The following is a 1,149,561-nucleotide window of genomic DNA, read 5'->3' on the forward strand; positions in this document are numbered from 1 at the left end:
GCAGGTGGGCAGGCCGGCCCTTCGCTGTCTCTGAGGAATGGCTCGCAGGTGGGGGGCAGTCTCTCCCCAACCTTCCTTATCTTTTGTGGATTTCAGGGTCTGCAGCGTCTTTGCAAAAATGATTGACACTGTCACTCAGCCGACTTAGGCTGCCCTGTGCCTCGTGACCGGGACGGAGGCGGCACGTGCTGCTGGGTCCAAGCCCCAGGGTGGGTCTCCCACAGGCGGTCCCGGCAGCCTTCGTCTCCCTCCCGAGCATGCTGCCTGTCACACGGAAGGAAAGGGCAGCCCCACGCTGGCGCGCCCGGAGGGTACGATGCTCACGGGCGTGTTACAGGCTCTGAAAGTCCGGAAGTGAGTAAGCCTGTGTGTTTATGTAACCACATTTCCCCGGAATCTCTTTCCGGGGAGCCCGACACCCCCGCAGCTGGTCCTGGGCTCCGGGAGGACCTGACGTGCCACAGGGAGAGGAGGAGGTCTGGGAGCCAACCAACAGGGTGCGGGGCCCCTCGTTCCTGGGGAGATGACAGAGGGACAGTTTGTCTCCAACGCCCGTGGCCTTTCCCGGTGCCACTTCTCTCCTGTCAGGGCTCCTCCCCTCCTCCTGCACAGGTGCCTGCTGTTCCCATCCTGCCCGTTCCTCTCCTTGAAATGCTCTTTTTCTGTGGCTCATCCTCACCCGAGGATTTGTTTTAGAGAGAGTGGGAGGGAGGGAGGGAGAGGTGGAGGGAGAGACACAGAGAGAGGCACATCAATTGGTTGCCTCCCACAGGAACCCTGACCGGGGCCAGGGATTGAACCTGCAACCCAGGTACGTGCCCTTGACCTGGAATTGAACCCCCAACCCCTTGGTGCGAGGGCCGAGGCTCTAACCACTGAGCAAATGGCTAGGGCTGAAATGATCTTTCATGACTAGAATAAAAATCTTGTTTATACTAATGTGTAAATGGCTAGCTAGCCAAATACCCCTTAAGTTTGGTGTGCCCACCTGCCTTTCTGTTCTGCCCTCAGTGTCCTGGGAGGTGGCAGGAGTGCAAGCAGAAACTCTGAGAGGGTGCAGGGAGAGCGTGTGTGTGCATGCATGTGCACGTGTGTGTGTGTGTGTGTGTGTGAGCATGTGAGCATGCTCTTCCCGTGCCAAAAGAGAGACTCTGTTTAATTCGGCAAGAGAATCACTCCACTTAGTGGGGACACGAAAGTCAGACCCGCCCGGCTGTCATGGCTCAGCGGCTGAGGGTCACCGTTAGATTCCCTGTCAGGGCACATGCCCAGGTTGTGGGCTCGATCCCCAGTAGGGGGCGGCCAATCAATGATTTTCTCTCATCATTGATGTTTCTCTCCCTCCCCCTCTCCCTTCTCTCTGAAATCAATAAAATATATATTTTTAAAAAGTCAGACCCCTTTATTATATTATTTTTTCATAATCCTCACCCGAGGATATGTTTTATTGATTGTAGAGGGAGAGAGAAACATCGATGTGAGAGAGAAACATTAATCAGTTGCTTCTCTTCCCCCGCTCCCACCTACACTCCCTGACTGGGATTGAACTGACAACCTTTTTGGTGAACGGGATGATGCTCTAAACCAGCGGTTCTCAACCTATGGGTCGCGACCCCTTTGGCGGTCGAACGACCCTTTCACAGGGGTCGCCTAAGACCATCCTGCATATCAGATATTTACATGACGATTCATAACAGTAGCAACATGACAGTTATGACGTAGCAACGAAAATAATTTTATGGTTGGGTCACAACATGAGGAACTGTATTTAAAGGGCCAGAAGGTTGAGAACCACTGCTCTAACCGATGAGCCACCCAGCCAGGGCTAGACCTCTTTCTCAGCTGCATAAGCTCACTATTAGGTCAGGGATATCAGTTTACACAAGCAGAGCTGAGGTTGGTGACTGGGGTGGGGGTGCTGGGCTGAGGGGCAGCAGGGCTGCCACAGGCAGGGTGTTGCGACCCGTCTCCTTTCGCTGAGCGGAGTGGGCGCCGTTGAGGCAACGGCACAGGGAGATGGACTTGAAGGCTTTAGGCTTCCCCGTGATCTTTTCTGCGTCACGTGGTTCTTTAACATCATTTTCCAAAGGCAACCTTAATACCTAACAAAACCACCTTGGTTACAGCCTAATAAAATTCGGGATTGCCTTTCACATAAGGTATATAAGGTATATGCCGTAGGACCCAGGGTGAGGGGATTCCGGCACCGAGAGCACCCCCGTGGGGCCACCTCCGCTCATCCTGTCCCAGTGTCACGCCCACGCCGGCTCCCGCCCACTCATAGGGCTGCCTGCGGTATGTCCCTTCCCTGAGGCCCACTCCCAACTCCCAGGGTGGATCCTGGTCCTGGGCCACAGTGTTCAGCCCGTGTCTCCTATAAGCAGCTGACGACATCACATTTACCAGGGCTTTGGGTAGGGGAGGCTCAGCCCGCGGGCCCAGGTGTGTGCATGGGCAGGGCGGGTGGGGGCACGCTCGGGCTCCGGTCTTTCCAAAGGAGAGCGCTCGGATTGCACCAGCGCCTTCCGAGCATCTTCAGGCAAGACTGCGTCTGCTCTGGAGGAAAATCATTTTTGCAGCAATGTCTTTTAGAACCAGAACCTGCACTCAAGTCTAAAAAAAGCACCATTTACTGCCCCGGCCAGTTTGGCTCAGCGGATAGAGCAACAGCCTGCAGACTGAAGGGTCCCAGGTTCGATTCCGGTCAAGGGCATGTACCTTGGTTGCAGGCTCCTTCCCAGTCAGGGCCCTGGTCAGGGTGGTGCAGGAGACAACCAATCATTGTGTTTCTCAAACATCAATCTTTCTGCCTTTCCCTCTCTCTTCCACTCTCTCTCTCTCTCTAAAAAAAAAAAAAAAATCAATGGAAAAATATCCTCGAGTGAGGATTTAAAAAATAAAGACAGAAAGCACCATCGAGGTCACGTTCCAGGAGGCGCTGTGGGACGCTTTACTTCTTACCAGGGTTGGGACATGCACCTGTCTTGTTACTCCTTGACATTGTGGCTGAATGAGGTAAAGACTAGGAAAGGTACGAACTCACAATAGACCAGAAGAGGGAGTGACACTGAGGGCCCATGTCCTCGGGGTGTGTCCTGGAGCCACGTGAGCAGACACTCACACAGCAGAGGGCGGGGCTGGTCCATGGGAGCAGCCTTCAGGGCGGGGCCTCCTCAGCTGGGACAAGGGGGCAGAGCAGCAGTGTAGCTGGAGGGGAGGCTAGAGGGGCAACGAGCCTGTGCCCTCTGTCAGGGACTGTGGGACATGTGAGTCCCAGGACATATACAAGCTGAGCTAGGCCGGGTGGCTCATTGGTTAGAGCATTGCCCCCATACAAGAAGGTTGGGGGTTCGATCCCAGTCAGGCACATGCAAGGATCAACCAATGCAAAGCTACAGAAGACATGAGAGGGGCTTCTATTAGGACGGAAATGCTTCAACTAAAAGCACGGGTCATATTTCAACAGACCCTCACACCCAGCGCCCTTCCTACCCCTCCTGGGCTGCTTCCAGCTTTGGGGAGGAGGTGATTCTGTGCTTGCTCCTCGGCGCTCCTCCCGTGTTTAACACTCAGTCTCCGTTCCTTGTAATACTTTTCTGATCGCTGAACAGGCGGCTGCCGTACCTCTGTCCCGCAGAGCAGAAACACAGCCCCTAGGCAGGGGTGGGCAACCTTTCTGTGAGTGCGTGCCAAAACCAGCAAAATCTCTGACTCAAAACTCTTCTGCGTGCCAACCCTAATTTTTTGAGAACATGTTACGCCTACTTGATATCTCTTAAGGTGTACGTATGTGAAGAACCTTGACGAAATAATAAAATTCATTCCAGCGACAAAAACACAGTATATGATGATCAAAAATACATTTATTTTTTAATGTATACATGTACACTGATAGTCTGACAGAAAACTTTATGACTCCGTTTGATATCAGTGGGGCTTTTGCTGCTGCATCACTGATAGAGATTTTACATCAGGTTTATATTTCGTGACCTTCAGAGATATGCACGAGCTACTACTTTCATCTGTCAGGCTACTCCAATTACGAAACTTAACAAAATTCATCACTGAGAACAAAGATTCACAAGCATATGTGGATGAAACTAAAACACTGGTCGGATCTAGGAATGCAGGGAGAGTTAAGGCAGAGGCATAGAAATTGCTCTTCCCCTCTCTTGTCAATCCATGTCTATGGTCTTTAAGATAACTTGTTATGTAAAATTATTTATTTATCTAAGATGTATCTACACTGAATTTATCTGGAAAAATAAAAAAGTCGATATTAAGGAAAAAAATTGTAAATGGAAGATTATAAGAGAGGGTTTCACGTGCCAGCAAAAGTTACTGGCGTGCCATGTTTGGCACGTGTGCCAGGGGTTGCCCACCCCTGCTCTAGGTTGATGTCTCAAACACCAGGCATGGTACCTATTTCTTAAAAAGAAAAAAGAAAAAGTCAACCAATGAATGGGTCAATAAATGGAACAACAGATCGATGTTTCTGACTCCCTCAATCAATCTCTCTCTCTCGTAGCCCTTCTCTCTCTCTCAAGTCAATAAATTTAAAAACCCGCAAAGCTGAGCTAGTTGGGCGAAAGGCAATTATTAATGTCAAGAAAAACAGAAAGGTGTACAAGGAGGTAAACATAACCGTAACACGCTAATGAGCGTAGCTTGACCCTAAGACTGTAGCCACTCCTGTCACTTTAGGAGGAATTACAGCCACGTGCCGGGAGGAGGGCAGAGAATGTCCGAGAGTGGAACCATTGCTTCCGTAGAGGAATCAGCGGAGAAACAGCGGTTGTTCCCGTTGTGTGTCAACACGAGAAGACTCTCGAAGCAGGTGTCCAACGGCTGCCAACTGCCTGGAGCGGGATGGGCTGCTACTTTGTATCATAATCCAGAGAAACTATGTTACTTTTCAAACCATGACTATTTGATGAAATAAGACAGGTCAAATCCTTGGATTCTTTGATGTCTTTGATGCCTGCTCTGGCCAGGTGCTCGGTTGGTTGAACATCATCCTGTATACCAAAAGGTTGCAGGTTCGATCCCCAGTTGGGGTTTGTACAGGAGGCAACTGATCGGTGCTTCTCTCTCACGTCAATGTTTCTCTCTCTCTCTCTGTCTAAAAATCAATGAAACATATTCTTGGCCCTGGCCGGTTTTGCTCAGTGGATAGAGCATCCGCCTGTGAACTGAAGGGTCCCAGGTTCGATTCCGGTCAAGGGCACATGCCTAGGTTGCAGGCTCAGTCCAACATGCAGGAGGCAGCTGATCAATGATTCCCTCTCATCGTTGATGTTTCTGTCAGCTGTTTGCCCCATGGATGCTCCTGCTGCCAAGTGAGTCCTTTAAAATTCCGTTGGCGGGGGCAGCATCTGTCAGCATTTCCACCTGGGCCAGGGCAGAGGCTCTTACCTCGCTGGTTCCAGGTGCCCAGCAAAAGCACCCTCTCACCCCCCACCAGGTCCCCACAGGAGGCAGGAGCCGCTGGGGTTCACGGAGGCCCATTTCCCCACCAGGTCAGACAGGCAGCTGGAGGCAGGTGGAGGCAGCTGGAGGGAGCTGAGGGCAGGCGCACACCCTGGGCCCCCTGGTGCCCAAGCCCTGACAGTGCTCCCCCTGAAGAGCCCCCCACACACACACACACACAGAAGGAGAGTCTGCTTTCCTCCTGTGACACGGGCCTGAGAGGCAGGTACTCGCAACCCAGATGTGAGTGGCTCCTGAAGAAAAACCCAACCACTAGAAGGTGCCTGGGGAGGGGTCTGGGCCTGGGGGCTATTTCCACTGCATTATTCATTCGACCTTCTGGTGGTTTCTGTTTTGGCCACTTAGGTGACCTTCCTTTCTTAAACACTCATTTCAGCCATCTGGGCAACAAGCCCAAGTCCCACTCGGCGAGTAAATGGCCCAAAGCTTCGTCGCATTTGCATGCAGCTTAGGAGAGACTGGGTTGCAGGAGACTTTTTTAGCATGCCAACACATGCCAACTCCCACCAAGACTGGCCTTTAAAAAAGTATCTACCAGTGTAGACCCGGATTTATCTGTAAGGAGGGAGCGGCCTGGGATAGTGGCCTGGGGGAGGATGCAGGTGCAGCCATGGCCACCAGGGGGCGCGGGCACGTCAGTGAAAACCACTAAGCACATTGTGGAAATGGGAGGTGGCTGTGGCACTAGATTGAGGGGTGCAGGGGCGGGGAGGGGCCGGGTGGATGGAGAGAGATGCCTGGATGGGAGCTCCCTTCTTCTAAAATACAGCCACTTCCTGTCCCAGGAAACCCCAGCCAGGGGCAACTCCCGATGGCCGTGAGGGTGTTCAGAACCCAGTCGGGTCCTTCTCCGACTGAGTGTCAGCGGAGAGCCCTGCAGTGGGTCCTGAAGGCAGGAAGGCTCAGCCACTCGTTTCCCTGGAAGGTCTCTGGGCCTCGGGGAGGGACCGCTGTGGGCCCGGGACAGGGCGTTTGGCTGCCATACCCGGTGAGGGCACCTCTGCCTGCGGCCCCCACTGTTGTGCTTGTTTTCTGAGCGTTGCCCTCAGGGTCAGCTGCGGATGAATAGAGATTGAGAGACCTCAGCAGCGTTGAAATTCTACCTGGTGAGCTCGGGTTTGAACCTGAGCCGATTGTGATCGCGCAAACACTAGCCGACTTCTCCTTGCTGACCAGGTGGCCTCAGTGTGGGTTGAGTTTCCCGTGTGCTCAGGGGCACTGCCCCACCGTCCCCAGAGTCTCGGTCACCTGGCGCCTCTCCCGCCTGGGAAGCAGAGCGGGTCCACATGCGAGGATTTCCCAATCAGTAGAAATCCAGAGCCTTGAACTCCACAGCAAGTCTTGACTGTCTTTGTCAACTATCCGTAATATGGCAAGAATGTCCCACCTGGGGACGCAGTGGGTGGCCTGGGTTAGATTTCAGTCCCGAGCAGGACAAGAAAGGGGTGCGGCCGAGCTGGGAAACCTGGAGGCCGGGGGGGTGGGGTGCGGTTCGGGGGGCAGCAGAGGGGACCTGTCGGAGCCACAGCTCAGCTGCTGGAGAAGCAAAGCTCATAGGAAAGAACACACACGTGGCTGGGAAGCATCGTCTCCGGTGCTGGAAGCGGAAATGAGGCCCAGCTGTGTGTGTCGCAGGCCTCGCCCGTCTGCAGCTGAACGCCCGCCCCAGCCCTGGGCTCACGTCCTCCTCACGTCTGCACTCTAAGTCCCTCCGACAGGACGCCAGTCCCCCAAGCCCTCAGCTCCACTCGGTTCAATCCGCAAAGACCCGGTTTCCAAATGAAGTCGCCCTCAGAGGTGTGGTGAGGCTTCCACATGCCTTCTTTTGTGGGGCACACCATTAGCCATGACACCGAGGGCGTGTGGGCGGTGACCCCTGGAGGAACGGCTCCAGGCAGAGGAGCCTTGAGGTTAAAAACACTATTTGTTACCCGATGCTCCACTGACAGGCTCGTGCCAGGTTCAGGGGCTGGACTTCAAACCAAAGGCCATTTGAAGGTGAAAATTGGTTTTCTGATGCCTGGCACCTGCATGTGTGACTCCTCCCTCCCTCCGAGTCCCTATTATGGACAGGGATTGGGGTCACTTAGATGAAACAGAAACCGGGGCGCCACAGAGCTGTGTCTGGGGCAGCTGCCATCAGGGCCGGCGTGACTTGCTCGTGGGTCTACCAGCCCTTCTCCCTTGTGTTTTGCCATGACCAGTTGTAGATTGCCTGTACACAGATCTCTCCGGAGACGCAGCCATTTTGCTGAGGAGTCAGGGCTTTTCTCTGCGCCCCGATTTCTAAAGGACGGCACCCTTTTCTAACCTGGAAGGTGCCTCCCTTGGACACGTGAAACTTTGAACTGTTCTTTCAATCACTTCGTTGGCATGTTGGCCATTGCTCAGAGGCACCACTGTGGCTGCGGGTTTGGGGAGTGACGGGCAGGGCAGGAGGGGAGCCCCGAGCTGGCCGGCTGTGGTTAGACACCTGTCCTGGGCTGGCAAGACCAGGTGCCAACCTGGGGGATCTTGTCGAGTCTCTCCTCCTCTTGGGCCTGTGGAGTCTGTCCAGGCCTGATCTATTCCCACGCCTCAGGCCTCATTGGTCCTTGCAGCTGTTGTGATGGAGTGAATAGGGAAGGGTGATGGTCAGGCCCCTGGCGTGGAAGACTCAGGTGGTCGGACAGCCGGGGAGGGACGTGCCGGAGAATGCAGCCTTCTGCCCAGAAAGGACTCCTCGGGCTGGAAGCCTGCTCCCGAGGTCGGGCGAGCAGGTCGGGCTGGTGTGAGGTGCTGCTGACCTGCTCCGTGGCTCAGCCCGCAGCGGCCAGAGGAGGCTGGCACCAGGGAACCAGGCCAGGAGGATGTGGATGGTGAGGCACCCCCAAACCCACCTGGGAAAGGCACCCAGTGCTGACCAGTTCACTTGCATGAGACTGTGTGGGGGCAACTAGGCCGCCCAGGGCAAGCCCTCGTCTTGGTGTGGGAAGCACCAAGGGGTTCAGAACCAGACCTACTGTACAGGAGCACAGGGACTTGGCCGGAAAGCTGTCAGGAGGACATTCTGAGAAAAGGGGAGTGTGTGGAAGTCCACCTGCCCTGTTTATTGGAATTCCAATTCAGGGGAGACTTCGGGGAGTGTTGAAGGCGGCGCCCCTAATTATTCCTTGACCTTTCCAAACAAGTCTGTGCCCTGCAGATCCCCAGGTGTTTACTGGAATCCTTATACTTAATCTCTGGATGCCCTGGCCTAGAGGACAATGTAACATGTGTCCTCCCAAGGTTACTCACCCTACTGATTGCATCTAAAGATAAAAATTCCAATAAAAAGCTAACGAGGCAGGCAATCGAGGCTGCTCTGGCCACTAGAGCCAGGGGCCCCTTAGCCCTCTCTTTCACAGTCAAACTGTGTCTGAGTCATCTGTTCATCCGTCGTTCAGGGGCTGCTGGTCAGCCCGCAGCCTCCTGCTTCCCTGGGGGCAGGCCTCCTCGGGGCGCCACTGGGATCTGTTCCGGGGCCGACATTCTTCCTGCTTCGTGCACAGTGGATCGCAGGCCACGTGTGGGAGGATTAACTTGGGGGCCTTTCTCTCTCCTACCCCCGAGATAAAGGGCATGTCTGTAACTCAAGGAGGGGGACACAGGGCACCATGTGGCTTCATTATTACTGATTCCGGACTTCAATCTGCCAGGAACGTTCCCCAGGTTAAGACCGCAGGTAACTTGAGCCGGCCCCTCCCCTGCCTCCCAGCATGTCCCTCTCTGGAAGCCCCCCACCACTCCCATCCCTGGGCAGGTCCCAAGCCCGGGGGAGCCGATTCCCAGTGGAGTCCTGGTTCCCTGAGGCTGGTCCATTCCAAATCCTAACACCCCCCATTTTGAAGAAACACCCATGAGTACATGGTTGGTGTTGAACCTTTAATAGACATAAAAAACGAATGCAAAAAGAACACAATGCCGACACTGAGTGTGAACGGGACCTCCCTGCTGCTCCTCCTCTGCCGCGCTCACTGGTCACACGAGTGACTAAGACGTGGGTCACTTTGGTTCGTGCACTCGCTGTAAAGTATTGGCAAAGGGAGTCTCCAGATTCACATCTTTTGGCCACATTCTTGCTAAGAGATACAGATTTACTTCCAGCTGAAGAGAAAAAAACACTAGTTGTTTGCCCATCATCAAATATATTTAGATTCGATGACTGCTTTCAGATGACTTCCGGTTTTCACAAAATGCTGGCGTCTCTGCTGGAAAACCTTTGCACATTCTAGTCATTCGTCTTCAGAAAATGTTTAGGGGCTCATTGCCAAGTTGAGGACAATCCCGTTTTCCTCAACAAAATTCTCCTAAAACAATCAGCCACAGTAACTTGGAACTTACTGTAAGAGATTTTCTTTGAAACAACAAAGATCCCGGGCAGCCGAGTGCCCAGTCCTGCCCGCTGACCGCCGGCTTCTATCCCAGGAGCCTTTTAACCAAGCTGCTTTCCCAGAATTTAAACCAAAAACATGTACATTTCAAAATAGAAAAGAAGATAAATTTGTAAGTAGGAGTTACATTTACTGAAACCCACAGAACTGGAGAACTGAAAGGAGCCGGGCTCAGGTGGGCATGGCAACAGCGACTTCCCGGGAGGAATTATTGCTGACCTGCCTCCATGCAGGGCTGAAATGGATGGAGAACCTCTAACATCTCACTCGTTAAAAAAAATAAATATGTAGAGAATACAAGGCTCAGATTGGTTTTCGTTCACATTGCACTTGAAGTGAAGGACCCGATGCTTGCAACCCGGGCCCACGGGGCCTGTGCCAGGGGGGGCGCACGGTGCCCGCTGGCACCTCGGCACAGGCGGAGACACCAGTGCTGGCGCAGACGGACGGTCGTTCACAAGGCAATCACAGATTGCAGATCCCACAGGGCCGTGCAAAGTCCTCTCGACGCTAGAGCATCAAGGAAACAGCAGTCCGGCTCATGGAGGCGGAAACCCAGGGCAGACCCGACTTCACCCACTGTCCTCTGCAGAGCTGCCCTCTCAACCCCCGCTCTCAGTGGGCGGGGGCTCCCCTGGGCACCGTGACCCCAGGTGTGCCGCAGAGCGTGGTGGGCCTGGTGTCCTGACCACTGCGCGTCCCTGCAGCTCTTTTTTCACACAGCCCTATTTTTAAATCTTGTGGATAAATATTGTTCCTATCTCATCACACTCGCCTTTGTTAAGCACCGGCAAGCTCTCCACTGTGGGCAGGACCACAACCCAGAGCTGGGACTTGGGCTTTAGTTCAAGGCTTTGTCATATGGCAACTTGCTTTTCATGAGATAAAAAGCATGGAACGCTCGGAAACGGCGCCCGCGGCCCACCTGCCTCCGCCGGGTCCAGGGTCTGCAGGGCAGGGCAGGGCAGGGCAGGCATGAGGGAGCTGAGGTGGCATCTCCAGGCGAGCTGTCCCTCTGGGCGCCTGCTCACCTAAGCGGGCGGTTTCCCCGGGGAGTCCTGGTGAGTCAGGCCAGTCTCCGCGATCCCGAGGGAAGATTGTCGCTGCCCCGCCCAAGCCTGGGTGTCGGGGCCACGCCTGCTGTCCCCCAGAAGCAGTGGCGGGAGACTCAGTCGCTGTGCGGCTTTTCGGGGACGCCCTGTGAGAACAGAGAGACGGAGTGAGTGAAATGAGCACAGCGCACACAGAGCTACTAGCAATTGGGTGGACCTGAGAGGTGAAGGGGGAAGTCCCTTGACCAGGGTGATGAGGAGACGGGAAGCGGGAACGCTGGCAGAGGACATGCCTGGGGCCACTTGGCTACAGGACCAGACCTCCTGTGACAGACGTGTAAGCAGCGTGGGACTGTGTCATCCCCCAAGGAGCGCTGAGGACGCAGACCTTTAGGAAGCGGCCATCTGAGAGCATGAGACGGGCAGGAGGAAGAGGAAGGTCCGCAGCAACTTCAGCCAGAGGACTCAGAGCAGAACTTGCACCGCAACCCGGCCATGAGGCCGGCTCACAAAGGGCTCAGAGCTGTGTGTGCGGGGACACATCAGGTGGGGGACTAGAGTGAGAGCACGGACGACCAGGCAGGAGTCGGCACCAGCTCAGACAGACGCGTGTGCCCACGCACCGTGCCGCCAAGAACAGGGTGTTCTGTGGTGAGAGGGCGGCGATCGTGCGAGCCCAGGACCCTCTCACAGGTTAGTGACCGGTGTGTCCTCCATCAGGAGGCGCAGGGCACACTCGCGACAAGCCTAGCGCCAGCCCTCTCTGCACCCACTCGGGCCAGTGGCTGCCTCTCCATCTTTAAAATGGGGAGGGCAGTTCCTACTGCCGCCCGCCACGCCCGGGACGGTCAGCCAACAACGAAGCGAAGCGAAGTGCCACAGGAGAGCCAGTTCCTTGCTGCGCAGGACGCCCTGCCGCCAGCAATCGCCGAGGGAGGCAGACACCGCGCAGGGACGCGGCAGCTGGAAGCCTGACCTCTTTTGAGATAAAACTTTAAGCTGCTAACAGCCAGTTTCAAACCCTCTAAGAGGCTGCTGCAGACTCAGGACAGGCTTCAAGCACACAGAAGCCACTGGAAGCCTCCAGCTGGCAAAACCCGCGCAGCGTGGCGCGACTCAGCTCCTGCACAGCAGTGACAGCGGGTCCACGAGCAGCCTCCTTGTAGCCCAATGACCTGCAGGGAACCTAACCCGTGTGTCCATCAGAACCTGTCAACAGTGTTAGTGAAGACTGACTATACTTCTCTGCGAGGTGGGGCTAGGTGAGGGGGGGGACACCTGGGTGAGGACAGAAAAGCATTTGAAGAGGACAGGATGGAACCAGGGACAGGGATGCATTTGAAGAGGCTACAGACAAGAACTGCCGTGACAACGGACCAGCAGGAGCCCATGGTGACAGTGGACTTGGCCAGACCTGGTCGCTGAGCACGATGCCCACCTGGGGTCTCCACCCGCAGACCTCGCCTTCGTCACTGTCACAGCCTCACACCTGGCAGGTCAGTTTCACACCCAGAGCGCGCTGTGAACCGGCCGACAGCGCGGAGCCAGGCGTGTTCCTCGCGTCGCCCGTGGGAGTGCACAGGGCTGCGAGGGCGGCTCCCAATGCCGCCTGGCCGGGTGACATGCCCCGTTTCCAAAACACCAACCAATTTTGAACAGAGTGACCCTAGTTTTACAAACACAATGAAACACGAAAGCTGTTAATTTGTTTCCTTTCTCCGAAGAAAGAACACAGACATAGGCTCACTTATCCTGACTCCCTGAGGAGAACAGTGCCTCTTGCTCTTTCTGAAGAGGCCACTTCATGGCACAACCTAGGCCTCCCGCGCCACGAGCGCCTGTCAGAGAACAGGCACGTCCTACGGTTGGCCATTCCGGGCGACGCCCAGACCTGCAGGACCGGGTGCCAGGCCTCAGTGCTCCCTGTGGCCAAGGCCCTGATCTGGCGGGTGCAGGAGGCGACCACCTCCTGCTGTGGTTGGGGGAAACCCCCTAAACAAAAGGGGCCGTAAGAAACTACAGAGAGGCTGGGACAGTCGCTGCGACGGGAGTCTCCACTTCCTAAACAACCCTTACTGTCAGTGTCTTTTTCATTCTCAGCCCTGACATAATCTGGAGCAAAAGTAACTCCCCACATTCCAGCCGGAGTCTTGTGAAAGGCCATCTGGCTTCACGTCCGTCTTCTTGCTGTGGCGGCAGCATGAGTTTCAGAAAGGCTCTCTGTGGCCCCAGGACAGGGCAAGAACCAGGGGGGGCTCCTGGGGAGAGGGCTTCAGGCCCGAAGGCCACTGAGGGGACAGCGAGCTGGGCCGTGACTTTCCCATGAGGAGGGAGCAGCTTTCAGACTTACAGACACTTTGGGGGATGGAAGGGAAACCAAAGGCAGGGCGCCCAGCCAGCACAGAAACGTCCTGTTTCGAGAATACCACACGAGGGACAGAGATACATTTTCCGAGACAGCCCTCTTGTTTATCTGAGAGCAATGGTCCTACTGAGACGCTAGCTGCTTCTTTTTTTGACTCTAACAGCAAGTTTCAAACCCTCGGAGAGGCTGCTGCAGACTCCGGACGGGCTTCAAGCACACAGAGCCACTGGATGCCTCCAGCTGGCAAAACCCGCGCAGCGCGGCGCGGCTCAGCGCCTGCACAGCAGTGACAGCGGGCCCACGAGCAGCCTCCTTGTAGCCCAATGAGCTCCGTTAAGCCCTTGAGTCCGTCAACTCAACATGAGTTAAATGTCCACACTGAATTTTCTTTGCGAAAAGCATTCAGACGCTGATTTTAACTACCGAGAACTGCCATTGACCCCGACTTCGTTTCCTGCTGGCTCTCAGCACAGCTGTGCCAAGGGGACTGGCTTCTTCCTCTCCCAGGAAGGACAGGCTGTGCCAGGCAGGGCCACTTCCCGTGACGCTGAGCCAGGCCCAACCTGGCACCCACAGGTGGGCAGCTCGGCCTCGGGCTCCGCCTGCCTCGGACGCCCTTTCCCCACGTCATCTGCACCTGTCTCGCGTGGTCTCTGCGCGTGGCCGCAGGCGCTGGGCTGCAGGAAGTCAGGGGCCTGTGACCCCAGGGCTGCGCTGTGCTCTCAGGTATCGGCACCCGTGTGACCGAGCAAAGAACTAGCTGGGCATCTTTTTTTAAAAAAATATACTCTTTTCTCAATAACTGTTGCTGCGGAGTCTCAATGAGACATTTGTCAACACACAGAAAACGTTCCATAAAGCAGTCCTACGGAGCTGAGAAACTACAGGGGCCGGCGCCCATGTGACAATTCACGTACCATGGCCAGCTGTCGTCCTATGTTCCCAACCGTCACACCTCCGGAGAAGAAGATGCAGGGCAGCCAGGAGCGGATGTAGAGGAAGTCGGGGGAGGTGTACCTGCGGACAAAGGAGAAAGGGGCTGAGCCAAGCGCCCGTGAGCCCTGCAGTGGGACCCGTGGTGCTAACACCAGGACGCTCTTTCTCGCTCCAGCTGGTTTCCCTTTACAGGACATTGTGGGCGGTGCATTTCCAACACGGACTCCGCAATAAGCAGCATTTCTGAGCATGTCATGCCGTGTCTATGGCTCTTTGCATAAATAAAACGGGAGCGTCTGAGTCAAGTGGCGGGGCTGCCACCGCGGGCCGTGCTTACTGGTAGACACCGTTGTACACCAGCAGCTGGGTGATCAGCGTGGCAAGGAAGGCAATGGTGATCCCAAGCCCAAGGCCGCTTCTCGAACGGTCAAATGTCCACCAAAGGCCCAAGGACAGGGCCGCTAAGGTCAAGGAGAGCTGAACGTTATTGGCAAAATCCAACTTCTGATGATGGAAAGTTAAGGAAAAGTTAGTGTTATTTAATAAGACTAAAAAACACAGAAAACCCCAGAGCCTACATGTATTTTTCTTCTTGTGCACATAATTCTCCATCCATAAAAGCTACCCAGTGAGCTGCAGAGAGATGGTCGGATACAAGGGTCCCGGGAGCAAGGTGGCCTGAAGCTTCTATGAGGTCACTGGGTACAAATTCAACTGACAGGCAAGCTTCTGACAGCCGTATGTAAAATTCTGCTGGCATTTCAGCCACAAAACAACCTATTTTGGTAGTAAGGCATCTTCAGTCCAGTTCTTATTTCTCATCTTATTAGTAACTGGAACTGTGAGTGCTCTCCTTGACATCGGCATGAGACCCTCTCAGACCACGTGCGTCATCACGCACGCCCGCTCGCAGAGACGTGCAGCTGGCTTCCATCGCAGCTCTGCTTTCTAGCCGGTGGCAGAGTGAACTTGTCAGAGCTAAGATATCTTAGAACAAGCACCCTTCAGGCATCTCACCATCAAACAGGGAGCAGATTGAGGAACTGGCAGCTCTGAGAGTATCTTTCTCTAAGATTGAAAACAGACTCTCGAGGAGCCATAAACCTTCTGAGCCCTGGGATATGATGGACCTTCCTCCCAAAATGCACTTATGTTCCATGCCGTGCGCTCCAGCGGGTACCTGGGGACCGCCGGGCACTGCCATGGTCACGGCCAGGCCTGGCCTTGGCCTTTTGGGAGAAGCTCAGCAACACTGACCCCGTCACCAGCGGTCGATGGGCCGCAAGAACCAGGTCACCACAATGCAGGGCGTGAAGAACAGACTCTGAGGAGGTAAGACACTGCCGACAGGAGCGAGAGCAGTCACTCGGCCTTGGGCAGCGTCTGCACCGTCTCTGGAAATAAGCTGGGAAATAAACCGGAGGACGCAGGGCCATGCTAAAACCTTTGAGTGTAAACTAAGCGACAGGCTTTAAAATAAAACACGTGGAAGAACATCATCCACAGGCTATCAGACAGCACACACTCATCCAAAGTAACGCAACGCTTCCACACACGACTGACGAGAACGCTCCGGACACGGCACGCCCACGGAAGGATACAGCGCTGGCATGGTTGATGCCCACGAACACGGCCACGCAGCGCATCACGCTGGCCCACTCCCGCTTAAACTTGTGGGGCTCCCCAAGATGACTGTCGATGCAGGGGTACAGCAAACCGACAACCGCTGCCAGACAAGAAGAGAACAGTCAGAATGAGTTCAAGAACATAACATGACCAATAACAGCTTAAAATGACAGGCTTTCTATGTGGCAATTAAGACTACACAAACCAGTGCTTTTCCAGGAGACTAACCTGTGGTAACGTAATGATGAAATTCAGACTAGTTTTATATTTTTGTTCTCCTCGAGTACATACAAAAAATATCACAGTTTAGAGCAAAGCCAGTCTTTGATTTACTTAAGCACACGTGACCCGAGCAGGGGCCCAGCCACACGGGCCTGCGCTCTGCTTTGTCACGTGGTTCCCATCCACAAGGAAGAGGGCCCTCCGTGAGCTCTCCAGGCCCAGTCGTGCCGTAAGTCTGACGCTCCTCCAGGGCCAGCGCTGATGCTGGTCACACTGACGTCCAGGTCAGAGGCCCCGTGCCCACAGGCTGGCCCTGGACTCAGGGGTGAGGGGTGGCAGCTCTGACCGCAGGAGGCTAGGGCACCATCTGTCCCCAGGAGCCCAGGCCTTGCCCTGTGGGAGACCAGGGACCAGGCATGGAAACTGTTTGTTTCCTCATGTGTAAAATAGGATTATGTAACAACAAGACAGAGGAGGAGCTAGCTCCCGGATCTGAGCAGTTAGAAAGTTTTCAGACCCAGAATTTGAAAGCATGAGCGAGAAGAGAATGGAGCCCGGAGAAGGCGTGGGGTTCTGGGAGAGGAGCCAGCGGAAAGCGTGAGGCACCACAGGGAGTGTGGGATGAAGGTTCCTCACCACTCCTGGCTCAGGCATGAGGGCCAGGCAGAGCCCCCAGCTGCCGGCTGTCCTCCGGGAGAGGTAACTGCTCTAGGTTCTTGAACAGAGAAACAGGAAACACAGCTCTAGCCAAACTCTAAAAATGAAAGACTTTCAGTTTCCATTTCATGTTACATTTCAAGTTCTAATTGTGGAGCTTTGAAAAAGAGAACCCCATACTCTGTAACTTACTGCACTATAATTTAACCTTACCTTTGAAAATGAAAAGCTAAGTAGGTGGAAAGGTACTACGGAATGTTCTCAGAATCGTGGGTGATGGTCCAAAAAAGAAAAGGACGGTCTGAGGAATTGTTTCAAGCATTCCTAGAATTTCCTGAAGATTCCATTTCAAAGAAAGCTAAACCCTTCATTTATAAAATTAAGTTTAATACATATATATATATATATATATATATATATATTTTTTTTTTTTTTTACAGATTTCAGAGCTTGGGAGAGGGAGAGAGGGATAGAAACATCGATGAGAGAGAATCATTGACCGGCTGCCTCCTGCACGCCCCACACTAGGAATCGTGCCTGCAACCCAGGCATGTGCCCTGACCTTACGGGAATCAAACTGTGACCTCTTGGTTCATAGGTGGACGCTCAACCACTGAGTCACACCAGCTGGGCTAAGATCAAGTTTTTGATCCAAAGAAACTATTGCACCAAATGTGTATGGAAAATAGAATTCGCATCTAAAGCTAGTTCTCAAACCGGCACAGTGTGTATTTAAAGGGTTTCAAAAAAAAATGAAGCAGGAACTTCACCTTTGAGGACAAATATGAAAACATTGTCCCCCTAGAAAAAAAAGAAAACATTGTCCTCCTGCTCAGAAACCAGTGTCCCCAGCCCCAGGGGTCCTGGCTGAACACACGCTCCACCCTGAGCCTCCAGCCTCCCTGCTCCTGGGAGTGAGTCTGCTCACCCGTCTCCAGGGACACAGTGCGAAGAGTTAAGAACTCGTGCAGGCCGTGCCCCCTGGACGCGGTGTTGACCCTGTGATTCAGTGTCCACATCTGTAATATGGAGCTACAGCTGAGCAGGGGAAGCAGAGGGGCTAGCCACCAAGCGCACGGCTGGGCGCTCCTCCTCTGGGCTGAGCAGGAGTTTGCTCCGCCCACCAGATCGTGGGGTGCTCCTGGGGTGCCCACTGCGGCAGAGCTGACAGGATTTGATTCGCCAATGCTGTATGACTGAGAAGCACTACGTGACCTGGGCGGGGAACAATTCCGCATCCTCATCGAACCAGCGGAATCACCAAAAACTCTACCGAGACCCTCGGCCTGCCCAGCGGCTAGACGGCGCCCAGCTGGGTGCGCAGACCCCGCACGCACGCCCAGCCAGGGGCCTCTCTTCCCCCAGGCTGGGGCGGGCCTGCTCCGCAGAAGGAAGTAGGGAGGCGGTTCCCTGGCAACGCCTCTGCCCACGTGACAGTTTGTTTTCAGTTACCCGGCGTGTAGCGTGTTTGCGCCGGCAGCCAATGGCGGCCAGGTGCCTCTGCTCACCAGTTCCGCAGGCGGCCAATCGGGGAGCTGGCCCGGGTGACAGCCCTGGCTCCCAAACACTGTCGCGTCCTCCGAGCCCCAAAGTGGGGGAAAGGGCTGGCCCAGCGCCTATCTCCCAGCGCATCTCCATCAGCCTCCTCCCACCTGGAGGCCGGCCGTGGGTTCCTGTCCTCCCCTCCCGCTGAGATCATCAACCCCGGACATGCATGCCTTTCCTCCGGATGGCTCCATTTTCAAATAAATGTTTCTCGGCCTGAAAATCACTGAGCAAACAGACATCTTATAAAAAAACTCTACTCACCAGCCGCTGTCCCACAGCAGGGAGGGACCCACCAGGCGGAGGAGAAGATGGTGGCGATCACCTCCTCGGGGAACAGGGTGACGTTCCTCTGCACCTGCAGCAGGTTGAGCACGAGGGCGAGGACCACCCCGACGGAGAAGAGCACCAGGCTCCTCTGCAGCAGGTGGTAGTGCCAGCTGGTGGCGTGGCCGCTGCCGCTGCCCTGGCCCCGGGCCCTCTCGCCCGGGCTCCGAGGCCCGCGAGCCAGGTCGGTGTGGGGGGCGCTGTGGGCCGCCCGCAGCGAGGGCCCGGCCACCGAGGAGGTGATCATCGCTCCCACCTTGGCCGCCAGCCCTCCGGCGCGGGCTGCCGGGCGGCCGCGGTGCCTGGCGCCCTGAGCACACGAACAGCTCCAGAAGTGATCGTCCAGTCTGGGCATCAGTCACCGGGTGGGACGGGCTTTCCTGGAAGGAAAGGGGGGCGGGAAGGCGGGGTCGCGGCCAAGTTCATTTCCAAGAAACGGGGAGACCCACCCGGGAGGCTGTGCTCTCCTTCATCGCCAGCACGTCAAGGCAAACTGCCTACCCCGGAGCCGCGGGGTCGGGCGCACAGGGGGCAACGGGGGCCCGGGGGCGGGACGGGGAGCCACGGGCTGCAGCGCCGACTCGTTCCCGCCCGCACGCGCCCCCTCTACCCCAAAATGTCCCAGACCGCGTGAGTACGCAGGCCGCCCAAGACGAGGTACCGGGGTCCTCGCGGGCGGAGGGGACCAGGGCCGGGCCCGCGGGCGTCGGGAGTGCAGCGGATCCCACTGGGGTCGGCTTCGGTGCCGCGGACCCGACGGAGGCCGGCTGCCCCGCTCCCACCCGGGACTGCGCCGGGCTCCGCGTACCTGGCCGAGGGGCGCCCGCCCGCGGGCTCGCCGACGGAGGAGGTCCCGGAGGAGGAAGCGCAGGAGGTCCCGGCCCGGAATGCCCGGAGTTGGGCCCGCGGCGCCCCGCGCGCGGCTTATAAGGCGGGTGGCTGGGCCCCGGGTCACGTGATCCGGCGCCCGCTGCCCCGCTCGTGCCTGGGGGCGTGGCCTCCGCGCGCCCCGCCCCGCCCGCGTGCCCGTGCGCTCGCGGTCTGGTGAGGCGGCCGCGGCCAATCGGGGGCGGGCGGCCCATATGACGTCAGCACACGCCACCGCCGGCCGCCGGCTCGGGAGCGCGGAGCACGCGCGCGGGCGCTGGTCTGGGGGGCCGCGCGCGGCTGGGCGGGGGCTCCGACGGACGCTGCGTGGGACGCCGAGGGCTGGCGGGGCGCGGGTGCCGCGTGCCCCCGTCTCCCGACCCCGACCCGCCCGTCCCTCGCCCGCGGACAGAGGCCGCGCCGCGCGGATTCCTGGGCGCGGGAAACGCCCCGCCAGCCGCCTGGGTTCACCGAGGGAATCTGGGCCTGACCCACACGTGCCCGGGTCTAGCGTCCCGTCCGACCTTGTCCCTCCGCTCGGTCGCCGCAGCCGCCCGCGCCGCGACCGGGTCACCTGAGGATGCTCCGCGTCCGGGAGGTGCTAAGGCGGCTGGGTGTTTGCGGGGACCAGATGGTTCCGAAGCCTCTGGAGGAGTGAAGTCCTCTGTGGAAATGTAAACGAGGAACTTCTCATTTATGCAGTAATTCCTCCCGGTTTCCACTTGTCTTTGCTCGCGTGTGGGATGCAGACCGTCAGTGCCGCCCTAGAGGAGACCCTGGGTGACCTGGGGCGCGCCTGGTCCCGAGTCCCGGCGGCCGCGTGGGTCCCACCGAGCAGCAGGAAGGCTGGCCCGGGCCGACTGAGCGCCGGAGTCCGGTTGCGCAGGACCGGGTTATTAAGAGGCGTTATTGCAATGAAGAGTGTGTGGTCTTCCGTCCCCGGGTGAGCAGAGAGGGAGTTTGTGCCCCAAATACCGGGTGTCCGGCCGACGCAGGCCTGCGGCTGCAGGTGAAACACGGCCCAAACCTTGCTCAGATGTATCAGTTTCCCCGAAGTTCATTCATTTTGGGGTGAGGTTCTGACTGGTAATGATGAACCAGGAGACCTCAAGGAAAAGGAAAGCTGACCGTGGCTGTGCCCACGCTCCTCGCGGTAAGAAGTGTAGGACGTGGTGGGGAATTGAGAAGCTCCGTTCATCATAGACCCGTGGTCGGCAAGCCGCGGCTCGCGAGCCACATGCGGCTCTTTGGCCCCGGGAGTGTGGCTCTTCCACAAAATACCACGTGCGATTGAAACTTCGTGGCCCATGCGCAGAAGTCGGTTTTCGGAAAGGAGATCTGTAGACGAAACACGTTTAAGTTTAAAAAATGTGGCTCTCAAAAGAAACTTCAGTCGTTGTGCTGTTGATATTTGGCTGTTGACTAATGAGTTTGCCACCCACTGTCAGACTTTTGCCGTTCATCAGCTTGGTACAGTCTTTCCATTGATTTTTGGAGGGATGGGCCGTGGGGAGAGAAACATCAGTGTGTCTCCATTGGTTGCCTCCCACACAACCCGACCCAGGCTGGGGATCGAACCTGCAACCTCGGTGTGTGCCCTGGGCCGGGAATAGACCCGGACCCTCTGGTTCGAGGTCCGAGACTCTCACCGCTGAGAACCCCAGCCAGGGCCTGGTTTTCCTGCCTGGCTGTGCTGCGGTGTCTTTACCCAGTTCATGATGCCAGCCTGGCATGAACCTAACCTAGCCTCTGCTTCCATGAGAGCACCAGCATTGAAAATGTCATCACTGCAGATGGTAATGACCCCTTGTGTTCCAGCAAGGCGGTGTTTCTAATTCTGTGACTTGTTTTCACTTCCTGAGCTCAACCCAGACAGCGGGAGGGGCTGGAATGGAGGCTCCTGCCTTCACCGGCCGCTGGGCTGGGGCGGAGTCAGGCTTCCGCTCTGTTCCTCTCTAACCACTCTCGCCATATATCCTTTGTTCCCAAAGCCTCAGAGCAGTTTTGACTTTAAGCAGCACTGTAATCCAAGTCTTGGTCACTATCCCCATTCCAGCTTGCATAAGTGCATGAAGATATATAGAGCCGTTATCCATCTACCTACCTACCTACCTACCTATCATCAACCATCACAGTGACATCACACCTTTGTAATAGCAAAAAATAAACAAAAACCTGCCCACCTGTCAACCGATGGGAAACTGGTCAGATCAACGTTGGCACATCAGCCCGGCCAGCTGGCGTGGCTCAGTGGTTGAGTGTCGACCTATGAACCTGGAGGTCATGGTTCGATTCCCTGTCAGGGCACATGCCTGGGTTGCAGGCTCGATTGGGGATTGTGCAGGAGGCAGCCAATTGATGATTCTATCTCATCATCGATGTTTCTCTCTCCCCCCTTCCCTTCCTCTCTTAAATCAATTTAAAAAAATTAAACATAATTAAAAAATCTTTTAAAAAATAAGCAATGGCACATCAGTGCAATGGGATGTCTTATAGTTGAGAGTGCTTTCTTTTCAACCCTCAGAAGTCCATCTCTGACCTCCCTCCCCCGCCATCAGCCTCAAGTCCCACACGCAGGTTGAGAAGCACTGACGCACTGACGTAAGTCAAGCTGTGAACCTCACTGAGTGCCTGACCCTGACATGTAGGCACGTCGTGGATTCAACTAGGAAACACCAGCCAGTGCAGGAAGCTTCTCTTCAACACAACTGGCTGGTGCAGGCGCATGAGGCCCAGTGGGCAGAGGGGTGGCTGGCCATTCGCTCCCTCGCCGCTGTGGTGTGCGGGGGTTCTTGGCAGCACAGAGAGCAGCGACCCTGTCTTCCCGAATCCAAGGTTTTCCTGCCTGTTCTCTGGCTGCTCTGCCTGGCTGTGCAGACTATCCCCAAACCTGCACGTGTAACACTTCTGTACAAGTTCGTGCCTTAGAAAAGCATCTTGCGGGTCCTGAGTTGTCCGTCTCCCATGTGGAGAGGAGCTATCTGCGTCATTGGCCATTGCGTTCGTTTAGATCCGTTCACTTTTTCCTCTCCACCCAAAGTGATAGGAATATAGGCCGGGCCTCTGACGCACGGCTGCTGACCCATCTGCACGGGGCCTAGTGAACCCGGGGAGGCCCTGTGGGCCTGGGGGAAGGTGGAGGACACCTGTGGGCTGTCCACTGGCTTCAATCTTAGAGTCACTTCGTCCCCCCAGGGTCTGTGGTTTGCCTAAAGGCCAGTGGAGCTGGGTCCCTGGATGATGTCAGTCTAGGGTGTTTCTCTGTTTTTCCCTCTCTCTTCCACTCTCCCTAAAAAAAAAAAAAAAAATCAATGGAAAAATATCCAAATATCCTTGGGTGAGGATTAACAAAAAAAGAAATAAAAAATAATAGATAAAAAATAATAAAAACACAGTTTACTAAAAAGGAGGAGGAAGAGAAAGGGGAGGGGGAGGAGGAGGGGGGGAGGGGGAGGGGGAGAAGGAAGAGGAGGAGGAGAAAGAGGAGGGGGAGGAGGAGGAGAAGGGGGAGGGGGAGGAGGAAGAGGAGGAGGAGAAAGAGGAGGGGGAGGAGGAGGAGAAGGGGGAGGGGGAGAAGGAAGAGGAGGAGGAGAAAGAGGAGGGGGAGGAGGAGGAGGAGAAGGAAGAGGAGGAGGAGAAAGAGGGGGAGGAGGAGGAGAAGGGGGAGGGGGAGGAGGAAGAGGAGGAGCAGAAGGGGGAGGAGGAGAAGGAAGAGGGGGAGGAGGAGGAGAAGGGGGAGGGGGAAGAAGAGAAGGAGTAGGAAGAGAAGGAGGAGAAAGAGGAAGGGGAGGAGGAGGAGGAAAGGGAAGGCTGGGCCTTGTTGCAATGGCCACGACTGCATGTGGGAACCCGGGGAGGCCTGGTCCCACGAGGCCCTCCGAGAGCAGTCCTTCCTGAGAGAAACGGGGAGACCGCGTCTGCTGGTTCTGTCTCTCGCCTCTGGTTGGCCCACATTCGCCCAAGGTCCTCACTCTGCTGACCTGAGTCTGATGCTCCACAGTCCACGCGCTGTGGGGCGCCAGGTTCCACAGTGACAGCGGGCACATCCCCAGTCGGGGCTGGAGGAACCCAGGGCTGCTCTGTGGGTCCAGCTGGGTCACCTCGTCCATTTCTGTGACTGTCGCACGAAGGTGTAGGAGAGTGATGAGTGGCCGGGAGACCGTGCATTCTGGGTGACTGGGTCAGTGACAGCCCATTGCCATGGTCAGGGCCACTGGAGGACCGGCCACGGCAGAGGGCGGGTGACAGGCCCCAGAGCCTCCGACGGCCCTGGGGACAGGGGGCACGGAAGGAAGGGCCTCGGGACAGAGCAGGTGCGGTCCGCCTCCGAAACCCAGGGAGGCGCGTCCCTGAGGGAGCGGCAGCAGCTTCAAGGAGACCATGAAGTTGGAGGTGATGTGCGCCCTGCGACATGGAGACCAGGAGGAGAGGAAAGGGAATGTGGGGAGAACGGGATGTGGAGGGATTTTTGTTATTAAAATGGGGGGGACGGGAACAATTTTAACCGCTGATGGGAGATTCCAGTCAAAAGAGAGACTGAACAGGGGCCATTCGGGCCTGGGGTCTGAGACCAGAGGCGGCTCCGCCCAGGAAGGAGGGCGGGTGGGCTCCAGGCGTTGCCCTCGGGGGCGTCCAGTTTTTGCTGGAGAAGGAGGAGCGGCCACAGATAAACAGATTAGAGGTGACAGTGCGTCTCAGTGCTGAGAGCAGGAAGCGGGCCTCCGGGGCCCATCTCCAGCGGGTGGACTTTTGGTGGAGACGGTTGCTGAATTTCCCCAGAAGGTAGGGAGGAGGGAAGAGGCTGTAAGAACAAAGCACTGTGTGGGTGAGCCAGCCAGCGCCAGGTGCAAACCCCTGAGGCACACGCCCCAACTAGACGGGGAGGTGGAGGCAACGAGAAAAGGCCTCAGCCCCTATGAGAAAAACTGTTAACCCCACAGCACTCAGCCCTGAGCAGCCAGGGAGGGACCCTCGCACGGAGGGGTAAGTGGCCTGTGACCACTGCGAGGAGTGTGCCGGGTCAACCTGCTGAAGGCCTCAAGGCTCCAGGCCCAGCTTGGCACTCAGACAGGGCCTCTCACATCCAGGGCCTCCCTGAGGTCCGTGCCGGGAGCCTGCGGTCTGCAGGGCGGGCGAGCCCCGAGGTGCTGTGCTCTGGAAGGGAAGGCCCGCCTCTAGGGACACGGAGGGTTTCCAGGTGGACCGGCTGCACAGGGACAGGAGGGGAGGCCGGTGACCGGTGGCTGGTGGGGGCCGTGGTGTGGGGTGGCAGCAGGGGGAGGAGCCCGGGCTCCCTGCGGGGACAGAGGGGACGGAGCCACTCCCGGTGGCCCCTCGGTCATGGCAGGAATCGTATGTTGTCCACGGATGTAGCCCAGCACTGACACACTTGTCCCAGGAGACGAACTGGGTGGAAGAGATTCAGTCTCAGGAAGTTTATGAGCTCATGGTTTCGGGGCCACCTTCTGCTGATGGCAACGTTCATGGAGCAGCCCTGGGACTGGGTGGCTGAAGTGTCGGGGAGCGAGTCTCCAGGGCCGCGCGGTCAGGGGGCGCAGGGGCCGGGCTGTGGGCGGGTCAGGCTTGTGTTGGCCAGGCTGCTCTGGCTGGTGGCAGTTGGGGATAAGGGGTGGGCTGTGTGTCAGGCGCCCAAGTCCTCAGGGAGTGCAGCTGGGACTTGGGGGGCGGAAGGTGACTGTGGCAAGCAGGTACCCTGGGTTGGATGGTATACCCACATCCATGACGTTCTGGAGCCTCGAAGGCAGGCTTACTAGGAAGTTGGGTCATTGTTGCAGATGGGTGGTCAGGATGCGCTCACACAGGAGCAGGGCTGGCCCTCAGTCCAGTGTGACTTCTGTCCTTCTGGGAGGGGAAGAGGCACGGGAGGGGCTCTGTGACGAGGAGAGAGACCGGAGTGATGCCTCCACAAGCCAAGAGGAGCCAGGACGGCCAGGAGCCACCAGAGCTGGAGGTGGAGGAGGCTCCTCCCCCAGAACCTTTGAGGGAGCAGAGGCACCTGACCGCAGACTCTGGTGAAGACAAGAAATGTCCATTGTTTAACGCAGCCCAGGACACTCCTACCCAGGGCTGGACTGAGGGCTGCGGGAGAAGGAGTGTTCCCACTGCAGACTGGACGATGGGGCAGGTGTCCAGGCAAAAGCCAGGCTTTCCCAGGGCCAGGGGGTGTGGGGAAGAGGCCGAGATTGTGGGCCAGTTCGCCATCAGCAGCGGGATCTCTGGAGGGAGGGTAGAGAGTGGAGAAGGGAAGTGGGGGGCAGACAGGGTCTGAGGGCCCCGGGGCGCCTCACAGCCCTGTTTTCCTGCAAAATCTAAACACCGCGCATGCGTATTGCCTCTGTTATGCCATCCCCAGGGGCACCTGCAAGGTGCCGTCTGCTCTCCAGCGAGCGAAGACTGGAGTCCCGCGCGAGGAATGGCTCAAGCTGCTGCTCCGCGGAGGCGCCAAGCAGGGGCTCCGGCTCCATCAGGCCTCGCTGCGCCCACGCTGCCCACCCCTCGCACTCATTCCACACGCCCCCAGTGAGCGTGGGTGGCAACAATACGATATGCAGATGAGGTATATAGAATTATTAACAATGTCACCCAATAGATTCAATGAAAAACTGAAGAAAAACACCTGAATCCCAGTGAGTGTACACACACACGGAGGTGGCTCCAGCCCGTGGAGTGGACACGGCGTGGGTGTCCACTGGGGCAGTGAAGTTAGTGGCTTAAAATAGCACACAATTATTCCTTTTCGTCTGGAGGTCATAAGTCTGATGTGGGTCTCAGTGAGTTAAAATCAAAGAGTCAGAAGAAATAAAAATAAGAAACTAAAAATCGCCACCCTGGCCGGTTTGGCTCAGTGGATGGAGCGTCGGCCTGCGGACTCAAGGGTCCCGGGTTCGATTCCGGTCAAGGGCATGTACCTTGGTTGCAGACACAACCCCGGTGGGGGGTGTGCAGGAGGCGGCTGATCGATGTTTCTCTCTCATCAATGTTTCTAATTCTCTCTCTCCCTTCCTCTCTGTAAAAAATCAATAAAATATATTTTTAAAAAATCGCTTCCAATCCTCAACTGGAGGCTGATCACTTGGTGTGGGCACCCAGCCCCTTTTGTGCGCATTATTACTCATGCAAATTGCGAGGACGAGAAAAGACATCATATTTTGTATCTTGTTCCTCAGTTTCCCCTCCCCTCAAAGATCCAGCTAAACCTCAGTCTGGGCTGAGAAACACCTTCACAACAAACAAGACAGAAGCAGACTCCTAGACACAGAGCAGACTGATGGCTGCCGACGGGAAGGGCCGGTGAAAAGGTGAGTCGATTGAGAGTGTGGTGCCAGGGGGCACTAGGCTTATCAAGGGGAATCACTTTGTTGTTTTTGTTTGTGTGTTTTTAAAAAGATATTTTTATTGATTTCAGAGAGGAAGAGAAAGAGAAAGAAACATCAATGATGAGAGACAATCACTAATTGGCTGCCTCCTGCACACTCTCCACTGGGCATAAAGCCCGCAACTCGGGCATGTGCCTTGACTGGGAATCGAACGGTGACCTCCGGGTTCCTAGGTAGATGCTCAACACTGAGCCATGCCAGCCGGGCTGTGAGGTATACAAATGTCTAATCACTATGCTGTACACCTGAAACTAATATAATATGCATGTCGACTGCCATTGAAAACTAAAAAGCTTTTAACATAAAAATATTCAACTGGGGACTGCAGAAAAGCAAGGAACATACTTTCACAACAGTATGTCTACTGGCTACAGAGGTGGGGACGGATTTCCTGGCTCATATCATTGGACATCGGTAGATAGCCTTGTCTGTTTCAATAGCACGCCCAAAGCTTCCACACATCTTCATGGCTCATCCTTACCTTCGTTTTCTCACCTAAGGACAAATTGCAACACTGTCTGCGGTTGGAATAATTCCGTCCCAGGGCGGGCAGCTCTCGATCACATGCTCCCGGGCGGGCGGGCGGGTGGATGCTGACTCGGCTCTTATCTTTGCCCCATCGGTTGTCAGGTGCCAGCCGGTGGCATCAGGGATGCTGTCGCCAGAATGTTCACCTGACAAACGCTCTTGTTCTGCCTTTCCTTCACAACGATGTCGATTTTTTAAAAATCTGAGCTGAGCTTAACTCACGTATCCTGTAGTTTAACAAGAAGCAGTGCACTCTTTTGAATATTTAATTGCAGTTTGAAAACGAGATGATGTGTGAGCTCTGGGCTGGCATCGGTGAAAGTTGCTTTTGCCGCACAGTTAATTTTGCTGAATATTGAATAATGAAAGCGAGCTAATGGAATTCTTCCCTTTTTGCAATCAGTAACATTTTAGGAAATTTCCTCCGACAGCTATAATTGAGTATTAGCCTAATTTCCTCCTCAGATATGGGGGTGTTGGGTGTGAAACGTCTGTGTGTCTATAAAAACTGAGGAAAGAGATAGGTGCCCACCTTGCTCACACAGGGCCATTGGCCAGAGGGTCGCACCCAAAGGGGAAGCAACCATGAGGAGTTTGGGCCTGTGGATGCCCCGTGAACTCACCAAAAAGCAGGTGACCTCTACTTCAAGGGACACTGGGGTTGGTGTCAGCTCACCTGCCAGACCCACTCGCAGCTGAAAACAATAAAATCTCTTACAACCAAAATCACGGCTACTGACCTACTGCGAGTCTTGACTTCTGGGAAGAATAACAGGGGAGCGGGCGACGTTGTCTCTGGCTGCTCTCTCTCACCACAGCATAAAGGGTTTTCTCTTGATTTGCGGGCAGCTTGCTGCAGAGCGCACGGCGGCCGCAGACCGGGAGGCCGAAGCTGTGTGCCCGAGTGCGCATGGGCGGCTGGCCCTGTCCCCTTCGGCTCTGCTCCAGGTTGCCGCTTGTATTCAGACGCTCTGTTATTAGGCACGTACACGTTTATTATTGTTAGGACTTGTGATGAATACACCCTCTTTTTGCTACGAAATGTCCCTCTTTATTTCCGGTCATACTCTTGGTCTTCAAGTGTCTTTGATCTGATGCTAATACAGCAACTCCAGCCTCCTCGCCCCTTGCAGGAGTGCCCGCTCTTTGCTTCAGCCTACCGGTCGGTATGTTTCTACTTAACGCGCATCTCCGGGCAACAGCGCGTCCCTGGGCCTTGCTTTCTAAAACCCTGAGCAGCTCTGCCTTTCCTCTGGAGAGCTTAACCTCTACATTTACTGTAATTATGGATGTGATTTTGCTTTTTGTCTTCTGTTTGTCTTTCTTTTTTCTTCCTTTCCTGTCTTGGGAATTGGTTGGTTTTTTAACATCCCGTTTTCATCTATCCATTGTCTTTTGAAACTATCGCTTTTTGCCTTTTTTTAGTGGTTGCCCAACAGATTGCAATATATACTCTTCACTTGGCACTGTCTACTTGGAGTTGTACCATTTCATGTAAATGTGGAAACTTTGCAACTGTGAAAAAAATCCACTTCCCATGCACCCCGTTTATGCTGATCATCACGTGTGTTCCATCTGCACAGATATAAACCCCATAACATGTTGTAGTTTTTATTTTATTTTATTTTGTTAATCTTCACCTAAGGACATTTTTTCCATTGATTTTTAGACAGACTGGAAGGGAGGGAGGGAAAGAGAGAGAGAGAGGAACATCGATGTGAGAGAGACACATCAACTGGTTCCCTCCTGCATGTGCCCCAACCAGGGTGGGCATCCAACCTGCAACCCAGGTAGGACTGGGAATTGAACCCGAGACCCGTAGGTGCAAGGGTCGATGCTCTAACCACTGTGCACAGCAGACAGGGCTGTAGTTTTTTAGTTTGCACAGCCATCTGCGCCGTAGACAAGAGGAAGCGCAAAGCTCTGCTCTGGGTTCTGCCTGTGCCCTGCACTCGGCCCCGCGCCCTATCCTCGCAGGCTGGCTCCAGCGCTTTGTCCTGGAGGCCGCAGTCAGGGCTGGTGGGTCCTACAGAACCCGGAGCGGCTGCTTCCCCGCCCCCACCAGCGAGCCATTGGGAAGCTTGTCTCTGAACGTGATGCGATTGATCCAACGGTTCCGAGACGCGTGCTGTAAGGAGAACACGTGACCGGAACATTATTTATGAGGCTGGAGGCGGACTTCGGGTTCATGGGTCAATACGTTTTATTTGTAAACCAGGGTGCCCGGGCCTTTGATTGACCAGCGAGGGGCTGGGAGGGCGGCTCGCGTCCTCGGAGCGATGTCAGGAGATGAAGCCAGCACCCCGCAGGCCGGGGGGCTGTGAGGCCTCCGAGGGGTGGCAGCCCCCAGAAGCCGGGAGCGATAGGACAGAGGCGCAGGGCCTGCTCCCTGAGGAGGGTGTCGGATGCCCTTCCCGTGAGGTGTGCTACCCGCCCAGCAGAGGAGGCGGCTGCGCAGCAGGGCTGCTCTGAGTCCTTTCAACAGAGACCGGGGTTGTATCCCTGCGAAGCTGTCTGCTTCCCCAGCTCCCTGACAAGGACCGGACCGCCGGGACAGAAGGCCACCTGGGGGGAAGCCCCGGGGCCTAGCGAGGGGCAATGGTGGGGTGGGCCTCGCCCCTGGCTGACCTGCCTCCCCAGCACGTCGCTGGTCATGGGGTTTGGACCCTGACCTTCCTCCCCAGAGGTGACATCGAGGCCTCAGTTGTATGTCAGCTCCAGGCCCAGAAGAGCCACAAAACCAGACCCGGGACCTGCTGGCTGCCTCAGGCCCAGCTGCCCTGGACAATGACCCTGCCCTGGCGCCGGCCAGTCAGTCAGCACAGACCTGACCTGGGAGGACTCACCTGGAAAGCTGCTGAGGTCTTCCCTGGACAACTCTTGGTGTGAAGTGATTGGTTTTTCAATACCTGGCACTGAGGTTACATCACGTGGGGAGAAAACCATTTCGGCTTCATTTTGTTACAATGATTCAATCGCAGGACAGCCGGCCCACAGCGGTGGGTGGTAAAGGCCCTGGACAGGGAGCCAGTGGGCCTCAGGCGTGAGACCACACAAAGTCTCCCCCTAAACCCTCAGGACGGAGGACACAGTGTGCTCCCCCTCCCCCAGCACCACGTCCCTGCCTTCCCCTTCTCCTCCCTCCCCCCGAAGCACATTACCTTTACCTCCCGCCCCCCAGCTCCAAGGGCCCTTCCTTCACCCCCATAGCTCCTGTCTAGCCCGTTTCTTCTCGGAGTTACTCCTCCCTCTGAGACTTACCCAGGGCACGTTCTCTCTCAGTTTGGGTCTTGGCTCTGAATTCTTTCCTCGCCCGAACCCAAGCACCGAGGCTGCTGAGCCCAGTGTGGTCTGACCCCGCCGGTCCGACACCTGGTGCGGGTCCAGCTGCCTACGTGCAGGGAGAATCGCCCGAGGTCCCTGCGCTCCGCGCCTCGGGCCCCGACCCCAGACCCCCCCAGACCGCCGGCTGCCTGCCGAGTTACCCACAGTCTCAAACATGATCTCACCCTTGACTTTCCCACACCCGGGCCATGTCACCCGCAGGCTGGTCTGTTTTCTCACTTCCCTTTTCAGCTCCTCCCACCCCCCACTGTGTGAGAGGCTTGTGGGGGACCCCATCCCCCTCCTGAGATGCCACGTTTCCCAGTCACCTCCCTCACTCGCCTCTTTAAAGTCTCCCTTTCTGCTGGCTCCTACACTCAAATTTCCTTTAGTTTCAAGAAATTGGGTGAATTTAATGAACAAACCAAAGCTCGAGGGGGTGGGGGGGGGGTCGGTATTGAGCAAAAAAGAAAAAAAAAGGAGAGAGAGCTGGACATGGACAGCGCTGTGGAGATTGGGTGGGGGTGGAGGTGGAAGAGGGGATGGAGGGATCCATGGTGATGGAAAAATGAAATGAATAATAACACACTGAAAAAGAGAAAGAAATGGGTGAAGTCTTCTTTCTTCAAAATCTCCCGTGTCTTCTCCAGTGGCGGCTGATACCTTCATCTAAATCAGTCTGCTTGGGAAGGAAGAGGAATTCCTCTTCCGGAAGGAGCCTGTTCCCCCACGCGGCGCCGTTGTGACTGCTGCTGTTGGTGCGGAGGATGCGTGGCCCTGGAGCAGTCGGGTTTCCTCGCATAGAAAAGGCAGAAGGGAAGGACAGCCAGCGTCTGCACCCAGCACTGGGCAAGTCCCAGCCAACAACCGCCTTCAGGTTTAATGTGAACACAATTCCCGGCATCCGGTTAAAATGCAGATTCTGAGGCCCGGTCCCGGGCGGGGCCTGGGGCGCTGCATTCCCGTGAGCCCCCGCTGATGGTCCCACAGGCCCAGGGCAGCTTTCCCGTAGCAGCGAGCAGGCTCCGTTCCATCACACGAAACACTCCCCAACACACACACACACACACACACACACAGCAGAAAGTTCAATCGCATCGGGCCACAGGTCCTCAAATTCCAGCCTGTGGGGGGACCCAGGGTTGGGGCGGGGGTTGTGACGTGCGGATGGCTGCATTTCTGAAAAGCCCAGAGGGTGCTCGCTGGGGGCACACTTTGAGAACCACCGTCTGGGACCATTCATTCCGGCATGTTGTCTTACAGGCACTTTGCATAATTACTCTCTAATCTCCTCCCTGTAAACTCGACATGTGATGCGATCATGTGAATATTGAGTTATGGCCTTTTTGTTCATTTCTTAAATATGTTCCTATTTTCATAGCATTTCCCAAAAAGCTTTAACACAGTGAGTTTCAGACATGAGCCTCTCCCAAAGCACACAGCATCGCGTGCTTCCTGTAGCACCCCTCAGCCCCTTTACCGCAGCAGGGGCGTGGGAGAGCGGGACCAACCTACTCAGCGCTGCCCTTGACCATGTCCCAGCAACAGCCCCTGTGTTATTCTTGCTTTCTAGAACATTCTATATGTCCATAACCAAGGCGTGTGTGAGTCTCATTGCCAAGGCAGTGCAGTGTCTAGCAGCGCAGCCTGTGAGTCATGGCTCGGAGTCCCGGGTGTGGCTCAGCTGCTTGTCATGTGACCGGGAAAAAGTCCGGACTCCTTTGGGTGTCTGTTTCCTGAAGCAGCAGGAGGCGTTTCAGAAACCGCCAGGCCCCGCTGACCACCGCTCTTCACTCCGAGGAAGTCTCTGCCTCCTCCCATTCTTTGGGTGTTTTAAACATGTTTACATAGGTGTACATGCAGGTATATTTATGTATTTAAATTAAAGGTATTGAGGGAAGGTCGAGGGTCGAGATACTTTTTTTTTTTTTAATATATTTTATTGATTTTCCACAGAGAGGAAGGGAGAGAGACAGAGAGTTAGAAACATCGATGAGAGAGAAACATCGATCAGCTGCCTCCTGCACATCTCCTACTGGGGATGTGCCCGCAACCCAGGCACATGCCCCTGACCGGAATCGAACCTGGGACCCTTCAGTCCACAGGCTGATGCTCTACCCACTGAGCCAAACCAGTTTCGGCTCGAGATACTTTTTGATCTTGTGCTGGAGCAGGAAACATCCTGTAAGTCTGCCCGCCTGAGCTCGACGCCTGTAGTAGCCGAGTCCCAGCTGCACTGTCCACTCCCCACTCTGCATGGGCGTGTTGTCACCTGTTAAACAGACACAGGCACCTGTGGGCCAGCGAGTTCACCCAGCCATCCTCAGGGAACTCGGTCCTGGGCCCAGGGAGGGCGCTGCAAAAGGGGGGACGGCGGGGAGAGCCCTGGTGCACGCTCCGTCCCCCCAAACCTTGCTGCCTTCTCCCCGCCTACTCCCAAAGGAAAATGTAACTGCAGAAACCAAAGCTCTCACACAGAGCGGATGGACTCTGTCATGTGAGTGCTTCGCAGGCACCTGCCAGCTCCGAGGGTGGCGGAGGGTGGCCGAGCGCACGTGCCCAGCAGGTGACCTCCCCTGCCCCCTGTCTGGTGGTGATCTGCGGCTCCTGCGTCAGAGGTTTGCTGGGCTCAGTGTTAATGATCGGCCGGTGTGTCGTTCCCGGGCTGGGAGCGCTTCGGAGGAGAGGCGCCTTCCAGGAATTTGGCTGCGGAGGTGCTGGGGGGAGGTGGTCTGTGCCGTCATCCTGAGTGTCCCCAGCGGGGGTGACGGTTGGGGCAGATGCAATTGTCTGTGCTTCCCACAGCCTCTTGTTCCTTGTTGTAGAGACAAGGCAGCAAATCTGGGAGGTAAAGCTCTTCACAGCAGCACTGTTCACCCTTCAGAGTTCCCGCACGTCCACCTGTGGTCTCGTCAAGCGGGTGTAGGTTCCCTCCGTTCCGCTCTCCAGGGCTTTCGGGTCCGTGGCTTCAGACCCAACAGACACCAGTGCCTTCTGGGGGAGAGGCCTTGCCCCGGGCGTCGTGCTGCGGGAGGGAAGGGCTGAGCCTCGGGGCGGGTGCGTGTGGGACCGGCTGGGCGATGTTTGATGTTGGTGAGGAGTTGCAGCCCAAATGTTACTGATGTTTTAAAGGAGTGCACCCTCTTCTTTGTCTTGGTCAGTCTCCCAGGGCGTCACCATGTCTCAGGACATGCTGTTGGCACGGGGTCGGCTTCTGTGGTCTCAGTTCTACAGGGGCAACCACACATTGAAAAGCCTGTTTTCACTGAGAAGCGAGGGAAGAAAACCACAGTGGAAAACCCTCGCAGTTACACTTGGAATTGTCAGTGTGGAGGGTGGAGGGTGGAGGGAGGCCCGGGTCGGTCTCAGAACAAAGCGTGGCCGAGTCCTGGCCGAGGAGAGGGTGCGTGGAGGGGGTCTGTGAGGAGGCGTTGGGGCACGGGGGTTCAGCAAGTGGGCCCGGCGGAGCTGAGGGTGGATCATTGCTAGAACTTTGGGGACACAGCAGGGCCTCCTGGAGCAGCACAGCTGGGTAATGTGGGCCTCTCGGGGCGGGGAGCTCGGCCTGTTCCGCAGCCTCGAGCCCGTGTTTCTCTGTGGGTTCCTCCTGGGCAGCCTCCTGGCTCGCTGTCAAGCCGGTGACGCTGGTCCCGCCCCACCGTTTGCTCCCAGGAGAGTGATTGCGCGATTCTGTTCTCCTCTCTGAACTCACTTCTGAAGGCTCTGCTCCAGGCGCTGCCCTGCTCCCTCCCAGGCTCGGAGCCGTTGAGGTCTCGTTCGGGGTTAAGGCTTAGCCTGACGGATTAGACTAGATTCCACGCAGGTGGCACGGACTAGACTAGATTCTACGCAGGTGGCACGACCTGGGGTGCGGGGTTCAGTTTTCCGTCTCCCGTGCCAGCGAAAACACAGAGCGTAGCGTAGGTATGCCGGGCTGTGCTCAGCTTAATCCCAGGCCTCTCTTTACTCAAGGACTCTCCCTGGTGCCTGACCTCGCTGGCATTTCTCATTATCTTGGTTGATCATTGTCTTGTGTTTTCTTTTCTTTTTTCATCTAGAAGGGTGGCGTCCGGACATGGCTCAGCGGCTGCAGGAGCCGCCGGTGCAATGGCTGCCGGCGATAACTGGAAGCACGTGTTTCCTAAGCTCCCAGGTTCCTTCCACACTCACGGATCCTGGCCTGGAGGACATTTGGGACTTTTCTGTCACTTAGGTCAAAACTGAGCATTAATGTTTTCCTGGTCTCAGCGCCAGGCACCTTTATCCCTCCCTCTAAGTCTCTCATGTTTCTCTTAGCAGTAGGCACAGACGGCAAGTGAGAATGTATAGGGCAGACTGGCACGTGGTCCAGGGACGACGTGAAACAGTGAGTGAAGGTGAAGTCCCACTAGATGTGCAGCCGAGCCTGAGCCTCCCTGGGCCCCGGCGCCTGCTTGGCCCGGTGGCCGCCAGCCACACGTGGCTCCTCAGATTTCCCGTCGTTCCCGTGGAGTGAAGTGCACCAGCCAGCCCTGACTTGCCAGCGCCACCTCTCAGGACGTGGCAGATCTAGAACATTCCGTCACGGCAGAAGGCTCTGCGGGACAGGCCACACCTGCACCGGGACCCAGGCATGAACGTCTCCCCAGGGCCCGGCACCGGTTCGGCCAGAGTCCATGGAGGGCCTGCCCCCACCGGAGGCCCTTCTGAGGCCATTTGGTTCCCTTTCCTCTGCTCTGGGGGTCGCTGTGCCCTTGGCCATAGTCCCAGCCCCAGCTATGGCCAGAGGTCACGAGGCCTGCAGCCAGCAGAAGCCATGGGTCTGGGCTGGCGGTGGCACCGCCGTGGCCAGGAATGTCCCGCCTCCAGCCGGGGTCCCCGGGGAGCAGGGCAGGGAGGAAGGGGCGGGCAGCAGGCAGGAACCGCCCTGTCTGGAATTTTTGGAGGAGCCTGATGGCCACCAAGCAGCGTTGTGAATGCCTGAGCCCATCCTCCCCCGAAGCGTCTGCAGGGCTGGCTCCGCCCTCCTCATCACCCCAACATGGGACGCTGGTGCCCTGAGCGCTGTTTGGGGGGAACTCCAGCATCTCCTGCTCGCTCAGCTGCATCGCGTCATTTCTCTGTCTTATGCTTTTGCTTAGCAGGTGACAGTTTTGCTCAGTGATTCTATTCGTGGCTGCCTATGCTTCGCGACTATGACATGCTAATCATGCAAATGAGGATATCACTAATGAGGGAAAATTAATTCTGCGGCTGCTTCCGGGTTTGCTGTGACAGCTCTGTTAATGCGCATCGCGGACACTGCCAGCGAGTCCTCCTGGCCGCCAGGCGACAGGGGACATGCAGGGTAAAGGTTGGGGACCCAGCACGCAGCCACTTTCCCTGGAGCGGGTGTTGCAAGTGCTCATTGCAACATCCTCTTTCCTGTGACCGTGTCAACAGTTGGTGGTGGGAGGGGACGCTCCCCCCCCAGTCTCCTCCTGAGCCTCGCCACACACACCTTCTAGGATTTGAGTCCCAGCCCTCCTGTTCCCAAGGGCTATTTGCAGAGCAAACACGGTCCCTGTTTGTCCCCTGCGAAGGCCCTTCACCTCCCAGTCCTGCTCTCCAGGCAGCAGCTGGGTGCAAGCAGCCTTCCCCGCTGTGGAGTCCTCCTGACACCTGCGACGGCAGATACTTTTCCACGTGCCCATGGCCCCACCCGCCCTGTGCAGGCCCACCGTCCCGGCCACCCTGCTGAGAGCCGCCGCGGGCCCCTGCGCGCTTCTGCTGTGTGAGCTCCCCCGCCTCCCGGAGCCACGTGTGGAGGTGGGGCCATTCTGCAGGGCGGACCATGTCCCTGCCATGGACTTGGCTGACCTGACAGGGTCTCTTTCTCCCGCCCTGACATCCGAGATTCCTGGGGGCAGCGGGGAGGGCGCGGGCACTGGGGAGCTGGTGGGGCCCCCGAGTGCCTGGCTGGCTGTGGGTCTGAGCATAGACAGTGGCCCTGCTTCTCAGCTCGGGGTCCCAGGAGAGCAAGCCCCTGGCTCCGCCCTATGCCCAGGCCACCAGGCCCTGCAGGGAGGGACAGGCAGGCTGTAGGGACCTGGCCCAGAGGCCTGCGACCTGGATCCTTGTCTCTCTTCTTCTGACATTTTTCAAGGTGTCCAAAGCCTTGGTCCCCACCCTGAGATGTCCCACCTATTTAGGCCCTCACTGTTGTGCCCTGGCACGTCCCACCTGTTTAGACCCTCACAGTTGCGCCTTCCCTGGGAGGCTCCACCCACTCCCCCGTGGTGTCCCTGCCCAAGCTCCGCCCTCGCCTTGCCCCCAGCTCACTGCCTGGACCCATGCGGTCAGTCATGCAGATGGACAGATGCCAGCCTCCTCTGGCTCTGTGGAGTGATCGATATGTAACTACATCACGTGTAACGGGAGCAGCTGTGGTTGTCAGAGGCGGACGGCCCAGCCTCTTGGGAGGCGTCGGGAGCCGAGGCTGTGGGCGGGGAGCTCCCCGGGCCGGCATGCGCCCTGGTGGACTAGGCCAGCGCTGCCCAGGTGCGGCGGTCAGAGGCGGCCGGGACGCTCCTTCCTTCCTGCTCCTCCAAGTGGCCAGGACCCACAGCTTCTGGCGGGCCCCCTCCCTCCACCCGCCTCTTCTCCGCCCGCTCTGCGCGCCCTGGCTGCATTTTTATTTACCATCGCACTGACCTCCCACACTGCGCCGCACGGTTTCACAGCCGCATGACTTGTCTGACTTCCTCCTCAGACGAAAACTCTTCCTGAGCAAGGACGCCGTCTTCGTCACCCACATCTCCCAGGTCCCTAGGGTTCCCGAGCACTGGAGACAGGAGACCTCAGACCTCGGGAAAGAGGGAGGACAGTTCCCCTCGCAGGGCAAGGTCACCCCGCCAGGCAGGACCCTGCCTTCTGGACCCCCCCCCCCCCGCCCCCTCGTGCCAATGTGCCTCCTGAATGCGGGAAGCCATCCTGATGTCGTCTGCTTGTGAGGTTCCACAAGAGCCCCGCCCAGGGCCCGTCAGTGGGGCCCCGGCTGCCCCAGCCACACCTCTGCCCTCTAAGCCGAGGTGTGTGACACTCACGGTCAGTGGCTTCTCAGTGTTGCGAGCACAGAGGTGTCTGAAGCTGTGAAGGTCTCCAAGCCCCACGAGGAAGATCCATAGCACAGAGGCCCTGCCCGCCCGGAGGAAGCAAGACTGCCGGGCAGGAGACGAATCCAGGGTTAAAGGCCTGGCGCAGTGGCTGAGCTTCGACCGATGAACCAGGAGGTCACGGTTTGATTCCCAGTCAGGGCACAGGCCCGGGTTGTGAGTTTGATCCCCAGTGGGGGGCGTGCAGGAGGCAGCCGATCAATAATTCTCTCTTATCACTGATGTTTCTGTCTTTCCCTCTCCCTTCCTCTCTGAAATCAATAAAAATATATATTAAAAAATTAAACTTGTGGTAAAATACACATAATATAAAATGTACCAACATAACCACTTTCAAGGGCACAGTGTAGTGGCATTAAGTACATTCACAGTTATGTGACCTTCACCTCCACCATCTCCAGAACTTTAACTTCCCAAACGGTAGCTCTGTCCCCATTAAACACTCACTCCCCTCCCCCGCCCCTGCCCCAGCCTCTGACTCCCACCATCCACTTTCTGTCTATCCACCCTGCTTGCTTCCATTCCCAAGGTTACTTCATGGTCCAAGATTGCTGCTGGAGCACCAGCCATTAGACCATTCCAGCCAGAAGGAAAAAGGGCAAGAGAAGTTATGCCTTCAAGAACGTCCTGGAAGGTTCCCAGGCCAATTCTACTTTCATCTCATCGACCTGAATTTGGACAGAGCCACAGGTCACTGCACGAGGGGCTGGGGGAGGAGCCTGCATTCCATGTGGCCACAGAGAGAGCTGGACACCAGGTCTCTCCTCATGGAGGAGGGCGGGCAGAGTGGCTATTAGAGGCTGTTGCCAAAGAGAGACGGGAGGAACGGAATGTTAGAATGAGAAGGTGACTAAAATTTGCTGTTGCTTCAAATTCTTTTCGGAAACAGGATGATGACAAAAGGACGGCGATGGCTGCTGACCTGTCTGAGCCAACTCGTGTCCTGGAAACCCCCATGCGTGGGGAAGCAGGAACAGTCTGATGCTGGCCACTGTGATTTCAGCCACAGCCGACCATAGCCCTCTTGTGATATTTACACGGCTGGCGTGAGTCAGAGCCCTGAGGGCCGCCCACGCCATGGCTCAGCGATGTCTGATGCCCTCGAGGGTGACTCCCGGGCGGTCTGCACAGCGGCACAGCCGGCCCTGGGAGCTGTGGTCCAAGCTTAGAGTCATTATGTGCCATTTGCTCTAGAGTCCGATGTGGAGAGAGCCCAGCTGCGCCTGAAGCGCTGGCCCCTTCCTGACAACGAAGGTTTCTGGGCTCCATCTCAGACTCATCGTCAGAGCCTCTGGGTGCGGCGTCCAGAATGTTGCCTTTTAAGCAAACTGGCTCTGAAGTTTGAGAGCCAGTGTCCACTGGGACAGACACGACCTTAGGTCCTAACATACATGTCTATCAGGACAGGGGCCAGAACTCTCATCACCTGCCTCTGGTTCTGAAGTTTCCTCCTCAGCAGCGTTGCTGGGAAGCTTCATAACGCCTGGCCCATGGGTTGTGACCAGTCCCTCAGGTGCAGCTCAAGATGCCCCTTGCACAGCGACCTCGTGGGGTCCCCGTGAAGGTCAGGTGAGGCATCAACTTCGAAAGCACTTCGCCACCATAGAGGCAGCCCAGGGGAGGGCTTGTGTCCATGGTGATCATTTCGGCGTTTTTTTGAGGGTGGCTGTGTTTTTGCATATTTGATTTTTTCTTGAATGATTTAATTTAGACCAGGAAATAGCCTATGGCCGCGGATGGGTGTGCAGTGGTGTTGCATTTTGGTTTCATGTCCATTTCTCAGTTGAGTAAGAGGTGGAGCCTGGAGCAGGTAGAGGCCCACTCCTCCAGGCTAAACGCTGGCTGCGAGGTCCCTGAGGCGGAGGAACCAGTCTGCCCAGCACCTGCCTCTCCTGCCTCAGCACTGGGTGGACGGCCCTTCTAATCGCCCATATAATTAGCTGCGTAGCACCACCCAGACCCTCCCGGAGGCTGGCTCCGTCTGCAGGCTGAAACCGGCCCAGCTTGCCTTGCTAACATCTCACCCTTTCCTGGTCACGGAAAGAGCACAAATATTACTGGGGAGTCAGTCACTGAGCGTAGCCAGCAGCGATGTTCCTGTAGTCAGCAGCGACATCCCGCGACAGTTCCAGCAGCAGACACCGACACGTGGGCCGGCTGGCGGAAAGCCGAGAGCCAGGGGAAGAAAGCCCGCTGTTCCACGCGGCGGTGAGCTGTTGGTGACAGGCTGGGTTGATGGGCCAGGGAGGCAGGAGGAAGTACCCTGCGCTGGGTGGCAGCGAGCGCTGTTCCAGGCCTCTGCCGGCTCCGGGCGCACAGGGGGCACTGCTCGTGCCAGGGCAGTCTCTGTGCTGGGCAAGGCCAGCGTCTGTGACAGTGGACACCGGTCATGCCAGGCCAGCACCTAAATGATCGGCACTCAGTCCCTCACAAGCAGTTTCCAGGGTCAGAACTGGAAGGGGCCCTAGGAAAGCCCTCCCTCACCCCATTCCTCGGGGCTGTTTACTCACCTGTCAGCCAGGCGGGCAGTCACCACTGAACTGAGGGCGCCCTAGTAAATGCTTCCACCTGTTTCTACGCCCCCAGAATTCTGCGTGTCTGCTCTGGGGATGCGGGGAAGGGCATTGCCCATTTCTGCCAACAGTGACGGTCATGGTGCTATTGTGCTGAGTTGATGTCGAACCTGCAAGAACCAAATAGGCGACTGAGATGGCAGTGAGCATGAAACGGCCGAGCAGACAGGCCGGCAGAACGGCCCGTCGGTGCGGCTTCTGTCCTCACAGGTGCTTCCTCCGTCTCAGTGACGCGGGCCTGGTGAGAGCCAGGGCCGTGGGAGTTTTTTCTCCCTGACCACAAATGAATAGCCCGCCGTTCAGGAGGTCGGAGGTCGCCGAGGGCTGCGTGGGCTATAATTGAGGTGCTGGCAGGCTGGCTCCTCTGGGGACTCTAGTGGAGAATTTCCTGCCTTTCCCAGGGTCTGTAGGTGCTCACAGTCCTTGGCTTGTGGCCCCTTCCATCTTTAAAGCCAGCGGCAGCAGCTCCTGGCCCTGCCGTCATCACGTGTTTCTGACTTCTCTGCCTCCCTCCTTCACTCTCAAGGCCCCTTGTGATCTGGCCATGACAGGCCATCCAGCTGGCACCTGAATTCCCCGCACCAATAGTTCCCTTTGCCCGTGAACCCTAAGGTGCTCAGCTTCTGGCATCAGGATGGGGATGTCGCTGGAAGCCGTTCTGCTGGTCAGGACAGACACCGGGGCCTTGGCGAGCCTCTGTAGCCATCTCCAGCCACTCGCCTAGCGCCAATCTGCGGGGCCCCCTGCTCCCGCCTCAGCCCTTCGGAATCAGGGTCCCCACTGGTGAAGCAGGAGAAGCTACCATTTTTACCATCTTCCTCTGTGATTCCCTGAATGATGGAGTTTAAGAACCGCCGGTGAATGGACGGAGCTGGTGCGTGAGGCCGACACTGTGAAACCGCGCAGAGGAACCCTCGGGCGCCGCTCGGTGCATGTCCTTCAAAGAGCCCATCGGGCCCTGGCCGGGCGGCTCAGTTGGTTAGAGCGTCATCCCAGGACCCCAAGGATGTGGATGCGATCCCTGGTCAGGGCACATACAAGAATCAACCAATGAATGTATAAATAAGTGGAGCACATGTTTCTCTCTCTCTCTTCCTCTCTCTCTAAAATCAGTAAAAAATAAAAAAGTAAAAAGCACATCTGGATGCCCTGTCATCGCCACTTCTCCTGGCACCACCTTGGCTTGGGATGAGGGTGACACCTCAGAAGCTCCTGGGCCTGGGCCTGAGGTTGTATGGCACCCACGTGAGAAGCAAGGGCGGGCAGTCCATGTGCTGCAGGCAACGGGCCCTCTGTGGTTTGGGGAGGGAGGGCGGGGGTGGAATGAGCTGGTCTCAGAGCCCTGAGGGGTGGCCCATATTCAAGCAGCCCCTCCTCTACCCAGCTGCCTGGCCGACTCTGCGTGTTTTCTTGCCTTGTAGGTACTTTTTTGTTTTAAACCTGTTTTCCGTAAGATTCTTGGGCATTTCCCATGTCAATAAGAGCCTGTCCTCAGCCCAGTTCATCCCAGCCGCAGGGGATATCATCACATGGCTGTGCCTTAACTGCCCACACATCCCCTTTGGTTGGGTCTTTAGGTAAAACTACACGTTCTTCCTGACCAGGCTCCTCGGTGACAACCGCACGTGGGAATGCCGGTCTGTGGATGGTGCTGAGTCACGCCGTGTCCCGTGTTGTCCGTGAGAGAAAGTTTTGCACGGATGTGTCTAGGATGTGTCAGGATCACCAGGATGTCACTGTTTTCGTGAAGGTCTGTGACGCTGACCCCACAAAGGATTCCGCCACGAGCAAATGGCACGGACAGCGTGTGGGTGGCTGGCATTACCCTGACAGCTTGTTGGTTGAATGACCTGCCCAAGTCCAGTTCCAAGCCCAACTCCTGGGAGAGGACCCGGGCGTGGGGTGGGAGTGGGGTGGGGTGGCAGACTTTTCTCACCTTTTCATCACCACTGACTCAGAAGCAGGCCCCGGCCGGGGCCCAGCAGCTCACCTCCGGGGAGAGCAAGTCGTCCACCTGGGTACTGCTGCTCACCCGCCTTCATTCTTCTTCATTTGATGTTTACATTGAGCTGCAATTGACATATGACATCGTAGTGGTTTTAGGTGCACAACATAGTGATTGGGTATTTGTATATTTTGCACAATGACCACCACAGTATTTACTTAACATCCACATAGTGACACATTTAATTTTTCTTGTGGTGAGATTGTATGATTCACTCTCTTAGCAGCTTCCAAGTATGTAATACAACTAGAGGCCTGATGCACGAAATTTGTGCAAGGGGCTCAGCCCTCGCAGCCTCGGCAGCTTGCCTTGGCCCTCCCAGCCCCAGCTGCGTTCAGAAGGATGTCTGGAAGGTCGTTTGGTTGTCCAGTCTAATTAGCCTATTACGCTTTTATTATTATAGATAGATATTGGTTTTGTGGTTACACTGCACATACATTCCCAGGAATTCTTTTTGTTAGTTGTTTTTCTGTTTGCTTGTTTGTTCATCCTCAGTGAGGATATTTTCTCTATTGACTGGGAATTGAACCCACCACCCTTTGGTGTGCAGGCGGTGCTCTAACCACTGGGCACACAGGCCAGGGCGTTCCCAGGATTTCTTTGTCTTGTAACTGGAAGTTTGTGCCTTTGACCCATTTCCCCACCCCCTCCCCAGATGCTCACTCCCTCCTGGGCGTGGCCGTGGGCAGCATGCTGGGCGGTGGGTTGTGGTCAGGCTCCTGCAGGTGGAGGTGTGCGAAAATCAGTTTTACAGCCGTCCCCCTCGCTCTCCAGGAAACCCCAAATCCTCACCCAGAGAGCCCAGGCTGGGCTGGAGCCCCCCAGGGAGGGCGACCGTACCCGCCTCACTCACCTGTGCTCCGTGGTGCTGGACATTGGCTCCCCGCAGGCAGTTCCTCCGGTCTCCCTCTGGGCTCAGTCCCGCCCCTGCGGTGGGAGGAGTGGCCCTCTTCCCGGACACCGGGGGGCAGGGTCTGGTAGAAGGAAGGGTCTTGAAGGAGCCTGTGGGGAGCGTGCCTGGTGCTGGGGGTTGGGGGCTGGGGGCCAAGGGAGCCCCAGAAGTCACAGCAAAGCCCCTTCCCTGCCCCAAAGCATGGAGTGACAGCAAGCCCCTTCCCCCACGGCCAGCTGTCCCCTCCCCAGAGGCGCTCTGCTCCAATTTCTGGAACATTCTTCCAGAGGTGGAATGAAGTCTTCCTAACATTTTTCAGATGATGTTTATTCAGGGCCACGCTTGCACACCTTCTAGGCTTCTTTCTTTTAAAATATATTTTTATTGATTTCAGAGAGGAAAGGAGAAGGAGAGAGAGAGAAACATTGATGATGAGAGAGAATCATTGATTGGTTGCCTCCTGCATGTCCCACACTGGGGAGGCCGCAACCTGGGCTTGTGCCCCGACTGGGAATGGAACCATGACCTCCTGGTTCATAGGTCGACGCTCAGCCACTGAGCCACGCCGGCCGGGCCTTCTAGGCTTATTTCTGCCACGCTCCCAGCCAACGCTACGGCATCTAGAAGTCAGCGTGGCCCCGAGTGACCAAGGACCAGACCACCGCTGCTTCATTATTCTACTAATCACGCGGTACAAGCAGCCTCCGGTCGGTCGGGTGAGCGGGGCCGCCTGCGGCTCCTCACAGCAGCCTGAAGTCGCCGCTCTAATCCAGCAAGCCAGCCTTAACTGCTGGGCGTGAGCAAGCACGGCAGCAGGTTTCAGCGTATGCACTTAGAGGGGAGCGGACAGAAAAGGGGAAGAAACGTCTGGAAAAGGGTTCGAGCTCTGTTCCCAGAGTGAGAGGGTTCCCCTCCTCTTTCACTCTGTGTTTTCTCTTAAAACCAAACTTGGGAATGAGACTTCTGATCGTGACCACTGCCTGCGGCCTTCTCCTCACTTTGGAACGTTCTCTTGGTCACCCACCCATGTCCTGTGAAACCTGGCCTGGACTCGCCGCCTGCAGGACGGCTCCCAGGATGACTGTGGTATCTCTGAGATGAGCCTGTCACCGCTTCCCTCGGCCCTTGCGCGTCCGCCCGGAACACGCTGTTCTGCACTTGCAGGCGCCTCTCTAACTCAGACGCTTCAAAGGTGTGCAGCTCAGCCTGCCCGGGACTGTGCCCCAGCAGGTCTGAAGCGATGCCCACTGATTCTTTCCTATTTTCCCAAACTGAGCTCAGGTCACCTGCCAAATGGACACCTTCCCCAGGAAGCTGTGTCCAGGTCCACGGTGCCGTCATCTCCCGCCGCCCAGGCATGACACCCACTGTCCGGAGCCCAGCCACCCACTGGGTGACTCCAAGCCCGGAGGTCAGGAGCACCTCTCAGTCCAGTGTCCCTGCTCCCAGGATCCTGACCTCGCCCCGGGTTCCTGGACAAGGACAACCCCCGCCCCGGGCTGGGCTGGCCACGACCGACACCAGAACGCTGCTCAGCCCCCGCCTTCCTCTCCACCCAGCGCGCACCTGCCCTCGAGAGCCTCGGCAACGACTCCCGACCCCCGAGAGCCTGCGGTCTGGGCGGCGTCCCTGTGGCGAGGCGTCCCCGTGCCCGAGTGACGGGGGTCTTCTCAGCCCACGAGGGGTTTGCATGCTTTTGAGCGCTCTACCAAACTTGGCCCTGCCTCACTCCCCTTCCCCAACCCCCAGATCCCCAAACCCCTGCCCGCCTCTCGGCCTGTGTGAGCCGCAGAGCGTGCTCTGAGCGGGAGTGGTCCCGGGGTGTGCGACACGGAGGTCCGGGGACGGAGCAGCGCCCGCCCAGGGACCCGGGGGGAGGCCTCACCACCCGCGTTATCGGGGGAGCAGCCTCCTCAGGCCACAAGGACAAACTCTTCCCACTATTTGTGTCACCAGCATCTGCACAGCGTGTTGGAACCGGGAACGCGCTGTGCGTGAATGAACACACGCCACGCCAGCAGGCCACAGGGATGAAGCCACGCACCTGACCGCGCACTGTCACTGGCAGGCGGAGCTCGGTGGACACGCCTTGCCTCCGCCCCCCCCCCCCCCCCCCCCCCCGCCCCGTGTCTGCACTGAAAGCATTTCTGCGCTGCGGACTGAGTGCTGGGAGCCAGGGAGCCCCTCCCCGCTTCGGGCAGGAGAGACCTGCTCAGTTCCCATCCGTCCCTCACGCAGTGAACGAGAGGGCTGATCTGGGTCTGTCTGCGAGGGCCCGAGGCTGAGGTCAGGCTGGGAGGCTCAGTATCCCAGGAACTTGCTACAAGCGGCGGGAACCCCATTCAAACTCGACCAAGCGCTAACGACAATGAGCTGTCCACAGGCCTCTTGGCTGGGGGCGCGGCCGTGCCCAGGGCCTGGCCACCTGGCAGCCAGGTGGTTGGTGTGGGCGAGGCCTCTTGAGGCCCACACCTGGACAGAACTAGGTCATGGTCATCTCTGTTGGCCAACCACAGCCCAGCCCAGGTCCACCTGTGAGGCAGGACCGGTGGAGTCCTTTGCCAGGAGAGGGCAGAGGCGGGAGGTGGTATTCACGGCTGCGCCCGGGGCGGGGTCTGTGGCCTGGGCACCCTGGGCACAGCAGGACGTGCCCAGCGCAGAGGCAGTGCCTCTCACCTCCTGAGGTTTCTCCCCGCAGCCTCACCTGGGGGCAAGCACCTCTTTTCTTCCCAGTGGGGCCGCTGGCGCCCTGAATGCCACCTCTCAACCAGGAAGGGCTTCCTCGTCCACAGGGGCCTCTCCTTTAACCAGCGTCCCCCCCAAGTGAGCTGGTCATTTGCATGAAGGGCACGTGAGAGGGACAGGGTCCTGGAGAGAGACTCGGATTTGTCTGCAGGGAGACCTGCAGCTCTGACTCGGGCCCCGAGACTCAGCGTCTCATTAGGCCGAGGTTTTATTTAATTATTTAATTTAATTTTTTTCTAATTTCAGAGAGGAAGGGAGAGGAAGAGAGAGAGAGAAACATCATTGATGAGAGAGAGTTATTGATAGGCTGCCTCCTGCACGCCACACACTGGGAATGGAGCCCACAACCTGGGCAGGTGCCCCGGCCGGGAATCGCACTGAGACCTCCTGGTTCCTAGGTGGACGCTCCGCCACTGAGCCAGGCCAGCCGGCGAGGCTGAGATTTTAAGTGAAGGGAGACTTCCACAGGGTTTCTGTGCCAGGCGCCTCAGGGGGTGACTGCACTGGGAATGGGCCCTCAAAGAGGCGATTACGGTAAAGAGAGGGCGGCCCTGGTCCAAAGTGACTGGGCCCTTATAAGAAGGGAGTCGAGGGCACAGACACACAGAGAGACGGCCGTGTGAGGACGCAGGAGAGGACGGCCGTCTACACCCCAAGGAGAGAAGCCTCGGGAGGAACCAGCCCCCCCACACCTCCAGCTCGGACGTCCAGCCTCCAGGACCGGGAGGAAGCAACTGTCTGTTGTGTAAGCCCAGGTCTGTGGTGTTTACTATGGCAGCCTGAGCTCACACACACACACACACACACACACACGCACGCTCTCCACACACACACACACGCTCTCCACACACACACACACACACGCTCTCCACACACACGCTCTCCACACACACACTCTCCACACACACACACACACTCTCTCCACACACACACTCTCCACACACACACACGCTCTCTCCACACACACACTCTCCACACACACACACGCTCTCCACACACACACTCTCCACACACACGCTCTCCACACACACACACACACACACACACACACACACACACACACACGCTCTATAAGGGTCCAACCCCAGCAGGTCCAGGGGTCCCCAAAGGTGCGGACGGAGTCGGCTAAGAAGGAATGACACGGAGACAGCGTTCAGTTGATCATCATAGCCGGGTTCGCTTGTCAGGGTCCCCAGCCAAGTTCTGGTCTGGATCTCCAGAGAGGTTCTGCTTAGTATCTCCAGCCAGGTTCTGTGTCCATGTTCTCTTGCTAGGTTCTCCAGCCATGTTCAGTCATCAGGTTCTAGTCAGGTTCTCTTGCCAATTTCTGTAGTCAGGTTCAGTCCAGGATCTTTTGCCATATTCTCTTGCTAGGTTCTGTCTCTAGGTTCTGAGGCCAGTTTCTGTCCAAGATCTTTTGCCATGTTCTCTCCAGCGAAGTTCTTCTGTCTCTAGAGAACGTTCTATGTAGGTTCTGTGCCTAGGTTCTGAGTGTAGGTTCTGTGTTCTGAGTTCTGTCTCTTTCTGTCTTGTTACATCTGTATTTATACCAGTTGATTCAATCCTATCAATCTCTATTACAAAGGTTAGGGCGTTTCTTATCTCCATTCCAGGGAGTAAAGATTATGTAGCTTAAGCATGATTGTTCGTAGTTAAAGTGATTAATTACCCGCCTGGCACTTAGTTGAGGGGTTTTATTCCCTCCCTAACTTCAGGGAAAAATCCCTACCTGGGGAAACAACCTTTCTCGGAGAGGTGACCTTGGTTAAAACACACAGCGCTAAGGGGAGCAAACATATTAAGAACAGTATGCTATATATGCCAGGTCCCTTGAAACAGCAAGGATGGACCAGCTCCCGGCAACGCTCTCCACACACACGCTCTCCACACACACACACGCTCTCCATACACACACACTCACACACACGCTCTCCACACACACACACGCTCTCCACACACACACACACACACTCTCCACACACACGCTCTCCACACACACACACGCTTTCCACACACACACACACACGCTCTCCACACACACACACGCTCTCCACACACACACACACACACCACACACACGCTCTCCACACACACACACGCTTTCCACACACACACACACACACGCTCTCCACACACACACACGCTCTCCACACACACACACGCTCTCCACACACACGCTCTCCACACACACACACACACACTCTCAACACACACGCTCTCCACACACACACACACACACTCTCCACACACACGCTCTCCACACACACACACGCTCTCCACACACACACTCTCCACACACATGCTCTCCACACACACACGCTCTACACACACACACACACACACGCTCTCCACACACACGCTCTCCACACACACACACACACACACACACGCTCTCCACACACACACACACACGCTCTCCACACACACGCTCTCCACACACACACACACACTCTCCACACACACGCTCTCCACACACACACACGCTCTCCACACACACACTCTACACACACACGCTCTACACACACACACACGCTCTACACACACACACTCTCCACACGCTCTCCACACACACACACGCTCTCCACACACACACTCTCCACACACACGCTCTCTACACACACACACGCTCTACACACACACACTCTACACACACATGCTCTACACACACACACACACTCTACACACACACACTCTCCACACACATGCTCTCCACACACACACACACTCTCCACACACACTCACACACACATGCTCTCCACACACACGCTTCACACACTGTCTACACACATGCTCTCCACACACACGCGCGCTTTACACACAAACACACACAATACATGCTCTACACACACTCACACACATACATGCTCTCCACACACACACAGACATGCTCTCTCCACACACACACACACACACTCTCTCTCCACATATGCACACACACACACGCTCGCCACACACACACACACAATCTACACACACACACACTCTCCACACACACACACACACACTCTCCACACACACACACACACACACACTCTCCACACACACACATACTCTCCATACACACACTCACACACACACTCTCCATACACACACACACACTCTTCACAAACACACACACTCCACACACACACATGCTCTCCACACACACACACACTCTCCACACACACACATGCTCTATACATACACACACTCTCCTCACACACACACTCATACACACACTCTCCACATGCACATGCTCTACACACACACACACACACACACACACACACACGATCCACACACCTTTGGAGGCAGTGCCATCGGTGTCTGAACACCACGGGTGGGACCTCAGAGGCTGCTGTGAAATGAGCCTGTCGCTGGCGAGCCTATGGGCTGTGAGCGTTAGCACCCAGTTTGGAAGGTGAGACAGCACAGCCCGCAGGGCAGGAGCCTGAGCTCTGGGCCAGAGGCCTAGACTGGCTCCCGACTCTGCCCTTCCCCAGCTGTGCGACCCCGGGCAAATGTCTCAGCCTCTCTGTGTACCCCCCAGAAATGGGGGTGGGGTGGGGGTGGTCTAACAGTGCTTACCTCATGCATTTCACGGGGATCAAGTTGAGCTAATATTTGCAAAAGACTTGGAGCAGTACCCGGAAAACAGGAAGCGCATTGTGTTTGAGGATCTCTCCCTCACCTGAGAGGTGGGTGACAGGAGGCAGGAGGGGCTGCAGAGCATGTGTCTGAGTTGTAGTCACAATATAAGAAATGGCCACTGAGAAATTTACCAAAGTAGAAAATAAAACCAAAAACACGTAAAGATATTTATTCCTTCATTTGAAAATAACAATAATCAACCACTTATAAATATACTAGAGGCCCGATGCACGAAATTCATGCAAGAGCAGGCCTTCCTTCCCCCGCCAGCCGGCGCCGGGTTCCCTCTGGCACCCGGGACCCAGGCTTCCCTAGCAGCCCTGGCTTCGTCTGGGAGGTCATCGGTCTAATTAGCATATTACGCCTTTATTATTATAGACTAGAGGCACAACGCACAAAATTCGTACAAGGGTCTCTGCCCTTGCAGCCCCGGCTTCGTCCAGAAGGTCGTCCGGACGGTCATTCTGCTGTTTGGTCTAATTAGCATATTAGCTCTTTATTAGATAGGATATTTTGTCTGTATTGTTGACACTATTATAGATGCCCCCATTCCCCTCTCCCTGTGCCCACCTCTGCCCAGCCCCTGCCCTTCGCCTGCCTCCGCACACTGTGGTCTGTGTCTATAGGCCATGCGTATCCCTTCACCTTCTTCCATCCAGTGCCCCCACCCCTCCCCTCTGACAATCTATATGTGAACATAAGTATTTTATGACAAACAGCTATATTGACATGTTTGCAAATCTCTTAGTGTCTGGCTGGATAGAAGATGAGCAGGAATGCGATGGAGGCTGACCTCACTCCAAGCCTGGCCTCTGCTGCCGTGGGCACCCTCAGGAGGCCCCGAGGCCGGCCAGGGCCAGTGTGCATGCTCACGCCCGACCAGTGGTGCCCGCGGCCGGTCCGGGCTGGGCTCTCTGCAGCCTGAGTCCTGCCCTTGCACGACGGTCGGTGGTCACTCTGAAGACCGAACGCGGTGATAGTTGCCTGATGGCGTCAGACCCTGACAACCATCCTGCCGTCGGAGAAGGGAGGCTCATGGAGCAGCCCGTCGGTGGCCAGGAGATGTCACTGTCACCTCTACTGCAGAGCCAGGGCCAGGCGGAGGGGCTGAGAGGTTAGTGCTGGAGCGCAGACCAGCTCCCCTGGGCCTGTGGTGGAGTTGGCATCAGCCAGGCTCTGCGGAGACCGACCAGTGGCAGCGCAGGTGGGCTCCGTGCGTGGGAGACAGACCAGCCGGCAGTGCAGGTGTGCTCCGTGCGTGGGAGACAGACCAGCGGGCGGCGCAGGTGGGCTCCGTGCGTGGGAGACAGACCCGTGGGCGGTGCAGGTGGGCTCACAGGATTCCAGAGGCACACGGGCCCCACCGGCCGCCTGCCATGTGCAGGCAGGAGACCCAGGAGAGCAGGGGTGTAAGGCCCAGAGGGGGCAGGAGAAGACTGCATCGCAGCTCAGGCTGAGTGACAGCCAGCACCCGCTCTGCTCTATGCTACGCAGACGAGGCCTCCTGCCCCGGGGAGGCACCTGCTTGGCTCAGTCTGCAGATCCAAATGCTGATCTCACCCGGAAACGCCCTCCCAGACACACCCCATAAATGTCAGACCGAACGCCTGGCCCCCGCGGCCTAGCCCGTGGACTTGCACCATTAACCATCACCTGCCGAGCAGGCCGCCGTCTCCGAGCCAGCTCGCCGTGCGCTCAGCATGGCGCCACGGAAACGCTGCGTCTGGGAGGCCGGGCCTGGTCCCGCCCCACCTCTGTCCGCAGGTCAGTGCACAGAGGCCTGGCATGGCCGACCTCCTGGCTCTGCTGCCCCGCACACACCCCGGCCCCCCGTGCTGACTGCAAGGCCCTCAGGCAGAGAGGCCTGGCAGGGGTCCCGCCCCCACCCGGGAACTTCATCCCCTTGGTCCGATGCGGTGGTCATCTAATCGTTTTCACAACTTTCCCCGGACTCTGCTCCCAGCCGCGCTGGCGGGAGTCGGCCGCCGTGTTTCAGTCCATCCAAATGCAAACACCGTCTTAGTTTCCAAGTTTTGCCTCCACCGATCTGAGGCGGCCGGCCACACTGTCCTGCTCACCAGGCAACAGGCTGGGAGTGAAGGGACCTCGGGACCACGAGGGACTCCAGGCCCAAGGACACTGGGAGTGGAGCTGGAGGACGCTGTCCTGTGGTCCCCTCCGGCCCCGTCCTGCCGGGCCCCTGCACAGGCCGGGCTCCGCGTCAGCAGGTGCCCGTGCCCGAGAAAAGCACGAAGCTTCGTTGACGTAAGAGGTAAATACCGACGCAACGTACGCACCAGGTCAATATTGACCTCCAGGACAATGCACCTCACGTTGGCACACGTGTGCCTGACCGCGGCACGGGCTCCCAAAGTCCGCGCTGGGGGGCCTGGCCACGCGGAGCCCCTGGCGCTGGGAGAAGGGTGACCTGACATTTTCAGGCGCGCCCGCAGGGAGTCCTGGCAGGAAGCTCTAGTCACCGAGAGGGTGCGCAGGACGCCGAGGGCCAGAGCGTGGCCGCACAGAGCAAAGCAGGGGCCAGCGCGTTTGCTTTTTGCCGAGTTCACCTGGAGACAAGGGAAGTCCAGGCAGAACGCATGGTGCACAGCGGCCATCCTGGTCGTGGCCTCGACCACTGGCTGTGTGTGTTCACTGCCCGTGTGTGCAGAGCACGGTCCCTGACCTTCAGGGCATGATGTCACCTGGCCTGGGGGTCGGGGCCAGCTCCGTGGTCACCGCCCTCCAGCCTCCTCGCCACAGCCAGGCAGCCCCACGCGATGGAGCAGTGCTGCTCGTTTGCTTAGAAAGAAGCTGCAGAGAACCAAGACGGCGGCGGGGCAGGTAAACAGGGACTCGGCTCCCACAACCACATCAAAAGTACAACTAAAACACAGAACACCACCATTCGGAACCGCCTGGAGCTGGCTGATTGGAAGGCCTGCAGCTAGAGGAGTGGAGAGGAAAGCACATTGAGACGGGCAGGAGGGGCGGAGGCGGTGAGCGGGCTGGTCCCACACCCACGTGCGGCGTTTTTTTGATCGGGAGGGAGATCGCCAAGGCCTCCTGTGAGGAGCAAGGGGCCCAGCCTGCCAGCCCCCCAGCCCAGGGGCCCAGAGCTGGGAAGAGAAGCCCCCGTAACTGTGGGCTGTAAACACCAGCGGGGATTGTGGCTGAGTGACACGGAGGCTGCTGGAGCCCCAGGCAGTTCTTTAAAAAACATATTGTTATTGATTTCAGAGAGGAAAGGAGAGGGAGAGAGAGAGAGAAACATCCATGATGAGAGAGAATCATTGATCGGCTGCCTCCTGGCTCGATCCTCCAGCAACCCGGGCACATGCCCTGAGAGGAAATCAAACTCAGGACCCTTCAGTCCACAGACATCAGGGTGGTGAGGCCAGGGTGGGGCAGGAACCGATTGAGGGGGGCAAAGTGGGGGGGGGGACATCTGTAATACTCTCAACAATAAAGAGTTTGACAAGAGGAGAAGCTGCAGCAGATGTCCTGAGACTTAAAGATGATCAGGCCCTGGCCGGTGCATCCAGTGGTTAGAGCATTGGCTCCAGCACCAAAGGGTCTAGGGTTCAATTCCTGGTCAAGGGCACATACCTGGATTATAGGTTCTATCCTTTGTGGGAGGCAACCAGTCAAGCTGTCTCTTACACTGATGTTTCTCTCTCCCTTTCTCTCTCTCTCTCCCTCCCCCCACCTCTCTTCCACTCTCTCTAAAAAACAATGGAAAATTATCCTCGGTGAGGATTAGCCAGAGGACGATCAGGGGAAAGGAGCTGGACCGTAAGGCTGGGCTGCTCTATCGACGGACTTCCCCCTGTGATGCAGGAAAAGGTGGACATGACTCAGTTTTGAAGGGAGGGTCCTCCTGCCCGTCTCCCCCAGGCCGGCCCCCTCCCTCCCCTCCTCAGGGACAGGTGGACGCTGAGGCCCGGGAGCCACCCTGAAGGTCACACATAGCTTCCTGCTCCGAGTCTAGTGTGTTCCTACCAGAGCCTCCACGGAGTCAGCTGGAGGCGGCCAAATGCCGATGCGACCCCTCAGCCTGGGCCTCAAACGCCGTCTGACTGGCTCTGAGGAACTTCGGAACAGGGTGCCCAGAGCTCGCTCACAGACCGAGGACCTGGGCTCAGACAGATGTGGGGCCAACGGTGAAGGTCCCTCACCTACCTGCCCCATCCAGGGGTCGGCCCTAACTCCCCAGGCATGCATGGGGGGGCGGGGCCTGCTCCACCCGGGGGATGACATCTAATTGCTTCCATCGCAGTGTCCCCATAGCGACCTCATCGCCATGGTGACAGGAGACGGAGCTGATGGGGTCTAGTGGCAGCACAGTGGCCCTCAGAGGTCACCGGGCCACCCTGCAGTTCTCTGGGAAGCAGAGGCCAGGATGGTCGAGGATCGAGGTCAGCGGCGCGCCTCACTGCTGACAGCCGCGGGGGACTGGCGCTGCCCGAGGCCTCAGAAGCCAGCAGGGTCCGAGTCCTCAACGCCCCTCCCGACGCCGGTGGGCACCCCCTCTCACTGCTCCCAGTTGTGGGCAAAAGTGACCGGGTTGTAGCAGAAGCCCAAGGAGGGTTTGGGGCTAGGGAATGATGTCACCTGATTTGTGCTTTTTCTAAAATATCATTCAGGGATTGTGGGGGTGGGGGTGGGGGGGGCGCACGGGAAGCAGGAGACAAGTGGGGGCAGGGAGCTTCCATGACGGCCAGGCCAGAGGTGTGGGGGCCAGGACAGGGGTGCCGGCGGTGGGGGTGGGACAGGAGGGCGGCTTTTAAATTAGTACCCAAAGGCCTTGCTCTGCATTAGATGGCACGTGGAGGGCAGAGGACGTTTATGGATGATCATAAGGATCATAGGACCAGGAAGGGTGAGCCTCTCAACTGGAAAGGCACCGCTGAGCTGATGCCCTGGCTTTAGTAGCATCCCCTCAAGTTCAAGTCTGCCCTGACCCGCGCTCCTTGTTTGGAAGTGGGGCCTTTGCAGATGGAATCAGGTTAAAATGAGGTCACTTTGGGCTAGGGAGGGCCCTACATCCAGTGGCTAGTGTCCTTGTGGGATGAGAGAGAGCCGCCCGGGAGCCACGTGAGGAGGGGCAGGGACTGGGGTGATGATCTAATGCCAAGGAGCTGACGCAAGGACTGGAGCCGCCGGGAGCTGGCAGGGCGGGGGATCCTCCCAGAGCCCACGGCGGGCGCATGACAGCTCGGCTGCACCTTGACCTTGGGCTTCTGGCCGGCAGCCAGGGTGACTGCAGCTCCCGCTTACGCCCAGGTTGTTCCGTCACCCTGCTCAGGAGCCGAGGAGCGGCCGCAGCTGCCTTGGCCGCGGCTGGCACTAATCCGCTAACTAACTGCCCTGCCTGTGCTGCTGGCAGCTCTTGACGAGAAGACAGTTTCCTCTCCAGGATTTGAACCTTCGTAGTGTGCATTTTATGTTTCACTTTAATCAATCTGGAGCAGATTTGGGGGCAGAGTGGGAAGTGGTTCTCCGTTTTATTTTCCAAACTAGAGGCTGGGTGCACGAAATTCATGGGGAGGGGTCGTCCCTCAGCCCGGCCTGGCGCCCTCTCGCAGTCCGGGAGCCCTCGGGGCAGTCGGACATCCTTAGTGCTGCTGTGGAGTCGGGAGAGGCTCCTGCCACCGCCGCTGCGCTCACCGGACGTGAGCCCAGCTCAGGGCTTCTGGCTGAGCAGCGCTCCCCCTGTGGGAGTGCACTGACCACCAGGGGGCAGCTCCTGCATTGAGCATCTGCCCCCTGGCGGTCAGTGCACATCATAGTGACCGGTTGTTCTGCCATTTGGTCCATTTGCATATCAGCCTTTTATTATATAGGATGGAGACCAGTGTTTCCCATACTGTTGATTGAAATGGTCTATGGAATCTCACTGGGTGGCTGGGAACATAAGCCGAGGGCTTGCATGCATTTAATTTTTTCTAGGCCAGAGTTTCCTCTTCTCTGTCTCAATCAGCGAAGTGAAGAGTGATCTCAGAACAGGTCACGCCCTCCTTTGGGGCCTGCTCCTTGCTGACACTTTCTTGCATGAGAAAGAAGCAGGGTCCTGGCTGGTGTTGCTCAGTAGTTAGAGCGCCAGCACAAGCACCAAAGGGTCTTGGGTTCAATTCCCATCAAGGGCACATCCCTGGGTTGTGGGTTTGATCTCCGGCCCCAGTTGGGGCACATGCGGGAGGCAATCAATCAATGTGTCTCTCTCACATCAATGTCTCTCTCTCTTCCCCCCTCCCTCTCTTCCTTCCACTCTCTCTAAAAAAATCAATGGAAAAAGTATCCTTGGGTGAAGATGAACAGAAAAAGAAAGAATGAAAGAAGCAGGGCTGCATTTGGAAGCTGATGCTTGTCACCACGTGGATTTCAGCGGCCCTGGCCCCAGAGCAGGCAATGCTGAGCGGATCTCACCAGGAGGCAGGCCCAGTAACATGGTCGCACCCTCTCCCACCCAGACCCTGCACCACTGGGGGGAGACTGGCATCATGGCATCGGGCGCCTGTCAGGCGGCACTGGTTTGTGTTCCAGCTCCACCTGCTCCTGTCCTGGGCACGCGTCAGAGGCCCTCTCTGCGCCTCGCTGTCTCACGTAGTGCGGTGAGAGGAGAGTGATGATGATGCTGGCGCTGACGGCTACTCGTGTGGGGGTGTTGCAAGGGCCGTAGTGTGTGGGAGGGCTCAGCACAGTGCCTGGGGGGCACCGCCTTGTCATTTCTTGTTTTGTGTTTTTAAATTTTCTCACTTTTTCTTTGATTATAAACTAAACAGCTTTTTAAAAAGTTTTTATTGATTTTAGAGAGAGAAGAAGGGAGAGGGAGAAACATCAATGAGAGAGAAACATTGGCTGCCTCCTGCACCCCCCTACTGGGGATCAAGCCCCCAGCCCCGGGCATGTGCCCTGGTCAGGAATCCAACCGTGACCTCTCAGTGCACGGGACAACGCCCGACCAGCTGAGCCACACCAGCCGGGGCTGCACTGGCTTTCTGGTGAATTGAAAATTCCAGTGTTATTCTATTTTACAACATTTTTTCCTATTATCTTTATTGCTTTTTTTTTTCTGCGTTTATCCTATTCCTCTTCCAATTTTTGAGCAAGATAGTGAATTAATTTGCTCTGTTACTGATGGAAATATTTAAATCTATGAGCATGCTTTGTGTTCCACAAATCCTCTCTTGCAGTTTCATTCTTATTGTTTCCCAGAAATTCTGTAATTTCACATTGCATTTCCCTCTGACCCAGAAGTTGATTAGTAGGGAATTGTGAAATTTTCAGCTGAAGGCCTTTTTGGTTTTTATCAACCTCTACTTTTATTACACTATGATTTGAAACTACTATTTTCTACATTATTTCTCCTGTTTTAAATTAAAGTTACTCTATGGTTTATAACTTGGCCATTCTTTTGTGAATAAAGTTAAAGTAATGGAAATGATGGGTACCTGGGCAAATAGACTCTTTTTTGATTTGTTTGTTTTTTGTTAATTCTCACCTGAGGATATTCTTTCCATTGCTTTTCAGAGAGAGTGGGAGGGAGCGAGGGAGGGGGAGAGAGAAAAAGAGAGAGAGAAACACAGATGCAAGAGAGACACATCAACTGGTTGCCTGCCGCATACACCCTGACTGGGCGCAGGGAGCAAACCCAAAACCCAGGTACCTGGCCTTGACCAGGAATCGAAACCTGGACCCTGCAGTGCACAGGCCAGCACTCCATCCACTCAGCCTCACCGGCCAGGGCAACTCTTTTTCTTAAATGCATTAGAATATGTATGACCATTAAAAGCAAATATTACAACATTTCCCGTGGTTATTAATTATCTATATATATAAAAGGCTAATATCCTAAGTGTCCCTCCAACCATCCAACCAGTAGCTATGATGCTCACTGACCACCAGGGGGCAGACACTCAACACAGGAGCTGCCGTGACGCGCACTGGCCATTTACAAAGAAATGGCACCGTGGACCTGGCGCCTACAAAGCAACACTCGGCTTCCCCCAAGTGGGACACAGGCCCTGCCACCACCCCAGAGCAACAGCCCACCAAATCCCAGCCAACGCTGCCAAGACCTCATGGCACAAAATGCGACCCACAGCCCAGCCCAGCCTGGAAACGGTGGCTGTGGGCACTGGGTAATGACATCACATAGCAATGCCCGGTTTCCTCTCCCTAGCGACAGGCCATCCTATATAATAAACGCCTAATATGCAAATAGGCCTAAAGGTGGAATGACCAGTTGCTATGATGTGCACTGACCATCAGGGGGCAGACGGTCAATGCAGGAGCTGCCCCCAGCCTGCAGGCCCCAGGCCAGCCAAGGCAGATGCCAGCGGGGGCCCCCCGATCACCCTGCTGCTTGCTCTGCAGAGGGAGGCAACCAGCGGCAGCAGCAGGGGGTGGGGCCGGCCAGTGAGTGGGCTGGTGTTACCCCCCAATTGCCCTACTGGTCACCTCCTGCAGAGGCAACCTGTGGCAGCAGCGGGGGCCTGGGCCGGCAAGGGGGTGGCACCGACTGGCCAAGGCGGGTGCCAGTGGTGGCCCCCGATCGCCCCACTGGTCACCCTACAGATCAGCCCTGATCACCAGCCAGGCCTGACATCCTGTGCATGAATTTCATGCACCAGGCCTCTAGTCTATATATATAAAAGCCTAAGTGACCATTCGACAGTTCGACAGGTAGCTATGGTGTGCACTGACCACCAGGGGGCAGATGCTCAACGCACAGGCATGCATGGAAACATGGAACAGATCGACAAATCTCAGAGGGAAGTGGGGAGCGGGGAGAGCGGGAAGAGATTAACCAAATATCTTATATGTGTACTAGAGGCCCAATGCATAACATTCATGCACTCAGGGGCGGGGGGGGGGGCGTTCCCTCACCCTGGCCTGCGCCCTCTCGCAGTCCGGGAGCCCTCAGGGGATGTCTGACTGATGGCTTAGGCCCACTTGGACATCCTTAGCACTGTCGCAGAGGCAGGAGAGGCTCCCGCCACCGCCGTTGTACTCACCAGCCATGAGCCCAGCTTGTGGCTGAGCCGAGCTCCCCCTGTGGGAGTGCACTGACCACCAGGGGCAAGCTCCTGCACTGAGCGTATACCCCCTGGTGGTCAGTGCGTGTCATAGTAAGTGGTCATTCCACTATTGGGTCGATTTGCATATTAGCCTTTTATTATATAAGACTAGAGGCCTGGTGCACGGATTCATGCACTGGTGGGGTCCCTTGGCCTGGCCTGTGGGGATTGGGCTGAAACTGGCAGTCTGACATCTCCTGAGTGGTCCCGGATTGTGAGAGGGTGCAGGCCAGGCCAAGGGACCTTACTGATGCACGAATCTGTGCACCGGGTCTCTAGTTTAACAATAAACAGCACTAAAGACCTGGCGCTACAAAACAACACTCGGCTTCCCCCAAGTGGGACACAGGCCCTGCCACCACCCCAGAGAAACACCCCACCAAATCGCAACCCATGCTGCCAAGACCCCATGGCACAAAATGCGGCCCACAGCCCACTCCAGCCCAGAAATGGTCACTGTGGGCACCAGGCAATGATGTCACGTAGCAAAACTTGGCTTCCTCTCCCTAGCGACTAACCTCCTTGCAGTTTCTTCAGCCCAGGAACACAACTTGCTTTATAGCCAGGTGGAAACATTTTACACTTTAACCAAATGTCTGTGAAGCATTTTCATGTGCCTCATCTCATTTGATCCTCACAGAAGTCCTGGAGCAGCTAGATAGGAGACTCAGTAGAATCCTATTTTCTTTTCATTCGCCAAAAAACTGAAATTTAGAAAGTTTAGAAACTTGACTGAAAAGAAGTAAGAAATGGTGGACCTTGAAAATGACTTCAGGTTTTTTTCACTGCACAGAATGTAGCCAAACACTGCTACAGTTAAATATTTCACCCTTTGTTCTCCCTGCATGATCTATAATAATAATCTGCTTTGTGTTGATATTTACTGCTGTGTTGCTGACAATTACCTGAAAGAGAAGTTGGGGTTCTACACTAGGCTGGAAAAAGTTTAGTTAAATCAGAAAGCAGGTCTAATTAAGCAACTTTATCTATATACTAGAGGCCAGGTGCACGAAATTCGTGCACTCTCGTGGCAGGGGCGTCCCTCGGCCCAGCCTGTGCCCTTCGAGAGTCCTTGGGGGATGTCTGACTGACAGCTTAGGCCCACTCCCTAAGCTGGCAGTTGGACATCCTTAGCGCTGCCACGGAGGTGGGAGAAGCTCCAGCCACTGCCGCTGTGCTCACCAGCTGTGAGCCTGGCTTCTGGCTGAGCATTGCTCCCACAGTGGGAGCACACTGATCACCAGGGGCAGCTCCTGCATTGAGCGTCTGCCCCCTGGTGGTCAGTGCATGTCATAGCGAACGGTCTTTCTGCCATTTGGTTGATTTGCATATTATTATATAGGATATAAAGCTCTCACTGGCACCAATCACACACGTGTGTTTCTATGTCATTGTCGATCATGGATTTGGTTGACACTTCTATTATAGAGAAAGGGTAAATAGCGATATTAAAATATTTCTTATAATTAATTTCCTTTCAATGTGCACGAATTTCTGCCCTGGGTCTCTAGTGTGATATAATAAATGTGACAACTGTAACATGCACAGGGTGGGGTAATGGGGCCAGTATGGTTGTAAACCTTCTACAGTTTACTTGAGATGGTAAAATATTCACTCTAACAGACTGAAATGTAAGTATTCTGTCATGCCTAGAGAAACTGCAAATAAAATAATACAAACAAATGCAGCATTAAGACAATCGATCACTTAATGAAATACTAAAAATTATATTCACATAACTGAAAGAAAGCAGGAAAGGGGGCAGGGGACAAAGAAAATCTCCGATAAATCATGGTCTGTCTATTTTCTGTATGTTTTGCTTTTTGAAAATTTCTCTTACAATATTTAGTGTGTTCACATTCACAAGGGTTATGTTTATTGTTAATTCTAACGATAACGAGTTCAAAAATGCTTTTCTTTGATCTCATTTCATGTTTTTTGGCTGAAAAAGTGCCTCATCTCACATTAAGATGAGACCTCTGTCTTTTTTCAATGCCTTTGCCTCTGCTTTGATTGTTAAGCTGTTAAAGTAACTGTGTTGGGTGACTCTCTTGACCAGAACCACAGGGTGGCCCGTCACTGGCCCCAGGGACCTTCTTCTCTTTGTTCCCCCCACCCCCCGACACCCCGGGCGGTCCCTCCATCTTCAGCCAGAGCTGGTCTGAGCAGCCAGCTAGCGGCCGCAGAGATGGTGGCGTGTGACCAGGAGAGACTGTGACGGTGACTGCCGCTGTGCCTGGGCTCTGCCAGCGTCTGTCCGAAGGAACTGCCACACACAGCTGTCCCCGTCCTCACTGGCCTCTCCCCGAGCGGGATCGTGTATGGGCAACAAGCCAGGAGGCGGCACCCTGAGCTCTGCCCCAAACACAGAGCTCCCCTCCGTCCCCCTGTGGGTCTTATCTCATCCAGGCATCTCACCACGATTTGCTCCCTCTGAACATTTCACTAACTTTGCTCCTAAACTTTGTTCAGCTATTGGTGAGGTTCTGGCCACTCCAGGACCCAGGTAGAATTCGGAGTGACTGAGCCTTCTCTGTGGACAGCCGTCACTCACCACCGGATGGCTCCCCCGTGGGCTGCGATCATCCACCCATTACAGCCAGACGAGTTGATCCCGCACTTCCTGGCTTGCGGCCAGCCTGTCTCGCCAGTCCCCGGCTTTACGGGCGGTGCTCACTAAGTGCGTGGTGTGGAGGCACAGGAGTGTGGCCCTGTCTGCCCACGGGGGTGTGGGGGATGACATGGGGACAGCAGGTGGCGGGCCTTTGCCACTTTCGCAGCCTCAGTAGTGGACACGGCGCGGCTCTTGATGGGGGCCGGCCGGAGCGTGGAGACGTTAGCAGCTCCTGGTCTCTGTCCACCGCACGCCAGCATCACTCCCCCAGCTGTGACGATCCAAAGTGTCCTGGGGGCCAAGAGCGCCCTGTTTGGGAACCACTGGCCGAGACCCTGCGCAGGGCCTGCACAGTCTCTGTGTCAACCCGCAGTCGCGCTGATATGGCCGGGTCCTGCGCCCTCCTCCCTCGGTTATTAATATTTTGATGTGCCCATGTTCACGCTCCCCTGGCCGACGTGACTCGTCAAACATCTGCGACATTCCAGCTGCAGCCTCCACACCGTCCTCTCTTGGCCAAGCATGTCGGGCGGTAGGGACACGAGGGCAGCCACTCGGGCAGGGAGCTCGGTGAGACCTCGGGCGTGAAGTCGCTGTAACACAGGAAGCGCCGTCCACACTGAAGCGCAGTCGCTGGGCCCAGGACTGCGCGGGAGGGAGTCAGGAGCAGAGACAGGTCGCTGGGCTTGTTTCTCCAGGAAAAACGGAGACGGTCCTGCAAAGGGTTTCCAGCTGAGACTCACCGGGCAGTGGCCGGGCAGGGAAGCCGGTCACTTGTCAAGCGGCAAAGCACGGAGCACAGGGGCTGTGGTGGGTGGGAACCCTCGGCCGCTCCCCGAAGCCCCGGCTCCTGAGACGGAGGCGGAGGAGGTGCGTGACATGACCTTGCTGCCTGTGTTTGTGCCTCACGCCACATGTCACGCCCAGACTGGCTTTACTGCGACCAGATTCGTTATAAGCCCGGGGTGATGGGGTTCACAGCTGTGGCATGACCCGGGGTGGCAGGCTGGGACCCGGACAGTGCGGGTGCTTCCCGCTGCCGTCGCGAGCCAGCTCAGAGCGGCGCCTGCCTCGGCCGCCTCCCTCTATTACTCTCTCCTGGTTCAGTTTCTGGAGCTTTTCTGTAGACACGTCACTGTGGCACCTTTCATTCCTTCTCCGGAAGTGAATAAAAGGTGTGCGTTACCAGGGAGAGCCAGGGAGAGTGTCATAGTACGGGTTTGTCCATCTCGGCTGGGGCCTGTTCCACCCATTCGTGTCTTTAAAGGGCTGGGCGCTCAGGACGCGCCCATGGTTTCAGGGTCGAGGACACTCTGCTGGCTGGCAGGTGCCGGGCGCGGTGTGGCCGGGTGTGGGCTGGCCGAGGTCGGAACGACCACACGGCCCCCCGGCAGAGTCTTTGCCTCGGCCTGTGTCTGGGCTGCCCTGCCACCTGCGCGGGGGAGGTGGGCTGCTGTCAGCCTCCTTCCTCAGGGACCAGAGCTGTTTTCCACCCGGACTCCCCGCTGAGGCCAGCAGCTGTGTGGTGTCTGACCATCGAGAACAGCACATGGGGAGGAGCCCAGGCTCGTCTCAGAGAGCGGGTGTCCAGCCTTGTCCTATGGCCGCTGTTCAAATGGCCACAGACCAGCTCCAGAGTGAAGGTGCGCCGCCCCCGTGGGCCTCACCGCCCAGCCCCTCAGCTGGCTAGTTCTCCAGGCGGACACCTCCATCTGGCTTGTGTTTCTCCTGATCAAGGCCCAGACTTTGTAATGTCACGTGTTAATTTGTGGGGTTTCCGTCAGTCGAGATGCAATGTTTTCTGTCTGGTGGAGAAGATGACCCCAAAGGCTGCAGTCCCGCTCCCTGCAGGACGTGGTCACTGCGCCTGCTGGCAGAGGAGCTGTAGCCGCCAGCCTCATGGGGCAGCTCTGCCCCTGCGTTGCTCCTTGAACCACCTTTGCCATTTTGCTGGATCCAATAAATCGTGGAGGCGTGCTCATTCTACACTTGTGTGTCTTATTTTTAAGTTTTTAAGATTATACTTGGCCATAGAGATGGGCTCTGGTAGTTAACTGAATCCAGAGAGAAAGCTGATCCCTGAGATGAACTTGAACTTGGCCTCTGGGAAAATTAAGACCACAAGGTCACGGGGAAAGGTCAGTGATGTGTCTACAGACGGGGAGGGAAGAAACCTGAAAGATGGAGGCAACACCTGTAAGACGACAAAAAGCATCAAATGAACCAACGCTTGTCCCCAAATCAGAGAAGGGCAAACCTCTGGTGAAAGAGACTGCTTAGGAGGAGGAGAAAGAGAAGTCTCTCTCTAAACAGAGAGGAGCATTGGGTAGACTCTGGTGAGTGAAGCTGCCTGCCACCACACACTGCTTATGTGGGAGGCAGCTGTGCCCACGAGTGACCGCCCCTCCCCGCCCCCCAGCTAAACAGAAGAAACACACGTGGAGCCGGTGCGGGGGTGGCGGCCTGTGGGCAGTCATTGAGCTCGGAGCTCAGAGGACAAAGTGGCCTGGGCACAGCTGAGGGGTGGGCAGGGAGGCCCACGGAGGTGGCAGAAGTGGCGCACCCTTCACTCTCCCTCTCTCAGGAGGCCTTTCTGGAGGAGAACACCCCCAGGGACCTGGCCCAGGGCTGATATTCCAGATTCTGGTAAGGACCCCTTAAGGGGTAGCCAACCAGAAGGACTCACCCGCAGCCCCAGGCAATCAGGGCTGACTATTTCCTGGTGACAGGTGGTGATACGATGGATTCTGTGTGTCAACTTGGCTGGGCCATGTCCCCATATATTTGGTCAAACAGCAATCTGGATTTTTCAGAAAAGATTTACCCTAAATCCATAGACTGAGGAGGGCAGACTGCCCTCCATACTGTGGGTGGCAGATATGAACCCCACAATCACAGGAGCCAGTTCCTCAGGATGCACCCCTCGGGCGGTCTCCCTCCCACAGCAGCAGAACCAGGCACACTGCGGGCCTGCACTGGGGTTCATGGGTCACCCCAAGGTCTAACCCCTCCTGGGGATCAGGCCTTCCTGCTGTGGGAAGCCCCTGCCCCTCTCCCCCCACCTTTGGGCTCCCACCCTCAGCACTGGCTGCCCCTCTCCCTCCCCAGTGCAGTCAGCACTCAGCTCTGCTGGCTGACTTGCTGAAGGGCCCAAGAGGAATGCTTGGTCCAGTGGATCTTAAAGGTCTGAGCCGTGTGTACTGTACTTAGGGCTTCTCAATCAGATGCTAAAATCCCAACCCCTAAAGCAGCGGTTCTCAACCTTCCTCATGCCGCGACCCTTTAATACAGTTCCTCATGTTGTGGTGACCCCCAATTTCATTGCTACAAATTGAACATCATTAAAGCATAGTGATTAATCACAAAAACATTATGTAATTATATATATGTTTCTCGATGGTCTTAGGCGACCCCTGTGAAAGGGTCGTTCGACCCCCAAAGGTGTTGTGACCCACAGGTTGAGAACCGCTGCTAAAGGGAAATGCAGGGAGGCCAGGCCATGAAGGTGCATTTACAGGGAAATAGCGGTGCTGCCTCCTTCTGAAGCTGAAGGGATTGTGCAGCCTCCCCAGCAGGTCCAGGGGTTCCCCAAGGTGTGGACGGAGTCGGCGAAAAAGGAATGACACGGAGACAGCATTCAGGTGATCATCATAGCCAGGTTCTCTTTATTTTTTCCCCCCAAAATACAAAAAGTAACTTTACTTTGACTTTACAGATGGAATGTCCTCCCTAAGAAAGGCTAGCATTGGCTATTTAGTCTCTGGGGCAGATGTGGCATCTTGCTGGGTGCCAGCCTCTGTGGGCACAGCCTCGGGGCCAGCCGCAGCAGCAGTGACTTCGGAGACAGCAGAAGTGGCTTCTGGACTGGAACCAGTCCTTGCCCGACCAGGGGTGGCCTCCATCTCACCGGGGGTGGCCTCAGCCTGCGAGGCCCAGTTCGTGACTAATGCTGGCATCTGTTAGACAGGGGATGTCAGCCTGAGTGAGCATGCCCTCTTCTTCTGTTTCCATTTCTGTGTCCTGGCTTTGAACTTCCTCACTTTCTTCTGCCATAGCAGGTGGTAACTGCAATAAAGTCTGATGATAGTGATGGGTGGTCTGTATCAGGTGCATGTCCATGTTGTACACAAAGTTTGCCATTTGGGGCATATTCTTTATTACCTGCACTTCATGAGATGGCCCCTCTCCATTCTTCCTACAGGTTGGGAAAGGTTCTGTTGGAATTATATGCAAATGAAGTGGGCGGGCTGTGAGCTGGCTGAAAGCTGGAGTGAGTTCGAAACAGTTTTGGAAGAGGGATACTCTGGCGAAGATATAAAGTCCAAGTCTGGCTCGAGACATGGCCACCACTAAGCGACGACCATCCCTCAGATGGCCCACTGCCCTGGTTCGTACTAGAGAAAGAAGAATATAATCATTCTGTTGACCTTGAAATCTGTCAACAGTTGTCACCTTACTTGGTCTTCCAATCAATGGATTGCTCCCACATCGTCTATTGATAATGTCACGAATAAGATGCTTTTGCCCATTATAAGTTGTTAGAATGCTGATCTTGTCAGCAGGGTAGCCAAGTAAACACACGTACATAAAGAGTGCCACTGCATACTCTGCCTCTCCAAGATTCTGATAAAAGTAAGGATTAGGCTCAGACTCTCCCACTCCCTGAAAATCTTCAACGTTGATGAGCTGGAAGTCATACAGCAAGCCAGCATTTGCTGCGCTAAACTCCGGCAAGAGCTGCACATGAGGCAAGTTGCCTAGTTTCTTGTATCGCCGGTTGAACAGGTTGCACAAGCTTGCCCGGGCTCTCCCTTGGGCATCGAGGTCCACAGTAGGAACTCCAATCCGGACGAAGCGAGTGAAGAGAGACTGCTCCATGTTGGCATACTTCCGAAAGGCCGTGTTCTTAATGACCGGAGGTAACTGGTGATGATCGCCAATCATAATCCATCGTTTCAGTCGGCTAACACCATCCTGAGGATTCTGTAGAAGAAGCGGTATAAACGTTTCTATCTCCAGGATCTGAGCAGCCTCCTCCATTAAAATGTTGTCATACTTGAAACCTAACTTGACTAAATCATGTCGTTTTAAGGCCGCATGAGTACAGGTCCTGGCGATGATTTTGGCTCCTTTCATCAAAAGGTATTTAGATCTGTCCAGTCCACTTCGAAGCAGTTCAGAGGCCCTGAATTCCTCAAGCTGAGTAAAGATTTTCTTAATATGCCTGAAACATCCTTCAGCAATTTCCATGTCTTCTTCATAAGACCGACCTTTAAAAATGGGTTGAGGAGCATCTGCAAAGTATTCATGAAAAGGGAAGAAAGCGGAGACTTCCGTGACATCTGGCGATGTGTCACCTTTATTTTTCACTTTGCTGATATATTCTTCCCAGCGAGACGTTACCTGATAGAAGAAGTAGCCTGCTGTTTCACAGGTATATGAAGCGTCCCCTGGCACCCCTAGGCTTTTCTGCAATCGTTTGACTTCTTCTAAAAGTTCTATTCTCCGAGCCAGGACATAATTAACTCTTCCATACCTGCTGAAATCTTTCTCTGTCTCCAGCTCTTCTTCTCCGTGACCAAGACGCAGGAGGTGGCGCTCGTCAATGTCTAAAGCCATGATTTTCTCAAACAACTGGTTCAGGGCCTGATTGGAATGAGTAACAATCAAGGTTCTCTGCTCTGGGAAATTGTGGTATATATTGGATATGATCTGAACCGCCACATCTGTTTTTCCTGTGCCCGGTGGGCCCACAACCATAGTTAGCCCAGGCTGCATTCCAGCACGGATGGCCTCTATCTGTGTACGCGTGAACTGAATTGTATTACGCTTGGGTTGGTTGTAAGGGTAAGGACCCCGATTAGGAATAACATGAGGTTCAACAATTAAGGTCTTGGCCTCTTCAGTGTCTTCATCTTCCCCATCCATGGCTTTCCTTTTCCTCCCTTTCCCACTTCTCACTGGAAAAGTTATCCCGAAAGGGGGTATCTGCAGAGCTGGGTCACCCACAGTTACTTTCACATGATGACCAGGGAAGCTGGTTTTCAAATGCTCAATGGAGAGAAATGTGTCGTGGAAATCGAGGGTGGCGATCTGATTGGGCCTTTTTGAATAATGTGCACTGCTTGGATCCCCGTAACCTAAAATGATGTCATGCAGCCAGGCAGGTACCACGCAGTCAGTGTTCATCAGGTTCCGAATAGTCTCCAGCACGGCCTTAAAGTGATTTTCTTTTGGTTTTCTCCTCATTATTATATTGAAAGCTTCATACACGTCTTCTGCTCCATTTTGTATAGTATTGGTCATATCTTGTTGATACTGGTTTGGGTCCAAAAACACTCTAAATGTCCTTGACTCTCCTCTAAGATTGGGTCTGGGTTTGGGTCCATCTTCGATGACACGTCCTTTATCATCCAGCATGCCCTGGATTTCACAGCCTCGGACATAAACCAGGCCAACCTGCTCAATAAACGGTCTCCTCCGGTCAAACTTGGTACCGTACGGTTTTGTGGGACGCACAGTAATTAAAAAGCACACATCATGCTTACGAAGGCCTTCCCACTCGTCTTTGATGTGATCTCTGACACTGAGATTGACGGTGACATCTGCACGAACTCGGGTTGGCCAGTTTTCGCCTATGTTGGGTTTGGCAACCTCAACCACAGCGAAAGCCACAATGGGCTGAGCCATTCGCGCCCAGCCACCAAATACCACACCGCCGTATTCAGACCGCCCAGGCTCCATTCTGCCGACACAGTCTTCGATGTCCTGCCTGATTTCATAAGTTGATTCTAAGCGGAAGAGAGTAAAGTTCCTTAGGAGGTAATCGTGAAGAGCCAAAAACTGCAAATTTAGCTTGGGAAGAGCAAGACAATCTTCCCCTGAAGAGCACTCGGTTGGGAGCATATTTTCATCCCATACGATCTTCTCAGTTGGATACAAAGGCAACTGGTTCAACTGCTGAATCTGAGAAAGTCGACGTTCATGACAAGATACCAGCAATTCTAGAAGAAATTCTTTATCAAAAGTTGTGTCTTCGGTTTTAGGAAGAGTTGGTAACAAGCAGAGGTACGATGCCACCTGGTGGAGTGTATTTGAACTAAGGGGTCCAAAGAACTTGACCAAGGATCCCCGAGTATCTACTTCTGCCACATTTGAGAGGGCAAAACCATGGAGTTCAGGGAAATGTGCAAAAGCAGCCCTCTGTAGAGAAGTGATTCTATCATAGTGAATGGCAGTCATCTCGTTCTCTGTCAGAGCGTTTCCAGTCTGGTCATTAATCTCGAAACCAGTATAGAACTTAAGCATGTCCAAAAGCTGGGAAAAAAGATGGCCGTCCTCTTCCCTATGAACAAGGTTGGAAAGGTAGCAGTGAACCAAAAGGTGGGAGTCGTCCAGGATGGTATTAAGCCAGCGCCTTGTGGGGAGTAGGGCCTCTAGATCAATCATAAGTTCAATGAACCTTTCACAGTAATGAACTTTGTCCATAGCGACAGGTTCGGAAAGTGGGACTGACTTCAGCATGGAGATAAACTTCCGGATGAGCTGTGAGAGAAATCTTCTTTCTTGATAGGCTTGTTCTCTTGCTTCTGGATCCATCTTTTCATCGTTCTTTTTAATCAAGTTCCAGAATTTTCTTAGCTTAGGTGTCTTTTTTAATTCTGATTCCAAGCGTGCAGGCTGTAAGCCCATCCACATTGGGAGGGAGATACGCTGCTGTACTTGAGTTCGTATCAAGTCTACTTCCAAACCATTGAAGCAGTGGTCAAGAAAAAGCAATAAGACTGTCTGTTCATGGAGTGAAGATTCACCATCAGTTTCAGCCAATGCTGCTTTCAAGATGCACTTGAAAAAGAATGGGAAGTGGTCTGGCTTCTCCTTGAAAGTCTCCCATGCAGGGACATTTTCTCTGAACTTCTCATTCACCATAGAACAGATGGACATTAAATAGGCCTTGCTGGACATGTCTGGAGAATAATTCATCCACAGGTAATGTTCAGGGTACTGGCTAAATTCCAAGAGCATTATCGTTATGATGGCGAACCTTGAATTGACAATCTCTTTTTCATATATATCTTCAATGACCTAAGTTGCAAGTTCAATCCCCAGCTGGGCGTGTATGGAAGGAAACAGATCGATGATTCCCTTTCACAATGATGGTTCTCTCTCTCACCCTTCCTTTATATCAAAAGGTGATTTTTTTCTTGATATGGGGAGACCAGTACTTACATGTCAACTGGGTCACGAACTCCAGGTTGATCTGAGATGCTGTAGGGGCCACGACTTCCTTGGGCTGAGGTGGAGCCGCAATGGCAGCACTCGCCCTCCGCGGCAGTGGGGAAGAAAGGCCCGCTCCAAGCAACTGTGAGCCTCTCCACGCAGGGCAAGGACCTCTGGCCCGGAAAGCTCAGCCTTCACAGTCCCGCAGGAAACGTGTCCCTAGCCAGGTTCTCTAGCCAGATTCTCCAGCCAGGTTCTGTGTTTATTGCCTTGTTACATCTGTATTTATACCAGTTGATTTTAATCCTATCAATTCTACTCCAAAGGTTAGGGCGTTTCTTATCTCCATTCCAAGGTCACTACTCTATTGTTCTATTAAGCTACAAGAAAGTAACTGAAGGAGATTATCCTAAGTAAAGATTATGTAGCTTAAGCGTGATTATTCATAGTTAAAGTGATTAATTACCCGCCTGGCACTTAGGTAAGGGGTTTTATTCCCTCCCTAACTCCAGGGGAAAATCCTCACCTGGGGAAACAACCTTTCTCGGGGACGTGGTCCTGTTTAAAACACATAGCGTTAAGAGAGGGAGCAAACATATGCCATATACGCCAGGTCCCTTGAAACATAAGCTGTGCAGATGTTTCTTCCCTGCAGCGACTGTGTCAAGCAGCAAGGGTGGACCAGCTTCCGGCAGTCAGCGCTGGGATGGATGGATGGGTAGAGGTCAGTGCTGGGATGGACAGGCAGAGGTCAGCGCTGGGATGGACGGGCAGAGGTCAGCGCTGGGATGGACAGGCAGAGGTCAGCGCTGGGATGGACAGGCAGAGGTCAGCACTGGGATGGACGGGCAGAGGTCAGCACTGGGATGGATGGACGGGCAGAGGTCATCGCTGGGATGGATGGACAGGCAGAGGTCAGCACTGGGATGGATGAGTGGGCTGGGCTGGGGAAGGAGGCAGAATGGTGAACGGGCCGAGGTTGAGGGCTCACCCAGTCTCCATGCACCTGCTGCCCACACGGCCTCAGGATCCCATCTGTGAGCCGCATGCCCACGGACCACGGGTTCACCAAGTCCTCGCCTCGTGCAGTTCCCATTCATCCTCTCACCCCTGCTGAGTGGAGAACTGCTGCTAACACCTGACAAGTGAAGAGCCGAGTCTCGCAGGGCGTGCACCGCTAGCTCAAGGTCACCCATGGAGAGAGGGCGCACAGGGTTGGAGCCAGGCTGTGCGGGCAAGCACGTGGAAGGCGGGCCCCGGGCGGCTGCTGCTCTCCCTTCCCCGTCTGCTGGCTCCGGCAGCTGTGGCCATCTGGTGACGCCAAGGCCCATGCAGGTTCATTTCCTTCTCAGGGAGGCGCTGATGGCCGGAGTGCCGTCACAGAGGCACAGCGGAGGGGGCACCTGGGCGACGGGACCGGGGGGCGGGACTCGGGGAGAGAGTGCGTCAGGGGATCGGCGTGGACACGTGTGTCCAAAGGAAGGAGAGGGACGTTCAGAGACACTTGGGATTGGGTGGCCAGGACGGTGTGGCCGACTTAGGACTGAGGCCCCATGTTTTTGTCCCTGTTGTTCTCGCTGGACACCAGCACGGTCTGCCATCCCAAGATGCCGCGCATGAGCCCCAAGGACAGGCTGGGACGACTGGCCTGCGAAGGTGGCCACGCAGCCCACCAGCCACTCTCGGCAGGAAACCAGCCCAGCCTCGCTCCTTCCAGCCACTCAGCGCGTGTCGCCGGCTCGGTCTCGAGTCCCGTGGGCCTTGGGCCTGAGGGAGGTTTGCCCAGACCGTACCCCAGACCCTGAGCAAGTGGAGTCCCCGGGCCACATGGGGAGGTAGCATGGCCGGGGAGGGCAGATGTTGGGGTGTCCACTCTGCCCATGTGGGAAGTCTCTACTCCTGCAAGGCAGGGAAGTGTGGCAGGTCCCCTGCAAGGGGTGGGGGGAGAAGGTAGGTGGCGGCTCTTCCCTGGCCTTGCCCTCACGGCCCCTGGGTCAGAGCGGGTCCGTGTCCCGATGGACCACAAACACCCGGCTCACCTCCCTCTTCCCTCTCTGCGGCCCCTGTTACACCTGCCCAGCACTTTGGGGTCGGCACCCAGGAGCAAGACGTCCCTGCTTCCCTGGGACAAGCCTCCAGCGAGCCAAGGGGCATCTGACCGTCTCCCTGTGCCCTGGCTGCCCGTGCCGGCTGCGCGGGTGCTGCCGATGAGAAGGCAGACGCTGATGGGTCAGCGGGCTGTCCTGACAGAGCAGCGGCGTCGCCCCCTCCACCGGAAGGAACAGGCCTCAATCCTTCTACCCTGGGAGCCTAAGAGGGGGCGCCCTCCTCCCTGCTGCCCCCGGGACAGGGCTGGCAACCGCCCACCGTGGTCTGGGTGCCAAAAGCCCCAAGGAAGATCGACATCCAGTTCTGAAACAGTGCTGGATGCCGCGACGTTTTCTAGTGGGAGAGAGTCTGCCAGGCCTGGGCCTGGCCGGGGCTCGAATGCTGTCCTGATGCACCAAGGTCACAGGTTCGGTCCCCAGTCGGGGCACAGGCAAGAAGCACCAGCGAGTGCGCCAGTAAGTGGAACAACATACTGATGTTCCTCTCTCTCCCTCTCCCTCTCTCTCTCAAAATCAATAATAAAAGTAAATAAGTTGTCAGGCCCTGAATCCACTAACAGGAACGGTGTCCTGTGTTCAACATGAGAGCAGTCTGTTATGGAACCCGTCCAGGCCACGGCGGCTCCACGCAGCGCGATCCCCTGACGCCTCTTGCATCCCCATCAGTGGCGACTCCTTGTGCATTTTCCCATCTGAAAGCCGTCCGGGAACCATCTGTAGCGGCAGACGGGCCGTTACGTCCTTGAAGGAGAAAAGTAAACGTACTGACGGAATCATGCAGTCTTAGAGCTGAAGGGACTCAGGAGATTTTGATCAACTATACAATAAGCAGAGCTGTGTTCATTACTTCGAGGAGGAAAAAGGCCTCGGGTTCTGTGCTTCTGAGGAGGCTGAATGCGGAGATGGGCCTGTTGGGCAGCTCAGCACAGACGCGGGACCGCCGTCCGCAGGCGAGCCCACGGGCCCCTCTTGCTACTGATCATCGGCAGGAATTCGGCCGGTATCTCTCACCTTCTGCAGGAGTAATCATCGAAGGCAAACGCATTGCCAAAGGTCCTCGCTTTGGGAAAAACAGGGAACACATTATGCAATCAATTCACGGGAGGAGATGATATTTGGGGATTCAAATCTCTTGTGCAAACCACTGCACATCTACATCAGCGTGAGGGGATGTTGTTCTATTCCTGCCTTTCAACCCATGCGGGCTGGAGGTGGTGGTTATATTTGCAAACTCATCCTCTTAGCCTTGGGAAAATGAGCTTGGAAGTCCTCAAGTCATTTAAGGTCTTAAAGCCGAAGTCATTTTGAATCGCGGGGAAGAGTAGGATCAGGTGGGGCCATGAGGAGGCGCGCCCAGTGCTCGCCGGAGAACTGGGTGCGCGGCTGTTGGGCTCCCTTAGCCGCGGGCTGTGACCCCTCAGCTGCAGAGGCGCCTGCTGCAAGTGCCCCTGCCTGTTTTTGAGTTCTTCGTCTCAGTCATTAGTGCCATAAGCAGCGCAGGTAAATCTCAAAGTGACTGAGTTTGGCCAGGCCTGTGTTGCTAAGTGATTAGAGCAGTGGTTCTGAACCTTCTGGCCCTTTAAATACAGTTCCTCATGTTGTGACCCAACCATAACATTATTTTCGTTGCTACTTCATAACTGTAATGTTGCTACTGTTATGAATCGTCATGTAAATATCTGATATGCAGGATGGTCTTAGGCGACCCCTGTGAAAGGGTCGTTCGACCGCCAAAGGGGTCACGACCCACAGGTTGAGAACCACTGGATTAGAGTGTCAGCCCTTGAACCAGAGTGTCCAGTGTTAGACTCCTGGTCAAGGGCACATAGCTGGGTTGCAGGTTCCATCCCCGGCCCAGATCGGGGTGCAAGCAGGAGGCAACCAATCGATGTGTCTTTCTCACATCCATCTCTCTCTCTCCCTCTCTCTCTTTCGTTCTCTCTCTGTCTCTCTCTCTCCCTCCCTCCCTCCACTCTCTCTAAACAAGTCAATGGGGAAAAAAATCTACTGAGTTTGATTTCCTGAGCAAAGATGTGTGTGTGCATGTGTGTGTGTGTGCGTGTGCGTGTGTGTGTGTGTGTGTGTGTGTGTGTGTGTGTGTGTGTGAGAGAGAGAGAGAGAGAGAGAGAGAGAGAGAGAAGCTGGGTGGGTAAGGATGCTGACAGTGTTATTCTCATAGGAAATCTGTAAATTCTTTCCGATGTTTCTGCTCGGCTCCACTGAGCTGGAGCATGTTAGACAATCAGGAAACATGGCAAGACCTTGTGCTGAGCAGGAAAGCTGACAGGCGGTTTCCACGCCTCCAGCCACCTCCAGGGATTTCCTGCGTCCGTGGCTGCGGAACCCAGTCCTCTCACCGCCGCGCCGCTCAGGGGCTCCGGGCAGGGTTATCGTGGGTGTAAAGATGGGCTAAGGGGTGCCGGCTGGCGTGGCTCAGTGGTTGAGCATCGACCCATGAACCAGGAGGTCACGGTTTGATTCTCAGAGCACATGCCCGGGTTGCAGGCTCCATCCTAGTGATCTGCTACATGCAGGAGGCAGCCGATCAGTGAGTCTCATCATTGTTGTTTCCATCTCTCTCTTCCTCTCTGAAATCAATAAAAATATATTATAAAAAAAAAAAGACAGGACGGGGGTGAGTTGTGTGGGGCGGACGGAACGTGCACAGCACCGGAGCTGTCCGACGGGCCTGCTGCCCCTGAGCCCGGCTCTCGGGACGCTGAGATGTTGCCGAGCCTGAGAGGAGCCTGTGCAGATGCTCACTCAGCAGGCACCGCCGGGCAGCCCGGTGCCCCCGCTGCCGCCCTGGGCGTGCTCTTCCAGAAGCAGGTGTCCACTCCCGTACCTCACTGGCGAGTAGGAGTCTTTCCCGTGGAAAAGAGGCATTTAAAAAACTACGCCACTGGGCACTAGGGTGGTCACTAGGACGCACAGGTCGGTCTGGGGCTCTGCCAGGCACCTTGTCCCAGCGCCAGGCCTCAGGACCACGTGGGTTGCCACATTAACACTTCATTCTGGCAATAGAAATCATTTTCTCTCCACAGCTCATGCATCATATCATCGTCCCTCAGCTTTATGGAGACACACTTGACAAAACTGTAGTTATTACAAGTGTGCCATGTGATGGTTTGATGGACATACATGATTTTGAAGGGCTCCCACCATTGGGTTAGTTAGCACATCCATCACCTCTCATAATTACTTTTTTTCTTTTTAGTCTGAACACAAGTTCTACTCTCTCAGCAAATTTCAATTTTACAAACAGTGTTCTCAGCTGTAGTCACCACGTTCTGCATTACTGACCTTATTCCTCTTGTAACTGAAAGTTTATACCTTTTACCACCCTCTCCCACTTGCCCACCCCCAGCCCCTGGCAACCACCATCCTGCTCTGTTTCTGACTTCCGTTTTGTTTTTATTTCCACATATGAGTGATACCATGTAGTATTTGTGTCCATACCACCCAAAGCAGTTTACTATTTTTTTGTTAATCCTCACCCAAGAACGTTTTTCCATTGATTTTTTTAAAAGAGAATGGAATGGATGGGGAGACACAGAAAGAGACACATTAATCGGTTGCCTCCTGCACGCATCCCGATCAGGGATGGAGGCTACAACGGAAGTACCTGCCCTTGACTGGTATCAAACCCGGGACCCTTCAGTCTGAGGGCCTACACTATCCACTGAGCAACCCCAGCAGGGCAGGAATCTCTTTGTAGTTAGATGGGAGTCCCCAGCCTGGCATGGAGGGTTGACGGCAGTATTTCCAGAGCAGTGAGAAACCCGTGACAGCGGCACAGCAATTAAGTTGGGTTGTACCTCACACCGACACCAGGATAAATTCCAAACAGATTAAAAACCTACATGCAACAGTAAACCCTTAAGCACTAGGAGAATCAGTGGGCGATCCCTTTCCTAACCTGGAGCTGAAAAGCCCCAGTGTGTAAAACCCAGAAGCCATAAAATCGAAGATTAGTAAGTTCTCCTGCGTATGGCGCGGGCCATGCAAAAGCTTGCTTCTTTACAAACTGTCAAAAGATGAAGGTGAGCCCTCGCCAGTTTGGCTCAGTGAATAGAGCATCCACCTGTGGAGTGAAGGGTCCCAGGTTCGATTCCGGTCAAGGGCACATACCCGGGTTGTGGGCTCAATCCCCAGGTGGGGGTGTGCAGGAGGCAGCTGATTAATGGTTCTCTCTCATCATTGATATTTCTATTTCTCCCTCTCTTTCTCTCTGAAATAATATATATATATTTTTTTTTAAAAAAGACAAAGTTGAAGAAACACTCTCTGGGAATATCATAAACAAAGGATTAGTTTTCTTAATATAGGAAAAGTGTCCGCAAGTTCATATAAAGACCCTTAACTCATGAGAAAGATGAAAAAGGCACTTGAGAGAGGAAGAAATACAAGCCAGCAATGCTTATGAAGCATCTGTATTTACTCTTTGACCTAAGGGTACTATTTCTAGAATTCACAGATTATTTATTGTCATATAAATACCCATCAATAGAATACAAAATCTTAAAGTGTAGAATACTCCACACTGCACATGCATACACACACATGTACACACATGTACACATGATGTGTATGCACAGATGTGCACTCACACACACACAAGTTGGAACTCTTTATGTGCTGATGTGGGAAGAGCACCACGATGTATTAAGAAAAAGGAAAAGCCACATAAGGAAACAGTGAAGGTGCCGGTCAGTGTAAATGGGTGCTCCTTGTCCTGGGGCCGGTAAAGGAATAAGAAGTGTCCTTGTGTCTGGAGATCACGACTCATGTCCTGTGTCCCTTTAGTGTATAGACAAGTAGGTTGTCCTAGGAATTATTTCTTTGTAAGAGTCGGACGTGCTCTGGCTGGAGACCTGCCGGAGTCCATTCATTGTCTTCACTAGCTGAGTTTAGACAGAGACCCCCCAAAAGCTAGTAGCCCTTGAAAGTCCTAGTAAAGGTCAGGGCTTGAAAGTCCTAGCAAAGGTCAGGGCTGTGCACCACCCAGTTAATCTAGGAACCACTCAGTTAATTTAGGTAATAATAGTTGAAGCATCCCCACCTTAGTTCCCTTAATTCCTTAGATACTTATATGTAGATCCTTGTTGATTATTGTTAATCAGATACTCCGGGAAATCTATTGATGAGTTAATCAGATACTCTGCCTACACTCCGGAATCTATTGATGAGTTAATCAGATACTTTGTCTATTCCTGGAAATTGTCTGCTGATCTGTGTGTCATTGAAACCTCCTTACCCTAAGGGCTACTCCAGATCAATAAAAGATTGGAGCAGCCTGAGCAGTGGAGGAAGTCCTTCGGGACTTGCCGCCTGGTCCCCCAATATTGCAAAATTATCTCGTGTCTTTTTCTCTCATTTGTTGTGTGGCTCCTCTTTCAGATACCGAACCCTACTCCATGCAGAACGTGGAGGGAGTCTTACTCGCATCTGGCGCCCGACGGGTAATCTGGAAGTGCAGGCCTCGCTGGAGCAAGAAAAGAAAGTTTTCACTGAAAAGGTGTGGAAAATTCACCGAAAAAAGGTGAGGGGATTCTACCGCACGCAATGCCCAGGATCAACTACAGAAGCCCGGGTCTGTAAGTACACTGGGAACGTTTTCTCAACCAGGCTAACAAACGGGGCAGGATTTGGCTTTAAAAAAGTAGATTCGGCTTTAAAAAGGTATATTTGGCTTTTAAAAACTAAGAAACATTATTATAGGCTTTTGATTTGCATGTTTAAAGTGTTAAAATTTTAGAAAGTAATCTTTTACAGTTTTTGCATGTTATTATAGAACATAACCTTTGTTTTTCTTGAAAAAGGTACTCTTTTATATCAGGCTGAAAAAATAGTGCCATGGTCATCTTAATGTGTTTTCTTATCTTAATTTGTATTTGGAATCTATCTGTAATAAAAAATGGAACCCCGCTGCCGAATCTTTCTCTGGTTTGGAGAGATTCAAAGGTGGCAGGAGAGCGCAGAGCAATAGGTTCTCCCGCAATGAGGTTACTTAATGTTCTGTTTAAGAATTACCTGGAACATGTCGGGAAGTGCAAAGTCTAGCCAATGTCACCTTGGGTGCTAGCTATTACTCTGGAAAGCGAAAAAGGAAAAAAAGTTTAAAATCTGTTTTTCTATTAAGCATGACTTTGGGAACAAATACGCCATCTGAGTCATTTGTTGAAACTTCCCCCAAAGCAGGATGTGGTGGAAAGGAAAAGGGAGCACATGGCGATCCAATATGGACGCCTCCTCTAATTTAAAGTCTCCTTCGTGTAATTGAAAAGTTTTACAAAATTTAAAATGCGTCTGGGATTTCTGTTCATGCGTAAAGAGAAAACTTGGCTTGGACCTAATGCAACCTCGTTCCGATTTTGGACATTTAGATAGAGTTTTGAGCTGGAATTTCTTTACAAACGTGCAGAATAAAACCCAAGACTGATTATTTCCTAAAGAAAATGGCGAATTTGACCCAGGGTAGAAATTCTAGCAACGAGATTGGTATTTTTCCATAATAATGTTAATGAAGCCTATTCCAAAGCTAACTTTAAGACCTCTAAAAGGAAAATCAGTAAAATTGTCTCTGTTACAAAAATTTGCTAAATTAATTGCCTTAAAATAATTGAATTTGAATCTCATAGTTAATTGAACAGGCTGGCCAAAACATTTCTAATGAGAAAAGGGGCTAGTTGCTTCCCGCCTGTAGCAAATTCTTTAAGAATGTGGTCAATTTACATCTGATTGGTCCAGGGTAGGCCAAACCTGTTCTTCCAGGGAAAACAACACCCCCCCTTTCCTCCCCCAGGCCAATTTTGAAACTTCCCACAGGTGAGCAAGGGGCAGAAAACAATGTTGCTACAACCTTGTTTCTTGACCCTCCCCAGAGGAAAAAGTTATGGTCGTTTTAAAATCAAAGGCTGGGCCAGGCCTGCCTTGCCAGCGTCAAGTGTGGTTTTCCAAAGCTGCTGGGAAATTTAAGACCTTGGAGTTTATACCTAGGTATCTTGAAGTGACATAATACTGAATTAAATGAGATCTGAGTATGCCTCGTACAAAATCTAGAGGACAGTATTAAATCTGTTGGTTGATTATGTGTTGCATTTTTAAAGTTTAGTCTTAATGTTACTGATTGAGAAATGCTAAATATTTGACTTGCCAGCTAAGAGTTTAAGATTCAGATTGAATTGGGAAAAATTGTATAATTATAATAGCTAAATGCTTAAAAAATATATTTATTTTTGAGAAAATTTTTGTTTCCTCTGAAATAATTAGAATTCAAAATATGTTGCTTATTGATCTGATAAAAAGAGGATTAATTTTGTGATCTCAACTGAAATTTTTAATACAAAAACCAGTTTAAACTTAATTGATATTCTTTAAAATAATTATAAAAGGTATAAACAGCTAATGGGATTTCTGCTTGTCTGAATATAATGTTGTCCATCTATCTTTTAGGGGTTTTGGTTTCCTCTTCCCTTGTTTATTGTGAGAATAAGAAAATCATCTTTTCTGTCAGAACAGTTTAGACAGCCACAATGTTGAGCTGCGTGACTTGGCAGCCGCCATGTTGGCCGCCTGGCTCACCGCACCCCTGGGGCCGCCATCTTGAAACAGCAAAGGCCCTGCCCTCTGATTTAGCCAATCACAGAAGGAGTGTCTTCTCACTGAGGCAGGATGGGATTTCAGGGGTGGAGCTTTAAGGCGGAATTTCACTACAGAAATGCGGATGGGGCAGAAAGTGTTTCTAATCTCTTAAATCTAGAAAACCCTGCTTTCCTTAAACTAAGAACAATTAAAGGCTATATGTTCCCTCCCTAAACAAGTTAAATAGCTTATGTCAAAGCATTAAAAGGGACTGATAACAGTAATCCAATTTCTGTGACCCCAGCCAAAATTTTAAAACCAGTTTAAATTTAACTGATATCTCTTAATAATTATAATAAGTATATAATTTTTAAATCATACATATATATATTTATATATATTTGATGGTCTTTCAAGTTGGATTTCAAAACTATAACCAAGGAATGATTTTGAGAAATTTCACAGGCCCTGAAATGTTTTCAAAAGTTTATTCTCTCTCTCTTTTTTTTAATTTTTTAGTAAATCTTTATTGTTCAGATTATTACATTTGTTCCTCTTTTTTTCCCCCCATAGCTCCCCTCCACCCAGTTCCAACCCCACCCTCTGCCCTTACCCCCCCCCACTGTCCTCATCCCTAGATGCACAATTTTTGTCCAGTCTCTTCCCGCATCTCCCACACCCCTTTCCCCACCAAGAATAGTGAGTACATTCCCTTTCTATGTCCCTGATTCTATTATAATCACCAGTTCATTCTGTTCATCAGATTATTTATTCACTTGATTCTTAGATTCACTTGTTGATAGATGCATATTTGTTGTTCATAATTTGTATCTTTACCTTTTTCTTCTTCTTCCTCTTCTTAAAGGATACCTTTCAACATTTCATATAATCCTGGTTTAGTAGTGATGAACTCCTTTACCTTTTCCTTATCTGTGAAGCTCTTTATCTGACCTTCAATTCTGAATGATAGCTTTGCTGGATAAAGTAATCTTGGTTGTAGGTTCTGGGCATTCATCACTTTGAATATTTCTTGCCATTCCCTTCTGGCCTGCAAAGTTTCTGTTGAGAAATCAGCTGACAGTCGTATGGGTATTCCCTTGTAGGTAACTGAGTTTCTTTCTCTTGCTGCTTTTAAGATTCTCTCTTTGTCTTTTGCTCTTGGCATTTTAATTATGATGTGTCTTGGTGTGGTCCTCTTTGGATTCCTTTTGTTTGGGGTTCTCTGCGCTTCCTGGACCTGTAGGTCTATTTCTTTCACAAGGTGGGGGAAGTTTTCTGTCATTATTTCTTCAAATAGGTTTTCAATATCTTGCTCTCTCTCATCTTCTGGCACCCCTATAATTCTGATGTTGGTACGCTTGAAGCTGTCCCAGAGACTCCTTACACTATCTTCGTATTTTTGGATTCTTTTTTCATTTTGCTTTTCTGGTTGGGTGTTTTTTGCTTCTTCACATTTCAAATCTTTGCCTTGATTCTTGCGCTCCTCTGGTCTGCTGTTGGGAGTCTGTATAGTATTCGTTATTTCAGTCCGTGTATGCTTAATTTCTAGTTGGTTCTTTATCATAACATCGAGGGTCTCATTAGATTTCTTGAGGATCTCAATAACTTTATCGGCGGCTTCTAGACAGTTCTTGAGAGACCTTAAAAGTGTGCTTCTGAACTCAATATCCTCCATTGACAGTTTTGTCCTGTTTCTTTGTCTCTGCATTTTTTATGCTTTCTTGGTGCACCCCCTAGTGGTCTCTGTTTGCAGTCTTGTTGTAGTTAAGCCTTGATTGTTGTAGTTAATACTAGGGGGATTTGACCTCCAGGCCAAGTGGCTGTGAGAATCAGCTGTGTCTGCAGTGGGAAAACTTCTGTCCTCTAGGGAGGTGCTAATCTAGCGTTTGCCTGAGGCTATCTGGCAAATGGCTCTGCGCAGGGCTTGGGCGGGGCGGGTCGCAGGGGATCAACAGAGCGGGTGGAGGGAGCAGTTATGGCTGCTCTCAGTCCCGTCCCCAGAGGCTCTGCCTCTCAGAGTACCAGCAACCGCTGCAAACCTCAGAGAGAAAGCTGCCCTCGCGTTCCGACCGATGCCAGACAGTTCTGCTTCTCCCGTTTGAGTCTGGGTCCCTAGAGACTCCCCCAGAACTGGAGCTCAGAATCTGAGACTCCCTCCCAATTGAAAACAACAACCGCGCCCTCACCTACCAGCCCGCTCTGGGCGTACCTCCGCACCTTTGTATTTTCTGCACTGCGCCTCCTCTGAGTCTCGTATGCTGTTCTCTTTCCTTCTAGTTGAAGAATTTCCCCTCAGCCAGTCTTCCTGTGGTTCTGGGCGATGTCCGTTCCGTCTTTTAGTTGTATTTGTGAAGTGGTTGTTTGAGGCAGCTAACTCTGGTGTTTACCTATGCCGCCATCTTGGTTTTCCTATTCTCTCTTTTTAAAGGAATTTTAATTTAGCTAAATTTAATACACTTGAAATCACATGGAAAGCTTTATCAAATAAAAAATAATGAATATATTTTAAGTTTTTGCCTCTGAGAAAGGGCAAAACAAGTTATTTTGTTTAATATTTCTTAAAATACAGTAGTGATATTTTAAGATGTAATTTGAAATAACAAAAGCTCCTCACTACTGCATTTTAGTGAGGAAGGCAGCTATGCTCACCACTATACCACCAACGCCCTCCACTACTGCATTTTAAATTAGGCTGGAAGTGGTGCAGTATTTACCCCTAGTAAATCAAAAGTTTACTAAATACTAAATTTACTTGCTTTGCTTTTTAAAAAATACTTACTTAAATTACTATCCTTGTAAGCAATTGAATCCTAGTAAAGTAAAATTCTTCTAAAAAGGTTACTGAAGGCTTCCCACAATTCCTCTGTATATGCAAATAAGCCAAAGGGTATACTCTTTAAAAATATAATTGCTAACATTTACAGATTGTTGTTAAAATACAAAATCTAACAATAATTAGTCACCATAAATGAAAAATCACTTGAAATATATAGCTTTGCGACAGTATTTGTTAAAATCTCAAAAGGCAACCATTTTCCTTACATTTGTTGCTTGTGTGAGAAAGAAAGCTGTCTGGAAGGAAATAAAAAGATGTTTCCTTCAGATGTCTAACTAAAATTAAAAATCAATATATTGGGACTCATAAGCTAAATTAAATAATTTGTGTTTTGCCTCCTTAAACAAAGTTTATGTAAATTTACTTAAAGACTGATACCAGAAATTTAATTAATGTCATTTACTGTCCATAACTTAGGACAAGTAAAGTTAAAAGAATAAATGTTATTTCAAACTGAGTTAAAATTGGCAAATTGGGCTAAGTGGATATTCAGGGGAACTTAGCTGTCACCTATTAAAATATAAACTACTACAATTTTTATATAAGACCTCCATAATTATACCAAAAAAACACTAGGCAGGAACCAATTCCTGGAGCTTTAACTGTTTTTACTGATGGGTCATCTAATGGGAAAGCTGCCTATCATACTATAAATTCTGACCGAGTCATACTGACCAGTCATACTTCTGTACAAAGAATTGAATTAGAAGGTATTAAAGCTGCGTTGCAAGATTTCCAACAGCCTGTTAACATAATTTCTGATTCCTCTTATGCTTCGGGCCTAGTAAGTAGAATTGAAACTGCCCACTTGAAATGGTTTAGTGACCAAAGTTTATTCTTACTATTTAAGCAAGTTCAACAGATTGTGCAGCAGAGAAAATACCCTTTTTATATCACCCACATCAGGGCTCACAGCATATTACCTGGCCCATTAACTAAGGGAAATGCACATGCTGATCAATTGGTTGCTTTATTAAAAGAGGCTTCAGAGTCTCATCAGCTTTTAAAAATCCCAACTTGAAAAACAAAACAGGGGGATGATGGAGAAATCACCTACAGGTAGGCTGCACCTAGCTTTAATTACTCTAAATTTTTTCACTTGTGATGCTAATGGAAAGACACCTATGGAGCTACATTGGTGTCAGAATAAAAGGAACAGCCCAGAGACCACCTGGGGCACGGTAAAGTGAAGTATGGTAACAATCATTTCAGGTAAAAACTATAGTTTCATACTGGTCTTAGAAGGCACATTTTTCCTTTACCTGGGAAGGACAGCATAGCTATCCCAAAGTCAGAGGGCTCCAGATAACTTGTCAACTCAGTGCTCTGGAGACCCAGAACTGTAATTTAGATAGCATACTGTCTCTGCTTCTGTAAATTTCTTCTTTTTTTTGAAAACTAGGTTCCTCATTCCAAACCTTGAGTTTAAAATTAAGTTGTCATGACCTAGAGCAAAGAATATTCTTACATGGTATTATTCTACAAAGTTTTATTAATAATTTTTGATGCTTTACAACAGTATATTGTGCATTTATCCCAAACAAATTTACAAATGAATTTGAATGTTTTACATGAAGGGATTTATTCCCTCCTGGGGAAGGCACTTAAGCATTCTGTATTGACCTCTCCTGACCTTTTTTTTTTTTTTGCCAAAAGGATTCCAATTGTCTACAGCTGTTATCTAGGCTCTCCATTCAAGCTGAGATCATGAAAAGCTGGTACCATGGATCTGTCTCTTGCCCAATGGCGTAAGCTGGGCCCTCTCTGGAGAAGAAACCTGGGTTCCCTATGATCAATGCCGGGACCCCGCCAGCAGGCGAGGGGATCCAAAGGCAGTTGCTGGGCATGGAGGCCAGAGGGACATAGGCTACCAAGGAGACAGAACTGAACCTCACATCACCCTACTTGGCCCAGAGATGGCTGGTAGTCAAAGACGGGTAAGACCCCCCACAGGGTGGGGCGACCTAAGACAGGCACAGTGGGGGGCCAGTAGGAGAAAACTTGGAGATCAACAGAGGTGGGGCACAGATCCTCACCCCCCCAATGGTGCAGGGGCTTGAACACTCGCCCCTTCTGAGGAAGGTCTCCTGTCCCCATGGCTGCTTCTTGCTTCTCATGCCCAGCCGAGATCAGGAACCAAATAACAAAAGAGATTTGGTCCAACTGAAATCAGAATCCAGATAAGCGGAGGCTTGGCTAACAGACCTTATGTCTAAATCTAGCCTAACAACAGGAATGCTTGGGCCTTCACAAGGATGTAAAGTGATCCTTTTCATTAATATTTACAGTGTAAATTAAGATTATTTTTAAAATATTAAATTTGACAGCAAAATAGTTTTCAAATTAAAGTCAAGTTTTCAAATTAATTAAATTTGGCTAATTTGAGATAAGTAATTATTCAAAAACTATTAACCAAAATTTTCATTTCGTGGTAAACATGCTATGAACCTAAAGCATGTTCAGGTTCATTTGTTTGTGTGCAAAAAATTAATATTTAAAGCTATCTAGACTGCATTATAAAATTTCCAAGAAGCCTCCTAATTAAATCAAAAAAAGGGGGATAGTGGAAAAATATAGTGGAAAAATGCCATGTAAGGAAATAGATCTTATAACTAAATTAAAATTTTTTCGTTAGCGAGACACCCAGAAAAAACACACATTATGCCAGGGTAAGCCAGGAAAGATCATTTTAAAGAAAAGACCCCAAGTAAGGTTTTTTCCTTTAACCTTTGGTCGAGAATATGTTTGTATATTTTCAGAGAACAGCTACAAGACCATGTGGATTCCTGTAACAACGGATCCCAGAAAGCCAGCCACAAAGACAGAAGAGACAGTTCAGAGATGGAGATGGTGAAGATGCCTTGCCATGTTAGCAGTCAGCAGCTGTGCATCGCTGCAGGTTGCCCAGGACCAGACCAGAAAGGACCAGACCTGCATTTTCCACCATCCAGAACCAACATTTCATTGCTGGCATGTACACATGAACTTTTGGACATTGAAACATGGACTCAGAACTTTTGGACATTGAAATTGGGACTTGATTATTTTTTAAATAAAAAATAAGGGGGAGATGCCGGAGTCCATTCATTGTCTTCACTACCTGAGTTTAGACAGAGACCCCCCAAAAGCTAGTAGCCCTTGAAAGTCCTAGCAAAGGTCAGGGCTGTGCCCCACCCAGTTAATCTAGGAACCACTCAGTTAATTTAGGTAATAATAGTTGAAGCATCCCCACCTCAATTCCCTTAATTCCTTAGATACTTATATGTAGATCCTTGTTGATTATTGTTAATCAGATACTCCCGGAAATCTATTGATGAGCTAATCAGATACTCTGCCTACACTCAGAAATCTATTGATGAGTTAATCAGATACTTTGTCTATTCCTGGAAATTGTTTGCTGATCTGTGTGTCATTGAAACCTCCCTACCCTAAGGGCTACTCTAGATCAATAAAAGATTGGAGCAGCCTGAGCAGTGGAGGAAGTCCTTCGGGACTTGCCGCCTGGTCCCCCAATATTGCAAAATTATCTCATGTCTTTTTCTCTCATTTGTTGTGTGGCTCCTCTTTCAGATACCGAACCCTACTCCACGCAGAACGTGGAGGGAGTCTTACTCGACAGAGACCCACCCCGCTCACCACAGAATGAATGTTTAATTAAGATATGTGTTCATATCTATCCCTCTGTTTTACCTTTTTATAAAGAAAACAGAAAATGCCTATATTCCCAATACCCAGGGATGGTCACTCCTAACATTTTGGTCTCTACTCTTCTAATTCTTTTTTCTATGGTGTGGACATATGTTGCTGTTTTTCAGTTTCAATCACAGTTGACACTGAACATTATATTTGTCTCAGGTGTACAGCAGAGTTGTTAGACATGTATGTAACTGACGAAGGGATCCCCAATATTCCCAGTATGACCGGGCACCATCCTTAGTGATTACAACATCATGGGCTGGTCCCCGTGCTGCACGTCACACCAGTCCGTCTCTGCATCTGAGACGTGGCCGCGATGCCACAAGTCGTGGGCTCCAGAGAAACCAGTTAGGTCATGTTCGCATGGACTGGCAGCTCCTGAACAAAGGAAGCACGCTCCCCGCCCCACCCCCACCCCCACCCCCGGTCCCTGGCAGGGCCGATGGTCATAGCTGTGGGCCCAGGTAACACACGCTCCTCGAAGACTGTGGGCTCCAGCTCAGGGCTGTGGTCACAGGTGGGAGCAGGCGTGTCGTCCTGGGCCCTGCCATTGGAGACTGAGGTTGGCTAAGTCATCAAAAGTTGGCTTAAGGACTTTTCTCCTCTGTCCTGTGATGGACTTGAGTCACTGCAAAGAGAGACCCACTACTCAGCAGAAAATGGGCAAAACCTGAGAAAAACCCACAGATAAGCGCTCCTGGTTGGTTAGGAAGCACTGCCTTCCGGCCCCGCTGCCCCTCGGTGTTCACTCCTGACAAACGGGGTTCCTCCAGGGGTTCCCCTTCCAGCCAGCACAGTAGGCAGCTCTCCCCGCACAGGCTCTGGGGCCCATGACGTGTGGGGCCACACGTCCCCCCGCCCACCCCCCCTTCCCCCCCCTCCCCCCCACCCCTGCCATGGCCTGGCCCAGGGTCCTGCACCTGGCAGCCTCCTCCTGGTGGTGACTCTGCCCAGGTCGCTGCACATGAAGCAGAGCGGCCCCCCTCCCCTACCTCACCCCCACGGCTGCTGCTTGCCCCGCCCGCGCTCTGCAGGGCGCCCACTGCTGGTCCACAGCTCAGCCAGACCAGAGGCAGTGGGTCCTCAGGGCTGGCGGCTGGCACAGAGGCCCAGGGCTCGCCAGAGACCCCTGCCGTCCAAGGCGGAGGCAGACGCGTGGAGGCAGCGAGTCCAGGCCCGAGCCTCTGGGTACAGGGGGTGGGGTGGAGGGCAGGGCGGCCTCCCTGACACTCTGGAATGTCATGCGATGCCTGCACTGTTAGCCAAAAATAAATGTGTAAAAAGCAGGGATCATAAAGGGGTGAAAGAAGATGTCCGGCTGCAAAGGGCCCACACCCCCGACAGCAGAGCGCGGCGTCCGCTCCTCCGAGGACAGGCGGCTGCGCGGCGTCCCTCCAGCACCAGGCGGACCCTCTGGAACTCTAATTGCTCCCTCGGGACTGAGCGGCAGCTCCCAGAAATGTCACTGCGTCCTGAATGGCCAAAGGCCTCACTGACGTTGTCAGTTTACTTCCAGGGGTGAGAGGAGCCTTGTATCCCTCAGGGCGGAGCACAAGTCCCAGTTTCCGGGGAAGTGCGGAGGAGAAGGCGGAGGAGAAGGCGGACAGGAGACGGGACACGATAGACAAGGTCCGCAGTCCCTCAGGGCACACGGCCCTGAGTTTGCACTTGGGAGGTGGGCCTGGAATGAAAGCCAGGGAGACGGGGCTGGGCGACGCCCCTGCTTCGTGGTGTGAGCAGCGATGGACTCTCACAGCTGCAAAATAAGAGAGTTTTCTAGGCTGGAGTGGCTCTCCGCACATGGAAACAAATAACTGCTACATGCACAGAGTCGCAGTAAAGGCAAGGCATGCAGGTGCTGCCGGCCTGGTCGCCGCCCACTACCTCTGCAGGGCGGAACCTCTCTGCCATAGACGGTCCCTGCCCTCCAGCCAGCTGCTCACGCTGGAGCTGCTCACCCTCCGCCGAACCCAGTGACCCCCGATTAACGAACCCTTTGGCTCCAAAGCTCTTTCCCTGGCTTCTCCCCAAAGCAGGAAGCCCTCGTGGCTGCAGCCGGGCCCCCTGGCTGTCTGCACCCCCTTTCCCTCTGCAGGACGGAGCCAGCGCCGGCCACATCCGCCTCACAAGTCCTGCACGATGAGCACCTGGCAGAGAACCGTGATGCAATTTGAAACTATGAAACGTAATGTCAGTGCCCTGCCATCTTCCTAGAAGCTCCTTCCTGCTCGTTCAGACCGGGGGCTTGGCACGGGCAGCAGAGACAGCACACCTGTGGGCCCAGGGTCCAGCCAAGAGTGTCCAGCAAGACAACCTGAGAGCCCACAGGAGCCGAGCCGAGCCCACGCTCCTGGCCTCAAGGGAAAACGTGCTCCGGCTAAAAGCAGGGACAGTTCCCGAGTCTCCCCTCCTGCTCTCAAAGGCTGGCGTGCCCAGGAGTGGGGGTGGACAGGTGGCCTTGGCCAGAAGCCGCGCCCGGATCTCCCCACCCCAGACTGCAGCCATTCTCCCCCAGTGTGGGGAGACACCCCGAGACCTGCAGGGTGGAAGTGGGGAGGGTGAAGACTGTGTCTCTGAGGCTCCTGGTTGAGCCCCAGGATGGAGACAGGCCGCAGGCACTGCCCGGGGACGGAGGGGAGGACAGCGAGCTGGTGATGCTTTTGTCGGCTGCATATGAGAATCGCCTGGGAGGAGCTCCTAGGAGTCGGCGCCTCAGCTGCCAGGACAACGCATTATCACATGATCACAAAAATAAGCCAGACACTGCCCCGGCCAGTGCGGCTCAGCAGGCTGGGTGTCATCCCATGCATCCGGCAAGGCACATGCCGAGTTGTGGGCTCCATCCCCAGTAGGGGGCGTGCAGGAGGCAGCTGACTGATGCCTCTCTCTCTCTCTCTCTCTCTCTCTCCTCTCTTCCTCTCTCACTAAAATCAATAAAAACATATTTTTAAAAAATAAGCCAGACCCCTACCTTATATCATGTACAAAAGTGAATTAAAAATGGATCAATGGCCTAAAGAGAAGACCTCAACCTATAAACTCTTAGAAGAAAACACAGGGTAAGCCTTCCTGACTGAGGGTTCGGTCCTGGGTTCTTAGATATGGCACCAAAAGCACAGATGATGAAAGAGACAAATAGACGAATAGGGTTTCATAGAAACTAAAAACGTGTGTGTATCTAAGAACATGATCAAGAAAGAAAAAGACGCCTTAGCCAGCATTGCTCAGTGGTTAGACCATCAGCCTGAGCACCAGTAGGTCCCAGGTTCGATTCCTGGTCAAGGGCACATACCTTGGTTGCAGGTTTGATCCCCACCCCAAGGCCGGTAAGGGAGCATGCGGGAGGCAACCAACCGATGTGTCTCTTTCACATGGATGTTTCTCTCTCTCTCCCTCCTCTCCCCCCTTCCATGTTGGATAAAAATCAGTGGGAAAAGGGTGAGGATTGAAAACAAAACAGAAAGCAGAAGACGCCCCTGCAGAACGGGAGAGACTGTCTGCACACTGTGCACCGAGAGGCCTGCTGTGCAGCCACTGCGGGCTGCTTCCTCCTTCTCTCCTCTAGGACGCGCGCACGGAGACCCCTCCTTCCTCGGCGGCAAGTGAGTCCTCCAGGCTGAGAGTTTGTGGTTCTGTTTGAGGGCTTGGGGCATCCTATATAATAAAAGCCTAATATGCAAATCGACTGAACAGCAGAACAACCGGTCGCTATGACACACACTGACCCCCAGGGGGCATATTCTCAACGCAGGAGCTGCCCCTGGTGGTCAGTGCGCTCCCACAGGGGGAGCGCTGCTCAGTCACAAGCCAGGCTCACGGCTGGCGAGTGCAGCAGTAGTGGAGGGAGTGAGCCAAGCGGTAAGGAGCAGCAAGCCGGTGGGCAGTCCCGGACTGCAAGGGGTCCTGGACTGTGAGAGGGATGTCCCAGACTGTGAGAGGAATGTCCACTGAGGGGTCCCAAACTGTGAGAGGGCGCAGGCTGGGCCTCGGGGCCCTCCCCACTCCGAGTGCCCGGGTTTTGTACACCAGGCCCCTAGTTGATTTATAAGCTCTTCTGCTTCACAAACAAAAATATCTGCGTAAACATCAGGTTTAGTTGGAATTTGTTGCTAGCCCCTTCCAAGCCCTTCAAGGCTTCTATGCTCCCCCAAATACTTGCAGGTGAACTGAGGCTGCATTTAGAGGGGGGAGCGGAGGCCTCTGCAGGAGGCTCACTGGTCCTGAGACCGCTGCTGGGAGCCAGGCTTGCTGTGCTGGAAGCATGGAGGAGTGTCCCTGTGAGGAGCTGCCTGCTGAGCAGTGACTCCCTGTGGCCCCTCGTGTTCTCCTCACTCCAGGGCAGAGCACAGGGTAGCGTGTCTTCACCCTGAGGCCCGGGGGGAGGAGCAGGCTGGGGGCAGGCTCAGCGTCCCCCAACCTCAGCACTAGACCTTTCCGGCCTTGTAATTCCCTGGAGGGTGTTAGCATCATCTCGGGCCTCTACTCTCCAGATGTCAGTAGAGCGCCTGCCCCCACCAGCCCCGTTTTCACCAGACTCTGCAGACGACCAGGCATCGTCCATTCCCCCAGAGCCCGTTACTGTGGTTCCCTCCCTTCCCCAGAGGCTTCGGTTCAGCATCTTCTAGACCGGCCTGCTGGAGGCCCCGTGTCCACGTAGCACCTACGAACATCCTTGGGATCTGGGCGGTAGGAAACACGCGTGGACAAAGGCTGGTTTAAGACGCATTCCATCTGTAAATGATGCAGGTCGCGTGTTGGGGGACAGTGTTGCTGAGTGTTATGGGACCCTGTCCGTCCCAGGACCTTCCTGAAGCCTCGCCTACTCTGAGCTCGCTTCCCCTCAAACCTTTCTTCTCATCGTCTTCTCCTCCTGCAGGAGCGGGTTCAAGCGGAGACGTGCCCTGGGGATGGGAGCATTGGCCCCTGGGCCATTCCGTCCTCTTCCTGGGAGGAAGTGGTCCTGTCCAAGTCCTGTGGGACCCCAGTGCTCCACCTACACCAGGGGCAATCCTGCAACTGCAGACCCCTGGGGGCACTGCCTGCCCCTTCTCCTCTTCCCAGGGTTCCACCACGGTCTTAATTCACCTGCCGGTTGGCTCAGTGATAGAGCATCAGCCCTCAGACTGAAGGGTCCCAGGTTCGATTCTGGTCAAGGGCATGTACCTGGGTTATAGGCTCGATCCCTGGTCCTGGTCAGGACGCCTGTGGTAGGCAACCAAATGATGTGCCTCTCTCTGTCTCTCTCCCTCTCTTTCACTCTCTCTAAAAATCAGTGGAAAAATATCCTCAGGTGAGAATTAACAAACAAACAAAAAGTCCTCTCACAGACAGCCTCCACTAAGGGCAGGGGGAGGGGAGTGGGCAGCAATGCTGCAATTGTTGAACATGGTTTTATCCAGGCCCCGTCCTGCAACGCACACACCCACAGTCTCAGCTCGACCTTCATGTGACCTTCAGAAAATGCTTTTCTCCTTGTGGAGCTCGGGCCCAGGCAAGAAGAGACCTGGGGTTGACAAGTTGTTCTTTTCAGTAAAACGTACTTTTTCTGCCCTACACACAGCATCCGGGAAACAGATGTATCCCCTTGAATATGAATGGTCTCACAGCTTCTTCCATTAATAATTCATCACACATGCTAGCATCTCCCACCCCAGCCTCCCGGCAGGAGCAGGGACAGAGCCCGTCCTCTGCCCCCGGGAAGCCGGGCCTCCGGCGCGGACAGATGGCAGCCACAGCCTCGCTTGGGTCACCGTGAGAGGTAATCACACACACGTTGCTGGAATTTTCTACAACCGGCCTTTATTGCTCTAAAAACCACAAGGCGGTCGTCAGGAAGACGCTTTCCCAGCTCGGCCTCCAGAGGAGCTCGCGGCGTGCGTCCCCGTGAGGCCAACATGGTGCCGAGTGAGCCTGCCTTCCTTCGGACCGAGCTCTCCGCCCCTGGCAGCTCCGCTCTGGCTCCAGCTCACAGAGCTCTCAGGAGTGCAGACACCTCTGATGAACTATACTCATTGCAAGAGCGTGAGAAGCACTAAAAAGTCAAAAGAAAAAGGCACTGTTATATTGGAAATCGGCGAGCTAAACAGGAGATGCCTTAGTAAGCCAAGTTTGGAGTCTTTATTACGCCAGTGGTCTCAGAGGAGTAGCCCCCAGAGTCTGAGCAAAGTAACATGGAGGAAGCTTTCCCTTTATATGCTCCTGGTTTCTTTGTCTCCCAATTATGGGATGGGGCTTCCGGACCTTTCTCAGGCTTTACAAAGAGCCCTATGTAGGTATTTTGCAGGAAGCTTGTAACCCTGAGCACAGCATAACTTAGTAGTTTTGAGCACAGCCTAATTCAGATAATACTTAGATTACTGAAAGACACCTGGCGTGGGAGTAACCAGGCACGGACCAGACCGACTCTTATGTCAGCAGAGCGGTGTGCAAGGCCAGAGAATTGAGCTTATTTTCCCCATTATCTGAGCAAGCACGCTTACAGAAGCCAGGAACAGCAGAGTTAATTTACAGAACAAAGAACCATCTATGTTTAGTGGGAAATTTTCAAACAGCAGTTTTTACAACATAGAGGTTACGGGAACAAGATGGAGTGCCTATGCTTTAGCTCTTGTTGCCCTGGCTGGGTGGCTCAGTTGGTTGGAGCATCATCCGGTACGCCAAAAGGTGGTGGGTTCGATCCCCAGTCAGGGCACGTACCCAGGTTGCAGATTCAATCCCCTGTCGGGGTGAGTGCGGGAAGCAACTGAGAGATGTTTCTCACATCAATGTTTCTCCCTCTCTCTCTGTCTGACTCTCTCCCCCTTTCTTTCTCTCTCTCCAAAATAAATTGTAAAAAAGTCACCTGGCCCTAGCCAGTTTGGCTCAGTGGATAGAGTGTTGTCCTGCAGACTGAAGGGTCCCAGGTTTGATTCCAGTCAAGGGCACATGCCCAGGTTGTGGGCTTGATCCCTAGTAGGGGGCGTGCAGGAGGCAGCCAATCAATGATTCTCTCTCATCATTGATGTTTCTATCTCTCTCCCTCTCCCTTCCTCTCTGAGATCAATAAAAAATATTTTTAAAAATTTTTTTAAAAGTCACCTGTAATCCCTGACACATAAGGTGAGCAACATTCACATCTTGCTTTATAACCGTCTAGGCTACACACACCTCCCCATGGAGGTAAATACTTAAAGACAAAAGTGTGTAAAGCTATGAGGTCTTGGTTTGTGAACTTCTTTCAGTAGAAATACGTCATAGTCTTCATTTCATGTCACTTGCTCGCGTGCGCGCGCATACACACACACACACACACACACACACACACACACACTGGAATGGCTCCATGCGTCGCCACCGCAGGCATTATTCTGCAACATCTTATCAAATTCCCTCCTGGTTAATATTCATATCACTTCTGTGTCGCCCTGTCATTAGTGAACATGCTGGGGTGGGGGTGGCCCTGGCTGTGACTGTCTGCTTCCTCCCCGCCCCATCTCGGTGGGAGACGTCTGTGTCCACCAGTGTGACCTCCGTGCCTGGAACACGGAGCAGCGAGCCACCGCGTCATCGACAGCCCTACCTAAAGCGTGTGTTTTCCCTCCATTCACGGGAGTACGAGTGGGTGACAGGACAGCCAGGACCAGGCCGACTCCATGTGTGTGTCCTGCTCAAAGAAAGAGTTGGGAAATTGGTAACGGAAACCCCCTGCCCCCCCCCACCTCCCACCCTGGAGACCTCAAGGAGCCCCTGGGGAGTTGTGGGCTGGGAGCCCAGCCCGTAGCCTCTGGGTGTCGATGTTACGCGTTTTCCTGAAGTGACTGTTTTCTCAAGGACTCACATCAAAGCGAGTGTCAGCAGGCGCCACAGGACACGGTCACCCAGCCCAAGCCAGGCCCCAGGGCTGGCCCCCGCCCTGCTGCTGTCCTGCAGCTCCTCCTGCTCCACGTCCACCTGCTGTCCAGGACACTGACCTCCCCGACTCCACGTCACAGCCAGAACCTTTTCTGAAGGGTGTACTTTCCTCCAGCATAATTCTCTTACGAGCCAGATCACATCGCTGCCTCCTCAGTCCACCACCAGGTGCCTTCAGACACCGGCTCCCGACAGGCAAATCCTGGCTGGTTTTCATATTTCAGGAGCGCCCTGGCCAGCGAGCCATCCCCCTCCCCCCAGCCCTCACCTTGGGAAGCCTGGGGGTTAGGGCTACAGTGAATGAGTGTGTGTGCACGTGGGGGGCACATAAACATTTGGCCCACAACCCTGGCGTTTGCACCTTAGAAAACAATCTGAAACAAGCTAGCGGCTATAGATATGGAGGAAAAGGTTTCTCAGGTGAGATTTGATTTGTCTTTTCTTGGAACCAGCCCCAATGACCTATGGCATAGGTCCTATGCAAAGTAGTTTTCAAGTCCGCCGGTGTGGCTCAGTGGTTGAGCGTCGACTTATGAACCAGGAAGTTATGGTTCTATTCTGGCCAAGGGCACATGCCTGTGCTGTGGGCTCAGTTCCCAGTGTGAGGTGTGTAGGAGGCAGGCGACCAATGATTCTCTCTCATCATCTCTCTCTCTCTCCCTCCCTTCCTCTCTGAAATCAATAAAAAAAATATTTTTTTAAAAAAGAACTGAAATTTTAAAAAACAACAAAGTGTTTTCAATTAGTTATTGAAATATCAGAGAATAAGTTTTATTTTACTTTTTTAAAAAGACAGTTTATCTTGTTTGAAAGACCCGTGTACAGATGTTCATCGTTCAAAACAACAAACCCAACATTTTTAAGACAAAGACCCGCGTGCTGTAGCCCTAGCCCAGCCGTGGGCAAACTACGGCCCGCGGGCCGGATCCGGCCCGTTTGAAATGACTAAAACTAAAAAAAAAAAAAAAAAAAAAGACCGTACCCTTTTATGTAATGATGTTTACTTTGAATTTATATTAGTTCACACAAACACTCCATCCATGCTTTTGTTCCGGCCCTCCGGTCCAGTTTAAGAACCCACTGTGGCCCTCGAGTCAGAAAGTTTGCCCAACCCTGCCCTAGCCTGTCTGGCTCAGTAGACAGAGCATCTGTCCTGGGTTTGATTCTGGTCAAGGGCATGTACCTTGGTTGCAGGCATGTGTGGGATGCAACCAATTGATGTCTCTCTCTCACATCGATGTTTCTCTCTCCGTCTCTCCCCTTCCTTCCACTCTCTCTAAAAATCAATGGAAAAATATCCTCAGGTGAGGATTAACAATGTTTCTGCCTCCGCCGTGTTCACACGACTCTCCACCAGGGACTGTTTTAGCAAAACCAAGGACAATAGGGGTGTTTGTCGCATTAGAACCACCTTTACCTGGACACTGAATGGTTGTTTTACTTACATGAAGAGTGAACCCCATCTTTTTCCCACCGATTTTTCACTGTTTTTAAACTGGTCTAAAGTCCCTCCATGTCGTTAAGTGCAATCAGCATATTTAACAACTGTGGGTTCCTGGCATCCTGTCTCCCCCGTGGGGGCAACGACATTCTCTTTAACTGTAACTGGACTTAGTTTCTAGAACCCCACTGAACTGGAACTAAAAAAACAAGGTTTATTTTCATGCTCCTTCTAAGCAAAAATAAGCTGGCTAAAAATTAGAAAGTGGGCACTTTTAGCGTCTGAGCATTCTTTTGTTGTTGTTGTTAATCCTCACCTGAGGATATTTTTCCATTGATTTCTCTTTTAGAGAGAGTGGAAGGAGGAGGGGAGAGAGAGAAACATTGATGTGAAACAGATACATCAATTGGTTGCTTCCTGCACGCACCCTGACCTGGGGTGAGGGATTGAACCTGCAACCCAGGCACAGGCTCTTGACCAGGAAACAACCCCTTGACTCTTCGGTGTGCAGACCTATGCTCTAACCACTGAACTTCCGGCAAGGGCTGGATATTCTTCTTTTTTTCTTTTTGTTAATCCTCACCTAAGGATATTTTTCCATTGATTTTTAGAGAGAGGGAGAGAGAGGGAAAGACAGAGAGAAACACTGATACAAGAGAAACACATCACTTGGTTGCCTCCTGCACGAACCCTGACCAGGGCCTGGGCCGGGGAGGAGCCTGCAACCGAGGTCCATGCCCTTGACTGGAATTGAACCCGAGACCCTTTGGTCCACAGGCCGATGCTCTATCCACTGAGCCACACCGACCAGAGCTGGATATTCTTTCTTAAGGTGGCTGACATATTGGCTCTCGGGATAAAGAAGGAACATGCATGTACTCCTAGACAGAAAGCCATGCTGAGTTCCCCGACAGACCTGGTGTCTATCTGTCAGCACAGGAAGAACAGTCTCGGGGGTGTTGGAGGGAGAAGCCCTGCAGGCAGCAGACATCCGCCTGGGTGGTCCCGGAGCAGAGCTGCTGGCCCGTGGACGGCGCTCCTGAGCACAGAAGGGCCATCGCAACGGCACGGGTCAGCAGGGAAGCGCTGCTTGTGCGCGCTGCAGAGGCCTCCTCAACGCCGCTGCGCTCTGAGTGCGCGCTGCCCGGGCCCAGGCCCCTGGCGGAGGTGGGGGGCGAAGGTGGCCCTCATGGGCGGGCCTTTCAGTCTGAGATCCTGGGTTTATCCTGTCTGTCTAGGAGAGACCTGAGGCGGGGCGGGGGCGGGGTGGGGGAAAGAGCCGTAGGCCAAGGAGGCCCGTCCAGGAGGACAGCGCTCACTAGAGGCTTTGCCCCGCGCCACACGCAGCCCGAGCTCCGCACAGACACCGAGTCACCAGTGAACCACCGACTGGAGTCTCAAAGGCCCCGGCACAGCTGGCAGAGGAGGTGAGGCACCAGCCCTGTCAAGGCGGGGCCTGTATTACACCTCAGAAAAGACACCCTTGTCCTGGGCAGGAGGGCCCAGCATCACAAAGGGGCCAGCCTCCCTCGCCTTAACTTACAAGACACTCACGCAGCCCTAAGGAAGGTGCCCCGGCTCCATCTGGAGCCAGGCACAGAGATGGGCAGTCGTTTGGAAAATGGTATTTAACCATCTGAGGAAACCAGGGCAGTGAAGAGCAGTGAGAGACCCCTGGAGACCGCAACAGACTCAGAGGCCACGTGGGCCAGAGGTGTGGCGCCCGTGCACAAGGAGGAGCGGGCACGCGGAGGAGAGCGCACTCGGGAAGGGAGGGCCGTGCCCTGGTGCCGGGCGAGCGAGCCGCGGCGGTGGCTCTGCTGCGAGCGGTGTAAGCTCACGGAGCCCGGGGCCGCCGGGTGGCTGCCTTACAGCCGACAGTGTGATGGTTACCTGAGGGGAAGGGGGCTGGGGAAGGTAGAAGAGGATAAGGGGGAACAATGGTGACTTGGGGTGCTGAACACAGCACAATTACAGATGGTGTGTTATAGAATTGTACAGCTGAAGCCTCTATCATATTATGAACCAATGCAACCCAAAACATTTAATAAAATTTTTAAAAAGAGCCCTGGCCAGTGTGGCTCAGTGGCAGGAGTACCGGCCTGCACACCAAAGGGTTGCAGGGTCAATTCCCAGCCAAGGGCAGAGTTCACTCCCCACCAGTCGGGGCACATGTGGGAGGCAACTGTTCGCTGTGTCTCTCCCATATCGATGTCTCTCTCTCTCTCTCTCCCCCTCCCTCCCTCCTTCCCTTCCACTCTCTCTGAAAAATCAATGGAAAAAGATATCCTCATGTGAGGATTAACAAAAAAACAAAAAGAAAAGTGAAACCATTAAAAAATGTGCAGTCTTGTACATTCTCATAAATCACACACATGCACACATGCACACGCACATACACACACACACACAAGCACACGAACTCCAGGCTCCTATTTTTACCATATTCCCAGGGACACTCTCTCCCATTCACCTGTCGGCCTCATTCAAAACCTTGACTCAACGGGCAGGAGAGCCAGTGTCGCTTCTGTTCCCTGGGTGTGGCTTTGACGACAGACGCACCTGTCCCCCAGGCAGGTCTTACTCCCTGGCCCCGCCCTCTCTGACCTCACCAGAAATGAGATTGTCCCAACATACAGAAAGGAACGTAAGCGCAAAAGACAAGCTGCCCATTGTCAGAACGATCCTAAAGACATCTGCAGACACAGGAAGGCAGCCCCTTTGCTGTGGGATAGAAGGGGACGCGCTATCACGGCGAGGTTTCTCGCTGATGCCAGAACAGCGGGGCAGTCGTCCATGCTGCCGGGCTAGTGCCGTCCCGTGGTCCAGCCGTGGGGAAAACTGAATGGCCAGGGACAGCACCCGCCTTGAGGGGCAGGAGGGTGAGGAGAGCCAGGGAGAGACTCTGCCCCTTGCTCTCGGCCCCTTCTCCCATGTGGGCCAGGCCCTCCCTCCACACTTAGGTGCCTGGGCAGGACGGAGGCACCCTGGTGAGGGTCAGGCAGCTGACTGGTGCTGGTGGGAGGTGGGTTTGTCTGCCTGTGTGCACCAGACCCTTTCCTTCAGCTGACCTTGCAGCTCCGACTTGTTGCATGTTGGGAAGGTCACCTGCAAGGCTCTGACCTGCCAGTGAGGCTGGGGCCCCCCTGCCACTCGCTCCCCGCCCCCCATTGGAAGCCCCGCAGACCAGGTAGTTTAAATGAAATCAGTATTCTCTCCCCGTCCTGGAGGCTGGACGTCTGAGCTGGAGGTGTGGGCGGGCTGGTTCCGCCCGAGGCTTCTCTCCTTGGCGTGTAGACGCCGTCCTCTCCTGCGTCCTCACACGGCCGTCTCTCTCTGTGTGTCTGTGTCCTCGTCTCCCTTCTTATAAGGACCCAGTCACACTGGGTCACGGCCACCCTGGGACCTCGTTTTATCTGTACCACTTTTTAATGGCCCCCTCTCCAGATACAGACCCACTGGGAGATACTCGGGGTTAGAAGGCCAACAAATGAATTCCGGGGACATGCTCGGCTTGTGAGCCCCCAAGTTCCCTTTCCAGCGGAGCTGACCGAGGAGGAGGAGGTCAGGTCCAAGGTGACCATCACGGTGAGCGCCACTGCTCAGCTCTCCTGCCTGGCGTGTGCCGCTCTGCACAGAGGTGAGACAGACCTCTGGCAGCGGGACATACTCCTCACTGGGACCGTGGCACGCAAGGCCGTGGGCTCTCTGAGAACCGTGCAGGGGCCAGTGAGCCAGGTGGCCCCACCCCATCCCGGGCAGAGGCTGGCCGGGAAGGTGGGCCACCGCCGGGTGACAGGGAACTTAATGGGAGGCTCCTCAGTCAGGGGCTTCAGCTGACGAGGGAGCCACAGAGGCAGGAACTGGGGGAGCAGGTGCCGAGGACTGGGGCAGCGGGACCCCCTGCGGTTCCTAAGATCTTCAAGCTCGGAGGAGGAGCCCCAAGCGCCGTCCTGAGACCCCCTCGGAGGGGCCTGGTATCGGGCAGTGAGACCCATGGGAACAGGGGGCTGCCATCCCCCCAGGAGCTCAGGCCTCTGCAGACCTCCACGCAGCCAGCGGGCGCTGGCATCTCTTAAGGGCAGAGGAAACCAGCCAGCAGAACCCACCGCACTCCTGGAATCACCTGTGTGCCAGGTGAGGTGCAGGTGTGGCGATGCAGGCAGGCTCAGCAAGGCCTGCCCCCTCTGGTCCGCAGCCTCTCGAGTCCCTGCGTGCAGTGCCTGCTGGACGGGCCTGGCGGAGCTGGGGGAGCAGAGCTCGGCCTGCAGTCCCAGGGGCTCCCCAAGCAGAGAGCAGCGTCCTCCACCAGCAGTGCGCCTGCGTCATTTGGAGAAGCCGGTCGACAGCCCATGGTCTCCTAGAAGGCAGGAAGTCAGCCTGGGCACTTGGGCGAAGGTGAGCTGGCTTATGGTTAGCGGGACAGAAGTTCGTCTCAAGTACGTTCCCTCCTGGGCCCTAGAGGGCAGGCAATGAGGGCGGGAAGTCAACAGTGAGAGACCCTCCCCAGGGCAGCGCCACCCCTCCCAGCGCCCCCCTGATAAAGGTGTAGTAGCGATTACCCTCTGTGTGCGGCATGTTACTTGCTCACGTTATGCCACAGCCTAGAGCGAAGGGGCTTCGTGAACATTGGAACTGCACCCGAGATACTGCCAGCGTTTGCCTGTTGTAACACCTCTCACTTAGGCATGAACACCTGCAGTACTGAAAGGGAAGTAAGGGAATTCCACTTCCTCCGCCTCGCAGGCAATGCTTGGCTTATACATGTGTGTTTTCGGTGACATCTGGGAGGTGCTGGGTACATATGGAACAACAACAACAAACATATCTGCTAGGAAAATGTGAATAAAACCTCCGTCGGAGATTGAAGTTAATATTAGAATGACATCCTCCTCCACAGAGGCGGGCGGGATCCCGGGGAGGGCCCGGGGCCTTGGAAACCACAGACGAACGGGGGCCTCTCCCTGAAGCCTCACAGTGCTGGAGTTCGCAGGAAGTAAATCTGTGAACCGTAATACAAGCGCTGACACGACCGAGTGGCATAACCATGTCTGTGCACTTGCCGATAGAATAGACGGGCAAGTCTCCCCTCGACTCTGACATCTCCCCACGGCCCGCCGGCTCCGTTCTCTGCGGCACTGAATGAAGTTTCGGAAGCACCGCCCTTGTTATAAACCCCGGGACATGGTGGTTTTCGGTGGGCTTGCTGGTTCCTACTGATAGTCGGGGAGCTAGCTCAATAGCGAACAGTCTGTATTTAAAAAAACTGGTAGGTGTAGGACTTCAAGTGACAGAAAGAAGCAATATCTAAGGAAGTTTGCAAAGAAATGCTTGATTGAGTCTGCTTCCTGAGAAAAGCTGTCCGCATTTAGCGTCATCAGCCACGAACTCACACAGCTGAACCGTGTCCTTTCCCCTTAGGTTCTGCAAATAAAGCTCATCTTTGCAGTAAATGCAAGACTGAGACCACAAATTAACAGTTTTCCTGTGTGACATCTTAATTTCTATAATTTATTTCTAGGAAAGAATGCATGTGTATAATTATATGTATTATCATGCTTGCAGGTTATTATAATACCTCATTTTTAAATTCATGCATTCAAGGGTTGGGGGCATAGCAGAGCGCAAGCAGTTCTGTTGCCCAAGATCTTTTAAAAGTTTTGTACAGCCCGACTGGCGTGGCTCAGTGCTTGAGCAATCACCTATGAACCAGGAGGTCATGGTTTGATTCCTGGTCAGGACATATGCCCAAGTTATGGGCACGATCCCCAGCGGGGGGACATGCAGGAGGCAGCCGATCAATGATTCTCTCTCATCATTGATGTTTCTATCTCTTCTTCCTTTATCTCTGAAATCAATAAAAAAAAGTTTTGTGTAATGACCTGGGCTTTATATGAGCATATGAACAGCAGTTTCACATACGTGTCAATTTGTGAAGGACTAAGGCCACATTTGACCATATCCCTGCCTCTCTCCTCAGTTACCAGTGTTGGCCTCAGTGTAGGACTCACATACCAATAGCAAAATCGCAATTAGCAAATTTACCTGCTATCCCCTTAAAATGCATGTGTTTGGTGAATGTGCCTCCACAGTCCTTGGTTATAAAACTATATTTAAGAAGCCAACAACTTTATGACGATTGCTTTCCTCTAAATTCATGATTCCAGGATAAAGGTCTTGGTTCGGCAACACTTGAACACAAGCCATACAAACGAAACCATAGCAAATAAGCAAGTTTGACAGATTCTACGAAATGGGTGGATTTTCTATGTTCATGAACTGTTGCTTCGAAATGGAAGGGAGTGCTTGATTTGACTTGTAGTTCCTGTTACAAGTTGGTGGATTGTTGCATTTTAGGATAAACTGGCCAATTAGAACTTTTGCCTCGTCCATAGGTGTGTGTGTGTGTGTGTGTGTGTGTGTGTGTGTGTGTGTGTGTGTTTGCCACAAATAAAACCACAGTCCTGGCCGGTGCGGCTCAGTTGGTTGGAGTGTTGTCAGTGCACAGATTGGCGCGGATCTGATTCCTGGTCACAGCACATACCTGGGTTTCGGGTTCCATGCCCTGTCGATCTCTGGAAGGGAACTGATCAATGATTCTCCCATCAATGTTTCTCTCTCCTCTCTCTCTAGCCTTTTTCCTTCTCTCTCTAAAATCAATGAAGACATCCTTGGGTGAGGATTAAAAACAAACGAAATCACGGAGTCAATACTCACTGGTCTTGCAGACACAGGTATGGGCTTTATTATGGTTAGAGGCAGTATTTCGCAGTCAAATATTGGGACACACAATAAATATTAGGGTGCACCATCAGGACCATGGAAAGAAAAATTTGAAATAGGGACCATTTCATACTTGGAATGATGGTTTCCTACCCTGCCCCCCCACCCAGGTCCCCATTATAACTTCTTACTCATTTTTCAAATTCCTTCTCAACCTGCCCATATTATTTTATTTCCTCCCTTGCATATGCCATGTTTGACTTCTCAGGCATGAGGATGACGGCCATGCTGGATTTGGGAGAGGAAAGGGCACTTAGTGGGCAAAGTAGCTATTAGGTGCAGGATGAGAAAGCGTAGATCTATGAGATAAAGAGGTCACCGCATCGGCCAGGCGGCCGCCTTCCTGGCTGGGATGGAGAAGGGGGCTTTGAAGGCCATGGGAGAACAGAGGGGATGCTCTAGGCTGTGTGCTGCCGGCCGGGGATGGGGACGCAGGCCACACTGAAGATTTCGCTGAGTTCTGGAATTAGCCCTTTTTAATCCCAGGTCCTGGGACTCAGCGCTGCCGACAGAAGCAGCTCCTGACGGCGTTGCTGTAGCTCTTGTTGAAGGCCGTGTAGATCAGGGGGTTGAAGAAGGAGTTGGAGTAGCCGAGCCAAAGGAAGATGCTCTTCCAGAGGGCAGGGGGGTCGCAGGCGCAGAGGGGGCTGACGAGCTCCGTGGTGAAGAAGGGGATCCAGCAGATGGCAAACACCCCGATGAGAGTGCCCACCATCACGGCGGCTCTCTGCTCCTTCTGCGCCCTCCACGTGTCCCCCTCTGCCTGGAAGGTGACGGTGCCGTGGCGGGCGGAGAACAGCGTCTGGGGCTCCTGAGCAGGGACCCTCTGGAAAAGGGAAGCAGAAGCTTCGTGAAGGGCCAGCAAGTCCCTGTCCCTCTAAACTGCCAAGGGGAATTGTCTACATTTAGATGGATTACAACCCAGCGCTCTGTTTGTATGGGTGCTGTTGTACCTACCACCATGCCCACGATTACAGAACAGAAGGCCCGTCAGCCTGCAACTTCAGGTGTCTAACGGGGAAACAAGCAAATTAACTTGTAATAAGTTCAAAACACAAAATCCAAACAGAAGACATTTCTTTTAAAAAGATTGATTACAGCAGAGGTCCTCAAACTTTTTAAACAGGGGGCCAGTTCACTGTCCCTCAGATTCCACACATGTGCACCGCGGGCCCGGGACGAGTCGGCTGCTAAGCAGGACAGGCAGCGGCGGCAAAAACACCCGGTGGGCCGGATAAATGTTTTCGGCGGGCCGCATGTGGCCTGCGGGCCGTAGTTTGAGGACCCCTGGATTACAGCATATGGTGAAAGAAGATAATGAAGGACCAATTTGTGGCTACAGAGTAAACTTTAAAAGGCTTGAGGAAAAGACAATTTTATATAATAGAAAACTTGAAGCAGCAAAAATCTTGAACAATCCTACACCACCTTGCAGCTGATATTTCCAGATCACCATGAGAAGACTCCTCTGCGTGTCTGTAGCACACCTCCTTCTCGCAGCCCGTGGGGGGATATCATGACTGTGGGCTCCGCTTCCATACAGGAAGTGCCACTGTTCTGAGACATGACCACATTAGCCGATAGCTACACAAGATACCTACATTGTGTATAATTCAGACATCACTGGAGAAAAAGCAGTGGTCCTAGAGTCCACAGACAGAAAGACAAATTGGAGTGAAATGCACAAGAGCACAGACTTATCTCCCTGTGTTATCATGAATCTGCCTTTAACAACACACACACACACACACACACACACACACACACACACATATATTTAAATTTATTTCAGAGAGGAAGGGAGAAGAAAAGAGAGATAGAAACATCAGTGATGAGAAAGAACCATCGATCGGCTGCCTCCTGCATGCCCCTACTGGGGATTGAGCCCACAACCTGGGCATGTGCCCTTGACCAGAATAGATCCTGGGACCCTTCAGTCCACAGGCCAATGCTCTATCTACTGAGCCAAATTGGCTGAGGCGTGAATCTGCCTTTTTGTACAAATATGACCATTCCAGGCCATGCTCTAGGTGGGTTAACTTGACCATGTGACATCTGGCAAAGAACTGCCTGCTGAAGCCTGAGCCATAACAGCCAGTTGTTGAGGCTTCGCCTCCTTGCCTCAGCGAATGCCAGGCCTCAGTTCACGAAGTCAACACATCCTCAGAACCTATATTAATACTTTAAATTTTATGTAGGCGCTACCAGAATCCACCAACATTTTCTACTAGCCGGCTCACTGTGAATCGTCGCCACGCCCTCCTCCTATTGCTCATCCACCAGTCGAAGAGCATGTGACTCACTGTATAATCCTTAGCCCGTGGGGGGAATATCATGATTGTGTCTCTGTAATTGAAGAAGTGTCTCTGCCCCAAACAGAACATTGAAACCCTGGTACCAAATCCTACCTTATCATGGTTTGTTGTATTATGTTAAAAGCAAAAGGGATAATACCAAATTGGATATATCATTTGTCCAATCTCTCTGATAAAATCCAATTTAAAATATATACATACTTACTAGAGGCCCAGTGCATGAAATTCGTGCACCCAGGGGATGATCCCTCAGCCCAGCCTGCACCCTCTCACAGTCTGGTAGCCCTCAGGGGATGTCTGACTGCTGGCTTAGGCCCACTCTCTGTGGGGAGTGGGCCTAAGTCATCAGTCAGACATCCTTAGCACTGCTGCGGAGGTGGGAGAGACTCCCACCACCTCCGCTGTGCTTGCCAGCCGTGAGCCCAGCTTCTGGCACTCCCACTGTGAGAACAGGCCGAAACTGGCTCTCTGACATCCCCTGAGGGGTCCCAGATTGCGAGAGGGCACAGGCAAGGCTGAGGGACCCCACCAGTGCATTATTGGGGCCGGTGAGAGACTGCAGGAGAGCTCCAGGGTGTGTCCAGCCCATCTTGCTCAGTCCCAATTGGCCAGATCCCAGCAGCAAGCTAACCTACCAGTCAGAGCATTTGCCCCCTGGTGGTCAGTGCATGTCATAGCGAGCAGTTGAGCAGCCTTAGTATCATTAGCATATTATGCTTTGATTGGTTAAACGACCAACTGGTTGACTGGACACTTAGTATATTAAGCTTTTATTATATAGGATTGATTTCAGAGAGAAAGGGGGAGGGAGAGAGAGATAGAAACATCAATGATGAAAGTGAATCATTGATCAGCTGCCTCCTGCACACCCCCTCCTGGAGATTGAGCCCACAACCCGGGCATGTGCCCTTGACCAGAACCAAACCCAGGACGCTTCAGTCCCCAGACTCTATCCACTGAGCCAAACCAGCTAGGGCTAAAATCCAATTTTTTTTTAAACAGAAAGCCATGTTGCTCAATGACTAAACATATAAAATTGCTAAAATAGAAGATAGGCACAAAAACTAATAATTGGTGTGTTTCAGAAAGATTCACTTCTTTACTTGCTATGAAAACTCACCGCCAGGTATTCTCTAAACAATGAACATGAGTGCATGTCCCTTGGTGCTTTGGTGCCTCCGAAAGAGGCCTGAGCCGAGGTTCTTCGGGGGACGGCAGCGCAGCAGCCTGGACGCTGCCCGTTACGCCAAGCGCCTGGGGAGGAGCAGATGACCCATGAAGAGGAGACTGTCATGACGGTCCGCGCAGACAGCGCCCTGCCATGACCCCGAGTGGATCGCCTCTCTTGTTCCAGTTTCTTTATCCTGTGTTGCAATCAGGCTTTTTTGTGTTGTTCCAGAGCCAAGACTCTGTGTTCAGTAGGACCAGGAGCTGGGCCATTCCAAGAACGAACTCCCAGTGCCCTCAAAGGCCTCTGTCTTCTTACAAGAGTGCACAGAGGTAAAATTCTTCAGGGGGAGGGTTCCCGGGAGAGTGGCCACCCATGAGAGTCAGGTTTCGATGTAAAAGAACAAAGGCTGGGAGTAGATTATGTTTATGTAGCTTGAGCTCTGGGCTTAGGTTTAAATAGCTTAACCCAAGTGGTCTTGGCGAAGAGCTTTTCCTTGGCCCAATCAGGGAGGAGTCTACCCCACAGCTAACACTTCATGCTCCCTCCCTCCATTAACACCACAGATGAGGCAAAACAATCTCCTTTGAAGCAAAAGAAAAGGCAGCCTGGGTGCCCCTGATGGACAGATGGACGCTGGAATCTTTGGGACTTGCCTTCTGGATCAGGACTGGAGACCCTGGCTCCTACCTTGGGAGATCTTCCAGGTGCTTCTTATAACACCTGTGGTTTGTCTCAGAGTGGTTCAATGTCTTGTTCAGAGCTCAATGAACTTAAGTGACCTTCCGGCGGAGAGCATCAGAGCTTCAAGAAAATGCACGTTTGCTGCCCATTGAGGCGGGCCTGGCCCTGCCTGGCCAGCGGTTCACAATCACGCGACTCGAGCTGCTCCCTGAGCACCAGGTCTCCACAGATGAAACTTCATCTGCAAGGAGACCCCAAAGCAGCAATGAAGATCAAACAGAGCTTGGGGGTCTCCCTTGACGCTTTGGCTGAGTGAGTACCAAGAGTAGGGGATTGAGAACTAAGTGTCCCTACAAATTGAGGACCAGACTGGGTGCTCTGTAGCCCAGAGCCCATCTGAAACGTACTCTGTTGATCAAGAACAATTCATCTCAAGGACAGTTTTGCAAGCCCACCCGTCAGTGGCAGCCCCTCACTTCTGAAAGTCTGGCAACCTCAGAGGCACCCTCCAATCCACTCCCACCGGAGCAACAGCCAAACAACAAAGCTGCTCACCAGACAATAGACCCCTCACACCTCAGAGGCCCACCCGGGGGAGCTCCACTCTTCCCCCAAATGCCATTGGAGGTCAGCAGGCCGCTCTGCTCCAGGAGGCTGCGCCGGACCAGCCTGGCTCTCCTGGGCACGAGTAAGCCATCAATTCAGTGCCTCTGTTCCTGAGCTTCGGGGGTGCTCTCATCACCTGTGACGCAAGGCCTGTCTCTCCCCCATTGTCCATCCCCACCTCAGGGTCTGCCAGGTGCTGGGCTTTCGGTGTGTGTGTGTGAATAAAGTTCAGCAGATAAGAAACAGGGACGATGTGTGTGTTCCCCGGCTAACACCGCTAGTTTGCGGTGGAACTGCATGTGGAAACTGGCGCCTGCTATCGTGGATGGTCGTTAACCCTCACAGGAACGTGAGGACAGAGGCAGCCCGTGTCACAGGCAGAGCCGGGTCCCTTAGAGGTGGTGCAGAGCCAAGGGACGCATGTTTCAAAGTGATTGGGGGGAGGGAAAGAGAGAAAAGCGAAACCGCGCCAAAAATAGATGTAAAAGCACAAAGATGTCACGATGCTTTGCTTCTGTTGTCTCCAAGGCAGTGAGCGCCCTCGTCCTGCTCAGTGAGCCCAGAAGGAATTGTAACTGCAGTTCCCTTTTAAAGTGTGTTTGGTACTGAATGTGAACGGTCTTTACCAGCAGGTGGCAGGAGAGGGTCCATGAAGAAGGGCCTGGAAGGCAGCCTTTTTTCCTGACTGGGAGCTGGGGCGGAAGCCTGCACTAGTGAGCCCCAGGTACGTGGGCGGCACTCTTGCCTATCGCCTCTTTATTGGTTTGGAAATCTAATAGATCAGATCTGGCGCTGCGGGCATGTTGGTCTGAGGAAGTCTTTGCTGTGGGCGCTGGGCCTTGGGCGAAGCTCTGGCCGAGCCCTGCCTCTGCACACGAGGTGCCATAGCACCCCCTACCCAAGACAATAGAAATGTGTCCTGACGTCCCAAATGTCCCGGGGGAGGGGGGTGCTGTGTGTGTGTGTGTGTGTGTCTGTGTGTGTGCAAAATCATCCCCGTTTGAGAACATTGCTCTGGATAAAAGCACAGGTAGCTTCTGACCTTTTCCTTCTTTCCCCTCGAGTGTAGCTCTCTCCTTCCTCCCTAACCTACACCGCTGGTCCCTCCAGGCTTGCCTGACTGATGATGGTTGGAATCAGCTCCTGCCAGAACTCACAGTAGGTGCCTCACTGCTGCACTAGACAGACTCTTCATGACAAAGACGCCATCTCCATCATTCTCTCATCCCTCCCACCAGCCCAGACGTGCCCAGGCTGCTTAATTGAATGCACCTGTTCTCCCAGAGCCAACCGTAGAAAAGGGGGCTTTGCACTTGTATACGTTAATTAGGTTCGAAGGATCATCTTTGGCACTGAGTTGGGGTGGGGGAAGAGCAGCCCACAGACCCTGGATTTGGTCCTCAGATAGATCCCAAATTTTGAACCACAGGGTCAGATTATTAAGATTTAACAATGAAAACGAGAAAAGAGCCCTCCTGGTGCTGTCACCACTGTCACACATTAAAGCCGCTTGCAGGGGGCTGGCGGGCTGCCTGTCTTTGCCTTCCTCCTGCGGCTTTGCCAGGAGGCGAAAGAGTGGCCCTGAGCTGCACACACAGGGCCCGAGGGGTCATGAGGCCCCAGGCCGAGTGGGGCAGTGGAGTCCGGATCACAGGCCGGCCCTGGGGCAGGTGTGGAAACAGCTTTAATCTTGCAGCAGGATGCCACACTCTGGAACCAGGGAGAAACCACAGTTTGCAAAATTAGTTGCTTTAATTTGCAAAGGAAGAAATGGACTGAGTTGAAATACTAATGTGGGCAGCCTACTGTATGGCCATCTTCCTGCCCAGTCACCCCCCCCCTCAGCCCTCCTGCTTGGACAGCCCCTCTAAGGGCAGGATGCTGCCAGGTGACCCAGTGGAGCTCAGGCACTGACTTCCCCAGATGCTCTAAATTTTAGAGCCAAATGGGACGCTGTAGAATTAAGTGGTCCAGACCCTCATTTTATATGCAAGGAAGTCATCCCTCCGAGGTGGCAAAGTCATTATCGGCTTTGGGATGCTGAGCGTGTCCCAGCAAAGACAGTCTGATGCTTTCTTTTGGTCTTCCACCCAACACCCTCCCTGCCCTGCCCCCTCCCTTAAAAAAAACACAAAAAATTAAAAAGTCCCACTTTCTACACGCCTGAGGGGAGGGGTGTTGGGAATAAAGCCAGGACAGAGCTGACAGGTTTGCGGGTCTGACACGCACCTGCACAGTCTTCGGCGCAGGATGCACGCTGTTGCCGCCCCGGAAGCCCAGCCGCAGCCGAGCCGCCCTGTAGATCCTGCAGTACACGAACAGCACCACGCCCAGCGGCAGGTAGAAGGCGCTCAGCGTGGAGACCACGGTGTAGGCGGGCGCGCGGCTCACCTGGCAGGCCTCCCGGCGCTCCGAGTAGATCTCCCCCCAGCCGAAGAGCAGCGGCGCCAGCGAGATGGCCGCGGACAGCGCCCACGTCAGCGCGATCATGAGGTTGGAGACGCGCCGACGTGTGCCCCGCGTGTACGCCAGGTGGCGCGTGATGGACCAATAGCGGTCCAGCGCGATGGCCATCACACTCCAGATACTAGCTGTGCAGCAGAGAACATCGCACGTGATCCACAGCTGGCACAGCCGCGCGCCCAGGCGCCAGCGATGCCCGGCCAGCTCGTGTGCCAGGCTCAGCGGCATGACCAGCGTGGCCACCAGCACGTCCGAGACGGCCATGGACACCACCAGGTTGTACGGAGCGCGGTGGAAGGTGCGCACATGCGCAATTGTCGCCAGTACCAGCGCGTTCCAGGCGAAGGTCGCTGCCACCAGACAGCCGAGCAAGGTCAGCACAAACGCGCCGAGCACCGAGAGGCGGGCCGGGCGGGGGCGCGGGTCTTCTGTGCCCAGGCTGAGGTTGGTCGTTAGGTTCCCAGGCAAATCCATCTTGGGTCAGAAGCCCGGCCCAGGGTGCGTGCCGAGGGCTTTCAAGAGGACATAAGTGGTCACTGGGCAGTGGTAGGGCTGCTGGGACCTGCTGCCCGTGAGCATCTGTGGGAGATGGCGTGGCGGAGAGGAGGCGCTGCGCTACACGCAGAAGCAGGTCTGAACCCCTCCGAGGCTAGGGAAGCGGGGCCCGGAAGCCGTGTCTCAGCCAGGCCCGCCTCAGCTGCCGCCGCCCGCCCGGGGCTCCCCGCCTTGGCGGAGACAGCAATCTGGTCACCCGTAGCCAAGCATCTTCCAAGCCGGGAAGAAGCTGGGCGAAAAGGGTGGTGCGTCAGAACAGGACTCCCAGGCGCGCTGCCCGTGTGCCCGCCCCTCGCTCCAGGCGGCAGGCGGCAGCCTCCACTGCATGCGCGAAGCCAAGCCGGGACCTGGTGCTTTCGGGGACCCACCTCCGCTGTCCCTGCCCCACCCGGTCTGGGGCTGCAGCTCCGTGGAGGGAATCCCAGCGTGCCCACCCGAACTAGCTTTATCAGACAGGGGACCCAGGCTACGTCAGAGTCAGCTGATAACGTCGCCCCTCCCCACCTCTCACCCCAGCTGCAGTGCTATCGCTGTCCGTGGTGCTGCCGCCTCTCCGCACCTAGCGCGTTGTCTCATTTGGTGCTGTCCGCGGTTCTGTCGCTTTTCCCTGAAATAAGTTCCTGAGGGGAGCAAGTGTATCAATGAACTTTCCTTTATATATATAATTTGTATTGATTTCAGAGAGGAAAGGAGAGGGAGATAGAAACATCAATGATGGGAGAGAGCCCTAACCGGTTTGGCTCAGTGGATAGAGCGTCGGCCTGCGGACTGAGGGGTCCCAGGTTTGATTCCGGTCAAGGGCATGTACCTTGGTTGCGAGCACATCCCCAGTGGGGGGCGTGCAGGAGGCAGCTGATCAATTTTTCTCTCTCATCGATGTTTCTAACTCTCTATCCCTCTCCTTTCTTCTCTGTAAAAAATCAATAAAATATATTTTTTTAAAAAATGATGGGAGAGAATCATTGATTGGCTGCCTCTTGCATGCCCACACTGGGGAGCCCTCAACCTGAGCATGTGCCCTGATAGGGCATCAAACCGTGACCTCTTGGTTCATAGGTCCACGCTCAACCACTGAGCCACACGGGCCAGGCCCAACGAACTTTCCTTGAAATGTTCCTCAAGCCGCCCCTACCCACATCTCCCAGGGGTGGTCTGGATACCCAAGCGGGCCCCCAGCTCTGCGCAGACGCTTGTCTTTAGTGCAGGTGTCCCAGTTTAGGGTCTAAGATAATATCACTGGCTTTTTTTCTCCAGAGATTTCAGTTGCCTCCCTCTTACACCCCTCCCCCACCCAGGTCTTCTCTTCAAAGGCGGGTTCCCTTTAAGGGGAAAAGGCAAGATATCAGTTACTACTGTTCCTGGAGAGACTGCGGTGGAGCCAGCACCTTTAGTCCACTTTCCAGCATCGCAGAGAACCTGCCAGACTCCAGTGGGCTCTGCCAAGCTCACTTCCAGGGAAGGGAACATCAGTCACAAGTTGTCTGAAAAGCGCCATCTCACCTAAGGGGGGGCATTTAGTTCTTTCCCCACGCATGCTCACATACATACACACATCCACCGCAGCTGAGAAAATATTGAAAGCTCCTGCCCAGAGGCTATGACTTCAGGCACTGCACAAATAGACACGTGATGTGCAAGATCACGTAAGTGGGGATGAGGAAAAAGGTGACACCAAGAAAATAAAGTGGCATTACGCATATTTTAAGTGCATACAGTGGGTGTCATGAACTCTGCACATTGACAGTTGGGTGGCCTTTAAGCTACTTTAAAAAGGAGACACATGTCTTTTAATATATATATATATATATATATATATATATATATATATATATATATATACACTAATATTTTTATTGATTTCAGAGAGGAAGGGAGAGGGAGAGTGAGATAGAAACGTCAATAATGAGAGAGAATCACTGATGGGCTGCCTCCTGCAGGCCCCCTACTGGGGATCCACAACCTGGACATGTGCCCTTGACCAGATTTGAACCCAGGACCCTTCTATCCACTGAGCCAAACGGGCTAGGGCAGGAGACACATGTCTTGTTACAAGATTCGGTTTCTAATAGTGTAAAGAGAGTACACGGAGAGGGACTCGCACACTGGGCCCAGAGCGAGGGTGCTACTAGGAAATGTTGATGAACATGTTGTTCATTAGATACAAGACGCTTTGCCGTGATGCTTCTCCAAATGTCCCTTAAATGCGGCGATGGTGGCTGCCTGTGTGCTGTGCTCTTGTGTGGTTCCAGCCCCAGGGAAGAACTGCGCTCATTTCCAGCACTTTGCCTTCTGGGGATCACAGAAACAACTGTGATGAGCTCTAACTAGAACCCTCTCTTTGAAAAAAATGCTCTGAGCAATTCTGCTGGGGTTCGTGTCTCAGGGCCCCGCCCGGAGGAGTGGAGAGCTGCCTCTCTGGCAGGCAGGCCTCGGCGATGGTGTGTCTCCATATAGACCATCGGCACCACGTGGTGCAGCCGCTTGTGACAGTCAGGTGAGCAGCGGTCTCCCAGGGGCCTGCCTGGCATAACTGAGGATGCTTTGTGAAACCTGGAGTGTCATGAAGTTAAGAACAAAGGAGGATGCGCTCACAAGGAAGGCGCGCACTGGTGTGTGTGCCGGGGAACGGAAGTCTCTGCAGAAGTTCTGGTTTATCTCCTATAGACACAGAGGAAACATCAGAGCTTTTCATCTTAAAGCAGGGCCATCATTTTAGCTTAAAAAATGCAAGCAGCACAAAACTCCTGCCTGCCATAAAGTGCCTCCAAAATGCCAACTTTGAGAGACAATTTCTTGGCTTGCCACCTCTGGGCTGAATTGGGGGTAAATTCTCCCTCAACATTCATGTCCTAACCCCCATACTTCAGAATGTGGCTGGTTTGGAAATTGGGTCTTTAAAGAGATGATTACATTAAAATGAAGTGAGTCAAACTAACAGCTTTTTTATGAAACACCATTTTTACTTGAAAGAACTCCCGGCAGATAAACTATGATGATTCAGGCTTAGCTATCTGGCACGAATTTTCTCAAATAAACGAAGTGAGGCTTCACTTTAAAGAAATCGACAGGACTGGTGACCCCAAATAACATCGGAGGCCTAAGTGAAAATCAGGATTTTGGAAAATGTCTCTCTGCCACTGTGACATTGACAGCTTCCTGGTGCTTAGACCTGCTATTGATGGCAATATTAACAAATGTGACTTTAAAATCCTGTTTAATGACGTGCTCAGATCGGGAAGGTCTGGATGATTCAGTGATCCACTATCATCCCATGACTAGAGCGTGATGCTGCAGAATCACAGAGCATAAGAGACCCACTTCAAAGGGCAAAATAGACCAATGGACTGTAGCAGAGCAGAGCACAGAAAGTGCTGAGTTCAGATCCCACACTGCGGCACACCCTGAAGAAACGACCACTTATTATGCTTTGAAATACCATCCCAGCAACACATCTGTAATGATTCGAAAAGATTATTGAAATGCTCCTCTACCTGAGCCGGCATGGCTTGGGATTGAGCATCGGCCTAGGAACGAGGAGGTCAAGGTTTGATTACCCGTCAGGGCACAGGCCCGGGTTGTGGCTCGATCCCCAGTGGGAGGCGTGCAGGAGGCAGCCGATCAATGATTCTCTCTCATCACTGATGTTTCTATCTCTCTCTCTCTCCCTCTTCCTTCCTCTCTGAAATCCTATCTAATAAAAGAGAAACATGGTAATTAGCTGTACCTCCGCTACTCTTCCCATTGGCTAATCAGGGCGATATGCAAATTAACTGCCAGCCAAGATGGCGGTTGGCAGCCAGTCAGCTTGAAGCAAACATGAGGCTTGCTTGCTTGCTTCAGTGACGGAGGACTCCAACGTTCCCCGCCTGCCGCTGCCGGCCTCTGAGCTTGCAGTTTGAAACCGTGTTACAAATATAGAAGCTAAACAAAACCCCAGAAACCTACTTTCAGCCAGCCTGGATCTCAGAGCTGGGGTTGAAACAGTGTTTCCATTATAGAACCCAAACAAACCGGATACCTGCTTTCAGCATCGGAGGCTTTAGAGCTGGAGCCAAACCTAAGAGCTAAAGCTGGCACAGAATTAAAAAAAAGAAAAGAAAAAAAGGAGTGGTTGGGAGCTTCAGTCACCCGCCAGCCTAAAAACAGCCCTCAGCCCCTCACCCCGACTGGCGAAGCACCCCAGTGGGGACCCCCACCCTGAAGGGTGTGTGACCAGCTGCAAACAGCCATCATACCCTCATCCAAGCTGGCCAGGTACCCCATTGGGGACCCCACCCTGATCCAGGACACCCTTCAGGGCAAACCAGCCGGCTCCCACCCGTGCACCAGGCCTCTATCCTATATAGTAAAAGGATAACATGCCTCCCAGCAACGGGATCAGTGGAGCCGCGAGGCCTCCCGGCACCGGGATCAGCGTGACAGGGGGCAGCGCCCAAACCCCCTGATCGCCCTGCGGCTCTGTGTGTGACAAGGGGTGGGGCCACAACCACCCTATCTGCCCTGCTCTGTTCGTGACAGGGGAAGGCGCCCCGACCCCCTTATCAGCCCTGCTCTGTGCCTGATAGGGGGGAGCTTCCCAACCCCCTGATCGCCCTGCAGCTGTGTGTGTGACAGGATGCGGCGTCCCAACCCCCTGATAGGCCCTGCTCTGTGTGTGACAGGGGGTAGCTCCTCAACCCCCTGATCAGCCCTGCTCTGTGCATGACATGGGGGAGCTCCCCAACCCCGATGGGCCCTGCTCTGTGCGTGACAGGGTACGGAGTCCCAACCACCGATGGGCCCTGCTCAGTGCGTGACAGGGGGCAGTGCCCCAACCCCCTGATTGGCCCTGCTCTGTGCATGATAGGGGGTGGCGCCACAACCTCCCCATCGACCCTGCCTTGAGTGTGACAGAGGGCGGTGCCCCAACCCCCCAATCGGCCCTACCCTGAGCGTGACTGAGGGTGGCATCGCAACCTCCCAATCCGCCCTGCTCTGTGCATGACAGGGGGCGGCGCCCCAGCTCCCCAATCGGCCCTGCTCTGAGCCTGACCAGGGGCTGCACCTAGGGATTGGGCCTGCCCTCTGCCACCCGAGAGCAGGCCTAAGCCAGCAGGTCGTTATCTCCTGAGGGGTCCCAGACTGCGAGAGGGCACAGGCCGGGCTGAGGGACCCTCCCTCCCCCCCTGAGTGCACAAATGTTTGTGCACTGGGCCTCTAGTCTATATATATATAATTTTTAAAAAGCAGCACTCCTCTGCTTGTCAGCTCGCAGTTTCTGTGCAGCTGGGTTTTCCTCATAAACTTAAACCAAAACATCACAGACGGACGCAGAGACAGTCATGAGGTTCCAGTGTCTGGAAGGGATTTGCAACGATATTAAACAATGCCATTCAAACATTTTTTGAAAATGGTTGTTTATCATAAAGACGTCACTTATGTAAACATGTCATGGGTTTGTTTGTTTGTTTGCTTGTTTTTGGCTATTCCTCACCTGAGGCTATTTTCTCCATTGTTTTTCAGAGAGTGGGAGGGAGGGAGGGGAGAGAGAGAGAGAGAGAGAGAGAGAGAGAGAGAGAGAGAGAGAGGGAGGGAAACATTGATGCGAGAGAGACACATTGATTGGTTGCTTCCCACAAGCACCCAGACTGGGGGGCTGGGGGCCAACCCACAACCTATATACATGCCCTGGACGGGGAATAGCAACTCACACCCCTTCATTGTACAGGCTGACGCTCTAACCACTGAACCACACCAGGCAGGGCTGACATTTTTATTTTTAATGCATGAATACACAAATACGTTTTGAAATTTTCCATTAAAATAACATTCCAGTAGATTTGCATAGAGAAAGCCCATGTAAACAAAACCTCTTTGTAATAATAATTTTGATGAATATAAAGGAGTCCGAGACCAACATGTTCAAACCCGCCGCCGCAGGCCTTCATGGGAACAGCGCACTGTGGAGCGCCCATGGAACCGGGTGGGCCAGCCTGTGAGGGTCCTTGGCGAAATGCGTGTGCTCGAAAGGACGGGGAATAAGCCCCCAGAGGTTCAGGCACAGGCCGTAGCAGCGAAGATGTTCGGGTCCCACGTCTGGGGCACTGCAGGACCCTCCGTACAACGTGGGAGAAAACCACGGCACCGGGGACTTCCCTCCACTCCAGGGACCCGGTGGGCATGGCAAGGCTGCCAGCTTTGTTTGGGACGAGAGCAGGAAAGGACTCTATGAGTCCTGGAGCTGGGTGCTCCTGTGCTGGGAAGAGCCTCCGTGTAGGTGTGAGGGTGAACACCGGTAAGAGAGTCACAGCACGGACTCCTAGGTTCTGGCTCCAAGTTAGGCCACCCGCACAGAAAACACCGCGCCATTGGCAAAGCCGCTGGTGGTGTGCCCAGGCCGCAGTGGAGGCCGACCACCTGCGCCTGAGACTCAGGTGACGATGGAATGAGATGAGCCACCTCCACCTGGGTCCTTGAGGCCGTCCGCGCCCCCCCGCCCCCCACGAGATGGGCTCCGGGGGACAGAGGCGAAAGGCAGTGGTCGCAGCAGAGCCGGGTCCAGGAAGCTCCACAAGCAGGTCGCCCAGACCACCTGGCCCCGTCACCGTGAGACCACCCGGCCCTTGGCTCCAAGCTGAAAGGGTGCAAGACAAGCTGGGAGCAGTTCCGGGGGCCAGTGGGGTCGGGGGCGGGCTGGCCCCGGCACAGGACAGCTGCTGCTGCTGCATCAGGGCCCCTCGGGGGTCACCTCATATGTGGCCCAAAGCAGGACCACATCAACCGGCAGGCAGCCCTGGAGGGAGGAGTATCGGGAAGATGGAGGGCTGTGAGGGTGGTGTGTGGATGAACCAAAGGGAATAGGCATAAAATAGCTTTAAAAAATCACTTTCAACATCCGCAGGGAGCATTCCACTGAACAGAACACTCAGGACAGAATGGCTGAGCGGCGGGGACAGCAGCCTCAGGCCCCCCTGGCGCCGGGCCGCGGTGGCCCGGGGAGCAGCCTGCCATGGCCCCCCTGGTGCCGGGCCGCGGTGGCCGGGGGAGCAGCCCAGGTCCCCTCTCTTTGTCTTCATTTTCTAACTCGGTGGGTGAAAAATGCAGAGCCTTCAAAGCTGGTGAGAGCGTGGTGAGCGGAGCTTCTTATTCGTGGCCGAAGTAGTGAAAGACGCTGGTGGAAATAGGAAATAATTTGGGAGGAAATAATCTAGCGGGTCTATTAGAATGAACAGGGTGCATGTTCCGTGATTCTGCAATTCCCCTCTGAGGCTCGGGATTCAATCTGACAGGAATAAAAGCCTCAGTTCTTCATTGTAGGACAAAGCTGTTCATTGCAGTGTTGTCTGTGGTGGCGAAAACTAGACCTGTCCTTACAGGTGGGCACACAGGTTATGGTTCCACAAATTAGAGCCATGATACAGAATACATAAAAGTTATTTTATTTATTTTTTTTAAGATATGTTTTTATTGATTTTTTAGAGACAGGGGAAGGGAGAGGGAGCGAGTGAGAGAGAAACATCTATTGGCTGCCTCCTGCATGCACTCTACTGGGGATCGAGCAAATCAGGCATGGGCCCTGACTGGGAATCTAATCTGTGACCTCTTGGCTCATGAGATGACACTCAACCCACTGAGCCACATTGGCCAGGGCATAAAATGTTTTGGGTTTTTTTTTAATTAAGTCTTTATTGTTCAGATTATTACATTTGTTCCTCTTTTTTCCCCCCCCATAACTCCCCTCCTCCCAGCTCCCACCCCACCCTCCGCCCTCACTCCCCACCCACTGTCCTCATCCATAGGTGCACGATTTTTGTCCAGTCTCTTTTCGCATCTCCCACACCCCTTTCCCCCCCCAAGAATAGTCAGTCCATTCCCTTTCTATGTCCCTGATTCTATTATGATCACCAGATTATTTATTCACTTGATTCTTAGATTCACTTGTTGATAGATGCATATTTATTGTTCATAATTTTTATCTTTACCTTTTTCTTCTTCCTCTTCTTAAAGGATACCTTTCAGCATTTCATATAATGCTGGTTTGGTGGTGATGAACTCCTTTAGCTTTTCCTTATCTGTGAAGCTCTTTATCTGACCTTCCGTTCTGAATGATAGCTTTGCTGGATAAAGTAATCTTGGTTGTAGGTTCTGGGCATTCATCACTTTGAATATTTCTTGCCACTCCCTTCTGGCCTGCAAAGTTTCTGTTGAGAAATCAGCTGACAGTCGTATGGGTACTCCCTTGTAGGTAACTGACTGTCTTTCTCTTGCTGCTTTTAAGATTCTCTCTTTGTCTTTTGCTCTTGGCATTTTAATTATGATGTGTCTTGGTGTGGTCCTCTTTGGATTTCTTTTGTTTGGGGTTCTCTGCGCTTCCTGGACCTGTAGGTCTATTTCTTTCACCAGGTGGGGGAAGTTTTCTGTCATTATTTCTTCAAATAGGTTTTCAATATCTTGCTCTCTCTCATCTTCTGGCACCCCTATAATTCGGATGTTGGTACGCTTGAAGCTGTCCCAGAGGCTCCTTACACTATCTTCGTATTTTTGGATTCTTTTTTCATTTTGCTTTTCCGGTTGGGTGTTTTTTGCTTCTTCGCATTTCGAATCTTTGACTTGATTCTTGCGCTCCTCTGGTCTGCTGTTGGGTGTCTGTATAATATTCTTTATTTCAGTCAGTGTATGCTTAATTTCTAGTTGGTTCTTTATCACAACATCGAGGGTCTCATTAGATTTCTTGAGGATCTCACTACATTTATCAGCGGCTTCTAGACAGTTCTTAAGAGACCTTAAAAGTGTGGTTCTGAACTCAATATCCTCCATTGGTAGTTTTGTCCTGTTTCTTTGTCTCCGCATTTTTTATGCTTTCTTGGTACACCCCCTAGTGGTCTTTGTGCGCAGTCTTGTTGCCTTTAAGCCTTGATTGATGTCGGCAATACCAGGGGTGATTTGACCTCCAGGCTAACTGGCTATGAGAGTCAGCTGTGTCTGCAGTGGGAGAGCTTCTGTGCTGGATCTCTAGGGCGGTGCTAATCTAGCGTTTGCCTGAGGCTATCCGGCAAATGGCTCTGCGCAGGGCTTGGGCGGGGCAGGTCCCCGGGGATCTACAGGGCGGGCAGAAGCGAGCAGTTATGGCTGCTCTCAGTTCCTTCCCCAGGGGCTCTGCCTCTCAGAGTCCCAGCAATGGCTGCAAACCTCGGAGAGAAAGCTGCCTTCGAGTTCCGACCGAAGCCAGACAATCCCGTTTCTCCCATTTGAGTCTGGGTCCCCAGAGACTCGCCCGGATCTGGAGCTCAGAGTCTGAAACTCCCTCCTGATTGAAAACAACAACCGCGCCCTCCGCTGCCAGCCCACTCCGCGCGCGCACTCCGCACCTGAGTATTTCACTTCAGCACTGCGCCTCCTCTGAGTCTGGGTATGATATTCTCTTTCCTCCTAGTTGTAGAATTTCCACTCAGCCAGCCTTCCTGTGGTTCTGGATGCTGTCTGTTCTGTCCTTTAGTTATATCTCTGAAGTGGTTGTTCGAGGGCAGCAATCTCCGGCGTTAACCTATGCCGCCATCTTGGTTTCTCCCCATAAAATGTTTTTTAAGTTAGATACATCCACATCGACATGGAGGCACGCCAGGCTGTAAGTGGGAACTAATTGTGTAACTACATTTTTGAAATTGAGGGGACGGAGACCTTCCTGATTCTGTTCTGCGTGCCTGTATCCGGAGGGAAAGGTTCAGAAGGGACGCTACTTTCCCTTCCTAAGAGAAAGCCTCCTTTACCCGGGTCATTGGCACCTCACGTCGGTACTTGTTAAGGGATAAGAAACTGAGATGCGGCCTACACTGGGGCCACCGGGAGACACAGAGCCTCTCTTACCCCCAGGGACGGTGCGAGAACAGGCACCGGCCCCTCCAGGACTTGAAGCCTTGAGAGCGGGTGCCGAGTGGGAGAAGCGGCCGTCTGTCTATCCCAGAGGCTTGGATGCTGGCAGCACCCGCTGCCCCGGTAATTTTCCTCTCCTGCCGACAGCTGTCCTTCCCGTCCACGCTGCATCTCCAGTCCTGCATTTGGAGGCTGGTTTCTCTGCAGCCACGTTCGAAAGCATGACGTGCAGCCTTTTCTGACTCATACGCCGTCCCCGTCCCCACGGGGAGCTGCTCCTACGGTCACAGGGGAGCCAGGCTGGGGCCCGGTTGGGACTTGATCCGGTGGGAATGCTCAAAGCTTTTGGAGGCTCTAATAAAGAGGTGGCATCTACACGGGAGAGAGAAAGCGCGGAGAGGCTCCTGGGGTGCACGCAGACGGGATGGGATGGAGCCGCGGGAGTCAGAGGCCAGTTTCTCCGCTGGGACCAGTGTGCACACGCAGGTGAATCTGTGCACCGCAGACCCTGATGCTAGGTCTCACCAGGGAAGCAGAGGAACCGAAGACGTGTGAGAGTGCCTTAGAGCGGCTGAGCCCAACTCCGTTCGGGAGCTGAGGTTTCTGGTCGGGCTGGGAGTCAGAGGGGAAAAGGAAAGGGGAGTGGGGAGGCCGGGACAGGCTGGGACACGCACCAGTCCCTCCCTGAGGGGGTGGCCCCCAGAACACACTACAGGACCTTAACGCACCCTGGCCCAGGAGGTGGAGAAGCTGTAGGGGGACCCAGCCACCGCCCCTGTCACAGCCCTGCACCAGCCTTTGGACATAAAAAGAAAATGCTTTCCAAACCTTGAGTAAATGCCCCCTGTGGTTTATGCTAACCCCAAGGATGCAGGGAAGAGAATTCTGGGAAATGTAGTTCCTACTTAGCTAAATCAAGACAATTCCACCAAGGCCCACCCTTTGCCAATTTAGCATCTGTAGACACTGCTCTTAACCTTCTTAAACTTCCAAACAGGAACAGCAGCAAACTGTGCTTCCACCGTCTAAACGGCCACTGAGAACAGGCTCAGCCTCTCCCCCGGTGGGCACAAAGGCCCTTCGTTCAACTGGAGATGATTCCTGTTCTGAGTGAGTCACTTCTCACCTTTGATCTGGAAACTAGATGCTGACCTAGGTCAACTATGCAAAATGTTGGTTGACACATAAATACATTCATGTCAAAGGAAGGAAGAAATACTCGCAACTACCACAGTCTCGGTTCTACAACTGGCCACGTGATCGGAGCTGGGCTTCAGAACCATTTCCTCCTGCGATCCAGTCCCTGGCGCTGTGCCCTTAGCAAGCACCTTGGCCGGGCCCAGGTCGTCGTGGCTTCCACTGGCTTCTGTCACAGGGCTTGGAACTGCTAAGGATCCCTACGTTCCAGATAGAATGCAGGCTTGTGAGAAGGAGAAGGCACAGGTCGGCGACGGAATCGGAGAGCAGCAGGCCAGGAGCGCGATGCAAGGACAGAGGCCCCCGGGGAGCACGGAAGTGGCAGTGCAAATACGTAAGAATGTTTTTGCCAATAAAACGAATATCTTTGCAAAAAATGAATATCTTAATGAAATGTTTAATTATTATGAACCACATTATGATGGCAGGATGCAAGGTGAAACAGTCATGTATCCAACATCAAATTCTCCTGAGTTAAACCTTCCTGGAGCTTGTTGTACTTGACCAACTCCAACTTCTTCACGTCTCCTACCTTAGCACTAAAGAATAATACTGAGTTAAGCAAGGCGGGGGAGAGAGAGCCAAGCGGGGGGGGAATTGGGAAGAAAGTTTGGAGAAAGGGAGAAAAGAAGATTCTTGACATAGATCAGCTCAAGATCCTGACAGCCCTGGCCAGTGTGGCTCAGTTGGTTGAGCATCGTCCCATATACTGAGGGTTCACTAGTTCAATTCCCAGTCAGGGCACAGGCCCAGGTTTCAGGCTTGATACCCAGTATGGGGAGTGTAGGGGGCAGCAGATCCATATTTCTCTATCTCTAAAATCAACAAAAATGTATTAAATGATGAAAAAAAGGATCCTGACAAAGTCTCTCATTTTTATTTGCAGTTTTGGGTCTTCTTTTAGCAGTAAGAAGGCTGGAATTAATACTTTTATATCTGAAAATATTTGGTTCAGGATGTAAGCGACCGTCCCTAAGATGGATTCTGAGAAAGGACTGCCGGGAATAGCATACTGAGGGGAGTGGGCAGAATCGATGGGCTGATTTTTCAAGTGTGCTCATCCCTGATGAATATGCAAATGCCACTGCCGAGGAAGGCACAAAGACGCTTTTCCCTCGGATTCAGTGGACACAGTGTAGAGAAATGGAATGAAACACATAAATTAAGGAGCCTAAGTAGCATATTAAAGTTCTGTTTGGATGATGCTACTATGCACATATTCCCTGAGATGCTGACCATTTTCTGTAGAAATGGAACGTGGAGCTCAACACAACCCATGTATTCCTCTGATGTTTTTATGCTTCTATGAAAGTTCTCATGGCTGCTGCAAATTCTCCCCCTTAGAAATGTATTAAGATTACCTGGAACTCTATTACATCATGTCATCACTAAGCTGGCTGCCCGGGCAAAATGCTATAAAAATACATCGTTGTGTTCACGGAGCTTGTTTTTTGCTTTTCCAGGTCTTCTCTCCTTCCTCTCCGCAGTCTGGAGCGGGCTGTTCATTCCCCGTGTGCATGCGAGTGACCCCGAAGCAAGACAAACACCACTACCTTCCCATCCACCCCGAAGAGTTTTTCTGATATTGCAATTGAAGTAGCAGGAAGTCAAGGCCACCCAAGGAAAGCATGCCGTGGCTTCTTTCCTGCGATGTCTATTGGTTCACCCGGTGGCCTCCATGTTTCCAACACAGATACTATTATCACCCATCTTTGTCTTTCTAAGGGGCAGTGTTTTTAAGTTAAAAAATAAAAAAGAACTGATTTATAACTGAGGAAAGAATGACTTGTGAACCCTACTCAGAAAATAAGAGTATTAGGCCCTGGCCAGGTGGCTCCGTTGGTGGAGTGTCGTCCTCATACACCAAAAGGTTGTGGCTTCGATCCCTGGTCAGGGCACATATGGGAGATGATAGCTCTCTCTCGTCAATAAAAACATATCCTCGGGTAGGGATTTTTAAAAAATTATATTTTAGTAATCTTAAAAAAATGTGTCTTCAGAATTGAGTGATACCCTTTTAGGTTCACAGTCTCTAAATTTGTTCTAAAGTTCAAGTTCAAAATTCTTGGTCTTGTAGAAGACAAAGAGAGAGAGAGAGAGAGAGAGAGAGAGAGAGAGAGAGAGAGAGAGAGGTGTATTTGCACTTACTTAAGGAACCACAGACATAATTTTGCAACCATTTTCTGCTGTGAACAAATGTTCACAGGAAAAGTTACTGCAGGTTGAAATGTCTGTCTTTTATTTGTAATAGGAAAGGTTTTTATTAATATTTTGGGAATATGTTCCTAAAATCCTTTTATTTATCTCAATAGACACTGGCTTGTTTCAGTCGTTTTAGAATGGGGCTAATCTTTTTTTTCCATGAAGATCACTACACAATAGGCATTTATATTTGATAGACCACGGCCGAATTGTGCTAAAACTATTCATTTTCACCTGTGCCGTGCTACCATGCCTCCACTCAGGCAGCTCCACCAAGACGCGGCAGCTGGCGCCAGCCCCCTGCGTATCGCAAACTGCAGAACGATTATTTGGGGACGCTTCCTAATTACACGAGATGAAAATGTTGGCAGCCAGGAGATACCTGCTTTCCAGGATTTGCCGGAAATTTTAATGAAAGTGCCACAAACATGTTACTTAGGATGGTTGTTTGCACTTAATATGAGGCCGTGTTCTCTCTGGATTTCAAAGTCTGGACTAATTAATTAGCCCGAATCCCCGTCTTCCTGCCGGTCAAGCACTCAGACGGCCTGGCGGGATCAGAGTTATCGCAGGGACGGAGGAGGAGTGCCCCTGGGGCCGAGGCCGGCCAGTTAACACCTGTTGGGTCAGTCTCGGTTTCTTCCACGCCTGAACCTGTGACCCCGGAGGCCCTGAGCCAGCAAACCCGGGCCTTCTGTGTAAAATGGAGTCCCGCTGGCGGTGTGCACACCAGCAGGGCTCTGCTGAGGCCGCAGCAGCCCTTCCGAAGTCAGAGCCCGGTACACCAGGCTGCCAGAAACGCTCCCTCTCTGGCCCTTCACAGAGTGAGTGACTTAACGTCGGCCAACCTGCTGTCCCATTTGTGAAATGAAACGCAACAGTCACAAAGCAGCAACTTCGTGAGAAGTTGTTGTTGTTGTCCTTTTTAAAATCCTTACCCTAGGCTATGTTTCGATTTTTAGAGAGGGAGGAAGGGAGAGAGAAACATAGATCGCCTGCATCCTGCACGCCCCCTACTGGGGACTGAGCCCGCAATCTGGACATGTGCTCTGACCAGGAGTCGGATGGGCGACCCCTTGGTGCTGGGAGGCAGTAGCTCCATGGACCGAGCCATGTCCGCCCGCGAGGGCGGCTTTCTGGAATTTAAATATAAACACTGGCATGAAGTCAAGCGGCCACATTTCAGGTTCCCTCCAGCCCTGATTGTTCTCTGTGCCTGGAAAGGGCTCCCAGGTGCCTCACACCAGCGTGATGCTGGTTTGAGACGGACACTCTCACTTGGGGGGCTCGGTCAGCCTTGAGCCAGGCCATATAAATTGTTTATAACCATAAATGGAATAGACCAAAGGAATTCTCGCTCACGGTGCTGGAGGTGTTTCATGAAATGGGCGTCAGAGCTTGGGCAGAGGCCGAGGAGAACAGACCCGGGCAGGCCGCTCCGGGAGAGGGGCGTTCAGGGGGCGAGACCGCCAGCTGCGCAGCGCCGTGGAGGTGAGGACGCCTGGACGCGTGTGAGGAAAGCCAAGTGGCCGGCTTGGTGGGAAGAGCTTGGGGGAAGGGCCGCGGCAGGATGAGCCTGGGGTGGGGGGTGTGGCAGAGCAGCAGGAGGTCCTGGAGCTCCCAGATGGCTGATGGGATTGAACCCGCTTCTGCAGGCAGGAGAAGCTTCCGGAACTTCGGGGCGAGGGCAGTAAGCATTGTCGGGCTCGTGTGAGGCTTCTGGGTCCTGTGGAACCAGGGCTACCTTGCCTGCTGCAGACTGAACAGGGCCAACATTTCCCAAAGGGGCCTGATGGGAGCCGGCTTCTACCGCCTCAGTTTCAGCCAGAACATCGCTTTCTACTGTGTAAGAGGGTAATTCCTTTATTTTCTATTTTTCAGTTACAGTTGGCATTCAATATTATTTTGATCATTTTCAGGGGAATCGCATAGCAGTTAGGCATTTATACAACTTACAAAGCGATCCCCTGGTAACCCTAGTCCCCGCCTGGCACCACCCACAGTTATTTCAACAGCATTGACTCTGTTCCCTGCGCCGGACTTTCCATCCCCGGCACCATCCTGTAACGGCCACTCTGTCCTTCTCAATCCCTTCACCTTGTCACCCAGTCCCCTCTCAGCCTACACGTTTTTGGATAGGAATTTATCATAGACAGACTCTATCTATGAGGATTATGGGTGGTTATTGTTTCTCCATACATAGCTCTTCCCTGAAGGTCTTCAACCTTTCTCTGTCTGCCACGGCTCCCGCACAGCACTTTATAATAAGTAGCCCGACCAGACTATCTTAGTTAGAGACAATGCACTAACCATGAAGCATTGAAAAATACTAAATAGCTATAATGAAAGGAAACTTTCTGAAACTATCACTAGGTGTAAATTGCTCAATAAAACATTCAGCTTTTCTTCAGGTTTGGGTATCTTCCGTTATAGGGTATCTTTTAACCTTGTGCTCAGTGGTAGAGTGTCAGCCAACCTAACGAAGGATCTGGGGTTCAATTCCTAGTCAAGGGCAGGTTTGGTCCCCTGTCCTGGTCAAGGTGCGTGCAGGAGGCAACCAATCAATGTGTCTCTCTCACATTGATGTTTCTCTCTCTCTCTCTCTCCCCCCCTCCCTCCTTCCCTCCCACCCATCCTCCTTTTCACACTCTCTAAAAATCAATGGAAAAAATATCCTCAGGTGAGGATTAACAAAATAAATAAATTAATTAATTAAGGACATATCCATTGAGTTCTAATTTGATAAAAATTATTGAATCCCAACCCAAGTTTTCACATCCCATGCTTTAAACAAGTGGGAATAGCCTCTTGCGTGCGTGTATCTGACTTTTCACCTGAGATTCCCTTCACTCAGTCCTGTTCCGGGCGCTGGTCAGAAGGCGATACGTGAACAAGCTGGCAATGTCCCTCGTCATAAGCTTTTCAATTATTGAAAATTAACTAACTCCCCATGGAAGAGAAATCATTAAATATATAGTAAATAATGAGGTTAATTAACTTAACCCTTCTAATTAGGAAACTAATTAAATCAGAAAATTAAAACTGACACGAGACATTACAATCAGGAAGTTCTGAGCTTAGATCTAAAAATCATCTCTTGGCCTTTGACTGATTCCAAAAGAGAAATACCACAGAAATGCCAGGCCGTGGGCTCTCCAGCCTGTGCAGTCACATTCCCACTCCACAAACGTCGTTCTCAGAGCTTACCTTTCCTACATCCATTACATATGAAAGTAAACTGTTCATTTAATTTGGGGGGAGTAGTTGTCAGTTTATGTTTCCTTAAATTTTATTTTTTCAATTACAGTTTACATTCAACATTATTTTTATTAGTTTCAGGTGTAAAGCATAGTGGTTAGACACCTTTTAATTTAATTTAATTTTTTTTAAAGAATGAATGAAGGTAGTCCAAACAGATGGATTTGGCCAAAGTTCTGCTGGTCATTGAATTCTCTGGGCCTGTGTGCTCATCCTCAGTATATTCTGTGAAAGGATCGAGCCTGACTCAATGTCTTACAGGTGCAAACAGACCAGGAAGCTGGAGGTGGGGGGCTGTTCAAGTCTTTGTCAGTCTCACATCGTCTAGAACAGTGGTCGGCAAATTGCAGCCCCTTGAGTGTGGCTCTTCCACAAAATACCACGTGCGGGCATGCACATACAGTGCGATTGAAACTTCATGGCCACACTCAAGGGGCCAAAGAGCAGCATGTGGCTCGCGAGCCGCAGTTTGCCGACCACTGGTCTAGAGTTAGACCCAGGTCCCAGCTCAGGATCGTCACTCATTCATTGGTGAACTATCTGAGATCAAATTAAGGATATATTTTGCAAAAAAGCCGAACTCTCTTTACAACCCTATACTGTGATGCCTGTCACCATTTGCTTTGGATATGAATGTCTTTCCTCTGGGAAAGGTCTCAGAGTAAACACGGAATAGAGAATAAGGTTGACGTGCTGTGTGCCATTGGCAATGGTGGTTCTAAGTTTAAAAATATCTAAGCAGGTATCCTGCTAGAAGCTTTCAGCCCGTCCAACCTTTTTACGTGTTCCCACTCTCTGTGCAATGGACAAGAGCCTGGGCACCATGGCCAGGCCCTTCTGCGTCCACTTTGGGCAGGTGAGCCAACGTGGACTCCCCAAACCCAGCACCAGAATCATTTTGCTAGAGAGATCCCTGATAGGCACTTGATCTCACCTGCAGAAAGGTGAGCACCCCAAATGTCAGGGCACGTGCTCTAAGACGGACATCTGGGACCTGCGCCGGTGAGCACTGGCAGGTGAGCGTGGCCAGCCTGATCATGGTGGTACACAGCCAGCAGGGGCTGCTGGGGCACCATTTCACCCCCCAAGTTTGAATGCTCGACTCCATAAACAAAGGTACTCTGATCACTTGGCCTGATAAGGCTGCTGGTACTTGACATCCAAGGGTCAGTATGATTCCTAATGATAATCTTATTTTCACCACTTCAAAGGCCACAAAGGCAGCCACAGGGCCGGCCTATGGGATCCGCTAAGCTCTTTCCCTCCAATGACCACGGGTTATTCTACACCTCCAACCCTACAGCCGCTCTGCTGGATGCCTGGACCTGCGTGCCCCTCCTGCGAGGACCTTCTCTAAGCCTCTGCTGCGTTAGGTGCACTCCCCAGGCTTAGGCTTGTGTATCCACGAATAGGTGAGTCTTCTCAGGGCAGACATGATAACTTATTTCAGAGGAAACAGTTCTCAATGTCCCCACCAGTGTCCCGTGTCCCTTGGGTTAGTTAGGGCCACCAGGGGAGCAGCGCACTCAAATCAGGATCATCTGAGAAAGCTGGTGTGTGAAGGGGCGGCTGACAGAGGCATGCAGGATGCCTTGCCTGGGTCCACAGGGCTGAGAGGAAGTTATGAGCAGAACCTGGAAGGCAGATGAGTGCTGCACAAAACAGGTGACTTAGGCAGCTCAAGGCAAGCTGGTAGGAACTGGGAAATAAACGCCCTGACCACCTCTTCTCCTTCCTTACCTCTCCACTCTGCTGGGGTTCCCCATCCACTAAATTCAACCGGAAGCCCGAGTACAAGGAAGTCTGTTTATATAAGCCAGGCTGGGCAGCAGCCGGGGACTGAGGGTGGAGAGACAGAAGGAAGGCCCAGCATGTCCATGACAGGCCTACAATAAATACCTGATTGCTTTTTATGAAGAACCTATTCGTCCTTTCCAATAACCCCAAGTCCAACAATTATCTATGGAGTAGCTATGTGAAAGCATGATTTTTTGAAATAATCTTTAAGACTTTTTAATTTTACATTATATTGCATTCTCTAATTTTAATTTGTAGATGTAGATGTAGTTTGTTTTTTTTTTTTAAACTAAAAATGGCAGAAATTACCAAGATGCCCTCCATCTCACATCCTTTCCCTGGACACATAGGAAGACTACATTTCCCAGCCTCCCTTGCAGTTTATGTTGGCATCATGAGACTAGGTTCTAGCCAATGAAAGTGGCTGGACAGGGACATAATGCCCTTCTTTTTTTAGACTTGGCTGAGAACCTCCAGAATGGTATTTCTCCGTGCTTTCTCCCTGTGTGTACAGCTGGAAGCAAATGGCTCTCTGTCAGAAGACCTCAGTGCCCACTCAGAGGAAAGCTGAGCAAGCCACCAAGTTGTGTGCAGGGAAGTTTCAATGTTTTAATCCAATGAAATATGTAGTTTGGCCCAACATCATCTTAAACCAGGTTTCTCAGCAGTAGCACTGGTGACATTTGCACGGGGTACATGGTGTGGGGCTGCCCTGTGCATCACAGGTCAGCACCTACCTGTCCTCAACTAGATGCCAGCAGCACCCTCTCCCCTCCAGTTATGACAACCAATGTCTGCAGACGTTGCCAATCACCCCTGGGAGGCAAAACTGCCCATAGTTGAGAACTGCTGATGTAAGCCTTCTGGATAGGTGCCAGGTGGGGGTAGGCATGGGACAGTTCACCTGAGAGCATGGAACTGCACGATACGTTACATGGGTGCTTATTTTAAGATGACTGCTTCATTGCAGCACTGTAACTGTTAAATTGGAAACAGCAAAGGTGTGACAATACAGAATTGGTTGAATTAAGGTACATTAAAGATGGAGCATTCTTGTTTATTTAGCAATGACAGAAGAGTGTGTGTGGTATAATTTCTTTTTAAAAAATGTTTTTATTGATTTGATAGAGGGGGAGGAGAGAAACAAAACATCAATCGGCTGCCTCCTGTACATACCCCAACCAGGGGATTGAACCCGAAACCTGGGCATGTGCCCTGACCAGAATCAAACCAGTGACCTTTCAGTGCAAGAGGGATGATGCTCCAACCAACCGAGCCACACACCCCCGGCTAACCTCAGGCCTGTTTGTGCCTCTAAGTTAGGTGTTCTTCCCTTTCATGAAAAGGTTAAACATTGTAGTCTATAAAGTCAAATTAAAGGTTACGAAACATAGAGCATGTCTATCTCCCTGGGTGTGTGACGAGCTGAATGGAACACATGAGAACAAGACTGAGAAGGTTTTTTAGAAAGGCCTTTGGCAATACCTAACTAACTGCCCAAATTCCCACCGGGTGGTACAATTTAGGTTAAATAGTCTCAATCTACTTTTGCTTTTTCTTAATGTCACACTCCACCCCGCAGCCTTGGATGATCAAATTTTGCAAAATACAAACTAAGAAATGTATTACCCTGTTTATCAGATTAGCATTAAGCAGGCCCAGGCTGTTTATCCCTGGAAGGTTGATTGTCCACAAAACGATCATACTTTGAACTTAGTTGGAAGAAGTGGAAAGGTAGTAATGCTCAGTGTGTCGTATTTGGGTAGGATATGCATCCAAGTTAAAGAAATGCAAAGCTTCTATTTAATGAACTGATACTATTATTACCCTCACGTGGGTCAGCTTCTAAAATCATTGACGACAATAGGAGAAACCAAGATGGCGGCATAGGTAAACACCGGAGATTGCTGCCTCGCACAACTACTTCAAAAATACAACCAAAAGACGGAACAGACATCACCCAGAACCACAGGAAGACTGGCCGAGTGGAAATTCTACAACTAGAAGGAAAGAGAAAAAGCTTACTGAGACTCAGAGGAGGCACAGTGTGGAAGTAAAATACTAAGGTGCAGAGTGCATGTGGAGCGGGCTGGCGGCGGAGGGCGCGGTTGTCGTTTTCAATCGGGAGGGAGTCTCAGGCTCTGAGCTCCAGTTCTGGGCAAGTCTCTAGGGACCCAGACTCATACGGGAGAAGCGGGACTGTCTGGCATCAGTCGGAACTCGAGGGCAGCTTTCTCTCTGAGGGGCTTGCAGCAATTACTGGGACATTGAGAAGCAGAGCCTCTGAGGGCAAGACTGAGAGCAGCCATAGCTGCTAGCCCCGTCCTGTTGATCCTGTGGGACCTGCCCCACCCAAGCCCTGCAGGGAGGCTTTTGCTGGATAGCCTCAGGCAAACACTAGATTAGCACCTCCCTAGAGATCCAGGAGCCAGGAAGTCCAGAGGTCAGAATGGGACCATCCAGTTTGCAGCTCCGTGGAAACATAAAGGACACACTCAGGGGGCAGACCCAGTGAGCACCAAAGCCCCACTGAAGCAAGTCTTGCCCCAGAGGGGTGTCTCCAGCACAGAAGTTCTCCCACTGCAGACACAGCTGATTCTCACAGCCAATTGGCCTGGAGGCCAATTCCTCCCAGTGATACCTACAACAATCAAGGCTTAACTATAACAAGACTGTGCACAAAGACCACAAGGGGGTGCACCAAGAGTGTCCTCCTCAGGTAATTGGAGAGGCTGAACCGCTGGGCCCTAGAGGACACTTAGCACAGAAAACCACTTTATCAACACAGCGAAGGATAAAAAATGCCGAGGCAGAGAAACAGGACACAAATGACAGAACTGGAAGAAAGCAAACTACTGGATATAGAGTTCAAAACTACACTTTTAAGGTCTTTCAATAATTTTCTAGAAGCTGCCGATAAACTTAATGAGATCTACAAGAAATTTAATGAGACCCTCGATGTTGTGATAAAGAACCAACTAGAAATTAAGCATACACTGACTGAAATAACGAATACTATACAGACTCCCAACAGCAGACTAGAGGATTGCAAGAATCAAGTCAACAATTTGAAATACAAAGAAGCAAAAAACACCCAACCAGAAAAGCAAAATGAAAAAAGAATCCAAAAATACGAAGATAGTGTAAGGAGCCTCTGGGACAGCTTCAAGCGTACCAACATCAGAATTATAGGGGTGCCAGAAGATGAGAGAGAGCAAGATATTGAAAACCTATTTGAAGAAATAATGACAGAAAACTTCCCCTACCTGGTGAAAGAAATAGACTTACAAGTCCAGGAAGTGCAGAGAACCCCAAACAAAAGGAATCCAAAGAGGACCACACCAAGACACATCATCATTAAAATGCCAAGAGCAAAAGACAAAGAGAGAATCTTAAAAGCAGCAAGAGAAAGAAACTCAGTTACCTACAAGGGAATACCCATACGACTGTCAGCTGATTTCTCAACAGAAACTTTGCAGGCCAGGAGGGAGTGGCAAGAAATATTCAAAGTGATGAATACCAATTACCTACAACCAAGATTACTTTATCCAGCAAAGCTATCATTCAGAATTGAAGGTCAGATAAAGAGCTTCAGAGATAAGAAAAAGCTAAAGGAGTTCATCACCACCAAACCAGTATTACATGAAATGCTGAAGCATATTCTTTAAGAAGAGAAAGAAGAAAAAGGTAAAGATACAAATTATGAACAACAAATACACATCTATCAACAAGAGAATCTAAAAATCAAGTGAATAAATAATCTGATGAACAGCATGAACTGGTGATTATAATAGAATCAGGGGCATAGAAAGGGAGTGGACTGACTATTCTTGGGGGGGGAAAGGGGTGTGGGAGGTGTGGGAAGAGACTGGACAAAAATCGTGCACCTATGGATGAGGACAGTGGGTGGGGAGTGAGGGCGGAGGGTGGGGTGGGAACTGGGTGGAGGGGAGTCATGGGGGGGGGGAAAGAGGAACAAATGTAATAATCTGAACAATAAAGATTTAATTAAAAAAGAAAATAAAATCATTGATGAGAAACACCTTATTCCTGAATAATACACAGCAGTTTCACTGTGGTAGTTTTCCCTGTAATTCTGTGAAAGGACAGTTTAGATTACAGACATGGACCTGTGCTGACAATGATTTTTACGAGTCGTGGTGCTGATTTTAAAATGTTGAATTGCCATCGTTAAGCCTTCTGGTGAGTGGGTGATTCTTCATGTCATGGTGTCAGTTTTGCGGACTTCCTCAGAACACCCATTCTGCCCATGAAATTCAATTTCACCTGAAGATGCTTATTTTTCATCTCTGGCAAAGTTGCTGTGTTCGATACACCCTACGGAATGTTTTCTTGGTGTGAATCTGCCCCAGGCCTTCCTGGCGCCGGTGACAGGAGGCCACCATGTTCCACACCATCCCTGCCCAGTTCAATGTGCGCTATACAATTTCTGAGAGGTTGATGAATTTTTATCTTATTTTTTGTTAATTCTCACCCGAGAGTATTTTTTCCATTGATTTTCAGAGAGAGTGGAAGGGCGGGAGGGAAGGAGGGGGAGAGAGAGGAAAGGAGAGAAACAGCGATGTGAGAGAGACACATCCATTGGTTGCCTCCCACACCTGCAATGCAGGTACATGTCCTTGATGGGAAATCAAACCCGAGACCCTTCGGTGTGCAGGCCGACGCTCTAACCACTGAGCCACTGGCTTGATGAGGTTTTAGACAGCAAATTTCTTAGTCCCAGAATCTGCTTTACAGTTATCAGCAGTCACAGCAGGGTGAACGTGGCCTGCTGAAAGTTCCTTCTTAACTAACAGAATAAAGTACCAGTTGAGGTCTGCTTTACGTTTTTAATATAAACTGACATGCTTAGTTCATGTTTAACCAAAGAAGAAAAGAGCTAAATAAGTGCTCCAACGCAGGCCGACTAATTTCAGTTCTGTATTTAGAACTAATTTGTCCTGGCCGATGTGACTCAGTTGGTTTGGCGGCAACTGGTGCACCAAGAGATGTGGGGTTCGACTCAAGTCAGGGCACATGGGGGGGTGAGTAGGAGGCAGCTGATTGATGCTTCTATCTCATCAACGTTTCTCTCCCTCTCCCTTCCTCTCTCTAAGAAAATCAATAAAAACACGTTTTTTAAAAAAGAACTAACTTACTACACTGTCATTTTTTAAACACTGAATGTTTATGTTATAATGGTCAATATCAAATATATTGTGTATTTAAAGGAAGGACAATTCTTATTCAGGCATGCACTCAATGTTTTAATTATCTGTAAAAGGAATGTGTTAGCTTTTGAATAATGCTATTTTACACTGTACAAAAGACAGAAATGATAAAACCTAACTGTAAAGGGCTCACTTTCTGCCCATACAAAACCTCTCGGGACACAGGCAGCAGGAGGGCGGTCACGCCTCCCGCACCTGTTGGGGCCAGCGCACCCGAAGGCTGAGCCCGCAGGGCACCTTCGAACTTCTCTGTGGTCGGACTGACAACGATAACGCATTAATGTCACGAGAGTGCCACGGTAACGCTCTCGAAATACCTTCCCTATTTCTTGAAAATATATTTTTATTGAGGCAGGGAGAGAAACATCAGCGATGAGAGAGAATCATTAACTGCGGCCTCCTGCACGCCCCGCGCTGGGGAGGGAGCCCGCCACCCGGCAGGTGCCTGGACCCGGAATCCAACCACCACCTCCCGGCTCCGGTCCGCGCTCAGCCCCGGAGCGCGCGGCCGGCGGGAAGGTTTAAAAAGCACCTTCACTGGCAGTTACTGAAAACGCCGCCTCTGGGCAGGCGACAGCGGCGGCAGGGGCGGGCGGGGACCCCGGAGAGCGCTCCCCGTCCCCAGCCCGCGGGCCTCGGCGGGTCGGGGGTGGCCCAGGACGGGGCACTCGCGGCGGGACTGGAGGGAGTGCGGGCGCCTCGCCGGCCTCCCGGCGACAGGATGACGTCAGAGCGCGGACGCGTCACCGCCGCTCCGTGGGGAGCAGAGCAGGGCTCAGCCCACAGCGCAGGTCCCGGCCGGAGCGGAGTGGCGGGGAGACGCCCACCGGCGGGGCCAGGGAGCCGGGCACCTCGGTCAGCGGCGGCGCTCGGACCGCGACTTGTCCCCGCTCTCAGCCGGGACCGGCCCTCCTAGGCCGCAGGTGTGAGGCGTCACCTCGGGTCCGGCCGTGCGGCCACCGACGACGCTCAGCTCCTCGGTGCCTTGACGCGGGGGCTCCGAGATCCGCGGCCGCCGGCCCTCGCCCCGCCCCCGTCGCGGGCACCGCCCCTCGCCCCGCCCCCGTCGCCGCGCGCACGCTCCGCCCAGGGGCCGCGCGTGCTGCCGGGAGGGGCTCGCGTTCCCTCTCTCCCAGGACCGGCCCACTCCGGCCGCACGTGGGGGGCGCTCGTTTCCCCGCGCCCCCTGGGCCCTCTCGTGAGGGAGCGGCCGCCACAGGAGCCCTGGTTCCTGGAGCGGGCTGCGCGCCAGCCGTATCCCGGGGCCCGCCGGCCGCAGCGGAGGCGCCGGGCGGTGCCGGCTGACTGCCCGCTCCTCGGCGCTCCCCCCGGCGGCCCGCGGATGGTGCGTCCCGCAGTGCGAGCGCGGCTCCCGCGCTTGGGTCGTTCGGCGCGGGCGGGGCGCGGAGGGCGGGGGAACGGGCGGACTTGCAGCACCGGGCCGGGCCGACCCGTAGGGCACTTCGCCCCGCGGGCCCCGGGCGGGAGCCGCCGCGACCATGGCGGATCAGGAGCCGCAAGTTCCAGAGGACTTGTTCAGGGAGGTCAAGTACTACGCGGTGGGCGACATCGACCCGCAGGTACCGCGCCGCCCCCGCCGCCGCGTCCCCGGCCCGCCCCGTGCCCGCCGCGGGCGCGCGCTCGGACGTAGAAAGTCGGGGCCCCACCGCCCGGTCCCCGCTGGCCTGGCCGCGCGGAGGCTGCACTGCCTGGCGCCGAGCAGGCCTGGGGTCGGCGCCCGGGGGGCGGGCGGGGGCCGGGGGGCGTCTGCGGGACCCCGGAGGGGACCGGGGGGCGTCTGCGGGACCCTGGGCATGCCCAGACCCGGGAGGAGGGCAGAGCACGTGGGTGGGTCAGCTCCCGAGTTCCTTTGCTCCGTGTCCCCCGAGCCCTAGCTCGGCCTGGCGCAGATTGCCAGCTGCCCTCCGCCTGGCGTTGCCGGGCGTCCCGTCCCGTGGCCATCGGCCCCCGACCCCCGCGGCCGCCCCTGGGAGCGCACGGCCCCCCTTTCCCGGCAGGATCGGGACAGGTGCCGGTCTCTGTGCTGCCGGCCCGCTCTGGTGTCCGGGCTCCCGCGCGAGGGGTCTGCTCGCCGGCCCGGGTGGCAGCCACCCAGCTGTCATCTGCGCACCCGTGGAGCGCTCCGTTCACCAGCGAAGGCGAATTCCTGCATTTTCCTAACTGGGTGGACTGTACCGTAAGTGTAGGAAATACCCGCACGGCACCATCCACACCCGCCCTTTAAAACTTTCTAGTGTGGGCTCGTGCGAAAGGCTCTGTGGCTTTTCCTAAGCTTTTTCTCAGTGAGGCATCTGTTTGAAGGCCAGCCTGACCCTGCGGGGGAATCAGTCTTAGTTGAGTACCCTCTTCGGGTTAATCTGATTCTCTCTTCTTTATCTATGCAGTTGTGTGGCCCGGGGTCTCCTCCCCAGTGAGGGCTACGCCTGGAGGGAGGGCGGGGGAGCTGGGGAAGGTGCGGGCTGAGCTTAGCAAAGGCGCATACTTGGTGGGCGTAGAAGGAGAGTTGGTATAGAAGGCACCGGGTTCTTGGCGTTCTAGAGGCTTGTGCTTGGTGTCTTACTAACCAGACTCCCCAGGCTGACCCCCAGGTGGTACTTCCCTGCACCTTTAGGGTGAAGAGACTTTAGCTTGGAATGTAAACATAAGCAGGCTCTGAACCCAGAGTGATGATGCGAGCCTGTGACAACGTTAGCATTTTCCAGTGCTGATAGCTCGCCTTTCTTTCACTGTTCTTCACCTTCTACTTCTCACCCCCATCTCATTTAGGACTTGAACCCCATGCTACCTAAACCCTGGAGCAACTTATGTTGAACCATATTTGCTCAACGGTGTAAGTCAGATCTAAGGGCTTAAAAATGTTCACAAACCACTTGGATCTGCAGCAGTTTACTTCCTAAAAAGTATGGAGCCAGAGCCTCCGATTGTCTGGGCCCCATAAATACGGACTCAGAGAGTTGACATGTTGAACATCCAGTGCACGCCAGGCATGGCTGGGTCCGGGTGTAACAAAGATGCGGTGGGCGGGGGGCACACCTGAGGGTGTTATCGTAGGATGCTGGGTGCTGGGGTGCCCAGGGGAAGGACCACTGAAAGGTTTCCGAGTGGCGTCCTTTCCCACGGGTTCTTCACTCCGGGTGAAAGATCATGCCCCTGGGGGGACCTGTGCTGAGGAGAGGAGCCATCCGTGTGTTTGGGAGACGCCGGACGATTGGCGGACCCGGAGCAGAGGGAGCAGAGGTGCCTGTCAGGTCGCGGTGGGCATTGTGGAGACTGGACAGGCTGGCGCCTTGGGCAGAGTCCACGTGAGCCGGTAGGCGTCGGCAGTGAAGCTGTTGGCAGACGCTGGGCAGCAGTGAGGGTGTGAAACCCAAAAGGCTGCCTATTGTTTCAAGAAATCAGGCCTCAAAAGGAAGCAGAGACGGGCCAGGGCACGGGTCTGCGTTTGCGCATGTGCATGTATGCAAGACGTGGCCACTTGGTAGGCAGGAGGCAGAGGGTGAAGTTTCCAGACTCTTGGAAAAGGCAGTAGGATCCGGAGCAGAATGGAGGCATTTTCCGGGAGACGGGTTGAGCGCAGTGAAGCTAAAGATGCTTGGAGGGCCAGGGGAGGGAGACAGGTGAGCTGGTTTGTGGCTGACGGCTATGGTGCTTTCATTCATGAAACAAGTACTGGCATCTGTTCAGTCCTGTTGATGGTCGGTAACGTATCCTAAAGAGGTTGTCCCTGTTGTGGGTAAACTCAGCTGTGTGGGCTCCATATCCCTGGTGGTGGGGCACACTTGGAGCTGCACCTGCCTCCCCTGGGTCCTGAGGTCTCTGCTGCAGGTGTTGTCCCCCCCCCCCCCCCCCCCAACTCCCTGAGCTCTGGCTGTTGCCTCACTAATCTAAACTTCCTTCTTTTCCGGTCCCCAACCCGCCCCTGTGCTCCGCCCTCTGTGCTGGTCCTGTGGTTCCCAGCACTTCATTCTTTCCTCCTGTGCCTACACCTCTTGCAGTCACTGTGTCCTGCTAGGTCTCTCACGTGTGTCTTCCTCCCCTGGCGACATTCCTTTAGGTCACGTGCCTGCCTCGTCACCTGGTTATTGCAGCCACTCCTCCCAGGTCACCTGGCTCATCATGGAGCCAACCCAGTCCATTCTTTGACACTGACAGTCAATCTTTCTAGAAAACCTGATCATGCCCTACCTGCTCCCAGCCCTCCTGCCTTCCCTGAGAATAAGACTGCGTAGCACACAAGAACGTGTGCGCAGTGCGTCTGTGCTCACCCAGCCCGTGGGAACACTGCTCTCCCCACAGCGCAGCATTGGCTTTGCCTCCTTAACCCTTTGAGTGCCGACCAGTAACCTAGGAACTATGCTAAAATTGCCAAGGCATTTTTGCTGATTTTACAGCAGTTTAGGAAAAAAATTATGAATCGCAAGTAAATGAAGTTACATATTCAAAAACTTAAGGAAACCTTTACTACATTGACATATTTAGCAATATCATCCTCACTAATAAAAGCAGACTTAGAACTGGACGCCATTTCGAAGCTTTGATAGCGCTCCCGGCACTTTTGGCGAAAGACAGGAGGAGCGCGATTGCACTCCCCAGCACTCAAGGGGTTAATTGCTTTAAATTCACCAGGATTCCACTCATGTCCAGTGAGTCCTCACCTTCGTCAATAGGTTCTTAGAGCTGCAGCAAAAGGACATGTTACAAAATCAGGTTTAGCACGGGCCCATTGACAGAAACCGGAGTTCGGTTCCTGTGTGTCCCTTCCCGGGCTTTTCCCATTGGCGGTGACCACCCATCGCCAAGCCAGACCAGATCTCCAGTGCACGGGGCTGTGCACTAAGTGTCTGTCAGTCCTCTGTCTTCAGCGCTGATACCCTGTGGCACCTGCTCACAGTAGCTTCCCTGCTCACTTGTCAGTAAACCAAGAGTTGCTGCTTTTCATTGTCCCCTAATGTTTCATTGACTATAACAGAGTAAAAGGTGTGTGTGGAGAACAAGGTGTGCTTTTAATTAGAATGTTCATGTTCACACTAATTTGTACAAACCAAGAATGAAATGCAGAATTTTAATGTGTGTGTGTTTTTTTAAAGGTTATTCAGCTTCTAAAGGCTGGGAAGGCTAAGGAAGTGTCCTACAATGCACTGGCCTCGCACATCATCTCAGAGGACGGGGACAACCCGGAGGTCGGGGAGGCCCGGGAAGTCTTTGATTTACCTGTTGTGAAGGTCGGTAGCAAATATTTTGTACTACCCTCTGGAATGAAATTGTATGTAGGTAATACCCCATGACTTGTAGTGTATGTGTACATTGGGCCCAGCGACACCCATGCTGGAGGAAGCAGTCAGATCGCCACCTGTAGATCCCTGTGACTGTGACCATAGACTGTCGTCAGGGGTCCTTTCCAGAGAGTCGGCTTCCTTCCGGGGCCCTTCCTGCAGCCTGAGGATACCCCTTCACAGTTGTCCCCCTCCCCTGTCTGCCATCAACCACCGAGTCCTGTTACCCGGCATTGCCCCCGGCTTTGAGCATCCTCGGGACACGTCAAAGGAATACCTAGCAACTGGGCGTCTGAGCAGACCTGAGGGGCTCTGGGTGCTGCTGCTGAGAATGGCCCGGCTCATGTGAAGGCGTTCTGAATGCAGGAGGGTCAAAGCAGGGTCACCGATGTAGGTTCCTGATCCAGCTTAACTGAATTCCTGGGAGTTTGACTAGAGTCAGACCGCGGGAAGATTCGCTGGCAAGGTGCTTTCTTTCGGCGAGGTGCACTTACCCAGTGAGTTAGCTCAGCATTCGGTAAAGTGATCAGATCTTCGTGCAATAATTATCCCAAGCAGAGCCAGTCTCCATTTCATAAAACGTTTGCTATTCCTGTACTCTGTCTGCAGAAGATAAACTTATGCTAAGTTGTTGGCGTCACCTAAAAAAAGGATGAAGGGTACTTCGCTTTCCAAAGTCCTTTTTTTTTTTTTAATATATATTTTTTATTGATTTCAGAGAGTAAGGGAGAGGGAGAGAGAGATAGAAACATCAATGATGAGCGAATCATTGATCGGCTGCCTGCTACACGCCCCCTACTGGGAATCGAGCCCACAACCTGGATGTGTGCCCTGACCAGGAATCAAACTGTGACCTCCTGCTTCACAGGTTGACACTCACCCACTGAGCCAGGCCAGCTGGGCTCCGAAGTTCTTTTAAGGGAGTGACAGGAACTGCAGAGCATTAGCGAGGTGCTGCTGCATGAGAGATGCGCTTCTGTGTTCGTGTCCTGGCTGGTGCACCTAGTAGAATCTCAGTAAATATCTGGCGTGTGAGCTAACGCAGGAGTGTGTGTGTTTCAGCTGGTGAAGTCTTCCAGTTGTCGGCTGGCTAAACCGGGCATCACTAGATTTTTACATAGTGATTTCGTGAAGCAGAGCTATCAGTATAGTGATTTATGTACTTCTTAAAATTAAATATAAAAAATATAAGGTAAGATAATTTAAAAATATGTAAAGTACCCCCAAAGGTAGTGATGAACTTACGGTTTTATAATTTGAGTTTTAGAATTCATAAAAAGTTACCTTGCCTGGTGCACTGACATCGTGTCTGTTTGGCTTCATTGGGAAGATGCACTCGTTCAGACCTCATTTGATTCGGGATCGAGAAGGACTCAGGAGGGGCCGGCGCAGGCTGCTTGGGGTGGGCAGGGGCCTCAGTTGGCAGGACCGCTTCCAGCCGGCCTCGAGGCTTAGGAAGTAACGCGTGGAATTAAACTTTTATACATAACTTTAGGCTTTCTCCTCGGGCATTCACAGCGAGGCTTTGGCCCTGGCGTGCCTGCTATTTGAATACCATCGCTGCAGTCTAGGTGCTTCGTGGTCAGTTATAACCGAGCCTTTAGAACAGCGGTTCTCAACCTGTGGGTCGCGACCCCTTTGGCGATCAAACGACCCTTTCACAGGGGTCACCTAAGACCACCCTGCATATCAGATATTTACATGACGATTCATAACAGTAGCAACATGACAGTTATGAAGTAGCAACGAAAATGATTTTATGGTTGGGTCACAACATGAGGAAGTGTATTTAAAGGGCCAGAAGGTTGAGAACCACTGCTTTAGTGTCTAGGAGCAACACTGGTAGAGCATGTCACTCTGTAAGTTGGAAACAGCCTTTGACTGAGTCCTGTTTTCTTTTGCAGCCGTCCTGGGTGGTTCTGTCTGTGCAGTGCGGAGCGCTCCTGCCGTATCCTTTTTGGGGGAAGGGAGGGAGGAGAGAGCATTGATGCCTGATGTGGGAATTGCTGGGTGAGAAGTGGGTTCCATGGTGAATTGTGTTGTGTCCATCTTGTGTCCTGGCCGAGTGGACACAGCTGCAGGCTCCGGTTGTGCTGTTAACACTTTAGGTCCGGGAAGTAGATGATGTCATGCAGCCCCCTCCGTTCTGCTCGGGGCTAGGCTGTTCCTGCGGACGCCTTTATTCCTTACTGCATCAATGCCGACAGCAGGCATCTTATTGCATTAAGTATTTATAGGGGCCTCAGATACACAGGAAGTATCCCTTTATGCTCAGTTCTTGGATGATATGCAGAACTTGAGCAAGTCTGGCCCAGAAATCCGATTTCTCATCCATTGTAAAGAGTTAAAGGAAATGGGTTTTGGTTTTATTGGGGGGGGGGGGCGTGTTTTCTTCATGAACACAGAGAAAGCAGACTGGGAGTGGGGGGTACTTCTGCAGATGAGAGGTTAGTCCTGTGTGGGTCGGCGCCCTCCTCACAGGCGCCCTCAGAAGGCCGTCATCCAGCCACCACTTGCCATCCCGGAGAAGCTCCAGGACCACACCCTCCAACTTTCCCTTGTTCCTGCTTTGCTAAGTGTTTGCCAGCCGAGAGCCCAAGTGAAGGCAGGAGCATGGCAGTAGGGCTGGTGGCATGAGGTTGGGGTGTGCAGGGCCCTGCACGCTGCAGGCTCGGGTTTGGCGGGTCTCAGTCTGCCTGGGTAGGAGACCTCAAAGTGCAGTAGCGTTTCCAGTCTGATGATTCTCTTTGTTCGCCCATCTCGGTAGGTGGACTTTCTCCTATAGGGACAGGATTGCAACTACTCCACAGTCTTCAGAAGAGTCCGTGTGAGCTCAGGCCAGGCTGGCCTATGAGCACCTGAGCCCAGAGCCTGCGCAGGGACGGCCGTGCCCGGTTGGCTCACAGACGCTCTTCAGGCGGGATTCTGAATGAATTTTAAAGTCAGAGCTTTAGGAAGAGCGTTGCTGGCTCTAGTGTTAGCAAGGGGGCGCTGACGCTCAGGGAGTCTGGCTTGTTCTCACAGTTAGTGGAGGCATTAGCACCAGAGCTCAGGCCCTTTTACGAGGGATTCCTTGCCGCACAGCGAAAGGGATCCACTCGAGACTGTGGACTTGCTCTGAGATGCCCACTCTGCCCTGTGTATATGGGCATGTGCACGCCTGTGCTGTCTCTCGGGCCAGGTGCTTGGTGAGTGCCACGCTCACTGGCTTTGGGAGCGCTCCCATGGAAACCTCTCCTCTATGCTGTCACCGTCTCCCAGTCCCCTGTGCTCGGGTCACCTTGGTCTGTGTCTTCCTGTAGTGGGTGAGTGTGAGTGTGAGTGAGTGTGCGTGAACTGCAGGTGACACTGATCTCATTGCATTGGAATCTTAATAACCGTCCATCAGAGTCAATGGATTTTCTCCAGAGTCCTGCCAGACCTTTTTTGGAGTCATAGCCTGCCTGTCTCAGGTGAGCATGCCCGCGGTCACTCTCGTGTTATCTGTGTTTGTGCACAAGCATTGCTGAGCTGCGTGCTCCATGGGGCACAGTTGTGTAACACTCATGCTTCATTTCCAGATGTGGGTGATGAGAGAAGGGAATAGTTAATGTTTTTTATTGTAATCTGTCTTCTCAACCCCCAGCTGAAAACACCCTCTAGCTATAAAAAAAAACCCAAGTTGCTATTACTTGAACTTATTTTAAAACTACATAGAGAAATGTATCTAGAATCACTAGTCAGTGGACAGCGCCTCGGAACGCTGCTGTTCTGTGTGCTTGTGGTCCCATTCTGTGATCCGGGCCTTAGTGTTTTCGGGAAAGTGTTTAGCCCCATCTTAGAGCAAGCCTTTGAGAAAGGGCACGTCAAGGATGTTAGTGAGATGAAAAGGAATTTAGATTGTAGTCTTGCTTTTTTAACATGCCTTTTTAATAGAGGATTATGGAACCAGTAATATTTAGTTGGAAGTTGTGAGGTTATTGGCCAGACTCAGTTCTTCATATCAGTGGTATCAGCCATCTAAGCAGTAAGTAAGCTTACTTATGGTTACTGTGTTTTGTTTGTGTCTCTTGTAAATTCTGGAAGTGCTGGAAGATTATAAAATCCCTCCGTTTTGTTTTTGTTACATCCACTCAATACACATCCTTGAAAATTGGGCTTTTTTCCTCAAGAATAGGAGTTTGGTTGGTATTTGCATCTTAGTGTTTTTCACGTTGGTGCCATAAATGCATATTTACATGGTGATCTTTAAAGTTGGCTAAAATGAAAGCCCTTTGTGATGGTTACTGTGGTCACATATTACTTTTTATTATTTTCCTTATACTTCTCTGTATGTTCCAAATTTAGAATAAACATAGTAAAGCTTTTAAAGTGAAAAAAATGTTTACTATCACTTATCATGCATAAACAGTGTTCTCTGGCTAAAATGTGCATTTCACATGTAGTTGTATTTGTCTTGCCTGGATTTCTGGGTTTAGAGCTTCAAAGCCCAGTCCCGAGGCTCGAACTGAATGAGAGAGTGGGAGGAAGAGGCTGGTCAGAGAGACTGGGATGTCAGGGGCCAGGGCTGCAGTGATGTAGGGCTTACCAGGGCTGACTTGGGGAAATAAAGAAGCACAGGTCATTAGAATTATACGATTATTACATAGTCATTATTAGTTGAGTGCTAGAGAACACTTTCAGTCTTGAGAGGAAAAACTGATAGCTGCATTTAACAAAGGTCATGTAATGTAGTGGATTATTACATAACTAGAGGCTTGGTGCACGGATTTGTGTACCACTGGGGTTCCTCAGCTTGGCCTGCGCCCTCTCGCAGTCCGGGACCCCTCGGGGGATGTCGGACTGCCAGTTCAGGCCCGAAGGCCAGGCCCAAAGCCGGCAGTCTGACATCCCCCGAGGGATGTAGTAGTGCGTGAAGCGGCAGGTGGCCGGGGAGGAGCCTGAGCCCAAGCCTGGGTGGGGCGCCACACTGCTCCCCCTCACCCCAGCCCCGCTGAGCCTGCTGCCACGGAGGCAGGAGAGGCTTGCTCTGCCGCAGCTGCACTCACCATCGGTCAGCTGAGTGGCACTCCCACAGGAGCACACTGACCACCAGGGGGCAGCTCCTCTGTTGAGCATCTGCCTCCTGGTGATCAGTGCGCGTATAGCCACCGGTCAAACAGTCAAATGGTTGAATGCTTGCTTAGGGTTTTATATATATAGATACACGTAACATGGAGGGTGACTGTGTATGTGACATCTGCGCGTGAGTACTGGGTCAGGTGGCACACACAGGTGCTGACCTCTGAGCTCAGAAGGAGGCAGCAGTGTGGACTCCAGGTTAGGACCCTTGGTGGAGGATGTCAGATACAGTGGGCCTGAAAGAATGGGCAGAATTGGAGTAAAAATGGGGCAGGGAGAGGGCTTTCCAAATAGAGCAGGTGGGAGGGGCAGCCTGTGCCCGGTGTGGAGGAGGGGAGGGGGGGCAGACAGGGGACTGAGACAGGGATCTGAGTGTGAACCTGATGAAGGAGCCAGCGGAGGGGGGCTGCTTTATGTTTCATTTTGGATTATAAATGTTTCCTAGAACATTTGGAAAACACAGGACAAGCAAACAAAATTAAACCCCTGAAATCTTGTAGGTGACACTAGTCTGGGAGCTGTTAGCTGACTGAGGGCAGGGAAAGGATGGGAGTTTATGGGAGGGACCGGTCCAGTCTTAGACCAGACAGAGGTTTGGATTTGGGTCAGCCCTGCGGGGTGGAGATACCGCGCTGAGGCCACTGACTGGAGCCAGGTGGGGCCTCAGGTACGGGGAGAAGCTGCGCTCACCGCGTGAGAGGTGCTTCCTCCTGAAGCCAGGGTCAGAGGCCCCCATTCCAGTGCTCTGGTTGGTGGGTGCATCGTCGCTGGGCGTGAAACAGGAGCTGGTTTCTGAGGGCAGGTGAGGAAGCGGTGTGAAAGCGTGGCGTTTGGGGTGATCAGCTGTCTACCTGGAGGAAGGGAACTAGAGGGCAGATGACGGCAGTGGAGCTGGGCTAGCACAGAGGATACTGGAGGAGGACCATAGGATTTTGGGAGCCAAAGTGAGTCAGGCTTACCAGTTTTGCTTTTTTTGGGGGGGGAGGGGGCGGAAACAGTAGCGCCCAGGTAAAGGCGAGGAGCATTCATTGGTAGCAGACAGTTGTTCTGTGGCCCTGGACAGTGACGCAGGGCCATAGTACAGGCTGGGGTCTAAGTAGATCTCTGTTCTGGGCTGAGAAGACAAAGGTGTGGTAATGGGTGGGGTTGGGGGGGGTGGTATGGGAAGCTGCCCTCAGTCTCCTAGGTACACGCGGTCACGGGTCCTGTCCGGTGGTCTGGGAAGTGGCCCAGGTGATGGGAGTATCGAGGTCCGAGTTGCATTCTGGGGCGTGGCTGGGTCTGTGGTGGACAAGATGAATTTAGCAAGACCTTGGACAGGATTTTAAGTCCTTCGAGCAAATGCAGTCGGACTAATAGCAATCGGAGTCCAGGCTCAGTGTTATGACCTCTGTGGGTTACTGAGTTCTCAGTTTGTCACTTACGGTGAGTGACTCTAAATTCCCAGTGTGCACTGGGCCAATGATAGAGACCTGCGCCCAAGTGCAGGGAGATGGCGCACACCAGGGGAGGGGCAGAGGCTTGCCTGCTAGTCGTTGGCGTGAAGAAGTCCTGGTGAAAAGCATGCTGGGCACTGGTGTCCGAGGTGGCGGGAAATCCAGTTTTGAGCTGCGTTAACAAGCTCATGCAGCTGGCTGACCACTTCCTTTGTGACAGGAGTAGTGCCCAGGAGCCAAGCAAATGAGAGACTGTCGCTCAGTGAGTCTGAGGGTGCAGACCTGTGAACTCGCACCACGTGTAATGTGTGCAAATGTCAGGTGTGGAATGGTTTACCGGGGGGTGGGGGTGGGGGGGAGCCACTGCCATGCTTGGACTGCATGAGGAGAGACCCTGGTGTCTGCCCCTCTTGGAACCCAGGAGGACTCCACCTCCACGAAGGGACCTTGCTTCGGAGAGACCTCTGTCTTCCCATCGGGCTTGTACAGCTGAGCTCTGTTGGAGTCCTCCCGCGCTCCCCAGGGACAGCAGGGAAGGGTACTAAGCAGTGGAAGTTGGGGAGCAGGCACCCTGCCTCTGACCCCACGCTGGTGCAGGCCGAGGCCTGTTGTTGGGTGCTGGGTAGGTTTCAGGAAAGAGGCCGAGACAGGTGGGGACACGGTTTAAATCTGGAGGACAGAAAATAAAAGCCCTTTTCATTCTGTATGTCAGACTGCCTACCCGTGTGCCTCCCTGTACTCAGTCCTGTGAAAGATACCAAGGACATGTAAGACTCGGGCCTCTAATGAATGGGATTCTAGTTTGAAATCAAGGCTGGGCAAGGAGCTTTCATGTGGGCTAGAGCCAGGGAGCATTTGAGGTGTCAGCTCAGGGAGAAGCTGGGAAGGGCAGCACTCACTTAGGGCACACAGGTGAGTCAGCATCCTCTCTGCTTCAAGCTTAGGGGACGAGGCGGGGGCGGAGCGGGGAGGACAAGCAGGTGGGTACCTGTGAGCAGCTTGCTGTGGGGCCAGGGCAGCGGCAGCCGAGCACCTCCTTGAGGGGTAAAAGCGAGGGGTGTGTGTGTGAGGCATGGGGACAGCAGGTGTGGCAAAGAGTGTTGCTTAGTTCCGTAGGCAGGGTGGGCACACGTGTGGGCGTCCTACCAAGAGGAAGAGGCCCTGGCAGCCAGACAGGTCAGGAAGGGCTGGAGACACATGTTCACTTTTTTTGAATTTTAGCCTGAAGGCACTGAGCAGACATTCGGCTTCATTAGTGGAGATAGTAGATTTGAGTTTAGAAAGTTGCTTAAAAAAAAAAGTACTTTTCCCCAGTTATAAAATTTGGAAAATACAGAAAGTATAAAAAATAAAAACAAAAATGTCCCCATAATCCTGTTCCCACTAGTGTGAACATTTTGGTGGGGAAAGAAAGAGCCTTCGTCGTTAATAGCGTGCGGCACAGCTGCAGTGGATGCGCTGTGGGGTTAGGTCCTTGCACTCTGACTCGGGCTGGCGAGTGTTGCTCATGGCGGCTGTCCCACTTGACAGGGTGGTTTCTGAGGTCCCGTGTCTGACCAGGTCTCTCTCCTCCCGGGCTCTTTCCCCAGCACGCCACCGCATCCCGCGAGGCCACGTGAGGCCAGGCACAGGACCCGGGCCAAGCAGGGCTGGGGTTAGAATTACTGCATTCAGTAAAACAAGTAATACCTCACCAAGGCCACATGTGGCCAAGTCTTTATAGTAAAGGCACATCTAGGTTATGTTTTTAATTTCACTTTAATAGAGATTATGTAATGATTCATCAGAGTAACCTCTATTGTCATATAATTAAATCTTACCCTCCAAGACGCTGCAGGATACAAATGTTTTTTGTGAAAACCTCTAATGAAAATAATCTTTTGATCCAATTTTCTGAAATGTCACGTTGGCTTACTAAATTGAACAGATGCAAAATAATGGTTCTATAAAATTGATGTGTTCTTGTTAGTATTCACAGAGCAGTGTGGAATGTAAAATAATTTCTAGACTTATTTGTAAAATGGATGAGAGTAGATGTAGAATATTAGATTTTTGGCAAGCTGAATAATAGCAATTAAAAGGTAAAAATGCAGTTTACCAATACTTTTTAAAAATTAACATGAGACAGTTCAGAATTCTTAATCATAATCCTCAATTTATAATAAACTAGAGGCCCGGCGCACAATATTCGTGCACAGGGGCAAAGGGTCCCTCAGCCCAGCCTGCACCCTCTCCAATCCAGGACCCCTTGGGGCTGTCCGACTGCCTCTCACAATTTGGGACTGCTTGTTCCTAACCACTCGCCTGCCTGCCTGATTGTCCCTAACTTCTCTGCCTGCCTGATCTCCCCTAACTGCTCCTCTACTGGCCTGATCGCCCCTAACTGCTCCCCTGCTGGCCTGATCACCTGTAACTGCCTCTGCCTCGCCCTGCACCCTGGACCAGGGCTTCCCTCCCTCTGGCCAGCCGCAGGCACCCAGGTCCTGGGCTGGCTTCTCCCAGGCTGGCTGCAGCCGCAGGCACCCAGGTCCTGGGCGGGCAGCTTCGCCCAGGCTGCAGCCACAGACGCTGGCTCCCAGGACCACAGGGCGGGCAGCTTGTCCCTCTCCTGGGCTGCAGGTGCAGGTGCAGCTACTGGCACCTGGGACTGCGGGGCAGGTGGCTTGTCCCTCTTCCGGGCCCCAGCCCCAGTTGCTGGTGCCCAGGACTGCGGGGCGGGCGGCTTGTCACTCTCCCAGGCTGCAGCCTGGCTGGTCCCCGTTCCTTTCTTGCGAGCTCGTTTTTGCCTGGCTGGTCCCCATTCCTCTCTCCCCAGTGTTGAGTGTCTGAGCTGTGAGGGCATGACAACCATTTGCATATTAGCTCTTTATTATATAGGATTAGCTAGAAAAGGTTGAAGTGGTCAATGATATTTTAGAATTAACACCAACACCTTTATTTTTCTTAAATGTTTGTCTTTCAGACTCTGAAGTTTTAATTTTTAGAAATTATTTTTGGCAGTAACTGCCCTTAGAGAAGCCCATAGAGCAGCCGTGGGCAAACTACGGCCCGCGGGCCGGATCCGGCCCATTTGAAATGAATAAAACTAAAAAAAAAAGACCATACCCTTTTATGTAATGATGTTTACTTTGAATTTATATTAGTTCACACAAACACTCCATCCATGCTTTTGTTCCGGCCCTCCGGTCCAGTTTAAGAACCCATTGTGGCCCTCGAGTCAAAAAGTTTGCCCACCCTTGCCATAGAGCAACGGGAAAATGTTGTCTGGGCTCAGACAGATGGGGTGTCAGAAGCCAGCTTTTCCGATTATTGGCTGCCAGTGTTTGTGACTTTGTTTCCTTACCTGCTTCCCTTGGCCAGGAGGGTGAGGGGCAGGGAGAGGCAGTGCACAGGTCCTGGTGCACAGTAGGCAGGCAGGGCCTGTTCACAGCACCAGCGCGAGCTGGAGCCTGCTCCCCCCTCAGAAGTGTGGCGCTGACCCTGAGACTTGTCTTGCTTCTCTTTCTGTGTTAAATAGAATTCACGTTTTCCCGAGTTTGCGAACCACTGTGTTTGTGTCTTTATTTGACCTATTTCATCATTAGCTTTTGTGACCGGTTGTGACTGAGTAGCGTCTTGATTGTGATGTTGACGCTGCTCTTGTTTAAATGCTTCGCAAGTGACTCAGTCAGACGGTGGAGTGTGCACTAGTGTTTTCTTATTCATTTGGTGACAAGGCAGAAAAAGTGATGTCTGTAAAACTGTGATGTAGGACTGCAGCTTCTTAGCACTATAAACAAATACCAAAAAGCTTGTTTGGTTTTCCCACTAATACTCCGGTTAATTTCACTTAATGGAGAAATGTAAATAAAGCGGAACTGTTATTTGTCACCATGTAAACAGACACACAAAGACCAAATGTGTGACATGAGCCCTGTTTCGGATTCACCAGGTGTCACCTGAAGACAGGAGCGCCCTGTGGGCCCTGCTGACCTTCTACGGGGGCGCCTGCCAGCTGAGCCTCAACAAGAGGTGCACACACCTGGTCGTGCCGGAGCCGAAGGGGGTAAGCGCTTCCTGTACGTGCGCCTTTTCTGTGTCCCCTCAGCGTTTCCGGGAGGCATGTGGTCTTGAGCTTCTTTTCCGTTAATCATTAGATTCCATTCATAAATGCTGATTAGGTTAGTTCATGTTGTTTATGCCCGGCTTTATTCCACAGAGGATGTGAGGTGATTATAAATTTCATTTGGAGCCAGATGTGTCTTCTGAATACAAAGAAATTGTGGGTTATTTCATGGAGAAAATAGGAAAGTGTTTTGAATCTCTGGAGTTTCCTTTCAAGTCCAATAAAACAAGTTCATTTTCATTTGTGAAAATATATACAGGGTGTCCCAAAAAACAGCTGAAAGCTCTCATTGATGTTTCTTTCAGATTTAACCCATTGGAATTATAATTGGCAGCCAGAGTGTGTGTACATTTTTGGGGACACCCTGTATTTTTAGTCCTTGTCACAGTTTTTAAAATGGCCTTGTCCCAAGCATAATTACAAACACACATTTAGTGACTTTTCATGTATAATCTGGAAGATGTGAAGTCATGTTTATCTTGGTAAGCACAGGGCTCTCATCCCTAAACACTGGTTGGGCCCCAGGTCACCCGACGTCCGCAGCAGTGCCTCCCGGGGGACTTGTGGGAATGCAGACTGTGCCCGGCCTGGCCCCGTAACTCAGAGCTTGGTGAGGCTGACCGTAACCTGCTGAGCCCCCTCCCAGGGAGCCGGGCACACTGACATCCCAGCGCCGCTTTGCTGTGGAACTCACACCTGTCCCTCTGCACAGCGCGTGTGACCGAGAATCAAGTACAGTGTTCATAGCAGACAAGTCACATACCAGCCCTCCCTCCAGTCCGTATGCCTCAGTGTTTCATCTGAGTGCCTGCCGCAGGAGGAGTGGGGGAGGCGGCAGAGCCCGTGGCATAGGGGGTCCCTGTCACCTCTGCACTGAGCCGCCGTTCCTGGTCCTGCCAGGGTCCTGACGAGAAAAGGAACTGGACACCAGCGAGTTTGGTTGTGACTTAACCAGCCACACAATCCAAGAAGAAACTTTTTCTGTGAAAATTCAGCATATGAATCTTAAAATCTAAGTAAAAACTTGTATTTTGTGTAAAAATTTAAGAGGAAAGTAGCATGCTTTGGTTAAATAGTGGGGGGTTCTTTTTGTATCTGATTTTTGGCTTAGAATGAATCACTTCACTTTAGTAGCTAGTTTGTCTTCAGAAGCAGGCAGGTGAGATGCTGGTTAACTGACATCTTCACAGACTGGTCACATTACTCTTGTTTAAATGTCCACTTCCTTCCTCTGTCCTCTGGTCATTACGCACCCTGGCCAGTCGGAGAGCCCTCTGCTGTCCCTGCCCCCACGGGCTCCTCAGCCGGTGTTGGCCTTGGACTGCGGTCCGATGCCCTGCAAGGAGGCTCGCCCTGGGCCCTCCCCTGGTAGACCCCTGACTAAACCTGCCTGTCCGCTCAGCACCGGGGTATGTTGCCTTCTCATGAGGGAGAGATGTGCTCCTCTGGGTCTCAGGTAGTGAGCTCAGGAAGCACTAGAGAACAGTGAGGAGAGCACTCCGGATCCCCAGTGTCCTGTAGACACCCCCACAGGCATCGCCTTGTGCCAGTGAAGCTAGATTAGATGGCAGACATTCACTTCCTTCATGAGAGAGTGTTCCGTAGGATTCCTAGCTCTGCTCTTGTATCTAAAACATCCTTTATATTAAACACAGCCTCTGGATGAGACTGTCCTGACCACTGAGATAGGGTTCACTTGGGGCTCAGCCCCTGCGGGAGAGAAGCGGGGGCTCTGGGTGTGCGGGCCCGTAGTGCTGAGCGGGAATGCAGCATCGGGCTGTGCTGTGGCTGACCGCTGTCTGTGCTGCTGTCTGTCCTAGGAGAAGTACGAGTGTGCCCTGCGGAGAGCAAGTATCAAAATCGTGACCCCCGACTGGGTCCTGGATTGCATATCCGAGAAAACCAAAAAGGATGAAGCGTTTTATCACCCTCGCCTAATCGTTTATGAAGAGGAGGAGGAGGAGGAGGAAGAGGAGGAGGAGGTAGACAATGAGGAGCACGGCTCCCCGAACGAGGGCAGTACGGATGACAAGTCGAGCCCTGCCAGTTCTCAGGAAGGGTCCCCTTCAGGGGACCAGCAGTTCTCTCCCAAGTCAAACCCTGAGAAAGCTAAGGGGGAGCTGATGTTTGACGATTCCTCAGACTCATCCCCTGAGAAGCAAGAGAGAAACCTGAACTGGACCCCTGCAGAGGTCCCCCAGGTGGCGGCGGCAAAGCGCAGGCTGCCCGTGGGCAAGGAGCCCGGCCTGATCAACCTGTGTGCCAACGTGCCACCCGTCCCCGGGGGCATCCTGCCTTCCGACAGCCGTGGGGGCCTGATGGCCTCGGGACCGAACCTCCAGAGTTCCGAGAGGTCAGACATGCTGGCCGCCTGGAACCCCGCCGTGCGGACGCTGAGAAGCATCCCTGGCAGCGCCGACGGTCAGCAGGTGAGCAGGCCGTCCAGCGTGGCCCACGTGAGTCTTCAAGTCCATTCACTGCTTTTTTTCATCAGTTTGCTCTCACTGTTATTTTGTATGGGCTTCAGGTGCGCAGCACCGCGGTTAGACTGTGAGTGACATACTGACCCCTGTATTCCCAGCCCCCTCCCCCATCACAGTCATCCCACATTGCTGACTGCACTCCCTGGGACTGTCCCCGTGACTGTCCGGCAACCGCCATTCTGTCTTTCTCAGTCCGTCACCTCCCGCCCTCTGCAGCCTTCAGTCTGTTCTCTGTGTCTGTGAGTTTGTTTCTCATTTGTTTTGTTTTTTTAAAAACTTACCTTTATTGTTTAAAGTATTACAGAGTGTCCTCCCCCCCCCCCCCGCATTGACCCCTCCATGTTTGTTTTGTTCTTTAGATTCCACATAAGTGAAGTCATACGGTATTTGTCTTTCTCTGTCTGACTTACATAAGTCACTCCTTTAAAACAAAAATGTAAATCTGGGATTTTCTAATTGGATCTCAGTCTGTTGCAGTGTCATTTAGCATTTTTGCTTTTGCAGAACAATTGGCACACTTGCAATATGTACTTGTGTGAGAGCTTGAGTCTGTTGTGTGTGTGTATGTATTTCAGTGTCAGGCGTGCGTGGAGGCGAAGGCCCCACCCGGCCGACAGGACCAGGCTCGGGGGCCCGCTCTCCTGCAGGAAAGGTCTCCTCCTGTTTGGCTGGAGGCTAGCTGGGCCGCAGAAGGGGTGAACTCTGCCGGCTGCCCTGCACTTGCTGGTGATGAGCTTCACCTGGATGAGTAACAGCACCCTCCCCTCCCCCCTCGAAGGGCTTTCATCTCTGCTTACAGTTCTGTGATTGGAGCTTGTTGGTGCAGACTGGACCTTAAGAGTTTCAGTAGATGTTTTCAGTTTAACACAGAGGTAGTTGGGAGGTATAGCGGGCCTGCTTGCCTTTCTGTGAGCACGGAGACAAATGGTAAACAAGACAGACAAGTCCCCTGCTCTTGTTTTAGGTGAAGACAGACAGACAGCAGACAGCTCTGAGCAGAAGGGCTTCCGGTGGGTCTGGGTGTTGAGACAGTAAGGGGGCCACACTAACAGCTGGGGTGCAGGCTGCTATGGGTGTGGTGGTCAGGGGGGCCTCAGGAGGAGGTGCCGTAAGCAGGGCTTCAGCCCCGGAAGCCGGGGAGAGTATTCCCACCAAGGAGCCACACCCGTGAAGATGGAGGGACCATGAATTCACTGGCTGTAAGGGAAGGAAGTCAGGAAAACCGGAACTCAGGGACGTGAGCGAGCGGGTGGGTCTGGGTGGCCCACGCGAGGAGTGCGCTGTCTCTACGGAGGCCTGGGTTCGGCTGCCAGATACACACTTCCTGTTAGAAATCACAGGGCCGCAGCCGTGATGGCGATGGTGGGTTTGAAGTCTGTATTGGTTAGACGTGCAGTGAGAAATGTCCTTTCCCTCCCTCCCTCCCTCCCTCCCTGGGTAATGGATAGTGTGTGATTCTCGGGGTGCTGGGAGGCGGGCTCCGGAGTTCCTGGGAGCGAGGCAAGGTGGGGCCACAGGGGGTTTGAGGAGGGTAGCGGGTCTGCAGCTGTGGATAGAGACTCCAGGCCCGCACTCCTGCCCTGGTTAGGGCCCTGCTGGCAGGTGGCCATGGTGACCGTGCTCAGGGTAAATAAAGCAGGTGCCCACCTTGAACCGGGCCAGGCAGGGGGGCGAGCAGGTGTGTCCAGAGCTCGCATGTTCCACTAGCAATTTTGTTTTATTTATTTATCTATTTTTTTTTTTCAGGAAAGCATTTATTCTAGAAACTTTGGGGGAGAATCAATGTGCTTGCCTTTTTTAGTTCCTAGAACCCATTTGCACTCTTTGGCTCATCGTACCTTCCTTAAGTCACTCCAATCTTGCTTCCATTATCATCTATTCTCCACTAGCAATTTTGGAGGTATGGTGACTTTGCTGGCAGATCACATTCTGCCTGACATGTTTAGTTTGGTCCAAATAAATTTTAAAAATGTTATTTATTTGCCGAAGTCATGAGCTTCTCCCTGAAGAGGGGCTTTCGGGCCTGTCTGGACAGCGGTGGCATGGAGCTGCGTGGCGCTCGCATCTGGCTGCTGACATCCTCCTGGCTGAACACTGCTGCCCTTTCGGACGCAGGGCTCCTGCGGTGCAGTTCCCAGGCTCCGTCTGTCCCCGCCCGCTGTCCCATCCCACCATCCCACCATCCCACCCCACTGTGTGCACCTGCCTGGGCCCTGGGCGCTGGAGGGTGACTGGAGTGAGCGGCTAAGGGGACGGGAGTAGGGCCCGCTGTCCCGATGGCGCTGAGCTGGTAGTGAAGAGCAGAGTGGTGGCCAGAGGCAGCCTGGGGGGGGCGGGGGGGACGAGGTGAACCTGAGGGATGTGGGGGGAGGCTGGGAGCTGGGCTGGGCTGGGCTGGGCTGGGCTGGAGAGGCAGGATGTGCCTGAGGGGTGTCCTCAGGGCTGGTGTGGGAGGGAGAGCTGCAGTGCCCCTAGCGCTGAGGAAGTGCCACTTTCTCCCTTCGGGGCAGGGATTCGGAGGGGAAGTAGTCTGTGAAGTCGGGCAGAAACGTGTTCTCAGAGGCGGTGGGTCCCACGTTCCCTACATTTATATTTGGACGTAGAGATAAGTGGTGTCATTTTAATGAAGTGACTCAGCAACGACTTTGGGCACATCTCTGCAGGTAGGATGTTAAGGGACGACTCGCTGGCTGGATGCCTTCCCTAAGGGGACACCAGAAAGGCCGTCCAGGCTGTGCGAGGTTTGATCACCAACGCCGGTGGCAGAGAATCTGAGTTTCTCAGCAATGTAGGAATATTAGGTCATTTTGCTGCTGGATGTGAAGAAAATGAATTTCTGACATGTTAGAGATACAAGACATATTTAATATAAAATTGGATCAGGGAGTTGAGGAAACATGGCTAACCATCAAAATCCTGTTTAAATTGCACATTTTTAATGGTTAGGAGTCATGTGGCATGTAGCATAATGCCTTCTATATTAAGTGATTTAAATAAAGACTGGCAGTTACGTCCGGAAAATTCTTGACATTATTAAAATTGATGGCAGTGTGGCAGGTTATGATATCAAGCAGTGAAAAGTCTGTCTTTTTCCCTAGATTCCTGGGACTGACGTGTCCACCCAAGTAGGGGATGGAGCCTGTGGGTACAGGGTGTTCCCAGTGGCGTCCGGCACCGCTGGCCACCTGTGCACGGCGCCAACGCCTTCTGTACCCCCTCCCCTCTCTGCCTTGACCCGCAGCCTCCTCGGCCCCTCAGATGGTGGTCCTCTTCATGGGGCCAGCCCTGCCCGTCCTGGCTGCTCTGGGAAGTCAGAGCTGAGGGGGGACCAGCCTCTGGCTCTGGGGCATCCCAGCTGGCCCTCCTAACAAGCTCCATTCGTGAAGGTCCACTTAGGTCTGGGGTTGGGGTGCAGGTGGCAGGGGGCAACCCGTTGTTTCAGTGCTTTCCCATGTTCCTGACAGCGTTTATTTCCTTGTTAGCCATCAGTTACCCAACATGGGTGTTACTTCTGAGGGCGAAAATACATGCACCAAATAAAACACCTCAAAGGTACGAAAGGCTGTAGAACCACAGACTCCCAGATGTGGCCACTGCCCTGCCCAGTGGTGGGGACGCTCCCTGCTGATCTGCAGACACAAGCAGGGGTCCCTCCACGCTGCACACCTTCCTGTGGTGCTGCTGTGCTGGCCGCGGGCCGAGCTCAGGGTCAGGCCCTGCCCCTGCTGAGTGCCGGTGACACCTGTGCGCACGGAGAAGATGGCGGTCCTGCTTCTACATCCTTTCGCTGTTTTCTGTTGTGAGCCCAGCAGGGGCTTTTTTTTATTATTATTAAATATTTTAAAATTGATTTCAGAGAGAAAGGAAGATGGAGAGATAGACACATCATTGATGAAAGAGAGTCATTGATCCGCTGCCTTCTGCATGCCCCCTACTGGGGATAGAGCCCACCACCCGGGCCTGTGCCCTGACCGGGAATTGAACCATGACCTCCTGGTTCATAGGTCAACATTCAACCACTGAGCCACACCGGCCGGGCAAGCAGGGACGTGTTTGAAGCACCAAGAGAATCTCCTTCTGGGGGTGTCTTACCTGTGAGATGATTTCCAAACACAGGCCCCCAGCTCTGGAGTTGGACTTATTTCTGGTTGAAACGCAATCGTTTCATCACTAAATCCAGAGCTGTCACCCTTGCAAGTTATAGAACTTGACGTTTGGAGTCGGTGAAGTGGGAGATACGTGCTGAAACGTAGTTGTCATTTTCGTGGCGCTCTGGTTACTGGTTCCCGTTGACCACAGAAGCTGAGCACATGGGGACAGTCCATGCGTGATGTGTTTCTTTTGTTCTGTTCAGCACGGGGAGGACACCAGTCACCTGCCCGCCACTGGCTGGGGGCCGCTCCTACCCGCGCCCCCTATCCCCGTCCCGGTGTATCCAGAGCCCTGAGCTGTCACAGTACTAGGCAGCGTGAATCTGAGAGGTGGCCTGGCCTGGGGGGGGGCGGGGGGGGGAGTTCCCTCTGCTCAGGAGCATTCGGCCATCTAAAGCCCCAGGGCGTTGGGGGAAGGCTGACCATTTAAACAAGCTGCCGGTGTTTCTCTGTCCCTCAGAGCAGTGACCGCAGATGAGAGGCTGGCATCCTGATGGGGGCTGTGGTCTGGGGCGGCTCGTCCGGTGCTCTCACGGGGAGGTGGTGGTCACGTCCGACTCTCACGGGACCCCTTCTTTGTCGGCAGCAGTGGGAAGGTGGTGTGGGGGAGGCTGAGTCTGGCTGGGGTGCCTGAGCCTTGCTCAGTTAAGGAAGGTCGGGGCAGCCTGGCCAGCGGCCCGAGAAGAGCACCACTTCCCCTCTGCCTTGTGTTGGCTGCCCTCAGGCTGGGCTCTGTAAACATATCTGCCAGGTGGGGCTTAGGTTTGTCAGCTTCAGTTCTGTAGCTTATTCGTTTACCTGCTGGGTTTTAGCTCTGGGTGACTTCACATACCGTATTTTTCTGTGCATAAGATGCTATTTTTTTTCGTTAGACTGAAAATCAAGGGGCATCTTATACACGGAATTCAGCTGAGGAGGGAGCCGTGAGGGTGCACAGCTGCCCATACCTTGTCAAACAGGCCTCGTTCAATCATGAGCCTTATTGTTACTGACATCAGCTGATGCTGTAATTGGAGGTGGAGAGTGCAACAGGGACCTGAGCGTTCTGAGCCCATAAAGATGTCAGAAATAAAACAGTAAATACCGGTAAGCGACTGTCTTACTCTGCAGAATTCAAACTGAATGTAATCAGCTGTGCAAAGAGCATGGCCATAGAGCTGCGGAGAGACAGTTTGGTCCTCCCATGAGTGTAGGATCAGACCGAGGAGAAAACAGGAAGAACAGCCCCTTAAGAGCCAAAAAGGAAGAAGGCAAAACGTTTAAAATAGTGATATCTTATTTCGGGTTGGAAAAGTGGGGGGCATCTAATGCGTGGGGGCGTCTTATACACGGAAAAATACGGTACTTTATTGACATTGGTGATGTTTTTTAAATAAATACAAAGGGAAAGGCCGTGTTCTTGAAACTTCCACTGGTTTGCAGCTTGTTGCCAGTTAGGTGAATATTAAAGGGCTGTGTAAATAAATACACTGTCATTCTTAGTTGATATTAATACGTTTCAGGAACAGTGGGTGACTTTGCCTTTTTCTTGTTTTCTAGATCTTACAGTCCCTTTCAGCACCTACAAAACATATTGAGCAGCAGGTGAATCACAGCCAACAGAGCCATGCGAACACCAATGCAGTGCTCTTCAGCCAAGTGAAAGTGCCTCCAGAACCACAGCTGTCCCAGCAGCCGCCGCAGCACCCCGTCCTGCACCTGCCACCCCAGCAGATCATGCAGCTTCAGCAGCCACCGCAGATTCCACAGCAGCCGCCACACTCGTTCCCGCAGCCCCAGCCAGTCCCTCCGCACCCGTTCCCACAGCCGCAGCCTCACCGCCCGCAGCAGCTCCAGCCCCTGCAGCAGCAGCATGCCCTGCAGCACCAGCTGCACCAGCTGCAGCAGCAACAGCTGGCACAGTTACAGCAGCAGCAGCTGCAGCGCCTGCACCACCAGCAGCAGATGCAGACGCACGCAGCACAGCACCTGAGTCAGACGCCGCAGGTGCTGCAGCACCAGGCTTCGCAGCACCAGGCTCCGCCCCTGCAGCCTCAGCAGCCACACCTGCCCCAGCAGCCTCACCTGTCCCAGCAGCCTCATCTGCCTCAGCAGCCTCACCTGCCCCAGCAGCCTCATCTGCCCCAGCAGCCTCACCTGCCCCAGCAGCCTCACCTGCCTCAGCAGCCGCTCTTCGGACACGACCCAGCAGTGGAGAGTTAGTAATGTCGATGTGTTTGTTTCTTTCTCCTGAAAGTCTTGCACTTGCATAAATGCTTGGAGAGTGCTTGAGGGTGGGTAAGGGTTCACATCAAAACAATGCTTACGGAAGGGCTGTGCATCGGCCCTGACAAAAGATAGAGCTGGTGGTGGAGCAGGCACACTGTCTCTGTAGTCAGGACGTCAGACACACACGTGAACTTGGGTGTCCTTAGAGCTCCAGGCTGCCACCGGGACTGCCTCAGAGCGTTCAGTGCCCGGGTAAACCGTCCAGGTCATCGTGACGCACTTCGTAATCCCAAGTGGAACCCAGCAAGACGGGCTTCTTACGTTTCTGTGCACACGTATTCATGGGCTTTAATTGTGTTTTTCCCGTACGATTCTATTCTAGTTCCAGAAGAAGGCTTCTTGCTGGGGTGTGTGTTCGCCATTGCGGATTACCCAGAGCAGATGTCCGATAAACAGCTGCTGGCCACCTGGAAAAGGGTGAGGCTGTGCCTGGGAGAAGCGAGCTTTGCACCGGACGGTGCTCCCTCCCCAGTGGCCTTCCTCTGGCCGCCCTGAGCTCCTGCTGTGCTCCGAGTGTGTCTTCGGCTTTGGCGTTCGCATTCTCGGCCTGGGCAGGTCACTTTCCTGGGCTGCATGTGGCTTAGCTATCGGGGGTTGCTGCTTCTCATTCCAGGGTGCTCTCCACTTTGGGCTCCTGAGGGGCCTGGCTTGTCCCTGTAACTGGGGGTGTGGGACGAGGATCAGGTGGTGGTGACATGGGATCGGGCCTGTCAGCCTCTCTACCTCGACCACTTCCATCTGCAGAGGTTCTAGAGCAGTGGTTCTCCACCGTGGCTGCACATCAGAGTCACCTGGGAATCTTTTTAAAATCCTGATTTCTGGGCCTCATCCTCCGGAAATTCTGTTTCTTTGTTACTAATGTTGTGGCCCCACCCCATAACAAAGAAACACTGTCCGGAGGATGAGGCCAGAAATCAGGATTTTAAAAAGATTCCCAGGTGATTCTCACGTGCAGCCAAGGTTGAAAACCACTGCTCTAGAGAATCGCGGCTCCGGAAGAGGTGAGCGCTGCGCTGTGGGCTGCAGCCCGTTTATCGTGTTGCAGGTGTTAGAGCGCATTGGTCATTGTCAGTGTGACTGGGTGCTGTGCGTGGGAAACTGTTCTCTTTGTCATGTGCCTTACTGAGCCGTGGGCTGCAGCCCGTATATGATGTTGCACTGTGGCCTTTGAAGGAGAGAAAGTGACTGTGTTTTGCAATGCCACAGATCAGAACTGAGCTGGAAACTTTGAAAGATGAGTTGAAGTGGCTCCAGAAACATGTTGCATTTGCTCCCCGTGAGCAATGGTGGTGCTTAGGCCCTGAGTGTCCCGGGCATGTGGCAGGACCCAGGGGGTACTGATGAACAACCAGACCGAGGAAACTAAAGCAGTTGGAGAGAGAGCCACATTGACAGACCGCGAGGAGGTGCAGGGAGAGCCATGGGGCGGGGAAGGGGGGAGGGGGCTGCAGCACAGGCAGGCATACAGCTGCAGAACGGGAGGGAAGGGCCGTAGGAAAGTGCACAGTCCTCACGGTGGGGCGTCCAAGAGGAAAGGTGGGGGGTTAGCGGGGAGGCGGCTGCGAAGGCCAGGGCACATCTTCCTTATCCACGTGCCGTGACACAAGTTTTAAGGTTCCAAGATCGTCCAAGAGGCCCACTGTTTAATAAGAGCAGTTTGGGAAAAGGAAGTGAGGGCAAGAACATTGTTAAAAAATACAGCTCCCAGCTGGAGAGCGTGTCCAGACGAAGGAGAGGAGAATGCTGTGGAGCAGTTGGGAGGTGAGAAGCAGAGAGCGCTTTGGACAGACAGAGTCGGGGGAGTCGGAGGCGCTGCCAGGAGACGGGGCGATTTCCAGCCGGAGCAGTGCAAAGCCAGCCGGTCGAAGGCGACGGTGGGATAAGGTGTTCTCAGACTTCACAGTCAAGCAGCATACCTCCCACATGCTTGTTTTGGGAAGACGGGCAGCCGGGATGGGGCCTGACCAGGCGGGAAGGGGATCCCAAGTAGATTAGACGGACAAGGACGCGGGACAGGACGGCGATCCAGGAACACAGCACAAATGAGAACGGTGCCAGGACATGACGCGGCCTCAGGTCGCCGCGCTGCTCCCGGCTGTCACCTGGGGCGGCAGGTGGAGCCCAGTGTCCTAGCTTCATCATGAGTCCCATGGGTCAGTTCCATGCTGACTGCGGGAACCAGGTCCAGGTGGGAAAGAGCGTGTGGGGACACATTTAAAACATCCCTCACCTTTGTTTGAGGAGTTGGGCATGAAAGAGGAAACTAAGATAGGCAAGTGGGTGAGCAGGGAGGCGGCAGCTGCTGCAGGCAGGGAGCCAGCACCACAGAGGGACTCTAGGTTCTAGACTCGGAAGCTGGGGGGGAGCGGGTGGGCGCGGGGGAGATGGGGGCAGGAGACAGCCTTCATAGTCAGTAGGGGGGTGACGTCTTCTGACACGAAGACAGCACAAACCCTATTAGAGCACATTGGTCATTCATTATCAGTGTGACGTGGGTGCTGTGCATGTGCCTTATTAAACTGCGTGAATTAATATAGTAAAATAACTAAATTTCAGAAATAGGAAGTGAAGCAGAGTGTTCTGTGGGGCAGCCTGAGGGCCTTGTAACCACCACAGCCAGGGTACAGAGCAGTTCCCTCGTCCCAAAAGCTGAATCTGTTTTTAAAAATAAATGTTGGTGCCCGGCTGGTGTGGCTCAGTGATTGAGCTTCGGCCCATGGACCAGGAGGTCCTGGGTTTGATTCCCAGTCAGGGCACATGCCCGGGTTGCAGGCTTGATCCCCGGGGGGGGGGGGGGGGGGGGGGCGTGCAGCAGGCAGCTGATTGATGTGCCTCTCTCAGCAATGTTTTTATCCCTCCCTCTCCCTTTCTTTCAAAAAATCAATCTAAAAAATATTAAATAAATAGATTTGGTATTTGCTAACTTCTTTCTGATTCCGTCCCTACTCCCCCTTTAGAATAATGGTTCTTACTGGTGACTCTGCGCCCCAGGGGACACTTGGCAGTGTCTACAAACATTTTTTGTTTTGTTAATCCTCACTTGAAGATTTTTTAAAATTGATTTTAGAGAGAGTGGAAGGGGGGGAGAGAAACATCGATGTGAGAGAGACATGTCGATTGGTGGCCTCCCACACATGCCCCAACCAGGAATCAAACTTGCAACCCAGCCAGGTACATGCCCTTGACTGGGAATTGAACCTGTGACCCTTTGGAGCGTGCTGACCCGGGCTCTGTAGACATTTTTAGCTGTCATAACTGGGGGAATACTGCTGGTTCCCCATGGGTAGAGGTCGGGGTGCCACCAACCCCTACCATGCACAGGGCAGCCCCACGACAGAATGAGCTTGTCCGAGTGTCTGTCGGGAGCATCAGATCAAGAGACATTTCCCTCTTCTCCTTCCCTCTGGGAAGGCCGAGTGACTGAGTGTGGAGTCCGTTTTCCATCATCGGCTCAGTGGAGAGGTCCATGAGTATAACTGACATGGACCTCTGCTTTGGGGCAATAAGCTGTAATATATGGTGGTTCTTTGAAGAGCTGTGTGGTTTGAGTTACAACAGCGGTTCTCAACCTGTGGGTCGCGACCCCTTTGGCCGTCGAATGACCCTTTCACAGGGGTCGCCTAAGACCATCCTGCATATCAGATATTTACATTATGGTTCATCACAGTAGCAACATTACAGTTATGAAGGAGCAACGAAAATTATGTTATGGTTGGGTCACCACATGAGGACGTGTATTTAAAGAGCCAGAAGGTTGAGAACCGCTGAGGTACAACTCCCTGTTCTGCACGTGACGCTGACTGTGCCTGGTCTCCTTGTGCAGATCATCCAGGCGCACGGCGGCGCCGTGGACCCTGCGCTCTCCGGCCGCTGCACACACCTGCTCTGCGAGAGCCAGGTCAGCGGGATGTTCGCACAGGTGAGCCCGCAGCCCCAGCCGGCGACGACTGTGCTTGGGGAGGACTTACCTCCCTCTGAGGATGACTCTCATGCCCTGGCGCTAGGAGAGAGCAAGGAGGCTCAGGGTGGTAAGGGTGGGCGGGCCGCCTTCCACTCAAGCTCTGGTGCTGTGAGTACGTGGTGGGTACATGGTGGGTGGCACCAGGATGCCCTCCTCCTGAGGGACTGTCCCCAGGGCCTGGCTGTACGTGCCTCCCAGAGCTTCCCTCTCTTTCCTGAAAGAGGCCCTTGTTTGTACCAGACCCACATTACTGCGTCAGTGATAATGACCTCCGGCAGGCCGTTCTGAAGAGTGGAGCCATGTCCCGATCGCGCGCCCCCCTCCTCCACACACACACACACACACACACACACACACACACACACGTAGAAATGCGTGGGCACTTTGCCTGGGGTTCTTGTTAGGCTCAGTCCCATTTTTCATAAGTTGTATGTGGGGCCCTCTGTGTGCTTGTGGGGAATTTAATTTTCATGATCATAAATGTTCCTCGTTCTATGAAGTTAGCCCCCAGGTGTGATAAGACTCGTAGCTTTCACCTCCACGGCAGGTGCTCACTCATGCTTGTTGTCATCCTTTCGAGTGGCATTAAAATTAGTTCTTTTCGTGAATTGAGAGTTAAACACCATGGCATGGAACTCTGTGATTTCCAGTGTGGGCTGTAGCTCTGCCACCTCAGTGTAGCCCGGCAGGGACAGCCTGCTGACCCCGTTCCCCTCGCAGGCCCTCAGGGAGCGGAAGCGGTGTGTCACGGCGCACTGGCTCAACACCGTGCTCAAGAGGAAGAAGCTGCTGCCCCCGCGCCGCGCCCTGCACTTCCCCGTGGCCTTCCCCCCCGGGGGCAGGCCCTGCTCCCAGCACGTAAGCCGCGTCTGTCTTGGGCCTTGGGGTTGGGCTCGGGCTCGGGCCCAGTCAGTGTCTTCCACACGTAGGGGATGTTTGCCTGATTCTGCACAATCTTTGACACTGATTACAATTCCGAAATAAACCCCGTGTCTTGCACAAGAAGTGACCGCTATTGGGCAGGACTTGATCAAAAGTTGTACGTTCTCCACCCAAATCATCAGAACGAGTGTCAGTAAGGGGTGCAAAGAACTGACTGATAGTCACATGCCCTGGTATCTCCCATAATTCCAAAGAAAGAGTGAAAACACATATGTCCACATAAAACAACTGACACGTGGAAAAGAGTTCTTGTGTTAAATCGTATTTTACCGTATTTGCTCCTTCCCTTAGATTATTTCCGTGACCGGATTTGTTGACGGTGACAGAGATGACCTGAAGTTAATGGCCTACCTGGCAGGGGCCAAGTACACGGGCTACCTGTGCCGCAGCAACACGGTCCTCATCTGTAAAGAGTAAGCGCGCCTGGGAGCCCCAGTGCACCTGGGATGCACCGGGCGCGGGCTGTCTGGGCGGCTGTGTGCTCCTCCGTGATGCTGGTTTGGGGGAACATGAGTGTGGAGGTCAGAGTGTGGTGGAAGAGGACAGCGACACTCATGATGCGTGTGCAGGCGCAGCCAGAGCACCTGAAGGAGGGTGGGTGGGTCAGTGAGCTGCGAGCTGCTTAGTTGGTCACAGGCACGCGGAGACGTGGACAGTGGGTGATGTCCCGTGGCCCCGGGCAAGCTGAGGGACATGACACCTGTTGGCCAGCAGGGCTCCCTCAGCTTTGCTGAGATGTCCCTGTCCTTCCTGACAAACAAGGTGTTTTTACCAGCTTTCGTTGGAAACAGTCATTTGCACAGTAGACAGCTTTAACATTTAATCAATGTGTTCTCTCCACCAAAAAAGGCCAACTGGTTTAAAGTACGAGAAAGCCAAAGAGTGGAGGATCCCCTGCGTGAACGCGCAGTGGCTCGGGGACATTCTGCTGGGGAACTTCGAGGCTCTGCGGCAGGTCCAGTGCAGCCGCTACACGGCGTTCAATCTGCCCGACCCCTTCGCCCCCAGCCCGCACCTCGTGGTCAACCTGCTGGGTGAGTGGCTCCCGCTGAGGGAGAGCGGCCTGTGTGCTGCCCGTCCTGGCCCCTCCTCCGCCGCCAGTCCTGCTCCCATCTCCTCCGCACTTCCACCTTCTCCCAGGGGCCACTCGAGATGGGGGGACATGCGGGAGCCTGGCTGGTCTGTCTCAGGCGGGTAGCGTGGCCCTGAGAGGCTCCAGCCCTGGCACGTGCCCTGTGTCATGTGTAGAGCCCACGTCTGCTGTGTTGTCGCCTGGAGTTGACTTGGTTGCATCAGGTCGGGATGCACGCTGGCTGCTCCTCAGCCCCTGGTGGGGACCCACTGCAGGAGTCACGCCCCAGTGTTACTGCGTCACTGAACTGAACCCAGAAACGGGCACTCTGCCCGGGCACTGGCTCGCGAAGAGGCGGTGGCGTGCCGTGTTCACACCTTCATGGCACAGTCCTCCAGCCCGCGTCTGCCTCCGTGACTTCCTCTGTGAGGACTGCGGCCCTTCCTGCCGGTGCCCGAGTGCAGCACCGTCCGGGAACCCCTGGTCACAGGCGGTCTAGTGATGCCAGCCTGGTCCCAGAGTGGGACTGGCGCCCGCTCTGACAGCTGTGCCGAGGCCTCATGGCCTCGTGCTGGACACGCACAGCGGGCTGGACGGCGAGTGCTATCCCGGAGCACCCGCCCCTCGTCCCCGCAGGAAAGCCTTTCTGACTCCCAGTCCTTCCACTCGTCCTCCGCGTCCGCCGTGTCCCTGGGGGTCTGGGATCGCCACCCCAGGAACCCTCTTCCAGAGGCTCTGCTGTTTGAACGGCATCTGGTGGTAAAAGAACCTGTTTCTTCTCTAGATGCGTGGAGAGTCCCGCTGAAGGTGTCGGCCGAGCTGTTGACGGTAGGTCACGTGGGGCCTCCCTGGCGGCCGCAGCGCCATGAGGTGCAGGAGGGTTTTGCCTTTGCAGATTGCACTCTCGGCAGCTTGTCTGACAACCAATGAAGGCTGTTGTCGCCTGTCAGGAACGTGTAGCGTCCCGGGTTCTGCTTTCTCGTTGACGGTGGCACCGTCAGTCACCCTGTGCTGCAGTGAGCGCCTCAGTGGCACCAGGGACGGGAGGAGACGGTGTGGGGGCGGGGTGGCAGCCAGAGCCTCAGGGCCCAGCTTCGTGGCCACAGGGCCGCCGGTCTGTGTTCTCGTGTCCAGGCAGGCCGTCCGGGGGTTGAGGTCTCTGATGCGCTGCTTCAGGGTGGGCAGCCCTGCCTGTGGGCCCTGTCCTCACTGGGAAGGCAGGGCCAGGGCGGGCATTGGCTTTCGCAGACTTCCCCACGTGACCATTATAATCACTCCACGCCGCTTCTCTGGGGGGCAGCGGGAGTCACTTTTCATGCCTGAGCTGGGTGGCAGTCTTGCTGTTGTCGGCAGAAGTGTGATTGAAAGGTTGAGGCTTACAGACATGTTAGCATGTGCATTCCCTTATGTCATCCTCACGGATGTCGTGTCCTGTCTGATTCCTACCGTGACCCTGTCAGTGCAGAGGTGAGCGTTTGTGCCACGTCACCCACTAACTGAAGACAGTGCTCTTGCCAGGACTCGCGGTGCCACCCGGGTCTGCTTGCGGGTGTCGATGCTACAACGTGATCTGAGGGAGCCTGTGGGCTGCTGGCTGCTCCCTCCTGCTGTGACCACCTGCTAGTCATGTGACTTTCATAACACTGACCAGCTCTGATGTGCAGCAAAAGCAGACATTCTCCGGGTTCTGGCGGTTGAAAGAAATGTTACAGGGGCGTTTACGATGAACACGGTCCCACAGTTCCCACCCAAACCTCTCGGCATAGGCTCTGGGATGGCGTCGGGCCTATGTTAGTGTTAGGGCTGCGCACCGTGAAGGCCCCTGTGCCGTGGTTGGTCCCTATTCTGTTTCTGTCCTTGCCACCGGCAAGTGGAGTTTGGAGATTAAATTTGACCTTGGGGAGTAGAGAGTTGAGGGTCGTTGTCTTCTAAAGTGTCGAGCCTTCCTGCAGGTTCCGCATCTGGAACAGCTGGAAGGTTCCAGGTCTTGCCAGAAGCTCTGCGTGTATTCGGTGGTTCAGATCCTTTAACTGGGAAGTGCCGCGTGCGGTTAGTGAGGGTGATCCTCAAGGTCGAGGGCAGAGGTCGGCACCCCGTGTGGGAAGTGCAGCTGTGGTTAGTGAGGTGATGTTCAGAGTGTCTTTTTAAAAGAAGCCCTGCATTGAAGACCTGAAGAAGGGGTGATGGGACAGTGGCTGCGGTAGAGGCCATGTACGGGACACGGCTGGGACCAGGGCCTCCTTCCCTTGTCGGCTCTGCTCCTCTGACTGTCCTGCAAGCTCTGTGAGCCCTCAGGGGCGTTTCCGGTTCTGGATACTGCGTTTTTAAAAATGAGGTGTAATTTCATTGAGTGCTTTCCAATCCCCAGTGGGCTGCAAGATGAAATACTTACAATGAAAAGGGCAGCATTCTGAGATGGGATGGAAGGTGGCAGGGTTCAGGTTCTTGGAGTCTCCTGATGCTGCTGGCCCAGGGCAACGCATCTGTGCTGCCCTCCAGGCCCCTGTGGGGAGGCGGGGCGCGCCCTGCAGAGACTGAGGGGGGGTGGGGGGGCTGCACCTGAAGGACCCAGAGCTCTTGGAAGCCACTGCATTACTTGGGAAGTTGATCGAAGTAAATCATATTTTAATTCCAGGTTGTAAGACCACCCCCCAAACTGAAGCAGAACGAAGTAACGAACGTTCAGCCTTCTTCCAAGAGAGCCAGGTATGCTCACACCTCCCTCTGGGCCATGACAAGGACGGTCACACCGTGCTCTGGGGGCTTGACAGGGCTGCTCCGAACTGGTGGCGGTTGGTGAGGGTGATCCTCAAGGTCGAGGGCAGAGGTCGGCACCCCGTGTGGGAAGTGCAGCTGTGGTTAGTGAGGTGATGTTCAGAGTGTCTTTTTAAAAGAAGCCCTGCATTGAAGACCTGAAGAAGGGGTGATGGGACAGTGGCTGCGGTAGAGGCCATGTACGGGACACGGCTGGGACCAGGGCCTCCTTCCCTTGTCGGCTCTGCTCCTCTGACTGTCGTTTTCAGTGTGAATAGGTCATGAAAGGGTCTGCTCACGGATTCACGGCTTGGTTGCGATGTTTCTCACTTTGTTGCTGGAGGAAAAGGTGAATAGGCTGTTGTTTTCTTTCTTATGAAAAACACACACCAAAAAACCAGTTGAATCTTGTTCTTCAAAAGTAGCACCTTACCAGCATCGCCAGGATACGGTGGCACCCCAGCCTCTCGGGGTGGGGGTGGGGGGGCCGTGGCGGTGGGGTGGGCAGCAGGGTGAGCACACTCGGTGACTGGGCGGCCAGTGCCCGGCAGTGGTGCCGTCCGCTGGCCCGTTGAGGCAGTGTGTTGCCATCCGTGACTAGAAAACTCTCCTCCCAGACTGCACCTGGGCATGGTTTACTGCCTGGAGGTGTGTTGCCATCACCAGTTCCTTTTCTTTTCCCTGCTCCTCAGCGCTCCCTCCTTCCTGCAAGTAAACTTAAGCTTTTTGTTACCTAGACTGCCTCTACTAAATATGAGCTAAAAATAGTCCTTGGAAAATTTAAGGACATTAAAAGGCTGCGGTTTAATTCAAAGGGGGTCCTCTGGTTGGGGCAGGCTGGAGCGGCAGGGACACCTCGCTGGCTCTGTGGGGAGGTGGGTGGGACCAGCGATGGGACCAGCTTGAATGTGCACCTGCTCTTTCAGGCCAATTTAAACCCATTTTCAGTTGGGAGGGAGAGCTGTGAGGCAGAGGGGCCTTGAGCCTGAGCGTGGGGGCCTGCGTGCTGGGCGTCTGGGCAGGTGAGCCCCGCGGCAGGAAAGGACCGTCCCTCACGCGTTTTCTTTGAGGAAAAGCACCCTCACGGCTGGTCGTGCTCGTTAAAGCCATGCAAGTCCCTTGTCTTCAAGGAACTTTTTAAAAGTAAGCAATACACCCTTCATTCTGCTCTGTTTGTTTTGTAGAATTGAAGACATACCGCCTCCCACTAAAAAGTTAGCCCCTGAACTGGCGCCTTCCGTGCTGTTCACAGGGTTTGAGCCTGTGCAGGTGCAGCAGTACGTCAAGGTGAGCCACCTGCTCGCGGGGCTGCACGGGGTCCTTCCTGTCTGCCGAGGACACTCGCCTCCTCTCTGCGGGGAGGCGGGTTCAGGTGACCGACCACAGCCACCCATACGGCCACGCTGCCGAGGGTCACCGGCCACCGGGCGAGGGACGTCCGCCCCTCCGGGCCTCTGCGCGGGACCTCCATCTGCTCACAGTAGCTTCTGGCTGGAGGCCACGCGGGGCTGAGTGTGTTTTCACAAAAATTTCAAATAAACTTCTTGAAATAGCCAAGGGCACTGGCTCTCCTGGTTTGTGGGGGGCTGGCGAGAGTCTAAGGGGCCTGTGTCGTGATGTGTTCAGACATTTCACTTGTTATTTTTTTAAGGAAAAGAAGCAATTATAAATGCTACTGTTATAAACTTAGTGTAATTTCATTTTTTTACCTTAGTCCAGTTATTGAGACCATTTTTTATATGTTTGTGTCTTGTCAGTTTTCATGCTATCATTTTTAATATAGAGATGGTAGCTTACCTGTGCCTCCTTGGCCACATAGTTCAGCGTAGGCAGTCTGGACGCTCGCTGTGAGGAGAGCCTCCTTGCCCACAGGGCCATGTGGTTGGGTCCTGGTGTGTGTGCAGCCGACCACAGAAATGCCCTGGGGCTCCACCTTTCACTCCCACAGGCTGGGGGGCTGTCCTCTCCCGCCGCCTGGGGGCTGCTGGCTGCTGTGTGTCTGCGGCTGAGAGCTGTACCCTAGGTCTCGTCCTGGACGTGTTGCTCTGGGCCACACGACGCAGCTCCTGCTCTCACTCCTGTCTCTGTCTCTGCCTTCAGAAGCTCTACATTCTCGGGGGCGACATTGCCGAGTCTGCGCACAAGTGCACGCACCTGATCGCCAGCAAGGTGACGCGCACGGTCAAGTTCCTGACGGCCGTGTCCGTGGTGAGGCACATCGTGACTCCCGAGTGGCTGGACGAGAGTCTGAAGTGCCAGAAGTTTATTGGTGAGCAGCGCCAGCACCTCAGGTTTAAAGTTTCTATCCCAATGAAAGCAAACGTCTCCCCTTCTCCTCCCAGCGTCAGGGTCTCCATCTCACACACTGACTCCGTGGCGAGCGCTCCAGCCTCGGGGGCTCCGCTTCATTTGTGCCTGGAAATGGACGTTTTAGACGCTTCACTCAGTGCGCCTCCGTCACCTGGGCCTCCGACAGGCCACCGGCAGGCCTCTGTCCCTTTTCCTTCGTCGGAATTCATCTTTCTAATTCCTCCCCCGCTTGGACACTCTGTCTCCTTCCAGCTCGCCTGTCTGTGGTTCGCTGCTGGGTTGATTCTGTGTTTCCAGCAGTCGATAAACTGCAGCCTTCCTTTGTGATTCAATGGCTCTTGCCACGGGCAAGCAAACTGGCCAAGAATGGTTATCAACATTTTAAAATCACTGTTTTAAAATAGCGATATTTAACCGTGAGCTGCAAGAGTTTTTAAAACATGCCATACCCGACTAGTCAGGGCCCTGACCTCTTTTCCTTTAGATTGTCAAATAAAATGACAACAGCCAACGCAACAATAGTGTCCGATGTGAATGCCCTGTCTTGCACCATAAAGATATAGGTCATATAACAGAGACACATCTTATTGGTCACCTCACATAAGGTTGTGTGTGATTGGTTAATTCAGAAATTCTTATATACAAGTATAAGCACCTGATTTTGTAAACAGTCACTTTGGCCCTGGCTGGGTGGCTCAGTTGGTTGGAGCGTCGTCCTATCCACCAAAAGATTGTGGGTTGACTCCTGGTCAGGGCACATACCTAGGTTGCCGTGTGTATAGGAGACAGCCAATCAATGTTTCTCTCTCACATCTATGTTTCTGTCTCTCTCCCTTTCCTCTTTCTTAAAAAAATAAAAACACCCTTAGGTGAGAACTAATAAAAAAACAAACTATTCCTTTATAAATTGCTGTGCACTTCCATGTACTTAAAGGAACTATGTTTTTGGTAAATCGGTACCATTTGACTACTTGAGTCTAGTGTCCTCAGGTCACTGTGGCCACTGCACAGCAGGGATGGCTGCCCTTACTGTCTGAGGGTGTGGAGGGTGGGGCCGTAGTGAGGGGCATGGCTTTCCCCCGTGTTTTAGGAGGCTAAATACGCTCTGGCCTGGGAGAGGGAGCCCGTCTGCCTGTGGGGCCTGCGGTGGACGGGAGCTCAGCAGCGGCCTGTGGGGCCTGCGGGTGGATGGGAGCTCAGTGGTGGCCTGTGGGCCTGCGGGTGGACGGGAGCTCAGGGTTGGCCTGTGGGGCCTGCGGTGGACGGGAGCTCAGCAGCGGCCTGTGGGGCCTGCGGGTGGATGGGAGCTCAGTGGTGGCCTGTGGGCCTGCGGGTGGACGGGAGCTCAGCAGCGGCCTGTGGGCCTGCGGGTGGACGGGAGCTCAGTGGCGGCCTGTGGGGCCTGCGGGTGGACGGGAGCTCAGTGGTGGCCTGTGGGCCTGCGGGTGGACGGGAGCTCAGGGGTGGCCTGTGGGGCCTGCGGTGGACGGGAGCTCAGCAGCGGCCTGTGGGGCCTGCGGGTGGATGGGAGCTCAGTGGTGGCCTGTGGGCCTGCGGGTGGACGGGAGCTCAGCAGCGGCCTGTGGGCCTGCGGGTGGACGGGAGCTCAGTGGCGGCCTGTGGGGCCTGCGGGTGGACGGGAGCTCAGTGGCGGCCTGTGGGGCCTGCGGGTGGACGGGAGCTCAGTGGCGGCCTGGGGGGCCTGCGGGTGGACGGGAGCTCAGCAGCGGCCTGTGGGGCGTGGCCGACGCTGAGCGCTGCCTGTTTTCCAGATGAGCAGAGCTACCTGCTGCGGGACGCCGAGGCCGAGGTGCTCTTCTCTTTCAGCCTGGAGGAGTCCTTGAAGAGGGCGCACGTGTCTCCGCTCTTCAAGGTGACCTAGCGCCGAGGGAAAGCCCTACGTCTGTGCAGACGGAGGCCTCGGGAGGAGGCCTACACCCTGTGGCCCGTCCTCCTGCGTGTGCGTCCAGGGTGCTGGCGTGACTCTGGAGCGTGGGTGCCACGCGGAAGGAGCAGACCTGCCCGAGACGGGCCTCATCACGTGCCTGGGTTCTGAGGGCGTGCTTGCATAGCCCAGTTGGCACAAGACGTCTCAGTTGGTTGTTGTGCGTTAACAGTAGCTGACACTATTGCCACTGAACGTGTCTGAGGAGGGAGGAGGCTTGTGAAAATATTAATTGCGCCTAAGTCGTCCAGGCTAAGGATATTTACATATTTGTTCAATAGGATGCTTAGAGGCGTTTGGAATTTTTGGTGTCAGAGTGGCTAAGTAAGTAATGAGGATCATCTGCTTTTTACATTGGTTGAGCCAGCTGAGAAATCCGAAATGATTGGCACTAGTGAGTTAAAATAGCCTGGTTGGTTTTTCTAAATGTTCGGCTTATTTCCCCACGAGCAATTTAGAACAGCGGTGTGTGTGGTACACTTGGGAGCAGGTGCTGGGGGAGTGACCCGTCACCGCCAGCACTTCCTGCCTGTGGGTCCACATGGCCGGTAGGCAGTAGGCAGGAGCTCTGTCCTGTCCTGATGGACAGGCCATCGGGGGTGGCACGATGCTGGTTACAGCATTACAGGAACTGGGAAAAGTGTTTGCTACTCTCGCGTATGTCCCAAAGGACGTTGTGCCTTAGGGCCGTGAGTTCTGGGTACTTCCCATGATCCCGGTCAGCCTGTCCCTCCGGCCCGCGGCCTGGGGACAGCGGGCGTCTGTCAGGATCATCGGGAGGGCGTGTGTGAAAAGTGGTGTGCTCTAGAAGTCAGAGCGCTGGCAAAACATCGTGCCCATGTTTTTATTTTAGGCAAAATATTTTTACATCACTCCTGGGATCTGCCCCAGCCTGTCGACTATGAAGGCGATCGTGGAGTGTGCGGGAGGAAAGGTGTTGTCCAGACCCCCGTCCTTCCGGAAGCTCCTGGAACACAAGCAGAATAAGGTGGGCCCCGCGGGAGCCGCCGTTGGGCCCGGCGCCTCTGTGCAGGCTCTGACTCTCCCTCTCTCTCGCAGAGTCTGTCTGAGATCGTCCTGATCTCCTGCGAGAACGACCTGCACCTGTGCCGCGAGTACTTCGCCCGAGGCCTGGGTACGTGCTGCCTGGGGGTGCGGGGTGGGGCCCGCCCCCGCCCCCGCCCCGCCCCTCCCCGCTCACTACGCTGTTTGCGGCTTTCAGATGTTCACAACGCGGAGTTCGTGCTCACAGGGGTGCTCACGCAGACGCTGGACTACGAGTCATATCCTTTGTGAGGCAGCGGCCGAGTCCCGCGCTGCCCAGTGGGGGTCGGTCTGTGCGGTAGGGCGTGGCCCAGCCAGGGGGACGGGGACGACGGGGACGAGAGGCCAGGGACCTGGCAGTCGGCGTCTTGTTTTCAGTGTGTGCATCAGTGCCAGAGCCCTTCTCCGCCCACGGCCATGTTGATGAGGCCTGTTTCTGTGCTGCCTTCGCCTTCAGAAGGAAGAATGGCCTGAAAAGTGATGTGTGGGGGGAGGGGGGAGGTGACCAGTGGCTCAGTGGCTAGAGTGCCAACCCATGCCCCAAAGGGTCTTGGGTTCAATTCCCAGTCAAGGGCTCGTACCTGGGATACAAGTTCGATCCCTGGTCCTGGTCTGGATGCGTGCAGGAGGCAACCAGCTGATGTGTCTCTCGATCAATCTTTCTCTCTCCCTACTCCCTCCCTCCGTTCCAGTCTCTCTTGAAAAGAAAAAGGTCAATGGAAAAAATGTCCTCAGGTGAAAATTCACAAAACGAAGTGATTTGGGGGTTTGGAGGTGTCATCTCAGGTCTTTTTTTATCCCTGTGGCCTGAATGCAGCCTAGTGCACTGTGCCCAGTGCGGGAGCAGGTGTGGGCTGGCGGGCTCAGTCTGGGCTGTGCTCGGTCACCTGTGTAGCTTCACAGGTGCCCACTGGGCCACCGGCAGGCACTTGGGCAGGTGAGCCTGGTGTGGGGTGGCCCCTGTGAGCCTGGTGTGGGGTGCCCCCTTCCCTGGGAGGGGCTGAGCGGCGGTGAAATGGGAGGTCCACACAGTGAGTCGAGGCAGGCCCTGTCTGGGAAGCAGTTTTCCTCAGCAGCCTACATATAAATTCCACTGACGTCTCTGCCGTGGTGCCTGGTCCAGAGCGCAGGGTCCTGCAGGCCAGTGTCCTGTCGGCCGCGGCCGGCCTCTGCTCCCTCCCGAGCCTTCGTTTTCCAGCTGCTGCCGTAGGGACCAGCGTTTTAAAGCAGGAGAACAGTGTCATTATACTGCATCTTTGAAGATGTGTGATTTTATTGAGGAACATAAATTATGTTTGTATTAAATGATTTAAAGAGCCCCATCAAGGTTTTACGATTAGCCTTTGTCAGGTTTTTAAACGTTTCCCCCTTGATGGAGCCTGAGCACCAGGTGAAGGGCTGTAAATAGGACCTGCTGTCCCTAAATTATGGATTTGAAGATGCAAAGTGTTTTGTACTTTGTTTTTATTCCTTCCATGCTGTCCTTTTATATTGAACTCTGCCCACATTTTAAATAAATGTACTTTTGATCTTAGAACTTAGTGGTCCTTTGTGATTCCATCTTTTTTGCATAACGTGTGATTTCCATCAACCTGGATCAATTTTAAGTAACCTCGAGGCAAAATATTTTCTAGTAAATTTTCTCCTAGGGAATATTTCTGGGAGGGACTTCATAGAAATTAGTAGTCAGTGCCCCTGCCCCATCCATGGGAACCACTCTCCACGACCCAGCGCCCTGCTCTGCCGTGTCTGCTCCCGCCTGAGCTGTCGGGTCTCGGGCACAGGAACAGCGGAGACCGGCGCCCAGGCCAGCACGGGGAGGTCAGCCCTGCTGACGCCCGGTTCTGTTTAAGATCCAGGCCTTCGGGCCCAGTGGCACTCACGCTGCTGTGGTCACAGGCCTGAAGCCAGGAACTTGCTGTGTAAGTTTCTGAAACGTCTGCTTGGTCATGTTGAGGATCTGCGATCTGCTCGGGAGTCAACTTTTAATTGCACCGTCCCCACGATTTAATTCTTGAACACAATTTGGGGGACACGTTTTTAGAGATTGTTAGCAGAACAAGCCCTACGTTGGGGAATTGTCCGTGTCCGTGTGGGGCAGGGTGTCGTGCGCAGCTGGGACCTTGTTACCTCAGGTGTCTCCCAGCGCTGATGGGACCATGTGAAGTCACTTCTGAAAGTGGCAAGGGAACTGCCACACGTTCCGTTTGAAAAGGAGGGACCCCTCGCCCTGGCTGGTTTGGCTCAGTGGATTAAGCATTGGCCCAAGGACTAAAGGGTTCCGGGTTCGATTCCAGTCAAGGGCATGTACCTCAGGCTCAGTCCCTGGCCCTGGTCAGGGTGCATGTGGAAGGCAACCAATTAATGTGTCTCTCACAGATGTTTCTCTCTGTCTCTCCCCCTCCCACTCTCTAAAAATCAATGGAAAAGTACCCTTGGTGAGGATTAACCCCCCACCCCCAAAAGAAGGATGGATCCTCACTGTTACTGTCCTCTGCCTGCGTGACCTTGGTGATTTTACCAGAGGAAGTTACCTGTTGGGCTCCTGAAGATCCGCCCTGGCAGCCGTCTTCGGGAGTAAGTGATGAGGGTCTCCGTTGGTGGGTGCCGCTGCCTCCTCGCCTTGCAGTGCCTCTCTCCTTGTCCGTGTGACGCCTTCCCCTCGCTCACTCATCTTCCACGTGCTCCTGGCACTTAACAGCGGCAGCCACCTCCTGGTGCTCCAAGTGCGACCTCCTCCCGCCTCCCCTCGCTCCCCTGACCGCCCGTTCTCCCTCCATCCCGCCACTGTGCTTGTTTCCTTCCCTCGAAGTCGGCGAGGTGTTCCACGTCTCCTCGCCTCTGACTCCTTTCTAGTTGCGCTCCTGCTGTTGCACGAGCACCTTCTCTGAAATGCGATTCTGATGGCCACACTTCTGCCAAAAAGGACGAAGTACCAAGCTGTGAAGTTTCAAGTGTTAATCTGACGTCCCTGGCCCACAACTCACTTCCCTTAGGCACAGTTACGTCTCATTCTAGACTGACCCCTTCCCTACTGGCTCTAGACTGACCCCCGTTTCCTCCTGGCGCTAGACTGACCCCCTTCCCTCCTGGCTCTAGACTGACGCCCTTCCCTCCTGGCTCTAGACTGACCCCTTCCCTCCTGGCTCTAGACTGACCCCCTTCCCTCCTGGCTCTAGACTGACGCCCTTCCCTCCTGGCTCTAGACTGACCCCCTTCCCTCCTGGCTCTAGACTGACCCCTGTTCCCACCTGGCTCAAGACTGACCCCCTTCCCTCCTGGCTCTAGACTGACCCCCTTCCCTCCTGGCTCTAGAGTCTAGACTGACCCCCTTCCCTCCTGGCTCTAGACTGACCCCCTTCCCTCCTGGCTCTAGAGTCTAGACTGACCCCCTTCCCTCCTGGCTCTAGACTGACCCCCTTCCCTCCTGGCTCTAGAGTCTAGACTGACCCCCTTCCCTCCTGGCTCTAGAGTCTAGACTGACCCCCTTCCCTCCTGGCTCTAGAGTCTAGACTGACCCCCTTCCCTCCTGGCTCTAGACTGACCCCCTTCCCTCCTGGCTCTAGACTGACCCCCGTTCCCACCTGGCTCTAGACTGACCCCCGTTTCCTCCTGGCTCTAGAGTCTAGACTGACCCCCTTCCCTCCTGGCTCTAGACTGACCCCCTTCCCACCTGGCTCTAGACTGATCCCCCTTCCCTCCTGGCTCTAGACTGACCCCCGTTCCCACCTGGCTCTAGAGTCTAGACTGACCCCCTTCCCTCCTGGCTCTAGACTGACCCCCTTCCCTCCTGGCTCTAGACTGATCCCCCTTCCCACCTGGCTCTAGACTGACCCCCGTTCCCACCTGGCTCTAGACTGACCCCCGTTCCCACCTGGCTCTAGAGTCTAGACTGACCCCCTTCCCTCCTGGCTCTAGACTGACCCCCTTCCCACCTGGCTCTAGACTGATCCCCCTTCCCTCCTGGCTCTAGACTGACCCCCGTTTCCTCCTGGCTCTAGAGTCTAGACTGACCCCCTTCCCTCCTGGCTCTAGACTGACCCCTTCCCTCCTGGCTCTAGACTGACCCCCTTCCCTCCTGGCTCTAGACTGACCCCCGTTCCCACCTGGCTCTAGACTGACCCCCTTCCCTCCTGGCTCTAGACTGACCCCCTTCCCTCCTGGCTCTAGACTGACCCCTTCCCTCCTGGCTCTAGAGTCTAGACTGACCCCTTCCCTCCTGGCTCTAGACTGACCCCCGTTTCCTCCTGGCTCTAGAGTCTAGACTGACCCCCTTCCCTCCTGGCTCTGGACTGACCCCCTTCCCTCCTGGCTCTAGACTGACCCCCGTTTCCTCCTGGCTCTAGAGTGTAGACTGACCCCCTTCCCTCCTGGCTCTAGACTGACCCCCTTCCCTCCTGGCTCTAGACTGACGCCCTTCCCTCCTGGCTCTAGACTGACCCCCTTCCCTCCTGGCTCTAGACTGACCCCCGTTCCCTCATGGCTCTAGAGTCTAGACTGACCCCCTTCCCTCCTGGCTCTAGACTGATCCCCCTTCCCTCCTGGCTCTAGACTGACCCCCGTTTCCTCCTGGCTCTAGAGTCTAGACTGACCCCCTTCCCTCCTGGCTCTAGACTGACCCCCTTCCCTCCTGGCTCTAGACTGATCCCTGTTTCCTCCTGGCTCTAGAGTCTAGACTGACCCCCTTCCCTCCTGGCTCTAGACTGACCCCCTTCCCTCCTGGCTCTAGACTGATCCCCCTTCCCTCCTGGCTCTAGACTGACCCCCGTTTCCTCCTGGCTCTAGAGTCTAGACTGACCCCCTTCCCTCCTGGCTCTAGACTGACCCCCTTCCCTCCTGGCTCTAGACTGACCCCCTTCCCTCCTGGCTCTAGACTGACCCCCCTTCCCTCCTGGATCTAGAGTCTAGACTGACCCCCCTTCCCTCCTGGCTCTAGACTGACCCCCTTCCCTCCTGGCTCTAGACTGACCCCCCTTCCCTCCTGGCTCTAGAGTCTAGACTGATCCCCTTCCCTCCTGGCCAGCTTCCCTGCCCACAGAGACTTGCAGAGCCTTACCTGGTTCCTCCAGGGTTTCTTTGCAGCTTCAGCAGTAACAACAAAAACCAGGTAAACTCGACCATATCAAAATTTAAATCTTATGTATCATAAAACAAAAACAAACAACAAAAAGAGACACCAATCAACAGTGTAAAGGCAACCCAAAGAGAAAATATTTGCAGATCATATGATAAGTGGCTAATATCGAGACGATATAAAGAACTACGACTCAACAACCAAAAAACCCAACCTTATTAAAATCTGGGCGAAGGACTCGAATAGACTTTTCTTTGTATATTTATTGATTTCAGAGGGGGAGCGAGAGGATAGAAACATCAATGATGAGAGAGAATCATTGACCAGCTGCCTCTAGCGCGCCCCCTACCAGGGACCAAGCCCGCAACTCGGACATTTGCTCTGGGAATTGAACTGTGACTGCCTGGTTCATAGGTCGATGCTTAACCACTGAACCACACTGGCCAGGCTTGAATAAACATATCTTCAAAGATGTATCAATGACCAATAAGCTAATGAAAAGATGGTCAACATCCCCAATTAAGAGGGAAGTGCGACTCAAACCCACAGTGACACTCTTTAGGATGGCTCCTGTCCAAAACCAACCAACAGTGAGCGTTGGTGAGAGGATGGAGAGGTTGAAACCCTCCCAGTTAGTGGGAATGTAAAGTGGTGCCTCCTCTGTGGAAACCAGGATAGCGGTTCCTCAAATGTTAACTGAGTTGCCCAATGATCCAGCAACTTTACTGCCGGGTACACACCCAGGAGAGCGGACAGCAGTCGCCATGAGACGTGTTTGTGCCCATGTTCACAGCAGCAGCACTGGCAACAAAGGTTGGGAGCAAAGCAAGTGCATCTGCAGATGGACGGATAAGCAAAATGTGGTCTGTGCACTGGGCCAGACTCACCTTAGAAAGGGAGTTTAAGAAGCCAATCACAACGGGACAAGTACTGGAGGCTCCACTTACATGGGGTCCTTAGAAGAGTCAAATTTACAGAGCGAGAGTAGATGGTGGGGGCAGGGGAGAGGGGTGGAGAGCTAGTGTTCTTTGGGGACAGAGGTTCCGTTTTCAACATGGAAGACGTTCTGGAGATGATGGCGGTGATCGTTGCACAACAGTGTGAACGGACCTGATGCGGCTGAGCCGTCCGGGTGGAGATGGCTGACGTGGTGACTTTCCTTAGGAACATTTAAAAAGCAGGTGAGGAAGGCGGGGTGGCCAGGGAGCTGGCGAGATGGGGAGAAAGCTGCTATTGTGAGCTCGCGCTGGCCTCCACAGGACTCCTGACGAGTGTCCACATCCCAGGACCAACGGTGCACTTCTGAGTGGCTGCGTCCCATGAAACAGCAAGAACACAGGCCGATGGTCAAGGTCAACTTGTCCGAGCCTGGAGGCGGGGCCGCTCTGCCCTTGAGCCATGTGGCTGGTCTTAGGTCTCAAAGCGCTGGGCTCCTGAGCCATGTCCCCTACACCGTGGGGCCATGTCCACATACCCAGGTCTTTGTTGCTGGGGAGGGCTGGGCGGGCGGGGCCCCTGACTGAGAGGTGGGTTCCTCTGTGGCTCATCCCGCAGCAGGTGAGGGAGGAAGGGCACCTGCAATGAGCAGCAGGGGGGTGGGGGGACCCAGAGCTGGGAGTGTCCGGCGCCCCAGGGTTTGGGCTGGCAGGGGCTGCCGAGCTGCGTGCATAGCTGGTGTCCTGTATTTTGTTCTCTGAGGTTTGGGACGAGTGGCCGCTGTTTGGAGCCGCCAGGCCGGGGGCCCGGGAAGGGGGGACAGTCAGTGTGTCAGAAGCCGGTCCTGAGATTCAGGACACAGAGGTGAGGCGACAGGGTCTCAGCTAAGTGGAGAGCAAGGAAGCCTGGGTAAGGATTTGATTCTTAGAAGCTGGAGTTGGGAGGAGTGCGAGGTGGTGCTAGAGCACCGTGCACAGGCTCCGCGGCACTGCAGGCAAGGACCAGGGTGCCCGTAGGATCACGTACAACCGGGTGCAGATCCACGTCTCGGTGCTGACCCGAGGGCCGCGGGCCTCACCATGGGGGCCTGTGCTGTCACACCTCCTCTGGCCTGGCCTCGGCAGCCGTTGCCCGGGTCACACAGGGACATCCTCCTGGGACTGGAAATCAGCCAGAGAAGGGATGCCAGTAGGCTAGTTAGCTGGCACCTTTACACACGCATGCACACATACACACACACATTCACACACACACACACACACACATGCACACATGCACACCAACACACTCACACATTCACACACACACACACACACACACACACACACACACACATGCCGGAGACCAATTCCAGCATGACAGCAGGGCTGCATCTGGGAATGGCTAAAGGCATTTCCCCAAACCTGAATACGATACATTAAATTGACTGTGGCTGCCAGAGAGTTAAAGGGCATCTTAATCTACATGTTATTGCCTCCTACTGGCCAAACACCTGAACAGCCATAGGCTAATTCCCCGATTCTGACAATGGACTCTGTACTAAACGCTGACCCTTTGAAATGTATATCTCTGCCTCGCCTCAGGACAAGTTGTGTTAATAAAAAGCATGGGGTCTTGGGGATGAGGAGAGAATCTAAGACCTTAGACTTAAGATCTTGGATCTTAGCTCCTTTGACCCCCAAAGCCTTTCAAAATTATATCTCATCTCTGGACTCTTTATTAGTCCCTGGATTCCTATTTGACATCTACACACAGCCTTCTCCAGATTTCTGGAAATATATATATATATATATATATATAACTAGGGGCCCGGTGCACGAAATTCGTGCACTGGGTGTGTGTGGGGGGGAGTGTCCCTCAGCCCAGCCTGCCCCCTCTCACATACTGGGAGCCCTCAGGCGCTGACCCCATCACCCTCCAATCGCAGGATCGGCCCCTTGCCCAGGCCTGACGCCTCCACCAGAGGTGTCAGGCTTGGACAGGGGACCCCCATCTCCCCCTGATCACTGGCTCTGGCCCCAACCCAGGCCTGAGGCATCTGGCCCAGGAATCATGCCTGGGCAGGGGACCCCCATCTCCCTCTGATCGCTTGCTCCACCCCCCGCCCAAGCCTGACGCCTCTGACCCAGGCTTCAGGCCTGGGCAAGGGGACCATCATATCCCCCCAATCCCCGGCTCCGCCCCCCGCCCAGGCCTGATGCCTCGGCCAGAGGAGTTGACCCTCATCACCCTCCGATCACCAATCACCGGATCGGCCCCTTGACCAGGCCTGACGCCTCTGGCCTAGGCGTCCGGCCCGGGCAGCGGGGACCCACAGCTGCAGCGGCCCCATGATTGTGGGCTACGCTTTAGGCCCAGGCAAGGGACCCCTAGCTCCTGGGACTGCCAGCTTCGAGCGTGTCCAGCTCCCATCGCTGGCTCCACCCCTACTTCCTGCTATCACTGGCTAGGGCGGCAAAGGCGCCTGATTCTCCGATCATGGCTGGGGGGCAGGGCAAAGGCGGCCCCAGGGCCGCCTTTGCCCTGCCCCCCAGCTCTTAGCTCCCCCCTGGGTTTCTGATCACTGTCAGTGGCAGGGGGCTTCTTCCTGCTTTCCCTTTCACCTCCCTGCATTGTGCCTACATATGCAAATTAACCGCCATCTTGTTGGCAGTTAACTGCCAATCTTAGTTGGCAGTTAACTGCCAATCATAGTTGGCAGTTAATTTGCATATAGCCCTGATTAGCCAATGAAAAGGGTATCGTCGTACGCCAATTACCATTTTTCTCTTTTATTAGATAGGATTCATTTTATTTTATTGATTTTTTACAGAGAAGAAGGGAGAGAGATAGAGAGTTAGAAACATCGATGAGAGAGAAATATTGAGAGAGAAACATTGATCAGCCGCCTCCTACACATCTCCTACTGGGGATGTGCCCGCAACCAAGGTACATGCCCTTGACCGGAATCGAACCTGGGACCTTTCGGTCCGCAGGCCGACGCTCTATCCACTGAGCCAAACCGGTTACGGCTCCTGAGCCCTTCTTGATGCTGGGACTAGAACCCCGGCACTCACAGTCACACACGCACATGATCTGTTTTCCCCCAAAATTGTGTGAGCTTTTGAAAGCCTCTGCTTGTATGTGAAAAGAGCAAAGTGGTTCCTCAGGGCCTGCCCGACAGCATCGGGGCTCAGGACATGACCAGGTCGCACAGTCCCTCACTGAATGGGTCGCGCCTCCTACGGTTGCACAATTGGGCACCGGAACAGCTCTTGGAAGTCAGCACACAGCTGGTTGCCTTGCGAGGCTCTGGAAGGGAGGAGCCACCCACCGGGAGCCAGGCGGCTCCTGGTCGATGCTGCCACCTGCTGGCCGTCGGCTTCCCAGGGCCCCCTCTCCCAGGCCCAGTGGGACCCGGTCTCTGATTGGCTTCTTGCTGTGGTTGGGGGGCCTAAGAAACACCCACAATGTGGGGGATTGTTCCTAAGAGTTCACTGACATTCGCGAAGCAAGGTCTCACAGGCTCCAGAGAACGACAGAGACACCGCTTTGTGCTGCATCTGATTCGGAAGGAGAGGGGGGAAGACTCCGGGAGGGCGGGGAGCAGGAGGGCGGGCCTGGGGCGGAAGGTCACAGCTCCAGGCGGTGCTGTCCCTCCCAGGGAGTGACTTCTGGCCTTGCAAAGGCATGGGGACCCAGCTGCACCCCCCACGCAGAGCTGGCTGCGGGCAGACGCCTTCCACTCAGGAAGCTACAGGCCTGGGCGGCACTGCCCACTGCGAACTGCTGGGTGGGGGTATAGGAACAGGTCACCCTGGGAAATTATTCCCCCTTTTTCGTCCACAAGCTGCAGCCCCAGGAGGTGGCTGCCGGCTTGGGACAGAAAGCTCGCCTCCTGTCCTCAGTCCCGCCCCTCTGCCTGCCTGCCACGGGGACTTTGCTGAGAAGCTGTGCCTGCCACCTGCTCCTGTACCTGTCTGCTGTGGGCAGACCAACGTGAGCAGAGCCAGGCGGGGGCCCAGGGACAGAAGGCCACCTGGGGGGGAAGCCCCAGGGCCTAGCGAGGGGCAATGGTGGGGTGGGCCTCGCCCCTGGCTGACCTGCCTCCCCAGCACGTCGCTGGTCATGGGGTTTGGACCCTGACCTTCCTCCCCAGAGGTGACATCGAGGCCTCAGTTGTATGTCAGCTCCAGGCCCAGAAGAGCCACAAAACCAGACCCGGGACCCGCTGGCTGCCTCAGGCCCAGCTGCCCTGGACAATGACCCTGCCCTGGCGCCGGCCCGTCAGTCAGCGCAGACCTGACCTGGGAGGACTCACCTGGAAAGCTGCTGAGATCTTCCCTGGGAGCCACAAAGTCTCCCCCTAAACCCTCAGGACGGAGGACACAGTGTGCCCCCCCTCCCCCAGCATGTCCCTGCCTTCCCCTTCTCCTCCCCCTCCCCCTCAGCACATCCCTGCCTTCCCCTTCTCCTCCCCCTCCCCCCGGGCACATTACCTTTACCCCCCCCCCCAGCATGTCCCTGCCTTCCCCTTCTCCCCCCTCCACCCGGGCACATTACCTTTACCGCCTCCCCCCCCCCCCCCAGATCCAAGGGCCCTTCCTTCTCCCCCATAGCTCCTGTCTAGCCCGTTTCTTCTAGGAGTTACTCCTCCCTCTGAGACTTACCCAGGGCACATTCTCTCAGTTTGGGTCTTGGCTCTGAATTCTTTCCTCGCCCGAACCCAAGCACCGAGGCTGCTGAGCCCAGTGTGGTCTGACCCCGCCTTCCGACACCTGGAGCCCTCTGCCGCCCCTAACCCTGGTCCCTCCTGCGCTGGGCAGGGCTGTCCTCACCTCCCGGTCCAGGCTCCCTCTCGTCCCTCTCCCATGTGGGGCCTCCCACGATGGCCTCCTGGAGGCCCGGGCAGTGGCCTCACCCTCCCTCCCAGGACCCAGCACCCAGCACCCGCCCTGGTTGGAGTTGCAGGCTGGACACTGCCCAGAGCTTGCCCCCTGCTGCCCTCTGCTGGTGGCTTAAGAGCAGCAAGGAGCAGCTTTGGGCGGAGGCTGGGCCTGAGACCTGCCCTCATCTACTCCGCACGGGCCCTGACCCTCCAGGTCTCTCTCCGCGAAGCTGAACCGCCCTTGAGGCGGCTGCTCACCGCCACTCTCCGGACCCGAGGTCGGGCAAAAGCATCTGCGTTCCAGTGTGTGAGCTGATACATGCCAGTCACTTCTGGGACTTCACTTCCTAACGTGAGACCAGGAAGCAGAGCAGACTCCGCAGCAAGAGGGACGCCGCCCCTGGAGCAGCCACAGGAAAAGTCTCCAACCGAAGGCGGGAAGCGGAGGCCTGGGTGCCATGGGCCTGGCAGCGGGACCTGCTCACGCACACCCGGGCAGGCCGGTGGGCACGGCTCCTGCGGCTTCGAAATAAGCTGCCCCCACCTCCCGAGAGCACGCAGGCTGCTGTCCCGTAACCCACCGCCTGTGCCCCGCCTGTCCCCCCGCGGGAGCTTCCCCTGGTCCCGCCTTCACTCCCAACGCGGACAAGAAACTGCAAACTCCTCTCCCAGCATCTGAGACCCTGGCATTGTCATCAGTTTGGCTCAAATAAACTTTTTAATTTGCTTTATTGATTTGAGAGCGAGAGAAACATTGATTTGTTGTTCTACTTATTGATTGATGCTTGCACATGCCCTGACTGGGGACCGAACCCGCAACCTTGGCGCGTCCGGATGACGCTCTAACCCACTGAGAGCCCGGCCAGGCCTTAACGAACCCCTGTCGCCGTTCTCACAGGTGTGGACGTTTCCCAGGTCGATGGAGACTCAGCCATTTGGAAGGGTTCTTCTTAGCAAGGCCAGCTTCTCCCCTCCTGCCCCACTGCGGCTGCGGGCCTCATAGGGCTCAGGCCTGAGCGGGAGTCCCCCACTGGCCCCAGAGGGCGGGGTCTGATGGCAGCAAACAGGCCAGGCCATCCCAGTCGGGGTCAATGAGTTGCTTGCAGGGGGCGGGGGGGGGGGGCCGGGGGGGCGGTTCGCCCATTGCCCCCTTCCTGCGAGATGGTGTGGGAGGTGGCTCCATTAGTGGGAGGTTGATATTGGGGAGGTGGGTGGCTGGCTGGCGGCAAGCGCAGGGCCTTGCCATCCCATTTCCAGGTATTTGGGGGGTGAGCACCGTGTGGGCGTGGGGAGGACCTAGTCGGGCAAGCCGCCGGCCCACCCCTGTCCCTGCTACACTAGTTTTGGTGCCTACGTTTCAGTCCGGCTGGAGAAGTAAAACCCACTCAGAAGACGAGTCGTGGGCAAGACGGCATCCCCACGAGCTGTGGGCGCAGGTGGGACCCGAGAAGCGCCTGTGCTCAGGCCGCAGGGTGGGGCGAGCCCCGCGAGCTGTGGGCGCGGGCGGGCACCAGCTGGCGGCTCAGACCCACTGAGCTGGTACCAGCCGCCTCTCCTGCTCCTCTTTAGGCTGCATTTTGTGATTTTGCTAAAATGAACAGCCTCAGCTGCTGGACGAACTGCCTGGGCAGGGACCACGGGCACGGCCCTCCCGGCCGGGCCTTCGCGAGGCCGCAGCATCTCCGCTCTCAGGACGAAGGAGTGCTCACCGCGGCGGGGACGCCCAGGTCTGAGGACCAGGCCCAGGGACTGGTGGGACCCAGAGGCCCTCAGACAGGTGCCTCCTGCGTCAGCTCCCAGCTCCCGAGCTCAGTCCCACCTGCCTCCTCCCCCTCCTGCCTGCGGGGCAGAGGTCCCCATGCGGGGCCAGGTGCTGGGTGTTGGGAGGGGGGCGGTCGGGGCCTGGAAGCCAGTGAGGCCGCACCTGGAGCAGACCCTGCAGGTAAAGGCTGACGAGGGTTTCCCTTGGTCTCAGCACCAGGTGCGCACGGAAGCCCAGCTCCGCAGGCTGACTCTCCTTTGAGCCAGCGGGCGCCCTGCTCAGAGAGGGGAGGCCTGGCTTGCGGAGAACGCGGAGATGTCTGTGTGAACGGTCATGTGGCGCCCGATTTCCTGACGTCGTCCGACCACAGACCTCCAACCATCAGTCAGAAGCAGAGTGTGGAGGCAGGGCCGGCCCACTTCCTGCCGCGATGAACTTGTCACATCTCTAAGATGCCAGACATTTATGTGAAAAATGACCCATAAAGAAACCCGCCTGGAAGTCACACCCAGCAGCTGCGTCTGGCTGCGGTGAGGCCCAACACGGACGCTGGGCAGTGCTCGCCGGGGCCTGGCCTCCCCTTGGCTTCTGTCCCCAGACACCCGGTGCCCCCGGCCCCCCGCCCCCCCGCCAGCGCTTTCCCACCCGGTCTGGCCACACTGACCAGCGGGCACCTTCGCAGACCCTGGGCGGCCGAGGGGGCCCGACCCCTCGAGGATCACTGGACTGAGGATGCCGGGCGGCGTCTGCTGAGCTGGGGCGGCCCCTGCGCCCACGGGAGCCACAGCACCTCTGCTCCCCGTTAGAGACCCGCCTTCTCTCCAGGCGCCTGGGCAGGGACCCGCCCACTCCTTCGACCAGAACAAACCAACCACAAAACCCAAACCAACACCAAACCTGTTATTCCAAGCCGCGTCACCGGTCCCCGACACAGGTGAACTCCCTGTGGGCTAGTCAGAGCCCGCCTTGGTGCGCTCCGCGTGGCTGCTCCGCACCCGCTGCTCCTGCTGGCCCCCGCTCTGCCCTGAGGGTGGCAGCAAGTCCGCGTCCTGGGCTGCTGGGGTGGGGTGCGCTGCTGGGGTGGGTGTGCTGACTGCGGGACGACGATGTTGCTCCACCTGGGACGCTTGGAGCAGTAGGACAAGCAAGCTCTCAATCAACAGTCATTATTAATACTTATTATTCATATAGGAATATTGCATGAATTCTGGAGTGACTGACTTTTGCCCAGCACTGACACAGCAGTGGCAGTGCCCGTGGGGGACAGGGCCTGGAGCAGGCTGCGGGCACCTCTGCATCTGGTGCCTGGAAGGTGGTGAACGCTGGGCACCCACAGCGCACAGGGCCCTCAGAGAGAGCAACCCAGCCCAGGTGTCAGAGACGCTGTGTGGACTGAGGGGAAAGTAACTGTGTCTGCGAGTAGGATGCTGTGCATGTGTGTGCATGTACATGTGAATGTGTGTCAGTGAGTATATGTGAGTGTGCACAAGTGTGCATGCGTGAAGGTGTGTGCGTGTGCGTGTGAGTGCGCATGTACATGTGAATGTGTGTGTCTGAGTATATGTGAGTGTGCACAAGTGTGCATGCGTGAAGGTATGTGTGTGTGCATGTGTGTGCACATGAGCACAGAGCAGGCAGGCGTGGGCATGTGCAGGATGCTCTGAGCAGGGGCACTAATGGGAGGTGCGTTTGCCAGAATAACTTGGGGCCTGGGGTTGCAGGTGTTACGTCGTGTTTAAGGGGCTGGACCCAGGCCCATGGGAAGTGGAAGCTCTGAGAAGTAGTGGTCTGGCAGCTCCTTCCGTCCAGTAGAGAGTGAACCCGGCATTTAGATGGAAAGGGGTTTCCGGGAGGGGCTGTGGCAGGGACCGCGGGAGCCCCCTGGGGACCGAGCGGCTCAGGAGCCGAGGCGGGCAGACCCTCTCGTCCGGCCTGAAGTGCTGCTACCCCGGGGCCTGCCCTTACGATCAGAAACGGTGGCCCAGGATTCTGATTTCCTGGGGCCAAGCCTTTGCCGTGGCTCATCGGCTCAGCCTGCGGCCGGAGGAGGCGAGCTCGGACGGGCCAGCGAACCCAGAGAGGCACTTTCACATGTGCGGGCGCAGACACGCGGGCATCGCCAGCCTGGGCGTCGGGGTCTCTTTTACAAAAGCCAGGCGGGATGGTGACGCAGACCAGAGTTTGAGGGTTGTGAGCCAGAGGCGAGTCGGGTCGGGCCCATGACCCATGCTCCTCGCTGTGCTTGCGCCACCGCGTGGCAGCCAGCAGAGAGGGGCACAGCACAGCTTCGTCATTTGTTCAGAATCCAGACCCCGGCCCCATTTCCAGGCAGCCTGGCGCGTGTTGGCCAGGCCCTGCTGGGGGCCAGTGCTGGGGACGTGGAGAACCCCGGGGGGACATTCTGCACCCCGGAGGCCTGGGCTTCAGATGCTTCCTGTGCGATGTGGGGCGACGCCTGGTCTGTTCTGGACTTTGGACGCCCTGTCTGTGCCGGGGGGTGGGGGCAGAACCCAGAGTGACGGCTGCTCTGGAGCTTGTGGTTTGCAGACGGGAGCCAGGCCCTGGGCACCAGCGCCAGGGGATTCTGGGTGGAGAAGAGGGTGCGGCTCAGCTGTCCCCCGGGGGTGCGTGCTGATCTCGTCTCTGAGGCGCCTCTGCTCGGGGGTTCGGGTTTATTTCGCGGACGCCCTGCTTTCCGACCGAGTTCTGTTCACGCCAGACTCGCCAAATGAATAACCAGACGGGAGCAGGCTTCTCGCAGGTCGGTGGCTGGAAAGTCTTGTGCAGTAAAACCTCGGGGAACGGACTAGTTCGGGCGAGGGCGTGGCCATTGAAGCAGAAAGTCCGTTGCATAATAAAGCAGGTTTTCTGAATGTATACGTTAAAAAAAATTGACAAATTAATTGGTTTAATGTTTTTACTTATGTAGGCACATTTGTGTAATTAAAATTATGTAGGGAAAGTTTAATTTCACAGAAGAGTTTTCTACATGTGCTGAGATTTTAAATTTATAGTGAATAGGCCTAGGAAATGTGAGCGTCCGGTCCCATAAACCCGTGGTCAGCAAACGGCGGCTCGCGAGCCACATGCGGCTCTTTGGCCCCTTGAGTGTGGCTCTTCCTAGCCTTAGGAGTACCCTAATTAAGCTAATAACAATGTACCTACCTATATAGTTTAAGTTTAAAAAATTTGGCTCTCAAAAGAAATTTCAGTCGTTGTACTATTGATATTTGGCTCTGTTGACTAACGAGTTTCCCGACCACGGCCATAAACAAATGCACAGGTTGGGGGGCGGGGCAGGGGGCGGCACCTGCTAACCCGCTGAGAGTCAGGAGACAGCTCGGCTGCAGGTGACGCAGGGCGGCCGCGTGCTAGTCGGTCCTGAACACTGTTTGCCCGTGGTGGCTCTTGGATTTAAATATGTAGACTATAGTTGTAGATAAGTAATATTTGCTTTTGTTGGCAAAATTGCCACAGAGCTTTTCCCAACATATGGCCTCGTTGCTAAAACTTGTTAAAAATAACAGTGTGCTGCCCTAGCCAGCCGGCTTAGAGGTTAGCGTCAGCTGGCCCTCGGACTGAAGGGCCTGGGGTTGGATTCCGTCAAGGGCACATATCTTGGTTGCAGGCTTGATCCCTGGCGCCCGCCTGGGCGTGTGAGGGAAGCAACTGATTGATGGGTCTCTTTCATGTCGATGCTTCTCTGTCTCTCCCCCTCCCTGCCACGCTCCCTAAAAATCAAAGGAAAAATATCCCGGAGCGAGTACTGACAAACAAACAAAAGCATGACCTTGGCTCTGAGACACCCTAGTCCAGGGATGGCGAACCTTTTGAGCTCGGCGTGTCAGCATTTTGAAAAACCCTAACTTAACTCTGGTGCCGTGTCACATATAGAAATGTTTTGATATTTGCAACCATAGTAAAACAAAGACTTATATTTTTGACATGTATTTTATATATTTAAATGCCATTTAACAAAGAAAAATCAACCAAAGAAATGAGTTCGCGTGTCACCTCTGACACGCGTGTCACCTCTGATACGCGTGTCACAGGTTCGCCATCACTGCCCTGATCTATTCACAAGTTTTAACAAAGGGCTTGATGAGGAAAAAAAGTGTAGCTTTCAACTCTGAAAACACCTCACTTAAAAAATAACAAATAACAGTGAATTAATAACAAAAACCTAACCTGTTAATTATAAGCAAATCGTGATTAGAAGCATTTTAAAATTAACAGGATGTTAATGTTCACATATGATGTACATACTGGAAATTCTGACCATTAAATCTGGTTTGTTAAATTGAGGTCCGCAAAACCGAGGGTTTACTGTGGCAACGTTGCGGCCTCACCAGAGCTCTTCTCTGTGGGGCACCCGCGGCGGGACTGGCCCGCCCGTCTATGGTCAGCACGGGGCTGCCTGGGGCGCAGGGGCTGGGGGAGCGCGGGGCTGGGGGGGGCCCCGCAGAGACCGCCCATGCTGGCACCCTCTCCACGGTCGCGCCTGAGGATAAGCGAGGAAGAGCGTTCCGAGTGGTAAAATAGGATTTTATTCCGGGATGAGCACACGCCCGCCAGTTCTCCCTCCTCCCACAGACCCACGGAGACGGGGGAGTGTGACCACGCCGTGCCCCGGTGGTTTGAAGCCAGCACTTCCATCCTTCCACAAACCAGGGCGTGGCACCTACACTGGCACCTACACCCCCTGTGCTGAGACCTTCCGGTGGAGCACCGCTCCCGCCGCTCCGATGACTCCAAGCCCAGCCCCGCAGCGGCTCCGCTGCACCTCTGCTGGCTGGCGCCGGGGCTGACCTTCAGGCGTGAAGAGCTGCGGCGGGCGGGGCAGCGGGGAGGGTGCACACCAGCACGTGTGGAGGCAGACGAGTGGAGGTGGCATGCAGGTGACAGGGTGAGCCCGTGGGAGGGGCCGCACACAGCGCACCCCTGACGCACAGGCCTGTCTTTATGTGCGACAGGATGACACGTGCACGGGCACTCCGGGGCGTCTGGGGGCGCCTATGGCATCCGCGTGGCTGCCCCCGGGCGGCGGTGGGCACCCAGCCTCTCAGGTCAGGAGGCGCGGCCGAACAGGCCACCTTTCCTCCAGCGTTCCCGTCCCCAAGCACACAGGACAGACTTGGAGGGGAGGCAACACTTTGTCTTTTATGGTTTTTTTTTTTTTTTTTTAAACCAAATGGCATCTGAACAGACTTGACAACATATGGGGAGGGACGGCGAGGGTTAAGGGCACGTGTGGATGGACGGGAGAATCTAAGCCGGACCCAGGCAGCTGGTGGGAGAGCTTTTATTTATGTATTTTCCTGTTTTAGTACGTGGTGGTGGCTGTTTCCCCCTCGGCGTTTTGAAATATCTCCCTAAAGTCTGAGCCCACTCAGGAGAGAGCGGTTAGTTGCTTCCGATCCGTTTCTCCCTCCAGACAAACAGGGAGCTGACAACCCACGGGAGGAAACAAAGCAAAACCAAGGGTAACAAACAAACAAGCACAGAGAAGCAACCCCGTGGCCGCAGACCATGTCAGGTAAAAACCATAGAAAAATACGATTAATTCCGGGAGGCTAACCGCTGGCGCAGCTGCAGCGGACTGTGCCGCGCAGGGCTGGCAGAGGAGCAGGCGGCGGAGGGAGACTGTCGGGCATTGTGCTCTGGGGTGCCCATGGCGCGGCTACTCAGACAGCATGTGTGCCTGGGCGGTGGGCATGCCAGGCGGGTGGGGCTCTATGCCGCCTCCAGACGGCGCCAACACGGCCAACTTCTTCTCTGCCCTCATCCTGACCGGGTTGCTGGGGCGCCTGGGACGCGCCTGCCGCGGTGTGGCCAGCAGGAGGCATGCGTGAGGGTCCCGGGCTCCTGGGGGCGCGCGGGAGGGAGGAGGCATCTCCCCTCGGGAAGGAGCTGGTTTCTGAAGCAGCACTGCCTTCAGGGCCCCAGACGCACGGGCTACGGGAGGGAGACGCACCGCCCCACCCAGCGCCTCGGGAGCGGGGGCGGGGTCCCCGGTCCAACCCTGGTCCAGGGAGAGCCACACTGCGGGGGGCTGCCAGGCGCTCAGTCCTCCTCCTCCTCCTCCTCCCTCGCTGGGGCCGTGGGCGGTGTGTCCTGGACCCTGAAGCATTCCGCGAAGAAGTTGACGATGGCGCCGTAGAGGTGCCGCTGGAGGCGCTCGCCGTGGAAGTAATGGCTTTCGTCCGGGTAGATCTGCAAAGAAGGCGAGAAGTGAGCGGCTGCGCACCCTCCCCGGGGAGGGCGGCCACAGGCGAGGTGCCCCCTCACACAGCGGGCGCTGCAGGACCGCGTGAGCCTGCAAGATTCAGTGCCTCCTCCCCCGGAGGCCAGCCAGCCGCAGGGGCCCGGCGTCCACCGCTAGGAGGGCCTTTGTGCCGCGGACTCCGCCCGGCCTGGAACCTGCAGCATGAATCCATGCGCAGGACCGGCGCAGGGCCGCAGCTGGGACGCCGACCGAGCTCTCTGCAACCCGAGTTACAGCTTTCTCTCTCTAGCTTTCCTGGGCCGCCACCTGCCTAGGCCTCCTGGCTCACACCCCCGCGCGGCCGTGGGCAGGGAAGTTCCCGGTTGTGTCCAGTGGAGATGCACCAGATAGAATCTAGCTGTAAAGTGGCCGGGACTTAAACGGGGAGCACCCAGCACAAGGCCTGGACCCTGGGAACGCAAGAATGCTGGCAGCTCGTCTATTGCCAAGTGTAATGATACCCCCGTGCCCTAGGGGCGCTGCGCCACTTCCACAGAAAGGTACCTGTCCCAATGGGGTTCAAAGCCGAGCTAACAGACCCGGAAACCGCGCTCTTTCCACACACCTGTGTTTGGGATATGTCTTTGAAGGATGACATTCACTTCATTTTAGAGTATTTTTTAATGCTGTCGCTGAGCTGTTATGTGGGGTGCCCCAAAATGTATACACACACTTTGAATAATTATAAAGGCAGTGTTCATGAAAATAGATTTCATTTTCAAAATTGAGCCACCAGCTGTTAAAGTGTGCATGCATATTTTGGGGACACCTGTATGTGTGTTAAACTTCAAGCAGCACAAGAGGGAAAAGAAACTTGTAGGAAGTGTGGCCCCTCCTGCCTGGGGCCCAGCACCCCCCCCCCCCCCCAGTCCTCACTGTTACAGATTCACTGAGCACCTGCTACAGCGCTTGTTGTGCCTGCAGGTTGCCATTGCCCGTGGGTTCGCTCTCCGCGACCTGAGTGGGGTCTGGAGGAGCCGTGCTCAGCACCTGCTGATGTGGCAGCCTCTGCCTGGGGCGTGCCCACCTTAGCCCGAGACCAGCCTTCCATCGGCCATGCGCGTCCCGTGGGTAAAGCCTGCTGCGATCGGGTCACTGCAGAAGGAAGCACACAGGTGCACTGACCACGGCCTCCCCCCGTCATCACACCTGAGCCAGACACCTGAGCAGGAAGCGCCCCCTGAACCCAGCCAGGTGCCCCTCACAGGCCAGCGATGTGGGAGGCCAGGGGCTGGAAACCGGGCAGGTGAAGGTCAGTGCCCGGTGCTCTCTGAGGGACAGGGAGTGGAGGACGTCTCCCACCAATTGGTGGACCCCAAGAGACGTCGGGGTCATGCCTGTTTTTCCAAAGGCCCCGTGGCCAGGCAGGAGGTGGAGGAAGTGTCCCGAGCAGCAGTGGCATTGCTCTCGAAAAAGCTGGGCTGCGCGTTGGGCTGACGCCAGGAGGAGGCTGGGTGGGTTCTCGGGAGGGTGGGGTCTTTAACGACGGCCTGGACACAGGCCATCCCGGAGCCCAGCTGGTGTTTGGTGAGTACGTGTTGCCTAGAGGGTGGAGGGAGGGAGAAGCTCAGGACCATCCACGCTGCTCTCATCTACGCGGTGATGGCAGCCCCTGTCCCACACGCCAGGGACACGGCACCCTCACTGTTGGGTGTGGCTGCTGCTTGGCCCTGCTCATCGCACAGGGTGGCGGTGGGGGTGGGAGGGGAGGTCTGAAAGGGTTTAAGGACAGCCTGAATGCAGGACAGAGCTATCATAATTACTAGGAAAATAAACCCATGCAGCTTTGTCTGTGGGACACTCCTGCCCACGCCGGCAGCCTTGCACAGGTCTCGGCAGTGCAAGGCCACACTCCATCCACACTGGGGGTCGCTGGCGCTTCCTTCTCGGCGGAAGGGTGGTCCCCGAGGCGCAGCCTACCTGCAGGCTGTAGTTGGCCTTCGCCTTGATCAGCTGTGTGATGAGCTCTGCTGTGTGCTGGAAGTGGATTTTTTCTGTGGGAAAAGAAAAGAGGAAAGGGTTTGTCTAAACCCGTCACACCAGCAGGGCTGTTGCTCTCACATCCACAGGGAGGGGCTCCTCGGTGCTCACCATCGGCCGTCGCGTGGATGATCAGAAACTGCTGCCCTTCCAGTGCCGACACCCGGTGGGCCACCTTGGTCATCTGCACGCAGGGCGAGGGGACAGTTAGTGGCCTGCGTGGGGTGTGTGTGTGTGGGGGAGACCCCGAGAATTAAGGGCCAGGCTCGGAAGCAGGGTCCAGGACGGGGCTTTCTGTCTGCGGTGAAAACACAGCACCTCAGGGAGCCCCCCTTCCCTCCCGTGCACCCCTCAGATGGAGACAGACAGGAATGGAGACAGAGATGGAGGAGTGCTGGCCACTTCCCTCAGGTGGAGACAGGGATGGAGACAGGAATGGAGGAGCGCTGGCTCAGGGGAGGTGACATTGGGGCCACCAGGAGCTCAGCTCTCTTATCCTTGCTAAACGTTCAACCTCAGGGCCCCGTCCTGCCCTGCAGCCCGAGCCTGGCCTCTCGCTGCGCCTGGTGAAGGAGGGCCATGTGCCGTCCCCACCGTCCCTGAGCGGCTGTGGCGGCAGGAGTTCCCTGTCCCTGGCACCAGCTTTGGGGGCAGGGAGCCAGGCATGTGCACCCAACACCTAAGGACCATGGACAGATCCTCCATCAAAGACTCTCCCACTTTCTTCCTGGCCCCTAAGTTCCAGAGTCAGAAATGCACCCACCCGAGGGGGTCACCTCCTTTCACAGAGTGTATGGGGGGGAGGGGCGGTCTTCCCGATGGGAGGAGAGGACAGGAGGCTGGAGGGAGCGTGGGTTCGGGTAGGGAGGGGTGGGAGAGGAGGGAGACAGGACAGAGAAGAGGTGAGGAATTCATCACCTTCCCCATATGGCCAAGCGGCAGCTGTGCGGAGCCTACCTCATACGCTCTGTTGTCGAGTCCGTAGAGGCCCAAGTACCGCTCGGAAAATGCCGACGCTGGTGGGTACGAGCAAAGGGAGAGAGGGTCACCCCCTGCCCGGAGCCCGGACTTGGGGCCCTGGTGGGGCGCGCTCACCTCCTCTTCCTGGCAAATGTTTGTCTTACAAAAACCAAACTCGACCTCTTGGCTCTTTTTAATTTATTTTTTATATTTCTGGAGCTCTTATTTTACTTTTTAAATCTTATTGTTGAAAGTATTATATGTGGACCCCTTGGACCTTTATACGGAATCAGATGGTATCGTGGCGACGTTTAAGCGTGCTGGTGCTGGATGGTGTCAGGCAGGAAGGCAGAAGCTTAATGATTTGGTGCCTGGTGAGCCTGACTCCCAGGCCCAGTCCAGCCCCGGACAGGACAAGACAGCGCCATTCCCACCGGGTGCACTCGCGCCTGGCCTCGGCCTGTCTGCTCCGTCCCGAGCCCTGGCCCCGCCCAGGCTCCACCAGCCAAGTGCTCCGAAGAGCACCCACAGGTTTCAGGGACACCCTCGGTCAGCAGCAGAGACCACACCCCGCTGTGGGCACAGGGACGAGCCAGGTGCAGAGGCCACACTTGTGGGTTGGATCGGGACATCTGAAACAGCGCGATCACAAATCTGAAGAAGCCTCCCTGAGTTTGAGACGTGAAAATATGCTCCGTGTATTCCCGGGGGAAACCACCATAAAGATTCACATTCGAATTGTGAGGTCTCGGGTGATTGCAAGCGGGCATTTGCACGAGAACTCGGTAAAGGTCAGCGCTGAACCTTTGGCTGCTGGATGCACTGAGGTGCTGGGCCTCTGTGGGCCTCGGGTGTCGGCAAGGGCACGGGCAGGGTGCAGCATGGGTGCTTTAGAAAGGGGGTTAATGCCACAAAGCCATTCACACTCAGAGGAAAGGGCTGGCTGGCCCGAGGGGAAAGAAGGGGGACCTCAACCCCCCAAAACTGGCATGGGCAGCCGTCTGGCTCCCACACCTGGGAGGTCTGCTCTCTGTCTGGTCCCCGCAGCAAGTCATCCTGACACCATCCCTGTCTCTGGCTCCTGCCAGCGACATAGCCACTCTCTCCAGGGACAGGCGCTGGCTCGGCGCCCACACTGCCAGGAGGAAGGCGGGCAGAGGGCAGAGCGGAGCTGAGCCCTCAGGGCTGCACCGCTTATACCTGCAGCCTCCTCACCGCCCGTCTGCCCACCAGATCCCCCGGGACACAGAGCCCACGTGGGGCCCCACCCGAGGCTGGGAGCAGAGGCAGAGCAGTGTGAGGGTCTCGGCACCCCCTCTCGCTGGCTCGCCCGGGTTTCCTGCTCCCACTGCTGCCAGGGTGAGAACCAGGGCTGGTCGCGTGGTTTACGTACGGCACCAGGACAAGGGGTGTCAGCCTCCCTGTCTCTGAGCTTCGCCATGAGCCCTACAACCCGTGTAGCTTATGACCCACGGCGGGTGCCCGAGGCGGGGGCTGGCAGGGTGGGGAGCTGAAGGGAAGGTGGTGGGGTCACAGGAGGGGTTGGTGGTGTGGGCAGCAAGAGCCTTACCGTAGAGCTTGAAGTCCGTTATTGGAGAAAGAGCAGAGCCGCAGGTGAACATCTGACCCTGGTTTTCACCCTTCGCTGGGAGGATGTAAGTGCTCAGGTACCCACCATAGTCCTGGGGGAGAGAAGGACAGTTAAGTGGGGGTAAATGTCCGTAACTCAGCCATGAAAACACCGAGACATTAGCCACTCAAGCAACCATTTTCATGTAGCTGCTTAGAAAAAACACTCAACTTCAAATATTTTTCAGGGTCCGGCTGGCGTGGCTCAGTGGTTGAGCATTGACCTATAAACCAGAAGGTCACGGTTTGATTCCCGATCAGGGCACATGCCCGCGTTGTGGGCTAGATCCCCAGTAGGGGGCATGCAGGAGGCAGCCGATCAATGATTCTCTCTCATCATAGATGTTTCTATCTCTCCTTCTCCCTTCCTCTCTAATATCAATACAAATATATTAAAACCTTTTCCAGGGAGGCAAAAATGAAAAGCAAATACGTGCCCATCTACATATGACAGGATGCAAGGCTTGGCCCCTTTGGGGCCTGAGTGTTGAGTGCTGTGAAGGTGGTGTGGGTGGGTGTGGTGTAGGTCACAGAGGGCTGTGTGGGCTCAGGGCTGTGATCGGGTCCTTCCCATCAGAGCGTCTTTTACCGTGTTTCTCACCAACTCCTTGTCTACAGGCAAAGCCAGTCCACTCTGATTTTCTGTGGTTCTGAGGGAGGGCGGACCAGGACCGGGGTCTAAGGGCGGCCGTGAGACAGACACCCACATGTGTCCTGCACAGAGTCACTCCTTAAATTCTGATATTGTCCTTGCCTTGGGGTTGACATGAAATACCCTGGCTTCCATGTGTGCCTCCCAGAGAGAGCAAACGGGACACTCTCCCCCGCCCGGGCGCCTACAGACTCCTTGCTCAGAGGTGCTCTGGTCCCAGACCCAGAGGGAGGGACACAGATGTGATGTTCTGATGAGCAAAGGTGGGAGGGAGTCCAAGGCCAAGAGACCAGGGTATGGGGAGAACTGTTAAAGGTGCGTGTGCATGAATGTGCGAGTGTGCATGAGTGTGTGTATGAGTGTGTGTTTGCATGTAAGTGGGTGTGTGAGTGTATGTGAACATGTGTTTGTAGATGAATGTGTGCATGAGTGTGCATGTGTGTATGAGTGTACATGAGCATGTATTTGTATATGAGTGTGAGTGTGTGTACAAGTGTGTGTTTCTGTGTGTTTGTGTGAGTGTGCATGGCCGTGTGTTTGTGTATGAGTGTGAACGTATGTGTGTATGGCTGTGTGTGTGTGTGTGAATATGTGAATGTGTGTGTGTACGTGGGTGTGTGTTTGTGTATGAGTGTGTGGTTATGCGTGAGTGTATGAGTATGTGTGATTGTGAATGTGAGTGTGTATGGTTGTGTTTGTGTGAGTGTGAGTGTGTGTGAGTGTGTGTGAGCATATGGGTACTGGTACGGGAGGGTGGGTGTTGAGAACCCACATTTCTGCTGGAGAATCTGTATGAAGCCCGTGTCCTGCCCACCTCCCTACAGAATGCACTATTGATGGTCTGAATATGTAAGCTTGTCATCTATCTACATTAATAAAAGAGAAACATGCAAATTGGTATCACACTGCTACGCCCACTAGCCAATCAGAGAAACTATGCAAATTAACCCAACAAAGATGGCAGTTAATTTGCATACACAGGCGCGGAGCAAAGACTGAAGGCTCCGGCTGGAGTGAAGACAGAAGACTGAAGACCGAAGACTGAAGAGGCTTGGCTTCTCTGCTGTGGCCACAGTAGAGTAGCCAAGCCTTGTTGCGGCCACAGCAGAGAAGCCAAGCCTCGATGCGGCCGGACCAAAGGTGTGGATCCTGGGTGCCAGAGGAAAACTGGTGCCGGCAGCCAGGGGAAGGAAGGCCTATTGCGCGAATCTTTGTGCAACAGGCCTCTAGTATATATATAAAAGGCTAATATGCTAAGTGTTTATCTGGGTAATGATGTCACATAGCAATGCCCGGCTTCTTCTCCCTAGCGACTAGCCTCCTTGCAGTTTCTTTAGCCCAGGAACATGACTTCCTTTACAGCCAGGTGGAAACATTTTATACTGTAGCCAAATGTCTGTGGAGCATTTTCCCATGCCTCATCTCATTTGATCCTCACAGAAGTCCTGGAGTAGGTAGATAGGAGACTCAGTGGAATCCTATTTTCTTTTCATTAGCCGGAAAATGGAGCTTTAGAAAGCTTAGAAACTTGACCTGACTGAAAAGAAGTAAGAAATGGGGGACCTTGAAAATGACTTCAGAGTTTCTCACTGCACAGAATATAGTCAAACACGGCTGCAGTTAAATATTTTATCCTTTGTTCTCCCTGCGTGATCTACAATAATAACCTGCTTCGTGTCGATATTTACTGCTGTGTTGCTGACAATTACATGAAAGAGAAGTTGGGGTGCTTCACTGGGCTGGAAAAAGTTTAGCTACTTTAGAAAGCAGGTCTAATTAAGCAAGTTTATTCTATATTTATAAAAGGCTAAGTTGATGCGCACATGCATGATATATATAAAGCTCTCGCTGGCACCAATTGCACATGTGTGTTTCGATCTGTCATTATTGATTGTGAATTTGGTTGACACTTCTATTATAGAGAGAGGGCAAATAGCAATATTAAAGTATTTCTTCTGATTAATTTCCTTTCAATGTGCAGGAATTCATGCACTGGGCCACTAGTCTATACTAATAAAAGTGTAATATGCTAATTAGACTGGGAGACCTTCTGGGAGACCTTCCGGACATCCTTCTGGACAAAGCCATGGTGGTGGGGCCAAGGCAGAGGCGGTTAGGGGCAATCAGGCCAGCAGGGGAGGGCAGTTGGGGGTGATCAGGCCAGCATGAAGAGTGGTTAGGGGTGATCAGGCAGGCAGGCAGGCGAGCAGTTAGGAGCCAGCAGTCCCAGCTTGCGAGAGGGATGTCTGACTGCCGGTTTAGGCCCCATCTCTAAACTAGCAATTGGACATCCCCTGAGGGGTTCCAGATTGGAGAGGGTGCAGGCCGGGCTGAGGGCCCCCCCCCCACCGCTGTGCACAAATTTCGTGCACCAGGCCACTAGTATTATATATAAAAGTTTTCCTTCAATGGGAGAGGAATATCTTGTCTGGATGGCAGTAGATCTTTTTGGTTTCTGCCCAATACTATGTATTGTCAGTGGAACCTATGTCCTCAAGCCATTCTGCAGTTCGGTTCTTAACAAGCACAGCCACCCTCAGTGCTGGGAGGCCCTGGCAGCGGGGACGGCCCTCCCTGCCAGGCAGACCCTCTGGAGACAGCTCTGCCGTGTCTTCCAGAACCAAACACTCACACCACGTGACCCAGCACTTGCCTGCCTGGGTATTTACCCAAAGGAGTTGCAAACATAAGCCCACACAACCTGCACAGAGCTGTTCACAGCAGCCTTTTCCTGATGCTAAACCAGGATGCCCTCAGCAGGTGATGGGCAAATGAGCGGGTCTGTCCTGAGCGTGGCATGTTACTCAGCATTGAAAAGAGATGAGCGATGGCGCCCTGAAAAGACAGGGAGAAGCCCGAACGTGCTTTCCTCAGCCCGGCTTGGAGCCGAACTGCCCTGACTTCTCAGGGCTGTGAGAACTCACGTGGCTTTCGCATCTTCATTGGATTATAATTAGCAGAATAATCCGGTCAGAGAAAGACAAGTATCACATGACCTCACTCACATGTGGAATCTAATGAACAACATAAACTGATGAACAAAAATAGATCCAGAAACATGGAAGCAGGGAACTGAGTGCGGAATCTCGGAGGGAAGGCGGGGGAGGGTGGGTGGGTGGGAGGTGAGCAAACAAAGACCTTGTATGCACATATGCATGGCCCATGGACACAGACAATAGGGTGGTGAGGGCCTGGGGTGGGGGGCAGGGGGTGGGCTGGGAGAGATTAATGGGGGATAAAAGACATATATGTACTACTTTCAACAATAAAGATTAAAAAAATAAAAGATTGTAATTTGAATATAGTGAGTCCCCCACATTATTGGTGGAAAGATGATGATGTTTGCATGTTTATTCTCTGGCTTGGCTGAAGTTTGATACCCTTTTTAAGTCTAGTTGAGAGCAAGAACATGGAGGCTGGTGCTAAGGCAATGGCCGGCCGCAGCAGCCAGCAGATGACATTCCGAAAGGGGCACAGCCTCGCACAGGAGGAAGGCTGCCCGGTGGGGCGAGCAGGAGGGTGGGTGGAGCACAGAGGACTTCAGGGCCATGAAACCCTCTGGGTCATCACGGCCCGTCTCAACCCGTAGCATGAGCAGCACCGGGCGTGAGCCCTCACACGGACCGCGGCTTCGGCGGCACGACATGTCGGTGGAGGTTCACCACTGGAATAAGGCACCCCCTGGGGGGTGTTGACAGTGGGGGGACCTCTGCACCTGACTCCCAGTTTAGCTGTGAGCCGAGAACTGCTTCAGAAGATAAAGCCCGCGGAGTGGACTTTTCCCCAGAGCCCCATGGCCCACCAGGGTCTGCCGAGAGCAGCGTCCCACGGGGTGGCCTGTCCACACGCCAGAGTCCACACATCCCAGCGGCAGTGGCCCCTCCCCACTCCCAGGACCCCAGCGAGCCCCCAGCTCCACCCTCTCACGTGTACAGAAGTGCTCACAGCTCCAGACCCGAGACGTTCCCGGTGAACCTGACTCCGGCCTTGGGGTGGGGCGTGGAGGTCCCCGCCCTGAATGTCAGGGTTGATCAGGAAAAGGACAGCGCGGCTCACCTGCCCGAACACGGCCACGCGTGTCCTGTCAATGTACTGCTCCTTCAGCATCGTCCTGCGGAGCGGAGAGGAGGTGGGTTAGTCACAGCGTGGTGGCGCCGGCATCGCCGGGCCCAGGGCGTGCCTCTGGCCACCGCCCGTGTGGCAGTCTGTGCATGTGCCACCTCGAGGGGCCTTGCGAGGCCTCTGGAGGGTGTCCGGGTCCCTGAGCTTGCCGGAGCCCTGAGGGCGGAGCCGCCAGGTCCGGGGCTCCAGGCCCCAGGGGTCCCTGCCCTCTTGTGTCACCTTCACTCAGGCCACGTGACTCCCAACCACCCCAACGCTGGGAGGGGCTCCGGGTCACCAGAGTCAAAGGGGGCTCCAGCTCTGTGTACAGGGCTGGGGGTCAGGGAGCTGGGTTCCGCGCACCTGAGGCGTCCTCTGTCCCCAGCTCCTGGGAGGGGGTCCCCGCCTTGTGCTTCCTTTAGTCACGGCTCCTCTATTACCAGTTTGAGTGTTTCTAGCATCCTCCTCGTCCGCGTCCCCTCCTGCCCCTCCACGGCCCCCGCCTGTGCCCAGCATGACCCCAGCCTTTGCTCCCAACACGTTCTGTTTGGAATGGGCATCCCCGTTACCTGCTGGCAAGGCCCTCCCTGTCCTTGGGGTGAGGTCTGGCCCCCAGGAGCCCGTCCACTGCCTCCTCTGTCTGACCCGGCTTGTGCGTCTGAGGCTGTGCCCATGCCAGCTGTTCCCATGGCCGCCCCCCCTTCCCTAGCTCAGTGGCGGGGCCTGTGAAGGGACTTCGCGATTGTCACCTGAGGAGGACAGTGCCACATGGGCCTCAGGACGAAAGCAGGATGGGGAGGATGATGGGGGAACCGTGGGACGATCGGGAGCTGTGTGCTGGCCTGGCCTTGTGGTTGCTTAAATGAATGAAAGGGCTCTCTCTCTGATGCATGAAAGCACAGACCTGAACCCTACACAGAGCTTAGCAGAGTTTTCTTGGACTGGAACTATTGGGGCCTCAGCTTCCGAAAAGCCTGCATACTTATGGTGGCCGTGACTGTGTGGTGGCCATGGGTGTGTGGTGGCCATGGGTGTGTGGTGTCCGTAGCTGTGCGGTGGGGTGGCCATGGGTGTGTGGTGGCTATGTGTGTGCGGTGGGGTGGCCGTGGGTGTGTGGTGGCCATGGGTGTGCGGTGGCCATGGGTGTGCAGTGTCCATGGGTGTGCAGTGTCCGTGGTTTGCGGTGGGGTGGCCATGGGTGTGTGGTGGCATTGGGTGTGCAGTGTCCGTGGTTTGTGGCGGGGTGACCGTGGGTGTGTGGTGGCCATGTGTGTGCAGTGGGGTGGCCGTGGGTACATGGTGGCCATGGTGTGCGGTGTCCATGGCTGTGCGGTGGGGTGGCCATGGGTGTGTGGTGGCCATGGGTGTGCAGTGTCCGTGGCTGTGCGGTGGGGTGTCCATGGTTGTGTGGTGGCCATGGGTGTGCAGTGGCTGTGGCTGTGCAGTGGGGTGGCCATGGGCATGCGGTGTCCGTGGCTGTGCGGTGGGGTGGCCATGGGTGTGCGGTGTCCATGGCTGTGCGGTGGGGTGGCCATGGGTGTGCAGTGTCTGTGGCTGTGCAGTGGGGTGGCCATGGGTGTGCGGTGTCTGTGGCTGTGTGGTGGGGTGGCCATGGGTGTGCGGTGTCTGTGGCTGTGCAGTGGGGCGGCCGTGGCTGTGCAGTGGGGTGGCCATGGGTGTGCGGTGTCTGTGGCTGTGCAGTGGGGTGTCTGTGGCTGTGCAGTGGGGTGGCCATGGGTGTGCGGTGTCCGTGGCTGTGCGGTGGGGTGGCCATGGGTGTGCAGTGTCTGTGTCTGTGCAGTGGGGTGGCCATGGGCGTGTGGTGTCCGTGGCTGTGCGGTGGGGTGGCCATGGGTGTGCAGTGTCTGTGGCTGTGCAGTGGGGTGGCCATGGGCGTGCGGTGTCCGTGGCTGTGCGGTGGGGTGGCCGTGGGTGTGCAGTGTCTGTGGCTGTGCAGTGGGGTGGCCATGGGCGTGCGGTGTCCGTGGCTGTGCGGTGGGGTGGCCGTGGGTGCGTGGTGGCCATGTGCTGCTGTCCCTGTGAGCTGTGGGAGTGGGACACTCGACTCTATTGACTGCTTTTCTGCAGCAGGTTCTGCTTTGTTTTTGGACAGATGGCAGATCAATTCCTTATTTTTAGAAAACGCTGCGTGTGAAATGCCTGTTGCCCCTATCCCCGAGGCAGCCGGGAGCAGGTAGACGTGGCCACACAGCCACGCGGCCAGAGGACATCGTGTCCCTCAGTGACCGCGAGGCCCCTGTGCTCCACGGGGCGAGGGGCGGGGTTCAGACATGAGGAGGCAGTGGGCGGGTGGAAAGGCACAGAGGAGGAGGGACAGCAAGTCAAGGAAACTGCTGTCAGCCCCGCAGGGCAAGCCCCACGCCACTGACGGAAGTCCCTGTCACTGTCGCCCAGCCTGTGGCGGCGTCTGTGGTGGGCACTGCTGGCCATGGGCCCGGCACCCACCCGCTCGCCCCTCTCGCAGCCCTGAGGCCGGCCACCCTCTGGGCTCGCAGAGCCCACGCCCTCCCTTGTTGTGTGTGTGAATGTCCTTGCACCTTCGTGGACCGTGGGGTCTGCAGAAATTTCTCCCTCCTCTGGGCCTGTCTGACACATAGGGCTCTGGACACGCCGCCCAGCGCCCACCACCCACCACTCCCTGGGGAGAGCGGCATCCGTCCCCCACTGGCCGTTTGAAAGCCACTGACTCGGCGCACACCACGGCCATCCACCCTTTAAAATGAGGGAGAAAATGTTTTGAAAAGTCAGTGAAGTGACATCGTTTAACCCCGAAAGCACCCAGGCATGCTGGCGGGGAGGCGAGCCGCACGCTCGGGCCTTCGGTCGCTCAGGCCGCGGCTCTGGGCCTCCGCGCAGTCCAGCAGCCACGCCCGCTCTCCGTCAGGCCGTGTTTGGGTCTGTGTTGTTGTGTTTCCCCGCCCTTGTCGTTCTGAGTGCGTGAGTCTCTGGCTTCGGTGGCGTGGGCTCCCGGCGGCCTGTCTGCTGGCGCTGCCGCCCCGCACCAGACGTCCGTGAAAGTGCTTCCTGCCCTGGAGCCGGGCGGGGTGGGCACAGGGCTCCGTGTGCCTTCCTCTTGGGCAACAACAAGCTCAGTAGTGACTGCGACGCGCATGCCTGGTGCTGAGTGGCTCCCGGGCTGTGACACGCGCTGGGCCCGCCGCCTCCGGGCCCGCGGCCTGGGGGAGCCACTAGGAACCCTGCCCGTCTCAGGCCGCCGGCTGTCTGACCGGCCACCTGGCGTGCAGGGGTCCTGTCCTCATCACCAGGCGCCCGCTGCGTGGACCCATCCCCACTCAAGGTCTCTGTCTCCTCCTGTGAGGGGAGCAGAGATGGGTGTGGACGCTGGCGAGGTGTCTGGCCTCTGCAGCGGGTTTTATCAATTAAACATACAGCGAGCGGCTGCGTGAGAGCCAGGAGTGCGGGAGGGCTCCGCGTGCCCACGTGCTCACTTGGACAATGCTGCCTGCAACACGTGTGCGCGGACCCGAACGATAGCAGAGGCCGCGGTGAGGCCGCGGGGAAATGCCGCCCCGTGTGCGGAGGGCTTACCGCACGGCCAGCAGCTGGTCCCTGTCCTCCAGCAGGCCCAGCCGCCGCCGCACCTCGTGCAGGAGCTTGGTGCCCTGGAAGCCGCTGCCCCGGCCATCGAACTTCAGCACCACGGCGCCGTGACTGCTCACCAGCACCGTCTCCCAGGTCACCGCGAACTTCTCGGCCACGCTCTGGCTGCCCGGGGCGCCGTCCCTGCAGAAGACGGGCAGGCACTGGGGTTTGCACCCGGAGGGGCCGCGACCCCTGCTGCCACCCACCCACTCCACGCCCCATTTTGGTCACCCCGGTGGGTGAGTGGCATCGTCCCCCCTGGGTGATGATGAGCGTGTGGAGGCATCGGAGCACGTGGCACCGGCTGGGAGTCACAGAGGGGCCTTTCCTGTGGCCTCAGCGCCCCGCCAGGCCTGGAGCAACACGGACAGCTTTGCTGCCTTAGCGGAACCCCTGGTCTGAAGGAAGCCTCTCTCTCAGTTAACTCAGAGGACACAGTGCCCACGTCCGCCCCCCCCCCGCCCCCCCCCCCCCCGGCCCGGGCCTGTGGCGTTTGTGCCTCCTACGGAGCCAGGTAGCCCGCTCCCTGAGAGGCAGGGTCCCCAGCCCTCACCGTGCCCATCTTCCTGCCCTGACATGGGGACACCACCTGCTGGCGGAGGCTCCGAGGCCGGAGGCCTGACATTCACACCATGGAGACGCCGGGCTGCAAACAGGTCCTTCTAAATGGGGACCTGCAAGTTTAGCAGCTCCCCGCGTGGGCGTGGGCGTGGGCGTGGGCGTGGGCGGCTCCTAAATCGCTCTCCTTGGGGGCAGGTGAGCGGGCGGGGAGGCCAGGGGCAGCGGCAGGTGGTGGTGCCACCCTGAGAGCAGCCAGTGCCGTCACTGCCATTGCGGCTTTCTGCCAGGGACGGAGGGAGGGCAGGCGGGGTGTGCAGTGTGTGCTGTGTATGGTATGTGTGCTGTGTTTCTGTGTAGTGTGTGTCTGGGTATATGTGTGTGGTGTGTGGTGGTGTGTGCGGTGTATCTGTATATATGTGTGGTGCGTGTGTTGTATATTTCTGTGTGGCATGTGGTGTGTGTCTGTGTATATGTGTGCAGTGTGTACAGTGTATATGTGTGGTGTGCAGTGTGTGCCATGTATATATGTGATGTGTGGTGTGTGTCTATGTACATGTGTGTGGTGTGTGCTGTGAATATGTGTGCTGTGTGCTGTGTATATGTGTGGTGTGTGTCTATGTACATGTGTGATGTGCAGTGTGTACTGTGTATATGTGTGGTGTGTGGTGTGTGGTGTGTGGAGGATGGCCAAGCGCTGACCTGTGCAGACAGTGAGGAAGGGGTCAGGTGCGCAGGGAACCAGGTTGGGACCCGCCGGCAGCCGTCTGGCCCCGCCTTCCATTCCCGTTGGATGAGCGCCCTGACCTGGGAAGGAGCCGGGCCAGGTGACTGGCTCCTCGGGCTCCCTGACATTTGGGAGGTGTGGTCCCTGTGGTCCCTGGACTCCCCGGGGCTTCCCCATGCTGACCCCTCCCAAGCAAGCCCGCTGCTCCCCACAGGCAGGCTCAGGGCTCTCTCTTCTCTACGCCTGGCAGCCGGGGGCGGGGGGGCGGGGGGCGGTGGTACAGAGATGTGCTGAGTGTGAGGAGTGCTTCCCTGAGGTGAGTGGGCACTGCTGCCCTCAGCACTGGGGGCAGTGTGGCCTGTGGCACTCAGGCAGGACCCAACCAGACTCCCCCCAGGAGAGGGCAGAGCTCACACGGCTGCTCTCACTTCGGACAGGGGCTGCTCGGGGCCAGGCCTGTCTGCAATGCGTCTGTTGGCAAATGCACGGGGTTCATGGCAGTGGGAACGGCCTCTGGCCAGTGGGTGGCAGTGGGAAGTGTGAGCGACTTCACCATCAGGTTTGCACTGTCTGAGCCCAACGACACCTGGCAGCTGCTGTACGGGCTGCAGACCTGCTTGCCTGCGACACTGCCCGGGGGCCCGGAGCCCATGGTCCTTTGACGTGTGTGGTCCCCGAAGAGAACCTGGCAGTGGCCGCTGGCTAGCCTGAGTGTTCCCTTTGCGGCAGCATTCCTCCCTCCCGTCCTCTGTTAAGAGCTCGATCTTTCCCATGGTTCTCTGAGCCCCAGAGCGCGCCCGGGAGGGGGAGGGGTACTCACACCACCAGGAGCAGCGGGTAGTGCGTGGTGTCGGTGAAGGTTGCGGGCTTGAGGATCTGCGCGGGCAGGCCTGGGCAGGCACAGAACACAGGCGGAGGGTTAGGGCCGCGGGACCGGGAGGCAGGGCCCGGATGGCTCTGGCTCCCTGTGTGGTCTTGGGCAGGTCACCCACCATCTCTGAGGCTCAGTGTCTCCATGAGAAGCTTCAATTCAATCTCGCAAACAGAATGAGTAGGAAAACAGCAAGCCTGGCTCTCTCTGCTCACAGAAGGGCCCAGGCCGGGAGGGGTGGACCCTCGGGGCAGCTGCAGGTGCCATTTAGTGGGGGAGGAAGGGAAGGGGGGGCAGGCATGAGGCCGGAGGGCAGCCCAGAGGGGCAGCGGAGACCCCTGGGACTCTCTATGCAGAACCAGGGCTCTGCCCGCCTTGTTGTGCACAGGCTGGCGCTGGGCAGGTGCCTGCCTGTGGGCTCGGACCCCTCCACGCACCACGGGAGGGGCTGGTGCAGCCCAGGCCGACAAGATCTGGTCCTTGGTAGTGTGGCATCCCGTGACTGGGTGGATTTTCCTCTTTCTTCTGTCCTCCCCCAAACCTTCCCTCTCAAGATAGAAATTGTTTACTGATGTTAACTACAACCCAGATTACCAATTAAATCAGAATTAGCAGCTTTCCCAGGTGAATTACGATAGGACAGTCCCCCTCCCCACTGGGGAGCCCTCTGACCAGGTCTCATTCCTGATTCTGACTGAATGTTAATGGCTTGCAAATTGGGTCAATGGCCCGGGGACGCAGAAAGGCAGGCTCTGACTTTATCACTGAAATATCCATAAAACATGGTCTGGGCTGCTCCCTGCCACAGATGATAAGCTCCAAGGCCGAGCGGCCAGGACTGGCAGCACGCTTCCCTGGGAGTCTTTCCAGAAGGCGTGTTGCTTGGAGGAAAGCTGCAGCCTCCAACGAACAAACACAACTCAACACAACACAACACAACACGACTCAACACAGCACAACACAACACAACTTAACATGACTCAACACAACACAGCACACACAGCACAGCACGACACGACACAACAGAACTCAACACAACACAACACAGTACAACCAACACAACACAACACAACACAACACACAATAGCAGGTCCCCAGAGCAGAGTCTTTCAGACCGTGGCATCCTCACTTTCACCTGCCTGTCGAGTCAAACCCCAGGCTGGGAGGAAGCTCACGTGGCGGGAGGGGCAGGTGGGTAATCGGCTTCTGAAGGCCTTTTCTGCACTTTCTGAGGAGGGGATGGCATCAGCCTTTAGTGGCCTGGGTTTGGGGCTGTCCCTGTGACAGCAGTGTGAGAAGGGGGCACTGGGTTTAGGATAGTGATTGCGAACCTTTTGAGCTCGGCATGTTAGCATTTTGAAAACCCTAACTTAACTCTGGTGCCGTGTCACATATAAAAATTTTTTGATATTTGCAACCATAGTAAAACAAAGACTTATATTTCTGATATTTTATATATTTAAATGCCATTTAACAAAGAAAAATCAACCAAAAAATTGAGTTCGCGTGTCACCTCTGACACGCGTGTCATAGGTTTGCCATCACTGGTTTAGGAGATGAGGCTGAACCTCACCCAGGGAGGCGATCTGTCCTCAAAGGCTGCGGCAGGAAGGGACAGATGTGAGAAAATGTGAGGGAGGGTTCTGGAAAACTTGCTGAGCAGTGAGCAGGGGTGAGTCAGGAATTTGGTGTCTGGCCATGGAGGTCCATTTGGCTGGCTCCCAGCGTGTTACCTGTGCAGACACACATGGCCCCATAAGGGCCTGCTGTGGGCTTAATGCTCTGCCATCATAATAAACTGTGAATGAAGCACCCACATGTATATTTTGTACTGGATTCTGCAGGTAGGGGGCCTGTCCTGAGGTCTGCAGCTATACATGGAAGGGGTGTGTGTGTGTGTGTGTGGGGGGGGGCCTCAGAACAAACATGTGGAAATTGCTTGCTGTGTCTTCATCCATCCTCCCATCCATCCATCCATTATCTATCCATCCATTCATCCATCCATCATCCATCCTCATTATCTATCAATCCATCCATCATCCATCCTTTATCATCCTTCCATCCATCATCTATCCATCCATCCTCCATCATCCATTCATCCATCCATCTTTATCAATCCATCATCCATCCATCCATCCTCCATCCATCCATCTCTATCAATCCATCATCCACTCATCCATCCATCCATCATCCACTCATCCATCCATCCATCCATCCATCCATCTATCCACCTATCCATCATCACTGGCAATCTAAAATGGTCTTAGATTTCTTGCCTTTTGTTTCTTCCTTATAAAAGAACAGCACAAAGTGTATATGTAGTTAATTTGAGGGTTCTCATGAGTTTGGATCTGAATACCTGGCCTCTAGGTTGTGTACGGAAGTTTGAAGCAGTCAGGGAAGTCATCCATGTGGGTGGGTAGACTTTCCTTTGACATATTGCCTTGGGACATAAAGCCTTACCAATGGCTTGGCTTCTCTTCACCAGAAAACCCTGCACTGTCTTGAGTGTCTCTATGTAGAAACGACCTCAGCAGGGAACAGGGCAAGGGAGTGTGGGAGCCGTTTCAGGTCAGATATTTGCTTCTCCTTTTAAAGGGAAAGATGCAGCACTTACTGTAATCCTCTATCTTGATTTGCCTGTATTCCACTTGGGGCATCTGCCGGTCATTTATAGCCTTCCGTATGTGTTCATTTGTCTCCAGGTCAAATAGTTCTGAAAGAAAGGGAAGAAAGAGTAGTCTGATTCAGCCAACATATACTGAAGCCACAGGTTTTCCCGTGCACCACACGCGGGGCCTACACCGGTCCTGGAGGCCTTCTGCACAATTTCCCGTGCACCACACACTGGGCCTACACCAGTCCTGGAGGCGGTCGGCACAATTTCCCGAGCACCACACGCGAGGCCTACACCAGTCCTGGAGGCGGTCTGCACAATTTCCCGAGCACCACACACTGGGCCTACACCAGTCCTGGAGGCGGTCGGCACAATTTCCCGAGCACCACACGCGAGGCCTACACCAGTCCTGGAGGTGGTCTGCATAATTTCCCGTGCACCACACGCGGGGCCTACACGAGTCCTGGAGGCCGTCTGCACAATTTCCCGTACACCACACGCGGGGACTACACCAGTCCTGGAGGCGGTCTGCACAATTTCCCATGTACCACACGCGGGGCCTACACGAGTCCTGGAGGCCGTCTGCACAATTTCCCGTACACCACACGCGGGGCCTACACCAGTCCTGGAGGCGGTCTGCACAATTTCCCATGTACCACACGCGGGGCCTACACCAGTCCTGGAGGCGGTCTGCACAATTTCCCGCGCAGCACACACTGAGTCCTACACCAGTCCTGGAGGCAGTCTGCACAATTTCCCATGTACCACACACTGGGCCTACACCAGTCCTGGAGGCGGTCTGCACAATTTCCCGTGCACCACAGGCGGGGCCTACACCAGTCCTGGAGGCCGTCTGCACAATTTCCCGTGTACCACACACTGGGCCTACACCAGTCCTGGAGGCGGTCGGCACAATTTCCCATGTACCACACGCGGGGCCTACACCAGTCCTGGAGGCGGTCGGCACAATTTCCTGAGCACCACCCACTGGGCCTACACCAGTCCTGGAGGCGGTCGGCACAATTTCCCGAGCACCACACGCGAGGCCTACACCAGTCCTGGAGGCGGTCTGCACAATTTCCCATGTACCACACGCGGGGCCTACACCAGTCCTGGAGGCGGTCTGCACAATTTCCTGAGCACCACCCACTGGGCCTACACCAGTCCTGGAGGCGGTCGGCACAATTTCCCGAGCACCACACGCGGGGCCTACACCAGTCCTGGAGGCCGTCTGCACAATTTCCCGTGCACCACACGCGGGGCCTACACCAGTCCTGGAGGCCGTCTGCACAATTTCCCATGTACCACACGCGGGGCCTACACCAGTCCTGGAGGCGGTCTGCACAATTTCCCGCGCAGCACACACTGAGTCCTACACCAGTCCTGGAGGCGGTCTGCACAATTTCCCATGTACCACACGCGAGACCTACACCAGTCCTGGAGGCCGTCTGCACAATTTCCCATGTACCACACACGGGGTCTACACCAGTCCTGGAGGCGGTCTGCACAATTTCCCATGTACCACATGCGGGGCCTACACCAGTCCTGGAGGTGGTCTGCACAATTTCCCGTGCACCACACGCGGGGCCTACACCAGTCCTGGAGGCCTTCTGCACAATTTCCCGTGTACCACACACTGGGCCTACACCAGTCCTGGAGGCGGTCTGCACAATTTCCCGTGTACCACACGCGGGGCCTACACCAGTCCTGGAGGCGGTCTGCACAATTTCCCATGTACCACACGCGAGGCCTACACCAGTCCTGGAGGCGGTCTGCACAATTTCCCGCGCAGCACACACTGAGTCCTACACCAGTCCTGGAGGCGGTCTGCACAATTTCCCATGTACCACACGCGGGGCCTACACCAGTCCTGGAGGCGGTCTGCACAATTTCCCATGTACCACACGCGGGGCCTACACCAGTCCTGGAGGCGGTCTGCACAATTTCCCATGTACCACACGCGGGGCCTACACCAGTCCTGGAGGCGGTCTGCACAATTTCCCGCGCAGCACACACTGAGTCCTACACCAGTCCTGGAGGCCGTCTGCACAATTTCCCATGTACCACACACGGGGTCTACACCAGTCCTGGAGGCGGTCTGCACAATTTCCCATGTACCACACGCGGGGCCTACACCAGTCCTGGAGGCCGTCTGCACAATTTCCCGTGCACCACACGTGGGGCCTACACCAGTCCTGGAGGTGGTCTGCACAATTCGATCACAAGCGCAAGGCACGGAGACACTTGATATCTTGCTGACGTGACAGCCAGGAGCTTGGGCAGATGGGAGGCCTCCCTGCTGTGTAGCGCCTCTTACACTGTCGGTTTGGGGATGTCTGATGTCAAGCCTGCCGTTTTGGGGATACTGATGCCATGTGTGTGTTAGGACAAATGGTTCTCCCAATATAGAGGCCACAGTATCCCAGGGAGGAAAGGAGAACAGGAATGCGATCTTTGTTACATTTTCTAGGATAATTTAAGAGTCATATTTCTTACCTTCATCGTAAGGTTATCAGAATTTGGGGCTCTCAGCATGGATGAGCATGTCAGCTGTCAGCCTAACCCTTGCCCTCGCCCTCGCCCTCCCCCTCCCCCTAACACTAGCCATCCCCTCCCCCTCCCCCTCCTTTCCTCTCCCCTGGCTGCACGGAGGCTGTACCCTAGCTTGCAAAGCACACAGAGTCCCTCAGTACCTGTTTCTCCAGGTGCAAAATGCCCCTCATCCACCCACTCCATTCCTCTCCTACTGAAAGGGCCCTATCACCTTATTTTACCATCTGACCTGTAACAAAAACTGTCCAACTTCCTCTTTTCTTTCTCACATCAAGCCTCCATGGGGGCAGTCTGTGTGGTCCTTTATGAAAGGGAATTTTATCTTCAAGGGACTCTACATTGGGCTCATCAAATCATCAAGGGTCACAGGTTCGGTTCCCGGTCAAGGGCACATACCTGGGTTGTAGGTTCAATCACTACTCTGGTTGGGGCATTGCAGGAGGCAACCAATCAATGTGTCTCTCTCACATTGATGTTTCTCTCCCTATCCATCTCTCTCTCTCTCTAAAAAAAAAAAAAAAATCAATGAAAAAAACTATCCTCAGGTGAGGATTAACAACAACCAGGAACAAGAGGCACACTGCAGGACTTCAAAGGCACCCAGAGCCTCAACCTCCCCAGCCCGTGGCCCTGTCCTCTCCGCCTGCCACGTAAGCCCAGGGGTGACAGCAGAGGGCCCTGGGTGTGTGAGTGTGCATCACACTAGAGCAACGGGAACTCGCCAAGATGAGTGGGATTAGCAGGGACACAGATACAACGTCTTTACCAACAAGAACAGAGATGGCCGTCCCTTTCGGGGAAGTGGCCCCACGCTGCGGGGGAAGTGGCTGGTGGCCGGCTGATGTGGGCAGCCACATTTCCAAATGAAAGAGGCCCTAGCCGTTTTGGCTCAGTGGATAGAGCATCGGCCCGTGGACTGAGGGTCCCAGGTTCAGTTCTGGTCAACAGCATGTTCCTCAACTGCAGGCTTGATCCCCAGCCCTGGTCAGAGCCCATGTGGGAGGCAACCAATCGATGTGCCTCTCTCACCTCCAAGTTTCTCTCTCTCCATGTCTCTCCCCTCCCTTCCACTCTCTCTACAAATCAATGGGAAAATACCCTCCCGTGAGGATTAACAGCAACAGAAAGAGGATTGGGTAGAGCCTTTCCCAGTTTTAGACTGTGTGCCTCTCTCCACGTGTGCATTTGAATTGCTGCCCTCCCCGCCATCTCCGATGCTGACGCTGGAGGAGAAATGCCACTCACGCTGGCCTGGAGTTCATGCGAACACTTGCCCCCAGACCACCTGTTTGCAGCGCCTGGAGCTGTGGTGCGTGGGGGAGCACCGCGGGCGAATCGTGTGGATACATCGCCTGCATTTGAGTAGCTTTTCTCGGCCCTGAAACCCCACCCTCCCAGAAAGACCCCGAGGCAGCAGCCTATTACATGTAGTTAAATATTAGATTTCTCGTTTAACGGTTGCCCACACAGCTGGTTTTATCAGCAGAGAGCTGGCTGTCCCACAGGGTAGCGGAGTTAAGCCATGTTATTTGTCCCCGTAATTGCATTCACAGAGGCCCGGGCTCAGCGGAGGAAATAAGAAAAGATTGGCATGTCCCCCGAAGGACTCCGCTTTTGACTCGGGGGCCGGGGGCTCCTCCAGTCTGCAGCATACGGATGGCCACTCCTTAATTAGATGTGAGCTGCCTCTGACATTCGGGGGAATTAGCTATTATCAGATGCAGAGGAACAAAGACTGCTCCCCAGGTGGCTTCCCCGGTTGTGCCCAGCGGTGCCCAGCGGCAAATGCGGTGGGGCCCCAGGCTTTTCCAGACCCTGTGGGTTCGGGCACTGAGAAATGATCACGAGGCTGAATTATGGGAAATTAGTGGCTAGAATCTTTCGAAAGCCAATAGCAACTGACTGACAGGGAGAAGGGCAGCCTGTTCTGCTCCCACATTTCAGCAGGAAGACCGAGCAGGACTGTGTGTACATGTGCCCAATGTGCGTGCCCATGTGTGTGTACATGTGCCCAATGTGCGTGCCCATGTGTGTGTACATGTGCCCAATGTGAGTGCCCAGTGTGTGTACATGTGCCCAATGTGCGTGCCCAGTGTGTGTACATGTGCCCAATGTGTGTGCCCATGTGTGTGCCTGGTGTGGGTGCCAGTGGTGCAGGATCACCCCGCGTCTGCAGGCCGCCTCTGCGTGGGGCTCTCCCCAGTCCAGGCCGGCGCAGCTATTTGATGGCTTCCTCATGCACAGCGCCCCCTGTGTTGTCAGGACTGTCCTCCCCGGCCGTCCACGCCCAGGGCCACGCGGCTCAGACCATCTGCTGAGCCGGCGCCGAACTGCTGGTCCCCGCTCCACACCTGCTGCACGTCCGTCACTGCACCGGCCTGGGTGCGCGATGGTTCGCAGTTTGGGTCATTACTGCTCTTTTCTGTCTACTTTCCCTCCAGCGGATTTTAAGCAACTTGAAGGTCAAGTCCTGTAAATGAATTCACCTTTGGATCTTCTCAACCGCTAGACGGGAGACCTGGTTAGTGAAGGGGGCTGTGTCCCCAGGACTGCACCCTCTGGGTGGCATGGCGGGGGCACTGCGCGGCTCCCCCAGCATGCCCGGGCACAGGGGGGAGGCCACGGGGCGGACATGCCACATGCCCTGCTCAGTCTCCGCTCCGTCAGAGATGCCAGCTCACCCGCAAGCCGTGCCGCCTCTGGTCTCGAAGGAGCCATCTGCAGACCTGACACCCCCACCCCACCCCATCTCCGCCCCCAGAAAGGCTGCCGTGACCGGGGACCTGGACTACCAGATGCACAAACCATCAAGGCCTGAGGCCCGCCCTTCCACGCTTCCGACGCCCCAGGCCTCTCCCAAGTCTTTCCCGCGGTCACTCAGGAAGAGGCAGGGCAGGTGGCGCCCAGCAGGGAGGACTGACTGAGCGAGAGGACAGACCCGAGCAGACGTGTCCTGGACGATCTCGTCAAAGCTCCGCCTCAGTGCCCGCGGGCAGGGAGCTGGTTTTGCTTCTTCATAAGAACTCAGTGGAGGTATTGGGGGTCGGGGTGGGGCAGGAAGGGCGCGGCTCTGCAGCCTCAGTTTACGCAGAGCCGGCGAGGCGAGATGCTCGGGCTTCGGGCTGTCAGGGACACGCAGCACAGCTAGGCTCCCCGCCCCCCCCCCCGCCCCCCCCCCCCCCCCCCCCGCGCTTCCTCCGGGACACGGAGGCTGCGAGGACAGTCCCCTCACACCCGGACACTCCCCTCAGCCCCGGCTGTGTGGCTGCCCCGCCCAGCACCTGGGTGGGCGGATGCCCAGGCCCCAAGGAGCGCACTTGTCCGACCACAGCGCCATCCTCGGAAACAGCCTTCAGCGACTCCTTCACAGCTGTGAGCACTGGGCTGGGCTCGCAGATAAGATTTCCTAACGGGGAAGGCACCCAGGATTCCGGGGGACGGGGGGCTCTAGGGTCCCGGGGACAGGGCAGGGCTGGGGAGATGGACCATCGGCTGCCTTCCGAGCCAGACCCTCACCCAGCGGCCAGGGCTCTCTGTCTGCCCGCCGCACGTGTCCCATGGCCTCCAGCCTGTCACTGTCCCAGCACCAGGCGCGCAGCTGGCGGGCAGGCTGGCATCTGCCCAGAGGCCCTTCCTTCAGGCTCCTGCCCTCCTGCTGCCTCGCTGCCCGCACGGCCCCCAGCTCCTCGGTCCACGGCCCCCAGCCCCTCGGTCCACAGCCCCCAGCCCCTCCGTCCACGGCCCCAGCCCCTCCGTCCACGGCCCCAGCCCCTCCGTCCACGGCCCCCAGCCCCTCCGTCCACGACACCAGCCCCTCCGTCCACAGCCCCAGCCCCTCCGTCCACAGCCCCAGCCCCTCCGTCCACATGGCCATACAGCCGCCCTCCTGACCCCACGGGGGGCGTTATCACTGTGCTCAACCTGTTCAGACACAGCGGGAGGGACTCAGTGCTGCGTCTGCGGAAACCCAGGTGGCGTTGGCAGCCCTGACCAGAGAGGCTGTGGTTGTGAGCTCCCCACTTAGGTGACCACAAAGGGGCGAGGAGTTCTCAGTCCCGGGTGTGGGAGGGAGGCCCCGGGTGTAGGAGGGAGGCACTGGGTGTGGGAGGGAGGCCCCGGGTGTGGGAGGGAGGCACTGGGTGTGGGAGGGAGGCCCCGGGTGTGGGAGGGAGGCACTGGGGTGTGGGAGGGAGGCCCTGTCTGTGGGACGGAGGCCCCGGGTGTGGGAGGGAGGCCCTGGGGTGTGGGAGGGAGGCCCCGGGTGTGGGAGGGAGGCCCTGGGGTGTGGGAGGGAGGCCCCGGGTGTGGGAGGGAGGCCCTGTCTGTGGGAGGGAGGCCCTGGGGTGTGGGAGGGAGGCCCTGTCTGTGGGACGGAGGCCCCGGGTGTGGGAGGGAGGCCCTGGGGTGTGGGAGGAAGGCCCCGGGTGTGGGACGGAGGCCCCGGGTGTGGGAGGGAGGCCCTGGGGTGTGGGAGGGAGGCCCTGTCTGTGGGAGGGAGGCCCTGGGGTGTGGGAGGGAGGCCCTGTCTGTGGGACGGAGGCCCTGTCTGTGGGAGGGAGGCCCTGGGGTGTGGGACGGAGGCCCCGGGTGTGGGACGGAGGCCCCGGGTGTGGGAGGGAGGCCCCGGGTGTGGGACGGAGGCCCTTGGTGTGGGAGGGAGGCCCCGGGTGTGGGAGGGAGGCCCGGGGTGTGGGAGGGAGGCCCCGGGTGTGGGAGGGAGGCCCCGGGTGTGGGAGTGAGGCCCTTGGTGTGGGAGGGAGGCCCCGGGTGTGGGAGGGAGGCCCCGGGTGTGGGAGTGAGGCCCTTGGTGTGGGAGGGAGGCCCCGGGTGTGGGAGGGAGGCCCCGGGTGTGGGAGGGAGGCCCTGGGGTGTGGGACGGAGGCCCCGGGTGTGGGAGGGAGGGCCCGGGTGTGGGAGGGAGGGCCCGGGTGTGGGAGGGAGGCCCCGGGTGTGGGCCCTGAGCTGCTAGTCCTGGGCGCGGCGATGTAGCCCTGAGGCCACATGTGTGATCCCATATGTGAGCCTGGCCGGTGGGACGCGGCGGCGCTCGGTTGTGTAAGTATAGGTCTGAGTGGCCGGCAGAGAGGGGGCTGTTGGGAGGAACAGTCCTCCCAGCCCTCAGCTTCCCACCTGCCTGGACGCGGAGGCCAAGCAGAGCTCACCCGGAATGGGAGCCTCTGTCCTGGGCAGGTGGCTCCTCAGAGCAGGGCGGGCTTGATGGGCTGGTGTTGTGGGGGCGGCAGCTGAGGGGGGGCATGGCCGTCTCAGGGAGGCCCAGCTCTGACCCCCAGCTGAACCCGAGGGAGGAGGGGCAGGCTCTGCTGAGAGCCAGCGCTGGCTCCAAACCCACCCCCTGCCTGTGGCCGTGCGGCCTGAGCCATCCAGTCACACTCCCTTGCCTCAGTTTTCTTGTCTGAAAAACGGGGTGACGACAGGCCAGGTGGGGATGAACTGAGTTAAAATACGTGGCTCAGTGGCTGAGCATCGACCTAGGAACCAGGAGGTGACCGTTCGATTCCCGGTCGGGGCACAGGCCGGGTGCGGCTCAGTCCCCAGTGTGGGCGTGCAGGAGGCAGCCATCGATGATTCCCTCTCATCACGGACATTCTCTCTCCCTCTCCCCTCCTCTCTGAAATGGATAAAAACATATTAAAAAAAAGTAAAGTACATACACAGCCCCTGAAAAGCCGCAGGGACGGCTCATGGATGCGGTCACGCCCCTCGTGGTGCGCCAGTGGGAGGGAGGCACTGCCGGTGCCGCCAGCCCTCACGCGGGGGCAGTGGTTGTGGCACTGCCCGTCGCCCCCCCCCCCCTCCTGGTCACAGGCCTCCCCGGCACGTCGGCGCTCTGGCCATGGAGAGGACACGCCGTTCCCAGCCTCACATGGGGCCCCGGAGCCTGCCCAGGCGTTTCTTCCGTCCACAGGGCCCGAGCGAGGCCGAAGCAAGGCCGATGGCAGTCCAGACCCCGGCGGTGGCACTAACCGCGGATTCCTGTGCGATCAATCCGGACCTGCCCGCGCCCCGGCAGGGACAGCTCTGTCAGAGCGGGAGCCCAACCCGGGGCCCAGCCACCCGGCACCGCGCCAGCGGGCAGGAGTCTGCGCTCCTGGTGTCAGCGCACAGGCAGGCGACACGGGAAGACACATGTTCTTAGAAAACAAAACCTGTCCCGGGTCAACCTGCCGGGCCCCTTCAGGCAAAAGCGAGCTGTGCGCCCTCAGGTGCCCTCAACTCTCCCTGTGGCAGTGCCCTCGCGACGCCCTCTGCCAGGAAGACGCCCAGGCTCCAGGACAGGTGAGCCCGGGGCCACCGAGCCCTGCCCAGGGGAGGTCCCTGGAGGGGTCGACGGAGCAGGGCGGGAGCTCAGAGGGTGGCATACGAGGCACTGCATGGCCTGCCGTGGCCTCCAGGCCCTGGCACATGTGGGGTGCATGGTGTGGGGTGTGTGGGGTGGGGTGTGGGTGGGTGGTGTAGGGTGTGGGGTGGGTGGTGTGAGGTGTGGGGTGTGGGTGGGTGGTGTGGGGTGTGGGGTGCATGGGGTGGGGTGTGGGGTGTGGGGTGTGGAGTGCATGGTGTGGGGTGTGGTGTGTGTGGTGTGGGGTGTGGTGTGTGTGGTGTGGGGTGTGGGGTGTGGTGGGTGGTGTGGGGTGTGGGGTGTGGGTGGGTGGTGTGGGGTGTGGGGTGTGGTGGGTGGTGTGGGGTGTGGTGGGTGGTGTGGGGTGTGGGGTGTGGTGTGTGTGGTGTGGGGTGTGGGGTGTGGTGGGTGGTGTGGGGTGTGGGGTGTGGGTGGGTGGTGTGGGGTGTGGGGTGTGGTGGGTGGTGTGGGGTGTGGGGTGTGGGGTGTGGGGTGTGGGTGGGTGGTGTGGGGTGTGGGGTGTGGGGTGCATGGGGTGGGGTGTGGGGTGTGGAGTGCATGGTGTGGGGTGTGGTGTGTGTGGTGTGGGGTGTGGTGTGTGTGGTGTGGGGTGTGGGGTGTGGGTGGGTGGTGTGGGGTGTAGGGTGTGGTGGGTGGTGTGGGGTGTGGGGTGTGGTGTGTGTGGTGTGGGGTGGGTGGTGTGGGGTGTGGGGTGTGGTGGGTGGTGTGGGGTGTGGGGTGTGGGTGGGTGGTGTGGGGTGTGGGGTGTGGGGTGCATGGGGAGGGGTGTGAGGCCTCCCCGCCTTCCCACCACATTTCGGTGACGCTGGCGATGGTGGGGGGTTGGGAAGGGCCCACCATCTCTGGCTCCGAATAGGAAAACACCGGTTTCTGGGGAGACTGCTCTGCTCCCTCCCCCACGTGGCGGGAAGATGTGAGTAAAACTGAAGGCACTTACTTTTCTGGTCTGTAGTGTTGTGCACGGTCACCATGGGGACCCCAGGACCTGCCTCGCGGAGAAGCGAAGCCAGAAAAGAAAGAGAAACGCTGTTAGTTGATGTGAGAACAAAGTGGCATTGGGCCTGGGGTAGGACACGGCTGTGACCTCGCCAGGGAGCCAGGGAGGGCTGGCAGGGGAAAGGCCCGTGCCTGTGTCAACCATGTGACCCCAGTGAAAGAACAGAGACTTCGGGTTCCCGAACCCCTCCCCTGCCCTCCCCTGTCCCCCCTCCCCTCCCCTCCCCTCCCCTGCCCTCCCCTCCCCTCTCCTGCCTCCCCTGTCCTCCCCTGCCCTGCCCTCCCCTGTCCTCCCCTGCCCTCCCCTGCCCTCCCTCGCCCCCTGCCCTCTCCTGCCCTCCCTTGCCCCCTGCCCTCCCCTCCCCTGCCCTCCCCCACCCTCCCTCGCCCCTTGCCCTCCTCTGCCCTCCCCTACCTGCCCCTGTCCTCCCCTGCCCTCCCCTATCCAGCCCTGCCCTCCCCTGCCCTCCTCTGCCCTCCCTTGCCCCCTGTCCTCCCCTGCCCTCCCCTATCCAGCCCTGCCCTCCCCTGCCCCTCTCTGCCCTCCCTTGCCCCCTGTCCTCCCCTGCTCTCCCCTGCCCTCCCCTACCACCCCTGACCTCCCCTGTCCTGGTAAATTCAGCTGCTGAGTCTCTATCAAACATCTGGAATGAGGGCTCACCGCGTCCGTTTTGTTGTCTTTGTAAAGTGGGCGGTTTTTTCCCTCCTCATCCGAGAGGCGCAAATTTATGTCTTTTAAACTTTTTTATTGACTGATTTTTGGGAGAGAGAGCGAAAGCGATTTGCTGTTCTGTTATGTATGCCGCGCTGGCCCATTCCTGTGTGTGCCCTGCTCGGTGATCCAGCCACACCCTTGGCATATGGGGCGACGCTCTAACCAACTGAGCTACACGGCCAGGGCCAAATTCATGTCTTTTTAGAAAATTGCTTTTCTTTCTGAAGTTTGGGGTAAATTATGGATGAATTGGGTCACAGGAGAATATTCGTTTTCCCATCTGAGACTTCTTGTGTATAACCTCATTCCTTAAATACACTTCAGAGGCTGCCAGTGTATACACTTACCCCAACTGGCTCACAGCACATTGAGTTTTTATGGAAAATGTAGGCAAACTCTGGGACTAACTGACAGCCTGGATATGAGCACCTGTGGCCTCATCAGTGTGACCTGTCCCTATTGCGCCAGACCCAGAGGCGGCTCTGGGCTCGCAACGCAGGCCACGCAGGACGGACCTGCTCTGGGATGAGCTCCTTCACCTGCCTCCCCGTCCCGCAGGCGCGGGGTCCCTGGGCTCAGCAGGGGCTCAGACACAAGGGCTCAGACACAGGGACGCGGACACAGGGGCTCAGACACAGGGACGCGGACACAGGGGCCCGGACACAGGGGCTCAGACACAGGGACGCGGACACAGGGGCCCAGACACAGGGGCCCAGATACAGGGGCCCAGACACAGGGGCTCAGACACAGGGGCCCGGACACAGGGGCCCGGACACAGGGGCCCGGACACAGGGGCCCGGACACAGGGGCCCGGACACAGGGGCCCGGACACAGGGGCCCGGACACAGGGACGCGGACACAGGGGCTCGGACACAGGCGCTCGGACACAGGGGCCTGGACACGGGCCCGGACACAGGGGCCCGGACACAGGGGCCCGGACACAGGGGCTCGGACACAGGGGCCCGGACACAGGGGCCCGGACACAGGGGCCCAGACACAGGAGCTCAGACACAGGGGCCCGGACACAGGGGCCCGGACACAGGGGCTCGGACACAGGGGCTCGGACACAGGGACGTGGACACAGGGGCCCGGACACAGGGGCCCGGACACAGGGGCTCGGACACAGGGACGCGGACACAGGGGATCGGACACAGGGGCTCGGACACAGGGGCCCGGACACAGGGGCTCGGACACAGGGACGCGGACACAGGGGATCGGACACAGGGGATCGGACACAGGGGCCCGGACACAGGGGCTCGGACACAGGGGATCGGACACAGGGGCCCGGACACAGGGGCCCAGACATCGGGGCTCAGACACAGGGGCCCGGACACAGGGGCTCGGACACAGGGGCTCGGACACAGGGACGTGGACACAGGGGCCCGGACACAGGGGCCCGGACACAGGGGCTCGGACACAGGGACGCGGACACAGGGGATCGGACACAGGGCCCGGACACAGGGGCCCGGACACAGGGGCCCGGACACAGGGGATCGGACACAGGGGCCCGGACACAGGGGCCCAGACACAGGGGCCCGGACACAGGGGCTCGGACACAGGGGCTCGGACACAGGGACGTGGACACAGGGGCCCGGACACAGGGGCCCGGACACAGGGGCTCGGACACAGGGACGCGGACACAGGGGATCGGACACAGGGGCTCGGACACAGGGGCCCGGACACAGGGGCCCAGACACAGGGGCTCAGACACAGGGGCCCGGACACAGGGGCCCGGACACAGGGGCTCGGACACAGGGGCTCGGACACAGGGACGTGGACACAGGGGCCCGGACACAGGGGCCCGGACACAGGGGCTCGGACACAGGGGCTCGGACACAGGGACGTGGACACAGGGGCCCGGACACAGGGGCCCGGACACAGGGGCCCGGACACAGGGGCTCGGACACAGGGACGCGGACACAGGGGATCGGACACAGGGGCTCGGACACAGGGGCCCGGACACAGGGGCTCGGACACAGGGACGCGGACACAGGGGATCGGACACAGGGGATCGGACACAGGGGCCCGGACACAGGGGCTCGGACACAGGGGATCGGACACAGGGGCCCGGACACAGGGGCCCAGACATCGGGGCTCAGACACAGGGGCCCGGACACAGGGGCTCGGACACAGGGGCTCGGACACAGGGACGTGGACACAGGGGCCCGGACACAGGGGCCCGGACACAGGGGCTCGGACACAGGGACGCGGACACAGGGGATCGGACACAGGGGCCCGGACACAGGGGCCCGGACACAGGGGCCCGGACACAGGGGATCGGACACAGGGGCCCGGACACAGGGGCCCAGACATCGGGGCTTAGACACAGGGGCCCGGACACAGGGGCTCGGACACAGGGGCTCGGACACAGGGACGTGGACACAGGGGCCCGGACACAGGGGCCCGGACACAGGGGCTCGGACACAGGGGATCGGACACAGGGGCCCGGACACAGGGGCTCGGACACAGGGACGTGGACACAGGGGCCCGGACACAGGGGCCCGGACACAGGGGCTCGGACACAGGGACGCGGACACAGGGGATCGGACACAGGGGCTCGGACACAGGGGCCCGGACACAGGGGCCCAGACACAGGGGCTCAGACACAGGGGCCCGGACACAGGGGCCCGGACACAGGGGCTCGGACACAGGGGCTCGGACACAGGGACGTGGACACAGGGGCCCGGACACAGGGGCCCGGACACAGGGGCTCGGACACAGGGGCTCGGACACAGGGACGTGGACACAGGGGCCCGGACACAGGGGCCCGGACACAGGGGCCCGGACACAGGGGCTCGGACACAGGGACGCGGACACAGGGGATCGGACACAGGGGCTCGGACACAGGGGCTCGGACACAGGGACGCGGACACAGGGGATCGGACACAGGGGATCGGACACAGGGGCCCGGACACAGGGGCCCAGACATCGGGGCTCAGACACAGGGGCCCGGACACAGGGGCTCGGACACAGGGGCTCGGACACAGGGACGTGGACACAGGGGCCCGGACACAGGGGCCCGGACACAGGGGCTCGGACACAGGGACGCGGACACAGGGGATCGGACACAGGGGCCCGGACACAGGGGCCCGGACACAGGGGCCCGGACGCAGGGGATCGGACACAGGGGCCCGGACACAGGGGCCCAGACATCGGGGCTCAGACACAGGGGCCCGGACACAGGGGCTCGGACACAGGGGCTCGGACACAGGGACGTGGACACAGGGGCCCGGACACAGGGGCCCGGACACAGGGGCTCGGACACAGGGACGCGGACACAGGGGATCGGACACAGGGGCCCGGACACAGGGGCCCGGACACAGGGGCCCGGACGCAGGGGATCGGACACAGGGGCCCGGACACAGGGGCCCAGACATCGGGGCTCAGACACAGGGGCCCGGACACAGGGGCTCGGACACAGGGGCTCGGACACAGGGACGTGGACACAGGGGCCCGGACACAGGGGCCCGGACACAGGGGCTCGGACACAGGGACGCGGACACAGGGGATCGGACACAGGGGCTCGGACACAGGGGCCCGGACACAGGGGCTCGGACACAGGGACGCGGACACAGGGGCCCGGACACAGGGGCCCGGACACAGGGGCTCGGACACAGGGGCCCGGACACAGGGTCCCGGACACAGGGGCTCGGACACAGGGGCTCGGACACAGGGACGTGGACACAGGGGCCCGGACACAGGGGCCCGGACACAGGGGCTCGGACACAGGGACGCGGACACAGGGGATCGGACACAGGGGCTCGGACACAGGGGCCCGGACACAGGGGCTCGGACACAGGGGATCGGACACAGGGGCCCGGACACAGGGGCCCAGACATCGGGGCTCAGACACAGGGGCCCAGACACAGGGGCTCGGACACAGGGGCTCGGACACAGGGACGTGGACACAGGGGCCCGGACACAGGGGCCCGGACACAGGGGCTCGGACACAGGGACGCGGACACAGGGGATCGGACACAGGGGCTCGGACACAGGGGCCCGGACACAGGGGCTCGGACACAGGGGCCCGGACACAGGGGCTCGGACACAGGGGCCCGGACACAGGGGCCCGGACACAGGGGCTCGGACACAGGGACGCGGACACAGGGGATCGGACACAGGGGCTCGGACACAGGGGCCCGGACACAGGGGCTCGGACACAGGGACGCGGACACAGGGGATCGGACACAGGGGATCGGACACAGGGGCCCGGACACAGGGGCTCGGACACAGGGGATCGGACACAGGGGCCCGGACACAGGGGCCCGGACACAGGGGCCCGGACACAGGGGCCCAGACACAGGGGCTCAGACACAGGGGCTCGGACACGGACCGGCAGAGCCAGTGGGGGCGGGACCCACCTTCGCACTTGAGCAGGAAGAAGTCGGCGCTGTGGCTGAAAGACGCGCTGAAGTAGGTGCAGTTACCCACCAGGTCGCAGGACAGGCACTGCCTGTTGAAGTTGGCCACGGTGCTGGCGCTGGCGGGGCAAAGGCGGGGCAAAGACAGGGCAAAGGCGTGAGGGAGGAAGAGGCAGAGGTCAGGATCCAACCCGAGTTCCCTCCCCAAAGGAGACCTGCAGCCCCTGCCCCTTCTCGCCCGCCGGCCCCAGGGTTTTCGCCAGCCACCGGCCCTGCGCCCGCTCTATGGCGTGGTCTCGGTGGCCTTGCACCGGGAGGCCCACATACCTGTAGAGGTGGCGTCTCCGGGGCAGGTCCTCAGTGCTGAGGAAGTAGCTGCAGAGAGTGCAGGTGACAGGAGTTAGTGGCTCCGGGCAGGTGTGGCCTCACAGCCCAGCCCCCAGCCCCGTGCAGACCCTGCTCAGGGACCCCTATTCTGTAGCTACAGCAAGCACTGGGTCCAGCTACATTTCGGGTGGGCTGAGCTCCTGCTGGCCGGGGTCCTGCACCTGCCCGGGGGTCCCGCACCTGCCCGGGGTCCGGCACCTGCTCAGGGTCCCACACCTGCCCGGGGGTCCCACACCTGCCTGGGGGTCCGGCACTTGCCCGCGGATCCTGTACCTGCCTGCAGGCTCAGGTGTGGGGCCAGGGCGGTGGTCATGTGCCCCTGAGTTCGGATGCGGAATCTCTTTACAGGCTATATCTTCCACAGGGCAAGGGCCCAGACAGAAGCCTGGGGGATGCCTCTTACGAACTGATTTTCACCTCGGACCCCAAACGGGGAAGCCTGGGTGTGTGCCACAAGACAGGGAGCCTGGCTGGCAGGTGGGCCTGGGCCTCATCAATGAGCTGTATCCCCAGCCGCCTGGGCTGACAGCCTGGGCCAAGGCCTCGCGGGCTTTAGGCTCCGCTTACTCGTGTGTGAAGTGGGGAAGGCAGTAGCCGCACAGGCCACGCTGCAGCCAGGGTGGGTGTGGCCCTGAGGCCCTGAGCCAGTGCCAGGCCTCACAGGGACTCGGCAAACGCCAACACTACGATGAGCCCGTCCCCCGGGCTCAGCCCCAGGCCTGGCTGCTCTCTCTCCATGGAAATCAGCTCTGTGATACGCACGGAGAAGCCAGGGCCCCACGGGAGCAGGGAGCTGGGCTGCGGACCAGGTGCCTAGAACGCATCTGAAAGTGGCGCCTGCGTCCCGCCCAGGAGGAAGGGCTGTCCCCACGCGCACTCACATCTTATTCCGCTTCTCGTCGTAGGAGAGGATCCTGGTCACGTCCCAGTCCCCCGACGTGATGGACTGGATGTTGTCGTTGCTGCTGTTGGGCTGCAACAGATGGGCCATGAGGCGGGAGCCCGGCCCCGCCCAGCTTCCTTCTGGGTCCCGGCCCCTCAGGACCAGGTGCAGGGGTGTCGCCCGCTGCCCGTCTCTCCTCAGGGGGCCATCAGCCCACAGCCCTCCCCTCGGGCGTCCCTGTGGTCCCTGCTGTGGGGCTGACCATAGTGCCACCACTGCGCCTCCCACTTGGCGATGTCTCGTCTCAAGAGAAGAATCGATGCTTTATGTGCTGCTGATACTTTTTCTTTAACTTTTGTAAATCCAACTGGTAGTCATTATTGTGGGGGATGGAGAGGGAAGGGAAAAATATGGGCAAGTGGGTGAGAAAGGGTGAGGAGATAGAGAAGGGAGTGAAGGAAGGAGGGAGGAAGGAGGAAAGGAGAAGGAGGAAGGGAGGATGGAGGGAGGAAGGTGGGAGGGAGGAGGGAGAGAGGGAAGGAGGAGGAAGAGAAGGGAGGAAGGAGGGGGGAGGGAGGGAGGAGGGGGGAGGGAGGGAGGAAGGAGGGGGAGGAAGGGAGGAGAAAGAGAAGGAAGGAAGGTGGGCAAGGGTGCCCAGAGTGCAGCCCCCGAGGCTGCCGCCCGCACAGCAGTTAGGGAGCACGGGGACTTGCCTGGGAGGAGGACACGGTGATGTGGTAGAACTTGCCCTGCCCCCCCTGCGGGATGGCTCTGACGAAGAAGAACTTTCGCCCGTCCCTGGAGAACAGCGGCTCTTCATTCTGTGGGTGACAACAACCCAGTGAGTCCTGGCCACGGCTCCTTTGTTTCCAAGAGGCCGAGCCACGGCCCAGGGCCAACACATGGAGGCCTTTGCCGCGTGGTCCCTAGTCAGAGCCGCCGCTGAAAGCATCGGCGCTGTGTCGGGCCTTTCCTTGGACCCGGAGCCCGGCCTTCCGTTTTCTAAGACAGCGGAATAACGGGGAGTTCAGAGGGGACACGCCAAGTGCCACTAAAGGGGCCCATGTGTCACCCACTCAGCAGGCAGGACTGGAGCCCGGCAGGCAGGCAGCCCGGGGCCGTGTGACCCCTTTAACTGAGGCCCGTGGAAGCCAGGGCGCCTGCAGAATTCCTCTGGGGCCGTCAATCGTCTCTCCTAAAGAATTCAGAGCAACCCCACACCTGATTCTGCCTGAAAATAAACCCTATTTTCTCTTTGCTGATTTTTTTAAATTTTTTTTTTATCAAATCCAGTTTACACGGAATAGCTGACCAAGGAAGAAGAAACAGCAAACAAGGACACATTGTGTCCATCCCAGGAACATTGTGTCCATCCCAGGAACATTGTGTCCATCCCCGTACCCGTTCTAGAACGTCGAGGGAGGGGACCACCTCCCACGTGCTCCCTGTGCTACAGCATGGCTTCTAACTGGAGAAAAGTTGATGAGAAACAAGCAAGGGTTGGGGACATTCTCACTGTCCTGGGGAGGGAATTCCAGGCTAGATTCAAAGCCAGGTGCCAGGTCTCCACCCCGTCCCCCAAAGCTAAGCAGCACTGCTCAGCCCCGCCAGCCCCGTGGGTGGCTGTCACCTTGATGGGCAAAAAGGGATTTGGGTGCAAGCTCAGCTCTCAGAAGCTCCCGTCGCAGTTTCCACCCACGAACACCAAGCCGGTGGACCTCATGCACGTTTTCTGACTCCAGGAGCCCCCCTCCCGCGGGGATGAGCGCGAATGGTGAATGGGCCCCAGCTGGCGGGCAGAAACTCATCTCCCGGCACGAGCAAACCCACGCAAATCCGACGTGCCCAGAGAAATAAAATAACATGTGATTAAAATGACATTTAATCTCCAGGAACATTTGCAATGAAATGAAACCTTTAACCTGCAAATATTTGTTTTTCCATTTGGAGTTGGAAGCGTGGCATTTACAAGTGAGAAACGAGAAAACTGGCAGGTAAGTCGGCTTTCCACATGGACTTCTGTTTGCCCCGCGCAGGACGGAAACCCCACGGCGCCTGTGTTCCTGGGTGTGGACGGAAGGGGCCACCTGCGAACCTGACTAGTTCAGGGGAGGCCTGCACGGCGGTTGTGCAAACTCAGAGACCTAAAGTCACCACGAAGGATGGTCTGAAAATTAAATATGAACTACAAACAGATTATCGTGGGTAGTCGCGTCCGAGGCCGGTATTTTCCCTGACAAAGATCAACTTAGATCTTTGCTGAGCCCGTTTGCCTTTTTGCCTCTAAGATAACATATTTGCAAGGTGTCTGGGTAACTTGTAACTTTCTTTTTACCCCGGACCCTACAGGGCACAACAATGGCACCGGGACATTCCCTCATTGTTGTTGTTATCAAGTTCATGGCCATCTAGCTATGTTAACTATCCTGTACCCATCTGTGTAAGAGAAGCACATGTCCATCACTTCACTTTTGATCCTATCCCAGAGGTTTCCCCGCTTTGCTTTCTCCCACCTCCCTAATCGATCACCAGTGGATTCCATGTCACCCACTTCCGTATTGTCCTTTGGATGGTAATTTATAAGAACAAGGTATGAACTCCCCATTCTCCGGAGCACTGTCTCAATTCGTTGAGGTTCTGCTTCCCGGCATATGTCGACAGTTTGGCTCAAATAAACTCACAATATTCTTTACAGGTCCGAGTGGTTTTTACGTTAACATGGGGAAGGGTTGGCATGCTCCGCAGAGAAAAATGCTTGGGATAAAAGGAATGAAGAATTAATTCTGGGCCGAAGCACCGTCTTTTTCCCGAGAAGGCGTCGATCACGGGGATGGCATCTTTACGCGAAGCACGGAACGCCCCACGGCGGGCAGGGGCCAGCCTGGAATCCCCGAGGCTGGTTTCTAGGGCAGTAACGGCCTTCGCCCTGGCTCCAGCTCATGCTCACGGGTTTGGGGGAAGCACGCCTAGTGTCTCTGAGTCCAGGGAGTTACCACGTGGTGCCTGGCCACCTCCGCTCAGAGCAGATCTGTGCAGAGTGCGTCCTTCTTGCTGAGATTCTTCGCGAGGGATGGGCAGCCTTTCTGCCCGTTCTTCCCATGGTTTTGATACATTCATCTTGGCCAAACTTTGAAATCGCAAAACCGAAATCCTGGTTAAAGAAAGAGGGTCAGAAATGGACCTGCAGGACCTACTCTTCAGTCAAAGGCGACGGCCTGGTGCAGGGCTGCTGGTGATTTCGCATCCGGATGCTCTGAAGGTCACGGACAGCAGTGATGGTGTGTGTGTGCGCGTGTGTGTGTGTGGGGGGGGGGGGCGGGGGGCAGGGGCTGCCAGTTTCTCTGGAATATTCCCAGAGGAGAGAGAGAGGGAATGGATCACACATTTGCCTCTGCTGGTTGGCACATGGGAAGCTCTGTGGGGGCCACTCCTCAGGGGAGATGGAGGAAAAGAGAGGAGGGGGAGGTTCCGATGGACCCCAGGGTGCCCTAGCCCACCCTGTTGCCCTGGCAACGAGTATCTAGCAGACCGTTAATCTGAGCAGACGGGGTCTCTGGGAGGTTGCCACGAGGCCCCAGACTCCAGTCCTCTCCTCAAATGACACTGTGCCTGGGCCAACAGGGGCGGGTGGGGGGTGAGCATCTGGGATGCCTTTGCGATGACCGGCACTCGGCAGCCTCACTGGCAGCAGACGGCAGGTCCAGCACAAATACGTTCCTCACTTGCCTTCTAGGACCGTGGGTTTCTTGAAGGATGTGGATCATTCGCGAAAGCTGCCTTCAGAAGGGATGTCGGGAAAGTGGTTGGAACTGATCTCCCACCGACCCGCTTGGAGGGAACACTCCTCGCAGGACCCGGCGTCTCTGCTGCTGCCCTGTGCTGGCCTGATGAGGGTGCTCGCTGTGTGCTCAGCAGGCGCTTCAACGTTTACATCTGAAAGAGTGGGAGTCACACTTCACGCTGCTGCTCTCCGAGCGCGGGTGTGATTTGTGTGGGAAGATCTGGCTTCTCCAGTCACGTCCAGGCTGCCTGTTGGGTGCACGGCTGTCTCCACTCAGCGAGAAGCACAGGCTGAGAGTCTGTATTACAGGCAGAGTCTCAGGCACCTGCAGAGCTGAGGAAGGGGTGAGCGGAGGGGGCAGCTCCACGGCCTCCGGACTGAAGGTGACCTGCCAGGAGCACACATGGGAGTGCCGTGCCCATGGGAGAGCTGTGCCCATGGGAGTGCTCTGCCCTTGGGAGTACTCCCCCTGTGGGAGTGCTGTGCCCATGGGAGAGCTGTGCCCGTGGGAGTGCTGTGCTTGTGGGAGAGCTGTGCCCGTGGGAGTGCCGTGCCCGTGGGAGAGCCGTGCCCGTGGGAGTGCCGTGCCCGTGGGAGAGCTGTGCCCGTGGGAGTGCTGTGCCCGTGGGAGTGCTGTGCCCGTGGGAGAGCTGTGCCCATGGGAGTGCTGTGCCCGTGGGAGTGCTATGTCCGTGGGAGAGCTGTGCCCGTGGGAGTGCTGTGCCCGTGGGAGAGCTGTGCCCGTGGGAGTGCTGTGCCCGTGGGAGTGCTGTGCCCGTGGGAGAGCTGTGCCCATGGGAGTGCTGTGCCTGTGGGAGTGCTATGCCCATGGGAGAGCTGTGCCTGTGGGAGAGCTGTGCCCATGGGAGTGCTGGGACCGGGGTGGGGGTTTGTTGAGAGGGAGCACGGACCACTGACCGGCTCTCCCACAGCCCCACCTTCCGGAGAGAAGCACAGCGCAGGGAGCCTGGGTAAGTTCAGCCTTCGCCTCCTCCTGGTCAGACACAAATGGCAGCCACGGAGGCCGGTCCCGACTCTGCCCCCCAGTCACACTGTGCTCCCCGCCCAGCCCGCCAGCAGTTGGACACCTCAGCTCTCAGGGCATGTTTATGGCCTCCCCATCCGCCACCTCTAAAGCCACCGTGCTCTCTCACCTCCCTTCTGCTGTGACGTCAGGGGAGCTGAGGCTCCAGCTGGCTCATTTTTTAAAAAGTTGAGATGAAATTCTCAGCACAAAATAACATTTTAATAAAAGGGAACCGAACAGCCGGCTGGTGTGGCTCAGTTGGCTGGGCATCATTGTCCCATGTACCGGGAGGCTGCTGGTCCGGTCCCGGTCAGGGCACATGCCAGGGCTGTGGGCTTGGTCCCCAGGAGGGGGCGTGCAGGAGGCGAACCAAGCAGTGCATTTATCCACTCACAGCCTGTGCCGCCGCCACTGTACTAGCTCCAAAGTGTTCCCATCGCCCCAATCAAAGCCTCCACACCACACGCAGCCCCTGGCCGTTCCCGGCATCTCTAGACAATCATGTAGCAGTTTCCTGTTTCCGCAGGTCCATTTGTTCTGGACATTTCACCAGAAGTGGACCACGGGTGGTCTTCTGTGCCTGGAGCTCTCCCGCCAGCAAGGTGTTCACGGAGCCAGAAGGGGAAACAACCCGAAGCCCAGCAGCTGAGCTGGGCGGCGCCCGCACGTGGGAGGCTCTGCGCCACAGCAAGCCCTGCTCAGCGGGAGGAGCCGAGTCGCTGACACCCACAGCGCCCGCACGTGGGAGGCTCTGCGCCACAGCAGGCCCTGCTCAGCGGGAGGAGCTGAGTCGCTGACACCCACAGCGCCCGCACGTGCCTGCCGACGCAGAAACAGTAGCTGGACACATAACTGGGCAGATAGCGGTGTTTCCTGGCCTTTCTTTCGTCTCGCGGTGTTTTATCTGATGGAGGGGAATTACCGTGGGTCTCTGTGCTCAACACGGTGGGTCCAGGTGGCAGTCGAGGGCTTATCCCAGCCCCAGCCCAGCCCTGCCCAGCCCAGCGCCCTAGCGAATATCAGGCTCCCTTGCTCTCTCGTGCTGCATTTGTTCTAGGCTTGGACTTGGCACTCAAACTTGTTGAGAGGAAAACCTGTGGCCACTGTGGCCATTCGCTTTTGGAGAAGATGGGCAGGGAGCAGACACGGACACATTTAAAAGCAACACCCAAGACAACGGACGGGAAGCTGGGGTCGATCACCGGCCCGCAGACGAAGGAGGGTGCGCAGTCGGAGCTGCTGGAATGTTCGTGAAGCCACATGGACAGGTGCACTGCCCAGGCCCCCTGGTCCCACACACGATAAAGGAGCACACCTGGGCTCCCTCACCACATTTCCCACTCGGATCCAGCGTGAGCTTCCCCAGCATTTCCAGATGGTCTCACCCCGTTAGGCAGGGCAAGAGGAAAGTAACCCCCCACAGGGTGCCCCCGTCCTTTCTAATGTCAGGTGTGGATGGAGAAAAATAAAGCAGAATATACCAGTGTTTAGGGTTTTCTTTTTTGTGTAAGTTACACACACACACACACACACACACACACACACACTAGAGGTACGGTGCACAAAATTCGTGCACTCGGCGGGGGGGGATGTCTCTCAGCTCAGCCTGTGCCCTCTTGCAGTCCAGGAGCCCTTGGGGGATGTCTGACTGACAACATCTAAGGGGAGCAGGCCTAAGCCATCAGTCAGACATCCTTAGTGCTGCCCGGCTTCTGGGGGAGCGCTGCTCCCCCTGTGGGAGGGCACTGACCACGAGGGGGCAGCTCCTTCATTGAGCGTCTGCCCCCTGGTGGTCAGTGCGCATCATAGTGACTGGCCGTTATGCCGTTCGGTTGATTTGTATATTAGCCTTTTATTATGTAGGATATTTTGGTCATGGAGTAACTGTAGGCCTCCCTGACCTCCTGTGATCTCCAATTCCAAGAGCCTGTCTGAGGGCACTTCTTATCTGGGTCAGGGATGGGGAAGCCGGGAGTGGGGTTGACATCTCGTCCTTGGGAGGCTCATGCTGAACCCTGGTGGCATCTGCTGCAAATGAGACCCCACGAGACCACGTGGAGAAAACAGAACTATTGCCCATGTTTCCTTTCCTTCTGGGAAACTCACCATTTTTCCTTCACCTGCAGGGCATCATGTACCGGAGACCTGAGGTCTCACCACACATTGTAGGCTGTCAAGAGCAGCGACTCTCAAGCATCCTCCTCAGAGCCCGCCTTCCAGGAGTGCGAGGACCACGGAGGGAGCAGGGCGGCAGGCAGCCGCGCTCACCAGGGCCACGCACGCCTAGTGTCTGTTTGGGGCTCCCCTGGGGTCATTGTGAGATGCAAACGCCCCCAGTGTGGGAAACTCACTCATGGAATAGATACCTGTCTGTGGAGCCAGGCTTCACTTTCATCCTCGTGTTTCTGAAATGAAATAAGAGCATTAGAGAAAGGCCTTGGGGCCACCATGTCCATGACCCACAGAGTGAGGCAGTTTGCTTCCCGTGCGCCATGGCTGCATCAGCACAGACAGCGCTGGGGCCGCTCGGGACCAGGCCACAGGTCGGGACCAGGCCACCATCGGGACCAGGCCAATGCTCAGGACTAGGCCACGGCTCAGGATCAGGCCACGGCTTGGGACCAGGCCAATGCTCAGGACCAGGCCACGGCTCAGGACCAGGCCACGGCTCGGGACCAGGCCACGGCTCAGGACCAGGCCACCATCAGGACCAGGCCACGGCTCGGGGCCAGGCCACGGCTCGGGACCAGGCCACGGCTCGGGACCAGGCCAATTCTCAGGACCAGGCCATGGCTCGGGACCAGGCCAATTCTCAGGACGAGGCCACGGCTCGGGACCAGGCCACCGCTAGGGAACCGGCCACGGCTTGGGACCAGGCCACCGCTAGGGAACCGGCCACGGCTTGGGACCAGGCCACGGCTCGGGACCAGGCCACGGCTTGGGACCAGGCCACGGCTCAGGACCAGGCCATGGTTTGGGACCAGGCCACAGCTCGGGGCCAGGCCACAGCTCAGGACCAGGCCACAGCTTGGGACCAGGCCACCGCTAGGGAACCGGCCACAGCTTGGGACCAGGCCACGGCTTGGGACCAGGCCACAGCTCGGGACCAGGCAACGGCTCGGGACCAGGCCACGGCTCGGGACCAGGCCACAGCTTGGGACCAGGCCACGAATCGGGACCAGGCTACTGCTCAGGATGAGGCGGTCTTATAGTGTGGCTCAGAGCCAAAACCAAGTGTCCCCAAACAAGAAATGTCACTCTCCCAGCTCCAAGGACAACTCCATGCAGGTGGAATCCTTTGGAAGATGGGGCACTTTTACCACTTGATGCTCACCCCTGACCAGGCAGGTCCCTATTAGATGGTCACCCCTCACCTGGCAGGTCCCCATTAGATGGTCACCCCTCACCTGGCAGGTCCCCATTAGATGGTCACCCCTCACCTGGCAGGTCCCCATTAGATGGTCACCCCTGACCTGGCACGTGCCCATGTAAAAGCAAACGCAAGTGCTGTTTGTTTTAGGAACTTGTGTGTGCACCCGTACGTGCATATGTGGACTTACCAACTCTGAGTAACAGTCCTTGTTCGGATACATTCAGGGGGTTTAGAAAGGAAATGAGAAGTAGGCCTACCGAAATGCGTGGAGTAAGCCTAATAGAAGATCCAACACATCCTAACTGTGAGCTGGCCCGGGGGTTGGCCTGCCTCCAGGCGCCCAGGGCTGTTGTTGGCCATGGCGTTTCGGTGGCGGACACTCGCAGGGGCACAGGTAAGAATTAGGAGCAATTCCCAGCTTCCTAGCTGGTGTCCATCCTTCCTCCTTCACCTGGAGCGAGCCCTCAGATAACCTGGATCTGCGCTAAGTGATGTGCGAACCCCTCGGTCTCAGTACAGACCGCCACGCCTCACTGAGGCAGTGCAGCGAGAGCTGCTGCGCGGATCCCAAGTCCCAACAGAGTGGCTTTGCAAGCCTTCTCCTCTGCAGTTGGGAATTGAAAATTCAAGGCCAAAAAAAAGGGAGGCACTGAAAGAGCAAGCCCCAGGCGTTCGGCAGTACTGCAGCCACCCACCAGGTGGCACCAATGCAGAGACTTGGATGCAGGCTGCCACCTTGACCAGCAAGCAGCTGAGCGGTTTGCCTGCAGCTACCAAGCCCAAAGGGCTCAAGGGTGGCCTTGCCGAGGCCTGGGTGCTCCCTGCCCGTACCTTGGTGCAGACGCCCGTCGTGGCGTCACACAGGGTGAGGATGGACACGTTCTGCGCCCGGCTCAGCCAGTTCACGGCGACCTTGGTGTTGGTGGCCCACTTCACCATGGTGATGTAGTATTCCCTGGAAACACACAGGCACACAGGTGAGCGGCTTACCGGAGCCACGGGACCAGAGACGGCTCGTCTGGGCCCTGGACACCGGGGCCACAGCAGCAGCATGTGCGGGTGGGGGGGGGGGCTAACTCTGGTGGGAAGGCCCGCCGCACGGAGGAAGGCTCTGTGGGCCACTGCCCTCTCCCGTAGTGACGGGATACCCGACACGTCCTCAGGCTAACCTGGGAAACTGGCTCCGGTGCCCGTGAACTTGGCTTGACAGCCTAGAGGCCACATGCCCGAAAACACCACGGAGCTCTGTGCTGAGGTCGGCAGGAGGGACTGGGGCTGCTGGTGATTAATCCAGTGGCTCAGGGCCCTCCAGCACTGGGATTTTGTTTTAGGGGGGAAAGTACATTTAAGAGGAAGAAGAAAATAAATGCACAGGAGAATATTGGCAGGTTAATTCGAAGAACATTCTGGAGGCCAGCGAACACTCCTCCCATTGCTTGCCCTGTCCACCCCTAGTGAGGACAGCCGCTCAGGACAGCCTCTGTGGTCCTATTGACCCTTTGCCACTGGAGACTGCAGGACGTCGCTCGACAGCTCCCAGCTGGAAAGACACCTCCGTGTACTTTGTAACCACGTCCACGGAAAGGCTGGCGTAGCCCGGGGCTTGCCCTAAGCTCCGCTCACCAGGAGATTCATTGCTGTGTTGACCTCAATCTCCTCGTTTGTTGTCAGGGTTTTAGCCACTTCACCTGAGCCAGGAGCCCGTGGGAAACTGGTCGGTGGAGGGCAGGCCGGGCAACTGCTTGGGGCCGGGTCTTAGACCTTACAGAGAATATGGCGGTGGGTCAGGCAAGGGGAGCCAGCGTTTACGGGTTTCAACCCTCCAGGTTTCCGGACTCTTTGCAGCACCATTTTCTGCGTGTGTCCGCCCAGCGCGCCCAGGCCCGTGGGGTCTGGCTGTGCTTCCCTGACCTGCTCTCTCCCAGGCCTGTGGCTTCTGTGCCCGCTGCAGGCTCGGAGCCGCGTGTGCAATGGTGGGTTTGAGCGGCTCCTCAATATTTGCGCCATAAACACATGGATGCGCTCAGGCCCTTCAAAGCAACTCAAGGCCCAGCCCCCGCTCCAAAGGGAAGACTTTTATTTGAATTACGTCACACATGGTCTGAGTCCCTGCTGGGCAGACGATGAAGAGGCAGGAAGTGGGAGAGCCGTGGGGACGGACACGTGCTCACTCTGCTCGTCAGGTCACGGCGGAGATGCCGATGTTCACGTGGAGGGTGTGGCGCGTGGGTCAGCGACCCCTGCTCCGGCTCTATCAGAAAATAGTCCACCTGGGTGAAGCCAAGGGAGCAAAAGGCACAGCAGCCGCCAACAAGCGCTGCAAGACTCTGGCTGTAAGGGAGGCGGCGGCGATGACGGCCACTGCGGGCCCATGGGCTGGGCCGGCTGGGGGCGGGGGCATGTTCCCTTGCCCACTCACTGCCCTGCCCTCCTGGGAGCACCAGCCAGCACCAACCTCGGCTTTCCTGCCTCGGCGGCATCACAGACACCAATCAACTTAGAATTCAAACAAAACCATCCTACAGGCGGCGGGAGGGAACCCGCCTCAGCCCAGCGGAGCAGGAGCCACGCTGAGGCTCTGCTCGGAGTCCCTCGGAGAAGCGGCCACGCAGCACCCACGGGCGGGGAGAGGAGCGAGGCCTCGCCACCCCGTCTGCGGCCGGACGTCAGGGGTGGGCTCTGTCCTCGGGGAGAACACGAGGTCGTGCGCACATGCGGGTGGAGGAAACCACGCAGAAAACATGAGAGGAGCGCGTGAGGCTAACCTCCAGGGCGAGCTGAGGGGACGACAAAGACGCGAAGGGAAAGGCCAGAGAGATGGACTCGGAGAGGCCGAGGGGGATTCGGCAGCCCTGCCCGGCTCAGGGGCAGGGCCCCCGGGAACGCTCTTCCAGAGTGGCCAGAGTGGGCGACAGGGAGGGGACGTCGAAAGGCAAGAAAGAGATGTTGCGTAGGACGCACCCCTGAGCATGCAGCCCCCCCACGTCCCAGGCCAATGAGTCACTCAGCAAGCGTGCTCTCCCAGGCCCCGTACTCCATGGGCACCGGTGACACATCTGACAAAGGACAGAGGTCTGGCTGCTCCGCTGTTCCCCGGCTCGGGGCCTGATGGCCTGTGACACCCCGGCCTGCTTTAACAACCAACGCAGAGCGCGTCTTCTTGACTAGACCGTCTCTGAGGGCCAGTCACAGGTCAAGGCTTGGAGTCACAGCACAGCATGTGAGAAGATACTTTCTAAAGTCCATTCAGCCCCATCTGGTCCCAAACTGCTACCAATTTGATCACAAAACTTGAATACAAATGCAAAAAGTCCTTATTAGGTGATAAAATAAAATAAAATAAATATTGGGTGAATATTTCATAGAATTAGAAAAATTGAGTAATCTTTTTTCAAGGAAGATTAAAAACAAAAACACAATCAATGAAACAGAAAGACAGTGTTTAAGAGAAAGGACTGCAAACACACTATGCTCCTAGAATAAAAACACTCAATGTGGTCAAGATTTCAAAATCATGGCCATCTGGGGAAGAACTGACTGGGCACAGTAAGTGCTGAATGGCAGCAACCGTACCCGCCCTCCTCACGTTCGTATTTTCAGCACTTTGCACAGCTTGTCCCTCGGGGAGCACTCACATTTGTGAAAGAAAGCCACTCAATTCTAATAGGAAGAGCAAGGAGCTTCTTTTCCAAGAGGGGATCAGCTAATAACATAATTCTAAACTTTATATATAAGAAGAAATGAACAAAAATGGCCAAGATAGTCTTTAAAATAGTCTAACCCTCATGAGAGGGGTGTAGATGAGAAGCTGTTAATACTATAGTCTGGCCCTAGACTTTTTACTGATGTAAGAATCAGTAGGTCTACAAGTCGGTGAACAGCCTTAATCACAATGGTTTCCATAGGCACAGAACAGTGTATATATATAATTTATTATTTTATAAAAGTATCAGACCAAACCAGTGGGGAAAGGAAGATTCATACTACCAATGGTGCTGGGAATATGGCTTAATGATAAAACACACACACACACACACACACACACACACAAACAAACAAAACCCCAAAAACAACAAAACAAAAAAAAAACAAAACAGACAAGCAAATAAAGAACACGTATGCATTTCTAGAAAAAAAAATCTCAAAAGAAAATTTATCCAAATGCTTAATAGCTCGTGGGGTGGCAAGTGATGATTATTTCTATAAAGTGGAGATTACTTCTTAAATAAGAAGGTCATTAAGGAGAAACTGGAGGTTTCCCACGTAAGTTGGTGGATTTATCATGTTTATCATGTTCCTCTCTGTGGAAACCTAACTGTGATGATAATCCTATATAATAAAGATGTAATATGCAAATGGTTGTTACACCGTGAAGCGTAACGACTGACCGAGTCACGACCAGATCAGCAGGAGGGTGGGGCAGCGAGCTACACAGGGGAGGCAGAGAGCTACAGGAGGGGGCAGGGCAGCAAGCTATGAAGGGGGACAAGCTACAGGAGACAGGGCAGCGGGCAGAGAGCTACAGGAGGGCAGCAGCGAGCTACTGGTGCAGGGATTTGTGCGCAGGGCTACTAGTAAGGAATAACACAGGTCTGTTCCCTAACTACTCCTCTGTAGACAGAAGAGTGGTAAGAGGCAAGGCTGGTTGAAAAAGCAGCACCCTAAAATCCCTGCACAGTGGGACCCCGAGAAAATTCTGAGGACTTGAGGTCTAGGTACAATATCATGCAGCAGAGAAATGTGGCTGAACAGGGATTTCATCTGAGAGTCTCTGAATGAGAAAGATGATAAATGAAACCCATTTGGATGCTATTTCAAAATCAAAAGGGCTTTTGGAACAAGAAATAGGTGACCCCCAGAAGAGCAGGTATCAGCGGAACACCAGGCTGGCCATCAGCAACACTGAGCTCCAGAAGCAATGGAGCTCTACCTCCAAATTTGAGGGACAATGGTTTTCAAACTACAGGTCTTCATACTGCTAAAATTTTCAACAAATGTGAGGAAAAGACATTTTTTTGATATTCAAGAATTCGAAAAGTTTGTTCCAATCGTCCTTTCTTAGGAAAACACCTCGAGGATGTCCTCCGGACAGAAGTGGGGGTGAGTCAGGAAGAAGAGATCACACTGGCTCCCAGGAGGGAGTGCAGCAAGGGAAGGCCAGGATGGCTGCGGTCAGGTGTGACAGTGAGCGGCCGGTCCAGACTAGGGCAGGGTAGTGGAGGACCCTCGGAGAGATGGGTCTGGGGGAAAGGGCACTGCAACCGAGCACCTGATAGAGTTTGGAAAATAAAAATGAAAGTCTGATAAAAGCAAATAGTCCAAGTGAAAAATAAAGGCAATATAAAACTGGGAAAAACGAAAAGCAGAACATAAAAGTGACACAGTCACAGAATACTACTCAGCTCTGCCATGCAAGATAATTACTTATAATGAAGTCAATGGTGTTTATTTATGTTAATGTTTTAGAATCAGCCTACAGATAAGTAATGAAGATTTAGTTACGGTTACAAGAAAGAATGCAAATGTCATAAATCTCAACAATACAAAATTTTTAAAAAAAGGCAACAGAAGTTTCAGGGACAGGGAAGGGACCTGTCGGAAAGGGCAGGACTAACATCTTATAAACTGGGAGGTATGATTTCTTGTTTATCATAATGCAATGTGAAGGGAACTTGTGGCAATATTATCTATAATAATAAAAGCGTAATATGCTAATTAAACCGGACATCATTCCGGACGTGATTCCAGACGTCCTTTCAGACAAAGCCGGAGCCAGAGTGAAGCCCAGGTCCCGGGTGCCAGAGGGAAGCTGGTGCCGGCAGCTGGGGGAAGGAAGGCCTATTCTTGCACGAATTTAGTGCATCAGGCCTCTAGGTTAAGTTTATAAAGGTAACCTGCAGAGAAAATAAAATGCACATATAAGGAGAAGGTAGAGGGGTGTAGAGGAAAGTGTGCCAACTTCTTGTCTATCATTTAAAAAGAAAATAAAGGGCTTGGCTGGGTGGTTCAGGCTTGGTTAGAGCATCATCCTGTTACACTGAGGTTGTGGGTTCGGTCCCTGGTCAGAGCACATACAAGAAGCAACCAATGATGCATTAATAAGTGGAACAACAAATTGATGTGCTTTCTCTCTCTCAAATCAATAAAAAGGACAATAAAAATGAATAAATTAATTAGTAGAAAGCAGCAAAAGGAGCATATTCTTGGCGACATGATGTTACTCCCAGGGACATGGTATAAAAGAGTTAAGTGGTCTCCATTCTGGGGTTGGGATGCTGAGAGGCAGAAGGGACTGTTGTTTCCTATTTTAAGCATCAATATGCATTACTTTAGGAAAAGGAAATATAACGCTAAACACAAATGAAAATTAACCAAAAAGGAAATGTGTGGAGTTCTGGAAAAACATTTTAGTGACTCCAGAAAAGGCACAGGGGCCTTGGGACAGACGTCTGCTCTCTGGGTGCACAGGACCTGGGGTGACCGGGCGCACAGGACCTGGGGTGACCGGGCGCACAGGACCTGGGGTGAACGGGCGCACAGGACCTGGGGTGACCGGGCGCACAGGACCTGGGGTGCCCCAGCGCACAGGACCTGGGGTGACCGGGCGCACAGGACCTGGGGTGACCGGGCGCACAGGACCTGGGGTGCCCCAGCGCACAGGACCTGGGGTGACCGGGCGCACAGGACCTGGAGTGACCGGGCGCACAGGACCTGGGGTGCCCCGGCGCACAGGCCCGCGGGTGCCCTGGGCCCTACTGGGCAGACTGAGTTCACAAGAGCAGGCATTTTTTTTCGAGCTCCTCAGGAAGTGAACCGTTAAAAGCAGAGAAAACAGGAGTGGGCAGGTGAGCAAAAGAACACGCAATAGTGTCCACCATTAACCTGGTAGGTGAATAACGTAAGTGTCCATGAGGGGGTAAGGTCAGATCAGATGGCAGCAAGCTGAGGGTGAGGGTTGCTTTAGGGAGAAGGAGGTAAAGGTTGGAAATCCCAACAGCTGGTCTGCTGTGGACTTGAACTCAGATGGTGCCCGTTGGTGCAGGGAGAAGCATGGAGGGCGTGACACAGCATGGTCACCCACACGGGCCCAGGAAGGGCTGCCTGATGCTTTCGGCCTGATCAAGGTCTGAGATGAATTTCCACCAAACCAAACACACAGCTTTTAGCCAGAATGCCCTACACAGACGGGGTCGCCCCTATACTAAACGGGATGCACCTACAAGGACAGGATACAGCTACCTGGATGGGACACACCTACAGGGATAGGATAAACCTACATGGACGGGGCACACCTACATGGACGGGACACACACGGACGGTACGCACCTACACGGACGGACACACCTATACGGACGGGACGCACCTACATGGACGGGACAAACCTACAAGGACGGGATGCACCTACACGGACGGGACGCACCTACACGGATGGGACGCACCTACACGGACGGGACGCACCTACACGGACGGGACGCACCTACAGGGATAGGATAAACCTACATGGACGGGGCACACCTACATGGACGGGACACACTTACACGGACGGGATGCACCTACACGGATGGACACACCTACACGGACGGGACGCACCTACATGGACGGGACAAACCTACAAGGACGGGATGCACCTACACGGACGGGACGCACCTACACGGATGGGACGCACCTACACGGACGGGACGCACTTACACGGATGGGACGCACCTACACCTACATGGACGGGACGCACCTACACGGACGGACACACCTACACGGACGGGACGCACCTACACGGACGGGACACACTTACACGGACGGGACGCACCTACACCTACATGGACGGGACGCACCTACATGGACGGGACGCACATTTATTTTCTGTCCTTCTGAAACAAGAGAAGGAGGAAGCAGCATGTTGCCTTAGCCTTGCGAAGGCTTCCTTTTGTAGGCACTTATGCCAGTTGAAGGGCCCCGCCTGCTCAGGGCTCCTGGGGCTTGGTCCGCAGCCTCTGTGTCTCCTGCACTTTGTAGAGTGGGGCCTTTGCAAGCCTCTCCCAGGCGGGTGCCCCTCCAGTGGGGTTGGCAAACCTGGAGACCTGCTGCCTGAGTCCCGGCTCTGTGTCCTCACGAGGCCTTGTCCCAGGAGAATGGCACTTTCAGAGGTGTCAGCAGAAGCCACAGAGGCTGGGCGGGCTGTGTCCATGGGCAGGGACTTCCAGGCTGGAGGGCAGTTCACAGGCAATGAGGCCTGGGGACCCCACGCGCCCGCCTCCAGCTGGGGAGTCAGTCCAGACAGATGCCTGCTATTCTGTGTGGAGTTCCCAGGCATCTCTGACCGACTCGAGAACCATGAAAAGGGGGCAGATGCTGTGGTCACAGCCACGGCCACGGCCATCTTCCCTGCCTTCCCCCTTCCCACACCTGCGACCCCTGCCCTCGGGTCTCTCCTCATCCATTCCTCGAGGCAAAGGGCAAAGGGCAAAGGGCACGCCTCTTACACATCAGGCCCAGCGCCGCGGCGGGGACCGCAGGGAAAGCTATGACAACTGAGGACGTGGGAGGCGACGGAAACAGCGCTGCCCGGATGGAGAGCGAGGGATGTGGGAATGGGAGAGAGCAATGCAGGTGCATGGCCAGGTGGGAAGGAGGTCACCTGCTGCTGCTGCCGATGCAGCGGGAAGCAGGCGCCTACGGGACGAGCTGTGGTGCCGGGCCCCGCGGCCCGACTGCCCGAGGAGCCTGCTGGTGTCAGTGCAGGTGATGAACACGAAGGCCACTGTGATCTCCTATCAGCTCCTCCCTTTCCCAGCCGCCCAGAAGGATGCAGGGAAAAGGGGTCCTTTCCGAGGGCTCGCTGTGCCCTAGCCTGGGGCTGCGGCAGGTCGCCAGCATCACTCAGAGAGGTAGGGCCTGCCCACAAAGAACAGCAAACAGCAGTGATGTTGGTGGGTGTCTGCGGACAGTCAGCTGAAGATTATGCCACCACAGGAGAGAGGCAGCATTAGAAACAGCGTTTAATAAACCCCAACCCAACCATAAACTAAACCGAAACCCTAACCCTAATCCTAACCCCTAACTCTAACCGTACCCCCTAACCCTAACCTAACCTAATCCTAACCCTAAACCCTAACCCTAACCCTAACTCCACAGGATGGTCCCAGACCCACGGCACTTGGCAATACAAACTCTCAGGCCTCACTCCAGGCCTGCTGAGTCTGAAACTCTCGGGGTGTGGCTGGGACCCCAGGTGACTCGCGCAGCGACGCTCAGGTGGGAGATGCACTGGTCTGCGTGAGCCATGTGACATGCAGGTGAGCAGAGTCTAAGAAAACAAGTCCATGTGCCATTTACCCATAGTCCTCATGTCTGTCTCTGCCTTTGCCCTTACAGACTATCCTCTGAGTGAACGGAGGCACCGCAGGCAGGGGAGGTGCTTTCAATAAAGAGGGGTTGGGCGCAGTTCACGCCCATGATAAATAGAGTAATTAAGAAGGTGAATTGCCCTAACCGGGTTGGCTCAGTGGATACAGCGTCGGCCTGCGGACTGAGGGGTCCCAGGTTCGATTCTGGTCAAGGGCATGTACCTTGGTTGCGGGCACATCCCCAGTAGGGGGTGTGCAGGAAGCAGCTGATCGATGTTTCTCTCTCATCGATGTTTCTAACTCTCTACCCCTCTTCCTTCCTCTCTGTAAAAAATCAATAAAGTATATATTAAAAAAAAAAGAAGGTGAATGAACTAACCCTAACCTAGTCCTGAGACAGGGTCCAGATGCGGTGAGTTACCAAAGCTCTTTGATCATCACAGACAATAAGTCGTCGCATTTTGAGAATCATAGAACTTGCATTTTATAAAGAACACAACACCAAAATGTAAGCAGGAAGCAAAGATTCCTGAAGGGAATGATACTAATTTTCTCTTTATTCTAAAACACGCTATCTTCCCACAAATATGTTCATTCCAGGAGCATTTAGTCAGGCTCAGAGCCATAGGCACGGCGCTGGATGCTGGCAGCCATGGGGCCAAACCCTTGCCGTATGGGGGGCTCACAGTTGGTGGGGAGACAGACTCGCAGCCCCTAACTTCTGCCCAGGTAAGCACAGCTCTACCAGGAGGAAGCATGTGGAGGGGCGCTTACTGAAAGGCCCGTTGGCTGAGGGACACATTCCCACGGACCTCCAGAGAGGAGCCCTCACACCCAGCCCAGCGGCTCTTCTTGGTGAGCAGTGTGTGCGTTTTCATCGGTTGTTTGTTTGCCATGAAATACTGATGGCACACCATCCCTCGTGCAGGGGTGAATGTGCCTGTCACATCTCGCTATTCCAAATTCTGGCAGAGCTTCCGACAGTCGTGTGCCAAGAAAGGGTGAGGAACAACAGGCTTGTTTGTCTACTGAAATGGAGAGCCTGCGATTAATGCTGTCATTTTAAAAGCATTGTTTATTCCATGGATCAAGCTAGAGCAAAGAAATACCATGCGTAACAAATTTAAAAATGTTCTTTAACAAAAAGACATCGTTGAGCAGAATGAAAGGACACCGGGTCCCCAAAGTCCCCTGTGATGCAGCGTGTGCCTCCGCGTACGCCGAGGGCAGTCACATGACCGTGAAACCATCTGCAGGCAGGCTGCATGTTGCAAAATGCAAAAATACTACGTGATGTAGATTTCCACAATCTCACTTTCAAGGTAGGCACAGATCATGTTACCCTTTCCTTCTGTCTCAGGCACTGGCCCTAATGCAGGCCAACTGTCAGGAGGCGGTAGAAGGAAGTGAGAGGTGTGGCATCTTAGGAACCGTGGAGTCCTTACTCAATAGTTTATATGCTTTGAGCTTGAAGGGATCTGTTGAATAGAAGAGGTGGAGGCCAGTCTCATGCCCCTTTTCTAGCCTTCATTTTCACACACTCAGCTATCCACCATCCATCCACCCACCATCCATCCATCATCTATCATTCATCATACCTCCACCCATCCACCCATCCACTTACCCATCCACCATCCATCCACTCACCCATCCACCATCCATCATTCATCATACCTCCACCCATCTACCCATCATCCACCCATCTACTATTCATCCATCCATCCACCTTCCATCCATCTACCATCCATCCATCCACTCACTCATCCACTCATCCATCCATCATCCATCCATCCATCCTCCACCCTCCATCCACCCACCCATATACCTGACCTGTCCACTCAATAGATATTAAACACCCTTGTGCACTGAGATTCCTGTGTCATTCGAGGATGAGCTGGATGTCTTCCTTGTGACGCTGCAGGCCCCCTCCCCCTTTCCCACCATGCTCTCTCTGTGCCCATGAGAGGGAAAGGCTCACCATACAGGTGGCATCAAGGGGCTCTGGCTGCCCCCTAGGAGCACCCATAGGAGATCCAAGGGTGAGAGAGAGGAAAAGTGGGCATTTGCTTCCATGACTCCATACAGTCCATCAAACCAAGTCCCTCGTCCCTGTTGGTGGCTGCTGCACTAGGCTCTCTGTCCCCAGGATCCTGTACTGCTCCCCCGTCCCCTCAGGCCTAGAATGGTCACAGGGACCCAGCTGCCTCTGACTTCTGGACACTACCCATTCCTGGTGGGACTCCTCCCTGCCCTCTCCTTCACCAGCTCTGCCTGGTTCAGCACTGTTGGAATGAACCCCTTTCTTTCCTGAGGGGACACAGATACAGAGAGAACCACACTAGCCCCCCTGGGCCTCCCCTCCCCTTTCCCTAGAGACCTTCACCTGAGGTCCAGGCCACAACTGAGGCTCAAACGTGCCAGGGAGCATACTGAGCCCTGCTGGACTCAGAGGCAGACGCGTCCTGAGATGCCCACTTTCCCCCATTATAGACGAAGGACCTGAGAGCGACTTCGGGCTCAGGCAGCTCCAATGACCACCCCGCTCCCCAGCCAGGGCCTTGCTGACCCTGCCTGGCACTGCCTCCGTGACCATGTCCCCACTCGCTGTGCCTCAGATGCGGCCAAGTCTTGTGCAGACAGAGAAATGTCCTGACCGTCTGGCCACACTGAGCTCAGAGGCCTGTGCCATCTGCTCAAGGTCAAGAGCCGCTCAGGTGTTTCTAGAACTGGTACCTCTGTGAGGGCGGGATGGGGAGCAGCGTTCCCATGGCAACCTCACCTTGGCAACCTGCATCTCTGGGATTGGTTCTAGCACCTGCTCCTCAGCTCCCGCCACCCTTGTCCTCACCCTGTCCTGGCCATGGGGCAGCTGCCTCCTTCTAAACCTCTGCTGTCCCCATTGCACAGTGAACTCGGTGAGGCCACGTCAGCACAGCTGAGCACGTGTCACAGCTGCCTGCTGCTCTCTCCTGACCGAACTGGAGCCTGGTCCTCTCCTGAGCTCTGCTTGTCCCCAGCGTGGAAGGTGCCCCATACAGCTCCTCCTGGGCAGCAGCTGACCTCACGGGGCACTTTCCTCGCGACGCCCTGGTGCTTGCCCTGCCTGGCAGCTTCCCCTCTCCCTGGGCTCCTTCTCCCCCCAGGGGAGAAAGGCGAGTTTCTGCTGGGTCGGAGAGGGGCACAGTGTCAGGCAGCCCTGCTTTTCTCCCGGTTACAACAGTCTTTCTAGTAAAGTCTCTCGATCGAAGTCCAGAGTTTTTTGGACATAATCACACTTCAGGAAGCGGGTCCGTCCAGGGGAGAGCCATCAGCCCCGGTGAGTGACCTTAGGCGGCACCTGGGCCTCTGCCCCTCAAATGACAGTGGAGTGGCCCCTTCCGTGTGCAGAGTCTCACCAGGACTCTCCCCAGACACAAAGGCCCGCTGACGAGGATGAGACTGTGGAGGCGCACCCGGCCGATTTCAGGCAGAGACAAGAGAACTGCGAGGAGGGAATGGCCACCGGGGCCGTGGAACTCAGCGCAGGAGACAGTGACCTGTTGTCAGGTGTCGGGGAGGGGAAGAGAGTCACCCCAAGCCCAGGAGCAGGGCTGCGGGAACTCAGTCCCTGGGAAACGCGCCTGGCGGGGGTGGAGGAAGGAGTGATCCCCCCTCACCAGTCCCTCTGTGGGGCCCTGTCCGCACCCCTCAGCTCCCTGGCTGTGGCACCGCCATGGGAGGGCGCTCAGAACACTGACGGTGACCAGGGGCTCGCTGGGTGGGTGGGGAAGGGTCTGCTCACAGCGTCCTGGGCGCCAGGGGAGCCTGAGCGGACAGAGCGGCCACAGAGGCGCCAGGGACGCCGGGCCAGGACCCCGCCCGGGCCCCGGCCTGGCCGGGAGTGAATCTGCGGTGGCCGTACAGGTCGCCAGCCCTCCGTGGGCCTCCGTCTCCCTGTGGTTGTGGAGGAGGTGCGAGGGGCATAAGGGACATGCCGAGCCCTTCCGGAAACAGCCCCAGGAAGGAAGCCCTTCCGGGGACCAGAGCCAGGGCAGACCTGCTGGGTGGCAGCTCTGACCCCCGCCGCTCACCCCCAGCGCACGCCAGCACCTTCAACACGAGGGGGTACGTTTTGCCAAACCCCGTGGTCCTGCGCTGCCATCAAAGCCACGCCTGGACTTGCCGGCCGTGGCCCCCACAGCCTGTACCTGCCACGTCGGCCCTGAGTGTGCTGTCACCCAGCCTCAGGGGCCTCGCGACGTGGCCTTGGCAAGCCTTGGGCAGCGTGTCGCCGACGTCCTCGAGTGTCAGCGCTGCTCTTCGGCTGGCAGAGCTTGTCACCAGCAGAGGTGCTTACTGAAGGGGGTGGGCAAGGCAGAAGCCATGTTCTTTTCCACTGTCTCCTGCCAGACGGCTCGCCATCTATTCAGTGTTTCGGAACAACCTGGCCGCCTTTCCAAACGGCACAGCCATGTGGAACACGCTTTCTTCCCTGGGACCTGCTTGTCCGGACACGCACGGCTCAGGGTTCCAGGCCCTAAAGCACCGGGCGTTTCCCCTGAGAGCACCAGAACCCGGGACCAACAGTAACGCTGTGAAGCCCCTTTTCAGTGACCAACGTCACTCCTCTGGCCCGGAGCATCTCCGCTTCTGCAATCACCATGAGTGGCTTCTTGCCCTCATGGATAACAGACCACACCTGACCGGACACTGAACACAGCAGTTGTCCGTGAGCTGATGGAGGACTGCTGCCTAAGACGAACCCCTGGGAATCGGAATGTCCCTGGCCATCCCCCGACACATGCAGTGGAAGCAGAGATAGGCCCAGCTCTGAGGGCAATAGAGAGCATTCATGCATCTGTGGTCCATACCCAGAGCACTCTCACATTTCAAAGTCACGTCAGGTAAAATACATACCTTCCCGCAGTCATTGATGGGAGGGCAGAAGCCTGGATTAGAAACATGTTAGTAGATAGCGGATGCAGGGATGGAGGTGGGGACATTGGACAGTGCGACAGTTTTCCCATTCCACTGAAACCATTGCTACGGAGAGGGCCTTGTCCACCTGGGACACACTTCAGAATCGCCCAAGAAGCTTAAAAACAAAAACAAACTCACACCACACCCCTGATGACAGAAACCAAGAAGGAGATTTAATTGCAATTAAATCTTGCAATATAGCTTGTGCCACCTGAGAGTGTAAGCAGGAAGTGGAACATGCTATGTTTCATAGCTCTGGGGCAATGACACGAGCAGTGGGTTAGGTATCAGGGTCTTGTGTTCATCCTGGTTCTATCTCTGATTAAGAACCCAGCTATTGGCAACTCAGGTGGTGATGGTGCTTGTGGATGTAGTGGTGGCGGTGGTGAAGGTAGTGGTTGAAGTGATGGTGGTGACAAAGGTGGTGGTGATGGTGCTGGTGATGGTAGTGGTGGTGGTGATGAGTGGTCATGATGATGGTGGTAATGGTGGTAATGGAGGTGGTGGTGATGGTGATGGTGGTGGTGGTGGTGGTGATAATGGTGGTAGTGGTGGTGGTGGTGGTGGTAATGGTGGTGATAGTGGTGATGGTGATGGTGGTGGAGGTAATGGTGGTGATGGTGATGGTGGTGGTGGTAGTGGTAATGGTGGTGGTGGTTGTGGTATTGATGGTCATTGTGGTGGTGGTGGTGATAGTGATGGTGGTGATAGCAGTGGTGGTGGTGGTGGTGATGGTGGTGATGGTGATGGTAATGGAGGTGGTGGTGATGGTGATGTTGTTGGTTATGGTAGTGGTGGTGGTGATGAAGGTGGTCATGATGATGGTGGTAATGGAAGTGGTGATGGTGATGGTAATGGTGGTTATGGTGGTAATGATGGTGACAGTGGTGATGGTGGTGGTGGTGGTGGTGGTAATATGGTGGTGTTGTGGTATTGATGGTCACTGTGGTGGTGGTGGTGGTGGTGATAGTGGTGATGGTGATGGTGGTGGTGGTGGTAATATGGTGGTGTTGTGGTATTGATGGTCACTGTGGTGGTGGTGGTGGTGATAGTGATGGTGGTGATGGTGGTGGTGGTGATGGCGGTAATGGAGGTGATAGTGGTGATAGTGGTAGAGGTAATGGTGGTGATGGTGATGGTGATGGTGGTGGTGGTGGTAATGTGGGGGTAATGATAGTAGTGGTTGTGGTGGTGATGGTGTGGTGATGATGGTGGTGGTAGTGATGGTGGTGGTAACAGAGGTGATGGTGGTGGTGGGGGTAATAGTGGTAATGGTTGTGGTGGTGATGGTGTGGTGATGGTGGTGGTGGTGAAGCTAGTGGTGGTGGTATAATGTTGTGGCATGAGGCTCAGGTCATTAAGATTGAGGACCCTGATTTTCTGTGATGTTTCGTTGCCTGATTATCTCTGTCTAATCCCTAGCCCTTAGCAAAGCCTTGCACTGGAGTAGATGGGCGGCCAATCTCTATACAAGCCCAGATTTTGTACAGGAAGAAGGCTGCACTCCTCTCCGGGTCAGCATGGGGTTGCATGGGTGATGCATGTGGAGGAGACAGAGAAAGCCAGGAGAATCTCAGCTGCTGGGAATTTGCAGAAATACAGAGGTTACTGTGTGCAGTCAGAAGCAGCGAGCTGCCCACAGACATCAATGTGCTAGGGGTCCCCACAGTGCTGAGCGAGGAAAGAGGAAACAGATCTACACGCACATATAAATGTCTATCTCTACCTCTACCTCTACCCTCCCTCTCCCACTCCCTCTCCCTCTCCCTCTCCTTCTCCCTCTACCTCTATCTACTTCTACCTCTCCCTCTATCTACCTCTACCTCTATCTATCCCTATCCATATCCATATCCCTATCCCTATCCCTATCCCTATCCCTATCCCTATCCCTATCCCTATCCCTATCCCTATCTATCTCTATCTCTATCTCTATCTCTATCTCTATCTCTATCTCTATCTCTATCTCTATCTCTATCTCCCTATCTCTATCTTCTCTTTCTGTCTCTATCTCTATCTCTGTCTCCATGCATCACAATGCCATCTATGTAAGGTAAGTGCACACACACACACACACACACACTGCATGTTTTACAAACATTAACAGGGACAAAGGGTACTCAGATGCATTTTAAGCAGGTGCCAATGAAGTGGGGGAGGGGGGAGAATGGATAGAGAATAAGTTTGAAAAGGAAAACCCACCACAAATAAAACAAGAGAGGCTGTCATCCAGCAGGGACGGTGTGCTATGAGCTGAGCAGATCCTAAATCCTGGTCCGGAAGATTGAAATGAGTAAGGTGAGTAAGATGACATAAAAACGAGTGGCCTTTGGGCCTTTCATGGGCTGCGGGAGGTGGGGCAGGGGAGTGTGGCCCTGGGCCCAGTGCTGGCGTCCTTCTCGGGCTGTGCTGCAGGCCGTCAGGAAACTGCGTGGGGCGGCGGCCGTGGTCACCCGAGTCGGTGTTTGGAGGAGAGAGAATACCATCAGCACAGGTACTTGGCTCCTGACCGGACGACCTGCCGCGTGTCTCCCAGCTTCACCCCACTCTCAGCTCAGGGGCTCTGAGAGGCTGGAACCCAGCAAAGCAACTGTGCTGGTTTCATTGGTGTGGCCGCTTCCCACGTGACGCTGTAGAAACCGAAGGACAGGGCTGCCGTGCGGAGTGACAGCTCCACCGGGACACACTGTCCTCCGGGTGTCCAGCACTCTCTCAGTGTGGCCAGGCATCGCCGCCTCCCTGTGGTCCTGGGTCACCACTGTCATCTTTATCATAAACATTTCCCAGGTGACCTCAGCGTTGCTCCTGGGATCATGTGTGGACAGGCCTCTTCCACCTGTGGCCCCGGCAGCATCTTTACGGCCGCTGACCCTGTGCTGTCCTGGCTCTGGGCTGCGATGACCGGCGGAGAGGCCAGGGTGGTGCCTGGTGGTGGCGCACACAGCAGAGTTTCCGGTGGGCCACACTGGTGGGCTGGTACTTTTTAATGTGATGTATTTCTTTGTCGCCGTCTGCCCTGCCTAGGTCTTCGAGGACAGTGGTTAGGTCTCCTTCCTACTTAAAACTCTGCACAAAGTAGGCATCTGATTTTTAACTTTGGCAGTGCTGAGGGAAACCAGAATAGGTCACCCAAAATAGGCTTTGGACATGACGGCTATTCTGAGCTGAAGGCCATGAAAGCAGCCCCTCCCCCTTTCTGTCAGAGGCCGGGGGGTGGGGGTGGGGTTGCAGGGAAAGTCTCCTTTTCCTGGGGACAGAGCTGAGCTCAGAGGCAAGCCCCGGGAACCACAGATGAGCCCCGGGAACCACAGACGAGCCCCGGGAACCACAGACGAGCCCCGGGAACCACAGATGAGCCCCGGGAACCACAGACGAGCCCCGGGAACCACAGACGAGCCCCGGGAACCACAGATGAGCCCCGGGAACCACAGACGAGCCCCGGGAACCACAGACGAGCCCCGGGAACCACAGATGATCCTCAGGAACCCACAGACGAGCCCCAGGAACCACAGACAAGCCCCGGGAACCACAGATGAGCCCCGGGAACCACAGATGAGCCCCGGAACCATAGATGAGCCCCGGAACCATAGACGAGCCCCGGGAACCACAGACGAGCCCTGAGAACCACAGATGATCCCCAGGAACCCACAGACTAGCCCCGGGAACCACAGACGGTCCCTGGGAACCACAGACTGTACCCAGGAACCCACAGAAGAGCCCCGGGAACCACAGACGAGCCCCGGGAACCACAGACGAGCCCCTGGAACTGCAGACAAGCCTTCCTCAGAGTCCCTCCCACAGCCTGCATCGGGAAACGGAAGCTGCGTCCTCTGCCTGCCAATGCGCTACAAATGACCTTTCCCACTGCAGGCGCTTTGAGTTACTTTTCATTGAGATTTTTTGTCACGTGGCGTGGGCTACACGTGTTAATAAACCACCTGATTTTGTCTTGTTAGCGCCCAGCTGAGAGCCTGGGGTGGGTAGAGGACAGTTTTGCGTCCCCTCCAGCGTCCTTCTGAGATGAAAGGTGCCGGCAGCAGCGGGAGAATCGCACTCTTCGGGAATCCCCTCGGCACCACGGCTGAGTGAAGCTGCTCCCTGCACAGAGGTGTGCTGAGCGCATGCTCCGCCCGGTCCTGCTGGGGCTGCAGTCACACCAAGGGCCTGCCGCCTGGCCTCTCCCTGCCGGGCGGCGGGCGGTGGGACGCAGAGATGGAGTGTGCAGACACTTTGCCAGGAAACTAAGGCAGGGAGTGGGCCGGGCATTCGGCTGGCCCTGTGGTCATGTGGGCGGAGCTGGTCAGGCAGCGGGAGCCCTGGGCCAAGTCCCTACAGAAGGGGAACCCAGCCTTGTCACTGCAGGGCCGCAGGACAGGCCTGGGCAGCCACAGCGGGCGGCCGGGCCTGAGGGCACCGCGGCAAGTCTGGCCTTCACCCTGAGGGACAGGAGACCCAGCGGGGCTCTAGCAGAGGGAGCGTGCGATCTGCGCCGCTTTAGAGGTGACTCAGGGTGTTCTGTTTGGGTGCCATGTAGCGATGGTTAGGAAATGGACCCTAAACCCGTGGGAGGCACACAGGACCCCGGGTGCTCCTCCGGGGCTGGCGTGGCTTCCCGTGGCGTGGCGTGGGCGGTGTCTGCAGAGCGAGCCTTCCCTGGAGCTCACAGTGAGGGCCCCGTTGAACCCATAACCCAGCAGACGTCCCCTCACACTTGTGTCCCACGGTCCCTGCACACCCAGCTTCTCCAGCCCTGCGGCCTGGTTCTAACACCTCACTGGTTCCCTTTGTAACCGCATGCTCACTGCCTGCCCGAGAGTCACAACCTGACCAGGGGGAGTGGCCACGGTGGGTGGGTGGGCGGGGGGGGGGGGGTATGAACCAGAGGTTCCGAGGATGAGGCCGGGCTGAGTCCCCCAGGGGAGAGCGCCAGGGACAGGTGGACTTTACAGCCAGGACACGGAGGGCGCCCACGAGCCACCCCTGCCTGTGCGGAGCGCATTCTCTCATTCCGTTGCCACAACCACCCTGAGAGTAAACACGTCTCTTACTAATATTCATCTCATTGTGCAGCGGAGGAAACTGAGGCAGGACCCAGGCCAGACCAGGATGGGAACTCAGGCAGTTGTCACTGTCAACCAGCCGACCTCGACGGGGGGGGGGGGGGGGGGGGGCACCGGGCAGTGACCGAGACGTCTGTGATTGTCACACTGAGGGAGGTGCTCTGACCCAGTGAGCAGAGGCCGGGACTGCTGACCACGACAGCGCCAGGGCGTCCCCACAGCAGAGGCTCTGGCCCCAGACGCCGGTGGCAGACACTGCCCTCAACAGGTGCTGCCACCTCCAGACTAATCAGCACCCCCCCCCCCCCCGCTTTCTCCTGCCCCCTCCCCCTGCATTGCTCACTCAGCCCCCAGGCTCAGGTGCCCTCTGTGCCTCCCCACCCACCGCACCCTCAGTCTCATGGGTGGCGGATAATAACTGCTCAGGAAACAGATGCCCGAGGCGCACGGTGTCTGATCTGTCCGTGCACCTGGGACAGTGTGAGGGAGTGTGACAGGGAGGGGCTGCGACAGGGTGGCCCCGCAGACGGTATGACAGCCTCGCACTGCGCACTGCGGAGAAAGGGCATGACCAATAGCGCAGGAAAGGAGAGCGAGCGGCCCTGATGGTGGACCGAGCTCGGGCTGGGAGGAAGCTTGTGCTTCCTGCCCCCGGAGCAGACCAGCCTGCGGCAGCAGCACCATCAAATCAAGTGAGGTTTCCAGTGCGCTCCAGCCCATGGCTCCCTGTTCCAGGGGACGCCATATTAATTCAGTGAGTCTGCTGGGCGGGCCCCGGAGGTGGGCAGGGAGGGGCTGCGGGAAAGCAGGCATGTGTGGGCATCAGGAGAAGGTGGAGCAATGAGCAGCGCTTCTTCTCCCCCAGCCAAGCAGTGCCAGCGCCACAGGTCTCAGTCCGGGACCAGCGATGGGTGCACACGCAGGGCCCACTCCCCGGGGAGAGGCTGCAAGAGTCAGGCCTGGGGACGGGAGGCGAGAGGGGGATCAGTCCCGGGCGGGACACGCGCAGGGAGCCCTTCGCCTGAGGCGCTTACACACTTTACAGTCCCTGAAGGAGGACGGTTAGACTCCCCACCCCGCCCATGGCGTCCTACAGGAGCTCCTCTGCGGACGGGGGCAGGGGGTGACCGTGGGCGTCACAGCCAAAGACGCCCCACTCAGACCAGCAGAACCACCGGCTCACTCCTCCGGCCCTGAGCCGGGAGCGCCAGGAGCTGCCCTCAGCGCGGGGACTCTGCAGGGGCAGAGCTCTGGCGACATCTGGGCTGGCGTTTGCCAAGTCTGAGGAGGAATCACTCTTGGCTCCCGGGGCTGTTTATAGACTTGCAGGGCTCTCTGAGTGAGGGGACCTGTGCCAATCGAACGCCCGCCCCTTCCCCAGTCCCGCCCATATTCTCAGCAGAGTTTAATGACACATAAGTGGGCCCCGGAAGTTTCCACACCTCCAGGATCCTTGAACTTTGGGACAAAATGAAACTGATATTCAGGCCACTTCGCTTTGATAGATGCTACTCAGTTTTTTTGATTAAAAACAAATCCACCTGCACTAGATGTTAATAACAGGATCATCTGTGTCAAAACGTCCCCCCAATGGCACGCTGTTCCCTCACTCTCTGGGGGAGTTGGCTCATAAAACAGTGGGTACAGGGCTGCTCCGGAATGACACTCCAAGAATGGGGCGTCAGGGACAAAAAGTGCCATTCCCTGGGCTGTTTGGAAAGGTGGAGTCAGTGCGCCCCCTGCTGGACACCTGTGGTCGACACCACGGCCCTTTGGGAGGAGCGCAGCCAGGTACCGGGTGAGGGTGAGAGATGTAGGACTGCAGGCTGGTGTCCCCGCCAGGACACCCAGATAAAACATGGGAAACAGGTAATTACCTTTTTCTCGGACATTTACGTTAGCAGTAAAACACGCCGGGGCCCGGAGAGACCATGCACATTCAGCAACCATTCACCTCGTCATTGCTACTTTCTAACGTAACTGAGGGGAGCAAACCTCATCCGCGGGTCGTCCGGTGGCGTCATCTCCAGGTCGTGGGTGGGCCCGTTTAAGCCGATGACGTGCAGGGAGATGCTGGGGTTCTCACACCCGGCCTGGGGGGACAAGAGGACGGGAGGTGAGGCCACCTCAGTCTGGCCGGAGCCGGCCTGGGGAGTCTTCCCAGGGCACAGGCCCCGGGGCCTGCAGCTCAGAGCTCAGGAGCAAAGCTTGCTGGGGGCAGGCTGTTCCTGCGTGAGCCGGCCACTTCTCCTCGCAGCTGGAAGCCTGCCCTCTCCTCACTGAGCCCAGCCCTCCCCACCACCTGTCATCACCAGGCCAGCACCACTCCACTGGCTGAGCCCCTGGGAGTGGGAAACAAATAGATAAGGAGAAGGAGAGAACATTCTGGAAGTGGAGACGATGGTGATGATGGCGTGGCCCAGCGGTGGGAAAACGAAGTCCTTTGAAAGGAACAGAACCTCCTCCCTCTGAACCCTCACTCCCTCTGTCCTGGGACCAGTGGCACCAGCAGGAAGGGGAAGGGGACTATGTGTGTTGCACCATCTGCAGGGCTGTGGGTGGGACTGAGGGAGAAGCTCAGGTGGAGGAGGAGACCCGCCCCCCGAAGGGGCAGAGTCCGGTGGGTGGACCACCTCATGGCTCTGATTTGGCAGAAGCATCATGGGGCAAAGAGCAGCTGAGTTCTGTGGCCAGAATATGGTAACTTTCCATTAAAATATGAAATCTCAAACCCTCAGTGATCTGGGGTTTTATCAATCTGACTTCTGAGTACCTGTCCCAGAGCTCACTGTAAGGTCAAGGCCCTCCCTGTAAGGTCAAGGCCCTCCCTGTAAGGTCAAGGTCCTCCCTGTAAGACCAAGGTCCTCCCTGTAAGACCAAGGTCCTCCCTGTAAGGTCAAGGCCCTCCCTGTAAGGTCAAGGCCCTCCCTGTAAGGTCAAGGTCCTCCCTGTAAGGTCAAGGCCCTCCCTGTAAGGTCAAGGCCCTCCCTGTAAGGTCAAGGTCCTCCCTGTAAGACCAAGGTCCTCCCTGTAAGGTCAAGGCCCTCACTATAAGGTCAAGGTCCTCCCTGTAAGGTCAAGGCCCTCCCTGTGAGGTCAAGGCCCTCCCTGTGAGGTCAAGGCCCTCCCTGTGAGGTCAAGGCCCTCACTGTAAGGTCAAGGCCCTCCCTGTAAGGTCAAGGTCCTCCCTGTAAGGTCAAGGCCCTCCCTGTAAGACCAAGGCCCTCCCTGTAAGGTCAAGGCCCTCACTGTAAGGTCAAGGCCCTCCCTGTAAGGTCAAGGCCCTCCCTGTAAGGTCAAGGTCCTCCCTGTAAGACCAAGGCCCTCCCTGTAAGACCAAGGTCCTCACTGTAAGGTCAAGGTCCTCCCTGTAAGGTCAAGGCCCTCCCTGTAAGGTCAAGGCCCTCCCTGTAAGGTCAAGGCCCTCCCTGTAAGACCAAGGCCCTCACTGTAGGCCCTCACTGTAAGGTCAAGGTCCTCACTGTAAGGTCAAGGCCCTCCCTGTAAGGTCAAAGTCCTCCCTGTAAGACCAAGGCCCTCCCTGTAAGACCAAGGCCCTCCCTGTAAGGTCAAGGCCCGCCCTGTAAGGTCAAGGTCCTCCCTGTAAGGTCAAGGTCCTCCTGTAAGGTCAAGGCCCTCTCTGTAAGGTCAAGGCCCTCCCTGTAATGTCAAGGCCCTCACCGTAAGGTCAAGGCCCTCACCGTAAGGTCAAGGCCCTCACCGCAAGGTCAAGGCCCTCACTGCAAGGTCAAGGCCCTCACTGTAAGGTCAAGGCCCTCCCTGTAAGGTCAAGGCCCTCACTGTAAGGTCAAGGCCCTCACTGTAAGGTCAAGGCCCTATCTGTAAGGTCAAGGTCCTCACTGTAAGGTCAGGGTCCTCTCTGTAAGGTCAAGGCCCTCCCTGTAAGGTCAAGGCCCTCCCTGTAAGGTCAAGGTCCTCACTGTAAGGTCAAGGCCCTCACTGTAAGGTCAAGGTCCTCACTGTAAGGTCAAGGCCCTCACTGTAAGGTCAAGGCCCTCCCTGTAAGGTCAAGGTCCTCACTGTAAGACCAAGGTCCTCACTGTAAGACCTAGGTCCTCACTGTAAGGTCAAGGCCCTCACTGTAAGACCAAGGTCCTCAGTATAAGACCAAGGTCCTCACTGTAAGACCTAGGTCCTCACTGTAAGGTCAAGGCCCTCCCTGTAAGACCAAGGCCCTATCTGTAAGGTCAAGGTCCTCACTGTAAGGTCAGGGTCCTCTCTGTAAGGTCAAGGCCCTCCCTGTAAGGTCAAGGCCCTCCCTGTAAGGTCAAGGTCCTCACTGTAAGACCAAGGTCCTCACTGTAAGACCTAGGTCCTCACTGTAAGGTCAAGGCCCTCACTGTAAGACCAAGGTCCTCAGTATAAGACCAAGGTCCTCACTGTAAGACCTAGGTCCTCACTGTAAGGTCAAGGCCCTCCCTGTAAGACCAAGGCCCTCGCTGTAAGGTCAAGGTCCTCCCTGTAAGGTCAAGGCCCTCCCTGTAAGGTCAAGGCCCTCCCTGTAAGGTCAAGGTCTTCCCTGTAAGGTCAAGGCCCTCCCTGTAAGGTCAAGGCCCTCCCTGTAAGGTCAAGGTCCTCCCTGTAAGACCAAGGCCCTCACTGTAAGGTCAAGGCCCTCCCTGTAAGGTCAAGGCCCTCACCATAAGGTCAAGGCCCTCACCATAAGGTCAAGGCCCTCACCATAAGGTCAAGGCCCTCACTGCAAGGTCAAGGCCCTCACTGTAAGGTCAAGGCCCTCACTGTAAGACCAAGGTCCTCAGTATAAGACCAAGGTCCTCACTGTTAAGACCTAGGTCCTCACTGTAAGGTCAAGGCCCTCACTGTAAGACCAAGGTCCTCACTGTAAGACCTAGGTCCTCACTGTAAGGTCAAGGCCCTCACTGTAAGACCAAGGTCCTCAGTATAAGACCAAGGTCCTCACTGTAAGACCTAGGTCCTCACTGTAAGGTCAAGGCCCTCCCTGTAAGACCAAGGCCCTCGCTGTAAGGTCAAGGTCCTCCCTGTAAGGTCAAGGCCCTCCCTGTAAGGTCAAGGCCCTCCCTGTAAGGTCAAGGTCTTCCCTGTAAGGTCAAGGCCCTCCCTGTAAGGTCAAGGCCCTCCCTGTAAGGTCAAGGTCCTCCCTGTAAGACCAAGGCCCTCACTGTAAGGTCAAGGCCCTCCCTGTAAGGTCAAGGCCCTCACCATAAGGTCAAGGCCCTCACCATAAGGTCAAGGCCCTCACCATAAGGTCAAGGCCCTCACTGCAAGGTCAAGGCCCTCACTGTAAGGTCAAGGCCCTCACTGTAAGACCAAGGTCCTCAGTATAAGACCAAGGTCCTCACTGTAAGACCTAGGTCCTCACTGTAAGGTCAAGGCCCTCACTGTAAGACCAAGGTCCTCACTGTAAGACCTAGGTCCTCACTGTAAGGTCAAGGCCCTCACTGTAAGACCAAGGTCCTCAGTATAAGACCAAGGTCCTCACTGTAAGACCAAGGTCCTCACTGTAAGACCAAGGTCCTCCCTGTAAGGTCAAGGCCCTCACTGTAAGGTCAAAGCCCTCACTGTAAGGTCAAGGCCCTCACTGTAAGGTCAAGGCCCTCACTGTAAGACCATGGTCCTCACCCCTAGATTAGGGCTTCATCTGGTAAACCACTCCAGCTGTGGGTGGATAGTTGAAGGTCAGACAGCCAGGCTGTAGAGTGTGTGTGTGTGTGTGTGTGTGTGTGTGTGTGTGTGTGTATGTGTTGAGAGGCTCGGCATCATACAGCATACTTACTTAGCTGTATCTGGCTGTCACCCTGGCCTTTCCATGGGTTGGGTGGATGACAAGCCAGAGCTGGAGTAAAGGAATTCTGTCAAAAGGCACATCCCTGTCACGCGCTGACACCCAGGTGCCCTTGGGACAGGAACACGGAAGAGACAAAGCTCAGCTCTGGCCCGGGACCCATGCGTCTCTACCTGGGACCTCACTACACAGTGGCCCCATTTTGGAAGTGCCTCAGGAGTGGGTCTGTGTACCAGCTGCTATGGATGGAGTGTCTGTGTTCTTCCCGAATGAAAATGCGAGGCCCCGGCCCCCATGGGAGGGGGTCTGCAGGTGGGGCCTTTGGGAGGTACCTGGAGTTAGATGAAGTCATGAGGTGGGGCCCCATGATGGGGTTTGTGTCCTTAGAAGGAGAGGAAGACACCAGAGTGCTCTTTCTGCCACATGAGGACACAGGAGGGGGTGGCTGGCTGGAAACTGGAAGAGATTCTCAGCAGAACCGACTGCATTGGCAGCTGCCTTAGACCCTCAGCCTGTAGCCCATGAGGAACCGTGTCTGTTGAATGTCGTGTTTGTTACAGCTGCTGAGCTGACTGACGTGCACCACCTATCCTCCCTCCTGCTGCAAACTCCCCACTGCATATCGGGGATGTCTTATTTACAGACATGTGGCTGCAGCTCTCGAGCCCTCTGATGGCGTGGGAAGCTGGGGCTTAGTACTAGCTGGCCCAGGCGGGAAGTGAGCGCTGTCGCCAGGTGGGTGCAGGGGCTTGGGGTAGTCTAGTGCAGCCAGCCCATTGTGGACCCAGGGGCTGGCAGACAGGTCCCTCTCACCTCCCAGAACCAGATCCTAAAAAGGGAACGAGGCAGGAGTGTCGGCAGTGGGCAGTGTGAGGGTTTGTTACCTGGAATGAAGCTTAGATACAAAGTTAACGGCAGTTCAATTATTTAAAACTAGAGGCCCAGTGCACAAAAATTTGTGCACTCGGCGGGGGGGGCGGGGGGGTCCCTCAGCCCTGCCTGTGCCCTCTCGCAGTCTGGGAACCCCCAGGAGATAATGACCTGCTGGCTTAGGCCTGCTCCCAGGTGGCAGAGGGCAGGCCCAATCCCTAATCCCTAGGTGCAGCCCCTGGTTGGGCTCAGAGCAGGGCTGATTGGGGAGTTGGGGCGCCGCCCCCTGTCATGCACAGAGCAGGGCGGATCAGGAGGTTGCGATGCCACCCCCAGTCACGCTCAGGGTAGGGCCGATTGGGAGGTTGGGGCGCCGCCCCCTGTCACACTCAAGGCAGGGTCGATAGGGAGGTTGCGGCGCCACCCCCTGTCACACACAGAGCAGGGCCGATCAGGGGGTTGGGGCGCTGACCCCTGTCATGCACAGAGCAGGGCCCATCACGGGGGTTGGGGCTCCGTACCCTGTCACGCACAGAGCAGGGCCCATCAGGGGGTTGGGGAGCTCCCCCCTGTCACTCACAGAGAAGGACTGATAGGGGAGATGGGGCACTGCCCCCTGTCATACACAGAGCAGGGCCCATCAGGGGGTTGGGGCACCGCCCTCTATCACCCACAGAGCAGAGCCGATCAGGGGGTTGGGGCGCCGCCACTGTCACACTCAGGGCAGGGCCACTGGGGAGGTTATGGCTCTACCCCATCACACACAGAGCAGGGCCCGTGGGGGGCAGTTAGGGTGCCGCACCCTGTCACACACAGAGCAGGGCCGATCAGGGGGTTGAGGCGCCGCACCGTCACACACAGAGCCGCAGGTTGATCAGGGGGTTGGGGAGCTCCCCCCTATCAGGCACAGAGCAGGGCTGATCAGGGAGTCGGGGCGCCTTCCCCTGTCACGAACAGAGCAGGGCATATAGGGAGGTTGTGGCCCCGCCCCCTGTCACACACAGAGCCGCAGGGCGATCAGGGGGTTGGGGAGCTCCCCTCATCAGGCACAGAGCAGGGCTGATAAGGGGGTTGGGGTGCCTTCCCCTGTCACGAACAGAGCAGGGCATATAGGGAGGTTGTGGCCCCGCCCCCTGTCACACACAGAGCCGCAGGGCGATCAGGGGGTTTGGGCGCTGCCCCCTGTCACGCTGATCCCGGTGCCGGGAGGCCTCGCTGCTCCACTGATTCCGGTGCTGGGAGGCATATTACCCTTTTACTATATAGAATAGAGGCCTGGTGCATGGGTGGGGGCCGGCTGGTTTGCCCTGAAGGGTGTCCTGGATCAGGGTGGGGGTCCCCACTGGGGTGCCTCGCCAGCCTGGGTGAGGGGCTGAGGGCCGTTTTCAGGCTGGCGGGTGACTGAAGCTCCCAACCGCTCCTTTTTTTCTTTTTTTTTATTCTGGGCCAGCTGTAGCTCTGAGGCTTGGCTCCAGCTCTGAGGCCTTGGCTGCTGAAAGCAGGTATCTGGTTTGTTTGGGTTCTATAATTGTAACACTGTTGCGGTCCTGCTCACTCCAGCTCTGAGATCCCAGCTGGCTGAAAGCAGGGATCTGCATTTGTTCTATAATTGAAACAATGTTGCGGTCCTGCTGGCTGAAGCCCGGCTCACTGAAAGCAGGTTTCTGGGGTTTTGTTTAGCTTCTATATTTGTAACAATGTTTCTTAAACTGCAAGCTCAGAGGCTGGCAAGACAGGTGGGGAACCTTAGCTTCCTCCGTCACTGAAGCAAGCAAGCCTCCTGTTCACTTCAAGCTGCCTGGCTGCTGGCCGCCATCTTGGTTGGCGGTTAATTTGCATATCCTGCTGATTAGCCAATGGGAAGGGTAGCGGAGGTATGGCTAATTACCGTGTTTCTCTATTATTAGATAGGATAAGGTAAATTTGCCAACAAATTGAACTCAACTGACGGGGAGAGAATGCCACGTAAGGGGAAGTAATTCATCCTGCCTCTGTTGACTGTATTGCTCCTAACGGGTCTGAAGGTCCCAGCCCCACTTTGGGGATGGCTGGCTGGGGGGCTGAGGGGCAGGGCAGTGTGTTCCCGTGGCGTCTCACCTACCTTGGGGTAGTGGTAGAGCTTCCCTGTGGGGTACATGGCGCCCGTATAGGCCGGGAGCTCCATGACAGGCACGCGGGAGTCATTGATGGTGGCGTAGGCGAGCCTCGTACCGTCTGGAGACCACCAGTGGGCGATGTGGGTCTTTAAAATCTCCTCTAAGGGAAAACAGAGAGATGCGAACAGTCAGCACGCGGAGCAGGGTCCATGGTGAGCAGGTACAGCCATGAGCTGCCAGATGTGAGGTCCCAGACACTGGGCTTCTACGGCCTCTGAGAGGCCTCCCTGGGTCCTGCATTTACCTTCCATCCAACAGGGCTCAGAAGTACCCGGTGATGACGCCACGCTCACACCACTAACCTGGCCAATCAGGGCCCAGCTGAGCCGAAGCTGATCCCCTGACACAGGACACAGGTTTGAGCACTGTGAACCTAACAAGTGCTTTTTGAATTGGATGACTATTGTGCTGAGGAGGGTTGATCTGAACAGAACCAGAGGAAATCCATTCATGCTGAAGCAGGGCACAGCCAGGCCGACTCAAGGGAACGAGCCAGCTGTGCTGGAGGCTGAGCCCAGGAAACCCAGCCCAGCTCCCAGGGGATGCTGGGGTTCATGCCCACTGCATGCACACTGTGTGGATATCATGTATGTACTGTGTGGAGATCCTGTGTACACTGTATGTATATCATGTGTATCCTGTGCATGTACTGTGCATATCCTGAGTGTATACCATGTGCATCCTGCATGTATCCTGTATGTATACTCTGTGTATATTGTGTATATCCTGCGTGTATAGTGAATGTATCCTCTATGTACACTGTGTATATCCTGTGCATACCATGTGTATCCTGTGTGTATACTGTATGTATACTCTGTATACTGTGCATATCCTGTGTATATCGTATGTATACCATGTGTATACTGTATGTATACTGCGTGTATACTGCGTGCATACTGTGCATATCCTGTGTGTATAGTGTGTGTGTCCTGTGTGTATGTATACACTGTATATATTGTGTGCATCCTGTGTATCCTGTATGTACAGTCTGTGCATATTGTGTACATTCTGTGTGTACACCGTGTTTATACTGTGTATACCCTTATTCGTCCGTACACACTCACTCTCTCATGGGCAGCCGTGCTAGTGTGCCCCTCGCCTTTGAAGGAAGGACACAACTTCATCTGTGTGGCAGACAATAAGATGGTCCCATTTTCACCAGAACTGAAACGGACACTGTGAGTCTGAGATTTCCACCAGAAACGCCCGTATCCCACCCTCTCCCAGCATCTTGGCTACTAGAGTGTTAAACACGGATGAGTTTTGTAGGACTGATATCTATTCCAGGAAAAAGTTCTACTGTGTGTATTTAAGCTGAGAACAGACATGTCCCAAGCAGCAGGTCAGAGCCTGGGGCCGGGGCTCCTCTGGCACCACCAGCCTTGGTCTCGGGACCCTTTCTTGTCACAGCCTGTGCACCGTGGAGCTAGCTCCCTCCAGGCTCCTGTCTGAGATAATGGTCAGTATCATCCCACAAGCACATCACAGGAGGCCCATTCTGTGGCAGGACAGTCAGAAGGCAGGGAAATTCCTTAACAAGTGAATAAAGAAACGGAGGCAAAATAATTAAACAAGGTCAAACCGTTTGAGCAGTTCACAGCCGGCTAGTGAATCCCAGTTTCTGTCTTCCCCCAGCAAGCACACTTGGGAGCGAATGGTTTACACACTCCAGACTGTTCGGGGCAGACCTGCCCGGTCCAGTCCCCCTTCAATGACGTTCTCTAAAACCAAAACCACCAGAGAAGAGCCCTGGCCTCTCGCTATGCACATCCTGACGCATCAACTCCCTGAAGGACTCGCCTGGGAAGCTAACGGACACCCTGCTGAGACCCCCCCTGAGACGTTCCTCAGGAGTCCACCGGCCAAAGGAAGACAAAAGCCCCAAGACAAAGGGCCTGGTGCCTCTCACTGAGCACACCACACCCTGTCGAGCTGAAGCTTTTCTCCTAAAGAGACGGGCACCCAGGGGAGCAGCGGGCAGTGGCAGTGTGTCCCAGGCTCAGCCCTGACCCTGCCGCCCAGGCCCCCTTGCTCTCTGACTTTCTCCTGTTGCTTCTTCTACCCTAAGCTCTTCCTGGTTTCCTGTCCCCAGCTTTCATAAACACAAACCCCTGGACTCGCCTTGTCAGATCTTTCCTGTATGAAGTCAAGAACCCACACACTGCAGGCAGCTGGGGCCGGGACCCATCAGCAGCAATTGCAGGGGTTGACATTGGGCGTTTATTGTGGTGAACCAGCTCCATGCGCCTGTGGTGACAGAATGGCAACTGAGGGACCTGAGCTCATGCTGAGAGAGCAAGGCGGGTGCAGGGACCATGGCTGAGAACAGCCTGGAACAGAGCCGCAGGGGGAGCAGACTGGGGGCAGGAAGCTGGGCGGAGGCCTGGCAGCTCGGTGGGCCGTGACCTCATAGGGACCAGACAGTCTCAGGGGGCTGAGGCTCCGGGCCATGTTGGGGAGGCCCTGCTGCTGTTCTCTCTCCGGGGCCAGGGGCAGACTCCTGGGCCCGGGGATGCTGACCGATGGTGCGGTGTGTCCTCCGTCACGGCCACTGTGAGAACGTCTCTCGTTGCAGAGACTTCTCAGTGGGGCCCGTGATGTGCTGTGGGACCCGTAGCCGCAAATCCAGGAGTTAGACCCCTCATTCCATCACCGTCAGAAGACTTCCTCCCTGCGCTGTGCGAGGCCTCCGGGCCGGGCCTGCCGGCACCCTGCGGGGGGCCCTGACCCAACGCGGCACGGGCTTGCAGCCGGCCAAGGTGACTGTCCCTGCTCAGTAGAGTCCTGTCCACCGCGGGAACCTCAGGGTGTCGACTTCCCCCCACCCCCCAGGCGTGGGCACAGCTGCTCTGTGAAAATGGATTTCCAGCCGCTTCCGCTGCCTCCCGGAGCGCCTGACGGGTCCCCCTCTGTCCCCCGAGGGGCCACCTCCACCGAGTAACCTCCAGGCTCCTCTGAGTCCGGCTTCCCATAAAGCCGAGGGTCTGCTGAGGTCAAAGAAGAAGAGGACGCAGACGGCTCCTCTGGGCCTGTGATGTCCAGCGCCTCCAGGACCCCCAGGCGTGTCTGGGAGGAGGCAATGGAGTGACGCTGCACAGACCCCCTGGTCCGGGGACCGGGTGGTGGGAAGAGGCTCCAGCAGAATGTGTGGGAAGGACAGGCGCCGTCTGCCATGCCCTCGGAGGTTCTGCTCAATCACTGCTGTGCTGCCAGGATGCGGGGCGGGAGCCGTCAGGAGCCGGAAATCACGGGAGCAGGGTCAAGGGCAGAGGGAGGAGGGAGCGGAGTCCACGAAGCCAGTGTGGGGGTCTGGCTGTGGCTCTCACGCTCACTGCCTCCTGGCCTCCGGCCAGCCCAGGCCCAGGGAGGCCCCAGCTGACAGAACAGAGCCCACCAGCCCTGCAGGGACCACGCACTGTGCGGCACCTTCCTGTCAGACAGGCGCTGAGCCCTCGGTCAGAGGAGAGCAGGCGGGGAGGGCTCGCTCGCTTCTCATTCCCACCGTCCCTGTGTGTCCCATGTCTAGACATGCCCTCAGACCTAAAGGGAGCTAACAGGCCTATGACATCTTGACATTTTTGCACTAATTACAAACGTGCGTGTTCTGCAAGCCTGTGCTCCGGGACCCCCGCTCAGCGAGGCAGAGGGCGCAGTGCGCGAACCGCTCAGTGAGCTTGCGCGATAACCTGCCTCTCCGAGCAAGTCCCAGGCAGGGAAGCTGGGCCATATGTCTCCGTCACCTGCTCATCCTGTCCAGGGACCATGTCAGTCACACAAGAGACACAGCTGGGACATTCACTGGGTGACCGCCTCTCCCTTCAACTGTGATCCATGCACGTAGGCGCACAGGCGGGTCTGGGCACATTTCCTCATTCCTGTCCCGGGTCTGGAAGAAGCCGGGTCCACAGCCGGGTCACTCACTCCTGCCAAGCCATGGCAGGGCTTGTCCGGGCGGCGTAAAATCCCGTGGGATAAGGCAGCCCAGCCGAGAGGAGGGACCGCATTCCCTGCACTGCCTGGAAGGTTCCGGGGAAGCCGTGGGGACAGTGCTTTGGGTAGCAGTGCTCCAGCCCCCTCCACGGAGAGCCGGCAGGATTGGTTGCGGTCAGGGGCGGGCACGCCCCTCTTCTGCCAATGCGCTGCGGGTGGCTTTGGGGTGCATCTGGTTAAGGGCGAGTCAGGAGGCCGCAGGAGGCGGGGGTCGAAGCTGCTTGACGTCTCCCCGAGGGCCATGCCCAGGGGTTCCCGGAACACGGGCCATGCACGGACCGAAGTCTGCTGCAGAGAAACCCCAGCGGGTCAGGGACGCACAGACACCACTGGGAGGGAATCGGGAGGCTGTGGAGGCGTCAGGAGCTGGGCCCCCCGCTGTGGTGAGCCTCATTTCTCTGGAGAGGACAGGTGAGTGGGGAGCCACAGGCCGAATCCTCTCAGGTCGACCCCACCACATGGTCACACTGCTCTGCTGGGTCCGGCTCAGGGCAGGGAGGGGCGGAGACACAGTGGCAGCATCTCTGGTCCCTGAATGGCCAGAGGTCAAGGACGCATGCACGACACTGGGCTGACAAGACACAGAATCCTTCCTGCCTTCTCGTCTGCTGTTCTACACTGAGTCACCTCCCCTGTCGTCGGTGGCTCAGCGCTGGGCCTGCTCCTGGCGGCCTATCAGGAACGCAGTGCCGGGAGCCGCTCGGGGACCGCACAGCTGCCGGCTGCCTCCGGAAGCAGAAGACAAGGTGCTTCTGGGGTCCTTGTTGCTGCCCAGGCGGCCGTCGCCCACAGCGGGCGGCCCCAGGAGGACTTCGGCGTCTACCCCAGGTCTCATGGGTGGGGCAGGTACACTTTGCTCTTTCTCCCCGGGCCCTGGTGAAAGTCGGCCTGTGGCTGCAATGCCTCGCTTGGTGCGTGAGTCAACTCCCCGGGCGGACTAAGTTGGGAAGGTCCGAAGGGACTCAGCTGCCCAGGTAGACAAACAACATCAGATGCGCCTTCCACGGCTGAACCCATAAGAACCTTCGATATCATTTCTGGTTATCATGGTCTCTTCTTCCGGGGAGTCATTTACACTTTAGTATAAGTGACTTGGCAGAGCTCGACACTTGCAGAGTGTGGTAGACTGCACTTTCCTAAGTTGGCCCTGGTAGTGTTTCTGTCTCCCATGCTCTCCCAGGAATTGACACTAAGGGACACAGTCCTCACGACTAGCAGATGAGGCCCCTGTCCTCTGCCTTCCACTGGGGCAGTCTCCAAAGCAGCCTGAGCCACCAGAACGCGGTGGCGTCAGTTCTGACGCCATAAAGGTGGTGTGACTCCCCCCTGGCTCTTTCTTGTTGGGGACACTCCCCTTTAAGAACCCCCATTTGTGGGGAAGCCCAGGCCACATGGAGAGGCACCTGTAGGTGCTCTGCCGGCATGGCTCCGGTCTCAACTGATAGCAGCATCCGCCCTGGGACACCTGAGCAGCCAGCCTTCAGACGGCTCCGCCCCTGCCCGTGTGCCTGGTTTCTAGGCATCACTGCTTTAATGGACTCGTCTCATTAAGCATAGAACGCTGCCGGGGACGGGGGTGGGGTGGGGGTGGGGGGGTGGGGGGGGTGGCTGAGGCAGAACGCAGGCTCCTATTCCTATGTGAGCCTCTCTCTTTGGGCTTCCCCATCCTTCCCCTACATTTTCACGGTGGGGTCTTAAGGAAGCTTCCAGAACTTATGATGATGCAGATGACCCTCCTGCTTACCTGCTCCACGCCCAGGCAGAGATGTTCTCGTGTTTCTCACTCATTTGTTGCTGGTTCACGTACCCGCTCGGTGGATAAGGGGACATCAGTAAAGCAGGTGGGAACTCGCTGGCTGGCTGGGTGCCGAGGATCAGCTCCGAGCTCACAGTGAGTCCGGGAGGAGACAGTGCCCGCTGGCACAGAACTGAAGGTGCGGGCACAGCAGAGCCCTGTGTCCTGATTCTCCATTAGGTTTGAGGTGGGGTCGGACCTCAGCCTCGCTGAGGTTCAGACCCCGGTGAGGAAGGCTGGTGACGCCAAGAGTCCTGCTTCCTAAAGCCCAGGGTCAGCGGGAGGAGGGGTCGGGGAAACAGATGCTGATGCCCAGGAAGCGGTCCTGGCCGCCGGGGGTCGTTCTCGCCTCCTGTCGCCTCCTGTGAGCAGCCGCACTCCTACTGCATCAGGACAGGCTGCTCCTGAGTGTGCAGCTGAGTGCAGAACGCCCCTTCCCGCCTCACCCGCGTGGGGAGAAGCCACTGTTAATGAGCAGGTGGTCCACAGGCGGTGACCAGGGATGGTCACTGCTTGCAAAGGGAAGATGAGCAGGGAGCTGGGTCCCTGCTCCTGCAACAAGGGCCCAGTCTGAGGGAATCGCACGGCGAGGGTGCCGGAACTGTAGGACAGAGGCTGATGGGACAGAGGAGGGAGGGGACAGAGGCTGATGGGACATAGGCTGATGGGACAGAGGTTGAAAGGACAGAGGAGGGAGGGGACAGAGACTGATGAGACAGAGGAGAGAGGGGACAGAAGAGGGGGGGTCAGAGGAGGGAGGGGACACAAAGGGAGGGGCAGAGGCTGTTGGAACAAAGACTGATGGGATATAGGAGGGAGGACAGAGAGAAGGGAGGGGAAGAGGCTGATGGGGATGAGGCTGATGGGAGAGAAACCAGTGGGACAGAGGCTGATGGGAAATGATCAATGGCACAAAGGCTGATGGGACAGATTCTGATGGGACAGAGGAGGGAGGAGTCAGACACTGATGGGACAGAGGAGGGAGGGGAAAGAGGCTGATGGGAAAGAGGAGGGAGGGGAAGGAGGCTGATGGGAAAGAGGAGAGAGGGGACAGACGAGGGGGGGCAGAGGAGGGAGGGGACACAAAGGGAGGGACAGAGGCTGATGGGACAAAGGAAGGAGGGGACAGAGGTAGATGGACAGAGGGGGGAGGAGACAGAGGCTGATGGGACAGAGGAGGAGGGAGTGGACAGAGGCTGATGGAACAGGGGAGGGAGGGGATAGAGACTGATGGGACAGTGGAGTAGGGAGGGGACAGGGGCTGATGGAACAGAGGAGGGAGCAGTCAGAGCAGAATGGACAGATGCTGAAGGAACAGTGGAGGGAGGGGACAGAGGCTGATAGGACAGAGGAGGGAGGGGACAAAGGCTGATGGGACAGAGGAGGGAGGATACACAGGCAGTGAGGACAGAGGTGGAAGGAAGGGACAGAGGCTGTTGGGACATAGGAGGGAGGGGACAGAGGCTGATGGGACAGTGGAGGGAGGGTACACAGGCTGATGGCACAGAGAAGGGAGGGGACAGAGTCTGAAGGGACAGAGGAGGGAGGGGACAGAGGCTGATGGGACAGCAGAGAGAGAAAGAGAGGTTGATGGGACAGAAGTGGAGGGAGGAGAGAGAGGCTGTTGGGACAGAGGAGGTAAGGTACAGAGCCTGATGGGACAGAGGAAGGAGGAGACAAAGGCTGATGGGACAGTGGAGGGAGGATACACTGGCTGATGGGACAGAGGAGGGAGGAGTCAGAGCTGAATGGACAGAGGCTGAAGGAACAGAGGAGGGAGGGGACAGAGGCTGATGGGACAGAGGAGGACGAAGGGGATAGAGCAGCCATGGGCAAACTATGGCATGCGGACCGGATCCGTCCCATGTGAAATGAATAAAACTATTGAAAAATAAAGATCGTACCCTTTTGTGTAATGATGTTTACATTGAATTTATATCAGTTGACACAAACACTCCACCCATGCTTTTGTTCCGGCACTCCGGTCCAGTTTAAGAACCCACTGTGGCCCTGGAGTCAAAACGTTTGCTCACCCCTGGGATAGAGGCTGATGGGCTAGATGAGGGAGGAGACAGAGGCTGAATGGACACAGGCTGATGGGACAGAAGAGGGAGTGCACAGAGGCTGATGAGACAAAGGAGGGAGGGGACAGAGGATGATGCCATAGAGAATGGTGTATATGGAGGGTGATGAAACAGAGGCTGATGGGACAGATGCTGAGAGGACAGAGGTGAGGGAGGTCAGAGGCTGATAGGGCTGCGGCTGATGGGACAGAGGAGGGAGGTAATAGAGGCTTATGGTACAGGGGAGGGAGGTCACAGAGGATGGAGGGGACAGTGGATGCAGGGCATAGAATCTTATGGGACAGAGGAGGGATCGGACAGAAAACGGAGGGGACAGCGGCCGCTCAGACAGAGGAGGTAGGAGGCAGAAGTTGATGGGATAGAGGAGGAGGTCGGGGATAGAGGCTGATGGAACAGAGGAGGGAGCGGATAGAGGCTGATGGGACAGAGGAGGAGAGAGGAGACAGAGGCTGATGGCACAGAGGAGGGAGGGTACTGAGGCTGATGGGACAGAAGTGGAGGGAGTAGGGAGAGGCTGTTGGGACAGAGGAGGGAAGGGACAGAGATTGATGGGACAGAGGATGGAGGATACAGAGGCTTATGGGACAGAGGAGGAAGGGGAGAGAGGCTGATGGGACAGTGGAGGGAGGATACACAGGTTGACGGGACAAAGGAGGGAGCAGTCAGAGCTGAATGGACAGATGCTGAAGGAACAGTGGAGGGAGTGGACAGAGGCTGATGGGACTGAGGAAGGAGGGGACAGAAGCTGATGGCACAGAGGAGGGAGGAGACACAGGCAGTTGGCACAGAGGTGGAAGGAAAGGACAGAGGCTGTTGGGACATAGGAGGGTGGGGACAGAGGCTATGGGACAGAGGATTGAGGTGACAGAGGCTGTTGTAACAGAGAATGAGGAAGGGGTCAGAGGCTGATGGGACAGAGGAGGAGGGAGGGGACAGAGGCTGATGGCACAGAGGAGGGAGGGTACAGAGGCTGATGGGATAAGAATGGAGGGGGTAGAGAGAGACTGTTGGGACAGAGGAGGGAAGGGACAGAGGTTGATGGGACAGAGGATGGAGGATACAGAGGCTCGTCTGACAGAGGAGGAAGGGGAGAGAGGCAGATGGGACAGTGGAGGGAGGGTACACAGGTTGATGGGACAGAGGATGGAGCAGTCAGAGCTGAATGGACAGATGCTGAAGGAACACTGGAGGGAGGGGACAGAGGCTGATGGGACAGAGGAGGGGGGGACAGAGGCTGTTGGACAGAGGAGGAAGAGGACAGAGGTTGATGGGACAGAGGAGGGATGGGAGAGAGACTGATGGGAAGAAAGAGTGAGTGGACAGAGGCTGACAGGACAGAAGAGGGAGGAGAAGGAGGCTGATGGGACAGAGGAGAGAGGGGACAGACGCTGATAGGACAGAGGTGGGTGGGGACATAGGCCAATGGAAGAGAGGTGCGAGGGGACTGAGGCTGATGGGACAGAGGACGGAGGAGACAGAGGCTCATGGGACAGATGAGGAAGGGGACAGTGGCTTATGGGTCAGAGGAGGGAGGGGACAGAGGCTGAAGGTACAGAGGAGGGAGGAGACAAGCTGAATGGACAAAGGCTGATGGGACAGAGGACTGAGGGGATAGAAGCTGATGGGACAGAGGCTGAAGGGACAGAGGAGGAATGGACAGAGTCTGATGGGTCAGAGGAGGAGGAAGGGGATAGAGGCTGATGGGACAGAGGAGGGAGGCTACAGAGGCTATGGGACAGAAGAAGGAGGAGGAGAGAGGGGCTGTTGGGACAGAGGAGGTAAGGTACAGAGCCTGATGAGACAGAGGAAGGAGGAGAAAGAGTCTGATGGGACAGTGGAGGAAGGGGACAGAGGCTGACTGGACAGTGGAGGGAGGATGCACTGGCTGATGGGACAGAGGAGGGAGGAGTCAGAGCTGAATGGACAGAGGCTGAAGGAACAGAGGAGGGAGGGGACAGAGGCTGATGGGACAGAGGAGGGAGGTAAGAGAGGCTGATGGTACAGGGGAGGGAGGTCACAGAGGTTGGAGGGGACAGTGGACGGAGGGTATAGAGTTTTATGGGACAGAGGAGGGATCAGACAGAAAACGGAGGGGACAGCGGCCGATCAGACAGAGGTGGTAGGGGGCAGAAGCTGATGGGATAGAGGAGAAGGGAGGGGATAGAGGCTGATGGAACAGAGGAGGGAGGGGACAGAGGCTGATGGGACAGAGGAGGACGAAGGGGATAGAGCAGCCATGGGCAAACTATGGCATGCGGACCGGATCCGTCCCATGTGAAATGAATAAAACTATTGAAAAATAAAGATCGTACCCTTTTGTGTAATGATGTTTACATTGAATTTATATCAGTTGACACAAACACTCCATCCATGCTTTTGTTCCGGCGCTCCGGTTCAGTTTAAGAACCCACTGTGGCCCTGGAGTCAAAACGTTTGCTCACCCCTGGGATAGAGGCTGATGTGCTAGATGAGGTAGGAGACAGAGTTTGAATGGACAGAGTTTGATGGGACAGAAGAGGGAGTGCCCAGAGGCTGATGGGACAAAGGAGGGAGTGGGCATAGGATGATGTCATAGAGAATGGTGTATACGGAGGGTGATGAAACAGAGGCTGATGGGACAGATGCTGAGGGGACATAGGTGAGGGAGGTCAGAGGCTGATAGGACTGCGGATGATGGGACAGAAGAGGGAGGTAAGAGAGGCTGATGGTACAGGGGAGGGAGGTCACAGAGGATGGAGGGGACAGAGGATGGAGGGTATAGAGTCTTAAGGGAGAGAGGAGGGATCGGACAGAAAACGGAGGGGACAGCGGCCGATCAGACAGAGGAGGTAGGAGGCAGAAGCTGATGGGATAGAGGGGGAGGGAGGGGATAGAGGCTGATGGCACAGAGGAGAGAGGGGATAGAGGCTGATGGAACAGAGGAGGGAGGGGATAGAGGCTGATGGGACATAGGAGGAGGGAGGGGACAGAGGCTGATGGCACAGTGGAGGGAGGGTACAGAGGCTGATGGCACAGAAGTGGAGGGAGGAGAGAGAGGCTGTTGGGACAGAGGAGGTAAGGTACAGAGCCTGATGGGAAAGAGGAAGGAGGAGAGAGAGGCTTTTGGGACAGAGGAGGTAAGGTACAGAGCCTGATGGGACAGAGGAAGGAGGAGACAGAGGCTGATGGGACAGTGGAGGAAGGGGACAGAGGCTGATTGGACAGTGGAGGGAGGATACAGTGGCTGATGGGACAGAGGAGGGAGGAGTCAGAGCTGAAGGAACAGAGGAGGGAGGGGACAGAGGCTGATGGGACAGAGGAAGGAGGTAAGATAGGCTGATGCTACAGGGGAGGGAGGTCACAGAGGATGGAGGGGACAGTGGACGGAGGGTATAGAGTCTTATGGGACAGAGTAGGGATCGGACAGAAAACGGAGGGGACAGCGGCCGATCAGACAGAGGAGGTAGGAGGCAGAAGCTGATGGGATAGAGGAGGAGGGAGGGGATAGAGGCTGATGGCACAGAGGAGGGTGGGTACAGAGGCTGATGAGACAGAAGTGGAGGGAGTAGAGAGAGGCTGTTGGGACAGAGGAGGAGGGAGGGGACAGAGGCTGATGGCACAGAGGAGGGTGGGTACAGAGGCTGATGAGACAGAAGTGGAGGGAGTAGAGAGAGGCTGTTGGGATAGAGGAGGAGGGAGGGGACAGAGGCTGATGGCACAGAGGAGGGTGGGTACAGAGGCTGATGAGACAGAAGTGGAGGGAGTAGAGAGAGGCTGTTGGGACAGAGGAGGTAAGGTACAGAGACTGATGGTAAAGAGGAAGGAGGAGAGAGAGGCTTTTGGGATAGAGGAGGTAAGGTACAGGGCCTGATGGGACAGAGGAAGGAGGAGACATAGGCTGATGGGACAGTGGAGGAAGGGGACTGAGTCTGATTGGACAGTGGAGGGAGGATACACTGGCTCTTGGGACAGAGGAGGGAGGAGTCAGAGCTGAATGGACAGAGGCTGATGGGACAGAGGAGAATGAAGGGGATAGTGCAGCCATGGGCAAACTATGGCATGCGGCCCGGATCCGTCCCACGTGAAATGTATAAAACTATTGAAATATAAAGATCGTACCCTTCTGTGTAATGATTTTTACATTGAATTTATATCAGTTGACACAAACACTCCATCCATGCTTTTGTTCCGGCACTCCGGTCCAGTTTAAGAACCCACTGTGGCCCTGGATTCAAAACGTTTGCTCACCCGTGGGATAGAGGCTGATGGGATAGATGAGGGAGGAGAGAGAGGCTGAATGGACACAGGCTGATGGGACAGAAGAGGGAGTGCACAGAGGCTGATGGGACAAAGGAGGGAGGGGACAGAGGTTATTGGACAGAGGAGGAAGAGGACAGAGGTTGATGGGACAGAGGAGGGAGGAGACGGAGGCTGATGGGACAGAGGAGAGAGGGGACAGACGCTGATAGGACAGAGGTGGGTGGGGACATAGGCCAATGGAACAGAGGTGGGAGGGGACAGAAGCTGATGGGACAGAGGACGGAGGAGACAGAGGCTCATGGGACAGATGAGGGAGGGCACAGTGGTTTATGGGTCAGAGGAGGGAGTGGACAGAGCCTGAAGGGACAGAGGAGGGAGGAGACAGGCTGAATGGACAAAGGCTGATGGGACAGAGGACGGAGGGGACAGAAGCTGATGCGACAGAGGCTGAAGGGACAGAGGACGGATGGGAGAGAGTCTGATGGGTCAGAGGAGGAGGAAGGGGATAGAGGCTGATGGGACAGAGGAGAGAGGCTACAGAGGCTAATGTGACAGAAGTGGAAGGAGGAGAGAGAGGCTTTTGGGACAGAGGAAGTAAGGTACAGAGTCTGATGGGAAAGAGGAAGGAGGAGAGAGAGGCTTTTGGGACAGAGGAGGTAAGGTACAGGGCCTGATGGGACAGAGGAAGGAGGAGACAGAGGCTGATGGGACAGTGGAGGAAGGGGACAGAGGCTGATTGGACAGTGGAGGGAGCATACACTGGCTGATGGGACAGAGGAGGGAGGAGTCAGAGCTGAATGGACAGAGGCTGAAGGAACAGAGGAGGGAGGGGACAGAGGCTGATAGGACAGAGGAGGACGAAGGGGATAGAGCAGCCATGGGCAAACTATGGCATGCGGACCAGATCCGTCCCATGTGAAATGAATAAAACTATTGAAAAATAAAGATCATACCCTTTTGTGTAATGATGTTTACATTGAATTTATATCAGTTGACACAAACACTCCATCCATGCTTTTGTTCCGGCACTCCGGTCCAGTTTAAGAACCCACTGTGGCCCTGGAGTCAAAACATTTGCTGACCCCTGGGATAGAGTCTGGTTGGCCCAATGAGGAAGGAGACAGAGGCTGAATGGACACAGGCTAATGGGACAGAAGAGGGAGTGCACAGAGTCTGATGGGACAAAGGAGGGAGGGGCCAGAGGATGATGCCATAGAGAATGGTGTATATGGAGGCTGATGAAACAGAGGCTAATGGGACAGATGCTGAGGGGTCAGAGGTGAGGGAGGTCAGAGGCTGATAGGACTGCGGCTGATGGGACAGAGGAGAAAGGGGAGAGAGGCTGATGGGACAGTGGAGGGTGGATACACAGGTTGACAAGACAGAGGAGGGAGCAGTCAGAGCTGAATGGACAGATGCTGAAGGAACAGTGGAGGGTAGGGGACAGAGGCTGATGGGACAGAGGAAGGAGGGGACAGAGCCTGATTGCACAGAGGAGGGAGGAGACACAGGCAGTTGGCACAGAGGTGGAAGGAAGGGACAGAGGCTGTTGGGACATAGGAGGTTGGGGACAGAGGCTATGGGACTGAGGATTGAGGTGACAGAGGCTGTTGTAACAGAGAACGAGGAAGGGGACAGAGGCTGATGGGACAGAGGAGGAGGGAGGGGACAGAGGCTGATGGCACAGAGTAGGAGGAGACAGAGGCTGATGAGACAGAGGTGGAGATAGGGGACACAGGCTGATAGAACAGAGGAGGAGGGAGAGGACAGAGGCTGATGGGACAGATGGTGATGGGAAATAGAAGGTATGGGACAGAGGCTGATGGGACAGAGGAGGAGGGAGGGGACAGAGGTTGTTGGACAGAGGAGGAAGAGGACAGAGGTTGATGGGACAGAGGACGGAGGGGACAGAAGCTGATGCGACAGAGGCTGAAGGGACAGAGGACGGATGGGAGAGAGTCTGATGGGTCAGAGGAGGAGGAAGGGGATAGAGGCTGATGGGACAGAGGAGAGAGGCTACAGAGGCTAATGTGACAGAAGTGGAAGGAGGAGAGAGAGGCTTTTGGGACAGAGGAGGTAAGGTACAGAGTCTGATGGGAAAGAGGAAGGAGGAGAGAGAGGCTTTTGGGACAGAGGAGGTAAGGTACAGGGCCTGATGGGACAGAGGAAGGAGGAGACAGAGACTGATGGGACAGTGGAGGAAGGGGACAGAGGCTGATTGGACAGTGGAGGGAGCATACACTGGCTGATGGGACAGAGGAGGGAGGAGTCAGAGCTGAATGGACAGAGGCTAAAGGAACAGAGGAGGGAGGGGACAGAGGCTGATAGGACAGAGGAGGACAAAGCGTATAGAGCAGCCATGGGCAAACTATGGCATGCGGCCCGGATCCGTCCCATGTGAAATGAATAAAACTATTGAAAAATAAAGATCATACCCTTTTGTGTAATGATGTTTACATTGAATTCATATCAGTTGACACAAACACTCCATCCATGCTTTTGTTCCGGCACTCCGGTCCAGTTTAAGAACCCACTGTGGCCCTGGAGTCAAAACGTTTGCTCACCCCTGGGATAGAGGCTGATGGGATAGATGAGGGAGGAGACAGAGGCTGAATGGACACAGGCTGATGGGACAGAAGAGGGAGTGCACAGAGGCTGATGAGACAAAGGAGGGAGGGGACAGAGGATGATGCCATAGAGAATGGTGTATATGGAGGGTGATGAAACAGAGGCTGATGGGACAGATGCTGAGGGGACAGAGGTGAGGGAGGTCAGAGGCTGATAGGACTGCGGCTGATGGGACAGAGGAAGGAGGTAAGATAGGCTGATGGTACAGGGGAGGGAGGTCACAGAGGATGGAGGGGACAGTGGACGGAGGGTATAGAGTCTTATGGGACAGAGTAGGGATCGGACAGAAAACGGAGGGGAAAGCGGCCGATCAGACAGAGGAGGTAGGAGGCAGAAGCTGATGGGATAGAGGAGGAGGGAGGGGATAGAGGCTGATGGCACAGAGGAAGGTGGGTACAGAGGCTGATGAGACAGAAGTGGAGGGAGTAGAGAGAGGCTGTTGGGACAGAGGAGGAGGGAGGGGACAGAGGCTGATGGCACAGAGGAAGGTGGGTACAGAGGCTGATGAGACAGAAGTGGAGGGAGTAGAGAGAGGCTGTTGGGACAGAGGAGGTAAGGTACAGAGACTGATGGTTAAGAGGAAGGAGGAGAGAGAGGCTTTTGGGACAGAGGAGGTAAGGTACAGAGCCTGATGGGACAGAGGAAGGAGGAGACAGAGGCTGATGGGACAGTGGAGGAAGGGGACAGAGGCTGATTGGACAGTGGAGGGAGGATACACTGGCTGATGGGACAGAGGAGGGAGGAGTCAGACCTGAATGGACAGAGGCTGGAGGAACAGAGGAGGAAGGGGACAGAGGCTGATGGGACAGAGGAGGACGAAGGGGATAGAGAAGCCATGGAAAACTATGGCATGCGGGCCGGATCCGTCCCATGTGAAATGAATAAAACTATTGAAAAATAAAGATCGTACCCTTTTGTGTAATGATGTTTACATTGAATTCATATCAGTTGACACAGACACTCCATCCATGCTTTTGTTCCGGCACTCCGGTCCAGTTTAAGAACCCACTTTGGCCCTGGAGTCAAAACGTTTGCTCACCCGTGGGATAGAGGCTGATGGGATAGATGAGGGAGGAGACAGAGGCTGAATGGACACAGGGTGATGGGACAGAAGTGGGAGTGCACAGAGGCTGATGGGACAAAGGAGGGAGGCGCCAGAGGATGATGCCAAAGAGAATGGTGTATATGGAGGGTGATGAAACAGAGGCTGATGGGACAGATGCTGAGGGGACAGAGGTGAGGGATGTCAGAGGCTGATAGGACTGCGCTGATGGGACAGAGGAGGGAGGTAAGAGAGGCTGATGGTACAGGGGAGGGAGGTCACAGAGGATGGAGGGGACAGAGGATGGAGGGTATAGAGTCTTATGGGATAGAGGAGGGATCGGACAGAAAATGGAGGGGACAACGGCCGATCAGGCAGAGGAGGTAGGGGGCTGAAGCTGATGGGATAGAGGAGGAGGGAGGGGATAGAGGCTGATGGAACAGAGGAGGGAGGGGATAGAGGCTGATGGCACAGAGAAGGAGGGAGGGGTCAGAGGCTGATGGCACAGAGGAGGGAGGGTACTGAGGCTGATGGGACAGAAGTAGAGGGAGGAGAGTGAGGCTGTTGGGACAGAGGAGGGAAGGGACCGAGGTTGATGGGACAGGATGGAGGATACAGAGGCTTATGGGACAGAGGAGGAAGGGGAGAGAGGCTGATGGGACAGTGGAGGGTGGATACACAGGTTGACGGGACAGAGGAGGGAGCAGTCAGAGCTGAATGGACAGATGCTGAAGGAACAGTGGAGGGAGGGGACAGAGGCTGATGGGACAGAGGAAGGAGGGGACAGAGCCTGATGGCACAGAGGAAGGAGGAGACACAGGCAGTTGGCACAGAGGTGGAAGGAAGGGACAGAGGCTGTTGGGACATAGGAGGGAGGGGACAGAGGCTATGGGACTGAGGATTGAGGTGACAGAGGCTGTTGTAACAGAGGACGAGGAAGGGGACAGAGGCTGATGGGACAGAGGAGGAGGGAGGGGACAGAGGCTGATGGCACAGAGTAGGAGGAGACAGAGGCTGATGAGACAGAAGTGGAGATAGGGGACACAGGCTGATAGAACAGAGGAGGAGGGAGAGGACAGAGGCTGATGGGACAGATGATGATGGGAAATAGGAGAAGGTATGGGACAGAGGCTGATGGGACAGAGGAGGAGGGAGGGGACAGAGGTTATTGGACAGAGGAGGAAGAGGACAGAGGTTGATGGGACAGAGGAGGGAGGAGACGGAGGCTGATGGGACAGAGGAGAGAGGGGACAGACGCTGATAGGACAGAGGTGGGTGGGGACATAGGCCAATGGAACAGAGGTGGGAGGGGACAGAAGCTGATGGGACAGAGGACGGAGGAGACAGAGGCTCATGGGACAGATGAGGGAGGGCACAGTGGTTTATGGGTCAGAGGAGGGAGTGGACAGAGCCTGAAGGGACAGAGGAGGGAGGAGACAGGCTGAATGGACAAAGGTTGATGGGACAGAGGACGGAGGGGACAGAAGCTGATGCGACAGAGGCTGAAGGGACAGAGGACGGATGGGAGAGAGTCTGATGGGTCAGAGGAGGAGGAAGGGGATAGAGGCTGATGGGACAGAGGAGAGAGGCTACAGAGGCTAATGTGACAGAAGTGGAAGGAGGAGAGAGAGGCTTTTGGGACAGAGGAGGTAAGGTACAGAGTCTGATGGGAAAGAGGAAGGAGGAGAGAGAGGCTTTTGGGACAGAGGAGGTAAGGTACAGGGCCTGATGGGACAGAGGAAGGAGGAGACAGAGACTGATGGGACAGTGGAGGAAGGGGACAGAGGCTGATTGGACAGTGGAGGGAGCATACACTGGCTGATGGGACAGAGGAGGGAGGAGTCAGAGCTGAATGGACAGAGGCTAAAGGAACAGAGGAGGGAGGGGACAGAGGCTGATAGGACAGAGGAGGACAAAGCGTATAGAGCAGCCATGGGCAAACTATGGCATGCGGCCCGGATCCGTCCCATGTGAAATGAATAAAACTATTGAAAAATAAAGATCATACCCTTTTGTGTAATGATGTTTACATTGAATTCATATCAGTTGACACAAACACTCCATCCATGCTTTTGTTCCGGCACTCCGGTCCAGTTTAAGAACCCACTGTGGCCCTGGAGTCAAAACGTTTGCTCACCCCTGGGATAGAGGCTGATGGGATAGATGAGGGAGGAGATAGAGGCTGAATGGACACAGGCTAATGGGACAGAAGGGGGAGTGCACAGAGGTTGATGGGACAAAGGAGGGAGGGGCCAGAGGATGATGCCATAGAGAATGGTGTATATGAAGGGTGATGAAACAGAGGCTGATGGGACAGATGCTGAGGGGACAGAGGTGAGGGAGGTCAGAGGCTGATAGGACTGCGGCTGATGGGACAGAGGAAGGAGGTAAGATAGGCTGATGGTACAGGGGAGGGAGGTCACAGAGGATGGAGGGGACAGTGGACGGAGGGTATAGAGTCTTATGGGACAGAGTAGGGATTGGACAGAAAACGGAGGGGAAAGTGGCCGATCAGACAGAGGAGGTAGGAGGCAGAAGCTGATGGGATAGAGGAGGAGGGAGGGGATAGAGGCTGATGGCACAGAGGAGGGTGGGTACAGAGGCTGATGAGACAGAAGTGGAGGGAGTAGAGAGAGGCTGTTGGGACAGAGGAGGAGGGAGGGGACAGAGGCTGATGGCACAGAGGAGGGTGGGTACAGAGGCTGATGAGACAGAAGTGGAGGGAGTAGAGAGAGGCTGTTGGGACAGAGGAGGAGGGAGGGGACAGAGGCTGATGGCACAGAGGAGGGTGGGTACAGAGGCTGATGAGACAGAAGTGGAGGGAGTAGAGAGAGGCTGTTGGGACAGAGGAGGTAAGGTACAGAGACTGATGGTAAAGAGGAAGGAGGAGAGAGAGGCTTTTGGGATAGAGGAGGTAAGGTACAGGGCCTGATGGGACAGAGGAAGGAGGAGACAGAGGCTGATGGGACAGTGGAGGAAGGGGACTGAGTCTGATTGGACAGTGGAGGGAGGATACACTGGCTCTTGGGACAGAGGAGGGAGGCCTCAGAGCTGAATGGACAGAGGCTGAAGGAACAGAGGAGAACGAAGGGGATAGTGCAGCCATGGGCAAACTATGGCATGCGGCCCGGATCCGTCCCACGTGAAATGTATAAAACTATTGAAATATAAAGATCGTACCCTTCTGTGTAATGATTTTTACATTGAATTTATATCAGTTGACACAAACACTCCATCCATGCTTTTGTTCCGGCACTCCGGTCCAGTTTAAAAACCCACTGTGGCCCTGGATTCAAAACGTGTGCTCACCCGTGGGATAGAGGCTGATGGGATAGATGAGGGAGGAGACAGAGGCTGAATGGACACAGGCTGATGGGACAGAAGAGGGAGTGCACAGAGTCTGATGGGACAAAGGAGGGAGGGGACAGAGGATGATGCCATAGAGAATGGTGTATATGGAGGGTGATGAAACAGAGGCTGATGGGACAGATGCTGAGGGGACAGAGGTGAGGGAGGTCAGAGGCTGATAGGACTGCGGCTGATGGGACAGAGGAGGGAGGTAAGATAGGCTGAAGGTACAGGGGAGGGAGGTCACAGAGGAAGGAGGGGACAGAGGATGGAGGGTATAGAGTCTTACGGGACCGAGGAGGGATGGGACAGAAAACCGAGGGGACAGCGGCCGATCAGACAGAGGGGGTAGGGGGCAGAAGCTGATGGGATAGAGGAGGAGGGAGGGGATAGAGGCTGATGGAACAGAGGAGGGAGGGGATAGAGGCTGATGGCACAGAGAAGGAGGGAGGGGTCAGAGGCTGATGGCACAGAGGAGGGAGGGTACTGAGGCTGATGGGACAGAAGTAGAGGGAGGAGAGTGAGGCTGTTGGGACAGAGGAGGGAAGGGACCAAGGTTGATGGGACAGGATGGAGGATACAGAGGCTTATGGGACAGAGGAGGAAGGGGAGAGAGGCTGATGGGACAGTGGAGGGTGGATACACAGGTTGTCGGGACAGAGGAGGGAGCAGTCAGAGCTGAATGGACAGATGCTGAAGGAACAGTGGAGGGAGGGGACAGAGGCTGATGGGACAGAGGAAGGAGGGGACAGATCCTGATGGCACAGAGGAGGGAGGAGACACAGGCAGTTGGCACAGAGGTGGAAGGAAGGGACAGAGGCTGTTGGGACATAGGAGGGAGGGGACAGAGGCTATGGGACTGAGGATTGAGGTGACAGAGGCTGTTGTAACAGAGGACGAGGAAGGGGACAGAGGCTGATGGGACAGAGGAGGAGGGAGGGGACAGAGGCTGATGGCACAGAGTAGGAGGAGACAGAGGCTGATGAGACAGAGGTGGAGATAGGGGACACAGGCTGATAGAACAGAGGAGGAGGGAGAGGACAGAGGCTGATGGGACAGATGATGATGCGAAATAGGAGAAGGTATGGGACAGAGGCTGATGGGACAGAGGAGGAGGGAGGGGACAGAGGTTATTGGACAGAGGAGGAAGAGGACAGAGGTTGATGGGACAGAGGAGGGAGGAGACGGAGGCTGATGGGACAGAGGAGAGAGGGGACAGACGCTGATAGGACAGAGGTGGTTTGGGACATAGGCCAATGGAACAGAGGTGGGAGGGGACAGAAGCTGATGGGACAGAGGACGGAGGAGACAGAGGCTCATGGGACAGATGAGGGAGGGCACAGTGGTTTATGGGTCAGAGGAGGGAGTGGACAGAGCCTGAAGGGACAGAGGAGGGAGGAGACAGGCTGAATGGACAAAGGCTGATGGGACAGAGGACGGAGGGGACAGAAGCTGATGCGACAGAGGCTGAAGGGACAGAGGACGGATGGGAGAGAGTCTGATGGGTCAGAGGAGGAGGAAGGGGATAGAGGCTGATGGGACAGAGGAGAGAGGCTACAGAGGCTAATGTGACAGAAGTGGAAGGAGGAGAGAGAGGCTTTTGGGACAGAGGAAGTAAGGTACAGAGTCTGATGGGAAAGAGGAAGGAGGAGAGAGAGGCTTTTGGGACAGAGGAGGTAAGGTACAGGGCCTGATGGGACAGAGGAAGGAGGAGACAGAGGCTGATGGGACAGTGGAGGAAGGGGACAGAGGCTGATTGGACAGTGGAGGGAGCATACACTGGCTGATGGGACAGAGGAGGGAGGAGTCAGAGCTGAATGGACAGAGGCTGAAGGAACAGAGGAGGGAGGGGACAGAGGCTGATAGGACAGAGGAGGACGAAGGGGATAGAGCAGCCATGGGCAAACTATGGCATGCGGACCAGATCCGTCCCATGTGAAATGAATAAAACTATTGAAAAATAAAGATCATACCCTTTTGTGTAATGATGTTTACATTGAATTTATATCAGTTGACACAAACACTCCATCCATGCTTTTGTTCCGGCACTCCGGTCCAGTTTAAGAACCCACTGTGGCCCTGGAGTCAAAACATTTGCTGACCCCTGGGATAGAGTCTGGTTGGCCAAATGAGGAAGGAGACAGAGGCTGAATGGACACAGGCTAATGGGACAGAAGAGGGAGTGCACAGAGTCTGATGGGACAAAGGAGGGAGGGGCCAGAGGATGATGCCATAGAGAATGGTGTATATGGAGGCTGATGAAACAGAGGCTAATGGGACAGATGCTGAGGGGTCAGAGGTGAGGGAGGTCAGAGGCTGATAGGACTGCGGCTGATGGGACAGAGGAGGAAGGGGAGAGAGGCTGATTGGACAGTGCAGGGTGGATACACAGGTTGACAAGACAGAGGAGGGAGCAGTCATAGCTGAATGGACAGATGCTGAAGGAACAGTGGAGGGAGGGGACAGAGGCTGATGGGACAGAGGAAGGAGGGGACAGAGCCTATGGGTCTGTGGAACGAGGTGATAGAGGTTGTTGGTACAGAGGACGAGGAAGGGGACAGAGGGTGATGGCACAGAGAAGGGAGGGGACAGAGTCTGATGGGATAGAGGAGGGAGGGGACAGAGCCTGATGGGACAGCAGAGAGAGAAAGAGAGGCTGATGGGACAGAGGAGGGAGATGACAGAGGCTTATGGAAAGGAGGAGGAGGATGGGGATAGAGCAGCTGTTGGGAATCAATGGCCTGCGGGCCGGATCCGTCCCATTTGAAATGAACAAAACTATTGAAAAAAAAGACCGTACCCTTTTATGTAAGACTAGTGGCCCGGTGCACGAAATTCGTGCACGGTGGAGGGTGTGTTCCTCAGCCTGGCCTGCACCCTCTCCAATTTGGGACCCCTCGAAAAATGTCCTGCCAGTTTACAGGGATTGGTCCTAAACCAGTAGTTGGACATCCCTCTCATAATCCGTGACTGCTCTGCCCACACTGCAGCCACCGACCACTACTGCCTCAGCCACTGCCTGCGCAAGATCCATGGCTGTGGGGAGAGGGCCCGCGCCCACGCCCCGCAGAGAATCAGCTGGGTGGGAGTGCTGTACGCTGGCAGTGGGGCCAAGGACCGGTCCCTGGACCCCGCCAAGTGGGCCCAGCTGCAGAGGAGCCTGGATAAGAAGCTGGGCGAGCTAAGCAGCCAGAGGAGGAGCAAAAGGAGGGAGAAGGAGATGTGAGCCAGCCCTCATACCCTCCTGCCTTTTCTTAGCAAATGCAAGTGGGAGCAAGCAGCTGTCCATGGTGCTTTCTGTGCCTTATAGCTACTCAGGTGATGTGACCAGGGCTGCATGAGCAAGCCAGGGGCCTCTGGGAGGGGGTGGGTGGGCCCAGCGTGCCATGCCTTGCGCTGGGGTTGGGGCGGGCTGCAGTGGCTGTTCTCTGGACCTTCTGGGGAGAGCCGCCCCAGGTCTGTTTTGCTGGCACCAGGGCCCCCTGGGGCTCTCTGAGGTCCCTCGCCAACTGCCTTAAGAGAACCTTTAAGAGAGGTTCCGGGAGTCCGGGTTGTGGCCTGGCCTGCGCCCCGCCCTCCTGCCCTCGGATCGCCATGGCGATGGAGGGGCGCAGGCCCTCCTGCCCTTCAATTGCCATGGTGGGGGTCTGCGGCTACTGCCTGGCCTGCGCTCCGGCCTTCCTGCCCTCTGATTGCCATGGCGGGGGTCCAGGGTTGCTGCCTCGCCTGCGCTCAGGCCCTCCCGCCCATCAGTTACCATGGTGGGGGTCGGCGGTTGCTGCCTGGCCTGCAACACGGCCCTCCTGCCATCCGATCGCCATGGCGGTAGAGGGAGACAGGCCCTCCCGCCCTCCGATCGCCATGGCGGTGGTCCGGTGTTGCGGCCTGGCCTGCGCTCAGGCCCTATGCCCTTCAATCGTCATGGTGGGGGTCCGCGGCTGCTGCCTGGCCTGCGCTCTGGCCCTCCTGCCCTCCGATCGCCATGGCGGGGGTCCAGGGTTGCTGCCTGGCCTGCGCTCAGGCCCTCCCGCCATCCGATCGCCATGGAGAGGGTCCGGGGTTGCTGCCTGGCCTGCAACACGGCCCTCCCACCCTCCGATCACCATGGCGGGGGTCCGGGGTTGCTGCCTGGCCTGCAACACGGCCCTCCCGCCCTTCAATTGCCATGGTGGGGGTCCGTGGTTGCTGCCTGGCCTGCGCCCTGCCCTCCCGCCCTTCAATTGCCATGGTGGGGGTCCGTGGTTGCTGCCTGGCCTGCAACACGGCCCTCCCACCCTCCGATCACCATGGCGGGGGTCCGGGGTTGCCACCCTCCGATCACCATAGCGGGGGTCCGGGGTTGCTGCCTGGCCTGCACCCTGCCCTCCCGCCCTTCCACCGCCATGGTGGGGGTCCGCGGTTTCCGCCTGGCCTGGCTCCAGCCCTCCTGCCCTCCAATTGCCCTGGCGATCAGGGCCACAGACCAGCCGGCAACCCCAGCTTTCCCATGGCGATCACCCGCTGGGGGGTGGGGAAAGGCAGCCGTTGCCCACCCCCCAACTCTTGCCTGCCACCTGGGTTGCTGATCACCATTCTTCAGTCCTTCCCCTTTCGCCTCTCATCATTGTGAGTATGCAAATTAACCGCCATTCCTGCACTGGGTGGGCGGGGGGAGTGTCCCTCAGCCCAGCCTGCCCCCTCTCACATACTGGGAGCCCTCAGGCATTGACCCCCATCACCCTCCAATCGCAGGATCGGCCCCTTGCCCGGGCCTGACGCCTCTGGCCTAGGCTTCCGGCCCGGGCAGCAGGGACCTGCAGCTGCAGCGGCCCCACTATCCTGGGCTTTGCTTTAGGCCCAGGCAAGGGACCCCTAGCTCCTGGGACTGCCAGCTTCGACCATGCCCAGCTCCCATCGCTGGCTCCACCCCTACTTCCTGCTATCACTGGCCAGGGCGGCAAAGGCGCCTGATTCTCCGATCATGGCTGGGGGCCGCCTTTGCCCTGCCCCCCAGCTCTTAGCTCCCCCCCTGGGTTCCCGATCACTGTCAGTGGCAGGGGGCTTCTTCCTGCTTTCCCTTTCGCCTCCCTGCATTGTGCCTACATATGCAAATTAACCGCCATCTTGTTGGTAGTTAACTGCCAATCTTAGTTGGCAGTTAATTTGCATATAGCCCTGATTAGCCAATGAAAAGGGTAGCTCGTACGCCAATTACCATTTTTCTCTTTTATTAGTGTTGATGTTTACTTTGAATTTATATCAGTTGACACAAACACTCCATCCATGCTTTTGTTCCGGCACTGCAGTCCAGTTTAAGAACCCACTGTGGCCCTGGAGTCAAAACGTTTGCTCACCCCTGGGATAGAGTCTGATGGGATAGATGAGGGAGGAGAGAGAGGCTGAATGGACACAGGCTGATGGGACAGAAGGGGGAGTGCACAGAGGCTGATGGGACAAAGGAGGGAGGGGCCAGAGGATGATGCCATAGAGAATGGTGTATATGGAGGGTGATGAAACAGAGGCTGATGGGACAGATGCTGAGAGGACAGAGGTGAGGGAGGTCAGAGGCTGATAGGACTGCGGCTGATGGGACAGAGGAGGGAGGTAAGATAGGCTGAAGGTACAGGGGAGGGAGGTCACAGAGGATGGAGGGGACAGAGGATGGAGGGTATAGAGTCTTATGGGAGAGAGGAGGGATCGGACAGAAAACGGAGGGGACAGCGGCCGATCAGACAGAGGAGGTAGGAGGCAGAAGCTGATGGGATAGAGGAGGAGGGAGGGGATAGAGGCTGATGGAACAGAGGAGGGAGGGGATAGAGGCTGATGGCACAGAGGAGGAGGGAGGGGACAGAGGCTGATGGCACAGAGGAGGGAGGGTACTGAGGCTGATGGGACAGAAGTAGAGGGAGGAGAGAGAGGCTGTTGGGACAGAGGAGGGAAGGGACAGAGGTTGATGGGACAGGATGGAGGATACAGAGGCTTATGGGACAGAGGAGGAAGGGGAGAGAGGCTGATGGGACAGTGGAGGGAGGGTACACAGGTTGACGGGACAGAGGAGGGAGCAGTCAGATCTGAATGGACAGATGCTGAAGGAACAGTGGAGGGAGGGGACAGAGGCTGATGGGGCAGAGGAAGGAGGGGACAGAGGCTCATGACACAGAGGAGGGAGGAGACACAGGCAGTTGGCACAGAGGTGGAAGGAAGGGACAGAGGCTGTTAGGACATAGGAGGGAGGGGACAGAGGCTATGGGACAGAGGATTGAGGTGACAGAGGCTGTTGTAACAGAGAACGAGGAAGGGGACAGAGGCTGATGGGACAGAGGAGGAGGGAGGGGACAGAGGCTGATGGCACAGAGGAGGAGGAGACAGAGGCTGATGGGACAGAGGTGGAGATAGGGGACACAGGCTGATAGAACAGAGGAGGAGGGAGAGGACAGAGGCTGATGGGACTGATGGTGATGAGATATCGGAGAAGGTATGGGACAGAGGCTGACGGGACAGAGGAGGAAGAGGACAGAGGTTCATGAGACAGAGGAGGGATGGGAGAGGGACTGATGGGAAGGAAAAGTGAGTGGACAGAGCCAGACGGGACAGAAGAGGGAGGAGACGGAGGCTGATGGGACAGGGGAGGAAGGGGAGAGAGGCTGATGGGACAGTGGAGGGAGGCTACAGAGGCTAATGGGACAGAAATGGAAGAGCAGAGAGAGGCTGTTGGGACAGAGGAGGTAAGGTACAGAGCCTGATGGGACAGATGAAGGAGGAGATAGAGGCTGATGGGATGGTGGAGGGAGGGGACAGAGGCTGATTAGACAGTGGAGGGAGGATACACTGGCTGAAGGGACAGAGGAGGGAGGAGTCAGAGCTGAATGGACAGAGGCTGAAGGAACAGAGGAGGAAGGGGACAGAGGCTGATGGGACAGAGGAGGACGAAGGGGATAGGGAAGCCATGGGCAAACTATGGCATGCGGGCCAGATCCGTCCCATGTGAAATGAATAAAACTATTGAAAAATAAAGATCGTACCCTTCTGTGTAATGATGTTTACATTGAATTTATATCAGTTGACACAAACACTCCATCCATGCTTTTGTTCCGGCACTCCGGTCCAGTTTAAGAACCCACTGTGGCCCTGGAGTCAAAACGTTTGCTCACCCCTGGGATAGAGGCTGATGGGATAGATGAGGGAGGAGACAGAGGCTGAATGGACACAGGCTGATGGGACAGAAGTGGGAGTGCACAGAGGCTGATGGGACAGATGCTGAGGGGACAGAGGTGAGGGAGGTCAGAGGCTGATAGGACTGCGGCTGATGGGACAGAGGAGGGAGGTATGAGAGGCTGATGATACAGGGGAGGGAGGTCACAGAGGATGGAGGGGACAGAGGATGGAGGGTATAGAGTCTTATGGGAGAGAGGAGGGATCGGACAGAAAACGGAGGGGAGAGCAGCTGATCAGACAGAGGAGGTAGGGGGCTGAAGCTGATGGGATAGAGGAGGAGAGAGGGGATAGAGGCTGATGGAACAGAGGAGGGAGGGTACAGAGGATGATGGGACAGAAGTGGAGGGAGGAGAGAGAGGCTGTTGGGACAGAGGAGGGAAGGGACAGAGGTTGATGGGACAGAGGATGGAGGATACAGTGGCTATGGGACAGAGGAGGAAGGGGAGAGAGGCTAATGGGACAGTGGAGGGAGGATACACAGGTTGATGGGACAGAGGAGGGAGCATCAGAGCTGAATGGACAGATGCTGAAGGAACAGTGGAGGGAGGGGACATAGGCTGATGGGACAGAGGAGGGAGGGGACAGAGGCTGATGGCACAGAGGAGGGAGGAGACACAGGTAGTTGGCACAGTTGTGGAATGAAGGGACAGAGGCTGTTGGGACATAGGAGGGAGGGGACAGAGGCTATGGCGCAGAGGATTGAGGTGACAGAGGCTGTTGTAACAGAACGAGGAAGGGGACAGAGGCTGATGGGACAGAGGAGGAGGGAGGGGACAGAGGCTGATGGCATAGAGGAGGGAGTGTACAGAGGCTGATGGGACAGAAGTGGAGGGAGGAGAGAGAGGCTGTTGGGACAGAAGAGGGAAGGGACAGAGGTTGATGGGACAGAGGATGGAGGATATAGTGGCTTATGGGACAGAGGAGCAAGGGGAGAGAGGCTGATGGGACAGTGGAGGGAGGGTACACAGGTTGATGGGCCAGAGGAGTGAGCAGTCAGAGCTGAATGGACAGATGCTGAAGGAACACTGGAGGGAGGGGACAGAGGCTGATGGGACAGAGGAGGGGGGGACAGAAGCTGATGGGACATATGGTAATGGGAAATAGGAGAAGGTATGGGACAGAGGCTGACGGATCAGAGGAGGAGGGAGGGGACAGAGGTTGTTGGACAGAGGAGGAAGAGGACAGAGGTTGATGGGACAGAGGAGGGATGGCAGAAAGACTGATGGAAAGGAAGAGTGAGTGGACAGAGGCTGACGGGACAGAGGAGGCAGGAGACGGAGGCTGATGGGACAGAGGAGAGAGGGGACAGACGCTGATAGGACAGAGGTGGGTGGGGATAGGCCAATGGAAGAGAGGTGGAAGGGGACAGAGACTGATGGGACAGAGGACTGAGGAGACAGAGGCTCATGGGACAGATGAGGGAGGGGACAGTGGCTTATGAGTCAGAGGAGGGAAGGGACAGTGGCTGAAGGGACAAAGGAGGGAGGGTACAGAGGCGGAGGGAGGAGAGAGAGGCTGTTGGGACAGAGGAGGTAAGGTACAGGGCCTGATGGGACAGAGGAAGGAGTAGACAGAGGCTGATGGGACAGTGGAGGAAGGGGACAGAGGCTGATTGGACAGTGGAGGGAGTGCACAGAGGCTGATGGCACAAAGGAGAGAGGGGCAGATGATGATGCCATAGAGAATGGTGTATATGGAGGGTGATGAAACAGAGGCTGATGGGACAGATGCTGAGAGGACAGAGGTGAGGGAGGTCAGAGGCTGATAGGACTGCGGCTGATGGGACAGAGGAGGGAGGTAAGAGAGGCTGATGGTACAGGTGAGGGAGGTCACAGAGGATGGAGGGAACAGAGGATCGAGGGTATAGAGTCTTATGGGAAAGAGGTGGGATCGGATAGGAAATGGAGGGGACAGCGGCCGATCAGACAAAGGAGGTAGGGGGCTGAAGCTGATGGGATAGAGGAGGAGGTCGGGGATAGAGGCTGATGGAACAGAGGAGGGAGGGGATAGAGGCTGATGGGACATTGGAGCAGGGCGGGGACAGAAGCTGATGGCACAGAGGAGGGAGGGTACATAGGCTGATGGGACAGAAGTGGAGGGTGGAGAGAGAGGCTGTTAGGACAGAGGAGGGAAGGGACAGAGGCTTATGGGACAGAGGATGGAGGATACAGAGGCTTATGGGACAGAGGAGGAAGGGGAGAGAGGCTGATGGGACAGTGGAGGGAGGGTACACAGGTTGATGGGACAGAGGAGGGAGCAGTCAGAGCTGAATGGACAGATGCTGAAGGAACAGTGGAGGGAAGGGACAGAGGCTGATGGGACAGAGGAGGGAGGGGACAGAGGCTGATGGCACAGAGGAGGGAGGAAACACAGGCAATTGGCACAGAGGTGGAAGGAAGGGACAGAGGCTGTTGGGACATAGGAGGTAGGGGACAGCGGCTATGAGACAGAGGATTGAGGTGACAAAGGCTGTTGTAACAGAGGATGAGGAAGGGGACAGAGGCTGATGGGACAGAGGAGGAGGGAGGGGACCGAGGCTGATGGCACAGAGAAGGGAAGGGACAGAGTCTGATGGGACAGAGGAGGGAGGGGACAGAGTCTGATGGGACAGACGAAGGAGAGGCAGAGGCTGATGGGACAGAGGAGGGAGGGGACAGAGGTTGATGGGACAGCAGAGAGAGAAAGAGAGGTTGATGGGAGAGAGGAGGGAGGGGACAGAGGGTGATGTTACGGAGGGGTGAGGAGACAGAGGCTGATGGGACAGAGGAGGGAGATGACAGAGGCTGATGGAAAAGAGGAGGAGGATGGGGATAGAGCAGCCGTTGGGAAACAATGGCCTGCGGGCCGGATCCTTACAGTTTGAAATGAACAAAACTATTGAAAAAAAATACCGTACCCTTTTATGTAATGATGTTTACTTTGAATTTATATTAGCTGACACAAACACTCCATCCATGCCTTTGTGGACAGAGGCTGATGAACCTGAGGCTGATGGGACAGATGCTGATGGGACAGAGTAGGGTGGGACAGTGGCTGATGGGACAGAGGAAGGAGGGACAGAGGCTGATGGGACAGAATAGGGAGGAGACAGCGGCTGATGGGATAGAGGGGAAGGGGTCAGAGGCTGAAAGGACTGAGGCTGATTGCACAGAGAGAGGCCATAGAGGCTGATGGGATAGAGAAAAGTGTGTACAGAGGCTGATGAAACAGAGGCTGATGGGACAGAGGCTGATGGGACAGAGGTGAGAGGGGTCAGAGGCTGATAGGACGGAGGCTGATGGGACAGATGAGTGAGGTAACAGAGTCCGATGGGACAGCGAGAGAGGGGACAGAGGAGGTTGAGGACAGAGGCTGATGGGACAGTGGAGGAGGGAGTGGACACAGGCTGATGGAACAGAAGAGGGAGGGGATAGAGACTGATGGGACAGTGGAGGAGGTAGGGGACCGAGGTTGATGGGACAGAGGATGGATGCTACAGAGGCTAATGGCCAGAAGTGGAGGGAGGAGAGAGAGGCTGTTGGGACAGAGGAGGTAAGGTACAGAGCCTGATGGGACAGTGGAGGGAGGATACACTGGCTGATGGGACAGAGGAGGGAGGAGTCAGAGCAGAATGGACAGAGGCTGAAGGAACAGAGGAGGGAGGGGACAGAGGCTGATGGGACAGAGGAGGGAGGGGACAGATGCTGATGGGACAGAGGAGGGAGGGGACAGAGGCTGATGGGACAGCGAGGGAGGGACAGAGCCTGATGGGACAGAGGAGGGAGGAGACAGAGGCTGATGGGACAGAGGAGGTAGGGGCCAGAGGATGATGCGATAGAGAAAGGTGTATACAGAGGGTGATGAAACAGAGGCTGATGGGACAGATGCTGAGGGGACAGAGATGAGGGGTGTCAGAGGCTGATAGGACTGCGGCTGATCGGACAGAGGAGGGAGGTAAGAGAGGCTGATGGTACAGGGGAGGGAGGTCACAGAGGATGGAGGGGACAGAGGATGGAGGGTATAGAGTCTTAAGGGAGAGAGGAGGGATCGGACATCGAACGGAGGGGACAGCGGACGATCAGACAGAGGAGGTAGGGGGCAGAAGCTGATGGGATAGAGGAGGAGACAGAGGTAATGGGACAGAGGAGGGAGATGACAAAGGCTGATGGAAAAGAGGAGGAGGATGGTGATAGAGCAGCCGTGGGGAAACGATAGCCAGCGGGCCGGATCCCTCCTGTTTGAAATGAACAAAACTATTGAAAAAAAAGACCGTACCCTTTTATGTAAATGATGTTTACATTGAATTTATATTAGTTGACACAAACACTCCATCCATTCTTTTGTTCCGGCTCTCCGGTCCAGTTTAAGAACCCATTGTGGCCCTCGAGTCAAAAAGTTTGTCCACCCCTGGGATAGAGGCTGATGGGATAGATGAGGGAGGAGACAGAGGCTGAATGGACACAGGCTGATTGGACAGAAGAGGGAGGGGACAGAGGCTGATGGGACAGAGGTGGAGATATGGGATCGAGGCTGATAGAACAGATGAGGAGGGAGAGGACCGAGGCTGATGGGACAGACGCTGATGGGAAACAGGAGAAGGTATGGGACAGAGGCTGATGGGAAAGAGGAGCAGGGAGGGGACAGAGGTGGTTGGACAGAGGAGGGAGAGGACAGAGGTTGATGGGACAGAGGAGGGACGGGAGAGAGACTGATGGGAAGGAAGAGTGAGTGGACAGAGGCTGACGGGACAGAGGAGGGAGGAGTCGGAGGCTGATGGGACAGAGGAGAGAGGGGACAGACGCTGATAGGACAGAGGTGGGTGGGGACAGAGAGGCTGATTGGACAGAGGAGAGAGGGGACAGACGCTGATAGGACAGAGGTGGGTGGGGACATAGGCCAATGGAACAGAGGTGGGAGGGGACAGAGGCTGATGGGACAGAGGAGTGAGGGGGCAGAGGTGGATGGGACAGCAGAGACAGAAATAGAGGCTGATGGGTCAGAGGAGGGAGGGAACAGAGGGTGATGGGACGGAGGAGAGAGATGACAGAGGCTGATGGAAAAGATGAGGATGATGGGGATAGAGCAGCCGTGGGGAAACGATGGGATAGAGGAGGGAGGATACAGAGGCTGATGGGACAGAGGAGGGAGGGGACAAAGGCTGATGGGACAGAGGAGGGAGGATACAGAGGCTGATGGGACAGAGGAGGGAGGATACAGAGGCTGATTGGACAGAGGAGGGAGGGGACAGAGGCTGATGGCACAGAGGAAAGAGGGGATAGAGGCTGATTGGATAGAGAAAGGTGTATACAGAGGGTGATGAAACAGAGGCTGATGGGACAGATCCTGAGGGGACAGAGGTGAGAGGGGGCAGAGGCTGATGGGACTGAGGCTGATGGGACAGAAGAGGGAGGTAAGAGAGGCTGATGGGACAGGGTAGGGAAGTCACAGTGGAAGGAAGGGACAGAGGCTTATGGGAGAGAGGAGGGTGCGGACAGAGAACGGAATGGACAGCGGCCGATAAGACAGAGGTGGTAGGGGACAGAGGGAGCAGTCATAGCTGAATGGACAGAGGCTGAAGGGACAGTGGAGGGAGTGGACAGAGGCTGATGGGACAGAGGCTGATGGCACAGTGGAGAGAGGGGACAGAGGCTGATGGGATAGAGAAATGTGTGTACAGAGCCTAATGAAACAGAGGATCATGGGACAGAGGGTGATGGGACTGAGTTGGGAGGATACAGAGGCTGATGGGACAGAGGGGGAAAGGGACAGAGGCTAATGGGACAGTGGAGGAGGGTACACAGGCTGATGGGACAGAGGAGGGAGGAGACAAAGGCCGATGGGATAGAGGAGGGAGGGGACTGAGGCTGATGGGTCGGTGTTGGGAGGGTACACTGGCTGATGGGACAGAGGAGGGAGGAGTCAGAGCTGAATGGACAGAGGCTGAAGGAACAGAGCAGGGAGGGGAAGAGGCTGATGGGACAGAGGAGGAAGGGGATAGAGCAGCCATGGGCAAACTATGGCATCCTGGCTGGATCCGTCCCATTTGAAATGAATAAAACTCTTGAAAAAAAAAGATCGTACCCTTTTATGTAATGATGTTTTCTTTGAATTTATATTAGTTGACACCAACACTCCATCCATGCTTTTGTTCCGACACTCCGGTCCAGTTTAAGAACCCATTGTGGCCCTCGAGTCAAAAAGTTTGCCCACCCCTGGGACAGAGGCTGATGGGACAGAGGAAGGAGGGGGCAGAGGCTGATGGGACTGAGGCTTATGGGACAGATGAGGGAGGTAATGGAGGCTGATGTGACAGGGGAGGGAAGGGACAGCGGAGGGAGGGGACAGAGGCTAATGGGACAGAGGAGGGAGGGGAGAGAGGCTGATGGGACAGAGGAGGGAGGATGGGATATAGGCTGATGTGACAGATAAGGGAGGGGACAGTGGCTGAAGGGACAGAGAAGAGAGGAGACAGAGGATGCCGGGACAGAGGAGGGACTGGACTAAGGCTGATGGGACAGAGGAGGGAGGGGACAGAGGATGATGGGACAGAGAAGGGAGGGGACAGAATCTGATGGCACTGATGAGGGAGGGGACAGAGGCTGATTGGACAGAGGAGGGAGGAGACAGGGTGGTGGGACAGAGGTTGAAGGCGGGGACAGAGGCTGATGGGACCGAGTAGGAATGAGGGTACAGAGGCTGATGGAACAGAAGAAGGAGGTGACAGAGGCTTTTTGGCAGATGATGAGAAAAGGGACAGAAACTGATGGGACAGAGGAGCGAGTGTCAGGCTGAATGGACAAAGGCTGATGGCATAGAGGAGGAGGTAGGGGACAGAGGCTGATGGGACACAGGAGGGAGGGGACAGAGGCTGATGGGACAGAGTAGGGAGGGGGCAGAGGCTGATGGGACAGAGAAAGGTGTGTACAGAGCCTGATGAAACAGAGGCCGTTGGGACAGATGCTAATAGGACAGAGTAGAGAGGGGACAGAGGATGATGGGACAGTGGAGGGAAGGGACGGAGGCTGATGGGACAGACGTGAGAGGGGGCAGAGTCTGATGGGAATGAGTCTGATGTGACAGAGGAGGGAGGGGACAAAGGCTGATGGGACAGAGAAGTCTAGGGACAGAGGCTGATGACACAGAGCAGGGAGGGGACAGTGGCTTTTGGGACAGAACAGGGAGGGAACAGAGGCTGATGGGACAGAGGAGGGAGGGGACAGAGGCTGATGGGACAGAGCAGGGAGAGGACAAAGGCTGATGGGACTGAGGACAAGGGAGAGGACAGAAGCTGATGGGACAGAGGAGGAGGGAGGGGACAGAGGCTCTTGGGACAGAGGACAGAAGGGACAGAGGCTAATGGTACAGAGGACGGAGGAGACAGAGGCTGCTTTGACAAAGGGAGATGACAGTGGCTGATGGGAAAGTGGTGGAGAGAGGGTACAGAGGCTGATGGGACAGTGGAGGATGGAGGGCACAGAGGCTGATGGGACAGAGGAAAGAGGGGACTGGGGCTGATGGGATAGAGGTGGAGGAAGGGGATAGAGGCTGATGGGACAGAGGAGGGAGTGGACAGAGGCTGATGGGAAAGAGGAGGAGGGAGGGGACAGAAGCTAATGGGACATAGGATGATGGAGGGACAGAGGATGTAGACAAAGGAGGGAGGAGACAGAGCCTGATGGAACATAGGAGGGAGAGGACAGAGGCTGAAGGGATAGAGGAGGAAGGAAACAGAGGCTGATGGGACAGAGGAGGGAGGGGACTAGGCTGATGGGACAGAGGAGGGAGGGGACAGAGGCTGATGGGACAGAGGAGGGAGGGGACAGAGGCTGATGGGACAGAGGAGGAGAGAGGAAACAGAGGCTCTTGGGACAGAGGACAGAGGCTAATGTAATGAGGACGGAGGTGACAGAGGCTGCTGTGACAAAGGGAGATGACAGTGGCTGATGGGAAAGTGGTGGAGAGAGAGGACAGAGGCTGATGGGACAGAGGAGGGAAGGGACTGAGGTTGATGAAACAGAGGAGAGAGGAGACAAAGGCTGATGGGAGAGATGAGGGAGGGGACAGTGGCTTTGGGACAGAACCGGGAGGGAACAGAGGCTGATGGGACAGAGGAGGGAGGAGAGAGAGGATTATAGGACAGAGGAGGGAGGGGACAGAGGCTGATGGGACAGAGGAGGAGGGAGCTGACAGAGGCTAATGGGACATATGATGAGGGAGGGACAGAGGATGTAGACAAACGAGGTAGGAGACCGAGCCTGATGGAACATAGGAGGGAGGGGACAGAGGCTGAAGGGATAGAGGAGGAAGGAAACAGAGGCTGATGGGACAGAGGAGGGAAGGGACAGAGGCTGATGGAACAGTGGATGGAGGCGAGAGAAGCTGATGAGACAGAAGAGGGAGGGGACAGAGGCTGATGGGACAGAGTAGGGAGGAGAGAGAGGATGATGGGACAGAGGAGGGACGAGACAGAGGCTAATGGGACAGAGCAGGGATGGCGCATAGGCTGATGGGACAGAGGAGGGAGGGGACTGAGGCTGATGGACAGAGGAGGAAGGGGACAGAGGTTGATGAAACAGAGGAGAGAGCAGACATAGGCTAATGGGAGAGAGGAGGGAGGGGACAGTGGCTTTTGGGACAGAACAGGGAGGAGACAGAGGCTAATGGGACAGAGGAGGGAGGACACAGAGGCTGATGGGTTAGAGGAGGGAGAGGACAAAGGCTGATGGGACAGAGGACAAGGGAGAGGACAGAAGCTGATGGGACAGAGGAGGGAGGGGACAGGGGCTGTTGGGATATTGGAGGGAGGTGAAAGAGGCTGAATGGACAGAGGCTGATGGGACAGAGGACGAGGGTGGGGACAGAGGCTGATGAGACATAGGTGGAGGGAGGAGACAGAGGATGAAGGGACAGAAGTGAGGAGGCAGACGCTGATGACAAAGAGCAGGGAGGGGACAGAAGCTAATGGGACAGAGGAAGAGGGAGGGGACAGAGGCTGATGGGACAGAGGAGGGAAGGGACAGAGGCTGTTTGGACAGTGGATGGAGGCGACAGAAGCTGATGAGACATAAGAGGGAGCGGACAGTGGCTGTTGGGACAGAGCAGGGAGGGTACAGAGACTGATGGGACAGAGGCGGGAGGATACAGAGGATGATGGGACAGAGGAGGGAGGGGGCAGAGGCTGATGAAACAGCGGAGTAGGGAGGGGACAGAGGCTGATGGGACATAGGAGGAGGGAGGAGCGAGAGGATGAAGGGACAGGAGGGAGGATACAGAGGCTGATGACACAGAGCAGTGAGGGGACAGAATCTGATGGGACAGAGGAAGAGGGAGGGGACAGAGGCAGAATGGACAGAGGAGGGAGGGGACTGAGGCTGATGGGACAGAGGAGGGAGGGGACAGAGGTTGATGGGACTGAGGCTGATGGGACAGAGGAGGGAGGGGACAGAGGCTGATGGGACAGAGGAGGGCTGGTACAGAGGCTGATAGGACAGAGAAGGGAGGTGACAGAGGTTGATGGGACAGAGGAGGGAGGAGACTGTTTGAATGGAGAAAGGCTGATGGTACAGAGGAGGAAGGGGACAGAGGCTGATTGGACAGATGCTGATGGGACAGAGGAAGGAGGGGACAAAGGCTGATGGGACAGAGGAGGGAGGATACAGAGGCTGATGGGACAGAGGAGGGAGGATACAGAGGCTGATGGGATAGAGGAGGGAGGATACAGAGGCTGATGGGATAGAGGAGGGAGGATACAGAGGCTGATGGGACAGAGGAGGGAGGGGACAAAGGCTGATGGGACAGTGGATGGAGGCGACAGAAGCTGATGAGACAGAAGAGGGAGAGGACAGAGGCTGATGGGACAGAGGAGGAAGGAGGGGACAGAGCCTCATGGGACAGAGGAGGGAGGGGACAGAGGAGAGAGGAGACAGAGACTGCTTGGACAGAGGAGGGAAGGGACAGTCGCTGATGGGGTAGAGGCTGATGGGACAGAGGAGAGATGGGACAGAGGCTGATGGGACTGAGGCTGATGTGACAGAGGAGGGAGGGGACAGAGGCGGATGGGACAGAGGAGGGAGGGGACAGAGGCTGATGGGACAGAGGAGGGTGGGGACAGAGGCTGATGGGACAGAAGAGGGAGGAGACAGGCTGAATGGACAAAGGCTGATGGGACAGAGGAGGAAGGGGACAGAGGCTTATGGGTCAGATGCTGATAGGAGAGAGTAGGGAGGGGATAGAGGCTGATGACACGGAGCAGGATGGGGACAGAGGCTGATGGGACAGAGGAAGAGGTAGGGGACACAGTCTGATGGGACATAGGATGAGAGAGGGGACAGAGGCTGATGGGATAGAGGAGAGAGGGGACAGAAGCTGATGGGACAGAGGCTGATGGGATAGAGGAAGGAGTAACAGAGGCTGATGCGATAGAGTAGGGAGGAGACAGTGGTGGGAGGGGACATAGGATGGAGGGGACAGAGGCTGATTGGAAAGAGGAGGGAGGACAAAGAGGGTGATGGGACAGAGGAGGAGGAAGAGGATAGAGCAGCCGTGGGCAAACTACAGCCTTCGGGCTGGATTCGGCCCGTTTGAAATGAATAAAACTATTGAAAATAAAGACTGTACCCCTTTATGTAATGATGTTTACTTTCAATTTATATTAGTTCACACAAACACTCCCTCCATTCTTTTGTTCCGGCCATCCTGTCCAGTTTAAGAACCCATTGTGCCCTTCGAGTCAAAAAGTTTGCCCACCCCTGGGATAGAGGCTGATGGGACAAAGGATGGAGAGGACAGAGGTTGATGGGACAGAGAAGGGAGGTGACAGAGGGTGATGGGACAGAGGAGGGAGGAGACTGTTTGATTGGAGAAAGGCTGATGGTACAGAGGAGGAAGGGGACAGAGGCTGATTGGACAGATTCGGATGGGACAGAGGAGGGAGAGGACAGAGGCTGATGGGACAGAGGAGGAGGGAGGGCACAGAGGCTGATGGGATATAGGAGAGAGGGGACAGAGGCTGATGGGACAGAGGAGGGAAGGGACAGAGGCTGATGGGACAGTGGATGGAGGCGACAGAAGCTGATGAGACAGAAGAGGGAGAGGACAGAGGCTGATGGGACAGAGGAGGAAGGAGGGGACAGAGCCTCATGGGACAGAGGAGGGAGGGGACAGAGGTTGAGGGGACAGAGGAGAGAGGAGACAGAGACTGCTTGGACAGAGGAGGGAAGGGACAGTCACTGATGGGGTAAAGGCTGATGGGACAGAGGAGAGATGGGACAGAGGCTGATGGGACTGAGGCTGATGTGGCAGAGGAAGGAGGGGACAGAGGCTGATGGGACAGAGGAGGGAGGGGACAGAGGCTGATGGGACAGAAGAGGGAGGAGACAGGCTGAATGGAGAAAGGCTGAAGGGACAGAGGAGGAAGGGGACAGAGGCTTATGGATCAGATGCTGATAGGAGAGAGTAGGGAGGGGATAGAGGCTGATGACACAGAGCAGGATGGGGACAGAGACTGATGGGACAGAGGAAGAGGTAGGGGACACAGTCTGATGGGACATAGGAGGAGAGAGGGGACAGAGGCTGATGGGACAGAGGCTGATGGGACAGACGAAGGAGGTAACAGAGGCTGATGCGATAGAGTAGAAAGGAGGCAGTGGTGGGAGGGGACAGAGGAGGGAGGGGACAGAGGCGGATGGGATAGAGGTGAGAGGGGACAGACGCTGATGGGATAGAGGTGAGAGGGGACAGACGCTGATGGGATAGAGGAAAGAGGGGACAGACGCTGATGGGATAGAGGAGGGAGGGGACAGAGGCCGATGGGGTAGAGGAGAGAGGGGACAGACGCTGATGGGATAGAGGAGAGAGGGGACAGAGGCCGATGGGGTAGAGGAGAGAAGGGACAGAGGCTGATGGGAGAAAGGAGGGAGGGGACAGAAGCTTATGGGTCTTGGAGGGAATGTGGGCCATTTGCCCTGTTTCTCTTCTCCACCTTCCCACATCCAGGAGGGTGAGGACACCGAAGCTCTGCGGAGTGTGAGGTTCTCCTGTTAGCGGCTCCCCGCGCACCAGACAGGAGGCAGCACTGGGCAGTGACTCCCTCTTGGCCATCACAGTGGTCAGTCCAAGCTCCTGTGAGCTTCTCTGTTCCCCCTCCGGCCCGAATGCCCATCTGCAGACCCCCAGCTGCCCTGCAGGCGTGGTGATGAGAGGGTTTCCGGCATGTACGGAGCACAGGTACGCGTGTGTTCATGTGTAATGCCTTCATAGCTCTCACACCACAGCCCAGTGAGGTCGATACTCTCATCATCCCCATCTCACAGACACTTGCATGAAAGTGCAAATCCTTAGCAGGGTCCTTGGAGTGCTCAAAACCTCTAGCAACGTCTTCCTTTTAGCTTCTGGCGAACCAACTTCAGCAAACCTTACCACAGCGGTAGGACCCTATCAAGCAGTCTTTAATCTCATATTAAAATCAAAATTCAATGTATCTGCATAACATTTGACCAGAAGAATAAAAGAAAGATACACATTTTGCTTGTCAAATCAGTGTGTGGCCACCAGGGGTCAGGGAGCCCAGGGGCCCCGTGAGACACGAGGTCTGGGCCACAGCCTGCATCGAGTGAAGTTCAGCGGGCGCTGACGGCACCCGAAAACCAGGGGAGGTTACAGGATCTGTTTATATTGGACTCATAAAGCCGAGTCCTCTGGCACCAGAGATGGATCTAGACACCGCGCTCCCAAAGATAAGCTAGTGCAAAGTGCTCTTAGTTCTCGCCCCCATCTCGTCTCTACACACCCCCAGCTCAACACCGGGACCTAACCCCACCTCCCACCAGTCAAAATTAGCGCATTAGCGCAAAACTTTGTTTTTGATCCATCTTGGTCTAAGGCGGCCGTTTGATTGGCCATTGCTCCTATCAATCAAAGTCGACCAGCACACATTTCCCACTACGATTGGCCTCGGCACCTTTGCCCCGCCTCCAGGCAGACACTCGCTTTCACCTGTTTGGGCAAAATGGCGCCGCTGGGAGTAACGAAGACTGACCTCGATGGTACCAGGCTCTGACCTGAGCCGTCCCGTCCTGCGGAGATAGCTCCATCTTTCGTCAAGCTGAGGCTCTCGGGGCGGACGCGCAGCGCGCCTAGTTCCCCTGCCCTCCTTTTAAAGGAATCCTCGCCCAGCGGTATTTTTCCCATTGAATTTTTTTTAGAGAGAGTGGAAGGGAAGGAGGGCGCGGGATGAGAGAGAACCTCAGTGAGAGAGACACAGGGATCGGTTGCCTCCCACATGGAACCGACCCGGGCAGGGGATTGAACCTGCAGCTCCGGACGCGTCCTGGACTGGGAATTGGACCCGAGACCCTCCAGGCACAGGCCGCCGCTCTAACCACCGAGCCACCGGCCAGGGCACCCTTTTTTTTCTTCCCTAAACGGAGTGTCTGGAAATGAAGCGTTAAGTCACAGGATAGACACAATCTTTGCCTTTGACCTCCCTGTTACTAACAGAAAGCAGGCCTCCCGGGCTCCCAGCCTCCGGAATCTCAGCATGGCGGCCGGAACTGCCCAGGGAACGACACGGAGCCGATGAGGCGGCCACGTCAGCTGGGATTACAGTGAGATATGGGGGTGCCGCGGCCACATCAGCTGGGATTACAGTGAGATATGGGGGTGCCGCGGCCACGTCAGCTGGGGTTACAGTGAGATATGGGGGTGCCGCGGCCACGTCAGCTGGGGTTACAGTGAGATATGGGGGTGCCGCGGCCACGTCAGCTGGGATTACAGTGAGATATGGGGGCGCCGCGGCCACGTCAGCTGGGATTACAGTGAGATATGGGGGTGCCGCGGCCACGTCAGCTGGGATCACAGTGAGATATGGGGGTGCCGCGGCCACGTCAGCTGGGATTACAGTGAGATATGGGGGTGCCGCGGCCACGTCAGCTGGGGTCACAGTGAGATATGGGGGTGCCGCGGCCACGTCAGCTGGGATTACAGTGAGATATGGGGGTGCCGCGGCCACGTCAGCTGGGGTTACAGTGAGATATGGGGGTGCCGCTGTCCCACCAGCGCAATGCTGTGTCCATGCCTTGAGGAAGTCCCCTTCCAATGGCTTTGCTGAGCAAAAGCGTCACTTGAACTGCAAAGCAATGGGCTTTGGATTTTATCAGGAAGACGAGGGAGCTGGTGTAATCTCCTGGGTGTGGACTTTGAAGGCGATCGGCCCGGAGCACGCGGATCGAGCAGCCAGCACGCCCGGCCCTTCCCCTTCGGGCCCTCTGGGGTGTTAGGACACGGACCGCTCTGGCACTCGGGGCGCCGCTCACAGAACGTGTGGCCACAGGGGATGCCGGTCAGTGTCCCTTCCATCCCACTGACACCCTCCCGAGGGGCCAAGGACCATGTGGCAATAGAACCCCAAGACGGGTTCTCCTGAGGCCCAGCAGGCACCCCGGAAACCGGAGCCCGGGGCTGGGGGCAGCAGCGGCCACGTGAGGACAAATGGCTGCCCGGTGACCCCACTGGGACGACAGCCCTGACGGGCACCGCGGGCCAGCTGGTCTGCTGGAAGACGGGCTGCACAGAAATGGGATGGTGGTGGCCTCAGGGAGGGGCGCAGCTGACTGGAGGGCTTGGGGTGCTGCCTGAGGTGCTGGGTGCCTGTCTTGATGGGGCTAAACGGTCCCTGCACTTATCACACACGAAACGGTGCCTCACGCTGTGCCTTCCGTTGCAGCCGCTTACTGTGTGTCACCTGTAGTAAAGCAGGGGCCCAGCCCGGACCCACGCCTCAGTGTCTTCAGCGACTTTACGATGCGAAGTCGCACCCGCTGACAGCCTGTGGGCCGCACCGCGCGGTGCGGGGTGGGGGTGGGTGGGGGCGGGTGACGGGGAGGGAGGGAGAGGCCATTGCTGTGCCTGATGACACCCGGAGCCCCCTGGGCTCAGACCAGCGTGGTGGCCGCGTGGTCCCCGCGGGCAGGTGAGAAGCGTGTGAGCCACACCTCTGCCCAGCGCTGGGTGCGCAGGTTCCAGGTTCTCGTCTGGATTTCTGGAAAGATAACTGTCCAGGACTTGAACAATGTGACTCCCTAAGGCCTCTCCCTTAACCTCGGTGACCCCGGGCGGATGACCTGACCCCACTGGGCTCAGCCGCCACGTGTCAGTCACAGTCACCGCCGGGAACGCTGTTAGGAGAGGCTACACACTGAAGCCTGAACCCCCACTGGGCTGGTGTTCAGTGGGGCCTTTGGAGGTGGGGTGACATCCTACAAGGGGGTGCGGAGACCAGGGCTGCCTTTCCCCACCAAGTGAGGACCAGGAAGAGACCCCTCGCCAGGCGCCGCCTCACCGCACCTCGACCTGGACCATCAGCCTCCAGAGCTGCGAGAATCAGTAGGTCACTCAGGCCGCCCGTCTGCGACGCTGTCACAGCCTCGACCTGTTATACAGCCTGAGGCGGAGGGTAGTGAGGAAATCGCACGGTGCTCGGCACACAGCCTGCGCGGAATGCCGGCAGCACAGGGCGGGAGGGCCCCTGAGCGTGGGTGGACCACGCATGCTGGGAGCAGAGCTGCACTCGCTGCCTCGCTGTGGAACAGTGCACACCGCTGGGCGCGCTCAGCCAGAGGGAACCAGTGGTAGGAGACGTCCCACGAGGCAGGGACCCGGGGCAGCAGCTCACGTGGATCCGCTCCTTTCAGGAGCGTTAACCTGTTTCTTCTTTCCCGACTCTGCCCACCTTGGGGCAGAAAAGGCCCCCGGCCTCTGGGAGCGAGTCAGAAACCTGTGAATAGCCCAGTGTCCCCAGAAGTCACCTCGCGTACAATATGCCTCCCAGGACAGCGCCCTGCCCTCGAGCCAAAGAGCTTGAGTCCTGGGAAGCCGCACGCCTGCCCCGTCTCCCGCTACCGCCTGATGCCCCAACAGTGTATTGTAATTTAGCAGAACCTCAAGAGGCTGGAGTTTGAGTTATAGTTAAAGTGAAAGGGAACCCTATCAACCACCACCAGGGGCAGTGGCGACTACAGTGACCATATGACCACAGTAACCACAACAACCATGGCAACCACAACAGCCATGGCAACCATGGAGCCACATGACCACACAACCATGGCAACCACAACAGCCATGGCACTCATGGAACCACTTGACCACAGCGACCACAGACCACACGACCACAGCAACCACAGGACCCTGCTCCTCGGCTGCTCACCTTCGTACAGCCAGTCGCTGAGGCCGTTGTAGATGACGTCCTCCTTCCCCGTGGAGACCACGCGGATGGCCTGCTTCCCGACGTGAGCGCAGTAGTAGATGTTGTTCTCAAAGATAAATATCTGGTTTGGGAAGACAAAACACAGGGTTAACCCAGAAGGTGGACACAGGGAGGCCGCTCTAAAAAGCCTGAACCAGCCGTGTGGTTACGGTTTCCGGGGCATTTATCTGGCAAGACAGGTCGTCTCAGGACCCGTGGGCTCACCCGCAGCAGAAAGAACCCGGTTTCAGGTGAATCGGGGACTCGAACTTCCCACGAAGGCAACATAGCCCACCCGCCGCCTCATTCACCAAGGCGGGCGGTCTGCCGTCCGAGACTTGGGCGCATTGACCTGACCCCACTGGGCTCAGCCGCCACGTGCCAGTCACAGTCACCACCGGGCACGCCGTGAGGAGGGGCTGCACAGTCAGACGCATCGACCGTCTCAGCAGTCACATTCCCGACATGAAGACGGCTGGGAGCGGAGGTCTGGGGCTCCCCACTGTACGCTCAGTAGCGCTGGCTTAGTGGCCGGCTCTGTGCGCAGTGATGGGTGAGGAGAGACGCGACCTGCTTGCATTCTACCTACGAGCTGGTGAGAAAGACCGAACACGTTCCTGTGTGGCTGGGGGGCGGGGGGGCCCTGGGAACATGACACAGGCTGCCGGGCTTAGGCCACAGGGCAGGGAAGGGTCCCTGAGAGAGATCGAGAGCACTTTACTGTGGAAAATGCACATGACACCAAAGGTATCATCTTCACTGTTTGTGAGTTCACCACTCGGTGCTGCCGGTGCACCCACACTGCTGCCTGGCCACCAGCACCGCCTCAGACCTTGTCATCCTCCCCAGCAGAAACCCTGTCCCCAGGCAACACCAACCCCTTCCCCCCCAGCTCCTGGGCCCCCCACTCCGTTTCCTGTCGCCGTGGCTCTGAGGGCCGGGGACCTGTCCTCTCAGGGTTGCCCTGCACCCCCCGTCCTCAGGGCCTCCATGGGGGAGCAGGTGTCAGAGTTCCCAGCGATTTTAAGCTGGGACCTGCATGAGCAGCAGGCTGGAGAGAGGGGCTGGGAAGGTGATCCCACAGAGGAAAGCGCTGGAGAGAAAAGCAGAGGCAGGCATGGGTGTGAGCGTGGGCATGGGCACTGCAGGGACTGGACGGAGGCTCCCTGGGTGCCCATTAGGGCAAGAAGAGGGCCTGAGGGGAAGTCAGAGTGGCGGCAGCAGCTCTTGGGGTGTCCGTCCCAGGGAGCAGGGCTTAGGAGGGTGCATGTAGGGGAGACTCGAGTCTTCTGAAGGGAAGCCCATGGGGAGGGTCCTGGGGTAGGAGCTGATGGGGAGGAGGAGGCCGTGGGGAGGAGGAGCCGTGGGGAGGAGGAGGCCGTGGGGAGGAGGAGGCCGTGGGGAGGAGGAGCCGTGGGGAGGAGGAGCCGTGGGGAGGAGGAGGCCGTGGGGGGGAGGAGCCTGTGGGGAGGAGGAGCCTGTGGGGAGTAGCCCGTGGGGAGGAGGAGCCTGTGGGGAGGAGCCCATGGGGAGGAGGAGCCTGTGGGGAGGAGATCGTGGGGAGGTGGATCCTGTGGGGAGGAGCCCGTGGGGAGGAGGAGCCTGTGGGGAGGAGCCCGTGGAGAGGAGGAGCCTGTGGGGAGTAGCCCATGGGGAGGAGGAGCCTGTGGCGAGGAGCCTGTGGGGAGGAAGAGGTCTGGGGAGGAGCCCGTGGGGAGGAGCCTGTTGGGAGGAGGATGGTGGAGGGAGGACCCCACATGAGTCAGTCCCTGTTGTCAGACACCCAGCAGCCTGGTGAGACAGACTGCTGCCTGCTGCCCACCGCCCACCGCCCACCGCCCACCACCCACTGCCCACTGTCCACTGCCTGCCACGTGCCGCCCACTGCCCAATGCCTGCTCCCTGCTGCCCGCCGCCTGCTGCCCGCCACCCACCGCCCACTGTCCACTGCCTGCCACCTGCCACCTGCCACCCACTGCCCAATGCCCGCCGCCTGCTGCCCGCTGCCCTTGGGGTGAGCTGGGATCTGAGTGATGAGGCAAAGTCTTTCTCAACAGAGACCTCTGGGGCAGCCAGGAGACGGTGCCCCTGCTGCAGAGTTGGGGTGACAGAAGACAGTTCTGACCCTGGGCCAGCCCAAACTCTCCAGTGGGCGGGGAGCTCCTTCATGGCTCTCGGATTCTGACTCACGTTTGAGGGACCTGGGAGCTCTGAAGCATCCCATGCCGGCCGTCAGCCTGCCCGACGACCAGCACCTAGGGGAGACCCCCTAGTGACTCCAATGTGCAGCCAAATGTAGGAACCAGTGGCCCCAGGAACCGGACCCCCCAGTGCTCTTCATCGGATTGGGCTACGGGACGTGTTCTCTGCAGCACCCACATGGGCTGCCAGGCTTCCTGCCCCTGCCCCCCGCCCACGGCTACCGCGGCACCAGCACCATCACTGCACACGCCGATGTCACCGGAAACCGCGCTCTGTGCACCGAGAGCAGCACTCACACCAACTTTTATAAAAAAAAAAAAATTCTACTGGGTTTTTAGAGAGGGAGGAGGGGAAAGGGAGAAAGAGAGAGAGAAATATTGACGTGAGAGCAGAACATAGATCAGCCACCTCCCGCACTCTGCCCACCATGCATGAAGCCTGAACCCAGGCACGTGCCCTGACCACCCTTCGGTGCCCAAGATGATGCCCAACCAACTGAGCCACACTCGCCAGGGCTCAAAACAGCGTTTTAAAAGAAATTCGACAACAAACATGGTCAGGATCATGAGGAGACCACTGAGCGGGCGCTCTGCCCAGGGAAACTGGGGCACTGGCCCTCTCTGACAACACAGAGCAGGCGGCCCCCTCGCTCTGCTCAGGCTGCACAGAGGGGAGCAGGGCCCCAGCGGAGGACGCCCTCCTGTCTCCACAGTGGCCTTTCTTATGGGTCTGCCTAAGGCAAGGGTGTTGCCAAGCCTGAACTCCCTTCTGTAGGAGTGGCTGGGCTTTCACTGTTCATCCTCTGCGACGCTCAGGGGTACAGCACGCAGGCGCACCACCTGTCCCCATTCCTGCAGGAGCGCCTCGGCTTCCCAGGTGTGCAGGTGGCGTCGCATCAGCCCAGGCACCCCCACCCCTGCCCCACCGACCGAAAGTGTGGGGACAGCAGCTCCTCCCAGCAGTGAGCTTCTTGCATTTTTATTGCATTTATTGGGGTGACATTGTTAATAGAATTATATAGGTTTCAGGTGTATAAATCTATAATACATCACATGCATATTGTTTTGTGTGTTCTCCTCCCCCAGTCAAGTCTCCTTCCATCACCATTTATCCCTCTTCCACCTCCCCACCTCCCTCTCCCTCTGGCAATCACTGTACCGCTGTCTGTGCCTATGAATTATTTATTTATTTATTAGAGGTCTGGTGCATGAAATTCATGCACCAGACAGGGGGGCATCCCTCCGCCTGGCCTGTGCCCTCTCGCAGTCCAGGACCTCTCGCTCCTTACCGCCCACCTGCTCACTGCTCCTTACCACTCGGCTGGCCACTGCTCTTGCCAGCCATGAGCCCGGCTTCTGGCTGAGCGTCTGCCCCCTGGTGGTCAGTGCACATCATAGTGACCTGTTGTTCTGGTCGTTCTGCCATAACGGGCACTTAGGCTTTTATTATATAGATTTTTTTGTTTAATGTCTTCAGTGTATTCACACAGCCCTGCAACTCTTCTCCCCACTGACCACTGTCAGTCTGTTCTCTGCATCTGTGAATCTATTTCTATTTTGTTTGCCTGCTTTTATTATATTCCACATATGAGTGAAATCACATGGGACTTGTCTCTCTGCCAGTGGCTTATTTCACGTTATCTTGATTCACCAAGACCAAAGCCTTCCCTCACTTCCAGGCCTGGTGTTTCTTTTGATGTCTCTGTAATAAGAGGTGGGGAGCGCACACTCTGGGAGCAATTTCAGCCCCTTGCTGCCGGCCACACCCATCCCAAGCAGAGAGCTCATGAAATGCAATCAAATGCCCAGGACAACACAGTGCAGCAGATTTCACTGTTTTTATAAAAACAACCCCCTTTACACCAGCCTGATTTCTATGACCTTCAGGCCACCCATGGCTCATGCTTCATGGGGACAGTAAATTCTACAAATGCTCAACTAGATGGAATTCTTCAGAGAAATGAGAACTTTCAGTTAAATAGATTTTCTGGGTGAATTGTCTAATTAAGGAAAAGATTTTTTCAATGTCAGTCTTTATTCAGGAAATAGTTCCTTATCTTCTACTTTCCTGATGCATTAACTACGTGGAGCCGGCAGCAGGGCGCCAGCTCTGGCGGCGAGGAGCCACCATGGCGACGGAACACGTGGAAAAGTGAAAATGCCACAGCCCACCGACCACACGGCGACAAAGTAGGACCAGCAAATGCATTTACTCCTTTCTGGGCGCATGTGTGTGCGTGTATGTTGGTGAGTAAGGTATAAAACTAGTTTTTTTAAAAAATAAAACTGAGGTCCAGTTTTGCAGTTTGTATCAGAAATGCTTTCCCACATCTGAGCCGTGCCTTTCAGGAAATAGACCAGAGTTGATTTAACTACACCCTGTTGTTCGGAAAAAGAACCTTTTCTGTTTCTATCACCATAAAAATGCTATTCTGTGCATCTTTGAAAATATATTTTTATTGATTTCAGAGAGGAAGGAAGCGGGAGAGAGAGAGAAACATCAATGATGAGAGAGAATCATTGATCAGCTACCTGCGGCAGGCCCCACACTGGATCGAGCCTTCAACCTGGGCACATGCCCTGACCAGGAATCGAACCGTGACCTCCTGGTTCACAGGTCCACTGAGCCACGCCGGCCGGGCCCTCTGCACATCTTTTTATACCATGGTTAACGCCAAGATTCATTGCTTGCCAAAGCAGTCTTCTGACTCCAAGGAAGTGAGTGAATTTCCCAGTGCCTTCCTGAGGATGGACAAACCCACTCTCCGCGGCCCCTACCGGACGCTCATGGGCATTTCTGAATGTGGTCCAGCAGGGCAGAGATGCTGCCAGTGACCAGCGTTCCTTGTTGAATCACCTGTCACACCAGGTGTTCGAGGTGTCCCAGGGTCGGCCTGAGCGTTTATCAAAGCCGAAACGACTTTCCCAGACGGTGCCGCACATCCCAGTCCGATGCCTGGCCTGCGATGGTCGGGATGGAGGTCTCAGAACTGCCCTTCTCCCTGGTGACGAGACAAGCAGCCGCCACCCCCTCTCCAGCCGGGGCTATATTCCCTCCGGAGCAGCCATTTCCTCTGGCTCCTGGTCTCTGGAGCTGGCGGCCGCTCCTCAGCGCCTCCAGAGGGGCCGGGGAGCAGACCAGCGGCTGGGTCAGAAGTCGCACTCTTGGCCCGTGTCCCTGAGATGTGGCTGGCCAGGCCTGGCTGCCGGGCTGGCCCTGGACGGAAGCCCTCAGACGTGACTGCTGCTACGTCCGCTCCCGCTCAGTGGCCTTCCTTTTCTGTGACTTACCCTCCAAACAACGGAAGATCAGCGGGCCAGGAATAAAGCCAGGCAACTCATGGGAGAGATGTCATGGGTATTAGTTCATGGAAAAGAAGAGAGATCCTATTAAATACATGTTAATCTCATCAACCCTGGGATATAATTAAATTTATGCTGATTTAAATAACTATGCAATGAATTCTATTAGCAACAATTTTTAATCATAGAATTACAAATATACTTTTTTAGCTGATAAAGCCTAGTGCTGGTGAGTAAGCAATAGGAATGAGAGAGTAAGGAGGTGGAAAACAATCTGTACATATGTATCAAGAACCTTGAGCCACTGTTCATATATTTGACTCGGTGATTTCACATCCGGAGCATTTTAGTAAGGTCAAAGGGGCTCTGCCTCATCAGTTATAATACAGAGCATTACAAATGGTCTGGGTGTCCAACAGGGAGAAGGTGAGCTACATTTTTGAAAATACAATCCATGAAATATTATGTAACTATTAAACGTTTGTATCAACTGTCAACAATACACACACACACACATACACACACACACATATATAATGAGGTGTCTAATGAGAATTTGATTGCATAAAATGCTAATTATGTCATTGTAGGTAAAAAGGTTGGGCTATGAAACTGATTATTATAACTATAAAAAGGGCCTCCTAGAATATTAATAGTAACAGTTTACACACGCTGGGTATGTCGGTACTATTGTAAGAGATTTCCTTTTCTATTTTCTGTATTTTTTACTTTGTACGTTCGGTGTTATTTTTACAATGGGAAAGTCAATGAGAAAACTGAAACACGTCAAGTGCCCACAGCGAGCCTGGCGCCTGAAGTGGGGATTGGGGAGAAAACACCGACTGGGCCACCGCCCTGCGGGTGAGCGGCCACGCGTCCCGGGAAGGCCCTGGACACAGGGTGCAGCCACAGGACGGGCCCCAGGGCCGCGGGCTCCCGGCTGTGGTTCTGACCAGGGACTCAGGACCGTCCCGGGTGCTTTGCGCCCACACTGCGCCCTCCCTGTGCCTGTCATCTCGGCACTCTCGCCTTCGCCTGAAAGCGGGTCCCTGCTCAGTGGGTGATTGCTACTCAAAGCATAACCAGCCGTCCACAGACAAGGAGACACAGCCACCCCAGTGCTGGGCACCCCATGCTCCTCGGTGGTGAAGGGTCCCCCTGGCCTTCGACTCCCTCGTCCCTCTGCCAAGGCAGCCCACCCCGCCCCCGTCTTCCCACCCCTCCTGAGGGAGGAGGCCTGTGGGGTGATGGGTCCGTCCTCCTCCCAGGGCTGGGCTGAAGGGAGCCTGGGGCGAGTCACGGAGCTGTGCGGGCAGCCTCGCCCTCACCTGTGCTGGGGGCCCGGCCAGCTGTGGACACCGGGTCTGACCCTGGCCCTTGGCACAGCCCCGGCTGGGGCAGGGGGCACACGGCAGCCCTCCTGGCGGCCTGTCCCGAGGCTTTGGGTCACAGGCCTGTGCAGCTTTGGGCTCAGGCAGCCGGGACCTGACACCACCTTGAGGGGCCACGTGGCGTCCCGAGACCAGCGTCCCCGTCCACCAGGCGGCGCGTGTGGACCGGGCAAAGCGCTGGGCCTTGAGGAGCCCGGGCCCAGGGCCGTGGCGGACATGCATTCCACATCCACGTCCCCTTTCTCCCCTAGACACTGTAACCGGAGCCTTCGGCGCCACTAACTCCAACACCCACACCATGGACTCCCCTTTTCTCTGCAGTCCTGGGGGCGGCACCTGCTGGCCTGCAGAGCTCAGGCTGCCCCTGCCCCCCCAGCAGCCAGAGCCCCCCCAGTCCCGCCCCCCCCATCCAGTTCAGCTGTGGGTCCTCTCTGAAGGCACAGCCAAGGTTCTTTGTTAAATAACGTCCATACGGCCCCACAAGCGCCGGCTATACCTGCCTGTGGCCCAGGGGGCTGCTCTGGCCCCGGGTCGGAGGTAAACGAGGCCCAGGGAAGGTAAGTGAACAGTCCGCACCTGAGCTGGGGTTGGGGGTAGTACCCTGACCGGGGATTTCATCCCAACCCCCAACCCAGGCACTACAATGTGCCGGGACTGTCGGCCCCGGGTCTGGCTCTGACGCCCGCCCAGCACCTTGGTGACTGTGTGGCTGCAGCCTCAGGGCTTTAAGTCATAAACAACTCGGGGCCCCTGTCACTGCTCATCCAAACGGGGACCCAGGGACGCAGGCAGCGTGAAGAGCGGCGCTATTTGGATTTCCCAGGACGACAGGGGCAAACCCCGCGACCTGCTTTAGCCTAAGTCTTCCCCGCTGCCGTGTGCACGACTTCCTGTTACTCCATCGCCAGGGGCCTGGGGGCCTGGGCCCCAGGTCGAGTAAAAGGCCAGGAGCCACCTGGGCAGAAGCTGCCTCCCATCCAGCTGATCGCCCGGCTCAGAGCACACACCTGCTCCGCCGGCCACATCTGCCCAACCATGCAGATTAATGGGCACTCCCTGCCTGGAGCACCTGGGTCGTCGCCAGCCACCAGGCCTGCCCCTCCCGGTGCCTCCTCAGGCAGGTCACACAGGAGCGAAGGGCCCTCGCGCAGGGCCAGGCCAGCGACCTCCCGAAGCCTGGCAGGTGCCCCCCCCCCCCCTCAGTGCCCTGCTGCCCATAGCGGCCCGAGGTCCCCTGCCTCCTTCCTCTGCCCCGGTCTGGTCAGCAGAGACCCCGCAGACAGGAACATCAGCTGTTCTTTCTCACAGTCTGGAGGTGGGAAGTCTGGGCCCTGGTGCCAGCAGGTGGTGTGGTGAGGCCACATCTGGGCTCACAGCGAATCGCCCGTCTAGTGTCTGCTCTTGGAAGGACACTAATCCCTTTCACGAGGGCCACACCCTCCTGACCTAATCCCTACAGGCCCGCCTCCAGCGCCAGCACAGTGGGGTTGGAAATCGACACGTGACTTTGGGGGACACACACAGTCCACAGTGAGGCTTCTGTCCTGCTCTGCAGAGCCCCCCACATCTCGCGAGGTGGCCTTCTGCAGCCCCCTTGTCTCGCTCTCTCATTCACGAAGCACCCAGTCCCGCTGTGTGATTCAGTAGGCTATTTAATCTCTGCACTGTAGCCATCACTTGGCTCATTTCCTTTGTCTTAAAAAACAGGAGATAAAACGTTAGTTTCTAAAATTCTGTAATAACCTCTTAGATTATGTCATACACCTATGTCTTGTCCAAGAATGAATCCCCTTGAGGCCATGATAATGTCTTCCCTTCGTGTTTATCTTGTGCAAACACACACAGCGCTGGGCGAGCACGGGGCTTGTGCTGCTAGTGCGATGCGTTTGCATCCTTGGTTCCCGACCGGTGCTCTCACAGCCTTTCAGCTCCCGCCCCCTGTGGACCGCCCGGGCCTGCGCAGCCCTCACCCGAGCCTCCTGGGAGGGATGCCACCCACTCAGACCGCGGCCCCCACACAGGGAGCCCACGGCAGCGAGCTGAGCCCCCCTCAGTCCCCGTGCCTCCTCTCATTTCCAACCATTTCATCCCATCTCTCCTCAAATGTCACTGCTGGCCATGGACCCAGAGGGCCAAAGGGGCAGATCTCAGTGGTGTTTATAAGCATACTAGGGGCCCGGTGCACGAAATTCGTGCACTGTGTGTGTGTGTGTGTGTGGGGGGGGGGAGTGTCCCTCAGCCCAGCCTGCCCCCTCTCACATACTGGGAGCCCTCAGGTGTTGACCCCCATCTCCCTCCAATCGCAGGATCGGCCCCTTGCCCAGGCCTGACGCCTCTGGCTGAGGCGTCCAGCCCGGGCAGTGGGGACCCGCAGCTGCAGCGGCCCCGCGATCGTGGGCTTTGCTTTAGGCCCAGGCAAGGGACCCCTAGCTCCCGGGACTGCCAGCTTCGACCGTGCCCAGCTCCCATCGCTGGCTCCACCCCTACTTCCTGCTATCACTGGCCAGGGCGGAAAAGGCACCTGATTCTCCGATCATGGCTGGGGGGCAGGGCAAAGGTGGCCCCAGGGCTGCCTTTGCCCTGCCCCCCAGCTCTTAGCTCCCCCCTGGGTTTCCGATCACTGTCAGTGGCAGGGGGCTTCTTCCTGCTTTCCCTTTCGCCTCCCTGCATTGTGCCTACATATGCAAATTAACCGCCATCTTGTTGGCAGTTAACTGTCAATCTTAGTTGGCAGTTAACTGCCAATCTTAGTTGGCAGTTAATTTGCATATAGCCCTGATTAGCCAATGAAAAGGGTAGCTCGTACGCCAATTACCATTTTTCTCTTTTATTAGTGTTGATTAGGAGCAGGTAGGAACAGGTGACTTTATGGACTCACAAGGGGAGGTTAGGTGAGTGGATAAGGATCACATGTGTGCATGCATGTGCATGTGTGTGCTTGGGGAAAGGGTGGAGACGTGTTAACTGCAGATGAGGCCCAAGGACTGGGAGGCAAGGGAAATGCCCCAGTGCCCTCCAGCGTCATCCTTGAGAGTGGAGATTATGCCTATAGGGCCCCAACTCCACATCTTTTTACACAGTACAAACATGCAAACATGGGCCTTCATGCCTGTATATGCACACATATACCCACTACTGTGACATCTGGGAGGGTGTTTTAGAAAAGTCCCTCTGTTTTTTTGCTCAGGTTTAGCCAGAACCTTCCAGAACCTTCTACACTCATAAGGAGGCACAGGACTGTGACATGTCCCATGACAAGGCGCTCTCGGGCTGGGGGGGGGGAGGGGTGCCAGGAGGTGCCCACTTATCTGATGTCACAGGTCGGCACCGACGGACAGACTTCTCTGAGGGACGGTGTGGTGCTCGGAGCGCGGCCATTTGCCACCGCGCTCTGCCTGGGTCACAAGAGGCCGGAGGCCGCCCCACGTGGACGCTCGCGGGCGGAGCGAGGACGCCATTTGCCACCAGCTATCTACTGCGCGTTCCACACGTGGCTCCTGAAACCAGTGCTCCCACAGTTCCAGCAACGTGAGCATGTGCATTAATGAGGCAAAATCTCTAACGTCTTATAATGTGAGGAGGCGTCTACTCGGAATGTCACTGCGTGCCCGGAGGTGTGACCTGGAGGAGACCAAGGAGAGCTGACCTGGGGGGGCGGGGGGGGGGGACAGGAGGCTCCTCCCACCGGGCACTGCTCCCTTCCCTGGGACCAGCTGCTGTCCCAGTGGCAACAGCTGCACAACATTCGCATGAAATTCAGAAGCGGAGTCAAGTGACCAGCCTTAACCTTTAAAGGAGACCCCCCGAAAGGTAGAATGCAGCCATTAGTAGAAAAACAGAGAGGAGAGATAACAGCTATTTTTTAAAAATGTATCTTTTCATTTTAATATGTTTTTATTGATTTTGAGAGAGAGAGAGAAAGAAACACTGATCAGTTGCCTTCCATATGAACCCTGACCAGGGATCAAACCCACACCCTGGGCATGTGCCCTGACCAGGAGCCAAACCCGTGACCTTCCTGTGCATGGGATGACGCTCCATCCACGGAGCCAGTCTTGAGTGAACGGCCCACCGGAAGAAGTGAGAGGAGGGTGCTGAGTTACTGAGCTTCAACGCTCTGAACCCTGAATTCACAAGGCAAGTGCACCTCGACTTAGAATCTGCAGCCACTCCCGAAAGCACACGCATTATAACCGGAAAGCCCAACCCCTCAGAGCCCCAAAGAAGGACCCTACGTGTCCCAGCTGACGTGGCTCAGGGTTGAGCGATATCCCATGCACCAGGAGGTCACAGGTTTGATTCCTGGTGAGGGCACATGCCAGGGTTGGGGTCCTGGTACCCAGTAGGGGGTGTGCAGGAGGCATCTCTCTAAAATAAATAAAAACATATTTAAAAAATAAATAAGAATGACTCCATGCATCTTGCTGCTTTTCACCCCGGACTGGAGCTAAGGGACTTCCCTCCACGCACTGAACGTGTTTTCTGCACAGGAGGACAAAGCTTAGGACAAAGGCTGCGGCCGGACGAGGAAGGGACATCGACAACAGCCGTTATTTGTTGACGGCTGACTATGTGCCTTACACAGGCGCCGCCATGTGACTTACTTGTATGTTTCCTCAGATTCTCCCGAGAACCATTCAAACTAGGTCTCCTGGCCACCCTCCTGCCATGGGCGAGGAAGCTGACCTGAAGTTTCAAGGTCAGAAGAGCTAACAGGGTTGTCTGGCTCCAAAGTCTGTTTTTCCATTTTGTCCTTTTCTCACCATTGGAGCCAGAGCTATTACACCTTGGCCCCGACTCAAGCTCTTATTAGATTTCTCCTCCCGCAAAGGGAACCAACGTTTAAGGCATCAAGGAAGGAAGGCTGCCCAGGGGCTGTTCCAGGAGCCTCACAGCACCCCTGAGGGGGAGCCCGAGGTCAGGGGTCACTGACCTGCACAGTCCTGGGAGGGGTGGGCCGTTCTCCTGCTGGGTTGCTTCTTCCCGCAGTCAGTGCTTCCCCAGGTGGTCACCCAGCAGCTGGTGCCGCTGGAATGAACCCGGTCCTCAATAGCAGGGGAGGAGAGTGGGGGTCGGGTGGGAATAGATACATGCCCAGCGAGGGTGCTTGCTGTCAGTCACACCTGGGAAACAGGTCATTGGCCAGAATGGCAGAATGGGTGTGGCCACTGCAAGGGCGAGAAATTTGGGCTATTTGATGCCCTAGAGCAGCGGTTCTCAACCTGTGGGTTGAGACCCCTTTTGCGGTTGAACGAAACTTTCACAGGGGTCGCCTGAGACCATCCCGCATATTAGATATTTACATGACGATTCATAACAGTAGCAACATTACAGTTATGAAGTAGCAACGAAAATAATTTTATGGTTGAGTCACAACATGAAGAACTGTATTTAACGGGCCAGAAGGTTGAGAACCACTGCCCTAGAGAAAGGAGTTCACTCTTGTGCTTTCGGGCCCCTTGATGCTCGGGCGGGCACTCCTGCATTACCCTCAGGGCCCACGCCCTGGGGCCCCCACACGCAATGACTGATGGGCTGCTGCCAGCCTGATGCTGAGCTGGGCCCAGCTCCAACGTGGAAGGCAGCCCTGGACACCGGCTTTGCGTCTAGCTCCACGGAACCCAGCTGCCCTGCTTCTAGGACTGGACCCAGGAAAATGGGACTTGGGAAATGCAGGGTGTATTTCCACAGAAATAACACTTTCTGTCATAGCTCGTCCTCCTGGGGGGTCCTCCGAAATGCTTATTCCAGCGGCACCCCAAGACCTCACTCCCACTAGCAAGAGGGAAAGAGCACCTGCACTTTTCTCTGATAGCACCACTGCCTGCAGGATTTGCTGCAGAATGGAGTATCATTGCTACTTTTATTTACTTTTTTTTTTTTTTTAAAAGATTCCCTTTTAATGTAAACAAGTGCCATTCACAAATGTTCCATTACTCGGATAAAGGGAACTCCATAGTCTCAGCAGGGAAAGGGTGGTATGCACAGAGAGAGCAAAAACTGAACAAGACATCTTAGTACAGTGGGGCCTTAACTTATGAGTGTCCGACTAACGAGTTTTTTGAGATACCAGCTGTCTCTCAGCGGATTTTTTGCATTGAGTTGATAGAGTAATTTGAGTTAACAAGCTCCTTAACGGGCTCGGTCTTGGAACGAATTAAACTCGTAAGTCAAGGCCCCACTGTAATTCCGCCAGGTCTGCAGCCATCCTGGCCTGAGGCTGACCGCACATCCTCTGGCCAGGAAGGTGATGAGCAGGGTTAGGAGCAGGCAGAAGCCGTCTCCCGATCTGTGAGCCAACGTTTGAGAGAGAGGATATGACGGTCTAAGTTACAGTCCGAGGAAACCATAGGTACATTATTGGAACTTAATGAGTTTAAGCAAGACTGTTGAATAGAAAAACCAATAAAAAGTCATCTGCATCCTGGCTGGTTTCCTCAGTGGATAGAGCCTCGGCCTGTGGAATAAAGGGTCCTTAGTTTGATTCGGGCCAAGGTCACATGCCCGGGTTGTGGGCTCGATCCCCAGTAGGGGGCATGCAGGAGGCAGCCAATCAATGGTTCTCGCTCATCATTGATGTGTCTATCTCTCTCTCCCTCTTCCTTCCTCTCTGAAATCAATAAAAGTATATTTTAAAAAGTCATCTGTGGTTCTATGTGCCAGCAAATCTACAGTAAAAAATTATATTAAAAAACACAGAGATAAAATAGCCCCCAAATTATCCAATACCTAGGAATAAATTTAAACCAAATATTTGAAAGAAATTTATAAAGAAAATCATAAAACTTTAGTGAAAGACATGTTTTGACAAAGTAAATAAATTTGCAACTATGATATGTATTAGAAATGTCAGTGACTGAAGTTTATAAATTCTCCCTGAACTGATGTATACATTTAATGCAATTACAACCAAGGTCCCCAAAGTGCCTTTAAAACGAGTGAACCAAGTTGTTTCAAACTCTGTGTGTTTATGTACATGTGTGTATGTGCACATACACACACGTGTGTGCAAAGTGCCGAAGACAGCAAGACAGTCCCTATGAACACGTGGGGGCGAGCGGTCCCAATGCACACGCCTGGTACAGGAGACAGCGTGCCTGTGTGGATGCCTGTTCCGCCCACCACGGCGCTGTTGTCACTGAGAATGTGTTTCTGTTTCAGAGACAGACCCAGGAGCAGTGGAGCGTGACCCAGGTCTGAAACCAAACCGGACGCCGAGGAGCAGCGACTGGCAGCGCTGAGGGTCGACGGGAAAGGGGGCCCCTCCACGAAGGGCTGGCACAACTGCTGTGCCCATGGAAAGTAACTGTAAGGACCCTCACACCTTCCCCATGGCCGGTCAGGGGCTTCAGGATGTGATTGTGAAAGATAAACCACAAAGATGTTAGAAGGGAGAGTAAGCCAGTGTCTTTATGTCATCAGGACAGGAAGGAAGTCTTTAAAAAGACACCCAAAATGCAAATAAATTTGATTTCACGGAAATCACCACCTTTTCCTACGAAAGTATATCAAAATGAGAGTGAAAAGGCAAGCTATAAAAGGAAAGTATTGGCAATAATAAAATGGACAAGTAATTAGAATACCAATATGAGGAAATGATGCATGCCAAAGAGTAAGAGACAAACCACCCTGAAGAGAAACCGGTGAGCGGCCTGAACAGGCCTTTCACAGAAGATGTCACGGGAATGGTGAACGTACTTACGGAAGGTACTGACCCCGATGGTCACCACACACATGCAAACTAAAGCCGGCAAATGTGTGCCAGGAGGTGTGAGCACAAGGGTAATGTAAGTGGACTTAAAAAGCACTAGAGCCCTGGCGGGTGTGGCTCAGTGGTTAGAGCGTCGACCTGAGCACAGAAGGGTCTCAGTTCCATACCCGGTCAAGAGCATGTACCTGGGTTACAGAATTGATCCCCAGCCCTGGTTGGGGCATGTCCGGGAGGCAACCAATTCCTGTGTCTCTCTCACATCGATGTTTCTCTCTCCCTCTTCCCTTACCCTTCCACTCTCTCTAAAATCAATGGAAAAAATATCCTCGGGTGCGGATTAACATAAAAATAAAAAATAGAGATAATAAGGTTAGGATGTTACAAAATTATTATATATAACTAGAGGCCCAATGCACAAAATTCGTGCAAGAGTAGGCCTTCCTTCCCCCGGCTGCGGGCACTGGCTTCCCTCTGGTACCTGGGACCCAGGCTTCCTTCACAGCCCTGGCTTCATCAGGAAGGTGTCCGGAAGGATGTCTGGAAGGACGTCTGGTCTAATGAGCATATTACCCTTTTATTATTACAGATAGTATTCAGATGATATAATATGCATCTGAAACAAAAAAATAGTTCAGGAATCCCCTCCTGCCCCGCCCCCACCCCCACCCCCAGCCCCTTCCCGGCTCCCTCCTCGGCTCTGACCTAAATTAAAAAAAAAAAATAGTTCAGTGTAAAATGAAAAGACATGCTTAGGTCACCCCTGGGTAAGTGGACCTCAGCTAAGAGGCTGCCCCTGAGCGTGAGTCCCCCCCTCCCCCACTCGTGGGCAGCCTCTCAGGAGGAGCACTGTGTTTTCCCCGGGGCTCAGGGTCTTATGGGGGCTCTGACCACTGCTTTCTGGAGCCCGCAGAGAACTCAGAGGGAAGTATCCGGGCCAGCGCTGCCACTCCTTTTGGGGTGCCAGTCCCGAGAAAGACGAGGGAGGCAGATAATTACACCAGGCGCCCAGGAGGCCGCCAGCCTGTAGGTGCCGCAAGGAAAAGCTTCCTACGGGCGGCCTGGAGCACAAACACCGTCATTCACAACAACACTTTCTGTTTGCAGGGCGTTTAAGAGACTTTCCCAGGACTTCTCATAGATGAGAGTGCATTTGGTCCTGAGATAAGCTGTTCGGCCTTTTCAAGGACGGGGCTGAGCTCAGGCACACTCGGCGCAGAGCAGGCGGGCCGCGGGCTTCGGTTCCCATAGCATCGCTAGGGCGTGACCTGGGGAGAATTACTCCCATTTTTCTGAACTTTAATTTTCTCACTGCTGAATGGAGACACGGAGAACAGAAAAGGACAATATATTCGGAATGCCTAGCTTGGTGAGAGCCGCGTGGGGAGCCCTGCCTGCAGGGTGTTTGTTATCAGTTATTCTGTCCCGTGGACGCGGCACGTGGTGACGACGCCCTGACTGGAACCCAGCACCTGCTGGTTCAGGCCTTTTCCTCTGTACAGGTTTGGTTGGAGAAAATAACACCACAGCCCACCGATGCTGCAGAGAACATCTGTGGACGTGGGCAAGGCCCCCCTCCGCCCCTCCGACCCCCCCCCCCCCAGGGCTGGAAGAAGAAGAGGACACGCAGCTTCGTGGCACCCTGACCTCAGCTGAGGGCGTGAGCGCCAGGGCCACCTAAGCCGGCACCTGCCATTGGCGCCTGTTGATCGAACAGGATACAACTGCCTCTGGGAAGCGACAGTTTCCCTGGAAATGTCCTAATCTCTGGCAGTTTTGTGTGTCACACAGTCCTTTGTTCTGGGCCTGGTGATTAAAAATGGACTCTCATGGGTTCCTGGCTGTGTGAAGTTGGAACCGTGACCCCCAGGCTGCGACGTTAACGGCCACTTCCTTTTTCCACGGAAGGGTTATTTTATGCTTTTCTTATTCTGTGCCTTTTAGTGGGAAGATTTTGAAATCAACTAACCTGGTAACACGATGACCCAGGAAATTTGAAAGACAGAATGGGCCACACAAATCCCCCCATGAGCCTGTCCCGGGGCAACTGGGCTTACAGAGGACATTCCAATGACTGGCTTCCCGGTAATAGACGCAGTTCTCAGCTGGTTTAAAGACATATGAGCTGTCAGCTACGCAGGAACTCAGGCTAATTAAATAACGCATGGACATGCAATTACAATTTTTTTAGATTGGGAAGTTTACCGGAATTTCCTGCACGTGAACACGATGTGGTGGGTGGCTATGGCGTGTGTGGTGTCTCAGAGGTTAAGACTTAAGGGAGGGCGGCACCAAGCTGCAGTTATAGTGGCAGGTCAGCTACCTTCTGCAGGAGGTGAACGTGCAGAAAAACACAACATGTGAAGCTGGGTTCCTGCTTACGTCAGCGGTAGCCGGCTTTCACCGAGGCCCATGTGCCTGACTGAGTTCCATCAGCCTTTAGCACTAACTCCTGCTCACTGATGGCAGGTCTGCCGCCGGCTGAGAACGCACCGGTGACCTGAGGCGCTGCTTAGTCTCTCACAGTCCCCAGGGAAGCCGAGGGGGTGTGGGCATAACCCCACTGTGCCCAGGTGGGGAGGGGGCGCAGGGGGGAGGGCGGCGGCAGGCAAGCCGAGGGTCTCCTGCCCAGTCCTGGCCAGCAGAGCTCGCGGAGGAACATGGACAGGCCCTCAGCTGCAGAGGGAGACCATTCGGGCACATGGGTAGGTTCTGGGGGCATCGAGCAGGCAGCTGCCCAGAAACCCAGAGGTGAGGGGCTGGGGGCATGGAGAGGAGAGGAGAGGATGGGTCCTCACAACCTCAAGGCCATCGGTTCCCAGGACTGATGGTGGGTCCAGCTGGGGAGAGGAGCCTAGGATGCCAGCTTTCTGACTCGGGCACCTGCCGAGATGGCGGCATCACTGGGTAGCGGTACTTGTAGGCGGAGCCAGAGCATGTGTGGCGGGAGCAGTGGTGAGTCAGGGAGGGATAAGCCGGGTCTGGGTGCTGCTGAGGAGCGGGCGGAGGACCCAGCCGGCGCGGCACCCGGGGGCGGACACAGGACAGATCCGGCTGGAGGCTCAGACGGGCACCCAGCGGGCAGCACTGAACTGGTGTCTGGCCTGGACGCGTGTGATTTACACTCTCCAATCAGGCCCAATGGAGGAAATTGTCAAACATAATTCCAGCTGTGAATGGCCATCGAAGCCATTATGTAAAAACAAAACCATCCAGGTAAGTGGTTAGGTTTCCAAATTGAAGAACAAACAGAAAAATCAATTCGCTAATTTGCTAACTGCTCATTAGAAGCGGAAAGAGCTGACCTGGATTTCAGCCATGACGTACACGGATTACACACAGTCTAAAATAAGTGACACTGGGTCTGTCTTTTCCAGCTCATCCGCTGATGCCTAAGCTCACCCGTCGCGTTCCATCGCGAGTGGACACCCGTGTTCCCAGGAGCCAGATGCGTACAATGAAGCCTCATGGGCTGTGGGAGCAGCCATGTCCCAGGGCAGAGAGACATCCAGATCGAGGAAGGTTACTTCAGAAAGGGGAGGATTATGACTTCCCAGTGTTGATAACTCAGTTGTGATCATCCACAAGGGCTAACAAAATCTACCAATGCCACGGCCGGTGTGCCCAATGGTTGGAGTGTTGGCCTTTATACTGAAGGGTCTTGGGTTTGAGTTCCCCGTCAAGGATGGGTGCCTGAGTTGCAGGAGGCAACTGATCAATGTGTCTCTCTTGAATCCATGTTTTTCTCTCTCTCTTTCTCTCTCTCTCCCCCACTCTCTCTAAAAGAATATTAATGTAAAATAATCCTGGGAGGATTAACGAAAAATAAACAAACAAACAAACACACAAACAAACTCCCCACAAAATGCGACAAAGGAGGAGTCCCGGGAAGTCTGTGAAAAGAAAAGGCTGGAAGAATCATTTGCAAATAACTGACTTGGATGCAGCCACAGTGTTTCCCCAAGTTCTAGGGAGCATCTTGTTCCCAGGGAGCTGAGTGTGTCTGCAGTTTCCCGTCTGCCTCAGCGACGTGTGCCCGCCTGCCTCGGGGATGCGTGCCAGCCTGTCTCGGGGACGCGTGCCCGCCTGCCTCGGGGACGTGTGCCCGCCTGCCTCGGGGACAGGTGCCCGCCTGCCTCGGGGATGTGTGCCCGCCTGCCTTGGTGATGTGTGCCCGCCTGGACCCAATGGCTGAGGGCAGGGCCGTGAGGGCGGGCACAGGCTGCGACTGCCTTTGAGGTCCCGGTGGGACAAGAAGAGGGGTGCTTTCACCCTCTGAAATTCCGGTGGAAAAGTAAGGAGTCCCGGCTGTTCACCCAGAAAGCTCAGCCCAGCCCGTTCTCCCTGACACGTTTTCCCGGGAAAACTCATATCTTTGTTTTGGGATCTTTCACAGCAGAACAAACACTAGGAAAAAGTGTCTGACTCAAACATCCATTACTCCCTCCAGGGTGTTGCTCAGAATCTGACCTGCCAGGTTAACTAAGTACCTCAGCCACATTGGTAGTAACATTTTCTAGGTGATCACATCAAGTGTTTCCAATTTCCATGAATTTTGGACCTTATGCCCATAAACCTGACATTTAATTCCATTTTCCCTCCCGAATAGCATCCAGCTAACAAATATTTGTTGCGAACTCGTGCTCTGCTGGATACAGAGCCATGGCCGGCCAAGGACATCCAGGCGAGAGGAGATATTCCCTCCCTGACAGCTGACACTGGGTCTGAGAACTAAGTTACTCAGAGGTGAGACAGCCCAGTAGTAAAACAGAGAAGGCGCGATGACTGTCACGGTAACAGGCTGACAGCGTGATTAGCAGTTTGGCAGAAGTAAAAGTCCCGGTTATTCCACGCAGATGAGGAGATGGGACCGTTCCTGGGACATTTCCCGATTGTGAAACATTTTAGGAATCATGACGAATGGGAGACATGCACAACAAAGTCCATAAAAGTCCATGACGGGCAGCGAGGAGAATGCTGAGCAGCCCCCCGAGGCCCCAGAAAAATCTGCAAACACGCAGACGGGCTCTGGCCACGTGGGAGTGACGGGTTTGCCCCGGGCTCCAGTGTAGCTGTGGCCTCGACCTCCATCCTAATGTCCGAACAGGCTATTCTCATTTCTAACTGCTTGATAACCGCTCTATAGCTTACATGACCTAAGGCAGTGGTCGGCAAACTCATTAGTCAACAGAGCCAAATATCAATAGTACAACGACTGAAATTTCTTTTGAGAGCCACATTTTTTAAACTTAAACTATATAGGTAGGTACATTGTTATTCACTTAATTAGGGTCCTCCTAAGGCTTAGGAAGAGCCACACTTAAGGGGCCAAAGAGCCGCATGTGGCTCAAGAGCTGAAGTTTGCCGACCATGGATAACGGATCTGTCATTAAAGGTCCTCTTTCTTTTTTTTTTTTTTTTTTTTTTGTTTTTTTTTTTTTTTGTTTTTTTTTTTGTTTTTTTTTGTTTTTTTTTTTTTTAATTAAATCTTTATTGTTCAGATTATTACATTTGTTCCTTTTTTTTCCCCCCCATAACTCCCCTCCTCCCAGTTCCCGCCCCACCCTCCGCCCTCACTCCCCACCCACTGTCCTCATCCATAGGTGCTCGATTTTTGTCCAGTCTCTTCCCACATCTCCCACACCCCTTTCCCCCCCAAGAATAGTCAGTCCATTCCCTTTCTATGTCCCTGATTCTATTATAATCAACAGTTCATTCTGTTCATCAGATTATTTATTCACTTGATTCTTAGATTCGCTTGTTGATAGATGCATATTTGTTGTTCATAATTTGTATCTTTACCTTTTTCTTCCTCTTCCTCTTCTTAAAGGATACCTTTCAGCATTTCATATAATCCTGGTTTGGTGGTGATGAACTCCTTTAGCTTTTCCTTATCTGTGAAGCTCTTTATCTGACCTTCAATTCTGAATGATAGCTTTGCTGGATAAAGTAATCTTGGTTGTAGGTTCTTGGTATTCATCACTTTGAATATTTCTTGCCACTCCCTTCTGGCCTGCAAAGTTTCTGTTGAGAAATCAGCTGACAGTCGTATGGGTATTCCCTTGTAGGTAACTGAGTTTCTTTCTCTTGCTGTTTTTAAGATTCTCTCTTTATCTTTTGCTCTTGGCATTTTAATTATGATGTGTCTTGGTGTGGTCCTCTTTGGATTCCTTTTGTTTGGGGTTCTCCGAGCTTCTTGGAAAAGGTCCTCTTTCTTAATGCAGAACTCCGGTCCTGCTTTTAAATTGCATTTGATAGATTACCCTGAAATTCTCTAATCTAATCTCGCCAGGCTGATGCGGGCACCCTTCGCAATTAGATTCTTCATTAGAAATAGCAGGCTGCTCCCTCACAATGGAATTAGGGGTGCCCACAGCAGGGCTGGGCCGGGTTCCAAGCCTCCACCCTCCTTTTTCTCCCTCTGGCTTTGGCTTCCAGGTGAGTCCTGGGAAGTGTCTCCGAGGGTTTGCACACGGACGGGGGAGGGGTGCGTTGACCCACCGCAGGGAAGGCGCTGTCTCCCTGAGGGGTGTGCGTGCGTGGACCCGAACCCCGTCCCACTCACGGGGCTTGAGCACATGCCTGTTGAGTGGGATTCCTAAAACTCATGGCTGAGAACAAATTTCTTTTTCTTTTTAAATTTTTTTGTTTTGTTTACAGCAGTTTTATTCATAATTGCCAAAATTTGGAAGCAACCAAGATGACCTGCAATATGTGAATGGATAAGCAAATGATGGTGCACCCAGACAATTGAATATTTAGTGCCAAAAAGGAGGGGGCTTCCAAGCTGTGAACAGGCATGGAGAAACCTTAAATGCAGTTGCTGTGAAAGAAGTGACTATGAAAGGCTACGGTTTGATTCTAACTGTATGACATCTTGGAAACGGTGACGCTGTGGATACAGTAAAAATGTCAGGGGTCAGGGATTGGGAACAGGGGGTGTCAAATAGGAGTGCAGGGTTTTTAGGGCAGTGAAACTACTTCTGTATGATTCTATAATCGTGGACACATCTCTATACATTTGTCAAAACTCGTAGAATGTAAAACACAAAGAGTGAACCCTAATGTTGACTACGGGCTTTCAGTGCTAATGACGGGTCAATGCAAATGCAACAAACGCACCATCTGGTGCGGGGTGCTGATCGGAGGGGAGATGGGGGAGGGGGGAGGACAGAATTTGGGAACTCTTACTTTCTGCTCAATTTCTCCAAAAGCCTTGAAACTGCTTTAAAAATCTATTAATTAAAACAAAACCATATTCTACGAGCTGAACACCTGAAGCTGCAGTGCAGTGGCTTTTTGGCAAACCTCCAGCACAGAATCCAACACTCACACCTGCATGCCAGGCGTCAATGCGGAGGGCGTCCCGGGCAGGCACAGCGACCAGCGGGCCACAGGAAATCCATTGTGAGCTCCGCCATTTCTTCTGCACGGAGAGTGTGCACACCGGGTGACCTCTTCTTCCTCATTTTAACTAATTTCTCCATCATCCTTTTACTCCTCTCAGCACAGTCAGGGCATAACGTGGTACCTTCCAGGTCTGGCGATGGGAAAGCACAGGCGGTAAAAGCCAGAGAGAAGTCATCTTCGTGGGAGTGTCAGGCACCAGGTCTGACCTGCACGGAACGGCAGGCGAACCTGACCCTGTTGTCTGCCGAGAGACGGCTGACACCGACCACCCCTCTGACGCTAGAGATGCTTGCAGCAGAAAAGCCTCAACAGAACAGGAATGCTGTATGGACTGCAGCCTTCGACAGCGAGCTCCTGCCACGCCGCCAACAGGGCCTCACGAGCTGAAGTCATCACTCCAACTGTATTGTCTACTTCAGCTGACCTGGCCCCTTCATCTGTATGAGTCTTCCTCTTTTGCTCATCTGATGACTTTCCTTACCCCTTGCTCTCTTGGTCAGTTTCCCGACCGTGGCTGCAGTGTGGCCTCTCCTGGTGTTTCAGCAACGCTCTGCACACTGTGGCCATGCTTCCCACTCCTCGCTGTTTCCCAATAAGCACGTTCCCTGGCTTCAGACGCCCCCTGTCTTCCCACCATCGGAACTCAAATCCTGCTGTTGGCACCCATTCTGCAGCGTCGTGACCACTTCATTAAATGATGGCCAGGTGGTCGGCAGGGGAAGGGCTGGTTTGGGCAATCTCTGACTTGCCCATTCATCGGAGGAAGATTAACTTCGTGGCTTGTCCTGGGCGCGGTCAGGTTGCTGTCACAGGTTGGAGAAACACGTGGTTCCCTTGGGTGTTCACTATGCTCCTCGCTTATCGGAACCAACATGAATGCCACATTTTCTTCTTCTAATCCATCCTTTCCGCTTCTTGCGTTTGCCGTTTCCAGGGACACTCAGAGGAAGGCCATGCCCGCAGTGTTGAGGGTACATGCAGCCTACTCTATTGAACCACCCTTTCTTTTTAATTTTTAATGGATATATCATATTGCTGTATTCAAGACACTTCAAGGTGGGTAAAATGCCCATAGTCTGACCAGGCCACTTAGTGATCTTTCCCGTATGCCAGCGCACACCAAACCGCTTAGTTTTAGCCCTAATATGCTTGCCTAGGTCAGCGGTCGCCAACCGTGGTCCATGAGGTCCAAATGGCTGACCGCTGCCTGGATCATGTCTTTGCACGTGCTTCTGGAGCCCGGGCTGTTCTGATTGTTGTGGTAGCTCAGCTGTGAATGTGTGATGCTTCACCCATCACTCCTAGATGCCAAGGTGGCCGCTTTCCTCATATGACAGCTGTCTTTGCCAACGTGGCGTGTCCTCTTTGAAAGGGATCTGTGTGCTATCGGCTGGGACTGGTTTAGGACTCTTCCTACATCTCTCTCTAAAAGCCTAAGTGACCGAACGACCAGTCGACTGGTTGCTATGATGCACAATGACCACCAGGGGGCAGACACTCAACAAAGGAGCTGCCCCCTGGTGGTCAGTGCGCTCCCACAGCCGGAGCGCTGCTCAGCTGACCAATGGGCACCAGACTCAGGGCCACCGCAGCCCAGAGACCGCAGCGGAGCATCAGCGAGCTTACCGAGCGGTGGCGGCGGCAGGTGTAGTGGGGCCTGGATGAGCAGGAGCGGCAGGCGGCGTTGGACACCGGTTTCGGCCGATCCCCGCAGGCTATGCCAAGGGACCCACTGGTGCACGAATCCGTGCACCGGGCCTCTAGTATTTTCATCATGTTTTAGGAATGAATTTTCTCTCATGCCTCTGCCCCGTATTCAGACAACATGACAACATTTTGTTATTCTCCACTGACTAAAAAAATAATTTAAGAAACTTTAAAAATCTCCACCGAATCCAATTGACAACTGGCCTGGTTTCCTGCGCTTCCTCTATGGTCCCGCAATTATGAAGCCTCTTTTGCGTTTTGAAATCCCTGATCTTCAGCGAGCCCGAGGGGGGAAGGAGAAGGCCCATAACCTCCCTAATGCTCCTCACTCCCAGCCCAGGGACCTGCCAGACACCCAGCTGGCTCACCTGAGAGCAGGTGGATATTAAAGCTACTGATTCCCGTGGGGCCACGAAATGACACCCCGGGGGAGCGGGCGACTCGCTCACCACACCAGCTCCGTCCACTACTCCATGGAATTAATTTCTTGCTACTGTCATGGGCTTCAGTGCCCCATGAGGAATGTTTTTACAATGAATGCCAAATTAACGGGGCTGATTAGAGCTTTCCCAAGTTATTAATGGGGTGTCACCTCCGCCTGGTCCTCTCTGTGGAGGCGACATTTCATGAAATAACCTCTTCTTGCTGGAAAGATCAATCTCCCTCCCTCACTGGCCTCGTGAATGCTGAGGAGGTGCTGCCTGCCCCTGTGGCCCCCAGGACGGGGTGAGCAGCAGTGCCCTTGGGGACGCGTGACGAGGGGTGGCAGCTCCCTCCCTGCTGGCTTTCGGGGAGGGGCGGCACCACTGGCCAGCCACGGGCGGGGGCTGGGAGGAGGAAGCAGGGCCATGAGCTTTTCCCGTTCCCCCAGCTTTAGTGAGATGAAACCCACACGGCAGTGAGAAGCTTAAGGCTTACCCAGCGATGCGCACAGAGCTCAGCTCACTGCTCCCTCCCTACATAGTTACCATCTCCTAAGCTGGACAGGGGAAGGCAAGTTCTGCAGATTCACTTACATGTGGAGTCTAAAGAGCCATCTGGCAGGAGGGGAGTGGGATGTGGTCACCGGGCTGGGGAGGGGTCGGGAGGTAGAGGTTGAAGGGCACACGCTTCCCGTTAGAACTGCGGTTCTCAACCTGTGGGTCGTGACCCCTTTGGTGGTCGAACGACCCTTTCACAGGGGTCGCCTGAGACCATCCTGCGTATCAGATATTTACATGACGATTCATAACAGTAGCAACATTATAGTTATGAAGGAGCAACGAAAATAATTTTATGGTTGGGTCACAACATGAGGAAGTGTATTTAAAGGGCCAGAAGGTTGGGAACCACTGCGTTAGAAGATGAGTAAGTTCTGGGATGGAATGCCCGGTGCTTTATAAGAAGCATATTCTCTATCCAAGGGGTGGTTTTGCGGGGGGCGGGAGGGGGAGGGCGGCAGGGCAGGGAGGCTTGCTACACCCCAGGCACGCCTTTTCCAGACAGAGAGACGCTTGCAAACATACCCAGGGCTGAAGGCGCAGAACAGGACTTGGAGGTTTGCTTTCTGAACAGCACCCCTGCCCCCTGAGAACTGGGGAAGACTCCTCGGGCACCCCCAGGCCCTGCGCCATGTCCTGCAGTCCTGGCTTCCCCAGGGCAGCCAGAGTCGGCTGACCATGGACTCTCATCTGATACAATTCTCTTCTCTTTCTCCACGCTTTGGGTTAGCCAAGGAATAGCCCTAATGCAGCAGCAACGGAGCCACCGTTTATCAAGCACTTTCCTCACTAGGAAACGAGGCTTTGTGTGACGTCTCTACACAGTTCCCGTAACCCACACAAGGCCCCAGACTCAGTGACCGCCTCCTCTCGGTGACGGTGCCTGAGTGAGCGCCAGAGCCAAGATCTCAGGGCTGCCTTTGGGATCTGAGACCGGCGATGTGGCCGGGAGGTACAGTGGCCTCTCTGGACGATGCTTCTAGGTTCCAAGTCGGGCTGGTCCGTGTGTCTGTGTTTCCCTCCCAGCATGGCCCCCTCCCCTCCCCTCCACCCGCCACCACACACACCTAGGGCTGGCTCGGTGCTGCAGGGTGTGTGCACCCCCTGGCCCTGCCGTGTGCACTCTGCCGTACCCCGGAGCTGACGGTCCCCCAGGGCTACGGCCTTTTCCCGACGCCACGCCTAGGGCACACCCCCTCCTCAGACCTGGGGCCGTCTGCCCTTTGTCCCACTGAGCAAAGCGTTTTGGAGCTTGAATAAGGACCCTTTCATCCCGAATCTCACGCTGAATTATTGACATTTGGGCAGCATGAATTTTTCACATTAACGGACTATTTAAAAACATTTTTCTTTAAAGCAGAAACCTGAGTGCTTTAAAGAAAAAGCCTTTCTCTTTTCTTTTAAGTGACCCAGTGTGAGTACAGAACACCTCCAGCTCCGAGTTTTCTTCATCCCTCATGACGCCTAACAACCAGGTCCGCACCTTGTCCTGGGGGCTGTGTTATGCTGGGGGGGGGGGCATGCTAGAGAGAAGCCACCTCCTTCGGTGAACGGGGCTGTGCAGGAGGCAGAAACACGCTGAGGCTAAAAGCTCATAAGAATCTGGTTTGTGAAGTTTAGTTTCCTGAGGTGGACTCAGTCCTTTCAGAGCCTCAGCTGTTATGTCCCAGGCCCAAGACATACCCCACAGAGGAGAGGCCGGTCCAGCACCCTAAGGAGGGTGCCCATGACTGGGAGCCAGAGAGCACAGGTGTGGACGGTTTGGGTATGAACTTGGGGGGCTGGGTGGGAGGGGGCCTGGTGAACTTGGGCTGGACAGGATCACTGATGACAACAGGTAACCTGGTGAATCCCCGAAGGAGCCAGCCTTGAGGGTCCGGGCTGGGATCTCTGCTGAGAGCTGACCTCCTGAGGGAGCATTGGGGAGCGGGGTGAACCTTGAGACTGTGTCCTGGCGGTGGGTTCAGTTCTGGGTGTAATTTTGTCAGGACTGGAGGACGCACGAGTGTTGGTAAAAAAAGGAGCACACTCGGGCCAATGCCCGCCTCCTCACCCCGCTGTGCTGGACACGAGGTGTGGGCGGGGGACGTCCCTGAGGGTGAGCAGAACCTGAGGTGCCTGAGGAAACTCTGTATGCAGGCAGGTCCAGGCAGAGGGAACGGAGCCGTCCTACACAGAGAGGACGTCTGGAACAGCGTCTGTTCCGTGGGAGTCGCTGTTGCACTGACTCCTTCCAGGTGGAGAGGGAGGGGCGGGCGGCATCCCTTCACCAGTTCCCTTGTATTTCCTCATGGAACCCCGTTTCATTGGCCAAACCACCTCCTATTCTAGGCTCAGTAGCTAGCATCTGATTCTGGAACCTGGAGACCCATTCTGAACACCTGAGACCACAGACCAGCACCATCGATGTGGGTCGAGGCTCCGCGTGTCCAAGTTCCTCCTCCCTCCCCTCCAACAGCGCACGGAGGCCGGGCAGCACCGCCGACCCAGGTGACCCAACAGCACACGGAGGCCGGGAGGCACTGCCGACCCAGGTGACCCAACAGCGCACGGAGGCCGGGAGGCACTGCCGACCCAGGTGACCCAACAGCGCACGGAGCGGCACCGCCAACCCAGGGTGTGACCTGAAGGCCCAACAAAGTCTGCTCTGAACGTCAGACACTCACCAGAGGCCACGCTGCGGCCAGGAGCAGCTGCCTTTGACCCCCTGGTGCCGGGCGCCTTCCTCCTGTGGTGATGGGGCGACCCCCCGGCATCGAGGAGTCACTCCGCACAGGAGGGTCAGTGCGTGGAGCCCGTGGTGGACCCTCATGCAGCTGCTCTCTGCTCCGGGGGGACACCCTCAGGCCAGGGGGCCTCGCTATAACTAGGTCCATTTCCCTTGGGAGGTAGTTACCTTTTAGGATAAAAGGACAACGAGGAACCTGTTAGTGTGCGAGGCCTGCTCGCAGGTTGTGGGTTTCCATCCCAAGAGAAGTTGCGCCGGGGGCCTGTCCGCGGGGAGGTGTCTGGGGGACTGTCCACAGGGAGCTGTCCGGGGGCCTGTCCACGGGGAGCTGGTCGGGGGCCTGTCCGCGGGGAGCTGTCCGGGGGCCAGTCCGCAGGGAGGTGTTCGGGGGCCAGTCCGCAGGGAGGTGTCCGGGGGCCTGTCCGCGGGGAGCTGTCCGGGGGCCAGTCCGCAGGGAGGTGTCCGGGGGCCTGTCCACAGGGAGCTGTCCGGGGGCCTGTCCACAGGGAGGTGTCCGGGGGCCTGTCCACAGGGAGGTGTCCGGGGGCCTGTCCGCGGGGAGCTGTCCGGGGGCCAGTCCGCAGGGAGCTGTCCGGGGGCCTGTCCACAGGGAGGTGTCTGGGGGCCTGTCCGTGGGGAGGTGTTCGGGGGCCTGTCCGTAGGGAGCTGGTCCTGGGTCAGCTTTCCCAGCCAAGATGGCCAAGGGCTCAGCAAACCTCAGCCGCTGCCCACTCCTGTCCTGGTAAATCACGTTTTATTGGAACATGCGTTCCACTTGTGTCTGTCCGTCTACCACTGCTTTCTCTCCACGGCAGTGAAGCGGAGTCGTGGACATGGAGGTCAAGTGGCCCACCAGCCTGAACAGCCACCGGCCCCTCCTGGGACACCTGTGCCGGCGCCTCCGCACAGGACGCGCTCTCGGTGGCGAGTTACAGCGTCTGCTCCTCTCAGTACGAGAGCTGCACGATGAAAACCTCAACGTCCCCAAAGTGTAAAAACTCAGAAATCCCCCGAGCGCATCAGCCGCCTCCCGCTGGAGGGAACCCCTGAACATGTGCCCAGTTCCTGGCTGTCGGCCTCCGTCTAATCCAGTGGTTCTCAGCCTGCTGGCCCTTTAAACACAGCTCCTCATGTTGGGACCCAACCATAAAATTATTTTCGTTGCTACTTCATCACTGTCATGTTGCTACTGTTATGAATCATCATGTAAATATCTGATCTGCAGGATGGTCTCAGGCGACCCCTGTGAAAGGGTCATTCGACCGCCAAAGGGGTCGCGACCCACAGGTTGAGAACCGCTGGTCTAATTGCTTCATGTCCACCGACTCCTGTGAAACTGCACTTGGTTCTCCGTAAGTTGGAGCGTCGGGGAAGGTGGATTTGTCTCCTCGCCGTGACCGAGTGATGGATCGGCGTCCGCCCCGATGCCCTCCCAGCCCCGTCACACTTCCATGCGGGTCAGCTGACTGCTTCTCCGAAACTGCTACCAGGTTCTTAGCATCAGGGACGCTTCGGTGGCAGCTCAAATAGTTTGTCACCCACATACTCCTGTTTCTTTAAATCAATTCGAGGCAGTGGAATGAATACGCAACCAGGAAAGAGGTTTCCCTGAGCGGAAACAGGCCTGGCTTCATCTCCGGGACCTCGAGTGCACGCTCACCGCTCACCGAAAGGCCCGCTTCTGTGCCGTTTTAGGAAAAGGGTCTTTAAGTGCAGCTTGAGCCCGTCAGCTTCAAGATGCAGAAGGAGATGGCGACTTGAAGGCAGCAACTGAGACACGTGACCTTCAAAACGGGGGGCAGGGGGCAGACTTCCTGCAAGGGGGGGAGGCGCAGTATGATCTATTGAAATAAAGGGCTTAGACAACGTGGGCTGGAGAGGGGGCAGACGTGGGCGGTCCTCTTACCCTGTCCTCCCCTCAGTGCTCGGCCCGCTGACAGAGCCCAACAGTGGCAGAGCTGACCCGCGGGAACTCAGTGGGCAGCCTGGACCATACCCCAGTACCCCCGCTTCCCTCGTCCTGCCCCCCACCCTCCCCTCCCATCTCACTCAGGGCCTCTCACCAGGCCCTCCCACCCCCTGGCCTCACTCAGGGCCTCTCACCAGGCCCTCCCACCCCCTGGCCTTACTCAGGGCCTCTCTCCAGACCCTCCCACCCCCTGGCCTCACTCAGGGCCTCTCACCAGGCCCCTGCCCCTCGGTGCCCGCAAACAGCTTGTGCTGCCAGTTGGAGTAGGAACCGTGAGGGCGTTGGGTGCAGAGCCCAGAGGTGCACCGCCCTGGGACCCCGCCCCCGAGGCTGCTCCAGGGCTGGGGGCCGAGCCCAACTGTGACCACCGAACCTGCCGGAGAAAGGAGCCGGCGTTCCCACAGCAGTGCCAGTGCCCCGTGAGCAGTGCCAGGCCTCCCTCGCCGGCCTCACCATGAACTTTATCTGCAGTCACGCCCACAGGAACGGGGGACCAGGCCCAGGACAGTGTACATGGAAACCAAAGCAAATGCAGTTCCATTCCTCACCTGAGGGCATTTTTTTCATTGACGTTTAGAGAGAGTGGAAGGGAGGGAAGGAGAGTGGGTAGAGACACAGAGAGAGAAACATTGATGTGAGAGAGACGCATCGATTGGTTGCCTCCCAGGTGCGCTCCGACCCGGCCAGGGAGCGAACCTGAAACCCACGTACGTGCCCTTGAGCAGGAATCGACCCTGAGACCCTTTGGTTGGTGGGCCGACACTCTAACCACTGAGACCACGTCCAGGGCCGATTCCAGTTTTAAGAGGATCCTCTATCGGGAAAGAAACCGACGTTGTACACGTGCAGAAACCCCGCTGTGCTATCCACATGCCACTCAGGCACGCAGACCAGGGTGAGATATGTTCAGGCTACAAGGCGTCACCTCCATCCCAGGAGCACGCGGCCGCGAAAGCGCTTGCTTACCAGCTGCTGGCCTTTGGGGCCCCAGCCTGCGTACTGCAGCTTCGCGTTGCTCACCTCCGGCGGGTCTAGGCTCTGAGGGTCCCTGGAAAACACGACAGAGAGCAAAATGGTGGGAAGGAACGGAGAGTTAAGGGCTGTACTTTGTTCTGCCCTGAGCCTCACTCCCCCTCGCCCCCCCCCACACACACACACCGCGTCACGCTCTCCAGGAGCCGTCTCATCGGGACCAGGGCCCCCAGGCGTGTGAGGTGGACTCAGGTCCTCATGCTGAGCCCAAATAGCAAATATTCCCCGGGAGAGAGCCTGCGGAGGAGTCTATGAACCGATTTTTAAAAATGTTCAGAACCGTCAAAATTAAAAGCTGAAATGCATGGCTGTGCAGCAATAAATGCCCCCTGTTCGCAGCTTCATCTCTGGATTTCCTGACAGAAGTTACTTTGTCCTAAGCCTAATGCCAGGCCGTTCGGCCTTTCTGAACCCAGCGGCTTCAGCGCCAGATTCCAGCTTTTGGTTTGCGTTGGACCAAAAGGGAGGGAGAGAGAGAAGGGGAGGTGAGAGAGATTGAGAAAGACAGTGAGACTGAGATGGAGAGATTGAAAGAGCGAGAGACAAAGATTGAGGGAAAGACAGAGAGACTGAGAAAGATTGAAAGAAGAGAAACATTTTTTCCTTTCAAACCTCACCTACATTTTCTCACTCTTAATTTATTATAGGCAAAACACCACACCAACAAAACACTGCCTATGTACTTAAAGGCCATAACGGATAAAAATCATCCCGAAGACTACAAATACCTGTGCGTTAATAAGCGTAAATATCTCAGGGTAAGTGCAGTGGCGCCATCTGCAATGGGCAGGAGAGACACGCTGCTCCCGGGAGGCTCTCTGCGCTCTGCAGAGCAGGCAGCCCCGCCAGGAGCACCCGGCCTGGTGGCCGTGGTATTTCTTAAGCAGAAGACAGAGCTATGAATGTGCTCATTCATCTCCAGAGAGACGGTGGCTGGATGGTCTTTGGGAATGGAAGACGCTGAATTTTTTTTTTTAATATATTTTATTGATTTTTTTACAGAGAGGAAGGGAGAGAGATAGAGAGCTAGAAACATCGATGAGAAAGAAACATCGATCAGCTGCCTCCTGCACATCCCCCACTGGGGAAGTGCCCGCAACCCAGGTACATGCCCCTGACCGGAATCGAACCCGGGACCCTCCAGTCCGCAGGCCGACGCTCTATCCACTGAACCAAACCGGTTTTGGCAGAAGACGCTGAATTTAAAGGAATTGTCTGAACCAAAGACACAGGCACGATGGGAAGGGAGGGGAAGTGGGTAAGGGCATGTTGACTGAGGGCTTGGGTCAGTAGAAAATTCTAAAAGTAAGTGCTTAACAGTCTACCAGGACATGGAATACATTTCAGAGTCAAAAGCACTGGTAGGAGGGACAGTCTGCCCTGCCCTGCAGTTTCAGGCTGGGCGCCTGGGTCTGCAGGAAGCAGTGAGGGGGACAGTGACAGAGCCGGCTGGGTGCCCAGCTGTTAGCAGAGCGACGGGGGGTCTGAACATGGCAGGTTCCCAGTGAATGTTTGCAAACCTACCATTTGTGTGGTTTTAGGGTTCAATATATATAATGCAAATGAGGCCAGGACTCCGTAATGGTCACTGCCAGCTCAGGAGGAGGGGCCAGGCGCAGCCCAGAGCCTGAGAGAACAACACGCAGGTTCAGCCCAGAGCCTGAGAGATCAACACAGAGGGGCGCCTGCTCTGAGCCTCTGACTCAACTGGGGGCAGGCCCCCAGCAGACACACACACACACACACACACACACACACACACACACACACACGGGTGCCTGCTCCGAGCCTCCGCTGCCAGACTGCGGCTTAGGCCCACTCCTCATGGGGAGCGGGCCTAAGCAGTCAGTAGGGCATCCCCTGAGGGCTCCCGGACTGTGAGAGGGGGCAGGCTGGGCCGAGGGACCCCCATCCCCTAGTGCATGAATTTTGTGCACCGGTCCTCTAGTTTTTTCATAAACAAGGGTGACTTCCTCACTGACTTTGTATGGGGAAAGGTTTTCTAAGGATGACTCACGATTCAGAAGCAATAGCATAAAAGAGTGACACATTTGAGGACATACCATAAACAGTTTTGAAAAATTATTGACAAAATGTCACAAAAGACAACTGAGAAAGTGGGAGAAAATATTCATAACACACTCCAGACACATGGCTGAGCTCTATCAGACAAAGAACTCTAAAATTAAGGTTGCAAAAGACACAAGATGATAGCAATGTGAGAAAAAGACATGAGCAGACAAGTGTCTAAAAAGATATTAACACGGCCCTCGAACATACGAAAAGTACTGAACAAGCAAGATTCTAGACTGAGTTATTCTCACCGATGAAACTTGCCGAGAACAACAAGGAAGCGAGGAAAGTGTGGCACGTTGTGTTGGCGAGGCCGCGGGCCAGGCATGCGCACCTGTGCTGGCGGGTGCACACCTTCCAGGGGACATTGGAAAACCTGGTAAAATCCACCCTGAACTTAGACCCAGTTCGCTTTCTGGCAGATCCACCTCTAACGACACAAAAATACCCATGCGGAAGCTGTGTGCACTGCAGCTTGGCAGTTGCAAAATCCGAGGAGCAAGGCGTGGTTGAGTAAGTGGCACCCCAGTGGCATATGACAGCCATCACAAAGAGGGAAGGTCTCCGTCAACCCACTGGAGAAGCTTCCATGACTGAGCTACACGGAGCCAGCAGGGACCCCATCGGGAGAGACCCAGCATCGAGAAGGGACGTGGGGAAATAGGCATGGGCCTCCTCATGTGTGGGAACCCCTGAGTCCACAGGCCAACGCTCTATCCACTGAGCCAAACTGGCCAGGGTGTGAATGGAAGTTTACTTGTTCCTCTTCCTGAGCTGGGCAAGGGGTTGAAAGCTTCCCGACAAAAGCCGCCTTTGGAAAGAGGAAAGCCAAGAACTGCTTTCCTGGCTCCTAACCTTTCAGGCTAAAAACATTTTAAAAATTAGCATTTTCAGTGTCCAGTAATACATGTTTTCAGAATCTTCCTCATGGTGGATAATATAAACATATAAAAGACCCTCACAGTCATAGCAGAGTGTCTGACACATTGTAGATGCTCATACAGATTAACTGGATAATGAATACAGTGAGTGGAACCTCAGTTCGCGAATGTGCTTCATTCTAGAAGGCTGTTCGAAACCCGAATCCTGCTTTCCTTTAGAAATAATGTAAATTGAATTAATGCCTTGCAGACCCCCAAGTGACCTCCTGTTTGAATGTTTCTCATATACAACACATGTCTAATATACAGTTTAATCTATAAATAAACACCTTAAAAACAAAAAGGACATGAAATGTAAATGAGGATTTGACAAAAAGGAAATGAAATGTACAAAAAAAAATCTACATTAATAAAAGACAAACATGCAAATTGACCATACCTTTGCTATGCCTTAAGCCACGCCCACCAGCCAATCAGAGCAACTATATGCAAATTAACCCAACCAAGATGGCGGCCGGCAGCCATGGAGCTGGAACAAGCAGGAGGCTTGGTTGCCCCAATGATGGAGTAAGGCAAGCTTCCCGCTGCTGGCTCTGAGCTCTACTCAAAGCAACAAAGTTTCTATTATAGAAGGTAAATAAATCCCAGAATAAAAAAAAAAAGAAAAAAAGGAGAGGCTGGGAGCTTCCATCACCAGGGGGCTTGGCCAGTCTGAAAACGGCCAACAGCCACTCACCCAGGATGGCCGGGCACCCCAGTGGGGACCCCCACCCTAAAGGGGATGTGACCAGCCTGCAAACAGCCATCAGCCCCTCACCCAGGCTGGCCAGGCACCCCAGCGGGACCCCCACCCTGATCTGGGACACCCTTCAGGGCAAACCAGCCGGCCCCCACCCATGCACCAGGCCTCTATCCTATATAATAAAAGGGTAATATGCAAACTGACCCTAACAGCAGAACGACTGGGAATGACTGTTCACTATGATACACACTGACCAGCAGGGGGCAGACACTCAATGCAGGAGCTGCCCCCTGGTGGTCAGTGCGCTCCCACAGGGGGAGCTCTGCTCAACCACAAGCCAGGCTGACGGCTGCCAGTACAACGGTGGTGGTGGGAGCCTCTCCCAGCTCCTCAGCAGTGCTAAGGATGTCTGACTGCAGCTTAGGCCTGCTCTCCGCTGGCAAGTGGACATCCACCGAGGGCTGCTGGGCTGCCAGAGGGATGTCTGATTGCCAGCTTGGGCCTGATCCCCCAGGGAGCGGGCCTAAACCATCAGCTGGACATTATCTGAGGGGTCCCAGACTGTGAGAGGGCACAGGCCGGGCTGAGGGACCCCCGCGAGTGCACAAATAGTTTAATAATAATGAGCAGCAACAAAAGCAAAAAACAGGAAAATATTTGCAGCACAATTTCCTGAGATGTTAGCAACGTGAGGTTTAGCAGTAAACTGACACACACTCGCACATTCTCTCCCTTTTTTGTTGCCTGAGAGATGCATGACTGATTGCATAGGGGCCAGGATGAAAGGGTGTGGGGTGAGAAGCATATTGTTTGAGATGGAGACGTTTGAGAGCCAACGTTCCACTATAGAAGGATAGATGGATGGATGGATATACTGGATACAGTTTAGTCACCAATGGAGGGTTGGTTAGGGTCAATACAACCTTAAACTCATACAGCATTGAAAGATTTGTATTATTATTTTAATAAATATCTTAAATTGCACAGTTATAATCTTGTAAAAAATGTTTTTACTGATTTCAGAGAGAGGAAGCAGGAGGGAGAGAAGGATAGAAATGTCAATGATGAGAGAGAATCATTGATCAGCTGTCTCCTGTACACCCCTTACAGGGGATCAAGTCCCAACCTGAGCATATGCCCTGACTGGGAATCAAACCGTGACCTCCTGGTTCATGGGTCGAGGCTCAACCACGGAGCCAGGCTGGCCAGGCCACGGTTAAATTCCTGAGGGCAGGGTCCTCGCTGGCATGAACCCTTCGCCTGGCCAACATTGGGGCTGGTTAGTCGGCGCTGTCTGTGTCTGTGGGTTCAGAAGCTCTGCCTGTGAAGAAGGACTTGGGTACAGAAGTCCTGCCATGGGGACTGCTGGGTTGACTCGTCCTGAAACATGTGTGATGGATCCCACACCCAACTCACAGAGGCACTTCCACATACATGGTCCCACACATACGTCCTCAATAAAGTCAGGGAGATTTTTTTAAATAATAGGGGACACGTCGTGTCTTCCATCAGTGCACCCCGTGTCTACACCAGCCCACTGCCCAGGCAGCTCCTGCTGGAGGGGCCCTGGCAGGGCTGTGGGGGGGGGGGTCGGGGGGAGGAGTGGTGCAAGTTCCCAAGGAACGTTAGCAAACCTACCATTTGTGCGATTTTATGGTTTCAGAGTATTTTCATAAACAAGGGGATTTCCTCATGGATTTTGTATGGGGAAAGGTTTTGTAAGGATGACTCACAATTCTGAAGCAATAACATAAGAGAGTGACACATTTGAGGACATAATCATTTTTTGAAAAGTTACAGGACAAAACATGCAATGTTGAGCTGAAGGACACAGAGTGTTGGGGGAAGATGAAAAGTTCTGACACTGAATGGGGTGGGGCTGCCCACCTCTGGGAACACACTACAGACACTGAGCTGTACAGTCTCAATGGGTGGATCCCAGGGCGTGGGAATTCTATCTCAATGAAGCCGGGACAGAGAGGAGGAGAAGGTCCCTCACGGTGCCCCCACACCTGCTCGCACTCTCCGTAGCTTCTGCCCTGTCCCTCCAGGCCCTGGTGTGTAAGGGCGGATGTCTGGTCGACATGATAAACACCTGCATGTAGCAAGCTCTCAGGGGAAAGCACACAGAGCCGTTCAGAGGATAAGAGGGGTGGCCGTGGACCCAGATGCAGGCTGGGGTCCCAACGACCTCCCTCCCAAGCTGTGTGGTCTTGGGGACTCACTAAACCTTTCTGAGCCTCCGCTTCCTTCTCTGGAATTTGGGGTCAGTCCGCTTGGGTTATTGCGAAGTTTTGTTTTGTTTTTAAATGCGTGTGTGTGTGTGTGTGTGTGTGTGTGTGTGTGTGTGTGTGTGTGTTTATTTCAGAGAGGAAGGGGGAGGGAGAGAGATAGAAACATCAATGATGAGAGACAATCATTGATTGGCTGCTTCCTGCACACCCCCTACTGGGGACGGAGTCCACAATCCAGGCATGTGCCCTGATCAGGAATTGAACCATTACCTCCTGGTTTATAGATCGATGCTCAACCCCTGAGCAACACTGGCCGGGCATGTCACGAGTGTTAAACGAGGAGATGAATGTAGCAGCCCAGCCAGCCCCTGGGCCCTGGCGTGAGTCCAGAAGGGTCACTGCTCTGATGTCACTGCTGCTGATGATGCCAGGGCCAGGGAGGGAGAAGAGCCAGGGATCCAATTCATTTGTTCAAGTTTTCTCCAAAGTTAGATGGTCTGTCGTCTGAAGCACCTGTGAATCAGAAACCAGGCGATCTGCAGTGGGATGTGCAGTGGGATGGCCGAGGGAGTCAGTCCCCGGGGCTGTGCCCGAGGGCCCCCAAGCTGGCGCCTGGAGGCCGGCCGCCTGCACTTTGATGAGTGCATCTGTTTACTTCCTGTAGGTTTCACCTGACACCCCGCACATTCCTCAGCCTGAAGAGAGCGGGTGCCAGCGACCAGCCCTGGTGGAGGAGGAGCGCGAACAGGCGCACAGGCGTGGGGTCCAGCCCTCTGTCACACCCTGCCCCTCGGCCGTGTGTCTCACCCCGTTCCACTCCATGGAGGTGTGTCCACGCCCTGTTCTCTCCAGTACTTGCGAATGAGACGCCTATTGTGTGTGGATTTCTCTCAAGAGCTTAAATAGCTCCGTCAAGTCTTAGAATAAGTTGAGCTTCTTAACTAATGTCTCCTCAAGTTTGCAACGTTTGGCAATGAACTGAACCACAGGCAGACGGCGGCCTGTTAACATTTCAGTGGAAGAAGCACTGAATGAAAGGACGGTGCTCGACCCGCGGGGCCTCCCCGTTCAATGACCGGCTTCACTGCGAACGCTCAGGGTCCCCAGGCCCCACTTGCTGTCACTCGCCAGCGTCGCACAGACGGGCAGCCACGCTTCCTGTCCGTTCCGGCTATGCGTGCTTAAACCACTTGATTTTCTGTCTCTTAGAGGCAGCCATCACCAATTTGCTCTTTTCTATTCAGGCATCTCTTCCAAGGAGGGTTGGGAAAGCAGCCAGCGGGGATATTCGAGGGGAAACGGTAGACAGTTTGGTGATAGGCAGTGGGAAATCAGACCACTTAAACACGGGCCCCACGGACCTGACCCGTGAACTCTGAGTAGCTCTCACATGTGAGCTCGTGGGAAGCGGAGGGAGGAGGACTGCCCTCCGCACGTGAACACGGCCGTCCTCACTGACTGTGGCCTTCCCGCAGGCCCACGCCTGAACTTCAGGACAGAGTGTGGGTTAGGTAACAGTGCATGTTTAATAGGCCCCTGTCCTCAAAGCACACATGGCAGAGAGAAGGCCCAGCCAAGCCTTGGCCCGCACACGTGAACGTGCATTATTTGTGGTCCCAAATGCTTTTTGAAAACCTGGCGTTCCTCATCTCAATGGAACTCATTTCCTCGGAACCGGCAGCTTTCTGGCGGCGCCCCTGAGTAGGAAGTGCGAGGGCCTCTGTGCTGGGCTGAGGCACAGGCGGGAAACTCACCCGTGGGATCCAGCCGCCACCGCGTCACCAGGGAGTCCGGCCCCAGGTGGAGGCTGCATAGTGTGTTTCAGACACAGGCCCAGCCAGGTCTCAGCTGACCGCCAGGCGGGTCAGGCCTGGCCTCCACGCTGCCCAGCGGATGCCCAGGAGGAGAGATGACCCAGCCTGTTGCTCCATGCGAACTGCAGATTTATGCGCACGATTATAAAGCACTGAACCTGGGGCAATCTGGAACATCAGCGTGAGTACAGGGCGAATACGGAGAAAGGGTAAGCTGTTTGGGACCAAGTGACCTTCACCGCGTCACGTGGTGCAGACACACAGCTGTGTCAGGGGATGAGCCCCTCTCTGTTCTCCACGCCATTCTGAGTGCAGAGCAGAGGAGGGACGGCGAGAACTCCCTCCCCGAGTGTTCTCCCCACGCGGTGAGCACAGTGGCTGAGGGAACTGGGGCATCACAGCCTCCTCCTGAGATGCCTCCTCTCCCACGGACACCTCTTCCTCCCCCCTTCATGCCGCCCCCGGCCCCGTGTTATCTCCGTCCTACTCTCTGTACCCCTCTTTCTCTCATCTTTTCTATCTACACGTCAGATGCTGACACGCATGTTGTCAAATGTTTGGGGACATCGTTGGGGTCATGGTGGGTGGACGATGAAACCTGCCTCCGGGTGGCTCTGAGGGAGGTCAGAGTGTGTAGATGAGGCGCTGTCAGCACTTCGTCTGCAGGACAGGGTGTGAGTGAGTCCCTGTGTGGTGAGCGAGGGGTTGGTGTGTCCCCAGCCATTTGGGGCGGGCAGCGGGAGTGTCCATGACAGCCCAGGTGCGGCTCAGGGTGGAGGCACGGGGCTGTGAGCGTGGCCATGCGCCAGGGGCTGGGAACCGGCGTCCACATGTTGTGTTGAAGGAAGTGACTCCACTGCCCCTGGCTCTAGCCCCCTCAGCTGGACCTGGGTTGCCAGGCATGACCTTCCGCAGCAGACAGAACCCTTGCTGGGCGTGGCTTCTGCCTCTGGGCCCTCGCCAGCAGCGGGTCACTCGGGCTCGGGCTGGTCGGTGTTGGCCCGTGACCGGCTCAGAGCCGGGAGCCGGGAGCCCCAGCCCAGCACCGGTGTCCTGTGTCCGTGCACTGAGCCCTGGGCCTGCTCACTGTGCTGTCCACCTTTAGCGGCTGCAGAGCACACCAGTGTTGGCCAAACGTGCAGCCGCAGGGCATACTCAGCAGGCCGCTGCTCCCGGAGGGCCAGCTGGTGCACCTCTCCCTTGGGGAGCTGGTGTCCAGCTCTGACATAAAGGGGGGCGTCGGGAAGCCAACTGCGCCCTCCCCGCAGAAGGGGCCCGAGGCCTGGCCAGGAGTCAGGTCAGAAGGTGGGCTTCCCGCTCAGACCGCCTGTCGGGGGGGACGGCTCCGGGCCTCCCGCCGGCCGTGAAGCAGCGGACAGACCCCATGCAGGACCAAGTCCCTGGACACACACATTTTTGGACGCAGCCCTTTCCTGGAGGTGAGATTCTCATAAAGAACCCCCCCCCCCCCCCCCGAACGCCTGAAATCTGCCCCAGAAGTAGGACCAATCCCAGGGCCAGAACCTCTTAACCACCCAGGCTTCTGCCCAGGCACCGCGCACGCCCACCCCGCCGCCCCCCCCCCCCCCGCCTCCCGCCCCTCCCCACTCAGCTGACTCCCGCTTCCTCAACAGGTCAGCCATTTGAGCAGTGCTGCAAAGGGAAGAGTTTGGGGGATGAGAGACGCAGTCAGGTCAGGTGAGTGTCCACCTGGGGCAGGGAGAGGAGGCCCTGGGATCGGCCCCTGCCTGGGCCACGCCACCAGCCTCGGGGTGGATGGACAGGATGGGCGTTGGGGGTAAAAGCCCGAGCCCCATGAGGCTTTTACCAAAGGAGGACTACACAGCACAGCACGTTGGAGAGCAGTCTTGCAGTTGATCAAGTTAAACACCCATTTTCGGTAAGACCAGTAATTCCACCTCTAGGCGTTTTACCCAGGAAAATGAAGACACGTCTGTGTGAACGTCGTGTGCAAACGCTCCCAGCACTTTCCTCCCAGTAGCCCCAGCTGGAAGCAACTCCAAGCCAGATGCCGATGCTAGCGGAATCAGGGTGCAGCCGTGCTAGTGGAATCAGGGTGCAGCCGTGCTAGTGGAATCAGGGTGCAGCCATGCTAGTGGAATCAGGGTGCAGCCATGCTAGCGGAATCAGGGTGCAGCCATGGTAGTGGAATCAGGGTGCAGCCGTGCTAATGGGATCAGGGTGCAGCCGTGCTAATGGAATCAGGGTGCAGCCGTGCTGGTGGAATCAGGGTGCGGCCGTGCTAATGGGATCAGGGTACAGCCGTGCTGGTGGAATCAGGGTGCGGCCGTGCTGGTGGAATCAGGGTGCGGCCGTGCTAATGGGATCAGGGTGCGGCCGTGCTGGTGGGATCAGGGTGCGGCCGTGCTGGTGGGATCAGGGTGCGGCCGTGCTAATGGGATCAGGGTGCGGCCGTGCTGGTGGAATCAGGGTGCGACCATGGTAGTGGAATCAGGGTGCGGCCGTGCTGTGGAATCAGGGTGCGGCCGTGCTGTGGAATCAGGGTGCAGCCGTGCTGTGGAATCAGGGTGCGGCCATGGTAGTGGAATCAGGGTGCGGCCGTGCTGGTGGAATCAGGGTGCGGCCGTGCTGGTGGAATCAGGGTGCGGCCGTGCTGGTGGAATCAGGGTGCGGCCGTGCTGGTGGAATCAGGGTGCGGCCGTGCTGGTGGAATCAGGGTGCGGCCGTGCTGGTGGAATCAGGGTGCGGCCGTGCTGTGGAATCAGGGTGCGACCATGGTAGTGGAATCAGGGTGCGGCCGTGCTGTGGAATCAGGGTGCGGCCGTGCTGTGAAATCAGGGTGTGGCCGTGCTGGTGGAATCAGGGTGCAGCCGTGCTGGTGGAATCAGGGTGTGGCTGTGCTGGTGGAATCAGGGTGCGGCCGTGCTGTGGAATCAGGGTGCGGCCGTGCTGTGGAATCAGGGTGCGGCCGTGCTGGTGGAATCAGGGTGTGGCCGTGCTGGTGGAATCAGGGTGCAGCCGTGCGGCGGACGCCCTCAGTGGTGAGAGTGAGCACAGGCAGCTGCACACGAGAGTGAACTTGGGAAGCAGTTATGCTAAGAAGCCGGCCTCACAAGACTGCAGAAGTATGGCTCTGTTCAGAAGATTCTAGAAAAGGCAAAACTGTAGGTGGACAGTCACTGGTTACAGGGACAGCGTGGGAGGAGGGGGCACAGTGGGATGCTGGGGGGAGGGCAGTGGTTTCTACTCTGGCTGTGGAGGTGCTTCTGGGCTGCAATGATCTGGCATCACACACATGCCATCTTTGGGGGCTGGTCTCTCCACCAGCCTCCCGCTCTCCTGCCTAAATCCTGAGCTGCTCTCCCTCCCGGTCAAGGCTACGCTTGATGTTCCATCGAAGCCAGCGTCACCAAGGCGGATCAGGCCGAGGCTTCCGTCCAGCCCTCTGCAGGACAGCATGGACAGGGAGAGAAAGATGAGGTAAAAACACCACTGGCAAGACGGGAGGTTCACACGGCCTTGCCACCTGTACCCCTGGCACGCGCTGGATCTCACTTCCGTGTAGCAGGAGCAGAGGCACAGCCCACGCTGCAAATGGGCTGGCACAGCTACCCAGGGCGTTGGCCAACGCACCGGGCATTTCTCCCCAGGAAAAGGCCTGTGAACAGGCGAGAGCAGACCTCAGGGGTGCAGGCAGGTCCTCCTCGGGGACTGACCCTCAGGCCCGAGGAAAGGGCTCAGCGAACATGCCACTAGTTTTGTGTGACTTATCAGTGGCCTGTGACTTGTTAAGACCAGGCAGCACGGAGTTCGCAAATGCACAAATAGAAGCGGCGACTCCACTGCCGACCCCACTAGGTGGCGCCCAAGTCTAACGCCAGTCTGGGTGACCCAGCTCCAGGACAAACCCAGCCGCACTGCCTGCCCTTCAGGGGGATCCGGCGACAAAGGAGCAGGCTCTGCAGGGCCCCTGGCACAGACTCCCACACGATGGAGCTGCTGAATGCCCTTAAATGACCCCCGGGATCACAGCTGCCTGAGCTCTCTGGGCCTGTGTCAGGGAAACGCTCCTCGCTTGTGTGCAGGCAGGACGCTGATTTCCAGCCGCACCTGCAACCCCGGCATCAGTGACCACAAGCGAAGGCGGGTGGGGCCAGTCGACCCCTGAGGCAAATGAAAATATTCAGAGTGGGCTACACCCTCCTGACCCCCACCCACTCTCTGGTGGTTGATCCGGGTTGGGCTCCAGACGAGCATCTCCTTACAGTCAACATCGCTCACTACTTAGTGCACTTCCTCCATCTATCAGCCCACACCTGTGGGCAATCTCCCGGCCGCAGACAATTCAAGGGGATCAGCTAGGAGCCTGACGAAATGATGCATTTCTCATCTTCCACCTCATTTTCAGGCGGGCTTGTGTGTGTGAAGATCTTTTCGGTGCGCAGGAGTCCTCGAGGGAGGAATGGGGGCAGCAGCTCCTGCATGAGGCCAATGGCGCTTCTCCCGCTGATGGGCGAGCCCTACTGTGTGGGACCTTCCCAAGAAGCGCAGCAAGACCGAGGTGCAGCCCCTCCCGCAGGTTTGTGCAGTCAAGCCGCCCTGCGCAAGGCCGCGGGTTCCGGACACAGTTCAGCCAAACCCCTGGCTCTGACCCCTGAATGAGGGGGAGGAACTCATCACACAGCACATGCAAACTGTCTAAGCATTCCGTCCAGAGAGGTGGTGCATGGCCTACGCGGTCAGCAGCAATTTGGTGCAAGAATACATGAGAGTGACATGAGGCGTGTGTGTCCCCAGGAGCCAGGAGGGCGGAGGGCTGTAGAGGGGCGTTGACATCCGGAGGTGCAGGCTCAGAAGGTTGGTACCAGATGCAGGAGCAGGGAGTTGCTGCTGTGCATGTGGGGGGGGGGGGGGAGGAGATGGAGCGAGTGAAGGGTGACAGATGCCCAGGGGCAGGTGCTGTTGGACGGACACTTGGCTGGTGTGGCTCCGGGAAGCAGGGCCTGTGTGGACGGGCGCCACCTGCTCTTCCTCCCCCCTCGCGGCAGACGACACCCACAGCCCAGGCACAGCTCGGGCCTCGGTTTGAACTCAGAGCTCAGGAAGCCATTCGATCCATCAGCGTTGACACTGAGGTTGAAATTCATTTTCTGTTGAAATGCACGGAGAGTGTGGCGGGAGGTGACGAATGCGATTTGGCCGTGAGTGGAGCCTGGGTGCCTCCCGAACACCAGAGCAGGCCCCCGACGCACAGCTCACGCCCCCGTGTCCCTGTAGCCGCCCACAGACCCGGAGGCGGGCTTGTTATTCCACAAGCACGGTAACGTCTCCGAGACGACACAGACATGAGGTCGACTGGGTCTCTATTCCCAGGTCTGTTGGCTGCTGAAGTCCATGTTCTCTAGCTAAGAGGTCAGGGGAGAGACGGAGGGGATGGCAGACAAGGGAGGAGGGGGAGGCGAAAACAGCGAAGACAGGCCCCACTGGCTGACCCAGGAGCTGTCCAGGGTGCTGAGAACCGTGCCCTCCCATCACAGCAAGCTCTCCCACCCCCCACCCTGTGCCCATGCCCTAGAGGAGTCACGTGGAAAGCCATATAAGAACACCTCTTTCTTCTACATGGTGGCTTCACGCTGGCACTTCCCCAGGGTTTACGAAAAATTGTGCCCATGCGTCCTCTGGCAGGCTGCCTGCTCTGTGGGGTCTGTGCGGAAAGTGGGCGCAGCGTCCCTGGGGATTCTGCACAAGAGGAGGCTGGGAAGGAAGCGCGCTGAGCCAGAGGCCTGACAGGGCCTGCGAATTCCCATTGCTTCCCCCGGAACGCGCTCCTTGGACTCGCTCACGCAGCAGGCTCAGCTCACACGGGCACAGGCGCCCAAGATTTAATTAAAGGGACGTGGGTATGAACACTTGAAATCTGTCTTCATTTTCCAAGAGAACACCAGCTACCCAGGATCACAATTAGTGTGGTTTCCCCACTGACCGAGCGCCCCGTGCCCCAACGCCCCCATTACTCCCACTGCCTCCTAATTGAATTCGTGCATGAGCCCCCTTTCCTTCCGCCTTCTCCATCTGAGCATGACCTCACCACAGCTGCCATCCACCTCCCAGTGTGCATCACGCTCTTGCTGCAAAGGCCCATTACACTGGGGGTGCAGGCTCACGCACCTGTCTCAGCCCTCGGAGGCCAGGCCGACACCCCTTAATTCCAGGGAGGCGCTGCCTATTGTGGAGGCCAAGCCTGTCTGCTGCTCTACTCCACCTGGAAGTCTCCTCTCTCACCATCTATTCAAACACAAACAAAATCGCCAAGGCTCTGCGCAAGCCAGACTTCCTTCACCAGCTCCTTCCCAGCCTCCCTGGGCCCACAGCCCCCTTCTGTGCTCAGTGCTTAAAACACACACGTGGGCACAGAATCATACCTAAGTTGGTGTTATTTCTTTTTGTTTGTTTGTTAATCCTCACTCGAGGATATATTTTTCTATTGCTTTTTAGAGCGAGTGGAAGAGAGGCAGGGAGGAAGGAAGAGAGAGAGAGAGAGAGAGAGAGAGAGAGAGAGAGAGAGAGAGAGAGAGAGTAACTGATGTGAGAGAGACACATCAATTGGTTGCCTCCAGCACGTGTCTGGGCTGACACTCTAACCAATGAACTGCACTAGCCAGGGCTGTGTCTTCTTTTCAACAAGATTTTGAACTTCTGAGGAATAGCAGCCATTGCTTTTGCTACAAAGTCCGGTACAGTGGGGCCTTGACTTACAAGTTTAATTCGTTCCGTGACAGAGCTTGTAACTCAAATTACTCGTATGTCAAATCAAAAGTGAACGAGTGAGACATGTGATGCTGGGCTGATGTTGTGGCGTTCACTGTGATGTTCGCTGCGCCAACTAGCGGTGGGGTATCTGAAGCTGGCTCGTAACCCGAATTTTAGCTCGCAACTCAGAGCAAAAAATTGGCCGAGAGATGGCTCCTATCTCGAAAAACTCGTTAGTAGGGACACTCGTAAGTCAAGGCCCCACTGTATTTCAATAATTATTCATTGATTTATATTGTCTTTTCTGCTTCCATTGGAGGCAAAACAAGAAAGCCTGACAATTAATTGCAGCAGGTGAGATTGAGACAAGATGAAAATATTGACCACGAGAACTGGGGATAGACAGTTGAGGCTACAGACATCTCTTTAAGAGAAATGACAGATCACAAGTAATTACCTGAGTGTCAGGAAATGACCGTAGCTTTGAAAAGTGATTAAAGGGGAACTTCATGACATAGTCTATCATTCCTTTCCCAGTAACAGGAGGGTTGGAGCTGCCTGGGAAGTGAGTGCGATGGTCACCCCTGTGCCTCGGACACACACTCCTACACTAAGGACAGCGTTAGCATCTGCTCACTAGGAGCACGACTCTGCTGTGCCTTTTGCATACAGCGTTCCGCTTAATTTTTATAATGTGCCTATAGCAGCGGTTCTCAACCTGTGGTCGCGACCCCTTTGGCAGTCGAACGACCCTTTCACAGGGGTCACCTAAGACCACCCTGCATATCAGATATTTACATTACGATTCATAACAGTAGCAACATTACAGTTATGAAGGAGCAATGAAAATAATTTTATGGTTGGGTCACAACATGAGGAACTGTATTTAAAGGGCCAGAAGGTTGAGCATCACTGGCCTATAGGGTGGGCATTATTATCATCTTTGGAAAATGTGGAAATTAAGATTTGTAGACGTACAGCATCTCTCACTGTCATCCCATAGTCAGCGTCAGACTGGTGCTCGAACTCAGGGCTTAGGTCCTCACTCCTGCCGCGTGCCGTGAGGCCAGGGTCAGGTGCCGAGGGAACACTGCCAGCCCACTGACATCCCAGCCTTTAAGTTAGAGAGGAATTCTGGGCAGAAGGAGCCTACATCTCAGATTATTATTTTCACAGACACAGACTGTAACTTCATAAGCCAACCAGAACTCGAAAGAGATACACTTTTTACAGTTTTGGTTGGTGCCTGCAAGATGTTGGTGAGTAAGTACAGTTAGGGCGACAATGTCCCAGCACGGCCTCCCGCCCATCTCTCCTCTGACATTACTGTTTGCCAAACCCCACGATGCCGCCCAGAGTTTCCTGAAAGTTGATTCTGATGTGGAAGGAGTTGATGTCCTCCCGTCATGTGCTTTTCAGAATGATGCCAACAGACATGAGACCACACGTTCAAACCTTCATTTCCTTTTAGAAAAGGACTCAAACCAAAGAGGAAACTAATTCAGGGCAAAGCCATGCCAGGAAAATGTGAAGAAGCAAACAATGTCTATGAATATATGTGACAGACGCTCCATGGAGAATGCGTAGCTGGCTGTGACCTTCACGGTGGGTGGAGCTGGCTGTGACCTTCAACCTTCACTGTGGGTGGAGCTGGCTGTGACCTTCACTGTGGACAGAGTTGGATATGACCTTTGACCTTCACTGTGGACAGAGCTGGCTGTGACCTTCACTGTGGACAGAGTTGGCTGTGACCTTCACTGTGGACAGAGTTGGCTATGACCTTCACTGTGGACAGAGTTGGCTGTGACCTTCACTGTGGACAGAGTTGGCTGTGACCTTCACTGTGGACAGAGTTGGCTGTGACCTTCACTGTGGACAGAGCTGGCTATGACCTTCACTGTGGACAGAGTTGGCTGTGACCTTCACTGTGGACAGAGCTGGCTATGACCTTCACTGTGGACAGAGCTGGCTATGACCTTCACTGTGGACAGAGTTGGCTATGACCTTCACTGTGGACAGAGTTGGCTGTGACCTTCACTGTGGACAGAGTTGGCTATGACCTTCACTGTGGACAGAGTTGGCTGTGACCTTCACTGTGGACAGAGTTGGCTATGACCTTTGACCTTCACTGTGGGTGGAGCTGGCTATGACCTTCACTGTGGGCGGAGCTGGCTATGACCTTCACTGTGGGTGGAGCTGGTTATGACCTTTGACCTTCACTGTGGGTGGAGCTGGCTGTGACCTTCACTGTGGGTGGTGCTGGCTATGACCTTCACTGTGGGTGGAGCTGGTTATGACCTTTGACCTTCACTGTGGGTGGAGCTGGCTGTGACCTTCACTGTGGGTGGTGCTGGCTATGACCTTCACTGTGGACAGAGCTGGCTGTGACCTTCGACCTTCACTGTGGACAGAGCTGGCTATGACCTTCACTGTGGACAGAGCTGGCTGTGACCTTCACTGTGGGTGGAGCTGGTTATGACCTTTGACCTTCACTGTGGGTGGAGCTGGCTGTGACCTTCACTGTGGGTGGTGCTGGCTATGACCTTCACTGTGGACAGAGCTGGCTGTGACCTTCGACCTTCACTGTGGGTGAAGCTGGCTATGTTCTTCACTGTGGACAGAGCTGGCTATGACCTTCACTGTGGACAGAGCTGGCTGTGACCTTCGACCTTCACTGTGGACAGAGCTGGCTATGACCTTCACTGTGGACAGAGCTGGCTGTGACCTTCAACCTTCACTGTGGACAAAGCTGGCTATGACCTTCACTGTGGATGGAGCTGGCTGTGACCTTCACTGTGGACAGAGCTGGCTGTGACCTTTGACCTTCACTGTGGGTGGAGCTGGCTATGACCTTCACTGTGGATGGAGCTGGCTGTGACCTTCAACCTTCACTGTGGACAAAGCTGGCTATGACCTTCACTGTGGATGGAGCTGACTGTGACCTTCACTGTGGACAGAGCTGGCTGTGACCTTCGACCTTCACTGTGGACAGAGCTGGCTGTGACCTTCAACCTTCACTGTGGACAGAGCTGGCTGTGACCTTCACTGTGGACAGAGCTGGCTGTGACCTTCGACCTTCACTGTGGACAGAGCTGGCTGTGACCTTCAACCTTCACTGTGGACAGAGCTGGCTGTGACCTTCACTGTGGACAGAGCTGGCTGTGACCTTCGACCTTCACTGTGGACAGAGCTGGCTGTGACCTTCGACCTTCACTGTGGACAGAGCTGGCTGTGACCTTCAACCTTCACTGTGGACAGAGCTGGCTGTGACCTTCACTGTGGACAGAGCTGGCTGTGACCTTCGACCTTCACTGTGGACGGAGCTGGCTGTGACCTTCAACCTTCACTGTGGACAGAGCTGGCTGTGACCTTCACTGTGGACAGAGCTGGCTGTGACCTTCTCCGTGGACTGAGCTGGCTGTGACCTTCACTGTGGACAGAGCTAGCTATGGCCTTCCTTCACTGTGGACGGTTGCTTTGTTTTGTTGAAATTCTGATATAGAAACTTTGTGGAACACTTTATGTTAAACATAGCTAGCTTTAATTCTGGTTTGATAAACAAATTTGTGTGAAAGATATGTCTTACAAGAACACAATTTTTGACAACTTCATATGTGAAAGTCGGACAAACCTACCCCGAGGTACTAGGTCGTTGAATAGATGAAAATTCGCTTCCTGGGAATGCGCCGGCTCCGAGACAGAGGTCAGACCTGGAGGAGGAAGGCCACACCCGGCAGAGAGCGCCTCCTCTGGGCATGAAAGGCTCGGCACATCCCGGGTGGGCACAGCTAGGCTTACAGCTGTCCATATGTGAAACACAGAGTTTATCCCATAAACAGTCCCTCATTCATTATTGCGTTATTTACCACATGAACACCTGTAAGCCAGGTTTGCCCCACCCTGTTCCCTCTGCCCCTGCAAAGAGGAAGGAGCCAGAATCCCGGGGGCACTGGGCATTCAGTCTGGCCCTGCTCTGTGGCTGGTTGGGAAGCCTGAAGCTAAGGAAAAAAGATCAAGCTGTAAGTGACAAATAATCTCACCCTGTGGATGGAACAGCTTCTGGCTGGAAGCCGAGAATTTCAGGAAGGAGGACTGAGTACATGAAAAAGGTATATAGACCTGTGTCTGCAGAGGGCCCGGGAGCTCCTGGGGTTTGGCCTGCCAGTCATGTAACTGTAAATATTTTAATAGACTCATTTGTATTTTAAAGGGACAGCGGTGCTTTCCAGAGCCCCAAGCCCACCTCTGCGTCCTGGTCCTGCCACCTGGCTGAGCACTTGCCCTCTGACTAGTTGAGGGGTCAGTAAGCTCCTGACATTGCAAAAACCTGAGGCCTAAAGGCTCCCCCTGTTCAGAAACCCACTGTCTTGTTAATAGAAAGAAGATGTTGCTGATATTTGGTTAATTACATGATTCATTTTCCAAAAGCGATCTTAACACAGCGGGAGTGTTGCCGGGAGCCGGTCCATCCTTGCTGTTTCAAGGGACCTGGCGTATATGGCATACGGTTCTTAATATGTTTGCTCACCTTCTTGGCACTATGTGTTTTAACCAAGGTCACCTCTCCGAGAAAGGTTGAATCCCCAGGTAGGGATTTTCCCCTGAAGTTAGGGAGGGAATAAAACCCCTCAACTAAGTGCCAGGCGGGTAATTAATCACTTTAACTATGAACAATCATGCTTAAACTACATAATCTTTACTCCCTGGAATGGAGATAAGAAACGCCCTAACCTTTGGAATAGAGATTGATAGGATTGAAATCAACTGGTATAAATACAGATGTAACAAGACAGAGAGAAGACAGAACTGAGGACACAGGGCTTGGAAGACAGGACCAAGAGAGACAGAGCCTAGGCACAGAACCTACACAGAACATTCTCTAGAGACAGAAGAACTTCGCTGGAGAGAGCATGCCGGAGGATCCTGGACAGGGACTGGCCTCGGAGCCTGGAGGCGGAGCCTGGCGAGAGAGCATGGCAGGGGATCCTGGACTGAACCTGACTGCGGAGATTGGCAAGAGAGCCTGACTAGAACCTGGTGACTGAACCTGACTGGAGAACCTGGACAGAACCTCTCTGGAGATCCTAAGCAGAACCTCTCTGGAGATCCAGACCAGAACTTGGCTGGAGATCCGGGCTAGAGATCCTGGCTAGGCTGCTGATCAACTGAACGCTGTTTCCCTGTCCTTCCTTCTTCGCCGACTCCGTCTACGCCTTTGGGAACCCCTGGACTCGCTGGGGCTGGACCCCGGCAGAGTGTCAGGTTGGAAGGAGGCGATGTTGGGGCTGTGTCAGTTTTCACAGAAATGAGAGGATTCTCAGACCCCCTCACCCCCAGATGCTGCTCGCGGTCAATGTAACAAGTAACTGCTACTTCATTCCCTGTCTGAGTCCTCAGAGAAAAAAACAAGTTAGCGCCACTAAAAGCTGACCTTTATGGCTATAATGTAACCGAGGCGTGGCTTTGAGAGCTGGGGTTGGGAGTCAGCCAGGCAGGGTGTGACTCTGCTGAACGCTAGGAGACGTGGGGCAGTCACTTGGCTGTCCACGAAGGCGTGTGAACATCAGCCGATACGTGACAGTGATAATTATTACTGTGATTGTTTTAGAAATACCCAAAGCTCATCATCTGTTGGCATCCTCTATGGGGGACTGTCATCCTGAGATGGAAACCAAGTCACCATATTGTCCTCAGGCATGCCCCTGGTTTGGTACATTCTTCTTCTTCCTCCTCCTCCTCCTCCTCCTCCTCCTCCTCCTCCTCCTCCTCCTCCGCCTTATATATTTACTGTATTGATTTTAGAGAGTGAAGAAGAAGGAGAAGGAAGAGGAAGAGGAGGAGGAGGAGGAGGAGGAGGAGGAGGAGGAGGAGGAGGAGGAGGAGGAGGAGAAGAGAGAGACCTCTTGTTCCACCCATCCATGCATTCATTGGTTGATTCTTGTATGTTCCCTGGCTGGGGATTGAACCCCCAACATTGGTGTATTGGGGGCCACACTCTAAACCAGTGGTTCTCAACCTTCCTAATGCTGCGATCCTTTAATACAGTTCCTCATGTTGTGATGACCCCCAATTTCATTGTTACAAATTGAACATCATTAAAGCATAGTGATTAATCACAAAAACAATATGTAATTATATGTGTTTTCCAATGGTCTTAGGCGACCCCTGTGAAAGGGTTGTTCGACCCTCAAAGGGGTCGCGACCCACAGGTTGAGAACTGCTGCTCTAAACACTGCGGGACTGGCCAGGATAAGGTTTGGTAAACACCTGAGCTAGGTTCTCAGAATCTGTTTCTCCTAAATCCTGACGGGGCGGTAAAACATCAGCACCATGGGCTAAGCGTAAAATGCTTGTAGAGTTTTGAGCTTTACAGATTTATCTAAGGGCCCGGAAGAGCCATCAGCTCCCGTAAATTCTCTCGCTCCCAGCAGAGCAGATAAATCTCTGCTTAATTACACTGCCTGCCTCGACCTTTGCGGATGTGTATCTGCTTGAAAAATAACAGCGTGGCTCCTCCTCCAGGGAGACGCGTGGCGTGTGCTTTAGGAGGAAGACGCCCATGGACACTTGATTTGCACCGTCGTGGGTCATCTTCAGTTCCTCGGGCTTGAGTTTTCTCCAGGAAAAATCACAGAAACCAGGATCACATTTCGCTGCGTATCTACCTGTATCTCTCACGTGTCCACATGGAGTGATTTCTCCCTGTGTTTCCCAAGGCCTTGCCCATGCTCCGCCCAAGCCAGGCAGCGTGCGGGCTGCAGACCAGAGGCTGAGCCGTGTACCCTGTGGCGAGTGCTCCTGTGAGCATGGCAGCTGTCTGTTCAAACATCTGCGGGGAAATGGGAGGCTCCCCAGGAACATTCACGGGAGCCTACGCCCCGTGGCCAGCAGCCTGTCGGGTGCTGGACCGTTTCCCAAGCACCTCACCTTCCCAAACGCTCAGAAGCGGGGAGGGGGCGAGGGAGGAAGGTGGGCAGGAACGAGAGGGCAGGGGTGGAGGAGGAGAAAGAAGGAGAGGGAGGAGGGAAGAGCAGAATGGAGATGAACACAATAAAAGCCACCTGCCCGCTTTCCCAGGCCTGCGACCGTCTCCCTGCGTCCCGCTCACACGGGCTCCTGGCGCTTGGATGGGTCTTCCTGCCCCTGGGCTCCGAGGTGAGCTCCTATGAGGATTCCTGTGCTGATGGGCCCCCTGTCTGCCCACCTGAAAACCTTTCAAAACCGCCCTGCTCTCATGCTTTCCTTCCTGCACACACTTTGGGTCCCCAATCATGCATTTTTAAAAACAAATATGTTTTTATTGATTTAGAGAGAGAGGAATGGAGAGGGAGAGAGAAATATGGATGTGAGAGAGAACATTCATCAGCTGCCACCAGGCCGCCCTCCTCCTCCTGCAGCTGGTGACGAAGCAACAAAGCACAGGGAGCCAGAGCAGGGCTGGCAGAGCTGGTCTGGGAGGGAGGCTGCCCAGGGGCAGGTGCTGGACTCGGGTGACCCTGACCCTGTGTGGGTCCCTGGTCCCAGAGGTCCTGCAGCAGCAGCACCCCTGAGGTCAAAAGTCAAGACACCCGTTTTCTGCCCTCAATTCCTAAGAACTAAGCGCCTAGCCAGCGCGCCGCAGCTTCTCAGTACAAGGAAATGAAAACAGTCTTACCCATGAGGAATTTTGCTCAGGACATAGTATCCAGTGTAGGAGTGTCGGTGTATCTGAAACGGACAAGAAACAGAACAAAACAAAACAAGCAGTGAGACAAGGCTGAGACCAGGATGGCTTTCAGATCTCTGTGAACGCAGCGACCCATGGCCCTCCCAAGGGGGCCGTCGGGGGCTGTGGGGAGTAGCACCTCTGCGCTGACATGGGGTTAGTGGGTGCATCCTGTTTAGTCTGTTTCCATCCCTTGCACATGGCTCACGGGTGGTGGAGGCTCGGTCATCTCCACGGCCACCTGGTTTGTGATGGAATCAGAGGCGAGAGTTTCCTGCTGCAGGAAATGCGGCCAGAGACACTCACCCACATACTTGGGGAGATTTCTGCAAATTACGGCAAACTCCACAGCGTCCCTCATTGCAGGGGGAGGGGGCGTAGCTTTCAAAGCAAAGGTAACAAAACCACCAAAACAGTGTTTCCCAGGCCTGCACCCCTGACCTGGGCTGCCCTCTTAACCACCCAGGCCTGCGCCTCACCTCCCTCTCCCTGCGCTACTTCTGAGGTGGCAACCGCAGGTTGGAGAAGGGAGGTCTCCTGGGAAGCATGTGTCACAGGGGGCGCAATTGGGGACCAGGAACATGGAATTGTAAGGAATTTAAGTCCAGCCCAAGTGAGAGCGGATCTGAGGTCTGCCTCTGTCACACACTGGGCGTTGCCTGGACCAAGGGTGATCTCTTGGTGCTCACGTTGTAAGTCCAAGGTGATGGCTGTGGACTGAAAAATTCAGGAAACCAACAGATGTTGTAAGTATGCAAAGTAAGGGACCATGCTATCTTTCTTTTTTAAAAAAATATATGTGTTTAATTGATTTTTAGAGAGAGAGGAAGGGAGAGGGAGAGAGAGAAAAACATTGGGGCCAACACTTCAACTACTGAGCCACACTGTCCAGGGTGATATATGTTCTCGTTCTTGGTTGAAGGCCTATTTCTTTAATTCACCCAGAATCAACATATTCTCCAATTGTGCCATCATTCCCGAGCAAAGAGGAGACTCCACCCTTTGCGTCACTCTTTCAGGACACTAACTGAATATCTTCTGGGTGGAACCAGTGAGAAAAAGGGAGACATCTATAATAATAAAAGCATAATATGCTAATTAGACCGGATGACCTTCTGGATGAAGCCAGGGCTGTGAGGGAAGCCCAGGTCCCCGGTGCCTGCCGGTGTCGGGAGGGAAGCCTGGGTCCTGGCTTCCCTCAGAGGGAAGGCAGTGCCAGCAGCTGGGGGAAGGAAGGCCTACTCTTGCATGAATTTTATGCATCGGGCCTCTAGTCTATATATATAAAAGGCTAAGTTGACTGGTGCATGCGCGATACATATAAAACCCTCACTGGCGCCAAGCGCACGGGTGTGTTTCGATCTGTCATTGTTGATCGTGAATTTGGTTGACACTTCTATTATAGAGAAAGGGAAAATAGCGATATTAAAGTATTTCTTCTGATTAATTTCCTTTCAATGAGCACAAATCCGTACCCTGAGCCACTAGTGTTAGAATAACCTCGCCAGGGCAATGGGAAGAAGGAGATGAGCCAACTACCCATTTTTAATTCCCTGTCTGTGTTGCCAAACAGGGAGAGGGAAAGCCTAAGTGGATGTAATAAAAGATGAAGTGGAATAAAATATCTGGAACACTGGACCACTAGCTGGCAAGGTTTAGAGAAAGACGAGAGAGTGAAGAGGTAGAGACCAGAGCAACCCGGGGTGCTCAGCTGGCCAAGTGGGGACACACAGGAAGGGTCCAGGAAACACAGGGCACATCGGAGCCCTGAGAGGTGAAAGGGCAGTTATGACTGCTGCTTCTCTTAAAAATGTGGGGAAGCAGGAAGTAGACAATTGTCTTCTCATTTCCCACATGAAACAACATAGCACTCAGCCCCTCCCTCGGAGCAGAAGAACCAGAGGCGCAAGGAAGCCGCTGTTACAGAGCCCAGGTTCCCAGGTTCCATTCGCACGGTGCTCACCCTTCTCCCGAGGATGGGAAGGCCCGGCTCCCGGCTCCCGGCTCCCGAAAGGAGCCGTTTCCGAGAGAGGGAGTCTTTCTGTCCTCCATGCTCTCTATGCATCTGTGGCATCTATTTCTTTCCTTAAATGGGCCCTGAGCACTTCTGATCGGGAAACAAGTGCTGAGATTGGAAGTGGGCGAGACTTGTTTTTCTAAGCCTGCATGCTGGCAGCCTTAGAATTCATGGATAGGAGTTGCATTGGTTTCTTCCTACACCATCAGGTTTCCCTTAAAAAATGAATATGGGAGACTTGTCTCCCAGAACACCAGTCCCAGGAGGGAAAAACCATTTCAACAAATTTGTTTTTAAGTGTATCATGCAAAAACAGTTGATATTGGCATTCAGTAACTGGGGGAAAGAGCCCCAGCCTAGGGCTTATCCTGGGGTAAGTTCATGCATTTGCTTAGCTTCTTCTGTTCTGCTTGCCTTCCTTCATCCCCTCAGTTCCACTGAACCACACTTTAATATATATATATTCAGAGAAGAAGGGATGTGGGGAGCAGCTATAGGGTTAAGCCTCAGACTGACCTGTTTGCAAAGTCACAAACAAGTCCCAGCTTAGAGGGCACAGTCCTCTTAGCATAATTAGGCTTGACCTTATGACGCTCCCTAGATCTTATCTGGGAAGCTAATGGGCGGAGGGAAGTGCAGCAAGAACAAGAACAAAAACAAGTGAAACTCACAAGAACAGTGTAAACAAGTGAAATTCATAAGAACAGTGTAACTATGGAAACCACTACTTTGTTTACCTCTGACTATAAAATAAAGGCTCAGCTTGCCTCGGGATCTTTCTCTGTGGCCCCAGCCAGGCACAGGAAGATCCACGGAGACTAAAGAGAGCTAGAGAGTTCTGAATGCTGTCTCCATGTAAAACATTCTTTGCCGACTCTGTCCACACCTTTGGGAACCCCCGAACCCCCGGGGCTGGACCCCGGCAAAGGGAGAAGAAGAGAGAGAGAGAGAGAGAGAGAGAGAGAAATATCAATGATGAGAGAGAATCATTGATTGGTTGCCTCTTGTATGCCCCCTACTGGGGATTGAGCCCACAACCCAGGCATGGTTAATCCTCACCCAAGGATATTTTTTCCCCATTGATGTTTTTAGAGAGAGCGGAAGGGAAGGGGAGAGACAAAGAAAGAAAAACAGCGATTAGTTGCCTCCTGCATGTGTCCCAACCTGGACTTGGGGATCAAGCGGCAACTGAGATCTGTGCCCTTGACCAGAATTGAACCCAGGACCCTTCAGTCTGTGGGCTGATGCTCTATCCACTGAACCAAACCGGCCAGGGCGACCCTGGTTGATTTTTAATCTCCTGTTTCACTCATGTTTTTCATTGGGCACTACCCCAGTGACCCAACTTCCCACCTCGTCAGTCCCCACTCCTATGGCTGGTGGTCCGGGGAGTTAAAGTCCTGACGATGAAGGTGAGTGAGGATGGAAAACCTCCGGAATGAATCGGTCCCTCCTGGCAGGTGTTCCCTCCCTCCAGCGGAAGGGCACAATCCCGTGTTCGAATCATTTAATTTAGAACATATACCCCACACCTGGCCAAATTCTCTGAATCATCATGCAGTCACACCCTTTGTTGTGATGGTTGAAAACGTTTTCATAGAGGACTCCAAGTAACTAGGTACAAACTGAAATATTTAGTAAAAAGTAAAGATCTTCAGCTTCTGTGACATAAAACAATTACCAGAAAAAGACTCGATATAAATAAAATGTCCATTGTTTTCCCCGTTTGCATGAATTTGTTTTTCCAACTATAAGGAACTAACAATTGAGTCTAACAATCCGGGCAAGAGTTGAAATAGAGGAGACTTACGTTGTCAGCTTCAAAGTACAGAAGTCATTTACAATTCTTGGGATTTCTGCCTCAACTCCTGTTTTCGGCCTAGAATACCTAGTTTTCCAAAGAAGTTCCTAAATTCGGGGCGCGTAGCTGGTGGTTTCATCCTGAACCTGGGCCTCTTGGAAGGTGTGACTGCTCCCCACACCTCACCCAACCCTCACAGGCTCCCATCCATCGTTGTTCTGGGGCCCAGGCGCTTCCTGCATCCCTGTCCTTCATGTGAACGCCTGTCAGCGAGGAGTCTCCAGAGCGTAGCAGCGCATGTCGCACCACTCACCCGACTCGCAACGTGCTTCCTACTCTTCACAGACATCTCCCTTCCGTTGTATGATGAGCCCTCGGAGTCGGAGCAGGGCTTTCTCTCTTCCAGGGGCAGGTTGTCTATTTCGCTCACTAGTGCACACTCAGCACCCCAAACACCAGCCGCACATGGTAGCTGCTCGATTAACAGCTGCTAAGCAAAGAATCCTTGAGCGAATAGAGTGAAGGGAGTTCTGCACGACCGTGTCTAGTGTGGAAGACAAAGGCCAAGACACGCTTTTGTTTTCCAAAGAGAATGTGAAAGCAGTAGTGATTCCTGGGGAAATGCCGGTGAAAAGAACCCATCGATCTGTTAAAAGTAAGGGCTCATTCCAGAAAAGCAGCTCAGCGCTTGCCTTCGGTGACATCACCCCCAGTGGCTGGAGCGTCCGGGAGGAGTGACGCGGAGGCCGAGGGCGGGGGCTAGACCAGCAAAGAGTGTGGACTCGGTGCCAGGAAGACAAGGTGTGCTCTATGCTGAAGGTGAGCAGAAGGCCATGCCATGTGCTAGTGTGTGCATGAAAGCTAGCACATGTGTGCATGTGTGTGGGTACGTGTGCTAACAGGCATACATACATGTGCGCATGTGAGTGTGTGCACATGTGTGAATACACTGTGTACAGGTGTGCATGTGTGTGTGTGCCTGTGTGACTACAGTGTACATATATTTATATGCACAGGCATGTGAACATGCATGTGTGTACACATGTGTGAGCGTGCCTGTGTGGGTACAGTGTACATATATTTATATGTACGTGTATGTGAACGTGCATGTGTGTACACATGTGTGTGAGCGTGTACATGTATGTTTGTGGTGATGCAGGAGCATTAGGAAGGCACCGCCAGGACTCGAGAGCAGAGGAGAACATGTTATGCCACAAACACAGAGACTAATGCACATGTGTGTAAAATGCACAACAGGAGCACTGTGTCTGGGTCAGAACCGACCTGGCTACAGAGCAGCCCCAGGGACCCGAGGAAGGGGCCCTGGAGATGCGTGTCTCTCCTGGAGCCCGTGGTGTGGGTGGTCAGGGCCACAGCCCACAGGATGGTCCTGCGAGGCTCGCCGACGGGACCGTTCCTAGCAGGGTCACTGGGCGCCCATGACCCGCTCTGTGATGCAGACAGAGCACCCCTCCCTCACGCACAGAGGCAGCATCCGGGCACTTTGAAACCAGAAAGCTGGACGCCAGGGACGCCTCCAGGTGCCGAAAGGAAGGTCACATCATGACAATAACACCAAGTTCGGGCTGAAGCCAGGGCGGGAAGGGGTGCCGGGCCTGAACGCAGGCTCGGGTGAGGCTGAGGATTTAACGCCCTCATGGGGCAGGGGGTACCTTGGGCCTCAATGGGGGTCATGAGCTGAAACTGATCTCCTTGAAAAATCCACACCCACACATGCATTAAGTTTCCTTGAAAGTGGGACCAAAAGTTCTACCTTCCAGCCCTGAAGGGGGCCACGCTGTTTGCTGTGGAGCCAGGGCTCTGGGGGTGGGGGGCTGAGGGCTCCCCGAGAATTTCAGCCACAAGCCATCGCCCCATGCAGGAGAGTCCTGTTTGCACCACCAGCTGCCAGCGAGTCTCCAGAGAGCTGAGCACGAGCACCGGGCAGGCGAGTGAGACGGCCCGCGGCGGCAGCGAGGGCACCTGCACGCCACCTTCTTGGGTCCCTCGACGGCGAGGACCCACGAAGCACTGTCCCTCGAGAAGAGCTCTCCACAAATATGTCATCAGAAATAAGCCACCCGCAGGTGAGGACCGGGGACCGGAAGCAAACAAACCCGCCACAAAAGCTTGTAAAGAACCAAGCAGTATTTCTCGACATTACAAACTGTACCCCGAAGTAAAAACGCTAATGGGCCCAGGATAGAACAGACGAAACATCATTAAAGGGAAGTTAATGAGCTGGAATGCAGATTAGAGCACAGTGCACACAGTGCAGCATGGAGAGATAAGCTAGAGACACAGAAAAGGTGCATACGACGATGGAAGAAGGCAACACCCACAGAAGACATTCCAGCAAGAAAGGAAACACAAAAGTGTGTTTTTGTTAAATACAAAGAGAACGTGGTGTGAATTCGTCTAGACTTACACATGACTCCGCACAGTGCAGAAGCGTAACCAGTCGGAGCAGGACAAATAAAACAAACCCACAGGCCCACAGGTCGGAGCGAAAGCGCACGCGTGCGGGTGTGAAAGCCACCAGAGGAAGGTTTCCTGCAGAGAGGAAGGCCGAGCGCAGGCGGAATCCCCACCAGGACAACGGGGCTCGGAAGAAAAACGGACTGTAATCTTCAAACACGGAAGGAAAAGGAACCTGATATTGTTGCTAAACAATTTTCTCTATGATGATGGCCAAATGGAAAGTGGAAGGCCTCTGTCACCGGCTCCCGGATCGCACCGGGGTCCAGGGCGGAGGCTGCGCCAGAGGCGTGAGGTGTGCTGTCGGCCGTGAGCCAAGAACTGACTGGCAATGCAGGTCCAGCCAAATTGTGTGCGCGAAGCAGGAACCGTCCTTGTGACTCACTGCAGACGGCTGAACAAGATGGAATTGAAACGAGAAGACAAGGACACAGGAAATGGGTCCAGAGATGATGGAGAGAAAAGTGCAGCCAAGAGTATGTGATCAATCCTTAAAAAAGTGCAATAAAGAGCAACATGGGGAAAGCATGGTGTGAAGAAGAAACAAAAGACAATTTTCAGAACCGTCAACATTTCTTGGAAACCAGGGTCATCAAGATGGTGGGCATTGTTAGAACCATTGCTTCAATGAGAAGTCAGTTACTGTTCTGAGACTTGGCCGAGTGGTAGACCCGCAAACTCTCCAGTGCCACCTGACACGGACCTCCGGGCCGCTCTGCAAAGTGTCCCTGCCACGCAGGTCACTCATTCCAGGTCCACGGTCACGCTGGCCAGTGGCGCACGGAGGTGGTGTCACAGGGAGGCCCGCAAAGCCTGATGCACCGAGCAGCGCTTCATAGACTTGACCCTGACAGCCCACCGCGTTCCTGTCTGGCTCCGTCCCCGCTGCTGGCCCGTCAGTGGTCGTCTGAGATGACAAAGGCAGGCTCCTTTGTTTTGTTGCTTGGCCACCATCACACAGATAATAGATTAGCTACAATGTTAGGTTTCTTTTTCTTCCATTTTTGAAGGTGGTAACCTATTTTTCTTCCAAGCCTCTGTTGTTGCTGATGGTGACCCTGCGTCCGATCTAGCTTGGTTCTGAGGGACAAGGACACGAAGCCCCATAAGAAATAAAGCCCCTGGAGCTCACGACCACCCTTGCTCACATGCAGCCGCACACAGACTGCTGGCCCGCTCCCCTCGCCGCCCGGTGAGTCCAGGCCCGGGACACGGGGAAGGAAGCGGGCACTGTGCTGTTTCCGGGGAAAGCTGCAGCCGCGCTGGCCAGAGCGGCGAGAATCTGTTCAGAATGTTGCTGATTTTGCACACTAGTGTTTTGCTTTGGGTCAGTGACATTGACCATGCACGTGGGTGGCCCTAGGAGGGCAGGCGATGACCATGAGCAATAAACACCAGCTGGGAAGTGCCTGCCCTGCGGAGCTCAGGCTATAGGCTCAGGGTGACCGTTCCAATTGGTGTGTTTCCTTCTCACCCTAAGAGGTGGCTCTGACCGCATGACGAAGTGCCGACTGAGCTCTGTTCCTTGTTAAAATCCAGGACTTGAGATGTGAGTGTACTTGTGAGCTGCAGGCACGTGGTGTTGGGGAGCAGACAGCACTGGCCTATAATTTGTTCTGGTTTTGGTAAAAAACAACAACTCACCGTTTCATTAAAAGAAGTCTAAACAGAAAGCAATGACCAAATTTGCTACCCTTTTTCTTAACGATGGGAATGGAATTTCGATCTTCCCCAAAAGATATATTGGAGCCCGAAGCCCCCGGACCTCAGGTGTGACTTTATTTGCGGACAAGAGCTTTACGAATAACCGAGAGAACATGAGGCCATTCGGGTGGGTCCTACTACAATATGCCTGGTGTCCTCATAAAAGGGGAATCGGGCGACGGCACGTGAGGGTGAAGACAGACACGGGGTGGCACTTGTGCAAGCTAAGGAGCACGAAGACACCAGTGACCCCCGGGCTGGGAGTCCTGGACCAGACGGTCCCTCAGCCTCAGGAAGGCCACTGGCCCCACCTGCCCGTGGACTGCCAGCCTCCAGCTGACACCCCGTCCTATGGCTTAGAAACCTGAAGTGCCCCTGGGGCAGAGTCTCAGAGAACCATGACATCACTGGACGGTGACCCCTGAGGCCCGCACGCCCCGGGACAGAGTTCAGGGAATGACGACTCATCAGCGGTGACCAATGAAGCCTGCACGCCCTCTGTCCCTCACACACGTGTTCCGGCCACAGCAGCTGTCAGTCCTGGAAGGCCCGTGTCCCCACCTTTACAACATCCGTCCTCAGCCGCCAAGTCCTGAGAGCTCCCCCCACCCCTCAACACTCTCAGGACTGAAGGACGGTGACAGAGAGGTAACCACCTTAGAGCCATTGCGCTACTAACTTCACAAACACTGGACTCACAGCCTTATTGTGTTTATTTTTAACCCTCACCGGAGGGTATTTTTTCATTGCTTTTTAGAGAGAGTGGAAGAGAGAGGGAGAGACAGAGAGAAACGTCGATGTGAGAGAGACACATCGATTGGTTGCCTCCTGCACACACCCAACCAGGGCCCAAGCTGGGGAGAAGCCTGCAACCGAGGCACATGGCCTTGACCAGAATCAAACCCGGGGCCCTTTGGTCTGTAGGCTGACGCTCTGTCCACTGAGCCAAACGGGCTAGGGCTACAGCCTTATTTTTGCCTTGTGTTTTAAATTATCCTAAAATAAAACAAAGGGACCACAGCATGATTTCTCGTGCTGTCAGGAACCGGAAGAAGGGCATTTATCTTCAGCGAAGCTGCCCCGTTGTTTCCCCGAAGCTCATGCTCCTCATCTGTCATCCGTGGAAATTCGAGGGCGTCCTCTTAGTCCCGCTTTAGAAAGAGCTGGTTCGGGACGGTTTCTCCAGTCCACGTGGGTGCTGCCCCTCTCGTCTCCTGACCTCTCCCTCCAAGGCCTGCCTCAGCATCGCCTTCCTTCTGGAAGGTTCTCTCACCTCAACCCACATCATGCCAGGCTTTGTCTTGCTCTCCACATCTCTCACACTTCATACACAGTGGACATAAAGACACCGGGGACATCGGGAGGGTTCTCTCCAAGTTGTGCTGGCGATCGTCATAGTCAACACCGCGACGGCAGCCGGGCCGGCTTCACCTGCCCTCAGCCCCAGTGCAGATGCCTCCATGTAGGCCCAGGCACCTCCTTCCGCTGTCGGAGCCCTGCTGACCCCCAGGCTGAGTTTCCAGCTAAGCCCCCAGCTGGGCCTCCCCAGGCTGAGCCCCCCTACCCACTGGGCCCTGCTGAGCCCCCCCAGGCTGGGCCCCTAGCTGCCCCCCCCCAGGCTGAGCCCCCAGCTGGACCCCCCCAGGATGAGCCCCGGCTGGGCCCCGGCTGGGCACATGCGAGGAGGAGAGACCACAGGCGTCGTCACTCTCCGCGGGGAGAAAAATGGACCGGCTTTACTTCACTGATTTTCATAATTTGGGTCAGATGCCCTCTTCCTGCTCAGGACTAACACGAACACCTGATCCTGGGAGAAGTGAGACCTACTCAGCTGTAAATGGGAGATGAGGGTTTTTATATACAAAGAACCACGCTCCGAAGTGCAGACTCCACTTGGCTGCCAGCATCTGGCAGGAAACGGGGAAGACAGCGTAGCAGGCCGCCTCCGAAAGTCAAGGCCGCTCCGGCCCCTGCTGCCTCCCTTTCAGCACCGAAGGGACGGAGAGGAGGGCAGTGCGGTGGCAGAAGGTGCTGCCACCACCTCTGTGCGGTGGGAGGGTGCCAGGGACAGCCTGCTCTGAGTCCATGTATTCTTCTGAATTCCTCCTGACTGCGCCAGGGTAGGTTCCTGCTCGAACCCTGCCCACTGTACTAACTGTTGGGAACTTAGTCCAAGTTCCTCCTTTATCCCCTGATCACTGGTTAAGGTGTTGGGTCCAAGCCCCTCTGTCTGGAACCGGACCTCTTAGGACGCTGGGTCTTAGATGGAGACGCCATGAGAGGTTGTGGGTGTATAGAACGAGTCTTTAGTGCAGAAGCCAGTGGCCATCAGCCATCCGACAAGCAGCTCTTCACAACAAGGTCCCTGAGGGCAGCCGCACGCTGGCTGGTAAATACATATCCTTCCCTCCCAGCAGTAGAGTCTCTGTGCCCACGGTTATTATCTGAGCAGGCCACGCTGCCTCTAGACGCACCGCCTCCCATCGTAGCGGCGCCTGAGCTCTCTGCCTCAGCAGCTTCTCCTGTCTCCCGTGTCTCCGGTAGCTACATCTTCTGTGCCTACCACCTCTCTAGCACACTCCCCTGCCCGGCACACTGGCTGGTTAACATGGTAGCTATGTCTGAGCTCTCTATGAGCTCTTAGCCTTACATCGTAGCAGTACCAGCTCTCAGCTCCTCTGAGCTCTCTGGCCGTCTCCCCTGCCCACTGGCTGGCTACCAACATGCATTATACTCCTTAGACAAACGGGCCTCATGCCAATAATGACATCAATCATTTGGCTATAGAAGGGCACAGCATACCGTGAGGTCGCTGTGGCCTCACAGCTGTGTGATTCGTGATTAAGATTCCCAGGCTCAGAGTGGCCTTGGCCGCTTGGCATACCATCAACAAGGCCTCCTCACTAATTGGCCTTGACTGTGTGGGGACTCAGGCGTGGTTTCCACAAAGGGCCGCCGGCAGAGGCTCTGACATGTCTGCGTCACAGAGGAGAAGCAGGCCATCAGCCAGCATCCGCCCTCTGACCTACAGTGACGCAGCACGGGGTGGAGCATTTTAGAGTGGGTGCCCTGCAGTGATGGGCCTGCTCACTCCCTGTGCAGGTGAGTCAGGTCTGGAGAAGGCCAATCACTTTCTCAAGGTCAGAGTAGAAAGGGCAGTGGGGGGTACCGGGTTCAGTTCAGGACCCTTTCCTAGCAGCACTGGGACGTCCGGAGTGAAAGGAGAGATGTCACAGGGGGAGGAGTGGCAGGAGGAAGAGCGAAGAGAGACAGCAGGAGGTCAGACAACGGAAGAAACTTCCAATCATTCCTGTTTTAGTAACAGTCCATTCACGGGGCTGTTTTAAAACTCATCAGCATCTTATAAAAACATGAATATTACAAGAAACCAATCATACAATCAGAGGCTGAAAAAACACTCAAATCCCTCAAATGCAGATGCAATCCTATATAATAAAAGGCTAATATGCAAATCGACCAAACGGTGGAACCACTGGTTGCTATGACATGCACTGACCACCAGGGGGACAGACGCTCAATGCAGGAGCTGCCCCCTGGTGGTCAGTGAATTTCCACAGGGGGAGCACCACTCAGCCAGAAGCTAGGCTCATGGCTGGCAAGCACAGCGGTGGTGGCGAGAGCCTCTCCCACCTCCGCTGCAGGCGAGCAGTAAAGAGTGAAGGGTCCTGGACTGTGAGAGCCCCGGACTGTGAGAGGGATGTCTGACTGCCAACTTTGGCCCGATCCCTGGGGACATCCCCTGAGGGGTGCCGGCAGGCTGACATCCCCTGAGGGGTTCCGGACTGTGAGAGGGCACAGGCCAGGCTGAGGGATCCTCCCCCCGCCCCCCGCCCTCCGACTGCATGAATTTCATGCACTGGGCCTCTAGTGTCTATATAAGCACACTCTGCCCTGAGCTGGGTCTGGGAACCCAGTGTGAGTGGGCCCCAGGGTTGGGGTCTATTCATGCCTCCACCATGGACACTGGGAAGACCTGACGTGCAGGCAGATCCTGGCTGGTCCAGCCTGGCACAGAGCTCCACCCAAGACCTCAGAGCCACTTCACTGGGTCCTGACCCCAGGCTTCACACCGCGAGGGCTGTGTGTGTCCCATGGCAGACACCACACACTGTGTTCCTAGGGCACTGACAGCTGAGCAAACACAAATGCTAGGGTGGGTGTGAGCACGGGCCACAGAATCAGAGGCAGCAAACACCATAGAAATTAGGGTCACAAACAGCTCTGGCCAGAAGTTACCTGGGACAGAAGGACTACCTAAGGGGAAACTAACTCACTAACTTTTATTCATTTGTTTGTTTCTTTGTTCATTCATTCATTCAGTTCATTGATTCATTATTTACTTAGCTTATAAGACACCAAGGATGTATTCCCCAACCTTCTAGGGGCTTCCATCTAGTCAGGGATGCAGATGCACCTGCACCACCACACAGGCGTGTGTGTGCACGTGCACACACACACATGCACACATGCACACGCACACCATAATCTGTCACAGGGCACCTCGCCTAGGGAACCCTTGGGAATAGCGTGCACTCCCAGGAAATCCTTTGTTTAAAGAAAGAATCAAGACCTGTCAGAATCCACTGCCTCAGAAGGTTGGGGGACATGCTGTGATTTCCAGTTCTGCCTACGTGACCCCTAACTAGCACATCCTCTCCATGAGAGCGCCCTCAGTTCTTCGGCCTGTATGGCTGGTGTTTTGGGGCTGCAGGTCACCTGTGTCATATAATTACGACATGATTAGCTGCTCAGTTGTTCTCAGTGCAGTTCCGTGTGCCACACAGCTGTGCAGGTGCTGCTGGCTCACTGTGGGCAGGACTTGGGACACGACGAAGCAGCAGGGTGTTGCTTTTCCCGCCCCTCCCCCCATGCCTGGGACAGAGCTGTGCCCTCTGAGGGGCTCAGATCTGAGGGCGGGTCCTCTATCCCAGAGTGGGCAAGTGGATGAGCCCAGAGGCCAAAGCTCATTCTTTTGGGCAACGGGTGCTTTTGTTTGGGTTTCCATGTAGACACACATAGGGGTCAGCAAGGCCCCAGAGGCTGGGCGACCTTTCTTTAGGAGCCTGAGTCCTGACCACGGCTTTCGGGAGCTGCCGGTCAGGGCCCAGCACTGAGAGCAAGCACAGCTCCGACAGCACTGCAGGGAGCAGGACCCAACTCAAAAACATGTTTTGTTTTAAATTGATTTCAGAGAGGAAGGGAGAGGGAGAGAGATAGAAACATCAATGATGAGGATCATTGACCCGTACTGGGGATCAAGCCTGCAACCTGGGCATGTGCCCTTGGCTGGAATCAAACTGGGGACTCTTCAGTCCACAGACTGATGCTCTATCTGCAGAGCCAAACCAGCGAGGGCAGGACCCAACTTTTAAAGGAAAACCCACCTGTTTGGTTTTTCAAAGAGTCAGAGAAAAGCACACAGGCCTGAGGTGCCAGGAATGGCGTTCGAGGCACTGAGAATGACTAACAATGTGAATGAAGCTTCTTTGTCCGATCGAGGTGCTGCCCAGAATCTAGCCGGACCGGAGCTGTTCACATGGGATCCTAACAGAGTGCGGTAACCGCATCCCCCCGGTGCGAAGCAGCCGCCAGTGTGAGGACCATGCCTAACTGGCAACACTGCCAGGTGCCCTCCGTCTGCGTCAAACCCTCCTGGCAAGGACCTTGCACGATTAACTAAGAGGCTGCAGAGCTAACCTTGTGGGCTGCTCATCCCCAGTCCAGACTCTCACAGGGTGGTCCAGACTGGGGCCTGCCTACATCCGTCAGCGGGAGACAGGGGCCCCCCTATTTCAGACCTGTGGTCAGCCTCTCTGGGGGGCACTGGTGAGGAAGCCAGCCACACCCCCCCGGAAGTGGGACCACTGGGGTGAAGCTGTGTTTAGGGTGGTTGTGGGGTGAAGGTCGGTTGGGGAGACAGTTGTGTGGTCCCTTGTGTTTGCAAGATGAAGAGCTCACAGGCCATACTGTGTGCTCCATGGAACTGGTGCCCGTGGACACACTGGCCTCCTGCCCTCCAGCAGCAGGGCCTGGGCGCTGGGCGCCCTCCCTCGGGGGGGCCCTTCCTCAGGTCACCGGGGGCCCCCATTCCACGGCTTCCTTGTGACGTCCTCATAGGCCCTCCCTTGGGGAGCCCCACTTTCATGCCCTGTCTTGTATCTTCCTCATCCCACCAGACACAAGCGTTTACTTTCCGGTGGCGCCTTCCCGGGGAAAGCGAGGCTGTGTGAGGCCTGGCCGGGGGTGCTCACTGCCAGGAAAGTGCCCGCACGCTTTCTGCTGATGAGCAGTCGCTGCAGCAGGGAGGCTGCGGGAGAGTCCGGAGTGGAGGTGCACTGACAGCTATCTTTTTCCGTGTTGATCTTGGTAACATGCTCCAATCCCAGCATTTTTCCTGCCGCTTCGTCCATTCTCCGCCGAACAAGCAGTGTTTCCCCCAGAACAGCCGCACACGTTCCTCGGGTCACCCATCTCTGCTGTCGGTGGGAGCGCCCCCCCGCCCCCGTCTGCCATCTCACCAGGGCCTCCCTCCACCTGCAAAGAGCACGGGTGCCTGCTGCTCACCCTCGCCCTCCGGGCGCCCTGTGCTCAGAGCACAGAGCCAGTCCACGTCCTTCGAACCTGCAATTCCAGCCCAGCTCAGGCTTCTGGAAGCTGAGCATCACACCTTCCCCTAAAGCCGAGGGGCCGGGGCCTGCAGCTGGCGAGGGCGCTGGCGCCCTGATCCCCTCGCTGGACGCCGGCCGAGCCGCCTCTATTGACAGTGGAAACAGCAGAGCCCTTCATCCTGTGGTTTCCTCCCAGCATGCAGCTGGGCAGTGCCCACCCCTCTGGCGCCCTCTGCTCCAGGCTCCTTCCGACTTTAATTATCTCAGCCTCTCCTCCCAAGGCAAGGCCCCTGGGAAGTAATGACAGGGCGTCCTCCTCTGATGCTAATATCATCACCATGATGCTCTCATCACCACAATTATCTGACATCGGCACCATCACAATTACAGTCGCACGTTGTCCTTGTCATTGCCTCCTCCTCCTTCTCCCCCTCCTTCTCCCTCCTGCCTCCTCCTCTCTCTCCTTCTCCCTCCTCCTCCTCCTCCTCCTCCTCCTCCTCTCTCTCCTTCTCCCTCCTGCCTCCTCCTCCTCCTGTTTCTCCTTCCTCCTCCTCTTTTTCTTTCTTCCTCCTCCTCCTTCTTCTCCCTCCTGCCTCCTCCTTTCCCTCCTTCTTCCTCCTCCTACTCCTTCTCTTCCTCCTCCTTTTTCCTCTTCCTCCTCCTCCTCTTCTTCATCATCACCATCACACCAGCACACTGCCATCTCTGCCCTCAGGTGTCATTGTTTGTCTGTACCCATGATTCATCTCTTAGTCTGGACCCTGATCTTTAACAATAGCCCCTTCTATTTACCAAAACCCTTTCTGAAAAGTCAGCCTGGCCCTGGGCCTGTGTGGTGGATGAGCACGGGGGGGGGGGGGGGGGGGCGTGAGGGGGGAGGGGCTGCCCTCCTGTCTCCTGTCGTCACCGCTGCTCCCCACCCCACGGTCTCTGCATTGCGGCGTCTGCATCTCTGTCTGTGACCTGAGATGCTGGACGAAGGCACAGCGACCGAAGGCTGGTTTTGCTTTGCAGCCTAAGCTCGCTTCCTGCCAGGCCTGTGCATCGCTCGAGGACGTTTCTTGGGTCAGGACTGTTTCCCTGAGTCTAGTGGGTGACACGGGTGGTCCCCTACCTCCTGTGCAGCCATCATTATGCCCCGATGTAGCAGCGAGCCCACAGAGCTCACGGAAAGGGGATTGGGGTTGAGTAAAGAGCGGTGTCTGCCTCACTAGGAAGTAAAGGCACAGCTGCCGGCTGGGCTCCTTGTTGCCGATGAGAACACACCGTGGGGGCACCATCTGTCCGTCTGTCCGAGGACATTGGGAAGCTGTGCTGCCGGGAAGCTCTCAGAAGCCACTAGAAGAGGATGCTCGCACTTTCGCTCAGAGCGCCCCGACCTGAGGCCCACCTGCAGCGGTCCCCACCATCATCTCGGGGAGCCGATGTGACTGCTCAGGACAGTCACTGACGGGAGCCTGTCCCACACCCCTTCCCGGGGACGGGTGCCCCGGGGCAGCGCCTGCTCCCAGGCCCCACGCTCTTTGCAACCCTCCCCTCGGGCTCGGCTTCAGCCGGGCCAGACCTCGCCCAGCATCTGTGAAGCAGCTCAGCCCGACAGGCGCAGGTGGGTGGCTGCCCTTAGGCGGCTATGGGACTCGCCAGCACAGGCAGAGAGGACAGCAGGGACCGGAGGGAAAGCAGCCTGGGGAAGAAGGTGGGTGTGGCCTTGGCATTGCCTACGATGAGTCCCCGGACTCTGAAGGAGTCAATCTCAATCCCCCAGAATCCGCTCTCTGGTCTGTGAAGGGGTGGGCTGGGCCCTCGGAGGGTCCCTTCCAGCCCTGGGATCCCTCATAGGGTCCCTCCCAGCCCTGGGATCCCTCATAGGCTCCCTTCCAGCCATGGGATCCCTCATAGGCTCCCTTCCAGCCCTGGGATCCCTCATAGGGTCCCTCCCAGCCCTGGGATCCCTCATAGGCTCCCTTCCAGCCCTGGGATCCCTCATAGGCTCCCTTCCAGCCCTGGGATCCCTCATAGGGTCCCTTCCAGCCCTGGGATCCCTCATAGGGTCCCTCCCAGCCCTGGGATCCCTCATAGGCTCCCTTCCAGCCCTGGGATCCCACGCTGCTGTTCTACATAAAGGGATGGGACAGGAAGTGGGTGTGCCCCTGGAGGACGTCACCCACGTGGGGTCTAGGCACAGGCAAGTGTCTTGATGGGGCCATGTTAGGCCACCCACCCGGAGACTGCGGGGCAGCATTTGGGGGAAGGGCAGGTTGGGGGCTTGGCATTGCTCTGGAAAAGAAGAGCCGGGACAAAGGCAGCAGCAGTGGAAACAGGAAGAAATGGCTCCGCATCGCCGCAGCCATCACTCAACTGGGAATTGGTCAGACAGGGTGGGCAAGGGGACAGCCTCGGATCCTCTGGGAGAGGCCAGCTGGGGTGGTGCGCTTGCTGACACTCAGGGTGCCCTGCTGACCGTCAGCACAGGATGTGGCTGACACTTGAGTCACACCCCCCGAAGGTCAGTTGGCCAGCAGCACCCCTTGCCTGGGTTCTGAAGACACACTGTGGTCTCAGAGGCAGTCAGACTAGTGTGTGGCTCGGGGCATGCAATGCCGATGATGGCGACATGATGTAGATTAAACTACTGGGTGATTTCACTAATTCTTTCCTCGGCCAAGAAATCCTGTAATCAGAGCTACATGTCAACCACATCTACCCATGAACTTCAGCCCCTTCCGATGTCTTCATTTCAACGCTAAGAAACTAGAGGTTTCTATTCTTTTGATCAGGCATGATCTCTGGCGGCTGCCATGGCAGCCAGTGACCTCAGGACCTCAGCTCTGAATTGACTCACAGGTGAGGAGCTGGACGAAGGAAGGAGCCTGGCTCTTGCTCCTATGAGAAAGGATGGCTATTTGGTCCAGTTGATGATTTCTTAATTACACAGCAGACTGCACAGCCCTCTTCTCCATCTCCACCTTCAGTGGGAACTACTTACTCCCCTCCACACGCACGTATGCAGGCGCACACACACACGTGTGCGCACACACGTGCACACACACGTGCACACACACACGTACACACACACACACACACGAGGCACACCCTGCCCACGCCAGCACACTGTGTCTGTTTAGCAGGCACCACTGTCCGGAGGAGGCGAGCCGCTGACAGGCAGGGCAGCACCCAATGAAGGCGTCGGCCAATGACCCATCCCTTCTGCTCACGATTTCTACAGATGCGGGAGCCGGGCTGCTGAGGCGCCGAGCTCACCGAGCCCACGCGCGAGCATGTCCTGGGAGCAGCCGGAGACGTCCCCCTCCACGCGGGCTTTTGGCCACGATAACGCTTAGGGATAAACAAGCCAGTGAGACAGCACAGATGATGTGAAAATTAAACTCACTGCTCAATACCATACAAAATCCCAGGCATCTGCCCTATCACACACAGAGCTCGTCAGGGGCTTTCTCAGCTCCTGCAGCGCAGGGGTCCTGGGAAATCCTGAGGACGGGGGAGCAACAGACCTGCAGACTCTCACTCAGGCCTCTGTCACCATAAACAAGCTCTGGTAGCCGAGGGAAAGCAGCGTGCGCCAGGCTGCTGGGGGCGGCCATCTGATTTCCCTGGACGGAAAGGGGTGCATGTGACCCCATCGGCCTCTGCACTAACGCTGAGTGAAGTCACCGTTCACACCGGCTGGAGCAACCGCGCTGGAGCCCCGCGCACAGCCCCGCAATCCCACCCAGTCCTCGCACCATCAGCCGCCGCCTCGACTGACGAAGGCCCAGCTGCTCGGACCATATTACTCAGATTTAAGTCCCTGCAGGTCATCGCTGGTGACAGCTCGGCCACAATAATGAACCAGCCGAAGAACACGTCTTCAAATGAGAAATTGAGCCGTTCCCCCTCCATCCCCTGCCCCTTCCCCGGACATCACAGTGATAAAAGCAAACAAGTTCTCTGTCCAATTCCTCGTGTGTCACTGGGCAAACCCTCTCCTCATTCGCACTCTCCGCCTCCCTTATTACAATGGCACCAACACTTGGTAAATGGAGGCCACGCAGGGACCATCTCCATTGCTGCATCAGTGCTGCGGCCCCGGGAGCTGAAGAAGCACTGTCCACTCAGTGTCCTCTTCACGGACGCTCAGCACCCCCCGTGCAACCCAGCCCCTCCCCTGTCCCCCTCAAACCTTCCACGGCTCTGAAACAGCTGCCCTTTCCTAAGGACAGGGTGAGTCCATACATGACAGACATGCATGTGTACAGTACAGCCTTACATTATATTGTCGCCTGCATTTTCATTGTGTTTACTAGAGTGATATTGGTTAGTAAAATTATGCAAATTCCATAGCATATCATCCGTACACTGTGTCGTGTGCTCATCACCCCACGTCCAGACTCCTTCCATCACCATTTATCCCCCTTCACCCTCCTCCCACCCCTTCCCTCTGGTAGCCCATGTACATGAGTTTTGTTTTTTCTTAATCCCTTACATTTTTCACTCAGCCCCCCAAGCCCTTGCCCTCCAACAGCTGTCAGTCTGTCCTCTGTCTCTGAGTCTGTTTCTATTTCTGAAACATCTGCCCATTGACAGAGCTTCTGTGGACCTGGAGGAGCAGGCCCCGCCCACAGCCACAGGTGAGCATGAGGCTGGCCCATCCCCCTGGGCCCCGCCCACAGCCACAGGTGAGTGGGAGGCTGGTCAGTCCCCAGCAGACCCTGGAGATGAGACTGCAGCCCAGGTGACACCTGGATGGCGGCCTGTGGAAGACCCTGGGGGGAGGAGCAGCTAACCTGAGAAACATTTGACCCCTGAAACTGAGAGAATAAATATTGTTTGCTTTATGCCACTACATTTTGGGGTAATTCATGATGCAGCGATAGATAACTAAAATGGATAGATTATATACATATAACCCATTTTGCTAATCCCATGGCTGCGTGACTGACTTGGGTTTTATTCAGACCAGATTTTATTTGAACCAGAACAAAGTTCCACTGGTTTTAAGAACAATTACCCCAAGTAATTCCCTTAAAGACTGCAATGAACTTCACAAATTCACACCGACTCTTCCAGAAAAGGTTCTGTAAGAGGAACATTGTTCATATAAGAGTTCTCCTGCCTCCTTGATAGTCACAAAGCATATGAATGAATATGTTTCAATGATCTAAGACATCACAGTTACCTTGTTTTTCCTCCTCCCAAAGGGTTTTGAAAACTTTCCACATTTGTCAGATGCACCTCAGTGTGAAGGAACATGGCATCCCTGGGTAGATCAGTTTGTCTCAGAGCCATTTCCCCTATTACTATAGTTTAGTTAGCACAAGGAATACAGTTTTCAAGTAAAAAAATAAAAATTACTGTTTCCCCAATGTCTAGCTTAGTTTCAAGAGAATTCTCCCAAAGCTGTACGTTGAGAAATGTTACGAAGTTCTGTATAGAAAAGAAACAAAATCGGGAACATTGGCTGTGTGGGGCAGGAATGCCTTTTGAGAAGAAGCGAGATGATATGAAAAAGCACACTTGCTGACATAAAATAAAGATTACAGAGGAGAAACTAAGATGGCGGCATAGATAAACACCGGGAAATTGCCGCCTCCCACAACAATTGAAAAATACCGCAAAGGACAGAGCGGACATCATCCAGAACAACAGGAAGGCGGGCTGAGTGTAAATTCTACAACTAGAAGAAAAGAAAAGCACACTGAGAGCCAGAGGAGCTGTGGAGGTGAAGTGCAGAGGTACGGCGGCTCGCGCACGCGAAAAGGGGGTGGCACCTGAGGACGCGGCTGTCTTTTTGAATCACAAGCTCCCGACTGCTCTGAACTCCGGTTCTGGGAAGTCTCTGGGGACCCAGGACTCATACGGGGAGAAGCTGGACGGTCAGGCAGTGGGCGAACTTGAGGGCGGCTTTCCCTCAGAGGTGCTTGCAGCAATTATCGGGTCACTGAGACGCGGGACTCCTTAGGGCGGGGCGGAGAATCAGCCATAGCTGCTTGCTCCGCCCTTTGATTCCCTGAGACCCTGCCCCACCCAGGCTGCGGCAGAGGCTTTTGCATGTGAATGTACCTAACTGCAGCTGAGACAGGCAGACCCGGAACTTCCAAGAGAAGGCCCAAGGCCCCGCAGCGGCTTGCATTGCTTCACAGCTGAGTCTCTTCGTGGCTCCTGCTGTGTGGCCTCAGGCAGAGGCTGAATTAGCACCTCCTTAGATCCAGGAGTCACTGCACCCAGTGGTCAGAGGGGGACCATCCAGATTGCAACTCCTCAGATCCATAAGGGACACACTCAGGGAGCAGACTCAGTGAGCACCAAAGTCCCACTGAAGCAAGTCTTGCCCCAGAAGGGTGTCTTCAGCACCGAAGTTCTCCCACTGCAGACACAGCTGATTCTCACTGCCAATTGGCCTGGAGGTCAATTCCTCCCAGTGATCCTACAACAACCAAGGCCTAACTACAATAAGACTGTGCACAAAGCCCACAAGGGGGTGCACCAAGAGTGTCCACCTCAGGTAACTGGGGAGGCTGAGCCACTGGGCCCTACAGGACACCTGGCGCGCAGGGCCACTCTATCAACACAGGGAAGCAGCCAAAATGCGGAGACAAAGAAACAGGTCACAAATGGCAGAAATGGAGGAAAGCAAACGACTGGATATAGAGTTCAAGGCCACGTTTATAAGGTTTTTCAAGAATTTTATGGAAACCGCCGATAAATTTAATGAATCCCTCAATAAGTATAGTGAGACCATGGAGGACATGAAAAAGGACCAACTAGAAATTAAGCATACACTGACTGAAATAAAGAATAATTTACAGAGATCCAACAGCAGACAAGAGGATCCCAAGAATCAAGTCAAAGATTTTAAATACAAAGAAACAAAAAATACCCAACTGAAAAAGAAAAGAGATTCCCAAAATATGAAGATAGTGTAAGGAACCTCTGGGACAACTTCAAGTGTACCAACATCAGAATTATAGGGGTACCAGAAGGAGAGAGAGGGCAAGATATTGAAAACCTTTTTGAAGAAATAATGACAGAAAACTTCCCCTACCTGGTGAAAGAAATAGACTTACAACTCCAGGAAGCGCAGAGAACCCCAAACAAAAGGAATCCAAAGAGGACCACACCAAGACACATCATAATTAAAATGCCAAGAGCAAAAGATAAAGAGAGAATCTAAAAAGCAGCAAGAGAAAGACAGTCAGTTACCTACAAGGGAGTACCCATACGACTGTCAGCTGATTTCTCAACAGAAACCATGCAGGCCAGAAGAGAGTGGCAAGAAATATTCAAGGTGATGAATAGCAAGAACCTGCAACCAAGATTACTTTATCCAGCAAAGCTATCATTCAGAATAGAAGGTCAGATAAAGAGCTTCACGGATAAGAAAAAGCTAAAGGAGTTCATCACCACCAAACCAGCATTATATGAAATGCTGAAAGGTATTCTTTAAGAAGAAGAAGAAGAAAAAGGAACTCTTACCATTTGCCACAGCATGGATGGAACTGGAGAGCGATGAATACCACAGGATCTCACTCATTTGTGGAATATAATGAACAACATAAACTGATGAACAAGGACTGATCCAGAGACGGAGAGGCATTGATTGGACTGTCGGGCCTTGGAGGGAAGGTAGGGGAGGGTGTGGGTAAGGGGGAAAGATCAACCAAAGGACTTATATGCAAGCATATTGGCCTAACCAATGGACACGGACAACGGGGGGGGGGGGGGTGAGGGCATGAGCGCGGGGGGGGGGGGGTAGAGGGTAACGTGGGGACAAGGACACATATGTAATATCTTAATCAATAAAAAATATATTAAAAAAAAGATTAGAAAAAAAAAGAAAAAAAAGAAAAAGCACACTTTGTGCTGGTCCCATATAAAGAAAAACATAACACCGTTTTTATTTTCTACATTTCAGACACAACATTATGCACCTGTAGGTATTGCGGCCTGGCAAAATGAGCGCGGGTCCTCTTTCTCAGATCAAATGGAGAGTTTTTACACTTTTTAAAAGGGTATTTTTGAGACCATCAATAAAATTAAAGCTGACGTAGTTAAAAGCAGCTAATCTGTGATGTCCAAGGATGAGAGCCAAGCACAGATCTCATAACATTGGGAAGTTTAGTATAAAAAGGCATGCTGAGCAGCACGGTCCTCACTTCCAGAGTAAACATGAAGCATCAGTAAGCTGTTTCACAAATAAGACCGCTTGCTTCTGTTACCTAGTTTTACATGTTTGTGTATGTGATGGAGTTTCAAGAACTCTGAGTGCGTAAAGCCACACTGAACTTGGCCCAGAAGTCAGGGAGAAGAAGGTGCCACAGACACAGCTGCTCCGTAGGGAACACAGGCAGATCCCCATGCAGGCCCCCAGGGCCGGGGACGGGAGGGCGAGGCCGTCCTTCTCCCTGAGCAGCTGCCACGTAAAAATGGGCAAATAGCCAGTTTATGTCAACAGCTGGGAAATGACACAATATTGCAATTAGTCTGAATCAATGAGAAGAAGAGGCACAGTGAATACGATGGAGCTAAAGTGGAAAATCTCTCCTGAACTCTTACTCTTCCCAAGATATTACCTACGACTCGCACCTGGACTCCCAGACTCCGCTCTGTGTCCTCACTCGGTCACCGCCCCCGTCCCTTCTGCACCGCTCTCCTCGGGGCGTGGCCGAGTGCATGGTGACAGGCAGCTTCCAGCCACTCCAGAGTGACCTGGCCGGCCTTCCGTCCGCCGGACACGGCCAGGGAGCCAGTCCTCGCCCAGACAGACAGACAGCGCCGGAAGTGTGGGCTCCTGACCCTCCTTGGGCCCCCCTTCCCCGGGGAGGACCGAAGCCGGGGGTAATGCTTCCTCTTTGGTCCCTGGACAGAGACTCCCGGACGCAGAGGCTGCACAGAGGTCCAGAAGCACCAGGACAAGGTGGTCATGGCGGCGCCATCCAATAGCCCATCCCGCACCCATCCCTGGAGCTCAGAGGAAGCCAGGGTAGACACGCAGACGAGGGCGTGGACATCAGGCGGAGCATTTCCAGCCACAGGAAAGCACAGGTCACCTGGGGAGAAGGTGGGGCTGAGACCACACTCACTGGGCTCCGGCACTCAGAGCCCCGGCGAGGAGGCCTCCCTCCCCGGGAAACACTCTCCTCCCTGTTTATACAAACAAGACGTGCTGCTGGTTTTTCTCCCGTCCGTCAGGCCTCCCTCTTCTTACTCATAGAAGATTATCCTTTACAACCGTGAGGATCACAGTGACTTTCCTCAAGGCTCCGTCTCAGGCCTCTTTCGCTTCTCATACGCTTCACGGAGTTGTCTGCACAGATGACTTTGCCCACATCCACCATTCATTTCCCCTTTAAGACGGTCACTTTTAAGATTTCTCTATTCAGAACATGGGGAGAAGTGGGCCTGGGGTGCAGCCAGGCGCTGGGTTACACCCTTGCAAGCGCGTCACGATCCTCAACAGCACGCTCCATGCGCACCAGCCCCCCTTCTGACCAGCACCGGCTCAGGGACCACCGACAGCTTCGCGGAGACACGGTGGCCCTTGCGCTGGGTTATTTGTCCCACCTCTGGGCAGGCAGCAAAGAGAACCAGAAGTTCAGGATACTCACGTTCAGATGCGATGGGTACTGTTTCGATTTCTCACCTGGAGCTGTAACCTAATACACTGAGATTCTATTGTACCTGAAACATTCGTTCACCTAAATGGGAGATGCCTAGCAATTGGATTGTTAGCACAAAAATATCTTTTATGATTGTCTTTTGAATGAAAAGTCGAGTTAGTTCATATAAACAAGGTATCCTAGTTGCCTTTAAAATACACAGACAAGACTGTGACAAGCAAGGACCCAAGGGAAACATTCCAGTTTCCTTACGAACAGCTAGGAGCCACTTGCGGGAACACCCATGGGAAACGCGAATCCGCACGAGAACACGACAAGCTTCTAAAGGCCTCCAGTGAGAAGCTTATTTAGCTTTGTTTGACTCGAGGTCTCAAACTTGTTCGAATACAAAGCTTTCTGTGTGTTAATCCTCGCCCAGGATGTATACTACTATCTTCCCGTTGATTTTTAGAGAGTGGGCGGGGGGAGGGGGAAAGAGACAAAGAGAGAAACATCTATGTGAGAGGCACTACAGTTGGTTGCCTTCTGCTTGTGAACCTGCACCCAGGTACATGCCCTTGACAGGGAATTGAACTCTCGACCTTTTGGTGCACAGGCCCACGCTCTAACCATTGAGATACACAGGCCAGGACAAAACTTTAAAACAGGGTAGTTATATGGACACTGCAGACAGGCTCGGAAGTCCTGGGGTATCCCCCTTCTTCCAGAACCACAGACCCAGATGCTTCCCCGGAAACCCGGCCCCGTTTGCTGAAAATGTCTGCGTTTTAGTTTAGCAAGTTAGGAAGCTCGTCCGAACATCAACCCCAAGTTTTGCTGCCGAATCCCAAGCCTCTTCTGCTCTATGGTTTCCTCCACAAGAACAGGACGCTTGCTTGGACAATCATTTGCATAACTGCTCAGGACTCGGAAACGATGAGAGGTACTTCTTTTTTAAAAATATAATTTGTTTTTTTAATCCTCATCTGAGGATATGTTTATTATTTTTTTAGAGAAAGAGGAAGGGAGAGGGAGAGGGAGAGAAACATCGACGTGAGAGAGAAACATCAATCAGTTGCCTCCTGTATACGCCCTAACCTGGGAATCGAACCTGAAACCTTTTCCTGTACAGGACGATGCTCCAACCAACGGAGCCACCCGCCAGGGCAGGAGTTACCTGTTGATTCAGGTCCCAGGGGTCTATATCTGTTACATGGCACACGTTATCAATGCTTGAATCGTTTTGCAGTTTGCCAGATCCACTCCAAATTGCCTACATTTCCCTCAGCTGAGAAACACTGAACACAGCCTCACTCCACAGGCCAGCGGTGGGCGCTGCCTGGTGAGGAGGCTGCCCTCCAGCCAGCGGTCTGCATGGTGAAGGCGCATGTTTACCGAATGCTTTCCCCAGCTGCCATGAGATCCCAGGGACTCTTTGCAAGAGCCGGTGGGAGAGCAGGCAGGCGGCGGAGAATCCGCCCAGCACAGACCCGGAGTCACCCGGTCCCGCGCTCCAGGAGCAGGCGCGGCTCTCCCACAGGACTGTGGAGAACAAACATGGCTCTAGGAGCGGGACGCTCATTGCCACAGTCCTCACCCCGCCCTTGGGATGCTCCCAGTATGAGAGGTGCTCAGCGAGACGCCCTGACACCGGCCGTCTGCGCTCTGCCCACTCGGGCGGCCGGGTCCCGGGCGATTGAGAACCAGCCACCGTCCATCCCTGTGAAGGCCCGTCACGGAGCTGCCGAGGTGGTTCTTAAGTGCAGGTGTGGATGTCGCATTTGGCAGTTCCCAAGGGTGACAAGAGGAGCTGAATGCGCCAGCACCCACACACGCCTGGTCTGTGCATCTGCAGCTCAAAGAGGCGAGGCCGGGGCCGTGCAGGGTGTGCAGAACCCAAGGCTGTCAGTTCAGTAACGTCCCCCAGTCAGCAGGACAAGGTGACCAGCTGTCCCAAGCATTTGGAGGGAGGAAATAAGAACTTTTATGGGCCGGACCTTAAAACAACAACAACCCAGAAGACGGAAAACTGAAGACAGAGAAAAGCCCTGCACCGAGAGGAATGAAACGGAAAATCTCCAATAAAGCACCCAGGTATCAAACAGCTTTTAAAAGACATTCTATAACTCCTAGAATTGGACTTGCATCTCCATGCCAACCAACCCCCAGGTTCCCGAAGGGGGTGATGTCAAGAAGCCGGCCCACCCAGTGCCGGGACGATGCTCTCAGCCTCGCCCAGGCTGTCAGCCTGCGTCACAGCGCAGGGACCTGTCTCCCTCCGGCAGGCGCTGCAGAACCGCTAACAAGAATGGCCTCCGAAGAACGATAAAGGCCGTGGAATTCTGCATCTTATTGGCCAGGATACAAAGTTCCACAAACGAACATCTCTAAAGTCGCAAATCTCTTCCACGCTGAGCATCTGCCTCATGGATACAAAGAAACCTCACCTTCTGGCTCATTTAAAAGTAAAAAGCCCACGTTAATTTTAAATCATGTTCAATGAAAAGACAAAGGAAGAAAGAAAGAGCCAGTTTTAGGCTGCCACTAGCGCCTAGGATGAGATTTTGTGGAAATTTCTGGTGATGTTTTATGGAGACTGATATATGAAGTGCTAAAAACGGGGATTTTATATAATAAGGTGATAGTTCAACTTTTCTCTAGAAGATTATGATGCCTGGGAGATAATGATCATTTTATTTTAGTTTAGCAAGAAACTGACAGTTGCTTTTGTTCTTGGGATAGAATTGATGATGTGATTGAGAAAATGCAAAAAAAAAAAAAAGAATTGCACAACAGGGTAACATAAATCTCTATAAAAATGCAACTTTGCACCATCTCCCCAAGAAAATCCCATAAAATAGCCCCTAACAGGAGTGGTTTTATTTTCTGTTGAGGAATTTTTATACCTTCCCTCTCTCCTAGGTGGCAGTGTGCCATAGAGAGATTACCCAGGACCCACTATGCGAAGATCACTAAGAATGAAGAGTCAAGAAAAAGTGCTTAGTGAGGTGCGAGCCCAGGAAACAGTTCTCTCACAGACAGGAAACGGAGTACTCACGGGTTCCACGTTGTAGGAGAAAAGTGCATATTCCTTATCGGGAGATATCTCGTATCTGACGGCTCGTAACGATTCCTAGAAGGGAGAGAACACAGGCCGTGAAGAATCCCTGTCAGGTAGCACATTCTCGAATTTGCTCCCCAAACCAGCATGCAGCCGGCTGGCTCACATCGGCTAAAAATGGCTATCCCTTCCGTTCGCTGCATGATGGTCACTGAATTGATGCTTTCACCCCATTTTATTTGTATTTTTTTTCAAATTTCAACAAAACAATACTTACTGTATCCACTGAAACAAATCAATAGAAATAAACATGAAAACAAATAGCCTTTCCCAGAAGACTCCCAACCTTTCTCTCCTTTAAACGCACCTCCCTTTGTTCATTCTCATACTTTATGGCAGGCAGATCGGTCCCTGAAATAGAGTCGCATTCTGCACACCGTTCTGACCTCGCTCCTCCGCCAGCACAGACGCTGGCCCACAGGCAGAGCACGGGGACTATTAAGTTTGCCTTCGTGCTCTTCATACTGCACAGGTAATTGTACATAAGCAAATTAATCAAAAGTGCCGCTTCCCTTCAACTGGCCTCCCCCTGCCCCCACTTCTCTGCTGTGTTCACACTGCCCCCCAGCGAGAGCCCGGGGCTGCCAGCTGGTGTGTGTCACTGGATACGTGACCACACAGCCACAGGAACACACAGACGCTGTGCACAGACACAGAGACGTGTCACCCCAGCTGAAAGCGACAGCAGTGCCACGCCTCCCTGTGGTGTTCTTTCTCACGAAACAATAACTTTAGGGAATGGCTCTAAAGCAGCTGCTTGAGCTTGGCTCAGTCATCTTTAAAGCCTGCACAATGTTCCCCGGCGCTGGCTACATCTTAATTCTTCACTTAGTCCCTCCAGAAAGTCCTTGCTATTCCTGGCAGTTATGCTCTATAAAGTCCACAGAAATACTGGGTTAGTGAACACTGTTCCTAAGGGTAGGTTCCCATGAGCCTCTGGTCATAATACTTTTGTCAACCAATCAACACATGACCTTGTCTTACGCGTGTTTCTGTTTAAAGACATTGTATTGACTGTATGTTGCTGACTCGCTGACATGAACTCGTGGTGAACAGCACGGTAACGCATGCCTAAACGGGGCTCATCCCACACGCGCGTTTTCCCCGTAAGGCACAGCGCAGCCTTCTCGTGCTTCAGAACCCGGGGGCACTAAGCATTATTCCTGAGGGCCATTTTTAAGCAGCGTAATCACCAACAAAACCCCACGAAAAGGTGAAAAACGTGGCACTGTGTGGACCACAAAAAGAAGGCTTGTTTATAGTACGACAGCTGAAACCAGAGGCAGCGGGCCACTCAAGTTTTTTGTCACGCTGCACGTGCCCGAGAGTGACTGCAAAAATACACGAGTATTCATGTGGGGTCACACATACATTCCAGCACCCAGGGGCTTAGCAAACTTACCAGCTGCCAGTGATGATATGTTCCCGGCCTGCTGCTACTGTACACAGCTGCAATAAAGATCCTCACCCACGTGCATTTACTGTGTGTGTGTATGCGAGTGCTCAGTTTTTAATAGGATAGGCATCTAAGGGTAAGATTGCTGCTATAGTGTGTGGCCCATGAGTCCTCTGTGATTTTAAAGATCTTTATTTTACCTTTATTTTTAAAGTTATTTTTGATGCATATACAATTCTAGATTGAGTTTTAAAGGCCACTCCACTGTTTCCTGGACTGCACTGCCTGGTGCAGAGTCTGCTGTCCTCCTTATGTTTGCTTTTCCTTTGGCTGCCATTGAAGTATAGTTTTCAATGTTTTTCAAAACTCAATAATAGTCATTATTTCTTCAAACGTTTGTTTTGTCTTATTTTTTCTCTTCCCTTTCTGGGCTTTAATAACAAGTATATTAGTATATTTTATATTGTCCACTAAGTGATTAAGGTCAAGTTTTTTTTTTTTAAAGTATTTTTCCTCTCTGTTTTTATTTTGGATAGTTTATACTGCTATCCATTAAAAGTTAATTTCCTTCTGTGATATCGAATCTTGACTTCTGTAAATGTTATATTTTATTTTTCCTCTCTAGATATTTTACTTGGGTGTTTTACAGTCTTCAACTTCTTTTTTCTTTGTGCTCATGATTTCCTGTATGTGCTTAAGTACTTGGAACATATGTATGTTAGCAATTTTAATGTATTTTTTTGCTAATACCATTATTTCAGTTATTTGTGGGTTTATGTCTTTTGACTGATTTTTATCCTCATTATGAGTCACATTTCCTTACTTTTTCATATGGAGTTACATATGTTTTTTATTGATATTTAGAGAGAGAGGAAGGGAGAGGGATAGAGAGATAGAAGCATTGCTGAGAGAGAAACATCATTGATCAGCTGCCTCCTACATGTCTCCTACTGGGGATTGAGCCTGCAACCCAGGCAAGTGCCCTGACTGGAATCAAACCAATGACCTCTTCATTCCTGTGTTGATGCTCAACCACTGAGCCACACCAGCTGGGCTCTTCTTATGGATTTAAAAAACCCAAAACAACTAATGCCAGATATTTTTAATTTTCTCTTTTTGAATCTTGGATATTTTTGTGTGTGTTCCTTCAAAGAATGTTGGCCTTTTTATGATAGTCAGTTAATTACTTGTGGATTAATTAGATTCTTTTGAAGTTTGTTTCTACGATATTTTAAAGGCTGTTCATCAATAGCCATGATTTTAGAGCTAATTGAGCCTCATTCCTAAGGGGTGGCTCTTCTGCAGTTGCCACTTCATGTCTCATTGCTCAGAGGAACGTTAGTGGTTCCGGTGACCACTGAGCCCTGGCCATTCTTGGACTTAGAGGGTCCTGTCATTGTCCTTCACTTGGAACTGTATTTTGTCCTGCCTGTGCGCTCTCTCTCTCTCTCTCTCTCTTTCTCTCTCTCTCTCTCTCTATATATATATATATATATATATATGTATATTAATTAATTAATATATATTAATTAGAGACCTGGTGCACAAATTCATGCAACTGTGGGGTCCCTTGGCCTGGCCTGTGGGGATCGGGCTGAAACCCGCTCTCCAACATCCCCCAAGGGGTCCTGGATTGCAAGAGGGTGGTTTTCGGGTGACACACCACAGAATTGGGCTCCCTCCACTCTGGTTCCCGGTATGTCACTTGACAGCACCTGCTTTGAGCATCTGCCCCCTGGTGGTCAGTGGGTGTCATAGCTACTGACCGGTCAGCCAGTTGCTTAGGCTTTGATATATATAAACTAGAGGCCCAGTGCACAAAATTTGTGCACTCAGGGGGTCCCCTCAGCCCGGCCTGCATCCTCTCACAGTCTGGGAGCTCTCAGAGAATGTTCCCTGTGGGGAGCAGGCCTAAGTTGTCAGTCAGACATCCTTGGCACTGCCATGGAGGTGGGAGAGGCTTCCGTCATTGCCGCTGCACTCGCCAACCATGAGCCCGGCTTCTGGCGCACTGACCACCAGGGGGTAGCTCCTACACTGAGTGTCTGTCCCCAGGTGGCCAGTGCACATCATAGCGACTAGTCATTTTGCCATTTGATCAATTTGCATATTAGCCTTTTATTATATAGGATTTAAAAAAATATGCTGGGTATTCTGAAAAATGTATATCATTTGGACAAACTTTACACTTGCTACAACATCAAGTAAATTTTCCATCAGATGGTTTTTCATCGGAGAAATTTAGTGATAGGCAAAATTGATATGTAACAGTCATTCCACCACAACTATGTTAGATAATTGCGTCCTCATTCACTTCAATTTTGCTGTGAAGGCAGTTCCTACCAGCATTGGTAGTACTTGTCAGTGGCTGTTCTTCAGACATATTGTCGACGACACCAGCTTCTTTCAGCTTCGGAGCTGCATTGTGCCAATAGTTGGTCTTCAGACATATTCTGTCACTGATGCTGGCCTGGAGGAATCAGGATCCCTCCTCCCTCCTGTCAGGGTCCCTGGCGGGGCCCAAATGAGGGCAGGGCCAGCCAGGGAGAAGGGCCACGGGAGGTTGGGGGGCCCAATTGGCTGCCAGTGAGTGAGGGGCGGAGTGGACAGGGGCTTGGGAGGAGTCGCGAGCTGGAGGCCGTGGGGGTGCACTTCCAGGCTTTGTGGCTTGCCGCTTGGGTTGGTAGCCTGCTCTCTGGCCGCTGCTGGATTTGTGGTCAGGGATGCAGGCCTGAGGCAGAAGGAGGTGGGGAGGGCGCGTGGCCCTGGCTGCAGCACGGGGAGGAAGAGCCCGCTCCTCGGCTGGCCCATCTCTGGGCCACGGCCCTTGGTCACGTCGGCATCTGCTGGTGACCTGAGGACGCACATGAGGCCGGCACTCAAGTCCCTGTGTCTAGCAGTAAGGGCACTTGCTCCCTACCGCTCCGATTTTACAAATGCTGTGCTTGAACTGAGTATAAAAGTAGAAAGGCCAGTGTGGCCGAGCTGAATAAACCTTTGCGGGAGGTGACCAGCAGCACAAACAGGGGCCGGCGCCGACCGGCAAGTGGCCAGCCTTTCCCCTCAATCGCCCTGCCACCCTATTGCCCCACTGCTGCCCCAGTCCCCTCCCTCTGCCCACTGGCATCCACCTTGGCTGGCCTGGAGCTGCCCGCTCGCCGGCCCTGCCCCCTACCGACTGGTAGTTCCGCTGTTCGGGTGATTTGCATATTAGGCTTTTATTATATAGGATGTACATACACCCAAAGTCTCACAGTATTCTCCAGTGTTCTCTAGTTAGCTTCCTCCTCATGTGTGCTCTGTCACGAAAATTGTAGTCATATTTTCTCCCTTGGAATAGCATGTGTCCCCTTAACTCAGCAAGACTGACAAGATTGAGTTTTCCTCCTTGTGCTGGAGTTCGGCCATAACCTTCAAGCAGAAAGCTCAGTGAGCACTGCCCTCCTTTAATTTCTCTTCCTTTTTTCAGGGACCACAGGTATGAACTGCTGGCTTTACAATGTTCTCCCCTAGATTTTGTCCCGTTTTATAGTTTCGTATGTTAGGAGGATAATTATGATCACCTTATACTCTCATGACCGAAAATTCTCAATGTGAAAAGAGAATTTTATTTTATTTTTGTCACGTCTGTATACCTCGTGCCCAACAGTGACTGGCACATAATAGAAGCCCCATAGATGTTTGCTGAATGAATGGATGAATATATCCTCAGTTGTTATGAGCGTGTCAATAATGGCATCAATTTAAAGATAACAGCAACCAGCAAAGAGGGCAACTCTCTACACGTAGAAATCACTGTAGGTCGCACTCCCTGATGGGGGCTCAGCTGCGAATGACGCGAGGCCCCAGGAGCTGGTCAGGGCCGCTCTCCTGTAGCGTCATGAATGTGTAGAGAGTGAGATACAAATTCAAGTTCCTCAGCCTAATGATTCAATAAAATCAAAGGGGGGCATACAAGGGAGAAACAAAAAGACTTTATTTAAATGTTAATCTAGTCATTTAAACATGTAACTAAAATGAGTAGTTTAGTAACTAAAACAATCCAGACATAAAATGAGAGAACCCCCATAAGAATAGCCACAGGAGGCTTTAGGGAAAATGGGCGTTCCCTCCCACCGGTAAGTGCGCCTGTGGGCTGTCTACAGCTCCTACATGTTCCTCCCTGGAGGGAGTCTAATCTCCCGGAAACACGAGGCTGAAGTTTTTTAAAAAGTGATTAAAGTGATTGAGTAAATGGCACTGAAACAGTCATTATGGAAGTCACCACACAGAGAAATAGTATTCAAAATTTCACCACCCACCAAGATGAACTCTTTCCATAGCTCCGTATTCACTTTGTAGCTTTTTCAATACACGTGGATGAAATTTACAGTTGCTAATTAAAGTGTGAGTATAAATTGTATTCTTCTGTGTTTACTTAATATAACATCCTAACTAAACTATTTTTTTATTTTACTATACAGCCTTCATAACTATTATTTTAATGATTACATTATATTTCATCTATTTTTATTTATTTTATTTTCTAGATTTTTTTGATTATTTACTTATAAAAAATTCCCTTGGATGAGTCAAAATGCATAAATATTCCTCTTCATCTTGAATGATCTCCCAGTTGCTTTCTGAACATCTGGAACAATTTAAGTGTTATAAGGAGTGACTGTACCAGGCTTACCACTTCTTGTCACCCCTGGGTACAATAAAAGGGTGTGTAGGTATGAATGTCACACACAGGTCAACCAATGGGCTAGTCTGAGCAGGTTTGTTAGGTCGACATCCATTAAGGGGAGGTCATGCCAAAGTTCATTTTCCTCATCTGAGGAAAGGAGAGTTTGAGTGACATCATCTTCAGAGACTATCCAGCTTTAAATACCTAAATCTCAAGCAAACTCAACACTCCATCCTCGGAGAAGTCTCACTCTATTATGTTTTAGAAGAATTGGAGAGATGGTGCCAAATGTTCATAGGAATTACACCCCAGGAGACATGATGCGGCTCAAGAAGATGTATGAGGCCTGTTCTAAGCATGCTTCTTCTGGAAAGAAAGACAGAGAGAGAGAAAGAAAGGAGGACAGAGAGACAGACAGAATAAGAGGAAGAAAGGAGGGAAGGACGGAAGGAAGGAAGGGAGGAAGGAAGGAAGGAAGAGAGGAAGGAAGGGAGGAAGGAAGGAAGGAAGAGAGGAAGTTAAGAAGTAAAGGAGGAAGGGAATAAGGAAGCAGGGAAGGAGGGAAGGATGGAAGGGAGGAAGGAGGGAGGGAGGGAAGGAAGGAGGGAAGAGAAATGAAGGAGGAAGGGAAGGAGGGAGTGAAGGAAGGAGGGAGGAAAGGAAGGAAGGAGGGAAGAGGAAGGAGGGAGGGAGGGAAGGAAGGAGGGAGGGAGGGAAGGAAGGAGGGAAGAGGAAGGAGGGAGGGAGGGAGGGAAGGAAGGAGGGAGGGAGGGAGGGAAGGAGGGAGGGAGGGAGGGAGGAAGGAGGAAGGAGGGAGGGAGGGTGGGAAGAGGAAGGAGGGAGGGAAGGAGGGAGGGAGGGAAGGAAGGAGGGAAGGAAGGAGGTAGGGAGGGAAGAGAAAGGAGGGACGGAAGAGGAAGGAGGGAGGGAGGAAAGGAGGAAGGAAAGGAAGGAAGGAGGGAGGGAAGGAGGGAAGAGGAGGGAGGGAAGGTAGGAAGGAGGGAGGGAGGGAGGGAGGGAGGAGGGAGGGAGGGAAGGAGGAAGGAGGAAGGAGGAAGGGAGGGAAGGAGGGAGGAAGGAGGAAGGAGGGAGGGAGGGTGGGAAGGAGGAAGGGGGGAGGGAGGGAAGGAAGGAGGGAAGGAAGGAGGTAGGGAGGGAAGAGAAAGGAGGGAGGGAAGAGGAAGGAGGGACGGAAGAGGAAGAAGGGAGGGAGGAAAGGAGGAAGGAAAGGAAGGAAGGAGGGAGGGAAGGAGGAAGGAGGGAGGGAGGGAGGAAGGAGGAAGGAGGGAGGGAGGGTGGGAAGGAGGAAGGAGGGAGGGAGGGAGGGAAGAGGGAGGGAGGGAAGGAGGAAGGAGGAAGGAGGAAGGGAGGGAGGGAGGGAGGAAGGAGGAAGGAGGGAGGGAGGGAGGGAAGAGGGAGGGAGGGGGGAAGGAGGAAGGAGGGAGGGAGGGAGGGAGGAAGGAGGAAGGAGGGAGGGAGGGTGGGAAGGAGGAAGGAGGGAGGGAGGAAGGAGGAAGGAGGAAGGAGGGAGGGAGGGTGGGAGGGATGAAGGAGGGAGGGAGGGAGGGAAGGAGAAAGGAGGGAGGGAGGGAGGAGGAAGGAGGAAGGAGGGAGGGAGGGAGAAAGGAGGAAGGAGGAAGGAGGGTGGGAGGGAGGAAGGAGGAAGGAGGAAGGAGGGAGGGGGTGGGAGGGATGAAGGAGGGAGGGAGGGAAGGAGAAAGGAGGGAGGGAGGGAGGGAGGAGGAAGGAGGAAGGAGAGAGGGAGGGTGGGAGGGAGGAAGGAGGAAGGAGGGAGGGAGGGTGGGAGGGAGGAAGGAGGGTGGGAGGGAGGAAGGAGGAAGGAGGAAGGAGGGAGGGAGGGTGGGAGGGTGGGAGGGAGGAAGGAGGAAGGAGGGAGGGAGGGTGGGAAGGAGGAAGGAGGGAGGGAGGAAGGAGGGAGGGAGGAAGAAGGAGGGAGGGAGGGAGGGAGGGAAGAGGGAGGGAGGCAGGGAGGAAGGAGGAAGGAGGGAGGGAGAGTGGGATGGAGGAAGGAGGAAGGAGGGAGGGAGGGAGGGAAGGAGGAAGGAGGGAGGGAGGGAAGGAGGGAGGAAGGAGGAAGGAGGGAGGGAGGGTGGGAAGGAGGAAGGGGGGAGGGAGGGAAGGAAGGAGGGAAGGAAGGAGGTAGGGAGGGAAGAGAAAGGAGGGAGGGAAGAGGAAGGAGGGACGGAAGAGGAAGAAGGGAGGGAGGAAAGGAGGAAGGAAAGGAAGGAAGGAGGGAGGGAAGGGGGAAGGAGGGAGGGAGGGAGGAAGGAGGAAGGAGGGAGGGAGGGTGGGAAGGAGGAAGGAGGGAGGGAGGGAGGGAAGAGGGAGGGAGGGAAGGAGGAAGGAGGAAGGAGGAAGGGAGGGAGGGAGGGAGGAAGGAGGAAGGAGGGAGGGAGGGAGGGAAGAGGGAGGGAGGGGGGAAGGAGGAAGGAGGGAGGGAGGGAGGGAGGAAGGAGGAAGGAGGGAGGGAGGGTGGGAAGGAGGAAGGAGGGAGGGAGGGAGGAAGGAGGAAGGAGGAAGGAGGGAGGGAGGGTGGGAGGGATGAAGGAGGGAGGGAGGGAGGGAAGGAGAAAGGAGGGAGGGAGGGAGGGAAGGAGGAAGGAGGGAGGGAGGGAGGAAGGAGGAAGGAAGAAGGGAGGGAGGAAGGAGGGAGGGAGGAAGGAGGGAGGGAGGGAGGGAAGGAGGAAGGAGGGAGGGAGGGAGGGAGGGAGGAGGAAGGAAGAAGGGAAGGAGGAAGGAGGGAGGGAGGAAGGAGGGAGGGAGGGAGGGAAGGAGGAAGGAGGGAGGGAGGGAGGGAGGGAGGAGGGAGGGAAGGAGGAAGGAGGGAGGGAGGGAGGGAGGGATGAGGGAGGGAGGGAGGGAGGAAGAGGCGCGAGTCTGCCCACGGGGAGTGGAGGCTTCCCTGTCCCTTCACCTTTGCCTGATGTGGCTTCTGACGCTGTTGCCTCCTTTCTTTGCTAAAACAACTTCAGCTAAAACATACAATGTGTCACAAGCTATTGATCTGAGAACAGAAGGCAGTTCATAGGCTCATATTTCATCGCTAAGTGCAGTTGTGCGCACAGAGCCGGCTTTCCCTAAACTGACATCCTCGCAGGAAATATCGACAAGGTGGTGACATTAAAATGCACTTACCCTCAGCCAGGGTCTGATCGTTTCCTCCTCTTGATTCCTATCAGAAATCCATTCCTGCAACTGCAGTCCTTCTAAGTGGGTTGAGTCAGATTTTCGTAGGGGAGTAATTGGACCAAAGGTGATTTTTAAAAGGAAGACACCCAGGCACATTAATTTTCTCTGGGTCTCACTGTGCAGAATATGATCTAATTCCGTGAAGCTATTGCACGGTGGTGTAGCCTGGCCTGGCCTCCCTTACACCAGCAAACTGTCTACTTACAGGGCAGGGTGCATTCCGCACTAAACCTCAATACAATGTTTATTTAGTTATTTTTTACCCTCACCCGAGGAAAAGCTTTTTTTTAATTGGAGAGAAGAGAGAGAGAGAGAGAGATTGACTGGTTGCCTGCTGTACGTGCGCTGACTGAGAATGGAATCCGCCACCTGGTGCACAGGACTATGTGCCAACAAACTGAGCCACCCAGCCAAGGGTGAATACACTTTTATTTTTGTTTTTAAAGAAAAAAACTATCATCACACCAAAGGGAAATGAAAGGCATTTAAACAGCAAGTGTTCTTGAGGAGAAAGGAGGGGTGAGTAGCATTTGGATGGGTCTGGGATGGGGTGGTACCCGTGCTGAGACGTCCTTTCTTGCCCCTGAACAGAGGCTGTGGAGACCTGCCGGACCCTCACCCAGTCACCATGGAGCTGTGGGACTCACGTGTACTGAGTACTTGTGAGCAGTGGCACTCCAATGGACCAGGTACTTGTGAGCTGTGGCACTCACGGGGACTGAGTACTTGTGAGCTGTGGCACTCACGGGGACTGAGTACTTGTGAGCAGTGGCACTCACGGGGACTTAGTACTTGTGAGCAGTGGCACTCACGGGAACTGAGTACTTGTGAGCAGTGGCTCTCAGGGGGACTGAGTACTTGTGAGCAGTGGCACTCATGGGGACTGAGTACTTGTGAGCAGTGGCACTCATGGGGACTGAGTACTTGTGAGCAGTGGCACTCATGGGGACTGAGTACTTGTGAGCAGTGGCACTCACGGGGACTAGGTACTAGTGAGCAGTGGCATTCACGGGGACTGAGTACTTGTGAGCAGTGGCACTCACGGGGACTGAGTACTTGTGAGCTGTGGCGCTCACGGGAACTGAGTACTTGTGAGCTGTGGCGCTCACGGGGACTGAGTATTTGTGATCTGTGGCGCTCACGGGGACTGAGTACTTGTGAGCTGTGGCACTCACGGGGACTGAGTACTTGTGAGCTGTGGCACTCACGGGGACTGAGTACTTGTGAGCAGTGGCACTCACGGGGACTGAGTACTTGTTCAAAAGCACTAATGTGGCTTCCTGCCATTTGAGAAAGTGCATCAGTGCCTACATGAATATTCCCTGTGCAGGCGTTATCAGAGAAAGTGGGGGTCCGTTCTCCACTGAGTGCAGCTGGGGCTGGAGTTCTTAGGCTATTCTGAGAAAAAGAATTTTGAGACTCGCATGGGAGAATGAGTGATTTTTATTTGTGTGGAACTATGTCCTGTATTTCTAAAGTCCCTTTCCCCTGAGTCCGGTCATAGAAGTGCAGCTGGGGATTCAGTAGAGCTAAGAGCAAAGCCAGTTTTCCTTTCCCTGGGGGAGCCGGGCGCAGTCCAGCATCAGGCTAGTCACAGTCCACCAGTCATTGGGTGGGGGGTCCCCAGGGCGTGGGCCAGGAGGGTAATGCAGGAGAGCTCGCCCCGAGCATCTAGAGCCCCAAGGGTCCCAAAAGCACAATGGGGTGAATTCCTTTGTTCAGGGGATTAGATACCCCAAATCTTAGTCCACTTGCAGTGGCCACACCCATTTTGACTGGTGACCTCTGTTCCCAGGTGTGATTGACAGGCAAGTAAGTATTGCACGGAACATGCCTATACTTTCTGGCCTTCCCTTTGCTCACTTCCTGTTATGCATAACTAGGTTAATTACAGCAGTATCATTGGTAGAGGCTATTTTTTTCCCTTTTATCTTATTGTTATTTTTCCATCACCATTTATCCTCAATATACCCTCTTCTACCTCTAACCCACCCCCCAAGATTAGTTTTTTTTTTAAGACGAGATTGAGCAAGTCCTCCTGAACTATTTCCTATGCATGATCACAATCCTATCTAATAAAAGAGTAATATGCAGATTAGCTGTCACTCCTCAACAAAGATGGCGGTGGCTGGGCCAGGACGCTTGCGTCGTCGCCATGGCAACAATGCAGGCGTTCTGCCCCAACCCACTGGTAGAGTGCCTCTGGGCCTGCTTGGTTGGCGCTGCCGCCAGGATGGAGGAGCAGAGACACAAGCCTGCAGCGGGGCCTGGCACCCAGCAGCCCCTAACCCCAAGGCTGCAGAGGCGCTGGGGCCGCTCGGGCAGCAGCAGAGACACCTGGCAGGAAACCTGTGGAAAGGGAGATAAACTGTCATAATTTTATCTCCCTTTCCACAAGATGAGAACACTGACCCTGATTTATTTAGTGATATGGCCCACACCTTTCTACAAGCACAGGGTATGTTATGATCACTCCAAGGAAGGTCTGGTCAGAATACTGTTTCCAGGGAATAACACTACTGTGGCAAGTCATCTAAGAGAGGAAACAAGCTTTTGGGTTTATTCTGAAGGTCAGAGAACAGGCCACCCCAACATATGCCATGTTGTTATATTGACGATCTTGACCTGCAGATGCTTGAAAAACAGCAAATGCAAGGAGAGGTTTTCACTGAAGTCTCCTTCTCTGCCTAAAATCGGACCTCCCAAAAGGTTCCCTTGATGGGAAAAGTGCCATCAGCCAGTGAAGACTGACTCCTGTCACAGGACAGGAGACAAGAAGTTGACATCACACCCAAACTTTGTTACAAACTATCTCCCCCACCCCCCATTCATCTTTCCTAAAATTCATGTACTCTCCTCTAAGAGGCCTACATCTCCCATCCCCTCTCCCTAGGAAGAAGGTATTTAAATCTGGATTCTAAGCCACTTTGGGAAGTTATTCATTTTTCCCTGGGATCTCCCACATATACACTAGGTACACATGTTAATGAACTTTTGTTTTTCTCTTGGTAATCTGTCTTTTATTACAAGGGCCTCTGCTAAGAACTCAGAAGGGTAGAGGAAAACTATTTTTCCTCCTCCATAATTCTATCTCGGGAAATCAAGTCCCGGGCTGAACAGTGAGGGTGGCTCAAGTGCCAAGCAGTCCCGGCTGAGGGGAGGGAAGCTTCTAGGGGGAAATCAATGATACTGGCATCAAAGTAGGACAGAGGGCACACGCATGGGTGCTGGTGGGAGTTTAAAGTGGTTCAACATTTTTGGAGGATGATTTGACAAAATCGATAGAAATGTTCAAGGTACATCCAAGAGTCTTCTAGGAATCTCATCTGCTGCATAAGCCCTGGTCAGAACCCAGGATGCTACTGCGGGCTCCCCTTCCATGATAGGAAAACCTGTTAACAACCTGCATTTTTAGGCAAGGTGGCAACTATACTGATAAAAAGGTAATATGCTAATTAGACTGAACATCTTCCAGACGACCTTCCGGACAAAGCCATCATGGCAGGGCTGAGGCAGAGGTGGTTAGAGGTGATCAGGACAGTAGGGGAGAGCAGTTAAGGGTATCAGACCATCAGGAGAAAGCAGTTAGAGGGATCAGGCCAGCAGGGGAGAGCAGTTAGGGGGATCAGACCATCAGGAGAAAGCAGTTAGGAGGATCAGGCCAGCAGGGGAGAGCAGTTAGGGAGATCAGACCATCAGGAGAAAGCAGTTAGGAGGATCAGGCCAGCAGGGGAGAGCAGTTAGGGGGATCAGACCATCAGGAGAAAGCAGTTAGAGGGATCAGGCCAGCAGGGGAGAGCAGTTAGGGGGATCAGACCATCAGGAGAGAGCAGTTAGGAGGATCAGGCCAGCAGGGGAGAGCAGTTAGGGAGATCAGACCATCAGGAGAAAGCAGTTAGAGGGATCAGGCCAGCAGGGGAGAGCAGTTAGGGGGATCAGGCCAGCAGGGGAGAGAAGTTAGGGGGATCAGGCCAGCAGGTAGGTGAGCCGTTAGGAGCCAGCAGCCCCCAGGGGTCTCGGAATGGAGATGGTGCAGGCCAGGCTGAGGGACCCCCACTCCTGTGCAAGTCACTATGACACGCACTGACCACCAGGAAGCAGACACTCAATGCAGGAGCTGCCCCCTGGTGGTCAGTGCGCTCCCACAGGGGGAGTGCCACTCTGCCAGATGCTGGGCCCATGGCTGGTGAGTGCAGCAGTGGTGGCAGGAGCCTCTCCTGCCTCTGCAGCTGCACTAAGGACCCCTCGGGGGATGCCCAGGGAGCAGGCCTAAGCCCACAGTCAGACATCCCCCGAGGGGGTTCTGGACTGCAAGAGGGTGCAGGCCAGGCTGAGGGGACTGCCCCCCTCCCTGCAGTGTACAGATGTTGTGCACCAGGCCTCTAGTTGTCCTGTAAATGTGGGAAGCCTTGGGGACTTGATCTTTCAATTACATATGATCTGCAGCACTTGTTTTCAACACCCGCAGAGAAATGTCCCAACCCCCGGGAGAATCTGGGCTTTTATCTTATTTAATTAGCGTGGTTTCAATTTCACGTTATCTACCCTTGCTCAGCCTGGAGTATTACGAGTTCATTGCTTCTGCTCGGCCATACTGAAAGTTTAAACTCAAAGTCATTTTCTGCTTTATTGACTTGCAGGAGACCGCGGAAATTATCCTGCTCAACGAGGAGAGTACTTACAATTTTTTTGCCTTCGATTAACACTATAGACAGATTAGTTTCAACGTTCCGCAGTATCACATTTCCTTTCTGCTCTCTGTAGATGAATTCTTTATCTGCAAGAGAGGAAATTAAAAAAGAAGCGTGAGACACGAGGGAGCCCACCCAGCCCTTGATGGACCCTGTGTGCAATGAACGGACTGCATCTGAACAAACGTATCCTGCATTTCACCAGAGGGGCCTTTGGTCCCTTTAACATAACCTCCTGTGAAGTCTGTCTCTGAATTTTATCTCCTACTCTACACACTGACATTCAAAACACAATGTACACTCACACAACATCTTTGGAATATTTTAGAACTGTTTTGGAGAGGACACACAAAGTGAGCACAGACAGCATATTAAGGAACCTGCCACCATAAGGGATGAAAGTTAATTGGCACTAAACGGACCAATTTCTTACATCTGAAATTTTGGGGTGAAATCTGTATGTGTGCACACGCGAATACCTCCATCCATTTCCTGAAAGAGTGTTTTCATTTTGCTATTCCTTCAGGAATTGGCTGTTCCTCAGAGGTCTTTGACCATCGACACTGTATCCTGAGTGACACTGATACTTTGTATAATCAATCACCCACTTAGAAAACTAATAAAACGGGGTACACTGAGCAGTATGCACATAGAGGCATATTTACAGGCATGCTGGTGTGTGTGCCTGTGTGTATGTATACTGTGAATGAAAGGGAACTTTGATAGGTTTTTGGTGAGAGGCAGCACGTAAAATGGGAAAAAGAAAAAAAATTACTATCTTTCTGGGGGAAGGTGGTAACTTTGAGCCAGTGTGATGGTAAAGGCATTTCACACAATAACGAAAACCACTGTGCAGACTGGATGAATTCCAATGGTAATATCTGTTCTATTCTCTCTTGATTCTACTTTACAGAATTACATTCTTTTCCTTTTTATTCCTTTCTTCTACTTGCCCTGGCTTTCATTTTTTCTTTTTCTAGTTTGTTGAGGTGGAAGTTTAGCTCTTTGGTTTCATCTTCCATCTTTTCTAATAAAACTATTAAAGCAAAAATTCTCCTCTGTGGATGGTGTTAGCCAGGTCACAAATTTTAATGTGCTCAATGGCATTACTATGTGGTTTAAATTACTCCTAATTTTCCCTGGAATGTCTGCTTGGCCCAATGGTTATTTAGAAACATGTTGTTTAATTTCCAAGTGTGTAAAGTTACTCTGGCCTGTGGAGAGGCATAGGACAGGAGTTGGCTGAAGGCGCCTGCCCCTGCCTTAACTTTTCCAAACAATTCTGAGCCCCTGGTGTTTACTTAGACACGTCCTTGCTTAAAGGACACTGCAGATGCATGTGTCTTCACAAGGATGCGTACCCTGCTGATAGTATCTAATAGTTAATTTTAGTTCAAGCTGTTGTTACAATAAAAGCCTAAGGAGGCAGGTGAAGGGGGCTGTTTGGTCCCTGTAGCCAAACAGTCCCTTAGCCCTCTCTCTCACAGAAACGTGTGTCAGAGTCATCATTCATCCATCGTTCAGGGTCTGCTGGTCAGTTCCGGCAAGTGGTGCCCCATGTGAGGACCAAGGAACACAATGAAACATGGCAGAACCCTCAAAAACGAAAAGTAAGAAAACTAAAGTAACTGCGCAGTAAGTCATTGCAGCTGCTTGGGATTTCCAAGTTTGAGGGAATTGTTTGTCAGCTAAGGAATTCACTATCTCTGTTATGCTTCTTAAGAATGTATGTTTCCCATTAGAAAAATAAGCCTGTTTCTGAAAGTAAGGAAAAAACGGTTTTTCCTGTATTTACCTAGGAAGCAGAGATTATATATATAATTAAAATATTATGTTATGTTAATCAGGAAGTTGATTACTTTAAATGAATAGATGACTGAATACTGTTTAATAATAATGATATATAATCTTTTAGTTTAATGTATTTGACTACCTTCCCAGGGTTTGAATTTTAAGAAACTTTTCCTTGACCTAGAAATGACTTTAGGTCATTCCAACGGGCCCTGGAATGCCTCAGGGATTTGCTTTCTTTCCTTATGAAGGAAAATTTTATGCTTAAGATATATGGGAAGCTCTGTCCAATAATGAAATGATAATTATATTATATTTATATATGCATATTAAATAGAATCTAATATGCTTTCATTTATAACTGTTCTAAGTTATAATATTGTGGAATATTGTATTTTGCAGAAAGGGCAAGATTCCATGTCATTTGCATTATAATCAAATCATTTTAAATTTCTTGTCATTTGGAGACATTTGGCTCAGTGAATAGAGCGTTGGCCTGCGGACTGGAGGGTCCCGGGTTCGATTCCGGTCAAGGGCATGTACCTTGGTTGCAGGCACATCCCCAGTGGGAGATGTGCAGGAGGCAGCTGGTCGATGTTTCTCTCTCATTGATGTTTCTAGCTCTCTATCTCTCCTTTCCTCTCTGTAAAAAATCAATAAAATATATTTTTTAAAAAATGTTACATCTTCTGAAGGGTTCCATGGAAAGGACTCTGATTTATTTTCAGCTACATATCTCTGAGAATAAACTTTCAGATCATCCTCTCGAAATGGATAACAATTATTAGAACTCAATAGAGTATCTGGATTTATAGAAATACTGGCAAGAAAACTCAGGAGAAAAGGAATTTGATTATAGGGCAAATGAACTAAAAATAATTATAGTTTTAGTAATTATTGTTCTCATGGCAATGTGTTTGTTTGCATGAATCCAATAAGGATCTGATTTCTTCATAACAGGATGTAAGTCAGCCTCCAATTGTAGTTTTATTAACCAAAACTTGGCTGGATTCTCATGTCTGAAAGAGACATGCCAGGACTCTAGATGTCACCAGAAAGCTCTAAGGAATGAAGACTGACTTTGAAGCCGATAAGCCCCTTGGATAAAGAGCCTGGTACCTTACTTGGTCACATGGTTCATGGTGGTTTTTCCAGGTAAGGAACGAAGGTTGCTTTCCTGAGAGATGGCATGAAAGAAATCTCAAGACACCTGTAGGGACCTCAACTTGAGGAATGCACCCCAATTCTGTAGGCATTGTAGGTGAAGCCTGATGGCAACTGTGTGGCTTGGCTTCTTCGCCCTGGGAGTAAACTTCCCAATGAGATCCCAGCAAAGCACATTTTTTAAAAAATAGCCGATGTAATCAACTGTTATCCTTGTTGTGTTCATACAATCAGGCCAAATTATAACTAGACTTAATACAGTAAGTAAATTAGTCTTTAATAAAAATGAGGGTAGTTTAGGGAGAAAAATTGTTTCAACAGAAAGTTGTTAAAAACTGTTCTAACTTTTGCCCAATAATACTAAATTTTATAACACAGTTTGTCTCCACCAGACTACAAGCCCTACTTGCACCTAGGGCATACCACCTTTAGGCACCATTGCCACCTCCTTCTGTGCCCAGGCCTCATCATCCTCTGACAGAGAGCAAGGATCTCTTGGCTCTGAGAGAAACCTCTGATCCGCCTCAGCAGGAAGTAATTACAGAAGAAATCTGGCATCCCTTTTCCTAAAAGAATTCAGAGCCAAGATCCTTGAGGGACGTACAGTAGGCAGTTAGACAGGTATGGGCAGAGCAAGGACGATAGGCCAACTAGAGGATAAAGAAATAGACTCTGAGGCATACTTCTCACCACTCCAACTGCTCTGAAGCTAGGAATAGAGGAACCTGTATAGAACTAACCTTTAATCATAACTAATTAGGAGGAATTTATACTTTTCATGTCATAGAAGATATAGAGATACAGGAAAAAGAAAGTGAAGTAGACAAACTGAAAGGGTATGTGTAAGTTACAGAAGGTATATGTAAATTGAAAAAGGTATGTGTAAGTTGTAAAAGGTATGAATAAGTTACAGAGGGTCTGTATCAATAAAGAACTAGAGTTGAGCAAGTAAAAATTGTGAGAAGGGATATAAAGAAAGGAATATAACAGGAAGAAAGGAATATAACAGGAAGAAGGGAAATTAGAGTAGGAATACTTAAGAATAATTGTGAAAGTTATAAGAATGTTTATAAAGATCATAGAAGGTTTATAAAGAAAAATCTTAAAAGGAATTATAAGTATACTGAATAATAAATCTAATAGAGGACTTGAAAAGAAATCATATTATTTTAAATCTTAGAACACATATACTTATATGTGACTAGGGGTTAAGTTTTTCTTAAAGTTTTCTTTTCAAGGCCTGTGCAAAGTAATTAGGGACGTGACTCAGCTGTTACTCCAGCAAGCAGAACCGAAAAGCATGGTCAGACCGACCCACCAGGAGTCAAGATCATCTCATCAACATCATCTCATAGCCTGACAATAGCTGATGTCTACAGATCCCAGGCCTGCACGTAGCTACATCCCTCATCCTCACCCCTTCCCCTTTATAATCCTGTCCCCTACACCTTGCTAGAAGGCAAGATTTAATGCTTGTAAGCACCCTGTCTTCTTAATTGGACTAACCATTGCTGTCATTATAATTCTCTTTGTTTTCTTATAGTCTACAGAATCAGAACTCGAGCAGTGAACTCGCTTCATTCCAAAGCAGAAAGTTCACCTCCTCCCTCTGTCTTCTGCAGCCAGCAAAACAAAAAGCCGGTAGATGTGGGGAGGCACAGGACAGGAGTTGGCTGAAGGCACCTGCCCCTGCCTTAACTTTTCCAAACAAGTCTGAGCCCCCGGGTGTTTACTTAGACACGTCCTTACTTAAAGGACACTGTGGACCCATGTGTCTTCACCAGAATGCATAACCTACTGATAGTATGTGATAGTTAATTTTAGTTCAAACTGTTGTTACAATAAAAGCCTAAGGAGGCAGGCGAACGGGGCTGTTTGGTCCCTGTAGCCAAGCAGTCCCTTAACCCTCTCTTTCACAGAAACGTGTCAGAGTAATCCATTCATCCGTCACTCAGGGTCTGCCAGTCAGTCCTAGGACTGGCCCTCTTATTTTTATAGATTTTTAATTTAAATTCATTGGACTAAATATTGCCATGTACACAATTTCAGTCTTTTAAAACTCAATAAGACGTTTGTGGGTTTTTTAGTTTGTTGTTGTGGTTGTTGTTGTTTTTTTTTTGCTTTTAGCATTTTGAACTTTAGTTCTACTCTCCTCTGGCCACCATAGTTTCTAATAAGAAGTCAGCTGTTAATTGAGTGGTGTTTCCTTGCATGTTATTGCCATACACTTTTCTTTTGCTACTTTCCAGGTTTATCTGTAGTCTTTGGTTTTCAACAGTTGGACTGGGCTGCTTCATGTTTATCTTGTTTGGGGTTGCTGAGTGTCTCCTATCTGCAATTTACATCCTCATGAAATCTTTAGCCATTAATTTGCCAAATATGTTTTCTACTCCTTTATATATGTCTTCTCCTTCTGGTATTCTAAGTGCATGTTCATTAAATCAGTCTTACTGCTAAGCTGCCTCTTTCACAGCTATTTTCTGTCCTCGACCTTTCCTTTAATAAGAATGTGATGTTGAAATTTTGAAATCAAAGGGATCAAGAATTTTGTGTTGAAATCCACCATGATAAATAACTCTCTCCTGCAGATCCCCTAAATTTTGTTTCACATATTTTATGACTTTACTAGATCAATGCAAGTTCAGAATCTTCATATCTTTCTGGTTATTTGCAACTTTTATTTAACTGCATTATATCCCCCAAATAATGCTTTTAAAAATGATTTCTCATTTGTAGAATAGGTAGAATAATAGTATACACCTTACATTTCTCATGTGAAGGCTCCATGAGATAATATGTGCAATACCTGAGATGTGCTTAGAACACGCCTGGCCCAGGTGAGCTCTCAGGTGTGTCGGCTGCTGCCATTGCCACAGGGAAGTCACCTCTGCCTCCTTTTTGCCTCTCATCTTCCACATTCCTCACCTGCCCTCCTTCCTCGAAGGCTTCAGGGTTCACCTCTTACTCTTCACTCCAGTGTCTGTCCCGCCCTGTGACTGAGCGTGGCCACCTTTCCATTGCACCCTCCTCGGTTCTATTCTCATGCAGACAAGGCCACACCTCCCTTTGCAACTATTTTTTCTTTTTCTGGTTCTTTGGCAGAGAGTTGGCCAAACTCCTTGGCCAGACCCATGAGAACTCTGCCCCTTTCCACAGCCGGCCTTCCCGCCTCTCTGCGTGTCCAGGCCGCTGCCTGCACCTGAGCGTCCTCTCCCCTCGGCAGGTAGAACCCGGGCTGGGCGTGCAGCTCTCTGTGGGTGCCGTTTCCCACGCTCTGCCGGGCACAGTGAATCTCTCCACTCCCGCCCACACCCATCCTTCCGCTCCACGTTCCTCACGCTGCGCTCATTGTTTGTTAACACACTGTCTCCCCGTTGAGTGCGGGAGTCTCCAGGGAAGAGGCCCCACCTTGCAGATGTTCTGCCTCCAACACCTCGCATCAGGGCTGACAGGAAATCAGGTGCTGAACATGCACCATGAATTTGGCGAATGAATAGGATCACAAGTCGCTTCACTCACTGTCCAAGGTACACGTGGAACAAAAGGCAGGGCCGTGTGAGGCTGGCTGCTCGGTGGGCAGCGTGGGGCAGATCTGAGCATCGACAGCATGCGGTGATCACTGATTAAAACCCAGCGAATACACAAGCCAGTTCACGAGTCGACAACGGTATTCACACAAGGAAACACACCTCCATTTTCTTCCAGTGGCGGTGACTGTTACACCAACTCTTTATTGTGAGACTGGTCATTAGCAGTGAGTAATGCAGGGTTTATCCTGCGATTTCAATAGCTCAGGGATACTCTGTGGTCTGTTGGTGAGGGAGAGCGCCTCCTCTCGGAAGACTAACAGCTCACAGATGCAGAAGGAATGGCGATGTTAGGAAAGCGGTTTACAGCCCTGGCCGCGGGGCCCAGTAGTTGAGCACCTCCTGTACCCTGAGAGGTCACACCCTCCAATGCACTGAGAGGTCACCGGTTCTGGTCAGAGCACAGACTAGAGTTTTGGGTTCCATCCCCTGCAGGGGGCGTGCAGGAGGCAGCCGATGGATATTTCTCTCATTGATGTTTCTCTTCATCTCCCTTCCTCTTTCTCTAAAATCAATTTTTTAAAATATTTTTTTAAAGAAAGAAAATGGTTTTACAGCCCCTACTGAAATACTTGAGTCCGGGAAGGCTCAGCAACAGATGCTAACCTCATCTGGCAAAAAGTTGAAGGGATGTTTTCCTGGCACCAAGACAGTACCCAGAAAACACCCGCCAGTGTCCACGGCAAAGCATACTTATGACGGAGGAATCTGGTGGCCGTGACTGAGGCCCACTCAGCGACACTGGAGTCCCTCCCGGTGGGACAACCAGACCCTATAGACCAGCGGTTCTCAACCTGTGGGTCGCGACCCCTTTGGGGGTCAAACGACCCTCTCACAGGGGTCGCCTAAGACCATTGGAAAACACATATATAATTACATATTGTTTTTTGTGATTAATCACTATGTTTTAATTATGTCCAATTTGTAACAATGAAATTGGGGGTCACCACAACATGAGGAACTGTATTAAAGGGTCGCGGCATTAGGAAGGTTGAGAACCACTGCTATAGACGAATGTGTGCAGTCTTTCCACAAGGAACAGTAAGTCAAACCCAGGGTGTGGGGCATTCTACGCCGACTGGCCTAATGCGGGAAATAACTTACATCATGGGGAAAAGGTGAGCTGCTCTATGGCACCAGAAACAGCAGAGGCAGAATCGTCACCACAGCTGTGATCCTTAATTGGACCCGAGCTGGGAGGAAGCCGTTGTGGATGGTCCGAGGAAACCTGAGTGTGCCTGGGAGGTCAACGATGGGAGGGATCGCAGCATTTTTGTAGATACGATAGTGTTCAGGGTATATGGGGATACACGTGTTAGTGTTCAGGGGTAAAAGAAAGTGGTGTAACTTATGTTTACATCCTTTCAGCAAAAAAGTGGACAGGGGACACAGACATGATGAAAGTGCTGAAATCTATGTAGGTGTTTGCTGGGCTGTCCTTTCACATGAAGGCAATCAGACGACGTGCCGGGAGCCGGTCCATCCTTGCTGTTTCAAAGGACCTGGCATATATGGCATACTGTTCTTAATATGTTTGCTCACCTTCTTGGCACTATGTGTTTTAACCAAGGTCTCTGAGAAAGGTTGAATCCCCAGGTAGGGATTTTCCCCTGAAGTTAGGGAGGGAATAAAACCCCTCAACTAAGTGCCAGGTGGGTAATTAATCACTTTAACTATGAACAATCATGCTTAAGCTACATAATCTTTACTCCCTGGAATGGAGATAAGAAACGCCCTAACCTTTGTAATAGAGATTGATAGGATTGAATCAACTGGTATAAATACAGATGTAACAAGACAGCAAGACTCAGAACTTAGAACACAGAATTCGGAAGACAGAACCTACACGGAGCCTGGAGACAGAAGAACTTCGCTGGAGAGAACATGGCAAAAGATCCTGGACTGAACCTGACTACAGAAACTGGCCTCAGAACCTAGAGACAGAACCTAGCGAGGGAACATGGCTACAGAACCTGGCTAGAGATCCTAGACAGAACTTGGCTGGAGAACTGGCTACAGAACCTGGCTGGAGATCCTGACGAGAGAACCCGGCTATGATGATCACCTGAACACTGCCTCCATGTCATTCCTTCTTCGCTGACTCCGTCCACACCTTTGGGGACCCCTGGACCTGCTGGGGTTGGACCCCGGCATATGGCGCCCGGACAGGGACCCCTTAGGTAAGCCCCCCCACACTCGGGACGGATCGGACTCCACCATAGGAAAAGGGTGGATAGTCTTTGCCGAACTCCGTCCACGCCTTTGGGAACCCCTGGACCTGCTGGGGTTGGACCCCGGCATCTGGCGCCCGAACAGGGACCCCTAGGTAAGTCCCACTCTCGGGATGGATAGGACTCCACCATAGGAAGAGGGTGGATAGTCTTCGACGACTCCATCCACACCTTTGGGAACCCCTGGAACAGGATTCCCCTAGGTAAGCCCCCCCCCCATTGAGAACCCTCACATTCAGGACGGATAGGACTCCACCAGGGTGCTGCAAACCCCCCTATAGAGGATAAGTAGGGTAAGAAGGTGGATAGTACAGAACTTAGTTTGAGAAGATGTGCCATACTGAGTCTAAAGAAAAGACTCCGTATTGATCTTTTAACACATATGCTTGCTAGCAGAGGAGTTAAGGTTACTCCCAGTCAGATGGAACATTTTATACAAGAAATACGTCCATGCTTCTCTGAGGAAGGAAAGGTGCCGGAAAGGTAAATGTAGAGGCATGGGAGAAGGTAGGCCCAAGGAGCCTTATCCTTAACCCCACTGCAGCCTTTCTACCCTGGGAAAGTGCAGGATTGGCAAGCTCTCCCTGGGGTGATAGATCAGGACTCAGGTAATAGCGGAAAGCACCAATCCTACTCTTAAAATGGATACAAGAGAGCATTTCGGGTTTTTCTTTTTAATGCCTGCTTTTAAAAAATAAAAAAGGGGGAATTTGCCGGGAGCTGGTCCATCCTTGCTGTTTCAAAGGACCTGGCATATATGGCATACTGTTCTTAATATGTTTGCTCACCTTCTTGGCACTGTGTTTTAACCAAGGTTATCTCTCCGAGAAAGGTTGAATCCCCAGGTAGGGATTTTCCCCTGAAGTTAGGGAGGGAATAAAACCCCTCAACTAAGTGCCAGGCGGGTAATTAATCAGTTTAACTATGAACAAGCATGCTTAAGCTACATAATCTTTACTCCCTGGAATGGAGATAAGAAACGCCCTAACCTTTGTAATAGAGATTGATAGGATTGAATCAACTGGTATAAATACAGATGTAACAAGACAGAACTCAGGAGACAGGACTTAGAAGAGAGAACCTACAGACAGAACCTACACAGAACCTACAGAAAGAAGAACTTCGCTGGAGAGAACATGGCAAAAGATCCTGGACTGAACCTGACTACAGAAATTGGCAAGAGAACCTGACTAGAACCTGGTGACTGAACCTGGCTGAAGAACCTAGTGAGGGAACATGGCTACAGAACCTCGCTGGAGATCCGAAGCAGAACCTCTCTGGAGATCGAGACCAGAACTTGGCTGGAGATCCTGGCTAGGCTGCTGATCAACTGAACGCTGTCTCCGTGTCATTCCTTCTTCGCCGACTCCGTCTACGCCTTTGGGAACCCCTGGACTTGCTGGGGTTGGACCCCAGCAACGACGGACCCCTCAGCTCTAGGAACGCACACGCGAGTGGGGTGGACGAGACGCTGTGGCCGCAGAACAAGGGCGGCGAGCGGGGCTCTGGTGAGTAGCGCCGTGAGCAGTACCCCAGCAGAGGAAGGGTCAGAGGTCACAGGGGAAGACACGGGTGCACCTGTCCCGCCTCCCCCCCTCCCCCATCCCGTTCATAACACGGATTTTGAGCAGATGTCTGCAAACTTGGGAGCTGGGCTGTAAATATGTGTCTGTAGGTTCGGAGAGGCAAAAGGTTCCAACATTTTTAAAGTTTATTTTTCCCTTCTCTGTTGTCAGAGGGAGGCAATGTTGGCTCAATAGACACACGCTGGTCTTTGTCTCTCAGAAAACCAAGCTTTTCAGGCCACATTCCTTAAATGCCAGCAGCAGGCCTTGGCCCCCAGCAGGCACTTAACAAGACAGATGCTGACCTTCCCAACCCAGGCCCAAGACTGGCCACGCCCAGCCTCACACCCAGCGGGATGTTGGCAGGAGAATCACCGCAGGTTAACTTGCTCCCTCTGCTGTGTGTGGGTCTCACAGGGCCTCCTGATTCAAACTGTGCCACTTCACACGCGGCAGCCTGACCAGCCGGTGTTTCGTATTTTCTTGAAGGAGCTTGAGAAGTGGGATAAATTAGAGAGACTGCAAGTGGTGCTTTCCACCCCCTTCAGGAATGCAACCAGGGCCCCGGGCGGTGCTCTCAGTGGTTAGAGCGTCAGCCCGAGCACCACGGGGTCTCGGGTTCCATTCCTGGCCAAGGGCATTACCTGGGCTGCGGGTTGAATCCCGGGTCTCTCCTGCTGTCTTTGAAAATCAATGGGAAAACATCCTCCGGTGAGGAGTGACCAAACACAACGCAGCCGGGATGGTGTGTTCTCTGTGCAGTGGCAGGAGGCGGATTGTCTATGGGAAGCCTGAGTCCTTGGAGCATCTTCTCAATTTCCACTCTGACTATGGCGGACGCTTTGTATGTGCCCCACGGAGTCACGTCTAGACCTTGAAACAGTTTCCTACATGGAAACCCCACTGAAAACGACAAAGCTCTTCCCTCTGTATTTCACACCGTCAACCGCATGCTCACGTGGCTAAGGAACAAAAAGCAATGTACCTGTAGAATTAGAATTTGTTCTTTTTAAATGTTATTAAGTTTATTGGGGTGACATTGGTTAATAAAATCGTATAGGTTTCAAGTACACGATTCTATATACATCATCTGTATATTGCATTGTGTGCTTTTTTTTCCAATTTATTTTTTCCACCGGAATTTATTATAAAAAATACAGAGGTAAGAAGGCTTTCAAATACAAAGGTTTAGGTAGGCGAAGAAAAGAGGAAGATTGGCAACGAAGTCCTTTGCTAATAACACAATTTATGACTAGCTGTAAAAGTCTAAGAGCCCTGGACAGGTCTTTATGTGATTATAATATACAATGTATAATGGGTCTATTCCTCAATAAAGCTCAGAGCAAACCGATGGCAAGTATCATCGAAGGCGCCAAAAGATATTAAAAGACTCTGAAGCAGGCACGTAGGCCCCGTCCTCTCTCAGGAGAGCGCCCAGCTGTGGCACACGGCCTCCGGGTGTGGTTCTTCTGGCGCTGGCGCTGGTCGCTGGTCGCTACCTGTCAGCTGTTTCCTGATGCGGAAGGTTGTAGGCGTGACACAGAGGAGTCCCCGCTGATGGGGGCGGGTTGTCCACGGGGATGCCACCAGCCCTCTGCCCCTCCCTCCATGGAAAGGGTCAGTTGTGCAGCAAACTCATTCCGGCATTTCTGAGTGCCCACACGTGTGTCTGGTTGTTTAATTCCTCTCTCTCTTACAGGGAGAGGAGGGGAGAGCAAGAGAAACATTGATTCGCTGTTCCACTTATTTATGCACTCACTGGTTGATTCTTACAAGTGCGCCGGCCAGGGATCGAGCCCACGCCGTGGGGTATCGGGACGATGCTCGAACCACCCAAGCTACCTGGCAGGGCGAATTCTTCTCTTTAGGTCTTATGGTCGCCTTGACTACACAAGTCATGTGAAAGCTTTGACATATGTTTATCTTGTTAACATAAAACATGAACCTCAAGACTTTTTACCTTTTAAAAAAATTCTTTCGAAAAGTTCAGTATGTGCAAGGCATGGACCGAATTTCACAAAGGGGCCATGAAAAAATAACATCCGAACCACGTGACAGTGATGTTGGCTACCAGTTTGTTTAGAAATGAACCTACGACTGAGCTTATTCTCTTACAGAACACCACATGGGAAGTGCGGGGGAGCAGGGCGTTGGAGAGAACTCGGGGCAGGTGCCTGCCCCTGGCTTCCACCTCCGGCTCTGCTGCTACGTGGCGGAAGCTCACAGGGCGCTGATGAAGCAGTGTCCCTAAAGAGCAGGCCGGCTCTCATCTCCTTCGCTCAGACCTGCTCGCAGGGATGCTGCTGTGGTGGCTGGAGCCAGAGCAGCCATGTTGGACTGTGGAGATGGAATATAAAAGCAAAAGAGAGCATAGACCCCACCCCCAGAGAGAGAAATAAATTCGAGAGACAAATATCTTGTTTAAACCAGGGTATTTTTACCTTTCTATTGCTCGGCAATTCACCTAATCCTAATTTCTGGATTTGGAGTGGGGACAATGTCGCTCTAGCTCCTTGCAGTGCTCTCCTGAGTTGGGTTATGCATCTTGTCTTTCACTTCAATCCTGTGCTTTATTTTATTTTATTTCATTTCATTTCACTTCATTTCATTTTATTTCCTTTTATCTTATTTTTTCTGAAGGAGTAACTGGCTGACTCGTTGAGATCAGCCATCGGGGGCATTTTGAAAGTAAGAAGAAGTAAGTTGTATAAACATAAGACGCCACCTCCACCAGCAGCTCCCAGGTTGTGGAGAGGAGACATGGTCTGTCTTCCCACCATCCACGGTCATGTTTTCTGAGTGAAGATGATGTCATGAATCAGATTCTTGGAGAGTCTGGGGCGGGATCTGAGGAAAGCGCCCCTCTGTAGCGCTCTCATCCTTCTGACTTAAAAGCAAACAAGATAACCCCGAAGGCCAGTGGCAGGAGGCCAGGCCGAGGCTGAAGGAGTGTGTGACGGGCCCGTTCTGTCTGGCCACTGGGTGGGAAACCAGAGAAACGAAGGCCAGGGCCTCTCACCTCCAGGAAAGGAGGCGGTGCCCTCTGAAGGCCCGTTCTCTGCTCAGCCCTGTCATCTGGGCCCGGCCAGGCTCAAAGCCAGCGTGGACGGTGGGTCCCGGTGGGCTGTTTCTGGGCAGGACTTGCACAGGTAAGGCAGAGGGATGCCTGAGGCAGGTGCCCCCCGGGGAGTGGCCGCCTGGGCCCCTGGGCTGGGGCAGGATGTGGCGCACAGCCCACCACAGTGCTCACACCTGCCCGCTCCTCCTCCAGCTGAGCAGCCTGGGAAGTTGACTGAAAGGCACCACTAGACTAAGCCGACCAGGAATCCATCCTTCCTTCGACCCGAGAGCCTGTGCTGGGATCATGCGAGAAAGTCTAGGCAGTTCAAGGGCCAGAACCCGTCCGTCTGAAGCCTCGGTGTGACTGGGTCGGGGCTCCGAGCTCCCAGGGGGTGGAGCACCAGCCGCACCCAGTCACTAACACAGCGGAATAGACGTATCAGCAAGGGAGTCCTTGCAGTGTCCTTGCCAGGTGACCTCACCTCTGTGTGGCTGGGCACCCTCAAGTCCTAGAAGCTGCCACCTTCCCAGCTACTCCCGTGGGACCTCAGCCAGGAGATTCGACTTCCCTGCACCCCAATATCCCCATCTGAGAATGGGGCGAGGAGGACGTCTGCTGATGTGACATGAGACAATGTGAGGTTCAGCTGGAAGTGCTGTTATGCGTGACGTGCCAACACTCTGAGCGGAGAAGGACCAGCATCGGGTAGCGGATCGCCCTCTGAGCATTCACAGGGCTTCCCGGGGACGCTGTGCCGGGGAACCCGAAGGCTCACGTATCCCCACAGGACTGTGCCCTTAGCACCTGGACGCAGACACCTGCAAAAATGGCCGGCGAGGTTAGTACCCCCCGCGCCCCCGGGCAGGGGCCACTGAGCACAGGAACAGTGAGGGGGAGCCCGGCGGCAGCTGGGTCCAGGTGTTTGGCGTTGGCAGGAAGCCACTTTCCTGGGCCCAAAGTTTGTAATATTAAAGCCCTGACTCAGGTCAGTGGGCACACATTCCACTCCAGCCTATTTTAAAAACGGGAATAACAGAACTGGAGCTGTCACGTTGTAAACCTGACTACTACTTCCCATGCATGCTGTCAATGAAGATTCTAATTTAAGGAGCAACCCATCAACTCTCTCAAAAAAGAATCGATCTGCCCTGCACTCTAAGCACCAGTGGGCTCAGCTGGTCTTCAGGTAGTCCTCGTGGTCATCCTCAGAATCAGTGAATGGTGTTTCGGGTCCCCGCAGCCACAGACGCTGTTCTCCCACGCGAGGCAGTGTGGCTAAGGGCCACATCTCCGCCAAAGGCAGCGTGGCGCTCTCTCAGCGCCACTCTGTCCTCTCGGCTGCATTTGGAGCTGCCGGTGGAGTTGATAAAGTCACCAAAGCATCTCACGTGTAAAGCTGCCTCTCTGATTAGTGGAAATGAGGGGGAACTGTAACTGGCAGAAAAATATCTGTTTACTAGTAGTTATTAGAGAATGAATGTTTTTAAAATGTCAAATTACAATTGACATTCAATATTATTTTATAATAGTTTTAGGTGTGTTGCATAATGGTTAGACATTTACATAATTTACGAAGTGATCCCCCTGGCACCATGCACAGTTGTTATAACAGATGAATGGACAGAGAAGAGGTGTGCATATGTACAACAGAATATTACTGGACATGAAAAAGAATGAAGTCTTGCCATCTGTGACAGCTGGATGGACCGAGAGGGTATTGTGCTGCGTGAAATAAGTCAGTCAGACAGAGAAAGACAAATACCATGTGATTTCACTTATATGTGGACTCTAAAGAACAAAACAAACAAACAAACAGAAACAGACTAATAGTTACAGAAAGCAGACGGAGGGAGGTTGGGGCTGGGTGAGAAGGGTGATGGGACTGAGAAGGACAGACTGGGATTGACAGGTCAGTCACAGGAACGGTTTCTAAGCGCCCACATTTGATCACCCTCGTTCCCCACTTCTGTTTGCACCTGCTCAGTATGCCGGCTGCTGGGTCTAGGCGTGTGCCCGCTCGGACATGTAGCAGGAATGACAGCCTCCAAATGCATGCAGCTCAGAAGGCAAACGCCTCCTGCCCTCCCGCCAACACCACGGATGTCGGCGTATGTTTTCCTTCCCCAGACAATCTCATTGCACCTTACCTAGTCCACAGAACAGAGTGACATCAAATAGATCAACATGGGTAACTCCCACCTGAGTGCATGGGCACGCACACACACACACACGCATGCCCACACATGCACGTGCACACACACACACGCACGCACACATACACACATGCACACACACACACGCACACCTGCCTCGTGACAAAGTACCTGATCCTATGAACAATGAACCAACCCTCCCAACCTGCGCTGGGTTTGCTTTTTAAATCCAGTCCACTCACTAGCTGTTTTCCAGGGCTCTTCTGTGCTGGACGCTGTGCAGGAGCAGTGCCCGCCCGTGTGCTGTCCCGCGCCCTGCAGCACGTGCAGACGCGAGGCGGGGACACTCCGCATTGCCTCTTACCCGAGGACAGGACTCAGCCCTGCGCCCTCTATTCTTCCAACTTAGATTATCCATAATCATTGGCGAGGAGCTAAGGCAGACAGGCCAGGGCCTTGGGCCACATCCAACACATTCTCCACCCCCTTGTCCTTGGTTTCTGCTGTTCCCTCCATAACCCCGGCCTTGTGGGTCACTCTGCTCTGAAGGGAGGGACCCTGTCAGGGGATGTCCGGATGGCTTTCCATGCAGCCAACACATAATGAACATTTCAAAAGAGAAAAATAAAAATTGTGATAAAGACCAGAAAGCATGAGAGTGAAACTGGAAAATTACGTATGACATTGTGATGGCAAGGGACAACCAGACATGTTGTCATGACAACAACAAACACCAACGTGCTGAAATCAACGACACCAAAGAGACACCTTGCAGCAATGCCACCAACGACTGCCACACAGGAGAGCCAATTTTGCAAGTTGACAATTTGACTTCTACTTATGTTCTTATTCTGTTTTGCCATCTAGTTACAGCATTAGCAGACAAATATCTCCATTCATGTTTATGTTTCAGTTTCATGCCTCTTACATTCCCCTTAGTGATGGTGTGAGTCATTATCCCTGCGCTGAGTCGAAGTGCAGGGTCTTACCCAGGGAACAAATCATTGTTCTTCCCAAGCAGGTTTGCCCGGCTGCTCCTTCCTCCTGCAGGAACCTGCCACAGTCTTCATTACGCGGTGCGCAGTGCCTGTGAGCCCCACCACCTGAGTCAGTTCACGGGGAGCATCTCTCTGAGGAGACCATTAGTGCCATCCTGCTCTTGGCTCTAATTCATTTTTCTCCTGTTAGTGGCACATAACTGCTTCTGTGCCTTCTCAGGCTGGTAAGCACAGTCTTATTGCATGTTTTTTGGGTTTCATGTGTCTTAGAATGTTTCCATCTGAACCAACATCCAACCAGAACATTGTGTAGGTGTTAAAGAAGGACTTTGACCATCAGGAAAAGCAGAAAACAACCACATAGGGAATTGTGCTGTGAATATCTATCTATCTATCTATCTATCTATCTATCTATCTATCTATGGCTAATATGCTAAGTGTTCAACCTTCCAACCGATCACTATGATACGCACTGACCACCAGGGGGCAGACACTCAATGCACGAGCTGCTGTAATGTGCTCTGGCCATTCACGGAGAAACAGCACCGCAGACCTGGCACCCACAAAGCAACACTCGGCTTCCCCCAAGTGGGACACAGGCCCTTCTACCACCCCAGAGCAACTGCCCACCAAATCACAGCCAACGCTGCCGAGACCCCATTTTGCTGTGTGGTGCAAAATGTGGCCCACAGCCCAACCCAGCCCGGAAACGGTGGCTGTGGGTGCCGGGTAATGACATCACGTAGCAGTGCCTGGCTTCCTCTCCCTAGTGACTAGCCTCCTTGGAGTTTCTTCAGCCAGGGAACATGACTTGCTTTATAACCAGGTGGAACCATTTTACACTTTAACCAAATGTCTGTGAAGCATTTTCCCGTGCCTTTTCTCATTTGATCCTCACAGAAGTCCTGGAGTAGGTAGATAGGAGACTTGGTGGAATCTTATTTTCTTTTCATTAGCTGGAAGATTTAGAATGTTTAGAAACCTGACCTGACTGAAAAGAAGTAAGAAATGGTGGACCTTGAAAATGACTTCAGGTTTTCTCACTGAGCAGAATATAGTCAAACGCGGCTGTAGTTAAATATTTTACCCTTTGTTCTCCCTGCGTGATCTACAATAATAATCTTCATGTTGATATTTACTGCTGTGTTGCTGACAATTACCTGAAAGAGAAGTTGGGGTGCTTCACTGGGCTGGAAAATGTTTAGCTACATCAGAAAGCAGGTCTAATTAAGCAAGTTTGTTCTATATCTATAAAAGGCTAAGTTGATTCATGCATGCGCACAATACATATAAAGCTCTCACTGGTGCCAATCATACGAGTGTGTTTCCATCTGTCATTGTTGATCATGAATTTGGTTGACAATTCGATTATAGAGAAAGGGCAAATGGCGATATTAAAGTATTTCTTCTAATTAATTTCCTTTCAATGTGCACAAATTTGTGCACCAGGTCACTAGTATTCTTATAAAATGAAATTAAACAAAACTGGGGTGACCAAAGAGCTCGGCAGAAACAACAACAATAAAAAACCACACACCACAAAACAATCTCTGAGACACAGTCCAATGTTCATTGAAAAATCACCAGATCCAAGAAAGAGTGATTGTGTAGAAAAGAGAGAAAATAATAAAGTTAGTAGGTTTAATTTGTATTCTGGATCTACTGATTGCCACTGACAGTGTTTTGGGGCTCACTGTTTCAGTAGTTATCCCCAAAATGCAAAAGAAATGTGGTGGTTCCTATTGCTCTGGGTAATGAAGTCACCACCCTCCCAAGTACATTTACATAGTCTATGGCAGTGGTTCTCAACCTTCTGGCTCTTTAAATACAGTTCCTCATGTTGTGACCCAACCATAAAATTATTTTCGTTGCTACTTCATAACTGTAATGTTGCTACTGTTATGAATCGTCATGTAAATATCTGATATGCAGGATGGTCTTAGGCGACCCCTGTGAAAGAGTCGTTTGACTGTCAAAGGGGTCGCGACCCACAGGTTGAGAACCGCTGGTCTATGGTCTCACATGTTCCCAGGAAGGCCCATCTCGCCAGGTGTACCCGAAGGACAGATCTCCCCGCCTCCGACGGTCTGTCCTCAATGAACAGACGGGACTGTGTTCAGACAACCGCCTGAGCCCACAGGGTGCTTGTCCTGGGAAGTCATCCATGCTCAGGAATCTGTCGTTGTGCAGGAAGGGGCTGCAGTCCCGCCCATGCCACGGCGCTTCTAGAGGTCCACTTTGAGATCTTGTGGTCAGACAGAGGGGCCGACACGGAGGCTGACACTGTGCACCCTCCACAGGAGCCACCCCATCTCCTTCCTCATCGCCCCAGGGGATGTCCCTCTTCCGCAAAGGGGAGGAATGCATTGCAATGGGAACGAGGGTTAAACTATTCTTTGCTTACCATTCTCTTTCTTCATGTGTGAGTGAGTAAGAGCTCAACATGGCCGCTTTAGTGGTGGCATTATGCCTGATGTGGCCTTATGCTACCGAGAGTGAAGGAAGATGACTGTTAGAACCATCAGTGATTCTATCACAAAAATCAACAGGACACCCTTTAGAGATCTTTATGTAACACGACATGCAGAAGTCCACAGCGGGCAGGGTGGCTCACCAGAAACAGGGGACAACACTCTGTCATTTCTGGGATGATCTGAAAGCCAAAGCAGCTTTCAGAAGGCTGTCACAGAGACTCGCACAGATGTAAGCATTTCCCATTGCCTGGACAACGTAAAACAATCATGTTTAAAGTATACCCAGTGCAGGAGGAAAATGTGTAATGTTCATGAATCGGGTGTGATGGTTTCGGGAGGGAAAACGTAGCTTTCTGTCGAAGACCGTAATGACTTTTGCGTTTTATTGTCAGTTACTGGGCAGCTTTGTGGCCCTGCAGGACCTGAGACCTGGCTATGGCAGAGTTTGTCACAAGAGTTAGTTCAGCAATAACCCAGTGGAGCGCATTGTGCTAATAAGGAAAATGCTTTAACAAATTCTATGAGGAGCATTTATGGCATCAGGAAAATGATGTTACCACTGAAGGTTTGAATAGATCAGTTTCACCTGAAAATATAAACGCTGTTAAGACAACATTGTAGCAGGGTCGGGATGGGCTTGCTATACAGTTAGGACGGTGGCATGTCTGTACGACCTACCACTCAGTGGCAGCGCCATATGCTGTAGGTTATGAATCTGCTCTAGGCTCTTCCCCTGTTTGTGGTGAAGACAGTAACTTCCCCAGCCTTGCAGCTCCTCTCTCCTTGGCCCACACGTGGTTCTGAAATTTCCTGATGAGCTGGCTGATGTGAGTGAGGAAGCGCGTGTTAGACTTCCGAACGCGACATCAGTGAGGCACCTGGGCTCCGTTACCTGCTCTGAGTCTCAAGCTCACGGCACAGCCTTCCAATGGACCCCAGTCCCCGGAAGAGTGTGTTCAAACTGGCTTCGGACCTGACCATGCCTATGACTCTGAGTAAGTTACTGGATCAGTGATAATAACATTACCTACGTCACTGGTTGATGGAAGCATTAAAAGAGGTAGTAGTGCATGCTGGGTGTTTGGGGCGAGACCTTAGCCTGGCTGTTTTTATTATCCTCGCATACACTGACTTTAGACTGAGACAAGTAAACCCACCTGAGCAGCCAGAACCTCTCTCACTATTTCCTCAACTATCTCCACCCCTTTCATGTCTTTCTTGTACTTATAATGAGAAGTGGAATTGCTGGGCCAAATAGCACCTTCCTTGTTTGAGAAACCACCAAACTGTTTTCCAAGTGGCTGAATGATTTACAACCCCCTGGGCAGGGGTACTGATCTCTCCCCATCCTCACCAGCACTTGTTATCTGACTCCCTGATTCTAGCCGACACAGTGGGAGGGAGCTGGTACCTCATGGTGCTGTTGATTTGCATTTCCCTGATGGCTGTCCGCCACCTTCCGTGGGTTTATTGGAATTTGTGTGTCCTTGGAGAAATGTCCATGGAGACCCTTGGCCCATTTATAAATTGGGTTCATTGTCTTTTGGGTATTGAGGTCTAGATAGTCTTATACTAGTATATCTTGGAAACAAAATTTTTTTTTTACCAGATATATGGTTTGCAAATATTTTCTCTCATCCTGTGGATTGCCTTTTCACTTTCTTGTGTATCCTTTGAAGTACAAACCCTTTGAATTTTGATGAAATAAAATTTATCCATTTTTTCTTTTGCTTCTCAAACTTTTGGTGCCCATATCTCAGTCTTTTACCAGATCCAAAGCCAAGAGCATCCACCCTCTGTTTTCTTCTGAGTTTAATAGTTTCCCTCCTACGTTTAGGTCTCTGATCCATCTTGAGACAGTTATTGAATACTAGAGGCCCAGTGCACAAAATTTGTGCACTGGGTGGGAGGGGGGTCCCCCAGCCTGGCCTGTGCTCTCTCACAGTGCGGAAGCCCCTCGATTGATCACCCCAAAGAGGTAGATCCCACCCACCCATCCAGGGCTCCTCAATGGATTGCCCGAAAGAAGTAGGCCAAAGCCAGGGGTCCCACCTCTGTGCCTTGCAGAGCCACGGGACCCCCAGGCCTTGCCATGCCGGGTCCACCTCTGTGCTGTGCACGCAACGTCAAGTCTCCACCCATCCGCACGCAGACCCGCCCACCCGCATGCATCCACTACGCATGCAGCCTCCTGGTGATGGATTGTGACAGTATAAGGGCATCAAGGTATGAGGATTTGACGACCACTTAGGCTTTCATTAGTATAGACTAGAGGCCTGTTGCATGAAGAGATTCGTGCAATAGGCCTTCCCTTCCCCTGGCTGCCGGCACTGGTTTTCCTCCGGCACCTGGGACCCAGGGCTTCACTCCAGATGGAGCCTTCAGTCTTCGCTCCGCCGCTTCACCCCTACGTATGCAAATTAACCTCCATCTTTGTTGGGTTAATTTGCATACTCTTCTGATTGGCTGGTGAGCATAGCAGAGGGATGGTTAATTTACATGCTTGTCTATTATTAGGTAAGATGGTGAGATAAGGATCCAGTTCATTCTTTCACACATGGTTGTCTAGTTGTCCCAGAACCACTCATTTTTATGCTGATTTGCCATAGTTGAAGCATCTCCACATGTGTGCTTGTATGTAATTTTACTACATGACACAGATAACCAATGCGATCACCTACCCTAAGGTTGATAGGTTTGGACAGTACAATGTCTGCCTTTTCCCTCTGAGCCTTCAACCAGGCTGCACCTTCCAGATTCCTGGAGATTAGGTGGGACCATCTGCCTGAATTCCCGCACAAGTTGGTTAGAAGTGATGTAAACTACTTCCAGGTTTGGCCTTTTTCCTCCTCGCCACCCAACTAGACCGAACATCCCAGCCTCTTGGGCAGTTAGAAGGGGCTATGTGACTGACTCCAAGCCAGTGGGAAACACAGGCAGACGAGATGTGACTTCTTCCAGGCCAGCCCCAACAACCCCCTGTAAGAAACTCTCCGCTGTCTTCCTGAGTCTGCCATCAAGTTACAGAGTATCCTGTAGAGGAACCCGGGCTCTTACAGACCCTCCACCCACCAGAGGAAGGAATCTCATGGTGTAACTGTCATGGCCAGCCCCACCCACATGAATGCAATGCGAGAAGAAATAAAAATGTCCAAGTTGCCAAGTGTCCAGGCAGGGGTGGAGAATTCAGGTATAAGATAGAAATGGGTTTCTGAGATGGAGCCGGGGAGTTCAAAAGGCAGCTGTGGTTGTGGAGAAATGTCCCAAGATTGGAAGCAAGAGTCAGACTTGCTTTTCAAAGAGCCAAGTTCTGGGCAGGGAGGGAGCAGAGACAAATGGGCACTTACTCTCTATGAGTAGCAGCTCAGGTGGTTAATGCCTTTGCTTAGGAAGGTGATAAATAACAGAAATCAGCTACAAACCCTTAGATTTGTGGTGTGAGGCTCTTCCAATTGAACTGTATAGGGGAGGGTGAAAATAACTACCTTCTCCAAGATTTTAAGAACTATCACAAAAGAATTAGGTTGATTCTTAGTTGCTTCAAAAGAAGTAATTGGGTGGAAGGATAGGGAATTCTAGGGGTACCCTGGCCAGTGTGGCAGTTGGTGGGGTGTAGTCCCATGTCCCCAAAGGGCACATGCCCAATAGGGGGGTGGTCAGGAGGCAGTTGATCGATGTTTTGCTCTCACATTGATCTTTCTCTCTCTTTCTTCCTCTCTCTCTAAAAATCAATTAAAAATCATTTTTTTTAAAAAGAGAAAATTCTAGGAGTCAATTTTAGATTTATGTTACAAAGAACTGTTCGACGGTCATTGCTGGCCTCCTTGGTCAGAGCAGGGAACTGCTCCAAAAGGACCTGTTTAGACGCATGGATTGAGCAAAGGCCAGGGGTTATAGCGAGATTGATTGGTTGGATGGGTTGTTGATGACATGACATCACCCCCATTCCTTTCTGCTTCTGCTTCTTGTCCCCACACAGGCTGACTAATGTCACTTCAGAGTCTTGGTTCAGACGCCCCAACATCCCCGCTGATATAGACGCATGCATTCCCTTAAGGCTTGATTGAATCACTGCCTCTACAAAGTCTTTGAAGACTGCCATGTCTCTGTATGGGACACCTTCACTTTGCGCTTAAATGTATTATGCTGTGTGTTTTTAACCTCCTCATTTTATTATACTTTCTAAATATTCTCTAATTGAACCAAGTTCATTTTTTAAAAACTTCCCCGAAGGCCTTTAATCACTCAGTCTAAAGTGCTTTGTATTACGAAGGGCATATCGTTGGTACTTAATACCCTGCTATATTCACTTGGAAGCCAATTCCTGTGTCTGCTGGGGACTTTGGAGGACCCACAGTGCCCAGGCCTAGGAATTTCCTGGGAAAACCACTTCAATCCCTGCTAATCAGTTACCATTGGGAAGGGAAATGTAGGCGTGCTCATTAACTACCCTCCCAACAGAAAGCACAGGGGAAAATGTTGATGGTCTTCTCCACACGGACACCTGGCCTCCTCTAGCAAGATGGGGGGGCACCCCACGTCTTCTACTCTAAGTATAGATCTTAGTTTCCAGAGACAGAATGAAAACACGTTCTCTTTCAGCAGTTGCAGGTGATCACGTGTAGATGTTTTTAGCAGCCCACACAGAAGGGAATGAAAAAGAAATTGCCTTTAAATAGGTGATTTGGAAGAATTTAGCTAAATACTGAACATCACAGTAATCAGATGCAGTGAGTAAGAAAACAAGACAGCACACAGTTTAATGTACAGGCACATTCCCTCTCAAAGGGTTCCAGGATAGCGAGGTGCCAGGAAAATCCCTAAGCAAGTGGAATTGGGAAACGGAGAGGAAAATTAAGCAAGGCCAACAGCTTGGGCACTTGCAGTCAGCTTGTAAAGAACAGCCATTACCTTCCCCAAAGCAAGGACACTTGAGAGCAAATGGCTAAATACCTGTCCTCATCAAAGAGTGCAGGAGGGAGCGGGCAGAGGAGGGAATCTTAATGCCCCTTCTCCCTCCCACCAGAGAACACACAGCATAAGTCGCCTGAACTGCTGAGGCAGGAGGGGCAGGGAAAGCAGAGGGAGTGTTCAGACCCTGTCTCACTAAACAATGAAGTCGCCTGTTTTTGGAAAGATATAAAAGGGGGGAGCAGTTTTATTTCACTCCCTACACAGAGAAGCCAGCAGTCTCGGGGCTTGTCAAGTTAAAGCTGCCAGGTGCTTCTCATGCATTCTGGGAAAGCCATAATGAAGTAAAAGGGAGACCTTGGGAGTTCATCTGTGCCAAGATACTTGGCAGGAATTCCCTCCCCCCCCCCCCCACAAACCTATAGACAGAAGGCCATGAAACCCCGCAAACCCCCACTGCACTCACTTCCCAGATGAGCTGGGCAGGCCGGCTGCGCCTTACGGGGCAGATGCATTTAGATACACTCACTTGCCTTGCTAATTCCATAGATTGGCTCACTTTGCTTCCTTAATGCATTCGCGTTGCTCTGATGCAATCATTTGGTGTCACTTGTTTGCAGTCTTTCCTGTGGGACTGACAAGAACCGAGGAGGGAGCAGGCCCACCCTTCCACACCGGGGCCGCCGCCGACCCTCTCCCGGCGGCTGGGAGGGCCTGGCACAGAAGCAGTGACACTGCAGAGCCAATGTGTCATGGGATGCTTTTTCAGGAAATTGTATTTTTATAAAATCTGTTTAAAGGACACTGAAGATGTCAGCCCTATGCGTTTCAATGTACTCTACCCTCACCCCCACAGAAACACCCTGCTCCTGGGAGCACAGAAAATGGTAAACATTTTAAATGTTTCCTGAAAATTCTTGGGAACAGGCATGGGGGACAAGCCTCATTTTGTGTGTCATGTGTCATAGTTGGGAAACAGGTCATTTTGAACACAAAGAAAAGAACTGCACACGAAATGCGAGGGGGAGGAGAAGGAGCCACGTCCAGAACTGCAGGGCAAGAGCCTCGGGAACTCTGCTCCTTTATAAAAGCAGTGAGGTCTCACAAATTGTCAAAATCAACATGTGTCTAACTTTGGCAATTAGCCAATGGCCTCCAAAATCTGAGGTGCATTTATTTATTTATTTTTTTAAGAAAGGCTGGATCTTGGTCAGGTCAATGATCTGTGTGGCCTTTTGACTTGTCATCTTCCCATCTCCCTCTCGCCAGCTCCGTGGCAGTCTTGAAAGCCAACAGCTTTGCAATCACTGTAGTCACTAAATTCATCAGTGTAGAAGCCACTGGAGGGGAAAGAACAGCTTTATACATCTCCCAAAGCTCTGGTTTCCAGAGGATTGCCATTATTTCATCCGTCTGACAGTTTCCTGGAAACCTGTACTCCTCAAAGCAGAGCTTGCTCACTACAAAAGCCTTCTCTCTCTGGAGCATTTGTCAAAAAACAATCTGTGACAACTGTTTTAAACAGCAGCTGCCCGGGGTGATAACAGTTGCAGTAAATGAAAAGTTGACCAAAAAACTGAAAGAGAAAAGCTAGGGAACAAGAAGTCCACGAGGGCTTTGAGGAACCAGAACACACTGCTGGGCTGTAACAGGCTGTATGTGCGTCTAGGACAGCCGTGGGCAAACTACGGCCTGCAGGCCGGATCCGGCCCGATTGAAATGAATAAAACTAAAAAAAAAAAAAAAGACCGTACCCTTTTATGTAATGATGTTTACTTTGAATTTATATTAGTTCACACAAACACTCCATCCATGCTTTTGTTCCGGCCCTCGGGTCCAGTTTAAGAACCCACTGTGGCCCTCAAGTCAAAAAGCTTGCCCACCCCTGGTCTAGGAGATGTGTGCGCATGCTCTCTGGCTAACCTCGAGGCTCTGAGCGAGCAGGCAGGAAAGGAAGGCCATGGCAGGGTCATAAACTCCCTGTTAAGGGTTGAAGTTGTGCACTAACATGTACACAGAGCTTGCTGGCAAAAGCTGGGAGACTTATTGGTTCAAGAAATTTCATGAAATCTGTCTAATCATTATACAAGCACTAAGCTCACCCAGTAGGGGCTTCAGTGTCCGTCCTCCCATGAAAAGCATGCGGACCTTATTACATTAGTGCAGGAAGCCATTAAACATGTGAACAGCAACAAACAGCAAAAACCAGCAGCCAGACCTAGGGAGAAGGATGATCTGATTTCCAGAGTAGCCACACTCAATTATTGAAAATGTCTGGCATTTAACAAAAATCACGAGACACAAAGAAATAGGACAGTGCGGTCCATACACAGGTAGGAACTATTCCTGAGGAAGTTTGGACATTAGGCATGTTAGGGAGAAAACTCTTTAAGTTATCTGTCATAGAAGTGAAATAAGCCCGCCAGAGAAAGACAAGTGCTGTAAGATGTGACTCATACGTGGGATCTAATGAACAAAATAAACCAATGAACAAAATAAACCAATGAACAAAATAAACCAATGAACAAAATAAAAACAGATTCATAGAGAACAGACTCTAACAGCTGCCAGAGAGAAGAGAGTTTGGGGTGAAAAGGTGAAGGGATTAAGCAAAAAATAAACATACTCATAGACACAGATAATAGCAAGGTGATTACCAGGGGGAAGGGGTGGAGGAGGTAGAAGCGGGTAAAGGAAGGATAAATGATGAGGGAAGGAGATTTGCCTTGGGGTAGTGAACACATAATACAATATTCAGATGATATAGAACTGTACACCTGAAACCTATATACTTTTATTAATCCATGCCACCCCAATAAATTAAATAAATATAATAAATTAGCTATTATAATTATGTTCAAAGAACTAAAAAACACCATGTCTAAAGAACTAAAAGTATGAGAACTATGTGTCACTGAATATAAAATATCAATAAAGAAATAGAAAGGCTTTACAATGAACCAAACAGAAATTCAGGACTGGAAGCACAACAAGGGAAATGAAAAAGTCACTCAAGCGCAAAAATCACATCTGATCCTGCAGGAGCCGTGAGCTTGGTAATAACGGGGATCTTCGGTCAGAGGAGAAGACAGAAAAAGGAAGGAAGAAAAATCAGAATTTCAGAGACCCGTGGGACAAGTGTCTCAACAGGTGCATCACAGGCGCCTCAGATGAAGGGGGAGAGAAAAGAGCCGACATTATCTCTGAAGAAATAATGACACGGGCAGAAGAGAAGGGAGCCCCTTGTGCTCATTCTGTGAGGCCAGCATTACCCTGATACATAGAACCACAGACATCAAAGAAAACTACAGACCAATATCTCTTATGAATATAGATGCAAAAATCCTCAACAAAATATTAGCAAACCAAATGCAACAACTTAGAGAGAATTATGCACCAGGACAAAGGGGAATTTACCCCCAAAATACAAGGGACTCCATCAGTGTGATGCACTTCTGTCCTTTGCGTCTGACTTATTTCACTGAGTGTGGTGTTTGCAGGATCATTCACGGTGTGCACAAGTCGGATTCCTTTCAAAGAGCTGAGTAGCATCCTGTGTGTGTGCACCACGCTTCGTTTGTCCATTTCCTGTTGGTGAACATTTTGGTTGTTTCCACATGTTGACTATTATGAATAATGCTGCATGTATGTATCTATGGCATGTGACAGCTAGGATGTTCCATGTAGAAACATCAATATGAACGCATGTTTAGCTCAATACACAGATGGAGCTCGACATAGAGACATTGCACATACATACATTTCCTCACTCTGTCAGCTATGAACACAGCCCAGGAGCACTGAGGCCTCGTACCAACAAGTGCAGACTTGGTCTCCATGCCCAGTAGAAGAAACCAGGGCTCCTCAGAGAAATGGCTGGTGTAGGGCTGGGGAGACAATGTAAGATGAGCCTGGAGTATCTTGCAGTAGCAGCAGAAAGAAAGAAAGAAAGAAAGAAAGAAAGAAAGAAAGAAAGAAAGAAAGAAAGAAAGAGCCCGGGCCAGTTTGCTCAGTGGTTGGCGGGTCGGCTCTTGGACGGAAGGGTCCAGGTTCGATTCCTGGTCAAGGGATGTGCCTAGGTTGTAGGCCTGATCCCAGGCCTGGGTCAGGGTATGTGTAAGAGCCAACTGATCACTGTGTCTCTCTCACATCAGTGTCTCTCTCTCCCCCTCCCTCCCTTCCACTCTGTCTAGGAATCAGTGGAGGAAAATATATATCCTGGGGGAGGATTAAGGAGAGAGAGAGAGAGAGAGGGAAGGAGGGAGGGAAGGGGGGAGGAAGGGAGGGAGGGAGGGAGGGGGGAGAAAGGGTGAGGTAAAGAAAAAGCCCTGATGATGCAGGTGAGCCTGAGAGCATGGAGTCAGCCAAAAAAGTGCCCAATGGACAAAGCTGGAACATTTGAGAGAAAAAAGCTGTACTGGATTATTACCCAAAGTATAAAACAAATATATATGAGTCTATAGTGATATAAGTAAATGAATCCGTACAGAAATGACAAACAGACACACTGCCCATCAGAAGAATTCTGAATCACCTGTCCCTTACGTCAGGCAGGTACAGCACGATCCTCCCTCCTCCAGGGCAGGCTCTGCACAGTGACTTCCTTCCAAAAGTACAGGATGAAAACGTGGGGAAAGAGACTTGGTAGAGACGCCTGGCCAATGCGACCTCAGCACAGGGTCAAGGGCACCAGACGCCTGGCCAATGCGACCTCAGCACAGGGTCAAGGGCACCAGATGCCACCCTCAGAATGGTGCTTCCCTCTGTGGGCTTCTTCCCCAAACCCTAGAAGCCCAGCCGAATGACAAATCAGAAAAATAGCAGTCTAAGACATGCTTCAGGAGACCTGACCCGTATTCCTCAAAACACTCGAGTTTGATTCCTGGGAAGCTCATCAAGCCCAGGCATGTCTGAGACGTTATCAGAGCAAGAGCAGCTAAGGAGACCTGGCAACCGAGTGCCCCGGGGTCAGCTGGATGGGATCCTGGAGCAAGAGCGGGCGTTAGAACCCAGGAATGCCGAGTTCAGCACTGGCTTCAGTTCATAGTGACGTGTCAATGCTGGCTGGTTAACTGTGAGCAATGTACCGTCTGAAGGCGAGAGGAGGGCAAGTGTGAGCTGGAAGTCTCTTGGGACTTTTCAGATGCCACAACCCAGAACCTAGTGGAAAATATACAACTGAGTTCCTGGTCGGCAAGGGAGAGCCCTCGGGTTCTGACTTCGATGACAAAATGCAACCGCTCTTCTCACTTCACTTCACTAAACAGCCACAGCCCTTAGCTTCCCACAGAACAAAGTCTCCTTCAATTTTAACTTGGACTGATGGCCCCGATACGCCTGCCCATGCCCCACCCAGGTCATGCATGATGGAGGGATTAAACCCAGAAAATGCTAGTTTCAAAAACGTCATCTAATTTTATTTTTTATTGACGAGAGGGGGGGGGGAGAGAGAGAGAGAGAGAGAGAGAGAGAGAGAGAGAGAGAGAGAGAGAACACCAATTGGTTGCCTCCTGTCTGCTCCCCAACTGGGGATCAATCTGGCACCCTAGGTGTGTGCCCTGGCCGGGAATGGAACAGGCCACCTTCTGCTGTACGGACGATGCTCCAACCAACCGAGCCACTCGGCCAGAGCAAAACCCATCTAATTTTAAGAGTCCCACAGCAAACAAAAAATTAATATTGCATATTCCCCATGTATGGTTTTGTCTTTAAACCCAAAGCTACCTAGAAATTTAAAGACGCACTTAGATATTTTTAGTTAAGAATGGCTATTTTTAGAGGCAATATTTAACCTTCATTTTCAGGAATATGAGACTGAGCTTTGAGCTGTAATGATCTCTTGGACAAAAAAGAGAAGGATGAGACTAGAGTCATATTTCATAAAAATTAGGTCCCATAAGTTGATCCTTTGACATATCGATTCCTGGACTCATATCCCTTCCACATCACACCTAACTGCATTAAAACATAATTAGGGAGGCTCTTGCTTTGGCAGAAAGCAGTGTTCTTGCTCAAATGATCATACGTCACGTCGCTAATGTTAATATAAATGTGAGGCAGCTAAATTTACACTCAAGGTACCATTATATATTAATAAGCATATTAATAGGTCAGCGATCAAGAAATCACACACCAGCTCGCAAGCCCAATCGCATCTGTCTCCACGCTTATTTGTTACCCACACAACATACATGAGGCACAGGGCATATATCTTCTCAGGTGCTGGCCTTGCGTCAGTTCTCCAGGAGACTAAACACACCCCCCTAACCGTGAGTGTCATGTGTACCCTTAGCCACTGGGGGGCACTGCTTCATACGATCCTCCAAGCACTGTTGAGGTTTTTACCAGTAAAACTAACGAAAAATAATAGCTTTCGAGGACACAGTTCTGAATTCATCCATGTTGGTAAGCAGGGATGACTCCTAAAAACCGATACTTTATCATTCACATTATTGACCATACGTCCGGAGCACTGGCTTTTAACCCCAGTCCTCCTCCGGACAGATGTGTGAAGGCAGCAAGTGGATGCAAACAGCCGGAAGCCTCCGTTTCCCGACCAGAAAAGCACACGTTTGTAGAACTTTTTCATAATACATTTGGGATATTTTCACAAAACTTATGCTTCTGAGCGTGCGTGGTGTGGCTGTTGGTTTGGCAGGCTTCCTGAAATGGCCTTCATTGGGAGTTTTTGTGGTTGGAATTTTTGTGGTTCAGCGATCAACTCTTGGCTGAAGGACCAGTCACCTCAGATGCTAAGAGCTGCATTCTTCTCTCAAGGTGGGAGGGGCTGGGCGGGGAGGGAAGGTGCAGGGATGAGCAGTGCAGAGTGGTGGTTACGGGGCAGTCACGGGATATAACCAGCACAGGGATAGAGTCAGCAGCTTTGTGATAACTGCCTGGTGCCAGGGGGCACTCGAGTTACAGGGAGGAGCCACTGTGTGAACTATATGATGTCTAGCCGCTATGCTGTGTGCCTGAAACTAATATGATATTGCATTTCTGTAATGGAAAAATAAAAATCTAAAAAAGGAGAAGATGGAGCAGTCACCTGGCCCAGTCAGGGCCGGAGCGAGGAGGACGCAGGGCGCTACCTCCCGGAACATGGAGCCATCCCTCTGGCGCACGGAGTCACCTGCTGTTCTTCAGAAAGCTCTGCAGGTCAAGGCCACGGGTCACGGCCGTCAGAGCCAGGATCTGGAACAGCAGCTCTGGGCTGGGGCGGGAAGTGGGGTGTGGTCTGCACCCGGGGACGATAGGCAGTGTCTGCAGAGGTTTGTGGTTCTCACCTCGTAGGCGGTGGGTGTTTCTGACTCCTCATGGCGGAGGGCGTGTGCAGGGAGGGGCCACCCATGAGGTTCCAGGGCTGAGAAACCCTTTTTATTCATTGATTTGAGAGCGAGAGAGAGAGAAACTTCAATTTGTTACTCCGTGTAGTTGGTTGATTCCTGTATGTGCCCTGATGGGGGATCGAACCCACAACCTCGGTGTATCAGGACGATGCTCTAACTGAGCCGCCGGCCAGGGCTGACACGGATTCTTGACCACAGCTTTGGGCAGCACCACGTGGCAGACATGGCCTATCGTGCTGTCTTGTGGGTGAAGAACATCAATTCTTCGTTGGCTAAGCCACTGGGCTTCTATTTCCTTCAGCCCCACCAGTCCCAGTGCCTCACGCTGCCTCCATTCATGGAGCTCTCCCGACCCCGGGCTGCGAGGGCTCGGACCCCGGACCCCACGTTGTCCACTGCGGGCAGAGCAGCCGGTCGCCCCGACGCCATTCTCTTCCGCGGCTGCTCCACGCCTTTCCCTGCCCACAGGCCCTTCCACGGGGCCTTCCTTTCCTCCCCTCGAGACCCTGGGCCGCCCCGCCGCACTGCTGAGCAGGCGACCACTCTCTGGCAGGAAGACAGGAAGGGGTCCAGTTGTCAGGGAGGCCACAGAGAGACAAGAAATGGAAGACAGCGCGCAGACCTAATCCAAGGGGCCGGACGCTGCTTTTACTCTCTTCCAGGACTTCCCCACGTGTAGAAAATGTAGAGCCTTTTGCCGGCCTGTGTGACTCAGTGGCTGAGCATCGACATGAACCAGGAGGTCACGGTTCGATTCCCGGTCAGGGCACATGCCCGGGTTGTGGGCCCCATCCCCAGTGTGGGGCGTTCAGGAGACAGCCAATCAATGATTCTCTCATCACTGATGTTCCCATCTCTCTCTCTCACATGCTTCTTCTCTGAAATTAAAAAAAGAGAAACAAGAAAGCCAAAGAACATATAGGCCCTTATAAGCAAGTGGGCGGTGTGCTGCTGTTCTCAATGTTTCTCGCTCAGCACCTGGTGGGAATGGCTCCCTCAGTGGCGATCGGCCGGCCGCCTCCTGGCCTGTTCTGGCGATGGACCCCTCACCCCTGCCCTGTCTCAGGCTAAGGAAGAGGCACTCTGATTGGACAGGTCGTCCCAGCACTTTTAGTAGTTTAACTTGTAAAAGGAGACGTTTAACCACAAGGTCCCAAAGGATCCTCTCAGCTCTTTTATTTTTCCATTACAGTTGACATGGATCAGCTGCCTCCTGCACACCCCCCCCCACCCCCACTGGGGGTTGAGTCTGCAAACCGGGCATGTGCCCCGACCAGGAATCAAACGTGACCTCCTGCTTCAAGGGTTGATGCTCAACCATCTAGCCACACCGGCCGGGCTCTATTCTTTAAATGTGATCCCGGCTCAACAACAAAAACATACCCAGGATTCTTTAGCTATGATCACGGGGCCGGGGAGGGGGCGGTCGACATGCGTTGGGCAGTTAAAGAAACCTGGGTGTCAGGTAATAGTTCATGATGATGGATCGGGTCTAAAGGGACCTTTCCTGGTGCTTGTTAAAGAGCCCCCCTCAAAGCTTATGTGGAGTAGACACGGTGCTGCCAGGAATCTACGTCATCCGACTCCCCTGCTGTCGGTCCACGTGGCCATGGTGTGGCCAGTGCTCATGGGCGCACCCTGCTGAAGAGTCACCCTCCGGGAAAAGTGCTGGAAATTAAGGGAGGAGCACATGACCCTGGTAATGGCCTGTCCTCACACAGTGCAAGCCTGACGCCCCAGGCTCCCCACTCCCCTTCGGGATGATGTTACGTGAGCTCTCGCGCTCACAGCATCGTCCTGCTGCTCTTCAAGCTCCTCCTGTCTTCCGATTTTCAGAAAAGGAACGGCACTCACTGCAGGTAGGAGGTCCACCTGCATTTGTGTTTTTCCTGAAATAAGCGAAGTTTTCCAGTGTTTATCCCAGAGAGAGAACTATCTTAAAACACACCATAGGTAGATCATTAAACAAGAAGATATAGCCCTGGCTGGTGCTGCTGAATGGTTAGAGCCTGCAGACCTAAGGGTCTTGGGTTCAATTCCCTGTCAAGGGCACATACCTCGGTTTCAGGTTCGATTCCCATCCCCAGTTGAGGTGCATGCGGGAGACAACCAATCAATGTGCCTCTCAATTCAATGTTTCTCTCTCTCCCTCTCTCCTTCTCCCCCTCCCCCCTTTCCACTCTCTTTAAAAATCAATGGAAAAAATATCCTCAGTGCAGATTAAAGAAAAGAACACATATAATATCTGTGACATCTCCAAACCCCACCAGATGAAAGCGAAGACTGCCCAGGAGGTAAACTGCCGGGAGCCGGTCCATCCTTGCTGTTTCAAGGGACCTGGCATATATGGCATACGGTTCTTAATGTGTTTGCTCACCTTCTTGGCGCTGTGTTTTAACCAAGGTCACCTCTCTGAGAAAGGTTGAATCCCCAGGTAGGGATTTTCCCCTGAAGTTAGGGAGGGAATAAAACCCCTCAACTAAGTGCCAGGCGGGTAATTAATCCCTTTAACTACGAACAATCATGCTTAAACTACATAATCTTTTCTCCCTGGAATGGAGATAAGAAACGCCCTAACCTTTGTAATAGAGATTGATAGGATTGAATCAACTGGTATAAATACAGTTGTAACAAGACAGAAACACTCAGAACTTAGAACAGAATCAAGAAGACAGAACCTACACGGAGCCTAGAGACAAAAGAACTTCGCTGGAGAGAGCATGCTGGAAGATCCTGGAGAGGGACTGGCCTCGGAGCCTAGAGACAGAGCCTAGCGGGAGAACATGGCAAGGGATCCTGGACTGAACCTGACTGCGGAGATTGGCAGGAGAGCCTGACTAGAACCTGGTGACAGAATCTGGCTGGAGAACCTAGCGAGGGAACATGGCTACAGAACCTCGCTGGAGATCCGAAGCAGAACCTCTCTGGAGATCCAGACCAGAACTTGGCTGGAGATCCTGACTGGAGATCCTGGCTAGGCTGCTGATCAACTGAACGCTGCCTCCGTGCCATTCCTTCTTCGCCGACTCCGTCCACACCTTTGGGGACCCCTGGACCCGCTGGGGCTGGACCCCGGCAGTAAACCACCTGCTGGGAGTCATTGCTCAGTGCTGTGGAGGAGAGGGACTCTACTTAGAAGGTGTTTGTCTAATGTCACCCACAGGGGCTGCAGGACGCGGCCCCCACACCCTGGTCACTGTCCTGTGGGGCCTAGGGCTGAGCCATTTTTCCTGGCTCCCCGTTCTGCTTTCAGCTGTGCGTGCACCTGACTCATCCATGTTGGATTCTGGGGGCAGCCTTGCATAGCCGCCCTTCTGTCCCCAACTGTCCCCTGCGAAGGTCTCTGTGCAAGGAAAGTGGCTCCTAAGAACACATGTGCTCATGTCAGGGGAAGGGTTAAGAAGTACGAACTGGCAGCTGCAGCATAGTCACAGGCAAGTCCAGCAGGGAGCACTGTGAGTAATCTATACTACCATTCGACTGGCAGCTATGACGTGCACTGACCACCAGAGGGCAGATGCTCAATGCAGGAGCAGAAACCACAGGCATGGAAACATGGAACAGACTGATGAATCTCAGAGGGAAGAGGGAAGCGAGGAGGGCAGGAAGAGATTAACCAAAGATCTTATATGCGAACTAGAGGTGTGGTGCACGGATGCATGCACCCATGGGGTGCCACGGCCTGGCCTGAAGGGATTGGGCCAAAACCAGTTGATGCATGGATTCGTGCACCAGTGGGGTCCCTCAGCCTGGCCTGCGGGGACCGGGTTAAAACTGGCAGTCAGACATCCTCTGAGGGGTCCTGGATTGCGAGAGGGCACAGGCCAGGCAAGGGGCCTGACCGGTGCACGAATCTGTGCATCGGACCTCTAGTGCTGTAATAAATGCATAGCGCCTGGATGGTGCAGGACTCACGGGGGGTGATCCCTAAGGAATATAGACGTCTTACCACTGTGCTGTACACCTGAACTAATACAATACTGAATGCCAATTGTAATTCAAAAATTAAAAACAGAATTAAAGAATACACACACCCGCTGCTCCTAGCCCAGACCTACTCTCAGCCCGCATCCCCCAAAAGTGAGCAAGGCCCTCTCCTCAAGGGGCGGCCGAGTCGGACCTCAAGGCCCAACCCCAACGGGCTGCAGGCTCACCCCTCACAGCCTCCCCTCCTAACCTGCAGGCAGCTCTCCGAGCCTTCTGCTCCTCACGCCCCTATGCCACAGGCATTTATTTGACAGTCCCAGGTAGGTTCCAAAGTCACCCCCTGGGGCCCCCGGAGCCCCCAAAGCCAGAAGGTGATGTTCCTTTTACTCTCAGTCCACTCGGTGCCCTTCTGCCATTTACCTCTTCATCCCAACGTCCCCCTAAGGGCAAGGAGAGTGTCTTAGTTTTCTTTATACCTTTTCTTGTGATTGACTTGAATGAATGAATGAATGAATGAGTGAGTGAGTGAAATGGACTAATTTGTTGGACCCATGACGTCTCTTGCTCAGAACAAAACAGCCCCTTGCTCGCATTACAGAAGCTTGTCAATCACAACCCCTTTCCAGAAATGGGACCTCTTGCCTCAAAATTCTTTTAAAAATAGAAAATCATCACGTAGTTCACAAAAGCCAAAGAACAAGGCAGCCTCACGGAAATGCACTGTGCCCAGCGCTTCCATTTCTGAGGCGAGTGAGGCTCCGTCCATGAACCTAACACAGGGGCCTACGACCCAGAGGTTCACTTCGGGGAACATGTCTGAAGGAACCGAAGCACCCATCAGCAAGAACACAGGCCTCTTTTTGTCTTTCCTAGGCGTTTGGTGATGCCTCCGAGGCTGGCCCCACGTGGACCCTCAGGAAGAAAGGCTCCTAAGTTCGTGGAGCTGCCGGGAGTGGGATGTGGCCGCTCACAGGGGAGTTAGCAGCCTCAGTGCTGTTTGCTTACCACCTGTGGACCGTAACCCAAAATCAGGCTAAACCACGTGCCCAAGGGCTTACGGATGAACAGGCAGTGTCGGCCTTTGGTGTGCAGTGAACACCTCCTGTGATGCCAGGAGGCACCGAGAAGGTGGAACAGAAGCAGCTGGGAAGGTGGGTAGTAGGTGGGTTCCCATTTCCCCTCTGATTTCAGTCAAAAAGGTGCCCCTGCTGGTTGACCTCAGACATTTCACCTCTGGCTGTCTGTGTGCATGTGCACAGGGAGGCTGCGTGGAGGGGTTCGCATGTGCACAGGGAGGCTGCGTGGAGGGTTCGCATGTGCACAGGGAGGCTGCGTGGAGGGTTCGCATGTGCACAGGGAGGCTGCGTGGAGGGTTTGCATGTGCACAGGGAGGCTGCGTGGATCGTTCGCATGTGCACAGGGAGGCTGTGTGAAAGGTTCGCATGTGCACAGGGAGGCTGTGTGAAAGGTTCACATGTGCACAGGGAGGCTGCGTGGAGGGTTCGCATGTGCACAGGGAGGCTGCGTGGAGGGTTCGCATGTGCATGGGGGGCTGCGTGGAGGGGTTCGCATGTGCACAGGGAGGCTGCGTGGAGGGGTTCGCATGTGCATGGGGGGCTGCGTGGAGGGGTTCGCATGTGCACAGGGAGGCTGCGTGGAGGGGTTCGCATGTGCACAGGGAGGCTGTGTGGAGGGGTTCGCATGTGCACAGGGAGGCTGCATGGAGGGTTCGCATGTGCATGGGGGGCTGCGTGGAGGGGTTCGCATGTGCACAGGGAGGCTGCGTGGAGGGGTTCACATGTGCACAGGGAGGCTGCGTGGAGGGTTCGCATGTGCATGGGGGGCTGCGTGGAGGGGTTCGCATGTGCACAGGGAGGCTGCGTGGAGGGGTTCGCATGTGCACAGGGAGGCTGTGTGGAGAGGTTAGCATGTGCATAGGGAGGCTGCATGGAGGGGTTCGCATGTGCATGGGGGGCTGCATGGAGGGGTTCGCATGTGCACAGGGAGGCTGCGTGGAGGGGTTCGCATGTGCACAGGGAGGCTGTGTGGAGGGGTTCGCATGTGCACAGGGAGGCTGCATGGAGGGTTCGCATGTGCACAGGGAGGCTGCATGGAGGGGTTCGCATGTGCACAGGGAGGCTGCGTGGAGGGTTTGCATGTGCACAGGGAGGTTGTGTGGAGGGTTCGCATGTGCACAGGGAGGCTGTGTGGAAGGTTTGCATGTGCACAGGGAGGCTGCGTTGAGGGTTTGCATGTGCAGAGGGAGGTTGTGTGGAGGGTTCGCATGTGCACAGGGAGGCTGCGTGGAGGGGTTTACTACAGAGTCCAACATGGGTCTAATTTCTGAGGCCATTGAAACTAACAAGCAAAATAGAGACAGACTCATGGAGAGCAGGCAGACAGCCTTGTTGGGGGGCTGCTGGCGGGGAGGGATTGAGGGAAAAAGAAAGAATCACGGACATAGAACAGTGAGGTGAGTGCAGGGGAGAGGGGTGGGTGGAAGTGGTAGAGGGAGTATGGGGAATAAATGGTGATGGGGAAAAATAAAATAAAATAAAGAAAAAATAAACATAATAGCAAACATAATAGCCAATAAAGAAATTGACTTTTAGGACAAATTCCTGGTCATTTTATAAACCCTGCCACCAGAGGCGAGGCCCCACCAGCCAGGCGGTGGGTCTGTGTCAATGTGCCCCTAGAATTCCTGCTCAGAACTTACCAGCCCAGGAGCTGGCATGGACGTAGGGTAAAGCTCCCAGCAAACTGCTAGACGGAAACAGAAAGCAAAACTCATTTAAGTCCCAGAACAGCCACGCGGCCTCGTTACTCTTCCGGCTTCTCTGCCTGTTTCTCAGGGGCTTCCCGGGCAGGTCACACTGGATTAGGGAAAGTACTGGTGGAGGGTCACCTGTCCCTCCTGGGGGGGGGGGTCCCAGATGGGGCGGGGAAACTGACAGCCGGAGGATCCGGTCAGTAAGGTCTGCTGAGAAGCCACAGCTCTCGCTGCTCGGGCTGCCACGTGGAGCCTTGGGCTTTGGCCGGGACCCATGATGCCAGGCTCCCGAGAGACCAGCAGCGAGGGAGGGTGGGGACAGTGCGCACAGCGCAGCCAAGGGCCACGCGATGAGCGGCTGGCGGCGCCGGAGAGGGCGGAAACCCAGGGGGCGCCGCCTTGTCCTCACACACACTGGCCTCTCCCACTCAGAGGACTCGCCCAGTCGGCGCCCTTGCTCTTTGTACGCAGACTTCCCCGGACTCACAGGTGCTCAGAGTCTCCGGAGGCTTCAGAGTCAGCCCCGCAGAGCTCTCAGGAGGCCTAGCGCTGCCCCCGCGTTGAGCCCAGGCGGGGCCTCGGCCTCTGACCCCGGGCACCCTCATCCATAACTCCGTTAGCAGCAAACAGGCTGCTGCTTAATGTGTGAGGCTTGCTCTCGGTGGCCCTGGCTTTTGGGGGGAAGGAGACACGGTCATTGTGGGGGGTCAGGTGGTGCAGGGACGACCATGGGGAGAGGGAGTGAGTCTGAGGTCGGGAACGTGCAGGCGTTGGGCACAGTCTGCATATGACCCATGAGCGGTCAGTAGAAGCCGAGTGCGAGCCGCAGGGTCAGAGCCCCTCCAGCATCTGTGAGATCCTCCCCGCGGAAGCAGCAAATGGACCTGGACGTGGAGTAATCATCGTACGTGTGCGCTTAGCTTTTAAAATGCCAAGAGTTACAACAAATAAAGAGCCCGGGTATCCTTCGACCGGCCAGAAACCTGGTCCCCTAGGTCCCTCCGTACACACTCAATTTGCCCACCTGCTGGGCCGTTCATGCAGACGCTACATCTGTGGAGACCTCATCCCACGGCACGTGCGGCCCGAGGAGCTTGCTGTCGAGGGCAAGAGGCGTACACCAACACCGGGCGGAGAATGAGATGTGCTGGGGCGCAGGGTCGGAGGGGATTGCGCTCAATCAGGGACGAGGCCAAGTGGTCGGTGTTTGTGAATTAAGAAGGTGATCAGTGTTTGAAAAGATGCCGACGGTGATTAGTGGGCCCGCAGGCTGAGGTGGGTGAGGACCTGGTGGAGTCATTTAATTGAAACAATAAAGGACAATGTTTCCCCATCTCAGACTCGGGGGTCCCTGCATTCAGGATGGGAGTGTAAGGACTGGGTTCTCTGCTCTGCCTGCAAGGCTGTCCTGGTAAGAGTCTGCGCGGGCGTGGCAGCCTCGGCCTGCACAGCGCAGTCGTGGGGACATGGAGCTCCCAGGCTCTCTGATCCGGTGGCAGATAGAGCGAGGCTGTGAGTGCCGTGCGTGGCTGCGGGTGGCCCTGCTCCCAGGTCCGGGCAGTGCTGTCGGCACCACCTGCTACAGGCTGATGGAGCCTGGAAGAAAGACTGCTGCAGGGGCCTGTCCCCACGGGGGGGGGGAGGGGGGGACGGGGATCGCTCTCTGTCCCAAAGGGGGCAGACCTCGCTCTCTGTCCCACAGGGGGCGGACCTTGCTCTCTGTCCCACGGGGGGCACTTCACTTTCTGCCCCACATGGAGGGGGGACATTGGAGGGGCTGAGTGTTGTGGGGGACCCTCGGGAAAGCCCTGAAAAGCTGGAGGGTGGGAATAACCCAAGGACACCCTGGAAGATGTCAGCCTTTCTGAGGAGGGAGCATAGCATGCATCTCACCCAGAACGCTTTCTCCAGAGAGCAGATAGATGCACATGTGCGCACGCACACACACACACACACACACACACACACACACACACACACACACACACGTTTATCTCCCCGGACCAGGAGGGGAAACAGGCCTGTCTCCTTCAAAGGCCCACAAACAGGTGGAAATGGGATTTCGCTCCTGGCCTGTTCACTCTGGCACAAACTCGGACATGGGATCTCCCAGGGGAGGGGGCGCTGGCCAACAGTGCAGCGGAGCAGACGCAGAGCGTCCCCCCTTTGCTGGGAGAGCGCTGGCCCAGCGGAGCCCGCAGAGCCGGGAGCCCTGAATCCTGCACCAGACAATGCCAGCGTCCCACCCCCAGGCAGCTAGGATGCGCCCCTCTGGCGGAGGAGGGGCTGTGAGGTGTCAGGGAAAGACGGGCGGCCTCCTCTCTGCCCAGAGGCATCCCCAAGGCTGGGCTCTCAGCTGAGTCTCCAGCTGTTGCTGCTGCGAGTGGTGCAGAGTCCTGGTGCCCTGGGGGGAGCACCTGCTTCTGCTCAGGGCGCCCAGGAAGTGGTGGGTCTGCCACACAGGACACTGAGTTGCTGAAGCGGAGAAATGCAGAACGACAGCGTTCCCAGGAAAGGGGACAGACAGAAGCAGGAGACAGGAGACCAGCACAGGGAGCCCCTCCCCCGGGAATTTCTACAGCCTTCCAGGTCCCTGCGGGGTTTCCTCCTTTCTAAGGGAAAGATTAAAGCTCAACCTCACTGGGGTTCCCTGCAGGTTAAACAGCAGTGACGGGGCAGTTATGCAGCTGCTGTGCCTACTCCTGTCGCTGTGGCTGTTGTTGCTGTCACCGACCGGCACAGAGGTGCTGCCTTCCCCGTCCCTGCAGGGACTCCCACAGGACACTGCAGGATGTGGGCGGGGCAGATACAGGACAGAGATGGGACAAGGTCACCATGGCTGCAGACAGTCTCAGTGCGAGGAACTGGCGCGGCCATGGGGACCTGGGCGTGGCCAAGGGGACCTGGGTGTGGCCATGTGTACCTGGGCATGGATGTGGGGATCTGGGTGTGGCCATGGGGACCTGGGCATGGCCATGGGGATCTGGGTGTGGCCGTGGGGACCTGGGCGTGGCCTGTGGTTTCACAGCATTAACATAACCTGAGGCTCCTAAGGCTGAGCTGGGCTCCCTTCTCCTGCGGAAAGGAGGGTGCTGAAAGGGAGAAGGAGGGAAATGGTGGTTTACCCAGATGGGCCCTCATTCCTCCTAACCCCGCCGCCCCTGTCTGGCTCTCAGGCCCGTGGTGTCCTCCGTGCGCCCGTGATACACGACTTCAAATAACGACCATGATTGCGCCACTGACCCCCTGAGCCTCTGAAGACCAAGCTTCCTCTTTGCAACTGTCCTTCCGGGCCTTTCCCTGCAGTTAACGGTGGCCAATGGCTGCCGCTGCACAATGACCCCCGGGAGCCGCCTCACTCGCTGGACTCTAACACTTGATGGTTTTGATTGAAAAATGTGGCCTTCAAACAGCAGCAGAAATACCCACCGTTTCACACTCGGATCCCCCTCCGTCTCACCCCGGAGCTTACAGGAAACCCGTTTGGCGTGTCAGAATATCAGAAGGGAAGATGACAGAGCAAATCTGAAACCAAGCTGCTGCCGCCTCCAATCTTACCTTCCGCCTCCCCGGGACCAGCCAGCGGCTATTTCCCTACCTTCAAAGGGAGCAATTTCCTCCGGTTCTACAGATCAGCGTTTCATGGGAGACACGTGGAAGGCTCGCCGCTCACACGCGGCCGGATTAATGGGAATGAGCGTAAACAAACACAGACTTGGGAGCGTCCATGGCAGCCCCCTGAGCATGCCTGGGATGAGGGAGGGAGCTGAGCCTAGCCCTGCCCGCGAGTAGCAGACAAGCGAATCAGGCCTGTCTGTATCCCAGTGACATGGAGGGGACAGCCGCCCCCGGGGAGGTGCCGCTGGCCTCGGCTTGCTCAGAGCCCAGTGCATGGTGCCCGTCAGCCACTCCCAGGTCGACCCCAGCTGCCTCGGTAAGAGGTGCCTCCCCGGGCTGCCACCAGGCGCTGTGGCATCGGACCCCGGTGAAGAGTGACCGACTCCATGGACACGGAGCAGACTGGTCCCTGTTTACACGGGGGAAGAGGGAAACGCAGGGAGCCCTTGCAGACAAGTCCGACTCCATCTTCTGGATTAACCTTTCCCATCGTCCTCTGACACAGGTCAGGGAGAGGAACATTCCAAACCCCGATCTGAGTTAGCATGTGCGGTGACCTGCAGAAACACGGGCTGGGCTGTGGGGTGGGGTGGAGGGTGTGCCGCCAAGAGACGAGGTCTCTTCGATGACTTCTTTTTTTAAAACATGTTCTTATTGGATTCACAGAGAGGAAAGAAGAGGAAGAGAGAAACACCAATGATGAGAGGGAAACATTGATCGGCTGCCTCCTGCACGCCCCACACTGAGGATGGAGCCCACAACCCTGGCCTGTGCCCTGACTGGGAATCGAACCATGACCTCCTGGTTCGTGGGACGATGTTCAACCACTGAGCCACGCCCACTGGGCTCTTTGAAGCCATTTCCTCCCCTGCCTTTTTGACAGACCATCACTGGGGTTCTCCCCCCGCCTCCTGGGACCCTCCAGGGTCCTCACTCTCTCTTCCCCCGAGAGACCCCCAGCAGGTCCCCAGGAAGGCTCAGTTTCCACGTTTTTCCAGTGGCTCTGACCTCTCACCTAGTTCACGTCCATTTCACGCAGTCACCTTTCATCAGCTTCTCCTCTGAACTCATCCCCTGTTCGCAGAACCGGCGCCCTGTGGGTGTACTCGCTGGCTGGTGGACCAGCCTTACAATCTCCCAGCCACCCTCGCCGGCCTCTCCCAGGGCTGCAGGCCGCTCGGCCGCCCATCGGATCCGCTCACCAGGCACCGTAGCTTCCAGACCTTGGCTTCTGCTCATCGCCTACACTCTCCGTAGCTGAAGACTGACCAAGTGAGGGCACATTTATGTCACGACGGCCTGAGGGGCTACTGAAATGATAGCGGAACTCTGTACTGGTGCCCAGGGACATGTGTTAGGATCTGCGTTGTAAAGCTTCTCACTTCACACTTAGCATCACCTCGCGGATTACATTATCCGAAGGGCTATGGGCAAATGTTTACCTGTGGTCATTTCTGGCTGCTGGAATTACAGGTGACTTTCATTTCCTTTGAAGGTTGTGTTCCACTCTTGCTATCAAACACAGACAATACAAATGCTGGGCCCCGCACCCGAGCCCCAGCTCCCCCCGCCAACCCGCTCTGAGACCTTCAGTTCCACAGGCGAGCGCGACGCCTCCGTTTCCTCCCTCCGCCCGTTCTCCTTTGCCAACCCATCGTCCCAGGACCTGTGGGAGCTGGTGTTGTTCATGGACACGCCAACCAGGCTTCCGCACCCAGGCCTTTCAGTGGCTGGTCCGCGCTGCCTGGGATGCTTTCCCCTCAGAGAGCTCCTCGGCTCAGTTCTCAGAGTCAGGTCTCTCTTAAAATCACGCCCTCAGAGAAGATTTCCAACCATTTGGAGGTCCTCTCGTCTTTAAAACTAAGTCGTCCGAGGAGCTACCAGAGGCCCTGCCAGGCGCTGCAGGAAGCACGGGAAATGGCTGGAGGGAGTCCTGCCTTCCTGGCTGCCCACGGAGGGAAGGAGGTAGCAGAGGGCTAATCCCACCCCATGCCCATAACCAAAGCTCCCGCCAGGCCCGAGAGCCAGAGCCGGGAGTTTGGGGCAGAGCAGCCTGCTGGGAGCGAGGGCGCGGGGGCGCTGGGGAGGAGGATCTGCAGGGCAGGAAGGAGACGGGCGGGAAGGTTCTGGGCAGAAGGAACATACTGTGTGAGAAACACCCGAGGGAAACAGAGGTGGATGTTTGAAGCGATCGTAGAAGTTCACGCCGGCTCGTCAGAGAGAGCTGGGGAGACCACACAGGACGCGAGGGAAAGGCTGCAGAGTCCGCGGCAGGCGTGGGCACACCGGCCCAGGCTGTGTAAGGCCCGCAGAACCATTGGGTCTGGCCCTGCTGAGGCAGTAGGGGCGAGTTCATCAAATGTTTGACCAAACGAGCAGGCTAATTTTTAAGCTGATAACTTTGTGTGGCCCGTGGTGTTATAAATATGCAAATGGCCCTGGGCAGGAACAAGGCTCCCTCCTGGTAGAGGTGCCTGGTCCTCAGAGCAGGGGAGCCAGTGCCGGTTCTGAGGGAGCGGCTGAGGGAGGGGGTTCAGTAGAGACACAGATGTGAGGTGTCCATAGATAACCCTGGGACAGGTGGGTCAGTCAGTGAGACTCACACACACACACACACATGCATATACAACCCACCCAAACCACACACCAAACACCCTCCACACAACACACCCACCACATACATGCATACAAATACACACAATCCCCACACAAACACACCACGCACACATACACACATACCACACATACACACACATGAACACACCACACACGTGCGCGCACGCACACACATGCACACACCATTCTACAAGTCCATAGCTCAGAAGGTATTTGAGCTGGAGATGCAGAATTGCAACTCTGTACAATGGAGTATTACTAGGTCATAAAAAAACACACAAAATGTTAGCATTTGTGACAACACAGATGGATCTCAAGGGTATTGTGAAATAAGCCAGACAGAGAAAGGCAAATACTGTATGATTTCACAGAGAACAAACTGATGGTTGCCGGAGGGGAGGGAGCTCAGGGGCTGAGTGAAAAGGTGAAGAGATTAAGAAGCACAGATCGCTAGCTACAGCACTAGCCATAGGGAGGTGAAGTGCAGCATAAGGAATAGAGCCATCGTATTGTAATAACTATGGATGGAGCCAGTGGCTGCTAGGCTTGCGGGGTAACCACTTTGTAAGTTATATAAATGTCTAATCATTGTGCTGTACACCTATAACTAATATAAAATATTGAATATCAACTGTAAATAAAAAGATAAGCAAACAAACAAAATTTTAAAAAACCTGTGATAGAACAGTAAAAAACCAGAATCTCGCCCTGACCAGTGGATCAGTGGTTAGAGCATCAGCCCTCCAATGGAAGGGTCTTAGGTTTGATTCCCGGTCAAGGGCACGTACCTGGGCTGCAGGGGTGCATTCGGGAGGCAGATAATCGATATCTCTCTCACATTGATGGTTTTTTTCTCTCTCTCTTTCCTTCCCCCCTCCCTCCCTTCTACTCTCTCTCTCAAAAAAAAAAAAAAATCAATGTAAAAAATATCCTCCGTTGAGGATTAACAAAAAAAATAACAAAAACAATCACAACAAAACCCCCCCGAAACTCACTGGCAGATGGATAGTGACCCAGTTGTGGAGTGAATGACTCCCTGGGGAGTGAACAGTGAGAAGTGAGAGGTGTGGGGACTGCTGACATTCTAAGTTGGAAACATAAACACTGCCCTCCCCGTCCCCCGCCCCCCCCCCCCAGCCCCGTCACTAAGCGATCCCAGGCCCTGGTGCCAGACCCACCATCTGAGGGCCGTGGAGAGTACGGCTCCTGGCCCCCCTGCTGCCAGGCTGGCCCCAGGCCCGTATCCTTGCGACTGCAGCCCCGAGGCCCTGTGGTCAGGAGCCCAGTATGGGCTGAGGCTCCTGCGGGCTGGCGTGGGGCCCTTTGGAGGTGGAGCTGTTGACGGAGCCAGCAGGACATACGGGAGGAAGAGCAAAGTAAGAATCAGGCTTTTCCAAGAGACATATGAAAACATGCTCAAAGTCACTAATCATCCGAGAAATGCAAATCAAAACAACAATGAGGTACCATCTCACACCTGTCAGACTGGCTATCATCAACAAATCAACAAACGACAAGTGCCGGAGGGGATGTGGAGAAAAAGGAACACTTGTGCACTGCTGGTGGGAATGCAGACTGGTGCAGCCACTATGGAAGACAGTATGGAGTTTCCTCAAAAAACTGAAAATGGAACTCCCATTTGACCCTGTGATCCCACTTCTAGGAATATATCCCAAGAAACCAGAAACACCAATCAGAAAAGATATATGCACCCCTATGTTCATAGCAGCACAATTCACCATAGCTAAGATCTGGAAACAGCCTAAGTGCCCATCAGTAGATGAATGGATTAGAAAACTGTGGTACATCTACACGATGGAATACTATGCTGCTGTAAAAAAGAAGGAACTCTTACCATTTGCAACGGCATGGATGGAACTGGAGAGCATTATGCTAAGTGAAATAAGCCAGTCAATGAAGGAAAAACACCACATGATCTCACTCATTCATGGATAATAGAGACCATTATAAACTTTTGAACAATAATAGATACAGAGGCAGAGCTGCCTCAAACAGATTGTCAAACTGCAGTGGGAAGGCCGGGGAGGGTGGGGTTGCAGGAGGTAGGGGGGGTAAGAGATCAACCAAAGGACTTGTATGCATGCATATAAGCATAACCAATGGACATAAGACACCGGGGGATAGGGGAGGCTAGGGAACTGTCTAGGGCGGGGAGGAAAAATGGACACATATGTAATACCCTTTGTAATACTTTAAGCAATAATAAAAAAAAAAAGAATCAGGCTTTTGGCCGGTTCTGCCAGAAGAATGGGTTTCCCGTCACCTGAGCGAGGAGAGGCCGGGGGAGGTGTTTTTGTTTTGGGGGGTTGCAGATCTAGAGCTCAGACTTGGAGATGCTGAGGTTAAGGGTGGGAGGGCAGTGAGGCAGCCGAGAACTTCGGAGCCTGATCCGATCCTCACGGATGGGGACCGATGAAAACACCGAGGGAGGGCGCAGATATAAGAGGCGAGAAGCCCGAGCCCCGGCCCCCACATTAAAAGTCGGGGAGAAGAGAGAGGAGCAGCACAAGGGAGCAGCAGGGCCCGAGAAGGTGCTGCCAGGAGGTGGAGCTGAGACAAGAGACTGTGACGAGCTTCAGTGAGAAAGTTTATCCCGGTGGAGGGACTGGTCCACTATGTCAACCGCTGCTGCTACGTTGAATAAGATGAGTCTGGGAACTGACCTTGAAGCGGAGCAAGCTGGAGGTCCCTGCCGGCCTTGCCAAGGTGAGTGTCAGGGAGCACGGGCAGACACCCGGGGATGGGTTAGAGCAGTGGTCGGCAACTGCGGCTCGCGAGCCACATGCAGCTCTTTGGCCCCTTGAGTGTGGCCACGAAGTTTCAATCGCACTGTACGTGCGCGCCCACACGTGGTATTTTGTGGAAGAGCCACACTCAAGGGGCCGCAGTTTGCCGACCGCTGGGTTAGAGAGAGGGGAGGAGAGCAGTTGGAGGTGTCACCTGCAAGGGACAGAGAAACCAGGCACTGCCGGGGGCTGTGGGATCCAATAAAATGTGTGTGTGTGTGTGTGTGTGTGTGTGTGTGTGTGTAGGCGAGAGACATAAGATGCTGAGAATAATATAACAGACAAAAAAATGAACATTTAGAGAAAGGAGAGATTTGCTACAATTATTCCACAGGAAAGTGAAGCAAGTTCCCTGTGATTCCCTGACTGAGCACAGATGCACCACGGAGGTCATGGGCAGGGAGGGCAGAGTGCAGCAGGTTTGGGCACTGCAGGCAGGAGTGGGCGCTGCAGGCAGGCGTGGGAACTGCAGGCAGGTGTGGGCACTGCAGGCAGGAGTGGGAGCTGCAGGCAGGTGTGGGAACTGCAGGCAGGTGTGGGCACTACAGGCAGGTGTGGGCACTGAAGGCAGGAGTGGGCACTGCAGGCAGGAGTGGGAGCTGCAGGCAGGAGTGGGCACTGCAGGCAGGTGTGGGAGCTGCAGGCAGGAGTGGGCACTGAAGGCAGGAGTGGGCACTGCAGGCAGGTGTGGGAGCTGCAGGCAGGAGTGGGAGCTACAGGCAGGTGTGGGCACTGAAGGCAGGAGTGGGCACTGCAGGCAGGAGTGGGCACTGCAGGCAGGAGTGGGCACTGAATGCAAGAGTGGGCACTACAGGCAGGTGTGGGCACTGCAGGCAGGAGTGGGCACTGCAGGCAGGAGTGGGCGCTGCAGGCAGGAGTGGGTGCTGCAGGCAGGTGTGGGAGCTGCAGGCAGGTGTGGGAGCTGCAGGCAGGTGTGGGAACTGTAGGCAGGAGTGGGAGTTGCAGGCTGGTGTGGGCACTGAAGGCAGGAGTGGGCACTGCAGGCAGGTGTGGGCACTGAAGGCAGGAGTGGGCACTGCAGGCAGGAGTGGGCACTGCAGGCAGGTGTGGGCACTGCAGGCAGGAGTGGGAGCTGCAGGCAGGAGTGGGCACTGCAGGCAGGTGTGGGAGCTGCAGGCAGGAGTGGGCACTGCAGGCAGGTGTGGGCACTGAAGGCAGGAGTGGGCACTGCAGGCAGGAGTGGGCACTGAATGCAAGAGTGGGCACTACAGGCAGGTGTGGGCACTGAAGGCAGGTGTGGGCCTGTAGGCAGGTGTGGGCACTGAAGGCAGGTGTGGCTACTGAAGGCAGGTGTGGGAGCTGCAGGCAGGTGTGGGCACTGAAGGCAGGTGTGGGCCTGCAGGCAGGTGTGGGGACTACAGACAGGTGTGGGTCTGCAGGCAGGCGGATGTGACCGTGGGGTATTGAGATGCTTTCTTCTGGCCGGGCCAGCTGGACGGAGGAAGGGAAGAAGCGTGGAGGCTGGGAGAGAGGAGAGGTCTACATTTTCCAGGTGTAGGCCTCTACCTTCGTGAGAGGGAGCTCAGTGCGGACCTTCTGTGGTCTCAGCTCTATTGTTCTTCACACCTCGGCTGCTTGCCCAGAGGAGCCACATGTGCCAGAGGAATGTCTGCAGGCCTCCAGTGTATGAGAGAATTGAAGGCTGTTGTGTCAATCACTTTCAGAAAAGGTAGGATTAAAAAGTCAAGTCTCTAGTAGAAAGATGGGTGAGAAGAAGTGTACCTCGAACCCAGTGAATGCAGGTCCTCCTGACTGACCACGTGCATTAGTTCTAGACTATTAACTCCACTTCAAACCCAGACACACCGCTGACCTCAGTGGTTAATGTACACTATAGAAAGGAAAAGCTATTTGTGGGAAATTACGCCAGTTTTCTTCCTCACATATTTTTTTAGTTCAACACGGGCATCATGGAAATAAGGGATGCTAAAATAAAGAACTTAGGGGATGGAAATAATTCTAAAATATTCAAAACCTATGGTCTCGTTTAAACACACAATGTAGCTGGTGAGGTTATGAAAGAAATTGTCTGGAGACAGGCGACCTGAATTCTATCCATTGTAGCACAGTTTACAAAACCCAGTGAAACCCAGGTTCAAGTCAAAGCTTTGCTACTGGTTAACTTTGTGATACTGATCCAGTGATTTAAACACTTTAAGCCTCAGTTTCCTCATCTGTAAAATGGGAATAATGGTGATTATGAGAATTAAATGATTTAATATGTGTAAAGCACTTAATTTATAGCATAAGACATGGGAACCCACAGTAGGTGATTATGTAATGACTAGAGGCCCAAAGCATGAAAATTCATGCAAGAGTAGGGCTTCCTTTCCCCATCTGCCGGCACTGGCTGCCCTCCAGCACCCAGGACCCGGGCTGCCCTCCTCCGGCTGCCCACAGGCATCTGGGACTCATGCTGGCTTCCCTCCTCCAGCTGCCTGCAGGTACCTGGGACCTAGGCTGGCTTCCCTCTGGCCCCAGCTTCATCAGGAAGGATGTCTGGAATGATGTCCAGAAGATGTTTGGTCTAATTAGCATATTACCCTTTTATTATTATAGATGATGGTAGTGGTGGTGGTGGTTTTGATGATGTGATCAAGATAAAGATGATGATGGTGATGATGATGGAGGTGAAGGCGGTGATGGTGATGGTGATAAGGGTGATGATGGAGGTGATGATGATGATGGTGATAATGGTGATGATGATGGAGGTGAAGGTGGTGATGGTGATGGTGATAATGGTGATGATGATGGAGGTGAAGGTGGTGATGATGATGGTGATAATGGTGATGATGATGGAGGTGAAGGCGGTGATGGTGATGGTGATAAGGGTGATGATGGAGGTGATGATGATGATGGTGATAATGGTGATGATGATGGAGGTGAAGGTGGTGATGGTGATGGTGATAATGGTGATGATGATGGAGGTGAAGGTGGTGATGATGATGGTGATAATGGTGATGATGATGGAGGTGAAGGCGGTGATGGTGATGGTGATAAGGGTGATGATGGAGGTGATAGTGATAATGGTGATGATGATGGAGGTGAAGGTGGTGATGGTGATGGTGATAATGGTGATGATGATGGAGGTGAAGGTGGTGATGATGATGGTGATAATGGTGATGATGATGGAGGTGAAGGTGGTGATGGTGATGGTGATAAGGGTGATGATGGAGGTGATAGTGATAATGGTGATGATGATGGAGGTGAAGGTGGTGATGGTGATGGTGATAATGGTGATGATGATGGAGGTGAAGGTGGTGATGATGATGGTGATAATGGTGATGATGATGGAGGTGAAGGTGGTGATGGTGATGGTGATAAGGGTGATGATGGAGGTGATAGTGATAATGGTGATGATGATGGAGATGATAGTGGTGATGGTGATGGTGATAAGGGTGATGATGGAGGTGATGATGATGATGGTGATAATGGTGATGATGATGGAGGTGAAGGTGGTGATGGTGATGGTGATAAGGGTGATGATGGAGGTGAAGGTGGGGATGGTGATGATGATGGAGGTGAAGGTGGTGATGGTGATGGTGATAAGGGTGATGATGGAGGTGATAGTGATAATGGTGATGATGATGGAGGTGAAGGCGGTGATGGTGAAGATGGTGATGATATGATGATGATATGATATGAAGTGATGGTAATGAAGAAGAGGAGGAGGAGGAGCAGATTTAAGGAGGATAGGAGTTTACTAATTAGAAGGCAGAGAACAGACCCCTGGGAACATGTAAGACTGAAATGTGAGTTTGTGCTGGGACCCTGTGGGGAAAACCAATAAGAAGAAAAGAGAGAGAAGAAGAGAAAGAGAAAGGAAGGAATAAAGAAAGGAAGGAAGGAAGACAGAGCTGAGGAAGGAAGGGAGGAAGGATAAAGAGGCAGAATCAGGGAATAATGCGAGGGCCAGAGACAAGGCCCCTGAGAGGAGCTGTGGGTCCGAGCAGGTCGGAAGACGCCCTTCGCGCTGACCTAACACAGCTGTGCCTTTCATCAGGGGCCGCAGCGGCAGATGCAGCCTGAATCACATTCTGTGCGGCATACAAAGCCTGGGGGCAGGGGACCGAGGCAGGCACGGGCGGGTCTGCAGAGGCCTGTGCTGGCCACCGGCTCCTCTGTTCCTCCCAGGCTGAGCCGCCTGTCCGGGGCTGAGCCGCCGGTCCAGGGCTGAGCCGCCGGTCCAGGGCTGAGCCGTCTGCCCGGGGCTGAGCCGCCTGTCCGGGGCTGAGCTGCCGGTCCAGGGCTGAGCCGCCTGTCCAGGGCTGAGCCGTCTGTCCAGGGCTGAGCCGCTGGTCCGGGGCTGAGCCGTCTGTCCGGGGCTGAGCCGTCTGTCCGGGGTTGAGCCGTCTGTCCGGGGCTGAGCCGTCTGTCCGGGGTTGAGCCGTCTGTCCGGGGCTGAGCCGCCGGTCCAGGGCTGAGCCGTCTGTCCAGGGCTGAGCCGTCTGTCCAGGGCTGAGCCGCTGGTCCAGGGCTGAGCCGTCTGTCCGGGGCTGAGCCGTCTGTCCGGGGTTGAGCCGTCTGTCCGGGGCTGAGCCGTCTGTCCGGGGCTGAGCCGTCTGTCCCGTCTGTCCGGGACTGAGCCGTCTGTCCCGTCTGTCCAGGGCTGAGCCGCCGGTCCAGGGCTGAGCCGTCTGTCCAGGGCTGAGCCGTCTGTCCGGGGCTGAGCCGCCGGTCCAGGGCTGAGCCGTCTGTCCAGGGCTGAGCTGTCTGTCCAGGGCTGAGCCGTCTGTCCAGGGCTGAGCCGTCTGTCTGGGGCTGAGCCGCCGGTCCAGGGCTGAGCCGTCTGTCCGGGGCTGAGCCGTATGTCCGGGTGTCCAGGGCTGAGCCGCCGGTCCAGGGCTGAGCCGGCTCCGGGCCAGAGGAAGCAGTGCTGAGGCCTTTTTATCCACACAGGCTTATGTAAGTGCCAGCAATGGAGGTGTGCCCCGTGCCCAGCGGGGAAGCCCAGCCTGCCTGCTGGGCGGGTTGACTATATTCACAGGGGCCAATGCAGTTCCAATGCACCTGTCTCAGGGCTCGGACAGAGCAGGACTCCTCCTTCTAAAGGTGCTCACTGAGCATGAAGCTTCGCGGCCCAGTGTGCGAGTTTACGCACGTCTTCCTGGGAAGGAGACCACCCTAATCCTCCCATGTGCGTTCTGGGTGGTGTTGCCCTTGGTGGCTCAGTTTTGTCCCAGAACTGACTCTGCACCCCTACAGAGACAGCAACCACCTTCATTGTCAGGACCAGCCCAGAGCCCTTACAGGCCGCCTCTGCCCGGGCAGGGAACATGGGCTCTCGGCCTCCTGCAGAATCCAAGGTAACCCGTCCTCAGTCGCACATGAGGCCTGGCCCCTCTGCTGCCACCATAACACAGGCTATGTGTTCCCTGGGGCTCGTTGGACAGTGACTTTTCCAGTGCACCCGCTGAGGCTGGGACTCAAAGCCCACAGCGCCCGCGGAGAGAGCAGCGCGGGAGGGATGCGGGCGGCGGGCGCTGGCCCAGCGGGGGGCACCCCTCCCTGAAGGCTCCCCCATCCCAGACCCCGCGAGAGGAGATGCATCAAGTCCTGCACTGTTATGAACAAGCCCCCTCTTGCCTCTGATCTATTTTGTTTTGTTGTAAAAAACCCTGTGAACCAGAAAATGGATTATGTCCAGGTTGAGGGGAATGTCTGTCTGCAACCGTGCACCAGGCACCCTGGTCCGTCTATCCAGCGACGTTCTGGAGACTTTTCAGCTCCTCGGCCCCTGGCCCAGCGGCGGGTACAGTGAGAATAACATGAGGAAGCAAGAAAGCTGGGCTGTGTGCCTCCCGGGCTGGTTGCTTAGCAACATCTCACATCTCCCTGGGAGAAATGATGGCTCCCGGAGGTCACATGGAGGATCCGTGTCTCATGAGGGAGCAGCCCTACTGACCAGATACACACTTTCCTAGAACAGTAACAGGATGGCCACAGCCCGAGCGCAGTGGGGCCACTTCTACAGTCAGACAGAGACCAGGAGGGGCGGCAGGGAGGCCACGCCGCCAGCAAGTGGCCATCGTGGGGAAGGGATGCTCACGTCACCGCACGCAGGACTCACCGCTTATCCACTTCGCCTCGGGGTCGTGAACTTTGAACTCCTTACTGAAGAGATCGTCCACTGTGACCTTCTTCTTCTGGGAGAGACTGTTATCTTCCACTAGAAAACAAAGGAGGCAGATGTCACACCCTCCGCGTTGGTGAGAGAAGGGCCGTAGGACATTCCGGTGGCCACTCGGGTACAGCACATACGGCGGAACATCTGAGGGCCACCAGCACATGCCCGACAAAAGCCAGTCACACTTTGATTTTAATTAAACCATCAGGGATGACTTGGTGGGGAGGGGATCCTGCGTCAGTGACACGGCCCCTTTCGCACCCCCTGCCCGCCACCTGTGAGGCACATCTCCGAGGTCTGCACGGAAATGCTGTCTCCAGACGGAACGCCCCGGCGGTGGCTCAGTTGGCTGGAGCAGCATCCTTGCACCGGACGTCCATGGTTTGATCCCCAGGCCGGGCACATACCTACTTAGACTGCAGGGCTCATGCTGGGAGGCAAGCAGTCAATGTTTCTCTCACAGCAATGATGTTTCTCTCTCTCTTTTTCTCTCTCTCCCCTTCCTCCCTCTCTGAAGCCAATTTTTAAAAAGTTAAAATAAAGGACTGATTTATGAGCAATATGGTGGGAGCCGTCAAAAGAGGGGTGAACAAATGTCTAAGGAAGGCTCTCTGCTGGGTTATGTAATTGGTCATTCTTACGCGTTTATTAAATGCCAAGCACCAGCAGCGTGGTGGGTGCGGGGTGAAAAGACGGCTGACACTTCCTGAGGCATTTCTTCTCCACACACCCACCCCCGGCTGCCTACAGCTGGGGGTGAGCTCCTGTTCTGGTAGATTCACACCCCGATGTCCACGTGCGCACTGCCAGTGCTGCCCGCACCCTCGATCATGAAGCTTGGAAGGAGGCAGCTGGACCAGTGGTTCCCAACCTTGTCTTGGCCATGCCCCACCTGAGCACCTCCAAAATCCTGATGCCCCCCCACCCCCATGACATATAATCCTTATTATTCAAAAAGTGAGCTGCTATTCATGTGGAGGGAGCCTAAAAGGCCATTCACTTGGTCTAAACAAGCTTCCAAAGAACATGGCATCCATGAAAAGAAAAAGACAGTTGAAGTACTGAGGAAGAAATCACTAAGAAATTGTTTAAAAAAATATGAATTGATATGATAAAAAAGCAAGTCAAGTTTCAAAATATATAATAGAGAACTGAAATGGATAAATATGTCACAATATCCTATATAATAAAAAGCTAATATGCAAATTGTCCCCTCGGGAGTTCAACTGGGAGACCGGGAGTTCGATCACTCGCTATGACATGTGCTGACCATCAGGGGGCGGTGCAGGACATGGTGGGCGATCACCTGCAGTGGCAGGTTGCTGAGGGAGTGAGGGAAGGAGGAGGCCAGGAGGCAGGGAACTTGATCGGCCCTGATCGCCAGGCAGGTCTAGGGACCCTACTACTAGAGGCCCGGTGCACAAAATTTGTGCATGGGCATGGTCTCCTCAGCCCAGCCTGCACCCTCTCCAATCCAGGACCCCTCAGGGGATGTCTGACTGCCGGTTTAGGGGAATTGGGCCTAAACCGGCAGTCGGGCATCCTTCTCACAATCTGGGACCGCTGGCTCCTAACTGCTCACCTGTCTGCCTGCCTGATCACCCCTAACTGCCTCTGCCTGCTGACCTGATTGCCCCTAACTGCCTCCCCACTGCTGGCCTGATTGCCCCCAACTGCCCCCCTCTGCCGGCCTGGTCACCCCTAACTGCCCCTTGCCAGCCTGGTCACCCCAACTGCCCCCCAAATGGCCTGGATGCCCCTCACTGCCCCCCTGCTGGCCTGATCGCCCCACACAGCCTGCTGTTCAGTCATTTGGTCATCCCTTACTAACCCCCCTGCTAGCCTGGTCGCCCCACGCAGCCTGCTGTTCAGTTGTTTGGTCATCCTTCACTAACCCCCCTGCCAGCCTGGTCGCCCCACGCAGACTGCTGTTCAGTCATCTGTCTGGTTGTTTCAGTAGTGACGACCCCTGGCTTTTTATATATTAGGATATACGAGGCTCCTAGAACCATGAGAAATAAAAAAAATTCACTGTTAATGACTCATTCTCAAATTGCCCCCCCCTTAAAAATCAAATTGCCCCCCATGTGCCGTGTGCCCACATTGGGAACCACTGAGCTAGATGAATCCCCAGCCCAGCGGAGATGTGTGGCTGATGGAACCAGTAGGAAGAACAAGGCATGGGGCAGCTTTTATCCACAGTCCTGAGCTCGGAGCTTGCGGGTTGTAGCTCTGCCTGAGAAGAGGCTCTGTCCACTAGAGGCACAAAATCTGCTGTCAGAGACCAAGGGCCGTCTGTCTGTCTGACCTGTGAGCGTACACTAATGGCTTACACACACAGGGCAGTGCCTCCCACTGTCCTCACCTGCTACGTGAATGAGAAACGTTATTTTCACCATCTCGGAGGTACTAGTACATCCCTCCCCAGGAGTCCTGCTTGTGTCCCTGCCCTCAGACAGAAGCTTCAGTTTTCTTTTTTTTTTTTTTATTGCTTAAAGTATTACAAAGGGTATTACATATGTGTCCATTTTTTCCCCCGCCCTAGACAGTCCCCTAGCCTCCCCTATCCCCCGGTGTCTTATGTCCATTGGTTATGCTTATATGCATGCATACAAGTCCTTTGGTTGATCTCTTACCCCCTACCTCCTGCACCCCCACCCTCCCCGGCCTTCCCACTGCAGTTTGACACTCTGTTTGAGACAGCTCTGCCTCTGTATCTATTATTGTTCAAAAGTTTATAATGGTCTCTATTATCCATGAATGAGTGAGATCATGTGGTATTTTTCCTTCACTGACTGGCTTATTTCACTTAGCATAATGCTCTCCAGTTCCATCCATGCCGTTGCAAATGGTAAGAGTTCCTTCCTTTTTAGAGCAGCATAGTATTCCATCGTGTAGATGTAACACAGTTTTCTAATCCATTCATCTACTGATGGGCACTTAGGCTGTTTCCAGATCTTAGCTATGGTGAATTGTGCTGCTATGAACATAGGGGTGCATATATCCTTTCTGATTGGTGTTTCTGGTTTCTTGGGATATATTCCTAGAAGTGGGATCACAGGGTCAAATGGGAGTTCCATTTTCAGTTTTTTGAGGAAACTCCATACTGTCTTCCATAGTGGCTGCACCAGTCTGCATTCCCACCAGCAGTGCACAAGTGTTCCTTTTTCTCCACATCCTCTCCAGCACTTGTCGTTTGTTGATTTGTTGATGATAGCCAGTCTGACAGGTGTGAGATGGTACCTCATTGTTGTTTTGATTTGCATCTCTCAGATGAGTAGTGACTTTGAGCATGTTTTCATATGTCTCTTGGCTTTCTGAATGTCCTCTTTTGAAAGGTGTCTATTTAGGTCCTTTGCCCATTTTTTGATTGGATTGTTTATCTTCCTTTTGTTAAGTTGTATGAGTTCCCTATAAATTTTGGAGATTAGGCCCTTATCAGATATGTCATTGGCAAATATGTTTTCCCACACAGTGGGTTTTCTCGTTGTTTTGTTGATGGTTTCTTTTGCTGTGCAGAAGCTTTTTATTTTGATGTAGTCCCATTTGTTCATTTTCTCTTTCGTTTCAAGTGCCCTAGGAGTTGTAAGAAGCTTCAGTTTTCGAACAGCCTTCCAGAATGAATTAAGTTTGAGAAACGAGGTTCAGTTGTAATTTTGTCAGATTCTAAAGCTAATTGTGACGTACGACTCATTACAGACAGTAAGAGCCATAAGCTGCAGTCTCAAATCCAGTGCCTGGTACTGCTGACTCTCCAGCCGGCCACCCTCCCTCCTGCAGCCCTCACACCGGGCACTCGGGTGTCCCTCGCGGCTCCAGGCCAGGTGCCCTCCATCCAGCGAGCCTGTAAGCCTTAGGGATCAGGGTGACCTTCCCTCGTGGATGTCTTTCCATCTCCACTAGATGTGTCTTTCAAAGTCTCTAATTCCCCATCCTCCATGAAGCATCCCACAATGCATCCTGTCCTCACCCACCTCTCCCACATTCTGGGCTGTCAGAGAAAACATTGCCCACATCCATTTGCAGTCTCAGTGAGCACTAACCAACTGACATTAGGCAGAAACTACTATAATGAGACTGGCAGCGGCAACAACTAAAGTCTATTTAATAACCTTTCACCCCAAAAGTCAGCTGGACTGTGAGTGTGAAGAGACACGAAAGACTCTAGAAGTACAACCACAGATGCTGAGGGCAAATGAACAACACCAGAGACCTATCAAGCAAGCTGTGCATCCTGTGACTGAACACTTGGTCACAGTCATTGAAACAGATGGACTATGACAAGATTGGATGTGAGGGCTGAGTTTAATGTAGGAAGGAGAACAGAGAGGAAATGCCTAGAAGAAATGGGCAAACCGCCTATTTCTGCAAGGTACACATTATTTGCTATGCTATACTAGAGGCCTGGTGCACAACATTCGTGCACTGGGGGGGGGGCGGGTCCCTTAGCCCAGCCTGTGCCCTCTAGCAATCCAGGACCCCTCGGGAGATGTCCGCCTGCTGGCTTAGGCTTGAGTGGGCCTAACCCAGCAGGCGGACATCTCTCGAGGGCTCCTTAGCGCTGCTGTGGAGGCGGGAGAGGCTCCTGCCACCACCACTGCACTTGCCAGCTGTGAGCCCAGCTTCTCCTGTGGGAGCACACCGACCACCAGGGGGCAGCTCCTGCATTAAGCATCTGCCCCCTGGTGGTCAGTGCATGTCATAGCGACTGTTTGTTCCGCTGTTCGGTCGATTTGCATATTAGGGTTTTATTATATAGGATTGTTATTGAATCACTATTAAACTACTTGGCAATTTTCATAGGGATTCCATGAGACCTCATGATGACATAATCCATCACAGATCAAAAATTGGGCACCAGTATAATCTAAAACACAGCAACAAATGTCACATACATTATATTCATCAAAAGAACCAGGTGGCCTGGCTGATGTAGCTCAGTGGGTTGAGTGTTGTCCTGTGCACTGAAAGGTTGTAGGTTTGATTCCCATTCAGGGCACATACTCAGGTTTGCGGGATTGATTCTTGAGCATGCGGGAGGCAACCCATCGATGTGTCTCTCTCTCATCAATGTTTCTCCCTCTCTTCCTTCCTCTCTCTCAAAAAAAAAAAAATTAAAAAATAATATATTTTAAAAAAGAACCAGGTAGAAAAGCACACATACTATTACGGTCATTTTTATACTATAAATGCAAAAAAGTATAAAAGCATGTAAAACTCTCCTAATATGTTAGAAATTAGGTCACCCTTGACGACCTTCTGTTTTCTGATAGGAGTCCTGGCAATGCGAGCCTGTACAGTTTAAAAATTCATTGAACAATATAATAATTTTATATATGTATTAATATAATAAAAGAGGAATATGCTAATTAGACTGGACGTCTTCTGGCCATCCTTCCGGATGTCCTTCCGGACAAAGCCACAGTGGCAACGGCCAAGGCAGAGGAGGTTGGGGGCAATCAGGCTGGCAGGGGAGCAGTTAGGGGGCAACCAGGCCAGCAGGGGGGAAGTTAGGGGGTGATCAGGCCAGAAAGCAGAGGCAGTTAGGGGTGATCAGGCAGGCAGGCAGGCGAGTGGTTAGGTGCCAGCAGTCCCCATGGGATCAGGCCTAAACTGGCAGGTGGACATCCCCTGAGGGGTCCTGGATTGGAGAGGGTGCAGGCTGGGCTGAGGCCCCCCCCCCATGCATGAATTTTGTGCACCGGGCCTCTAGTATATTAATAAATGTTTTGAAAATCATTTGTCCCAGAATTTTAAAAAGATAAGCCTAAAACAAGATACCATCACATACCTGTCAGAATGGCCAAAATCTAGAACTCTGACAACACCAAGTGCGGACGAGGATGTGGGGCAACAGGAACGCTCTCTCATTGCTGGTGGGAATGCAACATGGTATAGACAAGGGGTGGGCAAACTTTTTGACTCGAGGGCCACAATGGGTTCTTAAACTGGACCGGAGGGCGGGAACAAAAGCATGGATGGAGTGTTTGTGTGAACGAATATAAATTCAAAGTAAACATCATTACATAAAAGGGTATGGTCTTTTCTTTTTTTTTAGTTTTATTCATTTCAAACGGGCCGGATCCGGCCCGCGGGCCGTAGTTTGCTCATGGCTGGTATAGACACTTTGGAAGGCGGTTTGATGGTTTCTTAGAAAACGGAACATACTTTTGCCCATGACCCAGCAATTGCACTGTTTGGCATTTACCCGAAGGAGCTGAAAACTTATGTCCACACCAAAGCCTTCACACAATGCTTATAGCAGCTTTATCATAACTGCCAGAACTTGGAAGCAACCAAGGACGCCTCCGGTGGCTGATGGAGAAACTGTGGTCCATCCAGACAATGAACCATCCTTCAGCTAAAAGGAAGTAAAAGGAAGTGAGCGATCAAGCCTGACAAAGACATGGGGGTTGGGCGGTGGGACTTCCAGGGGTGTGACTAAGACAAGAAGCTGGTCTGAGCAGGTTACATGGTGTGTGCTCCAGCTGCAATGTGTCTAGAAAAGGCAGAGCTACAGAGGCAGTTAGGAGCCCAGTGGCTGCCAGGGGTGCAGGAAAGAAGCACCGAACAGGCAGAGAACAGAACCCTTTCAGGGCAGTGACTGCTCCGTGACGGTGGTTGCGAGTCATTGCACATTCACCAGAACGCCCAGAGCGCCCGGCACCGAGAGGGACCCCCACGGGAACCCTGGGCTCTGGGCGATGAGGTCATGTCAGCGCAGGTCCATCCGTCGTAACTAAGGCACCACTTTGGTGAGGGATGTGGATATCGGGGGCCATGCATGTCTGGGGCAAAGTTTATGTGGGAAGCCTCTACCTTCCATTCAGTTTTGCTGTGAAGCCAAAATTGCTCCTATAAATAAAGTCCATTTTAAAACTCCAGGGCAATGTCATTACGGAACACGCTGTTACTTAGCGGTAATAACTCTCCAGCCGGGGAGCCTCTCCAGCAATTACAATGCAGTCCCCCCCCCCCCCACAACCCCTGCGTAAACTCATTTCATCTTGTTTTGACTCCAGCGTAAACGCACAACACTTGACGTTTCTGAATTCCCGCACCTGCACTCCTGCCTGCCCTACAGGCTGTGGCTGCCAACTTGCCAGAGTCCTCTTCTTCCCAATAAAGCCTATTGAGTGTAATTGAATTTATTTTTTAAAAGATAAGCTGAGAGCTAACAACACAGCTAGACATGAGACCTAAGTCAGACCATGAAGGTTCAGTTCCATGAAACAATCCCTACGATATGCTCCTGTCCACAAGGTCAGAGCCCTGTGCTCCGGTAACCCCCGGAGGCCCTCCCTCCACAGGTACCTTCACATAGCGAAGCCGCCTGAAAGTGTCCTGGCGTTTTCCACCACAGACCTCTGTCCATCTTCTCTAAACCCCAGAAAAGTCGATGTGGGGGTTGCTTCATGCGCATAGGACCCTGCTGGTGCTCAGCTCCCCCAGTCCCTGCGCGGAGCCTCCCCTCCCCTCCCCAGTGCATGGGCAGCAGCTGCCGGGCGGCCGCGCTGTGACCTGCCGCAGACCCCATCTCACATGTGACCTGCAGAGGTCACAGGAGCCTATCATCCAGCGGGACACGTGGGGGAAAGCACGGCTGGCGGGGAGAACCGAATGGCCCCCTGGACAGGGCCCTCTCGCTGGCCCGATCGCTCGACCGGGAGCGCCATCAGACTCTCCATAGGCCTTTGAGACATAACGTGTGGCTGTGATGACTGGACAGATGGACTGAACAAAGCAGCTGTGACTCGGATCGACCAGCGCGAGGCCCTCAGGACCCCAGGCAGGGCCTCCGTCCCGGAAAGCGGGCCCACGCATACCTGGAAACATTTCGCCAAGAGGCAGAATCCAGGCAGCTCAGAACAGAAAGGTTATTTTTTAAAAGTACAATACGACTTAGAATGATTTCTGTCATTCTGGCAGAATGGAAGCAAGGCTGGGGGAAGGCACCCAAGATGGTGCCGGTGTTCCCTGGGGTTACGGTTACTGGCACTCTCTGTCTTAGAGGCTGAAGGTCAGCGCTCGCCCGGGGAGGCCGCTCCGCCCTGCGCTCCGTCCCGTCCTCGGCAGGTCCGTGACTCAGCTATTGGCACAGCCCCACAGGCTTCTCACCAAGCCCGGCCACGCTTCCCCTTTACTGCTGCTTAATGGTGAGTCTCCCTTGGGGTGGACTCAGCTCTCCTGGCGCCTGTGCTCCCCGTCTCCCCAGCACCAGCTCCAGCTCTCAGCCCCGCCCAGGGGACCAGGAACATCTGGCCCGTGCACAGGCACCCCTGGTCCCTGCGAGGATTCTCCGGGGGTGCCCTGACACTCTCCTCTGACCCCCGGAGCTTTGAGTCCCACACCAGAACCACTGCCGCCCCCAGTTCGTGATGGAGGGAGCAGAAGTGGGCACAGCCCTGAGCAGCGAAACCCAGAGAGGGAAACAGTAGCTGAGAAACCCAGCAGAACCAAAGGGAAAGGGGGGCCAGGCACAGCCACACTGGGGTTTCCCCAGGAGTCTACTTGGACTCCCCAAGCCTTTTCAGGAATCTGGGGAGCCCATCGGAGCCGCCAACCAGGACACTCTGGCTAATTGTTGCCTGACACTGGCCGCCAGCACCCCAGGGAACCGTTACAGCGGCTGTGTTCCCTGCTGCAGGCAGGAAGAAGGCTGCGGAACCCTTCCCATTAGAGACATGGGCGGGGCAGCGCTGGCTGTGCCCCTGGGCAGTTGTGCAGACGGAGGGCTGCTCTCTGTGCCTAGAGCTGGGCTCCGGGTGGGAAGGCTCCCAGACACAGTGCTGAGCCTGCTACTCAGCCAGACATCCCTCCAGGCCTTCTGCTCTGGGCACCAGGTCTGCCTGGACGTGAGGACAGCAGGAGCTGTGTGCAATGCTAGTGGATGGAAATACAAATGATTTCCATAAAGATGTCGTCACTTCCAAAGTTGCTGAATTCATCTGTTAGTTATAATAAGGTTTGTGTGTGTGTGCGCGCGTGCACATGTGTATTCCTGAAGATTGTCCATAGACAGGATACGTCATCTCATGAATAAAGACAGTTCAGCTTCTTTCTTCCCCACCCAGATGCCATTTCCCCTGCCCAACTGCCTGGGTTAAAATCGCCCACACGTCTACTAGAGGTAGTGGGAGTGAAGGTCCTTGTATTATTCCTGCTCTTAGGGCTGCTGTGGATTTGCCTCTGAGGATGATACTAGCTGTGGGCTATTCATAGATGCTTTATATCAGGTTGGAGACGTTTATTAGTATTCCTTGCTTGTTCCATGTTTTACCATGGAAGGATTGTTGATTTTGTCAAATACTTATTCTGCATCCATCGGAATGATCTCCCCCATCTTTATTCCATTAACATCCGTGTATCTCATTGCTCTTTTGTTGTTGCTGTTGTTAATCCTCACCCAAGGATATTTTTCCATTGAATTTTAGAGAGAGTGGAAGGGAAGGGGAAAGACAGAGAGAAAGAGAGAGAAAGATCGATGTGAGAGAGACACATTGATCGGTTGCCTCCCACACGTGCCCCTACCAGGGCCGGGGATCGAGCCTGCAACTGAGGTATATGCCCTTGACCAGAATCAAAACCAGGAACCTTAAGTCCATGGGCCGACGCTCTGAGACAAACCCGTTAGGGCTCACAGTGCTTTTTACATGTTAAACCCAATTTTCTTTCTTGGGATAAACCCCATTTGGTCACGCTGGGCTCGGCTTCCTAGTGTTTTGTTGAGATGTTTGCATCTGTATTGACAACAAACGTCGGTCTGTGGGTCTGTGGTTCTCTTTCCCTCTGATAACTGTTGTGCCCAGATTTCAAGATTCCCAAGGGCCCACCAGGGAGCCAGCCAGTCCGATGCAAAAGCAAAGAGTCCTTCATTTCGAACTAGTTCGGCTCCCCGACCACACTCACCGATGCAACGGTAAGCCCAGTGGCAGAGCGTGAGGCCTGATGGGATTGTGGGTTTTATAGAAAGGGCAGGGGAGGGGACTGTGGGCCCCGCTGATTGGCCAGGCGCAAGTCGGGTCTTGTTACACAGGATGTGGTCATCTCTATGGTGCGCACGTCCCTTGATTGTCATTGGTTAGTTCAAAGAAATCCCGGGCGTCGCCAGCAGGAGCCTGGGCTTCCGGGAAGAAGGTACTCTCCTGAGCACATGGCGGCCGCCCCAAAAATGGAGGACCCAGGGCAAGATGGAGGGCGCAGTCCTAGCCCCCCCCCCGCCCACCCAGGGCGAGCTGAGCCCGGGCTCCGGGGGCCAGTCTGGTTGCTGGGGGTCCAGCAGATCGACCAGTTCCAGCCCAGACAGGAAGTCCACGTCCTCCGTCTCGTCCATGGGGGCACCGGCGATTGCCTCCTCCTCCATCTCCTCGGGAGAGGGCACGTGCCCCGCCCCGCCGCCGCGGCTACCGCTGCCGCGTGGGTCTGGTCCAGGGGCGGCGGCGGCCGGTGGCGGCCTGCGCCGGGCTCCCGCCGTGAGCTGGGGAGTCGGCCAACAGCCCGAGGCCGCCAGCAGCCTGGTCAGGCTGTGCCTCATGGGGCCCGGCGGCCGGCCCACGTAGGCCCCGTGACGACTCGCCCTTTCAATAACTTTATCTGGTTTGAGTGTCAGGGTCCAGATTACTGTTTTTACATTTAAGTTTTGTGATGATAGCTTAAACATAGACCATAATTTGTCTGCCATTTTGTACCCATTAAAAGTTTTTATTTACTTATTTTAAATTTATCTTTATTGTTGAAAGTATCACAGATGTCCCCTTTCTTCCCATATTAAATTATTTTACACTGCATTTCTCCATCTTCAGGTCTAATACCTGTGCAGTCTATTTACTGAGGATTGAAACGTATTTTCGTCCACACGATCAGGCACCTAATGGTGGAGAAGGATGGGTACAGTGGTCGCACACGTGGGTGCAAGGCCATAATGTTTCCGTATCTCAGTCCCCATACGGCTCCCCTCCAGGCCAGGCTGCCTTCTCTCCCTCACCTCCCTACCGTGGGAACGCCCCTTTATGTCTGACCTCACCATGAACTTCCTCCCTAAGCCTCTCTCCTCTGGGCTTCTACACCCCTTCCCTGCGGAACATTCACTGTCCTTGTACCTACACGTTTTTGCTGCTGATATTTTCTCTTCCCTCAACGATTTCTGACTGTTTTATACTTCATTTCATCAGCAGTATCTAATATGTACTCTATTCTTAGTCACAATCCATACATGTTGTTTTTAATTTATCTTTGATGCAGTGCATGCGATATCTAAAATCTTTCCATTTCCATGCCACTGTCTTCAGCTCGTCAAGCACGAATAAGTGCTGCGAATTCTCATAGCTGCTGAGCATTTCCACCTGGTCAGCAATTATATAAGCAAATCGAAGCACGTGAAATGGATCTTGTTGATTTTGCCAAAGGCACATGGAAAATTAGAACCTGGGAAACATAAACTCTGCAAGAGGCTGTTACTTAAAAGAAGCCGGTGAGGGAGTGGCACCGGTGCCTGGCAGTGGCTCCGGCTCTGGGACAGAACGGTACCTGGCGTCAGCAGGATGACCGAGGTGACGATCAGGGAGCAGATGACCAGGATCACGAGCAGCGCGATGGCGATCCCTTTCCAGTTCCTCTGCGGAGGGTTACTCCCCACCAGCTCCTGGAGACAAGAACATGGAAGAGAGACCCGGTGAGAAAATACAGACAGGGCGAGCCAAGCCAGTGCTCTCCACGTAACCCAAGACCCAAGACACAGAAACCTGGACGGGGCCACTCTCATCCTTGCAGCGACACGGAGTTCGTTCCCCGGCCTCTGTCTTCCCTGCCCCGGAGCAAACCTAAGGAAGAATCGGAGCCCTGGCCAGAGGCTCAGTGGTTAGAGCTTCGGCCCATGGACCCAAGGGCTGTGGGTTCCATCCCCGGCCCCGGTCTGGGCTTGTGCAGCAGAGGCAACCAATCACGGCCTCTCTCTCACATGGATGTTTCTCTCTCTCCCTCCTGCCCCCCTTCCACTCTCTCTAAAAAATCAATGGGAACATGTGTCCTTGGGTGAGAACCAACAACAAACAAACAAACAAACAACAACAAGGAAAGAATCCGATATTTATTATGTTTGCAGCTTTTGTGTGAACTTAATGTTTCTCCATCCAACAAACTGGGTTCCACAGCACAGAGTGATCATTGTAGTTTTCCCTTCTTGCAGCCAAGCCATGAACCCCACAGAATCACCCCAAGTATGTTACATTTCTGGCCCTAAGTCCTCTCTCACCTCTCTCTCACGCACATCACACTGTTAACCTCAGCTACCAAGTCCCACGTTCACTTAGTGAGTCCCACGTTCACGCAGTGTGCCCATTTCAATCCCCCGCCGCCCGCTGCTCACCACTGAGCCTTCCCTCCTTCTGGCGCTCCTCATGCAAGGCTGGCAGACACCCCAGGTGAGAGGGGAGCTGCCTGTCTTCAAGGGTACCTCCCCTGTCCCCACGCTGGGTGTCACCCCCCGCCTGGAACCATATTTGCATTGCAGCAGGGGTTGGGGGTGACATCTGGCAACATTGCTAAAGGGATGATAAAGGTGGAATAAATCTAGAAAGTAAATCAGGCACACTACCTGCTGAGGCCAAATTTTTAGCTCCTTTCAAATTATTATGATTGTGTAATTTACAGTTCAAACGGGGATCCTTTGAGAGACGAAGGAAGTAGTGTTGATAATTAATAGTAAGTTAGAAATAGAATAGGGGTATATTAGTAATTAGAGTGATTAATTATACAAGGGCGACGGGGCCCTCCAGGGCAAACAAAGTCAGTCACACGGCAGATGGAGGATTTCCAGCTCTGCCTATACTAGCACACAGGCCACAAAACATTCCATTAGCGCCATCGCTGCAACACATGCTCCAAGTCAGGATGGAACAGAATGAGGTGACCTCAAAGCGCAGGCAGCGCCATGCACAGACACTTCTTCACCCAAGATCACGAGTTCTTGGAGCGCCTCAAATTGCTGCAAATCAAAATAAACATGATACTCAACTGTGGGGTGGCAAAGAAGGAATACCTGGCGCCCAAATATTTAACATGGACGGCCCAGGGTTCGAATTAAGAAAAATTCAACTCTAAGCAACTGGCATTCACTCTCCAGGTTATCAAATAAAGAAAATTCTGAGTGTCCCGGCAGGTGGTTCAATGGTTAGAGCATCGGCCCCCACACAGAAGATTCTCAGGGTTGATTCCGGTCAAGGGCACAGACCTTGGTTGCAGGTCCAATCCCAGGCCCCCATTGAGGCATGTGTGGGAGGCAACCAATCACGGTGTCTCTCTCACATTGATGTCTCCGCCTCACTCCCTCTCTTCCACTCTCTCTAAAAATCAATGGAAAAAATATCCTCCTGGGAGGGTTACCAAAAAATAAATAAAAATTCTGAGAGCCATTACAGTCTTAGCAGGAAATAGTTCTACAGCTGTTTAGAAATTTCTACCAGTGTTCTTATTTGTCATCCAAAATTTATCTATTAAGAAAGTGGGCCTTTCAGCCCTTAAAAATGAGACTAAACATAAGCACGGAATCAGGACAGAATGTTACACTGAGACAACCTCGCTTCCTGTAGGACTGAGTTTTCTATATGAACGTCGATGCCCAGAAGTGATAGGATCTTGCTGATGCGTCAGCTCGTCCCTTCGCCCACGATTACAAAGGAAATACGCCCTTTTCATCAACTTTGCGAGTAGCATGAATCCTGAAACAGCACCATGCCTACAACCAACGTTGCGGGGACAATCTCACAGACATTCCTGAACCCTGATCAGATGAAATCCATGGTCACTGTCCACAACCAAATCCATGATCACTGACCACCGAGTCTCCAAGGTCTGGGAAGATACAATGAATGTGCCAGTTTCATCAGCTGGAACAAGTGATCTATTTTGAATCTTGTTTCCTATGAGAAGAATCTGGAATTCTAAATTCTACTTCAAACACATCTATTAGATGTTTATATGCAAAAAAAGTGGAGGACTTTGGCTTTCTGTCAATTTCTTGACCAGTGAGGAGTATTGTAGCCCAGCCCCCTTGACATTTTAACCTCCTTGGTATTTGTGGAGCTAGAAGTGATTTAGTTCTTAATTAGGACCGAGGTATAGACTTTAACTGTGTTCCCGCTGCTGTGGCTGCCGTGTGGCTCAGAGTGGCAGATCGCGGAAGCGTGGTAGCCAGTTCCAGGGGAAACATTTAAAACTGCACTTTGCTTAAAGAACAGAGAAATATAGGTGGTTAAGCACAAGACAAACCCTCAAGCCACAGTGATAGTCACAGGATGCCTACTTTCTGCTTGAACGATATCGCCGCTGATGTGCAATTGTGAGCCGTTTCGAAGATTCTGGATCCTCAGCCCGGCCCTCGCTCTGTATCAGCGGAGGAGAGAACAGCAAGGCACAGGAGTCCGATGTGAAAAGCTTACCTGTGGCTAAGACACAGGCTTCTCTCTGTTCCCTGACCCGCACCCCCCCCCGCCCCCCGCCCAACTCCTCAGCTGCCAAACGCCCCGCGTTTGCTTTTGGGGAGAAGGATTTGCCAGGTCTTGCTCTCCTGTCCCCCTGCCTCGGCCAAACCGATCAACCTCTCTCTCCAAACACAGTGCCTCAGGTCTCGCTTCGGCTGTGCACCGGGCGCGGCCCTGACTTGTGGGAGGTGGTTCTGCAGCAGGGAAACAGATGTCCTGTGAAAGTGCCTGAACAACGGCAGCAGCCACCCAGCCTGTGGCATCGCCAGCGTGCCCCTCCCTGGCCCAGCGCCCACAATATGATGTCCAGGACTAGGCTGGGCAGCGCCACAGATAATGACAGAGAGAGTGTCTACAGTATGGGGTGGGGCCAGAGTAGGGTTACAGGTGTTCGCACGAACAATAAGACAATAGTAAATACATAGTAATGCAATGGAAACTCTGGCCCTGGATGGTGTGGCTCAGTAGGTTGAGCGTCATTCCAGGCACCAAAGATCTCCAGTGTGATTCCTGGTCAGGGCACATGCCTGGGCTGTGGGCTTGGGCTCAGTCCCTACTAGAGGGTGTGCAAGAGGAGCCGATTGATCTTTCTCTCTCTCTCCCTTTCCTTCTAAAATCAATGTAAACATATTTTAAAAAAGAATAAACTCTGTTTCGCATACTCACAACTGTAAACCCACTTTTGCCCACCCGTGTGACCAGGAGACAGAGGCGCTTACAAAACATGTCCTGGGAAGGAAGGAAGGTGAAAGGGCATTCAGACTCAGAAACCGAAGATTCATGCGTGTCGTGTATTTGAATCGTTAGGTGGAGAAGACGAATGCTGTCACTCCAGAGGCAGAGTGAGAACCAGAGCCAGGACTGAGTGTCAGCAAGACCTCAGGGTTCAACCCTGTGTGCACGTGGCCGGGCACGGCGGCTGCCAGGGAGTGCGCAGGGGGCGCTGGTCTTCCGGGGGCGGGGGCGAGTCATCGCAACACAGTACCCTTCTGTGGACACCGCAGGGTGGGAAGCCAAGTGCAGGACTGCAGTTGCGTGAAAGGCCAGTGCAGTGCACTGCTCAGGGAGGGCGGGCCACGGGAGGGATGGAGGGACGCAGTGCCGGGCCACTCCCACCATTTCTAACAGATGCCACACACTGCCTTTCAGGCCATGCGCTTCCATTCAGACACACGGTGACTTTACCCACAGGAAAGCAGGCACTTTTTATTTCTTGTTAATCCTCACCAGAGGATGTTTTTTTCATTGATTTTTAGACAGGTTGGAAGGAAGGAAGGAGAGGGGAGGAGAAGAGAGGGACGGAGGGAGGGAGGGAGGGAGGGAGGGGGAGAGGGAGAGAGAGAGAGAGAGAGAGAGAGAGAGAGAGAGAGAGAGAGAGAGAGAGGTGAAAGAGAAACATCAATTGGTTGCCTCCTGTACGTGCCCTGCAGGTACATGCCCTTGACCAGGAATCGAACCCACGACCCTTGGTACACGGGGCTAACGCTCTAACCACTGGAACATGGCCAGGGTGCAGACATTCTTTATTAACTTGCCTTTTCATTTGCCAAATTTCATTTTTCAGAGGGTAGGTAATTTGTTCTCCACACAAGCAATACTGTAACAGTAATAATAGGAAGTCAATTAAAGAAAATCACAACTATCTTGTTAATCCAAAAAAACCCAACATTTTTCACTTTTTTCCAACTTTCTTTCTGGTCTACATGCACATTTAATTTTTATGTATATAACTGTGCCACGCCAGCACGACCAAGGGTGATCCCGAGTGGGGGGGTGACAGGATTAAGGAAAGACAGACAAGAGAATAATAGCTGGGTCTCGGTGGGACGCTGCTCCCTGATGAGGAGACAGTGACAGCACCCACAAGCCGCTGTGTCTTTATTTTATAGCAGATGCCACGAGGCAAAGTAGGGGCGTGATCACGTTGTTTACAGCATTCTCCTGGGTTTCAGCCTCACTCAACTACATGCACCTGAACTCTAGCACAAGGCATGTGGGGCCATGTGTTCGGACCACAGGTTCACGCTTACAACCACAGCCGTTGGCTATAATTGTGCTGGGAGGGCCCTGCCCTCCAGCTGGGACTTGCACGTGGCAATGAGAGGACCCTGTCCTTTCATTAGTCCGAGGCTTGAACCTGGCCAAAACACCGCCCCACATATAACCCCATAAAGCGCGCCCCACATATAACCAGAGCAGAGGTGCGGTTTTTTAGTTTGAATTCAGGGTAATATGTTTATTTGAACATGTAATTTGGGTCCCACATTCAGACTTCCTCATCTGAACTTGCAGGAGTTGAATTATTAAAAATTTGAGTAGAAGTGATCTTGCTTCCCATGAAGGGCAAAGGAAGTTAGTAAATTATCCCGAGACACTGAGCTTCAGTAATGTATTTCTTAGTAGAATTACAGGTTTTTGCTTAGAATGGTAAAAATGAGACTATAATGGATTCCCTGTTCCGTTTGGTACCACAAACATGCCTTAGAGATCCGATAAAATGGAAAAGCATGCTGACAACCATTTTCTCTAAGGTGAACAATCTTCTATTTATCCATCCATCATCCATCCATCCTCCATTATTCATCCATCCACCCATCACCTATCCATTCACTGACCCTTCATCCAACCTTCATCTACCCTCCCTTCCTTCCTTCCTCCCTTCCTTCCTTCCTTCTTCCCTTCCTTCCTTCCCTCCTTCTTTCCTTCCTCCTTTCCATCCATCCACCATCACCTGTCCATCTATCCATTCTTCATCATCTTCCTCCCTTCCTCCCTCCCTTCCTTCTTTCCTTCCTTCCTCCCTCCCTCCCTTCCTCCCTCCCTCCCTCCCTCCCTCCCTTCCTCCCTCCCTCCCTCCCTTCCTCCCTTCCTCTCTTCCTTCCTCCCTTCCTCCCTTCTTTCCTCCCCACAGTTATCCAGGGCTTACTTTGCCAGACCCTGTTCTGAGAACCTCAGATGCCACAGAGAAAAAACAAAGGCCATGCCACTGTTATTCACCCAACAAATGGAGTGGCTTTCAGCTTCTATGTTCCTTTCTTGTATCCAGTGCACAAGGTGAGAGGCCAAACAATAAACAGCTACATCCATTAAGAGAAGCAGAAGCCCCAGGGTGAGGTCCTGGGGGCTGTCTGCCTGCAGGGAGGCAGGGGAGCCCCCTCAGAAAGTGACATTTGAAGGGCAGCTGGGCGGCAGGGGGAGGAGGTGCATCGCTGCTGTAGATGTGCTGGGTCCCCCTGAATTCACACACTGAGGCTCCACCCCCATCCTGGCGGTATTCGGAGAGTGCTTTTGGGAGATTAGGGTTAGGGTAGTGCTCTTATAAGAATGGATGCCAGAGAACCTGAGTCCTCCCTCTCCCTCGCTCTCCCTCGCTGCCCCCTCCCCCTCTCTCGCTGCCCCCTCCCCCATCCACAGCATCAGGAAAGGCCTCCTGAGGGCACAGCAGGGAACGGGCAGGTGGTCAAGCCCAGGAGAGAGCGCAGCAGCCCCCAACCCCCCTGATCGTGGACTTCCAGTCCCCAGAGCTGGGGCAGGCGGCCGCTCCTGTTGAAGCTGCTGTGTCTGGCATTTGCTGTAACAGCCTGAGCAGAGTGAGGCCTGGCTGACAGCCGAGGGCACAGACCCGGGTGGGGCACAGCAAGGAGGCCGCGGCCAGGCAGGGACAGTGGGCGAGTGAGGGGCCCAGCGGAGCTAGGAGGCCAGCGCGGGAGTGGGAGCCAGAGAGGGGAGGCCCGGCTGGGCTCCTCCTAAGAGCAGGTGGCCAGCGCAGCAGGCACGGGTGGCGCTCGCCTGGCGGGAGCCTACAGGGAGAACAGAAACCAGGAAGCGAGGGCGGGAGGAGGAGGGACCCACAGGAACGAGCAGGTCCGTCCAGGTGGGGTGCGCAGGTGGTGGGAAGTGGCTGATTCCGGGCACATCCTAGAAACCGTGTCTGTGGTGCATTTGGGACGCATCACACACCCAGGTGTCAGGATGCTCTATCCTCCCGCCTGTGTTGAGAGCCTCGTCACCACACAGACATCCATGCCCTTCCCTCTCCTCAGAGCCCAGCCAAGTTCTCCACCCTCTGCTCACCCTTTCCTGCTCCAGGAGCAAGTCACCCCTCCAGTCCCCTCCCCCGGCACTTTGAATATACTGTCTCCTGCTATCCTCTCTGGCTTCATTCCTCAGGGGATCCATGCACATTTAGTTCCCATCTCTGACACTGGGGGGAGCCTGGTCTGGTTTCCGGGCAGAGTTCATTATTCTCCCCTCAGGACACAGTGGGGACACTTGGTAAATGCTTTTTGGCAGCATGATGGCACCATTAGATTATGTATCGGATGCCTGTGTCATTGCCGACTGCGAGCTGCTCGGGACCCTGCCTGGACGTGCTCCTGCTCCCAAGTCGGCCACCGCCGCGCTCAGGGCTCTGTTCCTTGCTGGCCTGTCTGGCAGGGAGCAGTGTGACTGGTGCAGAGAGCAAGCGCGAAGCAGCCCGGATGCGGTAAGGATGCCACACGCAGCGACGGGCCCTGGAAGGGGTGAAGCTGACATCTCCGGCTGGCAGGCGCGTTGTCCCTGGCAACGCAGTGGTTGCTCACACTTATTTTTAACGCAGGCAAACAGAGAGCCAGCAAGGAGCTGAGAGCAGACGAAACCGACTCCCAGGTTGCTGATGTCTGAAATATCAAATTATCTTAGTAATTGGTGATCAGAGCTCGGTATTTTATGTGGGGCGGTGCAGCTAGAATAGATGAAATAGGAGATAAACTAATAAAGGCACCAGTCTCGGATGCGAGTCTCAGATGCGAGTCTCAGATGCGAGTCTCAGATGCGAGTATGCCCATCTGCGGTCTTTGCCCTTCCGTGTGAAACGTGTGTTCGGGGTGCAGACGTCTTCTAGCGGGTCTTTGTCCGACAAGGAAGAACAAACTCGTGGAGTGACAGATTTCTTGAATAAAAGTGTAGAGTTTATTGGGAGCATATACAAACTCGACCTGGGCAGGTGTGTTCCCCAAGGGGACCGGCCCCCAAATGGGAAAAGCCTGCCCTCTCTCTAATGGGAAAGAACCTAAATCCAAAATATCTGAACTCTGTCTCGTCCCTTTGTCTCCGGTTTATGTGCTGTAGTTCTTTGTTTGACCCTGACCCTTTCTAATTGGATTTTCCTTGATTTCGGACCCCGGTGCTTTCCTCGTCGGTCACCCTGCTACGTAGTATCAGTTTCAAAGCTCAAAGCCCATGTGGTGCCCTCATCTTCCTCCCCCCTCATCCTGGGGCATTTCTCCAGCCTCTGTAAGATAATGCATTCCTCTCCCACGGACCCCCTTCATTCCCTAAAACTCCCTGTCCTGCCTCTAAAATTCCTTTTACATGTGCTTCCCCCAGGCCATGCCACCACGGCCTCTCCTCTCTGGGTTAAAATCTGAACTTCAGACAAAAGAGTAGCGATTCCAATGAAAACTATGAGGTGATGATTTCAAAAATTAGAGAGGCCGGCCCTGGCTGATGTCACTCATGGGTTAGAGCGTTGGCCCGAGCACTGAAGAGTTTGATTCCCAATGAAGGGCACGTACCTGGGTTGAAGGTTCAATCCCCAGCCCCAGTCTGGGCATGTGCAGAGGCAACAAATCAACATGTCTTTCTCACATCTCTCTCTCTCTCTCTCTCTCTCTCTCTCTCTCTCTCTCTCCCCCTCCCTCCCTCATTCCCTCCCCTTCCACTCTTTCTAAAGATCAATGGAAGAAATATCCTCAGATGAGTATTAACCAAACAACAGCAGCAACAACAACAAACCCAAAACAATAGAGAAACTTAAAGCAACAAAAGTGGGAAAAAGGAAGGAAGGGTGGGAGACAGAAGGAATCTCGCTCAGGTGTTAGGACTCAATGAAACATGTTTGAAAGCTCATTCAAATGCATGAACATTATGGAAACATAGATGACTGCACTGCTCATTGCTGTCACTATCAAATGATGTTTCAGTAACGTGACAGGCAGTGTGGGGAGAACCCAGAAGCACATGCCGTTTCCTGCACCATTAAAGGAAGGGAAGGACGGGAGGCAGCACGCCTGTCTGTCCGTGCTCACTGCTGCCCCCAGGGCTCTCCTGAGGGCACTCAGGACGCTGACTTTAGGTGGGTCCCGAAGCAGGGTGTCCGGGGGCAGTTGTGGGACTCCACAAGGGGGCGATGCGTTGACTGCTCGGGCACATGCGGACGGCACGTCTGTCTTATGCCAGGTGAGTACAGCTGGCAGGAGCAGAGAAGGTGGTGGGTTCCCAGAAGCGAGAGGAGGAGGTGGTTTCACAGAAGCGAGAGGAGGAGGTGGTTTCACAGAAGCGAGAGGAGGAGGTGGTTTCACAGAAGTGAAAGGAGGAGGTGGTTTCACAGAAGCGAGAGGATGAGGTGGTTTCACAGTAACAAAGGCAGTGAGGCAGGCCCAGGCCTGGCCAGCCAGGCGGGCACAGCTGGCAACGGTGCATTTCATTTGCTAACGCGGAGGGTCAGCCAGGCGGCCTCTGCCCGGGAAGGAAGAAGGGCGCTCACGTGCTTCCTCACGATGACCAGCCGGCAGCAGTCGGTCCCTGCGGCAGCTTTCTGCGGGCACTGAGCCGGGAAGACTGGCCCTGGCTCCCCACGTGGATGAGGCCTTTGCCAGGATAGAGTCGGACCTGGGTTTGGGTGACCTCGGTCTTAATATTTCCAGAAGACACATGGGAAGGTGCGGCCAGCTGGGCTGCACCATTCAGGCTGTGAGATGCACAGGCGTGTGGTTGGACAGGGGGAAGACGGGGAGTTGCAGCTGGGAGGGGCTCCCACTCCCCAGTGTCCCACTTCCCGCCTCCCGCGCCTCTGTGAACGCTGTTTGGTCTCCTGAGGACTTTGCTTTGCCAGCTGTGAGCACCAGGCCTGGAGGAGGCTGTGGCCGCAGATACTGTTTCCTGGGATCCAGACAGTGCCTGTGACGGACTGCGGGCTGGGCTGGGCCGAGCTGTGCTGCTGGGCTGAGCAGGTGGCACTGGGGAATCAGGGGATGGCATTTGACCTCAACACTGATGTCACCAACTAGAAATTGCTGGCTGCAGGCTCTGCTTTTTGAGGTCTGGTGATGGACGAGGAGCCATCGTCATCTTGGTGACAGAGGACTGACATTCCCGGTTATTACAGACTCTCCGGGTGCCTCTCCCTGACATCCCACCTCCCTGGGGTTTCTGATGCCGCCCCTCCACTCAGCGCCAGGCTCGCTGCCTCCCAGTGTGTTCTTGCCTCAGGGACTGGACTGAGATCCATGCGCCTTTGCTATGAATCTGGAAACTTCTGTAGTTGACTGTTTTACATAACAGGACTTTACATTCCTGCCTGAGGGCATGGGCATTCGAAATCTTATCCACAACCAGTTCCTAGGGCAGCTGTGAGCCTGTGCTTGTGGCTCAGTGAGGAAATAGGCAAATTACTCACTGTAATTAAATATGTATTTTAAAGTGTATCTATATACATACATATATCTACATATAGATATTCTAATCTAATAAAAGAGAAACATGCAAATTGACCGCATCTCTGCTATGCCCCAAGCCATGCCCACCAGCCAATCAGAGTGACTATATGCAAATTAACCCAACCAAGATGGCAGCCTGCAGCCACGGAGCTGGAGCAAGCAGGAGGCTTGGTTGCCCCGGCGATGGAGGAAACCAAGCTTCCCACCTGCCCTGGCTGGCTGTGGCCTCTGCTCAAGGCAACAAAGTTTCAATTATAGACAATAAATAAATCCCAGAAACCTGCTTCCAGCCACTGTGGCCTCTGCTCAAGGAGGGTCTGGGAGCCTGGGTTGCCCAGGGCCGTGGCCAGCCTGCAAACAGCCATCAGCCCCTCACCCAGGCTGGCCAGGCACTCTAGCAGGGACCCTCACCCTGAAGCGGGTGTGGCTAGTCTGAAAATGGCCCTCAGCCCCTCACCCAGGCTGTCCAGGCACCCCAGTGGGACCCCGACCCTGATCCGGGACACCCTTCAGGGCAAACCAGCTGGCCCCCACTCATGCACCAGGCCTCTATCCTATATAATAAAAGGGTAATATGCAAATTGACCCTAACAGCAGAATGACTGGTCACTATGACACACACTGACCAGCAGGGGGCAGACGCTCAATGCAGGAGCTGCCCCCTGGTGGTCAGTGTGCTCCCACAGAGGGAGCTCTGCTCAGCCACAAGCGAGGCTAACGATTTCCAGTACAGCGGTGGTGGTGGGAGCCTCTCCCGCCTCCTCAGCAGTGCTAAAGATATCCAACTGCAGCTTAGACCTGCTCCCTGCTGTCAAGTGGACATCCTCCGAGGGCTCCCAGGCTGCCAGAGGGATGTCTGGCTGCCAGCTTAGGCCCAATCCCCTGGGAAGCGGGCCTTAGCAAGCAGGTGGTCATCCCCCGAGGGGTCCAAGACTGCGTGAGGGCACAGGCTGGGCTGAGGGACCCCCCCGAGTGCACAAATTTTTGTGCACTGAGCCTCTAGTCTATAATAATAAAAGGATAATATGCTAATTAGAATGGAAGTCTTCTTGAAGTCATTCCGGATGTCCTTCCTGAGATCAAGCTGGGGCCTGAGAGAAGCCAGCTTGGGTCCCAGGTGCCCAAGGGAAGCCGGTGCCAGCAGCTTGGGGAAGAAAGGCCTACTCTTGCCAGAATTTTCATGCAATAGGCCTCTAGTACATATATACTAGTATATATATATATATACTAGAGGCCCAGTGCATGAAATTCATGCATAGGGGGATTCCCCTCAGCCCAGTCTGCACCCTCTCCAATCCTCAGGGGATGTCTGACTGCCAGTCTAATCGGGCCTAAACCGGCAGTTGGACATCCCTCTTACAAACCTGGACCGCTAACTCCTAATTGCTCGCCTGCCTGGTTGCCCCTAACTGCCCCCACCCCCCACTGGCCTGTTCACTCCTCACTACCTCTGTGTGCTGGCCTGATCACCCCTAACTGCGCCCCCCCCCCACCCCCGCCGGCCTGGTTGCCTCCAACTGCCCCCTCCCTGCTGGCCTGGTCGCTCCTAACTGCCCTCCCCAAAATCCTGGTCACCCCTTACTGCACCCCCTGACAGCCTGATTGCCCCTCACAGCGCCCCCCCCTACTGGCCTGGTCATCCCACGCAGCCTGCTGTTTAGTCGTTTGGTTGTCCCTCACTAATCCCCCTGCTGGCCTGGTCGTAGGCAGCCATCTTTTGAGGGTGTGAGGGTTAATTTGCATATTATGTCTTTATTACATAGAATACTTTAACATTTATGTGTGGTTTTTAAAAAAAAACTTTAGAGGAAAGGAGAGAGAGAGAGAGAGAGAGAGAGAGAGAGAGAGAGAGAGAGAGAGAGAGAGACACTGATAGGTTGCCTCCCATAAACACCCCACCCCGACTGGGAATCTGACCCACAATTTAGGTGTGTTCCCTGATTGGGAATCGAACCCCCAACCTTTTGGTTCACAGGATGACACTCCAACCAACTGAACCACCCATCCAGGGCTTCATTCTGTTTTACCTACGAGTGCAACACCAGACCTGAAATGATTTTAAGGTCTTCAGTTTAATTGGCTGTGTCTGATAGCTTCTCCATGAAATTAATTAAAAACGGAAGCGATTCTTACCATTGGAACTGCGGCTAACTCGCACTATGTTGACGTGGGGTGTTAAAGCTATCGTGCTGGTCCCTAAATCACAAAAGCCGGGCACTGTGCCCTGGGCAGTCAGGAGCAGCTGTGCTCTACCCCGCGCCGAGAGGTGGAAATGGGCGTGGAAATGGGCTGTGCAGGGAAGTTGCAGAACTTGAAACAGCACTTGCAGCTCTGTCTTGCTGTTGGTGGTACAAGGTTTCAAAACCCTCTTCAGACAATGAGCGTCTGCATAGACCACAATTTGGAGACAAGTTTGAGGCTGGCAGCTTTCTGGCAAGCTCCAGGCTCACTTGTCAACATCAGAATCCCGGCAGGCGCTCAATAAATACCACGTTGCTAACAAGTCTCAAAGGCCAGGACCGCCAGCAATTTCCGGCAGACACCAAAATAACTTGAGATCATTTTTCCCAAAGGGCTCTCGGTCCTGATGTGACCTCCGCCCCCCATGCAGTGTGGAGGCCGGTGCAAGGTGCTGCGGTGCCACCCTCCTCCCCACCCTGTGCCAGGCGCCACCCTTCCATTCTGCCAGCCGCTCCCTGCCCTCAGCCCCAGGCACAGACATCGCGGGAGTGAACGGGGTCGGACACTAAGCCCGCGCTGAGCCAGTCCATCTACAGGAACCTCACCCAGCGGCCCCTGCACGCATGGGGGTCACACTGAAGCCTGTTCCGATGGGCAGACAGACATTTCCGCAGACTGCAGGGTGCCCGGAGCTCGGTGGGACGGGGAGGACACGGGAGCTTGGGGTGTGAGGCGCGGATGGGGGTTTGCCGCTGTTTCCGGCGGGATTCATCTGTTGAGCTGTGTGCTTGCAGGTCCTGTAGGTTTCGTACCGCAAAGTTCACACGGGCCAAGTGAGGCGTGTGCAGCAGCTCCAGCTCCCAGACGTCGCCATGAGCAGGGAAGGAGGGGCCGCCTGCCACCCTCACACCAGGAGGAGCGAGAGGGACACCGGGCAATGAGGACACCAGGAGGTGGGAGAGACAGACAGCAGGTATATGGGGGGGAGGGTTGCCAGTCTTGTGGGGGGGGGGGGCAGAGGCGGGCCAGGGCTCCGAGGAAGTGACATTCTGCCTGATTGCAGCGGGAGGTGCTGGAGCAGCGGGGGCGGGGTGGGGGTGGGGGCGGGATGGAGGGCAGGCTCTCCAGCGAGGCCACGCAGTAGGGAGTGCGTGGAGCACAGACCCGCTGCACCTCCGATGAGGCCGCAGGGAAGGCAGGGAAGCCAGGGCAGCCATGCAGACCACGCCTGGGTTTTGTACTTAATGCCATGCAACGGAGCGTGGAGGTTCTGTGAGCGCCTGGGAAACCCCAGGGGAACTGACCATGACTCCAGCAGTCACTGCCACCAGAACAAGCGCCCTGAGGATGACCAGGGCTGGCTCCTTCTCCCGTTGCCTCCACGGGCGTCCCCTACCAGGCAGCCCTGCCGGAGGGGCTCAGGGGGCAGGCACCACCCCGGGCACCGACAGGTTGAGGCTCCATTCCCGGTCAGGACACACGCCTGGGTCGCTGGTTTCAGCCCGTTGGGGAGCGTGTGGAGGCAGCCGATCCCTGTTTCTCTGCCACATCAATGCTTCCCTCTCTCCCCCTCCTCTCTCGAAGCATGCCCTTGAGTGAGGAGGTCTATGTATGCATCAGGCCAAGGTGGGATCTAATATCCTAAAAAGGGAAATATTCACGCAGCCACTATCACAATGATGGGGAGGAAACATGGCGCACGCCCGACGCAGTTCTGCCCTTACCCTGCTCCAGTCTCTGGTCTGAATGCGTTTTCCTTCTAGTACTTACTCCCTGTCAACAGCTCCTTTATGTATCATGGACCATTTGTGATATGCAGAAGGCAGCAGCCAGTTACAAACTCAATGGCGCCTGTAAGTCAGGGCGCAAACAGCTTCCCACTCGTGGGCACCGGGACTCAGGAGGCAGCGCGTGAGGAGATGCAGGACAACCCTCAGGTGACCCTGGAAGCAGCCCACACTGTCCACCAGCTTCCTCCGCAGCCTGCGGTGCGCGCCCCAGACCGGCTCTGTTCCTCAGCCATTGTTCCGGGCCCTCTGCTTACTTGGCGGTGCTCGAGGCAAACCGGTGCTGTTTGACCCGAGGAGCCCGAGGAGCCCAGCGGAAAGCAGAAGGCTGCGGTCGCCTCAGAGGACGGTGGTGAACATATTGAGGCCAGTGCTCCCCAGGACCCTGGGGGGGGGGCCCTGGTGCAGCCCTGGGAGTGACCCGGGGACACAGCGGCTCCCGGGTCCTCCTTCTGCGCCTCTGTCAGGCCTCCCACCGCTGTCTTGCACGTGCACGTGCGCACACCCAGGGTCCAGGAGGTGGTGAGGCTCTGGCCCGGGGCACAGCCGTGAGCACAAAGCAACAACAACAGGCTCGGCCTCGACACAAGCTCCCATACAGCCCGCAGAGGCGCGCACATCCGCAGGGGATGCAGGCATGTCTGATGAATTACCTTGCAGACCAGAAGGTAAAAGCGCTAACCAGCCCTCCCACTTCTGGTTATATATCCCAAGAAACCCGAAGCACCAGTCAGAAAGGATGTACACACCCCTATACTCATAGCAGCACAATTCACAATTTACAATAGCTAAGATCTGGAAACAGCCCAGTGCCCATCAGTAGACGAGTGGATAAAAAGGCTATGGTACATTTACACCAGGGAACCCTCTGCAGCAGTAAAAAGAAGGATCTCTTACCCTGTGAGACAGCATGGAGGGAGCTGGAGAGCATCATGCTAAGTGAAATAAGCCAGTGAGAGAAAGACAAGTGTCACATGATCTCACTCATATATAGAATCTAATGAACAAAATAAACTGATGAACAAAATAGATCTAGATGAATGGAATTATACAACAGACTAACGATTCTCAAGAGGGGCGTTGGGGAAAGTTGGGAAGAGATTAATCAAATATCTTATATACATACTAGAGGCCTGGTGCACAGATTCGTGCATAGATGGGGTCCCTTGGCCTGGCCTGCAACGATCAGGCCGAAACTGGCTCTCTGACATCCCCCAAGGGGTCCTGGATTGCAAGAGGGCGGTTCTCAGGTGACGGACCCAGAATCGGGTTCCCTCCTGTCTGGTTTCAGATACATCACCTGAGAACCCCAACTGCCAAGTCACCACAGCTTGGCAGCTCCTGCGTTGAGCATCTGCCCCCTGGTGGTCAGTGCTCATCATAGCTACCAGTCGGATGGTCGAATGGACGATGGCCACTTAGGCATATTATATATATATATATATATATATATATATATATATATATATATATATATATATATAATTAACACAGACAATAGTATGGTGAAGGCCTGGGGTGGGGCAGGGAGGAGGGGGATAAAATGGGGGGAGGAATTAGGGACATCTATAATACTGTCAACAATAAAGTAAAATGAAATAAAGCATCTGGATTAGAAAATGCTAATGATCTAAATCGCACCGCAGCACACCCAGGTGAGGAGGAGCTCAGCACAAAAGGCAGGACAAAAGGAAACATGAAGAGAAGAATGTCAAAGGCACCGAGTGGAAAACACAAGGGGGTGTCAGATACAGGGCGGGTGAGAAGCAGCGGGACACCCAGACTCTCGAGGAAGATGCATGTGAAGAGGCCAGTCTAGATCTCTGGGGTGAAGCCAACAGCCAAGACACCCAGGCAGCTGCGGGTACCACATGTGTGTGCAGGTGATGCCCCTGAAAGGGAAAGTGTGGGTCATGGCAGCCGCCTTAGGGCAGCTGTTTACATGGCACGTTCTCAAATAATTTCTTCTTGAAGCTATTCAAACAGATTCTGCAGTTTAAGTGGCTAAATGTTCGTTATCTGGAAGCAGGCCACATCTGGAACAAGTGTATGCTGTAACTGAATCCAGACTAATGCATTACTTCAATGTTATCGGGCCCGTTTCAGTCATCATCTTACAACCCAGTGCCTTTAAATATTGTGAGCAAAAAGCCTCAAGGACACCTTTATTGTTGTTAAGGCAAAATTGATTTTAAAAGATAACCACAGTTCACGATAATATCGAGGAGGCCTGAAGCACGTGTTTGAGCCATGACATGGAAGCATGAGGGGAAAAGACGGGACTATGTATTTGACTTTGAGTGTGACGTAACAGCTGGAGAGACATTGTAGGGCGCCTAAAGGAAAGAGAACACAGTACATGCTTGATTGGAAAATTGGACCTACAAGCAAACAGTCTTCTTTCCTGAAGAAAAATGACTGGGGCCAGCACTTAATGCTGCCTCAGCTATAGGAAGCCGCAGATTTGGGACAAAAGAAAAGCTAGCTATTTGCTCTGCAGGACAGCAGGAAAAACTAATTGACACGACAAGAAAGATGATTTGGAACAGCTTCTAGTGTTTCTCACAACGATGCTACAAAAGCCTCCTCGGAACCCCGTGGCAGACAGGTCAAGTGCAGACTCCTGGGCCCTCGGAAGCCCACTGACCTGCCGTCTCTGGGGGGGGGGGGGAAGGGGGGGCAGAGAACATCGCTTTTAGCATCTTCCAGGTGAGGTTTCTAGATACTGGACTGTGAGAGCACCATCGACAGGAACGGTTCACCATATGCCTGTATCCCTATAAGTCAGGTCCGTTTAGCAAGTTCCTCCCAAACTGGTTTATGAACGGAAGGCTCAGGCTGCCAGAATCTATTGCGGCTTTGGAACAGGGACCGGAGTTTCGACTTTCAGCACAGGGTCTCCAGCCCACCAGATGCGCACCATCGGTCTTCATCAGATCACCTCCTCTCCGACCTTCTCCACTGCAGAGAGGAAAGCTCAGTGGTGCGCATGCTGCTGTTTTCCCTCGGACCCGCCCCCTGCCCGGCTCTGTGTCCTGGGAGACTGGCCATGACCCCTACAGACTGCAATCCGCTGCGTATCTTTGCTGATGGCTTCAGCTTGGCCAGTGGGAGGCCCTGGCAGGAGGTGGGTGGGAAGGAGGAGAGGTCCAGGGAGCTTTGTTGGACTCTCCCGGCTTTGCCCAGCTCGCCTGGCAGGGGCGCCTTCCTTCCACAGCCACCTCCTAGGGGGCACCCTTGCCCCTTTAGGCTTAGTGGGGCAGGTGTGAGTTTCCGGGTGCTGCCGTTCTTGGGGGCCTCACCTCTCTGATTGCTCCCTTAACCCGTCCACACCTTGGCAAACAGTCCTTCCTGACCAGCCCTTGCACCCCTTGAGCTGGACTAGGTTTGTCTTTGACACGAGTTGGCAGAGGGCCCCTTTTTCTATAATCAGACCAATGGCCACTCTTCAGTCTTGGGCGGTGATCGTCCGAGGCTACCTGGACGGCACCGGGCTCCCCTCAGGTGCACTGAGAGAGGATCTGCGTTGGAACACGCTCCCCGGTGAGCTGCATCGGACGGCAGCTGGGAAGCACTACCACCACAAACACAGGGAAAGGCTGACCAGGAATTCCAGGTCCCGGGCCACCGTGGAGGACAATCGGTAAAGCTCCTCACCTCACAGAGCCCGGCTGGCACCTGGGCCTTGCTTCGCTCACATCCTTGACAACTGGCTGTCTGTGCTGCAGACACACAGAAAATGGTCGGCCAGATGGGCTCCAGGCTCTGACCCACCGAGGCTGGACCTGGGTCGTGGCTGACCCTTAACCTGTGGGTGTTAACGCGGAGCAAGCAAGCTGATGGGTGCATGGGGTTTTAAGGAGCTGGCTTAATTAACTACGTGAGAAATGGGTTGTTAGAAGACTCCTGAATTAATGTTCATGACAAAGCAGATTTTTTTTTAAAGATTTTAAAATTGATTTTTAGAGAGAGAGGGAAGAACAGGGGGAGGAAGAGAGAGAGGGAGAGAGAAAAACATCGACTTTGTTGTTCCACTTACTTATGCATTCATTGATTCCTGCCTGTGTGTGACAGGGGATTGAACCCAAAACCTTGGTGAATCAGGATGATTCTAACCAGCCAAGCCCCAGCCAGGGCTAGAATGCAGGTTATTTTACTGGGCTCACGAGAGTACATTATTGGTGAAAAAACTCGCTTTATACTCATTTTGATTTTCAGTTAATTATCAATTATTTAAAATAATTGGTTATTGAATTTCTCAAGCAGTTGCAAAGAAAGCATTTGACTTACATAACCCTATTCATTCTTCTAAAAGCCCAGTGATAGACAATAGAAGAAATTAACCAGAGGAGGGATAATTATTTGAAGTCCTTATTTATAAAATGTTTTGTGTATTTAATACAAATTAAATGTCTAAAACTAGAAATACTTCAAATGTGGCTTCAGGTAAATGGATTCAAATACTATTCCCTGTTCTTTTCTCTAGAAAATCCAATTGGCATCTGAATGAAAGCACTGCCCCTGAGGAGCCAGGGCCGCACACCACGACCGCGGGCAGCGGGCTCCGTGCTGCAGCCTTAAGAGTCGTCACAGACTCCCTCACCATCACACACGTCCCTGCATCCAGGAGGCTCCATGGAGGCCTGTGGTGTCCGACAAACTGAGTAAAGACCAGTGGGTACAGCATCGTCAGGGACACTGTTTAGGAAACTGAGTCTCTGGAGAAACCCTGGTGGCTGAGGTTTCCCTTTCCTTAGGAAACAGAGTAGCAGAGCCAGAAAGGGAGTTACTGACGGTCCGGGTGCCTGGGTGGTAGCTGCGTCTAGTAGACCAAGGAGCATCTGAGCAGGCTTCCCAGACTTCCACAGGCAGGGCCAGCGAGGACCTCATGAATTCGGTTCAAATTCAGGTCTGGGCAGGGCCAGTCTGGATTCCTAATGAGCTCCCAGGGGACACCAGTGCTCTTCAGAGGAAGGGGTTATAATGAGGAGGGTTTGTGAGATGCCAGGCCACGTTCTGTGAGGTTTCAGCGCAGGAGGCACACGGAAGCACTGAGCGGGCGGCCCTGTGAGCAGGTGGGAGGCACTGGCTGTGGTGTGAGCCCCTTGGCAGGGCGGAAACCAGGGAGGACTCAGAGAAGCCATGGTGGGGACATAGCCATTCTGATGAGGTAGCACGGAGTGAGCCGAGTACAGAAGCGCAAAGCTTTAAAAGATGTGACGCTGGAAGAAGATGTTGCATTTGGACTGTGGGAACTGTGGGGCATTGGGAGATAAAGCTTTTACCGAGGTAACGGGGCACCCATTGTTATGAAGTGAACTGTCTTCCTCAGGATCCATAGTTGGAGCTCTAACCCCCAGGGCAATGCAGTTGGAAAAGGTCCTGGGCAAAGGACACAGCGAGATCACAGCCACAGCCACAGCCAAAACCAACCTGTCCGGCACTTGCTCTTGGATTCCAGCCTTCAGCGTGCTACAGAATAAATTCTCCTGTTTCAGCCTCCGGTTGGCGGTATTCTGTTATGGCAGCTGAGTGGGCCCAGTTACCTGCTTTCCTGAGAGTGAAAGGATGAACTGGATTCACTCTTGAGCCCCGCCTATGTCAGGATGCTCACTGTAAGGGTCTAAGCTGTAACCTAGCACCCCAGCACCACAGAGTTCCAGGTACTCAAGTGCAGATGACGGCGACAGAAGCTGTGGAAGTAGGTGTTCAAAAGTAAGAGATGTAAGAAATAAGCCAAGAGGTGCTTGTCTGCCTGGGGGACACAGGGTCATAAATGTCTTCGTTGGCCCAGGTGACTCTGGCTTGAGTGGTCGAACGTCTGGAGAGCTCGTTTCTGTACAGACTCACATTCAACCCCATTCAGGAAGAACCATTGGAGGGGAAACCCACTCTAGCTTTTAGCAGCGGAAGAGGAGGACAAATGCAAGGTGAGCTGTTAAACCCGGGAGAAGGCGTGGAAGGATGCTGCTGAAGACCCATCTCTGTGACATTTCTGCTCAACAGCGAGAGGCGTTCTCTGCTATTAAGGTCATTGTAGAATGGTTTTAACCAAAGGTCGAGAGAAATGCCCTCTGTGCCCTTTTAAGGATGCATCCAGTCCTAGAAATCTCTGACTTGATGGGAATTTTTAACAGGGTCGAGGCAGGAGACATTCTCAGCCCAAAACTCCCTCTGGCAAGGCTTGTGAACACCTATGTCTCTTTTGTTGCTGTTAATCCTCATGGGGGGGGGTGGTATTTTTCTATTGAGTTTTAGAGAGAGTGGAAGGGAGGGAAGAGACAAAGAGAGAGAGAAACATCGCTTACCTCCCACCTGCGCCCTGAACAGGACTGGGGATGGAGCCTGCAACCAAGGTAGGTGCCCTTGACTGGAATCGAACCCGGGACCCTTGGGTCCAAGGGCTGATGCTCTAACCTCTGAGGCAAACTGGCGAGGGCAACACTTATGTCTCAGTTCCTAAGAGTCCATGATACAAGCTCCTATTGTCTAGGGGAGCAAAGGTGCACGTATATATGTCAACAATGATCTGTAATGCATTCAACCTAGCAAATGAATCAGGCTCTATGGGAAGACATTAAACTTAGTTGTTTTAAAGAAAAGAAACAACATCTCCCACTATGTGCATTGGGTGCTCATTACAAGTAAAATTAAAAATCTTAACGTCCGTTGATTAACGATGCTGAAGTAGAAAATTGTGTTGGGTTATTCAGTTATAACTGGCTCTGACCTCTACCTTGGGAGATGAACATATCAGGAAGATATAAGGAAGCAGTATAGTACGTTACCCAAAGGCCTGGGACTCCATCAAACACACACAGAACCAGAAAAATCTCATTATTTTGTACGCTTCAAAGATGGAAAAACAAAACAAAGTTTAAATCCAACAAAATTCTGAATCTGAAATAATTTAGTCCCAGGAGACATTTAAGGCAGTTTGCACCTGCTTATTAGCAGAGTTAGAAGAAAACTCTGCAAACCTCATTTTTGCTTCCTCAAAAGTCCACTAATCTTGCCTGTCAGGAAATGCGCAACCCAACCAACCCTTCAAGCCACGGCTTTAACATTTCCAAACTGTCATCCCGGAGACGTGGCCTTAGGAAAATCCGAGGCTGCGTGATCTTTGCTCACACCGCATTATGGACCTGTCTTGTATTTTCTCTTTAAAGAGCATCTCTTGTCCTTTTCAAGCGATGGATTTGCAAAGATGGGAACCACTCATTAAATTCTAAGACTTCTGCATGTACGTCACCCCGGTGATCTATTTTCCTTCCTTTATTTGCAGCAGGAATGTGAACAGAGAATGACTGTGCCCGTGCTGAAATGGGATACTGTTGCATTTTCTCTCTCCCCGGCACAGAAGCCTTTCCTGCTCAGCACCTTGGATAGCACCGTGGGTTTCAGGCAGGCGCCCAGCCTGGGCTGGGCTGGTATTGTTACAGAACCACCTACTAAGTAAAGCTGGTGCCATGGCCAGGAACCAGATCTGGGGGCCCTAGATCTTGCTTTCCAAATGCCATTTTCAAGTAAGAAAATGCCATTTTCACTCCTTGGAGAAATGGCTGGTTCTAGAGTCTGTAGTGATTCTGACCCGAATACATGGCCCCAGTCAAGAAAACAAGGGGCGACTGAGAAACTCAGAGACCAGAGGACACGGTGCGCCCATAGCTCAATGCAACGTGAGTCCCAGGACCGGATTCCGGAACAGAAAGAGGCCATTAATGCGACTGGAATTAAGGTAATTTACTAATCGCAGTTTCTTAGTATTTTTGCTTTTTGTTTTGTTTTTTTTTAAGGAGACAGAGGTTCCGAGGAAGTTATTTTTATTTTATTACAATTATTTTTAATCCTCATTGAGGATATGTTTGCCTTTATTTTAGAGAGAGAGGGAGGGGGAGAGAGGGAGAGAGAGAAACATTGATCAGTTGCCTTCCATAAGCTCCCTGACTGGGGATCGTACCTGCAACCCAGACATGTGCCCTGACCAGGAATCAAACTCTCAACCTTTTGGTGTATGGGACAATGCTCCAACCAACTGAGCCACCTGGCCAGGGCAACTTTCTTAGTTTTGAGTAACGTGCCATGGGAAGGTAAAGTGTTAACAATGGGAAATTGGGTGAGGAGTATAAAAGGACTCTCTGTACTATCTTCACCACATTTTAATATATAAAATTATCCCCAAATAAAACAAGATTACATTTTAAAAGATCAAACAAGCAAAAACCCTAAACCATTCATACTCAGTATTAGATTCAGCTCAAGGAAATCAAGAACTAACCTGCTTCTCCAACCTCAATTTAACAAACACTCAAGCAGGTAATTGATGGCATTAGACTCCAGGCCCCTTGATACCAAAACTCCGCATTTACACATTAAACACAGGAAGATTCTTTACTTTACAAAAGAAATTTGCTTTGTCCCATTTTTCTTGGAACACATGACTTCTTAATCCATCGCTTGCTTTCTCGCTTTGAAAAGAAAGTACTGCTGCTATCACAGTGCTGCTGAGGGCAGTGATAGCGATAACAGCACACACTCCTTGAGCACTGAATACGTGCCAGGCTTGTTTTAGCTGCTTTATGTATATTAACTCATTTAATCCTCATAGCCCTGGGTCCCATCTCTATCCCCAGCTCACAGAAGGGGCATGGAGGGACAGAGGGTAGCCACCTTCTGCAAGGTTGCTTAGATACAGCTAGGAAGTTGCACAGCCAACAGTAGAAGCCAGGCAGTCCTTACAGAGAATCATCTCTTAACTGACATTAATGATGTGCATGTGATGATTGACAGGGGGTCACCATCCACCTTGGGCCCAGCCTGGAAGCCCTGGGAAGTGGTGCCGCCAGGAATGCATCCTCCCTTCAAAGAGATGTAACAAATCAGCTCCTTTGGAAATGAAGAGCAGGTTCTACAGCTTCTTTTATCTCAAAGGAAGCCACATGTTCTACTTCATGCCTGGAAATTCCCAACTTTAAAATTGAGGTTCAGAAGAGAAAGCGGCCAGGTGGGAGACCAAAACGACAGCATCTCCCATGCTGCCCCCTTGGTGGCATCTCCTCAGAGCAGCGATGCCAGGGAACACAGAGCGGAGAGGAGCCGAAAGCAAGCCTCCCCGCACATCCGGGCAGAGCCATGGTGGGAAGGAGCGGCAGGTACTCAGGGCACCTACACACGCACCGTACATGGTGACTTGTAGGCACTTGGCTGGACACCGGAAAGACACAAAGAAATGTGAGACCTGAGTCTTTCTCTCAAAACCTTTTCCAGTAAGTTTTCGATAATAGAAAGACCAGGGCCATACGATTTCAGTTATATGTGGAATCTAATGAACAAAATAAACTAACAAAATAGAAACAGGCTCATAGATAGAGAGAACAGACTGACAGCCGTCAGAGGGAAGGGGTGTTAGGGACTGGGTAAAAAAGGTGAAGGGATTAAGCAAAAAAAACCCCCAAAACCCAAAACTCATGGACACAGACAACAGTATGGTGATTACCAGAGGGAGGGGGGTGGGGGAGGTAGAAGAGGGCAAAGGGGGGATAGCTGGTGACCGGAGGAGACTTGACTTGTGATGGCAAAGACAACACAATACACAGATGGTGTGCTGTAGAACTGTACATCTGAAACTTGTATAATTTTATTAACTAATGTCACCCCAATACATTCAATTTAAAAAACCCTTTTTCAATTAAGTTGGGGGCAGTCAAGATACAACATGCATAAAATGATTTTTTTAAAAATGAAGTGTGAGGGGCCACGTGACTGCCATAGAAAGAAGAATTAGGTGCCGTTTGGAAAAGGGGCCACTGGGGACATCTTCTCAGAGGATTCTGCCTTAAATTGGAAATTTAACCATGGGTAGGGGCTCTAGTTGGAGCGGAAGGTGGGAGCAACACCCTGAGAGTCAGGTCCGGTCCGCAGTCCGTGATCTGCTGGGAGTGGGGAGGGAAGTAACGGGATGCACAACACCCAGTGAAGACAGCGTCTCCCCGGAGAGGCCAGGATAATGATGTGTGCGCTGATGGAAAGGGGCATCTATCTTCCTGAGCTGGCCCAGGACCAGGTGGTGCTGGTAAGGAGTGATGATGTGTTGCATCTGCACAATTTCTTCTTTTCCCAGGAACACTTGGCGCTCATGCCTAGAAGATGGCATCTGGCATCCGGAAACACTATCCTGACACCCACCTTGCTCTTTCACACACTCTCTCTCACCACCACGAGCTCAAGCAGAACTGTGTTTGAAGATGTACTAAGGGGTAGCAATGGCCTGCTCTGACCAGCAGGTCTGGGTGTGACCTGAGAATTTGCCTTCTAACAGGGTCCCAAGCTGTTCAATGTTGCTGCTCTGAAGGCCACTGGCCTCGAGGCGACTGCTCCTCCACGGGCCTCATGGAGCCAGCTGGTGTGCCTGCTAGTGTGCAACGCCAAGCCCACATGTGTGTGTCTACTGCCCACCCGCACCTTCCCCACGGGTTGCTCCGATGGCCACTCTGAAGAGCTGACTTTGTCTGCTAAGAAGTCTTTTATATAATCACTAGTGGCCCGGTGCATGAAATTCGTGCAAATTAACAGGGAATCAATTAGAGGAAATATTTTAATATTGCTATTTCCCTTTCTCTATAATAGAAGTGTCAGAGATGAAAGAAAATTAGTAAAATGTATATGAAAATCTCCCTCCTGTCAGAATCTGGGGCGTGCCATGGGACCCAGAGTCAAGTCCCCATCCACCTGCACACGCCTCAAAATCCACACAAGACCCAGACCCGGCCGGCCCTACCCCTGTCAAGCCTCGCAGGGCTGGGGGACAGCCTCAGGTCCCCCGGCCCCTGCGCGAGGGTGTGACAACCATTTGCATATTAGTTCTTTATTATATAGGATAGCCATTCGGTTTTCTGTTTTTGTTTTTTTGTACTTAACTGGCAAAATGAAAAGCTAGAAATACTTAAATACCCCAATTAATCTTTTTTTTCTTTTTGCTAATTTACTTGTGCTTAAAACTCAGAGCCTCAGAACCATAATCAAGGGAAAGATGTACCTTTTAGGTTACATATTTCACAATATTGAATTATCGCTTGGCAATTTCCCCAAACAAGTTACGTAGCAGAAAGATGATTTGACTTTGGGTGAAGGGCACACAATGCGATATGCTGGTGATTTTCTATAGAAACGTACACTTGAACCCTGTGTAATCCTATTGACCAATGTCACCCCAATAAATTTAATTACTAAAAACAAGAAAAACAAAAACAACAAAAAACAGTCATGAAATTGCGAAGTAACGGAAGAAAAGAGGGGGCCACACTGTTGAGAGCCCCAAAGGCCAGAGCAGGAAACAGGGAGGAGATCAGGGGTCCGACTCCCGTGCCTCCCCTCCGCTCCGGATTCCAAGAGCCCCATCCACGGGAGGCAGGAGCTGCAAAGGCTTCCTCCTCACACCCCTCACCTGCCTCCACAGTCAGTGCCCTCCCCCCCCGCCCCTCCAGAGGCTCTGCCGTCTCCGTTCCCTCTTTCCAGGCCCAGGTTTGGGAAATGCTTGAGAACTCTTGCAACAGGGGGCCTGGGCATGAAGAAATGCCTACAAGGATTCATCTGGTGCCCTGTGCCTTGTGCTACCTTCACGCCTGTCCCAGTTCCCTCTCAACTCTGCCACTCCGAATCTTTCTGATCTTTCCACCCTCTGCCCATCATGGGCCTCTTCCTCTGAATGCCTGAAGCACCCCACTTTCCCTGGGAATTCAGATGCACAGTGGGGGGCCAGTGTACTGCACCCTCTCTCGGGGGAAGCTCTGCAGCTCTCTCTGATGGTGAGAAGTAGGACACTGGGATGCTGGACAGAGGCCCTCAGCGTCCTGTGGCGTCTTGTTCTGTGGGTAACACCTTGTTATGACAACCAAGAAAAGGGAAAGTCATTTTACAATGCTCCAAATGCAAAGAGAGTTTCAGGCATTTTCAGGGATGGCTCTGACTCAACTCCATATACAACTCTGATAATTTGCTCTTAGTGTCTCTGTTTTGTGCAGAATAAAACTCAGCAAATATGTAACTATGGGCAAATGCCTAAGGCTTCGAGTTGGTATTTGAACAACTCTGAGGTTCTACGCCTTCCACTTACGTCACATGGGAACCTTCCTACTGTTACGTAGGGCTCTGTCATTGTCCTGCGCCTTCCCAATGCTGCCACTGGGAAGCTACCACCACGTCTGTCTTTTTTTTTTTTTTAATCCTCACGCGAGGATATATTTTCCATTGATTTGTTTAGAGAGAGTGGAAGGAGGGGGGGCAGAGGAAGAGAGGGAGAGAGAGAGAGAGAGAGAGAGAGAGAGAGAGAGAGAGAGAGAGAAAAACATTGTTGTGAGAGAGACTCATTGATTGGTTGCCTCCTGCACGTGCCCTGACTGGGGATGAGGATTGAGTCTGCAACCTTGATACATGCCCTTGGCCAGAATTGAACACTTGACCCTTCGGTCTGAGGGTTGGTACTCTAGTCACTGAGCAACACTGGGTAGGACAAGTCTGTCTTCTTAATCCCAGATTTTAAAGACAGCTATTGGCCCAGCAGAGAGGCCTCAGCTGTGGGGATGGGAGGGAGGGGGGGACCCTGCCCAAGTGGCTCCAGCCACAGCCTCATTAGCCTACAACTGGGCAGCAGTGAGTGAAGCAATGTTGAACGGGACATCGGTTTCCAAAGTTGTGATTATTTTTAAATGCTTACATCTCCTCTCTAAGGCATCCTCAGATGCTCTCCCTTAGGAGTGGGCAGTGCGATTGGTGAGTTGTTTCCAAAAAGGGTGAGAGGTATCGCCTTGGAATTAGCTTTAGGAAGCACTTTACATAATATGTGGTCTGTAATAATATTTTAAACTGGTAAGAACCAGTTAAGAAAGGACGGAATTAACATCAGGAGCAAGTCAGGGTTCTTTCCCGATATCATAAAATGTCATACAATTAATATAACGTAAAATTTACAAAATATGTAGAATATTTCAATTTCCAAACTATGATGTGCAACTGTATCTCTTTCTCCAAAGACGTATTTTGTGTGGGGAGTGTGATTCCCTCTGGTCCGTCTTTATTCTGATAGAGCCACATAGTACACTGAGGGGAGATTTAATGGGATTCAGTGATTCTTTGGGTGGCTCCAAAGAGAAAGAGCAATGTAATCGGCCATGGGGTGTGGCGGGCATTCTCTATGACGCCCAGTGCCCCCGTTTGGGGTTCAGACCCGTGTGCAGTCTCCCGAGATTGTACCAGCCTTGGTCTGTGTGACCCACAGAAGACGGAGCAAGGCTGGTGCCCTGACTTCAGGGTTAAGATGGAGCAGACACCGCAGCTCCTGTTTTCCCGGCTGCCCCATCTGGGTGCTGGCTCCGGGCAGCCAGCTGGTGTGTGAGGGGGCATAGAGCTCCTGGAGCTCGGGGTGACTGCCCGTGGCTCCTGAGAAGGCCCCGCCTCTCCCGCCCTGGCCCTCAGGGGTTGGGTGATCCCACCTGCTCGCCTGCCAGGTGCTCAGCTTTGGGGAAACTTGTGAGGCCGAAGTAAACAGCAAACTCATGGCGGGGGATGTGTTCAGAACCGGAGCAGAGGCTTCTGGCTTAGAGTGTCTTTTCTAGAAAAACACAGTTTTAGTCTTCAACTCGTCAACCCAGGTCAGTGGTCGGCAAACACATTAGTCAACAGAACTAAATATCAACAGTACTTCTTCAAAATAGACTCGTCCAGGCCGAAAACCGATTTCTGCACATGGGCCACGAAGTTTCAATCGCATTGTATGTGCGCCCGCACGTGGTATTTTGTGGAAGAGCCACATTCAAGGGGCCAAAAAGCCACATGTGGCTCGCGAGCCGCAGTTTGCTGACCACGGACCCAGGTCAATTAGAAATTAGGTGCCACCGTAGACCTCCCGCTCCACTGGCGAGGTGCACACACAGCCGGGTGCTGGCCAGTGGGCAGGAGCAGGCTCCCCGGGACTCCTCTCTGGCCTCCAATGTTGGGGTTTGTTTGGAAGTGTTGGGAGTTCCTCCCGCATCCGTTTAGCCCTGCCCTGCCTGTGAGCATTAACCTGGAGCGGGATGCGATGCCCGATGCTGATGAAGTCCTGGGGCCTGGCCGGCAATTATCACTAAACACAAATGAAGACTCGAACTGCTCAGAGCTGTGCGGTCCAGGCACAGGAGAGCGCCGTCCCTACTGCCTCCCCGTCCAGGCACCTGCCTGGCTGCGCACACCTATCCAGGTGGCGGGGGCCAGGGACGGGTTGGAGTGACCCCCCTTCGAGATGGCTTCAGGTCTGTAAGCTGGGTAGCAGATGCCTTACATCCTTTCCAGCTCCTACAGCCTGCGAGTTCCTGAAACCTGCGTCCTGCAGATGCATGCAATGTAAGCATCTGCCTCCTGGGGTTGCTATGAGGACAAATTCTCTTAGTGATGTTCTCACCAAGACTCACATGGAAGCTGTTTTCTACTTTGATTCATGTGCAACAGAGTCAACAGACGGCAACTTGAATAGTCATTGAGCCACTCAGATAAATCAATAAAAGCAAAGATAAAACCCCATCTTCAGCCACGGATCCGGCTCTGGATGGGCCCCAGGGAGCGGCTGCTCCCTGACCCTGGTCCCCTCACAGGCCACTCTGAGCCCAGCACCCATCCCACTCCCTCCCATAGCCAGGCGCACAGCCCGGGACACCTGCCTGCCCTGGGCACCTGCTGCTCTGCAAGGCGCCTGCTCCCCTCAGAGCTCTACCCATTCAGTGTCCGCCTACCTGAGGGCTTTGTGTTCCAATTAAGACCCCAGTGGATGCCCGAAATCTGAATGGTACCAACCCACAGACACTTTGCTTTTTCCTACACATACACACCTATGATAAAATCTAACTTATAGAGATCAATAACAATAACAATAAAATGGAACAATTACAACAACGCACTGTAATAACAGTTGGTGCGTATGGCCTCCCTCCCTCTCTCTCTCTCTCTCTCTCTCTCTCTCTCTCTCTCTCTCTCTCTCTCTGCCTCAACACCGATGGCACTGCACTCCCCTCCTCTGTGATGACGTGAGATGGTGAGATGCCTTATTAAGCTAAGAATTTTCACCTGAAGTGTCACTTAAAGGAGACACTTCTCAGCTTCTCTTTGGCGGAACTGAATTGTGGGCATGGCTACCCTGCGCTTTGGGGCGTCGCTGAGTCAATGAGGGTGACGGGACCAGCGCCTGGACAGTGGATCTGAGATCCACCAGGGCGACGGGGTGGCTGGCGGGCGGGGATTCCACAGCTGCAGCCTCATGATTCCCACCCCAGCACTGGAACCCAGAGTTCAGCACGTTCCTCAGCGTGGAGCCCAAATGAAAACGTAGGACTTGTTTGTTTCTGGAATTTTCCACCCAGTGTTTTTGGACAGCTGCTGATCTGGGGAACGGACACTGCAGATGAGGGGGTGGCTGTGTCGGGAGCAATGCCCTCAGGGGCACCCTGCGCTGGAGAGACTCGTGGACGTAAAGACAGACAGACCAAGCCCACAAGTGACAGGAGCAGAACTGAAGCCCAACCCGGAGCAGCGCGGCTCATTGCAACGCCTCTTCCCGGATCTCCACCTCCGACACCCAGGGGCCTCCCCCCTGGGTCTTCCAGGTTCTAACAGTGTCCTGCTCATCTCATCCTGACACGTCTGTGTGCCAACAGGAAAGATCTCATTATCCCCAGTTCGCAGCATGACCATGGAGTCCTGGGTCTGATTCTGGCACCATTCACCATGCAGCTGCCGGCGCTGGGCAGTGGAGCAGGGACAGCCACAGGGGGCTGGCCTCCCAGGAAGTCAGCCCTCTGGGGAGCAGTCTTCTTCCTCCAAAACAGAGCGGCAACCCCTTCTTTCGCCAGTCCCCCCTTACCCGCCCCCCCGGCCCCTGACAGCTGTCAGTCTGTTCCATTGAAGGGGAATATAAGACATTTGGGGGCTAGCAATCCGAATCTGTGCCAGGAACCAGAGTTCTGCTGCACAGGAACCATACACAAACCCCAGAGGGGGTGGCAGTGCTGGCGCCAGGCAGGCCAAGTCTCTGAGTATAATCTCACTTCCCCCATCCCAACCCAGAGTGGGGGCTGCAAGGCCCACAAAAGTCTGGAAGCGCCATAACTGGTTTGGCTCAGTGGATGGAGCGTCGGCCTGTGGACTAAAGGGTCCCAGGTTCGATTCCGGTCAAGGGCATGTACCTTGGTTGCAGGCACATCCCCAGTAGGAGGTGTGCAGGAAGCGGCTGATCGATGTTTCTCTCTCATCGATGTTTCTAACTCTCTATCTCTCTCCCTTCCTCTCTGTAAAAAATCAATAAAATATATATTAAAAAAAAAAAAGGTCTGGAAGCTGATCCATATTTGGGGGACAAAGGAACTAAAGGGTATAAAGGGAAAGCTTCATCCATATGCACTCACTCAGGCTTTGGAGAACTGACTCCCTGAGTCACTGTACTAGTACATCTACAAATAAAGGGCTTTTCCTGGAATCTCTGAGTACTCATTGTGTATTTCCCAGTCGCCTGGTAAATTCTGTAACACCATGCTTCTATGTTTCTGCATCTATTTTGTTCATCAGTTCATTTTGTTAATTAGATTCCACATATGAGTGAGATCATGTGACACTTGTCTTTCTCTGACTGGCTTATTTCACTTAGCATGATGCTCTCCAGCTCCCTCCACGCTGTCTCACAGGGTAAGAGATTCTTCTTTTTACAGCTGCAGAGTGTTCCATGGTGTAAATGTAGCACGGCTTTTTTATCCACTCGTCTACTGATGGGCACTGGGGCTGTCTCCACATCTTAGCTATTGTAAATTGTGCTGCTATCAACATAGGGGTGCATACATTCTTTCTGATTTTTAGGAAATATTCCCAAAAGTGGAATCACTGGGACAAAAGTTCCAGTTTTAGTTTTTGAGGAAACTCCACACTGTTTTCCACAGTGACTGTACCCGTCTGCGTTCCCACCAGCAGTGCACGAGGGTTTCCTTTTCCCACGTCCTCTCCAGAGGTTAGCCGGAGAACATATATGCATGGCCATGGACAAGGACAACGGTGTAGCGATGGCCAGAGGGGCTGGGTGGAGACAGGGAAGTGGGGGCATCTGTAATAGTGTCAACAATAAATGTAAAAAAGAAGGGTGGTGAGTCTTTACAGATAATATGGTTTCTCTTGAATTTCCAGGATCCAAAGGCTCATTATCACTGTTGCTGAGTTCTCACTCCCTTAATGCACTCCGGGGGGCTTGGAGCCGTAGCTATTCCCTCTGTTGATTAGGAGGCAGTGGCTGTGCAGTAACACTCCCTGTTCCCCGGCTCCCAAGGGCGGCGGCTGGGGACCAGACGGCAGGGACTGGCTGAGGCACTCACCTGGGAGCAGCCCCTCCTCCTGCCGGGCACTGCCAGGGCTCTCTGAGCAGCCCGCGTGCTGCAGAGAAATGAGCACAGTGCCTGAGTTTGCTAGTTTTAAGACAACTTGGGACAAAAGTGATAAATGACCAAGAGTGGCGAAACGGAATTTTCTCCCCTAGAGAGTTAGGCCTGTGACAGCAGCGTTTGACCTGGAGTGTCCTGTGGGTGCCTGGAGACCCTAACCTTCTCCTGTTGGGGGACGGGGTCCCTTTGCAACACTGAAAACAGCCCAACCAGGATGGAGAGCGAGTAAGAGAAAGGAAGGTGGCCCATTCACTGGACACGGAGAAAAGTTGTGACCCTAGAGTAGAAAGGAAAGAGCGATACGATGGTGAGATGACATCCTTCTTCCCCAGGTCACCTTGGCACCTGGACACAGGGCCACCAGCTGGGTCAGGACGCCTCTGAAGCACAATGAGAAGAGGAGGCGCCATCCTCCCCACAAAGCCCAAACCGGGAAAAGATGCACTTGGCCTTGTTACGTGAGGCGTGCCAGTTCGGGAGTCAAATTCACCTGGGACTCTGCCGGGAGCCGGTCCATCCTTGCTGTTTCAAGGGACCTGGCATATATAGCATACGGTTCTTAATATGTTTGCTCACCTTCTTGGCGCTGTGTTTTAACCAAGGTCACCTCTCCGAGAAAGGTTGAATCCCCAGGTAGGGATTTTCCCCTGAGGTTAGGGAGGGGATAAAACCCCTTAACTAAGTGCCAGGTGGGTAATTAATCACTTTAACTACGAACAATCATGCTTAAGCTACATAATCTTTACTCCCTGGAATGGAGATAAGAAACGCCCTAACCTTTGGAATAGAGATTGATGGGATTGAATCAACTGGTATAAATACAGATGTAACAAGACAGAAAGAGACAGAGCTTAGAAGAGAATTCAGAAGACAGAACCTACTCGGAGCCTGGAGACAGAAGAACTTCACTGGAGAGAACATGGCAAAGGATCCTGGACTGAACCTGACTGCGGAGATTGGCAGGAGAGCCTGACTAGAACCTAGTGACTGAACCTGGCTGGAGAACCTGGACAGAACCTGGCTGGAGAACCTAGCAAAGGGAACATGGCCACAGAACCTGGCTGGAGATCCGAAGCAGAACCTCTCTGGAGATCCAGACCAGAACTTGGCTGGAGATCCTGGCTAGAGATCCTGGCAAGGCTCCTGATCAACTGAACACTGTCTCTGTGTCCTTCCTTCTTCGCCGACTCCGCCTACACCTTTGGGGACCCCTGGACGCGCTGGGGTTGGACTCCAGCAGGACTCAACCCAGGTTTTGTGACTAATTCCTGGAAATATCTCAGGCAAGCTGTCTACGTGGTCTGCTCCGCAGTCTCTCACAGATTAAGACGGGGCTACCAATGGGAATACTGGGAAGGCGAACACGTTACACGGGTACGAAGTCCGGTGCCCTGCCAGGCAGATGCGGCCGCAGCACATTGTCACTCCCCTCAAAGTCACTCGGACCATCCGAGGAGGGCGTGCTGACGATCACTAATCATTTTGCTGCATCCAGAACCACCACATGTTTGATGGAACACAAGTGTGGGATATAAATCTGGAAATGTCACTCAGAGAAAGAGGAAGCTGAAACGAGTAATCTCCCTGAACACTGCTTTCCTTAGAAGATTGGCTATAAGGCCCAAAGGCACCAGGTGCCCGGAAGACATGAAACCTACAAGGAGAAAGAGGACGTTTATCAGAGAAGTTTTTGTGGTTTTTTTGTTTTGTTTTTTACTGTCTCCTCTCCCCACAGACAGGCAAAGCACATACATGTGATGCCCCTGGCTGGCCAGCCTCTTGGTCTGCATCTCAGGAGAGTTTAAAAATAAACACATCTATTGGCACTCACCCAACATCCAGCCACCGCCCTTCCCACCAGAAACCGAGCAGCTTCCCATCAGAAGAGAATTAATCTGGGTATTAGCAGCAGGCAGTGGTGGGATATGATTTCTTATGGGTCATTTGCTTATAATTTCTTCCACTGAAATCATAGCACACACAACGTGGTTAAATTTTATTCAATGATGCCGGTGATATTTTATAAGAAAGACATTCTTTTTTCGCCCCCCTCAGGGGAACCATCATTTTCCATCAACTTGATGATCCTAGAATTCTCTCTCCTTTTCTAATGCAGCTTGTGGATGAGGAATTAAAGCCGAAATGGGAAGCTTGTATTCCTTTCTCAGCAGATCCTGCTCCACTACCATTTCCTACAGCGCAGGCCAACAGCTAGCATCACCCACACTTTCCTCACCTGGACCAGCCTCTCTGTACCCGTGCTCATGGCTAGATGGTCCTGAGGAAACCATCAGACGCGGCTAAGTTTTGTTCCAAAATAACTGAATGATTCTAAAAGCGGGTCCCATTTCATTCCTGTTTCCTATACATTTCGTCATTTGAAGAGTATCTTCTCAGTGTGCCCTGCTGACCAGTGGAAACCGTGTATCAAATAACACAACAAAGCCAAGGTGATGGCTCTGGCCCGGCCGCATGGTCGGGCATTGTCCCATGCCCCAAAAGGGTGCGGTTCAATCCTGGTTAAGGCACATGCCCAGGTGGTGGTTCAGTCCCCAGATGGGGCTGGTGCGAGAGGCAACTGATTGATGTTTCTCTCATCTCTCTCTCTCTCTCTCTCTCTCTCTCTCTCTCTCTCTCTCTCTCTCTCTCCCTCTCCCTCTCATTATGCTCCAGGCCCTTTGGGATGCATAGAATCATTACGCCATACATCGTTGCTACAGTCCATCAAGGGCTGCGTTTTTGTCCTGGTGAGCACCTGAGTTCCTTTGTGCACAGCGAGGTGCTAACTGGACAGTTTTTCTCCACGAAGTTACAAGAAAAAGAGCAGCCCCTTTCCTTCCCTCCCACCTCCCCACCTTCTCCTCCCTCCTTTGTCCACAGAAGCAGCACCCTGGCCAGCCTGGAAGAGGGGCCGTCGCAGGCAGGCTCGGGGTTAGATGCATAAAGCTTGTGTCCCGGTTCTGATTCTGCTGCCTCTAGCGTGTTACTCCTGCTGTGAGCGCCTGGGCTCCTCAGAGAGTGGGCCCCGGGACGCTCCAACCACAGGTGTTCTGCGTGTCAAGAATGTGAAGAACACGAGCTGTTTAGTGGGCTCTGCACACACAGTCCTAGCCACTCTTCTCCTTTCTTAGTTCCTAACATGTCTTTATTTCATTTATTAACCTGCTCAGCAGCCACCACCACAGCAAGGCCCAGGTGCACCGTCCCCGCCCCATGGTGTGGACGAAAGGGCCACATGGAACCTGACAGGCTCAGGGGAGGCCTGCACGGCGGTCTTGCAAACTCAGAGACCTAAGGTAACCACAAAGGTGGCCTGAAATTAAACTTTAATTGTAAGCAGTTGTGGTGGGTAGTTATGTTCTAGGCCCCTATCTTCCCTAACAAGGCCAACCTTTACCTTAACTGAGCCTATTGTCTTTCTGCATCTACAACAACAAATGGTTGAAATGTCAGGGTAACTGTAACTTCCCCTTTTCTGGAGCCACCAGGAGAGAGACCACAAGTTCCCTCACTGTTATCATGTTAATTGCTGACCTTTAACTACCCTGCACCCACCTCAGTAAAAGCCTGTCTATCTTTTACTTTTTATCCATCCCAGAGGTCTCCCCACTGTGCTTTCTCCGCCTCTCTAATCCATCACCAATGGTTTCAGGTTACCCACCAGGTCTCTTCCTTTGACTGTAATGTATAAAAATAGATGAAAACCCGCCATTCTCCAGGGCACGATCCCAATCCATTGAGATTCTGCTTTCTGGCCATTGTTAACAGTTTGGCTCAAATAAACTCACAAAAATTCCTTACAGGTTTGAATGTCTTTCCGTTAACAGCGACACCCCTGCTGACGCTGCTGTCCCAGAGTAGGACTCTCGCAGGGCGAGGCAGCCTCCGTTATGTGGCATTTAGCCACCAAGCCGACCAATGCGATTGTCCATGCTATTCCTGGGGAGCCTGAGGACCCGAAGTCGTTAGCACACACACGATGGACAAGAAGGTTAAAAGGCACAGCCAGCCCTGCTGGTGCGGCCCAGTCGGTTGGGCATAGTCTGTGCTCAGAGGGTTACGGGTTCGAGTCCAGCTCAGGGCGTTATTCTTCTTATCTGTGCTCTTATTTCCGTGACTGGAGAGTCAAATCAGCTTGATTAAAAACCCACCCTGGCAGAGTCTATATACCCAAAAGGCACAGGTGCTTTTTAAAAGCCATCAATGCAAAACTTGGAGTTCCTGGGCCCTAAAGGAGAACAGAAATGGAAACAGGGTTGTGGCCAAGCCCCAAGCTCTCACTCCCCCGCCTGCACCCCTCCCAGAGCCCTAAGTCCCCTGGAGACAGGAAACAAGGGGCTGCATGACAATTGTAAGTGGCTCTTTATTTATTACCACTACCACCCCCACCCCCACCCCAGGCCTATAAGTGTTTATCTAGATCAGTGATGGCAAACCTTTTGAGCTCGGCGTGTCAGCATTTTGAAAAACCCTAACTTAACTCTGATGCCGTGTCACATATAGAAAGTTTTTGGTATTTGTAACCATAGTAAAACAAAGACTTACATTTTTGATATTTGTTTTATATATTTAAATGCCATTTAACAAAGAAAAATCAACCAAAAAAATGAGTTCGCGTGTCACCTCTGACACGCGTGTCATAGGTTCGCCATCACAGATCTATACTAATAAAAGCCTAGGTGACTGTCACGCCCTCATGTCATCACAAGATGGCTGCCCCCACGTCATCACAAGATGGTCGGCAGGGGAGGGCAGTTGCGGGTGACCGGGCTGGCAGGGGAGGAGAGTTGGGGGCGATTGGGCCAGCAGGGGAGCAGTTAGGGGCAATCAGGCAGGCAGGCAGGTGAGTGGTTAGGAGCCAGCAGTCTTGGATTGTGAGAGGGATGTCTGACTGCCAGTTTAGGCCCGATCACTGAGGGATCCCAGATTGAAGAGGGTGCAGGCTGGGCCGAGGGTCACCTCCCCAATGCACAAATTTCATGCACCGGGCCTCTAGTTGAGCCATAAAGGCTGTGGGTGCACATACCAGCCGCAGGTGCACTGGAACCTCGCAGGCAGGTGCTATTGAGGGAAGCCTAGTGTTTCTACCAGGTGCGTTTTTCTTTAATGATTCCAACTGTTTCTAAATCGGCAGAATGGTTGAAAGTGTATCCTCCAACAGAAGCAGCTTGATAAGATACCTGGTGATATCCCTCCTAGCAATATCCTGCCTTCTGGTGAGGTGAGGGAGAGAAAAGCCTTCATGAACTGGCAACTGTGAGTTACCACCTGCAGAGCCCACCACTACTCCCTCAATGAACCTGGAGCTACAGAGGCATGGGCTTGGGTGGCAAACCAGCGAATGACTCCGGTTGCAGTTCGTTTCCTGGCAGGAGGCTCTCCATTTGGGACAGTTAAGCCTTTCTCTCAGGACTGAAATGCCCGCCTGCATCCCTCGGCCATTTACACTTCTGGCCTCTCCTGAGTTCCGACTGTCCTTCACTTGGTATGTCCCTGAGTCAAGTCTAGTCCACATATGCGCAGCCCATAGCACATGACAGAGAGCTGAAGGGGAAACACGCCTGGTGAAGTTGCAAATGCAAATGAAAAGCATTCTAATGACTCTAATGGCAGGGCTTGCACTTTAGATTTATTTTCTCCTGATGACGAGGGAGACAACGTGCCCATCTCCTCTGCTTTCTTATTTAAAAGCTCTGACCCCGCTGGCGTCCCCTCCCCGCAGACCCTGACCTGCATTTCCACAGTCCCTGGGCCACGGAGTCCTGCTGGGAACTGTGCTAAGTGTCTGTGCTTCTGTTGGGGCAGAAATAGAATATCGGAAATGAACTATAATTATAAGAAATATCAGTCTTGTTCTGTTACTGTGACAGTTCTGTTCTGATGGAGAAGCACGTTGTCACCGGCTGGGAGCTGCCACCCTGGGTCATGGGAGCTCACGTTGGAATGTGGCCCATCCTCCGGTCCTGAGAACTGCCCGTCATCATGGAAAGATGTACAACCTCGCGAAGCCCCTGCTCTTTACAACCCCAGCCCCTGTCACCTGCAACCTGGTCACGGGGCGCCTGCCCGCTATGACCCCCGCGCCCCCTGCCCACATGACTGGTAACCTGTAATGCCTATCCCGTGCCCACTTTCCCACGACTGTAACCCCTACTTCCCCATTACTCTTCGTCCTTCTACCCTATACAAGCAGCCGGCTTATGGGGGCTGCAGAGCAGGTTTCTGTGGCTGACCCGCTGCTCTCCCAGCTGCCGGCAGGACTGGAATAAACGCTCACATGGTTCAACCCTGCCTCTGCTGAAATGGCTGACCAGGCAGCCCCTTGGTTGTCTGGTTACATTTCCTCCTACCCTCGATTCTCCAGTTCTGCACAATTAGACCCTCCTGGCTTCCAGGCCTTGTCTGATGCAAACACAGCTAAACATTACTTAGAGGGGAGGGGTGCACTTGACTTAATTTTCTAATTAACAAGGGGCTGACAAGAAACACTGCTTGGTTTCCACTCTCATAGAAACCTCCTTCAGGTGAACTGTGCGAGCTTTGCCCTTGGAGAAGCCGAAGGAACCGAACCCGCCCTGGCGGACGGGAGGTCTCACCCTCCCTGAGCGTGAGGCCAGCTGAGAGGGATGAGCGAGGTCATTGGCCCTCGCACCTTCCTCCAGACAAGGCTGCTTTTTATTTATTTTCTTTTTATTGTTAATCCTCACCTGAGGGTATTTTTTCCATTGATTTTTAGAGACAGAGGAAGGGAGGCAGGAAGGGAGAGAAGGAGAGAGAGACACATTGATTGTGGCCTCCTACATGTGTCCCAGGCAGGGCCAGGGTTCAAACCTGCAACCCAGGTACATGTCCTTGACTGGAAATCAAACCCACAACTCTTCAGTGTGAGGGCCGACACTCTAACCACTGAGCCCACTGGCCAGGGCAAAGCTACTTTTTAGAAGTTGAGTCAGTACAGGAAAGAAAAGTTAAGGGATGGGGGTTGTGCTCCGTTGAGTTCGGAGGAAATCAGGTACCCATGCCCACCGCTTGTCGGAATACCCATCGGAAACACACATTTACTGGTGTGGGCCCTCAAACGCGGTAACAACCAGCCCACCATCTTCCTCCTGTTGACACGATGCTGGGGGACCCCTGTCCTGAGGGGCGACAGAGCCTTTGTCAGACCAAGTGGCCTCTGTGCTGACGGCACCCAGAATCAAGTCGCCACCTGCCTCGCTACTCCCACACGTGACCTTCACACTTTCGTAAACCAACCATTTTGCTTACACGTATTCTCTGTTCGGATGTGCAGGAGGCCTGGGGAGCCCGAGGGGGTGGTCAGGGCTGGCGGTCCCTCCAAGAGAGAGCATCTACGGGGAGGGAAGGACTGCAGAAGCTTCTCACCTTATTGGCGAGAATAGAGTGATGGCGTCAGGAGACAGGTGTGGACAGAGGACGGGGTGAGGGGCACAGAGTTTGTGCCGGAAGGACATCCGCCCAGAGAAGTGTCTGCGATAACGAGAACTACCCGTCCGTGGGGCTTAGGAGCAGCTGGAGCGGGGGCCATGGACCTGGAGGTGATGCCTGGGGCTGGCGGCCTGGAGAGCAACAGAGTGAGTGCAGGGCCTTGGCGCAGGTGCTGTACTCGGTCAGCTGAGCGGCCACAGGACACGCAGCCACAATGGCCACCGTGCTGCTTGCAGTATGAGATCCAAAGACAAGGCCGTGGCCATGAGGACTGTGTGAGGCAGTGAGAACGGTGCAGTACAGCATGAGGGCTGTGTGAGGCAGTGGGAACGGTGCAGTGCAGCACGAGGACTGTGTGAGGCAGTGGGAACGGTTCGGTGCAGCACGAGGACTGTGTGAGGCAGTGGGAACGGTGCAGTGCAGCACGAGGACTGTGTGAGGCAGTGGGAATGGTGTAGTGCAGCACGAGGACTGTGTGAGACAGTGGGAACGGTGCGGTGCAGCACGAGGATTGTGTGAGGCAGTGGGAACGGTTCGGTGCAGCACGAGGACTGTGTGAGGCAGTGGGAATGGTGCGGTGCAGCACGAGGACTGTGTGAGGCAGTGGGAACGGTGCGGTGCAGTGCAGCACGAGGACTGTGTGAGGCAGTGGGAATGGTGTAGTGCAGCACGAGGGCTGTGTGAGACAGTGGGAACGGTGCGGTGCAGCACGAGGACTGTGTGAGGCAGTGGGAACGGTTCAGTGCAGCACGAGGACTGTGTGAGGCAGTGGGAACGGTTCGGTGCAGCACGAGGACTGTGTGAGGCAGTGGGAACGGTTCGGTGCAGCACGAGGACTGTGTGAGGCAGTGGGAACGGTTCGGTGCAGCACGAGGACTGTGTGAGGCAGTGGGAAAGGTGCGGTGCAGCACGAGGACTGTGTGAGGCAGTGGGAACGGTGCAGTGCAGCACGAGGACTGTGTGAGGCAGTGGGAATGGTGTAGTGCAGCACGAGGACTGTGTGAGGCAGTGGGAATGGTGCAGTGCAGCACGAGGACTGTGTGAGGCAGTGGGAACGGTGCAGCACGAGGACTGTGTGAGGCAGTGGGAATGGTGCGGTGCAGCACGAGGACTGTGTGAGGCAGTGGGAACGGTGCAGCCGCACGAGGACTGTGTGAGGCAGTGGGAACAGTGAGGTGCAGCATGAGGACTGTATGATGCAGTGGGAACGGTCTGGTGCAGCAGCACACGGGACACAGCAGCACATGGACTAGGAGGCCAAGGACAGTGATGGAGGCGGCCGAGCTCATGTGGGCAGTCATAGCACAGGCTGCTGACAGGCATCTGCTCCTTTCCTCAGATGCGGGGCGGGCCCAGCGCCTACAGCACAGGGAGGTCAGGACTAGGAGGCAAGGAGGAAAGCTTTCTGCCTAAATGGGAAGCAAAGGGGCCTGGGCTCCTCAGAAAGCTGGGCGGGGGTGGGAGTGGGAGGGGCCTGAGCACAGGGCGAGCCCCTTAACACCTCTTGCAGCTCCACACCCACAGGGACCTGCCCAGGTGGCTCCCAGGCACCGCCTCACCCTAGATAAACCTGCTCTGACATTGTCAAGTCCTACAGTCTGAGACAGGGATTCAACGCAGACACAGGTCTTGCTCCTTCTCTGCTCGAACCTCTCCAAGGGCTTCCAGCAAAGTACAGCCCAAAGCCTTTTGTGGCCCTGCAGGTGCCCGGTGAGCATGCTGCCCCTTCCCGTGGTCACAGGGCACCTCCTTCATTTAGGTGAGAGGCCTTCCCTGACCTCCCAAGGGGTATTGATCTCTATGCTTTCCCTGCCCCCCACCCCGGCTTTTCTTTCTAGCTCTGCTAGGTACACTCTACATTCACTTGTTTGTTATTTTTACCACTTGGATCTAAGTGCCTATAGGATAACTGGCATAAGATAGATGCTCAGTAAACTACCGGTTGAACTAATAAATAGTTGAATAAATGAATGAAAGACTCCAGCTTCCTTCCATGGTAACATCACTTGACAAGCAATACAAGCCCCAGGGAGGGCTCACATACCTTCTGGTGTGCCGAGAAATGAGACTGTTCTAGAGCCATGCGTTATCAACATTCATCTTTGCAGTATTAGCTGCTCTTACAGGCTCCGTGTGATGCCACTCCTGGAAATTGGGTCACTTGTACTAACCCAGCTTTTGTAATAATCACCCACCTGACTTCAATGCTCTGCTATTGGACCTTTGCTGCAAAGAGCCCGACGCTGCCTAGGAGCGTTACCACGGGGATCTGAGTAAATTAGTTTTGTCTGATAATAAACTTGCCGATTCTATTTTGGGGAATGTCGGAATGCAAGGAAAATCAAAGTGCTGCTGCATACATCTCCAAGGTATTATGTAGCTCAAAAAATTGAAAATAAAACCTTGCTCTTATTCTCTTTGTTTTCTAAGTATCTAGACACTGAAATAACTCATCAGAAAAGAATTATAAAACATGCCCAGTGCATGAATTCGTGCACGGGTGGGGTCAGGGTGGGGTCAGGGTGGCCTGCGGAGATTGGGCCCCAGCTTGTGCCCCCAGCCCCCCAGCCCCCCAGCCCCGCAGCCCTGCCTGGCACCCTGCCTTGGCCTGGTGCCGCCCCCTCACCTGCTCCACTATCATGCCTACTTGGCGATTGATCGGCTAGGCCCCCTGCCCAGCTCCCTCAGTGCCAGGGAGCCAAGTGGTGGCTCCGCCCCCGCTGATCGCCATCTGCTGGGCGATCCATTGGGGCTGGCAGCACCTGCACTGCTGCCCACTGCCAGTGCCACATCACCAACACTCGCCGAGTTCTGCACCACCCCCAGTGGTCAGTACATGTCATAGTGAGCGGTCGAATTCCCAGTCTCCCCATCAGTCTCCCAGTAGAACTCTCGGTTGAACGACCGCCCGAGGGGACGATTTGCATATTAGGCTGTTATTATATAGGATATTATTGTTTGATACTAATTCCAAGACACAAAAGGTTGATTTTCAAGGGCAATGAGACACTGAAATCACAAAAGGCTACTTCATGAAACAATTAGAACCCTAAGGTCCACTCTGAAAGAAAATTTATAGAAAACTTTCTTGAAACCATAAGTACACCCCATCTCAATTTGACTAACCCATTGTTTTCATCCTGAAATGAAACCATCTAAGCTTCCAGGCATGACCAGCCCGCAGGAAGATCCTAGCGTCCATTTAACGCCCGCACCTGTCGTGGTGGGCGAGGGTCCTGGGAGCTGCAGGGAGGCAGCCACCATCCCCTGTGACGGCCCCCACCTTGCTCTGAAGTTGTAGTTGGTGAGATCAGCAAGAACGCCTCCTAATAAGTGGCCCACGGTTCTGTGTCCATTGGGGGGCTTTGGTGAGGAGCTGTGAGCGCGGCGGAGCTGGAGCTCAGGACCAGGCGACAACCTTCAGCCTGGACGAGTTTCCCGAACCGGCCCACCAGGCAGGCAGCAGGGTTTCTGCCTGGATAGTGGATAGGACGCCAGCGCTCCGGGCCCAGTGTCTCCGGAGACAGACCCAGACACTGCTCAGGCTCCAGGTCCTTCTGATGTGCATTTTTTACCTTTATCATCAGTAAACTCAGTAGTGACCTAACTTGGAAACAAAACAGCTGAATTTGAAGATGACCGCTGCCTGCAAAGTCTCAGAACTATTCTGAGAATGAAAGTCATAGTAGGACAGGGTGCGGGAAAGCATTGCGCACTGCAGTCCATCCGCTCATCAAACATTTCTGGGTGCTGCTGCCTGCCAGGTGCTCGTCCAGGTGCCGAGCCTGTAACAGGAGAGAAGAACAGGGAGGGACCGCCCGCCTCACGGAGCTCACTTCCAGGGCAGGTGGCAGTGAGGGGGTGGAAACCAAGGGACAAAGAGAAGCGGACTTGCAGAGGCACAACAGCCCCATGGGGTCGGTCAGGGCTCTGTGCTGACCACTGTGAAAGGGAGGTGGGAACACGAGTCCTGGGCATCCTCGTGCCAGTGGCTGTGTCGGAGCCGCAGGGGCTGTGAGGCTGGGGGGGGGGGGGCAGGGAAAGATTCGTCCTGCTGTCATGAGTCCGTGGAGTCTTCATGGTTTACACATAAGGACAATCAGCAGGCCCCAGAGGCAACGCTTACAAACATTAGAGCAGTGATGGCGAACCTATGACACGCGTGCCAGAGGTGACACGTGAACTCATTTTTTTTGGTTGATTTTTCTTTGTTAAATGGCATTTAAATATATAAAATAAATATCAAAAATACAAGTCTTTGTTTTACTATGGTTGCAAATATCAAAAAATTTCTATATGTGACACGGCACCAGAGTTAAGTTAGAGTTTTTCAAAATGCTGACATGCTGAGCCCAAAAGGTTCGCCATCACTGCATTAGAGTGTGCCTGGCTGGCATGGCCCAGTGATTGAGCGTTGAGGAGGCCAATGTTTGATTTCCGGTTGGGGCACATGCCCGGGGTTGTGGGCTTGATCCCCAGTGTGGGGTGTGCAGGAGGCAGCCAATCAATGATTCTTTCTCATCATTGATATTTATGTTTCTCTCTCTCTCTCCCTCTCCCCTCCTCTCTGAAATCAATAGATAGATAGATAGATAGATAGATAGATAGACAGATAGATAGATAGATAGATATTAGAAGCCTGATGCATGAAATTCGTGCGAGGGGCTTGGCCCTCACTGCCATGGCATCTTGACTTGACCCTTGCAGCATGGCTTCATCTGGAAGGTCCTCCAGAAGGATGTCCGGAAGGTTGTTCAGCTGTCGGTCTAATTAGCATATTATGCTTTTATTATTATAGATTTTAAATTATAGTATCAAATAATGTTTTATTTATTTTTGGTTAATTCTCACCTAAGGATATTTTTTCCAATGATTTTTGAGAAAATGGAAGGGAGGAAGGGAAGAGAGAGAGAGAGCGATTGATTGGTTGCCTTCCACACAGACCCTGATGGGGCTGGGGATGAATCCTGCGACCCAGGTCCATGCCCTTGCCTGGGAGTCAAGACCACAACCCTTCAGTGCACAGGCTGACACTCTAACCACTGACCACACCAGCCAGGGCCAAATAATGTTTTAAAAATAGACGCAAACTACAATGGGTTTCCATTCACTGTAGGATTCCAAGGAAAAATGAACGGCAGGGGGCTGCGAAGGGGGCGGGGTGAGGGTGGGGGGTCTTTTGCAAGACTTCCAGCAGCCCGTTCAGAAAGGCGAGGGAAATAATCCAGGACTGCCAAGTGTTTGTCCCGCACCTTCTCAGTGTCAGCCTGAGATGGGCTGAGAATGTTCTGAGGGTTCGCTCTGGGCCTTGCCAGAAATAGCTGCCTGTTCATAGAAACGTGGTCCATGAGTGATGTCCCACTCTGTCCCCGCTCCTTTCCGCAGACTGAACCGATGAGCTAATAACTCCCCTTCTACATGGTCTGGCAGGTTCCGGGTTTTCAAGAGGAATACTGAAGTGTATGCCAGCAGCCACATGTGGGCAAGGAGGGAGATCTGATGAAAGTAGGTCACTATTGAGTTTACTGACGATAAAGGTAAAAAATGCACATGAAGCTCTTGGCCCTGAGTTGAGCTGGCCTAAGAGTTTCCTTGACGTTTCTGTTGCTGTTTTGTATTATCTTATCGACTGTACGGTGACAGAGGACGGCCCCTGAACTTGGGAGAACAGACATCCTGCCAAGCAGAGCCCCGCTAGGCTGCCTCAACAGCGAGTTCAAGCTCAAGGGCTACTTGACGGAGACTGAACGTTGCATCACCAGCCAGTGATCCTCACTCTGTAAGCGGGGGCCCTGAAGCGCCAGGAGGCATTGTTTGCCAAGAATGCTCCCAGCACCAGGGGACCAGAGCCTGTGGCCTGACCCGGACCTCCAGCTCCGCCTCCCGTGGCTTCAGCAGCAGAGTCATGGGCCAGCCTCCTGCAGGTTCACCCTGTGCCGGTTCAGGCACTTCCTGTGCCGGTTCAAGCTCATCCTGTTCCTGTTCAGGCACTTCCTGTTCCTGTTCAGGCACTTCCTGTTCCTGTTCAGGCACTTCCTGTGCCGGTTCAGGCACTTCCTGTTCCTGTTCAGGCACTTCCTGTGCCGGTTCAAGCTCATCCTGTAGGGAAAGGAGTTCCTCTCCAACCTCGTTTGCTTGGGATCAGAGGGGCACGCTGCCTCCAGACACCACTCCTGCTGGTCACACAGCCGCCCTGTTTGGGGGGAGCAGGGTGTCTGTCAATCACATTCCTGCCTGAAGACAGCAAGCGGTTCAAGGCCAGGGACAAACTCCATCCACTGTGGCGGGGGCCTGAGCCCTGAGGGAGGAGGGAACACACCCCAGAGGCAGCCGTGAACAGTTCCAAGTGTGCACTGCAAACAGAAAGTGAATGCACACACAGGCCTGTGCACATGCACACACATATGTTCACACAACACATGCCAACACCACAAATCATCACAAAATGCTGGTTTGGAATTCCTGTTCTCTGACTTGTCAGATTGCCCTGTTATTCAGGCACTATCAGTGGTGTTTCTTGAGCTGCAGTTTGTAAAAGCAGTTTAGGAGGCTGCAACCAGAGACTTCTCTTTAAAGAATGGAGCATATTAATACATACCACAGAATAAGGGTGAGGATTATTAGGTAAAATGTGTGTGCCAGATAGTACAGCTATACCTGCACACATACCCCCACACAATTCTACAGATCCCCGTGCACACATACATACCCCCCCACACATATATGCCATTTCACACTAGGTGTTATATAAAACCTTTGTCACTGTGGTCACCCTCAAAATTTTGAGACGTTGACAATGTTATCAGGTCCCTCTGTTCCCTTAAAATACACATGCAAAGGGAATGAAGACACAGGTAGGAGACGTGGGCAGGGGACAGGAGGTTGGATGGCCTTGAGTCACAGAAGGTCTCAGGTTTGCTCAGTGGCCTTTAAGACTGAGAAGAGTCTGGAAGCATTGAGTGTGAGAGTGAGAAGCAATTCCCACCAGAACCTCCAAGATCATCTTTAGCACATCTCCTGGGACACCCCCAGGGCCAGAATCCTCCCCCATGTCACTCACAGTTACAGAGGCGCCACCACTGGAGCTGGGCATGCTCAGGGGCTGGACACCGAGGCGAGTGGGTGGAGGTGATCCCGCTGCAGACCCTACATGGTGGGGTGGTTTCTGGGGCCTTCACCCTCTCTGCCCACCTCTCCCCCTGAAAGGCGATGGCCACAATCCCTACCCCACCCGGTCCCCAGGGAAGAAGCAGGGAGAACACACACTTTCCTAGGAAACGCAGGGCCAGGGGGGCCGAGAAGATAGAGATGCGGCCAGCAGGCAGGGACTGGCCCAGGGCAGCGTCCCAGACATTCGTCCCCATCCCGAGAGGAAGCTGTCCAAATAGCCCACTGTCCCCGCCAGGCCCCACCTCTAACAATGGCATAAAGACATGAACATCATGGATGCTGCTCTGCAACCCCCAAAGCAACGAAACGCGTCCATCACCCACAATAGGGTGCTTCAGAAGAACGGGAAGTAGCAGGAACCGGCCTGACATTTTCCCGTAATCAGCCTCCCAGGTGCTACAGACATCGGCTCCTGCCACCTGCACCGACACTTCTTATTTTAAAGCATCACAGCGCTGGGGAAAAGCTGAATAAACATACAATGAACACCTGACACGCTTCATGTAGACACACCAATTGTTAACATTTGCTGCACGTATGCGTGCTCACTCTCTTTTCTTTTAAACATACATAGCAGCTGTCCACATATATGTAGCCATACACACACACACACACACCAACATTTTTGCTAAATCATTTGAAAGTCACTCATAAGCACCACAGCTGCTGTGGGAGAAGGTCCCTTTAGGTACTCTCCTGCCTCACAGCCCGCACGGCCACCCCATCTTATAGCACCAAACCCCTGCACATTAGGGAGGCCCCATTCCAACCCCAGACTGGCCCCAAAAGTCTTTCACATCTATTTTTTTCATCAAAGAACCAGTCAAAATGAGTGGTTTGCATCTGTTGCTATTTCTATTTTATCTCTTTAAATGTTATACATGCCCCGTACCTCCTCACTTTTTAGTTAGTTTTGTTTTCCATGATGACATTGTTTTTGTTCTGTTCAATTTTGTTTGTATGGATCCAGGCCAGTTGTCTTCTAGAAAGTCCCATGATCTGAGTCATCTGACTTCTTCTCATGATGAGATTCATATGGACCCTTCCGGCAATAGCACTGCAGAAGGCTGCTGCGGGCGGCTTGCTGCCTCGCACCAAGAGGCACACGCTTAGCTCCAACAGCAGCAATGCGAACTTGGCCATTTGGTTAAGTGAGTGTTCAGTAGGCTTCTCCACTAGAAAGTTAATTTTATCTTTTCATTTTTATAATAAGAGTGCATGGGATTATACTTCAAGATTTGGTGGCTATTTTATTCCCCAACAATCTGTCACTTAATGATTTTGGTATTCATTGTTGATTTTTGCCAGGGTCAATGATCAATTTGTTGTTCCGCTTATGATGCATTCATTGGCTGCTTCTTGTATGTGTCCTGCCAGAGATTCAACCCACAATCTTGGTGTATCAGGATGACGCTCTAACCAACTGAACTACCCAGCCAGGAACTTGCCTGGATCAATTATGATATTAGGAATTGCAAACCATAATTTTCTAAATCCAGAATGCTTTCTATATTTATTAGAAAACATTCTTCTGAAAAGCAGAGCTTTCCAATCTCTTTACACTTCCCACAATTTTTAAGGTAAATTCTTAAAGCAAAATATTAGATGAAAAAATTCATCGTTGCAACCCAGGCAACTCTTTGTTCTGGAGATGTCTCCCTGACCTTTGACAGGGGCATGGTGTGGATTTGGGCTGTCACATCAACACGTTTTAAAGAGAGCCATCAAGCCATTTCTTACTTCTTGGTGTTAGTTTGATAGCACATCTATTTTTGCACTACCTCCAATTTCTTTACTTCTCCCTCTGCAATGATATAACAGCCTGTGCAATTTTGCTGCTTTCACAGACTGAATAGAATATCTTTAGAGAGAATGTCTGGCAATGGATAGAAAAAGATGTAAAAAATCCTGCAGTTTTGAAAAAATGACTAGCATTTAGTCAAAAATATTTGAGTAGTCTCATAACTCTGCTGGGTCCTCCGATGGAAGGATAAAGAAGACATAACTCCGACCCTCAATAAAATATCACCATGCCCTGTTCCATATGCAAATAGGAGGTCATTTAGATTTATTAAGAGGTGCTTCTATTATGTCAAGAAGGTACATCCCTAAGATTCCAACCTAGAGTTAAGGCAAAATTCTCCTTTGTTTACAACAATCAGTGATGGGGTTGACATCTGCACTGGGTTTTTCACAGCTGCTCTGCTCACCTGTCAGCCCAGTACAGGTGCCCAAAGGGCTTAAGTCGTCTGGTCTACAAGGAAAAACTCATTTGAATGTATATTCTAGAAGTTATTTTAAGTAGCGACTAAGAGTCTGGACTCTAGATTCTACTGCTTGGGGTTTTGTCCCAGCTCAGTCACCAACCGTGGAAACTTAACCACTCTGGACCTCAGTTCTTCATAAGCAAAATGTGGGTAGGATGGCCTACCTCATAGGACTGTCATAAAAACGAGTTACTGCAGTAAAATGGCTTCTAACTATCCCTAGCATATAAGATATATTCAATACCTACTAGTTGTTGATGTTATCATAATTATTATAATAAAACTAGAGGCCCGGTGCACAAAAATTTGTGCACTCGGGGGGGGGGGGGCGGGTCCCTCAGCCTGGCCTGTGCCCTCTCGCAGTCTGGGATCCCTTGGGAGATAACGACATGCTGGCTTAGGCCTGCTCCCGGGTGGCAGAGGGCAGGCCCAATCCCTAGGTGCAGCCCCTGGTTGGGCTCAGAGCAGGGCCAATTGGAGAGTTGGGGTGCCGCCCCCTGTCATGCACAGAGCAGGGCAGATTGGGAGGTTGCGATGCCACCCTCAGGCACGCTCAGGGTCGGGCCGATTGGAGGGTTGGGGCACCGCCCCCTGTCACACTCAAGGCAGAGTCGATGGGGAGGTTGTGGCGCCACCCCCTGTCACGCACAGAGCAGGGCCAATCAGGGGGTTGGGGAGCTCCCCCCCCCGTCACGCACAGAGCAGGGCTGATCAGGGGGTTGGGGCGCCTTCCCCTGTCACAAACAGAGCAGGGTGGATAGGGAAGTTGTGGCCCCACCCCCTGTCACACACAGAGCCACAGGGCGATCAGGGGGTTTGGGCGCTGCCCCCTGTCACGCTGATCCCGGTGCCAGGAGGCCTCGTGGCTCCACTGATCCCAGTGCTGGGAGGCATATTACCCTTTTACTATATAGAATAGAGGCCTGGTGCATGGGTGGGGGCTGGCTGGTTTGCCCTGAAGGGTGTCCTGGATCAGGGTGGGGGTCCCCACTGGGGTGCCTGGCCAGCCTGGATGAGGGGATGATGGCTGTTTGCAGCTGGTCACACACCCTTCAGGGTGGGGGTTCCCACTGGGGTGCCTGGCCAGTCTGGGTGAGGGGCTGAGGGCTGTTTTCAGGCTGGGATTGAAGTTCCCAACTGCTCCTTTTTTTCTTTTTCTTTTTTTATTCTGGGCCAGCTTTAGCTCTGAGGCTCCAGCTCTAAGGCCTCCGCTCCTGAAAGCAGGTATCTGGTTTGTTTCGGTTCTCGAAACTCTGTATCAACTCCAGCTCTGAGATCCCAGCTCGCTGAAAGCGTCTGTATTTGTTACAATGTTTGAAACTGCAGGCTCAGAGGCCTGCAGCAGCAGGCGGGGAACGTTGGAGTCCTCTGTCACTGAAGCAAGCAAGCCTCATGTTAGTTTCAAGCTGCCTGGCTGCTGGCTGCCATCTTGGCTGACAGTTAATTTGCATATTACCCTGATTAGCCAATGGGAAGGGTAGCGGTCGTACGCCAATTACCATGTTTCTCTTTTATTAGTGTAGACTAGAGGCCTGGTGCATGAAATTCATGCAGGGGGGTGTGTCCCTCAGCCCGGCCTGCATCTCTCCAATTCGGGACCCCGCGGGGGATGTCCGACTGCCTCTTGCAATCTGGGACCACTGGCTCCTAACTGCCTGCCTGCCTGCCTGCCTGATCACCCCTAACTCCTCTTCCTGCCTGATTGCCCCTAACCACCTCTGCCTGCCTGCCTGATCGCCCCTAATTGCTCTCCTCCTGGCCAGATTGCCCCTAACTGCCTCTGCCTCGCTCCACACCTGGGACGTAGGATTCCCTCCTCTGGCCAGCCACAGGCACGCAGGACCCAGGCCAGCTTTGTCTAGGCTGGCCGCAGCCACAGGGGACTTGGGCAGGAGGCTTGTCTCTCTCCCAGGACACAGGCGCAGGTGCAGCTGCTGGCACCCAGGACTGCTGGGCGGGTGGCTTGTCCCTCTCCCAGGCCACAGCCTGGCTGGTCCCCATTCTTCTCTCATGAGCTCATTTGTGCCTGGCTGGTCCTCATTCCTCTCTCCCCAGTGTTGAGTGTCTGAGCTGTTAAGGCATGATGGTGTGAGGGTGTGATGACCATTTGCATATTAGCTCTTTATTATATAGGATTATTTTTTAAGAAGAGGAATTTTGTTTTTTATTTTCTTTCTTCCATCACTATTTAGCCCCTCTATGCCCTCTTCCACCTATAATTATTATTAGTATTTTGATTTGTTTGTCACCAAAAGTGTTTGATATAAGACAAAGTAAGACTGCCCCCCCAAATAAGGATTTCTTTCAGGATGCTGGGAACTCTCCTGCTCTAGCTGTGCCTCAGCCACAGCACAGCATGCTGGGAACTCTCCTGCTCTAGCTGTTCCACAGCCACAGAACAGCATGCTGGGAACTCTCCTGCTCTAGCTGTGCCACAGCCACAGAACAGCATGCTGGGAACTCTCCTGCTCTAGCTGTGCCTCAGCCACAGAACAGCATGCTGGGAACTCTCCTGCTCTAGCTGTGCCACAGCCACTGCACAGCATGCTGGGAACTCTCCTGCTCTAGCTGTTCCACAGCCACAGCACAGCATGCTGGGAACTCTCCTGCTCTAGCTGTGCCTCAGCCACAGAACAGCATGCTGGGAACTCTCCTGCTCTAGCTGTTCCACAGCCACAGCACAGCATGCTGGGAACTCTCCTGCTCTAGCTGTTCCTCAGCCACAGCACAGCATGCTGGGAACTCTCCTGCTCTAGCTGTTCCACAGCCACAGCACAGCATGCTGGGAACTCTCCTGCTCTAGCGGTTCCACAGCCACAGAACAGCATGCTGGGAACTCTCCTGCTCTAGCTGTTCCACAGCCACAGCACAGCATGCTGGGAGCTCTCCTGCTCTAGCTGTTCCACAGCCACAGCACAGCATGCTGGGAACTCTCCTGCTCTAGCTGTGCCTCAGCCACAGCACAGCATGCTGGGAACTCTCCTGCTCTAGCTATGCCACAGCCACAGAACAGCATGCTGGGAACTCTCCTGTTCTAGCTGTTCCCCAGCCACAGAACAGCATGCTGGGAACTCTCCTGCTCTAGCTATGCCACAGCCACAGCACAGCATGCTGGGAACTCTCCTGCTCTAGCTCTTCCACAGCCACAGAACAGCATGCTGGGAACTCTCCTGCTCTAGCTCTTCCACAGCCACAGAACAGCATGCTGGGAACTCTCCTGCTCTAGCTGTTCCACAGCCACAGCACAGCATGCTGGGAGCTCTCCTGCTCTAGCTGTTCCACAGCCACAGCACAGCATGCTGGGAACTCTCCTGCTCTAGCTATGCCACAGCCACAGAACAGCATGCTGGGAACTCTCCTGTTCTAGCTCTTCCACAGCCACAGAACAGCATGCTGGGAACTCTCCTGCTCTAGCTGTGCCTCAGCCACAGAACAGCATGCTGGGAGCTCTCCTGCTCTAGCTGTGCCTCAGCCACAGCACAGCATGCTGGGAACTCTCCTGCTCTAGCTGTTCCACAGCCACAGAACAGCATGCTGGGAACTCTCCTGCTCTAGCTGTTCCACAGCCACAGCACAGCATGCTGGGAACTCTCCTGCTCTAGCTGTTCCACAGCCACAGAACAGCATGCTGGGAACTCTCCTGCTCTAGCTGTTCCACAGCCACAGCACAGCATGCTGGGAACTCTCCTGCTCTAGCTCTTCCACAGCCACAGAACAGCATGCTGGGAACTCTCCTGCTCTAGCTCTTCCACAGCCACACAACAGCATGCTGGGAACTCTCCTGCTCTAGCTGTTCCACAGCCACAGCACAGCATGCTGGGAGCTCTCCTGCTCTAGCTGTGCCACAGCCACAGAACAGCATGCTGGGAACTCTCCTGCTCTAGCTGTGCCTCAGCCACAGCACAGCATGCTGGGAACTCTCCTGCTCTAGCTGTGCCTCAGCCACAGAACAGCATGTTGGGAACTCTCCTGCTCTAGCTCTGACACAGCCACAGGAAGAGATCCTGCAGTTAGGAGCCAAACTACAGCCCACTCACACAGAGGTAGAGCCCGCTGCATGGGCATGAACTCTCTGAATTAAGGAGCCCATGCTGCCAGCTCTTCACTGGAGAGAGCAGCTGCATGGGCAGTGGGAACACAGATCAGCTCCTGTGAGAGCAGTGATGCTGAGAGCTGGTGGGCTGCAATATGGACGCTTGAAACCACTAACTTCAGGAACACTCACCAGGGGTCTCCGAGTGCTTAAAGAGCTGCTGGAAGTTTCTTCTGTGCGACACAAGTGCCTTTCTCACATGCTTCATGTGTGCCCGGGCATTGCTCGTGTGTTGCTAGCAGAGCTGCAAGGTTTGAAGTCCCATCACGTTTATCACTGAGAAAAGTAACCACCTCACTTGCCCCCACCCCATTGGTTTTTCGAGAGAGTGGAAGGGAGGGGGAGGGACACACAGAGAGAGAAACATCCTTGTGAGAGAGACACATCGATTGGTTGCCTCCTGCACTCACCCCAACCAAGGTTAGGGATTGAGCCTGCAACTGAGGTACATGGTCTTGGCAGGAATCAAACCCTGGACCCTTCAGTCAGAGGGAGGATGCTCTATCCACTGAGCAAACAGGCCAGGACAACACACCTCACTTTTAACCACACGATGATTAATGAGGGGTACATATTTCTAAGTATTAGAAATAGCTGTTACAACATGAGTGATAAGACAGCGTTTCTTGACAGTCTGACATTTTACCCTTGCAGCCCTGTATATTAATTATTTATCGTGACAAGTATTTTTAAAGTAAGGGCTAGGTACAGAGCAACCGTCAGCAGCCTCGGCCCTTCCAGCACAGCAAGGCTGCTACCTGCTGGCACCAGTAACGCCACCATCTGCTCAAGTCCGCGGCCAGCAGCCTTCGCTGCGCACTGCAGCCTCCATGCATCCAGCAAATTGCCTGGTGCTGGCAAATTCGTCAAAGCGCCATCTGAGCAAACACACTGCCAACTTGTGCTCCATGGCTGAGTGCAAATGCATGTGGCTCTGGGAAGGCCGGCGGGCCAGGGCAGCGCTGGTCAGGGGCACGGGAGTGGGCCACCACCACAGGGGCCCTGCCGCCTGACCTCCTCTAACCCTCATTGCCTCCCAGGAGACCCACGTCCAAGTGCCAGCTCCTTGGCACCTTGGCGGGTAGGGCTTCAACATATGAATGTTGGGGAGACACAAACACTTTATCTGCTCATCCCTGGATACAAAATGGTGAAAGAATGAGAGGGAAGGCAAGACTTTGTTGAAGATGCACATGGACAGTGACCAGACGTGAACTCCACTCCCCACCAGCCCTGGTCGCCCTGCCGATCCTGGCTCCTGGCACGCTTGGTTCTGTGTGGAACAGCTCAGCCCGGGTGGCAGGGAGGTGGCCGGTCACCATCTATGTAATACATCAGTGAGTGATGAGTGCCCACCTGGTGGCCTCTGCCTCCTGTAGGCCTGACCACTGTCACATCACCTAGCATCCTTTCAAGTCACGGAACCAACAGTGAAATCGACAGCTAACAGCACATGCGCAGGCATCAGATCACAGAGTCCAGAGATGCAGGAACGGGTTGTAATACATGTTTCAAGTGTGTGGTTGTCACACAGCCTGTCGTCACAGATGACAGAGCATGTCCGTCATGTCCTGGGGGCTGCCTGAAAAGCGAGTTCCAGGGGAAACATTTTACAGGACGCTTTGCTTAGGTTATAGAGAAATGCAGCTCACGGAGCACAAAGCACAGAGAGCTTGAACCACGGTGGCGGCCACAGATGCTGAGTTTCCGCCTTTTGTTTAAAGATAACATCCCGGTGCACAATCGTTCTGTGGAATCTTGGTTCCTCATCCTCAACCTGTGTAGACACCTGCCCACAGTGATGGAGGAAAGGAGTTATTCAGACTAAGGACCACCACCGGGCCACACAGCACTGACCCACCAGCTTCACCCAGGACCCCTCACTCTTAACCCTCAATCTTTGCCTTTATTTTATTTTAAATTTTTATTCATTGATTTTTAGAGAGAGAGAGACATCCACTTGTTGTCCCCTTATTTATGCATTCATTGGTTGATTTTTGTATGTGCAGACCAAGTATTGAACCCACAACCTGGGCATAATGGAATGAAGCTCTAACCAACTGAGCTACCCAGCTAGGGTTCAATCTTTGCCTTTAGAAAGCCTTGATTAACAGCCATGCGGGAGAGGAGCTGGGAGCGGTTAGGGTTTTAAGAGAGAGCGTCCGTCCTCCTGGCTTTGATGCCTGACAATAAGCTGCTTTAGTTTCCTCATTATAAAAGTCAGTTTCGCTGCCTGGCTGAGCAGCCGGTCGGTGGCAAACCCTCTTCAGATCGGTAACACCAGACCGTCTAACCATCACCTGTCTGTCCACCACCTCCTTGTTCCTATTAAAATGACTTCCCTTCTGGATTAACCACCGCCTTTGGCTTTGTTTACAGATTAAATTTTGACCATTTCAAGGAATGTATTAATGGCAACTCTAGGAAGTAACTTTTAAAAAAGGCAGCTGTGGACATCCCTAGCATCTTGGCTCCACATCCCAAGAGGCACAGCAACAGGGTCAACACTGTGTCTGCCCCCAGTTTTGTAAACGGGCTGGAAGGTCAATGTAACGTCAGGGCCACAGGCAGGTCAGTCCACACCTTGGAGATGCTGACCTGCCACCTGAGATGGGTGCAACCTGAGGTGGGCGTGGCCCCAGGTGGGCGTGGCCCCAGGTGGGTGTGGCCTTTTGGTCAGCGTGGCCCCAGGTGGGTGTGGCCTTTTGGTCAGCGTGGCCCCAGGTGGGTGTGGCCTTTTGGTCAGCGTGGCCCCAGGTGGGCGTGGCCCCAGCTGGGAGTGGCCCGAGCTGGGCACAGCCCCAGGTGGGAGCAGCAAGTGCGCCCCTGTGGCTGAGCGCCTGCCTTTCCTTTCAGAAGCTGCTGCATCACGAGGACATTCTGAGGCTGCTTTTCAAGCCCTCGGAGCTGCCTCAGCCTCTGCACTACGCTCGCACACACGTCATCAGGGCAGTGCTGACCTTCAAAGTCCGGGAGACTTGACGTGGCTTCTGCCCGAGAGCATGAAAGCTAGCAGCAGCCTGCACAGGGCTGGCCTGGAAACCGCGGCGTTGATGCTGCTCGCCCGGAACTCCTCTTGCTCTCCTGGCCCCGCACCTGTGTCCTCAGCTCACCGTAGCTTCCATCTCCCGGGCGTGCTCAACCCTCTTCCCTCTGCACCTGCCGATTAAAGCCTGTTTGCAGGACAGGGCTTGGTGCTCCATCCTGCTGCCACATGCCAGGCGGGCCCAGTGCCCTGGGTCCCACGGGTACAGCATTGTCCCCGAGCCACCCTAAATGTCAGCTTGAAAGCAGGCTCATGCCAGTTCAGTTATGCACATACCACTGTCACTGCAGGTCACCCTCTGCCCTCACTCACCCCCCTCGGCATCTTTGAGCGCACATCTCCCATAACGCGTGTCTCTGCTGTTACACACACACACACACACACACACACACACACACACACACACACCATTCAGTTTACAGACTGAAACTGTTGGAAAATGCGCACATTAAAGTATAAAACTTACTGAAAACTCAGTCAAGCCCTAAGGACCGGGTCAGGTCTCAGAATGAACAAGGCCTCTGCAAGCCCCTGACCCCCTCGGGGTCCAGGTCCTGTCCCCTCGCTGCCCTGGCCCAGGCTGCCTGGCTCGCTGTGCCCGCTGCTGGCCCACCCGCCACTCCAAGTAGAGCTGCATTGACTTGCCAGCCTGACTGCGTGCAGCACAGCACGGGAGGGGAGGGAGGAGGGTGATGGGGTCCAGGCCGATCATCATTAAAACAGAAACAGCCCAGTCCATGCTCTTTGAGGAGTTGCTCGGTAGAGGCCTGTCTCTATGAGAAGGACACCCGCATCCCTGAGGGGTGGCTAAGGAGGTTCTGCTTGGGTGACTGCAACCCCCCCCCCCCCACTGCTCTTTGGAAAGGCAGCACTTGCACATCGGGTACTGGAATCTAACCTCCACCTGCTCCGAGTTGCCCCAGCCTGAGTGCATTACAGAGAAAAGGAGGTTATTTTCTGCCATTTTCAAGAGAGAATGCAAAAAGGCAACACTTATTGACCTCCACAAAGCCTTTGATGCAATTAACAGCAATTTAGCTAGAATTGAATGCCATGCAATTGACCTTACTTCATTAGTGTGAAGATTATTTTACAAATGGTGAGCAAAGTGCTGTAATTTAACAGATGAGCGATGATAGCGTATTAAATGAATCTTATTTTAATTCCAACAAACTGGGACCACTTTCTGAAGACAATGCATTAATGACAGGGGCACTGTATATGTCCCATTTAAGACTGAAGAGAACTAATATGATTTTTAAATTTTAGATGAATTTCTTCTTACTTTAACCTTTTGCTTTACCTATTAAGGTCAGATATTCATTGTTCATGGTTCATTTAAAATAGACCATGAGGATGATAAAATGCAGTAATAGGAGTTTTTCTTTTAACAATGATTTTCTTATTAAATCAGAGGTTTGACTGAAACTTTTGTCCAGTGGGCAAAAATTATTGTTATTTATTTTTTAAACAAAACAAACTAACTCACAGGTACAGAGAACAAATGGATGTTTATCAGAAGGGAGGAGGTGAGCAGTGGATGAAAAGGTGAAGTTGTTAGAGGTACAAACTGCTAATTAGAAAACAGCCACAGGGGAATGTAGTCAATAACACTGTAATCACTATGGACTGGCCAGGTGGGCGCTGCACTTATGGGGGAGCAGGGCCAGGTGGGCACTGCCCTTATGGAGGAGGGGGGCCACTCTAGTCTGAGGTATATACATGTCTATTCACTATGCTGTACACTTGAAACCAATATCATATTGTATATTATATACCATTTAAAAATAAATTTAAATAAGAAAAGAATAAGAGCACTTATATTAACATCAACAACCCCCAGATACATAGGGAATAACCTCATAGAAAACGTTAAAATGTCATTAAGGGAAATAAAAGATCTAAATAATGGAGGGGCACATCACATCTATGGGTGGGAAATGTGTATTGTAAATGTGTAAATTCTCATCAATTTCATCTTCTGTAGAGGGAATGCAATCTCAACCAAACATTGCAACTGCTATATATATATATATATATATATATATATATATATATATATATATATATATATATGTGTGTGTGTGTGTGTGTGTGTACACATGTGCATTTCACAAGCTGATTCTAAAAGTTTTAAGAAAATGTAAAGGGCACAGAACAGCAAATACTCTCTTGAAGCTGATCCCTGAAGACTGAAACTCCCAGGTGACAAGACTTATTTTTAAAGGTGCAGTAATTTAAACAGGGTGATTTCAGATAAGAATAAACAAACCAGTGGGAGAGAGTCTGGAAATAGACCACATGTTTCCTAGCTTTTAATGAAGCACTATTGTGAGGAAATGATACGTTTTCACCACCTGGTGCTGTACTGATTCAATAACCAAAAACAAATAAATCATGACCCCTACTTCACACCATACTCAAAAGTACGTCTGGACCAATCATAGACCTAAATGGTAAAATAATAAAGCTCGCAGACAATAATAACGGAACATGTTGTCATATCCTTGTATAAGGCGAATATTTCATTACATGATAACAAAATAAAACACTAAATAAAAAGACTGACAATGTTACTTCATCAATATTTTAACATTCCTCAAATGACATTAATGTGAAAAAAAAACTGTGGAAGAAGGCAAGCTATGGAGAGAGGATTTTTGCAATTATATATCTGCTGGAGGTCTCATATACAGAATATGTAAATAGCATTCGTACATCAGCAAGTGAAAGGGAAAGCCAGCTGACCCAATGCAATAAAAATGGGCAAACAACTTGAATAGGCACTTGAGGAAAGAAGTCAAGCAGAATGGAAAACCAGTACTTGGAAAAAAATTCCCTAGGTCTTCAGCCAGCAGAGAAATGCAAATTAAAAAGACAATGAGATTCCATCACACCTACCAGAGTGTCAACAACAGCCTCAACCAAACACAGCCTGGCAGTCATCCCAAGTGTTGGGGAGGAGAAGACACCCTTGAAGACAGGACATCCTCCTCCCAGGCTGGTGGGAGCACACATTGGAATCACTACTGGGACGTCTCTGGCAGAACCATCCCCATAGCTTGTATCCTCACAGGAACATGTGTTTATGCCCTGAAATAACGCACAGGGACGTTCACGGCACCGAGCAGACAAGCCGAACCTGGAGGCAACATGAATGCTCACTGCAGGAGGGCCATCCACAGGCCAGGGCTGGTGTGGCTCGGTTGGTTGGGTGTCGCCCCGTGTACCAAAAGGTTACTGGTTCAATTCCTGGGCAGGGCACATGCCCAAGTTACTTACTCAATCCCTGGTTCCTCTCTGACATCAATGTTTCTGTGTCCCTCTCCCTTCCTCTCTCTCTAAAAAATCAATAAAAATATTTTAAGAAAATAATGCCCATCAACAGATTTTTTAGAGAGACTCCAACAAAAGGCCGAGTCACGTACAGAGTGGAGAACTGTTTACTTCTGGAATGTTCCATTTAAAACCTCAGTCCAGACTGCAGTTGACCACAGGGTCTCAGCTATTGGATCCCACTCTTGTAGCCAAATGCTCACCAAGGTGCACCTGCTGCAGCCCTGGCCCCTGACCTGCAGGTGGTGACCCCACCCGCCAGGAATTACCTGGGGATGCCCGCTCCAGACTCCCAGGGCAGCAGGGGGTGCTTGGCTGTATCTCTGGAGCCCTGGTTGGTAGTTTGTTCACGGGGCTCATCTGTCTGCCTCACGGTTTAGCTAAAGCTCCCTTCCAGGTCTGCCTGCGCCCTCCCCCAGGGCAGAGATGGTGCGTCACTCACTTGCCCCTCCTCCCGCAGCAGCGTCTGCTTCTGGTCAGTGCTGCCCAGTGGCACTGAGACTGCTCTCGCCAGGTCCTGACAAGGGCTGTCCCCGTAGAAACCCACACACGTCTCAAGACTCACGGTTACTCTCCTTCCAGAGTAAAGGCTGGGAGTCTGATTCTGACCTGTACAGCCACTTTCCCAGCACTCAGCTCTGAGGGCCAGGCCTTCAAGAGGCCTCGGGGTGAGAGGGCCACAGGAGGCCTCCTTGGCGGAGCGCTGACTCCAGCCCACACAGTCATGTCCTCACGCTGAACAGATTTCCCAAAGTCCTGGACACGAGCCACAACCACAAGTTCATGGCCACGATGTCACTACAATTCCAGTGCAGCACACACGCGGGATGAAGTGTGTGCTGCGAGTGATGTGCGTGGGTGCATCTGAAGTGGAAACATCTCCCTCCTGGGCATCCAAAGGGAGCAGACCCAAGTCCAGGGTCTCCTCCCACGTGGCCTCCGCGCCCAGGATGCTCAGCCTTCCTGCTCTCCACCCTCTGCTAGCCTAGACGGTGCCAGGCAGGTATAGTCTCTTGTATTGAATGGAATACTTGGTAGAAACCACTAACACTCTTTTTTCAAAAAAAAAAATGTTTTATTGATTTTTAGAAAGAGAAAGGAAGAAGGAGAGAGAGAAACATCCATGTAAGAGTGGAACATTGATCGGCTACCACCTGCACACTCCCCACCAGGGATTGAACCCAACCCAGGCATGTGCCCTGACCAGGAATTGAACCAGTGACCTCTGGGTGCACAGGATGACACCCAACCACCTGAGCCCACCGGCCAGAGCACAACCACTGACACACTCTTAACACTGCCACCTCGCTGCGATTCACTATGATCTCCTAAGAAGAGAGCTCAATGCTATTGGCCATGGCATCATGAGAACTGGTGGCATTGGTTAGTGTTACCAAGATCCCTTACTCTTCTTAACCTCAGGGCCATGCAGGGGCAGAATAAACTAGAGAGAGGATTCCAGGCAACGATCTGCAAGGAAAGGAGAGATGACTGGCGGTGGCCGAGGGTCACACTTTCAGAAACTCCACCTCACGCTTTAACAATGCATTAAAAATACCTTCCCTTTTTCTTTAAATCTCCACTCTGCATTTTTAAAAGTATTGTCAGAAGTTGTTACTTTGGAGAACTTCCAATTCTGCCAGACAATTCTGCACCGGAGAGGAACGAGGGTAGAGAACTGAGCAGGTCCTGGCACGGGCGTCTCACGGAATGAAGATGCTGCCCGCGGAGTCTCTTTCATCTGCTACGTTCCGTGAGTCCAAAATGATTTCTGTGTGCTTTGGGCTCATTCCAATGCTATTCTCCTTTAAGTAATTGGCCATTTCACCACTTACATTCCACTTTAATCATAGAGGATGTTCAGCGAGGATGAAAAATAAAATTGGAAACCTCAGGCCTAAGAAGTACCGGTTCAGATTTAATTAAGACTTTCATTTCTTTGGGGATTTTGATGAAAACCTCCAATGCTTTTAAAAATAATATTTTAGTCCAATTATTGATATGCATGCAGCTGAACTACTGGTGGGTGTGCACCCACATAAGGAGGACCTCCATTTCCAGAACAGCGCCCCGCAACCTCGGCCACTTTAGAAAATTACTGTGGGTTCTCTGACATCAGCTGCTCGCAGAGGGAGATGGCTTCATCACGCTGCTGTAGGTGAGCTACACACGCTTCCTGCTTAAATTGCATCTCCTGGGGACGCTGAGGCAGCATACGTGTGGGTGAGAGCTGGGACACGTTTCCTGAAACCTCCTATATACCTTCACCTGTACAGTCGTCCGCCCGCCCCCCCCCCCGCCTTATCCGTGGAGGGTACACTCCAGGACCCCAGTGGATGCCTGAGACCTCAGATGGTACAGAGCCCTTTTTTCCCTAGACATGATAGCCTTGTAATTAACTAGTTATTAGTAACAGGAAAGGAGCAAAGGGAAGGCCACACAGTATAGGCAGGTTCCCTGCAAAACACTGGGTGGGGGGATGGGATCCAACAGAGGGAGGAGAGATGCCTGCCTGGGAGGACATAAGGGAGGCACTTGCCTGTCAATCACACCTGGGGACAGAGACGGTTGGCCAGAATGGGTGTGGCCACTGCAAGTGCATGGAAATTTGAGACACATAATTCCCTGAACAAAGAAGTTCACTCTTTTGGTTCCTCCTGGCACGCTTGGCTCATGGCTCACGCTTGGCTTCCTGGCATTCTCCCGTCTGGCCCACGCCCTGGGGACCTCACACGCAATGACTGATGGGCTGCCGCCAGCCTGATGCTGAGCTGGGCCCGGCTCCAACGTGGAAGGCAGCTCTGGACACTGGCTTTTCGTCGAGCTCCACGGAACCCAGCTGCCCTGCTTCTAGGACTGGACCCAGGGAGATGGGACTTGGGAAACGCAGGGTGTAATTCCACAGAAATAACGCTTTCCGTCATAGCTCGTCCTCCCCTGCGAGTCTCAGAAAACTCCTTTTCTCGGGATATCACAAGGACTCCACCCCCTGCAACAACCAGGGGAGACGAAGCACATCTTCCCCGCTAACAGACGCACACCTATGCTAAAGTTTAATTTAGAAATGAGGCACAGCAAGACACTAACAACAGTAACCACTCATAGAACAGAACAGTGATAGCAGTACGCTGTAATGAACGTTGCGTGACTGTGGTCTCTCTCTCTCAAGATGGCTGCTAGGTGACTGGTGGTGGCGGAGTGTGGAGCATGAGGAGTCATGCCCTGGGTGGGGTGGGGGTGATTGAGATTCCATCAGGTTACTGGGAAGGGAGCCCAGTCAAACGTTAGGAATTGCTCGTTTCCGGAATTTTTCCTCTAATACTTTTGGACCCCTGTTGACCACAGGTCACTGAAACTTTGGAAAGTGAAACCACAGGTGAGGGGGGACACCTGAATTTACTGCCAGGCTCTTCAAGCCCTAAAAGGCAACGCCCAAATGACCATGCCTGCCACAGTGATGCTGAGGCTTTCCGCGGCCTTCAGTCCCTCAGAGCGCATTTGCTGCTGGGAGTGGGGTGCTCCCCCCCACAAATGGCTGTCTTCTCGCTGAGAATGGTGGAAAGGAGAGCACTTTGTCATAAACACCCTATTGTTGTGCTAATAGCTCTTCCCCATGAGGCTGTATCTACCCACACCTGGTCTCATTGTTCCTGAAACCCATTCTCCTAATGTCGCTCTAGGTTTGGCAACATTTGAACGGGACAAAATAAAATGGGTAATTTCTTTCTAGCAATGCTCATGTAGGAGAGACGGGCACATTCACATGTGGACAGACTAAACACCAAAGCCCTAATTAAGTAAATTTAGTTTTCCCTGTAATCAGACTTCCAGGAAATTAGCTGTCAGTGGAGACAAATTACAGTTTATTCCATTTTTATAGCAGGCTTTGGTCAAATAGAGATTATGTGTGAACGGCCAGATTTGGTTGCTAATTTTTCAAGCATATGAAAGGATTTGCAAACATTATCACTTGAATCTTTCAATGTTCTGAAGCCAAATGTTTGCCTAAAACATCCCTCTTTAAACAGCCCCACACAGTGATTATCTGTCGGATCTTTTCCATTTAATACACAACCATTCGGATCCAAGGGCCTGTCATGTCTGTTCAACCCAAGTCAAGGCGGGATTCTGTGAACCAAGCCTCTGCGTCCTCCGTCCTAGGGGACTTGAACCTGAGATGCACCAAGCTCGGTGGGAAACAGCAACATGACGTAGACCAATTTTACAGGCCTCGGGTGAGGGATGCGCGTGGAGACAGCGTGGGCCTTGCTTGAGGGAGGGTGCCTCTTGCACTGCCACCCTACCATCCTGGGAGGAATCTCAGGAGAGAGCTACAGGGAGGAGAACAGGGGAAAAAATTCGCTGTGGCGTCAGACCTCAGTCCCCACGTCTCCATCTCCAACCAGCCGCTTCTCGCCCCACACCCTTCATGCTGACACCTGTGCGATCAGTCGTGCGCCTCTCAGGCCACCAACAAAGGAGAGAATGCGCGAGTGTGAGTCGGTTCACCACTAAACCTCACACTGACCACATCTCAGGAAATTGTGCTGTGTTTTTGTGCATTGTTTGTCACTTTGGTTAGTGCTCATTATTATTAAATTTTTATTTTTTACTGTACATTTCATTTTTGTTTTTAAAGTACTTATTTATAGATTGAGCAGTACATTTGACATGTGCTGTATATAAGAAACATTAAAACGGGATCATTTGGGGTCTGGGACGGACTAATTCAATTTACATTATTTCTAATGGGAAAAAAAAGATTTGGTTTCTGAACAGACTTCCAGAACGAATCAAGTTCAAGAACCAAGGTTCTCTGTAATCAGTAGATTTTCAGTTACTTGCAACCCCAGACAACATTCTAGGGGGCATTGCTTTAATGTGTCACGTGTGGCACAGCACACGGGTAACAAGGACACCAGCACCTGGCCCTGAGCTCTGCGCTGAGTGGTGGGTCCCTCAGGAGGGCTCCAGGCCTCAGCAGGAGGAGGGAAGGCACAGGCCCAGGAGGAGGAGGTGCCTCCAGTCCGTGCTTTGTCCCCCCTCAGGTGTGAAACCTCAGCGCTCTGTCCTTGACCCCAGGATCTGAGCCTGTGTCTGGGACAGACTGAGCCACACTTGACTTGCAGAGAATCCCACGGCTAGGAAATTCAGAGGCTGCTGGGGGGAGTGTATGAGGATTGTCCCCTGCGGCGCTCCCCGGGTGGTGACAGTGGGGAGGGAGGCTGTCATGCCCTGAGAGGCCCATTGGCCAGAGGTCATGACAGAAGCAGCCGTCCCTGCTCCCTGATCAAAGGGTTTCTATGGTGATGAACAGACCTGTGGACTTTACCTCACAGAAGAGTCTGTGACCTTGAGAAGTGGAGGCATCAAAGGAAATGATGCCCAGAGGAGGGGCAGCTGGGCTTGTCCTGACGACCAGAAGGCCCCCTCGCCCTCGGCATGGGAAGCGCAGGATAGGAGGTTTGGGCAGGAACCACAGGGCGGGCTGGCTCGCCGATGAGCGTGGGACAAAGGAGTCTGCTGTGGACCCACACGGAGGGACAGGGAGGGTGATTGGTGGCAAGAAACGCCCTCTGTGGGCAGCAGAAGACACAGCCCAGCTCAGCAGGGAGGGCAGGTGGCGGGGTCCCCGTGACGGGCTGGGGGCTCCCCCCTCAGCACGTGATCAGGAGTGGTCAGGGGCCACTTGCCAGGACTCCCCATTTGCGTGTCTGTAGGTGCCAGGGAAGAGGCACTTGAAACGCAGCGTCCTATTTAGTCCCTGCGTAGCCCCGTGAGGTTTCGTTCTACCAATGACTGAGGAGGTGAGAGGCCCGAGCGAGCGCTGCAGGTACTGCGGCCGCACGGCGTGGAGCTGGGGTCTGACTCAGACGGCGCTCCCGGGACATCGCGCCCTCCGTGTCCGCCTGTCCAGCGGGTAGCAGCCCCCATTGGAAAACCTTCCCTCATAGGGAGTGAACCGGAGCGTTTACCGAGAAGGCACACGCAGGTGGGTGTCAGATTGCCCGTGAGGGGCGGGCGTGGGAACACACAGCTACCCAGTGGGATTGGCCAAGCGAAGTCCCCTCCATAGGAACAAGAGGGTGACCAGGGAGAGAGAAGGGGCCCAGGACAGAGCAATGTCTCTCCAACTGCCCCCTTCAGTCCAATCTCCTCCCACAGCACAGTTCCTCAAAGGCACCAGGAGAGACAGACAGGGCTAATGCCAGACCCTCGGGGACAGGTCCAGGGAGGCCGGAGTAACAACCCTACACCCACCCGGTGTCACTTCACACTGGAGACTGAGTTACCCAGTGGGCTGAGGCTCCCACAGTCTCAACATCAGACACGATGGCTGGATTTTCAGTGTCACCTGTGCACTTACTTATACAGAAGCCGGCAGCTGTGTGTGCTTGGGGACAGACAGCTGTGCACCCAGGGCCATGTGTGTACTATGTGCGCGTCCTGGTTTCTCAACCATAAAATCAAACATGTCAAGTGCAAAGTGGCATGTGAAGCAATGGCACAGGTGCTGTAGTGACTGAGGGAGGTGTGACACAGGGGCGGTAGTGACCGAGGGAGGTGTGACACAGGGGCGGTAGTGACCGAGGGAGGGGATGGCACAGGAGTGGTAGTGACCGAGGGAGGCGATGGCACAGGGGCGGTAGTGACTGAGGGAGGTGTGGCACAGGTGCGGTAGTGACCGAGGGAGGGGATGGCACAGGAGTGGTAGTGACCGAGGGAGGTGTGACACAGGGGCGGTAGTGACTGAGGGAGGCGATGGCACAGGGGCGGTAGTGACTGAGGGAGGCGATGGCACAGGTGCTGTAGTGATGAGGGAGGGGATGGCACAGGTGCGGTAGTGACTGAGGGAGGTGTGACACAGGGGCGGTAGTGACCGAGGGACGGGATGGCACAGGAGTGGTAGTGACTGAGGGAGGTGTGACACAGGGGCGGTAGTGACCGAGGGAGGAGATGGCACAGGAGTGGTAGTGACTGAGGGAGGTGTGACACAGGGGCGGTAGTGACCGAGGGACGGGATGGCACAGGAGTGGTAGTGACTGAGGGAGGTGTGACACAGGGGCGGTAGTGACCGAGGGACGGGATGGCACAGGAGTGGTAGTGACTGAGGGAGGTGTGACACAGGGGCGGTAGTGACCGAGGGAGGAGATGGCACAGGAGTGGTAGTGACTGAGGGAGGTGTGACACAGGGGCGGTAGTGACCGAGGGAGGAGATGGCACAGGAGTGGTAGTGACTGAGGGAGGTGTGACACAGGGGCGGTAGTGACCGAGGGACGGGATGGCACAGGAGTGGTAGTGACTGAGGGAGGTGTGACACAGGGGCGGTAGTGACCGAGGGAGGGGATGGCACAGGAGTGGTAGTGACTGAGGGAGGTGTGACACAGGGGCGGTAGTGAACGAGGGACGGGATGGCACAGGAGTGGTAGTGACTGAGGGAGGTGTGACACAGGGGCGGTAGTGACCGAGGGAGGAGATGGCACAGGAGTGGTAGTGACTGAGGGAGGTGTGACACAGGGGCGGTAGTGACCGAGGGACGGGATGGCACAGGAGTGGTAGTGACTGAGGGAGGTGTGACACAGGGGCGGTAGTGACCGAGGGACGGGATGGCACAGGAGTGGTAGTGACTGAGGGAGGTGTGACACAGGGGCGGTAGTGACCGAGGGAGGGGATGGCACAGGAGTGGTAGTGACTGAGGGAGGCGATGGCACAGGGGCGGTAGTGACCGAGGGAGGAGATGGCACAGGAGTGGTAGTGACTGAGGGAGGCGATGGCACAGGTGCTGTAGTGACTGAGGGAGGCGATGGCACAGGTATGGTAGTGACTGAGGGAGGCAGTGTGTCAGGCCCTGGGAGCAGAAGGTGCTGGAGCAGGAGTGCCCTTCTCTGCAGCATTCACACCTGTCCCCCTGCAGCACTGTTCACCCCCTGCCCCTGTGCCCCATGGGAATACACCTCCCTCATTTTTGCAAAGCTGAATCGATCAGTTGTGTCTCCGAGGAGCCAAGTGACTTAAGAACAGCTGGTTCCAAGGAAAAGCCCTCCAATATGTCCACGTGATGTCTTGGTGTCTTCCCCACCTTGGTGTCTTCTTTAAAAAATATAGTTTCATTGTTTTGAAGAGGAAGAGAGAGGGGGACAGAGAGAGAATCATCAATGAGAGAGAATCATTGATCAGTTGCCTCTTGCACAGCCCACACTGGGAATTGAGCCTGAAACCCAGGCATGCGCCCTGACCTCCATTCGAACTATGACCTCCTGGGTCACAGGTGGACGCTCCTCCACTGAGCCACGCCGGCCGACCCACCGTGGTGTCTTTACCGGAGGAATCAGTAGCACCCTATTACAGGCACATTGATCACCGCACTGCCCAGCTCACCCTAACATCCAGCAGTGATGGGTTTGCTGTCTCGGCACCAGTCACACCAGCGAAGTCTGCTGCCCTCAACTTCTAGCAAGTGGGTGGTATTTCCACCGTCTCAGTCTTTTATGGTAAAACACTCACGGTGCAGTCCTGATTGAAAGCTGCACAAGCCGCTGGTGATCACATCCATTTCTGGATGAGAAACATCAACTGTTCTGTCAACCCCGACCTCCTGGTTTGCCTCCAGGAATGCGCCCCTGGGGTGATGGATCTGTCAGCTGCCCGAAGCCCACTTCACCCGCCCCTGTGCAGACCGTGCCCGCCGAGGGAGGAGGCTGTGCTGGTGTCCTCAGCAACCCAGTGCTTTGCCAAGTGCAAGCGTTGGGGACAGGCAGGCAAGAGACTGCGCTGACCTCGCCCCCGTCCCACCTCCCCCGAGTGCGGGAGGCTTCCCTGTCCAGCCACGTCCAGCCCCTGCTCAAACCGGTGCATGTCCCCTTGGCCCCAGAGCACCTGCGGGGTTGACTCAGACCGCCTTCCTCCGCACACCTTCTCTTATAGGATCCAATCCTCCAGACTGGCTTCGACCTGCCTCTCACACCCTGTCCTTTAACCCGAAAACCCCTTCCAACCATCCCAGCACAATCACCCCTCTTCTTCATCAGCCAGATATTCACTCTCTGTCCCAGGGGGGTGCACACCAACATGTTCCCCCTGTGAAAGTGAGAAGGGCTCCTGCGGACTTAGGCTCAGAGATGATTCCTGGGGGGGGGGGGGGAGTGGGGGAGGGGGCCCGAGGGAGCTTCCAGGATGCATGTCCTACCGGAGGCCAAGGCGCCATCCCGGGCAAGCGGGGAGCAGCCCTCCGGCTCCCATGAACTCTGCGCTGAAACATTCCCTCCCTTTGGCTCCAAAGTTACTGCCTTTTTAATTCAGAGTGTTGTCGTCTATTTACCTAACAGGAGAAGGCGACTGAGAACCCACCAGTCACCTCGATGCCTGGAACATGGAACTGACGTGGCTGAGTGTCAAGGGGGGAGGGGGAGTTACACAGGCACCTCCAGACAACCAACCACAAGGCGCGGAAGTGAGGAGGAAACAGGCCGCTGGGCCCCTCAGAGGCCACGCTCCCCGGGAGAGCCCAGCGCCCCGCCTGTGCTGTGGGCAGGGAAGGAGGAAACAGGGCGAGCTGCCCGGGAGAGGCCTGCTCTCTGGCTCCCACCTCGGCCTGGTCCACTGGTCCCTGAAGACAGAGTGTGGAAGGTGCCTTTCTGAAACCCGAGATAATGAGATACTCACAGCCTTTCATCTCCCGAGTCCTGAGCAAACTGCCTTCTCCATCTGGTATCCCCACCGACGCTCACCTCCTGCAACGGGCAGCCAGGCTCTCTGACCCCCGCCACCCCCAGCCTCCACTGCCTGATCCCATCAGCTACTAGTTCACACTCTACTTGGCACAGTTTTCAAACTTGTTTTTTTTTCTGCCTTTTCTAAATACCAGAGGGAGAACACTTTACTCGAATTTAGATTAAATAGTATTGAAGGGCCACTTCTGACTAGTAATGAAACAGTGTAAAAAGGAGTGTCTACACTGACCGCGGGGAATTCGCCGAGAGACGGCAACCTGCATGCTTCCGGGACGAGCAGTGAAAGAGGTCACGCAGTCCGCGGAAAGGCCGCTCGGGGAGTGCTCCTCGGAAAGCGGCGGAGCCTGAGCCTCAGCCACCGGAGCGGGAGCAGCTGTCTCCGCAGTGGGGTGGCTCTGCAGTCCGATTCCAGGCTCCCGTCTGGCTCCCACCCAGGACGTCTGGCTCCCACCCAGGACGTCTGACTCCCACCCAGGACGTCTGGCTCCCACCCAGGGCGTCTGACTCCCACCCAGGGCATCTGACTCCCACCCAGGACGTCTGGCTCCCACCCAGGACGTCTGGCTCCCACCCAGGGCGTCTGACACCCACCCAGGGCATCTGACACCCACCCAGGGCGTCTGACACCCACCCAGGACATCTGGCTCCCACCCAGGACATCTGGCTCCCACCCAGGGCGTCTGGCTCCCACCCAGGGCGTCTGACTCCCACCCAGGACGTCTGACTCCCACCCAGGACGTCTGGCTCCCACTCAGGGCGTCTGACTCCCATCCAGGGCGTCTGACACCCACCCAGGACGTCTGGCTCCCACCCAGGACGTCTGACTCCCACCCAGGACGTCTGGCTCCCACCCAGGGCGTCTGACTCCCACCCAGGACGTCTGACTCCCACCCAGGGCGTCTGACTCCCACCCAGGGCGTCTGACTCCCACCCAGGACGTCTGACTCCCACCCAGGGCGTCTGACTCCCATCCAGGGCGTCTGACTCCCACCCAGGGCGTCTGGCTCCCACCCAGGGCGTCTGACTCCCACCCAGGACGTCTGGCTCCCACCCAGGGCGTCTGACTCCCATCCAGGGCATCTGACACCCACCCAGGACGTCTGGCTCCCACCCAGGACGTCTGACTCCCACCCAGGACGTCTGGCTCCCACCCAGGGCGTCTGACTCCCACCCAGGACGTCTGACTCCCACCCAGGACGTCTGACTCCCACCCAGGGCGTCTGACTCTCACCCAGGACGTCTGACTCCCACCCAGGGCATCTGACTCCCATCCAGGGCGTCTGACACCCACCCAGGGCGTCTGACTCCCACCCAGGGTGTCTGACTCCCACCCAGGACTGACACCGGCAGGAAACGCATGCGGCCTGGCGCTGCTTTCTCAGAGGTGAAGTGGGAGTGGCAATCGCAGCAGGCGACTGTGGTACCCACAAGGTATGTAGGGAAAGCTGGGCACTCATCTCATCGGCACCTCCGGCGGATAAACTCAAGTCAGCTATCCCTTCTATCACCCACACTTCTCAATGCCTGGAAAATTACAGGAGATATTTTTAAAACTTTAAAACACATTTTTAAACGAAGAGATCTCATGATCAGTAGTGTGGGTCTTCAATCATTTTTATTTATTTATTTATTTGGTTAATCCTCACCTGAGGATACTTTTCTATTGAATTTTTTAGAAAGAGTAGAAGGGAGGGAGGGAGGGAGAGAGAGAGAGAAACTTTGATACGAGAGAGACACATCGATTGGTTGCCTCCCCATGAGCCCTAACTGGGGCCAGGGATTGAACCTGCAACCCACGTATGTGCCCTTGACAGGGAATCGAACCCGAGACCCTTTGATGCACAGGCTGACACTCTAACCACTGAACCCACTGGCCAAGGCTGGGTCTTCAATTTTTAAAAACACAAGGAAATGTGCCGTATGCGCCACGGCCAGTGAGCCAGGACACCTGAATGAGGGACACCTCTGGTAGCTGGCTCTCTGACCTCTGTCACAGCCCGAGGGGGGAGGGAGACTGGACCACAGAGAGTCAGGCCTCTGAGGGCCGGGCCGACAGGATGTGAGTGGGTCCCTGACTGACTTGGGAAACTGCTGCTCACTCGTTGCCACTGTTCACAGAATATAAATAACAGCCGTGACGACTGTGTGAGCATTTCTGCCCCATCATGGCTGTAAGACTTCCTTACAGCTCTGTCTCCCACAGATTAATGAAAGTCCCCAGCAACAGATCCGGGGGCTCAGGGCCATAACCATCCGCAGGAACAGGCTGGGCAGAGAGGCAAGGTCAGCATGGCAGACAAGCTGGAACAGGCTGTGTGCTCCAGGGAAAATGTCAGTCCCCAGCGTCGCCATCTGGCTTCCCCTGTGACACCTGTGACCCCGGCAGAGCTCTCACCTGTGCAGGCAGCAGCTCAGGTGCAGGGGAGAGACGCTCGACGCCACATGGGACGTCCTGGCCGGGTGGCAAGACAACTGCACTTGGTCAGCAGCGCGTGCCGGGAGGTCCGCCCAGGCGCGCCTGCTCGCCACGCTCACCGGGGTCGGGAGCAGGTGGGTCAGGGCCAGTGTGGCGCCATCTCGGGTACCGGACAAGAGGCCCCAGACAGCCAACCCTCTGGGTCCCCACAGAAGCCAATCCTCTGGGTCCCCACAGAAGCCACTTGAGGTCCTACCCTCCCTGCCCCTCCCGCAGGGCCCTGTTCCACTGACCTGCCGAGCGGGGCCCTCTACCTCCCTCGCCCGGACCGGAGGAGACCTGCCTGTGAGGATGCCGGGGCCCTGGGTGAGGGCGGAGGAGACTCGGGAAGCTGGGGGCTGAGAGCTGAGCCCCACCCTTTCCATCAGGAGCCACTGGGCCTGGCAGGGACGTGTCCCCGGGGGGACAGCATCCGCTGCCGAGTCTCCATTTCAGATGATTTCCGGAACCTTCGGATCCTGGGCACATTCGCTGCCGTTAGAATGGCCTATTTTTTCCTCTTGTTACACCATCGCACCGACTCTGGGTTTGAAATGAAAACCGCGAGCCGGGTTTACGTTGACTCTATGTGGGCAAGACCAGGAGCACCTCCGGAGAGGGCGCCGAGGCCTGCAGACAGGTACCCTGGCCGGGCCCCGCTGGGCACAGACGGGGTCCTGCTCCTGGGAGACAGTGCGCGGCCCAGCGTGACGGCCACCCCGCCCCCCTCCGCCCACAGAGTCCGCTCAGGCTCACCTCACAGTGAGAGCGAGCTCCTGGGCCACACGCAGGGTCCTGTCTCTGCACCTGGGAGACGCCGGCAGGAGGCGGGAGGCGGCTGCACTCACAGCCTCTCCTCCTCCTCCACCCTCACTGCTCCAGGCCCTGCTAACACTGCAGACCACCCAGCACCCAGAGGACTGCCCTCCAGCCTCCCCACCCACCCAGCGGTGGCCTTCCTCACGGAGGAAGCGACAAAGGCCCCTTCTTCCGCGCCCACCCTTTCCCGTGGGCAGAGCGCCCCTCGCCCTCCGGGAGCCCCTGCCTCCAGGACCCCCACCTCCCACTGCTGCCTGCCTGGGAGCATGCTCCCTCCTCCCCCACAACCCCACACGGTCCTCTGATCCCACACTCCCTGGCCCCACTGGCACCAGTGTTTTGTGTGTGTGTGTGGGGGGGTGTTTACACGACCCTGGTGATCTTGGCATTGAGTTAAATCACAATATACTCCATCGTGACTCTTACTCCCAAGTGTGTGGGGTGTTATGTCGGCATCCCTGAGCGCCTGTCACCCACACAGGCCCCAGGTACATTTGCAGCTGCAACACTGAGCTCCTGAGCTCCACAGGGTCTAGGTCACCTGGGTGAGGGTGAGGATGAGGGGTGAGGGGTAAGGATGAGGGGTGAGGGTGAGGGTGAGGGGTGAGGGGTGAGGTGTGAGGGGTGAGGTGTGAGGGTGAGGGGTGAGGTGTGAGGGATGAAGGGTGAGGTGTGAGGGTGAGGGGTGAGGTGTGAGGTGTGAAGGGTGAGGATGAGGGGTGAGGTGTGAGGGTGAGGGGTGAGGTGTGAGGGTGAGGGGTGAGGTGTGAGGGTGAGGGTTAGGGTTAAGGGTAAGGGTGAGAGTTAGGGGTGAGGGTGAGGGGTGAGGGGTGAGGGTGAGAGTAAGGGGTGAGGGGTGAGGGGAGAGGGGTGAGGTGTGAGGGGTGAGGGTGAAGGGTAAGGGGGTAAGGGTGAGAGTTAGGGGTGAGGGTGAGGGTGAGAGTGAGGGGTGAGGGTTAGGGTTGGGGTGAGGGTGAGGGTGAGGATTAGTATTGTGTCCCCTTCAGCCAAGAGGAGCAGTGGGAGCGGCTGCTTCCTCCGCGACGCTCTCCTGCGTGCAGGCGGCTGTGGCCTGTGTCACCTTCCCGGGCACTGGTCCCACAGCTGCCACAGAACCAACCCCAGCTGGAGCCTGCGGGCAGCACTGCGAGCGGCCTGCCCAGCCCTGCCACTCCCTCCCTCACACCAGGCGCTTCCCCCTTCCATCAGGGCCGGGCCGGCTGCAGGTCCCTGTGCTCCTCCAGGGCCCCAGGCCCCCGCGGCTCCAGGGATGATCACGGCTTGGATCCTGGCCCATCTCCGCCCGGGGAGACACGGGAACATGCCATGTTTTATTAGATCCCACCGAGCTCCTGCTAGCAGCCACAGCTCCCAAAGCTGTATTTCCCACAATTCCTTTAGGGTTCCAAGTCAGACGCGGAGCACGGGCCACTGCAGGGTGAAGGTGGTCCCGAGAGCCGTGGCCCGGGAAGGTGTGGCCAGGAGCCCTCTGGGGAAGGGGCAGTGCTGTGCGTGGATCCTGGCACCAGCTCTGTTCCCAGGCTCCTGCGTGACTCTGCTCTGAGCCCGCTGCAGTCCTTGTCAGATGGAGCCTTGCCCACGCTGGGCAGCGCCTGGTCTCTGACCCGCTCACCGGTGAGCAGTGTGCGCTGTGCCCAGCACACCACCGTGACGGCCTTAATGCGGCCGCAGGGGCTGCGCCCGGACGCTCGTGAGGGGAAACGAATGCCACACTCGGTGCTGCACTGGGATTTGTTTCAAAGGAATCTCCCTGCATGTGCTGCGCGGACAGTGCAGGGGTGAGGAAGCGCGTCTGTGCTGCCTTCACGGGTTAGACAGTGATGGCGAACCTATGACATGTGTGTCAGAGGTGGCACGCGAACTCATTTCTTTGATTTTATTTTGTTAAATGGCATTTAAATATATAAAGTAAATATCAAAAATATCAATCTTTGTTTTACTGTGGTTGCAAATATCAAAAGATTTCTGTATGTGACACGGCACCAGAGTTAAGTTAGGGTTTTTCAAAATGCTGGCACGCCGAGCTCAAAAGGTTCGCCACACTGGGTTAGACCATCACAGATGTGCCATCTGCTGCGCGGACAGTGCAGGGGTGAGGGCGCATCTGTGCTGCCTTCACAGGTTAGACCATCACAGACGTGCCATCTGCTGTCTGCACTGCCTTCCCCTTCATGGCGCCCTCACCATTCCGGGGGGATTCCAGGAAGCTCAGCTCCCCTCACCACATCACGGAGAGAACCTGGCTGCACCCCCACTCAGCCTGCGCCTCCAGCCTATGGGACCCTCTGACCCACACGGGAACAGCCTGGTTTCTCCCTCCTCCAGGTGGCAGGTAAGGTCACAACTGGGAACTGACAAGAGCCGTCCCACTACAGTTCCTCCTCAGCTTTGCCCCGCACACCTAACCCAGGAGACGTGGAAATAATCACTTTCATCTTTACTATTATTTCCAGCCCATCACGCACATGCGCACATGGGCCGTAATACCGTCCCTATATTTTGTGTGTAATATTTTCTTACTATAGGAGGAGCATTCCCATAGATCCTCAAGCACTTTTTTTGGACATAATTTTGCATGGGTGCAGACGATGTGCTACCCTCTTTTAAACAGGTTTATTCTTAAACATGATGTTCACATCCCTCAAAGATAAGGTAGGGTGCTGCCCCTTCAGGCTTTCTACCTAGACCTGATGCTGTGAGGAACACCCTTCCTTCTGCATAGGCACATGTGTGATTCCTTCCTGGGCTTGAGTAACAGGCAGTGGAAGTGCTGGCCCATGGAGCCGGAGTGTTAACCGGACCAGCGAGGAGTCCATTTGCACACCAGCAGGTTCTGCTTGGATGACTTGGGGCTTCTTTTGAAGGTACAGGATCCCCCAGCAAAGCCCACCATTAACTAACAGCAGAAAATGCTCCAGGAAAGACTCAGCCTCCCCCCTACCCCTGTTTAGTCATATTTCCTCCAGGCTTAAAGAAGACAGGTTGAAAACCACCTGTTAGCTAAATAGCAAGCACAGAAATGAAATTATAGAGTCCCTGAAAATAAAGCCAGAAATTGAAAGCCATTCTTAAAGTCCAAACAATCATGGAACATTTTTGTGACTTCAAAGTTTTCCTCCCCATCTTTTCAAAAACAAGCAACAAAGTACAGACTCCGTGCATCTCAACCTTCGGAGGAGGAGGGGTTGACCAGATGGCCATGACTGGAATGATGCAATGAGCACATCGTAGAGCGACGGAGCTGACGTCACGCCTCCCCGCTGGAGTTATTTTGGATTTGTTCTGTTCTGTTCTGTTCTAAAGGGATCTGGGAACACAGCAGGGAAACAGTCTGCTGAACTCTGGTTCCTAACCCCAACCGATGACAGACACTGAGGAGTGTGGATTCAGTACATCCCTTCCCTGCTGTAACCTCTTGTCTGTGAGATGAGTGTTTCTAATTTTTTAAAATCCTCACCGAGGAAATGCTTATTGATGTTTAGAGACAAGGAAAGGGGAGGGGGGAGAGAGAAAGAGAGAGAGAGAGAAGATAGAACATTGATTGGTTGCCTTCCGTATGTGCCCTGACTGGGAATGGACCCTGCAACCTGGGTACATGTCCTGACTGGGGACTGAACCCCACCTTTGGGTGTAAGGATGATGCTCCAACCAACTGAGCCACCATCTGGGTGAGAGGGAGAATTTTTAAAATAAAAGGCTTGAAAGAAATCAGCAGAAGCCTGGCTGGTGTGGCTCAGTGGTTGAGCATCAACCTATGAACCAGGAGGTCACGGTTCGATTACCAGTCAGGGCACATGCCCAGGTTGCAGGCTCAATCCCCAGTAGGGGGCGTGCAAGAGGCAGCTGATCCATGATTCTCTCTCAGCATTGATGTTTCTATCTCTCCCTCTCCCTTCCTCTCTGAAATCAGTAAAAATATTTAAAAAGAAAGAAAGAAATCAGCACAGAATGTCATTTAACGCTCACTGACCTGAAGAATAAAAGTCCATAAAGTCAGATGTTGGCTACAAGTCAAATATCAAACTGAATGTTGCTCTCGGATCCTAAATCCGAGTTGAATGTGAGAGTTTTGTCTCCCTGATGCCGGGTTTAGCAGTGATGAGAAGCACTCACTCCCTTCATCACGGGGCCCCTTACGATGAAAAGAGCCAGGTGGCCCCACTCTCTACGGCAATACAGGTAGGTAGAGATCACCCCCCGTCACTCCCCACCTCCACACACACACACACACACACACACACACACACACACACACACACACGGGGCACAGGGAGAGCCATCTGCCTCTGGTGCAGCCCGGCAGCTCAGCCTTGGGTGGCATCAGGCTTGCGGCTCCTGGCTTAGCTAGAATTACACCACAGGACTGGCCACCTCGCTGCCACCCTGGCAAGAACAGGCTAGAGGTTTCAAAACGGGGACCATGTTCCAGGAATTCTGCCGGGGCTGACCGGCAGGCCCTGAGCGGCAGGTGAATGATTGCTCTGACACACGTTTCTGTGAGAGAGAGGCTAAGGGGCTGTTTTACTTTAGAAGTAAAAAGCAGTTCGCCTGCCTTCTCAGGCTTTTATTGTCACAACAGCTTGAACTAAAATCGGCCTCTGGACGCAATCAGCAGGGTGAGCATCCTTGAGAAAGCTCCTGCTTCTACAGGGTCGGGTCTTTAAAGACTAAACGGAGATTCCAGTGAAACGCCCGGGGCTCGGACTTGCTTGGAAAAGTCAAGGCAGGGGCTGCCGCCTTCGGCAAGTCCCCCAGAGGCCCCGGCCTTTCGGAGACGCCGCCTCACAGGCCTTCCAGCCAAGGCCCCTGCTTCCCCACAGAATTCATAGAAAATAAATGCCTGTGTCTCTCACATTAAAGGCCACCTAGAAATCAAACATAGTGTAAAACTGGAAAAAAACAAAACACCAAGAAATATGTATATTTCCTCCCAGAAGCAAACATGCCATCACTCTCCAAACAGGGGGTAGAGTTTAAGATAGATTTTCCTCCAAGACACGGGGAAAGAAGGAAAACAAACAGGCTTGAAGCAGAACTATTAAAAGAGCAAAAAGGGGATGCTTGCCATTAACCTATGGAGGCACGAGCTGCTGTCTCCAACCAGAGAGGACTGCGGCTCCCACCATCTGCTCTGGACGTGGCCCTGCCTCTTGGGGTGACACAGCCCTGCCTCCTGGGGGGACATGGCCCTGCCTCTTGGGGTGACACAGCCCTGCCCCCTGGGGACACGGCCCTGCCTCCTAGGGACATGGCCCTGCCTCCTGGGGGGACACGGCCCTGCCTCCTAGGGACATGGCCCTGCCTCCTAGGGACATGGCCCTGCCTCCTGGGGGGACACGGCCCTGCCTCCTGGGGACATGGCCCTGCCTCCTGGGGGGACACGGCCCTGCCTCCTGGGGACATGGCCCTGCCTCCTGGGGGGACACGGCCCTGCCTCCTAGGGACATGGCCCTGCCTCCTGGGGGGACACGGCCCTGCCTCCTGCGGAGACACAGCCCTGCCTCTTGGGGGACACGGCCCTGCTTCCTGGGGGACACAGCCCTGCCTCTTGGAGGGACACGGCCCTGCTTCCTGGGGGACATGGCTCTGCCTCCTGGAGGACACAGCCCTGCCTCTTGGGGTGACACAGCCCTGCTCCCTGGGGACACTGCCCTGCCTCCTGGGGGGACACAGCCCTGCCTCCTGGGGACACAGCCTTGCCTTTTGGGGGGGACACAGCCCTGCCTCTTAAGGGGACACAGCCCTGCCTTCTGCCCCTCTCTTGGTTCGCCAGTGCCCAGGACCATCCCCCTGCCAAGGCCAGTGTTTCCCACGGTTTCCAATGATGATGGCACCAAGGTGCTGCCAGGGACACTGGAGGGCAGTGCAGGCGGAAAGGGCCAAACACTCTGGCCATGTCATGGAGATGAAACCGGTTGTTCACACGACCCACAAAGGAAGACGTCACTTGCTTCTCTGCAGAGAAAACCCAGAATCCCCGATGTCAGCACGTTCTCTAAACCCCGGCCCGGGAGCAGCCGTCCTGCTCTGAACCTCCCGGTCCCCTGTCCTCGCGCTCCTCACGCTCTAGGAGATTCCCGTTTAGACTCAGACAGCTGCTTCCCAGGGACGCACCGACGGCGGCGAGAGGACACACAGACAGTGACGCGAAGCTCCTACCTCACGCCTCCCGGGGGCCTGCAGCAACCTCATCTGGAGGGGACTGTGGGACACAGATCCTGGGACCCGCCCAGCGCAGCCAGAGCCCCATCTGACAGTGTCTCACGCGGAGGTCAAGACATGAGGGAGAACACACCTTGGATCCCTTCACTGTGAATCCTGGGATCCTGGCCACACCTCCTCCCACAAATCACTGAAAGTGTGAAAGGTGAGCGTTTAGCCCATTCCCAAATGAACATACTGCGACCGTGGGATCTCCACACAGCGAAAACACCAACACGAAAACATCCCGGATTTTGCTAGGCACGCACCTAGGAGCCTATTTTGGGGAAAAGAAAGAGCGTTTTCTATGGACCCCGAGAACGTGGCTGTAATCCTCAGTAGGCTCTTAACTGCACGCTGGTCTCTCTATGTAACCACCGCTGTGCGCTGGTGATCCCCGAGTCTGTACGCCATGCCCGCCCTGGGAGGCGCGGGGTTGCCGGGGGCAGGCGGAGCCCATGAGAGTGGCCGCGATGGCTGTCCTTCCGGGAGCACCATCCAAAGCCGACCCTCCTCATCCAGCAGCTCCCTCCTGCTCTGCCGCCCGTGCACGGGCCTCCCCATGGGGCCTGTGCTGTCCTGGACAGAGCGAGGCCCTGGGGCCATGTGATCAAACGCCCGAGCGGCCCCTTTAAAGTGGGCTCTTCCTTCTCCTCTGCAGCCCCTGCTCCTTGGGGACCCCGCTGCCTGCGCTTTGCAGGGAGCCCAGGGCGGGGCGGGCGTCTTTGTCCTGCCAGCAGGTGGGCATGGAAAATACAGTCTGTTCTCGCAGAAAGCCGCCCAGATGTCCCTGTGTCCTGGGGATGCGTTTGAGGCCCTGGCAGACGAGCGAGCCTCCCAGCTCCTCCCTTGCCTGCCAGCTTCACACACTCAGTCTCTTTGTTGTTCATCCTCACCCAAGGATATTTTTTCCACTGATTTTTAGAGAGAGTGGAAGGGAGGAAAGAAAGGAGGGAGGGGTTGAGAGAGAAATGTGAGAGACACATCGACTGGCTGCCTCACGCACGCACCAGAACTGCGTCGGGGAATTAACTGGCCACCCAGGTGTGTGTCCTTGACCGAGAATCGAACCCACAGCCCATTGGTGCACAAGCGGATGCTCTCACACCGAGGCACCGGCCATGGGGCCAGGGCCCTATCAGTCTCTATATGGCCCCTGAGAAAGCCGCTTGCCTTTTTGGGTCTAAGGCACCGGAAAGGGGAGGCACTAAGGCAGCTCTGGCACATGCACTCAGAGCCTGGAACTGGGGCTGGTGGCAGCTGATCAACCACCATCAACAATGGGCTCCACTTCCTGGAGATCTGGGAATACTGCCCGTGCCCACACCGACACCAGGTGTTTGTGGTCTAGCCCAGTGGTCGGCAAACTCATTAGTCAACAGAGCCAAATATCAACAGTACAACGATTGAAATTTCTTTTGAGAGCCAAAGTTTTTAAACTTAAACTATATAGGTAGGTACAATGTTATTAACTTAATTAGGGTACTCCTAAGGCTTAGGAAGAGCCACACTCAAGGGGCCAAAGAGACGCGTGTGGCTCGCAAGCTGCAGTTTGCCAACCATGGGTCTAGAGGGAAGCAGCCACAGAAGCAAGGAGTGAAGATGCTCCCATGGCTCACGGGAGGGGAGCTAGTCATTCAGTCTAGAGGCGGGAGGGAAGCACCACTCTACCGCCTCCCTGCCCAGGCCAGGAGTCATGCCGCTGGAGCCCACAGAGGCCACACACAGTGTGGAAGGCGGGAGCTAGTACTGCACAGCAGCGCAGGGCACTCCTCACCCAGCCCCTGCTCCCTCACCCCCGGAACTCCCTCTGCTCCCCATCCCATGCTGATCTGCATATATTCCCTCTTGTTAGAAATGCCTTCCTCTGGCCCCGCCTGTGTGTGGCTCAGTTGGTTGGGTTGGGCATCATCCTGTAAAAGAAAAGGTTGCCAGTTTGATTCTGGGTCAGGTTACATGCCCCGGTTTGCAGGTTTGATCCTCAGCCAGGGTGTGTGCAGGAGGCAGCCGATCGCCCCTCCCTTCTCTCTCTAAAATCAACAAAAACGTATTTTTAAGTGTCTTCCTCTTTATGTTTATCTCTGATGTATACAGTAGTCTCAGCTCCATGATCAGACTTCAAACACCAGTTCTTTGTCAGAATCCCCCTGATCTCCCTCCCATTCCAGCCCAAAGGACCTTGTTCTCACTCATAACCTAACCCTGGTCCCTCTCCAGCAATGACCTGCTCACCCATCTCCTGCCGCTCCCCCACGCAGGGGTCATGACGTGTCCCGCTCCCCCAATCAGTACCAGAGCCCGGGACTGTGCGGTACACATGGCCCAGGGCTGGCCACTGGTGGCCATTTCAGTTTGAATTCACTCGAACAAAAGAAAATGTAAAATTCCGTTTCTCAAGACGCTACTCATCGATCGCATCACTAGGGCGCTGGACTCGGTCAGGGCAGGGGCAGGCAGCGTCATAGCGTTACCTCCCTGGACCACGCCCATCTAGGAAACACGGCCTTTGGTGCGCAGGAAAGGTGCTGAAATCAGACGATGACAAAACGTGTACACCAAAGCTTCGATGGGGAGCATTTAAGTAAATCCAAAAATAAATGGAACACCAGTGCCCTCCCGTCTGTGCCTCTCGAAGAGACATCCAAGGTCAAAACCAGTGGTTTCAACGTCCTATTCAAAATCATTACGGGGAAATTGGAGTGAGTGTTAGATGCAGGACCCTGTTACCAGGGCTGTCCACACTCAGACGTACTTTTGGGGTTTCTAAACCCCCCTGGCTGTGCTGCCAGAGGAGGGGTAGGAACTTCTGGATAGGAAATAGGAGGAAATGACCTCCTGGGGGAGGCCAGACCTGGCCAGTGCCTGAGTGACAGGTTTGGAGTCTGACCTCGCCCACACTGTGTGCTGTCACGTGTGACCGCGGGCTCCGCTCTGCTGGCTGGGGACAGGGCTGGGTCGGAGAGGCAGAGGATGTGTGACCCCGGCTCCTGCGCCAACTGGCGGGGAAACACGAGAGCTCGGTAAACCCTCTGTTTCTGCGGCTGGTCCTTTTCTCCTTCGGGAGGCGACCGTGATCACTACGGCCCCTTTCTGATTCAGTGTCCTCTGGCTCCTTGACACTCACCGGAAATCACAGGACGCCCAGGCTCCCCTCCTGTTTCAGAGCAGCCCAGGCCGACCAGCGGGGGCATTTGCAAGGACAATTCCCTGCCAGAGTGATCACCACCCCATGCCTTTCCTCCTTCCTTCTCCCTCACTTTGCATAGATAGCATCCTTCACATCCCATTCATCCAGCAGCCACTGACTGTGGTGACCGCTCTGGATGGACAGACACCCCCTTCTCCGGCGGTGGGGGCGGGTCTCACCGCCTTACCCAGGGCTCAGTCCTCAGGAGCCTTTACTGCTGTTCTCGCTCTCACAGCCTCACCGCCTGTGGACTCAGCGCTCATTTTCCGAGCAGCACACCCACACCTACAGCAAAGCCTGTTCCCAGGGATTTCTTTCCCACCTGGTCACCCGCAGGGCTCCCTGGCAGGGCAAGGGGAGGGCGGGGAGAGCAGGGACAGGGCGAGCGGGGTCATGGAGATCTGAGTGACAGAGTTTCCCTGTGCTCTTGCTCTGACAATAGGCCCTCCGTGGCCCTGAGACCCGCCTCCCTGAGCTCAGGGGCCTCACAGAGAGGTTCCCGCAAACGTGAGCAGTAACCGTGGCCGTGGGAAGGAGCCCAGGAAAGCCACGCACAGGGTCCTCCTGTTTAAAAGCCTCGGCGTTGGTGTTACTCCTGTTACTCTTGGTGGTGCGCATTCCCGAGAGGGCAGAAGGGAAACGTGATGGCCTCGGCAAGTGAGGTTCCTGTTGCAGTTTCTCACAAGGTTCCGAATCTCTGTTTTCTTTGCTGTAGAAATGGTGATGCTTAAGGAGAAACTCCTAATAGAGGGAAGGTTCGCACACTGCTCACACCCAGTTATTTCCTGGCGTTTCCCACCTCCCCGCCTCGGTGTGGATGCTGTGCACGCAGGACGTTCTGAGTCTGCGTTCCAGGTCCACCGTGGCAGGAAAACATCACAACGGCCTGAGCAGAGCTCTGTCATGTTCCTTAGCCATGGGCATAGATACCATGAGTGTAGGAAAGGGGTACCTTAAAATTAATGCCACCAAACTCTTCACCCCAATGCTATTTTAGACGTTAATTCTTCATCAATACAGACGTTGATCACGTGACTTGCTGCCCAAACGGAAACACTGATGGGCATGGAGGAGAATGCTACTAAATGCAAGCCAGAGCCTGGGCAGAACCAGGGCCGTCCTAGGAAACTGGGTACAGGGTTATGCTACCGATAATACACTCGTTACAAACCTAGGCACTGCCTTTACCCCTCGTTCTAATAAGCACTGATTGTCCTGTTTTGTCCTGTGCCCATAGTTCCGAGGCTTTGCTCTAAATTCTCAACATTGCCCGGGAGCCCAGAACGTTCCCCCAGATGTTTCCATCTTCACACAGACCCAGCAGTGACCTGTGGCTCCCAGACATCATGCAGAACAGGAAGGTGGACCCACAGGGCCCTGGATGCAGGCATTCTCACCTCTCACACCGGCCTTGCTCTGACCCCTGTGCCTTTTGCAGCGTTAGCTCAGCCCACTTCCTGGGACTCCCTGGGTACCATCCAGACCGAGGGGGACAATCCCCTCCCTCCCTCTCTCCCTCCCTCTCTCCCTCCCTCTCTCCCTGGTGGGGAATCAGGGAATTATTCTATTTGCTTTCAACCTTGGGAAAGGTTATGAATTCAGACCGAACAGCTAACTCTCCAGAGAAAATCATGACGGGACAACAGAGGAGTTATTTCTATGCAACAATAACGCAGATCACAGGACGATGATGATGGCAGCCTGCAAATGCTCCCACGTGTGGCTACGCGGGCGGCTAAAAGGGACAAGGGAGACGATGTGGGAGGGACGCGCTCCTGAGGGACACCGCACTGAGCCACCGCGAGCCTTTCCGGATCTGGACAGGAGATGCCCGGGCATCGGGGAGAGCGCTCAGCAACTCCAAGTAGGTCCCATTTGGTCATAATTCTATCTGCATTCTTATCTCACCACAATATAGACTTTTTGCCCTGCCTTTCATGCCACAGGGATGACCTGAGGATGTGCAAGACTCATCGCACATGCATGAGTGGCTGGGAATGGTGGGGCCTCATCATACTTTCAGGCGGGGCGGGGGGGGGGACTGACGGGCCAGGGGGAGGGGATCCCCACAGACAAATTCCCGGCTCAGACACCATGGGTATGCCTGGCACAGGGACATTGTATTCGATGACGTGGCCCGGACATAGGGCGCCCGTCTCTCACAGGCCCTTGGAGAAGCCCCCACCGGGGGTGCCAGAGCTCAGGGACCTGAGTAGGGCGGCTTTCCCTTCCCTGAGGCGGGGTAAGGCCGCCTGACCCCAGGCAGCCTTCGCCAGGGAGCATGGGCTTAGCAGTTTATGTCTGAAAAATAACTGGAGATCTATTTTTTCTTTCAATAAAAGTGTCAGGCTTAAGGTTCAATTAAAATGATGCATGTCTGTTACTTGGCAGTTCCTAACAATAAAGCTCCAAACAGGTAAGATATCTGTAACAGAGAGGCGGCATTTATGTTTGTTTTTTGAACTCATTACAAATGTGCTCTAGGCCTGAACATTGAACGATGGAACATCTGTGTCTTTCTCTGGGTATTAATAGTGTTTATTGAGCCCTGGCCAGGGGGGGGGGTTCCTCTGGTTGGAGCCTCGCCCTGAGCACTGAGGGTTGTGGGTTCAAATCCTGATCAGGGCACATGCCCAGGTTGCAGGCTCAATGTTTCTCTCTCCCTTTGTCTCTCCTTTTCTCCCTAAAATCAATAAAAACATATCCTCAGGTGAAGATTAAAAATATTTCTAAAAAGTAATATTTATTGAATACTGACTGTCTTGGCACAATTCTCAATAAATCATAAAGCACCATCCAAATCTTTTCGTTTTTCATGAAAATAAAGCAGACAGGACCACGTGGCTCTCTCTCTGAATCATTATATACCTAACCTAAAGCATCACTCCATTTGGGGAGTGGAGTTTCCATCCAGAAGAGAGACTCCAGCGAAAGTCCCATGGATTTGATTTTTATTTATTTATGTATATATTTAAAAATTTAAAAATATATTTTTATTGATTTCAGAGAGGAAGGGAAAGGGAGAAAGAAACATTGATTAGCTGCCTCCTGCACACCCCATACTGGGGATCAAACCCGAAACACAGGCACGTGCCCTGACCGGGAATCGAACCATGACCTCCAGGTCCTTAGGTCAATGCTCAACCACTGAGCAACCCTGGCCGGGCATCCTGTGGATTTTACACGTGCCTCCCGGGCTCGTGTGTACGCAGCGCCACTCTCACGAGGACTCGCAGGGACCCTGGTCTGTGTGTGAATGACGCCGGGCCGTCTGTCCCAGAGGCCGTGGCGGGCCGGGCTCCCGAGGACCCAGGCCAGGCAGGAGCTCCAGGGAGGAAAACGTTCTTGTTGGAAAGAAGTTCCGCCAAAAACACAGTTTGCTAAACAGACCCTCGTCCCTCCTCAGAGGACGGCTGGTGGAGAGCCTGGAGGAGGAAATGCAGGCGGGGCCAGACTCTGTGCCCACCGGCCACGTGGTCCCGGCTCGGCCTCTCCCCGAGGGTCTCATTCCTCATGCAGGGACGGGGACAGTAACCCCACCCAGTCTCCTGGGAGGCCCAGGGACCCCTCGAGCTCCCTGCGGTGGCGGCAGCAGCACGGCTTCTCAGCCGCATTGAAGTTCAGAACATTCGTGCAAGTGTACAACCTCCCGCGTGGGCACAACAGCGCTCGCGGGACCAGAAATACCAAGACAGTGCCTGGAGGGGGGCAGCCTGGGAAAATGACAAGGTGAGGGTGATGAAGGGGTGTGGGGTGCGGGGGGCAAACGCAGAAGGAAGCTCGTACCCGGGACCTCTATGGTCAGAGGAAAGAGGCACAGTGTGAGCGAGGGTGTGAGTGTGAGTGTGGGTGTGAATGCGTGTGTGAGGAGCGCTCATTATAGCCGAGTTTGGTACCGTTTTCACCATAACTGATCTCACCTGCACCTCTCAACCGCCTTGCCCACTCCAAACCCACAGCTCTCTGCGAAGAAGCTGGGCGGCTCTATCTACTGCAAATTGCCACTGGCACCGGACAGAGCCCCACAAGCTTGGGGGCAGCCCCTGAGACTCAGAACTGCTCGGAAAGTCCCCCCAACTAAGGCCAGCGCCTGCCTCCTCCCAGAGCCCTGCGGTCCGAGCAGGGGAGGCGGGACACGGAGCTGTGTGAGGGGGCGCGCCTCACTCCTCGGACACGCGTGACATCACTCTCGGAGTCCTCCCTCCAGAAAGATGTCCGCACCCACTTATACGAGAGATGCCAAAGGGCCCACACAACTCCACGCTCGGGGGACCCAAAGCAGCGCGTGCTGACAGATGTCAGCTGAGGATGAAAACAGACAGGTCCCCTCTGAGGAGAGCTCGACAAAGGCACCTGTCCCCCAGCGCAGAGCTCGCCCCAACACAGCCACGTGCGCAGGGGCCGCAGAATCCGCACACGCGTCCCAGCCTTTGGCCTGACACAGCTCCCGGCCTCGCTTCCTTTTTAAACACCGGCCGCGGAGCGTTAGCTGCAGCGCCCTGTGCAGTTGACAAAGCTGTGCAGGCTCCGGGCCTCTCACATGGAGTCACCGTGGACGTGAGCCTGCACACAGCTGCCAGCGTCCCGGGGCCCAGGCTCACGCTGTCCGATGGACTCGCTCGGGGTGTAGGGGGCATCTCCCTTGGTTTTGCATGTCCTTCATGACTCCATTGGTTTTCCCCGAACGGAGCTAATGGGCCACTCTCCCCTGGCGGCCTCCATGCTGAACAGTGCCCGGAGGTCGGTCAGTAGCCCCCTCGCTCCGCCCGCCACCTCGGCTCACAAACAGCCCGCACCCACGCGGCCTGGCGGCCTTGGCACGGGGTGTGAAAGCTGGTTGGGGCCTTCACCTCGGTGACACAAGTCCAGGTGGGGAGACAGCACAGTGAGGGGAGGTTCAGACACCCAGGGACCCTTCCCGGGAGCTCAGACTTTTCTCCTCATGGCAGGATCCGCACTGCCCCTCCCTCCCGAGTACACACGGGATCAGGAGCTCTGGGAGAGCCAGGACATCTTCTACATGTCCTCTGCTACATGGCTGCGGTTCCACGGGTCCCCCTGAAATTCCCTGCAGAAAACCCCCAGCTTCCGAGGGTCTCAGGCTGTCTGGACTCCTCCATGTTGCCTGAAACGGGTAAAAAATGGATCATTAAGAGTGATTCTCTTCAGGGCAGAGAAATGACCAGGCACCAAGTGTTGGACCAAAGGAAAATTGTCTTCCGTCTGTCATTGACCTCACTGCTCCTCGTTTTCTTGTTCAAGTGTCAGAGCATGAGGAGGGTGTTGGCCAGAGATGCAGATTTAGCGAGAAATAGATGCACCCTGGTGTGCACTGCAGCGTTATTCACAGTCACCCAGACGGGGAAGCAACCGGACAGTGGATAACCAAGCTGTGGGCCATGCAGGCGATTGAACATGACTCGCCACGAGAAGAATGAAGTCTTGCCAGTTGCCACAGCGTGGAGGGACCTAGTGAGATAAAACAGCCAGAGAAAGACAAGCACCACGTGATTTCACTGACGTGTGGAATCTAAAGAACAAAATAAATGAACGGACAGACTCACTCAGATACAGAGAGTGGACTGGCGGTTGCTAGAGGGGAGGAAGGCAGGGGGGACTGGGTGAGAAGGGGGAAGGGACTGAGAGGTACAGATCGGAAGCTGCAGAACAGCCACAGGGATGGAGATGACAGCACAGGGGCTAGAGTCCGTAACATCGCGATAACTGGATGGTGCCGGCGGGGACTGGAAACATCGGGGTGGGGGGAGCACTTTGTAAAGTACTGATGGTCTGACCGCTATGCCGCACCCTGAAACCACTACAAAGTAACACTGAACGTAAACTGCAGTTAAAACCTGAAACAGGAAAATAAAAGAAGTGCAGGTTTTGTCAGGCTGTGCTTACACAGCCCATGAAGAACGGAGGGGAACCAGCTGTTCGGATTCTCTAATTTCAAACGCGTTTCCTTCTAAAAGCACAGAGCGTGTGGCACCGTGGCATGGCCTGGGCATGGGTGTCTGTGCCAACTGGCCACATTTCACATTCAGAGCGTGGGCTCCTGCTGCTCGGCCCGCGACGAGGTGGGGGGGCTGCACATAGACCTGGACTCGTGACTTAGCCCGGCAGGCGGGCTCCTTCCGAGAGCCTGTCCAGGTGTGTGTGTGTGGGGGGGGGGGGGGGGCTCTCTCCCAGCACCGAGCCAGCGGGTGGCTGTGCAACCTGCTGGAGGTTTCTGAGTGAATGGAAACAGCGGCCACCTCCCCAGGCCTGGCTCCTCTGCAGCGCCAGGCCAGCAGCCCCGCATCCTCCCAGCGGGTCTCACTTTCACTAAAGCAAACAGAAGTCTGCCAGCCCATGCCTGCAGGGAGGGGAGGACAATTACCGGGCCTCCTGTATATGCCCACTCTCGTTTCCACTCGTCATCAGTCCCCAGGGAGCGGATAATAAAGAACCTAAAAAAACTCAGGTTCACATTCCTCTCTCAATTCCCTTCTCAAGGAGCTGTGGCTGCTGCCGTAGCTCAGAGCCAGGATCCCTCTGAGAGGGCAGGAGGGGCCACGAGGAAAACGGGACAAAACCACCACGCATTCTCTTTGGTAAAGTGTGAATTCCACCGGGGCAGAGAGCCATGCCTGGCACATAATCGAAACTTGCTACACGCAGTATTCGCACGTTTCCTCAGGACCCACGGTGACCGGAGTGTGCGTAACACCCAGTACACACCCAGAAATGCACACGCTGAATGCATGCTGCCCTCTTCTCAGTTGCAGTGAATGTTTATATAGAAATAATGCTACGTTGTCTGAAACTTTAAAAATCATTACATTTGCCAAGGTGAGTTGTAACAGAAATACAATGGCCAGTTTTGCTTGTCATAACATGGATTGTAGATGCAGTTTCTATCCCCTGGAGATGAGTTTGTCAGGATACAGTTGAACTGAAGACAGTAGAACAGGATGTGAGATAGTGTATGGGAACCCAGCACAGTGTGGATTTGCTACAATGTTGGGCACTGGCCACATATGGAGAGTCAGCCCTTGAAATACGCTGGTCTGAACTCAGATGTGTGTGGGTGCAAAATCCACATCCAATTCAAATAGTCAGGATGAAAAATGTTAAAATTTCATTAATAATTTTTTATATTGGTTTCATGTTAGAATAATAAGGTTTTGGATATATTGATTTTATATTTGAAAATATACTATAAAATCAATTATATTATATTATATTATATTATATTATATTATATTATATTATATTAATTATATTATATTATATTATATTATATTATATTATATTATAAAATCAATTGTCTTACCTAATAATAGACAAACATGTAAATTGACCATCCCTCTGCTACACTCACCAGCCAATCAGGAGAGTATGCAAATTAACCCAACAAAGATAGCGGTTAATTTGCATATGTAGGTGCGAAGCGGTGGAGCAAAGACTGAAGGCTCCAGCCAGAGCAGCGAAGACTGAAGACTCCGGCCGGAGTGAAGGCCTGGGTCCCGGGTGCTGGAGGAAAACCGGTGCTAGCAGCCAGGGGAAGGGAAGGCCTATTGCACAAATCTCTTCGTGCAATGGGCCTCTAGTATTATATTATAAAATCAATGATAAAATCAATCAAATATATTATAAAATCAATTCCATCTATTTCTCTTTAACTTTATTAATATGGCTGTTAAAATTTTTTAAGTTGTATATGTAGTTTGTGTTATATTTTTATTAGCACGAATGGAAAATGTTATATATATATACATATATATATACATATATATATATGTATATACACACACACACATACATACATATAACAGGACTATTACTCTATTCTAGATATTAGTTATACAGAGAATAATTAGAGGTTTTAGCCTCATCCTTGAAATAAATATTTCACCTGCATTAGAGCAAAAACTACTTGAAGGGGGAAATATATTGATCGCTTTATTTCAATCCTCACATCAAAACTGTGTTTGTACTTTTGCATGAATGAGAAATGCATTGAGCATAAGTTTTGCTTTGGAAATCGGGTGTGCCTGGTGCAGTCAGTCATGCAGACAGGAGTCTGGAAAGAGCACTTCTCGGCAACCTCAGCATTTCTAGTTCATTAGGTCCCTTGTCACCAAGCCTGGGCTACCAGGTAAAATCAGCACACAGCTCAGATGGGCGAGGGTTCGGGCTGTGGCCGGCAGGATGGAAGGACAGACGCGCTGGTTTATATGGCATCGCCCAAGAGGTGAGTCCAACAGCACACAAAGGTCACGTCTCTCCAACCTCCAGGAGACTAAAGCCAGCTCTTTGTCTCTTACACATGTGCCCATGCAGGTGGCCAGGACACAGGACACTGGATTGTTACTGCACTCTCCTCACAGGAGGAATAGAACGCGTCCCGATGGACACAGTGACAGAGGCATCCTGCTCCCACTGCCGCGGCTCCCTGTGATGCTGCCAGCAGCCCGACCGAGGGATGCTCAAGCTGCTCAACAAACAGCAGTGGAGAGATGCATCTCTCTAAAAGGTCATCAGGATGCACACAGCTCGCAGGGCACCTCAGTGACGCGCACCTGGCTTTGTGGTCTTTTAGTTGCGAGTTGGGCAGGCAGGAAGAGAGGGAGGGTGCACAGGAGGAAGGGTGGCTGGTACGGTGTAATTGATTTGTTGGTTAATCACTTTCACCCAAGATTGCTTTCCTTACATCTAAATTCATTAAATCTCTACAGATAATAATTGACATTCCTAAGAAAGAGTGAGGAAAAGAAAGATAAGGAATGAGTTCAACATCATTAAAAACTCTCGCACACATTCAAAATACAACTACGCACCCCAATCTCCATGGATCCTGTCCATATCCGTGGATCCTGTCCGTCTCTGTGGATCCTGTCAGTCTCCATGGATCCTGTCTCCATAAATCCTGTCCATCTCCATGGATCCTGTCCATCTCCGTGGATCCTGTCCGTATCCATGGGTCCTGTACGTCTCCATGGGTCCTATCCATGGGTCCTGTACATCTCCATGGGTCCTGTCCGTATCAGTGGATCCTGTCCGTCTCCATGGATCCTGTCCGTCTCCGTGGATCCTGTCCATCTCCGTGGGTCCTGTCTGTCTCCGTGGATCCTGTCCATCTCCGTGGATCCTTTCCGTATCCATGGGTCCTGTCCATATCAGTGGATCCTGTCCACCTCCGTGGGTCCTGTCCGTCTCCGTGGATCCTGTCCGTATCCGTGGGGCCTGTCCGTCTCCATGGGTCCTGTCCGTATCAGTGGATCCTGTCCATCTCCGCGGATCCTGTCCATCTCCGTGGATCCTGTCCGTCTCTGTGGATCCTGTCCGTCTCCATAAATCCTGTCCATCTCCGTGGATCCTGTCCATCTCCGTGGATCCTGTCCATATCCATGGGTCCTGTCCGTCTCCGTGGGTCCTGTCCGTCTCCGTGGATCCTGTCCGTCTCCGTGGATCCTGTCTCCATAAATCCTGTCCATCTCCGTGGATCCTGTCCATATCCATGGGTCCTGTCCATCTCCATGGATCCTGTCCATCTCCATGGGTCCTGTCCATCTCCATGGATCCTGTCCGTCTCATTGGGTCCTGCCCGTCTCCATGGATCCTGTCCATCTCTGTGGATCCTGTCCATCTCCGTGGATCCTGTCCATCTCTGTGGATCCTGCCCATCTCATTGGGTCCTGCCCGTCTCCATGGATCCTGTCCATCTCTGTGGATCCTGTCCATATCCATGGGTCCTGTCCATCTCCATGGATCCTGTCCGTCTCCATGGGTCCTGTCCGTTTCTGTGGATCCTGTCTGTCTCAGTGGGTCCTGTCTGTCTCTGTGGATCCTGTCCATTTCCGTGGATCCTGTCCATCTCCGTGGGTCCTGTCCATCTCCATGGGTCCTTTCCGTCTCCGTGGATCCTGTCTCCATAAATCCTGTCCATCTCCGTGGATCCTGTCCATCTCCATGGATCCTGTCCGTATCCATGGATCCTGTCCGTCTCCGTGGATCCTGTCCATCTCCGTGGGTCCTGTCCGTCTCCATGGATCCTGTCCATCTCCATGGATCCTGTCCATATCCGTGGATCCTGTCCGTCTCCGTGGATCCTGTCCATATCCGTGGGTCCTGTCCGTCTCCGTGGATCCTGTCCGTCTCCGTGGGTCCTGTCCATCTCCGTGGGTCCTGTCCGTCTCTGTGGATCCTGTCCGTCTCCATGGATCCTGTCCGTCTCCATGGATCCTGTCCGTCTCCATGGGTCCTGTCCGTTTCTGTGGATCCTGTCCGTCTCCGTGGGTCCTGTCCGTCTCCGTGGGTCCTGTCCATCTTCGTGGATCCTGTCCGTCTCCGTGGGTCCTGTCCGTCTTCGTGGGTCTTGTCCGTCTCCGTGGATCCTGTCCATCTCCGTGGATCCTGTCTGTCGCAGTGGATCCTATCCGTCTATGTGGATCCTTTCAATGCGCACTCACAGGGGAGCTGAGTTGTACTTTTGAAAATTCAAAATCTGACATTTTTCTACATTTTTCTGTATAGTCCTTAAACTCAAGACATTAAACCAGCTCAGAAACTACTACAGAACTAAGGGTTTTTTGAGGTTCTATCATGAAATTAGGATCTAAGTGAAAAGCTCCATGTTTCCTCCTCTTAGTATTAAAGGGGTAACATTTTGTGAGCCACCCTGAGCTCCACAAAGACACAGGCCAGCCTCTCAGGGCGCAGTGACCTCATTTTCTCTGGAGTTTCTCTTGGACTCAATCACTGTCTATTTCTTTAAGTATAATTTCCTCATTCAAGCAATAACAGTACAATACATAAATCTGAAAACTGCAACACAGTATGATGGCCCAGAGGTAAGCTAATAAAAATCTTCCTATCATATATCCACTTGCCACAAAGACCATAACTCTTCAAAGTCAAAATTCAGCACCGGAAAACTGCAAAGTTTTCATAAATTTAAAATCCAGTGTCACTCTACATGCAGAGCTAGACAGCCCAGGTTCCTGACAGCATCACGGGGAACCACGGTTGAGAAGCAACAGCTGCAATGAATGGGTTTCTGACTATGCACAAGGCACAACCCAGCTTCCAGGACCGTCGTGTAACTATGCAGCCACACGCCTAAGTGAATTTAATAGTCAAGAACTGCAGACTAATTGCCTCAAGTGCAGCTTATTTTCTGTGCCATTCCCAGCACAGCGGCAGTTAAGGGAAATAAACAGCTTCATTCCATGCGGCAAACACACTTTGTTTGAAATAAACTTTGGCATCTATCTGCCGCATTCTCTCCGACAGCCAAGCTGGTGGGGCCCTGGGGCCAGGAGACCCGGCCGAGCTCTCCCGTGTCCCATGCCTCCACGCCTCCACACCTCTGCATGTGATGACCGTGTCCCACGCCTCCACGTCTCTGCATGTGATGACCGTGTCTCTCGTCTTCATGTCTCTGCCTGTGATGAGCATGTCCCTCGTCTCCATGTCTCTGCCTATGATGAGCGTGTCCCTCGTCTCCATGTCTCTGCATGTGATGAGCATGTCCCACGTCTCCACATCTCTGCATGTGATGACCGTGTCCCAAGCCTCCACGTCTTTGCATGTGATGACCGTGTCCCACGCCTCCACGTCTCTGCCTGTGATGACCATGTCTCTCGTCTTCATGTCTCTGCATGTGATGAGCGTGTCCCTCATCTCCATGTCTCTGCATGTGATGAGCGTGTCCCATGTGTCCATGTCTCTGCATGTGACTACCGTGTCCCTCGTCTCCATGTCTCTGCATGTGATGAGCGTGTCCCACGTCTCCACGTCTCTGCATGTGATGACAGTGTCCCACGCCTCCATGTCTCTGCATGTGATGAGCGTGTCCCACGCCTGTGCACTACGTGACTTGGCATTGACCCCATAGATTGTAGTGTCTGTTTTGCTTTTCAAAGTTGGAGCCAGAAATTCTAGTGTCTTGAGTCTTCTTAAAATTTCTCAGGCCATTTTAGGAAACATCACCTTACATGGAATGCCTTAAACACCCTGTTGCTTCTAAGTTGACTTTATTTGGGACGTCACAACCCATTGCGTCTTGGACAACCAGAGCGTCCAGATCTTTGTCATCGATGAAGACCCGCCTGACTGACTAATCATACTCACAGGGTGTGACCTGGGGTCCCAGGCCTTCTCCCCGTCCCATGCAACCCCAGAGCCCTGTTCTCTTTGTCCAGACTTGGACTAACCCTTGCCGCTTGCCTTCCCACAGCCCCATCCATCCTGGCTTTCAGACCCTCTCATGTTAGCATTGTCCTGTTTTCCCAAATCTTCTCCATACCCACAACCACTGCACCCAACGCACCCACACCCACACCCACTGCACCCAACACACCCACAGCCGCACCAGCACCCACACCCACACCCACCACACCCGCACCCACACCCACACCCACTGCACCCAACACACCCACAGCCACACCCACACCCACACCCACTGCATCCAACACACCCACAGCCGCACCGGCACCCACACCCACACCCACCACACCCGCACCCACACCCACACCCACTGCACCCAACACACCCACAGCCAAACCCACACCCGCAGCTGCACCCGCACCCACACCCACACCCACACCCACACCCACACCCACGAGTACATTCTACCCCAACCCTGAAGGCTCAGCTCAGGCCCGAGTCCCAGGCCTCAGACGGGAATTTCTCTGCTCCCTGCCTGGGAACTGTCCCCCATCGAGTTTTCCTTACCCCCCACCCCCGATTTTGCTTTTCCTGTGTCAGCTATTTATCAAAATAAAGATCCTTTCTCTGATCCAACATCTCTGTCACAGAGGATGAATTATTAGGAAGCCTAATTGTTAGACATGAAAAATGTTTACTTGCCTCTCCCGCTCAGACACCCGATTGAAGTCACGCAGCGAGGCCCTGGCCGTGAGGCTCGGTTGCCTGGGCGTCGTCCTGTGACTGAAGGGCTGCCAGCCCTAGTCCCGCAGGGCACAGGCCTGGGCTGTGGGCTCGATCCTCAATCGGGGGCATGTAGGAGGCAGTTGATCGAGGTTTCTTCCACTCCCCTCCTCTCTCTCTCTCAAAAATCAATTTTAAAAATCTAAGGCATACAGTGAGTGTTATAATTTTAGAATTCCCAGAGTGAACCCTACAATTGCCTCAAATATTCTAATGATAAGAATAAACTAGTCTCTTTGAAATAGAGAAGTAAAATTCTTTCATTAGTTTTAAAGTGCCCATCACCACCTTCTCTGGGGCACATTAATTTCCACAAGAGAAAATTGGGGCTAGGCTTCGAGTCCTTTGGTTGGGGTGTTCACCCTGCTAGGCTAACCTGTTGAGAGAGCTGAGCTGAATCTATTCTCGCAAGAGCGCGAATCCCCGTGACCTTCCAGAGGATCACGGGGCTGTTGGGAGACACACTTTGACCTTTGGCACTGTTTTCAGGAGCCCCCACTCCCAGCCCAGGCCCCGCTTTAACGGGCAGACTCAGGTGTCTGTGAGTCTTGTGTGCCTCCCTGCGCACGGGCCTGAGCGCATTCATTTCTCAGAAGCCCACGTTCCAAATTAACACTTTGCAGCCTGCGGTGGTGACTGGAGTCGTGGGCAGTTTTTCTTGAACGCTGGCAGGCGAAGTTAAATCTCATAAAAATTGATCAGACACCACTCAGGGAACAATCTATAAATTGCCACAAAAAAATTCTGTTATGGAGACTTGATTATATCAGTAACGTGTTGGCAAAGCCATCGGTGGAGGACTGCGCTTGCGCCCCATGGTCCCGTGGCCACCGCTGCTGAAGGCAGACGCCATGGCGGAAGCAGGCCCACAGCTCTGACTCATGTCTGTGCTCATGGCCCATTATTCTAAGAAGGGGGTGCTGCAAATTTCAACCCCATTCCCCCAAATCCTCCTGGAACGGGGAGCCCAGAGAGGCCAACGGTGTCTGTTACCTGGGACTTGCCTGGTACGGGACCAGCTCTAACATAGATGCAGAATGAGCAGGGGCGGAAAGGGCACCCGCAGCCCACCTGTGCTCTGGGGGACTCGGGCTGTCCTCACTGTGACCACAACTGACTGCTTTGTTGTGGGTTATCACTAAACGCCCGATTTTTCTTCCGTGAACTCGGCTCGCACTTCGAACCGGAGATTCCAATCACTAGTAATCCCATGGGGTCTCCCACCGGCAGTTCGCTGTGGAGATCACGGACGCTCTCCAGGACCTGCTGCCTGCGCATTAGTGATCGGATCTGTCTCATCGATAGCCAGGCCCAAGTAGAGCAGCACAGGGAAGGGGTGTGAGAGACGATCATGAGCACATAGTGGTGGGTGCAGGTACCAGCGGTGGCTGAAGGCCTATGTGAGGCTGGCAGTGAAGAGTCCTGAAGAGTACAGGCCAGGTAGGGAGGCGAACGACTGACAAGGAACTTCCTGGTTTGATCACATTACCTGAGCTCTTTTGCTTGAGCCCTCTGCCCCCCCCCCCCCCCCCAGCTTCATTTACTTAGTTCCTCCCTGCAAGGAACACAGGCTGCCCGGTGAGGACGGACTTGAGCACGCCGCTGCCAGCCTCATGCAGAATTATGACAAAAAGGAGTTAGGCTTAAATTCCACCCAAATTGACATGGTTATCTGCTCCTGTGTTATGGCCACAAGGTAACCAAACGTAAACCTTGAATTAAAAACACTGTAGCTCATTTGGGCTCTGTGGAAGATACAGGCGAAACAATAATATGCAACCCCCTACTTTCTGATCTTTTTAAAGCTAGGACTTCAAACCTCCACTGGTCCCCCAAAGCTTCTACACACCCCCTCTTCCTTAAATCATATTCTTTTCTTCAAATTTCAGAGGTCTAGACCCACAGCTCCTTCCGCCCTCTCTTTCTCCTGAGAGAAGGTCATCGATGGGACCGCAAAACCAAGCCGGTCACCATCAAACGCAGGCTGGGCTCATCTGCATGGGGGATGACAGAGCTACAATTCCCGAGGCGGAGCCCTGGGGCTGCTCCCGCTCCCCGTGACCAGTACGTCGACCCCCGAGGCACGGGGAGCCGAGATGTGCTGGGGAGGGTCAGTGGAATGCCGCTCCAGCCTCCAGGCCGTCTGGGGAGGCCCTGGCTACCTCTCCCATGACTCTGGCATAAGAAGGGGTGAGTCTGACCGAACGCCAGCGCAGCCCCGGAAACGCATCCACGCAGAGCGCTCCCATCAGTGTCATCGGCTCCACACCGGCCGCCTGGACAGTGCGGGCTCTCATGTAGTCTGTTCAGGGACCCTGCCTAGCGCTGCTTCCACTGCGGCCTGCGGCCTGCGTCTCGGAAGACCGGACGCTGTCCATGCCGGAGCCCAGGGGAGAACGGCTGCGGTAGTGTGTGCTGCTGGCTCTGTGAGGCCCCTCTTCCACGAAGAGCACAGGCCAGCACCTGCTTCCTCTCCTGGCTTCACCTGGCTGTGCCCCGCGCCCCCTGGAGTGCCAGGCCCCATTCCAGTCATGCTCTGTGTCCAGGTGGCCGAGTCCAGCTCCCCCCTCAGCCATCCTGCAGCCACACTGCTTCCTTGCCCCCGTCCCGACGCCCCGAGGACGGATGTGTCCCATACAGTCTCCACAACCACTGTCCGTCCCCTCGCCCTGCTCCCCCGCCGCCTGCTGGCTGAGGGAACGGGCTGGTGCGCAGGCAGCATGAACCTGCACCAGCACCAGCGGGACTCCGCGCCCACTTTCCCGGCCACAAAAGGACCACCTCGCCTTTGGGAGACGCATAAAAAAGTCATCACATTGAACCCCGTTCTCCTGGGTTCCCTCCCACTTTTCGTTTGTACTCAGCACCGCGTTTCTCGCCACTGCAGAGAGCTTCATGCCTTTCCTTTAACACAATTACACTCAACAACTGAACACCCACGGCGGCCCCAGCCCGGCCTCGGCTCCAGCAGCTAACTCACCGCTGGAGGGACTGTCAGGGACCGGCCCCCTTTAAGGTCTGTCCCCACGCGGCTCAAGGTGGCTCCCAGGCGGTGCTGTTGGTGACACAGTCGCCTCACAGCACTCCTGTGATGGCGCTGGTGTCCCCGTGGTCCGAGCAGCAGCAGCCCATCAGGCAGGGCCCGGCCGCACTTCATTGGGCGAATAGAGGCGCCCGGGCTCTCTCTGAGGACATGCGCCCCTCGAAGGAAAATGAAGCACAAAACAAGCCTCACACACGAGCCAGACCGGCTGGTTTCCGGGTCTAAAGAAGTTGTGGGGGTGACTGAACATAACAGAGCGAAGGCCCCCGTTGGCCGACAGAACATGGAGGGTCTCCAACATGTTAAGAGGCAAAGGCGCGCTCTCATTCATTTGTGAGATTCCTGAGCCCGCGACGGTGGCCCGGGTCACAGGGGACCCCGTGAGGTCGCCCCCCGTCTGCCACTTTGTGGTGTGGTCCCTGTGTGTGCCGCCCCCCTTATCCCGACCCCCCCGCCCCACACACACACACGCGGAAGCAGCCCCTGGTCCACGCTGAGGAAGCTGCGTCAGGCCTGCCGGGGCGCGTGGAGACGCCAGCACACACCTGCGCTGCCCGCTGGCTGGCCGCCAACCTCCCAGGCTCTGTGGCTGAAGTGAGGACCGCAGGTTCTAAAGCAGATCTGCACTTTACTGTGCTGTGTTAATCCTCACACGAGGCTATGCTTAATGATTTCAGAGAGAGGACGGGGGAGACAGGGAGAGAGGGCGGAAGAGAAGGGGGAGGGGAGAGAGAGAAACATTGATGTCCTTGAGAAACATCAATCAGTTGCCTCCTGAACCCGCCTGGACGGGGGTGGGGGGCAGGGGGCGGAGGGGTGGGGGTAGGGGTGGAACCCCAACCTTTGGTGTATGGCCAATGTTCCCACCAACTGAGCCACCTGACCAGGGCTCATGGATTTTTAGGGGAGAAATCCCTTAATTTGGTTCTCTAAGGAGGGATTCGGATTGTTTTGAGAATACTCTGAACTTAAATCAAATCAGCCTCAGCCGTTTCTATGTCACCACAGGCCCGCCTGTGGGCGGGAGGAGGGGAGCCGTGGGGCCAAGGCCATGGCTTTCGCGAGGGACCTGCCACCTGACTGGCTTCGGAGCCGAGGAGGAACTCCGTTCCCAGCACTGCCGGCTGCTAGCACTTCATTTGAAAATCAATGTTGGCGTCTCCAAAGCGGAAGAGCAAGGCCCCCTAGAAGCCTGTTCTCCCGGCTGGCCTATCCCATGTGTTCGTGCAGCACCCTCAAAACCCTCTTCCCACGGACGCATCTATTTTTAGTGCGTATTTTAGCAAACAAACCGGAGAAAACAGCGATACCTAAAACCAGGCAGGATCACCAGGTTCTACACCTCTCCTAGGTTTCCTCACTGGCGCACAGCAGTCCTCGGCGTACACGTTCCTTCCGCCGCCCCCCCAACTCCCCCAGCCTGGCTCCACCTGCCAGGGCCACAGAGGGCACGGGCCTCTGTTAGCCGCTGAGAACTCATGGGGTCTAATGAGAGAACCATACATTGTTAAAGACGCTGGGCGCTGGACTCAGACTCCACTAAATCCAATCCTCAGATTAAGGCTCAAACAGAAAATGTGGGTGCTCCTAGCACAGACTTTCTATTAACAAATAAGGCTTGGCCCTGGCCGGCGGCTCAGCGCTTAGGGTGTTGGCCTGAGTACCAAAGGGCCTGGGGGTTCGATTCCCAGTCAAGGGCACAGGGCAGGGTTGTGGGTTCGATCCTCAGGCAGGGTGATGTGGGATCATCCAGTCAACGTGTCTCTCTCACATCAATGTTTCTCTCCCTCTTCCTCTCTCTCTCCCCCCTTCCTTCCCTTCCACTCTCTCTAAAATCAACGGAAAAAGTATCCTCAGGTGAGGATTAAAAATAAAGAAATAAAATAAAAATTGCAAGCCAGCAAATCTGTCTTTCTCTCACTTTAAAGAAAAAGAAAGAAAGAAAAGAAACTGGAACATTTCCCTCTGTTCTGGTCTCCCCTGGAACCCTCCGGCTGGGGGCGGGCCAGCCGAGCAGCAGAAGGCGACATGAAGGCCTGGGCAGCGCATCCCGGGCTCCGCGTCTACGAGGGGGCTGACAGTCTCGGTGCCTTTTAAGAGCTGGTAACGAGAAGAGGAGCCAGTCTTCATGACTTAAGGCTTTAGCCCACTGCTGTGTCCTGAGCTGGTGGGAAAGCCATCGCAGCCCCTGCAGGTTCATGTGTTTGAGGGGGGCCTTCCCATGTGGCTTCTCTTGCCTGTGTCTGCTGTGGACCCTCCACTTGCTCTCACAGGTGGGCTTTGAGACTTATCGGGTCAAGAAGATGCCACTGCGAATGGAGGGACCGGCTTCCCTGAGGCCCCGGGAGCCACTCCCCCTCCCATCTCCCCCCCGACCCCCGGCACTGCTACACCTGCTGAATCCCCATGAGGGAAGCAGGTGCGTGTGGGGGTTTCCAACGACCCAAAGGCATGGAGTCAGGCATGAGCGTATGCATCTTCTCCACCCCCACCCGGGGCCTCCACTCTCCCTTAGGTGCAGCCACAGAGCCTCGCAGCTCAGCCGCCGACCTTCCTTCCGTAGCATAGAGCGTGACATAGGCTGTGACACAGATGGGCCTGGGGGGGGGCCCGGGCGGGGACCTATGGGGCGATGGCTCCTCTCCCTGATGGGTCCTGCGACCTAGGGTCAGAAGTGCCACTGAGTCCTTGCTGGTCCCTCAAGCCCAGGGCAGGTGGTCACAGCCAGGGAGGGAGGCCCTCAGTCCCGGTGCCAGCTGAGGGCAGGCAGATTCCTTTATTGAGTAAACTAGAGGCCCGGTGCATGACATGCGTGCACACAGGGGGTCCCTCAGCCTGGCCTGCACCCTCTCACAGTCCGGGACCCCTCGGGGGATGTCCACCTGCTGCAGAGGCTGGAGAGGTGCCTGCCACCACCACTGCACTCTCCAGCCATGAGCCCAGCTTCTGGCTGAGGGGTGCACCCCCTGTGGGAGCAAACTGACCACCAGGGGGCAGCTCCTATGTTGAGCGTCTGCCCCGTGGTGGTCAGTGCGCATCATAGCGACTGGTCGACTGGTCATTCTAGTCCTTCCACCGTTTGGTTGCTGGACTTTTATTATATAGGATACTCGGTGGAATGTTTTCTAGGAGGAGCTCGGTGACCAGGGCGCCTCTGGGTCGTCAGCTGCACTGAGTGTTGCCCTCACTGGCTCACCACAGGCACCAAACGCCCAGAGCCCTGGCTGCACCGAGCCTCTTCCCGGAGAATCAAACCATCTGACGGCTTTAGCTGATGTGGTGTTGGTGAGAGTAATAGTAATAAGACGCATTTTTTATTTTTTTAATCGAAAATGGGTTTTGAGAAAATGACAAAAAAACACACAACAAAATCAAAACAACCAACAAACCACGAATAAGCCCGGCAGCTGGCAGGAAACATGGGGACCAATTGCCTTCATGCGGCTCTGAGTAGCCGAGATGGGATTGTCACACCATGTCCCCCAAGGCTCTCTGCCCCCCTGAAGCCGGAGGGTCTCCTGTTATGGCTCCAAGCCCAGCAAGCACAGCCCTGAAGGAAACGGGGGACACCCGCCCACACCGCTGACTTACAGAGCCCGAGAAACTGCCCTTTGAATTCGCTGGGCCTCCCGGGGTCTGTGGAGCTCCCAGGGTCTGTGGAACTCCCAGGGTCTGCGGGGCTTCTCGGGGTCTGAGGGGCTTCCCGGGGTCTGTGGGGCTCCCCGGGTGTGCGGGGCTCCCGGGGTCTGAGGGGGCTCCCGGGGTCTGTGGGGGCTCCCGGGGTCTGAGGGGGCTCCCGGGGTCTGGGGGGCTCCTGGGGTCTGGGGGGCTCCCGGGGTCTGTGGGGCTCTCCGGGGTCTGTGGGGGCTCCTGGGGTCTGAGGGGGCTCCCGGGGTCTGGGGGGCTCCCGGGGTCTGGGGGGCTCCCGGGGTCTGGGGGGCTCCCGGGGTCTGAGGGGCTTCCCGGGGTCTGTGGGGCTCCCCGGGTGTGCGGGGCTCCCGGGGTCTGTGGGGCTCCCGGGGTCTGTGGAACTCCCAGGGTCTGTGGGGCTTCTCGGGGTCTGAGGGGCTTCCCGGGGTCTGTGGGGCTCCCCGGGTGTGCGGGGCTCCCGGGGTCTGTGGGGCTCCCCGGGTGTGCGGGGCTCCCGGGGTCTGTGGGGCTCCCCGGGTGTGCGGGGCTCCAGGGGTCTGTGGGGGCTCCCCGGGTGTGCGGGGCTCCAGGGGTCTGTGGGGGCTCCCCGGGTGTGCGGGGCTCCCGGGGTCTGTGGGACTCCCCGGGTGTGCGGGGCTCCCGGGGTCTGTGGGGGCTCCCAGGGTCTGTGGGGGCTCCCGGGGTCTGAGGGGGCTCCCGGGGTCTGGGGGGCTCCCCGGGTGTGCGGGGCTCCCGGGGTCTGTGGGGCTCCCCGGGTGTGCGGGGCTCCCGGGGTCTGTGGGGGCTCCCCGGGTGTGCGGGGCTCCCGGGGTCTGTGGGAGCTCCCGGGGTCTGTGGGGCTCCCGGGGTCTGTGGGGGCTCCCGGGGTCTGAGGGGGCTCCCGGGGTCTGGGGGGCTCCCGGGGTCTGGGGGGCTCCCGGGGTCTGTGGGGCTCCCGGGGTCTGCGGGGCTGCCAGGGCTGCCCGAGGAGAAGCAGTGATTAAGGACAAGCACCCAGATCTTCTGAGAGGGAGTCACAGGAGCTTGAGTGGTAACCGGCCCCTGGTCCCCTGACTCCTGAGCCCACAGTGGGCCTCTGGGGCAGGGCGAGTGCTGGCTGCCCTCCGCCATCGAGGACCCAGTGCCGCCCGGCAGCCCCCATGGCCCCTTAGCCCTGCGACCAGGGCTCCCACTTGGCCGGCTCTGCACCCATCAGCCTTCCCACAGCGGCAGCTGTGCGTGAATTCCGCCAGAAATTCTTCAGGAGAAGGACAGGGACACAGCTATCCGAGGAAAGTCCTTTAAACATGTCTTCCTTCGACTGATGTTAGAAGCAAAGCAAAGCCCCACTGGACGATGGGACTAAGCTGAACGGTGGGGGCTCCCACCTGCTCCGACCACCCCGCACTGGAAACCTTCACAGTGGCCCCGCTTCCCGAGACAGCCCTGCCCGGAGCCCTCACATCAGCGCCCTCAGCAGACACTCCCAGGGCCACGCGGGACGGGCAGCCCAGGGCATCTTTTAAAAGCAGAAGACGGAAGGCAGACCCCTGGGCGCTCACTCCGCGCTCTGCCTCACCTGCCCGCGGTGGCTCAGGTGACTGCAGGCACCACAAACACAGACCTATTTCCCGAGCCAGGGCACAGGCGCGCGCACAGGCGGGTCCCCGCGTTACCTGCTCCTGCTGCTGCACGGATTTCACCGAAGCGTTGGGCTCCTTGGCCGTGGTCATGACCGCGCGTCTGGGCGCTCACCAGCTCGGGCAGGTGTGATCCGACTGGGAGTGTGGAGCCCCCGGAGTGCAGTTGGAGAGGGGACTGAGGTTCAGTCCATACCCCGAAACCTCACCGCTATTCCGGAGCGGGTCGGGGAGAAGGGTGGGCAGGCCAGCCTAGTTTCCCCTTTAAAAGCCGAGAACGGGGAGCGGATCCGAAGAGGGAAGATGCCCAGGCTTAGTGGGGCTTCTCCCGTTAGCAACAGCCTCTGCAATCCCACAGAAACAATGTCACTGCTTAGCAACCAGCAACTGGCGGCGCGGTGCAGGGAGGGGACCCGAGAGCGCGCAGCTCCCGCCCGCCTCCGCGCACCGCGCATGCTCTGCTGCGGCTTCGGGTGGGGAGGGGGCGCCGTGGGAAAGGAGGCTGGAGGTGGGAGGTCGGAGGAGGGGACACGCGGGGGGAGGGGACGCCAGGGATAGGGGAGACTGGCGTGGGCGGAGAGTTGGGAGAGGGAGGAGGAGGGGGCACGCCATGGAGAGGATGCTGGAGAGCGGATACCAGGGGTTTGCGGAGGAGGCCCTTGGAAAGGCGAAGGGACCCAGACCTGGAACCCAGGCAGGGGGATGCTAGTCCCTGCCCTCTCCACCGCCCAGGTGGGGAACCTGCGCCCGCAGCAGTCCTGAGGTGCGGGTCGCACCCGGCGGGGCGCTAACGAGCAGAGAGCTCAGGTGCCTATGAGGAGGCAGGTGGTCTGTGGGCACCAGAAAATGGCATCTTTGCTGTGTGCCAGGTGGGTCGTGCAGAAAGCTAGTGGTGGAAATCTTGGCCTTTATTTTCCTTAAATTCCAGAAAACTCGGTTCATCTTTTAATTCAAAGACTCTCTGGTTTGTCTTTGAAAATCCACCAGGCCCTCCAGGGTGTCTGGTTAAAGGCAAGAGCCTCCAGCGCCGCCTGAGGAGCCTGGTCAAGGGCTAGCCAGCAGCAGGGCAAAGGCGGGAGATGGTGGCCAGGCTGCCTACCCAGGCCCCGGCTCCCTGCCCTCCCCCTGCCCTGGCCCCAGCTGCCTGCCCTGCGCTGCTCTCAGGGCACAGGTGCTGCCCCAGGAGAAAGCCCTGTGGGGGCCCCAGAGAGAGAGCTCAGCTGGCCAGTCCTTTGCAGGTGGGAGCACTTCAGTCCCTGCTTCTCCCGCTCTCCCTGCTTTGCCCCTCCCCTCCACCAGGGGCTCAGGTGAGCACTGCTGGCCAGAAAGCAAGCCCAGGCACCCTGTGCAGACAGATGGTCTCAGGGAGAGTGTGCTCCTTGCTCAGCATGTTCCCTAGCTCTGCAGCTCCTCGCAGAGACAGGCCAAGCCGTACCTTCCCTTTCCAAGGCGCCCACAGGAAGCCTCCTCTCATTCAGCTCCTCCCGACGCCTCATGGAGCCCCCATTTTCCAGGACACCCTGGCAGGATCCAGGGCACACGTCCTCCCCGTCTGCCAAGTGAGGCCCCAGAGTGGCACTGGGGCCTGGCCAACCCTGCCGGCCTGCCCTGCATTCTGGTCCAAGTAGTTCCCTGGCACAGTGGGCAGAGGCTGGTTTGGCTGAGAGTCGAGAGAAGGAGCCCCCTCCCCCCATGTAAAACCCTCCCCAGAGGGCTGTGCTCTGCACAAAGCTCCCCCTGGACCCCGCAGGGCTGGGCAGGAGTGGGCTGGGCCCCCAGCGGCGAGGCCCCCTCTTGTCCATCTCTGGGGCTCTGCTCTCCGAGTGTGGGGGGCAGCGTGGGTGAAGGGAGCGAGCGTCCCAGCAAGCTCTCAGGGGCGTCCTCCTCAGTTACAGGTTCTGAGTGCAAAGCTACGTCGGTGAGGTGCTCAGGCCGTCCTGCCACAAAGCCCCGGCAGCAGTGACACAGACAGGGGGCCTGGCACCGCCCCTCACACCTGGACTGCAGCAGCCCAGGAGGACCTTGGTGACAGGTGAGACCAAGGTCCCTGATGACATCCTTCCCCAGTTCAGTCCCTCTGAGCAACACAGAACCAGGATGTCCTCCAGTTTCCTCTTCAGCGAAAACCCCTGAGGGGTCAGACCTTAAATGACCGGCGGCTAAAACCCCCCAGGGCCCTCTGCTAGCCCACGGTAGCCACGGCCCCCAGTTGGTGCCTGGTGCACAGGTGCGTGCTGGGGGGACCCCATGAACCCTGCCCTTTGGGTAACTGTAGTCTACTTCTCGGTAAAGACGTGAAGCATTATTTTACATCTAAAATGAATATGATAGAATGCAGAGTTGGCACACATTTGCAAGATTCTACCTGATACTTCATAGGAGTCTCCTGTTGGCACCAGATCATCGGGTCACTTGGGCGCCTGCCTGGCCAGCACCCGAAGCCCTCACCTCATTCACCTGCTCTGCCCTTCAGGAGCCACTGGGGGGAGCGTGGGAGAAGGCCTGGCCCAGGGCAGGCAGCTGTGCCCCTCAGACCTTTCCCGGGGATGTCCTGGCACCAGGTGCCCATGGCCGTACTGGACTTGGGCAGCTATTGCCAGAGAAAGGGCAGGACTTCGTGTGAGGCATGATGACATGGATGGACCGGAGGATGGCACTCAGGGTGAAGTAGGCCGGTCACAGGAGGACAGGCTCTGCAGGATGCCACTCTGCGGGAAATCTAAAATAATCAACTAGAAGCAGGAATAGGACGGTGGCCGCCATTTACCCATTTACTCTGCTCTCGTTACCAATGCCGCATCGTGCACTTAAAAGTCTCAGAGAGCAGATCTGGTAAGAGAGAGAAAGGGCTGTCTTTTACCCTCATTGTGAAAGGCACCAGTGTCCCTCCAGGGCAGCAAAGCCAACCTTTGCGACCTCACCCACCACCAGTGGTCTGCAGACGACCACCGGTTGGCGACCACTGCTCCAGAGGACACACACTGTGCCAGGCTACCCTCAAGTTCAAGGCCTGTGATGACTATGGCTATGGGGAGCTTTTTTTAGAGTCCACATGTAGGTGACTTATTTACTTAGCATCATACTCTCTAGGACAGTGATGGCGAACCTATGTCACGCGTGTCAGAGGTGACATGCGAACTCATTTTTTTGGTTGATTTTTCTTTGTTAAATGGCATTTAAATATATAAAATAAATATCAAAAATATAAGTCTTTGTCTTAATATGGTTGCAAATATCAAAAAATTTCTATATGTGACACGGCACCAGAGTTAAGTTAGGGTTTTTCAAAATGCTGACACGCCGAGCTCAAAAGGTTCGCCATCACTGCTCCAGGACAATCCATGTTGTCACAGTGCCATGACTTGATCCTTTCCGTGGCTGAGTAATATTCCATGTACATGTAGACCACATCTTATTTACCCAGTCTGTGAACATTTTGGTTGCTTCCACCTCTTGGCTACTGTATATAACATTGCAGTGAACATAGGGGTGCAAATATATTTTCAAGTTAGTGCTTCTGTTTTCTTCGGATAAATACCCAGACTTGGAATTGCCTTGTCATGTGGTAGCTCTATTTTTAATTTTTTGAGGACCCTCCACACTGTCTTCCACGGTGGCTGCCCCAGTCTGCATTCCCACCAGCAGTGCACGCGCTTCCTTTCCCCCGACACCCTCGCCAGCACTTGTTGTTTATTGATTTATTGATGGCAGCCATTCTAGCAGGTGAGGTGATACCCCATAGAGGTTTTAGTTTGCATTTCCCTGTAATTAGTGAGGCTGAGCATCTTTTCATATGTCTGTTGGCATCTGTATGTCCTCTTGGGAGAAATGTTATTATTAATCATCTCGTGAAAGGCCCGCTCTGCAAACAGGCAGGTTCTGAGGTGCTGGATGGGGATTCACCGTGTGAATCTGGGGAAGGACACAATTCAGCCCTTTCACCCACTATTAGCCCGTTTACTGCCCAGGACATTGAGCTTGAAATGAACAAGAAGCTCTTCCAAAGCACCCATCACAGACGTAGAGCCGGCATTCAGCTCCAGTTCTGCTGGTCACAGCCTTTGTCTCACACACACACGCGCACGCACACGTACACACACACAAACACACATGCTCTTCCCATGTCTCCTCAAACGCCAGCCAGGGCTTGAGCAGAGGCCCTTCTCCTTAACTCTCCATGCCCTAGTTCTGCCCAGCCACAGGAAGCTGGAGCCCCTCTCAGGCCGGGCTCGGCAAGTCCCTTCCACTGGGTCTGGGGGGTGACCCTCTCAGAAGGAGCCCCTCCCAGGTGGGTGCTCCCCTTGCCAGAGGCAGGTACAGAGGTGCTGCCAGCAGAAGGACCTTCATTCCACAGCAGCTGAGCACGTTAGGAGCGGCCACGACCCCGCGCAAGGACAGCGCTGGTGCCTGGGTCTGGCCCAGCCAGCTCCTCATGGTGCCTGTGGGGCACCAGCAGCTGGAGCCTGGGGAGAGGGCAGGTGGCCTGCCAACGCAGACGCTGCCAGCTGCCTGTCTTACTGTGTTATTCACATCCCATCATCACTGGGACCAGTGCCTATGACACTGAGAATCTCTGATGTCTGCAGGCCCCACTGAAGGGACCTGAGGCACACGGCCCTTGCAGGTGCCCCTGGGGGAGGCCGCTCAGGCAGCCTAGATCCTCTCTCCCCTCCAGTCCTGTCCGATGAGGCCACTGGGTCCCCCTGCAGCTCAAGGCTATTCCCTCCTCTGGTCTCCTCTCTCCTCGCCCAGAGTAGCCGCCTGTCCGCTAAGACAGCTTCCCTTCAAGGACCTCTCCATCAGCAAGTCTGTATCAACCACCTACTCTGTGCAGACAGCAAAACCACCCGCAAGAAGCAGGATGCTGGCTGCCCTGTTGCTATAAGGTAGAGGTCGAGATGTCTATACAGTAGGATCCTGAAGATTTGGAATATTTCAGCATTAACCACATGCAAGATAAGCTACTCCTAATGACAGCTCCTGAAAATAAAAGAGGATATGGACACAAGGTGAGAATCCCTGAGGGAAAGAAATGGAGAGGTGAAGGGAAGGGAAAAGAAGGGAGAGGTTCAAGAATTGGCTCACTTGGCTGTAGGGCTTGTGAGGGCTGCAGGTCGGACAGCAGCTGGGCCCAGGGGAGAGCCGATGCCGCAGGGCAGGTCCCAGGCCCCTGCGCAGCCCCCTCTCCTGGGAGAGTCTGTCTGTCTCTCCTATACCCTTCAACCGGCTGGATGTGCCCACCGCCACCCCAGCACAAAACCTCTAGCAGCATCTAGTTTGACCAAAAACTAGGTACCATGGCCCAGCCCTGTTGATACATGAACTTGACTGTGAGGCCTGCACGTAGACGTGATTGGCACAGGATCTGCAGTGACTCTTCTCAATGCCCTCCCCCGCCCCCTCCCTCTGCCCATCTTTCTCCCTGGAATGCTTGCTGCCATCTGGAGACCAAGACCGTTCACGTACGATGGAGAAGGGCCTAGGTACCTGAGGAGCTTATGCCGAGTTGCCATGGCAACCTGGACTGTTCTTCCCCAATTTCATATCCAGGAAAAGTAATGAGTTCCTGCTTTATAGAAGTGCTGTTAGGGTAGGTTCTCTGGCATCACGGCCAGGCGAACTCATGCCTAGGACACAAATTCCTGCTCTGCCTGCTCTTCGTAGCACTCCTACCGGCGTGTTAAAGTGTCCCCCAACATCACCGCCCGTTAAATTAGGAAGGAGCTGCCGTTGACCCATTGTATTCAAGCTACTCAGTTCACGTTGATTTCTCCAGGCGGCACAGAAGTGAGCATCTAAGTCAGGTTCCCGGACTGTTGCCCATGGACCAACACCCAGCCACTTCCTGTCTTTTAACTAAAGATTTATTGGGATGGGGCTGTGCCATTCACTTATGTATTATTTAAAGGCTACATTTGCACTAAAATGGCTGAGATGACATTTGTGACAAAATCCATGTGGCCTGCAGAGTATCAACCATTCACTGTCTGTCTTTTGCAGAGAAAGTTGCAGCGCCCTGGTCTACAGTGCCTGTGACACGTCAAGGTGTGTATGTGGTTCCCTCAGAAGATTCACTAGAAAAAAACCTCCCAGCGTCCAGGTAGACCATCTGCCCTCCTCCCAGAAGGAAAGGCTCAGACACAAACTCTAACACAATGTTACTTCTCATATCTTAACACTAAGACACTCATCGGCCCAGCAGACACGGCTCGGCTCGCAGCAGCGACAGTCTCGGTGCTCGTCACCACAGGCCGCCTGCCCCCTGTCAGGACCATGTCGTCGCCCGGACGGTGGATGGAGGTGGGCGAGGAGCCAGCACCACACTGCAACGTGCACAACTCCGTAGGGAACAGGGGGTCATGGGCGGGGCAGGGCCTTGGAGTGGGATCTCCCGTGGATTTGGGAAGACGAGAGGCACCCTCATGAGTTGCCATATCCATACCTGCATCGCTCAGTGCGCTGGTTTGAATATGTGAATGTATTCGAAGGATTCAGTGACAAGTCACACTTGACTGCTTTTCATGCTCTCCCTTCTTTTGCTGACTACTAACCTTTACAAAGTACTGATAACTGCTCATCAGGGGACCGAGGCCCCAGGGGGCGTGGCCTGAGCCAAAGGGTTCAGCTGCCCCAGAAGCTTGTGGCTCTGTGTTTATTGAGATACTACTGTGTGTATGAGCCAGGAAAGCTGCTCACATGCCTCACCATCTAGCAGGAGGCAAACTTGTAACAACGAAATCCTGTGGTCCTGCCTCAGGAAGGGCAAGGAGGAAGATGGGATGTGGGAGGTTTCCAGGCAACTGGGGTCCACCTGCTGGCAGGCTGTGTAGGGGGCTTTGGCTGCACCCCATGCGGTGATGAGAAGCATGGGGGGTGATGAGAAACAAGAAATTGAGTGCACAGAGCAGCATGCATGGATCATGAACACGGTGCTCAGGAAAAACAATTGGAAAGATAAACATTTACATGTGTGCACGCAAACACATACATGGAATGTATAGTTGCACAAATGTGTATACAAAGCACATCTCTGCATTTATTCACTAACTCGGACCTTTCAACAAAAAAATTGCATGTAGAATCCACGTTTTGCAGAGATTCAGACAAGCAAAGAGACCCATCGAACCTAATACAATGTTTGCTGATGTGGGAGGGAGCAGGGACTAGCTTATGAGGAAGAGGGGAGGCAGGGAGGGAGGGAAGGAGGGAGGGAAGGAAGGAGGGACAGAAGGAGGGAGGGAGGGAGAGAGGGAAGGAAGGAGGGACAGAAGGAGGGAGGGAGGGAAGGAAGGAGGGACAGAAGGAGGGAGGGAGGGAGAGAGGGAAGGAAGGAGGGACAGAAGGAGGGAGGGAGGGAAGGAAGGAGGGATAGAAGGAGGGAGGGAGGGAGGATGGAGAAAAGGAAAAGAAGGAAGAGGAGGGAGTGAGGGTGGTTTGTTCCCTAGAGGACAACGGGCTATGACTCCCCTCAGCAGTTTCCTCCCGAGTGCAGGCCAGAAGGTCAAGGTGGAAGGTACTGGGAGCCCGCTGTGCTCACCAGTGGCACCATCTCATCTCACACGACACGCCTGGGGGGCAGGTGAGCTCTTTACCTGCAGACCAGGAAACCAGCGCGTAGAGAGAACAGAACACCTGCCGCTGACAGTGGTTTGATTGATGGGCCAGGTGTGCACCCATGTCGCAGTCCCCTCCCCTCACCTGGGGAAGAACCCCGCCTCTAAGCCTGGCATCCCTATGTCAGCTTCCAGCCGCAAATTCCATGGCGTCAGTCAGGTGGATACTCCGAGACTGACCATCCCATTTCTGGATGTTGCTGTCATGCAAAAGGACCTTTAGACCAAGCCCTGTCCACGTGCACCCACTGGTGCTCAGGCAGCAGCCTCAATGCACCGCGAGGGCCCGATGCAATGCTAAGGGCATGGCGCTTTGATGACCTCATTTTCAATGTTCAGGTTTCAACCCGAAGTACTGCCACTGTGTTCTCAATGCTTTGCCCTGTGTCCGCCCTGACCCACACCCTCTCACACACAGCCATGGAGCCAGGGCATCCGGCACCCGGGGAGGTGGCCACAGGAGCCGCCGGGCACCACCGGGCACTGCCTGCTTCTCAGGCACCTCATGCGGCAGGATGATCCTGGCAACAGCGCCAGGCAGGGGGGTGCTTGTGGTTTCCAGTGGCTGCAGCCGGCATTGCGGGGCTCCTGGCTCGGTGCTCACCGTGGCGCCAGCCCCCATGTTTGTGTGACACCGGCAGGTGGGAGACCAGACTTCCCTGCTGTCACCACATCTCAGTGTGTCCCTGGCACATCCTCCCACAGGCTCTCCCGCTCCCTGGTTGCCCAGACCTCTGCTCCCTCCTGTCTCTGCCGGGGCAAGGCTGTCAGAACGGGACCCGGGTCAGGAAGAGTTTCCACCCCCATGAAGGAGAGCACGTCCCCAAGCCCCTAAGTCCTCATGGTTCTGTTTCCACTCCAAGTGCGTGACAAGCAGGTCCCCGCATCAGTTCGCAGGGGAGGGGCCGTCAGTGCAGCCCCACTGCCCAGCTCTGCAGAACACATGCGATGGCGCTTCGGGGACAAGTGGAAACCACATCCAAATGGGCCGCTTAAAATCGATGGCACATGCCACCCTGGCGATCTAAGGCACCGCGTGCTTTCGATGGGAAGGCATTGCGGAAGCAAGGGCATTACCAAAGGAGAGTCAGAGAACCACCCTCCCACCGAAGCACTGCCACTCGCTCCATCCCAGACCCTCCGTCTGGTGAGCTCCTATTCATCCTGCAACACCCACTTCAAATGCGCCCCTACCTCACCGTGGACTTGATCCCTTTCCGCTCTGGGACATCACCCCCTTCATGTCTCGGCTTGTGCCCAGTGTGGTTGCATCGCAGCATCACTGTCCACTTCCCACCTGGCTCTCTGGCTGCTGTGGGTTTCTCCAGGGCCGGCAGGCCTGGGTGACATGAAAAGCTGCCTATTGGTTGAAGGAACAGCCCTCAGGTCAGAGTAATGTCTTGTTTGCAAATGCCAGGCTGACGACTCACAAGCTACCGAGCCCGGCTCCAGCTGCTGCTGGACACAGGCAGCCGCCTGGGGAACGCGCCGGAAGCACGAGATGACTCCATAACCCGTGGGCAGAGATCGGGGCTCAATGAGGGAGCCTCTGGGGTCAGACTGAGGTCACTTAAGGACACATCTCATGCTTTGTATCCTCAGCCCTTGGCACAGAGGACACCACAGCGTGGCAGGAGCGGCAGTGTCACCCGGATGGAGGCCCAGATCCTCTGTCCACAGGAGGCACTGGGGCTGTTAGAACCAGTCATTCATTCCCAGTAACTCGTGATCAGCAAAGACGTGCAGAATCACAGACACAGAACCTGTCACAGCCTCCGGCCGGCTCGTAAGATCACAACATCCACATGCCTGAGAGGCAAACACGAGACAGGAGCCAGGCATGCAGGCTGCCCTGGGGCCCGGAACCAGGCGGGAGAGGCCATGAGAGGGGTGCAGGGGAGACAGAGCGGGTGTTCCCACACGGTCTGAAGGGACCCTCCTGCATCACCAAGGTGACAGGGTTGGGGTCTCCTAGATCCTGGGGATCCCCTTTGGAAGCTGACCCCGGAGCCAGCTCCTTAGGCAGCCTCTACTCCAGCAGGTGCCCTGACTGGCAATCCACCTGGCACCCTCTTGGTGCACGGGAGGACGCCCAACCAACCCAGCCATGCCGCCAGGCTGGGCCTCTACTGTAGACAAGGTCTTATCCAGACACGGGGAGGCCGGATCCGGACAGCAGGGCGCTGGCTGGGAAGGTCACCGGGTCTGGTGGGCAGGAGGCCCGGGAGCAGTATCTCCAGGGGACCACCCAGGTCATGCAGGCTTTGTAGGAAGTGCCGTCGGAAGCGGAGGGGCCACGCACTACTGGAGAAAGGACTGGCCTTCGTCCTGCAGGAATGAGGGTGGGGGCGCCAGAAGGTCGTCCGGCTGTTCGGTCTAATTACCATATTGCCCTTTTGTTATTATAGATAGCTCTGCATGGAGATAGCAGTAGTTTTTCTCCTGGAAAATAGAATTGCCTATCGTCCCTCTCATAATTTATAATCGAGGGTGCCCGCAAAAGTGTGTACACACTCAAGCAGCTGATAACTCACTGAATTTTCACTCCACTTCAGGCTTAACTGATTTGAAATAATGGGTGAAGCCGGACTAAGCTTTGAACCAAGAAAATGTATCCACCAGTCTTTTTTATGGGGATACATAAGAGATAAAGTTTACGGCACAAAACCCAGCAACAGTTGATGAATTGAGGGAGCTCAAATACCGAACGCAATGATTCTTTTTTTTAAATATATTTTTATTGATTTCAGAGAGTAAGGGAGATGGAGAGAGAGATAGAAACATCAATGAGAGAGAATCATTGGTCGGCTGCCTCTAGCAGGCCCCCCACTGGGGATGGAGCCTGCAACCTGGGCATGTGCCCTTGGCCAAAATCAAACTGGCGACCCTTCAGTCTGCAGTCCGATGCCCCATCCACTGAGGCACCGGCCAGGGCGCTATGATCATTTTGTCCTCACTCTGCAGGTGGGTAGCCTGAGGTGGAGGACGCTGAGATCACTGGTGGCTGAGCTCACACTTGGGGCCCGTGCTGCTCGGCCTCTCAGAGGAGTGGTCTAAGGCGTGGCAGGTGGGGGGCCAGGATTCCTAGGAGAGCAGGCTGTTAGGAGGGCCGGCCGCGTCTGCAAAGGGAGCCTGAACCAGGCTCAGAGGGCTTGCTGTGAGCATCACCCGTGCTCACCACGGGCAGGAACTGGAGACAGGACTCAGGCTTTCTGAACCTACGGGCACAGACAGGTCTTGCCCTAAGACCAGAGGGAGGTGTCAGGTGTATGATCCAGCCTGAGAAAGGGTCCAGGGGAGTTTGGGGGTGGCTCCCGAGAGCCCACTGCTCATGAACCTCCAGTTCCACACTGGGCATTGCCGACTGCGTCCACCCCCTTACAAACCGCCTCGGACCCACGCTAGGACTTCGGGTTTGTTCTGTTTTCTAGGAAAAGGCAGGGAGAATGGCATTCATTCCAATGCCTGACGTCCAAAACTGGACCACGTGGGTGGATTCTTTCAAATAAGCATTTCCACGCTGTGTGCCTTGAGTCAAGTTCCTTAGCTGCCTCAGTTTCCTCCTCTGTAAAAATGGTACAATGCTGTCCTCGCCTCCTGGGTGGCTGGGAGGACTCTGTAGATCAATACTGTGCTCCGAACGGGCGTGGCACACAGGAGCCATCAGCATGGACTCGAGCCCTGGCTCATTGGACCGAGGTGGTGTAAGGAGAGACAAAAGTATCTCTGCGGTGACTTTCCTCAGAATCATCTTTACCCTGCAAATATGTTGTTATTTGAGTGGTAATGAAGCCACCCATGCACATGGAATTCATGGCTAATTCATGACTAACAGACATAATCCCGGCCATCACCTATTGGACAGCTCCGTGAGCCCAGCACCAGCCTCGGGGTGCTGCGGTCCCCCAAGCCAGGGGTGCGCACACTCACCCAGGAGAGACCTGGGTCCCAGCCTCGCAGGTGAGTGGGCTCCAGTCCTTAGCTCAAGTCTTGGCAAAGCCCGAAGGACTACTGAGCGTTTACGTCTGCCGTAGCTTATAGTTTAAAGCCTCTGTGACCGGAGCCTTTCAGCACAGGGAGCTGAACAGGGAGCGTGACAATAGCTGTTCCCCGTAATGACAAGCCTGTCCCCGCCACGGATTCCAGAGACAGTTGGCCATGGACAGCGGGATGGGGGGTAAACAATGATTTTACTTTTATCTCTGCTAAATGTAACTTTTCTTTCCAAATATCCTGCTGGCTATGCTTAACATTTATCAGGAGTTATAAACTGTTCTGAGCGTTGAATAACATGTAAGCGGTCTTATTCAAAACGCTGGCCCATGCGCTATTATTGCAACAGGAAATCACGTGATCTAAGCGGGGGTTTTGGAACTGTGCTTTCAAAGGCTCATCCCTGGGCAGTTATTGATTGGGGGTCTTCATCAAAAGCAAAATCTCTGAGGACAAATGGTCTAAGATTCAGAGCAAAGGAGGAGCTGGCCACATGCTCGCCCACAGCAAGTCCTTCACAGGCCACGCGGTCCCCCCAGGGCAGTGGAGTGAGGTCCGGCCACACCTGCCCACGCTCAGGGTGCAGCAACATCCTTTCCTAAGCATTTGCCTTGGATTCAAAAGTCAAACTATTGAGACTGCAATCTAAACACAGTCGTCATCGAACCACAGTGAGCACGGCTCCGTGCACAGGACCCTGTGCTCCAACCCACATCCGGCACCTGCTGTGACTAGTGCTGAGTTGATCAAGGCCAGCGGCTGACCCGGTGGCCCTGCCGCTGAGGGCGACCCAGCAACGCCCGACGGACGGGGTCTGTTCTGGGACCACACATTATACTTGCCCCCTGACGTAACCCTGAGCAAAGCCACCTGGCTGCTCAGCCGTGTGCGCACTGCGCTGGCCTCCACGTGGCTAGCTGCACACGGGCAGACTGTCCCCGAGCTCCCCGGAGGGACGGTGCTTACCTCCCTTGCACTGAGGGTGGGGTTTCTCTGAGGGGCTGACCATCTTCACCGCCTGCACAGTGGGAGGAGCCCCCGCCCCCACTGTCACTCAGCAAAGGCTGAAGGAGTCCCCGTCGGAGCATCTCTGACACAGGCTGCACCACAACACTGCCCCACGTTTACATGGGCGAGCCACACACCCGGCAGCTCGGGGCCCAGCAAGGACACGATGACCTCTCTGTCTCCACCTTCTCCATTTGCCTGTATAACCGCAGGGCAGCGAGCTTCCCGGCTCCCACTCCTGCTTGTGTGGGTGCTACATCTGGCCTGGCTGGGTTTGTGCTTTGTTCTGTCAATCCTCACCCAAGGATATTGATGTTTTTAGAGAGAGTGGGAGGGAGGGAGGGAGGGAGGGGGGAGAGAAAAAGAGAAAGATGGACATGAGAGAGACACATCGATTGGTTGCCTCCTGTACACCTCTGACTGGGACAGGGATCGAACCTGCAGCCCAGGCATGTGCCCTTGACTGGGAATCAAACCTGTGACCCTTCTGTGGGCAGGCTGATGCTCTAACCATTGAGCACCCTGGCCATAGCTGGGCTGGTTGGTTTTTTACAGTTCAGGTACATTCTGGGGGCCGGCGGGATGAACACCTCTGGTGCCATGCTGCTCACAGGTTTGCTGTTTGCTGAGTGCATGCTGTTTAAAATGACCCCTGAGGCCTGGCACCGAGGTGCTGTCCAGGGTCCCTAGCACCAACGGCTGTGGCGTGGCTTAGGGAGAAAACCATGTGTTAGATGGGCTTCGTCCAGGAATCAGTTATAGTGCTGCTGGCCCTGACTTCCAAGTCAGTGAGTCAACAGGAGATACTCAACAGACTGTCTTTAAACCGAGACGCACATGGAAGGAGGTCTTATGTGGACTGGTTGATGAAAGTGTGCCCACAGGCACTCAGCCCTGCACCTGCTGGGAGCAAGGCTTGATACTTGTGAGTTCAGGGTTCCTGTGACTTTATGGGACACAATTACTGCAAACAGGGAGACTTGGTGTCTCCGGGGCTCAGTCAACCTCTGTGCTCCTTCTCACCTGAGCCGAGTGGACATTCCGGGACACCAGCATCAGCGTCCCCGGCATCAGAACAACGGCCTCATCTATGCTGTGTCCTAATCAGTCCCTTCTGGCATTGAAGGGGAGTGTCCCCCTTCCCGCAGCACCCACAGCCCCTCACTGCAGCGCCAGTCCCATGGGGCTATTGGGAGCCAGAAGGGACACTCACACCAGGGGGACCTGAATTCGAGTTCAGGATTTGCCATCTTTGTCTGGGTGGCCCTGGGAAAAACCAGTGAGCGATTGAGTCAAAATTGCCTTTTTTCTAAAACTGGACTCATAACTACCCACTGAGTTTTTGCATATATTTCTAAGGTAACACTCATAATTTTGAAACAAAAAAGGTATCCCCTCAATACAAGTATTTACTATTTTAGCAAAACCACTGCCATGGCCACCACCACTGTCATAGGTCAGCCCAGGAGTGCTCTATCCTTCCATTGAACCTGGGACTGACCCCGTTCTCAGTTAAGGAGTCGCCTCCTAGACCCTAGGAAGGTCTCACGAAGCTCCACTACAGGAGTCACCGGAGAAGGGACGAGGTTCACCCTGCACTGTGACCCAGAGCTGGTGGCTGCGGAGCGGGGGCTGGGCCGGGAGGCGGGAGGAAGCTGGTCAGTCCCTGGCCACGCTGCACAAGGAGCGTGGCCGCTGCCTCGCTGGCTCCATCGCTCTTAGAAATGTGAACATTTACTGTGAAGGCGCCACGGAGTTAGTTACAGTCGTGACAATTCCCACAACCAAGGGCGCAGGGCGGAAGGGCCCCGTCTTCCTAGGGTGCCTTCTGGGAAGAAGAGCAGGAGGCCCACGTGTGGAGCCCGCACCGAGGGCACTGCGGCCTGGGGTGAGAGCGTGCCACGGGCAGCTGCGCCGGGATGGGCGAGGGCTCGAAGCCACGCAGGCAAACGTGTCTGGCATCTGCTGACCCCACCTCTAGGATGAGCGCATTTGCTAGAAATGGGGCCCAATGTCCCGTGGTTGTCCTGAGCCTGGCAACACTGATGCAGATGAAGGTTTGTCTATTTTTTAAAACATTATTTCTGGCATTTTTGTAATAAAATACAAGAAAAGCAACGACTTCCGAACTCACTGGAATTATACTCCTGACTTTCCAGAGACAGGTTGGGAAGCGAATGTACATGCTGGCAGTGAAGTGCTTTAAAAGGAAAAGTTAACAATTGAGACGATATGCAGATTTGGGTAGCTCGTGTGGGAGGTCCTGGAAAAATCTTCCTTTGCACATCTGAATTTAACTTCCTGACTAATTAACTCTTCTGTGTGTATGAAAGAGTCCCAATTCAGTAAATGCTAGAGTTTAAAATGTAACCCTTCTGGGTGCCAGGTGGCTAAGGACTTCCCTTGTCAGCAGGCCAGTGTCGTCCATGGCCATGCAGATGGCTGCGCACGGACCAGTTCCAGTCAGAAATGGCTCCTACGTGTCCTGTTGTGGGGTATTTGCAGGTGTGATTATTTTTTGGTGTTGCTTATAAGTTGAGAATAATGTTATGATAAAGAAACCATGGAATTCCATCAAACTGCTGGTCAGAACTTGTTTCCATTTTACAATGAGTAGTTTTGAAAAGACAGAGGGACCAAGACATGACTATAGAATTCTACAGTTGAAAAGGTCCTTGTAGAACTAGTTCTACAGTTGAAAAGGTCCTGGCAGAGTTAACACCACCCTGTTCATTCTCTTCCTGAGAACTTCCCTAAATCAGGGAGATACAAACTCCTTGGCCTCCTGATGCAGTGTTTTGTGTTCCCATGTGGCACAGCCAACTCTTAACAAGACGTCTTATTAGCTGGCTTCCTGGGTTCCTGGAAAGAGCAGTAAAGGCAGGGACAAACATTTATAGCGAGACACCTGGAATTGTTTCACGTGGAGTGCAGGCTTTCTCCTAATTATCAGTGCTGCTATAGCAATGTCTTTCTACTTGTGCCAATCTGACCAGAATGTCCTGGCGACATCTAAAGAATCATTATAGTTTAAAGTCTGCTGCTTATGAATACAAGTGAACACAATCACATCATCTACAGAAGGTGGACTCTATTATTCATCCCCTCTTCTTGCAATCTCAATGAGGTGCATCAGCACACAAGTCATTATCCACCAGGAAGACTGTGTGTTGTTCGGCAAAAACACTGGGCTGCCCAGTGTGGGTCATTCTCATCTGAGGATTGTAAAGCTCAGGGTCATTGTAATGGGGGAGAAACACATGCCTGGCTGCAGAGAATGGGTGGCTTGCTGGCAGAGCTGGCTGGGACGCAAGTCGTGTTTTGTCATTAAGTTATGTTGTCTTTGGGGGACAGGTCCTCTGACCCTGACCTCCATCTGAAGCCTTTCCCAGGGTACCTGGAGTGCCCTGTCTCTGATCTGCCTCCCTCACTCTTCCATTGGACACCACATAAATAGAGGCTGAGCCAAACAGAGAGCAGACCCTCCTGCACTGGGGATCTCAAATCATGTAGACTCGAACCCACACAGATCAAAGGGTCCTGGGGATGCCATAGAGCATTAGCCTGTGGGCTGAAAGGTCCTGGGTTTGATTCTGGTCAAGGGCACGTACTTTGGTTTGGTCCTGGTTGAGGTGTGTGCAGTAGGCAACCAATCAATGTGTCTCTCTCACATCAATGTTTCCCTCTCTCTCTGTCTCTCCCCCTCCTTTCCACTACTTCTAAAAATCAGTGGAAAAATATCCTCGGGTGAGAAATAACAACAACACGAAGATCCTGGGGACAAAGGAGCGTGAGAGGAGCAGCCACACATTTGCATTGTGGCCCCAGGTCAATGCGTTTCCCACATCCTGTCCTTGGGGAGAGGTCTGTCAGCCTCTGAGGGAGCTGCAGTAAACAGCCTCCCAGGGCCAATGAAATGGTGCCTGTGCGCAAGAACCCGTGAACACCCCAGGCTGCTGGCTGGAGCAAACTGTCTTGCAAAGCAGAACTCCTGGGAGCTCCAGGCAGCAGACACCTGCAGGGAGGGGACTGGATGGGACGGGGCTGGGCCGGGCAGAGGCCGCTCCTGAGAGGCTACGTTGGATGCAGCCTGTGGCCACCACAGGCCCCGCCAGCTCCTCATCCCACTCCTGATAGTGTCTGAGTGGCAGCCATTGCTGTCCCCTCTCACCCTCCTGCGGTGCCTTCTCTGACCCCCTTTCCTTAGGGCAGTAAGTACCTACGAACGCTTCCCCCCAGTAACACCCCTAATGGGCTCCCCCCACCGCTGGTGTTTTTTTAATGAATGTCCATAAAATGCTGGTGGTGTCAACATTTTTAAGATTGAATTCCAAGCAAGAAAGGAACACCTGGCTGTGAGCTGAGCAACCAATCCTAGGAGACTGAAGTAGCCCTCGCTCTCCTGAGGGGCTCCTGCCTGTAGCCCGCACCCGGGCAGCCAGCAAAAGACTCCTCCCCTCCGCCCAGTGCCTTCCCTGTTAGGCGGCGCGGGCCTGAGACCAGTCCACAGCTGTCCCAGGACCGGGGAAGGCAGCTGTGTTCTCAGCCTGGGAACCTATACAGTGGAGCAAGGTTTTCACGTCAATGAACACGCCATTTCATGAAAAGCCAAGATCAGGAAGCAGCCCATCCACGTGGAGGATCAGGGAGCCCATGTTAGCGGGAGATGTAGAAAGCCGTGTAGATGGTCAGGGCCCCGGGCGAGCAGCCAGATGCGCAGTCAGGGAACCCTCCCTCAAGACGTTAGTCATCTACCCGGGGAGATAAACAAACATGTATGTCAAGATACTGGGTATACAGGGAATTTCCCTACAAACCGGGAACCTCACCCTGGTGGTCCCTCAGCACCACCCCGGGACTTGGTCACAGGGGACGTTGCTTGGAAGTCGCCTGCTGAGAGGCCTCTGCAGGGGCCAGAACGGAAGCCCTCCAGGCCTCCCTCTTAATGCTGCTCCTCCAGGTAAGTTGACTTTAGAGGACATTTCTGTGTCATTTCATGGGAGTGGCCCCTGGGCCTGGCCCTGCCCTCGGGCTTTCTCTGCCCCTCTCCTCAAGGCAGGGAAGCCATGTGCTCTATCTCTGGATCCCATGGCAGTGGGTGGCCCCGCCTACCAGCAGGCCACTCCCAGTAAGTGGGGAGCTGTCTGACTTGGCCCCAGCGCCAGGAAAAGGGGAGAGTGCTGCTGCTGGGATGTGAAGGGTCTGCCCGCTCAGCACGTGTCCACATGGGTATCCAAGCGCTGAATCCTCAGAGAAGAGCTCCCTAGCCGCCTTCTGTGAAACAGCCCCTCGCCCCACACACCACCAGTCCCTCTCCCCTAACCTGCCTCACGGACCACAAGCCTTTATCTCCATCTGAAACCACACTGTCATCCCTTCCTTTGCTGTGATCTCCTCTATCAGATGTAACTTCTTAGGGGACATCTCCTGCGAGCAGCGCCTGGCATGGAACAGGGACTGGCCATCCTGAAATTAGCCAGTGAGCAGGAGAGGGAGGACATCAGGGTTCCATAAGGTTCTTCCCGTAGTTCAGGCGGCAGGCTCCTTGGAGGCCCTGACTTTCTAAAGGTGACTCCACATGGGGACAATGGCTGTCTGACTTTCGTTCCCACTTGTCCTGAGCAGCCCTCTCCATCCCCTCCTCAGCCCACGCGTTTATGTCCACTCCTGTGACTGTGGCAGCATTTCCAGGAACCGCCTCCGCCTCTGCAGGAGCACCCCTCCTGCCGTCCTGACCTGCCGGGGCACCCAGCATTGAGCATGGCCCTCGTAACTCAGCATTTCTCCGTTACCCACATTTTATTCTGAATGAGACCCTACATTTCTTAGAGGGAGGCCCTACATGATCAGTTCTGTGCAAAAGCTTGTTCTGAACACGTGACTTTGTTTCAATGCAATGGACACACAGATGCTCCTCAGCTTCCGACTGGATTATGGCCCAATCAACCCACTTCACGTTGAAAATACCCCAAGGCAAATAAGCATTTCATGTGCCTAACCAACCTCGGCTTAGCCTCGCCTACTACGCACTTACATTAGTCCGCGGCTGGGCAAGCCATCTAACAGGAAGCCTATTTCATAATAAAGTGTTGAATAGCTCCTGTAATTTATTGTTATCACTTCCACATTATCGGGAAGTCGAAAAATCATTAGGTCGAACCATTGTAAGTGGAGGATCATCTGCATTAAGGAGCAGTCTGAGCATGATGCTAATTCTGTGTTTGCTGATGTGTGGATTCACCTGCAAGAAACACTGGGTAAATGCAGAAACAGGTGCAGGTGAACGGAGCCCGTAGGAAGACAGGGAACACACGTGCGCACCCTCGAACCTGCCGCTGTCTCAGCCCTCGCCTGTCTGTCACGCGTCACCTCTGTCCTCTGACTCCAGAGAATCCCGCCCCCTTCACGGTAACTCACACGCTACACCCTCCAGCGCTCAGGTGAAGCACATATATTCCTGTGGTGTGTATGTGTTGCTAACCTCTCACCAGGGTAGGCCTATGCCACTGCTGCCTTAGGCTCCTGCTGTCCTCTCTGTGTCACTGGCCAAGTGCTCCCGTGTTCCGTCTGAGACCTCATCTCCCCCAGGAGCTCTGTGGCTTTATTGGGTGACTTTGCACAATGTGGTGATTTTTATGGAAAATGAATTTTGTTCCACAGCGTATCTGTGTGTGTGTCTTAACTATGTGTCCTCTTCCGTCTACACGAAGAAATGGGCATCATCAAACACTTTTTATTGACTATTCACTAATTTAGGTTAAAATGCATTTAAACATGATTCTATTCATTCTGCATTGTCCTATGACCTATATTTGCAGCTTTTGCTATGTCTTGTAGAGCCTGATTAAACACACACACACAATCTTGAAATACAGGTAAAACGCATACATTCCTGAAAACAAGTCTATTCCAGACCACTGTCTTTTGACTGGGTCACGGTTCCTATTCAAGTTCGTGGTGAATTAGCTTTGTGATCTTTGGTGGGGAGCATAAACCTGGTGAGCCTCCATTTTCTTGTCTCTGAAATGGGTGCATTGTGATGAGAATAGAACCGATGTGTACAAAAGCAACTTCACATCGAATTCCATGTTTCCGTGCACATGGCATCGAATTCTTTGTTTCCTCACACGTGGCATCTAATTCAGTGTTTTCCTTGCACGTCACTAAAACCTGATCTGCATTTCCTTGGGAGCTGGAGAGGCCCTCTGGGCAGGTGCCAACAGCAGGTGGTTCTTGACTGCCATGTATCCCCCCTCTGCCCTGCCCACCTCTCCGGCCGGCCTAAGTGCCATTTCCGCCAGCGGTAGGGATGCCTTTGGCGTCCAAGCCTTTAGGACCAATTGTGATAGGAAATGACAGCTAGAAAGGACCAGGTGGCTGGCCATGTACTGCTTGTTCTTGAGAAGGAAGGAGAGAAACAGTGAAGATTCGGGAAAGCAGAGGGGCCAATGTGAGCACTTCTCACCGCGGCGGCCTCACGAGGCCCTGCCAGCGACTCCTTTGCATAACCTGATTCTGCAAATGGCTGACACGATCACATCATGCCTTATCTGTGTTAACACTGATTATTGTAAAGGGAGGTGTGCCTTCTGCCGACAGACAGAGAGTCCATGACACCAGGGGCAGGTAGGTGACATGGGCTTCTGGGGACAATGGTGGCCGCTGGGACAGGCCTGCTCAGGTGCCAACAGAGAAGATGCCATGGCCTCAGGAATGCTCTGCTAAAGACATGCGAGGGCTACTTCACACCCTCAGCTTAAGCCTGCCACTTTCCAAATACACTTGACCTCCCTCAAGAGAAGTTGAGGCAGAAATAAGGTCACAATTCCAGGCTGGACTCCTCCTGGCCTCCCCAAGCCAGGCTGGCTCCTGAAACGTGCCCCAGCCGCCAGGAGCTGCTGGTGGGGGCGAGCATCGCTCACAGGAGCAGCCGCTGAGAACCGGCTCTCACTGTCTCCTCTTTCCACAGAGGTGACTCCTGGTGACCAGCCAGGGCACCATCGCCAACGGGTTCCTTTCTGTTATTTGGTTATGGCCCGAGCAGATCAAGAAATAAAGCAGAAGCCAGGGATGGCCCAGCCACAGGGGCCTCACCCCAAATCCATAAAGGCTCTCTTGTAACCCGGAGGATATATGTATATGGTGAGTTCTAGTCAAAAATCTTTCAAGATCTTTGCTGGAAATGAGATTTCAAACGTCACGCTTCACCTCTCCACGCCCGGGATGCGGGAGGATTGTTTTCTGTCTCGCCCCGGCTCTCATCTGTGCAGCCCCGGCTGGAGCACGAGCCCGCAGGGTGCACCGACTGAGCAGACCGATGTGTTTCGTATCCTAGTTTATGAACGCTTTCTGCTAATCAGGACGAATACAGCCACCACTGGACTTCTGGGAAACCAGCCCCGAGATGGATCCCACCGCCCCTCAGGAGGGCGCCGCCTCCAGGAGTCCGGCTTTGATATACCCGATACATCGGTCAGTGTCCACGACAGCACCCATCTCTCCCTGACCAGTTCTTAGGTCTCAGACCAGGACCGGCTTGGGAACATTTCAGACTTTAAAACCCCTGTACGTCTTTCCTCCTGCGTCCGGGGGAAACTGGCAGACAGCAGGTGGCCCCACTCTCAAGTCCAAGTGGTGAAACCAACACGGAGACGTTAAGAGGAGTGACTAGAACAGTGACAGTGGTTCTCAACCTTCTGGCCCTTTAAATACAGTTCCTCATGTTGTGACCCAACCATAAAATTATTTTCGTTGCTACTTCATAACTGTAATGTTGCTACTGTTATGAATGGTAATGTAAATATCTGATCTGCAGGATGGTCTTAGGCGACCCCTGTGAAAGGGTCGTTCGACCGCCAAAGGGGTCGTGACCCACAGGTTGAGAACCGCTGGACTAGAATAATACAGTGAGCCTTCGTGGGGTGCAGAGTCCCAGTGCTCACATTCCTGAGACAGCGTGTTTCATGGGATTGTAAGTCTTTCCTGTGCCATGTTGTCCTTAAAGCATCTTCCACGGGCTGTGCATTGAAATGGTGCAAACATCTAGTCTCTGTGCGGTGATGGGTGGACCAACCGGGCACTGGGCGGGGAAGACAGAGGACGAAAGAGAAGAGGGGGGAGAAGGACACTGTTCTTCCCAGGGAGCGGGGCAAAGTGACAGGCACCTGGCCTGTCCAGACCCCCTGCCCAGGCGCTCTCAGCGGCTGCCCTCAGGCAGTGCTCGCCTCCCTCTCCACTCTGGGCAGCGGCTGCACTCCGGATTTCACATCTCGCTGGCTCTCTCCCGCTTTTGGGATACGATTCACCTACGCCGCTGCCTTGTCACCTGTAAATAGCTGTAGGGGTCCACTGTGTGCTGGGCGTCACACAACCTTTCGGCACTCACACTGCCCCCGGCTCATGCTCCAGCTGAGGCCGCGGCTCCATGGAGGGCAGCTCATCGTGTCCCCGACAGTCCCCGGGGAATGGGTTTGTTTCCAGAACATGACCTTCAGCTCTTCCTGTCTGACCCGGAGCAGGAGGTCACGGGGTTTCTGCTGCACCACCGCGCCCGTCACCTCCTGTCCCTGAGGCCCCAATCATCTTCTCACTCACCCATCAAACAGACTAGTCGCCCTGAACTGCGAACGTGGACCTTTATTCTTGTGTTGATCTGACGAGGAATGTTCACACATCTTGGGTTTCCCGGTCCCTATGGTCCTCTTACTCACCCTCCCTTTCCTCCTATTGGAGATGACCTGTTTCCTTCTCCGTGACAACGCATTCCTCCCACACAGCCCCTCTCATCAGCTCCAGCACCTTCACGCTGCCACCGGAGTCTCCTGCAGCCTCCCCTCAGTCACACCAGCCTCACGCTCAGTGAAATGTGGGGCGTTCCTCCCCGCATTGGAGCGTTTATTTTTGTTTTAATTCCTAACTCACTGAAAATGTGAGCACATTTCTCTGTCCTGCCTGCCCTGAGGCCAGCGAGGCCAGCACTGGCCTCAGCGTCACTCGTGAAACTGAGAACCTGCCCCCACCAGCCCTGCATACACACGGGCCAAAGGAAGCATCTTAAGTAATTGAACTAAGACGGTGCATTCAGGTCTGAAGAAGTCACGCTTCCCTGCTTTGACTTTCCTTAGAAACTCAGTACAGTTACTGCTTGTTCCACCGAAACTCAGGATGGGCTGTGAGTCTGCCCTCACCTCACCAATGGTAGCCTGTAAGCCAACCTGTACATAAATCAACAGAGCAGGCCACCTCTAATCACCCTGCCATACACAGAGCTGCAAGAAGATGCTTCCGATGTGGGCTTGTGGTAGGAAAAAGATGATGTTTAAAATTAACCTTCCACTTCAAAACGTAGCCTCGATGGGCACAATAGCTAGTCTGGGAATCACTACGGGCAAAACTGTCATCTGGGTGATTTCCTCAACCTCTCCAGGTTTTTCCTCTTCAACTACAGAAGGGGGTAATCATAGCTGCTGGGAAGGGCTGTCAGAGTGAGCAAATCAAGTGAAATATCAAAATGCCTAGAACACTGTTCCTCTTCATGGAGAGCAAATCATCATCACCATGATCACCATACTCCTCCTCCCCCTCACCCCCATCATCATTAACATCAACATTACCACCATCATTACCATCTGTACCATCCCCACCTTCACCACTATCCCCAACATCATTATCACCATCACCAACATTATCATCACCATTACCATCATCACCATCATCATTACCATCACCATCACCACCATCATCATCACCATCACTACCATCATTATCATCACCAACACCGCCATCACCATCAACATCATCATTAATATCAACATTTCCACCATCATTACCATCTATACCATCCCCACCATCCCCAACATCATTATTACCATCACCATCACCAACATTATCATCACCATCACCATCTCCAACCAACATTATCATCACCATCACCATCACCACCATCATCATCACCATCATCATTACCATCACCACCATCACCATCATTACCATCACCACCATCATCATCACCATCACCATCATAGCCATCACCATCATTATCATCATTACCAACCATCATTACTTCATCACCATCCTCATTTTTTAAAAAAAAAATATATATATTTTATTGATTTTCCACAGAGAGGAAAGGAAAGGGATAGAGTTAGAAATATCGATGAGAGAGAAACACGATCAGCTGCCTCCTGCACACCCCCTACTGGGAATGTGCCCGCAACCAAGGTACATGCCCTTGGCCGGAATCGAACCTGGGACCTTTCAGTCCGCAGGCCGACGCTCTATCCACTGAGCCAAACCAGTCAGGGCCATCCTCATTTTTATTATCAGCAAGCTAAGAGCAAAATTCTAGTCATACATATAATGGCAAATTACATATAAAATGGCAAATATTTTTCTAAATAATGATAACTCATTTCCAACTTTAAATCAGCAGGCAAAGGCAAGATTTTAGACATATTAATACTTAAGGTTCACAAAGGTTGACCACAGGGAGCATGATTTAAATAATGTGCGTTACCTTCCTGCTTCAAGGACTTTCTGTACTTGCTTCCACCAGCATGTGGGGAGCAGACCTGCTTGTCTGAGTCACCTTGCTCACTTCTGCTTATGGATGAAGGCATGGAGTGACACACCATCACCGCCTGTCTCAGACACTCTCTCCAAGGGGGCCTCATCCCCCTGCTTCCCTTTCTCTCAGTCAATTTGGCTGCAAGAAAGGTGAGATTATTACCATTTTTATGTCTTGGCAGAGAATGGTTGGTGTGAAAAAGATGCCAGTGCCTGTCACTTACGCCTATCTTCCTTGAGTTTGAAAGGCATGGGTTTTCCTTGCACAGAATGTATAAGAGTCTTTTACTCCAAGCAGCCCCTCTACCCTGTGGCCCCCAGTTTTCCCTTCATCCTCTTTATCCTGGCTTCTTCCCAGAGTTATTCTGGACTTTTGTTTTGTTTCCATTTTATTTGGATTGTGGCAGATTAGAATCCTCTTAAATGGGAGGGAGCCAGGTGAAGTGAACGACCAGGTAGCCTTTTCCTAGGAGGGAGGCTGTCACAGGTGTGTCTGCGCCGACGGGTCTCAGGGACAATTTTGACAATAGTTTCAGCCGACTCTGCCCAAGGGTCAGGGAAACGGGCAAGATCGTTCACTCTGGTTTGGGAGGGTGTTGCCTTTCTGAGTAGCAAGACATTCTCAGACCATAAACTAAGTCTCTCCTTCATGTGTTTCTGGCTGTGTAATCTGGGATTACCTTCAACACTGGAAATTCCCCGTCTCTGAGGAAACGGTACCAGGTGACTCGGAACAGTTTCAATGACGTTTGTTCATGAGCCCCTGCCAGGAACAGTGCAGTGTGTGTGTGTGTGTGTGTGTGTGTGTGTGTGTGTGTGTGTGTGTGTTTGGCGGAGGAGGGGGCGCATGGGATGGGCTTTGGGGGGAGAAGTGTGCCCAGGTATGGAGAATAAGAAAACACGCTGTTAGCGAATTTAAAGCACGAGAGATCTAAGGATGGGTAGGCTTTGGGTAGGCCACAGACCACAATTCTTAACAATGTGAGCGATGAATGACCCCCAACCTCTGTCCCAGCCCTGGTTCACCCCTGGATGGAAGGAATGTTATCAAAGATAAGCTTTGTCTCAAACATTCTTCTTCCACTTTCACTACTTGCATGCCCCCACACACACGTGACTGAATGACAGGGCCTTGGTTTTCAATTTCACCGGAGTAGATAAGTCTGCTCACCCCGCTACACGCAATCAAACTCATTAGCGCATTTCCATTTCTGCCCAAGAATACGTCCCTGTGCCTCGCAGCCTCGGCTTGTCGATGTCACTCCACAGCGCCCTCGCTCTTGCTCTCTCCCCACTGTCTCCTCCGCACACCCGCCCCCAGCAAACGCGCACGGGGGTTTTGCCGACTCCCCGTCTGGAAGGCCATCAGCTCACCACGGCCTTGTGCTTCCCTCTGTCCTTGCCACCCTGTCTTCCCTCCTTCCCAGAGCACCCCCTGCTCCAAAGCTCCCCAATCCCAAGCCACCTGCAGATCTTCCTGCGAAACAAAGAGCTCCCGTGAGCTGCTGTCTGCTGTTCCGCGCACACCCTCGCCCGGCTCTGGTCCCCTCCTCGCGTGGGCAGGCCTCCCACAGCCTGACCTCATTCCTCGGGCAGAGGAGCCGCCGCGGAGGCCATTTCTGCAGTAACCACACTCCCATGAATATTGTCTCGTTCACTCCAAACAACACTGGGGGTGACGGCCATTGCACAGGGAGAGACTGCGGCTCGGGCCTGTGACGTGATGTCCACGAAGCCGGCGGTTTGAGCCTCGGGCTCTGAGCCGCCCACCGCCCGTGTGGCCGTGAACTTTCCTCAAGCCCAGGCTCTGCATGTGCTGCTGCCCACTGAGCCATGCCCTCCCCTCCGCAGCCAGCTCTCCTCTCCTGGCCTGTCTCCCCCTTGCCTCTCCCCTCCTCCCCTCCTCCTCCACACACATCCTTTCAGTAGGGAGAGGAATGCTTCTCTTTGCCAGGGAAGGACCCCGGGAGATGGCAGCCAGAGACGACCGCTTCTCCACTAAACAAAGACGCCCGCGTGCACCTTGGGGGAGGGCGTTTCTTCCTAATGAGCCAGAAACCCCCGCTTTCCTCCAGTCCCCACGCAGGACCAGAAAGAGGGGAGGGCCCCGATGTCGCCTTGAATTCACAGGCAGAGAACGACGCCCACAGCGATGCCTCTTTCAAAGCCCAGGAGACAGCCGCCTGGGCCATGCCCGTCCCAAGCACACCCCGAGGGCCCGTCCACAGGCCTGAGGCCAGCAGGGCACAGCGGCTGCTTCTCAGAGGAGATGCATGGAGATGAGAATCCTGTGCTCTCCATCCGGACCCCAGTGACCCCCGGGGACACGACCACGTTCTAGGGGCCTACAAACCCCCTGAAGCCACATGCAAAGCTCTGTGTGCCTGCGTGTCGTCATAGAGATGGCCCACGACAGGCTCCAGGCAGCACACCAATGCCTGTGATCATGTAAAAGCTCCCTGCCCCCCCTCCCCAGACAAAAACAAACAAAGTCCGTGAAACGCAGACCTGACCTACAGGAGTGGGAGGGGTCTGACAGGAAAGGGTCGGTTCTCTGAACTTAAGTCTCCATCTCAAAGAGGAAGGAAGAGGGAAGAGCAGGGCTGCAGAGGTCATGCCCTGAGCGGGTCCCCATTCAGAAAGGCATCTGATGAACAAGATAAACTCACAAACAGCATCGGAACCGACGCGTGGGCTCCGAACAGACCTGCAGCTGTCAGAGGGGAGGGGCCTGGGTAACAAAGTGAAGATTAAGCAAAACAAAACTCAGAGACACAGACCACAGTGTGGGACTGGGGGCGGGCGGGGATTGGGCAGGTGGAAGAGGGTAAAGGGGAATAAACAGCGGTGGAAGGAGGCTTGGCTGGGGTGGTGAGCACACCCGTACAGTATACAGTGAGGTGCTGTGGAACTGTACCCCTGCAGCCTATATACTTTTATTAACCAAAGTCACCCATTAAATTCGATTAAAGTAAAATAAAAATAATAGAGGCATTGACAAGTTTATCAGATATACCGATCACATTCAATCTCTGTTGATTGAAAATGACAGACTCTTAAAGAACTATCAGGCCCTAACCGGTTTGGCTCAGTGGATAGAGCGTCGGCCTGCAGACTGAAGGGTCCCAGGTTCGATGCCAGTCAAGGGCATGTACCTTGGTTGCGGGCACATCCCCAGTAGGGAGTGTGCAGGAGGCAGCTGATCGATGTTTCTCTCTCATCGATGTTCCTAACTCTCTATCCCTCTCCCTTCCTCTCTGTAAAAATCAGTAAAATATATTTTTTTAAAAAGAACTATCAGGATAGGAAAAAACACAAGGGTGCAAACCTTACCTGTGCATTTAATGTTTTCAAACATCTGTCTGATTTGTGGTTTCCTTTGTGAGTCCCAGAAACCTCAGCACATTATCAAAATGTAACAAAAAATAAAAAGCAAATTCATGTTGGAAAAAAAACAACAACAAAAGAAAACTGAATCGTAATTTCATGATAAATTCATATGCCAACTGTAGGCTCCAATAAGCCCATTTTGTAGCCGAAACCTAGTTCAATGGAGGCTAACGATAAAAAAAGAAGGAAAAAAAAATAAAGCAACAGACGCCCTCCCGGGCTAAGCGTCTCCTGGGCTAGTTAATAGGCTGACTGGTACTTTTCATTCTCTATCAAACAGAGCCGCTTCCTATAGCTTGGCTTGGTTTCCAGAACTGACTGGCATGCTTGTTTTGGACGCACAAACCCAGAAAATGGCCTCCTGCTCACATGTTCAGAGAGAGAAAGCCTCATTTCCAAGTGAGATATTCACTCACGCTTTTCAGAATGAACACCAGCATCAGACGCCAGAACTGGAGATGATGACCTCCATCACTTCACCGTGAGTCTTCAACGCCCTCGGGCCCAGCCTCCGTCTACTCCTCCTGGGCAGCCCTATTCTCAGCGATGCTGGTGTGAGTGACCCAGTGTTACTAAGATGCTTAAAGAATGGAGGCTCATATCAAGATGCGGCCTATCTTTTCCCATTGAGGTGAAATTCACAGGAAAAGACACAGATCTTAAGTATACAAGCCACTGAAATTTTGGTGAATGGAAACACTTGTTAAGATACAGGACACTGTCACCGTCTCCCACATTTCCCTGTGCCCCCTCGAGTGAGGTCCGCCCCACAGCCCCACAGGCAGCCACTGCTCCGACTCCTCCCGCTGTTCCCGCCGCTCTTCACTGAATTCAGAGCATGCACTCTTTTGGTCAAACTTCATCCACACCAGACATGAGATTCGTGCCTGAGCGTTACCCTCACCACGGGGTGCCAGGCAGTGGGGGCATCCTCTCTATTTCCCACAAACTGTATTCAAAATTAGGCCTTCCTACCGCATCTCATTCTCCCATGCCAGTCTTAGAAAATTATTTTTCTCAAGATATCGCAAGAACCAAAGTCACCCCATTAAATTCAATTCTATCTAACAAAGGATTTGCATCCTCAGCATATAAAAATACCTACAAATTAATAATTGAAAATTGACATGAGATTTAAATAGGTACTTCACAAAAGAAGAGATATAAACGGCCAATATGCACATGGGACGGTGATTGGCACCATTGTTCATCAGGAAATGCCAGTTAGAACCATCTCACAACCCGCTGGGATGGCCTAATCCAAAAGCCAGACGGCACCTAATGCTGGCAGGATTGTGAAACCACACCTGCTCCAATACATGGCTGATTTGCTAGTGAGAAAATACTGGAATAAGCAGCGTACGGATACCATTGTAATAACCTGGCTATTAACTAATAACCGGAAAGAAGCAAAGGGAAGCTACAGCTTACGCACATGCCCAGGAAGGTCTAGGCAACTTAGAACATAGAACGGGCGCTTGTCTGTCAGTCATGCCTGGGAGCAGGGATTGGCCAGAGGAGGCATGTAGGCGTGGCCACTGCAAGTGGGGAAGATTTGATATTTAAACTCCTGCCTCTCCTGCTTGCCTGCAGCCCTGGGACTCCTGCTGCAGGGGAAGTGCTCCCCTGCATTCGCCCACGGGGCCTGGCCATGTGGGACCCACACAACGGATGATGCCCTGGGACTGGCCTGATGCTGCACCCGGCTTCACTCCACCGTGGATGGAGCTCGGCGCTCTGGCTCTGCTTCTAGCTCTGCTGAAGCTCCAGCTGCAGCTTCTCCAGGGCGGGGCTAAGGATGGGACTTCGGAAACAGGAACATAATTCATGCAATTAGGCCTTCCTACCGCAGCTCATTCTCCCACGCCAGTCTTAGAAAATTATTTTTCTCAAGACATCGCAAGAACCAAAGTCACCCCATTCAATTCAATTACAATAAAATAAAAACAATAAAGAGGCATTGACAAGTTTATCAGATATACCGATCACACACACTCTCTGTTGACTGAAAATGACAGACCCTTAAAGAACTATCAGGCTCTAACCGGTTTGGCTCAATGGTAGAGCGTGGCAGGAGTGACGGAGGAATTCCACCCATGCAATCCTCCGATAACAATTCCAATTAGCAGGGCTTGATGCTGTTGGTCCCTAAAGAAATCAGGCAAAAACTTGAATAAGAACGTGAGGCCGGATCCTGGGCCCACACAGCTACATCCCAAATCTAGGGACACAGAGGGAACGTTTGTAGGAAACATCGACCAATGAGCACTGGCGATGATGGATCTGATATCGCTGACCCCTGCTGCATGTTTCTAATCCCACACAGACAGCGTTTCCATTACGTCACCATTAGTTCACTCTGTCATCTCGCCTGGGAGGATGCAGGATGGAAGCCCGAGAGCTTGGTGGTCACTTTCTCCCCTGTTCTTCACATTGAAGGATAATTGTCAAAAGACAAAAGCCTGCAGACTGCACTCCGATGAGATAGTGTGCACCGCCAGGCAAGGCTGGCCAATGGAAAAGAGCAGATACCCCTCCCCACTGCTGGCTCCTACGCGGCGGCATTCGGGGATAACGGAAGTCTATGTAGGGGGGGCTTAGAATATGACAGAATCACATCATGGACATGAACTTCGCTAAGTAGAGAGATGGAAATATCGGAGTTGATCTTTTCCCTTTAAAATCTATAAGATAAACAAGGACTAGCAGGAGTGCTGGAATATTTTGGCATCACAGAAAAATGCATGGATACAGAAGGAATTAAGAGGTATGGCCTGAGAAGGCAGGAGGTTTTCTTTGGAGGTGGTGGTAGCTTTGTCGTTTCTCTTGAAAATCCAGGGTCTCGATTACGTACAGGAAATCAGGTGCTCTCTAGGGGACACAGTGATCTATGGGAACACACCTCCACTCGATCCCATGAGGGGCGAGCACAGGCACCCTTCGTGGGAAGACGCAGAGAAGCAGTCTCCGATTACGCCTCTACCCCAGAGAAAAGGAACCCACTGAAAACACTCCTTCAAACTTGTGAGCTGAGACCTGGCTGGGCTGTCTGCGCGAACTCCCTCTGGGGAAATGGGCGCCTCCCCTTATCTTGTCAGTGTAACCACCGTGGCTTTCAGTAACGACAATCGTGGAAATCGCGGTGTGGCTCGAATCAGAGGAGCATGAACGCGGGAGGTGATGGGTATCGGAGCCCTCGCCTGTTGTGAGGACACCGTGGCTTTGGGAAGTCCTGCAATAGAGGAGCACAAACGCGGGAGGTGACGGGTATCAGAGTCCTCGCCTGTTGTGAGGACACCTTGGCTTTGGGAAGTCCTGCAATAGCTCTGGGCTCGGGTTTCTCACCTGCAAGGCAGGGATAACAGTACCTGTCCAGGGTGCTTCAAAGGGCTTTTGTAAGGATCAAGGGAGAGCCCTGGCTGGTTTTGCTCAGTGGGTAGAGCATCAGCCCGCAGACTGAAGGGTTCTGGGTTTGATTCTGGTCAAGGGCACTTGCCTTGGTTGCAGGCCCGACCCCGGCCCTGGTTGGGCACATGCGGGAGGCAACAAATCCATGTGTCTCTCTCACATTGATGTTTCTCTCTCTCTGTCTATCCCTTCCACTCTCTCTAAAAATCAATAGAAAAATATCCTTAGGTGAAGATTAATAAAAACAAATAATAAAAAGGGAGAGATAAAAACAACATGTGAAATGAAATACTGAATATATTGAGAGCATAATAATAAGAGAACCAATACACATATAGATTATGTGTAAATATAAAAAAACCTGATTTGAGAACCAAGATGGCGGCATAGGTTAACGCCGGAGTTTGCTGCTTTGAACAACTACTTCAAAAGTGAAACTAAAAGACGGAACGGACATCACCCAGAACCACAGGAACGCTGGCTGAGTGGAAGTCCTACAACAAGGAGGAAAGAGAAACGCATACGGACACTCAGAGGAGGCGCAGTGCTGAAGTCAAATTCTGAGGTGCGGAGTGCGCGGTTGGCGTTTTCAATCGGGAGGGAGTCGCAGACTCTGAGCTCCAGATACAGGCGAGTCTTTAGGGACCCAGACTCAAACGGGAGAAGCGGGACTGTCTGGCTTCGGTCAGAGCGAGTGCAGCTTTCTCTCCCAGCTTTGCAGCGGGTGCTGGGACTCAGTGAGGCAGAGCCCCTGGGGACAGGACTGAGAGCCACCATAACTGCTCTTTCTGGCCCACCCTGTTGATTCTGTGCGACCCACCCTGCCCAAGCCCTGCACAGAGGCATTTGCCGGATAGCCTCAGGCAAAGGCTAGATTAGCACCTCCCTAGAGGACAAAAGTTCTCTCACTGCTGACACAGCTGATTATCATAGCCACTTGGCCTGGAGGTCAAACCCTCCCTGGGATTAGCTACAACAATCAAGGTTTAACTATAAGACTGTGAACAAAGACCACTAGGGGGTGCACCAAGGAAGCATAACAAAATGCGGAGACAAAGAAACAGGACAAAATTGTCAATGGAAGATATAGAGTTCAGAACCACACTTTTAAGGTCTCTCAAGAACTGTTTAGAAGCCGCCGATAAACTTAATGAGATCTACAAGAAAACTAATGAGACCCTCGATGTTATATTGGGGAACCAACTAGAAATTAAGCATACACGGACTGAAATAACGAATATTATACAGACTCCCGACAGCAGACCAGAGGAGCGCAAGAATCAAGTCAATGATTTGAAATGTGAGGAAGCAAAAAACACCCAACCGGAAAAGCAAAATGAAAAAAGAATCCAAAAATGCGAGGATAGTGTAAGGAGCCTCTGGGACAGCTTCAAGCATACCAACATCAGAATTATAGGGGTGCCAGAAGATGAGAGAGAGCAAGATATTGAAAACCTATTTGAAGAAATAATGACAGAAAACTTCCCCCACCTGGTGAAAGAAATGGACTTACAGGTCCAGGAAGCGCGGAGAACCCCAAACAAAAGGAATCCAAAGAGGACCACACCAAGACACATCATAATTAAAATGCCAAGAGCAAAAGACAAAGAGAGAATCTTAAAAACAGCAAGAGAAAGAAACTCAGTTACCTACAAGGGAATACCCATACGACTGTCAGCTGATTTCTCAACAGAAACTTTGCAGGCCAGAAGGGAGTGGCAAGAAATATTCAAAGTGATGAATACCAAGAACCTACAACCAAGATTACTTTATCCAGCAAAGCTATCATTCAGAACGGAAGGTCAGATAAAGAGCTTCACAGATAAGGAAAAGCTAAAGGAGTTCATCACCACCAAACCAGGATTATATGAAATGCTGAAAGGTATGCTTTAAGAAGAGGAAGAGGAAGAAAAAGGTAAAGATACAAATTATAAACAACAAATATGCATCTATCAACAAGTGAATCTAAGAATCAAGTGAATAAATAATCTGATGAACAGAATGAACTGTTGATTATAATAGAATCAGGGACATAGAAAGGGAATGGACTGACTATTCTTGGTGGGGAAAGGGGTGTGGGAGATGCGGGAAGAGACTGGACAAAAATCGTGCACCTATGGATGAGGACAGTGGGTGGGGAGCGAGGGCGGAGGGTGAGGCGGGAACTGGGAGGAGGGGAGTTATGGGGGGGAAAAAGAGGAACAAATGTAATAATCTGAACAATAAAGATTTAATTAAAAAAAGAAAGAAATAGAAAATACTCTTATTGTGTTCATTTGAAAACTCTATGCCAATAAACTTGAACTTAATTTTGAAAAAAAAATAAAAAAACCTATTCTATGTTATTATATATTAATATGTAACATATTAATATGTATCACTAAAATATACAATATAATAATAAGTCATGATAATAATAGTGCTACAATTTCCTTATTCGGCTGCTTTAAGGATTAAATCTGATCATCTGTCCTGACTCAAAGTTAGGGCATTAGTTGGTTATTGCTGTTATCAATTTATACTATCATCTATTTAATTTTTTAAATCTTCACCTGAGGATATGTTTATTGATTTTAGATTTTAGAAAGAGAGGAGGGAGGGAGGGAGGGAGGGAGGGAGGGAGGGAGGGAGGGAGAAAGAGAGAGAGAGAGAGAGAGAGAGAGAGAGAGAGAGAGAGAGAGAGAAAAGAAACATTGATGTGAGAAACATGGACCAGTTGTGACCTTTTGGTTCTAAGGGACGATGCTCCAACCCACGGAGCCACAGGGGCCAGGGCACCTCCTTCATTTTAAAGGAGAGCACATGTCCGTCTGCCTTGAGTTGTTGCAGTTTGAGGGCACATCTTGCTCTTTAATCCCTGCCAACGGTATTTCCGGATTCAGGGCACAGCCCTCATGGAAAGTCCGCATCTTCATACTTGATGAGCAGGGACATTCTCCATTCGCTGCCAAACACGACCTGGGCAGGATCACTAGGCAGATGGAGACGTTATTTATAATCCCAAACATCACACTGCTCCCCGAGTGACACGATCAATATTTCAGCTCCGAGCGTCTCCCTCGCTGACAGATGGTGCTATAAAAATACCAAAGCACACAGCTCTGGGGAGGGAGGTGCCCTCAGGCCTCCCCTGTGGGGAGTCTGAGGCCCACTGCAGGGAGAGGAGGGGGGAGGGCTGGGCCTCACTGCAGGGGAGAGGAGGGGGGAGGGCTGAGCCTACTGCAAGGAGAGGAGGGGGAAGGCTGAGCCCACTGTAGGGAGAGGAGGGGGAAGGGCTGGGCCTCAGTGCAGGGGAGAGGAGGGGGGAGGGCTGAGCCTACTGCAAGGAGAGGAGGGGGAAGGCTGAGCCCACTGTAGGGAGAGGAGGGGGAAGGGCTGGGCCTCACTGCAGGGGAGAGGAGGGGGAAGGCTGAGCCCACTGCAGGGAGAGGAGGGGGAAGGCTGAGCCCACTGTAGGGAGAGGAGGGGGAAGGGCTGGGCCCACTGCAGGGGAGAGGAGGGGGGAGGGCTGAGCCTACTGCAAGGAGAGGAGGGGGAAGGCTGAGCCCACTGTAGGGAGAGGAGGGGGAAGGGCTGGGCCCACTGCAGGGAGAGGAGGGGGGAGGGCTGGGCCCACTGCAGGGAGAGGAGGGGGGAGGGCTGAGCCCACTGCAGGGAGAGGAGGGGGGAGGGCTGAGCCCACTGCAGGGAGAGGAGGGGGGAGGGCTGGGCCCACTGCAGGGGAGAGGAGGGGGGAGGGCTGAGCCCACTGCAGGGGAGAGGAGGGGGAAGGCTGAGCCCACTGCAGGGGAGAGGAGGGGGGAGGGCTGGGCCCACTGCAGGGAGAGGAGGGGGAAGGCTGAGCCCACTGCAGGGAGAGGAGGGGGAAGGCTGAGCCCACTGCAGGGGAGAGGAGGGGGGAGGGCTGAGCCCACTGCAGGGAGAGGAGGGGGGAGGGCTGAGCCCACTGCAGGGAGAGGAGGGGGGAGGGCTGAGCCCACTGCAGGGGAGTGGAGGGGGGAGGGCTGGGCCCACTGCAGGGAGAGGAGGGGGGAGGGCTGAGCCCACTGCAGGGAGAGGAGGGGGAAGGCTGAGCCCACTGCAGGGGAGAGGAGGGGGGAGGGCTGAGCCCACTGCAGGGGAGAGGAGGGGGAAGGCTGAGCCCTCTGCAGGGAGAGGAGGGGGAAGGGCTGGGCCCACTGCAGGGAGAGGAGGGGGGAGGGCTGGGCCCACTGCAGGGGAGAGGAGGGGGGAGGGCTGAGCCCACTGCAGGGAGAGGAGGGGGAAGGCTGAGCCCTCTGCAGGGAGAGGAGGGGGAAGGGCTGGGCCCACTGCAGGGAGAGGAGGGGGGAGGGCTGGGCCCACTGCAGGGGAGAGGAGGGGGAGGGCTGAGCCCACTGCAGGGAGAGGAGGGGGGAGGGCTGAGCCCACTGCAGGGGAGAGGAGGGGGAAGGCTGAGCCCTCTGCAGGGAGAGGAGGGGGAAGGGCTGGGCCCACTGCAGGGAGAGGAGGGGGAAGGGCTGGGCCCACTGCAGGGAGAGGAGGGGGAAGGGCTGGGCCCACTGCAGGGAGAGGAGGGGGGAGGGCTGGGCCCACTGCAGGGGAGAGGAGGGGGGAGGGCTGAGCCCACTGCAGGGAGAGGAGGGGGGAGGGCTGAGCCCACTGCAGGGGAGAGGAGGGGGAAGGCTGAGCCCTCTGCAGGGAGAGGAGGGGGAAGGGCTGGGCCCACTGCAGGGAGAGGAGGGGGAAGGGCTGGGCCCACTGCAGGGAGAGGAGGGGGAGGGCTGAGCCCACTGCAGGGGAGAGGAGGGGGAGGGCTGGGCCCACTGCAGGGAGAGGAGGGGGAAGGGCTGGGCCCACTGCAGGGAGAGGAGGGGGAAGGGCTGGGCCCACTGCAGGGGAGAGGCTGGCAGAACGCCAGATTCTCACCAAGAGGAGCTTCACATGGGTGGAGCGCTCACTGTAATTCCAGCTGGCAAGGCGCTCAGGCAGCCCCAACCCTCACCCACCCTATGTGTTCACGACCTCTCTGAGCAATGCCAGGCCTTCCGAACTGGGGTGTGGTGTTTCTTTCCTACCAGTTGTCCTCTCGATGGCTGTGGAGGGACCATTGCTTAAGGCCCACTCCGAGGACCTGAGGCGCAGGAGTGGGACCCCAGGACCTGAGGCACGGGAGTGGGACCCCCAGGACCTGAGGCGCGGGAGTGGGACCCCAGGACCTGAGGCGCGGGAGTGGGACCCCCAGGACCTGAGGCGCGGGAGTGGGACCCCCAGGACCTGAGGCGCGGGAGTGGGACCCCCAGGACCTGAGGCGCGGGAGTGGGACCCCCAGGACCTGAGGCGCGGGAGTGGGACCCCCAGGACCTGAGGCGCGGGAGTGGGACCCCCAGGACCTGAGGCGCGGGAGTGGGACCCCAGGACCTGAGGCGCGGGAGTGGGACCCCCAGGACCTGAGGCGCGGGAGTGGGACCCCCAGGACCTGAGGCGCGGGAGTGGGACCCCCAGGACCTGAGGCGCGGGAGTGGGACCCCAGGACCTGAGGCGCGGGAGTGGGACCCCAGGACCTGAGGCGCGGGAGTGGGACCCCAGGACCTGAGGCGCGGGAGTGGGACCCCAGGACCTGAGGCGCGGGAGTGGGACCCCAGGACCTGAGGCGCGGGAGTGGGACCCCAGGACCTGAGGCGCGGGAGTGGGACCCCAGGACCTGAGGCGCGGGAGTGGGACCCCCAGGACCTGAGGCGCGGGAGTGGGACCCCGAGCCGCTGGCCAGGACCCTGACCCCTACTGCACATGTGGTCTGTCCTCGGCCACTGAGGAGGGAGAGAAGAGAGAACAGCGGGTGAAAGTGGTCCTCCTGCCTGACTCTGCAGAAACTCGGAGCAGACGAGGGGCAGCTGGGTCCCCGGGGACAGAGGCGACGGCACTGGGGGCAGAGCTGCCATCACTACAGGGCCCTGCTCCGAGCCCGCCGAGCCGTGACCAAGCGCAGCCTGGGCCGAGGGAGGCCACGCACGGGGCACCTGCTCGTCCGGATTCAGTTTTAAGGCTTTTTCTCTCACGAGTTGGACTCACCACCCAACGCCGCTCACAGCAGCCGTCCTAACGCGGTTTGGGGGCTTTCACCTTCATGCGACTTTCCGGTGAACTTGCTTGTTTTAATGCGCGTGAACCACGGCAGTAAGCAGTCTTCAGATGTCCTGTGAACTCCCACCCGACGCGGCCGGTCATGCGGGGCGGGGTACAGGGCGCCGGGGAGGACCCCCTCCAGCTGGACCTCAACCTGGCTGCCGCCCGGGCGCCTCCAGCTCCAGGCCTGGGGTGTGTCAGGGCACCGGGCACCCCGCTGTCTGGCCACCCTCCCAGGCGCACATTTCCAGTCCTTGCCAGTCACCTGAACCGCATGTGGGGTGGGAGGAGCGGGGAGGCACTGGGAGGCCGATGAGACCGGCCTGGGCCAGGGCAGTGTGAGCTGTAGCCCTACTTTCTCGCCGGCTGGTCCACCGTGTTCCCTGCCACAGGCCCCGTGTGAGCAGGAAAATGACAACGGAATAGAGAACAAGGGATGGGTGAGGCCAGCCCTCCAGGATGCCCCGCAGCGCAGACGTGGGGACACACACACCAGGCTGCTCTCCCTCGGGGTGACGCTGAGGGTCCCTGAGTCCACGTGAAGGCTGGGTGAGCCCAACACCCAGGCTGAGCACCCCCAGCCGGAGCAAGGGCTCAGGGAGAAGGAAAAGGCCATGTTTCCCCTGTAAGCCCGTCCATCTTTTTATTTTTAAAGTGAATTTCCTTAAGGACGAAGAAATTATTTTAGGAATTTAAACTGCTTTGTTGGTACAAATCTCAGTTTCTGCTGCATAACATTATAAAAGGGAAGTTGTTTACTTGGGCTGCCTGGCTATTTGGATTCATAAGCTAAAGTTAAATAATATTAATTAATATTATTATAAATATATTATATAAATTAATAACATTAAGTAACCAGTACTAAAGCGCATTGAGGATGATGTGCCTGCATCTGGGTGCCGACATAATCTCACGCAACATATTTAAAAAGAGAGCGAGATATGCCCTTTACATTTGAAGGGTGCTTCTCGTGTGTGATCTCGTGCGATTTCATGGTTTACCAAATCGCTCACTTTTTAAAAGCCACGCGTGTGAGTGTGGTGTGTTTATTAAACCCACTTTCGGGACAAGAGCACTGAGAAGAGGAGACGCGCTGCCTGTCACCGGGGGCCATCAGGGCGGATGCTGGTCGCACTGAGAGGCGGTCTCCAGGGACGAAGAAACCGAAGCAAGAACAGAATCCCCCAGCCTCCAGACAGCAGACTGCCGAGACGGTCGGTGGGACTAACCCACTGGAAAGGGGTCTCAGGACGTTGTGCAGTTACTTGGCGAGAAAAAGAAATGAAGTCTGTCCCACACCTGCTACAGCATGGAGGGCCTGAGAGCAGGATGCTGGGGGACAGAGTCTGGACAAAAGGACACCCAGTGTCTGGTGCCATTGCTATGACGTGTGCGGAGCAGGCAGGTCAGAGGGACCGAAGACGAGCGGCTGCCAGGGGCGGGGGCAGTGGGCGTGATGGTGGTGGGACAGTTTCTGCGAGGGATGGAATGTGCCCAGGCAGACGGGGCGCCGGTTGCCCAGCACCGTGAACACACTGAAGAGTGCGCTGTGCACTGGAATGGCCCATTACGTGTCCACAGAGGTCAGCCAACAGGACAAAGCAAAGCCCTGTGTGGTGGCCCCGCCACACTCGGGGCAGGAGGGGACAGAGGCCCCGTGCCAGATCCGAGCAGAGGCCAGCACCCGGCAGGGGACCAGACCAGGCCTCCGGACCGGGCGGGCCCGCGAACTTGACACATGCTGCCCAAGACACCAGCTGGCCCGCCCACAGCGCATCTCGGCTAAATCTCACACGCCTCTAGGAGCCGCGCTTCGCAGATGAGAAAAAAATTTAGATGGATGACCAGGATTTTCCACTCGGGAGGCTTGGGAAACAGGATTCCAGCCCAGGTTTGTCCGGATTATAAATATAAGTCGTGATCTCTCCACTGTGCTCCATGTCCCTCCCTGACCCAGGACCCGGCAGCTGGCCCGTGGGGACCCCCAGACTCAGGACAGGGCAACCAGCCTGTGGGGGGCCTCGGACTCCCACCCCCAAAGTGCTATGTGGTTCCAAATTACCCTTTTTTCTCAGCTTCCGTGCAGCATTTTGTCGGGCTTTATTGGCTTCTGAAATGATGTTTCCGATAAGTTGTCTATAATTTCGTCACCTAAAGAGCAAAGGTGACACTGGGGAGGGCACTTCTCCAGAGGCCTGGCTCCTGTGTGTGCAGGGATTGAGTTGGATGGGTTATCTGTTTCAGGGACAACATTGCAGCCCCCACAGGACGAGCCCAGAAGTGGGGTCAGGGCCCAGAGACCGAGGCTGCAGTGGAGCCCCTGGGGAAAGCCTGGCCGCTGGGCTCCGGGGGAGAGGCCGGTGCTGCTGGAGTCCACACAGAGCAGCGGTTCTCAACCTGTGGGTCGCGACCCCTTTGGCGGTCGAACGACCCTTTCACAGGGGTCGCCTAAGACCATCCTGCATATCAGAGATTTACATTACGATTCATCACAATAGCAACATTACAGTTATGAAGGAGCAACGAAAATAATTTTATGGTTGGGTCCCAACATGAGAAACTGTATTTAAAGGGCCAGAAGGTTGAGAACCACTGTCCCAGACCAAGTCCAAGGTCAAGTCCTAGACCAAGGAGGCCAAGGTCAAGTCCTAGACCAAGGAGGCCAAGGTCTAGCCCTAGACCAAGGTGAGGCTGTAAGCGAGGGAGAGTCTGTCCCAGGCCCATCTCCCGGCTTCTGGTGGTCGCTGGCATCTTCGCCTTGTGATGGATCAGCTCATCTCCATCTTCACCTTCACGTGGCCTTCCCTGCGTGTCTGTGTCCAGATTTCCCTTTCTACAGGACGGACACATGGACCAAGTGCACGCAGCTGCAGTGGGACCCCATCGTAACTAACTACATCTTCAACCACTGTGTTTCCAAGTAAGGTCACCTTGCCAGGAACTGGGGACTCCGACACATGCGTTTTGGGGAACACAGCTCACCCAGTCACAAGGCCCATGACGCTTCATTCGCATAGATGCTTGCAGCCACGGGTGCCCGGCTGGCTGGATAGTTCACACCAGGGCCCTGATGAAAATCACTACCGAGTCAACAAACAAATGTCTGTGGGCAGGAGCCCCGCCCTCTTCAACTACACGTCACCGGGAACTACGTCTCGCTCTGCTCTCAGCCAATGCGCCCCCCTCCAGCCAGCCTTCCTCAAAAACACAAAACAAAACAAAAACCACAGGCAAACAAACCAGAAAAACACCAACAACACGAATTCTGATTTGGCTCTGCGAGGACTCCAGCTCATTCCGGGGCGCTCCTCGTCCACACACGCCCTCCCTCCACCCTGCCCCCTGCGGCTCCTGAGTAACACCCCTTCGCCAGGCTCATGTCTGCCAGGCTCATGGCTCCCCAACAGAGCGACTGGCAAGGCCTTCTGTTCCACGCTGGCAGGAACCAGGACCAGAAGGGAGTCAGCGGTGAGCTGGAGGCTTCCTGGTCCTGCCCCTCTAACCTCAGCCACCACCGCGCTGCACCGGCAGCTCCTCCCAGCAGCTTTCTGCTGGCTTCTGCTCCACCCGCCTGCCCTGTGCTCAGGGCATCGGGACACAAACGCAGATGCAGCTGTAGAAGCAGGACAGACCCCGGGTCCGAGCAGCGCAGGGGTGAGGGGGGTGGAGGGGGGCAGAGCCACAGGACAAAGGGCATTTATGAAATCCCCAAGGACGGGAGCAGGGGCAGTTATTGTCTCCACTTTCCATGTGCCCCTCTCCTCTCCAGGGGGTGAGGCCCTGGCCCCCAAGCCCGCTCACTGCTGGGGTTCTGTCACAGGACAATCTGTGGCTCAGAAGGCGACCTGCCGGACTCCGCGTGTGCCCGCCCTCAGGGCCTGCTGCTGGGCCCTGCTTGCTGCCGGCCACCCTTACGGCTGGTTCCTGGTCTGCACTGGCCGGCCGGCCTCCCGCCCAGGGCAGAGCTTGCTTGTAGCCGGGTTCCCAGCACCTGCCCTTCCCCGCCCTCCCCACCTCACCCCCCCCCCCCCGCCCCTGCCCTGCCGGGTCCCTCCCAGCTCCCAGTCTCCGGCCTTGTCCTGAGAACAGTGTGGGCCTGCAGGCACCATCCTGAGAAGCCACCGCGTGAGCCTGGGTGGTTTGATCATCGAGCAAACCTGCGCCTTCCCCTGTGTCCGTAAGAAAAACGGGACTGACGCTGCGTTCCTGCCCGGCAGGTGGGTGAGGGCGATGGCTTCCCGCACCAATGCCCTCTGACAGCAAAGGCCACGCACAGACCAAAGGCCCGACACACAGATACGCCGTGGATGCCTCTCAGAGGGAGGGGAGCAGCCTCAGGGAGAGGGGTGCCTTCCTCAGGACGGGTGCCTCGCGGATGCCTGACCTCACGTCAGTGACGGGAAATGGTCTGGAAGAAGGGGCTGATGGTCCTGGCAGAGGTCGGGGAGGGGCAGGGAGGCGCAGAAGAGGCACCGGCGGCAGGGGGATGAGAAAGGCCCGGGCGCAGCACAGGAGGTGGGCGAAGAGCCACCACGTCACAGACCAGGGTCAGGAGCACCCCGGGCCAGACAGCTTTGTCTCTGAACATCAGCTATGACACGTCAGTGTCCACCGGGCACCGTCTCACCTCCACGGCCGTACCCACGCACACCTGTGTCCCCACCCCCCACCCCGATCTCGCCTCATTCCCGGAGGGGCACTTGCTTGTTGATGGAGGTCATGGGTGGCTCCTGAAGACTTTCTTGGTTCATTACTTGGCCTGACCTTCGGTAAATTCAAACGCTATAAAAGCCCAAGCAAAGCAGCTAATCTATGAGACATTCAGGGAAACAGCCACATGTTACTCCTGTGCATGTAGACACATGAACTTTCACCAGGCGACTTACTGAGCCACAGCAACAGTGCTATTCCATGAACTGCCTGTGGGGGTGCCCTGAGGCTCAGCCCTCAGGCTGCAGCGCCTGTCACCCTGGCCCCCAGTCTGGCTCCGCCTCCTTCCTTGTCCTCCTGAACCCCAGTTCCCTGTTGATGCTGCCAGAGAAAGCAACCACCTGAGCTCAGCCCCCTGGGAGTGCGTCCAGCCTTCTTTCCGGGGCTGCGGGGGGCCCAGCCTGTTGGATCAGAGTCGCTGGCTCCTGGCTCCTGGTGAGGGAGCTACAGATGCCCCAGCCAGCGTAATCTGCTCCCCTGACTCCCCGAGTTCTGCTTGCTGACACCCCCTGTTCTGTGCTATCAGACCCGGGGGGCCTTGCTTTCCCACTCCCCAGCCCTGCTCCACCCCGCCCCTTGCCTCTTGGTTCTAAGCATCCGGAGTGATGCACCAAAGTGCAGACCCCATTTCCTAGGGATGCTCCCCCCATTCTCTGCCACAGCCTCCACCGAGTGCCCCCAAGCGGCGGGTCCTTGGCCTCGTCGTCCTGAGAGCACCTCATCTCTCCACGCGGGAGCAGCTCTGCTTTGCCTGGCTCTGCGGCTCGTAAAACAGCCTGTGATCAGCACAGCACCGCACTCAGTACTCATCCCATAAGCACCACACGATCAGAACCCTCAAGGGCCGCTTGCCAAGCCTTCGGAAACCGCGGCTCTCGGTCTTTGTCTTTCAGCGAGGAGTGGAAGACAATGACCAGCAGCATCGAAGACGGAAGCAAAACTGCGCGTGTGCCCTTGGCTTGGGGAAGAAGGCGAGGACATTCTATGGTTTAGGAAAATTCCAGTCCAACAGTTGTGATTTCAACACACACTTTTACGTGGGAGGTGAGGGAAGAATGCCAGAGAAAGGAGTGTTTGTGAGCACGTGTATGTGTGAGCGAGGATGCCTGTGACCTACAACCTCCGCTAACTCAGATCACTCCCTCTCCGGAGTACAGGGCCGCGGCTGAGTTTGCTCACTGGACAAAGAAATAGTTACTGGCAGCAGCAACTCTGAGATGTCTCAATCCCACTCCTATGTCACAAGAGGGTTTTGTAAGTGAATTTTATCTTCCTCTGGGATTTAACAGTTTGCCGAGTCTGCCACCTTCTGAATGAGTGGTTTCACCACTGACCTGAGGATGAAGGTCAAGGAGATGGCAGACAGTGCCCTCACCACACGCTAAACTGTAACTCTGCCTGGGCACAGACCCTTACCGAGTAAAGTGTCAGAATGACCAAGAGCTAGTGTCCCAAGACTTCTGCAAAAATATACAGTCCCCAAACACAGACCCATCTGGCAAATCGATACGTGTATGCCTCTTCAATACGTGCGCAGAGATGCAAATTTTGGATGCCCTAAAGTCAAAGAATTCATTAAATCCTAGCACTTGCTTTTGGGGGACGATCCTTTAATTCGGGCTCATCTGCTGGGAACTGAGACGGCTATGTGTGTTTACAGTACATGTGTCTGCACTGCAGCCCTGCTGTGTGACGGAAAGGTGATTCATGCCGCCCGACTGGCGGGAAGCAGACTCCCTGGTGAAGCTTCCGGAAGAGCGGAGGACGGTTTCCAAGCATGAGTTATGTGTCCGCGTGTAAACAGGGAGGCAAGGAACATGATGAATCATCTCCCACCACCTCTTAGTGCAAAACTGCCGACTATATAATTTAAAATTCGCTGCCAGCAATTCCCATATAATGTGATCGTACACAGAGAGTCTATCAAATACATTAGGAAACTAAAGGTCTATTAAGGTTTCCTGCAACCCTATGAGAGCCCATGAATAATTCACGTCCCCACGCATTAGGCCACCTGAAGGTGAGTGCATGCACGGGCCCTCGGTGCTGACAAGGACTGGAGAGTTTGCAGAACCCTTTGCTTTAGTGTCAGTTTGGTATTTCGGTTCCCTTGGAAGATCAAGAGTCCCCTCAGCCCCTTGGGAATGGAATCTAGAAGTCTGGCAATTAGGGTGACGGAGACTGTGGGAAGGCTGCCTGACCTGGGTGCGGGGGGTGGGGTGGGGAGGGCACCCAGCATGTAAACTAGGAAACTGGGAGCTTGGAGATAACGGTGATAACGCAACAACGGCTCTTTCTGCATCCCTTCTGCTCCTTTTGACAGGTGGGTGGCTGCCTTCCTGGGGCCCCAACCAACTGGCAACTTGCGGGCAGGATAAATGCAAGATCCATCTCCCCAAGAGGAGACCAAGATCATTTGTTTTGTGCTGATAACATGGGAAAACCGATGTTGGATGGATTTTAAGTGTGAAATGCTTCTCCATTCCTTGATTTATTTTGCTTCTTATTTTATACGAATTCACGCAGAGGAGGGGTCTGAGCGAGAGGGGGAGAGAGAGAGGTTTAATATCTTCCTAGATGTTGGATACATTATTTAGGTGAGGAAAGAATCTTTGAAATCTGCACAGTTAAAAGTTCTAAATGCTGAGTTGGGCAGTAGAGCGTAGGAGGAGACAATTCCATTCTGGTGAGAAAGTTAACCAGACTGAGGCTGCCCCATTTTTTCATTTCAGTTCATGGACCTGATTTTTTTTTTTTTTTATTAAATGACCAAAAATGAAAACATATTTCCCTGACTGCGCTATCTGGAGCGTCCCCGCCAACGGCGATCGCTGGACAATGGGTTCCTCACGCATGACCGCCAGTTCAGCCATCCATTTAACCTTTCTGCAAAGCACTCCATTTTCCTCTGCTGGAGACCCAGGCTTTTAAAGTTGGCCGATCAATTCTGCAAATTCTGCAAGCCCAGAGCACTCGCTGAATATTTATTATGTCGGGCAGAGTGGACTTCACTGGAGTCGCGATAAACAGCACACGCACGCTCCCGCTGGGATGAGTCAGCTGGTGTTGGACGGGGCTGAGCCCGGGCTGTCGGGTTTTCTAGGGCTGCCCAGTGCTGGGCGGGCTGATGTGCAGGGCGATGGTGGTGACTGCAAGGAGCAGAGCTCAGCTCTATTTCTGTCCTAGGAAATACAAAAAAACTAAGTTCTTGTTGTTGTTTTTTGCCTCCATTTCTGGACCCACATAAATGCCGTGAGGAGTTCCCTTGGTCTTCTGCGGCCAGGAGAGCGTGGGCCGGTGTTTCCGGAGTGACTGCCAGCCGTGCAGGTTTGCTTTGAGATGCTAGGGACCACATATGGGGCTGGAAATCTCCTTTCCGTTTCTTTTTCAAGAATGAGGAACTAGTGATCAGTGCCTGTGTTCTGCGGCATCCGCTGCACTAAAAAATTAACACGGTTGGTAATGAAGTGAATTCGATCCCAGGTGAAAAACAGAATACAGATGTTCTTAAAAGTGGATGCTGCTTGCGACGTGGGTGGGCCTGGAGAGGACCCCGCTCCCTGAAACGGCCCGTCAGAGAAAGGAAGGCACCGCATGTCCACTTCCATGTGGATCCCAGTGAACAAAAACCTGACAGACAAACAGACACAGAGGCTCGGCCGCATGGGATGTGTTGCTGAGCTGTACACTCAAAACATGTACGGTCCGAACCAATGGCTCCCCCAACAAATTCAATTAAAAATAATAACTGAAAAAATAATTAGGGAATAGCTTTTGGAAAATACTTTTTCTTCAATGTTCCTATTTTTAAAAGGATGCTCTGGGTGTGTCTCTTCATTAAGATGCTGAGAGGATGCTGGGAAGGTCTGTGCTGGGCCTTCCTCCCGAGAGGACTCCAGGTTTGTTTAAAAACCGGCTTGTTTTGAGGTTGGAGTGACCGCACCTTCACACCTGATCACCTGCAAATTACAAGGGACTCCAATCCAGGGTGGGGTCTGCTCTTTGGAGAATAGCACAGCCAAGCAGCCTTATGATAACGACTTTTATCTTCCTGTGTCCAACTGAACTGTGGGAAGCGGGGAGCACTGGCCAGGGGAACTGGCTGCCGATGCCACTAACAGCGTATAGAGCACCTGCACATATTCAGTGTCACGCTACACAGCCAAACCGCGGCTCTCCAATGTCCCCCGTCCCGAACAATTCGGTCTCGACCAAGTTGTTCACGGAAAAAATGTCTTGGCTGTCGAACCAAAGTTTGGTTTTCGAGCCGACAGCCCTCTTGTGCCGATACATCAGCCTGGCAGAAAGCACGCTCAGGCCACACAGGAAGGTGAGAAAGCCAGTCTGTGTACCACTAAACCTCGCCTTGTTAACATCTCGGGAAATTGTGCTGTGAATATTTTTGTGCATTTTTTTCTTTTGTTCCTGGCAAAATAGATGATTAGCACAATTTTAAAAGATGAAGATGCCCTCAGGAGTGCTAATGTTGCTGAGGGTGTGAAAGAAACAAGGATCACAGGCAGCTGCAGAGGCGGACTGACTGTGTTGGTTGGAAGAGAAAGAGCAGTCAGCCGGGACAGCATTACAGAGGCAGTGCCGTGGGCACAAGCGAAGAGGCTGCATCTGCCCTCCTGAAGGACACCTGGGCCCAGTGCTACAGGGATTCACTCAAGGCCGGTAGGGGTGGTTTGATACATTTAAGAAAAGAAGTGTTTGTTCATGGATTAGACAGGGCATTAGGCATGTGCTGTATAGAGGAAGGTTAAAGCAGGGAATCATTTGGGGTCTGAAATGGATTAATTTAATTTACATTCTTTCTAATGTAGCGGAATTTATTTCTAATTCATTTCTAATGGGAAAAAATTATTGCTTCTTGAACAGCCTTCCAGAACAAATTAAGTTTGAGAACTAAGGTTCCACTGTGTATTGTTTTCAAAATCATGCAAATTGTGAACATGCTGCATGAAATCTGAGAGTGAAAGGGACGCCCTTGACGCCCTGGCCAGAGGTGACCCCGCAGGTGCAGCCCCACCTGTCAGGGCGCGTGGGGCGGGGACAGGTGCAGTGAGGACACAGAGATGCCTGGACGCAGCCTGGCTGTAAAGCAGCAGAGTCCTGGGAGCCGCCCTGTGTGCTCTGCGGGCAGGTTAGTGCTGCTACACCAACGACATGGCCCACATATTCAACTTGGTATTTCCCAGTAAACTTCTCCCAGCTGAGCACAACAGGCTCCCACGTGGGGCCCTGGTCACCCGCCATTCAAGAAGCAGAGCAAGAAGAGCATTGGTCCCCGCCTTCCTCTCGGGGCCGCTCGCTGTGCCGGACGGACTCCAGGAGGCTCCGTCCACCTGAGTCTGACAGCACACGGCACGCTGCACCACGGAGGTGGGTCATGTCTGCGCACAAAGTCACGTGTTCATGTGAAACCACAGAGCATCAAATCGACCATTTTAACGTGAACGGTTCAGGGCCACCGAGCACATTCACAATGTGCAAACACCAGCTGGGCCCATTTCCCAACATTTCCACTGAAAGACGTTCTTGAAATAAAATATTCTAGATACGGAGAACAGGCTGTGGCTGCCGGGCTCAGGAGGGTGGAGATGGGAGGGCGTCGGTGCGGCTAAGAAAGGGCAAGAGCATCCTCGTGGGCGGACATGTCCGTGTCCTCACAGCATGGATGTCCGGACCAGGGCATGACACTGTCCCATGGACTCACTGCATGGATGCCCGGACCCGGGTGTGACACTGTCCCGTGTCCTCTGTGTCAGGATCGGGTGTGACACTGTCCCATGTCCTCCCTTTGGGATCGGGTGTGACACTGTCCCATGTCCTCTGTGTCGGAATCTGGGTGTGGCACTGTCCCATGTCCTTTGTTTCAGAATCAGGGTGTGACACTGTCCCGTGTCCTCCTTGTTGGAATCGGGGTGTGGCACTGTCCCGTGTCCTCAGTGTTGGGATTGGGGTGTGGCACTGTCCCGTGTCCTCCGTGTCGGAATCAGGGTGTGACACTGTACCGTGTCCTCCCTGTTGGGATCGGGGTGTGACACTATCCCGTGTCCTCTGTGTTGGGATCGGGGTGTGGCACTGTCCCGTGTCCTCCGTGTCAGGATCGGGGTGTGACACTGTCCCATGTCCTCCATGTCGGGATCAGGGTGTGACACTGTCCCATGTCCTCCATGTCGGGATCGGGGTGTGACACTGTCCTGTGTCCTCCTTATCAGAATCGGGGTGTGACACTGTCCCGTGTCCTCCGTGTTGGGATCGGGGTGTGACACACTCCTGTGTCTTTGTGTCAGGATTGGAGTGTGACCCTGTCCCGTGTCCTCCGTGTCGGGATCGGGGTGTGACACTGTCCCATGTCCTTTGTGTCGGGATTAGAGTGTGGCACTGTCCCGTGTCCTCCGTGTCGGGATCGTGGTGTGACACACTCCTGTGTCTTTGGGTCAGGATTGGGGGTGTGACACTGTCCCGTGTCCTTCATGTCGGGATCGGGTGTGGCACTGGGCTGTGGATTTGTGAGATGGCGCCATTGGGAGAAGCAGGCTAAAGAGTCCCGGGCATCTCCATATTATTTTCGACACATGCATGTGAGTCTACAAGAGTCTCATGCGGAAGCTCAATGAGAGGGAAGGACAAAGCCACACTCAGGGCCTCCTTTTCAGGGGGAGAGTAAACGCATGGGGAAATTCCACCAGTAATGACTAATGAAGGCCACGTGCTGCCCAAGCCGCCACCGGGGAATTTTGCTGATTAAAATATAAATATTAGAACAAGGATGTGATCTAAGCCATATCCAATGCCTGCCAGACACAATGGAGTTTAGTGCAGAAGAGCATTCCTCAGGCGTATTTAGTCTGTGGTTAAGTAATCATTATATGTCTATCTCTATCTTCCTATGTATCTATGTATCTATCTAGCTAGAATTACAGGGAGTGAAGAGATACAACTAGTATGAACACACACACACACACACACACCCCACACGGTCACTGAGCCAGGAGTGAAACTAGAATCCATGGCCCATTAACATCCCAGGGCACCTTCAGCTGCTTCCAGTCAAAGGCTGAGCTCCCTCCAAAGTAAATCACGCCACAGAAAAGGAACACACCTTTCCCCACTTGACCTTGACCAGGACCAGCCACACGGGTGTCAACAACCGCGTCATGTCAGCCAGCGTTTCAAATTGTCCACAGGCCCGGCCTCGGGCCTCCGCGTCGAAGGCCCTCATTCCACCTGCGTCCTCATACCCCGCCACCTCCTTTCTCAGTCCATCCAAATGTTCTCCACCCCCAAGGCTTCAATGCAAACCTTGCCCTGCAAGTGTGGCTCCAACAAATACCCAACTCCTGTTCTCCACGAGAAGTACAAAGTGACAACATCCACGGGAAATACATAGAAGCAGGCTGTACAGTAGGAGCCTATTTATTTCACAGGCAAATGTTGATTTTTCCTGTTCCTTCATTACCCCCTGGGTTCCCGGCGCAGAGCACACACAGGTAGCACAGCCTGCAGAGAATCTGAAAGCATAATATGCTTTTTATTTATATCAAAATCACTCCAACATATTCCATCTGGCTTTGAAATCTGCATGCAAATAGCTCCTAAGAAGGACTCCTACAGCACATGTGCTCTTCCTTAGCCCTCCATGGCAACAAGAGGCAAAAAAAGCTCAAGAACCTCTAGTTTTGCTCATCTAATCTTATAAAAGAGAAACATGAAAATTGACCATACCTCCGCTATGCCCCAAGCCATGCCCACCAGCCAATCAGAGTGACTATATGCAAATTAACCCAACCAAGATGGCAGTGGGCAGCCACGGAGCTGGAGCAAGCAGGAGGCTTGGTTGCCCCAGTGATGGAGGAAGCCAAGCTTCACACCTGCCCTTGCCGGCTGTGGCCTCCGCTCAAAGCAACAAAGTTTCAATTATAGAAGATAAATAAATCCCATATACCTGCTTCCAGCCACTGTGGCCTCGACTCAAGGAGGGTCTTGGAGCCTGGGTTGCCCAGGGCCATGGCCAGCCTGCAAATAGCCATCAGCCCCTCACCCAGGCTGGCCAGGCACCCCAGCGGGGACCCCCACCCTGAAGGGGGTGTGGCCAGTCTGAAAACAGCCCTTAGCCCCTCACCCAGGCTGGCCAGGCACCCCAGTGGGACCCCTACTCTGATCTGGGACACCCTTCAGGGCAAACCAGCCAGCCCCCACCCATGCACCAAGCCTCTATCATATATAATAAAAGGGTAATATGCAAATTGACCCTAACAGCAGAAAGACTGGGAATGATTGGTCACTATGACACACACTGACCACCAGGGGGAAGATGCTCAATGCAGGAGCTGCCCCCTGGTGGTCAGTGCACTCCCACAGGGGGAGCTCTGCTCATCCACAAGCCAGGCTGATGGCTGCCAGTACAGCGGTGGTGGGAGCCTCTCCTGCCTCCTCAGCAGCACTAAGGATGTCTGACTGCAGCTTAGACCTGCTCCCCGCTGGCAAGTGGACATCCCCTGAGGGCTCCTGGGTTGCTAGAGGGATGTCTGACTGCCAGCTTAGGCCCAATCCCTCGGGGAGCGGGCCTAAGCCAGCAGGTGGTCATCCCCCGAGGGGTCCCAGACTGCAAGACCAGGCTGAGGGACCCCCCTGAGTGCACAAATTTTTGTGCACCAGGCCTCTAGTCCCATATAATAAAACCCTAATATGCAAATCAACCGAATGGCAGGAGGACCAGTTGCTATAATGCGCACTGACCACCAGGGGGCAGATGCTCAATGCAGGAGATACCCCCTAGTGGTCAGTGCACTCCCACAGGGGGAGCGCCATTCAGCCAGAAGCCGGGCTCACGGCTGGTGAGGGCAGCAGTGTTGGCGGGAGCTTCTCCAGCCTCCACGGCAGTGCTAAGGACTCCTTGGAGGTTGTCCGTCTGCCGGCTTAGGCCATCTCCCGTGGACATCCCCTGAAGGGTCCGGACTGCAAGAGGGCACAGGCCGGGCTGAGGGACCCCCCGCCCCAGTGCACGAATGTTGTGCACCGGGCCTCTAATCTTAATATACACAGATACAGGAAGAATGATCTCCAAGTGTTAGTTACTGAACACTCCGGACAGAAAGTGCTTTCATTTCTAGGTTTCCTATTTGAAACAATTAATGGGTCTCAACCCTGCTCACCGATGGGAATGAGTGGTCATCTGACCTTGGGGCAGCTCAGCCACCCTCACTCCAAATCCCACCTCCAACACCGCCCTGCTGGCTGGAGTGAATATTCTTGTGTAAGATACCACACATTTTCATGTTTTAATGCCTTGTACACTGTTTTCTCTGCTTCAAATCCATTTGGTCCACATGGGGATATCTGAAGTTATTTTTAAGCCTCTAATGGAAATACCCCTCCTTGTGGCTTTTCTGCGAGCCAGGTGAAACTAACTACCCCCTGGGGTTTTTCAAGAGCACTTTATCCTTGTCTCCACTTGGCACGCTGTGTGGTGCTTCCTTACACTGCATCCCACCCATCCATCCACCCATCCATCCATCCATCCATCCATCCAATAGACATTAGCTTAGCACACAACCCTTAGTCTACGTGCTTTGATTAAACATTAAAATGCAGGCTAGTGCCCACAGAAGGAGAAAAAAGAAAAAAAGTGTCTGTTAGGAGTGACAGGCTCTCTGCTTGCACAGGACATTTGGAGTCTCACTGCTCTCAAAATCTTACAGGAGAAGTAGTCTTACCTTCTTTTATAGATCAGGCGACTGAGAGCAGGTGGTTAAAGAACCACTCACGTTGCCTTAATAAGCCCATCTTTGCACCCAAGAGGGTCCTTTGCATATTCCTGGTGAAGGCTAATCATTAGTCTTTTCCTCACGAAGAGACCAGCAGCCGTGTTCACACTGCAATGTTTTAAGATCTTGACAAGTATGCTTGTAGCTCACAGACACGTTTTCCCATCAGTGATTGGTCCAGACAACACTGGTAGAATCAAAGCATAGCATCCCAATGCAGCAAACCCTCCCCGGATCAGGAAATGTCAACAGAATCCCCCCGCCCCCGCCCCAGGTTCACAGGCCTGCTCACTGCGCTCCTCTGCACGCCACACCTGCGGCTCTTTGGTGATTAGCTATCAGACAAGTCTGAGAATGTACATTTCACATAGAAATGCTTCCCCTTATAAAACATCCGGCGTGTTTTCTCTTAAAATGCCTGACAACAGAAACTTTCTAGGTCCTTCCATGAGCACAAGGCAATGCAACCATGAAGACTTGTTGGCTAGGAATAATTCTTCGAAAGCCCACCCCGTGAGAAACTGCTCCACGCTCTTTCCTTCCGTAAGAAATGACTCTTTTGCGGGAGCGCCAGGTGAGTCCATGTGCTTTTTGGAGCCTTGGAAAGAGGGGCTCTATTTATCCTCGTCTTATTCTTTTAGCAGAAAGATTCATCCATTTTTAATCAACAGCAAACCCAGAGAAACTCTTCTGGTTCAGGAGGGGCAGGAAAAATTCTTTAAAGAAGCACAACCCCAAGCTGAGTTCCTGGACACGTAGCAGAAAAGCAAGACGCCCTGAGAATCAGCGTGCACGGCAGCCGCTGTGCTGGCAGGGGCTCCCGAGAGGCAGGCCTGTCCCGGTTACTCCAGGAGGGACACCTGGTTTTGAAAGATACGTTAGCCTGTAACCCCTCACCTTTGAGAAGGAAGAGCTGCCACATATTTCTCTGAAGCCGCGATAAGTCTGGCAAACTGGTGGTGAGACTATCAGTGCTGCTTTCCTCCCCTCGGCATCCAGCCCACTTCCCCCCGCGAGGGGAGGCGGAGGCCTGGGGCTCTGCTAAGCTGGGGCCTCCCGGGCGGCGCCCAGGTTCCCGGGCAGCACCGTTCCCTCGGAGACCTGCCGCTCGGGCAAAGGCCAGTCACACGCTCGATGGGTGAGTGCAAGCCCACTTTACATCGATTCTGGAAGGGGAGGCCTTGTCCCTGCCCTCAATTCCTCAGCCCTCAATATCAATCAGATATGCATTTGAGCTTTAGGATCATAAAATATTTATTAACTTCCAGCTTTTAATGTTCATGAATAAAGAGCCAAATTAATAATTTTTGAGTGTTGGTTAAAAAGACACTAAGAATGTTTTCCAAGGGACGGTGTTCAAGGCCAAATGAAGAGCTGACCCCGGCCCCCACCCCCTGGCGCGATGCCCACCCCTGCGGAATGCCCACGGCAGCCTGTCCCTGCTGTGTGTCTCACACGGACTTGGAGAAGTGAAATGATTTCAATGCATTATATTCTGTTTTGTTGTTTTTCCTCTTTGATATGGTTTGTGTGGAAACATACGCACTAAAAAAATAGAAGCCAGACCACAGAGTCCAACAAAGACAGACTCACTGGTCCCAGCCCAGAGGCCCAGGCGGGTCAGGGAACTGCTGAGAGAAACCTGTGCGATGACCATCCAGTCCACGTCCCGGAGGCTGAGGTGGTGTTTTCTTCCGCAGGATGCACTCCTGTCGCGCCAGGACCTCCCCGCATCGCAGAGCAGGGCGTGAGCCCTGAGTTGCAGGAATAAACGTCCCATGGCGGGCAGCCGGCCCCGGGCAGGAGCCATGGCTGTCCTGCCTGCTATCCTCCCTCTTCCTGGCAGACGGAGCCAGTGGCGGACCCAGGATGTCCGGGGGACCACGGAGCTCCTGCCCACCTCCCGTATCGCAGACAAGGGACAGAGGTCCACAGAGGGGACGCCCTGGGCCCTGTTTCACCGGCCTCCGGGGAAGCTGGAACTGGAACTGGAACCCACGTGCTCAGACTACGGCTTCTCTCTCAGATCCGCAGAAACCCGACTGCGGGCTGGATACTGAGGCCAGCCCCTGGGCAGCGGGACGCCACCTGTGACCTGGGCCGCCTGGGACTGCCCAGGGAACCAGGCGGAAGTGAGCAATGCATTACATTGATTCCCCGCTGGTGTCATTACTTGTGACATAGCCCACTGCTCGTTCCTGTATAGACATGCACAGACAGAGGTCTGATGTTTAAATGCATAAATGTGTCTGCTGAGCATCAGTACGAACACTTTGGTTATCAGAACATAGGGTCAGGGTCTGGGGGTCTGTGTGCTTATTAGACATCATGTGACTCAAAGAAATGTGGACAGTACAGCAAAACCTCCACCCACACAACCCGGCTGCCTGCAATGGGCAAAGGTGGGGTGCGGGTCCGCCCTCGAGCGAGGATGCACAAGGGAAGTGTCTGAGATGGAAGCTGCTCAGGCAGCAACGCCAGGTTCAGCACACAGCCCGCGCCCGCGCCGGTGCCCGCGCCCACTCCCGCCCCACGGACTGCAGGGGACTCTCAGCGGCCCGTGCCTCAGTCATCGCGAACACCTCCCATCCGACTGGACCTCAGTGGCTCCAAAGAGAAGCTGATATTTCAGGGGAAGTACTGGTTTTACCCTTGAAACTAGAGTTCATTGCTCGGAGGACCGGAAATGCCCCAGGAGGGAGTTAAAAAGTCAGATGGTCACCAGACACTCAACGCTGTCAGCGAGAGAAGCACTTTGGGGGGTTAGAGTCCTGTGTATCCTTTGTCCTGCAGCGTTCAACTCATCATCTCCTGCAGAGACCAGAACGCCAGGAAGAGCCAGCACAGCCACAGCATAGGCCTTTACCTTAGACGTAACCACCGGTCTTAGTGCAGAGTGGCGCTTTTACCTTGAGATGGAACCATTAGGACGCTGGAGCCAGAGGGACGGGCAGATGGGATAATTGTTCTCCATCTGGCTGCCCTTAGGCTGGCCTGTGGAGCCTACGCTGTATATATTGGTCGCGTGGTCCCTCCCGCTGTGACTCCGCCTTCATTGGAGCAGCTTGGAGTCAGGCAGGACCAGTTCTAAAAAGCGAGGCCACCTGGACAGCAATCGCATTGCTTGCACTACCCTCCTCCCCGTCACAGGTGAGAAAGCGTCTCAGAGAGGGCCCGCGGCCACTCTGGGCAAAACCGCGGGAAGGAGGGATCCTGCGCCCTGCTCCTGCTCCACTAGCCCCGCATGGCTGTTCTCCATGGCAAGTCTGGTTGGTTCATGCTATTGTGTCAACGACAGGGAGTTCATAGGAAAGAAGAATCTATGTTGCTTCTTCTGGTAAAGCCGGAGCGGCTTTGCTGGAACACAGATGCCTGTGGTCAGCCACCCGAGGAAGCACCGTCCCGCAGAGCGTCCGAGGCCTGGCTGGCACCTCCGGGGACACCACCCAGCGGTGGCTACACCAGGCCGCCTACATCGCCAGGCCACGGAAAGCAGGGATCCCAGAGCTCTCCTGTTCTGCCTGCAGGCGAGCCAGTCACGGGCTGTCTAAGCAACACCTCTCCTTGCCACTTGCTACCAGTGACACAAGCTCACACACAGAGACCCCACCAAGTGACAGGAAGACTGCCCTGTTTGAAACTCCCTCCCGTCTCTCGGAGGAACCCTGGCTGTAGACGGCGGGACAGCTTCCCTCGGAGCTGTCGGAACAGAAGCGGTTTCTGCTGATGTAGCCACCACTCTGGGGTCAGGAAGTAAGGCAGACAGGCCGGAGGAAGGCGGGCCATTCGCTTCACCTTTGGCTATGGGTGCTGCCTAGCCAGGCCTCCACTGGGAGGCTTTCAAATCCTTTCTTTGACATTGTTTTCTCATCTATCTCTGATTTTTAAAATTTTATTAACAGTCTGGCGTGACTAGCATGAAGCCACTAGGAAGAAGGGCATGAATAATTCAGAGTTAAGGCTACAGGGTAATTACAGCCCCATTTGCACCCCAGCCCTGAATAATGGGGGCTCTCACAGGACTGAGAGTGCACTGCCTTCTCTGGGCGGTGCTGTTGGCTAGAAACCCTGGTTTCTGTTTACTTCGAGCTGAGCCTTCCTTCCTGTGAGCGGGCTGCCACGAGTGCTGCTAGTTTGGGAGCCTGTGCACCCCAAATCTCTTTCGGAGGACGCCCCAGGGCCCAGGGGCCTCCCTTTTAGACACAGCCAATGGGGGGGCTTCATCTGAAACTTTGGGGTGTTGTATCCAATGATTTCCAGATCACCAGAGATGCTGAGGGCTAAACTGACCCTTACATACAAATCATCCCACTGTCATCAACACGTCTCCACGTGACTTCGATCCCTTTCCCCTGACGTCACCGGGAAGGAACTTCTCGGTCTGCATATGATTTCAACAGACTATTCTCAGAGCCTCTGACAGCCGGAAGCCCTACGCTCACTAATGTACCCAGGCTTTCTCAGACACAATCTGGCCAGATACTTGGAGAATTTGGGGCAAGGGGCAATCTGTTTTGCACGCGCTCAGATTCAATCACGGAGCTGTGAGCAGAGTCCGTTACAGACGGAAATGAAGGGCGTTCAGCACTAGGCAGGGCTCTGGAGGCTGATCCTGGGACCACAGGGTGGCGGCCGGGGGCTCAGCCCCAGGCAGTGCAGCCCGGGTCTTCTCCACCTGTTAAGGCTTATCCGATGTACTCTGCTCCTGTCTAGTCAGATAAAACACCCGTTTCTATGTGGCATACGAGCTTCACTTGGAAAAGAAATTAGTTTTGTTCTGCTCAGTTGAATGTAGATCTTTGCTTAAGAAGGAATTTCACAATTACTGGCAAACTCATCAGTGAGCATCATCAGTCCACACAAGGGCTCAGGTGGCTCACTCAGTAACTGACGGAGAACGTCCGTCGCCGAGGCCTTGTCCATGACCCAGAGCGGTTCACCTGCTCGCAGAAACGACCGGCCCCATCTGCCTGCCTCGTTCATCCAGGGAAGTCCAGTGGGTGCTAATATCCGCAGATGAAAAAGTCACAGTGAGATGAGAAGTGACCCACGGTTTTCCCTGTCAGAGAGGAGGGGGTTGGGTTGGTGAGAAGGGTGAAGGGGCGTAGACAACAGTGTGGTGAGTGCCAGGGGGACAGGGGGAGGAGTAAGAGAGTGTAAAGGGGGGTAATGGAGATGGAGGAGACTTGAGCTGAGGTGGTGAACACACAGTACAAAATACAGAGGACGTTACAGAACTACACCTGAACCCTATATAATTCCATTAACTCACGCAGCCCGATAAATTCAATAAAGGCACAAAAAGGAGCTTCGCCTGGCTGTGGTCCAGCTCTGCATCCTATGCTGGGGGAGGGGCCCCTGGAAACCAGCTTCGGGGTCATTCCTTCCTTCCCAGGTCCCAGGTACCCTGGCGCAGGCACAGGGCACGACACCCGCCTCCTGGATTATCCCACGTGACTACACAGGAAATAATTCTTTACTTGTTGCTCTGAACCGAGATCTGACAACTGAACATACGCGGACTCTCACGGCTGTTCTGTCATTCCGGGGGAAGAGGCAGCTTGGCGCTAATCCCCTCATTACTGCGGATTAGGGTCGTGGGCCGCCATGTGCGTCCTGCCTTTGAAAGGTCTGTGTGACCACACCTCCTCGTTTCTGAGGCTTTACTGGGGCCGCTCAAAGCTGCGGCGCTCTGAGCCTCCCTCCTCCTAGGCACACGGGGCTGCTGATGGACGACGGAGCTGAGAGAAAACACAGGCTTATCCTCAGGAGCCTGTCAGCCATCACATCCAACTCCCGGTCCCAGAGGCTACGATCAGAGCCGCCGGCCACCCGGGCGGCAGGAAGCACAGTCCGCGTCCCAGGGGGCGCGTATGCTGAGCTGCCCCTTCCGGGAAGAAAACTTTCTCTCAGTAAACACCCAAAGCCGAACAGGCTGCTGCTTGCATCTGCCATAGAGGAGCTCCAATGAGTCCTAAGCCTTGGGCCAGGCACCCAGAGGCAGGGCTGGCTCCCGAGGAGCGAGGAGCGCAGGACGAGCATCAGTCCCCAGCAGCAGGTCACATCTGTCGGTTACCACACCCCCACTCCAAAGTTAAGGTTTTTCCCCAGAGAGTTGATTTACTCACCCTCCAGAATTGCTTTAACCGGTTCACCCTGGGCTGCCCGGGCGAGCTCATCCTGCCGGTCGCAGGTCAGACTGCGCCTCCGCTGCGGCTGCTAGGAGGCCCGGCTCCCGGCGAGTCTGAGGCGGCCGCCGCCCGATGCCCGCTCTTGCAACCTGAGACACTCGGCTTTTAACACAGCTTCCCAGTGACCACAGGGCTCGCCTCGCACAGGCAGCCAATAGCTACACGCGACTGTCCCAGCCTCCGGGGAGCAGAGGGCAGGGGTGACCGCTGGGGGCCAGCTCCGGCACAGGGAGGCCAAGGTGCCCGAGATGCCCCCACACCAGCCCCCGGGGCAAATGGGCATTGCTTTCTGAAGAGTTCTGTCTTCTTCTTCCCACCTCTCAGGGGCTGGATCCGAGGTCACGTTCCCTCTGAGAAAGAGACAGGAGCGATCAGCCTGCCTAACGCGGAGGGTCCCCCACTCGCGGGGCCTCGCTTCTTTTGGGGGCTCTCGCCACAGGAGGTGAGTCTGGAAACTGGAGGGCAGGCTCTCTGCCATGATCCCTGCTGGAGGGTGAAGGAGCAGAGAAACAGAGCTTTGCCTACTGTCCACCTGAGCTCATGCCAGGGGGCCGACGGCCTTTCTGGGTGGGATTGAGCAAATGCTGAGGCTGTTGGGAGTGTCTACGGGCGCCTCCTCCCACACCCAGTGTCCTCAGGGGAAGCACTGGGCAGTGCCTAAGCCACAGCTCACCACACCCTCCTCTACCCCAGCATGATGCTCACTGGCATTCAGCACCTGCTGTGCCAGCACCGCCCAGGCCAGGCCTGGGGAAGTCCTGGGGGGCAGACAGGCACCAGCCCCGGGTGCCCCCAGCCCAGTGTCCTTGCAATGCCACTACACACCGCTGGCCCCAGACACAGACCACGCACCACTGGACCCCGCGCTTCTCCAGGGCAGAGACGGCCCCTGGCCCTAGAGCCTGGCCGGGCGCCGGGCACCGGGCATGGTGGGAGCTGGCAGGTCAGTGACTGAGACGTGAGGAAGAAGTGTGTCGACAAAGACAGGGCCGGCCCGAGCTGTGTGTGCGGCACTCGGGTGCCCATCACCAACTTAGCAGGAGGATGGGACCCGAGAGGTAACCCCCACTCAGACCCTTTCATGAGAGCAGGGACCTAGCCATCCCTTTACGTCAACTCACCCCACACGGCTGGTTTCCATCGCCACGGATGGGGGCCTGTGAGCCGGGGAAGGAACACTGGTCATCACACGGGGCGGCCCAGGCCGTCTTCCTGGGGCTCCCTCATTACGGGATATGTGAGCTTCATGGAGGCACCGCACCCAGAGGGCGGTTAGAGGCCAGGAAAGCGCGTGAACCGAAGAGGAGCTTGGCAGATCAGCTTACATAAACCCAACGGGATGAGGACAGAAGGAAGGAGGGAGGAAAAGTGATGCTAGAAAGCTGGGGGTTCAAGTGGACACTTGGTAAGACCTAGGCACAGCCATGGCGATCGGTGCCGGGAGTGGGTCCACAGGCTGCAGGGCAGCTCCCCGCTTCTCACCTCTGGCCCCATAGAGCAGTCACCAGGGGAACGCCATCTGTGAGTCCAGGAAGGTGCTAGAAGGCGCACAGGAGAGGGGAGGAGGTCAGAGGCAAGGAGAGGACTGCCAGAGGATTGAGAGGCAGGCACAGGGCTGGAGACAGCTCCGCACCCTCCGGGGGCGGCATTTTACCCGGAGCAGATGCTGGAGATCTCCCCCGGAAGCAGAGCTGTGGGCAGGCGGGGATCCGCGTGTGTGGGAGACGCGGTCAGAAACCTTGGTCATCAGAGAACGAAGGAATCTGGACTGGGCTTGCCCTAAAATCTCGTAAGACCTGTGGGCTGAGGACCAAGAAGAGCTGGTGACTATCTAACTGACCTGATAAAAACACTGTGGACGTGAATGTATGTGCTTTGGGGAAGGTGGGCAGGATGGGTGTGCAGCCCTGGCAGAGACCCTGGAGGACCTCAGCATCAGAAAATCAACCGCGGAAAAGATGGGCGAGAACACGGGGGCTCCCACACCGCCCGACGGTGCAGGGCTTTCAGAAAATCAGGCTCCGTCCTGCTTACGTGTTTCCCAATCCCAGGGAGTTGTGTCACCCATGTCACTTCCACAGAAACAGGGTTTCACGGCCTCAGCATCTGGGGCCAAGGGCTATTGTTGAAGCTTCATAAATATCGACATTAACTCGAGAATTTGGCCAATAAGCTGCATTTTTAATGAACTTTGCACCTTCTTATATTTCCACCCAACAGGCTTCTTTTCAGTGTTGAGCTGAGAATCCAATGGTGGGATTCTGTGTCTTCGTGATGCCATTGGCACACCTAGAACTGCATGTCATTTGGGTTTAAAATGTATCAAAAGTGACATTAGCAACGCATTGGTTTTTAAATAAATGAAAGAGTCTGCCTTCCACGCCACCTGGGCTCTCCTGAAATGGCGTCAGTGAACAGACTCGAGGGATGGCAAAGCGCGTGAAGCTCCCGGGGATGGGAGAGTCCAGAACACGAGCAGCGAGGAATGTCTGCTTCAAAGATACAGACAACAGGCCAGCTTCCCGGCAGCGTCTCCCTGTCTGGCACAGTTACTTCTCTGGCGGCCTCCAGAGGTCCTCCCGCCCTCCCCGCCTGGGACCCTGGCATCACAGAATGAGAGGACCACCCGAGAAGGGGTTTCCAGGCTGTGAAGTTCTCCCTGCTCTCACGGGCAGGAGCCAGACCCACCGGAGCCAGCGCTTCTGCTGCTCCCTGTGCAGCCGCCACGACACGGAGACGGCTGTGTCTGCCCGGGGTGGTGGAGAAAGCCCTTCATGGTGCTCTGTGCCTTCCTGTGTCTTCGACTTTGCGGTCGGGGCTGAGCCTAGGAGCCGAAGGAGGACAAACAGCGCCGGCACGTGAAAGCACTTTAGAGGCCGCGGCGGTCAGTCCGCTCAGCCTCCCGGTCGGTGTGACTGCTCACCTCTGCGGTAATCGCAGGCTGCTGTCTATATAAAGGCTCTGCCCTGCAATTAACAATGACCTTCTGTGCTCCCGAGCTCACGGGATGGCTGTGTGCGACTTCCGCCTGTGGCCGGGAGTGGGAGTCAGCAGTATGAAGACCTGGCATTTCCTCCCGGGACCTGCGCCCAGGCTGTGTCCCCTCGCTGACCCTGAAGTGCCACGGTGGCCCAAGCTCTGGGGCTGCTGACGACAGGGTGACAGGCAGCTTGGGGTCCCGGAGAGCCCTGGGCCAGGACTCGGGGCCACCTCCCTCCTGAGGCTGACGACTCACCCTGGGGCGCGATGCCCTCACCCTGAGCCCACGTCTCCACTGCCAGTGGCAAGGAGGTCCCATTTCTGTTTGTCTGCAGCTACCCTGCACTACAAGCACCACACACCTGTCCCAGAGCGCTCGCTGCTGTTCACTTGAGTGGCACTGGGGTGGCCATCATTGCTGGCATCTCGGGCAAAGCAGGTAAGGGAGGCCAATCTGGTTTATTCCTACCAGAGATGATGCTTTTAAAATGTGTGTAAATACACAACTGTCCCGTTTCTGGGAAAATCATTAGCATCATGTATTCCAACGAGTCTGCACGTGCTCAGTGGGTGCCAGGACCCTAGGGCCGGCCCGCTCTCCTTCCTGTCATCTCGCCCACCACCTGTCACTGCTCCGTGTCTGTAAACTCACCCATTCCTGCTGCGACCAGTCTTCCCGGGGAACCTGGGTGTAAGGTGGCATGCGCTTCCACGCTCACTGCCTTCCTTTCCCACCGCGTCCTGCAGGAGCTAACGTGGGAGAGCCACCCTCACTCCCGTGGGCGAGCCAGCAGCCTGTCCTGTATGAAGACGTCCCTTCTTCCGCACATGGACAGCCGCCGGCGTCCCCAATGTCCCGTGTGAACATCCGGGAAGCGCTCCAAGAGCCTTGCCTCCCCACCGACTGCCCTCGCAGGTCCCAGGTGGAAGGTGTGTCACTGGGAGCTGCTGGGTGACAGAACCATCCTCACCTTGTCTGCAGACTCCGAGTGTTTGCAGAGGCACCCCGTTAGTTGTAGAGGCACCCAGTTAGTCATAGAGGCACCCCATTAGTCATAGAGGCACCCAGTTAGTCGTAGAGGCACCCGGTTAGTCCTAGAGGCACCCGGTTAGTCCTAGAGGCACCTGGTTAGTCCTAGAGGCACCCGGTTAGTCGTAGAGGCACCCGGTTAGTCCTAGAGGCACCCGATTAGTCCTAGAGGCACCTGGTTAGTCATAGAGGGTCGTAGAGGCACCCAGTTAGTCATAGAGGCACCCGGTTAGTCCTAGAGGCACCTGGTTAGTCCTAGAGGCACCCGATTAGTCCTAGAGGCACCCGGTTAGTCGTAGAGGCACCTGGTTAGTCCTAGAGGCACCTGGTTAGTCATAGAGGGTCGTAGAGGCACCCAGTTAGTCATAGAGGCACCTGGTTAGTCATAGAGGGTCGTAGAGGCACCCAGTTAGTCATAGAGGCACCCGGTTAGTCCTAGAGACACCCGGTTAGTCCTAGAGGCACCTGGTTAGTCGCAGAGCTCCCGGAGGAAATCTGGGACTCACAGGATCGGGTGAGAGCTGAGCTTCTTAGATGTGTTATTGTGTTACATGGTGAACCCGCCGCCACACACACACTGAAGGAGAACTGCCCCCAAACACACCTATCTTCCAGCTTTACCAGGCCGGCTACAAACTCACTTCTCCTTCGTTAAAAGAGGGTCTCACTCCATGGATTTCATGACTCACCGGGTCTCAACCAGCTGTTTTGAAATCCCTGGAGTCCAGAGCTGGATTCCAGATGTTGAGAGCAGACGTGCCTGAGTGCCCCTCAAAACTGCACATGCGCCCACAACCAGAGACGCTGAGTGAGGAGTCAGGGGACGGGGGTGGGGTGGGGGTGCGGCCGTCACAGTTCTGAACTCCAGGATTATTCCTGGGACGCGGCGGCGCCCAGCCAGCCCTTTGGTAGCAGCAGCCCCGGAACATACTCCCCCGCTCGATCTTCTACTCAGGCGCATTTCTACGACGGAGCATGTCCTGTGTCCTGAACTGTCACTTCACTGGGTCCTAGTCCAGGGCCACGGGAGGCGTATCCAGCCCAGCGAGGATGCTGTCGGGGCAGCGTTGGCCCCAAAGTGGAGGCACAAAGGCGGGGTGAGGCCAACACAAATCTCCCTACGAGAGAAACAGCCCCAGCCAGAGCGATGCCCAGGGAAGGGGGGTCCTGGGGCCCTCTGCTGCCGGAACACATGCCACAGACTTGGTGGTTCAGTGTCCTCGCTGATCACCGCGGAGTTCAGGAGGGCGGGAGGCCACTGCTCCGGTGTGACCGGCGGGCATCACCATGCCACGCGGCTGCCTTCTCTCTGCAGGCTCCGGGAAGGACAAGCTTCTAGAATTTAGATCCTTCTCTGGAGGAACTTCTTTTGTGTTTAGGCTTCCTGTGGTACATGGGACCCACCCATTGAGTAAACTTAATTCCATCGACAAAGTCCCTTTTGCCACGTAACATATCCATGGGACAGAGATCCCAGGAGCCAAAATTCTGCCCACGACACTGGTGAGTAACGTCACGTGAGAGTGCGGAAGGCAGTACTAAACATTAACTCAAGCATAAGATTTTAACTGGGGGAGAACTCCACAGTATGTGATATTAAAAATAAATAAAAATTAAAGTAATGAGGGCTGGCCCTCCCGAACATCGGCTCATCTAGAGGTCTCTCCGCAGACGAATAAGTGACTCAAACACGGCGTCTGGGTCCAGTTTCAGAGGCTGGGAGCCAGCAGGAGTCTTCTGACACTTTCTTGCATAACTTATTTCCACTGTTGCTTTGCCAAAAGGAAGCTGAGGGATGGAGTTATGTGGACAGAGGCACCCCTTCGCCACAAAGGCCGCCTCCCTTCCCTTGCCACTGCCGCTGCGCAGCTGGGCACCCGGCCCTGCCATGGCTCTTAACTGTTTTTATTGGAAAATCAAACTCTAAGCATGTCCAATGGGCCAAAGCAGGATCGATTTCAGCCTCACAGAGATAGACATGAGGCAGAGGCGGGAGGAAGGCGTCTAGAAGGAAGGAGAGGAGTGGGGGGGACAAGGAACACCAGGGAGCCTGGGAGAGCTATGCTGAGATGGTGAAGATGGTGGAGAGGGGAGGGGGCAGGGCAGCAGGGAGGGGCAGCAGGTAGGGAAGGCAGAAGTTGAGAAGTAGGAAATGAACAACTTCTCCAGGGAAATACACACAAATAAGTTATTGACCTGAGAATACTGATTGATCTACAAAGAACCAGGTGTGGAGTGGAGAAATGGTGGTAGAAGCCTATTCCAACCCAACACATTCGTTCCAGGCAGGTCGGCGAACAGGGCAGGCTCACGCAACATGCTGCTGGTCTGCCTTAGTTTCGTCCTCAGCAACGAGAGACCGCGTCTGGGCCTGCACGCAAGCCGGCCTCGCCTTCGGAAGGCTGCCCTGCGGAGGCCTGCTTCCCGGCAACCTGCGCACACTCACCAGGGCAGCAGCACCTGGGAGGTCACCATGGTGAATTCCAGGTTGTGTGTTTACTGAAACAAAGGGGCTGCCCTGTGCGTGGGGGACAAGGTGGGCTTTCTGACTCCTCCCCTCTCCAGCAGGGACTGGAGCTTCAGGGCCGGGAGCTGCTTGTCTTGACCCAGGCAGCTTGTGGCTGGAGCTGACGCTCAAAAGAAAGCAGTGAGGCCCAGGCCACTGGGCTGTAACCACGATATTCTCCTCTCACCCTAAGGAGACCAACTAGAAAAGGGAAATGAATTTATATTTTTAAAACCATCAACCTACAACCAGAGGACGATAGGGCGGCCTGTGTGGGAAACAGCATATGCAACACACCCAAGTTTCTCAGAGAACAAAGGAGGTGATGGTGTAAACGGACTTGCACCCGGAGTTTTTGAGGCCAGACTTTCACAGGCACCATGAAACAGCTGTTTGTGCAAATGTGGGGAGCAGCGCCCGACACCCCGAAGCAGCCCCGGCACCTGGTGGGAGCCTCCTCAGTGAGCCCGGGGGCCGAGCCTGCCTTCACCAACATGGGAACTCTGTCTCCCCGCTTCAATGTACAGATGCCAAATGCAGTGCGGAGACCTGTGTCAGGGTCCCAGGGCGGATCGGATCGGTGGGAGGAGACAGAAGGGCTGGGAGGGAGGGAGGGAGGAGGCGCAGGCTACTGGTGAGGGAGGAAGGTGCACCCACGGAGAGAAAGGCCCCAGGAGAGCCGGAGCAGCAGGAAGTTGAGGATGGAGGAAACGGAGTGAGATGGGAGCAGGAAAGGAAGGTCTTTATATGAAAAAAGTGTCAGCTCCATGTCTGGTCGCCCAAGTCTCTCAAACACCCCGACCAGGAGCTGTGACTTACCCTCAACTGTTTCCTCATTTGACTTTCACAAGACCACTCAGAAGACCTTGTATGCATATATGCATAATCCACGGGCACAGACAATAGGGTGCTGAAGGCCTGGAGTGAGGGGCTGGGGTGGCTGGAGGGGGTCAATTGGGGGAAAAGGGGACATATGTAATAGTTTCAATAATAAAGAATAATGAAAAAAAACCACACCAATAAAATCCTGTGAAATGGATTTCACGTGGACTTTTCGTACTCCGTCACCTCAGTCTCTGTTCCTTCAGACCAGGGTGATGACCTCACTCATCCATGCCGGGGGGGGGGGGGGGGGGGGGGGCGGGCCTAGAAACAGGTGGGTCCTACCAGTACTGGGGATGTTACTGTCAGCGGATAAATTAGCCAGGCTTTGTGCAGGCCAAGAAGCAGTGTTTGCCAAAACTCCTCTGAAAGGAGTGAAAATCATTAGGGTTTGAGGGTCATGCTAATGTAACCCACCCGGAAATCTATTTACCCTGAAAACTGCTTCTAAAACTGTGCTTTGCTGCTGTTTCTTTCTCACAACGGATTTTAACAAACAAAATAGATTTCCCGATGAAGACACACTTGGAAGTAAAGTCTCCCGTTAATGCCTCCAACCCCCATGGCCTCCAAAGTCCAGGAGAGCCAATCAATCAGCCTGAGCCGGCCTGCCAAGCTGTGGGCCAAGACAGAAACGCACCTTCTCCACGGAGAGGCCAAATACCCGTGGGCTCACTGGGGAGCCGCACCACCAAGCAGGGACCCTGGCGGGCACTGCTCTCCCCTGGCCTGCTCCGCAGGCAGCCCCACGTGTGGCTGCTCGAAGACAGCGCACCCAGTCCTGCTCCCCTAAAGACATGTGTAATGTCAGCATTTTGAAAAGTTCCTCTTATCAGGGGTCTGATCACTCCTACATACTTTCTTGTTTCTATATCTGCTAGCTTGCTTTTTGCTTGCATTGTTTCCAATAGACTCCACAGCCCCTGGGCCCTAGTTGGCGCTCATTAAATATCTGTGGCATGAATGAATGAATGAATGAATGAATGAACGAACGAACGGAGGAAGGAACTGGCATGGTGCCCCAGTAATTTTGGAAAGTGGCTCAGTTAGAGGGAGGCACAGCCTTTCTAAGGGGAGACAGAGGCGAAGGAGATGTGACCTTGGGCCCTTCGGGGTCCCATGACCTCTCTGGGTCCCGCTGCGTGCCTTTGTAAGATGAGAATGTTTGTGTTTGCCCTGTTTCATTCATTGTATCAGTGAGAATAAAAATAGAAAATAAGTACATGGTAAGATATGCTCAAGAGAGAAATTCCCATCCCAGAGGCTCTGCAGTTTACATAACCAGGGACAACCTTTGCTGTCACTTCTAGGTGTAATTATATCTCCACGGGGTGGGAAGACTAGGAAATGGTGGGGCTGCTGCCGAGGTCATGGGTTTGGGTGGGGACTCTTGGACTCTTTCCAGGGATTATCAAGGAAGACAGTGAGGCTGGAGAATGTTCCGGATCCCTGGCCGCTGGGACCTGGACTGAGCCAGCTCTCCGCTGAGGCCAGGCTCGGTTCTGTTTGCATGCACGTCCCTCTTGGGCCGGGGTTACAGTGAGGGATGGTACCGAGCTTCAAGCAGAGGCCTGCTTTATACTGAGCTCTTGACATTCAAACTCAATTAGGCCTACTCATCAAGCAGGAAGCGGCTGGAGATGTGCTGAGAACAAAAGCAAACTCCCTCAGGGTTTTTCCTACGATGACTATAAACCCCTCTATGACCTCAGCTCAGGGAGTGACGGTGGCTTTAAGGCCTGCATCAAGCCTGTGACCGGCACCTCTCCGACGGTCCGAGCTTCACCTCAGCCCCTAACCCATCGGCGTTGGTGACGATCGCGGCCTCTGCCTGCTTTGGAGGACGATGGCAGTGTGGACGCTCTTCCTCTGAGCAAAAGAGGCGGCTGTGGTCAGACCCGTGACCCAGACCACATGGAGGTGCTTCTTTTACCTTCTTCCCACCAGCCTTTTCCTCCAAGGGTAGCCCAGCAGGCTCCAGCGCGCGCTGGCTGTGTGGAAGCGTCTGTCCGCCTCAGCGTCCCTGAGCCGGGACTGGATGAACAGCTCATGTATCTCATTGAGCCCATGTGTCTTCCTGGGGCTGGGATAACAGGCCTCCCGGACCCCCCTCCCTCCCCTCGCCTGCACAGCCTCATTCTCGGGACCCTGTCAGGACCTCTGGGTAGAGCGGCAGTTTTAATTGCGGTGGCCTTGCTCCTCCATGGGGCGACCTTCCTGCTGTCACCTGCAGTACCCCCCACCTTCACCCCCTCCCGTGTCTGCGTCTGTCCTCCGCCTCTGCTGAATCTGATAGAAAGAAACAGATTCTCTTGCTGACAATGGCTCCAAATGAGCTGGATATGCGCCCAGAAGGTGCTGTCAGGAGGCAGGTGGCCTGACAGGTGTGAGCCAGGCCGTCTGTCCTGGGTGGGGTGGCACTGGCTTGCTCCAGGAAGCCAGGCCGTCTGTCCTGGGTGGGGTGGAACCGGCTTGCTCCAGGCAGACTCTGTGCCCACAGCCCTGGGAGACCAACAGGCATCAAGGAAAGTCAAGGCCAACACGAGCAGGGGCAGGAGTCTACACCGTTCCAGCTGCAGAATCCCCGACTTTGGCCACACGGCTAATCCCATGTGGCCTCAGCTTACTCTTCTAAAAATTAAGGATGATAATAACTACCTTACAGGCATTCATAGATGAAAAGAAAGCATTTCTGCTGACAGTTCCTGAAACAGGGGGCACCCTAACAACATGAACATTCTGGACTCCTCATGCTAAGTCAACACAGAGCTCACGAGGCCCCTACTGGGGATCTGGCTACCTGGGCCTGTGTCCTGACTGGGAATCGAACCAGCAACCTCTCGGTGCCCAGGACGACGCCCAACCAACCGAGCCACACCGGTCAGGGTACATGCAGTTTAATTTTAAAGTCTTGATGGACAACAGCTCCCTCTGTGCTTCATTGCCCCAAGTGTCCAGAATGGATCCTTAAAGATCCTTGCCGACTAGTGTAGAAATGGGCTAGGCTGCCTTCAAAGACAAACAGGTGAGTAACTTGCTTTCAGCCCCTAAATAATGAAATACTTATTTCGTCTTATGCACATTTGGGGACCTGAGGGGAGAGAACAGTTCTCACATTATTTTGTAGAGAACAGATGACCCGTGGGAGTGGATGCAGAGAAAATCAGAATCTCCCATGAGCTATCGTTTTTCCAGAACCCCAACGTTCTTCCCCATTAGGCCAATGTGTCTGAATCTAGGGCAGGAGAACCTGGGGGTACTCCTGGGCAGAGGGATAGGAGGGAGACAGGAGTCAGATTTCACTTGCTGCTGGCAGGAGAGGTGGTGGTGCTGAGTGGAAAAGACAGGCCATTTCCCCCCCCAGGACAGGAAACCAGCCCACCGTTCACAGGGACCAGAGGTGAATGCGTGCCTGTGAACACCTCCCAGCTTTCTTTTTCTCCAACTGCAACAACGCGTGGATTACTTCACGCTCGCATTTTTCTATTGAAGTCACTCTTCATTAGTCCCACCCGAATGATAAGGAGAAACATTGAGGAAAAGAGCAAGGGTGTACGGGATAGGTAAGAGCTGATACACATTTGAAACTTATCTAATGTATGAACCAATGTCATCCTAGTCATTTTAAAAAATGAGCTGGTGAACAAAAAGAACAAAACAGGTGGACGGACCAGGACGGGGCACTAAAGGAGAGCGTGCAGAGGGAAAAGGAACAGAGGAAACTCAGAGAGGCCAGGCTCCTGGGGACCTGGAACACACCTGCCCACAGGTCCAATCCACACCCACGCCAGGAACCTTCGGTGGGGAGGCTGGGGGCGACCTTCCTCCACCCACACTTCACTCCCGGCTTCGGGGCGAGTCCCCGACGCAAGTAAACAAGGAGAAGGGCAGTGCTCTAGTCCCTGCCCCAATGGACAGTGGCACACTGAAGAGGTCAGTTCTTGCTGGGACCGACACGGTGCCTTACAGATAGGCAGTGCTCTCTGTATGTTCCGTCCATTGAATGAATGAATGAACTGGACCCGCAGGAGAAAGGATCTTCATTAGAGAGAACACTCCTTTAAGTGCAAATGCATCGCCCACCTCTCTCACCAAGACTACTTTTTAAACAAATTTTTTAAAATTTTATAGACTTTTAGAAAGAGAGGAGGAGGAGGAGGGGGAGGAGGAGGAGAAGAAAAAGGAGGAGGAGGAGGGAGAGAGAGACACATAGATTTGTTTGCATTCATTGGTTGCTTCTCCTATGTGCCCTGACTGGGGATTGAACCCACAACCTTGGAGTATCAGGACGATGCTCTAACCAGCTGAGCTCTTGACCACTGGGTCTGCAGACAGCTCTCTCCTTCCTCTAGTCACCTGTACACTGAGTCTCTTTGCTGTCCTTGGACATTTTCCAAGTATAAACTTGAGTCTCTAAATGGGTATATTCCCTCTTGCCCCCAACAAGATTGTACACCATGTGAGGGCAGGTACTTGCTGCTAAAATACATCCTCCTCTTCACATACAGCCTCACCTTTGACCAGCTTTGGGGAGGGGCACATGCCAGGCTTGTGTAAAGTGCTAGATGCCCACTTCCAACTGCAATCCTAAGCAGTTCCCTTTCTGAGGAAAGGAGGGTCCAAGCCAACCTGTGAAGTTTTGTATCAACACTCCACCTGTTCCCCCGTTGGCACGTTGGACTCTGGAGATCAAGGCAGTGGTCCAAGGTCTATATTCTCAAAAGTCCTTCAGGTAATGACTGGGGCTGACATGCCAGGACCCCCTGCCTCTGCCGACCCTCAGCACGGAGCAGGGGGCTTCCACGGACGTGCTTCTGAGTAGAGCCGCTCTGATGGACAAGTTGGAAACAAACAAGCCTCAAAACCAAGGAGACTGATAAGGCTGTAGACTCGAACTGTAATTACAAGTGGGAAGAACGGGCCAAATCCCAGTTGGGAAACAAAGCTTCTTTAAAACACCGCAGAGTGGATGGCTCTGGAGACGCCAGGGGCAGGACAGATCGTAAGACACACACACAAATAAACTGACTGGAAAAATACCAGGAGAGGCATCTGCTGGAGCCAAACCCAGTATCTTGAAACTGCTTATTCCAAATGAGTGCCTGATGCCAGGAGGAGCTGGTGCCAATATTCTCAAATGCAATTTACCTTTAAAATTTAAAAAGTTCTCTCTCAGGAATAAAGTACCCAATTTTACTTAAAAGCATAAAAAATGGCTAATTAAAGTATCTCCAGAAACTAGTAAAGTGCCTGGCAAATGGTGTTCATTGTTCAGCTTATGGATAAATGAATGAATGAATGAATGAATGAATGAATGAATGAATGAATGAATGAAACAGGAAAGAAGAGAGAGAGAGAAGAAACAGGACGGCACAGAATCGTTACTAGAGAAAAGGGTCTCAACGGGCAGCTCATGCCTACCTCCCACCCCAAGACTTCTGACGCCTGTCACTCCAGACAGCCTCTATAAAACCTGACGGCCATGTTCTCATAAGGCCTGAGTTAGGCCCATTCACAGCAGCCCTACTCACAATAAACCAAACATGGAATCCACCGACCAGCCATCCAATGATGAGTGAATAAGCAGAATGTTATGCTATGTCCGTGCAATCAGGCTTTATCCTGCCAGAAGTAGGAACGGGTTTCTGATGCACGTTACAACATAAAAGTCTTTAAAACATTCTCCTAAGTGAAAGAGACCGGTTACAAGAAACCACAAGTCATCTGATTCCATTGACGTGACATGACCAGAATAGGCAAACAGAGACAAAAAATAGAAGTTGCCAGAAGCTGGAGGAAGGATGAATGAGAAGTGGCTGCTATTGGATGTCATGTTTGTTTCTTGGGTTGGAATGTGCGGTACAATGAGATTGAGGTGACTGCTGCCTAATTCTGGGACTACAATAAAGAACAGAGAATTATCCCCTGCAGAAGGGTGGGTTTGTGGAAGTAAATTATACCTCAGTGAGGCTGTCAACAAAGGCAATGATCGATGTGAAGAGCCATACTAAGTCAAACAGATGAGGGCACGTTCAACAGGACTGAAGATAATCACACAGTCATTTGCTGACTTTCTTTTAAAAAACCCTGGATGCAAGATAGAATGTGCCATACCTTCATTCCCGATTCTCTCCGGGAAGATGGGTCTGCAGTTGCTGCGCACTGGCTTTCTCCAGGGGAGCTATCAAATGTGCTGTGTTTTGGTTTATAAAACATGTTCAGTTGTTAGAAAACCTTAAGGACTCCACCAAAATCTACTAGATTTAATAAAGGAATTAGACAATGTAGCAGGATACAAAATTAACATCCAGAAATTGATGGCATTTTTATGCCAAAAATGAATTCTCAGAAAGAGAAACTAAACAAATAATCCCATTTACCATTGCAACAAAAAAATTAAGATACTCAGGGATAAACTTAACCAAGAAGGTAAAAGACTTGTACTTGGAAAGCTACAGGACATTGAAAAAAAGAGAGAGAGGAAGATATAAACAAATGGAAGAATATACCAGCTTTATGGATTGTAGAATTAACTTTATGAAAATGTCCATACTACTCAAAGCCATCTAAAGATTCAATGCAATCCCTATTAAATTACCAACAGCATATTTCACAGATCTAGAACAAATACTCCAAAAATTTATATGAAACCATAAAAGACCCCGAATAGCTGCAGCAATCCTAAGAAAGGACAAAGCTGGAGGAGTCATAATACCAGATATCATGTTATATTACAGAGTCACTATAATCAAAACAGCCCGGTACTGGCACAAGAACAGACATATAAATCAATAGAACAGAACAGAGACCCAGAAATCGACCCAAGCCATTACACTCAATATTTGACGAAAGAGGCAAAAACATACAATGGAGTCAAGATCGTCTCTACAATAAATGGTGTTAGGAAAATTGGACAGATACATGCAAAAAAAAAATGAAACTAGACCATCAACTTACACCATACACAAGAATAAACTCAAAATGGATAAGGGACTTAAATGTAAGTGAAACCATAAAAATCCTAGAAGAAACCATAGGCAGCAAAATCTCAGACATCTCTTGTAGCAATATGTTTGCAGATACAGCTCCTAGGGCAAAGGAAACTAAGGAGAAAGTAAAAAAATGGGATTACATCAAAATTAAAAACTTCTGTACAGCAAAAGAAACCATCAGCAAAATGAAAAGCCCACTGTGTGAAAAGCCTGATAAAGGTTTAATATCCAAAATATATAAGGAATTCATACAACTTAACAGAAGGAAGATAAATAATCCAATTAAAAAATGGGCAAATGATCTAAATAGACATTTCTCCAAAGTACACATATACACGGCCAAGTGACCTATGAAAAAATGCTCAAAGTCACTGATCATCAGAGAGATGCAAATTAAAACAACAATGAGGTATCACCTCACACCTGTCAGAATGGCTACCATCAACAAATGACAAGTGCTGGCGAGGATGTGGAGAGAAGTGAACCCTAGTACACTGCTGGTGGGAATGCAGAATGGTGAAGCCATTATGAAAAACAGTATGGAGTTTCTTCAAAAAATTAAATAGGGGACTGCCATTTGACCCAGTGATCCCATTTGTAGGAATCCTAGCTAATAAAAGAGAAACATGGTAATTAGCATACGTCCGCTATCCTTCTCATTGGCTAATCAGTGAGATATGCAAATTAACTGCCAGCCAAGATGGCGGCCAGCAGCCAGGCAGCTTGAAACTAACATGAGGCTTGCTTGCTTCAGTGACGGAGGACTACAACATTCCCCGCTTGCCTTGCCGGCCTCTGAACTTGCAGTTTGAAACATTGTTGCAAATATAGAAGCTAAACAAAACCCCAGAAACCTGCTTTCAGTCCGCCGGGATCTCAGAGCTGGAGTTGATACAGTGTTTCGATAATAGAACCCAAACAAACCAGATACCTGCTTTCAGCAGCAGAGGCCTCAGAGCTGTAGCCAGAGCTAAAGCTGGCCCAGAATTAAAAAAGAAAAAGAAAAAAAGGAGCAGTTGGGAGCTTCAGTCACCCACCAGCCTAAAAACAGCCCTCAGCCCCTCACCCAGACTGGCCAGGCACCCCAGTGGGGACCCTCACCCTGAAGGGTGTGTGACCAGTTGCAAATAGCCATCATCCCCTCACCCAGGCTGGCCAGGCATCCCAGTGGGAACCCCCACCCTGATCCAGGACACCCTTCAGGGCAAACCAGCCAGCCCCCACCCGTGCACCAGGCCTCTATCCTATATAGTAAAAGGGTAATAGGCCTCCCAGCACCGGGATCAGCGGAGCTGAGAGGCCTCCCGGCACTGGGATCAGTGTGACAGGGGGCAGCGCCCAAACCCCCTGATCGCCCTGCAGCTCTGTGTGTGACAGGGTGCAGCGCCCCAACCCCCTGATCAGCCCTGCTCTGTGCCTGATAGTGGGGAGCTCCCCAACCCCCTGATCGCCCTGCGGCTCTGTGTGTGACAGGGTGTGGCGCCCCAACCCCCCCTCCATGGGCCCTGCTCTGTGTGTGATGGGGTAGAGCCATAACCTCCCCATCGGCCCTGCCCTGAGTGTGACTGGGTACGGCGCCCCAACCTCCTGATCGGCCCTGCTCTGTGGGTGATAGAGGGCGGTGCCCCAACCCCCTGATCCACCCTGCTCTGTACGTGACAGGGGGGAGCTCCCCAACCCCCTGATGGGCCCTGCTCTGTGTGTGGCAGGGTACAGAGCCCCAACCCCCCTGATGGGCCTTGCTTTGTGTGTGACAGGGGGCAGGGCCCAACCCCCTGATTGGCCCTGCTCTGTGCGTGACAGGGGATGGTGCCGCAACCTCCCCATCAACCCTGCCTTGAGTGTGACATGGGGTCGTGCCCCAACCCCCAAATCGGCCCTACCCTGAGCATGACTGAGGGTGGCATCGCAACCTCCCGATCCGCCCTGCTCTGTGCATGACAGGGGGCAGCGCCCCAACTCCCCAATCAGCCCTGCTCTGAGCCTGACCAGGGGCTGCACCTAGGGATTGGGCCTGCTCTCTGCCACCCAGGAGCAGGTCTAAGCCAGCAGGTCGTTATCTCCCGAGGGGTCCCAGACTGCGAGAGGGCACAGGCCGGGCTGAGGGACCCCCTTTCCCCTGCCCCCGAGTGCACAAATTTTTGTGCACCGGGCCTTTAGTCTATGTATATAAAAGACTAAGCGACTGTCAGACCGTTGAACCGGTAGCTATGATGCTCAATGGCCACCAGAGGGCAGATGTTCAATGCATAGGCATAGAAACATGAAACAGACTGCTGAATCTCAGGTGGAAAGGGGATGGGGGAAGGAAGGGGAAGAGATTAACCAAAGATCTTATATGCATACTAGAGGCCTGGTGCACAGATTCGTGCACTGGTGGGGTCCCTCGGTCTGGCCTGTGGGGATTGGGCCAAAACCACAGTCTGACATCCCCCGAGGGGTCCCTGATTGCAGGAGGGTGCAGGCCAGACTGAGGGACCCCACTGGTGCACGAATCCATGCACCGGGCCTCTAGTATGCATATAAGATCTTTGGTTAATCTCTTCCCATCCTCCACCGACCAGAAAGAATGTATGCACCCCTATATTCATAGCAATACAATTTACAATAGTTAAGAACTGGAAACAGCCCAAGTGCCCATCAGTAGATGAGTGGATAAAAAAGGTGTGGTACATTTACACGGCTGCATAGTAAAAAAGAAGAATCTCTTACCCTTTGAGACAACATGGGGGACCTGGAGAGTATTATGCTAAGTGAAATAAGCCTTTCAGAGAAAGATAAGTGTCACATGATCTCACTCACATGTGGAATCTAATGAACAACATAAACTGTTGAACAAAATAGATCCAGAGACATGGAAGCATGGAACAGACTGTGGAATCTCAGAGGGAAGGCGGGGGTGGGTGGGTGGGAAGAGATCAACCAAAGAACTTGTATGCATCTATGCATCACCCATGAACACAGACAATAGGGCGGTGGAGGCCTGGGGTGGGGGGCGGGGCAGGCTATAAGGGGTCAATGGGGAAAAACGGGGACACATGTAATACTTTCAACAACAAAGATGAAAAATAAAAACATGTTCATAGGAAACCCACCTGGTGGACAGTTACATCCGTTTATCTGTTTATGGAAGGAGAGATAAAGGAAATGGGCCCACGGAGCCCTGCTTGCTGATTCCCTGGCTCTGAGGGAGTCCCAGGGAACCCCTGCTGAGAACTACGCCCGTGATGGAACCTCCCTGTGTGCCAGGGACATGAGCGCCTCCGTGTCTTCCGTGGGGCTCCCAGCTCCACCTCTGTGGTGTATCCCTGAATTCCAACCAAAAGAACTGAAGGAAAGGTGGGGAGCAGAGAGGCAGCAAATTCTCACTGGTCCCTCCTCCAGGAGGTGCTTAGGGATGACAACGTCCCCAGGACAGCTGGGGAGGGTCCCAGAGTCGAGTGTGCGAGCAAGGTCACCGACGAGACAAAGGGCAGAGGACACCAGGCCTGGAGACTAAGGCCATCCACGGCAGTGCAGCCACAGAAGGGCGAAGAGAAAGGAGCAAAGGGGGCCGCGGGCCGCTGGGTGACTGCACTTTCCTCGGTAGATTGGCCTTCACTGGTTTAAAGCAGTGAGGATCTTAACTCTGGGAAGGCTAGGCACTCGCTTTTCACGGTCACCTTCAAACAATGGGAACTTCTTGAGGTCAGATGACTTACACAAGCTTTTGGCACCGCCCCCCCTCCCCCAGGGCTGAGAGAATGTGAGCAAGTCCTCTTCATTAGGACAGTAATTTCATTGCCAAAATGATAAAGAGAAGTATGCTTAGGATTAATTAACTCCCTGCCTTTAAGCTATTTTCCAAGTCACCTTTCTGCCTTCTGAAATGAGTGCACCATTTGTGTTAGAAAGGCCAGTGGCGCCAAAGTGGGGCTTACCCTGGATTTGGGTACGACCTCTATAACTGTCCCCGCGTTCTTCATCGCCACTCAGCGGTGACAGCCAAACAAGTGATGGATGGGGTGAGTGCGGGGCAAACTGTCCTGCTGTTTGTGCTTCAGAGAACCAGGCGCCCTAGAGGGGCTGCTCCACGGCGGCGTGCACAGCATCCGCTAGATGGGCCCGCTGGCTCCTGGAGAGACTGTCAGAGACCAATGACTTCCCGAGTCTGGGAAGCCAGAGACAGACGCGCTTGTGCAAATGGGTGACCTTTGCAAGCTCAGTCGGATCGTGCAGGAGAGAGTTCTGCACGCCCCGGAGGAATGTGCTTCCTGACCGCTGCTTCGGAACTGCAGCCCGGCCGCAATGAGCGAGCACTGCACCACCAGCGCGAGGGGTCTGCCCGGAACACCGGCCCTCCTGTCGCAGCTCAGAGTCCTCCCGGGAACGTCTATGGCAGGAGTGTGCTCACCTCATTCCAGAGGAGGGAGGCGTCACGTATACAAGGCCCCGTGCCAGGGAGGGTCCTGGCCCCTCACTGCTTGCTCACACCTCACCTATCTTCCTCCTTCTCACCCACCCCTGAGGACAGTCTGCTGCCCACCTGCCCTATACTGCATCCTAACCCTAATCCCATACTGCACCCTAACCGTATACTACATCTTAACCCTAACACTATACCACATACTAACCCTAACCCTATACTGCATTCTAATCCTATAGTGCATCCTAACCCTAACCCTATACTGCATCCTAACCCTATACTGCATCCTAACCCTAACCCTGCTAGGGTCCAACCCCAGCAGGTCCAGGGGTCCCCAAAGGTGTGGACGGAGTCGGCGAAGAAGGAATGACACGGAGACAGCGTTCAGTTGATCAGCAGCCTAGCCAGATCTCCAGCCAAGTTCTGGTCAGGATCTCCAGCGAAGTTCTGGTTAGGATCTCCAGCCAGGTTCTGTGTCCATGTTCTCTTGCTAGGTTCTCCAGCCAGGTTCTCCAGGTTCTCCAGCCAGGTTCAGTCACCAGGTTCTAGTCAGGTTCTCTTGCCATGTTCTATCCAGGTTCTGTAGCCAGGTTCTGTCTCTAGGATCTTCAGCCAGGTTCTGTCGCTAGGTTCTGTCTCTAGGTTCTGTTGCCAGTTTCTGTCCAGGATCTTTTGCCATGTTCTGTCTCTAAGTTCTGTCTCTAAGTTCTGTGTCTAGGTTCTGTGTCTAGATTCTGTCTAGGTTCTGTAGAGCTGTTGTTACATTTGTATTTATACCAGTTGATTCCAATCCTATCAATCTCTATTCCAAAGGTTAGGGCGTTTCTTATCTCCATTCCATGGAGTAAAGATTATGTAGCTTAAGCATGATTGTTCGTAGTTAAAGTGATTAATTACCCGCCTGGCACTTAGTTAAGGGGTTTTATTCCCTCCCTAACTTCAGGGGAAAATGGCTACCTGGGGAAACCACCTTTCTCAGAGAGGTGACCTTGGTTAAAACACATAGTGCCAAGAAGGTGAGCAAACATATTAAGAACAGTATGCCATATATGCCAGGTCCCTTGAAACAGCAAGGATGGACCGGCTCCCAGCATAATCCCATACTGCATCCTAACCCTATACTGCATCCTAACCCTAATCCCATACTGCATCCTAACCCTAATCCCATACTGCATCCTAACCCTAACCCTATACTACATCCTAACCCTAACCCTATGCCACATACTAATCCTAACCCTATACTGCATCCTAACCCTAATCGCATACTGCATCCTAACCCTAGCCCTATACTACATCCTAACCCTAACCCTATACTACATCCTAACCCTAACACTATGAAACATCCTAACCCTAACCCTATACCATATACTAACCTTAGCCCTATACTACATCCTAACCCTAACCCTATACCATATACTAACCCTAGCCCTATACTACATCCTAACCCTAACCCTATACCATATACTAACCCTAACCCTATACTGCATCCTAACCCTAACCCTAAGCCTAACCCTAACCCTATGAAACATCCTAACCCTAACTTTATACTATATACTAACTAGCCCTAACCCTACTCTATATACTAATCCTATCCTTAACCCTGTACTACATACTAAGCCTAACCCCAAGCCAGTCCAGGTCACTGGCTGGGGACATTGGTCAGCACAGGTGGAGAGTGAGTTGGAAGTGTTCCCGTCTCTATCACTGGTGAATGTTAGGGACTGAGTGTCTGTGTCCCCCCAAACTTGCATGTCACAGCCCTGATCCCCGGTGTGATGGTGTTAGGAGATGGGCCTTTGGGAGGGCATTAAGCTTAGATGAGGTCATGAGGCAGGGCCTCCATGACAGGAGTAGTGTCCTTGTCAGCAAAGGAAGAGGCTCCGGTCCCCTCCTCTGCCTGTGAGGGCACAGCCGCGAGGAGGTGGCCTCTGCCAGCTGGGACAGGAGCTCCCCGCAGACACGAATCTCCCGTGCCAGCCTGCCGAGCTGTGAGGCACCCCATCTATGGCACTCGTCACCACAGCCCCCCGAGGAGAAGACGTGAAGGAAGCGGCAGGGGGACCTCCCACCGTCAGCCAGTCTGTGTGTGCTCACGGGCAGGTGACGTGTCAGCATCCTGGGCCACAGCTGGGTTACTGTCCGACTGAAAACAGAACGGAAAGCCTGCAGGACACAGGCCACCCCATCGGAACGCCTGCGGACCTGGTCTGGCTCCTGGACAATGGGGGTGCTACTCTCCAATGCGATCCACGGGGAGGGGTGCCACAGGGTGGATGTGGCACCTCAGGGGCAAACTATGAGGCCTGGCTCCATTGAGGAAAGCTAAACTCAGCTCCAGACAAACTAAGAATACTTCATGGAGGCCATAGAAATACTCAAACGCCGACATTAACAAACAGGAAAAACTCCCGCAACCCAACCTGCAGGTAGATTAGAATGGCCAGAGTTTTAGACATTTCCCTCCAAAGTTTCCTTTACCCCTAGGCTAATGCCGGCATTCATTCTCAGAAAGAGAAAGAAAAGCGTGGGAGGGACAGACAGGGGCTGCACAGAGGGAAACAGCGATGGAGAGAAAGTGCCAGGGAGTGAGACGCTCCCGACTCCCCCGCCCCACTCCACCCCCAGCTAAGACCCCGTGACCTCAGGCACAACCTTCCATCACCAAGGTCACCAAAGAACAATCCGGATTTAATGAGACAGACAGAGACGCGTGAGCGCCCAGGAGCCTCACGGGGTCCCCGGCGCCAGGCCAGAGTGGAGAGCTGAGGAGGAAAAGGCAGGGGAGAAAGCCGGGCTGAGGTGTGCGAGGCTCCGTTCCTTTTCTTATTTGAATCACTCAGACACATGGAGACGAGAGAAGGCTGCCGAGGTGAAAGGAGGCCGGGTGCTGTGTGACCAGCCTGGCTGGTCGGGGAGGAAGCTCTGCGCTGGGAAGCAGGGCCTGAGTCGGAGCAGAGACGCCCCTCGCCGTGCCTCTGGGTTACCCCGCTGCCCCTCTCTTGTGTTTTTTATGGCTATGTTAGGAGGTTGCCACTCTAACCAGTCTTCCTCCAGTCCCAGCTGCCTTGGCGGGTCCACTCATATATTTCTACGGATGGTGGAGGCCAAACCCAGAGGTGCCGTGAAGTGATCAGATGTGGGGAGCGAGCTACGATCCTGCACTTTCATGCACCCACACTGGGCCTGCTGCAGCACAGGCAGCAGGCAGGGTGCCCAGAGGCAGGGCTGGGCTGGTGAGGAACACCTGTGCTTCTTGGGGCTGAGCCCTTCCAGGCTACCTGGCTTCTGGAAGAATCCATCTCCCAGGCCCCATTTCCCTTTTCCCTGCTGACCAGCAGTGCTCTCAGGCCTCAGGGGCACCCGCAGGTCCTTGCCACGTGGTGCCCTCGGGCAGGTCCCCAACGGGGATGCTTGCTTTCTTCCAGGCATCTCTCCCCCCTGCTCTCCAGGGACCGGCCAGGGAAAACTCTGCTATAAAGGGCTCGTGGCATGACGTCTGCCCACCCAGGTGATCTCCCTTCGGAAGGGCAAATGATTCGGGGCCAAGTCTATGAGCCAAGTCCATAGACAGGAGCACCTAGCTGCACGCCTGAGGAGGAGACCTTAACGAATGTGCAACGATGTTCACACAGGCGGCTACTCTCAGCATGGCTGCTGTTGGCCACTGCCCAGGTGGTGAACCTACCCAGCCGCAGCCCCCAGTGAGTGCCAAGCAGCCGCAGGATGGTGACAGGTGTGTGGTTAGTGACATGAAACCATGTTCCTAATTTATTTCTGTGCAAAAAGACAGGTGGCAGAACAAAGTGGCACCACTTTTGTAAAGAAAGCGTGTTCTCAGCATAATAGATGGAGCATAGGAAGGTACACACCTACCAAGAGCCGTAGGTGCCAACACTCACCGGAGGAATATCTGCTGCATTGTCAGCAGCGAGCATCTTGGAGTGATTCCATTAGAGGTCACTTGTGTGCTTTCCCGCTTGTCTGAATTGACTTGATTGTCTGCCTTTTCCGTGTTTTCCTCCTTGAACACCTCCGGCTTATTTGGAAATAACACTTTGAGCTGCTCCGAAGCTGACTTGAGAGCTGAACTTCCACTCCCCAGGCACCTCCGCTCAAGACGCTCTAGTCTCCGGCAGCGTGACCATCTGTGACCACTCAACGCGCTCTGTCCCCTCAAGGGTGTAATCCCAAGGAGGCCTGACACAGAACTTTCAAGAATGGTGAGCAGTCAGCCAGGGTAGACGCGTCTGGCACCCCAGGGAACACCCTGCCTCAGTTGCCAGGTGACCCCTGGGGGGAGCGGCCCTGCCTCCGTCTCCTTTCACGGGGCCAGCACAGCTCCCCACACCCAGGGAGTGGCCGTGAAGCCGCCCTGGAGTTACTAACCAGCCACAGACACCACCCACTGACAGCCCGGAGTCCCCACAACTTCCCCCCGCTTCCTCACACCCCAGGCACCTACTGCCATTTCATAGCCTCCCAGAGAACATGCTGTGGAGGATTCCTTTGACCTTGGAGCCACCCATTCCTGAGCATATTTAGGTGTGAAATCGCGTTCACAGCGGCGAAGGAGCGTGTGCTGTGCTGCTGTCCCCTGGCAGCAGGTCCTTCTGAGCAGCATTACCTCTTGCATCCCACTTAAGTTCTCGTTTTTATTAATGTTTTTATATTTTTAATTGATTTTTAAAGAGAGAGGAAGGGAGACAGAAACATCAATGAGAGAGAAATATTGATCAGCTGCCCTCTACTGGGGATCAAGCCCAAAATCTGGGTATGAATCGACTGGCAACCCTGTGGTGCATGGGAAGACCCCCAACTAACTGAGCCACGCCTCTCCCCCCCACCCCACCCCTCCCCCCCGCACAGGCCTAGTTCTCTGTGATTTTTATTTTCACATTTGGCTCACTTCATAAAAGTGATTAGAAAAATGCGAAAGTCTAAGTAGTGATTCCAGTGATAAGGGGACAGATCAGTCATTTATTTTCTGTAGGTTTATCAGTTATATGAATAGACATTACCAATGTGATAAATAATAATGAAGGTCCAGTCCATCCAAGTTAGTGAATGGTATGTTCATTTTAGTAGGAAAAGAACAAAGCTAACTCATATGTGCATCACTACAAATATATTGAATATTGGGTCTTAAAGGTAAGGTGTAATTGATAGGGGGACCTATCATCTGATAGGGGGACCTATCATCTGATAGACAGAGCATCTGAATTAACCTGAAAAATAACCATATTATTTTAAATCTTAGAACACATTTACGTATGTGAATAGGGGGTTAAGTTTTTCTTAAGTTTCCTTTTCAAGGCCTGTGCGAAGCGATTGAGGCGACTCAGCTGTGAATCCAGCAGGCAGAACCGATAAGCAGGGTCAGATGGACCCACCAGGAGTCAAAACATCATCTTGTCAATATCATCTCATCAATATCATCTTGTCAATATCATCTCATCGCCTGATGACAATAGCTGATGTCTGTTCCCCAGCCCCTTCCCCTTTACAACCCTGTCCCCTGGACCCTACAGTGGAGACAGGATTTGAATGCTTGTAAGCGCTCTGTTTTCTTGGTGGGCTGGCCTTCTCAATAAACGCCTGATATGATCCAATCCTGCCTTTGTTATCGGACACAGCGACAGGCAGCCCAGCCCACCTGGCGATTTCCTGGTAACATAATGAGGGACTTTTTAATCACTGTAGCTTTTAGAACCATCGGCCCAATCTCAGAACCTGGAAAGTTGTGGTTTATGCTTTTCACATTCTACTTTTATACGTATCTCAAACAACATGCTGTGAACAATAAACAAAGGACTGTCTTTAGTTCCATCTGTATTCCCTGCTAGCCTGACCATGGATTTATATGTTCGGTTTGGAAACACAAATCTCAAACCAAGTCAGTTAGCAAATGCCAACCAGACACTAGTCCCTTACCCATCATTCAGCACTTTCTGCTAATCTCACTCAAATTCAAACCTTCTTCTAATAATTTGCTTGGAAATAAAGACCAGTACCACTTATGTAAACCACTTAATTGAGTGTGTGTGGAATGAATTAAGGGTGAAGTCATTATCAATTTGTCTTGTGGTAATCTTTGTACATTTCCTTGGAGTGAGGCATCTTTCAATTCTAAGCCACAGGTAAGAATGCATTCTGAGTAGGTGGTGCTTAATTAATTGCATAACTCAACTAGAGTCCTTCACACCTCGTTCAGAGCTTAGGTTTAGCTATTTTTATTTTCTGTGCTGCAAGCAAACAGCCAGTAAGCAAAATCCAACTCCATTTGTAATATGAGCCCATCATTGTGCTAAGTCCTAGGTACCCATTTCTCTGGTCCCTTGCTCATCCTGAGCTATTCTTCCTTTGGGGGTGCCATGAACCTGGGTCCTCTTGCTGAGACCACTGAGGCATGTTCTGTTGAGGGTGTCTTTTTGTGACATAAAGGATAAGCCACTTCACTGACCTTAAATGGACAGAAACGCGAATTACTGCCAGTGTGACTCTTTCTCCAGTAGGAGCCCTAGTAATGTGGGCTGTGCAGGGAACACCGGCCGTCAAGGTTGTCAAGGTTCCCTCCAATTGAAGCGGAAGCAATGGAAGAGTTGCAAATACATGTGGGGCCCAAAGGAATTTAGAAACCTACCACATTCATTCATTCATTCATTCATTCATTCATTTAAATAATATCCATTGAGCACCGACTGTGTGCCAACACGGTGCTGGGTCATGGGGCTAGAGCAGGAAACTACACTGAGTTACAGCCACCGTGTTTCTGAAGCTCAGGGTAAGCAATGCGGAAGGTCACTGTGCCGCTCTCACAGGGGTGCAACAAGAGAAGGGAGAGTCAGGAACGTATTTGGCGTTTTCACAACAAACTGCACTTTCTCAAAGGCAATGTGTGGTGAAACCCTAATTTGTCAGAAAGCAACAAGCTGAGCTCTTCAAAGAGGAAGAGAATACATGATTCACTGTGGCTACCGAAAACTGAACGCCATTGTCCACACACACTGTCAGGACATGGGCTTGCAGCCAAAACAGCCGGCAAAGGTGAGGGCTTGTCAGGGAACGACCCTGGAGTCCTTCAGAGCCTGGCCATGGCACGGTCCTCCCAGCTCACTGAGCTCGGCATGAAAGTGGAATCTACTTTCATAAACGACTGTCAACAAGCAAAACCACCTGGCCTCCTACGTAACCTGGATTCACAGAAAATCCATAGCCGTCTCCACCGAAGAGGCTCCAGAGAGGACTTGTAGGGATTGGTCTCGAATTCCATACATAGAAACCTGAGAACCGGAAGGTCACAAAGCCACAGGCATTTCATTCAATGCTCCTGATTTATTTATGTCCTCCCTGCTTTCGAAAACGTTCCGAGGCAATTCTCCAATCATGTGGTTAATCGTGTTGTTATTATTAGAAATGAGCTTTTAAAAATTGTTTCTAAAACTCCGGATTCAGGTCACTCTAGGGAAATAGTTCACGTTACTGTGTACGTGCTGGCATTTTAAAGAAATCCTAGCAGGCTGACTCCTCCTGGTATTTCAAAGGTTTCTAGAGTCAGCTCCTTGGTGTGCCCTGTGCACGTGGTGTGCACGACACTATGGTCAGGGTTACCTGTGTTTACATGATTATCTTAAATAATCCTCCAGAGCAAACTCGATGTGGATAAAGGAATTACTTTGGGATATTTGGGCTCTCTTTTCTAATATGTGGGTTCATGTGTGCTAACAGAATCGTGGTTGTTTAGTCATGGGAGCTCTTTTCTTAAAAGGAAATATAAAGGAAGAGCTCTCTGGCTGGGGTAAATAAAGCCTTTATGGGGGCTTTGAACTCTCAGTGGGCTCCTCAGGGCATGGTCAGTGGCCCTGGGTGGTGGCTCAGTTGGTTGGGCATTGCCAGTTCGATTCCTGGTCAGGGCACATGCCTGGGTTGTGGGCTGATCCCTGGTAGGGGGCGTGCAGGAGACAGCTGATCAATGTTTCTCTCCCTCTCCCTTTCTCTCTCTATAAAAATCAATAAAATTTTTAAAAAATTAAGGAAGAGTGGTGTAGAGGGCTGAGTAAGGAGCACATGTTGCAAGACCCTAGCTCAGCCGTGGGCAAACTACGGCTCACGGGCTGGATCTGGCCTGTTTGAAATGAACTAAAAAAAAAAAAAAAAAGACCGTACCCTTTTATGTAATGATGTTTACTTTGAATTTATATTAGTTCACACAAACACTCCATCCATGCTTTTGTTCCAGCCCTCTGGTCCAGTTTAAGAACCCATTGTGGCCCTTGAGTCAAAAAGTTTGCCCCCCCCCGCCCTAGCTGGTCATTGGGCTGCTCCCACCAGATCTCATTCACACGCTGGATGAGTCTCATGGCCACTGTCCCTCTGGCTGTTCTTTGACACTTTCAGCTTCTAGGGCTCTTGTCCCTGCTCACTCCTAGATCTCAGACGCGTCGAGCAATCTGAACGGGAAACAGTGTAGGTATTTCCTGTGAACTTGGTCTGCTGGGTGGTGAGACGGGAGGGGGCTCAGGACCATGAGACAGGAAGAGAGACTGTGGACTATCTCTGTCATCAGAGCTAAGAGCAGAAGAGCATCTTTATGTCTCTCCTTTGCCAGGGCCAATGCCATTCTCTCTCTCTCCCAGGCCAGCTGGCTGTGGTGTCCACGTGGAGGTGCGTGCAGTGTTGGGAAGAAGGGATGCGAAGGAGACGTCCTCGGGGTTGTGAAAAGAAGTGGTAGGTGGCATGCTGGGAATCGGGTTGGTGCAGTAGGCAGGGGTGAAAACTGGGTCAGAGCAGTTCACTGGCCGCCTTGGGATGAAATCACTGGTGGGGGGTAGGGTTCCCTCCACCCTGCCCACTGCCAAGAACCCCAGGAGTTGGGCCACACCCACTTCTTGTTCCCTTGGGAGAGAGGGGGGCTCCTTTTGATAGAGAAGGACAAGGAATTCCCAGTAACTGGGGCTGCCACTGCCCTGACAGGAGGTGTTTCCCAGGAAACTGACACTTTCCTTGTCGGGCCTGAGTGGACAAGGCGTTTGCTGGGTGATGTCCATGCCCTCAGTCACCTGACCGGCCTGAATGTGATCTGTCTGAACTGGGTTCGCAGCGATGGCCGCCTTGTTCAATTAATACTAATAAACAGCCAGCTTAGGAAAGAACTGCTCCGACCGGTGGTTCACAGCAGAAGCCCCCCAGAAACTCCTGGTGACATGCTCCCCTTCCCACCTTTGCTATTTCACCTGGTCGGTCACAGGGCTGGGCTGGGACAGGGCTGGGCCTCCGGCTGATCAATATGCTGGTGTCCAGAGGGATCCGTATCTGTCCTCACAGCCAAACAGCTCACATGACAACCATGGTCCACTGTTGACAAGTCATGGGGTGGGCGTGTCCTGTGGCCCTGAGCTTCCAGGGGAGCTTGGCTGGCACATACTCCTCTCTCTCTGGGTCCATGACAGAGTTACCTGCCAACCCAGGCTTCTCTCAAGCTTCAGCAGCTGGAGGTTTTCCGAAGAACATCTTCATCGCAGAAAGCACGCCAACGCCGGCCTCAGCACCCTCGCCTGCTCGGTGCCTTCACTGGATTTCGTGTCGTCTTCACATCAACAGCGCCGGTTCCTCCCAGGGAGCTGTGTTCATGGGCACCACACGCAGGAACTCCTGGGCTGTGAGTCCCACAGGCCCTGACTGGCGGGCAGCGAGCCTCTGACTGCCTTCGAGATGTGAGTGACGCGGGACGTCCACACACTTTCTGTTCACAAAGACCCCTGGCGACTGGTCTATTTCCTTCCTCTGACAGACCCTGGGCTAGAGAGCGGATCCCAGGTGCCGCGTCGGGCAAGGCCCCTGGGACAACGCCAGGCCGCGGCCCCTCAGGCCTGGGACAGGAGGTGAAGGTGGCCCAGGGCTTTTGGAGGAAGAAGCCACATGGCTCGCCCCCTGCAGACCACAGTCACAGTCATTTAAATCCCCAGGCATCCCCGTCATGTCACATACACCTACTCTGTGCCCGTGAGAGGAGAAATGAAGGTCACAGCAGCCCCAGCCAGGATGGTCCCTGAGCGCTTTCTTCAGGAGGGAAGGTGTGTGTTCATTCAGGGGCCTGGCCCTCCCAACAGCGATCCTCCCTTCCACCTGCCCGGCCCTGCTGCCGCCCTCCAGCCTCGGCCTCCCTGTGACAGAAGCCGCAGCCCCTTAGCAAGGCGTGACCACCACCAAGGGTTCCTTCCTGCTCGGGGGTGCATGCATTTCTCACTGTAACCCATTCCTCAGAGGGCTCCGCTCTGCAGCAAAAGTCCCCTTTTTCTCGCTGGGGTGCGGCCTGGGGAGGGGCTCCGACCGGCTAAGATGCCTCCATATCCCAAGATGATGACTCTGCTTCAGTGTGCCAGTCCCAGAGCCTGAGACTCGCCTGGCCAGAAGGTCTTAAAGTGGAGAAGGCGTGCAGAGGCTCTGGGCGCAGAGAGGGACTGCGACTGGGGAGAGGGCTGGCTTCCGGCAGGGACTGAACTCAGAAGGCCTCCTGGGGTGGGCAAGGGCATCCCCACAGAGGACGCCAGAGGCAGGTGTAGCGGAGTTCCGGGGTCCACATGAACGACGGCCTAGGAAGCACCTCAGGGGGTGGAAGCTAGGACGATTCCTGGACACTTCTCCACCCTGATCAACAAAGGGCTTTAGGACATGAGCGGAGACCTTGGCTTCCCAGGCACACCCCCGCAGGTGTGCCCGTGGGTGCTGCGGGAACTCACACTGTGATAGTTGGCAGTCCCGCACCTCCGTCTTCAGGTAAGTCACTGAGCACATGGTTCTAGCAGATCCCGTGTGACAATATCCAGGGAGTAGATCTTAAAGGACTACACTCACCAAATATGCTGTTTGCAGCCATCTTTGCAAATCTTCCAGATTAGACATATATGAGCCGATTCACGTTTCCCAGAACTTCTGCCTAAATTATGGGTCTCTCTCGGATCATCTTTTCATAAGGTTCCAAGTTCCAGTCATAACATTTTACTGGACCTTACCGTCCTCAGGAAAAGTGTCTTTGAGGGATTATGAATGGAAATTTTCAACAGGCCCAAGTGTCTGACTATCAAGAGTGAAGCCGTGTTTAAGGGCTTGCGAGAACGTTCCGAAAGGGTTTTAGGAGTTTCGCACATGAAGTCTGTCCTGCCCAAAGGATACAACGTCCTGCAACCAGTCTCAATGGAACTAAAGGCCACCTATTCTCCACCCATCCCAGCGCCGGACGGAAGAGGCTGTGACGTGCTGAGAGGCACTGTGGGGAAAGCAATACGTTGTATGCATTCATACGAATCTCACTCGTGAAAGATGCTTATGAAAAACAACGCAGGCCCCCGTTTAAATGTCATTATTTCTCCTCTGGAGAGAAACCCAGCTGTAATATACTCATTCAGTTAGGAAACATTCGGTGTGCAGCCGGGATGGCTGGCCCTGGAGGTTCTGCCATCAGCCGGGGTAGACATCACCTGCCATTAACTAATGGTCCGCTAAGTAAGTTCCGCAGAGAGAAAACGCAGACCCATGAAAGCACACCCAGACCAACAGGAGCTACGGAGAGGTCTCAGGTGGGAAAGACAAAAAGTGAAAAAGCACATGTTCAAAGGCTCAGGTGGAAAGAAGTCCTGAGTCCCAGGAACCCAGATTCCAGTGTGACTGTGGGAGTGTGCAGGTGAGGGTAGTGTGCACTCACTCACAGGAAGTGGGCACTCACAGGAAGTGGGCACTCACAGGAAGTATATGCACACAGGAAGTGGCCAGGCAAGAAATATGCATTCACTCACAGGAAGTGGGCACTCACAGGAAGTATATGCACACAGGAAGTGGCCAGGCAAGAAACATGCATTCACTCACAGGAAGTGGGCACTCACAGGAAGTGTATGCACACAGGAAGTGGGCACTCACAGGAAGTAAGCACTCAGAGGAAGTTATGCACACAGGAAGTGGCCAATGAGAGAGTGTGCACTCACAGGAAGTGTATGCACACAGGAAGTGGTCACTCACAGGAAGTGTATGCACACAGGAAGTGGGAACTCACAGGAAGTAAGCACTCAGAGGAAGTTATGCACACAGGAAGTGGCCCATGAGAGAGTGTGCACTCACAGGAAGTGTATGCACACAGGAAGTGGTCACTCACAGGAAGTGTATGCACACAGGAAGTGGGCACTCACAGGAAATGTATGCACACAGGAAGTGGCCACAGAGATAGTGTGCACTCACAGGAAGTGTATGTACACAGGAAGTGGCCACAGAGAGGGTGTGCACTCACAGAAAGTGTATGCACACAGGAAGTGGGCACTCACAGGAAGTGTATGCACACAGGAAGTGGGCACTCACAGGAAGTAAGCACTCACATGAAGTTATGCACACAGGAAGTGGCCAATGAGAGATTGTGCACTCACAGGAAGTGTATGCACACAGGAAGTGGCCAGGCAGGACGTGTGTACTCACAGGAAGTGAGTGCTCACAGGAAGTGGGGTCACACAGGAAGCATGTGCTCCCAGGAAGTGAAAGTTGGAGAAACCAGGGGCCAGACCATAGAAGAGAACTTGTGGAAGAGAAATAGCATCAGATGCACACACCACATCAGATCCACATCTGACCACAGGAAATATTCAGCATGGAGGCACTGGGACACATCCTGGAAGTGCACAGGATCAGACCATGAGGAAAGGTGCTCACAGGAATCAGCACGCTGGGAATCAGGCCGTATTCTCCCAGCATCTCCCTCCTTCTGGGCCAACCCCACACCACATGCCGCTGCTCTTCCCACTCAACCCCCTCCTTGGTCAATCACCCGTGAACCAATCTCCTGGCATCACTGCCAAGGGGAGGAGCACTGCTCAGAGTTCCTGGGACTTCGGCACTAAAATTCTGACCCTTCCTGGTTTCTACGCAGAAAGACTGGACCAATCTCAGCCCCAAGGGGGAAAAAGTGTCCAGGGACATGGCAAGGGAAGAATTAGCCTTGTTTTATTGCACCCTTGGAGCTGCCCTGGGAGACAATGGAAATCACAGGTCTCGCTGGTCCACAGCTAAACTGCCCCGACTGAGGAAATATTGCTAAATACAAAGGTTGTGTGAGTTGCAACACTGCCCAGTGTGACACTGAATTTGTGGTTTTGAACTTTCAGGCTTGAGATTCCATAAACTCTGGGGCTGGAAATTCCCCAGGTGGGGTGTGTCTGGTCACATGAGCAGGCTGCTGAGCAGAGGAATGGACCAAATTAGCAGAGGCAATGGGAGGCCCATGCGGCCTGTGGGAGACAGGTCCTGTGGGTGCCTCCTGGGATAATGCCAAGTCTGGGCTGGGAGAATGAGTCACTGCACGAATGAAAGTGAAATATCAAGTGGCCCCACAGATTCAAGAGCTCTACGGAATAACCAACTCTGTCCCAGATTCAGTGGGAACCTGCCACCTGAGTCTGCACAGTCCCACCCCGTCATTTTCCTGCTAAGACCCAGATTTTTCCTGCTGTATCTACTCTGATGGACTCTTAATTGAACAAAGATAATGAAGTTAGGAATTTGAAGGAGAGTAATTTCTTCAGCTGCTCCCAGCGGTATTACGCTTGGTGCTCGACTGGTGTCATCCTGTGTCCACTGTAGAAAACATCTCACTTCTCTCCTCTCTCTGGTATCCTGTCTTCCATTCCCGTGAGGAGTCTAACATCTCCTAAGAGAGAACACTCCTGACAAGAAGCCCTTCGTTTCTACTCCAGAACCTTCTGTGGTCACAAGCACATGGACGGACCTTGGCGGCCAAGCGATGGGCAGCTCAGTGCTGGAAGGATAAAATTGGGGATTGCATTTCACCTCCTTGAACCTATCCCTTATCTGTGAGGTATGATAAAATGACATATTTTCACAATGAAGTAAGATACCATTTCAAGGAACCTAGATACTTCTGCCCGGGGCTCCATTTTTGGAGTGTATTTATATCAGTGATAATGAGGGTAATTACTATTATTACTATGTTCTGTATATGTCTGTCTCTCTGTCTCTCTGTCCAGGGCTCCCAGGGAAGAAGATGAGCACAGTGAGCACAGTGCTGTGCACAGCGCCATGTGGGACACAGAGGAGGGAGGACCACTTCCCAGAGGAGAGCAGCACAGGGAGCTAACGGAGCTGGGACCTGAATGGTGAGCAATGTTTCCGCCTGCAGAGAAGCGAGGGAAAATCATCCTGGGAAAAGAGAAGAACATGGAACAGAAGGCACACATGCTAATGTACGGCGCAGGCCGGAGTGGAGAGCTGTGTCATGTGGTTTGTGTGCGCAGTATGCTGGTGGTGCGGTGAGGAATGATGCCGATGGCTGGGGCCATATCACGGAAGGCTCACTGTTGCTGATTGAGGGGTGTAGACTTTATCATTAAGGCCATGAAAACCCACTGAAGATACTGAATATCTCTCTTTGATGCAGAGTGAAATGGGAGAGTGCCTGGAAATGGGTTATCCCTTCATCTGCTTCCTCTCTTTGGTTCTGGAATTATAATGCTCATCAGGAAAGTTATCAAAATGCTCTTTGAAAAGGGACAGGAGACCTCTTACAGGAGGACTGAAATGGAGGAGGGCCTGAGGCAGGAGAGTGGCCATGGGAACCATGGAGGGAGGGGGGGAGGAGGCACTCCAGCGGGGGCGAGGGGACTGCAGAGCAGAGGCCTGGGGAAGGCACAGGGAGTGGTAGATGTGCACCCGCAGTTCGTAGTTTGCTGATGTGGGGACACTGGGGATGCCGTTCACGGACGCACTATAATTCCAGGGGGGCTGAATCAAGGTGCGCACTGGTCTCAGACAGTCACTCCAGCTCCTTTCCTCAGGAGACATCAAACCTCGCCTGATGTCCAGAGAACACATTTATGGAGCCAAGAGGACCCCGGTCAGCTCAGGTAGAGCCAGCCAACCAACAGCTTCCACCCCACTCTCTGACGTGAGGGCCGATGGACATGTGAGGTGGCTGATTTCTGTCCCAATGCACATGGTGACCAGGTAGAACGTCTAGAATTCCAGGTTAAATTTAGGAAAAAGTGAATAAAGCCTGACCCCAATTTGCAAAACACTTTAGCTTGCCACATATTTTTCCTTCAAGGATACTGTGTTTTATTTACTGGGAGAAAAAGAAGTGTGTGTATATAAAAATATTTATATATTCTCAGGCTCATGTCTCACTCTTCAGAGGAGTCTGCAATCCATGAACTCATTTCTATTATAATTAAATTTATGTAAAGTTGCAGGCGAGTCTGATCCCTTTCTCCTTGACGGCTCCACACCAGACACATCTAAGCCAGAGTCCTAAGGGCACCTCTTCAAAATATTTTATTTCCTTGCGTTACCTTCATTTACATAATGAGCAAAGCTTCCATTTTATCCCCACAGACAGGGTTAGTTCCTCTAGACGTAATTAGGACGAGAGAAGTCCCTCACCATGCCAATTATTGATTTACTGCTAATCCAGTATTCCCAGATAGACTTGGATACTTACTGCTGCACATTACAGCTACAGAACGGGAGCCAGGATGCAGCTGGGGGAGGGGACCTGTTTCCAGAGGGCCCTGACCGTAACCTTGAGCTTCACCTTGATGAGGGGGAGGACCTCCACCCTCAGACTCCTACTCAGGCTTCTCCGGTCATAGCCAGAGTGGTTGGACGGGAAGGGCTAGGGGTCCGCCCTTCGGCTTTCCTAGCCTGGTCTCTGGTCTTGTGCCACAACAGACACTCTGAAGGCAAGGCGTCAGGGCCACCGCAGAGGGGCTGTGCTGCAGGCCAGGCTCCATTCCGAGAGCTCCTAGCTCACATCAGCTGCAGATAGGGTCTAAGTCTCAGGATAAGTAAGTACATTAAATTGTGCAAAATCCAGGACCCCTCATCTTTATGACCATCTTTTCTCCACAAAACACCACACTGTGGACCTGGTGGAAAGTAGAGTCTGACCCTCCCCCACCTTTTAAAAAATATATTTTTATTGATTTTAGAGACGGAGGAAGGGGAAAGGGAGAGAGAGAAATCGACATGACAGAGAAACATCGATCAGTTTGATCCCTCAACCCGATCATGTGCCCTGACAGGAAAGCGAACCATCAACCCTTCCGTGCATGTGACAGCGCCCAACCAACTGAGCCCCGGGCCAGGGCTAACACCCCCAAATCTTAAAGATAAGACCCAGGAAGGTCAGTCTTTTGCCCGATTGAGATCAGGACATGCAGTCTCATGCATGTTCATGTTGCCTCTAGATGCAAAGGATTATTTCTTCTACAGGAAACCAGTCCCAGAAAGACCTGAGAACACTGGGCCGTCTGAGACGCTGTCCTTGGGGATGGGCTCCGCAGGTGCCTCTGCCGCATCCGAGTAGCCTGCTCTGCTCCAGGCACTTGCCCGGTGAAGGCGCATTTACACTTGTATTTACGGCTACACTTACATTTACACTGGAAGTCTGGACGACGTGTTCTTGAACTTGCCGGTTTGGCCATCTGTCACTTCCACTCGGCAGCTTAATCTTCGCCAAGGAACTCTATTCCTCAGATTTCAACATCAAAACAAGCGCACACATAGAACCACCAGAACCCTAGCCCACAAGTTTGACACCAACCATCCAGGTCCCAGGGAGCCACGTCTAGCCCCGTGGGAGCAGCTCCCAGGCCGAGGTCTCTGGCTCTGGCCCACGGGAGGGCTTGGCAAGGTCTCCTGCCTGCTGAGCCCCTTAGCTGCTCGGACTCCCAGGAACAGATTGGAGGACACACCGTTACGATCCCTTCCAGCTTCCATGACCTCGCTCACTCTCAGACATGACCATGGTTCGGTGACCACCAATCGCTGAGTTGGGAAAATGCAAAAGACAGCACGTGGAGAGAAAGAGCTTTGAGGCTTTCCGGGGGAAGGGGAGAGTGGGTTTTTACAGATACCTGAGGAAGATCGATGTCCGCTTCCAGGTAAAGAAGCAACATTCCACTGCCACCTCCCACTCCCGCCTTCCCTGCTGGGGGAGCCACTGTGTCGGTCCCTCTGCTGGGGCCAGACCAGGAGATGGGCCTCCATCACGGCGGATCCAGCAGTCACGTTGCCAGGCTCAGGCTGCTTTTGGCTACATGACCAGAGGGAGGCAGGGCTGCTAGTCGATGTCCCAGGTCACTTTCAGGAGCCATATTCCACGGGACACACGAGTGACGGTCACTCAGGGCCTCCCCCCCTTTTCCCTCCTGTCCTCCCCCTGGTCTCTGGGAACAGGATCGAGGCTTTCGGAGTTTCCCGTAGGACAGGTGCCTGTGCTGATGGAGGGAACGGCTTCTGCCCATCTTGGGAAGAGCTGTTTCTGGGACTCTGCCTTGTCCCTGCCCCCCTCTCCACCCCACAGCACAGCCTGGGCAGGGGGCAGGAGGCAACCCCAGACCCAGTCCTGGAAACAGGGAAACAGCGGGACAGCACAGGACCTTGCGCCCAGGCCTCAGGCGCACAGCTGCTCCCCAAGTGATATGCCAGCACCCCTCCAAGTGAGCCAAGCCCTTTTATGATTCGATTTCCTCATCAAAGACCATAATTATTTTGTTATCTGTAGCTTAAATAAGTGCCATGTATTCCTGATGGCAAATGTGTTGTATTCGATATCTCTCTTCCCTTGGCAAGCATTTTCTTAATGCCCACGGCCACGAGGGGAACCAGCTTTGGTGCCCATTTTTGGCTTGGAGATATGCATTTAATCGCTTTCAAACAACATAAACCAGCACCTCCCAAATGCCCACCCACAGCAACGGCAGGTGATGTGATTGTAAAATTAGCGCGACGTGTAATTTTCCACCATCAGAGGCATCAGACACAAGGTAGTCGAATTCCAAAGGAACACGCAGAGGGGTATTATGTTCAATCTGACTGCACACTCCCAGTCTGAGGGGTTGCAGAGCGGGGTCTCTTGGCATACAGATGCTTTTTAAAAAGTACCTTCACATCTTAGCCAAGCGTGGAACATCACAGTTCCACATGGAACACATTGTGACCAGGTCTCCACGTGTCACTGCAAGCAAAGCCTGGAGCCCGCAGCAAAGGAGGGGAAGGAAAAGCGAACCTCTCACACTTGTGCATGAAACTGTGAGGGGAGCTCTAGCCGGTGTTGCTCAGTGGGTAGAGTGTCAGCCTGAGGTCCCAGGTTTGATTCCGGTCAAGGGCACCTACCTCGGTTGTGGCTCCTCCCTGGCCCGGGCCCTGGTCAGGCATCCATGCAGGAGACAACCAATCCATGTGTTTTTCTCATATCAATATTTCTCTCTGTTTTTCCCTCTCTCTTCCACTCTCTCTAAACTACAATAGAAAATTATCCTCAGGTGAGGATTAAAAAAAAATTTGCAAGGGGGTCTGCTGAGAACAACACTCACATTGTTCTTGGCAAGGAAATCCCAGGACATGTTTGGGTGATCCACTGAGGGGACAGCCTCCTGGTCCCTCCTGGTTCAGGGCAGGGAAGACATGCCCCCAAATCCCTGGGAAGTGAGAAACCTCCACCAGGTGACAATACACCCCCACTCCTCCCAGCTCTGACTCCTTCTAACTCCCCCCAGCCTTGACCCTTCCTGGCTCCTCCCAGCCACAGCTCCTCCTGGATCCTCTCTCAGCCCTGAATCCTCCTGGCTCCTCCCAGGCCTGCCCAAGTTGATGTCACTTGCCTTTACCTGAATGTTCATAGCTCCCCTCCCCTTCCCCTTCCCGTGCCCCATTTGGATGACAAATTCTATGGTCACCCTACTTACAGGTCCCTTATATCAGTTCAGTGTAGCTTGATTTCACTATTTTATGTTTAATCTACCAAAACATATACAAGTTGACATCTTCTAGAGAGTTTTGCTAACTCTAGAGCCAAGAAGAATTTCATAAGTCACCGGTTTTAGCTGCTGAGACTGAATGGCACACCTTTCAGTTCACGGCCCCCGCCTGGTGCTCATCTGAAAGACAATGGCCCTTCACTCATGCCTTCCTGGCCATGTTTTCTAAGGAGGCACTGCTGCCTACAATGAGCGCGAATGGATTGAAGAATTGGAGAGCCAAGTTTTATCCACGTGAAAATCGCCAAAAAAAAAAGTTCCACTGACGTTCTGGAGCGGCACATAACTTATCCAATAACCAAGCCCATGAAGGTGAACTTGGAATCTGCAACGTGGCTTTGCAAATAGAAGAGAGAATTGAATTATTGCTGGTGGATGGTTGAGTTGACACAGTGCTCATGTGCCAGCGGGAACCCTGTTGGAGACCCAGATCCTGATCAAGTTCGAGGCGTCCTCAGCGCTCCCACCAGCAGCAGATCACACTCCTCCCAGGGCACATGGAGCATGATCCAGGGCACACCGTGTCCACCCACATGCACAGCTCAGTGCACTTTAAAAGATTAAATCATTGCCCTCTTTTCTGATCAGAACGCCTGAATCTAGACAGCCATACAGATGGGAAACTGGAAAACTCACACTCTGTGTAGATTAGACACTCATAAACAGCCCGTGGACTGAAGAAGAAACCACGAGGGGAATTAAAGAGGACTCCGAGCTGAATGGAAACGCAAACACCGCCTGGCAAAAGCCCGGGTGCAGAGAAAGCAGTGCTGGGGGGTTGGGGGGGGGGAATTATATTTAACCGTAGCTGTAAACACCTCAATTAAAGAGATTTCAAATCAATAACCTAACTCCGCTGTAAGAACCCGCAGAAAAGCACACTAGACCCAGAGCCGGCAGAGGAAATAGAGAAATAAAGAACAGAGAGGAAGTGAGTGAAATAGAGAATAGGAAAACAGCAGAGTACATGGACAGAGTTAAAAGTTGGTTCTTGGCAAGTCGATAAAAGTGAGAAAGCTTTCGCTAGCCTGACCATGATGACTCATGTCTGGCGTGGTGTGCACGGACGCATGGTAGGGTCCAGGTCTTGGCGGGCTGCTTTTGATGAGCACAAGGAGTAGGTATCTCCCCACCACCAGGACAGCACCATGGCGCCCTTGCTGCAGACAGCATTGCGTGTCCCGTGCCTGCCACCTTGTCAAAGGGCACAAGACCCTGTCCAAAGGACGTTCATAACCCCCACAAGCCAGCGCCCTCCTTATGACGGGGACCCAACCCTCAGGAAAGTGTTCATGGGTAGCCACGTGCCACTAGTCGACTGGAAACAGTGACACCACATTTCACCGCATATCCTGGGACATTCCATTCTCTGCCCCAATCCGTGGGGTGCCACCCCCCATGGCATCTCAGACACAAAGCAGAAGACATTTCAGGTGACACGCCATTTCAGACTCCGAGAAGGACGAGATTTACCGATGCCTGAAGAAATGAATTGTAAATTCCTATTACCGATTCTGAACTGAGCGAATCTCTTACAAGATCCAGCTCTCTGGGCCAGTAACTCTAGACCAGCCGTGGGCAAACTACGGCCTGCGGGCCGGATCCGGCCAGTTTGAAATGAATAAAACTATTGAAATAAAAGACCGTACCCTTTTATGTAATGATGTTTACTTTGAATTTATATTAGTTCACACAAACACTCCATCCATGCTTTTGTTCCGGCCCTCCGGTCCAGTTTAAGAACCCACTGTGGCCCTCGAGTCAAAAACTTTGCCCACCCCTGCTCTAGACTGACCGCCTTCTCACCACTCCCAGGTTGTGTGTATTCCTCCTCTCTCTCAGCGTCCACACCTGACACCGAGGTACCAGGGTCTCTTTAGTCCCACTATCCCTGGCAGCTCAGCTCACCCAGATGGCTCTCACTCAGTAGGAGTCAAGATGACAGCAAGCTGCGCCCCCAAAGCAGAGGATCAGAGATATTAGTGCTGCTCTGTCTCCACCTCCATCCCCCCCACCCCCCAGGAGGGTGGAGACTGAGCAGCAAGGGACTTTCTGAACCATCGTGTTCATCACTCAGGAACACCCTCATGGCTCCAGCACTGTCTGCTCACCTGGACCACCTCCATCTTATCCAGGGATCTCCCATCCACCCAACGGGCAGGCCAGGGTTAGCAAATGAGTTCCCTTGAGCTCATTAAGCAGCCATCTCTAAGCGCAAGGCATTTTACACTCATTTTGCAAATATTGTTTCATAGCAGTGAGCTGGCAGGTTCCCCGTCATGTTGACCAATGAAAAAAATAAAGGTTTGCAAGTGAAGCTAGAGGAGGGAGAGAAAGGAACCCACTTCGCTTTTAGGACTGAACATGCTTTTAAAAAACAGCATTGAGGCAAGATTTACTGTCCTACTCTCGTCTAAAACCAGACTCCCTTAAAGCCCAGTATGCCAACATAAAATATGAGAAGGAAAAGGCAAGGGCTCTAGTACTTAATCCTTTAAAAAAATATCCCTGATGAAGAAGAGGGCAAGATATATCCTAAATATCCTATATAATAAAAGCCTAATATGCAAATCAACCGAACTGCAGAACAACTGGCGGAACGACAGGCCACTATGATGTGCACTGACCACCAGGGGGAGGATGTTCAACACACGAGCTTCCCCCAGCCCTCAGGCCCCCAAGCCAGCCAAGGCAGGTACCAGCGGGTCCTCTCCCCCCTGGATGGCCCCACTGGTCTCCCTGCAGAGGGAGGTGATTGGCAGCAGTGGTGGCAGCAGGGGGAGGGGCTGGTGAGTGGGCAGCACCAGGCTGGCCAAGGTGGGTGCCAGTGGGAGCCCCCTGATCGCCCCACCAGTCACCCCACAGATTGGCCCTGATCACCAACCTGGCCTAGGGACCCTACCCATGCACAAATTTTATGCATTGGGCCTCTAGTAGTATATTTGCCTCAAAGGTAAAAGCATGTGAACCATCGATCCGCCAATATTATGTTGAGTGAACAATTTGTGACCATCATGTGAAAGTGTAATTATACACTTGTGATTTTTATACAATAACAAGACGTCTTAATCGGTCAGAGTTAAAAGTTGGTTCCCTAAGTTGTTCCCCAAATTGTTCTCTAAGTTCACCTTAGTTAATTCACCTTGTACCATGTCAGGTGTCCTGCTATGGTCCTCCCATGCCACAGAGGGAGCCACGGTGCCCTTGGGAAATGCTTGGGAAATGAGTGACTAGATTAAGTTTCTGATAGTCTAAGCAAGCAATCCTTTTTAAAAAAAAAAATATTTTTATTGATTTTCAGAGATAGAGGAAGGGAGAGGGAGAGAAAGAGAGAAACATGGATGCAAGAGCAAAACATCGACCAGCTGCCTCCTGCAAGCCCCAAGCAATCTCTTTAATGCATGTTTTTGGTGGAGCATGTATTCATTCCCGTGGGGTCACTTTGCTGCCACAGAAAGCAGTTAGTGAAGAGAGACCTATCCGATGCTTGGGGGTCTTGGGGAGTCTTATGGGGTCACTCTGAGGTGCCACATACCAACTCGGACTGGACATGAAGAACGATTAAGAATGAGAATTGACTCAGCCCTGGGCCCCATAAGAGCCTGGAATTTGGTGATTTTTTTCAGTTCACATTGTTTTATTTTATTCAAATTGTTCTCTAAGTTCACCTTAGTTAATTCAACAAAAGTTTGGCTGGATTAAGAAGTAAAGAAAAAGTCAATAGAGACAGGTCAGAAATGAAACAAGGAGAAATCCCTACTTTATAAAGGTGGATTGTTCACATACTTAAAGAAAGGGCAAGAGGAAGGAATGTTTGAATCTTAAGTTGGCACAGATGACGGAATTTTCAACATCTGTGGAGGAACAAATGTCTCAGGCTTGGTTTTGCTGGGAAAAGTACAAGTTAAATGGGTTGCCTGCTCACTCAATGATCTTCTGGGAGAATTAGCAAATCTAAACCTAAGTGAATTCCTTCAAGTCACATGTGCTGGCAGGCCTTGGTGGTGCAGTAGAGGCCAGAGCACAAATGCTTCCTGTTCCTTCAACAAGAGGAATTTCAGGGGGACACTGGCTTCTAAAGGCCACTCAGAAAGAAAGTATTTTATTATTTTGCAAATCAAAGTCAGATATAAAATTTTTAAAAAAATATATTTTATTGATTTTTTACAGAGAGGAAGGGAGAGGGATAGGGAGTTAGAAACATCGATGAGAGAGAAACATTGATCAGCTGCCTCCTGCACACTCCCTACTGGGAATGTGCCTGCAACCAAGGTACATGCCCTTGACCGGAATCGAACCTGGGACCCTTGAGTCTGCAGGCCGACGCTCCATCCACTGAGCCAACCGGTGAGGGCAGATATAAAAATTTTATTCAAGAAAGTAAATGTCACCCTGACCAGTCTGGCTCAGTGGATAGAGCGTCGGCCTGCGGACTGAAGGGTCCCGGGTTTGCTTCCGGTCAAGGGCATGTACCTTGGTTGCAGGCACATCCCCAGTAGGGAGTGTGCAGGGGGCAGGTGATCGATGTTTCTCTCTCATCGATGTTTCTAACTCTCTATTCCTCTCCCTTCCTCTCTGTAAAAAAATCAATAAAATTCATTAAAAAAAAATAACGTAAATGTCCATCTGCTCATCACACCACCCATCCATCCATCCTTCTTTATTAAATTCTTCTGTGGGAACATGTAGGAATGTGGAACTCTGTGAGACAGGCTCCCTGATTAATTACATAATCAACACTGAGAGCTCTGCCCCCACTCTTCGTGTTTGCTGGGGGCAACTGGCACCAGGAGGGGGATGGGACAGTAAGTGAGCCTTCTCAGGGAGATGAAACTCAGGGGTGAGTTTCGAGGTTCACTGGGAAATGACCTCTGTGCTTCGATCCCACTCCTTCTCCCCCTTCCTTCACCTCAACAATTATATAAAGATTAGCTTTATTATCCTGTGTCAGGCTTGGCAAACTCACTCTACGTGATCCTATTTTGATCTTTATAATATCCCTGTGGTGTAGGCGCTACTGTCGCCATTTCGTCGATAACAAAACGGAGACCTTTCTGAGTTGAAGTGCCTTGCTCAAGGCAACTCAGCTAGTAGATGGCAGGGCCAAGAACACCCAAAAGGGATGGTTCTGCCATGGATGACTCTATTTTCTGAGACCTGCTGGTGCTGGGCCGGGCTAAATGAGGGTCTGGGTGGTTCTACCCTGTGACCAGCCAGAGTTCAACACTTGCAAGAGATTCTTGCAAAGCACTCTGTGAAGACGAGAGTTTGTAGCAACGTTTCCCAATACTAACTGGAGGATTCCTTTTGCTTGTGCTTAATGCGTTCCTTGCCAAAACCTTCATAGATTTTTTTCATTCTTCTTCTGCTGATAATGGTAGACTCGATATAAAGTCCCCAGGGGACTGGGCTCTCTGACAGCAAGTTACCTGAGATCTGATGACAACTCTGACATGAGTGTTGGTGATGTTTCATCATCACACTCAATCGAACATCTACTGTCCACACCACCTGCATCTGAGCTCATTGGCCTTCAAGGGTGCTGGACATTTCAAATTCTCCGTCTCTGGGCAGTGTCCCTAGTCTTTGACATGCATTACATCCTGTAGGCATGAATAAATGTTTGGAGTAGAAGAGGGTGAGTTGGAAACCTGGGGTCCTTGCCCAATCCCTGCCCATTCTGGTCTAAATGAAATTTAAGCAAAACTTAAGAAAAAATTAGAAATATGTGTGCTTCACCATTTTTCTGTCAAGAAAAAGGATCCTGTCTTATTCCTAAAAATATTTTAATGATGTGGGAAAATTGCCCTTAATTACACCATCTGCCTACACATGATGGCTCTGAAGGTTTGTCATACCCGCCCATCAAGGCACCACGTGCAGATCTTTAGCTAAATTTAGATGGGATTGTGTGGTCCCGTCTGAGGACAAAAGAAAAGGATGAGACGACACATCTAATGTCATCACCGACTGACCCACGCTGCAAACACAGAAAAACACCTGCTTGTTGTTGTGTTTGTTCCCCTCTAGCCCCGCCCAGACAAGAAAATAACTGAAATACGCATTTTCCATTCGCCTCGGGCATAAATCATGATTCACTCCGACAGGTCCTCCAGAGTGCACACGCCTATGAACAGTGATGGCCGATGTTTACTGAGGGCGCACGGTGTGCCGGCACTTCTGGGGAGCCTGACCAGGTCTTCCTATCTGATTCCCAACAAGTTCTCAGGAGGGAGACGCAGGGTTCCCCCGGTGCTGGCAAGGACACTGGGTACCCGCCGGGGCTGTGGCTCCACTCAGCTTCAGCTGCTGAAGCTGGAGGGAGAAGCTGTGCTCCACAGGTGGTGGTGCTGGCAGTAACTTCCCATCATCACAGGCCTGTGTCTGTCCCGCCAATCAAGCCTAGATCATGACACCTGTCAATCCTTCTTTCTGTCACCACCTACTTTACAGCTGAACCTGGAGCCCTCGTTCCGCATGGGCTGGGTCTCTTCAGGCCCAGGAACACAGCGGCTCCCTCAGGTCTTCTCCTCAGGTTGCCCACCATGCCCGCTCCACTCTAACCAACCTGTATGGCTGCACCAGAGCTCTCACTTTCCGGTCGCTTCTCGTCATTGCAGATGATCAGATGCCCAGACCATGGAAGATTCTCTGCCTTTGACTAGACAAGCACCTTCCAGATCCTGTCCTGTGACCATGGTCTGTCTGCTCCATGACCTCCCGACTATGGAGACCTCCCTGCCTTTGCCTGTTGGAGGGCGGGGACCTAAAAGCAGAACCTCCTAAGAACCCCCATCTCAAGTCAAGGCTGGCGACTCCTGTGGGAACCATTCCACACTGCCCATGCCCCGCCCCCTTTGGTTCCATCCCATATATTTGATGTTCGGGGTCCGGCTTCGGTCCGATTGCTATGCACCTTTATCATAAGGGCCCGAGGCACCTTCATGGGTTTCTCTCTGCCTTTATCTGTTTGCTGATCTCTGGCTATTACTGTTCAGCCCCTGTGGGTAAACACCAGGTTCAACAGGGATTCTGGCACAAGCAGAGTCAGCCAAGGGCCTCTCCACTTCCTGTAGCGCAAGCCCTCAATGACATACGGGGCAGACGCCAGGCCTCCAGGCCCCCTGCAGCTGGCACAGGTGAGCAGAGTGGGCACTCAGTCCCTCAAACCCTTGAGTGGGATCGAATGGAACAAACGTTTTGAGTTGAATATTTCTGCATCTGACCCCACGGGGAGAGCAACAGTGGTCCCTGCTCTAAGGCCAACTCCCCACCCACCTGTTCCGAGTCCACAGTTGTTAAATGCATCACCTAATAGAAGCCCCGCAGCACACGGCTTCCGCTCTTTCTGCTTTCTTGTTTGGTTACCTAGGCTTCTCTCTAGAGCCGCCCAGAACCCTGTAGTCAACTTTAAAAAGTAGGCACCCGTATTTAGTCAGTTTTAATAACTGGATTTTGCATTTTCTAGGTCTCCTCCTTCTCCCCACCTCCCCATGGTGTGGACCCTCCAGGCCCCCGAGGCTGCCGGCCTTGCAGACCCTCCCCATGAAGACCCTGAGCCCAGAGGGTCCCTCTCCTTGCTCAGCCATCACAGCATGCCCAGCCATAGATCTGTGGGCCATGTTTGTCTTGAGAAAAGAATCTGTTCAGGTTCTCTGCCCACTTTTAAAAACATTTTAAATATGTTTTTATTGATTTCAGAAAGAGGAAGGGAGAGGGGAGAGAAAGATAGAAATGATGACAGAGCATCATCAATCGGCTGCCTCCTGCACGCCCCCTACTGGGATGGAGCCCGCAACCTGGGCCTGTGCCCCGACCTGGAACAGAACAGTGACCACCTGGTGCATGGGTGGATGCTCAGCCACTGAACAACACATGGCCCCGCTTATAATTGGGTTGTTTGCTTCTTTGTGGTTGACGTGTATGTTTTTATTAATTTGGATATTAGCTCCTTATCGAGGAATTGTTTGCAGATATCGTCTGCCTTTCTGCTGGTTGCTGCTGTTGTCGATGGTTCCCTTTGCTGGGCAGCAGCTTTGTAGTTTGATGTCGTCCCATTCATTTATTTTTGCGTTTATTTCTCTTGCCTTTGGGGTCAAGTTCACAACTACCCCTCGGACCAAGATCCATAAGTTTAGTGCCTATGTTTTCGTCTAAGTATTTTATTATTTCAGGTCTTATATTCAAGTCTTGAAAAATATCTTTAATGCCATCCAGGGCCTTACTTTTCCAGGGTTATAGTTCCTCTGATGGGTTCTAATGGGTGGTCAATAGATTGCGAATCAGATCAACGAATTCTCTTGTGCCTCCTCTAGGGAAGAACAATGTCCATATTGCCAATAAAAACTTTGTGGGTAATCTTTTAGAAAATTGTCAATTAAAAACACTTAGAAAAATAGAGAGCACAGTAGAGCATAATTTTCATATTCCCATCATCCAGATGTTGACAATTATTACTCATTTTCTATATTTTGCTTTATCTGTTTTTAAATTTTTTAAATTATTCCAAGTAAATACACATTTCCCACCCTTGCAAGAAGCAAGTGATCCCTGGCGACATGATACTTGACCACCACACAAACACCCAGATCTTATTGTTTGTCTTCTATCCAATCAGGATATTTGCCTGAGTCAGTAATTTTACAAAAGGCTCCTGCATTTCACAAGTGAGGACCCTGGAGCTGAGAGAGGCTGGCTGGGCACTGAGCAGATCGGTGGTTGAGAGCAGGTGAGCAGGTGCAGTGGGCCTGTGGGTGGGACACGTGCCCCATCCCTTCCCGTCCCTGGTCCCTGGCCACAGAGCCCCGGGCGTGAGCACCTGGGTGTCCTGACAGCGACTGCCCTCCCTCCGAAGTGATGACTGCTCAGGAGCAAGCGGAGCTGCTGGACACAGAGGCGGCACGGGGCTGAGTGACAAGGTGCCTCTTTCTACATCTGGGTGAACACATCTCTTTATTCTCCTTTTCCTTTCGCTTCCTGGCTGCCATGAATTATTTATTTGTTATTAAACTCAACTGAATGAGATTTCAAAGGCAATGAAAACAGCTGAAGTTCAAATGAAATCAAATTGCCATGATGAGCTCGGGGGACATGGACGCTCACAGCCCACTGCAGGGAGGGCCCTGCGGCAGGTGTCCTGGGCCGGAGTCGGGATGTCACTGGGCACGGGAGGCCCCCAATCAGAGTGAGTGACAAAGCCCAGAGCCAGGGGGCCTCCTACCAGTGCTTGTACCATGTCAGGTGCCCTGCTCTGGTCCTCCCATGCCACAGAGGGAGCCACGGCGCCCTCCTGTGCTCGCACCTGCTATCACAGCGACTCCAGCCTCGCATCCATTTCAAGGCAAATCCAAGCCCGGCCCCTGCCCCAGGGGCCTCCTGTCTGTGCACTTCTCCCAGACCCTAGGCCGGGACCCGCGCCTTCAGCACCGCCTCCTGCAACCACTCTGCCCAGCCACCCGCCTGGGTCCCGTCACCAGCGACCCAGTCCTCTCCCCTGCAGGCCCTGCAGGAGCCTAACCCCTCCCTGGGTGACAGCTACCTCGTCTCACCTTCGGTCTCAGAGCAGGTGTCCTTTCGGAGAGGAGAGCTTCCCCAGCCGCTGACCAGGCCCCCCCCAACAGTCTTCATGAATCTCCTGAAAGTCACGATCGCTTCACGAATAATGGATTCCTAGTTACCTGTGGCCTCTGACCTCCGCCCGAACACAGACTGAATGAGTGACCATGGAATTGCCAGCACCGGACACACAGGGACACCGCCAGCCAGACCCACCCGGAAGTATCTGTTGAACAAAAAACTACAAAGAGCCCGGCCGGCGGGGCTCACTGCTTGAGGGCTGACCTATGAACCCGGAGGTCACAGTTCGATTCCTGGTCAGGGCACATGCCCGGGTTGCAGGCTCGATCCCCAGGGTGGGCCGTGCAGGAGGCAGCCGATCAATGATTCTCTCTCATCACTGATGTTTCTACTCCTCTCTCTCTCCCCCTTCCTCTCTGAAATCAATAAAAAGATGTTTTTTAAAAGGATGAAAAATTGACTCCATGAATTATAAAATGTTCTGTATAATTCAGGGTTGGATTCTCACGACCAATAGTAAGAGGTGCCCAGTGCATACATTCATGATTCTGGGTTTTTTATTTTCCCTTTTGTGACAATTATTACAATTTTTAATATACATGCGATTGTGTGTGCTTGACCCTTTCATGAGAATATAAGTCACATCTGCGCTGCTCACCCCTGGGCACTGGGCAGTCCGTGTCCCCCACCGCGCTCAGTGCCTCCGCCCCACGGACATGGCGCCCTCGGCCTGGGAGGGGCTGGCGATGCGGAGAGCAGAGGTCTCAGCTCCTGTGGCCCAGGGACTGTGCCCTGAACGGCAGACAGACGGGCAGAAACACGGGGGCTTTAGAACAGGAACAGCCTTCCTGGGCGATGACCCGGGACCCAGGTGTTTCTGAAATCATGGAACTCAGCGCGTCTCGGGTGGCGCAGAGTCAGAGAGCCTGTTCCCTTCTTGGTGGGGCGTGGTGACAGGATGTGCAGAGCACGGAGAGGGGGAGCTCAGAAGGCTCAGGGGTCACCCAGTGGGTAGGTCAGAGCTGGACCTTAAAGTGTACAAGGGGAAGGGCCCCCCAGCCAGGGGTGGGGGGAGGGAGGAGGCTCAGAGGGCAAGGCCCCCAGCGGGGGGATGGGAGGGGAAGGCCCCTCAGGGGAAGCGAAGACCTTCAGCAAAGACCCACCCGCACAGCATGGGCACTGGAGTTCCGAGTGGTCCGTCACCAGCTGGGTATGGTGAGTGACAGGCGCAAGGGACACTGGGATCAGGAAAGCCACCAGGAGACCATGCAGGATGAATGGGCTGTGAGTCTGTCCCCACACAGGCACTGGGCATGGAGGACGGGCCCTGCTCTGCCAACGCCTGGCTCTGTTCCAGGGGCGTGTTCACACCTTTCCTACCGCCAGGCCCCTCGCTCACTTGAACATCCGCCGAACCTCACGCTTTGCCATCCCCGCGGGGCCCTGAAGCGGACCCTCCCAGGTGCTCCCGCCTCAGAAAGGCCCGCCATACTTCCAGGGACTCTGCCCCCAACTTGACTCCTCTATCCCTCAGATCCCACCTCCAGTCTATCCGCGCATCCTGGCAAGTCTTGTGCAGAAGGGATCAGTCACTGCCAGCCTGGTAAGGTCCCACGCTGCTTCACCATCGTCTCCTAACGGGTCACCCTCTCACAGGCACCAGAGGGGTCCCACCAAACACCGTCAGATCACACACCTGCCCCGGACACCCTCTAGCGCAGCGGTTCTCAACCTGTGGGTCGCGACCACTTTGGGGGTCAAACGACCTTTTCACAGGGGTCGCCTAAATACATCCTGCATATCAGATATTTACATTACGATTCATAACAGTAGCAACATGACAGTTATGAAGTAGCAACGAAAATGTTATGGCTGGGGGTCACCACAACGTGAGGAACCGTATGAAAGGGTCACGGCATTAGGAAGGTTGAGAACCACTGTTCTAGCGGCTCAGGGGCTAAAACCCAAATCCTTACCAACGGCTCATGACACATGACCTCGTGCCCTGACTCTCTCACGCCCAGTGACGACCTCGTACAGACCAGGCCCAGCCGCCTCGGGACCTCTGCACCCGTCCCTCCTCTTCTGGGAACGCTCTGGCCCGGGGAGCCCTGATCCGCTCCCTCGAGCTGTCTGGACAGGCGTCAACTTCTCAGTGTGACTTGCTTGGCCATACTTCTCAGAATTTTAAATTATTCCCCCAAACACTCTATATGCATTCCCTGTTTTTTTGTTTGCTTGTGTGTTTTTTTTCACCTTAGAATCCATCACCATAAAATACACAATGTTTTTTGCCTATTTGTTTAGATTTGCTTTTTTCCCATTAGAATGTGGGCCCAGTGAAGGAGGCCGGCTGTTCCCTGCGTGTCTGCAGTGGCTGAAACCGTGGGTGGGGCCTGTCGCACACCTGGTGCTCAGTCACTATTACTGACGAACGCCTGTCTCGTGGAGAATATCTGCATTTCATTTCTAGACGAAGCTCTCTGAGGCTGCTCTCATCATACAGCAGGGGACGGAGTCAGTCACCCCTCTTTTCCCGCGGTCCAACCCACCCCCCTGGAGGGACAAGTCCAACTTTAGCTCACTGGGCTCCCGCTGTTACTGTGGGCAATGTGCGCCTCCACCTCGCCACCCCCCTAAGCCTCTCAGCCCTACCTGTGCAGACAGGAGCCGCCCACTGTGTCTGACTGTGAGACCGGCAGCCATGGCTCCGTCCGGAGCCCAGGGACTTCATGGGGAGGGAATGAGTTTAGGCGTGGATTTATTCACATGATGTTTACAAGGGGACATCTACAAGTGCCGTGTCATTACCAACCCTCTCACCACAGGGCGACCTTCTCCACCTCGCTAATTGTAAAATACAAGAATTCAGAAAGAATAAAATAGAAAGCATTATTTAATCATAATTTCACTCTCAGGGACAGCTAATATAGTATATAGTCCCCATGTTAAGTTTTCCTAGTATTCTTTACTCATTACTTACAAATATTTGGACTCCGTAGCTCATTTTAGATTTTATTTTCCCATAATGTCATAATATATAAATTTGTATTAAATTTTTTTATTGATGAGAGAGAGAGAACTAGGTTTGCTGTTTCCACTTATTGATGCATTCATTGGTTGGTTCTTGTACGTGCTCTGACCGGGGATCTAACCCACAACCTTGGCATATCTGGATGGTGCTCCAACTGAGTTCCCTGGGCAGGGCCTAGAGATTGTATTGTATAATGAATAATTTTTCCAAAATATGACTTTAGTGGCAACATGATATTTTGTTATATGGACAGGGCACACATCCCAAGAGGGATAATATTTTACTTTATCACCCAACAAGCACAAATAAGATCGCCTCGTAGCATCAACCCCACATTAACGATTTCATCTTTCCATCTTACTTAATTGATGGGCGATGGTTCTTATGTAAATACCCCTGCTGGTATTTAATTCTTCTCATTTTCTAGAACTCAAATTACTGGGTCGGTAATTAGAGAATTTTATTGGCTCAAGTCTCTGAGGACCTCTTCTTATCTGTATGAGGGGTAGGAAATTATTTACAACTCTCACTGAACCACAGACGCAGAACTGATTTAATTGGGTGTAAATCTCTGTGCCATCAAATGACCCCATGAGAACTTGATCCAAATATCACCCTCCCACGGCTCGCCTGCCTCTTGTCTCACTTACACATTACAGAAGGTCTTTTAAGAGCTTTGTCACTCTGATTCACCAAGACCCAACCAGTGAGGACAACTGCAACGTCCCCCGGCAGCTCAGCCTCCCTCCTGCGGCCCGGGATTCCGCCACCGGCGCTCAGGGGCTCACCGGCCTGGCACGCTCACGGGGCTCCTGATTTCCAGAAAACACAAGCAGAACACGGGGTCTTCCAGGCACCAGAGGGTGCCCGCTGGCTGCCCATACCAAGTCAGCAGCAGGCACCCCTGAGCAGACCTGCAGGCCCTCGCTCCCAGGATGAGCACAGATTGACCAGAACTTACGTCCCCGCCTTCAGCCAGTGATCGTGGATTTGCATCCCGCCCCCACTGGCAAATTCTGCCCACCAACAGCCCCCGGGGATGACCTTACATCTATGGCCAAGCCTATGGCCCATTCCACACACACACACACACACACACACACTTATTACATATGACACAATACACAGACTCACATGGAATACATATACTACCTTTAATCATCTTCCCAGAGTTAGGCATTGTTTGGGAAAAACTCATTCTTTTATGCCAAGAGGGATTCAAGGACATGACCTTCCCAGATCGTGGGTGGTAATTTAATAGGAAACACAATGAATGGGGAACGTGAGCTAGGGGTTAGGAGGACCTCATACCACCTGGCGGTGTGAACCTCGGCAAATGACAACAACAATAAATTACAAATTATAATAAAGAGATTACACCTGGGCCTGGGCCTCAGTTTCCCCATCTGTAAAACGGGGATCATGGCCTTGTCGAGAAAGACCAATAAAAGTGGTCCACGCAGAGCACCCCAACAAGCCCTGAGACACAGACGCTGCAAACAATCGCGACAAGGGTGATGACGAGCCTACAACTGTCAGGTGCTGGGTGGAGGGGAGATGGCACGGCTGTGTTAAGAGGACGGCCGGTCTGTGGCCAGACGGTGTGGCCAGCACTCGCCTTCCCTTCACACACTTCCCCTCTCCTCTGCCACGACAGCCCTGTGCCTGGAGTCACCCAAACAGCACCAGCAGGGGCACGCGTGTGTTCTGGACTCATTCGCGCATCCCCATTCCCCCCGCCCACAGGGAGCGAACACGGGCTTGAACCGAGAGCCAAGACCAGTTACAGGCTGCCTCCAGCCTCGATCCCCACAGCAGAGCGATCACCCCTTCCGGGCCTGCCCGCAGGGTCTGAAAACACAGCCTTTGTCTGGAAGACACAGAAAGAGGACAAGGTCCCACTGATCAAGCGGGAAGCCCCCGTGGGCTTCGGAACAGCCCATCGGAGTGGTGGTGGGAGCCACGCGCCCAGGGAAGCTGGCAAATGGGTCCCGGTTAGCATCGAGGCCAATGTGCCACCACCAGCAGTGGTTTGGGGAGGAACTCAGAAGTTCCGAAATGGAAGAGGTGGGCCCGGAGAGCGCCTTGGTGCCCAACTGCCCACGACCCGCCACAAGCATCTCAGGGTGCCAGCATGGGATTGGACGGGTTCCCAGGGGGCAGCATTGGGAAGGTGTACAGTGGGCGGTCATGTCCTCATGGTCACAGGGACCGCAGTGTGTCGCTCAGGCATTGCATCCGGTCGGTACAGCCACACGCTTTGTCCCTGAGTTCCCACAAATGTCAGACCGTCTCAGCTGCCTCACTTACACTTACTAACCACTTACTAACCACCTACTAATGCTGAAAGAGAGCATCACCAGGCAGAGTGGAGGGTTAGTGGGGAGAGGCATGGGGTGTGGTTGGCAGTGGATGCCACCGTCTCCACAGAATGACTTGACAGTGTGTGTGTGAGTGTGTATGTGTGCATGAGTGCATTGCATGTGTGCGCGAGAGAGTGAATGAGTGCGAGAGTGCGTGTGTGAGTGGGTATGTGTGAGTCCAGGAGTGAGTGTGTGAGTGAGTGTGTGAGTGTGAGTGCATGAATGAGTGTGTAAGTGTGTATGTGTGCACCTCAGTGTGTGTAACATCTAAGGTGAGGGTGGTACTGGCCACAACACCATGTACTAAAAAGGAAGGACCTGGAGATGGGCACAGCTGATCATCCCCCCGCCACACACACACACACACACACACACACACACACACACAGGGGTGACATGTAGATTCATGACTCGATCCAAACTTTCCCAGAATGCCACGTCGCAGACGTAAAAGAAATGAAGTTGGGAAACCTGCAGCTCCACAACCATTAACTAATATTTGAGCCCTGGCTGGTTTGGCTCGGTGGATGGAGCGTTGGCCTGTGGAGTGAAGGGTCCTAGGCTCGATTCTGGTTAGGGGCACGTGCCTGGGTTGTGGGCTCGATCCCTGGTGGGGAGCGTGTGGGAGGTGGCCGATCAGTGAGTCTCTCTTATCATTGATGTTTCTATCTCTCTCTCCCTTCCTCTTTGAAATCAATTGGAAAAATACACACACACCCACACTCTGAGTGGCCATATTATTATGACCACCCCATCAGTACTTCATTGACACTTCCAAAACTACTGGATATTGAAAACTTCCTAAACAAATACTCTCAATGTTTTATTATTATTATTATTTGCATAACTCATTCACTTCATTGTACTGATGGGGTGGTCATAATAATCTGTACACTCAGTGTGTGTGTGTGTCTGTGTGTGTGTGTATGTGTCTGTGTGTGTGTATATGTGTGTATTTAAAATAAATAAATAAATAAAACAATATTTGACTTAGGCAAGCATCATGAGAAAACTGGTGGGTGGAAGCGTGATGAGGACACTAGACCTGGGCCTCAGAGCTGCCCACACAAGCTGCTGTTCATGTCCAAGAGCAGACAGGAGAAGTGCAGCCTTGCAGGCAGACCTCACACAGCCCCTCGAGTCAGCGCTCCAGGGCACAGACGGTCCTGTGCCCGGGTGAGGCCTGGAGGGACAGCTACCATTTCTCTGGGATTCTGGACCAAATTCTAACGGTGAGGAGTCACCGTGCCCATCATAGTGCCAAACCGTGTACAGGAAAACGGGCCAGCACTCCTCAAAAATGTAAGTCACAAACGAGGGAAAATCCCGAGGGGTGACCCAGCTGAAGGACTGAAGAGAGGTAACAAGTAAGTAGACAGTGCCCCGATGGGGACCTACTTCGGGGTAACGTGTCACCGCGGCGCCGCCGGGACCACGGGACCGAGTGCGGGTCTGGACTGGTCCTGGCATCCTGCCCACTGTACCCTCACTCAGGCTGCGGCCACTGCACCGCCTCTGAACCAAGGCCTTTTCATTGGAAAACAGCGCTCGCTGCAGATCCTCCATCACTCAGAGCTGATGCGGGACCAGCTCGCAGAGAGGCGCTGAGGGCGGAGCCTGCCCCCCCTCCCTCTCCCCCTCAAAGGCTCTGCAATCGCTCATTGCTCTGTCCTTCCACATTCCCTCCAAACAGAAAGTCCCAGCTCGGAGGGGAGAGGGTGGACTCCCCACGTCCCCACATCAGTCTGCGTCCAGCTCCCGGGTCCTTCTTGAGAAATCCAAGCCCAGTTTCCATAACTCAGACCCCGGCTTGTTTGGGAACAACGTTTCGGGGTAAACAACTAACTCTTTGAATCGCTCCTCACGCCATAGTATTTCCAGACTCTTCCCCATCCTGCTGGCCTTTCTCCGGAGCAGCGCTGTCCGGTGGAACATTCTAGAAGGAAATGCTGAGCATCTGTGCTGCCAAATTCTCCAACCACCAGGCACAACCACTCTTGGGCCTTTAAACTGGGACCAGTGCTGGAGGAACGGATCTTTTAACCTCATTTAACTTGTTACTTAAAAGTGAAATGTCCGCGTGTGGGGAGTGGCTCCCAGAGGAAAGATCAGCCCGAAGCTCCAGAAAACCCACGTTTCTCTGCACAGAGGTGCCTCCTCGGACTGCAACGTCCCGGAGATGCCAAGCTGCTGACCGGGCCGGCTATGGCAGCCTCGGCCGACAGTGCTGGTGAAGCTGTGTGTCAGGCAGGCCGCCCACCCCATCCCGAGGGGGGCAAGACTAGGCGGGGGTGGGGGGGGTGGGGGGCAGGTTCCAGCAAAAAACGCAGGATTCCACCCCCACCCCAGCACGCCTACAGACACCGAGCAGGGTGCAGGGACCGACCCCAGGCTCCCGGCAGGTCTGGGCACTCAGTGCGCACCCGGGAGCCCCAGCCGGGCTGAGTGCCTGAGGCGGTGAGCGCGCCAGGGCAGCGACGCTGGGTGTGTGCGCGTGGGCATGTGTATTTAGAAGTTTCCCAGTGTGGCATCTTTGGGTCATAGACACTGTTGAGCTTTGGGGACCACTCGCCCCATTTATACTTGACCACTGAGCCCCCCAATTCCCCGACTGCCTACAGTTTATGTTCAGAGAACAAGGCCTGATGAGTAGAGCACCCACAGGGAGCCTTTGGAATAAAGAGCTCGGGCAGGCCCTCTCCTGGCCTGGCTGCGGGGTGGACAGGGGGCAGGAGAGAAGCAAGAGGACCAAGACCCCCACGTTGAAGAAAGCTGTCCCCACCCCTGTGGGCCAGGTTCCGAGCCTCCAGCACGCTGTCTCCCCGCTCAGGTCCCTCGGTTTTTACTCCCAATTATCCTGCTCAGCGTGGTGTCCATCTCCAAGCTGTAGGCGGTCTGCAATGCCTCTACTAGTATTTACAGGCACAGTTCAGATCTTGTCACGCTCCTGTTGAAACTCCTTAGCTCCACGATGGCTAACTGTGTGTGTCACCGTGACTGGCCCGGGTGTCCAGGTCCAGAAGGATTCCTGGTGTGTCTGTGAGAGAGGGCGTCTTTTCAAGCAGGGACTCGACTCGGGACGGCAGATGCCCGCCCCCCACGAGTTGCCTCACCCAATCAGCTGGGGCCTGGATAGAATAGAAAGTGGGAGAAGGGATCTGCCTGTGCCTGTGGCCTCCCGGGTTGAGAGGACGCCTCTCCGTCGGACTGAATCACCACGGGCTCCCCGGGTCTCCGGCCAGCAGGCAGATGGTGCGGACCCTCCACAGCTCACAAGCCCCTCCCCTGCCTGCTGGCACTTCCCTTACATGCCACACTGGTCACGTGGGAGGTCAGCACCGAATTAAAGCCGAAGAAAAATTCTTCTGTCCCTTCCCACAGACGCTGTCCACCAGGCCACGTGTCTGCCTCCCTCAGCTACCGTTCCACGTCTCCTGAGTCCCTGGTGTGCCAACTTGTCCACACCTGCTCGCTCTCCCTGAACTTCTGACTCGTTCATATTTGTCTTCACGGCATCTTGCTCTGTCTCCTATCAACTGGATTCCAGGAAATCATAGAGAATGTATTATCTATTTCCAAATAAACACAACATTGTCTTAAAGCTTTAACCAAAGATGTGCTTTCTGTTTGGGGTTAGAAACGAAAAGCTAAAACAGAAAGCCATGGTTTCATTTTTTTTAAACTGCCTGATTTTCAACTGTGGCATATGTTAGGAGCCAGGTTCTTGACTCCTCTGTCTTAACTTATGTCCCTAAAATATAGTCAAACAACACAATCCCAGGAAACAGGAATTAAATCATAGAACTTACTTTATTCATTCAGCTAACTCTCAAAGCTTATTTAGGAAGAAAAACATACTGTATTGGTAAAAACAATAGAAATTAAAAGGAGACATAAAATGTCTAGTTGGAAAAACACATGAAATATTAATCACTATATGAGAGATGTTGCAAGACAGTGTGACAATGGCCAACTGAGTAGCATGGACAAGTGCTTGGGAACAGATGAGGTGGGGATCGCTGTAGGCTGTTGGAGAGGCCTCAGGTGCAGGTGGGGTAGTCCTGGGGATGACGAATAGATGGGTGATGGATAGATGGGTGGATAGGTGGATGGTGATTGGATGGATAGATGATGGATGGATAGATGGTGGATGGATAGATGAATGGATGATGGATGAATAGATGGATGGGTGGATGATGAGTAGATGGATGGATAGATGATGGATGGATAGATGATGGATGGATGGATGGATGGATGGATGGATGGATGGATGATGGATGGATGATGGATGGATAGATAAATGGATAGATGAATGGATGGATGGATGGATAGATGGATGATGACTAGGTGGATGGATAGATGATGGATGGATGCATGTCGCTCTTTGGGAGGGATGGGGTTACAGCACTGACTGACCCTCTTCCTGAGACAATTAAATCAATTGTTTTCTGTGAGGCTCAGTTTTCTCCCACAGTAGGGTCTGTCCAAGCCAACAAGGAAAGGTCTCGCCTCAGGGGTTTCCAATACGAAGCAACGGAAAGACCTGTCAGGGATAGGCAGGCCCAGGAAGCCTTCAGAGCGACCTCAGAGTAAGCATCCGTTTTCCATGATATTCACCAAGTTGCTACCTGCAGCCAGGTCTGCTGACAGCCAGGGCTATCACTTTCTGCAGCAACAGAAAGACATGCTCCTCTTATACGAGCACTCGGCATCGGAGGCACTGTCTGCAGGTTCTGGTCTCTACACAGCACACCCAGCAGGTCTGCTGCTGCTCTGCAGATAGTGAGAAGTGAAGTCAGCATCTGCTGCTCACATACCTCGAGTTTCTCTCCCGCCTTCACTCCACCCCTGGCCATGCCCAAGGTTTATCTTTTCCAGAAGCCTTCGCTGGGCAGCCCAGGCCACAGTGACCACCCCTCTACAGCCTCTCCAGGGCAGGGACACTGTGGCTGGGGGGAACAGAATGGGTGAGCACATGTCTGTTAGGCTGGGAACAGTCTAGCGCATGCCTGTGGCTCTGCTCCACCTGCTCACAGCTCACCCACCACACACGTGGCCCAATCGGGACACTGCGTTCATGGTTTTCCTGGGCAAATGGACCGAATCCTGTGGGCTCAGGCTCAAGGCTGCTTCAAAGGCTCAGACTCCAGACTCCTGTGCAGTATGTAGGGAAACTGAGTCACAGTGCTTTCACCTGCTACCTGGCACTGCTTGGCCTCAGTTGGAGGGGGGCTCACAGGTCTGTGGGCTCCCTGCCCTGCAGCCTGGTCTGCCTGCACACTGTCCACGCCGCCCTCACTCTTGGCTCTGGGTGACGGGCCCCGGGTGCAGCGGGAGGGCGTTCACACCCAGCCCCTCCCTGTTCCTGGGGGTGTCCTTGCACCCTACCCCCCATTTTGTATTTGGTGCCTCCGGGACTCTGTCCCCCAGGCCCTGACAGACACCGCGTCACAGACGATTTCTCCCTGGCACCTCCTCCATGCTGGCCTCCACATCGTGGGCTCCCGGGCCCTGGCCCCACGGAGCGACGCTGGACGTGCCTTCACAGGAGCATGAGGACTAGACCCCGCTCTCTGAGAAGCCAGCTGTGGTCACTCACCCCCCAGGTCAGTCTCTGGGTCCTGAGGTGACTCCTCCAGGCCCCACCGTCCCTTCCGGCTCTGCCTGTGGTCCCCAGCTCTCTGCCCCCTGCCCACCATGTGGGTCTTCCTCCGCTCACACAGGCCACGCTCACATCTGTCACCGGGCATCGCCCCTTCCCCGCCCAGAGTCACCCACCCCCACCCCGAGTCCTCGGTGACAAGCTCCGGCTCCGCCGTGCCCCTCATTCCAGCCTCCCTCTCGGAGCCGCACCCCTGCTCCCATTAGCTCCTCCTCCTCATCTGCTGACCACTTCACGTTCTCACAGGCCCGGGGTCGTTTTCATTCGGTCAGCCCCTCAGTGACCGCTGGGGCCAAGGCCGTGCATGCACCGCCTTCGCAAGCACCTGCTGACGCCCCGGTGCTCGGCGAAGAGCGTCTGGTGACCTTGACGGACAGCTGCCCTCCAACAGCGTCGGAGCAAGGTCGCCGGGGCTGTGGGCGGAGGGCAGGGCACTTCCATGTAGAAACAACCAGGGCTCCTTTTCTGTGGGAGCCCCATCAGTGCTTTGAGTTTTATGATAGAAATTTTTTTCTCTAATAATTTTAGAAGGAAAATAAAGAGCTTTTGTTTAATAAATCACTTTGGCTGAATTTCTTTCTGCAAAATTAATGTCTCAAACCAGGTGTCCTTCCCACCCTTTCCATGTCCTTCCACGTGGCCCCTGAAGGCACAGTTGCTATGGCAACCACTCATTTCTCAGGAGTTGGCTAGATCATCTAGCAACAACAACAAAAAATCCCTGACTCCTCCCAGCCTACACTGGTCCCTAATTTTTCCAATTCCTTCACTAATCATTCCACTTTGTCACTCAGTGGGCTTTGGGGGGTAATTCAACAGCTTTACTTGTCCCCTAGATTATGACTGCTCATAACCTAAGAGAACTTTGAAATTTTCTGACATTTTGTAATCTTTCTCTGTCTTCAAGGGTGGAAGACGGACACTGGTTTAGTGAAGACGGGCACTGGCTGATGTCCAGGACAGGTGCATGGAAATTCAGGGAGGAAGAATGTGTTCTTTTTTTAATCATCTGAGGTTATTTTTTCCAGTGATTTCTAGAGAGTGGAAGGGAGCGGGGTAGGGAGGGAGGGGTAGAGATAGAGGAAAAAACATGGATGTGAGAGAGACACATGGATGAGACAGACACATGGATGAGACAGACTCGTGGATGAGACAGACACATGGATGAAACAGACACGTGACCCAACTCTGCTCTGTGCTCCTGGGACCGCTAGACCCGTGCACCAGCAGGCACAGTCAGGAGCTACCTGAAACTTCAAGGCCTCACATCCTGCCTGCTGTTATAATTATTCCTTTAGGTGTCAGTGCCTTCCAGAAGGTTCTAGACCATCTGCCTTGGCTCAGTTGAGCTGTGAACGTGTCGACCTTTCTCATCTCATGGCACATAAATGAATCACTACAATTCTGCGGCACAACAGAAGGAGGCGCGGGCTCTGCCTCCTTCTGACCTGACCCCCAAAATAGGGATAATTTTGGTTGATTTACAGCAACAACAATAATAATAATAACTCACCCTTCTTGCTCCAAATTGACTTTTTTAAAAATCAGGTGCCTATGCTTGTTTATAAGGATTTCTAGTACCAAGAATTAACCAATCAGACACAACCTTATTATGTGCCGTAACCAATAAGACGCATCTGCCGTATGACCTACACATTTATGGTTGGAGACAGGGCATTCTCACCGACAGCCACGGTGGTGTTGGCTGTTGTCCTTTTCTAATTTGACAGCCTCAGGGGCAGGGGCAGTGCCCCTGGCTCCACAGCCAGGCCCTGCACGTGAAAAGCTCGTGCTGCACAATGAACAGCGCTGCCTGGCATGTTGGGCCGCTGGCCGTGGGTTTTGTTTATCATGAACCAAGTAAACACCATTGAGAAGCGTGAATTCTCCAAAGAAGGCTGACTCCCCCCTCCCCCATGACGATCCTGGAATGGTGTAGGGAATTTAAGGGGAACTAACTGAAGTGCAAGCTGACAGAAGCACATCCGCCTCCCCTGCGTCCGCTTACGTAAATGCTTCTGTCTCCTGGCAGAAAGAACAGCGTCTCAGAGGCCTCCGCCTCCTCATGCCCTGCTGCCAGCCGGAAACCACTGTCACCGGCAGGCTGCGCCCTCTGCTGCCCACACTGAGGAAGTGCACCACCCTCTTGTGGAATCTGGGGCTGAGGCTTTCTGGCTAATTTCACCGCCTGGGTTTTTCTTGTGGTTCCTGGGGAAGTTGAAGGAGGAGACCCGGCCCGTTTCCCGCTTGGCCTCCCACTCACACATCCTGCCACGCAGTCTGGAGCGTTGGAACAGGACCTGAAAGGATGAGTCTGTCAGAGGACGACACAGACACGCCCTCGAGCAGGTGCCACGCTCTGCAGAGCCCCCTGTGCCCTGCGGCTCCAGCCCTGGCCTGACTCTCCTGGCCACAGGGTGGGCTCACGACGCAGCGCGTGGCCAAGGCCAGACCCTCAGAACCCACGGAGAGTTCACGTGCAGGCGGGAAAGCGTGCCTCTGCTCTGCCTTCCTCTCTCACTGTAGCCTGAGGACCACACCCAAACACTGCAGTGCCAGCCTGGGCCCTGGCAGAGAGCAGCAGCGGAGGCAGCAGGAGGCGGGGGGGGGGGCAGCGGGAGGTCAGCGGGAGGCAGCGGGGGGGCAGTGGGGGGCAGCAGGGGGCAGCGGAGGGGGGGTAAGCGGGAGGCAGCTGGGGGGCAGCAGGGGGCAGCGGGAGGCAGCGGGGGCAGTGGGGGAGCAGCGGGAGGCAGTGGGGGGCAGCGGAGGGAAGCAGGAGGGGGCAGCAGGAGGCAGCGGGAGGGGGCAGCGGGTGGGGCAGCGGGAGGCAGCGGGAGGGGGGCAGCAGGAGGCAGCGCGAGGGGGCAGCAGGAGGCAGCGGGGGGCAGCGGGAGGGGGCAGCGGGAGGCAGCGGGAGGCAGCGGGGGGCAGTGGGGGGGGCAGCGGGGGGCAGTGGGGGGGGCAGCAGGAGTGGGCAGTGGGAGGCAGTGGGGGGCAGCGGGGGGGAAGCGGGAGGGGGCAGCAGGAGGGGGCAGCGGGAGGCAGCGGGGGGCAGTGGGGGGGCAGCGGGGGGGAAGCGGGAGGGGGGCAGCAGGAGGGGGCAGCGGGGAGGCAGCGGGGGGGCAGTGGGGGGCAGCGGGGGGGGAAGCGGGAGGGGGGCAGCAGGAGGGGGGCAGCGGGAGGCAGCGGGGGGCAGTGGGGGGGCAGCGGGGGGCAGTGGGGGGGGCAGCAGGAGGGAAGCGGGAGGCAGCGGGGGGGGCAGCGGGAGGCAGCGGGGGGCAGAGGGGGTCAGCGGGGCCCAGCTCATGAGGCCTGCAACCCAGAGCAGGCTGCCTCTGTGCGCCTGCGGGCGGCTCCCACAGTCTGTCCTGTTTTGTGAAAGTCAGTTGGAAGGTGTCTGCCCTTCACAACAGATGATAATGAACCCGCACAAGCGCGACGGTGGGGCGAGCGTCCAGGCAGGAAGTCCAGTGCGTTCGGCCCTCCACTGGGCCCAGCGCGCTAAGGGGCGAGGTCAGCGCGGGGAGCTGCAGGAGACATAAGCAGGGCCGCAGAGACGCGGACAGGGCATCCGTGGGAGGCGATGGACGTGGAGAGACCCCAGTGGCAACCACAGGACGGGCCCCCTGAGACTGACGGGGGTGACAGCAGCGGTCACAGTGGAATGAGGGATGGACTGTGTCCCCCAGGGGCGTTCCTTCGGCTCCAACATCACACACCTCGGGGAGAGCAGCTGAGCATGGGCAAGGCTGCCCCGCCAGGCAGGACGAGTCCAGGGGAGTGGGCGCAGGGGCGGCAGGCGGGGCTCAGGCAGGAGAACTGAGACCCCAGGTCAGTCCAGGCTTCACACATGCCCGTCCCAGGGGTCACATGAGGCTCTCAGAGGCCCCAGACGGCAAGAAGTTTCGTGAAGAAGACACACGCCTCTGTTTGGCGCCACGGCAGGCCCTGGAGAGTGGCGCACCTGCCAGGTTTCCTCGGAACCAGTCCGTCCGGTCCTTCTCCCTCCAGCTCGTTAATGAAGCCACGCAGGGCATTTGGGCCCGTTGTGTGAACAGGCCTTGAAATGGCCTTATTCTCGTGGTATTAAAAGGGGGAATTTGCCGGGAGCCGGTCCATCCTTGCTGCTTGACACAGTCGCTGCAGGGAAGAAACATCTGCACAGCGTATGTTTCAAGGGACCTGGCATATATGGCATACTGTTCTCAATATGTTTGCTCACCTTCTTGGCGCTATGTGTTTCAACCAAGGTCACCTCTCCGAGAAAGGTTGTTTCCCCAGGTAGGGATTTTTCCCCGAAGTTAGGGAGGGAATACAACCCCTTAACTAAGTGCCAGGCGGGTAGTTAATCACTTTAACTACGAACAATCATGCTTAAGCTACATAATCTTTACTCCCTGGAATGGAGATAAGAAACGCCCTAACCTTTGGAATAGAGATTGATAAGATTGGAATCAACTGGTATAAATACAGATGTAACAAGACAACAGGACACAGAACCTAGAGAGACAGAACCTAGCGAGAGAACATGGCAAAAGATCCTGGACAGAACCTGGATAGAACATGGCAAGATAATCTGACTAGAACCTGGCAAGAGAACATGGCAAAAGATCCTGGACACAGAACCTGGCTGGAGATCCTGTCCAGAACTTGGCTAGAGATCCTGGCTAGGCTGCTGATCAACTGAACGCTGTCTCTGTGTCATTCCTTCTTCACCGACTCCGTCCACACCTTTGGGCACCCCTGGACCTGCTGGGGTTGGACCCCAGCAGCCTTGAAAAATAGTGCCCGCCTGGTGAGTCTCCCCATCCCTTAAAGGTTAGTGATAGGAACAGAAGAAACCCCTGCCCCACGCTGCCATCCAGAGCGCAGCCTGTCCTCTGCATGCGCCGCCCACTCTCCAGGCCGCTGTCCCTCCCTCGCCCGCCTGTGGCCGCCTCCTAACTCCCGAACCTGCCCTGAGGCAGAGCCTGCACCCACCCTCCTGGCCTGGGTCCTCTCCTCTCCTCGTTCCTCTGGGCACTAGGTGCTGTGGCCCCGGAACCTCCCCATCAGGCTGCCTCACTTGCTGACGTGACTCCTGTTACACTGACTTCCTTCTCACTGGACCAGGAGTCCGAGTTCCTGGCAGCCAGCATCCCCGGAGTCCTCCTCCGCTGCCCCCGCCCGCTGGAAGCGCCTGTGCTCTCAGGGTCTCCACTTTGGTCCTGGGGACCCTTGGAAACGCACCTCGGTCTGCAGACAGGGGTCCCCCACATTTACGTCCACACTCCATCCTCCAACTCAGGAGGACACCCTGTGCCCCGGCTACCGCCCGTGCCTGTCCGTGTAAAGGGAGTTCGGTTGGAACGCGGCTGCCTGTCCACCTGGGTCTGCGGCTGCGATCCTGCCTGGAGGTGTGAACCGCAGCGACGAGCCCACAGAGCCACGAGGAGTTATGATCTGGCTCTTCCTGAAACCCTGCTGTCCCTGCACCAGATGGACGGCCCGGAGACAGTTTCACCTGCCTCTCTCCTGGTGTGATGGATGCGTCCAATTTCCAATTTCAGGGCACAACGGGTGTGGACATTCAGAAACAATGCAGACATCTCTACCTGTCATCGAGGTCGCTGTGCTGCCCACACCCCAGGCGGGTACCTGGCTGGCGCTCAGCTCCCAGGGGGTGGGACACACCCTTGCTGAGCTCAAGCTGGTGCCCAGGCTGGACAATGAGGGAATCATCTCCGGGGGCAAGTGCTCGGGCATAGGGGAGGGAGTCACGGTCAGCATCTCCTCACCTCCAGCACAGCACACAGAGGGTGTGACACTGGGTTGGGCTTGGGGACAGCTGGGTTTTCAGAAATGGAGGCCCCAGAGGGGCAGTGGGTAACCCACGCACCAAGGCACGGAGGCGAGAGGGAGCACGGAGGTTGGAGGAAAGACAAAGCGTCAGACCTCTGAGACGCCGGAGCAAGAAGGGCATCAGCCAGGCTGCATGGGAGCCTGTGCTCCATGCCAGAGGCGAGGCCAGCCCAGGGCAGCAACGGCACCTGAGGACACGGCTGCGGCCACGGAGCGCCCCTGAGGTTCGCGCTGGGTTGGACCGCGAGGACCACAGGGGCAAGCTGGAGCGGCTGCAGGGGTTAGTGGCATTTAACACGTTTCCTTCCCGGCAAAATACGTCCCTTTTATTGCTCATCCCCAAACGCGGGTCTCACCGCAGCCTGGAAGGCACTGGAAACCCCCGAGAAGTGTTGCTGTGGGTTCTGGAAAGGCCACATCTTAAAAAGAACCCGTTTCTTTTAAAAACGGACCCAGCGTGACGCAAGGGGCCCGGGAAGGAAATCATGAATAATGCAGAAATGTCAGCGGCTGGGCCGGGGAGCCACCCGGGGTCCTGCTGCCTCTTCGCGGTTGGCCTTGTGCGAGGGTTTATTATTTATGTGCTTGCCTCCCCGGACTGTGTGCAAGGGACCAACTAAGGAACAGCAGAGGCCCATGGCACACACCTGGAGCCACACCCACAAGAGGATGCGGCTGGGCCTGGAGGCGCCCGCAGGCTGAGGCGTGCCACCCCCACCCCCACCCCCACACACCCCCCCGTGCCCAGGAAGCTCAGAGTCCAGTGGAAAGAAGGAAAAGCAGAGAATTCCTCTGAAGTATGACAAGCAGCCATTGCAGTGCACCCTGGGAGTTCCAGGCACCTTTGGCAGGGATTGGGGTCAGGGTGGCTTTCAGGGCCGGAGGGGGGGGGGGCATACACTGAGGATCCGTGCCCTGAAATTTCCCACCCAAGCAGCAGGAGGCAGAGGGCAGAGGGCAGGTCAGCCAGACAGCGGGAGCCACACACTGCAGCACCAGCCACTGGCAGGGAGTGGGGTGCTGGTGAGTGCCTGCTCAGGGACAGAACACTGGTCAGGACCAAGGACAGAGGCCTGGAGGCTGGTGGGAGCAGAGGGACCTTCTCCCTGCAGCCCCAGGGCATGGCTCCTGGCTCACTGGTCCTCAGGAGCCCTGTGTTCAGCCCAGCAGGCGGCACCAGCCGCTGCTCCCCTGGAACACGTGGGACCAGGCGGGTGGGAACTGGCCTCCAGAGCCCCCACTCCTCCCGTGAGTGGTGCGTGCCCGTGTCTCCTGCCCTCCTTGGGCTCCAGGAATGCGGCCCCACGCCTGAGGGGCAGGAGGAGAGCCAGCAAGGCCGATGGCTTGGCCACTCGGGACCCCGCCTGGGTAGCTGTCACATCGTGACAGCCCCAATTACACAGAGGGGTTCTGCTTGCAGTCTGGCAGCTGTCTACCTTTATTTCATGTTCTACTTGCCCCCACTCCTGTTTACAACCTATCTTAGGTATAAAGGAAGGACAAAGAAATGTAAGGAGACCTGTCTCCCCAACCAGCAGCCCTGCCAGTTCTTGGAACCACAGGGTGACAGGCAGGTGTGTGTCCTGGGGTTTCGCAGTCCCTCCACCAGCTGTGCCCTTATCTCCAGACCTGCACAGCGGCAGCGCCTCACAGGGGCCACCAGAGGTCTGCACGGGAAGTGACCGCCACAGACCGGACTGCGTCACACACCTCCGGGTCCCCAGTGCCCTGCTGTCATTCTCCGGGGTCCTGCCCACACCGGGATCTTGGACTTCTGACCGTCAGAACGATTGGTCTAATCCACCCACTTTGTGGTCTTTTGTCGCAGTCGCCCTGAGAAAGCAATCCAGCCTCATGCACTGACCTCCCCCTGGAGAGGGTGTGAGGTCACTGGATGAAGGCTCCTTCCGGGTGCTGATGGAGACTGCCTGCCCCAGCACTGGCGCTGCCCCAGGCGACACCGTGAGGGCTCCTGCCTCAGTATCACACACGGCAAGTGCTCAGCACATGGTTTTCCCCATCCGTGGCCAGAGCTGGTATGACTAGGAGATGCTGACAGCATTACTGAGGAGCTAGCAGCAGGAGGGAAGACACGCAGGTAACTCAGGTCGGGACTCTCTCCCTCTCTCTCTCTCTCTCTCTCTCTCTCTCTCTCTCTCTTTCTATATATATATATATATGTGTGTGTGTGTGTGTGTGTGTGTGTGTATAGATAGATATAGATATAGATATAGATATAGATATAGATATAGATATAGATATAGATATAGATAGATATAGATATAGATATATGCCAAGCGACCATTACAACCAGTCAACCGAACAACCAGTTGACTGGCTGCTATGATGTGCACTGACCACCAGGGGGCAGACGCTCAACACAGGAGCTGCACCCTGGTGGTCAGTGTACTCCCACAGCCAACCTCCCGCAGTCCCTCCTCCCAGACTGGGCAAGACAGCCCCAATTGGCCCTGGTCACCGGCCAGGCCAAGGGACCCCACCTGTGCATGAATTTGTGCATTGGGCCTCTAGTTTAGTATAAGAGGACAGGCCAGCAAGCAGAGCTGGATAAGTAACAGGGTGGATGTGCCTATTTCACGGTGAAACTCACTAAAGCAAATAAGACAACCTGTAAGAGTTCAGTGTTTCCCAAGCTATTTGGCCGTGAATTCCCATCTGCATGGTCAAGTGCCAAGCAGCTCTACCTCCACCAATCTCGGCTCAGCCTTGCCCGGGCCCCGCTCAGGCCCTGCCCCTTGTGTGTGGTAACAAAGCTACAGAAACCACTCCAGCTGCGCAGGAGTACCTGGATATTTTAAAGCAAAAGCGAAGTCACACATGTCATTGCCAATAGAGAGAAACAGGTCATTCAAGGTCAGGAATGATGCAAAGTGACATTTTTTGAGAAACATAATGAGAAGCAGGCTCAATACTTTTGTTTTTAAATGACTGCAGTCAAATCCATATTAGGACAATTTTTTTTTATAATCCTCAGCTGATGATGATATTTTTTACATTGGTTTTTAGAGAGAAAGTGGAAGGGAGTGAGGAGGGAGAGGGGAAGAAAAAGAAAAACATCGATGTGAGAGAGACACATTGATTGGTTGCCTCCAACACTCACCCTGACTGGGCCCGGGGAGTGAATCTGCAACCCAGGTACGTGCCCTTGACCAGGAGTTGAACCCGGGACCCTTTGGTGCGCGGGCCGACACTCTAACCACTGAGAAACACTGGCCAGGGCTATACCTGGACCATTTTTCACTGCTTTCCTAAGTAGCTCCATCGATTCCACGCTTTCTCTCCACCCTGTAACGTACCCAGCTCTGCTTGCTGGCCTGTCCTTTTATGCTAGAATCCCGACCTGAGTTATCTGTGTGTCTTCCCTCCACCTGCTCCTAGCTCCTCAGTAATACTGCCAGCGTCTTCTAGTCATACCTGTTCTGACCACTGTCGGGGAAAATTATTTACTGAGCACGTATCATGTGTGATACGTCAAGTTCTCATCACACAATGGACGCCAGCCCTGAACTTCAACACCCGTTTCCTAGTTTACTGCGGGCGTTGGGCGTCTTTGTGAACACCTGGTGTGTCTGGCTCTTTGTTAATAGGATAAGATCCTGGGGCGTACTGTGGGGACCCCATGTCCTCGGCATAGGCAAGGTCGCGTCAGTGCTCAAGCTCAGGTCTGGGTCCCGGCCGCACCCCTACCCTTGACGCGGCCTGCCTGCGGGGCAACGCCCTGGTGGCCGAGGCCTGGGTGACTCCGCCAGCGTTGCCAAGCGCATCTCGGTCCGGTGGAACGTTAAGAGCACGCACAGCACGTATTTGCATGCCCACCCTGCCTGGCAACAGAAGATGAGAATTGCAAATCTTCACGTGGCATAATTTAAAGTGTCTGGAAGGAGAGACACCTCAGGAGGGGCCACGGCCGGTCGCTGGTAGAGGCGGGTAAGTCAGGATGGAATCTGGAGTTCAGCGCCAGGTCCTCGCCCGCCCTGGCTGGCCCTGGGGCAGCTCTGGGGGTGTTCTCACCAGGTGCTGGGGGCACCCAGGAGCCCAGGCGGCCTCCTAAGCTTGCAGAAGCGGGAAGGGCTTTCCTCCCAGGGATCTGCATTTTGTTCCTGGGACTCGTTTTCCTCTAACGATATCCAGTTCCAAACTCCTCGAATTTGACCTCCTGCCTGTCAGCGAAGGAGAGGGCCAGAGTATCCGGGAAGAGAGAAGCGAAGCTGCGTGCTTTTTCTTTCCCTCAAGTAGGAAATCAGGAAACGCAAATTTCTAATCAAAAGCAACTGATCACTTCCTGTATTTACAGAAATCTTTTCTCAAAGATTTGCATTTTCTCAAATGAGACCTTCTTTTCTACTATTTTCTGTGATAACCACAAAAAGTCAACAAAAAAGTACTCATACATAAAAATATATTTAACTCACACTTATTTTTAAATTCACACAGAATATTACCCGAGCTAAGTATTACACATTTTAAGCAGGTTCTGCAAAAGTAAATGCTATGGTTTCCCCAACAGCTAACTTATCATCTCAACTGCAGTCTTAAGTGGGGCCATCAGGAGGGCCCGGCTCATAGTCAAACAAGAAAGGAAACTTGAAGAGTCCGTTTGCAGACACGTGTCAGCCGCATCGAAGGCTCTGGGTTCTACTTCCAGAACGTGTTCAATTTCAAAAACAGCTTGGAGGACAGGGTTATAGGACCTGGATGACTCAGAGAGAAGCGGACAGCGGTCCTTCAGGGAGGTTCATTCATTCATTCACACATTCGCTCAACGATGTTTACTGGGCCCCTTGGAGGTGCCAGGCACTGTCCAGGCACCGGTACATCAGAGGACGAGTCAGCCAAAGGCCCTTATCCGAGGTCAGTTAATATGCTGACGGAGGGGGACGCAAATACGACAGCACAGGAAGAAAAGTGTCTGCTGAGAGGAGCGATGCCAGGTGGTGAGTATCATGCGGGAGGGGGGTGGGCAGCGTAGACTTTACTGGGAAGTGACGCAGGAGCAGAGACCTGAAGGCAGGAAGGAGACAGACAAGGGGCTCCGCAGGGAACAGTGTTCCTGCAGACGGGACAGCCAATGCAAAAGCCCGACAGCGAGTCAGGGCCCTCCTGTCGCCATAGGAACCTTGAGAGCCGTTGTCTGGAGTGAGGCCAGAGCATGAGGGACAGGAGGGGACCAGAAGGGTGATGACTTGATCGGGCAACGCGAGGGCATCTGTCTGAGTAGAAAATGACTCCCAGGTGTCTCGCGGGAGTGGGAGATACCACGGACTGTGATGACTCCTCAAGATCGCCTCCAGCCGCAGACGCTGACTTACCCGGGAGCCACAGGGGGCCGCAGGGCAGAGGTAGCAGGGCAGAGGGTCCTGGCAGGGACCTAGGGTCCCCTCAGTGCTCCCCCTGCACCTGCAGAGACAAAGCCAAGCCGACGGACAGGGAAGCTTAGCAATGACTGCATATCCGTAGGCCAGCGGCCAACACAGAAGCAGATGGTCAGCTCCCGTTACCATAGCAACGAGGTCCCTGTCTTTCCTCTCCCTGTAAAGGATAACCAATCATTAGGGGCTGAGTCTCCCACCCTCTCGGAGGAAGGAAAGATCGGGAAGAGGCCGCCATGACACCTTCCCACAGACCCAGGGGGCGGGGAGCCGGTCCCAGGCAGGATGCTGGCTGCGGAGAAGGACGTGCTGAAGGCGAGCTCGTGCTGACGTTTCCTGTGGTCTCCGCGAAGGCCCGTCCCGTCCGCGTCTGCACTGACAACCCTGTCCCAACGCACAGGAAACGGAAGAGCATGGGCTGTGGGCTGCCAGCCGGCGGCGTGCCCCTGACGGGGTGTGGCCCAGGGAGGAGACACACACGGAGCCGTGGGCAGATGGCTTCCTTGGACTTGGCCATCCCTGCAGCCCATTTCTCTCAGACGAGAGAAGGAATGTTTGCCAATTGAGAAGGAAGGAGCAGGTGAAGGAGGCCTGGGCGTGTAGCGAGGTGTTGAGTGACGGAGCCCCAGCGTGCTACAGGACCTCGCATCCCCTCCGCGCATGTTCCTGGGGACACGCGTGCAGTGGGCAGTGAGGACACGGACCCGAGGCAGCATGGGGACGAGAGGGAGGAGTGCACTCACTCAGATACGCTCTGCTCCCAGGCTGTGGAGTCAGGGACTCCAGCAGGAGCTGTGGGAGTGGAGAGCGGGACCGGCCCCCTGGCGACCAGAGCTGCTGGGCAGGTGGCTACCTCCTGAGGGTGAGCACGCCCCCACCTCGCTCGGCTCCGAGTTTTCAGAGAGAGGAAAGCCACCTCTCAGGACTTCTCTAAAGGTTTCTCATTCTTATCTGGTCTTCATTTTTTTCTTCTCTTGATTTTTACATTTCTATTTCTTTACTAGAGGCACGATGCATGAAATTTGTGCAAGAGTAGGCCCTCACAGCCCCGGCTGCCTCGGCCCTCTTCGTTTGGAAGGTCATCCAGACGGTTGTTCTGATGTTCGGCTGTTCGGTCAATTTGCATATTACGCTTTTATTATTATAGATTTTTTACTTTTCAATTCCAATTGGCACACAATAATATATTCGCTTCAGGTGTGCAGCATAGTGGTTTGACATTTATATAACTTACAAAGTGATATCTCCCAATATTTCAAGTACCCATCTGACACCACCATTCAAACTTATTACAACATCATTGACTCTGTTCCCTATGCTTTACACCCCATGACTATCTTGTGACTCCCAACTGGTACTTCTTTTTTATTTTTTTAATATGTTTTATTGATTTTTACAGAGAGGAAGGGAAAGGGATAGAGAGTTAGAAACAAGGATGAGAGAGAAACATCGATCAGCTGCATCCTGCACACCACCTACTGGGAATGTGCCTGCAACCAAGGTACATGCCCTTGACCAGAATCGAACCCGGGACCCTTCAGTCCGCAGGCCAAGCTCTATCCACTGAGCCAAACCGGTTAGGGCACCAACTGGTACTTCTGAATCTCTCACCTTTCTCACCAGTCCCCCAACCCCCTTCCCATCTGGCAACCCTCAGTGTGTTCTCTGTATCTATGAGTCTAGTTCTGCTTTGTTTGTTCATTTATTTTGTTCTTTAGATTCCACAAATAAATAAAATCATGGCTATTTGTCTTCCTCTGACTGACTTAATTCACTTAGCATAATTCCCTCTAGGTCAGTGGTTCTCAACCTTGGCTGCACATTAGAATCACCTGTGAATCTTTTTAAAATACTGATTTCTGGGCCTCATCTTCTGGAAATTCTGTTTCTTTGTTATGGGGTGGGGCCACAACATTAGTAACAAAGAAACAGAGTTTCCGGAGGATGAGGCCCAGAAATCAGGATTTTAAAAAGATTCCCAGGTGATTCTAATGTGCAGCCACGGTTGAGAACCACTGCTCTAGGTCCATCCATGTTGTTGCGAATAGTAAGATTTCATTTGTTATGACCTAGTGACCTGCCACTGTATATATGTACCACATCTTCTTCATCCAACCATCTCGTCTACTAATGGGCACTTGGGCTGCTTCCGTATCTTGGCTATTGTAAATAGTGCTGCAGTGAACACGGGTGCATACAGTTGCATGAGGCATATGATGGGTCTGAATACAGCTTAAAAAACTGAGTGTTTTGAAGAAAACAGTTGGAGACTAAGGCTGGTGATTCTCTCTGAGTTCTTCCACCTTTCATTTCTGCTTCATCCTCCCCGTCTCCCCTTGCACAACTTCCTTTACTCCTGGTTCTTCCAACGTTCTCTTATCCCACGTCTGCCCCCTTCTGGCTGCTGCACCTTAAATATACGATGTGTGTAATACACACAGTAGAATGGACATGTACAGTTGTATAGGAACACCATGGACAGTGTAACACAGAGCCTGTTGCTACATACTGTTCACAGTTCCCATACATGCTGTTCAGAGTGTTTAAACTCTATGATGAATACAGCTAATCGCCCACTGCAGTGTCCCCCGAGAACACAGGAGACCAGGCCAGGCAGGGCTCCTCAAGGCCCCGAGAACACGAGGGATCTGCCAAACGGACGCACACACTTACTCACCGTCCTCTCATTTGTAAAATTAGATGTTATCAGATTTTGAAACGTTCCTTTTCACCATGCTCGGTCGTTATAACGATAAATGTTCCAAAAACCATTACAGGACGTGAGGGTGTTTGTTCTGTGCTTTTGTTTCTTTACACGTACAATGAAATCAAACCAGTGTGCAGAGAATGGAAGCAGCCCACAAAATAACACATGGGCACCAGATGCCTTCAACACTAAATTAGGCAGAATTAACTTTAAAAGGATTGCCACGGATTGTTTTTAAGGCCGTGCTCCATGTGAGGGATCGATACCTCTTGCAAGAAGCATTCCGCACGCATTGGTAAGTGCATTGTTAGCATTGGGGTAACTAAAAGGGGCAGGGTTACACACAATCAGCATGTGCATCTTATTCAGCGAACTCTGCCAGTTGCTTGCAAAAATTAAACTCATTAATCATTCTGACTCTAAAGGAGGAAAAGCTTGGGGTACAGTTTAAAAAAAAAAAGCTCTATTTTATGAAGAAAAAATATGTCCAAAGCCAACATCTAGAGAAATTTCTGTCTACATAGTAATACTAGCATGTTCATCTCATGTGGGAAAAGGAGCTGATTTCATTGTCAAAAATATAAATTATACATGTATACAAGTCCTTCGGTTGATCTGTATACATGTATATAAGCCAAACCAATGGACATGGACAATAGGGGGATGGGATCGTGAGTGTGCGGGGCGGGGGGGGGGAGGTTGGGGGTTAATGGGGGGGATGAGGACACATTTGTAATACCTTAACTAATAATAAAAAAATTAAAAAATATATAAATTAATATAATAGCCAAGATCTGGAAGCAGCCCAAGTGCCCATCAGTAGACGAGTGGATGAAAAAGCGGTGGTACATTTACACTGTGGAATATTACACAGCCATAAAAAGGAGGAAATCTTACCTTTTGTGACTGCGGGATGGACCTCGGGGCATTATGCTAAGTGAAATAAGCCAGTCAGAGGAAGACAAGCACCATATGATCTCACTCATTTGTGGAATCGAATCAACAAAATAAACTGACAAAGAAACATACTCATAGATACAGAGAACAGACTGACGGCTGAGAGAGGGGAGAGGGATTGTGGAGCTGAGTGAAAAAGATGAGGGGTTATTAAAAAAAACACACAACCCTAACAACAACCTAAAAACCTCATAGACATGGACAACAGTATGTTGATTACCAGAGGGAAAGGGGGGAGGGGGAGTACAAGAGGGTAAACGGTGGGGGAAATGGTGACGGGAGGAGACATGACTTGGGGTGGTGAACACATAATACAACATGCAGATGATGTATCATAGAACTGTGCACCTAAAACCTATGTAATTTCATTAAGTAAAGTCACCCCAACCAATTCAGCAAAAAGGAAAAAAATAAATAGTACGTTATTCTAATGCTGCGGACCTCCTTTGAGTTATTTTAAAAGTCTGTGCTGGCAGCAATAAAAAGGCATGATGGCAGGTAAAGCGGCTTCCCTGCCTACCTCCAACGTCCTCCTGGGACAGAGCTCAAACCCCCGGGGGAAGCAGGCGTTTCACGTTTCCCAAACCACTTGGCTTTAAGCAGCACATGCTTTGCTGGGCTGACCCTAGAGCAAAGGTTTGTTAACACATGGAAATGTGTTCGATAAAATTCACGGTAACAACTGACTCATCCAAACACAAAGAAATGAGGCTTGCCCTTATTAATTTTTCAAGCTAACAGATTAGCTCTTTCTGATGGTTTTCCTGCCTCGCCAAGGTATTATGAAGGTGAAGGGAGATACGGGAGCCCTGCTGTGAAAGACTGCACGGTGCATGCAGAGGCCAGTGTGCGATGCTACAGCTGGCTTCACCCTCATCACTGGTCCTACTTCCTTGTAACACAGACAACTTCCTAATGATGACTACATTGTCTGTGCTGAGATAAGCAAATTGCATGTGGTTTTGTTATAGGTATAATTTCAGCAAATTCTTTACAGGTTTTAAATATATTTTTTAAAGTGACTTATATTTCCTCTGCTGTACCTTGCAGCCCTGTAACTATTCTGTAACTGCCATATAGTCAGTGATATTTCATAGCTATGTATGGTGCCAGGGGGGCTCCAGAAATACTGGGGGAACCCTTTGTGAAGTATATGGCTGTCTAACCACCATGCTGTACGCCTGAAACTAATACAAAGTATTGGGTGTCGACTGTAATTGAAAAATAAAGGGAAAAAGAAGGAAAGAAAATGTGTCACTTTACCAAAACTTTCACAGAGAGACTATTTTATAGTAAATACTTCCCATGTGAGTCAAACATGTTCTAAAGAGCAAAACTAATCTTTCTAAGCCGACACCCAGAAGGGCGCGATGGCATAGTACCACTGGGCATTCAACCCCTTCAGCGACCTCAAAGCTCATCTAGTGAGAGACTCCATGTTACAAGGAAACCGCAATCCTGAGAGAACGTCACCTGAACATGCTCCAGACACCGTGCCGGTCGGAGCGTGCGTGGGGGAACACGAGAGGAGAAGTAAGGAGATTAGGCAGGAAGTTATTTAGACCGAGCAGATGTGAAGGGGTGGGGAATGACAAAGCTGGGCGTGCATTCCGGCTGAGGTCTTGTCCCCAGCACAACAATGACCTGGTGTCTGGCTGCTTGACACGTGGAGAGAAAGCCTGGAAGAGAGCTCAAAACAGGGATCACCCAGGTCCCTCCAATTCTCCAATCATCTTCGGGAGAAATGCACGTCTGTGTCATAAAGTGCTTAGCGCCCTGCTGAGACGGACACGGCAGAATACCCTCAGCCCCCTTTATCTTCACTCCCATTGACCCCATACCTCATTTATCTTAAGAGGAAAGCTTGAGAGGGAAGAACGGAAGAGCAGAGACCCATACCCTGTGCTGTGGGTTCTCCAACCCTCCTGCGTTAAGGGAGAGGGAAGGTGAGCGGTAACAGTGTTAGAGCAGCAGCATCACATATGCACGGAGGACCTCCCGGGGCCCCGCAGGGAACAGCACCTGCGTGGAGGTGCTGTAAGGAGGAGCTGAGGCTGCTGTGGGCCATGCCTCCTCGGGAAAAGCGCCAAACCGCCCATGCTATCCCACCGCGCCCTGCTGGTGAGCACACTGCGCACTGCCAAGCCGGTCGTGGGGAAACGGCACCACGCACGCGGTTGACCGTCTACCTTTTCCTCGTATATCAGGAAGACAATGTGAAATGAAATACGTAAAACAACACTGAAGCCTGGAACATAAAAAATAATAGGACATATAAACATCCCTGCGGAGCCAAACTTCTTAAAAAGCTTAAAGTTGGTAAATCCCAGGGAGAATGGTCAGGATGCTGACACCAGCCAACGGAGAGCGAGGAGGCGGGAGAGGCGATGGACTGGCTGGTGGCGGAAGGACGTGGAACAGGCCCTATCAGGCCGACAGACGTCACATGAGGGATTCCTTGCTCAACCCTTGTTTTGCCAGTTTTCTGTTTGAAAATCTTGTTGTCATCACATCTGTACTGTTAGGAAATCATGTTTCACCAAAAACGAAGACTGTGGGCATGCTGATGTGACCTCAACAATACGATGGCCCTGCCAGGAGCCACGGCCTCCCAGATCCATAAAAATAAAAACCATGCGCACCTAAAACTAAGAGACTATCGTACGCCAACTGCACTTTAATAAAAAGTGAAAAAGAAATGCTCAAGAAAGGGGCAAAGTTCGGTATTTTAAAATTAGTCACCGTTCGTTCCTTTTGAAGTGACTAAATTGCATTAAAAGTCACTTCCAGCAACATTTCCTTTAAGAGTCAACTTATTTTAAACATACAGAATGAATTTTAAATCAAAATAGCTATTGGTTCCTTAGAGGGGTTGCTCAAGTAATTGACTTTGCATTTAAATGAATCTAAGATTGATGAGGAAACTGATACAGAAGGCACCCTAGCTCTACGTCCATGCCAAAGTTAAGCTTCATCTTAGAGCTGACCCAGCCCAACAGGCTTCTCTGTGGTGTACGTGAAAGGGCAGGTCGCTCACACGTGTAGTCTGTGCAGGCGTGTATGCATTGCGATTTACTTACCATGCAGCACCAGCACTGGACTTGCCTCTGCCAGACCTTGAGACTACCTTAAATTCCATTTTATGGGGGCTCCCCCATTCTCAACCACATTCAGGCATGTATATGTACACACACAGAGGACTCAAGAACTCCAACTTACTGCCACTTTCTGATAGGATACGAAGCCCTCTGGATTTTAAAGGCATGCTGGCTATCGTCCTCTCGGTGGCTAAGGCAGGAAAGCTGTTTCTGTACCTGAACAGCTGACGGACAAGTCACAGAAGAGCAAATAAAGCCACTAGCCTTCGTGCCCGGGCCATGCTGGTGGGCCAACCTGCTGGCGATGTCTGTGTTCCAAGGCAGAGAACACTTCAGCACCTCGGACAGATACCTCCTAAGCCAGGGGCATTGCAAACCAGTCAATGCTTCAAATGGAGGCGCCTAGATCCATAGAATAAAGGCAATTGTTCCTAACTAGCCGTTTATCTGAAAGTTTAAATGTGGATAGTAAAATGATATTCAAGATTCTTTAACCTCGACAGGGCTGATATCAGAAAAGCAGTTCTTATAGCCACTGTGTTTCTTTAGCTAGCACCTCTTATCTTAAGCTAATTACGCCCTATTCTTTACTATGTACAACTATCTTCGAGTAAATTTTAGACGTTAACTTTTCCAATTTTGAATAACTTTTCTGAGAAAAGTACATCAAAGTTTTAAGAAATTGATGCTACATTTAGCCCTGTGACATTGATTTAATCATACATTTTTTACTAAGTTTATATATATTTCACAGGATATGTTAGACTACATTTAAAGCTACAGCACACACACACAGCACACCACACACTTCTGTGATTGCCAAGAGAAAACACGGATGTCTGGACTTAATGACATTAGGGAGCTCTGCCTTCAGAGCCCTGCCGGTGGCAATCATTCACAAATGTTAAACTGCCCATTTGTTCCTTTTGTTTATCTGAGAAGCAGCTCTGTACAGATGTCACGTGGAAAAGAAGGAAATATATGCTCGGGGCTAAGACGAGAAAGAAAAATAAAGGGATGGGTGGAGACCATGTGAAAGGAAATGCAGACCCGCTCCCCTTGCCTGGCTCCTGGCGACACCTACAGTCCATTGGGGAGAAACTGCACATTGTTCTCACTCCAAGCAACACAATTCCACGGGTTTAAGTCAGATGTGAGGCAAAAAGTGCATCATTTTTGTCTGCATTGCAGCTCAATTGTCTTTCCCAAGATTCTCAGTAGTTTAATCCTCTGGCACCTTCCCGGACCCCAATGGAACCTGCCCTCAAAGGCTCCCAGCCCCTGAATCAGATGCCTGACGCGTCCCTGCATGTCCCTCCGGGCTGACCCGCTGAGGTGCCGTCTCTCTGACAGCTCTCCCTGTGCCAGGGTGTCCGCAAGGGACCCGGGAGAAAATAAAAGCACCTCCCACAAGCTCTGGTGCAGGGTATGTGTGTACGTCTGCATCTGCACACACACACACACACACACAGAGACACGCCACGGCTCCATCTCCCACAAACTTTCATCATCTCTATTACAGTCTCCATGTCCTCCATTCATAAAACAAAACAAAAGCGACCAATAACAACACAACCTCAGTGGGTTTTCCCTCCAGAATTGTCCCAGTAAAAGCACCCCCCCCCCCATACACAACCTTGTACCATAAAATAAATGCCAAGCAGTGCGGCAGGTGACCCACCCAGTACTGGTCAAGGACCACAGCCTTCGGCTCATGCAGGCCTGTGCGGCCCTGGATGTGCCGGGAGTCCGAGGCTTGAGGGAGGACCTGCACCCCGTACACCTAGGTGGGACTCCTCGGGGGTGAAGGTGGGTTCTAGAGCCGGACACACCTCACACACCTCCAGGGGCTGCTGCAGTTGCCCAGCCCTGGGGCCTGTCTGAGAGCTCTTCTGGGAATTTTTTCTCTTTTCCTAGGAAGAGAAGGTGCCAAGAAAGGGCAGTTTTCTCTCTTCTGGTCCTCCCTGTCCCGGGCCCTATGAGTGGCCGGGTGGTCAACAGAAGGGGTGCACACATCCCTCTCTGCGGCCCCCTGGGGCCCAGCCTGAGTCACTGGTTACCAAGGCCTATGCGATTTACTTACCATGCAGATCTAACCTTTGCAGCCGGCTTCCTGCCCTGCGGAGCCTGGGAAACCTGCTCCCCAGAAGTTTTCAGGCGGCACAGTCTCGGGCAGGCTAGTCCAGGCCAGGGAGGGCAGAGGGCAGGCCCATGCCCACCAGCAAGACTGGCGGGCCTAAGGCAGGTGTGGGGCTCGGACACTAGAGCTTCTATTTATTCCTTCATTAAAGACAATCCCCACTGGAGCAGTGGGGGCAAGTGTCTTGGCGAGGGGAGCCCTGGGGCTTGTGAGTGAGGGACACAGTGTGGGGAGGTGAGGAGGCACAGTGAGCGGTGACAGGTGGGACTGTATCCTCCCTGGTCTTAAAGCAGCATCAGGGAAGACCAACTTGTAAGCACAGCCAGACCTAATTCTCTGCTTGGGATCCACAGCCCCAGGCGGTCAACAACAGCCTCCAGGCATCCGGCCTCTCTGGCCAATTCCACGCTCTGGGCACTGCACCACGAACCCTGCTCTCTCCCAAGCCACCAACTCCTGGCGCCCACAGACTCGCCCCAGGACAGCACGACAGACATCACCGCTCAGGAGTGCATTTGGGGGTGCTCCCCTGAGCAGTGGGGGAGGGGAGGGGGAGGTGGGGAGAGGAGGGCGTCAGAGACCATCAGAGACGCAGGGAACTCGCTCGCCTTCTCCCTGCGTGCTGGCCCGAGCCCGCGCCCCCCGCCCACCAAGATGCTCTTACGTCCTCGTCTTCACAGTCGCTCCGCGCCTGGTACTGGAACCGGGGTCGGCCACCCGGGCCGCCGCCGCCGCTGCCGCGCTCCCGGGGCACCGCCGCGGGCGCCTGGGCTGCCAGGGACTTGGGCCCCGCGCCCTCATCCTCGGGGCCCTGGCCGCCCAGAAGGCGGCTGGCCTCCGGGGGCGCCGGGAAGGACCGCGAGGTGTTGATCTTGCCCGTGAACCGCTGGTACAGCGAAGCCATGGGTCCCCGCGCTCGCTGGCTGCCTGCCGGGCGCTTCGCTATTTATTCCGCTTTCTTCCTCTGGGTTCCCGCTCCCACCCTTCGCTGGGGAAGCGGGAAGGAAGGCGAGCAGCTGCGGGCTCCTCCGCGCGCCCCTGTCGGTCCCCGCCGGCCGCCGGCTCAGCCTCCTCGCCCCCTCCCTGGCGCGGCTGGGGAGGCCGGGTCTGGGGGCGTGTTCTCTTTCTGTTTCCTTTTCTGTTTTTTCAACTCCTCCCCAAGGCCACGGAGAGCCTCCTCGAAGCCACCACGGGCAGGAAAATACAAAACAAGAGAAAGGGAGGGAACTGCCTGGGCCCCGGTCGGCACCACCTAGACAGCAGGGACCTCCAGAGCGCATCTCCCTCCGCCCGGCCGCGGCCCCTCCTTCCCACGCGGCCCGCCACCCGCTGGGTAATGGCGCCTGGGTGGCGGGGGGCTGGCGGCGCGAGGGGCAGGCTCCTGGTGTATGTGGGGCGCGATGGGGGGCGGGCTTGCCCGTCGTGGGTGCGGGCTAGGAGCGTGGTTAAGGGGAGGGGGTGCCTGCGGGGAGCCCTGGGCGCTGAGGACCCCCGAGATGGCACTCCGAGGCACAGGGACGGAGGGAGCGTGTGAGGGAGGCCCGGGCGAGGAGGGTGTCGGGGACCTGGGGGCAGCCCCGTAGGGTGCCCGCCCTCTCCTCCGAGCGGCGCTGCGCTCCGTTCGCATCCCTGGCAGCTGCGACCCCTCCAGCGCCCCCTCCCGCTTCCCTCCAGCTGCTCTTCCTAACTTGGAACTGCAACAGCCAGGACCCTGGGGTGCGCCTGGGGGCAGGGAGGACGAACTACCGGGCTGGGAGGGTGGAGGCTGGGACACCCCTTCCTTCCTTCCCAAACCAGGTTCCGCTCCGAAACACCCATTCCCGTCACCGGCCTCAGAGGAGGGGAAGGGAAGGTCAGGGAAGGCCAGCGAGGGCCTGCGGGAGCCGGCCCAGCACCGCCTCAAGCTCCTCCCCGCCCCATCCCTGCCCGTGGCCAGCCCACCTTGGCTTTCTAAACGCGAGCAGAGGCTGAAGCCCCGGGTTGCGGGCAGTTTCCCAAAGCTTGCTCCGCCCTGCTCCCGGGGCGGGCTGGGGAGGGCAGAGGGGACAGTGGGCGCCCGGGTTGGCGCACATTCACTCTGGCTGCGTTACCGCGGCGCCAGCGCCCCCGTGTGGGAGGATGCGACTGGCCTGGGCGCTGGGGTTTCTTCCTCCTCCGGGCCTCCAGGCCTCTCTCTCTCCGGGATCTGAGCCATTGTCTCTACAGAGGCCCTGGGCTCTTGGGGGGACCCTGCACTGGCCCAGACCCGCCACTGCTCTCTCCACACCTGGACAGGTGGGCCCTTCGCCTTCACCTCTTCCTGGACTCAGGAGGCTCCCTGCTCCACCGCGTGGGTAACACCGTTTCTATGTCGGTTTTCGGAACACGGGCTGCCCCTCAGCAGGCCCTACTGCAGGCTCCGGGTTTGGCCTTCCTGGGTCCCAGTCCAAGGCCACCGCCTGGCACCACCAGAAACCCAGAGGGCCTGCCTGGCCCTGGCCTCCTCTGCCTCTGCCTCTGCCCCTGCACCTGGAGGGAAAACTGGATCCTGGGGACACCGCCTCGCCTCCTGGGACAGGACCCGCCCGCCCTCCACAGGCTCCCGCAGCTCCGAGCCCAGTGGGCACTTTCCAGTGGTAACCAGCACTGATGCTGCCCCTGTGGTCTCCCTTCACTGCGCACAAAGTGCAATCGTTAAATTGGTTGAAAACGATAAAAACAAGGGGCACAGTGTCCTGGAGCTAAGCGGCCCCAGCCGAGCCGACCCTACAAGCAGATGCCCCACCTCAGGTGTGTGTGGGTTGGGGGGGGGGGAGGGGGGCGTGAAAGCTGACCACCTGCTTCCCTCTGAAAGCAGAGGAATAAAACTAAACGTTAAAGTCATCACCGTTAGACAAACAGAAAAGCGTGCACCCTGCCCCCTGCCACCAGCTGTGCCCACACAGGCTCCCCTTCCTAACGGGACAGGAAAGGGGTGCTCACGTTGCTGCCTGCGGCCAGATCTGGACACTTCAGTCAACATGGACGCCGTGAGGGTCTCACCTAGGTGATATATGTGTACATATATGAAATATGCATGTATGTACAACACAAACTGAGCACATACATAAATGTGTGTACTAACATTTATATATGTGTGTGTGTGTATATATATATATACATATATATATACATATATATGTATATATATATATATATACCTTGTACACTAATGTATTTTATACAAAGTATAGCATCTCTATGGAAGTAGTTTATATATCACCATACTTTATAGATCTATGGGCATCAGCATAAAGGCACACGTGTCCCTAACTTTTAAAAATGATATTCTCAAGTGAGCTTGAAAATATTCAAATTACAATTTGGTCAAAATTAAAATCCTCTCCCCATCCCCGCCTGACCTTGGGGAGTTTCAAGTGCATCGCTGTGAGTGATATGGATGCTCTGCTGGTGATGCGCCCGACATTGGCTAAGTTCACGCCTGGAATTATGGGGCAGCCTCACGGCCTTGCCCCACCCTCAGGGAGGCTGGGAGAAAAGCTAGATGTTGTATTCAGTTGTGTGTGTGTGTGCGTGTGTGTGTGTGTGTGTGTGTGTGTGTGTGTGTGTTCTGGGAGGTTTTAAAAATGGTTTGCTGGAGGGGTGTATGCTCAACCCATGTTCTATGCCAGTGACAATAAAATTTAGAAGGGCTTCAGTGCAAAACAATTATTCAGACAATTGGATGAGCACCGTATTAAAATTATTCAGAAAATGAAAAAAATAAAAGTCATAACAATTGGAGGGAGAGCAGAATTACAACTTTGTGTTGTGAGAAGCAAGTATGAAAACTGAACAGGAGAAACGGGGGGGGGGGTGGGACAAGCAAGAGCCCCCGGAGGCAGGCGTGAAGCGGGCGAGTTACCAGCAGAGGAACCGGTGACGCCCACCGGGAGGCCCTCAGCTGAAGGACAAGGCGGCTCCTTTCTCCGCCTGCGCACTGGGCGCACCGCATTTGGGGGGACGGCTGAGACCTGGTGTGCACTTCTGCGTGCATGTTTGCAAGCACGCGGGCATCACTCCAAGTTTCCCCTACACCTGGGTGAACGAATTTCAGTCTTTAGTCATACAGCCAGGGATCTGAGGTCCCAAATGCACAAAAGCAAACCGATGAGTGAAGTAAACCAATTGCAGAGAATTGCAAGTGAGGGCATTTAAGGTTTATGATGCATCTTTTTTTTTTTTTTTTTTTTTTTGCTTATTGTCTTCAATAAGCTTTTCAGAACCCCCTCCCCCAAGTCAGGGAAAAGATACTGGGAAGAGCAGCAAAACTTGGCAGTGGGCATTCACACCGCGGGAGCACTGCGGAGGGGGTCGCGCCTCCACCGCCTGCTGAGCACCTCCAATATGCTCAGCTGAAATGGCTTCCACTCCTGTTGTTGGGTAGGTTTGTGGACGTATTTTTGAAAATATTCTATGGATCATCTCATATGAAGATGTTATTCCTTAATACTAAAAATCACGTCCACTGACCCTTTTCCTACCGAGGTGTGAATGTGTGCTTATTTTCCCTGGAACCAACTTACAAAACAAATAAGACAAGCCGCTGGGAATTAGGCAGATGCTGCAAAATATGATGGGGGCTCCTTTTTTCAAACGACAGCAAAGGCAACTTCTGGGTCTCCATGCAGGCTAAGCAGGTGGAAATACCAAAGCACATTGCCTCCCGCGGCCTGAGCCTGATTTTCATTGGCTGCGAGGTTTTCTTATTTCCAGGAGAGAATTACACCCTGCATTTACTTCCCTTCTCTCCAAGGGGCGGAGGGCAGACCCTGTTTCAGATTCCTATTCACTTCCAAGCCGTGGCATCTGCGGAAATGAAATGGCCAACTTAGCGAACTCTGAGGAAGAGATTCCTAAAACACTGGCATCCGTGTGTCTTGTAGATTGTATCACCTTGAATGGGGAGAAATTAAACAAAGAATCGGTAGCTTGAGAAAATACAGTACTAAGTACATAAATACAAAGCATATTCCCAACTCTCTCTCTCCCCCCCCCCCCTCTCTCTCTCTCTCTCAAAAAGTGTTTTTTACAAGCTGTAACTACCAATGAGGACTGGTCAGTGTGACTTCCTGACAACCCCACCGACAGGAGAGTCCAGCACAAGAAAAAGATGGCTGTTCTCTGCTCTTAAGACCCGCAGCGTTAACGTATGAATGGAGTTTGCTCACTTTGAGCTTTCCAAACAGATACTGCAATATCGATGCCTTTTAAAGAAAAAAACAAAACAAAACACTTCTTTTAGCCCAACCAAAGGGCACCCTGGGAAATTACTGAAGTCCCATTTTAATCCCCAGCAGCACTGTTCTCTGCATCTTGGTACTGCCACCGCCACACTGGCTTTCACACAGTTCAGTTCGAGACAGTTGCCCCAGCGTGGGGCACAGGATGCAGGGCGAAAGCTGGTCACCAATAAACTCAACAGCCATCCATGCAGCTAAATGGCTGCTGTCCACACAGCGAAAACATTTGATTCCCAGCCTGGGGGGGGGGGGGGGGGCAGGGGGGTGTCAGAACCTCCTGTCCTTCCTGCAGGGATTTGGCCTCTCCGTCTTCACCTCCCCGCTTGGCCAATGGACCACACCCCCTCTTCCTTCTCCCATTTGTACCTTCCTTTCTTCCCTTTCTCTTCCTCGCCTTTCATTCCTGCCCGGGCTCTGGAGAAACAGCAGGGCGCTATCTTTTTGTTTTGTTTTTCTCTAAACATTCCTTGCTGCTCTCAGAACACTTGCTTTTTACTACAATATTGCATCCGAAACTGCCCGAACAGCCCTTTACCTCCCAGAGGAGACGCCCACGTCCGTCTTCTAGGGTTTCTGATGGTACAAGGATGGCGTCCGCGCTGCTCCCCCAGGGCTCTTAAGGTTTTAGGGTGTGAGACGCCAAAGAGAGTGTTGCCTGCCCGCGGCGAACATGTGAACATAACAAGCCGTTATCCGGAACGTCCCAGTTCCTGTATCCCGCACATTCGCTTAGAAGGAAAGCGGCTGGGCTTGGAGATGCTCCCGAACTCCTCCCCCTTTACGGGCTCCGCGCTTCTCTGAGCCAGTGAACTGGGCTAACCGCACCCCTCAAGGCACAGTGGCCTATGGGGCCCCTGCAAAGTGCCCCCCTCTGTACCCCGAGGCACCCACTGTGCTCGGAGGGAGAGAAAGGAAGCTCTGGTCCCTCTCTTGTGACCAGTGGTAAGAAGTTTTAAAGACCAGGCCCAGTCGGCCATAACCAAATGTGAAACGGGCGAGGTCGGACCTCACTTGGAGTTTTTATTTTGCATCATGCCACCTAAAGCCATCCTTAGGGCTTTTCTTAAAAGCAGCAAGGGAACAGAAACGGACAGACAGAGACAGGGTCACTCGCACGCTGACTCACTCCATCCTGTCGCGTCGATGACCTCATAGCCGCCAGTAGAAACAGTTACAGAAAATGAAAATCGGGTTCCACGAAGGGCCCCATTACACAGCCCGGAAAGGGGTTCAGTGCACCCCCAGTTCAGGCAGAACTGAAATTTGGGGAGGCTCAGTGTGAGGCTGATGACCCCTGGAAGGCAGGGCTGCCGCCAGAAAGAGCACAAGGAAGTCAGACGAGCCCAGGGAACCACCCCCAGGCCCACACGCTGGTCCCTGCTTCTGGCTGGGAGACACAGAGAGAGACACGGCTTCTTCTCTACAGCATGGCATCCACCAGGCAGCTGGGTCAGCGCCCGACGCCACCCCAAGGCCAGCCAGGCAGGAGCGGGCCACCTGCCTCCTGGGCGTTTCTGTTCAACAACAACCCCTGGAGTAACATTTGCTGTGCAAGCCGCCGGGGTTGGGCCGCATTGTTACAGGATATGCTCGCGTCATGAGCTCCCTAAGACCCACGTCTGTATGTGAGGAGTGGAGTGGCTCACGCCAGTGCTGCCTGCAGGCATCTCACCTGCATCCGCAGGAGCTACCTGGGTGCCCACTGTGTGCCAGTCCCCTGCTGCCTTCTAAGATAAAAGGAACTCAGTCCTCACTTGCCTAGATTACAGTCAACGCTTCCACCGTGAATCAGGACAGGTGCACCCATGACCCTGCCAGATTGGTAGCGCCTTCCTTTTGCAAATAAATGTCGTTTCCTCAATTTCTTGCTCATTTTGCTACACTTACCGCCGTGCCAGTTTTATTAGGAAAAGACTGTTAGAAACCACTAGGGGACAAATGTGTTCATCATAACGCCCTACTTACTGCAGGGGCCAAGGCACGTTCCTTCCACTGATGCTGACGCCCTCGGAGTGGGCTCGGGACCTGCAGGGCCGGCCAGGCAGGAGCTGGCGGGAAGGCAGGCGCAGGCCCTCCCAGGCCCGCTGCACCGGGACACGGCAGCGGCTGCCCGTGAGCCTGATGCGCACGCAGAGTGAGTCCCTGCCCCTGAGCCACGGCGAGAGCGCCTTTCCACGTGGCGCTCGGTGGCCCCGAGGCCCGGGAACGTTTGCTACTGTTGGGAGATGGCTTCCCGGCTGCATGTGCTTAGCAAGGGCTCCCGAGGGGCGGGTTCGAGCATGCACAGGCCCGTCTCCCGCATTAGACGGCGGGCATCCTCACAGGCCTGCGACGCCGGGACAGGATGGACCGGCGTTGGTCTCCGCACGGCCTTTCAGAACGCTGCCTCGCCCTGGAATGGAGGGGTTGGAGGCTCATCTCAGGACGAAGATAGCCGCCAAAGGGAAAAGACAAAGCGGACACCAAAGGCATGGTCACAGCTCAGCGCCGCCCCTGTGGGCTGAGCCCGGGACACTGACCTCCACCGCAGCCAAGGCCTCGCCCTTCCGCCAGGGCCTGTGCACCTTGGCAGAGAGCCCTGCGGGGCTTCGAGAAGGACAAAGCCTCCCTTTCAGTAATTGATTTCATTAAAAACCCTCATTGCTTTTTTAATGCAATAAAAAGCCTTCTCACGAATTAAAAATCAATGAAGTTAATAAACACATTTAAGCTGAGAACTGACTTTTATGAACTTAATTTTCCTGAGTCTACTCCTTTAAGGGATGTTAAAATGTTCCTTATAGAATCCATTTCATTTTTTTTTTCACCGTCAGCTAAGATTTTTCTCCAAATTTCCGTGGCCCATACCTACACATTTAAAAATAGGCTCACATTACTTAGGTGGCTCAACAGCTCTTCTTGAAGTTTAAACGCACTCCGCACCCCCAGCACCTTTCATACCTGCAAGTTGCTGTCAATACACACACAATAAGGCCTACATATGAAATGTGAGGCCTCCCCCTGGGCCAGGTCACAGGCATCCCACGCAAGGCTCGTCTGCACACTGTCTTAGGTGCCAGTGCCGAACCCGGGTGGGGCACGGGTGGGTGGCCAGACCGGGCTCCGAGAAAACACGGCAGCAGGAGCCATACACTGAGAAGAAGGCGCTCATGGATCCTTTGGGTAATTCAATTCCTGGTGCATGGTGACTCTCTCCCGCCACCAGGCCCAGCGTGGAACAATTTCCTTCGCATAAAGAGAAAGATGGGTTTGTCTATATTACTAATTGCATTTGAAATGGTTGTAATTTGGAACCCAAAGCAGTAACGAGCCTAACAATCACTTATGCTTCTATCATGCTTGACAGGTAAACAGAAATCGCCGGTTGGCTAAATGAATCCATGAGTCATATGCGCCTGCAGTGTGAGCAGTATTCTTCCCTCACGGCAGACACAGATTGGCTGTCTGCTCCAACAGGCTGAGGTGGGTCCCAGCTGTGTCTCAGGTCCCTGGGGGACCCCATTACCTCGAGCCTCCGTATGGCACCCACAATCACTGCCATTTCATTTACTCACAACCCACCAACACCCAAACTGCACCCTTTATACAGAACCTTGCACTCTTCACGAAGAGAGGGACAGAGCCATGCCTTCAAAGGGCTCTGGGGGGCCCCAGCCACCCTGCCCGCAGCAGCACCACAGGCTGCGTTCCCCCTGTGCTTCAGGGCCCCTGGGTGTCTCTCTCAGAGCTCTGCTATCAGGCACAGCCTCGAGCTCAACTCCGAATGAGACGTAAGCAGCTGTGGGTAATCTACATAAATTCTGAGCTTCCACGTTGAGACAGACAAATCCATAAGATAAATGTCTTTCTTGAATGCGTGATTTACCCTGAGAAAAATAACACACGACTATCCAGTCTGCATGTATGATGAGGTAGACTGCAGCCCTGAGGAGTGCTGAGGTGAAGCGTAAGACTTCACGTCAGTTACCCCTTACACCACAGACACTCAGGGTCCCTTTGTGCATGATGGCCGCTTGCACGGAAAGTGTGAAATAGGTCCCAGCCTAATATTTCACCCACTGATGACAAATGGACTTTATTGCTTCCCAATCGAAGCCCGTGGATGCCAGGCCTCGCACTCAGCACCGTCCCAGGAAGGCAGCTGCTTGGGTGCAGCCACAAGATGCCAGCCAGCCTCTCGGAACCGTGTGTCCATCTGACCTGCCCAGCATCTCAGCGAAGCCACGCCCAGCCCTTGGGATTTCTGACTCAAGCTCATGGATGGTCATCTTTGGGCCCAGAGCTAAAGGACAAGAAACGAAATTAGTGATCCCTAGGCTTTCACCAGGCCCATCTGACACTGACCTCTGAGGGGAGAAACCAGGCCCATCTGTCACTGACCTCTGAGGGGAGAAACCACCATGACTGGGGCTGTAACTGTGGTTCTTAGAGGGGAAGAGGTTGAAGAAGCTCATGGTGGGGAGCCCCCCCATTCCCGGTTCTGTGACCTGGATCTTGCCGTTTCCCCAGATGGGACAGGTGGACCTACTGCTCAGTGCGGGAGCGTGATTTCTGCAGAGCTAGTGCCTTATGGATCACTGACTTACACATAACCCTCGGTTTGGACTGCTCGGCACCTGAGAAATAGCACAATTACTCACTGAATGAGAGCTTTGCAGAAGCCAAAACAGGGTTTGTTTGTTTGTTTGCTTTCCAGAGGAAATGAGGTGAAATTTTTCTGTATGCGTATCCTTACATGTGTCCTTCGCTCTCCTGATAAGTGACCATCCTCCCTGGGTTACCCCAAAGCTACCCCCATCCTTCCACCACCCCACCCCTTCTCACTTTTTGCCACCAATATAGAATTTCTGCCTTCAGGTTAAGGGTGTCTTCTTGGCTGAAGATGTAAACTGTTTTCTGGGCATTTGAAAAGTTTTTCCCTCCCTGATAGCAGAGTGAGAGCGGGACCCTCTCTCCCCCAGTACTGCCCCCCTCCGTTCTCTCTGAGCTCAGCTGGGAGAGGGTTTGAGGCTCAGGGATACTGCGACCACTTGTGGCCACGAGAGGAAAAGCAATGCGGGTGAACATGCCGACCCAGAGTCCCAACAGCCAACAGCACCCCCACCCCAGACACAAACCCCATCTTAGCCCCTCCCCATCAGGAGCCATGACTGTCCCCAGCGGACACCATGGGCTCCGCCACTGAAGGGCTTGGACCTGGGACACACAGACTTTCCCACCAACAACATGAGGCTCATGCCATCGGCCTCACCCACCTCACGCGCTCTGAGCAGGTCCCAGCGATTTATTTGGGGGAACCAAACCTCTTCAATGTACCCCACGTTCAGAAAAGCGTGGCTGCCATCCACACACCCAGCAGTCAGCTCTCTGTCTGCCGCTGTTTGCTGTCTGAGTCCGAATCGGGAGCTCCTGTTGCCTTTGCCGCCCCTCCCGCTGCAGTACCCGCAGGGAAAGGAGCACAAGATCCCATGGGACAGGCTCCAGGCAGGGACCCCACAGCCACCAAGGCGTGTGCGTCCAAAACGGGAGAAGCTCCACCCAATTAAACCAGCGTGGCGCTCAGATCCCTCGCACTTCCCATCCCAGGGCTTTCACATTCGCCCCCACCGCCCTCAGCAGGCCCTGCGAGGCTCGCCCCACCTGGCACCAGAAGAGCTTCGATCCCTCTACCAGTGCTGCTGGGTGCCCGAGGGGAGCGGACCCAGCCTCGAGGCCAGGAGGCGAGCACCTGTCCGGGCACCAGGGATCAGAGTTAGGGTCACACAGGAAGGCAGAGCAGCTCTCCTGGGCACATGGAGCCTGGGGCTGGCACAGGTACATGCTTCCACTAGTTTACAAACTAAGAGGTCATTTCGGACTTGCACTGGGGAGGGGCGAGGCCTTGGGGTCTTAACCCAACCTGCAGAGGGGCGCCCCCTAACTGTCCTTTGAATGTGAACTTCCCGCGGTGCTGACCTGCCCTGCTGGTCGAAGGCAGGCCCAGCAGTGTGCGGGCGATTTGTGCAGAGCTGGGAGCAAAGCGGGAAGAGCAGGCTCAGGCAGCGTTCCCTTCAGCTCAGTCTCTTTGGACGGATGGACCTGTGTGTTCTGGGGCTTTGCCTTGACCCAGGAGAAGAAAAGGACACGAGGGACATGGCCAGAGACATCACTCCTAGTCTGCCCCCCTCCAGGCACCACAGCACCCCTGCGATGGCATCCTCTTCATTTCAAACAGCCTGGCAGCCCCCGCCCTGCACAGCGTTGTTTCTGACAGTTCCTGATGAACTCACCCAACTGCAAACACAAAGGCAACAAAACAGAGTCTGTGGAGGGGCTGGCCTGGCGCCCAGGGAGGGAGCCCGGTCCGGCCGCTTGGGGTGCTGAGGGCGTTCAGGGACTGAGGGCGGCCCTTCCCTGCGACCCCACCCTGTCTGCCTCCAGGAATCAAGGAAATGAGGCACCTTTTAGAAGATGTTTGTTGTTTATGAGAAGGAAACTTTCTGTGTCATAAATGCTTGAAGTGCTCCCAGAAATATTAGTCAAGTCAGTAAATGAACCATAACTCTTCTCATTTGTTAAAGACTGAGATATTCCTGGCAGGATGGGGGTGGGGTGGGGGAATAATGGGCTAAATTCCTCCTCATGGTGGAGGAAGGCACCTCATGCAGGTGGGCTCCTGTGCCCAGAAGTCTGTGTGTCAGAAGGGATCCTGGATCACCCTAGGTCCTCAGTGGGAGGGATACTGACTGGCATTGATGACATGGAGAGCAGCAAGGGAGCTATTGAGACAGTGATGGCTGGATAATAGAAAGGCTGGGTTTGGCCTGCTCCTCCTCCTCCCCGTCCTGTTCCTCCTTCTCCTGCTCTTCCTCCTCCTCTACCTCCTGCTCCTGCTGCTATTCTTCCTCCTCCTCCTCTTCCACCTCCTCCTTCTCTTCCCTCTCCTCCTCCTCCTCCTCCTTCTTCTTTTCTCCTCCTCTTCCCCCTCCTCCTCCTCTTCCTCCTGCTCCAGCTCCTCCTCCTGCCCCTCCTCCTCTTCATCCTACTCCAGTTGCTGCTGCTGCTGCTGTTGCTGCTCCTCCTCCTCCTCCTCCTCCTTCTCCTCCTCCTCCTCCTCTTCCTTCTTTCCTTCTCTCCTCCTCCTTCTGGCCTTCCTCTTCCTCCTCCTTCTAGGATAAGAAGGTATTCAGAGACTAGAGGCTATGCTTTGATAGCTGACACCCTTCCAAGGAAATAGGAAATAAATTAGGACCATGGAGAGCAGCCTTTCAAAGGCCATGCCTGTACAAGTCTCCTTGGAGAACATGAATTTGTTTTAGTCGTTTTATTTTTTAAAACCTTGATTGTGGAAAGTATTACATATGTCCCCTTTTTTCTCCCCTTGATCCCTTACACCCCCTGTGCCCCCCTTAGGCCTCCACTACCCTATTGTCTGTGCCCATGCGTATATGCACACAAGTTCTTTGGTTGATCTCTTCCCACCCACCCACCCTCCCTTGCCTTCCCTCTGAGATTCAGCAATCTGTTCTTTGCTTCTATGTCTGTGGGTCTATTTTGTTCATTAGGTTATTTTGTTCATTAGATTCCACATGTGAGTGTGATCATGTGACACTTGTCTTTCTCTCACTGGCTTATTTCACTTAGCATGATACTCTCCAGGCCCCTCCACGCTGTCTCACAGGGTGAGAGATTCTTTTTTACAGCTGCAGAGTGTTCCACACTGTAAATGCACCACAGCTTTTTCATCCACTCATCTACCGATGGGCACTTGGGCTACAATAAACATAGGGGAGCATATATTTTTCTGATTGGTATTTTGGGTTTCTTAGGATATATTTCTAGAAATGGGATCACTGGGTCAAATGGCAGTTCCCTATTTAATCTTTTGAGGAAACTCCATACTGTTTTCCATAATGGCTACACCTGTACGCATGCCCACCAGCCGTGTTCTAGGGTTTCCTTTTCTCCTTGCTAGCCCTTGTCATTTGTGGATTTGCTGATGATAGCCATTCTGACAGGTGATACCTCATTGTCATTTTCATTTCCATCTCTCAGATGATCAGTGACTTTGAGCATTTTTTCGTGTCCCTTGGCCATCTGTATGTCCACTATGGAGAAGAGTCTATTTAGATCATTTGGCCATTTTTTAATTGGATTGTTTATCTTCCTTTTGTTAAGGTGTATGAGTTCCTTATTTACAAGTGTTTTGGAGATTAACCTTTTATCAGATGTATCATTGCCAAATATGCTCTCCCACTGAGTGGGATCCTTTCATTTTGCTGTGCAAAAGCATTGTATTTTGATGTAGTCCTATTTGTTTATTTTTTCCTTAGTTTCCTTTGCCCTAGGTCCTAGGAGATGTATCTGAAAACATATTGCTATGAGAGATGTTTGAGATTTTGCTGCCTGTAGATTCTTCTAGGGTTTTATGGTTTCATGTCTTGCATTTAAGTCTTTCATTCAGTTTTGGTTTATTCTGGTATATGGTGTAAGTTGGTGGTCTAGCTTCATTTTTTTGCATGCATCTGTCCAGTTTCCCCAAAACCATTTATTGAAGAAACTGTCTTGACTCCATTGTATGGTCATGCCTCCTTTGTCAAATATTAATTGAGCGTAACGGCTTGGTTGATTTGTAGGGTCTCTTTTCTGTTCTTGTGCCAGTACCAGGCTGTTTTGATTACAGTGGCTTTGTAGTATAACTTGATATCTGGTATAGTGATTCCTCCAACTTTGTTCTTCTTTCTCAAGATTTCTGTGGCTGTCGGGGTTTTTGGTTCCATATAAATTTTTGAGTATTTGTTCTAGATCTGTAAAATATGCCATTGGCAATTTAATAGGGATTGCATTGAATCTGTAGATTGCTTTGGGTAGTATGAACATTTTTATGATGTTAAGTCTATCAATTCATGAAGACGGTATATTCTTCTACTTGTTTATATCTTCTTATATCTCTTTTTTCAATGTCCTGTAGTTTTCTGAGTGCAAGTCTTTTAGCTTCTTGGTTAAGTTTATTGCTAAGTATCTTAACTTTTTTGTTGCAGTGGTAAAAGGGATTACTTGTTTAGTTTCTCTTTCTGAGAATTCATTATTGATGTATAAAAATACCATCAATTTTTGGGTGTTGATTTTGTATCCTGCTACACTGACAAATTCATTTATTGAATCTAGTAGTTTGTGGTGGAGTCTTTAGGGTTTTCTATGAACAATATCATGTCATCTGGGAATAATGAGTTTTACTTCCTCCTTTCCAATTTGGATGCCTTTTATGTTTTCTTCTTGTCTGATCACTGTGGGTAGAACTTCCAGTTCTATGGTGAATAAGAGTGGTGAAAATGGATATCCCTGTCTTGTTCCTATTCTTAGGAAAAATGGTTTTAGTTTTTGCCCATTGAGTATGATGTTCGCTGTAGGTTTGTCATACATGGCCTATATTATGTTGAGGTATGATCCTTCTATTCCCACTTTGCTGAGTGTTTTTTGTCAAAAATGGGTGTTGCATTTTGTCAAGTGCTTTTTCTACATCTATTGATATGATCATGGGATTTTTGTCTCTCAATTAGTTTATGTGCTGTATCACGCTTTTTGATTTGTGAATATTGTACCAGCCTTACATCCCTGGAATAAATCCCATTTTGTCATGATGTATGACATTTTTAATACATTGCTGGATCTTACTTGCTAATATTTTGTTGAGGACTTTAGCATCTATGTTCCTCAGGGATATTGGCCTGTAATTCTCTTTCTTTGTAGTGTCTTTAGCTGGTTTTGGAATTAGGATAATGCTGGCCCCATGAAAAGAGGTTGGAAGTGTTCCTTCCTCTTGGATTTTTTGGAATAATTTGAGGATAGGTGTTACTTCTTCCTTAAATGTTATGTAAAACTCCCCTAGGAAGCCTTTGAGACCAGGGCTTTTGTTTGCCGAGAGTTTTTTTATTACTGCTTCAATTTCCTCAGTTGTTATTGGCCTCTTCAGGTTTCCTCATTCTTCTGGATTCAGTGTGGAAGACTGTACTTTTTTGGAATTTGTGCATTTCATCTACATTGTCCAGCTTGTTGGCATATAATTGTTAATAGTATTTGATTACAATCCTTTGTATTTCTGTGATGTCAGTTGTTAGTTCACTGCTTTCCTTTCTGATTTTGTTTATTTGGGTCCTCTCTGTTTCTTGAGAGTCTGGCTAACAGTTCATCAATGTTGTTTATCTTTCAAAGAACCAGTTCTTGGTTTCATTGATCTTTTGTATTGTTTTTTTAGTCTCTATGTCATTTATTTCTGTTCTAATGTTTATTTTTCCTTCTACTTACTCTGGCCTTTATTGTTTTTTTTTTCTTTCTAATTTTTAAGTTGTAGGGTTAAGTCATTTATTATTAATTTTTCTTGTGTTTTCAGGTAGAACTGTAATGCTATGATCTTCCCTCTCAGAACTGCTTTTTCTGTGTCCCAGAGATTTGGGGTGGTTGTGCATTCATTTTTATTTGTTTCCAGGAAAGTCTTTATTTTTTTCTTTATCTCATTGGGTAACCCATTTGTTGACAGGGCATGCACTCACAGTACATCCCAGAAAGCTGTGAAATTGAACTTCCGGCTGATACAATCATAGCCTTTCTTCAAAGCCCAGCTCAAAAGCCACTCCCTCCAAGAGGCCTTCCATGATTTTGTAAAAGTTACTACTAGCCTTGCTGAACCCTCCTAGTGTCTGTAAGTACCTGCTTTATCAAACACAAAACTCTTTACTCTGTATTCCTGCATTGACTCACAACACACACATTGTTGAGCCTTTTCAATGATTGGGCATGTCTTATCTCCCCATTACAAGTTCCTTCATAAGAAGATACGGGTCTAATTCCAGTTCATACAAGGAAGTGTCTGGTGTACAGAGGAGGTGTTTGAATTAGAAGAAAATTCACTTCAGCTATTCTTATCTACAGTCTGTCCACACGGAGGCCGTCTCCTGGAAGACACCCTATGAGGGTCTGCTCGGAGAGGTTCTGGTCAGTGACCACCGAGACACCAGTATACAAAGATGCCATATTGTCCACAACAATACCTTTCAGAAACTATGAACTAGGATCCCTTGGTGGGTCATGTTACTTATGCCATGAGTGTATGATTTTAAAGAAAATTTTGGCCTGGCTGGATTGGCTCAGTGGTTGAGCATCAATGTAGAAAGCAGTAGGTCACAGTTCGATTCCCCATCAGGGCACATGCCTGGGTTGTGGGCTCGATCCCTATTCAGAGGCATGCAGGAGGCAGCCAATCAATGCTTCTCTCTCATCACTGATGGCTTTCTCTCTCTCTCTCTCTCTCCCTTCCCATCTCCCTCTCCCTTCCTCTCTGAAATCAATAAAAATAGCCTATATAATAAAAGGCTAATATGCAAATCAACCAAACAGCAGAATGACTGGTTGCTATGATGTGCACTGACCACCAGGGGGCAGATGCTCAATGTAGGAGCTGCCCCCTGGTGGTCAGTGCACTCCCACAGGGGGAGCACCACTCAACCAGAAGCCGGGCTCATGGCTGGTGAGCATAGCGGCGGTGGCGGTGGCCTCTCCCACCTCTGCAGCAGCGCTAAGAATGTCCGATTGCCGGCTTAGGCTCGCTCCCCTAAGCCATCAGTTGGGCATCCCCCCCAAGGGCTCCCAGACTGCAGGAGGGTGCAGGCCTGGCTGAGGGATCCCCCCGAGTGTGCAAATTTTGTGCACTGGGCCTCTAGTCTATATATATAAAACCCTAAGTGACTGAGCGACCAAATAAGCGACTGACTGGTGGACTGGGTGCTATGACACACACTGACCACCAGAGGGCAGATGCTCAATGTTGGAGCTGCCTCCTGGTGGTCAGTGTGCTCCCGTGGCCCGCCAAACTTCCGCGGTCCCTTCCCCCGGCCAGTCAGCCCCAATCGACCCCGATCAGGACTGGACAAGATGGCCCTGATTGCCCCAATCACCGGGCAGGCGAAGGGACCCCCCTTTTTTGTGCACCAGTCCTCTAGTATTTTTAATAAAGAAAATTTTGAAAAATCCAACCCCTGTGGGCAATCTCCTCCTGCAAGCACCTTGGACGCCTCCCAGACAGACAGGTGGTCCTGATGGATGTCCCCTTGGGTCTCCTCCCCCAGAGGACAAACTCCCTGATAGGAAGGACTGCTTCCATCTCCTTCACTGCACACAGCCAGTCCAGCACAGTTCCTGGTCCATTGGAGGAGAGAGCTAATCCTGTTGGTGTCGAATGCTAAAATTGTTTAATCACTAATTTTCTCATCCAGTAAATTGTTTTTAAAGTGTTGTTTTTTTATTACAGCATCAGTGATTCTTTGAAAACAACTCTGAAAATTTGCTTGAAGGGCTACCTGTGATCCTCAGAAAAACACATGTGGCTGCAGGCAGAGCCTTGAATGAGCCTGGCATGTGGTCCTGGGAGGCTGCTGCTATTGCCTTCAAACACTGGCTCTGTTCAATGACACCTGAGAACACTAGCATGGAAAATGGATTCAAGAATGTAAACAGACGGAAAGCTTTCCTCCCAGGGACCTGCCAGGGTCAAAGGTGGCCATAGTCAATTACCTCTCTTGTCTTTCTTCCAAGCTCAACACAGCTCCTGCACAGCTCACTCACTGACTCTGCAATTACCATGAGTTTTGATTGAGCTTAGGGATTTCCAAATGTCTGCATCAAGACTGACAGAAAATCAACCTTGAGCTGGAAAGACTAAGAAAGACACAAAAAAACAGTATCATAGTTTTGAGTATTATTCTAAAACAAATTGCTTCTTGATTTCCTTAGCTTTTGGATATAATTTCTACTGAGTTTTCCGATGTGCCTGCTGGGTCTCTAGATTCCAGTATCACCGCATTGGAATCTAATGCTAGATTATTAGTACAGTACACCCTTGGACAACACCGAGGTTAGGGGCACTGACCACCCCCACCCCATGCAATGAAAAATCCACATATAACTTTCAACTCTCCCAAAACTTTATTACTAATACCAGTAGCCTACTATTGACCAAAAGCTTAACTGATAACATAAACAGTCGATTAACACATATTTTATATATGTATTATATATTCTATACTTACAATAAAGATGGATAAACTAATATGTTATGAAAATCATAAGAGAAAACTCTTTTCAGTATTTATTAAAAAAAAATCCATGTATCAGTGAACTTAAGAAGTTCTAACTGTACATAGAGATGAAACAGATGTAAATAGAAGCCGGATGTCTCAATCCCTAGTTTTACTACCATCATCACAAGTGATTCCTACAAGGGAAAAGAAAAGACTTTTTGTCCTCTGAGAGAGAGAGAGGAAAGGGGGGAAAGAAGGGGAATGAGATGGGGGAAGGAACATCACACATTTGCTTCAGGGACCATGGCTATAGGTTAGAGGACAATGACAGCAGTAGGGTGCACATAAAGTTATGGTCAGGGTCTGGACTAGGTACATTTAAAAACCAATCAGGTAAAAATAAGATTGCACAGTTCCTGGGAAGGAACAAATACAGCTTGACAAGAGTTCTATAAAGTGGGGCTATTCAGTTGGCCCCACAGTTAAGAAGCCATAATGCGATTCAGCTGTAAACATCATTACTGGAATTATAGGGTGCACAGCCTTCATAGTGATCATCTCAGCGGACTTTCTGCCAACGCCACCTCGGCAGACATACTCTGATAGGTGTCTCTAGACACTATTCTGTTCGGTGCCTGTAAATGAACTCTGATTAATCAACTACATTCAAAGTGCAAGTAGGTCTAGAAACCATATCATACAAGAATGAATTGAAGAAGCAACCATTTGTAATAACTATTGCTTGCTCTTATTTGTACCAAATAAAAAGAGGCATTTTGTATGAGGATGTAGGATGTACATTGAGATATCATTGGGTTTTTTTTTGTTTTTTTTTAAACTGTGATCATAAATGGGCTCTCACTTTTCTAGAAAATGAATCAAGCGAGGAACATGGGCCACTGCTGTTTAGCTTATGGAATCGTTCAAGGAGACAAATACAACTGCACCGAAGACACGCGGAGATGAAGTGTCTGCAGAGGCAAGGTCACCGCCTCGTGGGGAAGACGGGAAGCCTTGTAGGGAATGCTGGGGCGCTGTGGTCAACATGAAGAATGATCACTTCTCAGCCAGGTTGTGGGGCCACTGCAGGCAGGAGTCTCAGCTCACAGCAAATTTAAATAGGAACGTTGACAATGAAAGAGGAGACAGGAGGTGCCCAAGAATCTCCACAGGGCCAATCCCATGGCAGGAGGGCAGAAAGGAACCGACGTGGTGGGTAGGGGAGTGAAGGGGGGTAGGGAGTGAGAGAGAACATTTTTTTTTCTTAACTGCAGGTGTCTGCACATTCTAGGGACAAAGCAGAAGACAAGTATATACATATTTATTTCAAAAGATATTTAAATGAGTGCATAGAAAACTCTCCATTTATGAGTCTGTCTCTATTTTGCTTGTTAGTTCTGTTGGGGTAGGGCTCGGGGAGGGGGTGCGTGGAATTGAACAAGAAAGAAAAAGAAGAAAAAAAACTCACGGACAACAGTGTGGTGGTGTGGTGATTGCTTGGGATGCGGGGGAGGTGAAGGAGGGTATGGGGGGATAAGTGGTGATAGACAGAAACTTGACTTGGGGTGATGAGCACACAAAACAGTGTCCAGATGATGTGCTGTGGAATTGCGCATCTGAAACTTGTATAATTTAGTTAACCAGTGTCACCCCAATAAATTCAATTTAAAAATAAATGAGCACATAGCATATGAAAGAGGAGTATAGTCCTAGGGCCAGAATTTCTGGATTCAGACTCCATCTTCCCCACTGGTAGGGCTCTGAGCAAATGGTTCAATGATTTTGTGAGATAATCCAGGTAAATCACTTCCTATACAGGAATTCTATCAGGTCGGCTGTGATTGGCAATAGCACAGGTTTGCTTGGACGGTCTCGTGTGCAGGGCAATAAAGGTCAATTGTTTCACACAAGAAAGTGGCCACGGATTGGAGAGAGCAGAGGTAAATTCTGAAGGGAACAGGGGTTGAGGCCCTAAAATTTAGAGAAGAGCAAAGATGCGGAAAATGTCTCTTTTGGGTAAAGATCCTAGGCTTTTCTTTGTCTCTTCAGGTATAAATGAGACAAGAAATGAACCCCTATGACACTCTGGTAAAGCCTGTGTTTCTTTTCTCAAAACATATTTAAATATATAAAATAACATACATCTGATTTAAAAGAAAAGCATTATTTTGAAAAAATAGTTATAAAAATACACAAGATATCTATTTATACTGGTTCATTAGTGATTCACAATATAAACATTTAAAACATAGTCAGGTTAAAGTAAATTTTGTTTTAAATTGTTATTGATTGATTTTAAAGAGATAGGAAGATAGAGAGAGAAAAAAAAGCATTCATTTGTTGCTCCACTTACTTATGCATTCATTGGCTGTTTCTTGTATGTGCCTTGACTGGGGATCAAACCCCACAACCTGGGTGCAACCAATTGAGCTACCCAGCCAGGGCATAAATTTTTGTTTTATAAAGATATATGAGCCCTAACTGGTTTGGCTCAGTGGATAGAGTGTCGGCCTGTGGACTGAAAGGTCCCAGGTTCGAATCCGGTCAAGGGCATGTACCTTGGTTGTGGGCACATCCCCAATGGGGGGGTGTGCAGGAGGCAGCTGATTGATGTTTCTCTCTCATCAATGTTTCTAACTCTCTATCCCTCTCCCTTCCTCTCTGTAAAATTTCAATAAAATATATTTTTTTAAAAAGATATATGAGCATGATGGCTGTTTTGGCTTAGATCCTATATAATAAAAGCCTATTATGCTAAGTGTCCGACTGTTTGTTTGACCATTCAACCAGTCGCTATGACGCACATTGACCACCAGGGGGCAGATGCTCCAACTGGTAGCTTGCTGCTGGGATCAGGACTGGGTGAGTCGGGCCAGACACACCCTGGATCCCTCCCATGTTCCCTCCCTGGCTTTGATCGTGCACCAATGGGGTCCCTTGGCCTGGCCTGCGCCCTCTCGCAATCTGGGACCCCTCAGGGGATATCTGAGAGCCAGTTCCGGCCCAATCCCCACAGGCCAGGCCAAGGGACCCCACCAGTGCATGAATCCGTGCACCGGGCCTCTAGTAAATTAATAATATTCAACCATGGGGTTGTCTTTGATAAGGAAACATGCTTGTCAAGTTGGATAGCTAATTCTTTTTAAAAAATGTTTTTATTGATTTAAGAGAGGAAAGGAGAAGGAGAGAGAGAGATAAGAAATGTCAGTGATGAGAGAGAATCATTGATTGGCTGCCTCCTGCACACCCCACACTGGGGATCGAACCCACAACCCAGTGTGTTCTCTGACCTGGGACTGAACTGTGTCCTCCTGGTTCACAGGTCGTGGCTCAACCACTGAGCCATGTGGGCCAGGCCTTAGATAGCCAATTCTGACTTTTTGGTTTTGATGATTCCAAGAATTGAATTCCTGTTTTGCCAAGATACATGGTTATAAACAGAATGAAAGTTTTCACACCTTCATAAGCAAACGATATCCTGGTCTCCGGGATCACTAGGTCCTCTGAAGGCTTTGAGTTAAACTACAATAATGAGAGTGTGAGACCCGTGCTTTGTGTCTGATGACAATAGTGATCAGCTTTGCTGCCTGAGCTGTTGAGACAGTCCACAAGACTATGACACGGGAGTGGCCAAAAACAAATAGAATTTTGAATTCATGGTGACAGTGACCTATAGCCTGAGATATCTTCAATTGTCACTTCGATATTAAATCATCTGTAATTCCTATTGGTAACAGGTAGTACCAAAACTACTGTGGTTTTTCTACAGACATGCTGAAGAAAGCTATGTTTCAGTTAGACAATGGTAACAATAATTACAACCTTGCCCCCTTTCACCCCTGAGAGCCATGTGAAGAAATCTTGCTTGGAAAGTCCAGGATGAGGACAGATCGGAGCCTAAGGTACAAGAGAAAAATTCCCAGAAGCTGTAGGAACAATGAAGCCTGGTACTCAGGGTTAAGATTTTTTTGTTAAAAATTGTTTCTTTAAAACGTTGGGGGAATTGGAAGGTGGTGGTCGAAAGGTGCGGACTTCCAGTTGTAAGATACACGAGCACTCGGGGTGTCATGTGGAGCGTGGTGGCTGTGGGTAAACTGCTGTGTGCTGTACAGGAAAGCCGAATACTTTCTTTTCCATTTTGTGTCTCTATGAGATGATGAATGTTAACTAACTTTATGTGATAATCATTTCACAGTATATATAAGTCTGAATATTATGCTGTGCACCTTAAATTTACACAGTGCTGTGTGTCAATGATATCTCAATAAAGTTGAGAAAACAACGTCAGTTGGGGAAGCCCACTGCACCTGTGGCTGTGCTCCTGTGGGGCAGGAAGGACGGGAGAGGCACGCGCAGCAGGAACGCTGTCCGGGGCGTGAGGTGCTGCTGGGCTGAGCAGGTGGAAGCTGCTAGGCAACAGCCTCAGCCCGGGTCGGGTGCCTGAGTTCAGTTGTTTGTCTGCAGATGCCTCTGAGATGCGCTGGTCCCTGAAATCGTTCAGCGCTGGCGAGGGGAACCAGAAGGGAAACCGCTGGTAACCGATCGGGCTGTGAGTGGCTGTCACCTGACACGGCTAGGGGCAGCTTCCAGGACAGTGGCTGTGGCTGGGGAGCAGACTCCGGGCATTCAGGGAGAGCCGTGTCCTAAGAGGAGCCTGAGGAAGGAGCCTGGCACCTCGTAAGACTGAGCCTCGGTGTGCAAGGCGGCAGGGGGTCCAACATGGCCACCTGAGGGGAGCTGTCAGAGACACGCCCCCGGGCAGGGCAAGGGCGTGTGCAGCCCTGTCCCCATTCCGCAAAACCCAGAGCCGCGTGCCGCCGGGAATGGAACAAAATGGGGCAGCAGGACGCTGTGTCCAGGCTGCAGCATGGCCTCTGGGGAGAAACGTCTGGCTGCACTGAGTCTAAGGCACAGGCACGTTTCCTAGAGCTGCTGAGAGGAGGCTGAGACCAGAGCTCTGGGTGGCGGGGTGGGGAGATTCTCCTGTGATAAGATAACAAAGGGAAAAGCCACACGCCCAGGGAGCACAAGAGGCAGCGGGGCGAGGACGTGGGAGAAGTGTCCGTTTGCTGGGCCCACAGAGGCGTGATGGACGGCGGGGACAAGGGCAGTGTGCACAGCACGAGGCAGACAGAGGGAAGGCGGCCAGGAGGCGAGGGCGGCAGAGGGTGAGGGGCCAGAGCAGAGGGAAGTGGGGCCCCTGGGAGGGGAGAGAGGCGAGGAGCACAGCAAGGGAAGGGAGGCTCCACAGGTGGCCTCAAAGGGTTCAAATGCCACAGAACAGGGGGCACCACGGCCTCCTCCTCGGAAATTCAGGGGGAAATGGCACAAACACCACCAGAGGTGTTGCCCATAGAGTCCAGTGAAACCGCTTCCATCTCTGAACGGAGGCGAGCGGAGTGGGAGGCCGTCGCCTGGGATCCAGGTCCCGAGGGAGGCGCCCGAGACTGCGGGGACAGGTGGCATCAGTCCCCAGACGGAAAGGTGTGGTCGGGAGGGTGAGAGATGGCAGGAAAAGCCTCCGCACTCTGAAGAAAGAGTGAAAAACAACACTGTTCAAAGCAGCCCTCCCAGCGAGAAGAGGGTGCGGGAGAAGACATTTCCCCGGGTCTCAGGAAAGACAAGGGCTGAGGGTACATCGTGGGATCTGTGAGGCCGAACACTGAGGTCGGGCCTGAAAGAGTGGAGGTTGAGCCGCTTGTTTAGGTGAAAGCAGCACGTGTGGGTGTGGGTGTGGGTGTGGGTGTGGGTGTGGGTGTGGGTGTGGGTGCAGGTGGGAGGAGGCGGGGCCGGCGGGCGGGATTGATGGGCAAAGGACCAAGTGCGTGAGCAGCGAGGAGGCACTGTCTTTTCTGATTATCCAAAAGCCAAAGTGAATGGGTCCAAACCCGAGGACCTGAGCGTGGCAGGCAGATGGGGACAGTCCTGTTGGCACAGAAAATGGGGAAAGGCTGGTGAGAGCCAGAGCCAGGGGTGGGCAAACTTTTTGACTCGAGGGCCACAATGGGTTCTTAAACTGGACCGGAGGGCCGGAACAAAAGCATGGATGGAGTGTTTGTGTGAACTAATATAAATTCAAAGCAAACATCATTACATAAAAGGGTCTTTTTTTTTAGTTTTATTCATTTCAAACGGGCTGGATCCGGCCCGCGGGCCATAGTTTGCCCACGGCTGCTTTAGGCGCACGTGGGCCCTCCGGGCAGAGGGGTCCCATGGAGACCGAGGTCCACAGACGTCCTCTCAGCACTCCCTCCCCACGGGAAGGCTTCCACATAGTTTATTTTTGTTAATCCTCACTTTTTCCACTGATTTTTTTTTAATTTAGAGAGAGTAGAAGGGAGGAGGGGGAGAGAGAGAGACATGGATACGAGAGAGGCACATTGATTAGTTGCCACCTGCTTGTTCCCCAACTGGGGCTGGAGATCGAACCTGCAGCCCAGGTATGGGCCCGTGACCGGAAACTGAACCTGAGACCTTTCTGTGCGAGGGCGGATGCTCTGACCACTGAGCAACCACCCAGGGCTGACATTTCTTATGGAAACTCTGGCTACTCTGGCAATGCAGCAGTAAGGGCAGCTGCGCTGGCTGCTCACTGTCTCTTCCTCCCCCTCCCTCAGTCCCCTCTCAGACCGCCCACTGGAGGCCAGGGCTGGTGAGACGAGGGAGACGGTCCCACAGTCCCTCACACACTGTTATATGCTTGACAGTGGTGTGCTCACACAAAACCTGGGCGGACCCAGGAAGCCCAGGACAGGTGAAATGTCTAGAAAAAGTAAAAGCGTCCTAAAAAGCCACACCTCTTATCAGTTATCAGCGTTCTACCAGCCCCTCCCCCCTCCCGATGGGAGATGCCTGAGCAGCCTGGGAAAGACTAGTCTTATTATTAAGATGCTGCCTCACATTTTCAGAAGTAATTGCAGTTTAATTCCCTTTAGAACCCCTCATCATGATCCAATTTCAAAGCTCTCACTGCTAACCTCTTGCATTATTTTTCCAAACGAAACAGGAGCAGACAATAGCAAGTCCCGCCGTGACGTGGAGGGGCCTGGCAAGCTTTCCTCTCCTGCCTTGAATTCAAACTGTATATTGATTTTAACTCACGTGGACGCCGAAGAGATGCCTCTCATTGGTTCACAACACGCCATCATTAAAATTAATTGTTTGAAATGAAATATTCCCTGGGCCGTCACTTTCGGAGCCGGGCCAGCCCTGGGAGAGAGTTTTCGGCAACATGAGATCCCTGAGGGCCTGCAAGTCTCCGTGGGGTGTCATCTAGGGAGGGCACTTGGTGAGGACTTGGCCCTGGAGGACTCCTGTTCCTGTGCACAGAACTAAAAGTTTGAAACCTCAATATTGCAAAACACCAGCCTGTAGCTTCTCCTACAGACCTTATCGGGAAAGTAAGAGAGCAAAGACTGTGTCAGCAGATCTGCTCACAGGACAGTGGCTGCTGGGCTCTGGGTACAAGCAGGGCCCTTATCTAGGCAAGTCAGCCAGCAAACTCCGGGCCAGAGCTGCACTGTGAAGTCACAGCAGGTGCGTAAGAGCCGTGTCCCCGACTATGGAAGTGAGGAAGTGCCATCAACCGCATCGTCAAGCCAGTCTGACTCCCAGTGCAACGTTTTCCCCGACAATACATCACCCCACAGCCAACCCTGCACCCACAGACTGCTGGCCTGGGCGGATGTGGCTCAGTTGGTTGGGCATTACCCGTGCGCCAAAGGGTTGCCTGCCGGTTCACTGTCAGGGTTAGGCCCACGCTCAGGTTGTGGGCTTGATTCCCAGGAGGGGAGGTGCAGGTGGCCGCCAATGGGCGTTTCTCTCTCTTGCTCTCCCTTCCTCTCTCTCTAAAAACCAACAAAATATTTTTTGATGCAATCCTGCAGCCTGTTTCTCCAACGTCGTGTTTGGAGAGTGGCGTTCTGACGAACACTGGCGTGAAGTGAGAAATGAAACTGACCAGCCCATCAATCTGCCCCGTCTCCGACAAGCCCGGTCTTTAAGAACACAGCGCGCTTCATTCCATTACCATCAGTCTTTCTGCAACATGATCGTGAGTGACAAGAAAAATAATACACATGAAAGTGGTCTGGATGCTTATAAGGCTCCGCATGAAGACGTCAGCTCATCACCTCCCTGAGCTGAGCGCCAACAGACACGGCTCCTCGATTGATGGCTGGACTATTTGCCAGGTTTCGTCTTTTAATTCAAATGATAAATACCGCATGTGCTCCCATAATTCCTTCCCCTCCGCACTTTTTTTTAAAGAAGCATTTTGCAGCTGAGAAGGAAGTTCCCGAGCCAGGCAGTGTCGCTCCCCTCAGCAGGTTGAGTGAACGTAAGCACCAGCGCTCCCAGCAGCGCGTCCAAGGCCCCAGGTGAGCACTGGACATAGCGGGACTCACCTGCCTCACCACAGGGGGCTGGACAGCCTTACTGTTTGGATGTATTTTTAACAGAGACAGACACATCTTCCCTAGTAATTTTCTCCATTTTTGACTAATTAAAAAAAAATCTAAGATATTGTTGGAGGAACCCTGGCCGGCGTGGCTCAGTTGGTTGGAGCGTTGTCCTGTACACAAAAAGGTGGTCGGGCACATACCAGGTTGAGGGTTTGATCCCCGTAGGAGAGCTTTCAGGAGACAAGGGATCTGTTTCTCTCTCACATCAATGTCTCTCTCTCTCTCTCTCTCTCTCTCTCTCTCTCTCTCTCCTCTCCCTCCCTCCCTCTCTCCATCCCTCCCGCCCTCTCCCCTTTCCTTTTTCTAAGATCAACAAACAGATCCTTGGGTGAGGAATAAAATTATAAATAAATAAACATTTTAAATATTGTTGGAGGAGTGTCCATCTTTGCACTCTCACAATCTGATATGTAAAACGTGCAAAGGCAATGCTTGCAATGGATCCATAGGTTCAACCATAGGGCAGAGCCCTACCAGCTCAGTGGTGCCAACAGCTGTGAAGACACCTGCCCCTTACCATGAGCTGGGGAATACAGACCGCAGAAATGTGTGGGTACATGTGTGTTTGTGTGTGCTGTGCACACACGTGACTGCCTGTGCGCATACATGTGTGTCTGAGTGTGTGCATGTGTGTGCAGATCCAGCTCTGGAACCCGCTCTAGGAGGTGTGACCTCCCGTGTAGGTCATGCTGCCGGCAAGTGCCAGCGCGGGCCCAGCCCCACCTGACTCTGAGGACAGAGGCGAGGGGGCGAGTGTGGCTGTGCTACGTCAGAGGCAGGACTGGTGCCATCCACGCCAGGCATCCTGGGATTGCGAATGGTCAACTCATGGAGTCCTGAGCAGTAAAGAAACAGAGAATAGTCCAGCGGTTCTCAACCTTGGCTGCACATGAGAATCACCTGGGAACCTTTTTAAAATCCTGGTTTCTGGGCCTCATCTTCCGGGAATTCTGTTTCTTTGTTATGGGGTGGGGCCCCAACATTAGTAACAGAGACACAGAATTTCCGGAGGATGAGGCCCAGAAACCAGGATTTTAAAAAGGTTCCCAGGTGATTCTAATGTGCAGCCAAGGTTGAGCACCACTGGAAGAGTCCATGGCCAAGTGGGGCCACAGGTAATTCTAGTTTATAATCAGACGACTGCCCTTGCTCGTCCCAGAGGCCCGGCCTGGAGGAGGTAGGCTAGGAGTTGAGAAGGAGAAGGCTGTCGATACCACAAACCACGGGTAAACCCAGCCAGGTGGCAGGAGGGCTCCCCCCAGCCTGCGCCTGAGTAAGACGCTCCAGTCCCGTCTCCCCCACTCCCTCCCCACCAGGAAGCCCGCAGCCCTCACTGGGACTTCCCTATGCTCCCAGGGTGTTTCCGGCTGCGCTCCTCCTCCTGCTCCTGCTGCTCCTCCCCCGCTCACACCCAGCCAGGCCCGCTCGGGCTGACCTGCTCGGGAAATGCAGCTTCCTGGACCTCACGCCCCACACGCGTGTGGCAGCGCTAGACAAGGCGTGCATGTGTGCACACGACTCGGCTTAACAGCGGAGGGCGGGTGGTGGCAGGGGACGGGGCGGACCTGTGTCCAGCTTGTGTTGGGCAATGCCGGAGCATCCCCCCTCGCCCTGGCATTTCACTCCCAGCCTTGGCCCTCGCATATGCTCCTCTCCCACCCCATCCCCTCTGCCCACCCACCCTCCTGAGGCGATGCCTGCAGCCCCTCCACTCGGCTGGACTTTGCCGCGGTGTCAGGGGGTCCGGGAACCCTACTTTCGTCTCCAATTGTCTTTCTAAACAAGGAGCACGCTCTCATTGAGAAAGCTCTGGTGGCAGCTGCTGTGATTGACGGTGTTACTGCTGTTTCCACACCAAAAATCAGGTTCTTAGGATGACTGCTCCCTGGGGTCCCCTCTCCACATCTTCTGTAATGTTTCACAACGGTTTCTGCTTCGTTCTCATCTCCTTCACTGGGGGGACATCGGTGGGAAACGTTCCTGGCTCCAGACCCCCTGCTGGCGGTGGAGTCTCCCTCCCTGAAGGCCGAGCTGCTGCAATGGCCTCCAGGGCCTGCGGTCAGGGCCGATGCCTGGCTCCCTGGGCCGCACCAGGAGGCTTGCAGGTGCCGCCTGGGTCACCAGGCAGCCTCCTCGGGAGCCCGAGCCCTGTCCCTGAGAACCGAGCCACCTCCAGCCTTGTGCCAAGGCGTCGGGACGCGGGCGAGAATATTCCGGGACCCGCAGACCCGCGTGCCCACGGGCCCTGGGGACCACATGGAGCATTGGATCTGCCGGCCAAGCGTCCGAAACGTTCCCTGCACAATTAGAGGAATAACTACACAGCTGTTTAAAACCACGGGCGGGGTGGTGTCTCTGCAGCCCTAGACCAGTGGTCGGCAAACTGCGGCTCACGAGCCACATGCGGCTCTTTGGCCCCTTGAGTGTGGATCTTCCACAAAATACCGACTTCTGCGCATGGGCCACGAAGTTTCAATCGCACTGTACGTGCACGCCCGCACATGGTATTTTGTGGAGGAGCCACACTGAAGGGGCCAAAGAGCCGCAGTTTGCCGACCACGGCCCTAGACGAATGGGGCCGTTATCTCGGGCCTGGGTCAGGAGAGGAGCGGGAGGCTGGGCCCGCACAGCGTGTGGCATACACTGTGCAGAGTGGAGCCCCCTCCGCTGAAGAGCGAGGGGACCCGTGGAACCACTTACCCCACCTCCTCCAACCCACTGGGGGGGAGCAGCAGCCCTCAGCTGCCACCGCCCCCCAGGTCACTGGCAGGACAGGCGAGGGCTGGCCCAGAGATCCCGATTCTGCATAAGCTGGGAGGGGAATTGGGGGAATCGGAGCACCTCCCTAGCGCCCTGCCTGCTGCATCTGAGTCCCCAGGCGCGGGGGGTGGGGGGGGCAAGGGGAGAGGACACAGAGCAGAGGGCCCTGCTGTACACAGCGGGGCCTCAGGAATGAACCCCGAGTGACCAGCACTCAGCACGCGTGGGGACGCAGGGCGACCATGGAGAAGGAAGCCATGGGACACGTATTCATGGCTAGACGACTCCTCACGTTGTAGGACCCCAGGCTCACGGTGCGACCCTGTCCTCACCCAGAGAACGGACATGGCGGCAGCCCCACTCCCTCGCTGGGTTGTCGAGGGCTCCTGGTGATCTACAAGCAGTAGCAGCAGTACATGCCCCAGCTGAGATTCCGGGTGAGGAGAGCGTGTGGACGCGCTGCCATGGGGTGAGGGGCTTGGGGACCATCTGTGTGCTGGTGCTTACGTCGGTATGGCTTCTTCCAATTCTGGAGATGCTTTACTGACCTCACAGCTGCGTCTCCGGCTCCCTCCCTGTGTGTCCCAGTCCTCTGTGCGGGCAGACACAGCCCCTCCCCTGTGAGAGGACCCACATTTCTTTCCATTCCTCATGCTGGTCTCCCCTGGATGCCCACCTCCAGGCTCCTCCCGCCCCTCTGCTCCTGCCATGTGAGGGTGCAAGTCCTCGGACCCACGGGGACTGGAAGCCGCCTCCACAGGGAGAATGTGGGCTCATGCGGTCAGACCATTAAACTCTGTGCCACCTTCAGAGGCCTGACCCCGGCTGGAGAGAAGGTGCCAAGAGAACACTCGCTGAAACGCTTCAAACAAGACGATGCCGCAGGCACGAGGGCCGCACCGCAGGGCAGCTCTGGGAAGACCTGGGCCGACTCCGCCTCTTGGAGCGTTCGACTTTGTGAGTCTACACAGGTTCAAAGCACTTCTCCACCCACTTAGTGACTCTTCCTCCCACCTCTCCATCCCCTTACGTCTCTCCTGCCCTCCCCGGCCTGCACCTCCGCCTGGACCACATGCGGCCCTGGGCGTTCTCATTAATTCTCTCAGGGGAAGCTCTGTGCACTTTCATCTGAAGAAAATTAAAAACCTGTGCTTACAGAATTCAGAATGTGAATGAAACAAACCCCGGGTCACGGCCTCTTAGACCATAGAGCGTGTATGGGTGTGCAGGTGCGTGTGTGCATGCGTGTGCGCGTCTGTGTGTATGTGTGCGTGTGTGGAAAAGGTCATGAGGTGTCACTGAAGCCTGGGGAGTCAGGTCAGCCACGTGCCCAGGCTGATGCCAGCGAGAGCAGTGTAGACGGACGCTGCACACGCTCTGTGGACGGGTGTAGGGTGCTGTGGGGTCCGCCTGACACCCAGCCGCCACGCTGAACATGGTCCCGCAGGAGCAGGGCAGGTGAAGGCCACCTGGACGCGTAGAGGAGCTCCTGAAAGAGGCTTCCTGTGGCCCTAAAAAGCTGGAATTGAATCGAGCATCATCTGTGATTGTTGGCAACGGGCGCTCGATCCAGGCTTCATGCAGAGGGAGAAGCCGCAGCTCAAGAGCTAACTTGGGGTCGTTGCTTGTAAGCCACGACTAGGTCAACAAGAACGCCGTCCCCAGAACCTGGAGAAAACACCTTATAACCCTGTTCCTCTTACGCAGGCTTCAATCTGTGTTCCCAGAAGAGGGAGTGTAAGAAGCGACGCAGCTTCTTGTATGTGCTCCTGCCTGTCGGGGACACCTGGGAAGGAACGTGATTGGCTGCTAAAGCTGGTCCCACTGCGTGCATTGGCTACTGAAGCTGGTCCTACTGCGTGTCTTCCATATAAATCCGGCATTGAAAAGTAAGTGAAAAACTAAAACAAACAAAAATGGAGAGACAAATAAAGGTTTGGTGGAATTGGGGGAATGAGGGAAATCTGGCTTTTGATAGGGTATTTATTTTCCTCTTTGCATCATTACATTTTTCACAAAATTGAATTTAAAAAGGATAAACTCTTAACAATATGGGCATTTTAGGAATGCCGGCACGGGCTCAGCTGTGCAGCCAGAAGACACCGGCCTGCGTGTGGGCCATCGGCGAGAGCCACGCTCCCCTGTGAGTTATTATCACTAAACGTGTGCCTCCTCCATCACAAACACAGCGGCGTCTGCCTTGTCAGTCCACGTCAGGGTCCTCTGACACTGCTTGCTCCAGTGACTGCATCTGCCCGCATGCCGCCTTCTGCCGTGCTGTAAGGGCTGTGCGCGAAGCTCTCAGCGACCGGAAGGTGACTGGGAGGCTGAAGTGGTGGACATGCCCCCAGCAGCCCTTTCTTATCCCCAAAGGGTCCTCCTAGTTGAGGCGACCAGGGGGCTCTGGGCCTCTCCTGCCCGGTCCCACCTTCTGCGCAGGCCGCGTCCTCGGCCCTGCTCTCAGTGTGCGAGCTCACCTTAACCTCCTCTGAGCATAAAGAGCAACACATGCTGCCTTCATATTGCCGCCGCGCCGCGGCCTCAGCTCAGGAACCGCCTGGAAGGTTCCCAGCGTGAGTGAGGGGATGTCATGGCAACCAGTCGATTGAAAAGCCAGACACGCGGGCTGTGAGTTCACGAAGCTGGTGAGCCGCTCTCCCTTTTTTGAGCACAGGGCTGGCTGCCTGTCTGCGGGCTCCGCACAGAGAGGGATCCCGCACGCTCAGCGGGAAAGTGAGGCTGGGGCCAGGAGGCCAGCTGGAGGGTGGACGAGATCTCACCGCACGGGCAACTGTGGCTCCCTGTCCACGCCCAACCCCTCCGGCCCTTCTCCCAGGCCCACCCAGCAGCCTTCCCCCTCCCTCACTAACACTCCTGAGTGTGTAGTGTGTGCCAGGCACGGTGCTGGCTCTGTGGGCACTGCAGTGGACAGCATAGATGGCCAAGGTGGGCACCAGAAGGAGGCGACCTCTAATGGGACAGGGACCAACGATGGGGGCACCTGGTAGGCAGGGTGCGGCGGTTGCAGATCACCCCGCTCTGGCTGCCATCTGCAGTGCTGGGCGCCCGCCTGGCCCGGGGGGTACACAGAGTGATGCCAGAGCCATAAAAAGGAGGGTTTCTCATTTAGATGAATTTCACCCTGATCTACACTCTGCCAAAGACAGGTTCTCAGGCGGCTATTGCAATGTACCATCAACAAACACCCAACACTGACGGGGGGCTTTCTCACTCTCTTTGTAGTCATGGTGCCGGTTTCATCGGATCCTCTCATGAACTCTGCGAAAGTGATGAGGCCACACAAGGAGTCTCCGATAGATGGGCCAGCGGGGGCTCAGAGTCACCCTAGGTAACGCCCACCACGTTCTGGCTAAGTTTCAAGCCTTCATATTCTTAATTCAGATGTTTTATTACTATGCACACCAGCTACTTGGCAACACGGAGACAAATAAACCCACTTTTAAAACTGAATGTTTCAATTTTTAAAATTAAAATATACTTCATTAATATTCATCGAGCCCGGGTTTCAGAAGATTAAACACAATAGGCAAGTCCTTCTGCACTCCACTGGGGAAACGGAAATGATAATGCACAATGCCTTCCCTGCACAATGTCTTAATGGTGATCCATGGCTTGGAGGACAATAAAGCAGACGGAGGACACCGCTCTGCAGAGGTGACATTTGAGTTGACTGAGTGACGGGAAGGACAGCCACATGCAGATCTGTGACAGCGCGTTCCAGGCAGAGGGAACAGCAGCGAGAGAGGCTGCAATGCAGACATGAACTCGGCCCGTTTGAGAATTTCAAACGGGAATGGAAGAGGACCAATATGGCTGGAGCTGGAGAGACAGGGCAGAGGGTCCTGGAAGGCCAAGCAGGTGTGTGTCCTGCAGACCCTGGCACGGTGTCCAAACAGAAGCCAAGCAGAGCCCAGGAGTGACCTGGCTGGTTTAGGGTTTACAGGGCCCTCCGCCCCCTGTGGAGATGGAGCACAGGAGGGAAGACGGGGGGAAGCACGAAGACCTTCGGGGAGTGACGCCAGGGCCAGGTGAGCGATGATGGTGGCGAGCACCAGCAGGTGGCACTGAGGGTGGGAATGGTGAACTGACTGGGGATATAGACTGAAGATGTCATGGGACTTGTCAGATTAGACGGGGTGCGATGGAAAAGAAGAATGGGTCACATCTCCCAGGTTTCTGATTTGGGCAACTGGACAGTTGGCGGTGCCAGTTACAGGATGGGGAACTTTGGTTAATGAATGGTTTTGGTAGGCTTCGAGGAGGTGGAGCTATATTCTGACTGAGTGAGGAGTGTAAAACGCGTCAGATGGACATTTTGAAAACCCAGACTGGAGACACAAGATTGCGAGCCATCCCCGTACAGATGGTCTACAAGACCATGGACCTGGACGAGCTCCTCCAGAAATAAGATACATCAGGAGAGAGACGTACGTCGGACTTGAGCTCCAGATGATTCCTATGAAGCACTCAAGCAGAGGAGAGGGAACCAATCAAGGAACTCAAAGAGAAGGGTCCAGTGAAGGGGAGGCCACAAGGCACTGTTTGTAGATGGTCAGTAATGTCCACATTGTGGGAAAGGAAAATAGAAGGACGACAGAGAGGATGCTGAGGGCAGAGGAAATTGCGGGTCCCCACAAAACCCACGACTGCACTGGATTAGAGAATACCCCCCCACACACGTGCTTCCTACTTTCTCACTGAACCTCTCGTTTGGTAAAGTCGGAGGGTACGCCCGAAAAGCCGGGTCTTTGCCAAAGCACATTCTGAGCCCCCTGGGAAGGAGTTTCCTGAACACCATCATCATCACAGGTGTCCTGAGATGACGGACTGGGCGGGCGGGCCTGCAATAGGACCGTTAGTGAGCCCTTCCTCCCAGTTCCCAGGAGCAGAACTGTTGCTTCAGTCACACGGGAGACACCTGGGCGGAGCTTTCATGTTCAGTGCATCGAGGGAGGTAAAGTAAGAGCATGTGAGGATCTGGGAAATGGCCAGAATAGCTCGCGTAACATTTTCACCAAAACGATGAGGCAGTGAACTAGTGTGTAGACGTCACCATAGACGTCTTTATTGGCCTTAAGCTAGAATAAATGAGAAACGTTGCGTAAATGGCAGGCGTGGACCCTCACTGGAGAAAGATGTGTTCTTACCTCTAATGCCTTTGTGCTAGCTCAGAAGGCCTCGCAGTTCTCACCACGCTGCGGCGGAGAGCCCCAGGCTGCTGTCACACGTGCTCCTCACTTTAGGGAGGCCTTCCAACACGTCGGAGGCAGCCTCGGGCATCAGTGCCTCACTGAACTAGTTATTCCTTCTAGAACCGGAGGGTGGGAAGCACAGCAGAGCGAGCCTGGGGAGTGAAATGGTGGAGAGAGACTGGACAGGTGAAGGTATCTTGATCGCAGAAGGGAGCTCAAAAAAGGATGGTGAGTGGATGGCCCCAAATCTCTTTTCCTCCAGTTTGACAAGGGTCAGATAAGACTCCGATTTCCCTTGCTTAAAGCCAAGAGACAGTAAAGTTCTTGGCAAGGGACTTGGCAAAGAGCTTATATTCTTCCCCCTTGGCAGTGCTAGTGGATTGTCTAAAGGAGGAAAGCGTGAGGAAGCAGGGCAAATATGCCAATCAAGACAGGAAATTGAGCCTTCACCAGAGTGCTCAGTGGTTAGAGCATCAGCCCATGCACTAAAGGGTCCAATTCCCAGTCAAGGGCACATACCTGGTTTGCAGGAAGACCCCCAGCCCCGGTCTGGTACCTGTGGGAGGCAACCAATTGCTGTGTGTCTCTCACATGGCTCTCTCTCTCTCTCTCTCTCTCTCTCTCTCTCTCTCACTCGCTCCATTTTTTTCCTCTCTCTCTCCCTTCCACTCTCTCTAAAAATCAATGGGAAAATATCCTTGGGTGAGGATTAACAACAACAAAAGGACAGGAAGTTGAACTTAGAATATCGGAAGCTGACCTCTAAACTTTTGCAGCTACACAATAAGAATTTTACAATATTTTTCAAAACATTACCATCTGATCCAGTAGAACAGTGTGCAGTTAACTCAAGTAGATATCCCTTGTTTTTAACACTATTTGGTTTTACCGAATTTTTAACTTCTAAAAAAATATGAAGGCCTAACTTTGTTTAAATAACCCTGAGGCTTCTCTACGAAACACACTACCCTAAGAGTCTTGTTCATGTTACTGTATCCTCAACGTCGCCCCCGAAAGGAACACAGGCATAGAGTAGCACTAACCCAGCTGTGGCTCTGGCCGTGGTGAGGAGTCCTCAGACCCCACTGTAAGGAGCTACAGACCCGGGCAAACAGATGGAACAACCATCTTCACGGAGCGCAGGGCCGTGGCCCCGGGCGGGGCCAGCTGTGCACAGAGGGTCCCTCACAGGCACCGCCAGACATCAGTTGCCCAGGCGGTGGGAGGAGCAGCCCTGGAATGTGTGGGGGTGGAGATGGTCCCTGGCCCACGCCTGGTCTGACGGCGCCCCACACGGCCTGCCCTTCATGGAATGGACCAGCCAGTACATTCTCTGCCTCTCGGAACAAAACCCAACTGTTTAAGAAAATTTGAAAACTTCAGATTCGCAACAGCAGCAAGTCCACAGCGTGCTCCACTCCGCGAAAAGCCATGAGGCACGCGGACTCCAGGCAACACCCCAACCAGGAGACAGTAACTCCGCGGAAACAGGCTGAGCAACAGGAGCTTTATTTACAACAGCTGTTGTCCACAGGCCAACGACTCGGAGAGGTGACGTAATCCGTGCTCTGCTAACGGGGCCAGGCCTCTTTGTTAGTGAATTACAGTCTCCTTCCCAGGCTCTAGTCTACAGTCTCTGGTAGAGGGATGTGCAGAGGCCTCCTCCCCTCCCGCCTTCCCACTTCCCTGATGCGCTGAGGTTTCGATGTTGCCAGACTCCGATTGATCTAGTTTTCCCTTCGTTGTTTGTGCTTAGGTTTCGCATCTTGGAAACCATTGCCCAATCCGAGGTCATAATGAATTGTTTTCTTTTCAGATATTGCATTTTTCAGTCCTAGAAGTCCCATCTGGTTCTGTATTTTAAGTAGATGCATGCCTTAGTTTCATTCTAAATCATTGATTCCTTTGGAAGAAAGTTTTCTGCTGAAGAAAAAAGGTCATAAAAAGGCAAGTCTCGCCCGTGTGCTCAGTGGTTAGAGCACCGGCCTGCACACTGAAGGGTCTCAGGCTCGATTCATGATCAAGGGTATGAACCTGGGTTGCAGATTCAATCCTCAGCCCCAGTCAGGACGTGAGCAGGATATGAGCGGGAGGCAACCAATCAATGTGTCTTTCTCACATCGATGTTTCTCTCTCTCTCTCTCTCCCCCTCCCTCCTTCCCTTCCACTCTCTCTAAAAAAAAATCAACGGAAAAATATCCTTGAGTAATAACAACAACAAGAATGTGACCGTAAAAGGACCGGATCGATGAGCTAACTGACTGCATGTCACAGATGAGGAAACAGATCAGGGACCGAATGCTCCCGCCGCGGGGGAGCCAGGGAGCTGGTCTTATCACCTGGGCACAGCGGTGCTCAAGATGATGGTGTTGGGATGAAACTGTACAAAATCATGAAAAAAAACCGTAATAACGCAAAAATAGCTTGTGAGGGTAGATTCTGTCATCTCCCCTTTCCGGACGGTGACACTGAGGCTCGGAAACAGTGAGCGGCCGTCCTGGGGTCCCAGAGGAGAGTTTCACGGTTTCCTGCCTGGGCCGCCTCACCGTGAACACATCTCAGCTTCCTTTTTTCTCTTGTTACAGGAGACTGCCTTTTACTGTAAGTCCAAACCGGAGGGTATTTTCCCATTGGTTTTTAGAGAGAAAGGGAGGGAAGGAGGGGGGGGGGGGAGACATTGATTGGTTGCGCCTCTCACGTGCCACCAGGCCAGGGATTGAACCTGCAACCAGACACACACCCTTGACTGAGAATCAAGCCCACGACCCTCAGTGCTCGTCCATAGCTCCACCCACTGAGCACACAGCCAGGCCCAGCACTAATTTCTGATAGCATCAGAAGGATGCATTTGGCAAACTGCCTAGATTCACCCTTGGGGAATCACCTTTTGTTTAAAAACCTGCTTTTCTGTTTGATGGACTTGGCTTACGGGCACCAACCACAGCTTCCAAAAAAAATATTTGCTTTAAGTGAGAGAGACTACTGTGGGTCGAAGTAATAATATACGACATCGGCATCTCTCACCTCGGACGGTATTTTCTTGGTGAAAAGACAAGTGGATTTGTATCACTTCTGGGTTTTAAAGTCCATGGGCTGAGGTTTGTCTCTTAGGTCGCACAGCGCATTTTAAAATGATTCTGTCCTGACTCGCCGGTGAGATCAGCGTGGCTTGTGCTGGGGAAGGACCCAGAGCCACAGCCCGGGTGACCGTCCCGCATCAGTCCGCCTGGGTTCTGGAGACACGCACTGAAGGGACCAGTTCTCGGGCCCATGGGGGGGCCCCATCTTCATTTCTCATGGCGAGAGTAGGACATCGAGGACATCGTCGGTGTCACTGCCCCCCGCCTCCCGAGTGGCATTCTGTGATGGTCGCGGGCCTGGGGACCTGACTTGGACCAGGGGAGCCTTGCCAACCCTTCATCTCTGGGGACTGGACGGGTTCTGGGTGACCCCAGGGAAGGTGACCAGGTCCACGGGCAGATGATGGGAGGGGACACCGAGGCATTGTGGGACAGGCCGTCCTGCCCTCACCGGGGTTTGGGTGGCACCTTGGGGACCCAGCCTAGGCCTGTCACGCTCGAGTGATGCCCCCGCTGCCCCTGGAATTGCCACTTCCAGCTCCGGTATTTCTGACAGGGCCAGAGCCAGAGGTCCCGGCGTGGGAGAGGCCAAGAAACAAACCTGAGTATCATTCTCCCAGGGTTTGTGCCAGAAACCAAATGCAGTGGGCACGGAGCTAGCTCCCAGCCAGCTCAATCCACACAGTGGGGTTGTATCCAATCCCAAACTGTGGGCGGCTGCACTGCCCTCCATCGGCCCCCCCAGCCAGTCCCCCCCCCCCACATTCCCCATACACAGGGCCCACGAACACGCAGGGGATTAAAGCGAGGACCCGCTGTGGTTCAACCTGCAGCCGCCGCCCCATCGACACAGCAGAAAAGCAGGCACCGTGAGCAAGACCCAGCCCTGCATTTTATCTTCTGGTTCAAAACACGAGGTGTGGGTGCCCCAGGGCACAGGCTCCTGACTTCCCGAGGCGGCAGCAGGCGGTGTGTGATGAAGAGATGACTCTGGTGTAAGTGCTGAGCTCGGGCCTGACTTCCTTCATTTCGTGACCCCTGAGCAGCGCGTCTGAGCCTCGAGGGCTCTGGTCTCTGCTTGAGGGTGGAACACGCCGGCCCGGCTGCACTCAGCTCTGCCTGTAACCCGCCTGCCCAGGGCTCCGTCCTCCGAGGCACAGTGGCTGGTTCTGTCCCTGAACGTGTTTGCGGTGAAGCCAGACTTTGAGAGTGAAGCTAATTTGTAGTCTTTGTTTTGACTTAAGGAAAATCGATGGCTGCTGAGGCTGTTGCATTGGCCTGTCTGAGGCAAGCCGTCTCAGGGCAGGAAGGTCAAATCGGAAGGACAAGGAGGTGGCCGGGTGCCTCTCCCGCCGACCCCGCGGGTGTGACAGCGGGAGACCCTGCCCCCCAGGGCACCTCAGGTGGGTGAGAAGGCAGTTCCTCACGTGAGAGGGAACCTGATGAAACGCGCTAATGATAAGGCTCTGGTTCCACGAGTGTCTGAGAACATGGTGTCATGCGCTTTAAACGTCTGCATGCTCGTTCATAGAATCTAGCAGCATCCTGGCCGTTTTCATGGGTGGGGGCTGATTCTGGGTGAGAAAGTGGCAGCCACCCCCGCTGGGAGGCTCGAGCCCAGCAGGGCGGGCAGGAGGGGTTCTTGAGGCACGTGATCCTCAGCGCGACCGGGGCTGGGGTGGAAGAGACCCTCAGGGTGAGGTTCTCGCGGGCAGTCAGGATGCCGCTTTCCGCCTCAGAGCAGGAGCTGGCCAGCACAGGGCCAGGGCCAGGGCCAGGGGTCAGGGATGCCCCCCGGGGCCTGGAGCCCCTGCGATTCTCAGTCCCAGAGCCTCACCGCGCCCGGGCACCAGGCCACGGCGAGCGGGGTTCAGGCTCATCTGTCTCCTCAGGAGGATGAGCTCAGTCGCAGTCCGGGCAGGCGGTGTCCTCGACCATCTGCTGTGACAGCTGGTGGCCCCTGCCAGTGCGGGCACTGGCCCTCAGAGGCCCTGGCTCCTGCTGGGCTTGAGTTGGCCAAGCTCCACCACCAGGGCAGCAGCTCAGGTGAGGGGCTGCACCCCGGGAGACGACTCCTCCCAGGCCACTGGCTCCCCAATCTCCAAGCGAGTGTGCGTTGGGGGCGGGGGGACCGGAGTGGAGGCCTCTGGTGCGTTATAAACGATGTTCTAATCAGGCGCTTCCCGCAGCTGCTCCTCTGGGGAAAATGGAACCTTCCGTGAGGCTTTTAGCCAGAAGGCCCCGGAGCGGCACGAACAGCTGTAAGGAGTAGGAAAATTCCATATTTCTACTTGGTAAAGCCTTCCAGCAACTTCCACTAAAGCTTTGTGGGGTTTTTCCCTCCAATGAAGACTTGCTTAACCCTAAGACCACAGTGCATCTGTCCGTACAGCAGGCTCAAAACTCGGAGTGGAAGGGCAGCAGGACAAGCGCAGGGAAGCCGAGCTCAGACCCGCGTTTTCCTGCCCCGCGTGCTCCGGGCAGCAGGTGTGGTCTGGCGAGTGGCCGGACTCAGCTGGGAGATGACTCCAGTCCTCCGCTCCCTCCGTTCTCGGGGGCGTGGCCTCGTGCCAGTCACTTAGGTTTTCTGCCTCTGTTCATCCCTAAAAATGGTGGAGATAAATAACTACCTCCGCAGACTGTTGTGACCCCAAAATAAAAGGTCAGGGGTAGCGTAGCTCTAGCACAGAAGGTCCTCACCACTTAGGTGTCACTGCCTGGAGGCTGTTAACAATGGTAGAAACCACCCCATCTGTTCTGCAAGCTGGTGTTTCTGCTGAACACACAGGGAGACTACATTTCCCAGAAGCCTTTGCATCTAGGTGGGCGCAGCTGGAGCTCTGACTGATGGGATGTGGACTGAGACAGGGCCATCACAGCCAGGCTGGCAGAGCAAGACCTGCTCTATCTTCTGCCCACCCACCTGAAGGGAAGGACCCCGAGATGCGGGCCACAGAGGATGGGAGAGGGCTTGGACAGATGGATGGAAAGGCCCTGAGACCCTCCTCAGGGAGCATCTGGGGGCGCCACCTGTTCCTGGATGAGCCATGAGATTTAGGGAGTGTTGGCTGCGGAATGGCGCTGTGACGACCCTGAAGAACGTACTAACTAACTCTGTGATCTCGGCCAAATCGTAACCTCTAGGTATTGGTTCCCTAATCCACAGAGAAGGACAGCGATCTGTGCAATTCTCTGTCTCGATATTGTTGTGAGAGCAAAAACAAGACTGGACCCGAGGTTCCCGGCTGCCCCTCGGGGGAGGTTTTTAACACGGAGGTAAATGGGTTTCCCTGGGAGACCCACTAGAGCACCCATCACCCATCACGCTGGCCCTCGGTGGGCCCTCAGACGGGACGGTTAAAATGCTCCCGGTGACTTGGACACACAGCGGCAGGGACCACTCAGCACTATGAAGACTCTCTGAGCAGTGGGCAGAACCGCGGGCCAGGAGGGGGCCCACAGGGAGAGGGGGATGTGGGATTCTTTCCCAGGAAGCGCCACCCGGCAGCAGTCTGAGTGGAAGAGGAACTGCAGGTGAGAACCGCCCGGAAGCGATCTTCCCTCTGCACCGTTACAGACCGCACTCCTGGGGGCGCCACGCACACTCCTGCTCAGGGAGCACACGCTGAGTGGGAATGTCCGGGTGGTGGGATGCATGGGCCTGTGCCTCTGAGACCCACGGGACCACGGACGCTGAGCAGAGTCACCTCCGGAACCTCCGTCATCAGGAGGAGCTGAGCGTCTTCCCCGGGACCAGCCGCAGTGCGGCTGAGAGTGGTGGGACTCAGCCCCTTTGGGGGAGGCAGGCACCCATCTAACACCAGGTGGCTGTCCACAACCGTTCCCTGCACCAAGCATCCAGGACAGCCACCCAGGGCCACGAGGCCAGCCACTCCGTAGGCATGAACTCATTTAGTCTTCCCGTGGCCCCCGAGGTACAATGTGCAACATGGCCTCCATTTTCCGGTGAGGAACTGAGGCACAGAGACGTCAGTTAACTGGGGCAACGTCGCACCAGCTGCGGGTGGTGAGGCTGAGGGTGGAGCTCGGGCACGTGGCTGCTGAGCCCCCCAGAGGCGGCTGAGTCAGGTTAGCTTCGGCTTTGCTGTTGGGAGGGCCCATCTCCGGCTGAGCCCTTTTGTGATTTCAAAGGAGCCGGATTTAGCCCTGAGCACACGTGGGCAATGGGGACCTAAGAACCACCGACAAAGGAACCTGGAAAAAACCAGCTCTGCCTCCCGCCACGTAATGGCACCTCTTGCTACAAGCAAGGACATCCTCTGGTCTAGAGAGAGAACCGATTCCATAAAAACATGGGCCCCACATCATGGGGTTCGCCCGACATGGAGGGGAGCCACCGGAGGTGCCTGCCGCTGTCAGCTGTTTGTGGCTGACAGTGTGTGCTATCACCGGAGGCCCCTGCCTCCTCGCGCTGTGTCCCTGTCCCCGTGCCTCGCCCACGGCGGGGACCCTTGGCACTAACCCTCAGACAGGCCTCGATTGGCCAGGTTGTCCTCAAGGTCTGGCTTCCCCCAGCCCTGTGTCTGCTCAGGTCCCACCCAGGGCCAGCCATCCTGAGCCCAGGGGGCCTCCAGCCTGCTCACTGCTGGCACAAGGTGGCAGGAGCCGGCCTCTCGTCCAGTGCTGGCTGAGTGCCCGTGGTGAAGGCGGTACCCGCCATGCGGAGTGGTCACCAGTCCTCTGGAATGCAGCCAGAACCTGGCTTCTCCCCAAAATGGCACATACACTGCCTGCAACTAGCAGGGGATGTGGGAGTCCGAGGAAAACGTCACCCCATCTCCCTGTCTCCCTTCATCCTTCCCTCTGGGTACCTGCAGGCCACACCCTGCACCCAAAACCACCTTCCCTAGCAGGACAGCCACCCACCAGGTCCAGCCTCTTGGGCAACAGCTGCTCCGAGGGGCTCCCCCTGCCGTGGCCCCAGGAGCCCTCTCTCCCCAGTTCCCAGGCTCCTCCTAGGCCAGTGATGGCGAACCTATGACACGCGTGTCAGAGGTGGCACGCGAACTCATTTTTTTGGGTGATTTTTCTTGGTTAAATGGCATTTAAATATATAAAATAAATATCAAAAATATAAGTCTTTGTTTTACTATGGTTGCAAATATAAAAAATGTCTATATGTGACACGGCACCAGAGTTAAGTTAGGGTTTTTCAAAATGCTGACATGCCAAGCTCACTGTCCTAGGCTCTTCAGCCCCCAGACCCATCACTGCTGCGCCTTTCATGTTCACGTGCTTCCTTCCAGGCAATCAGCATTCATCCAGAGAGGCTCCCAAGCCATCCCAGGTCTGACCACAAGAACCATCCACCAAATATTTGCCGCTCGCCTGCTACCTGGCCAGGGCCAAACTATAACATTTTGAACAAATAAAAAGCTGTTGACAATCCCTCATGTAAACCACACTCATTGAGCCGAGGGCACAGCCAGGCGACCTCCCTGCTCCCAGGAGGGGCCCGTGCTTTCTGGAAGTGCTCTCTGTGGCTCTGACACCGCACACAGGCCTGTAAAACGCGACTCAGACTTGGGAAGATGACTGTTTACCATCGTTTTCTACGGGTCAACAATGCAGCCATCACCAACAACACAGGAAACTTGCACTTACACACGTTTATTTACTGCGTTCAAGGCCCAACGCTAAGATTTCCGTCCCCTTTCTCCAGCGTCGACGGCTTCGAGAAATCTGTACACCCTGGAAACATGTCCGAATGGACAATACAAATGCAAGTAGTATCTCTCCACTAATGTGCCTGGTGCATTTAATTTGCACATTGCCAAGTTCGTGCCACGGATCCTGACACGAGGAGGTCACCCAGTAAATGTCGGTCATTCTCGTGCTGGTCGCCAAGAACGAGACGCAGTCCTCCTGACCCAGTAGCGACCCAGTAACATTGTCTCATTATTAAGTGAGTAGAGGCCGGGGTCCCTCAGCCTGGCCTGTGGGGATCGGGCCAAAACCTGCTCTCCGACATCCCCCAAGGGGCCCCGAATTTAGAGAGGGTGCAGGCCAGGCCAAGGGACCCCACCAGTGCACAAATCCATGCACGGGCCTCTAGTATGCATATAAGATCTTTGGTTAATCTCTTCCCAACTTCCCCCCTCCCCGCTTTCCTCTGAGATTCATCAGTCTGTTCCATATTTCCATGCCTGTGGTTTCTGCTCCTGCATTGAGCGTCTGCCCCCTGGTGGTAAGTGCACATCATGGCTACCAGTCGAATGGTTGGCCGGTCTCTTAGGCTTTTATATATATAAATATGAGAAAAAGTTTCCCGGCACTAGACTTCAATACCAGTTCAGGGGTCTGAACCTGAACAAGTCTACAGAAAACAGCACCGTAGGTGAGGTACATGGCGGCCATGACAACACGGCACCAGGCTAATCCTTCCTGGCCAGGTCTGCCGTCGGTGGGACAGGCTCTTCGGAGAACCCGGGGACCCCAAGACCGATCCGAGTGTGGTCAGTGGCACGCACAATCTCAATTCTCCACAGTCAATGTGCCATAGCGGCTTTTCCCGCCACAGGGATGGAAGTTTCTGAATCCTTGCCCGTGTGACCTGCGTGTGACCTGCGTGGGCACTAGAATGATGGGAATGACCTCTGGAGACCCCGATGTGTCCGCATGCTCCCTGGCATGTCTGCCATGACCATGCAGAGGCCACGCCTCCTGGTCCCAGGAGGAAGACAGGACAGACACTCGGAGCGGTCGCTTCAGGTAGGACACCCAGCCAGCTGGTCTAGAGGGGAGGACGCAGCATGTGGAACAGCGCAGCCAAGCTCAGCCCCCGGGGCAGGGCTGCAGCGCCTGAATGGCGGTGTGTCCAGCACACTGAGTTTTGGGGAGTCTCTAACCGATATACCTGCAAGGCATCCCCCAAATCCAAGGGCTTCAGGTCAGCACAGTGTTGAACAAGCTCAGCTTTTATCAAATGACAGGGAGCTTGAGCACGGCTCAACGAGCGCATCACCTGTTTCTCTCTGAAAGCATCCTTTGCTACTCAGACCCGCATCCCCCAAGCACCCGGAGGTCTCTTTTCCTTTGATCCTGTTGCCTGCGGCACCTGCATGAGGAAGACTTATAAGATGCGAGAAGCGCATGGTGGACACTGTCCCGCAGCCACTGACTGACGGGCACGGGGCTGCGTGGTTCGCCCACAGCGAGGACGGGCTTGCTCTCAGCGGAGCCGAGCACAGCTGTCCACACAGAGGGGCACCACCCCCTCCCCCTGTGACAACCTCGCGTGTCTCGAAAATGAACCAGAGCCCTCCTCCTTGCTTGCAATCTGTCTGAAATATCAACTGCATCCGTTCTCCCTTCCCCTTCTTTCTTCCTTCTCAACATCCTGTTTGAAGCTTAACCCGAGGCCTGGAAATGCTGAGACTGAAGCCACCCGGACACCTGCAGCACAGAAAGGCCAGGGACACGCAGACAGAGCTGGGTATGAGCAGGCGTGGGCTTTCCCGTCCCCTCGCTCCTCCCCTCGGAAGTGTGTCAGCAGATCTGAGTGGACCCCTCCTTGTCCTCCCTCCTTTGGGCTCCATCTGCCTTCGGCTGTCTGCTGCCAGCAGGAGCCCTCAAACGCTAAGCAGAGAGGACAATTTGGGGCATAAGTGGGCTCACTCCTCCCTGGTGTTCCCGTGACGGACATGGGTGGCCCTCAGCGCCGCCCCCCGGCCCACGGGAGAGGCCTCAGGGGCCCTCCCATCGTGCTCCCACATGTGAGTCTCATTACAGGAGCGAGTCTTCACTGGTGCACCCGCAGCGCCTCCTGCCGGCGCTCACCTGCTCTAACTCTGAGAGGCTGCCCACCAGGACCTGCTGGGTGTGCACCAGGGACTGGAGTGCAAGGGCCAGTGAGAACCAGCGCCGCCGACAGGAACTCATGGCTCAGAAGCTCCCGGCCCTGAGGCCTGGGCCGAGCTGCAGACCTTCCTGGCTCCGCTTCTGGTCTAGGAAAGAGACACTGGGACCTGCCTTGCCTTTGTGACCCTCCAATTCCATCACACAGACAGCTACTGAGTGCACTGGGGACTAAGCCAGTCAGAGACAGCGAAGAGGCCAAGACTCCTTCTTCCCAGAAGACTCACCCTGGCGTGGAAGGCTGGATGCCCGCACCACGCTGACTGGCGACGCGCCCAACCCCAGGAGCCCCACTCCGGCCTTCTGTGCCACACGACTGAAACATCAACTTTCTGCCTGAACTGCATCTTTTTTACTTAAAGTGTTTTTTTTTAATCCTCACCCAAGGATATGATTTTATTGATTTTTAGAGAGAGGGGGAGGGTGAGAGAAACATCGATCAGTTGCCGCCCATACACACCCGACCTGGGATCAAACCCGAAACCCAGGTGTGTGTCCTGACTGGGAACCGAACCCACAACCTTTCTGGTCACAGGATGACACTCCAACCAACTGAGCCACTGGCCAGGACTGAAGTGTTTTTTAAACCTAGAGTTATATTCATAGTTGGTATAGCAGCAACTTTGAGTACATATCTCTGAGAGGCAACACAATACAACACACATACACAGCATACACCAATACACAACACAAACACACGGAGCTCAGTGCCAGGTGGACGTGCAGGCTGCAGGGAACCCAGGTGCCGTGGTGACCCGCCGTCCACGGCGTCGTGGGAAGTACCTGCTTTCATCAACTTAGGGAGAAAAAGGAATCACCTGGGCTCCCTGTTTCATTTCAGTGTCAAATACAGGCTCCTGCCCGCTGCTGGGCTCTGAGAAATGGCGAGGGAAGACTAGTCTGCGGGAACGGCTCTTCATCTTCACCACGGGGAAGGAGGGTGTCGGGCCGTGTCCCGGGCAGTCAGGGACTGAGGAGTATCGACTGGTAGTTACAGAACAGTCACGGGATGTAAAGTCCAGCACAGGGAATATAGTCATCAATATTGCGATAACTGTGTGGTGCCAGGTGGGGACTGGAAATATTCATCACTATACACTGTCTAATCACTATGCCGTACACCAGAAACTAATGTAAGATTGTATGTCAAAGGTGATTGAAAAGTTAAAAATTATTTTTTTAAAAAGGAAACCAACCGAAATAGTAGAAGTTGCCCTGACCAGATGGCTCCGTTGGTTGGAGTACCGTCTTGTGCACCGAAAGGCTGCAGGTTCAATCCCAGCCCAGGCACACACGGGAGGCAACCGATCAATGTTTCTCTCACATCAATATCCATGTCTCTCTCTCTCTCTCTCTCTCTCTCTCTCTCTCTCTCTCTCTCTCCCTCTCTCTACAATCAATAAAAACAGCCTCAGTGAAGATTTTGTTTTAAAAAAGAAGTCAATGGTATTGCTTGCTGAAATTTTAATCGTTTGTGAAAAATTTTGCATAAATTCATCTATGCCTAAAGCAGCCAAAAACTTGCAGGTTTTTTTAAAAATATTTTTATTGATTTCAGAGAGGAAGGGAGAGGGAGAGGGAGAGATAGAAACATCAATGATGAGAGAGAATCATTGATTGGCTGCCTCCTGCACGCCCCCTACTGAGGATCGAGGCAGCAACCCAGGCATGTGCCCCTGACTGGAATCGAACCTGGGACCCTTCAGTCCACAGGCTGATGCTCTGTCCACTGAGCCAAACCGGCCAGGGCCACTTGCAGGTTTTTGAAGGACATGCTCACCAGTGATTCCTGCTGAAAGCTGAACTCAGTGCTGCGGCATCTCGTCGCCCTGGGGAGCAGGTGCCCCGCTTCTGGCGTGGCCCCTGCGGTTTTCTGCTCTCCGCCCCGGCATCAGCGAATGAATCCTTTCAAGTCCGGACGGAGAGGGGGCGGTTAGATTCTGTCTGCCCATCTTCCCCTGGGGGCGCTTTCTCAGATCTGCAGCATCTAAGCACGCGCCTGGCTGGACCACATCTTAATGAAAAACACCAATTCCAGCCTGGGGCCCGCAGGAGGGGGGCTGGGGGGTGGTGGGGGTGGCTCGCAGGTCCAGAGGAGCTCGGAGGAGCCGGAAGCTTCAGGAGAGAATGCACAGACGCCTCGCCTGGACAAACAGACCAAAGGCCACAGAGCTCCTGAGGACGCAGGCACCATGTGGGGTGAGCGTAAAAGCCATGTCTACACGAAGAGGTCTCTAAGGAGTGCCTAACGGATTCCAGTTTCTGTTTCCAGTGGGGGCTGGGAAGGAAAAGGGCTGGATTTTATTTTCAGCAGAAAGGGTGTAGGTCTGACACCAGAATGTGCAACCACTGGAACCAAGGGGGTGTCTCTCCCTCCCTCCCCCGCTCTCCCTTTCTCTAGCTTTAGAGAGTTTCTAAAGAATGTGTTGACTACTTCTTTGCTTTGAAAGAAAAGTGATACAGCTGCCCCTTGAACAGCACAGGGATTGGGGCGTCCACCTCCCGTGCAGTCAAAAATCGTGTATAACGTTTGATGCTGCAAAATCTTAATAACCTACTGTTGACCAGAAGCCTCACCAATAACACAGTCGATCGATACATATTTTGTATGTTATCTGTATTATATACTATATCCTTAATAAAAGTAAGTCAGAGAAAAGAAAATGTTATGAAGAAAATCCTAAGGAAGAGAAATGCATTTATAGGGTTTACTGGGGAAAATCCGGGCCCCATGTTGTTCAGGGTCAACTGTATTTGCCTGTACGATTAATCCAATGCCTGGAAATAAGAGATGTCTGCAAAGTAGACTGCTTGTGAAGGCCTTTTATTTTTTCTTCCCCAAAGATTTTCCCCCCAGGACAATTCTGGGCTTGAAATAAAGGATTTCAGGCTCAGGGAGCTACAGAATCACAATTTCACCAATTGCAAAGCAATATGAAAAGTGTCTTTTCCATCCACCCCAAACCGTCCAATGCCACGTGTCAGAAACGTAGTGTATTGATGTCCTCACAGGGGACCTGGTCTCCTCAGGTCTGTTACCTTGCGATCATCCCCCGCTGCTGGAGCGGCACATCCGCTCACCCCTACAGTGACTGAGAGCCGGTGAGCGGCCTCTGAGGTGCGACCTGGGTGAGTGTGCCAGCCCTGCCCCTCCTTCCAGCCCGCCTCAGCGCGGGTAATGCAGCCACCCTTCCTCTCTGGCCCGGGAGAGCCAGTCTGTGAAGCTGGGAGTGGCAGGACACTGATGCCCCACAGCCATCAGTCACATGTTCGCCCTGGGGCTTTGGTTTACGCAGCATTGCCGTCTAGTGGAACAGAGGAGGCCCACACGTGTGTAGCTGGGGAGGGGGGTGCTGAGACAGGCAGCTAACATGTCCCCATGAAGCTGGTGGCGAGTGGAGAAATGGAGACCGAGGCAGGAAGGCAATCACATTTCTCCACACACAGGGCTTGGGCCAGGTCCTCACAACCACCCTCCCTCCCAGGCTGGTTTTGCTCCGTCGGGGGAGGGCAGAGTGCACTTGGCCCGTGGGGTTCTCATGCAGCAGGAGCCATAGCAACAGCGGGCACGGGTGAGCGACAGGTGTAAGGCCCAGGTGAGGACGGGGTCCGGGCTGGCCTTCATCTGCCTCTACACTCACACAGGGAGTGGCAGGAAGTGGAGGTTCAATAGGGAGGGCAGAATGGACGAGGGGTCATTTCATATCGTGACACAAAGGGCACCGGCCCCTGTCATCCCATCGCGCTGACCATGTGTACATGTGCACAGGACACACGTCTGCTCCGCACAGCCCCCCGACCCAAGGAGACTCACAGACGTCCCTCTCCATCGAACTCGCCACAGATCCCAGCAGAAGCCAAACAGGCCATCAGAGCTCTCTAGGTCTACAAAGTTCACAGCAAGAGCTAGAATTTTTAAAAAGGTCCTCGTGGGGGATTCGTGGAGAAAACAGCACAGAGGACATGCTGCCGGCACGCTGGCTGGGGCCTGGCAGGCCCTTCCCTAGGTCAGGGGTGCGAATACAAACACTGGGCAGCGAGTCTGTATCTCCATCCTGTTCATGGCGGCGCAAGAGAAGGAAGACGAGGTCGCCCCCACAGCTGCACCTGCGCGGACACGCTCGCACTGGACAACGCATCCCCTGCTTCTCAGGAAGCCGGTTGCAAAGCAGCAGCAACACAGCTGCTTGCCCTGCCCACACGCCCGCCGCCAGCCGGCGCTTGCCTTTGCTTATACTGACAGATATGTGATCCTATGGGGAGTTCTGTCCTCAGCTTGCCTTCGAAACCAAGTAGCAGGGAGCACTTGGCAAGAAAGAGTTCCTGAATTCTTAAGCTACTACATAATTTATTGAATTCTTAAATTACTGTGTAGATCAGATAGTAACCACAGACATATGGAGACATCGCTCTGAACTAAGGACTAGGATACCCAGATTTTAAACCTAGAACAGCCCCAAACATATTGTGCAAATGATAGTCACAGAGATCTAATGAGTTGCCCACAATGTCATCCGTAAGCTGTGTGTGCGTGTCTGCGCATGCATGTAAAGCAGACGTGTAAGAAATTACACCGTCACAGCACGTATCTCAAGGAGCCGAAACATGGAGCTGTCACCACACATGTGACATAGCAGGACAGTCCCATCGGGGGGGAGAGGTGGCTGTCACCCACAGTGCCTGCCTGCTCTTCCCCAGGGTGAGCTCCCCACAACCCAGGACTACATTTCCCAACACCCCTTGCACAAAGGTTCATGACCTCGTCCAGCTCTGTTGGTGACAGCATCCTGGCACCACCTGCTACCACATTAGGCCTTGGGCCCGGAGGGACAGAGAGGGAAAAAGAAAGGGAAGCCCATGATTTCTCTGTTTAAGGCACATTGGCGACAGGAAAAGAACCAGAAACCACAGGCTGGGTGGGAGCGCTTCGGGAGAAAGGCTTGGAGGGAAGGTCACGGGTCCCCTGGGGGACGCTTGCTGGGGCAGCGGAGCTGCTGTGCCGACCAGGGGGCAGCCAAGGCCCCACGTGCCTCCTTCCCTTGGTGGGGTGTGGGCACACCTGGCCCGGCCCTTCCCTGGCAGCGAGGCCGGGCCCGCTCTGCCGCGTCCCTCCCTGTGCACAACGCTCCCTTCCGGGCAGCTGAGCTTTTAAAACGTGAACCGTGGCTTTTGTTTCCCATGAAAATCGTTCCTTGCCTTCCCCACCCAGTTCGACATCAGACCTCTTGCAATAAAACTATTTCCCACACATGGATGGAAGTTCTTGCTGTTTTCAACAAAATTCATTTTCCACGATCAGTGTTTAAACGCCTGAGGGCACTTTTCCCAAAGCGCCGTGAGACTGGGCAGCTGCTTTGACGCCACAGAATGACCCGGTGTTGACGGAGCTGTTGGTTAGATCGGTTCCTCGTTACTGACTTCTAGAGAAACGTCCCCAAGAGGATCAGCACAGCAGCGCCTTCATATCTAGGACTAGGGGGCCTGCGGGCTAAAGGCCCTTCATTTCCTCATCTCCTCCCCCGTGTCACAGGTTTGGCTTTTCTTCTCTCATAAACAGTGGCTTTGGGTCTTGATTGTGGCAACCAAAGCCCCATGCCCCCATGCCCAGCACCCACACCTGGCACACAGTCATCACAGGGTTAGAAATAAACACGAGAATAACAGTCACTGTGATTTACTGAACATCTCCTATGAGCTGGGCACTTGTTCAACAGCTTTTCAAATTTTAATGTGTTAATTCCCAGAACAGCCTTGTCAAGGAGATGCTATTATTGTCCCCATTTCACAGACGAGAAAACGGAGGCCAAGGGAAGTTGAGTAAATTGCCCAGACCACACACCCACTGAATGGAGAGTCATCATTGGATCTCAGGCACCTTTACTTCAAAGCTTCCAGTTTTCTCTTCTATGCTATGTTGCTTTTATCATTTCTTAAAAGATATGCAAAGGAGTCTTAAAGATAATTATTATCTTCCCTTCAATTTCATGTTTTCACTGTTTGCATGCCAACATTCAGCCAACAGAGCCAATGTGATAAGAAAACTTATTTCAACAAAGGCCTCACAGGGAAATTTTAGGCATGACTTACTTGGTGAGCCAAGTAAGGAAATAGAACTGTCATCCCAGTATTTTTCCTCTTTGAGCTCAAGCTGCCTGAATTCCCTGCAGCCGCGGAAACTCGCCAGGCCTGTGGGCAAGGTGATCCCCATTCTCTTGAGACAACCTTTTAGTAAAACTCCTCTGCAGTCTAAAAAGTCTCTACAGGCTAAGGTTCCCAGGCACTTTATGGGCTTTTTCTGTTTGTTTGGTCCCACTTCCAATGATTTAGTCTCAAAATTTGCGCCTAAGGGTGGTTTCCCAGATGACTTCTTTCACAAGTAAGATCATTCTCCCCTAAAGCTAAGCATCCTTCCTTTTTTACATCCGGTATTTCTTCTACTGGGTTTTCTTTATCTGAAAGACGCACCAGAATTCTCCAGTCCAGCAAGTTTACCCTCCTCACCGTGACCTGGATTGGGTGTCTCACGGTTCCCCTGCCTATCCTGTGACTGGCACACAGTAGGTCTTAAAGAGTCTGCTACGCAAAGAGGAGCACTGACTGACCTGCACTCCCTGAAATGAGATTCAGAAGCATCCGTTCCCACAGGAGCCCCACGCGGACATGCCTGTAGCGGGCCTGGCTTCCGCTCAGCAAGCAGAGCCCTGCGTGACGGCTGCCGAGTCCTGCTGCCCGCTGCCCCCGCGCCCCCCCTCCCTGGCTGAACGGGGAGCAGGCGCTCCTCTAAGCAACGGTCAGCAGAGGAGGCCAGCCTCCTGCCCACAGGGCCCTCGATTTCCCGTGTCAGCAAACTGCCCCGGCAATGACACTAGATGTCCTGGGAAGGCCATGACGTTCGTCCGGGCTCTTTGCAGCTGACCCAGGGCAGAGCATTGGCATCAGTGAGCCTTGGAGACCAGAGGAGAGTGTTAAGGGAAAGGGGGATGGAGGACTATGTTCTTGCTTACCTTTATGTGAGTGCTCTGTGCATGTGTGTGCGTGTGTGCATGTGTGTGCATGTGTGTGCACGTACTTTCTGGTCCCCTCTTCCTTTGACACACATTTATGAACCCGAACCAGGTCATGTGCTATAGACTCTGAAAGGTGAAGGGATCTTAGAAGCCATTTAGCTCAAACCCCTTTTTTGGGGGATCACCAAAAAGGAAACAAGCAAGTTAAACTATTCCTTCTCTAGGAACCGAATCTTCAGAAACACTAAGCCCTGTGGCCCACATGAGCAAACGAGACAGACACTTGCCTACCATCAGCCACACGCTGACTTAGCCCTTAGTCACCAGAAAACCTACGTGGGCTTACCTGGGAGAGACACCGCCAACGTGCTAGCCTGCCCTGTGGTCCCCCGGGCTCTGTGCAGAGCCTGTGGCGTTGCCGGAAGCGAGCAGACATCACCAGGGTTCCGAGGACTCCCCAGCAGGTCGAGCCCCAGTGTGCCGGATCCTCCAGATCACAGGACTGCGAGGTGCGGTGTTAGTGTGCACGGGACTAACGGGGCTGGATGAGGCCCGACTGGGCAAAACTGCCGAAATTACCTAAAGGAAGATACAGCGGCCTCTTGCCAGGCCTTGTCCTCACCAAGGCCAGAGCTAAAGTTCATAGCAGAGAGCGAGCAGTGCCAACACTCAAGCCACTCTTTCCGTGAAGAGAGTAAAAGTTCCACTGCCACATCCAGTTATTGGCCACCGGGAAGAATTTTCATTCCTTCACTGCTGCCTACAGGTCTATATGCTCAGTCTGGGGAGTCTACACACAGCGACCTCAATGACCTCATTCAAGAGGAGTCAGAAGCATCTTGATGGAGCCAGCACATGGTTCTCAAACTGGTAGCAACCAGATTCCCTGGGGTACCCTTTAAAAAGCACTGGGGTCTGTGCACAATACCAGGCATTGAGTTTGATTTAGTTTGTCTGAGGGGGGACAGACCACAGCACATTCTGTTACCCCCGCGCCAATCAAATGTGTTACTGAGAAGCAGGAGCACCAGGAAATGGTCTCAGCCCTCAGCTTCCACGGGTGGCTTGCCATCTCTTAACTTTACTTCTTCTAGAGAAACTTCCGGAAGTTTCAATGTCATTCATGTTTCCTACTAGGAATCATAGACTTAGAATAAAATCAGGCTTTAAGTGTGCCCAGAGTAAATTTATACACTTCTGTGTTCAGCCATCCTATCTTATGTAATAAAAGGGTAATATGCAAATCGACCGAGCGGTGGAACGACCAGTCACTATGACACACAGTGACCACGCGCTTAACGCAGGAACTGCCCCCTGGTGGTCAGTGCGCCCCCACAGGGGGAGCGCTGCTCAGCCAGAAACCCTGAGCCGGGCTCACGGCTGGCAAGCGCAGGGGCGGTGGTAGGAGCCTCTTCCACCTCCGCGGCAGCGCTAAGTATGTCTGACATCTGGACATCCCCCAAGGGCTCCCAGACTGCGAGAGGGCACAGGCTGGGCTGAGGGACACCCCCCCCTCCAGTGCACGAATTTCGTGCACTGGGCCTCTGGTAATAGAATAACAGGGACTGGGTTTACACTCTCCTTGCCGCAACTATAAAACTGGGAAAACACATGGAATAACATGATTTCAGAGTTTAGACAATAGGCAGCATGAGAGAGCGATTCTTGAGGAGCAAGAAACAGATGTGCTTATATCTGCCCCGCTCTCTGCCTGGAGCACCTCTCAGGCCTCCACATGAGAGGGTAGACCCACACAAAACCTGGCAGCCTCAAGAGTGTACGACTCAGAGTCTAGAGTCTGTGGAGGTCAAGGCAGCTAGAATTTTTGGAGCAGAGGAGGGAGCTTCCCAGAAAGATGGAGTCTGGAGACCTGCAATGATGTCCCCCAAAGCCTTTAGCTAAATATTTACCTGCATACAGGTGTGAGCATGAACCATACCAAAGAAAAATCACACATCAGAATTGGGGGACACAAGTAAAGGAGTGCTAACAGGAAATTCATGGCAACTCCTATAGAATGGTGAAAAGCACCTATGAAACACCCAGGAGTACCATGCTTAATAAAGACTGGACATTTTCCCCTTAAGATCAAGAACAAGGCAATGGTTTCATCTCTCACACTTTTATTAATCTTTGTACTGGAAGTGCTAGCCATTGTAATATGGCAAGAAAAAAAAGAAAGCCATACAATTTGGAAAGTGGTAAATAAAACTGGCTTTATTTTTAGAAGATATGGTCGTCTATATAGAAAATACTTTAAAATTTATGGAAAACCACAAAAATTAATGAGTCAGTTTTGCAGCATTGTATGATAAAATGTCAATGTACAAAAGCAACTTATATTTCTATATATTAATAGTAAACAATAGGAATTAGAATTGAACTTAAAAATTAAAGAAACAGCCCTGGCTGGGTAGGTAAATGGGTTGGAGCATTGTCCCATACACCAAAAAGTTGTGGGTTCAGGGCACATACGTAGGTTTCTGGTTCCATCCTTAGTTGGGGTGCATACAGGAGGCAACCAATTAATGTTTCTCTCTCAAATCAATGTTGTTTCTCTCTCTCTCTCTCTCTCTCTCTCTCTCTCTCTCTCTCTCTTCTCTCTCTCTCTCTCTCTCTCTCTCTCTCTCTCTCTCTCTCTCTCTCTCATCAATAAAAACATATCCCCAGGTAAGGATTAAATAAATTTCAAAAAACATTTGCAATAGTATTAAAATATTATAATATAAATAAAAATTTATAAAAATGTGAAATATTTATAAACTGAAAGCTATAAAACATTGTAGGGGGAAATTTAAAAGACCTAAATTAATGGAGAGATACACATTAATAGATTTGACATTACTAACATGTCCACTGAGCTATAGAATCAATGTAGTCCCAATAGGTATCTCAGATGTAACTTCTGTAGAAACTGGCAAGCTCATTCTAAAATTTATATTGAGAACCAAGACCAGCCCAAACTTGAGGACTTAAACTACCTGATTTTGAGACTTTTTATAAAGCTACAGTAATCAAGACAGTGCAATAATGTTGAAAAGGAAGTCAAATACATCAATGGAAAAAAACAGCCCAAATATAGACCCACCTGATTTTCAACAAAGGTGCAAGTAAAGGCAACACAATGTGGGAACAGTCCTCATTTCAACACATTGTGCTGAAACACCAACACGATGATCCGAGGACAAATTCTTCACACCATTTATAGAAACTAACAGGAAACGAATAACATAAACGTAAGAAAACTATTCACATTTCTAGAAATAGATATAGGGAAACACTTACTGACCTTGGGTGAGACAAAAAACCAAACAGAAAATAAGCTGAAGAATTAGATTTCATCAAAATTAAGAGGCTTTGCTCTTCAGACGACACTGCTAAAGCTGTTAAGAAAATTACACCACACCACATGCTGGGTGTCCCAAAATGTATACACACGCTTTGCATAATTATAAAGACAGGGTTTATTAAAATACATTTCATTTTCAAAATTAAGCTGTCAAAGTGTGTATACATTTTTGGGGACAGCCTGTATTTGCAACACATTTCTTAAAGAATGCCTATTTAGAAACCTTGCAATTCAGTGATATGAAGACAAAGGCCTAATAATAAATTAGCTATGGAAAAGCTGTCCCTTTGCTAAAGAAGTCAGAGATGGCAAATAAGGCCACCAAATACAGCCAAAGTCATGGCCCGCAGTCTGCCAGCTCCCGGTAAGTTAAAGATGCGCCCACTTATCACGTGACTGAAGGTCCCATCCTCGGCATTTTCCCCAAATAAAGGAAGGCGTACGTCCACAAAACCACCTGCATGGGCCTGTCCAGCTTTGTTCCTGACAGCCACAGGCACCTGACCAAATCCTGGAACCTGGGGGCGCTGACAAACTGACCGCTGTTGTCTTCCTGGGGTCAGGGTGCCGTTCCCGCCACCACGGAGGCCCAACCGAAGGAAGCTGGTTTGTCACAGCCTCATCTGTCCGATGCCTTCTCTGAGATTAACAGCCCTCCGCTGTGCCCTTCATACTTTGTTCAAGAGAATTAAAACTCCCTCACGCATACACACTAACAATCCCATCACAGCGCTCCGAGGGCTGGCAATGGGGAATCGAGAGACAGTGTCGCGTGCACCGGAGCCTGTCTAGGGGAAGATGTGGCGATGACGCCGGCCCCCGCCCATCACTGCGAGGCGCACCTAAGCCCGTTTCAGCTCCTGAGCCCCAAGGTGCAAGACCCCGGCTCCGCTCCCGTGAGACGGACAGGGACCTGGAAACTCAGCCGTCTCACGTCCTGAGTGACCCACCACCCTGCCCTCCCTGACAGCCAGCTCCCAGCACCATCCCCACACTCGACCCCAGGGGCCCTGTGACGTCGCCGTGTCACCTAAACCTTCACGCCACCACGGTGCCGTCTCTATAGGGCAGCGTCGGCCCCAGGACCGGTGTTCTCTCCTCGCAGCTCTGTGTCATGGTGCTGGGACGGGCAGGAACCCGCCACCAGCCACAGCAGGTGGGCTGTGCCGTGGGGGCTGGGCTGCCTCCGACCACAGTGAGTGCCCCGGGAGAGGGGCATCCTCCACGGCGGGGCCTCGGCCTCCAGGTGAAACCAGCCCTGGTGCGCGCGTGGCCAGGAAAAGGGAGTCCCGCAGCTCCCAGCCACTCGGGAGCCCAGCCGGTGACCCGAGGTGGACGCTCAGCTGGCAGACTCCCGCCGCGGCGTCCGTGGGAGGACACAGGCTGGGGAGACGCAAGACCACTGCTCCCGGCCGCGCCCGGGCACCTCCCCTCCCCCTCTCCGGGGTCTTTTTATTCAGAGACGCCCTAAAAATAGCTCTGAGCAATTTTCAAAAACGGATTGTCCTACAAGGGCTGCACGGAAGAACCACACCCACGGACACAAAGTACAGGGGGTTTGGGGCTCCTGGTCAGGTGGGCTGTGCCCCCAGGAGCGGGGGGAGCAGGGAGGCTCCCCAGGGACGCCCCCACCCTCCTGAAGGCTTTACAGGGGCCTGGGTGCCCCCTGGGGACCCGACCTCTTTCCTGAAAGGCACGTCTGTCCGCGGGCGGTGGACCGCCCGGTGACACAGGGAGGCAGGAAATAAACTCAGTGACCCGCCGGGCACATGGGCACTGGACAGGTGACCCCAGCCTCCAAGCCGAAACCGGGCTGCTGAGTGAGCTGGGCGGGGATTTTCATTAAGGGTCAGCCAACCATGACTGACGAGCTCAGTGAAGAAAACACGCATTTTCTCCCGGTGACAAAATGAAGCTCGAACCCTCAGACTGCGGTCCACCCGCTGGGGATCTTCCGTCAGTGTGAGCAGCCAGGGCCTCCGGGTGCTGCCGGCCTCAGCTGGCGGGAGACCACACTGGCATCAGCCGAGGAGCCTGGCACCGACCAGGCCTGCCCGGCACCAGGGGTGGGAGACCTCAGAGTTGGGTCACCCACCGCCTTTGGCAGATTTGGTCTGAATGGCTTTTGGCTGCTTTCAAAAAACACAAAAATCTCTCTGCGAGGGCCCAATGACTGTCCCCAGTTTCTAACGAAAGTCAAAAGAACTTAGAGAATTCCAGAGAAGATCACCAACATGGCTCACAGGTGGCCGCAGCGTCTGCGGAGCCCAGGGGGCAGCAGCCCGGGGAAACCAGTCAGAGCAGGTATGCTGGGGAAACGCCCGTGTCCTTAGCACACAGGCCTCCGTGCTGGGCAGAGCAGTCACATGCTCTGAAAATGCTGCAGAGATCACAAACGCAACGGCCTCCCAGGCTGCACCTGACACACGAGGGCCTCACAAAAACACTCCATCAGGAAAGGTGAGGGCACGTGCATTCTTACACGCTGTCGGCGGCAGGAGACCTCAGCGGGAGTCGGACGCTGCGAAGCTCAGGCCGGAACCAGCGCAGACCCTGCTGTTTATGCTTCAGCAAAAAAAACATCCTAACTCACCATAGCCACTTTGGGCTATGATCTGTCATTTACAACTTAAACTTAAATCGTATGTCACATACCTGTCCACACATCTGTCCACACATCCACCCTACACACACACACACACACACACACACACACAGAGCCAGGTGCCCCTGAGGCAGGGACAGGGGCCTCACTGTCCCATGCCATTGGGGACCCTCTCCAAGCACATGTGTAACTCATTCACAGTGCCAGCCAGTTTACTAAGCACACACAGCAATTTTAGGCCTGAAAACATGTGCCGAGAGTGGGGTGAGGGGGAGAAAAGGGGATGGTGAAAAGAAAGTGAAGGCATACACACCCTCTCCTGTAACTGCCAGCAGCAGGGTCTGCCCGGCAGCGGCCACCCCGAGGAGGGCCTGTCTCATGACTATGGGGATGGATTAGGAGGGGGCACAGCTTGGCCTTCTGCCTGCAGCCTGTCCCTCTTCTGTTTCTTTTACTGAATAAAGAAATGAGCTCCTTCTCCCTAGGAAGCTACTGTGGAAAAAACAGGCAACAACTCGAGTCCCTCCAAAATGTGAGGACAGCAGGCAGGAGGTCCCCGCGCTAGCTGCCTGCACCTGCTCACCCCGTCCCTCCGGACTCGCGATAACCAGCGCGCTGCGGCCGGGCCGGGGTCAAAGGCGCTGGGGTCACGTTAAAGGCTCTGTGGTTGGGTCAAAGGCGCTGTGATCGGGTCAAAGGCGCTGTGCTTGGGGGTCAGATGCTGTGAAGCTCAGGCCGGAACCAGTGTGGACCCTGCTGTTTATGCTTCAGCAAAAAAAAAAAAAAAAAAACCCTCCTAACTCACCAACCCCTGACCCTCAGCAAGCACCAGCCCCAGAGCAGCTCAGCGGCGAGGCCAGGTTCTCGGTGGCCTGGGAACAGGCGTCCACAGTGCTGAGCTGGGCCTGAGCACCAGAGGCCTCTCTCCGCCACGGCAGGAGCGAGCCAGACGTGTGGGCCTCGGGGTGCCAGGGCGGTAGGATCTGCCCCTGCTCCTGGGGCCAGGCATCTGTCTGCTCAACCGCATCCTCACCCCGGGAGCAGAGGGGTCTGCCCCGTGCAGGGGAAAGTCCCAACCTCCCACCCCCACGTTCTCCGTGGCCAACAGAGCTGGAGTGACATGATTTTTCTGACAAGTGGGCAAAGACAGGGACCCTCTCTGAGGGGCCAGGGCCAGCCTTTCCCACCCGTCCAGGCCTGCGCTCGCTCCCCTGGGCCACGGGCACTGCCAGGACCTGCTTAAATCTTAGCTCCTCATCTGGCTATTCTGCTGATTTCATCGTCATCTGCGAGGACTCAGAAGTGCATGGGCACATCAGGTCCTGGAACCCTCACCCACACTCTCACCCCGTCCTGTGCTGACCTCTCAGAGCCATGAGCACCGGGCCATGTGCAGCCTCTCCCTCTTGCCCTCAGGTTATTTTAGTTCAGCCTCATCTTGCTTGAACTACTGCCTCTTGGATTGAATCCCTCTAGTGACGGGGAACTCATCACCTCCTCTGGCAATCTAGCCCATTTAGGAACAAGATCAGAAAGAACTTACAAGCAGACTCACCCAATGTCAGTGTTCTTATGACTTCTGTACTGGTCTGGATTTAGAACTGAGACCATATCTGCTTTATGTCTCTTGTTTTTTTAACTGTGAAAGCCCTGGGGGCTGAAGGAGGTGGAGGCACCGGCTAGAACGGGGTGCAGAGAACCGCCAGGGCACACGCGGTAGCCTGGGAGCAAGATGAATGCGAGGCCAGTGATGTCAGGGTGTTGCAGGAAGCTGCCGGCCCCCACGTGCTGAGGCGGGGCTGCCCAGGGGAGGGAAAGGCCCTCCCCTGAACAGGGGGCAGTTAGGAACTCTGCCCAGGACAGGCTGAATGTGTGAAACCCTCAGGAGAGAGGGTGGTGGCCCCTCCCAGCTTCACACGGCCCATCATCGTGGTCACTGCTACAGAGACGCCGCCTGGGCACATGGGTGCCAGGTGGAGCAGCAGGGTCCTGGGACCCCCGTGGGAGGCCATCTGAGGGGGCCGCCCTCTCCGTCTTCAGGATGGAACATACTTGGCCATAGTTTCCTGTGCAACTTATGTCTTTTGTCCACAGGGACGCACACCACAGTCGTGACGGTGTGTCACGGACGCCGGGGTGAGGAGGCAGCCCCCACAGCCGCGTGGCTGACCCGACAGGTCGCGTGGCTGCGCCGTGGGGCCGGGGTGTGTGGTCAAAGGCTCGTCTAGATGCTTCTGTGACGGGATCCTGTAGCTGTGGCTGAAATCGACAGCCAGTCCACAGTTAAGGGAAGGAGAGGCCCTTCAGGACCAGGCATGGCCTCATCTGATTGGCTGAGGCCTTCAGAGCCGGACCCCCTGCTTCCAGGGGCGGCCTTCTGCCCGACCACCACCAGGAGGCGCTCCTGGCCTCAGCCGCTGGCCCACCCCACAGGGTGCAGACTTGCAGTCCCAGAACTTCTTGAAAATCAAATAGCTGGCCTAAGCAAATGTAAATTTCTGTTCTCTCTCTCTCTCTCTCTCTCTCTCTCTCTCTCTCTCTCACACTCACACACCTGCCGGTCTGATGGAGAACCCTCCAGATACAACAGCACTAGGAGAATCTCAACTCTCCCCAAGCTCAGTCCAGATGAGGAGGCGACGCCCTCCTTTTGCAGGTCTGTCTTGTGCAGAAGGGAACCGGGACATGGAAAAATCAAAGCCTGCCCAAGGGTGCAGTGAGGTGGTGGGGAGGGAGGCGCCGGTCCCCCCTCATGGCACCGCCCGCACCGCCTCTGTCCCCTGAGCCTCAATTCTCCAATGAGTGCCCTCCTCCACCTGTGCCCTCCTCCTCCACCTGTGCCCTCCTCCTCCTCCACCTGTGCCCTCCTCCTCCACCTGTGCCCTCCTCCTCCTCCACCTGTGCCCTTCTCCTCCTCCACCTGTGCCCTCCTCCTCCCCCACCTGTGCCCTCCTCCTCCTCCACCTGTGCCCTCCTCCTCCACCTGTGCCCTCCTCCTCCTCCACCTGTGCCCTCCTCCTCCACCTGTGCCCTCCTCCTCCTCCACCTGTGCCCTTCTCCTCCTCCACCTGTGCCCTCCTCCTCCTCCAACTGTGCCCTTCTCCTCCTCCACCTGTGCCCTACTCCTCCTCCGCCTGTGCCCTCCTCCTCCTCCACCTGTGCCCTCCACCTCCCCCGCCTGTGCCCTCCTCCTCCTCCCCCGCCTGTGCCCTCCTCCTCTTCCTCCACCTGTGCCCTCCTCCTCCTCCACCTGTGCCCTCCTCCTACTCCGCCTGTGCCCTCCTCCTCCTCGGCCTGTGCCCTCCTCCTCCTCCACCTGTGCCCTCCTCTTCCTCCACCTGTGCCCTCCTCCTCCTCCGCCTGTGCCCTCCTCCTCCTCCACCTGTGCCCTCCTCCTACTCCGCCTGTGCCCTCCTCCTACTCCGCCTGTGCCCTCCTCCTCCTCGGCCTGTGCCCTCCTCCTCCTCCACCTGTGCCCTCCTCTTCCTCCACCTGTGCCCTCCTCCTCCTCCGCCTGTGCCCTCCTCCTCCTCCACCTGTGCCCTCCTCCTACTTCGCCTGTGGCCTCCTCCTCCTCGGCCTGTGCCCTCCTCCTCCTCCACCTGTGCCCTCCTCTTCCTCCACCTGTGCCCTCCTCCTACTCCACCTGTGCCCTCCTCCTCCTTGGCCTGTGCCCTCCTCCTCCCCCGCCTATGCCCTCCTCCTCCTACTCCTCCACCTGTGCCCTCCTCCTCCTTCCCCTGTGCCCTCCTCCTCCCCTCCGGCCCTAATCATAGTTGTGAGGAATTTTGAGGAATGTACTGTTCTCCTCTTTCTGACAATCCTCAATTAATAGAAAACAACATTGAGCAAGTTTGGGAAACCACCTCCCAAGACCCTGTGTTCGCTGTTCCATCCCTGGGAACTGCTTTCAAGGCAGAAGCAGGTGCGGTCCTGCAGGATGAGATTTTCACCTAAAACTAACCTCACAGACATGAGGTGACAGAAGAAGCTGTGGGGGTGCTCGGGGCAGAAACAATGTTGGGGACCAGCTACAATTATAGGAAATACTAATCCTGCTCTGTTAACCGTGGCAGTTCTGTTCTGATGAGAGAAGGCGCACTCTCGCCTCGTTGGGAGCTGCACGCCCCGGGACACGGGAGCTCACGTGGAATGCAGCCCACCCTCCTGTCCCGAGAACTGCCGCCATCATGGAAAGATGTACAACCTCGTGGCTGAGACAGTCTAGTCCGGGAGGCGCCTGCCCTTTGCAACCCCAGCCCTTACTGCCTTAACCTGGTCCCAGAGGTGCTCGGACGCACCGCCCTCTGTGACGACCCCAAGCCCACATGACTTGTGGCCTGCAATGATGATCCCGTGCCCACTTCCCCAGGCCTGTGATCCCACTTCCTCATGTAATCCTTGTCCTACCCTATACAAGCAGCTGGCTTGGGGGTGGGCGGCAGAGCAGGTTTTCGTGGATGACCTGCTGCTCTCCCAGCTGCAAGCAAGATTGGAATAAATGCTCATATAGGATGCAACCCTGCCTCTGCTTTTGGCTCAAGTAGTGACAGGCAGCGCAGACCCCTTGGCTGTCCGGTTACACTTCCAACACAGCCTCAAGGGGTACAGTGGGTACAGACAGGCCAGGCTCCCGGTCCTCCAGGGGTCCCACCCCCACGATCTCTCCTCCAAGCTGCCCACACATGTGACACACACTCTCCACTCGCTGCCCAGAATGTCCCCTTCCCCCCCTTCACAGCTGCCACCTCTTGCCCCTCAGAAGTCAGTTTCTAGGTCACATGAGCTGGACAGGTACCCAGTCACCCTCCCCACCCCTCCCTGAACAGATCCAGGCACGCCTTGGCTCAGAGTATGTGCTCACATAAACGGCTGAAAACGGTCTTATCCTAGTGGCGAGTGAGCACACACATAGACACACACACATGCATGCACACACATGAATGCACATGAATGACCACATACACAGGACCATGCACACACACACATGTGGATGCCTGCACACCCAGTGCACACACACGCATATACATGTGTGTTCACATGCACACTAGGCATGGCCAGACAGTCCAGGACCCGTGAACGAGCAGGCTCACCCTGGCAGGGCTCTGTTTTGCATCCCATCCCCTTCGCAGGCCGTGGCGCATCCCCCACTGTGACTGGGACCATCTTCTGTGGACACAGGAGGTGCTCACGAGCCTGAGTGGGGACCACGGGCCGTGTCTGGGAGGGACGTGGAGGGAAGGAGCCAATGAGCATGTCTGGGAGCGGAGGGCACCCCCCTTCCATCTCTGTCCTAAAACACGCAGCCTTGCGTGACTCGGACCAAGGTAGGCGACGCCGAGATACTGAACGCATTCTCTGTCACGTGTCCGGTCAGCACTGCTGGCTGATGGGGAAGCAGGGTTGCTCCGTACAAACCCGGCCGCCGGCAGACACACGCTGTGGCGATGACCTAGGAAACCCTCTGGCTCGCGTCCATTCGCACGGCAGGAGCTGAACGGAGCGAGCGTGTGGCTCCCTGGGGTGTCTGCCATGGAGGCCGACACTGGGAAGGGAATGACACAGGCAAGTCTTTAGAAAATAAACGAATACCCGAGAGCAGCGTGCGCAAGGGAAACCTTGCTGAGACTCGCCGCCCTGCCCTCCCCACTGGCACGACAGGCCAGTGAACGGATCGGAGGGGAGAGGCCTGCGCGAGATGAGGCAGGAGTTGGGTTCACAGTCCCAAAGGGGCCCCTGGTCTGGCTCAAAAGTACTGAGTCAACCGATGTCTGGAATTTCCATGGTTAGTCCTTCTTTGGGGGCAGATCAGAACTATAAAACCAGCAGGCATTACTTATAGAACCTGAGAGACAAGGAGTCTCTTTGCCTCAAAATCTCTCCCTTCCTGCGGGGGGAGGGCCACCAGCTGGCCGTCAGCGATTCGTTCCTTCGGCTGCATCGGTGTTTGTACTCAGGAGTTCCCCGACTGATAACATAACCACCTTCGGGCCCATTGGAGCCAAACTTCCTGAGGGATGCGTGGGTGCTTCGTGAAGAACGAGGCTCTTGCAGCACAGAAGAGTCTAAACGGGAACGGACATCGATGGGGGTGCTGCCACGGCCCACTTGGCGGGCGGGTGCACCCCGGCTTTCGCCAGCCCCGCCTCCAGCGAGGTCCTCGCCGGGGTGAAAGGTCGGCTCCAGTGCAGTGGGCGCCTGCCTGCTAGCCAGCACTGCCCACCACACGCTCTGCGACACGGCCCCGGGCGCCGAATAAGCAGCGAAAACGAAGGCTTTGTGGGGGTGGGCGGGCAGAAGCAGAGCCGAGGCCGCCGGAGTTGGCCCCCTGCGCTGCTGGACACAGGGACAGCCCGGACCCACCCTGGGGACCCAGAGCGCCAGCTGCCCCAGAGGGCACGGAGACCAGCCGGACGCGTGCTTGCGGGACAGGGCAGGACCCTCCTGACACCCATGTCCAGTTCACAGGCTGCCTGCGGAGGGCCAGCCTCCCTCCGCACCCGCCCCTGGCCTGCACCTTCTCGGGCCGCTGTGGCTGAGCGTCTTGTCGCGCGGCCGGCCTGGGAACTCGCACGTCCTCCCGCCCCGGGCCTGTCTGGCTGGCTCGCCGGCGTGGAGCAGGCAGCGAATCAATATTTGCTGAATAAGTAAGGGAAAAATTCTTGGCCGCCGGAGGAAAACTGCCCCCGGCTGTAACGCAACGCGTGTACCTTCCAGGCTCCTCGTAGCACCTCGGACACGCCGAGCACGGGGCCGACGCCCACCGACAAGAATGAGTCTGTCCTGTGTTTATGCTGTGAGTAATAGCACCATCCCTAATTGAACGGATGCTGGTCTTAATGCAGCTTCTTCTAGGCAATGAAATATAAAAATAACATTTCCACCATGACATCATCCTACCTCTCTCTCCCCGAGTATTTTTATCCCGACTGTAAAGAATCACAGCGCTGACCCAGAAAAACGCGCTCATTCAGGGAGAGGGGGACGCAAGCTGTGCCTGCAGGCGCACACCAGCGAGACACAGGCTCTGTCTGTGCTGGCGCTGACGGATGTCGGAAAGTCTTTTGTGCGTACGGCCTGGGAATTTGTAATGAAAGGACTTGGCTGGGCACCCGGGGACGTCTGCCCCATGACACTGATGAGATTCAATCAGGCCGTCGGGGCCTCTGCCCAGAGACGGCGCCGATGCCCGTGCCCAGCCCCTGCCGCCCCACAGCTATCTCTGTGTTTGTGGATTTTTCCAGCTTTTTTTTTTTTCCTTCTTCAAGGAATGAAAACAAGAAACTGGAAGGTGCCGGGAAGGAGACGGGGAGTCACACTAACGGGGGGCGTGCTGGTGTCATGGGCAACGTCGCTGCCTCTCGGAGGCGCAGCCCGTGCAGCCCCGCGGCTGACGCGCCGTCACCCCGACTCCTGCTTCCTCACCTCGTCTCTCAGGCCGTGTCTAGCGTCCAGCCCCCTCCATGCAGGAAACCAACCGTCAGGGTTTCTGAAAGATCAAATAGCGTGTCCTTGCTTTGCTCTCTGAAGGGGTTGGTCCTCTAAAACCCCGTTTTCCACAAAAGCATTGGAATGCCCCTCTAGACCTCCAAGTACAAACGGGCCGTTCCCTAGGCTTTTTCGCGATCCAACGGCAATTGCAGTGGAGCGGAGTCCGAACCCGATCCGAGAAGCTCGCGCTGGTCTGAGGCAGAAGCACGGAAGCAGGGGAGAGACAGCGAGCAAAGGCGACAGGTCAGATGCAGCCCGAGGACTCGCACGCGATGCAGGGTCCGCCCTGCTCTCACCCGGCGAGAACTTGGGGAGACTCGGCAGGTTCTTCCGGAGGACGGGGACCCGGGGGGGGGGGGGAGGGGGGCACCACCTGCGGAGAGCGGCCCTTCTCAGTCTCCCGCCCTCATTCCGAACACAGAGCCCAGATCAACCTGGACATCACAGCAGTCCCCGCCCCCTGGGCCCATGTCAGACCGGCTGCCCTTCCTCTTAGCAGAACGCCACTCAGCTTCTCGAATTCCTTCCATTTTAACCAAAAGGCGAGCTCCTCACCCCACCGCTGCAGGAGGAACCGGCCTGGAGCCCCCCAGGTCCCGCCCAGTTCCAAGGGGCAGAGGGCAGCTCGTGGGGAAAGCCAACTCGAGAGAGCCAGAAGGGGGTGCTCTGCAGAGTGGGGAGCGGGGCCCTCTGTCTAGTGACAAGTCGGGGGGGGGGGCTGCTTGTGTGAGAAGCTCACCTTGGGGCCACGCTGGCTCACAGGGCCTAGCAGCGTCTCCCTGGGCGGCCAGAGCCGGGCCCGCAGGACTAGCTGAAACCCTGTCTCTTGCGAGTGGCTCTGGAATTTGAGACCAGAAGCTGTTTTAAGTCAGGGGTCCTCCCCAGGCACCAGGGCCTCCCCAGGGCCACCCCACGGGAGCCTCTGTCCACTGCCAACTGACTGGGCAGGAAGCCAACACGGTCGCCGCCCCCATCACGGGGTCCCCACGTTGAGCTTCTCCCCCTGGGGAACCTCAGGGCCTGTGGGTGGCGTCTGCTTCGGCTGCCACAGCCCTGCCTCACCTGGAGGTTTGAACAACACTCTCCTCTCAGTCCCAGGCTGTGCATGGGGAGTGCCCGCACCCCTCCCGCGTGGGGGGCAGGAACGCAGGTGGGAGATGCTGGCTGCAGGGAGCTGGGATGTCAGGAAGCTGAGCCAGGGCCGGCTGGGGATGGGCGGGGGCTGGGCGGGGGCTGAGCGGGGCCGCCACCCCGTCTGACCCGGCTCTCCAGCCAGGCTCGCGTGGCCACCCCTGCCCACACGCTGCCCTCGTTCCCTTCCCGGCCGCTGGCAGTTTGCGGTGATACCGCGCATTCTCTGGTAACCTCAGCGCTCAGAAGCTGGGCACAGGGGTCCTGCCCTTCTCCCCACAGCCTCGCTCCGACTGCTCCTCCCCTGCCCCCGGTCCCTGGTCTCAGAGCCCAGAAGTGATGAGTGTATTTGGCTGTCGCTGTCCCAGACTCGCTCCTCCTTTGTTTCCGAACCCCCCGGCCCCCAGGACTGGCTCAGCCTTGGTTGGACGTCCAGCCCCACCTCTGGGCTCCTCCACCCCCCAGCCTCTCTCCTCTCCATCTGCACCTCCGTGGGGACAGCAGGGCTTCCTAGACCCGTCCCCCCTCCATCCAGATGCACCCCACTCCCCCGTGCCCCCCGCCCCACTGACCGGTGTCCCTCGAGGGCATGGAGGCTCTGGCCTCCCCATCGGGAGTGGTCTCCTCCCCTCCCGCTGTGAGTGTGTGCATCAGAGCGAGTGTGTGAGGCAGGGACGGCGACAGAGAGACAGAGAATGAGAGCGCGGGGCGTGGGACAGTGAAACCAACCAACGGTGCAGGATGGCGGGCCGACAAGGCTTGTCTGTCTGCAGAGAGGGTGCCCCTCCCAGTCCCCGGCACCGAGCGGGGGGCCAGGCCAGCGCCAGGGCCTCGTGCAGCGTCCTGAGGAAGGAACTTGCTCACAAGGTCCTCGTGTTCCCGGTGCCGACACACGGCCGCTCTGGGACGCTTTCCTTCCTGTCAGATTTTCAGGTTAGGTGCAGGTTCCTCATGGCACCGAGGGAGCGGTGGTCATGGGCCGCTGTGGGCGCGCCCGCAGGGACGGGGAGACACAGAACGCTACCCGCACACCGGGAGCCGTCCTCATGGAACCACAGAAGGTCCACGCTCAGTGAGGTTTTGCAGATCACAGGGCAAAACCCAGCCTCATGTCCAGGTGAGGAAATGGAGGCTCCCACAGGTAAGGGCGAGCATCCAGGCACAGAGGCAGCGTGGCACACCCTGGTCAGGGGCAAGGCCTGTGGGACGCCCGCCCCCCCCCCGGCCCCCCGCGTTCCAGAAACCAGGACAGGCTCCTCTGGCCAGGCACGTGGAGCAGGTCTCCTGTCCCTCCCCCAGGGGCACAGCCACCAGAGAGCCAAGCCGGCTTCTCCCTGCAAGCAGGTCTCTGGCTCATAGGGAGAGCGGGGAGGAGGGGCCTGCTGCCCTCCGCTATGGCCGTCTCTCCCTCTGGCCCTTTGTAAGGAAGAAAGAAAACTTTCTGTCTCCATCCGAAGGCATTTCCCTTGTGGGTGTGGGTGGCCCACCACTTAGACACACAAAACGATCATCGAAAGCAGAACAACACATAAGAGAGCAGGGTCACTCTCGCCTTTCCCAGGTCTGGTCTTTGTCGTTTTATGACCGAGTCCTTGCGTGGATCTGACTGGAAACCCAATGAGCAGGAACCGTTCCTTGCGCGCTACTGGGAAATGTCTGCAAGGCCATAAACCAGCGGTTCTCAACCCGTGGGTCGCGACCCCTTTGGCGGTTGAATGACTCTTTCACAGGGGTCGCCTAAGACCATCCTGCATATCAGATATTTACAATACGATTCATAACAGTAGCAACATTACAGTTATGAAGTAACCACGAAAATAACTTTATGGTTGGGTCACAACATGAGGAACTGTATTTAAAGGGCCAGAAGGTGGAGAACCACTGCCATAAACTAACTTGCACGTGAACACTGCGGTGGGCAGGCCATCAGCTGGCCGAGGGGTGCCCATCAGGGCCTGCAGGCTGGCAAAGCTCAGGGTGTGGCCCTTGGTTTCAGGGACACTTTTACGAGGCTGTTGAAATGCAACATCATACACGTTTGCGATAAACTCATTAAAATCCAGCTGCGGTCCAAGGGAAAGTCATCGGTGAAAAGACCGTGGGGACTTGGGCCACGACCAAAACGGAGACAGAGGCTGTACCGGACGCCTCGGCGGAAGCCGGCTGAAGAGTAAATGCACTAAAATCTGCTCTTCTTGCCCAAAAAGTACTTTAACTACTTTTTCCAGCCAAGAACAATGTTTTTCTTCCTAGACATTTACCCGAGACAAAACAGTTACATTTACACAAGAGCCTGAAATGATGGCAAACTTGTCCCACTTGCCATCCACCGAGACGGCGCAGCTCCCAGCAGGTGCCCGCCATCCTCTTGGCGTCCCAAAGCTACCGCATGTGATGCTCTCTCTCCCTCCTTAAAGTGGCAAATCGCTTGTTAAAAAACATGTTTTCATCGCCAGTTTTTAAGGGCGGGGAGAGAGGAACATGGATGAGAGAGAGAGAGAGAGAGAGAGAGAGAGAGAGAGAGAGAGAGAGAGAAACATGGATGTGAGAGAGGCACATGATCAGTTGCCTCCCGTATGCACCCCGACCTGGGATGGAACCTGCACCTTTAGGTGCCCAGGACTGTGCTCGACCCTGAGCCACAGCGGCGGGCAAACAGCAACCTTCTCAGCACCTCCATGCTGCCTTAGGGCCACTGATGCCTCGTAGAGGAGGCGGGTAATAGATCCTGTCACTGTGTGACTCTTCCATGGTGCGTGCAGACATTCTGGCAACCACTCGGTGTTCATAACTCAGGGGAAGCTCTGCGTACACACGGCAACTGTCATCTATGAGTCTGCCTTCACAGGCCGCCGAGACATGTGCACACACACACACACACACACACACACACACACACACCAGCCACCGTCACGTCCCACAGAAGCGGGAGCTGCTTTCGGAATCCTAGGATCGGTCATGTTACTCTAACAGAGGCTGTGAATGAAGAAACACGGTGGCCATTGCTAGCTTATTAAAGCCAAGTTTAATAAATAGAGGGGGTCCCAAAAATGCATATACACTTTAGCAGCTGATACCTCAACTTCCACTCCTTTTAAGGTTTAACTGATTTGAAATAAGGGGTGAAGCCAGACCAAGCTTTGAACAAAGAAAATGTATATGATAGATGATCCCAAGTGCCACTAGACCTTTCAAGGCAGTGGTCCTCAACCTTCCTAGTGCCGCGACCCTTTAATACAGTTCCTCATGTTGTGGTGACCCCCAACCATAAAATTATTTTCGTTGCTACTTCGTAACTGTAATTTTGCTACTGTTATGAATCATAATGTAAATATCTGATATGCAGGATGTATTTTCATTGTTACAAATGGAACATAATTAAAGCATAGTGATTAATCACAAAAACAATATGTAATTATATATGTGTTTTCCAATGGTCTTAGGTAACCCCTGTGACAGGGTCGTTCGACCCCCAAAGGGGTTGCAACCCACAGGTTAAGAACCGCTGTTTTAAGGGGATACGTAAAAGATAGAAAGCTTACAGTACAAAACCGACACAGGTGACGAATTGAGGGCGCACAAATACTTAACGAAATGATTCTGGATGTTTGCGATTCCATTGCTTTGCGTTATCAACAGTACCTGGACCAGAACAATCTTCAGTTTGAAAACAGCCGTTGACCAAAAGAAGTACTCATTTCCGTAGATTCTTTCAAATTTTGAAAATGAACTGTAAATTTATAATCATTCAGTGTCTACGTTTTTGGGACACCCTGTATTTCCCCAAGTCAAATTCACCCCATTTGCTCCACTGAATACCTCTCGCTGGCTCTCTCTCTCTCTCTCTCTCTCTCTCTCTCTCTGGCAAATTCAAGACGCTGAGAACCTGTCCCTAGAACATACCCCACGCTCTAAAGGCAAGTCCGCAGCTGAAGTCTGCTCCTGCACTTTCTACCCAATGGTTTCTGACCTGATCCTGAGGGAAGACTTGGTGGCGGCCAGCAAAGTGGCTGCACAATGGCTACGCTTTTAAAAAGCCTTTGGGGACCACATGCTACAGAGGCATGGAGGAGAGCAGGCGGCTGGGCATGAAGCCATCCGTCTTCCCCGGGGACGGTGACCCACACGTTGCCTACGCCGGATGCCGACGGCGCGGTCACTTCCTGCTGGATTACCGACGGGACAGGGGGCACTTGGCTCAAGGACAAAGGCAAACGAGAGGGTGGACCGTGTCTCCTACGTTCAGTGTCTTCGCTTCCAAGACTGGTTGATATATGGCGGCAACAGGAACTGGGGTGCTCCAGCCACTAACACCCCCTTAACTCGCTCACACCTACTCAGTTATCTGAAGGCAGTTCTTCCAGGCTTTTCAGGAAACGGACCTCCGGGCCTGAGCCACTCATCGGAAGGGTGAGGAGGAAACCCTGTGCACACCCTCGCCGGGCTCTGCTCTTTAACATGTCCCAACAGAATGGAACACGCCTCGGACTGGAACCACAGACAATGAACAGAGAACCTACACTTCAGTCTAAGTAACGCCAAGGACTAACACGGTTATGAAAACTCACCCTTTCTGAAGACCAAGTAAATTGCCACTCAAAGTCAGTAATTCCACAGAAAACATTTCTTTTAACTTGGCCATGATTTGAAAATTAGAGAGCGACCAGATGAGGGTGCAGTGAAAGCGCCAATCCCACCTGCTGGGGAACAGCCCAAAGCTATTGCAGGCGTCCCCCAGCCTTGAAGCCTCCTGCCCGCTCGCTCTTCCCTACCCTCGACAGCTCACCATCCTCCACTGCACGTCAGCACCATCCTCAGGGGCCCAGCCCCCCACCCACCCCCCCGCAGACCCCAGACTCACTGAGTCACTTCCCACTCGACAGCTCCTTCCGTAAGTCAAGCAGACGCTCTGAACGCAGCGGCATGACACGGAAAACGCCCACCACGGCTTCTCCCGCAGCTTCCCAACCCCGATGCGATGCCAGGCCCAGATCCTCACGCCATGCGGGCCCCTCTGTGCGCCTCCTCCCCCGCATCCGCTCTGACCGGAATCCTGTTGTTCCCTCTGAGCATGACCTCCCTGGGCGGAGTCACCACCCATCCTTTCTAGGCTCATTAGAGAGGGAGCCTCCGTGAATCCCCCGCTTCACGTTGCCCACCCACACTCTCTGCCCAAACCAGCAGACAGGGGAACCGGAGCCCCAGGCAGGTCTCCTCCCTCCTCTGCTCAGAGCCTATAATCCCCCCACTTCACCAGTCAGGCCTTCTGAAGCCAGGAGCCCCAGGGACCGCCTCTCCCTCCTTCTCGGACCCCTCCTACCAGCTCTGGTGTTCCCTCCCTCCCTCCACCCACCCACCTTCAACGCGCCAGGGCCTTCCCACTCGGGGTGCCCGTTCCAGCTGCCCCTCGGCACAGCCTCTTGGGCAGGCTAGCTTTTTCTCAACCATGCCCTTCCAATTAAGTTTATATATCTATATACGTATCTATAATGTTTGTATGTGTGTTTAGATACATATAGGGTGTCCCAAAAACATGTGTATACACTTTGAATAATTTTTAATTCCAATGGGTTAAATGTGAAAAGAAAAAAACATCAATTGAGGTATTAGAAAAAAGGTATGCATACATTTTTTGGAACATTCTGCATATCAAAGGCCTGGGAAAAGTATACGGTATTAACAACGCAAGTCTTCCCTTGGGTGGTAGAATTACAGGGTTATAACTTCCTCTCTCTGTTCTCTATATTGTCCAACTCACTGGCATGAAAATGTGCAAGAACCTAATCACTTTATGATAACATGATGTCCTTGCTCGTGTCCGTGCTGCTAAGTTGGTCGTATCCCTTGGGCACCCCGTACTCACAGTGGATGCTGTGATGAACACAGTGAGGTAGAATCCATACGTCATTCACGACATGCAAATCCTACACTATGTGAGCGTGTGCATCGGAGGAGAACTAAACGACGCCCGGGAAAGAAAGACGGAAGGGGATCATGTCAGCAAGACAATTTCAGGGCAGCTCTTGCTTTGGAATTTCTTTTTCTGCTCATCCTCACCAAGGGTATTTTTTTCATTGATTTTTTTTTTTTTAAGAGAGAAAGTGGCTGGGAGGGCAGGAGTGGGAGGGAGGGAGAGAAACATAGATGTGAGAGAGGCACACCCATCAGTTGCCTCCTGCAGGCGCCCTGACAAGGGATCAAACCTGCAACTCAGGTGCGTGCCCTTGACCGGGATTTGAACCCATTACCCTTCAGTGCATGGGCTGGTGCTCTAACCCCTGAGGACACCAGCCAGAGCTACTTTGGAATTTCTTACAACAAGCACATATCTGTATTCATTTGTTTTGCAATGAGAGCTTTAGATAAAACACATGAATTTTTTCCCACAAAATAAAATGTTACCCAGGAAACATTTTTGTGACAAATGTGGTTTTTTATTTGCATTCTCTCCTGTGCACCGGTTCATCTGGTGGGACGCTATATGAGAAGAAATTCTAAACCGCAAATGATTTCTCCACTCCCTGTCCATGCCTGTGACTCAGGCTCTCTGCACCGTGGGTAAGGGAAGAGCAGGGGCGGGAGTGGCTTGCTTTTTGATACCTCATTTGTCCTTCAGTCAAGTGACAGTCACCTATAAATGTCCATCAAACCTCCCCACTGCAGACAGGTGAGCCACCGAGATAAACCCCCATCTTCCCACGCACGGTCCGCGACACAGCGGAGCCACACCCGCCCGCGGTGACGAAGGCAAAGGAGGTGACGCAGGCCAGCGGGACGGACTCCCCTGCCTGCCGCCCCTCCCGCGGCACCGCCGGCTTCACAGTTCCCCTCCTCAGTGCCTCCGTGTTCTTAAGCACAAGTGGGACATCCAGGTGTTGTTTTTCTCTCTTTTCTCCTATTAGGATGTAAATGTGATTTCAAGCCATTTGTAATTCAATCTCACAAATCAATGAAGCGATTCCCACTCGCAGTGGCTGCCTTGTCCACACGGCACCAGGTGCTGCGCAGAGAAACGGGGACGGGCCAGTGGCAGGGGCGGAGGGCAGGGGACCAGCGGCGAGGAGTCAGGACTGTGACTGTCAAAGCCCCCAGGATGGCCCTTGCTTCCTGGGATCCGTGTGGGACGAGGGAATCGCTGAGTCACCTGGGAGCTCCGCGGCAGGAGACAGGTGCGGGCAGAGAACGGCTCTGCTGTGGGCCCCGGGCGCCTGTCTGAGCAATGCCAGTGACTGATGTCACCACGTCATGGCACACGGGGAACACCGGTGGTGCCCTGGGGTATGACAGGCACTCTCACTATTTGGCAGGTGTGACTCTTTAGTTACCCGGGTGAGGAGGGGTGTTAGGCTTGCAGGGACAGACTGCCTGGGTCGCTGTGCCAGGCGACATCTGCCACCAGGCTGCCCGCCTGCCACCCACAATCAGAACTTACAACTCGATTCTGCCGTGCCTGGCCCAGCTCCTTAGGACACCAGAGCTCTGAGCTCCCAATCACTGGGCTCCTTGGGTCCCTGTCCTCAGCCAGCCCACAGGCCCTGCATCCTTCAGGGGCCAGGCAGCAGGCTCCTGTCCTCGCCTGGGAAGGCCCCCGGCCCCGACGGGCAGCGTTGATGACCAGACCACGAGCAGCCACGTGGGCACACATGATGGCAGTGTCCCGTCCAGTCTCTCCCGACGGCCACTCGCCCCTGGAACCCGCCTCACCAAACCCTGCCGCCAGGATCCTGATCTCACCGTGTCTAGGGCTTCCCTTAGCCAACAGATCACCCCTCTCGCTCATCCTGCTCACGGCCTGGCCGTGGGCACCCACACACCCAGAGCACCTGCCCAAGAGCCCCTCTGCCCTCCGGTCACCCTTCCCCCTCCAGTGGCATGTGTGCAGATGCAGTCAGAGCCCAGGCCCGACATGCTGCTCCAGAGAGGAAGACAACCCCAGGGAGGCCCAGAGAGCTAAGAGTAGGAATAAGGTCTCCACGGAGGAGGCCGAGTTGGCCCCGAAAGACAGATGGCTGCATGACGTTACTCAACATCAACGAGTACATGTAAGTATAATGTACATTCATTTAAACGTCCTCAAAACCCAAAATGGCGATGTGGTTAACATTCATGTCACGCACAGGAGGAAAACTGAGGCACGAGGAATTGAAGAACTAGCCCAAAGCCATCCAGGGAGTCCCAGGCCATATACAGCGTCATTCACAGACCTAACAGCCGGGGCGACATATAACCACAGCACGACCAACTCGGTACTCAGGCTCGACTACTGCCCCTTTGCACCCCATGCCTGGTACGTGGAGATCTACGGAGACTGCTGAGGATTATACAGAACCTAAGAGTGAGACACAAGGGTTCCTCCCTCAGCTCCTCCCTGCTACGGGAAATGGGTCTTCTGTTTCTTTTTTTTTTAAGATTTTTTAAAACTGATTTTTAGAGAGAGAGGAGGGAGAGGGAGAGAGAGAAGAACATCGATGTGAGAGTGAAAAATCCATCAGCTGTTTCCTGTATCCCCCTTCCAGGTATCAAGCCCAACCCTGACCAAGAATCGAATGGGCAACCTTCTGGTGCACAGGACAATGCCCAACCACCTGAGCCGCCGGCCAGGGCCAGGGTCCTCTATTCATGAAGCATCTTCCCTAGGAATCTGACCTTCCTGAGAAGGTGTCGGTGTAGCCCTCTGCGAAGTGTGGTCGTCTGCAAGCTGTACTTCAACAGCTTAGTATGCATGCACACGCGCGCACACACACACACACACACAAACACTCTGACCTTGCCATTTGCCATTTTAAAGTTTTTAAAAATATATTCTTATTGATTTCAGAGAGAAAGGGAGAGGGAGAGAGATACAAACATCAGTGATGAGAGAGAATCATTGATTAGCTGCCTCCTGCATGATCCCCAGAGCCTGCAACCTGGGCATGTGCTCTGATTGGGAGTCAACTGTGATCTCCTGGTTCATAGATCAATGCTCAACCACCTAGCCACGCTGGCCGGGCCCATTGTAAAGTTTTAGGATGTTACGTTCGCCTGGCCCTTAGTCTTAGGAAGCTGTGGTTTTCAACATGAAGAGATATTGGGATTCCATGCACTCCGTACCTGGTAATCCTAAGTCCCCATATGTCCCTTTAGGACCCACTGACTTCCCTGGTTGGTTGGCGGCTTCTCCCTCTCCCCCTCCCTCCCTTGCTGATGATTCAGAGACCATCTGCAGCACCTGCTTCCACAAATGAGCAGCTCTGGCCTTCTGAGCAGCAGCCTCGTCCAGGTCAGGGAGAGTGACCAAGCCCCACCACCGGAAGCTGGTGTCAGGGACGAAGCTGTGTTGGCGCTCACCGAGCATCACTGTGGGATGCCTGTCCCTGGCTGGGATCCGAGGACTGGATGGCAGACACACCAGGAGATCGGGGCTCACTGCAGCCCCTCCACGCGCCCTGCAGAATTCCCTCCCCCAGGCCAGGCTGGGATTTGTGCACGGCAAACATATGACCCTATTTTATCAGAGGTCAGCGACTCTAGGAGAGCACTGATGTTCACGTGCAACACTATGTATGGACGACTTATCGCCAAAGCCCGCTCCCAGTGAAAATATGACATGCTCTTACTTGCAAGATGCACCTCGATGTTAAGCATATAAAAACCTGTCGACAATCTGCACCTTAGACCTGAAGACACGCGGTGTCAAGTCAGTGGCAGGTGGCTGGGGTCGTTGCTCTTATTTTGAACAAAGGAAAACAAAGCCATGGGTTTGGGGTTTGTGGGGGGCTTGGGGCACTTCCGGGTCCCCTTGGGCATTCACGACTCCACACCCTGAGCTCCCTCCTCTGGTTCCCGCTGGAGACCGAGAGTCATTGGACAGATGGCTGGTGCCTAGGGTTGCAGGGCCTGCCAGGTGGTCACGGCCGCGCTGCTTCCCGGCGTCCCTCCCACGCATGAGCAGAGAGGGCGGGAGGGCCTGTCGTGACCTTGTTTTCCATGTTCCTTCTCCGAGGGCACAGCAGGGGATGTGAGCCTGGCCAGGGCCTGTTCCCCGTTCCACCATCCTTCTCTCCTGTCCGGCGTGTGGCAGCCTCCTGGAACCAAGACTTAGATCTGGGGGCTGGCAAGGAGCAGGGGAGACAAGATTTGGGGAGACGGCAGGCTACCCTGCACTGTCAACCCCGTGGACAGCCCAAATCCAGACCCTGATTTCAGAAGCTGCTGCAGACCTGCCCTGCGACTGATGCAGCGGATATGAATTCCTGCCCTGCCCCTGCTCAGGGAGCGCAGCGCTCGCTGGTGATGCGAGCCACTGGCTTACAAAGCCCGGACAGTGCGTTCCCTCTGGGCATGGCTTCTGGAAAGAGCCGAGCCCACACCCTGCTCACCTTGGGCAGATGCCTCACCACACATTCGAGCAAATGGCAGCAGGCTTGCCCGGCATTTATTTCTCTGGTCTCGTTTCTTTTTACTCAAAGATGTATGTGTGTGTTATGATTCATGCATTTTAATGACATTGAGTTGAGTATATTTTGTCAGCTACTTTAGTCCCTTGTTTTTGGAACAATGTGACATATAAACTGAAAAATAAGCGTAAGTCTGGATGCAGAACGTTGTGCCTGAGGTGTCTGGTACCAGCCAGGAAGGCGGGCTGTGCTGTGTAACAATCAAGCCCCGAATCCCAGAGCCTCCCGGGAACACAGGCTGGCGTCCTGCTCTTGCTGAACCCCCCTGAGCTCGGTGCCATCTGCCGTGTCTGCCAGGCCTGGCCCCAGGCTAACACAGCAGATGCCAACTTCAAAGACACACGGAGAACAGGAGCGGGGGCTTCAGGCTTCCGTGTGGCAGGGGACACGCCACGGCACGTTCTGCTACATCCCATTGGCCATTGACGCTGTGTGGCCACATCGACTACCTTCAGAGCAGGGGCTGAGTAACTCTTAAAGGAAAATACAAGTGGCTGCAGGCCCATCAAGATCGTTTGGCTCAGTGGATAGAGCGTCAGCCTGAGGACCGAAGGGTCCCGGGTTCGATTCCGGTCAAGAGCATGTACCTCGGTTGCAGGCTACTCCCCAGCCTGGACCCTGATCGGGGCGCATGCAGGAGGCAAGCAATCAATGTGTTCCTCTCACATCTATATTTCTCTCTGTCTTTCCCTCTCTCTTAAAGATCAATGGAAAAACATCCTCAGGTGAGGATTTAAAAAAAGATCATTTGGGTAAAAGCCATTACTTAAGCCTCCTGAGCCTCAGTTTTGCCATCTGTGAAGGGACTCAGTGCCCACTGCCAGTCAGAGACGTTGGTGATATCAATGATATTAGTAAAGACAGACAGACGAACAGATAAAAAAGTTGTGGTACATATATACAATGGACTATTACTCAGGCATAAAAAAGAATGAAACCTTACCATTTGCCACAGCATGGATGGACCTACGGGGGATTAAGCTAAGTGAAATAAGTCAGACAGAGAAAGACAGGCACCCCATATGATTTCACTTATACAGTATGTGGAATCTACACAAGATGAACAAACAAAACAGAAGCAGACTCATAGACACAGCGCACAGACTGATGGTTGCCTGAGGGGAGGGAGTCGGGAGCTGGGTGACCAGGTGAAGGGACTGAGAAGTAGAGGGCAGCCACAGGACGTTCACGGGGAATGTGAGCACAGCACCGGGAATGCAGTCGGTAATATGTAAAAAGTATGTACGGCGTCCAGTAGGTACATGAATTACCAGGGAACAACTGGTAAAGTATCTGATTGTCTAACCACGATGCCAAGTGCCTGAAACTAATAGAATATTGTACATCAACTGTAATGGAAAATTTTCTAAAAATTCAAAAAAACGATGAGGACCGACTACCTAAATATGGACAGAAGTGAGGAGTAACTGCCTACATTGGAAGACGGCCTCACTTCCCAGCCCCTCCCACCACCTCCCTCCCCTTCCTTCTCTCCTGCTTGTTGCTCTCCCTCCTCCCTCGGCTCGCTTTCCCCCCTCTCCCTCCTCCTCAGTCCTGACCGCCCCTGAAACAGACAGACTATTCCCAGATGGAATCGTAACATTCTTTAGCATCCGGAAGAGCAGATGGGGGCATCCTGGCCTCTTGGCCAATCACTGCAAAGACCGGACATATGAAAGACCTTGCTTGAAAGGAAGTTAAAAAAAACACACACCCAGAAACTATTGACCCAGAGACATGTCTGTAGTTACTCTCTCCCTGAAACTCCCGTCCAAGGAGCTACGTACAAGCGCCGGCAGCAGGGCTTGTGGGCTGCACGTGGTGGGGAACAGGACACGGCCAGCCGCAGCCACGCCTGCCACTCCTGGTCTCTGCGACCTCGCTGACTGCCCGAGAGGGGCATTGAGCCATTCTCACTGTAAGACACTGTGAGGGACGCGTGGCCTCAGGCAGCAGTCACACCCACCAACAAGGCCATGGGGCCTCCAGGTCCTCTTGCCGTTCCCAGTGTCTCCCCCGCCAGCCAGGGGTTCTTCTTCCGACAGATGTGCCCGTGGCTTCACGAGCCTGTCCGCTTTCTGGCCAGCTTCATGGTGACCCGCACACACAGCAGCCCGAAATAAAGGCAGTGACGGCAGCAGCCCCCAGGTGAGTTCTCTGGTCTGTCATACACGAACCAGCAGCTCAGAAACCTCACAGGCACGGTGATCTCTCACCCGCTCTGCTTTCCGAGCCTGGGAAGCAAGTCCCTGGTGTAAATAAACGGGGGAGCTGGTGGCCTCCACATCCATCCACCCGAGTTTACATTTCTTTGATTAAAGTACATTTCATTTTTTTAAGCCTCTGAAAAGCAGAAAAGCTTATGCGAAATGCATTTCTTTTCATCAAAGTAGACCACTGTACAACTTAGAGACAAGAGTGCTGTGGAACTACATGTACAGAAAAGGGTGGTAAGAACTCAGTGAGTGAGGACAGATGGGGTGGGTGTGTCCCAAGGGCCGGAGTTCCTGCTCTTCTGTCCGCATCCAGCCAGGTTCCTCCAGGGGCGCTGGGCTCCCGGTCAACCCAGGAGCTGCGGACGGAAACACACGGTCCCGCCATCCAAGGAAGGAGAGGGGCACAAGGTCAGGTCGCCTGGCGCCCAGGACATGGCCACGACCTGCAGCTTTCCCGCAGTGACACAGCGCTGGGAGACCCAGGAAATCCATCTGTCCTTTAGACCTCGTTCTCAGCCACGAATTCTGCAGCCTCCCCCAGGGGCCAGCACAGCACCGCCTCGGGCACAGGTTGGGTCTGACGCGGCCCCAGACTTCCCACGGGAGCGGGCGCTCCCAGGGGTGCTCAGCGTCGTGGGGACAGCATCACCCACAGTGTTTACAAGGATGACCTCATCCTCTCCGTGGTCCAGGTGGTCAGACTGACTCGTGTGATCCATCAGTTAAGACAGCCAACGCTACTCGGCCGCACGGAGTCCTTAGTGAGACGTTATTTCCACAGCTTATAACGGGATAATGAAGAAATCTTCACACAGGCAATTGGAGATGATATTTCACGCGGAATGAAACGGCAGTCTCCCCGGCAGCCGCAGTGCCGTAAGATCCTGTGGTAGCGACCGCACGACAGGGACATTTATGGCACTGTGAGTCCAGAGACGGCGTCTGGCACGCACGGTGGGGCCAGGCCGGCCACGGGTGGTTGAGGCAATAGTTCCGTCCACGAGGCCGCTGCCTGCTGCCAGCTGCCACGTGACCTCATTTGCTTAAAACCAACAGCCAGCACATCAGACGCAAGGCTGCAGCAGGCTCTCCCAGGTGACGGGGATAAATGACCGGAGAAGCTGTTTATACAGAAATCTGCGATTTTCTGAAGGGTGTGACGAGGCTGTTAACATGGAGATCAAAACAAACAAAACCCAAAACAAAAACAAGCCAGCCTTACAGAGGACAGATTGCAGTGGTCACCGGAGGGAAAGGGGTGGGGAACGCAGTGGGTGAAGGGGTGGGGGCACAGTGGGTGAAGGGGGTGGGGGCACAGTGGTGAGGGGGTGGGGGCACAGTGGGTGAAGGGGGTGGGGGCACAGTGAGTGAGGGGGTGGGGGCACAGTGGGTGAAGGGGGTAGGGGCACAGTGGGTGAGGGGGTAGGAGCACAGTGGGTGAGGGGGTGGGGGCACAGTGGGTGAGGTGGTGGGGGCACAGTGGGTGAAGGGGGTGGGGGCACAGTGGGTGAGGGGGTGGGGGCACAGTGGGTGAGGGGTTGGGGGCACAGTGGGTGAGGTGGTGGGGGCACAGTGGGTGAAGGGGGTGGGGGCACAGTGGGTGAGGGGGTGGGGGCACAGTGGGTGAAGGGGGTGGGGGCACAGTGGGTGAGGGGGTGGGGGCACAGTGGGTGAAGGGGTCAACAGCCTGGAGACAGACATGCCCAGATGTGGGTGGGGTCCCTCTGCAGGGCACACACGGGTCACAGTGCCATGCTGACAGATGTTACCTCCAGTCCTACCTAAATACAAATAAACTAAGGAGACGACATCCTTATAGGAAAGTCTTTGAAATTGTTCTTTCATTTTTCCCTTCAATAGAAAGAGAAGAGTAGTTTACTCTGAAGCCGGATGCAACGTGAAGTGAGGGCCATTTTAAAGGTCAAACAGCAATCCTAGTTGTAACCGGGGCTCAGCCCCTCTGCCCACTGGACGGGAAGAGCCACTCTAACCCACGGAGGCACATGATCACCGTGTGTGGCACACACCGGGAAGGGAGGGCCTCCATCTCTCTCCTCCTGAACCTCTGCCTGGAGGGGAACTAGGCGTGGGGCGGCCCGTGTGCCCCTCCTGCCTTCTCATCCAGGAGGCTGGTGGCCCGGGGCGGGGCTGCAGGCCTCACACTCAGCCTCTACCGGGAAGGCCCAGGTGACACTTCCTGCAGATCGCACCCAGGGCCCCCGAGGAGGCGCTGGCTTGAAAGGTGGTAAAATACAGGAGAGGCCTCTTCTCTCTAAGGGTCCAACTGATGGCAGGGAGCCGTGCCCCTCCTCGCACAGCCTCCTACCGCACAGCTGGCAGCGGCGGGAGGGCCGGACCCCTGGCTCAGGCGCTGGCAGCCACCCAACTCTATGTTCACGGAACCCAGGGCTTCTCTCTGTCTGTTCAGACAAGAGGCACGACGAGCTTCTCAGCACGCATCAGAAAGGCCAGGGTCTAGCATACATCTCTCAATGTGAAATGCGGGTGACGCACTGCAAAGAAGACCGCCCCAACGGCCGCCGGGCGCTCTCCCATCGTGACTCAGCTCCAGACCTGGAGGGAACCTTCCAGCGCTCTGAGGTTCGGAGCCCTCCCCCGCCTGCAGCAGCAAAGGGCTCGCTCGCTGCAAAGCTGGGAAATGCTTCTAAAGGCTAAGAAAGTAACATGCAGAATGGTAACATGTAAGGATGGCCCAAGACGGCGTCCGCAGCCTTTAGCTTCGCAGAAGACGCTGGAGGGAGACAGGCCGCTTCCTAGGGCGGTGACACACGCCCGGTGGCACACACCCGGTGACACACACCCGGTGACAGACGCCACGGCATCCAGGGTGTGGGCCAATGGGCAGCGCAGAAGCCACAGGGAGGGAGGGAATTCAGCAGCAAAGGCCGCAGGGAGTAACCACTCACCAGCGTCTCCCGTTTTGGAATGCGATGCCATAGGTCGCTTACAGAAAGGCGCAGAAATGAGGGTCTCTGTTTTAAGGGTTATCTTGGAATATTCTAGAACAAATCAAGACTTGCTATGTTAAGAACTGGGAAGAACCTACATTTTCATTGAACCCCATTATTTGAAAGTGAGAAAATGGATCATAACTCCCAAACACAGTTGTACATAGAAAAACTTGTATAAACACAATTACTGCTGGAAAACAGACCTCAACCCTTGTTACCTGCTAACGTAGCAGCAGCATTTTCAAAAGACACTGTGGTGTTCAAAAGCTAGACTGACTGTTCTCACCTGCCTTGCTCAGGCTGTGCCCCTGGGGTCACCACTTTCCTGAAGTCAGAATGGCTACAAATGGCCTCAGAGAGTCTGAACGGGGCAGAGGCAGAGATTGCCTGCAAGTGAACAGCCCAGTGACCCCTGCCTGCACAAGGAACACGATGAAGACAGACAAGATTTCAAAGCTTAGTTACCCACCTTAAGAGAAAGGGGAGGAAGACCGCTTAATACCGAGTTGGAGAAATTCCGTTATGAGGAACACTGCCCTCATGTTCATGCCCATTTTTCCCTTTTCCAAGTTCACCCTATTATTTCCAACAACCCCCTCACTGCTTCGCTCTTTCTTCTTGCAAACAGCTCTGTGGGAAATGCTGCAATTTTTAGTCTCTCTGAGGCCTTCTAAGCGTCGCATTCAAAGGGCTGTGCTGGCACCTGGCACATCCTGGGGAAGAGAATTGGGGTGCAGGCTGAGAAGGGTGCGGCTTTGCGCGGAGGCCCTTCACCTGAGGCCCACGTCCAGGTGCGACTCCTCCGTGGAGCCTGCTGCCTGGGCTCCGCGGACCCCTCCTCCCTGAGGTCTCCCCCAAGGTGTCTGCCCGCACCCAGCAAGTCCTCACATAACCATTTTCCTTGAGTGTGTACATCCCAACTTCGCAATGCTCTCAACCTATATGGGCCACAGTTTCATAACCTACAAAGCTCTTTGAGCCTCACTTTGGGGGGAAAAATCTAACCTGACCTGAATCACTGGGTAGTGAACCTCCCCAGAATGGACAGGGAGTCGCTGAGACTTTTATTTATTCCACTTAGTGTGAGCATTCTTTTTTGCAGAAGTTATAATGGGTTTGTCCAACAGGGGTGGGAGCATTTTCCTGCCAAGGGCCATTTGGATATTTAGAACATCATTCACAGGCCACACAAAATCATCCACTTAAACATCAGCCTGCTCTACTTCGTCAAACATCTCATTAACTCACCCCAATGCCTTGGCAGGGCCAGACCGGATGATGTCATGGTCTTATGTGGCCCGTGGGCCACACGTTTCCACCGCCCGTCTACAGGGTGGTGCCCTGGACCCCACTGCGGGGGGTACCTAGTATCAAATGAAATCGTTTCTGGAACTCTGGAAAGTTCTGGATTCCTAATTGAGCCGCAGGCTCTCAGCTACATGGTGTGGACTGGCCCAGAGCAGGCTGCGCGGGCACCGAGCTTGGCGCTGTCGCCTGGATAAGTGCTTAATGGATGTCATGGCCCCTGGGACCTGCAGTGGCGCCCGATCGAAAGACAGAGGACACGACAGAGAAATGACTTAAATAGAAGTGTCAAAACATGACGGCACTGAGGCCGCGTGGGCGACCCTCATGCAAAGCACACGAACCTCTCTCTGCTGCCTGGGCATGCGGAGGGGATTGCTCTCGACCCCAGTTTACGAATCTGAATGTTACAACGTTCCCCCCCGCCAGTGGGCCTGACACAGATATCATGGTGTTTCTACACAACAGTCAGCGCGGGACTTCCTAAATGAAACGGCCGCAGGCTCTCCCTTCCCTCAGTTCAAATCCACCAGTGGCCACTTTTACTGTTTTTGCCTTGCAATCACTTTCCACTGAAAACTTTGAGCGGAGAGAACCAGAAACTCCTGTGGTGAAAGAGCACCTTCTGAGGAGTCATCGGGGTTCCTGGAGCACTGCCTGTGCCAGGCATGGGGGCGGGGGGCGGGGGGGGGGGGCCGCAAGGGAGCCAACGGGACAGGAACCCTGTCAGAGGGAGGAGCTTACGCTCTAGCTTGAGAATGGAAATCCAACCAATAAGTAAATAACACAAAGGCAAGAAACGGTGGAGAATGACTTTGTGTGACCATCTAGAGAAAGAGCATTCCAGAAGGAGAGAGCCAACACCAGCTCCAGGGGAGGGGCTGAGGCTAGCCGGCTGCAGCATCCCGGGAGGAGAGGCTGGGAGGGCAGCGGGGAGGTTCCAGGTGTTGGCAGCCACCAGGCAGTGTCCCGGGAGGACACGGGCCTTTTCCTAGTGAGGGAGAAGCCGCTGAGCAATCTGACCTGAACCTAACAAGATGAAGGTGACCGAGTCAGCGGCCCACCTCTGAGTTGGACACTGGCTTCTCCCTACGACCCAGCTGACCGTGGGCAAGGTCACCAGGAGCTTCTCTGAGCCTCGTCTGATAAGGGGAGGTAACACACTCCACCCAGGGCTGTCCCAGGGACGGGGTGAGAGGCGGGATGCGAAGTGCCACCTATCGGACATCACAAGGTGAGCACTGCAGACATAAGCGCTCTTGAAGGAAGGCTATCTGAGGTTCCGCTCCTGGACCAGAAGGTTCCAGGACAAGGACGTCCTTTGTCCCAGCCTCATACCACTCCCTCCCACATGGTGCAGGCCGGGTGCTCAGCCTGCCCAGGAAAGCCTGTGCTCTCGACACATGGTGGAATGTCTCTTGCCCCTAAACTTTTGGGAGAAGGGATGTCTCCTTGAGCCTGGTGTCCTTGGCCGGTGGTTTCCTGAGTCTCCACTCGCCTACATCTGTCTGCACCTCAGGCCTGCACCTCACGAGCCTGGGACAGCTCCAGCCCCTCTCGGTGAGTGTCTGCGGTTTGCTGGCTACTGTCCAGGCCATTCATATGAATGCTCTGCCATGAGGACCCACACAAATTAAAAACATGGCACACCATTCTCCTGCTGGAAAAGAAGGGGAACTATCTCCCCCCTCTCCTTTCTCTTACACCTTTTACCTTGGAAAACTATCATCACGCACTGTTTCAGGCCTGAAACCATGTGTTTGAGGACCAGATAGGCCCTCTGTCCCCTTTATGACCCAGGAATGGCCTTCCCAGGAAGCCGGGAGCAGTGGTTTTGAGATGCACATGTCCACCCTTGCCCCGCCCTGTGGGAGGCGACCTTGGCCTGTTCCAACCCACAGACCCGCCTCCTCCTGCAGACCCCCCTCCTCCTGCAGACCCGCCTTCTCCTGCAGACCTGCTTCCTGCCGCCTATGGGCACTTCCCACAGCCTGAGGCCAGCACTCGCCCTGGGCAAGGACCAGCTGTGTGACAAGTGTTCCACTTGAGGACTAGGGGCTGTGCCGTGGGAACATGGAGGATGCAGGCTGCCTGGCTCGGCTACATGCCGAGCGGGAGTTCTTTCCTTCTCTGCCTTTCTCAGCGGACGCCCAGGACAAGCATCACCACTGGCCCAGTGCTAACCCCAGTAATAAAGGTGTTTTCTCTCCCATGACCGCTGGGAGAGGACTCCGCCTCGAGGACGCTTCCCCAAGTGCTAGAGCCTCCTGCGGGAACTTCTGGAAGGAGCCTGCACGCCGTTCACGGAGGACTTTGCCAGTGTGAGCCACACGCCTCCCCCGACTGTGTTTAACAGGAAGGAGTTCAAGCAGCAAAGGAAGGAACACAGAGAATTGTGGTCAGAAGCTTCTAGAATACAATGCCTGTGGCGACCTGAACACACCCACTAAAGCCATCTGGGAGGCTGGACCTTTATCCTTCAGACGCTCGCAGGAAGCGCTGGGTCAGCCCACACGCGCCAGCCGCCCTCTTCCCTCAGCGGAGCTCAGGCAAACCCAAGTGAGACTGTCGCCACTGCCACCCCAGGGCCCGGCTGGGCAGCGGGGTCTCACCGGAGCCAGGGTCTGCATTAGGGTCCCTGCCCTCTGCTTGTGACGGCCCCTCCCTCACCTCCTCCAGGGCAGTGAGCCTTCATCTCAGACTCTGGGTTCCCACGTGGTGACTGAGGAGAGCTGCCCCTCCCAGCACAGCCACAGAGCCGGGGCCTGTCACGTGCCCTGAACCATTTCCCAGGACTGACCGCCAGGAAGCATTCACTCTGCTTTGCAGGGCGGCCCTGGACATGGCCGCGTGCAGTGGGCTCGGGTGCCTGGGAAGCAGGGAGCCTCGCAGGCACTTTAGTACCTGGCCCAGGGCCGCGGAGCACGTCCTGTCTGTGCTGAAGGAGAAGGAGGAAACCCTCTGCGGTGGGCTCCAGAATGGTCTTATATGCAGTAACTAACTTTTCTGGTGTCTAAGAAAATAAATCATTTAAAACCAGCGGAGTCAAAAATACAGCTTCAGAGCAGAGTGGGGAAATACTCCATGCTTTCTTAATAATGAAATTCAACAGCCGTCGCTTTGACCCTAATTCTACCCACGGAACCACCCCATCCTATAGCCAATTGAAGGTGAAATGGTCACACCAAGGAAATCAACTCATTTTGGGTCCTGACGCACAGCCCTGCTCGCTCCCCACAGCTGTGACGGGTGAGGCTGGAAGGGAGAACAGGACTTGGGCCCGCAGAACGGGGGTGTCCCGGCAAATACAAAGTACAAATAAGAGGCTTAATTCTCCTCTGAAGGCAGAGGCCCCGCCCCGCCCACTTTTCTTACAAAGTTTCTTCCTCTGTCCTTTTTAAGTCTTGTTTGTACGTCGATTGTTTTAATGGCTAAAAAAACCCACCGCAGCCTCAAAACTCAGACAGGCTTCCTGCAGGCCTGGAGCCAGGCCTGTGAAAGGCGGCATCAGGGAAGACAAGGCGCACCTCCCGGTGTCCTGGGAGAGATGGGCCAGGTGCCCTGGGCTCCGCACTGGGAACCTGCTGGCACAGCTGGCTACAGTCCCGAGCTGGGAGGAGGGCGACACTTCTTTGGTCTGTGCAGTGTGGTTAATGCCTTTTCTAGACTCAAACTGGCTTCTTTCTCTTCTGACTCAGCGGCAAAGGATTCTGGGCTGGAAGGAGACTGTTTCAATCCCATTTCCCCAGCGGGGGTTCTAACATGCAGCAGGCTGTGCACCCCATGCTGAGGGAAGCGTCCCCACCCACAGCCCTGGCCACTGTGGGCGTGGCGTCACCCATTGAGAAAGGTTTACAGCAATTTGATGGACTGATTCTGTATCTTTGAATCTAATAATACCAAATTTGGGGGTGTGTTTTTTGTTTTTAATCTTTAAATAACTTGATTGTTGTCGTATTTTATAAAAGCACGAATCCATAAGGAATGGACACTAAAAGATAAACTACCCCTCACAGCATATAGTTTAAGAACTGGTCAGGTACCAGAACCACCTGTTAAAGGGCAGGTGTGGGCCCGCCCTCGAGTTTCCTGATTGGTTGGCCTGGGTGGGGCAGGCAGATGCATTTCTGAGGCTCCCAGGTGAGGCTGACACTGCTGGTCTGGGCACCGCATTCCCAGGCCTGTTTGCCAGGACACACCTCTGAGCCTTGATGACCCTGCTTTCTCCTCAGAAACCAGGCAGGGGGTCTCCCCCCAGCGAACGGCCATCGTTTTGTTTCACGATTAGGTTATGGTGGGTGGTCATGGATTATCGCCACAAGAAGGCTGCAAAGCCCAGCCCCTGGCACCTGTAGACGTGTGAGCGCGCCCGCAGCCGCAGGCACACACACTCACACTCACACACACACACACACACACACACACACTCACGCTCGAGCAGTCAGTGGTGCTGTGAGCTCAGGACCCTCCGTTCCGTTTAATGCGCGAGCGCTCCGAGTGGCGCACACTTCTCAGAAGCACAGCAGCGAGAGGTAAATTATGAGAAACCACTGTTTTGCAAAGCAGCTACTTGCAATGTTCTTGGAGAACTTGACTGACATGCAAAATCCAGGGCGAAGGTGGATCCAGTAAGTTACCTCCAAAATGGCCGGTGCCCGGCCCCTGGCCCAGCTGACCCACTCAGCCTCTATTTCTCCCCGGAATCCAGCGACTCTTGGTCACCCTCCCCAGGAGCCTTATTCACCCGACCTGACGTCGTCAGAGGGAAATGTAATTCAGGAGAAGACAAAACAAGCGAACACAGGACATGAGAGCAGGAGAGAAGACCGGCCACACGTCTGGTCAACCAACTCCTGAGTCTGTGCAGCGTCCGGAATATTCCTCCGGGCTGGGAGGTGGGGGTGGGGAGGTGCGCTGCGGAGGGCTGGTTCCCTGCACCACCTCAGTGAGAGCAGGGCTTTGGTTTCGGGGAATCAGGAAGGAGGAGGAGGAGCAGGGAGGAGAGGGGGAGGGAGAAGAGGAAGATGAGGAGGAGGAGAAGCAGCAGGCATCAGAGAATGCCTTGCTCTCCATCCACCTGGGCTCTTCCGTGTGGCTGTAACTGAACACGAGTGAAGCCAGGGACTGTCTCCATCTCCCTCTTTATATAACATGACTCATCAGCAAGACTGTGGGGCCAACTACTCAGAATGCAGAACACTACTTCGTTAGAGCGGGGCTCCCCCGGGAAAACTTATACACACTCAGCTAAGCCCCAGGGATGGGTCCCGCTGGGAGGAGACTGCAAACTCAGACGGCACGTCGGACCTGGAGCCCAGAGGAAGGGGGTTCCATCCTTGAGCTCCGCTCGGCCCCCCGCCCACCACGTCCGCTCTCTCTGGAAGGCCTGTGACCCCTCCACTGGGGGCCGCTGTCCCTCTCCTGGGGTCAGAGACTAGAAGTGACCCTGACAGGCCCACCCCGCTTTCGGATGCCTCTGGCATCACGCCCCCGCGTGCTGACCTTCCTCTGCGGGGCCCGGCCCACCGGCTTTGGGAGACATCCTTCTCTCCGCCTTTTCTCTGTGTTTACTGGTGGCTGCACGCAGCAGCACTCACAGGACCTGAGGTCATGGGATGCCTCCGACCTCTAGCGGCCACCCCGTCCTCCCCAGGAATGAAGGTCTGTGCCCACTGCCCACAGCGCTTGCCCAGCCAGTGCGGATGCACTTCGCAGGCGTCTCTAAGCATGTGGAAGCCGCACCTCAAGGTGCACACAGCGGTGCCCCCCAGAGGAAGGAGGCCATGCAGCCATGCCAACCAGAGAGCCTGGGCCCCCAGGAGAACGCCTTGGACTAGGGGGTGTGCTCGGTCCCTCTTGCTCTCCTCCCACCTCCAGGCTGTCTCCTCCCAGGAGAGACCAGGAAGGAACAGGGTAAGACCACAGGGAACCTGGCCCGCCACGGGCCAGCCGCCAGGCCAGCGCCCACCGCGAGTCCCCTCTCCAGGTCGGCGCTCCTTCCATCACAGATAAGAAATGCTTGTCCTCCCAACACGAGGGGTTGCTGGAGTCTGATAAGATCGTGCACGTGAAATTGCCTTGTAATCGGAAAGGCACTAGGCAAACCGGAAGTTGTTCACATAATTAGGTTTGAAATGAAAGGGCGGGATCTTGAAAATATAGGAAAAATTTACAGTCACAGGAAGGAGAAGAGCAAACAAGTCCTCTTATAAAAGGTGTGCTCACGGTTGATTTGGTCTGATCAACTGAAATTTCTGGAAAACTACAATTTAACCAGAAAACCCCTGGTTTTCTGTTATAGATGATTTTTATAAAGTGTGTTAATTCTTTTTTTTGCCTGAGCACAGAGAATCAAGTCCATGCATGAATCCTTTCGGTGGAAATGTTGGCTTGAAGATCATTGATCCTCATTTCCCCAAAATGCAGGACGAGGAGGTGTGTGCAGCCAGGGGGCTGGATGGATGTGGTGCAAGGACAGCCCCTGGGAGCCATTTGAACTCCATGTCTCGGCATCATGTAAGACTGTTGGTCTAACTTACTCAAGTTCATAGTTGGGTTCTCGCGGGTAGAGGTTTTGTACATGTTCATACATTACCACAATAACGAGAATTATTTGAAGTAAAATTATGTGCTGCCTAATAGAGGCATTAGCCTAAGGGTTGGAGAAGAAGAGAGAGAGGAAAATAGTACTTTTCAAACGCTATTATGGAGAAGAAAATGGGATCAACCACAGGCTCTCCCGGAACCAGCCGCACCCACCCGGCCACAGGCGCTGCCAGCCGGTCCTGAGCCCGGCCCACCTGGCCGGCAAGTCCTCTTCCTCTTCACAGACAGCAACACCCAATTGGAAAGGAGGGTATCCTCGCATGATGGTGTATTACAACCTGTCGGGGGTTTTAACAGCCAAGCAAGTTGAGCGATCGAAGGGACGGTGCCCCCAGCAGCTCTCCCAGGAACCCACAGCGCTGCTCCACCGTGATGCAAGCATTTAATGTGAGGAGTGTGTGCAGCACACATGCGGGCAGCGGGCACCCACACTTCCGCCTGAGTCAGCCAGGCCTGTGGAGGGAGAGTGCTAGGTTTGTGACTTAGCAGTGTGCACATGTGCCACCTCCTTTCTTTGTCTGTACACCGTGAGGCACTGCGAGCCAGACTGGTGACCGGGAGGGGCCATGTGAGTCAGGGCAGCAGGAGCCATAATGTCAACAAATGTTTGTTCTGGTGGAGCCTCCTTCCCTCTCCTTCCCAATTGAGCCCGGGGCCCACACCGAAGGCCTGGTCACAGGCCTGCCCGGGGGAGGCGCTAGGATCAGCCATCTTCTCCAACTCTGGACCACACCCTGAGGAAACAGTCCTGTGAGACCCCGAGGGCTGAGGGCAATTCCAGCAGGTCCCTCCCCCCACCCCAGCCCCGCAGGGCCAGAGCCATCTTGCTCCTACCCTCCCTGTTTCTGTGGTTCCATTTGGTTTGAAGTAACTTTCCAGTTGATCACAGACAAATAATCGAGCACCTAACAGTCAGAGGGCTGTTCCCTGGGCAAAGGAAAAGGAGAGACGGCAGGGGAGTCCCCAGCCCCGTGGTTTCCCCACCCCAGCCCACAGCAGGGCAGGCGCTGCCTCCTTCTCTGCGCCATCTCACCCCATCGCTCTTTATTCTGGGACGTCTACCTCTCCTCCCCTGCACCTGCCTCGCCCACAGCCCACTACGCCAGACCGGACTGCGCCTCCCACAAACCACAGGGCTTCTCACTAGCCCTGTGACTGGTGGCTCCTTAGGTGGTGACGATGTTTGCTTTAAAGCGAGCCTGGAACCCAGTGGCTCCCCACCCAGCTGCCCAGCAGACGCCGCATTAAACGTGCTGATGCCCGGGCTGCAGTGCAGAGACCACAGGCTGCCGTGCACATGTGCGTGTGCACGGATGCATGGGTGTGCATGTGCATGTGTGTGCACAGTGTGCTGTGGAACACCCGGAGCTCTCCTTTGGAAGTCACTGATGTTTTTCCCGCAACTTAAACCTGTGACAGGATGGAAACCTCTGCCTTCAGGCAACCATCTCTGCGCAGCCTGCCCAGGCAGCCACCCAGGACCGCCGGGCATCTCGAAACCTCAAAACCGATGGTTCTGCCATCCAGCCATTGCCAAGACCCACTGTTCTGGGGGAGGGGGATTGGACCTCCCGCCTCTCCTGGCATGAAAGCCTGCCCGCCACCCCCAAGCCGCATGGTAAAGGCGGAGGGACTCTCACGATTCTGCCCCTCGGGCATTTCAGCTCCGCGTGCTCCAGGGCCCTGGGAGGGCTGGGCTCCCTCTTTCTTGGGTTCTAGAGTGTGGTCCTGTCAATCAAGTTCATCAAATACAACTGGCTCCGTGTAGGGACTCTCCAGCCGCGCCCTCAGTGTCTCAGGGCCTGGCTGCCCATTCACACCCTTCAATGTCCTTGTAATAACCCGGTAACTAGTACGAACCCTCCCAGGGTCCGAGAGGCTGTAGTGCAGCCATCGAACCCCAGGAGGGGCTCATGCGAACCTCGGGTCTAGCCGATCTTCCAGACGCACGGGCACCGTGACCTGAGACTGTCATCGGGCAGCACCTCCAGGACACAGCACTGGGACCAAGCCAACAGCGGGCGCCTGGCTGGCGCTGGGGCTGGGCCTGGTAGGGTCCAGGAAAACAACACACAGCCCTTGAAGTGAGCCTCAGCTTCCATTTCATCGCAGCCTGCGTGAGGCGTGGACCTCTCTGGCACGTGACCCGAGGCATTCAGACTCGGAGGAGTTCTTCAATAAAGAAAGACGCGGACAGCTGGGTCATGGCCTCTCACGAAAGCCCAGTCGGCGCAGGAAATGGACACCAGTCCGTGTTTAACACACTCGTCCACCCGAGCGCATTGGGCGCAGCTCCTGACTGCACGGGAACAAAGGACGCAGGCATTTCAGAATGCCCCACGCCACTTAGGACAGCAGAGAGTTCAAGCTAGCAGTACGACATCCTTAGTGCTGCCGTGGCGGCAGGAGAAGCTCCCACCACCAACGCTGCACTTGCCAGCCGTGAGCCTGGCTTCTGGCTGAGCAGTGCACCCCTGTGGAAGCCCACTGACCACCAGGGAACAGCTCCTGCATTGAATGTCTGCCCCCTGGTGGTCAGTGCGCATCATAGTGACCAGTCATTCCGCTGTTTGGTCGATTTGCATATTAGCCTTTTATTATATAGGATCTGGCTGAGCAGCTAGCTTTGAGAACTTCTTTCCTGGGAATGTTAGCAATTTTGTATATATTTTATTGGCAGCTAATTTTAATTCTTCCTGATCCTGTAAGCCCTGTAGGCGAGGTGAGTAAAATGCTCGTAGGCTTCAGGTGTGCAGTGGAAGCTGACGGGTTTATAAAGGGATGGCCCACAGCAAGGAGGTGGGAAAATGTCAACACAGGCACCAATGCGGTGACAGCCGGAGAGCCTGGGGCCTGAGGTAATTTTCGGATCCCATTTGAAAAGGTGAATTCTCCCCTGAAAACATGCCAAGATGCTCATTTAGAAACAACGCTGTGTGGCTTTTATGTCACCAGGTAGATGCAGCCAGTGTCAGGCGACAGGAGTTGTGTTTGCAGATCTCACCCAGCACAGGAAGGGACAGACCAGACCTGAGAGATCCTGGGCTCCAAACCTCCCACATCCAACCAGTGACCAGAGACCTCCCACCATCCCCAGGGCCATGGAGGAAAACACCAGCTTTCCCTGCAAAGGGGATCCCCAGACTGCAACTTTTTTTTATTTTTGCTGCTTTTCACTGGAGGGTATTTTTCCATTGATTTTTAGAGAGAGTGGAAAGAAGGGGGAGAGACACAGAGAGAAAACATCCATGTGAAGAGACACATCGATTGGTTGCCTCCTGCACTTACTCTGACCTGGGCCAGCCGGGAATCGAGCCTGCAACCAAGGTACATGCCCTTGACTGGAATTGAACCTGAGGCCCCTAAGTCTGCAGGCAGGTGCTCTAATCACTGAACAACCCGCCAGGACCCAGACTGCAACTTGCATTGAAACCCAACAGCAAGCAACCATGAGATCCTCAAACATTCCTGTGGTGTCAGACCTCCAACTCTCCTCTGACGTGACCTGGTCGCCACCCTCCTGTAGCCACCATCCACTTGCAGAGCCACCAACACACACCCAGGGAGGGGCCGCAAGACTTTCACTGCTCACCCAACCTTCTCTTGGTCTCCACAAAGCAACCCAATGTCTGTGGAAAGCTCCTATGGACAGAGCAGGGCGGGGGAGGGGTGTTATTGGGATAATAAACATTTCCATTCACCCTAAACCTACTGCGAGATGGTGCCTTTCGGACACAGTCGGCTCCATGTAAACTGTGGGGAAGGAAGTAGGGTGGCAGCATGTTGGCGACACAGAAAGACGGGCTGAGGAAGCGTGCAGGTCATCCCCCATGCATTTTCTGAGATTTTCTGAAAATACAGCTATTTGTAAATCATCCCCCATCTTTCTCAATGGATCAAACTGCAGAAGGATGTGGCCTGCAAAGGCGGGGAGTTCTCACAACATTAGAAATAGACTTTCTTCGGGAATTAATGTACAACTTGTGAACTGATTCCACCAATGCTATTCCCTTCACTTACCCAAAGGAGACCAGGTAGTACACGGACAAGTCTGCCTTCTCTTCATCATCTGTGTCAATAAGCTTTAACCCAGTGTGTGATGATTAGCATACTTCATAGATTTCATACAAATCCCTTTTCCAACAAGCACTATGGTTTGGCAAAGACAGGCCAGAATGCTACCACCACGGCTTTTTAACCACCAGCCTCAGGTCCAGGAGAGCCACACGATGCAGACCTGGTGGGAAGGGCTGGATTACAAACACGGCACACGGGCTGTCACTGGCCACCACTCCTGCGGCCATTCCGGCAGCACCAAGGGTCCCTCTTTCAAACAGCAAACCCCCAGCATTCGCCCTGACAGCTCTGCCGGCTCCGGCACTGTGCAGGGGCCTCGGTGTGTCTCCATGTCCCGACGTCACACACTCTGCCTAGCAGACAGATGCGCAACCCTCCACTCTCAGCAACTGGAGCAAGTGGCCCGGCCTCTTCCCGGATGCAAAATAGCACCTGAATTGCAATCAAGTTGCGGGAGCAACGGATGTGCCGGCCCCCGAATCCCAGAGAGGCTGTGATTAGCAAGAGTCCTCCCCGTGGCTGAGGGAAAACGAGGGCTCCAAAAGTCCCCACACGATGACACGACGCCGCGCTCGCGCCGTGGGTGCTGCGTGGATCTCACTGGAGCACAGATCTCAAACCAGGTACGAACCACACTGCAGAGCAATCATGATCCATTTGAGAACTGCTGCAACATTTCAGAGTTAAGTCTGCGTCTCATTTTTCTCCCAGGCCATTGGATGGTCCTAAAACTATGATCAGTTGCTGTAGAATTCTCTAGGCTTTCAACTCGCTCTGATTCTACTATTCACAGCAGACACAGCGGCGTGCAGACATGGGCACCACGCGGAACATTGCTGCGCAGGGTATGGGTGGACATGGCACTAGCAGTCCCTGTCTTCTTGATTTTCTGAAGTGAAGGCATAGAGGGGGTAGTGGGCACCTTTAAAGTGGGTAGTACAGATGGAATGCAAAGATCGCTAGGTCATAATGTGCTGAGTCGTGAGAAGAAATAGTTACTTAACAACAGATTTAGGTAATGAGTCAATAATATTTCATTATTATTATTGTTAGCCATTATCATTAATTTGAATCCTTTCTCTCTCCTCAGTCCTAAATGTGTAGGTTGCATTAGCACATCACAAGGCATAATATACAAGCGGCATTATGCGTGTGGGTGGGGATTTAACTGGAAAGCATCACTCTCTACACGTTCTCGCCCTGTTTATACGAGACACTATGCTGAGCAGCGCTGGGCTCCACGGTGAGTGGGGAGATGAGGGAGCCAGATGCACTTACACAAACAAGCAATTAGGTCCGCAGTCGGCAGAGAACACAGACCTGAGGGGCCTTAAACGGGGGTGTGGTCTGGGGAGGGGATCCTGCAGAACAACGCCCTGGATACAGTGACTGCGCTCCCAGGGCGGCAGGGCATGGAGGGGGGCCCACCTTAGCCACAGTCAGCTTCCTAGCCGAGCAGACAGCCCCTTCCTCCACCTGCAACAGGTGTCTGGCTGTGGGTGTCCTACGCCCGCCAAGCGTTTGCTCCAACTTTTCATTTCTTCTCTCTTTTCATTTAAAGCAAGACCTCAAAATGGATCACTGATTGGGTTGTCTCAAACACACCTCTGCCCCCACCCCATCACGTGGGCTCAGCCCGCCTCAGAAACAACACCAGACCTTGACCCTGAAGGCAGCCCCATTTCCAGCTGCTCCTTCGAAAGTGGCGGGGCCATCCCATCTGGTGGTCCCTCCCTGACCAGAAGCACCCTGGGGCAGGATACAGACCCCGGCAAGCATCCCACACCAACACCAAGGGGTTAAAACGTCACCCAAACAAACACGTACAGGCACACGCACATTTCAACAGAACAAGATGGCAACCTCCGCGTCCTCACCGGGAGGTGCCCGCACCCTGACCCCCGCCCCACGCAGGACCCGGACCGCAGGAACGCCCAGGCTGCGGGTCCTGGCGGGCAGGCAAGGGGTGGGCTCGCTGGGGAGGCGGGAAGCCCTGAGTTAGCAAAGTTGTCCAGGCTGAGGTACGCCCTGGAGCACAGAAACCCTCAGGGGACAACATGCCATGATTATGCTCATGGGCACAGTCACCCTTGCTGGTGGGGTGTCATCCTTCTCAAATCCAGGGTGCGGGCCCTGCCTGATGGTGGCCAAGGCGGCAGCAGGGGCCTGGTGTGCCCAGGATGGATCAAAGGCTCAGCCGACCCCAACAGGTCTCGGCCCTGGGGACGCAAACCGGAGCCAGGCTCTGGCACCAGGCCCCCCGCCCCCCTCCGACTCCGCATTTCCCCAGCACAGCCTCGGGGTCTGCTTGGAACGCGGACAGAGCCCCCTCCTCACCTCGCCGCCCGCCCCCCCCCCACCCTTCCCCCCTCCTCCGCGCAGACACCAGCCACAAGCCCCAGCAGAGGAACCAGGAAGCCGCAAAGTTGTGATTTGCAAATGAACGCCTGGTCCTCTGCGCCCCGCAGTCTCCAGGCGGATTGCCGGGGGGAAGTCAGGAGGGCGCCCTGCGGGCAGCGCCAGGGTCTGGTCACTGCCAACGGGTCAGAACTAGCGAGGACAGCCCCCCACACACTTCCCGGCTCCTTGCCGAGGTCCTCCCGACTCCCCGGCAACACCCCCTCGCGCCGCGCGCACTCACCATCATGTTCCCTTGCATCTTGGCGGTCTTAATCATCGCCTTTTCCTTCATTTTGTCCCAAGTGTGAATCCGACTCCTGGCGCAGAAGAGTAACTTAATCCATCGTCTCGGCGGGGATCCAAGCGGAGACGGGAGCGGCCGGCGGCCACGGGGTGGCGTTGGCTTTTCCGAAGATTTTTGCCCACCTGCGCCCGCCCTGCCCTCTCCTCTCCCGGGCGGATCTCAATCAACTCTCTGGGGCCGCAGCCCAGGAAGGAAAATGAAAGCTGGAGAGGAGGTTGTGGGCTTCCAGCTGCTTCAAACAAAGCGGGAGCCTGGGAGCGGCGCTGGCCGTGGGACCGGCTCCCACAGCTGCGTGTCAGGCTGGCTCGCAGTCAGCGCTCAGCCTGAGACAGCGGCGTGACGCGCGCAGGGCGCACTCGGGGACACGGCGGCCCGGCGGCTCAGGAGCTCCTCGGGCGGGCGGCGCGGACGCCTCGGTTCCCGCACTTGTCCTGAAGGGTGGGGGCCCCGGAGGGGCGGCGGCGGGGCCAGGGGCGGACCGGAGGGCGTGTGCGCGCGCGCAGTGCGCGTGCGCGCGCGTACACCCGGGTGCTCTGCCTGGACTGGGCTGGACCAGAAAGACTCGGGCGCGTGGAGGTTAAGGGATCCCCAACGGTTTGGGTAGAGGTGGGAATCCCTGGGCAAACAGCCTCTCCGAGGCAGACGCCCCCTCCCCGTTCGGCCGTGTGCACCCGGTGCACGTAGACCGGGTTTTACAAACACGCTCCGCAATGATTTCCCTGGTGGAGCCGCCCCCTCATGCTCCGGGGTGACTTGGATCGCGCCAAAGGGGCGGGGAGGCAGGGGGAGCAAGGCGCGCTGTGCTCCTTGGCAGCCAGTGTGGCGAAGCCGAGGGGGGAAGCGGCTGGCCGGCGGAGAGGGCAGCCTATAAATCTGTTGTTTCGTGTTACTAGGGGACACGCAGCGTCTCCATGGTTGCACCAGGTTGCACAGGAATCTGCGGCTGCAGCAGCTCCAAGCACCACCACCTTGCTGGACAGCTCCGCCCGCTGGCACGCCGCCCTTGGGCTCCACTGCCCTCAGGACCTCCGCCCCAGACGCGCCCCGGACACCCCGGGCGCCTTTGTTTCTACGGATCTGATCCCATGGGCTTCCTCCAGCCCAGCCCGGCACCGAGCTGTCTGCGTGGCTCCGGAGCCACTGGGCTTTCGCCCGAGCCCAAACCAGCTCCGATTCCACGTCCCAACCGCCACCCCTATCGGCAAGTGGTCCAGAGACGCGCTCGGGTTCCCGATCCCCACCCCAGGACACTCCTGGGATTAATCAGTCCCAACCGTGGTTTCGCCCCATCACACAGGGACGCGCGCTCCCGAGAGCGCGTCACGCAGAGGATGGTCCAATTCTCGCGCTGACCAACCCAGGCTGCTGGAGGAGCAGACAGAGGAGGCCTCCCCACGCGGCTTCCCTCCCCAGGGCCCAGGCCGCAACCAAACAGGGACTCTGCTTCTGAGGGCGTGGGCGCAACAGGCTTGAACTCACGTTCGTGTGCGCGTGCGTGTGTGTCTGTGTGTGTGGGGGGGGGGGAGGGTGGTCGGTGCGGGAGGGGGGGCAGCGCGCCCTCCGCTGGGGAACAGTGGCAGCAGAAAGCTGAAAGCTGGGAGGGGGTTGAGTAGCCTGTCTATTTTTTTACATTCACAAAAAATCACGTGCAAGAATGAGTAAGAGGACAGTTTTGAACCTGCGCCAAAGCAGAAAATTCGGAGCAATCACAATAGTAATCATATGTCAATTACCCACAATGCCCGCACACGTGCATGTATTATACATTATATGCATATTGTATGTATATATGACCTACATCATAATGTGTGCATGCAGAAGCACACAGCAGTTGGTTTACAGGTGAAAAGCACTGTAAAGTACCACTTAATGCCCTGTCTTAAGTGGTAGATGGAAGAAACCGGTGAGCAAAGTTGAAAGCTTGCAAAGCAGCTTTAAGGAATGTGGATTTGCTCAGAAAGGGGCAGGCTGCTTCCCTTTAGAATCGCTGCCCTTCTGTGGTCGGCTCTTCATGACTTCTCTGGAGGGGAACAGGGCACAGATCATCCTTGTGCAAGTGACTAAAAGCCAAAAATACTGCCAATCTCAATTCTCTTTTTAAGCAGCAATAGCTGTGCTCCCTGTTTGTGATTTGAGGAGGTGCTAATTGGTTTGTAATCTTCACTCTTTTACCCACCCAGGGCAGGCCAGTTAGAACTGCTTCCCCCAAACATGCCTCTCCCCTCCCACTACCAGGCGATGGAGTAGGGAGGGGAAATCAAGAAAACAAGACCAAAGGATAGTGTTTAACCTGTCATTTTTACAGCTTCCTTCAAATATCCCTGTAGATGGAAAGTGGAATGATATGGATTAAACTTTAAGCTAATAAATAATTCTAGCCCTGACCGGTGCTGACCAATGGTTAGAGTGTGGGCCCACGCATGGAAACGTCCTGGGTTCGATTCCTGGTCCAGAGCATGTACCTGGGTTGCAGGTTCGATCCCGGCCCCGGGGTGGGCATGTTTGGGAGGTAACCAATCAATGTGTCTCTCCCCCATCAATGTTTCCCTCTTTCTCTCTCTCTCTCTCTCTCTGCCCCCACTCCCGCCCTCCCTTCCAGTCTCTAAAAACCAATAGAAAAGATATCCTCTGGTGGGGGCTAACAAACAATGAATAAGTCAATAAACAACTCTGCTGGTGTGCCCGATGTTCTCCCCAACACTCCCCAACAGCGAGGGCCAAAACTCTTTGTCTGGGCGGTGGGGTTCCCTTGCCCCTGCCTGGCCAAGGGAGGTGGAAAGGCCCAAGGCAGTGCCAGGACTGAAGGCAGGGAGAGGGTTCACTCTACCTGTAAAAGAGCAAAGCAACTCGGAATATTCAGTAGTGACCATTCACTCTTTGCAATCTGTCTGCATTTAGCCACTGACTTGTGGAATGCTGGGGAGGCTAGTGGTTTTGTCCATCCTCTCCTTCATCCTTAATTTACTGTTCACTTCAGAGGCTACTGAGATTAAAGTAGCTGTGATGCCAGTTGAGGCCTTTGGCAAACATTCAGCACCACGTTTGACATCAGGTAGTATTTACAGAAAAGAAGACAGACAAGAGAAAATAGGTACAGGCAGGTTGGGGAGCAAGAAGGAAGGCAAGATATTTTTTTAAAAAAGTGTTTGAAAAAGGAGGATTCTCAGTTGCCATGTCATTTATGAGAGAATTAGATTGGAAAGTATTGAACACTAGAGGCCCGGTGCATGAAATTTGTGCACAGGGAGTGGGGAGGGGGGGTCTCCACAACCCAGCCTGCACCCTCTCCAATCCGGGACCCCTCAGGGAATGTCCAACTGCCAGTTTAGGCCCCATCCCAAGGATCGGGCCTAAATTGGCAGTTGGACATCCCTCTCACAATCCAGACTGCTGGCTCCTAACTGCTCACCTGCCTGCTGGCCTGATCGCCCCTAACTGCCCCCCCCCCCGCTGGCCTGGTTGCCCCCAACTGCCCCCCCTGCTGACCTGGTTGCCCCCAACTGCCCCCCCCCACCGGCCTGCTCACCCCTAACTGCCCCCCACTGGCCTGGTAACCCCTTACTGCCCCCTTGATGGCCTGGTCACTCCTTATTGCCCCCCTGCCAGCTTGGTCACCCCCAACTGCCCCCCCTGCCAGCCTGGTGGCCCAATGCAGCCTGCTGTTCAGTCGTTTGGTCGTCCCTCACCAACCGCCCTGCCAGCCTTGTTGCCCCACACACCTGCTGTTCAGTCATTACTGTTACTGTGTCCTGGACAATTTGCATATTCCTCTATTATTAGTATAGACTAGAGGCCCCATGCACAAAAATTTGTGCACTCGGGGGGGGGGGGGGTTCCTCAGCCTGGCCTGTGCCCTCTCGCAGTCTGGGACCCCTCAGGAGATAACGACCTGCTGGCTTAGGCCTTCTCCCGGATGGCAGAGGGCAGGCCCAATCCTTAGGTGCAGCCCCTGGTCGGGCTCAGAGCAGGGCCGATTGGAGAGTTGGGGCACCGCCCCCTGTCATGCACAGAGCAGGGCGGATCGGGAGGTTGCAATGCCACCCTCAGTCACGCTCAGGGTAGGGCTGATTGGGGGGTTGGGGCACCGCCCCCTGTCACACTCAAGGCAGGGTCGATCAGGGGGTTGGGGAGCTCCCCCCTGTCACGCACAGAGCAGGGCCGATCAGGCGGTTGAGGAGCTCCCCCCTGTCACTCACAGAGTAGGGCCGATAGGGGAGTTGGGGCACCGCTCCCTGTCACACACAGAGCAGGGCGGATCAGGAGGTTGGGGCGCCGCACCCTGTCACATACAGAGCTGCAGGGCGATCAGGGGGTTGGGGAGCTCCCCCCTATCAGGCACAGAGCAGGGCTGATCAGGGGGTTGGGGCACCTTCCCCTGTCACGAACAGAGCAGGGCGGACAGGGAGGTTGTGGCCCTGCCCCCTGTCACACACAGAGCCGCAGGGTGATCAGGGGGTTTAGGCGCTGACCCCTGTCACACTGATCCTGGTGCCGGGAGGCCTCGCGGCTCCGCTGATCCTGGTGCTGGGAGGCATATTACCCTTTTACTATATAGGATAGAGGCCTGGTGCATGGGTGGGGGCCAGCTGGTTTCCCTTGAAGGGTGTCCTGGATCAGGGTGGGGGTCCCGCTTGGGTGCCTGGCCAGCCTGGGTGAGGGGCTGATGGCTGTTTGCAGATGGTCACATCCCCTTCAGGGTGGGGGTCCCCACTGGGGTGCCTGGCCAGTCTGGGTGATTGGCTGAGGGTCGTTTTCAGGCTGGAGGGTGACTGAAGCTCCCAACCTCTCTTTTTTTTCTTTTTTTTTTATTCTGGGCCAGCTTTAGCTCTGAAGCTTGGCTGCAGCTCTGAGACCTGGGCTGCTGAAAGCAGGTATCTTGTTTGTTTGGGCTCTATAATTGAAACACTGTTTCAACTCCAGCTCTGAGATCCCGGCTGGCTGAAAGCAGGTTTCTGGGGTTTTGTTTAGCTTCTATATTTGTAACAATGTTTCAAACTGCAAGCTCAGAGGCCGGCAGTGCAGGCGGGGAACTTTGGCTTCCTCCATCACTGAAGCAAGCAAGCCTCATGTTCGCTTCAAGCTGCCTGGCTGCCAGCCACCATCTTGGCTGGCAGTTAATTTGCATATCGCCCCAATTAGCCAATGGGAAGGGTAGCGGAGGTATGGCTAATTACCATGTTTCTCTTTTATTAGATAGGATGACATGGCCATCAGAAGCTCACTCCCCACCCCGCCTCAGAATGTTTTCTCCTGTGTTGTCCTGATGAACAAGGACCCATCCATGGGCAGAGGGTGTAAATGTGGTCCTAGATTTACCCACAAGTTTGGCTCATGTCTCCAGTGTCTGCAGCAGGATTTGCTGTTCTCTGTCCATTCTGCAAGGCCAGCATGTTTCCCTCATGATTCCCTGCCCGCCCCCGCCCCCCCAAACTACTTCTGTTAGGTTCCAGCAGATAGAATCTGCCATGTTTCGCAGCACCTGTGTCCCATCTGTGTCTGCTTAGTGTTGATTCATGGACACTGACATGTGGGCCAAAATGCATGGGCTCTTTCCTCTCCACATACTTATCTCTTGAACACGAATGAGTGTGCTGTACTACGCACACAGCGTACAGTGAAGGAGAAGGGAGGGGGCCCTGGTTTAGACCCGCTGCCATGCCACTCCTCTTCAGCATTTGAGGCACGTGAGGCTGACCCACAGCAACTCCGCTCCTGAGCCAACAGTGCCTTTTATCCTAACAGGTCAGTTAAGACCCCTGACTCACGCTGTCTTTTGTTGGAGTTAAGAACTTTCATAAGGAGATATAAAGAATATTAAACTATTAATAGACAGCTCTTTTATACATGAGAATATCTATGTAAAAAAGTTCTGTAAATGAGCAAACTATGAGAAAATTTAAGTTAAATATTAGAAAATTTAAGTGTAATATGTTTTTATTGATTTCAGAGAGCAGAAGGGAGAAGGAGAGAGGGATAGAAACATCAATGAGAGAGAGACACCAGTTGGCTGCCTCCTGCACGTGCCCTACTGGGAATCAAGCCCCACAACCTGGGCATGTGCCCTGACCAGGAATCAAACAGAAAACCTCTTGGTCCAGGGATGATGCTTAACCAACTGAGCCACCATGGCCGAGCCACATACCTGTTTTACCAAAGCAGTAGGGCAGCATATATATTTCAGGGTTCCTGTGCAACCTTTTATAAAGGAGAAATGGAATGAAAGTAAGGACATAGAGAGGGGTTTCAATTTGTGTTTGAGATGATACAAACAGGCTGGGCACAATGCTGGGATCACATGGGTGTCTTGACTTCTGCCAGGGTTCTTCTCATTGAGCCTGAGCTTCTATGTGCCCAGGAAGTAAGGAAACCCTGAATAATTATCAGTCATCTGGCCTCTTTCTCATTAACCAAGAGGGCTCAGGCCTGCGTGTTTGAGAGTCGCAAGCCCCAGTGCAAAACCATGACTGAAGTATCTGTACAACACCCCCCATTTCTCTCCTGCTAGGGATGCCACAAGTGTGTATTTTCACAAGCCTACATTTGACTCGTTTGCTTTTCTATAAAAATCATATGAAGTCAAAGCCATAATGAGTTGCCCTTTCGCACCCATTAAAATTGCTACAGTGAAAAGTCAGAAAATGACAAGTGTCGGTGAGGATGTGGAGAGACTGGACCCCCATCCACTGCGGGTGGGGATGTGAATGTGCGGCCGCTGTGGGATCAGCCTGGAGGTCCTCAAAACGTCAGGCAAAGAGTTACCATTTGGCCCAACAATTCCAGTCCTTTCAAGAGAAGAGAAAACATCTGTCCACCAAAAGCCTGCACGCAAATGTTCACACAGTATTACCCATAATAGGCCAACAGGGGCAGTAACCCCACCTTTGCCCCTGGAGAGTGGGGAGCAGTGTGCTCCCTCCTTTCTGAGGAGACGGATCAGCCATAAGAGGAATGACACGTGGAGTCACGCTTTCTGTGGGGGGACACTTCTACAAGGGTTCTGCTGAGTGAGAGCCACTGGGTGCTGCTGGGCTGGAGTCCTTACGATCCCCTGAGAAAAAGAATTTTCTGAGACTCACAGGGGAAAACGAGTGATTTTTATTTGCGAATGAAGTCTCCATGTTTCTCAGTCCCATTTCCCTGGGTCCAGTCCTAGAAGCAGCACAGCTGGGTTCCGTGAAGCTAGACGCAAAGCCAGTGTCCAGAGCTGCCTTCCGTGTTGGAGCCGGGCCCAGCTCAGTGCCGGGAGCCGGTCCATCCTTGCTGTTTCAAGGGACCTGGCATATATGGCATACGGTTCTTAATATGTTTGCTCACCTTCTTGGTGCTGTGTTTTAACCAAGGTCACCTCTCTGAGAAAGGTTGAATCCCCAGGTAGGGATTTTCCCCTGAAGTTAGGGAGGGAATAAAACCCCTCAACTAAGTGCCAGGTGGGTAATTAATCACTTTAACTATGAACAATCATGCTTAAGCTACATAATCTTTACTCCCTGGAATGGAGATAAGAAACGCCCTAACCTTTGTAATAGAGATTGATAGGATTGAATCGACTGGTATAAATACAGATGTAACAAGACAGAAAGACTCAGAACTTAGGAGACAGAACCTAGGCACAGAACCTACACAGAACATTCTCTAGAGACAGAAGAACTTCGCTGGAGAGAACATGGCAAAAGATCCTGGACAGAAACTGGCCTCAGAACCTAGAGACAGAGCTTAGCGAGAGAACATGGCAAAAGATCCTGGACTGAACCTGACTACAGAAATTGGCAAGAGAACCTGACTAGAACCTGGTGACTTAACCTGGCTGGAGAACCTGGACAGAACCTGGCTGGAGAACCTAGCAAGGGAACATGGCTACAGAACCTGGCTGGAGAGAACATGGACACAGAACCTGGCTGGAGATCCTAAGTAGAACCTCTCTGGCGATCCAGACCAGAACTTGGCTGGAGATCCTGGCTGGAGATCCTGGCTAGGCTGCTGATCAACTGAACACTGTCTCCGTGTCCTTCCTTCTTCACCGACTCCGTCTATGCCTTTGGGAACCCCTGGACCTGCTGGGGTTGGACACCAGCAGCTCAGCATCAGGCTGGCAGCAGCCCATCAGTCATTACGTGTGGGGGCCCCAGGGCGTGGGCCTTGAGGGTAATGCAGGAGCGCTCGCCGAGCATCAAGGGGACCCAAGAGTCCCCAAAGCACAAGAGACACCAAGAGAGCACATTCCTTCATTCAGGGGATTACACAGCCCAAATTTCCAAGGGCTGGCAGTGGCCACGCCCATCCTGGCCAATAACCTTTGTCCCCACGTGTGATTGACAGCAAGCACCTTTGCTAGTCCCCCGACTTTACCGGGCATGCGTCTACCTCCCCTTTGTCCAGTCTCCTTCCCTCGGTGTTTGGCAGGGGACATGCCTATAATGTCTGGCTCCCCCTTTGCTCCTTTCCTGTTATTAATAACTAGCTAATTACAATAGTATCAAAAGAAGTGGTTACAAAAACTTCATGTTTGTGGTTCCAGTTACATGTATTGTCCAAATCGGGAAAGCTGAAGAGACAGAAAATAGTGATTACCTAGGACTAGATATGGGAGATGGGGGGAGGGGGTGCTGTGGTGAGGATGGGGTTAGGTATAAGAATTATTTTTGGGGTGGTGGTGATGAAATATTCTAAAATTAGATTAAGGTTCCCTAGCTTGTTTGGCTCAGTGGATAGAGTGTCAGCCTGCGGACTAAAGGGTCCCAGGTTTGATTCTAGTCAAGGGCACATGCCAGGGTTGTGGGCTCAATCCCCAGTAGGGGGCATGCAAGAGGCAGCCGACCAATGATTCTCTCTCATCATTGATATTCCTCTCTCTCTCTCTCTCTCTCTCTCTCTCTCTCTCTCTCTCTCTCTTCCTCTCTGAAATCAATAAAAATATTTTTTAATTAGATTAAGGTAATGATTGCACAACTGGGTAAACATACTAAAAATTACTGATGTGTCCATTTTAAATGAGCCAACTTTCCTGCATGAAGTTATATATTAATAAAACTATCTAAACAAGACGGTGAAAAAAAAAAGTAAAACCCTCAGAGGAGTCTGCATTTGGAAGCATTTTAACTTTTAATTTAAAGAAATTAAAATAAAAAAAATAAAAGGCATTGTGAGTATCCTATCTAATAATAGACAAACATGGTAATTGACCTTACCTCCAATACACTTCCCATTGGCTAATCAGGGCTATATGCAAATTAACTGCCAACCAAGATGGCGGCCGGCAGCCAGGCAGCTGAAGCGAACAGGAGGCTTGCTTGCTCCAGTGATGGAGGAAGCCAAGGTTCCCTGCCTGCCGCTGCTGGGCTCTGAGCTTGCACTCTAAGAAACAATGTTGCAATTATAGAGGCTAACCAAACCCCATGCTTTCAGCCAGCCAGCCGAGCTGGAGTTGCAACAGTGTTTCAATTATAGAAGCCAAACAAACGCAGATACCTGCTTTCAGCAGCCGAGGCCTCAGACCTGGAGCCCAGCCTCAGAGCTAAAGCCGGCTCTCAGTTCCAGTGACAGCCATAGAAGGTAAATAAATCCCAGAATTAAAAAAAAAAAAAGAAAAAAAGAGAGGTTGGGAGCTTCAGTCACCCTTCAGCCTGAAAACAGCCCTCAGCTAATCACCCAGACTGGCCAGGCACCCCAGTGGGGACCCCCACCCTGAAGGGGGTGTGACCATCTGCAAACAGCCATCAGCCCCTCACCCAGGCTGTCCAGGCACCCAAGTGGGACCCCCACCCTGATCCAGGACACCCTTCAGTGCAAACCAGCTGGCCCCCACCCGTGCACCAGGCCTCTATCCTGGTAAAAGGGTAATATGCCACCCAAACCCGGGATCAGTGGAGCAGCGAGGCCTCACTGCCCCAGTGTCAAGCGGAGCCGTGAGGCCTCCCAGCACTGGGATCAGTGGAGCCGCAAGGCCTCCTGGCCCCTGGAGCAGCATGACAGGGGGCAGCGCCCAAACCCCCTCATCGGCCCTGCTCTGTGTGTGACAGGGTGCGGCGCCCCAACCCCCCCATGGGCCCTGCTCTGTGTGTGATGGGGTGGAGCCGCAACCTCCCCATTGGCCCTGCCCTGAGTGTGACAGGGGGGAGTTCCCCAACCCCCTGATCCGCCCTGCTCTGTGTGTGACAGGGGGCGGTGCCCCAACTCCCCTATCGGCCCTACTCTGTGCGTGACGGGGGAGCTCCCAACCCCCTGATTGGCTCTGCTCTGTGCATGACAGGGGGGAGCTCCCCAAGCCCCTGATCAGTCCTGCTCTGTGTGTTACAGGGTACGGAGCCCCAACCCCCCTGATGGGCCCTGCTCTGTGTGTGACAGGGGGCAGCGCTCCAACCCCCTGATCAGCCCTGCTCTGTGCATGACAGGGGGTGGTGCCACAACCTCCCCATTGGCCCTGCCTTGAGTGTGACAGGGGGCGGTGCCCCAACACCCCAATCGGCCCTGCTCTGAGCCCGACCAGTGGCTGCACCTAGGGATTGGGTCTGCCCTCTGCCACCTGGGAGCGGGCCTAAGCCAGCAGGTCATTATCTCCCAAGGGGTCCCAGACTGTGAGAGGGCACAAGTGGGGCTGAGGGAACCCCCGCCCCCACCAGTGCACAAATTTTTGTGCACCGGGCCTCTAGAGGTTATATAATTAAAAGCCATGAAAATCTAATTGTGTCGAAAGATTAACAGATGTACATTTATATAATTTAGGTAGAAATAAAACATTTAAGATAAAATCTTATTGAACTAATATACTTTCAGATAAATCCATCTTCTTACATATCCTTTTTCTTATACATCACCTGCCTTGAACTATTTGCCCATCTATTTTCTTCCCATTGGCCTGTTTATTTTGTCTTGTATTAATTTGCTTGACTTTTCTACAGTAAGAGAATTGAACCTTGATGATATGTATGCTAAGGAACACGTCACCCATTTATTATTTAGCTTTAAACTTCTTTAACAGTAACATTTTTTAGAGAACTATTCTCAATATTTGTAATGCGTGAGGTTGGCTTTGGCTTCTGGAGGTATTTGGAGAAACCTGACATACAGGAAACAGTGTTGAGGCCACCAAAGCAGCTTGCTTTTCCTTTGCAAGCACAGCCCCAGTTTATGTTTGTAATTTCACTTGGGGGTGAGGGGGGCGGGGGGACAAGTCACCTGTCCACCAGGAGAAAACATTTTAGGATTTTAGGCATCACTTAGGTACACATTCCGAAAACAAAGCAAAACAAAAGCCTGAGTTTAAGGCAAGAGTGATCTGAGGGCGTCTGCTGGGCCAGCCCTCTCCGAGCGAGGGCAGCGTGCTGGCCCATTCCCAGGCCTGCGGTGCTGCTGATGAGAGGCACCTGGTTCCAGGTGGAGAGGTGAGACGTTGGCGTGCTGCCCGGTATCGGGGCCAACATGGGAGCATCGCGCCTCTGGCATTCCCGTAGCTTTGCTGGGTCAGTGGGAGTTACCCAAGCTACAGGTTCTCTTTCTCTTTCTTTGCATATTTAAATGTTATTTCATTTTTTCCAACTGCATCTGCTATAACTTCATCCTGACATCTGTAATAATTTTTCTGCCTCTTCTTCTCATATTCCTCTTTCCTTTCTTCCTCACGTCCAGCTAACGACTTGCTGCTTCGGCCGGAAGTCGGGTTTGGTGACAGGCTGCTTGGGCTGGAGATGGAGAAAGCGGGTGAAGGGACGGGGCACCCGCCTCCCGGTCACTGTGAACCCGGGACGCTGGCTGCCTCTGTCCTCGGGGCCTTCCTGAGAGGGCTTCTCCCCTGGCACCAGCCACACGTTTGGGAAGGAAAGTGAACTGGCAGCTGGGATTACACTGAGCATTTGCCTGTCTGTACCGTGGGAGGTGGACATACGGAGAACAGGTGTTTGGTCTCGGCCCACGTTCCTGGCATGGAGACCCTAACACGCGTGGAAGTTCCTGAGTGACAGGGGTGCCAGGTGCACTTTTTGTCCCAAGGTTTGGCCTCTGACCCCGGTTCCTGGCACAAAGCTCCTAAATCCCCCGGGATTTCTGGGTGGGCTGGTCGCCAGGGGACCTGCCGTGCCCGGAAGCTCAGGGCCTCCTGCCCACCCTGTCCCTGGGGAGGGGAGAGGCTGGAGATGGGCTGACACCTAATCAGCCTGCCTGATGGAGTCTCCCAGGGGTCGGAGAGCTTCCTGCGCCCGGGAGGGTTTGGCGGGCGGCCCCGGGCAGGCCGGAGCTCGCCTGGGAGCCTCCCCATTGCTCCCGCGGGCTCCGTTCCCTCTCCTCTGTGATGAGCAGAGGTGAGGAAGGGTTTCCCTGCACTCTGTGAGCCGCTGTGCCAACCTATGGGCTGGAGAAGGGGCTGTGGTCCCTGTTACGCCAGGTTGGGCAGGAGCGTGGGCAGCCCCTCCCCACGGGGCCTGGGGCTCCAGGCCAACCTGCCACTGGGTGCCCGAGATGGAGAACTGAGGGGTGTGGGCGAACCCCCTCCCCCCTCCCCGCCGCCCCCTCCCCCGCTCCGTTTACCATCAGAACTGCTTGTTCCTGCGGAGAAGGAAAAACAGTTGTTTCCTTTTAGGGCCTGTTGTCTAATTGCCGCCACCAAACTGTCCTTTCTGTGGGTTACGCCATCTGCCTAGAGTTCAATTTAAAGAAAACTGTTCTAGAACCAGTTCCAGGAGGCCGGTGAGCCACCCTCCTGCCACGGCCATGGCACCCCTTCCCATGAGCTTACATCTGCTCCTTCGGACAGACCCCTGCTCCACCCAACCCAGTGGTGGGCTCTTCCCCCGGGGGTGGGGGGGGGGCGCGGGAAGGACAGGCCATGGCCTTTCTCCTGAAACCTCCTCAAGGCTCCTGAGCGTCCCAACTCCTGTTCACTCTCCACCTCCTTCCTTCCGGCCGAACCGTACCTGACAGCGCAGTTTGGGGAACGCTGTTTATCTGTGGAAACGCTAGACCCATTGGACTATAATGCGCGTATGGCTAATCAATTACCATTGATTTCTATGAAGCCATTAGCAGATAGGTCTCACTTACAAAGCGTGGCCATGCGGAGAGTTTTAATTCAGAGGCTGCAAATTGTGTTAACTAGAATTTTCAATACTTTTACAGCAAGGACTCCATTTCTATGCATATAAATTATAAGTATGTTTATGGATTGTGATAACTATTATTAATAATAATGTTAATCCAATTGCATTGAATTTGTATAATTTTTTTCTCCTAATATGGAGAATTAATTAACCTAAAACTTTCTAATTGTGTGCATACGATTTAAAAAGAAGCGTTATCCGTGATAGCCGACTGCGAACACTTAGCAAATGGTGAAATAGCTGGAGGGCCATAACTGCATGCCTGATCTGGGGCAGCTAATAAAAATGCAGCGTTGGAACACCTGCTACTTTACGAACGCCTCAGTCATTCATGCCTGTGAAATCACATCCTCCACGTCATTAACACGGGGGGAGGGGGCACAGCGCAGAGTGCCCTCCCCCCGCCATTCTGTCTGCATTGCGTGCCCGAGCTCCCACGTGCAAGGTTCCGCCGGCAGCTGTGTCCGAGGTGAGGAAGGAGGGAATGAGGCAGAGCGCTCCCCACCCAGCTCAGACCCCTGGGGACAATGGCCAGGGTGTGGTTTATAGGAGAGGTGCCCGCAAGACGTCCAAGGAGCACTCACACCAGGAAATGGAGGACAGTGGAGTAAAGGGGCATTTCTCAGGTGCAGGCAAGATTGGAGAGCTCCAGGGACCGTGCTGCCCCGGGGCTAGTGCCTGGGAGCCGTTCCCCATCCAAGGCTGGCAGGGGCTGGAGGCAGGGGCAGGGACCATGCCCAGGGAGGGTGGCTGTGGGTGGAGGCCGCCTTCAGCTGGGGAGGAACCGCTGTGACCTCATACCCCTCCCCTCCACCTCCTGCCGGTGCCCCCACTGCCTCAGGGCAGCCGGGCACTGAGCAGGGAGAAGGTGGGGAGGCACCAGGAGGGTCAGAGGGGCCTGGTGTACAGCCCCTCATCCCCTGACACAGGGATCCCCGGAGCCTAAGCGTGTGACATCTAAGTCTCCATGTGTCAGCCTTTAGGCTGCGACAGTGTCCACTCCTAAACCCTCACCTGCTGGACATGCAGCCACCCTGGCCTCCTGGCAGAGCCGATGGTTTGTACGGTTTCATGAAAACGGTGACAAGGACAGCAACCTCTGCTCAGTGGGGACTACGTCACGGGCAGGCCCTGGGCTGCCCCGTGCAACCCTCCCAGCAGGTGCCACGCCTCTGGACACAGATGGGAAACGAAACGGGCCCTTCATTTGTTAACGGAAGAGCTCAGAGCTTGCATGTTTGCCGTGGCCTTGCTGTCCGGTCCAGTCCAGCCGCTGACGTGGGTGTGGTGTCTTTCTCACAGGCTCCTGGGCACCGTGGGCTGCGCAACATCCCTCCGGAGCCCCCGGTCCTCCCCGTTGTCACCAACATGTGCGCATGGCCTCGTCACGTTCCCTGTCGTGTCAGCCCCCGAGTCCCCGCTTGGCCCAGCTCTGAGCCCAGGTTGCAGTGTGTGTCCTGAGCCTGTGCTGGGTGCACAGTCAGGTCGAGTCGCCTGGGGCTGCTGACACACGCCACAGGCTGCATGCCTTCTGAGCAAGAGGAGCGGGTCTCTCCGCTCCAGAGCTGGGCGCCCAAGATCGAGGGGCTGGCCGTCAGGGTCCCGGCGGGCGTGCCTCCAGGCTTCAGACCACCAACGTCTCGGCTTGGCCTTGGCCTCCGCCTCCCGGCGGAGATGAGAGAGGCGAGCTCTCCTGACCCTCCTAGGGCACAGATCTCACTCGTGTGGGCTCCACCCTCGGGCCTCATCGACCCATAGTCCCTCCCAAAGGCCACCTCCTCACACCGTCACATTGGGGCACGGTTTCAACAGGGGATATGGAGGGGACACAGATATCCAGTCCCGGAAAACTCTCCAGGCCCAGCCTACCCGGCAAGGGCTGCAGACGCACGCTCCCCCCCGCCCCCCCCCCCCGGGTGCCTTCACACAGCGAGGGCGTTCTGAGCCGCAAAGCAGTCGTGGGGTGTGACTAGCATTCGCTGCACCACACACACCTCCGAGAGCTGTCACAACACAGTGCGTGCTGCCTTAATTGTCACAGATAAGGACAATTACAGACCGCCTCCCTCACACACCAGGGCAAGCGCGCTCTGCCCCCCATCCGGCAGCTCCTATGTACGGAAGAGGAACAGAAATCTCCTTTTGTTAGACGTCTCTGTTGAGGGCTGAAGGAAAAACCCAGGTCTGCGCAGCAGCAGGTGGGAACTCCACGAATGAGTTCAGTGGCTGAGCCCCACCCAGCAGCTGGAAACGCCTGGGCAGGGGGGCTGTGCGAGGAAGCAAATCCTTCTGGAAATAGAGGACTCAGGATGACATAACCATTTGAAGCCTCTAGTGTAACCTGGGGGCCCAGGGGTGGGAGGTGGGATCATAGGAGGAGATGAGGGAGGAGGACGTGGGACAATTTCCCTGGAGACGGTGACGTGGCTGCAGCAGGGCCAGCCCCTGGGAGAGGTGCCCAGACTCGAGGCAGGAACCTTGTTCCCAGTGGCCACACTTCCCCGGCCGAGTCTTCCTCACAAACCCAGTGGCCACGCGTCCAGGCTCCATCAGCTCATGCTGACCCTACAAGTCTTTCAGCTGATGGCACCGAACTTACCTTGACTTTCCAGACAAGAAGAAGAACAAAAAACTAAAAGTGGAAAACCTGGAACCCACGCCAGATGGGCGCGCCTCCTACCTTGTCCTTGGAAGACGCATGTCAGTGACTAATCAGAAGGAGATGGGACGGAACTCACGGAAATGGTGCCTGAAAAATGACCACATCAATGCACTTGGTGCTGGGAGAACCTTGGAATCCACTGAGGACGCGACCGATGTTTCTATGCGCTTTCTCTACTTCAGGCCCCGGGCTTCATGTACAGAGAGGACCATGTGCCTGTAGACACCCCGGTGACCCCAGACTTCAAAAATGTGGTCTTGTCCTCAGTGAGGCCTTAGACTATGCCGACCGATCTGAATTACACCAGGCGAACCAACCATGCTACCCTCTCCACAGCCACATTTTTACAAGAAGGTATCCTGGAGATGTGCTGATACGCAAGCATTGAGACGAGTCTCCTAGAAGATATAAAGTCTGTTTTGCATTCTCCTTAGCTTAACTGACGTCTTAATCCTGCATCCACAGGGGGTGCTGGCAGCGAACGAGAAGACATCCTCCGGGCGGACTTAGCATTCAGAGTCCGTCCCCAAACACTCGCCGTGGAGTCGTGGCTCTGGTCCAGCGTCACAGCTAGAAAGCTGTGAGCAGGCGCTGGGCAGAGAGGGCGTTTGTCAAGTGTAGAAACAGCTCCTTCCTGATAGAATTTCAGATTTTGTGTTGAGCTTAGCAGTTTACATATTGACTAGAGCAACGAATGTCAGCAATTTTATACACACACACACACACACACACACACACACACACACGGAGAGAATTTCTGAGTTCTAAGGAAACACATATCAATAAGCATACATTGGGATTATGTCCAACATTTTCTAAATAACTACACTGGGTTTTGCTTAACCTGTTAGAAAAGGGAAACAATTAAGAATTTTAGATGAGTGCTTTCATGACCTAGAAATGTGGTCCTTAATGAAACAAATTATTTCCAGTCTAAAAATCTCCTTCAGAACAGAAAGGAATTACGTGGGAGCTGGTCCTGCATGTGCCACCCATGCTTTCTACCCTTGTAAACAGAGAGGGGGGTGAGCAGGGGACAGGAGTCCGTCCTTCTGCGGGAGACTGGATGCATCTGTGTTGGGCATTTTCAGTGAAGAAGGTCTCGTCCAGGTGACCTGACCTGTGTGGGCTGCTGTCGCCTGGCATGGCCACCCCTGCGTGGAGAAGCTCGGGCCTCCTCAGACTCCAGCCCTCACTGTGCCGCCTGCCCATTAGGGTAGCGGCCCTGGCCATCTTGCAAATGAGCTCTGGGTGACTAATAGGAAGACACTGTCGGTCCCTAACACTGGAGTCTGAGGTAAGTATTCTGATCAGCAAGCAAACTTACTAGCTTGGTCCCCGAGAGGGGGCCTTGGCAGGAGTGTTTATGTAAGGGCCCTGCGCCACGGGCAGGTCAGATGGGTGAGTAGTCAGATGGGAACCCACAGTGAACAAGTCCTCTAACATTAGCTTCTGCCCAGGGCCACCTCTCCTGGTCACACCCAATACCCCAGATTTGCACTAATACTTTTTCATGCAAAATAGTATGAATGAAATACCTTGGCTCATTTGGGGAAGACTATATACTGTGAACAACTCTAGACACTGTTGGGAAAGGACGGGTGTAAGTAGGAATGTGAAAATAGAAATAACCCAAACCATAAACAAAGGGAACGGTGTGGATCCAGAAGAGGCCTGGGCAGTGTGGTGGACAGATGCCGGGGTGCCCGACTCTGCCTGCGGGGGTTCATGGGCTTGTGTGGCCCCTCCTCCGCGAGGCAGAGGACCTGGGTTTCTTGCAACCACAGGGCGCGGCCAGGGCAAGGGGGTGTGTGTGATGGACCACAGGACCTTCTGCCCTCCGTCCTCCTCAGAAATGGCTCCCTCTGGCTTTGGAGACGCCAGCTACCAGGTGTGAGCTGCCCGATGGAGACAAGGAAGGAGGCACACGCCGCAGAAATGGAGCCCCACAGTCCAGCAACCACCAGGAACCGAGTGTGGCCAGTGAGCACATGAGCTTGGAAGCGGTTTCCTCCCCTGGGAAGCCTCAGACGTGACCACGGCCACAGCAGGTGCCCGCAGTACAGGCTGCGAGGCCCTGAGCAGAGCCGCCAGGACGCCGTGTCTGGACGCCGGACCCACGGACACTGAGAGAATAAACGTGTGTTGGTGAAGCCGCTCAGTGTGACGATGCTGTTATACAGCAACAGAAAACAATAGAAGGGGGAAATGCAACCCTGAAAGTATTAAAAAAAGAAAGTACAAAATAATATAGAAGGAATACACCCCCAAATGTTAATCCTCCCAATAATTACTAATGGGTCCAAATGTACCTATTCAGTTGCAGAGGTGTTCTTATAAGCAAAATCTAAATCCACTTTGAATTTTCATTTGGTAGAAAAGACACTTAAAATGACCTCAGAGGGCCCAGCTTGTGTGGCTCAGTTGGATGGACGTCATCCCAGGCACCAGCATGTCACAGGCTCCATCCCTGGTCAGGGCACAGGCCCAGGTTTCGGGCTCGATCCCCAGTAGGGGACGTGCAAGAGGCAGCTGATTGATGTTTCTATCTCTCTTTCCCTCTCCCTTCCTCTCTCTGAAGTCAATAAACACATATTTTTTTAAATGATACAGGGGGGATGAAATAAAGGTCTACAAAGAAAATACCCAGCAAATGCTAAGAAAGAGAAGACAGGTGGCAGGGGAATGTTCATGTGAGACCGAGGGGTCCCAGGAAATGGCACCAGGAAGGATGCTGCATGTTGGTGATGACAGCAGCTCTCCAGGAATATTTTAAAAAGTCATGGGCCCTTCTGTACCTAAAAATAGTTTTGAAATACATGAAACAAACGTTGCTAGGAAAACTTCCATTTCCAGCAAAATGGGCATTTGGGGGAAAACTTGACTCATGGCATTCTAAACTGAAAAAGATGAATAAATTGTTAAACTGTTCTTTCTTTTAAAAACCATTTGTCTTAATAAGAGACAACATGGGAGGAAATTAGGAGTTTTACGGAGCCCAGGGAAAGGGACAAGTCCTGGTCCCAGGCCCCCGGCAGGAGCTGACCCAGGGGGACCTGAGGACGCCCTCTGCAGGGGCCGTGGCGCCATCACCAACCCAACTCAAGGCACATGCGACAATAAAAAATCTCTCTACTAGCCCTCCTCACCACCTCTGACTTAGAGCCTCCGTTCACATCAAACGTGTGGCCCAGAACACATCCAACACTAGCATGGGCATGGCCCCCGTGTTTTGGTTGAAGAAAATAGAAATTCTTCTCTGTGGGAAATCACTCTAATATCCCTGCTCTAGGTTCCTACAGATAGAGTTCAGGGGGTGTGGGGAGGGGGGAAAACTACAATGAAAGGCCTGCCCACCCCCACAAGGAAGGGCTGCAGGCTTTGCTCGGTTTACACATCTAAATGTCCATCTCATCCAACAGCACCTCTCACAGAGACACCCGGAGTCTGTTGGATGAGGCACCTGGGCATCCCTTGGCCCCATCCAGTGGACACATACAGTCAACCGTCACGGCCTGGAGAGGTTGAATTTGTAATAAAAAACCATGCATAACCAACAATTCAGGCCCAGACAGCTTCCCTGGGGAATCAAACGCTTAAAAGGTCATGAAAACCAATTCTTCACAAACTCTTCCAAATAGTCAAAGAGGGGGAAGACGTCCCAACTCATCTGAGCCAGTAATACCCTGAAGCCAAACTAGGAGGACAGGCTATGTGATTCCACTTACACGCAATGCCCAGACGAGGCAGACAGCGTCAGCAAGCAGACTGGGGTTGCGGGGTGCAGGCTGGGGGGCAGGGAGGCGACACTATAAGTACAGTTTCTTTTGGAGGTGCTGCTAAATGTGTTGTCCTAAAATGGGCTGGGGTGGTGGGTGCACGGATCTGCACACGTAATCAAAACCACCGAATTATACACTTAAAAAACATAAGGAAATGAGGCATCTTAACTTAAAATCTAAAGAAACTACCCAACCCCTATACTTTGGGCCGCAGGATACAGAAGAGAGTGCAATTATTGAGTAAACTGTGCATGGCCATGGGGCGAGAAACGGTCAGCACAGACAAGCTAAATTAGCAGAACTTCCAGAGGCCTGGCCAGTGTGGCTCACTTGGCTGAGCAGTGTCCCATGCACTGAGAGGTCCCTGGTTCGATTCCCACTCAAGGCACATGCTCAGGTTGTGGGTTCGGTTCCCAGTAGGGAGCATACAGGAGGCAGCTGATATATGTTTCTCTCTCCCTCTTTCTTCCTCCTTCTCTAAAAGCTCAATAAAAACATATCTAAAAAAACTAAAATAAAATAAGAAGAATATCCACAGAGAATGTATAGAAATAAAAACATAAAAACCAAGAGCAGAACTTAAAGGCCGGCTGTGACGACGCATAAGAAGCACCGCTCTGGAGAGAGTCAGGGAGCACCGCATCAGTGCGGACAGTTCTGATTCCATAATGAGACGTCCCCATGCCAGCCCCACTAGCAACCCCGGGAAAGACAGCGCAACACAGCTCATGGCCCTGAGCGCTCCTAACAGAGGGGTGAGCTGCGCCCTGAGAAGGAAGGACTCCACTGGGAGCCGTGTTCATACAAATGGTTAAGGCAGATCTCTTCTTCACTCACTATGTGAGAAAATCCAATGGCTTAAAGGTTTATAAGTAAAGATGAAGTCATTAAAAGACTACAAGACAAATAAGATAAAATTTTAGATAATTTTGGAGTAGGAAGGCAGTTCTTAACCATGAGTGAACAGGCAGACACCACAAGGAAAAGATTAAACATAAACTACAAAAATAAAAAAAATTCTGTATCTCAAAGAAAGAGAGAAAACTAGAAGGAAAATAATAAGAATAGTAACTACAAGAATATTGCATTATTAAAACTGAAATATTAATTGCTGATCAAATATATTAGTCAAGAATGGTAAGATAGAAATAATAAATACAATGAAACAATATAAAATTAAAATAAAAGCAATAAATGCAAATTAAACAATAATGAAATATTTGTCAAAGCAACACTGGATGACTAGCGTGTGGGCAGGTTTAGCAGCCTTTCTGTACACCACTTCTTGGACTAGAAACTTTTGTAACCTCTGCGGAGGGCAAATTTGCAGAATTGATCAAAAGTCAAATATGTGCACTTGACGTTCACTTCTAGGAATATACATTTAGGCCATAAGCTCTTATTTTAATCTAGTTACATTCTAGGGCACTCCCCCTCCTCAAACAACTTTGTTCTTCACGTCCATTTGACCATCCAGGAGTCACCAGTAAGAAGACCGTGACATACTAACGCGTCAGTCATGTGAAGTTACAAGCACACGGTGGCCCTTACTTTGCTGTGGAAGCTTCTTTAGCAAGATAAACACGTGGCGTAGAGCGATCAACCGCCGTGGAGTGACTGCCAGTCCACCCCCTCCCTGAAGTGTGTGAATCAACACAGCCCCTCCGCACTGCTCCCATCAGCCTCGTTCCAATCTGCTCAGCCCACTTTCTCAAATCTCTCTTACTCAGGCCAATGCTTAGAACATTTCCTTTTTCAGCTGACTCTGATTGCTTTAAGATTTATGCATCTGTCTGCAATATATAAGTGGACTGTGAAAAGACTTTAAAATGTGGGCAAGACCAATTTGGTTTGAGTCCTTCTTGCAAACCCACTGGACTCAAACCATGATATTGTTTGAGACACAAATCTTCCTGGTGATAAAGAGCTACCCTTTGATTTTTATCTGGAAAACTGAATCCAATGCCTCATTCAGCACCAGGAAAATGAGTGTGCGCAGCCTGAACTCAGCATCTGGGATGGGGTGAAAGCGCAGAGTGGGCAGTCAGTGAGGCAAGACGGTTGCAAGAAGGTCCCTCAATTACTCAGGTCATTTGTCACATGTGAACTGAGACTTTCCCTGTGAAACATCCTGGAGGTTAGTCATGGAATGAAGGGATAAAAAGTGCTATTCTGACTGTCAAACTAAGACTGCGTCTTTGTGGATAAGCACTGTAATGAGAAGTTTTAAGACCAGTTCATTCCTCCAAAGTGTTTTTGCACTATGGTTAAGTGATCTCCATCACTACGTAGGATTTGTTAAGACAAAGTTTAATAGCATCGGTGATCTGATGAGAGTGTGGCTGGTGTTTTATTTCAGTACTACAGGCCCAGTGCACGAAATTTGTGCAAGGGCCTTGGTCCCCACCGCTGAGGTGGCAACATCTGCTGCAGTCCCCAACTGCTGCAGCTTTGTCCAGAAGGAAGGACGTCCAGAAGGACATCCGGTCTAATTATCATATTATGCTTTTATTATTATAGATATTGCAAGGGCACTTCCGTCCTCTGAGGCTCCCGCCACAGCGCCCTGGGAGCTGCTGGATGGAGCTCTGCTCTCTTTCCCGCCCTCACTGGTTTGTTTCTCTTGCGGGAGGAAGAGCTTTAATCTGACATCCCATCATCGTTGGGCACCGTTCACCTAAAGGACCAGGGCCCTGTGAAGTGCACAGCCCTTGACAGCTCTCTGCCTCTGGTTTCACCGGCTGGCCTCAAAAGAAAAAAGCTCTGTTGACCTTGACCTTGGCCATCCTGTTCCGTGAAGTAAAGACTCAGGAGAAGGGTCTGCTATCACTCAAGGCAAGCAGACCACCCATCCAGGCCCTTCTGATGAACACTCACTGAGTCACAGGCAGAAATACATGCTGGCCCTTCTCAAGGTCAGCCCCCTCAGCTCTAGGACAGCTCCCTCAGCTCTAGGTCAGCTCCCTCAGCTCTAGGTCAGTTCCCTCAGCTCTAGGTCAGCTCCCTCAGCTCTAGGACAGCTCCCTCAGCTCTAGGTCAGCTCCCTCAGCTCTAGATCAGTTCCCTGAGCTCTAGGTCAGTTCCCTGAGCTCTAGGTCAGTTCCCTGAGCTCTAGGTCAGCTCCCTCAGTTCTAGGATAGCTCCCTGAGCTCTAGGTCAGCTCCCTCAGCTCTAGGTCAGCTCCCTGAGCTCTAGGTCAGCTCCCTCAGCTCTAGGTCAGCTCCTTCAGCTCTAGGTCAGTTCCCTCAGCTCTAGGTCAGCTCCCTCAGCTCTAGTTCAGCTCCCTCAGCTCTAGGTCAGCTCCCTCAGCTCTAGGTCAGCTCCTTCAGCTCTAGGACAGCTCCCTCAGCTCTAGGACAGCTCCCTGAGCTCTAGGTCAGCTCCCTCAGCTCTAGGTCAGCTCCTTCAGCTCTAGGTCAGCTCCTTCAGCTCTAGGTCAATTCCCTCAGCTCTAGGTCAGCTCCCTCAGCTCTAGTTCAGCTCCCTCAGCTCTAGGTCAGCTCCCTCAGCTCTAGGTCGCTCCTTTGCATTGCATCTCAAAGACAGTGCAACTCTGATTATTCATTTCCAAGTCACTTTCTTACACAATGCAACAGGCTACAGTTTTCATTTCAAGGATAAATACTGTCTATTATGTGGGAAACACTGGCAGAAGCATCAGGAGCAGAGTATTTTTTTAAGAAACGTACCCTGCCCTCAGGAAATGTCCTACTCAATACCAGGGTAAAATGCATGAGGTACTTTAAGAAAAATGTAAGATTTTTCACCAGAGGATTAAACACATTTTAAATGAATTCTCTAATTTCTATGATTCCACATTATAGACCTAACAGTATATGCAGATCCTTCCTGGACTGGGGGTTGCTGGGCAAGGTGTCCCTGTTCTTTGGTAGTTTTGTGTGATTAGCAATTGAAGGCAGTAATTGAAGTCACCACAATCCCATCAGTTGGCGGAAAGCTCGGTGCAGCCAGCTGGAGTGGGGTCTGATACTAGTTTCAGAGGAGATTCCATCAAAACAGGCATCTGTTTCTTTTATTAAGCACTAAAAAGTAAGCCTTGCAACAAAATGAATAGACCTTGAGAACATTGTGCTAAGTGAAATAAGTCAGTCAGTCAGAAAAAGCTAAGAACTATATGATTTCACTCATATATGTGATTTAAAGCTGAAACTCATGAACACAAACATCAGTGTACTCATTGCCAGAGGGAAGGTGGGGGGAGAGAAAAGAGGATCCTAATATAAAGTGACAGGAGAAGATTCGACTTTGGGTGGTGGGCACACAGTGCAATATACAGATCTTGTAACATAGAAACCCACACTGAAACCTATATGTTCATGTTGACCAATGTCACCTCAATGAATTTAATCTTTTAGAAAGGGCTAAGAAAAAAAAATGTTAAGATGTGGTTTATGGCTCAGAATGTGGTCTAGAAGAATGCTCCATATAAGCTTGAGAAGAATGTGTTTTATGCTGTTGTTCAAAGACTTTGTCTGTAGATGTCAATGACATCTAGTTGATGGATGGTGTTGTGTTCTGTTGTGTCCTTACTCATTTTCTCCCGCTGTATCTGTTCATTTCTAATAAATGGGTTTAAAATCTAAAAGAGTAATAATAATAATTAATAAAACTGGCATCTGGTGTAAATGTTGCCCATTGTACAAATTCAAGGATGTGATGACTCGTGGAGCTGTCCCTGTTGGCCGGACGCACAGGGCCACTGGGAGGTTCTGAATGATTGTCTTCACTTTGTAGATGCGAATTTTTCCTGATGTTTGATATAGACTGTGGTTCTCAGAGCAGGGACCTGCAGCAGTACCCTCACCTGGAAATTGGAAATGCAGATTTTGGGGCCCCAGCACAGACCTAGAGCTCCTGAATCAGAAATACTGGGTGAGCCCCAACAATCTGACTGTAACGTAGCCCCCAAGTGATTCTGAGACATGCTCCAGTTTGGGGGCCACTGGGTCCATCACCCCATAATTATTTGGGTGTCAGGATGCGATTCACTTGCAGGATTCTATTGGGGCCCACGCTCCATGTGCCTGTGACTGCTGAAAGGACGCAGAGCCTGCCTGAGAGGAAGTGTCCCCATTTGTGACCTGAGGTTGGCTGCGCGGGCTGGGAGCCAGGAACCGAGTCCTGGTGCAGCAAGATCACCGCCTTCCCTACAGACTTCAGGCTCCTCGCTCCACTGCTCATCACACTTCCCCCTCGTCCACCGGAAGCCTGATGCGCTTAATGCCTGGGCAAGGATTTCACACACACACACCTGGGAACCTCAGAGACAACTAATGATATAAGGCCTTTGCATTTGTGGGCTTTTTCAGTCTTTTATTATTTTATTATGACTTTTATTTTTAACTATAAGTGGTATATGTTATATTAGTTATGTTAGCTTTAGGTGTACAATATAGTGGCTCCATATTTTTAGACCTTACAATGTGGTCACCTGTATTTGTGGTGTATTTCATCTGCCAGATTAGAGTAATGACTCTGGGTTTTTTTCTAGTCAGTGCAACCAGTAAAAGAATTCATAGCTCTTGCTCTTAATCTATCTTCTTCAAAGGGAGAGAAGAAAGCAGAAGAGTAATATTATAGACAAGGCAGTATCCCAGGCTCACAAGACATCGTGAGGAGCAGACTTGTCACTCAGACCTGCAGCATCAGCACAACCTGGGAACCTTTTACAAACAAATTTTCGGTTCACACCCCACAGCTTCTGGACTGGAAGCCGGGGATGTCTGGTTTAACAGGTCCCAACTGATACTCAGAGCAAGCTGGGAGCCGCTGGAGCTGAGTCCTGAATGTTATTCCAAAGCTCCTCACACTGCGGATTTCCCAGTGTGCACTGGGGGAAGTTCATCTGTAAGCTCAAACAATTGGAGCAATACTAGGCACTGCTTTAGTTTGAGCTAAAGAAATTCCATCCTCCAGCGAAATCAGCCACGGGCAGAATGTGTGCTCTGAGCTCCCAGCACCGCTGACTGGTTTCCTTTTGTTGTTACGGTTTGTGGAATACTTCCCACTTCTTCTACCAAGAAGCGGGTTGCAGTGGGCGACACTAATACTTGACACGAGCTCTCTACTTTGTCTCCATCAGCACACGTTCCTGGCGGCTCCCAGGCACCTCTGCTGCTGAGCCCGTGTGTTCCGTTTCTCATTATTTGCCTCCACCTTGCCCAGCAATCCTATATAATAAAGAGGCAATATGCAAATTAACCCTCACATCCTCACAAGATGGCTGGCCTCACAGACCAGGCTGGCAGGGGGGTTAGTGAGGGACGACCAAACAATTAAACAAGCAGGCTGCATGGGGAGACCAGCGTGGCAGAGGGGGGCAGTTGGGGGCATTAGGCTGGCAGGGGGAGGCAGTGAGGATGACTAGGCCAGCGGAGAAGGGGGGTAGTTAGGGGCAACCAGGCTGGCAGAGGGGTGTAGTAAGGGGTGACCAGGCCAGCAGGGAGGGGGCAGTTGGGGGAGACCTGGCAGGCAGGCAGGTGAGCAATTAGGAGCCAGCGGTCCAGGATTGTGAGAGGGATCAGGCCTAAACTGGCAGTCAGACATCCCCCAAGGGGTCCCAGATTGGAGAGGGTGTAGGCTGGGTGAGGGGAACCCCCTCATGATGAATTTTGTGCACCAAGCCTCTAGTCATGATATAATAACACAGCTCTCACTCTCTCCACCTGACGGTCAGGGGCCCAGTTCATCGTCAGGTTGGTGACCACCTGCTAATTCTCACCGTGCCTGTGGTCCAGAGTCATTGAAACGCAAAGGGGAGAGGGGTGGTTAAAGCACAGGCCGGAGGGAAGCCGCTGTTCTGCAGCCGGGCCTCACACCACTCTCTCTGCAGTGACCACAGACTCTGACCCCCACACTCCTCTCAGCAGCCACTCTGCCCCTCAGACGCGGTGTCGGGAAGAACTGGTGAGGGCCGGGACCTGGCTGGGCCTGGACACCCTCGCCCAGCTGCAGGGTGACTGGTGTGAGCGCCACCGCTTATCCTGCAGACATAGCATCTGCGTGGGCAATGGCACCCCATCCTGTTTACTTCACCCCCTGAGACTATCCAGGCCTTTTCCCAATAGTTCTCTTCCCGAAAGATCCTTGGTACCCACTGGGCGCAGGGGCCACAAGCCACGAAATGCATGGTATTTGGACAGGTTGCCACTGGCCCTCTACACATTGAACAGGACAGTAGGGAACTGTCTTTGCATCGGTGCTGACATTCATATATTCAGGATGGGAAAGGGGTTTGAATGAACAACCTTTCCAGGAGAGGCGTCGGGCACAGGCCTGAGCTTGTGTGTCAGACAAATCCGAGTCCAATTCCTGCCTCCTCTCTTTGTCAGCTGGCGAGCTCAGTTCAGTTGTGTGAGCCTCCATTAAAAAACAACAGCAACCTGAGCCTTGAAGTAATAAGACAGCAATACTACATTAATTAATTTTGTAACATCCGTGGTGTAACCTGACAGTCGGCAGTTAATAGGGCTACTGCAAACACCTGGATTAAACCCAGAACCATTTTCTCACAGACGCACAGCCCTGCCCCACCTGCTGTCACTGACAGCTTCCTCACGTGGGGAAGGAGACACCTCAAACATGGTCATTTTCCTGGAGGGGAACCCCGTTTCACCTCCCAGCATTCGGGAGTGATTATGCTCTAAGCAGTGGTTCTCAACCTTCTGGCCCTTTAAATACAGTTCCTCATGTTGTGACCCAACCATAAAATTATTTTCGTGGCTACTTCCTAACTGTCACGTTGCTACTGTTATGAATCGTAATGTAAATATCTGATATGCAGGAAGGTCTTAGGCGACCCCTGTGAAAGGGTCGTTCGACTGCCAAAGGGGTCGCGACCCACAGGTTGAGAACCGCTGCAAGAGAAACGCTATCACCTCTCACCTTCTGACCTGAATGTTTATGAGCAGATGCTTTCTGCTTGGTATGGACACATGAGTTCCCATGGTGGGACTGGCTGGGCTGTGTGGGCGTGGCCAGGGCCAGAGGACTGTGTGGGCATGGCCAGGGCAGGACTGAAGCTGATGCGGCTGGACCAGGGCTGGCCCACAGGCTCCCAGGCAGCAGCTCAGCAGCATCCGAGACAGAGGGCCATCCAGGCGCCTTAGATCTCGCAATCTCCCTGGACTCTGTTGGCAGCTTGAAGGGGAACTCCAAGTGCATCTATGATTTGCTTGTCTGGCAGAGCCCAGGAGTTGGTGACCTGGAAGGGACCCCGTGAAGTGTTAAACTGAAATGATCTCACAGCGATCTACACAGCACTGCCCCATGGAGACTACAAGCCACATCCTCAGAGAGATGGTCTGGCCGGCACCAAGGTAATGGTGAGCGCCAAAGCCTGATGGCCAATATTGAAAGAAAAACCTCAAAAATTTATAAAATGTAATCCATTATGTTTCTGTAAACGGGGAACGGCCATTATTCTACATTGGCAGCGTAGCACCGTGGTCTTGGGGATGGAGCCAGCGCTGCTGTTAAAGAGAACCAGGAAAGGTAAGCTGCAGAAGGTCTGCCACAGAGGCCTGGGCCCTTCCGCGCCACTTTCCTCTGGCTGCGTCCCCATCAGAGGAAACCACTGCTTCAGACACCATGGTCTAAGGTCTACCTGGCAGGCTGCTGGGGGTGCTGTTCTTCCCCCTTCATGGGGGACATTGCCCCTGTCTTCTCTCCAAACCTTGGCCCCAATGCAGACCCGAGCCTCAGACACAGATGGTGGTTTCATGTGTTGGAGAGTGTTGGCCCCGGCACAGCAAATGCCACCCGACCCCCGTGTCTGAGTCTGTGCAGCGCTGAGTGTGCAGGTGCACGTGCTCCTCCCACACAGGACACAGCCTCCACCAGGGGCTGCAGGTGCTCATGTTCCTGCCCCACAGGACACAGCCTCCACCAGGGGCTGCAGGTGCACATGCTCCTGCCCCACAGGACACGCCTCCTCCATGGGCTGCAGGTGCTCATGTTCCTGCCCCACAGGGCACACCTCCACTGTGGGCTGCAGGTGCTTATGTTCCTGCCCCACAGGACACAGCCTCCACACGGGCTGCAGGTGCTCATGTTCCTGCCCCACAGGACATGCCTCCACACGGGCTGCAGGTGCACATGTTCCTGCCCCACAGGACACAGCCTCCACACGGGCTGCAGGTGCACATGTTCCTGCCCCACAGGACACAGCCTCCACACGGGCTGCAGGTCACGTGTTTCTGCCCCACAGGACACAGCCTCCACCACGGGCTGCAGGCACACGTTTTCACTCTCGCTAGGACACAGGCATCAGCCTCAGGCTGCAGGTGTACAGGTTTGTGCCCGACAGGACACAGGCATTGGCCATGGGCTGCTGTGACCATACGTGGAGGAGCAGGACTAGATGATGCTCAGCTAGAAGGGGAGGACTTCAGACTCCATTTCCCTGCACCTGAAGTCCCCTGTCAGCAGCTTACCCCCCGCCGAGGCATAGTTTGAGCTCTGCCTCCTGAGGGTCTCCTAGCCTGCAGCCCTCACTGGCAGGGGTCCACGGCAGGTGCCATGGTGCCACCACCTCCCTCACCAGGCACCTCTGCGCAGAGCCAGTGACCTGGGAGTCCAGGTTTCCCCAAAGGCTAGTGACCAGCATCCTGCCCTCACCCGCCTCTCCCTTTACTCCCAGGTCTGCCCTCACAGCCCAGCGTCTGGTGGCTTAGGTCCTCGCACAGTTTTATTCCTGGGGCAATATCAAGTACAGAACACGAATCCAAAGCAATAGGACTCCTAACTGTTCGTTACTCCCACTTTGCAAAATGAACAAGAGCAGAAATGACGGCCGAGGTGACATGGCAGGCCAGCTGGCCACTTGCCATCCAGAGCCATTGTCCCCGAGAACTGAAATTCTACCTGGAAGGTCTGGCTCCTGCCGGTGGAGCTGTGCTTGGAAGGGGCGCTGTAGGGGATGGAGCCACTGGGTGCAAAGAGCTTGGATGTGAAATGTGCACACGGAGTGCCCGGGTGCGACTGCCCTCCAGCAGGGGGCAGGCTCCGTCTGCGAGTTTCCAGGCATTGGAGGCACACCAGGCAGACAGCCTTTCGGAGTGAAAACAATGTTCCCACATCGGCACTAACCACACCCATCACCAAATCACCTGTCTGGCATTTTGGTAAAAATTATATTATGAAGGAAGGAAACTGGCAAGGAACAAATCAATTCAGTTTTCACCGAATCGTTCACTTCTGGGTTCGTTAGTCACACCTATTACACCTGTTTTGTGTGCACATAACAACGGGGACACCTTCCTGTCACGCTAACCAGGAGAAGGCTGTTCTTACCCTGCGGGTTTATCCTGCCCTCCCCTTGCTTCTCATGTCACTGCCCACAGGCGCTGGTGCCCGGGGTCGCCTGGAGAGCGCAGGTTCGCGGTGACTGCAGGAAAATAAAGGCATTCCACCTTTACTCCCCTCGATCATCAAACTGAAATTTTGCCCTAAATGGAACTACTTGATGTAACTGGATGTACATTTGCTCACCACAGCGTCTCTGTGTGCAGACACGTTTTCTTCCTGCCTGGTGGTTTACTTATAACAATTATTCAACAGGCAAAGGTGCCCACGTCTGACTAACATCCCGACGTAGCAGTAAACACCGCTGCTGACAGGTCCCTCTAAAAATGGCCTCTCGTCTTGTTGAGCCTCAGTTTACCCAACTGACAAATGGAGGTAAAAGTGCCCGTTCTGACCTCCGCATAATAGTGTCTCGAGAATCAGAGGAGCCAGTATCTGTGAGTCGCTGTGTAAACTAGAGGTGATTGTAATCATAGTATTTCCTTATGAAGACACACTGCCGAGTTGGGCAGAGTTGTTGACATTATTATCACAGAAAGAAATTAATTTGCCATGGTTTCCCTCAATATCCTTTTAGTAGTCCTGAGGAGAGGGGATATGCTCACATTATAACCACCACACTGAGAGCTCAAGCTACAAGGGAAAGTACGACAGATCTTCAGACAGTGTGTGGCGTGGGGAGAGGTGCGGTGGGGCTGATGGCAGACACAGGCACCAGACCTCGCTCACAGTGTCCCACCCTTAAAACGCACTTGAATGAAATTTTCCTAACAACTAGAAAAAATTCGTGCTGAGCATATATTTTAACTCAATGCCATTACGATCATGGTGAGTGCTTCAGAAAGCCTGGTATTATTTAAGTTATACATAAAAGGGAATTTTTTTGCCATGCTAGGAGGGAAAAAGTATTCAACCAATAAAGGAACATGAATTTATATTTTATTACCAGGAAATATTTCTGGCTTTGATCTTAGAAATACTTTTTGTTAGATCAGCTAAATGCCTATAAAAAGTAGATAACCCTGTTTTCTGTCCCCACCGCAGAGCTGAGTCATCCTCATCACACTGGGCATGTGTAGACGGGTTTCCTTCTGAAATGCTTTCAGGCAAACGAGAACGGGCACCACTGAGGGGACTTCCATGGGATGGTGCGTGCGCTCTGCCGTCCGCTTGGAATGGAACCTAGGACTCTTGACTCCTAGTTCTGATGATTATTTGATCATTAAACAGAGCCGGCTACCGTGCCGGCCACCTCTGTGACTGGCACACAGCGTGTCCCAATCACGTGTACGCACACACACAGAGCCGGCTACCGTGCCGGCCACCTCTGTGACTGGCACACAGCGTGTCCCAATCACGTGTACGCACACACAGAGCCGGCTACCATGCCAGCCACCTCTGTGACTGGCACACAGCGTGTCCCAATCACGTGTACGCACACACAGAGCCGGCTACCATGCCAGCCACCTCTGTGACTGGCACACAGCGTGTCCCAATCACGTGTACGCACACACAGAGCCGGCTACAGTGTTGGCCACGTCTATCATTAACAGACAGCATGTCCCAAAGACATGTACACACACTGTAACAGCTGATGGCTCAACTGATGTTTCTTTCTTTTCAGCCAGACTAAGCTTTGAACAAAGGAAATTCATTCTACATGCTCCTGGAAGTTTGAAAACACAGCTGAAATACAACACTGCCTTTATAATTATTCAAAGTGTATATTTAAAAAATGTATGCACCCTTTAACAGCTGATAACTCACTGAATTTTCACTCCTTTTCAGGTTTAACTGATTTGAAATAATGGGTGAAGCCAGACTAAGCTTTGATCAAAGAAAATTTATCAACTAGACTTTGTGTGGGGATACATAAGAGATAAAGATATGGCACAAAACTGGCAACAGTTGACGAATTGAGGGTGCACAAATACCGAACGAAGTGATTCTTGATGTTTGCGATTCCATTGCTTCGCATTATCAGCAGCGCCTGGACCAGAGCAGTCGTCAGTTTGAAAACAGGTATTGACAAAAAATTTTTCTAATTTCTGTAGATTGTTTTTAAATTTTGAAAATGAACTGCATGTTAACAAACACGGACTTGATAATCATTCAATGTGTGCATACATTTTTGGAACACCCTATATTACTATATTAAGTTATTGTGTCTTCCCACATGGCTCATCTATTTTTTGAGAATAAAATATGTATTTCAATTTCCTCATATTTTTCTATAGTTTCACACTAAATATGAGTATCATGGGCAGTGTAGGTCTGATTGTATTGTCCCATTTTGTGGCCATTTCCATTAAAAACAGGTGTCCTTTTCAGCTCTGGGAAATGCACTCATTTAACATTTTATCTGTTTTCCTTGGCCTTGCTCTTTTTGCAGGATGAAGTATTTCAGAAAAGCAGAAGCAATCCCAGGACCCTCACTCCTATCACCCGGTCACGACGCATTACAATGCGGTTGGGGTCCTGCCTCCCTCTCTCTAACTGCATTTCCCCTCCCCCTCAACCCCCACCCTCCAGAGCTCAGCACCATTCTACACTTGGTGTTTTTAAGACACTTTTTTAAATTAAATTTGTTGGGGTGACATTGGTTAATAAGATCATATAGGTTTCAAGTATGATATGCAATCAGTATATTGCCTTGTGTGCCTACCACCCAAAGTCAAATCATCTTCCATCACATTATATTTGACCCCCTTTACCTTTGACTTCCCACCCACCCCCTTTCCCTCTGGTAACCACCACACTGCTGTCTGTGTCTATGAGTTTTTGTTTGTTTGTTTGTCTTACTTGTTCAGTTGTTGCTTTCAGTCTTCTCTCCCACATGTGAGTGCAAGCATAGGGTTCTTCACCTTTTCTGTCTGACTTATCTCACTTCGCATGTTCGGCAACAATGACAGTGTCCTTCGATGGAGGACTGGCTAGAGCAGAGGTGCATATCGAGAATGGAGTCCTACTCAGCCACGAGAAAAATGAAATGCTGCCATTTGTGACCACATGGATGGACCCTGAAAACGTCAGGCCACACATTTTAAAAACTGCGTAAGCACCTTCACCTACACCTGCGTGCATACGTGCACATCACTGGGTCACACTGCACACGTGGTGATCGCACCATCTCGTGTGGACCTTAAACTGAGGTCCATCACATCGACACACACGCCTTTCCTCAGAACTGTACACAGCCCATGGGTATACACAATTTGTATAGCGATTCCTTCTACCACTGTATTTAAAATGTGTCTCCAAATCTTTACTTTTCCAAGCAATGCTGCAAAAAACATTGTTTCATAGGTCTCCATTTTAGTGCTTAACTGGTTCCTGGGCTCATGCCTTGGGCTTGTCCCTGGGTAACCCTGCCTGGGATGGTGGCCTCGCCAGCTGTCCTGCGTGCTCTCCCCAACACCTCCCCGTGTCAGAGTGGCGGTTTTTCCCCCTTGGTCTTCATTTGCATTTTCCTGATCATGAATAGAGTCTGAGATCGTGTAGATAGGCTTACTGGCCATTTGGGCTTTCACTACTTGGGTTGGATGATATCCTCTGGTCATTTTCATATTCAGTCTTTTATCTTCTACATATTGACCTATAAGAGCCTTCTACATACGCTAGATGGGTATACCTTGGTTAGATGGACTGTGAGTACCTTCTCCAGTGGGCAGCTTCCCCTCCCTCTGCTTAAAAAATGATTTATAATGCACTGACGTTTTTAAATGCAATGCGGTGGCTTCTATCTCTTGGGTATGTCATGTTCCTGGGGTTGGCACACTTTTTGCCCCAGTGGGGCCCTGAAGACATGTGTCTATATGTTTTCAACAAGATGTAGGTTTGTTTTCCAGATTCACACCTTTAATTCACCTGGACTCAACACGGCTATCCTTAGGAATGTTGCTGATGTTCCACTTTCCCGTCTGAGTAAGCCCTGGGTCTAGCTGTATTTAGTGTCGCTGTTGAATAGTTCATCTGCCAGGGGGAGACAGGGAGTGTGGCTCAGCAAAAATGCCTGTGCCCGCTCCACACACCAGCACTGAATTAATCAGCTCTGTATCCGTTCCTCTCCGCTGCTGCTCCATGCGGGGGTGTCAGGGGTCAGAGCACATCCCTAGAGAATGGTCTCACCTGGCAAACCCTCTCCTGGATGGACTCTGACCTTGATCTGACCTTCATCTCCATTACCAGAAGACAGTGTTAATATGATCCCGTCTTCTTTCTGTCTTACAGACATCATTACCCGGCACCCACAGCCACCGTTTCCAGGCTGAGCTGGGCTGTGGGCCGCATTTTGCGCCATGGGGTCTCGGCAGAGTTGGCTGCGATTTGGTGGGCTGTCACTCCGGGATGGTGGCGGGGCCTGTGTCCCACTTGGGGGAAGCTGAGTATTGGTTTGTCAGCGCCAGACCCACTGTGCCATTTCTTTGTAAATGGCCAGTGCATGTCACAGCAGCTGCTGCGTTGAGTGTCTGTCCCCTGGTGGTCAGTTTTCTTCATAGCAACAAGTCAGAGGGACACTTAGCATATCAGCCTTTTATATATGTAGATAGGCTAGAGGCCCGGTGCACAAATTTGTGCATGGGTGAGGTTCCCTCGGCCTGGCCAGTGATCAAGGCCTATTGGGGGGGGGGGGAAGGGAAGGGGGAGAAAGGCTGTTAGAGGTTGGCCAGGTGTGGGAGGTTGGCTGTGGGAGTGCACTGACCACCAGGGGGCAGCTCTTGCACTGAGCATGTGCCCCCTGGTGGTCAGTGTGTGTCATAGCGACTGGCCGAGCAGTTGTTCTGGTCATTCCAGTTGTTCAGCTGTCAAGGTCGCTTAGGTTTTTATATAGAGAGATGTTATCTTTCTTGTCTTTCTATTTAGCTACTTAAATCTATCTGAAACTAAGTTTGGGGTGTGATATCTGGTGAGAATATTAATTTTGATAATAAATGACACTGAGGAAATTAGTTAGATTCTTGAAATAAAGGGCCAGTCCTTATTTCACTAATTTATGATATTCTATTAATACATATTCACTTAATGCATATAAATGTCTTTTAATAAAATATGTAGAATAACTAGTAATAATTTAGAATGCCAATTTGTCTCCTCAGAAAACTATTAGGGCTTCTGCCTGAATTGGTGATTCCCGAGTAGCTATTCTTTGATTAAATACATGCTTGCTGCCTTTCACTTTGAAAGCCTTTCATTTTTAAGTTAGCAATAATAATCTCTAACATGTGAATAATGGCTCTATTTGAAATGCTTTATTTGAAAGCTTTCCCACCAATGAACTCATCTGATTCTCATGGCAGCCCTGAGCAGAAGGGAGAAAAGGAAACTCGTGGGCCGGGGAGATGAGGAGCACACTCAGAGAGGCTGCCTGGCTCAGCAGAGGCGGGTCCTCAGGAGGAGGCAGGCCTGGTTCTGTCTCAGCCCCCCTCCCCCGCTGCCAATGACTGTCCAGCAACACTTCTCAATGTTAGCGCATCACAGTCTTCATGAGCCACACCCCTGCACGGGCAGCTGCCCACCACCCTCCATCCTGCGAGGGCTTCTGCGTTCTTCCAACTAATACTCCAAGGGGAACTCAACGGAGAGGGACAGAAAGGGGAGGGGAGGCAGGAAAGTAGCACCATGGACAGAGCACAAAAACTTACAAACTGCCCTTGCTGGTTCGGCTCAGTGGGTAGACTCATGGCCTGTGGACTGAAGGGTCCCAGGTTCGATTACAGTCAAGGGCACGTGCCTGGGTTGTGGGCTGGATCCTCACTGAGGGGCATGCAGGAGGCAGCCGATCTGTGATTCTCTCTTATCATTGATGTTTCTATCTCTCTCCCCCTCTCCCTTCCTCTCTGAAATCAATAAAATAAAATTAAAAAACTTACAGACTATTCGAGGGCAGGCCTTGGGCATTTTATTTACTACCCATTCATCATCGCTTTTGAACCTCTGCTCCATGCTGGGCACTGGGCGAGGCTATTGAAATACCCAGACTTGGTAGAGAGCTGGCACGAGACTTCTGAGCCCCTGGAAAGCAGCGTTAATAAGAACGGGGAGAAGGAAGTGGCCAGTGTGTAGAACCATGATGTCTCGCTGTGGCTGGAAGTTCTCCTTCTAAATGTGGGTTGGCATGTCTCTCATTTCCAGCCAGCTTGCTGCTGTGAGGTGGGCATATTCTGCTCTCGCAGCTCATCCTGCCCCACAGCTTCCAGGCAGAAGCTCCTGTGGAGCCACAAGATCAATGTGAGTCCTGGAAGGAAGAGTGTGGGCACTGGGGAGTGAAACGGGGCCGGAGCAGAAGGGTTCCGCTCTGCACATGGCCCCTTCTGGCTTCCCTGCCCCGCCAATGGGCAGGGGGCAGCCAGACGGGAACACATGGTCAGTCACAGTGCTTAAGGAACCATTTGTGATGGGCACTCACCTAACGCAGCTGGAACCTCCAAGAGGTAACATTGCCTCTGTTTCCAGCTGCCAGGAAAAGGTGGCGAGTCTCCGCAGAGCAGGCTGGCTGGGGACCCACGCACACAATGTGGATGCCACACCTTGCAGCAAGTCTCCTACACCTTTACCTCCACTTTGTCTTTAAGGTAAGAAAAATTGGTGCATTCTAGTTTCTAACAGAATTTTCATATAACACATGAGACTCAGTTCTTACTTAGCAAGACAGGAGGAAAAGGATTCTGCAATGTGACAACGATTTCTAGTAAAAACAGGGGAAATTAAAAGGCCCTGTTAAATCACATTTCACAATCACAAATATGACTTTCAGCACATTTTGGTAAATTCCATTTCCACGATATTAATATCTGTTCATATTCTAAGGAAATCTCCCATCTCTATCGGCTCTTCCCTCTTCTCTCTTCTCCACCTGGACATGGGGTCAGTTCCCCTCCACACAGCACCAGCATGATAAAGAAAAGTGGTCACCCCTAAAGGGCCATGAGAGAAAGCCCACAGCAGTTCAAAAAAACACCAGAGACATTAAGTATATTTTCAAAGGCTTTAGAGGCACTTTGATTTTTATGTTTGCAACAACTGTACAGAAACGATGAGGCATGTAATTAATAAAGACAGCTAAGTCATCACCTGTTACTATACCATCGCTTCTATGGAAGAGGCTATATTAGGCATTAGGCATTACTTATATACTAGAGGCCCAGTGCATGAAATTTGTGCACTGGGGGGGGAGGGGTGTCCCTCAGCCCAGCCTGCACCCTCTCCAATCTGGGACCACAGGGATCTGGCCTAAAGCAGCAGTCGGACATCCCTCTCACAATCCGGGATTGCTAGCTCCCAACTGCTTGCCTGCCAGCCTGATCACCCCCTAACCACTCCCCTGCCAGCCTGGCCACCCCCAACTGCCCTCTCTTGCAGGCCTGATCACCCACAACTCTCCTCCCCTGCCGGCCATCTGTGGTGGCCATCTTGTGACCACATGGGGGTGGCCATCTTGTGCGAGGGTGTGATGGTCAATTTGTATATTACTGCTTTATTATATAGGATAATATAATATCCCTAATTTTCAGGAAAATGAGTCATATATACATGCCACCTCATTCACCTGGACCACCCTGTGCCTTGAATAGCGAGCCCTGGACCCAAACCAGGCACAGGACAAATATTAGTCAAAGTAAACCAATGAACAAGTGATTTCTATACTTAGTTACAGGAGTATGAGTGCTGAGAATCAGAGAACACAGAGAGATTAAGTCTCCACAGGGGACTTCTAGGAAGGTCTGGTGCTGGAGGGAAATTAGAAATGAAAACGAAGAATCTGTGAGAAATGAGGTGGGCAAGGCATGGGGTCAGGGCGGACCCTAGCCTGAGGGGGGAGAGGGGGAAGGGTAAGGAGGGGACTCATCTCCCACCACCCATGGCCTTACTCTTCTGATCCTAAAAACTACCTCAAGGGTCAAAGATTCATTCTTCCTGCACCTCAGATACATGCTCTTCCCTTGGGGGCATGAAAAGCACCCCAAGCAGAGCCGTGATTCAGGGCGCAGCTCCAGCACCTCTTCCTCAGGAAGCCGGCGTGGGGGAGACCATCTCCATCCCAACACACCTGCTCCGAGCTCCTGGGGGCGTGGGAGGCAGGCAGCAAGCTTCAGCCTTCTCGTCTCACGGCGCACATGCGCTTTTACTGAAATTCTGCGGCACACCAAAAATATATCTTCTGCCAACCCCACAAAAAATATAGGTATCATTTTGATTCATTCACACCGAACGGCTATTGTGTTGGCTGTGGTCATTTTTTTAGTTGACAATCTAAGGGAAAAGACGTTGGTGCCTGACTAAATAGTAAGGTATTGAGTGTTTTAAAAATCCTTGCGGCATGAGTCTGTCCAATTTTCCCAACACCATTCATTGAAGAAACTGTCTTGACTCCTTTGTCAAATATCAATTTAGCATAATGGCTTGGGTCGATCTCTGGGTTCTCTGTTCTATTTCATTGGTCTATATTCCTGTTCTTATGCCAGTACCAGGCGGTTTTGATGACAATGGCTTTGTACTCTACCTTGATATCTGGTATTGTGATCCCTCCTACTTTGTGCTTCATTCTCAAGATTGCTGTGGCTATTCGGCTTCTTTTTTGATTCCATACAACATTTTGGAGTATTTGTTCTAGGTCTGTGAAATATGCCTTTGGTATTTTAATAGGGATTGCATTGAATCTATAGATTGCTTTGGGTACTATGGACATTTTAATGATGTTAATTCTACCAATCCATGACAATGCTGTATTCTTCCACTCATTTATATCTTCCTCTATCTTTTTTTTTTTCTGGCCACCACAATGGGTCCTTCTGTCCTTCCTCCCAGGCTAGACTCTGTCTCCATCTTTCTTATCAGCAGCCAGGGAGAGAATTATCCCTTATTTTTCTATCCCCATACCTCCTAGGGCTATTTGCCGCAAGGCCACTGCCCTTTTCTTATTGTAAGAATTCGACCTTTGCCCAGGTGGACTCCTCAGAGCCCAAGGTCTAAGGGATGCTAACAGGTGTGTCATAAATGCCTGTTTACTACACATAGACCTGTCCTGTGCTGTGAGCTGTATTTGTGTAACTGACACTACGTAGATCTCACTCCTGATGTCACGGAGTTCATGTCAAAGGGCTGCTTAAAAGTAAAAAGGTGCTCACAGCTCAGTGGTCTCGGGAGCATCAATGTGTGTTTTTTTAAAAAGAGTTCAGTAGTCAAGCCCTGCTGTACTGCCTCAGACGTGCTCTGAATTTCAAGATCAGCTTCTCCACAAACACGTGGTGTCACTCCTTTCCTCCGAGGATTATTTCCTGAGCAACGCTACTTTCCAGGCTTGCACATCGTTCCTCCCCTTCACTTCTCTAACTTCGCTCTCAGTTTCCGCGAGCTGTCCTTCCTGTGTCTGATTTTTTTTTTAACGATAACCAGTTTTATCTTTTTCTTTGCACACTCTTCTCTCTAATCCTCAAGCTCCTGTTGTTCAAACTCTTTCTTTTGAACTAGTTTTAGACTCACCAGAAAGTTGCCAATATAGAAGGGAATTCCTGCCTGCCCTGCAAGCATCTTCTCTAATGTGAACGCCACGTACAACATTTGTTCAAGCAGCAGCAAGTCAAGACACTCCTGGAGCCTGGATAACCGGAACTGCGCTAGAGGACGTGCTGGCTGTCCCCAGCATTTCCACCAAGACCCCTTTCTGTCCCAGGATCCAGCCCAGAGCCTGTGCTGCCCGGGAAACCAGTCACGAGATCACTCAGTCTCATTCCCGAGACTGCAAACCTGCCCCTCCGACGGCAGCAGCCCCTGCGCCTTCACCCCTCCCACCAGCCCACACTGACCTCCACCAATCCACCCACTTCCCCCTGAATTCTTCCCACTGCTCTCTGAGGACCTCAGAGCCAGGTGTCGTGTCCGCCCTATACACCTGCACTTGCCTGCTCCCCAGAGTTGGGCTGGGGGTGTCCTGAGCCTCTGCCCTCTCAGGGATGAAGACGAGGCCTGCACCTGCAGGATGTCCGGCCTCTGCCCTCTTGTAAGGATGGGCGGCTCTTTCCAGCTCTTAATGCCCTGAGCAGAAACCAGAAAATCACCTCACGGTGTAAAGGACTACCCATAAGCTGATGATTCCCGGGCCTAAATCCTAGAATTAATTCTTTCCAGAGCAAGAGAAATCCTACAGACATGGAGACATCCAGGGCTGCTCATCTTCGCCTCTGTTCTTCCCTGTCTCAGAAAGGACGCCGTCACAGCACCGATACGCTGTAACACAGGAATTCCTGCTAGAAACGCTGCTGTTTAACCACACCAGAGGTGCTGGCCACGGACGTGAGAAAAGATACGTAAGTAGGAACAGTGAGGCATAGGAAGTAAGAGCTTTGTGGACAGTATCACCAAAACCACAAAATCCGCGAAAAGGAATCGTTGGAACTGAGGAGAGAATTGTGAGGTCCCCGGTACAAGATCGATTGGTGAGAACAGATGATCTTTGAGCACATAAATCAGAGCCTTAATTTCTGGGAGGATGCCGCCCGGGCCGTCTGCCCCTCTAATGCAGAAAGACTATTTGCTCCATGGCCAATTCCACTAACGACCGAATTGCTAAGTGGCCACTGTGATGAATGTACTTCCTTCCCACCATTCACTGTCTATCCAGTGTGGCATTAGAATTGAGCCATTAGAGCCAGAGTCCAGGTCTGCAGCCCAGATCTGCGTCGTAATGCGCGTCTACCCAAGCGAGGAACTTAACACGCCGAGTCCTCTTTCGGAAGCAGCACCAGGGCCACAGGAAAAGGGTGGGCCCTGGGGTGCACACCACCTTGTAATCCCAGACAGACCTCTTCCTGCTGCTACCCAACCAGGGCCACACACACACTTTCTCCTTTTCCAAGCTGCTGCTCTTTACAAAAAAGTTAAAAAAAAAAAAAACAACCATTCCACACTCAATGTACATTACTTATTTCAAACTAGATTTCACTGCTGCCTAGCTATTGCTTTAGATACTGAATTAACTTCTTATTTCCCATAACACCCCACCCAGATCCAAATAATATTTCTCCTGCAACCCCAGTTCCATTACTGATTTTTTTCTAACTTTAAGTCTTCTGCTTCAGATATTTAAATATATTTAGATGATGTCGGTGGTTGAGGGTTTGATTCCCAGTCAAGGGCCTGTGCTTGGTTGCAGGTTTGATCCCTGCCCCAGTTGGGTGCATGTGGGAGGCAATTGATCACATTGATGTCTCTCTCTCTCCCTCTTCCTCTCTCTCCTCCTCCCTCCCTCTTTCTCTTAAAAATCAATGGAAAAAATATCCTCGGGTGAGGATTAACAAACCACCCAGGCGCTCATGCTGGACTCAGTGGTTACTCAGCCTCACACTTCACTCCCCATCCAGGGACACGGCTGCCACAGGCCTCCATTTGGGAAGAAACACAGCACAAACGGATATGAAAGAGCCACTGGAGCAACATGTTACAACGGGGAACTGACCGGGAGTGATAGAACTTTAAAACTTCATAGTACTGATAGATTGTCTGGAATTACAGCCGATTTCCCCACCATATCTAGTACATGATGTGGAAGTTTTCTCACCTTTCTGAAAGCTGGGTGAGACACTGAGTTTGCACTTGAACGTTCTAGCTTCACAGTTGGATTTGGTGGATCAGTTTAATGAGTCTGCATCTCAAAAAAAAAGCTAACAGCCAAGAGGCAGAATAAGGGGGCGTTTCCTGCCTCCTCAGCAGAGGGCAGCCTCTGCCTCGGGCAGGAACCTCCCACCCATGAGCTGTGCCCGGTCAGCTGTGCCCCACTCCCCTCGCCCTCCTCCTTCCTCCTTCCTCCTGCTGGCTAATGAATGCTACAGTGACATTTCCTTATTTGTAGAAACTCATCACTTAAAGACAATGACCAGGCCATTTTGTCTTTCCTTCCATCTTTTTCTCGATTCTCACCTACCCAGTAGAGCACACGGAGTGCCGGCTCATGGCTGGAGCAATGACACTGCAGATAAGTGGGTTCTGAGTGGACAGTATCAAAGCAGATACTTCAGGAAGTCGGGATAGGGAGCTACTGGGAAAGGCTGAGTGGTCGTTACAACGTCTTCGTGGATTTTGACTTAGAGAGAGCAGACGCCTCATTGATGTGCAATCACTAACATGTGTGAGCCAAGAAATAGAGCTTTTCTTTGTGCATTTCCTTAAAACACTGCATTGTGTTTATAACGATGAGGTTTATAAGGCTTTTCCTCTGCTGCCTCTAACAGCCCCTCACAGTCAGAGACGGGAACTGCCTGCCCGAGCGTGGGTGTGTGGTTTTCACCTCGGGCGCCACCACCCGGCAGTGGTCAGTTTCCAAGCCTTAGGACCCTCACTCAGTGAGCCCACCTCCTAGGTCCGCTGTGTCACCGCCACTCACCAGTATTTATGGAGCATGTGCCACAGGTGAGGGTCTAGCTTCGGTTCCAGAAATAAAAACACATGTAAGCATTCAGACACCAGTCCCAAGTGTTTTTAATAGTGTAGCTGAGTAGATAAGCATGAAATATATTTAAAATATAATGTTAGTATTTGCTAGACCCCCTGGAGACCACCTAACACAACAGTTTAATAAAAGTGGCTGAGCCCTGGCTCATGTGGCTCAGGTGCTTGAGCTCCGTCCTGTGCACCAAACGGTTACTGGCTCGATCCCCAGTCAGGGTGCATGCGGGAAGCAGTCGATTGACGTTCCTCTCTCACATCGATGCTTCTCTCGCTTTCTCTCCCTTCCACACTCTCTAAAAGCAATAAAAACATTTATATTTTTAAAGAAGTGGTCGAAGTCTGGAGATGGAGATTACTGGAGATGCCACAAAGCCCGTGGGTAGCGTGGCTGACACAGGCACGCCCTTCTCCTTTCCCAATGAGTGGCACCGGAAGTCCTCATCTTAGTTCAGGGAAGCAAGAGGCCATTCTGTGAGACCATTTCCACAACACGGAGACTTCCAGCAAGTCGTACCAGTGACGTGAGAGCAGGTTCTGTGCGTGGTGTGTTAGACGGCTCGGCGAGAGTGCAGAGTCCTGCTCTCGCAATGCGGTCTGGGGGCCGCAGCTTCGTAGGAAATGCAGAGTCGTGGGCCCCACCCAGAGGCACCCACAGAGAACATGCATTGTAACGAGGTCACCTGGTGAGGGCTGTGCACAGAGCATCTGAAAACCACGCCCCCGGCGAGAATCTTAGGGTGGAGGGTGAAGAAGTCCTCCAGGGCTCCCTCTGTGCTGGGCTCACATGAGCCCATGAGCTACTGCAGTCCCTACTGTGTGAGACAGCTGCTGACTCTCGGCCCTAAGAGGCTGAGGGAGGTGGTCCTCAGGTGAACCGTGGTCTCAGCCACGACTCCACCTTCCCCACGGCCATGACACCACCTTCTCCACGGCCACGGCCCCACCTTCCCCATGGCCACACCACCTTCCCCACGGCCACAACACCACCTTCGCTACGGCCACGACACCACCTTCTCCATGGCCACAACACCACCTTCCCCATGGCCACGACACCACCTTCTCCACGGCCATGACACCAACTTCTCTATGGCCATGACACCACCTTCCCCACGGCCATGACACCATCTTCTCCACGGCCGTGACACCAACTTCTCTATGGCCATGGCGCCACCTTCTCCACGACCATGATGCCACCTTCTCCACGGCCACAGCTCCACCTTCCCCACGGCCACGACACCACCTTCCCCACGGCCATGACACCATCTTCTCCACGGCCATGACACCAACTTCTCCATGGCCATGGCGCCACCTTCTCCACGGCCACTACTCCACCTTCCCCATGGCCACAACACCACCTTCCCCACGGTCCTGCTGGAAGCCACATCCTCCGGGGTCCTTTCCAAGCCACGTGAATCAAAACAATCTCCCCACAGCACGCACCCAGCTGGTCTCCCATCCCTGTGCAGCACCGGCCTGGCCGTCTCAGAGACAGGAGCTGCCACAGAAGGACACCTGGTTGACTGGGGTTCCCTGCACCGCTTCCACGAGCCACCGGGGGTGAAGCACATGCACGTTGGTGGCCAGCTGCCCCTGCACCTAAAACGCCTGTCAGAACATTCGGAAGGGAAGCGGCCAGGGCTTGGCAACCGCTCGGCACTTTCAACCATTGCCCACCTGGGGGGGTGGGGGGAGTGTTGCCTTGCAGAGTTGGTGGGATCCTGGGCATCTCTGAGTTTGGGGGCAGGCAGGAGGGAGGTGCGAGAGGATGAGGAAAGGGAAGCAGTGTGGTTACCTCTCAGCACAAGGCAAGTGAGATGGGTCGCAGATCTGCCCACCAGAGCACAGTGTGGCCAGAGGGTGACCACAGGGTCACCTGCCAGTGTCCCGTGTGACCTAGCCAAGAACAGAGCCTCCAGGCTCCCCACGCAGAGGGGGCAGCTCTCTGCTGTCACATCCGAGAGCCTTGCAGGACTCCCTCCTGTCCACAGTGTCCACGGTGACGTGGTCCATGCCAAATGCTCACGGACGCGTGCCAGGACCAAAGACCAAGGGCCTCTGGCCTTGGACCAAAGGTCCCAGTGGACAACTCGGACGGGACCCAGGGCCCGCTGAGTGTGCACAGACCTGCCACTGGAGTACAACAACCCCCTTACACTGTGCCTTCCCCCACTTCTCTGACCACACCCCACCCCGTTACACTCTGCCTTCCCCCACTTCTCTGCCCACACCCCACCCCATTACACTCTGCCTTCCCCCACTTCTCTGCCCACACCCCACCCCGTTACACTCTGCCTTCCCCCACTTCTCTGCCCACACCCCACCCCGTTACACTCTGCCTTCCCCCACTTCTCTGCCCACACCCCACCCCGTTACACTGTGCCTTCCCCCACTTCTCTGCCACACTGTGCCTTCCCCCACTTCTCTGCCCACACCCCACCCCGTTACACTGTGCCTTCCCCCACTTCTCTGCCACACTGTGCCTTCCCCCACTTCTCTGCCCACACCCCACCCCGTTACACTGTGCCTTCCCCCACTTCTCTGCCACACTGTGCCTTCCCCCACTTCTCTGCCCACACCCCACCCCGTTACACTCTGCCTTCCCCCACTTCTCCGCCCACACCCCACCCCATTACACTCTGCCTTCTCCCACTTCTCCGCCCACACCCCACCCCGTTACACTGTGCCTTCCCCCACTTCTCCGCCCACACCCCACCCCGTTACACTCTGCCTTCCCCCACTTCTCTGCCCACACCCCACCCTGTTACACTCTGTCTTCCCCCACTTCTCCACCCACACCCCACCCCGTTACACTCTGCCTTCCCCCACTTCTCCGCCCACACCCCACCCCGTTACACTGTGCCTTCCCCCACTTCTCCGCCCACACCCCACCCCGTTACACTCTGCCTTCCCCCACTTCTCTGCCCACACCCCACCCCGTTACACTGTGCCTTCCCCCACTTCTCTGCCCACACCCCACCCCGTTACACTCTGCCTTCCCCCACTTCTCCGCCCACACCCCACCCCGTTACACTCTGCCTTCCCCCACTTCTCGGCCCACACCCCACCCCGTTACACTCTGCCTTCCCCCACTTCTCGGCCCACACCCCACCCCGTTACACTCTGCCTTCCCCCACTTCTCGGCCCACACCCCACCCCGTTACACTCTGCCTTCCCCCACTTCTCCACCCACACCCCACCCCGTTACACTCTGCCTTCCCCCACTTCTCCGCCCATACCCCACCCCGTTACACTCTGCCTTCCCCCACTTCTCCGCCCACACCCCATGCCGTTACACTCTGCCTTCCCCCACTTCTCCACCCACACCCCACCCTGTTACACTCTGCCTTCCCCCACTTCTCCGCCCACACCCCACCCCGTTACACTGTGCCTTCCCCTACTTCTTCACCCACCCCCCACCCCATTACACTCTGCCTTCCCCCACTTCTCCACCTGCACCCCCACACCCCACCCACATCCAACCCCATGGAGCCTGGAGGAACAGGAGGAGCTGGTGCCGAGGATAAGAGACGAGTTGGAAGAGACAGAAGACACTGGAGGCATAGAGGCCAGGGGAGGAGCCCATCACTGAGTGACCTTATGTCCAACTGAATGGGGCATTTTACCTTCTGCAGCCACACCATTTGTAAGGCAAAAGGACCAGAACAAACGCTGTAAGAATCTTCACGGACCTGGCTACCAGCAGCTCGGGCTCTGCTGGGGAGGCACAGTTTGCGGGGAAATAACTAACGGTTGTTCATGATTGTCCCATGAGTCCAGCAGACTCGCCGAACCCGGAAGCTCCCTGGAGAGGGAGGGCGCCCCTCGTGCTCAGGAAGCCTTGCAGCGGATCACAGATAAGTGCAAAGCCAGGAAAAGGAGCTCAAACGAAATAAAAATAAAACAGCAACAAACAAATGCCTGATGGATGGGATCCAGTTTTTGTGTCGTTCTCCCCGACCCTTCCCCGTGGGCAGCCTAGACTCCTGTCCCACCCCACCCATATTTAATGTTACATCACCCCCAGCTCTGCTGCCCCCACCCCAGGTCGAGTACGAACACATTAGTAAACCCCAAAGGGTTTTACTGACACTTACTGAAGCAAGATGCAAGAAACATTTCTATTCTGCTCCCCAAAGAGTACCTTCCAGCCGCCAGCAACATCGTCCGTCCGTCCATTGGTCTTGCTCCCTTTCATCTCTGGCCACAAAGCCTCACGGACACCCTTGGCTTTGGGATCAATGCCGCTCTGGCGGCTCTGCCAGCCACGCCCTGGGAAGCAGCCACCTCGGACTCCCACTGAGAAAGCCATCGGGCAACTGGTTTTCCTTCCCATGGGGCCTCTTGGGCGGCAGAGGAAGAAGGAGAAGAAACTTCTCCAGAAGTGTGTTCGACAAAAGCAGTCGCACTGGGTGGTCGCGAGGAGCAGGAGAGAAAACAGCAATCCTGCCGGTACCTTTTCTCTCAATGTCGCATGAAGGCGCACACACCTGAGAATACTGAAGAGAAATCAAGGGGAGCAGAGGCGAACCTCACAGAGCGGGGCACGTTCTCCAGGTGCCAGGGACCCCAAAATTCCCGACCTCCGCTGCCCCGGCCTCTCCCGCCAGCCTGGCTCCATGTGACCACACGCAGCGGGAGGCTGGGCTCCTCCCTGTAGAGCCTTCCTCCCTGTTAACGCCTTAGTTCCGTTCCCAAAGCGGGGGGGGGGGGGTTTGGTGGGCCCAGCTCAGCCTGAGGATTTGCCCCACGGAGCACGTGGTCAACTGGTCTGAACCTCTGTACCTGGGAGGCCGAGTCCTCGCTGCAAGGGCATCGGCGAGGCCACACAGGTGGGGACTGGCCAGGGGCGATGGACAGCAGGTTCATCACACAGCTGTCCAGTGGGCAGGTGGGAAGTGACCAGGGCGATGGACAGCAGGCCCATCACACAGCCGTCCAGTGGTCAGGTGGGGAGTGGCCAGGGCAATGGACAGCAGGCCCATCACACAGCTGCCCAGTGGGCAGGTGGGGAGTGGCCAGGGCGATGGACAGCAGGCCCATTACACAGCCGCCCTGTGGGCAGGTGGGGAGTGGCCAGGGAAAGAAGGTGCGCTCACGGCTTCACTGTTCTTATCTTTTTACGTGATGTCCCCTTTAATTATTTCTCAAACGTTTGACTTACACGGAGGGCATTAGGCCACAGTGCCCCCTGTTCTGGAAGGATTGGGATCTATTCCCAGGTGGTCCTGAGTGAAAATGGTGGGAAGCAAATGCAGAAAATACAGCAACCACCCATGATAACCCACGGGCCCTTGGTTGGCAAGGACTGCAGTTCCCTTTGGGGCAGAATTTGTCCCCCTCGGCCTTTATAGACACGGTTCCCCCTGACTGCTCGCACCTCGTGAGAACAGTCAGTGGTGAGTCCTCTGTCCCATGAGGCCCCCAACTACACCGCCCCCACCCTGGCCCCTGCTTCTCGGCCTGCAATCCTGGAGCATGGCTTCCCCTTTCTTTAACAACTGGGGTATTTTATTCTGTCATTTCCTGTCTCCTCTGGGGAGACCCTGACGCACAATAACAGTAGAGTTTTTTAAAAAGGATAGTAAGCAGGGAGCCCGGTGCTGCTAAACCACACACAGCACTCAGCATTCAGCACTCAGCCCTGAGGACATCAGGAGGCAGAGTGGCTGAAAGGCCTGGCGGAAAAGTCAGTCCTATTCATTGTTTACACAACTTCTGTTTGAAAACGTGTTTTCGATTTTACCAGCCATGTGGCCACAAGTGATTGTATATGTAATCATGCAGCTCGGTTTCCTCGGTTAACAAAGAAAAGGAGAAAGACAAACTTACCCATCTTCCTCAGTCTCTGTTATGAGATGAGGTAAGATAACAGTATGAAAACATTATAAAAGTGGAAGAGTGGAATCCCCTGGGGCAGTCTAGAGCCCTGTCCGACCCCCACCTATTTTCCATGTCACATCATCCCCAGCTCCAGCTGCCCCAACCCCAGGTCAAGTATAAACACGTGAGCAAACCCCAAAGGGTTTTATTGACACTTCTCTAAAGCGAGTTACAAGAAACATTTCTATTCTGTTCCCAAAATGTGTCTTCCAGGCGTCAGCAACATCATCTTCAGGCCTCAGGTTTATGTCAGACATATGTAGTATGTGTTTGTTTTCATACTAAAGCATGAAGAACTCGCACTGGCTGCGGATTTACATCAAGTATATTTTATCATAAAATTGCCTTTTATGTCTATGCCCATGAATGCCTGAATAATGACAATCACTGGCCTACGGCTCTTTCTAAGGTTGGAGTATCAGAAGAAAGAGCTTGATGGGCCCTGAGCTTACCCGATTTCATCAATTTCCAAATAGAAAAAAAGACCAAAAAAAAACAAAGACCCGCAGTTCTGCGTCCAAGTCGCCAGGACTCAACACAAATAGCACAGCTCAGCTAGGCCTGAGGTCCGGGCTACGGCTTTCCATTACTCCATGTCACCGAAGCTAAGAATCCTCCACCAGGCAAGTGCTGCACATCTGAACCTGTACACAGAAAAGACTTTACCAAAGGCCATGCAGCCTCACCTTTCCTCTAATCCATGAGACATCCAATAAATATGATCTTGTTCCTTTTGTCAGACATCTATCTACACTAATAAAAGAGAAACATGCAAATTGGTGTCATTCCACTACACCCACCAGCCAATCAGAGTGACTATGCAAATTAACCCAACAAACATGGCGGCTAATTTGCATAAGCAGGCGTGGAGAAAAGACTGAAGGCTCTAGCCAGAGTAAAGAGTGAAGACTGAAGACTGAAGATTGAAGAGGCTTGGCTTCTCCTCTGCAGCTGGACCAAAGGCCTGGGTCCCAGGTGCCAGAGGAAAACTGGTGCCAACAGCCAGGGGAAGGAAAGCCTATTGCGTGAATCTTTGTGCAACGGGCTTCTTGTGTGTGTGTTTGTGTGTGTGTGTGTGTGTGTGTGTGTGTGTGTGTGTGTGTGTGTATGCCTATTATCCAAATTGTCCCCTCCCGGGAGTTCTACCAGAAGACTAGGAGGTTGATGGCTCGCTATGATGTGTGCTGACCACCAGGAGGTGGCACAGAACAAAGGAAGGCCCTGGCCAGCAGCCAGCAGCTGGCAGCCAGGGAAGGGAGGCCCCGGCCGGCAGCCGGAAGGCCCCAATCAGTCCTGATCACCAGCCAGGCCTAGAGACCCTACTCATGCATGAATTTCATGCACTGGGCCTCTAGTTTTTTAATGATAGCAATGCCTAAATGTCTTAGGATCTCTTAATATAGCATTCAAAAGGTAAGGTATGGACCGTGGGAGCAGACGCATGGTACTGTGTGATATAAAAACAACACACTTTCTAATGCCCTGAAAACACGGGGAGGGGGAGCAAGGACTCATTCCACTTTCCTCCAGTCTGTGGAGTAAACACAGACTCTAGGCCCTTCATCAAAAACAATACCAGATTTGGGGTCCATAAAATTCCAGTCCATTTCCTTCATGAGGTACAAAATGTCAGGTCATTAAATGCTGCATTTGAGGTGTAGCTTTTGACTTAAAAACATAATTCAACAAGCAAAGCCAGGAAATTAATGACTACACCTTTACTGCTCTCTATTCCTGGAAATTTAATTTATGCATGTGCTTACATGGGTTTTATGTATTTTACTGAGAAAATGAGGACAGTTAAATTTTTTAAATCAATAAAATATAGAACCAAAGTAACATAAATAGATGCTCACTAATACCCTGGAATCATTAAAGTAATTCATGCTTCATGCCCTACGTTGAACTTTCTGAAATTCTCCAGGATGCATTAGGTTCAGCACAGTAAACGGAACTTACATGTGTTATTTACAGTGGCTCCCTGTCCTATTCTTTCAGAAATTACCCACCAATCAAGTAAGCTTCCTTGTCTCGTACGAAGAACTGTGGTTGTCCAGACAAACCCTGAACTGGACCTGCTCTTGCTAATATTACATGGGAGCGACATGTCCTGTCCTAGAGACAGAGTCACCAACCCACGTAATGTCCACGTGACTAGCAGGTGTGGCCCTTGGCCTGATCTCAAATGGAGAAGATGGACCATGCACAGCCTGGTATGAATGGATGTGCCAAGAATCAGGGCATGAGAGTCCAGCTCTCTCATTAGCTAGTTGTATTTTGTTGAATCTCAGGTTTTAAAAAAATGAATGAATTGACCATGACCTCTGAGGTTTGAACTTGTTTAAAAATACTACGTATTGGGGATGGAGTGTTCTCTCTTATAGGGGACACCAGGCAACTCCCACATAAGGTGACAGACACCCACGGTCAGGATCAGGGGAGCTGGGAATTCAGAAGGAGCGAGGAGCACAGGAATAGGCAGGGGCAGGGACAAGAGTGCATGGGAAGGTCTGAAATTCCACCATGAAAACAACTGGAGAAGGAGAGCTGCAGCCGTGAGTGACGCTGGACATCATCTGAGCCTGATGCTGGCTCTGCTGACTCAGCCCGGCACAGGGACAGAGGCTGTGGAATGCAATGTGCGAGGAAGGTGAAGAGGCAGGACCAGAACGGGTTATGGAGAATCCGCCCGTGGAGCCTTGCCGAGTGTGTCACAGCAGCTGTGCATCCGTGCCAGGCTGACCCTCAGGGAGGCTTCCCACTGAAAGGGTGGGCGGCTAAGCTGCGTCCTAACATCAACATGGGAAATCCTTTAACCCAGTGGTTCTCAGCCTTCCTCATGCCACGGCCCTTTAATACAGCTCCTCATGTTGAGGTGACCCCCAATTTCATTGTTACAAATTGAACATAATTAAAGCATAGTGATCAATCACAAAAACAATATGTAATTATATATGTGTTTTCCGATGGTCTTAGGCGACCCCTGTGAAAGGGTCGTTCGACCCCCAAAGGGTTCGCGACCCACAGGTTGAGAACCGCTGCTTTAACCCATGAAAACAAGGAGGGAGAGGCAACTTAATTCTGATGACATAGACAGGGAGGAAACGTTTAGAAAGTGGATGAAATGCCTCATGAAATGGAAGCTCTGCTGATCTACAGAGAAAGGGGCAGGAAAGAGTGGAAAAGTGACAGGAAGTACCTCAGAGAGTGGGGAACAGTTCATCGGTGTTTGCTTTTTACAAGAACGTTAGGAAAAAGGGAAAAATGAGAGCCTTTGGATTTAACAAGTTATTCTTCATCAAAATGTGAATTTGGGTGAACAAACACATTAGGGAAATGCAAGGGGAGGGGAGGAGAAACTGGCAGAAGAGGAATGAGAAAGAGACCGAGTGTCAACAAGAAAGGGAGGCCCCCAGAGGTCCATACAAGTCTTGGTGGGACAGGTTAAAGCCATATTGGGAGGAGGGACGCGGAGTTGGACATTCTTTCCTGGATGTAGTCAGAGTGCAGAGAAACACGAAGTTTTGAACTAAAGATTTAGGAAAAATAAAGTTAAATAGGTCCAGTGAGCTGGTGAGTTATCACAGAAACTAGATGTTGCTGATTCTAGGACACGGTAGGTGTGGTCCCCAAACCATTGACTCTGAAGTCTAGGAAAGGGTTGGTGGAGGTCCACTCCCCATAATGCTGAGTTAGCTCCTGCCCACCCCACTGGGGCACATATAGCTACATCTTCATGCAAAATGCACAGCAGATGCTCTGAGGGCTCTGCAGGACCACACAGAGGTGGCAGGTTCGGAGAGGACACAGTTGGAGCCACCGCAGCAGCTGGGAAGTGAGAGGGGATTTCTAGGGTTAAATCGCAGAGAGCCTCCAGTTCCATCTGAATGCTGCCCAAAGCTCTGGCTGCCCCTGGGCCATGCACATCCTCGGAGATTCCAGGCAGCCTAGGAAAGACACAAGATCAAAACTGACAAAACTCTACTTAATTGCTCACTAAAAATAAACAAATAATCTTCAGAGAAACATAACTGAACCCAGAGTCTCCACACAACATTCACAATGCTGAGGATAAAATTCAAAATGACTCAACACACACAAAAAAAACTATGAAAATGTGACCCATTCTCAAGAAAGAAGCACAGTCAGCACAGACCAATCCCAAGATGACCCAGATACCAGAATGAGAACGTAGGATTTTAGTGGCCGTTATAATGAGACCCATTAATTAAAATAAACAAGGTACACACAATGAATGAAAAGATAGCAAACCTAAGCATGGTAAATAGAAACTATGAAAAGAGGAAACCCTAGCATCAAAACTACAACACCTGAAGTACCCAATGAATGTGCCAAGAGCAGAATGGAGACACAAAGGAGGAATGACTGTGAAAACAGAGCAACAGAAATGATCACATCTGAAGAGGAGAGAGAAAAATGTTTGAAAACATGAACAGTCTCAGAGACCTGCAGGACAAAATACAGTGGGCAACATGTTAATAACTGTCATCTTAACAAATTAGGAAAAGAACAGGAAAAAAGCATTTGAAGATATAATGACTGAGAAATTCCCGAATATGGTGAATTTAAAGATCCAAGATCATCTGAGAACCCCTATCAGGATACACCTGGTGGAAACATGCCTGGTACGTGACACTGAAATACCAAAGACCAAGAGATGATCTTGGTGGGGTACATATATACAAGGAAATACTGCTCAGCCATAAAAAGGAGGAAATACTGCCATTTGCCACGACACGGGTGGACCTTGAGGATATTAAGCTAAGCGAAATAAGCCAGTCAGAAAAAGCTAAGAACCGTATGATTTCACTCAGATGTGAAAAATAAAAAACTAAAACTCATACACAGACAACAGCATGGTGGTCACCAGGTGGGGTGGGGGGAGGTGTGGGGGTGGTAAAGGGGGGCAGATGTAAGGTGACAAAAGATGATTTGACTTTGGGTGGTGGGCACACAATGCAATATACTGAGCATGTATCATAGAAACTTACACTTGAAAACTATATAATCTTATTAACCAATGTCACCCCAATAAGTTTAATTTTAAAAACATTTTAAAGAGAGGCTCTCATGAAAGTAAACAGAGAAAAATGGCACATTCCAAACGGGAACATGGCTGCTCACTTCTCGGTGGAAAACACTGAGACCAGATTCCAGTGGAAAACTGTCTTTCGGGAGCTGAGAGAGGAACCAAGACCATATCAGCTCAGAATTCCTTAACCAGGAAACAACAACAAAACCACCCTTCAGACTGAAGGCAAAGTAAAAATGTGGGGGGTGGGGGGAGTCTAGCCAGCAGAATGTCACAAAATTATTCCTATTGAGTCAAAATGGTTGGAAGTGATAGGGACTTTGTAATATATATATATATATATATATATATATATATATATATATATATATATATATATATATATATATATATATATATATTAGGGGCCTGGTGCACGAAATTCGTGCACTGGGGCTGGGGGGTGTCCCTCAGCCCAGCCTGCCCCCCTCTCACATACTGGGAGCCCTCGGGCGTTGACCCCCATCACCCTGCAATTGCAGGATCGACCCCTTGCCCAGGCCTGACGCCTCTGGCCCAGGAATCAGGCCTGGGCAGGGGACCCCCAGATCCGTCCGATTGCTGGCTCTGCCCCTTGCCCAGGCCTGATGCCTCGGCCAGAGGCATAGTCCCCCATCACCCTCCGATCGCCTGATCGGCCCCTTGCCCAGGCCTGACGCCTCCGCCAGAGGTGTCAGGCTTGGACAGGGGACCCCCATCTCCTCCCGATCACTGGCTCTGGCCCCCGCCCAGGCCTGAGGCCTCTGGCCCAGGAATCATGCCTGGGCAGGGGACCCCCATCTCCCTCTGATCGCTTGCTCCACCCCCCGCCCAAGCCTGACGCCTCTGACCCAGGCTTCAGGCCTGGGCAAGGGAACCATCATATCCCCCCAATCCCCGGCTCCGCCCCCCATCCAGGCCTGTTGCCTCGGCCAGAGGAGTTGACCCTCATCACCCTCTGATCACCAATCACCGGATCGGCCACTTGACCAGGCCTGAGGCCTCCAGCAGAGGTGTCAGGCCTGGGCAGGGGACCCCCAGCTCCCCGCGGTTGCAGGCTCCGCCCCTGCCCTGGCCTAACGCCTCTGGCCTAGGTGTCCGGCCCGGGCACTTTAGGCCCAGGCAAGGGACCCCTAGCTCCCGGGACTGCCAGCTTCGACCGTGCCCAGCTCCCATCGCTGGCTCCACCCCTACTTCCTGCTATCACTGGCCAGGGCGGAAAAGGCACCTGATTCTCTGATCATGGCTGGGGGGCAGGGCAAAGGCAGCCCCAGGGCCACCTTTGCCCTGCCTACCCCCCAGCTCTTAGCTCCCCCCTGGGTTTCCAATCACTGTCAGTGGCAGGGGGCTTCTTCCTGCTTTCCCTTTCGCCTCCCTGCATTGTGCCTACATATGCAAATTAACCGCCATCTTGTTGGCAGTTAACTGCCAATCTTAGTTGGCAGTTAATTTGTATATAGCCCTGATTAGCCAATGAAAAGGGTAGCGTCGTACGCCAATTACCATTTTTCTCTTTTATTAGTATATATATATATATATATATATATATATATATATATATATATATATATATTCCTCACCCAAGGACATGTCCACTAATTTGTAGAAAGGGGGAGGGGAGAGAGAGAGAGAGAGAGAGAGACTGCTTCCAACCTGCACCCCAACTGAGCCATGGAAATCCTGCAACTTAGGTATGTGCCCTGACCAGGATTCAAACCCACAACCTTTGGGTGCATGGGATGACTCTCCAACCAACTGAGCTACACTGGACAGGTCAGGGTCTTTTTTTTATTAATGTCCTAAAGGCAGAACGATAGAGACCCCAGCCCAGTGAGCCCGGGGGCCATATCCTTGAGATCGTGCCCTGACGGTGAAATAAGCACTAGAAGAAGGTAGAAGCTCGTAGGAAGTGAGAAGCTAAGTTCTGCCAAAGGAACCTAAAATACGTGGAGCACTGTTGGTGCGAGACCTGGGGAGCTGCCCAGGTGAAATCTGAAGCCGGCTCCCCCACAGTGAGCAGCTAGGAAGCTGTCACACCTGGTGTCAATAACACCTCCAGGGAGGCCTGGCCTCACCACGGAGCAGAGAGCCTGAAAGGAAAAACAAGAAATGTTCCCAAGCAATGGCTGCACAAGAGCAAGTCATGGTGACCTGCCCCGTGCACACCGCTGACAGCGCCAGCAAACAGCTGGCCGGGCAGTGAGTCCAGGCGAGACTCCGCTTCCTGAGAGGCCTCTCCTCCCACAGGGCCTCCAGGGGAGCTCTGTCAGCGCATAGCAGGGAACGCACTTGTTTCAAACTCCTCAGGACATAGTTGGGGTTCTGGAGGTTTATGTTTTAGTCAGCACTGTGGTATCCTCAGTCTCCTGTGGTCTTTCTGGCACTTTCCAGCAATGACTGTGAGCCCCCTGCTGTGTGAGTCCCTCATTCACCCCAGAACACGCATGGGCCCAGCTTTCCACCACTGATATCTCAGTGCCACGACCTTCAAGCAAACCACACGCTTCAAGTCCACAAACTTCGAAGGCCAGCGACAGCTTCAGCGAGCTCTTCTTCTAGAAAAGGAATTGGGATACTTTTTACTTCGGGCCAAGGAGAGCAATCTCGCTCTTCGGGCAATGGAAGCCCCCAAGATCTTAGAGCCTGAGGGGTGGGCATGACTAGAGCTGTGTTCTAGAGACAGAAGGTCATGTCTACATGTGTGTGGGGGTGCTCAGTCCTTGGGACTTAGGAGTGTTTGCTAAGTGAGTGGCTGATGACTGTTTATTGAATTAAGGTGATTCCAGGGACCAGGCTAGCTGCATAGGGTCATCCAACTCGTAACTCACATGCCTTCTAAGTCCTAGCTGTCTGTTTGGAAAGTTCCAGAAAGCGTATTGGTGTTCATGCCCTGCATACTATTCACATGAAAGGAATCTCTGAATCTTCCCTGGCCAGTGATGCAGAGGTCCAGGCACAGCAGGGTTCTGGGCTCCATTCTGGTCCAGGGCAGGAACCCGGGCTGTGGGTTTGCTCCCCGCCCACCCCACTGCAGCTCATGCTGGAGGAACCCATCCACATGTTTCTCTCTCTCTATATCCCCCTCTTTCCCTCCCTCCCTTCCACTCTCTCTGAAAAGCAATGGAAAAAATATTCTCAAGTGAGGATTAACCAAGAAACAACAACAAAAGAAATCCCCAAATCTCTGAACCTCCTGCACTGCACAGGTGTCTATCACACACTCACTGATGTATGAAACTGTTATTTTTAACTTAAAATCTTACACTATCAACTCCGGCACATTACAAAGACACTTCCTCTGCATATTTAATAAAGCAAGTGTGAAAAGTGTAACTCCTTGGGCCATAGCTAATGAGCACAGAGATCAGCGATATGACTTGCTTATTAAATTATTTCACCCGAGGCCTGATGGAGTGGAAAATTTGGGGCATTACTCCATTGAAATCAAGGTATTCAGTCCCAAATCTGTGCCTCGCATAACTCAGCAGACCAAGACTTCCTTTACTCACCAGATCAATCCACACTCCAGATGCAGGATGTCCCGCCTCCAGCAACCAGATATGAGTGGAAGCAATCTAATAACACGCCATAAACATAGGTGACTGCATATACGGTGGATTAGGCAAAACCGGGTGCAGCAAACACCAGCTAAAAGCCACGGCACAGCTCCGTGCTGCACACCAAATCTACACCCGGAGCAGTTGCCTCCTTTCCCTCTCTAAGGACACTGGGAGGGTTTGAAATATTTAACATGCACATTGGAGCGCGTCCTGCTGCAGGGCTCTTCTGGGCAACCAGGTGAGGATTTCCCTGCAAACCAACCACAAGCTGAGGTGAGCCACAGCGGCGAGTGGCCAGGCCGGGACCCTGTGGGGAGCGGGAGCCGCGCGCTGAAGCGGGTGGACAGTCCCCAAGTCCTGGTGCTCCGCGCTCCTGCCCGGGTTCCTCAGACCTGCCCGCTCTCCTCTCTGGGACTGTCACGTCCTGGAAACCATTCAGGTTCGCGGCGGCCCATTGGAGGGAATGGGAGGCACAGCCTCAGCTCCTTCAGGAGCGCGCGCAGACCCTAGGCGGGTCCTGTGGGCTCTCTCACCAGCTCGGTCCCAGTGGTCACATCCAGCTTCCGCAGGCTCAGCCCCCTCCCTGACCTCCTCCCTCCGCTGACCTCCTCCCTCTCTGACCTCCTCCCTCTCTGACCTCCTCCCTCCGCTGACCTCCTCCCTGAAAGCCGGGATGGGAGCAGCTGCCCCTGCCTCCTGCCGAGCCCGCCAGCGCCCTCAGGACTCCGGATCCAGGGTCCCAGCAGGTGCAACGCAGAGCTGGGTCCGAGTACCCGCACCGCTCCTCGCAGACCCCGCGCTGTCAGCTGTCGGGGCTACGGACACCGCGTGCGGAGGGACCGGCCCCTCCAGTTCCAACTCAGCGAGGGCGACTCGCCCAACGGCTGCCTCGCTGTGTTCTCCAGGTCCCGCACCAGCCCCTCGGTCGTGGGCCCCTTACCTTGTGGCCTTTGCCCGGGGGGCACCTGACGCTATTGGAGACGCCCGCGGTTTGATTCATGTCCAGAGAAGTTGGGGTCCCAGTTCTTCACCTTCAAAACTTGTGGGCGCGCGGCGGTGGCGAGGAGGGCGCCTCTCCAGAGGGTCGGGCGCCAGAGGCTGGCCTCGCGTCGGGTTCCCGAGGGCTCGCCGCCCAGGCCCGTGGCACCCGCAGCCCGGCCGCGGGGAAGCCGCTGCTGGACCCACAGGGCGCCGGCCGGCCGCTCCGAGGGCGCTCTGCCCGCGCTGCCTCTCCGGGTCCAGTGCGCTCTGGCCAGAAGCCCCAGCAAGTCCCAGGGGGCCCCTAGCAAGGCTGGGAGGTACGTTGAGGGGAGACTGGGGATCACCCACGGGAGCTCGGGGACCCGCGCCGGCGCCCCAGGACGTCTCCGTGCACCGCACCGCTGTGTGCCCGGCTCCTTTGCGCTCGGGCTGAGCGGTCGTCGGTGCCGCCCTGGCCCCCGCCCGCCGGCGCAGCGGGTACCGCAAGTCCCAGGGGCTGGCGCTGGGCACTCCGCCCGCAGCTCCGCCTGCCCGGCCTTCCCGGGATGGTCAGGAGGTGGCGCCGAGGCGCTGTTAGGCGCTGCTGCACGCGGAGGGGAGAGGTGGTGGGAGGAGAGGAGCGGGAAGGCCCTGGCTCTTTGGCGGAGTCCCCGCAGCCACAGCTGAGGACGCGGCCCGGCGGGGGACGGCGCAGCGCGAGGGGCAGGTCTGGGGGCGGGTTGGCTCGGGGACTCCCACGCTGGGGCGGCGCAGGGCGCACCCACGCGAGTCTCCGCTACCGCTGTTTGCAGCTCCCCAGGGCGTCCGCCTTCTCCCTGGTTCTCTCCTTTTCCTTTTTGCGCTGTCAAGTCACAGCCTAATTGGGCAGCGTTTAGAGCGAATGGAAGCGGACCGTGGGGAGCTGAGACCAGCTAACAGGAAAAGCCAGAAACTGCACTGCACAGCGAGGCGCGCAGTCCCCCGGGGGACCGGAGCGCACTGGGAGACAGGACGGTGAGCCCCAAGGGTCTTACTGGATGTGCCCTGGGGAAGCGTGCGAGGCTGAATATTCCCTATGAGGAATCAGGCCACAAGGTCGGTCGGGCGGGTTCTGGTCCCCAGCCCCTCGCCTCACCTTCACCATCTGGAAAGCGAAGGAAGGAGTTGGGTTCCCTGTGAGAACCAGCGGCCCCTCCTCCCAGGCCGCACTGGGTGGCCACAGATTTCATTCCCAGGTGTTTCTGATGGGTATTGTATTTCCTCTGTATTCCCCGCTCCCAATCGTCTCCATTGTGTCAAATAAGCGGTTGCATTCGGTGGCTTTTGCCCACTGAGGAAGTTCAGAAGCAACTCAGGACATCCGGGTCCTGTGCTTGCGGCCCATTGGGCCACTGGTGTGCCGGGGTGGCCCGAGCGGGGTGAGGGGACAGGTGCCAGTTAGGACTTGGCTTTGCTCTCCCTAGTGGACATCTTTGGGCAAATTATTTTTCACTTATTTTCCAGCTCAGAGGTGGGTTACAGTGCTCCCTCCCAGGTGAGGAAACGAGGGTCCAAAACATTGGTAGTGCCGACACTTTGCACAGGCGGGCGGTCAGGCGCGCGGTGGAGCTGTGGTTCCCGCTGCCCGGAGCCCTTCACACTGACTCACAGTCTCCTGTTCCTGGAGGTAAAGTCCACACGTGTGGGCCACCCGCCCTCCTAGAGGGTTGCCCAGGGGTTCCTGGCTCCCTCCCTGACCTCTGAGCCCTGGGAGTCACAGAGGTCACCGTGGCCTGTCCTTCCCGTTCCTGTCAGCAGTGGCCCTGCTCCGCGCCAGCACAGCTCAGCAGCGACTGATTCAGCGTCTCTGCAGATTCCGGGAGCCGTGTGCCCCAGGACCTCCCTTCCCTTCTGGGTCGAAGGAGCATCTCTGACTTTTAGTTTGTGCAGGTTTCCTGGCTGAGCGGGCGGGCGTGATGACTGTGAGCTCCACCCATGTGGAGCTGAAACCAGTACCTGAGTGTATGTTTTATTCTTGGAGTGTCCTTTTCTCTTTTTGTTTCATAGTTCTTTCCTCGATTCGTCTCCCTTCTCTCATATTATATCATCAGCCGCACAAAACAAAACCCAGGTGGCACCTTCCACGCTGCTCTGAAATCCCTTGAGCGAAATAACCAAGTGCATGAGGCTGAGCACAGGTTAGAAAGCCCTTCTGTGTGGGCCCCCTGCAGGCTCCAGCCCGCTGAGCCCCGGCATTCCCTGGTAAACAGGGCACTTCCACCAGGGCCCGGGAGCCCTCTCCGAAGCACCTGCTATAGACACACCACTGCTGCTTAATAATTAATAGCAAGGCTAGAACATTCGGTGCAGTGTGGCCCCTTTGCTAATAGATCGCACTGTTGAACAGGAAGAACTGGAGTTCCCATCGGTGCTCATTAGCGGTCCGTTTCCCAGTCCTGGATGGGCAGAGCCTCCCCGCCTATCACAGGCTGTCAGGGTGAAGAAGCAGGTGACATGGAAACAAGGACAAGTGTCCTCATGCTCTCCTTCCGGCGCCGCTGACCCCTCCCCGACCCTCCCACAGCCCTCTTTCCTCTGGACCCAGTGGGCTGAGTCCTGGCTCCCCTGCTGGGCAGCTGCTGTCCTCCCATCCCCAGGCGCCTCCTCAGGGGCCCTCACGCTAGAGCAAATGCTGCTGGCCCAGGATGAGGGTCACAGCGGAGCTCTCAAAGGGGAAATCCCCATGATTAGCTACTTCCTGCTTCCTTTCTCCAGGAGCCAGGAATTGGTGCCCAGAACACGTCAGATATGATGTCGGTTCTACAAAGTTCAACACAGCCTCCGGTCATTGGCCTCATGCGGCGACTGTTTTGGTGTGTTTCTTAAAAATATATTTTTATTGATTTCAGAGTGGAAGGGAGAGGGAGAAACAGCAACATCAATGATCAGAATCATTGATGAGCTGCCTCCTGCGCGCCTCCTACTGGGGATCAAGCTGCAACCCAGGCTTGTGCCCTGACCAGAAATCAAACCGTGACCTTCTAGTTACGTGATGGTGAACCTTTTGAGCTTGGTGTGCCAGCATTTTGAAAAACCCTAACTTAACTCTGGTGCCATGTCACATATAGAAATTTTTTGATATTTGCAACCATAGTAAAACAAGGACTTATATTTTTGATATTTATTTTATATATTTAAATGCCATTTAACAAAGAAAAATCAACCCCAAAAATGAGTTCGCATGTCACCTCTGACACGCGTGTCATAGGTTCGCCATCACTGTCCTAGTTCATAGGTCTGTGTTCAACCACAGAGCCACGCTGGCCGGGCTGGTTTGGCTGTTTTATCACTTGAATTAGGAACGTAAAGACCCAGTGTTGACCCTCAGTATCCGAAGAGGGAATGGCTATCTGAGAAGGGCAGGTGGGTCTCTGCTAGTTTGCCCCATGAGGACGCTGTGATGTCCTGTTGGGCCTCCAATGCTATGAGTTGTCAAATCCTGTTTCTGAGAGTCAGACTTCAACTTGACTGAGCTCCCTGTCCCTCTGTGCCTCCCTCCTCACACCACCCTGCACTGCCTTTTTACTGATTGAAATTCCTCTCTAATCCTCTCCTGCAGAGAAGTGGGCGGTTTCGGAAGCTCACAGGCAGCCTTCCTAGCAGCGGAGGCCGCAGCAAGCCCAGGGCGTGATTAACCTGGGACCAAAACGCAGGCTGTGTCCCCCTCACCCGGATCTGAGGGGTTGACTGCGGCTCATTGCTTTCCCTCGGTGCACAGACAGGAAGTGTGTCCAGGGAAATGAAGGCTTCCTGGGTGAGCACCCGCCGCTCCCAGGGTTGGTTCAGCCCTGGCATTCGTTAATACTTACTGCCACCTCCTGAGCGTTCAGTGGGCACTGGGGGCTGGAGTCCCTGTTCACACCAAGCACATCCCTGTCACTGCACCGCGGGGAATTCTGGGACGCGCCTACGCTCACTGGTGTCCCGAGAAGGTCTGCATGACTCAGGGCTCAGTTTGGAAGCTCCGCGCCCTGGGAGCAGGGACTCATCTTCCTGCTCTGGAGGGACGTCATGTGCGCCCTGCGGGTCACCAGCCAAACTCGTGCCTTTCGCTGCTTTGGTACCTGGGGCCACTGTTAAGAGACGGTGGGCTATGCAACCCGGGCCGCTGGGAAGTAGCCGAGGTTCTCAGGGAAGCAATGCCCAGCGACGAGAAGTCTGTTCTAAGCACCTGCTCTCGGAAGCTGTTCATGGGAGACTCGCGTGGCCGTCCACTGCCGGGCCACGGCGTGTCCCCGGCGCCCTGGCGCAACTGAAAGGCTGGCTCTGCCTGTTTGACGCCTGCCTGTCTGTGCTTCGGTGCCACCTACTCCGTCTCCTGGGTCCTCCCAGTGGACAGCAGTGAGTTAGCCTCTAAACGTCCTCCAGGCATTCCGTGAGGAAAGGCAGGAACGGGAGAAAGGCCCGGCTGCAGTGGAGGGCGGCCCAGGCTCTCGTCTCTTGTTGGAAAGCCAGCCGCTGGGACAAAAGTCCACCATCTGCTCACTGTCAGCTCGCACACAGGGCTCCTGGTTGAGCCTGTCTTCCCAGCTGCTAATGCCCCTGCAGCTGGAGGGAGGGGGAGAGTGGGCTGGCCGCCACCCTCCACTGTCCAGCAGGGGGCAGGCTGTGCGGTGCCCTGCCCGCACCCTCTCGGCCACTCCTGGCCCGGCCAGCACGACTGGGCACTACAGGCTCTGAGCGGGTGACGTGAGGCCTTTACAGCACACGGTGCGGGGCAGCTGGGCGGGCCTGTTCTACCTGCGGCCTATGGGACTCGCAGGAGACCACCCAGCACCGAACCCGGATAACTCTGAGGTGCACCTACCCTTTCCCTCAGAGTTCCAGACTCCCCGGCTTCTCCTTCCTTCTGTGTCCGGGTGGCCACCCCCAGCCTCCAAGCTTGAGCAGCCACCTGACCAAGACCCAGGCGAGCAGGTGTGGGGTACAGAGGCGTGAGGTACTTTGTGCGAGGCCCAGCCCTCCTCCCAGCTGGAGGGAGCATGGCAGGGACAATGACAATGCAGGCCCACTTGCAGGAGACTTGGAAACTTGCCAATGGCCACCTTTTATTCAAGAATGTCCTGGGACCCCACCGGGCCCCAGCGCAGCTCCTGCCCCTCCCTCCCTCTCTCACTGGGACAAACCTGTCTGTGACTGGGAGCTCCCAGGCCTCTCTCTATTGTCCCTAATGAAGGGGTCCCCTAATCAGGTGTGTTCTCCAGCCAAGTCCCCTCGTGTTTATTACCAATGGGGGCCCTGTCCTAGGGCTGGACCCAGCACATCACAGCCCCCAAAACCCCAGAGGGGCCTCCTGAACCACCTCCCACTTCAGCCACTGGCGCACAGCAGGCCTGGATTTAGAATCTACTTCTAAGGGGACCCTCGTACTAAGAGGAATTCAGAGGTACAACCTAGCAGCCATAGTCTTCATGTGGTTTATCAGATACTATGAAGGCATGTCAGGTTTAGAAGGACAAGAGGCCTCAGCAGGATGTAGCCTGCACATGCCGCTTCCTTCCGAAGGGCGGGGCCGGGGGAGGGAGAGGGGGGTCAGTGGGCCCCTCAGCTGAGGCCCAGGAAGGACAGGCTACTCCTGGGAACATACAGACGGATGCTGTGTGTGAAAGGAATCAACCCCAACAGTGGATACAACATCATCTGTGCTGACAGCTCGCAGCAGCATCTACAAAGCTGGCAGAGCTGTGGGCTTGAGGTTCCCCCAGTGAAGGCCCAAGTCTGGAGCCTGCAGAGGCACAGCTGGTTCCAAAGAAGAGTTAAAGAAATATAATCACATCATCTAATCACATCATATGTGGAATCTAATCTACTTATATAAAAACCCTGGGTGGTGTTCATCATGACCAGAACCTTGACCAAGGGGAAGGAAATCAGTCCTGCAGGGGTTGTCTTGGCAATGGCTGCGCCCTCCCCCGAGCTGTTTCCTGTAAGGGCGGGGTTTGAGGCAGGAACCTGCCCTGGGAGCATGGAGGCATATCTTTATAAAGTGTGCACCTCAGTGGGTGAACCTGAGTGGGGTGGCTGAAAGGCTTAGAAAAGACAGGTAAGAGAATGAAAGCTGGGTCTCGGTGGGATGCTGCTTCTCTGAGAGACAGCGACCATGCCCACAGCCATGTCTTTATTTTATAGCAGATGCTACGAGGCAAAGTAAGGGTGTGACCAAGATGTTTACAACATTCTCCTGGGTTTCCATCCTACTCAACTACATGCACCTGAACTCTATCAAGCCTACATCACTCAGGCACGTGGGGCCACGTGTTCGGACCATAGGTTCAAGCTTACAACTACAGCTGGTGGCTATAATTGTGCTGGGAGGGCCCTGCCCTCCAAGCTGGGACTTGCATGTGGCAATGAGAGGACTGTGCCCTCTCATCAGTCCAAGGCTTGAACCTGTCCAAAACACTGTAGTGGCTCCCCACAATAAAGTTTTAATTCTGTTTCTTTGTTACTAATGTTGTGGCCCCACCCCATAACAAAGAAACAATTTCCAGAGGATGAGGCCCAGGAATCAGGATTTTAAAAAGATTCCCAGGTGATTCTAATGTGCAGCCAAGGTTGAGAACCACTGCTATAGATAATATTAAAAATATATCTAAATGTGCAATTCTTTGTCCAAAAAGTGAGCATGTTCAAAAATTAAATGAAGAAAATTTGGATATACTCAATGGAGATTTTCACACATATTTGAGTGATGATTCCATTGATTCCTCAGATGATGCTGAAAAGGAAAATCTTCCCATCGAATTTCTGAATAGTATTATTCCTTCGGGAATGCCGTGTCATAAATTAAAATTGAAAGTGGATGCAATCATCATGCTATTGAGAAATCTCAATAGTAAATGGGGTCTTTGTAATGGTACCAGATTTATTATCAAAAGATTACGACCTAACATTATCAAAGCTGAAGTATTAACAGGATCTGCAAAGGGAGAGGCTGTTCTGATTCCAAGAATTAATTTGTCCCCATATGACACTGGCCTCCCATTTAAATTGATTTGATGATGGTTTCCCGTGATGCCAGCATTTGTGATGACTATTAATAAATCATAAGGACAAACTCTAGACAAAGTAGGCATATTCCGACCTGAACCCATTTTTGCACGTGGTCAGTTATATGTTGCTTTCTCTCGAGTTTGAAGAGCATGTGAGGTTACGGTTAAAATTCTAAGTACTTCATCACAAGGGAAATTGGTCAAGCACTCTGAAAGTGTTTTCACTCTTAATGTGGTGTACAGGGAGATATTAGAGTAAGTTTAATCACTTTATCAGTCATTGTTTGCATCACTGTTGTTTTCATATCATGTTTTTGTCATTTTTATATAATGCCTCTGTTGTTATATCTTTTTGTTGCTGTTTACTTATTAATAAATTTATATATTATTTTCATATACATTTTACTAATTTCTTTTCATCTCTCACACTTCTATTATAGAGAAAGGCAAATAGCAATATTAAATTTTCTCTGCTAATTAATTCCCTTTTTAAAAATATATATTTTATTGATTTTTTACAGAGAGGAAGGGAGAAGGATAGAGAGTTAGAAACATCAATGAGAGAAACATTGATCAGCTGCCTCCTGCACACTCCCCACTGGGGATGTGCCCGCAACCAAGGTACATGCCCTTGACCGGAATAGAACCTGAGAGCCTTGAGTCCACAGGCCGATGCTTTATCCACTGAGCCAAACTGGTTAGGGCAATTAATTCCCTTTTAATGTGCATGAACTTCGTGCACTGGGTTACTAGTGAACACAATAAACTGGTGAATCACATGGAACCAGAGGCGTGGAAGCATGGAACGGAGTGAAGAATCTCAGAGCTCATATGCATGTATGCACAACAGGGTGCTGAAGGCCCAGGTGGGGCAGGAACCTGGGGTGGGGGGCAAGGGGAAAAGGAGGGGAACATCTGCAATACGCTCAACAATAAAGATAAAAGAGAAACCGATGTGTATCTTCCCAGTGAGTGTGCTGCCAGCTCCCTGACTCCCCGCAAGGCTGTGTGACTTGTTCTGACGTTAGGAAGTTTCATGAAACCATGAGCCGTCTGTTTTCCTGCCCTCAACACGCCAAGCGACTGTGATTAAGTGACTCTCTCGCACCGCCTTTTCCTAGACCGACACCCCCAGTCAGGATCCGTAATCTGGGTCTGATGGATACGTCACTCCTGAAAATGCACAGGTGCCTTTGTAATTGATGGGGTCGAGTCAGCTCAGTGTAGCAAATTATTATTCCTAAAATCCCATACAGTACCCATGGGACAAAGTCCATTCTCCAGGTCTTACTGCTTTCATTAGGTGTTGAATCAGGCTGGGTGGGTTTGGCAGAGGGCCTGGAATGGTGCCCCTTTTCCTTGCTGGTGTGTCTGCATCTGCCTTCCTTCTCTGCCCCTCTAGGTGCCCGCCCTGGTTCCTGCTGACTGCCTGTGCCTTCCCCCAGGCAGGCCTCACGTGCAGAACACGCTGGAATCGCTCTTCCATCCCTCTTCTTCATGTATGTATGTACTTATTTTTATTATTTTTTAAATCCTCACTCAAGAATATGTTTATTGGTTTTAGAGAGAAGTAGAGAGAAAGAAATGGATGTTAGAGAGAAACACCCATTGGTTGCCTCCTGTGCGCACCCCCACAGGGAATCCAACCCGAAACCTGTGTATGTGCCCTGACCAGGAATCAACCCACAACCTTTGTTTTGTTTTTGTGCACAAGACGATGCTCCGGCCAGCTGAGCGCCAGCAGGGCTGCTCCCGCTTCCTGAGATGCAGGTGCGGCAGTTCCTCAGCGGGGCCTGCATACCTGGCCCGCAGCCCTACTGACGCTGCCCCGTGAATTCCCCAGGAATTTGGTTCCAAATATGGCATTGATGGTCAGTATGTACACCTAGGTCAAGTATGACTTCAAACTATTTTTGAGAGGGAGAGGAGGGGGGTAGGGGGAGAGAGAGAGAGAGAGAGAGAGAGAGAGAGAGAGAGAGAGAGACTTAGATTTGCTGTTCCTCTTGTCGATGCGCTCTTAGTTGATTCTTGTGCGTGTCCTGACCGGGGATCTAACCTGCAAGCTTGGTGTATTGGGTTGACGCTCCACCAACCGAGCCACCCGGCTAGGGCTCGAAATGACCTCAAGCTTAAAGACTCTGCTTTATCGTAGAACAACTGCCACAAAACAGGAAATGGTCAAAGAATCGAAAACCAAAGGGATCTGTTGCTAGGAAATCTACCCTCAAAGATTGGCCAAGTTGTTACTTGTCATTAATTTTTCTTAAACTTATGATGGCTTTAAAACTAAAATTAACTGCACTTTTTTTTTATTTTAAAAGAAAATGAAGACATGCAACAATTTTATTGATGAATCAATATCAGTTACGTGGTGTGTGCACTGCCATGGCCTCATTGATTCTTTCTCTCAAATGGAAGATGTATAAACAGACTGAGGGTGTGATGTGGGCACCCAGGACCCTGGTGGGGCTCACAGGGAGACACGGAGGTGGTCGTGAGGAAAGAAGCAGGTGTTAGGGAGGCCATATTTCTCAGTTTTTATGAAAGGTGACTGTTGGGACTATCAGACAAGCTCCCCACATTGAAATGTGCATGTGCCAAGTGTCCAATGAGAATGTAAGTGAGAGACTCGGCGGGATGTCGGTGCGGCTCCATGTTCCATGAGTAATCGTTGCCCAGTTCATCTCTTGCCCGGGAGCAGGATGGGGAGGACCATGGATGCAGCTGCCACCAGGAAAGGATGTGCGGAGGGCGACAAGCCCGCAGCTGCCAAGAGCCCTTCACATTTGTCTCTTAACCCTCACCTGAGGGTAATTTCCCATGGACTTTTAGAGAGAGTGAAAGGGAGGGAAAGAGGAGAGGGAGGAGGAGAGAGAAAAGTGTGTGAGAGAGAGAGAGAGAGAGAGAGAGAGAGAGAGAAACATCGATGTGAGAGAGACACATCAATTGGTTGCCTCCCGCCTGTGCAGGCCGATGCTCTAGACCAGGGGTGGGCAACCTTTTTGTGAGTGCGTGCCAAAACCAGCAAAATCTCTGACTCAAAATTCTTCTGCGTGCCAACCCTAATGTTTTGAGAACATGTTGATATCTCTTAAGGTGTACATATGTGAAGAACCTTGAAGAAATAATAAAATTCATTCGAGCGACAAAAACACAGTATATGGTGATGAAAAATACATTTATTTTTTAATGTATACATGTACACTGATAGTCCGACAGAAAACTTTATGACTCCGTTTGATATCAGTAGGACTTTTGCTGCTGCATCACTGATGACAGAGATTTTACATCAGGTTTATATTTCGTGACCTTCAGAGATATGCACGAGCTACTACTTTCATCTGTCAGGCTACTCCAATTACGAGACTTAACAAAATTCATCACTGAGAACAAAGATTCACAAGCGTATGTGGATGAAACCGAAATACTGGTCGGATCTAGGAAGGCAGGGACAGTTAAGGCAGAGGCATAGAAATTGCTCTTCCCCTCTCTCGTCAACCCATGTCTATGGTCTTTAAGATAACTTATTATGTAAAATTATTTATTTATCTAAGATGCACCTACACCGAATTTATCTGAAAAATAAAAAAGTTGATATTAAGAAAAAAATTGTAAATGGAAGATAATAAGAGAGGGTTTCGCGTGCCAGCAAAAGTTGCCCACCCCTGCTCTAGACACTGAGCCATGCAGCCCAGGGCAGCCTTCACGTTTTTGACCACATGGAGCCCAGCTTCCTGGGCCAAAAACACCTGCTTTGGAGTCAGGAGGCGGCCGGGGCTTTCCCCCCCTGCTGCTGTTTGCCCCCACCTGCATTTTAACACCTTTCGTTTCTGTAGCACAAAACATTTGCAAGGCGTTGCCGGGTCCCTTTCCCAGCACAGCACCTGGGTCTTCTGACCTCGCCTAAAGGTCCCATCGCAGCTGGGAGGTTTGAGGAATGTCTTCCCGTCATGGGTCTCCTTCTCTTGGTTATGACTTCGCTGTGTTTATGATGCAGCCTGGGCATGCTGCACTCGATGTGAAGAGGGAAATAGCTTTCAACTAAAAAGAAAATGAATCTGCCCAGCGGGCGGGGCTCGGTTGGTTGAGTGTCCGCCCAGGAGGTCGCCGCTTCCATGCAGGGGTTGTGGGCTTGATCCTCAGGAGGGGGTGTGCAGGAGGCAGCTCATCAGTGATTCTGATCATTGATGTTGCTGTCTCTCCCTCTCTCTTCTTCTCTCTGAAATCAATTAAAAAACATATTTAGAAAGAAAACAGATCATTTATTGTTAACCAGAGATTATCTAAACCAGGGGTGGGGAACATCCAGCCCTTGGGCCACATAAGTCCCACAGAGTTACTTTATCTGGCCCTGCCACGGCATAGGGGTGAGCTAATTATGAGACTGACGCGCTACCTACTGCGCTAACGAGGCACCTAGGGGGGTGAGCTAATTAAATGCTTGACCAAATAGAGCAGGCTCATGTTTAAGTTGCGAATTTTGTATGGCCCACGAATGATGGTATAAATATCCAAATGTTCCTTCGCAGACAGAAGGTTCCCCACCCCCGATAAACCATACCAAGGAAAGTAAACGGAAAAAAGGAAACATCTCTCTGCATGAAGATTTGATTTCTGTCCCTTAGCTGGGCCTCAGGGCCACAGCTGCGCACGGACAGTTTTCAGCGCCGCGTGTGACATCATCTGAACCCCACCGGGCGTCGCTGAGCTGCCAGCGGCCCTTTCAGTTTCCTTCCCATTTTTTGTTTTCCTTTCTCAGAGCAGCAACTCTCTGGTTTGTGTACTTTACTATCCTCATCCTCGGCATCTCACTGTTCCCTGGAGTTACCTCCCAGGACAGCCTCGCCCTCCGGGTGAACTTGTAATCTCTATGGATCATGGGACAGCGCCTCCTGGGACGGGTTTGGGTCCCTTCTCTTCTTGCTACAGGTCTCCCAAGTGTCAGTGACTGTGGCGACATGGGTCCCCATGGAACCCCCCTTTTTGTACTAAATTCATGCTGTGGGAGCGTGAGCATGAGTCGGCCAGCTGGTGTTATGAAGGACCTACACTGCTGGTGTGTTTTTATCACAACATGTATACCAGGTAACACAAACATAAATGGAAAAAACGTGTTCTGCTGTCCACGTCTACTCTCAGCTAGTTCAGTGTTCTCGGAGACTTTAGAGAACGTAACTATTATAATAAAAAGAATTGACCGTACCTCTCTCTTTTTTTTTTTTTTTTTTTGAGTGCTTTAACGTCTGCATTTTCCTAAATTTATGTTTTCATTACGGTTAACCTGCAATATCGTATTAGTTTCAGGTGTGCAGCACAGTGATTAGACATGTATACACCTTACAAAGTCATTCCCCGTTAAGCCCAGTACCCACCTGGCACCTCCCATAGTTATTAGAACACTAGAGGCCCAGCGCATGTGAAATCGTGTGGGAGTAGCTCGCTTCCGCTTGCCTCAGCTGGCCACCCCACCCATTGCCGCTCTTAGCTCACTCCCCGCCCTCTGCCACTCCTAGCTCTCTGCCACTAGTAGCTCGCGCCCTGCCCCGCCCGCCACAAGAGCTGCTGCAAGTTTGAATGTGATGGTGTTACGGCATGACGACCACGGGCCTTTTATGATATAGGTTGTTGACTGTATCCCTATGCTGTACCGTACATCCCCTGACTGTTCTGGAACTACCAATCTGTACTTCTCAATCCCTTCACTTTTTTCACCCAGTCCCCAACCTCCCTCATATCTGACAACCATAAATTTGTTCTCTGTATCTATGAGTTTGTTAGCTTGTTTATTTTGGGGGTTTTTTAAGATTCCACATATAAGTGAAATCATAAAGTATTTGTTTTTCTCTGGCTGATTTATTTCACTTAGCATAATACCTTCTAGGTCCACCCATGCTGTCACAAATGGTAAGATTTCGTTCTTTCTTATGGCCGAGTAACATTCCATTGTACATATGTACTGCTTTTCTTTATCCAAGTGTCTACTGATGGGCACATAGGTTGCTTCAATATCTTGGCTGTTGTAAATAATGCTGCAATGAACATAGGGGTGCACATATCTTTTTGAATTAGTATTTTGGGTTTATTCAGACAAATCCCCAGAAGTGGAATTGCTGAGTCGTTCGTAAGGCCGTTCTATTTTTTATTTTTGAGGAACCTCTAAACTGTTTTCCATAGTGGCTGTGCCAATTTGTATTCCCACCTACAGTCATCTGCATTTTGGTTTGGCTTAAATATTTAATTCCCTTTGTGTGTGTGTATGTGCTTGTGTTGCAATAAAAGAAATAACTGTATTCATTCTCTCAAATTGCTATGGATTATTTAATCAACACATATTTCTATAACTCCTAGTTTGCATCAGCATTTTCTGAACTGCTTCAGAATATGTGCAACTGTAATATAGTCATCACCCTGACTTCAGAGTGCATCCCAGTGCTGGGTGCACTGCACATATGGCCTCAGGGGGAGGCTAGCAGGCTGAGGAGGCTGCAGACATCGCTAGTCCCCTGCGCTGAAGGGCAACATGGTCACAGCAAGGGGCCGCTGGGCAGATGTGGGGCCGAGGACTTCCAGGGTCTAGACAGGTGCAGAAGAGGGCAGGTGGCTTATTTTGGGAAGAACAAAGTATAATACATACACAGTAAAATTAGGGAAAGTAAATAAGGAGAGAGTAGACTTTTAATAAATAGAATATTTTAGAGTGATATGATGCAATTTAACTATTGGAAAAGACTGCTAAGTTGTTGCCATTTCATAATTATCTTACTATGATTTAAAAGCTTTGCATAAACTAATAGCTGATATCTTCAGAGAGAATAGTTAAGTTGAACTACCTTTATATTAAAACTGATGGATATCAGTATCTGTATATATAAAAGTATCTGTATATATAAAAACCCAGTGACCTGAATGACCGGTGGCTATAATGCACACTGTGGCAGCCAACCAGCCTGATCTAGGTCCCAATCAGCCCGGGCTCCCTGGCCAGCCCCGCCCCCAATCAGCCCCCAACATCCCAATCGGGGGCCGGGTCGGCTGGCCAACTGCCCGTGACCCCTTCCCCCCACCCCTGCCCTATGGGCCCCCCTCAGGGTGGGCTGGCCAGACCCCACCCATGCACAAATTCATGCACCAGGCCTCTAGTTTTTAAAATAAAATAGTAGAAGCAAGATGTTTTAGTGTTAAATTGTGTTTAGGTAAAATAATGCTGCGTATTTATTGATTTTATTAATAGGACATATTGCGTGGAAGCTGGGCCTCGCAGCTGTCTCAGTCGTGGGTGATATTTATATAAAAGCAAACTTTAAGAAAGAGAAAACTCTGCGGAGTCTGAGGGCGGAGACCTTTCTGACTACATTCTGCCTGGTGTGGAGGAAGGCGCTGCCTTCTGAGAGTGTGTGGCTCTCAGAATCCCAGCGGGTGGCATGTGGCGAGGGGGGTGTCAATGGCCATGCTGTGCGGAGGCAGTGACAGAGCAGCCGCACGGCCCCTGACTCCACACAGGAAGAGCGAGGCACACATGCCATTGCTGTGAGGTAACAAATGCTGCACTGCTGCCAGGATGGAGCAAGCTGCTTTATGCTTTTGTGAGCTCTCAGTTTTGTTTTGTTTTTTCTAATCTTCACCCAAGGGTATTTTTTTCATTGATTTTCTTAGAGAGAGTGGCAAGGAGGGAGGGAGAGAAAGAGAGAGAAAGATCTATGTGAGAGAAACACATCAATTGGTTGATTCCTGCATGCACCCTAACTGGGGCCAGGAATTGAACCTGCAACCCAAGGCTGTGCCCTTGACCATGAATCGAACCAGAGACCCTTGAAAACGTGGGCCGACGCTCTGACCACTGAGAGCACCATCCAGGGCAATCTCTCAGATTTAATATCAAGTTATCTTACTAAGTTAGCATAGCTTTTTAGATGCAGAGACAAGACTGGCCTCCCAGCCTTCGGAGCCCCACCCAAGCATCTTTTGAGTATATTGGTGGTGGAGCATATGAATATTGATGGTGGAGGGGAACACAATTCAGGCCACAGCACCACATAACTTGAAGGTCCCAGATATGGATTCCAATATCCAGCAGCAGAGATCAGCCATTTGAGCAACAATAAAGAGTATGAGGTTTCACTTCCAGTCTATGCTGTTTTTCTGAAGTATGTGCTGATACAGTGGAACCTCCGTTCTTGCATTTACTTCATTCTGGGAGGCTGTTCGAGAGGTGATTTGTTTGAAAACTGACTCATTTTCCCCATTAGAGACAATGCACATTAGATTAATCCATTCCAGACCCCAGATGATTCCCTGCTTCAACCCTTCGTGTATACAGCACATGCCTACAAGCTATCATCGTTCACATAACTTCCCTTTTCGCTAACTTTCTTAGGACCCATGGTGACCTACTGAACATATCTACACTAATAAGAGCCTAGGTGGCCGCCCCCACATTGTCACAAGATGGCCTCCACAAGATGGCCAGCAGGGGAGGGCAGTTGGGGGCAATCAGGCCAGCAGGGGAGGGCAGTTGGGGGTGACCAGGCCTGCGGAGGGGGGGCACTTGAGGGGGACCAGACCTGCAGGGGAGGGCAGTTAGGAGCAACCAGGCCAGCAGGTGAAGTCTGTAGGCCTCCCCTGCCAGTCCCATCGGACTGGCAGGGGAGGGCAGTTGGGAGCCATCTGGTCAGCATGGGATGGCAGTTGGGGGCCATCGTGCCAGCAGGGGAGGGCTGTTGGGGGCCATCGGTCTGGCAGGGGAGCAGTTAGGGGGCGATCAGGCTGGCAGGCAGAAGCGGTTAGGGGCAATCAGGCAGGCAGGCAGGCGAGCGGTTAGGAGCCAGCAGTCCCGGATTGTGGGAGGAATGTCCCAGACTGGAGAGAATGCAGGCTGGGCTGAGGGACCCCATCCCACCCATGCACGAATTTCGTGCACTGGGCCTCTAGTTTAATAATAATATGCAGCAACAAAGCAAAAAAAAAATTATGAAAATATTCACAGGACCATTTCCTGAGATGTTAACAATGTGAGGTTTAGTAGTAAACTGACTCACACTCGAGCATTCTCTCCTTGTTTGTTGCCTGAGAGATGCATGGCCAATCATACACGTGTCAGCATGAAAAGGTTGTTTGGTCAAGAGCCAAAGTTTTGTTTGACAACCAAGACATTTTTGTGAACAACCTGGTTGAGGACTGAATTGTTTGAGATGGGAGACATTCAAGAACTGAGGTTTGACTGTATCTTGTGAAAGGCAAATTACCAGTTAGTATCGGCTATTAATAATAATTGAAACAATCAGCCTTGCAATTAGCTCAAACTCTCCAGGCGTGATGACACACACATCTGCCAGGTGGACTTCACAATGCAATGTACCTTGACCTGCATTGCAGGGCTTCTGGGTGGTTTTTCTTTCTCTGGATTTCCAGGCATCTTTGTCTACAGATTCAGCGCCAGGAGGGTCCACACAAGTCTGAGCTGGAAACTTGAGAGTTAATTTCAATGCACCTGTGACTGTTCCTCACTTACTGTCCCCCTCCACCATTTATACCAGAAAGGACATGGCTACGCCGTAGGTGAGCAGCTTTCACAATGGGGACCTGCTGTCCCTTCCTCCAAATGAGAATAGAGGGTGAGTGCTGGGTGTTGGAGAGGGGACGGGGTCACTCCCCCTCAGGACATGCCATCGTGGTGACTGACATCCTCAGGAATGGTGACTCTTCAGTCCAAGGCGACACTGACACCATGATGTTGTGGTATAACTAGACAGACAGACCCATGGCAATACAAGCCACAGTCGTTATGAAGTACCCAGCACCATGCTTGTTGCCTTTAGAGATAGAATTATTTCCCGGGAGACGTCGGTTGAGTCCATGAGCTGTCCTGTCTTTTCAGAGCAGGTGTCAAGCTGGGAATTGTCTCAACAACTTTGATGAGTAGACTTGAAATATTGAAATCAATGTTGGAGCCAAGTTGTCCACAGGATTCTCCAAACAGATTAAAAATGAGTGTGCCCGGATCAGAGAACCAAATCCCTAGAAATGTATGGGTTAAACCACCCAAAAGTACTGTGAGCAGTTGGCTAAGACTGCAAGCAAAAACAGTGTGGGCGTCTTTACCGACACACTGTCCATGTGGTCCCAGCTTCCCTTCTATGGCCCTTAAGGCGAGGTTCTGACCCTTTTCTGAGGTATGGACCCCTTGACAGTCTGGTGAAGTCTGTAGGCCCCCTTAAGAATGATGTTTTTTATGGAAAAAGAAGAAGGAAAAGAAAACTAGGGCATTATAAAGGAAACGAAGTATATTGAAATTGTAGTGATCTAAACCTTAAAGATAATTTTTTGACATAGTAACGTGATTTCTAAATTAAAGTGTGTGGACAATAGTTTGGAAGTCATGCTGAGAGTAAACAATATTTCCAGGCATTGGCAGTAATGATAATGTGGCATAAAACATCAGTGATTTCTAATAGTAGCAGACCTGCCGCAGCGATGGTGGTTGAGTGTATCTCTCATTGAAGGAGATGCTAACTTTCAGTTAGTGATGAAAGAAACTTCAGAGTCGATTTCTCTTCCGAATTCTTCCATGGACCCTCCTTGCCTGCCTGGAGTGTGAAAGGGTCTGGGTGCCCTCCAGTCTGCTCCTTCTCTCAGAGTGCCCCTCAATTTAACCTCCGGGGGGATTTAAGCCCATATATGTTATCACCCAAAGAGAAGTGCCTTTTAAACTCTGCCTCTCAGTCACAAAGGAGATCTTATTTTCTTTGTAAAGAAATGTTTGGGGGAGGGTAACCGCTGAAATCTGAGTACCTCGGAACTAGGGACTCTGTGTCTGTGGACAGTTAGCCTGGCTTTGCGTTGGTCAGTTTGGCCAGAGCCAGTGCTATCCTGGGAGCTGATGAGATAACTGAAATTGCAGCATTTGCAGTTCACCTGTTGGCTACAGTTGGCCATGTGCAAAATGACTCCAGTAGCGCTGTGGGAATTTGTCTTCTGCGTTCCTCCTCCCGCTCCTGCTTCCAGGTGCGCGTACCTCTCAGAAGCTGTCTAATGAAGGCTGAGCTAATGCTGCTGATAAACTGATCATGCTGCTTCGCAGTCCCTGCGCGTCGTTCTTTGTCCCGGAAATGAAAGGAGCAGACTGCCACCCGGTGCTTCCCCACCGCCCAGTAACATCAGCACGGAGGCGCCAGCCCAGAATTATCTATGAGCCCATGCTCACAGGTATGCGACTGTGCAAATCTCAGTCCACTGAGTAGATGAGCCCAAGCGGTGCTCTGTCAACTTACACGTTTAAAATGGAGGGAAAGAAATGTATATCTTTTCCTTCCCCAAATGAGCCCCTTCTGAGGGAGCAGAATTACCAGTACATTTACAAGCCCCATGTTTCTCCTGCCCACGGGCCATTGTCCTCTTTTTTCCCCTGGCAAATACTCACCTTTTCTTCTTCCCAAGTGATATCAGACGAAAGGGGGGAGGGGCTCTTCCCTCCTGGGTGCTGGGGTGGAGTTCTTACGGTATCTTGGGAAAAAGAATTTCCTGAGACTCACATGGGAAAACGAGGGATATTTATTTGCATGAGAGTAAATCTTTGTGTTTCTCAGTCCCCTTGCCCTGGTCCAGTCCTAGAAGCAGTGCAGCTGGGGGTTTAGTGGAGCTAGACGCAAAGCCAGTGTCCAGAGCTGGATCTGGGCCCCGTTCCACATCAGGCTGGCTGCCGTCCATCAGCCCATTGCGTGTGGGGTCCCCAGGGTGTGGCCACCGGGAGAATGCCAGGAGGCCAAGTGTGAGCCATGAGCCAAGAGGAACCAAGAGAACAAACTCCTTTGTTTAGGGGGTTAAGTAGCCCAGATCTTCAAACCCTTGCAGTGGCCACACCGGTTCTGACCAACCATCTCTGTCCCCAGGGGTGATTGACAGGCGAATGTCTTCCCTATGTCACCCCAACTTTCCTGGGCATGTGTCTCTCTCCCCTTTGTCCAGTCCGCTCCCCCAGCGCTTGGCAGGGGACATGCCTACATGTCTGGCCTTCCCTTTGTTCCTTTTCTGTTATTAATAATTAGCTAATTACAAGGGTATCAGTTTCAACACATAGACCTTGGAGAGGAGCATCCCGACTTCCTGACCTGCACTGCATGCCATCCCAAGTGTCATTTCCGCTGCTGCCGGGAATGGCTCTGCACCCAGGAATCATCGCACATCAGCAGCCCAGCAGGAACGGGCAGGCTGGTCGTGGGAAGCCCGGGGGTTCAGCTTCCAGCCCGCAGAGTGGGAGGAGGAGCAGGTGACTCAAGCACGGTGTCCCTCATATCTCATGAGCAATTTATAGAGGCATTTCCCCTTAGATTTAGTCCTAAAGTGACCCAGTCTTTTGCCAATACCGGACCATGGAAAGTTTATTAACACCATGTACCTGCTGTCTGTGGTCGCGTGAGCTCCGTCCCATACGAGGCGGCTACGTACTTCCTCCTGGCGCTAACTGTGCTCCGCCCTTCCTCGGAAGCCCTGGCGCCTTCAGTCCTCCCCCGCGTTCCTTCTACCTTTTTCAGTGTGACACAATTTTCAAAGCCCATGTCAGATTCCACCTCTTCCGTGCAGCCCTCCAGCTGAAATGGATTTCTCCCTCCCCTGAGGCTGCAGACCACTTGCCGTCCTCGATGGGCGCACGCACACAGAGTTACTGTCTTCCCTCCTGGTCTCCTGAGCTGCTGCCCCCAGGGCAGGCCATACCCACGGGAGGAAATGCCCATGGACTGAGTCATGGTTGGATGGGTGGGGACACCAACATGAGTTAGGTTTCATACATCTCTTGGATTCTTGTAGTGGTGTGGAAATCCAATGATTTTATGACCAAAGATCTGAATTTCATAAAGGTGAATTTTGACATTGGTTTTGAAATCCTTTAATTGCATGGCTATTTCTTAAACTGCCTTCTGAGGAATACAGGCTCCAGTCCTGGGCGAACAGTCTGTGCATTCACTTCTGCCAAGTCAGACCCGAGACTGACCCTGTGAGGACAGATTTGCTCCCGATCCTCCCAGCTCCTGTGGGTTGTGTAAGTCATCGTCATCGTCAACGTTGAATCCCTCTGCCAAGTGGCCCAGCACAGGGAGCCGACGCAGATTGGAAAGACGTGAGGACATGTTTCCCTCTCATTAAAAAGGGTCTTTGTCTTTGTCTTTTGCTCAAGAGGAGCATCTCGAGGGAGCTGGATGGGAAATGTGGGCGCCTTGCCATAAAGCACCTAGAGATAACACTGAACACGCTGTAACAGCTCCACTCGGTGAACAGAAGGACAAGCAATACTAGAATGTCTTGTAGCTGCAGCCCAGGGGAGCTTCGCGGCATCGCTGCAGAAAAACCGACATGGACTCATGGGGCCCTGCCACAGAGAGCAACAGCGATGCACCCGCTGCCCGAGGGTCTCCTGTAAAACGACTCCTGGAGGGAAAGAAACGATGGCATAACCCAGCCCCTTACGGGCGCGGAGGCAGCTCTATGGATATTATACAATTGTTCCCGCGCCCACTTACTTCTCCCAGCCACACCAGGTCCTAATGTCTCCCGCTGCCCTTGTCTTCCCAGATGCAACATCTGCCTATGACCTTGGAGTTAGCTATACACAGCAGGCTCAGCACCCGGAGCACCTCAGACCAGCCAGTTTTCACCAACATCTATCTATCTATCATCTATCTGTCTATCTATCTATCTATCTATCTATCTATCTATCTATCTATCTATCTATCATCTATCTATCATCTATCTATCATCTATCATCTATCTATCTATCTATCTATCTATCTATCTATCTATCTATCTATCTATCTTTCTATCTACCTACCTATCTACCTACTTTCCTAACTATCTAGTCTATCCTCTATCTCTATCTATCTGCCATATCTCTCTTTATCTCTAATCTATCATTTATGTCTCTCATAGCTATCATATATCTCTCTATATTCCATCTATAGTCTATCTATCCATCTCCTATCTGTTTATCTATGTATCCATCTATGTCTCCATCTATCTGTCTCTTACTAGTATCTGTCATCTCTTTCTCTCTAATCAATCATCTATCTCTCTATCATAGCTATCATCTATCTCTCTATAGCATCCTGGCATATGTAGAGCTACACAGAGGCTACTCTGACATTATGGCACTAATATTTTGGAAAGGAGGAAGATAAAAGAGCATTTTACACAACCACACATGCACACACATACACACACACACACACACACCTGTATCCTGTTATCCTTTAACACCACGATTCCAGGCTCCAGGTTCACAGCACTTGACTTGTCTCTTGAGTCCCCTTTCCTGACACCAGTGTCCAGGTCAGGTCCCCTCTGGGACCCGCTCCCAGGGTGAGCGGCCACTGTGTGGCCCTGTACCCCCCCTCCAACCCCCGCTCCTCCGGGGGCCAGCTGTCATCATTGCCCAGACCTCGGGCGGGCTCAGCGACGATGACACGGTGACACCATCCACCCCTCCGCAGAAAGGACCTGACGCCCCCCCTGGCCGCGCATGGGGAGCCTTTAGCAGCTCAACGCTGCACGTTGCCAATTCGGATGCATTTGGTGAGTAAGACGCAGCCCGTGTCCCGGGCGATGCAGGCACCAAACTGCGTCCAGCGACGGCTCATTACCACTGAGCTTAGAGAAACAGGGGAAACGAGCTTTTAAACTTGTTTCTCTTCTAGATTGTTCCTTAGGATTAAAAAATAACATTTGTTTAAAAAAAAACGGATGCTGTTCAAATACGAATGAAACAGGCTATGGTGCTGGGCAACTGCTCCCTGGAAGGTAATACAGTCCGAGCAGCTACCAGTGCAGGGCTGGGCTCCTGAATTCCAGCATCTCTCCGTTTAAAGATAACCCAGAAATGATGCATTCAAAGTGTAGATACACTCTAAGAACCTTCCCCTAGCCATTCAACAAAGCTCTTTAGTGCTAATTACACATAATTTATTTGTAAATTTATTTTCTGGAGGATTTGTGGTTCAGTGCTATGTTGACTTTTAGCATAGTTGGGATTTACTGTATCTGCATTTATCCCAGATGATTTAATAGCTGAATTATTTTCACTCCCTCCTTTCCTGCTGTGGCTTGTTTATTTATTCAGGTAAAGGTTGTTGAGCGCCGCCTGTACCTGCCATGGCCTGTGGGCGGCAGGGGAGTGCTCTTATGAGGATCCCAAAGCAGCGTGGGCTTGTGGGGGAGGTGGGTGTCACTGGGACCAGTCCTGGGAGGTCACAGACGGCTTCCCCAGGGAAGAACAGGCCTCAGTCACAGAAATGAAAGTAGGAAGACGGGGCCCCTCGACACACCAGCCCCAGTAACAGCCAAGGTCCGACAAGAAGGAGAGTGTTGTAGCCTGAGTGTAGCCCCTCCCCCGCAACCCCCAGCGTGGAGAGGACAGGAGGGGCAGCAGAGAGGTGACTCGGGCTGTCATGAGAGACCTGATTCCCATGGGGTTTGATCTTGAGAGAGATGCCCTGGGGGGCGGGGGGCTGCTTGTGCATTTCAGCTACAGAAGCGGGGTGACTGAGTCTGGCTGCAATGTGGGGAACCTCTGGAGGAGGAGACTGCAAACCGAGAGGCCCCTGGAGGAAGTTGGAACCAATAAAGCAAATGTCCCCCCAATAAATTCAATTAAAAAATTTAAAAATCAGCTGAGATTTTCTCCAATAGCTACATGAGTGAGAACGGCATAGCCATCCAATGAGACACTGTGTGGGCACTGCACTGGCCAAGCACGCTGCATCGCAGGCATTTCACAAGGACTGGCTGCAACGCCGAGTACGTACACCCAGCATCCTCCCTGAGCTCCTGCTTTATGTGGCAGCCACTCTCTCCTCTGCTGGGACAGTGCATTACAGACCACGAGGATATCTAGGCTCCCCTAGCTGTAGACTCATGTAACTGCTTGGGAAAATTTCCCCCGGAAATCGCCAACCTAAGCAATGAGGAGCGGGCTCACTCCCAGCGGCATGATAAAGACCGTCTCCATCCCTCCGGAAGTTTTAACTCAGGGATCTGCGGTTTCACTAGAATTTTGCCTGTTCTATGATTTCGTATAAATGGAGTCATGCAGCATATACACAGGGTGTCCCCAAACGCGTACGCACACTTTACACTGACTGCCATTACATTTGGAAAATGAAATGTATTTTTATAAATGCTGCTTAATTATTCTTAATAGTATGCTTAATAGAATGTTGCTAGTATCAATAGTTCACTTTTATTAATGAGGAACATACTATTTCATGAAGATACTACCATTTATCCACTTAGGAGGAATGGGCTGTGGTCATATTGACTTTGGGGCTAAGATGACTAAAGCTGCTGAGTATGAGTACTGGTGAGGCCGTATTCTCACTTCTTTTGGAGAAATACCCAACAATGAGATCACTGAGTTGTATATGTGTATGTCTAACTTTGTACGAAATTAGCAAACTGTCTTCCAGAGTGTTTGCGCCATCCCACGTCCTACCAGTAACGCATGCAAATCCGCCTGTTCCGCACCTTCCCTGAAACTTGAAAATCTGTTACATCTTAGCTTTTCTTGTGATTCTACTAGCATCGTAGGTCATTGGGGTTTAGAAACATTCCCTTCATGGCTGATGCTATTGAGCACCTAGTGTTTTTGGCAATTGCATCATTGTTGGTGAAGTGGTATTCAGATTCTTTTTTCCTTGTTTTGAGCTGTGTGTGTGTGTCGCATGAATGCAAGGTGACTGATAGATTTTGCGACGTTTCCCAGTCTGTGGCTTGCCTCTTCATCTTCCTATCATTGGCTTTTCATAAACAAAGCTGTTCAATGTTGATGAAGTCTGATTTACCTTTCTGTATGGTTATGTTTTTTTATCCTGCTTGAAAAATCTTTGCCTGGTCCAAGCTCAATAAGACATCTGTGCTCTCTTCCTGCAGCTTTATGTGTAGTTCTTACATTTGGATCCGTGATCCATTTCAAGGTAATGTTTGTGAAAGTGTCAGTAGGTCCCGAGGCTCATGTTCATCTGCCCGCCAGCCATGCTATTGCTGCAGAGTGTCTGAGGGGGCAGCCTTCCCCTGAGAACTTGGTCCTCCGCCGGGAGTCAGTTGACAAAGTGTGTGCCGGACACGTGGATTCTGTTCTGACCCGACATATGCGGCCACCCTTATGCTGGACCACTTGATCTGTTTAGTGTAGATTTATTCAGCGGAACCTCAGTTCTCGGACTTAATTTGTTCCCGAAGGCTGTTTGAGAAGCAATTGGTTCAAAAACAAAATCATCTTTTCCATTAGAAAGAATGTCAATTGAATTCATCCATTTCAGACCCCAAATGATTCCCTGCTTTAACCTTCCTCTATACAGCACATGCCTAATGCCCTGTCTGATCCATGAACAAATACTTCTTTTCTTAAATGTATCAAACCACCCCTACCGGCCTTGAGTGAATCCCTGTCAGCACTGGGCCCAGGTGTCCTTCAGGAGGGCAGATGCAGCCTCTTCGCCTGTGCCCACGGCACTGCCTCTGAAATGCTGTCCCGGCTGACTGCTCTTCCTCTTCCAACCAGCACAGTCAGTCCGCCTCTGCAGCTGCCTGTGATTGCTGCTTTGTGGGCACTCCCACAGCCTCAGCAGCATCAGCACGCTGGTGGCCCCTTTATGTCTAAAATTGTGCTAATTGTCCATTTCACCAACAACAAAAGCAAAGAGAAAAAACAACATGAAAATGTTCACAGCACAATTTCCTGAGATGTTATCAACGGAGGTTTAGCTGGAAACTGACTCGCGTTCTCTCCTCTGTGTCCTGAGAGACGCTCTTCGCCACGCTGTGTGCCAACATGAGAGGGCTGTCAGGTCACAAACCAGCGTCTGTTCAACAACAGAGACTTCTTTCCATGAACAACTTGATTGAGAACCGAGTTGCTCAAGAACCCAGGTCGGACTGTGGTTAAGTCTTAAAATCAGGAAATTGTAGAAGTCCTCCAAGTATGGTCCTCTTTTCCAAAATTGTTTTCACTATTCTAGTTCCTTTGTATTTTTATTTCCACTTTGTAATTAGTTTGACTATTTCTCTTTTTTTAGGCTAAAAGTGTTTATTGGAATTGCTTTGCACTGTACATCAATTGGGGTAAAATGAATGTTTGACAATATGCAGTCCTTCGTCACAAAGCATCATCTCTGAATTTATGTAGGTCGCCTGTAGCTTCTCTCAGCAATGCTTTATATTTTTAGTGTACGGGATATGCACATACTTTGGTAATTTTATCAAAATAATTTTTGAGTGTTTTTATTTTTAAATTTCCAGTTGTTTTTGCTAATACATAGAAATATAGCTGGTCTTTGTACTTGGTGGTCCTTGTAGTTGCAAACTTTGCTAAATTCACTTATACTCTCTAGTTGATAATTGGTAGATTCCTTAGAATTTTCTGAGTAGATTCTCTCTCTCTCTCTCTCTCTCTCTCTCTCTCTCTCTCTCTCTCTCTCTCTCATTCTGACCCTCCCTCCCTCCCAATATTGCTAGGGCCTTCAGTAAAATACTGAGTGAAAGTGGTGCAGACAGACATCCTTGCCTTGTTCCCAGCCTTGGGAAGCAGTCAGTCCTTGATCAGTAAGTACGATGTTGGCTATATCTTTACTTTCATAAATTTCACACCAGAGGTTTTCAGAGTGTGGGCCTTGGACTACAGTGTTATCATCACCTTGGAACTTGTGAGAAATCCGAGTTCTTGATCCCCGTTCCACACTGAACCAGAAACCCCAGGGACGGGACCCAGCAGCCCTTATTTTAATAAGCCCTCCAGGAAAGGATGGTAGATTCTGAAGTGTGAAAACATTACTGCACATTCTTTCTTTCTCTTCTTTTCTCTCCTCTCTCCTTCCTTTCTTTTGCCCAACAATGTGTGGAGTATCTGAGAGTTGTCTCAGGATGGACCTACCTGTGTAGCAAGGACAGTGCCCTGTGTCTGTTTAGACCTCATGGTTTTCCTGAGATGCCCGATGGAAGTCTACGGTGCAAGGCTTCCACCCTCTTCCTGCCTGGAAGCGGCCAAAGCACACGGCTCCCAGGGGCGGTGCCACTCGAAGCGAGCAGGGCCAGCCAGGCAGTGGGCAGGAAGCCTCACTCTGATGTGAGGTTTCATCTCCAGGTGCTTTCATTACCTTAAATAATCTGTCAATGTGGCCATCCAATCTCGAACTTTCCCGAGACAAGATCATCAGAATGAAAGTGTTTTATACTTTCCTCCCCAAACTATTACTCCCTCAAGAAAAGCCCACTGTTCTTTGTTCAGCATTTTTTCCCCACATGGAACCAGCATGACTTTGCACTAAGGAGAAGCAAATGAGGAAACGTACTAGGTTCTGACATATTCAGATCAGAAGGACAGCGGGTGCCTCTCACATCAAACTCCCGGAGTATGTGCAGAGAGAAGCGGCTGAAAGACAAACCATGATCCACGTTTGTTCTCCGGGGCTGGGTTCACACTCCCACAGTGCCACGGGGAGCCTGCTCTTGGAAGGGGAATCCTTCTCAAAGGGGGTCCCCATCCTTTTCATCCCTGTGAGCAAAGCTTAGGTGCAGCCCCCGATGCGTCCAGGCTGGCCTCTCCTCCCATCACAAGGCGGGGCTGGAGGTTTACAGCTGTGAGCACTCGAAATACAGAGCTTATTCCTCTATTATTATTTATTAATTATTGCGTTATTTTTCATATGAACAACTGTAGCCCTGCTTTTGCCCCACCCTGTGTTAGGACCATTCTTGCATCCATAAAACTATGGTTCGGAAACCTGTACCAGATGAAAAGGGAGCTCGGTCCTATGGCTCCCAAATCCTTCAAAATCTTGCCCCAGCCCATTTCTGCAGTTCCACCTCCTCCCTGTCCCGCAGCAGACCAGCCTGTATGTGACGCATGTGGAATATTTCATCACGGAGCACCTATCCTAGGCCCCCGGTGGAAGCTACACACCTCTGAAGAGCAATACTCCTCCAGGGATGGGTCCAATCAGGGCTAAATATCCCCCAAACCAACTACTCAACGTTTCTAGAAGCTGGGCAAATACGGGCAAACGTAGGGCTGTCGGAATAAAATAACTATGTGAAGGCTTTTATGATATTCTAATATAGAGGCCCACACATTTATCACCATCAATATAGGAAAATGGCCTTTGTTATTGTGCATTCCTCTGCCTCTGTTAAAACTAAGCAACTACATAAATATTTGAGCAGCTTCCTTAATGACATCGCTAATGTCCGCACGTGGCCTCTCTTGGCAGCGTGCTCGGTACCTGCTGTGACTCTGTGCCCATTAGGACCTGCATCTTTTCCAAGCCCCCAGAGGAGAACAGCGTGCTCTTCATTGGCATGATGTGCGCCCCACCTGCATGTGATAGGAGCTCAGACTAAAGATAACCAAGTGCCACACCAGAGCAGTGCTCTGTCCTTACCACAGTTTTCTGGAAAAAAAGAGGAACACGCTTCCCACCACTTTCCTGCAACCTGATTCCATGTTTGGGTAAACCACGCAGTTCAGTGTGGAGACAGTCCATGTGACCTGCTGGCTGAGAACATAGCATAATCTTATCTAATAAAAGAGTAATATGCAAATTAACCATCACTCCACAACAAAGATGGCAGTGCCCATAGTGCCGGGGTGGGACACTGGCGGCGTCGCCCTGGCAACACAAGCCCAGCGTCCATGCCCTGGCCATGCAAAGGGAGGGGAAGGGCCTCGGGCTGGAGGCTGGGGCGAGGGATGCTGGGCTCACAGTGACACGAGCCCAGTGTCCCCACCCAGGCTGCGTGGAGGGAGGGAGGGTTCCCGGCTGTGCAGAGGGAGGGGAGGGGCCTCTGGCCAGAGACCGGGGTGAGGGACACTGGCATCATTGTAGGCTGGGCTGAGAGAACCCCCCCTTGCACAAATTTCGTGCACCAGGCCTCTAGTAATTATTTAAACACAGAGGTCCCTTACCTTTGAGTCTTCTTGCAGCCAGAATTTTAAAAGTATTCATTTATTCAACAGCTATTTATTGAATACCTAACCGTGGGAGGTGCAGAGGGTAGAACAGACAGCAACACAAAGTTGCTGCGAGGAGCGAGCAGGCAGGGAGGGGACAGTGGGAAGGACACAGCGACCAAGGGAGCTCAGGCCATGGTTGAGCGCCAGCACCACAGGTCCAGGCAGGGCCTTCTGGGGTGACGTGCAAGCTGGACCTGAAGCTGAGAGGAAGGCATCGATGGGAAACCGGAGCTGATGGCATTGGGGTTGCTTTCCTTCAGTGCATACATGTGACTCAAACATGCAGTGATCAGGATTTTAAAATATATAATCCTTATTCAGAAATCAGAAAACCTGAACATGTAACGCACAGTAATCTAGCACACCTTTAATTTGCATAGTTAAAAATATCGGATGGCCCTGTCCCAGTAGCTCAGCTGGTTAGAGCATCATCCTGATACGCCAAGGTTGTGGGTTCAATCCCCGGTCAGGGCACATACAAGAAGCAACCAATGAATGTGTCAATAAAGTGGAACAACAAATCTCTCTCTCTCTCTCTCTCTCTCTCTCTCTCTCTCTCTCTCTCTCTCTTTCATCTACCTATCTCCCCCCTTCTCCTCTCTAAAATCCATAAATAAATTTAAAAAATATCGGATGAGTTGTGACACAATTCACAACTTCTCTCATCCCTCCTCTCAAGGCCTCTGTCTCCCACCCTCTCACTCTCCTCTTCCTGGTCCTTGTCCCCACCCACTGGGATTTGGGGGGTCCCAGGACCTGGTACCCCAGACTCATGTGCATCCACAATGGCGAGGGTGAGTCTCTCCTTCCACCTTGACCTTAAAATATTCCTGTTTGTCTGTATCTTTACCAGTGCGTTTCTATTGATCCACGATCATTATCTTCGTGACAAACTCTTATTAATTATTTAAAATCCAGCTAAATAAAATGTCTCACTCTGAAACCCTTTTCCCTGCATTTCTCTTTCTTTTCCTCTCCCTTTTCTTCAGAAATCCTCCCTGAATTGAATATAAAATCAATTTAAAAGCTCCAAGACAAAGAAAGCAAATTGATGTATTTCAGGAATACATTTGTATTTGGTGAAGCTACAAAAAACCGCAAAGAAATATTAAACACGCAATTTACAATAATCTTAGCTCTGAAGGAAGAAGGCAGGCCACTGAGGAGGGTCAGACGGCTGTCCGTTAGTTTTGTTAACAACACTCTCGGCTGTGGTTTGTGCCTGGGCGTTTAGCTCCAGTATCTCAGGTTCCTTTATATTTTATAAAGATTTCAAAAGTAATTCATAAAAATAAGTGGTTCTCAGCCTCATTAACAATGAGCTCATCCCAACGAGTGAAAAAGCCACACTCAGTCCTCACCGGGGCTCGCGTGCCATGCAGAGTGGAAAGTTGAGCGGTTTCCTCGGGGGAGCGGCTCCCTGCGGACGGAGGTTGGCTCCGGAAGAGCGAGCCATTGCAGAGCCGATGGCCGAGCTCAGGGTCTCGCCGGGAACTCGGTTGCGTGTCTGCGGATCCTCAGACCTGGCGATGCCCCTGCTCATGGCCTCCAGGATCTCCTCTTCCCAGAGAACCAGCGGGGCCTGGCGATGCCGCGTCTGCGTCCCAAGTGCAGGCCCAGGAACAGCCTCCGGGGCAGAGTGCTGGTCAGAGGGAGTCTGGCTGTTCCCACACCTCGGCTCTTCAGACACCTCCACGTCCACCCACAGCCTTCGCCAAGCAAGCCACGGCCTCCACTCACAGCGCCTCCCTCTGCTCTGGACGTGGCCCATCTGCCCCGGGCAGCGGCCAGTTTGAGCCAGCCCATCATCTCAGTCAGTCAGCCCAGCCACGCAGCCCTCTTTCTAACGCCGCAGGGACTCTCTCAGGCCTGGCCCACGCCGGTCCTCACTGCACGCTTACTTGCCGGGAGCCGGTCCATCCTTGCTGTTTCAAGGGACCTGGCATATATGGCATACGGTTCTTAATATGTTTGCTCATCTTCTTGGCGCTGTGTTTTAACCAAGGTCACCTCTCAGAGAAAGGTTGAATCCCCAGGTAGGGATTTTCCCCTGAAGTTAGGGAGGGAATAAAACCCCTCAAGTAAGTGCCAGGTGGGTAATTAATCCCTTTAACTACGAACAATCATGCTTAAACTACATAATCTTTTCTCCCTGGAATGGAGATAAGAAATGCCCTAACCTTTGTAATAGAGATTGATAGGATTGAATCAACTGGTATAAATACAGTTGTAACAAGACAGAAACACTCAGAACTTAGAACACAGAACTAAGGACACAGGGCTTGGAAGACAGGACCAAGAGAGACAGAGCCTAGGCACAGAACCTACACAGAACGTCCTCTAGAGACAGAAGAACTTCGCTGGAGATCCAGAGCAGAACCTCTCTGGAGATCCTGAACAGAACTTGGCTGGAGATCCTGGCTACAGAACCTGGCTGGAGACCCTGACAAGCGAACCCGGCTATGATGATCAACTGAACGCTGCCTCTGTGACATTCCTTCTTCGCCGAGTCCGTCCACACCTTTGGGGACCCCTGGACCCGCTGGGGCAGGACCCCGGCATATGGCGCCCGAACAGGGACCCCTAGGTAAGCCCCACTCTCGGGATGGATAGGACTCCACCGTAGGAAGAGGGTGGATAGTCTTCGCAGACTCCGTCCACACCTTTGGGGACCCCTGGACCTGCTGGGGTTGGACCCCAGCACTTACTCGGTCTAACAGTTACTGCGTGCGTTTCCCTTCTGATGCATTGGTCACCACACGTGTTTTACTCACGACCCCGCGGTGGTTCATGGGGTGAGGAGGGCCTCACAGGCGAAGCGTCTGGATTCAACGTCCTGTGGGAAAAACATAGACAAAGGGCCAGCCCCAGCACCTGAACATTCCAGGGGACCATTTGTCGTCGCCAACGTGGAGACGTGACAGGTACTGATAATATGGACACCCTTCAGGTCCACTGATTGTCAATCGAAGGTGAAATATTGCTGACGCATAGTCATCGCCATGTATGTTACGTTAACCAAGCGCCTTGCACCCCAAGCTGACAGCAGACGTGAGTGAGTGGGGATCTGTAGCGTAACTGCGCACGATGTCACGGTGATGACAAGGCCGTGCCCGGGTCGTGCTTTCCGGAGGCTGCGCTGCCATCAGAGCCTGCCACGCACTCCTCTCCCTGTGGAGGAGGGTCTGATGACCCCACAGTGAAGCTGTGAGGCTCTGCGTGCAGAGCTTGCAGTCACAGGCAAAAATGAGAGGACCGAACTGCCTACGTCTTACTGGGAATTCTAGGCAAGACTGACAAAGTTCTGAAAGTTGTCAAGGCCCATCACCAGCCACAGGTGATGTCTGAGGTCAGTGCGCAGCCGAGTCCGTGTGCCCTGCGCCTGCACGTTGTGCCTGGTTGCATCAGGGACGTTGGCGCTATGCTCACGGTCCCTAGGTCTCTGAGAACCCAGGTCCGTTCTCAGAAGGACCGCGGTCAGATCGCAGCTGCATATCTACTGGTTGGGTGGCCTTGGACAAGCCATTAAGCTTTGGGGGCCTCAGTTTATTGACCTGTGAAAGGGGAATAGCATCGCAGGAGATTTTTGTGTGACTTGTTAGTGTCCAGGGCACAGAGTCGGGCTTTAGGAGCTGTGACTCTCAGCTGCGACCTCCGGATCAGAGGTCAGGGGAGTGGAGTGGGATGGTCTCCTCAGATGCCGTCCGCTGCCCCAGCCCACGACCATCTGCCTGGCTGCACCCCCTGTTCTCTGGCCTGCCCCTCCCTCTTCAAGGCCCTCTCCTCCCCCACAGAAGCAGCCAGTCTCCATCAGAACGCAGCGGCCGTTCGCGCGTCCACAGTGAAGTCACGCCATTTTCCTTTGGGCGTTGCTCACTGCGGGCTCCGCTCTCTTCTGCAAACAGCAGTCTCCACCCAAGGGAACTAGCGCACCACCAGGCCCTGATTTGGGGAACAAACTCCAGGCTTGTATTCAGAGCCCCGGGCATATGTGTGTTTGGTTTACAGGCGCCGGCATGTTTCAGGCATGTGGCCTGTCACCTCACCTAGCTCCTCAAGAGGATCCTTCACCCTGAACAGGCTGAAAACCAAGGCTCAGTGAGAACAGTGCAGGCGACACCGCAGGGCCATGGGGGAGACATGGGACAGATGTCCCTCCCCGCTCCCTGCCTCTCCCCCCTCTACCCTTCCCTTCTCAGTTGCATGGTGGCCTCGCCCTGAGCAGTGGAGGGGCCTGGAAGAAGTCAGGCCTGAGTGGGTGTCTCCCCAGTTACTTCACAGCCTCCTAGGACAAGCGTGGCTCTGACACAGTCCTCACAGGGCAGCACCGGCCACCTCAGCAGCCAATCAGACGTTTACAAACCATCCCCGGCGAAGCACACACTTTTATTCCCCTGAAACGGGTCATCCTTCCCAGAGACGACGCCACGGCGTGGCTCCCTGTAAGCACGGCTCTGGGCCCTCCAAGGCCAGCTTGTCCTTCCTGCGGAGCCTCAGATCTTTTGTGGAACTTTCCTGGGATCTCCAGCCAGACACGGGGTTCCGGGTGACTGAGTCCTCGGTGGTGAAGTGGAAGAAAGACTAGAAGCTAGAAAGCCTGCTCGGCAATGAAGTCTGAATCCTCCTCGGATTAGTTCCTTTTAATTCGGAAACCACAGTCTGGCACCTTCAGTGCCGCGATGGGAGGGAGCCACGCCTGGGCGCTGACCAACTTACAGTCGATTAGAAAAACACGGCGTTGCCTTAACGCCTTCCAGGCCACGCTGTGAACTCGGCCTGATTGGCAGGTGGTGAGCATGGGCACAAGCTCCTGGGTTCAATTCTCACTCCCGGGCAGACACGGTCCAGTTCTGGTCTCTGTGCTTTAGCTTCCTCGTAGGGAAGATGTCATGAAAATTACACACGTTAATGCATGTAAAGCACTTAGAACACTTCCTGGAATAAGCAATGTACAAGAAATACAGCCTCTTGTTTACTAATATTATTATTTTAACTGACACAGTTTTTTAAAAATATATTTTATTGATTTTAGAAAGAGAAGAAGGGAGAGAGAAAGAGAAGGAAACGTAAAGGTGAGAAGCATCGATTGGCTGCCTCCTGCACACACCCCAACCGGGGATCAAACCCGAAACCTGGGTATGTGTCCCGACCAGGAATCAAACCTGCAACCTTTCGGTGCATGGGATGATGCTCAACCAACTGAGCCACACCAGCCAGAGCAACTGACACATGTTTTAAAGTAAATCACTGTATTCATGTAGGAATTATTCCTGAAAAGATAGAAATGTGCTGGGACAGCCATGCCAGGGTCCACGGGACGCTGCCCCGGGCAGACAGTGCCCGATGCCGGTCGGAGAGCAGGGTACCTCCTCCATCACCCTCAGGAGATGACCTGGCCGCTCACACCTCCTTTGCCCCCGGGATGTGTGATGAGTGGGATCTGCGTGTCCACTAGCCGACAAGGCACAAGGCCCCGGCATGTTAGGGGGGAAACCCATGTCTGCTGGACACATTGTAACCTAGTCCAGCATTATCTGCATCTTCACATCATCTCCTCTGAGTTTGCTTAATGTTAGCCAATGACCTGCAAGTCCATGACCTCTGGGCATTTTACTAAACTTAGTTTTGGGTCATAAAATCCTAAGGGCACAGTCTCATCATTGTGTTCCCATCACATCGGTTACTGTGCCTGTGGGACCCTGAGGTGGCTTCTCAGTGTTGGTTAGTCCTGCCAAGGCCAAAAGGGCTCCACAAGGTGCAAAGTTGAAATGAAGTCCTTAGAGAATCAGAGTTTGTTTCCATTCTATGTCCCCTTTCAATGTGCAGGCACTTGTGGGAATAAAGCCTCAGTGATAACAGATGACCCAGGGCTGGTTAGTGGGTGGTGCGTGGGCAGCAGCAGAAGAGCGGCCCCTGGACCAGAGGCAGAGGGAGGTCGCAGGAGTGGCTCCCTCCGCACGAGGGCCCTCCTCCACCCTCTGCTCACCATCGCTGGCAGACACCATGCTGCTCTCTGAGAAGTATCTGAGGGCCGATCGAGTGGGTTTGTGAAACGAGCAAGACGGAGCCCTCTCGAGCTGCGTGGCCTAGGAATAGAAGCGAGAGGGAGGGAGGGAGGGGCGGCGTTTCCATCAATCGCCGGAGACAGATGCTGTCTCATTCTCAAATCCATTCAGTAAGTGGCGGGTAAGGGACCCGTAGCACTAGAGCAATTTCACTTTGCATTTTTAATGTTGGCCAGGAAGTAGCAAGAGAGCAACACAAACGTCTGCCTTCTTTTTCTTCTGGAGATGAGCCAGTAACAGAAGACTGAGCCTCACAGGGTCCGGGCACCACACGGAGCCTGCTCAGGGGGACACTGAGGATGTAGAAGTTTCAAATGATCAGATGTGGGATTTCAGAAAAGATGGAGCCTCAGCAATAATTGTTCAGACGGTTGTTGACGACTATAAAATAATAACCTGTGATTCCCTTTTATTCTGCACAGTTCAAACTGATCGGTGCCAGAAAGCCATGCTGGTGGGTGGCGCAGGCCAGCAGGGAGACGGAACAGGGAACCACGGGGACTTTGGGGGGGATGGGCACATTCATAGGTTTGATTGTGGCCGTGATGGCTTTCTTTGTCCAAACCCATCTCATTATACACCTTCAATATTGCCTTTTATTTTATATCAATTCTTTCTAGATAACGCTGTTAAAGACAACTGTCCTCAAATACCTTTTGTATAAAAACATTCATCACAGCTGTACCCAAAAGAGGCCCAAGCAGGAAACTACCCACATGCCCCTTAACAGGGAAATGGATTTTTTTAAAGCTGAATCTTTATGTAATAACATAAATCACAGCAAAAAGAAGGAGCTCCGGATGGATATAGGCAGCGCTGGGGCTGACTCTCAAACGCAGGGCAGCCAGACACACAACCGCACGGTTCTATTTATGTCGGATCCTAAGAACCAGCAAACACCGCGCATTGTGGCAGCCATCGGAACGCGGCTGCTCCTGGGAGGTGAGGGAGGCCCCTGGGTGACAGAATGTGGGCCTGCTGTCCTGAGGGTGACTGCACAGCTTTCCCAGAGCACACGGGACTCTTGACCCTAATTAGCATCTTGTATTGCAGTTACAGCTGGAACCTCGGCGCACTTTCGTGTTCAGACAGCTCCAGAAGCCACGGAAGTGTCCCTAAAAGCAAAAGCAAAGGTTCTGCGCCCGTGTCTGGCAGGTACAACAGGAGTCAGAGGAATTGCATCTGTGCAGCTGTCGGAGCAGACCGTGCGGCGTGGACCACCGTGCGGCGTGGACCACCGGGCCTGCCCTGTGGCTGCAGCAAGCGCGGCTCTGCGATCCTCTGCTTCTCCGGCTCCCTCCCGCTCAGCCTCAGGAAAGGCACAAACGCAGGCCCGCCAGCAGCCCCGCGTGCTGAGGCTCGGGGAGGCTGCGGCGAAGCTCCACGCTCCCCTCATGCTTCTTCCCCTGCGCGGAGGCTTCGTGCCCAGAAGTCCTGAGAGCGCACAGGACTGAGACAGACCCGAGCCGTCACCGTCTAGCCGAGCCATCACGTGGCCCTGGGCCTCGGTCAGTGGGTCGACATTTGGTGACTGCAGTGCGTACTTAGTAAACACTTATGCCGAGGATGTGAATTGTTGTAATTGTAATGGAACAGCAGATGGAAAGCCGCCAGCTTAGGCTGCACACTTACAGACACTATCACTGACACATCTCATCGTCACTTTCCTGAAGGGACGGGAATCGTGAGGGCAAGGCCAAGGGTGCGTGTCAGGCGTGGGGCTGTCTTCAGGAGGTCGGGGAGCAGGAGGCTGATGGTCAGCCGTGAGTTCATGACTAATAATTGAACAGGCAACGTGACTTCCCCAACAACATTCAGGATGTCCAAAGGCGGGTAAGTATGCGTGTGAAACGTGGACAGACGAACGTGACAGGTGTGCCTCCACCCGTCGATGTTTGGGGGTGTCCACTCCGTGGGTCTGGAAGGAGGAGCAGACTTCCTTCCTTAGGGAGATCAAAGTGTCTGTCTTCCCAGCCTGTCCTGGAGCCAGAACACAGGATATTAGCTGCCCCCCCACCCCCATCGCTGTCACACGAGGCAGCAAACCTGAGGATAAAAGACAAGTTAATCCCAGGACAGAGGGACACACAGACCCGAGACCCGGTGGCACCTGCGCCGCTGTCCGGCTTCATGGGAAAAGAAAGACCCACTCTGATGGTTTCCCGTCCTGAGTGGCTGCGTTCCTGTCAGCTGACACATCCCCCCCCTTCTCCCCTCCCCCCCTCCCGCCCCCACGCCAGCCTGTCTCATGCTTAGCTTTGTTGTTAGAAAGCAAGGCTTTCTCTTGTTTTCATTCATTTTTTCTTAGCTTCCTCCCTGTGGGTCACCATCAAATCCTGGTCGCTGTTGGATGACATATTTTAATTTGCGGTCTGATTGTTGGAGGGACGCCAGGGAGCCTACTGAGGCGGACTCATCGCATGAACCCTTTGTACGCCACGCATGCCTATAGCCGCAAACCTCGCATATCAACTCTGGTCGCCCAATTTTAAAATCAGACTTGTTAGTGACATCTCTGGGTTAGTAAAGAGAATTATGGTAACTTAAATTCATAAATATTCCAGTGCATATGGAAGAAATGGGGATGGTTTCCGTTTTTAGATGCGTTGCAGTTAACTGGTGAATAAAAACCTGGAACACACAGTTGTTCAGATGAAACAGGCGAATGTAGAATATTCTAGAAAATCCTGTCCACTGCTCATAGGTGCCAGGCATTCCAGTACAGAGTTTCAAGTCCACATCATAGCCTTTGGCCCACAGCACATGGCTGGCATGACCATGGAAGCCAAGGGGACAGGACGAGGCACGTCCATCCACGTTCATGACACGCGGAGGCCAGGCAAAGGGCCCTAGTTCACTGCCTCCCTGGCTCCCACGCTGCGAGGGTGACGCCTCATTCTGCTCTCAGACGACAGGAGTGTGGAAGCTGCCCTCCGGAGCACCTCCCAGGCCAGCCTCGGGACCGTCAGGGGCAAAGCCCGTTCTGTGCAAAATCCACCCTTGGTCAAGTCCCTGAAGAGATGTGTTTCCAGAAGTTTCCTGTGTGCCCACTGTGCTGGGAAGGGAGTTTGGGTGCAGCCTGTGGGTCCTGCTGTGCCTCTGTCTCCTTTTCAGAGAATAAGTCTCATAAACGCTCTGCCTAACGCCAGGAATCCGGTGAGAGAGCCAGGGGGCCGTGATTTCTTGCAAACACCCAGAAGCCCAGTGGACACTCACTGGACGTTCAGAACCCCAACCTCCTAGGAGCAAAGCAGTGGGAAGAGGGCCCCCCCTCTTGCACGGTCCTCCCCACCCCGTGCCCGGTCCCACAGGACCTCCGTGAGGGATCCCAGGGCGTGAGGCATGCGGGGCTAATGGCCCAGGAAGCCCTGAGCCCATCTGGGGCTTTGCATTTTTAATGCTCTCCTTGGGAGGAATATTGTCTCGCTGAAATATTCAGGCTGGTTCTGCTCTGATGAGAGGAAGTGGGGCCAGCTTTAGAGAACGAACGTAGAAGAAGCTTTCAGGGTAGCGCTGGGATGACATGATTTTGCATTTATCTTTGAAGTTAATTGTAATGAGCCTACGTCTAATGAGCCTACCTCTAAACCCCATTTAAGACAGTGGTTATGGCTGCATTTTAATAAATGTTGTCAGGGTAGCGAATATAACAAAGACCGAGCATTCAATTACTGCTGACGCTGGAGAGTGAAGATCGCGGAGCTAATGGCACAGACTCTGAGCCGCAATTAGTGTCCCCGGGGGAGGCCTTCTGCTGCAGCCACGGGTGCGGAGCGGCTGCTGGAAGCACAGGGCGATTCGCACTGTCTCAGGGCTGAGCGCAGGCTCTGCGCCCGGAGGGTGTGCACACGCTCCCTGCACGTGACCCTTATTTATCTGATGAGGAGATGGGGGCCCGGAAAAGTGTGCGAGTTGTACCAGAAACTGCTACTCCATGGCAGTTTCATGATTCAAAGCCAACTTTTTGATGATTGGAGGTAGACATACAGAAAGTCACTGGATCAGAAAAAATAAATAAATAAGCCAACTAAACCATTTTGCTCAGCATGATACTCTCAAGATCCATCCATATTGTCACAAATGGCAGCATTCCGTGCTTTCTTCTGGCTGAGCAGCATTCCCTCGTATGTATGTATGTACCACATCTTCTTTATCCATCACCCATCAAAGGGCACTTAAGTTGCTGCCATGTCTTGGCCACTGTGAATAATGCTGCAATGAACACAGGGGTGCACATATCTTTACAAGTACATGTTTTCAGATTTGTTGGGTTCTGGGTCATATGAGGGCTATACTCTTAATTTTCGAGACCCAGGTACTGTTTTCCACGGTGGCTGTTCCAGCCGACATTCTCACCAGCAATGTGCCTTCTTCTCCACACCCTCCAACACCTGTGATCACTTGTCTTATCAATAACAGCAATCCTAGCAGGTGTGAGGTGGCATCTCATTGTGGTTTTGATTTTCATTTCCTTTATAACTAGTGAAATTGAGCATCTTTTCATATATCTGTTGGACATTTGTATGTCTTCTTGGGAGAAGAACCACATGATTTCATTCATGTGTGGGATATAAAACAAAAGCAACGAATGAACAAACAAGAAACTCAGAGACGCAGACAACAATATGGTGGTTACCATGGAGGAAGGGAGTGGGGGAGGTTGGAGAGGGTGCAAGGGGTCAAATACATGGTGAGGAAAGAAGACTAGACTTTGGATTGTGAGCACACAGTAGAATATACAGATGATGGTTATAAAATTGCACCCTTGAAACCTATATAATGTTATTAACCAATGCCACCCAATACATTTAATAGAATTAAAAAATAATAACACATTTTAAAACTGAGTAAGAGACATGACTTCTACTCCTGATGGAATACCATGTTTTCAGACACTGTCATCACTCTGACCCTTCAAGAAGTTGTGTCTATGAATGGAATGGCTTTCCGATTCGGAGATGGGAGCTCTTTTCTTGTGTGTGGGCTGAAGTGACTCCTGGCAGGCAAACAACCGCACTCATGTAACTGGACATTTGCCGCCAGTGCCGAAGGGATCCGGTTATTGTTGCTCCCTTTCCTTCCATTGCGTGGCTTTGAGATGCATGATTCAGGCCGTCTTCACCAGCTCCCCCGAAACCAGAGGTGGAAGAAGACACAGCGGGCAAGTTCTGTTCTGAAGGAGCAGCCCAGGATGAGAGGAAGGGCAGGTGGAGGATCAACAAGGTACCACGCCCATGCTGGCCGGCCTGGGAGATGTTGCCAGGACTCTGCAGTGTAGCTGTCGGCCATACATCCAGCTGTGTGACGTCACCACGTCCTCGGCTCCACAGGAAATCCACGCCCACGTTCTGAGCTTCAGGGGCTGTGGCTCAGGCTCTGGGGCCCCGGCTGCTGGCATGAAGAACCCACCTCACCTGCCCAACGAGCAGTCCCTGGAAGACCAGCAGGTGGGGAAGGAAAACTCGAGCTGCTCCTGCCCGTGATGCAATGGTGGCTCCAAGTTCATGGGCAAAGGAGGCGGCCGAGGGTCCCAGAGGGGGTGGAACTGGGAACATCTGACATGTTCCAGTCCTGCTTCCACCAAAACTCTGCTCATCTCATATATGAGGACCAGGGGATACACTTTCTGAAATTGTATTTAAAATAACCTTCCATGTAGGGTCCTTGTATCTACTGGGGGACAGTGGAAGAAGAATTTAAGGATCTTGCATATTCATTACTGAGTTAAGACATGACCATTAGACATGGCGGCCAGCGAGGATGCAGGCAGCCACAGAAGGTCAGAGGAGAGACAATGCAATCTACAGATGATGTATCATAGAAGTGCGCTATAACATTGATAAGCAGGTGAAACCTTCAGATTTCAGATAAAAGAGCGCCTGTCAGGACAAACAGAAGAAACTAACTTCGTGGCCAGAGCAAAGCCTTGCTGGTGAGCAGAGGCAAGCAGCCGCTTGATCCGCAGGCTTCGGCCAGGTCTAGAGGTGCAGCCGGGAGGAGCACCAGGTGGCTGGTGGGCAAGGCTGCAGGGTCAGGGGGAGGGAGCCCAGTTCTTCAGGGTCCGGCACCAGCAGGAGCCACGACAGCGCAAGTGCAATGACTTGATCATTCTCCTCTGCAGGGCTTTTACGGAGCAAACTGACAGAGCAGCTGGGGCTGGCAGGACCATAGAGGAGATCTCAGGACCAGACACCAGGCAAACATAAGTGCTGAGGAAGGAGGAGTCGGATGTGGGATGTCAAAGGGGAGCAAAAATCATTGCCCACCCGGGAGCCCACCCCGGCTGCCTGAGAGAGTGGACAGTGAGCCTTGACAAGGGGAGAATATTGTCCACTTCCGTTGCTGCAGTGCTCTTTTGCACAATTCCCAGCTGGCAATAAAAAATAATTGTGCAAAAATAAATAAATAAATAAATAAATAAATAAATAAATAAATAAATAAATAAATAATTGTGCAACATGAAGAAGCAGAAAATGTGACCCATCATGAAAAGAAACATTTGAGAATGGTGCAGAGTTGGAGATGAACCAGATTTTGGAATTAGCAGACAAGGATTTACAGTAGCTATTTTAAATATGTTAATGAACTTCATGAAGGAATGATGAAATTAGGCAAAATGATGGTACATTTCACCAAGAAGAAGGAAGGAAGGAGGGAGGGAGGGAGGGAGGGAGGAAGGAAACTATCAAATGTAAAAGTCTAGGATTGAGTTGCAAAGTATTTGAATGAAGAATTAATTTTATGGGTTTAGTAGCACAAGAAAAGATTGGCAAATGAAAGGCAGGTCAATAAAACTACACAAGTTATCAAATCTTGGTCTATTTCTAGGAACTCTTTCATCTTTTTATAGTAAGTCACTTTTTTCTTCGTATTATCATATCCAGTAAGTTCCCAGTGTCGGCAGGAGGCTGGGTTATATATTGCAGCGTTTCCACATGACCTCATCTCCTCCAAAGAGCCCTAAGTTTCATTCTGGCAGGCAGTTAAGTTACTCCAAATGGATCCCATTTTTCTTGCAAAGCATGATTTCAGGCTCAGTGGAGGTGTGCTGGACTCAGTTTCCCCTTTTTCCTAGGGAGTGGCCTTTCTAGGGTCACAGCTGGTTAGTTCACTGTCTAGGCACAAATTCCAAGTTCTCCCCATGGGTGTGACGTCTCATGTCTGCTCAGCATTTGGCTGTTCTTTCTGGAGCTCGCCCTGGGAAAGCACAGCCTGGGCGTCACCAGGAGGTCAAGATGTCTAGGTTCTCCCTCTGCTATTTCCTCCCCCGCCCCCAGGGCCCTGCCTGCCTGTCCAGCACCTCAGCACGTGGCTCCTCTACCCGAAAAAATCAGCTGTTTCCTTCCTCATTGCTCGTCCCGCCCTCAGGAAGCTGGGGTGAACACAGGCTCCCTGTGGGGCTCCCTTTCTCTGGAAGCAGAGCCCTGTGTGGGGTGCTGACCGCATCCTGAGAAAAGCTGTCTTGCCGATATCGTGCAGCCGGACTGTGGCTTTGCCATTAGGGCCAGAACTGCACTTTCCACGGTGTCTCTCTATTTGCCTTTCTTATTCCTGAGCATAGAAGTAATTGAGCTCCACAGTGTGTACTTGTGTATACATGCGACGCCTTGCATGTATAGATATGTCATAGTCCACGCCGCTGTGTACTTCTCTGCCAGGCTGTGAGCTTCCTTAGGGGGATGGCTGAGCCACAGTGACTTTTTCATTTCCACCCCAGCACATTCCCTGGCACAATCCATGGTCCACAAGTGTGAGCTGTGTTGTGCGTAGCTGACATGAAGGGCGTCACTGGGCCTGGGCCCTACTCAGTGGGAAGAAATTGACAGGCAGGGATGACTGTAGCCCCCAAAAGTGCTTTACTCTACTGCCTCTAACATCCCATAGCAGACTTGTCCGTGCTTCTTTCTTATTAAATTTATTGGGGTGACATTGGTTAATACGATTATCTAGGTTTCAGGTGCACACTTCTATGATACATTACCTGTAGATTGCATTGTCGCCCCTGTCATATATTTGATCTCCGTCACCCTCTTCATCCTCTACCACCACCCCCTAACCACCGTGCTGTTATCTGTGCCTGAGTTTATTTGCTTGGTTTTTGTTCATTGCTTTCTGTTTTATATGTCACACGTGAGTGAAATCATTAGTCTTGTCCTTTTCCATCTGACTTATTTCAGATCCATCCCTGTTGTCACAAATGGCAGCATTCCGTCTTTCCTTAGGGCTGAGCAGCACACCACAGTCTATATGCACCGCATCTTCAAACACCCCATAAAATGGTGTGGAAGGGAAGTGCCACAGCATAACACAGGCCTATATGACAAGCCTCAGCTTCTATCAGACTCCATGGGGAAAGACGGACGGCTTTTCCTCTACGATCAGGAATGCGGCAAGGATGCCCACGCTCACCCTCTTGTTCACCTCACACGGGAAGTCCTCGCCAGAGCAATCAGGAGAGAAAGAAATCAGAGGCCTCCAAGCTGGGAAGGAAGAAGTAAAAGCGTCACCTTTTGCAGATGGCGTGGTTCTTTACGTAGAAAACCCTGAAGAATCCGCCCCAAAGCTACTAGAAACACTGAACATGTTTCTGAAAAGAGCGCCCGTGTGAAGTGTGGCTGCTCTGCGTTTACCTGGACCTTCTCTGTGCTGTCCTCTTGAGGCAATACCCGGAATTACCAAGTCTTCAAGGCCGAGGGCTACTATGGACTAACAAAAAGGGTTAGATGAGCTGGTGAACAGAGTATCTGATGAGGACGAGGGGCCTGGAGAGGGAGCAGTTCAGCACCGCCAGCCCAGCCAGGTGGGGCTTACCCGGGGCGTGGCACTGTTATGGGTTCAGTTGTGTCCCCCCAGAATTTATGTTGAAGTCTAACCTCTGCTGCCTTGGAATGTGCCATCGCTTGGAATTCGGGTCATTGTAAGTATAATCATTAACATGGGCCCTTATTCAGTGTGACTGATGGGCTTCTCCGAGGACAGGCTCCCACAAGATGAGGAGACAGCAGAGGTCGGAGTGGCCGCCTGCAAGCCCAGGAACACGGACTGCCAGCAAACGCCCACAACTGGGAGGGGCAGGAAGGATCCTCCTCACAGGTTTTAGGGGGAGTGGTGGCCCTGAGGGGACCCTAATTGGAACTTCTGGCCTTCAGAACTGTGAGACAACCACTTTCCGATATTTTAAGCACCGGATTGTGGTAGTTATGGTGAGGGTTATGGTTATGGTTAGGGTTAGGGTTAGGTTTAGGGTGAGGGTGAGGCTTAGGGTGAGGGTGAGGGTTAGGGTTAGAGTTAGGGTTAGAGGTAAGGTGAGGGTGAGGGTTAGGGTGAGGGTTGGGGTGAGGGTGAGGGTTAGGGTTAGGATGAGGGTGAGAGTGAGGGTTAGAGTTAGGGTGTGGGTGCGGGTTAGGGTGAGGGTGAGGGTAAGGATGTGGGCTAGGGTTAGGGTTATGGTAAGGATGAGTGTGAGGATTAGGTTTAGTGTTAGGGTGAAGGTGAGGGTGAGGGTGAGGGTTAGGGATAGGGTTAGGGTTAGGCTTAGGGCTACAGTGAGGGTGAGGGTTAGGGTTATGGTGAGGGTTAGGGTTAGGGTGATGGTGAGGGTTTGGGTAAGGGTGAGGGTGAGGGTGGGGGTTGAGGGTTAGGGTTAGGGTGAAGGTGAGGGTTAGGGTTAGGGTAAGGGTTAGGGTGTGGGTGCGGATTAGGGTGAGGGTGAGGGTAAGGGTGTGGGCTAGGGTTAGGGTTATGGTAAGGGTGAGTGTGAGGGTTAGGCTTAGGGTTAGGGTGAGGGTGAGGGTTGGGGTTAGAGCTACAGAGAGTGTGAGGGTTAGGGTTAGGGTGAGGGTGAGAGTTAGAGCTACAGAGAGCGTGAGGGTGAGGGTTAGGGTTAGGGTGAGTGTGAGGGTTAGGGTTAGGGTGAGGGTGAGGGTTAGGGTTAGGGTTAGGGTAAGGGTGAGGGTGAGGGTGAGGGTTAGGGTTAGGGTGAGGGTGAGGGTGAGGGTGAGGGTTAGGGTTAGGGTGAGGGTGAGGGTTAGGGTTAGGGTGAGGGTGAGGGTTAGGGTGAGGGTGAGGGTGAAGGTGAGGGTGAGGGTGAGGGTGAGGGTTAGGGTGAGGGTGAGGGTTAGAGCTACAGAGAGCGTGAGGGTGAGGGTTAGGGTTAGGGTTTGGTTAAGGGTTATGGCTACAGCGAGGGTTAGGATTAGGGTTAGGGTTAGGGTGAGGGTTAGGGTTTGGTTGAGGGTTAGGGTTAGGGTTAGGGTTTGGTTTAGGGTTATGGCTACAGTGAGGGTTAGGATTAGGGTTAGGGTGAGGGTGAGGGTGAGGGTTAGGGTTAGGGTAAGGGTTAGGGTGAGGGTGAGGGTGAGGGTTACGGTTAGGGTTTGGTTGAGGGTTATGGCTACAGTGAGGGTTAGGATTAGGGTTAAGGTTAGGGTGAGGGTTAGGGTTAGGGTTTGGTTTAGGGTTATGGCTACAGTGAGGGTTAGGATTAGGGTTAGGGTGAGGGTGAGGGTGAGGGTGAGGGTTAGGGTTGGGTGTGGCTTCGAGTGAGGGCTCCTGAGGCAGCCCTGGGGCACTAGGGCAGCTGTCGGAGATACTGCGTGGGAGAGGGCTGGTCGTGGTAGGGAGAGCGCTGAGCTGGGCCTAAGAGGAGCTAAATCTTCCCCTCCGGCGTGAGGGTCTGGCTGCCATGACACAGGCATAGCTCTGTGGGCGAGCCTGTCTGCACAGGAGGCTCCGGTGCCTGGGACTGAGGCTGGAGGAAGCCTGGTCCACTGACGTCAGGTGACTCCCTGGGATCACAGCGGGGTTCATGTGCTGCGCTTCGAAGCACAGCCCCTGGGAAGCAGGCGGTGCTCAGTGAGGCCTGTCCTGGGACACATGCATCCACGTCTCTAGAGTCTCCCGCTCGCCACGCCCGTCGCAGCCAGGAGCCGGGGGTGGCCACAGGCACCCGGACCTCGGTGTCCATCTGTGAAATGAGGAGCTTTGATCAGAGCCGTTAGTATGGCTTGCAACTAAAAGGTGATTGAAAACTTGAGGGAGAAGAGATATACGTGACCACTCAATGGCGGCATTGCTCATGGAAAGAGAATGTTCCGTGGGAAAGAGTTCACTGCCTTGCTGGATATCTGGATTTACAGATACGTATTTGCACACCCACATGGAGTGGAAATGCATGTATGGGTAGAACATCTCCTACTAGGAGCCAGGATGACCAATTTCCAGGATGGCAGCATTCCAAGAACAAATTCGATTTGTGATATCTTGGAATAAGAACATTTTTCTCTGGGTATGCTGTAAGGCATATTTTTTTCTTTCTTTTTCATTTTATTTTTGTTCTTTGTTCAGTAGCAAATTGCTTCATACACAACTTTGCTTAATCACTCCCATTGGCCTTGGCTACTGTGGTAGGGCCACCCATCCTTGTTTCCATTCTTCCTGAGGCTACTCTCTCTAGTACCATCTCCCAACCGAAAAGCCTGGCTCCCAGTGACATTATTCACGTCACTCATGAAAACAGTGCGGGAGGGGATGGAACGAGACTTGCTGGGGGGACGGGCGCCCTTTGCAGTGAGCAGATGTGTCCCACACTCGACACCTGTATGGTTTGGGGGACCAATGTCACCCTAACAAACTCAGTAAAATAAACCAACAACGGGAGCCTCCCGCTCCAGACGCCGGCAGAGCCTGTGGGAATCTGTTCTTCCCTAGAAACAGGAAAGCACGTCATGACATAGAAAACGTCCTGGTTTCGGGCCTCTGGTTTCTAGTCCTGCCTGTGTCCCATGGACACGATGCCAACTTTCAGGAGTGTCTTAGGTATAGAGTGCGAGGCCGGGGACATAACCTCGGTCACTTCCAGGTTTGGAGCCTGGTTTCTGGGTCCCGTGCTTGCACCCCGTTTGTGGCATGACCCGGGTCCCTGCTAGTGGCTAGCACTTAAGGCTCCGTCCTTTGAGGGAAGTTTAATTTGACACAAAGTGTCGGCAACCAGGCTGTCCTGGCGGCTCGCTGCTGCCCTGTGTGTGTTTCATCACAGTGGCTTTAATTAAGCAACAGGAAGAGTCAGAGAATTCCTAACAAGCTGGTGAGGCACAGCCCTTGCTTCCTGAAAGAACACTCGTGATTGAACTGAGGTTCCTAGAAATCATTGTCTCTTCTCCAAAGACTGATGAATAACTGGGACCGAAGTCCATTTTCATGGAAAGGCTAGGGAGATATATAGCCTGACATCCCCACCCTCATCTCTATGCCATCTCCATCCAACTCAAAAAAAAAAAAAGGTCTGAATAATGGCAAATTAGTCTTTTCCTAAAGTCTCCCTGCTACTTGCTCTAATGGCTCTCGGATGATTTATTTACAGCCTGCTCTTCCCCATATGTTGGCGCCATTGTGGCGGGAGGGGGGGAGGATGAGGGTGCATGTTTCCATGCCAGTGAGAGTGGGACGGTGCCCATGGGGCGTGACTGATGGGGCTGTTTCCATGTGGTTGGTCCTGCGTCTGCCCATGTGCATATTTGCCATCGTCGCCAGACTGCAGTGGTGGATCCCACGCCCGTGGGTTGGTAACTGTCAGTGAGGACGTGTTCGCAGTGCTGCCAATTATAAACCGTGGTCGGAAGGTTCCTTCCACAGAGAGTGCGCCTCACCAATCAGCTGGCCACACTGTCTGGATTCCACCGGGGGAGGGAGTGGGCCCTGTGTTTCCCGGGTGCATAACACAGCTTTATTCCGGAGCCAAGTCCAAGTTCCAGTATCACCATATTCAATCGCATCCCGGCACAGAGGGAGGGCTGGAGGAGGTCCTGGGCTGATGGTTCGTTTGAAAAGAGAGTGAACTAAACATGCATTAGGGTTTCAAAGGTGGAAAAGAGGAGGCCGCCAAGCACCCTGTGTCCCCGTGTGGCCAGAGAGGCGGGCTGTGATAGCAGCGACCATGCTGGGTTGATGGCGGGCTTTTAGGCTCCCGTTAGCCTTCCTGCGACGGCGAGCCCACGTCCTCGGGGGGCCTTCCCATCCTCCCACCCACACAAATGGGGGACTGGAGCCATCGAAACTTTCTCCAGCTCTGAGGACCCCGGTGACCTGCTCCCGTGGCAGGGGAGGGACACAGGGGACACAAGAACTACCCAAACATGGTCGACAGTGGTACTCTCAGGACGTATATGTGTGTGATTGGGCATCATGAATCTAAGGTTGGGAAAGGTTGCTGAAGCCCACGGGGTCAGCCCTCAGGAGGGGAGCACAGTCGGTCGCCAGGTAACCTACCGGGAGGAAGGTGTCCTGGGACTGAAGACCTGAAGCAACGACAACCTAGAAATACAAGAGAGGGCAGAGGAGACAGAGGGGCGGAGGACGGTCCCTGCATGCAGAGGGTGGGGGGGAGGCACTGACCTAGTGGACAGAGGGGGTCGGCCTGGTGGGAAGGCGGGAGAAATGGGCAAACAGGTCATGAGAAGACAAAGCTCAAAGGCAGGGAGCAGAGACCAGAGGAAGAGTCGAGCCCGCGTACAGACAGGTCTGAGCAGGAAGCTGCTCAAGGTAGCGGCCAGCAGGTGTCGCTGTGACACCAGCTCCTCCTCACGGGTTTGCCTCTGCTCAGCCTGGGCCTGCGCATTCCCAGGAGGTTGGCCAGGTGATCTGTTAGGTGCAGGACTTAGGGGTGGAGCTGGGTTTCTGAAAACTCTACCCCAAAATGAAAGGAATTGATAAAGCCAGCAGAAAGGGAGACAAAGTATTTAACATAACTTAGTATTTGATGTTTCAAGAAAACAAATGTCAAATCAGAACTTTTTGGTCTCTCTATACTTTAGTAATAGTTTCAGTTTGAGTTAATATGGGTGGGGGGTGGCCTGTCATAAACTTTTCAGAGTTCAGAGCCTCTACCTGCAAATCAGATGAAGTCCTTTTAAAAACTATTATAATTGCCCTGGCTGGTGGGGCTCAGTTGGTTGGGCGTCATCCCGTGCATCGAAAGGTCACTGGTTTGATTCCCAGTCAGGGCACATGCCCGGGGTTTTGGGCCCAGTAGGGGGCATGCAGGGGGCAGCCAATTGATGTTTCTCTCTCTCTCTCACTCTCCCTTCCTCTCTCTCTAAAATAAATAAAAACATTTAAAAAATTATTATAATTGAAGCATACCGGAACCCATGGAGATTGCCTAGGAATATAGCTTCAGGTTCCAGGCCTGGACCTGCGATGTGCAAGCATCGTGCGTTTGGAACAATGGCCTCATCCCTTGAAGTGTCCATTTCCCTGACGGTAAAGTCGGGGCTGTAACTGTCAGGGGTCACACAGACAGCAGGTCCTCTGTGTGGCCACGCTCTCACTCGGGCACGGCGTTCTGCCCAGCGCTATGCGTACCAGGTGCAGGAGGGAGGACACTTCCCCACGCCACGCCTCTGCTCCCACATCGGGGGTCGGGGCCGCCTCGGCCTGCTTCCCTCGGCCTTCCCTATTCTCCGTTTCTTCCTTCTCTCTGGATGGAAGGTTTAATAAGACAGAACTTTAGGCCTAACAGCAAGAATTCCGGCTCTGCCCTTCACCTGCAAGCAACCTTGGGAAATCCCTTAATCTCCTCACCCTCCCGTCCTGGCCCATGAAACAGGGATCCGCAGTCTCTGAAATAGACCAGGCAGACGGAAGCATCACGAATGTCTAGCAGAAGGTCGGCAACGAATAATTTACTAAAAGGGTTCCCAGGGGGCGGGGACGTGGGATGTTGGGGTGGTTGGTATTTATCAAAGGACATCTGTGCGGTCTCCTTTTTACTTCACCTCAATAAAGTGACATAAATCTCAGCAGCAGCAGGGGAGCCATTTGCTTCCTTATGTTCACAGCGCGTGCGTTACCTGGACACTCGAGGGAATTCAACTCGGTGCTGCTCAAAAGTGGTGTTGGAGGATAGAGAGAGGAAGGAGGAGGGAGGAGGGAGGAGGATGGAGGGAGGAAGGTGGAGAGTGGGAGGAGGATGAAGGAGGGTGGAGGGAGTGCCGGGAGCCGGTCCATCCTTGCTGTTTCAAGGGACCTGGCATATATGGCATACGGTTCTTAATATGTTTGCTCACCTTCTTGGCGCTGTGTTTTAACCAAGGTCACCTCTCCGAGAAAGGTTGAATCCCCAGGTAGGGATTTTCCCCTGAAGTTAGGGAGGGAATAAAACCCCTCAACTAAGTGCCAGGCGGGTAATTAATCACTTTAACTACGAACAATCATGCTTAAGCTACATAATCTTTACTCCCTGGAATGGAGATAAGAAACGCCCTAACCTTTGTAATAGAGATTGATAGGATTGAATCAACTGGTATAAATACAGATGTAACAAGACAGCAAGAGACAGAATTTAGAACACAGAACTCAGGAGACAGAACTTAAGAAGAGAGAACCTACAGACAGAACCTACACAGAACCTACAGACAGAAGAACTTCGCTGGAGAGAACATGGCAATAGATCCTGGACTGAACCTGACTATAGAACATGGCAAGAGAACCTGACTAGAACCTGGTGACCGAACCTGGCTGGAGATCTCAGACAGAACCTGGCTGGAGAACCTAGCGAGGGAACATGGCCACAGAACCTGGCTGGAGATCCGAAGCAGAACCTCTCTGGAGATCCAGACCAGAACTTGGCTGGAGATCCGGGCTGGAGATCCTGGCTAGGCTGCTGATCAACTGAACACTGTCTCCATGTCATTCCTTCTTCGCCGACTCCGTCCACACCTTTGGGGACCCCTGGACCTGCTGGGGTTGGACCCCGGCAAGGGAGGAGGGTGGAGGGAGGAGGGAGGAGGGAGGAGGGAGGAGGGAGGAGGGAGGAGGGTGGAGGGTGGAGGGAGTAGGGTGGATGGTGGAGGGTGGAGGGTGGAAGGTGGAGGGAGGAGGGACGAGGGAGGAGGGTGGAGGGAGGAGGGAGGAGGGTGGAGGGAAGAGGGGGGAGGGGGGAGGGAGGAGGGAGGAGGGAGGAGGGAGGAGGGAGGAGGGCACCCAGACAGCAGTTCTCATCCTCTACTGAGATGCTGATATTTCCACCGACCGAAACGAGTGGCCCCTAGGTAGTCAGGCACAGAAATCAGGGGCATCTTCATGAAGGTATGACAAGAAAGCCCCACTGTCTTGTTGCCATGGGCTATCTTTGCTGGTAAACACTGGATCCTGGAGGGAAAAGGCAAAAGTAAAAAAGCAAAAATTGACACCGTGGAAACAGTGCCCGGCCTGTCTTGATGGCAGAGAGCTGGTTTCTAGCTTTTATTTATCAGTTTCTAATTGAGATATGATTGACACACACCGTTTATTAGTTTCTGGAGTGCAACACAGGAAGTCGACGTGTGTGATGACATCATTGCCACAGTAAGTCTAGTTAACAGCTGTCACTCGCAGCACTGTCATTTGTTTTTCCTTATGGTGAGAAAGTTTAAGATTTACCCTCTTAGCAACTCCAAATAGACAGGACAGCATTGTTAACGACAGTGCCAGGCTGTGCATTGCCTCCCAGGACTTACCCGATTATTCCCATCAGAGGTCTGTGCCTCCTCACCCGCTTCACCCGTTTTGCCCACCGTCCACCTCACACCTCTGCTGACCACACTGTGTTCTCTGTGCCTGTGAGCTTGGTTGTTTTTTTAAGTATATATATTCCACATAAGTGAGACCATATGGTATTTGTCTTTCTCTCTCTGACATAGTTTACTAATTATTATTATTTATTGTTAACGCCCTCAAGGTCCATCTGTGTTGTCACAAATGGCACGAGTTCCTTTTTGTGGCTGAGTAATACCCCCTGCGCATGGGCACAGCAGCTTCTCTGTCCGCTGGTCTGCTGACAGCACTTGGCTGCCTCCTGGCCTTGGCCATTGCAGGTAGCACTGCAGTGAGCGTGGGGTGCATATCTGTTCAAGCAAGTGCTCTCGTTCTCTTTGGATAAATATCCAGAGGAGGGATTGCTGGGTCGGAAGGCAGTTCCATTGTTAATTTTTGGAGGAACCTCCTTACTGGTTTCCACAGTGGCTGCCCCAGTCTGCGCTCCCACCAGCAGTGCACCAGGGCTCCCTTTTCTCCACATCCTTGCCAGCACTTGTTGTTGATATATTGATGACAGCCATTCTGACAGGTGTGAGGTGGTATTTCATTGTGGTTTTAATTTGCATTTCTCTGTTGATTAGTGATATTGAGTGTCTTTTCATATGTCTATTGGTCTCTGGATGTTCTCTTAGGATAAGTGTCAATTCAGGTGCTCTGCCCGTTTTTTAATTTGATTGTTTCGTTTTTATTTTTTTTACTATTGAGTTGTATAAATTCTTTATATATTTTGAATATTAACCTCTTATCAGATAGATGACTTGAAAATATTTTCTCCCTTTAGGTAGGTTGTCTTTCATATGTATTTAATTATATATATATATATATATATATATATATAAATTTGGTTAGTTTCTGGTCCAGAAAAAGTGCTGTAGAATTTTAGCAAGGATGGTAAATGTATTAGTATGTTAAATGTGAATTAATATATTATAGACCATTATTTGTACAGCAATTACTGTAACTATATTATAATTAATGTTACCATTTTAGCACAGTCACAATATTTGCCAAAATTCTGTAGCATGGAGTCTGCACCGGGCACTGTTTAAAGTGATTTATATGAAAGTCGTCTGGTTTGATTCTCACAGAACAATCATTGCTGTGGCTGTTACCAACCCCGTGTCACTCATCTCACCTCACGGACCCGCGTTGCCATCCCCACGACGGGACACGGAGCGCGGTCGGTCCACAAATGGGCAGAACTGGGACTCACCGCCTGGCCCCGGGTGTCTGCCGCGCTCTCACCTGCGGGCGCACAGGTCACCTGCTTCCCCTAAACGCACATGTGAATGGCAGTGCAGACTCGAGCCTTCCTTACCGGGCGCCGTGGTCACAGTCCTTCACTGCTGCTGGGGGGCGGGGTGAGGCCACCGTGCTTTCTGTGTCCGACAGATTCGCAGGTAACTAGTGCACCCCCAGCTCCCACAGCACCCCAGCTCCCAGAACCCCGCAGGCGTCTGTGACTCTGTCCTCTATGTAATCAGAGTTCAGGCAGGCTAATTATTTGTGGGAGTTTGTGACTCCTCAGACCACCTTGCTGGGGCCGCAGCCTCCTTCAGAACCTGGTTTCCTAACCTACATCATGTCCACAGACCAGCCGCATCCTCTGCAGTCGGCCTTCGTGTCCTTGATTCTGATGAGGGGAGAGGAGATTATCCCATAGAAACTCGGCAGCTCCTCCGGGCTGCTGGGGGGTGGCTGAGAGAGGGGCCCATTCATGCGTCAGGGCTTGCCTTAGCCCCCCTGAGCTCCTGGCGACCCAGACCCCGCTCCCCAAGCTGTGGCCATGTGGGCAGGAGGCTTAGAGTGTGGTTCAAAGTGTCCAAAGATTTTCTAAAAGCAAGTTCTAGCCAAAGCCGACAATCCATACTAATACTTGAAAATCAAAATTGTAACTTGTGGTCTCTGTTTAAGCATCCTTTTTTATTTATTTCACATTAATTCATTTTTTTCATTTACTTTATTGTTGCGAGTATTATAGATGTCCCCCATTCTCCCTCTTTGCCCCCCTCCACTCCACCTCAGGCGTTCACCTCACTGTTGTCTGTGTCCATGGGTCATGCATATATGCATATAAGTTCTTCGATTAATCTCTTCCCGACCCCTTCCCACCTTCCCTCTGATGTCTGTCAGTCCAGTTTCATGCTTCCATGTCTATGGTCCTATTTTATTTATCAGTTTATTTTGTTTATTAGATTCCACATATGAGTGCGATCATGTGATACTTGTCTTTCTCTGATTGACTTATTTCACTTAGCATGATACTTTCCATGTCCCTCCATGCTGTCTCAAAGGGTAAGAGATCCCTTTTTTACTGTTGCATAGTATTCCATGGTGTAAATGTACCGTGGCTTTTTTACCCACTCATTTGCTGATGGGCACGTGGGCTGTTTCCAGATCTTAGCTAATATGTCCCAGAGGCACTTGAATTTCACGTTGTCTGTTGTGATCTTCATGTGAAAGCTTCCACACCAAGATGGGGCAGGATTTTGAGTCCCTACCTTTCTACCCACAAGTAATAGATTATTATTTTTAAAAAGATGTGGTATATAGGAGCTTAACTTTGTAACATTTTATTCTGTCAGACTCAGACACTATCTGAATTTTGCAGTATCCTTGGCTTATTTATGTCTAGTCAAGGGCTCAGCTTAATACCTACTGGCATTTGAACGTGTTCAGAGGAAGCATTTCATAGAAAACCCTTTACACAGCCATTGTGTGCTGTTTTTTAAAATTGGATTTGCCATTGAGAAAAACACCTGCTTGTTGAGCTTTAATTGTCTTCGCTGAAGGGTGATGGGACTTAGGGCCTTGGAAATCCTCCGAGCCAGGATAAGTTCTCCCTGGTGACCAGCCTGGGGACCAGGGGCAGCTCCCATCAACAGACGCTGTGAATGCAGGGAGCGGGGTTCCTCCCAGGTCACTGGCCTCGCCACCCTTGTGATGTCTGCCCACAGCTGACAGCCGGATTCCCTGGCGTGATTGTAGGGCAGTCCTGCTACTCACCGTCCAGGGGTGGCCTGATTCCCAAGAAAACTCAGGTGGACTCTTAACACAGGACGAATGGAGTTCATTTTCATTTAATAACTCACCCAGTGAGTAGGCTTGTGAGGTGCCTGGCTCGTGTCCCTTCAACAGCAGTGCTCAAAATGCACTCAATTAGAAATATAGAAAGGTTGACTTGATGTTTCCATGCATTTAGATACTCAGGCCTTAGCAATTTGATGATTAAAGAGTATCATTTTCTCAGTGATGGTATTCTTCCTTCCTAAATTTGTTGTTGGCACTATTACAGATGTCCACACTTTTCTACTTTTCTAATATATATATATATATATATATATATATATATATATATATATATATATATATATATATATATATGTATATGTATGTGTATGTGTATATGTATATGTATATGTATATGTATATGTATATGTATATGTATATGTATATGTATATGTATTTCAGAGAGGAAGGGAGAGGTAGAGAGAGACAGAAACATCAATGATGAGAGAGAACCACCGATTGGCCACACACGCCCCCATGTCTCCCACTGGGACAGAGCCCACAACCCAGGCATGCGCCCTGACTGGGAATCAAACCATGACCTCCAGGTTTATAGGTTGAAACTCAACCAAGGATATGTTTTAATTAATTTTAGAGAGAGGTAAAGGGAGAGAAAGAGAGAGAAAAATACATCAACATGAGAGAGAAACACCCATAGGTTGCCTCCTGACCAGGAATCGAACCTGAAGGAAACCTTTTGGTGCACAGACAACGGTCCAACCAGCTGAGCCACCCGGCCAGGCCAATCAATATAACATTGAAGTTCAGCTGTTTTGGCTTGTAGTTTTCCCTTGGAGCTCACCAGAGTGATTTTATTTTGAAGGAAAAGTAGCTGCTCACATTCCTAATTTGCTGACTTGTCCCTTTGGCTAAAACACAATGTTGCATACCAATTATCTAAATTTGTAATTTTTCTATTTTTTTTAACGCACTCCATGTCTCCAGATAATGCGGGTCCCATTGGTTAGGAGATTGTCATTGGAGACGAGATTCTAAGTAGGCTAATTTCAGCCTTTCTCACCTCCGGATATCAGGTCATCACTAAAACTCAGCAGCCATCAAAAAACATATTCTTCGCAGATCTGACAAAAACAATAGGTATAGTTTTGATTTATTCACATAGGACAACTACTGTTGTGTTGGTTGTTATCGTTTTATTGATGATCTAAGGGAAAAGAGGTCAGTGCCCCAACTAAATAGTCGGGCATTGCAGAAGTTCTTGTAGCACACGGTCGACCATCTCTGGTCTCCATGTATTGCTGCAGAAATTGTCGTTTCACTCGCCTACACCATCTTTTCCTCTGGTATTATTTCATCTCCATCAGCAGGTGAAACACTCTGACATCTCCACACTGATGGAAGAGCCTCCATGGGCCCACACCACCCTCAGCCCCTGTGCACTTCGTGGTCCCCTGGGCCCCGGAGCCTTTGACGCACATCAGTCCACGGTCCCCACTCCCCCCCCACCCCCCGCATTCTCTCCCAGATTTGCACATCCTTTCATCATCCGCGTGACACTGCTCCTGCCAACCAGGGGCTATCGGTGCTCCTCTCACTCAGCCCCGCACACGCCGGGGAGCATGCAGTCACTCGCTCATTCTTGAAACACTGTCTTCCCTGTGTTGCTCAGCCAGCACTTCCTTCTGGGGTTCTTACCCTCTGTGGCGCCTGCTCTCCAACCCGCACCTCTCCTTTGCCTTCCTGGACTGTGCCCTCAGCTGAGCCCCCGGCATCCCCAGCACAACTCGGCTGTCTGGTGGGCACCTCTACTGTGTTTTCTATAAACCCCCCAAAATGAAACAACTCATCCTTTCCTCCTTTCTTATTCCCTCACCTCAGGAAATGGCCCCTCCATCCTTTCAGTTGCTGAGGAAAAATCTCTGAGTCGTGTTTGATCACTTTCCTCTCACCCAGATGCAGCAAGTCCCGAGTGGACATTCCAAGTGTTATCCAGAGTCAGACAACTCCTCGCCTCCACTTCCTCCCCTGGTTACACGGCCGTCGTCTCTCCATGGCCCCGGGTGGGACCATCGTCTGCCGGGTCTCCCTGCTCCCATCCTTGGTCCCTCACACATACTCTCTTCACAGCTGCAGAGCCATCTTTCGCCATAGCTTCCCCTCTGGGCAGAGCCAAAACCCGAGCCCTGTGATGCTCTCTAAGGCTCTGCATAGTCTGTCTACACGGCATTCTCCCCTCACCCTGAAGTAACTTCATTTCCTGCCATCCTCCTTCTCACTCCCTATGCTCTGGCCGCACTGGCCTCCTGGACACTTCTCATACTGACCGATCACTGTCCTTTCTGGGTTCCCCTCACTCACTGTTCCCTCTACCGACCACACTGTTCCCCGATGTCCTCATTGCTCATCCCCTGACAGGTGGCTCAAGGGTCACATTATCAACGAAAGCTGCCCCATTGCCATCTCTACAATATCACCTCCACTTGCATCTTACAGCAACAAGCACTTTACCCAACCTTACTTTTCTGGGTGATACTCCACCTCATCTGTGATTTTCCTGTCTCCCCACACTGGAATGGTGCATCCGTTCTGAGCGGGTTTCATCTGTCAGGTGGATGCTGCTGTTTCAGCACCTCGGAGAGCACCTGGCAGAGACTTTGCTGAATTGCACTGGGTGAATGAATGAGTTAGAAGATGTGTGCTCTCTATTTACATAATTTAAACCAAAGGGATGTGAGAACATTGCAAGAATAAAAAAGAGAGACAGATGGATGAGCAAGAGTAGGAAATATGTACTTAAGGGCACAACAAAAATATATGGGACAAGTCATTTGATAATAAATTCTACTAGAATAATTTTTTAACATTCCAAAACGTCTAACCCATGATACGTTTATAAAAGTATTCTTTGGCATGATTGCTTAAAATTAAACTGGTCTCTGTATTTTCTTACAGGGCAGAAAGCACCAAATGAAAGTGATACTTTAAAAACAATGAATTAAGCAAACAAATGCTTGTTGAGTCATAAAATGTCCATTCTCAAGTAGCTGGAGCTGTCAGATTTAGCAAATAAAAATATGGGACACTGCTCTAGCCAGTTTGGCTTAGTAGATAGAGCATCAGCCTGCGGACCAAAGGGTCCTGGGTTTGATTCCAGTCAAGGGCACATACCTTGGTTGCAGGCTCCTCCCCGGCCCAGGCTCTGGTCAAGGCTCATGCAGGAGGCAAATAGTCAAGGCATCAGTATTTCTCTCTGTCTTTTCCTCTACCTTCCTTTATCTCTAAAAATCAATGGAGAAATATCCTCGGGTGAGGATTAAAAAAATATGGGACACTCAGTTAAAATTGAGTTTCTGAAAAAAAAAATGGATCCTAATTTAGCAAACATATGGCCCATGCAATATTTGGAACATAGTTATACAAAATAATGTTTATCGTTTATGGAAACTCAGACTTAATTGGGCACGTTGTGTGTATATGATCCTGGAGCCCTCACAGTGGCCAATGCCATGAGGAGATAGACAGGCTGATGAGCTGCCATCTACGCTGGTCTTCCTGCCTCGTCTCTTGCTCATTGTGGGGAGACCATTGGACGCTCCACTGAGTTTTCATTCAGGATGAGTCTTACACATTTATACACACTGAGGTGAAGGGGCATAAAAAAGAAGGACGGTGATAGTCTACTGCCCTAGTAGAATGTGGGTCTTAAGGAGAGGACATTCTATCTCAGTGAGGTCATTGGCAATCAAGGGGTGCGGTTCAAAGCAGCAGGCCCCTCAGGAAGGTGCTCTGCCAGGAGCTCCCTCGGGCTCCCACATTCTGGAACACAGCTCCTGCCCGTCAGAGTCCAGGGAGGGCAGCACCGTCTGTGTCCCACACAGCACTGGTTCTCAAACGTCCGGGTCTCATGGCCCTCAAACACTCTTAAAAATTATTGGAGACAACACAGAACTTTTGGTTATGAGGTTACATCCGTTGCTATTTACCATCTTAGAATTAAAATTAGAACATTTGAAGGTGCTTGATAATTCATTTAAAATAACCATAATAAAGCCATCCCATGTCAATATAAGTAATTTTACATCTTCCTAAACAGAAGAAAACAGTGAGAGAAATGGTATTGCTTTATATTTTTGCAAATATCTTTAATACCTGGCTCAACAGAAGAGGGCCAGATCCTCATATTTGCTTTTGAATTCAATCTCTTGCAATATGTTGTTTTGGTCGAAGGATATAAAGAAAACCTGGCTTCATCCAGACCTAAGATTAGAGAAGGTAGGGCTATTTTCATAAGCTTCAAAGAAAACTGCACATATTTTTCCTTGATATTATACCAAAAAGGGACAAGTGGTAATTTCTTACAGGTAAGTTGCAATGTGGAAACAAATCACATTAATGAAACTCAAAGTGTATACTCATGAGGCAGTGTGAGCAAAACAGACTAATACATCACAGCATCTTTATGAAAATGGGTTGACTCCATGGGCCCTCATGAATCCAGGGCTTGGAGAAGCCCAGGGGTTCCTACACCTCACTTTGAGAACCACGGCCCCAGACCAAGATGAACAATGTCAGCCTTTCAAAACCCAGACGGTGAAGAGGCAGAAGGACAATGGCCTCCCCGTTCGGTGTTTAAGAGCAAAGACCCTCCGGAGCTGGAGACTTCATGGCTCCCGGCCTCGCCTCTGTGCTCCGAGCTCCGCCAGCACCGCCCTTCCCTCCATCTCAGCTCTCGGCTCAGCCCGCGCCATCTGCCTTCATGGCCGCTCAGGGACTGTCACTCAACACCGTGACCATATGCCCTCGAAAGCACCCTTTACACCAAAGCCAGATTTCGTTTTTTATATTTTCCTGGGGAAAAAAAATCAAGGTAGTTTCCAGGTCTTCAGAGGTGACAGAGTGGTATAAATTAATTCCCTTGTTTAAATGAAAATAAAAAATAATTCCCTTCATGTGACTGAATTGTGACAGATTCAGAATGTGTTCATCAAAGGTAATGTTACGGTGCAGCCCTCCTCAGGAGTCAGGGCGGGGGTTACACACACTCACAGATGTACAGACACACTCACTCATACACACACACACTCACACACTCATTCATACACATGCACACACACACACACACTCACACATGCACACACTCATTCATACACATGCACACACACACATGCACACACACACTCACTCACACGCAGTTGCATAGGTGCACACTCACATGCACACCTCACTGCTGCTGCCCATGCCCACCCTCCTCGGCTCACAGCAGCTGCCAGCCCCGCCTGAGGAGGCATTTCACTGTCCCTGAGCCAGGGTCTGGGTTGTCTCTCTGTCCTTCATGCTTGCTCTCCCCATGGCCTCTATCCTTGGGCTCAAGTGGGGACAGACTGTGGCTCGAGGGACATTGCCATGCTCCTCAGACAGGCTGGCAGCCTGCTGTGAGCCGAGGAGGGGTGGGCATGGGCAGCAGCAGTGAGGTGTGTGGTAGGTAGCGTGGGGAGTCCCAAGGTCCAGGACCCCTGGTGATGGGGAACTCATTCGTCCTTTCTGTTTCTGTTCATCTGTGAAAAAATCAAACTTGACCGTAGCAATATTCTAAGGATTTCTTAACAATAGTCTCCTGCACGGACCAATTGCCTTGCAATGGTGGCTTCTGGAAGCTGCTGGAAGCCCAGACATCTCCCCGCAGCCTAAAGCAGGGTCCCCTCTGCAGACAGTGCCCGAGGTTACTCTCAGGGACCCAGCCAACCCTCCCTCCTCACTCCCAGGCCCACAGCTTTTCCGCAGATCTCCTTTGCTATCAAGAGTTCCCTTTTTCTTGCAAATACATTGGGACTTGGGAATGAAAGGTGAGGTTGTGTGCCAGTGACTAACCTGGGCACCAGTCCCCCTGTGGGTGTGAGGCGGAGTCCCAGGCAAATGCAGCAGTTTTTCAGAAAGGGGATGTATCAACGAACTGCCCATTAGTCCCTTGGTTTGAATGAATTACATCCTATTTATTACCCATGGACACCAGCTTAAGAAAGCAGGTACAGGAGAGGCGGGGGGAGGAGGAAGAGAGGGAGGAGGAGGAGGGGGGGGAAGGAGGAGGGGGAGGGGGAGGAGGAGGAACGGGCTTGATTCTCTGACTGCCAGAGAGAATAGGAAACACAAAAGAGCAAGTGGTGGCTGCCAGTCGTCTCCCCTCCTTTCCTTCTCACTCCCCTCCTATTCCCGAGATAGGCAGGAGGCTGACCAGGAAGGCTGGGCTGACAAAGCGTTTGAATTGCTGATCCCAGGAACGATTTGGAAAGTACGGGTTTCGGATGATGTGACGGGAGGACGCAGAGATATTTCATCTAGAAAAGAAATACTCGGAACTGGGGAGGACACAGTCACTGTCTCCCCTCGTTAAAGGTGGGCTGTGGAGTGGGAGCTCAACGCTCCTCAGAGGTCCACGTAGGAACGAAGCCAATGGGTCCTGTGAGCAGGAAGCCACACGGGGCCAGGGGTGGACGTGCAGAACGTGACCTGCCTGTGTGACGCCCAGAGCAACCTGAGGAAGCGTCTGACAGCCCGGAGCTGGGCAGGGCTCTTCTCATTCGCCCGATGGCAAATCTCCGGCCTGGAGCATATTTGAATCACTGGGCCCTCCCTCTCGGTGCCACGGGAAGTCTGGAATAGCTGTGGCAGGTTCCTTCTTGGCCTTTCTTGCAGGACCTGACAGGCCTCCCAGGACCATCCCAATGCCATTCCGAAGCCACAGATGCCCGCATGTGAGCATTCGCCAGGGACCGTGCCTTCTGCAGCCCTCATTCTAGTGTTCCAACTGCGATTCTCTATGTCCCTCCTGCCGCCCCCTCCTTGTGCACTGAATTCTTCTGTAAGAGAGGATCTTCCTTTCTTCATTTGATCGTTTATCTCATCGCTTACAGATCTCAGGGTGGATGTAATTAAATGCCATCGGTATTCACTTTCTTTCTCAGATTGTTTCTAGTTTGTCATTGAGAGTGGGTTCCCGGGACCTTTGGACAATCCCTTCCCCATTTGTTTCCCTTTCTTCTTTCCCTTTCTTCGTTTCCGACTTCACAAGATGTTCCAGGCCCCTCTTGTCATGTTCAGGGAGACATTTCAGTGTTGACATCTCATATGGACATTGAGGTCAAGTTCCCAATTTCACATTTTAGAAGGAATACTGCATCCATTTGAGGTTTTCAGACGGTGACAAATAGAATGCTATAAAGGGTATAAAAATTGCCTCCTCGGTATTTTCATTTCAAAACGGGAGCTTACACCTGTATAGATGGAGCAGGAGTGGAGGGGTGGAGGGTGGGGGTGGGGTGGGGGAGGGTAATTACCAGTAGGCGGCCTGAAGGTCACGTTCATGGTGGCATTTCCTTCCTAAAATGACAGCGATGTGGAAGGACAGACCTCAGAGGAGGAAAGAAAAGTGGATTTGGAGAAGCGCTGAAGGAGTGTGTTTGCACGGGGGAGGGTGCGTTTCTGGGTGAGCCCGGGTGCAAGGTAAAGGGCAGTTCTCATGAAATGAAAAGCTGCTAATTGTCTCCAAAGGGGACTGTCAACCTCCTTCCAAAGAGCCGCCTCAGAAAATACGTGTGGATCTGCAAAACCAGGCTGGCGCCTCCCGGAGCCAAAGGCACGGCTGTCCCAGCCCGGCTGCTGTGGGGAGAGTATCCTGATGGGCTGAACAATGTCCTCGTAAACATGCAGAAAACCGCCTGCTCATGTCTGTCTCAGAATGCCTCTGCTCTCGCATTAAAGAAGCGAACATACTGGGGAAGGGAGGGACAGAGTGTATCTAACGTTACTTTCACAGGAACATTGAAAAGAGATTTAAATCCAACAACATAAGACTTCCTTGTGGTGATTTTACTCATGTTTGTGATACCGAGTTTGTGGGACATTCTGTCCTATGGCAGCCTGTTTACTGGTAGTTTATTGCTTCTGTAGCAGCAACAGCAACAACAAAACAAAAATAAGACAGGACTTCACGGCACGAACCTGGATATTCATAACTAGAATGGATGAGAGGAAACGTTCCCCTATGAGCTTAATGTGAGGTGCCTTCTCTTCATCTCTGATTTATTTGAAATTGATCGGCTACGCATCACCAGGACGTTTATGCAGATAAAGCAACCAAGGCTCAACTCTGCGAATCCCACGGAGGTGAGGCGATGGACATCGCTCCTTCAGTGAGGTCGCTCGCTTCCCGGCTTCCCGGCTCCCACGTGGCAGAGCTTGGTGCCTGCTTTACCTCCCCACACACACCCCTTCACCGTCAGGCTCCCTCCCCCGCATCTACCTAAATTCCACCGTCTTATAAATCACGTCAGGTCCCATACTCAATCCCAGGAAGTGGGTCTGTTCAAATGCATTTTCAATGATCTCTCAGCCTCTGAGCTTTGTTTAGCATCGTACACGTCACAGCAGCGAGCAACCACTGCGTCTTCCTGGCGTTGTTTCCGTGAGATGGTCCAGCTGTGAAGGGAGTGGGCGCTCCTGGGAGGACTGCGCCTCCTGCCTCCTCAGCAGTGACCATTCGTTCCGGCCCCCGCGGCAGCCACGCACGTTCCTTCTCATTTAATAAAACAGTTTATTACCTTGTTAATAAACGGTTTGTTTCATTTTTTGCTCCATGCTTGAAGTTACAGGTTTTCCGTTTGGCCTAACACCAATTCATCCCCTGCTTTTTTCCCCTTTGTCCCCAAAGAGTTGGTGCCATTAAAGTCTGTGATTCTGTGCTTTATTTTTCCTGGAGTTTCACCACATTAAGACCTATTTTTCCGACAGTTCTGACAGCCTGGAGCACATTTCACTGTGAGTTAAAGGAGAGGAACAGAGGCTACGGGGATAGTGTTCCAGCTTCTCCCCCAGCGGCTTTCCTGTCTTTTTGATGAGAAACTGTGTGAAGGAAGGTCATGTAGCTAACGACGGTCTGCCTGGGCTCAGAAAGGTTATACCCAGGCGTGGGGATGGGCTGTGATTGGCCCATCGAGACTCAGCTACCCTACCCATTACCTACAAGTTAATAACGTCCTCTCTGCAGACTGTGCAGAGCTACAATCTGATTTATGGGGGCTGGTTCTTCCTAGCGGTCGTTCAGCTGTGTCCCTGGTGTCGGAGGGCTGAAAGGTCAGATGCCACCTGGGTATCTCAGGGACCCGCTACGCCTGCAGGGAGGCCACAGTGCACTTGTGCGGACCCGCTCCTACAGGTGCACCCAGCATCCAAAACAAAGGTGACCTCAGGCAGGGCCTGGCTGGCGACACGGTCAACCGCAGTTCCACTTGGCACAACTCCCCTTCATATTTCTAAGTGTAAGCTTTGAAGATGAGTCTATTTTACACGAAGTTTTTTAAGGGCAGCTAAAGAAACAAGAGTCACACAGGCTGCACGGAAGAAGTAAAATAAATGACTGTTCTTTGCAGGTAACATGATCACTTCTGTGCAAAATACTCAGGAGTTTGCAAACTGCTCTTAGAACCAGTGAGTATATTTGGAAGGCTGTAGAGTGCAATGTCAGTATTTAAAAATCAATTGTATGTTGGCCCTGGCCGGTGGCTCAGTTGGTTAGAGCATTGTCCTGGTGCACCAAGGGTGCAGGTTTGATCTCAGGTCAGGCACATGCAAGAAGCAACCAATGAATCTATCAGTAAGTGGAACAGCAACTCGATATTTGGCTTTCCCTTTCTCTCTCTCTCTCTCCCCCTCTCTGCTTCGTTCTCTCTTAAATTAATTTTTAATGCTTTTTAAATTTTTTGAAAAATCAATTGTATGTTTATAATATCAACAAACAAATTGCATAAATACTATTTAAAATAGCATTTAAAAACATGAAATAAGTAGAGCTAAATGTAAGGAAGTGTGGGGAAAGCCATACAATCTAAATTCTAAAACACTCCCGAGTATATGAAATGACCGACATAAATGAGGAGCAATGCACTGCTCAGGGTCTGAGAGACTCCACAGTAACAGGTCAGGTCCACCGAACTGGCTGGAAGCGACAGCGCAGCCCCACGCCGAACCCGAGGCCCCCTGTAGAAGCGGGCAGGCTCTTTTTAAAACGTACCTGGAAATGAAGGACCGGAAAACCAAAAGAATTTCAAAGAAAGTTGTGGCATACGGTCTGGTTGATAAGCTTACTGTGAAGCTGTTCCGTCAAGACCATGTGGAATTGCTGGTCAGGACAGACATACAGGCCTTGAAACCGAGCGGAGGCCAGAGTAGATCTACTACGTATACGGCCAGCTGCTTTCCAGCAGGGTGCCAGGCAATCACTGGGGGAAAGGCTGAGAGAGGGAGGCCCAGGTGGAGCCTTCAGCGGAGAGAAGGCAGCCGTGCGGTGAGCGTGGCGTCTTCAGGAGGGTGAGGAGCAGGAGTGTCTGTGTCTTCATTTCACCCTGGCCCTTGATGCGTCAGGACGACCGTCCCCTCTCCTGCCCCCCTCCGCCGTACACAGCCCCTTCCCGGCAGGCGTTCACTGCTGCGCAGTCTCTAGCTGCCCATCTCTGTGAAAGGCAGTGCCCCTCCGCAGTCCCGGTGACGCAGGCTGGGGTCCGTCCCCCCCAGCGCACCTGAGAGCTTCCAGGGTCTCAGCCATGGGTCTCTGACGGGCAGGGTTTCGGGTGAAGGTCCCGTTACACAGGACGCCAGCTCTACAGAGATTCCCAGCGCACTTCTTAAAGAGCCCCTCGCATCGAACAGCTTCCAGAAGGGCCTGCAGACAGGAGAAGGGGCTGCTGCTGGGGCTCCGGGCATCCAGTCCTGGGGTGACTCTCCCTCGCTGTCCTCAAGGCTGCCACTGAGTTGAAGGTCATTTTCTTGACACAAAGTATGTCCCTGTCTCTCTCCCAGTCCTCATCCCAGTGACGTCCTTGCCCTCATTCTCCAGGCCCTTCTCATTCGCCCCCTAGTTACAAAAATAAGTAACGGCTCTCATCCTTTGTTGACTAGAAACCAGAAACATGCGTGGGGAGGGGAACGTAGGATTCGAGAGTGAAACCACAGCTCCCAGGGAGCCCCACTCTCCGGGGGAAGCAAACCCTGTCCTGTGTGAACACACATGTCCCAAGCCCCTTACATCTGTTTTATTTTACCCGCTATCACCCTAGAGAGAAATCAATCACACCCTTCAGACCCTCTGTTTCTGCGTTCGTTCGGCCCTCCATGTGAGCAGCTCAATCCCAAATCTTTGGGCAACGCTTTCCAAGGTGAAAATGAGCTCATCTCTGAGGCCAGCAAGGCCCGGGGGGTGCGGATAGTCGTCCACAGACCCTGGGACCTTCTGAATTCATCTGCAAAAGTTTGTGTGTACATAGGGTGTCCCCCAAAGGCAAACACACTTTGAATAATTACAAAGGCAGTGTTTGTGTTTCAACTGTGTTTTCAAGCTTCCAGAAGCATTTTAGGATGAGTTCCCCTTGTTCAAAACTCAGCCTGCCTGAAAAGCAGGAAACATCAACGAGCTATCAGCTGTAAGTGTGTGACATGTTTTGGGGACACCCTGTCTATATGATCATTTACTCAAGATAGGGTCCACAACTTCCATCCAATGCTCAAAGGGGCCTCATATTCAAAAGAAGTTAAGAACCGGTGGTTTGAATAATTTGAATCAGCCAGTTACATATCTAGCCTTTCAAGCCAGCTTCCCTGGGCGGAAAGCGCTCACTGCACTCCTCCCGCCTCCCGAGGCCTCTGGGTGGCGCTTCAGGAAGTTCTCCTGCTTCCTCATCCCAAAGGCCAGCGGGGCAACTCTCCTAGAATCCAGCTATGTTCTTCCTCCAGCAGCTCCTAAGGGTCCATTTTCTCTACTAAAGTGACTCCCAGTAGCCGCCGGTAGAAGGAAAACTCACGTCAGCACACTCAGAGCCTCGCAGGAGGGCAGCGAGGCCCGCGGCAGGTGTGTCCGCATTGCAGCTTGGTGACCCCCTCCCCGCCCTGCCCCCAAGCCCAGCCCACAAATTCTTGGCTTTAAAACTTGTGTTCCCCAAAGATCAAGAACCCCACTTTGAATGGGAAGGGGCACCTCTGGCTCTGCTTTCATGGCTTCTAGAATTTTTTATAGCTGCACTTCTGCCACTGCCTGTGAGCACTTTCCAAAACATAGAAATGGGCCAAACAGATTCACAGAATTTCCACCTCCCTCCCCACTATCTTCTGACCAGCTTCTATGGAAATCCAGTCAGCTTATTTTTTTTCCTGTTTTATTAAAAAATAGTTGCCATATATCACTGTTCAAGATTAAGGCATACAGCACAATGATTTACATATATCTTGAAGTGGTTATCACAATAGGGACAGCTAACATCTGTCATCTCATCTAGATACAATTTTTATCTAGCAAAGAAACGAAGATCAGCTTCTCTGTGTGATGAGCTCTAAGGATCTACTCTCTTAACAACGTTCCTATAGATCACACAGCAGCGTTAGCTGTCATCACCACGGTGCACAGTGCATCCCTAATGCTGTTTATCCTATAACTGCAAGTTAGTACCTGTGATCATTATAAGGACAGAAAAGGGCCTTTATTTTTCTTTGCTGTGGCCTTCCACAATTTATGAGAAACACCTGGTAATTAAACCCCAATTTGATTGTTGGCTCCTCTGATTCAAACGGCCCCTCTGTTCAAAATGCAGGACAAGATAAGCTACTCTCAAGGCTACATTCATGCATCCCCTCCTCCCTGCTGTTTTCATAACTCAGATCATTTGCACCAAGGAGTCTCTAGTTAGTAGAACATTTCCTTCCCTCTTCCCCTTCAAACAAGCCTCTTTTGAACTCTTCACAACTTTTGCTCTAAGCTTGTAAGACACCTCCTTAGGACAACCACTGGACTGTCTCTTGGAAAGGGAACAAACTGTAAGTTTTCAAGACAGCCCCCCTGGTATCTGCTCAACTTCAACACGATCCCCCGCCCTTACTTGTCGCTTAGCAGCAGTCACTGCTTAGAAGAGCAGGCCACCCTTTCCTCCCTGCCCTGTACTAGCTAGCAATACACTGGCCCTTTCCTCTCTTTGAATGTAAAATAAACTCCCTCCCTGCATCTATCTCTTCTTTCAGTCGTGAATTCTTTCACAGTCTGAATCACTGGCCAAACCCTAACAACCTCCTTCCTCCAATCCCCCGCTACCCCCCACAAACCATACACACACACACACACACACACACACACACACACTCCTCCCCTGTCTGACCTTCTTTTAAGAATTGGGGTTTTTTGCTGAAGCCGGTTTGGCTCAGTGGATAGAGCGTCAGCCTGCGGACTGAGGGGTCCCAGGTTCGATTCCGGTAGGGGGCATGTACCTGGGTTGCGGGCATATCCCCAGTAGGAGATGTGCAGGAGGCAGCTGATCGATGTTTCTCTCTCATCGATGTTTCTAACTCTCTATCTCTCTCCCTTCCTCTCTGTAAAAAATCAATAAAATATATTTTAAAAAAAGAATTGGGTTTTTTTAAGGTTTCTCATATGGGTGATATCATACAGTATTTGCCTTTCTTTGACTTATTTCACTTAACCTAATACCTTCAAGGTCTATCCATGTTGTCACAAATGGTAGGATTTCTTTCTTTTTTATTGCTGAATAATATATTACATATATCATTATATGTAATATAATATAATTATATATAACTAGAGGCCCGGTGCACAAAAATTTGTGCACTCGGGGGGGGGGGGGTTTCCTCAGCCCGGCCTGTGCCCTCTCGCAGTCTGGGACCCCTCGGGAGATAACGACCTGCTGGCTTAGGCCTGCTCCCGGGTGGCAGAGGGCAGGCCTAATCCCTAGGTGCAGCCCCTGGTCGGGCTCAGAGCAGGGCCGATTGGGGAGTTGGGGCGCTGCCCCCTGTCATGCACAGAGCAGGGCCAATCAGGGGGTTGGGGAGCTCCCCCCCGCCGTCACACACAGAGCAGGGCGGATCAGGGGGTTGGGGCACCGCCCTCTATCACCCACAGAGAAGGGCCGATCAGGGGGTTAGGGCGCCACCACTCTCACACTCAGGGCAGGGCTGATGGGGAGGTTATGGCTCTACCCCGTCACACATAGAGTAGGGCCCGCGGGGTGGGGGGGTTGGGGCGCCGCACCCTGTCACACACAGAGCCGCAGGGTGATCATGGGGTTGGGGAGCTCCCCCCTGTCATGCACAGAGCAGGGCCCATCAGGGGGTTGAGGAGCTCCCCCCTGTCACTCACAGAGCAGGGCCGATCAGGGGGTTGGGGTGCCACCACTGTCACACTTAGGGCAGGGCCGATGGGGAGGTTATGGCTCTACCCCATCACACACAGAGCAGGGCCCGTCGGGGGGGGGCGCCGCCCTCTATCACCCACAGAGCAGGGCCGATCAGGGGGTTGGGGCGCCGCCACTCTCACACTCAGGGCAGGGCTGATGGGGAGGTTATGGCTCTACCCTGTCAGGAACAGAGTAGGGCCAATAGGGAGGTTGTGGCCCCGCGCCCTGTCACACACAGAGCCGCAGGGCGATCAGGGGGTTTGGGCGCTGCCCCCTGTCACGCTGATCCCGGTGCCGGGAGGCCTCGCGGCTCTGCTGATCCCGGTGCTGGGAGGCATATTACCCTTTTACTATATAGAATAGAGGCTTGGTGCATGGGTGGGGGCTGGCTGGTTTGCCCTGAAGGGTGTCCTGGATCAGGGTGGGGGTCCCCACTGGGGTGTCTGGCCAGCCTGGATGAGGGGATGATGGCTGTTTGCAGCTGTTCACACACCCTTCAGGGTGGGGGTCCCCACTGGGGTGCCTGGCCAGTCTGGGTGAGGGGCTGAGGGCTGTTTTCAGGCTGTCGGTGACTGAAGCTCCCAACTGCTCCTTTTTTTCTTTTTTTTTTTCTTTTTTATTCTGGGCCAGGTTTAGCTCTGGCTCCAGCTCTGAGGCCTCTGCTGCTGAAAGCAGGTATCTGGTTTGTTTGGGTTCTATAATCTCAAAATACTGTATCAACTCCAGCTCTGAGATCCCAGCCGGCTGAAAGCTGGTTTCTGGGGTTTTGTTTAGCTTCTATATTTGTTACAATGTTTCAAACTGCAGGCTCAGAGGCCGGCAAGGAAGGTGGGGAACGTTGGAGTACTCTGTCACTGAAGCAAGCAAGCCTCATGTTCAGTTTAAGCTGTCTGGCTGCCGGCCACCATCTTGGCTGGCAGTTAATTTGCATATCTGGCTGATTAGCCAATGGGAAGGGTTGCGGTCGTATGCTAATTACCATGTTTCTCTTTTATTAGATAGGATTATATATATAATATTTTTATTTATCAATCAGCAAATATTTAGGTTGTTTCCACATCTTGGATGTGTGAATAATGCTGCAGTGAATATGGGAGTGCAGCTACCTTTGAGACCCTGATTTTGTCTCCTTTGGATAAATACCCAGAAGTGGAATTGCGGAATCCTATGCTAGTTCTATTTTTAATTTTTTGAGGAACCACCATACTGTTTTCCACAGTAGCTGCACCAATTTATATTTCCACCAATCATGCACAAAGGCTCCCTTTTCTTCATATCCTCCCAGCATCTGTTACCTCTTGTCCTTCGACGATAGACATTTTAACAGGCATGAGGAAACATCTCATGGTGGTTTTAATTTGCATTTCTCTGATGAGTAGTGAGGTTGAACATCTTTTCATGTACCTGGAGGCCTTTTGTATGTCTTCTTTGGGAAAAGAAAATGTCTATTCAGGTCCTTTGCCAGTTTTTTAATTGGGGCATTTGTTGTTAGGCTATTGAGTTGTGTGAGTTCTTTTACAGAGAGTTTAAAGCAAACAATAACCCATGATTGTCTGGTGCTTTTCAGGTAAATGGAAAACTTGGTTCTCACTCTCTGGGGATGTGCCCAGAGCCCCCAACAGTGGAGAGACAGGCTGAGGAAGACAGAGAAATCTGTGTTTGTCTTGTCCCAGGTGAGCTCCTGGGTCTGAAATGTAACTTCTGCCGCTCACAGCCTTCCAGGCCTCTCAGGGCCTGAGGTTTCGCTTCCTCCTGCTGCAATGGAAGGAGAGAAGGAAAATCACTCACCTCGCGGAGCCAGGGCTTCTCTTATCTTTTTCGTGTAACTATCGTTTTTTACCCCCAAGCCATTTTCCTTGGAGTGCTGTAACCTATAGAAAATAAAAAACTCTGAAATATTAATAATTTAAGAGAAAAGGCGTGGCATTTCACCTTCCTGCCTCTGTGTCTGGGGAGAGGAATAACTTTATTGATTAGGATAAACTGGGTGAAATGGTCTGAATTCCTTAATACTTCCAGCTCTGCTCCAGCATTAAATGGAGAACCTCGAGCAAAATGTTGTGGAAGAGCAAAATGTAATGAGCTGGGTAAAGATGATTTCTGAGTAACATATTAATTAACTTTATGTCCATAGATTTCTATAGTCATTGGGGACAATCGCTTTCCTATGAAGAGATAAGCTGTCTTATTTGCAGTATTGATTTGTTTGAAGAATCCTTTTTTTTCTCATAAAAAATTGCCGCAGTCTTTGGTGCAGCCTCATCCCAATTATCACACAATTTACCAAGTGGAATCTAATTGAATAGAGTTTTATTTTGCTAAGAATTAAATTAATTATTAAAGGTAAACTAGGAAAACACGCCTAATGAAGGAAGCCTTTGAAGAAGTAGCTGTCTCCTGTGGCTCTTTTCCAGGAATAGGACTCACGGGGAAATTTCGCGTCGGTATCGGAGGCTTTGAAGTCTATGGCTACCTGGACCTGAGCGGGACCATAAAAGGAAAGGCTCCAGGACCCTTAAAGCCACCTCGTCACAATGCAAATCCTCTCCACCTCCGGCGAGAGCCCATCCTACAGACTGGAACCTCAGAAGTGGGAGTGGGCTTGGTCAGGATCACGCGGTCTATCAGTTAGGATGTGGCTGCAAACAAGACAAAACCTCAGCTAACAGTGGCTTCAACACGGAAGGACTTATTTGGGGTCCCACTTAGATGCCAGGGAGCAGCCGGGGCTGCGATGGTGGTCCCTGCTCCTAAAGCCCTGGGCTGTGGGCAGCTTTCATTTTCATGGCCTCCCCAGGAGCCCCAGGCAGGGATGGCATTTCATCCCCCTGCTGGCCAGGCAGCACAGCTCAGGAAGGCGAAGGGCCAAGGGTGTGCCCGGGCTCAGCCCCGCCGCCTCAAGGAGCCGTCCCCAAAGTCGCAGCCCAGACTCTCACTGTCACAGCTGTCACAGGACCAATCACCATGCAGCTTGTTGAGAAATGTCCTCTTTCACTGAATGCTTTTGGTGCCATAAACACATACATCCACACATCTACACAACCACACCCACACCCACATGCATACACATTCACACACACTCCACACATACGAATACACACACACACACACACACACACATCTACACATCCACACATCTACACAACCACACCCCCACACACATGCATACACATCCACACACACTCCACACATACGAATACACACACACACACACACACACATCTACACAACCACATCCCCACACACATGCATACACATCCACACACACAAACACACATGCACACACACACTGGCCGTGGCGGAGAGTGTGAGGAAAGCCCCCCTGGTGTGCGTGTGAGTCAGTACAATCTTTGGGAAGGAAATCGTGCAGTGTCACAAGACTTCGAGTGTATGTCCTTCCTAACACAGCACTTCTCCTTGTGAGAATTCCATCTAAAGAAGGCGTCAGAGCTGTGTGCTCAGCAAGCAGGTGCTTATCATTGCATAATTGAAGACAATCTAAAATTAAAAACAACCTAATTAGTTAACAACATGTTATTGATTAAAGCTGTTAGAACAGCTCCAGAGGTAGAATTTATACATGGCTTAGCCTCTTTAGTGTAAGGAAATAGCGGGTGATAGAACAATAGTTACGATGTGTTAAATCCCAAGCGGGCTCTAAGTAGACTGCAGGCCCAGCTCCGTGTAAATGATGTGCGCAGGCTCGCACATATCCAGCTGCACAGGAGAAAAGCTGGAACAATGTGCATCAGGCTGGCGAAGGACCGCTGCCTCGGCTGTTAGAATTATAGTATTGGAGATGGCTTTTATTTTTATATTTGATCTTTCTTACATTTTCCACCTAAAAAATGATTATACGTTGTTCTCGTTATTAGGAAAACATAATGCTTCATTGCTAAGGCTATAACTCACCTCATGATGCCAGACAGATAATATGTTACTGTATGTTTATATTTTTAGAATCTGTAGACAGAAGACCAGACAAATACATTAAGTCAAGAACATGCTGGAGGTAGATGGTCTCTGGGAGGCGAAGAAGCTCATCTCTCATTTTGCCCTTGGTGGCTGATTTATTTCCCGAGCGTCCCTGGGCGATCCGTCAGCGCAGCCACGCTGCTGGGGAAAAGGATGTCTTACCAGCAGCCGCGGGTAGAACTGCTGAACTATTAAGTTAAAGGGTATAAAGCAATCAAAAACCCTTACTTCTCAACTACTGAGCACACGGAACGTTGTTGCAAACTTCTCCGGGAAGAAAAACACCACCGCACCTGGAGCCCTTCTGCCTCTGCACCCATAGTTCCCAGGACCGGTGGTTTCTCTTTCGCTGAAGTTTACACGGGAGGGCGGGTGAAGGGGCCACGCCGAACGCGCCCCCACCTCCCCCCCCCCCACGGCGTGGGTCTGTGCTCACGGGGAGCCTTGCGTTACTGCCCACACAGTGTCACTCACTGTGTTTACTCTTCAGCAGAACACTCTCTGCTTCAGTCCATCGGTCCAGCCACAGGGGCGCGTCAACGTGGTGAGTGAGTGGCCATGTGCGCGCCTGCAGCCTCACCGTGGTGTGTTTCTCCAGCCGCCTGTGCAGAGGGACTGAGCCACGTCAGTGCCATTGACAAGGGGGATGAGAACGCCATGTTTCCTTTATTGCTGCTGCCTGACAGGTTGGAGGAAGTGCAGGCCTATACTCTGCACAAAAGCAGGCGCTCTGCGTCACACGGCGGCCACGTGTCCGCGTTGATGAAGGCGCCCCTTCGCCTAAGAGCCAATGCAGCCAGCGGCTCAGAGGTGAGATCCACGCAGAGGTCAGAGGAAATGCATCAAGAGGCATGAGTGGACACGCGAGGCGTCTGCGAGTCCATAGCCAGACCCGTGGCCCAATCCACGCAGCCGCTGCCCCGCGGCGAACTTCAGTTCTGCATTGTTTTATTTGTGCTGCATTGGCTATGGCACGTTTGTGTAAGAGAGATTTTAAACCCAGCGGGTGGCCAGGGCCGCGAGGAGCGTTTCCTGCTCTGCGGTGCTTGCTGAGCTCCCATGCTGCTGCTCGGATTTAGGGAGGCCGTGCTGGCAACCAGGCCTGCTCCTCACCCACGGGCACGGCGCCCCGGGCCTGCCAGCACTGCCCCTTGGTCACAATGTCTCTCAGAATGACTGAGCAGGCCCCTGGGACAAGGGGGAGAGGGCAGACCTTGAACCGGAGCCAGGAGTGAGTGGTGTAAGGCGAAGCTCATTATCATTATCTCCATTGTCATCCCCGAGGAGACTGTGGCTTCAACCGACGGCCCGACAATACACATCCGGCCCTAAATGCGGGACCAGAGTGGGGGTTCAGGGCCAAGCCCGGGCCATTGGCGTCTGTCTCCAGCCCGGGCTTCTGCAGGTCCTTCCGTGGTTACAGGCATCGCGAGAGTCCATTCATCTGCGCGGCGTGGTCCGCACCTGGTCACCTGGAACTAACTGCGTCTCCCTGAGCGAAGGGCCTAAACACGAACGCTGCACCAAGCTCGTCACGGAGAGTCCGTGCGTGGTCCATGCCAGGTGGTCGCTGCCACTAATGTAAACGCTTGGACATTCTGGAAACAGCCCTGGGCCCCTGCATGTTCCGTAGGACCTTCAAACCAAGCCTGGCCTGCTAGTGGGTGGTGGGTGGCATAGAGGCGACCTAGGACTAGACCCTGGCCACCAGTACGCGCTACTGCAGGGGCGGAGTGGGTGGGGTTTGGCCCTAAGGGCCTGGGGGTCTCCAGGGTGACCTAGCAGAGGACGGGCTGTGAGGTTGCTGGGTCCCATCTGCTTCCAGGCCATAAATCCAGGCCCACCTGGCCCCTGCCCCGCCTACAGCCTCAGGCTTACCCTGGGCCCCTGGTCGGAGAAAAGGAAGCCATGTGGGTGAGCCCTCAACCCCTGCACATCAACAGTGAAAAACAGTGAGCCCCAAATTCAGCAAGCTCAGGACCTGGAGAGGTTTCAGCAGAACAAAGTGTCCTTTCTGTACGGAGGGGCCAGGAATCATTGAAAACCACAGTTTAAGGAGCCCAAGGGTACGGGCAGGCAGTTAGGGGACCAGGTGTCTCAGGGGGAACACAGGGCACCAGCCCCCCTACAGGGTGCCAACCCCCCACACATATGCACAGGGCACCAGCCCCTCCACAGGGCAGCCAGCGCCCCCTGCAGGGCACCAGCGCCCCCCACACACACACACACAGGGCAGCCAATTCCCCCCACAGAGCGCCAGCGCCCCCCACAAGGCAGCCAGCGCCCCCCACAGGGCGCCAGCCCCCCCCCCACAGGGCAGCCAGACCCCCCTACAAGGCAGCCAGGCTCCCCCACAAGGCAGCCAGCCCCCCCCCCACAGGGCACCAGCTCCCCCACAGGGCGCCAGCCCCCCACACACACAGGGCACCAGCTCCCCCACACACACAGGGCAGCCAGCTCCACTGGCCCCTCCCCTCACCCAATGGGCTGCCAGGCACCTATGACCTGAGGGCGTGGACTTCCTGACTGCTGCCCATGCAGTATCTCTCCTGGCGACCACATGTCAGGGTGCAGGAGCTGGGCCTGGAGGGTGTTGTGCTCAGTGAAGTCAGTCAGAGAAGGACAAATACCACACGATCTCCCTTACACGTGGGAACTAAAGAACAAAATAAAGTGACCAACAAAACCAAAACAGGCTCATAGATGCAGCAACCAGACCGACGGCTGCCAGAGGGGAGGGGGCTGGGGGCTGGGTGAGAGAGGTGAAGGGACGGAGAGGGACAGCTCGGTGGTTGCAGAAGAGCCTTGGGGATGTAACGCACAGCACAGGAATATAGCTGAGACTATTGTAATGACTGTGGATGGTGCCTGGTGGGTACTGGGACTATTTGGGGGGACACTTTGTAAAATACATGACTGTCTAGCCACTGTGCTGTACACCTGAAACTAATACAAAAATAATATTGAAAGTGAACTGCAATTGGGAAAACATTTTAGGGAAGGGGGAGGGGCGGGAAGAGAGTAACCGAAGAACTTGTACGCATGTGTGCATAGCCCATGGGCACAGACAACAGGGCGGTGATTCTCAACCTCCCTAATGCCGTGACCCTTTAATACAGTTCCTCATGTTGTGGTGACCCCCAATTTCATTGTTACAGATTGAACATAATTAAAGCATAGTGATCAATCACAAAAACAATATGTAACTATATGTGTGTTTTCTGATGGTCTTAGGCGACCCCTGTGAAAGGGTCGTTCCACCCCCAAAGGGGTCGCGACCCACAGGTTGAGAACCACTGCAATAGGGCAATAAGGACCTGAGGAGTGGGGAGGAGGGGGTCTAGGGAAAGGAGGAGGGGGGTATATGTAATACTTTCAACAATAAAAATAATTTTTTTAAGAGCTCGAGCCTGAGAACCACACTGCCTTGGCTCAAATCTGGCTCTGCTGTGGCATGTAAGCAAGTTTCTCACCTCTCTGACCTTCATGTTCTCATTTATGCATTGAAGAGAGCGAAGCCCCATTTCACGGAGTGATCAGAAGAAATAAGTTAATATGCATCATTTGGAGCAGTGCCAACCACTTGATAAATTACTAATAAATATGAGCTGTTATGATCAGACCGAGGGGTCGGGCAGTGTGGACAATGAAATGCTTACTCCTAGGGAGCCATGCCCCAGGATTCCTGGGTCCAGCTGCCGTCAGTCACCGAATGCGAACGCGAATGCGCTGTTTCTCTTGCATGAAGCCTGCTCCGGACTATGTCCCTCGCCTAGGTGTGAAGTGTCTGGAGGGGACCCCAGGCCTGGAAGGGAAGTCTCCATCCTCTAAGGACAATCCTCAGCTGGCCCCTCGGGAAATGTTTCCCCGTGCTTCCCAGGCTCAGGGACCCGTTCAGTGATGTCACAGAAATCCGCTTGGCAGGGCGCCTGCTGTGTGGAGTGTCCACTATGAGTCCCCTGGAGGCCCCTCGCCGTGCGCCCACACCCGACGGAAGTTCATGAGCGTGTGAGCAGCAGTGATGTGTGTGAGAGCAGTGATGATGTCGGGCGGAGCAGGGAAGAGATTTTATTTTCTCCTTTCACTCCTGTAGTTCCTGACTCTGTCACAATGGATGGCTTTGAAGAAAACTTACCTGCCTGCACATATACATATATACATATATATACATATATATACATATATAAACTTTTATAAGATGAGCAACCAACTTGCAACTTTCTGAAAATGAAAGTGTCGACTCAGAAGGGCCGAGACCATACTCGAAGACCCCTATTTTGTGGGGACTGAAGGAAAGGGAGGCAAGACCCAGGGAAAGTCATGAGAGCAGTGGGGGTGGCGCTGCAAGAACGCGCTGCAAGGCTGGGACCTGGGGTGAGCGTGGCGGGCAGGCACAGGGCCGCACAGAGCCACGCGCTCTAACTGTGCCCCCACGGATGCGGGAGGGAAGGAAGGTGTCCGGATAGAGACGGAGAGCAGCGATTATCAGTGGGTGCTGCCCCCTCAGCAGTGCCCTTGGTCCTGCCTGGCTCCCTGCAGTCAGAGCCAACTCTAAACCAATGCCCGGCCCCGCCCTGGCATCCAGACGTCCTGGTGAAGGAGCTGGAACACAGCCCTGGGCGCTCGGGCGCAGGGGAAGCTGGTTCCCAGTGCCGGGCGCCCTGGAGCCAGGCTGGCTCAGATTGGCACCCAGCCCTAGATCAGCCCCCTGTTACTCCAGGGGGCCGCCATCCCCCTGTGACCCTGCACCTGGGACCCTGGACGGAGCCACCCGCCCCTCTCCTAGGCCGGGGCCAGGGCCTGCCTGGACCTCAGGACTGAGGGCAGCTTCATCTTAAGAGCATGGATTTCTCTCATGATCCCCATTTCTACGGTGGGTCTCTAACAAGAGAAACTGTCAACAAGGAAATGTCCAAAGCAGATATGCCCTCCCGCGTTTCCACGGGTCTTCGCTTTCATTTGCTTCCCATCGCTGTTGCCGTCATCTCACTTGTATGAGGATCTAAAATAATAGACTCATAGAAACAGTCTAGTGTGGGCTCCCAAGGGCTGGGCGGGCGGGGCGGGCGGGGGCATGGGACAGGCTGGGGAAGGTGGGAGCTTCAGTCATGCCTGACGCACAGCTGCTGGAGCTCCGCTGACTATTTTTAACTGCGCTGCTTTGCTTCTTGTACTGAGCTGAGGCCGTTCTATATTCTGGTACCAGTCCAGGCACCCATTGCTCCGCATTCTGAGGCTTTCTTTCCATCTGTGGAAGGAAGTCTCTGGAGAAGCAGAAGTGTCTACGGTTCTCCGGGAGCGGAGCCTCCATGCTCTACCTGAGAACGCTCTGCCAGTGTGACTCACACGCATGTCTCCTACATTTTCTCCTAGAAATCTGACCGTTTCAGCTCTCGAGTGGAGGTTTCTTCTTTCCACGTGGCCATCCCCTGTGTCCAGCACTGTGCACTGAAAGTCTCCTTCTTCTCCGTTTAACTCCCTGGCAGCTTCCTGGAGAACCAGCTTGCTCTGTGGGTTTGGTTCTTTATCTGGTCTCTTACCCTGTTCCACTGGCCTGTTACCGGAGAGAAGCATGGATGATCTTTCTGCACTGCTAGCAGGAGGGAGGTCTTTATGATACCTCGAGGAAAAGAGTTTTCTGAGACTCGCACGGGAGGATGAGTGATTCTTATTTGCGTGGAATGACATCTCTGGGTTTCCCGTCACCCAGTCCTGGGAGAAGGCAGCTGGGGATTCAGCAGAGCTAGGAGCAAAGCCAGCGTCCAGAGTCTGGGTCCCATGGGAACTGGGGCTGGTTTGGCACGAGGCTAGTTGCAGTCCACTAGTCCTTGTGTGGGTGAACACAGGGGACCCAAGAGCACGTGCCCCCTGCAACCAGAGTCCCATGAGAACCAAGAGCTCAGGAGAGCGAACTCCTTAGCGTAGGAGCTTAAGTATCTCAAATCTTCCAGCTCTTGCCGTGGCCACGCCTACTCGGCCCAATGACCTGTCCCCAGGTGTGGCTAACAGACAAGCACCTTCCCTTCGTCACCCAGACTTCACAGGGCATGCGTCTCTTCTTCCTCTGCTACTCCCTTCCCCCAGGGGTCAGTGGGGGAAGACCTGGGGGGCATTAAACTCCAGCTTCATGGAAAGCTGTATGATGAATGCCTGTCCTATTTGCCCTTCCCTTGCTCCTCTCCAGTTATTCGTCACTAGGTTAAATTACAAGTATCAGAGCCTCATGTCCATTCTCATGACAATACTATACTCTTGATTGCTTCACAGTAAGTCGAAACCAGCTCCTGTAACTCCTCCAACTTTGCTCTTTCCTTTCAAGATTGTTTTTGACAATTGAGAGTTCTTTGCAGGTTTATGTAAATTTAGAATCAGCTTATCATATTTACAGAATAGCCAGATAGAATTTGGACTAGGATTGCCTTGAATCCAAATGTCAATTATTGGAGAATTGTTGTGGAAATAATACTGAGTCTTCTAGTCCAGGGACATAGTATATTTCTTCAGTCACTTATGTAATCTCAAATTTAACTTAAAAACAACTTAGGTTGTTTTCAGTGTATAGGTTGTGCATATATATTGTTAAATGTATTTGTAAGCATGTCATTGTTTGATGCCAATATGAAACTCATTACTTTCTTAGTGCCTCGTGTGAGGAGGTATTGCCATGTCCTATGACCAAGGATCTTAACTGCAGTCACATGGCTACTTTCTGCTAGATTTCTCCACGGTAAAGATACTATTTATTTTTTCTAATGTAATTAATTACTATCTTGTAAGGAATGTGCCTTAAATCTATGCAAACACCCGTTTCTCGAGAGAACCAAGATAGCGGCGATATAGGCAGACGCGTCCCAGGTCGTGTCCCGGAGCAAATGGAGCGAGCAGCTGAAGCTAGTAACACTCACACCGAATTGGCGAAATTGCTCAGCTGGTGAGAGGGTTTGCAGCCGGGAAGAGCAGAACTCCCCTGGAAAGGTAAAAAAAAAACCAGGGATTTGGGCAGGAAAGTTTGCCAGACCTCTGAGCCCAGAGAGTCGGAGGGAGGCCACGTGGCAGACAGCCGCGTCCCTTGGGACAGGCACAGCCCCTGACGGGGGAAAGGAGAACCGCGGGATTCCTGGCGCCGCCAGGGAAATTGAGAGCTGGGTTCTGTGATCACGGAGGACTGAGCCTAAAGGGGGCAGCCTGAAGAGCTGACCTGACCATGCAGTCCCGGTAAGAGAAGAAGCTTACAGAAACCAAGCCTTCCCCGTTTCCGCGGCCGGCATTTGTTTCTTTGTTTTCACTGAATCCTGTTCATGGGACATTTCGGATACAGACACTCACCTGTGCTGAAGAGAGGGAGAGTGTGCTGAGGAGTGGAATCTGGGGAGAGACTGGGGAAAGAGGGGGAGCCGGGAGAGGTGGTAGTGAATTGAGTGCTGAGACACCCCTGAGCCCAGGACTGGGGCAGCCACCCTCTCCGGAGAGTGAGACTCCTCCCCCCAGCCCCCAGGCAAGGAGTACAGCCACACCCAGATTCCACCCTGTAGGAGATCAAGGATTAAGATAACCTGATCAGTCCCTGGGAGTTAACAGGGTCTGGCCTATAGGGGGATTTTCAATCCCAGCAACAACATAGCGCCGGTAACTAACTATTACGCAGTCAGCTCTGGGCAGTGAACTTCCACTGGACAGAGAGGCCCTATAGCCTCAGAGGCCAACCCCAGAACACTGCCACCCAGAGGCTGACCCACAAACTGACTCTTTGCTAAACACAAAATAAGGCAGTCTGGGAAATAAATGTGGCATGCTTTAAAATAAGGACTGTGGTTTACAACACAGAGGAACAGTATATCGCAGGGAAACTCAACACTCTCCTGAATACCTGGTAGGTCTAAGGCGAGCCACACTGAAGAATAGAAGAAACGAAGGACCTTCACTACTGCAATTTTTTTTCTTTTTTCACTTTTTAACTAAGAAACCAATTTTTTTTCATTCTTTTTTTTCTGTTCTTTTTTTTTCTTTTCTTCTTTTTCCATCACCTGATTTTACCCTTTTAATTACTACCTTCTTATTTTTAACCAGTATTATTACTGCTACCATTTTACCATTTTTTAAAGTGCCATTTTATTTTTTCTTTATTTTATTTTGGGATTAGTGTTCACCATTCTATTTTCATCGTTATATTATTGGTTGTTTCTAGTTTGCATTCATATCCAGGGAGCTGTTGCTGGAATTTGTTGGGATTAATGGCTGTCCTATAGGAGTATTCTCCTCATATAAAAAGTCTCTTCCCCTCTTCCACTTCATTCTCTCTTTTCGCTCTTTTTTTTTTCTTTTCTTTTCTCGCTTTTATTTTCCCCCTTCCTTTTTCCCAATTTCATTTTTGCACTCCCTTTTTTTTTGGTCCCTACTTTTCTTTTCCTTTTTCTCTTTTATCTTTTTCTCTTCCTTCTTCCTTATCCCCTAATTCTCTTAATTCAGGTGGTCACCTTTAATTGGGGTTATTAATATCGTGAATATATTTGTGTATAGTGCCTGGTACGTGGTGCCTTGTTGTGTTGTATTTTGTGCCTTTAAATCAATGCAGCAGATCCAAGCAACAGCAACCTCCTGAGCACCACATCCTCTGCTGAGGAACAGCAGCTGTACGTGAAACCTCGCCCCACCAGCCAGAAGAGCCACCACAGCTGTGAACAGCACCCACCAGAGGAGCTGCTGACAACTGAAGAGCAGCTGCTACCGCAACCGCCCGAAGAGCAACCACAGACCAAGGAGTCACTGCCACCAAGGGAGCAACCACTGAACAACTCAACATCTAGATATGTCAGTGAGATCAAACATGGGTAGACAAAGAAACCCCCAAAGGAAAGAGAAGGAGGACTCTCCAGAAAAGCAGCTAAGTAATACAGAGGCATGCAACATGACAGATAAAGAATTCAGAATAAGGATCCTAGAGTGCATAAACCGGATGGAGGAAAAAATCGACAACCTCTGCAAGAAGCAAGAAGAAACAGATGAAAAAATCGATAACATATGGAAGAAGCTAGAAGAAACAGATGAAAAAATCGATAACATATGGAAGAAGCTAGAAGAAACAGATGAAAAAATCAACAACCTAAGTAAGACCCAAGAAGAAATGAAGAGTGATATAGCTGCAATGAAAAACTCCATTGAAAGTATCAACAGTAGATTAGGAGAAGCGGAGGACCGAATTAGTGAATTAGAAGACAAGGAAGCAAAACACACCCAAAATGTACTGCAATTGGAGAAAAAAAATAAAAGACAGGAGGAGAGCCTAAGGGAGCTTTGGGACAACATGAAACGAAACAACATACGAATAATAGGAGTACCAGAACAACAGAAGGATGAACAAGGATTAGAAAACCTACTCGAAGAAATAATATCAGAAAACTTTCCTGAGGTGGGGAAGAAAAAAGTCACACAAGCCCAGAGAGTCCCAAACAAGGTGAACCCGAAAAGACCCACACCAAGACACATCATAATCACCATGGCAAATGTTCAGGTCAAAGAGAGAATCTTACAGGCTGCAAGAGAGAGACGGAAAGTTACATACAAGGGATCTCCCATTAGATTGTCAAATGACTTCTCAACAGAAACACATCAGGCCAGAAAAGAATGGACTGAAATTTACAAAGTGATGCAAAGCAAAGGACTGAATCCAAGAATACTCTATCCAGCAAGGCTATCATTCAAACTTGAAGGGGAAATAAGAAGCTTCACAGACAAAAAAAAGGCTAAGGGAGTTTGTCACCACCAAGCCAGCAATGCAAGGAATGCTAAAGGGACTGGTATAAAAATAAGAAATAAAAAGCTCAGAAAGAAAACAGCCACAAAAAAAAGAAATGGCTACAAACAAGTACCTTTCAATAATAACTTTAAACGTAAACGGACTAAATGCTCCAACCAAAAGACATTGAGTGGCTGAATGGATAAAAAAACATGACCCATACATCTGCTGTCTACAAGAAACCCACCTCATTAGAAGGGACTCACACAGACTGAAAGTGAAAGGATGGAAAAATATCTTTCAGGCAAATGGAAAGGAAAAGAAAGCTGGGGTAGCAATACTTATATCGGACAAAATAGACCTCAAAGTGAAGGCCTTAACAAGAGATAAGGAAGGCCACTTCATAATACTAAAGAGATCAATACAACAAGAAGATATAACCCTGGTAAACATATATGCACCCAATGTAGGAGCACCCAAATTCATAAAAAAACTCCTGGAAAATATCAAAGGAGAGATCGACAACAAATACAATCATAGTAGGGGACTTTAATACACCATTGACAGCACTGGATAAGTCCTATAGACAAACAACCAGCAAAGATACAGCAATCCTAAATGACTCACTAGATCAGATGGACTTAATAGACATCTTCAGAACACTTCACCCCAAAGCCAGAGAATATACGTTCTTCTCAGGTGCTCATGGGACATCTTCAAAAATAGACCACATATTGGGTCACAAGCAAAGTATCCCCAAATTCAAGAAGATTGAAATCATAAAAAGCGTCTTCGCAGACCACGATGGCATAATATTAGAAATAAACTACAATAAAAACAACCCAAAATACTCAAACACCTGGAAGCTGAATAGCATGCTATTAAATATTGATTGGGTTACCAATGAGATCAAAGAAGAAATTAAAAACATCCTGGAAACTAATGACAATGAAAACACAACAATCCAAAACCTATGGGACACATTGAAAGCAGTCCTGAGAGGGAAGTTTATAGCTCTACAGGCCTATCTCAAAAAACAAGAAAAAATGGTAGTAAATCATCTAACTCTACAACTCAAAGAATTAGAAAGAGAGCAACAAGAAAACCCCAGAGTGAGCAGAAGGAAGGAGATAATAAAGATTAGAGCAGAAATAAATGACATAGAGACCAAAAAAAAATACAGAAAATCAATGAAACCAAGAGCTGGTTCTTTGAAAGGATAAACAAGATTGATAAACCTCTAGCCAGACTCACCAAGAAGCAGAGAGAGAGGACCCAAATAAATAAAATCAGAAACGATAGAGGCGAAATAACAACAGACCCCACAGAAATACAAATGATTGTTAAAAAATACTATGGACAGCTTTACTCCAACAAACTAGACAACCTGGAGGAAATGGACAAATTCCTAGAAAAATACAACATTCCAAAACTCAATCAGGAAGAATCTAAAAATCTCAACAGGCCAATAACTATGGAAGAAATTGAAGCAGTCATCAAAAAGCTTCCATCAAACAAAAGCCCAGGACCAGACGGCTTCGCAGGGGAGTTTTACCAAACATTCAAGGAAGAACTAAAACCTATCCTCCTCAGACTACTACAAAAAATTCAAGAGGAAGGAACACTTCCAAGCTCATTCTATGAAGCCAGCATCACCCTAATACCAAAACCAGGTAAAGACAACACAATGAAAGAGAATTACAGGCCAATATCCCTCATGAACATAGATGCCAAAATCCTCAACAAAATCTTAGCAAATCGGATCCAGCAGTACATCAGAAAGATCATACACCATGACCAAGTAGGATTTATCCCAGGGATGCAAGGATGGTACAATATCCGCAAATCAATAAACGTGATATATCACATAAACAAATTGAAAGAAAAAAACCACATGGTCATATCAATTGATGCAGAAAAAGCATTTGACAAAATTCAACACCCATTTTTGATAAAAACTCTCAGCAAGGTGGGAGTAGAAGGATCATACCTCAACATAATAAAAGCCATATATGACAGGCCCACAGCCAACATCATACTCAATGGACAAAAACTAACACCATTTCCCCTAAGAACAGGAACAAGACAGGGATGCCCCCTCTCACCACTCCTGTTCAAAATAGTACTGGAAGTGTTAGCCATTGCAATTCGGCAAGAAGAAGAAATAAAAGGCATCCAAATTGGAAAAGAGGAAGTAAAACTGTCCTTATTTGCAGACGACATGATATTATACATACAAAACCCTAGAGATTCCATCAAAAAGCTACTAGACTTAATACATGAATTTGGCAATGTAGCAGGATACAAAATTAACCCCAAGAAATCTGAGGCATTTCTATACACCAATAGTGAACTTTCAGAAAGAGAGATTATAAAAACAATCCCGTTTACCATTGCACCAAAAAAATTAAGCTACCTAGGAATAAACTTAACTAAAGAGGTAAAAGACTTCTACTCAGAAAACTACAGGACGTTGAAAAAAGACATAGAGGAAGACATAAACAGATGGAAGAACATACCGTGTTCATGGATTGGTAGAATCAACATCATCAAAATGTCCATACTACCCAAAGCAATCTATAAATTCAACGCACTTCCCATTAAAATACCAACAGCATACTTCAGAGATCTAGAACGAACTTTCCAAAAATTCATCTGGAATAAAAGAAGACCCCGAATAGCTGCAGCAATCCTGAAAAAGAACAAAGTAGGTGGGATCTCAATACCAGATATCAAGTTGTATTACAAAGCCACTGTTCTCAAAACTGCCTGGTACTGGCACAGGAATAGGCATATAGATCAATGGAATAGAATAGAGAGCCCAGAAATCGGCCCGAACCAATATGCTCAATTAATATTTGACAAAGGAGGCAAGAACATACAATGGAGCCAAGATAGTCTCTTCAATAAATGGTGTTGGGAAAATTGGACAGATATATGCAAGAAAATGAAACTAGACCACCAACTTACACCATACACAAAAATAAACTCAAAATGGATAAAGGACTTAAATGTACGACAGGATACCATAAAAATTCTAGAAGAATCCAAAGGCAAGAAAATCTCAGACATATGCCGAAGCAATTTCTTCACTGATACAGCTTCTAGGGCACTTGAAACTAAAGAAAAAATGAACAAATGGGACTACATCAAAATAAAAAGCTTCTGCACAGCAAAAGAAACCATCAACAAAACAACGAGAAAACCCACTGTGTGGGAAAACATATTTGCCAATGACATATCTGATAAGGGCCTAATCTCCAAAATTTATAGGGAACTCATACAACTTAACAAAAGGAAGATAAACAATCCAATCAAAAAATGGGCAAAGGACCTAAATAGACACCTTTCAAAAGAGGACATTCAGAAAGCCAAGAGACATATGAAAACATGCTCAAAGTCACTAATCATCCGAGAGATGCAAATCAAAACAGCAATGAGGTACCATCTCTCACCTGTCAGACTGGCTATCATCAACAAATCAACAAACAACAAGTGCTGGAGAGGATGTGGAGAAAAAGGAACACTTGTGCACTGCTGGTGGGAATGCAGACTGGTGCAGCCACTATGGAAGACAGTATGGAGTTTCCTTAAAAAACTGAAAATGGAACTCCCATTTGACCCTGTGATCCCACTCCTAGGAATATATCCCAAGAAACCAGAAACACCAATCAGAAAGGATATATGCACCCCTATGTTCATAGCAGCACAATTCACCATAGCTAAGATCTGGAAACAGCCTAAGTGCCCATCAGTAGATGAATGGATTAGAAAACTGTGGTACATCTACACGATGGAATACTATGCTGCTGTAAAAAGGAAGGAACTCTTACCATTTGCAACGTCATGGATGGAACTGGAGAGCATTATGCTAAGTGAAATAAGCCAGTCAATAAAGGAAAAATACCACATGATCTCACTCATTCATGGACAATAGAGACCATTATAAACTTTTGAACAATAATAGATACAGAGGCAGAGCTGCCTCAAACAGATTGTCAAACTGCAGCGGGAAGGCCGGGGAGGGTTGGGGGGCAGGAGGTAGGGGGGTAAGAGATCAACTAAAGGACTTGTATGCATGCATATAAGCATAACCAATGGACATAAGACACTGGGTGATAGGGGAGGCTAGGGGACTGTCTAGGGCGGGGGGATAAAATGGATACATATGTAATACCCTTTGTAATACTTTAAGCAATAAAAAAAAAAAACACCCGTTTCTCATAATACTTTGATCATTCTGGACTGCAACAATGTTTGTGGTGCTTGCCCAGTGCCTTATGCCTGCCCCATCATTCCTTCTGCATGTTCTCATTAGAATTCCAATATAAGAAAGAGTGGGTTCTGTCCTCCATTTGTGTGTATGAATATGGAATCACATGTACTTACCGTATCTGTAGCTGCATGTTCCTGACTCTCATCTACTTTCTTGCTCTCCTTGTTCCAGATTTGGTCCCTGATAGAAGAAGTTCATTCTCCAGTAAATTGTTCAAGAAGGGCTTATGGGTACAAATCACCTTCGCTCTTCTATGTCGGAAACGATTTCCCAATAGCCTTAATACATTTTTTTTAAAACAATTTCATTTTTACCTTCCTCTGTGTTCCTTTCTGAAAAATCGGGTGACACTCTAAGGCTTTTATCTTTGTAAATTACTTGAGCTTTTGCTTGAGGCCCTGAGAAATGTCCCTTCGTCTTGGGAACCTAAAAGTCTTGCTACGATGCATCTCGAACTTGGTCATTCCAAGTTCATGTTCCAGGACCTGGTGAGTTCTTTCAATGGATTAAAGTCATCGCTATACTTTTTTTCTGAAAAGTCTTCTTGGGCTAGAGTTTTTTGTTGTTGTTGTTTTTCTTGGGTTATAGTTTTTAAAATTCATCCTATTGTTCTGTTTTACCCAAAATATAAATGTTATTTCTACTTTGCCTGTTTTCCTTTTTCAGTATTTTTTCTGATTCTTTTCATTTTTTTTACCTCATTTTAAAATTATTTTTATTATCATCTCATCTTTCTTCAATGATTCCCATTAAATTTCCATTTGAGTCTTTACCTTGTCATTTATTGTTATAATTTGAGATAGCCACACTTAAGGGGCCAAAAAGCCGCATGTGGCTCGCGAGCTGCTGTTTGCCGACCGAGGCTCTACCCAACTGAGCTCCCTGGCAGACGCCATTTCTTTTCTAATCTCAGCGAACTCCCTTTCTGTTTCTTCCTGGTGTTTTGTTTGTGTGTTCATTTCTGTCACAGTGTCTGAGGTTCTTCCTCCAGGTGCCTTTTTCACACCCAGCAGGGCTCACTGGAGTCCATGTGATGGCGTCTGTCTTACCGTGTCTTGTGCCTCCGGGTACTTCTCAGGCAGGGGCTTCCCGCAGCTGATGTGGGCGGAAGTGGATTTGGGTGGGTTTTTGGGCGATAGCTTGTGGGGACCTGTTAAGATGGCACTGTTCATTTTGTGGGATGGAAGTGGTTTGCAAAATTCCTAGTTTAACAGCACCCACTTCTTTAGGAAAGCCAAGTTCAGGCACGGTGGCGGATTTCATTGCATTTATTTATTTTTTACTGGGGAAGGGGTGTCCCTTCTGACTTTGTGGTGTTCTCTTGTCTTAAAATTTCCCCCTTTGCTGTTTGCCCTTTACCACTAAATGGCCAAGGTCACGTGTCCCTTCCTTTTTTGGCATTTTCTTTCGTCCCCCAAAAGCTATTCATGTTGAAGTTTGCCCCTCCAATCTGTGCGGCCTTGTGAGGCCTCCCAGCGACCCGGACCACCCTTGGTGGTTCCAGGTTTAGGGTCCAGGAGCCTTCCTGGTGGGGTTTCGGCTCAACCCTAGGCCAGGCTCCCTCCCTCCTTGCCCTTCTGATTGGCCTGTTTGCTTCTCACAGAGCAGAAGCAGAGTGTGAATGGGGAAGGAGCATAAGGCGGCAGACCCCAGATTGCAGCATTCCCTCTCTTTCCTACCTATTGGAAGTTCAGGCATTTTCCGTTGTGCTGAGGGTGTTGGTTTGTGTTCTGTATTTTTCCTTCCTTCTTGTTCTCATTTATTTCTGGAGAAAAATTGGGGTGATGGGAACCTACTCTCTTGCCACTGTCTTCAGCTACCCAGGCACCCTGACTATGTTCTTTTTTGTTGTTGTTGTTAATCCTCACCCAAGGATATTTTTCCATTGATTTTTAGGGAGAGTGGAAGAGAGAGGGAGAGACAGAGAGAAACATCGATGTGAGAGAAACACATTGACTGATTGCCTCCTGCAAGAGCCCTGACCAGGGCCCGGGCCAGGGAGGAGCCTGCAATCAAGGTACATGCCCTTGACCAGAATCGAACCCGGGACCCTTTGGTTCACAGGCCAATGCTCTATCCACTGAACTACACCAGCCAGGGCCTAATTATGTCCTTAATGATACTTACTGGTACTTAAGACTCTCTTCTTTGTTTTTAAACTTTTTGAAGTTATATTTTTAGTTCTTTCTACTCACATATCATAAATTTCCTTATAAATGCTGCTTTATCTGCCCCTCCCCCAATTTTCCTATGCTGTGCTTTTTTTTAAACTATGGGCTATTTAGAAGAATCTTGTTCAATTTCCAAATATTGGAGGGATTTGCCAAATATATTGTTGTTATTCTGTTTGGATCCCATTGGATTCAGAGGCTGTATTTCTGTATAATTTAATTTACTTAAAGATTACTGAGAAGCATTCCTGCGCCTGGACTATGTTGGTGAATATTTCGTTATGATTGAAATGATGTGATTCCGCCGATGTGGGCGGGACGTCCATGAACAGCTCACGTGGTGGACCGCACTGCATGTGCGTGCTGTACACTTACTGATTTTCTGTGGGTCGTCCTGTGATTACTGACAGGTAAGTGAGCGTTGGAATTCCAGCTGCAATGGTAGATTTGTCTATTTCTGTTTTCGATTCTCTTGGCTTTTGCTTTGCGAATTGGCAGCTCTGTGGTGTGCATACACGAGTAGAATCATGTCCTCTTCATGGGATCCCCATGCGCGTGACCAGATCTCTCCTCGCCCGGTGGCAGCCCTTGTTCCTGGTTCTCCTGTTCGACCCAGTTATCCCCACCTGCTGTCTTCCTCGAGCGTCTGCTTCATTTACTTCTAACTTAGCTGTGTCTGTATGTGAAGTGTGTCTTGTAGAGAACATGTAACTGGTGTTTTCACAGTGAATTTCTCTGCATTCTGCCTTCCAAATGGGGTCTTAGCCTGTCTGCATGCAGGGCAAGTAACACTGGCGTTCATCAACCATCTTGCTGTTTGTTCATTGTCCAGTTTCATCTTCTTCCTGTCTCTTGGGTTGAGTATATTTTCAAGTCCATTTTATTGCTACTATTACAGGCTGTTAGCCAGACTTCTCCTTTTAGTGAGTGTCCTATAGCTTAGAACGTGCGTCTTTTCCTTATCCTGGTCCGACTTCTGGCAATACTCTGCCATTTCCCTCTAATGGAAATGCCTTAAAGGGTATATTTCACTTCCTCCACCCATCCTTTGTGCTATCTTGTTCATACACTTTATTTCTGCACAAACTGTATAAAACAGTATTTTCTTTCTTTAAACACCAAGTTATCTTTTAAAGAATCTTTGAGAAAGAAAAAGGGCTTTTTAAATTGTTGATTTCTGCATTTACTAGCATGTTTGCAATGTCTGGTGTTCCTCATTTCTTTATGTAGCTCCGCCTCCCCTTCTGAATAACTTCCTTTAGATCCCGACAATGCTTCCCAAGGTGCAGTTAACCAGCCCCTGAGTCTCCCTGCATCTTCCTCTTGTTAAAATGCCTGGTGAGAACCGCTGAGCTCCTCTGGTGGCCTTTCCCCGAGACTCCGCCCTGGGTTTGTGGGCGTGTAGATACTGGGAAGGCCAAGCTCCCGGGCCTGCCATCCCTTCAGGACTGAAGAATTAACTTACCCAGAATCTGTATCTGGGGGTTGCTGACAGCCCTGAGATGAACCTCTCTGTTCGGAGATTGTGCTCAGCTGAAGAGAGTCCCCTCCCCTGAGGTCTGCCTGGGGACACCCAGATCCAATGACACCTACGCTTCTGCCCTTCCTTTAGGGCAACCCCGAGGGACCACCCCAGCACCAGGGCCCAGATCCAACGACACCTACGCTTCTGCCCTTCCTTTAAGGCAACCCCAAGGGACCACCCCAGCACCAGGGCCCAGATCCAATGACACCTACGCTTCTGCCCTTCCTTTAAGGCAACCCCAAGGGACCACCCCAGCACCAGGGCCCAGATCCAATGACACCTAAGCTTCTGCCCTTCCTTTAGGGCAACCCCGAGGGACCACCCCAGCACCAGGGCCCAGATCCAACAACACCTAAGCTTCTGCCCTTCCTTTAGGGAACCCCGAGGGACCACCCCAGCACCATGGAATCAGCTGAGGCCCTTTGGCTACTGATCACCATTCAACTCTGCGGCTATCCTTCTGCATCCATCACTCCTGATGGGTGCTGACATCAAGGGCATAACCCAGTGAATACCTCTCATGTCAATCTGTCTTGCCGGGCCGGGGTGGCTCAGTGGCTGAGTGCCGACCCGTGTACCAAGAGGCTGCTGGTTTGACTCCTGGTAGGGGCACATGCCTGGGTTGCGGGCTCGATCCTCAGTAGGGGGCGTGCAGGATGTTTCTCTTTCATCGATGTTTCTATCCCTTTCTCTCCCTCCCTCTCTTTCTAAAAATCAATACAAACATTTTTTTAAAAGAATTGAGAGAACTTTCTAAAAATAAAAAATGTATCTGTCTCATGGTCTGTTTTATAGGTGTTAACGTAAAAAAACCACTGAAACCTGTAAAGAATTTTTGTGAGTTTATTTGAGCCAAACTGTCGACATATGCCGGGAAGCAGAACCTCAATGAATTGAGATAGTGCTCCGGAGAATGGCGGGGTTACATCTGTATTTATACATGAAATTCATTGGTGACAGATTTAAGGAGGTGGGATTTAAGCGGGGGGCGGGGGGGGGACCTCTGATAGGATAAAAAGTAAAATGATGGACACATACTTAGGTGGGTGCAGGAACAATGAACATGATAACGAAGGAATTTGTAGTATCTGTCCTGGCGCCCAGAACATTTGGTTGTGCCCCAGGGGCTCCAGAAAAAGGGAAGTTACAAGTTACCCAGACATTTCAAGGCTATGTTATCTTAGAGGCAAAAAAGCAAATGGGCTCAGTAAGGATCAAAGTTGATCTTGTCAGTGAAGATACTGGCCTAGGACATAACTGCCCACCATAACTGCTTTTAGTTAAAGTTTAATTTCAGACCATCCTTGGTGGTTATTTTAGGTCTCTGAGTCTGCTAGGCTGCCACGCAGGCCTTCCCTGAGCTTGTCAGGTCAGCGTGTGGCCCCTTTCGTCCACATAGGTAACCCAATCTGTGTCATTTAATGCCAGGATCGGTCTGAAGAAATGGACTCTAACCCGGTAGCTCAGTTGGTTAGAGCGTTGTCCAGATGTGTTAAGGTTTTGGGTTCGATCCCAGTCAAAGCACATATAAGAATCAAAAATGAATGCATGAATGAATGGAACAGCAAATCAATGTTTCCCTCTGCCCCTTCTCTCTCTCTCTAAAATCAGTCAATAATATTTTTATTAATAATAAAATAAAATGGAAAATGAGCTGGATGCCCTGCCGGTGGGCTGGATGGCAATAGCCATTATATTAACGACAGTCCAGCAGAGTGCTGAAACGCTCCTCAGTGGGGAGGCAGATGACTTGCCGGGGAGCAGGGAGCCCCTCGCTGGGGCCATGTGCAGCTCTGAGCTGTTGGGGGCTGGGGGTGGAGGACGGCAATGACAAGGGTCACAGAATTCTATGATGGATGCATGGGCAGGAAACAGTGAGCGGATTACTCCTCACCAATTAGAGGCTCAGTGTGAAAGCCAGAGGGCCTTTGGCAGCAGATAACAAAGGTCTGATCTTCTCTGGCCAAACAGCAGGGAAAAAGCTGTGCATTGGGCCCCATCTGGGGGACTCAGTTGCTTGGAGCCCTTTCTCATACACCAAAGGGTTGCAGGTTTGATTCCCAGTCAGGGCACATACCTAGGTTTCAGGTTTGATACCTGGTCAGGGTACCTACAGGAGGCAACCGATAGATTTTTCTCTCAAATTGGTCTCTCTCGCTCTCTCTCGAAAAGAAAAATCAATGAATGAGCATGTCCTCAGATAAGAATTAAACAAACAAAAACACTGTGTATTAGGCAGAACTTAGTAATAAGTAGAGCTCAGAGAGGTTCTCAACTCCAGCAGAATTTTATTGATTTCAGAGAGGAAGGGAGAGGGAAAGAGAGGTAGGAACATCAATGGCCAGAGTGAATCATTGGTAGGCTGCCTGCTGCATGCCCCCTACTGGGGATCCAGCCCACAATCCATGTGCCCTAATCTTGAATCGAACCATGACACCCTGGTTCATAGGCTGACACTTAACCACTGAGTCATACTGGCCGGGAAACTCCAGCCAAGGTCAGAGCCATGATTGCGAAGTTCGGGACCCTAAGACTTGGGATAGGGAATCTGAGAAGATGCAACTAAAAATCTTGAATTCTAAACCCCCTGGGTCTGTTGAAGGAACCAAATCCTCCCAGTTAAGACTACTGGTATTTAATTCCTAAAGATGATGTCAGGGATTTTGCCTTATAAAATGATCCTGATCTCCTACTCCCCTCACCCCCTCCTACCCTGGTTGACACACACTTCCCCTTTTGGCCGCTAGACCCATAGTGAGAGACAGATCAAAACATAAGCCAGCTGGAAAGTTTTGGGTTCCCCAAGAGAGAAAGGGGCTATAACTGAATGAGCTATAGAAATCAGTCATTAGAGGCTGGCATGTGCCAGGAGAGAATGTACAGAAAGGGTCATCGGGTGCTGGTCGAGGCCCAGGCTATAGGACTAGACCATGAGCATTTATTTCTGTGGGAGAATGCTCCCACAACGTATTAGTTAGTGTCCTGTCAGCACCTCAAAGAGCAGGTGCTAACATGCGAAAGCAGCGGCCCCCACTGAGTCATGCCAGAACGTGCAAGGCAGACGGTGGAAGAGAGGATCAAAGATTCACGGTGCTGGCATTCCAGGGTGCATCTGTGACCACAAAGGTCCAAGGGCGAAGGTGCCAGTAATGAGAGGGACACAGCACTGTTGAGAAGCCCCTGGGGACCATGCTTCTATAGAGCGAGGCTCCCTATAGTTAGAGGGGATGATGGGATCCTAAGTAACAGGAACAGAGAAAGGGTGCTCCGCCATCAGGCGCAAAGTAGGACAATTGTTCAATGAGTAGCAACGTCAAAGTGGCAGCCAGGGTCTCTGACCTGTGGATGTGGTTCAGAGAATACAGTATCCCTCAGGGCAAGGTAGATGGTCGGCAACAAAGGTATTTGTCAACCCAGAAACCAAGGCTAAGTGACCAGAGACAGAGGGAAGCTACCCTAGTCAAACCATGATCCATGGCCCAGTTCCTAGATCTGAATCACTTTGCAGCTGAGTCCATGGATGGAGAGACCAGGGGTCCAGGGAAAGGGACCTTGAGCACCTTAGCAACTGTGGACACTACGGAGTCACTGACTTTCCCCCCAAAGAGGATTACAGCCATTTACGTAGCCAACACATGGTGGGGCTAAGGGAATGCTCACACATTTTGAAAATTGTTGGACAGAGAGTCCTAGGGGTGTAAGTGTCACCATAACCCTCCCCATCTATATATGGTGGTGGTGTATGTGTGTGTGTTGGGGGCGGGGGGCAGGCAGTAAGTGGAGCTCTGAGGCCAGACTGGTTCTCAGTGCCAACACTGGGTCCACGGGTTCAGCCAGTGGCGTCTCTGGCCCCTGGATGCACACCTGGAATTAGTGCAGGTGTGATTGGGCTGAACCACCGTATTACTAGGGCTTAAGCCAGATAACTTCAACCTATTTCAATGCTTGAAACTTTTAGTTTTAGCTTTAAAATTCTATATTTTGAATAAAACTCTCTGAACATGAACTATTTTAATCCTTCCTCCTATTTTTAAAAATAGGGATGGCATGTGTCCAGTGGAATATAACAAGCATCTACGACAAGACCAAAGGATAAAAACACACCCTTGAATTCCATGAGCTGGAGATCAGTTTTGGGGGTTAAACAGAAGCACATTATTTAGATCCCACTGGGGCCCCATCGGGGGTGAGGCAGTGCTTTGATAGAGCCAGAAAATTAGGGTTCCGTTAACCTCATTCAGGAAGGAAAATGGAAATCTCTTGAACCATAACCTAGACCAAGGTGATGCCTAATCCAGCCCAAAGAAATAAGGGGAGAAAGAACAAACGAATTTAAAGCAACTATTGCTGTAATTTGCAATGTAGAGGCTCCCTCGCAAACCTCTTGAGTTTTAATCAGTTTTTACAAAGCGCCTTGTTCAACAAAAGAGCCACTCACTAAGTCTTACTTAGGAAATACACTGGCATCATTGCATTCAACATGAATATTTTTGCTGATATTTTAATTAGTCTGCAAATAATCAAAATCTACCGTTGGATCATTGTGAGAGTTCATGCATTTTTAAAGTGTTTCCACCTTGAGTTCTGTCTTTATATCATGGACTGTAATGTGGAAATAAGCTTAAAGGGCAGGTGAGTATTCCTAGGAGGAAGGAATAAGGAACAACTAATATTTCTATTGAAATTCCCACCCACTGAACCTATTCTTACCCACCCCAAGTACTGTCTCCTACAGTTACTATGACCACCATTTTCTTGTTTTATCACATCAATACGCTATTCATTCTCCAGGGTAGAGGCCAAGTTTAGTTCATCTGTAGAGTTCTCTAGAGGCAAGGATTCTTGTCCCTGTGATTTATTGAAGGAGGCCTCTCAGGAAAAGGGAGGCGAGGGGCACACAGGGCAGCGTAAACCAGCTGAGCTCGGGGCAGGGGCTACAAGTGGTTGAAACAGTTCTGTGAGCCTTTTATCTGTACCCAATCCGATGGTCCACTTCCCAGACGGAGATGTGAAATGACTGGGAACTGCAGGTAATTCAGAGTCATGGGCGGGTCACACGTGAGGCGAAGACTGAGAGAAGTGAGACTACGTGAGGGAAGACCCGGCAGCCAGAAGCAGCATGGCGTGCCCAGGAAGGGACATTGATCAAGGTTGTTAGAAATCCCTGAGCTGAGGATGGAGCTGGAGGCACAAGAGACCAAGATGTGAGGGGCCACGTGTGCCTGGTTAAGAAGCCTGTATGCTGCTCTGCACGCGGGGGGGAGCCACTGAAGGGTTTTCGCGGGGGGAGGACACCATGGGTCTCATACTTGAAAAATATCCTTCCAGCTGAACAGAGGGAGACTTTTCTAAAATATGTTTTTATTGATTCTAGAAAGAAAGGAAGAGTGAGGGAGGGAGGGAGAGAGGAAGGGAGGGAGGGAAAGAGAGAGAAAGAGAGAGAGAGAGAGAGAGAGAGAGAGAGAGAGAGAGAGAGAGAGAGAAAGGTGAGAGAGAAACATTGATCAGCACCCCAACCAGGATCGAGCCCACAACCTGAGCGTGTGGCCTGCCCGGGAATCGAACCAGTGACCTTTGGGTGCATGGGACAATGCTCAGCCAACTGAGCCACCCCAGCCAGGCCCAGAGGGAACATTTCCGAGAGAGCGCGCAGATGGCGACCGAATGGGAGGCTATCGTCACAGCCGGGGTCGCGGTGACCGCGCCTGAAGTGGACCCTGTGGGGGGTGGTGAATGGAATGGGCTCAAGAACGATGTAGCTAAGAGCTGCGGGATGTTTTTGTTTGTTTGTTTGTTTGTTTGGGATATTTTTATTTGTTTTGCTTTTTAAATTTTTATTTTTCAATTAAAGTTGACATTCAATATTATTTATATTAGTTTCAGGTGTACAGCACAATGGTCAGACAATTATATAGTTTACAAAGTGATCTTCCAATAATTCAAGTACCCACCTGGCACCATACAGTAATACAATATTACTGATCACATTCCCTATGCTGTACTTTACATCCAATGACTATTTTGTTATTATCAATTTGTACTTTCTTTTTTTAAAATTAAATCTTTATTGTTCAGATTATTACATTTGTTCCTCTTTTTTCCCCCCATAACTCCCCTCCTCCCAGTTCCCACCCCACCCTCCACCCTCACTCCCCACCCACTGTCCTCATCCATAGGTGCACGATCTTTGTCCAGTCACTTTCCCTCATCTCCCACACCCCTTTCCCCCGACAAGAACAGTCAGTCCCTTCCCTTTCTATGTCCCTGATTCTATTATAATCACCAGTTCATTCTGTACATCAGATTATTTATTCACTTGATTCTTAGATTCATTTGTTGATAGATACGTATTTGTTGTTCATAATTTGTATCTTTACCTTTTTCTTCTTCTTCTTCCTCTTCTTAAAGGATACCTTTCAGCATTTCATATAATACTGGTTTCGTGGTGATGAACTCCTTTAGCTTTTCCTTATCTGTGAAGCTCTTTATCTGACCTTCAATTCTAAATGATAGCTTTGCTGGATAAAGTAATCTTGGTTGTAGGGTCTTGGTATTCATCACTTTGAATATTTCTTGCCACTCCCTTCTGGCTTGCAAAGTTTCTGTTGAGAAATCAGCTGACAGTCGTATGGGTATTCCCTTGTAGGTAACTGAGTTTCTTTCTCTTGCTGCTTTTAAGATTCTCTCTTTGTCTTTTGCTCTTGGCATTTTAATTATGATGTGTCTTGGTGTGGTCCTCTTTGGATTCCTTTTGTTTGGGGTTCTCTGCACTTCCTGGCCTTGTAAGTCTATTTCTTTCACCAGGTAGGGGAAGTTTTCTGTCATTATTTCCTCAAATAGGTTTTCAATATCTTGCTCTCTCTCATCTTCTGGCACCCCTACAATTCGGATGTTGGTACGCTTGAAGCTGTCCCAGAGGCTCCTTACACTATCTTCGTATTTTCGGATTCTTTTTTCATTTTGCTTTTCCGGTTGGGTGTTTTTTGCTTCTTCGCATTTCAAATCTTTGACTTGATTCTTGCGCTCCTCTGGTCTGCTGTTGGAAGTCTGTATAATATTCTTTATTTCAGTCAGTGTATGCTTAATTTTTAGTTGGTTCTTTATCACAACATTGAGGGTCTCATTAGATTTCTTGAGGATCTCACTATATTTATCGGCAGTCTCACCAATCTTTTCAAGGGCCTTACTAAGTTTATTGGCGGCTTCTAGACAGTTCTTGAGAGACCTTAAAAGTGTGGTTTTGAACTCTATATCCTCCATTTCTGTCTGTTGTGTCCTGTTTCTTTGTCTCCACATTTTTTTATGCTTTCTTGGTGCACCCCCTTGTGGTCTTTGTGCCCAGAGACTCAGAGGGGCCCAGCCCCTGGTGGGTGGGCCTCAAGGACTGTGTGTCCACTCCAATGGCGAATTGGGTTTTGTTTAAATTGAAAAGCCCAGGACAATCACAGGCCTGACTAACACCCGGTGGTCTCAGACTCCCTCCTCTCCCGCCCTGGTGGGATCCACAGGCTGTTCGTTATCTCGTTTCCTACCTACAATCCTAGTTATTGTGCAGTCTGTTCGCTTGGAAACTGGTACCTTGGGCTTAGACACCTGCAAGTCACAAATGCAATGAAATATGGCATTCCTTAAAACAGTTTTTTAAGTTTGAAACTGCCACAACATTGCAGTTTACAATGCAGTTTCCACCAGGGAAAAATATAGGATCTTGTGCTGCAAAGCCCCCAAATCCTAGGGCCATCTTGGTAGCCTGGGAACAGAAGGTGTCCAGGATCGGGACTAACCTTAAAGACAAGCCTTAGGATGTCCCATCCCTGCACCACCTGGGGAAGAAACGTGGTCGTTGTCCGCCGCGCTATTCCCTCCTCGACTCTCCTGGACTTCCTGACTTCCCTTTCTTTAGCTGTATACATGCACGGAGCGGGGACAGGGTTTCCAGAGCGGGGACAGGGTAGAAAGCAGAACATGGCGCTTGCTAATCGGCCTTCCCCAGAAGAGCGGCGGCGCGGTGAGCTTTCTTGTAACAGGAGGGATTCCCTGGAACCAGGTGTCCACCAGCCTGGGGGAGGCTCCTCCCGCACAGAGACCGGAGGGACCATAACATCTCACAGGATGGCTCAGGCCCTTGAGAGAGACAGGCCTGGGTCACAAAAACATTTACCTCTCAGTGAGACAGAAAACATTCACACCTGCAAGTTTTCTAAAGAAAGTGCTCTAAGGAAAGGGAGCCAGCGCCGGGAGTCAGGGAGAGGCCGTCTGGAGTCCAGTCCAGCCGAGGGGAACATCACACGGTCAGTCGCCATAATTAATCACGCTTATCAGGAGCCAGGTTACCATCAGGGACAGCCAAGAAGGAGGAAAGGCCACGGGCCGAAAATCAAAGGGATTGTCTTTGAATTCTGGCCCACAATCCAAACCAAACAACTTTGGTTTTGACATTCAGATCCTACGTCTGTAAAGTAGATAAACAGGTGATTAATTGGGGCCATTTATTTTCATCCTGAAGATATATTAACCTCCCCCCCACCCACAGTCCAGCTGAGAGTTGCGGCTCGCGGGTGGGTTCAGTCGGGGATACGTGAGCCCTGGAGCTGGCCAGCACCCGGCTTTGCAGTCCCCCCAGCACGTCTGGGACAACCCTCTCTCCCCCTTTGGAGTCGAGGCTCTGTCCCTGGAGACGTGTAGGGTGCCTGATCCCCTTCAGCCCCAGGCATATATGACCGCTCAGGCGTGCACCCTGGCCTTGCCCTGGGATAATGACTTGCCACGCAGGGGTGGATGGCACAGCCTCCCGGCACCTCATCTGAGTGTGGCGATCAGAGAACAAAAAAAGAAGGATGGCTACAAGCAACCATGCCAGCAGGGAGTGTGAGAGCTCACCCCTGCCCCGCTCGGAGGGTCTCAGCAGCGACCACCCCGGGAAAGAAGGGATCTCCTAGGATGAGCTCTTCTTCCTTGACCGCTGTGCCCCCACCATTCCGCGTCACCATCTCCCGCGACCCTAAGTGCCTGACCGGAGCGTGAGGCGTCTGCCACCGCCCCTAGGTCTTTGAGTCCTGGAGGAAGTGGAGAGCGGTGGGACCCAGCGGGGGACAGAGTCACCCACAGTGGGCTCTCCCATGCGATACGTCCACAGGCTCACTGGGCACAGCATTGAAATGTTGGCCCTCTCTGCCTCTGGGCCCCTGGGAAATAAACTCACCCCTTTTCCTAAAGGCACAGCCCCTCACAGCGGGTGGGCTCCGACTCCCTCAGGGACTGCGCTGAGTCTTTCTGGCCCAGCTTTGCTCTCTCCGCAGAGGATGGGGGTCCACTCAGGTGCCTGAGGGCACCCTTGCATCTCCTGGTGGCCTGTGGGAGGCCTTAAGGGAAGTGCTGTAGGGAGCACCCCACCCTGCTGTTATCAGACCCAGGCCCCGCCTACCCCATCCCCTTGGCATAGAAGGTCTCCGAACCCCCTGTCCGTCCCTGGAGACGGAGACTGGTGCCCACCAGGGGGGACAAGGGAAGTGTGCATTCCCCCGGAGTGACCAGAGGCCTTTGTTCATGACTCACATGAAATGCGCATTCAATGTCTACCCCGTTTACATTAACACATAGTAACCTCATTCAATGCCCCGAGAGGGCTTGGGAAATGGGGAAGGTGGAGAGGACATGGGAGTCCGCTCATGCCAAAGCGAAGGGAGGCCGCGATGTGCGGGTCCTGGCGCCGTGGGCCACAGAGCGGAAGGCCGGCGTTCACGGGGGACACCCTGGGCAGCAGCCCTGGTGCTTCAGTTTTCAGACCTAAGCAGCGGGCCGAGTTAGCGAAGACCGTGTGTAAGACAGCTGTTACACCTGCCACACGGCGGGCGTGGGGTGTGTTGTGAGTAGTAACTGAGTTGCCAAGGACAACGAATATAAGCATTTGAAAGTGTCAGAAGGAAGCAAAGCCAGCCTATTGCTACGCAGGACTGGTCCTGGGGCGGTCCGTCTGTCCCACTGAGGGCGCGGCCCCGCACCATTTCCCTGAACCCGTTCCCTGCTTCTCCACCCTTGTCATGCATTCCAGCAATGAGGGCTAACGGGAGGTCGTCCTTTGCTGATCCTTGTTGAAAGCATTTCCACGCCTTCCCCCCCTTCCCCCCCCCCCCGCCCACTCCATCCCCAGCCCCTCTCCTTTCAGCGGTCATGACAAGAGAGACCTGACTGACAGCCTAAATCTCACTTCACCCGCGAGAGGGCTCCTCAGGACTCCAGACTCCCCTCAGGAACGTCAATTCCCAGCGCTAACATGGGATATGGAAGGGAGAGCAAAGACCTCTGCCTGGTTTCGTAATGCATCTTGTTTCCCGTCTGTCTCTCCTTCGCCCACCCAGCCAGGCCTGATGGCCCCTCGCCCCCCAGCAGAGAGCTGCCTTCCCCCCACCACCACTGGGCTGGTCCTCATTGTGGTCGGCTCTCTGAGCTCCCGAGGCGTCCTGGAGCCCGAGCCTCATGCCCCCCACCGGGGTTTCTGTTGTCAGACAGAATGGCTGCTGGTACCCATCGTAAACCCGAGGGCTTGCAGCCTTCCCAGCCCCAAGCCGTGAGAGGCGTGCACAGCAGGCATGTAATAAACGTGCCTGGGGTACACGTGCGCTCACAGCCTGTGCTGGCCTTTCTTCTCTGCAAATATTCGGGCTCCACCTGGCCGGTCCACTAACAGATAAGAGAACGGGCGGCCAGGGCTGGGGCGGCCCACCTCGGGGGCAGCGAGCCTTCGCTTCCCTGGGCCCCACCTCCTTCTCAGCTCCCGCCTTCTCCCCCCACCTCAGGGGGCCCCTGGGCCGGCCAACAGCAGCCTGTAAACCTCGGGCTGAAATTCAGCCAATAGGGCACCGAAGGAGCCTGGTGAGGGGCCCCAGCAGGCGTGTGACAGTTGTGCTGAGCCAGTGATTGACGTGAAGCCACCAGCACAGCGAGTGTGGGAGGGAGGGTGACAGGAAATGGAACCTTTGACAGCAAAAGCAGGCGTTGGCCCTGGAAACGGTACAGCAGGTGGGAACCGCTGGGCTGCGACAGAATAAAGCCCATGCAGAGGTGACAGGAGCAGAATCCACTAAAGCCTGCCAGCCACCCCAGGCAGCCCAGGCACATCTACACAGCGCGTGGGATAAAAACAGACATGTGTCCCCGAGCCCAACACAGCGTGGCGGGTCAGGAACAGAGCAGGGCTCGAGTGAGAACACGCAGCGGGGAGGCGAGGAAGGGCGAGTCAGAGCGGAGCGAGGGAGGGCGTGGGTGAGGTGAGCTGGCCACGACCGGAACGGCTCCGGCCTGGCCTGGAGCAGAGCGAGCAGAGAGCTGCCACCCGCAGCGGCACACGGGGGCTCCGGGGGCCTGGCTGACACGCCATAATGTTTTCTTCCCTGGTCACACGGAGCAGGCTTTTCATCAGCATCAGGACGTTTTCTATGAAAAGAATGCAGTTTTCCTGACAGCACTGCTAAACCTGGTCCCAGCAACACATCTCTGGTAGTTAAGTGAACAAGAAATGTAAGGCGGGCTGGGAGGGTGTCTGCTGTCGCCACCCACGGCCTGAGAGACACCGGAGGCTGCGAAGGGGCTTGTTCAGTTTTAACAGAAAAGGGTGGTTTTGCTCTCTGGGCGCTGGAGCACATGGTGGCGGGGACAGAGGCTCTTATTGCAACGCGGGAAGGGAGGCGCAGAGGAAGCACAGCTACCAAACAAGGTGATTCTACACCGCCTCCCCCAGCTCCATCACGCAGCCTGACGTGGGGCTCAGCCCCAGCGACCCTCAGGCCCACCAGGTACCAAGTGCGTGCCCACACCAGCCCTTCACTTATGCTGCTCAGAGCACCCCAAACATGCTGCCACTGTCCCCACACTCCTGACCCTCCCCTACTTCAAGAGCCACCTCAAGCCTCACTTCCTGCTGGAGGCCGCTGCCTCTCTGCCCCAAGCGAGGCTCGCTGCTCAGAAGCCCGGAGGTGGCCCTGGCGGGCTCCACGCTTGCTGCTTCGGTGTCTGTGCAAGGATATGGCACAGATGTACATGCTGTAACGTGTCCTCACATCCTTTAAGCCCAGGGATTCCGCGAGGGGGGCAGGAACGTAGTATAGAACCCACGCACAAGCAATTTGACAGTTTGAAAAGCATGTGCTTCAGCGCTCCGTGGTGGGAGCCAGTCGTGCCTCTAGAAATCCCCGGGCAGAGGGTGAGCTGAGCTGTGTTCTCGGGTCCTGGTCCTCGGGCGCCTGTGCTGGGAGGCCCCGGCTGACCGGGTCCCTGCCTGGCAGCTGCGACGCCACCTTTCCACCGACCTTACTGGGCACTTGGCTCTCAGACGCTGCACTGGACACTCCAGGGAACTAACCTGGTGGCTGCAGTGCCAGGTTCACTACAGCCGTCGGTACCGGACCGGGAGGCACAGAGAAGCCAGCGATGCATCAGGACCCAGAGCTGGTCTGCTCGTGCGAAATGCTGGCTCGCAGGACGTGACCCATTAGGACTTGGAACAAGAAAAGACTCCTACTTCTTATGCGCACGAGAGGGTCCATCCTGAAGGACCACCCGCTCTCCCCCGAGGCGCATCTCCCCCCAGGAGGCCCAGCTCCCAGCCACGTGCACATCTGTGGCCTGAGCCACAGACACGGCTCAGGAGTGACCCCGGCACGTGACCTTTCCCGGCCTGGGTTTCAGGGCATCCACTGCAGGCAGCAGGCATGGCAGCTGCTCGGCCTGTGTATGGAGTGGCCTCTGTGAGGTTTCCTTCCTCCATTTGTCCTTGGGCCTGGCAGGGAGGGGACCCTCTCTTGAAAGCCGTCTCAGCTGAGCCACAGAGAAGGCGCTGGCGCCCAGCGGGGCAGAGAATGCACAGGACCACGGGTTCTGAACGTTGTGTCCGTAAGCTCGTCACAGGTTCTCCTGAAGACCTTCACATAAATGATCTTTTAAAAATAGCTTTGTCTCTGTGAAAACAGTATGGAGCTTCCTCAAAAAACTACAACTGGGACTGCCTTCTGAGCCAGCGATCCCACTCCTGGGCATGCATCTGAAGAAACCCAAAACACTAATTCAAAAGAATAGGTGCACCCCATGTTCATTGCAGCATATGTACAACAGACAAGATATGGAAGCAGCCCATGTGCCCATCTGTGTACACTTACACAATGGAATACTATGCAGCTGTTAAAAAAGAAGGAAATCTTTTATGGTAAGAAATAAGTCAGACAGGGAAAGACAAATACCATATAATCTCTTATATGTGGAATCAAAAGAACAATATAAATGAACAAACAAAACAGAAACAGACTCATAGATGCAGAGAACAGACTGATGATTGCCAGAGGGAAGGGGGGTTAGGAAGGGTAAAAAGGTGAAGGGATTGAGAAGGACAGATTGGTAGTTACAGAATAGTCACAGGGATGTAAAGTACTGTACAGGGAATCCTATATAATAAAACCCTAATATGCTAAGTGTCCGGTCGTCTGGTCATCTGTTCAACCAATCAAAGCATAATATGCTAATGATATGCTAAGGCCGCTCAACTGCTCGCTATGACATGCACTGACCACCAGGGGGCAGATGCTCTGACCTGTAGGTTAGCTTGCTGCTGGGGTCCAGCCAATTGGGACTGAGCAAGATGGGCTGGTCACACCTTGGAGCCCTCCTGCAGTCCCTCCCCCAGAGGTCCCTCCCCGGCTAGCCAACCTCCTGTGTCCCTCCCTGGCCCCAGTAGTGCACCAGTGGGGTCCCTTGGCCTGGCCTTCACCCTCTTGCAATCTGGGGCCCCTTGGGGGATGTCGGAGAGTCAGTTTCAGCTCGATCCCACAGGCCAGGCTGAGGGGCCCACCCACTGGTGCACGAATTCATGCACTGGGCCTCTAGTATACTAGTAGTCAATAATATCATAATAACTGTATATGGTGCCAGGTGGGCACTGGAAATATCAGGGGGATCACTTTGTAATGTATGATTGTCTAACCACTATGCTATACACCTGAAACCAATACACAATAATATTGAATGTAAACTATAATTGAAAAAAATTAATTTAAAAATAAAGAAAATAAAAATAGCCTTGGCTTTTTTATGTCCAATTTAAGTGATGTCCTTGGTATAGTCATTTCATACATCAAAATTTAAAGGAAACAGGATGCCTTGTCAGAAAGTGTGTCTCATGAGTGGGTGGGAAGCTGGGTTTTGTGTTTTCTTAATCACATCCCCACCTCTATCACTTCATTTCCACTACGTCAAGCCAAGGAATTATTCTGTACGTGGTGGGCAAACTGGGAGATCAGTGGAGAGAATCCCGAAAGAAATGCTTCGCCTGCGTAGTAACTCTTCCTGCTGCTAAACAGAAACCGGAGACCTGGAGTTGGGGGAGCTTCTTTGATTTTTGCTCAGGCCCCTGTAAAGGTTCTTGCAGAACGAAACCGCATCAGCACTGTGTGCGGGGGATGGGGAGTGCGGACCGATTCCCATGTGTGTCACCGCACTACACCCAGGTCGCCGGGAGCCTCCAGCTCAGCCACAAATTGTGCATGTGGTTCCTTAAGCTTTTAAAGGGTCTCTATGGCCCATCCCTATAACCATCCTAGAAATGCATATCAGGGGTTTTTTTAAGAGAGAAAATTTGCTGTGGATCTTCACCTAGTCTTTTCCACAAAACCATGGAGCTGAGGCGCTGCATGGACACAGCAAGAACCAGTCATATAAGTGGAGAATGGGGGAATGGGCCCTCGGGTCTTAACCCTGCTCGGTACCGATGCCTTGCACGTGGGGAACACATGCCTGGCCCTGGAAGGACGTGGTCCGGGTCACACGAAGGCGAGTTGCTGTGCTTTAGGCGTATGGCCCTGCTGGTGTTGCTCTGAGCATCGTCTCAGGCACTGGAAGGTCACTGGCTCAATTCCCAATCAGGGCACATGCCCAGGTGGCAGGTTCTACCCCCTGTTCGGTGCATGTGGGAAGTGGCCAATCAATGCTTCTCTCTCTTTCCCTCTCCCCTCCACGCTCTCTAAAACCCAATTTACAAAAACCTGTTTAGAAATGGAAATGGTTTGCTAGACTTGGGGAAGGACTACATGAGCTACAGGGATGAAGGGACATCGCAGGGACTCCGCAGTGCCCCATCTGCGGTTACACTTGAGCAATGGACTCACCGGGGGCGGGACAGTGTCTCCCACCTCCTGCGGGTGGGGGAGGGGAGCCTCAGCGTGGGGGAAGTTCTCTCCCTGTGGGCGCGGGCAGTCACAGACACTGGAGTGTGTGGAGTGAGTGTGTGGGTGAGGCGGCCGACGTGATGTGGAAGCTACCTAGCCAGGCGGAGAGCCTCCTAGTCCCTGCATCTTCCACAGACTATTCGGATTTCATTTATGTTTTAATACTTTACTGGATTTTCCTTTCAACCTACAAAAGTAATACATGCTGTTCATTACAACAGATCAAATCAACCATCAACCCAGGAGATCCCAAAGCAGAAGTGAGCCGGTTCTCCGTCTCCCCGCCCCTGCCCGGCCCCTCCCCCAAGGTAACCCACGGTGAAACCCTAGGGTACTTCCCTCCACGCTCTGTCTGCACTCACACAAACGCACACACACACACACACACACACACACACACTCAAAACAGACAGACTTCTTTTCAGTTCATACACATGACTCAGGGAACTGCCCTTTTTTCATTAACGCGGTATCACATGTACTGCTTGATCGCCTTCCTGTTCCACAGACGGATGCACCGAGATGTGTCCGTTCTCGTGTGATGACAGTCTGCCCGTCAGCCCCTGGCTTTGCCGCTGCTATAACTGATGCTTCGGTAAACATCTCTGCTCATCTAGTCTCACAAATGATGGTCTCATCTCAATAGGACAGATTCCCCCAAAGGTGCTTTTCAGTGTCAAAATGCAAATGTATTTTTACTCTAATAGGTTCTGTCAAGGAATTTTCCAAACCCACTGAAGCAATTTATACCCAAACAGCAGCATAAACAGAGCGTCCCCCCCACCCAAGTCCCAGCTGTTGCTCTCCTGCCTCCCCGTTGGGAAGGGTTTAAAAGGAATTGTCACCTGTTTTTAGAAAGGTCTGAGAGAAAGAGGCATGGAGCGTGCTTTCCCGAGTCCTTGTCTCTGAGCCAATGGCAGCCAGTCCCGGCAGGTGGGCCGTTGTGACAGGGTGAGGCTCACCACACAGGTCCCCGAGGCCTGGCCTTTCTGTCTATCTGCGTGGCTTCAAGGACAAGCAGAACCCTCCCGTCCCTCCCTGCTGGCCTTAGGCAACTGTGCCTCCATGGACCGTGATCCTGTGTCCGGCACACTGACCGCATCCTGCTTTCAGGAAGCCGTTCACTGTCCCCAGGCCAGTGTGTGCCCAGCACGGGACAGAGAAGTGACCAGTACACAGTAAGTCGGTTACAACACGAAGTCACCGCACAGCAGGGAGGCCCTTGGAGATAATAAATGCAATGACGTGCATGTGAGATTTCTCACAACACACAGCGAAGACGACAGAATGATGCCAGGCACACCATTTCCGTCCCACAAGTTCCTGATAAATAATACCCATCACACATTCAGCAGCAGCCCAGCAGGCGTGGCTCAGTGGTTGAAAGTTAACCTATGAACCAGGTCATGATTTGATTCCCTGTCAGAGCCCATGCCCAGGTTGCCGGCTCGATCCCTAGTGTGGGCATGCAGGGGGCAGCCCATCAATGAGTCTCGCTCATCATTGGTGTTTCTATCTCTCTCTCCCTCTCTCTTCCTCTCTGAAATCAATAAAAATATATTTTTAAAAATTCAACAGCAGCAAGCAGACAGGAAAGATGTCAATATTTATAACATGCCAGGGAGGAGTCCCTCCCTCGTAGGACAGAAAAATTGAGATTATAATGTGGCTGAGTGTAGCCTCAGCCTCGCCTGCATCCTCACCCACGGAGCATCAAAGAGGAAAAGTCAACAAAATCCTGAAAATTCTCCCTAATCACTTGCAGTTTGGAGGAGTCCTTTAGCGAGTCCAGGGGGAAAGGGAAGCTCCATTTTCCTGCTGAAGAGAAGAGGAGGGACTCCACACACACCACTTCACAGACGCCACTGGGAGTCGGAAGACAAGGCTACTCACCATTATTACTTTTTATGTATTGAACATTTATTGACTATTAACACAAGCACCACCTACAGGTATTGATTTGGATTATCTCTTCATCAGCTCAGTGAACTAAAGAAACGTAAGTTATTATGTTCACTCATTCACACATCCATTCAACGTGTGTGCATTGAGGCAATGGAGAGAGACTGGGCTCAGCTCCCAGCATGGCAACGACAGGCGGGTCCTCACAGCCAAGGAGCAGGTGGGCTTCCGTGGACGGAAAATTTGCTAAGAGGCAACATCAAAGGTGTGTGGGGATTCTTATCAAATCGGCTTTACAGGATTCTTGGTAGACAGGCCCAGAGACTTAGACACCAAACCTGGGGATGACGGAGGTGAGGGCCTGGATCAGATATCAAGGTCAGGGGATTCTCGCTGAACTGATTTGGCAGGATTCTTGCTACAACGTGACTGGGCAGGCCGACGACAGGGCCCAAGGATGAGTCCAGTCACAAAGAGGGCTCACCCGCGGCCAGTGTGGCTCAGTTGTTTGGACATCATCCAGTGCACTGAAGGGTTGCCGGTTCAATTCCCTGTCAGGGGACATGCCCAGGTTGCAGGTTCGATCCCCAGTAGGGGGCATGCAGGAGGCAACCAATCAATGTTTGGCTCTCACATCGATGGTTCTTTCCCTCTCTCTTCTCCTCGCTCTAAAAATCAATTAAAAAAACGTTTTAAAAAGAGGGTTCAGAGGAGCCTGTGTAAGGTTTGGTGTTGGTACCTTAGGGTGAACTCACCCTGTAGGCCCGCGGCAGGGCCTGTGCTGGAGTTACCGAAGCACAGCTCAGGGGGCTGGAGGCGGGGATGGTGTGGGAGTGGGTGGCACGCATGTGTATGCTCAAGCCAGCTCTTGCTCCATGTGAACAGCTGCTGAGTCATAAGAATGTGGCCCTGGAACCCCAAGACCCACCGCTGTTTCTGGAGAAAGGGGGAACAACTTAAAACCGGCCCGACAGCCTTCCTGTGGGTGTTGGCTCCTTGCACTCACTTCTGAGTCCCAGTGTGCTGGGGGTCCTAGGGTGACGTCCACAGGGAGGCCCCAGGCAAGGAGCTGAAATCACAGCAAGACAAAAATAGTGATGCCGGGCGCATCCTATCTTTTCTTTGCTTTTTTTATTGACAGTCCTACAGGTGTCTCCCATTTTCTCCCTTTTGGTCCCGTCCCACCCCAGGCCTTCCCCACGCCATTGTCTGTGGCCCTGGGCCATGCCTATAGCATATATGCTCTTTGGAATAATATCTCCCCACCCTCCCCTTCCCACTGAGATCTGTTATACTGTTCCTGCACCCATGCCTCTGGATCTACTTTGTTGGTCGGTTTTCTCATATTCTCTTTATAAAACTGGTCCTAGGCTGCGACGGCCCCTGGGAAGCCAGCAGAACTGCGTGAGCCACCCAGATGACTTCGTCAACAGCCCGAGAACCAGCTCGCAGCCCCACGCACAACTATCACCCGAAGGGCGAGGGGGCGAGAGCAGCTGCAGTGTTGCTTTCTCCTCACTTTTGGCAGCGAAATCCTCATTTTAAACATAAGAGGACACATTATTTTAAAAAGCCGTTGCGTGGCTCCGTACCCTTTCTGAGTAGAGCGTGAACAAGTCGTGAGAGACCTTTCCGAGCACAGGGACACGTCACGGATGGAAATAGCTACATTTTCCATGTGTATGACCTTTGACCTGGCAACAGAAAGCATACACCTATGGATGAGGACAGTGGGGAGGGTAAGGGCAGAGGGTGGGGTGGGAACTGAGTGGAGGGGAGCTATGAGGGGGAAAAAGGGGGAACAACTGTAATAATCTGAACAATAAAGATTTATTTTAAAAAAAATATAAGTCTCTTTTCTTTAAAAAAAAAACAAAAAACGGTCCTGACTGATGTAAGGTGGCAGCAGGGAGGAGTGAGGCCGGAAAGACCTGGATGGTATCATCTTTTTTAGGTTTTGAATAAACTGAGAGAAACTAGCCTAAGGAGTAAATCAATATTTATCTGGATTCGAACTCTATCTTTTTTCTCTTAATGAAATCAAGGATTATAAATGTAATACTTTCAAAATTAAAAATATGTAGAATCTGAAACTATGCGTAAAAACCTCATCTTCCTCCCCATCCTCCCATTTATATATCTGAGGCGGAAAATCCGAAATGATATTCACAAAATGACAACACTACTGTTTTTGAGGATTCAACGTGATTTCTTTAAACTTATCTGAATTGCTTGAATGTTTTATGGTGAGCATGTGTCATTTTTATAAATGCAATAAAGTCCGGATTCAAATAATAACTCTGGCCCCAGGGTCTTAGACGTCACCACGGCTCAGTGAATCTGCTCAATTCCTGTCCAATAAGTAAACTCACCTAAATTCATGCAGAGCAGGAAACATTCACCTGGTGTCTGTAATAATACACAGTGCGGCAGACAACACTGTGAGGATTGCTCTGCATGCCTCAAATTCTGTGTTGTTTAGCTAATTGCTGTGTTAAAGAGCCAGAATATGGGATTTACAGGTCAAATATCCATTACTCCAATTGTTTAAATGCTCAAACAAAGGTTGGGAATTAGCTCGTAGCTTATGAGAAGAAAAATATCTCTAGTTTTCCATCTGACCAATTGAGTTGAGACATATACTAAATCTGGACAAGATCCACACCGATGTTAGAAGCATGAAAACAATCCCTCTTTGAAACAAAAATGTATCCAAAATACTCACAAACACATTTCAGAGGTGATCCTCACTAGGATTAGCGAGGTATTGTTGCACAATCAACCTAAAGCTTAGTGACTTGGGTACCTCATTTGTTATTTCTCGAGTCAGCCGTCCGCGGGGGCTTCTCGCCTGGCCGGCCCCCCACGCAGCTGTGGCCGGCGGGAGAGTTGACTGCTGATTCTTCAGGGCGGCCGTGGCTGGGCGGATGGGGTGCTCCACGAGGTCTCTCCTGCCCAGCAGCCTGGCCCGCATGAGGCTGGCCAGAGTCCCAGGAGCAAGCGCACAAGCGTGCGCACTCCCTTGAGCTCGAGGCTTGGACCTACGACACCCTTATTTTTCTCCCATGCTCTTGGTCAAAGCAAGCCACAGGCCAGCCCAGACATACGGGTGGGGAAATAGACGGCCATGTTTATGTATGAGCTACTGCAAAATTACAAAACTGGAGATTTCTCTAAAATAGCATAAGTGAGCAAACGAGCACTCAATGCTTCGATGTGGTGGATGCAGAATGGCGATTTACCCTATTTCGTTAATAACGCCAACAGAAGGTGGGATTTTATTATTTTTTTCAAGACATGGATGAAGTGCCCACAACGTTCAAATCCGGTCGCCTCCGTCATAATGTCTAAGGCGGCAGAGGCCTTGGTGGCGCTCCCTTTCAGTGGCCAGGACTCCTGGGCCTTTGTCTTGCTCCACAACCGGGCAGAATTGCCGCCTCTCCTCCACACTTGTGACCGACACACTTGACCTTCCTCAGTCAGGGTCTATCCCCCTGCTCCTCCATTGCTTCAGGATGTGGCTTACGTGTCAAATGGCAACAATTTCGTGGAATGATGGTATCACTCCTGTCAGTAAGTGGTCTGCACTGGCCAAGGGGAGAAGCTGTTGGCCGACGTAGGTGATGGGTGACACTTGTTCCTGTTTGAGGGGAAAAAATGTCTTCCCTTGAGGCAACACCACCACACAGAATCGCCAGGAACATTCTGGAAGACAGAGTTGCCAAATGGGAGGGAGGAAGACAGGGACAAGGGACAGAGGTATGGAAGGGGAGAGGGAAGGGTCTGGTGGAACCCTCGAGAGACCCCAGAATCTATTCCCTGTAGTCACTACACCTTCTCATACCGGCATAAGCCAAATCAGGCAACTACTAGTATTTACCCATTGGGAGAGTTGACTTAGGACTTGTTTTGTTCCTTATGTTTAATTCTAGCCTCTTTAATGGCTGGTCTGATGAATGGCAATTTCCAGACACACTATAAAAAAGAATAATTGATTTTATAATGGATTTTTTAAGCAGTACATTCAAATACAAATTAAGACGTGTTGCCCTTGCAGTTCTCACAAAGGAAAGGAGGTTTGGAGGACTCAGAAACTAATTTCCTATTTTGCGAGTGGTTGGCCCAGGCTCCCACGTCTTCTCAGAGCCCAGCTGCTGTCCACTGGGCGCCAGCATGGTGGAAGGCTTCCCCCACACACGCCTGGGGGGAACTCCCCACTGAGGAAAACTAAGGGAGGGAGGAATGGCCACTTTCTTCCTGCTCATTCAGCCCCCAACCCCAGGCCACTTGCTATGATTTCAGCAAAAACAAGACAACAAATAAACAAAAGAGGGCATCTCCTTGCTTCTTATATGAATAGCCCACAATTGGAATTTGAATGAAAGAATGAGAGAAACATATCAGAATGTTTAATCAACTTGTTTTTGTGTAGGACAGAAATACAATTGGAAAAAAAAACTCTTGCATCTCGATCTAGGTGTCAGTCACCTTTTTTTGTTGTTATTGTTCATTCTCACTAGAGAATATTTTTCCATTGATTTTTTTTAGAGAGTGGAAGGGAGAGGGGGAGAGAGAGAGAGAGAAACATGGATGTGAGAGACACATTGATTGGTTGCCTCCTGCATGCACTCCAGGCTGCGGATCGAGCCTGCAACTGAGGTACGTGCCCTTGACAGGGAATGAACCCGGGACCCTTCAGTCCGCAGGCCGATGCTCTGTCCACTGAGCCAAACTGGCTAGGGCTAGGTGTCAGTCACTTTTGACTGGCATTTGAGAACTTGAGAGGACAGCTCTGAGGTGTCCGCAGGTGAGTTGGTGTCACCTAGGTTATAATCTGTTGCAAACGCAATTAAGGAAAAACCTTCTGTAGGTTGTGTTCACCCCAGAGAGAGCACGCCCGACCAACATGAAAGGGCTGGGTCTGGGTTCTCCCCTGCCCCCGAACCGAGCGTCCGACAGGCCGGTTCAGAGGGGCCCCTTCCCAGCTCCCTCGCTGCTGCCTGTCTTAGTCGTGTACCTCACTCAGCGTGACTGCTTCTCTTAGCGCATAGGCCTCAGGAGAAGGAGGGGCGAAGGGTCCAGGTAATCTATCTTATTGACCTTTAAAGTTCATGTATACATGAACTTTAAAAAATATTAATTTAAGAGTAACATAGTACTAACATGCACTACTTTCTAATTTTACGTAATGTCAAGCCTGTGGACGTAAAGGTAGAAGTGTCCTGAGGGGACTGTTTGTCAGGCTGTGTTTTCACTGCACCGCAAGGTAGTCCTGCCGGGCCCCATGCTGCGGGAGCGTTGGTCCCACTGGAAGGTTGAGGAGTCTGACCTCACGTCAGTGATCACTAAAGTACAGCCACCCCCCTAACTGCAGGCCCCTGTGGACGCCGGAAGCCATGAATAGTACCAAACCCTCCATATACCATACTTTTTCCTGTACATACATATTCATATGCTAAAGTTTACTATATAAACTAGGCACAGTGAGATGAACAATAACTGATAAAAACAGAAGAGTGACCACCATAGCTAGATATATAAAACCCTAATATGCAAATAGACCAAACAGCAGAACAACCAACCAAACAACCAGTCACTATGACGTGTGCTGACCACCAGGGGGGCGTGTGCAGAACATGGTGGGCATCAGCCATGGTGGGATGGTGGAGCAGATGAGCAGGGACCAAGGCGGGGCACCTGTCGCTGTCATCAGGATGAGCCTCTGGTGGTTACTGAAAATTCTTTGCTCCCATGTGCCATGGTCCTGCCCAGCATGTGCACCTGCGGCTAGCGCTGGCCCCGCTCTCACCCGCTGCTGGCACCAAAGCCACCACTCATATCCGCTGCCTGTGCCCGGCGCCATTCCCAATTGCTTGGCACCATCAGCGGGTGCAAGCTACAGCTGCGGGCCCCAATTGCCCCTCTGGGCTTCTCCACCTCCCCCTGCTCCTGAGGGGCGATCAGGGCTGGCAGCCACCTCTCGCACCCATTTCTGGTGAAGGCTCCACTCACGCCCACTGCTGGCCCTGATCGCCCCTCAGGGCTTCTCCACCTCCCCTTGCTCCTGAGGGGTGATCAGGCAGCAGCCGCCGCTTTCACCCACTGACGGCGTGCCGGTCCCACTTGCACTTACTGCTGGTGCCGGCCCCAATCGCTAGGCGCAGTCAGTGGGTGCGAGTGAGGCCGGCACCGTCAGTGCATGGGAGCAACAGTGGCCGGAGCGGGGCTGCCAGCAGACAGGGGACCAGGGGCCGTGGTGGGGGGGGCCAGGCGGGGGCGCAGAGGATGGGCTGTGACCCGTCCCTGTGCCCACTGCAGCCTCGCGGCCCACAGTTCCTTTCAAGGTGCACGAATTCGTGCATTGGGCCCCTCGTACTGTAATAAAAGTTATGTGAACCTGGTCTCTCTCTCTCTCTGACAATTGATGTGGTAACCAGACTGCTACTAAGTAACAGGCCAGCAGCAGCAGCAGTAACAGTCCCCACATGGGGACTCTGGACAAAGGGATGGTGGGTGGGATGGAGCTGGATGCTGAGACTCTGTCGTGCTCCTCAGAACTTAGGAATTATTTGGTTCTGGAATTTTCCATTTAATATTTTTGGAGTTCAGTTGACCTCCTGTGTAACCGAAACTGTAAAGTGAAACTGTTACAGGCACCAGAAAAGGTGTCATTGGCCAGCCCGCCAGTCAGAGGGAGAGGGCTGGCCCCTCCTCAGTTCATGTTAGTCTCGTAGATTAACAAAAATATAAATAAGTAAAATAAAAAATAAAATTCCTCTGCCAGATATCTTGTTTATGGCTTTTCCAGACTTAGGAGAAGCTTTTGGTGACTTTATCTTGACATGCCCCGAGCCTGGCTTTTCTGCTTAGGGAGTGAGATAAAGCTCCCCCTCCCCTCCCCCCCCCACCTCCTGCACTCTGGTGAGGGAGGAGAGACATGGGGCAGCTGTGCTGGAGCAGCCTCGCTCAGGGAAGGCAAGGGCTTGCTCCCGGCTGGCTGCAAGCTGCCCGAACTGCTTGGCTTTGTTTAGTGGTCTGTCAGTTTCCCTATTCCACTCGCCCTGGCATTTCCCTAGCTTTTTGCTGTCCGGTTACGAAACCACGGGTAAAGGGAACTGCTGTATTAAACATCCACTCCGCTAGACACAACTCCAGCCCTTCCCAGGAGCTGCCTCACGTCGCCCTGTGAGCTCCTGGTGTGATTGTGAAACCCGCACAGAGAGGTTGGGCCTCTGAACCAGGCCACACAGCGAATACGTGGTAGAACCCGATGAACTTGGGCGGCCTTGGGACGAGGATGTTCTGTCTCCCCAGCTGGGCCAGGGACTAAGTCACGCTCAGTGTGAGCGCCCAAAGCTCAGCAGGGCCATGGGGACAAGGGGGTGGCCACAGGCGGCAGCAGGACACAGCAGAGCAGCCCCACCCACCCCCGTTTTCATAATAAAGCCCCCCATTAGCTTTAATGTGAACAATGCTTCTAGGACTGAAAAAAAGTTTGAAAAAAGTTTGAAAGCGCCAAAGAATTGCATTTTCTAACAATTCTCGCTTATGCTGTCTATAGGGATTCCATGTAATTTAAAGTTGTGTTAAATTTAGTCTGTTGATTCATTACCATTTATGTCCCTGAAAATAAACCACAATAATTATGTCAGCATAAATGCCATCTCCCCTCATTGCACTGCCCTGTGAGACATGATAATTTCCAGTTAGCACTGAGGCATCCCTGAGACCGCTGGCTCCTATTGTTCCAGATCAAAGGCATCTTGGGTGTATGAAACCAGGTGTGTGTGTGTCGGGGGGGGGGGGGGGCGGGGGAGGCTGGAGTAGGGGACCTTCTGGTTAAGGGAATATTTCGGCTGACTCGGTCTCAGGAGAAAGACTTTCGTCTGTGCGGTTTGAATCCACTTGTCTGTCTTGCTACTGTTAGGTTAGGTGGCTCAGGAGGCGGCGCAAGAAATAGAGAGTCCAGTGAATCAGAAAAGAAAGGAAAGGAAAAGGTTTATTTCTGCGTGCCCGGGAGACCCACGTACCCCAAAGACAGGGCACGTGGATTCACGCCAACAGGGAGGGGGGCGCTTTTTTAATACTGCAGTTGGGTGAGGGGCGGGGACATGAGCTGAGGAATTCTTTGCCGCAGGTGATGGGCGGGGGTATTCAGAAAGAAGTCTGTATCTGTGTGAGGGTATGTGGATTCAGGGAGAAGAAGCCGGTATCTGTGTCTGGCACGTTGATCTGTGAGAAATTCCAGGGGAAGTCCATTGTCTCATCACATGTCTGCATGTATCTGATCCTGGGCTCTCTCCGACCTAACAGCTACCTCAAAGCCAAAACCTAGTAACTGGGACGCTGGATTCAGGCCACACACGCCCCTCGCGGCCAGAACCGCGTGGCCCCCGGGAGCTGGAAAGTGTGCGGAAGGAAGGCTACACCCCCACACGGGTGTCCTGGAGTGGAAAGCTGCTGGTTGATGAATCTGTAGAAACGCCTGCTACTCGTTGCTGTATGCAAGGCTTCTATTCCAAACACAGAATTTGATTTTGGGGAGAAAATGCCTTTGGCTAACAGACAAGGTCAGCCAAGGTTTCGTGCCTTGACTTCACTTCTGTATTACTCGTCTCTGCTCACTGCTCCTGGCCTTGAGCTGACTCACACATGAGGGTCAGGGAGGGAGAAGCTAAACTCGAAAGCTGGGACCTAATCCCTGAGCAGCCTCACCGACAGGAGGTCACATGCCTGTTGTATTTTGCACTTTAGAACGTAAATGAGCAGCAGGTGTAAACCGAGCTCCTCAGCAGAAGGCCACCTCAGGAAGCAGGGCTGAGGGAGGAAGCTAGGGCCTCCTGGGGGCATCCTTAAGATGCAATAGAGCCAGCCTCCTAATAAGAGTGTGTGCATGCATGTGTACACGTATGTGTGCATTTGGGTATGTGTGTGCATGTGAGTGTGTTTAGTGTGTGTGCATGTGTGTGCGCACATGTACCTGTGTGTAAGAGTGTGTATGTCTGTGCCTATGAGTGCACTGTGTGCATGTGTGCACTTGTGTGCAGCACTATTTGCATGTGTGCATGCATGTGTGTATGAGTGTGTTCACAACTGTTCACATGTGTGCACCTGTGCATGCAGCGTGTGCATGCTGTTTACATGCATGTGTACGTATGTTTACATGCATGCACACTTGTGGATGTGCGTGTATGCATGCCCGTACGTGTGTGTGTGTGTGTGTGTGTGTGTGTGTGTGTGTGTGTGAGTGTGTTTCAACCTAAGAAGAAAGTGTTTTCTGCCGTAACTGAGAATGGTGGTCTGGGAGGTAGAATTTCTGTAACAGAAGCAAGAGAGATGTTAGCCGTGGTGGCCCCACCCTCCCTGTGAGGCTCCTCTGTCTGTCACAGGACAGGCTGGCCCCCGGCACACAAACAGTCCCCATGTGGCTCAGAGTGCACAGGCAGGCTGTGTTCGCCACAAAAGCTCAGTCGGGAAGCTTGCCCTGCCCTTCCTCCCGGCCCCTGGGCACCGGCAGGCCGTCGGGGCTCAGCTGAGGATTTTGGTTTCCGGGGCCTGACCACACGGGGCTTTTCCTTGAAGCATCTTCGCTCAGTTCAAACATTTACTCGGAAGGGAAGCGCCGGGAGAAGTGCCCGGTGTCACTGCCTCTAACAGACTCATCAGCACAAGAAGCGCTGCTTCTTCACCAGAACAGGGCGGGTTACCAAGGAAGTCATTTCACGTGCTACGTTTTGCAGGAATATTATTGTTCGTAATGCAATTTAAGAGAAACAAGAAAATAAAACTAGTGCCTCTTGGGAGCACTGTGATGAGATGTTATTTTTCAGAGAATTCCAGAACAAGCTCCCTATTGCACGTGCAGCCTTAGTTATGGGGAGGCGCTGGGGGCGGGCCCCTGGTTCCCGTGTTTCATCACATGAGTGGTGCGTCCCGGGGAAACGGTCCAACCGGCCTGCCCTGCGGGAAGCGCCTCTAATGAGGCTCAAAAGCGCCTCCTCACGCGGTGCTCTCTGCCTGCAAGCACAGCAAGTGGTCAGGACGCCCGGCGGTGCTGGTGTTGGCGGTCAGGGCACGGGTTCCATCGGAGCCGCGACGTTGCGTGGTCGCCTCTGAGGTGTGGCCACAGCCCGAGTGCTGGTCGCCTGTGCCTTCCCTCCCGCCACGGCAGGCATGTCAGCGCTGGTGCCGGGGGAGCGTGGGCACTGGCTGTGACACCGCGAACACATTTCCAGCGGGATTGTTGGCAGCCCTGACTCTGAATCTCCTTCCTCAGTTTCCCCATCCGTGTGACAGTGTGGCCTGCACAAAATCTCCTTCCTGGTACCGCGGGTGCAAAGACGATAAAAGATGTGAGAGGGGGTTTGACTGCCACGTGCCTTACGAATATGGACCGCTCTTATCAGTGAGCTACGCTGACCGGAGGGTAGCCGAGCTTCGGGGCCTCACTCTGAAGTGCTTCCACACATGCTTGCCGGGACCAGGGGTTAGAGCGGCTGTGGGTGTCCGGCTGGGGAGCGGCAGGGTGCGGGAAGCGCCAGGCCAGAGCTCGGGGGGCTTTGTGCTGACGTCCCTCTGGGTGGTCAGGAAGACGGGAGAGGGAGAGGGAGGGCGGGCGGGGTAGGGGGGGACCCAAAATTAACAGAGCAAACTGCTCAGTGGGGCAGGCCATTCGGAGGGAGCAGAGCGGGGAATGGAGAGAAAGGGTCCGGCGGGAGCTGCGCCGGCCTCCTCTCACTTCTAAATGCCCGTTGTTTCCACCTTTTCAACCCTGATCTGCCGGGAGCACAGCCTCAGGTGATAACAGGCAGGGCTGGTCCCCACGTGGCAGGAGGCTGTGATGGCACGTGCCTTGCAGGTCCCTGCACAGCTGGGATGCACACCTGGCTGAGGAGTCCCTGCCTAAGCAGATGCTGCTGTGTGGGCGATGCCTCCCGGCGCCATGCCCACCCCACTGCTGCTCCAGGCACCATGCCCACCCCACTGCTGCTCCAGGCACCGTGCCCACCCCACTGCTGCTCCCGGCACCATGCCCACCCCACTGCTGCTCCAGGCGCCATGCCCACCCCACTGCTGCTCCAGGCGCCGTGCCCACCCCAATGCCTCCCAGTGCAGTGCCCACTGCTGCCTCCAGGCACTGTGCCCACCCCACTGACTCCCAGTGCAGTGCCCACTGCTGCCTCCAGGTGCTGTGCCCACCCCACTGCTTCCCAGTGCAGTGCCCACCCCTGACAGACACTGGGAGGTTATCAGTGCTTTGTCTGGGGCAGTGACAAGCCCATTATTGTGACTTACGCTCTTATTTCCCCCTAAAGTCATGGTGTAATCCACCTGTCACAAGAAAGCGCCTTCCACAGTACCTGCTGGGCATTTCCCATAAATGTTGCTCAAGCTTCTCCTCAGCCCCGAGCCCCGCCCACCACACAGGTGGGATCCTCAGCCCCAAGCCCCACCTTCTGCACAGGTGGGACCCTCAGCCCCGAGCCCCGCCCACCACACAGGTGGGACCCTCAACCCCAAGCTCCGCCCACCACACAGGTGAGACACAGGTCAGCCTCTGGCCATGGCAGCAACTGGTGTGTCTGAGGGGCTGACGTGGGGCTGACTCTCGCTCCTGTGGACTCCTGAGAGCAGGGGCCCTGCCGTCACCAGGTTCTGGACACCGTGGAGACCAAAGACATCTTTTTTTATTTGAAATGGATCAAATGGGGTAACAGCTATTAAAAGAATATTTCAAAAACACTAGCAAGTGCATACTAATGAATTGTACTCAAAATACTATATAAAATATAAATAAACTACCTAAAACACCAAGCGCCTCACCGAGAGGCAATTGCCCGACTTGAGGGACGATCTCCTGGGTCTGGGATTAATCCTTGGATATTTCATGAATGTGTGGTTCCGGGTGCCAAGCCCCGAACTGCTAGGAAGCGCACAGCGGATCACAGGACTCACTTTGACACGTGCAGAGTCGACGCCAGCGCCGGCGCCTGTGAAGTGCTCGGGCTGGGGCTGGAAAAGCCGGTTTCCACCGCCTTTGTCAGCTCAAGCGCCCCGATCACTGGCTCAGGAGGAGCGAGATGAATGCATGAGGCTTGTCAACGTCAGGCAAGGATTTGCTAAAGTGCTTGTGGCCCATCGATCGGCCAAGCACTCCACACCCATTAATTACGTGGTTAATGTGGGTAAAGCAGAATCAGGGGCATAAGGAGGTCACAGTCAGGTCAGGCTGGGTTTGCCGCAGGGTAGTCGGGGAGGTTGGATTATAAAGAGCCGATTCAACACACTGGTAGTTGCCACATCGAGTAACAGCGATAAATAATTCATCTCAGTGCACTGGCACGCTCTGCTCTGTGCTGTAGATCGGAGACGCGCGGAGCCGCAGAGGGGAGTCCAGCCAGGGCTTCCTGTCCATGTGGAGCTGGAGGTGGGTGGGGAAGGAGGAGTAGGACATGGAGACAGGTAAGGCACCAGAAAGCCCTGGCGGGGAGGGGGGAGGTGGGGCGGGGAGCTTATGGAGGGTTTTGAGGGGGGCATTCCCTAAGGAAAGTGGTGCTCATGACTTCCTCGGGCCTGGCCAGGCGGCTCCGTTAGTTAGAGCATCATCCCAACTCACCAAGGTTGTGCTTCCATCCCGGTCAGAGCACACGCAAGAGTCAACCAGGGATGCATGAAAGAGTGGAACAGCAAGTCCAAGTTTCTCTCTCTCTGAGGCCAGGACACAGAGCATGTTAGGAAGCAATACCTATACTGGACATCGCTGATGGTAGTGCACATGCAGAGACAGCCTGTGGCCATGGCCATGGTTATTATTCGTGCATCAGAAGAACCTCTCGGTCTGCTGTCACAGGCTGGTATGCCTTGTCTCTCACATACACACACACACACACACACACACACACACACACACACACACTGACACACACACACACTGACACTCACATACACACGCATGCTCACACTCACACACACACACTGACACTCTCACACATGCACGCTCACACACACACACTCACACACACATGCACCCACACACACTGACACACGCACACTGACACACACATGCATGCTCACACTCACACACGCATGCTCACTCGATAACACTCACACTCACACACACACACACACACACACTCACACTCACACACACACACTGACACGCACACACACACACACTCACTCGATAACACTCACACTCACACAGGAGAAATGTCTTACAGCGGGTGGAATGGGGGTGATGTGTTAATATCTGAGGACTTACAGTTCTCAATCCAATCAACTAACGATTTGTACTCAGTGGGAAAACGCCTTCCTAAGCCTGTAAGTCCCCGTCTATTCTGGGCACACGGTTGCAGCAGCAGCTGCTTTGACCCAAGTGCTGAGCTACATGAGCCAGGTACTCAGGTGCACCCACGAGTAAAACCAAACCCTCGCAGTGTAGTCGGGAGAGTGGTTTATAAGGCGCTAATTCAACATGTGGCCGGTGGAAATCCAGTTCTTCCGCGAGGTCGCGGTCCGAGGACCCACCATGGGAGGCTGGGATGTGGGGAGATTTATTCGGGGGAACAGACCCCGGGGTTTCCAATGTCCCATCTCCGCCCCGTGCTGCCATGAAAAGGCCAGCCGTGCCTTCAGCAAGGCCAGTGTCCGGAGTTTCCGCTTCATGTTGATGCCTCGTCCCTCGGAGCCCGAGCAGCAGGCTGTGGACCCGGGTTGGCTGCCGGCCCCACAGGGTGGGGTTCCCCAGTGAGAGAGAAAGCGCATCGGAATGAAGGGCGAGTGGGTTACCAGGTGGGAAGGGGGTGTTGTTCCCCCTGCGGTTATAAAGGAGCAGACACTTTTCAAAATAACCAATCAACCTCCCCAGCTCTCTCACGCCTCTGCCGGGTCCACCCATGACCAACGCCTTGTTCCCGGGATTAGACTGACCGGCCTCGGGGGTCAAGCGCCTCCCCCTGCGCCCTTTTGACTTTTCCTGGGCAAGTGCTTCCCTCCCGGTTCACCCGCAATGTTCCCGTGGGATTGCCTGTGGTAGAGAAGGTCAGGTCTCCGTGTTCCTGGAGGGTGTGATGCTGTAGATTCCTGCAGGGACACAGGCCACGCCCCCAGCCGACTGTTCAATCCTGGCTCCTCCCCCTGCTGCCTTTCCTTTGTTAACAGAGACCTACAGATGGCGACCTACAGATGGCGACCTACAGATGACCTCCGGAGGCCTTGTGTTGTGGAGCTGGGGGCTGGGTGCATGACGCTGGTTTATGCTAGAAGGAGTCCTTTCTCCGTTTCCCCTCATGTAATGGACGGGGAGGACTGGATGCCCTGGGTCTTCCAGGGACTGTTGAAGTCCTAACGGTTTTACCTGCCTGTCCCTCCACTCGCCCTGAAGGAGGCCGGCACCTGACTGCGGCTGAGATACGCCCGAGTCTGGCGGTCTTCTCTTTACAGAGAAGGGAGGTGTGTCTGGCTTCTGTGAGACGTCCTCATGCATGACCGACTGCTCCTGAAATGGCGGCTTAGATGTTCTCCTGGGCTGGATGCTAGGCCCGGGAGAAACCAGCTCAGAGCCGCTGTGGACTATTCCTGAGTGGCCACAGCCTCCTGGACGCACAGCACGAGGAAGGCTGAGCTTTGAGACTCTTGGTGGCTCTCCTACTTGGTGGACCTGCTACCTGAATAAAGAGAATAAAAAGTGAGCCTCTCAAAATAACCACAAAAACAGTAAAATTCCAGCAGAGAAAAGGGAGTGGAAATGGACGTTTGTCAGAAGCCGAGTGCGTGCCCGTGGCCACATGCCTGCTGCATACTTGGTCTTCAGGCGGCCCTGGTGTTCCCCCGCCTTTGTACGATAAGACAGTCTCCATGAAATTAACTAGCGGACCCGGGGTCACACAACTATTCAAGGGCTCAGCTCATTCTGTCTGTTCTAAGATCTGTAATTTCCCCAAACAGCACTAACCTCTAAGAGTGAAGACACAAAGTGAAGTCTCAGGCATGGGAATGTCACACCGGTTCCTACAGGCCTCGGGGGTCCCTGGCACTTTCTTTTATAGACTCTGGCCTGGATTGCAAATGGAGGCCATTACTTGGTAGCCATGCCCTTTGCAATGTGACTATCTGACCATCTGGTCAGGAAGAGGCATTAACTAACCCATCCCTTGAGTCTGAGAAGGCCTTGCGACTTACTTTCCTATAGAATGTGACAGAAGACAGGGTGTGCCAGTCATGAGCCAAGACCTCAGGGCTTTTCTATGCTTCACCACGAGACACAGCTAATTTCTAGCAGCACAACACTGACCGCAGAGCAACAGAGCAGCCCAGGTGAGACCGGAGGGCTGCCCAGCTCAGCTCACCCTAAGCGGCCAGCCCCCTGGATTGTGGGTGAAATAACTGGTTGAGTTTCAGAGCAAGTTTTGGAGTGGATTGTGAGGCCACAGAGCTGACGAATACAGACTTCAAGCTAATCGTCGGGTACCTTCTGTTCCCCCAGAGGTGAATTTGTTGCTTTGGGATATTTGGACAAAAGCAAAAGGAAGCAAACCCCAAAATGAAGCCCTCCCTGAAGCAGCATTAAAATCTAAAGAGCCGGGCCGGCATGGCTCAGTGGTTGAGAGAGACCTATGAACTCAGAGGTCACGGTTAGATTCCCGGTCAGGGCAAATGCCGGGGTTGCAGAGTCCATCCCCAGTGTGGGCGTGTAGGAGGCAGCTGATCAATGATCAGCTGTTTTTGTGCTTATTCTCTCTCATCATTGATGTTCCCATCTCTCTTTGTCCTCCCTTCCTCTCTGAAATAAATACAAACATATTTTTTTAAATCTAGTTATAGAGAAAAAAACTAACACACCCAATACCTAATGACTCAATTAAGCCATCAAATAATTATGTGATAACCTATATGCTGGTGAGCCCAGATAAGGCAGAGGTAAGTAAATAAAATACATCAGCTATTTTCTTACCTGGAAGTTATTCCATTTCTGCCAACATGGCTCACCCAGCAGGAAGCTTTCCTCTGGGGAAACGTGGCTGTGATCACATTATGAACACTGGCTAACCGGCCACATCGGGGCCTGCGATGTGCGTCCAGTCTCACCCACGTGGGGCTGGCAAGAACAGATCACTCTGAGCCCCTCGGTGAATAAATATGAATGCAGAGGAGCTTTAATCACTATTTATTTCTCACCATCTGTACAATGCCCTCCCGGGTAAAACTAATGAAAACTTCATTGGATTTGTAGTTCAACAAACTCTCCCAACACAATGCAGGGAAAACAGGATAGAAACTACCCAGAGGGAGAGCAGTAGTTGTTTTGTTGTTGTTGTTGTTGTGTGTGTTTTTTAATAAAACCTCAAAAGAACTTTTTGAAAATGTAATTAAAACGTCCAAGTCTCTGAAACCCACTCCCTTGCTAGCCCACAGACAGAAGTCCTCAGTCCTTTCCTGTGAGATGTTTCTTCCTTCTTACTCCCCTCAAACTGATACTGTTGTAATTAGCTAGTTATTAATAACAGGAAAGGAGCAAAGGGGGGGGGGGGCAGACATTATAGGCATGTCCCCTGCCAAACGCTGGCGGAAGGAGACTGGACAATGGGGAGGTAGACGCATGCCCGGTAAAGTCAGGGGACTAGCAAAGGTGCTTGCTGTCAATCACATGTGGGAACAAAGGTCATTGGCCAGAACGGGCGTGGCCACTGCCAGCCCTTGGAAATTTGGGCTGTGTAATCCCCTGAATGAAGGAATGTGCTCTCTTGGTGTCTCTTATGCTTTGCGGACCCTTGGGGCTCTTGATGCTCGGGCAAGCGCTCCTACATTACCCTCAAGGCCCACGCCCTGGGGCCCCCACACGCAATGACTGATGGGCTGCCTCCAGCCTGATGCTGAGCTGGGCCCAAAAAACACTGCGATTGTTTTGTTAAATGTTTTTAAATAAGAAAAATGTATTTAAAAATGATGAATATTGTATAAAAACACAATACTGAACAATAGAATCTAGTGCAATAAACTTGTTTTATTAAGTTTAATGTACAGCATTTACCTTGGAGATCAAACGACTTAAAGATGCTGATGGAGTTGGAGGAGAAAGGCTTAACTGAATAACTGAATAACTGAATCTTATTTGCTGATTTTTGCCCTTTTCGCCATGCTTTCATCACTTTCTTCTACAGGAGTTTTCGATAAAAACCTGTCCAATGAGCTCTGTTTCATCCTCCCTTTCAGAATATTTCTGAAATGAGTTAGGCAAGTGTCATTAAATAGCTCCATCGCACACCCAGTTGCAATTTTTTCTGGGTATTTCTTTTGAATAAAGTCTGAAAGTTTCTCCCACATTCCCAACATTTCCTTTATCTCACTTATAGAGATAACCTCCTCCTCCTCCTCCTCCTCATCCTCCTCCTCCTCCTCTGTGTCATCTATTTCCTGCAAAACCTCCGTGTGCTGCCGTGTCTGTAGTTCCTTTAGCTCCTGTGCTGTCAGTTCCTCGGAGTGCTCCTCGATGAGCTCATTGATGTCACCTTCCTTTATATCCGCGCTCGCTGCCTCACCGTGTCTGACAGCGGAGTGAATGTCTGTCCTCTTTTTAAAATTTTCGAACCAGCCCCGACTGGCTTTAAACGGCTCGCCCGATCCCGCGTCCATTGAAGTGCCTGGGGTCCGCTGCAGCAAATCAGCATAAATAGCTCGTGCCTTCTCGCAGATTATAGCCTTCATCGCGGTATCTCCTGCAAGCTGCTTCTCCATTAACCACACCATCAGCAGCTTCTCCATATTTTCACGGATAGATGTCCGCTGTTTAGAAGTTATTATAACGCCCTTGGCTGGAGTTGCAGCCTGTATCGACTCCTTCTGCTCCAGTGTGGTGCAGGTCATAGAAGTGCTGCGCTCGCACTGCTTCGCCAAGTCGATCACACACACACCTTGGTCATGTTTTTTGATAATTTCTTTCTTTAATTCAATGCACATCATCCTCTTCTTCTTCTCAGCACCGTCCTTCCCACTTACTTTCTTCAGATCCATGGTTGAAAAAATGAAGTTTTGCAAAATAACTGCAAGCACAAATGCGAGCACAACACTGATGCTTCAACTAAGAGCTAACCGCTTAAAGTGAACGAGTGAGACACGTGATGCTGGGCTGATGTTGTGGCGTTCACTGTGACATTCGCTGCACCAGCTAGCGGTGGGGTATCTGAAGCTGGCTTGTAACCCGAATTTTAACTCACAACTCAAAGCAAAAAATCAGCCGAGAGATGGCTCGTATCTCGAAAAACTCGTTAGTCGGGACACTTGTAAGTCAAGGCCCCACTGTATATGCCTGAGCGACCATTACTACTGGTTGACTGAACAACCGGTCAACCAGTCGCTATGATGCGCACTGACCACCAGGGGTCAGAAGCTCAATGCAGAAGCTGCCCCTAGTGGTCAGTGCACTCCCACAGCCAACCTCCCACAGCTGGCCAACCTCCCGTCGTCCCTTCCCCTGGCCAGCTGCCATGATCGGGACTGGGTGAGATGGCCATGATCAACCCCGATCGCCTGCCAGGCCGAGGGACCCCACCCATGCACAAATGCATGCACCAGGCCTCTAGTTAAGAAATAAAAGATGAAGTTGCCAAGTTAAGAGTAGGCAAAAGGCACAAGTGGGCAAGTCATTATAGAATTACAAGCTTTGGATAATCATACCATGATTTTGTAATTGCTGGTAAGGCTGAAAATTGCAATAATAATATTTTGCCTATTAGCATTGCAAATATTTTTAAGTGACAAAATCCAGCATTAAGAAAGATGTCAGAGATAAAGGCATACCTGCACTGGTGTGGAAGCATAACCATAATTTTTCTAAGTTGTGCAATCGCTAATAACATTCTAAGTGGTTATGCAGTGGTTCATACACACACACACACACACACACACACACACACACATACACACACCGTCTCAATCCTCCAAGGACAAACGTTAATGATCAAAGACCCCGAAAGAAGGAAAAGAAATACAGTTCTCAGTGCCTCAGGACACGCAGAGCTCATCTCCCAGAGAAGCACAGCTCTGTCACAGCCTGTGAGCCTGCTGGTGCTCACCTCCATGCCTGATTGTTGTTACTAACTTGTGCCCTTGGGTATAGGTGGAATAAGCAAGTGGCCTGTGGCCGTTTAGTTCATGTGTCCCCTTTTTTCTTGGCGACAAAAACTCCTAGCCTGTCTTGTTTCCATGTTTAACTTTTTATCGGAGTATAATATACATATAAGGAAGGGTAAACATATTGTAAGTGTATGGCTGGATACACTTGTGCAAAATTAGCATTCTGTAACCACCCAGGTGCAGAAGCAATGTCACGCGCTCTGCCCTCTCCCAGCCACACCGCCACCTGGGCAACACCACCCTGCCTCCTCACATGTCTGTTTTGCCCCCTTACAGAAGTGCGTGTCCCCCAGCCAAACACCTTTGTGAAGTGCCTGCTTGCCGTTTTACTATCAGTCTGTTCGTTTTCTTATTGATTTGAATGCGTTCACTTTTCAATCAAAATGAGCCCTTGAACAATTTCTCCAAAGACATACACACCGCTAACAGGTGCGTGAAAAAATGATCACTGTCACTCATGAATCATCAGGGAAACGCAAATCAAAATCACAAAATATCCTTCACACTGTTGACACGGCTGGTCTACAGAGGGAGCCGACAGGTGCTGGTGAGGGTGTGCGGGAATGGGAGCCCTCATGCACTGTGGGCGGGAATGCGAAATGGTGCAGCCACTACGGAAAACAGTGAGGAGGCTCCTCACAGCATTGAACCAGAACTGTCCTGTGATCCGGGCCAGCTATGGAATGACCCTGTGTGAGCCAGTGACACGAGGGAGGTGAAACGTGGTGGTTTCCACAACATCCCCTGGATTCCGTGTCTGGAAGGTTTTCTCTGACGGTCACTGACCTTCAGCTCCAACGGACTCATCGCTTCCAAGTCCGGGAACGAAGCTGCCTTCCTGAGCTTTCTCAGTAACCCTTCAAGTTAGTTCTCTGTTTCTGATGACCCCCTCCTTCCTGCATCTTCATTTTCACATGTTTTGCTGGATTACGAATTCCACAATCTCCCTCAGAAGGTTGTTGTCCCCTCTGTGGCTGAAAATGACTTTACTTTGCTCTTAGACATGCTGAGAGCTGTGCTGGCACAGAATCTGGGTTCAGAACAACCTCTCGGCAAGCTCTGCCAGGCTTCTCCGCTCTCCGCCTTCCTCAGCCACCGGCCGTGGGCCGCCGGCTGGGGCCGCCGATCCCTGGAGGCTACTTTTTATCTGCTCCTTCCCCTTCACCTGACACCCTCAAACACCCTACGGCACAGCCAGGCGGGGTTCCTTCACTCGTCACACTGGACACCCGGCAGTTTCAGTCACTTTGCAGGCTCGGGTCTCTCTGCCTGGGTAACTTTGGGTCTTACTTATTTGACCATTAACCCATCTGTCCCCTTGCTCCCTCTGTGAGGTCTGTGAGTAGCTCTTGGGCCTGCAGGCTAACACTCTGGCCCTTGTCTGCCTTCATGTGAACGCTCTGGTTTTGAGCTCCAAATTCCGGGTGGTTTCCTCAGACTTTGGACTCCTGGGTGGGAGGATTCTCGCCCCTCCCATAGCAGGTGGTCCTGCTCTAACTTCCAAGGCGCTTTCTGGTTTTGTCGTGGGCTATTTGCATCCGTGTTGTGCTGTGTTGAGTTGTGTTGTGTTGTGCTGTGTTGTGCTTGTGTTGTGTTGTGCTTGTACACCTTTGTTCCTGCCTTTTCTTGCGGGAGATGTTATTTCTCTTTCCTTCCTTCATCGTCTCTGTTGCTGCTGGTTGCTCTCCTTACCTCTTTCTTTCTCAGGCTACAGGATGTCCCCACAGGTCAGGTTATTCCTTGTTGCCCTTTCCTTTGTGGAAGGGCAGAGAGGAGGTGCACACCAAGGCGGGTGCAGAAGCTGGCAGGTGCCAAGCAGACTGGGGCCTGCGAGCAGAGTCGGTGGAGCGTGGGAAACCAGCCAGGGTCCTGGTGCTGTCACTCTCCTGCTGCTTCCAATGGCTCATGTTAACAGTGGTGAAAGAGAATAAAAGGGAGAGGGTGGAGGCGGGAGGCGGCTCCGGTGCTGACCCCACAGGCAGCGAAGCCCAGAGAACCACAGAGGTGCCTGGTGACCAGCGCCGGCACCCAGCCCTGCAGCCAGCAGCGGGGAGTAACTGCTGGGGGAGGAAGAACATCGTGTTCTAACGAGGTGTTTGATTCCTATGAACTTATAAGAACGTGAACCGCAGGCTGTGCAGAGCGGCAGGACGTCTGAGGAGCCGCCGATAGAGAGAGGCGACGAGGCGTGTGGGGAGCTGGGTCCAGCCGCGGCAACAGGCTCCCATGCTGAGGCATCCACCTCATATAGAAACTGCTGTTTGAGATTGTAACCCTGCTCTTCGCTCCTGTAAATGCTGGCTTACTTCAATAATAAGGAAAACAAGACTACTCCCATTCCAGAGAGGCCATAAACCTGTGGTTCTCCACCTTCTGGCCCTTTAAATACAGTTCCGCATGGTGTGACCCCAACCACAAAATTATTTTCGTTGCTACTTCATAACTGTAATTTTGCTACTGTTATGAATTGTAATGCAAATATCTGATATGCAGGATGGTCTTAGGCGACCCCTGTGAAAGGGTCGATCAACCGCCAAAGGGGTCGCGACCCACAGGTTGAGAACCGCTGCCGTTAACTATGCCCAGACAGAGGTGTCAGTGCTGTCACCAGGCCAGGCCTTGAGATAGGTCTCATGTCCCCTTCCCAGCACTTCTTTCTCACAAGGCCTGGAAGTCTCATTCCCAATTTGGGAGACAAAGGACTGGAAAAAGTATAAATAAAGAGTTTCCTCCATGTTGGGGGCCCGGAATTTGAAAGACACGTTTTTCTCGGGGCCTGTACAGAATTTAATAATAAAATATAACTCCCTTTCTCTAAGCGTGGCTTGGTTTTTCTCCGGTCTTCTGCAACAGTGCAAGCACTTTTTAAAACTGAATCGATTGGGGCGACATGGGTTTACAAACCATGCAGGTTGCAAGTGCACAACTCAACAAACATCATCTGGACCCTGCACCCTGCACCCAGAGCCCCAGGCACAGTCTCTTTCCCGCCCCTTTTTCCCTTTGCCCGGCCACCTACTCTCACCCCCGTCCCTCCTTTCCCTCTGACTATCACCACACTGCTGTGTGTGTGTGCGCGTGTGTGTGTGCATGCGTGCGTGTGTGTGCGTGCGTGTGTGTGTGTGTGTGTGTGTGTGTGTTTGCTAAATCCCTCAACTTCTTTCATGGAGCCCCTCCCCTCTGACAGCTGTCAGTCTGTTCCAAGTCCCACGTCACTGTTTCTATTTCGCTCATCAGTTTATTTTGTTCATTAGATTCCACATAGAAGTGAGATCATATCGTATTTCTCTTTCTCTGAGTGGCTTATTTCACTCCGCGCTGTCTCAAAGGGTGTCTCGCTGCTGCACATTAGTTCACGGTGGAAATGTGCTGAAAGGGGCAGCAATCGCATGTGGGGGACCAGCTAGTGTTGTGAGAAATGTGAGTCCTGCTCTGTGAGCCGTGACGGTTTTATTCTGATTCAAGAAGGCACCTCCCCCCTGGCTGGGGCTCACCCGGAGACGCAGCCCTCCTCCCCATTTGGAGCTGCCTGTCATCATGGGGAGGTGAACAACTTTGTCGTTTGTTGATTTATTGATGGCAGCCATTCTGACGGGTGGGAGGTGATATCTTATTGGGTGCTAGTCTGCACTGAAAGATGGTTAGTGACATTGAGCACCTTTTCATATGTCCGTTGGCATCTGTATGTCCTCTTTAAAGCAGTGTCTATTCGGCCCTTTCACACTTGCCATTTTATGAGCTTTTGGGGGTGCAACTTAACCCTGATGCAACCACTGCAAGTGCACAATCCAGCGATTTCTGGTAACTATGGGGAATTGAGCCATTACTGCTGCAGTTCAGCTTGAGAAGAGTTCCATCACCCCACAACCCTTCCAGAAGCCCCTCTGTCAATCCCCCCTCCACCCGCTAGCATCACTCTGTGCTCTGGCTCTCCAGCTCTACATTAACAAGGAGCCTTTGGGGGCGTGAGAACACTAATTCAAAAGGACATACGCACCCCTCTGTTCACCGCAGCGTTCTTTACAACAGCAGGATCTGGAAGCAGCGCGAGTGCCCGCCAGCAGGTGAATGAATAAAGAAGCCCTCACCACACCTTTTACCAAGCAAACTTTTATTCATTATTGAGACCTCAAACCAAAGGTCATTTTCCTCATATGTCTTCCCTGACACCCAATCTAAGCTGGATTTCTTACTCTTCCATAAGTTAGCTCCACGAGAGGGTCCTTCTACCCGTCACTACAGTCCCCGCGCTCACTGCACTCGGTGGAATCCTGTAAATCGGTTTGGGACAAATGCATCCACAGATCAGTGGGTCCTGGAACCCGATGGGAGGGAGGGAGCGGGCTGCTGGGCGAGGAGAGCTGACTCTGCATGTGGGCTGAGTCGTCGCTTCTGGAAAGCCTGGGTGAGAAGCGGCGCTGTCGCTGTCAGAGGACTGTATGGGGAACAGTAACTCATGTTCTAACATTCACAGCCAGTTCAGGCGGGATTAATCTGCTCAGCCTCGAATGTATGGAAATTGCATGGTTAGAACTGAATTTGCAGTAACACCTGAGAGGACAGGATGGTAACGCTAGTCCCAGGTCAACTCACTGCACTGGCTGGTGAGGAATTTTGTCACTTTTTTTTGTGACCCACCAAGATGCAGTTCTACTCAAAGTAAGTCAGGGAAACCAGTAAACACATCGACCAGGAGAAGTTAACACCCCTGAGATCTCCTGGGGCACACGTATGATGTCCCAGATTTCTGTCCCAACGCGTGGGAACGACTGTTTTCATCTGAGAAGCAGAGAGCCTGTTTCCTTTCAGTCTGCAGCTCCCCCTGCGGCCTGGAGCACCCCCGGAAGTTTAATTTTACGGATCAGACTGGCAGCCGTCCTCACGGTGCCCGGGGTCACGGACAGGAGTCTTCTATGTTCACGAGCCTCAGGGAGTGTCTGGGCCCCTGGCACCTGCTGGACAGAGAATTCAATGTGACCGGACGGTGACCCTGCCCGCTGAGGCCCACGGGGGCACCTGGCCCCAGAGGGGGTGGCCAGTGCCCTCAGTCTGACGCGTCTCTCTATGCTCTCTCGCTGGGTGAAGCGGGAACAACAGATTGCAGAGCACGGGCTGTGTCAGAACCTAGTGAGAAACAATTTTCCAGCAACGAAGAGAATCAGCGTGTGCCCTCTTCCATAGACTGGCACACAGGCATGTCTTCAAAACTATTAAACCCATTGTCTGTGATGTTCTCCAGTGTCGCAATCCTATTTGAATTCAGTCACAGGAAAAAGCTTGACAAATAGATTCCAAAGTTTGTCTGCAGCAAGCAACAGGAATATAAATCAGTACTTTTCTCTTTTGCCTTGGTAACAAGGACGTGAAGAAGAAAATCAATTAACAGATCTCAAAATGTTTTTACTGGGCAACAATAGAATTATTGTAATTCTTAAATGTTTTGTATTCTCCTTTTTTACTTTTTAAGATATCTCTAAACTGTTTTAGTACCAGATGGGGTATAAATTCAAGTCAGGATACAATAAATGAATTAAACTAATGGCAGCATAAACGTTTTGCAAACTTGTTCTGGTAGAACGGGTCTCTAGGGCTTTAAGGATTAGAAGAAGTGTTTGCCTTCTCAGGTTTTGTCTGTTCTCTCCCGATTTTCTTCACATCTCTCTGAAATAAAGATGGGCTTTAGAACTGAGTATGGATTCTCCAAGATCCAGTTCAGGTTTTATGTCCTCTGCAAATGTCCCGTTAGCTCCACCCCGGTGACTCCTAGCTCGGCCATTCTGTAGTGGACTTGGTCTGTGTCACAAATTATGTCACTTCACTTTAGTGTGTATTTCATCCTCTACACACTACTTGTGAGTAGAATAGGTATCTTATTTTTCCTTTGCTTTTTTTTTGGTAATCCTCACCTGAGGATATTTTGTCCATTGATTTTTAGACAGAGTGAAAGGGAAGGAGGAAGGGGTGGGAGGGAGGAAGGGAGGGAGAAGGGTCGAGAGAAAGATTAATATGAGACACATTGAGTGTTGCCTCCCACATGCGCCTTGAGGGGGACCGGGTATCGAACCTGCAACTTAGGTACGTGCCCTTGACCAGGAATGAAAACCAGGACTCTCCGGGTCCCGAGCCAATGCTCTGAACACTGAGCACACTGACCAGGGCTTTCCTTTTCTTTTTGTATTGTCTACTACAGGCCCAGTATATGAAATCCATGCATTGGGGGGATGGGGGGAAAGGGGGTCCCTCAGCCTGGATTGGGAGAGGGCTCAGGCCAGGCCAAGGGACCCCACCAGTGCATGATCAGGGCCAGGGAGCGATGGGGGAGGTTGGCCAACTGGGGAGGGCCAGGGAGGGTTCCAGGGCATGTCCAGTCCATCTCGCTCAGTTCTAATCCACCAGACCTCAGCAGCAAGCTAACCTATCAGTTGGAGAGTCTGCCCCCTGGTGATCAGTGCACATCATAGTGCGCAGTTGAGAGACCTTAGCATATCATTAGCATATTATGCTTTGATTGGTTGAATGGCCGACCAGACAACTGGACACTTAGCATATTAGGCTTTTATTATATAGGATATTTAAGGTGCGAAGTGATCTATGCATGAATGGCGAAATAGTCACCACATCAAGCTAATTGGCTCCTCCATCTCCTCACATCCTTCCTCTTTTCATCCTGAGAACATTTAGGTTCTAGCCTCCTGGCAAATTTCAAGTATTCAGTGCAGAAAACTAGCATCACCATGCTGCACATGGGATCCCCAGACTTACCCATCCTGCATAACTGAGACTTTGCACCCCTTGACCAACCTCTCCCCGTAGCCCCTCCCCAGCCTCCAGCAACCAGTATTTGCTCTCTTCTTCCATGAGTCTGGCTGTGTATTATGTTCCACATACAAGCGAGACCACTAAGTATCTGTCTTTCCGTGTCTGGCTTATTTCACTCAGAATGAAGTCCTCCAGGCCCGCCCCTGCTATCCCAAATGAGAGGATTTCCTTCCTTTAAGGCTGAATAATATCCGCTGTATGTATATGCCACTCTTTCCTTGCCTGTTCACCTGTTGGTGGACATGTAAGTTGTCTCAGGTCTTGGCTATTGTAAATGATGCAGCAATTAACATGGAGTGCAGAGCCCTGGCTGGGGGGCTCAGGTGGGTAGAGTGTCATCCAAGGTTGCAGGTTCGATCCCCGGTCTGGGCACATACAAGAATCAACCAATTGAGCCCAGCTGGTGTTGCTCAGTGGTTGAGCATCGACCCTTGAACCCAGAGGTCACAGTTCAATTCCAGGTAGGAGGCAGCCGATCAAAGATTCCCTCTCATCATTGATGTTTCTATCTTTCTCTCTCTCTCCCTTCCTCTCTCTGAAATCAATCAAAATATATATATTTTAAAAAGAATCAACCAATGAATGCATAAGAAGTGGAACAACAAGTTCATGCATTTTTCTCTCTCTCTTCCTCTCTCTCTCTCTCTCTCTCTCTCTCTCTCATCAATAAATTGAAAAAAATTTTAAACATGGGGGTGCAGATATCTCTTTGAGATACTGATTTCATTTCCTTTGGGTAAGCACTAGAAGAGGGACTGCTGGGTCATGTATTAGCTCTAGTCTTACTTTTTTGAGAGACCTCCATACTGTTTCCAATAACAGCTGTGCCAGTTTACAATCCTACCGACAGTGTAGTCCTTTCTCTCCACATCCTCACCAACATCTGTTACCTTTGGTTTTTATAATAATACTAGAGGCCCGGTGCACAAAAATTTGTGCACTGGGGGGGGGGGTGGTTCCTCAGTCTGGCCTGTGCCCTCTCGCAGTCTGGGACCCCTCGGGAGATAACGACCTGCTGGCTTAGGCCTTCTCCCGGATGGCAGAGGGCAGGCCCAATCCTTAGGTGCAGCCCCTGGTCGGGCTCAGAGCAGGACCGACTGGGGAGTTGGGGCGCCACCCCCTGTCATGCACAGAGCAGGGCTGATTGGGAGGTTGCGATGCCACCCTCAGTCATGCTCAGGGTAGGGCCGATTGGGGGTTGGGGAACCGCCCCCTGTCACACTCAAGGCAGGGTCGAAGGGGAGGTTGTGGCGCCACCCCCTGTCACACACAGAGCAGGGCCGATCAGGGGGTTGGGGAGCTCCCCCCTGTCATGCACAGAGCAGGGCCCATCAGGGGGTTGAGGCACCGCACGCTGTCACACACAGAGCCGCAGGGCGATCAGGGAGTTGGGGAGCTCCCCTCATCAGGCACAGAGCAGGGCTGATCAGGGGGTTGGGGCGCCTTCCCCTGTCACCAACAGAGCAGGGCGGATAGGGAGGTTGTGGCCCTGCCCTCTGTCACACACAGAGCCGCAGGGTGATCAGGGGGTTTGGGCTCTGCCCCCTGTCACACTGATCCCAGTGCTGGGAGGCCTCGTGGCTCCACTGATCCCGGTGCTGGGAGGCATATTACCCTTTTACTATATAGAATAGAGAACTGGTGCATGGGTGGGGGCTGGCTGGTTTGCCCTGAAGGGTGTCCTGGATCAGGGTGGGATGCCTGGCCAGCCTGGATGAGGGGATGATGCCTGGCCAGCCTGGATGAGGGGATGATGGCTGTTTGCAGCTGGTCACACACCCTTCAAGGGTGGGGGACCCCACTGGGGTGCCTGGCCAGTCTGGGTGAGGGGCTGAGGGCTGTTTTCAGGCTGGGACTGAAGCTCCCAACTGCTCCTTTTTTCTTTTTTCTTTTTTTTTATTCTGGGACAGTTTTAGCTCTGAGGCTTGGCTCCAGCTCTGAGGCCTCAGCTGCTGAAAGTAGGTATCTGGTTTGTTTAGGTTCTATAATCGAAACTCTGTATCAACTCCAGCTCTGAGATCCCAGCTCGCTGAAAGCAGGTTCCTGGGGTTTTGTTTAGCTTCTATATTTGTTACAATGTTCAAACTGCAGGCTCAGAGGCCGGCAAGGCAGGCGGGGAACGTTGGAGTCCTCCATCACTGAAGCAAGCAAACCTCATGTTCAGTTTAAGCTGCCTGGCTGCCAGCCGCCATCTTGGCTGGCAGTTAATTTGCATATCGCCCTGATTAGCCAATGGGAAGGGTAGTGGTCGTACGCCAATTACCATGTTTCTCTTTTATTAGATAGGATCTAAGCTAACAGATGGAAGGTGATCTCTCACTGGGGTTTGATTTACATTTCCATGATGATTTATATTGTATTTTTTTCTGCTCTGGCATCTTTTTTTTAAAGAATAGTGTATTGATTTTTAGAAAGAGGATGGGAGAGAGAGAGAACACAACATTGATTGGTCCACTGCCTCCTGCATGCCCCGTGCTGGGGATCAAGCCCACAACCCAGGCATGTGCCCTTGACCAGGAATTGAACCAGCAACCGCCTGGTGCACAGACGATGCCCAACCAACGAAGCCACACAGGCCAGAGCTGCTCTGAGCAGCCTGACAAACACCAGACCACATAGCAGCAGGTGCTTGGAGACTCATCAATGCACACTAGTGAGGCAGAGGGGGTTCCGTTGGGTCAGAAAGCACCCATTTGGCTCCGCCTACTCAGGGTCCTCAGTCCTGGACTCTCTTCAGCTCTGCGTGCGGCGTTCTGGGGGATTGCTGGGTTGAGTGGGTCTGTGGTATGTTCTGGGGATTGCTGGGTTGAGCGGGTGTGTGTGGTGTTTGGGGGATTGTTGGGTTGAACGGGTGTGTGGTGTGTTATGGGGATTGCTGGGTTGAGCCGGTGTATGTGGTGTTCAGGGGATTGCTGGGTTGAGCAGGTGTGTCCTGTGTTCTGGGGGATTGCTAGGTGGAACGGGTGTGTGGTGTGTTCTGGGAAATTGCTGGGTTGAGCAGGTGTGTGTGGTGTTCTGGGGGATTGCTGGGTTGAGCTGGTGTGTGGTGTGTTCTGGGGGATTGCTGGGTTGAGCGGGTGTGTGTGGTGTCTGGGGGATTGCTAGGTTGAGCAGGTATGTGTGGTGTTTTGGGGGATTGCTGGGTTGAGCGGGTGTGTGTGGTGTCTGGGGGATTGCTGGGTTGAGTGGGTGTGTGTGCGTTGTGTCTGGGGGATTGCTGGGTTGAGCGGGTGTGTGTGGTGTCTGGGGGATTGCTGGGTTGAGTGGGTGTGTGTGCGTTGTGTCTGGGGGATTGCTGGGTTGAGTGGGTGTGTGTGGTGTCTGGGGGATTGCTGGGTTGAGTGGGTATGTGCTGTGTTCTGGGGGATTGCTGGGTTGAGTGGGTGTGTGTGGTGTCTAGGGGATTGCTGGGTTGAGTGGGTGTATGTGGTGTCTAGGGGATTGCTGGGTTGAATGGGTGTGTGTGGTGTCTAGGGGATTGCTGGGTTGAGTGGGTGTGTGTGGTGTCTAGGGGATTGCTGGGTTGAGTGGGTGTGCGTGGTGTCTAGGGGATTGCTAGGTTGAGTGGGTGTGTGTGGTGTCTAGGGGATTGCTGGGTTGAGTGGGTGTGTGTGGTGTCTGGGGGATTGCTGGGTTGAATGCGTGTGTGGTGTCTAGGGGATTGCTGGGTTGAGTGGGTGTGTGTGGTGTCTAGGGGATTGCTGGGTTGAGTGGGTGTGTGTGGTGTCTAGGGGATTGCTGGGTTGAGCGGGTGTGTGTGGTGTCTGGGGGATTGCTGGGTTGAGTGGGTGTGTGTGCGTTGTGTCTGGGGGATTGCTGGGTTGAGTGGGTGTGTGTGGTGTCTAGGGGATTGCTGGGTTGAGTGGGTGTGTGTAGTGTCTAGGGGATTGCTGGGTTGAGTGGGTGTGTGTGGTGTCTAGGGGATTGCTGGGTTGAGTGGGTGTGTGTGGTGTCTAGGGGATTGCTGGGTTGAGCGGGTGTGTGTGGTGTCTGGGGGATTGCTGGGTTGACTGGGTGTGTGTGCGTTGTGTCTGGGGGATTGCTGGGTTGAGCGGGTGTGTGTGGTGTCTGGGGGATTGCTGGGTTGAGTGGGTGTGTGTGCGTTGTGTCTGGGGGATTGCTGGGTTGAGTGGGTGTGTGTGGTGTCTGGGGGATTGCTGGGTTGAGTGGGTATGTGCTGTGTTCTGGGGGATTGCTGGGTTGAGTGGGTGTGTGTGGTGTCTAGGGGATTGCTGGGTTGAGTGGGTGTGTGTGGTGTCTAGGGGATTGCTGGGTTGAGTGGGTGTGTGTGGTGTCTGGGGGATTGCTGGGTTGAATGGGTGTGTGTGGTGTCTGGGGGATTGCTGGGTTGAGTGGGTGTGTGTGGTGTCTAGGGGATTGCTGGGTTGAGTGGGTGTGTGTGGTGTCTAGGGGATTGCTGGGTTGAGTGGGTGTGTGTGGTGTCTAGGGGATTGCTGGGTTGAGTGGATGTGTGTGGTGTCTAGGGGATTGCTGGGTTGAATGGGTGTGTGTGGTGTCTGGGGGATTGCTGGGTTGAGTGGGTGTGTGTGGTGTCTAGGGGATTGCTGGGTTGAGCGGGTGTGTGTGGTGTCTGGGGGATTGCTGGGTTGAGTGGGTGTGTGTGCGTTGTGTCTGGGGGATTGCTGGGTTGAGTGGGTATGTGCTGTGTTCTGGGGGATTGCTGGGTTGAGTGGGTGTGTGTGGTGTCTGGGGGATTGCTGGGTTGAGTGGGTGTGTGTGGTGTCTAGGGGATTGCTGGGTTGAGTGGGTGTGTGTGGTGTCTGGGGGATTGCTGGGTTGAATGGGTGTGTGTGGTGTCTGGGGGATTGCTGGGTTGAGTGGGTGTGCGTGGTGTCTGGGGGATTGCTGGGTTGAGTGGGTGTGCGTGGTATCTGGGGGATTGCTGGGTTGAGTGGGTGTGTGTGGTGTCTGGGGGATTGCTGGGTTGAGTGGGTGTGTGTGGTGTCTGGGGGATTGCTGGGTTGAGTGGGTGTGTGTAGTGTCTGGGGGATAGCTGGGTTGAGTGGGTGTGTGTGGTGTCTAGGGGATTGCTGGGTTGAGTGGGTGTGTGTGGTGTCTAGGGGATTGCTGGGTTGAATGGGTGTGTGTGGTGTCTAGGGGATTGCTGGGTTGAGTGGGTGTGTGTGGTGTCTAGGGGATAGCTGGGTTGAGTGGGTGTGTGTGGTGTCTAGGGGATTGCTGGGTTGAGTGGGTGTGTGTGGTGTCTAGGGGATTGCTGGGTTGAATGGGTGTGTGTGGTGTCTGGGGGATTGCTGGGTTGAATGGGTGTGTGTGGTGTCTGGGGGATTGCTGGGTTGAGTGGGTGTGTGTGGTGTCTAGGGGATTCCTGGGTTGAGTGGGTGTGTGTGGTGTCTAGGGGATTGCTGGGTTGAGTGGGTGTGTGTGGTGTCTAGGGGATTGCTGGGTTGAGTGGGTGTGTGTGGTGTCTAGGGGATTGCTGGGTTGAATGGGTGTGTGTGGTGTCTGGGGGATTGCTGGGTTGAATGGGTGTGTGTTGTGTCTAGGGGATTGCTGGGTTGAGTGGGTGTGTGTGGTGTCTGGGGGATTGCTGGGTTGAGTGGGTGTGTGTGGTGTCTAGGGGATTGCTGGGTTGAGTGGGTGTATGTGGTGTCTAGGGGATTGCTGGGTTGAGTGGGTGTGTGTGGTGTCTAGGGGATTGCTGGGTTGAGTGGGTGTGTGTGGTGTCTAGGGGATTGCTGGGTTGAGTGGGTGTGTGTGGTGTCTGGGGGATTGCTGGGTTGAGTGGGTGTGTGTGGTGTCTGGGGGATTGCTGGGTTGAGCGGGTGTGCGTGGTGTCTGGGGGATTGCTGGGTTGAGTGGGTGTGCGTGGTATCTGGGGGATTGCTGGGTTGAGTGGGTGTGTGTGGTATCTGGGGGATTGCTGGGTTGAGTGGGTGTGTGTGGTGTCTGGGGGATTGCTGGGTTGAGTGGGTGTGTGTGGTGTCTGGGGGATTGCTGGGTTGAGTGGGTGTGTGTGGTGTCTGGGGGATAGCTGGGTTGAGTGGGTGTGTGTGGTGTCTAGGGGATTGCTGGGTTGAGCGGGTGTGTGTGGTGTCTAGGGGATTGCTGGGTTGAGCAGGTGTGTGTGGTGTCTGGGGGATTGCTGGGTTGAGTGGGTATGTGTGGTGTCTGGGGGATTGCTGGGTTGAGTGGGTGTGTGTGGTGTCTGGGGGATTGCTGGGTTGAGTGGGTGTGTGTGGTGCCTGGGGGATTGCTGGGTTGAGTGGGTGTGTGTGGTGTCTAGGGGATTGCTGGGTTGAGTGGGTGTGTGTGGTGTCTGGGGGATTGCTGGGTTGAGTGGGTTGTGTGGTGTCTGGGGGATTGCTGGGTTGAGTGGGTATGTATGGTGTCTAGGGGATTGCTGGGTTGAGCGGGTGTGTGTGGTGTCTGGGGGATTGCTGGGTTCAGTGGGTATGTGTGGTGTCTGGGGGATTGCTGGGTTGAGTGGGTGTGTGTGGTGTCTGGGGGATTGCTGGGTTGAGCGGGTGTGTGTGGTGTCTGGGGGATTGCTGGGTTGAGTGGGTGTGTGCAGTGTTCTGAGGGATAGCTGGGTTCACCAGGTGCAAGGGCGCAGACCCCGCAGTCAGGAGTTGAAGGTGCCTCTGAGCTGGCTGTGGGGGTGGTCACTGCTTGTGCCCAGTGGCCACGGCCCCAGTTGGTGGTGGGGTGCCAGGCAGCAGTGGAATGTGGAGAGGCCTGTGTTGCCACCCAAGGCCCACTTTCTCTCTGCGCCCTGTCGTCACGAACCACGTTGGAAGGTAAGCGAATGGAGCCCAGGGGCCGGGCAGGAGAGAGAGGCAGCTTTGTCAGCTTTGCAGAGCCATCTCTGGGAACGGGGACCGCGGAGGATCCTGGGCACACAGGGGCCACATTCTGGCTCCGGCCAAGGACAGAGTCTGTGTCCTCACCTGTTGTTCGATGGGAATGAAGATGAAGCATGAGGGCTGGCCCACCCAGTCCACTGAGGCTCCCACTGGCTCCCTGACAGGGATGGGGGGGTCGGCAGTGGAGATGAGCAAGCTTATCTGATGGGAAACCACGTGTGTTCTCTTCCTTTAAAACAACTGTCACTTGAAAGAAACCCCACTGTGGGCACTGGTTCCACGCCTCCAGCGGTCATGATGTCCATGGGAGTCGCCTGAGAGATCAGGGCTCACCATGTTTCTCCCCTTGGCCTCAGTTTCCCCATCTGTAAAAAGAAAAACATTGTCACCTGGTTACTTTTCTGTTGTGTGTAATGAATGACTACATGCTTAGCAGCTAAAGACAAGCATTGATTAGCTCCCAGTTCCTCGGAGCAGAGCCAGGCCCGCCCCTCGGCTGGGCTTTCCTCGGGGGCGGCCGCCAGCAGGCACGCTCAGAGGGAGCAGCCAGTGGTTGGAGATCTTGGACTGTCTGGGAAGAGTCTGTCTCAGAGAAGTTCTGCTGAGACACGCCTTGCTTTGGGGCAGGGTACAGGTGATGGTTGTTGGGCTGTACACTTGAAATCTGCATGAACATGAACTGTCAGCAGCTCCTCCCAGTGCAGGATGACTCAGCGCAGTGAGCTGACAGAGCGATGCGACCGTCTGGGATCAGTGTGCTACTAGTGGCTCATGTCATCTGTGCGGAAGCAGATGTCACGTCCCATCGTACTTCTCAGACTCCCCTCCCACGGCTCCAGTTGGGGCTTCAGACGGTCCCTGAGGAGCTCGGCTGCCTCTGGCCTCCTCCTCCCCCAGACATGCAGAGAATGGAAAGAGGAAATAAGTGCCAGGCACTTTCTCTCCATAACTCATTTGCACAATAATTGAATTAAAATCCCATAACATTTAATATTACAATTTCATGTGGTGCAGTAAGTTATGCATTTCTGATTTTAAAAAAATACATTTTCATAATTCAAATAGCATTTTGGCGGTGAGAGCTCAAAGCACTTGAAGGGATGTTTGATAAATAATACTCAAATTGTCTTTATTTTTTTAAGTAAACTCAGTTATTTAATTGAAAGATTAAGAAGAAACCTCTGACTGGGAAGGGAATTTAACTTGGGTGTTGTTCTTAATTCCACCACGCTGGGACCGTTATAGGGGCTCATGTCATCAGAAGATTACTTTTGCAGGGTTAAGATTAGTACATTTAATCTTTTTATCACAATTTCTCGGGAGAGGCTCTGCTTCCAGAGGAAATGAAACCAGAAGCTGCTACAGAGTAACTCGCTGTGGAAATAGCTGGCTTCTCGGTGTAGAGCATCTCATTTGGTTCATGTAAACCCTGTGAAGAAAACAGAACGTGTTGCAACTTGTCTCCCCACAGAGGTGTGTGGCTTCCCCCCCCCCCGCCCCTGTTCACTGTTAGGTAATCTTAAACAGTTTTATTCAAATAAAATTAGCATATAATGAACTGCAAATGTTTAAAGTTTGTAATTTGATGGTTTTGATCAGTAACAGCCACAAAAGCGTCACCGTGCCCCTCTGTACCCCTTGCCCATACCTGCCCATCAACACAAATCAGTGCCCTTAATTCTGCCAACACACATTAATTTATATAACTTAGAATTCTACAGGAATAGAAGCCTACAGTATATATTTATTTTACTAACTTCCCTCAAAATGATTTTTAAATAATAAATAAATAAGCATGATTATTTTAAGATTCATCCAGGCTGCCGTGTACCAATAGTTTACTCTTTTAAGTGGCTATTAGTTACAGATAGGGGGTAGATAGATACATGGGCACATAGATAGGTAGGTATTACTACAGATATAGGGGTACACTACCTACCCCCAGGTGATGAACATTGGGTTGTTTCCAGTTTGGGGCTATTATAAATAATGCTGCTAGCAACATTCACACCCAAACTTTTGCGTGGGTATATATTTTTCTTTCTCTCGGGTGTCTGCATAGTTAGCAGTGAAATTGCTGGGCTGTGTGGTCATTATATTTTTGTAAGATGTGTGATGCAAACATTCTGTCCCAGTCTGGGCTTGTCTTTTTGTGTTCTTAATAGTGTCTTTTGAAGGGCAGACGGTTTTAATTTTTATTGGGTCCCACTAGTCAAGTATTCTTACTCATCGCGTGCGATACCATTTTACATTCCTTTACTTACATTCTTTTATCTTCTTAGTTTGAATTCTCTGTGCTTCCACAGTCTTGTGGGTACATTGCTGCACATTCTGCTTTAATTCAGCAAGACCACCCTGCCTGCTGCCTTTCCCAGCTGTGCGGAGGGCCCTGTGAGCTCCTGGGTAGAGCCCTGCCCAGCTGCCCAGCCCAGAGGAGCAATGAGCCTGAGCCGCGGTGCACGCGATGTGTACACATGTGACTGCAGACAAGGAACTGAGTCAGTGACGGAAGCAGATGGGACTGGGAGAGACCAGGAACAGGGCTGAGAAGAGGATTGTGGGAGGACACACTTACACAAACAGGCACCACTCCCTGACTCGAACCCAGCAATGCTCACGGGAGAGATGGCGCAGGAAAGATCATTCCCAGACCACAGACGAGAAGACTGAGGCCTCACTGGTGAAGTACTAGGAGCTAGTTGTGACTAAACCAGGTTAGCCTTCACTCCACAGCCCCCTAAGCGTGTGTCCCCCGACCTAATCACACATGTTCCATGTGGCTGGCCCTCCCGACCATCTCTCCCTCCCAGTGATTCCAGATGCCTACTGTCGCTGGGCCAGCTCCTTGGGGAGCGTGAGAGACAGGAAGAGCCCCTGCAGTTTGCTCATTCTGCTTGGCGACAGCCGTTCGAGGCGGGGCTCACTTCACAGAGCTTAGTGGGGGAGTTGCCAGGTGGACATGAGGGTGCCTTGAAGGACAGGTGGCATCTGGGTGATACAGAGGTTTGTCTCTCCCGTCATGCATTTGGGGTCCCCAGGTCTAAGCGATGGGACCTAAAGAATTAGCTCGGTGAGTGGTGTCTCTGCCTGTGACTCAGGCTGTGAAAACAAAGACAGGATGACAGCAGAGAGCCGCAGGCGCCCAGACACCAGCGGGAAAGCTAGCCCAGTGCACGTCCTTGACCTCGCCCACAGCACGGCTAGGCGGGAGTCAGAGCGGCAGGAGCCGAGTGCTCATATTAGTGGGACTTCCCAATGTTCCCATCTCAGCCTCTTGGCCACAGACTTTCAGGGAGGCCCAAGGCAGCATGCCACGTTAACATCCATCAGCCACAGAAATTATTTTTAGCAAATTGATGACTGCACGGAGTTTGGAATTCCACACAGAGGTGACAGGGATGGCCAGGTCAAACCAATGCCAAGAGTTTTGCATGGAGCCTGGCCGGATGTTTCCATTGGTTGGAGCATCATCCCACGCATCAGAGGGTGTGGTTCAATCCCTGGTCAGGATCCTGGACGTGGCACAGCTTCTGTCTGGCTGTGTCTCCTTGGGACACTTGCCCTCGAGCCTCACTGCTGTGGAGCGGACTTCGCCAGCAGAGCTGGGTGGCTCTGCTAATGGCTCCAGCAGGCTCTGTCAGCTCTCACTTAACCACAGCAGCCAGACAAATCTAATGTCTCTGACGCCTGTGCCAACCAACACACTTTCTCTACCTCATCCTTTCTCCTGTCACATTCTCCTGTACAGTCTCCTTACTATGACTTTGCCAAAGTGCTCAGCCCTGTATGATCCCCTTAGTTGGCATCACTGACTGACCTTTGCAAAGGCAATACTAACATGCAGAAGAGCACATGCAAGAGAGGACCAAATGGGTGACCCATGCAGGAGACCCATGCACGATGACCAGGGCAGGACAGCCATGTGGGAAGACTCGTGCTGGAGACTCACTCCACACCCATCAGACAGTGCTGTGAGTGAGAAATGGGATCTTTACCCATCGAAGGGTTGGGACTCTGGGTTTATTTGCTGCTGCAGTACAGCTTACTCTGTTCTAACCAGAACGCTCTGGCTAGCCTGAATGCGGGCCACATGGAGAGGTGAGTGAGAAGGGCACTGCACCTGGAGCGAATCGCAGGTGCCCAGGGCTGTGCATGAGCAGGAAACAGCAAGCCATGGAACACATCTAAGTCTCTCCCGGTCACCAGAATAACTCTGCCAACATTCAACCTTCAATTACAAGCGTAAATCATTTTTGCACAAACTTAGTCCTGATGATTTTTCAGTCCAGTGGGACATGTTTCTAGCATCTCCATCAAATGTCAGGTGATGAAATGTCAGATCCCGGTCACTCTGCACACTTGATAGCAATGAGAGGACATCCTCAGCGAAGCCCACCAGCCCGGAAGGAGCACTGGGCTGGGAGTCAGGCTTTCGACTCCAGTCCGGGCTCTGGCCCAAGGTGACTAACGCACTGCCATGGCCATTCCTGTGAACAGTCAAGTTGGACAGGTGACCTGAACAGTGTTCTCCAGTCTTGATACTGTGGATTACTGGGATTCTAACAAGGTTTTGTATCTCATCAGAATGTAAGCTGCGTAGCCCGCTGGTGTGGCTCAGTGGTTGAGCATCGACCCATGAACCAAGGGGTCCCAGGTTCGATTCCTGGCCACAGCACATGCAGGGGTTGTGGGTTCAATTCCCAGTTAGGGGTGTGTAGGAGGCAGCCGATCAATGTTTCTCTCTCATCATTGCTTCTATCTCTCTATTCCTCTCTCTTCCTCTCTCTCTAAAATCAATAAAGACATATTTTTTAAAAGAATGTAAGCTGTGTAGGTACAAATATTTGAACTTGATTCACTGTGGTAAACCCCAGCCCCCCGAGATTTCTGGGGCTGCCCTGTCCCTCGCTGCAGTGCCGTCTCTCCCTAGGAGTCGCTGGGTGGCGTGTGTCCATGGGAAAAAGCGGATGTGTCCTTCAGAGGGAGGAGGACCTGAGCCACCACCCCAGAGAGCGCCAGTCCAGCAGAAGCTCCTCCCTCCCCACCGTGGAGGGAGGGTGGGCGTGTGGCGGACACTGGAGCGTCTCTGATTTGCCGCCTCCGCTCAGTACTAACCCTGAGCGGCAGGACAGCTTCGGGGGGGAGAGGGGGGGCAGGCATTAACATTCTCCAGCAGAGGCGTTTGTTCCTCAATAAACATCGCAGATGCAAACACAGCTGGGAAAATCATCTCCCAGATCAGCATTAGGCTGAACAGCACCTCCCCAGAGACAGCGGCACCGCCGGGTAAGTGACAACTGGTCATGCTAATCGACAGTGGACAACACGGCCTGAGGAGAGTGTGGCCCCTGTGAGTGCTGAGGTGGGAGCAGGGCCCTGCAGATGGTCACACGGGAGCCAGGAGCCTGGGGGCAGAGACCACAGTCCACACGGATCTCCCACGGGACAGCGTGGGCAGGTCTGACCCAGAGTGGGGGGACCTCGGGATTTTTCCATTTCAACTTTTAACTAAAAAATTGAGTGCAGCGCTGGCTTTTAGTGGTTATTTTCCAAATACTGAGCAGTCATGAATTCGGAGGTTCCCCGTGGATCCCTAGCGGTGTTTCTGTTCATCCTGCCTCACACGGGGGCTGCGTGCTATGTGCGTGTCTGAGGAGCGCGTGTCTGAGGAGCGCGTGCGTGGACGCTTCAGAACAAGGCACACTAAGACACTCGGGAAGGGTTTATCTCTGTAATTTTTCATTAATGTTTCCAGACTGCCGTTGCTATGGGTAACAAACGTGGAGCGCAGGCCTGCCGGTCAGGCGGCACAACCATATTGCACGGTCTGGCGAGACGGCCTGAGAGGGACTTGTCACCTCATGGTGTCTTTAGTCACCAGCCACGGTCTCTATCTGCTCATGTGAAGCTCAGCTCAGGCGTGTTCTGTAAGACCCCTGACCAGCATTGCTCAAAAGCGTCCTGGGCACGGAGTGGGGAGCCTGGCCCGTCCCGGGTGGAGGAACCAGCCCTGCCGACTCGGATTCTGGCCTAGGAGGCCGGCGACAGAGCTAGGAGGTAGCTACCTGTGTTGTTTTAGGCCACGGGCCTCTGCTGACTTGTCGCAGCAGTAACAGAAGACGATTACAGTATTTCTCCCCAAAACCTTACTGAGAAGGAGCGGAGTGTGGACGTCCCTTGGGAGCAGGTTGGGAGACGCAGCCCAGCGGTGACAGTGGATCATCCACAAGGTGATGTAAAATCGGGGCCCCCTGGCCTTAAGGTTCAGCCGTAGATCTCACCTGTGGTGCTTCCCCACCTCTGCTGACACTAAGGAGTCGTGGTTCTCCTCTGGCAAACACAGCAGCCGTCCTCTGTCTGTGGGGTAACCCTCAAACATCGGTGTTCATTATTTACTGCTGTGTGACCCATCCCTCCGAAACTCAGACAAAGTGTGTACCAGCTCACAGGTCTCAGCCGATGCACACAGGGGCCATCGGTGTGGCTGTCTGAGGTCAGCTGGGCTGAATCCTGAAGGCAGGGCTGAGGTCAGGTGACAGATGACCCTCTCCAGGACGGTCCTCACACCGCTGGCCGGAGGGTGCTGGCCGCTGGTGGAGGCCTCAGGCCTCCGCCTGGTGGACACTCCACGGGACTGTGTAAGTGTCCTCACAATATCATGGCTGGTTTCCCCAAAAGCAACAACCCGGGAGAAAGCAAAGGAGAAGCCACAACGCTCGGAAACCCCATGTCATCATTCCCGCAATGCCCTCTGGGATTCGCAGGCCACACCCCCCAGCATGGGAGGAGGATGGAAGCCAGGAGAGGGGAGCCACTGGGACCCATGAGAAGCCAGGTGCCCCGACTTTAGAAAGAGAAAGTCAGGAGAAAGCTAGACTTCAGTGGGTTATAAGATGGCCCACCTTCCCATCTGCATGTCGACTTGTCCGAGGGTTTCATTATCAGCCCACAGAAGCCAGTCCCACCAGGACTCCACTCTCCCACCTACACATCCACCAACCCAACCCTCCTCTTTCGCCTGGCGCTCAGAGACACAATCCACTGATTGACAGCTGAGCCTAATTGTTTTTCTCCCCCTGACAGATAACAGCTCTTAGGTGGGGAGGGGTGATGGATGGCAGTGTTAGTGAAGAATCTGAGTCATTGCCAAGTCCATTTCTCACCCTCCAAACTTCTTCAAATACTCAGAGTGACAGGACACCATCAGGCTTTCTGAGAGACAAAAGCATTGTATGGGATTCACACCAGGCCAACCTCAGTTCTGCAGACAAGTGGAAGGCCTCCTGCAAATCTGATTTGGTAGATCACTTCAACTCCACTGCTGAGTGCACGCCTCTGTTGAACAAGAGTGGACTAGATCCATGGTTCTGCTTTTTTGTTTTCTTAATTTTAAAAAATATTTTTTATTGATTTCAGAGAGGAAGGGAGAGGAAGAGAGAGATAGAGAAACATCCACGATGAGAGAAAATCGATTGACTGCCTCCTGCACGCCCCTACCAAGAATCAAGCCTGCAACCTAGGCATGGGCCCAGACCAGGAATCGAACTGAGACCTCCTGGTTCATAGGTTGAGCTCAACCACTGAGCCATGCCGGCCGGGCAATGGTTCTTGAATTTTAGTTACTATCTTGCTCTTCTGTGTTGAAATCAGACCCCCAAGCCCTCCCCATTCCCATTAGTGAATATATGGTGAGGTCCCAGGATCTATTCTATACGAATATACTTCACATGGGATCACATGACTTAGGGATCATTAAACTAGTTCAGATTTTTCTTGACTGGAGATGGTAGACCCCCGACTCTGGGGAGGAGAAAATAGTGATATTTTCTTTTCCTTGAAAAGAGTCTGCGTTACTGAGAATGGACCAAATGACCTCAAAGATGGTCTTCCAACTATACATATCCAAAGTGTTATGCCTCCAGGTAATAAAACGTTTGTCTACGGCAGTGGTTCCCAACCTTCCTAATGCCATGACCCTTTAATACAGCTCCTCATGTTGTGGTGACCCCCAACCATAAAATTATTTTTGTTGCTACTTCATAACTGTAATTTTGCTACTGTTATGAATCGTAATATAAATATCTGATATGCATGATGTATTTTCATTGTTACAAATTGAACATAATTAAAACATAGTGATTAATCACAAAAACAATATGTAATTATATATGTGTTTTTCGATGGTTTTAGGCAACCCCTGTGAAAGGGTTATTCAACCCCCAAAAGGGTCGCAACCTACAGGTTGAGAACCGCTGGTCTACGGTGTTCAGAATCTTACGGTCGATCTGGCCTAGGGTTGGCTTGCCTAAAGTTTATAGTTGCTATTACTTTCCTCTAGGGCAGTAGTTCTTGAACACCAGTGTCTAAAAGAACCACCTAGAACACATGTTTACAATGTGTGATCCCGGCTCCTTGTGCTCCCCACGGTGACCACTGGGAGGGACAACACCCCCTTAAAGACACTACACCTCGCCCTGCCTGTGCGGCTCAGTGCACCAAAAGGTGACCAGTAAGGTTCCCAACAGGTGTTTCTAATCCAGAAGCTTCCTCCGCAGGCAAGGAGGGCCCCGCCCCGTAAGTCTGGACAACAGTCCGCGCTGGGAGGAGAGAGTAGATGAGCAGCTGCCTGAACTCTGGTCTTTGGTTTCAGCTGGAGACCAGGAGCTCGGGTCTGCTGCCACCTGAGCCTCTCAGAAGGAGAGATTCGGCTCCTCTCCCACGCTCCCACCCTCTCTCCTCCCCTTACTCACACCTGCCCAGGGAGCAAGGAGCAGCTGCTGTGATTGGCCAGCACTTAAGGTGGGTCAGTGCCTGGGCCCAGAACACAGCTCACGCCCAACCCCTCCTGTTCCGCTGTCTGCCTTCAGCACCAGGCACCCTCCACTCTCTCCAGGGGCTGAGGAAGGAGGAATCTCTGCCTCTACAACCCCCACCCTGTTTTCTCTCTCTCTCTCTCTCTCTCTCTCTCTCTCTCTCTCTCTCTCTCTCTCTCTCTCATTAATCCTCACCAGAGGATATTTTCCCCACTGGTTTTTAGGGAAAGTGGAAGGGAAGAAGGGAAGGGAGAAGAGAGAGACAGAGAGAGAGACATCAATTGGTTGCCTCCAGAATGAGCTGTAACCAGGGCCAGGTATCAAACCTACAACCCAGGTGCATGCCTTTGACTGGGAATGGAACCAGTGACCCTTAGCTGCCCAGGCCGACACTCTAACCATTGAGCAACACCTTCCAGGGCCCGTTTCCTCTCTCCTCTGCCCATCTTCAAATGAGCCAGAGTTCCAACATCCTGTCCTTGGAGCAGGTTAGAAAATGGACTTGAAGTCTGCTAGCCTCGGTTCTCCATGACCAACTACTGGGGGCCTCTGTTTGGGTAATGACAGGTTCTCAGTAGTTCCACTATTGTGTGATCCATAAAGTTTATGTCTGTCTTCCATCTCGCAGAGCCCAGAAGGGCAGAGAGAGCAAGACACACCTCGAGTCCTTAATTAAAAACCCCAAGGGCTGTGGGCTCTGTAGACAAACTCTCTCGGGTTGGACCTTGACGCTGTCTTTACTGGTTGGTTGACCTTGAACACACATTTGCCTCAGTTTCCTCATCTGATATTAGGGGACAAGATGGTAACGAACTCAGGAAATGATTGTGAATATTAAATGAGTTCATGGGTATAAATAAAGCATGATGTTTAATGTACCTGGAACATAGCAAAGAATAATCGTTGGGTTTTTATTCTATTATCACCTTTATCATCAAGATAAGAAGCCAGCACTTCAAGAATCAGTGTTGAAGTTGACGACGCATCACTAGGATTTTAAAGCATAAAGTAGACACGGGGGACTGGGTGGACGTTGCCCTCAATGTTGATCAACAACGGCGAAAGCTAATCGGTCCGTAGACCTATCGGCAGAGGTAGAGCATCCAGGTCAAAGGAGTCGCCGCTGTGCTCTCTCCTCAGGGAACAGAGCATCCAGCCACCGCCTTCTGCGACGCCACAAATTAGGGAGAATTAGCAGAGAGCCCGCGGCCAAAGGGCAGTGACCAGCATGCTGACCGTGGGAAAAAAGGCCAATGCAATGGCTCCCGATCCCCCGTTTCACACTGGGGTGCTGAAGGGGACGTCGGATCCCAAACCCTCCCCGGTGCCGGCCTCTTTCCTCCCGCAGGAGCGCTCTCACTGCTGAGAGGGAGGCATCCTCAACAGAGCCTGATGGGGAACCTGATCAGTGCTCTGCTGATGGCCTGGCGTCTGGAGAACAGAGCCTGGCCTGGATGCGCAGTGGGCGTGCAGGGGGGTCTCTGCCCTAACCGCCCCCCTCGATGAACAGACCCTGCAGGAGGGGAAACCACCTTCCGTTCTGCGAGCATGAGGCTCTCATTCCTCGGAGTCCTTCCGCTGGGAAAGTGGGACGACGTGATGGTACTTTGACTCATTTCTGGGACCCAGCGCTGCACTTGCCACCGTCTCTGCCGCAGCTTATTAGCGTCTCGGTATTTCGCGCCATGGCGGCCTCTGTGTGAGCAGAGCCAGTTCTCGAATGACTCCAGCGCCATTCAGGGGTGCGAAGCCACTTGGAGAGCAATCGGGGAGTGGTGGCTCACCCAAAATCCAGAACAGCCAGGTCATCGAGCCTTTCCATGGACTCTTTCCTCCTCCCCTTCTTTGCAGACCCCCAGCCCAGGCCCACGTGTCACAGCGCAGTGAGGGAGCAGACGCCTGGTGTGCGACGTGGAGATTCCTCACTGCTCATGCTCGGCATTTCCACGCACGTTCTCTCTCCCCCGTGCCAGCCTCGGTGCGAGCAGAACCGGCCACTTCCACCAATGAGAGCGCACAGCCCTCCGCGCCTGGGCCGCGGCCGGCAAGTCCAACAGCTGCTTTGGAACGTGGGTCTCCCTGCCTCTGACACTCACACTCTCTTGCCCATCGCTTCCTGATGCCTCAGTATGCATCTCGCGACTCGGCCTAGACATCCAAGAGAAGATGCAACTCAGGATAAAGTATCTGTGAGGCACCCCGTCCTCTCCAGACACGCGTAAATAAGGCTGCTTTGAACGTGCTCCTGGCCTGGCCGGTGTGGCTCAATGGGTTGGGCCTCATCCCAGGCACCAAGAGGTCAATTCCTAGTCAGGCCCCTGCCTGAGTTTCAGGCTTGATCCCCAGTAGGGGGCGTGCAGGAGGCAGCCAATCAATGTTTCCCACATTGATGTTTCTGTTTCTCTCTTCCTTTCTCTCTACAAAGAAAAAGAAATCAATAATCAATTTAAAAACCTCCCCTTCCCTCTGGGAAGCACCCCCCCCCCCCCGGGCAGCCAAGTGGGAGGGAGAAGGCAGAAAGCAGCCCGGAGTCCTGACTGCACGTCAGCCCGTCCCGCAAGCGTATCTAATGCTCCAGGCACGGCGCCCTCCCTCGTCTGTCTCTGGTGGATTCTGTCCCTTGACATGTGCCAAGCACACACTCTATTGCTTTGCAGCTACAGGGCTTAATGGACCCTGCCCGGCCCACTCAGCATCCTTCATCCCTTCCCCCCGAGGCGCTGGAGCACTGCCCAGATTCCAAAGAACAGCACGCAGGCCAGTCAGGGTAGTGCTGCCCACCCCCAGTAACGAAACACACACACACATACACGCACACACACACGCACACACACGCAAGAATCCTGAAGCCATGGTATCTGCAAGCTGCCCCCAGGGAGCGTGTTTCCTGAGGAGAGCCCTCCTTCCCCTGAAGGTGCGGAGCTGCAGGTCTCACACCCCGCCTCAGGCCGCTGGCAGGATGCCTGGTGGGAACCAGCAGAGGGCGTTTCTAAAACTGCAGGAATGCAGCCGGCAGGCCTTTGCTTCTCTATCATCCCCAGCATCTAGCACAGTGGTTCTCAACCTCCTAATGCCGCGACCCTTTAATACAGTTCCTCATGTTGTGGTGACCCCCAACCATAAAATTATTTTCGTTGCTACTTCATAACTGTAATTTTGCTACTGTTATGAATCGTCATGTAAATATCTGATATGCAGGATGTACTTTCATTGTTACCAATTGAACATAATTAAAGCATAGTGATTAATCACAAAAACAATATGTAATTATATATGTGTTTTCCGACGGTCTTAGGCAACCCCTGTGAAAGGGTCGTTCGACCCCCAAAGGGGTCGTGGCCCACAGGTTGAGAACCGCTGATAGTGGACGAGGGATTGATAGTCGTTAATCTCATATCATGGCACGCCTGCTGGGGGATCTCAAGGGGGAGGCGTGGGCCTCGCCTCCTCTCGGGGCGTTAGCGCCTTTGGGTTGCACACGGCGCCGTTGTTGACTTCCTCGTCCTCAGTTCGAGGTACCAGGACGTGTGTTGGTGCCCAGTTCACAGGGGCCGGTGGACTGTGATGATTGCAGACGTCAGCTTAGCCACAGTCCTCAGTCATTCAACCAGACCCACGGCCAGGAGCGCCTGAAGGCATCCTGACTGCCTGGTTTCAGCTGTGATTCACACCTCTCCTGCCGCTGTAAGCACTTCCCAAAGGTATTTTCAAGTTTCTCTCACATTCACCATCACCACAATCCACAGCCTAGACTTACCCCTCAAAGGAGAGGGAGTTCACAGGAGGGGCATGTACACATCCAGACCTAAACCACACACACCCTCGGCTGTTCTGTCCGTCCCGCCCATGGCAACTGCAGCACCACGCTCTCCCTCCCCAGCCCCTTCCTCCAGCGCCAGTCTGCCACAGCCCTGACGCGCGTTACCACGGGACACATTCTTTGTGTAATTAGTAACCTTCCGTGCTTCCTTCTGTTTGAACAAAACCAAACGAATGTCATTTGTGACATTTACCCTCATCATTTCTGACATCGTGTGAGGATGTGACTTATGGAAACGCCTGAGGACCCGGGTGATCGATGGAGGAAACGTCCTCACGATGCGGCCAAGCGGGGGACGGCGTGAGAGCCACAGCTGTGGCGCTCAGAGTGTAAGGAGAGCCTACGGGTCACAACGTGTAGTTAAAGGGAGCCGGCAGCCCCAGGAGAACGGACTGGAAGGCGGGAGGGAGCCCTCGAGGGCCGCCGGGCGGTTCTGCGTGCAGGGAAGATGGTGACCCCGGCGATCGGGAGGTGACCGCAGGCACGCAGGCAGGTCATGTTCACATACACATGGGCCCCTGTCCTCCCTCAGGCGGGGCAGTGCTGGGGCCGGCCCGCTGGGGGCCCGAGTGGGACACAGCGAGGAGGAGCGGGGGCTCGCACGGGAAACACGGAGGACACTGACCGCCGGGGACAGGCGGCCAGGAGATAAGAAGGCGCGGCCAGGGAGGGAAGAGCTCGCGGGAAAGGGCTTTCACGCAGCCTCATAGACTCCCTTCTTGCCGCCGGAGCCCAGGCAGCCCTCAGACTTACCTCCAGGTCCAAGCAGAGTCCTGCCCTGCGGGAGGCCTCGCTCTGAGCCGGTGGGATAGTCGTTCATATCCGAGGGGGAGCCCGAACTCGACGTTGTAAAGGGCAAAGCACTGAAACAGGCAAGGCCCAGGCCTCCCTTTTGTGAGCTGTAGGTTTAGAAGGGTAGCCACCTAATGGTGCCTGGAGCCCCCCCTCCACCACCACCCCTCTCCCCACCCCCCCACCCCGCCCCCATCAGGAAAGTGACAAGAATCCTGCAGGTTAGTCTTAGTGACAGGCTCCAGGCAGAGGACACGCCCTCCGGGCCGGCCCAGAGCGGAGGAGAGCTCCCAGGATGGGGAAACTGCAGGCTGAGTTCAGGTGACCTGCGGTGACCTTGGCTGTCCTGGTGCCCCTCACCTCTGCCCCACTCGGGTTTCACCAGGAAGCGCTCCCCCAGCATCCGGGCTCTTCTCCAGTCCCTGAGGGTGGCGGTCATTCCCAGCAGAAGGCACATTCAGACCCACCCACCAAGTCCCATCACACACGCCAGCTTCTCAGTGAGTCCCTCACCTCCCCGCCCCCCATTCCCACCCCCACCCCCGCACTTTCTACTCCTGGGGGACTGGGAGATTCTTAGCTCTCAGCAAAGTCCAGAAAGATTAAGGTTCGAGATTTCTCTGAAGCTGAGATGTTCCAATGTCAGCTGTACCCTGGGGTTGGGGGCGGGGGGGGGGGGGGGGCGAGGGGAGTCTGGTCTGAAATGGAAGGACTGAGTGACTTTAAAGTGATTTACAATGACTGAGGAAAAACAGGTACCTAACACCTTCAGGCCCTTTCCCCTTAAATCAGGATTTTTTCCCCAAAATAGTAACATTGCATCGCATCGTAGACACTCAGTTACTCAGATAGGTCCCTGCCTGGTGAGGCCGGCCTGAACCGGGCAGGAACAGGGGTCCCGGGAGAACTGGCTGTGGGGCGTGTGCAGAGCAGGGGGCAGGGGAAGGGCCGCCTGGGGGTCGGGCACCAGCTCTCGAAGCTCTGCCCGGAGCTTTCCAGTCCCCCGAGGCCAAGGCCAGGAGACAGTGCTGGCTGGGGACAGCCCGGGCCATGGAGGGGGCGCCCAGCAGAGCTGAACTTGTATTGGACGAGCCACCCCGGAACCAGGGACTGAAGCAGGGGGAGCAGGAGGAGAAATCACCCTCTCCCCCGCCATCCTGTGTCTGAACCATTGGTATAGACTCCGGCAGCAAGAAGAGAGATATTCACACACGCAGGCACATGCATGCACACACAGAGCACCACAGAGGCAACAACCTGTGGGTGAGGCTGGCAGGGATGAAGAATAATCAGCACCAATATCCATTAGTTTTTAAGAAAGTATAATTGACAGGCAAGCTGAGTCTGCCCCCTGTTCTGTCTCTATCTGCCACACTTACCAGAAACCTGAACCCAGATTAAAAGCCAAGTGCAGCGGTGTTTATTGGAGGTAACACTTGTACCAAGAACAGCCAGCACCAAACATGGGAGGGAGGGAGAGAGGGAGGGAAGGAGGGAGGGAGGGAGAGAGGAAGGGAGGGAGGGAGGGGAGGAGAGAAGGAGGGAGGGGGGAGGGAGAAAAGGACGAGGGAGGGAAAGGAAGGGAGGGGAAAGTGTATAATGGCCAAGTAGAGTCTGACCAACAGTCTTCTCACATCTCATCCTCTTTTTTTTCTTTATTGATTGAGGTATTGCATATGTGTCCTTATCCCCCCACTGCCCCCACCCCCCACTCACCCTCTTGCTGCGTCTGCTTGGCAAACCCCTGAGCGACACCGGGTCTGTGGCGTAGCCCCCTCCTATGAAGAAAAACTAAGTTGCATTTGGTTAAAGCTCTTTAATGAGGCAGATGAACGTTTCCTCATCAACGCTTAAATACATGCAGCCGGTGCCCTCCAGGATCGCAGCCCGGGAAGGCTTCCGCTCAGCCCCTGCCCCAGGAAGGCAAGGGCACAGCCCGTTTCACACAAGTCCGCGGCCCGCGGTCCGAGGAGTGAGCTGCACCTCCCAGAACAGCTCTCGGCAGTCTCCACAGTCTTGGCCCTCCTCCCTCACTAGATTGTAAGCCCCCCTGAGGCAGGAGTTCTTGTCTGTTTCCGTCCCGCTGGTCTACCTAGAAGAGCAGGACTTCGACACCATTCACTCAGCGAAGGAAGAAATGAAAGCAAGGTCAGTGAGGGTTTGAGACATGTTTATAACGTGTCACAGTAGGCGTGTTACATCCCGGCCCTGCTGCTGACTTCCCAGAATCCCGTGGTTTCGGGGATGTCCCCGGTCGCCACTGTCTGCACACAAGTTCCACCCCAGCTCTTCCTCTGCCCAGGAAATACCCGACAAACCCGCAGAACCAGGCGGCCCCAGTCCCCCTGGGCAGACTCCCGGCGCCAGACCACGGACAGCGCGGGCCACCTCCCTAAGTGCCCCCGGCTCAGCTTTAACAAGGATGGCGCTGCGGACGTTGTGGAACGGGGAAACCTCCCTGCCCCTGCTGGACTGGCCACTGCCCCCCTTGAGAGACAAGCAAGGTGGGGGAACAGAACTGGAGTACAGGCGCGCTGCGAGACCAGTAGGAGGGTCGTTACCGATGAGCAAGTGGGTGCGCGGGGCGCGGGTCTGAGGTGTTTCCCTTCGATGCTTCAACAGGGAAATAACAAGACACACCAACATGTGCCTTTGCAGATGTGGTGACTAAGTCTTCTGCCAAACTAACAAACTCCTGGAGAATGCAGCGCTTGTTTTCAAATGTTCTTTCACTCTTCTGCCTGGAGCAGGCTCACAAACAAACACTGAGTGTGCAGGAAGCTGCTCAATTATTCATGCGCTAAGCTTCGGAGCGCAGCTGGGAAGGCAATCTCCTTGAATTTACCTACTTGCCCGAAAGCCACTGGCAGGGACTTCTCCACATTCACTGTACCCACCTGTCGGGGGCAGGGCTCCAGGTGAGGCATCTCAAAGTGCGTCTTCAACCCCTTAGCCCACCCAGTTAGCGTCTGTCTTTGTTAAGCCCAAATTCAAAGGGTTCTGCCCCATCAGTTGTTGGAAAGGGGGTCAGAAACACACCGTGTAAGCACCCGTGAGCCGACACCCAGCCATCACTCGCTGCAGAAGTCGCGGGAGGAGGCACAGTGAGAAATCGGCATGGCAGCCAACGCGGGAAACTTACTTCTTGCCAAGGACAGGCATGCCTTAGCTACGTGACCTTGACAATCACTCAACCTCTCTGAGGCTCAGTGTTCTCCTTGTACAACTAAACCCTTAGAAAAGTAGCATCTGTTCCTCCTGCCTCACAGGCTGAGGCTGCGTCTATTAAAATATGATATGCATTTAAGAGCTGATGTATGGGAACACGCTTATGGAAATACCTACTTCCCCCAAAGTGGGAATTTCCATGCATTTCCCACAGGGCAGCTCGGGAAGCAGCCTGGCCAAGAGGGGTTGGGTCTGACAAGGAGGCCACAGGTCCAGTCTGCGCCTCAGCTGCAGAGCTACGGGCCTGCTTTTACCTAATTCGTTCACCAATATTCCCTTGAATGCTCTCTGTGGTCAGCTCAGTGAGAGACAAAGGAATTCCCGCCCTCCCTGAGCGCCGAGCACTGGAGGAGCTAGGGAAGCATGAGGAGAGGGATTAGGAAGGAAAGTTAACGCTTTGCCAACATTCCAGTACAAAGCGCAAAGGGAGAGCGACACGTTGCGGTGTGGAATAGACAACGAGCAGCGTGCATGGCGCCGAGAAGTGCCAGAGCGTTTGGCCGTGTCTCTGGCGTGGGTGGGGCGACAAGGTGGATGGTGGCTGATGTAAGAAGTTTCCGGACGAGGAGAAAGAAAAGTCCAGACCTAAGAGTTCTGTTTGCAGCGCACAGCCATGGGCCTTATGGAGGCTGGCAGGGGGCCGTGCACACTCTGCAGAACCAAAGACACAGGTGGACGGCGACTGCAGAGGAAACGAGCAAGACCTCCATCTCCTGGAGGAAACAGTTCCTGCCCCGGGGACCCAGCGACCTGGCAGTCCCCTGCCCCCAGGCTCTCGGGGCGATCGGGGAGGTTCACCGGGAAACCGGCCCCGCGTATCCCTGTCCTCGTGGCCACGAAGGCGGCTGCCCATGGCATGAACCAAGTGGACAAGCATCCTCAGCCAGACAACAGATGACTGAGGTGTTTTTTTGTTTTTAAATATGTTTTTTAATGATTTCAGAGAGAGGAAAGGAGAGGAAGAGACAGAAACATCAATGATGAGAGAGAATCATTGATCGGCTGCCTCTGCATGCCCCACACTGGTGGTCGAGCCCACAACCCGGGCATGTGCCCTGCCCAGGAATGGAACCATGACCTCCTGGTTCATGGGTCAAGGCTCAACCAGCGACCACACAATGGTACGTGGATGCCGGGCAATGACACTCAACTGCCTGTTTTAACCCAGCCATGAAGTAGGCAAACCCCGGAGCCCTCGCTGATGAGACTTACTTTACCCTGTGAGGCCTAAAATAATGAAAGAAGAAGCTTGCATTTCTCACTCAGAACCACCTGTTTCCTTCCAAACATGCACCTCGGTCCCTGTGGCGGGCATGCGGGAGGACTGGCTTTTACACAGGCGAGGGATGCGACCTGGGAGCGGAGGCCCAGACGGGAGTTCTATTTATCGAGGACACACGGCCACGGCTGCAGGGAGAGAGGAGAGCCAGGGCCCAGGCCCCCGGCGTGGCGTCTCAGCAGGGCCGGGTGCTTTGTTGCATCATTCCTCGGATGCCCTGGCCGCTGTGGCTCAGTTGGTTGGGCATCGTCCTGTGCAGCAAAGGGTTGCCGTTATATTCCCAGTCGGGGCACATGCCCGGGTTGCAGGCTTGATCCCCAGGAGGGGGCGTGCCGGAGGCAGCCAATCAATGTTACCCTCTCACTCTCACATCGGTGTTTCTCTCTTCGCCCTTCCTCTCTCTCTCTCTAAAAAATCAACAAACTATTACTTTAAAAAATCATTCCTTGGACAACATGTTGCAAGTCAGACCCTATGGAGGCCAAGAGGGAGACAGAGGGCAGGAGCCCCTTCTTCACGGGGCTCATTTGACGGAACCGCTGGCCGTCAGGTGTCCTCTGGGGACAGCCAACCCCAGCGTCTGCAGGAGACCCACCTGCCTGATGGGCTCACGTGGACAGAGAGCCTGTTTCCTCCCGTCACGAGGCTTCCGGAAAGCACTTTTGTCTAGTCTTTCTCTCTCCTCACTTCCCACACTTCTCCCACCTCTGACCTCGGATCCTGGCTCCCGGGCCTCATTCTTCCTCTATTTCAACAACAGACTAATCCAGCCGTGGGCAAACTACAGCCCGCGGGCCGGATCCGGCCCATTTGAAATGAATAAAACTAAAAAAAAAAAAGACCGTACCCTTTTATGTAATGATGTTTACTTTGAATTTATATTAGTTCACACAAACACTCCATCCATGCTTTTGTTCCGGCCCTCCGGTCCAGTTTAAGAACCCATTGTGGCCCTCGAGTCAAAAAGTTTGCCCACCCCTGGAATCCCTGGCTGGTCCCATGGACCATCTAACCTTGTCTGAGAAGAAACAACACTGCCTCCTGGTGGTCAACTCTGGGCTCTACAGAGGGGCCTGTGTCAGAGCCACCCCTTCCCAAGGCAGCAGGAAAAGGAGGCATTTCCCTGGTTCTTGGTAAATAAAGAGGGAAGGGGGCAAGTGAACACACCTCAGTTTACACCAGGACAACCCTGTCACAGGTGTTTTTAAAACGTTGTACAAACAGGAGGAAAATTCATTGAGGAAGAATTGATTTCAGTCTTCAGTGGCAACTCTCAAAGTTGTTAAAGGTAACCCAACTTCGAATGCCTAGCAAACCTAATCCCTTTATCCCCTCCAACATCCTCCCCTACCCCTCCCTTTCATACTATTCTCTGTTGTCCCCCTCCCCTGGCCAAAGGGACACGCCCTCGCCCTGCAGTTCCCTGGCCCTCTGGGTCCTACCCGCCCATCCTTCTTCCCGCTCAGGTCTTCAGTGTGAGCGCAGCCCACCCCCTGGGTCCTGTCTGTCTTCTCCCAGCTCCTGTCTGGGCCATCTCTCTCCTCCTTCACCTGGGACTTCAAGGACTCGGTGCGCCTTCCTGGCCCGGCGGACACTCTGCTGAGTGGGGAGGGCTGAGCCACCTGGGGTCTCGGGCCCTTCCAGGGGCCGGTGAGACGCAAAGCTGGGCTCGTCCTCCCTGAGACGTCGGTGGAAGCCTCCCCACTCCAGGGGGCGTCTGCTCTCCGTGGCCTCTCCTGCCTCCTACGCCTGTCACAAGTTACACAGGGGCAGAGCTCTGAGCCTTGCACTGGGCCCCGAAATCCTGACGCAAACACAGCTACTGACTAGTCAAAGGCAAGATCAGGACCCTCTGAAGGTCACTAGGTTCTGCTCCGGGCTGAAGCTAATGACCGGATACGCTGAAAAGGGAGGTCAGGCAAGCAGGCAGTCGGTGCTCTGGGTTCCACTCTGTATCGCCGGGAGCCCCAGGGAGCGGTAGACACGCTGTGTTCGTTCCCAGCCCGGGGGTGTGAGAGGGGGTGCCTCCCAAGCGCAGGGCCCGGTGTGATTCCGCACTCCTTCCCAGTAGCTCTGGCCAGTGGGCACTGCCGGCAGCCCCACAAGGACAGGAAGCCAGGGGTTCGGAAAACAAAGAAGCGAACGCTTGAAACAGCCCCCAGGATTAAAGGGCAACCATGTAGCAAAGGTCCTGGAAGAGCAAACACGGAGCATGGGATTTACTGTGGAGCCTGACAGCTGTCCTGGCCAGCGGGGCAGCCTGCCGGCCTCCAGGCTTGGGACACACTCACTGCATTTGTGCTAATTGCTCCCCTTTCCCCATCCTCCGCCTCTGACTTCCTTGTGCAGCTGGTGGGGACTCCTACTCTAGTGTCCAGGTGTCCTGACGTCAGGCCTTGATGCCAGGGCAGCTCACGGGGCTCGGTGGTCCTGTGCAGGGAACACATGTATTTCACCTGGAAGACAGATAAGAGAAGGCTCTGAGGGCCCAAACAGTGAGCTGCCCTGGACGCTGCAGTCAGACCATCCACTCCGCACGCTGGGGGACGAGCTCCGTGTTGGGCTGCTACGGGTTTCCATCAGCGGGAGTGGCAGGCGGTGCCGTGGGGAGAGACTGACATCAGGTGTGAGCCTGCTCCTCCAGGCGGCTGTGGGTGGAAGAAGTTTCTCCGAGACCACGGCCCTGGTCGGGGCCTCAGCTGGGCTCTCTGCGCTCCGGCCTCCTTGTCCTCTCCTGGCGCCCAGCCCTAAGGCTTCCCCTGCCACAGGCCCAGGGCTCCCACCACCCCTTCGTGGTCCTGAAACCCTGCCTACCCGTGTCAATAGCCTCTTCACTAAACTCACCTCCATTTACCCACTTGAGAGTGGCTCTGTTGGCTGCTAGGGTTGTACGTGGTACACACTCTGATCAGATTCTCAAAGCAACACTTCAAATAATTTTTAAAAGATCAACAAAGATGGACTTACAATAATTCAGACCCTCTTAAATAACTAATGAGCTAATTAGTTATTCACATAGGAAAACATGAAATATTCAGAATGAATGGCAAGAAGCGTACCATATCACAGTCATCTGAAGTAGGACCCAAAGGGGGCCTGGGGTAAGGGGTTGTGCTCTAATAAAGAAACTAGAAACAAATGTCCAGAGAAGTTAAAAACTTCAGCTTTTAAAAATAAGGCAGACATAATTGATAATTATTGATAAAATGGGGAGGGGACAAAAGCTTCAACAAAACAAAAACTTGTTTTCTTAAAACCTCTAGGAATAAAGATCAAGAGGAGAGGAGAAATGGATGAAAACAGTCCTCACTGGGCATCAGACTTATAAACTGCAGCAGCGGACACTCTGGTGTCAGTGCCAAGGAGATAATGGAAAAGAATAAAGATTACAGACAGTTGCCTATTAATACATAGGACATTGATAAATGGCTTTACAAGTCCGAGAAGAAGTGCTAAGCTAGTCAATAAACTGTGCTGGGAAAATTGATTGTGCGATGTAAAAAGGCTGATACCTGTGTCGAACCATAAATAAAAATAACTTCAATGAGTTAAGTATTTTTTTTATTATTGCTTAAAGTATTACAAAGGGTATTACATATGTGTCCATTTTTTCCCCCCGGAGTTAAGTATTAACAAGTGAAAATCAAAGCCCCCCAAAATAGAGGACAATGTCCTAGATAAAGAAGGAATTATTAAGCAAGACACAAAAAATCGCAATCAATCAATAAAAAGATGGCTACGATTATACACACACACACACACACACACACACACACACACACTGAGTGCCCAGATTATGACCACCTGACGTTTGTAGGCAAATTAGCCGTGCACTGCATCGTATGGGATATGGAAGCCGAAGGCCTGTTCGAACACCTTTGCTGTCTGCAGTTACCAAGATAAAACATCTCCAATTCGCACAGGAACACAAGGATTGGACAGTCGAGCATTGGGAAAAAGTCATGTGGTCCGATGAATCACGTTTCCAGTTGCATCATGCAGATGGCAGAGTGAGAATTTGGCAGAAACAGCATGAAGCATGCACCCCACATGCGTGAGTACAGCCCTTCAAGCTGGTGGGGACAGTGTTATGGTTTGGGGCATGTTTTCCTGGCATGATTTGGGCCCTTTAGTTCATGTGGAACAACGTCTGAAGAGCACAACATACCTAAGTATCGTTGCTGATCAAGTTCATCCTATCATGTTGATGGCGTATCCCAATGGAGATGGCTTCTTCCAACAAGACAATGCGACATGCCACGGTGCTCATATTGTGCAGGAGTGGTTTCAAGAACATGAGGGAGACTTTACCTTGCTTAGGTGGCCCCCACAATCACCAGATCTCAATCCATTTGAGCATTTGTGGGATGAAGTTAAAAGAGCCATCAAGCAGCTGGTTCCACAATCATCAAATCTCACAGAACTGTCCAGTGCTATTCATCAGGCATGGTGTCAGATTCCTCGCATCACCTTTCAACATCTCGTGGAGTCAATGCCAAGAAGAATCGTCGCAGTATTGAAGGCAAAAGGTGGCCCAACGAAGTACTGATGGGGTGGTCATAATAATCTGGCCACTCAAAATATATATATATATATATATATATATATATATATATATATATATATATATATATATATATATATCCCACATTCAAAGGCTGTTTAATCATGTTGTTTACCCATATCTTCAGAAAAAAATCACTTCTATTGTCGTGGTAAACAACCTGCTTCCCTATTTGTCCCCTCCCCACCTTGGTCTGGCCCTCTAGCAACTTCAGCGCGAAATTACAGCTAATTTGCCTACAAACATCAGGTGGTCATAATAATCTGACAGGACATGACTGGGAAAGAAAATTGCAGGTGACCGTCCTTCATAAACATGGGATGCAAACACAGTGGTAGATTCGCTTGGAAAGAGCCTCTTTTCTGGGTACGGGAAGGTTCCGCTTTTTTTTTTTTTTCAAATGTATAGCATTTTTCTCTATTTTTTAAAAATATATTTTATTAATTTTTTACAGAGAGGAAGGGAGAGGGATAGAGAGTTAGAAACATCCATGAGAGAGAAACATCGATGAGCTGCCTCCTACACACCCCCTACAGGGGATGTGCCCGCAACCAAGGTACATGCCCTTGACCAGAATCGAACCTGGAACCCTTCAGTCCACAGGCTGATGCTCTATCCACTGAGCCAAAACAGCTAGAACTCCACATTTTTATTTTCTTGGTAGTTACATGGATGTATACAGCTTCCAAACCCCGTGAGCTATGCACACATGACATGTGCATCTTACTATGAAAATTATCCTGCAATAAACACGGAATGAAGTGACGGTGACAGGACGTATTCGATTTGCTAGTATTTGTTTAGGGGTTTTGCATCTGAATTCATCAAAGATATTGGTCTGTGACTTCCTTGTTCTGTGCCTCTCCCCTGAAACCATTTCAAGAATAAACCACTTTCTTGGAGTTGAGGAGACACACACCTCAAGGACCTTCTCTGGGGTTTCCATGGATCCATTTCCCACTACACAATCCCGCCCAGCCTCTCTCCCAGTCTCTCTCCCTCCTGCCCAGCCTCTCTCCCAGCCTCTCTCCCAACCTCTCTCCCGGCCTCTCTCCCTCCCACCCAGCCTCTCTCCCGGCCTCTCTCCCTCCCACCCAACCTCTCTCCCAGTCTTTCTCCCTCCTGCCCGGCCTCTCTCCGGTTTCGTTGCTCCATCTCTCCCAACTCTTCAACTGCTCTGCCCTCTCCCTCTCATTTGCCTTCTATTTGTGGCTGAAACTTCTAGTTGGGTTAGGATGGGACATTGTAATCTTCCACCAAATCCCTCTGAGAACAGTTGAGGATGTTTTTCATGTGCCGTGCACCTTGAGCTTGCTCCCTTGGATCCGTGAATACTATTTACTGACTTTGTTCACTGTTTGTGGTTACCATGCTCACGGCCAAGTCCAGGGGCATAACCGATTTGCACTCCAACCGCCCAGAGATTGTCGCTGGGCTGCAATGACAGCCCTTTCTGCTCTGGGCTGAGTGGTGCCCCCGGGCTGGCCTCCCCACCCCGGCCTGCCCCAGCTGTCATGCATCTGACTCCCACATCCACCCTGTGACATCATTGTGCTCATCCAGAATGAGTCCATATTCTAGCATTTAGAACTGACTGCCCAGGTTCACACAGCCATGAAGGGGCAGAATCCGGAACAAACTCCACGTTCAAAAGACTCACGTGTTCTGATGGAGTGTTGCCTCGCCTTTCCATGAATGGTGCCGACCCATCCCTAAGGCGCTGCGGGGTCGCCTCCCTGATGGGACAGAGTCACGAGGAGCAGCAAACGGTGACCCTCGTCTCAGCATCCCCCTCCTCTCGCACACACACAGCTGAGGAAGCCGGAACAGCCCGAGCAGCGACATCACCCCTGCCGCCACCCAGGACTCGCAGCCGATGAGATCAAGGTCGTCTCTAAGAGAATCTTTCCTCCTTCGCTGTCTCTGTCACAGGGGGATGACCCTCCCGGCACGTGCACGGAATGCCGCCTCGGCCTGTCCTTCGACAACCCTTTGAATAATTAAGACGCGTGCGACAAATATCCTAACACTCATTCAGACCACGAGGAGCATGGAGAAAACACTGCGTGTTGCCCGCTGGTACGTAGTTCAAACTTGACTCGATGTTGATCGTTGAGTGAAGATCCGTCTTTTCAATGGAGATGTTAGATCTCCTTTGGGATTTGTGATAAGCGAGACACCAAGGCACCCGTTTACGGAGTCGAGGGGGAGGGGCAGTGGGAGCCCAAATGCGCAGTCAGATCTGCTGTGTGTAGACTAGCCTGGGCGACTCGCCTGGGTGACACTCTAGCCTGATTCCCTCTCTGTGGCCTAGGGACACGAACAGTGCTGACTGCTGACCGCACTGGCGCTTTGATTGGCGCGATGGTGCCCAGCACAATCCCAGTGCTGTGTGCGCCTGTTTGACAAGCCACATGAAGACACAGCTGTGCCACCACCTGGGGGAGGACGCAGGGAGCCGAGGAGAGCCGGCTTCTAGTCCTGGCTTGTGCTGGGACATCGAGTAGCTCTGTACTCAGTCGTCGGTCTTGGGCCTCACTTTTCCCTTCGGAACATGAGGAACTTGAACGCAAGTCTCCCTGATCATCAGTCACAGACATTGTCCACGGCCTGGCAAGGACAGTGCGAATGGCGAGTGCAAGCGCTGCGGTCGGTGATCACCCCCCACACTCGTCCTGAGAGGATGAAACCCAGGTCATGAGCTGAGGAGTAATAAAACGCAAGTGGATATATATTTCCTGCAGTCAAAGCTGGTTCATTAAAGAAAACGAGACTTTTAGGACTTTAAGAAAATCACAGGTGGCTATGGAGAAGAAAAGACATAAAATGGTGATGTGGTGACTTATTTTTCACGACCTCTTGGAGGAATTCCATGAATAAAGAAAGAAATCGTGTGGCAGAGGCGCCTTCGGCTGCTTTATTGAGTCCGGGATGTCTTTACCATCAATCAAAGGCCAGGCCGGCTCACAGGGGGTGATGGATAGCAGGTTCCCGGCAGCGGCTCCCGCTTTGGGGGAGTGAGAACACCCTGCTTTCGTCCCGTGTTCAGTTCTCAGCTCGAGCTCATTAAACGTGTGTTGGAGGGAGGCAAGAGAGGCACCCACCAGTCACTCAGAAACCCCACCGGGAAAGAGAGGGGCAGTTAGGTTATGAACAGAAAGGACGATAAATGCAAATGGTATTAATAAAAAGCTTTATTTGGCACACTCTGAGATTCCTAAGTAAAAGCACTTAAAATTCTGCTTTCAGGAGGTGCCAAATTACCAGCCCCCGGGCGCCACGCTCCCGCCAGCCTTACCTGCTCCAGGGGTTAGCCGGCTCTGGGTTATCTGTTTTACATGCAAGTTTCTTAACTATTTTAAGCCTCAAGTCCAACCTTAATTAAATCCATTGAAAAGCAAAAGAAAATGCACTTTAAAGGTCCCTGTTTGGCTCATAAAATCCAGCACAACGAACCAGGAAATATTCAGCTCTCCCCAGGAGCCATGAAGCCATGCAGCTCAATCCTATTCAGTCTCTGGAAGGCATAGATGTTTAGCCACATCCACCTCTCCTCCTCTCTCCTTGCTTCTGGTCTGTTTGAGGTACTTGAAAGATGAGTTTGCTTTTCGGTTCACACTCTCTCCCTTCCGCCCAGTGACTGGGGTGGGAGGTGGCTGAGAGGAAGGATGCGCCCTGGGTGGCTGTCAGCATCCAGGATGCCCTGGGCGGGCTCAGTAACTGCAGGGGGGGGGGCTTCTAGGGAAAACGTAGACGGGCGAATGTTAGGGTGATCCGCATGGATTCTTGTTTGCCAAAATATTATAGGTAAATAATGGGGAAAACCCTCCTTCTACAAGCACCCAAAAAAACTGGCCAGCCTGGCTGGCATAGCTCAGTGGTTGAGCATCGACCCAAGAACCAGGAGGTCACTGTACGATTCCCGGTCCTGACCGGGTTGTGGGCTCGATCCCAGTGTGGGGCGTGCAGGAGGCAGCCGATCCATTATTCTCTCTCATCATTGTTGTTTGTCTCTCTCTCCCTCTCCCTTCCTCTCTGAAATCAATAAAAATGTATATATTTTAAAAACTGGCTAACATTTAACAAATAGGCCAAAATGTAGGGCTCAAAGAACAATTTTTAAAAAGGAAAAGCTAAATACCTAGGGACCTAAACCAGAGATGGCAGCAGCAGGGGCCCTGAGCTGTGGCTCTCAGGCAGAGGAGGTGTCACCCCCATGGCAGGAATCGGGGGAGGGTCCACACAGGGACGTCAGGAAGGATGTCAGAGCATCAGATGGAGCAGGGTGGTCCCTCGCTGAGGGGAGTTGGTGGAGCTGATCCAGGAGGTAAACACTGAGAATGGGAGGGGTTAGCGTTCTCACTGATCAGAAAGGAAGAAATCTGGGAAGGGGAAATATTAAAATGAACCCCATGAAAATGTCGGAATTGGAGAAATTGACATGAACCATGGTTTTCAACATGTCTACAGGAGGGGTAAGTGAAAGTATGATGTGTGTGTCTGGGTGTGTGGTTTGTGTGGTGTATATGATCTGTGTGCTGTGTGGTGTGTGTGTGGTGTATGTATGTGTGTGTGGTGTGTGTGCGGTGTGGTATGTGGTGTATGTATGTGTGTGTGGTCTATGTGTGGTGTGTGTGTGGTCTGTGTGTGGTGTGTGTGGTATGTGCTGTGTGTGTGGTGTGTATGGTGTGTATGGTATGTGACATGTGCTGTTTGTATGTGGTATGTGGTGTGTGTGGTGTGTTTGTGTAGTGTGCATGCGTGTGGTGTGTGCTGTGTGTGGTGTGTATGGTGTGTGTGTGGTGTGTGTGGTATGTGCTGTGTGTGTGGTGTGTATGGTGTGTGATATGTGCTGTTGGTATGCGGTATGTGGTGTGTGTGATATGTGTGTACATACACCTTCTTGCTGTGCCCACCGAGTGGCTTGGACAATGTCATCTCCTGGGAGCAGAGAGCCCAGCTCCTGCCCAGACGGTGGCCTCCAGATCTCGTTCTGTGAGAAGCCAGGGTTCCTGTGGATCTGACACAGTCCTGACCTGGGGCAGAAAAGACAGAATGACAACTCATTGTGCCAGACACCGGAAGTGAGCAGAGGAGACAGGACATGACCCGAGAGCGGAATGGGCGTAAAGAGGCGCCTGCGGACCAGGTTGGGAACCATGGGAACCTAAGAACCGTGATGCCCGCGGACGAGGGCCCCTGAGCAGCACAGCCCCGGGGTCAGTCCCGACATGGCTCAGGAGCTGAAATTTGATGAGGAGGGAAGATATTTCCGTGGTTTCGAAGTCCCTCATACAACGCGCGCATTAATTTTGAAGGGGAAGGAGTGAAGAAACCTGGCGTGTGAATGCGGGATCCAGTGATCGGAGTGAGCGTGTCCCATAAGGGGCACATGGAGTTACACCACCTGCTGGGACGCGATGAGAAGAGCACGTGGCGTTTCTGAGACCTGACGAGGCTCGGCGAGCTCTCGGAGCAATTAGGAAACGTGGGGCAAGCCCACTTCCGGGGCATTCGATGGCGTCACTGGCCACAGCTGCAAAAGCGCCAGGGACTAAAGTCCAGGAGAAAATGAAGACTCCCCAGATTAAAGTAACATCACCTTCTAATACGGGCTCTGAAGTGCATCCTTCTGACCCACGGAAGTTGCTGGAACATTCGGGGAAATGAGAGCGAGGGCTTCTGGGATGGCAGGAACACAGAACACTGCTTTTCAGATGTCCATGTGGGAGAGCGTCCTTGTGGTAGGGAACCCGCATTAAGTAGTAGCGATGTTGTATCAATGTTCTTTGTACTGTATTGCAACTTATCACCAAGTGTGAGATTTCCAATTTTTTTTTAATTAAAAACTAAGGGGGGACACTTTGTAAAGTATATGATTGTCTAACCACTATGCTATACACCTGAAACCAATACACAATCATAGTGAAAATAAATAAGCTGTAATAATGAAATATAAAAAAATTGAAAAATAAAATAATAACAAACTTAAAAATTAAGCTTGGCCACTGCAAAGAACAGGAATAAAATATGTAACTTCCAAACCAGCAGAGGGAAATAGAGGCTATAAAAAACTTGGTTGATAGTCAAGAAGATAGCGAGGAGGGGGCGGGAACAACAGGGGTCAAGTGGACATAAGGCACAAGGACATAGGGCTGTGGGCTCAGACCCCTAGACATGAACGTACCCAGGAAAGTCGTTGCGTTAAACCTCCTGGAGAAGAACTCATTTCATTTGCTGTGAAACAAGTACCATGTGAAATTGCCAAGAAGGGACATTTCTGAAATTTGAGACCGAAAATAATGTAAGAGAAACCAATGGGGCAAATGGTAGCCAAGAGGAAGTCGATGTGGCGTCATTAGTGTCAGGAACGCGTACTGGACACAGGACTCAAACTGCTGGGTCAGACAAGGGACAGAAAGAAACTGGGGCCATGCGGAACTGGCATGAGCCGGCTATAGTGTCCAATGAAACAGTTAGAAATTGAAGGAATAACACGGGAAATCTAAAATAATAGGGACCTTGTACCCTTTCAGTGCCTGGTCAGCCAAGAATAGTTCACATGCTGAGGGCGCAGGAGGCCTGACCAGCACCCTCGCAGCTGCTTCTACGGGTGCAGACGGAATCGGCGTCGAAAACTCCCTTCCAGGCATCGAACGGCTTTAAAATTGATCAATTGATCATGTACCGGATGCCAAGAAGCAAATAGTGAATAGCAGAAAATTGATATACAGAACCATGAATTTTGTTTTTGCCTTTAAATACATTTTTATTGATTTCAGAGAGAAAGGGAGAGGGAGAGGGAGAGGGAGAGGGAGAGGGAGAGGGAGAGGGAGAGGGAGAGGGAGAGGGAGAGGGAGAGGGAGAGGGAGAGGGAGAGGGAGAGGGAGAGGGAGAGGGAGAGGGAGAGGGAGAGGGAGAGGGAGAGGGAGAGGGAGAGGGAGAGGGAGAGGGAGAGGGAGAGGGAGAGGGAGAGGGAGAGGGAGAGGGAGAGGGAGAGGGAGAGGGAGAGAATCGTTGATTGCCTGCCTCCTGCATGTGCCCTGACCGGGAACAGAACTGTGACCTCCTGGTTCATAGGTCGATGGTCAACCACTGAGCCACGCCGGCCGGGCCAGAAGCATGAGGTTTGAGCCCAGTGGTGTGCAGACCTCCCCCTGACCCAGGACTAGGAGCAGCAGAGATGGAGGCTTGAAGCTCCCTGAGACCATCCTCAGAGCTCCACAGAAGTCACATCGAAGGGTCTGGGTGGCCGCTCCAGCATCACTTTCCCTGTCTCGCTGGTGGGATTGACCCAGGTCCCTGAATGGCCCCCAAGTCATCCCTCCAGGCTGTGCCTCGACCTGAAGTCAGCGGCCTGTCATCCCAGACCAGCCCAGACCATCCCGACCCTGAGAACCTGGCGCCACCCGCACCGTGTCCTCTGAGCCCGCAGGCCCTGGCTTCCCAGGGCCCCTGGGTCCCAGCTGGGGCCTCTCCGGCCGGTTCATCAGCCTCCGAAGCTGGTAGCTTCCCCCTGGGACAGAGGCTTAACCTCAGGTGACGATGCCAGGTGCGTCGCTTTCTCCTCCCCCGAGCTGTGGTTTGAGAGAGGAGGAAGTGATTATTGAGTTTGGAACAGAGCAGGAGAGAGCGGGGTGTGCGAGTGTGTGTGTGTGTGTGTGTGTGTGTGTGTGTGGTGGGCGGGGGTGGGGAGAGGATGTGTGCATGGGGTGCAGTGTTCCCATGCGGTTCGGACGCTGCAGAAGGGTCGCTCGGCGGCTGACTGTGAATGCCACTCGCGTCCCTGCCTCTTGTCTGCACCTGGACGCTGGGTCAGACCGAGAATCTGATGGTGTCCCCGCTCTAACTTCCCTGACACAAAACCCTCCTCTGGCCCACAGTTCACAGGACGGCAAGTTCCCCATGACCTTGAAGAGATGGCAGATGAGAGTAGAAGGCAAAATCCACGGCCACGGGTTTGTACGTTTCCGTGAGCCCCTGCTGAGAGCCCGGCCCATTTCTGGGCGGCCCTGTTCCGGCTGGCGGAACAGCCATTTTTAACGTATACATCATAAATCCCCAACAACACATAAGCCGCTGCAAAACTGGGACGTAAGCAGATGTGTAGGAGGTGGAGCCAATTTGCTGACACTATTTTCAGAAGAAAAACGCGGCAGAATTGTTAATTCGGTGCCTGTGCACACCAGAGAGACACCTGCTGGCAGACGCTGGGCCGGCCCAAGGCCAAGGCTCCCTGAGCAACTGCGGGCACAGGACAGCGACACCCATGGGACGGGGGTCCCATCACTCTCCCAGCACAGGCGACAGCTTGATTGCACCTGTACTTGGTTCTCAAGGTAACAAGCCGGCTCTCTCGTACTTTGCTCTCCGCTCTGGAGGGGGCATCAACATGATAAATAATCGCGGTGAACAAGGACTTTATCAGTATCTGACTGAACAGTAACAGGCTTATTTGTCCGCCTGGGCCTGTCCGCCGGTGACAGCGGGCGGCTGTGGTGACGGTGAGCTGTAGGGCCATGACTCGGGTCGGCTCAGAGGGACGCGGAGCCCCACAAAGCGCACGTGGGGGTTCCCGTGACAGACAGGACTGAGCGAGCCGGGTACGCGTGGTGCAGTGTCTGGTGCAGGACTGGAGCTGAGCGCAGCCTCTGCCATGGGAACTGCCCGATCGGGTTCTTTCTGTGCGCCCGTCGGGCCTCAGGCTTTCCCCCGGCTGTGCACGCTCACCAGGCAGAGCAGGGCCGGACGCCGTCGCGGGAGAGGAACTGTCCTGAACTCTGACCCACCTGCCTGTGCAGTTCCTGCCTTCCTCAGTAATTCTGTGACTCAGAGGAGATGGGCTAGTGATGCCGATAGCAATGATCACAACAAACATTTATCATTTTTAAATAATATGCTAACTCCGGACGGTGCCAGGTGGGTACCAGACTATCAGGGGGACCAGTTTGTAGGGTCTACAAATATCTAACCAGTCTGCTGTACACCTGACACTATGTAATACTGAATTTCAACTGTCATTGAAAAATAGAATTTAAAAAATGGGCAGAAGACCTAAATAGACACTTCTCTAAAGAGGACATAATAGAGTGCATCAGTCTCGTCCCCCAATCTCTACTACACACGTGGGGAAACGGAGTCAGTCATGCTTGTTTTCTGGACAGAGCGCTGCTCCCAGCGCCTGGATATGGCCAGGCGCCCTGTGGCCACCGCCCCACAGAGCCCACCACACCGTCCTCTCCCCAGCAGCAACAGCATTAGAGGGTCAAGGTCACTTGGTTAAAGATCAAGTCGCTTTGTTCTGGCATCTAAAGTCCATTGACCTGCCCTGGCCAGGTATAGAGCATTGTTCTGACACACCAAGGTTGCAGGTTCGACCCCCGGTCAGGGCACACACAGTAATCAACCAATGAATACTTCAGTAAGTGGAACAACCAATCAAGGTCTCTCTCCTTCTCTCTCTTTCTGTCCCTTCCTCTCTCTCAGATCAATCAATAAATAAAATTAAAGTTCATTGAAATATTTCTTATCTTTTCATTTGTTTCCCACAATTGGCCTGAGAGAGAGAGAGAGAGAGAGAGAGATGTTAGAGAATACACACAGCAATTTCCCATTTTTACAGAGCTCTGCCCGGACAGGTCAGGGGAGAGCTGATCACTGCTGTATGAAACACAAAACACAGATTGATTTATCCTGATGGCGCTCCTGTCCTACCACGCGCCCAGTGTGTCTGCCTTGCTGAGCTGGCATGCGTCTCAGGAGCAAGAAGCCCACGGGTGCATAGCCCAGCGCCAGGCACGCCGATGTCCATTAACTGAGCATTACTTACCAGTTGCAAGAAAATCACTTTTGTTCATGTGTGAGCACATGCCCCTGGCAGGCTCCTGATTCTCTGTGGCCATCTACGAAGCAGAGGCCTGACAATTCACTCAACGGCCATGAGCGATTCCCTCAAAACTCTGTTCCATTTGCTGGACACAAATTAGGTTTTAGGCAAGAATGGCTCTGGGCTTCAATGAGTCACAGTTTTTAACAAGGAATAAATAAGTCAGATGAATGACTAATGACGTAAATATAGGGGTCCCCACCAAAGTATGACTCCACCCTGACTGCCCCAAATTGGCTCCTCTGTGTTACTCCTCAGTTCGAGAGTTTAACCAGGACGTCCTGTACCAGCCAGGGTCCCCATCAAAACAGAAGGCTGGACTCTGGGACATTCCAGGAGTTTATGTGCGAGAGACTGAGGACAAAGGTGTGGATAGGAAGTCAGGCTGATGAACTGGGGCGCCCAGGATGAGCAGCGGGGGCAGTCTCCACCCAACGCCAGCCAGACAAGCTGAAGGCGAGGTGAGCACAGCCGGAAGGCAAGGAGCCCTCTAGGGAACCTCCTGGAGAGGAAGCCAGGGGGAGAGAGCCTGCCCCTTCCTCCCACCTCTGGTCTCTTTCAAGGGCCTTTCATTCTTAGATGGATCAGCAGGTCACAGGTACGACAGGGAACTAGAAACAGGAGGCCTGTGCCAGGAACAAAGACTGGCCTGCACCCTAGAGCCCCCCACACCCCTCTCCCTGGGGCAGCCAGGCGGAGAGCCCAAGCTGGGACCTCTATGGAATGATCAAAGGTCAACCTCACTCCCAGGCTGCATCCAGGTCGTGGCTGTTGTAAATAAGGCTGCAGTGAACATAGGGGTGCATGTGTCTTCTTAAGGTGGTGCTTCAGGTTTCTTTGGATAATTACCCAGAAGTGGGTTCAGAAGGTGAGGTATATATACATAGGATATCTATGCAATGGAATACAGTCCAACCTCAGTTCTCCAACCTCTCCCGTGTCGAACAACAGTTCTCAACCAAGTACCGCTGCGTGGACAGGTGAAACAAGCCTGTCTGGAGACGTTGTCTTTTGTCCCTCTATGGAAAGGGCCCAAATGATTTCAAAAGTAAAGTTACTCTCGTTCATTAAAAACCAGAGTGTGTGATCTACACACCTGTCCCAAAACTTGACCTATGTTACACCACGCCTCCTATTTGATTAATTTCTATTAACTTTCAAGGTCATAGTAGCTGCACTAAAGCACAAAACAGTGCACAACTCGGTGGCTTACAGCTCACAATTCTGTTTTTTCTTCTTCCTGGGCCCCCAGGTCACCTGGAGCAGCCCTGCTCTGGGCTATGAGTCGGCTGAGGTGGCTCCAGGCTTTTGTTTGAGTTCGTGTCTGTTGTTTGTCTCCACATTCTCCCTGGGCCCGCCGCCCGCCGGTCACATTGTTCTCATGATGGATCACAGGAACGCAGGAGGCAAGCCACCCACTCAAACACATTGAAGGTCTCTGCTGGCACCAGGTTTATTCAATTCCATTGGCCAAAGCAAGTGCGGAAGCCAGGCAACTATAGACAGAGAAATATACTCTGCTGCCCAGCACCCTGGGAGATCTCTGGCTGGAGGGAGGCAGTGAAGAAATGAGAACAACCAGGCAATGGACCACCAGAGATTTTTTTTAAATTAAATTTAATGGGGTGACATCCTATATCAGGGGTGGGCAACCCTTGGCACACGTGCCAAACATGGCACGCCAGTAATTTTTGCTGGCACGCAAAACCTTCTTATAATCTTCCATTTACAATTTTTTTCTTAATATCAACTTTTTTATTTTTCAGACAAATTCAGTGTAGGTGCATCTTAGATAAATAAATAATTTTACATGACAAGTTATCTTAAAGACCATAGACATGGATTGACAAGAGAGGGGAAGAGCAATTTCTATGCCTCTGCCTTAACTCTCCCTGCCTTCCTAGATCCGACCAGTGTTTTAGTTTCATCCACATACGTTTGTGAATCTTTGTTCTCAGTGATGAATTTTGTTAAGTCTCGTAATAGGAGTAACCTGGCGGATGAAAGTAGTAGCTCGTGCATATCTCTGAAGGTCACGAAATATAAACCTGATGTAAAATCTCTGTCATCAGTGATGCAGCAGCAAAAGCCCCACTGATATCAAACGGAGTCATAAAGCTTTCTGTCGGACTGTCAGTGTACATGTATACATTAAAAAATAAATGTATTTTTCATCATCATATACTGTGTTTTTGTCACTCGAATAAATTTTATTATTTCTTCAAGGTTCTTCACATACGTACACCTTAAGAGATATCAAGTAGGCGTAACATTTTCTCAAAAAATTAGGGTTGGCACGCAGAAGAATTTTGAGTCAGAGATTTTGCTGGTTTTGGCACACACTCACAGAAAGGTTGCCCACCCCTGTCCTATATAATAAAAGGCTAATATTCAAATTGACCAAGGGGCAGAACAACAGGTTGCTATGATATGCACTGACCACCAGGGGGCAGACGCTCAACACAGGAGCTTCCCCCTGCTGGTCATTGCGCTCCCACAGGGGGAGTGCCGCTCAGCGAGAAGCCAGGCTCACAGTTGGTGAGCACAGTGGAGGTGGCAGGAGCCTCTCCCATCTCTGTGGCAGCGCTAAGGATGTCCGACTGACAGCTGAGGACTCCCAGCTGCAAGAGGGTGCAGACCAGGCTGAGGGACCCCCCCGCCCCGAGTGCACAGATTTCATGCACCAGGCCTCTAGTTGGTTAATAACATTATATAGGTGCAGGCGTACCATTCTATAATACACCATCTGTACATTGCATTGTGTGTTCTCCACCCCAAGTCAAGTGTCCTTCCATCACCATTTATCCCCTCTTTACCCTCTCTTACCTCCCACCCCCTTTCCCTCTGGTAACGACCACACCATTACAAAGATTTAATTAACAGTTATCACTTCGATAGAGACAGGAAGGATTGTGTTCATCATGCTCTCATCTCAAGCACTGTTTGCTAACAGCCATGACTTCATTCGCTCACAGTACCTTGCTTGGCACAGATCCACTTAGAAGTGTTTGTTGGATAAACACAGGACCAGAGGGAAACGCCATCTTGACTTTATTTCCTCCTGTTTCTTCTCTCCCCCCATTTGGTTTCCCTGTTTCAAAAATGCCCTGTTGCATTTTTCAACTTCAACCTAATGCTGCTCATGCTACTTTGGGAAAGAATAGTTGACTTGTAAATAACATTGCTTCCGCCTAACACCTGAATTGCATTCAAAGTCAGATGCCAACTGACTGTTCTCTTTTTCCAAACCCATAACACCCTTTTATTTTTTAATATTAAGACAAGTCTATCAAAAGCCTTTGTTTGTCTCTGTCCTCGTCTTAAGAGAGCGCGCTGCACAGGTGAACACTGCTGAATAAGCCAGCGAGAGGCAGTGTTTGCATTTGCTGATTAGCACAGATTAGGCGAGTGCTTTGGACTGGCGTGAGGCAGAGAGGAAGCTGCCACCACGGCTGCCGGAAGGTGTCCCTTATGGACTCTCCTGCAATCAGGTGATCGGATTGCCCTCTGAAGGGAAGCCAAGCGACCTGCCTGGGTGTATGATGTCTGGGTCCTAAAGACAATTCAACACAATCAGGCAGTGGGTACCACACACTTTCCATTTTGGTTTTTCCCCGATGCAGGTCATTCATGTATTCTGGAATCCTGGAGAGCTATTTAAAAAGTAAGAGGAGGAGTGGGAGTAGTAAAAGAAAGAAAACTCAGACACAACTTGAGCAACACATGAGACAAAAATAGGTCAGGCTTGCTGAGTTGTGAAGCCCATGAACACGGCCATTGGGTCGCCTTCCGAGGCCCTTCTCCTTCGGTTAGCATGGCTCTCCGACTCGATCTCTGTTTCTCTATGTTGGCCCCAAAAAGGTGTCAACTATTGGTCTGAAAAGATGGATTACGTTCATTGTAATGCCATGCGCGCGCACACACACAGTGTGGAGGCGGAGGGCCTTCTCACCTGGTGGAGGAGCAGGTGAGGAAAACAGATCCTGGTTCCAAGCATGTGGAACAGAGAGAGTTTTGCTGTGGGAGCTAAGGTTACGTGTGATCTCGACCTCTGACTCCGTAACCGCCTGTGCCTGCGTCCTGTCCCTCCACCATGCATGATGCGCTCTAGCTCACAGGGGGGTTGGGCACCGTTTACAACCATCTTTTTGCAACAGCCTTCCCTAGTCCAGCCTTGAACTTGAACGTGAGCTGTGCCCTGAGCCATGCCATCTACAGCACCTGATGGAGAGCACGTCCCATACGCCAGGGTCCCGATTCTTGGGTGGGGAAGCCGGGCACCCTGTCACCGTGACCTCTGTCTTTGTCTTGTTTCTCCAGTCCCAGCAAACACTGCGTCTTCATCGCAGGCCCTCTACCGAGCGCCAGTTCACTCTTACGAGAGGAAGGAAGTGGGTTCTCTCTGCTCCCAAATGCCCAGTATCAGAGGACGCATCTCTGTATGACCCACAGTGTTGTTACAGTAATATTGCATTCATATGATGACAGCTCCAACCGTAGAGGAAGCGCCCAGGAAAGAACCACATCTGCCTAGGTTCCCACTTCCTGACTCACAGCCGCCTGACGTCCACGTTCCAGAGGTAATGGCTCTGATCCCGCCTGCCTGGTGTGATAAACGTGGCCCCAGAGGCCACTGAGCTCTGGGCTTCGTATCGGAAGTGTGTCATCTGGGCGCCACTTCAGGGCACCAGGCAGTGGGGATGACCTTCCATTCAAAGATAAGGTTAGGAGACTTTGCCCTGAGATACCATCCTGAACCCCGGGGAGCCCAGAAGGGTCGGTGAGTTTAGAAACTACGTGACTGGCTTGTCCTGCGGCTAAATGCTCGCTCCCAGGTCCCCTCACAGCTGCTCTGCAGGGGGAAGTTCAATGTGAACGTGCCCCCCCTCACCTGTGCGCACCTGTGGTGCTGTGCTTAGAACGTCCCCAGAGCCTCCCAGGGGCATGGGCGCCCCCGTGCTGCCTTTTCTCCTCCGCTCGTTCTCTGATGCTTCCTGTGCTTTGTTCACCTGCCGGCATCATCGCAGCCCCTTCCCAGCGCTCAGAAAGCCCGGAATCTCCGTCCACCCCTGGAGCTCGCACGGGACTCTCTCTTGCTGTTTATTTTTTTCTATTTCTTTAGAGCTGCAATGTGGTTTGTACAGGGAAGGGAGACGAACATCGGAACTCGGGTGGCTCTCCTGAGTGAGAATCACCAGAGAACCCTAATGTCTTCAAGAATTTCTGACAAAGCCCGGCTGGTTTGATCCCCAGGAGGGGCACATGCCAGGGTTGTGGGCTCCATCCCCAAGAGGGGCTGTGCACGAGGCAGCCAATCAATGATTCTCTCTCATCATTGATGTTTCTATCTCTCTCCCTCTCCCTTCCTCTCTGAAATCAATAAAAATACAATTTTAAAAAGAATTTCCGACAAAAAATGGAAATATATCTTGGAGTCTCACGACTGGCGCCATCTTAGTCGACACCAGAGCAACCCCTCCCAGGGGGTGGGCGTGGCGAGGAGCAAGGCGACAGTAGTGTCTGGAGGACGAGGAAGCCAGGGGACCCTGAGGCCACACTCTCTCCAGAAGGGCAGCAAGGGCACTGGTTCAGAGCAAGCTTGTTTATTTAAACTGAAGTCAAATTCCACAGAGGACTGTGTCCCAGCGTCGGGATTAAGAGCTCATTCAGCGTATTTGCATAAAGTGATTGCCTCAGGCTTAAGACATGCCATGGAACAACATTACCCGTGGATTTAAGCCTGCCCACAGACCTCATCGTTGTATGGAGAAAGGCATAAAGGCATAAAGACAATGAGAATGAATAGCAGCAGCAACACCGAGCCAGCAGCTCAGGCGTGAGAGGAAGGCCCGGGTTCTGGAAGCACAGGCGCCCGTATGAAAGCAGGTTGTTTACACCCACGCAGGGGCCGCCAGCACCAAGTCGTATGTGACGTTATCGTGCCCCTCTCCGCCCAATGCCCTAGTGGGTTTTCTATTTGAACAAAATTAACTCTGCAGTCAGAACATCGTGACAACCTGCAGAGCTGCTCAAGACACAATGTTCCACAGACGCTTTTGTTAATAATACCACAGAATGTCCTCACAGCCAAATGCGAAACAATCAAACGGGACTCGGCTCCCTTAATTCAAAGCAGGGAGCCGGCCCTCTCACCGCGCTTCATCCGGAGAGAATGGCTCCGCGAGGATTGGAAGAGCCTAAGCACGTAATGAGCTGAGGCTCCAGAAAAATAACAAGTGGAGCATCTCAGGACAGTGAGTGTCTTACCTCACCCATTGTTTTAAAAAGCTCCCAGCTTATAGAGCACAGTTGACATAAAACACTACCTGAGCTTAAGGCATACACAACATGGTGACAAAATACATTTACATATTGCAAACTGATCTCCACTGTAGATGGCTAACAACTCCATCATGTCACAGAACAACCATTTCTTTTTTGTGGTGAGAACCTTTAAGATTTACTCCTTTTTTTAATACATTTTTTATTTAATTTAGAGAGAGAGAAAAAGAGAGAGGGAGAGAAACATAGATATGAGAGAGAAACATCAATTGGTTGCCTCCTGCATGCCCCCTACTGGGGATTGAGCCCACAACCCGGGCATGTGCCCTGACTGGGAATTGAACCAGTGACCTTTTGGTGCAATGGGATGACATCAAACCGAGCCACACTGGACAGGGCAAGATTTACTGTCTTAGCAACTTTCAAGTATATGACACAGTAGTATCAGCTCTAATCACCATGCTGTACACTAGATCCCCAGAAGTTGTTAATCTTACCAGTTGGCGTTTGTACCCTTTGACCAACATCTCTCCATTATCCACACCCCCAAGCCCTGGTGACCACCATTCCACTCTGTTTCTCTAAGTTCAGCTTCTCCCGCGTCTAAGTGAGATCATACAATATTTGTCTTTCTCCGTCTGACTTCTCTCATTTAGCATGATGCCTTCTGAGTTAGGGTGATGAAAAAAATTATAACATTGGTGATTACAAACTGTGTACATTTGTCAAAATTCATAGGATTGTACACCTAAAAAAGATGAATTTTGCTGTATATAAGTTATACCTCAGTACATCTGGATTGTAAAAATATGTACTGGTGTTATTGGGATCCACTCTATTCCAAAAACACATGTGTCCACACGTGGAGAATGTGATGTTTGCTGTGAGAATAACATTTCAAGTGTGTGTGTCTGGAGTCACCCAGGTGACTATCTCATAGAATCTGCCTTAAAAAGGAAGGCAGAGAGAAAACAGAAAAGACGGTGATTGGGGCAGAGGAGATCACAGGCATGGTTTGGTTAGCTTTCCGATGGAGGGCGTTAGAGTATGTTCGACGTCTGAAGTGACTGTCACTTCCTGTGTTACTGATTGGCCTGGAGACAGTCACTTAACCACCTTGGGCCATGGTTTCCTCACCTCCAAATGCTGGCAACCTGTCCACTCTTTCTCCCCCAGGAAGCTGTTGTGAGGATCAAATTAATTGATTCTTGCAAAGACACCCCAAAAAGAGCAAGGAGCCATGCAAATGTAGGCTGGTAGTGATAGGAGGGACCTATAACCTGATAGATAGAGCACCTGAATTAATCTGAAAAGTAATCATATTATTTTAAATCTTAGAACACATATACTTATGTGCATAGGAGGTTAAGTTTCTTATCCTATATAATAAAAGCCTAATATGCAAATCCACTGAACAGCGGAATGACCAGTGGAACGACCGGTCGCTATGATGTGCACTGACCACCAGAGGGCAGACGCTCAAATCAGGAGCTGCCCCCAGCCCGCAGGCCCCAGGCCAGTCAGGGTGGGTGCCAGAGGGGAACCGCGATCGCCACAGATTGGCCCTGATCACCGTCCAGGCCTAGGGACCCTACCCATGCACGAATTTCATGCATCAGGCCTCTAGTATGTGAATAAGGGATTAAGTTTTTCTTAAAGTTTCCTTTTCAAGGCCTGTGTGAAGCAATTGAAGAGGTGACACAGCTGTGAATCCAGCAAGCAGAACCGATAAGCATGGTCAGGCCGACCCACCAGGAGTCAAAACATCACCTCATCAACATCATCTCATTGCCTGATGACTACAATAGTGATGTCTGCAGGCCCTAGGCCCGCACGTAGCTGCATTCCTCACCCAGCCCCTTCCCCTTTATAATCCTGTCCCCTGAATCTTGCTGGGAGGCAGGATTTGACGCTTGTAAGCACCCTGTCTTCTTGGTGGGCTGGCCTTCTCAATAAACGCCCAATATGATTCAACTCCGCTTTCCTTATTGGACACAGCTACAGGCAGGCCCAGCCCAACCAGGGATTTCCCAGTAACAGTAATGGTTTTTGTGTGGTGATGTTATTATCATCATTATTAGTTAATTGTTGTTGTTTTCTATCATTTAAAAAGTTCTGAAATCTAAAGAGTTTCAACAATAAAGAGGAATCTATGCAAATGCAGCAACTTGGTAAAACAAAGTCTGTAAAATATTTTCTTTTCCCCCCTAACCCGAGTATTGTAGAACGATTATTCTGAAAAATAAGCCTGCAGCGACTAACACCAGAGCCCCTGCCCTCTGTGAGCCACATGGTACCGTTCTGGGGGGAGAGTGTTCCCACAAAGGCCTGACCATGGCTGTGGAGGGGCCGCCCACCCTGGGGAGCCAGGGAGACAGCGACGAGGCTCCAGCTCACGGGGAAATAGGGCTCCCTCATCTGCACCAAACGGATGAAACATAGAGGAAAGGCAGCCACGTACAAGCAGATGGGTGGGTCACACAGCAGTCGGAGCTGCCCCTGCTCACAGTCCTGACAAGTAACGTGCCTGCTCACAAGACACACGGCTTAGAGACCCTCACTCCCAAGTGGAGCCGAGTGGGTCCTGGTGAGGGCCGGTGAGTCAGGCAAGGACCCGCTGGGACTCAACAAGGCCACCGGGGTAGACACAGCCCAGGTGTGTGAGAGCAATGGGGAGGCTCACGGGTCGGGAATGTGTCTGCAAACACACAGAAGGCTCACTGGGAGCCGGGCCTCAGGGAACCTGGGGAGGGCAAACACCAAAACCATGCGGGAGAGAAAGAGACCAGACTAGAAGGAAGAAAGTGGTCCCCTGCACATGGCACCACATGTTCAGTATGTGGAAGGGGCCCCAGCACCATCCCAGGGCTCGGGTAACTCGGCATGTAGAGACATGATTGGGGATGTTTTTATCAGTTCTGGGCCAGGCATGTGGGTAGCACTCTATTGAACCCAGACTTATATGAGCAAATTCTCACAGAGTATAGCTGCTTTTGAAGAATTATTTCATTTCTTTATGAGAGAGTTTGAGACAAGTAATCTGAACATAAATAGAAAATCTGGGTCTGTTTCTTCCATTTCTAAGGGGCGGGCTGAGTGGAAACATCCGAGGACTGGCAGCATGGAGAAGGGGCCAACCGTGGCCTAAGTTACGGGGAGCCCGCCACAGAGCAGAGGCGGGACCACTCGTGGAGTCTGTGGTGAAGGAGGCTGGTGTCGGGGGGAAATCGTCACCTGACTCGCTGGGTTGTCAGGAGACTCCTGCAGCCCTGGCTGGGTAGCTGAGTTGTTAGAGCATCATCTCGATTTGCCAAGGTTGTGGGTTCAATCCCAGGTCAGGGAACACACAAGAATCAACCAAAGAATCAACCAATAAGTAAGTGGAACAACAACAAATAGATGTTTCTCTCTCTTCCCCACCCCCACCCTCTCTAAAATCAATCAATCAATAAAATAAAATATGAAAAAGAAAGAAAACACCTGTCAAGGTTGCTAACGACACCTGGCTTTCCCTCTGTTGTAGACTTCCATCTGCGCGTCCAAGGAGATTTTGACGATAATCTCTTTACTTGCAGATGGTGTAACTAGAACTTGGAAGTCTGATAAGAGAGATCTGAGAAAGCGGCCCTCCCACCTGATGGAATTGTTTCATCGGATGCTGAAGTAGCACCGAGGGAAAACCCCAAGGGCTTGATCCCTGGCAACACACTTGCCTCCCTCCCACCCACCCCCACCTCCACTTCAAAACAGAGGCACGGGGCATTTCTAATCACTGAGCTCTGGAGGGAGCCCTGGAGCTGCACACACAGGGCGTGGACTTCCCCGAAGCAGGTGCTGTGCTCATCGGAAGAAAACAGCGTCCATCGAAGACTTGCAGATCAAGCGGACGTCCGCATGAAGCTCAGTGCCATGGCCCGCAGAACGAGATGCAGGGCATTGGGGCCACAGAGTCTCATGCTGTAATTTGCAAGCTTTTTGTGCTTATTGTTTTCCTTCATCTTTGCTTACTGTAAGGTTTTGAATTAAGAGATGCCTTCTGCCCTAACCGGTTTGGCTCAGCGGATAGAGCATTGGCCTGCGGACTCAAGGGTCCCAGGTTCAATTCTGGTCAAGGGCATGTACCTTGGTTGGGGGCACATTCCCAGTGGGGAGTGTGCAGGAGGCAGCTGATTGATGTTTCTCTCTCATCAATGTTTCTAACTCTCTATCCCTCTCCCTTCCTCTCTGTAAAAATCAATAAAATATATTTTTTTAAAAAAAAGAGATGCCTTCTGTCTGTTCACTGTGGTGCTTGTAAGATCCTTACCATTAATATATAATTTCGCTTCCTAGCCACTCCTTGGGGTGCATCTAATTAGGAAATATAATGTGTTAATGGTTTAGCCCAAATAGATAAGCAAATAAACCATTTGGTTTGTATTCGCTTTTTTCTGGTCTCTTGCTTCCTTTGATTCTGCTTCCTTTTAATAAATCAGTTGGAGCCCTTGCTAACTGGGCTCAAATACGAGGCACTTTTAGATTACAAGCCACACAACAGGACGGCCAGCCGGACATGCAAACCCTCTCTCCCATCCCACACAGAAAGAGGGTGTGTCCCCACAGAAGCGGCCTTCCCGTGCCTTTCACGGTAGACGCCCTTGTGATCGAACTTCTACCAGAACGCAGGTCTGTAACCATGCTGGGCCAGTGTCCACACTTTTAGGGGCCACGGAAGGTGTACTGTTCGGGCTCGGCCCTGAGCTCTTTGCCGTCAGTCCATCTGAGAGAACCACGCTTGCGTGGTTTTTAAACGTTACCATCCTGGAGCACAGTAACAGGTCATCGGACGAGTGTGGCTGGTTGTCATAACAGCACACAGTGTCGCCTTGCTCCTAATGATTGGTTTCGGATTGGTAGCACAAAGCCTGTGGGTCTGACCTGTAAATGACGTGGGAATCTGTTTGCTCTGTCCACTGCTCCCCACCTTGGGGACAGTGTTTTCTCGAGAGAAGCTCTACGAAAATGGACAGGTGCTCGCTGGAAATAGGGCTAACCAGCAATGAACCGGCCCCTCCGAGTGGACAAACATTGTACTCACACATCTGCCGTGGATTTTTAAGATGGCAGACGTCTAGGAAAGAAAGAGATCATGACATTAGGTAATTCAGGGACCCTCACATCGCTCTTCAGATTTGGGGTGAGGTCTCTGTTTTGGTTTTTTATTTGGGTATTTTGTTTATTTTGGCTTAGATGCAGACAACACGCTCTGACCATAATCTTCCCACAGTGTCTGCATACGATGCTCAGATGGGAGGGCTCCAGTCTTCAGCCCTGCTGTGTGGCCACCACCCAGTGAAACAATCCAAAAAGTGATCTTCTAACCAAACGCACAAGAAACTGACACTCACTGAGGTTGGAAACTCTACCTGTGACCACGACGTGACCACCAGGGGCGCAGCTCAAGGCTGACCCTCTAGCTCCACTGAAGAATTGTCGGGTGGGCGGGGCGAGGACTGAACCAACATTCCCGATTGCTGTGCCAAGCTCCAGGACCCAACATGCTTTACTGTCGCTGGACTGAAAATTCTGGGAAAAACTTACTCTCCTGTTCCTCGCTAAACAACCTATCAGGGCCAAGCAAAAATATCCTGGGTATTTGCTCTAAGGAATCTTTGCCCTAAAATATATCTCTACAAACCAACTAAAACACTTACTTCCCAAGACAGACAGCTTGCTCCCTGATGCTCTCTTCAGTACCTTCGCCTCTCTGCCCGCCACCTAAAGCTGTTGTAACATACGCTTTTCCTATTACCCATCAGTATCCTGCACAGCAGGGGATACTAACCAGGGTTCTCTGGGGAGACAACCAGTAGGACATGCATATAATTGTGAATAAGAATACATGCTATGAATTATATAGTCATAGAAACATTCACAACATATATTCATAATAATATAGATTTAGTATGAGAAACTGGCTCACAGTTATGGAGGCTGAGAAGTTGCATCTGGAAAGTCAGTCGTGTGATTCAGTCTGAGTCCAAAGGTCTGAGAACAAGAGTTCCTGATGGTGTGTAGGTCCCGTCCAAGGTCTGGAGACGATGAGCTGTCGCCTGTGCATCGTGAGGTGGGAAAAGGGGGCGAATTCTTCTTTCCTCCACCTCTTGTTCAATGGACCGGATGAGGTCCACAGACCTTGGGAAGGTCCATCGATGGAGTCCACTGACTCAAACACTAACCTCATCCAAAAACACACCACAGACACCAGAGCCCTGGGGAGTCTGGTGCCTCACTAACCTTCCCGTGGATCTGGGTGCTGAGAGCCTGAGACTCGCCTTCTGGTTCAACACATCCACGGATGGCGTTGGGGGAGCTGATGGGGGAGCTGACAGCTGACAGCTTGCGAATCCTACCACACATGGCAATAGGGACCCTGGCACAGAGGCGTGACCCTCACTCCTGAGCCCTCCCTTGAGTATGAATTTTCCCTCTTCAGGTTACTCTCGTCTATTCTCGTGTCGATGGGAATTGGGGTTGCTTCCAGGTGCTTTTCCCACACTGTACAAGCGCTGCTTCAACGTGATTGTGCGTGTCCCCGGGCCCACGTCACAGGATTCTGAGTGAGGATATACCGAGGAACAGGATGGCTCTGGTCACAGGGCATGCACACCTTCAACTTACAAGAAGACGTGAGTCTTCTTTCTACAGCAAGGGTCCCAGACAGTGTTCCTGCCTGCGATGAGCAGGATGCGCCCTTGGCTCACATCCTTCCAACCACTTAACACGCGCAGGCTCCTGACTGGCCAGTCTGCTCCGTGATAACACGGTGTCTTCCCCCTCGTTGGCCATTTGTGTCCTCCCTCACATTAAAATGCCCAGTTGGCCCATTTATCTATTTTATCTTTTTCTTTTGGTCTCTCTCTCTCTTCTTTCCTCTCTCTCTGAAATCAAAAACATATCCTTGAGTGAGGATATTTTAAAAAATAAAATGGCAAAAAATGTACAAAATGATTGTTAACGTAAAAAACCATTGAAACCTGTAAAGAATTTTTGTGAGTTTATTTGAGCCGAACTGTCAACATATGCCGGGAAGCAGAACCTCAACAAATTGAGATAGTGCTCCGGAGAATGGCAGGGTTTCATCCGTACTTATACATTGCAATCAAAGGAGGAACATAGGTGGGTTACATGAAATTCATTGGTGACAGATTTAAGGAGGTGGGATTAAGCGAAGCGGGGGGGGGGGGGACCCTGGGATTGGATAAAAAGTAAAATGATGGACACATACTTAGGTGGGTGCAGGAACAATTAACATGATAAATGAAAGAATCTGTGGTATCTGTCCTGGGCCCAGCACACCTGGCTGTGCCCCAGGAGCTCCATAAAAAGGGAAGTCACAAGTTACCTAGACATCCCAAGGGCACGTTATCATAGATGCAAAAAGACAGATGGGCTCAGTTGACCTTATCAGTGAAGATACTGGCCTAGGACGTAACTGCCCACCATAACTGCTTTTAGTTAAGGTTTAATTTCAGACCATCCTTTGTGGTTACTTTAGGTCTCTGAGTCTGCAAGACTGCCATGTAGGCCTCCCCTGATCACCTCAATTTTTGTATGTATCCTTTTTTCTAAGCTTTATCTAAGCACGTGAAAACTCTTTGCAGTAATTATGCCGGGAAGTGGGGAATTTTACTGTTGCTTTTAAATTTTTTTAAGTGATGTATCCTTGCCAGATTTTAAAAATGGAATGTGTATAAAGTAAAAAGCGACTGCGGCCCAGTCCCAGGCGCGGGGTACTGAGTCCTGGCAAAGACAGGGCAGGCCTTCGTCTTTCTCCAAAGAAACCTCTGGAGGACTTGCCCTCCCAGAATGCTCAGCTCGGGGCCAGAAATCCAAGGCTGGGCCAGCCCCCTCCCCCAAGCCCTGCGGCCAGCTCCCTGCCACGCCCACTCCACACAGCCCTCCCTGCCAGCCGCTGGGTGCCAGCAGGAAAACTTCACAATGGACTCCGGCTCAGACCCCCCTGGTGGCATGGGGATGGAGGGCTGGCCAGCGGTCAGCTCAGATGGCGAGTGCAGAAGGTGGCCGGGGCGTGAGAGCCAGAGCCACTCCTCGGGGGATGGGCCGGGGTGTCCTGAGAACCGCAAAACCGCACCTGCTTAGATTTAGCCCCGTTGGCATCTGGGCTGCTCTCCTTCCCGGAGCCTCTTCTTCCAAAGAATCATGATCAACTGGAGGCCCCGCCCACCCTGACTGCACCTCCAGGAGGAGGAGCCTCGAGGGGCTTGTCACGTCCCAGCAACACCCACACCGCTGGGCTGCCTGGCCCCCGCGGTGCTAAGCAGACTTATGGCCCAGGCGGGACAAGAGTGTAAATAACCGTGGTCCCCTCGCCTCTCCCATCTGCAGCTTAGATCTGAAGGACGACAAAGAGGCTGAGCACCGCAGGGTGAGGTCCCTGCAGCTGAGCTATCGCGTTTCCAAGGTCCTTGACACAGTTACACCGCCGAGCTCAGGGAGGGCAGGCCCCAGGGTCACCTGTGACTCATCGCAGCCGGAGCACCGATGTTTGGGTGCCGTGTGCCAGGCCACCTGTGTCTACCCAGCAGGTCAGCATAACTGAACCCTCTGGCCTTTCGTCCCAGCCCTGATCTCTGCATTTCCCGCGACGGCCTGAGCTCAGCCGGGGACGTGTGGTCTGATCAGGGTGACGCCCGGTGGGGAGACCTCTCCCAGGGGCCCAGGGACGGCCGTTGCCCCTGGCCTGGTGTCACAGGTGTCTCCCCCGCCCCAGCTCACGGAGCGTCCTCTCTGAGGTGCTGTCGGGCTCTGTGCCTTCCCACCACCCAGAGGCCGTAGAGTCGTCTCCTGCCCCTCCACGCCCAGGGACAGGGCGGGCCTGCCCACCTGCTCCTCCCTGGTCCCCTCTCAGCATGGACTGCGGTTCACTCTTTGCATTTCCTCGCCCACAGGGAGGTTTGAACGTTAGGATCCCAGGCACCCCTCGAGGAGCTCGGAGCAGGAGGCCTGGCGCTGGTGGCGGGCCTGGCTTGGGAGGAAAGAACGGAGAGAACAGAAAAATGAAGGCAGGAAACTAAAACCAAGGTGAAGCCAGAAACAACGTTAGAAGATGGGGCCTCCCGCTCCCGAGAGCTTGCAGCCATCGTCCGCAGAGACCCTCACAGGGGGGAGAGGCGCCCACAGGGGTCCCCGTTGGAGCTGCGACCTCCCAGTGAGGCGGGACGGAACAGGGCCCCTGTGTGCCTGCTGTCCTCAGAGGCGGGAAGGCCCAGGCAGGTGACGGACGCAGGAGGAGAGGGACGGGACAGACACTCAGATCCTCAGAGCAGGGCACTCAGAAGCACATCGAAGGCACCTGAAGGCACAAGGCACCTTGCAATCCCCGCCCTCAGACCTGAGGTCCGAGAGGCGGGCAGAGAGGAGAAACAGCGGATTTTTAACACCTTTCTCAGCGAGCTTCCCTGGTGAGCAGCCTCAGCGGCCGCAGCCTGCCTTCCTGGAGAGGAAGTGTCTGTCCCCGGGCTCAGTGTGGCCGAGTAAAACGCTGAGCTGTGAAGCCAGACCCGAGTGTAACCCTGGGAGTGAGGGTGGCTCACGGAGGTAAGCCTGAGCCGACAGTGCAGTAGCAACACGGACCTCACTCCCCCATGTGACGACTAGGTTGGACAAACACAAAGCACTGAGTGTGGTGCTAACACACAGTAGGTGCTCAATAAACAGTGTCTCCCCACTGTGTTCCTCCGGCAGCGATACACACTCGAAACTCGGCGCTGGGTTACTCGTTCTCTCTTTACAGCAAAGACGTGGCTGGGAGCAGAATGTCAGGGGACCCGCCATTTGCACAGGGCCACGGGGATCAGTCCCGTCCGACAGGCCCCGGCATCTCAGGTCTCTTGTCCTGTCAGCAGGGAGGCCCTGGGGAATGGATTCAGCATGTTAATGAGAGAAATACCTCCGAAGAGGGAATATTGGAACATTGGAGTGTGTGGTTTCTCCAGACTATACCCCCTTCACACCCTTAGGGTAGAATTTCTCCATGGGGGGGGGGGGGCAGGGGGAGAGCCAGGGGCAGTGAGCTACGTCTGTAAACCTCTTTGGTTGTCACACCCTGGGAGAGGAGGGGGGCCAGTGGTGTCTATTGGGTAGAAGTCAGGGCTGCAGCTGACCGTCCCCCCCAACTTCTCTGCCAGGACCCGGGGCGTGTTGGGCTGCCTCTCCTTGCCCTGCTTGGTGAGATGAGAGGTCCTCTCTGCCTCCCGCCCAGGGGACAGCGTGGTCAGACCCAATGGCTCCTTGTCCTGCGCCTTCTCTTCTTTGGGGGCTGGAACATGTTCATCCCTCAATGAGGCTCCCTCCCTCTTTTTTCAACTTGCAAAACGGAACCTCTGTACCCATTCAACACCCTGACTCTCCCTTCCTTCTCCCCCCCAGTCCCTGGCAACGAACGTTCCACTTTCTGTCTCTGAATTTGACCACCTCATTAATTATACAGAACTTGCCTTTGGGGCCTGGCTGACTTCACGTAGCATCGTGTCCTCCAGGGTCATCCATGTTGGAGCGTGTGTCAGAATGCCCTTCCTTTTTAATGCTGGACACTATTCCACGGCCTGTGTCTATGCCACATTCTGCTTATCCATTCATCTCTCCAGGCACAGTCCTCAGTGGCTGCTCCCACTTCTGAGCTGTTGTGAACACGGGTGCATGCATATCTCTTCAGGACCCTGCTTTCCATTTCTGTGTGTATCTACCCGGAAGTGGAACTGCTGGACCATTTGGTAATTGTATTTAATATTTTGGTTTTTTATTTGTTAATCCTCACCAGAGGATATTTTTTCCATTAATTTTTAGAGAGAGTGGAAGGTAGGGAGGAAAGAGAGAGAGAGAGAGAGAGAGAGAGAGAGAGAGAGAGATTGGTTGCCTCACACACACACCCTGACTGGGAGCTGGGGGTCAAACCCACCACCGAGGAATGTGCCCTTGACCGGAAATCGAACCCTCAACCCTTCAGTCCAAGGGCTGATGCTCCAACCACAGAGAAAACCTTGCACAGGGCTGTTAATTTTATTTATTTTATTGTCATTATTTTTAAATATATATTTCAAAATTATATTTCAGAGAGGAAGAGAGAGGGAGAGAGAAACATCAATGATGAGAGAATCACTGATCGGCTGCCTCCTGCATGCCCCACACTGAGGATCAAGCCAGAAACCCTGGTATGTGCCCTGACTGGGAATCAAACCATGACCTCCTGGTTCCTATGTCGATGCTCAACCACTGAGCCATGCCGGCCAGACAGGAAATAAACATTATGAAAAATAAAACTACAGATGTACTACAGTTTACTTAACCATTCCTTTATTGTTAGACATTTGTGTTTCCAGTCTGGGGCAAGAGATATCTTTGATCATATGGAACTTTCCAAATTCATACTTATTTCCTTAAAATGATTGGCAGCCGTCAACACTTGGTCCTGGCGTCTTGTCCAATCTTCCAGATCACCAGGTGCCTGCAGACGCTGGCGTCCTCCTGAGCTGGGCCCACCCACCCTGTCCTGGATGATGAGCCTGAGGTGATCGGCCATGAGACTGCGAAGGGAGCGCTTGTAGGGGAGGCCCAGCTGGTGCTGGAAGAGCACAGATGTGTCCGCCACGGTGCTGTGATGACCTTCAACGCCAGCAGGGCGCTCTCCGCAAGAGAGAAATAAAAGCCTCAAGACAGAGGACCAGCGCACTCTCCCCCCCAGGAGCACTCCCGAGCCTCCGACTCCCCCTTCGCTTCCCCCACAGGCAGTGTCTCTAAGGGACCCGCGAGGCTTGCCCCCAGGGCAGCAACAGGCAGCAGCAGCTCGTCCCAGACACCCCCGACCCTGCCCCCAAGGCCCCTTCTCTCTGGCTCCTTAGTGACCCAAGCCCAGGCCCATTGCCAGCCCTCCCTGTTTCGTTGTCCCCAGCGTTAACAGATGTCCTCCCCCGCTCACCAGGGCTCCGGCTGTGACATTTTTCCTGCACAAAGTCAGGAACCACACACTCTGGTCGGCCCGAGGCAGACCCGCTCAGGGCCAGGTCCCCTTTCCGGTGACAGTTTCCACATTAGTATTCCCGGGGGAGAGGGTGGTGCTGGCCAGCAAAGAGCAGCGATTTTCTCCAGGTAACGCATCGAGTCCCCTCCCCCCCCAAGGCCTCCACATGGGGCTCTGCGTGTCCTCCATGTGGGGCTCTGCATGTCCTCAGCGTGGGGCTCTGCATGTCCTCAGCGTGGGGCTCTGCATGTCCTCAGCGTGGGCTTTGTGTGTCCTTCGCGTGGGGCTCTGTGTGTCCTCAGCATGTACTTTGTGTGTCCTCAGCGTGGGGCTCTGCGTGTCCTCAGCATGGGGCTCTGAGTGTCCTCAGCGTGGGGTTCTGCGTGTCCTCAGCATGGGGCTCTGAGTGTCCTCAGCGTGGGGCTCTGCGTGTCCTCAGCATGGGGCTCTGTGTGTTCTCAGCATGTACTTTGTGTGTCCTCCGCGTGGGGCTCTGTGTGTCCTCCGCGTGGGGCTCTGTGTGTCCTCAGCGTGGGGCTCTGTGTGTCCTCAGCATGGGGCTCTGAGTGTCCTCAGCATGGGGCTCTGTGTGTCCTCAGCGTGGGCTTTGTGTGTCCTCAGCATGGGGCTCTGAGTGTCCTCCGCGTGGGGCTCTGTGTGTCCTCAGCGTGGGGCTCTGAGTGTCCTCAGCATGGGGCTCTGTGTGTCCTCAGCGTGGGGCTCTGTGTATCCTCCGCGTGGGGCTCTGTGTGTCCTCAGCATGGGGCTCTGTGTGTCCTCCGCGTGGGGCTCTGAGTGTCCTCAGCATGGGGCTCTGTGTGTCCTCAGCGTGGGGCTCTGTGTATCCTCCGCGTGGGGCTCTGTGTGTCCTCAGCGTGGGGCTCTGTGTATCCTCCGCGTGGGGCTCTGAGTGTCCTCAGCGTGGGGCTCTGTGTGTCCTCCGCGTGGGGCTCTGTGTGTCCTCAGCGTGGGGCTCTGTGTGTCCTCAGCATGGGGCTCTGTGTGTCCTCAGCGTGGGCTTTGTGTGTCCTCAGCATGGGGCTCTGTGTGTCCTCAGCGTGGGGCTCTGAGTGTCCTCAGCATGGGGCTCTGTGTGTCCTCAGCGTGGGGCTCTGTGTATCCTCCGCGTGGGGCTCTGTGTGTCCTCAGCGTGGGGCTCTGTGTATCCTCCGCGTGGGGCTCTGAGTGTCCTCAGCGTGGGGCTCTGTGTGTCCTCCGCGTGGGGCTCTGTGTGTCCTCAGCGTGGGGCTCTGTGTGTCCTCAGCATGGGGCTCTGTGTGTCCTCAGCGTGGGCTTTGTGTGTTCTCCGCGTGGGCTCTGTGATGGCAGAATATAGATTGTGCAAGACGTGGTAAATGGCCTCCAAAGCTCAGTGCAGATGCAAGAAAGAAGCAGCGAACCCGGAGTCCGATCACACGGCACTCTCTGCACATGGTTGAAACTCAGAAAAAGAAGCTCTGACTCCCAAGAGAAGAGGTTGGTGTTGGCTTCAAAAGCTGGGCTGGCTCCCAGCAAAGGCAGAGGATGTGGGTGAGGGCTCCCAGCAAAGGCAGAGGATGTGGGTGAGGGCTCCCAGCAAAGGCAGAGGAGGTGGGTGAGGGCTCCCAGCAAAGGCAGAGGATGTGGGTGAGGGCTCCCAGCAAAGGCAGAGGATGTGGGTGAGGGCTCCCAGCAAAGGCAGAGGATGTGGGTGAGGGCTCCCAGCAAAAGCAGAGGATGTGGGTGAGGGCTCCCAGCAAAGGCAGAGGATGTGGGTGAGGGCTCCCAGCAAAGGCAGAGGAGGTGGGTGAGGGCTCCCAGCAAAGGCAGAGGAGGTGGGTGAGAAGCATCAGTAAGAAGCGAGGAGACTAGAGACTGGCCTGCTGAGCAGAGGGAGTGGGAACCAACGCCGCCCAGGTCGATGGCCCTACGCAGTACGGGTGCCTCCCTCCACAGCGCCCACCCCGTCCGTCCTATGACGCTGACAAACTCCTCGCATTTGGCAGCAGGACTGACTCATTGAAGCGGAAAGGGTGGGGCCTATCCCTTTGATGGGGTTCCCTCCTGGGGGAGGGTTCTCCCTGGCACTTTGCTCCTCCAAAGCCGTTAGTCAGTCAGCGAGAAAGGGCATGGGCCTCCCTGGGTTTGCTGGTGACAAATGAGGGCGTTCATCTCCCTGAGCTGGCACTTTGGTTGGTCATCTGCCCTAACCAGCAGCAGACAAATGCAGTGTCAGAGATAACGACTTGAAGATTACTGTAGGGGGTTTCCAATTTATCTTTATTGTCGAAAGTATTACAAATATCCCGTTTTTCCCCACTGACCCCTTCTAGCCCACCCCCCCCCCCACCACCACCACCACCACCCCAGCCTTCACCACACTATTGTCTGTGTCCATGGGTGATGCATATATGCACACAAGCTCTTTGGTTGATCAGTGGCCTTTTAGTAGAGAAAGCTTGGGGTGACTAGAAATGCCAAGACTGCAGACCTTAAAGAATGCGTCTCAGCCATGAAGTATTGCTTCTGCATGAACCCGGACACTAACCGCAAGCCAGGAACGAATCAGTCCTTCCGACTCATTCCACTTAGTACGGAGGTCAACCGAAAATCTGTCCTCAGAGTGTCTTACAGCATTCCCTCCCGCTCTGGGATGCTCGGCGGCTCCCTGGTCCTTCTGGGATACGGGCAGGACATCCCAGAGGAGACTCAAGGCTTCTGTCACCACCAACTTCACACCCTTCACTTGCCGTGAGATGCCCAGTCCTCACTCAGGCCCAGCGGGCGGTGTCGCCGGGTGTGCTGGCCACGGGCATGCTTGGGCAGCTCCGTGTACGGAACACTGACGCATAGTGAGAGCAGGACGCGGTGGCAGCGGCAGTGAGAGCAGCGCCAACATGGACACAGTATTATTCGTCCTGTGGAGACAAGAAGTCTTGGAAGTGCAGAAAAGCACAAAGCAATGCTAGTGAATTCCACAGTCCAGTCTGTTCCCAATCAGCTGGCCCAGCCTCACGCCACCCAGCTTCAACCCAAAGGATGTGCTTTGCCAGTGAGACCCCGAATAAAACAGGGTTCCACTCTGTTCTGCTGGATTGTGTTCTTCCCCAAAAAAGATGCTGGACCCACCCCCAGCCCCTGGGAATGTGGCCTTACTTGGAAGTAGGGTCTTCATAAGAAGTGGTCAAGTTAAAGTGAGGTCATGATGGGGGTCCGAATTGTCCTTACAAAAAGGGGGAATTTGGACACATAACTAGACGTGCACACAGGGAGAGTCTCATGAAGGTGACGGCAGGGGTGGGGGTGCATGTACATGCCAAGGACCTGTAGAGACGGCCAGCAGCCACCAGCAGCCCTTAGAGGGGAGGAGAACAGAGCGACCCTCAGAGCCTCAGCAGGAGCCAACCCTGCTGACACCTTGGCCTTGGATTCCAGCCTCAGATCCAAGAGACAATGCGTTTCTGTAGTTTTAGCCACAGTGTGGTCCTTGTTGTGGCAGCCCAGCGAACATCAGCTCCTTCCCTGCTGCGGTCCCAGCCCAGAGGCACTTGCTGCCTGTGAGTTCTCTCTGCCTCTCGGACGATGCATTCTGCGGGAGTCCCACAGAGAGGCCCCGTAATCGAGCCTGGAAGCAGACCTCCAGCCCCAGTGATGAGGCCACAGCCCTCCCTGGCCAGCAGCTTGGCTGCAGCCCTGTCCACACCCAGGGCCAGTACCGCCAGCCACGTCTCACCTGCCTGTGGTGTACGCGCTAAGATTTGGAGGCATTTCTTATGCAGCAGGTGGCGTTCAGGATTTCAGAGTCTGAGCTGTTTCCACATGTGTCCCTCATCAGCAGCTCAAGAGGAGGGCAGCACAGAATGAAGCCATTTTCAAGGGGAACTGAGCTATTTGTGATGTCAAAAATTAACCTTTGCACGTCAGAGGGAGAAGAGTTGGTCCTTAACACCGGTGATCACATGGCACATGCAGCTCCTCCACAGCGCCCTCTTCAGGATGTCTCTCTGGTCCTTTTATCTCTTGCTTTACCTTATTTTCTTTTTAAATAAAAACCTTTATTGCTGAGAGTATTATAGATGTCCCCTCCTTTTCTTCCCCCTTTACCCTCTCCATCCTACTGTCTGTGTCCATGGGTTATGCATATCCTATATAATGAAAGGCTAATATGCAAATTGACCAAAAGACAGAACAACTGGTCACTATGACGTGCACTGACCACCAGGGGGCAGACACTTAATGCAGGAGCTGCCCCCTGGTGGTCAGAAGCTGGGCGAGCGCAGTGGCAGTGGCAGGAGCCTCTCCTGCCTCCACGGCAGTGCTAAGGATATTCAACTGATGGCTTAGACCTGCTCCCCACTGGCCTATTGTCTGTGACCATGGGGAGCGGGCCTAAGCCATCAGTTGGATATCCCCCAAAGGGCTCCCGGACTGCAAAAGGGCGCAGGCTGGATTGCGGGACCCCACCCCCCACCCCCCAAGTGCACAAATTTCATGCACCGGGCCTCTAGTATGCATATAATTCCTTTGGTTAATCTCTTCCCACTCCCCCCCACCCACCCACCCACTTTCCCTCTGAGATTTGTCAGTCTGTTCCATGTGTCCATGCCTCTGGTTCTATTTATTCATCAGTTTATTTTGTTCATTAGATTCCTTGTTCATTTATTTTTATTTTTAGATTCAATTGTTGATAGATATGTATTTATTGCCTTCTTCTTCTTCTTCTTCCTCCTCCTCCTCCTCCTCTTCTTTTTTTCTTTTAATCTTTTTTGTTGAAAGTATTGTCCCCTTTTCCCCCACCATTGACCTCTTCCAGTCCACCCCCAACCCCCACCCCAGGCCTTCACCACCTTATTTCTTCTGTTCCTTCATTTGCAATATGTTACCTTGTCTCTGCATTTTGGCTGCTTCCTTGTGTTTATTTCTATGTATCAGGTAGAGCAGCTATGTCTCCTGGAATTGTAGAATGGCCTGTGTAGTAGGTGTGCTGTAGGGCCCAGTGGCTCAACCTCCCCAGTCACCTGAGCTGTGCACTCTAGGTGTGCCCCTGTGTGGGCTGTGTGCACAGTCTTGTAGTTGAGCCTTGATTTATGTTGGCATCACTGGGAGGGATTGACTCCCAGGTCAATTGGCTGTGAGGACCAACTACGACTACAGTGGAAGAGCTCTTGTGTAGGAAATGCCCTTATATGGAGCAGGGCTTGCTTCAGTGGGGCTTTGGTGCTTACTAAGTCTGCCCCTTGATGTGTCATTCATGGATGCGGTAGGGTGGTAATCTAGCATGGTCTGAGGCTGACCACTGAGTGCACTGGCTCTGGGGCCTCCTGGGAGGTACAAAGTCAGCTACTGCCTGTGCCCTGCCTAGGGCCACCTGGCATGAGCTACAGAGTAATCTGCAGATGGCTGCTACTTGTGGTGGGCTTGGAGGTGCCCAGGAGATGCCAAGCTCTGAACTAAGGCAGGCTGCTGCTAGTGCCAGGCTTGGGGCCACTTTTTTAGAGGTCTGGGGCACACTGCTTGTTTGAGAGATTTTAAAAAAGTCTGAAGCCTGAACCAGGACAGGCTATTCATATGGAAAGACCACTGCAAACAGTGGGGCTTCAAATTGGGTGGGGCAGGGTCTCAGGGAGTCACCGGGCCAGGTGAACAGTGTGAGCCAGGCTGATGGAAACTCAGATAGGGTGCCTGCTAGTCAGCTCTGGGGCAGGGAAGGTCTCAGCAGAGGAACAATGACCTCTGCCAGCACTTCTGTCTGGGAGAAAGCTGTCCCCCCAGTTCTTGCCCTGATGCCAGACAAGTTAGTTCCTCCCCATATGTCTCTGGATCCTCTCAAGCTGCTGCCCCAGTGCTGGAGCTCAGAAGGAGGGAGTCCAAGTAAGTCCGAGTGACTGTAAGAGGAACTGCTTGGGACTCCAGCAGCCTCTGCATCACAACTCAGCCACAATTCCTGCTGGTAGTTACAGCCTGAACTTGTGTGGACTTCTCTCCCTGGCATTGGAACCCTGAGCTGATGGGTCTGGTCTGGGTCTGGAGCTGGGACTCCTTGCTCCTCACGTAGACTTCTGCAGCCAAGATATCCCTCCTGATTTAAAAAACACTACTTATGGATATCAGACCAGCCCAATCTGCACCTCCGCCCCTCCGCCCAGTGTCACTGTGGCTTTTTCTTGAATTCTCTAGTTGTAGGACTTTCATCCAGCCAGATTTCAGGTGGTTCTGTGGTTTAGTTGTAATTTTGATGTGTCTCTATCTTATTTCATGTGCTGATAACTTCTTACATTTCTTCAATGCCCCTTATACACTCCACAGGAGTCATCATCACCTCTGAGACGGTTTTGTCTTTTTCTTTCATTTCTTTCCTGAGTTCAGTCAACTCTCCACTTTTTTTTCTATTTGTCTGTGCTTTATGTTTTTAATGCTTGATTTCTGAATCAGAGTTGTTCTTCAAATTATAAATGTCTGTTTAAGCTATTTAACTCACTTGGACCACATCTTACAGTTTTGGCCTTTTTTTGTGTTTGTATTTTGGTGTTTTGTTTTTTCTTCGTGGTTATCTTTAGGGAGGACTTTCAACAAATGAAATGTGTTCATTACCATTTTTCCTATTTTTGTGGTAACTTCATACGGATATATTTAGTTTCACTCAATTCGTTTTGTGCCTTTGTGGTGTTTACACATTTTTTCCATTATCTGCATCCTGTCCTTAATTTCTTGGTGAGTGAGTTTTTTCCTGTGTGGAATGGTGGTGTACTCTGATTTTTATATTGATTTTTATATCACTTTCTGTCTTCCAGGACCTTCATTTTTACTTTTGCTTCTTTACTTTTTACCACCCAGTCATCAAAGATGCCTACCCCTTCTTTTTAGTTGTTTTCTCCATGGAAGCTATGCTTTATGAAGACTGCTACCTCAAATTATATATTTTTTTTTCAAATTACATATATTTTAAATCTCTGCCCTGTGCTCAGTGCAGTGGCCTACTAATACAACTTTTCTGGTATTTCCCCAGTTGGGAGAACTTCATTCTGGTGGTAGTCTTAGAATAATTCCAGACCTGCTGCTCACTTGCCTTTCTTCTGCATATTTTCCTTAATTAGACACCTTGCCTGCAACATGGTTTGCAAAAGAGTCTGAGAGATCGCTTACCAAGCTTTGATTATTTTTTAACTTACAAGCAACATGGCATTTGTGCATCTGCTAAATTCTCCTTGTGTGGCTGTCCTGGGTTTTCTATAGTTTTACAGGCTCACCTTGTGCACTGTCTTTTGTATTATGGTGAAGTGCAAATTGAAGTAGCAGCCATTGTCCCCAACTACCTGGAAGAAAAAAAATAAGTATTTTTTTGAGAGAGAGAGATTTTGTCTTGACTTAAGCACTGGGATTTGCAAGTTAATTAAAGCAATGAATTTAAAAGGACAATAAATACCTACATTCCAAAACTAGCCTGATCAAACACTGTACAAGGATTTGGATGAGAGAATGATTTCTATGAGACAATATCCGTAAGAGGCAGGCTCTGCCGTCGAACAGAGTGAGTTTGGATCCCACCCCTGCTCCTCACCAGCCCGTGGGCTCATTTCACAGACCAGGAAGTGGAGGGCTAGAGAGTGACTCATATTCCTGCCCTTACAGAAGACTAGTAACCACCTGAAATAATGCATGAAAAGGGCTATAGTCAGTCTATGGGGCACAGCAGATGTTCACCAAGTGTTAGCCATTATTATTAATCAAATGATGGGCGAGATTGGAAAAGGTCTCATAGATGGTAAGTGATTAATGCGTACATTAACATTGCAGTGGTAACGAAGCAGAGAGATTCCTGGGGGATTATAATGTGAGCAAAGAAGTGGGAATGGTCCTTGGGCCTGATCGATCGGCAAGCGCTGGTGACAGGCAGCCTTCTGCCCGTCTGAGCGGACGTGGGAAACTGCAGCAGATGAGACGAGATGACCTGTAGGCCTCATTGTGGAGGCAACGGAATGAGTGTGAGGATTTGGGGTGCACCTCACTCGATGTCTCTGGAGAAACGGGTCCAGATAATATTAATAACAAGTTCTGACAAAAGCATGTCTATGTACATTGGAAAGATTATATTAAATAAAGCTAAGCTCATTTCTTTTTTTTTCTTTTTTTAATATATTTTTATTGATTTCATAGAGGAAGGGAGAGGGACAGAGAGATAGAAATGAAAGGGGGCAGCAATAGAATGTGGGGAACCAGCTAGTGTTGTGAGAAATGTGAATCCTGCTCTGTGAACCATGACTGTTTAATTCTGTTTAAGAAGGCACCTCCACCCTGGCTGGAGCTCACCCGGAGATGCAGCCCCTCCTCCCCATTTGGAGCTGCCTGTCATCATGGGGAGATTAACAAAGATTTGTTACAGAAACCAGAATCACCAGCCCTTTTGCACACCTGCAGGCCTTTGCAGACCTCCAGCCCGCTCATCTGTTCACTGCCCACCTGGCACTCCCTTTGGCGATTTCCCCTGGAACCCCAGCCCCTGCACATCACTTAGCCCTGTGAAGACCCCCTAGGCCTTTTCATATCTGTACACTGGCCTTTTGCTATATAAGCAGCTGGCTTATGGGGGCTGCAGAGCTAACCTGCTGCTCTCCCATGCTGCCGGCAGCATTAGAATAAATGCTCATATATGATTCAACCCTGTCTCTGCTGAATTGGCTCGAGTAGTGACAGGCAGCACAGATCCATAGTTTGTCCGGTTACACAAACATCAATGATGAGAAAGAATTACTGATCAGCTGCCTCTTGCACGCCCTGCACTGGGGATCGAGCCCACAACGCAGGCATTTGCCCTGACTGGGAATCGAACTGTGGCCTCCTGGTTCATAGGTTGACACTCAACCACTGAGCCACACCAGCTGAGCTAAGCTCATTTCTTTATGTAAGAAACCCAGCCTGAGTTTAATGGACTGGTTTGTGGTATGCGTCTTTGAAGGGGGATGAGGTATTCAGGACTATTTCTCAGACTTAAGATCTGTTCACGACCCTCCACTGGGCAAGAGGGTTGTCCCATGGTGGCGGTGAGAAAAATGAGACAGTGTATCCTCCATGCCTGGGGAGGGAGCAAGTGGCCCTTTGCCGCCTGTGGCCCCTAAGACTGTGGACTCCACGGCACCGAGTTCCTGACAGCTCCCGTGGCAGCTCCAGCCACGGGGCATCGAAGCACCTGCTCACAGGTGCGCAACATGGCTAGGAAGAGGGGAAGGGAGGAATGGCCCAAGATGCATTCCTGGATGGGTCTCAAGGTGAGAGAGTGAGGCCAACAGCCCTGAACTGTCCTAGTGGGAGGAGTAGACCAGGGCCCTGACCCCTGCCCTGCACCCACAGCCTGGCCCTGACCCCCGCTGTGAGATTGAGAGGCACTCAAGTCTCGGTAGTTGTTTTAAGGTAAACACATACCATTTTTTCGTCAGAAACTAAACTAGCAAAACTGATTTGACTTAAATTGTTTCTTTTAATTTTATTAAGTGTATTGGGGTGACATTGGTTAATAAAATTATATAGGTTCCAGGTGTACAATTCTATGATACATCATCCGTATCCACCCCAAATCAAGACTCCTTCCATCACCATATATCTGACCCTTGACCCTTCACTATATCCCCACCCCCCTTTGCTCTGGGAACCACCATACTGTTGTCTGAGTCCATGAGTTTTTGTTTGTTCATTTGTTGATTTCTGTTTTATATTCTACATATGAGTGATATCACGTGGTTCTTGACTTTTTCCATCTGACTTATTTCACTTAGCATGATATTCTCCAGATCCATCCATGTTGTCACAAATGGCGGTATTTCATTTTTTCTGATGGCTGAGAAGTATTCCATGTGACTACGAAGCAGCAATAATCAAAATAGCATGGTACTGGCAGAAAAACAGACACACAGACCAACGGAACAGAATAGAGAGCCCAGACGTAAACCCACATGTAGATGGGCACCTAATTTTCTTCAAAGGAGCTGAAAACGTACAATGGAGATGGGAAAGCCTCGTCCACAAATGGTGCTGGGAACATGAGAAGGCCACACACAAAGAAGCTAGACTGCTGTTTGTCACCACACACACAAAAATAACTCCAAAGGATCAGGTGTAAATTGTTTCTTAAGAAAATGTCTGCAGTTTTCAAAGGGTTAAGCCATTGTTGCCATGTTTTTGGAAACTGAGCAGCCCCCAAAGAGGACGCTTTTATGATTGATCTTTATTTGAATAAGAAGTTCTGACAGGCTGTTGGGCCCTGTTACTTCGCATCCTCTTCCTGGGTTAGGTTGCCGGCCTCCACCCCATGCGCCTCCCGGGCTCAGGATAGCCAAAGGGTCCTGGGACAGCACTCCCCAGGCTCCACCCCCCTGACAGCAAGAAAGAGCATGTGCTGACCAGTCTCCTGCTCCCTGATGCTATTTTTATTTCAACAGAAAAGGCAGGGGAGTGGGGGAGATAAAAAAACCTCATCTTTTAAAACAACACCCAGGCACTCATCTCCACAAGCCCTCGTCATTTCACAGCCCAGCGCCTCCCAGCTCCATCCAAGCTGAACCACGCTCTGCTCTCGTCGCCAGCTGAACATGTCCCAGGTGCTCGCACTGGCTCACTCAGCTCTGCCAGCTAAGCGTCCCGGTGACATGAACAGGTAGGCAATTCCTCTGCGTCAGCAAGAAGGCGTTTGGTTATAACCGGGCAAGACCTGCTCTAAGTTCTTTTCAGACCGAGCTGTAAGGCAGAGAGTCCGGTGGAATCCCCACCCCGTTACACCCGACCCACCTCACTCCTGGCCTTCGGGGGCTGTTGTGTTTAGTCTGAAGGAAGAGGCTGCTGCTAAAAGAGAAACGCCTTTTCCTTTCATGTGCTTTCAGTTCTAGTCCTGCGCGTTTCAGACGGCACTCGGCAGGGCAGTTGCCCAGGGGGCGGTGGGCGGGGGAGGTGAAGCAGAGCTCCCCTGACTTGTCTCTCGTTGGGACAGTATTCCTCTCCGGTTGTGTCGTTCCCTCAGCTGCAGCCAGGAGCACAGGGAGCACTGAGCAATCACAGTCGCTCTTGGGAGCAGCCAAGGCACCATTGCCTCAGTGGCCAACCCAGGCAGCGCGCCAGCTTGCGATGGTTTTCCAAGTTCACCAGCGTGGCACATTCCACCTCGGCTGAAAATCTGCTGTGACACATCTCACACGTGTGACGGCAAGTATCTCCTCGCTCCCTCCGCACCACGCACGCCACGGCCCACAGCCCTCGACTAAGAGAAACGTCTCAACATCTGCACCCACTAAGTCCCAGTACCTAGCCCAGGCGGAGGAGGTGCTCAAAAAGCAAAGTGCTCCGTGAACTCGTGCAAGATCCTGTCCTAGACGCAGCCACAGGGAGGGGTTGAAGGCGAAGGTGGGGCTGTTGAAGATGAAAAGCATAAAACTGGGTGATTGCTCTTAGGGAGCTCGTAGTCTGGTTGGAGAGATGAGGCTGACCGCAGCCCCTGAGCGACGGATGAATGATTACCCTGAACACGTTTCTGTGAGAGAGAGGCTAAGGGGCTGCTTGCTTTAGGAGCCAACGGCCCTGTTCACCTGCTTCCTTGGGCTTTTATTGTCACAGCGGCTGGAACTAAAATTAACCTCTGGATACAATCAGCAGGGAAGCATCCTTGAGAAAGCACCTGTGTCTGTAGTGTCTTTCAAACAAGGACGTTCTGAAGTCTAAACATAAAGATTCCAGTAAAACACCCAGCGGGGGGGGGGGGGGGGGTCAGACTTGCTTGGAAAAGTCAAGGCAGGGGCTGCCGCCTTCGGCAAGGTCCCCCAGAGGCCCCGACCTCTCAGAGACTCCTCCTCACAGTCCTTCCAACCAAGGCCCCGGCTTCCCTGCGGAGAAGACCCAGCACATTTAAGAACGACCCCCCCCCCCCGCCCCTGAGCCTAAGACAGCATCATCGCAGGCTCTGAGCATGGGAGACAGGCTGGTGACAGGGCCCCGGGACCGGGACGGGCTCCTCACATGTTTTGGGAGGGAAGCATTGCAACGTGACCGGGTCTGTGTCCACCAGCATCTCCGTGGTTGGCGGCAGCAGGACGATGGGGGAGGTCAAAGAGGGCGGGGAGGCCGGGGGTGGGGGGCAGTCACTGCATTCCTCAGGCAAGAGGAGGAAAGGGGAGGACGCACGGAGCAGTGATCTGTGTGCAGGCAGAACCTGACTAGGATTTCAGGTAGATTGAGGGATCAAGAGAAAAGGAAAAAAATGTCCAGCTTGAAAACTGGCGCCCTCCCCACTTGAACCCAGACTCCTGCCTCCAGCTTCTCCGACCAGAAACACGGCCTCTCACCGCAGCCGTGACCTTCATGTGGACGTCCTTGCTGAGCTGCTTATCCACCACGCAGGGAGCCAGCGGTGGCCCCGCACAGGCATCCAAGCTCAGAGCAGAGACCGTGCAAACCATGTACAGACACACATGTCTGTGGAAGAGCCTGTAGCTTTTATCAAATTCTCGATGAGGCCATGATTTCCCCTCAAAACACAAGTAAGAATTGTGTTTCCCAACAAGCATTCTGCCCATAGGCCTACGGTCAGAGCCCAGAGCAGCGTCTGCCCGGGTCCTCCGGTCCCGCCTCCGAGTCCGCTCCCATCAGCAGCTCCTGCCGTGGGTGAGCCACTGCACAGCACGTGGCGTTCTGATGGGTCAAAGCCGTGGCCAGGGTTTCACGCATGAGGATCGGCCACTGGAAATGCGCAGCGCTGATATCAAAGCGTATAAAGAACATTCTAAGGATATTCTTCCTCCAAGAACATGCAGGACTTCGGGACGTTTACGCTCTTGGAAGTTCCCGGCATGGAGGTAAAGTGCCTTCGCACACTCAGAGCGTGGCCACTCCTCCCAGGACACCACGGCTGCGGCAGTTCCTCCGCTCCGCTGTCCATCTGCACACGACAGAGCCAGAACTCAAGGTCGGTGACGAATGCGACATGCAGCCCCCGGTGGAAGCGTGGCTGTCCACACTCCGCAGCAGCTGGCACATGTGGAGACAAGGATGGCAGAGAGAAAGGGGTTGGCTGCACCCTACACGGTCACTTCTGTGGAGTATTTAGGACAATTATCTTTCTTTGATTTTTTAGTTGGACAGCTCAGCGAAACAGCGTCTGCAGCAGCAGTTCTGCTCCGAGGTGTCGCTGTTGAGGGCTCAGGCGTAGACTCCGCGTGTGTCCCGACTCCCTGGACTGGTGTGGAATAGAAAGAGTTAATCCCACACCCACATCACCTCACGCTAGGAAGTCTCTGTTTCAACCTGAATTTAAAGAGCTCTCTGATGGTAGGAGATACTAGTTTAATTTTTCTAAGTGCTTCTTAACTTTGCAATCCGGCATAATAAACTAAATGAGAAGAAAACCCCAGAACCTCGGTTGGAATATTTAATTAAGACGCGTTGAATTATTCATGTTAAGGGAGTCGGCTCATGAAGCCCAGTAATGTTTGGAAGCCACTTCTTGTAAACGGAGTTTAAAGTGCTGCAAGCTTGTCTGCTACAACTCCACCCAACGGACCGCCGCCACCTCCTGCTCTCAGGCCCCACCCTCAGAAAGTAGCCAGTTAAGAACCAAGAACCGGCGGAGATACAGGAAAACAGAGGCCCCTTGAGGATGCGGCATCCAATTTTTACTTAATCGCCATTAAAATGGCTTTAATTTTCATTCACACGTTAAGAGCATCACCGAACAAGTCACTAGTGGGCAGAGCGCTCTGAATGGGGCTGTGTGGTCCCCTGGGGAAGCATCTAGAGCATCGAACTTGCTGCACAGGGACGTCGACCTCTCTGCACGGGGTGGGGGTGGAGGGTGCAGAGCAGAAGGCAAGCCCTGTCCTGCCCAGGCCGTGGAGATGCAAAATGCGGAGAGGAGAACTGGGAGGGACCAAACGCGATCAATTGGCTTTGATTGGAACTGAGGCATTTGAGTATCTTTGACAGCCAGGGAGTGTTTCCAGCAGAAAAGGAAGAAGCTGAGTAGCTCAGGGCTTGAGAGGAGGTTGGTTGGATTCAAGCCCCCACCCCGAATCTGGAAATGGAGAATGTAACAGCGCATGGGGCGGGGGGGGGGGGGGCTGTCCTGAGCTGGACGAGGGGCTTCGGTAATTGAGCGTGAAAGGGGTGCCAGGTCTGGTTCCGCCTTCCTCAGTGAACCCTGAGAGCAGGGATCCCATCTTGTATAACGAGACACACTGTGTCTGTGTCAGCCTCCCCCAGGCCCGTCAGAGGCTCTGTGTTCCTGGTCAGTGAGGACGCAGCCATGGGCCTGAGCGGCCCCCCTCCGCCCACCCTCCGCCCTCCTGGGGCTGGGATGGTGCTCTGGAGACGTCTGGCAGCGGCTCTGATTCGGAGACCACACGCCCACAACTCCACAGACAGAGAGAATATGGGTTTTAATAAGAAATAGAGCCGAAACCGGTTTGGCTCAGTGGATAGAGCGTCGGCCTGCGGACTGAAGGGTCCCAGGTTCGATTCCGGTCAAGGGCATGTACCTGGGTTGCGGGCATATCCCCAGTAGGGAGTGTGCAGGAGGCAGCTGATCGATGTTTCTCTCTCATCGATGTTTCTAACTCTCTATCTCTCTCCCTTCCTCTCTGTAAAAAATCAATAAAATATATTTTTTAAAAAAAATAAAAAAATTTAAAAAAAGAAATAGAATGGAAACTGCCATCAGACATGTCGATGGAGCTAGAAAATGATTGTTAAGGAAATATCTGACCCACTGACCATCTCCAGCCTGGGCAGCCGGGAGGGCGGACCACAACAAACTGAGTCAGGACCTACCAGAGGACAAGGCATTCCTGAGTGTCTCATGGCAGACTTCAAGGGACCAACATTAGGTGCTGTTTTCCGGACACCATAACATCAGGCTGACGGGACCCCGTAGCCAGGTAACGTTGGACATGAAGCACGAACCACACCATCAGAATCCCCATCCATTCCTCTAATGTTATTGCGAAGACAATCCTGAGTGATACGGGGACGTTATGTAAAGCTGTCACTCAACCAAGAGCTTTCTGGACACCTGTTTCCCGGTACAAGGTGGATAAAGCTACAAACTCTATGACAGGAGTCAGAGCCCAGGGAGACCCTGAGAATGAAGGGGCCCCAGAAAACAGACGCCAGCCACAGAAAGTTGCAAACTGCCTCGGGTAGAACTGCTGATCTGGTAACGTCCCAGCTCATCAATATTCTCCTGCACCCACAGATACGCGCACATTCAGACACCTGAGGACCTGCCCACCCTGGACACGCAGCCAGCTTCTCTGGAAAGACACTCAGTGTTGTCTGCTCCATGGATACGCGTAACTTAGTATAATCGTGTGACATATGATGGGAAAACGCACATTGCTTGAGTCTCTCCCATATTCCTGGCATTATGAAAGGTTCTTTCTGTGTAATAACTCAGTGAACCTTTATAATAAGCCTTTGAAACAGGCATTGTGACTGTTGCAATCCTTGTGTTATCAATAGGCAATCGGAGCTCAAAGATCTGTTACCTAGACTCACAAAGCTGCAACAACAAAACAACTTGAACCCAAGACCTTCTGAGGTCCGGGCTAGGGTTCTTCCCATTAATTTCTTTTTTTAATCCTCATCCAAGGATATGTGTTCCTGATTTTAGAGAGAAAGGAGCGGGGGGGGGGGGAGAGAGAGAGAGAGAGAGAGAGAGAGAGAAACATTGATGTGAGAGAGTAACATTGATCAGTTGCCTCCCCTACAGCCCTGACCAGGGATCAAACCTGCAGCCTAGGTATGTGCCCTGACCAAGAATTGAACCCACAACCTTTTGGGGTATAGGACAATGCTCCCACCAATTGAGCCACCCGACCGGGGCTCCATTAATTTTTTCCCCATAAAATATTTGGTAAACATTTTCATTTATTTCCAATTTTGTCTTCATTTACGTTAGAGTTCCATATATTTTTTAAGATTTCTATTTTGAATAAAGATTCAGAGGAAGAATGGACAGGGAGGTCCTATGGGCCCTTCACACAGTTTTCCCCAAAGGTCATACCTCGGGTAACGGCCACAATATCAAAACAGGAAACGAACATTGGCACAGACACCGAGTTCATTCCGGCTTCACCCGTGACACGTGCACTCACCTGTGTGTGGCTCCGTGATGTTTTGTCCATGTGGGCGTCTCCCCCGTGTCACCCCTTTCCAGCCACGCCTGCTCCCTGACTCCTAAAACCACTGATCTGCTTTCCATTTCTGTGAATATGTTATCCCGATATCCATCATTCACTTCAGTGTTCACAACTATATCACAAACGTTATACAAAAAGGATCGTGCCACTTATGTCCTTGTGAGGTTGGTTTTCTTCCGCTCAGCAAAACGTCCTGGGAATTCATCCCACTTGTTGTCCATGGCCCGTGCCCATAGCTCTCTCTGCTCACTGCTGAGTGGTCCTCCGTGGGGTGGGATGCACCACTGAGCATTCGGCCAGGGACGCGCCCAGTCCGGGCCAGGACTCCTCAGATGCCGTGAGCACTTGCTTACAGGTGTCCATGGGACAACAAGCTTTCATTGCTGGGATGAACGTGCAGGAACGCAATTGCTCGGTTGAATGGCAGGTTCGATTTTAGTCCTAAGAGGAGCTGCTGTACTGTTCTCAGAGTAACTGCATTAGTTGACATTCCCACCAGCAATGCCCAAGAGGTCCAGTTTCTCTACACTTCCCAGAGCTTGGTGTTGTCACTGTTTTTTATTTTACCCATTTCACCATGTCACGGCAATCTCTCGTGGGGTTTGGATCGCCCTCCTTGGCTAATGGAGTTGAGTGTCTTCTCACGTCCGTATCCCCCGTGGGAATGCTCTCTGATGGAATGCCAGGTTGTGGTTTTGTTCGTTTTCCAATAGGATTGTTTGTTCCTGAGTTTTCAGTTTCCTTATATATTCTAGATACAAGTCCTTTATTGAACAGGGGACTTGTCCATAAACTTTCTCTAATATATTACAAATAAAACCCAGTGTATGCTGGAGTCCAAAGGCAGGAATGAACTTCTCAGAATTCAAATGCTTACCGTGGGCTTGATAAAAGGGCTGAAAGCCTGGCCCTGCTTCCTGGGAGGAGAAACCAGGGCCATGTCAGCACAGAACTGCGATGGGGCAGGACAGGTGAACAGGGCTGCCGGAGGGCGACCCTCCCAGGGCCTGACAGTGCCTTTCAGACCGCGGGTCACCCGCAGCTCACACGCCAGCTTGTGGGCTCTGCCAGCTTGTCTGGGTCCGGGAAGTTCAAGCTCACATCTCCAACCACTGAGAGTGCCACCCACGCTGCCCCAGAGGAATCGGTGAAAATCCTTTGTTCCCACTGTGACGTGTGTCACAGAAGGCTGCTTCCACAGGAGAATCCAGTGTAGGGAGTACCCACTCCTGGATTTGGGGGCTTGGCAAACCGCCAGGGGGTGCAAGATGGCTGACACTCCCATCCATGTACAGGGATGCATGCTGACCCTTCACCAAAGACCCTTCGAGTGTCCTCCCGAGCTGTGTCACTCACCTGAGGGAGGGTCACCTCACAGATGGGACGGCCTGCCTGGGAGAGTGGGGCTGGCGGCCAGCTACCTGAGCACCTGTCTTCACCTGGCTGACCAGGACAGAGCATGGGCACTCCCCCTGGGTGCAGTCACTGGTGTGTCCCCGAGCAGACAGGAGAGGCATAGAAAGCAGGCAGCTTCCACCAGGCTTGGCACCTCCAGGGGAACACCCAGAGGCCAGATGCCCAGGACGGGAGAGGAGAGCGGACTGGGAAGGGGGATGCTGCAGAGTGACAGCTGGAGTCTGGCCTCCCCGTTTGGCGACAGCCGGGCCTGGAGGAGCAAGGTAGGTCTGACAGAGGAAATCACACCTCCACCTCTGGCCATCTGCCCGTGGCCCAGAGAAGCACTATCAGGCCGTTTTGCTGTTAGATTTTTGCCAAGTCTGCAAAACTGTCAGATATGAATTGCATTCCTCGGGATAATTTTTTCTAAGCCAGTCAAGGCACGGTGCTGAGTGGCGGCAGAACCAAACCCCGACAGATGAAGAGAAGACAGGAGGGCGGGCGTGGGTGTGGAACCTCATTAGTCACAAGCTCACTAGCAAGAGTTTCTTCGACTCCCACCACCGCTGGTCTTCCGGCGGCATGAAGAGACATGAATAGGGTTCAAATCCCTGCCAACACGTTTGGGACCAACTAGAGGCATCTGTGTTAATAAAATAGCTATGAAAACAAGAAGCCTCAGTGGTTGAACTCAATAAAACTTTCTCACCCAGGTTAAGTCCAAACTGCATGTGACAGAGTGACGCTTCTCTGAGTGATACTGTAGGAATTGAGACTCCTTCCATCTGTCACTTCCACTTTCCACTGGTGGTTTCCGAGGTCGCCTGGGAAGGTGAAGCCTAGAGGATGGCCCTTGGATAGGTATAGGGCCTGGATCTAGAAGTGGTGCCTATCAACTCACTCACATTCTATTGGCTAGAACTCAATCACATGACCAGACCTAATTGCAAGGGGTGCTGGGAACTGTAGTCCAATTGCCCTGGAAGAGGAGGCAATACACAGAGATCTTTTCAGCAGAGCCACATGTCACCTTGACCTGATTTTCCCTCATATGAGCTTTCTCTGAGATCACATAGATATGTTGGCCTTGAGTGCTGGGAAACGGATATAAGTACTTCCATAAAGCCCTTCTGAGGCCCCCCTGTGATGCTGTGTGAAACGTCAATCTCATGTTTGTAATCCCAGTGCCTACAAACTTCATTCAGACAAGAAATACCGACTGACAGCCCATTGTCTGGGTACTAGGGATGCTGAACAGGCAGAGGATCACCTGCCGCATGGTGCCTGCATCCTGGAACAGTGGCTTGGAATGACAAGTAAAAAGCATATCAACAATGTGCAGGAGACTTTCCTTTGCCGATAAGACCCCAAAGAACAGACACGGGGCATCGCGATGGAGTTGGGGGCGGGCCCTGCATGCCGGACCGCACGGGAAGCCCCAGGGTGGGTGAGACAGCAGGAGCTCGGGCAGGAGCCTTTATTACGGGTTTAGCAGGAAGGAATGGACCAGACAAGGTAGACAAGCTGAGCAAGTGTAGGATTGGAGGGTGCAAATACCTTCAGTGGTCTCTGGGTTCTAGGGTCCCCCGTCCTCTGATACCTGGTGCTGGGGGACCTTGGGGCAGGGGACTGTCGGCTTGGTGTGTAAGAGTTAGATAAAGGAAGTGGTTGGGGGTATCACTGTGGTTTGCATATGAAAGAAGTGCTCACATCCATCAGTTGCCCTTCCCGCATGCCCCCACAGAGCTGGGGATCTTGCCTGCAATCGAAGTATGTATCCTTGACCGGAATCGAACCCATGACCCTTTGGTCTGTGGGCCGATGCTCTAACCACTGAGCAAAATCAACTAAAGCTGTTTACTTTTTCTAGGAATTAGCCGGGGGGGGGGGGGCATTCTCTCTAGGATGAGCAAGCTCCCAGGATGTTGAAGCATCATCCAATACAGAAAATGAAAAAGCCTGATGACTCTGATGTGACGATGATGCACACATTTCTCATGAAGGGCCGACAAAGTTCTGCCTGAGGAACTGATACTGGAGAGGAGATCAGAGTTGCAGGGAGGTGCTGGCTACACGAAGAGGAGATTGAGGAGCACACCCAGGGAAGGAAGCACGGAGGTGAGAACAAGGTCAGCCCCGGCTGGGCGGGGGGAGGGGGGGAGGGGAGACGAGCGTGTGGCTGGCAGTGAGGGCAGCCAGGGCGGAGCGGGTGGGCCGGGCAGGCCAGACTCCCGAGGCCATGGCCGTGGGATTTAATTCTAACGGCAACAGAAACTGGTACAGGGCTGCACGGGAGCAACGTGGTCTGATGGGCATTTTGAAAGGTCGCCCTGACTGCAGCCAGGAGAACGGGCCGCACGTGGGCCCTCGTGGGGCACAGGGAGGTCAGAGATCAGGTGAGAGCTGCGGCATCACAGCATCACCTGGGGAATAAGACGAGCAGCGTCCCTGCTCTGTCCGACCCTGACACTTGCCATACCTCCATCACAGACATCACTCAAGGGTCACCTTTCCCCGTTAATGTAGATATTCCCAGCTCCCAAAGTGACCCTCCCACACCGTCTCGCCTTCTGCTCCTCTGTCACCGAGGCCCCCCGCAAGTCCAATCATTTGGCCAAAGGCTTTCCATGGATTGTCCGGTATATGACCCCAAAAGCTTGGTAACTGTGTAAACGATCGTTAAATTTACAGTGTGATGGTCCTGACTACGAGGCACTGAAAATCCACTGTGGACTCAAGAGAATGAGCGTAACTGCGAGGTGAGCAGATGGACCCTCAGACCGGGTGTGGAGGCTGGGACACGTGGGCAGGACCTGCGAGGAGGGGCGACGGGAACGAGTCCACCTTTAAGGAACTGGCATTGACTTCTGGGGCCTTGGAGCCCTGAGGCGGGCAAACGTCCCAGAGCCCACCCACCTCCCTTCACACTGTGCATCAGAGAGGAGAGAGGCTTCATTGAAAAGGAACAAAACAGAAAATAAGCTGTTATAAACATAAGCACCAATTCGATGAATGGCTTGTGATTTATTTCATAAGATAAAATATAAAAATAATATTCCAATACACACACACACCACTTTTCCTCATTCATTTATCCATCAAAGGACATTTAAGGTATTTCCATATTTTGGCTGAAACTCTGAACTTGATCTTGAGACAGTTTGACTCAGACCGTCTCCCAACCCAACCTCATGCCTGTCCCTCTAGCCAGACCACATCCCTGTCCTAGTTCCAGAAGATTCTAAGAAAGACACAGACAAAGGAGAACTTTATGACATATGACACTCCCCCAAAAACCCATGTGTGAGGAAAGCAGGTGGAAAGGGAGAAAGACCCTGGAAAAGAGGAGGGAGCTGTGTGAGAGGAGCCGGTGACTGCATCGTGGTCCGGGAGGCACTCACTCCCGTGTTTGTTTAGAGCCGGCCACTGAGGTACTCTTCCGTTTCAAAGCAGTGGGAAAGATGGCGTGGATACTGCGTTTTCATCTATGCCAGTATTTTAAAACAGTGCCCCATTTGTTCAAATCGGTCTGCCTTGCATTAGTAGAAATCGCATTTGGAATGTGAAACTGTTTATACTGCTGATACAGATTCAAAACAACCCACCATCTATAGACTCGCCAGTGGATTTTTTTAAAACACGTTTTATCATGAATCACCGCAGAGAAGAGGCTACGAGAGTAGCGTGGTTGCTCCCCCGGTGACATTTCCCAAAGATCTCTCTCTTGCAGAGAATGGAGGTCGACCAGCAGCCCCGAGTCCCTAAGGAGACCCAGGTTCTGATGTAGAAAAGACAAGCTCTGGAGCTCGAGGCTAAACAGCTTTTGCTTCAAAGGTTTCCAGGACAACAGTTCAAGTGAAAAGGAAATGTATCGGTAGCTCGAACCCAAGGGAAAAGTCTAGAATTCTAGGCTTAACTCCAGGGGTGCTTCCCACTCACCAGCCAGAGTCACAGTTACATGGCACTTGCTGTGGGGGGGTGTCCCCGTGAGGTGGGGCTTTGCCAGCTGCTGGGAGAAAACCCCGTGGAGATTCAGGGCTTGCCCTCTTGCCAGGATAGTGAGCTGTGTGTGCAATGGTTTGGGGCAAGTTGAACCACACACACACACCCTCCCCCGCCCTGTGCTGTGAGAAACAGGTCCTCGCACCTTGTATCACCCGCCCCTGGGGAGAAAGCTTTGCAGTCTCTTCTGCAACCCCCAAATCAGCTGATCCTGGGGGTCGGGATTCTGAAGTCTGAGATGCGCTCTTTCCAAAGTCCAGCCCCAGGCGTCCAGAGCAGAAGAGGGCTCTTCAGCGAGTCGCCTCGCACCCCATTCTCGCCACGTGCCCGGCAGATTCGTGGTGCGGGGGTGCCAAGAGCAGATGAGTCTCTGGCAAGTCCCACCAGAGGGTCACAGTGCGGACCCCTGGGGCTCCCCAGGAAAACTGCTGCCCCGGGCCCTGGCTCTCAGCAGAGAGCATGTGTTTGGCCGTTAGGAGGAGCTCTGAGGGAGCACTGCCCATCCTAGGACCTTGTACTCAGTGGTTCCCAGCGTGGGGCACACGCCCCACAGGGGAGCAATTTGATTTTTAAGGCGGGCTGTTCGAGAATGAGTTATTAACAGTGAATTTTTTGCCTTTTTTATGGTCTAGGTGCCTCATAGACAGTATATAAATATATATTGTGACATATTTATTCATTTAAATTCTCTATTATATGTTTTGGAACTTTATTTGCTGTTTTTTCATATCACTTCATGTTATTATTATTTCTTTTCTTTTTTTTTAATATATTTTATTGATTTTTTACAGAGAGGAAGGGAGAGAGATAGAGAGTTAGAAACATCGATGGGAGAGAAACATCGATCAGCCGCCTCCTGCACATCTCCCACTGGGGATGTGCCCGCAGCCCAGGTACATGCCCTTGACCGGAATGGAACCCGGGACCCCTCAGTCCGCAGGCCGACGCTCTATCCACTGAGCCAAACCGGTTTTGGCTATTTCTTAAACAATTTCTTAGTGATTTCCTCCTCAGTACTTCAACTCTCCTTTTGTTCTTTTATTTTTCTCTTTCATGGATTCCATCTTCCTTGGAAGCTTGTTTAGACCAAGTTCATGGCCTTTTAGGTTTCCTCCACGTGAACAGGAGTTCACGTTTTGAATAATAAGAATTACATGTCACAGGGTTTTACAGATGCTTAGGCGGGGTGTGGCCAAAAAAGGTTGGGAACCACTGCCTTCGTGGGTCAAAGCAACCATCCTTGCAGCCTGCCTTGCTCAGGATGTGGGTGCCCCAGAAAGGGGTGACTCAGTGGGGAGCAGCTCTCCGCTACGGCAGGCCCTGGAGGGCTGAGCCGGATTCTGTTTGCTGACCACGCTCCCCACAGCTGGCAGCAGATTCTCTTTGGAGGGGGATCTAGGCAAGATTTCCATGTCTGGGATTCCCCTCTTGATGGCCTATTTCCTTTGTCCAATATCAAGTGCCGGACCTTTGGGAATCGTGCTTGTGCCAAAGCCTAACTGTCTGATGCCCGTGATGCTGGCTGTCCGTGTGGATGTGGCAATGCCCTGTGGAGCTGACTCACCTCACCCTCAGCAGCACGTAGCAGGTGTGGGCTCATGAGGGGCTCCCTGTGAGTGTGGGACGGAAACCCCACAGCGGAGTGCGCTGCTTACCCCCCACTGTCAGTGTGTTTCCCCAAGTCAGCGTAGTCACTAAACAGCTGCCTGCCAACTTAACGGCTTCAAAATAGCCGATTGTGCCCTGGCCAGTGTGCTCAGTGGTTAGAGCATTGGCCCACACACTGAAGGGTCCTGGGTTCAATTCTTGGTCAAGGGCCTGTACCTGGGTTGCAGTTCAATCCCTAACCTTGGTCAGGCACGTGCTGGAGGCAACCAATTGATATGCTTCTCTTATATCGATGTTCCTCTCTCTTTCTTTTCCTCTCCCCCACCCCATCTCTAAAAATCAATGGAAAAAATACCCTGGAGTGAGGATTAACAACCAAAAATGTTGAATAAAATATCCTCGTGTAGACAGGTGTGTGTCAACCACCACCCTGCGCTCGGCCAGCTTCCTTGGCCTGTCGCCCGCACGGCGTGGCTCACGGGCAGATCATCCGGCCTCGGCCGCTCCGAGCGTCTGGAGGAGACAGTCCCGGGGGGCTGTGAAGGTAGGCCAGCATTGGGGGGCTGCTTTTAGGGTGTCAGGATGTCAGACTCCCTGTATAACGCCTACTTCCCTCACCAATGGGTGCACATGTTTAAGTAAGTTATGGATTGGGTTTCTTATTAGGTTGACGCGTCAAGGAAAATGAAGGCGGTGGTGAGTTAGACTCCAGAAGAGAGGAGTGGGACATGCGTCAGGATCCGGGCACTGCAGGTGTCTGTCCCCGCCCAGAGGGGTAGCAGCAGCAGGTGCCATCCTCCTGGCCCCGTGGAGCCACCTGGCAGGGTCGCAGAGCAACATGGGAGGCAGGGGAGTGGGTGGCACAGTCTCTGGCCAAACTGATGCACCTCGGGGAATGGCTCTCTCTGTACTCGGGGAGGGGGGTCCCTCAAGTGCCTCCCAGCTCTGGCAGCCCCATAGCTGACCCAGCGCCCCCCCCCCCCCGCAGCAGTCCCACCGGCCTGAGTCCCGGCGGGTGACCTGGAGGAATGAAAGCAATGGGGTGAATTCAGTTGAAACAAACCCCATGTGCTTTCTTTTTTAATGTTTTTTATTGATTTCAGAGCGAGGAGGGGAGAGGGAGAGAGAGAGAGAGATAGAAACAGCCATGAGAGAGACACATGGATCAGCTGCCTCCTGCACGTCCCCTGCTGGGATCAGGCCCACAGCCCGGGCCTGTGCCCTGACCAGGAAACTAACAGGACCTGGTACATGGCCGGCGCTCAGCCACTGAGACGAATCTGTACAACAGGAAACTAGGAGAACAAAACAGTGTCACCAACACCATGTTCCTGGCAGTGCTTATGTCTGCGGTTCTCATGTGTTTGGATTACACCGACTGAGGTTCTGGGTGGGGGGGTGGGGGGAGATGAAAGCCTGCTCCCCACAAGGCGAGGCGGGGACCGGCCCTGGCTGGCGGGTTCATTGTCCCTCTCTGAGGTGTCACCTCCAGCCCGAGGTCAGGAGGGGCTGGTGACTCCCCATCTGTCAGGTGGTTCAGCCCCAACTCCTGGGTGTGTGTTTCTCTCAACGCCATGATTCTCAGCTCGGGTCCTACTGCATCACACGCCTCCCGTATTCCAAGTGGCTCGTCTGTCCCAGGGCTGACGCGCCTCTGATTGCATCACAGAAGCGCTGGCACCCAGCAGCATGGTGATGGCACGCGGCGGCCACTGGCATCAGCCTCCCGGCACACAGCCACATACGGACCTAAGCACTAATCACCGGGGTCAAGTGCAGCATGACCTCGGCTCACGCCCCCCACCCATGCTGGGGGCGTTGCTGCAGACCTGTAGCCCCAGCCAGCTTCCTGTCTCCAGCCCCTGGGACACCCTGGGACACGCTTTCACAGGCATCGCCACCTCCAAATAACTGTGTTGCCTGACACCAGGTTCCTTAAGAAACGGAGTGACTCCTGTATGGGACAGACATCTCTGCATATCGCCCTCAAACAAAGCAAGCTCTCTCCCCCAGGTCACACTCAGGGGCAGGGAAGCCCAGACTGCCAGTGCCCGCTTGGCCTCACCAACCCTCACAGGCGTTGCCAGGAGAGTGGTCCCGCCAAATTTCTTAGCGTGCGTGGCTCGGGACCCCTCTTCTATCAAAGGTGAACTGCTCACCCTGCCTTCCACGCCCCGAGTCCAGCCCTACCCCTCCCCACACACACGGTGAATTAGGCCAGACCTTCTCACTCTTCCCCTTTCGGGCCACAGTCACTCCCGTCCAACACGGGGAATTCTTCCCCTGCGACAGTCACTGCTGAGCATATGAAGATAGTCAATAGGAAAGAAGGCTCAGAGGTCGGGACGGACGAGAATGGAACTAACAGGCAAGGATGGAGATAAGGATGGAAGTGCACCAAGTACAGTGATGTGTACGCAGGCGTGGGCAAGTGTAGGTCTACAGTTGTAAATACGTGAAACAGAGTTTATTATTCTTTAATTTTTTATTTATTGGTTTCAGAGGGAGAGAGAGGAAATGGGAGCGGAAGAGAAAGAGAGAAAGCGAGAGACATGGACTTGTTCCACTTACTGACGCGCTCATTGGTTGCTTCTTGTACCGCCCTGACCAGCGATCGAACCAGCACGTTGGCGTATTGGGACGATGCTCTAAACAACGAGCCACCCGGCAGGACTGCAGAGTTTCGTCCTGTATTATTACTTATTTATAGTTATTGTATTACTTCCTACTATTATTAGCCCACTTGTGCCCATCCCTGTGTGTAGCTAACACCTAAGTGTGGCGGCCAGTTTGCGAGGATGCTACAACCCTGTAACACACGTCTCACAGAGTGGTAGGGGCTGCAGGCTCGCCGTGAGCTCCAGGGAAAGGATGAGAGAAAAGGGAAGATGAGAGAGCAGAGAAGATGGGGACATCCCGGAGAAGAGGGGCAAACACCCCTCACACGGCAACAGCACTTACTCCACAGGCACCGTGCAGCGTCCTGCCCACCAAGGGCTGCCCTTGAGAAAGCGAGGAGCCCACACTCTGGAAAGAGTCGCTTCCGGTGTCTGATCAGGGGTTCGCTTTGCTGCAGGGAGGGAGGGGCTCTCAGGTGCGCAGGCACCTTCTGGGCCCTCCGCTCCACACCACGCTCAGAGGGCCAGGTGGCTTGGCCCAAATCCAAAGCGACCGGCAGCACCCCTTCCGATCGCGATGCCACAGCCTTCCCGCTGCGTCACATTGTCTTAAATGCCACCAGCCCGGCATCATGTGGCAGATGCACCAAAACCACCATTTACACTAAAGGACTGAACCTGTAATGGTGACATTCCAGGCAACATGCAGACCCTCAGCTCTCATCAGAGAGCGCAAATCCTTCCTAATCCTTTCTTTCAAATATACTAGTACTTCAAACTGACTTTTATTCTAATGAAAAGCCAAGCTCCCCCAAATCAATGATATAATGCAAAACGCTCATCTAAGGACATCGTCTGGAGCATGCTCACTCTCCGATCACTTTCCGGGGCCTGAACGCCTGCAGCACAGGGTCGGGCTGGGCGTGAGGGGACTCGGTGGCACTGGCCCAGCAGGAATCCGGCCAGGAATAGCCACTGGGCAACGTGACGGCACAGCTAAGTCCTGGCCCACAGAGCAAAGGCCGTTCACACTTACGGAAGGGTTAAAGCATGTCGTCTCTTATGAAATTCATCGATTGGGCCCTTGAACTGGGTGAAGGATTTCCATCTTAGGCTCTGGGAAGTGGCCCGGGCCTCACTGACCGCGGTTACTCGGTGAAAGGAGACAGTCTGGCAGGCAAGCTCCGCGCCGACTCACCAGCTTCCCAGTGAGCGTGCACAGGCGGGCGCTCCGCATGGCAGGTGATGGAACGCGTGAGGCTCGCCGACAAACACACAGCGTATCAGGGTTTTCTGAGGCTCTTTGCTATAAAAACCAGATCCCTGAGCCCACACACATGTGCTTCATAGTTAATAGAGCCCCCAGGGGTCAAGCCAGGCATCTGTGTTTTTCAGAGTAAATATGTGTGTATTTAGCCGCCTTCCTGGTAGGTGGACACACACAGCTCTCTGTCTTGCCCACTATTAACACAAGGCCACAGCTGGCATGTTCCCTCGTGTTAGGAAGTGCAGGCACTGCCATGGACTCCGCGCCCTGGGTGGATCCGCTGCAGAGCCGAGCTTGGGGGCCCCATTGTCCTGACAGCACCACCGGCCTGACCTCGGGAAATACCCCTTCTCTTACCTTCCCACACACTTTCCCGGCCCGAGGCTGTGGGGCATCCAACTTCTGCAGAAAGCCTCCGTGTGTCCGAGGGGAAATGGTGTTTGCTGCAACCCCATCCAATCACAGTAACATCCAAACCTGAGATCCACTCTCACGGCATCCAGCCCACAGAGCGCTCTGCCGGGAGAACCGAGAGCATGCATGCTCACGGCAACGCTCAGCTTGATCGCACCCTCCGGGCAGTGGATACCTCATTGTACTGGGCGGGGCGGGGGTTTTAAACACACTTCAGGTCATTCTAGGTGCTCCCAGCAGCAACAACTCCTATTCCCCTTTGTAAACGTAAAATATTACAAACTAAATCATTCGTTTGTGAATGGAATTTGCAAAGTGAAATTCTCAGAGTCCTTTACTATCTAATCTAATAATAGACAAACATGGTAATTGACCATACCTCCGCTATGCTTCCCATTGGCTAATCAGGGCGATATGCAAATTAATGCAACCAAGATGGCGGCCAGCAGCCACACAGCTGAAACGAGCAGGAGGTTTGCTTGCTCCAGTGATGGAGGAAGCCAAGGTTCCCGGCCTGCCGCGGCCCTGCTCTGAGCCTGAAAGCAACAATATTTCAATTACAGAAGCTAAACAAATCCCAGATACCTGCTTTCAGCAGGCCCTGACCTCAGAGCTGGAGTGGCAACAAAGTTTCAATTATAGAAGGCAAATAAATCCCAGAATAAAAAAAAAAGAAAAAAAGGAGAGGCTGGGAGCTTCCGTCACCGGCTTGGCCAGCCTGAAAACAGCCCCCAGCCCCTCATCCAGACTGGCCAGCAACCCAGTGGGGACCCCCACCCTGAAGGGGGTGCGGGCAGCCTAAAAACAGCCATCAGCCCCTCACTCAGGCCAGCCAGGCACCCAAGCGGGACCCCCACCCTGATCCGGGACACCCTTCAGGGCAAACCAGCTGGCCCCCACCCATGCACCAGGCCTCTATCCTATATAGTAAAAGGGTAATATGCAAACTGACCCTAACAGCTGAACGACTGGGAATGACTGGTCACTATGACACACACTGACCACCAGGGGCTAGACACTCAATGCAGGAGCTGCCCCCTGGTGGTCAGTGCGCTCCCACATGGGGGAGCTCTGCTCAGCCACAAGCCAGGCTGATGGCTGCCAGTATAGCGGTGGTGGTGGGAGCCTCTCTTGCCTCCTCAGCAGCACTAAGGATGTCCAACTTCAGCTTAGGTCTGCTCCCCGCTGGCAAGTGGACATCCCCCGAGGGCTGCCGGGCTGCCAGAGGGATGTCTGATTGCCAGCTTAGGCCCAATCCCCTGAGGAGCAGGCCTAAGCCAGCAGGTGGTCATCCCCCGAGGGGTCCCAGACTTTGAGAGGGCACAGGCCAGGCTGAGGGACGCTCCCCCCCACCAAGTGCACAAATTTTTGTGCACTGGGCCTCTAGTTTTAATTATTATAACAAAGAGGAGAGCAGGTCACTTAAGGATGGGCAGGGAAGAGCAGCTCTCCAGCTTCATGCTCAGGATTGCGGAATCGACCTTTGCAACACGTGGCCATTCACCAATGACCGTTTAGAATTCTAATCACAGAGAGGTTTTTAATACCATCAGGCTCAGTGTGCACAGTGAGTCTGCTCTCGCCAACAAAATGGGGGCCGAGGAAGCATCGTTGGACAACTTCAAGTCACAGAAATAAGAGACCCAAAATCCTACTAAATATTGCAAGGTCATAAAGATCATCAGCTCTCTCCAGACTTTGCTGCTGCTAATTGTGTGTAAGTCCTCGAGAGAAACTCAAACAGAGGCAGCAACAGATGCCAATCTCTCTCTCTCTCTCTCTCTCTCTCTCTCTCTCTCTCTCTCTCTCTCTCTCTCCTCGTATCTGTTCTTGCTAGCTGGAGGCACTGGTGGTGGAAGGGAGAAAATCTTAGCCCTGGCACACAGTGACACCCTCTGGTCATGGATTCCTGAGAAATGCTAAACCACGAAGGAAGGCAGGGCTGCCCCTGTGTGTGCTGAGGGCACAGTCCCATGTTTACGGCCAGAAGAATGCCAGCCAGAGCTCCGAGCACCCAGACCTACGCCGCGCCCCAGAGGCACCCCCAAGGCCGCTTCCTTCTCAACCCTCCCTGCAGGCTGTGCTTCTGACTCGGTAGGAATCTGATCCCCTGGCTTTCTCGCTTCTGTCCTTCAGTTAAAAGGCAGCCTGTCGTCCCAAGCTTTCAGGAAAGACCTGGGATGCCACACGCTTTCCTGGTTCAACCCGAGTTTCTCTCATTCTCTCACCTCGGCTCTGAGTGGGGTGTCTCCGGGGGAGCCGACTAGAAGGACAAGGGCCTTCACAGTCTAATCCAAGGACAGGGCTTGTCAGACTGGGTCTTAAACGAAATAAATTAATTAAAACAAGCTCCAATGGTGTGCCTTCTACGAGAGGGCGCTGTCGACGCAGAGCTGCACAGGGCTGAAAAGAAAGGATGGAAAACAGGATGCAGGCAGCATCCACGCGAGAGGTGGAGTCTACATGAACATCAGAGGACGTGGACTGCAAATTAAACATTTTACTAAAATTAAAGAAGGACATTTTATTCTTTTTTATCTATTTTTATTAATTTCAGAGCGGAAGGGAGAGGGAGAAATAGCAATGATGAGAGAGAATCATTGATTGGCTGCCTCCTGCACCCCCCACACTGGGGATCGAGCCTGAAACCCAGGCGAACCGTGACCTCCTGGTTCATAGGTTGAGCTCAACCATTTAGCCACACGGGCTGGTCGAAAGAAGCCATTTTATAGTGAGAAGAGGGCCCATCCACCAGGAAATCTTAACCATTATAAACATGCAGGACCTAACAAAAAAGCTGAAAAATACATAAAGCGAACGCTGACAGAACTGAAAGGAGAAACAGACCATTCACCACAGTTAAAGACGTCAGTGCCGGCTTATAAGAATCGGTGGAACGCCCATGCTGTTTGCTGGATTCATTCTAGGTTCCCTGTGTGCGTGGCTGAGGTGCGTGCGAGCGCCCTTAGACTCCTCAGAGGCATGGGGGCTAAAGAGAATGCAGAGGGAGGGAGTGGGTGCGAGGGACGAGGGACAAGGTGAAGAGATCAGGTGCTTCAAGGTAACAACTGCTCCTTCTCACTCACATGAAGCAAATACACGCAGCACACATGTCCTTGGCAGTGCCAACACCATGTGGAAGCAGTAGAACTGCTCTGATGTGGGGTGCCAAACACAATGCCGCCTGCCAGCAGTCAACTCTCAATTCTGAGTAACAATGAATAGTCATTTAGCATAGGCACGTCCAGAATGTGGTATGGGACATACTTTACTGAAAACTTAAGTGGCTCAGTTGGTTAGAGTGTCATCCCTGGACACCAAGGTTGTGGGTTGGATCCCCAGTCAGGGCACATGCAAGAAGTAACTAATGAATGCACAAGTAAGTGGAACAACAAATCTCTCTCTCTCTCTCTCTCTCTCTCTCTCTCTCTCTCTCAAATCAATAAATGAAAAAAAAGAACTTATTTGTTATTTATATGAAATTCATATGTAATGGGGTATCTGGACTTTTGCTAAATCTGGCAACCCTACCTGAGGTCTATTCTATACAAGAGACAGCACTTAGCGTCGGAGGTGGATGGAGCCTGGGTGAGCCGGGGCGTAGCAAAGGGCTCTGACAGGGCCCAGCGGTGACTGTAAATTTATGTGAAGAGAATACCAAGGACACGGGGTGGGGGTGGCCCCTGGACCTTGTGAACAAAGTGCTGGGTGTCGGGAAAAGAGGGGGTTGTTGACTGCTCAGCATAACTGGCGAAGGAGCAGCTCGCTCAACTGAGGCTGGCATCGCAGCGTTTTCTAAGCAACGTGGGAGGTGGGGAGGGCATGGGGGGGCGGGCAGGAATGCCTCCAGGAGAAAGTGACCCTGAGACCGGAGCAGGAAGGCAGTCGCCTGTGAAATGCGGAGACTGTGCAGCATATTACATGAGTGAGGGCCCAGATAAAGTCAAGGAAGGCTTCTTGGAGGAGGAGGAACTGGTGCCCGACGTCAGAGATGACAGAGGAAGAGTTACATTCACACCTGGACGTGAAAGGCACTGCGGTATCGCATTCCCACACTTTCAACACTTCTGACTGAGCGGCTCTCTCACACGAGGCTAAGCCTGTCCCCGAGCCGTCGGTCCACCCGCTCAGGCGGCAGGACTCCGGGGACAGTGGTGCAGGTGTCGTGTGGCACATGCAGAGGCCACCGTTCACGTCCCGGTGCACCGTCTACAGCCACAGGGGCTCAGTGGGCCCGGGGGAGGGTTGAAGTCGCAGTGGATGGCCAGGAGCAGGGGAGCAGTGGGGATAGAAAGCGTGGAACCTTCGGGAAGAGAAGTTAGCCACTCCTCCGTTCCAGGAACTTCTGAAATGGAGATGGCAGCTGTGCTGGGCAGGTTCCATTGGCCCTACAGGCCCACTCGTCCTCTGCCCTCCACAAGGCAGAGGGAGCATGACCACTTCCAGGCCATCGAGTGGCTGCCTCGCCCTCTGACCTCCAGCTGGGCTCAGCGGAGGGGGCTCCCGGCGAGAGTCCAGAGGGGACATGAGTGAGGACAGGCCGCTGGCCCCATCCCTGCAGGTGCTGCAATGCGACTGGGTCCTCCCACCGAAGGTCGCCGCCGATTTCCTGACAGCGCCCTGCCCTGAAGGACTGTGGCGGGCCCAGGTTCTAGCCCCTTCCCTCACTGTGTCTCGGACCTAAAGGGGCAGTGGCCCTTTCGGCTGTAACCCCTTTCACAGGCCCTGTAAGCAGGCCCATTACTCAGCCCTCCTCAGTTACCCTGGAGCGGGAGTCCCTTTCTTGTTGGAACCTGCGGAAACAGCGCCCTCCCCTGGACACCTGGAGCTTTGCAGAACCTGGTGGGAGTGGCACCCTCCCCTAGCCAGGGGGATCTCCTCATTCCAGGTAGCCGGCCTGCCACTGGCCGCTTGGAAGGAAGTCCTCGGTGGTAGGATTGATGAGAAGCCATTAATCCGGTTTTATTCAGAGAATTCCAATAACACAATATACGGCTTTACTTTTAATTAACAAAAGCAATTAGCACTCACTTAAAAGCTCTCCCATTTGTCAAAGAGCCGTTTTGCCTCAATCGCTAGGTGTGTTAAGTAGGCAATTAACAGCGAATTAAAGTGAAGGCCAGGCAGCAAAGCGCCGAGTAAAGCTGCCCCCCAGCGGGCAGGTGCTCCTGTCTCCCCGAGTAAGACGACGTCGCAGGCTCATCCTGGGGAGTCGGGTTAAGAGCATAGAGCAGGCAAACTTGAACATTGGTGCAGAAATGCAAATTCTTTCTGCGCTTTTCACGGCACCGGTGAGTACTGACTCGGATCTCCTTGCTGAGTCCGCCTTGGAGCCCAGGCACCCTGGGGCCCTCCGCTGCTTAGAGCGATGCCCCTCTAAGCCGCTGTGTCCCTGCTGGGTGGGGGCAAAGGCGGCCCCTGCGGGAGGCGCGGCCGGAAAGCAGTCATCCAAGGGCCGCAGGCAGACAGGGCTAGTGGGAGAGGCAGAACTCCGTCAGCCCGGACCCGGGACTAGGAAATACTCTGAGAAGAAAGAAGCGAGAGCGTTCTAGGCGTCAAGAATCATATCAACAAAGCCTCAGAAATTGGAGCTGAAGCCACTGGCCTTCCGCACCTCCGGCCCGTGGAGACGCTGTGATGGGCGATTGGAAATGTGTCCTGTGCAGCGAGTTGTCCCCACGGGACAGTTTCCATGGGGAAGCTCTGCCTTCATCCCCGCGGGCGGCTCCCGGGGCCTGGCGGGAGGCTGTGCAGAGCCGCAGTGAGAAGCTGAGTCTCCAGCCTCCAGGAAGCCCCCGCGGCCCCGCCCCGCGGCGTGGGAGAGCGATGGTGCCTTGCCAGACACGAAGGTGTGGACGTACCATGTCCTCTGCGTGCCTCCCACGTGGTCCGCATTGCTGAGCGGCTGCACCCTCGCCGACCAGGCTTCAAGGGCAGTTGCAGCGTCGGTTTTAGGGAAAGTGAGAACTTCCAGACATCAGTACTTGGAAAGCACTCACTCACCCAAGGGTCTTGAGTTGCTATTGCCCATCCAAATGAAAAATGTCTGCCCGAGGGACTGCTACCCTTTCAGGACCATTGCAATAAAAGCCTGATGTTCAGCTGGGGGGAACTCACCAATAAGAAGTACAATGACAGCTCTTTTAAGATTTAAAGTCCAGAATTCAACCATTTCCTACTCTGAATGGCGGAACAAAGTCGACGCATTTCCATACCACTTACAATCCAAGGCAAGTTCAATGACCCAGGAACATTTTACAGATAAAAAGGGAAAGGGAGGAGGGAGTCACAGCCACATCTCAACAGCCTCCCAGCTCTGATCCTGCAAAGATCTGACCTCACACCCCAGCTCACGCTCGGCTGGTAGAGGCCAACCATAGAGGAGGGTACCTACACCGAGGGGACATCAGGAAATATTCGGAAATCTTGGGAACAGAATTGGGGGAGGCACACTAGACATTAGTGCGAGGAAACCATGGATGTTAAACATTTTGAAATATAGAGGACACACCAGTCCAATGAGAGCTGCCCTCCCAAATGTCAACGGCATCCCATTGGGAAACCAGGGTAGCAAATCAGACTCAACTAGGCTGCCCTCTGTGACCAGACCCTCTTCCTGCTGTTCTCTTCGACCTCAATAACGTCAGGAGAAGGGGGAGAGCTGGGGGAAGCCGCCGGCACGGATGCCTGGGTCCCGGACTCACGGGGGATGCTTCTCTTCACCCAGGCCCACAGATCACAGCGACTTTGGCGACCCTGCTACCCTAGGCCCCGTCCTCCAATGGAATTCAGGTCAGAGTCAGGCCAAGTCAGCTCTTCCTACACGTTCTGGATTGTCCGGGTCGGGTGTGCAGGCTAAGGACCACGGAGCTCCTTTTTGAGGGGATGAAAACGATCTAAAATCAACTGTGGAGAGAACTGCCCAGATGTGAGAATCTCCTAAAGGCCACCCCACTGGACAGCTGGATGGGTGAATGGTGTGGTGTGTGAATTACAGCTCAGTAACGCCGCTTTAAAATGCAGAAGTGAAACATTCTCAGAAAAACCCAAACTAACAGAGGTGGTGGCTATGAGACCTGCCCGACAAGAAAGAGTACAAAGACCGTCAGACTGAAACAAAAGAACACGCTCATGCGGCCACGGCTGTACTTACAAGCACAGTGCACTGCATCCCGGACCGTAGCCCTGCTGCTGACCAGGGCCCGTCCACAGACGCCAGGAACCCATGCTCCCTCGTCCCTCAGGCACACGCCCAGCACCCAACACAGGCTCCAAGCCTGAGGTTCTGTTTGATGTAACACACATGAGGCGTGCAGACCAGCATGACTGCCCTGGATACCACATGAGCCTGACTCGACATACCCACATGGACTTCTTGGCGATCCGGCGGGTGAGTGACAAAGCTGTTTATTAAAGGGTATGTTTGGGGCCACGTTCCCATAAATCATAGGAACAGCCACCAGCTCTGATTACACCCATGGCCAGAGCCAGACTGCATTTGACCTTGCAGCCCTCTCCTATCACTTCCAAGTGCCGAAGGCATTTCCCACTAACGTCACGTAGAGGGCCAGGCGTGCCACTCTCGAGGCCCGAGGCAGCTGGGCTCCCCCGACGGTTGCAATACAGGGTTTCCGCTCACTGGTCGGGTCTTGTCAGGCAGCACCTACCCCTCGGTGGCTTCGAAGGTCAGCACACACAGCTCCTCCCCTTCCCCGGCCTCCCTCGCCCCATCCTCGCCGCTTCTCTTCTTCAGCTGTGGCCCCGGCAAGGGACTCAGAGGGCCTGGCAGCCTAGGCCTGCGCCCCTTCCTATGCTCCTCAGAGGGCCCAGGGTGCTCGGGTCCTGACTCTCCCACGCCCACGCCTGGCGAACACCCCAGAGGATTCCTCCTTCCTGTGACAGCTGAGGGCGGTGACAGCTGGAGGCAGGGGCAGAAATCCCACCACAGGCTGGCCCCAGGCAGCAACCCTCCCCTCCCCGTCCCTCAGTTCTGACGGCCGTCCCAGGGCATCCGGTGGCGAGCAAGGACACAGCTCGTGACTAAGTGTCCCCTCGAGCTCCGGGCACAGCAGGGCCAGTGCAGTCCCCTGTGGCCTCCCTCTCCCCCTTCCCTTCCGCCCGTTCCCGTCTCTCTGCCCGCTACGCCTCCCACAGCCCACCTGCGCTTCCCCCTTGCCTCAGTCACCTGGCTTCCATTCTCCTGCAGTGAAATCCCGCGCATCCTCACTGCACCTCAGGCAGGGCACCTGCCCAGTAACCAAAGAAACACCTCAGTTGGGAGGCCGCCCCTGCGAAGCCCCCTGCTGGACAGCCACGCGCACGTCTCCGTCTCCCAGCTCTCCGTGGGAACCTCACACAGGCTCTGGGTCCTTTTCATGCACCAGCTCCCCCCACACAGCCAATGAGCCGTTTGTCTGGAGTCATTGGCTCGGACCCGGGAAAGCTGACGGCACTGACATTCCCTTCCGTTCTCTGCAGCGAAAGGAGGCAGCTCAGGGGCCCAGACCTCCTGACACGCCCAGGCCTGACGGTGCCCGCTCCCTCCTGGGCTGCCCCCTGGAAGTGCCAGGTGGGCAGAGTCACAGCAAGCGGGCGGGGCCTTGGGAGAGCAGGGTCCTGCCAGCCAGAGGCGGGCAGGACTGAGCAGGAAAAGACGGGTTTAGGTCTTGTTTTCCCCACCCTCTGCCTCACCCGATGCACGCACGTCACCCACAGGTCGCAGGGGGCGTCACAGGGGCTGTTGAGTCTCCTCCATCCCGAGAACACTTCCCACAGTGAACTGAAAGCCACACTGTGAAAGAGTAACAGCTGGGATGAAGGTTACAGAAGAAGGGAGACAAGAATCACGTTCTTCAAGGCCTTTGAAATAATGCTCTGCCAGGCACGCGGGGTCCCGGCGTCAGTGACAAGCACCAGGGCACCGTGATGGCCGACCCTCGCTAAGGGCTCTGTGCCAGCCCTGTCCCAGGGGATCCTTGTGCAGAGGCCTGGAGGCCGGAGCGCAGGTGGGAAAGAGACCTGGGGTGCAGTGGGCGGAGCGATCTGGGCCCCCCTCACTGGAAGCAGAGACAGCGACATGAAAAGTGTCACCGCCTGGGGTGGTAGCCTGCCCTTCCCCGGCTGACCTCCAGCCAGGACAATGCCCAGGTACGCTTGGCTAAGGCTAAAAGCAAACCTCACTGCACAATGGAATTCCTTCCGGGCAGCCACCATCCTGCGTGTCAGGAGGAGTCTGCCTCCCAAGCATCGCGCTTGCTGATCCTGGGTCACGATCGTGGGGTTCTAACACCTGGAAGAGGTAGACGGCACTGAGCAGCCCCGAACCCCACTCCACTCTCCCACGCTGGCAGCCCCTCAGCACCCAGGCTCACACAGGCTCAATAAATCAGGGTCCATGTTGCGTGAAAATGAAAATGAGAACAAAAAGCTGGGGTAACAACACTTATAGTGGATGAAACAGACTTTAAAACAAAGGCCATAACAAGAGACAATGAAGAACTTAGCAATTCTTTTATCTAAAGAAACTCAAAATACTGATTTGAAAAAAGATATGCACCCTATGTTCACTGCAGCGTGATTACAGCAGCCCAGCTATGGAGGCACCTCAATGTCCAGAGATGAATGGATAAGGAAGAGATAGTTCATCTATACGGTGGAATATGACCCAGCCATAGGGAAGAATGAAGTCTTACATCTTCAGCAACATCGATGGACCTAGAGGGTATTATCCTGAGTGAAATAAATCAGACAGAGAAAGACAAATACCATATGATGTCACTTAAGTAGAATCTAAAAAGCAAAATAAATGAACAAAAAAACAACAACACAGAAACTAGATACAAAGAACATTTTGACAGTTGGGAGGGGCAGTTTGGAAGACAGGGTGAAAAGGGTGAAGGAATTAAGAAGCACAGATTGCCCTGGCTGGTGCTTCCCAGTGGTTAGAGCATTGCCCTGCACACTGGAGGGTCTCAGGTTTGAGTCCCAGTCAAGGGCATGTACCTGAGTTGCCACTTCGATCCCTGCCCCTGGTCAGGGAAAGTGCAGGAGGCAATCAGTCGATGTGTCTCTCTCACATCAGTGTCTCTGTCTCTCTCACTCTCCCCCTCCCTCCTCCTCCCTTCTACTCTCTCTGAAAAGCAATGGAAAAAAATACCCTCAGGTGAGGGTTAACAAACAACAACAAAAACAAGTACATATTGGTAATTACAGAAAGCCCCAGAGACAAAGCACATCATACTGAATATCCTATATAATAAAAGCCTAATATGCAAATTGCCCCCTCGACTGGGAGTTCAATGGGGACTTCGGCCAGGAGTTTGACCAGGGAGCAGGGCCAGCGGCGATGGCGGCAGGCGGCGGGGGGGGAAGGGAGGCGCCCCCGCCGGCAGCCACTAGGGACCTGCCTATGCACGAATTTCATGCACTGGGCCTCTAGTAGTCAGTAATACTGTAAGAACTATGCTGGGCCTGAGGCTTGTCAGGGGGACCACTGTGTCAGCTACATGGTGTCCAGTCACTGTGCTGCACCCCTGAGACTAATATGCTAATGCAGACTCCCACCAAGCACTGGACGCTGGGCAGGCGCTTCCCACTCTCCTGGGGCCTCCGCGTACCCCTGGGGGTGAGGACCCCCACTTCACTAGTGAGGAGATGGAGATTCTGGGACTTTAAATTCTGAGAGCCAGCTTCTAAGGGGCGCCCCGAGGTTCCAGAACCAGCAGCTCCCCCAAAATGTCACCGGGCAGCTTTGTGTTCAAAGAGCAAAGTGATGGCGACAGAGCCAAACCACAGGAGGGCCGGCCTGCCCCTAATTGCTTCACGTTATTGATCAAACACTGAGCGAGAAATACAACCTTAAAGGCTCCCAACCACAGCCCATAACTCAAACCGTGAACATTGTTGCCAAGTGCAAGGCTGGGGAGCTCCTGCTTTCATGAGAATGATTATAATTAGCAAATTGACGGAGTCCAGAGCGGCTGCTTGAAAGCAGTTTTTCTCCTGCAAGACCAGCGGCCCCAGGCCTGTGACCACGACCAATTCCCCGCGACTCAGGACAGCGCCTTCCCGACCTGCAGCCCACCCGGGGCGCAGGGGGCACTGGAGAGCGTGTCTGCTGGGACCCGTCCCCCCTTTCCAGGGAGGCATCCCGGGAACTTCCACGGGCACCATTTCCCGCTGTCCTGTCAGGTGGGCGTCTCCAGCTCAGCGGCAGGGTGGGCGAGTGACCCAGGCCTGGCCAAACCCAACACCGAGGGCCTGAGTAGGGTGACACAGAGCCCACCCCAGGTCCAATTTTGGGACATAACGCTGGAGTCCTCAGCACCGAGGTCCTTTCTGTGGGAATTGTTAGCAAAGGGCCCCAGCAATCAGCTGGACCTGCCCCCCTGCAGGTGGGACAGGAAAACCCAGCCAAATCCAAAAACCAAGTCTTCGCAGGAGGGGAGACACCTTGAGTGGATTTATTACGTGCGTTCCTGGATCCAGCCTGAATCTCTCTCTGGAAGCGTCCGTGAAGCCGCCGATGACTTGCCTCTTTTAGTGAAGGCGATTGAAGGGGAGTCCTGTGAGCGGGAGTCCCCCCAGGCGGCGCCTTGCTTTCCGGAGCGTCCCGTGAGCCGGGTGCAAATGCAGCTCCCAGTCCCGCTCACAGACCGAAACCAGCCGCACACACAGGGCTGAACCGAATGCTGGTTACACTCCTTCCTGGAACAGGAACAGTCCTCGTACCCTGAAGGTACCCTGAAGCGGTGCAGCCAAGACCACGACGCCCCCAGAGATGCCTGCCCAGGGTCCCGCCGCCCATCTATCTCAGGTGGGTAAGCGCAGGTGCCAGGCTTACCGCCAGCAGTGGTTTCACGCAGAGAGGGACGTGAGGTAGGACAGCAGTGTCTGCTCCGCGCCTGTGAAGTCGCTCTGAACCTTTAGACATACGTCCTACCTCGTGGAGGCCTCGTGGACACTGGTCAGCAGCATAGGCTCCTAGGACTCCCCCCGTGTCCGCCTCCAGAGTCATCTTCTCTACTGGGGAGCGTGTGATTGGGACCAAGGCAACGCGCTCCGCTGGACAGAGGCCTCGTCCTGGAACTGGCCTCGGTGCTGACCCCCTCGGCTGATGCCAAGGTGCTGATCCATTGGCCGATCCCAGGCATGGGCGAAGGGCAGGACACGCAGCTCTGCGCCAGGTGCCCCCGGGGGCTGTTCCTCACACGGAGGTGGCTCTTCCCTGCAGGAGGCCTGCCTTGCTCCAGGGATGCATGATCTGGAGAAGACGCCTGGGTGGGAAGGAAGGAGCCACGTGTGGGCTGGGCGGCTATTTCCCGGGCCCACCATGTCCCCAGGCACAGTGCTGGCCGGGGCCTCCAGGGGCACCTGCTGAGATGGAGTTCGTGCCAGAGGGAGAGAGGGCGGGAGACTGCTTGTGAATGAAAAAACGAACAGGAAGAGAAGCTGAGTATCATCCCAAAAGGCGACACAGGTCCAGTGAAGTCTCCGCCAAGCCAGCGAGCGGCTTTGGAGCAAAACTTGTCGCTGAGAGGGCTGAGCAGAAATGGCCAAGGCCGGACCACCTCCCTGAGCTCAGTGTGTGCCTGGCTGCTCGGGACAGCCAGCCTCATTTTGGAAAGTGAGGTGGACCTTAAGGTGCTGACACCTGAACACTGTGAGCCGCCTACACCCATTGCAGCTGAACCAGATCTTTCTGGAAGGGAGACTTGTGCGAGCAGTGCGCTTCCCTATGGCTCTGAGGTGCACGGGGCTTCCTGAGGGGGCGAGATTGCGTCCTGTCCCTGCGCTGGGCCAGTGGCTTGTGATTGGCCATCTCCTTCCTTCTTCAGGACCCTCAGCCACCACCTCCCCTGGTCTTGGTGGCTCACCTGGTACTGTGGTTTCAGTTGTGTCACCCCCAAAAGATGTTGAGGTGCCTACTCCAGAAGCTGAGAACGTGTAGAAACAGGGTCTTTGCAGCTGTCACTGCACATGTGTGGTCACTTGATGTCCCTCGGTCAAGCATTCCACCTCGACCACAGCCAGTGGCCCAGCAGGGGAAGCTGTAGGAGGGTCCGAGCATCTCAGGTGTGGTGGGTACGGGGCTCCCTCCAGGGCCCAGTGGCTGCTATGACCCGGAGGAGAGAAACGAGCAGACGCGGGTCCCTGCAGGCTGGCACTGGAGCCCGAGCCCTGAACTCCTGCGAACTGGGAGCAGGTGCCTTGCTCGGGGGCACGGGACCTTCCAGCGCTCCTGAAGCAAGAGATGACCCCAAGTGTAAGGTTCTCGGGGGTCCCTGGGGCACGGAAGCATTTTCAGGACCCACCCTGGCTGCAGGCTTAAAGGTGAGCTGGTTTCTAATGTAATTCTTTCTTCCTAGGACCTAGGTGTGGGGGGAGGGGAGGGGAGGGAGAGCGGTCTAGTCCGATCCTGTGCCCTGTGTCCCCCTCCCCACTTGTCACTGCTGAGCCGGCAGTTGGTCCCATGTCCCTGAGGATGAGCAAGGATGCTGCTCCTATGGCCCCGCCCACAGCCTGCAGGTGGTGGCCACGGTCACCTCCCAGCAATGCCTGCAGATGAGCTCAACCGGGGACCACGGCTGAACCCGGAAACTGTCATGGGCCCCAAATCTCTCCTCTCTCTAAAAGCACAGCTGCCAGTGCTCCGTTCCCATCCGACGGCCTTCTCCCTCCTCCTTTCTCAGTAAAATCTGCTCCTCCCATAAGCGCTGGAGGGCCGTGGCAGGTCTTCTTCTCTTGGAGGTGCGTTTGTTCAGGCTGTGCTTACCATGCAAATAGCACATTAGTCTGGCTTCAGGGCTCAGTGGTTGAGCGTCATCCTGCGCACCGAAAGGTTGCCAGTTCCATTCCCGGTCAGGGCACGCGCCTGGGTTGTGGGTTTGATGCCCGGTCAGGGCACGTGCTGGGCTGTGGGTGTGATTCCCGGTCAGGGCACGTGTCTGGGCTGTGGGTGTGATGCCCAGTCAGGGCATGTGCCTGGGCTGTGGGTTTGATGCCCATTCAGGGCACATGTCTGGGCTGTGGGTGTGATGCCCGGTCAGGGCACGTGTCTGGGCTGCGGGTTTGATGCCCGGTCAGGGCACGTGTCTGGGCTGTGGGTGTGATGCCCGGTCAGGGCACATGCTGGGCTGTGGGTGTGATGCCCAGTCAGGGCACGTGTCTGGGCTGTGGGTGTGATACCCGGTCAGGGCACGTGTCTGGGCTGTGGGTGTGATGCCCGGTCAGGGCATGTGTCTGGGCTGCGGGTTTGATGCCCGGTCAGGGCACGTGTCTGGGCTGTGGGTGTGATGCCCGGTCAGGGCACATGCTGGGCTGTGGGTGTGATGCCCAGTCAGGGCACGTGTCTGGGCTGTGGGTGTGATGCCCGGTCAGGGCATGTGCCTGGGCTGTGGGTGTGATGCCCAGTCAGGGCACGTGTCTGGGCTGTGGGTGTGATGCCTGGTCAGGGCATGTGCTGGGCTGTGGGTGTGATGCCCAGTCAGGGCACGTGTCTGGGCTGTGGGTGTGATGCCCAGTCAGGGCATGTGCCTGGGCTGTGGGTTTGATGCCCATTCAGGGCACATGTCTGGGCTGTGGGTGTGATGCCCGGTCAGGGCACGTGTCTGGGCTGCGGGTTTGATGCCCGGTCAGGGCACGTGTCTGGGCTGTGGGTGTGATGCCCGGTCAGGGCACATGCTGGGCTGTGGGTGTGATGCCCAGTCAGGGCACGTGTCTGGGCTGTGGGTGTGATACCCGGTCAGGGCACGTGTCTGGGCTGTGGGTGTGATGCCCGGTCAGGGCATGTGCTGGGCTGTGGGTGTGATGCCCAGTCAGGGCACGTGTCTGGGCTGTGGGTGTGATGCCCAGTCAGGGCATGTGCCTGGGCTGTGGGTTTGATGCCCGGTCAGGGCACGTGCTGGGCTGTGGGTTTGATGCCAGGTCAGGGCACGTGCAGAAGGCAACCATTGATTTTCTCGCTCTCTTTCTCTCTTCCTCTCTCTAAAACAAAATATTTAATAAACAGATTAGAAGTGCTCCCTGACATTCTGTATATTCAAGGCTGTTTTCTTTGGGGCAAACAAAACCATCCAAAAATTAAAAAGAAAAACAAAAAACGATCTTGTTTCCCCTGCAGATTCCTCAGCAGCAGTGCGGCTCCCGAGGCCGCCTGCTCTGCATGGGGATTAGAGGGCCCTTGGCTAAAGGGGACGGGGCGGGGGAGGCCCTTCTGTGCTCACTTCTGGAGGGAGAATAAATGGGTTTCCACGGGCACAGAACATTTCAAAAGCGATTTTCTCAGGTGATTCCTCTGTTTCTCTTTTTTAAATTTATTTTTATTGATTTCAGAGGGAGAGAGAGAGAGAGAGATCAATGAAGAGAGAGAATTGTTGATTGGCTGCCTCCTACACTACCCACTGGGGATGGAGCCCACAGCCCAGGCACATGCCCTGCCCAGGAATCAAACTGGGACCTCCTGGTTCATAGGTCGAGACTCAACCACTGAGCCACGCTGGCCGGGCTGATGTCTCTGTTTCCAACTCCTCTGTCCACTGCAGGAGTTTCAGAGTGCCTGCCCACTGTGACTCAATTACAGATTGCTAATTCGTTTTAAAATTAAGTGGGCTAAGCAACGCTTAGCTGGAGGCGCACCTCGCCTCCTGTTTCCGGGCCACATGGAGCTCCACCGAGAAGCCTCGGCACAGCAGTTGATTGAATGGTTTCAGTGGCCACTCAGGGTCATTGATCACCCTCCGTGTTCCTCAAAGTGTGGCCTATGCGTGACCTCTGTCAGAATCACTTGCATCGCTTGTTAAAAAAACAAATGTCCAGTGCTTCCTCCAGACCCAGGGAATCAGACCTCTGAGGTGGGGACTGCATATGTGCATGTTTTCAGCCGGTTTCCGGGGTCCCACACACACAAACACAGCAAGGTACGGCCGCCACCCCTCTGCGCAGCCTGACCCTCAGCCTGACCCCAGCGGCCCCTCTGGCACACCCCACCCAGAGAGAGTGGAGAACAGGGGCTCAGACGGAGCAGATATGAAGTTAGAAGATGCAGATGAAGGTCTGGCTCTGCCTTCAAGGTGCCACTTCATTTCTTAGTTATTGATATTTATTTTTCTTAGAGAGAGAGAGAGAGAGAGAGACATTGGTTTGTTGTTTCACTTATTTACACACTCATTGGTTGATTTTCATATGTGCCCTGACCAGGGGTCAAACACACAACCTTGGCATATGGGGACGACACTCGAGCTACCCAGTCAGGTGCCACTTACCTTCTTCCTGGATCCTCTCTATGTAAGAACCAGCAATGGTAACATCACCTTTATTTTTTTATTATATATATTTTTTATTTCAGACAGAAAGGGGGAGAGAAGGAGATAGAGATAGAAACCTCAATGATGAGGGAGAATCATTGATCAGCCCACACTGCACGCCCCACACTGAGGAGCCACAACCTGGGCCTTTGCCCTGACTGAGAATCGAACCGTGACCTCCTGGTTCATAGATCAACGCTCAGCCAATGAGCCACGCTGGCCAGTAGCATCGCCTTTTAAAGGGTGGTTGCAGTCCTAGCCAGTTTGGCTCAGTAGATACAGCGTCAGCCCGTGGACTAAGGGACCTCGGGTTAGATTCCAGTCAAATGTATGTCCCTCGGTTGTAGGCTCAATCTCTGGCCCCAGTCAGGGTGCTTGCGGGAGGCAACCAATCAGAGTGTCTCTCTCTGTCTCTCCTCCTCCTTTCCATTCTCTCTAAAAATCAATGGAAAAATATCTTCAGGGGAGAATTAACAAAAAGTAAAAATAAAATAAAAGGTTGGTTGCAGAGATTCAAAAACAGTGACTGTAAAAGCATTTTTATATGCCTATTTCTATTTTTTAAATAATCCAACCTTTACAAAGTTTGCAATACAACACAACCTTTTCTCTGAGCCCTTTGAGCGAGTCATTATGCTGCGTATGTTATTAGTGGGTACCTCCTACAAACCCGGACGCTATCCTACAAAAGGATAACACAACCATCAAAATCAGGTCATAACACAGATGTGGTCCCAACAGCCTAATTCTTTGCCTCCATTCAAGTTCTCCCAGTTGTCCCAATAATGTTTTAGAGCTAAAGATCCTGTTCGAATCCGCGTGCTGCCTTTAGTTGTCACTGATCCTCGTGTATCTTGCATCTTCTCTGATTGCAACAGGTCTTCAGCCTTTCCCGAACCCTCAGGGCCTCGACCCTTTCGAGAGGTGAGTTGTCCCGGAGAATGCCCTTCAGCCTGCATTTGCTGGGGCTTCCCTGTGGCCACACTCCAGCTGCAGGACTTTGGCAGGAAGGTCCCAGACGTGGCCCTGTGTTCTCGCTGTGTTGTCAGGTGAGGACAGGCTGATCTCCTCCCCGCTGGAGACGTTGACTCTGATTTGGGTTGAGGTACGGCCTTCCCTTCTGGGTAACTAGTAAGTATTTGGTGAGGAAGGAGACTTTGAAACCATGTAAGCATCTCATTCCTCGTTAGGCTTCCCATCTATTTATGTACCGAGTCACGTTGGTTTGGACTTACGCTTTTTGTTTTACTCGATGGCTTCAAACCCCTTACTCACACCACGTGCTTTGATCTTCAAATTGCCTCTGATTTGGCCCCAGCGGCTCTGTGTCCCTTTGACATTTCCCCATCATTCTTCAAGCCCCTTCCTGTTTGCTGGCCTCACAGGTGCTCTGGGCTCACCTTTCCCTCCTCTTCTTCAGTCTGGAACCAGCCGTCGCTCCTGTGGTGGGAATGGTATTTAGAAGACCAATGGGGGCCTTTGAAGTTTTAAGGAATTAAAGGAGACTGGAACTCCTTTACCAAGTTTTTCATCTGATGAAGTTGGTTTGCAGGAAGCCTTCTGGACTGAGGGGTACCATGATGGACGTGGAATGTAGGACCAAGCAAAGGACCAAGAACGGCCAGGCTGTGGCAGGACCAGGGGAGAGGCCATGGGTAGAATGCTGACAGTCCAGGGGTGACTGGAGGTTTATAGGAGGTGGGCCCACGCTCCCTGCCATCAGTGAAACTAGTTGGAAGTGCCTGGCTGGTGTGGCTCAGTTGGTTACGTGTGGTCCCGGCACCAAAAGGTTGCTGGTCTGATTCTTGGCCAGGGCACATGTCCGGGTTGTGGGCTTGATCCCCATAAAGGGCGTGTTTCACTCTCACATGGATGTTTCTCTCTCCTCCTATCCTCTCTCTCTAAAAATAAATAAAAATATTTTAAAATAGTTGGAAGAATCAAAAGGCTACTTTATTTTTTTTCCTTTATTGATTACTAGTAAGGTATTACATATGTGTCCTTTTCCCCTCCCTTGCCCCCTAACCTCTTGCTTATGCCCTCTCGCCCTTGTTGTCTGTGTCCATTGGTTAGGCTCATATGTATGCGTACAAGTCCTTTGGTTGATCTCTCCCCCATACCCCCACCCTCCCCTACCTTCCCTTTGAGGTTTGATGGTCTGATCGATGCTTCTCTGTCTCTGGATCTATTTTTGTTCATCAGTTTATGTTGTTCATTATAGTCCATAAATGAGTGAGAGCATGTGATATTTATCTTTCTTTGACTGGCTTATTTCACTTAGCACAATGCTCTCCAGGTCCTCCATGCTGTTACGAATGGTAAGAGTTCTTCCTTTTTTACAGCAGCGTAGTATTCCATTGTGTAGATGTACCACAGTGACTTTGAGCATGTTTTCATATGTCTCTCGTCCTTATGTATGTCCTCTTTAGAAAAGTGTCTATTTGTCCGTTGCCCATTTTTTGATTGGGTTGTTTGTCTTCCTTTTGTTAAGTTGTATGAGTTCCTCAAAAGGCTGCTTCAGATGCCTTGAAGGTGCCTTGGTTCTGAGGTGATGAATGCGATGAAAACTTTATTTCCCGTGTTCTCTTCCGTCTCAGCCTTAAAGGCTGCCGTACCTAGGACCTGACCATGCTCAACAAGCCCTCACCGTGTTTCCCTGTCCCCTCAAACAGCTGCCTTTGGTGTCATTGCTATGAATCCAAAGGATCTGTATTCACTACTAGCAGCTGCATGCAGGTTTCCACGCTCCAGGGAGACGGCCCTGTCACCTGTTCTCAGGGGAGCTCCCGTGGCACCCTGACTTCAGGTCAAATCTGTTTCTGTACCTGACACAGGGATGGCCCCAACCGCACCTCATCCTGGGAGGCCCACATCCCTGGTGTCATAGATCACCTCTCCCCTCTTTCATCTCCCCGGGATGTGTGACGAGGAGGGACTGCCGGTGACGCCCACAGGGCATGAGTGTCCTCAGTCCGGTTGAGTTTGGGATTAAAACACACTGGGGTTTAGGACGAAGCCGCCCTTTCCAATGCAGAGGGTTTCTGGTGTGGAAATAAAAGAAACTGCACCCACGTGGGACACAGCTGCTCTGTGCGTCATGTGTAACAAGAAGTCAGAGGCAAACCAAGCATGGAGCTCCTCTACGTGTGCTTGAGGCAGAGCTCGAATCCCGGGGAATGTTCCGGTTCAGGATTTGCTCGGAGTCGGAAGCAGGAGTGCGTGAGGGGAGCAGCTCGAGGGCCAGAGACTGACGTGGGGATGGCATGCGTTTGGTCTGACCTCCCCGTGCTAATGGGGAGCCACCCCCACCCCCTCACGGGCTGTGTTAGCTTCTGGACATGGTGCTGCCTCTGCTCACAGAAGGCACCTCCGGCCCGAGTCTGCCCCGCACAGAGCTCTGCGGCTGAAACTATCCCCGAGTGGATCCATCCCAACGTCTACCCAGGTGATCAGGGGGTCAGCACCTGCCACAGCAACAAACTGCAAAAGGAGTCAGTCACAAGCAGCCTTGCCCCGCCCCTGCCCCCCCCCACCCCCACTCCCAGCACCTGCTCTTATGTTTGCACCCGAGGGTCCCGATGCGTTTAAAACACACAGTCACACTGCTCGTGGCATCTTTCGGGACGGCTGGTGCAGCTCTCTGCTCTGGCCTCCACGGTGGGGAACTGAAATGCAAGGCCACCTCCCACTTCCAGGGGCAGCACTAGTGAGAGAAAGCCTAATTCGTCTTACAGAGACACCTGGGCTGCCACGGGGACAGAACCGCTTGGGACTGGAAGGAACGGCCACGGCACGTGCCCAGCTTCCACCCCTGCTCCTCGGCCTGGAAAGGCGTGTTCAGCTGGGAGGACTACAGGGGACAGGAGGCTTATTTTCATCATGAATCAGGCAATCGGCGAGTTTCAAATTATTGTTAGACGTTCCCACACTGTGATGGTTTAAATACACTCTAATTCAGTAGCGTTAATTTCTTGAAGTGACACCTACATCTCTGTACCATGGCTACTACTGATACAATAAAAGACATGATGCACGTGCAGTTCTTAACCACGGCGGCTTTTCTTCTCCTTCAGCGTGTGACCCGCCACCCAGTGTGGCCGAGGCCGGTGGTGACGCACCCATTCATAAGCCAGGGCCCTGAGCTGGAGGGGGAGCGCGGGCTCGCGGAGCTCTGCGCTGAGCAATCAATGGAGTCGGGACCGAAATCCAGGCCTTGGAACTTGGGGCTCCCTTGGGGTTTTCCATGTTATGTGGCACTTTATCCCCTCATCTGAGAACCCATAAGCCGCTCCCTCACTGTTTCTCTCTGTGTCTCCCTCTATAAATCAGGAGGAAGCATGCCGCGAGGCCCTGAGTCATTCCAAACCCCCGCCTGCGTGTTCCTTCCATTACACGCAACAGGCCCACCGTGTCGCCTGCCGCCGCCAGGACCCGCTGCGTGAAGCAGTGCCGTCGGGTTTGGGAGGAGTTATGCTTCCGTTCTCATTTTAAATGTTCATAAAGGGGGGAGGGTTGTGATCATTGAACATAAAAAATGACCTTTTAATTAATATCTGAAGTTGTGTCTGGCCCTTATTTTTCCCTCTGGTCCTACTATGACTCCCCCCCCCCACCCCACCCCTACCCCCAGCCCTTCAGGTAAGGTATTTTTTCAAGTAAAAAATTGTCTTTCATGCGGTCAGGGGCTCAGCCTCGCTCCCACCTGGCAGGGGGCGGAGGACCTGGGTGAGTCACAGACGAGCAGAGAGCGCCTAGCCAAGGTCTGTCTTATTCCTGCTCATGGGGAGACTGGGAGACATGCATGCATCGTCATAAAGCAAAATCAAAACTTCACACTCGCAAACTCCGTGCAGCTATGGGAAGAAAGCAAGTGATAGGCAAGCATCCAGCTCTTCGCGTAGGAACCTCCTGTTTAATGATGTGCTTTCTGAGTTTCCCTCGTCAGCCATCTTTGTCACCACGACAACCTTCCAAGGAAGGAGTGGCTGTGGCTTCAGGCCTGAAATTAAGACTCACTGTATGTGCTGACTCGACATCCGGTAAAACTGGGAGGCCTCACGGCCTCGCTCCTCAGGTAAACTCCTGGTCAAACACCCTTCCCATCAGGGGACTAGGCACATTGTGGGCTTAGCCATGGGTAGTGGGCTGGGGTCCCCACCAGCCTGCGGAATCGTTCAAACCATCAACCTCACCCTCCCGTGAGGACCACGGGTACCCGCCCCCTTGCTCCTCCACAGCCTGCCTCCCACGGCCCCCCATGTGCACTCTGCCCCCAGTGCCCGCCCCGTGCCCTGCGTGGTGTGTGGCGTCCTCCCACAGCTGTGAGTACACGTGACTCATAAATTGCTGTCAGTCTCAGCCATTGATCATTATCCAGCATCTCATTGGTCATTCCCGCCTGAGCGCCATCCCCCACTGAGCGCCAATCATTCATCACCCGCCCCACCTTTTCTTCCTCTCACTCTGCTTTTTCCTCTCGCTTCACTGTGCATGGCTTCTTTCCTTGCACAAGGAGAATGACATTGAATTTGCCCAACCACCATGCTGAGGTCTTTACGGGCGCCCACATGCATATGTTACATCAAGTTTCTTCAGAGGCGAGAGCAGAAGGTCCCTGCACGTCTCCTACTGGCTTCCTTCCTCCAGCAGGGAGGCAAAAGGAGGGTCTTCGGCCAGGAGACTGGGTCAGCTCCGGTGCCTGATTGCTATTATGTCATCGTGGCCGAGTTATTTAACCCTGTGGGTTAAATACACAAATGAGGATAGTAATGCCAACCTAGAGGATTGCCGTTTATTTTAGAAGATCATGCATTCAGAGCTTAGCCCAGGACCTGGCACAGTGTCCACCCACATGCTTGCTGCTGGACCTCTCGGACTGGCCAACCCCGGCGCCTCTGGCTTCCAGCTCCCTCCCCCCGGCTCAGGGTCACGTCCCCACTGACCAAACCTGGGAGGCCTACTGACCACGCAGACGTGGCTCTTCACGCCCAGTTTCCTTCCCTCCAGATTAAGAGACGATGACATCCATGGCTTTAAAACCGGCCGGGCCTTCAGGACACCCAGACGCTAGATGGCCACCCCTGACTCTAGATTAGAAGCACAGCCCTGAGCGTGGTGTGTGCAGCGGAACGAAGCAGCTCGGGGCCGGCCCCCGTCCCTTTCACCCCTGACCTGCCCCGGCCCCGCGTCCTAGACTCACTCTGTTCCTCTGACTGAGGCATTTCATACTCGGTGATGTGAAGGCCCAGGCCACGCACATACACACGATTCCGTTCTGCCCGGTAAACCTGTACATCATTCTCAACAAATACTCCCGGGACTAGAGATGAAGCTCTGACTGCAAAGCGTGGGTCTGAAACTCAGCCGCCGGGGAAGAGAAACAGGAGTTGCCAAATCAATCCCAGATTTCCACCCCCTTCCACGGCCCCGAAGAGGAAGCTGGGAGAAGCAAGTGCTTGTTTATTAAAAGGCGTCGTGATCGCTGCTCATTTGTCTCCTGCAAACGATGCTGAAAGACCAACCAAGGCGTCTGTGGTCCCCTGTGCGGGGGGCGAATCGCGGGCCCTATAAATCTCCTGGACAGGAGCAGGCAGCATCAATAAACGTGAGTGATGGCCCAGCGCTGGCATAATTAAGAAGAAATAATCCCACAGACTCTGCGATGACAGGTGTGTTGTCCACCAGAGCCTCGTCAGCGCTTCGAATATTTCACAGCCGACGAAGGTTGGACATTTGGGAAGACAAAATAGATGTTGCGGGACACACTCGACAATATCTGCTGAGACGCACCAGGGCAGGTCCGTCAGGAAAGCAGAGAGCAGGCAGGGCTTGACCCACCCCTGGGAGTCACAGGAAGATGCGCCTCACGGACAGAGCCGCCGAGGACATGAGCGGTGGCCCTTCTGTGTGGCCGCCTCAGGCTGGCCTGCCGCAGTGGCCTGAGGGCAGGGGGCCGTTTGCAAACTGCCCCAGGTCATCAGGAGACACCCGTTTGTGCAGAGCCTGAGTCGACTCTGTGGCTGAGGGCGTGTGGAGTCTGGCTGCATTTTTCTTGGTGAGGCTTTCTGGTACAGAGAGCATGCCTTGCTCTGCCTTGTGACGCAAGCCCTGGACCCATCAAGGATGGGAGGATCACAGACTGCGCGCTGAGAGGCAGCCGTCGACAGTTGCCTTGTGACCTCGCTCCCAGAGGCAGACACCACGGCGCGCTGCGTCGTGTAAATGCATCACCCGGTCTCCACTTCCACGGTCACATGGCGTTCTTCCCATCGTCCTCTGTGCACTTCTGTGTCCACATGTTCCCCTTTCATGAGGACATCAGTCTAGCCCAGTGGTCGGCAAATTGCGGCTCATGAGTGTGGCTCTTTACACAAAATATCACGTGCGGGCGCGCAGGTACCGTGCGATTGAAACTTCGTGGCCCATGAGCAGAAGTCGGTTTTCAGCCTGGATGAGTCTATTTTGAAGAAGTGGCGTTAGAAGAAGTGGGGGGTGTCGGTCGGTTGGGCGACGGGAGACGCGGTGCAGGCGGGCGTGGGATACCCAGCGCCGGGGAGGCGCGCGCGATTCATGCACGAGTTGAGGATGGGAGAGTTGGAAGGGGTCGACCTCAGCGAACGTACCTCAATCAGATTGGGGACATTTTCCGCAAAGGCCAGCTTAGGAGTACCCTAATTAAGTTACTAACAATGTACCTACCTATATAGTTTAAGTTTAAAAAATTTGGCTCTCAAAAGAAATTTCAATCGTTGTACTGTTGATATTTGGCTCTGTTGACTAACGAGTTTGCCGACCACTGGTCTAGCCAATGGTGTGCTACCTCAGTGACCTCACTTAACTGATGACGTCTGCAAAGACCCTATTTCCAAACAAGGGCGCCTCCTGGGGGCCGGGGGTCAACATATCTTTTAGGCGACACCCACTTCAACCCAGGACAGAAGTGACACAGAGTTAAAGGTCTGAAGACAAAGACTGATCGGCATCGACTTGGGAATTAATGCCAAAGGAGCTATTTATAGGTGGGAAAATTCTGGAAGTTTAGGTGACACAGAAAGCACTCTGGGGTCTGACTGCTGGAAGGGGGGTTCCCAGACCAGCGGCGTGGGCCTGGCTAGAAGCCGGTTAGAAATGCAGAAACTCAGGTCCCACCCCACACCCTCCCTGTCCTCCTCTCCCCATGGAGGGAGGGAGCAGGTGGCCATGATGCACTGGGCTCCACCCTGTCATCTGCTGACCACTCGGTAGCAGAGGGAGCTCTGGAAAGAAAGCTGGGCCCTTCACACCATGCTGCACCGCAACCCCAGAGACCGCCCTCCTCTGAGCCCCAGCAGGTGGGGGAATAAACTCCCTACTGGGTAAGGGAGCTGGAATTGGGGACTTATTTGTCACTTGCAGTCAAGGCTACTTCAGCTGATGGAGTTTCCCTCCAAGGCAGCTTCTCGGCCTGCAAGCAACAATTCTAACCTTTTAGGTAAAAGACGGTGCCCGTCCACCATGGGGAGCCCAGCCTGGGAGACAGCCTGTGCCGTGGCCATCGGCCCGGCTGCCCCTACTTCTCCATCACCCCCCGCAGCACCGCCATCCAGAGACCGACGATCGGAGCAGCTCACCACAGCCCTGCGTTTTCACTGCAGCCTCGTGTTTTAATGGAAACCTCATGAATAATGTGCATGCTCCTCCGTGATCATTCCTATGAAAGGGTGGCTTCCCCCAGCCCCTGAGGAAATCGGGTCCTCCAAGAAGCGACCGAGGGAGCTGCTCCAGCCGCACCATGGGCCAGTGCAGGGATGCAGCTGGAGGCTCAGCAACCGAGCAGAACTCACGACGGGTTTAGTTCACTGGCCAACATGTGTGGGTCATCCCTGCTCCGTACCCCAGCCCCAGGGACAGGAAGCTCAACCACTGTTTCTAAACGTTATACTCTGTACAGGGTGGGCAAAGGTAGGTTCATAGTTGTGAGCACATGAAACAGAGTTTATTCTTGTATTGTTTATTAATTGTTGTATTATTTTCCACAGGAACAACTGTAGACCTACTCTTGCCCACCCTGTATCATGCTTCATACTCTATATCATGCCATTAAAATATCAGCTACTTTATTTTCACCATCAAGCATAACTGTTTCCCCATTTCACAGACAGGGAGCTGAGGCCTGCCCTGCCGCCTGGGCCAGGAGTTAGTCGAGACGCAAGCCCAGTTTCTTACTTCAGAACCTGTGGTGTTGTCTGCACCAGATCATGCTGCCTGTTGACACTTCGGAGGATGAGGGGCTACGAATAGGCTTGATCCCCAAATACGGAAACTGAGGCTCAGAGAGTGTAAGTGCCATCAGTTGCCCAAGGCTTGAGGCTGGTCCGTAGGTGCCGGGTTTCCCGCCCGGCTCTGCCTCACTGAAAGCACTGAGGACCCCTGGTCTCATCACAACACACAAGCAGGTGAGGCGTGCCAGGCACCACTCCAAGCCCTCTGTGCACCGGTGATTCCATGACGTATTACCATCACCATCACCATTTTACAGAAGGGCAGCTGAGACACAGAAAGGTTGAGGCACTTGCCCAGGGTGCCACGCTAGTCAATGTCGGTGCTGAACTACACAGCCCGTGCTCAGCTCCAAGTCAGGGCTGCTAGTCACCCATGAGCCAGTTCCATGTAAACCAGTGGTTCTCAACCTTCCTAATGCCGCGACCCTTTAATTCAGTTCCTCATGTTGTGGTGACCCCCAACCGTAAAATTATTTTCGTTGCTACTTCATAACTGTAATGTTGCTGACTGTTATGAATCGTAATGTAAATATCTGATTGCAGGATATATTTTCATTGTTACAAATTGAACATGATTAAAGCATAGTGATTAATCACAAAAATAATATCTACACTAATAAAAGACAAACATGCAAATTGCCATACTTTTGCTACGCCTTAAGCCACGCCCACCAGCCAAATCAGAGCAACAGTATGCAAATTAACCCAACCAAGATGGCGATTAATTTGCAAATACCGGCTGGGAGCGAAGACTGAAGACAACGTGGAAGCAAAGCGCTCCAGAAAGGAGCAAAGTAGAGGTGGCAGAGACAGGAACGGAGCCAAGACTGCGGAGGTGGGAGATGGAGGGGAAACCCAGCCGCGGCGGCTGGGAGCAGGATCAAAGCCCACCTCAGCGGGTTTCGCTCCCTTCTCTGCTTCACTCCAACCGCAGGAAGCCCTATTCTTGCAGGAATCTTCCTGCAATGGGCCACTAGTGTAATTATATATGTTTTCCGATGGTCTTAGGCGACCCCTTGTGAAAGGGTCGTTTGACCTCCAAAGGGGTCACGACCCACAGGTTGAGAACCGCTGATGTAAACAAAGAAGTGGTGTAACAGAGAGAACATTTGTGTCTTAATTTTCAGTTCAAGGTAGACATGTTTATCCCATTAATCTTGGTATCTCCAGAACTTAGAACAGGCTTTTATTTGGATGGATGGATGGATGGATGGATGGATGGATGGATGGATGGATGGATGGATGGATGGACAAGTGGATGGATAAGTGGATGGATGAATGGATGGATGGATAAGTGGATGGATAGATGGGAGGTGGGTGAATGAGTGAGTGGCTGGGGATGGATGGATGGATGGATGGATGGATGAGTGGATAAGTGGTGGATGAGGAGTAAGACTCACAGAGATGTACTGTGTGTGTGTTTTAAGTAGAGTAGCATATATAGAAGCAGTAGGCACCTATATCTGGAACATAAGACACATGTAGTCATTAAATTTTGCTACATAAATAAACCCATACAACAAAATCCCATGAAATAAGTACTTTTATGCCCAATTTCTAGGTGCAGAAACTGAGGCTCATATAAGCTAAATAACATGCTGAAAAGCCACAGCCAGTGAGGGTTAGAGTCTAGATTCAAATCCAAAGCAGTCTGAGATGGAGTCCGTGCGAGCTGCCTCCCTCTGCAGACAATGCGGGGTGGCCATACTGCACCACCTTCGTTCCTGGTCGGGCTGATGCAAACTCACCTCTCCAGGGCGGCTCCAGGGGGCACGTGTGAGGGCGGAGCCCATGCAGGTGGGGTCAGGGAGATGTCACTCTTACTGAGATTCTCTGACCTTGCAGAGAAAATAATCCATTTCAAGGAGTCTTTCCCTCTTGCCCATGACGTCGTGGAGAAACAAAGCTTACTCGTGCACTTTCAGCTTCCATCCTGGGGCTCTTCAGTCACGAGACAGTAACGATCTGGCTCCAGGCTGTTGAGAACTCTTTGCAGCCACGTTCCCAGCCACAGCATGCGTCCCAGGACCATCCTAATCTCACGGGTCACTCTTCCATGACAGGACGAGCCTCAATATATTTAAAGTGCATTCACGCCCAGGGGAGACTTTCTTCCACTGAGAGCATCACTTCTGTACCGATGCGTGCCTTCTACATCAGACCAGACGCCACGCGATTCCACGGGAGAAACCAGAGAACCAGCTGTGGCTGCAGGGAGCTCGGAGGGTTCTAAGGGCTGGAAAACACCTGAGAGACACTTGGGCTTTATGTTGTACATAAACCCTGGCCGGTGTGGCTCAGTGGGTTGGGCGTCATCCTGTACCAAAAGGTTGCTGGTTTGTTTCCCGATCAGGGGCTTTGGGCTCCATCCCTGGTAGCAGGAGGCAACTGATCAATGCTTCACTCTCACATCAATGTTTCTCTTTCTCTCTCTCTCTCTCCAAAAAAAATCAATTTAAAATTTAAAATAAAACAACAAAAAAACAAGAATCAAAGCAGTTAAATTAGGTCTGTGAGCCACCGTCTAGTTCTCTGGGAAAGAGCTGTACAGATGTGAGCCAGCGGGGAGCCGGCACACACAGGCACAGCAGAGGCCTAGGTCCTGAAACACCCGCTCCATCCACCTCCCAACAGGGCACCCCACCACCCTCCTGGCACACTGACCTCACAAATCCCGACCTCACGTGGCAGTGGGTCTCTCGGCTCCTCTCCCGGTAACTCCATCTTTGTCAGAACTGAGAGTGACAAGGAGATGAATTCCTCGGCTGTCGGCTCTCAGGGGGTCAGGAATGAGGATCAGGTGGGAGACCAGCCCGCACCGGGCCTCGCAGAGCAGGTCTGAAGAGAGACACGTCGCCTGGGTAAGTGGCAGGCAGGTGGGTCCACCGTTGTGGGTTGGTTGCTAACCCGGTAAACAGCACCTGGCAGAGAGCAGAGGGCGGGTTACTGTCCACAGGCACAGAGAGCTGTTCTGGGAGTTAGAGACGTGAATGCCAGGAGCACAGCCCAGTCAGGAACCAGGGAGAGCGTGTGGACAGCTCACACAGCCCTTCCAGGCAATCTTCAAGGACCAGTGCCACCTGGGCCACCTCAGCGAGCGGGAGATCCGGAGACTCATTAAGGACAATACCTGGCCTGCTGCTAGCACTGAGGACAGTCCCCAGGTCCCACCACAGCCAGGAGCGTCCACTCCACTCAGGCCTCAGAGTGGAGCGTGGTGACATTCTCTCTCCTCTTTCCTGGTCCTGCGGCCCTGTAAGCGTGGACATGCCCAACAGGAGCTGATGTCCTCGGGGTGTTTACAGAGGCACACGACTCCCCAGGCATGGCCCTGGCCTCTAAGGATGAAAAGGAAATAAGTCAAGTTATCAATGATTGGTCAGACAAAACGTTCCCGTAACGAACTGAAATACACAGAGGAACAAGGAACAGGCGAATGCACAGCTTGTGAGGTTGGTTCTTACAAACTGGACAGTCAGGAGAAGCCGGGGCCTCCTGGCAGTCCCTGGTGACACAGGCGGGGATGCTGGGTGGGGTGAAGGGTGTGGCCTTCTGTGGTGGGACACGAATGTGTCGCCTCCACAAGAACAAGAATGGATGCTAAATGCCAAGGCCCTGCCAACCTGGCTCCAGGAGGCAGGCAGCGTGGACCGTCCTCTGGTTTCCGGTCTGACGTGGGCAGTGGGAATTGCTGGCAGGTCAGAGAAGCGGAGAGAGGACAGTGATGCGGGGTGGGGGGGGGGGACCTTGGCTTCCTCTCTGAGTCACCGTGGACTTGTCACCCAAGCCCCTGGGTCCTGCTGCCCACACTCTCCCCACCTCGAAGGCCTCCGACTGGCTGGGGCTCCCGCCACTGCCCGCCCAGCGTCCTGCTCTCCCCTCAGCTCCCCGAGCTCCACATCCTCTCTGGTCAGTTCTCCTACGTCCCCGGTGGAATGCACATCTGAATGCCACAACCAGACCAAGACACCTCACCTTTATGCTTTTATGCCCTTTGTCAGCAAACAGTTTTGTAACAAAAGGTTCATTCCACACCTCACAGTAGAGAGAGACATGATGCTGAGAAACTTCTTAATGTCTTCACTGCCCCGCCCGGGTCAGGTGCTGGACCAGCCCCTGGGAACGTAAAAATAAACACAGATCACATGTTCCTGAGAGGGGACAGGACCGAACTGAAATACCCAGTGGGCGGAGACAGTCACCCAACCTGACAGCGTCAGGGTAGGACGGCCCAGAGCTCCCTGCAGAGCAGTAGGGACCCCGTCTCTCCCTGGCGGAGCTGGCAGGTCATTCAGGCAGGTGGACAGCTGAGCTTTAGAGAGTGGGGGAGGGGCAAGGGGACGAGCAAGACACCTGAGCATCTCAGACCCTGACCAGCCACAGGAAGGTGGGGGAAGGGAGCAGGGCTCCTTCCCGGAGACCCCGTCACGCAGGTCCCGGCGAGTCCCGCGAGCGCCATTCTGGAGGGCACGCCTGTCGGGATTTTCTGACAACCAGAAAGAAGCGATGACCAGAAATGTCAGCCAAATGGCCCACTGTGACATCTCTCCCCAGATGCCGCACACGAGCAGGAAATTGCCCCAATCGTCCCTTTAAGTCTCACTATTCAACGTCTTGTACTTTTCAAGCCTTTCTTTGCTGGAAACTTTCCTTCTCTTGGCTTTTCAAACGAACCCAAAGCATGAGAAATGTGCCTCTGCGTCTTCAGCGGCGCTCTGAGGGGTTTTCCGGGGGGGGGGGGCGGGGGGACCTGTCCCCAGCCCGGGGAAGTGGCCCGGGACAAACGGTCAGGAGGGCAGGAATTCTCAGGGCGCCTCACCAGCCACCTCCAGGGCCGCAGGGAGAGGGGGCGTGTGCCAGGAGGGGCGGTCATGCCCCGGTGTCACGGCTCACGGTGGACAGCAGGCGTGGAGACCAGGAAACATAGGGGACGTCCCGACCGGCAGGGACATCGGGCTGGCGTGTCCCGCTGTGTCCGGTGGGGGACGGGGCTTGGTGGAGAGTCCTGTGAAGGGGCTGTCGGTCCACCTGTGGGCATGAGCATATGAAACAGTGCCATGGCTTCACCTCTGATTAAACTGTTGCCGGGGATGAGAGTTCAGCTGCACCGGGGGGAGCACACAGACCACATGGAAATCGTTGTGGGCAGAGGTGAGCACGGGAATGGAGAGCCAGCGCCCAGGTGAGAAGCCACGGCTGGACCCGCATCCCATTCCATGGGCCTTGGTGATCGGTATCCCTGGCAACGCCCACCAAACAGAAGCACAAACCAAACAGACGGGCATCTCGGAGGGCGTTTCTGAGGACGGGCTGCCGGGAGTGGCTCGAGGGCCCTTCACCTGTGCATCGTGGTTTGGCTGGTTGCACTCCCCTCGGGCTGCTCTCCCTCTGGTGGGAAGTCGGGAGTGTCCTGACGGCGGTTCTCCAGCGCTGGCGGCTCCTGTGTGAATAGCAGGGACCCACGTGACGGTGTTCACGCCTCACGGCTCTCGGTCCTGAAGCTGCCCTCGGAAGCCTTCGAAATGAAAAGAACCAGGAGGGAAGTTTGCACGGACTCCTGCCTGCAGTAGGTGGGGAATGGGCCCTCCTATTGTTTCCATCTCACATGGTACACAATCATGTTGTCCATCAAGATAAGCTGGGCTACACGGACGTAACAAAAAACAAGCCCCACATTTCACTAGCCACGCACACAGAAACGTGTTCGCCCTCCCTGTAAATCCTCTGCGACACGGGTGCCAGGCCAGGCCCCCGGCACCCGCTTCCGTCTTGTTCCACCGACTCAGCACGAGACCCGTGGTCCCGGGATAGGACCGGGTGACAGAAAAGCTCCAGGGCCCCTGTGTCACCGGGAAACAGCTCTCGCTCACCGCTCATTGGCTAGAAGTGGTCACGTGCCCAGCTGCAGGGCCTGAAGGCTGGTGTTCAGGAGGAGCCGGGCCTCGGGGAGCAGCAGTGCTGGCTGCCGTAGCCATGCTGCCCACCCAGCCCACCGCCCATGGAAGAGCCACTCCTGCCTCCCCGATGTGTGGGAGCCGGTTTGCTGCCACCAAACACTGAGCGAAGCGCAGCCTTCCCAGCGGCCCGGGCCTGGTTCCCACCAGGCATTTAGGCCCTGATGGACCTGCCCTCCTACTACATCCTCCTCCCCCAGGCCCCAGTTTTCTCCCCCAGAGGAGTGTGGCTCGGGCCCCTGAGGAGAGCCCGCCCTCCTGCTGCAGCTGGAGTCTCCCCAGAACTGACATGTAAGTCAGCTCTGACTTTAAAGAACTTCAACTCACCCGGCCTGTGTGGCTCAGCCGTTGAGCGTCAATCCAGGAACAAAGAGGTCACAGGGTTTGATTCCTAGTCAGGACACATACCCGGGGTATGAGCTCAATCCCCAGTAGGGGGCATGCAGGAGGCATCATTGGCATTTCTCTCTCTCCCTTCCTCTCTCTCTAAAAGTCAATCCTATATCATAAAAGCCTAATATGCAAATCAACCAAATGGTGGAACAACTGATCAGCAGTGGGCAGGGCCTGCAAACAGGAGGTACCAGGCCAGCCAAGGTGAGTGCCAGTGGGCAGAGGGAGAGGATGGCAATCAGGGGGTTGGGGCAACCTGTGGTGGCAGGGGGGCAATCGGGGGGTTGGGGGGGACGGCCGCTTGCCAGCTGGCGCTGTCCCCTGATCAGCCCACCAGTCGCCTCCTGCGGAGGGAGGCCAGACTGCAGCTTAGGAGTAGGCCTAAGCTGTCAGTCAGACATCACCCAAGGGCTCCTGGTCAGTGAGAGGGCGCAGGCCAGGCTGAGGGACCCCTCCCCCCCATCCCCCCACCCCCCCCCCCGCCAGAGTGCATGAATTTTTGTGCACTGGGTCTTTAGTAAAAACATATAAAAAATAAAAATAAAGTACAGGCAGTCCTCGGGTTACGTCAGACTCGACGTACCTTGTTTCGTGGTAACATCGCCATCTCCCACTTATTTATTTAAAAAAAAGTTCCGTCATTTTGATGTATGTGCATATGTGCTTTATGGTTTTTATTATTTATTTACCACAAGTAAAGGTCAGGAATTGTCATCTTTCTTTTAAATTGTTTTTACTGTTTCACTTCATTACTGCTGTGTATGTGCTCCATGTGAGTGACGTAGCTGCTTATGTAGGTGGGTTCCGACTTACGGCGAAATCGTGTTACGTTGCACCGCCGTAGGAACAGATCTCGACGTAGCCCGAGGACCTGCTGTACTTCAACTCCCAGTCCTCTAGGCGCCGGTGGAGGACCCTTACAGCACTGCGTCAGGCAGTTGCCCTTAATACCAGCCTCAAGTTAAAACAGTGAATAAATGCAACACCCCACAGATTCAGAGAGCCCTGCCTTCCTGCTCTGGGAGTGCTGTGGCTGAACTTTCAAAGGCCTGGAGAGGCTGGCCAAGCCAGCGGTCACCACAGAAACAGAGCTGGGTGGATTGGCAGGGACCTGGTCCCAGCAGGCTGAGGGCCACTGGCTGACTCCCTCACTCCACGGTCTGGGCTGAGCTCACCGGCACAGGGTCCCCACGGCCCCATGGCACGAGGTAAGAGTGAGCCTGTAGACCAAGCATGTCAAACTCAGGGCCCGCGGCCGCATACCTCATTTATTTGGCCGTGTTAGCCTTTGAGTCTGACATGCTTGCTGTAGACTGTCAAGAGACTGTCAACTGTGCCTACTTTGTTGTTGTTGTTTTTTGTTTTGTTTTGGGGGACAACTGAGGCAGAGACACAGAGTACGTTTACCAGGAGCCTCCGGGATCCGTGGGATGAATCCCTCCGAAGAGCATCGATCACGTCTGACCCTCCTCTGCTCTTTTCCAGACCCGGCTCTTTTCCTTTCCATGAACCCTCACCTGGGAATATGTTTCCACTGATTTCTAGAGAGAGTGGAAGGGAGGGAGGGAGAGAGAGAGAAACATCCATGTGAGAAAAACACATCAATTAGTTGCTTCCCAAATGCACCCCGACGGGGGCTGGCAATCAAACCTGCAACCAGGTACATGCCCTGGACCAGGAATCGAACCCGAGACGCTTCAGTCTGGGGCCGACGCTCTTAACCAGTGGTTCTCAACCTGTGGGTCGCAACCCCTTTGGGGGTCGAACGACCCTTTCTCAGGGGTCACCTAAATACATCCTGCATATCAGATATTTACATGACGATTCATAACAGTAGCAAAGTTACAGTTATGAAGTAGCAACGAAAATAACTTTATGGTTGGGGGTCACCACAACATGAGGAGCTGTATTAAAGGGTCGCGGCCTTAGGAAGGTTGAGAACCACTGCAAACACTGAGCCACACGAGCCAGGTGGGACCCTGCTGGTTTTCAGGCCCGAGCCTCCCTTGTCCGCTCCGGAGAGAGCCGATGCTCGGAGCTTGGAGACGCGGTGACTGCTGGGAGGCAGTGCGCTGCAGGGCTGGCTGGAGTTATGGGCTGCCGTTATGAGCCTGTCCCAAAGGGCCAGGAACCGCCATAAAAGTGTGAAACCCACAGTGGAACAGATTTAATTCCAACGCAGCTTAGCAGACAAATTAATGACTTACCATCATTATTCCTCACCGCCGGTCTTCAGGGGCGTTAATGCGATGACTACCTGCAATTACTCCCACCCGGGGGTGGCTTCCCGAAATTCAATCTGATCTGACGGCGTGTAATTGGCCAATTAAAACAAAGTTCGGAATGCGGGGCGGGGGGGAGGGGGGAGGCAGCATAGGATGGTTTCAGCGGAAGAGTCACCCAGTTCACTATGACTCCTCCTTGCTCGCCCCCCCCCCCCCCGCGGCTGTGCCGGCTTCACTCGGCAGATCCCACTGTCTGAGCCACATCAGGGGGGCAGACATCCGTGGAAATGTGTCTGCTCTTGGTTCTTGCTAGACATGAGGTGGATCCAGACCTCTTGTGTAATCCCCAGACCCAAATCGGACCGTCTTTACATCCAATCCCAGCGCCTACCCTCATCCTGGGACAGACTGCGGGCCGGACCCAGCCTCCCAGCCCCGCCCGGGCTCTGGGTGTCCGGCGGCCGTAAATCCAGAGCCCTGGGCCAGTGTGGCTGGAGCCCTGGGCCAAGGACCACGTTCTCTGTCACGTTTCCTGTTGGCTTCACCATCCGCACTGTCCTGGGCACGCCACTCCCTGGGCATTACTCTCTAGTAAAATGTCAGCGCTGCTGGCTGCTCAAAACCCACGTGTGGCAGAGACAGCAGAGAACGGATATAGTGTGAAAGGGTGGGGAGCCCGTGGGCACGGGGCAGGGGCAGGGGTTTCCCTGGTCGCTCCCTCCACCGCTGCTGGTCTCTGTGCCATCCCATCTCCCTCTCTAGAGACAGGAGGAGAGAAAGCAGCGCTAACTCAGCAGCCAAGGGCTCCACAGGAGCATGCTGTGTGGCCTCAAGCCCATCGGTTGCCCTCTCTGGCTCTCATCTGCATACAGAATTGGGGGCTGTGATGCTTTCTAAACTCCCAGCTCTTGCAGTCCATGATGTGTGGATTGCAAAACCACAGAAGGCGGCCGCTGCTATGGGCATGTGGGGCCGGGCAGGAACGCGCCTCTCCGCTGAACCCTGTCTCCACAAGCCAGGCAGAGTGTCCTTCCATCACACCCAGTGAGCCAGCTCTGCTCCAGAGGTGGCTGAGGACTTCCCCTCATCAAGGTCGACTGAACTGCGCCACCCTGAGCTCCCAGTGTGCCTTCAGGGATGCCACCCCTGAGCGCCCAGTGTGCCTGCAGGGATGCCACCCCTGAGCACCCAGTGTGCCTGCAGGGAGGCCACCCCTGAGCGCCCAGTGTGCCTGCAGGGAGGCCACCCCTGAGTGCCCAGTGTGCCTGAAGGGATGCCACCCCTGAGCACCCAGTGTGCCTGCAGGGAGGCCACCCCTCAGTGCCCTGTGTGTCTGCAGGGAGGCCATCCCTGAGTGCCCAGTGTGCCTGCAGGGAGGCCACCCCTGAGCGCCCTATGTGTCTGCAGGGAGGCCATCCCTGAGCTCCTCATATGCACCATCCTTGGGTGAGCACCACTGCCTGGGGCAGGTGGATTGCTTTCCCACATGCGTTCTGGTGTAGGAAGTGTGTCCTGACTGGAACAGACACTAACTCTACAGCCCTGCCTTCCCTCCATGCAGCGCTTTTGCCAAAACCACCCCCATGGATGCACAGGGAGCCTCCTCCCAGCCTGGTCCCATTTCTCAGGAGAGCCCTGGGTAATACCAGCCCCACGTTCAAGTCGCTAGCACTTCCTACTTCTGAACTTTGCTCTGTCGTGAAAGCTGTGCATAACCAAGGCTGAGGGAGCCTGGAATTCCCAGGGTTGGTGCACACACGGAGTCCTGTTCTCCTTTACACATCAGGTGAGTGAGCCCAGGCCCACCACGGTGCGGACGCCGCCGGAGGCCCTCACTGAGCCCGGGAGCTGGCCAGAGCCATGGTTAACGTGCTCGTTCCCACGGATGTTCTCACCCCTGAGCTTCTACCGCCCCATTGTCAAGGGCTCTGTGCTCGGGCGAGGTCAGGTGTAACTATGACGTCCTGGCTTCTTGGCACATCCTGCATTTTAGAATGGAGTCCATTCAGAGCTACTAGAGCCCAAAGCCCCAGGAATGGCAGCCCAAACTGGGCTCAGCGATCCCACAGGCCTCACGCGGCCACGCGCCAGAGCCGGGAGGTGAAGGCCGGCACCTGCCCTCCCTCCTGAGGCCAGGCTGTCGGGAACAGAGACTCATAGGCGGTGAGGGCGCTCCATGCATCATTTGTCATGAAAATGAGGTATTAGAATTTCAGCGCCTGATATGCTTCCTGAGTTATGGCGTCAAGGAGAGCTGCTCCTTCGGTATTTCCAGTAACATATAGCTTTGTCAGAGGCCGATGGCAAGTGATCGGCGCACAAGTGCCTTGGAAAAGCACACTCTTCGTGTCTAAATGGCTCGCATTTTGGGGGAAATTACCATCCGTCAAATGGCACTGGGAGCCACCCACACGCCAGAGGAAGCCGTTCTGACCCTGAGAAATGCCTGGAAGGCGACCCCCGGGTAAAGGACAGGGATTCTCCATGGAGCCCATGTGACAACAGCCTAGTCTGTGGCTCCCAGGCCATAGACACCCCCCTTGGCCCTGTGCTCCCCAAAGCATCAGCCTGGCCTCTGTGTGGCAGAAGAACCATACCGCACCACCGTGGCACAGAGGGGACCAGGCGGCACCGACTCTGATCGATGGCTGCTCAGAACACTGCGTCAGAGACGGACTCTGTGGACACGTCCAGAAACGAGTGGGAGATCATTCCACAGGTAATCACGCATGTCTGCCAAAAGGTCTCGAGTGGGAAGCATCAACAAAATGTCCCGCATTTGCCATTCCTGCTGTAGACCCTTGAGAATTCAACTTTCCCAGTTTCAGCTGTCACAGGTAATGCTGGATGCTGAGCCACGTGGTGGGCGGACAGAGGCTGAGAAGCCGTGTACAGCCTCAGTCGTCGGCAGGAAGACGGCCAAGCCCCTGGGGCCCCGAAGCCCAGCTCCACACTCCACAGCTCCTTCCTCACGGTGCTCTCTGCCTGTGGTGTCTGCAGTTCTTATTCTTCAAACATTTTCATTACATTTTATTCCACTTCAGGAAGGAAATGACACACCTGATCGTGAGGACTTGAGCAGGCTTGTGGGGGAATCACTCGTAAACACCAGGGGTTTGTATAAGCCTTCCCACAGGGAGGGATGTTTAAAGCATGAATGAAATGTGATCTTCAGAAATGCTTTTGGAGGCACAAAGCTGTGTCACTGTGATGCACCATTAATATTATCAATAATAACTTGTCCCAAACACATTGCAGAAGATGAAACTTCAACCTAACAATTCGCCTGGACACTAAGAAGAATCAATGTCTGCAGGGACCCATGAAGACGGGTGAGAGGAGCAAATAGTGAGTTTCTAGGAGGTGCGCCATCCACTCCCCAGTTACCTCATATCTCCTTTCTCTTTTTCTAACTCATTTCCCTCCTAAATTCCTAAAATACTGCGAGGGTAAAGAATAAAGAAATAGTCTTTTTAAAATATATTTTATTGGTTTCAGAAAGGAAGGGAGAGGGAGAGGGAGATAGAAACATCAATGATGAGAAAGAATCATGGATCAGCTGCCTCCTGCATGCCCCACACTGGGGATCAAACCCACAACCCGAGCATGTGCCCTGACTGGGAATCGAACCATGACCTCCTGGTTCATAGGTCGATGCTCAGCCACACCAGCTGGGCAAGGAATAGTCTTAATACAGAGATGACTACACACTGTTAAATTGTTCCTCCGAGTGACAAGTGGCACCACTATTGACCCCGGCAGTTCTAGAAGAAACTTGCTGATGAACCTTGACCCATAAGCCTCTCGTGAGGCAACAGACAGGTTGGCAGAGAACCAGGAGTTTGAGCCCAAAGCAGAAAATGAGGGTTGGCACCTGCGGTTCCTATTTTCCTAAGGATAAGTCATAATGTAAATATCTTGGTTTGGGCTGACTTAAGTCACTGCTGGCCTGAATATAAAGGACAGAAAATCATTAACTCCAAAGTTGCCTCTTAGAATGTATTAGCCAGGTAGCTCCAGAGAAACCGAGCCAAGAGGAGATACAGCTGCTAGCTAGTGAGCTGGAGAGAGAGAGAGAGACCTTAAGTCATGGCATCTGTGGGTGTGGGGTCGGACACGTCTGAAATCTGTAGGGCTGGACGCCAGGCAGGAGCTGACACTGTATTTGGAGGCAAATGCCTTCTTTCAGGAAACCTGTTTTCACTCTGTTGTGAACTGTGGTGTGTCCCCAATACTCATATGCTGAAGCCCTAACTCTCAATGCGATGGTATTTGAAGATGAAGCCTTTGGGAAAAAACTAGGGTTACATGAGGTTGGAAGGGTGGGGCCCTCATGATGGGGTTAGTGCCCTTATTAAGAGAGGCGCCAGAGAGCTTGCTTTCTCTGCCATGTGAGGACCCGGTAAGAAAGCAGCCACTGCAAGCCAAGAGGACAGCCCTCACCTGGGGACAGAATCAGCCGCACCTTGATCTTGGGCTTTCAGCCTCCAGAACCGTAAGAACAGATGTCTGCTGTTTAAAGCCCAGTCTGTGGCATTTGCTATGGTGCTCTGAGCCGAGCAAGGCTCACCCTTAAGGCTGTCAGTGAGGCCCACCCACCTTATGGGGCTTATACCGTAAAGTAAAATCTCCTGCATAAAGCCAGCTGATTTTGGGTGTTAACCACATTGAAAAACACCTCCCCACAGCGCCTCAATATTGTTTGATTAAATCACTGGGTGCCACAGCCTGGCCATGTTGGCACCTAACACTAACCCTGAGGATGTGCCCTGAGGATACCTGGGGACAGCACTGATCGGTGGCAGGCAGATAGGTCGTCCGGCAAACCCAGCCGAGAAGGTCTTTGCTGTGATCCCCGCTTCTGACTTCCTGTGGGAGCTCAGGCAGGTCTAACTCTGCTTCCTCCTCTATAAACTTCCCGAGCTGCCCCTATGCACGGTGGTGAGGAGGAAAGAATTTCAACAAGTGGTGTAAAGATGATCGTGCGGCAACGTACGCATCCTCCATGCAAAGACGCTGTTCTGAGCACCTCCATGTGGAACGCTCACATGTTCATTTCACTGATTTAAGAAACAATCATAACAAGGGTTAAGAATTTGTCCGCTTAGAGAGCTAGTGAGAGGAGGCTGAGAAGTATGAGTCCAGCTGGGCTGTCCCCCACCAGCCCTTTGCACAATTTGGTTCCCTCTCAGAATGTCTCCCTTCTTAGTCAGCCTGGGCTGCTGCTCTAACAACACCACAGGCTGGGCGCTTAGACAACAGGCATTTCTTTCTCAGTCTAGAGGCCGTGAAGTTCAATATCAAGGTGTTGGCCAATTTCATTTCTGGTAGAGCCCTCTTCCGGGCTGGCAGGCAGCTGCTCTCCTCTGTGTCCTCATGCAAGGGGTGGGGTGGGAGCTGGAGAGAGAGAGAGAGAGATCTGTTCTCTTCCTCCTCTTCTAAGAGCACCAATCCCATCCTGAGATTCTCAGCCTCATGCCCTCATCATGACCTCATCTAACCCTAATGACCTCCCAAAAGGCTTCTTCCAGAAGGAATGCCTCCTGCTGACCCCTGGTTGCAGCCTGGTCATGAGCCTGGACTTAAACTTCTGATCCACAGAAACTGGGAGAGAATGTGTCTGCACTGCTCAGAGCTGCAACTGTGGGACTTGCTCTGACACAATAGAAACCGCAGGCAGTCCCCACCGGCTCCAGGGAGGCGCCTGGCCTCCGGCCTCTGGCAGGGGTTTATAGCTGGAGCCCTGGCTTCACGGTGCAGCTTTCAGCTGCCCTTTCTCTGGCCTCTGAGAATCCCTTTAAGGGGTGTCTGTCTTGTCCAGCTTAGCTCCTCCCCAGGAGCTCTGTTCCTTAGCAGCCAGGGTCCTGCTCCGCCACACCCAGCCCCTCAAGGGGTGATGGCTCTGAACAGCCCCTGAAATGTCATGGTCCCCGCCCACCTCCCACCCAGGGTCCTGCCAACCCCAGTGACGGGGTCTCCCTGACACCGAGGCTAGTGATGCTTCTAGTCACAGAAAGCCTCTTGGAGGAGGTTCACTTTCACCTGGAAAGTCAGGGAACACAGGCAGCTGCACAGGAAGTGGCCCAGCAAATGTTCGAGGCAGAGGCAGGGGGAGGGGGAGGGACTGGGGAGTGCAGCTGCTACCCTCCCCTCAGGAAGCAGGGAGCTGGAACTCAGGAACCTCGAGGTTCAGTGACAGGCACGGTGCGGGCGGGCACCCCACTGGCACGAGAGGAAGACGGCTGTCTGGCCGAGGAAGGGCTGCCCTGCGGTTAGTGCAGAGAGTTGGAAGGGCAGGCACTCCACGTGGGAAGCAGTCAGAGGCGAGCTGCACGGATTGTGCTGCACACAGAGGCGGGGGGCAGGAGGGGGGGCGGGGGGGAGGGGCTGGCAGGCGCAAGGAAGAAGCAGGGCCGTGAGGAAGCCACAGGGGGAGCAATGACCTGGATGCCCCCCCCAACCCCGCACTAGGCACTGCGCTGGGCCTGTTGTCTCAGTCACGCCTCACAGCTCCTGACTGCCAGGCAGAGGGATAGTCCCTCCTTTGCAAGGAGCCTCCAGGCCATCAGCTCAGAGGCGGCCACACTGCCCACTCTGCTTCCCGAGCCTCCTCCCGCCCCTCCTCTCCATCCCCTCTCTCCTGCAGGACAGGGCCTAAGGGGTGGAGGGAGCCACGTGACAGACTGCAGCCACCGCCAGCGCCATTCTTTCACTGTCATCAACAGGATGGGCTTCCCTGAAGAAGAGAAGTCACGAGGGCAGGCGAGGGCCCCGGTCTCCCAGGAGAGTGTCCTACGCTCAAAGGCAGGGCCGAAGGAAGAGGGCGTTCATCCCAGAAAAGAGCCCAGCCCCAGGGCCAGGCCCAGGCGGCACCACGCGTGGAGGTTCTCCCACCAGTCCCACTCTCCTCTGTCTTCCTCTGCGGGGCTCTTTCTCACCCCCCACCCCCGACCAGGAACCCCTTACCCTCCCTGCATTGTGCTTCCTGTGGGGAAGTGGCCATGACATTCCTGCACCGGGGCCATGAGCATGGACTGAACTGCGAGTGAGAATGAGCATGACTCCTTGTGGTCGCACCTAGGAAATGTGCTTGTTATTCACGGGCAGCGAGGAGCTCACGGGTGGCTGAGGAGAGACGATCACGGCCCGTGTCCTCCAAACACACCCCCGCCTCCTTCCCCTCGCTTCCCACTCCCTTTCTCACTTAGGTGTTCTCATTCCTGTCCTTATTTTATTTTTGAGAGAGAGAGAAATATGGATGAGAGAATCATTGATTGGCTGCCTCCTGCACACCCTCTACTGGGGACAAGCCTGAAACCCAGGCATGTGCCCTGACCAGGAATCAAACCTGCGACCTCTTGGTACATGGATGACACTCAGCCAACTGAGTCACATTGGCAAGGGCTGGTTATTTTCCAATGACAGTTGACACAATATGATATTAGCTCAGGTGTACAGCATAGTGATTAGACATTGATTTACAAAGTGATCCCCACAGTAAGTCTACCCCCCACCTGGCCCCATATGTAGTTATTACAGTACTAGAGGCCCAGTGCATGAAATCCGTACTCCCTCCCTTCCCCAGGCCACCCCGGCCCCAGGTCGAACTCCCGGTCGAGGAAACAATTTGCATACTATGCTTTTATTATATAAGATTATTGTCTGTGTTGCCTACGCTGTATTTTAAACCCCATGACTATTCTGTAACCACCAACTTGTACTTCTCAATCCTTCACCTTTTTTCACCCAGCCCTCACCCCCCTTCCATCTGGCAACCATAAGTTTGGTATCTATGTGCTTGTCTATGTTTTATTTGTTTGTTTTGTTTTTTAGGTTCCACGTATAAGTGAAATCATATGGTATTTGTCTCTCTCTGTCTGACTCCTTCCACGCATTTGTTTGAAAGAGGCAGATAGGAATCAGCCAGGAGTTATAGCACAAAGCATGCAGTCACCAAGTTACGGGTTATTTTACGGACAAGGCCCAGTGGGGTGCAATGGCCTGTCCAAGGTCACACAGCTGGTGGCTCCCGGGCAGGGCGGCTGCTGGCTGGGGACCCTCCTGTGCTGACCTCCAGCCCTCTCCTCAGTCCATTCCCACGGGGTCCTGGGTCTTTCGCACTAAAGTAGCAGCCAGATGATGAAAAAATGCTGAGTGAATGATTTAAATCGTGAAGAGTATGATGTGATGACCACCTGGTTGCCCTCATTTCTGGCGATAGGACATCACGGTGACAGGGTCTCATTGATGCCTGGACAGAAGAAACAGCAGTTACTGGGCACTTACCTGGTGTCCTGTTCCTTTGCCTCTGGTTTGGCAACGCCAGTTAGATGCTGACTCAGCCATGTAAGGCCCATGAGCTACGTGGCCGGGTCCTCTGGGGAACGACAGGTGGGCATCTGAGTGACTATCCCCGCCCCAGGGCCCTGCGTGGGAGTGAGAATTATTGTCACACCATCATGTTCACATTTATTTAACCCTTCCCCTCAGAACTGGCCCCAAGGGTTCCCAAGACAAGTGCACAGGTGTTGATGCAGCCGTCAGGAATAAGGTGGCAGCTGCCCCGTGGACCCCACAGCTGTGGAATGGGAGTCCTTGCTCTCGCTTCAAGGGCCAACAATGGACTCAGTAAATATTTGAGATGGACAGGTTTCTGATCTCCATGCATCCTTGTGCGTGGCTTTTTAAATTTGCATAAATATCGGCAAGATAATTATTCAAAGTGGACAATGTCAGGACCCATGCAGTCACTCCACAGCCTGCAGTTGGGTGCTGCTTTGGGACATCCTATAACCTACTTGAGGTTCCGGTCACCCTGCTAGCCCATCGGAGGAGCTGGACAGCTGGTCAGCAGCTGGCCTCTCTGGCAGCCGCACAGAGCAATTCTGGCCAGGAAGCCTTTCTTTGAGCACAGCATTCAGCAGGTCCTGTCACAGCCCCACCCTCTCCCCTCCAGGTCAGGGGAGGGAACCAGAAAAATAAAAGAGAGAGTGGGACAGTGCTCAATCAGGAGTGCACAATCAGGGACAAGGCAGGCCAAGTCCTCATGAGGGGCATCTGCCCCGGCCTGCTATTGGGGTCACAGGGTCCCCCCATTTACTCCTTGACACACTACCTCTCCTCATGACCCTTTCTCATCTTCTCTGCTCCTGTCTACACACATGCATAGACACACACACGCACACGCACATGCACACGCACCCACACAGGCAATTGCCACTCCAGAAACACTTGGGTGGTCCCCATCATAATAAAAATTATAGTCATTTATGAGCTGCTTATCATTCATGCCTAATTACCCAGTGGCATAATAAGCGCAGTGCATGTAATGAATTTCATGTTTGATTAGCTTTGTTGTAAGTTTCACTTGATTTCGATACTGAACTCTGTGCTGTGAGCTCGGCTGTCGTTGCCTGGAGGGCTGCGGAGAAGAAAGGGCTAAACTCAGGCTGAGTCACAGCCTCAGGGACACCCACCCGCTGCACACAGAGCAGCCGAGGCAGTTCCTTGATAGAAGCAAGGGGGTAAATGCAGGCCCCGGGACGGGGAACTGAGCCAGGGTTCCAGAAAGCAGGTGGCACCAGAGCAAAGAGGGGGGACTGGGCAAGGGCACAGATGGAGGTCATGCCACACCAGGCACAGCTGGGGCAAAGGCAGGCGAAGGGGAGGCCTGTGGGGGCTGGTGCGCCAGGGCACCTGGTCAGCAAGTGTGTGTTTGAGGAGCTGAAGGCGACACTGGACCATGGGGCAAGCAGTGCATTAGAAAGGCAACGGTCAACACTAGAGGAACACATCTGTGTTCATAGCAGCATCACTCACAGGGGACAAAAGGCAGAAATAACCCAACGCCCATCGATGAATGAACGGAGGAACAAAATGTGGTCCCTCCATACGGTGAACTATTACTCAGCCTGAAGAAGAAATGGAGCCCTGGCCCGTGGGGCTCAGTGGTTGGAGCATCAGCCTGAGCACCAAAGGGCTGCAGGTTCAATCCCCAGCCCCAGTCGGGGTGCAAGTGGGGGGTAACTAATCTCTCTCTCTCTATCTATCTATCTATCTATCTATCTATCTATCTCTGTATCTCTCTCTCTCTCTCTTTCCTCTCCTTACCTCCCTTCCACCCTCTCTGATAATAATCAATGGAAAAAACATCCTCAGTGAGGATTACCCTCCAAGAAGAAGAAAGGGCATCTGGCACATGGGCAACACGATGAGCTCCCAGGACGTCATGCTCCGTGAAGGAAGCCCCACACCACACTGTGTGCTGCCACGCCAGTGAGGTCCCTGGAGCCGCAAATTGTGGCACGGACCCTGGAACGCAGTGACCAGGCTGAGGGGGGAGGGGGCAGTGTTCAGTGGGAAGAGTTTTAATTTGAGGAAAATGGAAAAGTTCTGGCGATGGACGGTGGGGATGGCTGCACAGAAACGTGAATGGACTTACTGCTCCTGAATGTGCAGGCAAATAATGTTATTTATCTTGTTCCACAATAAGAAAACCTAAAAGAACCACAGGAAGGCTGGCTGAGTGGAAATTCTACAACTAGGAGGAAAGAGAATATCATACCCAGACTCAGAGGAGGCGCAGTGCTGAAGTGAAATACTCAGGTGCGGAGTGCGCACACGGAGCAGGCTGGCGGCAGAGGGCACGGTTGTTGTTTTCAATCAGGAGGGAGTTTCAGACTCTGAGCTCCAGATCCGGGCGAGTCTCTGGGGACCAAGACTCAAACGGGAGAAGCGGGACTGTCTGTCTTCGGTCAAAACTCAAAGGCAGCTTTCTCTCTGAGGTTTGCAGCCATTGCTGGGACTCTGAGAGGCAGAGCCCCTGGGGAAGGAACTGAGAGCAGCCATAACTGCTTGCTCCGCCTGCCCTGTAGATCCCCAGGGACCTGCCCCGCCCAAGCCCTGCACAGAACCATTTGCCGGACAGCCTCAGGCAAACGCTAGATTAGCACCGCCCTAGAGATCCAGCACAGAAGCCCTCCCACTGCAGACACAGCAGACTCTCATAGCCAGTTAGCCTGGAGGTCAAATCACCCCCGGTATTGCCGACATCAATAAAGGCTTAAAGGCAACAAGACTGCGCACAAAGACCACTAGGGGGTGTACCAAGAAAGCATAAAAAATGCGGAGACAAAGAAACAGGACAAACTGTCAATGGAGGATATTGAGTTCAGAACCACACTTTTAAGGTCTCTTAAGAACTGTCTAGAAGCTGCCGATAAACTTAGTAAGGCCCTCGAAAAGACTGGTGAGACCGCCGATAAATGTAGTGAGATCCTCAAGAAATCTAATGAGACCCTCAATGTTGTGATAAAGAACTAACTAGAAATTAAGCATACACTGACTGAAATAAAGAATATTATACAGACACCCAACAGCAGACCAGAGGAGCGCAAGAATCAAGTCAAAGATTCGAAATGCGAAGAAGGAAAAAACACCCAACTGGAAAAGCAAAATGAAAAAAGAATCCAAAAATATGAAGATAGTGTAAGGAGCCTCTGGGACAGCTTCAAGCGCACCAACATCAGAATTATAGGGGTGCCAGAAGATGAGAGAGAGCAAGATATTGAAAACCTATTTAAAGAAATAATGGCAGAAAACTTCCCCCACCTGGTGAAAGAAATAGACCTACAGGTCCAGGAAGCGCAGAGAACCCCAAACAAAAGGAATCCAAAGAGGACCACACCAAGACACATCATAATTAAAATGCCAAGAGCAAAAGACAAAGAGAGAATCTTAAAAGCAGCAAGAGAAAGAAACTCAGTTACCTACAAGGGAACACCCATACGACTGTCAGCTGATTTCTCAACAGAAACTTTGCAGGCCAGAAGGGAATGGCAAGAAATATTCAAAGTGATGAATACCAAGAACCTACAACCAAGATTACTTTATCCAGCAAAGCTATCATTCAGAACTGAAGGTCGGATAAAGAGCTTCACAGATAAGGAAAAGCTAAAGGAGTTCAGCACCACCAAACCAGTATTATATGAAATGCTGAAAGGTATCCTTTAAGAAGAGGAAGAAGAAGAAGAAGGTAAAGATACAAATTATGAACAACAAATATGCATCTATCAACAAGTGAATCTAAGAATCAAGTGAATAAATAATCTGATGAACAGAATGAACTGTTGATTATAATAGAATCAGGGACATAGAAAGGGAATGGACTGACTATTCTTGGGGGGGAAAGGGGTGTGGGAGATGCGGAAAGAGACTGGACAAAAATCATGCACCTATGGATGAGGACAGTGGGTGGGGAGTGAGGGCGGAGGGTGGGCGGGAGCTGGGAGGAGGGGAGTTATGGAGGGGGAAAAAAAGAGGAACAAATGTAATAATCTGAACAATAAAGATTTAATTTTAAAAAAAAGAAAACCTAGAAGGAGGTTGGGACGTGGGGGTAGAGAGGCTAACAAGAGGCAAGACCATTTCAGCATTGCTCACTGCGGCTGTAGTTTTAAGGCAAGGAGCAGTGGATGACATCAACTCAGAACTCAGAGGCCACCACCTGAGGGCGATCAAGAAGGGGGGGGGGGTTGTCAGAAAAACCAAGATGGCAGCATAGGTAAATACCAGAAATTGCTGCCTTGCACAACCACTTCAGAAACACAACTAAAAAACAAAACAGACATCATCCAGAACCACAGGAAGGCTGGCTGAGTGGAAATTCTACAACTAGAAGGAAAGAGAAAAGCACACTGAGACTCAGAGGAGGTGCAGAAGTAAAGTGCAGAGGTACGGAGGTGCACGCGGAAAGGGCTGGCAACTGAGGACACGGTTGTCTTTTCCAATTGGGAGGGAGTCTCAAGCTCCCAACTGCTCTGAACTCCAGTTCCAGGTGAGTCTCTGGGGACCCAGAGTCATACGGGGAGAAACTGGACTGTCTGGCATCAGTTGGAGCTCAAGGGCGGCTTTCTCTGAGGTCCTTGCAGTGATTACTGGGACACTAAGACGCGGGGCCTCTTAGGGTAGGACTGAGGATCAGCCATAGCTGTTTGCTCTGCCCTGTTGATTGCCTGAAACTCCACCCCACCCAAGCTGTGAGCAGAGGCCTTTGCATATGAAAGGCCTGGCCCTTTCCAATCTGAAAATTACTTAACAAACTGCAGCTGGGTCAGAGAGACCCAGAATTTCCAAAAGAAGGCCCAAAGCCCCACAGCAGCTTGCATTGCTTCACAGCTGGGCCTCATCTTGGCACCTCTAAACCCCAAACAAAGAAGAGGAATCTGCAGATCTCTCCATAGCTCCTGCTGGGTAGCCTCAGGCAGAGGCTAAATTAGCACCTCCTTAGAGATCCAAGAGCCAGTGTACCCAGTGGTCAGAGTGGGACCATCCAAATTACAACTCCTCAGATCCATAAGGGACACACTCAGGGGGCAGACTCAGTGAGCACCAAAGCCCCACTGAAGCAAGTCTTGCCCCAGAAAGGTGTCTCCAGCTCAGAAGTTCTCCCACTGCAGACACAGCTGATTCTCACAGCCAATTGGCCTGGAGGTCAATTCCTCCCAGTGATACCTACAACAATCAAGGCTTAACTACAACAAGACTGTGCACAAAGCCCACAAGGGGGTACACCAAGAGTGTCCACCTCAGGTAATTGGGGAGGCTGAACCACTGGGCCCTATAGGACACCTAGCACACAAAGCCACTCTATCAAAGGGAAGCATAAAAAAATGCGGAGACAAAGAAACAGGTCACAAATGACAGAAATGGAGGAAAGCAAACTACTGGATATAGAGTTCAAAACCACAGTTATAAGGTTTTTCAAGAATTTTCTAGAAACCGCCGATAAATTTAGTGAGACCCTCAAGAAATCTAGTGAGATCCTCGAGGATATGAAAAAGGACCAACTAGAAATTAAGCATACACTGACTGAAATAAAGAATATTATACAGACTCCCAACAGCAGACTAGAGGATTGCAAGAATCAAGTCAAAGATTTGAAATACAAAGAAGCAAAAAACACCCAACCAGAAAAGCAAAATGAAAAAAGAATCCAAAAATACAAAGATAGTGTAAGGAGCCTCTGGGACAGCTTCAAGCGTACCAATATCCGAATTATAGGGGTGCCAGAAGATGAGAGAGAGCAAGATATTGAAAACCTATTTGAAGAAATAATGACAGAAAACTTCCCCTTCCTGGTGAAAGAAATAGACTTACAAGTCCAGAAAGCACAGAGAACCCCAAATAAAAGGAATCCAAAGAGGACCACACCAAGACACATCATAATTAAAATGCCAAGAGCAAAAGACAAAGAGAGAATCTTAAAAGCAGCAAGAGAAAAACAGTTAGTTACCTACAAGGGAATACCCATACGACTGTCAGCTGATTTCTCAACAGAAACTTTGCAGGCCAGAAGGGAGTGGCAAGAAATATTCAAAGTGATGAATAGCAAGAACCTAAAACCAAGATTACTTTATCCAGCAAAGCTATCATTCAGAATTGAAGGTCAGATAAAGAGCTTCACAGATAAGGAAAAGCTAAAGGAGTTCATCACCACCAAACCAGGATTATATAAAATGCTGAAAGGTATCCTTTAAGAAGAGGAAGAGGAAGAAAAAGGTAAAGATACAAATTATGAACAACAAATACACATCTATTAAGTGAATCTAAAAATCAAGTGAATAAATAATCTGATGAACAGAATAAACTGGTGAATATAATAGAATCAGGGGCATTGAAAGGGAATGGACTGACTATTCTCATGGGGAAAGGGGTGTGGGGGATTGTGGGAAGAGACTGGACAAAAATTGTACACCTATGGATGAGGACAGTGGCGGGGGGGGGGGCGGTAAGGGCAGAGGTTGGCGTGGGAACCGGGTGGAGGGGAGCTATGGGGGGTGGGGGAGGAACAACTGTAATAATCTGAACAATAAGGATTTAATTTTTAAAAAAAAAAGAAGTGGGGGTGGGGGCAGTTATTGCACAGGGACCATGTGTTTGCTCCTCGCTCCTGAAACAGGTGTGGCTCCATCCTCCCCAGTGCCCCTCTCTGTAGCTCCTGCCGTGGCTCTAACGAGGCACCTGCTGATGCCCAGACCGCAATGCAGAACTAAGTCAGAGGGTGAAGCATAAATTATCACGCAGCAGGAAGGCACAAGACCAACCCAATGAATACTAGTAAATATCTTTGGATATCCATCTAAAGGAGTATCCTTTTAAAAATGTCTACTTTGGTTGGAAAAAAGTATTGTTATAACAGGGGACGGGAAGGCCAGAGCTCTCTCCCCCACGGAGCAGAGAGCTGCAGCGAACAGGAAGCAGGACTCCCCCGGCCTTAGTCTGCAGCCCCTGCTCTTGGGCTTGTGGCCCCAGGACTGAGAGAAATCCTCTCGTTGTGTAGGACGCTCACCTATGGTATTGCTGTTACAGCAACTCAAACTGACTTCCACGCCGGATGGTACATATCCACAGCCCCAAGCTCCCACATGCCTCCCCACCCCCACCCCCACCTGACCTTCCCCGAGACCCACCAGCCTCACCGCCACCCAGCAGGCGCCAGGGCAGCAGCTGGCCCAGCAGGCGCCACACCTGCCCTCCGGGGCCTGAGCTCTTCCCCGTGGTCTGGGCCCGGCTGCCCTGACGAGTCCGTGTTTTTAGCCTCACGCCCCGGGTAAGCTGGCATGAGTGTCAGGGCTACCGCAGGACGTGGGACAGCGGGAAACCCCGCCTTCCTCCTGCTGCCAGACACGGAAGGTCTGAGCTGAAGTCGGCTTTCAGCCTGAGGTGCAGCCAAAGCCGCTGAGACAGCTCCGCGCTCCCTCCTCCCTCAGGACATCGCGGGGGAGGCTTGGAAATGGCCTGGGGGAGTGTTCATACCAAGGAAGTGGGAATGCTTTCTTTAAAGATGTTTTTATTGATTTTTCTAGAGAGAGAAGAAAGGAGAGGGAGAGAGAGAAAAACATTGATGTGAGAGCAAAGCATCAATCAGCTGCCTCCTGCATGCCCGCTACTGGAACCGAACCAGCAGCCCTTCTGTACACAGGATGGCACCCAACCAACTGAGCCAGCCTGGCCGGGCCTTTTTTAATGAGCACATCTTGTGAAACATGTGCCAGCCCACCCCTGGGTGAGGCATTGCTCCAAGAGGGCAAGAGGAGCGAGCAGAGGAGGGTTTCAGGAGAAGACTGGGAATTCAGTTAGACATCTGGAGCTCGGGGCGGCCATGTTTAATGACTAGTTAGTCCACAGGTCACATGGGAGAACAGCAGTCTCGCTGGACGGTGCTCATTTCTCCTGTCCTAGAGGATGTGATGACTGACCTGGCCCAGCGCTGGGACAGTGCGGATCAGCCCCTGCTCTGCCCCGGGAGCCAGAGGGTGTCAGGGAGCCTCGGGGAGGGAGGGTGGGTGGAGATGAATTAATCCCTCGTTACCAGAACAGCTGTGCTCTCCAAGACCACCCTCCCCTCAGGAGTCCAGTCCTGAAACTGCTTTTTCTGCAGCCCTGCCCAAGACAGTGCTGGCGCCCGGCCCTCAGACGTCTCTAATGCAGCTGCTGAAAACCAGCGCAAAGCTGCCTTCTGCAGAGAGTGAGGCTTTACCGGATGCTGGGCCAGAATCGCTATGTATTCAGTCCGCACGTGCTGGGCTGACCGGCAGGCCCTGAGCGACGGGTGGATGACTGCTCTGACACAGGTTTCTGTGACAGCGAGGCCAAGGCACTACGGCTATCGCCACCAAGTAGCCCTGTCCGCCTGCCTCATTGACTTTTTATTGTCACAACAGCTGGAACTAAAATCAGCCTCTGGACGCAATCAGCAGGGTGAGCATCCTTGAGAAAGCTCCTGCTTCTACAAGGTCGGGTCTTTAAAGACTAAACGGAGATTCCAGTGAAACGCCCGGGGCTCGGACTTGCTTGGAAAAGTCAAGGCAGGGGCTGCCGCCTTCGGCAAGTCCCCAGAGGCCCCGGCCTTTCAGAGACGCCTCCTCACAGACCTTCCAGCCAAGGCCCCGGCTTCCCCACGCGCACCTATGACCAATCGCCGGCTGTGAGGGTTGAAAGCTCACCAGGTAGATGAGTCTCATTTTCCGTATTTGCTTCTGTTGGAGCAGAAAAGAGTCTAGGAGACTCTGTGCCCCTAGGAAATCTGACTCACTGTAATACAAAAGCATTTAAACACAGAGTTGTAAGAAAAGGGGAGGAAAAGAGCCACCAAATGTATTAACAGAAAAATAACACCAGAAAAGTATTGCCACGAAGTAGCCAAACAGAGTGACCTAGTATTTCACATGCTTTTTTTTTTTTTTTTTTAATCTTAAGAATCGCCTCTAGGGAAGAACAGCAAGCAGATATGAAAGCATCCAGGAGGGAGAGAAGGAGATGGCCAGGAAATGACAAAGTATCCACGGGCAAATTCAGGAAATAAATTGGAGAAAAATAAAACTGTCACAGAATTGGAATAAGAACGGGGACAGGTAAGATGCTGGTATAACCATTAAGCGATATAGGGGACCAAAATTAAAAAAGAAATAAAACAGAACGAAGACAAAGGCTGCACTTCAAAAGGCTAGAGAGAATGTGATACATGTCAAAACAAGCAAAGGAGAGCCAATAGATGCCTAGTTGGATTGTTTTAAAAGGAACAAATTGAATTCATAATTTGAGAATTCTTCACAGACATAAAGATTTATACATGGACATATGAAACAAGTCCAGTGTGTCAGGGATAACTAGCATATTTCAAAATTTATCAAACTTCAAAGATAAAAAAGAAAGAGTCACTGCCAGATAGAGTCACTGATAAGGGGAAGAAATTAGGCCTCAACACAAGTCAGAGTGCGAAGACAAGGTCCTCAAGTAAAGAGAGTATAAATCAAGTATTTTGTATCCAGCCAAATGGTCCTTCATTGATAAAGACTATGGTCAAAAGGTGTTTGTGGAGTTTTTTCATCTTCACCCAAGGATATATTTTTACTGATTTTGAGAGACAGAGGGAGAGAAACATCAATATGAGAAAAATATCAATCTGTTGCCTACAGCACATTCCTGACTGGGCATCAAACCCACAAGCCAGTATGTGCCCTGACTGGAAATTGAACCGGCAACCCTTTGGTGCCCACAATGATGCTCCAACCGAGTCACCCAGCCATGACCAGACAAAAAAAATTTTAACAAGAAAGAATTAAAATATTTCTCTTGGATCTTCCTTGAGGAAACAGCAAGAGCATGGGTTTCAGCTACCCATAAGGCTGGTCAGGAATACTACAGCAGACAGACGAATGAGGAGCCGGGGTGACATTAACAGTAGAATAAAGTCTAAAACCAACCTGAGGGTTAGTGACAGAACAGAATACAATTCTGTGCCTAATGATGCAGAAATAACACAACTAACAAAAAGAGAGGAAGAGAGAGGGGGAAAGGGAGACAATAGGAAAAAATACACTAGTTGCCTCATCTATAAGGGCTATAATGCAAAGAACAGAATTTATAGCTAACAAATCGAGGGGAAAGAAGATGAGCACTAAGAAAGATAACACTAGCTACAGTTCGGTGGTGGAGGGTTACGGAAGGAATAACCAATATGATCATCTTACTTTGCCTTTTGATAGGGAACAAGAAAATGAACTGAGTCCACCGGTCCCTCCTGGATAGAAACACCGGTACCTCACAGCATTCATTCTGACCCATTAGGAGGGATTAGAATATTTAAGCCAAATTTGTCACATGCTGGGCATCACACAAGTCAACACCTCGCCAGAAGACCAGAAGACAACCCACTTGTGAGTGCCTCCCTCCCCCTCCCGGTGAAGCCCTCTCGTCTTGCTGTGAGACCTGGGGCAACAGGGAAAACGCCAGAATGGAGAGGACTTGTGAGCTGTTGCCATGGGAGAAGGGGACTCGGGGCCACGGAGTCTCGGATATGCCGGAGGCCTGGCACTCCGTGTCCTGGTGGCCTGACAGGTTAATGAGCATCTCCAGGGTTCCTGCAAAGACCACCAACCAACCCAGGAATGGGCCGTTGCCTAGAGCTGCGCCCACATGGCCCGCTGGGCTCTGAGCTGCTGCGTCAGGCGAACAAGGCAACTGTGTCCTGTTCAAGTTCTATGCTAAGAACCGACACCTGACACTTGAACTGCCCCAAAGGTCCTGCTCAAAAGACAGCTCAGAGCTTGTGGGATCCTCCGGTTTCTGAAAGGTAACTGGCTCATTTCTTTGTCCTTAGTCCGCACTTGCCCATGTCATTTAGAGAGATCTTGTTTAAGTTGCCGATACAACTCACCACATGTTAATGCTCCCAGAGTCTTCATTTCCCCAGAACCTTTAAAAATATAGGAACTACATCCCTTGGAGCCAGACTCCTAGATACACTGACAGCCCCTTCGGACGGAGACGGCCCTGAGAGGTCCATTCTTTCTCGCTCGCGTCTCTTACTTAGCAGCAGCGGAGCAGTCACAGAGCCGATGGAGCTGCAGTCCTACATCAGCTGAGGCCCCCACAAAGGCCTGTCTGCCTCCCGGGGGGCCCCTGGTCCCTGGTCCAGCGGTCCTGGGCCACTTCCTACACCACGCTGCGTGCCCACGTGCGGGTGCACCGTCATTCCCAAACTGTTCCCTCCGTGACTAACCCTGCCCGCCCCGCCCCTGCCCTGAGATGGCTGTGCTGGTTGGAGCAGGCCCGGCGCCCGGTCGGAAGGCCCTCCAGGTCTCTAGGCTGCAGCCAGGGCTGAGGCCACCTGTGTGCTCGCGTGTAGACAGCCAAGGCAGGCTCAGCCACAGCACAGAGCCCGGCACATGCCCACAGGGACAGCAAGGCCAGGCTCAGCCATGGCACAGAGCCCAGCACATGCCCACAGGGACAGCAAGGGCAGGCTCAGCCCAGACACAGAGCCCAGCACATGCCCACGGGGACAGCAAGGGCAGGCTCAGCCACGGCACAGAGCCCGGCACATGCCCGCAGGGACAGCAAGGGCAGGCTCAGCCCAGACACAGAGCCTGGCACATGCCCACAGGGACAGCAAGGGCAGGCTCAGCCCAGACACAGAGCCCAGCACATGCCCACGGGGACAGCAAGGCCAGGCCCAGCCCAGACACAGAGCCCGGCACATGCCCACGGGACAGCAAGGCCAGGCTCAGCCATGGCACAGAGCCCAGCACATGCCTACGGGGACAGCAAGGGCAGGCTCAGCCCAGACACAGAGCCCGGCACATGCCCACAGGGACAGCAAGGGCAGGCTCAGCCCAGACACAGAGCCCAGCACATGCCCGCGGGGACAGCCAGGGCAGGCTCAGCCCAGACACAGAGCCCGGCACATGCCCGCGGGGACAGCCAGGGCAGGCTCAGCCCAGACACAGAGCCCGGCACATGCCCGCGGGGACAGCCAGGGCAGGCTCAGCCCAGACACAGAGCCCGGCACATGCCCACAGGGACAGCAAGGGCAGGCTCAGCCCAGACACAGAGCCTGGCACATGCCCACAGGGACAGCAAGGGCAGGCTCAGCCCAGACACAGAGCCCGGCACATGCCCACAGGGACAGCAAGGCCAGGCTCAGCCCAGACACAGAGCCCGGCACATGCCCACGAGACAGCAAGGGCAGGCTCAGCCATGGCACAGAGCCCAGCACATGCCCACAGGGACAGCAAGGGCAGGCTCAGCCACGGCACAGAGCCCAGCACATGCCCACAGGGATGATGGGGCCCCAAGTCCATCATGAAACAGTAGACACCACCGTTCAAGGGAGGGGTCCCTGGCACCGCTACTGCCTCTGAGCTGGACTCTCTACAGGACAAACCCTTAGAAAGCGGAAGCCACCCGCTGAGAATCTTAGGGCTGGATGGTGTTTAGCAGAGTCAGTGACTCACGGCAGTCATCTCGGGGACACCAGCCAGGGCCAGGGAAATGTTTCCCCAGGGGGTGAGAGGGGGGACAGACACACAGACAGGCAGAGAGAAAGAGAACAAAGGAAAGGATGGAAGGAGAATATGTAGTAAATATAATATGTAAGCCCTGGCCAGTGTGCTCAGTGGTTAGAGTGTTGGCCCACGCACCAAAGGGTCTCAGGTTTGATTCCCAGTCAAGGGCACATACCTGGGTTGCAAGTTTGATACCCAGGCCCAGCCGGGGCACATCTCTCTCTCTCCCTGCCCCCCACCCCCATCCTTCCCTTCCGCTCTCTCTATGAATCAGTGGGGAAAATCATCTTGGGTAAGGATTAACAATAAATAAATACATACACACATACATACAAGTGAACCTAGAAGAATGAATAACCTGCTGACAGAAATCACCAGACTACCGGCCCTCCTGAGCCCCAGTGGGTAGCGCCCCATGGCTGACTGCCTTTAATGATGATTGAAAAGTACAAGGTTTCGATGAAGAAGTCACTGAGGCCCAGCTCTCTGTCGCCAGGAGCTTTGTGGCCGGGGCGAAGCTGTGTGATGTCACGCAGCCCCTTAACCTCACTCAGCTTAATTTTTTTCGACTGAAAAAAAACCCCACATTTAGGAATGGCCCTGGCCAGGTAGACCAGTTGGTCAGAGCATCACCCCAATACACCAAGGTTGCAGGTTCAATCCCCAGTCAGGGCACTTGCAAGCATCAACCAATGAGTGCATCAACAAGTGGAGCAACAAATCAATGTTTCTCTCAAATCAATACACACACACACACACACACACACACACATGTGTATGTATATACATGGAATCACTGCGCGCCCCCGTTTTTGGGCAAGGTTGTTTTCTGGCTTCAGTGACGTGTGTGAAAGTGCCTTGTAAACCAGGGGGCGCATGCAAGCACAGTTGTTGTTATTATTAGTATTATCACTATTGTTGTTATTATTATTATTATTAAGTCCACAGAGTAATATATTGCCTTGCAAAATAGTGCTCACTTTTCCAACATTCAATTAGTAATTGCTGGTAGGCTCTTTACTTCACCAAGTTACAGGTAACGCCACAGCCTCACTCCCAGGCCCATTGAATCTGAAAAACTGGCAGTGCTTTTAATGGACAATTCAGAGTGGGGATTGCCATTCTCTCTAAGTACCACTCATCACCTGTTAAAGATTCGATCAGTCGCCATAGATGTAAGTGCATGGGGTACATATTTTGAGAACAAATTCAAGTCTAATTTCAGCCTCAACATCAATTAAAAAATCAGTCAGGGAAGCTCACGGCCACCACTCATGTGTGGACCGACACCCTGCTTATTTCTTCATTAGACTAAACGTGTGCTGGGCCCCTGCCCTGCGGTGGTTTAGGGTCTCCCCTGGGCCTCACGGCCCCTCTGACACAGCTGTGTCCCCCCGACCCCCACCCCGCCTACGCCCCACCCCCACCTCAGCTCTGCAGTAGAGCTGAGCCCAGCCTCTCCATGGAGATCCAAAACCCCAGCCTCTGACTCCTCCCACATTACCCCAAAAGGCACCACCGCCTTCTGAGCTTTGTAGGGTGGGCTGATGGGTGACCCAGCCCACAGGGTTAGAAGGGGAGACCATGAGGAGAGCACCCATCCCCAAGCACACACGCATGTTTACGGGGTGACAGGAAAGTGGAGCCAATGTCATTTCCAAGAGCTGTCGCATTCCAAAGCAAACAGCCCATAAAAGCAGATTTATTCTGCCAACCACAGTAATAGATACTGTGCATTAGCAGTTCATCTGGGAGATTCGATTGCCTTGTGACCTTGCTCAGACCCTGTTAAATTGGAGGTAGGCCACAAATGTTAAAGCACAGCGCTTCATAGCTGCCCTGACTGCTCCTGCCCGGGGAACATCGTCCCCTTCAAGGCAGCACCCCCTCGGTGGCCGACAGGTGAACGTTCCAAATCCAGGGTCCAAATCCTGGAGGGGCAGTCGGGGCGAATTGCTGAGCCCGCCAGCTCTCCCTGCACCCCTGCCAGGCTCGTCTTCCCAATGGTTTCCCTCAGCAGGCGGCTGTCTGTGAGGTCTCACCTGGGCCCCCCAACCTGGTCACCGTCTGAATGTCCAGCCTCTATGAGATGGGTACCCTCAGCTGCTATCAAACCAGCCAGGCCTGTGCACCGAGATGCCCCAGCCTTCCTTTGCTCAGGACACCACCTGCCTGGATCCCTGCCACCGCTCCCTTCACCTTCCTTCCAGAGTCCTATGTAAATGAGGGGGTGTGGCTATTGCCTATGGATCGCAGCTCCCTCCTCCCTGCTAAGGTGCCCTGATCACAGAGGCACATTAGCCACAACCATCAATGCACAAACCCCACTTCCTGTCTCTTCCAGACAAATGGATGGATGGATAGGCACATATAGATACATAGATATGTAGAGGTACATAGATATAAATAGATAGATATAGATACATAGATTAGGTAGATAGACAGAAATATATATATATATATATATATATATATATAGAGAGAGAGAGAGAGAGAGAGAGAGAGAGATGATAGATAGATAGATAGATAGATAGATAGATAGATAGATAGATAGATAGATAGATAATAGATAGGTAGATAACAGATAGGTAGATAGATGAGACAGAGATAGATATATAGTAGACCAGTGGTTCTGAACCTTCCTAATGCCTCGACCCTTTAATACAGTTCCTCGTGTTGTGGTGACCCCCAACCATAAAATTATTTTCGTTGCTACTTCATAACTGTAACTTTGCTACTGTTATGTATCGTCATGTAAATATCTGATATGCAGGATATATTTTCATTGTTACAAATTGAACATAATTAAAGCATAGTGATTAATCACAAAAACAATATGTAATTATATATGTGTTTTCCGATGGTCTTAGGCGACTCCTGTGAAAGGGTCATTCGACCCTCAAAGGGGTCGCGACCCACAGGTTGAGAACCACTGTAGTAGACAGACAGTAAGTAGGGGGAGTGACAGAGACAGAGAAAAGGACAGAGAAAGGTGATAGATATACAAGATGAGTTTCAAACAGGATGATTTTTCACTTTTTTTAACAAAACCACTCCCAACTTCTCTTTATCCTCCTCATCTCAGGCTATAGCAAGAGCTAGTGAACGGACGCTTTGAAGGAAAGACCTTAGAAACAGGACAGCTCCAATCACACCACCACCAGTGCGTGGCCAGAGGGGAAGCAGTGCTGGATTCGTTATTTAGCATCCACAAGCACCAGTGGTATTTTATAAAATTAGTGCTGCAATTTGAAGAAAATTCTAAATTTAAAAGATTAATTAATGCAGCACTATTATCACTTTTGGTCCTGTTCCTTAACCTCTTAGTGGTTCCGAACACAACTAGAGAACTTAATTTAAAAAATCTACATTGTTTTAAGGATGCTTCCTCTTTATCTAAACATTGACTGACACACAATATGCACCATCTTCTCTTCCCTTTTGCTTCAATGTAGCATGAGCACCATGCCGGGGACTAGCCTGAAGATCGGGTCTGCAGGGACCCGTAGATACTGTGAGGGCGGCAGTAACGGTGACTGAGGCCTCCATCAGCGGCCTGCCCTGCCCAGCCTGAGGCATTCTTCTAGCGGAGCCAGGAAGCCAGGGGATGCAAGACGTCTGCAGGAAGGAGGCCTTGGAGTCCTGGTCGCTGCAGAGTCTTAAAAATAAGGAAAGGAGTTTTCATTACCAAGATAGAGACTGCAGTTATATCTTCCCCAAAAGAGGACGAAGTCCAGGCCCGGCCGGCATGGCTCCACGGTTGAGTGTCGACCTATGACCCAGGAGGTCACAGTTCAATTCTGGTCAAGGCCACATGTCCAGGTTGCGGGTTCGAGCACCAGTAGGGGATGTGCAGGAGGCAGCTGATGGATGATTCTCTCTCATCGTTGATGTTTCTATCTCTCTCTCCTTTTCCCTTCCTCTCTGAAATCAATACATATATATTTATTTTATTTTATTTTATTTTATTTTATTAATATATTTATTTGATATTTTACAGAGAGGAAGGGAGAGGGATAGAGAGTTAGAAACATCGATGAGAGAGAAATATCGATCAGCTGCCTCCTGCACACCTCCTACTGAGGATGTGCCCACAACCAAGGTACATGCCCTTGACCAGAATCGAACCTGGGACCCTTCAGTCCGCAGACCAACGCTCTATCCACCAAGCCAAACTGGTTAGGGCAATATATTTTTTTAAAAAAAAGAGGAAGAAGTCCAGGACCCAAAGAGTTAGATCCCATGGAGAACCTAGCGACGAGCCGTCTGAGCCGAGCCATGGGAACACAGGGTGGTCCCTACCATCTCCGACAGGTACCGCTGATGAGACCACAGCACAGGCGACCAGCCTCTCGGTCCTCCCAGGGGTGTGTCCTCTCTGTAAGTTCCTCCCAAGGCCTGGGAGCAGGAGGCAGGACCTGGGCACTAAGACCTTCAATCCGAGGCACACACGCAGGGTTCCCCCATTTGTGCTGCCGCTAGACACCTGCCACTCAGAGGGTCGCCCACAGACCAGCATCATCACCTGGGAGCTTGTGCGACGCAGACTCAGACCAAACCATCCAAGCACATCGCACGGGCAGAGCTGAAGGAGCAAGGAAGACCTGACTCGAGGCTGTTGCAACACGGGAGAGCGATTTAGTTCCGCACGGAGAGTCCTCGCGCCTGGGGAGGCGTTGGAGGATGTATGGGGGAGGCTGGTCATGTCATGGGACCATCTGTGTTGGCTGATCAGCACTTGCTGAAAATAGGCTCCTCCCCTTTCGCAGAGACTGGGAAATAGGCGCGTGTCTTTCCTTCCTTCTTTCTTTATTACTGTTTGGCTTTATTTTATTTTTTAACTTTCTTTTTATTGTTGACACTATCACAGATGCCTCCCATGCCCCCCCTTTGCCCACCTCCTCCCAGCACCCCCTTCCCTCTGGCCCTTCACCACACTGTTGTCTGTGTCTATGCGTCATGTATAGATGTTCTTTGGCTAATCCCTTCGCCATCTTTCATCCAGCGCCCCCCACCCCCCGCCCCACTCCGACAGCTGTCAGTCTGTTCCATGCTTCACTGCCTCCGTTTCTATGTTGTTCGTCAGTTTATTTGTTCATAGGCTCCGCCTTTAACTGAGATCAGAAGGTATTTGTCTTTCTCTCACAGGCTTATTTCACTCAGGGTGTGATCTCTCTCGATGATGGCATTTCAAAGGGGTGCCCTCAGCTCCTCGGGAAAGCTGGTCCTGGGCATAAACCCGGCACGGGGCTGGGAGACTCGCATCTCGAGGGGCAGAGAAGACTGGGCAGGGCAAGCTCTGAGGCGGCGGCGCCCACGGTGAGGAGGAGCTGTCTGAGGCTCGGTCGAGCTGAAGGGAATGCCAAGGCCACGCTGTCACCACTCACACCTCCTGTCAGCTCCATGCGGTGGCCCAAGAATCTGTGGTTTTGTACGTTGGTTTATAGGGAGTGTGGAAGAGAGAGGGAGAGACAGAGAGAAACATCGATGTGAGAGAAACACATCGCTTGATTGCCTCCTGCACGAGCCCCAACCATGGCCTGGGCTGGGAAGAAGCCTGCAACCGAGGTACGTGCCCTTGACCAGAATCGAACCTGGTCCCCTTTGGTCTGCAGGCCGACGCTCTATCCACTGAGCCAAACCGGCCAGGGCAGGAATCTGTGTTTTAACGGCCCCAATGTTTCCAAAAGGTACCAAACTTCCAATGCTTAGACCCAAGTTGCTGGGCACCTGGTTATAAATGCGCTGAGCTCACAGGCGTCGCTTTGATGAACTGTCTTCCCTATAAGGCAGGCCAGGGGGAGCTCAGCGGTGAAGCTCGTTGTCAAAGAACAAAATTCCATCATCTTATTAAGCACAGCATCGCAGCATCCCATCCAGCAACGAGAGGGTGCGCAGAGGGCTGTGCGGAATGAGGGATTTTCAGGGCAGAAGAGTGGGCAGGACGGTTTCGGGTCAGGAGGACACCCGCCTGGGGAGGAACGGGACCTGCACGCCTTCGCCCTGCAGGTGGCGTCACTATGCCGATCAGGGCACCTCAGCTCGGCTGTTTCAGAGTCACATTCTCGGCAGAGGTTGGATGCTGCAGTTACCCCTCGGTTTGCTGTCCTCGTGGGGGCTGTTAGTTCGTTTTTAACACCCTATTAGCCTTAAGGAGGTAGCGCCCAGCCAAGAACTCAGAGGAGCCCTGGGTTTTGTGTGTTTTGTGTTGTTTCAGTGAGAACCCACCAAGAAAATGCACCATCCTTCCGACAGGAACTTCCCTTCCCACGGGAACCCTGGAGGCCGGACTTTGATAAGGCTGTTGCAGAAGACCAAAGAAAAACCAAGCGATGCTTTAGGGGAAAGGAGGGACACTGTTTATTTACGCCAGCAGACTCAGAGAATAACTTTCCAAATCTGAGTAAAGTAACATGCAGGGGGTTTCTCTTTATATCTCCCTGTGGATTATGCTTCCGGTCCTTTTCCCGGGCCTTGCAAGAAGGCCCCCAGGAGTTGGGGGTCTCCAGGCCATATCTGAGGGTTTGCCCTGGGCCAGCGTTAATCACCCTCCCTCCGGGGCAGTGCGCTGTTCACACTTTTATGGCCTCTGTAACAGGTTCTGCAAGACCAGTATCTGGGAAGGAGGTAGTGACTTAATTATAGGTCATCAAGCATGTACACGGAGCTTGCTGGCATGGATTCAGATCGCTAGCCCCCAGATATCAGGGTTATGTTGGAATTAGCTTTTCAGCCTCCTCAAGGCGATGTTTCCTCAGGAGTGTTCTCTGTCGCTTTCAGCACATTGAGGGTGTGACTTTCCAAATGCTACAGGGACATGTTCTTTATAGGCGCAGTAAGTCACAGGATGAGAAATAATTGAAACTCGCTTGCTGTACCTGAGTGGGCCGAGTCTTGCCACAGGAAAGCCATGGGCTGACAATTAAAATGCTAATACGGGGCTCGCCCCCGCTGGGCACTCTTGCCAAACCCAAGGAGCAGCTGCAGCAGAATCGCCACAGCCTGGGCCGGACTTAACATAGAGCCACCATGGATTGAGCAGAGCTGCAGGTAACACTGCAGAGCCAGCTGTCGATGGGAAATAACAGCAACAATAACAAAGGAACTGACTGCTATGATGCAAACAAAAACTGCACTTAATGTAGAAGCCATCGATTCATCAGAGCTGCAAAGAACACTACAGAAAAACGCTTTTTGTAACTGTAATGAGGAGAAGGATGGTAACTAAGCATTGTGGTAATTGTTTTACAATACATGTGTAAGAAGTCATTATGCTGCATAGGTTAAGCTTATACAGAGCTGTATGTCCATTTATATCTCAATAAAACAGGGGGCGGGAACCATAAGAGATGTTTTACCAATGAAAAGTAGCAATAACAATAATGAAAGAACTGACTGTTATGATACAAACCAAATTATTCTTAATGATCTGAGTGTAGTCAGCTCCATTGTTTAGAACTTACTGCAAAGAAAACCAGCATCTTGACCTGGACGGATAGCTCAGTTGATTACAGCGTCGTCCTAATGCACCAAGGTTGTGGGTTCAATCCCCAGTCAGGGAACAAACAAGAATCAACCAATGAATGCAGAAATAAGTGGAACAAAAGGCCAATGTTTCTCCCTTTCCCTTCCCCTCTCTAAAATTGATAAATAAAAATGCTTTTAAAAACCAGCACTTTTCCTGGCCAGTTTGCTAAATGGTTGAGCATCGACCTATGAACCAGGAGGTCATGGTTCAATTCCCGGTCAGGGTACATGCCCAGGTTGCGGGCTCAGTCTCCAGTGTGGCACGTGCAGGAGGCAGCCAATCAGTGATTCTCTCTCATCATTGTTGTTTCTATCTCTCTCTCCCTCTCCCTTCCTCTCTGAAATCAATAAAAATATTTTTTAAAAGCCAGCATCTTGGGTTCAGCCCCCTAAGGTTTTCTTTCTCAGAACCAAGCCTACAGGAGAAGCTGCAGGCACCACATATGAAGACTTGAGAAACTAGGAACATGACTGAGGCACGTCAGCAGACTGATCTTAGGAACTCGGGAGCTAAACTGAGCCCACTTCATATCCTGATTCTGCCACCTGCTGGCTCCAGACCTTTGGCAAGTTATTTCAGTACTACCTGCCTCAGTTTCCTCATCTACACAATGCAGATGTGAACAATACCTGCCTCATAAAGTTATTGTGAGAGTTAAATGTGGTAACTACAGCAGCTAATGCAATGCATCCTCAGAATGATTTTATGTGATGAATTATTAGTACCACTGTTACCATTAATCTCTCCAGACTCTACCCCTCCCTGGCCTCAGGCCCTCATTTGTCCTGTAACCCTGTCTTGGTTGCTGTCCCTCTGCTTTGAACCTACTCTTGGGTTCTCTCCCCAGAGCCCTCCATCCCTGTCCCATCAGGAATCTCAGCTCCCACCTCATAGCCATGGGCCAGACCCAAGTGACCCCACCCCCATCTTTCCCAGGCAGGAAGGTCGATGTCTTCCTGCCAAACTTTCCTCCTACTGAGGGGAACTTGGGAGCAAGGACCAACATAAATCCCAATTCAGTTCCAAAAATAGACATCAGTGTGTGTCGTGGGTAAGGCACCCTGCGGGCACTGTGTTGCTGCTCTTACATAGCTCTCTGCTCTGATATTTGATGGGAAGCACATCCATTTCCCCCACAAAGATGCCCACACCCTCGTCCCTGGAGTCTGTCAATACGTCCCCTTGCATGGCTGAAGGTCGTTGCAGATGTGATCGGGTTAAGATGAGGTCAGACTGGATTGGGGTGGGCCCTACATCAATGGCTGGTGACCTCATGAAGAAACAGAAACTAGGAGACACACACACACAAAGGAAAAGGCCACGTGACAACAGAGACAGAGATCAGAGTGACCTATAAGCCAGCGAACACCAAGGATTGATGTCCACCACCCAGAGCTGGAGGGCAGGAAGGACGCTCCCCTGGAGCCTTCAGAGCGCAAGTGGCCATGCCAACACCTTGATCTCAAATTGCCAGGCCCAGAACTGAGAGAACAAAGGTCTGTTCTAAGCCGCTCAGGTTGTGGTACTTGGCTATGGCCACCCTAGGGAGAAGCCACTTACCAACTCAGGGCTTTAGAGGATGTAAGTCCCTTAAGCTGTTCCAGCCGCAGCTAATTCAGGAAGGCGGCGCCAATGTCCACGTCTCCATGACCAAGAACAGCAGCAGGAGCAGCTGTCCAAGTGCCCAAGTCATCCTAGAGCTAAGAAGAACCAATCTCTCTCTCTCTCCCTCTCTCTCTCTCTCTCTCTCTCTCTCTCTCTCTCTCTCTCTCTCTGACCAACATAAAGATATTAGGTGGGGTCATGGAAAAGGGTAACACAATCATGCCGGTGGGAGAGAATTATTGAAAACAAAGGACTAAGGGACAGACAGACGGAAAAGAAGCCTGAAAGAACAGGCAGAGAGGCCAGAATGCGATCCAGCCGAGAGCGGTGTCACGGGAGCCAACGCGGAGCTTGAATCATAAATGAGTCAAGTTGGACCAGATCCCACTACCAATGCTGCTGAGAGTTAACTGAGTAAGAAAAAGACTTCAGTGACCTTGGCTTAGTTCTTGGTAAGCATATGGGTGAGTGAATGAAGCAGATGGGCAAAAGCCATCATATGCTACATCCCTGTGACCCTGGAGAACCTCGTCAAAGTGTAAGGATTTCTCCTGTAGTTGTTAGGCCCAGCTGTCTGGATCCGGTGTCATTAGCAGAGCTAGAAACTGTTTTCCTCTCCACCCAACCTCCAAAAGTCCTGCCCTTCAGAAAAGCTTCCCCGTCACCTGGTACCAGGAAAATCCCCAGCTTGGTCCATGGAGTTATCTAGCCAGAATGGAGTGGACTCTCCTCTGGGTGCCCCCCACCCTCTCTATCCCACTGTTGGATAACAGACACCCCTGCACTAAAACCCTTTGCCTCCGCTGCTGGTGAGCAATCATGCCAAGAGCAGGAACCCTGTCTTTTTCAACCTCGTCTTCCCAACCCCCACCCTATGCCAGCTACATGCTCTACGACGCTTGAGTAGACACCATGAACATCATGCCTTTGCGACATCTGTATTTGAGCCATGGGAGCCCCAAAATGACCAACACCCTGGCTGAACGGTATCCTGTGACACCATCTCTCCTAAACGTCATGTAACTCAGTGCTTCCCAATAATGTGTGAGCCTCCTGCGAGTCAGGCACGTGGAGTCTATGTGGTCACAGGCGGACAGAGAAGCAGGACACCGCAGCTGAACCGTCCGCAGAGCTGAGCTCAGGCGCTCCTCCCCCCACCACTCTCACTGCGCCAGGCCCAGGAGAGGACCCAGACACGGTCGCCATCCAACAAACGACCGCAGGCTAATTGAATCAATAGTCCCAGCAAATTAGGTTTTGAAACGAAAGTGCTTAAAGACCTTTATAAAAAACCAGGATACACTCCTATTGGGGATGACATCTGAGGACAATTTAGCAAATCGGGGCCAGTGAAGGAAGGAAGCAGCATTCCCGTTGGCTCCTAAGAAGCCAGCTGCCATTTGAAAATGCTAAACTGACCAGGGGAAGACCCTGCTGTCCCCCTGAGCTTTCGCCCGCGCAAGTGCTTTCCAGGTGACTACCGGCAACCACGTGGAAATCAGCAGCCACAGCAAGAGCACGTGTCTTCCCCCACTAAATCTGAGGGCGCAGGTTTCTGTTTGTCAGGAACTGTTATAAATACGGTGATGCAGAGCCTCCCAGCTCCACAAAAAGAACAAAGAGTAAGTCAGAGTGATTGCCTTGCTGATTCTGGGCACGGCTTTAAAACTGTACACTCATAAGCAAAGGCAATAAACTCTAGCGATGCCAACGGGCACACTTTTTCCACGTTTTCACCACTCTGAGGTCAGAATTGCTCATAGTCCTCCAATCGCTGCCCTATCCCCTCCCTCCACACAGTGTGTGGTCCTGCAGCCACCGTCAGCCAAGCTGCCTGGAGCGTGCACGAGCAGAGCCAGCCTGGCTGCTCACCGTCCTCCCTGCCGGCGGGTAGCACGCATTCTCCATCCTAACCTGCAGAGTGTGACTGCTGGTTAAACTGTCTTCAGAACAATGGCATGTGGAAGGGGAGGGTGTTCTGACCTTTCTGCTCCATTTTTTTATAACCCTAGTATTGCTCTGAAAAATAAAAGCCTACCAATAAATAAAATTAGTGCATTAAAAACAAAGATGACGAAGCCATCGACAAAATGAAAAGACAACTCACTAAAGGGGAGAACATGTTCCCTGATACATCTGATAAGGGCTTAATACCCAAAATATATAAGGGATTTATAAAACCTAACACCAAAAACACCCAAACGTCCCAGTAGTAAGTAGGCAAAGGACCTGAATAGGCACTTCTCCAAAGAGGACATACAGAGGCCAATAGACATATGAAAAGATGCTCAACATCACTAATCTTCAGAGATGCAAATTAAAAACACAATGAGGTATCACCTCACACCTGTCAGAATGGCTGCCATCAACAAATCAACAAACAACTGCTGGTGAGATTGTGGATTGTGGAGAACAGGGAACCTAGTCACTGCTGGTGGGAGTGCAGGCTGGGGCAGCCACTGTGGAAAACAGTGTGAAGTTTCCTCAAAAAAGTAAAAGTGGGACTACCTTATGACCCAGTGGTTCCAGTTCTGGGAATATATCCAAAGAAACCCGAAATGCTAATTTGAAAGAATATATACACCCCTATGTTCATTGCATCATTATTTACAATAACCAAGATTTGGAAACAGCCCACATGCCCATCAGTAAATGAGTGGGTAAAAAAAAGCTGTGGTACATTTATACAATGAATTCTACTCAGCTTTAAAAAAGAAAAAAAAAAAGAAGGCAATCTTACCTTTTGCGATAGCATGGATGGACCTGGAGAGCATTATGCTAAGTGAAATGAGCCAGTCAGAGCAAGTATCACATGATCTCACTCACATGTGGAATCTAATGAACAAAATAAACCGACAAAGTTGAGACAGACTGGCGGCTGTCAGGGGAGTGGCATTGGGGCTGGATGAGAAGGGTGAAGGGATTAAGCAAAGAAAACAAAGAAAGACTCATGGGCACAGACAGCAGTATGGTGATTGCTGGAGGGAAGGAGGTTGAGGGGAGGTTGGAGTGGGTAAAGGAGGGGGAAATGGTGATGGAAGTGAGGCAGGATAGTGAGAAGCTAGGAAATTTCCTGGGCAAGTAGGAAGGGGAAACTGAGACAAGAAAACTAAACAAGGCCAATCTGTTTGGGCGGCTTGCAGCCAGCTTGTGAATCACAAGGCCTTGTCTTCCCCAGCCAAGGGCACTTGAGAGCAAATGGGTTATACTCTCCTCCCGAACCAGAGGACACATAGCTTACATCACCCTGGTCTGGGGAGTGGAGCACAAAGACCCAGTTAAGGCCATTTGTGCCAGTTAATCCCAAGGGCAGATGAAGCCAGGGAACAAATAACAAAACCCATTAAAGCCAGACAGACCTCAGATAACAGTAAAACAGAACAAAAATTAATTCCACACCCCCCCCCCCATACACTCATTTTGATGCATCCGCGTGTACAAATGCACCTGGGAAGCTGAGGAACATTTGCTGAAACCCTCCCCTAAGATTCTCACTGCAGGGGAAAAGGGATAGAGAGCCCTCAGGACACAGACTCCATGTGAGCTCGCTCTGGAGCAGGCCATGCCCCCGCCCGGACATGAACGTGTTATTTCTTCCTAAATGCTAAGGGTCCCCATGACAGACTGCAGCCAGCAGAGCAGTGGCAGTGGCAGCTGCACCCAGGCTCAGCCCCTGATCCTGTCCCCAAGGCCCCCTTTTCCCTGACTTCCCAGGGAGCTGAAGCAGCCCCGCTGGGCGCTCTGGGGTTGCCCCTTCCGCCCGACGCCCTCCTTGCTTCACTGCCCCCAGCTTCAGTGAACGCCCTCTCACCGTCACCGGGACTCACGTTGTGAAGTCTTTCCAAGTCAAGAGCCACACGCTGCAGGCCGGCCTGAGGCGGACCCGCCGCGGCCAGGTGCCTGTCTGTAGCAGGAGGAGGCTTGACCTGGGGTGGTGAGCACACAGGATATTTACAGGTGAATTGGAATTGTACACCTGAAACCTATATAATTTTATTAACAATGTCACCCCAGTCAATTCAATTTAAAAAAACACACAGATGACAATTCTGATTTCAAACAGGAAGGAACAGCCAGAAGCAAAGGTTATACCAGCAAAGCAAAAATTCATCAGCAGAAGAAAGCTCACAGCACCCAAACGTGAAGTGGGCCCGGGAGAGGGACTTGGAGAAACTCACGGGACCCGGGGGAGCCCCGATCCTCGCTGCGCCCCCCGCCAACACGCTCCCGGCAAGAGGGCCTCCTGTGCAGGTAGTCACCCCGAGTCTGCCAGCGACTCACAGGTGTCAGGCCCCGACTGAAAATGTTTCCGGACTCTCTCCACCCACTTTACTGAGGTTTTCTTTTTCAGACATTCACAGAATGATAACTGGGGTGCGGGAGGGGGTTTATCTAAATGAGGCTAAAATATCTTCTCCATTCGTGTGGTATAAAACGTCCAGAGAGGAATCGTGCTGTGTTTAGCAGGCTCTCCTCCCCTGTGAGACCGACCGAGGGGCTCCAGATGGTGGCGGGGACGCGAATTCAGTGAAATGTCACCCCCACGCCACAGGCGCAGAATGAAGCTCAGGGCTCTGTCGCCCCTCTCTGGGCAGGGCTCTGTCTGCATGTGTGAGTAGTTTATCTTCACCCCAAGTGTGAACAGACAGCCCCCGACCCCAGGGGGCCCTGCAGACATCGTGTGCTCATCACCAAAACCCAGTTTCCACGGTGACAGGGCTGCCAACTCTGAGGACATTCAAAGGCTCTGAGGGGAAACGTCTAACTAATATATGGCTGTCCAGCCACTATGCTGCACACTTGACTCTAATACGAAATAATAGTGAATGTAAAATAAAATAAAAATTTTAAAAAATATTTAATAAAATATAAAATCTAAATTTTTTTCTAAGCAATGGTAGTCCCATTAGAGTTACTATACAATACCCCAAAGGGACACTGGGCAGGGCCAACATGTGTTTGCACGCTTCAGTTTTGATCTTTAAAAAAGAAAAGTCTGGAAAAGAATCCAAAATAAAAGGCTGATGATGTCATACATCTCCCAAAATGGAGACCTGCCTTACCCACATCTCCTCCACCTCTCGTCCCCTCCTCTCACGTTATTAAAATCTAACAAGAGCACTGACAAGGGGACGGGAATGCTAGTCGCCGAGGATACCTGACTGCTGACAACTGAACAAATCCCAAAGCGAAGTCCTCAGTTACATGACAAGCATTTTCTGAAGGGCAGCTCCGCTCCTTACAACGACGACATAGACAGGGCTCCTGAGTCTGAATTCCTGCCCCATCTCCGGGGTGGAGGTAGCAAATTACCACAGGCTGGGGGCATAAAGCAAATGCTCTCACAGCTCTGATGTCAGAGTCTCCGCTGGGCCTCGCGGGGCCGCCGTCTGTCCCCGCTCCCGGCTGCATGCCCCGTTCTGTCCGGCCCCTCCTCTGTCTCCAAAGCCAGCAGCATCGCTCCTGCCCTCACCTGGCTGCCTTCGCCCGCTGCACCTCTGTGAGGACCCTGTGGTGACAGGCAGGGCCGCTCAGACACCCTGGGGTAATCTCCCCCGGGCAGGATGCCTGCTGAGCCTTCCCCAGTATGACACTCACAGGACGGGAGCTCTGAGGGGCCATATGCCGCTGACCGCTCCCCTCCAAGACCATGAGCGCCTCAGGGGCAAGGCTGCCTTAGACTCTCTGCTTTGGGGCCTTCCAGTGCCTGCCTGTAGCATTAACCGTGCTCACAAGTTTGCTGAATGAATGAGTGGAGGACCTACTGGCTCTTCTAGTTACTGCGTTATGTCTGGGTTTCCATGGCTCCTGCTTGCTCACTTTTTTATGCAAATGTACAACTTGCTTTATACCCTGTTTTGCATAATAGCTTTTAAACGATGAGGCATTTATTTTATCTCAGAGTTGCTGTCAAACTCTGGCTTCCCATGGTTTCGGAATGAAGATTTACTTTTTTCTATTTTCATCCATCTTCTTTGTTTTCCCAATCATCCTATAAATTTTCCCAAAACACCTGTCCCAGGGTCACCAGGCCCTAGTGGAGAATATGTGTCCCGGTCATATGGCTTCGTCCAATCAGAATTACTCAGCATCGTATTTCCATTGCGAGTCGGTTTAATCATCCCTTCTGCTGGGAAAGTTCGGCTTTGGATAAATCAAAGCAGCATTTCGATGAGTCAAGGACAGACTAACTTCCTGGGAAGAAAATTTCACTCTGCAAATATATTGCTTTCTGAGTCATACATAAGGGCCACGGACAGTATCTCTCGCCTTAATGAGAAATTCAGAATTTCACAAGGAAAAATGGCCCTGCCGACAGGGGAATCTTAGCTCATCTCACAGAATCCCTTTTTGAATATAATATTTTTCGTCATAAATTTGTCCTGGTTAACCCAAGGAGACTTGTGGTTTTTGATTTGTATGACCAAACATCTTAAATCTCACTGTTAACTACAAGTCCCTAAATCTACCTGTTTCTGCTGACACGAGAAGGGAATCTGCAAGGCCCAGAATTCACATTTTTCTTGGCTTGGGCATTTCCCACCAGTGGCTGTCAAGTTGACGTTGCCAACTTTGATCACTTTGTTTGGACATGAGAATCTAAAAAGGACAACAGATGGCATTAGCGCATCCATCCTGTGAGTCTGGGCCGTAGACAGCAATGCATGAGGGAGGGAGGGAGGACAGCAGGAGCCAGGAGCAAGAGGAGGCTGGGAGCAGTTTCAGAGAGTGATGGGGACCACAATATGCACGGGGCAGAATGCACCCTCCAGAGCTGCCCACGGCAATATAGCCAGTCCTTGGACCCCAGCCGCCATATTTGTAGGAAGCCCAGACCACGTGGGGAGGCCACATGGAGGATGTTCCAGCCAAGTGTCCCAGGCAGGGTTTCGGCCAAACCCAGCATCAACAGCCAGATATGTGAGGGAGTGAGCAGTGAGTGTGTGGACCTCAGAAGATTGCAGCCCTGGGGCTTCAAGCCGCCCCAGCTGCTGTTGAACGGGGTAAACACCACTATCCCCAGCAAGCCCTGCACAAATTTCAGATCCGTGGTCAAAATACATGTTTATTTTCTTAAGCCTTTACGTTTGTGGGTAATTTGTTCCAAGCCAGAGTGAAAGCTCCTCTTGGAGGGAAAAGGTGCCCTTTGTGGGGCCTTCAGCCTGAGGACCGCCAGGCAGCCTCAGATGGCTCTGCTGTAGGGAGCACACTTGACCATCGGGGCCGTCCAGCCTCCAACCTAGACATCGAAGGGAAGGAGAGTCTGTCCTGAGAGGCCCAAAGGGAAACTGGCTCACTAGCTATGCTGAGTACATTCTGGGGAAACGCTGTGGTGCTTCCGAATGATGTGGTGTGCTTATGTCCCACACTCACGGGAATCGGGCCAGAAGGGACCACAGGACGGACAATTCTCATCCTCTCTGCTTGATTCAAGGCCAGAGCTCACACTCAGAGGCCACAAATAAATGTTTCCTGAGTAAATGGACAAAGGAATGCTGCATAAATAGGCCACCATGTTCTCTCTTTTTTGAAGAGTTAGCATTTACTGAGTACACATCACAGGCCAAGCCTGTTCAAAGGGGCTTTTCGTTCAGCGTCTCTGATACAGCAACTCAAAGAGGTGAATATCATTTTTTTACTTTGTATTGATTTTATTGGGGTGACATTGGTTAATAAAATTATATAGGTTTCAAATGTATATTGCATTGTGTGTTCACCACCCCAAGCCTAGGCCACCATTTTCTCCAAGATTGTACCATTGACTAGTCCAGTGAAAGAAAGTGTGTCCCCTCTCTTTAGTTTTCTTAATTAAATCTAGCTCGACTGCAAACTGGGCATAACTCAAAAAAGAAGTTAGGTCAAGTCTAAGTCCGATCTCAACTCTCCTGTTTATAAGGTCTGTAACCTTGGAAAATCCACTAACATCCCACAGAATGTGAATAACAGTGGGTGTGGGTATGGAATGTATTTAGCCAAGTGCCTGACACACACAAAAATTTCAATGCTCATCAGTTAGATCAAATGTCCAGTTTTTGTTTGTTTGCTTGTTTTTAATATTTTTGTTGATTTTTTTTTTTTTAGAGAGAGAAACATCAATGTGAGAGCAGAACATCAATCAGCTGCCTCCTGCACGCCCCCTACTGGGGATCAAGCTCACAACCCGAGCATGTGCCCTGACTGGGAATCGAACTGGCAACCTTCTGGTGCACAGATGACACCCAACCAACTGAGCCACACCAACCAGGGCGAGTGTCCAGTTGTTGAGCAAGCAAGCTGTTCTCCCGCATGCCTTCAGGAGTCCAGGTTCTTACAAATGGCAGTTAGACTCTTTCTCTGAATAGCTATACTATTTCCCAGAAAAGAAATACCGTGCTCACTCTATAATTATTATTACACTTACAAAGTACAAGGACATTACTCTGAATTATAAATATTACTAGTAGCCCGGTGCATGAAATTCATGCACTGGGGGGTGGGGAGGTGCCCCTCAGTCTGGCCTTCACCCTCTCCAATCTGAGACCCCTCAGGGAATGTCCAACTACCTGTTTGTGCCCACACTTTTAACAGATAGCAGCTCCATTGTTGTTTCTTTCTTATGCTTAAAACCATTGGAATTAGCAGGTATTCAAAGTGTGTATACATTTTGGGGGGACACCCTGTATATCTCTAGTCAGTGGTGAAAGAAACCAACAGCAGATTTGGGACCCCCAGACAGGGAACCTCGCTCACTCCCCACATGTCTCCCCACTTCACTTTCCACCTTCGTGGGCAGCAGGAGAATCAACGTTTTCTCTCATTAATTTGGAAAAGCACGTCCTGTCACCCGCTGCCCAGCAGGAGTGCGCTAGGCCCCAAGCAAGCGAGGCTCAGTCAGGGCAGCCTTCGCTCATGGGTGCTGGCACCCAAAGTGCACATTCCTTCTCTATAGTCGCCCCGACTATCCCACTGTTTCACTGAGAGGACGGAATTCCTCTCCACCTCTGGGTTCTTGATCTTGAACGCTGACCGAAGGCACCTCAGCGAGGGCCACCCGCGCCCACCAGGTGTGTCTGTCTGCACCTGCTCCCGCCTCAGCACCTGCATTAACCCCCAGAGGTGATCTCGTAGCTGCACTGGCCTCCATGGGAACAGGGCATCATCACTCCGCCCCCTCACTGTCATCTCACAGGCACCCACCCTCAGCACCCAGAACACCCAGACACTCTCCAAAGGACGTGAGCGCATCAGAGGGGATGTGTGCACATCCTGTGGGGGTGTTAGGCATGCTGGGTTGATGGAAGTGTGGTGGAGAGGCGGGGGGAACTTGTGCACACCTCGGTTTGCAACTGTTGCAGGCGCAGGAGGGTGACAGTGTGCTGGGGGATGTTCGCATGCCAGGGGGGGATGTACACATCGGAGGCCTCTGGCTTTGCAGATCTGCAAACCCCCGTGGTGCAGCCAGGAGGACGTCAGTCTGGCCCGCCAAGGTGGCTGTCCCTGCGATCTTGCACCTTCTGGGCCAGGAGTCGGATCTTGCGCAGCCACTCCTGGGTGCTGATGGCCTGCAGGCGCTACTTCAGCTCAGCTTGCAGGCTCCGCTTGGCGCACTCACAGCTGTCACCACCGCTGTGTGGGGAGTACAGGCCGCCCTCCGCCAGCCTGCCTCCCCTGTCCAGAGGCTCTCTGCGCTGCTCACCTGCCCAGAGTGACTGGGGCTGGGTGGAAGCCAGGCATTCTGCCCTGCCCAACCCCTGCTGATCCGCCCCTGTGCGAGCTGCCGCCCCTGTGCGAGCTGCCGCCCCTGTGCGAGCTGCCGCCCCACCAGAAAGGGTCATGGATCTGGGTCCCGGGACCACGGACAGCCTCAAGCACTGCCCCCTGCCCGCCAGGGTCACAGATCCATGTCTTGGTCCCGTGGACAGCCTCAAGCGCTGCCCCCCACCCGCCAGGTCATGGATCCAGGTCCCAGACCGCGGACAGCCTCCCACGCTGCCCCCCGCCCGGCAGGGTCACAGATCCGGGTCCCGGGACCACGGACAGCCTCAAGCACTGCCCCCCGCCCGGCAGGGTCACAGATCCGGTCCAGGACAGCGGACAGCCTTGCCCGCTGCCGCCCACCTTCAGTATGCAAATTAGCCGCCATCTTGTTGCTTCAGGGTGGGGGTCCCCACTGGGGTGCCTGGTCAGCCTGGATGAGGGGATGATGGCTGTTTGCAGCTGGTCACACCCCCTTCAGGGTGGGGGTCCCCACTGGGGTGCCTGGCCAATCTGGGTGAGGGGCTGAGGGCCGTTTTCAGGCTGGCGGGCGACTGAAGCTCCCAACTTCTCCTTTTTTTCTTTTTTTTTTATTCTGGGATTTATTTACCTTCTATGGCTGTCACTGGAGCTGAGAGCCGGCTTTAGCTCTGAGGCCCGGCTGCAGCTCTGAGACCTCGGTTGCTGAAAGCAGGAATCTGGGTTTGTTTGGATTCTATAGTTGAAACACTGTTGCGATCCTGCTGGCTGAAGCCCGGCTGGCTGAAAGCAGGTTTCTGGGTTTTGTTTAACTTCTATAATTGCAACATTGTTTCTTAGAGTGCAAGCTCAGAGGCCGGTAGCGGCAGGCGGGAACCTTGGCTTCCTCCTTCACTGGAGCAAGCAAGCCTCCTGTTCGCTTCAGCTGCCAGCCACCATCTTGGTTGGTAGTTAATTTGCATATCGCCCTGATTAGCCAATGGAAGCTTGTCGGAGCTACAGTTAATTACCATGTTTGTCTATTATATAGGACTTTATACTAGAGGCCCAGTGCATGGGTTTGTGCACCAGTGGGATCCCTCAGCCTGGCCTGCGCCCTGTCACAATCTGGGACTCCTCAGGAGATGTCAGACTGCCTGTTTTGGC

General features: G+C 53.2%; 6 protein-coding genes across 12 annotated transcripts; 2 read left to right on the forward strand and 4 right to left on the reverse strand.

The window, feature by feature from the left end:
• Positions 1 to 9,379: 9,379 nt before the first annotated feature.
• On the reverse strand, positions 9,380 to 19,600 carry INSIG1 (insulin induced gene 1). 2 transcript variants are annotated; one of them, XR_009454679.1, is made up of 7 exons: positions 19,441 to 19,600; positions 18,570 to 19,012; positions 15,857 to 15,981; positions 14,593 to 14,759; positions 14,237 to 14,336; positions 11,343 to 11,508; positions 9,380 to 11,100 (listed from the first exon to the last, which is right to left on the reverse strand). XR_009454679.1 is itself a non-coding variant. In XM_059711366.1 (6 exons), the coding sequence occupies exons 2-6, from the start codon at positions 18,985 to 18,987 to the stop codon at positions 11,071 to 11,073; spliced, it is 840 nt and encodes a 279-aa protein (XP_059567349.1). In that variant the 5' UTR covers positions 18,988 to 19,012; positions 19,441 to 19,600; the 3' UTR covers positions 9,380 to 11,070. The 2 variants fall into 2 exon arrangements, 1 of the variants encoding a protein (XP_059567349.1); XM_059711366.1 differs by lacking the exon at positions 11,343 to 11,508.
• Positions 19,601 to 65,099: 45,499 nt separating this feature from the next.
• On the reverse strand, positions 65,100 to 72,793 carry LOC132211301 (RNA helicase aquarius-like). The gene is given in 4 exon segments (XM_059656043.1): positions 65,100 to 65,353; positions 65,355 to 69,505; positions 69,594 to 69,790; positions 72,760 to 72,793. Coding segments are annotated over 4 exon segments (4,566 nt in total). The 3' UTR covers positions 65,100 to 65,169.
• A 29,149-nt stretch (positions 72,794 to 101,942) lies between these two features.
• HTR5A (5-hydroxytryptamine receptor 5A) lies at positions 101,943 to 109,934 on the reverse strand. Its single transcript, XM_059656083.1, has 2 exons — positions 108,981 to 109,934; positions 101,943 to 102,804 (listed from the first exon to the last, which is right to left on the reverse strand). The coding sequence occupies exons 1-2, from the start codon at positions 109,686 to 109,688 to the stop codon at positions 102,475 to 102,477; spliced, it is 1,038 nt and encodes a 345-aa protein (XP_059512066.1). The 5' UTR covers positions 109,689 to 109,934; the 3' UTR covers positions 101,943 to 102,474.
• A 24,749-nt stretch (positions 109,935 to 134,683) lies between these two features.
• On the forward strand, positions 134,684 to 173,709 carry PAXIP1 (PAX interacting protein 1). Of its 4 annotated transcripts, none has more exons than XM_059711367.1 (21): positions 134,684 to 134,883; positions 138,412 to 138,546; positions 140,502 to 140,545; positions 141,986 to 142,049; positions 149,065 to 149,178; positions 151,059 to 151,694; positions 157,412 to 158,069; positions 158,463 to 158,557; positions 161,964 to 162,059; positions 162,822 to 162,959; positions 163,335 to 163,456; positions 163,893 to 164,077; positions 164,900 to 164,943; positions 166,751 to 166,821; positions 168,054 to 168,156; positions 168,970 to 169,138; positions 170,952 to 171,052; positions 171,978 to 172,112; positions 172,184 to 172,259; positions 172,347 to 172,406; positions 173,249 to 173,709. In XM_059711367.1, the coding sequence occupies exons 1-21, from the start codon at positions 134,803 to 134,805 to the stop codon at positions 173,263 to 173,265; spliced, it is 3,144 nt and encodes a 1,047-aa protein (XP_059567350.1). In that variant the 5' UTR covers positions 134,684 to 134,802; the 3' UTR covers positions 173,266 to 173,709. The 4 variants fall into 4 exon arrangements, with proteins under 4 accessions (XP_059567350.1, XP_059567352.1, XP_059567353.1 ...); XM_059711369.1 differs by having other exon boundaries at positions 151,059 to 151,667; XM_059711368.1 differs by lacking the exon at positions 134,684 to 134,883 and adding an exon at positions 135,797 to 136,941.
• A 16,384-nt stretch (positions 173,710 to 190,093) lies between these two features.
• DPP6 (dipeptidyl peptidase like 6) lies at positions 190,094 to 799,645 on the reverse strand. 3 transcript variants are annotated; one of them, XM_059711373.1, is made up of 26 exons: positions 799,121 to 799,645; positions 462,575 to 462,689; positions 450,992 to 451,090; positions 397,867 to 397,961; positions 383,847 to 383,921; positions 356,513 to 356,565; positions 334,317 to 334,398; positions 303,915 to 304,035; positions 261,360 to 261,514; positions 254,599 to 254,696; positions 234,078 to 234,201; positions 232,240 to 232,278; positions 225,779 to 225,886; positions 225,064 to 225,155; positions 224,123 to 224,170; positions 223,796 to 223,914; positions 218,661 to 218,708; positions 208,792 to 208,890; positions 206,124 to 206,193; positions 203,965 to 204,159; positions 200,350 to 200,404; positions 195,583 to 195,694; positions 194,010 to 194,068; positions 193,164 to 193,236; positions 192,993 to 193,066; positions 190,094 to 191,020 (listed from the first exon to the last, which is right to left on the reverse strand). In XM_059711373.1, exons 1-26 carry the CDS (start codon positions 799,169 to 799,171, stop codon positions 190,871 to 190,873), a joined length of 2,409 nt encoding a protein of 802 aa, XP_059567356.1. In that variant the 5' UTR covers positions 799,172 to 799,645; the 3' UTR covers positions 190,094 to 190,870. The 3 variants fall into 3 exon arrangements, with proteins under 3 accessions (XP_059567356.1, XP_059567354.1, XP_059567355.1); XM_059711371.1 differs by lacking the exon at positions 799,121 to 799,645 and adding an exon at positions 702,240 to 702,795; XM_059711372.1 differs by lacking the exon at positions 799,121 to 799,645 and adding an exon at positions 565,482 to 565,838.
• On the forward strand, positions 247,753 to 248,616 carry LOC132211390 (uncharacterized). The gene is made up of 2 exons (XM_059656084.1): positions 247,753 to 247,994; positions 248,047 to 248,616. Exons 1-2 carry the CDS (start codon positions 247,902 to 247,904, stop codon positions 248,566 to 248,568), a joined length of 615 nt encoding a protein of 204 aa, XP_059512067.1. The 5' UTR covers positions 247,753 to 247,901; the 3' UTR covers positions 248,569 to 248,616.
• Positions 799,646 to 1,149,561: the final 349,916 nt, after the last annotated feature.

This window comes from Myotis daubentonii, chromosome 10 (assembly GCF_963259705.1).
Source record: "Myotis daubentonii chromosome 10, mMyoDau2.1, whole genome shotgun sequence".
In the NCBI taxonomy this organism is placed as follows: Eukaryota; Metazoa; Chordata; class Mammalia; order Chiroptera; family Vespertilionidae; genus Myotis; species Myotis daubentonii.

Excerpts from the sequence above, each read along its gene's own strand:
- DPP6 (XM_059711371.1), bottom strand. The coding sequence starts at position 702,479 with ATGGCTTCGCTGTACCAGCGGTTCACGGGCAAGATCAACACCTCGCGG. Across the intron at positions 451,091-462,574 it reads GGTCATCCTGCTGACGCCAG|TGGAAGATAACAGTCTCTCC; the intron begins GTACCGTTCTGT and ends TTTGTTTTCTAG. Across the intron at positions 194,069-195,582 it reads AACGGACTTCAAGCTCTACG|CGTCGGCATTTTCCGAGCGG; the intron begins GTAAGGCTCTTG and ends CGTACCCACCAG.
- HTR5A (XM_059656083.1), bottom strand. The coding sequence starts at position 109,688 with ATGGATTTGCCTGGGAACCTAACGACCAACCTCAGCCTGGGCACAGAA. Across the intron at positions 102,805-108,980 it reads CTGCGCCGAAGACTGTGCAG|AGGGTCCCTGCTCAGGAGCC; the intron begins GTGCGTGTCAGA and ends TCCCTTTTCCAG.
- INSIG1 (XM_059711366.1), bottom strand. The coding sequence starts at position 18,987 with ATGCCCAGACTGGACGATCACTTCTGGAGCTGTTCGTGTGCTCAGGGC. Across the intron at positions 14,760-15,856 it reads GCATCAACCATGCCAGCGCT|AAGTTGGATTTTGCCAATAA; the intron begins GTATCCTTCCGT and ends TTCCATCATCAG. Across the intron at positions 11,101-14,236 it reads TAGGACGACAGCTGGCCATG|GGCGTCCCCGAAAAGCCGCA; the intron begins GTACGTGAATTG and ends CTGTTCTCACAG.
- LOC132211390 (XM_059656084.1), top strand. The coding sequence starts at position 247,902 with ATGGTGCTTGTGGATGTAGTGGTGGCGGTGGTGAAGGTAGTGGTTGAA. Across the intron at positions 247,995-248,046 it reads TGATGGTGCTGGTGATGGTA|GTGGTGGTGATGGTGATGGT; the intron begins GTGGTGGTGGTG and ends GTGGTAATGGAG.
- PAXIP1 (XM_059711367.1), top strand. The coding sequence starts at position 134,803 with ATGGCGGATCAGGAGCCGCAAGTTCCAGAGGACTTGTTCAGGGAGGTC. Across the intron at positions 158,558-161,963 it reads TGCTGGCCACCTGGAAAAGG|ATCATCCAGGCGCACGGCGG; the intron begins GTGAGGCTGTGC and ends CTCCTTGTGCAG. Across the intron at positions 164,078-164,899 it reads CCTCGTGGTCAACCTGCTGG|ATGCGTGGAGAGTCCCGCTG; the intron begins GTGAGTGGCTCC and ends TTTCTTCTCTAG.